The 1,129,349-nt window shown below is 37.8% G+C and overlaps 2 protein-coding genes, 1 long non-coding RNA gene and 2 other non-coding genes across 7 annotated transcripts in view; 4 read left to right on the top strand and 1 right to left on the bottom strand.

The window, feature by feature from the left end:
* The window catches only part of LOC122496499, a 107-nt gene extending 6 nt beyond the window's left edge, over positions 1-101 (bottom strand). Inside the window, exon 1 of the small nuclear RNA XR_006300832.1 lies at positions 1-101. This exon is cut by the window's left edge and continues 6 nt beyond it. This is a non-coding gene — a small nuclear RNA (U6 spliceosomal RNA).
* The window catches only part of LOC122489252 (cAMP-specific 3',5'-cyclic phosphodiesterase 4D-like), a 238,326-nt gene extending 170,721 nt beyond the window's left edge, over positions 1-67,605 (top strand). Inside the window, exon 3 of the mRNA XM_043590856.1 lies at positions 67,115-67,605. Within this exon, the coding sequence (XP_043446791.1) occupies positions 67,115-67,348 (234 nt within the window). The 3' untranslated portion in view covers positions 67,349-67,605. The remainder of the gene's footprint in view (positions 1-67,114) is intronic.
* Positions 67,606-456,468: 388,863 nt separating this feature from the next.
* Positions 456,469-1,019,490, top strand: PDE4D (phosphodiesterase 4D). 3 transcript variants are annotated; one of them, XM_043590836.1, is made up of 15 exons: positions 456,469-457,829; positions 799,456-799,647; positions 821,464-821,500; positions 829,310-829,383; positions 834,035-834,084; positions 966,198-966,310; positions 1,000,938-1,001,031; positions 1,002,404-1,002,576; positions 1,003,407-1,003,505; positions 1,004,355-1,004,519; positions 1,005,535-1,005,634; positions 1,011,831-1,011,985; positions 1,012,870-1,012,992; positions 1,013,709-1,013,891; positions 1,014,605-1,019,490. In XM_043590836.1, exons 1-15 carry the CDS (start codon positions 457,783-457,785, stop codon positions 1,015,019-1,015,021), a joined length of 2,022 nt encoding a protein of 673 aa, XP_043446771.1. In that variant the 5' UTR covers positions 456,469-457,782; the 3' UTR covers positions 1,015,022-1,019,490. The 3 variants fall into 3 exon arrangements, with proteins under 3 accessions (XP_043446771.1, XP_043446761.1, XP_043446780.1); XM_043590826.1 differs by lacking the exon at positions 456,469-457,829 and adding an exon at positions 736,305-737,283; XM_043590845.1 differs by lacking the exons at positions 456,469-457,829; positions 799,456-799,647; positions 821,464-821,500; positions 829,310-829,383; positions 834,035-834,084 and adding an exon at positions 965,787-966,111.
* On the top strand, positions 849,294-849,402 carry LOC122496520. The gene has a single exon (XR_006300845.1). It is a non-coding gene; the product is annotated as a U6 spliceosomal RNA (small nuclear RNA).
* A 10,687-nt stretch (positions 1,019,491-1,030,177) lies between the features above and the next one.
* LOC122489233 lies at positions 1,030,178-1,073,270 on the top strand. The gene is made up of 4 exons (XR_006298878.1): positions 1,030,178-1,030,489; positions 1,071,520-1,071,620; positions 1,072,171-1,072,298; positions 1,073,229-1,073,270. It is a non-coding gene; the product is annotated as an uncharacterized LOC122489233 (long non-coding RNA).
* Positions 1,073,271-1,129,349: the final 56,079 nt, after the last annotated feature.

Raw genomic sequence — 1,129,349 nt, 5'->3', positions numbered from 1 at the left:
CCAGAACACTCCACAAATTTGCATGTCCTCCTTGCACAGGGGCCAGGCTAATCTTTTCTGTATCATTCTAATTTTAGTCTATGTGCTGCCATAGCCAGCACCAGATTCACTTAAAAGAACACATGCCATACCTTAAGGAGGAGGCAAGCAGTAGGGCTTAGCAATGGAGCATGCAAGAACTCAGCATTTTTTGCTAGCACTTGGGGAACATGAATAAGTGAAGTGTGGGCATATATGAGTGAATACATCAGATGTCAGGAGACTGAATTTATTTGTGTCAAAAGAGAGCAGAGAATGCTATCCACTTAATGTTCTTGTTTGTGAAATTGCTTTTTCCTCTTTTATTTTGTTATTTTATTGTCTGTGATCATTGCAGAAGCATCAGAAATTACAGAAGAGCCAAGTGGTTTCTCTGGAAAAATTATAGATGGTGATGGATGACGATGTAATCGTGTGACAGTAAAATGCTGTATTGAGTACTGAGCTCCCTGCTGGATTATAGAAAGAACACATGAGTAGATAAAAGCACAACAATTTTCTTTTCACTGTGTCTCAGGAGAAAACAATGCAGATCAGCATAGATGGAAGCAAATGAGATTAGTTAAAGGAAGGAACTTAAATAGCATAGACCAAGCTGGAGTAGTGATTGCAAAAGAGATGACTCACCTAATAAAAGCATAAATGAGAAAACGTATTGTTTCATCTTAGATTTTATTGGTCGTTTTCGTGAGGTGATTTCATGCTTTAGAAAGGAATCACACGATACGGACTGAGACAAAGAGCTGATAATGATACGGTTAGCTGAATTAAATGATTCTAGACCCCGGATTGAAATTTCACTTCTATTTTCTAGGTCAGCTGTCTACATTGTTTCAGTGAACTGAGTTGATTGTAAAAACTACTGCGTTATTGGGAGATGGCTCAAAAACATCTCCATGAACTGTGTAGACTACACACTGTGCAAGAATATACTGTGTACAGGGACATGCAATATTTTTTAAGTATTGGTAAAAATTCTAGGGTCATGTAAACTACTTACATGCCCTTCCTTAATCACCATAAGATATAGAATGCACATGTAGGACATAAATTTCATACGTGAAAAAAGAATAGGTCATACGCACACATGTATTTACAATCACCTCACTATTAAGGGGTCATGATTAAACAGATTCTATTTGACTTATCCAACTTCTTAATACTAGAATAAAGAACTTTTTTGGAGAAAGAAGCTTTTACTAGAAACCCACTTTTCTGAATCTCTTTGAGTTGAGCAAAAAATGAAACCAAAAAGGCCCAGAAGTCACAATGCAAAGTGTGTGTTCAAAGTTTATTAGGATTGATTCACTAGTGTGTTTAGTTTTCCACTGTACATTAAGGCATGGACTTTGCCTGGAGGGTAAGAATTACCTGCAATTCCTGCTCTTTTTTTAGTCAAGTAGGTGCATAATGATGCATTGTATACAGAATAGCAGTCACTAAATGCCCTTGAAAACTCAGGCAAATAGACCACATCACATTTCATTGTGTGACCCTGGTGAGGCATGACATTTATTTTGGGATAAGAAATGCTAACATAATTGAAGGCATTGGAAATGGCCCTGTGAGGAGAGATAATGAATTATCCATTGATTTAATCTAAGAAAAGAGGATGGAGAAATAATATGGGAGGGATTTGATTTCATGTGTAACTTGTTCAGGAGACTGCATCTTACCAGGTTTTGAATGGCACATTTCTAGCTGTTCGTGTGGCCCGTTCTTGGTGGAGAGAGTTAGATGAACAAGTTCAAAGATTATCCTATTTTAAAGAGGAAGAGTAGAAAATGAGGAGACTGCACAGTGCAGGCTGTCTGTGCCTGTCACTAATGCTGCCTGGATTTCTTCTAATTGAAATAATACAAAGAGAGCTCAGATTATCAAAATTTTGCTCTGCTGTGAGAAGTAGTTACAGGTAGTAGCATAAAGTCTAGAGCTAGATAGCTTGGTTTCAGTGCTAGCTCCTCTTCTTAAAGGCTGTGTGACCTTGAGCCAAGTAGTTAAGCTTTCTTGGTTCTAATATTCCTCATTCCTCAAATGAGCACAACAATAAACCTTACCTCACAATTTTGTTTCAAATATAAAATGAATATTGTTAATGTTAGGGCATTTTTTGGCACCAAGTGAGTCCCCATAGATGTTAATTGTCATGGATATTTGTTTTTCCAAAATAAAAATAGCCTTATTATTTTTCATCTGTTTATGAAAGAAATGTGCTTATTATGGAAAAGATAGATTTTAGAGGAATAAAGAAGAAAAAAAAGTTATTTGGAATCACTTTGCCATCAGATAACTATAGTGAACATTTAGGTATTATCCTTCAAGACAGTTTTCTGTATATCAAGCACGCATAATGCATAAAATTATGTCAGGCACATATCTCATGGCACCAATCTCCCGCTGGTTCCTAGTCCATTCCACCCCTAAAATAACACAGATTAACCTGTGGCACTATCATATAACAAAATCCAGTGCTCCTCAAAGATAGCATCTTCTATAAAGTTCTTCTTGAGTATTTCACCCTCTTTTGAGTCCCCATTATTGTACTATGTGCTCATTTGATGGGGCCCTTAACACACTTGATTCTCATTCAACAAATATTTATTGAATATTTTTACTGTGTCAGGCACTGTGTGAGGTGTGGTGTGGTAGTGGTGAATAAAAAGAAGTAGAGTCCCTGCCTTGATGGAACTTAAGTCTTTGGGGAGAAAAGAAATGCACTGATCAAATAATCACACACATATATGTACAATTTTCCAAACAGTGATAAATCTTATAAGGAATATTCCAGAGTAATTGCTCTATAATAAATTCATCTATAGGATGAGTTACAAACAACAATAGGAATTATGATTGCAGAGAGACTGTGCCTGAAAGAATAACGGTTACGAGAAGATAGAGGAGGATGGGAGGAAGGGAAGGGAGGATAGAAGGAGAGAATGTGAAAACACTAAGAGGCTCTTTTTTTTTTCCAAAAAAGGAGAGTCATTTGTCTTATTTATCCAACATAATGTCTTTTTTTTAAGTTGGTTTATTGATATTGGGAGAGAGAGAGAGAGGGAGGGAGGGAGAGAGGAAAGAGAGAGAGAGAATTCCAAGCCTGACATGGGGCTTGAACTCAAGAACCGTGAGATCATGACCTCAGCCAAAATTAAGAGTCAGATGCTTACCTGACTGAGCCATTCATGCACCCCTCCAATAAAAAGTCCTGTGATTATATAAAGTTTAACAATTATATCTTCAGGTTATTTTCTTCTGTTGACACCAATTGCAGTTAAATTGAATAATATTAAATAAAAATAACAGTAGTATATAATTCACATTTTTAGAAAAATATTTCTCTCATTTATCTTTCTGTCCACCACCATCTATCATATATCATAATACATTCTTAGAAAGATGTCTGGAATCATGTTTACCTAATGTTTATGCTTTCTTTTTGGTGGTGAAATTGTACAATTGCCCGTTTTACTTTCATCTTTATTTTTTTCCTTATATGTAAATTAAGGTAAGTATGCATTAGTTTTTTTTAGAAAAGTGGTTTTCCTAAGAAAAAGAGACTGGGATTGAAGCAATTATGCCAAAATGGCTGTAACAAAAACTCCCTTAAAAGTTGTAGTGAAGATTAAAAATGACGTAGGTAAGGTGCTTGGCACAAAGCCTGAAATACAGTGAGTGCTACATGGGAGAGCTATAACTCAGTTGTGAGTTTTTGCTTTTGGTAGACAAAGAGGTAGGAGAAGCTGCATGGAGGTGATGGCTGACCCAGTTTGGAGCATTTATGCTTGAAAATCAAGATGGTGATGATATGGGTGAGGAAGTTCAGAGAATAAGAGCAAGGTTCTAAAATAGTTAAATGGGATGAGTATAGGAAGATAAATGAAGCAAAGAAAAACAACGCATTGGGAAAAGTTTGCTTATAAACAGTTTTCATGATTCTTATTGTTATACCACAGTGCAAAGATAGTAGACTGTACTGCTTTGTGTTCAGTGATTTGCATACCATATTTTCCTAATCTCCTCTGTTAAAGAAGTCTTTAATCCAAAGTTTTATAATATAATCTCCTATTTTTTAATACTTTCATAGTTCTGTTTTTTAATTTCTGTTCATGTTTATCTATTTTTGAGAGAAAGAGAGGGAAAGAGAGAGAGAGATGGAGGGAGGGAGGGAAGGAGAGAGGGAGACAGAATTCGAAGCAGGCTCTGAGTTCTGAGCTTCCAGCAGAGAGCCCGAGCCCGATGCTGGGCTCGCACTCACAGAGTGGTGAGATCATGACCTGAGCTGAAGTTGGATGGGCAATTAACCAACTGAGCTACCCAGGTACCCTACGTAGCTCTGATTTTTACATTTAAATTTTATTTATTTATTTATTTTTGAGACAGAGAGAGAGCATGAACGGGGGAGGGTCAGAGAGAGAGGGAGACACAGAATCTGAAACAGGCTCCAGGCTCTGAGCTGTCAGCACAGAGCCTGATGCGGGGCTCGAACTCACTGACAGTGAGATTATGACCTGAGCCGAAGTCGGTCGCCCAACCGACTGAGCCACCCAGGCGCCCCTACATTTAAATTTTAAATCCATCTATAATTGTGATTACGGTAATGTCATAAAGGAATATAATTTTTTTCTTTAAAATTTTTTTAAATGTTTATTTATTTTTGAGACAGAGAGACAATGCATGAACGGGGGAGGGTCAGAGAGAGAGGGAGACACAGAATCTGAAGCAGGCTCCAGGCTCTGAGCTGTCAGCACAGAGCCCAAAGCGGGGCTTAAACTCACGGACCGGGCCGTGAGATCATGACCTGAGCTGAAGTCGGACGCTTAACTGACTGAGCCACTCAAGGGTCCCATAACTGTTTTTTCTAAATAGATAACCAATGATTCTATCACCATAGACTAAAATAGCCATATTTTCCTCATCTACTTGAAATGCCACCTTGAATAATCATAAAATTTCCATGTTGTTGTGATAATTTTTCATATTTGCATGGTCTGTTTTTGACCTGTATTTTGTTCTATAATTTATCTAGTTCCTTGTCAATACTCCCTTTGATTCCTGCGAATTTATGTGACTCTACATAAGGCAAGTGAGAATGGAAAAGGGAAGATGGATTGGAGTTTTTATTAAAGCAAGTGAAAAAGGCAGATCTCAGTGGCCATTTGTATGCTGACAGTGAGAGAGCACAGAATAAAGGGTGACTCCCAAATATCAAGTTGTTTCCATTTGATGGATGATTGCCTTATTGTTGGAGAGAAAAAAATTTTTTTTTCTCCATTCTTCAAGATTCTTCTAGCTGGACTCAGAATTAAATTGGCACAAGACAGATCAACAGGAGAAAATCAAGTGTAATTTCATATGAGTGGGGAATTTGCATAAACATGAGACTCCAAAGACAGTCAGGCAAAACGAGGGATATATGTCATCCTGAACTAAGGAAAAGGATATAGGGGTCTGGAACTTCACAGGGAAGAAAAGCAATTCATGGAAAGATACAAAAGAGAAAATGTTTAGTAATCAAATGGTTGCTAGACTGGTCAGAAACAATGGAACATAGGCAAAAATTTTAACAAACAGACTTTGCTAAATTCCTCCCTGTCTGCCACCCCAAGTTCAAATTGTAATGTGGTTATCTATGGTAACAGCTGTCTTACAGGAGCAGGTCCTCTATCTAAATTCTTTTTAGGCAATTAGGGGGGAAGGTTAAAGTTTCTTCCCAAATCTTTGGGTCTTGATTGTTTTCATCTTAAAATAATCTGCATGCTAAAGTGGGGTGGCCACTCTTGGCCCCTACATCATCCAGGGAAAACAGGAACAAGGGGAATGAAGAAGGAGAAGGGGGAGAATGGTAAGTCAAATTTGAACACGGTAGATTTGAGGTTCCCGTAAGGTATGCCGGTAGAGCAGACTTGGCATGTCTTGAGGTATCAAAGTTGCAACTGGAGATAAGAATTTGAGAGTAAACACCTGTAGACTGTACTTAAATTTGTGAGAATGAATGAAATATTTCCAGGAGAGTAAAATGAAAGCAGTGGCTGTAGTGGTCTTCACTATCATACCTGGAGTGACTTCTTCTCATAGCTGACAGTTTTCCTCCGGCAGCCTTAGCTCATTGGTGCAACCGCTACCCTTGTTGTAGGTCTTTTCAGTCTCCAGACTTGGATCCATAAGCAAAATAATCTTATGGTATTTTTGTGACAATATATTATCTTCAATATGCTCCATTCTCTTCTTCCAGGAATATTGGATATAGAATTTCTTAGATGAATTTCACTGTCTCTTATCTTTCCTATCTTATTTTTTATCTTTTAAAGAAATTCTATAAAAAAGAACTTTTTACAAACTTCTCTCATATTTGTATTCTAACCCTTCCTTTGAATCTTTTATTTGAGCAATCCTGTTTGTAATTTTTATTAGCTCTTTGTTATTCTCTGATTGTTACATTACCATGACATCTTGATCTTATTATAGTGAAGGAATATTTTCTTAAATCTCTTTTAGGATAGTAATTGCAAGTATTAATGAATTTTCTCCAAATTATCTTTTCATTTGGGGTCATTTTATCTTCCTTTTTCTCTTTCAAGGCAAATTTTCTACAGATGCCTGATGAACCACAGTCATCTTTTTATTCAAGTTCAAGGGCCAAAACCTGAATCCAGTATGACTTGCAATTTGCTTTAGGGTTATGGGACTGAATCAACAGTTTTATGGAGGATCAGAACATGCCAGATTGTGGAGATTTTTCATGAGGAGCTTCTAGTATTTCCATTTATTTATTTATATCCATGAAGTTTTTGTTTTTAGTGAAAAGTCTTCAAATATTTCACTCTGGCAGTAAGACATAATGACTGGAATGGGTAGTGGCTGCTTCTAGATTTGGAGACTGCAGTTGCACTTCTTTTTTTTTTTAATTAACATTTATTCATTTTTTGAGAGAGAGCACAAGCAGGGGAGGGGCAGAAAGAGGGAGAGACACAGAATCCGAAGCAGGCTCCAGGCTCTGAGCTGTCAGCACAGAGCCTGATGTGGGGCTTGAACTCATGAAACACAAGATCATAACCTGAGCTGAAGTCAGATGCTTAACTGACTGAGCCACCCAGGTGCTCCTACAGTTGCACTTATTATTATCAGTTCCTCTTTTCACTCCTGTCCTCTTTCCTGACTTCACTGTACTTGATATTTTGGAATTTTGAGCCTTTCTGGTTGGACAAGGCAATCTCTGTCTCTCTCTCTCTCTCTCTCTCTCTCTCTCTCTTTCTCTCTCTCTCTCTCGTTTATATCCCTTCTAGACACTTCAAACTGTGGTTTATTTTACTCTATTTCATTATCACTTCTCTATCTGCTTTGGCTCCTATACATTTGTTTTCTGATGGATCTTCCTGTTCCTTCCGAACATTATGGTTTTGTACATTTCTCCCCTTTGGTGGCATCTGTGATGAGAGAGGTAATAAATATATATGACCATATTATAGGAGTTTCACACTGGACAGTAGAGAATACAAGTAATTATAAACTTACATAGTTATTCCAAGAGCTTGGAGTTAGGCAATCAGGAAAGCTGCTATTAAAATTTAAGAAACGAGAAGGTGCAAAGATTATAGACAGTTGCCCCTAGTGTTCTAGATGCCCACAACATGAAAGTCGATATTTTTTAGCAAAATTCTCAGTTACTTACGGTTTTTTTCCAAATGCATAATGCCATGTATCTGCCATTACAGAATCATTCAGAAAAGAGGAAGCACATTCTTATTAAAAAATAGTGTAGATATTAGATAATGCCAGAATAGGTATAATTTTTAATGTCACTGGTTTTTCTAGTTTCCTAAAGAGGCTAGAAGCAATGCACCAGGATTGGACACACATTTCAATAAAATGTGTGTGTGTCTACACACACACTTTTTTCAACATAAAGGTTTGAGTTAAGGTAACCATTCAGGATTTTATAACAATAAATAACAATGACCTGGAATTGATTTTTCTTCATAAAAATGAATAAGGTGGATTTTCTTACTATGGTATTATCATATGACACCTATCTTATGAATGGCAATACTGCCTTGCAGTTTTTTTTTTTCTCTAAAATGTTATAGGGGATTAAGAGGTTGGCAGTATAAACTATCTTTTATTGTATTTTAATAGTAAACTTGCAGATGTTATTATTGGGGTGTTACAATATTTATGATCTTTTTTTTTTTTTTACCAGTTCTCTATTAGCTTCATTCCATAAAAGAGCTTCTTCTAGAAAGACTTTTTAGTAGGTCTTAAGTTTATTTTATCTTCACTTCCCTCAGGAGACAAACTAAGAATATAGATGGGCATTTTCCAGGGATACTACTTTCGTTTATGTCTTTATAAGTTTCGATAGACAGTCTTCACAGTAACAGTGCTAAGATCCAAAACAAAGAAGGAAGATTTTGCAAAGTATTAATAATTCTTTTTTTTTTTTTTAGAAATTTTTTTTTCAACGTTTATTTATTTTTGGGACAGAGAGAGACAGAGCATGAACGGGGGAGGGTCAGAGAGAGAGGGAGACACAGAATCGGAAACAGGCTCCAGGCTCTGAGCCATCAGCCCAGAGCCTGACGCGGGGCTCGAACTCACGGACTGCGAGATCGTGACCTGGCTGAAGTCGGACGCTTAACCGACTGCGCCACCCAGGCGCCCCTACAAAGTATTAATAATTCTTAAGGGGATGTTATCATTTAACCCTGAAGGCTCTCTGTTTTTTTTTTGTTGTTGTTGTTTTTTTGGTTTTTTTGCTTTTCATTATTTTGGTTTGGAAGACCACTTGTAGAATAATATTCTCTTAGCCTAATATAAAAGCAGCAGATTAAATGCAAAAACATAAATAAAAATAAAACCAATAGCGCCCAGAGTTTATTACACTACTCATTTTTATCACACTGAGGTAGAGTTTTAATAATTTTGAGACAGGAGTGAGAGTAATCACCATCACTCAAAATGCTCAAAGCTTTAGTTATACATTCAGGAGCCTTCAAAATCTCACCACTTTTTCAAGTGTCCATTAAATGTCAACTTTTGGCCCCTTGCTTTCTGTGGGTTTGGCTAACCAGAAGGTCAATTGTAGGATATTTTCTTGTCATTTTTTCTACACTTTAAACAGAGGATCTAAATACAACAAACTATGAAGCAGCAGATTTGGATAACCTTAATAAGTTTTCAGAACAGTCATACTTACACAAACATTTTATAGCAACACGAATGCAGTCAGTTATAATAGTGTCTTCCAAAGCTAGAGATTGGAATTCTGTAACTTCCCTCTGAGTATCTATTTCCTTCAAATGAAAAAATGGCTTTAGTTATAAGTACCTATATCCAGATCTCATTTGGAGATCCCCAGATATGAACCCCATATGTGAACAAAACCCCAAAGTTAGGAATCCAGTATTTAACTCAGTATTTATGGACCACAAGACAGTGTACTAGTCAAATAATATATATTTTCTGACCTCAGTGATCTCACAGCTAGCTGGTGAGAGAGACCAACCCAGAAATAAGAAAGTAAGAGCAATACAATGTTCTAAGTGGACGGTAGTGATAGTACCACTGGGTTGGGAAGCACAAGGGGGAGGTGGTTATTGAGCAGGAAGTGACTGAGGAAAGGCTTCTGAGAGGAGGTGTTGGCAGAGCTGAAGGATTTATTTAGGTTGATATAGAAAAGATTAAGGGGAGTCGTGTCATGGGTTTTTTTTTTTTTGGACAAAGAATGCATAGGGAAATTACAAACATATTACCTAAGGTCAGATATGTGGAGGAATCCAAGTATTTTAGTGCTGCTAAAACAAAACAAATAAGTCACCAAGCAATGAGAGATGAGCCTGGAGGGGTTGGTTGAAGGGGATCAGATCCCAAGGGAATAATCCTGTGTGTGACGCTAATGGTGGGATAAGTTAAAAGTGAAATAGGTCAGTCAGAGAAAGACAGGTATCATATGTTTTCACTCATATGTGGATCTTGAGAAACTTAACAGAAGACCATGGGGGAAGAGAAGGGGAAAAATAGTTACAAACAGAGAGGGAGGCAAATCATAAGAGACTCTGAAATACACAGAACAAACTGAGGGTGGATAGGGGAGAGGGAGAGGGGAAAATGGGTGATGGGCATGGAGGAGGGCACTCGCTGGGATGAGCACTGGGTGTTGTATGTAAGCAATGAACCAAGGGCATCTACCCCCAAAACCAAGAGTACACTTGCCACACTGTATGTTAGCCAATTTGACAATAAATTATATTAAAAAAAAAAAGAAGATTCTGATGTATGTTTAACAGGGGAGAGGAATGGATGGGATTGTATTTTTCAAAGATCAATTTGTTAGCTGCACAAAGAATAAATTTAAGAGGCAAATGATCAACTAAAATGTTACTTTAATAGCCAAAGATAGGACTTAAACCTGTCTAAAGGTAGTAATGATGGAGACAAGATAAATTAGTTCTAAAAAATTAGAAAGTAAAAATCAGCATGAATTGCTGCCTGGTTGGATGCTGACAGTGAGAGACAGTCAGGAATGATGTCTATATTTCTAGCTTGATTTCTTGGCTGGATGATTGTACTGTCAAGGGGATAAGAAAATTGGAGAACAAGAGATTCCTGTCTGGTTCATTCAGTGGAGCATGCAACTCTTGGTCTTAGGGTTGTGAATTCAAGCTCCATGCTGGGTGTAGACATTATTTAAAAAAAAATCTTAAAAACAAAAACAAAAACAAAACAAAACAAAACAGAGGAGGGCATTCTAGTCAGAGGGGGAGGATAGTGAGTTAAATTTGAACATGTTGCCTTGGAGTTTCCTGTGACACATGCAGGTTGTACAAGTTGTAGCTGGAGATATGTATTTAGAAGTCATCAGATATAAGCTGCTGTTAACCCCCTAAGAGTGAGTGAGATTATTTCATGAGAGTGAGATGCGCTGGAATCCTAGGAGCACTAAATTGTAATAGATGGGTGGCAGGAGAAGAGCCCTGTAGAACATTCTTGGTAGAAAGAGCAAGAAACTACTCTCTTGGTGTCTCAGGATCTGTAGCCTACATTTCATTTTGAATAAATTTTTGCTGCTTATTTCTGTTGACTTCATATCCCTCTTTCAAGTTTTTTTTTCTCATGACTAAATTCTACCAGTGTACGTTAGGCCTCTAAGGCACGTAAGCCTTCAGGTGCCTCCCTGCAGATGACCCATTTGACTGTATATGAAGAGAAACATATCTTAACACTTGTATTTTGTTACTCCTCAAGTTTTAAACTTTTGGATATTTACTGGCGTGATTGCTGGTGTTTATTTCCCTGTTGCATAACGTCTTTATACCTTTTACTTTTATCATCTAAATGTCCCTTAGTTTCCCCTTTCCTCTGTGCAAAGACTTTGGTTTCATGGAATGTAAAGCTGGCATTCAATTACATATCTAAGTAATTGAAGAACCTACTATTTTTATTCACCTTAATATATGGCTAAAATTCAATTCTCAAACAATTGTTTATATATGTGAGAAAATTCCTTTCATTTGGTGTCATGAGGTATTGGAACAGGTTTTTTAGTTGTTAAATGTGCTATCCAAAGAAATCTTGAGGTTAGATAAACGCTGGTCTTAAATAAAATAGGTATAAGTTCTACCTGGCCATAGAAAGTCATAATAATATCAAGCTAGAAATTTGTGTGTGTGCATGCGTGTGTATGTATGCACCTGTGCACATATGCTGGCTTGTATGTGGAAAATGGTGATCACCAAATGTAGCCGTAAATGAAAAGTCATAGATTCTAAACGCTGAAAAGGACCCTTTGTTTTAAAGATAGGGAAACTCAGGCCTGGAAAGGTAAGGTCAGTTGCCTAAAATTGCGAGCAGAGTGCAAAGCTTGAGCCTCTTACCTTCTCTTTTGGAATATATCACTGTGCTTTCAAATTATAGATCAATGGAATCATAGAACAAGAAGAATCTATGATTATCCAGAGCTCACTTACCACTAAGCCAAACACGCTGCTCTCTTGCAAGGGAAATTCACATAGCATGCACACTAATCACTGCTGTTGACCATGCTTTTTCTATGGATTTTACCACTACCAGTGCTGCTTCTCTTTATCATTCATATGACAGACAATCTGAGCGGAGTTTCAGTATAAACTTCTCTTTGAAGGGTTAATGCATCTAATTCTCAGTATTGCCTACAAGACTCATTTGGAAAAGATGTTTAATATAAGCCAGTGGTCTTTTGAATTTTTGGTGCCCCTGCCCTGACAACATACAGGGGTGCCTGGGTGGCTCAATCAATTTAAGTGTCTGACTCTTGGTTTTGGCTCAGGTCATGATCTCATAGTTTGTGGTTTTGAGCCCCACATCGGGCTCTGTGCTGTTTGAATTGAATTAGAAAATGCTGTGATGGCTTCATTCAGGGGGCCTCAATATTTTACTTACAATGAAAGAATCAGGCAGTGTTCAAGAGACATGGGAATATGATTCATATGTAAATTGGTATTTTCTTTTATGAGTTTTCTGACATGGCAGTTACCCAGGTTTTATGCTGAGATGAGGTGAAAGGCAATGAGTGCTCACTGAAGGGTTTCTCTTCACTCTACAGATTCATCCAGAAAATCATACAGTGAAGACACAGGAGTTCATGGTGCTTCCTTCTTTTGTTAGTATCTGTGTATTGTCTTTTATCACTTTTCTTCCCTTCCCTTCATCATGTCTCCTTTCTTAGTTCCCCTAGACTTTGGTTTCATGATTAAGCTTTTTCTCCCCCCAACCCCACTTGCAAGTGATTTTGCTGTTTTCTCTTATCACCCTCTCTCCATGGTTCCTCCACTCTGAGGTGATCATTGCACATGGAGCTAGTAGAGGTTCACAGCACAGGCTCTGTGGTCAGACCACCTGGCTTTGAGTCCTGGATCTGCCAGCTAGTAATCAGCTCACCTTGGAGAAACCACCTAGCTCTTCTAATTTTCTTATGTCTTACTGGTTAATCGTTTCTACCACCTGAGTTATTATATGGGTGGACAAAAATATATGAAACTGGTTAGAACAAGGCATGGTATCTAGGTATTTTTATATGTACAATATATGTATGTTTTATTGTATATAATACATCATGTGAAATATACTATTTATGTATTATTTATTATATGTGCAACTTATCTATTTAATGTTAATGGAAGGAGGAATAGTCTGGGTTGTTCTAAACCACTTTTTATAATTTATTTATCTTCGGTTTGAAGAAAAGTATGAGGAAGTGAACCACAGAGATGTGTGCACACCTGAGAGACATTAGCCACACTGAGTGCTAATGTTGTCCCTCCTCTGTGCAGACTCCTATGCAAATTTGTCATTGTTTCTGAAAGTTGCTGCTTATATGAAGCATTGGAGGGAAGTACCTCTGTGTCAACAGAAATTTCATTTGTAGACTAATGAGGTTTTATTTGTTTGTGATTTTATACTACATCTTTTTTCAGATATTAAATGAATGTAACAGATATTTGCAGTCTATAATACACTGTAAAATAATCCTGCTAAATCACAAGGTATATGGTCTGGTCCCTTCCCTTCAGGAGCTCTCAGTCTTCTGGGAAAGCTGAGTAATACGCAATTTGGAATATATGGCTGTTGATGCCATTGATCTTTGTGACTTCCTAAATGATTGAACCATTTTTTCTCCTTACTCCTTGATACTGACTTCACATCTGTAATTATTTCTTTATATTTGTTGAGTTGCTTCTTGCTGTCTGTGAATATTGTAGGACTCTGGACAGAGTTAAACTTTGAAATTTCCTATGAATCTGTTAGGTGTTCAATTTTATTCCTTTTCCCCAGAGTATTTGTTTTTAATTTGTTTTGTTTTGTGTGCTTCCTGCAGGTGGAAATATCTAGGTAAGGGAATAATAGCATTTGATTTAGAGCAAAATATTCTTATTTAGGAGAGACTACTTAAACTTAAAAGGCTATAGGTCTTAATGAGCATCCTTTGGTTGAGAATTCAGTTATTTTCAAATGTTACTATTAAAATTGTATTCCATGTAATAGGTTTATAACCTTTCTCTGGCGGGGTCTCTGGTTACCTGAAAGATTTAACTATGCTTTCCTCTATGTATGGCTTGTTCTCAGAGGATGACTGAGACGTGATAAGGAATGACCCATATTTTTCCCCAAGAGAAAGGGAAGCTTTAGACAAAAGTACCCTAAGAGTACTACGTAGAACTGTGAATACAGGTACACAATTCTATGAAGAAATTAGCCAAATGCAAGACCATGAATTACCATTTTCACTTTTAAACCAGTGGAGTACAGACACCATATGTATATCTCATAATCCTAGAGTTTTATTTGTGCAGTAATTACTTCTCAAAATAAAAATTCAGAGCAGTTTATGACTTAATGACTGGTGTTTTTAAAAGAGCTAGCAATGAGAGTTGAATTATAAAACTAAAGTTAATAATCAGAGTCAGTGAGACTTTCATGAGCTTTTACTTTAATCAACTGAAATAATTAAAGTATTCTACTTTGTAATAAGAAGGAATTTCTTCTTTATGAAATTTCACAGTTATGAAGGAACTCTAGGTTCACCTAATTGTCAGTAGGAATCTTAAAGAAGCAAAAAACAAAAACACACGCACACAAAAAGAGAAAAAAAAAACCCTCCTTATTGCTTAAAGTATTACCTCATAAGTCTTGAAGTAAACAAAACAAAAGTACACATTTAAGGTACTGAGAGAGTTAATGCCCATGTTTATTATCTGACATATTACTTAGGGACTGACTCAGGCATTGTGGAGAAGTAGGTCATTATATTTTAAGGTAACATTAATTTTGAATGAGCACACATGTAATATAACCTATACCAGTAATATATAATTGGCTATTTTGTTCTTTGAGTATTAACTCACACACCAAATAGCAATTTAAATGATTAAGAAGATGGATAAAATACCACAAAATGTGAGGCTCTGATTAATAGTTGGATATAATCAAAAAGAAAGTTGATTAATTCATTTGGTCCAAATAAATGACATGGCCTGTAGCCATACACAACTTTAATTAGGATATCGTCATTCTGTGTCAAAAGGTGGACTCTCCACCCACCCAGCAGGCTCATAGCATTTACTTTTTATTAACAGAAAAAATGGGTGAGAGGATAGAGACAGGTGATCACAAAATCCCACTTCACTAGGTGAAAAGCAGGCTACAGCTTGTGTCCTGCTGGTGACGTTAGCACTCTAGTCTTTCTATACAACAATATGTACCAAAAAAGAGGTATTGATTTTTGTGTGTGTTTCTGGTGAGCTATAAGTCTTTATATTAGAAAAACTCAAAAGCAAATTATGCTTAGATCCTAATGAAATATGAAACCCGTGGTTGGTGGAAGATATAGATAGATAAATGAATCCAGTGCTGTACTTAGTGAAATTTAAAGAATTCACCTCAAGAAGTAAAGACATGGAGAACAAACTGAGGGTTGCTGGAGGGGAGATAAGCGGGGGGATGGGCTAAATGGATGATGGGTATTAAGGGTACTTGGGATGAGCACTGGGTGTTGTATGTAAGTGATGAATCACTCATTTCTACTCCTGAAACCATGATTACACTGAGTAATCAGTGTTAACCAACTCATATTTAAATAAAAACTTCAAACAAACAACAACAACAAACAACAAAAGAAATAAAGATACTTAAGTGTATTGAAAAAAGGAAGTGTTGCCAGTTTGGTGAATAGAGTAGCTTTGGCATTCCAAATCGATTTCTAAATGAAAGATAAAATATAGCATTTACCGTATAATCAGGGTTTTGTTTTCTACAGCAGATAGTATATTCAGGAATATTAAATGTGGCTGCCTGAGCAGACATTGTGCTGTAACTGGTTTTCTTTGTCATCATCCAGAAGAGAACAAAAGAAGCTTCAATCCAGTGGTGCATGTTTCTCAGGGTATAATTTTAAGGCTCAAGAAAGGACATCTGTAGGTTTTTGATAAGCCTCAAATATCATCTTAAATCAGAAATTATACCCAAATATGTTGGTGTGGATTAAACTAAAGACACAGGATTACATGGTTTCAGGGCCAGAGACATCTTAGACAAACATTCTAAGATGCTTGTAGTGTATGGGCTTTTTAAAAAATGGATATGACTTGCAAGAAAAATGTGGAACCCACTAATTCTTCCTAAATCCTCAAAACCTTTCCTCTAAACCCTCAAAATGAGGGTGACGTAAATATATCATTTATATTTCATTTTGATTATTTTTTAATTTTTGGTACTAAATTTCATCTTGTATCAGTTTGATAATATGTATAATCAATATGTATATATAATATGTATAATACTGAAACTAGTTGTCTTGAGATCTTGTAGTGGTCTGTATGTTTACTGGAATTAAAATAAAATAAAAAAGATCTTTTAGTGTTTCTTGAGAAATCACTTGAAAAAATAAAACACTGTCAGAATAAAAGCTTGCCCCTTGGGTTCCATATTTCAGTACTAGCTTTGATTTCTTCAGTTAAAAAATAATGTACATAAAAAGGTGAGGAGTCATATGCTTTTTTTTTTTTTAATTTTTTTTTTCAACGTTTATTTATTTTTAGGACAGAGAGAGACAGAGCATGAACGGGGGAGGGTCAGAGAGAGAGGGAGACACAGAATCAGAAACAGGCTCCAGGCTCTGAGCCATCAGCCCAGAGCCTGACGCGGGGCTCGAACTCACGGACCGCGAGATCGTGACCTGGCTGAAGTCGAACGCTTAACCGACTGCACCACCCAGGTGCCCCGTGGAGTCATATGCTTTTAGAATGTGCTGTATGTCTCCTTTATAATACTCATTTTATTTAACCAATTGTTTTTGGAATTATTCATAATCTGCTTTCTCTGCTTCACTAGAAACTTCACGAGGGCAGAGAGCACTCTTCTTCTTCGCTCTTGAATTTCTGAGATGTAGCATAGCCATCAGCACAAAGTAGTACTCATAAATATTAATAGGATTGATGAATGAGTAAATCAATGAATAAATAAACAGCCTCAAACTAGAAGATGTAAATGTTAGTGAGAGCCAACTATAAATTAATAAGTTATTCTCTAATTTTAAACTAAAACAAATAAGGGACAATTTATGAAAGTACAAACTTTATGCAAAGATCTAGGGCCTATAAAATTAAAATGAAAATAACAGTGCTCATCCTTTATTTCTCCATTGAAATCTTATGAGAATGGTTTGGAAAAATGTTCACCTAAGCTTTTTAGTTCTGTACTTTATACATCTATTAAAAATGAATTTATAGGTACTAAACATTTTAACTTATAATGCTTATAGTATATTCTGATTGCCTAAGCTTCAGGATTTTATAATAGCCAATTCTCTCCCCATCTCTATCAACAAATTAGCACTAACATGACTAGGTTCTGGCTTTGTCTTTGTGCTATGATGGAAAACCATAAGTAATATCCTATCTGAATTAATGTAGCGTGCAGGTAATTGGAGCGCATGGGATTTTTCAGTCTCTGATAGCATCTCACAGTGAATTCCCATCCTTGCAGCAAGAGTTGACACGGATGTTTGTCATAAGTTAAAATGCTTAGAAATAGTATGCAGTTAGGATTTGGTTGTGTTTCATGTCCTCCCCCTCTCTCCTTTCCTTGTCCCCACCATCAAGGAATGAATGAAATTCTAAGACCATTTAAAAACAAAGCACTTTTTGAGTAGAACCTGTAGACCCTGAAGTGTCTAAGTCAGGGTTCATTTACTGGATTGAATTCATTTCCACAGTGTAGGCATCCAGACCTGTGAGGACATGAGGGTAATTAGGTAACAAAAGCTCTTGCCTGGTCTTTTATTTTGGTGAGGCAACAACATTGATTTCAGTGTTAGCTCATAATAGAAACTCAGAATGTGTTCATTTTCATTCCCCAACCCCCCAAAATTTCAAGAATTGTTTTAATTCCCCAGTGTTCTTTTAACAAGATTTTGAAGGTATGAATATATATCCTTTTTGGATATATTCATGAGAATTTGCAGAGAAAGTTGAATAAATGATTAGGATAATGGCCTGTGTAAATTTTCCGACACCTTTCCCTATCTCATTGGCCACCCTGTTTGAGTTACTGTGATGTGCTCTGCTGATGAGCTTATATCCTTTTCTTCAAATATAGGAATTACTGTATGTCAGGGGACCAGATGTTACTGAAAACAAACAGAACTTCCTCCTGGTAATAACTTGAAGGTGCTGACTGGTGTGTTAAATTGCCATGTGCTGAGTGTCTATACAAGGGTATGCACATGAATAGTAGGACGTTCACCTGGATCTAGTGGTAGCCTATTATTTGAAATATTTTAATCTATGTTTATCTTATAAATTTGAAGTTGATTTCATGGTTTCTTTAAATAATTATCCTCTCCAAAAACCAGCAGAAAATCTGTCAGATTCACATAAATGAATTCATTTGTTACATATCAAACAAAAAATGAATATGATACTTCCAAGTAATGCTGAGGGTTGATGACTGTGATATTTCCAGCCAAACTTTATTTCAAAACTCATCAGTCAATGTCTTATATAGTTGGCGGCTATTAAATTCTGTAGGCCAAAGCAAACTAAGAAGAGTATAATTAATTTTACTGTTGCATAACTTTAAAAATTAGATTGAATACGTGGGGAATGATATGCAGTGCTGGTAGACAAAACAATGGTAGTGATATTAGATAACCAAAGACTTTCTTGTGCCAAGCCTTTTGCTTGGGAGGCACACATGATACCACTTAGATTCCTTTGGCACTGCAGTTACAAGAATGAGCCTTTCTTGCCCCCTCTCAACAACTAACTGAGTTAGTCATTCGAGAGGATGTTAGATCCTCTTCGTTGAGGAGTACAGGTGGCCACACTGACTCCTGTCATTGAAGAAGGGCTCACTACATTATTTTCACAAATCTAATACCTAATTCATTGTACAGACCATTATATTGTTTGGATAATCCTTAAGTACCTCTAGATTATGATATTAGATTTTTGAATAAGGCTCAGTGTAACCTGATGGAAGGAAAAGGGAAGTCACAATCACACAGTTTGGCTCCTGATTATCACAGTGAGTCTCACGATGAACATGGAAAGTCATTTAGCTTCTCTGAGTCTTACTGACTTCATCTGTGGAAGAGACATAATAGTCTCTTTTCAAGAATGTTACAGTAAGGATTGATTGTGATAATGCATGTAAAATACCTTACAGAGGGCCTGCCTCTAGTAGGTGCTCAGTAAGCTACTACCCATGCTGGTAATTTAATCAATTGACTCACATTTGTACATTATGGCATTCCAGAATGCTCTCCTGGGACCATGTGGAACTCTCTCAGTTACATAGCAATGAGGGCTCCAGGACTATGTCTGGAATCCAATCTGATTGGTCAGTGCCCTAATGTATAAGTTTTTAAATATTTTAAATATCATCCTTAATCATTCCCATATTGCAGAGGGGCAGAGAGAGATGGTGTTATGGTTATATAATAGATGTAAAGCACCTAGTGTAATGAATAACATGTAGTAATGATAGATACTATCATAATTTTGATTACCTCCCATGGTAGGCTGAATAATGGCCTCCAAAGGAGGTCTACATTCTGATTCCTGGAATCTGTGAATATATTATGTTTTGTGGCAAAAAGGACTTTGCAGATGTGATTAATTTAAGGATCTTGGGATAGGAGAGAATGCTTAATCATCCATTGGTCCCTAAATATAATCCGAAGATGCCTTATATAAGAGAGACAAGGAGGTGAGAGACAGAAGAAGGAACTGTGACAACACAAGTAGAAATTGGTGTGATGTGGCCACAAGTCAAGGAGTGTTAGTAGCCTCTAGAAGCCGGGAGATGAAGAAAATAGATTCCACCCTCTGACTTCTCCAGAAAGAACCAAGCCTGCCAGAATCTTAGTTTTGGTCCTCATGAGACTCATTTGGGACTTCTGACCTCCAGAACTATAAGAAAATAAAACTGCTGTTTTAAGCCACTGAGTTTGTGGTAATTGGTTATAGAGGCAATGGGAAACTCATACATTTCCCATCAATAACCCTTTTTCTAAAAATGTTGAATTCTTACCCTGAAATTCACCTTCACTTATATGGTTCTTACTTTTGTATATATGCTATTCCTCTTCACTCCTCCCCTCCCTCAATATTACTCTTAGATAATAACCCTTCTCTACTTAGAATATTCTTACTTATCCTTATTTATTCCTGAGAGGGAAGACCAGAATTTATAGGATAAAATCTGCTAGTGAAGAGTGTAGTCTTAAGACTTCATTGAAACCTGGTAGTCCTCTTTCTATAACTCCTGAAAAGGACTCTGAGATAATGTATTATTTTTATTTTATCCAAGAACTACACCCTAGAAATATTTTTAGTGGAGAAGAAAAAACTAGGAGCAAACCCTCTTTGATTTTCCCCCAAGCCTATTGCCAAATGTCTCTCTGTGTTGTACTTCCACAGTGTGAACTCTAGAAGTTTTAGGGATAACTGTGACGTGACATGACCCTCTGACTCATCCAGATGGTGTGAAAATGCTCCCCTTCAGAAAGCCCACACCAGTTTTCAACATACTAACGGACAGAATCTCTAAGTCCTTAATGTGTCACCAAGAATGAAGAGCACATCTACCTGTCAGAAAGGTAAAATTACTTAATACTGAGATTCATGGTTTAGGCTAATGGCAATTAATTGACTTTTAACAGTGAGATTTTAGAGATAGCTAGTATCATTCACTCTTTTTTTTTATTATGGTAAAAAAAGGGACAACATAAAAATTACCATTTTATTCACTCTTTTTGAGAGTATGTTTCGAGTTCCTGGAATGTAAGAATAGTAGGGTAACCAAGGAAACTTCCCTCATGTAGAACCATCAATAATGACTTCTGAAGAGAGGTTTGAATGTCTTTTTTTTTTAAATTTCTAATGCATAGCTCTTCAAACCGAAAGGAATCATTGGTGATTATCAAACACTGATGATAAGTTGCTGAGGAATTTTGTATTTTGGTTCCCAGTACACAACCAAAGATAGAATTTGGACAGTGAAAGGAAATGCTGCCAGTCTCTCAAGGAAAATTGGTGGTTCACCCAAACTCAAAAGGTGAGATACTTTAGCAGTGATCTGTAGATCTCAGCAGGTATAAACTCCATTAAAAGTGTACTGGGAGAGAGGCATGTTGTGCAGATTTGGACATAGGCATTTGCTTTGCCAAATCTGGAGATAATTTCTAATCACGATAGCACTGTCATAGGAGGCAGAGGCTTGATACAGAAATGTTTTATTTGGTGTTGACCGCCGTGGCTGATCCACAGTATGTTAAGTTTTCTGACGAACTATCTGCAAAGACGTAAAGATTTTGCAAGAAGAGCTGCACTTCTTCAAAAGTAAGCAACATTGGATTTCAAAGACAGATGTAGTTTTTCTTTTTGAGGAATTCTAGACAGCAACAATGTTTCACAAGCCTATGTGTTATCTTTTGCTTAACATGGTCATCTACAAGCACTCATGACACAGTAGCCAAGGGGTGGGGACAGGAATAACGGGTTTGAAATGAATGCCATGTGGAAAGCTCTGTGGCAGGTGCTGCACATAGGTTATGCCACTTAATTCTCACACTTATCTTAACCAGTAAATTGTCCCTATTGTACAGGGGACTCAGTTCAGAGAGGTTAGATGACTTCCCTTAGAAGAAGAGGATTTCAACACATGTCTGTACTATTCTAAAGCCCACCAGTGTATTTTATGTGATACCAAAGGAGCATATCCTAGGAATGAGCATCTTTTTTATTTAGAACAAGTGAATCTCTGTACACTGTCTTACCCTTTTTAGTTATGGGATGCTTTAGAAAATAGAATGTTTTGAGGTCATGAGAGACAAGTTAAAAATAGTATTGTAATTCTACAGACAAGAACATTATAGAGAAATATAAATTATGAGGTAAGTTTCACCAAAGTAAAAAGCCAGAATTATTCAGTGTGACTATACACATTGATCAAGTGAAATAGGTAAATGTCAACTTACTATAGTCTAAAGAATAGATTTCTCTCCAGTAAGTCATTAGTTCTCCTGGCTACGATCTTCATCAGAGCCATCAATTTTCTTATATGTAGCTTAATCTATAATAAGACTTTATTTCCCTGAATTATAAAATTTTATTTCCAAAGCTCTATTTAAAAGATATTTATAATGCCTGTCACTGCCCAGATGATAATAACATACTTCCTTATAGCTTCTCAAGATTATAGCTAGAAAGTAAAGATTTTTATTATTCTTATAATTTGCTTTGACTTCCCTGATATTATATAGTATAATATTTCTTATATATGTAATTATATCAGGTTTGACCATTTTATCTATGAACTAAATAATTCCACTTGTTGTAACCTGTAGTGAATGATGGACAGTTTCTCTCTCTTATTGTAAGACACACTATTTGCTTTTATCTGTCCTCATGATAGATCTAGATTTGGTGTAATTTGGTTGGGTATTTGAGTAGTTTATTCTGACCATAAATACCTCATACTTTTTAAATGTGGAACTTCAGTTTGAGAAGGTCAGTGATTTAGCAGCAGGTTAAAAGGTAGATTTAAAAAACATAAACTTTTTTTCCCCATGACTCAGACACAGATTTAGAGGAAGAATGTACATGTGTTTTATCCGTGGGTTTCTCAAGTACTGCTGTTCTGAATTTCTGCAGCAGCCTGCAGACTTGGACCATTTTATTTTTCACTTTTTTGGCCACTATGTTTTTGTGGCTCTTATTTCCGTTTCCCTAAAATGTCAGGATATGATGGGAACTGATAGGGTAGAGAAAATAAAGTGAAGCAAATAGCCCCTGTAATGTTTAATTTTCCTCTAAGACCTATCTGCCACATGAAATACATTTAGAAATTTTGTTCATGGGGCGCCTGGGTGGCTCACTTGATTAAGCATCCGACTCTTGGTTTTGGCTCAGGTCATGATTCACAGTGCATGAGTTTGAGCCCCGCATCGGGCTCTGTGCTGACAGCAAGGAGCCTGGTTGCAATTCTCTCTCTGGCCCTCTCCTGCGTGATTGCTCGCTCTCTCTCTCTCTCTCTCTCTCTCTCTCTCTCTCTCAAAAATAACTAAATAAAGTATTAAAAAATTTAAAAAAAATCTGTTCATAATTTGGGGACCTGGATAGCTCAGTCCCTTGAACATCCGACTCTTGATTTCAGCTCAGGTCATGATCCCAGGGTTGTGGGATCAAGTCCAGCATTGGGCTCTGTACTGAGTGTGGAGTCTGCTTAAGATTTTCTCTCTCTCCCTCTGTTCCTCTATCCCACTTGTGCTCTTTCTCTCCCTCTCTCTAAAATAAAATAAATTTAAAAACTTTGTTCATAATTGTTCTTTGTTAGAGTGAAAGGTTTCTTCTGGTGTCTATGGAATAAAGCAGTTTCTTCAGTCATGGATGGTCATCTTCACTACCCCTTCCCCCAAATTTCAAGAGGCACTGAAGATGTCAAGGAAGATACATATCTCTGAATATAAGGAAATATTTCTTCATTCCAGAAATAAAATGTGAAGGAGTCTGAGTTGTGCATTACATTTTCATGAAAACATGAGACAGAACATTATTTTATATCCATTTTTGATAAAGGCATCGAATTTTAAGATACCACATTATCTATAACTAAAATATGATTATGGACTGTGTTTATTTTGAAAATTACATAGCTGTTTAAGATTTGGTTTATACACACCTCACACTGTGAATAAATATTTTTAATCTGAGTATAAGCATGAATGTTTTGCTGCAAGTATCTGATTTACGGTTTTCAGTTTTTCTGACCTGGGTATTAACATACTCTAGGAGCATAGTTTGGATCATGGTTATTGAAGGGAGGTCTGCATAGTTAGGGCTTTAGGATAGGGGGATTAATTATATCATTTGCTCTTTATTTCTGCTGAAGGCTTCCACCAAGCACTTTAGATATTAATGGATGATGATTGGAATGATTATAGAACCTCAGTTTATGGTATGAGAGCATCTTGGTGCCTAAGCTTGGATTAAGGATTCTGGTAGCCAAAAGTGGAAACTATAATTCTTGGTGCGAGAAATTTCTATATCACTGAGGGTAATGCTGGTACTTCCATACCACTACTATCACACAAATCACCTCATGTACCACATACTCACCACCTTGAATTCTCACCACCACCTCCACAAACACTTTACCCTCATCCTAACTTCAACAATCACCTTCAATTAACCTAATCTGTACTACAGAAGAATTCTTCATAGATTAATAATTGTCCTAGCCAAAAGAAAACTTTCATTTACTGGGAAGGACAGCTCTGTACCCAACCAATTGTACTGGAAAGCAGAGTATGCTTAAAATACTAAAATAGAGCTATCAAGTACAAAAGAAGCTTAGGGGAAGGAGAGAGTAATCTGTTTGGAGGGAATGGGGGAGATTTCATGCAGGAGTTGCCATAGGCTTGGCCTTGAAAGAAGGACAGGGGTTTATTTACTCAGCAAATTCAATCTGTGTTCAGTGCCTTGAATGCAGGGATCATGGGAAGGGCACACTGGATAGAGATAATATAGAGAGCAAAGATCAGTGGTGACAAAAATATGGAGGCTGTTTGTGGAATGTTGAGTCATGGAGAGTTTTTAATGCTAAGATTTGTGGGAGGAAAGTGGGTGGTTGAGGATTATAAACTAGAAACATCTGTCGGGGCATTTTATGGAGTGTGCTCATTTTTATGCTCAGAGATTGGGATTACTTTCTGCAATCACTAGCAACCATGGAAGATTTTGAGTTGAGGAGTGAAATGAATAGAACTATGATTTAGGGACAGATGGATTGGAGGGAGGAAACAATTATACTAAAGAAGACCATTTTGAAAAATTTAACAATAGTTTAGGCAAGCAATGAGGGATGTTTGACTCAAGGTAGTGGCTGTAGGAACAAAGGGTCAGATTTGAAGAATTGTGCCAAGGTGTGTGTTGAGGAAAGGGGAAGAAACACAGAAAATAAAGGAAAGAGGCAAAGAATTCCTGGAAGGATACCAGCCTGACCGAGATAAGGAGCAGAGAAAGAGGGTCTGTCTCTGAGGAAGGATGATGTGTTTAGGCAGACAGAGCATGAAAAATAAGAGAAATATTTAAGATTCCTCTGCTCAGAATGAATGACAGTTGAGGACATGATATTATCAGGGAAAGAATACAGAGCACAGATCCGCAGAATTTTCCAATTTATTAATATATGCAGAATAACAGAGGAGACCAAAATTTTAATCCAGGTTATTTGGAAGCATAGATCAAAGTGCAACATCTCCTTACCATCATGTGTTTTATTTTTATTTTTTAATTGTGTAGATTGTTTATTCTACCCCATGATATAATCACACTTAATTTCTTCCTGATTCATTCACTGATGGACAGGAATCTGCCGCATTCATCTATTTAATCAACAGTGCTTTACTGAGTACCCATCATGTACTAGAAACCGTTTCAGACGCCGGGGATGTGCCTATGATTGAAACAAAGCCTGTCTTGGAGCTTACAGTGTAGGGAGACAGATCATAGGCAAGTAATTCCATGAATACACAGGATAGTTCAGAAAATAAGAACTATGATGGAAGCAAAACATAATAAAATCAAGAGTGGTGGGGGTACAAGAAGATATGATCAAAGAAGCTCTTGAATAAATAAGAGCTACAGTTGAGTTGAGAAGTGGGGGACAAGCGACCTGGGCAAAATACCATACAGGTAAGGCCTTTGGATATGAGGAAGCTACTATGGAGAAGAAAAAGAGGGCTAGGGAATTACGGTACAAAATGAATTAAAAGAGTGAGCAGTGTCCTGGCAGACCATGCCAAGAAATGGATTGTGTTTTAAATGCCCCAGCAAAATATTGAGGACTTTAAACATAGTGATTCATGATCTGATGTAGATTTTTAAGTGATTTCTCTGCCTGCTGTGTAGAAAATGGGTTGTAGGGGGCCAGAAGTAAAAACTGGAAAAACAGCTGAAGGGAATGACTAATGAATTCATGGAGGTGTTGAGGGAAAAGTGATAACCAAAAGATGAGGCCTGAAATTTTATTCATTGAATCAAATGAATTTTATTCATTTACATCACTTTCATGTACAAATTGGACTGAATTAAAGACAGCTAATCGCATACGCTGAGTTCAGTTTATCTGTACTTTTTTTCTTCGTGTTGACTTATTCTTAGGAAATAAATTGACAAGTACATGTGGTTACTCATAAGATCATTTTTAAAGACACGATGAGCTGTATACAGGGAATCCCATAGGAGGAGAAAGCCAGAATTACAAATGAAAAGATAATGCCATGTTGTCAGGCCATTCTTGCCAAAAATTTCAATGACTTCATCTCCTCGCTGCTTTTTTGGCTCACTTGCCTACTGGTCTAGTAGGGGATAAAAAGAATCTCTGATCTACTGGTTAGTTTTTTTTACACTCGCATGGAAATAGTCACAAAGGACATTTTCAATGAAGAAATATTTGCTTTGTGACTGATGCTGTAATTTTTGTCAAATGTAAATGAGGTGAGTCTCAAATTATTCAAATTCTGACATCTCCATTCAATTGTCAGACTTCTATCCCATGTCATAATTTCTCTCATTCTGAAAACCATCCCTGTATTTTTACCTTCCAAAGATTTGAATGAGGATGTTCCGACTTTGAAGGGAAATTGTCTCAATACACAATCCCATGTGACCTATTTTGTTAGAATTATGAAAAATAAATTAACTCATAATACTTAGCTTTTGTTTTTAATCACAAAGGCTTTGTTATTTCCATGGAAATAAATAAATTTATGGCTGAATTAGGAAACTCTGTGAGTAGTATTCTTTGTTGTTCCTTTGAGCAAGAATGCATCTAGGTGGTAGTATAAGCTTTCTCATTCTCCTCTAATTGTGTTGCAATTTTATCTAAAAGAATGAACATTAAAAATGCTGTATTTTGCAAAATAATCTAGTTTTACTAAATTGTTAAGCACCCTGAGAAAAACTGAGGAAAATAAAACAAAACAGAACAAAATGTTTGAAGTAGTCTCTTTGTGAATGTGAATACCCTAAGGATAAGACTATGTCTCCTTTATCCAGGGTGAAATCCCCAGGATCTGGCATAGAGGTAGGCACAGTAGGACCTCAAATATATATATATATATATTTTTTTTTCCTGAAAAAAAATTTTTTTATGAGACAGCAAAGCACAGCTGCAACACAATTTTAAATGTTTGTAAATTAGGTCACAAAAGGGATGCAGAATGCTTACAGTATAATTCATATTCATCCAGTTAAAGTCATTCATTGAATCTTATACCAATACAAACAAGATTGTTCCATGATTAAAAGTAGCCCAAATCTAATAATCAAAGCTATACTGGTGGATGTCTTTTCCTATTTAACATTTTAACATTACTTCTGATAACTGATTGTCTTACCAAATGGAATCAATAAACTAAGTTTTTAGAAACTGTCGAAAAGTGACTGAACCTCTGACAACCATGTAGTTAAATTTACAGAAATCTGGGAGTCGTTGTGAGATTAAAATACTGAGAAACTATCAACCAGTATGCATATAAAACTCCCCCATCTTATTCATGATTCTGATGCTAATGTATTCTAATGGGGTTTTTCAAAAGTTGATTTGCTGGGTATGACAAATAAACCTTGAGATTAAACTCTTTGTGACTGTTCTCTTCTAGATGTAGTTGACATAGGGTTAGCTACATTAAATCTACTTTCATATATATATTTTCCAAAAGATCTAGTCTCTGCCACAGATCACACAGATCTGGAGTAAGACCATTTGAGGTTGGATACTAGTATATGCCAAGTACTTTTCCCTTCCTGTTACTGTTTTTCTCAAAATTTTCTATTTCAAATGTATAACTAGAGATCATCTTTTTAGATACCAAGTGGGTCATTTTGTGCAAAAGGAAGTTTTAACAACAAAACTTCCCAGTTTGGCAATTCAGTTGCAAAGAAAAATCATCAAATTTATAGCTTCTGTTTTCAAATGATTAAAGAAAACAACAATCCTATCTTATTACTAACTATGACAAGCCTTAACTTAGAAAGTACCTTATTTTGGTTAAGTTTCAACAATTCAAGCTCAGGTTACTGTCACAGTTCATTAATTATTGAAATTACTTTTACAAATATGAAACCATTTTTTTTCCCTTAAAAGAAGTGAAATGGAAGGAAGAAGCCAGTGGAGAAGAGGCACAACATGGTGGATAGGGTACATAAAACTGTGTGGTCAGTACATGATTTGGGTCACTTTTCGGAGCACAGTAGTTATTTTCTTATATCTCTTACCATGCCTCTAATAAAAGACAGTGCTAAACATATAAATCAAAGCAAATTTGGTAAGACATTCATTTTGAAGTTTCATAAATATATGCATTTATAATTATAAATTGTCTACAATACATTTGCATGTTTTCATAGACTAACACACAATACACAAATTCGTAAGTGTTGTTATGCTCTTAATTTTGCATAGATTTGACATTATCTTTATAAATATTCAATGAAGCCACAAACAAAAAAGTACCATAACTTTTTAATCTATGCAAGTTTGAAAGAAAAAAAAAAAAACAACAGCCACAATTCTGTAACACAAAAAGAATATAAATCCCTTTTCTATATATTGTCCAAGAGCTTGGTTTTGGATTTTAGTTTCAGATTTTCTTCCTTAACTGCCCCTACTCTTGCAGAGATATCTTCAAGTGTGTTGAAATTCCAACACTTGATGAATTAGTAAGTTGTGTTTTTTCCTCCAGTTTCACTTGATCTTCAGCATCAACTGCATCCATGTTGGTGTTTGTCATCTTGGGTATCAAAGCTTTGGGCCTAGGAGACAAAATCCTTGATGAGTGGTCTCTTGCTGGAGGTGCTGGGAGTGGGAGGGATTAGGAGGACACCTCAGGCCCCAACACTTGGACTGATGGCCTCAAAAATATTTTTTGATGAATGAATAAAATCATTGTTGCTGAAATAGGGACTTGATGTGTTTGATGCATATTAGTGATTCAAAGATTTGCCTAACACAGATTTGAGTCCAACATTTTTTCTTAGTATCATGCTAAGATCCTTATATTTTGTTGAAAATTTTGTCACCAGTTTTACCTTCAAGTACTTTGGCAAATAACACGCCTTGACAGACTATTTATCAGTGTGAATGACCAACAAAGTAGTTAATATCATTCATATCTGTGTTTTCACCCTAATATTAGGTAAAAATGCAATTTATTTTTAGATTCTTGATTATGCAACAATGCCTTTCCTTGTGAAGATACACTTGGTCATCTTGATTGCCTCTTCTTGAATTAAAATAGATTCAACCCACCCTGCTATGTGATGCTCCACCAAACTGCCCTTGTCTCAGGAACTCTACCTCCCATGGTGATTCTGAAGCTAACCTTGATGACACCTCAAGCAATTTTTTCTCCGTTTGATTGTGCTTTTGAAGCATTGCTCAAAGCCAAGATTTCGCTCTTGCTTTTTACCTTTCAAACTATTTCTAAAATTGTCTTAAATATTATATATTCAATGAGGTATTTTCATGGAGCTGTTTCTCAGGATTTTTCCACTCTCTGCCCATCAAGTCAGGCTCATTTCCATGTCTATAGTGATTAAATACCTAAATTTTATATAAACATCAAAATACACCTTATAAATTTGTGGCCAGCTCACTTCCAGTTTCCTAGTCATGGTTGGGGACTACGCTATGATGTTCTAAGCTATCAAATTCTCTGTGGTACACCCTTTGCTTCAGGATTATTCTGCATTTCCCTTGTTATCTTTTGCATTTTTGTTACTTACAAACTTTTGGTCTGAACATTACTGTTTGTGACCACCTCTATTTCCAATGAAATTATAATTTAAAAGAGATATATTTTTAAGCAGTAAATGAAGAGTAGCACTTAGTCCTCTAAAGTCAGAATCTCTGGATATGTTGGTATTTTCAGACTAACATCATGGTGATATTTAACTGAACACAGTTTCATGTTTGTAAATAGAACACTTGTCCAAATATATTTGTGGTAGGAGCTATAATCATTTGGTGGGAGCCACTGGTGTTGTGTGTGTGTTTGTGTGTGTTTGTTTAATCTAGAATGAAATTAACACACTGGTTTGTTTAAAAAAACAAAAACTTTTTTTCTTTCAAAAAATGACCTTTTTTAGAGAAGCACTACTCAGTTCTGTGGTCAGGAGTCATATTCATGCCACGTGTGATCATGGCAGTGCATGAATTCACCTTGATTCGGTTCAAACATGTTCAAACATACCTTTTCTTTCTGAAGCTGTATATGTACTTTTGCTCACTGCAGAGCCTTGGAATGCATCCCAGTATGAGAAACAGAGATGCTGGAAGAGTAGAGACAAATCTCAGAGAGTATCTTGAATTAGGAGTGGAGGGAAGGAATCAGAAAACCAGAGAAAAAAGTCTGGAAGGTAAGAGGAAAATCAGGAGAATCCAGAGTGATGCAAGTGAAACATGAAGAAATGTTTAAAATAGGAGCAGTGGTCAGTGGAGAAAAGAAGAAAGATAAGAACAAATAGATTCCTTGGAAGCTCAAGTTCTAGGATATTATTGTTGGGCCTGCAGCTGAATTTAACAGGAGTTAATGAGTTAGGAAGCAAGTTAAACTATAAATATTAACCATTCTTTCAAAAGAAGTTTGGCATTCCAGTCATGAAGACAAAAAGCACAGATGCTTAAGGACATGTAAGAATTAAGAAAAAGGGTGAGGTAGAGAAAGGCTTTTAAGTAAAGTTGAAGGTAGTAATAGTTAACATTATTGACTACTTACTATGTACTTCTATTATTCATGTTTGGGGTGAGGAGACTAAGGCACAAGGAGGTTCCATAACTTGCCCAGTCATTGAAACAGGCAATGGTGTCAGGATTTAAAACTAGATGGTTTAGCTCCAGACACTTGATCTTAACTACTTCATCATACTGCCACTCTGTGCTAGAGAGAAAAGGGCATTCAATGGAGTGTTAATGTTTCTGAGCTGGTCATGGGTCAGAATCATTACAGGTGCACCGAGGAATCAGCATCAGAGGGAAGGAATGAGATGAGGATACATGAAGAGAAAGTATTTTTGAAATTCAAAAGGGAAGGTATGACAATATAATGGCTTTCACCAGAGGCAGAAAGAACTATCTTCCTAGCTAGGGGACTAGGGAAACAGAAGCGAAGCCTAAGGAAAATGTATTAAGTTGGAATAATCACTGTGTGATATGTGATAGAGAGTCACTTGGGGAGGAAATCAGTAATTACCAAATAGCAATAGGGTGGGGGGCAGCACACGTAAAGGAACACATTTATGGTGGATGCTGTCATCTTTGCAGCCATTAAGTAGAATAGAAGGAGTGTGTTGGGGTATAATAAGTCACTGTGACTTTCTAGCTGGGATGCTCTGTCTTTAACATAAGAGAGTAAGTATGGCAGAAAGTTGCAGCTATAGTGGTTTGAACACTTTTTAGTGCATTACCATTAAAAGAAGGACTTTTAAGACCTTATTTAAAAGATTATAAAATTCATGAGTCTAGGCAATCTCCGTATCTTCAGTTAATTTCCCATTTCTCCTATTTGCAGTATTTATCATGTTACAGGAATTCAATAAACACAGTGACTTTTATTGTTTTTCAGAGGATTAGGCAGAACCTAGGAGGTGTGGAGATAGCAGAGGAGTCTGTCTCAAGAATTGTTTTATTCCATCTTCTAGGTTAAGTTGGTCTTGGAAAAAGAACTCTTTTTAGGGGAAATGAAGCTGCCAGAGCCAGTCCCATAATGACTTTTCAAGCTATTGTATCTAGACTTTAGATACCTAATCTAGAATCTTTAGCAAAACCACAGCTGGAAAACACCAGCCATTAATACAACTCCAAGGATAAAGGGGGAGAGATGTTTGATCCTATTATACAAAAGTATTCAATATTCACCACTAATATATGTTACTAGATGATGAACTTGAAATGATCTACCAATACATTAAAGACATTAAAGACAGAGTCAGCTACTTTTTTGGAGGACAGGTGTGAGGGGGTTGGAGGGGGAAGGGCAATGTCTAGGTGTACAGAAGTGTTAATAACAAGTATGCCTTGTGTATTTAGTACTCTTGTATCTATCACAGAGCTCCAGAAATTGACTTGAAATTTGACTTCAGCCTTTTATTCAGTGTGCTAATGAGTACAAGTTTTTGTATTATTCACATAAATATACTCTCAAATGTGTTATTTTTCTGCATTGACAGATGGATCACATGCTCAAAATTACACTGAATTTTTATTCTGAGCAGCTTTGCACAGCAGTCTGCATCCACTCGTGTTGTTTGTCACATCTTGTGGTACTGCCTGTACCTTGAGCCTGGGTCTCAAGGTAGCTACAGTGTGACATTTTCTCAGAACACAGATAGGCAGGATTTAATTGACCTCATTATTCTTAGATTTTCAAAAGGTTCTGTGGTTGTGCCCATTCACTAATACTGTTCTCTTGGGCTGTAAATCTGTGTCCAATTATTCTTGTTGCATGTCATTGAGTGGCTCACTGACACCCGTGGCAGCCTGTCTTGCATTCCAATGATTCCATTCCTGAATTCACTGTGACTTGGGTACTTTAGGAGCCAATGGATTATTGTGTAAGAGGGCTGAGTCTCCTTTTCCCCTAGTATCTTTGTCTGGGTTTAGCACTCTTTAGCATTTTTAAAAATAGGCCTTTAAATGAAGGCTAATACTGTAAGATGACCACATAACTGGTCTACCTATTAAAAATCCCCAAATGATTGTTATATAGAATTAAATATGATCCCAAATAATTGATTTGAATAAAATTGTGCTTTCACTGATTGGAAGTTGGCAAACTGCAAATTACAGGTTGCCCTTGGGCTGCCCTGCCCAGGATGGGAGAGTGAGTGGCTGGAAAAAAAGGAGATGTTTTATTTACCTGGCTGAAGACCCAGGAAGGAGTTGGTATTACCTCTTGAGTCTGAAGACAGACTGTTGGAAGAATTCCCTTTTCCTTCAGAGACATGAGTCTTCTTTTTCTTTTTACTTTTTTCTTATAGGCCTTCAGCTAATTGGATGGGTCCCATCCAGTTATGGAGGATAATCAACTTTACTCAAAGTCTGCTGATGAAATGTTAATCTCATCTAAAAATACCTTCAAAGAAACATCCAGATGTGTTTGACCAAATACTCAGGGTAATGTGACCTAGTCAAGTTGCTATATAAATTTCACCATCCAACTCTCAATGTGGTTTCTCAATATTCAGTACTCTAGCCCAAGCTTCTTTACAGCATGACAGCTGGCTTCCCAGAGAAAGGAAGTAGAATCTGTCAGACCTAGGCTCAGAAGTCTTAGGATATCATTCTTTTGCATTCTCTTGGTCAGAGCAAGTCATAAGTCTAGCTTGTAGTCCAGAGAAGAAAAACAGGATATTGTATGGTGTAAAGAGCAGCATATGTGCACAGGGCAGAGAGGAATGGTGCTGACTAGCCTCACAGTCTTCCTCTGGCCAAGCGATTCATGTCCTTCCCTGAAGGTTTCATTGCATTACAGATTTAGTTCTCATATTTTAGGTCCAGGATCATATCATCTATATGAGATACATCTGAAGTTGAGACTCTTCAGCTACTACTTCTCTTGTTCCAGAGACTTGATCTCTCAAGTGATTAATACAATCTCTTTACATCCCTCTCCCCTTGCAACACACATTGATGAGACAGGGATTATGTTTCTATGGCAATGCATGTGGCGCATTGAAAAGAAGGAAAATGGGGAGCATATACCAGTCACTATTTCAAAACAATTCTGAAATCCAGCTGGAAACATGTTACCACGTCCCTTAAATCTAGGGACAAGAAATGTTTCTTGGAAAGGAACCCAGTTCCTTGGATGTGATTTTCTATTCCATTGTTCTTATTGGATCTTGGCTCTGTCCTCTAAATCATCTTTCATTTTCCACAAGAAATGGCCCATATTTGCAGCTAAGTAGATTTCTCAGCATTTTTTATGCCAGTAAAAGTTTGGAAGGCTCTTTTCATTTTCCTCAGCTTCTCTCCCTTTTAGTCCAAGATGTATGTTTCCTTTAAAAACTTGGTGGTTTTCCCATGTAGTTAATTATATTCTATACTAGTAAGTAAAAGATACTTGCACAAATTTCTTAAAGCACTTTTCTGCTTTTCTGCACTTTTCTGAGAGTCAAGATGCTAGGGACCAACATCCTTAAGGATTTTAGAATTTCTTGTCTTCTGGCTGGATCTTACAAGGGTTTTAAGAGATAGCTTTCTGCCACATCCTTGATTTGACATTTACCTCGAGGCCACATTTTAAGAGCAGCACTCTGTATTTGATCAGAAGCAACTTCATATGCTGAGAACCTTTTGCTATATCAAGGGCTGAAAATGAGTAATTTATTTTATAACCTAGCAGGACCTGGGTTGGACTTTGTGGCTTAAGACAACAATTTTTTATTTATCATGGGCAGGACTTGCCTGAGAAAGTCTTCTACTCTGTGTGGTGTAGTTTAGGTGACTCGTGTGGCTGCCTTTATCAGTAGCTGGTCTGATCTGGAGGGTCCAAAAAAGCTTCACTCATATACCTGGCACCTGTAAGCTCTTCCATGTGGCTTCTGCATCTAATAAGCTTGGGCTTCCTTGCAGCGTGGCAGACTCAAACTGGTCATAACTTTTATATGTTAGCTGGCTATAAGAGCAGGTATTTTAAATGAACAAAGCCTGTCCAATGTGCAAGAGCTTATCTAGCCATTGCTTGTGTCACCCTTGTCAGTATCTCTTGAGCCAAAGCAACTCATATAGCTAAGCAAGAATCAGCATGGGAGAGACTACATAAGGGCAGGTATGACAGGAGGTAGTATTTACTAAAGGATATCCGTGTAGCAGTCTCCCAGAGATTTATTTTATTTACAGAAAGAAATAGATCTGTCACCTTCTTCTACCTTTTATAAATGGTGTGACTTAGGGCAAATTGCTGCACATTTGGGCTTCTTGCTTGCTGCCTGTAAAATGAAAAATATGATGTAGATATTACTAGATCTTTGTGAGACTGTGTATAAGACATAGACACACGTATATGCACATGACCTACATCAGCACTCAACAAATATTTACTACCTTTTAGGTAGGACCAGTGGACATAAGAAAAGATAAGCTCATGGCCAAAATCTGTTGACCTTGGTAGCAATGGGAGTGTGAGACCAGGGTTCAAGGTGGCATGGGAATGCACATTGATAATGAATATTGGAGCCAGATGATAAGTCAGGATTTGATGTGATCCAAAAAGGCAGGGTCAGGAAATTCTTATAGAATTAAATCAGATATAGAAGCTTAGGGAATCAGGTAGGAATTGGGGAGGCAGGTCAGGAATCCAGAAAACCAAGACTCAGAATACAGACAATATATTTAGGCAAATAGTTATGGGTCCCAGAGGCGAGAGAGAAATGTCGTAATTTGCAAAGCTCTTGTCGTCAAAGACGCCAAATGTTATTCCAGCCCAAAGTAGAAATTGGTGTCAGTGTGTAGGCAGGTGCAAAAAGATATCTGGTTAGAATAGGGATAGTGCAGGTTAGTTAGGTGGCACCTAACACTGGCATTCTTTTAAATTTTCATGAGATTCATTCCTTCAATTATTTCGATGATCCTGTGTTTATCTGCTTGGGAAGATGATGTTTTCCTAAGGAGAGGCCTCCCACACAAGCAATATCAGACTGTAAAGCTGTCTATGACATTTGTAGTAGCCATATGGCTCAAAAGAATGATGCTCTCTCTACCATCTTTTGTTCCAACTGCAGAATAGTCCATTCTTTGGTTATAGCAATCTTCTTTGAATGTGTTCTCACTCAGAGGGAAATTGGAATTACCAATACTACTGTCTGAGGTTTAGTTGCAGAAGTCAAGATTTTTCTGAATCATTGTGAGCATCTTATTTTTCCTTATGCTGATTATTATTTTAGTCTGAAAGCTCATGTATCTTATAAAGTCATTTTGTACTTTGGTTTTTCATTGAAATATTCTGAATAGAATGAAATAGAATCATTTAAAGTCATGTTTAGGCAAAGTCCATTTTTTGATTAGAAAGGAAAAAAATTAGAGTGGCATTTTAAAGAAATACATTTTTTCTTTAAATATAGCAGCATACATTCATGAAATTCAAGTGATGGGAAAGATAGTTTCTTTTCTTACCATTAGACTTATCACAAAAATACAATTAAGTTTACTTTAAATATTTTGATTATGAATGCATGGTAGCCATTTGATAGGAATTATTTTTATTTTTTTATTTTGTAATCAGATAATGTGTTTTTTTTTTTGTAAAATAAAATTTATTGTCATGTTAGTTAACATATGGAGTATACAGTGTGCTCTTGGCTTTGGGAGTAAATTCCCATGACTGATCAGTTACATACAACACCCAGAGCTCATCCCAACAAGTGCCCTCCTCAATGCCCATCACGCATTTCCCTCTCCCTCCTGCCCCCCATGAATCCTCAGTTTGTTCTCTGTATTTAAGAGTATCTTATGGTTTGACTCCCTCTCAGTTTGTAACTATTTGTTTTCCTTCCCTTCCCTCTTGGTCTTCTATTAAATTTCTCAAACTCCATGTATGAGTGAGAACATATGATATATATCTTTCTCTGACTGACTTTTTTCAGTTAGCATAATACCCTCCAGTTCCATCCACGTTGTTGCAAATGGCAAGATTTCATTGTTTTTCATTGGCGAGTAGTATATAAATACATACATATATATATATACATACATACATATATATATACATACATACATATATATATAAATACATACATATATATATATATAGTATATGTACATCTTCTTTATCCATTCATCTGTTGATGGGCATTTGGGTTCTTTCGATTATTTGGCTATGCTTGATAGCACTGCTATAAACATTGGGGTTACATACGCCCCTATGCATCAGCACTCTTGAATCCTTTGGATAAATTCCTAGTAGTACTATTGTTGGTCACAGGGTAAACTATTTTTAATTTTTTGAGGAACCCCCATACTCTTTTCCAGAATGACTGCACCAGTTTGCATTCCCACCAACAGTGAAAGAAGGTTCCCCTTTCTCCACATCCCCGCCAACATCTGTTGTTTCCTGAGTTGTTAATTTTATCCACTGTGACTAGTGGGAAGTGGTTATCTCAGTGTGGTTTTGATTTGTGTTTTCCTGATAATGAGCAACGTTGAGCATCTTTTCATGTGTCTCTTAGCCATCTAAGACATCTGGATGTCTTCTTTGGAAAACTGTCTATTCATGTCTTCTGCCCATTTCTTCACTGGATTATTGTTTTTTTGGTGTTGAGTTTGGGATGTTTATAGATTTTGGATATTAAACTGATAGGGGCAATTTTTAAATGTTATTTATTTCTGTATAATACCTATTTTTATAGGTTTTCTGAGAATACTTAGCAGTACATGAGCACACAGTATTTCCACCCCATCGCCAAATTTATGTCAGTCCTACCTTCATGTACAATTGTTACAGTGATGATTCTGTTAGCAACTGTAACCATCAGTAATCTGCAGATCTACAGCACCTAAATATGTAGGTTGAATTTTTTTGATATCTAGTCAAGCATTTATTTTTCTTTCTACCACCCATTTTCTTTTTTGGACCTTGGTTCTAAGAAGACTCTGTTCACTGGAGTGAACTTTAAAAAATTGCTCTAACTGGTGCTTTTGATGATCAAGTCATCAATATGGAAACAAGATATCTTCACTCTATTCCAATGCTGCTTTATGTTTTAGGATAGGAGTGAGAAAACTTTGTGTGTAACAAGCTTGCTAGTAAATATTTTCAGCTTTGTTGGCCATTCTCTGTCACAAATACGTAACTCTTCCATATGGCACAAAAGCAGGAAGGGTGATTTCTACTGATTAGGGGTCAGTGATCTACACAGACTCTTGTTTTAAACGTATCATTTGAGTGAAAAAGATAGGCCACATAAAAACTTTGATACAGTTTCTTTGGCGTAACATTTAAAAATGCATAAAAGGAAACCTTATTATGAAAACTTTTGGAGAGTTGGGTCCCCTTTCCTTGCCCTCATGAGTGACACCCCATTTCTAAACAGGGCTCTCTTTTTTCTCTTACCATAATTTGTTCACATACAGAAAGAGTCTAAGACAGATGTTACCAAGCTACAGCCCACCAGCCAAATCCAATGCCTTGTCCTTTCCTCTTATGCCATATGGGTATTGAAATGAGAAGTCTCTGTATAGGTTGTTGACCCACAGGTGAGCAGACCGTGTGTTATTTGCAGTCTCATATCCAATAGGGCCAGTAGATTGGAGTCGCTTCCACCTTCTTTTGTTTGCCATTTTTTTGTAAAAATGACATCTTTGTGAAATGGTTGCTGGAACTTTTATGTTGGCAGACCTGTTTTCCTCAGTGTTAACAGGGGTCAGGAATCAGAATTATAATCTTGTCGTCATTATCACTGTGTTGCACAAGTATATCCCTGAAACTCCATGCAGGTTGAGATAAATTCCTCCTGTGAAATGATACAATTCAGCAGGAAGCATCTGTCTTTTATATACTTAGCTTTGTGTCATACAGAGCATACTTTGTGCTGTTGTTGTATAATTATGGTATTGAGAGGTTTTACTTTGAATTTATTTTAGATACTACTAGTAATTGGATGTTTTACTAGTGCTTACTATGAAGGCTTGAGAGATCATACCATCTTAAAATTCAAGAAAATAAAAAGAATTTAAAACTAAAAATTAATCTCAAAATTGCACATTAGTTGGCTACACTATGTTGTAGAAAAACATTCATTCTATATCATACTATTTAAAAAGACTATGACATTTCACCATGTCTTTATAAAAGATGATACCAAGTGAGAAAATTATATAGCTTTTATCAAATGGCAGTGTTTTATCATGTCAAATCTGCCTTTGAGTCCATGAAGTTTCAAAAGTAAAAAAAAAATAATACAGATGAATATGAGTTTGGGGAATTAATGATCCTCAATCATTTGATATTTCCAGTTTAGATCATTTATTAGTATTTAATCTTGACTGATAAAGAAATCTGTTGACTTTAGATATGGTGATTTTAGGTTTTTTGGTTAAGCTGTATATATTTATATAGACGTTTATCTAAAGTTAAACACTCTTAGAAATGTGAATTTAAGATACCATCCTGAATTCTCTAGGTTCTTTCTTTGACCTTCAGAGTAAGGAATCGGGACTCTAACAGTCTGTCTGTGTTTCCTTCTTAATTACTTGTTGCAATTGAAGTATAAAAATATAATTGGTCCCTTCATGTATAATTTTGAAATAGGACATAAATCACCTACAGTATTGGGATCATTTGCAACGTTTCCAATAATATCTAAGAAGAGATTTCTTAAGTTATTCATGATACATATTAAAATTGGAGGCATGGAAATAAAAATGGCCCTTTGCCAAAGTTGATATACTCAGATTAGAAAAAGTAGAATAAGGGGCGCCTGGGTGGCTCAGTCGGTTGAGCGTCTGACTTCAGCTCAGGTCAGGATTTCACAGTTTGTGAGTTCGAGCCCCGCGTCAGGTTCTTTGCTGACAGCTCAGACCTGGAGACTGTTTCAGATTCTTTGTCTCCCTCTCTCTGCACCTTCCCCGCTCATGCTCTGTCTTTCTCTGTCTCTCCAAAATGAGTAAGTGTTAAAAATTTTTTTTAAAGAAAAAGTAGAATAGACATGGTAAAGAAGAAGAGAAGTTAAACTAGATGAACCTCCACCCACTCCCCACCAAAGAGCTTGCCTGATATAAATGGAATGACATAGAAAGAACTTTTATTTATTTATTTATTTATTTATTTATTTATTTATTTATTTATTTATTTATTTAAAGAGGCATTTTTTTTTCAATGTTTATTTATTTTTGGGACAGAGAGAGACAGAGCATGAACGGGGGAGGGGCAGAGAGAGAGGGAGACACAGAATCGGAAACAGGCTCCAGGCTCTGAGCCATCAGCCCAGAGCCTGACGCGGGGCTCGAACTCACGGACTGCGAGATCGTGACCTGGCTGAAGTTGGACGTTCAACCCACTGCGCCACCCAGGCGCCCCTAGAAAGAACTTTTAGATATGATTACTACACCTCTAAAATTAGTGCTATAAAGGCAAAAACAAAATCACAAATAACTAAGTGGTCCATGCACTAGGCTTTTCCAAGATGGAGCCTGTGATCAAAATGAGGCAAGAAGAACTACAGATAGTGAAGAGATGTCATGTACAGTGTTATTTTCCTCCCCAGTGTGCTGCATACAGCTTTCTTGGTTGATTTGCATTTCACTGCTCTGACTTTGTGAGAAAATAATGTACTGGAAAAAATCCTGTCTGATTTAAAAAAAATGCTTATGGCATATAGGCATTAATCTTGAATTTACTAATTCTCTGTGAATTTGTTTTCACACGGGAACATGAAGCAGAATACATTGTACTTATCATGTGCCAAGTGCTTGTTGCGAACTCTTTGCATGCTTTGTCTCATTGAATATTAATGATAACTGCATGATGTGGACACTATTCTCATGCCCACATCACAAAGGAGGTGAAATATAGAGTCGATAACTTGCTGGAGTCTTTGAGGAAATACATAACAGTATATTAGAGACGGTTGAAAAATCCCAATTTTCAAGAAGAGGAGGAAAGTGAATTCCCTTCAGTTATATCCTTAGGGAGAAGTTCCTTTATTATTATTTCATTTTTTTTTTGCAAATTTTCCTTTAAAACTTTCTCAGAGGACTGTTACAGATGCCTGTCCAAAACTACCCCAAATCCCGCACTTCAGACTTTATATCTACCTTTCATCTTTTATTTTTCTTTTGAACACTTGACCCTGTCCAACATTCTGTATAGCTCCCTTATTTATATTGTTTATTTTCTTTTCCCCCACACTAGTGAAATTCTACACAGGAGTTTTTGCTTGTCAGTACATCTTTCTAGTGCATAATATAGGCACTCAATAAATAATTGTTGAATGAATGAATCAATCAGTTGATTAATCTTAGATAAAGTTCTAAAATAAATCTTTAAAAAACTTTTTGTGAGCCATTAGAAAAGAAAGTCGTGATCGTGTGGAATTCTCATTAGGTCACTAATAGTAGAATATATCAGATTAAACTTTATTTTGTTTTCCTGTAGGACCAGTATATCAGAGGACTGCTATGTCCACTGTCTACCTGGATTTAAGCAAGCATTTGATAAAATCTTTCTTATAAATTTGGGACTAAGATGGAGAAAGGCAGTTCATGGCACCAATACACAAAGTCGTAATTGATTGGCTATACTCATAAATTGACATGTTTATAGAGAGGCCTCTAGTTACTCACTAGAAGATTTGGTCTTTAGGTCTCTCCTGTTCACCATTTAAAAAATAGTATTTTATTTTATTTTATTTTATTTTATTTTATTTTATTTTATTTTATTTTATTTTATTTTATTTTATTTCATTTCATTTCATTTCATTTTATTTTATATTTTTAAAGTAAATTCCATGCCCAACGTGGGACTTGAACTCATGACCCTGACATTAGAAGTCACATGTTCCTCCAACTGAGCCAATCAGGTGCTCCTCCTGTTCACCATTTTTATCATTAATTTAGTAGTGGCATTAATGACAAAAGGAGCTAATCCACTGATGAGGCAAAACTGGAAGGAATAACTAATAATGGTCATTTAGAAAATCAGCATTCAAAAGTATTTGGTAGACTGGAGGAGAGAAGTAAATATAATAAAACTTAAAAAAAAAGAAAACATAAAATTCTAAAACATCAAGGAGAGAAGTACTAATTAATGTTGTTTGAGAAGCAGTAAAGACAGAGGTGAGAACTAGTTTAACAGCAACAGGAGATTAAGATGGTTGAAAGTTAGGTGTGAATTAGTAATATGACACAAGTCCCCAGTCTCCCAAAATATTCATTCTTTCTGGGGTTTCAGGAATATAACTGGATCTAAAACAGCAAAGGTAAATATTTTTCTCTTGGTTTGTGTTGGTTCTCACAGACCTAGAACTGTGATGTCAGTTCTGGGAAATGCACTTTAAGAAGGACATTGAAAAGCTGCAGTGTTTTAAAAACTGTCATCATTATGGAGACAAAAGTCAAAACTGTATCATGTGAAGGGTGTCTGCAGCTGTATCTCAAGCTTGTGGCCTTCAGATGTGTTTTATATGGCCTACACAGAGTTTTTTAAGAAATTTGATTTAGTATCAGACACTTCAAAATGAATATTCTTTGAAAGAATTAACAAAGTTGATAAAACCCTAGCCAGACTTATCAAAAAGAAAATAGAAAGGACCCAAGTGGATAAAATCACAAATGAAAGAGGGGAGATCACAACCAACACTACAGAAATACAAACAATTAGAATATTGTGAAAAATTATATGCCAACCAGCTGAACAATCTGGAAGAAATGGAAAAATTCCTAAAAACCCACAAACTACCAAAACTAAAACAGGAAGAAATAGAAAATTTCAACAGACCCTTAACCAGCAAAGAAATTGAATCTCTAATCAACAATCTCCCAACAAACAAGAATCCTGGGCCAGATGGTTTCCCAAGAGAATTCTACAAGGCATTTAAAGAAGAGTTAATATCTATTCTTCTCAAACTGTTCCAAAAAATAGAAATAGAAGGAAAACTTCTAAAATAATTCTATAAAGCCAGAATTACCTTGATTCCAAAATCAGACAAAGACCCTATTAAAAAGGAGAATTACAGGCCAATATCCCTGATAAACATGGATGCAAAAATTCTCAACAAGATATTAGCAAACAATTTAATCCCAAAGAATTATTCACCATGATCAAGTGGGATTTATTCCTGGACTGCAGGGCTGGTTCAATATTTGCAAATCAATCAACATGATATACCACATTAATAAAATAAAGGGTAAGAACCATATGATCCTATCAATAGATGCAGAAGAAAAAAAAACATTTGATAAAATACAGCATTCCTTCTTGATAAAAACCCTCAAACAAAGTAGGGATACATGGAACATACCTCAACATCATAAAGGCCATATATGAAACATCCACAGCTAATATCATCCTCAATGAGGAAAAACTGAGAGCCTTTTCCCTGTGGTCAGGAACAAGACAAAGATGTCCACTCTAACCATTTCTACTTAACATATTATTGGAAGTATTAGTTTAGCAATGAGACAACAAAAAGAAATAAAAGTCTCCAAATCAGCAAGGAAAAGTTCAAACTATCACTATTTGCAGACAGCATGATAGTCTATGTAGAAAACTCGAAAGAGCTACCAAAAATTTGTTAAAACTAATACACGAACTCAGCCAAGTTGGAGGATATAAAAGCAATGTGCAGAAATCTGTTGCATTTCTATATACCAATAATGAAGCAGCAGATAAATAAATCAAGGAATCAATTGATCCTATTTGCAATTGCACCAAAAACTGTAAGATACTTAGGAATAAATCTGATAAAAAAGTAAAAGATCTATACTCTGAAAACTATAGAACACTTCTGAAAGATATTGAAGAGTACACATAGAAATGGAAAAGCACTCCATGCTCATGGATTGGAAGAACAAACATGGTTAGAATGTCTATACTACCCAAAACAATGTACACGTTTAATGCAGTCCCTATCAAAATCCCACCAGAATTTTTCACAGAGGTAGAAAAAACAATCCTAAAATTTGTATGGAACCACAGAAGACCCTGCATAGCCAAAGCAATCCTTAAAAAGAAAAAAGAAAAAAAACTGGAGGCATCACAATTCCAGATTTCAAGCTGTATTACAAAGCTGTAGTCATCAAGATAGTATGGTCCTACACAAAAACAGACACATAGATCAATGGAACAGAATAGAAAACCCAGAATTGCACTCATAGTTATATGGTCAACTGATCTTTGATAAAGCAGAAAGGAATACCCAATGGAAAAAAAGGCAGTCTCTTCAACAAATGGTGTTGGGAAAACTGGACAGCGACACGCAGAAGAATGAAACTGGACCATTTTCTTACACCATACACAAAAATAAATTCAAAATGGATGAAAGACTTAAATGTGAGATAGGAAACCATCAATATCCTAGAACAGAAAACAGGCAGCAACCTCTTTGACTTTGGCCACAGCAACTTCTTACTAGACACATCACTGAAGGCAAGGAAAACAAAAACAAGCATGAACTATTGGGACCTCTTCAAAATAAAAGCTTCTGCACAGTGAATCTCTCAATTAAAAGGCAGCTTATGGAATGGGATATGATATTCACAAATGATATATCTGATAAAGAGTTAGTGTTCAAAATCTATAAAGAACTTATCAAACTCAACACCCCAAAAATAAGTAACCCAGTTAAGAAATGGGCAGAAAACACGAATAGACACTTTTCCAAAGAAGACATCTAGATGGCTAATAGACACATAAAAAGATGTTCAACATCATTCATCATTAGGGAAATACAAATCAAAACCACAGTGAGATACCATCTCACACCTGTCAGAATGGCTAAAATTAACACATGAGACATCAGGTGTTGGCAAGGATGCAGAAAAAGGGGAACCCTCTTGCACTGTTGGTGGTAATGCAAACTGGTGCAGCCACTCTGGAGAAGAGTATGGATGTTTCTCAAGAAACTAAAAATAGAACTACCCTATGGTCCAGCAATTTCACTATTAGATATTTACCCAAAGGATACAAAAATACAGTTTTGAAGGGCTACATAAACTCCAGTGTTTATAGCAGCATGTATGTATATGTGTATGTGTATATGTATGTGTATGTGCATATGTATGTGTATGTGTACACATATATATACACATACACATATACATACATACATACATACATACACATATATATGTGTACACATATATATACACATACACATATACATACATACATACATACATACACATACAATGGAACATTAGTAAGCCATCAAAAATGAAATTTTTTCATTTGCCATGACATGGATGGAGCTGGAATGTATTACACTGAACAAAATAAGTAAGTCAGAGAAAGAGAAATACTTTATGATTTCACTCATATGTGGAGAAGCAAAGCAGATGAATATATAATAAGGAGGGAAAAGAAAAGAGAAGGAAACAAACCACAAGAGACTCTTAATGATATAAAGCAAAATGTGGGTTGACAGAGGGCAGTGGGTGAGAGATGGCCTGGATGGGTGATGGGTACTAGATGTGATGAGCACTGGGTGTTGTATGTAAGTGATGAATCACTGAATTCTACTCCTAAACCAATATTGCACTAAATGTTAACCAACTAAAATTTAAAGAAAAAAATTTTTAAATGGCAAAAAAATAAAACCCTAAACAAAACAAAAACAAAAACAAAATGAGTGGTTGTTTCATTAAATACAGGTTTCTGGGTTTGCTGTTACATTCTTACATGGAAACCAACCACAAAAGTGTGTGATCACTTGTTTGTACTCCTCTCCTTCCAGTTCACTCATTTGCTTTAAATTCCTGGTCTCTGTATTCATCTGAGTGGTTGGCACCTGAAAGAAAAGACCCAGGGAATTCATAACCTGTAAACTGAGTTTGGAGGTGGGGGAGATACAAATATATCTAAAGAGCTTTCACAGGGCAGAGCAATTACACCTAATCTGTGTGACCCCAGAATGCTGAACACTGGTGGTAATTAGAACATTCTCATCCAATATATAGAATAACTTTCTCACAGTGACCTGAGACTTGCTGTGTCTTATTCTTTGGTTCATCAGTGCTGAGAAGAGTTTCTGACACAAACATGTGAATGGTGAATCACATTCCAAGAACTGCTAGAATGTAAACTATCTGAGAGCAAAGATCTTTGTCCATTTTTTTGTAGCTCTATGTAGGTACCTAAATCATACAAGCACATAGTAGGTGCTCCTTAATTATGTGTACATTCCATGAATGAAGTATTCAGGATAGAATCCTGGTATACTTGCTGTACTGTAGGAAAAATCAATTATCTATATATGTGGAAGGTCATGGAATAAGGGGAATATTGAGCTAGATGGCATTTAAAGTCATTCCAACCCTGAGAATCTACCAGGCAAGTGACATGGAATGAAATTATGCATTTTACATCAAATATTAAACATAGTAATAGTAAAGTAGAACGTGTATATTAGTAACAAACCCGACAGGCAAATCAGTTAGCCAATTATTTATTTATAGTATAGAGAATAAAATGATTTGCTGAACTTTTTAATTGCAATAATCAATTGTTTAAGATTTTTCTGATATTGACTACATTTCATATCCATATTGATGTCTGTGTTTATTCTACTTTTTAGCTATTAATCATTCCCATGTGATGAAAATACATTTTATCCCCTAATATTTATAATCTAACTTATAAAATCCATGTTGCCTTGAGGTTTGGAGTGATTTGTTATTCTCTCCTTCAAGGAAACGAAGATAATAAATCAAACCATTGGGACCTGATTTCAATTTTCATTGTTCAGGGTGGTTATTGAAGGCAATGTTCTGAAAAATCATCTTATAACTAACCCAGAAAATAATATTTAGAGGCCAAAATGTGCCAAAGGAAAAAAAAGTATCTAGTTTTTAAATGCTTTGTTGTGAAAATTCTATGCACTTTTTATTGTGAAGCTCTAGCAATTTTACTTTTCTCAAAATCAAAAAAAGGAGAAATTACTTTATAACCTTGAAGGAAAGAAAAGTCTAAAGCCCTGATTTTGAGTGGCAGGGATGAATGGATTTAGAATGCAGTTTTGAGGGGGTGTATGCTAACTATGAAAAGCAATAGCTTATTAAATTCTGGGAAACTTTCAGTTTATTTGAAAGGAATATGGTAATTGATTTTTGCAAAATGCTATTTATAAGGGATAACATTATCCTGTGAGTATTTGGCTTCAGGACAAAGAAAATCATCACCTAATTGTGTAAAGTTTAGTGGATATTTGGTGGTCAGATTAGAGCTATGAATCATTGTTTTATACCAGATAAGGAATCATAGAGAGATTCCTGTCACAGAGTGATACCCAATAACCTTAGACTCCTATGTAGTTGTAGTGTTTATCCTCCTCCTCAACACCATCATTACCGTCACCAATACCATCACCATTATCATCATCATCACCATCCCCACCATCACTGCCATCACTGTCACCATCATCATCACCATGTGTTGAATGTACACAGCTACTATCTCTGAGAAATATTTAGCAGTGTATGAATTTGTTTTAATTAGTTTCCACAGCTTCCTCTTAGGGCATGGTGAACACATAGCTTTAACCCCAGTTTTAGAGCAAACCTTAGGTAAAATGGTGATATAGACACTATTTTATTTCAATGAGTCTTCTGCTTGTGGGTTCCCCTCTTCTTTGCACAGCATCTTATTTCTCCTTCCTTGATTTAAAGGAGAAAATCTTTATGAGTTTTTATATTAAGAAAATACATAATGGAAATCTTCAAATATGGACAAAAGCATATACCATAAATGCTCATTACCCAGCTTCAGGAATTCTAACTACACAGCCAACTCTTGTCTACTCTGTATCCCCACCCACATTTCCCTCTATTAGGATGATTTTGAAGCAAATCCAACATATGTTATTACTTTTTCTGTAACTATTTTAGTATGTACCTATAATAGATTAAAAAAATTACCTCAATAACATGAAAACAACTTTAATTTGTCTTGATAATCTCTTAATACCAAATTTGCCTGACTTTTAGAATATTTGGTTTGTTTGAAATGAGTTCCAAACAAGGTTAATAGATCAAAATTATTCTTAGTTTTATTTTAGACAGTAAACTTCTCTTTTCTCTCTTCTCTCTCTTTCTCTGTAATTCTTTGCTAAAAAACTGGGTCATATATCTTATAGAGTTTCTCACAGATTGGATTTTGCTGATTGTGTCCCTATGGTGTTGTTCAACATAGTCACCTGTCTCTTAAATTTTCTATAATTAGTAGTTAAATCTAAAGGCTTGATAAATGACTTACATTTCATTATTGGGGGGACATAAATATATTTTGAAATTTAGCTTTTCCTCAAATTTTTATTTAGTAGAGACGTGAGACATTAGCCATAACTATTTTTACTGCTTTCAGTGTTGTTTTACCACATCTAATTCTTTTTTCATAGTCTTAACATTTCTCCTTAGATTTCTTAATTTTTTTTTTCTTCTTGTGCCTCCTCTTTGTTCTTTCTTGTCTCTTTGAGTCTTTTCCTTCCTATTTACCCTAGGTATTGTGGAGAGAGGGAGGAGCAGAGTGATAGGAGACAAGGGGATGTGTGGGGACTGCAAGTCAGGGAAGATGATCACACCTTTTGTCTCAGAGTGCAGTAATGTTCACTAGTTGCTTCTTTGGTTTTAAAAATTCTACATTATATGAAATTGGTTTTGAATGTGGGTGATTTAGGTAACCCTAAGATAACAATCTAAGATACTCATTATATTTCCTTCTAGTTTGTTTGTGTGTGTGTGTGTGTGTGTGTGTGTGTGTGTGTGTGTGAGAGAGAGAGAGAGAGACAGAGAGAGAGAGAGACAGAGAGACAGAGAGACAGAGAGACAGACAGAGAGAGACAGAGAGACATTTTGAGAACATGCATATATATATCCAATCGGCTCTTACTTTTTTCATTTGACACAATACTATCTAAATTTCTTCAGTAAATTCCTTTTAGAAGCTACTTAGTATTACATAGATGTATTTTTAAGGTAATTTCCTCATACCTGGACAATTTTTGGTTGTCTCAATGTTTTTAGCATTAATCATGTTACAAATATCTTTATTAAAAACTTAGAGCTGCATTGCTAAGAACCTCCTTAAGTTAATTTCCAGAGAAGTGGTATAACTAGGCTAAAGGGCTTGAATGACTTTTAATGCTATTAATGCACACTTCAAACTGACTTTTCAGAAAGTTTCTTTCGTATTATCTCCTCTAATTTTAGATGTAAGCACTAGATTTTCATAGCTATTGTGAATAGTGCTGCTGTGAACATCAGTATACAAATATCTTCTTGAGATCTTGTTTTCAGTTCTTTCAGATAGATACTCAAAAGTTGGATTGTTAGATCATAAGATAGTTCTTTTTTAAATATTTCTTGGGAAGTTCACTCGTGTGAAATTTAAGAAACAAAGCAGATGAACATGTGGGATGGGGAGAAAAAAAAAGAGAGAGGGAAACAAACCATGAAAGAGTCTTAAATAAAGAGAACAAACTGAGGGTTAATGGAGGGAGGGGGATGGGGGATGGGCTAGATGGGGGATGGGTATTAAAGCAGGCAGCTGTTATGACGAGCACTTGGTATTGTATGTAAGTGATGAATCACTGAATTCTGTTCCTAAAACCAATATTGTACCATATGTTAACAAACTAGAATTTAAATAAAATTTTTAACACAAAATAATTGTTTTGTGGAAACTCCATACTATTTTCTGAAGCAGTTATACCATTTTACTATCCCTGGAATAGTGCAGGTTTTCTTTCTGCATTTTTTCCAACACTTGTTTTGATTTTGTTTTTGTTTTTTTTTTCTTTTTTGATAGTAGTCACCCTAATGCATGTGAGGTAAAGTATCATTCTGATTTTGGTTTGTATTTTCCCAGTGATTAGTGATGTTGAACATCATTACATTTGCTTAGTGTTCATTTGCGTATTATCTTTGGAGAAATGTTTATTCAGGTTATTTGTTCATTTTTATGTGAGTCATTTGACTTTTGTTGAGTTTTAGATGTTTATATAATTTGGATATTAACCTCTTATCAGATACATTATTTGAAAATATTCTGATTTTCATTTTGCATCTTCTATAGGTCTTTTCTTTGTGGTTGCCATAGGGATTACATAAGACATTTTATACTTACAGGTATCTATTTTAAACTGATAGTTTGCATCATACACAGAAATGACACTCCATTCATCCTCCTCACTTTATTGGTTTTACAGGTTATATATTTTTATACTTTGTATCCTTTAACATAGCTTTAGTTTTTTATGCTTCAATATTTTAAATTGTGTACTGGAATTTAAAACAATTTATGTACCACAGAATTCTGTATTTGTCTAAATATTTATTTTTATATTTTACCAGAAAACTTCATATCTTCATATGACTTGTGCTGCTGTCTAGTGTCCTTTTGCTTCAAGTTAAAGGACTCCCTTTAATAATTCTTCTAAGGCAGATCTAGTGATGATGAACTCCCTTAGATTTTGTTTATCTGGGAAATTCTTTATAGCTGCTTCATTTTGAGGGACAATTTTGCTGACTATGGCATTCTTGGTTCGCAGTGTTTTTCTTTCCGCACTTTGACTATATCATCCCACTCTCTTTTGGCCTGTGATATTTCTGCTGAGAAATTCACTGGCAATCTTATAGAGGCTCTTTTTTATGTGATGAGTCACTTTTCTCTTGCTGCTTCCAAGATTTTCTCTTTGTCTTTGACTTTTCACTACTCATTTAATGTGTCTTGAGGCTTCTTTGAGTTTCAGAGTCTTTTTTGTTCTTAAATTTGAATGTTCATTTCCTTCCTTGGTACTGGGAAATTTTTGAACATTATTTCTTCAAATAAGCTCTCTGCCCCTTTTTCCCTTTCTTCTTGTTCTGGGACTCTCATAATTTACATATAAACCCCTTAGGGTTTTCTCACTTTTAAAATTCTTTTTTTTTCTTTTTTTCTTCTGACTTCATAATTTCAAATGACCTGTCTTTAAGTTCATTGATTCTTTGTTCTGCTTAAGTTTGCTGTTGATTTCCTCTAGTGAATTGTCCAATTCAGGTATTGCATTTTTCAGTTCCAGAATTATTGTTTAATTCTTTTCTTTCCTTCCCCTACTAACAAAATAGGATCTGTTTCCTTGTTCAAGGTCATCCAGGAAAGGTACAGTGCTATTTACAAAAAGTTGATTGAATCCTGTAGTTTCAGACTTTCTTTTTGATGAGAATATATGGTAGAATATTGCTGAATGAGAAATTTTCTATTCCTTTTATGAATTTTTTACAAGTTTTGATGAATGAGTTATAGGGGATGGTTTTAAAAAGACTTCAGTAATTTCTGTGTTTTCTAATCAATTTGAAATCACAGCCTATATTTGTATTATGTTCTGCGGATGTTAGAGATCTATCTGGTATCTTTGTATTAACCTGGGGTGGAAATTATCATTTTCATATGGAATTCATTTTTGCAAGAGTGTTTTTATCAGTTTACAACTATCCATTTGAAAATGGATTATGTATTAACAATTTCATGGAGACATAGCAGTACAATATACATAGAAAAATGTCTACTGTTTGTATATAATCCTTTTGAACTATCTGATTTTCAATTTATTGTGATAGTAACCTATTAAATTGTATTTTAATCCTGAAAGCATTGGCTCAATTTTCAAAAATTTTCTTGATTATACTGCAAATTCAGACACAGGGAAAGTATTTTTTCAGAACTTAATTTTGGAAGAAATGAATAATACAGGAAAAAGGAATGTAACATTGGAAGCGATACACATCTTCAGCTTGGTTTGTTTTTTTCCTGAAAATCTATGCAACGGTTTAACATTCCAACTTTTACAGAGCTTTGCCTAGCATAGGTACTCTGGAAACATGGAGTGCCTAAAATCTTTAATGTTTATTTAAAAAAGTTAGGTGAAAATACATATTCTAACGAATATATATTTGAAAGAAATTTCAAATGTAGAGATATACAAAAGCAATTTGAATGATTAACATTTTGGAATTTTAAGGGAAATTCCTTTTATATGTTGCAGCCACTAAGCTATTTTGTTGTTATATATTTTATTGTTGTCTTGAGAATTTAAAGGGATACTGTAAATCTAGCACTTAGCTCAGAATAAGACTATATTAATAAAGAATGTTTCTGCTGCCAATGATTGAAATCCAATTTAAGTTAGCTAAAGCAAACAAAGGCAGTGTTTGCTTTCAATCACAGGGAAATAAAGAGATGGGGTTGGTCTTTAGCTCACATAAATTCAGGGAATCAAATTGCCAAAAGAACCTCCTATGTATCTTGTTCATCTTGTTCCCCTGAGGCTTAGCTTCATTCTATCCTATCACAGGCCAATTTCTTCTAATGGTTGGGAGACATGACACAGATTCTTCCAGAGTTCATTTTGCCTTTCACCATCAATGGTTAGGAATAGGTTTCCATGCCTCCAGTTCAGCAAGATATGAATCTCCAAAAGGGTTTTGTTTCTCCCTCCTTGGGTCACAAGTACATGATTATAACTATGGTGTGGGAGGATTTAGATTGGTAACCCTAGCTGAACCACACAGTTCAGAGTAGGGGAACTATAGTAGTCCCAGGAGGAGCATGGAGGTATAGTCTTAAGGGAGGACAAAGCAGCCACATTAAGGAGTGATGCAAAGTGTCACTGAAAAGTGAATGTTAAATAGATGTCAAATTTCTGTTATAGCAGAAGTCATAAAGTTTGGGAGTCCTTGAATTAACAAAATGGGGATGATAAATGACTTCATTAGATAGGGAAAGAAGTGAAGGGAGAAATCCCAGCCATCACAGTCACTCCTGCCTCTCCTTTCATAATTCAAAATTTGCCCCAAAAGGAAGGACAAGAGAACATATATGCTAGAGATAGAATAAAGGTACTCAAAGATATCTGTGTCCTAAATCCTCACAACATGTGAATATGTTTCTTTTTTTTAATGTTTATTTTTGAGAGAGAGAGAAAGAGAGAGAGAGAGAGAGAGTGACAGAGTGTGAACAGAGCGTGAACAGGGAGAAAGAGGGAGGCACAGAATTCAAAGCAGGTTCCAGGCTCTTAGCTGTCAGCACAGAACCCAACATGGGGCTCAAAATCACAGACTACGAGATCATGACCTGAGCTGAAGTCAGATGCTTAACTGACTAAGCCACCCAGGAGCCCCTACAACATGTGAATATGTTTCTTACATTGCAAAAGGTAACAGTTGTTAACCTAACTTATATGAATACCTATAAACACAACACTATTAATACCAATGTCTAATGCTGTTTTCTAATTTCCTACTTTCTTCTTTTTAAATGTTTATTTATCTTTGAGAGTGAGAGAGACAGAGCATGAGCAAGGAGAGGGCAGAGAGAGAGGGAGACACAGAATCTGAAGCAGGCTCCAGACTTTGAGCTGTCAGCACAGAACCTGATGCAGGGTTCAAGCCCATAAACTGTGAGATCATGACCTGAGCTGAAGTCAGATGCTCAATTGGCTGAGCCACCCAGATGTTCCCCTCATTTCCTACTTTCTTGAAGTTGAAGGAATAGAGTCAGGTTTATCTATTTTCTTCACTGATCCTTCCAACAAGGTTTATTTAGCATATGTTTTATCCCAGGCACTGGCTGCGTGCTGGAGGCATTCCTGTCCTTCCAGATGTGTCCAAGCTAATGAAGGGACTAGACACATAAATCATTTCACTATAGTTGGCAGACTGATGTCTGACTTAAGGTAATAAAAGGTTGAGTTATTTGTTTTCATAGTCTTGGATAATACTTTAAACATGTTGAGGAGGAGGTCACTGACACAGAAAATGACCATCAATTGACCCACAAGTCAGATCTATGCAGTTGAAGGTTTCTCCTCCATGCCCCTGTCCTTAGAATGTATGTTCTGCCCACCATTCCCACAGTGGAAGGTCTTTTCAAGGACATAACATTGAGGGAACAATGTGTTCTTAAGACTCTCAGTTGTGACTGAACTCAGCTAAGACCTCTTTATAAACTTTTAAGATTCTTGTGGCTGGATAAAGAGATCTACTTTTTTTGCAGCCACCCAAGACAAGACTTTTATGTAAGTTCCCTTGCTTATTAAACCTTCCATTTGCCAATCTGGAGTAGACTCTTTGGTCTTTCCTTACTCTCTGTGTACAAGGGACAGTTTCAAGTTTCACCCAGGAAGCTCCTGAGGTTTTGAAGCAATAATTAGCAAAGCAGCCAGAAGACTCAATAAATGGGTCTTAGGAAGGAGGCATCTATAGGGGAAATCTTAAGTTGGTTATCAATCTTTGTTTGGGGAGAACTGGCCCATATTTAGATGTTTGTGGGCTACCACATGAATATGGGAATACCCTAAAAATGCTCTATGGTTTGGCATACTTGTTTGAGGTCTCATGCATAGTGCTCTGCATCAGTGAAGGGAAATGACTGGGTGCCACAGTGGTCCATTCCCTATGGTGGATAGTTCATTTGGTCACTGATCCCAATTAGGGGCTGAAGCTCCTGTTAGCAAGTCAGAAGAATTGCTGAGGTAAGAGAAGGACATTCAGGTGTGTACTACTCTGCTAGCTTTGGGGCTGGAGGACAAGGTGGGAGAGCAGGATGATAAGTTGGAGTCCTTGAGGTTCCATTTTGCAAAACTGAGGTGGGGCACAAGCTGCTTAGAATTAAGGTCTTAGCCCTTGTGACAAAACCTGGTTAGGATGCTAAAAGATGGAATTAATAGAAAAGTGAGAGGAGCAAGGAGGAGGATGTTGTGGCAAGTGACAATGAAACCGACCGAAAACCCCATGTGTCTGACCCCTAATACTAAGAACAGCAACAACCCTAGCTACAACTCCAGCTAGCAGGGCAACCCTTAGTTCAGGAAACATTCATGATGAGAGAGCATGCCCACTGAGCTTATTGATAGAGCTGCCAAGTTTCAGCAAAAGGCCAGGGGAAGTATCCAGGCATGGTTTGTAGGGCTATGAGACTGGGGGAGGGTGTGCAGGGGATAGCTTCTGGAGTTCTCTGGCTAAGCAGGAGGCAGAGAAAATGAGCAACATCATCATATACCCTTTTCTCCAGCAGCAGCTCCTTCCTGGTGTTTGGGGTGTTTAAGGAACTCACTTCCTTACAGATATAATTGTTTTTGTCTACAGGCATTCTTGACCCAATGATGGGGCTCTCCCTGGTCACACGAAACATTAGAAATCTATAGAGAAGATAAAATAAATTGTTATGAAGGAGTTGGGAATGAGACAGGCCCTCTGTGTCCTTGTCTTTGAAGGCTTTTACTGGTGCATATTCACTGCAGGAATGAAAGCTAAGATACTCTAGGCACCTAGTATGAGATGCTGATACTTAGTCTGAGCCTAATCATGAGACATGACATTTATGATGTCAGATGATCTATTGCTGATCTGGGGAAAACTGACAAATTCTGAGAATGAGTACGGGTTATTGGAAAGACCTGAAATGGAACAGAAACTCACAAATGGCTATCTCAGGCTGCTGTAAAGGTCCCAGTAAACGTAGTCCAGAAATAATATGGTTTAACCACATGCTGCTGGGACTGCACCTACCATCCCTGATGCTCTGTCTGCTTGAGCAGAGGCCTCAGGGATACATTCCTATCTATGTAGGTGAATCACAAGGCCCAGATAAAAGATGAAAGGCAATATTACATCCAGGTGAGGGCCATTAGAGACAATTGGAGCCTCCCATGGAGCTCCTCACTGGTCTTTCAGAAATATAAGTGATTGCTCCAGTTGATACCGGAGCTGAGTGTACTCTGATACATGGTGACCCTCAGAAATCTTCTTCCCCCTCAGTGCCATCAGTGGTTATGGGGGACAAATGGCTAGGGTGAGGAAGGTCCTTTTGACACTGTAAATTGGGTATTCACACCTGTAAGAATATGAGATTTTTATCTCTCTAATATGAGGGAACATATTGGCTATTAACATCCTACAAAGCCAAATCTATAACCTCTGTTGGTGAATTATGTCTCTGGGTTAGAATAATGAAACCTGTGCTGAAGGGAAACACCAACGAAGAACCAGTCAACCCTTGTGAAGAGTGGTAACAGTCACACAATATAAATTGAGTGGGTGGCATAAGGAAATAGGACAAACTATTCAAGAGCTGCATTGAGAGGGTATTGTATTCCCTGCCCATAGTGCTTCCAACAGTCTGGTATGGATGATAAAAAAGCCAGATGGCTCATGGTAGATGACCATGACCTATGCAGAATTGGACAAGGTGGTACTCCCTCATCTATGGGGCTATGCCCAACTTTGCCATTATCTTAGATACTTGGGCCACAGTCCTGGGAGTGTATCATGCTGTACTCGACTGAGCAAATTTTTTTTTTCAGTATACTCCTGGCCACCAAGTCATAAGATCAATATATCTCTGTATGGCAGAGGCAACAGTGGACTTTTAAAGTGTTTTTCCAAAGCTATCTGCGTGGTGCCACAATATGTCATGGGATGGTAGCTTGAGATCTGTCTCTTTTCTCCTTCCCCACATTTGAAAAATGGGTTCTTTACACTTATGATGATATCGTGTTAAGATGTGAAGACTTGCCTCTGCTGCAGGACCTCTGCAGATTTTGCTGGAACATCTGCAAGGGAGAGGATGAGCAGCGAACCCACAGAAAATTTAAGGCCAAGACACTGCTGTAAAGTTTTGGGAATTGTGTTGTTGGGTAAGTTGCACATTGTCCCAAAAGCCGTGATTAATGAGGTATGAGTGTATCCTACTCCTAAGAACCTGAAAAATATTTTGTATGGATTTTGTGGTTTCATAGGACTTTTATTCCTCACCTGGCACAGTGATTCTGTCCCTCAGACTGCCTGATAAAGAAAGAGCACATATGTTACTGGCGATCAGAGCACCAAGCTGCCTTTGAAAATACAAAAGTACTAGTGAAGTAGATTAAAGCTCTGGGCATCTCCCAAGCAAAGATACCATTTGAATTAGATATGTCTGTGACTCCAGAAGGTGTGGGTTTGACACTGTGGCAGAGACAACAAGAAGAGAGCGTGTCCCCTGGATTTTGGTCCCACTTCTGAAGGCAACAGAAATAGCCCCATAGAGCAACAGCTCCTAGGATTGTATGTAGTATTCCTCTAGGTTGAGCCTCTCATGAAGAAAAAGTATATCATGGTGAGAACTCCCTTTCTTCTAAAGGGGTGGGTTGATAATATGTCCTATCCACCCACCTTTGCCATGGTTCAAACTCCCACAGTGAGTAAGTGGCAAGACTTTTTGTAACAGAATGATACCTGGACTGATAGCTCGCTCTCACTAGAAATATGTGTGCTCCTAAGTCCAGTGGAGTATGTGGATCCTTTAAATGCCTCTACCCCTATTCTTGTGATGGCCAATAAAAAGGGGGTGGGGGAAATTCTGCTAATGCCTGATACAAAGATGGACAACCCACCCACATGGGCTACAGTAACTATTCAGCCCAACACTGACACCATCTGGATGAAAATGGGAACAAGTCCAGAAGCCAGTGGGCTAAACTAATAGTGATTTGGCTGGTGATCGCTTATGATCCCTAACCTTTAACCCTTTGCACAAGCAGTTGGGCTATTATAAAGGGATTAACCCTACAGCATGGACAGTGGGAAGCCAAGAAGTAGATGATTATGATTAAGCCCTTTTAGGGTCAGGTTATGTGGAAAGACATTTGGGCTCTTCTACAAGAGCCTGTGGTAGTATTCAAGGTCTTTCACCTTATGGCTCAAGGCAATGACAACCCCTGGCAATCCAGAAGCTGATGCCCTAGCTTAGGGTACAAACTTCAGCAACTGACCCTTTAGTAGATATAGTGGATTGAGTCATAGAAAGAGCGGCCACTATAGCACCGGGGTGATTGCATTTTGCCAAGGATGTCAGATTACCTTTGGAATACAGCAACTTAGTTATGCACTAACACCTTGTCCTGTGTGTCCTAGATAATGCCTAAGGCAACTGCCAATGAATGTTGAACCATGCACAGAAGTTCCCATTCAGTGAGGGATTGGCGAAGTGATTATATTGGCCGCCTCCTCCAAGAAAAGGTTTTCATTATGCGTTGGTTGTATGGACACTGTGTCTAGCCTAACCCAAGCTTTCCTCTGCTGCTGTACAAACCACGATGTCAGTATTAGGGGATTAGAGAAGCTCAGTGGATACCATCATTGAATAGACAGTTATCAGGGGTCACTTTTCCAAGGTGATGATGTGGAACATGATACTGAATGGAGGTTCAGCCCCCAGCAGTACAGTTGGTATAAAGGAAAAATGGAATATTAAAGCAGCAATTAAATTACTAACCGGTAAAACCGCTTTGTCTGGGTGGATTAAAGTACTGTCCCAGGCTTTAAAACATTTGAATTACCAACTGTAGGGCCTATTGCCCCATCTGCCTGACGGGGGACCCTTGTGAAAACACCTAATACTGTACATTTATGACAGTTGTGGGAGACAGCTATTGCCCTGACTCTCATCAAGGATCAACATTCTGTGCTGCTAAGGACAGCAACCCTCATCATGCCTGACAAAGGTGTATTCTACTGGAATTTGCAATGGAATATCCTACAAGGATGGGTGAGTTGCTCTGACCTTTGAGTGAGGAGGAGCTACATAAGATCAACTGGTACTCCTATTGTCCTGCTGCAAGCTGAATCTCTTGAAATGCATTATAATGGGAATGGAACACATACCATTTAAAGAAATAAAAAGATGGAAATCCTGGGTTGGTGCATCCTGTTCCTAGTCTATTTCTTCTTACCTAACAGTGCTGTCTTCCGCTGGCCTACATGTAGGGTAAGCACAACCATTTCAAATTCCTGAAGCTGCAGCCACATTAACATCTAATGATCAGGGCACAAATGTAATTCTTATACAAGGTGAATATTTTCCCATACAATTTCCTACTAAATATCTGTCTTTTCAACCTTGCACTTTTGTTTCTTTGGATGTCTGGTCACAAGATGGACACCTGATGGAAATACGTTCCTTCTATTGGCCCACTTGTATGCCTGGCAAAGGAATCAACCCAACTTTTGGGTATGTGGGCAACTGCCCCTCTCTAGCTTGTTAGGATTATTATGGTGGGTATAGCCGCTCTAGAACAGGGATTGAAGGGACTTAAAGCAGTATATTAAGGAAGAACAACCTAGGTTTCTTACTTATAATTCATCTGATATTACTAATACTGATCCAAAATCCTGGCCTGTGGCACACATTATCAATAACACTGGGCATGGGTATTCTTTTTGTTAATCATTCAAACTGTATAGACAGCCTATCAGACTCTTGACTGGAAGGGTCCTAAAAACACCACCATCAAAGCCATGGATGCCTGTACTCAGATTTGGGATAGGTTCATTTGGCTCACCCTGGTTTAGGGACATTAGGCACCCCTACGTTGGGAAAAGAAATAGCACTCTACACAGAACCAACCCAATTATTTCAGGGATATGGGATGGGTATTACCAAAGCTGTGTAATTACTCTGTCACATTAAAGGATAGTGACTGGTTTGGCACTGACTAATCATGAAGCAAAGGTGTTTTTGGATATCCCTCATTGAGACCCAATGGTTGTATGGCACAATCTTTGTGGCTTCCACGTTAGTGGTTGGGCTGCTGCACACTGGTTTTCCGTGGCCACAGGGGATAATCCACACCACAGTAACAAAAATTGCCAACCTCTGTCTCCTCCAGGCCAGATGGGCACATTCTGTTTTCCACCTGTATGATCATTTGGCTGCTATCTTTGTCCTCTCCATTGGCCCAGAAGACATTATATAACACACGTAAAAACCCTTATTAAATTTACCAAATATGACTTAAATGATGGTCACAAGGTCTGGTTTTTGTGAACACTGAACTATCTCTAATGAGGAAAGCTGTCCTCCAAAATAGAATGGACATTATTACTGCCTACTAAGGAGGCACCTGTGACATTATCTAAACAAAATCTATGTTTATATCTGATTGGCCTACCAATGTATCATCTTTATTAAATCACATGAGGACACAAGTAAATGCTCTGAGTGATCAGACCCCCAGTCTAGAGGACTTAATAGATCAGTGGTTTGGATAATGGGACTCTTGACAGAAAAACTTATTTTGGGAATCATCTTAATGTGTGTCTTCTCTTGGACGTGCCAAATTGCTGCTATGTGATCTGCCCCCAGTGCAGCTGCCGCCAAAAGGCTGCCTCCCTCAGAGGGGAACCCCTTAATGACTGCTCAGGGCTCATTGTGGAAGAGGGTGTGAGAGGTTATGACAGCCACCCCACCGGTGCAGTGTCCCAGGAGGTCATGGGAAGGTCGTGACCTCCAGCTGACCTGCTGGCTGGATCCGGGCACTCAGAGGCTCTTCACCCCCATGGGTCCTGGGAATGTACCTTCCACACATGCTTTCCACAGCAGGAGCTGACTTTAAGGGTGCAACCTTGAGGGAGCAATGTGCTGTTGACAACTTCGGGGTGTCTGTGACCGAGCTCAGGTGAGGTGTCTGCATAAACTCGAGATTGTGACGGCTGCTGGCAGCGCTCACCACCCACCTCCTGTAACTTCCCGGGCTGGGTCTGCCTGTGTCCTGCTAACTGGGGAGGACCTGTGTCTCCCGCTTCTCTCTCCCTGCCCTCTTTGTGAGTGGGGACAGTTTCAGATTCACCCAGGAAGCTCCTGAGGTTTTCAACCAGCAGTATGTCAGATGTGGAGAAAGACTGTGGAAAGAGAGTACCTTAGGGCATTGCTAAGATGTAAGAGACAGAGGATCCCCCAACCAAACATTTTGGGGAAGTAGAATCGTAGAGCTCAGTTTGCCTCAGAAAGTCTGACTCTTCTACTTGCGTTAGAAACCTCTTTCACTCGCAAAAGTGTCACCCTACCTCTGTATCCCCAAAGGGCCCTAACTTCTGTGCAGCTGTCACTCTACTGGCTATTGTCTATTTATGTTTCTCCCTAAATGAATATCAGCACTTAAGGGAGAGGAAGTGCCTCACTCAACTGTATTTCACTCAACTCCCTACACAAACATGGAAGGTAGTAGAGACTTCATCAGTTCTTAATTCAAGAATTTAACTAGGAAAGGATGATGTCATGATTAAGATAAATTGAACTCAAAGAATAGAGATGTGATTCTACATATAATATAACACTAGCTGTAATATGGAAACCTCCAATTTTAATGGCTTCCCAGATGGAAAAATTATGTGTGGCTCGTGTAGCCCACATTAAATGTTTTTGATTGTCAAGTGACTCTCCTGTGAAGAGGGATTTAGGAACCGTGACTTCCATCTTTTGTCTCCACCATCTTCAGTATATGGCAAGAGATTACAGATGGTGAGACAAAGGAAGGGTTATTCTCACAGTTTTTATGGGCCGGATGTGAAAGTGGCATACATTTCCTTGGCTTGTGTAAACTGTTGCATGTCATATAACACCATCGATACCTCTACAACTACCTGCAACCCAGTCTAGAAATGTGATGTAGCTGTGTGCCCAGAAAGAAACATTCTGTCCTCCAATGCCACTGTGTATACATTTTACAGTAATTTCTCTTTAGAAAACTTCATTTTTATATACACAAATGAAACAAATATCAAAAACTATGAGATTATCAGCAATCATAGCAATTTATTTAACACCAGTTATGTGTAGATCCCCATTCTTAGGGCTTTGCAAACTGATTTGCCATCTACTTTAGGATGGAAAAAGAGAACAAAGAAATTAATTAAATACTCTGCACAGAAGCTGAAGAAAACAAAGAAGAAAATAATAAAATGATAATAATAACAACATATTTAATGTTCACTCAGTTATTATAAGTCTTAATTATTATGGGCTTGTTTTCTTTAGGTATGCCTTTCAGAGACATATTTGTCCTAACAGTGAAAAGAATTATTTCAAAGTTATTTTTTAAATCTATTCCAAATAAATTGTTTAATTACCAAAGGGAATTTCATTTTATTACAACTTAACAGGTTTGCATTAAACTCATTCAAACATTGTAGTGTTTTTTCTCTTTTGATATTGTATATCTTAAAGCTAAGTAAGTGATATTTCTGAGTTGAATCAATAACAAGGTAAATATTATTTTATTACTGAGACTTTCACTATACTTTTTAATCCCTATATATTACATTTTTGATGGAAAATTTAAGAGGTGGTAATAAAAATATGAAAATCACCGCCAATACTGTCACTCAGAAAAAGCCATTTTAGAAAATTGGGATATATCTGTCCATAATTTTTCTATGAATACAATATGTTAAATTTTTATTGTTTTGTTTGAGCCTTGTTTTACAAAAATAATATCACTTTGTAATCTGTTTTTCTTAGTCAATGTTATATCATAACCATAATCACATATGCTTGTGCCTTAACAACCTCCTAGTATTTCATAATATGATAAATCAAAATTTATTAAGCCAATCCTTCAGTACAACAATTACATCACATCCAGTTGTTCATTATTTTGCATAAGCTGGAGTGAACATCTTTGTACTTGGATCTTTGCCATTCTTATTGGACTATGTCTAAAATGCAAAATTATTGCTTCCAAGTTTTAGTATGCATAGGAATCATCCTTGAGACTGATTGAGACTCCCAGGCCCTAGTCATAGAGATTCTCATTATGCAGATCTGGAACAGGGCCTGGGAATCTGAAGTTTAACAGGCACTGTCTCTGATTTTCATGCAGGGGGTTTGAGCACCACATTTTAAGAAGTGATTGCTTAGAGATATTATAAATACTATCTTATCCCTTCAGCCTTTGCAAAAATGCCATTTTCCAGCAATAAGATATATGTTGTCCCAGTAGTCAGTTTTACATTGCTTTCCAGAATAAGGCCACTTAATCTCCTGTCTTCTACCCGATAAAGTTGTTCTTTTTATTTTTGAAAGATCATTGATGCACATGGATCTGGAATTTTTAAAAAACCATTTGTCATATTGTTTTTGAATGGAAATGTTAGGATACAGGCATACACTGTTTTATCATTTTTATTGTCAAGATAAAAACACCACTTTATTTTTAATATAGGTTGTTCTCTCAAAAGAGGTTACCTCTTGAGGTGGTTTTATCTAAAAGACAATGCCACAAACATTAAGTCTTTAATCAGATAGCCTGGATTATATAAAGTGTTTTTGCAGTAGCAATGCTATTATCAGAGTGGGCAGTTTAGCACTTATAAAAATATATTAGCTTTGGCCAGTTGCATTCAGTGTTCAGCTCTGCTAGACTCCTCCTTTGTTCTTTTCTGTGTTCATCCTGAAGAAGGGTATCTATACACTTCAGTCATTAACTTCTTGAGAAATGTGTAAGGCAGATTATGACCTGTTAGCAATCCCAGAATGTGGAATCATTCTGCACTTGTGTCCTTAGATGAACACACAGAACTTCACAAACACACAGAGGCTCACTTTCTTAATCTAAAAGCTAAGAATGGGTGCTCCTGGGTGGCTTGGTCGGTTAAGTGTTCGACTTCGGCTCAGGTCATGATCTCGCGGTCCATGAGTTCGAGCCCCACGTCGGGCTATGTGCTGACAGCTCAGAGCCTGGAGCCTGTTTCAGATTCTGTGTCTCCCTCTCTCTCTGCCCCTCCCCTGTTCATGCTCTGTCTCTCTCTGTCTCAAAAATAAATAAACGTTAAAAAAATTAAAAAAAAATAAAAGCTAAGAATGTTACATGTATACCTTTTCTCTTTGTTTTCTGTTATCGCCGTCTCCCTAAACATTGATTTTGCCATTGGCGATTTAAAATCAGAGTATTCAAAACTGAAAGTGGTCTTAAGGGTCATTTTGTACAACTTCTCAATTTTATGTCTAAGGAAATTAAAGCCCGACAGCTTCAGTGACTTCTGAACAGCATAAAAGCAATTAATGGCAAAGTTGGGCCAGGAAACTCTATCTCCTGATTTAATCAACAAGGGTTATTATTTTTTTTAATTTTTTTTAACGTTTATTTATTTTTGAGAAAGAGAGAGACAGAGCATGAACGGGGGAGGGTCAGAGAGAGGGAGACACAGAATCTGAAACAGGCTCCAGGCTCTGAGCTGTCAGCACAGAGCCCGACGCGAGGCTCGAGCTCACGGACCGCGAGATCATGACCTGAGCCGAAGTCGGCTGCTTAACCAACTGAGCCACCCAGGCACCCCAACAAGGGTTATTATTAATAGGCTGTCCTGATTTCAGTTCTGTTGTTGTTGTTGTTACTATTACTATTATTTTAATGAAAATGTGAGGCTTATTAAATTTTGGTCGATGAGTATATATGTTCTTTTCTGGTAGTCTGCACCCTGCCATATCATACTTGTTAGAAGTAGTAAAACATAGTTGTTAGTAGTTGCACCTTTAACTGAAAGAGATTTGGTTTTGGATCTTGACTTGTAGGGTATTCAACCATCCTAGTTTGGGACTGGGGGGGTTTCTGCAGACATGGAACTTACAATGCCAGGCAAACTGGAAGGGTTATCCTACTAATCATATGGCTGAAGGTATGCTGTTTTATAGGTCTCTGTTTCTTTATGTATAAAATGGGAAAAGTAATAGGACCCAACTCAGAAAATTTCAATAAAATTTATATGAGTTGGTATATGTAAAACACAGTACCATTTAATAAGGAGTCAATAAATATTGGTCATTGTTATTATTAAATTTGTTCTCTGTTTTGCTGAGTTATAATTGACATACAGTATATAAGTATATAAGTTTAACAACATTGTGATTTGACTTACAAATGTGAAATCATGACCACAATAAGTTTAGTTAACAGGCATCATTTCAAATAGATACTAAAAGGAAAAGAAAAAAAAATCCTCATAATGAACTCTTAGGATTTACTCTCAACAACTTTCATATGTATATATATATATATCAATATCAACTAAACTCACCACATTGTACATTATATCCCTAGTACTTACTTATAATTGCAAGTTTGTTCATTTTGATTGCTTTCATTCAATTTCCCCTCACTGCACTCCTGCTTCTGGTAACCACAAATCTGACCTCTGTTTTCTATGAGTTTTTTTTTTTTTCTCTTAGATTCTACATACAGGTGAGATCATACAGAATTTGTTTTTTTCTGACATATTTCACTTAGCATAATGCTTTCAAGGTGCATCTATGTTGTTAGAAATGGCAAGACTGCCTCCTTTGTAAGGCCATTATTATTATTAATGTTGTTCTGCAAAGCAAGTAGAGTCCTCAAAGCACAGATTTGCAGAATCTGGATCTTCATATCTAGGTTTGAAACAAATGAACTTTGATTTTAGCTTAGACATTTTCTTGACCTTCTTGTTGCCCTTATTTTATTCTACTTACGCATAAAATTAGATAATAAAATCCATGGGTGAACAGAATATGCTATTGCCTATCTTTTCACATTTTTCAAGGTCTAAACCAGAAACAGACAAATTCTCTATATGGAAATGATATGGATAAATAAAGTAGCAAGGGCAGTATAGTGCTCTTAAAATATAAAGGAAATTAGCTTGGATTATAATAATACTAGCTGCCATTTTGTTGAGTGCAAACTGCGCTAGTTATTGGTGCTTTAAATACTTCGTATCTCTGGTCCAGACAATAACTTTGAGTGGTAAAAATCATTATCCTCTGTGTTCAAAAGGACAATGGACCTTACTTATCTAAAGGTATTAGTATAATAAGAAGTGCAACAGAAACTCTAAATTAGGGGTGGGCTCTCCAAAGTCAAGTTTTAAAAATGTTTATTTATTTTTGAGTGAGACAGAGAGACAGAGTGAGCTGGTGAAGGGCACAGAGAGAGAGGAACAGAGGATCTGATGTAGGCTCTGTGCTGACAGCACATTGCCCATGCAGGGCTTGAACTCAAACCATGAAATCACGACCTAAGCTGAAGTCGGATGCTTAACCGACTGAACTACCCAGGCACATCTTCAAAGTCAGTTATTAAAACACATTTTTAAAGTTTATTTATTTATTTTGAGAGAAAGAGATAGGTAGGGAGAGAGCACAAGTGGGGGAGGAACCGAGAGAAAGGAAGAGAAAAAGAATCCCAAGCAGGCTCCACGCTGTCAGTGCAGAGCCCACTGTGGGCCTTGAGCTCACGAACAGTGAGATCATGATCTGAGCCAAAATCAAGAGTCGCATGCTACACTGACTCAGCCACCCAGGTGCCTCCAAAGTCCATTTTTAACATATAATGGACAGCCTAAATTTTGGAAAAGTACTTTGATTCCCAGGAAGAGTTTCTTTACCTGTAAAACTCAGAAGGAAACAAAACTGCTGTTTATGATTGTGTTTCACATTGCAGGTAGTGAGCAATATACTTTATTATGTTTCTAATAAAGAAACAGAAAACACAGGGAGATTCAGCAGTACTCTAAGAATATGATAGGAGAATGTGGCAACACAAAGACTCTAGAACCCAGCATGTTATCTGGTAACAGTCGGTGATTCTGTCATTCTGAATACATGGATATAATAAACATTGCTCGAGTAGACTTTCCAGCCACTGGGAATTGCTCATGGAACATTATATTTTTTCCAACTAGCATCAAAATAATAAGTTTTCTACTTTATTCTAAGCTTGATTTGCCTCTGCATATGGATAATAAGGATCTAATTTGCAAAATTCAGCTATGATCTGTTGGGCTCTCAGCATTCCTTTTCATGTCCTTTTTTTAATTCCCCTTAAAAAATCTTACTATAAAACTTTGCATAGAATATTTATCCAAGTGACACATAACATGTGAAAATATGTGTTATAACTATGGCCCTAAGTATGAAAAGAAAAAGAATATAACTTATTTTCTCCCTTGTTCTTCATAGGCATGTATGTATACCTATGTCATATGTGAAGATATGTATATATTAATTTTCTATAAGTCATCTTTTATAAGGTAGAAAACTATTTTGACTTGCCCTTGATTTTATAGAATTCATGCACGGAGTTAATGAATTCTAATATTATTGGAGATCAGTTAACTGCAACCACTGATCCTTATCTAAATATATTGATGAACAAATTTATTCTTTTGAAAATAAATCTAGATTTCAGTTATTAGTTCTGATCTTTTCATAAAATATTTCTGTTAGTATTGTTGCTTCATTGTTATATATATATATATATATATACATACATACATATATATACACACACACACACACAAAATAAATGTTATATATATATATATAACAAAATAAATGTTATATATATATATATACACACACAGAATAAAATACAAATTATATATATATAATAAAATAAAATAAATATATTTTTTCATATATAATTTCCCTTAATTTCTCTCTCCAAAAGTGTAAAGCCATCATTATTGAGTACTGTACTGTCTTCACCTTTTGCCTTAGGCTTCTGAGGAAACACTGCATTCCAGTAATGAAGAGGAAGACCCTTTCCGAGGAATGGAACCCTATCTTGTACGGAGACTTTCTTGCCGCAATGTTCAGCTTCCCCCTCTTGCCTTCAGACAGTTGGAACAAGCAGACTTGAAAAGTGAATCAGAGAACGTTCCCAGACCGACCAGCCTCCCTCTGAAGATTCTACCACTGATTGCTATCACTTCTGCAGACTCCAGTGGGTGAGTGCCTCTGGGCAACATTTTCCCATTTTATATTTTGGATGGTGATTGTTATCTTTGGTCTTTTGAGATTTTGTGGCTCATTGCCTGATTTGATTGGGAGGAAAATGTCTCTACCTCTACAGGAGAAGCTGTTTTAGTCAAACGGTTTTACACAGAGGAGTTGAACAGGTATTGGTGAATGAGAATAAACATCTAAGAAAGGAAACTTGGACTTGGAAAATTAATATTGGTCATATGTGATTTAATAAAAAAAATTCTTAATACATGAGAACTAATTAACACATTAATACACAGGCGTACATATCTGGAAAGAGTAGGTCATGTTCACTGGTACAAAATGAATTTTGAATCAAGAATAGATTGTCATGTAATAAGAATCCAAGGAAATAAGCAATTATTTTCAGGAGGCTAGTAATTTGGCCTTTGACACATCAAGGTGTTGCTTACCAGAATACTGTTTCAGTTCCCAAAAGGAGGTGGTTTTATATAGTGTTAGTTATGGAAGGATCATGCACAGTCACTGTCTCCATCATTCAATAACTTTTGTATTGCTGACTTTGCAGAATAGTTGTGTTTTTGTTCTTCTCTGCTCTTTAGCAATGGAGGTTTTACTCTTTAAGAGCAATGTAGCCAGGTAAACATTGAGAAAGAAAGTATGGATAATGGGCACATCCATTCTTTGCTGTTTTGGTCAGCTGCATTTTTAAGAAGATTGAATAGGAAAGAAAGGAAGAAGCCAGTGGCCCATATTTGGAAAGACTCTAGAGCATTCGCTAAGATTATGAGAACAAAGCAATTTGTTAGGTGACAAATGTGATTCTTCCCCATTCTCCGCCAAATTGAAGGCATGTCTAGGAAAGTTGCTTCTGGATTTTCCTAGAAGTTGTTAGAAAAGTTGTAATTAGAAGAAATTTTGCTAGTAACTGCCCTCTGTGATACTGAGTTTAGTTTGAATTGTTACAGACCAGTTCAAAGGACTTGTGTTATTAAAAGCTATGAAGAAATTACTACTAGGTAAGTAAGAATATACCAAATTCTTAAAGAAATGGAAAGTGGAAATATGTGTCTAGTTGTCTTTGGTTTTTGTTTTTGATGAACCATGTATGTAAGGAAGATTGTACACTTATTGATCAAACACACTGAAGCAGTTGGGAATTTTATATGGCAGCTTGACCTGAACATTGAAAAATACTGTCTCAAAAAACTGATTTCCCCTCTCTTTGGGATCAAAGATGAACTACTACTGTTCATCTGTGTATAGGGCAGGATTCCCAGATATCAGGGATTGAGTCAGGGGTCACCAAGACTTCCCCTAGATTCCATGATTTGCTAGATGAGCTCGCAGGACTCAGCCAATAGTCCTATTCATGGCTGAGATTTATTACAGCCAAAGAACACAAAGCAAAATCAGCAAAGAGAAAGGCACATGGGGCAAAATCTGGAGGAAAGCAGCCGGAAGCTTCCTAGAGTCTCCAATTACAGTAGAGTCAGACAGGATGCCCTTAATTCCTCTAGAAGTGAGCTGTGACAACACCTGTGAAATGTGTCACCGGAAAAGTCTTATACCAGAAAAACCTCTCAAAGACTTGGTGCTTGTATGAGGAATGTGAAACGGTGCAACTCACAGAAAGATAAGGGGGTTGCCAGGGGCTAAGGGTAGGGAAATGGGAAATTGCTATTCAATGGGTATATCATTTCAATTATGCAAAATGAATCAGCTCTAGAGATCTGTATCATTATGCCTATAATGAACAACATTGTGTTGTGCGCTTAAAAATTGGTCAGGGGAGATCTCATGCTAAATGTTCTTACCACAATTAAAAAAAAAAGCAAGATAAAAACCCAGGAAATAAAAAATAGACTCAGTGACCAGAATTTTTACTGGGGGCTGGTCACTTAGGCACCCTCTATCCAGCCTATGCCTAAATTTCAGATTCCCAGAGGGAAAGCAGTTGTTCAGCACAAACCACTTTTTTTTTCTCTTTTAGAACCAGGTTAGGCACAGTGAATGTCTCTTAGCATTTAAGGAATGGTGGGCAGTCTCCTGAAATCCCAGTTTCTAGATACCAGCCAAGGGCAAACTTTCAAACAGGCTTTTCTGAAGATAATGTCACAGGACTGATGTTAACTCTTTTCTGCACAGCAGGTTTATCTTAGAATCATTATCTTGTTTTGTCTACATTTGAGTAAGAAGAGAATATAGTTAAAATTTAAATAAATTTCAGCTGTGATTCATTCATTTACCTTTGGTATCTAAAAGAATTCGATGGCTAACCATGATTTTTCATTCAAACCTCATGTTATATCATCTGCTATTAAAAGAAAATAATGCAGTAGATCTAATATATCTCTATATAGTTGGCCATGTATATAATTAAAATTCTTAGGTAAAAACCTAACTCAATTAATTACATTTAAATGTGTTGCTAAAAACAAATAGTCTCTAAGTGACAAATAGAGAATTGTCAGGATGGTTATACTTATGTTGGTTCAAAGTTTGTTTTCTTCTTAATAAGAATCTAAGAATCACGTGTAAGTGAAATTGTGCTTACCATTTGCAAACTTATTCAGTATTTTGGAGGAAAGAGTTTGTCTTTTAGAAAGGTGAAACCAGGGTAATTTGTACATGAAGTCAGCCAGGAGAAACCATGGACAAGCGTGACCAACAAGAAACAAAGACTAAGAATGTATGAAAGGGACTATTATTACATTCTGAGGCAAAAATTATTTGTGAATTGAGTATTTGAGAACTATAAAAATTAGGTGTATAATTTTCTGGAATATCTAAGCTTTGGAAGGGAAGCAGAAGGTAAAGTTAGGGCTTACATCCTGTAGCCACTTCAGTTAACCAAACTCCCAGATTCCTTCAGAGAAAGGGCTAATGGGGAATTGAGACTATTTTAGCCAAGTTGTCTCAGTTCCTTGTTGTTGAAGGTAAGCCTGCTACCAGGTCTCTTCATCAACCTACACTGAGACACTGGTAATTGTAAATCTTTGATGGGAAAGGAGGCTTTTCATGTCCTTTGGATTTATTTTCTTTAATTTCTTAACATCATAACTTTTTGTTCTTTCTTCCTGTGTATCAGCACACCAGAAACTTGCTCTGTCAGGTATCACACAGTGGGTCTAGAGGCTTATGCAACCCCTTTAGAAAGACACAGTGTGGCCCCAAGAGTAACTATTTTTTGAAGGGAACTTTGGCCTGCAGCTATTACCTTCCTAATGAAGTGCCTGGGTCAAGATATTGAAATTGAGAGAGCCTTTTAGAATGAACAGTTCCACAGTTCTACTTTGGGTTGTTTTGACCAGGTGCTTTAAATGTGTTCAAATGTATGCCGTTTAACAACTCTCTATAAATAAGCCTAACGTGTCTGAGCTTTTGTGTATTGTGATTAAGCAACCTTTACAAACTTTCAAGGATGACAAAACAGAATTGTAAGATCTGAGATGTTGAAAACCTTCAATATATCCATCAGTTAGCTTTCCATATGGGATAGGGTCACTCGACTTCAGGGCTGTGTATTGACTCTCACAGAAGAAGGACATCTGTTAATGGTTTGAAATGCTATGAACTACGGAATGGGAAAAGATATTTGCAAATGACATATCAGACAAAGGGCTAGTATCCAAAATCTATAAAGAACTCATCAAACTCCACACCTGAAAAGCAAATAATCCAGTGAAGAAATGGGCAGAAAACATGAATAGACACTTCTCTAAAGAAGACATCCAGATGGCCAACAAGCACATGAAAAGATGCTCAACATCACTCCTCATCAGGGAAATACAAATCGAAACCACACTCAGATACCATCTCACACCAGTCAGAGTGGCTAAAATGAACAAATCAGGAGACTATAGATGTTGGAGAGGATGTGGAGAAACGGGAACCCTCTTGCACTGTTGGTGGGAATGCACACTGGTGCAGCCACTCTGGAAAACAGTGTGGAGTTTCCTCAAAAAATTAAAACTAGATCTACCCTATGACCCAGCAATAGCACTGCTAGGAATTTACCCAAGGGATACAGGAGTGCTGGTGCATAGGGGCACTTGTACCCCAATGTTTACAGCAGCACTTTCAACAAGAGCCAAATTATGGAAAGAGCCTAAATGTCCACCAACTGATGAATGGATAAAGAAATTGTGGTTTATATACACAATGGAATACTACTTGGCAATGAGAAAGAATGAAATGTGGCCTTTTGTAGCAACGTGGATGGAACTGGAGAGTGTGATGCTAAGTGAAACAAGCCATACAGAGAAAGACACCATATGTGTTCACTCTTATGTGGATCCTGAGAAACTTAACAATAGACCATGGGGGAGGGGAAGGAAAAAAAGAAGTTAGAGAGGGAGAGAGCCAAACCATAGGATACTCTTAAAAACTGAGAATAAACTGAGGATTGATGGGGGGTGGGAAGGAGGGGAAGGTGGGTGATGGGCATTGATGGGCTTTGAGGAGGGCATCTGTTGGGATAAGCACTGAGTGTTGTATGGAAACCAATTTGGCAATAAATTTCATATTAAAAAAAAGAAATGCTATGAACTTGGTAAAGAAATAATTTGGAATGTCATAGATTTTCATATTTCTCTCTTAAGTGTTTTTTCTCCATTTATATTTTTTAATGTTTATATTTTATTTTTGAGAGAGAGAGACAGAGACAGAGAGAGCACGAATGGGGGAGGGGCAAATAAAGAGGAGGACAGGATCTGAAGCAGGCTCTGTACTGGCAGCAGCAAGCCCAATGTGGGGCTTGAACTCACGAACTTTGTGATCATGACCTAAGCTGAAATTGGACACTCGACTGACTGAGCCACCCAGGTTCCCTCTCCATCTAAGCCGTCACCCCAGAGTTTGATGCAGGGCTAAAATTCATGAACCGTGAGATCATAACCTGAGCTGAAGTCAGACACTCAGCCAACTGAGCCACCCAGATGCGCCATAAATTTTTTTTTTTTATTAAGGGATAGTTTACACGCAGTAGAATATGCAACTCTTAAGTATATATCTCGATAAAATTTTATGTATTTATACACCCATGTAATCACCATGTAGCTTGCTAACTCCTATCACTGAAAATTAGTTTGGCCCCTTCTTGGACATCATATAAATGGGATTGTATTATAAGCACTCTTTGTGTTTGGCTGCTATCACTTAAAATGGTTTTTGATATTTATCCATGTTGGTGTATGTATCAATAGTTTGCTCTTTTTTATTGTAGTGCAGTATTCCACTGTGTGAGCATACCATAATTTATTTATCCACACTCTCTTATTGATGGACATTTGAGATATTTCTTGTATGGGGAGCATGTATTATGAGTAAAATTGCTGTGTACTTTTGCATTCAAGTCTTTTGGTGGACATACGCAATTATTTCTCTTGGTTATATTCCTAGGGGCATAATGTCGGAGTCATAGGTAAGCATATGTTTATTTTAGTTACTGCCTAACAATTTTCCAAGTGATATACTATTTTACTCTCCCACTGGCAATGTGTGGTAGTTCCATTTGCTCTGCATCCTCAACCTCACTTGGTGTTCTTAATGTTTCATTTTATCAGTTCTGGTGAATGTGTAGTGAGCAGTATCTTACTATGCTTTATATTATCTTACAGTATCTCACTATGCTTTATATATCTGATGACAGGTAGTATTGTTTAGCTACTAATATGTTTATTTAACTTATGAATAACGTATTTTGTGCTATGCCCATTTAAAAATTTATCCAGTTTTTCTTTCACTTACTGATTTCTGGAGGCTGTGTATATATTCTAGAGTTCTCTGTTGGATATATGCATTATAAAATATCTTCTCTCAGACCATTGCTTCCATTTTTACTTTCTATTTACTTCTAATGGTGGTAACAGTAAGGACCTCTGAAATGTGTGCACATGTGTGTGAGTATGTGTGTGTGTGTGTGTGTAGGGAAAATGTAATAGTGAGAGGTCAAGGAAATGAGGATAAGAGAGATGGCAATGGAGTGGGTCAAAGGAGGAAGGAGAATAAGCAGATGAAGGGGAAAGAACAGTGAAAAGGAAAAGAGGGCAGTGTGTAAGGTGGAGAGGAAAATGGAAGTGGAAAATGGACACAGCTTAATAAAAGGAAAACAGGTGATAAGAAGGACTCTTAACCTGAAGGGAAGTTTTACTTAGAGACAAGGACAGTTGTCCCTTGAACATTGAATGGTAGCAAATGGGACATCTTAATGTACTAAGGGGGCAGGCACAGAAACATGGAGAATGAAATGACATTTTTGTGGTGGCAAAGTAGTAAGTGGTTAGGATGCAGACAGGTTGAATTTGCATTCTACCTCACCACTTACTACCTCTGTGACTTTGGGAAAGTTACTTAACCATTCCAACTTTGTAATATTTCAAGGGCAAAATCGAAATAATGGAAGTCCCTACCTCATCGGTTTGCTGTGAGGATAAAATACTTAGTACTATAAGTACCTAATATGTAATAACATCAGCTACTGCTACTGCTACACTTATTTAGGAAAATATTAGAAGAGATCATGTTTGTTTTTGTTGCATTTGTTGGTTTTCTGTTCTTTTTACTTGCTTCAATTGGGTAACAACCCTTACTGACTTCTGCATATTTCTCTGGCCAGCATCCTCAAGAATTAGGAGCTTTCGCTGGTTGCATCTCTCACCCTGACTTAACTTTCCCTGGGTGGTCCCTGTTCCTCCAGATACTTTGAGGAGGGTTTAGCTTGCCATACCTGTGGAGATTGCTCCCTGCACACAGATAAGAAGTTGTGGGAGCAGAGGGCTAGTACGGGGGAGTAGTGTTAAATCTCTCTAGCTGTGTTTCACTACTGCATCAGCTATAATAAAATGAGAGCCAAGGAGCAAGTTTTACCCTTGTGACATGATGACACATCCCTAGATGGATGTATATGCAGGAATATGCGTGAGTAGAGAATATTAGAAACAATTTCTCATCACTAGTGTCCTATTACCTGTCTAGAGAAGTACTCTGTGTGCATTTGTATTGCTGTGTTCAAAAAAAAAAAAAAAAAAAAAGAAAAGAAAAGAAAAGAAAAGAAAAGAAAAGAAAAGAAAAGAATTTAAGGGAAGAAGTGGTCACTCTTAGAAATAAAACAGACTCACCAACACAGGGAGAAAGACTACTTTAGTCAAATAAGGGTTCATTTTACAAGGATCTTCTAGAAATACTTACATGAGTTATGTGCTATTCGCAGAGGAGCTGGTCTCAGATGCTAGTTAAACATTGATTTTCGGATGAACTACCTATCATCTAGTGTTCTTGAGTACACACAGTACATTAGAGTGAACATAAAAAGGGTAATTTTCTGTATTTTGTTACTGAATCAAAATCCAAACAAAAGGAAAACAGAAAACAAAAAGAAATCCAAACAAAAGAAAAACAGAAGCCTAGTTAAGGAGACATATCTTATCTTTGAAATTTGATCTTAATTTAAGAAGGTATTAACAGTGGGCATTCCATCTTTGGAATATTTTGAATCTAAGGAATTAAGAAGTTAAAGGGCTGTATTTTGGAGTGTACCCACAAGACTTGCACCTTCATATTGGATCTGTGCTCAAATTTTGAGACATTTATCTGGTGAGTTCTTATTGAAAGCTGTGTGGAAGATCTATAGGCAAAACTTTTCAAATTGAAAATGGGCACACATAATTGTGATTGTGAAATATTCCTTAGAAATACAGTTTCTTGGGCTAGATTTGGAGTTAAAAGTAATGAATGCAAAGAAATTGGGAAGCAATACTTCCAAGAGTCTTGATGATACTGTGAGAAAGAAACTGGGTTCCTTTGTCTTTGATTTATTCAAGTGTAATTTATGGGCATAGTGTTTGTCAAAACTTCCCAGAACACCCATAAAATATTGCAAGCCTTTTGTTTCTGAAACATTTGCTCTGTGTAATTAAATCTGGTTTTATTTTTGCTTTGAAATTGGTGATTTTCAAGATTAAAATTAGACTGTAAGACTGATAGAACATTTTATCTTTAATATATAGTATCTTGAGGAACCATATCTTTTTTTTCCAGAATCAGTAGCAATTCTTGGATCTAACCTAAAATAAACAGCTAAATAACACTGACTTTATTCCTCCTACATCATAGAATTTCTGAATGTTTTATGAAGTCTGTCATGCCCTAAATTTACAAAAGAATAAGATAATTATCAAACTCCAATTTCTTTTTCAGACTACAATAGTACCTTTTCATTCTTGTAGTACTTCCTGGCATTCTAATTACGGATACCCCAATGGACTGACACTATACCACAGTATTTTACTCTATATATGTATGTCACTAAAGTAACATGTACCAAGGAAGGGTTTATGTTTATAGTCAAAATTTCTATGTCACCAGGCTCTCACGTTCTTAAAAACACTAAAGAGAGTGCTGACTTTGCACGTGTTTCCAAACCTTTTTTATGCTAACTTTACTTGTTTTATTGTATAGATTGGTTGGGAATCCTATATTTCCCCAAAATGATCCCAGTGAAGTATTTGTTTTGCTATGAAAAGTTGATTGAAGAACACAGTACTATGGCCTGCAGAGTGCAGAGCTGAATAAAAGCACTTTATTTTTGTTCAGGAATTGTAATTTTCAGCTCCTCAGATAGCTTGTTTTCCATAAACACCCCCCTGTCTGACCATCCTTACATAATCCAGAATTATTCATCATTGAAGTGTTTAGAGAGAGTTGACATTCTTTAAAAGTCCTATTCTTTTGACTTGCAATATTATGTTCATAAAAAAAAAAACCTCGGTGAAAACACTTAGTGACATTCATTTAATTATTATGTATATACTGCATAATGTATACACTGATTCAAATTTAACAATGACTGCATAGCACTACTCTGAGAAATCCAGAACAAGGACATGTGTTCAGCTAAAATTTAGGAAAGGACCAAAATATAAAAATATCCCCTCCCCCCCACAATGAGCACTACCAAAGATCAAAGAGATTTCATTAAAATAAAACTGTATATAGGAAAGGAACTAGGAAACATGATCTGTGTTTCTGTTGTTGTTTGCTTTGGTTTGGTTTTGTTGAAAATCCTGGCAAGATGATTAGAAGTTTTTTTTAACAATTTAAGACTTAGGTATCATTTGTCATACCTATTTATCTCATTTGTTTAGAATCTTATATCCATTTTACAGAAGGTAGACAATGCCAGGCATTTTTAGAGTATTCCAAATCTGTAGAATTCAACTAAAGTAGCATGCCATTTTGTTAAGTTGTTTGACGTCATTTATGTAATTTATCTGGATGATGTATTTGCTTTAGTGGATTAACATCATTTATATTACAGTTGGTAGGTTTGAGCCTGGGAAAGGTAAGACTTTTGCCCACATTTCTAGATGAGTTCTATCTCAGGATATTCTGACTGATATTCCAATGTGATTCCTATAAAAAATTACAGTTAATGCTAAATGTTATAGTAAATAAACATACACACATACATACACACACCCCTTGTTATGTGGAGGCTATATACAGATATTTGAAACTTGAGTATAAATAAATAATTTAAAATATATAATTTACAATGTATAAATAAAATTTACAATATACATTTTAGAATAAATAAATATTATATTTCACAATTGACTTTCTGGAACTTTCCCATTTTTTGGTCATATATTTCAAGAGTATTCTCCCTCTTTATTCCTTTGCACCAGTTAATGTTTGACTTTGGCTTTCTTTTTTTCCTAATATGATTTAATTCACACTAATTTTATTTCTTGAAGCCATATATTCGCACTCATGTTATAGAATCAAGTTAAATTTTATAAATATAAAAGAATAACCACAAGTTATATTGATGAATATGTTCATTTATGCAATCATCTGTTAGTCATGTACTTATGTATACACTTATACATTTATCCAATAAATAGCTAGTGTCTGTACTTTGCTATACACCATGCTATGAACTAAAGATGAGAAGCTCCACAAGACCAGTATAGTCTCTTCCTTCATAGAGTTTAGAACCAGTAGGGCATACAAATAAGAAAATAGGCAACTACAATCCTGTTTGTTAGACATAAAACACAAAATGACTGAGGACATGGGGTCTAATATGAGGTATCATAGAGGAGCAAACTAATGTAGGCTTATGAGGAACTGACACCTTAGCTGAGATCTAAAAGGAGATGGCACCCAGCAGGGAGAACAGTAGGGACAAGAGGAAGCAGTGTTTGCATTCATATAACTAAATCTTTAGCATGGTTAGATAAGCTCGTCATATTGAAGGTGCAGTTAATAATCATTACCATTAATTTTTCTTGTAACCAACATCTGACTGTTTGGAATATTCTCTAGTAGTACTGAGCATCCAAGTATAGGCGCCAACTAGGGAGTTGGTTTGACCCAAAATTGGAAAGTGGGGATGCAGTGTTTGAAAAATAGAGAAAGGGAATTGAGGGTATTTGCATGAGAATGAAAGAAGTGATGAATTGTGGCAACTAAGCTGGAAATGAAATGAGTGAATATAAGAAGGTGTAGATATAAAAAGAGTTCAGGTCTCTTGAGGCCCCTGTGGTAGCAAACAGGTGAAATTAGAATAACTGAACAGGCTGAAAGGATGGGAAGTTAGATTTGGAGGACAGCATGTTTGAACGTTAAGATTTAAGTGTTGAGGGTAATTAAAGATGTTTTCAAGATGTAGGGGGATGCTAGGGAAGAGGGTGCTGCAGTGGGAAAGAAACAGTTGAGGAACTGAGAGACTTAGACGTGAGGTAACTCTTCCACATGGACACTGAGGTCAAAAAGCAAGATTCAGGATGTCAAAGTGCTAAAAAGTTACACACTTTTCAGTCAATGGGACATAGTGACCAGGGAGACTGGCAGAAGGCATTGATGAAGCAGAGTTGATTGGCATGAATGTTAAAGCAGGGTTTCACAAAAGGGAGGAAGAGTAACAATTAGTAAGTTAACGTGAATAACTAGGAGAGCACTGAACCCATCTCGGGGAAAAGCACTGGGCCCCCAAAACAAGAGCAGCCTCTCTGTGGTTGCACTGCAGGGAAGTGACCTCCTCTGTGAAGAACCAAGTTGGGAGGAAGGCAGTATGTAGGGCAACTGTTCATCAGTGAGGCTGAAAATGAATGGAAGTCTGTTTACCATGGAAAGAGGTTTCTAGAAAAATTGAAATACTTGTGAAGAACAAGAATAGTCATTTGAACAGGGGAGAGAAATCATAGAGCAGTGTAAGGATAATGAACTGGAAGAACACAGAGGAGAAGAAGATCTTCTATCTCAGGTGGTTCTCTGACTATTTTGATTATTATAGCTGAATTCCAAAATGCATTCAAGAATCTGTCCAGCTGTCCTTTGACAGATTCAGGGAAGCAGAAGTGTAGCATAGTTACTAATCTTTTGGAAAGGCCACTGAGGTTGTCATATTCCAAATGATCAGGTCCACAATGGCGTTCACTGCTTCTCAGGACTTTCATCTTTTTCATCTTTTGGAAACAGCAGCAGCTTGTGGTTTGGGGGGAATTTTGCATCTTTCAAGTTACTCAGCTGTGTCCTAGATATAGGCTGTGGAGTATGGTGAAGGATCTGATCTTTTTTTAAATGTGTATTATCTTTTCAGTCAGAGTATTATTCTATGTTAAACAACTGGGTTTTTTAATATTTAGCTGTAATTATTTTTCCAGTTATAATAAGAACTTAGGTATTTTGAATAGCATTAGGGTTTTTATTTTGAGGATTTCCTTTATTAGAAATGATCATTGTCTTAAAACTGTTTTCTTAAATATTCTTAAATACTATTTCTGGTATTCAAGCATTATTCTAGTTCATCATGCTACCAATTATAGCAGTGAAATCTACAGTGAGATTGAAATTTTTTGTAAGTTTATTTATTTATTTTGAGAAAAAGAGAGAGAATCCCAAGCAGGCTCCACATTGTCAGCACAGAGCCTGATGCAGAGCTTGAACCCACAAACCATGAGATCATGACCTGAGCCAAAACCAACAGCCAGATGTTCAACCATCTGAGCCACCCACATGCCCCTAGAGTAAAATTGAATTTTTAAAAAATGGTTATTGATTCATTTTGAGAGACAGAGAGAGGGAGAGAGGGAGAGAGAGAGAATCCCATGCAGGCTCCATATTCACTGTGGAGCCTAACACATGGCTCAATCCCAAAACTATGAGATCGTGACCTTAGCTGAAATCAAGAGACAGAAACTCGAATGACAGAGCCACCCAGGTGCTCCTAGAGTGAAATTGAACTTGATGTGGACAAATATTATTTGTAGAAAACTGTCTTCAGTAGATTGAGCTACTAATGTAAAATGAAACACCAGAAAGGCATGTCTGTATGGCTTTTCCCTTAACTTGGATATTACATATTTTTTTCAAACTTTATCTTCTAGCACACTGTGTTCATGCTAATACTAACTTAAATCTACCTGGTAAAGTTGCATGGCTAAGACCTGGGACTAAAATTCTTGATATCATGCCTCTTCAAATGTAATTTTTATTTCTTTTCTGTAACCTTGGGAAGGTCATTTTTCTCTGTGTTTATCCTCACCATCTGAAATAGTATTTTTGACAAGAATTCAGCAACTGTGGAGTATATCGTATTTATAGAATGCCTAGCAAAGGGTATCAGTTGTACTCTACAGAGACCCAAGCAGAAAGGGCTCCATTTGTCTTAAGAAGAAATGTAAAAGTTAATTGATTTTCAGAGGATAACTGTAACAAAAAAGGACCATAACCCACATTGTCTTATTTTAGTTTATAACTTCTGGTATGTTCCATTAAGTATCCACTGAAAAATCTGAAGTGAGGGCTAATGATTTTAGGTTTATTTAGTATTTTTATAAAACTGCTTTATAAGTGAAAGTCATTCTTTGCAGTTGGCAGAAACAGTGAATGGATGGTAATGAAAATTCACATTCATGGACCATTATCTCATCATTAAGATGATCATTATGATAACTAGATGGTACCATGGAAGTGCTTGGGGCCTTTTGGGAAGAAAAGCAAAACACACTAGCGCATTTGTGTTAAAGTTACAGCACTGTAAAATATATGCCTGCATGTGGCTAAGAACTGGAAAGGAATATGGAAGTTAATTAAATTTTTTGGAATAACAAGATTATGGTTATTTTTTTTTCTGTCTTGATTTCTTAAAAATATGTGTTTTTCTGTTCAGTAAAATTATAGTAAGAATTGGATTCATGATTTATTTGTAGTTTCATTCATCCAAATATTTATTGAGCCTTTGGTTTATGATATATACTGTTTTAGGTTCTGAGAGTGTATTTATGAACACATAAAAATAAAATGCTTGGTATTTTGTTTCTCACATGTAATTCAATAGACTTTTTTTTTTTTTTGGCAAACATGGAGGGGGAATACTGGGGTTTCAGAGTTATCTTGATCATGTTGTGTAACCAGGTCTCTGTTTGCAGGCAAGTCCCTAAAAAGATCACCAGCAGAATCTACTGATTAAGCAAAACGAAGTCTCATTGGAATAGAGAACACCACCTTTAACCTTAGAAATATTTCAGAAGGGGGAAATAGAAAAAAGATGTTTAGGGGCGCCTGGGTGGCGCAGTCGTTAAGCATCCGACTTCAGCCAGGTCACGATCTCGCGGTCTGTGAGTTCGAGCCCCGTGTCAGGCTCTGGGCTGATGGCTCGGAGCCTGGAGCCTGTTTCCGATTCTGTGTCTCCCTCTCTCTCTGCCCCTCCCCCGTTCATGCTCTGTCTCTCTCTGTCCCCCCCCCCCAAAAAAAAAAGAAAAAGGAAAAAGATGTTTATAGAATTTTAGGGTCTGGTCTTGCTAAGTGGAAAAATCGTTGGGATTGTGCCTAATTTAAAGACTAATAGCTTTGGATTAATGAAGTCTTGAAGTGAAGTGTGAGGGTCTTAAAGTGAGCTCTGATGAACAAACTGTTAATTTTGATAAATAGGCTTTTTTTTTTTTTTTTTTTTTTTTTGGTTTACAGTCTTTCCAGGAAAAAGCATTCCCTTAAGCAAGTACCTAAGTTATTTTTATCTGGTCCCACAATTTGTTCAGCACTAAAGCAGGCACTTAAGCTTTGACCACAAATTGTGGAGCACGGAGGCAGGAAGGTATTTTGGTTGTAGTTCTTACCACCTTCTCCGTGAGTGAGTCTAGGTGCTATCATCTGAATGTTTATTCCCTACTCTCCAAATTCATAGTTTGAAATCCTAACCCCCAAGGGGATGGTATTAGGATGTGGGAACTTTGGAAGGTGATTAGGTCATGAAGGTAGAACCCTCATGAATGGAATTAATGCTCTTACAAAAGTAGGCCCTAGAGAGTTCCTTCACCCAGTTAAGGATATAGTGAGAAAATTATCTGTGGACTAGGAGATGAGCTCTCAGTAGACAACAAACCTGCCAGTGCCTCGATCTTGGACTTCCCAGGCTCCAGGACTGTGAAAATAAATTTGTTCTTTTTTTTATTATTGATTGATTGATTGATTGATTGAGGCAGAGGGCACGAGTGAGTGAGAGGACAGAGAGAGAGGGAGGGAGAGAGAGAGAGAATCCCACACAGGCTCTGCACTGTTATTGTGGAGCCTGAAGCGAGATCATGACCTGAGTCAAAGTTGGATGCTTAACCAACTGAGCCACCTAGGTGCTCCAAATTACTGTTCTTTTTTTTTTTTTTAATTTTTTTTAATGTTTATTTCTGAGACAGAGAGAGACAGAGCATGAGTGAGGGAGGGGCAGAGAGAGAGGGAGAAACAGAATCAGAAGCAGGCTCCAGGCTCTGAGCTGTCAGCACAGAGCCCGACGCGGGGCTCGAACTCACAAACTGTGAGATCATGACCTGAGCTGAAGTCGGTCTCTCAACTGACTGAGCCACCCAGGCGCCCCCAAATTTCTGTTCTTTATATGTCACCCAGTTTATGGTATTTTGTTATAACAGTCTCAATGGATTAAGACACTAGGTTTATACTCATTTAGCCAGACATTGCAAGAAGGCAGATGCTCTGTACCCTCTTTTTTTTTTTTTTAATAAACTTATATTACTGTCACTCCATTTATTCTTGGGAATAAAATCCTGGGGATAGACAAAAGGATGAGAATTCAAGGAAGTTAACATCCTGAAGTAGAAAACTGGTTTGGTTGGTAAGTACCCAACACTCTTCTTTTTTGGATGGGATCTCAGAGTAGGTAGGAGAGAGGGCCTAGCCTTCCACAAGGAAGCTACAGGGGACAGATATTCCTTCTGCACACCTCGCTGGCAGTTAGATCTCAGCATGGTCAATCTGTTACCTCTAGCCAGGACTTCAAATCTTGAGGGGATGACTTAGACCCACCATGACTTGTGGCACTATTGAGTGGAAAATTAGTAGTATGGTGGTTTTGGCTGATGACAGTGTGAGAAGCAGTGTACATGCCTGGCTGGTGAGCACCAGAGTCCTAGGCAGACGGATGGTGTGGTTGCATCCTGGCAGCTCATTACTCCCCTGGATCCCACTCACGTCTGGTTCTACAAGCTCCCTGTCTACTCTATAGTCTATAGGACTATACTCTATAGGGCTATGGTGTATAGGATTTCTATCCTATATTTTTTTGTGAATTCCTTTTTCTGCTAAAGTTCATCAATATTAATTTCTGTTGTTTGCAACCCAGAACCCTAACATGTACACAGCCTTTAATGAATTTATTATAAGGCTTTATCACTCTAGAAACTAAAGTATGGGCAGGGCTCTGAGTTTTTGAGAATTTTCACTGTAAAATCAATAGTAAAAGCTGGTAAGGAGAAACCAAAGGCAAACATTGACTTGTCATGTCATTCCATTGCTTTTACATACAAGGGTAACAAAAAAGGGGGTGGTAGAAAGAAAAATCTTTCAAGATGTCCCTGGAAAAGTTTCTGAAACTCTCAGTAAGGAGACAGGGACAAGGTTTCATCGTAATTATTCCCTCCTGGCTGTTCAAGCTGGTAGGCTTAAAATGGACTCCTAATGAGAGTGATCTGCACTGCAATTAATTAAGTGCATGAAATTACAAACTGCATGTCTTTTCTCTCTGGAGAATATTCTTCCTCTATAAGTACTACTTTATTTTAATTTCTCTCCCTGTCTTAAAAAAAAGTTTTCCCTGAAGGAAAATTAACTCTGTTGTACTTCTCTCTAACTCTTCCTTATATGTGGTACTAAGCTTATCAGAGTTGTTCTTGATATAAAATTTTGAAGACAGTTGTGAGGAGAAAGATGAGAAACTGTCAGTTAAACTTTTGTTACAGGTGTCCTTGTCCTTTAGAAGTCATTTATCTTTGTTGTAGTGTGTGTGTGTGTGTGTGTATGTGCGTGTGTGTGTGTGTGTGTGTGTGTCTCCACACGTGTGAACACATTTGTACGGTCTACTTGAGAAGAAGTATTTCAAAGAGAGATGTTTCCCAAAACCTTACCATCAATCTGCAGAGTCAACTGCAGAGAGGGCATAGACATGTAACCTCCACAGTCTCAGAAACCCTTGCATGTATACCTTTCTTTCTTAATAGTATCTTTCTACCTTAATACAGTATCTTAATTATACTCACAGGTTTTTAACCTCAGTTGTAATTGTATGCCTCAGAATTTATTTCCCTCCTAGAAAAGTATCTATTCTTCAGGGAGTCTGTTGTAGTCAAATAGGATCAAACAAGGCTTTTTTAATTTATGACATAGTAATTGTTTCAATTAACTTAATGGCTTGTTCCAATTTTAATGGTGGAATTGTGAGGAAAATTGAATGGATATTTGAGTCTCCCCAATTCTTCAGAATATGCATTCCATATCCAGTACTATCTCTTATAGCTGAGAAAAATCTGGTTAGGTTAACAAAAAATGCAATTGGAATAGTTTAGAAAGAGGTTCTGGTATGGCATTCATCTTTCTGAAGTCCTGAACCTTCTCTGAAGTTATTCCCTTCTTTCTAAAGACGCTTCTGCTGACATCTGCAGTGAACTGAAACAGTGACACAAGCTGAAGATTATTATGCCAGAGTAACCCTTACCTGGTATGAAGGAGACCGGAGGTGATAGGTTCTGGGGCCTTGAAGATCCTGAAAAAACTCCAGGTTGATTCTTCATGTAGATCCCTAAACTTGGAGCCTAATTTACCAAATAGGAAATTATATCTTCAGTGCTCTATTGTCTCTGACTTGTTGGTCTGAAAGAGTTAATGTACCTTTAATAAATACAGAAGATCTCTCCTAGGATTATCTTAAACGTGGCAAAAATTGGCCTTAGCAATTGTCATCTAAAGTCAGTTCAATGTCACTGTTATAAAATAGCACTATAAAAACTTTGGTTCAAAATAACATGATCATCATATAATATACCAAGATCTATTATTAAATTGTCAGAGTATTGCTTTAACAATTTGAAGACTATTATTTTTAGAGTAATGATTATGCTTATTAACTGATTAACTGATTAACTGATAAGAAATTGGTAACAAAATCAGAGGATATTTGGAAAACATGAAACATGTACAATGAAACATCTGTACCATTTCTCTTATTTAAAGAGCATTTTTATCCTGGAAAATAACTGACTGCTTCCATTAGCCTCACAACACAACAACAAAATAAAGTTGTCTTTGGATGACTTCTAATTTGCATTTAAATTATCCCCATGGCAGCATTTTGTAAGCACAAGCAAACACAAGATTGTTTGAGTGACATAGGCCTATACACCTGAGAGAGAAATATATCATCTACAAAATTAAAATAATATGGGTTCTAGTAAACACCTCTAAAAAGGAATTATAAGGACCTGCATTTCCTCCTAGAGGTTATCTTTCTAATAATGCTCCAAAAGAAGAACAATTCTAGTATATTTTTCCTTGGAGGGGTCATGGGTCACTGATGCCATTTGAGACATATTGAGGTACAAATCACGTGATTTCCTCAAGTAGAATATGTTTTACTGTTTTTAATTTTTTTAAAGCTTATTTATTTTGAGAGAGAGAGAGAAAGAGAGAGAGAGAGAGAGAAAGAGAAAGAGGGAAAGAGAGCAGCAGAGAGGCAGAGAAATTAGGGGAGAGAGAATCTCAAGCAGGCTCCATGCTGTCAGCACAGAGCCTGACATAGGGCTCAATCCCAGGAACTGAGAAATAAATGACCTGAGCTGAAACCAAGATTTGGATGCTTAGCCCACTGAGCCTCCCAGGAGCCCCATACTGTTCTTTTTTTTCACTTTGGCTTTAATTGTCTTTCTAAAATACTTTTATGTTGTAAACTGGTAATGACCTGAAGATTCAGTGGAGTTGGGGGTAAGGGTTGAGATTTTCACTTGTGAAGGATCAGAGACTGTTAGACAGTTGATAGGGCTAAATCTGCATGCCTGGATCAGGGAAGAGCTGTACCGTTTTTTCCACTTGTACTTCTGCTTAGGAGATGAGTTAAGATCCAGAAAACCAACTTAGACCAGGGATTGGCACACTAGGGCCTGCAGGCCAAATCCCACTTGACTATTTTAAGTTTTCTTTCTTTTTTATTTTTCCATGTGTTTTTTCTGTTTGTTTAATTTTATTTTTTAAATTTACATCCAAGTTAGCATATAGTGCAGCACTGATTTCAGGGGTAGATTCCTTAATGCCCCTTACCCATTTAGCCCATCCCCCCTCCTACAACCCCTCCAGTAACCGTCTGTTTGTTCTCATTATTTAAGAGTCTCTTATGTTTTGTCCCCCTCCTTGTTTTTATATTATTTTTGCTTCCCTTCCCTTATGTTCATCTGTTCTGTGTCTTAAAGTCCTCATATGAGTAAAGTCATATGATATTTGTCTTTGACTAATTTCGCTTAGCATAATACCCTTTAGTTCCATCCACGTAGTTGCAAATGGCAAGATTTCATTCTTTTTGATTGCCAAGTGGTACTGCATTGTGTGTGTGTGTGTGTGTGTGTGTGTGTGTGTGCGCGCGCGCGTGTGCGCCCACGCATATATACCACATCTTCTTTATTCATTCTTCCATCCATGGACATATGGGCTCTTTCCGTACTTTGGCTATTGTCGATAGCACTGTTCTAAACATTGGGTTGCATGTGTTTCTTCAAAACAGCACACTTGTATCCCTTGGATAAATACCTAGTAGTGCGATTGCTGGGTCATTCTATTTTTAGGGTAGTTCTATTTTTAATTTTTTGAGGAATCTCCATACTGTTTTCCAGAGTGGCTGCACCAGCTTGCATTCCCACCAACAATGCAAAAGAGATCCTCTTTCTCCATATCCTCGCCAACATCTGTTGTTGCCTGAGAAGTTTTCTTGGAGTGCACGCCATGACTACAGAGTAATTGAGATGGAGCCTGTTTGTCCTGCAGAGCCTAAAATGTGCACTGTCTGACCCTTTAGAGACAATGCTGACTGCTGACCTAGACTGTAGGCAGTTACCAAGTAGACAACTTATTAGGAGATTTAGGCTTTTCAAGTATTTACAGAGCATAAATGTCTGTTCCTGTGGCAGAGAGGAAGGTAAAGTGAGGTAGAGGTGTTATCAGGCACATGCATGTATTCCTTCACTCATTGCAGTTATCAAATGCCATCTCTGAGCCACAGGGGTGATGCCAGGCACTCAAGAGTGTGAAGAGGCAGAGTCCTTGCTTACATGGCGATGGACTGAGATAAAGTACTATTTGATGCAGGCAAATAACCCCCTGCTGTCTTAGATCTTAAATTTTGGTGGGGGGGGACAGGGAAAGGGGCATGGTATGTCTGGAGAGGTTGGAATTTTACTTAGAGTAACCAGGGAAGATGTCACTGAGAATGGGGACTTGAGGGAACTAATCATGCTATTTCTGGGCTCCTGGAGTTTTTCTCTAGAGGGCAGAGGAGTGATACAGCAACTGAAGGGCAACATGGAACCACATTCTATTCTCTGAGTTGGAGAATTAACAGTATATTTGTATGCTGATGGGAACTGCCTTAGTCCATTTGGACTGTTATAACAAAGTATCACAGTATGGGTGACTCATGAACAATGGAAATTTATTTCTCATCATTCTGGAGGCTGGGAAGTCCAATATCATGGTGCCACCATGGTTGTGTTCTGGTGAGATCCTTCTTGCTTTATGAGGCAATTGGGCTAGAGAGGTGTCTGTCTCTCTTTCTCTCTCTCTCTTTCTCTTTTAATTTGTTTAATGTTTATTTATTTTTGAGAGAGAGAGACACAGTGAGAGTGGGGAAGGAGCAGAGGGAGAGGGAGACACAGAATCCGAAGCAGGCTCTAGCTCTAAGCTGTCAGCACAGAGCCTGACATGAGACTTGAACTCATGAACCATGAGATCATGACCTGAGCCAAAGTCAGATGCTTAGTTGACTGAGCCCCCCAGGAGCCTCCTGATCTCTTTATAAGAATACTGATCCCATTCATGAGGACTATACCCACATGACCTAAGCACCACCCAAAGGCCCACCTCCTAATACCACCCCTTTGGTGGTTAGGATTCCAACATATGAATTTTGGGGGAACCCAAGTATTCAGACCATAGGAAGAATGATATAGTAAGAGGGGAAAACTGATGATGCAGAAAGTTGATGGGACAATATCTTTGAGTAGATAAGAGGGATAGACTTAGAATACAAGAGAAGGACTGGCCCTGCTATCAGAGGAAGACACTTTATCCATAATAAATATGGATATCCAAGAAGAGTATATGACACAGGTGCAGGTAATTAGGGAGATGTGGTGGTTGAAAATTGTAAAAGTTCTGTTCTAAGTGCTTTATTTTTGCTTGGTATATGTGAAGACCCTGAGGGAAAACAGAACATGGTATAACCAAGGAATTAAAATTAACTATAAAGTGAGCAGTAGCATGGAGGAAGATGAGGCTGAAGAGGTAAACAGGATACAGACATAAGCCAGACTAAGGATATAGTAGTGAGAAACTAATGAATAATGGTATGAAGCTAGGTTTTCTTTTTCAAAAGATCATCATGGCTACATTAGGAATTTGATGGGAGAGTAGAATGAGAGTATGGCAAGGCCAATCACAAAACTATTGCGGTAATTCACTGGGGAAAATGGCACCATAGTCTAGAGTAGAAGCAGTGGGTAGCATAAAAATGTCCAACTTTTGAGAAATATTTATGAGAATATTATGAGAATAGACAGACTTACCTGTTTTACATTTGGGAATAGAAGCCGACATAGAGCGAAGAGTGAATAGAGGAGAGCCTAGGAGTAGACCAGGATGCTTGGGAGTTGGGATGGAGATCTTGGTTTACAGTATTAAGTAAGGAAGTTTGGTATTATTAATGAGGAGAGCCAAAATTCACAACTGGCTAGAAGTGAAGATCTTGGTCAGTCAACAAAATTATATGGTGTGGAATAAGGGTACATAAACTTTCCAGTAGATTAGTCTGGTTGGGCCTAAATGCTAGTTACTTCTCCTTTTTAAAAACTCCTAAAATTGACTAGCTTTACTTTTTAACAACAACAAAAAAAAATGTTGAACTTTTCATTTTCATAATGAGACCAAACTAAAGGTCAAAATCGTAAGGGGAGAATGAATCAGAACTTAACAGGCAGATTGTTGATTGACATGATGCCAATGGCCACTTCCAGTTGTCATGTTCTAGGCCCATGACTTAGACCTTTCCTCTTTTGAAGCTTCTCTCATGAAACTGACTGCATTTTAATTTCTGCATTTTTCCTAAGTATGTATAGAATACAGACTCTGAATAAAACCTCATTATGTCTTGCAGGTACAAGTAGCCTGCAGTATACATCCATCTTTTCCATCCCTAGATAATTCTGCTCATAAGGAATTATAACCCTGCAGACCCTATCAAAGAGGTTCTTATTAGGTGGAGGTAAGAAATGTCTATGGGAATAAAAGAGTAAAAGCTGGTGTCAGGAGTCTCCAGTCCTACTACTCAGTGTAGGAGATTCGGGATCTTAGAGGCATTTTCAAGATAAAAACAAATGAATGGAACAAATCACCCGTCCCCCTGCCCCCCCCCCCCCACTGAATAAGACTGTGTTTCTCATCTCAGCAGTAGGAAGACACTGAAAAAAATAAAAGCCCACATTAAATTAGAGAAAAATCCCATCTAACTGTGCAGTATATTCATGGGAAGATTATCATGAAAAGTCAAACAGAAAAATTTAAGGAATCTGATTTCACAATAGAGCTTGCTTTACTCTGTGGTGGAGACTTATCTTCCTGATTCTAAAGTTAAATTCAGATAAGGGATCTATACTTCAGAAACCAGACTGTTTCTGTTTCCTGCTCCCCCCCCTTTTTTTGGCTTTTGGTTTAACTTGATTCCATCATTTCCTTCGATAGACTGCTAGGAGAGAAAACCAGGGAGTGAGTGGGATGCGTGTGGGTGAAAGCATAAGGGTGTAAGTGGACAGGTGTCAGGGGAGAGTACTTATTCAGATTATTTCAAGCCTGAAAACAGTCTTGGTTAAAATCTTCAAGTCTGTGAATTGAAGCTTTGGGGGGAATTAGTCATAATGTTACTGAAAAAAAAGGGAGAATTAAAAAAGGAAGGGAAGGGGAGGGGAGGAGGGAGGGAGGGAGCGAGGAAGGAAGGAAGGAAGGAAGGAAGGAAGGAAGGAAGGAAGGAAGGAAGGAAAATTAAATCTAGTTCCCACTCCTCTGAGATTTTGAGCCAAGATAAAGACGAGAGTATAACCTTCAGATCCAGACTGGAATATAGAACTTCCATTGATCATGTGCTAATAGAAAAAGCAAGAAAATTTTATGCAACATTTTGAGAAATGCCTCCCTCTGCTATTCTTAAATGCTTTTCCCTCATATTAAGAAACGTGACTTTGATTCTGTCTTTTTGTATAAGACCTTGGCTTTCTTGGGTACCCAAGGCTGATTTTGTAGGCTGATGTTTGCTTCTTCTCTTCTAGTCTTCTGGTCTTCTACAGAGCAGATGCAGGTTTGGAGGGAGAGATCGGCTGAAGCTTGGGCCTAAAGCTGATTTATTAATGTTTCCTTCTTTTAGAATAGAATTAATTATTACCAATATACAGTCAATCAGATACAAAGTGATTGTTTAAAATTAGAAAAGAAATCATGAGAAATTACAAACTTATGTTGGTATATATCACAAATATCACCAAACATTGAAAGTCATAATATATTACCAATTACTTATGAATGTAATTCTGTAATACCTTTCCCTATATTTCTGGTTGCATATTATTTGAGTATCTCTTTAAATGACACTAATGTTAACAGTATTTTCTATGGAAAGATTAGGAAGATAATTCAAACTTTTCTCTAGGGTGGTTTTTTTAAATTATTAACTGTTTAGAAAAGTTAGGTATAATTATCATATAAATTGTTAAAGTTATCAAATTTGGAGAAATCTTTAATATGCTTCTTTTATATATGAGCTGTAAGGTTTTAGGGCATTTTGGGTTTTGTGTGTGTGTAGTGACTAATCTTATAGATTCCTAATTTAACTGGTTTAACACTTTGTCACTGAGATTCTCACTTTAGTGTCATAAATGGTTTCAGATGAGTTTTAGATTTTTCTACCAATGTCAGCATTTTATGTCAGGTCTGGGAAAAAAATTAAAAATTATCAATGTGTTAGTTTGATTCACTTTTTTTTATTAATTCACTTGTCAAACAACTCAGGAGCCAATTTGTCATTTGTTTTGAAACTTACCTTTTTCTTAATGAATTACCACCTTTGAGATAATCTGAAAAAATACTGTTATAATTTGTTGCTTGATATATGAATAACTTCTATTGATTTAGTCACTTAGTTTCAGTGCATTTTTTCATATTCCAAAAAGTCTATTAGAAATTTTCTCTTATTTATTTCTTCCTTAGTTCATGAATTAAAACTTTTAAGAATAAAAGTATACCTTTCATGTAGGTACCAGTCAGGAATCAGTCTCACCCATCTTACTGAAACATTCATACATCTTTTTAGATTTACATCTTGATATTGGAAGAATTTTTATTGGAAGAATTTTTATTTTACTTTTGCCAATTTTACAAAAGCAAAGGACTAAATAAACACATTGCCAGGGCCTCACCCTAGAGCCTTGTAACTTGTTATTGCAAGTCGGGAGCCTGGCCTCTTACACCTCATTATGTTCACTGTAAAACACTCTGCTCCTCCTCTTTCTCTCCAGCACTTCCCACAAAGACACATGTACATTATCATAATGTTTCTTGGTTTTTCACTCTGTGTGGGTACTATGAAGTTATTGAGAGATTTTACCATACATGGGTCTAAAATGATGCCTCTGCTATGGTTGACGTATAGCCTAGCCCAAAGTAAGTCTCAGGCCTTGGACCCATGGACTCTGGAAGGAACAGTCGGGGAGCTGGAGTCTTTGTGAGGAAGGGCAAGAGGTCAGGACTTGTCTCCAAGTGGTCAGGGCCACAGAACTGTCCTTCAGGCTGAAACCTGCTGATTAACTTAATGAAAGGGCACAGTGGTTGCTTAGGCCCACCCAGAGCTCATGTTCTCCCATTACAAATCAATGATCTATTGATATGGTGACCTCCTATTTTATTATTCAGGGTTTCCTGCCTTTTAAGACCTGAACCCATCACCCAGATTTTGAACTCTTGCTTTTGCACAATTGTCTGATTCAGAATTGAGTCAATTGCCTTTTCTACTTTTGTCTGCGGGGTCTGGAAGTCAAGGGGTCTTACACGTAAAGTCTCGTTTTTTTCAACGAGGAAGTGAAACACAGTTTCCTCTGGTTGCAACACAGGAGAAATTTAGAGAGGGAACAGAACGCAATACATTTAATTATTCCTTTTAATAAGGACCAGCAGTCCCGTAAATAGAAATTATTGATCTTATTTTGTGATAAATCTTCACGTGGAGAAGGGAGATCTGGATGAAAGAAGCTTCAGGCAGGTGGGAGGAATGGCTGTAAAGGAAGGAGGTGACTCTGTAATGGAGGACAATCCTCTCTAGAAAGACAAAAAAGGATGGCTACAATACAAAGAGGGAAGTATGAGAAACAGCCTAATACCCGCCTACTACCCAAAGGCAATCCTCATAGCTGGCAGTTGTTGTGGTTAAGATAACTGGGACAGAATATTAAACAGGAAAATTCTCCCAGTTCTATGGGGTGGAATCCCTAGGCTTGGACAGAGAGGAGCTGAGCGATCCCTGTAGTGTCCTGAAAGCTGGAGATTGAGCCCATTCAAGGCAATTTCTGTGATATCCCCCGGGATTTCCTTTTTATTTTGAGCAGAGGAATGGACTTGGATGGGGCAGCATGTTCCTACAAGTTGGCAGGCGCCCAGTTAACAGAATAACTGATTTGCTACTTGGGCTGCACATGCCAATTGAACTGCCAAGCATACGTCGCCTGAGGAAAGTACCTGCTAAATTGAAAGGATTACTAGCTCAATGTATTGGACACTTACCAGTATCAAATGTTATTATACACAGTGTTTTAATTTTTTAAAAGTATTACATATACAAGATAAAAAATCCAAACAAGAAGAATGTGTGCTAGAGTGTCTCTCTTTCTTACTCCAGATTTCCAGTTTCCCAGTCCCTTCCCTGAGGCACAACCACCAAAGAGTTTATATATAAACACGCATATAACTAACTTTCATTTATTAAATACCTACGTTAATTAGAGTAGGCATATAAAATCTGACTGCAGTAATTACAATTACTTTCATTATTTTCTTATTCTTGTATGTTTGCTTTGTTTTAAGCTTTGACAATTATAAACTTTATGCCAATCTAGGAAAAAGAAAATCTGTAAATGTTTCTGTTAGAAGCCTAGAAATAAGTTATTTTCCCTTCTTTTTTCTTTTTCTTTTTAAAACTTATCTTTATAAGGAATGCTCATTTTACTGTGAGTTTCACATTGTTTATCATTTAGTATTTTTTCCATCTCTGAGATATCATTGACAAATTTGTAGTATATTTAAAGTGTACAACATGATTTAATATATGCATAACAGTGTGAAGTGAAACCCACAATCAAGTTAATTGATTAACTTATCCATTACCTCACATAATTACCTTTTTAAAAATTTTTTAAGTATTTATTTATTTTTGAGAGGTGGGGAAGGGCAGAGAGAGAGGGAGACACACAATCCAAAGCAGGCTCAAGGCTCTGATCTGTCAGCACACAGCCCGATGCCTGGCTCATACTCAAAAACCGCGAGATCATGACCTGAGCCAAAGTCAGATGCCTAACTCACGGAACCACCCAGGCACCCCACATAGTTAACTTTTTTTTGATGATAATGCTTAAGGTTTACTTACAAGTATGCAATATGGTATTTTTAGCCATTTTCACCATACTGTAATTAAATCATCAGAGTTTATTAATTTTATAACTGAGAGTCTGTACCCTTTATACTAACTTTCCCCATTTTCTTCAACCCCTGCCAACCATAATTCTAGTCTCTGTTTCTGTGAATTTGGCTATTTTTAAAAATGTTGTAATTTTCAGATTTTATATTGAAGTGATATCACGTAGTATTTGTCTTTATATATCTAGCTTGTTTCACTTAGTGTAATGTACTCTAGGTTCATCCTTGTTTTCAAGTGACAGGATTTCTTTTTTTCCTTAAGGCTGAATAACATTGCAGTGTGTGTGTGTATGTGTGTGTGTGTGTGTGTGTGTGTGTGTGTGTACGCGTGCACGTGCCCGCGCGTGACATTTCCTTTATTGATGTGCCTGTCAGTGGATATATACTTAAGTTGTTTCCATACCTTGGCTCTTGTGAATAATGCTGCTTTGAACATGGGAGTATAGATATCTCTTCAAAATAGTGATTTCATTTCCTTTGTATATATATACAGAAGTGGGAATGCTGTATCATATAGTGGTTCTAGTTTTAATTTTTTGAGGAGCCTCCACACTGTTTTCCATAATGGCTGTACAAATTTGCATTCTCACCAGCAGTTTATAAGAGTTCCCTTTTCCTCACTTCCTCACTTCCTCACCAACATTTATGTCTTGTTTTTCTTTTAATAATTGACATCTTAATAGATGTGACCTCTTCCCTTAGTTTGGTTTTGATTTGTATTTCCCTGATAATTAGTGATTTTGAGAAACTTTTCATGTACATATTGGCCATTTGTATGTTAAAAATGTCTATATCCTTCACCCATTATTTCATTGGGGTATTATTCTTTCCCTATTGAGTTGTGAGTTCTTTGTGTATTTTGGATATTAATCCCTTGTCAGATATGTAGTTTGCAAAAATCTCCTCCCATTCCATAGGTTGCCATGTCATTTGGTTATTGTTTTTCCCTCTGTGCTGAAGCTTTTAATTTTACATGAAATTTATAATTTTATATAAAATTTTTAATTTTATACTTATCTATCTTGGTTTTTGTTACCTTTCATTTTCCTGTCAAGCACATTGTCAAGACACTTTTTCTCTGTTTTCTTCCAAGAGATTTATGGTTTCAGTTCTTATGTTTAAGTCTTTAATCATTCTGAGTTGATTTTTATGTACCGTGTAAAATAGAGGTCCAGTTTAATTTTTTTTTCATGCGGATATCCAGTTTTCCAGCACCATTTTTTGAAGATAATTTTTGTTGTTGTTGTTCATTTTTGGCACCTTTGTCAAATATTAATTGACCATATATATATTGGTTTATTTCTGGGCTCTCTCTTCTATTCTGTTGATCTATATGTTAGTTTTTATGCCATTAGCATACTGTTTTGATTACAATAGCTTTATTACAAAGCTATGGTAATTCAGTTGGTATTTTTTTGTCGTTGGTTTTAAATGTTTATTTATTTATTTTGAGAGGGAGAGAGAACAAGCATGAACTTCAATGCCAGTGACTTTCAAACTTCAGTTTTATATTATCTAAAATATTTTTTAAAAGTTTTTAAGTTAATTAACTAATTAGTTTGTTTTGAGAGAGAGAAAGAGTGCATGAGCAGGAGTGGGGCATAGAGAGAGAGGGCAAGAGAGAATCCCAAGCATTTGAAAATATCTTCTCCCATTCAACAGATTGCCTATTTGTTTTGTTGATGGTTTCCTTTGCTGTGCAAAAGGATTTTTTATTTTGATATAGTCCCAATAGTTTATTTTTGCTTTTGCTTCCCTGGCCTTAGGAGATATGTCTAGAAAAATGTTAATACTGCCAATGTCAAAAATTTTTGCCTGTGTTCTCTTCTAGAAGTTTTATGGTTTCAGGACTCACATTTAGGTCTTTAATCCATTTTGAGTTTATTTTTGTGTATGGTGTTAAAAGATGGTACAGTTTTATTTTATTTTTTTTTTCTGAAATTTATTGACAAATTGGTTTCCATACAACACCCAGTGCTCATCCCAAAAGGTGCCCTCCTCAATACCCATCACCCACCCTCTCCTCCCTCCCACCCCCCATCAACCCTCAGTTTGTTCTCAGTTTTTAACAGTCTCTTATGCTTTGGCTCTCTCCCATTCTAACCTCTTTTTTTTTTTTTCCTTCCCCTCCCCCATGGGTTCCTGTTAAGTTTCTCAGGATCCACATAAGAGTGAGACCATATGGTATCTGTCTTTCTCTGTATGGCTTATTTCACTTAGCATCACACTCTCCAGTTCCATCCACGTTGCTACAAAAGGCCATATTTCATTTTTTCTCATTGCCATGTAATATTCCATTGTGTATATAAACCACAATTTCTTTATCCATTCATCAGTTGATGGACATTTAGGCTCTTTCCATAATTTGGCTATTGTTGAGAGTGCTGCTATGAACATTGGTGTACAAGTGGCCCTATGCATCAGTGCTCCTGTATCCCTTGGATAAATTCCTAGCAGTGCTATTGCTGGGTCATAGGGTAGGTCTATTTTTAATTTTCTGAGGAACCTCCACACTGCTTTCCAGAGCGGCTGCACCAATTTGCATTCCCACCAACAGTGCAAGAGGGTTCCCGTTTCTCCACATCCTCTCCAGCATCTATAGTCTCCTGATTTGTTCATTTTGGCCACTCTGACTGGCGTGAGGTGATACCTGACTGTGGTTTTGATTTGTATTTCCCTGATAAGGAGTGACGCTGAACATCTTTTCATGTGCCTGTTGGCCATCCGGATGTCTTCTTTAGAGAAGTGTCTATTCATGTTTTCTGCCCATTTCTTCACTGGGTTATTTGTTTTTCGGGTGTGGAGTTTGGTGAGCTCTTTATAGATTTTGGATACTAGCCCTTTGTCCGATATGTCATTTGCGAATATCTTTTCCCATTCCGTTGGTTGCCTTTTAGTTTTGTTGGTTGTTTCCTTTGCTGTGCAGAAGCTTTTTATCTTCATAAGGTCCCAGTAATTCACTTTTGCTTTTAATTCCCTTGCCTTTGGGGATGTGTCGAGTAAGAGATTGCTACGGCTGAGGTCAGAGAGGTCTTTTCCTGCTTTCTCCTCTAAGGTTTTGATGGTTTCCTGTCTCACATTTAGGTCCTTTATCCATTTTGAGTTTATTTTTGTGAATGGTGTGAGAAAGTGGTCTAGTTTCAACCTTCTGCATGTTGCTGTCCAGTTCTCCCAGCACCATTTGTTAAAGAGGCTGTCTTTTTTCCATTGGATGTTCTTTCCTGCTTTGTCAAAGATGAGTTGGCCATACGTTTGTGGGTCTAGTTCTGGGGTTTCTATTCTATTCCATTGGTCTATGTGTCTGTTTTGGTGCCAATACCATGCTGTCTTGATGATGACAGCTTTGTAGTAGAGGCTAAAGTCTGGGATTGTGATGCCTCCTGCTTTGGTCTTCTTCTTCAAAATTCCTTTGGCTATTCGGGGCCTTTTGTGGTTCCATATGAATTTTAGGATTGCTTGTTCTAGTTTCGAGAAGAATGCTGGTGCAATTTTGATTGGGATTGCATTGAATGTGTAGATAGCTTTGGGTAGTATTGACATTTTGACAATATTTATTTTTCCAATCCATGAGCAGGGAATGTCTTTCCATTTCTTTAAATCTTCTTCAATTTCCTTCAGAAGCTTTCTATAGTTTTCAGCATACAGATCCTTTACATCTTTGGTTAGATTTATTCCTAGGTATTTTATGCTTCTTGGTGCAATTGTGAATGGGATCAGTTTCTTTATTTGTCTTTCTGTTGCTTCATTGTTAGTGTATAAGAATGCAACTGATTTCTGTACATTGATTTTGTATCCTGCAACTTTGCTGAATTCCTGTATCAGTTCTAGCAGACTTTTGGTGGAGTCTATCGGATTTTCCATGTATAATATCATGTCATCTGCAAAAAGCGAAAGCTTGACTTCATCTTTGCCAATTTTGATGCCTTTGATTTCCTTTTGTTGTCTGATTGCTGATGCTAGAACTTCCAGCACTATGTTAAACAGCAGCGGTGAGAGTGGGCATCCTTGTCGTGTTCCTGATCTCAGGGAAAAAGCTTTCAGTTTTTCCCCGTTGAGGATGATGTTAGCTGTGGGCTTTTCATAAATGGCTTTTATGATCTTTAAGTATGTTCCTTCTATCCCGACTTTCTCAAGGGTTTTTATTAAGAAAGGGTGCTGGATTTTGTCGAAGGCCTTTTCTGCATCGATTGACAGGATCATATGGTTCTTCTCTCTTTTTTTGTTAATGTGATGTATCACGTTGATTGATTTGCGAATGTTGAACCAGCCCTGCATCCCAGGAATGAATCCCACTTGATCATGGTGAATAATTCTTTTTATATGCCGTTGAATTCGATTTGCTAGTATCTTATTGAGAATTTTTGCATCCATATTCATCAGGGATATTGGCCTGTAGTTCTCTTTTTTTACTGGGTCTCTGTCTGGTTTAGGAATCAAAGTAATACTGGCTTCATAGAATGAGTCTGGAAGTTTTCCTTCCCTTTCTATTTCTTGGAATAGCTTGAGAAGGATAGGTATTATCTCTGCTTTAAACGTCTGGTAGAACTCCCCTGGGAAGCCATCTGGTCCTGGACTCTTATTTGTTGGGAGATTTTTGATAACCGATTCAATTTCTTCGCTGGTTATGGGTCTGTTCAAGCTTTCTATTTCCTCCTGATTGAGTTTTGGAAGCGTGTGGGTGTTCAGGAATTTGTCCATTTCTTCCAGGTTGTCCAATTTGTTGGCATATAAGTTTTCATAGTATTCCCTGATAATTGTTTGTATCTCTGAGGGATTGGTTGTAATAATTCCATTTTCATTCATGATTTTATCTATTTGGGTCATCTCCCTTTTCTTTTTGAGAAGCCTGGCTAGAGGTTTGTCAATTTTGTTTATTTTTTCAAAAAACCAACTCTTGGTTTCGTTGATCTGCTCTACAGTTTTTTTAGTTTCTATATTGTTTATTTCTGCTCTGATCTTTATTATTTCTCTTCTTCTGCTGGGCTTAGGCTGCCTTTGCTGTTCTGCTTCTAGTTCCTTTAGGTGTGCTGTTAGATTTTGTATTTGGGATTTTTCTTGTTTCTTGAGATAGGCCTGGATTGCAATGTATTTTCCTCTCAGGACTGCCTTTGCTGCGTCCCAAAGCGTTTGGATTGTTGTATTTTCATTTTCGTTTGTTTCCATATATTTTTTAATTTCTTCTCTAATTGCCTGGTTGACCCACTCATTCGTTAGTAGGGTGTTCTTTAACCTCCATGCTTTTGGAGGTTTTCCAGACTTTTTCCTGTGGTTGATTTCAAGCTTCATGGCATTGTGGTCTGAAAGTAAGCATGGTATAATTTCAATTCTTGTAAACTTATGAAGGGCTGTTTTGTGACCCAGTATATGATCTATCTTGGAGAATGTTCCATGTGCACTCGAGAAGAAAGTATATTCTGTTGCTTTGGGATGCAGAGTTCTAAATATATCTGTCAAGTCCATCTCATCCAATGTCTCATTCAGGGCCCTTGTTTCTTTATTGACCGTGTGTCTAGATGATCTATCCATTTCTGTAAGTGGTGTATTAAAGTCCCCTGCAATTACCACATTCTTATCAATAAGGTTGCTTATGTTTATGAGTAATTGTTTTATATATTTGGGGGCTCCGGTATTCGGTGCATAGACATTGATAATTGTTAGCTCTTCCTGATGGATAGACCCTGTAACTATTATATAATGTCCTTCTTCATCTCTTGTTACAGCCTTTAATTTAAAGTCTAGTTTGTCTGATAGAAGTATGGCTACTCCAGCTTTCTTTTGGCTTCCAGTCGCATGATAAATAGTTCTCCATCCCCTCACTCTCAATCTAAAGGTGTCCTCAGGTCTAAAATGAGTCTCTTGTAGACAGCAAATAGATGGGTCTTGTTTTTTTATCCATTCTGATACCCTATGTCTTTTGGTTGGCGCATTTAATCCATTTACATTCAGTGTTATTATAGAAAGATACGGGTTTAGAGTCATTGTGATGTCTGTATGTTTTATGCTTATAGTGATGTCTCTGGGACTTTGTCTCACAGGGTCCCCCTTAGGATCTCTTGTAGGGCTGGTTTAGTGGTGACAAATTCCTTCAGTTTTTGTTTGTTTGGGAAGACCTTTATCTCTCCTTCTATTCTAAATGACAGACTTGCTGGATAAAGGATTCTTGGCTGCATATTTTTTCTGTCTAGCACCCTGAAAATCTCGTGCCAATTCTTTCTGGCCTGCCAAGTTTCAAAAGAGAGATCAGTCACGAGTCTTATAGGTCTCCCTTTATATGTGAGGGCACGTTTACCCCTTGCTGCTTTCAGAATTTTCTCTTTATCCTTGTATTTTGCCAGTTTCACTATGATATGTCGTGCAGAAGATCGATTCAAGTGACGTCTGAAGGGAGTTCTCTGTGCCTCTTGGATTTCAATGCCTTTTTCCTTCCCCAGTTCAGGGAAGTTCTCAGCTATGATTTCTTCAAGTACCCCCTTCAGCACCTTTCCCTCTCTCTTCCTCCTCTGGGATACCAATTATGCGTATATTATTTCTTTTTAGTGTATCACTTAATTCTCTAATTTTCCCCTCATACTCCTGGATTTTTTTATCTCTCTTTTTCTCAGCTTCCTCTTTTTCCATAACTTTATCTTCTAGTTCACCTATTCTCTCCTCTGCCTCTTCAAGCCGAGCTGTGGTGGTTTCCATTTTGTTATGCATTTCGTTTAAAGCGTTTTTCAGCTCCTCGTGACTGTTCCTTAGTCCCTTGATCTCTGTAGCAAGAGATTCTCTGCTGTCCTGTATACTGTTTTCAAGCCCAGCGATTAATTTTATGACTATTATTCTAAATTCACTTTCTGTTATATTATTTAAATCCTTTTTGATCAGCTCATTAGCTGTTGTTATTTCCTGGAGATTCTTCTGAGGGGAGTTCTTCCGCTTGGTCATTTTGGATAGTCCCTGGCGTGGTGAGGACCTGCAGGGCACTTCCCCTGTGCTGTGGTGTATACCTGGAGTTGGTGGGCGGGGCCGCAGTCAGACCTGATGTCTGCCCCCAGCCCACCGCTGGGGCCACAGTCAGACTGGTGTGTGCCTTCTCTTCCCCTCTCCTAGGGGCGGGATTCACTGTGGGGTGGTGTGGCTCGTCTGGGCTACTTGCACCCTGCCAGGCTTGTGATGCTGGGGATCTGGCGTATTAGCTGGGGTGGGTAGGCAAGGTGCACGGGGGCAGGAGGGGCAGGCTTAGATCGCTTCTCCTTAGGTGATCCACTTCAGGAGGGGCCCTGTGGCAGCGGGAGGGAGTCAGATCCGCTGCCGGAGGTTTGGCTCCGCAGAAGCGCAGAGTTGGGTGTTTGCGCGGAGCGAGCAAGTTCCCTGGCAGGAACCAGTTCCCTTTGGGATTTCGGCTGGGGGATGGGCGGGGGAAATGGCGCTGGCGAGCGCCTTTGTTCCCCACCAAACTGAGCTCTGTTGTCAGGGGGCTCAGCAGCTCTCCCTCCCTTTGTCCTCCAGCCTTCCCGCTTTCCGAGCAGAGCTGTTAATTTCTGACCTCCCAGACGCTAAGTCGCGCTTGCTGTCGGAACACAGTCCGCCCGGCCCCTCCGCTTTTGCAAGCCCGACTCGGGGGCTCTGCTTGGCCGGCGAGCCGCCCCTCCGCCCCGGCTCCCTCCCGCCAGTCCGTGGAGCGCGCACCGCCTCGCCGCCCTTCCTACCCTCTTCCGTGGGCCTCTCGTCTGCGTTTGGCTCCGGCGACTGTTCTGCTAATCCTCTGGCAGTTTTCTGGGTTATTTAGGCAGGTGTAGATGGAATCTAAGTGATCAGCAGGACGTGCGGTGAGCCCAGCGTCCTCCTAAGCCGCCATCTTGCCGCAACTCCCCCAGTTTTATTCTTTTACATGTATCTGTCCAGTTTTACCAGTACCATTTATTACAAAGACTGTCTTTTCCCCACTGTATAATCTTGCCTTCTTTGTCATAGATTGGTTGAGGATATAATCATCAGTTTATTTCTGTGGTCTCTATTCTGTTCTCTTGATCTATGTGTCTATTTTTGTTCCACTATCATACTATTTTGATTACTACAGCTTTGTAGTATATCTTGAAAACTGGGATTGTGATCCTCCAGCTTTGTTCTTCTTTTTCAAGATTTCTTTGGCTATTCAGTCTTTTGTGTTCCATGCAAATGTTAGTATTATTTGTTATAGTTTTATGAAAAGTACTATTATTGGTGGGTACTGACCTGGATGGGCCAGTCAGTTAAGTGTCTGACTTGGGCTCAGGTCAATGTCTCATGGTTCACAGGTTTGAACCTCACATTGGGCTCTGTGTTGACAGCTCGGAGCCTGGAGCCTGCTTTGTGGATTCTACCTCCCTCTCTCTCTGCCCCTCTCCTACTCATACTGTCTCTGTCTCTCAAAACTAAATAGAAAACATTAAAAAAAATTTTTTAAGAACTATTGGTGTTTTAGAGGGATTGCGTTGATTCTGTAGGTTATTTTGAAAAATTTTTAATGTTTACTTATTTTTGAGAGAGAGAGAGAGAGACAGAGCATGAGTAGGGGAAGGGCAGAGAGAGAGGGAGATACAGAATCTGAAGCAGGCTCCAGGCTCTGAGTTGTCAGCACAAAGCCCGATGTGAAGCTCCACTCAAAAACTGCAAAATCATGACCTGAGCCCAAGTCAGATGCCTAATCGACTGAGCCACCCAGGCACCCCGAATCTGTAGGGTACTTTGGATATATTTCTAACAGAAGACTTAGTGAGTCAAACAATATATTCTTAAAGGATTAGTATAACTACATGTTATGAATGCCAGATACCTGTTATGTACTTTCGATAGGAGGTCTCGAGTAAACAAATATTTCAGTGCACCATTAACCAGGTATTGTCCTGCATATCATTCACATACATGAATTGACTTAATATTCACTAAATTCACTAAATATTCACTAAACATCATTGTGAGAACCAAGAAGAAAAGGGCTTGGGGACACATTATATGTCATTCTTCTCAACCTTCAATGATCTCTTATCTGCTATTCTAATAAAATCCATTTTGCAGCTGGGTCTTTGGGAATAAGAAGGAATTCTTATCCATTATGCCAGTGCCACAGTTTGGGCTAAAATATCTTTAGATCTGCCATTTCTAATAATAACAACCATCTCTGACTTTTTAGTGTTTCCTGCTTTTTCTCTCCTACCTTGCATCTGACTCTCCCAACCGACCACATTCCTTCATGCTGAACACTGCTGAAATAACTGCCAAAGTATTTGTTTGGTAATCCAGAACCAGGATATTGCCTTCCTATGCTAAAATAATTTTGGGGAAGGTGTCCTTTTTATAAATGCCAATCTATATGCCCATCTATCTAATAGGTAGTCCTCATCTACTCCTCTCCTATAGATAGGAGCAACAGTCCTGCTAATCCTCTCCTTCTTTAAATAAGGACTATAAAAACTTTCTAAGAAAATGAGCCTTTAGTGAGGTCCAGATTTAGTGTGACTTTTGAATGACTCTTCCTTTCCCTGAACCTTGTTACTAGTTCTTTCCTGACTCTAAAATGTGTAGTTTAAATTGTGCAAGTAGAGCAAGTGGGAAAATATTGCTGCCTTTGTAGTTATCAATGAAAAATACATATTATAGAATATTAAAAATGTTCATAATATTCCTTATAGTTTATTCGAGAGCAATATAAATAATTTGATAAGCACTGGTCCTGCTCAGCCATTGTAATATCTTGCCAAGAATAGATTGAGAACGGTGATATTGTGTTAGTAAATGCAGATTTGCAAGCTTACTGAAAAATACATCCTGCAATATTAAGGGTTGCTTTTATGATCAAATAAATGTTAAGTTTCTTTTCCAGCTTCATTAAGTGAATGTTAATGAATAAGTTGGCTCTATCAAGGTTATTATTCCTTTTCTTATGAAAAATATGCATTATACTTAAAATGATAGTCTGCTTCATTTTTATCGTTTCAAAATTTTACAGAATATAAATATTTTGATGCGTTTAATTATCAAAATATAATTTACACTTGCAGTGTTTTTCTTCTATGTAAATAAGACATAATTTGAAATCCCATGTTTCTGATACAAACATGAGAATTTAAAGACTTTTTTTTTAAAGACTTAAAAACATTTGTATCGAAATAGCTAGAGGAAATACTGCCTATGATTGTATGAGACCAGTGCTTATTTGGTGAATATTTTGAAAAGAAGCTTAACAAAGAAGATGGTGAAACATTAACCACTACCCTCCTTAACCTTTCCCAGGAGAAGTTACAAGTAACAATAAATGGCCAGGGAACTCCTTTCTAAAGGGATATATTAATTATCTACATCTGCATACCAAAACACCCCACAACTTAGTGACTCAGAGCAACAATGATATTTTATTATCTCTCATGATTTATGTGAGTCAGGAAATTGAACCAGGTAGAGTTTAAATGATTAGTCTCTTCTCTACAATGGCTAAGGCCTCAGCTCAATTCTGTCAGGGTTGGTGACTGGAGAATCTGAAAGAGCACTAACTCGCATGTGTGATGTTGATACAGACTATGCAGTTCTTGTCTAAGCATTCCTTTCCCTTAAAAAAATTCTTTCAATCTTTATTTTTGAGAGAGAGAGAGAAAGAGAGAGAGAGAGAGAGAAAGTTCAAGTGAGGAAGGAACAGAGAGAGAAGGAAACACAGAATACAAAGCAGGCTCCAGCTCTGAGCTGACCTCCAGCTCTGAGCTGACAGCCCAGAGCTGGATGCAGGGCTGGAACTCAAAAACCCTGAGATCATGACCTGAGCTGAAGTAGGACACTTAACAGACTGAGCCACCCAGACACCCCTAAACATTCTTTTCCTAAGGCCTCCTTTGAGCTTCTTCACAGTATAGTGGCTGGGAAGCAGTATAGTGGCCAAGAGCAAGCAGAAAAAGAGAAAGAGAGAAACAGAGACTGAGAAAGAAAAAGTGAGAGGGAGAGAGGGAGGGAGGGAGAGAGAGAGAGAGAGAGGGAGACAGAGCACGCACGTACCTGTTAGAAGCAGTGTCTTTGTTATGATCTAACTTTGGAAATTACAGAGTGTCACTTTGGCTATACTTCATTGGTTAGGTTAGTCACAAGCTTCTTCAAAGATTTAAAGGGACAGAACACAGACTGCACCTTTCAGTGAGAGGAATGTCAGTCATAACATCTACATATTCATCTTTGGATAATACAGTCTGCTTTGGGCAGGTGGGGATAGGTTTAACTAATGCCAGGTTAGGGTTTCAATGAGTGGGTTACAAATATTTAGGGGAAGAAGTGGTGATGTGGGGGTGGAGGCTGTAAGGATTTTGTGGACTTTGGGTATAAAGTGGCAGAGAGAGAGGAAGGGTGAGGAATCTGGCATTCAGAGATGGACTCTGAGGGAAGAATAAAGATATTTAAAGGGGATCTTTATGAAGCTTTTCTGTGTGGTATGTGAGATAAAATGATTTCTTTATATTCTTCTAATCTCTTGAGAAAATGATAACCCAATGAATTTTAGTGCTAGATTTGTTTTTTGAAAAGATGCAGTAAGCTGCTGAATATGGCCTCACTATAAAGATAGGGAAAAAATGGAGGCCTGCTGAATCTATGTTACATATGCTTTCAGAAAATTTTATTCAGGGGCGCCTGGGTGGCGCAGTCGGTTGAGCGTCCGACTTCAGCCAGGTCACGATCTCGCGGTCCGTGAGTTCGAGCCCCGTGTCAGGCTCTGGGCTGATGGCTCGGAGCCTGGAGCCTGTTTCGGATTCTGTGTCTCCCTCTCTCTCTGCCCCTCCCCCGTTCATGCTCTGTCTCTCTCTGTCCCAAAAATAAAATAAACGTTGGAAAAAAAAAAGAAAGTTTTATTCATAAATGTGGCTGCCATGGCCTGATGTTTGATTTCCAAATGCCAGTATAAAGACTTATACCAGTCATTGGGGAAATTTTCATTAGCCAGATCTAAAATCAGAAATTAGACATCATGACTCTTTCAGAAATTTATTCAATTAAAGGGAATGACCTTTATTATAAGCTTATATCCTTCCAACATTTTTTGTTTAAAATGGCCTTTATGTTTTGAAATGGTGGCAACAGGAGATGGTACTTGTGTTCTAGATTTTTAACTCTCCATGCCTGGAAAGAAAAGGTCATTGTCCAAGCCACTCTGAATTACATTGTGTTTGGTAGAAAGCATTTTATTGATATTGGCTATAAAATGATAATTTAAATTTATCTGAATGCATGAAAAATTTTCTTTACTTTTTATAATGCCAAAGGATTATTCCCTAGTTATTTTTTTCTTATGTCTACTAACAATAGCTGTTACTAATGATAAGGCTTCATGAAAATATAAAGAGCCTAACATTATTTTCCTCACCTTGGTTTGTGATGAGAATTAAGTTAATATTTGTAAAGAACTTAGTCAGGCCTGGCACATAGCATGGACTTAAAAAATGTTGCTGTTGATGACAAATGTCAATGATTCCTTTGAAAGTGCTTTTCCGCTGTACCACCCAGTTTTTGCCGTTGGTTTAAGTATTTTGAGCCAAATTTGATAATGCTTTATTAAAACTGGATTAACTATTGTTTCTTAAGTAATAACTAGTACAATATTTTAAACTTAATTTTACTCAGAAATGAAGTAAAGAAATAAAAAAATATATCAATAATTAAATAAAACCAATTTATAGGAAAGCCAAAAGGTAATGACAGAATAAACTGTAACTAAATGCGAGCCTTGATAGGGAAGGATTTATCCACCTCATTGTCTAGACTCAAACAGTTAAAACAGAAGGCAGCCTAGATCGTGCTGAGAGATAGGCTGAGCCTGGCTTCTCTATTCAAATAGCATGCCCTTTTTCATGGTTAGATATTTATTTACCTATTTATGCATTCATTCATTCATTTATTCAATCAACAGAAATGAAGTATCTGTGTGTCAGAGGCATAAGATACATAAGATATCCACATCTGGTCCACAAAAATCTAACATCCGTTTCATAACAGTTATTAATACTGACCAAGGACAGAATTAAAAAATAAATTAAATCATTTATAAACTATAAATTTTCTTAATGAGTTTATATAACCATATATAATTATAGCAGTTGGAAGATCTCACTTATATTTTATCTTCCATCCTTCCAAAACAGATAGAACTGACTACCTAGCTAAAGGGCTGAGGATATTGAATTAGACACCTTGGTGCATAGTCAGTTGTGGCCTTAGTTCAAAGATATGTGGCTTTTATCTGAAGCTACTTTGAGATCTGAAGGACAAAAAAAAAGAAAAAACAGAGATGTATTAGCTTAAAATGAGTCATGAATAAAGCACCAAAAATTTCAAGATTTCTCAATACAAATAATATTTAGGGTAGATACCATTAGCCCAGTACTGTACTCTGCTTAGATCATTTAAAAAATCTTAGCCAAAGTAGCTGTAACTATGATATTTGAAGTAGCTAGTACAAATAAAAGCAGGTTTGAGTGCCTATGAGTCACATATAAACATGTAACTTTTGTACTATCACAATGAAATGGATTTAAGTTGAGATATCTTTACATTTCACCTTAAGGTAATATAAAACAAGAAAACAAAAAGCAGTACTGTCTTATGCTCTGCCTGCAATAGATGAGGAATAATTATCAGGTAACATAAAAATTCCTGTAACTTAGGTCTTTACAGAAACAAGTGTGCTAGATTTAGTGCATGGGTAATTCATGTCATCTCAAATATAAAATATAGCATATGACCTTATACAGGAAAGTTGTTTCTTAATGTTGAAAGTAACTCATGTGTGCTCCACCTAATCATATTGTAAAGAATTGAACCAGAGAATCAAGCCCAGGTGGTTATGGAGACAGCCTCATGGAATGGGCTCCCTACCGGCATGTGATATGAATAGCACCTTATCATGTCTTATAGCTTGTCCAAATAGTTGGCAATTCCTGTATCATGTACGATATCACATATCATGTAATACAACCCAAAGTCTCTCAGACATTTGTACTTTCTCTCTCCCTCCCTCCCTCCCTCTCTCTCTCTCTCTCTCTCTCTCTCTCTCTCACACACACACACACACACACACACACATTAATACACATGCATCATTTTTATGCTTCTCCAACCTTCTTCTGTCTGAGGATATAAGTTTGAATCCTCTGCCACATACAAACAGTATAATCCTGGACAAGTTACTTAACCTTGTTTTGCTTCTGTTTCTTCATCATTAAAGTTGGGACCAATAATAAAATAATACTACCTACCTCATAGGGTGTCTTTGAGGATGAAATGAGAAAATATGTGTAGGATGGTTGGCATGCACAGTAAACAATAAATGTAACCTATAGCTAGGTGAGAAAATTGAGGCCAGGGTAATCACGACATGCTCAAGGTCACTAAGGTAGTTCATGGCTAATCAGGATTGGAATCTGTATAATGATTCCCAACTCAGTGTTCTTTCCTTTACACTGAGCTGTCCCATTTATTAGCAGCTAATGATCTACTTCCTTGTGTGAATCTTTTGTATTTGTGTGTCTTGCCTCCCCAAGTAAATTTTAAGATCTTAAAAGCTAAAAGCATGGGTTAGTGACTTCATCAACTACAGGCTTCAGTGGAGAGCTGTTGCTACTGGGGGCTCAGTGCTCATTTGTTAATGATGATCTTTTAACACAATACTCCAAATGAAATTATTTTATTCATTTCATATTTCTTATTCCTTCTTCCGTAGTTCAATATATACGAACAACCAGCCATTACAAAATTAGAATTGCACAATACACAAGGAACTCCTTCCTCTGTAATTCCCCAGAGAAGAACATGCAATTTCCTACTAGATTTCTGCAGTGTGAAGAAAATAATATAATTCATCTATGCTTTAGTTTCTCCATATATAGAATTTGTATACAGCATTAATCACAAAAGAATTCCATTATAATCCAGCATATTGTTATGTAAATTCAGCATAACTCAGGCCACAATATGATCCCAGGAATATAACAAGTATCCATAGGGAAAACCTGGTAGAACATCTTAAGAGTGGGGATTATTTTTAGCACTGAATAACAACTTATATATAAAGGAGCTTCACTCACAATGCTTTGTAGCATTATTAACTACACTCACTAGTCACATTTGAGGTATATTTTATGCATCTCTCTGGGAGAGTACTAGCATACTAAATAGTACAAATTACCACCTTGATTACCTTTAGATTTACTCCTAGGAGTCAACCATATCCTTGAAAATCAGTTGCCAAAAGAAGCTTCCTTATGACTTTGAAAGATTAAAATACTGTTTTATCAGTATCTGTATTTCACATTTCAAGAATTCATAAACTTTCAGCAGCAAGAGTGCATATTCTACAATTTTCAGTTTTCTCTTGATTCTCAGGATGTAAGTAATACCCACAGCACTAGTAACTTTCACTTACAGGGCCAGAGGGACCCATTTGTCCTTCTTGACCTACAGCACTGGCGCCTGTTATCTGGACCTTAAGAGCTTTCCTAGCTTTCTACTCCTAAGCTGCATAAGCAGGGATTCATTTCCTGTTTAAGTGTGGATCAGGAAGGGTATGGCAGGTTAAGAGAGCAGGGGAAACTTGCGGAGCCCTGCTTTCCAAGAAATAGCAGGAAGTTACTCTGAAGACTACAAAGTATTCTCTGTAGGAAACTGCTGGGAGAAATGCATTTATATTGTATTATGAAGGAGGAACTTTAAGATTACTTGAAAATAGCCACTTGTAATAACATAACAACCAATTTCAGAGTTTGCTGGTATGTGACACTCCTCTAGGAATTCTTGGTTTCCAACTCGATCTCATTAGCCACAAATAGAATCTACTAAGCCTTACCAAAAGTCTGGCATTTTGTTTGAGAATCAAAACTTTTCTGTTTGAAAACTAGGGCAAAACTCAGTTATATATCAACAGGGATATGAGAGAAAGAACACACAAGGAAAGTTTTTGTATTATAAATGTGTAAAACATAATAGTTTGAAGAGGAGAGACTGCCCCATGAGCCACAATAAATACCAGAATGTAACACACAACTGAAAAGAATCCAGTTTACTCAATGTAACAATGAGTTTTGGACCCGTTAGAATAGGTATTGTGATAACTCACTAATTTATACAAGAACCCCTAATATGTGCATGGTATTTCACCAATTAGAGAATGCTTTCCATCAGTCATTTTCACATTAGGTGACTTGGGGCAAGTGAAGGTCTGGGTCTGATAATACATTGGTCAAAATCAGCTCGTCATTATAGTAGACTGACAAATGCTAAGGAAGCCACAACTAGATGCACATGACTTGCATGTTTGTGTAATTTTCTTTAAATAAAGTTGATGAAGACAGATGTCTGTGTTCAGTTGCATAACATGTTAGAAATGCAAGATACCTCAGAAGACCTCTTGGCCCAACATTCAGACTTGTATAAGATTAATCTTGATAATTGTTTGGCTATTCTCTAATTCCTTGTTTACCAATGAACAGTGGTATGAATTCCTTTAGCTCCCGGGAAGCAAGAAGATAATTCTTGTCACTGTTGTAATAATTCCTAAATATGAGAAATTGTGGGCTATGAGTTCTAATTTTAACTAATTCATTATATTCTGCCATGGTCAGTGTTAGATTGCTTACCCAAGATGGTGCCTTTTTCTTACCTGTGAGTTGAGACTAGAGGAAGAGACAGCTGATCTGAGCTTCAGTGCTCGAATGGCAGAGGTGACAGAGATAGATAAATTGACCAAAATGAGCCCTATTTACTAGAATGCTGCCCCCTCATGCCCCACTCTGAGACCATATACAGTGTGAAAGGCAGCTCAGACTTGGGTCAGGTTGTTCAGAAGACCACGTATTAAGATCTGTGAGGTATTCCTAATCATTTTCACTTGAAAAGAGAGGTGGCTATTTTGTGAGGCCATGAACCTCAGCTGTGAACTTTGTGCTAATTTAGTTTGGTGGTCTAACTGCTATTCTCTTCTGACAGCTCAGGGCTATTGGTGCTACACAATCACCCACAAAGAACTCATATGAGCAGATAGTCTCACCAAACCAATCTTGGGTCATTCCTTTAAGTGGGAGTGAATAAAAGGAGCATCTGTTTTCAATAAAGCAGACCAAGAGTCTGTCCATTGCCTGGGAATGATTTATTATAGCACTGCTCACTACCACTTGATTACCTGTCCTCCTCTGCGCTTTATTGGCATCAGGATTTTAGACATGGTTCCCACATGGAAGATGCTTCCCTTTTAGTTCTATCCAAGTCACTATCATAGGCTATAGTATGCAAATTATAGGAGAATGAGAGCAAAAGTTATGTAGAGATACTAGACTAGGAAGAGAAACAGGAAGGTGATTTTACCTGCTCAATTTTAACTGAATAGAAAATGTTCCTATCTTGATCTCACTGTCCAGGAATGGAATTTCCTAGGATTACAGTGTATCCCAGGTCTTCATTGGATCCTGACTCTTAAGCTTGGCCTCTATGGAAAAATAGTGGAAATGCCAAACAGTAATTCAAGCTCCATAATAAAAGGCTAGGCTCAGATCCAAAGTGTTTTCAATATTTTTCTAGTAGTTTTTTTAGTGATTTTTCATGAAAAGCACTTGATTCAAATGTTATTATTTCATCCTTTAATATTTTACTCAGCAGTAAGTGATACTCTCTTCTGATATACTTCTGTCAAAGTGGTGGAAGAGTTGGTGGCAAACTGCCATTTCAGGCATTTATTCTGCTCCACTAATGCAGTGTTGAATACACAGAAAATGGAGAAAATTATCTAAACTTCTATACACTTTCAAAAGAAGCCACATAAAAACCTGGTATAGTAGTAATAGTAAAATTATACTGCTTCTAAATCAATTGATATATTTGATTATATTCTAGATTTAACATTTTGCACTATGACTTTTTTTTTTACTATAGACTACCAGGCATATACACTAACTTCTAATCCTAACCATAATCCTAACCTTTAACCCTAACCCCTAACCATAACCATAACCACAGCAGAATTCTGGAGTTTTATTCTCTAGAGAAGTCTCTTATCTCCAAAATACCAGGTATATACCCTAATACTAACCCTAACCCTATATATGAGAAAGTGGCTTCCTAAACATATGATAACAAAAGCTGAGAAGCAGCTTAGTTATCCTGCAGAAGACCCCAACCATTTAAGAATTGATAGTATTTCTGAAATTAGGTGTGAAGGTAGAGATAAACCTAGAACAACCAATTGAATATCTATTTAAAGTATGCTTAGAGCCCCAAATCCCCTTCTTGCTTCAGCTCAGTAAATGTATGCCATGTCTATTTTCACCTCAGGAGATACCTGGGGTTTTGTTTGTTTTTAAGTTTTAAAAAAAAATTTTTTAACGTTTATTTATTTTTGAGACAGAGAGAGACAGAGCATGAACAGGGGAGGAGCAGAGAGAGAGGGAGACACAGAATCTGAAACAGGCTCCAGGCTCTGAGCTGTCAGCACAGAGCCCGACGTGGGGCTCGAACTCACGGACTGTGAGATCATGACCTGAGCTGAAGTAGGACGCTTAACCGACCGAGCCACCCAGGTGCCCCTAAGTTTTTTGTTTTTTTTTTTTTAGATTCCAGTTAGTTATCATACAGTATAATACTGCTTCAGATGTACAATAGAGTGATTCAACACTGCCATAAATCACCCAGTGCTTATCAAGACAGGTGCACTCCTTAATTCTCATCATCTATTTAACCCACCCCCCCACCTCCTTTCTGGTAGCCATCAGTTTGTTCTCTGTAGTTGAGTCTGTTTCTTGGTTTGTCTCCCTCTCACTCTTTTTCCCCTTTGTTCATTTGTTTTTCTTCTTAAATTCCCATATGAGTGAAATCATATGGTATTTGTCTTTCTCTGAATAACTTATTTCACTTAGCATAATACTCTGTAGCTACATCCATGTCACTGCAAATTGCACTTTAACATTTTAATAGATCAGAGTGCATATGTTAAATAAAAAAATAACCTCATAATCTAGGGTGATTATTTATATTTTATGTAGTCTGCATTTTGTGGGATTTTATGTCAAACACATCTAGGTTTAAAGAAGACTGCGGAGAGAAGAAGGTTAAGGTGGAAGGAAGGAGGAAAATAGGAAAGAAACAAAGGAAAGGGATGGAGAGACAGGAGGATGAATGATATGTAGGAGGAAAAAGGAAGGTGGCAGGGAGAAGGGAGAAATACCTCAAGTCCATGAACAGTTATCTTACAAATTGTACTGAAGAGTATCTTTATCTCCGTTGATTAAAGAAGGAATTGCAAGGTTTATCAAACAGAAAATATACCTAATATAATCCTAATGCAAGAATTTCCTGAAACTAAAATGTATTAGAAACTGGAAAAAGTAGGAAAGGGAGTTTGTGAAATCTATCTAAAGTGATTTAAAAATAGCTTAGATGTGGAAGCTGTTAAAACGAGAAAGTGGACACATGGCTCTTTCTAATCTTACATACGCTACTGTATTAACACTTCTCTAGTTTCCCCTGAGGACAGCCAGGTTCCTTGGGAGAAAGGTGTATGTTCCCTGGACATTTTCAGGGTCTGTCTGGGGTATGCCCATGGGCACAGGCTTAAAAGTTTCTTCCACGGATATGTCAGCATATTAATGCATTGTTTGGCTCCAAGTTGCCTTCCCTCCCTGCATTTCCTCATTTGCCATTCATCTTCTTACTTCCCTTAGTCCACCATAATAGTCCCTAGGGTACAGCGTAAGTGCTTCTAGCTCTTCTAACTGCACATTTGTTTTTACTGTACAATTAAGGTATTTGGCTATTATAAAATGGTAATGCTTAGAATTCTGCAACATCATTCCTTTGGGGTATGGGGTAATCAGAACACCTGACAAAATGTCAGAGTTCAGATTTCATGTGGGCTGGACCATTTTTTTGTGTGGGTGCTGCGCACATGAGACAGCTGTGCTCCTCAGATAAAGCAGGGCTGACTGAGTAATGGCTGGGACTGCAGAGCATTTCACAGGCAGGAAGGGATAGGCAGGGGGGACTCCTTAGATGGGTATCAAAAAAGAAAAGAAGCTTGCCATATGGCAGAGGCCAGGTGGCCCCAAATGGGACTAAAAGGATTGGAGCCTGGGATGTATAAGTGAAGGTCCTCTTCCCTAAATGCCGTACTCTGCCTTATTAATAAACTAAAAACATTATTCAATAGAGAAAATGGGTGAGTGGTAAGAACAAAGCTTTCAGGAAACAGGAAGGAGAAGTCTGTGATGCTAACTTCTCTCTGCGTTTGAGTTGCTAATATAATTGTTGGCAGAATAGCCTAAAGATTAAGAATTCCTTTAGACATTTGGTCTAGAGCTAAATAGGTCCAAGTGTGAATCTGGGCTCCACCACTCACTGACTTCCTCATCTGGGACAAACCACTTACCTCTCAGAGTCTCAGTACCCTCCTATGTAAATAAAAGGTAATAATAATTCTTACCCACAGAAAATTACACCTCTCTTTTCTGTACTTTCAACCTCTTCCTCTCAGTTAGATACTTTCCATGAGAATCAAAATATATTCAGTTATTGTCTGTGTTTAAAACAAAGAAATAAACAACAAAACAAAACAAAGTTTGCTTTCACTCACTTATTTCTCTTTGTTAGAGTTTCTCTTGATACTGTGGGCTGGGTAGTTCATTATTGTGAACTGTTCTGTGCATAGTAGGATGTTTAGCAGCGTCTTGGGCCTCTGCCCATGAAAGTACACCCTTCCTATTTGTGACAGTCAAAAATATCTCTAGACATGGTCACATGTCCCATATGGAGCAAAATCTCCCCCAGTTGAGAACCACTGCTCTCACAACCAACCATCTCCTCTGCTCTGCAAAACTGCTTCTTCTCACAGTTTTGCCTCGTCTTTTTGGCTCAGCTTCCTCACTTTCTCATCACTCCTGCATCTGTTATGCTTTGTCTCTTGTCCCCACTTCATTAATAAAATGGGTCTTTTTCAGATGAACAGAGTCTCAATACTTTTAAATACAGTGAACTTTCCAATCCTTCTTTTGTATCTCAGAAGAATTCAGTGCTTTTAGCATCTTGTCTTTGGAATGATATCTTCTCTTGGCCCTTCTTACACCACTCTCTCTTTGTCTAGTATGTGACATCGCAACACCTGGGATAGCTAGGTTCTCTGACTCCATGTGGAATCACCATTCTGTAGGAGAGAGCTCAGGCTTGTTCAAATGGGGGTAAAAATGTTGCCAGCATCAAGAGAGGGCAAGCCACACAGAGCAAGTGATTTTCAAGCAAGGTCTAGGCCAATGCCCAAAAACAGTATGAGAGGGGCCTACCCAAGACAGAAATAGAGGGAGGAGATAGACTTCTGCCATGACGTTGACCTGCTCCCCAGTGAAACTAGTGAAAACTATTCAAAACTTTTAAAAAGCCACTGGAAATGGTCCTAAGGACAAATAGCAAATGAAGAAACATCTATACAAGAACACCTATAAGAATTCAGTAAAAAAGGGGAAAGTCTGTGGCATTTGAACTGAGACCTCTCCATCTGACCCCCGTTTCAGTTGGGTTAGTGGAGGCACCATTGTACAGACTGGTATAGTCAAGAACACAGCACTCCCTCTCCTCAAAGCTCCCAACCAGAGAACTTTCTTTCTGGAAGGAGTAGGACTTCAAGGTTTCAGTGTTCTTCCCCAGTTACCTATGGCTGTCTAAGCACTGTGGGGAGTGCTTTCAAGATGTAGGGTGCTCCCTTTTCCAATCTACCCCGAATTGTGGAATGGAGATGCTAGCTCGGCACAGCATGCTAAAATGCTGAAGTCATCATTACTTTTCCCTGGGCTCCTTAGGTAGTGGTTCCACACCAACAGAGATGAGTATAGAGGACGTCAGGGTACCACTCACCCAGCTTAGCTGTGAGAGTGGGAATGTCGGTCACTCAGAGAGAAAAGCTGATATTGTCTCCACCCCTATCTCCAGAGCCCTGGTTGAGAGATTTTGCCTCAGAGGAGAACCATTCCATACAATAAATAGTTCTTAATCTCTTCCCAAAGGAACTGACTTCATTTGCAACAGAACATGAAGGAGTTCAAGGGTAAGAATGTTCTCAAGAACAGTAGAGGCTGTGGTGAAAGGCAGTGGGAAAGAGAGTGAAGATACAGGTTAAATTGAAGGCTACTTTTTAGGAGAGAACCACTGCTGGAGACAGAGCAGATGTGCACAACTGACCTTAGAAATGATTCCTTCAAAGGAGCTTCTGTTTGGTTGTATTAGTTTGTAGAGCAATTTATGTCCCATGTCCTCTCTCTACCTCTACCACCTGCACTCTAGTCTAGTCTTTTATCATCTCTCACTGGCACTACTGCAAAATTCTAATGGGTTCCCAAATTTGGATACCCTCATAACTGGTGTGCAATACAGTTTCTAAAATGTAGCCAGAAAAACCCTTTGAATTTCAGTCTAATCTGATTGTGTGTTCCTCCATTATAGAGACCATGGGAAAGAAGCCTGTACCTTCAGTAATGTTTGATTTCATACTGACAGTCTCTAAGGACTCATTTCCTGCCTGTTTTTGCCATTTCCTGCAGCACCCTGTTATTTATTTTTTTTGTTTCAAAAGTCTTTTTTTTTCAATATATGAAGTTTATTGTCAAATTGGTTTCCATACAATACCCAGTGCTCATCCCAAAAGGTGTCCTCCTCAATACCCATCACCCACCTTCCCCTCCCTCCCACCCCCCCCCCCCCCCCCCCCCCCCCCCCCCCATCAACCCTCAGTTTGTTCTCAGTTTTTAAGAGTCTCTTATGCTTTGGCTCTCTCCCACTCTAACCTTTTTTTTTTTTCCTTCCCCTCCCCCATGGGTTTCTGTTAAGTTTCTCAGGATCCACATAAGAGTGAAACCATATGGTATCTGTCTTTCTGTGTATGGCTTATTTCACTTAGCATAACACTCTCCGGTTCCATCCACGTCACTACAAAGAGCCATATTTCATTCTTTCTCATTGTCACGTAGTATTCCATTGTGTATATAAACCACAATTTTTTAATCCATTCATCAGTTGGTAGACATTTAGTCTCTTTCCATAATTTGGCTATTGTTGAGAGTGTGCAGCACCCTGTTAAATCTCAGCCCATCTACCCCTAAGCACACACTCTTCCTTGCAAAATTTTGTGCTAGATGGGTGCCTCTAGAGGGACTTCTCCTTCATAAAATGACTCTTTGTTCTTTGTTCTGTCTCTGTTATGGACCTCCTTCCATAGGACTGTCCTTTGCCCCTTGATTTGGTGAAACTCCCCACCTGTTTGAGTAATAAATCTTTCTTTGATCATACCAAAGGTCTAGTACTATGAGTTCTGATAATGGACCTTAACCTTGGGAAAGCACTTCATCATGTCACAGTGAGGTTGCAATGACACCCTTTCCCTGCTCTCTTTAAATTTTTCCATGGCTTCCATCCATTTACTTTTATGATAAAGTCTACAATTCTTAGCTTTGCCTACAGGGTTCTTTGTGCTCACTCCCCATCCCACTGGTTTCTTTGTTTTTCATTAGTTATGTTACCTAGTGCCTGAGGACACACATACATGCTGTATCCTCTGCCTGAGATGCTTTTCTTCCTCCTCACTCCTGCCTGTCTTTCTTAGTCTACTCTTTTTTTTTTAATTTTTTTTCAACGTTTATTTATTTTTGGGACAGAGAGATACAGAGCATGAGCGGGGGAGGGACAGAGAGAGAGGGAGACACAGAATCAGAAACTGGCTCCGGGCTCTGAGCCATCAGCCCAGAGCCTGACGCGGGGCTCGAACTCACGGACTGCGAGATCGTGACCTGGCTGAAGTCGGATGCTTAACCGACTGCGCCACCCAGGCGCCCCTTCTTAGTCTACTCTTAATTATCTGCATAACTTAGCTCAAAAATCACTTTGTCAAGAGGACTTTCTTTCTTGAGACCTCACTGTAGTCCTACCAACTAGGTCAGTTGTATTTTTTTCTTCATGGCTCTGTTTTTGTTTTAAACTTTACATTTATTCGTGTAATTATTTGATGGACATTTATCTCCTTTACTAGATTATGATCACCCTCAGGTCAGTGACTTTATATGTTTTGTTCACCATTATATCCTCAGTGCCTAAGCCATTGGCCGAGCCACAGTAGGTACTCTTATAGATTGTTGAGTGTGGAATACATGACGGCTCTTAGTAATATGATATATATATATATATATATATATATATATATATATATAATCTCAAAGCCAGAGTATACTATATTAGTTAGAATAAATGAGGTTCTGCTGTAATAACACGCTGTCTCCCTTACCGTCCTATTTCTCCTCCCCACAAAGCCACATATATTCACAAATTATAGAGGCTTAAAATAACAAAACTTTATATCTCACTCGTGCTGAATTACCATTGTGCTTTTTCAGGATACTCTGTTCCATCTCATCTTTATTCTTGGACCCAGGGTGATGGAAGTTACCATCTGGAATATTGTCTTTTTCAGGGGCAAGGAAAAGAGAAAAAAGACTGGTTTCACTCTGGTGATTAAGTATTTCCATAAGGAAGTGACATATTTCATCTCCATATACAATCCATTCATCAGAACTAGTCTCAGGGTCCTGCCCATCTGTAAAGAAGGCAAGGAAATATGGTTCTTTCATGCACTGAGAAAGAAAGAAGAATCAGATGTGTGTGACCATTAGAAGTCTCCCCACTGGCATATTAGTGTACAGCTGTATGTGTTAAAGTTCAACTTGAATTTGAAGGAATAGTAAAAATTTCATGAGGATGCAGTTCAACTGGGCTAAAGGATGAAATTTGTATACTCTGGGTGAAAAGGCATTGCCAGTAGAAGAAACACCAGGAACATAAGTAGAAAGTATGTATAAGCATGTGTCTGAGTCACAGTGAAGAGCGATCCACCTTGCTGAACTGGAGAACAGGTGCTGAGGGACCATGGGAGAAAGGGTGGAGTGACAGAGTTGACCATTAGCATATCTGAACTCCTCTCAACTATTTTGGACTTAGTGTGGAGATATCCTCAATGTGAGGAATTCAGTATATAACTTCAGATTTGTCAATCACCTTGACTTGGTTGCACTTTGTTCATTTCTGGAATTCCATATTTACAACTGCATTTCTCCAAGGCTGTTTTTGGTGGGCACAGCAGTCCAGAAAGACCAAGACCTGACCTGCTCCCTCTTTTCAGCCCTCTTTCAATTCATGAGCAGGGAAACACCAGTGCTCTGCCAGCCCGTGAGTTGAATGCCTTTGATCTCACCTTTAATTGGCAATTGTAGGGACTTAAACTGAGTGCAGAGACCCTTAACAATGATATAAACTGAAGGATAATATAGAATAATAGGTTTTATGGAAACCCGGATGCAGTTGAAGGATGTCATTCGGTAAATCTGTCCCTAGAAGCTAGTATCACTCAGTCAATACAAATTAACCTATTTTGTCCTGCCTTACTTTTGTTAGTTGTACTAGCTTTGGAAAAGAAAAAGAAAAGCCATACCACTAGAGTTCTAATAGTAGGCAACAATCTTATGGAAGATTATATTTGCATAAAAGTATTTGTTAAACAAAAATCACAATAAAATATTGACTACAGAGCAGCCATTAATGGAGAGAGCTGTTCCATGTTTAATATGCCCTCTGTTCATTGATCCTTAGAGGGATCATAGTATAGTGGCCGAATGTGGTCTCTAGGGGCAGCTGCCAAGATTTAAATTGAAACTCTGCCATTCACCACCGGATGATCTTGAGAAATTCATTTAATCATGCTCATACAATAGTTCTTTACTGCTACAGACTAATTGTATTCCTGAAAAATTCATTATGTTGAAGCCCTAATGTCCAATGTGAGTGTGTTTGGAGATAAGACTTTTAGGAGGTAATTAAGGTTAAATGAAAGCATAGTGGTAAGGTCCTAATCTGATAGGACTGGTGGCCGTAGAGGAAGAGGAAGAGAAGGAGCTCTCTTTTTCCTTATGTGCACTCACCCAAGCACACAGCAAGATGGCAGCCCTCTATAATCAGGGAAAGGGTTCTCACCAGAATCTAACCATAGTGGCACCCTGATCTCAGACTTCCAGCTTCCAAAATTGGAGAAAATAAATTTTTGTTGTTTAAACCACCCTGTCTATGGTATTTTGTTGTGGCAGCCTGAGCCGAGTACTACGCTTACCTATAAAACGAGGTAATTGTTTATAGGCACTATAATTGTGCCTGATAGTGTGCTTGTGACGATTGAATGTATTAATATATGCTGAGCCCTTAAAATGATGATTGGTATATAGTAGGTACTTACTAGACATTACCTATTATTAGTTACATTATTTCCTTCCCTAACCCCTCATTTGATTGTATCATACTTGAGAATTCTGCTTTTCCAGTCAAATAAATCTCAGCTCTGTCTCTTATAAGCTGTATGACCTTGTTCTAGTTACTAAGTTCTTGAGCCTCAGTTTGCATATCTGTAAGTGGAGATAATAATAATGCTGCCTGCCTCTTAGAGTTGTTTTGAGGATTAAAGGAGACATGCATGTGGTGTATGTGGCCCATGGTTAGCATTCCACATGCGCCATTTACTGTCCTTATTAGAGGTTTGCAGAGCTTCCTCTTTTGCATTAAGAAAGAAACTGTTCTTTCCAGAAATCCTTACATTCTTTGGAGGAACAAGTAATAGCAGTTTCTCTTCAAACTCAGAACTCTAAAAATGTCCTTCTTTAAATTTGTCACTGTAAGATATTTGGTTGGTACATTTTTCCTTTAGTGTAATATATGCCCTTAACATCCCTCGTTCCATCGTGAAGTCACCGTTAACATTACAGATTCTTTTCTTTTAAGTTTATTTATTTATTTTGAGAGAGAGAGAGAGAGAGAGAGAGAGAGAGAGAGAGAGAGAGAAGAGGGGGGCAGAGACAGAGTGAGAGAGATAGAATCCCACTGGGATCAATCCCACCTCACAAACCTAACCGTGAGATCATGACCTGAGCCAAAATCAGCAGTCAGATGCTTAACTGACTGAGTCATCCAGGCACCCCTACATTACAATTTCTAAAGAGCAGGGATCATAAACCCTAAATTTGATTTATTTAAGCTAACAGAATCATAGGACTGGATGTGACTACGGAAATTGGTGAGTGAGATTTTCTCACAGCTATTCAGTGATGGACTTGAGAACTAAAAACTAGGCATGCAGCCTGGTTGTTATCTCACAGTGTGAAGTGAGGATTTCATAAATGCATTGTTGAACATAGTGGTCATATATATCCTAAGCTGATGCGTAGACAAAATTGTATTATGCACAGCATGGCTTCTCAAACTTTAATGATTGAATCATCTCAGCAGGATGTTAAAATGCAGGTTCTAACTCAGGAAGTCTAGGGTGGGACCTGGATTTCTGCATTTTTAATAAGTTCCCAGATGATTGTGACACTGCTAGTCTACAGACCATTTTTTGAGTACAAAGGGTGTATGTAGGTGCTGTTAGCAATGGTGACTTTGAAGTTTTTTGCTGTTTTTTTGTTTTGCTTGTGAGTCCATGTTTTTTTTATTCACTCAAATATACTCTGAATGCAAAACTTTCTTTTTTAAAATACCAATGGGAAAAAATTTAACACATTTTAAATTTAAATGCTTCAGTTTGTTTCTCCATATGTTGTGTATTCCTAAATCATTCACAGTGGTTTTATTTTCTAGCCCTTTTCCATCAAATGGGAAAGTAGTGTTCTCCCAAATGTATTTATTTCTCAGTATCTATCCTCTATAACCTATTATATCATCTCATCCTTCCTGAAAAGCTCTCTTTGTTTTCTGATGTATACTTCCTTGAATTTCCAGTTCTCACCCTGTAAGTTATGCCCACATCCTGTTTTTTGGCATCTCCTCATCTCTCTGACACTGTTCGTGGGAACTTGCATCCAGTGTCACTCATCACTTCAGGCCTTGGGAATCACTTGAGTGTTATTTGGAATCACTAGTGATTCCTAAGGCCTGAAGAAATGATTTTATTTGTAGGTCACTCTCTTTATCCTGAAGGCTTACCTAAGTCTTAATCATGTGTGCTCCATGGATTCCATATTTAGGACCTGCCACTCTTCCAACTCAACATGGTAAAAACCAAAGTCGTCCTACTTCTTATCTCTAGACTGTAGGCCCTCTGCCAACCATACCACATTATTTTACTCCCTTTATCAAAACTTCCAGTGACTTGTCGTTTGTTGTGGCATAATTCTCTAACTCCTTATTCTGACATTGAAACCCTGCTCTAACTTGGATCTTTTTTTTTCCCCACTCATGTCTTCCATTGCTTTGAAGTATGCGCTGATTAAAGTTAGTCTGAATCCTCCAGTTTCTGGAACATGCATTGACATTCCCAGCCTTCATGCCACTTTTGCTCTGAGCTGAAAGCCGTTACATCGATGCCTGCATGACAAAATGCTATGTATCTCTCAAGGCCTACATGCAATGCTGCATCTCTTGTGGTATGTTCTCTGTCCCCTTACTTGAAAGGAATTCCTCCTCCTCTGGACCGCTACATGTTTCAGTGTTGTTTAGATGACATTTCACACTATGCTTTATGTTATGTCTGCCATATAAATGTCCCCAACTCTCTGGCATCCCTGCTTACCTTAATATCCAAAGACTATGGCTCCAACCCCATCCCCTGGAATGACAAATCTGACTTCCCTCCTTTCCTCTAGGTTCATATTCCTCTACTACATTTAGGGGAAGGGAGAGTTGCCACATATAACTTCCAAATTGTTTAACTCCAAAAGCCACTTCTTTTCACTTACCTGGCTCCTAGCAGCTTCTTCTAGCTCTGCCTGAGGCCTCAGCTTTTTTTCTGTTGGCCACTGTCTGCAACTGTAGGAATCCACTTCTTCTCTATTATTACTCAAAACCACCACTAACAGCAGGTTCTTGCCAGTAATAGACTTTTACTGAAAGTTTTAGGGTAATGCAGGCTAATTATAGCACAAGCAGAAGTCAACTGTAATCTGAGTGCTAGAATCAGAGTTCTTAGACATTTATCAGACACTCTCTTACAAACTCCATTCCCTTGGGGCTCCCCATCTTCAGGCCTTTCCTCTCCCACCTCTTCTACCATAAACCCTCACAAAATGCCAAAGTTCAAATACTCTCACTTATGCAGAATGTTTCACTATTTTTTTTAAGTTTATTTATTTACTTTGAGAGTGTGTGTGTGCATGGGGAAAGGGAAGACAGAGAGGGAGAGAGAATCCCAAGCTAGCTCTGCATCGTCAGCACAGAGCCCAATGCAGGGCTCAATCTCAGGAAACCTGAGATCATGACCTGAGCTTAAGTGAGATGCTTAACTGACTGAGCCACCCAGGCACTGCTCACCATTTTTTCATTGTTGTTTAAACCCTGACAGTGTAGATTAAACACACAAGGGCCTCTCCCTTCATAAATGAATTAGTTTTTACATGTTTTCCTAAGCTTGAGATCCAGTCTGTCCCTCAGTAACATTCTGCAGTCCTGAAGTTGTTTTGGGTCAACCAGATTAAGGTTTGTTTTGTTTTGTCTTGTCTGATTTTTGGGTGGGGGGTAACCACAGCCCTATGAGATAGGCAAAATCTTACCCACCTATTTTTATATGTATCTCATTTGTTTCCATCTAGGTTGCAAACATATTTAGGAAAGACCATATTATGCAATCATTTTATTCACCACAATTTGGGGGAAAAAAAGAATTCAAACCTTAATCCATCATATATGAGTTGTGACTTTAGGGAAGCAGTTTCCTTGGGGAACCTCATACACCTGCCCTACAAAATAAGTATGATAAAAATCTACCTCATAAAAATGTGAGGATTTAGAAAAATTCTGTGAAATCATTTATTTAGAGTCCTGGTACACAGTAGGAGCCCCGGTCTCAGTACGAGTTTAAAATGTTGGAGTACAAAAAAGTTACTCAGGTGAACATTATTAAACTTTTAGTTGGATACATTGTTTATTGCAGTATCCCCAAACCTACTTGATACCATGATTTTCCTTCCTGAATATCATTGTATCTACTTTGGAGTCAGTTCCATACAGTTCTACTTTAATTGAAGAGATAGAAAATCAAAACTTTAAAACTTTCAGTGTGAAGAGTAAATGGCACATTAGTTTAGAGATAATATCGGTAATTATGGAAGTATCTTTTGAGAGTGTAATATTTTCCCCTGCCTTAGTGCTAGCAATCAAAACCACTGAATTCATTTGACCAGGGTCAGGACTTTGAATGAGAGGAAAATTACTTGAATTTGAGGCATTATGGGTGTAGTACAAGATGTTCCAGATACAGATTCCGTGAATCTTGTTTGAGAACAATGGTGTAGAGGACCAGATAACCACCTTCAAGTCTCTGAGTCCCATGAAGTTTGGGAAGGTCTCCAGAATTCTCATGTTGCCGAAAGAGGAGACCTCATAGTTTCTAGAAGGGGTAGCCATTCTTTGGAAATGAGAGATGGGTGGTGGAAATTGGAATGTGGAAATTTTCATTATGGCCTGGAACTATACAAAACCCTTCTGGAGGAAGTGCTCAGTAGAGGTTTCCAAATTTTGTTCACTAATCTCTCTAGCTGAAATGCTTTTTCTTCCATGGTATAAACTTTCTCTGTCTTTCAAAGCTCAGTGCAGAAGCAACTTGGTATGTACAGGCTTTCCAGATAGCCCCAAGTTGTAATAAATCATCATTTCCTTTTTTATATTTCTAGAGCATAAAAGCACTTATCACAGTCTTTGGTTACTCATGATGGTGGGAGGACAGTATAGTTTACTATCTTAAAGCTCAAACTGGAACATCAGATTTCCTCTTACAAGCTGTTTGTCCCTGAGCAGGTTACTTACCCCTGCTCTACATCAATTTCCTCATCTATAAAATGGGGATATTTAATGTAGCTATGTCATGATTTTTCTTAGAGTTAAATATGATGATGTATATAAAGCTCTTAAACGGGACCTACCATACAGTAAATTGTCAGTAAATGTTAGCTTTCACTATTATTCCTTGTCGATTCTGTCACATTAGGAAGCTTTTTGATAGTGGTGACCGTAACATATTTATTTTGTTGTTGTTATGGCCAGTGACCAATAAATTATCTGTTGAACTTAATTTTTTATAGCTTTGGGTTAAAAAATCGTGTTTTATATTTATATTGTCACGAAAGTCATAATGCCTATGCTTCTAAATGCATAGCTTATGTGAATGTGATGGTTGCTAACAGCAAAATAGCTTTTCATGCTACAATTTAGAATGTGTGGCAGAATCAGAGAAGCATGTCAAACAAATTACTTAATACACAGTTATCTCCCTAACTTATATTGTACTTTTTTTTATATAGCAAAAGGAGGCTAAATAAACATTTTTACAAAACCTGTGGAAATTACCATAAGCATATTTTAAACTCTAAAATTTCCCTATATGAAGTTTTCCTTGCACAAGCATGTCAATAGGCAAAATGGGAAAGATAATATTCTGTATAATTCTCCCTTCTTGAGAAGTGTTATCTAGATTAAAATCTGTTTCCCAGGAATGTCTCATTTGTAAATGGCAAAGTACATATAGAACATCTCACCTCAAATGCAGTGTTTTTTTTTTTTTTGTATTCTTTGAAAGCTTTAATAAAAGGAGGACAAGATTAAGAATTCCTGAAATATTAGAAGCTTGTCGCATTTGTTATGGCAATCACTGAGCTCCAGAATAAGGTTTTTTTTTCCTTTGTTTTTTTCCTTGCCTGAAACCTAAAACTGCCAGTATTTTAGCATACAAGATGAAAGTGTGTTTAGTCATATTTCTGCACATTGTTCAAAACAGTCATTTCTTTCTTTGAATGTAAGTAAAAGTCCTGCTTCCGCTTTGGCATGCAATGATAAAGGACATCATCTTTTTGAACAGTGGCACATCTTTTCCTCCTGGTTTTCTCCACCTTTATCAGCACAGATAACTTTGAAGGAGCCCAAACCCCACAATAACATTGATTTTATATTAGTTTCCTAAGACTGCTTTAACCAGTTAATGTAATTCAGATGGTTTAAGTCAACATAGATTTATTCTCTCACAGTTCTGGAGGCCACAAGTCAGAAGTGAAGGTGCCAGGGGATTCATTCCTTCTGGGGGCTTTAGGGAGAGTCCGTTCTTTCTCTGCCCTAGCTTCTGATGCCTCCAGGGTTTTACGGTTTATCGAAGCATAACCTCCATCTCTGCCCCTGTCCTCATATGGCCTTTTTCTCTGTGTATTTCTCCTTTTCCCTTCCTTGTAATGACACTCATTATTGGAGTTAGGGTCCTGAAAGGTCCTGATACAGGACGATATCTCAAGACACTTAATTGTATCTGCAAAGTTCCTTTTTTTCCCCCAAGTAAGTACATATTCACAGGTTCTCAGGGGCCATATCTTTAGTGAGGCCAGTTTTCAACCAACAGCATGTTCCTTGGGACTAAGGCTGCCTATACTCTGGTCAGAGATGTACTGGACACAAAGGATGTATTTTCATAAAGCCAACATTTCTTCAGCACTATATGACTGCATTGCCCAATCCTACATTATGACTTCCCAAGAGAGATAGGAGTGTCCTTATTCATTGACTTTGAGGAAAAGCATTTTCCAAGGGAAGTGGTATCTGATCTTTTTGTGGCCTGTTCTGTGTGGTAGGCTTGGCTTGTATAGAAACTATGCCTAGAGGTCCACTGACAAGTCATGAAGCTGCCTTGTTAGAGAAATTATCTCCAAATATGATGGTCGTAAGTGTGTAAAAGGAGCATTTCATAGACAGATGCATTGCCACGTTATTAGTCAAGTCCTCATGTAACTTGCCTAAATCTTTCCACGTTTTCAGACACTTAGCATATTAGGGGGAATAACATTAAAGAGAACATAATGGCTAATGTTTAGGATTTTCTGGGGGTAGGGAACACATCAGTTTTGAAAAAAAAAAGATGGTAGGTGCAAAACCCTTAAATTGTTTGAAACTTTTGTACCAAAGACTATTTTTAAAAGTTAAATAAAAAAGGAATGAGTATGAAGATGATGTCTTTTAAGATAGAGAAGAATTGACTTTGAAAAAAAGTAGGTGCAAATGAGTATTTCTTTAGATAGAAAAGAAGAGAGATGGCATTTCTCAGAGATTGCTAAAACCAGTATTATAATTTATTTGAGAACAGAAGAGGGTACAATAAAATATCTAAACTTTTTCAAGATTATACTTTTGTGGCCTATAGTAAGTTAAGCTGGTATGAACACCATTTAATGAGAGTTTTATAAGGAGATTAACTTTTTATGTTAGGGTGTACAAAAGAGTACATTTGTAGATTGTAAAAAGTCAAAATTTATATATATATATATATATATATATATATATATATATATATATATATAAAATTTTAAAGCACATCTATCTTTTCATGACCCAGAGAAAATCCTTATTTAAGCTTTTTTTTTTTTTAACCATAGCTGAAAACATTAATGTCTACTAGATTACCTGGCTTCACTCTCTTCTGATTTGGGGATGGCAACTATAAAAAATGAACAAGGTTGCGGGGTGCCTGGGTGGCTCAGTTGGTTATGTGTCCAACTTTGGCTTAGGTCATGATCTCATGGCTCCTGAGTTTGAGCCCCATGTGGGGCTCTGTGCTGACAGCTCAGAGCCTGGAGCCTGCTTCAGATTCTCTTTCTGTCTCTCTCTCTCTCTTCCCCTCCCTTGCGCGCTCTCTCTCTCTCTCTCTCTCTCTCTCTCTGTCTCTCAAAAATAAATAAACATAAAAAAATTTAAAGATGAGCAAGGGAATTTGATCTAACATATAGAAACTGAACATTTTAAGGTCTAGATGTTTAGGGATGTCAAACCTTTTCTTATAAGAAAAGTTCAGGAGAGAGATAGAGGTAGACCCAGGAATAGGATGGGAGATTTGTGGCCTGGTATCAATCCCATATTTGTCCTATTTCATCCTTTTGTAAGACAAAATAGAATCCCAAGGAGGTAGGGAAGGTGCAATAGCCATTTCCATTACTTGAATTATTTATTCCTTCATACTATTTAAAAACCTAAGGGGTGCATGGGTGGCTCATTTGATTAAGAACTGGACTTTGGCTCAGGTCATGATCTCATGGTTCATGGGTTTGAGCCTCACGTTGGGCTCCATGCTGACAGCTCAGAGCCTGGAGCCTGCTTTGGTTTTTGTGTCTCCCCCTCTCTCTGCCCCTCCCCTGCTCATGCTCTGTCTCTGTCTCTCTCTCAAAAATACATTTAAAAAATTAACAAATTAAACGTTGTGAAATTCCCTCTCTATCGGATCCTGTATATCTAAAGAATTTAATGTCAATATTTTCTTGTTGGGATGAGCACTGGGTGTTGCATGGAAACCAATTTGACAATAAATTATATTAAAAATAATAATATCAATCTTTTCATTTTTAATATTTAGTCTTGGTGCTTATTTACTGTATACCCTGGATAAACTTCTGAGTCAACTCATAGATTAGCTCATGGAGTCTAGTAAGAGGCCCTGCACACATTTACTTTGTTTAAACTCTATACTTGTGCAGCCATCTTCACTTATGCACCTCTCACATGACATAGTTCTACAGCTTTGTCACCTGATTTATATCCACTTAGCGTTATTCACTCTGAAAATTTACTTTATACCAAGCACGTAAACAAAATGAAATACAATTTAAGAAATAAGCTCACAACATTTCAATTAAATTCATTAATCAAGGCAGTTTATGGAAATGCCACATGCAGACTGTAAACTTCATAAATATTCAAGCAGTGAACAACTAGACAATCACATTTCTTAGTAATAAATGCTTTGTCTTGGTGGCTTTATTTTAGTATGAAAGATACAGAACATTCCCATCCACTGGCTTGAATTCTTATTTTGAAACTGTTTAAAACCATGCATATCATCAAACAAAACCTTTGTTTTGGTGACATTTCTTTTTCCATATGTTCTCCATTTACCTTTCTCTCTAGATTCACTGACTTAATACTAATTAGCACCTGCACCTGAATTCAGGAAGCATCTTTTGAATCAAACCAAGTCAAGCTGTCTGTTAAGGGAAAAAAAAGTTCCAAGTTCCTAGATTTCCAAGTAACACATATGGACAATATACTTTGTTGATATTCTCTCACACATGTGCCTTTTTAAAGTATGAGAATTGATGTATACTTTCTTTCAGTATATACAAATACAGCCACACTGGTAGCATTAGACTATGCTATAAGGTGCTTTATCTGGTTGCAAGTTTACATTCTAATACAAGAATTATGTTGAACAAATGCAGGATGGTATTTAACACATTCACATTATATGTTTACAAATTATTATACTAGGTTTGGGGATAGAAAGAAGAAAAGTTAAAGGAGAGTCAGGCAGTGATGCAAGACTGTATTTGAGGGAACATTTGAACTGGATCTTGAAAGATATTTTAAGAGATCAAAAGAGAAATAAAATAGAGAAAAGGTTAGGTAAGAACCAAAGAAGAAAATGTGTTGTGGCCTAGGGACTGAACACAGAAAGGAGAATAACTTTAGGCCGGGGAATCTATAGCTTAAATGCAATCAAATGCAGTGTCATCAAACTAGGAAAATTGACTCATCCTTTGATTTCAAGTGTTACTAACCTCATGTCAACTGAAGCCTACATCTTCCATGTTTCCATATCTTAATTATGGTGATCACCTATATATTTTCTAATTGTGTCATATCCGTCTTCCAGCTGGACAACTGAAGGCAGAGTCTTTGGTTTTTCATGTTCCTCTCTGGAGTCTGACTCACCCTCTAGTATTCCTATACTGAAGACCAGCCCAACTCTTTTTAATACTTCAGTGATTGGTTACTTTGCAAGGAACCTTTGTCCACTGTTGGACGACATTGATATGTGGTCATTCCTTATGTCCCATTCATCTGTCTCTTGGTAATGATGTCTGGCAGTTGGTGCTAGTGTTGCTCTCTGGAATCACAACAGGCCTCTATTTCATCTGCTCGTGAAGTCCCATGAAAACATGTAACTCCTATTCCTGATATTTTTCCTTTTCAGTATATCCATTCTTAATTTTTTCATTATCTCCCCATTTTCCATTCCTTCTTTCCACCCTTCCTCCTTTTTATTCATCCATCAAGTGTCCATGCAACCAACAAGTATTTAGAACTAGTAAATACCAGACACAACTATGCATAGTTTTTATTATTTTTCCAAATTTTGGGTTTTCCTATCTGGGCTGTTAGTGGTTTTTTAGTATTAAAGGATAAATTAGAAATGACCATGATACTCCATATACAATTTGACCAACAGAGAGCCCAATGAAGTGCCATTTCCCCAATTTGAGTGGTCTTCTCCTCGAATGCCATCGAGGATGTCTAACTATTTACAGTTGCAGTGAACCGTAATTTATATCACTTTGTGGTCCGCTTATTTATTTTTCCTGTAAAAAGTGCATAAGGCCAAATATTTCTTATTACAATTTGTAATATCTTTTAACAAAATGTAGATCTTTATAAGTATACATGTTGAATTTCAATTTTTTGGTTCCTTCTATTAAAATTTTCAAAACTGTTCTTATTATTTATGTTTGTCTATTATCTACAAAGTTAATAAACTAGACTTCCTTATCTTTAGCCAGGTCATTGAACAAAATGCACAGTTGAAATCCTGGACTTCATTTGAGTCATGTTTTCAAGTTGATTCCAAGCTATTTAGCAATAGTATCTGAATATTGTATTCGACCAGTAACCAGCAATTGATTCAACTAAAAGCACTACCATTCATGTCACATTTCGCAGTTCTATCCATCAGGATGTCGTGGAAGGCTGTCAGGATCATGCTATAATAAATACATCTTAAAGCTTGACCAAAGCTAAAATTCTATTAAAAAAAAAAAAAGGGAATGAGGTTAGTTGGACATGACTTATCCTGAGTGTTCTCTCTAGTGTTTACTACATACTCTTTGAAATGCTATCAGTGATACAGTTAATAATCTGTGTTCTAGGAATTAGTTTCACATATTTGAGACTATAGTCTCCAGATCTACTCCATTTCTTATTGTCGACAGTAACATAGACTTTTCTTTTTTTTTTTTAATTTTTTTTTAATGTTTATTTTTGCGACAGAGAGAGAGCATGAATGGGGGAGGGTCAGAGAGAGAGGGAGGCACAGAATCTGAAGCAGGCTCCAGGCTCTGAGCTGTCAGCACAGAGCCTGACGCAGGGCTCGAACTCATGGACCATGAGATCATGATCTGAGCCGAAGTCAGATGCTTAACCGACTGAGCCACCCAGGCGCCCCATATAGACTTTTCATTTCAAAAGTTGGGCCTCATGTTTAATGAGAATGAACAGCATTATTAATATTATAGGAATAATCATTATTGTTTTCTTCCTTTTCAAGAAATAAGTTTATATGTTTAAAAAATACATTAATTTCAACCTAAATTATTTTAAATGTGGGGCAGTATTTTGAATTTTTTATATATGAGGTCGTGTCTGTAATTTTATAAAGAAGGTAAGATATTTGGACTGTGTGTGGCCTTGGAAGAGTTTAAGAGAAAGTGCATGATAAATGTTTGAGATTATGATCTTAGAATAAAATTATAAATCACTAAAAAAGTATAACTAACCTCTACTTAAACTTTTAAATGAATATTATTAATCATCTTTCAACAGTATAGACCGGTAATTTCACCTCAAAACTATTGAAAATAGATGCTATGGAGAACTCAGAGTAATGCTACATTGTATGCATTTTATGATTATAGTAGGGGTTAAGTCCTCATAAATTCACAAAATGAAATTCTGTGTTACTTAGTATAACGTAATGTCTGTGAGTGTTTGAAATTTTATTAATACTGATAACATGTCATAAGATAGAATATACTATTTTTTAAAGATGAAAGTAAGCTCTTATTGAGATCTCAGTTTTGATATTTCCTTCAAATACCTAGCTAAATGCTTTAAGGAGGATTATTTGAAAGTGTGGCTAGACAAAATTAAAATATCCTTTTTTATTTTCTATTAGTTTTCTGTAGGTTCCCATATTTTCTGTATCCACAGTCTCCTTCAGGAAACCAGTCTTCTCCTCATCTATTGCCATTTCCTCATCCTCTGTAGTCTTGCTTTAGCTCATTTTTATTTTGTCTTTGATTTTCCGGTATAACTTCAATGCCATTATCTAAAGATAAATATTTAGTAACAAAATTACTTCTCAGGTTGTCAGTAGGAAACATATATTATCTTAAACCTTTATATCTGTCATAACCCTACTAATGATAATGTTTCACTGATTACATTTGCTCTGCTGTGCATTTTGAAATGTTGCCATCAGAGGGGGCTATATATGAAATGGGCTGTTAATAGTAGCTAATGTTTAGTGAGGGCTTTTTATGCACCAAGCACTCTTCTTAGCATTATATTACTCATTATCTTATTTAATGTTTTCACCAACCCTACGAAGCAGGCACTTTTCTTATCCCTTTAGAGATGAAGGAACTAAAGAGAGGTTAAGTAGCTCACGAAAAGTAACCACCTAGTAAGTGGTGGAGTCAGCATTCAGACCTTGGTCACCTAGCTCTGGGCTGTGTGCCCTTAACCACTATTTCATAATGAAGTCAATTTTAACTTACTCTCATGTTGCATATGACTTGTTCAAAGCTAGGGAGATGAAAATCACTCCTTAGTTTAGCTGAAAAAGGTGTTCTAACGCATTTTTAGCTGCAAATATCAAATACCTCAACAGAGTCCATTTACATTAAAGGAGAATTGTACATCTAGCATGTTGGTGTTTTCATGGGATAGTAGAATAGTATATAGGAACAAATATGGCTATTTTTCTTTGAAGTATGGGCTTAGGAAATGGCAGATATAAGAATTGCCAGTTGTTTCTAATTAACTTATCCATTTTGTTATGTTATTGCCTAGGTCTGTATAGGGTTATCTAGGTTTTAAACTGGGATAGGATTTTGAAGCTGATGACAGGGTTACAGTTAGGTAAGAGCCAAGGTAAAAGACATCTGTGTCTACATGAGCCTCATCAATGCCCCATCATAGGTTATCATCTCTAGCACAATATTAAGGTTTTATATGAATTATATTTATGGATTCAGTTCATGTTTTTAACATTTAAATAAATAAAAGTTCATTTTATGTAATCTCAATCTAGTTATTTTTTTCTGCATCTTTTGTTGTCAGAAAATGTTAATTACAATTTTCTCTGTGCATTAAAGACATACATATATACTTCATTTAATAAAGGGACAGTGTTAGGGCACCTGGGTGGCTCAGTCGGTTAGGCGGTCATGATCTCAAGGTTCGTGGGTGGTTCGTGGGTTCAAGTCTCGCCTGAGGCTCTGTGCTGACATCTCAGAGCCTGTAGTCTTCTTCAGATTCTGTGTCTCCCTTTCTCCTTTTCCCTTACCCGCTTGTGCTCTATCTCTGTCTCAAAAATAACTAAATGTTAAAATTTTTTTTTATTTTTTATTTTTTTTAATGAAATTTATTGACAAATTGGTTTCCATACAACACCCAGTGCTCATCCCAAAAGGTGCCCTCCTCAATACCCATCACCCACCCTCTCCTCCCTCCCACCCCCCATCAACCCTCAGTTTGTTCTCAGTTTTTAACAGTCTCTTATGCTTTGGCTCTCTCCCATTCTAACCTCTTTTTTTTTTCCTTCCCCTCCCCCATGGGTTCCTGTTAAGTTTCTCAGGATCCACATAAGAGTGAAACCATATGGTATCTGTCTTTCTCTGTATGGCTTATTTCACTTAGCATCACACTCTCCAATTCCATCCACGTTGCTACAAAAGGCCATATTTCATTTTTTCTCATTGCCATGTAATATTCCATTGTGTATATAAACCACAATTTCTTTATCCATTCATCACTTTAAAAATTTTTTTTAAAAAGGGGTAGTGTTATTAGAAAGCATCTGCTTAAGAAACCAACATATTTGAAAATTAATTTTTGCCAGAATACTACTTGAATATTTGTAGTGTCAAAATGTGTGTGCATTTACATGTAAAACCACTTGGAAAGATAAAGGCTCCAGGGCCACCTGGGTGGCTCAGTTGATTGACTCTTGCTTTTGGCTCAGGTCATGATCTCATGGTTTGTGGGATCAAGTCCTGCTTTAGGCTCTGTGCTATCAGCACAGAGCCTGCTTGGTATTCTCTCTTTTTCTCTCTGCCCTCCTCTCTATCACACACACACACACACACACACACACACACACACACACTCTCTCTCTCTCTCTCTCTCTCTCTCTCAAAATAAATGAATTAAAAAAACTTTAAAAATAAAAGTTTCTAAATATTCATTAAATGTCTACTCTGTGCCAAGCACTGAGCTGAGGGAAGACAAATAGGCAAGGTCTCTCCTCAATAAGGAACAAATAGAGGAGTAAATGGCGTGATTACCAGGTCCAGTGATTTGTATGGAGCGCTCTTCAATTGCAGATGAAAAGTACATAAATCAGACTAGATAGCAGAGTTCCACAGAGGCTTTCAAATGATGTGAATCTAACCAGAATTTAAGAATGGATAGTAATTCGCTAAATGAGGGAAGACATTTTTTAGTAAAGCACAGCTATAGTTAACCCAACTTGTTTGATTATCAGTGTCTAGTACATTTAACAAAAGAAAAGACCTCTCAGAAAGTCTTTGTGAATTGTAATTGGTCCTTAGAAAAGATTAAGGTTAGAGGGAAGATGGTGAGAATTGAGTAATATAGTCCTGCTACGTAGTCATAACCTTACTCTAAACATTCATCCTAAAACCAAGAAGAATGGGATTGGCAATTGACTGTCTTGTGGATATAAACTTAGGAGATGTTGGTGTTACTAACTGGCTTAGGAAGTGGTTTGTGGAATCTATCCAGCTGTAAACAGACAGCAGTAGTTTTTAATTTGATTTCAACCAGTTTTCAAAAAAAGATGTCGTTACCAAATTCAGCTATTAAAAAAAAATAGCCTGTGTGCTCGTTTCTGTGATGTGCATGTGTGTGTGTGTGTGTGTGTGTGTGTGTGTGTGTGTGTGTGTATTTTTTAGTCTATCTTTGATAGTCATGTCAGAACAACTTCACTTCCTCAAATATTCCAAGTATTAATTTTTTTTTTTGCGTTATAACAAATTACCTTAAATATAGTGGTTTAAAACACATGCATTTATTATCTTATAGTTCTTGTGGGTCAGGAGTTCAGACATGGTTTAGCTGAGTCCTCTGTAAGGTTGTAATCAAGGTGTCAGCGAGGGCTCAATTGTCATCTGGAGGCTCAAATTGGGTTGGATCCCCTTCTAAGCTAACTCATGTTATCAGCAGAATTAATTTCTTTGCAGCTGTGAGACTGAGGGTCCTGGCTTTTTGGTGGCTATTAGTCAGAGGTCATTATCAATTCCTTGAGGTTGTTCCCAGGTAGCCTTCTCCATAGACCCTTTACAACATGGCAGCTTATTTCTTCAAAGCAAAAGAGGAGGAGAGCACATTTGCTAGCATGAGTCTCATGGGACATGACATAAGCAAGCACAAGAAAGGTAGTTCATTAATTTTACCATATTCTATTTGTTAGAGGCAAGTCACAATTCTTACCCACACTGAAGATGAGGGAATTATGCAAAGCTATGAATATCATGGGAGGGTGCTTTAATGTTTGCCTACCACATTCCAGAAAAGAAACTCTATTCCAGTCTTACATATTTTTGAATTATTTCTGGGAAATCAGAAAATAAACTTTAAATAAACAATTGTTTGAATTATGTTTAACTGCTGGACAGATAGGTGTCTTTAAAATAATAATGATAATAATAATAATAATAATAATACACCACACACACACACACACACACACACACACACACTTTAAAACGAGCTAAAATGTGCCCCAAATTAACTATAAATATTTTTTACAAATGTTAGTTATCTTCCAGATCATGTTGGAAAATCATTTTATTAAAATGATGATTACGTTTTTATTAGTATTATATATAAAGTTGTGTTTTCCTCAAATTTGTCTCATAATTTTTTCCTTTCTATAGAACATTATATACGTGTATATATACACATACACACACACATATATATACACATACACACATGTATATGTATATGTATTATATACACATATATATGTGTACATATATATATATAGTTTAATAGAATTGATTATGTATATATGTAATAAAACCATAGTCCATTAGATTACATAATAGGTATGTAATGAAATCAAATCATAGGTCATTAGATTATCATTTTAGAAAGTGATTTAAGTTTAGAAGAATATTGATGAATTATTTTCTGCATAAGCATACTTCAGTTATGTTAATTATTTATAGCCATTTGTAAGAGGAGATGTGATTATATTATATTGTATACTATATGATTTTAATAAATGTTATATCTTATTATAAAGATCTATAATATATTGCCAAGTATATTAGGTTACATTAAATGTTTACAAATGGTCATTTGAGCTAAATAAATTTCATTGGAATTGTGTGCTTCATTTGTCCAAATTCATTCTAATAATTTATTCAACAAATTCTTATTAAGCAAGCATCAAGTATATTCCAGAGGTTTGCAATACAAGGGTGACGTCACATTTTATGTGATGCTGTTAGTGTTCAGGGTAAGACTCAAAGAGTATTAATATGGAAGAATTAATGAGTGAAGACATTAAGAGTCAGAGAGTTAATTGATATATTTTAGGTCACGAATTTAGAGACCCTAGAATTGGCCCTGAAACCCAGTCTATTGTGTCTAAGTATAATGTCCTTTCACTGCTTCTTGTGATTCCTAAGTAATGCATTGTCCTTCACTTGTTAGACAAGGTAACTAATTAATTGCTATAAAATGCTTTAAAATCATTTTTCCAGAGGTAGTTCAGCCTTTGTGTTAATCCATACAAACCCTCTGGCCTGGTTCCTACTGAGAACAGCTAAGTCGTGAGTCACCTGGTGGTGGCTGGAGTTCAGCTTGGAAACATGAAACAGAATGAGGGTAGGTGACACATATCAAAATCAAGCTTTTTGACTGGCCTCAGAAGCACCATGTGCTACCTAAATGTGCTAGCCAGTCATAGATGTCAGTATTAAATTCAATCTATATGCTTTTCCCCTCCTCCTCCTTTGACTTTCACTCCTTCTGTTTAATAGTATGTAAGGATAGGCATTTTTTGAGAAGTAATCTCTTTCATCTCAAAAGTTTCCAAAAAAACAATATATTCCTAATTTGTTTGCAGTGCTTCCTGAAAACATTTACTAAATATTGGCAATATCCAGAGCCATCTTAAGAAAAAGCATATTGAAAATGTAGTATCACTGATAACAATTCATAATGGAACAACAATTTGATTAATGGTTATTTGAGCAGGTTTTAAAACTAAATTATATGTATATCCTACTGGCTTGTCAGATTCTAGTTATTAAATGCATTGATTTCATACTGAGTAAACTCTTATATCCCTACCTTTTGACAAGTGCAGCTGGCACATATTGTTTTGACCAGAGTGAGTATATTTCTTATTGTTCACTTTATGCCTGGGTCTTTAATATATTGTTTTTGCCTTAACTTGGCTGCATGAAGTATATTTTTCTCATATTAAGAAAACTGTTGGTGAAAGTATGACAAAGGCAGAATAGCTTGTTCTTTTAATTCAGTTATATATAGGCACCCCTTCATTTTCTTGTACAAGTTGCCAAATAGTATTTTCATTTGATTATGTGAGCTGGTTGCCTCGATTATTTTCTATTTAGTTTAGGCCTTACTATGTCAGGCAGGGTTTCCAGGAGAGTGTTCACCATTTTTTTTTCTTCTCCAAATGTAAAAGTTCAGAAAAATCTCTCCATGATTATAATCTGTGGTTGGCTCCCCATATTTGGGGGGGGGCTGTGTTGGGTGATGAGCAAGGGTAAAGAATAGAAAAACCTGGTAATATGCACTTCTGGAGAGTAGAAAACTAAAGAAAGAAGAAAAAGTGTGAGGAAGAATAATTTATATGGAAGTTTTTTTGAAAAATAAATATTCTCTCTTTCAGCTTTAGATCATTGTGATCTTTAAGGAATATGACAGAATGCCCCCTTTTGTTATTCTAGAGTGGTAATACTCCATATAATTTAGATCATCAAAAATAGATGAGTTGTAAAGAAATGAAAATCACTTTCAGAGATATATATGGTTTACTCATTTTTACTAGTAAGGGTAAGTCTCCCATGTTACTATTAGGGAGAAAATAGGTCAGAGGCACATGGTACCTCCCTCCCAGGAGTATTTTTGTAATTTCCTATGGGCTTATAGTTGTTTCAAAGTAAAAAGTTAAAAATAAAAAGAAAAAGTCTCACATATATGAGGGGAAAAAATCAATACAATCCTAACATAATGCAATACGGTAGTCCCTTGTGAGGTAAAATGTATGAGTAGATGTTCAGTCTCACATTATTGTGCCCCAAACAAGAACCCTGCTAATTATTTACATTGCAAAGCAGAAATAATGTAAAATTGTGGTCTCCATGCCAAAATAAACCATCCCAATAGTAAGGCAAACCACTGTCTTTCCAAGGTGTGTTGAAATATGCAGTTGGTAAAAATCTTATCCCCAGTGTTCTCTAGATGTAGCATTGACAAGTTAGTGAATTCTTTTAAACACCAGCTAATGTCAGTTATTGATAATAAATTTCACAATAACTGTATATGTAACGGGACCATCCCTTCTCTTGGTTTCCACAATGATTTATTATTCCTCTTCCTATGCACTGGGTTTTCCTCAGTGTCCTTTTCAGTCCCTCCCCCCCCTTTTAAATACTTATTTATTTTTGAGAGAGAGAGAGAGAGAGAGAGAGAGAGAGAGAGAGAGAGAGAGAACACAAGTGAGGAAGGGGCAGAGAAAGAGAGGAGGACAGAAGATCTGAAGCAGTCTCTGCACTGACAGCAGCCAGCTCAATGCTGGCTGGAACTCACAAGCCTTGAGATCTTGACCTGAGCGGAAGTTGGATTCAACCGACTGAGCCACCCAGGTTCCCTTTAAATTGCCCAACTCAGTCTTCAGACTTGTCCCTTCACTCCCTGTTGTCCTGCCTTAGCTGGTCATCCACTGATGGATAATTCACAAACCTATTTCTCTGGCCCCAACCATAAGAGGGAGACAGTATATCAATTCTAATTCAGAATTTCTATGGAGAAGTGTATATAACACACTCATATACAAATGCAAGTACTCCTCTGGGCAGTCTAAAGGTATCTCTAATTTAATACACCTTAAAACAAACTCTGGAATTACCATCCCCAAACCTGCTTCACCCTCACTGGCCCCACCTCACCAAATAGCAGTATTATAATTCCAGTTGCTAAGCCAAACAATTTAGCGACTGTTTCTTTTCTTTTGATAACACCATTACATCCATCACATCAACAAAATGTAACTAAACCTTAACTTTTCTTACCCTCTTCCTGCCTACTTCTTTCAGTCTGTTCAGTAAATTTGCAGGTGGATTACTGAAATAGCTTTGTCTTGTATTTCTACCTTCACACTTGCCATTCCATCATCTGTTTTCAACATGGCAGATGTTCACAGTGTGATCCTCTTAAGAGTGTAACTCAGACTATGCCATTTCTCTTCTCAAAACCTTCCATTTCATTCTGAGTCAAGGCCATTCACTCACCCCACTCCAAACAGAAAAGCCTCCTTGCTGTCTTCTGCTTCCTGGACTTTACAGTGACAGTCCACTCCACCTGTAAAGCTTTTTCCTAATTTCCTTCAGGTCTGTGGTCAAATATCACCTTATAGAGGGCTTTCCTGACCAAATTTTGTAAAGCTGCATACTCTCCTATCCCACATTCCTTACTCTCCATGCCTTTATTTCTCCCCACAGAATGTATAGACCTGATATATATATTATCAGAATATATGTTTATTCGTTTACTTTCTGTTGAATAACAAGAATTTTGTTATGGTTATGTCATAGTCTAGTACCTAGAACATATAATAATTATTTATATTTATTAAATAAGTTATTTAGTTAAATAAATCACTTTTTTAGCTGAATTACACAAGGGGGAGTCATGTCAATTCTAACTCAGAATTTTTATACAGTAATATATATATATATATATATATACATATATATGCATATATATGCATATATATATATATTATACTGGTGAATACATACAAGTGTGCTATACTTTCTCTACTCTGGAAATTAAGTATCTTTTTTTTTTTTAATTTTTTTTTTAATTTTTTTTTTCAATGTTTGTTTATTTTTGGGACAGAGAGAGACAGAGCACGAATGGGGGAGGGGCAGAGAGAGAGGGAGACACAGAATCGGAAACAGGCTCCAGGCTCTGAGCCATCAGCCCAGAGCCCGACGCGGGGCTCGAACTCACGGACCGCGAGATCGTGACCTGGCTGAAGTCGGACGCTTAACCGACTGCGCCACCCAGGCGCCCCTGGAAATTAAGTATCTTAATGCTATAGGAATTAATTACCTGACTTCTTTCCACAAAAGCTCTAATATTTATAATTAAGGTTTCAGACTACAAAAAAATAAAAGTAACCTAAATTTTGTTATGCCTCCCTTTTTTCTCTCTCCATTGGAAGTCTTTTTCATGAAAATTTCAAACATGTTTGTCTGGCTCAGGCACATACATGGAAAGGAGTTCTTTTTCACTTTTCTGTACCCAAAGCATTATAACGGCTGTCACGTCTATAGTTTCATTGGTTCAGAGGGGTAGCTCTCCAGGTTACGGGAATTTCCTACTAAAGGAATTGAAAAACTCAGTGCTTCATAAAGAAGTTCACCTGGTATGAACAGAACCACCCTGACCATAGAAATTTTGGAATTTCTTTTTAGTAGGAAATGGTCTTTCCCAATGATCTCATCCAAGACCTTCCATATAACAATAAGAAAAATATTCTTCATGCCCTGACAATTTCCGGCTTAATTTACCCTCATGTGCAGTCATCTAATACCTGTTCACTTGAACCTGCCAAATAATTCATGAAGGCCGCCATGCCAGCTATTATAGAGGGTTTTTCCCTCTATAATGATCTCTATTACTGGTTTTTCTATCTCATTTGTATCTGAGCTTAAAAGTCACTTACTCAGTGAGGTCTTCCTTGGCAACCCAATCTAAAGCAGCATTTAATAACCTGTTAGCACATCCATAATTTTAAGTCTCAGAATAGGATGCCTCACTATTTTTACATTTATTATGTGTTGTGCATCTTACTACATTTAATTCAGACTGTAGCAGCCTTGATTGTGTTGTTCACTGCTCTATCCCAAGTGACTAGAGCATTTCTTGGCAGTGAGTTGGCGCTCAATAATCATTCATTGAATGAATGAATGACATAATCCCTGTTACTTGTCATATTTGCTTAAATGATTAAAAGCCATCAGGGACGTTAGCATGTAGAGATCAACAATTACGGACTCTCCTACAGCCTTGTTGTTGGCCATTAAGGAAAGACCAGATAAATTGACCTGATCTTCATAGGTCATTAGTAATATGCCCACGTGAGTTTTATATTGGTAGACTACTCTGTGATAATCATATTAATCACAATATGTAACTAGTTTATTGATGATATGCATCTCCCATCACCAAGTGCAACCTTGCTTTCCTGCATCTGAAAGAAGAAAGGACTGGTTTCGTGTGTGTGTGTGTGTGTGTGTGTGTGTGTGCGTGTGCGCGTGCTCGTGTTTATTTTTGAGAGAGAGAGAGAGCAGGGGAGGGGCAGAGATAGAGAGGGAGAGAGATAATCCCAAGCAGGCTCTGTGCTGTCAGCTTGGAGGCTGACTGGGGGCTTGAACCCATGAACCACAAGAACATGACCTGAGCCGAAATCAAGAGTAGGACACTTAACAGACTGAGCCATCCAGGCACTCTAAAAGGACTGGTTTCTTAATGTTTTTCTTTCTAAGAAATATTTTACTAAAGTACTTAAGATGAGTTACATGAAAATACAGAAAAATCACCTTAAATCTTTTTTCTTATCAGTAAAACAGGTTACTTATATCAATTCAACAAATGATTTTTAAAAGTCTACTTCATATCAGGCTCTTCCCTCATCACTTTTTTTTCCTAATGGAGGGAAGCAGGCAGTGAGCAATTATCTGTATGGCAAGTGCTACGGTTACATGTGTTATTATATCCTTATTGCAATTCTTGGATGTAGGAATTATAACTTTTTCCATTAACATTTTAGGGAAATTAACCTCAGAGGAGTAAGAGCACATACCCTCTATTCACATTGTTAGTTGCAGAGTTGGGATTTGACCATAAATTTTTATTACTCCAAAGTCTCCCTTTCTATTTTATTGTTTGGAAAAAGAATAACCTATGGAAACTGAAATACTAACAACAACAAAAATATGAACCTTATAAGGCATTAAGATAATTATAATTTATACAAAAAACAAATTTCCCATTCAAATAGAGAATTTGGCTATACATTTTGGCCATATGGGGCGCCTGGGTGGCTTAATCAGCTTAGCGTCAGACTTCAGCACAGGTCATGATTTCAAAGTCAGTGAGTTCGAGCCCCACATCAGGCTCTGTGCTGACAGCTCAAAGCCTAGAGCCTGCTTCAGATTCTGTGTGTCCCTCTCTCTCTCTGCCCCTCCCCTGCTTGTTCGCTCCCTCTCTCTCTTTCTCGCAAAAATAAATATAAAAAAAACTAAGTACATATATATTACCATAATATATTACTTTAAATGTCTAAAAAATGCATCATAGTATGAATTAGACCGCCTGAAAAAAACAACCATATGCATAGTTTATCAGGTATTGTCCAAAGTGTTGTCATTGATATAGCTCTTAGTGCTTTAAAGTTTTTAACATGGGGAATGTTAGATTCTGGTAGACGGATAAACCAGTCTTAAAGTCAATTAGTACACTCACACAAATCCTTCAGCTAGCTTGCTGACTAGTCCCAGAAAATAATGATGTGGACTCTATCCCTGAACCAAGGATTCTACTGGATTCTGACTTTGTATTTTGAACATGAAATCCTTTGGAGGCAGGGAGATGTTTGTGATTATAAGTACCATGGATGTAAGTGTTTCCAAAAGGGAATCTGAGAACAATCATACAGCTAAATTACCAGCATCTCTTAGGGGTATCGAGATTATTAATTGAGACATGAAGTGTTTTCTGATTGTGTGACTGTGTATAAAATGGGCAGAATGATGTTTGGTAGAACTTCACGTTCTACCTCCCAGTTGAACCATCCACTAAGATATTCATACAGTGTTTGGACCACAGTGTTAATGCTTTTGTTGCTGGTATTTTGTCTGGCTTGGGATTGGACCCAGTTGTCATCAATAGCTTTTAAGTATATAAAGATGAGAGAAATGTAAGCTCATAAGATAAGGGAGTCTTTTAATACAGAGTATGTGCAGTTCTAAAATACTCAACTGTATCGGACAAATACTTGGTGAAATCAAAGGTGACTTACTCAATTTTGTATTCATTTATTCATTTCAAAAATATGTATTCATTCTTTATAGGCATACTAGCAGCGCAGTTGTATTCCCAATATTTTTAGCCTCAGAAATTTCACTATCAAGGTATGAAAGTGAGACATGCATACTCACATTAAAAATTAGATGACAATTCAAGAGGCAGCACCAGCAGTCTGTGATTAAGTGTCATATGAATAATATGAATAATAAATGATCTTAACTCATACAAAGGAAAGATCAAGGGACACACCATGGAAAAGGTTGGAATTGCCTTGTGTTTGGATGGCATTGTGAATGAATTGAAATTGAATAAATAGTGTGCTAAGCTGGGGGAGGAGATTCCAAAGGGAGTTGAATGCCTGAAACTAGGAATTAGGTTGTAATCTTGGGAGATAGTGGGGAATTGTAAAAATAGTTCCTGACCATATTGTGTGGATCTTTGATTGCCACGACATTTGTAGTTAAACCTGAAAGTAATGGGGACTCATGGAAGGGAGTGGAAGGAGAAGACAACATATTGGAATGAATTCATGTAATAGAAATGTGCACAATATTTTGAAACTATGCAGAAATGAGAAAGGACAAAAGTAGTTTGAACAGTGTTGAACAGTGGTTCTTAAACTTTAATGTGTTCAGGAATCCATCCAGGTAGCTTGTTAATATTGCAGATTCATGAGCTTTACTCCTGAGATTCTTTTTTTTTATGTTTATTTATTTTGTAGAGAGAGACAGAGACAGAGACAGAGCATGAGTGGGGGAAGGGCAGAGAAAGAGAGGGAGACACAGAATCCAAAACAGGCTCCACACTCTGAGCTGTCAACACAGAGCCACACATGGGGTGGCTCGGGAACAGTGAGATTATGACTTAGGCTGAAATTGGATGTTCATCCAGCTGAGCAACCCAGGTGCCCCTACTCCTGAGATTCTGATTGAGGGCCCTTAATCTCTGTCTTAACAGGGATCAATGCAATTCTGATTTAAGTGGTCTTCAGATCACATTGTGAATAATACTAAAATAGAGAAAGCTGTCACAGTAATCCAGGAGTGACGTGGTGGAGGTTTATAACTGTAATCTTGGATGTAAGAATGAAAAGGAAGTGATGATTATAAGGGATATAGTTAAGGACAAATTGATATGACTTAGAAATGTTTGGATACAAGAAACAAAAGGGAAGAAATAGTCTAAGATAACATTAATGTATTTTTAAGGTTATTTATTTTGAGAGAGAGAGCACAAGTGGGGGCAGGTCAGAGATGGAGGGAAGGAAAGAGAAAGAGAGAGAGAGAGAGAGAAGGAGGGAGAGAATGAATGAGAATCTCAAGCAAGCTCCTCGCTGGCAGCATGGAGCCTGACCCTCGGCTCAAACCTACAAACTGTGAGATCATGACCTGACTTGAAATTAAGAGTCAGATGCTTAACTGAGCCTCCCAGTTGCCCTGACATAAATGTATTTAATTCAACATACAGGCATGTGATAATTTTTATTTTTACAATGGAATTTAATGAAAAGGGTCAGCACACAAAGATAATGCCCAGATGTGAACTAAAGAGAAAATACAAAATAATGAATGTGGTAATATGTGTAAATAAAAAAAATCCAGATACAAATTAATGTACCATTTTGTATTATATTCAAATATATTCTAATGATTATTTTCCCCATTGTGGATTTAAGTGATTCTTAGTCAAAGTTGCTAAACACCTTTCATCATTAGTTTTTGAAGATGAGTATAGAATTCACAATTATCCACATCTTCCCCATCTAGCTAAGCAAACAACTCTAGGGAATTTATTGGAGCATCTCTAGTTATAGTTATTCTACATCCTGGATTTGGGAAAACAAATCTAATTAAAATAATCATATCCTCAACTCAGTTACAGAGAAAGATTGCTGGTTGCCAGAGGTAGGATGGGAGCAAGGGAGGCACAAAATGGGAGAAGATGATTGAAAGGTACAAATTTGTAGTTTTAAAGTAAATAATCCCCAAGGATGTAATGTATAGCATTAACTATAATTAATAACACTGTATTGCTTATTTGAAAATTGATATGAGAGTAGGTCTTAAAAGTTCTTACCATAAGCAAAACAATTGTAGTTATATATGATGATGAATGTTAACAAGGTATTTTGTGGTGATCATTTTGTAATATATACATATATCAAACCATTATGTTGTACACACGAAACTAATATGTTATATATCAATTATATCTCAATAAAAATAGTACTTTATATTTCCTAGAGATCTATCAGACTATGAACCCCAGTTCTTGGTTCAGACAGTATAGTTACTGGAATTACCGTAGGTAGTGGATAAAAATATGCATTTGGGGGCTTTATTCACAGTAGTTGCCAGGACAAATTCTTAAGAAAATATTGAGAAGTTTGTTACTGTTAGGTTCTAGCTTGTATCATTAAGTCAGTAGGAATGGTACTGACTTATGAAATGAAAGGTGTAAGAAAAATTAAATTTTAAGGAGAAATTAGGAACTAGAAATGTTTCTTTTGCATGGATATTACCTAAAATTACTGTATTTCAAAATCTTTAGTTCTGTCAACATCAGGAAAGGATAAAGAAATTCAAGTAACTTGAAGAGTTAACACATAGCATATAAATCACTTTCAGTTAAGAATAAATAATAATCAGATTCCTCATTCTTCAAAAGAAGGCTTGGTTTGAAAGAGGGAAGGCTTTGACCTCTTGAAAGAGGTAAGGGAGATGAGTAAAGAGTGAGGACTTTGGTGGGGCACCTGGGTGGCTCAGTCAGTTAAGCGTCAAACTTAAGCTCAGGTCATGATCTCGCTGTTTGTGAGTTCAAGCCCTACATCAGGCTCTGTGCTGACGGCTCTGAGACTGGGGCCTACTTTGGATTCTGTGTTTCCCTCTTTCACTGCTCCTCCCCCACTCATGTTCTGTCTCTCTCTCTCTCTCTCAAAAATAAATAGACATTAAAAAAAAGAGTGAGGACTTTGGAGAAGTTTCAGCTGAGGGGGAAAGGAACTATCAAAGAAAATCAGACCCTAAGTCTCCCTTTGTGCTGGTCAGCTGGGTGTCATGAACGGAGTATCTTTTCCTTTGGGGTATACCACCTGAGTGAGACCTATGCTCTTGAGATCACACAGCCTCTCCTCCTCTGGGTCTTCCTGGGGCTGACTTGGAGGCTGCTGAAAGTGACTTCTTGAGACTCACTTTTGCCCAAACACAACAAGGAGTAATCCCTCATGGAAAGGATGTTATAAGTGATGGTTTGTTAGTCATCTAGCATTTTCTCATTCATTAACAGTCAGCAAAGTATTCCTATGAAGACCTAGATAGTGAATATTGTAGGTGTTGTGTGGTATACAGCTTGTGTCACAACTACTCAACTCTGTTGCTGTAATTTGTAAGCAATCATAGACAATAAAAAAAATGAATGGATGTGACTGTGTCCCAATGAAACTGAATTTATAAAAACAGGTGGAAGTCGCATTTGTCCTAGAGCCACAGTTTGCCGAGCCTGCTTTAGTGCAATATCTGGTTATTTCTATTATGGAGTAGTAACTGTTTAGAAAGCTCCCACTTTGGCTGGTTAGGAAGCTAAGTACTTTTCCTAGCACGGTGTTCCTAAAGAAATAGTTTGCCGATTAAAAACAGATATGAACCTTACCTAATACTGGATGTAGTAAATTCCTTAGGTAAAGAAATGTTAAAGACTTTGGAGGTGACACAAATAGTGGCTAGAAATTGGGTTCCAGTGTTTTCTAGTTGTGAAAATCTTGCCCAGTTATTTAGGCCAGTTACACAAAGTAGGAATGATAACTTCTACCTGATTAAAAGGCCATGACTATCAATTGCTGTAGTATATGTGACATGCTCATGACAAGCAACATCTGTTATACAGTAGACCCTCAATAGATGTTAGTTGTCTTCCTTCTTCTCCATATGCCAAAAAACACATCTGGAGTGAAAATAAACATAGAAACAAAGCACAGTAGAAATCAGAACTAGTTTCACCTTTAAGATACCGTAGCTCTTTTTCTCATCAAAATATTCTTTCCTGGCTGAAACATACAGTTCTAATATTACTTGGATACAGCAAAGGATTTTCAAGAGCTCCACACCTAGCATGATACTGTAGAGGTGTTTTGTTCTCCATTTCTGTCATTTCCTCAATTATATGTAAATTAGATGTAATGTATGAATACATGTAAGTATATACATAAATGTATAGAATAATATATTATGTATATACTTATATGTATACATATATTACTGATGTGCCAGATACTGTGCTGAGTATTTTACATTTATAATCTCATTTAGTCCTTAGAGTAGCTTTGCAAAGTCAGTTCTATTATCATCCCTATTTCATAGGTGAGATATTGATACTTCACAGTGGTGAATGTAGCCTGCAGTCAAGTGTCTAGAACATCTCAGAGCTGGAACTGAAACTCAGGACTTTCTGGCTGTAGTGTCCATTCCCTTAATAATGATGATGAATGACATACTTTTTAGAAAAATGTTTATATTCAATAAGACTAGTGGTTTGACCATGTTTACCAAATAAGTATTTGTGGGTTACTTGACCAACATCAAAAAAGGACTGGGTGTGTTAATAAGCCTAGTGTGTAGTTTATAACTGGTCACTTAGTCCAGGTCTTTGAACCTGCACAGAGGCCAATGCAAATAAATCTAGATCTACATTTGGCACACTCCAGAAAGCATTCTGAACAATTCAATGATGAGATTTCCATTATTTATGCATGAAGAAAATATGCTGTTTTTCCATGCACTGAGCCAGGGGGAAAATTACTCAGCCTTAGTAATATTAGACCATGGATCTTCCGTTTATTTTAAAATGGTAGTGTCATGCTGAGGAGAATAATGGTTAATATCTTTCTTCTACTTCCTCTAAATACAATGTCAAAACTACACTGATTAAAATAAATAAAATCTTGAATCATGGTGTCAAATATGCAAGAAGAAAGAGTAAGCAAGCAGAAACATTAAAAACTAACATGTTGGTGAATCTGCTGGGGTGCCTGGGTGGCTCAGTCGGTTAAGTGTCTGACTTCCGCTCCGGTCATGAGCTCACCTTGAGTTTGAGCCCCATGTGGGGCTCTGTGCTGACAGCTCAGAGCCTGGAGCCTGTTTTGAATTGTATATTTCCCTCTTTCTCTTCCCCTCCCCACCTCTCTCTCTCTCTCTCTCTCTCTCTCTCTCTCTCTCTCTCTCAAAAATAAACAAGCAGTAAAAAAAAATTAAAAACTAACATGTCAATGAATCTTCTTTGAATTGTGAATTCTATATATTTTTTTCTTCTCTCAATGTTCTTATTTTCTTTTATTCCACTCACCAAGTTGCATGGAAATGTTAAATTCTATGAAAATGAGTAGTACCTTTTCTTAATGTTTTCTTAAGTACCATTTCATTAAAATTGTTGCATTCACAAATAAAGTGAATAAGTGGGCTACAATTCAAGTCAGGTTGTGAGTATGCCCCAGGTACTGATCCAAATTCTCTCTCTTTTGGAGGGAACGTGTATTTATTGAGAACAGATTAAGGAACTAGCCTTCTCTCAATGCAGGAAGCCTCTTTGAAGTTCTATTTACTTCAGATTATAAGGGTGAATTGTGACACTGCTGAAACATAGCACATTTATTATCTCTTGAAGAAAGGCCATTTGACTTAATGAGTTAAACTTATTCATCTTTCAATTAATATTAGCTATAGCTACTGTAGGATTTGAATCTGGTGGTCTTGGATAATTATCTCAAAGTACTCACAGATCCATTGGAGGTCACTGAATCTAAGCATGAATAGTTAGTTGTAGAATGGCTTTATTCCTGCAAATTGAGAGAGCATTTCCCTTTCCCCCATCTATCATGGGCTTCTGATTTGGGCACCTGAAACTTGGAGCTCTTTTCAGTGTGTTTCCATACTCAATTACTGGCTGGTTTAGGGAGATATGGGAAGAATAAAGCCCCAAAAGGACTTTTTTCATTTTTATGATATGTTCATAGTATATACAGCACAGTATTTTGCACAAAATCTGGATTACAGACAGACCTGGCTTTAAATTCATCATCTAATTTAATTGTCATTATCCTGACAAGTACAACGGCAGCAAATTTTGATTGGGTGCATAAAATGACAGTCTTTGGGTTCAATGCTTTCCGTGAATGACTTCATATAATTCTTACAAATTCCTGTCACATGTATTTTGTCACTATTCTGTTTTACAGATGAGGAAACTAAAGCTCAAAAAAATTACAAAACTTTATTTTAAACATGTTTATTATCATATTCAGCTCAGTTTAATAGGAGCTTTATAAAATGATAAGTATTTTAAATTTTTTCATGAGGGGAAAATGCATGCATTTTTGCCATCCCCCTGCCTACCTTGTCATTTTTCAGCATCTTAAATTTTAAGGTTAAATCTTCTTTGCATTTAGAATTTAAAGATTCTTAACTACTTTTGGCCTTTGGTAGGTTAGGCCTAATTTCATAGAAACGGCTCCTTCTCATAATTTCTTTTGCATGTATGAGAGTGAGCGTGACATTTCAAAACCTTTTGATTTCTTTTTTAAATTTAATTATCAAACACTGGAAGTTTAGGATCCTCTCTTAAAAGTCAGCTGGAAGCTTTTCACAGATGGACATTTAGCACCTGGGTAATCATCCTTCACTTCTCACGAATCAGTCACTTTGAAAGTTCTGTGACATCTTCCAAGGGATTTGGTAACATCTAGTCATTTTAAGTGTATTGCTGCTGTATGATCAGACACAATTTTGTAGTTATTTCAGTGGTGAAGCAATATACAGCTTCAAGTACTTTTGAATACCTTGTTGCTATACAATAGAATACCGAAGTATGGTCTTTCTCTCTGAAAGATTTATTTCCTTTACTTACAATAGATGTTTGTCTCTAAGGCAAACAATTTTTGCCTTAAAAAAACATTTTTTGCTATAAAAAAACAATTTTTATATACAGAATAATTTATCTTTTCAGGGAGGCCTTATAGTGTAGTATTTTGAAGACATTTTAAGTGAATATTAGGTGTCTAAATCTCATTAATTAATCTAAATCTCTTTAATTAAATCTAAAATTCAGCTATGTGCTGCTCTGTGAATACAAGTAACAATTCATAAATCTTTACCATACCAACATGGCCCTCCTTTCCTCATTTCCAAACAACTTCACCTTATTTTACCCTAGGCCAATGGTTGGCTTGGTATTCCCCAGTATAACAAGCTGCTGCTCTGTCAATGTCTGCATTTGCATTTATCATAGCCTGGAATGCTTGCTTGCATCCTTACTGCCTTCATTCCCAAACGTCACACTCTGACTTTTCATTTTGCTTCAATTTGCTTTATAGCACTTAACCTTGTCTAGCATATTTATATATTTGAGTGGTTATTCTCTTTCTTCCAATTACAACAGGAGAGCCAAAACTATTCAGGGTTATTCACCTATTTTCATCCAGATCTTATGCTTGGCACATATTAACTGTTCATTAAGTATTGGTTGAATGAATTAATGTTTGGACAATGAGGCAGTAGATGTTTCTGTGTAAAGATCACCTGCATTACACTCAACATCTGCAGGAGCATGGCACAGTCCTTTTAGTCTCTGTAGAAAAATGCCTTGTGATTTTCAAAATGTGAAGAAAGAAGTAAATTGTTGCAAGGATTAAATAAAATAATGTGTGAAAATTATTTGGCAGAATGACAAAAGTTAAATCTTTGATAAATACAATAAACTTATTCCCCCAGAATTCATCATTTCCTGTCACAATGGAAATGTTGGCTTTGGTCTAGTTTAAGGCCATCCGTACCTTAAAGTTCAATCTACTTTTGCTTTCTCAGGGACATTCTACCATCTATTATTCTCCTTTTCCCTCTCATATCCTTAATTTCTTCTCTGTTGGCTTCCTTCTCATCAACTTACCTGATTGATCTAGGGGGGCCCTTTTTGATAATTTATACAAAGTAACTATATTGTCTAGTTGGGGCCCTTCCTTAAAGATTCATGATGAGATGTTTGCATAGTTGCCTACCTGCCCTTCTCATAAACTTATAAAATTTCTTGAAATTTTCTTAATTTTCAGTGCCCTGTGATTACTCTCATCTCTAAGTTTCTGCCTGAGCCAACTTCTGTCCAGAATGCCTTTACCTTGATGCTCCCCAAGACAGACATACACAGTCACACACATATGTTCATACAAGATATGACTAGCTCATTTCAACTTAAAATTGAGGTCTTGGCATCAGATACTTCTTTGTGAAGACTCACTGACCCTTAAGCTTTGAATATTCTTCCTGTGTTTCCATACCAGACACTACATATCCCCATCCACACCTACATCTCACTCTCTATCTCCCTGAATTATAGTTGTTTGTCTATTTGTTTACTTCCCTTATGACACAGAGTTCTTTGAGGACAAGTATTTTTTTTCATGTTCATCAATTAAATACCAAAATCTGAATGGTAATTGACACATGGTATATAACTAATATTTTTAGCTTGAATTGACAAGTGGAGTAGTTCGTTAGAAAGATACAAGATTGGTTTTTCGTAGTACTGAAATGTGGCCAGCCAAGCACTTATTGTTCAATTTGCTTCAGTGTGATAGAGAAAAATGCAGTCAAGTGTGGCACTTCTTAACTCATCACATATTTGCTGTTTGTTTCATATTAGAGGAAAAAAATTACTAAAAATGACCTAACATATTGAAACAATGGGATAGGGACTTTAGTAATAGTACTTAGAGTGGTAATATTCACAATGCTATCTAATATATGTGTAGATTTTTACAATTCTACAAGCCCTTCATATATCCATAGGAAATGCCCTAACCCTGTTTCTGAAAAACATCGAAGACCTGAGTGAAATATAAGACTCTGAAACATGCTTTGGATATTTCTAAGTAGGCAGCAGTTTGGCCTTGTATAAGACAGTATCTCACGGTGAAAATTTCCCACTTTAAGCTGTTTGGCATCAAATTGATGCATCCTAACAAATAACATAACAAACGTGTATTCAAATATACCTAGGGTATATGCAAAAAGAAAGTTTAATTTAAATCTTTGTGTCATCACAAAGTTGGCAGAGGACCCTTAGTTATCATAACTTACCATTTAATTCCATGTTCTGAATTGAAATGGTGCTTGTTCACTCTAAGTTTTTAATTGACATCATTTCTCCTAGCACTTTCCATCATTATTGACAGGAATGTTCTCCCTTGTTAGTTGTCCCATAGCATGCTGAGTGATTGATTGGATTGCTAGGGCAGATTTAAAATGCACTGGCAGAAAAGGATGGTGGTGGTGGTGTATAATAATCTCTGTACCATAGTAGTGGCACAAACTGATTATTTAGGTTTGTTCAGGAAAAATACACTGATCATTTATGTGAATTTTTCACTTTATATACCGATGTCCTGATGGTGAGTAATGAAAACTTTCAAGGAGGCCCAAATGAATGCAATAGTTTTAGAAACCTTCGTTGATTTTACCCGTAAAACTCCAACATTTATGGTCAATATTTGGGAAAAATGAATAATTTGACATATAAGAGTGGAAAATTGATGTACTCATTAAATATGTCCATTTTTGGTTGTTTTAACTATGAATATGCAACCCTTAGATTGATGAAAAGAGGAGTACCTGGGTGGCTCAGTTGGCTAAGCATCTGACTCTTGATATCAGCTCAGGTCATGATCCCACTTTGTGAGTTTGAGCTCCTCATGGGGTTCTGCACTGACAGCACTGTACCTGTTTGGGATTCTGTTTCCCTCTTTCTCTCTGTCCCTCCCCTTCTCATGCTCTCTCTCTCAAAGATAAGTAAAGAAACATTAAAGATTGATGAAAAGGGTTTTTAAGTGAAAGTTAGAAGTCTCAATTTTTAACTGTATAAGATTTTCTTTTAACATAGAGACAATAAGAGTCACAGCTAAAGTGTGTATTTTCATGAAATCTGAGCTCTTAAACCAGTTTTGCCAAAAAATATTTAAGTCATGGAGCAAGTCAACCAAGAGACACTAAAGTATTTTTACAACTATATAATGAGGGAATAGGTCTGGGTTGGTATTTATTGATATCTTGAAGTCACCTAAGGAGTTTTTAAAAATGCTGTCATCTGGGTCCCCTCCCTGGAAATACTGATTTCATTCATTTAGGTGTGGCAATGGTTTTTAAATTTTGGCTGTTTTCAGAATCGCCTGACGAATTGGTAAATGTATAAAGCCCCAAGCTCTATCTGCTTCAAGGAGCTTGGGCTTTTGTGTTCATAACTTGTTTCCTAAGTGATTCTGATAACATCACAGTTAGAAATAACTGGTCTACAGTTTAACATTGGAAGCTTTTAAAGCCCTTCAAGGTGATGCTCCTTAGATGCAGCCAAGGTTGGAAACCACTGAGAAAAATCAAACTTAGGATTCTTTCAACTCTATCAGAAATAACCAAAATTGGTAGCTTTTATTGAATAGTTACTGTGTATAAGGCATTATGCTAAGTATTACCTCATTAAATAATCACAAGACCTTTTGAGATAGGTAATAATCCTACTTTGTATATAATTGACATGGAGGTAAGTAATTTAGCTAAGGTCACATGACTAGGAAGTGGTGGATTGGAACCCAACAGTTTTACCTCAAAGGTCATGCAATAAACTACTTCAATAAGTAATTTTTTGGAACTATAAGAGAAGTTGAAAACTCTCAAATTGGGAACATGTTAGAAGGTACTTACATGATTTTATTTTTAATTTCTTATTGAAGTGTAATTCACATACAGTATCCTTTTAGTTTCAAGTATACGTTATAGTGGTTTGATAGTTTTATATATTATGAAATGATCCCCACCTTAAGTCTAGACACCTTACAAAGTTATTACAATATTATTGACTATATTCTCTATGCTATACATAAAATCCTCATGATTTTTTTTATAACTGGTAGTTTGTACCTCCTAATTGTCTTCACCTATTTCACCTACCCCCTCAATCTTTCCCCACTCTTGTAACCAACAGTTTGCATCCTGTATGTATGAGTGTATTTATGTTTGGTTTGTTCATTTGTTTTGATTTCACACATAAGAAATTACATGATATTTATCTTTCCCTGACTTATTTCACTTAGTATAATGCCCTTGAGGTCCACCCATGCTATCTCAACTGGCAGAATTTCCTTCTTTTTTTTCAATGACTGAATTATATTCCATTGTGTGTGCATGTGTGTACATATACATATATACATGGTGTGCATATACATCTATCAGTAGACAATTATATTGCTTCAATATCTTGGCTGTTGTAACTAATACTGTAATAAACATAGGAGTGCATTTATCTATTCAAATTGGTGTTTTCATTGTCTTTGGATAAATACCCAGAAGTAGAATTTCTGGATCATATGGTAGTTCTAATTTTTAAGTTTCTTTGAGTAACCTCTGTACTGTTTGCCATGACGACTGCACCAATTTACGTTCCCACCAACAGTATATGAGGATTCCTTTTTCTCTGAGTCCTCACCAACATTTTTTGTTTCTTATCTTTCTGGTAATAGCCAATTTGACAGGTGTGAGTGATAGCTCGTTGTGGTTTTGATTTTCATTTTGCTGATGATTAGTGATTTTGAGTACCTTTTAATGTACCTGTAGGACATCTGTATGTCTTTTTTTTTGGAAAAAATTCTATTCAAATTCTCTGCCCATTTTTAAATTGGGTTCTATGTTATTTTGATATTAAATTGTGTGAGTTCTTTATATATTTTGGACATTAACCCCTTATCGGATGTATGATTTGTAAATATCTTCTCCTATTCAGTAGATTGCCATATCCTTTTATCGATGGTTTCTTTTGTTGTTCAAAAGCTCTTCAGTTTGGTAAATGATTTTTCTTATATTTAAAAATATACCTGACTTGTAATTATATAGTAAAAACAAAAGAATCATTAAAAATTAATTGAGAATACAGGAAGAAGAAATTGTTCATTAATTGAAAGAAAGAAGAAAACTAATAGTGAGAAGCAGGTTAGGTTAGGTTTAAATGATTCCATTTATTCTGGAAAGAAGATCACAAACTGTATTGTTACTGTTTGAGAAGCAAGAATAAGAATTTCAGATAGATATTCTGACATAGCTCTATTGAGCAGAAAAGTGGCAACAATTTCAGAGGAAAAAAGAAATTTGTGTACTTCTTTGAAATGGTTCCAACTATTAATAATGCAGTGAATTGAAAAAAAAAACTGATTTATACTGCATAATACTTCCTTTTATTTCCTTTCTTGTTTGGAAAGATACCAGCTTGATGCCTTCCTAGGCATTCTTTGGACACTGCCATTAGTCCCACTTGCATCTGTAAAGGGGAGAGAGAATGCCTTAGTCAAGTATGTTTTCAGTCCTACATAGAGGAAAGTAGGGGGACTGCCTTGTTGCTCTTGAAACATAGCCTTTCTCAGACTTTGTACATGAGCCACATATGGACAGAGTGCTGATACTTAAATGTTGGAGGAGACATTTCCTACCATGAAGAAGGAGAAGAAGAAGAAGAAAGAAGAGGAGGAGGAGAGAAGGAAGAGGAAGAAAGAAACCCATGAAGAAATACCAAACAGCATTTTTGCACAGCATTAAATTTAATTGCTCCCACTTAGAGAAGGAAACAGTGAGCAAAGTGAGCATTTATTTCCATTGATGGTGTTTCATCAATGACTTGTATACTGAGCATCCACTATATGGAGAACATTGGATTTCTAGCACTCTGGACAGTCTGAGAGATGGTTCCTGATTCTGGTAGCTTTAGTATTCATTATATGATATGCATAAAACATACATATTCAAGTGTGTCAAAATGACTGTGTACAGAAAATAGAATAATTACACTTCCAACAAGCCATTGTAAGTCTTAAATAAGATTTCAAATAATAAATGTACAGTGGTAGCTTCCATAAAGTTTAACTCTAAAATTATTTTAGCATTTGATCTTTAAGTAATACAGTAATACAAAAAAAAGTACAAGAAAAATATGTTGTACATATATTGCTCTGAAATCCTCTTGGCTCCTGAAAAAAGCCAACCTTGTAGGAAAATACTAAATAAAGGAAGACAAATAAAAATTGAATTTGGATTTTAATGTCAAATATTACTCTGATTTCTTTGGGGGAATAGTGATACATGTTTTAAAATGCTTTAGTAATAGAGTGGCATTCGCCTACTGGAAGTGGCAGAAATACAAAATCGCAAGCTGGTACTGACAGTAGAAACCGCTGAAGATAAACAGAGGTTTGTAATGGAAAAGGTACATCAACCTTAACTCTGGCCAGCTATCACAGCCTTGGCAACTACTTGCCTTGATTTCCAGCCAGGACCACTCCTGGGTACCTTAATCACAGAAGCAGCAGCCACATCATATACTAGCTGGAGGAAGATCTTCAAGAGGAAACATTGGACATTCTCCCTACTATGGGAAAGATCCACATAATATTTAATTCTGTGTCAAGGAAAGAGGCTGAAATAATCCTAATATTGGGTCTTCGCCCAGATACAAATTTTCAGCAACCTGCACAAAAACCCTTCTGGGCAACTTTGCCAGGTCACATCCCTTATCTTTGGAATCCCCAGCATGGGGCTCCTCGTCAACAAGCTCTGTGAATCAGCCAGGAAACACCAAACTCCATTTCTCAAAGAAGGCTGAAGCAAGAGGAGGTGCAGAGGAAAGCTCAGGGGCAGTGGGGGGCAGTAGGGGAGGGAGGCGTGGGCACAGGGAGGGGAAGGATCAGGAGGACAGGTCTGACTTCTGACTGGCTGAGGTGGTTTTGGAGAAAGTCGCAGCCCCGGCTCACCAGTCAGGAGCTGTCCAACTTTTCAGCTGCTCCGGTCTCAGGGCTCAGGCGCTCTGGACCGACTAGGCTGCTCTCACTACCACCGCTGCTTTTTCTGCGTCTGGAGCTAACAATTCCTGCTTTCGCCGCAGGCGCCGAAAGGAAGGAAAAGAAGAAAGGGAGGAAGGAGGGACTGACTGTTAGTGAAGCAGCGCACCGTGCGCCCTAGTCTTGGTGAACTGGGGAGCCCAGGAGCGTGTCTCTACCACAACCACTGTGGAGGGAGCCCTGTCACGTTCTGTGACCCCTCCCGCTGGCAGAGCCCCCTTTCGGTCGGCCTGAGCCTCTGGTGGCTTCAAGTGAGAAGCTGAGCCCAGCCTCTGTTCAGCTCCAGAAGCGGCGGCGGCGGCGGCGGCGGCAGCAGCAGCAGCGGCAGCAGTATCCGGGAGGCGCTCCGGCCAGCGCGGTGAAAGCGGCTGGGCAGCAGGGAGCAGAGCTGTGAGCCAGGATGGAGGCAGAGGAGAGCAGCGTGCCGACCCAGGCGGGCAGCGGCGAGGGCAGCGAAGGCGCTGGAGGGGCTACACTCAAAGCTCCCAAGCACCTCTGGAGGCACGAGCAGCACCACCAGTACCCGCTCCGGCAGCCCCAGTTCCGCCTCCTGCACCCCCATCACCACCTGCCCCCGCCGCCACCGCCCTCGCCCCAGCCCCAACCCCAGTGCCCGCTGCAGCCGCCACCGCCACCCCCCCTGCCACCGCCCCCGCCACCTCCCGGGGCCGCTCGAGGCCGCTACGCCTCGAGCGGGGCCACCGGCCGCGTCCGACATCGAGGCTACTCGGACACCGAGCGCTACCTGTACTGCCGCGCCATGGACCGCACCTCCTACGCCGTGGAGACCGGCCACCGGCCCGGCCTGAAGAAATCCAGGATGTCCTGGCCCTCCTCCTTCCAGGGACTCAGGCGGTGAGTGGAGAGCGCCCCCTCCCCCATTCAGGCACGGGGTCACCTCCCCAGTTACCAGATTCTCCTTGTTGCTCTATTGATCACTAGCAATCCAGGACCCAGGTCTAAATTCTATTCCAGGAATTGAGGGAGGGAAAGCAGGGGCGTGTCTGTCTTTGCTTGAGAGGGTCAGGATTCAGGTGTGTGTAAGAGATCCTGAAAGTACAGTATAAATGGTTGTGTGCGTGTGTGTGTGTGTGTGTGTGTGTGTGTGTGTGTGTGTGAGAGAGAGAGAGAGAGAGAGAGAGAGAGAGAGAGAGAGAGAGATTGACAGAGAGGGAGAGAATGAAAGATTTCCAGTTGTCTATACCACCCACCACCCCCTCCCCACCCACTTCAGTCCCACCCCGGCAAGTGGGACTTAACAGGAAGAATTCAGTTTGCTTGGGTGCAGTACAGGAAGAGTGAAGGAAAGGAGTGGGGTGTTGAGCCAGGGAGATTCTCAGTAGTCAGTCGACTCCCCCCAGAGTGAGGGGGGTTGGTGGGGCAGATCTGATGGTGACTAGGAATGGGTGAGACAGCTTGGTCCCAGGATTGCAGCTAAAAGGCTGAGACCAACTCCCTTTCTCTTTGTCAAGTTGGGAAGTAAATTGAACAGCTAAACGGGAGAACAAACACGTGGGTGACTTGGAGAGTTTGGAGCAAAATGTTCAGCAATCCTCAGGAGAGGGATGAGTGAGGGATGGAAGGAGGGAGCTGAGGACTCTGTGGGAGTTACACTGTGTCAGTATGTGGTGTGTGCAGGCTGTATGTGTATCCATCCAGTTGTCTTTGCAGAATCCCAGGAAGAAAGTACCTCGTTTTATTTAGCAGCAGGAAAGATGCAGAGATTTGATTACAGTGATTTCCCCTTAATGTAAAGTGTTCCGGAAGAGAGGGCAAGGAGGCTGCATATCACCCAGAGTTTTAATAGAAGCCAACTGCTCCTTTTCCAAGGAACTGAGTAGTGTAAAGAACCAATTATAGCTGCTTTGAGAAGTCAGCTCAGATTCTTAAGTCAGGTATGGAGGTGGAAGTTGGGCCCTCTCCCTGCAACCCAGCAACAGATCCTTTCTTCCTTATTCCAGGCCCTCCAAGGCAGGAATCCCCTGCCCCACACAGATGCACACAAATAAGGTTTCAGGAGATGCTGGCAAAGTAGAGCTGTCATCATCCAACCTCAAATGTGGGCAGGCATTGATAGAATACGCATCCAAGCCATACATCTGGCTGATGGGTTATTGTAAATTGTAAATCAGGTTGGGGTGCAGAAACAGGAAAACCTGAGGCTGGGATTTTTGTCTAATTGTTAGTGACAGTAGGTTGGGTTTATCAAAAAATATTAATAGTGTTTAAATGTTTTTCTCTCCTTCCTCTTCCTTCTTTGCTCCCTCCCCCCCCAATCTCTTTCTTTTTTTATAAGCATGTCTCTGTGTCTTGTGTACACTATGGCCAAAGGAAATCCAGCCGAATAGAATATCCCAACCCTGATGTGCCCACCTTCTCCTCATACCCTTTGCCTTACTCACACTCAGGCAGTGGACATTTTTCATGCTGATGTCCTTATACCTGTTAGATAAAAATAAAGAGAATTATGGTTAATAATCACAGCTTGGTTCAATTTAAACTTTAAAGATTGGTGTGATTTGCAAACATTCATAAATTAATATGCAAGTTTCATTTTACACCTCAAAGTGCTAAAACCCACATGCTGTGTTACCCTTTGTTTGAAAAAGTGAATGTCTTCCACTTGTGTTGAGCACTATGTATGTGGGTCCCCGGTGGTGGAATAAGGCAAACATGGCACTTTGAATATTTGACCTGTTAAAATTTGTGAGACTGGGACTTTAACAAATATGGAATAAGAACAAGGGTTCTCGATTAGTCTGTAGGTTGATTGACTTTGTAGAGTCTCTTAATTAAATTCATTTTTTGATAAAATAGAATATGTCTGAGAGGATGGAGAGGGAGAATAAGCTAATTGGAGTAGAGGTATTGCATCACTGATTTGAATTTATTGTTTGCTGTCCTCTCTACACTAATTATTTTTCTCTTTGAAATTTAATTGAATGGTTCAAAGAAACCTAAAGTTATGTAATATTTACCCATAGCTTCCACTGTAGCTCATCTGATAAATCATTGTCATTCTATTTAAGAATTATTAGACTTACAGTTCTTTATATCACTTAGGTATTTCCCAAACACTCATGCATTGCATGTCAAACTTTTCCTTATTAGAAGTGCCTTTGCAAATAAATGTACTTTTTAAGAGGGACATGGATATTAATTTCATTCTTTAAAGACAAGGGTAGCAATGCTTTAACATTATCAAAAAATCACATTTATTAACTTATTCAAACCTATTGACGGTACTGAAATGAAATGATATTATCTCCATTTTATAGATAAGAACATTGAGCTCTAGAGGATATGAGTAACTTGTTCAGTAGCACATTGACTATGAGTGCCAGAGCTAAGACTGAAACCCAGGTCTCCTGCCTCAGCAAAGACAGTGGGTGCTCCAAAAATAAATGTGCGCAGAACCTGGGCATGTTGACAGCATCAAGAAATATATAAAACTGAACATGAAGTTAATATTGATTGATACCACAGGACATAAAGTCCAAATAAACAAAAAATGAGATATGGTTTAAATCCTCTTTTAAAAAAAAAACTGCATAGACTCTGGAAGTAATGAGAAATTTTAACTTTTATTTTTAACTTTTGAAATCCTGGCTGTTACACTGGCATTAATTATCACAATAGAGGCAAAACAGTGTATTTCTCGACTTTGTATATTTCATGTAATACAATAATAAATATGAAACAGTGTTCAGAGAATTAAAACTAATCAGAGCACTTCTTGTTGTTTCCAATGATCTTCTAAAAGGGACCAAAGTGTGAGACATGTGCAAATTGTGTGTGTGTGTGTTCATGTGTGCATGAGCCATCATTCACATGGAGGGCTTAAGTTGTCTGTCAAGTTAATGTCTCTGAAAATGCCTCATGGATGGATGGATGAGTGATTCCCTATGCACTACCAAGAAAAAGATGTCCTTTAAAAGCCTATTTTTAGCATGTATACCAGCATTTTCAGATCCTTTTATTGTCTTGACTGAAATTTTGAAAATTAGAGTACCTGAAGCAATGAAAAAGAGCTGTTCTTGGTTTAATGAGGAAGTTTATGAAATAGGAAGGAGGCAATCCTCAGATATTTTGTGATGAATTATTTTGACTCTGTGGAAAACATAGGTATGTTAAATAAATTTTGTATTAAGTTACATCTAAGAAGATAGATTGACTTTTAATCAACATAAAAAAAATTGACATAATAAAATTATGAGGATTGAATCTCAATGTTACCAAGAAAACCAAATGAAATATAAAAAAACCCATATATATATCATATATAAACCATATACATTATCATATATAAACCAAATATGATATATATATATCATATATATCATATATATATATATATATCATGGGTGCCTGGGTGGCTCAGTCAGTTAAGTGTCCAACTCTTGGTTTCAGTTCAGGTCATGATCACACAGTTTGTGAGTTCAAGTCCCGCATTGGTCTCTGCACTGACATTGAGAAGCCTGCCTAGGATTCTCTTTCTACCCCTCGTTCTCTGCCCCTCCCCCACTCATGCCCTGTCTCAAAATAAATACATAAACTTAAATAAATATTTAAATTTATATATATATATATATATTTAATCACTTGAACTTTAGTTCTTCAAAGTGTAATAATTGCTTAACTGAACTGATAAAGTATTTAGTTATTTCTTTGACTTCTTTTTACACAACAAAACATTTTCATCAGTAATGTGCTTTTCTAAATCTGCAGTAACATGGGGCAACCGAATGGCTCCGTCGGTTAAGCATCCGACTTCGGCTCAGGTCATGATCTCACCAACATGGGTTCGAACCCCACTTCGGTCTCTGTGCTGACAGTTCAGAGCCTAGAGCCTGCTTCAGATTGTGTCTCCCTTTCTCTGCCCCTCCCCCGCTTGTCCTCTGTCTTTCTCTGTATCTCAGAAGTAAATAAAAGTTAAATCTGCAATAACAATATATATTCTCAATAACAAAACGGTCAACATCATTAATCATCAAGGAAAAGCAAATAGAAGCCACAATGAGATTTCACCTCACACCTGTCCGATTGGCTATTATCAAAAAGAGAAGAAATAACAAGTATTGGAGCAGATGTGGAGAAAAGGGAACCCTTATACACTGGTGGGAATGTAAATTCGTGTAGCCACTATAGAAGACAATATGGAGCTTCCTGAATAAACTAAATGTAGAACTGCCATTTGATTCTTAATAAATTAAATATAGAACTACCATGTGATCTAGGCTTCTATTTCTGGGTATTTATCCAAAGAAAATGAAAATACCAATTCAAAGAGATATATGCATTCCTGTATTCATTGCAGCATTATTTACGATAGCCAAGATAGAGAAATAAACTGAGTGTCCACTGATAGATGAATGGATAAGAAAATTGTGATGTATACAGATATAATGGAATACTATTCAGCCATACAAAAGAATGAAATCTTGCTATTTGTGACATAAATAGGCCTTGAGGGCGTTATGCTAAGTGAAATAAGTCAGATAAAGACAAATATTATCTATCTTATATTTGGAATTTTAAATTAAACAAAAATGAAGCTCACACATGCAAAAAACATGGTGGTTGACAGAGGTGGGATTGGGATTAGAGAAATGGGTGAACTGGTTTTTTGTTCTTAGTTTAAATAAATTGAAGAAAACAATTAAAGTTGGAAACTCAAGGGGCACCTGCCTGGTTTAGTCAGTAGGTGCCTCATCTCAGGATTGTGAGTTTGAGCCCCAAGTTGGATGTAGAGATTACTTAAAAAAATTTCTTAAAGAAGAAAAAGGTTGGAAATTCATATAGTATAGATGATTCCTTGAGTATAATGAAAATATTCTAGATGACATAGATGTAAATATCAAGAAGGTAATGTTTGATTAAATTATTTCATAAAGAAGAGATAAAGACTATGATTATGTTCAATAAAAAATTCATGTAGAATGTGAAATATCTATTTGACAGTAGCCTTTTAAATACATCAATATATTAAATAAAAGGAAATTTTATATTGCAGTACTTAAATGCTAAAAATCAGGTTTTTGCTTTTCTATTCTGAATTATAAAAGATATTTTTCCATTGTTTCTATTAATTTTGTTAAAGGTTTTTGGGAATTTTTTCTTCATTAAAAAATTAATGGCGATCTAAGTTCATGACACAAAATTTTAGTTTCACATTACCAAAGTTAATGACTGAAAAATTGGTTATTTAAACTGACTACATCAGTGAATCTAGACTTTGGATTTTAAGAAACAGTAATTTTTTTTTTAATATTGGGTAACTGACATAAGGTTGCCATCTTTAAATTTTAATAAGTGAAGACATTAAGTTTATGTAATCAACAAAAAAGAATAGCAAAATTGTTATCTTTCACATTTCATAATATTACCAAATATTAGGAAATATTTGGTAGTTCTAGACTTAATGGGATCTCCAAATTGGCAAGAGAGACAACTTCAGAAAACAAAACATTTTTCACTTTCCAAATTGGATACATTTATACATGCACTTATACACACATAATGATGAGTTGGTCACTAATTTTTATCTGCAAACTATTAAGGTGGGTTTGAAAGAGCATCTTGGGAAGTGTTCTTAAACATCACATAGAGTAATAATTTAAAAGGGTAACCCCTGTTAACAACTTTTGGTAGTTATTCAAAAGCCCTGAAGTCTAACGTGAGTAAAATTTTGTCCCTCTCACAGCTTATTATCCATATCCATGTTTAAAAATATACAATATGTGAGTCTATAACTTCAATGCTGCTAGTCCTGGCTCATAGCAGGAATGTTGCTAAGGGATTATACCAAATAGCACTGTATTATATTTCAAAAGATGTTGTGGTTATTTTTACTCCGAGGAACATTTTTCTACATTTAAAAATAGGAAATCTAATTTTTTCCAAAGAAGAGGGCATTTCATGTTATTTTTTAAAACTCATCAACTAAATTGACTTGATCCCATACACACATATACCACCATCACTATGATCGTCTTGATACCCTTGGTGATCAAATGAAAAATAAGTTATGCTTTGCCTTCAGAGTAAGCATTTTTAGTTCGATCTATGTCAGTGTGTGGTATCACCATTCCTCTAGTGTCTCAAGTGAGTGGTATCCTTGTATTCTTCCTTCCCTAAACTCTCAGATCTCAGAATCAACCAAGATGTTTTTATTCTACCTCAGAAATATTTCTTATATTTCAATTGCTACTTCCCTAATCAAGTGCTTATCATCTCTCCCTTAAGCTTTCAATGTCTCCTGACTCCAGTCTGTTTTATACTCCAGACCACCCAGTCTCATCATCCTCTTGTCTGAAATCCTTGGGTGATTCATTTTCACCTGCAAGATAAAATCTAGATTTCTTAGTCTGACTCTTCAAAATGCTAGCCCAGTTTATCTACCTCACAGAAAGTCTTCCTATCCATCCTATTTCATAAATCCCATGAAATCACCACACTAACTTCTTGCCATGTGATGAACTCTCTGTGCCTTTTCACACCTCTTTATTTTTGAAGCTGTTTCTTCCTCCTAGACTGTTTTCCCTATGCCCTATCCCATCCCCTCCTATCTGTTTGGAAAACTTATGAATATCATGTCAAACTTACCTCCTATGTTACTACTTGTGTTGATAGTCTTAGAAGCAGAGGAATATTTTTCTCTTCTGGGCTTTCACGTTGCATTTTGTATATATCTTTACTCTAGCAGCTGCCAATTGCAGTTTTATATCTGTCTCCCCCATTAAGTACATGAGGATATTATTCAGTGTGTGGTTAATATAGGTTCTCAATAAATGATGAACTTTTAGATGTGGAAATAATAATAGTGAAACCCTGCCTTTTCAGTTAGTGCTCTCACACAGGATATACTTGGTTTTCTTAATCATCTGTGTGTAGTAAACAGAGCTAATAATATTTTGTTCATTTTATAGGTAATCAAAGGGAACTCTCAAAGAAATAGACATATACACATGTTCAAATATAGGACTCAGACTTAGCCTTAAAACTCCTAGTATGGTGATCTTGTCATCACATTGTTAGATAATACAGAATGATATTTGATGAGAGTAAGCTCATCACTTGACTGAAACTATGAAGACAGAAATTATAATGATTATAAAGAGAGATAGTAGTCTTTATAATCCAGATGGTGAGAAAACAACATCACAGTGAAAACCTGATGGAATAAATTCTCCTTTTTTATTTAGAGAGTTGCTTTCACAAAATTAATTCCTGACTTTTGGTTAAGAGGATCCATTAGATTTGCAAGCAAGTGCACATTTTGGGGAGACCATACATCAGATTCTCAACAAGTCTTTAATCCACTAAAATTAAGACACCGTGTTCTAAAGTGAACTAAGTTGTTGGCTAATTCGCTCAGGGAACAGCTATGAGAACACTGTACACCAGTCAAATGATATTCTCACTGGAATGGCTGAAAGTAAGTAATTTGAAAGGAGGTTTTAGAAAAAGGCAACACTTCAGACAGAAAAGGTCACAGGCTTATTTAAAAATGACATATCCCCAGTGGAATTTGAGGGAATTGACTTAAAATTTGATTGAAAGTATATGGAAGAATAGTAAAGGACATTTGGAAAAAAAACTGTAAAAAGATGTTTTTGTCTATAAGATGTCAGAACATACACTCTTTTAATTCAAACAATGTGAGATTAATTTGGGAATAAACCAGTTGTTCTGTGGAACTGAGTAAAGTATCAAACATGAGACCCATATTTATGTGGACATGTAGAATTTACTGAGAACAGCATTCCAACTCACTGAAACGAGGATAAATTATTTTAAATACGGTGTTTATTAGTTTATTGAAATAAGAAAAGGTCCTTACCTCACACCACAGTAAAGAGCACTTAAAATCAATAATAAAAATATTGGAGGGGCGCCTGGGTGGCGCAGTCAGTTAAGCGTCCGACTTCAGCCAGGTCACGATCTCGCGGTCCGTGAGTTCGAGCCCCGCGTCAGGCTCTGAGCTGATGGCTCAGAGCCTGGAGCCTGTTTCCGATTCTGTGTCTCCCTCTCTCTCTGCCCCTCGCCCGTTCATGCTCTATCTCTCTCTGTCCCAAAAATAAATAAACGTTGAAAAAAAATAATAAAAATATTGGAAAGTTACGATAAAAGTTGGCAAAAGACATAAAGAGGACATTCACACGGAAGAAAGAATAATAGCAATATACATGTAGAAAGATTCTCTACTTTGTCGGCAGACCAAAATAAAAAATTAAAACATTAATGTTATTTAATTTTTCATCTATTATCTTAGAAAAAGAGTAAAGGATGAATAATTCAAAAGAAACAGGCGACATGGTGAAGTAGGCACTTTCTTATATACATTCGTTGTAAATAGTGTAAATTAGGAAAACTGTGGTGTGTAATCAATAATATATACTAGAATTTTATTATTTTTTATTTTTTTAACTTTTATTTATTTTGAGAGAGAGAGAGAGATTGAGAAAGAGAAGGAGAGAGAAAGGGAGACAGAGCACAAGTGGGGGAGGGGCAGAAAGAGAGGGAGACACAAAATCCGAAGCAAACTCCAGGCTCTGAGCTCTTAGCACAGAGCCCAATGCGGGGCTGGAACAAGATCATGACCTGAGCCAAAGTTGGTCACTTAACCGACTGAGTTACCCAGGCACCCCAATATATGCCAAAATTTTAAATGGGCTTGCCTTTGACCCAGTAATTTCATGCTTAGGTATTTAGCCTAAGAATATAATTGAACAAGTGAGCCGATAAGTACTATATTGCCACATTGTGCATAATGGTAAATATCTGGCAGCCCCCCAGATATATTTCAATAGAGAACTCGTAAAGTAAATTAGGTCATGTCTACAACAAAGGACTACTAGATAAAAATGAGAGAGATGTATGTTTACCAAAGTGTAATTATAAACCCTACAAGTGGTTAAGGGGAGAAATTATTTAGAGACTGGATCATAGAACATGGTACTATTTACTTATGTATATTCATGCATACTTATATTTACACATATGAGGCTATGTCTATATATGTGTGTGCCTATGTATATAGAGATGTGTGTATGCATATTATGGTATAAGGTGTGTGTGTGTGTGTTTGCACGCACGCGCGCGCGTAAAATCCTCTCTATTAGAGAAGAAGCACTAAATAGTTATACGTATAAGAAGAGAATATTTAAGAGTAGTCTTTGTTATTGTTTTATGTTCTTTTTCTTATTTGATTTCTTTTAAAATGAGCATATGTTGCTTTTATAATAAGCAAAAATCATCTATTTTCTGTAAAAACACCTAATATTTTCTATTTATTTAGGTTAACCTGTTTTATTTATATCCCACTTCTCTCTCCTCCCTCAAAATCATAGCATTGTGTCACAAAACAATTTTGTACAACAAGGTAGAATGAGAATGTCAAAGAGAAGAGGATATAACAGCATGAAGATAGTATGAGACAAGGAATCAGAAACATTCCACTAATTTCCAAGTAATTGCTAGAAATGAGTCACAGAATTGGCTTTGTGCTTCCAATCAGCTAATCCAAGGAAGGAAACAGTATCAGTTCAAGATTCATAGTATTAGTAAGTTTTTAAAAAATGAGTGGCTGCAGACTGCACTGCTGTTTAACTCTGAATAAAAAATGTTTCCCCATGTTTTCTTGTGAAAAGGATACTGTGTGATATGTTACATAAGTTTTCTATAACTAGCCTACACTATATAAGGTATGAAGTAAGTATGAATGTTTCCTGTAACTATGGCTGTTTCTTATGTAACTGCATATTGATCAAAGTGCTATCAAAGTGCTGTTTATTGAAAGTGTATTATTGGCATGGTATCCCCTGTTAGCATTCTTAACAATGCTTTCTTTCCCTTTACTGCCAAATGCTGTGTGTGCTTTATTAAGAGTAGCTGCATTCTCCAGCTTTAAGAATTCCTTCAGACTCCATCTCCTATATGCTCTTTGACCTGCTTGGTTGCTATCATCGCAGCCCTCAGTTAAGTCCAACCTGTCTAACCTCCAAGATTGGCTCAGAATTCTGGGACACCCGGGCCCAAACTGGGTCCTCCTTATTTGTAAATGAAAATGGGAAATTCAGTCTTGATACCCAGCTCTCTGATTTCTTGACAGGTTCCCCTACTTCTCTAGACTTCTCTAGCATACCCACTTCTAGTTAAATGCTCCCAGATAAGCTAGTTACAAAATGTAGCCCTGGGAAATACAAGGATTTAAATATAGATCAGTTAAATGTTAGAACTTATGTACCCAAATTGAGGTTGGTGTTTTAGATTAATTTACTCACAGCCCTTCTCTGTGAAACTGTTTTCCTATTGTTGTTGTTCATTTGGAAGCCAGTTAAAATCATTAGAATATAAAATAAAAGTTTGGAGTCCTCCATATACATTTTTGTTTTATCACCACTCAGAATCATTCTTGCCATCTGAAGTCTTTCATTTGCATTTAAGGCCAGGTTCTTGTCTAATGACCAATAACCAGAAGTCTCTACTAAAATCATAGAGCTCATTATGGAGATTTCTACTACAGACGCTGAAGAAAGGTCCCCACTGAGAAATTCTGTATGTTGTTCTCATCAGAATTTTTGAGAGATATACAGAGTTTGAGAAAGATCATTCTGTAGAATATGGGTATAAGGAACTCATACTTACCTTAACTCAGAAGCTTAAAAAAAAAAAAGCAACTCAGAAGGTGCCATATACATTAACTGATATAAAGTCAACAGATCCACAGCTTGTGGGAGATGGAAAGTTCTTGATGGTTTTACAGGTTAGTCTACTCTTTGTGTCTAACTTTGTGTCTTCCCCCATGGGGAGTTCTGTATGTACTGATTCTTCTGCCTGATTCCCCTCTTCCCCACTCATTAGCTTTAATAATATTTATTCATACTTTAGATCATACCTCAGACATCACCTTTTAAGTTACGAATTTCAGTTTTCCCAAATATGTCATAATACCTTATATTTCTTTTTTATTGCATTTATCATATTTTAAAAGTACATGTTTAATTATGTAATTATTTGATTAATGCCTATCTGTTTCATCAAACTGTAACCTCTACTGAAAGCAAGGACCCTGTCAGTTTTGTTTATACCTCTGATCCTTGCACATTGTTTGCACTTAAAGATTTATTAAATAAATAAATGAACCTTAAGAATTAATAAGGTTTTCAAATTTATAAAGCTAGATACACTATTAATAGAGAGCAGAAACAGTTCCAGTTCAGAGTCTTCAACATATATTTCATTTAGTTAAAGAGTTAAGTTACTTTTTTTTTATTTGATGTGACAGACACTTGAGTGTTAGTGAGTGTAAGTATCACCTCTAGGAAGAAGCCTGCAGCACAGGAAGTCAGTAAAGAAGTAGCCTCATGGACTGTCAAAATTATGATGTTGTAGAAGAGTTATATTGAAGGGACTAGCTAAGAAAAAGAATGAAGGCATTAGATATTAATTTAATTCTATTTTGTGATTTGTCTTCATAGTTATTTAATTTATTTAGCATTGCTGCATTCTGTCCAAAGTTCATTATGTTTCTGTTTTTCTTGCTCAAGCAAATGAAGTATTCATAACTACACAGCATCTGGTAGCTCTTTGTGACAATAAAGCCCACTAGTAAAAATTAATAATTTTTTTTGCCTGAGAATATAACAGTTAATTTAAAATTATTTAAGAACTTTAACAGTTACAGGAGAAAGTAAGAGTATATACCATTATTCTGACAAAATGGCATTTCAATTTCACACACGTTGTCCTTTAATATCGTATGTTAATTTTATTTTTGGTGTGGCAAAGCATGGAAGCTGTTAGAGGAGTCACTATTTATGTTGACAATGAAATATTTTGTAAACCAAAGTCACAAAGAAGTGTTATGAAAAATAATAAGTCACATGAAACAGATAATAATCACACTATTCTAATACTTCAGAAAACAAATATCTACTTAGGGAAAACAGGTTTGTATTTATTTGTTTTTAATGCAGCCATGACACAGACCATAGACTAAAACTGCAGTAGCATTTACTCTCCGGTGGAGTGCAATTCAATTTTCAGTGAGTTCAAATATAATGATTATGTATCTTATTAATTAGGCACACATGGAGGAAAAAGTAGTCTGCTTTAGTACTTTAAAATTCTACTTCCTTAGCTAGCATTAAGACATGACTATATACGAGCAATTTAAGTAAACTAGACCACTGACCTGGTTGATCAGTGGCAACAAGCTAATTTAATGTAATGTTTCCCTAGATACTTTTTTTTTTAACTGCTTTGACCAAATTAGATTATTGAATTGACAATACTGGATCACATACTCCTTTTTATGTTTGTCACAACATCTGTTGGAACTTATGACAAAATTTAGAAATGTTTGAACCCATCAAGAAGCTACTGGGATGGGGCGCCTGGGTGGCGCAGTCGGTTAAGCGTCCGACTTCAGCCAGGTCACGATCTCGCGGCCCGTGAGTTCGAGCCCCGCGTCAGGCTCTGGGCTGTTGGCTCAGAGCCTGGAGCCTGTTTCCGATTCTGTGTCTCCCTCTCTCTCTGCCCCTCCCCCGTTCATGCTCTGTCTCTCTCTGTCCCAAAAATAAATAAAAAAAAATAAAAATTAAAAAAAAAAAAAAAAAAAGAAGCTACTGGGGATGTGGTGAGAGTCTGTAGGAAAGCAGTAATACGGCTAGGGTTGGCCCTCAACCAATCCGTCCAGCAGCCTGTTTATTGCTTTGGATGCTGCTTGTGTGTAAGCATTTGCTTTAAATATTTGATGTAGTTAATTAATGAGTACTTTGAATCTTCTCTATTATAAAAATCTTCTTATAAAAAATAAATGCAAGCAAGTTACAAATGATAGAAGACCAAACTGAAATACAGTAGTTGTCTCCTCAAATACACATCACCAGTTTGTTTACCAGAATATTGCTATCATCTGATTTGTATTAAATAATAGGACTTGTTAGGTAGGTAGCTAAAGGCTAGTGTATCTATTGGTCAGTATTTTCTAAGGCACCAGCCTGAGAGTGGTTTAGTATACATGGAGTTCAGGTTATTGGGGGTGTAGCTGGCAGTGGTGACGGGAGAAAAAGGAAATAAGGCTCTGCTACAGGTTTCTCAACTTTGCTCTAGATGTTAGAGATTGATTTTCAGCAGGGAAATTATATGTTTAGCTTTGAATTTTTTAAAGCTCATTCTGGCAGATAGGTGGAGCATGGAGTGGGAAGAAATTGGAGGTGCGATTTAGGTGTTTATTGCATCAAACCAGATAAGGAATAAATCATGATAGTCTGAAACTAACGCATGGTTGTAAGAATGGAAAGGAAGAGATGAATTTAAGAGAGGTTTTATAAATGAATATGATGTGACTTGACTGAATACTGTTAGATAAAAGAATTTTTAAATTAAGTGTATTGGGACGCCTGGGTGGCTCGGTCGGTTAAGCGTCCGACTTTGGCTCAGATCATGATCTCACAGTCTGTGGGTTCAAGCCCCTCATCGGGCTCTGTGCTGACAGCTCAGAGCCTGGAGCCTGCTTTGGATTCTGTCTCCCTTTCTCTCTGCCCCTCCCCTGCTCTTGCTCTGTCTCTCTCTGTCACAAAAATAAATAAAAACTTTAAAAAAAATTTAAATTAAGTGTATTTCTGAAAAATATAATGAACCCATAATTGTTTGGATGTTTAAGGTAAATTTAAAATCTTACATTTTTATTTCCCTGCAGTTGTTTAATTTTTAGCTGTTTTTAGGTGTTAAGATAGTTTTAAAAGATGCCTGTAGATGAACTTCTCAGTGTTGTATCTTTTACGTAGATCACTTGTGCCATTGTAGTAAACATAACCACAGCTTTTTAATGGTGAGCACATAGGTAGGTATATCCTAAGCTGTTTTTCTCAATTCATTTGTAAAAGGCGAAAAATGAAACAACTGTTTTCTCTTAGGAGACATCCTACACCTAATGCACTTTGTTTTTTCCAAGATACCTCTCTCTGTGTCTTTCTCTCCTTGTCTCTCTCATCTTTTTAGCAAGGAATATGGTACATTAATCTTTCCAGCTTTGGTTTTCTAATTTCAGTTATTTCTGTATCCATCCATTCCAGGAAATCTTTCAAATATTGTGTGTGTGTTACTGGAGAATTACTCTTGTGCTTTGCATTTGAAATCTTTTGAAAAGTTGCCTTGGCTTTGTCTTACTTTTATTCAATTGAATTTTCTTTTAAACATTTACCATGAGCTTTTGCCTCTGATTAGGTCTATTTGTATGCATTCCACTAACTCACGTGTTCATGTTTGATATATGTCTCACACACAAACCACTCAGCAACAGTAGTAAACACCCATACTGTTTTTTTGGCTCGTTTGCCTTTCTGAAAGTTCATTTTATCTAGGAAATGAGCTACTTTTCTATTCTTGTAAACAGTGTTTGATAAGAATCATTCCTTTCTTTTTCATTTTTGTAGATTTCAGGTAACTTTGTTACTATATTGAGTTGTAAATATGGTATAAACAGAAATTTGATTTCAAATCATTTTTTTTGTAATATTCTTATCTATTTCCATTCTCTGTGTATATTTTTGGTTTGGTGTGTATTTTCATAGTACTGTTAATGTAAAGAACAATTGTAATGTATTTCCTTCTTTGTTTTCTTACACTTCTTCTTTCCCCTTATTCTATCACTTAGTATTAGGTAAGTATGTAACAATTATTTTCCTTCTCAAAGAGGAAAGTAACTTGAACTTCTTTCTAAGATAATAGTAAGAGCAGCTATATATAAAGTATAAAAGACTTTTTCATAGTATTTTAATGTATACTATCCCTGTTGACCCTCCTATAGATTTTAAATTTTTTTTTAATGTTTATTATTTTTTTTGAGATAGACAGACACGCATGAGCAGGGGAAAGGCAGAGAGAGAGAGAGGGAGACACAGACTCCGAAGCCGGCTCCAGGGTCTGAGCTGTCAGCACAGAGCTTAATGCAGGGCTCGAACCACGAACTCTGAGATCATGACCTGAGCTGAAGTTGGATGCTTAACCGAGTGAGCCACCCAGACACCCCTCATATAGAAGGTTTTTAAGCTGAAGAGAAGCACAGTATATTCTAGAAAGACTCCCTTTTGGTGGTATCATAGAAGAAGAAGAAGGGGAAGAAGAGGAAGAAGGACAAAGGAGGGGGGGAGGGGGAGGGGGAAAAGAAAGCAAGGTGTGAGGAACCCATTTGAGACATTATGACAAAGTTCCAGGAGGAAAGTTAAAAAAGGCATAAACTAGAGCTGCAGAAGAAATAAGGATAATATTAATAGTCTAGGTTTGTCCATTCTTAGCAGTCAACTTGGAAGAAAGGTGGGCGGATGAGGAATAAAGCAGAGATGGAAATTTTAGGCTATGAACTTGGCCACATGGATGGATGATGGTACTACTAACCATGTCAGACGAATAAAGCTGATAAATGCAGTTTGAGTTGCCTGTGCACATACACATAGAAATGTCTCATAAATAATTTTCATCATCATCATTGTCGTCACCTCCTGAGCGTAACCATTTATTGAATTATTCTCCTGGCCTGGTACTCCTTGGAGCTTAATGGAGATGACACAACATGTAATCCTTACAACATTCCATGGGGTAAATACTCTTATCTCTCCATGCAGATATGGAAGAAAATACGTAGCAAGGTTACAGAACTTGTACATTCATGTGCTTCAAAGCCAGAGTCCGCTGATTCCAAGTTCTGGTTCTTTCAATACCTCACATTTTAAAGGTCAGAAAAATGGGAGAATAGTGTAGGTTGGTTTGGAGTTACTGGCAAAGTATATTTAGTATCAGTAAGGGCACCCAAAGAAGTGATGTCGGTGGAGAAGAGGCTCGAGGGTAGAAGCCACAAAAACACCATTTAAGGTACAAGTAGGAAAAGGAGCCAGTGAGGGCACCTAGGGAGGAACCCTAGCCTTGTGCTTTCTCAAGCAAAGCACCATTCCTCATTGTGTTTCTTGTAAACATGAACTCTAGACAGTTTGTCGTCTTGGGTGTTTAAGAAAATGAGTCTTCTGTCATGATTTACTTATAAGAAGAGTGTAGGATTTGTGGACATTTCATCAAGTTATGTATGTGGCATCATTAATCATTAACATATGGAAAGAGATTATTGGACACTGTAATATTTCCAGGTGAGGGAGGATAGTTGGGGATTTTTATACCCTGTGTACTTGTCAAATTGGACCTCGAGTGCTGCCCCATAGAGTTGCTGCTTAAAGAATCTAAATGCTTACTGGCAAAAGAAGGAAAAGAATCACACCTTCAAGTTAGTAAAATTAAAGCTGAAGTTCATTCACTTCCCTGTCAGGTAAATGTTGACTATTTGCTGTCTCTATGAGAAAGGGAGGAAGGGCTACCCAGGCAGTTTGAAAATCCTGGCAATGATGTGTGTGTGTGTGTGTGTGTGTGTGTGTGTGTGTGTGTGTGTGTCAAAAATAAATAAATATTTAAAAAAATTTAAATGAGTAAGAAATAACTGGTAGAGAAAGTAAAGAAACAGTTGCATCTATCTCCTTCCATAAATATTACCACTCCTGGGTTGTAACTCTCTTATCCATGCAGTCTTCCCAATCACATTAAGTGGATATTGTCTCTGCAGTAAGAACACATTTTTGGCAGCTGAGGTTCCTTTCTGGTGCATATTAGGCTTCTCCCATCCTCATATTTCAGTTCTTCATGGTGTTGTAAAGGAAGTGATGTGATACAATTTCCTGTCTAACAATGGGAATAGAAGTGTTCTTGCAAGCAAAGAACCCGGGGATGCTGAGAGGTGGAGTGAGGGGGCCTTATCTAGACCCCAACATTTCACTGGCACCATCAGCTCTGAATCTCACTTCTTATACATGTGATTGTGAACAAAGGATGGAGGCTGTTTTGAATTAGATTACTTGACTTTTTATATTTCAGTGAATCTCTTTGATTAGTTTAAGAACACTTTGTTAGAATAAAACTATTGACATAAGTCATTATTTTTTAAAAACATATAAAGAAGTCTTTGAAAGGACTGTAAAAGACAAGCTTCTTGATTATATTAGCATATGTTTTTCTGCTTATATACTTTCATTAGTTTGGTGTGTGCATGTGTGTGTGTGTGTGTGTGTGTGCGTGTGTGTGTGTTCAAACCACTATTTTAAAGCTAATTCTTACCTTTCATTCTTGGTAAGGTTGAACCATCTTTATAGGTAGAAGTTGTCACATATTGCCACTTTCACATGGTTTAATGTAAGAGAATTTCATGCCCTTTTAGGCCGGGGAGAAGAGAACCCTCTTCATATTTTCTCTTTCCAGATTGTTGGCTCAATCCAGGCTTCAGCATAGTTGGAGTGGCAAATCCCACTCCTGCATCTGGTGAGCTGTGCAGTTAGTAGCTCTGACACTTTTCTACATGGCTTCGGCATCCACATCCCAAAAATGTGAGTGTGGCCTTAAAAAAGACTTTTCCCATGTGACCACCAGATTGCTTCGCGATCTGCCCAGTCATCCCCTTGATTGTGTCATCCTTTAAAAATCTGTGTCATCTGGGTATAGAGAATGAGAATGTTCTCTTGCTCTCTTTTTAAATTCTCAGAATTTTCCCTTCTAAACCACAAGAGAATTGGATTAGACTTTATCATGATTTGAGTCCATGTAGTATGTTTTTTTCCCCAAGAATATATGTAATACAAGCATGAGAATAGATAAGAAATGAGGAGGGCAACAAATTCACTGTTTGAGCCCCAGAAATATACCTTTGGTAAATCATATGCAGAGTAGCTGCATGGCCACTTTGTTCTCAATAGTTGAGGATAGACCAACATGGTCTCTCAAGTGTCTTTGTTTTTGTTTTGTTTTGTTTTGTTTCTGTATCTGAGAGTTGTAGAAATAGAAGTGACATATGAAAAACGCTTGCATTTTGATTGAGGGCACCCGGATTTTATGTCATGTCTTACCAGTCATCAGAACTAACTCAATTGTCCAAATATTTTTATAAAAATGTTTCCTGTTGACAGCATGGCCTTTCTTTTTCCTAACTTTGTTTACTTCCTGCTAGTTAGATGCTAACTTTGTTGGCCATTTAGATGTGCCCACTCCTCGAGATCAAACTCACTCAGCAAGCTTTAATTCAATATTAATAGACAGAATGAATACTGTTTCATGTCTTACCATTGAGCAAATGGGAGAAGAAGGAACCAGAACTCATTTTTATTGAACTGTGCCAGGCCCTGACAGCAATTTCAGCTTCCAAATTCTATTTGCCAAAAATTATGATTTTAACTAACTTATGCAACTTACAGAGTTAATAAGCAGCTTTTCCTCTCAAAAAAGTTGCTGATTCATATTAGAACTCTCATTTCCAAATTAAGAATGGTTTCCTGTAAGGGAAGACTATGCTGACCTTTTTTTTTTTTTAATCACTCTTCTGTTGTAAATCCTTCAACTGTTTCTCATTGATTTGAGAATAACATTCAATTCATAACAAGGCCTGTAAATGTATCCATGGTCTTCTGTGCATATCTGGTATCTCATCTCTAGCCTTCCTACCCCATCACCTTGCAGTCACTTCCCATTGAATGTTCTGCGAATAACATCTATGATTGGGAGGGAGTTGGGCTTTGGGGGAGTGGTGAGCAAATGATGGGCTAGAAGATCAGTCAGAAACCTTGTTTATTCCACTGAAGAGTTCATGAGTGGCAAGGAGAGATTGATTTAAATAATGTGGTGAAACTAGTTAAAAGGAAGTGGTAGCATTTGGTGGTAATATTTTAGAAGAGATCTGGGGCAGTGACTAGTCAATGATGACTCTGAGGCTTCTGGTTGTCTACTTAATGAATGTATTTTCCTCTAAACTAACATGAGTAGGACAAAAGGAGAAAATTTTGGGACAAAGGTAGGGAAAACATGTTTGTTTTTTCTTGTTTGATGAAAATTTTGAGTGTCCATGGATGTATACACATACATGTATGTGCATTTGTGAATCCTCATGAATTTTTCTTCCACTTATATTCAAATACTGAAGTTGTACTAATTAAGCAACATATTCTTTCAGCGTGGTACCTTTTACACCATTTTATTAGTTTTCTATTGCAGCATTTAAAAATTTTACTTACTTTAGACAACACACATTTATCATCTCACAGTTTCCGTGGTCAGGAGGCTGGACTTGGCTTTGCTGGATCCACTGCTCAGGGTCTCGAAAGGCTTCAGTCAAGGTGTTTTCCAGGGCTGGAGTCTTGTCAGAGGCTCATGTGGCTTTTGCCACCAGAGACAATTTATTTCCTTATGGTTGTAAAATTCATGAAACCTTGCTTCTTCTGGACCAAGAGGAGAGTGTCTACTTTCTAGGCCTGCATTTGAAGGGTCTACCTGCTTAGGACAGTTCCACCCTGGAAAATCTCCTTTTGGAATAACTTAAAATTAGCTGATTAAAGACCTTAATTATCTGTGAAAAGTCCTCCACCTTTGCCATCGCTAATTTCACTGGTTAAAAGCAAGTTACAAATTTTGGTCATTCATTCTCAAGGGGAGAGAATAATTCAAGGGCATGGGTCACTGGAGGCCATCTGAGAAATTTCCCTACACATTATGTTCTATGTTTATGAAATATGTGTGAGCATGTGTTTGTGTGTGGAGGTTACGTTATAAGTATCCAAAAATAGGTGGCAGCTATGTATCTCTCACCTTTTTATTTGGGATTTTTCCCCCCTGAAGTTTCTCAGGGTCTTCTACTCCCATATTGTTAGATCTCTCTCTTCTGGTGTATTATCCTGGCTTCACCTTTCTTAGACGAGAAAGCATTAAATTTGGCTCTGAGGTTACATTTCAATATACTTTGCTTGTTTTGGCAGCAGGGGTGAGTAAGCCTTTAGTAAATCATTAGTGATCCAGATTGAGCTTCAGTAGTTTGGAGTGAGGCCATGGCCCATATGTTTGATGCCACCAGTCTGATTTTTATAATGGAAATTATATCATTAAGGTAAACACACAGTGTCTTCTTAAGCATGCTTTATTATTCTTTATTTTATATTCAGTTATTCTTACAGTGTGACACAGATAGATATTAACCCTTCCCCCCCCCCCCCACTCCAGCATGCTTGAAAGAAAGGGGTTTATAATGAAATGGTCACATTGAACTTCTCTTTTGAGTTTCTTTCAATACATTGGGTGAACTTCTTGGAACTGAAGGCATAGATTTGCTATGTGGGTATATATGTATTCCACTTGTGACTACATAAAAGCATTAGAGATGGTTCACAAGATAGATTTTAGGTTGGTGTAATAGAAGCAAAATATAATTGGAATGAAGCAAAGAAGAAAAACACAAGAGTCATTGTAGTTAATGTCATTGAAGTTAACTCTGACAGTTATAGATGGGCCACTGTGGACATTTAATTTGTTCCCATTAATGCAATATATGTATGTGTGTGTGTGTGTGTGTGTGTGTGTGTACATATATATGGAAAATATGTATTAGAGAATATATATATATATATATATATATATATATATGCATTAGGGAGAACAGTATGTTTTCAGGTACTCAATTCTAACAATGTTTTCCATGTGGGACTTCATGGAAAACTCTAGATAATACAATAGGCCTATCATGCTAGCGTGTTGGCAAGAAACTGAGATGCAGCTATCATAGGACATTTTCTTACAGAAGCCCTTGTTAGGAAACTGGAACATTGAAGTTGAACTCAGGGTAGGTGATTCAGGTTCCAAACTACTGTGGTCTCAGTAGGTATAGTTCTGGTTATTAACTGATTTCTTAGATAAAACTCAGAATCAGAGGATTGGGAAAACATTGACATGTTTCTTAATCGTCCTGAAAATACATTTCTCCCTGAAGGTTTTCATAGCCATCGAAAAGCAAATTTCAAGTAAAGCTCTCTGGGAAGACCCTAGAATGTTATATCATACATTGCTGATTGAGATCTGAGAGTATTCTTTGAACCTCAAACAAACAAAGATAAGGTTCACTTTCCACCAGGAATTACAAGGAAACTAATCATTAGGCTGGACGCAAGTCCACCTTACTTTGTGTCTAGTAAACGTACCAATAAAACTCTGACAAGGTTCTGTCATACCTTTCAACAGAGTTCTTTGTTGCTCTCAGTATAAATACCGAAATCCTTACCATGGCATTCAAGAATCTTCATGAAACACCTCCCTGCCCATGTTGTCAGCTTCATCTTACATCATTCTTGACATTGCTGTCTGGAATTCAACCACACGGACCTAACTGTAACATCTGAAATCTCCCACATTATCAGATGACATTCTCTTCTGAGCACATGTACCTAATTTCCCAACCTTGGCAGGTAGCAGACCCTATAGTGTGCTCTCAGAGCTTACTTTAGTTTTATTTCATAATTGTTAGCAATTTATGAGACTTTCTGATTAATGCCTATCACCCAGACTGTCAGTTCCATGAAGATGAGTTGCCACCTTATTTTGCTCATCACTGTATCACCAGAGTATAGTAAATGAGCATAACGCACATCAAATAAAAATTTCGCTGAAGGATAAATTACTGTTATTTAATGCCACATCAATTATAACGTTTGTTAACCCTTTGTAGGCTTCTCTATTAGATGCTACAGTTCTTGTTCTAAACAGATTGAACAATGTGAAGACAGTGGTTTTAGGGAGAACGGGGAAAGTTTGCTATTTCTTAATATATTAACATGTTAGAGTTAGATTTTTATTTCCAAAACTGTAATCTTGTTTGGCTAGTGTTGGAAATTATGCTGCACAAAGAATATTTTACTAGGATTACTCCTTTGGAAAGCTGAATTTGATAAACCAGTGTTCCTGGAATACTGTCTGTTTGTTTTGTTTTGTTTTGTTTTGTTTTGTATTTTCCAAGCACTCTTGCCTTCTTTGAGCTTCATGAACCTGTGTTAGCACAGGCAAATATAACTAATGGAGTTAGAGAGTTCTGGAAAGTGCATTGCTACTAACGAAGGTGATTTTTTTCTATCATGGTAAGTCAGGTGTAATGGTTTATTTTTATTCTGACCAGTGGATCTCAAGACATGGTCCTCAGGACTTTTTTAGGCATTCAATGATACCATAAGTATTGTTATAATAGTACTAACTTTTCACTCTACATTTTCTCCATGGAGTGTTCTCCAGAAGCTACATAGTACTAACTTACATCACATTGCAACTGATTGAACACAGGAACAGAGATGAAAATCCAGATGTCCTTTATTAAACTAGACATTGTAAAAATGGAAAAATGTCACTCTTCTCAATAATTTTTTTGAAAAACCATTATTTTTCATAAAATGTGTTCATTGTTTTTTAAAAATGAACTAATAAATAAAATGTCTCAGTTTCAAGGTTTTTTTTAAAAAATTAAGGTTTTATTTATTTATTTATTTTGAGAAAGGGAGCAAAAGGGAGAGAGAAAGAATCCCGAGCAGGCTCTGCACTGTCAAAGCAGAGCTGGGTGTGGAGCTCAAACACCCAGAGTGTGAAATCCTGACCTGACCTGCAATCAAGAGTCTGGAGGCTTAAATGACTGAGCCACCCAGGCACCCCCGTTTTAAGTTTTAATATGGTAAATATTTCACATAAACAAACAAATCTTTGTGTCTTCAATAGTTTTTAAAGACTGTGAAAAGATCCTGAGACCAAGATGTTTGAGAAGCACTTCTCAAAGCCAACTAAATGACACAGTGTACCCATATTTACCTTATTTTGCAATTTGTTTTTAGATAGCTTTCTTTTCAAAGTCTTCTAAAAGATTAATTCATCTGTTTATTTTTAAATATTTTATTTTTAAGTAACCTCTATACCCAATGTGGGGCTCCAACTTAAAATCCCAAGATCCAAAGTCACATGCTCTTTCCGTTGAGCCAGCCAGGCACCCCAGTCAGTCTGTTTGAAGAAGTAATATAAGCACATGAATAGAAAGATCTTCAGTATTAAAAGATAGTCATAAACAGTAAATCCGTTTTTTCCCCTTAGTCTCTCAGGGCTCAAATACACTTTCTAGGTGACACTTCTATTCATGTGTTTCCTGCTGGAGAACTTTGATTTATTGACCTAAATGCCGGGATCTAATAGATCCCATTTTGATTCTTACTTATTTCCCTTAACAGTATAGGAAGGAGATTGATTCCTAACAGTATGTGTAGATCTACCACATTACTTGCTATTTTATTTTATTTTATTTTATTTTATTTTATTTTATTTTATTTTATTTTATTTTATATTATTTTATCTTATTTTATTTTTTTATTTATTTTTTCATCATGATAAGTGTACTCTTTAATCCTCATCCCCTATTTCACCCATCCCCCACTCCCCTTTCCCTCTGGTAACCATCAGTTCTCTGTAGTTAAGAGTCTGCTCCTTTGTTTGCCTTTATCTCTCTCTCTCTCTCCTTTTTTTTCTTTTGCTCATTTGTTTTATTTCTTAAATTCCACATATAACTAAGTTTTTATTCTACCTTGTTACATTGAATAGTTGAAGTGTCATCCACTGTATAGATAAAATAAAATTAATTTCTTTAGTTTCCTGTTGATGGATGATCAAGTTTCCATCTTTTGCCACTACCTGGTGTTCCGGTGACTATTCTTTTACTTAATTACTTGTGCATACAAAGTAAGTATATCTATAGAATTAATACTTGGTGATGGAATTTCTAAGTCAGAGGAATCATATATTTTTAAGTGATAGGTATCACTAAATTATGCTCCAAAAAAATCTACCAAATTTTCCCTCTCCTATTTTTACTTATTCCCAATTTACTTTATAATACAGCACACTGTAAAAGTTTTATTTGCCAGTTAGATAAGTGACAAATAGTATTTAATTATAGTTTTAACTTTTTCTTTTTATGAATGAGGTTTTTGTGTTTTTTAAGTTGAAGGGAAATAGAATAATATGTACTTTTATTTTTCACTGGAGCCCATTAGTTTCCAAAAATGTGTACTCATTTCACATACAACATCTTTGAACCATTGCCAGGTCCCAGGAGTGCACTCTTGAAAACCTTCCCCAGCTTTAAGGGCCTCATCTCATAATTCTCTCCTCCGGCCCTTCTTTCTCCACAAGTCTTAATGAAGTCAGCTTCATTTTTGACCTTCTGAAAGCAGAAGAATCCTTAGGATTCCAGATGTAGGTGACCTGTGCCATTTGGTTTGGTTTTAGTTTGCAAATTATCTTCAAGGACTGGAGTCAGGTTTTACTTTCTACTTTATGAATTTATACATACTTAGGAGGGATTTTTTTTTAAGATAGGGAAACACTGCTTGGTCTCTAGGGGTGAATCATAATTAACGAAGAACTCTGTATCTGATGGAAACCTTAGTCTAACAGATCATCCTAAAACCTCATTAGACATTGTGGACTCCCTACGGACATTGTTGAAGAGACACTTGATTAAGCAGATCGTGACAATTTCAGTTTTGCCTGTCATCTGTGCCCCAGAGACACCTCAAGATCAAGAAAGAGTTTCAAAAGGAAGAAATGGCTATTTATGTTCTGGAGATATTGCTGATACTAGAGCTTTGCTATACTTTCATATGTAAATTACATAAATGTTTGATACCTCTTCTTTTTTATTATTTTTAGAGAGAGAGTGTGTGTACACACATGAGTGAGGGAGGGCCGGAGAGAGAGAGGGAGAGAGAGAGAATCCTAGGCAGGCTCCATGCTCCACACTGTGCCTAACTCAGGACTCAATCTCACCATTGCAATATCATAACCTGAGCTGAAATGAATGGTCCGACCCTTTAGTGACTGAGCCACACAGGCACCTGGATACCTCTTTCATTCTTGGCTTTATCTGTGATGGAATAAAAAGTTTCTCCCTGGTTCTGTTTATCCCAAGACATATGTGGAATTTGGAATAGATAAGAAAAAGCATTTCTCATCTGTGATGGAAACACCATTATTCCTTTTGCTACAGTGTGGTTTTGAGACTCAACAATGACGCCTTAGCACCAATGTGAAAATGTTGCTTTGGATAACATAGGTGCTGGTGAAATGCAAAAGTATAGTCAGAGAGAATTCAGATAATAAGATTTTTAGTAAACAAACAAACAAAAAAGAAGTAATAAATATGAGTCCTGCCTTCTTCAAGTTTTTAGAATGGTTTTCTAGCAAAATGTAGCTAACTGTCATTGCTTAACTTTTTCAACCGCTCTAAATAAATGGCACAAATGATCACTAAGGTAGTGAAGACTGAAAGTAGAATTGTTGCTTTAGTATACTTTCTTACTCATAAACTTGCTTCACAGTAAGTTATTAGTAAAAATTACATTTTTATAGTATCTCAGAGTATATAAAGGACTTAAAGGAATCCAGGTGACCTAACAATGCTGGAGGCAAAGTGCGGTCTAGCAGACACATGTCCAAATGAGTTAGTGGATTTTCTGCATCATACCTTACAATTACATGATTTTAGTGTGTCTTTGTTTCTCTAATTCTCAGTTTCCTCCTCTGTGATAATAGCAAAGCTTACTTTGCAATGAAAGGATTAGAGCAGATAATGCACGTGGAATCACAGGCATAAATCAGTACTCAGTAAATACTAGTTTATCATCATTGTTATTAGAATAGGTGGCCACCATCTGAAACCAAATATAAAGAAGTCAAATTTCTAAATTCATATATGAATATAAAGATCTGATTGTTTGGAGGTAACATATTCACCCTGTTTCAAAATAAAAAGTGATTTATGGAGCTTTAGTCAGAATGTTGTGGTAACGTTTGTCTTGGATTTGGCTTTTAGCTGTTGGGTATGGGGGAAGGTTCTTCCTGCCTCCACAAGAGGCTCCAGCAAGGACCCTGAGGAAATGGCATGAAGGAAACCCCAGTAACACCTCTGCCTTTCAGTTCACCAATTTTAGCTTAATTGGGAGGTTTTATTTTTTAATATTTTTTAATGTTTGTTTATTTTTGAGAGAGAGAGAGAGAGAGCGTGAATGAGTCAGGGAGAGGCAGAGAGGGAGAGAGAGAATCCCAAGCAGGCTTCTCTCTGTCAGCATGGAGACCAATATGGGGCTCGAACTCAAGAACCGTGAGATCATGACCCAAGCCGAGATCAAGAGTTGGACACTTAACTGACGGAGCCACCCATGTGCCCCACATTTATATTTTATTTTCTGAAGAATTCTAAAGTGTTTTGCACGTAAATTGAACCCTTAAGTTTTAAAGGCCACCTACTTTGGGCATCAAGCATTTACCTTATTTTTGAATATATCTTATAAATTCAACCATAGGAAGACAAGCAGAGAATACAAGGCATTTTCATAGAAAGCCTTAGCATGCTGCCCCTTCCTGTTTAAAAGGTTGTTGTTATTCCTTGTTGAGACTATCCCAGAGCGAGAGTGTTAGGTAACCTCGAGTGGGGCTTGCTAACTCCCAGGCCACTCAGTGACAATGTTTGCTGCTGCTCTGGACACCACAGTCCTCTGGAGCAGCCTATAAGCATCCTGGTCAGCTCTCAGCAAGGTCCACTGGAGAACCTAGTGGGAGTAAGGTCAGGTTATCACCTTGTATGAGCACATCCTCCCTGCAACCCCACATCTTTCCATCCTTACAAAGAAGTGAGCCCTGCAGGGTGTGGCTGTAATCATTACCCAAAGGGCATGCTCTACAGGCAACAACACGGACAAAAGTACTGTCAGTCTGTTGGGGGTGGTTATTCACATAGAGCTACGTAGGAAATAACACCACCAGAAATAACACATTCAGATCCAAAGGGCAATCTTCTGTAGGCATTCATAGATGTGCGGTGGGCACATGTTCTATACATATTCAGCTGTTTACGAGGCACAAATGCTTCTTTCATCACAATCATTAGCTAACACTGAATAATCATTGGTGAGAGGGTAGAAGAGCAAGTGAAATAGGAAATGGAGCTTATTTTTAGAAAGGTAATACTTTAAAGTGTTGATTGATCAAACAGGTGTTTAAAAGCATTTGTCAGAATCAATTCGCAGGAAATCTCTTTCACATTCAGGTTATAGCCAAAGGAAAAAAAAGTAGCCTACACATTTTACAATTTCACTTGCAAAAGTCATATTTTTGGAGTTGTGTGGGCATTTGACAGTATAAAGATTCTACCAGGTCCGATGAAAGCTTTTAATTGTGTAAGGCTTCAGACCCCCAGCTGCCCCTCTCTGAGCATCCTCTGGACTTCATGGGCTTCATCTGAGGCATCTGAGGGGAATGTCCGCCTGTGTGTCCACCTGAAGCCTGTGAATAGCCTGCTTGAGCCATGAGGTTATTGAACAGAGAGCAAATCTTTCTCTGAAGAGCCTCTAAGAGAGGATATTTTGGTGAATTTCTGCTCCCTGCCAGCTCAAAAGAATGCGGCTGCACTCTGTGCTCTTGCCATGAATGCTTCAGGAGGAGCAGAGACTCACCCTTGCAGGGAGCCCTTCAGGGTTTTTAAACCACATCATCCCTTCCATCCTTGAAGTTCTTTTGGATTTCATCAGTGGCACAAAGGGATATTTTTAAAATAATGTCTATTTTTAAGGACTGGCAAAAGGCCTCCCCTCGTCACAATGCCGACACTCTAACAAACATATGTTATTTTGGGGGAAAAATTGAATCCTAAGCTAAAAAAAAATTAGTACTCTGGGAACTGAAAGATACTTAACATTTGTTACAGTTCCCCTCAGAGCTCAGGTCAATAGATAGAGATGGGTACCAAAATAAGATGCACCTGTAAAGGATAAATTCATATCAATTTTTTAATGGAGGATGTACAACTATGCAAAAGTAACATAATGCCTACAACAAAACTAGCCCAGTGGTTGTTTGAGTGTCTTGTTAGAGGCAAGTTCATTCTTATCAAGCTGAAGACAAATACAATCGACTCCTCAGTTAAAAGTTGGTATTTAGTGGTATTTGGAGTAGTGATTTATAAACCGTGAAGCCCACAGGAATATTTTTTTATACTGAACACATAAAAAAATTTTCTTTAAAATATTGTTTTAGGTTTAAGCAGCAAAATATTAATACAATAAAATAATATTGTATTATTCAGATATATAAATAGCAGGCCAGAACTATATCTGGCTTTGATAAAAGAAAATATACTTCTGGGTTTACTGTTCTAAACTCTGGTAGTCCATTTGTGAGCATGTGACCAAACACAGAATCTCATGGAATTTAGTGTTAGAAACACTAATTTAGAGTATGTTTGATGTTATTCTAGCAGAAAAATTAAAACAGAGAGTAGATTCTCAAAATAGGCAATGTAAAAGTTAAATTTATTGAATATTGCTGCAGGAAGATCATCTAGTGCTAGAGTAGTTTTACCATTGCTTAGGTTATAGATCCCTTTGAGAAACTGAGGAGAGTTCAGTGTCCCCTTCCCTAGAGCAAGTAGACTTTTAAATTTTTCTTGTGTAATTAAAACAGTGGTACAGAAGTTGATCCTAGTGTGGAAAAGCATGGATCCCAAGAACAGAAATGCCATACTTATCACTAAAATCAAGGGGCTCCTGGGTGGCTCTGTTGGTTAAGCGTGCAACTTTGGCTCAAGTCATGATCTCGCGGTTCGTGAGTTCAAACCTTGCATCAAGCTGTTTGCTGACAGTTCAGGGCCTGGAACCTGCTTTGGATTCTGTGTCTCCCTCTCTCTCTGCCCCTCCCCCACTCATGCTTTGTCTCTCTCTGTCTCTCAAAAATAATTAAACGTTAAAAAATTTAAATGACTGTAGTTCATAATTTTCCCTTGCCCTCTTTAGTTCCAACAACACAGAAGCTGTAAAGCAGCATATTATTTGGCCTTTTTTTTGGCCCCCTGGGTTCCACACGTTACAGATACGGAAGCTGAGGCACAGAGATGTTAAGAAACTCTTCCACAGTATTAGATCTGCTAAGATGGAACTGAGACTCAAATCTAGGCAACTGACCTTTGAGCACATGTCCCTAACCATAACACATCCTGTGGCCAAGAGTGGCTACATCTGTGCTCAAATCTACCCCATGGGGTAGCTCTTATTAGTATTGCCACTTGACAGTTAAATCACTTGCCCAAGATGAGAAAGTCAGGATTCAAACTCAAGAAATCTGACTCCGTAGGTGGAAGCTAAACCATCACAGTATACTGTGGACACAAACACACACACACACACACAGCACATGAATATTTACTCTGCATATTATAGCAGTCAGGTAAGTGGGGATGCTCACTACTAGTCAGATTATGTATGACTTTTTCCTTCATTTTGTTCTGAGTTTTCAAATTATTATGTTTTAAGCAAGTATTACTTTTGTATACAAACTTTAAATGTTATTAAAACTTAATGAACCCATTCACATTAAGTTAAATGTGTTAGCTGGTCAAAACTGCTAGCCTTATTATGAATAGGGACCCTGAAGTAAAGAAACAGGACAGAAATCATCTTGATGGCTTAAGGACATAAAGTCTTGGAAACATCCAGGGACACAAGGCATGATCAGGTGAGGACTATATTCAAGGGGTGGGGATTGCATTCAGGGATGCTCACCTGCTTGTCTTCTGGGCAGTGAGAACAGAGGCCACAAGCACTGGGCTGCCCACATAACAATCGGGCAAGCAAGCTGCACCAAGTAGACTCAAAAATGAACTGAGAGATAAATGCTAAGTTTGGACTACTTCACAGTTTTGCCAAAGGCTGGTTCTCATCAGGCTTTTGCCAGGTGTTCTCTTACTTCTTATAAATCTCTAATTGGCAGGAAAACAGCCTCAATTCACCAAGCTTTAACAGATTTCTTTTTAAACTACGATTCAGAGCCCCACACCCACAGTTTTCAGTTCTTAAGTTTGAGTATCTCCATTTTTAACAAGGGTCTTGCCCAGGGAACCACAATGCAGAAGTACAAGAACAATCCTTTGCACCCAGGTGGCGTCAGTGCCCAACACTATGAGATAAGAGTTGGGACAAGGAAAGGCATTAGGCAAGGAACAAGAATGCACATGTTCTGAGAAATGAAATGTTTGGTTACTCCTCCCCTCCATTTTTCTCTGTGCTGTTGAAGAGCCACTCAAACTGATTACTTCCCCGCTGGTTTGAAAGGTTGCTTGATTTAATGTAGTGAATTGAACTGGTAGTTTGGGGAATATGGGAAATTCAGTTACCTTACTGAGAAATAGAAGCCTACTTACTATTTCAGTATTTTTGTCTATTAGCCGGCTAACAAATTGGTTTGGATACTCTTCCAACTAAGGCTACTTGGGGCTTTGTTAAAAAAAATAGGCAACTCAGTAACTTTTTGTTGGGGTTAAAATAATGAATTGATTCCCAAATTTCTACTGATACTGTTGCTAAATTAACTGTAGGTTTATTTTTGAATTTAAAATAAATTTAGAATAAAAAAGAATATTGGGATTCTTTGGAGGACCCTGACTTTATGTTTTATTAGCAATTACACTTAACTTGTTAGGTATAAATTACATATAAACTTGATGTTTGAAGTTATGAAATGCAAGTTATGAAATGCAAGTTAAATGAGAGTGCCAGGTTTCATTTTCAGTTTCTGGTTTGAATGTGGTCTTCTGGAGTTTAACCTATTTTTATTATACAATTGTATACTTTAAAAAGTGATTCATGAGAATGGTCTCTTCAGCAATTAACCCAAATGCCATCATGAAACTAATTATTAATTATTACTGCAATAGGAGCTATTAACGTCAGTAAAATGATCATTTCTTATTGTACAACGTAGTTAGTAAAAAATAATACTGAGTGCAGTGTGTGTATATGGAACAAGATGATTGCCTACCTTATTGTAGAATTTCTAAGTTAAGAAGGAAGTGCTCCTAATTAAATCTCATTTCATCATTAGTATGAAGACAAATCAATAATAAGTGAGTTATTTCAGTGTCTCAAGTTTTCAAGTTTATGCATCCATCTACTTGAAAATATCTGACTCCATGGGCCCCACACTCATTCCCATTAATGCATCCTTTACACAGGCTTTTTGCTCTCACACTAAAAAGCTACCAGAGTCTTTTTAAAAAAAAAAATTGAAATGTGACCCATTATTTCCAAATCACTGGGACACATCACAAGCCCCCCTCTTACTCTATAGGTCCATATAAACCATGTGTAATTCTCCCTGGTTTATCCTTTACTTTTCTTACTTTCATTATGCCTACTAAGTTGGAGTAACTCATGACCCAGTAAGCTCCAGTTCAATGTCAAACTTCCCATCCTTCCCAAATGTGTAGTCCTTCCAACCATAGTCCTTGCGTGCCCATCATTAACAGTGGTCATAGTACTTTTAAAGGACCCATTTGTAAATCTGCTCAGGCCTGAAACTTCATCCATGTTGAAGTCTTCTAGGAACCCAGACCCAACCTGATCAACCTTATCTCTGTACTCTGTACCTCATCCTCTTCTGTCACCCTGGACTCTGACTATTCTCTCCATGAGTGTTTCACTTGGGTGGAATCTTACCAAGGTACTGTGAATCACACCATTTTATTACCCAGCCAAGGTAACACAAAATCATATTCTTTTTGCCCAAACTGAAGACATTGATTTCAGTTCATTTTTAGGAAATTTAGTTAAAACTTTGACTATTTATCATCTATATTTATATGTGAAGTTTTCCCCAAAAAATCATTAGGCATGCTTTTAAAAAATTAGAGAGCAATTTTGCCTTTTAAAGATAAATGACTTATACTCTTAGTATTTTTTTTTGGACATTGCTAAAGGAAAAACACCTGCTGTCATTTGAACTGCTTGGAATTACTTTTGGACCCCTCTCAACAGGGATTTCTGTCTGAGGCCTTGTGAGACAGAAAGAGTTGGAGATGGTAGAAATAATATGAATGGATACAATTGGTCCATTAGAAATTGTCCCCTCTTTATTCCTGCCCTGCATACTTTGACATCAAACATAAAACTGTCCTTTGGGAAGCAGAAAAGGCAAAGCTGAGAAGATGAGATGTACTTCTTATGCCTTTACAAAAAATATCTCAGTGGCAATTATTGACAAATAGGTTCTTGTTTGTCATGTATTAGCCTGAAATTTTTCTTCAATTGGTTCTTACCAGGAAATGAAAGATGTGTACTGGAAGACAAGCACTTAGTAAAGATTATAATGGCTATAAATTTAAAGAAGCATACTTTTAGTTGCCACAGCAGGTAACGATACTAATGAATTTGTAGCTATTGCCTATCATCGAAGCATAAATTCCTGTATTGTTTTAGTACTTGTATGTTTGTTTTTGAACCTGCATTCAATATCAACCAGCATATAGTAAGTAGTCCCTCATTAAGACCCTTATAAAAAAATCACCCTTTCTTCTGGGGTGCCTGGCTGGGTCAGTTGGTAAAAGATGTGACTCTTGATCTCAAGGACATGAGTTCAAGACCCACATTGGGCACAGAGCTAACTTAAAAACAAGTTCACCCTTTCCTCTCATTTTTTTCACTCAACTAAGTATATGGCAAAAAGTTATGAGCTCTCACTGAGACTGATATACATAGAGAAATTGACTAATTTTGTTAGATTACCCCATTAAGGCACCAAGAGGATATATGAGATAGTCATTACTGTGGCTTGAAACAACAGTCATTCATTATTTCTGACCAGTCTGAGGGTCAACTGATACTCACTTGATCTATGTTGAACTTGTGAATTGTTCTGTATCAGGTAGACTCAACATCTTTGCAAGCTGAGAGTAGGCTATATTCCATTCATCTTTCTCTTACCTTTCTCCTGGGGCCATGGACTTGCCTGGTATTATTCTTCTCCTAGAAATGAGAAAGATAGAAGGGGGACTAACTTATGAGCATTCTTCCAAAGTTCTTAGCTTACATTTCCTAACATTCCATGGCTGAGGCAAAGTCAAGGGGTGAGGCAGCTTCTCTCACTCTTGTTGGAGAGCTGACCAAAGTTACATGGCAAAGAATGTGGATACACAGAATGAGGAATTGAGTCTAAATGTGATGTCAGGCAAAAAGATAGGGAAGAAGGAGATTCTAGGCTTTTTGGTGCCTCTGTTTCAAGCAACCCACCAGAGTTCAGAGTTCAACTATGAGGACATCAAGAAGGAATGCCAAGGTTAGTCTTAGCAGCTTCACAAGTATATAAGCACAGCATTCACCTGTCAGATATCCAAATGTCTATGAAATATACTTATTTTGTATGATAGGCCAAGGTAAAACTGAGAAACATTGAGATGTTTTTCTTTGTATGGAGAGTGTCAAATAGAAGTCAAAGCTTTATTCTTTCTTCCCTACCTCCCTTTCTTTTTCTCCCTTTTTTCTTTCCTTCCTTCCTTCCTTCCTTCCTTCCCTCCTTCCTTCCTTTTTTCTTATCTTGTCTTTTATTTCCTTTTTTATTAAATATTGATCTTTTGGGTATTGAGTTAATGAGGTCTCGTTTGATGCTCAGAGATCTTCCCACCCATGCCCCTTAGCATAAGTTTTCTGAGTCTTAGAAATAGGATCTGGTTGATAGACTTATTGGTGCATAAAAAAATTCAGAAATGGATTCAAGGGCTCCATATTTCCAAATATTACTAGTTCTAAAGTTAGTAGTCAATATTTCATAAAAGTAAATATTGATTCAGAAATGGAGTTGCTCATCAGGGAAATAAACCTAGTAGCTTAAGTTATTATTTATTTATCACCCATCCCATGTTATATTCAGAGCTGAAGTTTGAATTGAAGAGAAGTTCAAGTATTCTTTTTCATATATTCTGAAGATAGAGCAGCCTTTGATGTATTTTGTTAGAATCTTTAAAAACAGAATAAAGTATGACTTCTCTGGAATTAGGAAAGCCCTAGTAAATCACTCAAAAACCATTTAAGGATACATGTGATTTTCTAGAAAACAATAAAACAAATTATTGTTCATTGTATCAGGCTGGGTCTGGCTGTTCCCTGCTCTGGGCACATGCATGATGTGTAAATTCAGACTGACCAAGGACACAAGGACAAGTGTGGGTCTGCATCTTCAGCATTCCTATCAAAGGCAACCCAATTTCTCTTGACTTGCAGTTCATCACTGACTTTGCACCCTTGCTGGGCATTTCTTGGTTCTGAATTCTGGAATAAGATTAAGAATCTGACTGGCAACAAAGAGATTGACTTGGAAACCAGGAGCTCTTGCATGTGATAGGAACAATGCTGAGCATGATCCAGTTTTTCATATTTCCAAATCTGTGATGCTGAGGAGCTATTATGTAAAATGAAGTACTCCTGCTTTTTACCAAGTAGGTGGGTTGTAGAAAAAAGATATCTTATTACGACTCATTTTCTTTGAAATCTACTCTTTTTTTTAAAGAATATTTTTAAAACAGGACTAAGCATTCAAGACTTCTTATAGAAGTTTGGAAATAATGTAGTTTTGATACTTGGAAACGAACATTTTGAGATTTCACATTGACTTCCCCTGTGTTGTAATATAATTTTAGGGAGACGCCTGCTTCTCCATTTTTCTCCATGATTTACTTCAGCTGAAATTTCAGCCAGATCCATTATTTTTCTTCTTTGGCACATTATGCAAATTAAATGCAAAAACCAGTGATGAGAGGAAAAGGTCTCAGCGTATTGAGCAGGTGCTACATCAGTAATAGAGTAACGTAATTACAAACTTCTTGCAGCTACTAAGACTGTGTACTCTGCACTATTCAAAGGAAAATCTTTCATGTACTCATCACTACAAGATTTATTCTCCTATCGATGTGTGGGAGATTTATGCATTTATCTGTCCCACTCATTGATGAGAGAAACATACTTCTACAGAAATACATTTTTTTCCACATTAATGTGACATTTAATCCTGACTTTATTTTTCCTCCACTAAAATAATTTCTTGTAGACAGTCTTCTCTTCATCTGTATTATGAGTATGAACATCAGAATGGCTCATTAAGCTGGACTAGCAAAGACATATCTGTGTGTAGAACCCCAATGCCAAGGAAAAAATACCATTTTTTTTTCTTTTCCACTATTGATAAATAAAAGCAGTAGCAAAGTTATTGTCAAGAGGAGTGGTAGATTAAATGATCTCTAGTACTGCTTTCAGCTGAAAATGCTATCATTCTTATAACTGGGAAATGGTATTGAACTGGAATTATGAGCTCTGTGTTCAGTCATATTCCATCACTGGATTGTGGTCTTATTTTAGGAGGGATAATTCCCATTTGATCCTTTAGTCCTAAGTTATAATATGTCCTACAGTTGTCGTATTTTAGTGAACAAACCAGAAAAACAATTGCCGGAATCATATGTAACTCTTGTTTGATTCAAGGACAATAGTCTAGAATACTTGATGCATAGTTTAAAATAATTATTATTGTCAAGTTCAAATTAAGCCTTTTGTGGATACCATAATTATGTGAATCTAAAAGATGTATTTGTGTGAAACAAATGCCCTTCCTTTTCAAATTTACTATTAAAAAAAAGTTAGTCTTCTCTTGAATCGCAGTAATTTCTTCTTGTTTCCTAAGAATACTTTGAGGAAGGGGCACCTGGGTGGCTCTGTCAGTTAACCAACCGACTTCAGTTCAGGCCATGATCTCATGGTTTGTGGGTTCAAGCCCTGCATCAGGATCTGTGCTGACAGCTCAGAGCCTGAAGCCTGCTTTGGTTCTGTGTCTACCTCTCTCTGCCCCTTCCCTGCTCACACTCTGTCTCTCTTTCTCTCAAAAATAATCGTTAAGACATTTATAAAATTAAAAAGAAAGAATCCACAAAGGATATAAGTTTATAGGCATAGAATGTTCTCATATCAAAGATATCTGCAGTAGACCTAGATCTTGGCAATAATTGTGAATGTTCCTTATTTAACACATAGGTAGATTATGAAGTATAAACTCAATATTTTAGCCCTTCAGGTCTATCTTCAGAATATAATTCTCTGGTCTTTTGTAAAAAGTAATTTTAGTGAAGGAAATTCATAAATTTCCTTGGAAAGTATATTTGGAACTTTTTCTGTAGTATACATGTTTGGGTTTTTAGTTTTAAATTTCTTTTCATCATTTTAACTTTCAGATCTTTAAAGTACTTGTTACTATGTTTATCCAGTGGGGCTTGAGAAACCTAACTTTGTTTCAGGCTGGAACCTGTTTAGCAGGACAATCACACATGTCTGCTAACAGCAGTTAGAGGAAGCATGATAGAGTGGAAAGAGACAGGTGTCTAAAAACACAGCTATATATCAAGTTCTACGACTCAATTGTCGTCTTTGTTCTTGCTCCCCAGAATATATTCCATGGACCATAAGCATCAGTGTCACCTGGTTAGAAGGGTTAATCTCAGGCCTTCCTAGATGCACTGAGGAAGAATTTGCATTTTAACAATATTCTCAGGAACTTACATACGTGTTCAGACTTGTTGGGAACTCATCCCTGTAGTCTCTAGCACCCTGATCTTTCCATGTCCCTCTTTGCCCATCTTTAAAAGAGTGTATTGTCTAATCCACAAATCCATTTTGAGGATTAAATATGGGTACATATGAAAGTACTGTGTTTTGTGTCTGGCATACATGGCAGCCACCTTCCCCCTACACACACACACACACACACACACACACACACGCACGCACACGTGCGCACACACATGCCCACACACACACAAACACACGCACACACACAAACACACACACACACACACATATATGGATGAAATAGGAAATCAAGAGAAACAAATAAAGTGAATGGGAAAAGGTGAATAAATGTTAATGACTGGGATGACAGTTGACATTTTTTTTAATTTTATAAAATTTAATTTATAGTTGGCATTTATAATTTAATTTTTAATTAAAATGATGAATGTCAATTAACTGTGTAATACATTTACTTTTTAAAACACATTGCTGATGGGGCGCCTGGGTGGCTCAGTCAGTTGAGCGGCCGACTTCGGCTCAGGTCATGATCTCGCGGTTTGTGAGTTCGAGCCCCACGTCAGGCTCTGTGCTGACAGCTCAGAGCCTGGAGCCTGTTTCAGATTCTGTGTCTCCCTTTCTCTGACCCTCTCCCGTTCATGCTCTGTCTCTCTCTGTCTCAAAAATAAATAAACGTTAAAAAATAATTTAAAACACATTGCTGAGATGTGCCTGGGTGCCTCAATCAGTTAAATATCTGACTCTTGATTTTGGTTCAGGTCATGATCCCAGGTTTGTGGCATCAAGCCCCAGGTCAGGTGCACTGGGTGCCAAGCCTGTTTGGGATTCTCTCTCACCCTCTGTCCCTCTACCCTGTTCACACACTCTGTTCTCTCTGTGTCTAAAATACATATAAAAAATTAAACTATAAATGAAAAATGAAAAAGAAACACTGCTGAGACAAAAGTTAGATTCTAATTGCAGGTGTTTGGGGTGCCTGGGTGTCTCAATTGGTTTTAAGCATTGAACTTTAGCTTAGGTCATGATCTCGCAGTTTGTAGGTCTGAGCCCCACATCAGGCTCTGTGCAGACAGCTCAGAGCCTGGAGCCTGCTTCAGATCCTGTCTCCCTCTCTCTCTCTGTACCACCCCTGCTCACACTGTCTCTTCCTCTCTCAAAAATAAACATTAAAAAATTCTGATTGTAGTTAATACTTCAAAATAAAGTTCAGATATAGAGTTTTAGAGAACTAACTACAAAAATGGAATCCACAGAAATCTGGAAGAAAATATTCTGAATATGTACATAATCTTGAATGTTTGGGGAACCTTCTCAAAGCACAACTTTAAAGGCAGAAATCATAAAATGAAATATTGATATATTTAACTACATAAATGTTTTAAAATTTAATTTACTTGAATGATGATAAAGATAACTAGAAAGGAAATCATAAATTAAAAAAATTATAGTTGATTATTTAAATATACAAATTTTTTACAATACAAAAAAAGAACGAACATAGCACTTTTTAAAAATTTTTTTAAGTTTATTTATTTTTGAGAGAGACAGAGACAGAATGCGAGTGGGTTGGGACAGAGAGAGAGGGAGACGAATCTGAAATAGGCTCTAGTCTCTGAGCTGTCAGCCCAGAGCCCAACGCGGGGCTCGAAGTCAAGAGCTGCGAGATCATGACCTGAGCTGAAGTCGGACACTCAACCGACTGAGCCACCCAGGTGCCCCATCACTTTTAAGTGGTTATAAGACTTAGTAGGTTGATACTAATATAAATATGTCAAATAAACATGAACGAACTCACAAAAGAAATGTAAATGAAAACAATCAAGATATAATTTTTCACTTAGCAGATTGTTATAACAATGAGGAAGTGCTCATAACCTGTGATGTCATAGCGGAGACATATGTTCTTGGTCAACATATAAATAGCTCCAGTATTTATTGAAAACTGACTATATCAAAATTTTAAATTTATTAATAATTTTTTTGCCTCAGTAACTATGCTTTTGGGAATTAATGCTAAGGAAATAACCTAAAGTTGAAATGATGTGAGGTACCTGGGTGACTCAGTCAGTTAAGTGTTCAACTCTTGATTTGAGCTCAGGTCATGATCTCATGGTTTGTGGGCTCGAGCCCCACATCAGGCTCTGCACTGAAAGTGGGGAGCCTGCTTGAGACTTTCTCTCTCCCTCTCTCTCTGCCCCTACCCTGCTTGTGGTCACACACACACACACTCTCTCTCTCTCTCCAAAAATAAGTAAATAAACTTAAAGAAGAAAAAAAAATATGTGTTCAAATTTTTATCAAAATAATAAAGCCATCACAATTAAAACTTCATAGATATGTAAATTATGTCCTTCTGATACAATATATTCTGTGCCCACTAAATCATGTGATGACAGTATTTTTATTAAAAGTAAATATAAAAAAATTAATAATATAAAAATATTCTTATTATTTTGCTAACCAAAAAAGAACAAGATGAACACGGTATACATATTTTCTTTATAAATATGGAGGGGTATTTATAATATGTATATTTTTAAAGAATGGAAAGTACTACACTAAAAGTGAATATTAATTCCCTTACAGTAGGGTTATTTTTTCCTCTCAGCTTCTTCCTGTTTCTCCTTTGCCTCCTAGATTTTAGCATTGAGCACACTCTTTTAGTTTAAACTATTAAAGGAAATAATTAGAGATAACTTGACAATAATCTTAATACCACAGGGAAATTATTTTATTCATGATAGTTAAATTTAGGTAAAAAATACAACATTTTAATGGCAGGAATACTTCACTTTTATAATACTTGTATAAAAAGCTGTTAAGAGTGTTTAGGTCTAAGTATGGGCATAATAGGTAAATTTTATATTCTTTACTCTCTATTTCATAATTTTTATAGTAAGTATTTGTGATTTTTATGATAAAAAATGTTACTTTTATGACTTCCTTCTAAAGTTAATTTGCTTATTTTCATTCTCAAGTTGTGTATTCAATATGGCTTCAACATTTCCCATGTAACTATTTTCTAAACATTTGATTTGTCTTGAAATTCAGTGAAAAATTACCCATGAGTTGAAGTTACCCATTAAGTTGAATGCACTCCTGTGTGCATTTAAATTCCTCATCCTAGAACGTAGTCACTCTTTCCCAGTACAAAAGAGTCCTTCTTATCACCATTTCCACTATGTCCATGAGACGTGTGTTTCCACTTTGTTACCATTTGGTCCAGAAAGATTTTTCTTCTATTTCCTTGCTGTTTTTTTTTTAACATTTTTTGAGTTTATATATTTATTTTGAGAGAGACAGAGACAGTGTGAGTGGGGGAGGGGCAGAGAGAGAGGAAGAGAGAGAATCATTAGCAGCCTCCGCACTGTCAGCACAGAGCTGGATGCAGGCCTGGAACCTATGAAGCCATGAGATCATGATGGAAGCCAAAACCAACTGCTTAACCAACTGAGCCACCCAGGCGCCCCTTGTTACTCTTTTTGTACAAAATATAAAGAAAGGTGTTAAGGGAGTGTTAAAGGTAATGGAAGGTTTTAAGGAGAACAGCCCGGTCCAGTTGTCAAGGTCTCTCCTCTATGTTTTCTCTCTCTCTGTCTCTATCTCTTTTTTTTTTTTTTCCATCAGTGACATGTAATCCACTAACCATGGGAGCAAGGACCACAAATTTAGCTTGTGCTTGTCTGGAAACTCCTGTAAATATACTGCTTAAAAGCATTTTTTTACCCCTTCTTTTCTTCCTCTGTTGCAAACTGATGGTTTACTTTAGCCTAGGCAGAGGCTCAGTCTTTAGAAATTCTATACATCTCTTATCAGTTGAGTACTGCTGCATATGCCCAATACTTAGCAGCTTAAAACAACATAAAATATTATTATGCCCACAGTTTCTCTGGGTCAGTAATGCATGAAGTGCTTATCTGGGTGGTTCTAGCACAGAATTTCTCATGATATTACCATCAAGATACCTATCTACACTACATTCATCTGGAGACTTGACTGGAGCTGGAAGATTCACTTCCAAGACAGCTCACCCACATGGCTGGCACGTTGGTGCTGGCTGTTGGCAGGAAGCTTTAGTTCTCTGTCAGCCCTATTCAGTGTCAGAGGGGACAAGGAAGTGAATCCTTGGAAGCAAGGATCATTGGGTGTCATTTTGGAGGCTGGCTACTAGTGAAAGCCCTCCATGATTCATATCCCTCTCACATGCAAAATATAGTCAGCCCCTTTTGTGGTCCCCAAAAGTCTCATTCCATTACGGCGTCAGCTCAAAGTTCAAGATCTTATCTAAACCACGTACATTAATTTTCTGTTGCTCTGTAACAAAGTACACAAATCTAGCAGCTTCAAACAACACCCATTTAATTACCTTAAAGTTTCGTAGGTCAGAAGCCTCAGCACACAGTAGCTGAGTTCTTAGCATAGGAACTCACAGGGCAGAAATCGAAGTAATAGCCCGGGCTACAATCTGCTTCTTGAGCTTCAGGCTTTTTTTCAGGCCCCTTTTTATTGTCGGCAGAATTCAGTTACTTATGGTCAGAAGGACATTAGCTGGGTGATTCTGGATTGGGATATCTCATGGAGTTGTATTCACGAAGTCATCCACGTTGCTGAATCACTATATTGTGCACCCGAAACTATTTTAACACTGTGTGTTAATTATATTGGAGTTAAAAATTAAATTAAATTGAATTAAAAATACAGAAAAAAATCAAAAATAAAAAAAAATTAAATCATCCACGGTTACATACATATAAAGGCTTGGCTGGGGCTGGAAGGTGTGCCTCGAAAGTGATTCACTCACACACTTGTCACATTGGTATTGGCTCTTGGTGGGGAATCTCATTTCCTTTGTAGGTTGGCTGCTCCCCAGGCTGCGTGAATGCCTTCACGACATGGTGGTGGACTTCCACAGCAAGTGAAGTGATAAAAGAGAACAAGACAAAAGCAGCAATGTATTTTCTGATCAGTGTCAAGAATTACACACCATCACTTTTGGTACACTCTTTGGGTCACCCAAACCAATCCTGATAAGGTGTAGGAAGGGCCAGGGACACCAGGGGGCAAGTATCATTGGAGCCATCTTGAGGCTGGCGACTACAACTCCAATTAACAACCGCGATGAAATAAACACATTCTTTTTTTAAATGGAAGAGAGAGATTTCTGCAATCTATACATTTATTTTTGTCATGCCCACTGCCACAGTATTCAGGTTCTCAGCTCTCTCTTGCACCTCTGCAGTGGCTTTATGATTTCTGCCCTTGTTTCCAATGTCATCCCCTTTAAAACCCTTCAGAATGGTCCAGGTAATAGACACAGTAGGTACCTCCTATTTTTATAACCCTATATGCAAAGCTCTTAAGACACTCTAGGCCATAATCTGTGCCCGCATCTCTTGCTTCATCTTTTTTGTTCCTCTCACCCTCTAATTATTTTTATATTTCAGTGATAGTGAACCTCTTATTGATTCCCCAAAACATACCAAGCTCTGACATGTCTCTACTTGCCTATGCTTGTCCTCTTCTCTCTGCCTGAAACAGGTGACACGTAATAGTGTCTCTGCATTTCCTAAAAGGGAGGCAGCTACTATGCTACTATGCTAAATCATACATTGGATAGGGCAATTATCATAAGCTTATATGGTAACTATTATTATTATCCTCGTTATGTAAAAAGGCATTCCAAACCCCATATGCATAATGGTTAAAATATATACTCTACAGAGGAATTTAGAGGTTCTACCATAAATGTCTTTGTTTTTCTCCATGCAAATTGCCTGAAAATACCAAGTTTTATGATTCTGATTTCCTAACCGAATTTAGTTGTGTCTGACCAAATTGGGTTGAATTTTATGTTTTGAAAAGTGTGTGTGTGTGTGTGTGTGTGTGTGTGTATGTGTGTGTGTGTGAGTTTTTGTGTGTGTATTGCAGGTGCAGAGTACAGGAAGAAGCTGATAATCTGACCTTTGATTTGTGTGTGTGTGTGTGTGTGTGTGTGTGTGTGTGTGTGTGTGTTTGTGTGTGAAAAAGGAGGTGTATGCATGTCAGATTGTTAAGGGATCAACACATTAATCAATTTAGTTCTCCAACCTGGGTATAGGTCTTTTTTGCCCACTTTTCTCTTTCTAAACTTCTTTCTGCAGTTTCATGAGCAGCTTATTTGTTTCATCATGCCATGTTAAAGTATTTGTTTCACATGTATATTATCCAGACCATTAGAACATCTCTAAATATTGTGTTTTCAGTATTGTTTTCTATATCAGGGGCGTCTGGCTGGCTCATTCAGTTAAGTATCAACTCTTGATTTTTGCCTCTGGTCAGGACATCACAATTTTATGAGTTCTAGCTCCATGGAGCCTGCTTAATATGTTCCTCTCTCTCTGCCCCTCCACCCTCTTGCATACACACACGCACACTCTCTTAAAATAAATACATAAACTTTAGAACAAAAAAATTCAATATCATTCAACCTCAAATCATAACAAAAATTGAGATTTAAAAAAAAAGTTGTTAAACATTTTTAATGCACTCGGCATTTCAGAAATGCTATCTTAAATAATTGACGAAAACACCATGAAATTTCAGGGACCACAGTATGAACTCTCTTTTGCCTGTATTTGGTTTAGAGGTCTCACAGAAAATTGAAAAATACATTCATTTCTCTTTCCCTCAGGGTTGGTTAAACCTCACTGGTTGTAATTCTGTAAACTTGACATTTAGAGAATCAGGCTGAAGTTCACTTTGTACTATCTAAAACAGGTCAATTAATAATATAAATAAAAGAGGGGCACCTGGGTGGCTCAGTCGGTTGGGCATTCGACTTCGGCTCAGGTTATCATCTCAGGTTATGATCTCACGGTTTGTGGGTTTGAGCCCCGTGTTGCACTCTGTGCTGACAGCCCAGAGCCTGGTTCGTATTCTCTGTCTTCTTCTCTCACTGCCCCTCGTCCACTTGTGCTCTGTCTCTCTCTGTGTCTCAAAAATAAACACATGTAAAAAAATTAAAATACAAATAAAAGAAAAGAATGTAGCTTGCAGGGGACACTCATGCTTTCCAGCTGGCCATGTACATTAACAATGAGCTTAATGAACACAGAGTAGATTCCTACCTGAACTCATTTTCTTTATAAGTTACTCACATTTTACTGGAAATATTAAGCTTCAATTCTTTTTGTTGCTCGAGTAGTTTTAAAATTTTTATTTTTGTCTTCACAGTATTGCTTCAGTAGGTTAAAATTGAATGAAACAAAACAGTTAAGCCCTTGATCCACACTAATACTCAAGAGATCATCTCTATTAAATAAAGATCTGTTTCTCAAGAATACAATCTTTATTCTGTGTTCCTCTTCCAGATGACCATTTATTGTAAGGAGTTTATGATAATGAGTCTCTTTCTTTTATCCTGCTTTTCTCACCTGCCTTCTGTCAAAAAGTATGAATTTAATACATTTTAGCTTTTAAACATGTATGTATCTTTTGCTTTAGAGATATTTGTATTCATCCATTATTTTATTTTAAAAATATTTTTGATAATAGTCATCCTAAATGAAGTGAAGTTTATCTCACTGTGGTTTTGATTTGCTTCATTCACTTTTAATCTCTTCGCTTATTTGTTGTCGTTAACACTGGGATATATTTTCCATTTTTTGTATTCATGCTTTATTTTTAAAAAAATTTTTTTTCATGTTTATTTATTTTTGAGAGAGAGAGACAGAGCATGAGTAGGGGAGGGGTAGAGAGAGAGACAGGCAGACACAGAATCTGAAGCAGGCTCCAGGCTCTGAGCTGTCAGCACAGACCCTATGTGGGGCTTGAACCCACAAACTGTGAGATCATGACCTGAGCCCAAGTCGGGCTCTCAAACGACTGAGCCACCCAGGTGTCCCTCTATTCACACTTTAAAAAATGGGGTTATTGGGTATAGTTTGGCAATCTGCATTTAACAGCATTAGAAGTCCTTTCTTATGCCATTTTTTTTTCCTCAGTGATCCGTTCCCTTTGAGTAGGTATATCCCTCAGGAACATAAATACACCCATTCGTGATGACATCACACTCCATCCTCCTGCCTTTCATGGGAGCTGTCCCTCTCCATTCATTTTGTCCAAGGTCATAGCGTTCCATGGTTGTAGTTTGTCCACCAGCTAGACAGAGCTTATTTTCAAAAGGAACTAAACACAGTTTTGGATGTGGACTGGAGGTGATGAGTCTCCATTCATTGATATTTGAACCTTTGTGAACATTCTTTGTGAACATCCTTTTTAGTAGATATATGTACTGGCATAAAGAAATATATTCTAATGTATGTCTGTGTCTATTTTAATTGAATATTGGTATAACGAAAATAATGTATTTTAATAGGAGTTGGCAATCTTAATACAAAGCAGATTCTAGCTTTAACAACAGAAATACTGTGGATGCAATGAAACAAGTGAGTTTTCATAACACCTTCTGTTATTACATTAACAAATTTAAACACTAAATTCACTTGAATTGCAATAAACCAAATTAAGGATAAGTATTAGGTAATTTAGCCTTCCAGATATCTCAAGGCAATAAGCTATCAGTGGATTTTTTTTTTTAATTTGTGAAATAAGATGACCAGTGTCTATTATTTTTTTAAATGAAGGCTTTAAAATAAGAAATATCTTTAAGACATAAACCAATGAGATATTATCATTAAAAACATGTTCATAGTTTAGTTAAGGCAAGCTTTCCTCTGGAGAACCACACTTTACAGTGCTCACCAATGGATCTTAAAACATCCTGTTGAAATCATTATCAAGATCTCAATTATATATTATGAAATAAAAGGCTTATAATGGAATATTTGAATCTTTCTGCCCCACACAGGGGATATATTTTTATATTTATGGTATTCACACTAAGAAAGAGTGCTCGAAAGCTCAAAATATTATTTGATCTTTGTGGTTTTGGGGCAGAGGAACTGACACTGTATAACTTGGCACAAGTCAATGTTTTCAGGAGGGACTCTCAGAGCAGACTTGTGTCACATTTGCCATATGGGTTATTGGGCTCTGATTATAGAGGTTTTCCTGGTTGTTTGCCTAATTTAGGAATTATCAGTGCTCTCCAGGATTTTTTCCAAACACAGAGAATGTGTTTGGGAGAAAATGGCACCTCAGGAAAAACGTAGATTTGGTATTTTGGAGGCTTAGATGGTCCCTGGCATTTCTGAAGGTACATGGCTTGTGAAGAACTTCATTGGCAACAGTGGACAGTTCCTGTTATCCCCGAGAACAGCTAATAGTCTGACACAACCTCACATGACTGATACCTATGGTGTCTTTCCCTATGCACCTCCTCCAGAACACTCCTTACAGCCCACGATGACATCAGCTATAGGCAAGCCTGAGGAATGAGATTGAGTCCGGGACAGACACAAAACTGTGCTTTCCTCCATAGCTTCCTAATATATTGGAGATCTGACCTTGAGTTTACTTACTTCAGAAGACTGTGGATAATTAAGCGTAGGGTATTATAGGAATGAAAATCCAAAGATCTTTTTCCTTAGGAGGAGGAGGGTGGGATAGAAGAGGAGAAGGAGGAAACAGGAAGATGAAATCCAGTTTTGAGAGTTTTCACATTCTAAGCACTAGGAAACACATCTTGCTCACAACACTGATTTCTCTGTGAAAAGGCAGCCCCTTTCTCAATTATGTTTCCTTGAGGAGGGAGCATCACGTCGATGGGTGGTCTTTCTCCTTTCTCACCTATGAAGTTCATGTTCTCATGTCACCACCAGTGCCAGTGATTTTTTAATGTTATGGAGAATCATCCAGGTGGATTAAGGCAGAAATTGAAAACTAGAATGCCTTAGCCCACTTACGGATTTTATTTTTAAGATCCTGTGTTTAGAAAAATCAGAAGCACTTAAATAAAAATCACATTTTTTTTGTTTCTCCTGTAAACATAGCCAGTCTGGCAACACTCAGCTCACCTTTCCACCTGCCAAGAATGGGGCACACTGAGTAGTGGCTTTTCCTTATGACTGACTCCAGTTCTGAGGAGTCCCCACCTGACTGCTCTATGCATTTGCATCCCTGCTTAACCCTTGTAGGCAACCACCCTTCATTTGGATTAGAGGATTTGCCAGAAAAGGGACCCAGTACTCTTTGAATGGTCTTTCTTATGCAGAGCAGAGACTACTAAGCAAACATTTTCTGGTCTTAGGAGCAAGTCTTTTGAGAAGCAGTGATGGCAAATATCTTAGTGATCTACTCAGTGATTCTGAAAGTGTGAGAGCTAAATCACCTGTACCATAATTAAATCTGGGACTTTTTAAAAACACATATGGCAGGACCTCACCTCAGACCTAAGGGGATCAGAATTTCTGGGGGAAGGCCTGGGCATCTGAACATTAAAGAAGCATCCCAGGTGATTTTTCTGAATCATAAAGTTGGAGAATTACTGAATTCTTCCTAGATTGGACAGCTCCTCGGCTTGACAGATCCAGTTAGAGGGAACTCATGGGCCTCGGGAAATAATCCCAGCTCACCAGTCTAGCAATGCTGAAGATGCAGAATTTTGTCTTTATCAAAAACAAATCTGCGCTGACCTCTTTCAGTGAGTGTCCAGCAATAGATTAGATCAGGTATGACAGTAGCTAAGGTGGATAAATACATGGTTTGTATACAACAGAAAGAGGGTTAATTTTTTCCTAGTCATTATAAAAAGGCAAAGAATTGCTGGATCTTTATGTTTATTTTAGCTGCATTGTTATTTGAACTCCTATCTTTAATGTGGAATTAAAATATCACACATATTTGCTTTCATTTCTAATGTCTGAAAGAGGTTCAGCCTGATGTAATTAGCATGTAGGGCATGTTCACCTCTTGTAATCTCACAGATGACTCATCCCTCAACCCCAGCACAGAACTGCTTCTGGGAGCCTGTCTGCTAAGCAGGCTTTGAAACCCAGTGGAAAGAACTGTGTGTTTTCTTCAGAGGTAATCAACAAATGAGAAATTACCATAAATGTGCAGTTTGATTCATTCTAATTTTCACATAAAAACTAACAAAGCTATGTAACAAATCGTGTCTAAATTCAGGTTCCGTATCTACACAGCTAATGCACACATGAATTATTCAATGAAATTGGCTTCCGTGGGTTTTTCTGAGTCATCTCAATGTGTAGCCAGTGTCAGATAATACATTAAATGTTAACGTTAATGGTCGTTTCACTGTATTTTGGTTCCAACTACATTCTATGTTTGTTCGTTAAAATTTAAGCGTGTTGTAGTTCACATGTTGCTTTTCCTTGGATATCCTGTAGGTATTTTAGCCATCAAACAAATATGTTCTCACCTCTCTTAGCTTCAATATCTACCCTTGTTTAGTGTGTTAGAGACATGCAGGTGAGAAAATAGGCAACTGCTTTCCCACCTGTGATTGCTCTTAACTGAAGAAATATAAAAAGAGCCAAAACAAATTAGGAGAGTCCCAGGAGGCTCCTTAAAGGAAGGGAACTAAAGCTCAGACCTGAAAGATGACTGCAAGTTGACAGAGAAAAAGAGAATGCATTAGTATTTTATTGCTGAGTATGACACTCGCACACGCTCAGTGACTTAAAGCAACACTTAGGATCTCACAGTTTCCTTGGGTCAAGAATCAGGCTCAGTCTTAGATGGGTTGTAAGTGGAGGAGCTCACGAATCTGCAGTCAGGTGGCAACCAGGGCACATTCACTTTTGAGCCTGGCGTCTTTCTAAGCCCCTTCAGGTTGTTGGCAGAATTTAGTTGTTTGCAGTTTTAGGACTAGTTGGTGACAATCTCTTTTCAGGAAGGGCCCACTTCCTCTTTTAAGAACTTTCTCCTGATTAAATCAGGCCCACCTAATAATATAATCCCTGACCTTTTGGTTAACTCTAAACTCAACTGATTTGGGATGCTCAATTACATCTGCACCTTCCCCAAATACTGTAAGCTAACTATGGGAGTGGTATCTCATACTCACAGGGCTAGCCCACATTTAAGAGAAGGGGATTATATATATAAGTGTCCTGAATTTCAGCCATCATTCAAGCCCCCTTTCTTCCTGGGGGACTTATTTAATCAGTTCCACTTATCAAACCATTCACTGGACGTGGAGCTCACCATTAGGGAGAGATGGCTGGAGGTGCCATGTGCTATTTCATAAATGGTATCACCTGTGTCATATTGCCAACTCCATTATAACTTTAAGAGGTGTTCATTTGGGAAGAAGAGGGAAGAGTCCTTTGAGAGCCAGAAGGGAATTTGGAAATAAGTAACACTGACAACCAAAGCCTTCAGACACATCTTTAAGTTTCAAGAGAGCAGTTAACACAAAAGAAAAATGTATATTTTTAGAAGTTGTTTGGGAGGTGAAAGGATTTTTCTGAGGGAAGGAGGGCAAAAAATAGGAAGATTTTAGGGCTTTTTTGTTTTTTTTGTTTTTTTTGTTGTTTTTTGGTGGTTTGGTTTTTTTTGTTTGTTTGTTTGTTTTGTTTTGTTTTGGCACTGCAATATTTCAGGGATCTTTGAGTGAAAATATAATGAAATGAAGTTTTTCATCTCCCTTCCTTCAAAAGGAAGCCACATTTCTAATATATGGCAAGATGGCTAAAATAAAAACTCTTAAAATACATATTTTAAAATTAGATTTCTGACCTTCGATAGGGCTTATCATGCTATTTATAATGTAGCAGAAGGAGCTGGTTTTTCAGTAGTTGCCTCATCAGACATGACTCACATTTCCTTAAGCATTTAGACCATATGTTTCCTGAGGTAAAAAAAAATACATTTTTTAAGGTTTTTCTATTTTTCTATATAATTAATGAGAGGTGAGCAAAACATTATAAAAAATATTTTAAAAGAATACTTTCAAGGGCATCCAATTTACAAATGTTGATTTCTAGAAATTGAAACCATGTTAACTGTTTGGCTGGGGTAGCCATTAGGTACATTCATGAATATGAATTAGAAGTAATCATTATGATGTTAGTTCCACCTTTAAGAAAAAAGGCAAAATTCCAAAAGGATTTAGTAATGAAACACAGATACTACTGAAACATACTTTACATGCGGGAATGTGGAATTTGAGGTAAGAAAGCTTTTGTTAAACTAACTGAAAATAATTATTTTAACATTTAATAAGAAAAAACATTATTTTGATTGACATTTGGTAACATTCTTGCATGTGTACAAGCTGTGACTGTAAGATAATGGGACCGATTATTTTGTGGTCACTGGGAATTCAAATGAATTTGTTTTTATGATTATTAACAACAGGGGCCATTTTAATTCAAATATCTTTGCATAATACAAAATTATTGCTGTAAAATTCCTAGGAAGTGTATATTCTATTTAAGAGATGGGTTGGTACATATAGAGAAATGAAAACCAGCATCCCAAGTAATCCCTGAGTTTCCCACTTGATGGTCAAATTATTTGACATTTCATTCCATTACTGTTTTTGTTTGTTTGTTTGTTTTTAGAGTCATAGATTTAGGAATAGAAAACAGGTTCTCTACATGTAATAAATTTATATCTAAGGTAGTACAATGTTTCTCTAACACTCACCAGTCCCTGGATCTCCCTGCCCCAGACTGTTCCTACCTACCTTTCATGTTACCTAGCTTTGGATATGTACCACCATCCTCCAGTGAACCAGGTCAGAAACCTGGCCGTCATCCTTAACTTGTCCCAGTACTCTTGACCTAATTATCCCAAAGTCCTTTCACTTCTACCTTCTAAATATTTCATATAGTCCCTCTATCTCTCTCTTTTCATGAACTTTATGATTTTTTTAAGAGTGGTTTTACATTCATAGCGAAGTTGAGCTAATGTACTGACATTTTCCATCCATCCCCTGCCTCTACACATGCACAGTCTCCCCTGTAATTACCACTGCTCACCAACAGGGCTTATTTGTTACAATTAATGAACCTACATTGACACATGGGCACTCATGGTCTATGGTTGACATTAGTGTTCACTCTTGATGTTGTACCTTCTATTGGTTTGGACAGGTGTATAATGAAATGTATCCATCATCTTAGTATCATACAGAGTAATTTTATGCCCTAAAAAACTTTTGTGCTCTGCCTGTTATTCCTCTTTCCCTCTTTCCAACCGCTGGAAGCCCCTTATCTTTTTACTGTCTCTATAATTGTACCTTTTACAAAATGTCATGTATTTGGAATCATACAGTATTTAGCCTTTCACATTGTCTTTTTTCACTTAGTCATATACGTTTGAGGTTCTTCCAGGGCCTTTCGTGGTTTGATAGTTCATTTCTTTTTAGCACTGATTAATATTACATTGCATGGATGTATGATAGTATATTTATCCATTCACTTCTTAAAGGACATCTTGGTTGCTTCCTAAGTTTTGACAATTATAAATAAAGCTGCTACAAACTTCTCTGTGCAGATTTTGTGTGGAATTAAGTTTTCAACTTTTCTGAGTAATCACAGAGAAGTCTCTTTAAAAATTATTTTTTAAGTTTATTTATTTTGAGAGAGAGAGCATGAGCAGGGGAGGGGCAGAGAGAGAGAGAGAGAGAGAGAGAGAGAGAGAGAGAGAGAGAGGAAGAGAGAGAGAATCCCAAGTAGATTCCGCACCATCAATGTGAAGCCTGACAAGGGGCTCAAAGTCATGAACTGTGAGATCATGGGCCAAAAGCAAGAGTCAGATGCTTAATTGACTGAGCCACCCAGGTGCCCCAAATAACACAGATAATTCTCTTAAATTCCACTCCCATCATCTCTGCTCCTAATTCACTTTTCTGACTCCCACTCTTGAACCGCCCCTACACCTCTTCACACTATCTTATGTTCCACCTTGCAACCAGGGTGATCACTATTAAATGTATTTGTAAATGTTATTACAAATGTAATTGTACAATTACAAATTGTAAATGTGCTAGTAAATATTATTGGTCACTCACCTACTTTTCAAACTTAAGTAGCTTCCTAGGACCTGTTCTTAGGCACATGCACAACACATCACCTTGGCGACTAAGACTCTTTCTTTATCTGAATCCTGTTTATCCCTGCAGACTCACCTTTCAGTAACCCCCCCCCACCCCCACATCCCACTGTCTCACTATGCACCCACGATATTTTAGTCTTGTCAGACTGTTTGCAGTTTCTTGAATGGGCTTCTCTCTATGCACTATAGTCTGTTTTTGCTTAGAGATTTCTTTACCCCTCACCATTGCTCCGATTAGCCTCTACTCTTCATTGAAGTCTCAGCTCTCAGCAGATGGCTTTTCCCTGAGGATGTATATGCTCTTTGTCTCTCTTGTATCATGGAATCAGGGCTTCTCTGTTGTCTGCATCCTGGGCATCCCTCTGCTCTTATCTCACTGAAATTTAATCATGTATTCATTAGCTTTTCTATTCTAGCAGAGTAGATTTTTGTACAGCCAGTCACCACACGTACTTCTCAGGTCTTAGCCCTATGTTTAGAACACACCAGGCATTTCATAATAGTTGAAAATTGAGTATGTTTATATAATGAAAAATCTACCTGAGTATTAGGAAATATGACATCACTATGTTGTTATGCAGTATACAAATATATAGAATACATACTAGGAAATTATATAATAGAAAATAAAATCTTATAATAAGTTTGATCTTAACTCTGACACTATCTGTAGTGTATGCATGTCCATTAGAAATGCCTTTGGCAGGGTGCCTCAGTGGCTTATTTGATGAAGCATTCAACTCTTGATTTTGGCTCAGGTCATGATCTCACAGTTTGTGAGCTTGAGTCCCACATCAGGCTCTGCCCTGACAACATGAGCCTGCTTGAGATTCTCTCTCTCTCTGCCCGTCCCCTGCTCACACTGTAAATCTCTCTCCCTCCCTCCCTACCTTCCTCTCTTTCTTTGTCTCTCTCAAAATAAATAAATAAACATTAAAAAAAAAAAAAGAAATGCTTTCAGCTGCCAGAAAATCCTAACAATCTTTTAAACAAATAAGGAAGTCCAAAAAGAGTTAGCTGCTGGCTTTTGTTCAGTACAATGTTAGAACCAGCATCTCTGTGCTTTTGACTTTTCCATAATAGCCAGAAAGTGGCTACTGTAGCTCCAGCCATTACATCTCCTTTCATTTCAAGAAGAAGGATAAAGGCAGCAATACCTACTTCTGTTTCCTTTATCAGGAAAGCAATGCTATTCTAGAAGTATCCTTCATCTTTCATTTCATACTGGCTATAACTATGTCAAATGTTCATCCCAAATGTAAGAGAAGCTGGGAAAGTTAGTGTTTAGCATTCCCAGCCTCTATATTAGAAATTGGTAAGAGACAATAAGTTTGGGAATAGGTGAGGGATTGGTAGCCAACAGTGTTGACTACACCTTGGGACAAATCATGTTACTTCTTTTTAGGCTCTTCCTTTCAGAGTAAAGAATTAGAATAAATGATATTTCTTCCAGAATCCACTTTCTCTCATTCTACAATTCCCACATATCCTCTTGTCTATAGTGGGATTATATTCTACACCAGACAGTTGGTCCACATCTTTCTGGGATATTTCACATTTAGGAAAAGCCCTAATGAGGAAACACATTGTTTTTCAAGAGCTCCTTTTGTGATAATGTTCTCCCTGACAAAGGCTGAAAAGTATACACAATACACAGATATCCTGCCACCAGCCTCACCAGTGTCTCTTCTGTGTGGCAGTCCCTCAGGTTGTTTATGACAATTATCATGGTTTCTCTAAATCTCCTCTTTGCCAGGCTAAATTTCACTTGCTTCAGTAGTTTTTCAGATAAACCCTTCTGTTTTCTAACTGCCCTGGTCAACTGACACCAGACATACTCTCTTCATTTATTTATGATTCATTTAACTGACACTTACTGAGTTTCTGCCATGTGCCAGCACTATTATAGGGACTGGTGAGATAGCAACAACAAAACAAGTATGGACTCTTCTTTCATGAAGTCTTTTACAGAGGAGTAGTGGAGGGAAGTGGATAATAAACCACTACGTATGCACACACACACACACACACACACACCCTGTCACTCTCCTATCCACTCCTTTATGCTTTCATCCTGGCGCTAATCACTGTCTGAAATTAGTGCGTGTATGTGTGTGTGTGTGTGTGTGCATGTGTGCATGTATGTGTGCACATCTTCATGTCCTGTAGATTTTGCAATCGGGGTGTTTCAAATATCTGAATAAGGAGGAATTATCTGTGTGGCAGAGGAGCTTTTGAAGCAGGGGGTATTATAAGTGAAAGGCTTTGGGTAGAAACAGCCAGGCTTGATCTAGAAACAAAAAATTATCCAGAGGAGGAGGGTTTTGGGGAACGAGCCAGATAAGGTATAGAGGGTGCCCATCATGGAGATCATGGAGGTCAAGCCAAGAATTCAGACTGTATTCCAAATTATTGTATTTGAATATCATCTTAAAATGTGTCTGGACAAAACTGAACACACAGCTGTACATATAGTCTTACTGGAGAAGTCAAATTTATAATCTCTTTTTATAATGGGCACTGCATCTCTATTAATGCAGGCCAATATCATGTGACTTTTGGGAAGCCATGTCATAACTCTGGGCCCACTGTGATTTCCTATTGATTCTTTGACATGCGCTACTCACATGCCTGCATATTACTTGCACAAAAGAGAGAGAGAGTAAGTAGGTGGATGTGATTCAAGGAGTTATTAAAATGATTCACCTCACACTTCCACCATATGAAAAATAATATAAAGTCTGAAGCAACCCAGGTTGGGGAAGCCTAAATTACACATTTGAAAGTCAGTCAGTCATTGAAATGAGATCATCTGGATGGTCCTGCAAATGCATTTCTCAAGAGCTTTCCTCCCAAAGCAAAACTGAATGATAAGAACAGAATGAAGTCTAAATCCCCAAAACAGAAAAGATTAAAATAATCGATAAGTCCAACCACGCAGGTGTCGGGGATGAAAAGACATTGCCGGTACTTAACTTGGTAGGAGCCAATTAAATGTTGGTTTTCCACCTTCTGGGAACCCTAATTGCCTTTCCTCCAGCGGCCTTGGGTTTTACTGTGGACTGTGGGAGTCAGGCCTCAGAGCTGACAGCTCTGGTGTCTACCCGCGTTCCATTTTAATGCCGAGCTGTGAGCATAGATGCTCTCCAAGGCAGCGTGTGAGCGCCCGCCCGCCGTCCACTGGCTCAGTGTTCGCCCGTAAGCTTTCATCTCCTGCTCAGTCGCTCAGGCAGTGGGGCTCCTCAGGACTCTCCTCTCCCATATGGCACTGAGTTTCGTTTCATCCCTCTCCTCTTCCCTATCAGTAGGTATTCTGGAAGACAGTTTTATGATGACATTCACAACTAACATTAAAACCAGATAAAAATAAAACAGGATGTCAATAAAGAACTAATGATGTGTGTCTGTGTAAGCATATAATGATAATAAAAAAGAAGAGATATCCATTTGCAAAGGTACCACTTTAAAGTCATGGGACTTTACATGAAGCCGCTTTATAAATGGATCGACATATGTGAATGTTTGCCTATGGCTTTCAGCCATGAAAATCACCCTGTAGACAGTGGCTTTTGAGGTGAAAGGCACTCTATAGGCACTAAATAGTTTACGAGAACAACTGAGTGCAAACCTGACTACTTTCATGACAGAAGTTTCAGGAGGCCAGCTGCAAGCAATTAAGGGTCATGGAAATAAATTGTTAAACAGAGTGGTAATCTGACATTGCCCCAAAACTGGATTCATGAACCAAGGGCAACTAGTAGGAAGAATCAGTGCCAGCCTTGTAAGAGAGAAGCAGACCTCCATCATGGAAGTAGGAAAATGCCTGGAAGGATTTTTTTTTAATATGAAATTTGTTGTCAAATTGGTTTCCATACAACACCCAGTGCTCATCCCAACAGGTGCCCTCCTCAGTGCCCATCACCCACTTTCCCCTCCCTCCCACCCCCCATCAACCCTCAGTTTATTCTCAGTTTTTAAGAGTCTCTTATGGTTTGGCTCTCTCCCTAACTTTTTTTTTTTCCCTTCCCCTCCCCCATGGTCTTCTGTTCAGTTTCTCAGGATTTATGTGAGAATAGCAAGTGTCAGTAAGACCTTGGTATATGGCCAATTCACCCTGGTGGAAACACCCCTTGCCTGAGGTCAGGAATCCCTCCTGGCCCCACTACTGTCCAGCTAAACGGTGTTTGGCAGGGAGCCCTCTCTGAATCTCCTTTCTTCTATCTTAAGTAAGTAGCTAGTCCTGGTCAGGTATAATTGAAGCTGTGGCCTGCATCATGTCTGGGTTTTGTAGCAGCAGAGGGCATGTGCCTCGGGGATAGTGAAGAGAGGGTGAGCAGGTGGAGCTCTGGATGTTCTCCTGTTCTTCTCCCTGTGTCAACCAGAACAACTCTACTTTTACCTCTTTATATGTTGAATTCTTTGTTAAAACAAAGAACTATCCTAGTTACAAAGGGACAACAAGAATCTGTACTGAAAAAAATAAACCTGTAGACTGTTAGTATTTCCAATTCTCAAATATTGTATTTCTAACATTCTAATTCTGCTATGTAAATGAATACAAGTATCTTTAATGATTAAAAACTTGGCACTATTATTAAGCGGTAACATCAAAGTAATAGAATTGATTGAATCCTAGCAAGTAGAAAATATCAATGAGCAATTAATACTACTGATAAGCTGTGGCAAATGCATAGTACAAAGAATGAGTTCATTATGCTATGATTTTATTTTTCAAAATATTGATCAACTGTCATTTGTGAGGAGCTATAGTATTCTATCTGTTCTTGCCACAACTACATGGGAACTCTAGAATCTGCTAGTATATCCTTGAGTGCAAAAGCTACATATATTTTTTTAACTCTTCAAAGGTTGTTCAATTTTTTTCAGATAATCTGGAAGGATTAGTTAATGTTAAACTCTCATTTATTTAGGTATGGATTTAATCCTATGTGTTCAGCATCATACCAAGTGTAGAGGGAGATTCATTCATCATTCAGCAAACGTTTCCTGAGTACCTGCTGTGTACAGACACACTCTGGGTATCTGAATTCATCATGAACAAAACAGGCAGCACACATCCAAGCCCTAGTGTAACATGCATTCTAGATGGTAGATTGAAGACTTAGATACTTGGGAGATAGCTCTTTCTTGCAAGAAACTTCACATCTAAATGGGAAAATAAAATGTCAACACATTCAGCAATTAGAGGCTGAAGTAGGTTGTGTGGACCCCAAGTGCTATAGTAATTTCAGAGGATGTAGATAGTTGGACTTAGGTAGACCTTGAACAGGAGGTAGAATTTGATAGACCTTGGCTTAGTGCTTGGAACATAGTAGTTGCTCAATAAATGAGAAACCAGGACTGACTGGATAGGCAATTAACACACTGAAGTAATTCGGGGTTTAAATGAGCCTAAGTGAAGAAAGGCTTGCATTAGAGATAAAGGTTTTGGAGTCAGGTGTGTGTGTGTGTGTCTGTCTGTCTGTCAGGGGGTGATGTAAGCATAACACAGAAAAACAAGAGTGTGAATCTGTCCCAAGATAGTTTGTTGTAGAAAGGACTAAAGGCAGGGAGACCTGTAGGGACATTTTCTCATAGTGCATCTGTGAAAACATGATGGCCTTGGCTTAGTGGAGGTAGAATGTAGAACAAGGGACAGTCAGGAGAATCAATCGTATTTGGACATAGGGTATACTGAAGAGAGGATTCAATGAAATGTAGCTGGAGGCTTAATTTTGGGGGGCCAAGAAGCTACCTTCTATTTGAGAGACTGCCTGGCATGGCAGTGTGGTTCACAGGCCATGAAGGCCGTACTGCCTGCTCTGAGCCTTGGGGTTCCTGCTAATACCCTTGACCTTCAGCAAGCTACTTGGCTTCTCAGTGACTCATTCTCATCATCTAAAAGATGAGAATGAGAACATAGTACCTACTTTGAAGCATAGGAGTTTGTGAGAAGTAAATAGATTTAAATACCTAAGTGCTTAGCGGGCTGCTAAGCTGGGGTTAGAAACTGGGTCCCACACAGGGAATTCCTAGAGGGATGAAAATATTGTGTGTCCTGCTAGGGTTATGGGTTATACTTGTACCTTCGTTTATCCAAATTGATCAAACTGTACACTTAACATCTGTGCATTTCACTATGTGGAAATTGTGTCTCATTTTTTTTTAAAAGGTAAATGAAGCTATGTCCAGAAAGATGTATTGCTGGATATAAAAATAAAGCTAAAGGAGTCTTTATTTGTAACATCTGCCCGACCTTCTCAATATGTGCCCAACAGAGAGGACATTCCTGTTTGCTTCTTGGAATGCCTTGTGAGTGGAAGAGAATTAATAATAGAGACTACAGAGGGGAGATGAGTCTTTGAGAGTCTGTGTAAGGGGAAGATGGATGGAAGAGGAACTGCAGAGACAGCAGGATATGCAATGGGAATTTTACCATGGATCTCTCCAGTGTTTCCCCCATGTTAATACACAACATTTAGCAAATCTACTAAGTCAACCCTGTTTTGGGTGCGTCTGTCTCTCTCTGTTTCTCTGTCTCAAGTGGTGGGACTGTGGCAAAATAGTGAATGCGATTTCAACGCAGATGCAGTGCAACGTAAGAGGCAGGGGTAAGACTTAAAACCAATTCCCTTGTTTACACTCTGCCTCTTCGTTTGGTTATAATATGCTCTGACCCTGCATCTACGTATTCACATCCTTAAGAGAAGAGATTATTTCTTATACCTCTTGTATGTATTTCTTAGCACCAAAATAATTTAAACCATTATTTTCTAATTATAATTTCTATTTTTTCCTCACTCCAAAGAAATACATATTCATTATAGGAAAATTAGGAGATACAGATAAGCTAGGAAAACAGTAATATTAGAAATAAGAGCTGTCATTTAGAACACAGTCACATAAATAATAAAGCAGTTATAAGAATGCCAATGATGATTGTTGTAATTATGGTGATGATGATGGCAATGGCTAACACTTATATTTGACTATGTGCAAGGCACTGTTTTAAGCATTTTTATATACTCAATCATCACGGCAACCCCAAGAGGTATTATTATTCACTCTTCCCTTTGATTTTATATATTTATATTTATATTTATATTTATATTTATATTTATATTTATATTTATATATTTTATAGGTGAGGAGTCCAAGGCAGAGATGTTTGGTGACCTGGGCACGATCACACAATACAAAGTGGCAGAGGTGGGAAGGGCTCTAACTATGCAGATACAACTGAATTTCAACTCAGTAGCAGCCTTAGGTGATTGGTAATGTTTTCCTCCTTGTTTTTCTTTCTAGATTTCTTTCTAGAATTAGCTCACCACATAGTTTGTGGCAGAACAGATTTCGAATTGAGGAGTTTTTACTCTGAACAGGAGTGCATAACCACAAGGCTCCTAAACAGACTCTTGCAGCTAATTGCTATTGACCTTTATGTAAGTGATCAGCAACTTGTCTCTGTGACCACACCCAGAGCTAGGCGGTCACAAGCCCTGTGCCCCCATGGCATTGCTGCAGAGTGTTCTTGCTGCCAAGACTGCCTTTCCTGTTGGGGAGACAGCTCCTCAGAAGACAGTGATGGGCAAGAACAGCCCAGAACAGGGGAAGGAGAAGAATTGATTTTGGTAACATTTAAACCCCTGCTGTGGCTGCCTGGTTAAAGTAGCTGATGAACTGTATACATTTAAAACCGAGTGGACTGAGGAACTCTTTGTGTTAAGTTAAAAAGCATGAGGTTTGTCTCCTTTACAATGAGAGAGAATCTCTTTTCATTTCCAGGATTATAGGGCGCTGTGGGACAAATGAAAATTGGCAAGCACGTGACTTATAGTGTCAGGGAATGACTAAATAAACTTCTTTCTACATGTCTTCAGTATTACTAAAAATTATTCAAAGACCCAGACTCCTTATCCTATGGAGAGTGTTAGTTACATAGTTTTCTGAAATTTTAGTTAAAAAAGAAATGCTTCAGTTGTTAAAAAAAAATGAATAAAAGTATGCTTCAGTGCAGCACCAGATGGAACATTTTGTGGTAAACAGGTTAGCCATTGCCTGCTGAGCTAATTGGCTTCTAGAGAACTCGCCAGCACCGGAGGAGATCTTTAGACCAGGTGACCTTCTCTACATACACACAACACTATTTGTTCTTGTGTCTTTTTCCATAGCCATTTGGAACAGAGATGGGCATAAAGTAAAAAACCTGTGCAGTCCCAGGTGAGATGCTGAAGATAGAAAAATAGCTCTGAGAAGTGAATGGGGCCCAATTTCAGATCCATGACTGAGGAAGGCATTATCAAGCTTGGAAAAGTGGAACAGAGTTTGCAATTTAAATGTAACTAATGCATTCGCTAAAGCTTTCAACAAAGGGTCATTCATTGTGATTCCAGTGTTTAAATTCAGAAAAGCCAATTATCCAAACAAATGACTAGCAGAAACAATAGTACAAATATAGTTTAGAGGAACATTCCTCTCCCACAATCCTTCTTATCTGAAATATGTTTTCTTTCCATGAGTTGAGCTGAGGAGAGTGTATGGTGACATCATTCCCCTCTGCAAGGTTAATTCTACCAAGGTTTTCTCTCCCGACTCTGGGAGTCAGCTGGTGCTTTGGTTGGTAGAATACTGACAGAGCCAAGCCCACTGGGACAATACATTCCCAATTACCACATGGAAATGGGATCTGGATTCCAATGATATTATATGAAGTGTCATCATTTCTCAACCTGGTATTTTTTCTTGTCATTAAAAACACTTTATTTATACATCTGATTTAGATGGCATAGGGTATCATATTGTGAGAATATTGATAGCGGTTTCGAGGAGTTTGTTGGGAGGAAGAAAAGTGACTTACAGGTCTTGGTTTTCATCCTGTGAAGCCTTGAGAGAATAATATGGAAAAAATTCTCTCTCAGAGTTCAGTAGGATACCAGTTATAGGAATGCCTGTCACCTTAAATTAGTCTTGGGATTGTTTTCAGCTGGTTCGAAGTTCCTGGCATTATAACAATCTTGACTTTCCTAAATGTGGTTAATTTTACCTTGAAATCCTAAGGTTTCCATTTCACTGAACTAATTATAGTTGTGTATGTGTGAGTGTGCTTGTGTTTATATTCTTAGCAGGTAGCTAAAGTTATTTTATTTTCTCCTTTGTAGTACACTGTGAAATAAGGGTGTTCATATTCTCCTAGGAAGCAATACTTTTCCAAGCATAAGAGCACATGCTACAAAGAATCCAAGTGGGTTTTCTCTTCAGAATCTCCTCTCTCTCCCTCTCACCCTCTCTCTCTCTAATACCAGCACTATTCATTGCCAAATCTGCACGAAATCCAGGGAAAATGAATCAAGAATAAGACAGGAATTGACCTCTACCTGGAAGACCACTTTGTACTCCCATAGCACTCTGAGGAATATTGAATGTTTCACTTTTCTCCACGACAACTATTATATGGGTGTGTGGGTGACTCAGTCGGTTAAGCATCTGACTTCCGCTCAGGTCATGGTCTCATGGTACATGAGTTCTAACCCCACGTCAGGCTCTGTGCTGATAACTCCGAGCCTGGAGCCTGCTTTGGATTCTGTGTCTCCCTCTCTCTCCACCCCTCCCCCACTCACACTCTGTCTGTCTCTCTTTCTCAGAAATAAACATTGAAAAAAAAAAGAAAAGAAATTATGCCACATTGTGGCCTCAGACTGAAATACTTGTCTTCATAATGGAGGAAACGATATACCAATTCATTCTAGCAAGATTATTACATTGTAAGCATAGCTAGGACAGACAGACAAATCCTGGGATAGGGATCTGGCCTGTTACATTCATAACTTTAATTTATTGTTTTTCCTTCTGTTCATACACACAGAGTGACAGATAAGTCACTACACTATTTGTTACTCATGAAATTTTCTACCAAGTTTATTCTTAAGCATACTAGGCAATACTATGTCTGTATTCTCTGGTCTTACATACATCACATACATGCAAGATTTTTCTGATGATTTAAGTTGGAAATAACTTGCCCCACAGAGTTTCAATATTTCAAGTGAAAGTATTATCATTTACTAATTAATTATTAATATAAATTTAAAAGGGCACCTGGGTGGCTTAGCTGGTTGAGCATCCAACTCTTGATTTCAGCTCAGGTCATGATCTCAGGGTCATGGGACTGAGTCCTGTGTCGGCTCCACACTGAGTGTAGACCCGGCTTATGATTCTCTCTTCTCTCTCTCTCTGTGTCTCCTTCTGTCTGTCTCTCTCCGTCTGTTCCTCTCCCCTGCTTGTTCACATGCTCTCTCTCTCTCGGAAATAAAATTTTAAAAGTTAAACATTAAAAAGTATTAATATAAACTTATTATTTATTCAATTTATTCAATGAGTGTGTATGTGTGTATGTGTCCATATATATGCAAGCAATAATCAAATGTAAGCTCGGAGGAATATAAGAAAATAGCTTTGAAAAAATTACAATGCCTGGGACCCTATGGTAAGTCATGTCCACACACACCATTTCCTATATTCTTCTTAACAGCCCAGTTAGGTAACTCTCATGTATCTAGTGCTGTTTGTGCACTGAAACAATGCATGTAGCTGAAGGGGAGAGTGGAGCTCAAATCCAAGGCACTCCTCTTGCTAATCCAAGTATCTCAGGGGATGCATCTACCTTTTTATAAGATGCAGAGTCCTCACATAAGTTAGTGTTGTCCTGGAAATGATTACGCTTATTTTACAGATAAGGAAATTAAACATCAGAAAGTTAAGTTACTTCTCAAGAACATACAACCAGGAATTAGCAGAGCAAAAACTCAAACCTAAGCCAGTATGGATCCAAAGACCTCATCCCCTAAAACAGCACCACTTCTTTGAACTAAATTGCATTACACTATTTCTTGGTACAAGGCTCGTTGTGCCATTTAAAATGCGAGGACCATCTGGTTGTGTATTAGAAATGTTAAATCCTTTTCTGAAAGGATGTTGTAATTGGGAAGTGGAAAGGGGCAATTAAAAGAGAGTTATGAGATGGTGGATGGTCAAAGTACAAAAAATTTCTCCTAAACGACTACCTCCTTTAGACTATTTATGAGGAGAACCCCATCACTTCTGAAATTTCAAAGCTACCTATTTACCTAGCAGGCTGTTCATCAATTACAAGCTATTATTAGTGACTGTTAACCTATGAAATTTTATTTACAGTTCACAAATGTATTTGATTTTCACAGGCTTTACTGGGGAACAATGCCCAGTCAACACTTTCTTTGCTTAAAAAGTGTGATCAGAGAGCGTGAAGCATGACAAATGAATGTTTAGCCTTTGTATTTGGAGATTACAAAGGATGATGTTTCACAGGTTGGTGCATTGATCTTCCTCCATAGTCCACAGGGCCTCTGAATTCCATTTACAACTTTGCATGATCAGATGTCAAATTAAAATGTAATCATTCCATTGCCAATAGTTCTGTGTATATGATCTCATTTTTAAACTTTCACTAATGTGGTTATTCTGGTGCAAGCTATTATCATCAATTTATGTATGTAAAAATGTCAATACTGTCCAGCTGTTGATATTTCCTCGTAGTAAGCAGCAAGGACATGCTCCCTTGCTATAAGGCCTCTCACTTTAGGAAAGTAAGATGGTAAGTGGAGGCAGGGAACATAGCATTGTCTGTTGATAATAAGTCAAGATGTGCACAATAGACAGTAAAGTTGTCATATTTTTGGTATTTGTGGTGGAGTTTTGTTCTTTGGGTTCTTTTGGTATTATGTAGATTTGTTTATGCAGAGCAAGGTGTATTTGTTGATACAAAAAGGGAGTTTGAATGTGTATTTGATTATTTCAGAGAAATGAACTTGGTATTATAAACATTTAATTCTATAGAATAGTCTCCAGATTATGTTGATACAGAACTTTGTCATGACCAATTATTGATTATTCTCCCACAATTATAAATACTTGCTGGTTTCTTGTCAGTTAAGAACTGACATAAAGTTATTTCAGATTTGTTCTGTTAGAGTTCTGTTATCTGTCTCTTTTGACTTAAATTATTGACATGGCATATCAATTGACACATAAAAGAGATAATCAGATTGCATAGACTCTTTCTATATAGTATTCAATATCTGTATGTAAGACTTGGGCACAGTAATTTTTCTAATACTTCTAAGTTATTTTTCCAGAAGACCACTTCTGACCTCCTCTCCTACAACACTGCCTAACACACACACACACACACACACACACACACACACACACAGACACACACAGACACACACACACACACACACACGTCACCACCACTGCCTCCACCATCACCACCATAATTCCCACCACCCTGGCTGTGTGGGCCAAGACTTCTCAACAATGGAGTGTGAACTGCTTTTTAAATTGATAACTAGGGGCACCTGTGTGGCTCAGTTGGTTACGTGTCCAATTCTCGATTTCGGCTCAGGTCATGATTTCACGATTTGTGAGACTGAACCCCATTGGGCTCTGCACTCACAACATGGAGCTTGCTTGGGATTCTCTCTCTCTCTCTCTCTCTCTCTCTCAAAATAAATGAACTTAAAAAAATGAAACAAATACAAATTGACACTGGACAATGCCTGAAACAGAAACACTGTCACTGTTCAGTAATTCCAGAGAAAAATTATTCTTTAAAATGAGTCATCTTCTCCCTATGTCCCCAATGGCTTCTCAGAAAATTCTCTCTGAACTTCGTTCTTTGACACTTGAAACCTATTTGAAATTTGACTTAACTAAAACTGCCTGTCCCTCTCCACATCTCTGTGCTAACTGCTATTACTCTTTCATGCCCTACTCGCTTCAGGGTGAGGAGACTAAGTGGGAGTCCTCCTTCTCCTCCATTGTCATTTGGACATTATTCTTCCCTCTCTTCCTTGGAGTTGATGCTAAGCTGACTGTCCATTCTCTTGTGCTGTCATTGACTGCCTTTCCAGAATGTTCCACATTAGTTGGTCTCTTTTTCCAAATTCATTCACTCTAATGGACACCCTGTTTGTTGCCCGAACCACTTGGTTTCCTGAGCCCTTTGCACAGAGTACCTTTTCCTCTCCACAGTGGCCTGCACATTCTTAGCCTTGCTTCAACTATCATAATACAGAACTCCACTTCCAGAATCACTAGTTCACACATCCCACTCTCCAGCTGTCACTTCTGTTTTCCAATTTAACTATGCCACTTCTCCCTAAGATTCTACTACTTGTCAAGACCTGCATTGACCTCTCCATCAGATTAACCTCATCCTTACTTTCCTTCAGACTCTCACCTCTGCTTTAGTCAGAAGGGACCTGTTTTTCTCTGTTCTATATGTTGGTATTCTAGTCAGATATACTTAGTCAGATTTGTATTTACAGAAATACAAATTACCAAACATCAAAACTGAGGCAAGAACCCATCTTTACATGAATGTTTAGATTTTTGATATTTCAAGTCTGTTTTTGCAGTACACCGATTTTAGGAATTGTTGTTGTTGTTGTTGAAAAACTCATTAATTACATATAAACAAATTTATCTCCTACATATATAGTCTATACATATTCTGTAGAAGCAATGGGGATTCTTGACTAGGAAAGGAATGACCATTGCTGCTGTAGACGGTATGTAAACTTACGGGGGACACCTGAGTGGCTCAGTCAGTTAAACATCTGACTCTTGATTTCAACTCAGGTAATGGTCTCACAGTTAGTGAGTTCAAGCCCTGCTTTGAGCTCTGTGCTAACAGAGCTAATCCCTGCTTGGGATTCTCTCTCTCTCTTTCTCTGCCCCTCCCCAGCTCTCTCTGTCTCTGTCTCTCTCTCTCAAAAAATAAATAATCTTAAAAAAAGCATTTTAATCATAACTCATTTTCTCATTTCTTTTCTCCATGATCTCAACATCTTTCTAAGGATCATACATTGTGGGTGAGTTTCCATGTGGGACCCAGGGCAATTATGTCAGTAGTTGGAAGCCTGGCAGATTCCAGCATAAGTAATCCTTGCCAAGGCACTGAAACATATTCCTTTGAGTCTACAAAGGTTCATGAATTTCTCTTTTTTTTTCAAAAAAAAAAATAAATGTTTTATTTAGTTTTGATAGAGAGAGAGAGAGAGAGAGAGAGAGAGAGAGAGGGAGGGAGGGAGGGAGAGAGAGGGAGAGAAAGCATGAGCCAGGGAGGGACAGAGAGTGAAGGAGACACAGAATCTGAATCAGGCTTCAGGCTCTGATCTGTCAGCACAGAGCCTGACGTGGAGCTCAAACCCATGAACCTTGAGATCATGACCTGAACCAAAGTTGGATGCTGAGCCAGCTGAGCCACCCAGGCACCCCAGGAATTTCTGTTTGAGCAGTAGCCATGGATGGCCAAGCTGACCTCAGGCTTTGGCCTGCAACTTGTTCATGTTGTTTGATCTTTGGATCCCATACTTTTGTCTGCCAGACCAGGGATCTTTTCTAGCAGTACCATCTCTAGACTAGGCTGTCATCACTCTGAGCTACCCTAGTGTTTACTTGAGTTGGAATTCAGGTTGATATGTCTTTTCTCTATGAATGGCTGCAGTTGTTATTTTTCTGTGCCTGTGTTTCTGTTTTTCGTCCATCTTTGGTTTTTCTCAGTCATACTCTTTCCTGTGCTGACTTAGGTTAACACAGTCAAGCCCCTTCTTTTTATGTGATCTACTTTGCATCAGCTCTACTGGGTTCTCTCTTCCCTTGCTCTGGCCTACGAGGCAACCTGTGCTTTCTTCTTGTACCGCTTCTTAAGATTTCACTTTTATTTCAAGACAGTAGATGGTTCAGAGAAAGTGGAACCTTGAGAAGGCAATATGTAAAGCAGATCTAAGAGTTTTAGGGTCAAACAAAGGTGAGTTCAATTTTGGGTTCTAACACTTAGGATATGACTAAGGTCAAGCTGCATGATATCTTGAAGCCTCAATTTTCCCATTCTTAATGGGGGCATTGTAATATTTATCATTGCTACAGGTTGGTGCTGTGATTACATGAGATAATGCATGTAAAACCCTGGGTATGGAGCCTGGTGCATGAAACATTTAATACGAGCAACTGTTGTTGGTGTGTTATCATTATTAAAAGTAACCATTTTTTTCAGAAAATCTTGGCCTTGGCCCCAAAGCCTGGAAGACAGTGATATTGTTCATCTCATTTTCCTAGCTTTTATGATCGCTGGGACAACCAGTCTACCCTCATCTTGACCATTCTCTCTGCACTTACTTACTTTCACATTTTATTGATCCTGTGAGTTTTCCTCCCTCAAATCTAAAAAGTGCTGTTTTTCTGTTCTGCTGTGTTCTTGGCAGGAAGCAATAGTTTTCAAATAAAATGCTACGTCTAAAACAATCTCTTAAGAAAAATAGATTATTTTTGTTTCTGACCTTTTCTTATTCCATTTCAGAAACTAATTCTCCTTCTTTAAGCCAGTTATAAAGCAGTATTATTATGCTGAGGCTTCTAGTCATACCAGTGCTGTCCCCAAAGAGAAGCCCTTTTTAGTACTTTTACAGCTTCTTGCTTTGTGTGCCCTAATTAAACAGTATTACAAGGATGGTTTCTTAACCATTAAAATGACATTTGAATACACTTTCAGTTCGAAGGATTACTGAGATATTTTTAAAAATTTATAGTTAGAAAAAGCAAAACTGTTTATCTGCAATCTGAACCCATCAGAATAGGCAATTATCACGGCTCTGTCTTATTCATGAAATACAAATATGTTCTTTACCTTTCTAAGCCAATATATTTGATGTTTTTCAGTTCTTTCTATATTCTTTAGTTGTCAGTGTGGAATATTCTAAAATGTTAATGCCCAAAGGGCAGCTGCTGGCTCTTAATGAAATGTGCAGATGTTTGGTAAATGCTCTCTGAAGACAATGATGATGGTAATGATAGTGATAACAATGATAGCTAATTGTAAATAATTTTTTCCTCTCAGTTTTACCTCCAAATGTCTCATATGGGAGGCATACATATTTATTTAAAGGTGGCAGACATTGCTTTATTGCATGATGGTGGTAAGACAGATCAGGTTGGAATGAATATATTTATTTTTCCAGGCTTGATTCCTGGACTTCCTAGATTACTGATTCTGAAAATCTAAACTTAAGCTTCTCAAACTTTCATTTTCTACGTCTTATGTTTCTTTATTTTGGGTGTACAAATACTGAAGCTACAGAAAGCTCAAAAGATATGAATCATGTCCTGCCCTTAGCAGTTACTGCTATAAGGTAGGGAGGCTAACAGTGTGCTGGAACCAGGAGAAAAGCCTCCCCCTACTAGGGTCTTTTTGGGTCCAGTTACAGATGAGAAGATGCTATCTTTCACCCTGTCATTTGAATCCAAATGTAGAGAATATCTGTCAGTTCTCTTTTAGGTACTTCTTGCTCATATGAATGAACCCCATCCTGCGTCTTACACTGATGTCTTGGCTAAAGCTGGCTCTACTTGTAAACAGATACTTATCAGGTAACTAGTAAGGATGAACCCTCAGTAACAGTGTGATCCTGAACATTTCAGATATATAGACGTAGATATGGATATATAGAGTTTTCATCTGACGTCAGGATTTTAAAAAGAAACAAGCCCTAATGGAGTTTTTCTTTTTTTCTTTTTTTAAAAATTTTAATGTTTACTTATTTTTAAGACAGAGAGAGACACAGCATGAATGGGGGAGGGTCAGGGAGAGAGGGAGACACAGAATCTGAAACAGGCTTCAGGCTCCGAGCTGTCAGCCCAGAGCCCGACGCGGGGCTTGAACTCACACACCGTGAGATCATGACCTGAGCTGAAGTCGGACGCTTAACTGACTGAGCCACTCAGGCGCCCCATCTAATGGAGTTTTTCAAATTTCAAAAGCAAGATGTCTTTCCACGGTATTTTAAAAAGAGAAGATGAACTTTAGTTGAATATATGTCCATTAGATGTGTGTGACGCCAGGTTTACTAGTGGCCTCTTTTGTGCTATTTCTATTTAATTAGTAAGGGAAATGAAAATAACTTTGAAAACTACTTAAATGGAATAGGGACAAATTGAACAATTAAGGGACAGTTGTAGAATTATATTACAATAGCAATTTTGTAAAGGGCTTTGAACATAGGCCCTGACCAAATGTTCATATGTATAACGGATGGTTTTGGATTCTTTTTCAATGAAATGTGCTTCATCATAAAGCCATTAGTTTTTGTGGTTAACCAGAACCTCAAGAATTCCTACAAAGAAAGTTACTTTTCTTTATTTGTGGGATCCCTGACAAATTGAAAGATGGTACTTCTAGAATGTGGGAAAAACAGCCGTGATGTCACCAGAGGCCACTAGCCCTGCACCCGCCAAACTGGCTTCAGAGATAATTAATCTTGAAGAGAGTGAGGAAAGAATCCACATAATTGTTTAAATGTTATGTAATTTACACAGTTAGGTATATATAAAAATGAATTTTCCCCAAGTTATTCCTTTAATGTAGAAAAATAAAATCTACCAGTAATTAACTGTTCACTAAAGAACCTGATTTTTTAGCCAAACAATTACACATTCTAATACATACCATTCTCAAAGTCAAATTTTTCCTGTTCCTGTAGCCTTCACCCCTTGTTACAATTATTTATGTCTGTGTGTATCATATATAGTGTCTGTGTATGTGTGCATATATTTGTGTGTTTAATGTGTTCCTGTGACTGTATGCTTAATCTCTTTCCCATTTGCCTTAGGGCCAGCCACTACATGAACAACACAAGAAAATCTCTGTAGATACTCTTTAAATCAGGAGTGACAAATATGTGTCAAATGCTATAATTCCTACTACTCCCACATTATAAATACATTTATTCTAGTATTTTTTTTTGCCTGTGCTCTGAGACTAGTCCTTGTAATCTTTCTCAGAGTGTTGCAGACAGATCACATTGAATGAATCAGAGCTTGCACTTGAAATGAAGCCCATTGGCCAATCCTTATATAAATATAGCTTGCTTCTTACTATACGTGTGTTACTTAGTAATTTATCTATTTGGTTTCATGGGATGCAGCCTTCATAGGGTTCTGTTTTGTGGATTACTTATTTATGTTACATAATAGGATACAGTTTGGGGTTAAGCTAACCTCATCTTGCTGAGGTTTGCCAATGCCTACCCAGCTGAACTCCTCCAGCTTGATGACCAGGGGTAGCAATCAGTCCCAAATGAAAGAACCAAGCACGGTGGACTCTGTAGAGAAATCTTAAAGAGGATCCCCAACTCCTTTGAGGCATGAATGCATCATTCAAATAAGAGTCCACCTTATTAAAATAAGTCCACTCTTATTAAAATAAGAGTCCACTTATTAAAATACACTCCAAAAGCATTACCGAGAGATCTCTTTTACACATCCTGTTTCCTTTCAATTATCTTTAGAGTCTTACTGTTCCCTAGATTATTAGATCTTTATAAAAAATAGAAATAAAATATTTTCTTTTACTTTCACTGGAAGTTTTGGTTTTAGATTTATATTTTCATGCTAGTATTTTTCTGCTCCATTCTGCTCTACTTCTAGATTCTTTTTCCCCCCTCTCTTTTCTTTCAGATTTTGAAAGTGTTTTAGATCTTCAAAAAGCTACTCACCACATTTTCTCTTTTTAATTTGGCCTCATATTATTTTTGTATTTCCTTTGTTCCTTTCCCCCCTCCTTTCCATTTTTTTTTTTACTTCTGCCAACCCTCAAGCATTTAGGTTTTCCATAAAGTATGTAGTTTCCTCTAATCTCTATAAACATTATTTGAAAGTAATAAGTTAACAGATACATTAAGACCTCAATTAACTCTCCTAATACAAGTGGAAATGGCAGAGATAGTTCCAAGAGCCTAATTTTTATTTTAATGTATTTTTAATATGTACAATTTAGAGTGAGCTTTTATGATATTATTTTTCAGCCACATTATTTAAATGTCTTGTGATGATCAAATTCAGACTGAGTTATTTGGCCATTCAGCTGCCCTTCAATTCTGTAATGCCCCTTCAGAAGTACCTGCCACCTCCTAGAATGAGACCAAACCCTGACCTGCCTTCCCTTCTGTCCCTGGTGTTCTTTCTGTGTCTTCTTTCCCTAATGAGTATTTTCTGTTTCTAAACTAGCATTTTTTTCTGGGCACTAAAAATGAGTAAGGGTCAGAAGGAGTTGTGAAATGGGTAAAACAAATATTGGATGGCTAAATTAATCAGCAATATGCTGTGCAGTTTAACTTCAAAGTGCAATTTAGGAATACTAAAGATTCATTTGAGTGTCAGGTGATTAGATAAAGGCATGGTTTAATGATGCTATAATTTTAACACTTTCAGTCTGCTGCAATAGAGTACTTCTTCAAAGATCCTGAAATCATTCTTATGAAGTCTTTCTTACCAAAAACTGAGTAATTGAATGCATTGGGAAAATATGACCAATAAGTTACCTTATTTGTTGACCCATTCCTCGTCTTTTTTACAGGACAGGTGTCTAGCTTTCAGTCAGATGAATATGCGACCAGTCTTAACTACAGTTCCTTACCCCACCTTACCTTTTTACCTAGTGTGTCTTGGGCTTGTCTCAGTAGAAACTGACCTTTTTTTTGAAAAAAAGGCTAAAGATCAGTTCAAGCACAGAGGCTATCAAAATGTTTTATCTGACCATAAGTTCAAAGTTTCAATCAGGTAATTTATCTTAAACCTGAATGGGGACTTAACCATATCCCAAAAGCTTGGATCAAGTAACATTCTAGTTTTTCTGAAACTATTCCAGCTAAAAATTTCAAAACATTCATACCCACGAAACCCAGAACCCAAATCAGCAGTAACACTAAACAACCTAACCCCTGAGAAAAAAAAAAAAAAATGGACGAAAATCTATTCGCTTCTCTCATCACCCTAAGGAAAATCGGACTACCTTGTGTTATCCTAATTGTTATATTCCCAAGCATTCTATTTCCCTCACCTAATCGACTAATCAACAGCCATCTGATTTCATTACAGCAATGATTAGGTCACCTGACATCAAAACGAATACTAGCCATCCACAACCAAGAAGGACAAACCTGAGCCCTAATATTAATATCCTTAATCCTATTCATCAGCTCAACAAATTTATTAGGCATATTACAACACTCATTCACACCTACCACCCAATTATCAATAAACCTGGGAATAGCCATTCCCCTCTGAGCCGGCACCGTGGTCACCGGGTTCCGATACAGGACAAAAGCATCCTTAGCCCACTTCCTACCTCAGGGAACACCTCTTCCCCTAATGCCTATACTTTTAGTCATTGAAACCATTAGCCTTTTCATCCAATAGCTCACGCCATACCCCTCACACCTAAAATCACTGCAGGTCACCTGTTAATTCACTTACTTGGGGAAGCTACTCTAGCCCTAATAAGCATCAGCACCTCTATTGCCCTCATTACTTTCATTATTCTTGTCTTACTAACAATTCTCAAATTTACTGCAGCCCTTATTCAAGCCTACATCTTTACCCTGTTAGTAAGTCTATACCTATCTAATAACCCACCAAACCTATGCATATCACATAGTTAACCCAAGCCCATGACCACTCACAGGAGTTCCTTCAGCCCTCCTAATAACTTCAGGATTGTTGAGAATTTCTGTTGAATAGTTTATTTAAGCTCATCTCCATCAATCTTCTTCCTTGCTATCTGTGATATTCTTATAAACGATACCTGTTAAATGGTATTTTTCTAAGTGTCATGTCAGGAAAAGCTCTTAGATGTCCTAACAGTCAAGTTAATCAAATAATTAGTCTATTTGTATTTGCCACTAATTTGACAGTAGTTTTTCCTCTTGTGGTTATTTTCCTTTTTCTGTTAAAAAAAAGCAGACTTTTCTATCCATTTTCCATTTTCCAAGCCTCTACTCCCTTGGTTAGAATTGACTTCCATCTTAAGTGCCTTTAAGAAACTGGTCTTTATGATTCCCAAAGCATTTGGCTTTTGTGTGAAATTATAAGAATTGAAATAGCCTCTTGGTACTTGGTAGTTTTTCAGAATGTTCAGTTTTTCAATACTGAGTGTGTTTCTGACTTTAGAGATCAGTAAGAACATGAATGAGATTAATTTCACATGAATGTTTTTCATGTACACAGCTTGGAGTTCTTCAGAGGAATGAAGCAATATAAATCTCATATTACACGTAGTTTTTGCATGGCTCCCTACTGTAAACTTTGGTGAAGTCTAAAACTTTTTTAAAAAAAGTATTGGTATAGTGTGTAAGTTGAGGATTTAGGATAGTTACTAATTTTTTGTTCATTTATTCAGTGATATTATTCCTTCAGTCCTTGGCAATTGGCCAATAGCTGTGGGCACATGGGGGAGCAAAGGCCTGGACTTTAAGGAGTGAACTGGCTGCTGGAGAGAGATGTGTTTGCAAAATGTTAGAAAGCTTTGTTTTATTTCTTGTATTTTTCTATCAGGGAAACACAAATTGTTTCCACCCCTGAGTCACAACCACTTCTTGGGAAAAAAATTGCCTTATCAGTTTGGTAAAATGACAAGGATTTGACATTCATTGGTTCAAGTCTTCCAGTTGGGTAAAGTTGTATATTAGAAACCAAGGGCACATGTGATCTTGTTCTCTGTGTTCTCATTTCTCACTCCCATGACCGCCCCCCCCCCCCCCGCCCCCGATGGTCCAAGCCCTGAGCACAGGTTTGTTCTCTTTGTCCTCACTCTCCTGGCTTTCAGATGTGTGAGAGGGAAGCTTTGTTTTATTGTACAACAAATGAGTAAGTGCCCTCTGCAAGCAGCCCCCTCTAACTGCTGTGTCTCAGGACTAACACTTGAAAGCAAGTATTTGAAAGCCTGAATCTGGCTGCTGGTCTCTGCCCTGATATAGTGACTATTACAGGTTCAGGTTGTCAAACTCACAAATCACAGTGGATTTTCACTTAGTACTATATTTGCTTAGCTTCATAAAAAGATACAGGATAGGAGATAGATCAAGTAAATCATCTTCATATCGTTTGAGGGTACTGCACCCACCCAAGTACACAGCTTCTTTTGCTCCCTCATAGAGCATGTATGGCTGCCATGGACAAGAGCTAGGTGCACAGGGTCACTTTAACACATGGAAGCTCTGTTCTCTGTTTCTCTGTAACTTTGAGAAACTGTTCCACTTACAGAAGCCCAGTCCTCCATGCCACCTACAGTTCCTCTGCCCAGGTACCGTGCCATTAGCAGAGAAGGAAGATATAGCCTCCCACATTTATTTTCACTCTGTCATTTCCAGGCAAAAAAATAGCACTCTGGGAAGGCAGACTCTGAGACGATTCTCCCAGGCAGGCTAGGTCAGCCCAGAGTTGATTTTAACCATTTGCTGACAATATCCAATCCAGATTTATCAGTAGCAAAGATTATATTTTGATCCTTGTCTGATTGTTTTGCCTTTTTGCCATTTTCTAACCAATGCATCACTTGTGGATATCTTTGAGAAGCCAATTGCATGTGGATATCTGTGAGAAGTCAATCACATGTCTTTTCTTTCCGCGTTCAGGCAAGTTACACCCTATTAACATCAGTTACACCCTATTAACATACATGTATCAGTGTGTATCAGACTTTTTCCATAAGGCCCATTAGGCAAATTAATTGCCTTCCCATGGAGTGGTCTAAAATGTTACTGTTACGAACCCAGGAGTCCGATCAGAAGTCTTGTCACAGAAATCAAGACAAAGTAGGACACTTCTCTTTTAAGAAGTTTAATGTTGTATCAGAGCACTATCCAAAGTATAGTGAGATCCCAAATAAAGATGTGTTCAGGGATGTCTTGGGAATACTTGTAGTGAGAATTTAAGCTGAGATGTGAAGCATGAGTAGAATATTCTAGAGAGATGAGCTGAGAAAGGGCATTTCATTTAAGGCTTATTAGGTGCCAAGGGAGAGCTAAGAAACAACATAGAGAAAATGTAGACTACAAAAGAAAAAAAAATCCCACAAATCTCTACTTACATTCTTGAATCAGTCCTTTTTTTCTTTTAGGTCAGTAGAAATAATTGATTTATTTAAAACACTTTAAACCCTGAAATTAGACATTAAAATTACATATTCAATCTTTATTGAAGAAGTCCACTGAGATCTCAGAACTCTTTTAGCAATTCTCTCACCCATGAAATATTTCTTGAGTGCGTACTATGTGTCAGGAACAATTATTTCTTGTCAATACAAGGAGTCCGGCAATTAACACAACTGGCATGTTCCCCGCTCACACAGAGCTTATATTCTAGAGCTGAGCTTTCCAGTACAGTCACCACCAGTCATGTTCGGCTGTTGAGCCCTTGAAATAGTTCTAATAGAAATGTTCTAGAAACACAATGTTCACAATAGATTTCAAAGACTTTGTATGAAAGAGTAGAATGTAAAATGTCCCACTAATAATTTTTAATATTGATTATATGTTGAAATGCTAACATTTGGGTTGTATTAGGCTAGCCGAGTTTGGGTTGCATTGGGTTGTATTCGGTTAAGTAAAATATAACATTAAACAGATATGTTTTGCTTTTTTCCTGTAGCTACTAAAAATTTTATACTTGCATAGGTGGTTCATTTGAACCATTCTTATACAGTGGTGCTCTCACTCAAAAGAAAGGAGTGAAAAAATAAACTGCCTCACAAATAAATGAACAAGATGATTTCTCATTGTGATCAGTGCTATGAAGAAAATAAATCTGGATGATGCAATGGAGAATAGCAGACCCTGCATTAAATCAGTCAACTACGGAAGGCTTTTCTGAAAACCAATTTTTACTGGCATGTGGATGGTATGCAGAAAGCAGCCAGCTGAATTTGTATGGGAAGGGCAGCATTCTAGGTAGAGGAATAAAGGTCCCATCTTCAAAAAAACAGATACCCAGTGAGGTTAAATAGTAATGAGCCAGAGAGTGAGTGGTATGAGATGAGGTCAGAAAGGTAGGTGGAGGCCAGTTCCTGACAGATCTGGAAATGAGATGGGCTGTATTTGAAGTGCAGTGGGAAACCACAGAAGAGTTCTTGGCAGAATGATGTGAACTGATTTACATTTTTAGAAGGACCTCTCTATCTGCTTCAAGGAGGATCATATGCAAATGGGCAAGAAGGGTAGCAGGAAGGCTAGAGTCCATTTCTCTAGTGCTGGCAAAAGATTTTGGCAGCTCTCAGAGTAGAGGTCCAGTAGCAGAGGTGATGCCAAAAAGCAGACAGATATTCAAAACACCCCTTTGCCTTCCAGCTTTCAGAATCTTGCTGATGGTTTGGACAAGGGAAGGGAAGGATAGAGATAGATGAGGATTACTCCTGGGTTTCTGGCTTGAGGTAAAAGTGGTGTTGCCATTTACCCAGACGGAGGAATTAAGAACAGATTGGGGGGATAGGTATTCTGTTTTGCCCATGTTAAGACAGATTCCTATTAGAAAGTTAAGTTAGCCTGTCTAACTTTGGAGTTTAGTGCAGAAATCAGAGCAAGAGACATACACTTAAGAGATAACTTAGACTACCTTAAGCTTCCAACATTTCTACCCAAAAGTTGCTAATGTTACTCCTTCCTGGAGTGAAAATAAATAACACGGTCATAACGTAGGGTCAGAAAAATATGTATAGAAATTTCTAGTGTTGCATGGTGGACAGGAGTTCAAGAGGCTGCTTAAGGCTTTTAAAAGGGGCCTTTGAGGAAAATGAGAAGCCACAAACTGGGCGGCTCCTCTCAGCTAAAGCTTTGCAGAACAAACCTCTTTCCTTTTCTTTATTCTTGCTTTTTGTATGTAGTTGGAGATAAAAGCATCATTGTTCATGTTGTTTTTCAAAGAATGAGAAAAAAGGCAGCAATATAAGCAGGAAATCATAAAAGCGGGAGGAATTGCCTTATCGGCCAGTGGCTAGAATCCACGTTAGAGAATTATACAGGAAGGCATTAAACAGGGACACGAGAGAGAAGAGTCGGATTTTATTAGTCTTAGCTGACAAATGAAACTCTCTTGGAAAGCTCTGAGAGGCCTGAGCTGATAACTGTCAAGGCATTGTGCAGTGCCTCTCTGAGGATGCTTCCGTTTCTAGAAGCATGGAAATCACAGCAGGTTTAGAGGTAAAGAAAATCACAGCATGCTTCATTGAAGACACTGATTTGTAAGGACGGTTGTCCATTCTATAAACGCAAGGTGGGACTGTTTTAGATGACAAAGCCATTAGGAAACATCTGTAGCAGAGACAGGATTTCAGTAGTCCATCACCAGCTGAGGAAAGAGTCTTTTGTGTGTTCTGTTGTACAGGCACTTCCAGACCTTGAGGACACTGCGAGAGGGCCATGGTCTGAGACAGTTGCTGTTCCTTGACTGTGTTGTTTGCAACTGCCCAGCAGTCATTGAGGAACCTTCACCCCAGGCCTGCCTTGTGCCCTGTAGCAGAAACAGATGGCACACTTATGTGCTTATGCATGGATTGTGTTCCACTCACCAGAGCCAGCTCTGGTTTCAGTCGTCCTCGCAAAATGTCTTATTTGGAGCCTTTGAGTTGGGGTGACAGCAAATCAGTCTACTTAATAGCGACCCTGCAAACAGCAAACTGGCTCCGTTATTAAATATGCTAAATAAACCCTAGCATTTTATTCACAGTGTTATCTTTTCCTCTCTATTCTGCTCTCACTATTTTTTAACATCTAAGATATCACTATATTTTTTTGAAAAGGGAGAGGTGATAGAAAATACAAATGAAACCTAACCTAGTCTAGTATACTGAAAACTATAATACAAAATCATGACTCTCAATTCAAAGTCAGGTCCATCTATTATCTATCTACCTATTATCTACTTGAATGTGCAAGGAATATACAAAACAGAAGTAGAAAATATATTGCAATAGTTACTTATCAAGATCATAAAAACATGTTTATTTCAATAGAGGATGTTGTCTGTCTTTACTTGGATATTCATAAAGTGTGTTTCCCTATGTCTAATTCTTTGACTATCAAGTTTAGCAATATTTACCCTTTCCTATAATATATAAATAACAAAAAAATGATGTTGTGCTATATATGAATGGATTAAATTCTCCTGCTCAATATCAGATTGGATTAAAAAACAAGTACAAAGTTTATCACTCCAAAACAAATCACACACAAATCATTTTAAAATCATAGAAACTTACTTAAAACTTATTTATATAGATTGGAAATAAATAGGCAAAGTCATCTAAAGTGAATGTAAACCAAAATAATGAAGAAGTAACGATATTAGATAAGATGGAACATAAAGCTTAAACACCAACAGGATAAAGAAGAAAATGATAAGGGACACCTGGGTGGCTCACTTGGTTGAGCGTCTGACTTGATTTGGGCTCAGGTCATGATTCCAGGGTCATGGGGTGGAGCCCTGGGTTGGGGGGGGCGGGGTCAGCATGGAGCCTGCTTAAGATTCTCTCCCTCTCTCTCTCTGTCTCTCTCTCTGTCTCTCTCTCTCTCTCTCTCTCTCTCTCTCTCCCGCTGCCCCTCTTCCCTGCTCACGCTGTCTCTCTCTCTCCCTCCCTCTCTCTCTCTCTCTCTAAAATTAAAAAAAAAAAAAGGAAATGATGAAAAAAGTAAAATCCCCAGTGTTCAGGAGTTGACTGGTACTGGCTTATAAGAGCCTGTTGTTAGTATTTATTCCCAACCCATGTTCTGCCACATCATGTTGAAATTGGCCATGGTGTGATTATTTACACCATGGAAACTGGCGAATGATACACATCAGGGCTCCCCTCCCCCTGAGCCAGTTGTTAAACATTGTCCAATATACCCCTAGATTCATTTGGTGAAATTAAAATTATCCTGAAATGTACGTGTGGTAAACAGTATAGCAATTAAAACTGTAAGGCAAAAACTTATCAGAAATGTAAATAAACTTTAAAGTATATAATCATATTGGTATATGTTCATTTACTTTTTCAAAATTGTACAGATCAAAAAAATATTTAGTAATAAAACAAATTTTAATGAGATAATCCATAAATTTAATAAAAATATATAATATTGATTATATACAAATATATAAACAGGTGACTTGCTTAAAATGTAAGAATTTTTAATAAATATATAAACAAGCCATGATGGCTTCAAAATGGAGTTATCCTTTTAAGCATCAATAACTGACTTAATATGATATGAGAGTTAATCATGTCATTTCCCTCTTAAATTTTGTATTGTGGCCAAACACTAATTTTTATTTACTTCCTTTGCTAAAAATCAGATTCACTACTGGAAAATGCCTCTTAGATGTTTTTAGCATATTTTATAAATTACTACAAGCTCTAACCAATTGTAAAAGTAGTCAGTTCTCACTGAGACATTAAACACAAATTTAAACTTAGTATTTCAATATTAATCCCTTGAATAAGGTATAGATATACAATGGGAGGTGAGTATTACTGAGCCAGGAGGAAAAAAACCTTGAGAATGATTTTTATTTTTTATAAAAAGAATTAAAAGGCCCATTAAGACTCTTTCTACATATTCCTTTCAGAGGAAGGAAAACGTTTTCTACTGATACCCTTGATTGCTAGCTGGTCACATGATTACTCCTCAGAAAACACAAGAGACCCATCTAAAAGTGAAGTAAGAGGGTTTCTTGTAACTTCCTACTTAGAAACCAAGATTGCCCTTAACAAGCTCCATTGGATTCCTTCTACATATACCATCCAGGTAGTTTCCTTCCACTCAGCATCAAGAATAGGGCAGAAATGCAAGGATAATGTGAGAAGAGGCGTCTGAAGTTCAGAAAAACATTATCCTTGTGAGAGTTGACATGTAATCATTTGAGGATCCCCTGTGGAGAACATTTATTTATGCATCTAGTAGTAGCCCTCAGTAATAACTGAATAAATGAGCCAGTAGATAATAAATGACAGAAGTGGACAAAGGGTCAAAGGTACACATACTAAGGGGCGCCTGGGTGGTTCAGTCGGTTAAGTGACTTCGGCTCAGGTCATGATCTCATGGTTCCTGAGTTTGAGCCCCTCATTGGGCTCTTTGCTGACAGTTCAGAGCCTGGAGCCTGCTTTGGATTCTGTGTCTCCCTCTCTCTCTCTCTCTCCCCTCCCCTACTCATGCTCTGTCTCTCCCTATCTCTCAAAAATAAATAAACATTAAAAAAAAAAGGTACACACACCAAGAAATAGTAATAATGTCCTGGAGAGGTTAGAAAATGGGAAAAGGCCAGAACATGAAATACAGATAAAAACACTGGAAAACATTAATTATAGTTATATAATTATATAAATACTATATAAATATTAATCCACTGTTCACAAAGCACCAGCCCACAGCACCCTTACCATCCCCTGTGAGATGCAGGCATCCTTGTCATTTTTCATACAAGATCATTGCCAATCTGACAGTCCAGGGGACTGTTCAAGGTCAAATGACTATTAAAGGTAAAACCAGTTGTTGGCAGTATCAGAAAATGGACACATGTCTTCTGATTGTAAATCTAATGGTTGTTGTAAAATACCACTGTTGGTTGCCTCTAGGGAAATTGCCTCAGAGAGAAATCAACACATTCTGCTACAGTTCTGATTTGCATTCATTTGCCTTAAGACTTTCTAATTCCTGATTCTTTTTTTACCCCCTCCTCTCCCACCCTAATTTCATAGTTACAGAAGCTAAGCTACTGTCCAGATAGTCTTGCTAAAGACCTCACTTAAAAATAATCTTTTTGGGGTGCTTGGGTGGCTCAGTCTGTTAAGCATCTGACTTTGGCTTCGGTCATGATCTCACGGTTTGTGGGTTCGAGCCCCGGTTGGGCTCTGTGCTGACAGTGCAGAGCCTGGAGCCTGCTTTGGATTCTGTGTCTCCCTCTGTCTCTGCTCCTCCCCTGCTCATGCTCTGTCTCTCTGTCAAAAATATATAAACATTAAAAAAAATAAAAATAAACCTTTCTTCCCTGTCAGATTTTCCTTTGACTTGCAGTGTAATCATCATTAGTGAGAAAGATTTTATAGTCCTACCTAGTGCCTAACATGATCATTTCTTCCCCAAATCAAAATAAAGGGATGTTAGATCACCTGGCTTTCAGAGGATAGTATAAAAAATCAAAGAGAACAAGTCTAAAATGTAAGAATAAAAGCCAGTATTGATGGATAATAGACCTGTTTGGTAGGCAGCCTGGTGGTGTAGAAAATTCTGATGATAGTATATTAAAAATAAAATAGTTTTCTGGAATAGAACAAATTAACCAGAAACCTCTAGAACTAGTGGATTTGGAGTCCTGTGGAAAAAAAAAAACATGCAAAAAGCTGCCAGAGAACTGCTGGAGAGTCACCTATTGATCACACTTGTACTCAATTTTAAACTGGTATGAAAAAGAGAATTCTCAAAAGAAACCCACATGCACAGATTCTGCCCTTAGGAAACTTATAATCTGGCAGGTTCAAAAAAATTTCACTTCACTTTATGTAATTGTAAAAACGCCTTCATAAAAGTGAATTCTGTATGAAAACAGTTGTCAATATTATTTACTCATTTTAATGCACTCAAACTTCATACAAAGCAATTTCTTTAAGAACCTACCAATATGAGACAAATATGGATCCAAGTGGACAATGTCTACCTGTATAACCACATTCTCCAGTTCCATTTTTTATTGCTTGTGTCAACAATGGAGCCAACAGTTAATTCCCAACATCCCTCACAGTCTCCTCACATTCACCTCTTTCTTTTCACTTCTCTCTCTATCCCCACTCCTAACTTTCTTATTTCTTGCTCATTTTTCCCCCATCTTCTTTCTCTTGCTCTTCCTCAAGGACAGCTGAAGGAGCATATTCATCTTGCTGACAGTTTTTGGTTCTAGAAAAGATGTTTTACCACACCCTGACCTATGAGTGAGATATCCAGAACAGCTTCCCAGGAATGTTCTGGCATCTATGAGCAGAAATAATTGGTTCCATCCAGAGGAAGTCTTTATCACTGAGGGCTTTCCCAGTTCATAAAAGACGGTGCTTAATCACTGGTTTTGCCCCTCTGGTGGAGCTGGGAGAGACAGGCAAAGTTAATTTCCCAGAGACTGTCCCAGCTAGAATGCTCAGAGAAAATGTAATTGAAGGATACCATTGCTGGAATTTCTTTTCTAATATTCTGTCTCTGGCTTTCTAATAATAATAGCAGTAGTTGTTATCGTAGTAAAGACATCAGTAGTAATGGTAGTAATGACAATTGCTAGTGTTTATTGAGCACTGACTATGTGTCAGGCATTGGTCCATGTGCTTTACATGTATTACTAGCTCATGTAAAGCTCCCAACAACCCAGTGAGGTCCAGATGAATATTATCCCTTTCAAATCCCAAGAAACTGGAGCATGGGGTTTAAAGGCCTTGTCCAAGCTCATACAGCTAGGTAATCATCACTCACACTTTTTCCTCTCTGCAAGAGAAGTATATTTGCAAAAATAAATCCTGTTGGGGTGGCTCATTGCTTCTAAAGACAAGCCCTGGCTTGTCCTGATTGTTACAATTCATAAACTTGAGACAAGAAGCTGCTTTTGAATGAGTCCAAGCTTCATTCAGCTCTCTGCTCAGTGTCTGCTCTTCGCAGGGCCTCCGCTTCTCCGTCATTGCTCTCTGTCCTTTTACTCTACTTGGTTTTAAGACTGAGCTCTTACCACTGTCTGACCATCTTAGTCTATTTAGGCTGCCATGACAAAATACCATACACTGTTTGGCTTACCGTAGACAAATATTTTCTCATGGCTATGGAGGCTGAAAGTCCAACACGAGAATGTAGCCTGGCCAGGTCCTGGTGAGAGCACTCTTCCTGGCTTGCAGATGGCCACCTTCTCACTCTGTGCTCACAAGGACTTTTCTCCATGTATGTACTTGGCCAGGGAGGGGAGCTACCAGATTACCTATCTATCAGATTAGGACTTCATTTTTGTAACCTCATTTAACCTTAACTTCCTCCTGCAAGGCCTATGTCCAAATACAGTTATATCAGGTGTTAGGTTTTCATCATATGAATTGACAAGGGGGCACGATTCAGTCCTTAGTATTGACCCAGTCGGTATTTAATAAGTAACAGTATATTCGTTGTGTGTCTTCCCATCCCCACTCTCGTCACTATTACTAGGGATTTGGATTCTTCTTTTTTTTTTTTTTTAAATTAAGTTCATTTATTTATTTTGAGAGAGAGAGAGAGAGAGAGAGAGAGCAAGCACAAGCAGGGGAGGTCCAGAGAGAAGGAGAGACAGAATCCCAAGCAAGCTCCCCACCATCAGTGCAGAGCCTGATGCAGGGCTCAAACTCACGAACCATGAGATCATAAGCTTAGCGGGTAACAAGAGTCAGATGCTTAACTGACTGAGCCACCCAGGCACCCCAGGATTTAGATTATTCTTTGTCGAGTTCCCAATACCCAGGACACTGCCCCACCCATGGTAGGTTCTCGTTGTGTTAGACAAAAAATGAAAGGATTCCTCTTCTTCCTACTATACTGGAAAATATCTGTGGCATAAATGAGGGAAAGGAAGAACTGATTTTGTGTTATTTTTTAAGTTTATGGAGCCACTCTTTGCTTCTTAGTAAATTCACGGCTCTGTTAGCTGACTGTCTAGGCACACTGCTTATCACCTTTCACAGCCCTTCCTGGGAGGGGACAGAAACAGGTGGAGTTGCACAACGGGCTGCCACCTGTGAGGCACACCTGAGCAATGAGCATTTGGCTTCTGCTGTTACCCGAGAGCAGGATAAAAGAGCAGGTGGAGAGAATGGTTCACAGTTGCAGAATGACTAGTCCTCTGATCACCTACCCGACACTCACCGCAGAGAAGTTGCTCCCTGCCAATTCATGTTGGCTCTACTTCCAGAGACTAAGCTTCACTGTGCTGCTTTCTTGCTTGTTGTGGATTTAGGAACGTCCATTTGTAAATTCATTTCTAAATGGACATGCTCAGGTTCTGGTGTCACGGAGGGTAGCTTCTCCACCCACAGTACCTCTTACCTCAGGCCTCTAGGTAGGAGGGGAGAGTGTTTGGTAACAAAACTAGATACCTCCCAGGAAAGAGATTCTTCTAGGTTTTCTGAAATGCTAGGGTTTTCCCCCTACCTCTCTGAGTGTGGAACACAGCATCTGTGCACATACTAGCAATAGTGCTGGCTATGATGTTGGCGTATGGTTTAGGTAACAGCCAAAATCTGCATTGAATATCCCCCAGAAGCCTACCGATGACTCACGAAATCATGTTTATATTACTGGTTATACTAACCACAGCTTACGTGGATATCTACATCTTACTATTAATGTTAACTACCTGATTTTATCTTTCTGATAATTAAAGATAGAAGTTCCACAGGGTCAGGGACCTTGTCTTGTTCATTGTCTTGGGCCTAGCACGAAGTCATAAATACTTGCTGATCAAATGAATTGTCCTGAATCATGCTGCGAAGGGATGGTTTTTTAATCACCATCTTACAGTTGAGAAAAAATTAGTGTGTTTATCAAGTTTATGTAGGAAGTGGCGAATCTTAAAATGAAACTGAGATCTTATGACTCAAAGAACCTTCTGGTGAACAAGGATCTCACCTGAATGTAAGTTCCACAAAGACAAATTATTTGTTTTGGTTCCCTGAATTCCAAGTACCTAGGATAGTACTTATTGTATATTAAATACTTAATAAACACTTGATGGATCAAAGAGTGAATTTTATCTCAACACATGCAACACACTGCAATCCGTTCTCTAAGGGGCCCCACGGTCATTATTTGAATATGTTCAGTAAGAAAGAAATCACTAGTGCTTTAGGTATGACATATTTTGTCAGTTCTAAAATGTTGAAAATTATTTTTGTGTACTTGGAATAGTTCACAGTATCTTACAATTTTCACAATAAAATAACTTCCTTATTGATAAAGGAATGGTAAATAGGGCAGGGCTGACGATAGTCACAAGTCTTGAAATTAGAGAGGTTATATCAAGCTGAAGTGAAATTATAGTTATACAGCCAGTTGTGGATCTGTTTATCTGTTCTGTCATTCTGATTACCTTTTCAGATGCATCAAGTGAGACTGTGCAATGCTTTGTTGCAATTTGGTTTCACCCAGATCCTTAGCATTCTTCTGGCCCCTGGTCTCATAGTTCCATCAATGATGGCTGATGGTTACATAGCACCAACCTGAGCCAGCCCCTGTTCTAAGTCCTTAATATGTATTAACTCATTTCATCCTTACAACAGTCCTGTTTCCAGCATGCTGTTATTATGCTGACTTGACAACTGAGAAAACTAGGGAAGAGAGAAGATAAGTAATTTACCCAGGGTCACACAGCTGGGAAGTGGCAGGACCAGCTCAGGCCTCAGAGCCCACAGACTGAACCACTGTTCCACGTGGTACACTGTGTACTCATGAATCCTCGTGAATCACACTGGCTCTCCAAGAGCTCATTCTACCCTCTTGTGTTCAAAAACCATCTGCTAATTAGCTCTGAAGTGTTTTCACGGACCAGTACCAAAATCACCTGTGATACAGTTGTAGTATGACTCTTTGCTCCTTTTCGGAAAGATATAATATTTTCCTGATTGAGTTCCCCTGTCAGGTGTCCTGTCCCCACAGCCTGAGTCACCTGCTCAGCTTCTCTCACTTCCCTGGAAAGTGACTTGCATCTATTATTTTTATCCTTTTCATTATTCTTCCTCCATAGGTCACTACTCTTGTATACTCTTCCCCATGTTAAAAATTTCCTGATGGATGTCTGTGTCCTTGAAGATACAGTGTTACTGGGATAAAATCTCTCATTGGCATCATTAGCCAGACTTTATGAAAAAAAAATCTGTCATCCAGTAGTATGTATGTGTTTTTCTCAGTTACGTTCCTTGTCCCTACTAATGTCTATCTCTTCAGTGCTTCTTGTTATTTTCTCTGTCACAATCCCTCCATTTCTCCCATTTACCTGTACATTTTGTTTCCTCCTTAGCGCATTTTCAGCTTTGATCTCTTGTGATCAGACTGGGAATTACCTCTCTGAACAAACACAGGCTTTCCAGCGTTGTGAAGTGCAGTGTGTTCCCAGTGGAAAGTCCAAAGAGCCATGCCTGAAGCCAAACCTCCCTGTGTGGCAGGAGATCTGAATTTTTCTTTCTTTGGTATAACTCTGAACTGGAAGCTGAGATGAAAACAGCACTTACATCCCTGCAAGGTGCATGTCTGATACGATATAGTTCCTGGATATGCATCCAAGGTTCCTTTTATTGGTACCATTTGCCTGAAGTGACTCACTAGAAATGGCTGGCAGAGGGTAATTTCATCATATTGCAGATACACTCTTTAAGAAGTTGGCACTCCTCCTGGCTGACCAGCCACATATCAAAGTTTTCTATGTTCACCGTTGTCACCTCTGTGTCCCTTTTTGAAAAATCCTATAGACTGAGTGCGGCCGTTGTCCATCTTGTTCCGTAAAGGCCAGATAGCAAATATTTTAGACTTCCTAGTATGTATGGTCTCTGTAGCAACTACTCCAGTCTGGTGCAGAATGAAAGCAGACATAGACAACATATAGACAAATGAGTGTGGCCATGTTGCAGTGTAACTTTATTCATGAAAACAGGTAACAGACTTGATTTGGCCTATGGGTCTATAATTTACCATTCCTCAGTGTCCAAAAGAAAGAAGGGCGAATTAAGGATAGACCCAGAAAAGGAGAAGTCATCATTTCTCAAAAGTCTTGCATTTATTTTTTTCTGAGTCCAGTAACTAAATAAACTCCTGTTCCTAGAGGATGTGAATATCTCATATTAATTTGGGGCCAGAATATTGATGTTATTTTGATCTATTTTTCCATTTTGTTTGATTTCAGATTTTTAGATTTGATTTTTAGGTACTTCAGCTGAGCTTAAATATATTAAGGGGCTGACACTGCCACCCTGAGGCCAAGAGGTTAGTTGCATACAGAGAGGTTTATATCTAGGGGTTGATTTGAGCCAGGAGAAAGATTACCCTGCCCAGACAGTGATGCGCCACCCACTGCCAAACTTGAAAGATCTGCAGTTTGATTTTATTGAAGAGTTTCCTTCCACAGGCCTACAGTTTTTGCACATTGCTTTTGTGAGTACGTTGTTTTCTCTCTGGTAGACTCTTAGTGTAATGTTCTTGCCACTGTCTGGAAAAAGTAAAGCTGGAAGACTTGAAAATAATTGCTTTTTTTTTTTTTTAGGAATACTTTTCAATTTTTTATGTTAATAGCAATAAATATACCTCATGGAATTATTATTAAGATGGATTTCCATTCCCTGGGCAAAAAGTAACCAATGACAGGTACACCCCTTTGTGAATGTGTATGTATCTGTGTGTGTGTGTGTGTGTGTGTGCACCCTCACATGCATGTACAAGTTGGATAACAAAAGGAAATTTGTTGAGAAGCAGAACATTTAAGTTAATAACGGTGAGTAATCATTATATATAGACTATATATTATATATAGTCTCTACACACATAGACATAGACATATATCTTGACAACCTTATGGGAGGAGTCTATGCCTCAAAGCTACATAACAGAGAGACAGCAGCACCTGTTGGTGGCATTAGTGTAGGAGAGGCCTGAGCAAATACAAAGTTGACTTACTTAGCAAACATTGCTGAAACTCTCTGACTCTTGTTTTTTTAGGAAGACAAGAATGATAGTTGTATTTAACAATAAGAGCAACTGAACACCCAAATAGACAGGCCTTGGACCAGAAACAAATGTCCAGAAAATCATCACTTATATATGGAGATGAGTCCTTGGAAGCAAGGAAGAGAAAATCTGAACAGCAGACCTTATAAGTGCAGAGGAGTATAAGCAGGTCTTTTGGCATTAGAATTTAGGAATATTACTTTGTGTCCCAGTTTAAATGGAACACAGAAGCTTGATCTGGCAGAAGTCTGGGAAATGGTTTCTTTTCCGTCCAGCTAGGTTCAATGCTTGCCCTTTGACCTCTTTTCTTCTGCATATATTATTGCCAGAGAGAACCACTTGAGGCTGCTAACAAGATGTCGGCAAAGTAATAATAGCTTGTGCTTAGGCCAAAGATAACAGATGATAATTCCATTGTCGGTAGGAATGTTTTCCTTTCTTTCTTTTTCTTTCTTTCTTTCTTTCTTTCTTTCTTTCTTTCTTTCTTTCTTTTCTTTCTTTCTTTCTTTTTCTTTCTTTCTTTCTTTCTTTCTTTCTTTCTTTCTTTCTTTCTTGATGCCTTACTTTATAAACTAAATTCTTTAATTTATTTTACTTTTTTTTTAATTTTTGAAAAAGAGAGCATGTGTGGGAGAGGGGGCAGAGAGAATCTTAAGCAGGAGGCTCCACACAGCGTGGACATGGGATTTGATCCCACAACCTTGGGGTCATGACTTCCTGAGTCAAAATCAAGAGTTGGATGCTCAACCAAATGAGCCACCCAGACTCCCCTAAAAAATCTCTTTTATTTATTAGAGTGTCCTAAGGTCTTGAAAGTGAGTCTGTGAATTTATAAACAAGGTTATGCTCATCCTTCAATATGTCTCAGTATCACTCAGGAACAAGAGGAAGTATGTTTCAGGGTTGGGGATGTACACTTCATACTCATCACCAGGGGTGAGATGGTCACGGTGCAGAGGATTAGTGACGAATGGGTATACAGAGGGAGAAGGAAAGGCCAAGGATAGAATGCTAGGGAGGGTTTACACTTGGACTGAGGAGAAGATAAACAGCCAAAATGAGAAGAAAATGGTACTGTCATAGGAGGGGGTCAGGGGTAGGACACAGGAAAAGGTGAGGTAACTGATTGTAGGGCCTGGACTAGGTCACTGTCCTTCATCCTCATCCCAACCCTGGTGACTTAGGAAAATAATGTACTCTCTGGGCTTAAAAGTCTTCAGTTATAAAGTCAGTGGGTAGGGATCTGAGGGAATTTACAGTATTGCTAAGTAGTGTGGAAGTACATTCACAAATAACACATCAATAATCCTCAAAATATTGTGAAGAAGTTGTATTATGACAGCCATGTTTACAAATGAGGAGTCTTGCAAGAATTGTGTTTCTGGTCTGGGGACACATAATCAGGTAGGAGAAACACTGAGATTTGAATCCAAACCTTCCAAGTACTAAGGTCACAGTTTTTATTCTGTTCTGTTGCCTTTTGCAGCTGGATGGGAGGTTCCCCCGAGATAAAAGGAGACTCATCTTGGGGGTACCTGGGTGACTCAGTTGGTTAAGTGTCCAACTCTTGATTTCAGCTCAGGCCGTGATCTCACAGTTCATGAGTTTGAGCCCCACAGTGGGCTCTGGGCTGATAGTGTAGAGCCTACTTGGGATTCTCTCTCTCCTCTCTCTCTTTTCCTAACCTGCTTGTGCGCTCTCTCTCTCTCTCTCTCTCTCTCTCTCTCTCTCTCTCTCTCAAAATTAATAAATAGGTTCAACAAATATTTTAAAAAAGAGGAGACTCATCTTGGAAGAAGAAAGGGATGGGATGACCACTTCCTGGAAATCTAAGCTTATGGAGAGTGGCTGAGGACAGGAAGGTAGGGTGCAGAATCATTTAATGGTGAGGTTACATGTCTAGCCACATCAGGTTTGAAAAGAGTGATACAGTTTTGAAACATCCATTGCAGTAATGTGAGAGAGAATTCTTTGTGGGTAGTTACAGTTACTACTGAGGACACAGGAGAAGTGAGACAGAATGTGTACAGTAGGTTTGGGTATTTTGGGTGTGTGATTCTCCAGCAGAAATCAGTTGAACAGAAGTGGCTGAACAAAAAGAACAAAAGTAGGTTGGTTGCTAACTAGGAAGAAGAGAACATTGAAAAGATGAAAGCTTAGGAGGCTTTCTGATCCATTGAAAATTCTCCAGCGGGACTCATGCTTCTTTCCACAGACATCATCCATATCATATGTTGTATCAGACAGTTCTAAGTCTTCAGGACATTCTGCACCAAATTCACACATCCCTGGCTTTCAATTCCCTCTGCCTCTATCACTTGCCTTCTCTCTTCTTTCTTCTTGGTTCCCAGCCCCAGCCCTTCGACTTCACTCTACATTCTACATGCAGCCTCTACATTAGCCCCTTTACACCCTCCTCTGAATTCTTTCTAACGTATTATACCACTTTTTCACATCAACATCTGTCCATTGTGTGTTCAGGAAAAGAGGACACATGAACAGTGAGTCTGTTTACTTTTGCTCTGGATATGTTTATTTTATTTGTTCAAGGTCAGTAAATCATTCCCGATTTTTCCACTGTTGCCCATACCCACAAGTATATACAAATGAAAAATGCACTGTTCTTTAAGTGCAAGTAAGCATTTAAATTCTCATTATTTTATTCTTTAAATGAGACAAGAAAGCTGATGGGAATACAAAAGAAGGAGGGAGATGGCCAAAATGGCCGGAGGCTCTGCAGAGCAGATGGTCTGAGATGGCAGTGACCCTGAGGGGCAGTCAGGGAAGTGATGTAGCATCTAAGGGGTGGGGACTACAGCCTTGCTGGCCCAGCTGCTGAAGAGCTGAGCCAGACCCGGGAGGTGCCTCAGAGATTTTCAGTCTGTACCAAGCCATCTTTTCATTACAAGCTCCAGGTAGAAAGGAGTCAGCATTTTAAATTCAGTACAGCACTTAACACATTAAGGAGAAATCGATATATGTTAATTACCCTGTCCTGACTAAAGAGGAAATACATTCAAATAAAATAAGCCAGAGTCTTTCTGTTCGGCATCCCACGTTATGAATGCCAGCAACTGTCTCCATTTGTGAACGCCACTGCTCATGCCCTTAACGGGTAAATGTATTTCTGTAAAAACCGACTGATCTTTTTTATTGAAAGACATTTTTAGGTTAGTCTTGTTCTGGTTCTTCTTGGAGGGGTTTTTCTAACCTCATGTTTTGATATTTCTAAGAGGGTAGCGCCCCCTTCTGGCCACTGAAAAGATTGTGGGTAGTTTTTGAATGCTTAACCAGGCCCTGGAATTGAAATTATCTTTTTTGGTTTCTGAAGCGTAATAACCACTTAAAGTTCTACATGACTTCTGGGAAACCCTTTTCTCTCCTTTTAAGCAGATTACAATTTTTATCCAGTGTATATAATTGTTTCTGGTGTGAACTATCCTTATCATAATAACCAATATGCTTGCACAACTGAAGAGAGTATGCTCTCCAGGCAGAAAAGAGCCCCAGATCCTAGGACACAGCTTTATAGTTTAAAGGAAGTACTAAGCCTGGTTCTCTGATTCTGGAACTAAGTCTGAGGTGGGACACAGCTGTACCAAGAAGTCCTCTTGGTAGAAACAGAATTTGGCCCTTTGTCAAGGGAGGAAAAAAGCACATTTCTTGTCAGTAGTTTAATGACTCAAATTAGCCTGATGCAAAATCCAACATAAGCCCCATCTGCACAGTGTGGAGATGTGCCTCTGAGATGTATGTTCAACCTCTTAAGCACACTGTTATAATATAGGCAGATAATACCCATATCCTAAAAGTACTCCTTTTGGTGAAATTGAGAAAATAGAAATTACACAGGGTAATTTTGACAAGCAGTGTGGTATATTGTGGTATTATCTTCATTCTCTTGATTTTATTTTCTTCTTTATTATGAAGTGTACTCTTGAAAATTGCTCTAACAATTAAAAATTGGAGGTTCAGATTTAATAGATCTTACATAATTAGCTACATGGATTATTTTTATTGCCTAGAAATAAAGACTTCTGAATCCCCACTTCATGGGTCCATATAAGTTGCTTTGTCTTAATTTACGTATGTGTTTTTCTTACTAATTTTGAAAATTATGAAGTTATATATGAAGTAGCTGGAAAAGGAAGTGTCTTCGTAGATTCTAACTCATACAACCATCCCAGCCCTCCTTCCTTCTTAGCTGGGAGAATCGTATCTTTGGTAACCACCAAGTTTCTACTTAGTCACTGTATTTGAATTTCACGTGCAACTTTTTGTCTTCCATGAACTACATGAAACATCACATTTCTAAATTACAGTGTAGACTGGATATGTCACTAGAATGTTTTATAATAGTACCCCCACCACTTCAGTAAAAAAAAAAAAAAAAAAAAAGGCACTCTCATACTACTCTGCTAACCAATGAGGCCCTGGGGGTTCAACTACTTTCAAAGTTCTGAGAGTGTTGGTGCTCCCGTAGGCCATAAGGCTTCTTTACAGAAGTTCTTTGATTGGATTTTGGTGGAATGTTCCTCCAGTGGACAGCACTTGCAAGCTTTAATGAAATGGGCAGAGTTAAAAAAACTGGATTTATATGCATAACCAGGGTTTGCTTAGTGCCAAAAAAATACTATAGGAATGGCCAAAGTCTCTGGGTATTTATGGGGAAAATGTTCTTTGAAATTTTTGACGCATGAGCAAAATATTGAAAATTCATCTGTACCCCATAATTTTATCACATACATACATCATGCAACATAGATCAGGGTTTAATTGGTTGGAATGAGCCAGGCTTGGGAATTTTTTTTTTAGGCTCTCCAGGTGACCCTAATATGCGGGCAGAGTATTAACAGGCTCTGTGCAAACAAGAACTGTTTCTCACCTGTCGAGGGAGGTCACATGACTCTTGGTGATACACTTGTATGGTTAAACAAATATTCTAGCCAGTGAGGTGTAGAGACAGGGAAAGAAAATAGGTATCTTTTCAGAGAACTAGACTCAGGAACCCATAGGGAAGAACAGCCAATCTGAAAACTGAGAGAATTGTATTGGAACGGGGGAAATGGTCTGAACTTGGATGGGCTGTTAAGAGGCCTGTCACAACTCTCCTGCAGCTTGGCTTTGCTCTGAGAAAAATCAGAATGGAAGCCACAGGCCTTGGCGCTCAGTAAGCCTAACTCCTAACAGAATGGAGTTGGACTTGGCCTGTGCCTCACATTCCAATAAAATCTGTTCTCCTTTATCTGCTTTCACTGCTTGCAGATGAATTACTCACCACCGCTTTGTTGGCACTTGGACTTAGTGTAAACCCTGAAAGAGGAGGTGAAGGTCTAGGGTAGTGGTTGGCGAAGGAATTGTGGTTGCAGCCCATCTGAAGAACTTTTTAGGTTTCAAATTTACCAGCCCAACCTGAGACATTTTGTTCTGTAGGTCTAGCTAGAGTAAGGGCTTGAAACACAGCTACTTTTGAAATTTGGGAGATTATGAGATAAGAATACAGGTGGAGGACTGACTACCACATGTTTAAGTATTTAAAAGTTGTAAATCACATTAACAGACTCAGGAGGAAGCTCACACCTCCTTCCTTGACGAATAAGCCTATATTATGACATGGAAGGTTAAGTTCAAATGTGGAAGCTTAATGTTTAGGTTCTTTCCCTACCTCAGTGTCAAAGGTTTATCCTCCTTCTTTGAAAAATATGCCTTTATATTAGCTTGGAAGGCTAGGTTCCGATTTAGCATTTTTAAGTCTCTCAGTGCTGAGGGAAGGAGCTGTGGCTCAACCACTCGTGTCTTTCTGTCTGGCTCCATCTGGAACCATGAGTCACCCTATGCATGTGTGGGGACATGCCAGTATACCTAAGTTCCAACCAAATATACATTGTCCTTACCCCCAAGCTTCTGCTTCTCAGGCCTAGGAGTGTGTACATTGGTGACATGTCTGTCCCCTAGAAGACAGATGGAGGAATGAGAATCAGACCACATGGGCCCTGTTGGCTGGCTTGGACCATTTGATAGGCACTTCCAAGATCTCAGTTTCCAGTTCATTGTCTAAAAGAGGATTCAGGTATATGCCCAAGTCCCACAGATGCCTTCTCATAGGGAAGGAGCAGGGCTGGGGAAGGGGCAGAACACGCCCTCTGAGGCACCTCCGAGGGCAAGGCCTCATTTTGCCTGGTCTAAAGTGGGTATTGAATGCAAGTGACTCAGATCTTGAACACTGGTCTTAGACCCCAGTTCCCTGGAGCACTGATCTCCTAGTATTGGCAAGAAAGTGCTTGCCATTAGGACAGTATCACTCCAGAGACACCCAGGACAGTCACGACAACTGAGGTGGGAAACCCCTGCTTTTATTATCTCTCCTCCCTCTTCATAACTTTTTCCATCAAATTAAATCAAAGAAAAATGCTTTCTCTCTCTATTCCAAATGGCATCTAAAAAGAAAGTAGGACTTTTTTTTTTTTTAATGTTTATTTATTTTTGAGACAGAGAGAGACAGAGCATGAACGGGGGAGGGTCAGAGAGAGAGGGAGACACAGAATCTGAAGCAGGCTCCAGGCTCTGAGCCATCAGCCCAGAGCCTGACGCGGGGCTCGAACTCACGGACCGCGAGATCGTGACCTGAGCCGAAGTCGGACGCCTAACCAACTGAGCCACCCAGGCGCCCCGAAAGTAGGACTTTTAGTAGACATCTTTCTCATACTTAAGACTCCTGAATTTTAGATTACAGAAATAATAAGCTTGATTCAAAGAGAGGATATAATTTCAAACTAATGAAATACTTCTATAGTACTTTACACTTTGTTGAGGATCAGCTGAGAAATTTACATATCATTAAAAACCCATTAGGGCAATGACCATACCATTAGGTCTTCAGCAAATGCCTTAAAACCGTATTTGTTTAAAAAGGATTATTTTTGGCAGGCATTCCTTAGAGTGAGTGGCAGTGTTGCAGAATGAACCAAGTCTGCAGAAGAAGGTCCAGGTTGTATCTGGGGGAGAGTATGACCACAGCCAGGTAGAGTTGTTCAGCTTTGTGTAACCCCAGCCAGCCCAGGGGACTTGTGTTCCATGGATCTGGAGGACACTATATTAAATTAGTCCCTCCTTTGTTGAAGCTCTTCAGGCTGCCGGGAAATTCAGATATGACTGTTAGGGAAGAGTGCCATGTAAATAGTGTTCTTTCAAGTCCGTAAGCCAGCCCAGAGCTTCTCAACTCTGACCTGTCCTACCATATCACTCAGGGAGCTTATAAAAGTACTCCTGGTAGGGGGCGTATCCATAGATTCCCATGTAATTGTTCTGCAGTTGCCCGGACATCAGTGTTTCTATACAACTTCCAAGGGACACTAACGTGCAACCAGAGTTGAGTAGTACCAGTTTAATGGACTAGCTAATATCAAAGTTTCTGAGATAATAACGTGGAGACCTGGTAGACTTTGAAGAGAAAGAAGGAGAAAAGGAGGAGGAGGAGGAGGAGGGGAGTGGAGAGAAAGTGGAGGACAGCACCAAGGATGTATTAGATCAAGATCTGGGCCACAAATGGACATGGTGGCATGTGTCCAGTGACTGCCTGGAAGCGTGGCCCAGACAGACTTGGTGAACAAACATGCCCTCAGGTATAGACCACTGGACAGTTATTTGGGGCACTGTTGAATATCTTGTCTACTCTGAAGATTTGTCTTGTTCTGACCTAGGCAAGACCTCACTGAGGCCAGAATGAATTGCCCAGCCTCACTGGCACATGATCATTCCCACGTCATCCTCTTTTGGAAATTTGGAGTCCAAAGACTGAACTGCACTATCCACTCAGCTTCATTCACTGTGGTGGTTGACATGCCATTGACCTCCCCAGCAGTCACCGAGAACACCACCCTGATATCCAACACGACTTGAAATGCTGAAAGGAAGACATCCTAACTTCTTAAAATTCTAACATAGCATTAATCTTATTCTTACATTTTAAAACTTTCTATCAAAGATACATAGATACATAGATGCAAATAACACCAATTATAAGTGTAGAGATCAGTGATTTTTCATAAGGTGAACACACTGGGGTCACCAGCACCCAAAACAAGAGACAGAATGTTCTTAATACCCCAGAAGCCTCCTGGGAGCCTCCTGCCAGTTACTAGCCCCCCAGATACTTAGCGTAAGACTTCTCTTACTAAAAAATAGTGAGTCTCTTTCCCGTTTTTAAGCTTTCTGTAGATGAAGTCATACTCTCCTTGCTCTTGTGTCTAGCCTCATTAGGTCAGTCTTATGTGCTTAAGATCCATCGGCATGGTTGCATGTAGTTATAGTCTATTCGTTCTTGTTTTTGTATCATGTTTCTATTTTTCTTTTTAAAAAGTTTAACAAAGAACTAGAGGTTAAAAAGAAAGGAAGAGATGGTCATGACATATGTCTCAAGTATTTTAAGACTTATACAAAATATAAATTTATTAATATTAGTACCTGCAATCACAAATTTGCACTAATGTCACTGTTCACTCAATGCTGGTATATTTCAATAACTAGTTTTCTGTATTTTAAGACCTCAACTAAGAATGCTGTCCTTTTGAGTGGTTCCCAGGAAAAACAAATTCTTGTCAGAGGTGAAGTATCAGTGACCGCGTCACCCTGTACCATATAATGTCCCTACTTCAGTACATGTAGATGATATAATGGTCAGTTTTATATAATGTTATTCCAAGCATGTTCCAGACTACAGAGAGAATTTTAGTCTCAAGAAAAACTTTACAGCAGTGGTTCTCACACCACTAGAATCACCTAGAGTGTTTGTAAAAACTCGTTGCTGGCCCCTTCCCCAGGCTTCTGATTTTGTGGATCTGGGGTGGGGTCCAGCCCTGTGCCTAACAAGCCCCCGGGTGATGCTGATACTGCTGTCTTGGAGTAACATTTTGAGAACCACCGCCTTAGCTCTGGGAAATAAAGTAATGTTTCTCTTGATTTCCCGTGTCCCATTGGTGACAACATGCGATTGTTTTTTCAAAGTCCCTGGAATGAACCAGTTAGGATTCTAGTTTTGTTGACACGTTTACCTTCTTAAATCATTAACGCCTGCTATCATGCTCTTCCCTACAATGCAACTCTGCTCATCATTCATTGGGAACACATATTTCACTTCTTCTTCATTTACTTGTAAACTGGCAGACCCAGCTATTTGTCACCCATTAAAGACATCGAACCCTGTGCTTGTCTCCCCCTGCAGCCCCTGACAGGGCGTCCTCCATGCACCTGCTGAACTCATGTGCTGTATTTTCTGCTGACTCCTTGATTAAATCCTATAACCCCTGCTTCTCACCTGTATGTGCTTTGTTCATCTGCTTAAATACCTATCAAATGAAGCTTTGCTTCTTGCTGTTGTAAGAATAGTGAGGTTATAACAATAATCTGTGATCGTATCATGACTAGTCTGAAAAAAAAGAACCACAACTTTTCGTGCTGTAAAGTATGTTTTTCAACTAAAATGAAGTGTTTTTCAGACTTGGCTACACACTGGCATCTCCTAGAGAACTTTAACAAATACAGTGTTTTTTTTTTTTTTAAACAAAATATAGTTTTTCTTTTAACTGATGGGGGCTTTGGTCTGGCCATAGACATTGTCAAAGATTCCAGATGATTCTAACACATAGAAAATTTTTAGAACTTCTGAGGTACCTTGTTCTCTTTAGGAGTTGAAAGAGTAGCCATGTCTTTTCCACAAGGTTATGTTCAGAAACATCTATCCTTGCTTTATTTATGTGCCTCCTGTGGATGTTTTCCTTTTGAATTTTGTTTCCATAAACAAGAAAATGTAATAAACTACTCTTTACATGTTGCCCAAAACATTTAGATTCATTTTGAGTCTTGGATAAACGCACTCTAAGCTAGAGATGAAAAATAATAAATTCTACTGGTTCCTGCATTTCCTATCTCAATTTAGCAAGTCCGTACGGACTTGTCAGGAAAGAGTTTGCTATTCTTGTAATTCATGACTAGAACAGGGTTGTTAGGAGTAAATGATTCGTTTTGAAACAGTTCTCTAATTCTCCAGAAACATTTTCCCATTGTATAACAATTATACAAAAAGCAAAAGTACCACTTGAATACTAAGATTTATAACAATGTCATGTCGTTCTAAATGTAATGACCCTGTGTCGACTGCCCCAGTGGTTTGGAAAATCAAATATATTGATTTCAGTCAAGTGGAGTTACTTGAAAATAGCTTAAGTGTAATCCATTTGTATTAATGTAATCTATCCCACCCAAAAAGTTAGATCTCACCAGATGAAAGACACCCGTAGAATAAGCCTAGGAAATAGCTCTTTCTCAAAAATAATGATGATATCAGTATGTCCCATATACAGGCTCTCTTCTATTTGATTTTTTCTAAAGGCTGGGCCCTTGTATCTCAGAATAATTAAACATAGATAGAAATTTAGTTATTATTTTTAATCTTTTTAATATTTATTTTAGAGAGACAGAGATAGAGCACGAGCAGGGGAGGGGCAGAGAGAGAGGGAGACACAGAATCCAAAGCAGGCTCCAGGCTCTGAGCTGTCAGCACAGAGACCGCTGTGGTGCTCGAACTCAGGAGCCTTGAGATCATGACCCGAGCTGTAGTCAGGCGCTTAACCAACTGAGTGACCCAGGTGCCCCTATGATTTATTGATGGGCATTTTAATTTAGAACCATCAGTCTGCACTAATTTAAACTGCCGTGAAAAATATTAACAAGAAAATAGGATTTCTAGAGTGATAAACTTCAGAACACAAGATATGACGGTTGTTCTATTTTTAGTCATTGATTCCATGTATAAATTTGCAGGAAAACTTGGGAGTACAATCACTCAGTGCTCCTCAAGCATCATTAGTAAACAATTTTAGAACTGATGTGTTTTTTTTAAATTTTTAATTAAAAAAAAACTTAAAACATAAATTTAAGTAGGGGCACCTAGGTGGCTCAGTTAAAGTGTCTGAGTCCTGATTTCAGCTCAGGTCATGTCATGGTTTGTGAGTTTGAGCCCCACATCCAGCTCAGCACTGACAATGCAGATTTTTTCTCACTCCCTCTCTGTCTCTGCCTCTACCGCGTTTGCTCACACTTTCTTTCTCTCTCTCTCAAAATAAGTAAATAAACTTAAAAAAGTTAAATAGCACCTTCAGATACCAGTTTATCAACCTCATCATCCTCATCTAAAGATTTAAGACTAATAGAAGCTTCTATGTAGCACATTAGATTTACAAAGTATTTTCATATACATTTTAGTATATTTTCCCCCAAACGCAGGGAGATTGGAAGAACAACGATGATTTACACATAACATAGTTTTCCCCAGGGAGTATTAAATGACTCCCTGTCAGTTAAATGAATAACTTAAGGCAACACAGACTGCAGTTTGGGAACCACCCAGATATTCTGACTCTGAATTGACTCTGCTATACCAGCTACTTATGGAGTAGCTAATTGAGAAAGCTGTGGAGGTTAGTGAAGAAACACAGAAATTCTCATACTTACTGTATTTTTGTCACTTTTATGAAGTATTTTTATATTTTACAGTCAATTTGTCTTTGTTAGAAAGGTCTCTATACTGGAGTTATATTTATATTGTAAACATCAAAACTATAAATCTGCATTTGGGACTCTCTGCAACCTCATGTAGGTCATTGGAGTAATTAAGAACAATCATGCTTGATTCCATATCTGCACTTACTGTTTAGAGTGATCAGTTATTTGTTTCATTATTTTTTTATTGCATTTTCTTTATCACATTTCTTTAAAAGTCTGTGCTTTGCCAGTTCTTGTAGTTCTTGGAAAGGACCACTAGAGGGTAGTCTTTAGTCAGTAATGTCAGATACGCTCTAGGATCGGAACTTCCGTTCTGACTGGAAACATGTCATATACAGGGAGGCTGTTTTCCCCTTGTGGGAACAGACTAAGGACTTTTGTGATTCCAGAGTCTTCCTTTAGTTTTTTTTGTTTGTTTGTTTGTTTTTTGTTTTTTTATGGCTAAACCTTTTTTCCTTCTATACATACCCTTGCTACCACATACTACTTGTTGAACAAATTTGTCCCCTCATCCTGGTTTTATTTAAATGATGCAGTTTAGGGGTGCCTGGGTGGCTCAGTCGGTTAAATGCCTGACTTCCACTCAGGTCATGATTTGACAGTTCCTGGGTTCGAGTCCCATGTCAGGCTCTGTGCTGACAGCTCGGAGCCTGGAGCCTGCTTCAGATTCTATGTCTCCCTCTGTCTCTGCCTCTCCCCTGCTCACACTGTCTTTCTCAGTCTCTCAAAAATAAACATTATTATTATTTTTTTTAATGATGTCGTTTATAAGCCCTGCCTTTGGTGGGGATTTGGTCTAAACTTTGTGCAAGACAAAGTGATTTTTCTCTGGACATTGTGTTCTGGGGAAGCATGACAACAGTAGGATTAGAGACGTGTGCTGCCATCTTGGGGAACAGTTGGGAATTTATCTGTATCTGGAAGCACATTTCAGAGTACCCCTGAACCATTCTTGGTCCCAAACTGTTTTCTGCTACTGATGTCACATTGCCAAACTTTTACCAAGTCGTTATGGACAATCCAACAGAAGTCTTCTCTAAGTTTTATATAGGCCACCTGATTTCCCTAGCAAAAGTAGAAGAAACAAAACATCATTCACACTAGCTATTTGCATGACATGAACCAAGGGTTTACTATATTTGTTATTAGTCACCTAAGCATGAAATCTGAATGTCAACCATTTCCTGTTCTTTTTTTTTTTCCTCAGTGACTGTTGATTCTCCTAACACAGTAAGTTTTCTTTCCTAACTCACTTTTATAACCAAACTTGTGTTTCAGGTTTTCATTCTTTACACACCCAATCAAAAAAATGAGATGCCATCCCATTTTTATTCAGTGAATAATGCCTTTGGGCTTCTCACATCCTCCAGGAATTATTTCTGTACAATTTTACTGCATGTTCATACTTCCTTAAAGTCTTCTCATTGTTGAACATAAGCATTTATGTAACGTGTCCTTCTTTGCAGTCATTCTCTGCAATTAACAGAACTCCGAGACTGAATCAGACCCCGAAGTTAACACTTGAACTGTTCATCTGCCCAGTGTGGGGGCGGTGGTGGTTACTTGGGTGTGTGAATTTGAACTTGCTCAAGGGCCCCATGAAGCTGGGTTCCTTGTTGCTACCATATTAAACTTTAGTTGTGATTTTTATTGTTTGTGGGATATGGAAATTTTTCCTCATAGGGGTCAACTGAGGTCACCCTGTTTCCTAAGATCTAGAAAAAAATTGGCTCAAAGCCCCATGGTACAGATTGTGAAAAGTCCCGTATTCTCTCCAAAGCTTTTAAGAATTTCCAAGAGACTTAGAGCCCATCTCCCGATGACATCAGGCCCCAAGGCTCTGCCTCAGCAGAATTACTTTGGTTTAGGAATTAGCTCACAGTAGTCATCGTGACCTCCATTTTCCACATCACAGAGACCAGTGGTAGAATTGAGCCTCTGCCTCCATTTTCCCAGCCACCAGCTTTCCCTTTCCCCTGGGAAAGGAAACTTATTCACACAGGACAGTTATGTACATGTCAGACTATACTGGCAGTTGGAAGAAATAAAAGCAATTTGCATTCACAAGTAATGTGAAATGGAATGGTATTTAGACACTCATATTCTTAAGAAGTTACCTAGTCATAGGAGCACCTGGGTGGCCCAGTTGATTGAGCATCTGATTCTTGATTTCAGCTCAGGTCACGATCTCCTGGTTCGTGAGTTCAAGCCGTGCATCAGGCTCTGTGCTGGCAATGCAGAGCCTGCTTGGGATTCTTTTTCTCTGTCCCCTCCTCACTTTCTCTCTGTGTCTCTCTCTCTCTCAAAATAAATAAATAATACTTTTAAAAAGTCACCTAGTCATTTCTCCAACTGAAGTGTTAGTCTTCTACCATTTGGCTCGGTCTTCCTCTCTCCCTTACCTTCTGTATCCCTCCTCATCCAAACATTTCTCATGGGAGCTGCAAATCTTTCTCACTTAATGGGATTTAGCACTTTACCTCTCTCCTTCTGCTCCAAACATCTTTTAACTCCCAGATCTACCCAGGTGCTCAGCAGAACAAAATGGCGTTTTATTTATTAGTGCCCCCTTCAATAGAGTATACCTTTAGAGTACACTTTTGGTTATAAATGGTTGGTGTGGGTGTGTGGTTACATGGGGTAGAATGACCAAATTGACTTGTCCATTCAACTGATATTTGATATCGAAATTCCATATAGGCAGTCTTAGCCTTCGTTCATTCAACAAATAGTTATTGAACATTTACTTGCAAATAGAGATACAGTTTATTCTCTGTTGAAGACGACAGTCTAGTGAGTAAGTGAAAAATCACAAGTGTTCATGTCTGCCTCTAAGCTGTAGTAATTCCTGTGAAGGAAGGGTATGCAGTGCTATGAGAAACTGTAACAGGAAATGTCTTAGTATGCTTGGGCTACCGTAACAAAATGCCATAGACTGGGTAGCTTAACCAATAGACAGTTGTTTTCTCATAGGTCTGGAGGCTAGAAGTCTGATATCAGGGTACCGGCATGGTTGGTTTCTGGTAAAGATTTAATTCCTGACTTTCAGACAGCTGCCTTCTCATGTAGAGGACAGGGAGAGACAGAAAAAGGTGAGGATGGAATGGAAAACAGAGGGAGAAGGAGAAAGCTTTCTAGCATCCCTTCTTATGAGGGCACTGATCCCATCATGAGGGCCTTATCTCATGACCTCACCCAACCTTAATCCCCTCCCAAAAGCTCCATCTCCAAATGCCATCACATTGGGTGTTAGGGTTTCAGTATATGAATTTTGGAAGAACAGAATCATTTAGTCCTTCACAGGAAAAATCAGGGAAAATATTTTGTTTTTGTTTTTTTTTTTACTTGGAAAAGATCTTTCTGTCTGTGGTATGGGGAATGGATGGCAGGGACAGCTACAGATGTTGGGAGCCAGTTGGCCATCATTGATGGAGTCTGAATGATGGCTGTGTAGACTGGAGTGAGGACGTGGAGGCAGGGATGGCCTAGTCACTTAGTCCTGGCCTATTTAATGTCTCTTTCTCTTCGACTCCCCTCTTTCCTACCCACTTCTCTTATCCTAGTCTGTAAATTTTATTTCCTTTTCATGTTTTAATTCCTCCCCACATTGATATGTGTGACAGGGAATTTGAATTTCCATCCTTTCTTCCAATTCTGAACAACAACAGTTGAGAAGGTGGGCGTAGTTTGTCCAAAAGTGGCTTGGCGTTGTGATAGTATGGTCCAATTAAGAGCTCAGCAAACTTCTTTTGAAATATTTCCAAGTTCATGAGAAGAGTAACTTTTTGTACCAAAAAAAAATGCTTTTTACTTCTCTGGTTAACTAGATAGCTCAGCGGGATATCACAATCTTTCATCTGATATTCACATTTGTAATCTGTGCATTTCATTGCCTTCAAAGGACTGTGATACTCCAGAAAAAGAGAAATGGAATCAGTTACAAAAAAAGGAAAACATTAAGTGTCCTCTAAAAAGATGAAAAGCAAACAAATTTTTCATTTTTGAACTTTTAATTAAAAAAAAAGGTATTATTTGCCCTTTATAGTCATCACAATAGCTAAAATTTAGTCAGTAGTCACCGTGTGGCAAACCACATGCTGAACACCTCAAATACATCACATCTGAGAGCCTGCACAACTATAGCCTTGGATGGAGCTGAGGATCAGTGAGTGTCAGCAACTTACTAAAGGTCATGCCCTCGACAAATGACGGAGCTGAGACTCAAACTGGTGACTGAGTTGTTAATCACAGTGCTTCACAGTTGGTATAGCACTATTTATTTTTCCAGTCATAAACTCTGCTTAAATTTCCATGAATAGTAATTTGATTTCTTTCCCTTGCCTGGACTGTAAATTTGTGTAATTGGATTTCTACGGACCTTTGCATACAGGCAATATTTGAAGTGGATTTATCTTTCAAACTTAGGAGATTAAGTGACTTCCATGATCTAAAACTTCCTCCAGAGAAACCAAACCCTGCTTCCTACCTTGTTATTTGAGTAAAATTCTGATTGCCAGCTGTATCAGTTTCCTAGGGCTGCCGTAACAAAGTATCATAAAATGGGTGGTTTGGAACAAAAGACTTTTATTGTCTCACAGTTCTGGAGACCAGAAGTCTGAAATCAAGGTGTCAGTGAGGGCATGCTTCCTCTGAAGGTACTGGGGAAGGATATGTTCCAGGCCTCTTTTCTTCTCATTCCATCCTAATCTCTTCTTATAAGGACACCAATTGTATTGGATTAGGGGCAACCTTAAGGACATTCTTTCAACTTGATTATCTGTAAAGATGGTATTTCTAAATATTACATTCTGAGGTACTCAGGGTTAGGACTTCAACATATGTTTTTGAGGGGACACAATCCAATTCATAACGTGGCTTCTGAACCAGAGAAATATATGGAAGTAGAGGCATGGTATCCAGTGTTGTGGCCCGAGGAAAGTTTCCAATTAGATTGACTGATTGCTGCTATAATATTTTATGTCATACTTGGATTCTATTTTAACAGGTCAGACACAATATATATATATATATTTTAATTTTTTTAAACATTTATTTATTTTTGAGACAGAGAGAGAGAGAGAGAGAGAGCATGAACAAGGGAGGGTCAGAGAAAGAGGGAGGCACAGAATCTGAAACAGGCTCCAGGCTCTGAGCTGTCAGCATAGAGCCCGACACGGGGCTCGAACCCACAGACCGCGAGATCATGACCTGAGCCGAAGTCGGACGCTTAACCGACTGAGCCACCCAGGCGCCCCAGATGCAATATATTTAAAAGATTTTCTTGCTACAGCCGTTTTATTAAAGTCTTTAGAAAAGTGATTTCATCTTTCTACTTTTACCTATTTGCCACAGAGATAAATGTCTAATGAGTGATCTGGTCCAGTCTGGCTTCTTTTAGTAAGACCCAGCTTTGGGGCTGTAGATGAGAGGATGTGCCCCATATCTTCACTTTTCCCTCAGAGATCCCCTAATTTTTTGTGTTCCTCTATGCCCGTGGAAATCAATCAACTACCTTTTTTTATCTTCACATACAGAGGTTATTCTATGACCCATGTCAGACAAAGCAAAAGCTCTGTTAGATTTTGAAGGCACCACCTTTTGAATTGTGAGCACTTAATTCACATTGATAAAAACAGGTTGACCTTTGACTTTAGCCTCTGTGACTTCTCTAGCTAATTCCTACAGCAAACATTCTTGGAGCACAGCATTTGGCAGAGTCTCATATTGTCTCCCCTCATCCCCACAGCCCCCCAGGATGTGAGACCTAGTGTGGCAACTGAGGAGATGAAGACTCAGGCACACAGGATCTCTGCTGAGTGGACAGTGGGAGTGGGAGAGGGCCCAGCGTGTCCCTCCGGGAACCACCTCCCGTGATTCTGCTCCAGGCTCTAGAGGTGCTGTGTTGCCCCTGCCTGGACCGGCCTCTCTGATGATGTTTCACCCCTATCCATCCAGTTCTTTCATTCATTGTTGGTTTTCCAGGCTAAGAAAAGTGACATAGGAGTAGAATTGACATCTTCAACTTCTCATTTTGCACAATAGATTAGTAATTCAGTAACTTTTAAGATGTCGTTACTAAGAGTTGTTTTACATAACTTTGTTAACTATGTTTTGTTGGTTTTACTATATATTTTACTTGAGGCTTTTACTGTAAAGAATGCTGTTTTAAAGGCAATATAAAAAAAATAGAGAAGAGCAGTGAACAGTGCAGGAGGGGGAAATTGGTATAATTACAGTGAACATTTCTAGGTCAGTGGAACATAAGCCCCGAGGGAAAGACTCAAAAAACGGGGCTCTGCAAGCCAGGAGAAAAGAGGAAGGAAGACAGGTTCTCCACAGTCCCTGGGAAGTCCAGAGGACTTTGCTTTGCTGTGCCAGCATCACAGATGATATTTCAGCGAAATGGTTTTTCTTTTGTCCCTTCTTTATGAACATCTTGAAGAGGCATTTATGCACCTTTTCTACTTAAGAATTTTTATCTCAGTGTGACTCATTCCCTTTCTCCCTCAGATATGATTGTTCTTCAGTAGTTCTGAAAATGAAGATGAGGCCAGATGGAGGGTTTAATTACCTCAAAGATAGCTAAAGGTGTGTGTGTGTGTGTGTGTGTGCGTGTGTGTGTGTGTGCGCGCGCGCGCTCACACACATGCACGCAAACACAGCTGTATGTTTCTGTGTATGCCTATGTATCTGTGTGTGCACGTCCGTGTGGCTGTGCATGTAGGCATGTAGGCAAAGCCCCACACTGGCAGGGACCACGTGGTAACCTCCTGCATAAAGTATGAGCTGTTTAGATTGTTATATTTTTAGAACAGTCCACTGAAATATTTAAATCCTATTATCACCATGTATAGCTAAATAGTCACATTTTAAAGATATAATTGCTCTCTGTCACCACATGAGTGAGCCCCTAAGGGGAAAAATAATGTAAAAAAGCCCTTTGTCCAGATTAATCACTGAACAGGCAGATGTTTTTCAGAAGGTATGGATCCCAGTACTCATGACGTGAACAGGTCAAGTGGTTAATCATTTGACTAAAACTTTTCCTTTGCCATTAAAATAACTTGGAATACATTGATAAAGACCATTCCTGGGGTGCCTGGTTTGCTCAGTTGGAAGAGCCTGTGGCTCTTGATCTTAGGCTCCTGAGTTCGAGCCCCACATTGGGTGTAGAGATAACTACATCAACTTAAAACAAAACAGCATTCTTTTCTTTTAGGTAATAAGCCATTATGAATGAATCTTCTTTCCTTAGAAGGCTAGATTCTCAGGCTCAACTCTTTTGGCAACCAACCTAAACCAGTATGGATTATGAACATATTTGGGGTTTTGTTTTTGTTTTTGTTTTTGTTTTTGTTTTGCTGTTGTTGGACATTTGTAACTGCCTTTGAAATTTGAAATGGTAAAAGTTAACTACTTCTTTATAATCTCACTACCCAGTTAGAAAGCAAGTCTCAGATTAAATTCTGATTTGTATGAGGACATTATTAATTAGACATTTATTATTGAGCATGAAATAAGCAAATCATAAAACCAATTCCATCCTTCTAGCTGCTTGGTCACCATTTTTAAGTTTCACTTAAGGGAAAAACACCAGAATTCTAGGGTTGTTATTTTGTCTTCATGATACATGGGAATTTTCAGTTGTCACAGCTGGACACTGGGTATTTCCCAAGGAGTGCTTCTCACATCATTGCCTCTGAGTTTGTTCCTTCCATGGACATTATACACACACCATTCCCTCCAATTCCTATGGAGGTTGCCAAGGCTATGATCAGGCCCCTGTCCTACCCCAGCTACCCTTTTGGAGATTTCATTTGACTGTCTGTTACCTTAACTCCATGTTTGTTAGTGGACTTCTCAGTCCTGCAAAATCAATGCCTCCACTGACTTTTCCATTCCTGTTAACATGGTCCTTGTTCTTTTGCCACCTAAGCTTGAAGCCTATCATCAATTTTGGACAAAGCCACCACTTTCAACTCCCAATTCTCCTCAATCACTCTGTTTTCTCAATTATTTCATATCAGTTCCTTTCCTTTAGTCTCTTCTACCCTGATTCAGAGCCACCCCTCCCCCACCTGTTAGTAGATTTCCTTTTCTGTGTTTTCTCCCCCATGCAATTATTTTACATGGTACCGAACCAAATCTTCCCAAGCCAGCTGGATTAGGTGACTCTCCTGGATAAATACTTTCAGAGAGGCTTTATTTCATAGTGGAAAATGATCAAACTTCTTCACATATTTAGTAGGTCCCAACACTCCTTTCCTTCAATGTTTCTTCATCCTTCACTATGCAAATCTCTATGCCAGGTGGACTTAGGATTCAGGCCCTCAAATACGTCATCTGTATTGAGCATTCCCTGTTCATTTTTTCTCCCTATCTGTTCTTGCTATCCTCCTTCATTCCATGCCACTCCTGCCAAACACACACACACACACACACACACACACACACACACACACACAAACTTCAAAGATTTTGCGAGTATTTCAAGTGCCTGGACTTCGTAATTAAAAAGTAAATGAATAAACTTGTTTTAGATGTAGGTGTTGCCACTTATTGGTTCTAGTGTGGCCTCAGGCTTGTTATAGAACACCTCTTAGCCTCAGTTTCCACATTAGTACAATGGGAATAATGCCTTCTAGCATATTGCACCTCTTTAATTAAGTCCTCCTTAATTAAGTTCCCTTTCTCTATCATCTTTTCTCCCCAGGGAAGCTTTTCATGACCTCACCACCACAGATTTCCCTCTCTTCTGAGCCCACAGCTCTGATTTCTCTTATCATGCCTTTGGAAGGTCGTCTTTTGCTTCTTTGAGGTGCCTCCTGTGTTAGTATTCGTTGTGTCCTGGAAGTCCACATCGTGTCTGATACTGGACTATAAATGCTTTGGTTACAGTGCTTCATTTTTGAGTGGTCATGGTATTCCTTGCACTTTCTTACGCATTCTCTGACTTACAGATAGAATCCCTGTTTTTGCAGAAAGGGAAAGAGAGAGCTAGAAGGCTTAAGGGAGTTGCCCGAGGTCACTCAGAGAGCTAATGGCAGAAGTAACACTTGAATCCAAGTCCTGTGATGCTAAGCCCAGGACTGTTGCCTCCCTCCCAGAGCTGAAATCTTAGGGGCAGGAACTTGCTTTTGATTGCTTACATTTCAGTAATTAAATTTATATTTAAATACATTTCAGCATTTAAAATTTTAATTTCTCACAGGCTACAGCCCTTTGACTGAGAAACTTGAGAAAACAATCATAGATACTGCTAACGGAGTAAATAAATGAATACTATAGACAGTATTAATAATGTAAAATAATACTCGGGATTTGAGGACCAATTCTCTACATATTTGGGGGTGGGATACCTTGTGCTTGGCCTCTCCACCATTTACACTATTTCTCTGAGGATCACACAATGGCATTATTCTAAAACACAGAATCATGAGGTTAAAGGAAGCATTCAGTGTCATCAGCTGAGAAGAAACAGAATTCACATTGCAGGTTTTCTAAAGTGGCTTTGTGTGGCTCTGAGAGCTCTGAACTCCACGGTTGTATTCATAGCTTTTAGCCTTTGGCTAAGATCAAGTAGCTTTTGAGGCTTTTAACAACTGATGTTTTCTCCACCCAAGGATAACATATTTAGACTGCATGTGCATTAAAAGTATTAAGCTCCTTTGACAGAAAAGTTTTAAACAATAGATTTGAATTTTCTCAGATGCCATTCTTCTATTGACATTGTTCCCATAAAATGCCATAGTAGATTATTCTGTGATGCTGGACCTACTGTAGTGACTCAGCCTGCATACCAAGAACTGTTCCTTAGACAGGGGTGAGGAACATTTTCTTTCTCACAAAGAGTATTGACATCATACTTTTGCCCCCTTGTCCCCATAACATGCATGCATTGTGGCAGGGGTGAGGGTTAGGGTGGAAAGTAAAACTACTATCTGAGAAAGAAACAGATTGCACCTACCTGGGTTGAACATGAAGAGTAGTAGTGAACAGAAGTTTTTCATGACATACAACAAGTTTTCAATTATTTGCCATTCATAGTAGGGTAATAAAAGGAAAGACAAAGGAGGATGATAAGAGGACAGAGTATGGAAGAGGAGGAAACAGAATTGAGGCAGAGGGTGGAATGAAAAACCAGGACAAAGAGAGGAAGAGGAAAGAGAAAGAAAATGAAAAGTAACGTCAGCGGCTCCTGGGTTCTGAGGTGAGATAGTTGGTCATAGGTCAGCAGCTTTACTCACACATCCTGTTATTCACTTTGGGCATCAGAGGACATTGTCACTACCCTTTGAAATTTCCATACGCTCTAAAATGATTTTGTAGCCCTCTTTCTTTAGTGGGAAATTGCTTATCTGCTCTTATTTTCAATCTTGGAGGGCTGTTTTTTTATGGCTTTATTTTCTCACACAGTGCAGACTGTTTTGAAATGGGTAAAGTCATGCATTTGGTCTTGACTGTTTCTATTTTAATCTTAATTTGGGGCCACTTTAACCATTCCAAAATTTAGTGAAGTGGCTTCTTTCTACAATACTTGAAATATACAATTTTAAAATATTCATTAGCATTATTATCATTATTTTGTCTTTAGTCATTTGAAAGATTATAAGCTTTGATTCAGCACAGCTGTATTTTAATACAGGCTCTACATTTGGCTCAACTGCCACTGCCTGTAAACCCCTGTGTCCTTGTCTACAGCACGGAGAGCCCATGCCTGCATGCCTGTCATGAGGGTGCATGATACCCTGTGTGTCCACATCCAGGTCTGGCATAAAGTAGACAGAAATGATGACTCAGTTCCTCCCTCCCAGACCCCCTCCAGTGGTATTCCCACTGAGTGAAAAAGAAAATACATAAAGAACTCTTCCTGCCTCTGCCTTTTAATTTCCATCGATCACACTAAATGGAATAATCCCATTAGCTCACAAGATGCACAGCTGTTTTCAGGGCTGCAGCTCTGTCCTCTGAGCTCAGAACAATATAACTTTGGTTCTGGGTAACATTTTACCTAGATCTGATTCTGCTCCTACAAGGATGCTGACCCCAAACTCCTGTTTTGCAGAATACTGAATGACCAGGCCATAGGGTCCAAAATGCTCACGAAACCAAAGGATTTCAATTTTAAAATATCGCTTATATCCATTTGGGGCATATTTTGTACTCCCATGAGGAATATGCTTATACCTGTATAAAGTTTAAAATACCACTGTATTTTAAATACAATTAAACACGTAGTGTGACTTCAAATGAGCCAAAGAAGGGATGCCTGGGTGGCTCAATTGGTTAAATGTTTAACTTCAGCTCAGTTCATGATCTCACGGTTTGTGGGTTCGAGATCCATGCCAGGCTCTGTGCCGACAGCTTGTAGCCTGGAGCCTGCTTCAGATTCTGGGTCTCCCTCTCTTTGTCTGCCCCTGTCCCACTCACTCTCTGTCTCTCAAAAATAAAATACAAAAAATTAAAAACAAAATGAGCCAAAGAAAATTGCAATAATTCCAAGTAATAGTTTTTTTCAGGAGACAAAACCCAGAGAATCTTGACTCTTAGCACTGGAAGGAACACAGACATCATTAAGTCTAATCACTTATCCGACACAGAGACTGCCGTGATCAGGCATCTGATAGCTTTTTCCTGGGAACATAAAATGACCTAACACATACTGCCTTTCAAGGAAGCCTGATGTGTCATGAGACGGCTCCGGTCATTTAGAAACCAGTCTTTATAAGGAGTTGTTTGTCTGCTTCTTTGCACTGCCCACCTTTGGCTCTTAATTCTGAGTAAGAGATTTCTACCAATTTTTCTTCCTTGAAATGACCTTCACTATTTGGAACAACTGGTATATCCACACTCAGTATGTTCTTTAGGTTTGGCTTCCCCATTTTGGAGCCCTTTCCCTCATGAAATATTTCTAGAGTCATCAACATCCCTGTTTCTATTAACAGTGTGGCTTGCTGCTTCAGGCAACACCTCAACAAACTCAGAGGACAGTGAACTGATTGTCTCCTTTGGGACAGTATTTTTACCCTTAAGGTCAGAGAGGTCTAAAATTACACTGGTTTATTTTGGATTTTGTTTTGTTGCTTTTTCTTCTTTATTTTATTTTTACAAAATCTACATCACTACTTACAACAAACTTGATAAATGAGCATTATGAATCTTCTCCTATACCTATATAATGATTGTTTTTTAAGATTTTATTTTTATACCCAATAGGTATATTGGGTATATTTTATACCCAATAGGAGCTCCCACTTACAGCCCTGAGATCAAGAGTTGCATGCTCTACTGAGGGAGCCAGCTGGGCACCTCCAATTTTTAAGAAGAATCTTTACCCTACAAATTGCCAGACCTTACCAGCCTGTGACAACAAATGAGATTATGTTAACTTTAATAATGTAAATTTCATTAGCTTTAGCCCACATTTGCCGAGGTAGTTTTTCTATGCAATCCAACTAATTATTTCTGGGAGTTCCCAAAGGTGTTTCAAAAGAACAAGCCCCCTTTATTGGAACCACTGCTCCTCCAAAAGGCCCAGCAGCCCCCTGTACTCCCCAAGGTTCATCAGGTCTTGTTCCTACCCAGGGACCAAGCTTCCACTTTGCATCTCCTCCACTGACATTTAACTTTCTCCCTTTGTTCCTAATATTGTACAAAGTTATATTCAACATGTCTCTCTCTCTCTCTCTCTCTCTCTCTCTCTCTCTCTCTCTCTTTTTAATATTTTATTTTTAAGTAATATCTCCACCCAACGGGGGGCTTGAACGCACAACCCCAAGATCAAGAGTTGCATGCTCCACCCACTGAGCTGGTCAGGCACTCCCCACTTTTTTTTTTTTTTTTTCCAACATCTCTTTACTTACAGCTCTCTGCTCTCTCCACAACCCAAAGATTCATCTCTGGCAGTAAATTCAAGTAATCACTGTGTTCCCTTCCGAGTGGCTTTCCCATCTCAGAGTTAAGCCTTTATTACTGGGCTGAGCTTCTGGTGCCCAAGTCCTGCCACTGTACCAAGATCTGTGAAGAAGCCACTAACCGTGCTGCAAATAGTCTTTGATTAGATTTTTTCAAACCCTGTCTTTCCTCCCTCTTGAAAGGAACATTATACTGTGAACATTTTTAGCAAATCATTAAATGTTCTTCAAATATAGAACTTTTAACTCCTCCATAATAACCATTTTATGGATGTACCATGCTAGAACTTATTTGCCCATTTTTCTGTTGCTGAGGACATTGGGTTTTACACGTACTTTGTTATTTTAAACAAGTATTATGATTTGCCTTACTCCTATTATACTCTTACTTCAGCCTATTTTTAACATTATAGATAATTAAATATCTGAATTATGGCATTCAGTATATATTAGCATCATCCATACCTTTTGGCTTTAGATATGCATTTTTAAATTTTTTTAAATGTTTATTTACTTTTGAGACAGAGAGAGAGCATGAACGGGGGAGGGCCAGAGATAGAGGGAGACGCAGAATCTGAAGCAGGCTCCAGGCTCTGAGCTGTCAGCAGAGAGGCCGACACAGGGCTCGAACTCACAGACTGTGAGATCATGACCTGAGCTGAAGTTGGAAGCTCAACCGACTGAGACATCCAGGTGCCCCTAGATATGCATTTTTAAAATATTTATTTATTTCAGAGAGAGAGAGACAGAGAAAGTGAGTGAACAGGGGAGAGGTGCAGAGGGACAAAGAGAATCCTAAGCAGGCTCCATGCTCAGTGTGGAGCCCAACTCCGGGCTCGAACTCACAAGTGTGAGATCATAACCTGAGCTGAAATCAAGTGGCAGACACTTAACCAACTGAGCCACCCAGGTGCCCCAGATATGCATTTTTAAGATGTGCCTCTAACTGTTGAACCATCACACTGAATTTTAGCTGCTTATAGTCCCAGCTTTTATATTTCAGGCTATGGAGCTTCCATCCTTTGTAGTAAAGTCTCTTGATGAAAGAGAGACACTATATGCCAGAGTGAATCTCATGTTGTAATTTCACTTGTAATTTCAATTGTCACTGAATATTAATGTCAGTTGCTAACTGATATATTTCCTAGGAATCACTTCAAACCCTCCTCATTAAAAATAAATTGTATAAAGTAAGTTATGGAATTAAAAGAACATTTAGGTATGGTCTAGTTCTGTGACTTAATTTCAGTCATGTTTCTACCTACCTATCTCTCTCTTCAACAAGCCACTTAGCACCTTCCATATATATCCTAGGGACAATATAAATATGGAGTATAAATTGGTAAGCCCCACGCCTGGCTGGCTCAGTACAGCATGCACCTCTTGATCTCAGGGTTATGAGTTCAAGCCTTATGTTGGCTATACAGCCTGCTAACCAAAAAAAAAAAAAAAAGGTATGCCCCAGACCCTGTCCTTGTAATGTAGGTTATAAAGGAGTAAATGGAGGTGATGAGGGATGTGATTCCTACTTTCTGGTAGGAGAAGGAAGGATTTCAGAGAGGTGACATTTAAGTCATACTGTTAAAGGAACAAAGAATTCAGCCAGCAATTATATGGGTGGGGTACCAGACCTGAAAGAACATGGCATATTTGGTAAATTTTTATGGCTACAGCATTTTGAGTCCACAGCACCCTTCCTGGTACCCTGAGATGAAGCTGAAAAGATGTGAGTCTGGTAGGGAAAGCCTTTAAGGACCATAAGAAATGTGCATATTATTTACCATGAAACAGAAAAAAGAAATCAAGGTTATTTAAGTAGGAGAATGAGATGTTTCAGAAAGACATTTTTGATAACGCTATGGAGGATGGACTATAGGCTGGCGGCAAGAGATAAGGCTTTTCTTTGTCAGTGTGACAGGCTCTTTTATTAATAAAGCACACAACTTATAGTCACATATATACAAGGTAAAACAGCTTCATCTCATTGTGTCCAAGGTTTTTGGGAAAGTGGTACTCCTTTTATTACTGATTTTTTTTTTTTTTACCTGTGGGTGTAGTAGGTTGGTCCTCTATTTCCCTTGATGAAATCTTTTAGTAAGTATAAAATAGAAAACGTTCAAAATGGCTATCAGGAACCTCCTTCATCTAGGCGTTATCTGTCTTTTAGAAGATAACTGATCCAAAGCTATGAAACTCAACGTCTCACCATTGCCATATTTTATTTGGTTGGATGATGTGTCAAGAGAATGCCTCAGGCCTCCTTTGTCCATTAACAAGCCAGTTGTGAGTCACAGTCTGGACATGAGGAAATGTTCGTTTACTTTTTCATAGTCATGGCAATGAGGCTTTTTTATGCCCAGAGTACTATCCTGGCCTAAAGTGCCTATTGAAAGAAGGTTATTTTCAGCCACAGACAGGGGGCAGAATGTCAAAATACAATTCTAAGAGTTCCCTCTCAACATTCGGATAGCCTGAGGAAGCTGAGGTTTTACAGCTGCCTGAAACCCAAAAGCTACACATGATGTGGCTCAGCACTGTTAATTAGCTGCTTCAGGATTCTTAATGCCCTACGGTTTTGGAAACACTTGTTAACCCGCAGAGGGAGAAGAGCTGGAAGCAGTTGGAACGAGGCCTGAATTTATTATAATTCAATTCAATAACTACCTTACCTTTCCAAATCCCGGTTCAGAATCTGTTGAAAATTACAGTTGATTTAGGTTGTTCTCAGATACATATCCTGACAGAAGGAGATTGCAGTTCAAGGTTTCTTGAAACCACAAAAATGTGAAGAACTGCAAATGAGAATTGGTTGATGGTGCTTTCCACATGTGTATTTTTCCGGAGGCTAGAAAACAGATGCCAGGGGAGTGGAGAGGAGAGCCAATTGATGAGGAAGGGCATATGTAGAGTGCCAGGAGTCTGCATTTCTAATCTCTGGCCAAAAGAAACACTGCCAACTCCCAATGCCATGCTCCCACCATTCTTACTGCTCAGAGCTGGCACTCGACAAACCTGTAGTGCTTCTCCTTAATGTAATTCTCATGACATAACCTGACCAACCACATGAAACCTAATCAAGAAAACAGCGGTTGCCATTGGCAACAAACACAGGCGTTGCATCACAGGCAAACCCACATTTTACTCCACAGAACAAAAGTCTAGAATATAAACTGCAAAAATGTGGCACTACCCTTTATTAAGTACATAACACTAAAAAACAAACAAACAAACAAACAAACAAAAAAACCCAAAAAAACCTTCATCGGAAATTCCACATCAAATTTTAAGAAGAAAACACGTGTACAGGTTAGTTATGTTGACATTTTCCCATAAATGCTATTACAAACTATTGTGTCTAAAGCTGGTTCTTTTTTAAAATTTTTTTAAAGTGTATTTATTTATTTTGAGAGAGAGAGAGAAACAGCACATGAGTGGGGGATGGGCAGAGTGAGAAGGAGAGGGAAAGAATCCCAAGCAGGGTCTGTGCCAGCAGTGCACAGCCCACTGTGGGGCTTGAACTCACAAATTTTGAGATCATGACCTGAGCCTAAGTCAAGAGCCAGACACTTAACTGACTGAGCCACCCAGGCAGGCTTAAAGCTGGTTCTTAAAACAACCACCTGTCTATCTACTGAGCACGGACAACAGCAGCAATTTCCTCCTTCTCATCCTCTTAAAAAAAACACCAAGAAAGTGAAAGGGCATTTCAGTAGCTCGCCATCCTTGGCCTAAACATACCGACTCAGATTCCCTTCTAGAGACTAGGAGAGGTCAGTGATCCCGTCCATTCACACATAATCCCAACCTGGAACTTAGTAGGTACTCAATACATGCTGAATGAATGAATGAGTGAATCAGTGAATGAAGTGCTCATTGTTAGGAATATTTTTCTAGTAGGAGTTTTCAGTAGGAGAAATTTGCTGTCATCACAAATGAAAACAAAATATATTTGAATAGTGAAATTATAAGCAGTCTTTCCATCTCCTGAACCCTAGGTTCTCAGATGCACTTCCTTTTGTGCTTATGAAATGAGAGAATGGGCTTTAGTTACAGACTTGTGTATTTACACCTGGTATTGCAAACTCGAAATACCATGCCAGTGTTTAAGACCAGAATGTCTTTGTGCTTAATAAAGTTTTTCGAAATGTGGTGTCCGTTTCAAAGTAGGTTTAGTTTAAAACATTAATTTAGTGCTACAAAAATAGAATTGGTGTATTGTTTAAACTTTCAGTGATTAAGATTGTAAAATATTTGTTCTTGAAACAGATTCCCCCCAAATACTGCTTAGTTACCATATTAATAATAACCCAAATATGTTATAAGATATTAATTAGCCTAATAAATGAAACTAATTAGCCTAACAAATGAAAAAGGTGACACCTGGTTTACTACCCTACAAATTTTAGAAATGCATGTTTCAACCCATTCTGTGCCATGCCTTTTGTTATATCCCTGTCAGGACCTGTAGACTTTTACTCTACTTTTTACTCTCTACTTTTCTTTTAGTCAGAAAGAACTAAGAGGATTTGGAGCCTCCTTCTGCACATTTAGAATATCATTTGTACTGACTTTAATCTTTGGTTCTGAATCCAAGACTTTGATTTACAAGTGTAAATGTTAAAGCACAATCCCTTTTCAAAGTGTTGTAAATTTTTTAATTTTGTAAGTTGCTGCTGGGCATCATAGACATGCACTTCCTTGTTCTCCCAGAGAGTTGTGAGTTGTTGGTGGGAAATCCTATTTTCTTCCCTGATTTGCTGTTACTGGTCTCTGAGGTGGATAAATTCTGTTTCAGTCCTAGGTTAGCTCCTTTGTGAGCTCAAATGAGTTGTTTGGCACTTTTTGATTTATAACATGGAATACCAAGAAAAAGTTTTAAATGCTTCCAGGCCAATTAAATGTGGCCACATATTAAAATGTATTTTGTAAATACATATATATGAATTACAACTCGCTCCAATTTAGTCAGAAATTTATATCTGTGCTTTCATAAAAAATGGATTTTTATGTTAGAACATGACAGTGAATTGAAAACTGGTATAGGAGCCTGAACAAGGAAAACTTAAGACAGAGAAGACATAAGAGCTAAGATTATGTAGCCCAGGGAAGAAAAAGATGATCTAGGATATCTCTATTAGTAGGTAGTGCTTCATCACAGAGGTGGAACGCAGATGTGTTCTTTTACTTAGGACGGGGAGGAATGAATGACCTTAATTTACAGATGCAGGTTCTGTTTTATACCAGTATTTCTCAACCTGGGGTTATTCTCAAACTTGGCAGCACATTGAAATCACCTCCACTTTTAAGAAATGCTGACGCTGGGTCCCACCCTCAGAGAATCTCATTTATTTGGTTTGGGACACGGCATGGACCCTGAAATTTCTAAAACTCTCCAGATGCAGTTACGTTTGAGAGCCACCATTGTGTAGATTGAACTTTACCAAAATTAGGCTCACTCTGGTGTCTGAGTTTCTCCTCATTATAGTTTATTAAATGGGTTTGGGCATTGTTTCTAGCAGCTCCTGGTTAGTATGAATTGTATTCCTTTGGATAGGGTTATGCATTAACACATTTGTATTGTCTTCTAGGTGTTAACATAGTTTAGAAAAGACAGTAAAACAAAGCAAAGTCGGGGAAGGAAGAAAAGTAGGACTAGGGAAACACCCAAAGAATTAGAAGACTTGCATGGTGTTCAGGGGCCCAGTATAAACCCATGGAACAAAAAGGAGATGTTGGGTCATCACCTTACATCACATAAGTTGAATTTAAATTCATTGTCTTTTCTTCTTGGTTTTAATTACCACATATCTCTAAATACATTGTCACAAATGCCTCAAGGATTATTAGAATAAAATTGCTTATACTTTACCATTTCTTAAACGAATGCATAGATTGTAGCGCTTTGGTGGGGAGGATGCTAATTGGGGTACATATCCAACATAGAATGGTGAGGTGGAAGGGACAAAGCAATAGTGGGTCTTTGAATTCCTCTACAATCTGAAGACAATATGATTCTGTACTTGTAGGTGCTCCAGCTCTGGGTGGGATGGCTGGTGATCACTATAGTAGGTCATTTATGTGCTTGTGAAATATTGAAACATGCCATAAATTAATGATGAACCTTCTCTAAAGTTTTCCCATATCTCGTATATGGCTTGAATCCAGAGGCTCATAATAATCTGTAGATGTTTGTATCCCCTTTCATGGCTTGTTTAAGCAAACAAAATACTGGGTTTGTCAAGTTCTCTCTTAAAAAGTGGGACTTAGGCTTAAGAATGATATTAGCAATATATATCTGATAAAGGCCTCATATCTCGACATTATAGAGAACTTTACAAATCAATGGTACAACCCAAATTTAGAAAAATCACAAATAAACAGGCATTTCAAATGAAAGGATATACAACATTAGCATTCCAGGGTCTGCCTATAATGGCTTATAAGCACTAATTTTTAAATATTCATAAATTTGGTGAGCTAATTGTTACATACATCATTGTTTAAAATTAACGTACATAAACTTCCAATAAAGTAAATTATATCTGGGCTTCCTGGGTGGCTCAGTTGGTTAAGCGTCTGACTTGGGCTCAGGTCATGATCTTGCAGTTTGTGAGTTCAAGCCCTGCGTCAGGCTCTGTGCTGACAGCTCGGAGCCTGGAGCCTGCTTCAGATTCTGTGTCTCCCTCTCTCTCTCTGCTCCTCCCCCACTTGTGCTCTGTCTCTCTCTCTCTCTCTCTGTCAAAAATAAACATTTAAAAAAATAAATACATAAATTATATCAAAAACAGGTAATACATACTCAGAAGTTATCACTCTTATTTATTTTACTACATTTTATTATTATCTGTGCTCTTAAGCCTATTCGTCTGCTGTATCTGTATGATGGAAACAGCACATATTAGTGAGTTACTGTACTTCTCTTCCCAACTCTGTTCAGGGATGTCATGTTGGTCGCCTGAAATTGACTATGAAGGTATTTATTTCAAGGAAATCATCAAGTGCTACAAATCAGGGGTTGATTGTTTTGCTGACAGTCTAGACTTAAGAAAGTAGTACAGAGAAATGTTAATAATACAGATTAAAATTAAGTGTGCTATGTTTGCAGCCATTGTATTAGAACACACAAAAAAGTGAGGGAACTTTCCTATGGAATTTTAAAACCGTGATCTGATGCAGCAAAGAATTGACCCTAGTCACTGACAAATGAGTGAAATCAAATATACGTCTTTGTTGCTTCACTTTTGTCTTACTTGTTAATGTAAACCAAATTATCAACCCACAGTCATGTAAGAACTACACTCTTGTCAATTGCAACCTCAGTTTGGTTACATATACAAGAGTTCAGCAAAAAACCAATGAATGTATTCTGTGGGAATCAATTGGCTTTATAGAATTCAAAATTAAAGGCTATTGTGTAGTTTTTATTGTTTGTAAATTATGTGTTACATATACTTGGTATAGTAAAATTTATAATAAATTTTACGTGTCTATTTTTCCCCAGAAGGTTGTTGTTAAACATTTACAATGCCACTGCCAACCCATATGGAAAAATAGTCATCATCATTATTCACTTGAAAAATGCAGCTAAAATCATAATAAGATATTACTATACCTTCATCACAGTGGCTAAAATTAAAAGAACTGAAAATACCAAGTGTGGGCAAGGATATGGAGTATCTCTTCTCACACAGTGCTGATAGGAGTTTAAATTGGAAAGATCACTTTGGAAACTATTTGGCATTATATACTGTAGGCTAAACATATACTTGCCTATGATGCATCTATCCACCCCTGGGCATATACTCAACAAAATGAGGGCTTATGTCCAATAAAATATATAAGCAAGAATATTCATTCCAGCTTGATTCATAACCATGCAAATTGAAAACATATTAAATGTCCATCACTGGTAGAAAGGATACATAAATTGCAGTGTATTCAAACAGGGGCATACTTCAGAGCAATGAAAGAGATTAATGTTACAGACAAGGTGAGAATATTTTCTCAGTCATTAGGTTAGATGAAAGAATCCAGATGCAAAATAGTATATACTGTCTGTTTCTGTTTGTATGATGTTCAGGAACAGGCAAAACAAATTTATGGTGAGAGATCAAAATAGTGGTTACCTCTGGGAGGAGTATTGACTGAGAAAAACATATTCTATATCTTTATTTGGATGTTACCTACATATGTATGTCCACATTAAAAAATCAAGGTGTACATTTATCATTTTTGTATTTAATGTAAATTTAGGGTATATGTTATCAAAAAAGTAAACATTCATTTAAAAAGTGGCCCCCAAGATTGACAACAATTTCCCAGTTTGGTCAGAATGCAGTACGATCTTACCACTTACATGGGAATTTGTGAATGTCTCCCTCTGGGATTGGGCACTGCCCATGCATATGCCACAAATCCACATGCTACAGCCCTGACCATTGCACTCTACATAATCTGCTTCTGCAAATGCAGCTTTTGATGACATTACTGTTTTCTGTTGCTTCTGTTATCTCTTTCCATTGATTCTGTTAGAGCTATAAGATTAATAGGCATAAATCTGAATTGCTGTTAACATTTCATTTGAGCTACGGGATTTTGCATTTTTCTAAATTCATTTTAATATTGTTAAATCTGATCTGCTTGTCTACGCTCTGAAGATTTTCTTTTTTATTTTCTTTTAAAAAAATATTTACCTTTTAAAGCAGATTTGTTCTTGGGGTTTGATTTTATCATCTAGGACTGTGGCTTTCAATCATGACTGATCATGAGACTCTCTAGGAAAGGTTTCCTGGACCTAACTCTGCTGGTTCTAATTCAGTATTTGTGGGGTTCTGAGTTCTGTTTTAACATTTCCCCTAGAAAATTGTAATGATCAGTTTGGTTTGGGAAACTACTAACCTACCACTTTAGCCATCCTGCCAATTTTGTGTTAGAGTCAGATATGGTAAACATTAAATACATATCGTAAAGTCTGTATCTTAAAATGCTTATAACTCTGCATATGATGGTAGTGACTGCCTTTTGGGATTATGTGGACACTGTTACTCCACATTTTTTGAGGACAATTGCCCAAGTTTTTATGAACCACTTATCCATCCATCTAGCCCACTTGGCTCCCTTGTGCCCGCAAGTATAATCTGAAAGATCTTGTCAAATGTCGTTATGAAAACCAGGTAAAATATGACACAAGATACTCATTCCATTATCTATTAGCACAGTCGCTGTCTCCAGAAAGGAAATGATACAAATTTTAAATAACCTAATTTGAATCCTGTATATTGTTGCCTACATCATAGAAGGTTCGTGGTTAATTGCTTGAATAATTTATTCAAGAGTTTGCCAGGGATTAGAATGAAAACCTCTAATTTTTATAAATCTACTGTTCTGTCTTTTGAAGATAAGGCTTTAAAACATTTCTGCAAGTTGTCTCTTATGATTCCCAGATCTTTCCTAAGCAGGTGGCCAATACTTTTGGAGAATGAGTAGGATGGGATTGCAATGAACATTCCAGATAGGTATAAAAGCATAAATATTATGTGCGCTTACACAGCACATGTACTTGGCCTCACATATTAATAAGTGTTTACTGATTTTACATAAAACCACTCCTGATGACTTCTTCCTGTTTTTTCAGCAACTACCGTAATTTTTACAAGTAATATTTACCTGTAAATATGAGGGGTGATGTGTTCTTAGGAGCAGTACATTTCACCAGTGAAGGGGACTACTGTGGTCATCTGTTTCATCACCATCATATTCAGTTAAGGAAATCGAGACCTAGAGAGTAGAGGACTTGCCTCAGGCCTTAGAACAGGTAGGATTAGACTGAGAACTGGACTCCTAGTCAAGGGCTCTTTCAGTCACACAAAAATGTTTATCTGAGGTTGCTGCACTGATACTATTGTCAGACCAGGATCCAGTGAATTGACAATGGTCCTTATCTAGACCATTAATTTTGCTCAAGGAAAAAAATGCCATGATGCAGTATAGAGTCTTGGTCATGCATTGGAAAATTCTATGCTGATGTATAAAACAGGGACTAGGCAAGAAGGATAAATTCTCAACACAATCTATCTTTATTACAGGAAAAGCAATTTAAAACGTATTTCACTGAGTAGTGCCAGAACATTACTGAAAAAAGAAAGGTAATGCTTTTTCCTTTGAAAAAGCCCTCCATAATGTGTAGATATTGTCATATTAGAGGCACTCCAGGGAAATGCTTGGTCAACTAAAATTGTTAAAGAGCAAAAATTGAACACTGACTTGGAAGTAAAGTGAAATATATTTTCCCACTTCTGTGAATTTTAATGGTAGCCACTGATGCACTGCTTAATTTCTTCCACCCTACAAAAATAAAAGATATTCTTGAGGGAGGAAAAAAAAGACTTTGACAGCTAGTGCAGGGAAATTGATGGCAGTAGAAGGCTGTTTGAGAAAAAAATGTGGGAACTCAAACACTGTTGGTGGGAGTGTAAATTGAATCAGCCACTTTGAAGAACAATTTGGCAGTTTCTATTAAAATGAAAAATGCTTATACCTTATCATTTAAGAATCCTGCTTCTGTGTATCTATTGTAAAAAAAAATTCTTGGGATGTGTGCCCAGTGAGGAGGTTGTAAGGCTGTTGTTTGTACGTAACAGTGAACATCTGGACACCTGAAGGCTCATCAATAGGGACATGGCTAACAGAGCTGAGAAATGACCATTCTGTGTAATACTGTGTCTCAGCTAAAGATAACAAGGGAGATCTTTGTTGAATGAAAACAAGTTGCTGAATGATCAGAATGATCATTAAGTATGACACTGTGGTTAAAAACAAAAGCCTCAGAAAACAGAAGTATATGTTCCTCTAGGCACATAACTTTCATGACATCACATGGAGATCTAGAATTTTGCTGTCTAGTATTGTAGCCACTAGGCACAAAAGCCTATTTATATTTAAATGAGTAAAAATGTAAAAAAATAAAAATTCTGTTCTTCAATTGCATTAGCCACATTTCAAGTACTGAATAGCCACATGGGCCTAGTGGTTCCTATAATGGACAAGAGGGTCTGGAAAGAGAGACACAATTGATCATACGGTTTCCTGTGAGGAGGGCCAAGTTTGGGGATGGTGGTCTATAGGACCTCTAGATTTTTGGGTAATTTTGACAATTTTTGCAATGAGAATAGATTGTATATTACATGGATAATTTATAAAAGTAATGCATTTGTAAAATTGCAGACATGCCTCATAATGCTATTTCTAAAACATTTTGAATTTTTAATGGATAGATCAGTGTTAAATTGATTTGGACACACAGTCCTTTTAGTCTAACTATCTAAAATGCACAACAAATATTAAAACAAGGTGTACAAACCATTGGCTCCCTTCTTCCCTTCCTTTAACACATGTCTTCTGGGCACACTATATTTCAGGCATTTAAAATACAAGGATCACAAGGCAACCACTGCTCAGGTTGAAGAGTCTTCACCGTGGGCACAGCAGGAGGATTTCTTTGTCATGCATTATTTTTCCTTTGTAACTGATTAAATAATTACTGGCTGACTTTATGCAGTGCTTACATAATTACAGAATATAAGTGGTGGTTCTTAAACTAGTTAGATTATGTATTTATATATTAGTGTAATAAGTATTCATAGTTACTTTATTAGGGCTGAAAAATAATAATTTTGGGGAAAAAACTCATATTGTTCTTCATAATTTAGCCATCATTCGAGCACTTCCCGGTCAGAATAACTTCTTTGAAAGCACTGGAAAGAAAAGCATATACTCGCTTATACAGTTATACATAGACTTACTGGAGGATTAGGAATATTGGGTTGATGGAAGCACACTTTCCTGATTAAGATTTTAGATGATAGAGAGGTCAGTAGTGTGGTGGTAAATCTTGAGTATGAGTGTCCTTGTCAATGCTATACACACAGGAGACTTGACTGAAAGCTTCAGCTAACTGTGAACACAGAAAAGAATGAATCTGGTATCCTCAGATACACAATGATCAGCATCTCCATTATGTCCATAGAACTTAACATAGTATTGATCCAGTTAAATGCTTTCAAATTAAATAAATTGCATCCATAAAGTCATCTATAAGTCTTAGATAAGGTTTGTCTTTTAATTTCAGTTAGTAATGTAGAAACAGGCAAAGAATTTCACCATACTTGCAGGAGTGTGTTTTTCAATTTCTTTTTTTTTTTTTTTTGCCTCACCTTAAAAATGCGGATCTAATATTTACTTTTAGAATTGAATCTTTTAAAAAAAAATTTTTTTTTCAACATTTATTTATTTTTGGGACAGAGAGAGACAGAGCATGAACGGGGGAGGGGCAGAGAGAGAGGGAGACACAGAATCAGAAACAGGCTCCAGGCTCTGAGCCATCAGCCCAGAGCCCGATGCGGGGCTCGAACTCACGGACCGCGAGATCGTGACCTGGCTGAAGTCGGACGCTTAACCGACTGCGCCACCCAGGCGCCCCTAGAATTGAATCTTTTATAGTGTTGTGCTCATTTGAAAAAATAGTTTATGGTACTGTTATGTAATAATGCTTATTTAGAAAAAATTGTTTTTTACATTTTTATTTATTTTTGAGAGACAGAGTGCAAGTGGGGGAAGGGCAGAGAGAGAATGAGACACAGAATCCGAAGCAGGCCCCAGGCTCCGAGCTGTCATCACAGAGCCAGATGAGGGGCTCGAACTCACGAATCGTGATCATGACCTGAGCCATAGCTGGACACTTAACTGACTGAGCCACTCAGGCATCCCAATAATGCTTACTTTAAAAAATCCATTATTTATTAAAATATCAGCAACAGGGGCACCTGGCTGTACTCAGTCAAGAGTACATGTGACTCAATCTTGGGGTCATGAGTTTGAGTCTCATGTTGGGGGTAGATTTTACTTAAAATATAAAATAAAAATCTCTTCCTTGAAAAAAATCAGCAACAAATTTAAACACTACACCAATGGCTGGATATAAATTTGAAATGGCATCACCTGGGTACAAGTTAATTGCCTTCATTTGCTAGATAGATTTCAATTGCTCTCAATCGCTACTTATTCTAATCCCTGGAGATTTAAGAAGGGCACCATGGACCAGTATTGCCATCACGTGGGAGCTTTGGAAATCCAAACTCTCGAGCCCCACTCCAGGCCTACTGAATCAATCTCTCTTTGGTGTGGTCTCCAAGTGATTCTTAAGTAATTTAAATCTTGAAATGCACTTGTTTGGCCTTGTGTTGCTTTTGTGCACCTTCTCACCAACAGTGGCTTCTAGATGAGGATTTCTTTGACTCCTTAGCCTGCTCACAGCCTTCTAACTACCATGCTATCAACAGAGTTGGCATTTAGACTCACAGTCCAGTTGTTTCACAGCCTCTGCTAAAGTTAAGCCTTTTACAAGAGGAGGTACACCGGTTAAAGAGGAGGGTGGACTTAGCCTCAGGCTCAGAGCAGGAGCATAACAATAACTGTAAGTCCAATAGAGGCTGGTACCAGGCAGTACCTGGACTGCTCCTGGTTTTGCTGTGAGCATTCTGTTCCACTGCAGTTCAGAAGAAGAAAAGAAAAGCATATCAGAAACCTGGGAAGGTTAACATTATCTATCAGCTGTGTTCAAAGACAGGTTTGTAGTAAGCCAAGGTAAGGATTCTGATAATACCCATCTCTGGACATGCTGGAAGATGCAGGTGAATTCAGAGCCAACCAAGTTGGCTTTCATAAATCATATTAGCATATTAAAATACTAAGAGATCTTATTGTAAGGAAACCTGTTTAATTATATTCAATGTAGCCCCTTCCCCTTTTTTTTAATTGCAAAAAGCTTTCTCCCCCATTCAGTGCTCATTAAAATTGAGTAAAATTAGTCTGGTGAGATACACTTTGTGGAAGATGAGTGCAGAGGTTTCTCTTTTATTAAATAATAAGATAGGTCCTGAAATGTTAGAAAATCTGACTTATGTAATAGTGAATATATGTCGCTCTGTAGTTTCATTATGTTAGAAGTAAAACAGTGCTTTGATTCCAAATATTAAATTAACTTAGGCATTGCTCTCCCACTCTGTCTCTCAAGCTGTGACTCAGATGTCAGAATAAATTTTGTTACCTAGTTCGGGAAGGAATTTTCACAAGTTTCAGGGCCATAAAAATATTAGCAAGGCACCTGGTTAGTGCAGCACCCTCTTATTTTCTTAAACACTGAATATATCTTTTCTGTTTCTCTTTTTAAAGCATTATCTGTGGAACATACTATCACTGCATGCAAATAGATGAGACCATATTTCCTCAGGATGCACTTGGGATAATGATTTTTCTTAAATGGCAGCTGAAACTTGTAATCAAAGACAGCCTCTGATTTTTCTTTTTCTTTTTTCTTTTTTTTTAGGTTATAACACCTTAGGAAAGTTATAGGACTTGTAAATAGAAAACTGAGTTTCAGAGAAACTGAATAAACTTGTTCAAGTTAACTTAGCTAGTTAATTACAGAATTGGGAGTAAAACTACAGTTTCTGTGATGCCTTTTGTAAAACATGCCCCATAAATGACTAGGTTGGAGAAGGTTCTTTACAGTTAGATATGAAAAGTATCACACTAAAAATACGATTTGCTTGTGAGGATTCATTGGCTAAATATGTTAAACTTTAGAAAGCAAATTGCCAGCCACAATTATAAACCCCTGAATTATGGACACTTTCAGTGAAATACACTATTTTGTCTCATAAAAACCATGTCCGAAAAACAAAATGACTGAAACAGATGTTATGTGTCAGGGCTAGAGGGAGGCTTTCCAGGCATATTATGCTAATTTAGAAAAGACTAAAAATCCTTATCCTGGGGCTAGTGGTGGATGTGTACAGAGACTGCAAAAGAGATGAGGAATTTGTGCTCCTTGGTGTCGAAGTTTTGAATAGACTACTACTGTATGATATTACTCTGAATTTAGGATACATGTTGAGTTTTGTTCATTAGCATGTGTGTTTATGTGGACAAAAACAGCAAAATACTCTGAAGGTCTGATACAATGAACAATTTTGGGGAGTTTGGGTATGTTTTGTTTATGAAGAAATATCTATCGGAGCCTCAGAAGTATCATTGCTAATGGGCATTGGTTAGTTTTTTGAGATATTTTTTCTTCAATATGTTGAAATAGATATTTTGTAGTGCGATTAGATTTGCATTAAGTTATATGAATTCATTTTGCTAAGAGTACCTTTATTAATTTATTTGACTTTATTTTATAAATCCAAAGGCAGTATAGTGTAGTGATTACAAACAGAGACACTGGACTAGGGCTCTTTGGTTTAACATTCAAACTCTGTTACCTACGGGGTGTGTATGACCCTAGGGAAGTTGCTTAACTTCCATGCCTCAGTTTTCTCAACTTGAAAATGAGGTAATAGTACTTACCTCATTGGAATGATTGTGATGGCCAAATTAGGTAATGATGCTAAGGGTTTATGCCTAGGGCATCTTTGTTTTGCACTTATAGCTAGTGACTTTTTCATTCATTATGGTAGGGGATGGTCTACTACACATATAGTGGGATGTAGGAGATTTTTGTCAGCAAGATGAAGGCAAAGTGCTTGGCTCTTCCAACCACAGAAAAAAGACCCAGAAATAGAGAATGTTAAAATATGTTAAAATTTTAGTAGCCATTAAAACCTATGGTTTTTATTGAATTTTGGCTAATATTTAGAGAGGGCATTCTAGTGTATCATTTTAGCATACTAATCAGGAGTAATTCTATTCCAGACAGAACTGGAAGGTTTTATAAGTGAATGAAAGAGTGTTCCCTAAATTGTAGTGCAACTGTTTTCTCAGAAATAAAGTAAACATGCTGTGCTAATTGCTACTATAAATTGTGTCCTATAAAATATTTTTTCTTTTAAATGAAATACTGACTTACTATTTCATTAGAGGTATCTCTAACATTGAGTTTTGGTCTAGAGGGAAAAAGCACACTTAACATTTAATCTAGGAAAAAAATAATCTTTTTTTATTAAATTGAGCTGGGACCAACACATTATATGTTTAAAATATAGCTCTCATATAAATCAAGACAGATATATATATATATATATATATATATATATATATATATATATAGTGTTCAATAAACCCTAGATACTCTTTTTACATTCACAGACTTTTGATGATTAATTGGATGAAACATACTTAGTTAGATGGAAAATATAATTGATTATGTTAAGAAATATCTGATCTCTTTTTGACTTCGCTATTGACTCGAATGTTCCTTACAAATATTGGGTCATTAGCCCCTTTCTTTCCATTTCTACACAAATTCATATTGAGATGCAACTATTAAACTAAACAGCCTTCAAGATTCCTCCAAACTATAGTACACTCTGCCACCAAATTAATCTTATGTAGATATCTCTATTATTTACTTATATCCCAAAGAAATTTTACTAATTTTTCCATAGGAAACAGTCTAAATCCAACATTTCTTGCCTCCTCATGATAATATACCTCCTCCAAACTATCTTAAAATTATTCTTCCATAGGTACCTTCTTTCAATGTCAAATTCATCTTCTGTTGCTTCTTCAAGTTACATGGCTGAGATATATATGTTACTCCTCTAAACCCTTGAGGCACTGTTTCTACTATTAGTTTGATATTTATCATTCCTTCTCTTTGTTAGAGGGGTTGTCTGTATCTCCTGTTCTCAAGTAGGTATTTTATTGTTTTTGATCTCTGCTAATCAGCCCAAGACTAATAAAGTTTTAGTGATGATGATGATGATTTGAAAAGACCTGTTCCGCCATGTCCAGATGCACTTTTCAGTATAAGGATGATATAATTTTATCATCAGAGTTTATAATGATATAAATCCTAAATGAAAAATAATCACAATGAAAGTTTAAAGTGAAATAATTTAAGAATATAGTATTTTGCAAAATGGAAAACTACCATGGAGTTTAATAAAAGCTCCTTTGTATCAAAGGAGTACAGACATATAGATGAAAAAACACTCAGGAATTCCCCCTCAAGTTGCCCTTCCTAGAATACCGTGCCTTTGTAAGAATTTCGTGACTTGGCAGGCTTCACTGGTTGCCACGGTTATGTCCTGAGTGGAGCCAAGGGCAGAAATTAGTGTTAACTGGACCAAGAGCTCAGCACACTAAGATTTTTACTATGTTTTATAAAAATATCTGTCATCAATTTTAAATACTGGATCGGCTTTCTTTATTGGGGTGATTTGGTACAGAGTTTAAATGAGAGGCCCCAGCACTCCATAGACAAAGAAATCTCAGTTCTGTACTGTTGAACTATATGACTTTGGGCAAGTTATTTAACCTCCTTATGCCCTCATCAGTAAAATAGTGGTAATGAAATAATAGCCTTAGAGTTATCGCAGGAATGAAATGAAATGAAATGAAATGAAATGCAAGATACCTGGCACATAGTTGATATCTACCATGTATAAATTTCTGTAAGTTCCTTGTATCAGCTTGTGGCAGGCATCTTTTATTGGGTGTTGACTCTATACCAGGCAGTCTTCTCAACAGTTTATATCATGGGTATTAACATATTTAATTTTTGCAGGATTCTTATGCAATAGCTGTTACTATTATTCAATTTCACAGATGAGGAACTGAGCCACAAAGTAAAACAGTATCATAGCTGGGGGTCAAAACAAGCTTCTTGTGGTGGGGGCATGCCTGGGTGGCTGGGTTGGTTACGCATCCAATTTTGGCTCAGGTCATGATTTCAGGGTTCCCGAGTTCAAACCCTGCATCAGCTTCCCGCACTGACAGTGAGGAACCTGTTTGGGATTCTCTTTCTCCCTCTCTCTCACTGCCCCTCCCCCACTCACACTCTCCCTTTCTCAAAAATAAAACATAATAAAATAAAAGTGTATAGTTGGGAGAAGCATATGTTGCATTCTGTAGTCATGTGTAAATCATTTTACTTTATCCATCTTTTTGAATAAGCTGCAGCACAGCTCCCTTTCAGTTGTGGGAAATCCAGCCTTACGTGTATCTTACCTACACAGGGGCACATTTTTCAAACCTTGTTTCAGAGCCTGTACACATCTTGTTTCTTATTTGTTTTGCTGCCTGTGAATAATTAGTTAAGTGAATGTTATCAAGAAATCTGAATAATCTAAAAAAACAAATTTTGAAAATTCACAAAAAGGTATTTTGGAAAATCTTTATGAAATTAAGAGATGTTATCTGCTGTTCTAGGCGTGGGTAACTTTATCAAAACATTTCACCCACTTTCAAATTTCCACTTGTTAAAACCTGAGGCCTTATTTGGCTGTCATTTGCAGTACTGTGTTTTTCAGAAAAGTTTCTGGCAGCTGATTTGAAAGACATTTTGTTAAAAAGAAAAAAAAAGGCAAGCTGTATAGCATTCCTGTTGGAAGAGTTTCCTTGACCCTCTGCATTATTATAAAGAAAATTGCCAGTTTATCCAAACATCACCCACCTTTGGTTATCTTCAGAACTTTCCAATTTGTACTTCCTAAGGCAGTGATTTTCAAGCATGATTTTGAAACACCGTAGGGTTTTCTAAGTTTTCTGAAGGGGGGAATGGCAAAGAATTCTGAAAACAAAATTAATTTTATTTTCAAAAGGCATCATGAGTACCATATATTTTTTGAGGGATTTAGGAGGGTAATTGTATATGTTAGGTTATTGAACAAATAATGATAGGAAATGGGAACCTGTAAACAGGCAGCCAATTCTGTGTCTACATTGGAGTCCTTTAACATGCACCAAAGCAATGGGAGATTTGCAGAATGTCTTAGTTCAGTTTTAGTCCATGTTTATCCAAAACCCTCAATGAAATTTTTTATAGGAAATTATTATATCTTCCATTTTAGCTTAGTTATTATCATCGACAAAGTGCCTAATCTCTGAGCATCCACATGACATGCCATTTATGAGACTACTAGCTTGTAAGTAATTTGCTTCTCTTAAGTGAAGGTTACCGAAAGCAAGAACATTCTGAAGCCTAGAATCTCCTGAATTCAATGAATTTCCCATTTTATGGCCTGTATTATTCTTAGACATATTGATTACTTTATTTGGTAATTGAGAATCACTTTTCTGAACTTAAAATCAGACATTAAGTATCCTCAGCTTCGAGGCTCTCATCTAGGTACTTGAGCTATACTTTGTCATGTGAATTTTTTTGCAGTTTATCTACTAGAGTATGAACTCCCAGACAGTGTGGACAGAATCTAGCTAATCTTGAAATATCGCAGAGCACTTCATATCGTGCCTAGCACAAAATAAATGCCCACAAAGGTTTGATGAATGGAACTAAGCCTTTAGATAGTGGGAAATTTTTCTACTGTTGGAGAGGGAAGGGGAATGTCAGTTTGCTGCCTGCTCTTTTTTTTCCCCTCACTTTATCCAGTTATCTTAATTTTTTATTCTACAAACTTGAATAGGTTTTACATCTACTGACTACTGGGCTTTTTTTTTTTTTCTCCTCAAATAGTCTTGGTTATTTCTTCTTTATGGCTATTTGCACATTCTAGTTCCTTACCTGTAAGGCAGTTCTTTTTTGCCTTCCTTTCCATCAATTTTTGATCCTTCTGGCTTCAGGCTTTACTCCACCTCAGCATTCCCTCATCGCTTATGCATACCTTTTTCATTGCATTTTTCTGCACCTAGATACTATCGGTATTTATGTATTCTGGTGTCTTCTCCTGACTATTGACCAGTCCTATCCATTAACTTATGAGCTCTTTGAGGGAGAGCACTGCATACCTGTTTTGCACAACTCCTAATGAAATGCTTAGTCCTTCCACATACTTTACATAAATTGGCTACTCCTTTGGTAGTATTATATTATTATATTATATATATAATATGTATATTATATATATATATATATATATATATATACCACTTACATATACCATATAATATATATGCCATGCATATTATATAGTATCTTATTATATATATACACATACATATTTATACATATATATATATGTATATATAGTGCTGAAAGATATGGAGAAATGGAAATCTTTAGTTTGTTTAAACTAAGGAAGCATGCCACCAGTCTGCCATTTGAGTAGAGATGAAATCTTTAGTACTGGTGAAAATTCTTTAAGAACAATCATACCCCGATTTTTAAAAAATTGATATTTGCATACAGATTTTCTGATTAAGTCATGGAACGAATGTATGGCTCATTAAATTGTTATAGGTATACCAGGTGGTGGCCCTGTGTTTCTGTAAACAGAACCTGAGTATCCTTTCCTGTAACATTTTAAAGGCAAGGAATTTAAATTTAAGATGGAATAACTAGGGAGGGAAGGTAGGAGAAACTTTAAAAATTTACCTATTAGTAATCATAGAAACCAAAAATCAAAACCAAACAAAAACAATTAAGTAAGTTCTCCATTCTCCATTTTATCTGGATATATTTCCTAACTCCTTCTTAAATCATTGTGTTTTTAAAGTAGGAAAAAATATTCTTAGGTCCTGAGAAAAGTGATTTGCTTTGAATCCTGAACTGTCTGTAGCATTGCTAGACTACTGGCACATCTCTATGCAGAGGTTTGGGTTCCCTGCCAATCCAGTTTAATATTTGCACTTCCAATGTCCATATAATGGGATTTAACAGGCTTTATTACTTGGTTACTTGCTTGAATTGTGGTAACATTTTAATTTTTTTCCAGTAACAAATTAAATAGGCAAGAAATAATTTCTTCTTCTTTCTTAATTTTAAACCTCCTTTGAGTAAGTTTGTTGAAGCTATGTTGATCACAAAAGAAAATCTTAGACTGAAAGAAAATTAAGGAAATAACTAGGTAAAGCTAGATTTATTTTATTCCTATGTAGTTGACTACATAAATTTTTGTATACCATAAGTAATGATGGAAACTTGAAAATCAGTTTTAGCTACCCTTATGAAAACAATGTGTCCCTCTGGAAGGTCATCAGTTTAAATCCAAAGAGACAACAAATACCATTCTTGGATGTAAATACTGTTGTTCCATGCTTTGAAAGGGCCACAATTAGCAAGGTTGTACAACACAACAGCAAGCTGAAATGTGTTCCATATGTGGTATTTTGAAACCTTTTGTTTTAGTTTCTAATTGGAGAAAGAGAGTCCATTTTATTCCCTTGGGATTTGTCTTCTAAGGTGCACCAGATTGTATTTAGCAAGCAGGGAAATATTCCTCCTTATCTAGCTAGTGCTTGTTTATTCTTCCCTTATAAAAAGCAAAGGACTAGCAATTTTCTTTTACGAACATGGGCTGAAGGCAGATAAATAGCCCTTGCGGGAGAGGAAGGTCAAGTTCAAAGTTTTTCTTTCCTTTGGATTCAGGAATAAGCAAATGGAAAGACTAGCCAAACAACCGAGCAGCAGGCATCTGATGGTTAAGCCCTCCCCCCAGGACTTTTTATGTACATAAGCAGAAGTCACTGGAGCAGCTGCGGCGCATTAGTTCCAATAGTTTAACAGGCTGCTTTGTAGCGCTGACAAAGCCCTGCTAACGCAGTGGCTTCCCTCCATGTTCCCCTGCCCGGCGAGCTCGTCAGTGATCTTTGGCAGGGGATCCGCAGAGGAGGGGTGACGTTTAACAGGCTTCCGCTGAGGAGTGCGCTCGCCTCCTCTACACCCAGCCCCATCTCCACGGAGAGACTGAGGCAGGCGACCGAATGATCTAACAGCAGCTGGATCCAATCTGCTTCCCTGGACATTTCCCCGGACTTGTGAGCGAGGCAGTCACTGGAAAGAGGCCAGGGAACCACGTTGCCCTGGATTGTTGCCAACTGTACAAACTTGACCGGGAAAAATGGCTCAGCAGACGACAAGCCCGGACACCTTAACAGTACCTGAAGTGGATAATCCGCATTGTCCAAACCCCTGGCTGAACGAGGATCTTGTGAAATCCTTGCGCGAAAACCTGTTGCAGCACGAGAAGTCCAAGACAGCAAGGAAATCCGTTTCTCCCAAGGTCTCTCCAGTGATCTCTCCGAGAAATTCCCCCAGGCTTCTGCGGAGGATGCTTCTCAGTAGCAACATCCCCAAACAGCGGCGTTTCACGGTGGCACATACGTGGTAAGGTTTGCACGGATGACCGGAATTGGTGGCGGTTCCCCCTGGGTGATTTTTGCACCTCCCGCCTTTCTCTTCAGGGGGTGGTGAGGGAGAACGCTCATCGTTCCTCACCTGGGATTTATCAGAAGCACTCTACCTTACCAACAAATCCCACAGCTGTCCCAGTTAAGGCAGGAATCCTTGAGATTGGGAATCTTTGAGGTGGGTGGTTCTGGAAGTTCAATTCCTATTGCAAGTTCCTACAAGAAAATTGGATTCCAGATGTCAAATAAGAATGCAGTTTTACTCCCATACGGATGTGGTGGCGTTTCTTTGATTTCGTAAGCTAATATCCCTGCCAGGTCCTGCAACAAACCTAGGAAAGAAAGGACCAGAAAGGAGAGGAGGAAAATCATAGTTAGCTCTCCTTTCTGCATAATCCCCAGTGGAATATATATATATATATATATATATATATATATATATATATATACACACACACACACATATATATACACACACATATGTATATGTGTGTATACATATACACACATGTATATATGTACATATATGTATGTATACACACATATATACATATACATATATATGTGTAGTGTGTGTGTGTGTGTGTGTGTGTAATGGTGTGTCCCCTAAAACCCATCCTTTGCTACTGACTTTAATGTACTTACAGTCTCAAATGTGTCTTGCCAAAGGAAAGAAGAAAGGGTTTAGGAATTCTGGGCAGAAAATTGCAGGTTGCTACTTGGTATATATTGTTGTGTTCTTTGAATTTGGATTCTTTGAATGTTTTGTCAATATTTTTATTTTCTTCATGAACATTGTAATCTTCTTTATAAATGGGTGGGTTTGTTTTATGCATATTTTTCTTCTAGTCTTTTTGATGATTCTTGATATTTTCTTGCTCTTGTAAAACCAAATATTAAAATATACCACTGTGTAAGCTTATTATGGCGTTTTACCCGAGAAGAGGCAATCCTTAGCTATGATCAGAGAGGGGGTTGTCTGTGATGCACACTTGGCTTATTTTAGGTAGTAGTAGGTTCTGTACACTCCCTGAACATTTTGGTAAAATGAATATTAGTTGTGATAAAGAAAATAGCTATAACAAGAAAAATGAACCTGTTAGTTGAGAAATGGAATGATTTTTATACAGTTTTTCCATGGAAAACCAAAGAGCATGCCAGGAATGGAAAACCAAATCAAACAAAAACCACAAGCAAGACTTCTAGGAAAGGAGCAGTGAGAGGTAGAGAGAATGAAAATCTAAACTAGCAACATGGCCATGCCCCATTAATATCATAGATGGAAGTAGATGATAAAGGAAATACATATCCTGCCCAAAGAAATGTCCAACCTCAGAATTTTGATTTCAAATAGCTAGGTCTCTCACTGGAGAAGTGTTCTTGTTTCCTCTAGGATTTTAACAGATGGCATTTCTAAGTTCAATCAGATACAGTGCTAATAAGAGGGGTAAGAAAAACTATATTTTTTAATCTTGAAAAAGAAATTATGGAAAAATGACTTTTCTCTGAATAAGATGTTGAAAAAAAATTGTCAGAGATAAGTGGTGAGTGAAGGACATAGCTACGCACTGGGAGATGCTCTGAGACAGAGAAATGGCTTGAGACTAGAGCAACAAAGCTGCTTGAATTCGTAGAGAGGCCGGAGCAGGGTGCCAGAACAGGAAGGCGGGCTCCCGTTCATAAAGGGTGAGGCCCAGGATTTTGGTATCCAGTGTCGCTTTTGGTTGAGATACTTTCTTAAAATTATAGTTCCTAAATTGTACCCATTGTTGAATGAGTAAGCCTCAGCTCAGCTTGATTTCCAACTGAGTGAAGCAACCTAGAGTTCATGTGAAGGTTATCTGAGCTCTTTAGACATGTTGAGATGTAAGGAAGGCAGGAAATCTCATGAAAACAGGCTTTCTTCTGAAATTTCTGGCACTTCCTTTTCTGGTGCTGTTTGGGGAAACTCCAAGAGCACAACTTTCTGCCAATATTTCATTTTGGTATATCAGGTCTCAGTCAGAGCATGGAGGCATCAAAAGAGCAATGAAAATGCAAAATAAAAATCATACTGTCACTTCTCAGTAACTCAGGAGGAAACAGTATCTCTTGTGGACTAAAAGCATCCAGTAAGGGAGTTGGAAAGAACACCTCACATCCCCATGTTGGTTCAGTGATCCCCAAGACTTTTGTAATATCCACAGACATCTTCTAACGAATGTCATCCACCTGTGCTTTCATAAATTGGACTAAGCACAATGCAGAATTAAAAAAATGATTTCAAACTGTTCTGATATATATATATATATATATATATATATATATATATATATACACATTTTTTGCTACCTAAACTGCTCCTATCGCCACCACACTCTAATCCTCTGCTCCTCCTAAATGAGCTGATCAGCTACTTAAATACACACATTATGGGTTCACCTAAGAATGTTGGTTACTGTACCTGTTATTCCCGTCCTTACAATATTTTTAATTTTAATTCCTACTGAACCTGAAGTGTTTAATTTGTATGTGCTGATGAAAAAACTGCATAAGAGCTATTCCTTTGTTTCAAGTAATTTGCACTCTAGTTGAAAAAAATAAATCCAATTGGATGGCTTCTGTTTTAGTTAAGGTAATCATGTTGTACAACATATTCTCCAAATCTTAGTGGATTGACACTATAAATGGTTATTTCTGCTTCTGCTTCTATGGGGAGGGATGCTAACCCTGGGGCATTTCAGGGTCTTGAAATCCTACCACCTTGCAGTTGCACTATTTGTGACACATGATTTGTAAGGTTATCAGTGGAATCAGGGGGAAAAGAGCATGGAAGATGGCATGTGTCAGTTTTTATGAGGCAGGCCTAGAAGAACACATGCCACTTACACTAATGTTCCGTGGTTAGAACTCAGCTCAATGACCACATGTAACTGCAAAGGAGAATGGGAAATCTATCTCAGCTCTGTTTCCAGGAATAAGGTGAAACAGACCGGGTGAACAGCTAGCCTGTCCCAATCACAGAACATTATGGCTTTACCCTTTACCTTTTATACCATAGTTGAATTCATGGAATAGTATCTATGATGACCAGTCCTTTAACATCTCTTCACACTTCCTGGATGAGAGTCATACGGAGAAATTCTGTTTTTTGTCAAGTCTGTTGATTGGGAAGTTCTTGCTAATAAACAGCTGAAAACTCCTTCCCTGTAATTGTCATGCTTGGGTCCAGAATCTGCTTTGAAAATCCCCCAGCTTGACTCTCTCTTCTCTTCCATAATGTAGCCTTTAAGATAAGAGGTTTGGAATGACCTACTAGAGACCTAGGACCTTGTTCAGCTCTTCCTTGTATACCCAGAAATCAGTATTTTCAGTGTTAGCCTGTCTTGTTTTCTTAAACAAATTCTTCTCTTTTCTTAACTAAACATCCTAAGCTATTTCACCTTTTTGCGCTGTATTTACCAGGTTGAGGCTGGTTATTCTTGTCCAGAATTCATTTGGATTTTCACAAGTAGCCTTCTGAGTTGACACAATACTTCAGGTGCTGTGTGACTCCTATGGAGAGCACCTAAGCAGAAGCCAGACTACTTGAATTTAAATTCTGACTTCCCATTTACTAGTTGCATGATTTTGAACAAGTTACTTGACATATGCTTCAATTTCCCTATTATCCAATTTTCTGGTAATAGTAATAGTATCTATTTGGTATTATGGTTTTATTTATTATTTTTTAAATTTAATGTTTATTTTCAAGAGAGAGGGAGACACAAAATTTGAAGCAGGCTCTGTTGTGATTTTATTAAGTACAGTTATGTGTAGATTAGAATGTGTTGTACAGGGATAGATGTTGAGTATCATTATAAGCAAATACTTTCCTTATTAGGCACTATATGCCCATTATTCCAGCCTTGATCTTCCTGGATCTTTAGGATTACATTTAATTTTTAGATGATTATCCTGTCATTTGTTTGTGAATGGATTGGACTAAAGAGAATATATGCAAAGAGACCAAGAATTCAAAAGAATGATAGGTGTGTGTCAATTTCATGACTGTGGAAAAGGAGACTAAATGACTGTTTTCATGACTCTGACTAAAGGGGAGATGAACCATAGGACTTAGTGCCTCTTCTTTGCCTACTCCCGTTACACATGTTTTTCACATCCCTCTGCTCCTCAGAGCTTCCTCCTGTTCCCCCAACTGGAAATGATCTGCTGCTTCTTCACAATCTATGGCACATCTTACTTCCGCTTTTCCTTCAGTGCTTATTCGTAATTACGTCACTAGCTAATATTTATTGAACGGGTTTGTTTTTGTTTTTGTTTTGGTCTGGTGCTGTGTGTTAAACTAGAATGCTTTGTGTATGTGCTTTTTACCACTCTGTTTTATCATTTTTACTTAATATCTAGTACTTTGTAGCCAAGTGATTATAGACAGGACATTCTGCTTTTATCTCAGTAGGGGATTCCCTCTGATGTCAGCAGGAACTCGAAGGTCAGTGTGATCTCTGGTGAAGAAAACATAATTTCTAGTGTAAATTTATTTCAGGAAAAACAAACAGGCAGGTAAATCTTTGTTTTTCAGGTTTTCATTTTAATTTACATTGTGAATGAAGAAAATTGTTCTAGAGTGTGTGTAAGTGAAATTACGAATTAGGATTTCTTTGGTTAAGATAGCATCTAGGTAATATTCAAATTTCTTCTCTTTGTAATTTCTGTGTATGCATGTGTGTTTTTAATTACAACATCCAAAGGTAGAAGAAGCAGTTAGTAACAACCTTAAACAACAAAATAACTTTTGTAGGTGTATTTGAAAGGCAACTTCCAGGAGACTTTTAGGAAATCTTGAAGATTTTTAGGGAACTAGATAAGTGCTTTTGGACATATTTTTGGTTTACTATAAATTTCTCTTTACCCAGCACTGGCATTAGATATAAAATTGCGCATGTTCAAAAGTAAATATTTGCTCTCTTGAGTCATAATTTCTTCAGCAACCGTGCTTGTTTTTATGGTTGTTAAGAGACAAATATATTATAAATTTTCTTCAAGTTACAGAAGGGAGAAGAAGCCCTTTATTATCTATAAAGCAGAAATCCAGCCATTTAGAGAGTTTGTAGTGCACACGTGTGCGCGCGCGCTTGCGCGCGCTCACACACACACACACACACACACACACACACACACACACTAGTAGGTTTTCAAAGCCAGTATTTAGTGATTCTATTTGAGAACTCTCTCCCTTGTCCCAGTTCTCCTACATTTGCCGATGCAACTTTAAGGTTGTCTTTTCTCTGTCCCTTGCAGTAAGGATACCCAAGAGACAGGCATTACTGGTGTTCTCCTAGGAGCTAGGAACTCCAGAGGTGGACTGTGGGTGTTGTGTGATACGAGGAGGTGGGAAGGAAGTTTCTGGGGAAATTATCTGGGGATCACAACAGGAAGTACTGCAGGCATGTTGGGTGGGGCCAGTTGGCTGAGTCTTTAGCTGTGTCCCTGGTGTAATTGGCTTTGTGTCTTCAGCGGAAATCTTGGGGGCACTGCGAGTTAAGGGTGTCTGTAGCTTTTAAAAGGTATAATTAGCCTTAAAAACCCTAAGACTCCAGGGAGATATTCCTCTTAAAGAACTTATCAATTGCCTTGCAGTATTTAAGAAATTAAAAAGATAAAAAGGTGACAAACGGTTGTTGAGGAAAAGTGAAAAAAAAAATTGAAATGACCTGGTGGTTTATTACACATATGTGCTTCCTGTGACCTTTGACATTTATGTTAAAGAAAAGACATGAAGTGTATCAACACCAGCTGAAGCCATTTCTACTAATGGTAAAAATATTTCGAAAAAAAAAAAAACATAGTCTTTCTTAGAAACTTGGCAGAAATGTTGAAGGAGAAGAAGAGAAAAAATTAATCTTAGAGTTCATTAAAATTATTTTTAAATCATGGTTTTAATTTTCAAGGTTATTCTTTATATACATATCCTTATAAATAATAAGTTCCTCCTGTGAGGTTAAATAATTAAATGAGCTTCAGCACTTTTTTTTTCCTTAGACAGGAAGCTACCAGAATTATTCTTCAAGTAGCAGTTTCAGGAAGAAGTTTTATTATTACCAGTGTAGCAAAATTATGTCACTGTTTTTTTTTTTTTAAGTGGATTTGCTTCTGAAAAAATCATGTTTCTAAAACTATGATCACTTTAGTATAGTTGAAGACGGGTATTTCTAGCTTCTCTGGCCACTTATATTTGACCTTAATTACTCAACCTTTTTGAATTGTAGACTCTCTATTTATAAGTCATATGGTTATAAAGACATTTGATATTTACAAGTCAAAAATTGACTAATTAAATTTACAAAGTGATAAACTATAGTACATTTAAGATAAGTAATTAGAAACAAGTTCCAACTTGGTGGTATAAGTGAGTGAGATAGATGCCACGTGGGTAGAAATAGGGACAGAATTTTTTAATAATTCTGTGACTCATAAAAGGCTGCAGGGCCTTCAGAAATGAAATTGTTGGTGGTATTCCCTCTAGGACACAATATGGAAGCCATGATTTTGGGTAGGGAATATGTAAATCTATAGATAATAATAAAATTCTAATTAATTTTTTCTTTTATTGCATCTTCAATTATATACCTTTTTAATATATCAGTCTCTTCTGTACAGATGAAATAGAAAAAAACATTTCATCTTCAATTTTAGGACATAAAAGCTCTCTGTTTCATAGAAAGTACTTATGTCAAAATGAGATCTTGAGTTGGTATGAGAAGAATCACCTGATTTCATTCTGGAATAAAAACTTTAGGTTCATAACATAGCTTATAATCTGAGATTTATTATAACATAGTCACTAATGACTAGCTGTCACTAATGTGAGCTCCAGCTACATGCCAGGTACTTTATGTATACTAACCTTTCAAAACAAACAAGTATTGAATTGAAGTATCATTAGCTGTATTCTCCATATGAAGATGCTGGGGCCCATAAAAATTGTTATATAACCAAGATCACACAGGTCTGCAGCCATGAAGTGAGTTGAAGTAGAACTTGAGCCAAGGTCTGCCTAACTTTCTATCCTGTGTTCTTTCAGCATTAACCTCCATTTGGGCTAAGAGTCACATTCACATTTATTACTCTACCCTGAATGTATACTGAAGCTAAAACAATGGATGTTCAGTGATTTTACAGAGTGGTGGTTAATTAACAGAGGGCAGGAGCAGAATTCTTTCTTGGTGTAGAATCTTAGTTTATTTGTTTACACATGTGGCTCGTATGAGTGTAGACATTTTTTTGTGTGATAAAAATGTATGTAGGAGAAATCTATGTCTTTGGTAAAGGAGGGCTTCAGATTTAACAAAGACCATTCTAATTCAGAGTAGTTTTTAAAATAAGACTGACATAAAAACAAAACCAATCAGAATAATTTTATTTTCACTGATTCAGAGGCAAAGTCAGGAAAGGCTTGAGTTGTAAAGAGAAAGATCAAGTCAAAAATCTATTACCGTTAAGTTCCAGAAGAGCCAGCTGGAAATGATGGTCTGCAGGCTCAAGTCACTAAGCAACAGAGCAGCAAACTGCTTGGTAACCAGAGCTGGCCTGACTCACAGGCTGGCTGCGAATGACCAGATAGCTGGATAGGAGGACCAAAGCCCATCTTACCTCAAAACAGTCTATTCATCCGCCAGCCTTCATGTCAAATCCCTCTGTTATGGAACAGTCTCTTTGACTTAACAAGATATGTGCTTTTAGAATGGAACTATCTCTGGGACCAGAAATAAATGCTGTCTTTCCTCTTTAAAATGACTTTTCTGAGATTGTCTTCTTTGGGTCAGGATATCATTTAAAAATGTAAGGTCTAATGAAAGAAAATAAATGAAAACATTGGGATTAGTGGCTTGACTTTGGGTTTTCATGAGCCAGTGTGTACAGGGCCAAATGGCCTGACTTCATTTGGTGATAGCTGCCCTTGAACTCTGAGAGCACAATGCGTTGCCATTTATTTAGCACTTTAAATCTTATGCTCTCTTTTATTTCATGTGAGTGATTGAACTGTGTAGCTGAATTATTCATTCCTAAGATGTAGCAATCTTGTATCCATTGGAGGTACTAAGTACCACCTGTATAATATGCATTTAATAAATATTTGTTGTTTAATTGAGAAACATAGCTTCTATTACTGTGGCTCATATGCTGAATAGCTGGGTAGATCCATACTCTTCCAGGCTAAAAGTCCTGGCGATGTAGTGTTTGACTGCCATAGTGGAAAGAAATTTCAAACTCAATGATTAACCATTTGTATGGACTTTGTCACCATGACTTTGTGTGTGTGTGTGTGTGTGCGTGTGTGTGTGTGTGTGTGTGTGTATTCTGGGTTTGCACACAACTAGACTGGTATAATTGGACTTTAGGATATGTGTATATGAATCAGTTTGTATAGTGTCACAGAGTTGTCAAATATATGCATTTTAATAATATTTAGTGTATACTTTGAAAATAAATTATGCTTGTTGTATTTCTGAAAATAAACTTATTTAAATATATTTATGATTCTTAGGAAATTACTGAATAACTAGCTTGTTAAACTGTGATGACTAATCCTTATCTCTTAGAATTCGTAGTGGTTAAATTATACAGCAAGACCTAAGCTTATAAAAGAAATGTCAAGATTTTGAGGAGAGATTTGAAAAAAAAAAAAAACAACACCCTTTAGAATTCCTTTTTTAGGATGACAATTTGGAGAAACTTGAACTGGCAGAAACTAAGCACCACTTCTCCAAAGCAGATCTTCAGAATAACTAAAATTGAATAATAGAAAATCTTTTTGAATATATTTAGCATAGAAATGTTATTTTAATGTAAATATTTTGTCTCTAGTTCAATCTATATTTATTTTTACATTGTGGTAATTTCAAACCGACCAATTTCATTTCCATTACCCTTATGAGATAGCCCTCTGGTCAAATTAGCTTTTATTAAAATAAAGTGGTGTCCTCTGTGTATTATTATTAATAGGGCGTTTTTTTTCATTTTCTTATGTAGCTGATTTCACATTTATGTTCATAAATGGTGAGAGTGTTTTATTGGTCTGTTGAAATAAGCAACTTTCTGACTAATAAGGATACTTGGATTATCATTTCTTCTGGTTTACCTCCTTTAGGTTTATAGTATTTGTTTTCTTTGCTTTATTCTGTGCAGTGTGATTTTTTTTATGACTCTCTATTGAGTGAGTGCCAAATAGGACAGCATGTGATTTATGGGTTGTAATAACTAAACCATATATGAATTGGAGGCTGATGACGCACAAGGCGGAATGCTATTGCTCTCCTCTGAATGGAACCTGGCTTTCTTTAATAAAGCCTTCTTATTAATAACAATAGCAGTGTCATTAATAGTCTTATTATTACTGTATTGCCTTCCAGATGAAGGTCCATCTGTGAATCATTTGTACTGTTTTGCATTTAATATTTTTCAGTGGATTTACATTTTTATTCAAGGCCCATATGTTTAAAAAAAAGAAGCTTTATAGTATTACTATAAATTGGAACTGTGTCATTGATTGTATGTAGAAGATGATTGAAACAAATTAAAATTTAGCTGGATTTTATGACCTGCTAAAGGTTCTGAGCCTGAGGTCTGCTCTCTGTGTGTTTAAAATGACAGGTAGCAAGTATTACAGAGATGTAAAAGTCTTTCTCCTTAAGATAGTAAGAATGATTGAAAGGGATTTGGAAAGGAAATAGCCTTCTCATTATTAAGTTCAACACTTAAAAAGTCACTAAACCATATCACCTGTGCCTAAAACTATGTGTGTGCAACACCAGACCTTGTAATATCCTGACCTAGTGGTGCCCGAACCATTGATACTTCTGTTCAAAGAAGGACGTTGGTTCTTGCAGGCTCTTCAGATCCGAATCCCTTAGTTGAAAGTAAACACACTGAATTTAGATTGTGTGATTCCAACTCCCAAGCAGAAAGTGAGGTGTTGGTATCTCGTTTTACCACCACCGTATACTTACTACCTAGTTGGTAGCTACACAGATGGAAAGAAGCGTGGATATGTTCCGTGGAAAGTACATACCTTCTAATGGCAGCTTTCAAGCCAAAGAGCACAAATATGGACATTTTCAAAGAGTGCAGGATCTTCATGCAAATAAGTGGAAGCTGAGGTAAGTGAGGAGTCTGATTTTTTTATACCTATGTAATCTTCTGGAGAACTTATTTAATTCTAGACTAGAACTCTCTTATAGGACCGGCTTTGTAATTTGCAAAGCCTGGTATAAAGTGAAAATGCAGACACACTTGTTCAGAAGAATATTGGGAATTTCCTGACAGCAACAGCAGAACATGCAATCCAGCACAGGGCCCGCTGGAGAATGTGGTCCTATACAGCTGCTCAGGTCACCCCTGTGAAGTCAGCCCTGCACCCACAGCAGATCTGAACTGGGGCCCCAGAAGTCACGTTTGTAAGCAGCTGGAACTATCCTTTGAGAAACTGTCTTAGAGGAGCATCTTCATTGTTCACCTCCTTCTCTTTTTACATTATTTATAGAGACTCCAGAGGACTCATATACTTTGGAGTAAAAATAAAAGTTTCAGTGGTAGTCAGCAGTGTACCAGCTATAAATTAAGGAGGAGCATCGTCTTCCCTTTATCTTGACGGTTTTCGTCACAGATGGACAAGTCTGTATATAAATAAATTAAAAGCAGCATTGCCTTTGCATTGCACTACTAGGTATTTATCCAAAGGATACAGGATTGCTGTTTTGAAGTGGCACCCCAGAGTTTATAGCAGCACTGTCAACACACACACACACACACACACACACACACACACACACACATATATATATATATATATATATATATATATATATATATACATACACACACACACACACAATGGAGTGTTAATCAAAAAGAGTAAAATCTTGTCATTTCAACTACGTGGATGGAACTAGAGTGTATTATGCTAAGTGAAATAAGTCAGTCAGAGAAAAGACAAATATCATATGAGTTCACTCATACGTGGAATTTAAGATACAAAACAGATGAACTTAAGGGAAGGGAAGCAAAGATAATATAAAAACAGAGAGGGAATTAAACCATAAGAGACTTAAAATACAGGGAACTGAGGATTGCTGGAGGGGTACTGGGTGGGGGGATGGGCTAAATGAGCAAGGAGCATTAAGGAGGGCACTTGTTGGGATGAGCACTGGGTGTTATATGTAAATGTGGAATCACTAAATTCATTCCTGAAATCATTATTACACTGCATGTTAACTAACTTGGATTTAAATTTAAAAAATAAAATAAATTAATTAACAAATAATTAAAAATTAAAATCAGCAATGGCAATATATTACTACCATGCTGATGCTGACCCCTCCTTGAAACTGTCTCATTCACGGGTTTAGCTCCTGTTTCTGTGAGTTCTCTCTTTTCCTCCTTCATTGTCTTCATTTCCAGCACGTTAAATTGAAGTGCCCTCCGGTTATATAATTAGCCCTTTGGCTTTGTTTCAGTATGCTCCCTGCACCAGCAGCCTGACTTCTGCCCCAGCTCCAATTGCTAGCTCCACTTCACAAAATCCAGCTCTTAAGCCCGTCTCAAGATCTGTATGTCTCCTCTGGACATTTCCACTTAAGAAATCTACTTTCACCTCAGATATAATGTGAAAAACTGAGCTCACTGTTTCCCCCTGGAACCACTGCTTTCCCAGTCATCTTTGACTTCTGGTTTGCCCTTTCTCTGCCCAGCCCTATAGATTCTTTCATCTGATATTTCTTGCTTTTCTGTCTTTTCCTGGTTACCACTACCTATTTTAGCATCAGCCTTATGTTTGGGTGAGTTCAAAACCATCCTAGCTGTCTCTGTGCCATAAGTCTCTTCCCCTTGAGGATGTACTATCCACGCTGCGTCATTACTTATCCCAAAGTTCTGCTTTCGCTTTCCACAATTTATAGTGGGGGTAAGCAAACATTTTTCGGTAAAGGGGCATATAGTAAATGTCTCAAGATTTGTGGGCCGCCATCTCTGTGTCATCTACTCATTTATGCCACTATAGTGCAAAAGCAGCACAAGACATAAAATGGGCATGGGTATGTTCAATAAAACTAGTTACAAAAAATGATAGGAGGGTAGATTTGGCCCACTGGCCATAGTTTGCTAATCCCTGGTCTGCAAGAAAAAGCTCATACTTCTCAACTTGGCCCTGAAGTCTATATCATCAGTTCCAAACCTGTCTCTACAAACCTTATCTGGCATTGTTTCCTATGGATACTTCACAGCATTTATTTGGGAGCTGAATCTTGAGCAGAGCTTCTCAACCTTGGCAATGCTGACAATTGGATCCAAATAATGCTTTGTCATGGGGCTGTCCTGTGTAGTATAGAATGTTGGGAACATCCCTAAAACCACCCAGGAGATGTCAGTAATCCCACCCTGTTATAAAATCCAAAATGTTTCCAAACATTGCCAAATATTCCCCAGTTTGGGAGGGTGCAAATTATGCCTAGTTAAGAACCACTGATCTAGAGGGTGAGCTTTGTGAAGGGAGAAATGAGTTCTACGTTATTCACTGTTGTGTCCCTAGTGTGTACTACAGTCTTGTGATGCAGAAAGAGGTCTAGAAATGTACTGCCTGCTCCAACTTTCCTCCCCACTTACTGTGAGTTCTTAGGTGTATCATTTACTTTCCACAGACCACCATTAAGTTCATCTGTAAAATAGAACTATTACTAATTCATATATGATTCATAGAATTATTTAGAAGTTCAAATGATATACTTAATGAAAGGATCTTCGGAAAGAGTTGAGTGCTAATCAAGCATAATGTGAAAATAGTATGGGTGGGACACTTTGGGTAGTCTGAATCTCTTGAAATCTAGAAGTTTAATCACCTCACATACTGTGTCTACCTCATGCAAATCATTTTATAGGATGCTCTTAGGGCTTTGTCTTTGCTCTCAAGGATTGCAATCTGATAGGGCATGGAATGTGATTACTTAAGAACTTTAAAATAGCAGCCATAATTACAAAGAGTGGAGGGCGTTTACAAGAGGCAGAGGTTGTTTCTGGAAGCGGGACTCCCTCAAGATTTGAGATGGAGTATGAGATGGTGTAGTCATAAAGAAGGGCCTGAGCATTTAGTTAGGTTGCCTTGTTTAATATTCACTACTACCTAATTAGGTGTAGTTTTAATTATCATATTTTCAAAAAAGAAAAATGGGGCCTAGAAGGGAATTTGATATGAACAAAAAGCATGGAGGATCTGAGTAGAGAGGGAAATGGAGTGAAGTATGGAAGGAGAGGAAGTGGCAGGAGGTGAATTCTTTGCACCAAAGCAACAACTGAATATCTACAGGGAGTATTTGGGGGTCAGGTGAGTTTGAGTACAGTTCAGAGTATCTCTAGAGAAGGTAGACCATAGAGGTTAGCTGGAATCAGGTTTTGAAGGTCAACTAAGTCTCTCTCTCTCTCTCTCTCTCTCTGTCACACACACACAGAGATTCTTTCTTTCTCTCTCTCTCTCTCTCTCTCCTATAAGTGTGTGTGTGTGTGTGTGTGTGTGTGTATATATATATATATATATATATATATATATATATATATATATCTTTTTCCTTCTTTCTCTGTCTCTGTCTCTTGGACACGTGTATGCACACACACACGAGTGATTTATATGCTTAAATGAAACAATGAATTTTATCTTTCTTAACAGCTTCATTACAAATGAAAGGAAGTGACATTTTGAGTTATTATCCCATGCTAAGCTTGCTAACCCTCAAGTGTGTGCATTGAACACTCTCACTAGTTGGAATGTGAGATTCAGTCCAATTAGACCAATCTATATTACCTTTCAGTTAGTTAATATCCTACTCCTTCTAAGATAGTCCTACTGAAATAGCAGAATACACAATTGTGTTTCCATTCAAATCAGATGTGTAAATTCCACTGGGGGCACTTGTGTTCTAATGCATAGAACAGAGACATTATTTATGTGAGACTGTGCCTGCCTTTTCAATACATTACAAAAAAAAATTTAATACTTAGAACACATTTAGCAGTTCTAATGGTCTCCACACAGAAAACCATCTTTCTCTGAAGGCATTTTCTCTCTTTCAAGACTGGTTCACCAGGGTAAAAGTCAGGAGCTAAATATCCTGCTATCCTTTTATTTATTTAAAAATTATTTCTAAGTGTCTGTACTATCTGTCACTCTTCTGGAGATAAAGCACTGAACAACAACAACAAAAAAGAGTTCTGCTCCCTTAGAGCAATAGTCTAGTGGGGGGAAGACAGCATACAAATAAAAACTTCAGTGGGTCAGAGAATGACAATACATTAAAGAAGAATAAAGCAGGGTAAGAGAATAGAGTTTTGTATAAGCTTTTTGGGGAGGGCTCTCTATAAGGTGACATTTGAGTAGAGATTGGAGGGAGGTGATTATGTGATTATCCAGGAGAAGACCATTTCAGGCAGAAGAAATGAGAAGTGCAAAAGCCCTGAGGGAGGATGTCACTGGTGTGTTTGAGGCAGGGGGACATTCTAGAGAATGAGGTCACAGACATAGAAGGGAGTGAGATCATGTAGAGTTTTGAGGCTGTAGTAAAGGATTTGGGAATTTGGGGGGAGTTTTCATGGTGACATACCAAAGAGAAGAGGGTTAACGATGCAAGTGTCTGACTAAGAAGGGCACAATCTGTTTTAAGTTTTGGAAGAATCGTTAGATTCCTGTGTAGAAAATATGGATGTGGGGAACAGGTAAAAAGAGGGAAACTATTGCAGTAATGCAGGTGAGGTATAATGGTGGTGCATAGTAAATCATAAAAAATGGTCACAGTACTTTCTGAAAATAGCAGAGAAGAGCATGAAAGACACTTATTCTCCTTTAGGGGAAGTGTTACACAAATGTGGAAGGGAAATTAGATACCACTCAGAGGGCAGAAGTAAAGCCGTATCCTCAATGGGCAGCCAGTCCTGTTAGCACAAGAAGGTGCAGGAGACAGACAAGAGGTTGAGAATATGAGAGATTGTACTGATGACAGATGAGAGGCACTAGAAGTTACAGTGGAGGGTTTGGATTTGGGGGAGGGCTGGGTGATTTAAGTCAAATGAGGGGATTTACAGAACCATCTGAGGATGAGAGGTGGGTGATGAGCAGTATCCTGGCAGTCTTGGGGTCCTTTGTCCTGATGATTGTGAATCAAAGACAAGGATCTCATCAGAGGCCTACAGTTAGAAAAGCACAGCTCATCAGCTGGGATGTCCATTCTCTTGTGTCTGTTTTTAAAATGCTCTCAAGCTCTCTGACTCACCTGTAGTGCTTTTAGAGAGATGGAGGGGGGAGGCAGTGGACACCAGGCTGGCCAGGTCTACCTGACAGTCTTCACTGCAACTTTTTGTCTAGAAATGCCATGCTGCTTCTACCTCTAACCATACACTTGTGCTCTAGGGATGAGAGAGGTGAGAGAAGATGCATAGAGGCAAGTGGGAAGTTGCTAGTTTCCAGATGTATGGCCCTGGGGCAGATTGTCAAATTGAAATTACCGTTTTTTTATGGATTGGATAAAAAAAATATTATCTTTTTTAATGCTTATTATTTATTTTTGAGAGAGAGAGCGCGAGAGAGCGAGTGAGAGAGTGGGCACATGTGCACAAGCACGGGAAGGAGCAGAGAGAGAGGGAGAAAAAGATTCCCAAGCAGGCCCCACGCAGAGCATGGAGCCCAACGCAGGGCTCTGACTCATGACGGTGAGATCATTACCAGAGTCAAAATCAAGAGATAGGTGATTAACTGACTGAGCCACACAGGTGCCCCTCAAAATCCTATTCTTAAGCATGATATTATAACTAGGTATTGAAGAACCGAAATAATTTCTGAAAAAAATTTGCATGCTTGCCACAGCGTTTCATACATGTCATTGCAATGATACTGCTTTTATTAAATACATGGGTTTTCTGCATAGGCATAAAATATTTCTAAAAGCAGGACTAAGCCACATTTTAACATTTATATAGGAATGGTTTCATGATCCTCCATGTAAACAAAACAAATATGAAATGGGTAGAGCAGAGCTTTCTCTTTGAAGTTTGAATTGTTGGTTTGTGTTGCTTGCTTGCAAATTTATATTACGTGAGCTAGCTGGCTGTTACCAAGAAATACGATCTTTTATGTCTTAGGAGTGTGCCCTGCAAAGCAACATGTACAAACTTTTTTTTTTCTTGCCCTAAGGGAAAGGGCGAGCCCTGGCACCTTTTAACCTGTAAGGATTATGTAGCTCTTGCTGGGATTGATTTGTTGGCTTCTCTTCAAGAAATGCTCCTGGTATGTGTTTTATGTTCTGACAGAGCCATGGTTCTGCTGATCCGCACGTCACCCCCGTGAAGACGTGGGCATGCTTTTGTGCATTTGCTCTTGTAGCCTGGGAAGCATATTTCAACACACCATCCAGAATTGGCTCGAACATGCCTGTCACTCCCAGCTGACTCTGATGACGCTCTTGCCAACGTAGATTTGCATCAACACAGTTCTTTACTGGAAAAAAGTTCATTCAGAATATACAGGGTGGCCTATTTAAAAGAGGCATAGCATCAATTTGAAGTGGTCTGTATTTTAAGGGAAGCATTGTAAGAAATATAGTGTCAATTGAATGCTCCTCAGAGCGCAGAATTATAGTCAGCATTACTCAAGACTTCCCCCCACCACTGCTGCCAGAAATCATATGTCATTCACTTCTAAAGAGTTGCTTATTCTGAAGAAAATACCTCTATTCCAGACTTTCTTTCTCAGCATGCTGGATATGTAGGCATTTCTAGTCTCTTCCCTTTCTATGTACATAATCCTAATTCTTTATTCGTTAAAGTATGATATGCTAGAGCTGATGACATGTGATATGAGGTAACGACATTGCTTATTGCCTGCCCAAAATTCAGTTTGGCAATTCAGTGGATAAACACCTTTTCTATTAGAACAAAACAGTTTGGCATTTGTCCATCTTTCTATTTGACTCATCTTCAATATCCTAATGAATGTTTGGGATAGGCATGTTACTCAGATGCATGGCTCTATAGACAGGAAACCAGGCACTCAGAAACAAAACCTGTTACCATAGCTATTCAGAAAAAAAAATACAAAACTGCCTTTGTTGTACAAAAGAAAAATTCAGTATCAGTGGCATATGACCTGTGATTACTATTATTATGATCCTATACTACTCACCCTTCATTTTTGTCATCCTAGTCTATTCTAAGTCATTATAGTAATGGATACAACTGAATGGGTTTGCAATTTTACCCCTTTTCTCATGACAACCAAAAGCATTTTCAATGACACATGCTTTGATCTGCCTGCTTTTAAGTCTCTTAAGCAGGGCAGCTCTAGACAGCTTCCTCTCAGAAGATTTTACTATCCTAATAGACCTCATCATAAATTCTATATTTATGCTTGTTTAGACACATCAAAGTCAAGCTTTATACCAGGGGCCACCTGTGAAGTTAAGGTCATCAGCTTCTTGTTGTAGCTACTGGTCACTGTCATGCCTACCAATAATAAAGTTTGACCTTGAAAAGTGATTAAAAGTTGTGGGCTAAAAAATAGGAATATTAAAAAAATGTTCTGCCATGTTGTTTCATCTGCTGTGTTTTGTCTAGAATTCATATTATTGTCACAGTTAACTCCAAAGTGTTCTATGCTGTTTGCATATAGTACAGAGGGAAAGAAAGTATGTGGAAATAAAGATATGTGATCTTTACCCTGTGAATTAACACATGAAATCTATAGTTAACAGAGCCAAGATGCAACACATTACACAGATGAGTTTGCAGGGCTATCAGATAGGAGGATTGGTCAGAATTTGAGTGGGAATAAAAGGCAATCACAAAGAAGCAGTTGGCCCAGATTCTTCAAACATTGTCCAAAAGAGAGGAATGATTGGTTAGCAGAATGTCATTAAACATTGCACTGTGTTAATGATCTTATTAATAACCTCTTAAATTTATCTGATTGATCATGTATTTATCTATATATTTTGTTATGGTTCCATGTTCACAAAGTAATCTTCTGATTATAGTCTTCATTGTTACACAGGACTTTCTAGTGATAAAGGGTCAGATGGTTGAGCATTTTATTTTTTTCTCTTTTTAAAAAAATGTTTATTGATTTATTTATTTTTTGAGAGAGAGAGGAGGGGGCAGGGCCAGAGAGAGAGGGAGACAGAGTATCTGAAGCAGGCTCTGTGCTGACAGCAGACAGCCAGTGTGGGGCTTGAACTCACAAACTGTGAGATCATGAGCTGAGCCAAAGTCAGATGCTTAACCGACTGAGCCACCCAGATGCTCCATAGTTGAGCAATTTAATCTGAGCAATAATTGTAGTGCTCAATGAAAAGAAATCAATTGGCATTTGGATTCTGTTCAGAAGTTCCATGAGCCTGTACAATATGGGCTTGCTTCTGAGAGGAGGGTTTCCTCTCATGTGCTGAGAGATTTCAGTTTCTGAGTCTACAAAACTCATCGCCAGATTCTAATCCTAGTCATTTATCCAGTGTATTGCCGATCCTCAAGGCCTTTTGAGAAAAAATCTGCTAACCTACTCAGTTAAAACTCTTCTCCCCTGCCATGTCCTGAATATTTTCACTAGGAACCATCCTCGCACTAAATACACATTTTAAAGCTGTAATCACAGTAAGAATGAGGAAAAGGTGCAACATTCCATTCACTTAATCTCTTTCCTCAACAGAAGCTGTTTGGTGAGACAGTCATGACTTATGCTTTGAAATTAATTTTCTGACACATCTAACATTTAGCCCAGGATATAGTTGGCTATTTGTTTGTTTTTCTGAGGGTATGATGTCTTACAGAAATTGGCCAGCTATTCTAGGAAATGTGTTCAGTATTCACAGGCAGTGATTGGAATTTTCTGGGCCCTTTTTTTCCTCTGCTTTACTCCCTCTCAGATCCAGTAACTCAGAGGGCACCCTGAATGTTATAGCTTTCACCTTCCAAAGTGATATCTTTTAGGGAGTTTCATATTTAGTAGGGTTTTTTTTGAACACCAAGGAGCCTTTGTGACTTAAGTACATGCATCTCAACTTGTGCAATTGCAGATTTGTTTTATGAGTTGGAGATCAACTACATCAAGAATTGTGGCAGTGTTAGGTTGTTTCACCTCAGCAGTTTCCCCTGAAGTAATGTCTTTTCAACAATATTTAAGGTGTCATGGTGACATGTTGACTATTGAGACAATGACAAAAATATACAGGAAGAAGTGATGTAAAAGTGAGGGACATTGTTGAAGCAAAGTGAAATGTTAATTCTCAGACAAATGTCCCCTGGAGACAGGCATTTGAATTAGTTTCCAAAACCTGCCATCACAAATTACCACAAATGTAATGACTTAAAACAAGTGAAATTTACTCACCCATGTTTCTCAAGACTAAAAGTCCAAAATCAAGGTGTTTGCAAGCCTGCAGTCACTACAGAGGCTCTAGAGGAGAATGTGTTTCATTCCTCTCTAGCTTCTCATGGTTTTTCTGGCTTCCTTGGCTTATGGTTACATTGCTCCAACCTTTGCCTCTGTTTTCACAAACCTTCTCCTGTTTTGGGGTGTGTGTGTGTGTGTGTGTGTGTGTGTGTGTGTGTGTCCTTATAAGGACATTTGTCATTGTATTTAAGTCTCACTTGGATAATCTAGGACACTCTCCTCATCTCGAGATACTTAATTACATCTGTAAGAAACTCTTTTTCCAAAGGAAAAATTCACAGGTTCTGGAGTTTAGGTTGTGGACATATCTTTTTTTTGGGATCACCACTGGGCCCATTACAGCATCTAAAGATAAACCTTCTTGTGAGAGTCCCTGAGAAAGCCCTCCAGATTGCATGAGGTCTGAGCCACACCCACATGGAGAATCCTTTCTCCCTCTTGCAACAGCTCAGAGTTCCAGTTTGAATAGCTAAGGCAACAGGGCTACATGGGTCAAGAAGCCAATAACACTAGCTTTCCTTGAAGTAAATGATGGCCATAGTCACTGGATGTCCAGTTATACTGTGTTGATATTTCTTCCCAAAGGCTCAGGAAAAGCATGAGATAAAGAGAAATAGGGAAATGTTATTTATTTTGTATCCTTTGCATGTACAACTCTTTTCAGAGAGAAAGGAAGGAAAACTGTAGGCCAAAGAATTAGAAAAGGAGAACAATGGATGTTTTTCCTATTTTGTGAACGTTTGGTCCTGGTCTCAGTGACTAAAATTAGCAATTAAAACCATAAACGTGGTACTTGGTTTATGGTAAAAATTCCTATAAAACATAGTGGTGTGTGAGTCCCCTTATGCCCTTCCTCTATGCTGTTAGCTTTCCATTTGCTGTCACTAGAATAGCTGCTCTTAACCTTGTCTGATGTAGCCTTCCAGAAACATTTTGTGCATACTTAAGTAAATATAATAAAAGTAGTGATAACACTTATTGTGTAATTTATATGTATTCAGCACATTGTTAGATATTTTCAGTGATTAGTTCAATTACCTCTCACTACACGTCTAAAGGGTATCTGTAAGATAGATTTCTACCACTGAAATTATTGATCCAAAGACATATTTTCATTAATATTAATGTTTTAATAATAGTATGATAATATATAATAATATAAATATTAATTATTAATATTAACAGATTTTAAGTATTAGAATATATTATAAGCCACCTGCGTGGCTCATTCAGTTTAGCATCTGACTCTTGATTTTGGCTCAGCTCATGATCTCACAGTTCATAGGAATGAGCCCCACGTCATGCTCTGTGCTGACAGGATGGAGCCTACTTGGGATTCTCTTTCTCTGGCCCTCTGCTTCTTGCTCTTTCTCTCTCTGAAAATAAATAAATAAACTTAAAAAAAAAAGATACTGGCAAATTTACTCCAAAATTTGTTTCATCACTTTACACACCTATAAACAGTGTGCCAGAAGACCTATTAACTTCTCATTATCACTCACTATCCCGGGATATGTTGTATTTTTATTTTTCATTACTGTAATGGGTAAAATATATCTCTTATTATTTTACTCTTCAGTTTTATGAGTGAGTTGAACAGTTTTTCATTGTTTATTTGCCATTTCTTAGTTCACTGCCTATTAATATTTTTCCATTAAAATTCTTTCCAGAAATGAATTGAGATAATCATCTTGTTATTGATTTAGAAAAACTTTGAGTTATATTTAGGAAATTGTGTTATAACTGCTCTGAATAATTTCTCATTCTATTTTTTTCTTTCACTTTGTAAGTTTTGAAAGTCATAGGTAAATATTTTTAACACTTTTTTGTGGACAAAACCACATAACATGAAATTTGCTGTCTTGACCATTTTTAAGTGTACTATTCAGTAGTGTTAAATATATCCACATTGCTATAGAACGTACCTCCAGAACTTTTTCATTTTGCAAAACTAAAACTCTATATCCATTAAAAAAGCAACCACCCTTCTCTTCCCAACCTCTGATAGTGACCATTCTACTTTCTATGCATTTGACTATGTTAGAAAGCTCATATATTTGTAATCATACAGTATTTGCCTTTTTTTTTCACTTGCTTATCCCACTTAGTATAATGTCTTCAGGAGTCACTCATGATGTAGCATGTGACAGGGTTCCCTTTTTAAGTTAGAATAATACTATATGCATATACCACATTTTATCTATTCAACCATTAATGGGTATTTAAGTTGCTTTCATCTCTTGGCTGTTGTGAATAGTGAGCTGTGAACATGGATGTACAAGTGTCTCTGCAAGAGGTTGCTTTCAATTCTTTCGGATAAATATATTCAGAGATGGGGTTGTTGGATCATATGGTATTTCTATTTTTAATTTGTTTAGAAGAATCCTCATATTATTTTCCATAGTGACTCTACCATTTTACAATCCTACCAACAATGCATAAGGATTCCAACTTATCCTCATCCACATCAATACTTATTTTCTTTTTTCTATTGTAATGAGTGTGGAATGATATCTCATTACAGTTTTTTTTTTTTTTTGGAATTTCTTCCATGATTGGTGATGTTGAGCATTTTTTACATGCTTGTTGAACATTTGTATGTCATCTATTCAAGTCATTTGCCCAGTTTTAACTAGGTTATTTAATTTTTTGTCTGTAAAATGTTTTCAATACAGCAAGGTTTAGCAAACTTTCCTCCATGTGCTCCTCTTACATTGTGTTTAAGGAGTGTGACTCCATTTTAAAATTATTAATTTTTCCACTTTTTCCTAGTCTTTTAAGATTTTCCTTTTATATTTAATTTTTGATCACCTGTAATTTATTTTGATATGAGGAATAAGAAAAGGGTACACCTGTTTTTGGCCAGCTGCCCCAACCCCAATTTATAGAAGAATCACTGATCTGAATAGGGGACACCTGGGTGGCTCAGTCGGTTACGCATCTGACTTCAGCTCAGGTCATGATCTCACCATTTGTGAGTTTGAGCCCTGTCTCAGGCTCTGTGTTGACAGCTCAGAGCCTGGGGCCTGCTTCAGATTCTGTGTCTCCCTCTCTCTCTGTCCCTCCCCACTCACCCTCGCTCTCTCTCTCTTTCTCTCAAGAATAAATAAACATTAAAAAAAAACAATCACTGATCACCTACTAACTTGTAAGGTTTCTTTTTCAAATGCCACGTTGGCCACGCCTGCTACAGTAATGATTATACTAAGTATGATGTTGCCTTGTTAGATTTTCTTTGCATTATTTTATTTATTTTTAATTTTTTAAATACTTACTTATTTTTGAGAGAGAGAGAGAGAGAGAGAGAGAGAGAGCGCATGCATGAGTGGAGGAGGGGCAGAGAGAGAAGAAGACACAGAATTTGAAGCAGGCTCCATGTTCTGAGCCCGACGTAGGGCTCAAACTTACGAATTGTGATATCATGACCTGAGCCAAAGTAGGATGCTTAACTGACTAAGCCACCCAGGAGCCCCTTCTTTGCACTATTTTCAATGGTAAACTTCTGCTATTAATATCACTTAAATATTTGGAATATAGGCTTAAAATACTCTATAATTTCATTTGTTGAGCCCTATTTCCTTTAAATATAAATATTACCTATGTTCCCAATAACATTCCTTTTTTTGGGGAGTGAACAAAGAGAAATGTTTTCAATGATTTGTGAGACCATTGAGTAAGAATGGCTTTGACAGAATGCTATTCTTATTTCAAAATGTGAAATGATGACACAGCTTCTACATAAGGAGGAGAGATGTCTATTTCAGGAAATTTACCTAAATTTAGGTTGAATTTAGTATCCCTGGCAGCCCCACACCTGATAGAGAGATGTAAAATCCTTGTGCCTACATGAAATGATACTTATCATCATCAGGGACAGATTAAAGATTTAGAGTTCTGGAGTTTGGTTGCTAAGGCCTGATTCTGCTGTAAATTGACTGTAGGATTGCATTAAGTCTTTTAATTCTTCTGAGCATTAGCTTTCTAATTTTCTAAATGGGGATAAATAACGTACATGAAAACTTTGAAACGGTTCTTTGAATGACTAAACACAGTAATTTGTAGGATATGTACTTTGTACAGCATCACGTGCTAAAAACATGGTGGTAATAATTGTTATTAGTAACAGCAATGGTAATCATGGTGAAAGAAGATTCTGCTGGTGCAACACTCATCCTTCCAAGCAGTCCATGCCCAACACAGTATGCACTCCTCACACAGCAGGGCTAGACTCTCTAATCCCTATGCTGTATAAAAAACATTAAGGGAATGAATTCATTCAATGCATTAAAACCCAAAAGGTTGGGGCGCCTGGGTGGCGCAGTCGGTTAAGCGTCCGACTTCAGCCAGGTCACGATCTCGCGGTCCGTGAGTTCGAGCCCCGCGTCGGGCTCTGGGCTGATGGCTCAGAGCCTGGAGCCTGTTTCCGATTCTGTGTCTGCCTCTCTCTCTGCCCCTCCCCCGTTCATGCTCTGTCTCTCTGTCCCCAAAATAAATAAACGTTGAAAGTCAAGTTTCCCTTTAAAAAAAAACCCCAAAAGGTTGTTAGTAAACTATTAAATTTAGGTGACATTTTCCTTATCCAGCTTTTTCTTCTAGTCTCCTCTTTATTTTACCAACTGCCGAGATTCTATTAACTGTTTAAAGAATGCGATTTCAGGTTGCTTGAAAGGAAGAAACCTGGACTGGAAGTGTAAAGATAGTTCTTTTTGGGATGTAATTAGTCACTTTTATGTGATGCTTCCATTTTTAAATGAGAAATTCCTTCTCTCCTGCAATTTTCCAGGAGGAAATCAGTTCTGTGAAAGAAAATATGTAAAATCTAGAACTAATTTCCAGTAGAAATTTCTCAAGACAGTTTCACAGTCGTGGTTGGCTGTTTTCTTTTTGTGACCTGTATTACCCTGAACATCAAATGATCATGGTACAACCATGTTTACTAAGAACTCTTAGTGTTGGGTACAACTCTTGGAATTTTCCTGCTTTTGAATAGTAACTGCAGGAATTTCTTGAAGGTGAGCATACTCCCTGGACAGAGGAGTGAAAAGGACAGGAAGGAAAAGGAAAGAAAGGAAAAGAGATAATGTCAGCCACTTAGAGACTTAGAGAAAAGGGGGCCTTGGAGAGGTTATCTTGACTTTTGACTAGATGATAAAACCAAGGGACATAGGGGTACAGAGAATGCCCATCGGTATACATTACGACAGTGTGAGACCCAACACAGATTATTTGAAGTAGGTCAGTGTCCTTTTTAGTTTGACCGAGAGCCTGGGGGATGAGAATGGGGATGGAAGGAAAGTACAGAGAACTCATTTATTCAACATCTCTGCCCAGCGGCCACTTGTTTTATTTTTCTGTTGTTTTGACCCTAGATTTGTAGAGCAACATTTCATACCCGATTTTGATTTACACTAGGTGCCTGGAATGCAAGAGGCAATTGTGCAGAAATGAATGAACAGAGCAGTTTACTTTAACTCTAGAGATGTTTGTTGTTCCTCTTGCTACTAGCTAGCTGAATGATCTCAGGCAAATTATCTCAATTCTCTTTGGCTCAATTTCCTCAGATATGAAAGGAGAGTATTGGATAGTTCCTCACTAAACTCCTTTCCAGTGCCGAATACTGTGCTCCTCCGTCTTTCTCTGAATAATTTCATAAGTTGCTGAAACAGCAATAGTAGCTTGGTTCTTAGCTACCAATTGCATATTCCCCTCAAATGTGAAAGAAAAGGAAACCCCAAATTTAAGTCCACTGTTGTAGTTGCCTCTCTTTTCATTCGGGTATCTGTGGCTCATAGATTCCATAGCCTCATGTGAAATTTTCTTTTCAAAGAAGTGAGTGATGGTAAAAGGAAGGAAAACCTTTTACGACTAAATTCCACATTAACTGTGCCACTATTTACTGTTTCCATACAAGTTTTAAGTTGGTCACAAGATTAAAAGTTTATGAGAATTGCCTATTGTTGCCAAGTATACTGAAGACAATGTTTATACAATAATATCTCATCCTTTCCTCCACTCTTTCCTATTTTCGAATAAAAATACCAGTAGGAAAAAGAAATGGGTGACTATACCTAGTAAATACATGGGTGTAGGTTATTTGGTCATTACTATAGTTTAAATATGTGGGTACATGATAAAACAAGGAAAAAATGATAGAAGATTATCTATTTGGAAGGTCCAGACTGCTAATAATTTTCTTTCCTTAACAACAACAACAACAAAAATAGGCAACAGACCTTAGGGTACTAAATGCTTTTTGGATTCATTCACTATTCAGTGTCAGAACACCAACACTAATATAGTATTTCATGTCTTTAGAAGTAGTTCACTGGGGCACCTGGGTGGCTCAATAGATTAAGTGTCCCACTCTTGATCTTGTTTCAGGTTATGGTTTCTTGAGTTTGACTGAGCCCCACATCCGGCTCTGTGCTGACAGCCTGGAGCTTGCCTGGGATTCTCTGTCTCCTCTCTCTCTCTGCCCCTCCCCCACTCTTGCAGGGTGTCTCTCTGTCTCTCTCTGTCCTCTCAAAATAAATAAGTAAATATTAAAAAGCAATTAGAAATAGCTCAGTTAGAGCATTTCTCTAGCAGTCCACTAATGTTCTCAAGGTGTATAAAGAAGAAATATTAATAATGCCGGTGCATTGGGGCCAGAATGATTGGTATTCAAATCTTTAGCCTTCAAAGAGACATTTTTGCTTGATTAAATTAATATTTTAAAATAGTATATCAAGACTCAAAATTAATATATTTTTTAACGATTTTTTATTTTCCTGTTGTTTCATAAACTTCTGTAACATAATTTTATGTTCTTATTCTTTATTCAACTGTTTTCTTAATATTGGATATTTAATTATCTGCTTTTATCCTACAATAAATATCTTTGAAGGTCGGTTATGAATTGTTCCTTTAGAATTAGGATGGATTCTCAGATGTGTGATACATAGAGTTAAAGATTTTAAGCCACATTGCGAACTGCTTTTCAGAAACTGTTGTTAGTGTGCTAATGGTATATTCTACTACCATATTCTACTGCACTCTTCCAAGTATTGTATATTTTACCTAATAAAGATTTGTCATATTAGTAGCTTGCAGAATAACATCTAACACATTTCAATTAATATTCTGACTACCAATTTCTTTTAGTGGTGCATGGGAATTTTCAATATCTTCTTTTGTGAATTGCACTGTAGTGTTTTTTTGTCTATTTGGACATTCACTGTTTCTTTCTCTATCCTGTTTTGTGCACAAAGAATTTTCTCAGTTTATTATTTGCCATGTAATTAATTATTTACATATTATTTACATATTACATGAATTTTTATGTGAATAGATTTTCTTTTACCTATTGCCACAACAATTATTTTTCCTTTGTACAATTTTATTTACTACTTCTGTAGAAAAGCTTTCCTCAGCCCAAAATTAGATTTGAATTTAATTTTATTTTCTTCTAGTTTTTTTAAAAAGAAATACTCTACTTTTAATCCCTCTGGAAATAATTAAAATATGATATTTAGTTTAAAATTTATGTGAAGTTCTACCATTCTGATAAAGATTGAAAAGGATAAAAGATAATGAGGAATCTTTATCCAATATTCATTTTATTGCACTACTATAAGCAAAATCAGGAACTTAAATACTTACCTCAAAGTATTTTGTAAATTATCAGAAACTATATAAAAGGAAAGATAGTCATAACAATTTGACATATTTGAAAGCAAATTCTTCCAAATGTCTTCTTTCCCAAAAAGGCCACTTTTTTTTCTCTCTCTAACATTTATATTTTTATTTTGAGGGAGTGAGAGAGAGACAGAGAGAGGAGAGGGAGACCGAGCAAGCATGGGAGAGGCAGAGATCTCTCTCAAAGAGAGAGAACCCCAGGCAGGCTCCACGCTGTCAGCACAGAGCCTGACGTGGGGTTCCAACTCACGAACTGTGAGATCACCACTAGAGTGGAAACCACAAGTCAGACACTTAAGCATGTGAGCCACCTGGGCACCCCCCCCCTAGGAAGCCCACTTTAAAAACATAAGCTTTATGTTATGCCATTAAAGTCATTGGATTGGAAAAAATAGTAAATAAAAAAAAATAAGTTATTGGATTGAATTCCAAGTTAGTGCTATAATTAGTCAAATGTTTTCTCATAAATATAGTTAGTAAAAGCAATACCAAAGAGTAAACAATGTTAAATTGTTTTCTAAATAATTTTTAATTGCTGTGAAGAAATTCTACAACCTAATAAATTATATTTATTTTTCATTGTATTACACATATATTATTTTTATTAAGAAATATGTTTCTGGATTACTAAAATAATAATTTTATATTAAATGTTTGATGACTGCAAAAAAGTGCAAAGAAGAACCAGCTGTGAAGGTTTTAAAAACTGTGGAGCCTGAGCAAGCTGCCCTACCTCTCTATCATTGTCAACATCTGTATAATGCAACACTTGACATACATAATTCCTTAGCACTCTAGTAGTTCATAGTATTGTGAAAAACAATTTTATAAATAAAGATAATATTTCATTAAATTTAATAAATTTTTAAAGTATGCCAAAGCATATTGTTGGTCTTGTTGAGGGGCATGGAAGAGGTCATATCCAGGGCACCTGGGTGGCTCAGTCAGTTAAGCATCCGACTTCAGCTCAGGTCATGATCTCACAGTTTGTGAGTTTGAGCCCCACATCTGACAGCTCAGAGCCTGGAGCCTACTTTGGATTCTATGTCTCCCTCTCTCTCTGCCTCTCTTTCTCTCAAAAATAAATAAACATAAACAAATAACATATTTAAATATCTTGCTGTTGACCCAGTGTTTAACTTATTATCTGGATTTTGCCATTTTCATGATGAATACATGTAAATATATGTATATGTGCATATATGAATCAGTATAGACAGCTAAATATACTCATACACATAATACACTATATTGAATCCAATATTATTGCTTTCTTGACTCCCAGTTTTGCAAAGGCAGAATCAGATAGAAAGAAAGAAATGTCAAAAGACTTTTATTTTTATACGGAAAATGTGCAGAGCCATGTTTTTCTAACAGTTCATATTATGTTAAAGATTGGTTAATGCTACTGCTTCTGTGGGTAGAATATTTAAAATTCAGTCAGTAAGAGATACTCATATGATTGCCTCAAATATCAACATATATCAAACAAAATATGCATAGGTTTTGATACCAAGTTTATTTAAATAAATGTCTCAACTTCATATAGATAAAATGAGCCATACATGGGTCATATACTGACATTTGTTTAAAATATTTATCACATACTGTGTTTTATTGTTAGTAACATTTGCAGAGCTTAGGGAAATACAATATGAGAATGTCAAATTTTGAATTAAAAATAAAGGATTTTACTCCCCCATGAATAGGAGAGAAAAAAGTTGTGTGATATTGCTTGTTATAATTAAATGTATTAGTAAAATACGTGAAACACAATCACAGGAATAAATGGAATAATTATTAGTCTTCTGAAGTAGAAAAGAGAACAATTAGAAAACAATGATAAATCTACCTTTGAAATAATTATTCTCCAAATGTTACACATTTGCTGGTATAGATAATAATGCTGTGAACATCTCATTTGCACATATCTTTTAACTTGTCTGGAACTGATTGTTTACTATTTTGTCATATTGCTTTTTAAAAGTTTTTTCTTTTCTTTTTCCTTTTTTTTTTATTTTAGAGACAGAGAGAGAGCACATGTGTAAACAGGGGGGAGAGGGGCAGAGGGAGAGGGAGAGAATCTTAAGCAGGCACCATGCTCAGTGTGGAGCCGGATGTGGGGCTCAATCTCAGGAATTGATTCAGCTGAGCTGAAATCAGGAGTCAGACACTCAACGGACAGAGCCACCCAGGAGCCCCTGGTGACTTTGCTTTTTTTTTTCTCTTTTTTATTTTCTTTTTTTTCGTTTTAGCATTTATTTATTTTTGAGAGACAGAGGGAGAGCCAGAGAGTGAGTAGGGGAGAGGCAGAGAGAGGGAGACACAGAACTTGAAGCAGGCTCCAGGCTCTGTGCTGTCAGTACTGAGCCTGATGCGGGGATTGAATTCACAGACTGGGAGATCATGACCTGAGTCGAAGTCAGATGCTGAACCAACTGAGCCACCCAGGCACCCCTCACATTGCTTTTAAAAGAATTTTATCAAGTTGCAATGTCCCAACAATATTGTGTAGTTTTAGGCATTATTCAACACTATAATTTTCTTAAAATATATGCCCCCTTAAATAGTATAAAATACCATCTCATTATTATTTTCAGCAAAGATCAATATTTTTTCATTTATTTGCCTTTGTGATTCAATTTTCTCATATCCTTTTGGCATCTAGCTAGTGGATCTTAATGATGATTTGTTTCTTATACATTATACATTTGTTTTTTTCCCACTACAGCTGACTCTTTTTTATTTGAGACAACTATTTCCAGGCCTTTTGCTTTTTATTTTAGTTTTGAAAATTTTTTGTAAAGTTTAATTTCCATAAGTGATACTCTCCTTTATAGTATGTTTTCCTTCTATATTTAGAAAAACTAAATATATTCCATCTAAACTAAATCTATACCATTGCTTTGGTAAATAATACAATGAAAGAGCCTATTGACAATGACTTAAAAATGCATACAAGCATCCCCCTTAAGTGTTACCTCTTAGAATTTATTTGACGGTATTACAAGACACTAGCTGAATAATTTAGAACCCAAACTCTGTAAGGTAGATGGCCTGAATATGGTTAATATAAAACAAAATATTTCCTCCAATTACCTTCCCTGACCTTAGTGATCATTCTTTGCATTCATCTCAAGTTCAGTCTTCCAGTCTGTTTATGTGCCCAGTTTCACGTTTAAGACTTATGTTTCATAATTGCAACATCACTTGATAAATGTTAGATGGGATTCTCTACTCATCTATTCCACTGGCATTCAAATGAATGTCTTTCATAACACTTTCAGGAGGCGGGGATTGTTGAAAGGTATGCACTTTACACAAATAACCTATCGACAACTGATAAATCTGAGGTTTTTCTGAGTAGAAGGAGCTCAAAACTTTGATATAAGATTTATAGGGTTTAAGGGATTTTCTGAGCACAGTACTTAAGAAAGTACGCAATTCCTATTAAGGATTTCATTTATAAGCATGATTATGGGGCACATCATGAAGTATGTTGTCACTGGCTTAGAATTTAATCATAGACATTGCAGCCTGGAGTCCCTCAAGTTCTGAACATGGTTAGACTCCCTCAGGTTACTCTCAGGATCAGCTGCAGAAAGTTTTCTTCATCTCTTCCTTACATTATTTCCAAACTCTCCTTTCCTTTTTCTACCCCCCCCCCCATTTCTTGAGCTGTGACTTTTCTTTAAGAAAGTAAGAAAGGAAGAGAGTCTGGGGAGAGGGTGAGAGACAGAGACAGAGACAGGGAGGGAGGGAGGGAGGGAGGGAGAGAGTCTATGGTATACCCCATGGAATTAATATGTGGAATTATCTCATTAGTTTTTACTTTCTTCTTGAGAATTTTCCTACCTCTACCTAGAAGATAGCTGATAAAAAATGAGCTTTACTTTATGAGGTATTTGAGCATTTTGTGTGTTACCATGTTTCAGCCCTACATGCGGACCACAGCACATGAACTCAAAACATCTTCCTTCCCTTTGTGAGCCTGTCTCAGTGATGCAGCACTTGTAATACCGTTAATTTGAAGGAACCTAATTCTTTTATAAATTCTTGGGGCAAATAGATTTAACGAGGTAGAATAGTTGTATAATTTACAAGTTGTATGTAATTTTCTGTACGTATTTGAAAAGCCTGAAGTCAGATATAGTGTAGAATCTATTACATTGAGTCTGTTACTGTGAATACTCTGTATTCTATTTTATCCTACTCATTCTTAAACCATGAATCATAGTTTAAATATAGTTGTATAAAAAGAAAAGAGAATGTTTTAAATAAAATCAGTACCTCAGGAGGAATGTCTCTATGTGTATATCTATATATATCTAGATATCTATATCTATATCTGTACCTATATCTATATCTATATTTGGAATTTTTTTCCATCAGACTATGAAAGGTAGTAGAGGTTCATATTATCTTTTCACCAGGTAAAAGTTTATAATTCCCTAGACTATAGTTAACAAAATTCATAAAAAATCTGTCCTTAGATTAATACAGATTTAATCTTTAACACTTTGGCTCAAAACTCAGGTTTACTCCTTCTGTAACAATCAGGAACTGATTGTCAATAATGAACTCATTAAAATTCATTATTTCAGCATTTAAAAGTTGATAAAATTGGTACTTTGTACTTTATGAGATTAATCATCACTCATAAGTGCTAAATGATTAAGAAGACCATTAAGGACCGTGAAGAGGGAGGGAAGAAAGAGGAAAGAAAAGATGGTGGTGATGGGGACTTTCCACCCATAAAGACAAAATTGATGGTTAGGGGTAAATAATCTGACATTTCAATTTTTTTTGGCCATTAATAAAAGAGTAGTAATCACACACTTAGAAGATTAGTAAGGTTTCAGCTTTGTTTCAACATAGCAGATAATATCCTAATCTATGCAATCATAAAGAGAAGCAGAAATAAATCTAATTCAAAAAATTTCGTCTTCCTCCCCTCTTCATAGAACATATTCATGTATGTCCTTAGTGGGGTGACGAGGCCTTGAAACTGCTTATGGTACATCTTACCAATTTATTCTTGCCACCTACCTGATAAGACTTACTGTCTTCTCCTTCTTCTTTTTCTTTAAAAAAAAATTTTTTTTTTTGAGAGAGAGAGAGCACAAGCAGGGGAGGGGCAGAGAGAGAGGGAGACAGAGGGTCTGAAGCTGTCTCTGCACTGACAACAGCGAGCCTGATGTGCTGCTGGAACTCAGGAACCATGATATCATGACCTGAGCTGGAGTGGGACTCAACCCACTGAGCCACCTAGGTGCCCCAGGACTTGCTGTCTTCTTAAAACAACCTAAACTCCTTAATGAGTTTTTTAAAACCCTTGCTCCATTTTACCTGTCCAGGATTTTTTCTCATTTTTACATATGTTCTAACTCAATGGTATTACATTTGGAACTTTTTTGATTTTGCTCTTCCATATGCTTGATATCACCACCTGTCAAAATCCATCCCTTAAGGCCCTACTGAAATATAACCTCATTTTACTTATCATCTAATGTGTGGTTGACCTTTCCATTCTGTAAAGAACTATTATTTCCTCCCTAAGGAGCTTACCACATGAAAATAAGGACAGTGCCTCATTCATCTTGAAATCTCCTTTGTGCAATTTCTGACTTCTTTACACAACGTTACTCATCATATTTAGAGGCTGAATAAATCATTGAGTGGGTACCATCACTGGGTCCATGGAATTGACTTACTTGAGTCAAATCTGTATAAAAAGGCACTTAATAAATATTAAATGTTGTCAATTCTCAATTATTCATGGATATATTATTCAGATTATATCTGTGATATGATTTTAAAGGTCATATTTACATAATGAATGATCCTGACTCAATGGAGCCTTTAGTTGACATAAATGGGTTCTTAGTTTGTGCCCATCTGACAGAGATTAGAAGTGAAGTCTCTGTAAACCAATTTTATTGTAATTACTACCAATTCTCCCTTGCCATTCTTAGTCAAAAGGCAGGGTTTTGCTTTTAGCTTGCTTTGCCTACCTAAATCTGAAAGCTGATACTGATCACAAACTAGTATTTAAAGGCGGAGCATGGAACAAAGCTAATTGGGAGGTTAGAATCCAAAAGGTCAGAAGATTTCCATTCCTCTTTCCATCAGATCTTAATTGTGGAGTTTTGTTAATTTGTGAATTAAGTTGTTTAATTAATCCAGAAAACTTCCTTATGAAAACAATGCCCTTTTGGTAGAGAGGAAATTCTGCCTGTTTTTTCTCTCTCTCTCTCTCTCCCCCCCTCCCCCTCTCCTTCCCCACACCCCCCACCCTTTAGTCCCTCTGCTTTTCAGTCCTTCCCTCCCTAATGACATTTGAAAAACACTGCAATTTAACAGTCAATAAAATCATAAAAATATAACTTTTGCTAAGGATATTAGCATAAATTAAAATACAGGATTTCGGAGAAGGATGGGTTAGTTGATGGGCTTATTTTTAAGCCTTAGTTGAGATCACATATAAAACAAAGACGTTGAATTTTATTGAAATTCACCCTGTTCAGTGGGTTACCAGAGAATTGCAGGGAATGCATAGATATAATTTAATAATATGTCATTATTATTTTAAAATTAATAAGACAAATATCAAATATAAAAGGATTAGCTTATCCACTAGGACCTGTAGTGATGTTTGCCTAACTTTTATCTATCTGGATACGTTTTGGCAATTGTCAGCAATTTTATTTAGTCTGTCAGCATTTGCAGTGGCAAGGATTGGGATTTACTTAATACATTCATGCTCGATAAAACCTTTTGTGCACATTAGCATGACAACCAGTGTGCATAAAATACAATGGGAACAGCATTCAATTATAATGTATTTTACACCAAAAGAATAGTTTGGGAAATGAGTCAAGAACTAAATTAGATGACTTACAAATATTTCTGCTGTTTTGCAACTTCTAAAATAGGTAATTTGTGTATATTTACTTTCAAAATACCTTATAGGCAAAGAAATGAATGAAGGGAACATTAACTGCAATACAAGCTAAGTTAATGTGTCTTAATGTAATAACATGAGGAAGAAGCCAGTTACTGGAATCGTTATAGTCTGGCATCACCTCCTTTAGAATGCTCATATTTTAAAAGTATGACAGGTATGCTGAAAAGTCTTTACACAAAAAGATGGGAGTCTTTTTTTTTTATCAGTTAAGAATGCGTTCAGCCGTGAGTAACACAACAAAACAGCTGTTTAACCATCTAAGAATGTATTTGTCTTGTGTAAAAGGATGTCGGGAGGTAGCAGTGTAGGGCTACCACGGTGATCCTATGATATAATCAAAGGCGTGGTTTCCTTTTATATTTCTTCTCTACCATCCTCAGCATACTGTCCCGTCCTTGACTGTTACCTCATGATCACATGTGTTGTGACTGCTCCCGGATCCTTTTGCCAACCATGGTAGAGAAAGGAAACAGGGAAGTAGAAAAAGGGGTAGTGTCTATATGAGGGAAGCCAGGACATCATCACAGGAACCCTCAGCTTGCCTCTCCATGATAGGAATAATGCCACACACTTGCTCCTAGGTTTAAGAGAGGCTGGGGAGCTTAGGTTTTTAACTGGGCATGGTTTTGGGTGAACAACAGTGGGCTTTACAAGTGAAAGGGAAGAGGAGAATGAAATTGAATATGCGATTAGCAATATCTGACGTAGTCTGGTAGTCCCGACAGAGCTAAATTTGATGAGTTGGGAAAAACATTTAGCTGATGAGATTTGAAACACAATATAACAGAATATCCAACCTATTAGGAAAAATAGATGTTCTTATATAGTGTCCAAGAATGATGAGGAAGGAAATAGAATAAGGATTTTTAAAGAGAAAATCAGATGCTATTAACCTATACACATTATGTTAGGAATCTAATACCCCAAAAAAGCTAAAATCAGATTTAATAGCAAGTTGTTTATTTTCTGCACTATCAAGACCTCCTTTGTTTCATAGACAAATGGTCTAGTATAATTTATGCAAAGCCTATGGGGACATGACTGAAATAATTGTACTGGAGCCTCTCTGATCTTTAATTCAGAGTAATCCTGTTTTATCAAGCAGTGCAGAAATCACACTGAAGGCAGCAGAAAATACCAAATGGACAGATTGGTGGCTATTTATAGCTGATAGAAAAATGAAATGGGAAAATGAGGTAACTCTGATTAATGACAGTCCCCGATCCCCTTTGGACTGAACTAGCTTAATAAATGAATCTCAATGTGGGAGCTAGTTTAAATGATAAATGTTTTAAATCTCCACTATCCTATGTATGGGTAAGTAGAGCCTGAAAATAAAAGTTTGTAATCAAAATAACCTCATTTATAAAGCATGAAAATTCAAGTGTTTATCTCAACAAATGGTTAATAGTATTAGAAGAAATAACTGCATTCTATTTTGTTTAATTCTCCTGATTTGGAGAAAGAAACAACTTTGGTCTACAGCCAAAATATTACCTCTCGTTAGCTGAGTTTTTTCCCCAGTTCAGTGTCTACAAAACACTGTCCATAGTAGAACTTCACCCCTTGACTTCCTCTGTTTCTTTTCTCGGTATTAGACATTGAGGCTTCTCTCCACCCCACTCTGGCTCACTCATTCTTAGAGTATCCTGGCCAGGAGCAAATTGCATTATCTGGTCTGTAATACCACTTGGGTTGGGAAGTATTGTACAAGAGCAAGATTCCCTCTAAGGATTTAACTGTTTCAAATGTTCTTGTTCTGTAGTCTGTAGAGTGCCTCTTACATGTCAGTGCTGTCCTAAGCAGCAGGAGTATGAAGATGAAGAATTTCTGGTCCTTGCTGGATACATGCACACAACCAGGCTTTTATTCAGGGTCATTACTTGCAAGTGTGTAAAAATATGACATGCTGAAGATATCTGATGTTTGAGTTGGCCTCATGGGGCATAATGAATTAGTCTCATGTCAATGTCTCTATGCCCAGAGACGTTAAAGCGGGTATTTATGTTAACTTGTGGAGGGTATAAAATCCAATGTTTTACATCTTTCACCTAGAGAAGTGAAATATCTTATTAAGTTTGCTTACGTTTATGCTTAAAAGATAGCTATCCCTCTTGTCTCCATTGAGAATCCATCCATTATTCCACACCATATCTGAAACAGTATGTAGTTATTGGCCATTACCAGAGATAATTCTGTTTTACTTAGGGCAGGCCATGACTTCTGGGATCCAGAAAAGTCTTGAAAATCAGCCTTTTATTATTCCACTGGGCAACATTTCATTCCATACAGGATCTCCTTTTTATTTTCTATCCCTAGCCCATGCTCCAACCCCATTCTTCTTAAGAATGGAATACATCTAAGACATAGTCTCTTCTAGTAAGAAGTAAGATCTATAGTTTATATGGTAACATTAATGCATTGTTTTTGCTAAAATAACCTTTACCTTCCCATCAGGGATAAGAATGCAAAAGTACAAAGTGGGTAAGGAGGATAGAAAACTCCACTCTACTACACATAAAAACAATAATCTACTAATTTTATTTTGAAACCCTAAATATGTTACCAGTTATATGATTTAGGGTAGGCTAATGTTTGCAATAAAAACATGTAATGGCATAAACACAAGGGAAGATCAGGTCTTGCCTTCTTGAATCCAGTCATTTAAGGACAAGGTTGGTAGAGGCTTGGCCATCTTTCATGCATGGTTTCCAATATTGATCTTAGGGGCATGATTCTAGACAACGATAGGGGAAAAGAATACAAAGGAGTCTGGATAGAAACCCATCACATGATCACACCTAACTGCACAGGAGTCTGGGAAATGAAATCTAACCATGTGCCCAAGAAGAAAAGGATTTTTGATGAGCAGTCAGCAGTATAATCCCTTTTACAGTGGCCAGTTAGCCAAAACTCAGACTGGAAGTTATTGTACTAGAACCTGATCTGACAAGGCTATATTTTCATCTAAACTATATATTGCTTAGAACAAGCCTCCCAGAATTGCAAGTACTTATCAAGTATACCTGGAAAATGATGTTATTTTAAAAACCACTTTCTCCAAAGCTGAAGTTTTAGTCCTAAAGCAGACCATAATAGAATGAGACAATTATTCTAATATAACATTAAGAGGTACATACACATATTTTTCAAAGATTAGTGTTCATATTTTTTTTTCTAAATAAAGTATGTCATAGAAAATAATGATCTCTATGACACATGCTGAAGATCTAAAAAGTGCTTTTCTAGGTACAATGATTTTTAAATTTGAGATCTGTTCCAAATCTCCTTATGATATTATTTTTCAAATTCCTTAGCTGCTTTTTAGGTTTATAAAAATATTGTTGTATTGGAAATTACTGGATATTTACTTCCTGTTAATTCATTTATTTATTTTAGGGATTTATTTTTCTTTGTAATGTTGAGTTATAGCATAGCTTATCTGAAGAAAGTTATATGTATCTTAAGGATACAGCAACATGAACTTTCATGCTAATGTAACCAGATCCCAGGTCAAGAAACAGAACCTTTTAAGGCCCCACCCCTCTTCCCCAGCCTTTCTTCTGTTTTCCAGTTACTACTCCCTCCCTTCAAGGCTGGTCACTATCCTTACTTCCCACAGCATAAAATCATTTAGCCTCTATTTGTATTTTTTATAGATGGAATCATGCAATATTTACTTTGTTTTATAACTGCCTCTTTTTGTTCAACATTAGTTTGTGCAATTATTCATATTGTTTTGTGGGAATAGACTGTAGTTTGTTTATTTATTTATTCTACTATTGATGAGTGTTTGGGTAGTTTATAGGTTTATGGCTATTACAAATACTGCTGCTATAAACATTCTAGTCCGTGCCCTTTGGAATAAATAAGTACACATTTCTGTTTGAGCTGCTAGTTTACATGGTATGGATAATTCAACTTCAATAAATACTTCCAGTTTTCCATAGAAGTTGTATTAGTACACTTGGGAATCATTTTTAATATAAAAAATTTGAGACCAAAAATTTGCATTAAAATGCAACTTATCTCGTATTTCCCCTTTCAGACATGTGACGTTTTTTTCTCAATGCGAGCCTTTTCCCAAGGGCATTGTAGACATTCTCCAAATAGCATGTGATGGGAACAACTAGTTAACAATAATAATGCAATTTCTGCTTTCTAAGTATTCTATTTCAAGGGTAGACTTGAATAAAAATAATTTTTTTGTCAGTGATTTTGCTGTGTTCACTTTGTACTGTATTGCAATAACCTCAAATAATGATCTGGCTTATGGTATTTTTTTTTTCAATTCCATCAGCATTATGATAATGATCTTGAAATGCATTAATTAACATTTGATGCCATTTCTCCTTCCCAGATCTTGCATTATGTTTTTCTGTTTTCTACAGATTTATTAATTTCTTAGGTCTTTGCAAGATGCTAAATTATTAATGGAATAATGACTTCTTTATCCTGAAGAAAGGCTCCTTTGTACTTTTAAAATTTCATCTATGCAGTGGGGTATATATATAAAATTTTAAATATTCAAATACTCTTCATTTCACTCTGATTATATAGCTAGAATTATATAGAAACACAAAATGTTCAGATAACACATCCCTCTGAAGAATGTGGGATAAATAAAGATGCACTGATAAATAATTAAAATATATTTAAAGGGGGAAAAGACAAGTCATTATATTTTTGATTCTCCTAGTAAACATATGTGGTGTAAACCAGTGATTTCTGGCCTTCAAGTTCTTAAATATTGATTTTAAATGTGGTAGTTCATATCAGAGTACCTACTTGTGGTTTGCCAAGTGAGGTCATTTTTTTAGAAGTTCCTACACTATAGTCTTACCATTTCATAAAATCACGTACATTTAAAATATTTTTTATTTTAGGGGCGCCTGGGTGGCGCAGTCGGTTAAGCGTCCGACTTCAGCCAGGTCACGATCTCGCGGTTCGGGAGTTCGAGCCCCGCGTCAGGCTCTGGGCTGATGGCTCAGAGCCTGGAGCCTGTTTCCGATTCTGTGTCTCCCTCTCTCTCTGCCCCTCGCCCGTTCATGCTCTGTCTCTCTCTGTCCCAAAAAAAATAAATAAACGTTGAAAAAAAAATTAAAAAAAAAATATTTTTTATTTTAGATTTTTTACATTTTTTAAGTAATCTCTACCCCCAATATGGGGCTTGAATTCACAACCCCGAAATCAAGAGCCACCTGCCCCACTGAATGAGCCAGCCAGGTGCCCCATTTTAATTTTTAAAAAGTGGTAAAAATCTTGTCAGAGTAAAATAAAATTATTTAAACTGGGTAAATTTAGCTTAATGACAAATACATGAAACTATTTCGCTTCTATTTCTATTATTCTCTTTATATGGACTGGTGGAAGCTTTCCCAAGGTGAAGCTTTGATGTTTAGGAACTACTAGATTAGATGTTATATTAAAGGCTTTAAATTAAAGCAACATTTTCCAGCTTTCAAATTTTAGGAAGCTAAATGTGATTGACAATGATAGCATGGATTGTCAAGTTCTCTTGGTAAAAATCACCCAGTCTGGGAAGGTCTATGCATCAGGCCAAGGTACTTACAGGATTAACCTATCTATCTTGCTCTTTCATTTAAAGAGAGCATGTCAACAAGTTCTTCATAAATGTAGCGTGATAAAATATATCATTTGTGAAACTGATGCAGACATCTTCGGGTTTTATTATGTTGTTACTCAGAATTAGTAGCTCTACCAAGGATCCCATCCTGACTTCTCTTAGTTTTTGTTTGTTTGTTTATGTTCTAAGCAGTAATTTGAAATAAGTTCTCAGACTTACATAGACCCAGGAATCTTTGTTTCCAAGGAATAAGTAATTGCAATTCTTTCATTACAGTCTTTTTTTCCCCCCTTCAGGAATGTAATCAAACATCAGCTGTAAACATTATTTAATATAAGTAAATTAAACCAGCCCACACATTTTATTTTCCCTGAGACATATTGCTGGGAAAGTCGATTTTCAATTTTAAGAAATCAACATATGCTGAACCAACTGTCTATTTTCATTTAAATTGATAGGAGCTGAGGCCTGTAAATTATGTTTCATTTTCACATCTAACGTTGTTGGTATATTTGACCTGAAGGTGGAAAACCTTGTTCTGCCTTAGATGCCTCCTAAACAAGTCTAAGTAAAAAGATGAAGGGACGATTATTTGATGAAGCTAGATAAAGTCAATAAAGACAATTTCAGGAAAGCCCAGTTCTGAAGTATTAGAACTGATTTTAATATTAAATTAGTTACAGTCTTGAACTCTCTATCATAGCATTTATCACCTTTTATTTGCCTTATGCGTGGTCTTTCTCTCTCATTGGGTGATTGGTTCTAGAAAGAAGAGAATTTGTCTTGTTCATCTTTATTTGCCAGTTCTTAGCTCATTTCCCGGCACAAAGCAAACACTCAATAAATCTGTTGAATTAATTGATTAATGAATTGGAATTATATGGTGATATACATGATCTCCTGTGTTAAAAATATATTTTACACTTCTGTATACAATATGTATGTATGTTTGTGAGTAAAGAGAATTAATTGTATCTTCATATTGTTGAAAATTTATATTATTTCTCATGCAGATTTAATTTAAGGTTACATTGACATTGAATTTATTACCAAAATTATGCTGTTTTGGTGTGTACATACTTTATGTGCTTATGACAGGATAGTTCTAAGATATACATCATAGAGAAATTGGATAGGGGGTGTCTGTGTGACTCAGTTGCTTGAAGTTCTGTCTCTTGATTTTGGCTCAGGTCATGATCCCAGGGTTGTGGGACCCAGATCCATGCTGAGTGTGGAACCTGGTTAAGATTCTCTCTCTCTCCCTGAGCCCCTCTTCCTGTCTCACACATTCTCTCTCTCTCAAAAAATAATAAGAAGAAAACAAAATAAAGAAAAATTTGAGAAGCATATTTTATTTTACATCATTAATTTATTCACATGTCGTCTAATGCCTAAAACTCATTTATTTATTTATTTTATATTTATTTATTTATTTATTTATTTATTTATTTATTTAGTAAAGTTTATGTATTTATTTCCTGAAAGAGAGAAAGAGAGAGGAGGGGGTGGGAGGGCTTGCACATGAGCAGAGGAGAGCCGAAGAGAGAAAGGAAGAGAGAGAATCCCAAGCAGGCTCTGCACTGTCAGCACAGAATCCAACTCAGGGCTCAAACTCATGAACCCTGAGATCGTGACCTGAGCTGAAACTGAGTCACCCAGGCACCCCTGACTGAAACTCATTTTAAAAATTAAAGCACTGAAAACATATTACTTTCCCACGAAGCATTTAATAATTTGATAGCATTTAACTTACAAAATAGTTATTGAGGAAACACTAATTTTAGAGAAAATGTAAGTGTAAGAGGAAAAGTATGAGTGGGGAAAAAAAGAAATGGTAGGTACAGGACTAGGTGCTTATTAATGAATTATTTCATTTAATCCTTGTAACACCCCTCAGGATGGTTTTATCATCCATTTTATAGGGAAACTGAGATTCAGAGAAGGGTACTATCTTGGCCAGGGTCACGTGATGGGTTGGGAATGGACTTAAATAAAAGTCTTTCAGTTTCCAAATACAGCAGTGTTTCAGGGACTTGATCTGTTATTTATGTGAAAAAACAAGTAACTTTGATGCTTATGGAAACTATTTATTTAAATCAAGCCCTCAGGATTTCTAATTGTTTCCTAAGTCCAAAAGATTCTAAGAAAAAGCAGTGCAGTCTAATTGTTAATAATTTAAACACTTAAGATTTAAATGCTGATTTCTTTTTCAAATAACATTTAGAAGTGGATTTACTGTTAATTTTTACAGGGGATCAGGGCTATAACTCAGTTTTACAAGCAGTGTATTCCACTGATCATAATCGACATATTTGCCAGCTAAGTACAAGAGCTTCACCCCTTTCTCCTAAGTGACTTGTCTCCTTTTTTGGGCAATGAATGTAACTCCTCCAGAAAGTCTCCTGACTGTTTGCTCTTGCTTCTTAACCTTTCAATAATTTTTGCTATTTTTAAAAAACATCTAAGCAACACTCACTGAGCATCTACAAATGTGAGATGTGGTAGGAATGGTGTCTAGGTGAGTAAGAAGATGTACCACAATATGGACCAGACTTTCCAGTCCAGTAGTGAATGAAACTCGGGGAAAGAAGAAATTGTTACAAGATGTGAAGAATGCAAAAACTAAAGGCTATGTCAGATGTGACATTAGCACACAAGGGCAGGCTTGACAGCCCTGCCTGAGGAGGTGATGTGTAGATGGGTATTTATTCCCCCATGAAACCAAGAGAAAGGAAATCCCAGGACTAACGTATCCAAAGGTGATGATGAGGAATGGGGGACAGCAGGGAAAGAATCTTGGAGAGGTAGCCTGAAGTAGTCAGTCTCAAAGTTTCATTGATATGTTTCATTTTATGGGTGAGGAAACAAGACTCAAAAATATTAAGTAACTTGCTCTGTGTGACACAATTAGTAAGAAGCAGAGTCGGGGTTTGATGAAAGTCTGTTTGACTCAGATTTTTAAATTCTACTTCACAAGAGGTATTTTATTATAATTTCATTATATGTTTTAATTTTTACTATACTTCAAGCACGAAAACAAAACTTTAGGTCAATTAAAGTTCCAGGAATATTGGCCATGTTTGTGCAGTTATTTCCAGCAAACCTTGGCATTCAGACAAAATTCTCCCCACAGCGCCTGGAACCGCGCTGTGTCACCACCTGATGGCGCTCTCAAATCCACTGCAAAGGAAACAGGGTTAGAGAACAGAGGGCATCTACCCACAAACCAATGAGAACACTTACTGGCATCATGATTTCTTAATTTGTATTTTTAATTATGCATAACTAACACCAAATAAACAAAACAATGTAATTTTTAGCCAACACCTGTTCTGATCCAGTCTTGTTTGTAACATCCTTCCTTGTTTCATCAGAACAATTTGAAATCTTGATGAAGTCATCATGAGATTTTACATTCTTTAGGTTGGAGTGCAATGTCTCAGTGATCCCTGAAGAAAACCACTGATTTTTTGGCTCTTCTATATGTAGACACTTCTATACTAAGAGGATTGTAATGACCCAGACTACCTCCAGGCTTCCAGTGATTAATTAGCTATGAACATCAGCCAGTACCCTCCTCTGGAATAGTCTTCAGGCTAGGTTTTAGAAGGCTCAGGGATAATCAAGTGTTGTTTCCTGTATTCCCATACCTTGGTTTTTCCTTTTCCCAAGCAAGGAATGAAAGGAGTTTGAAAAGCCTAGCCAGGTTGGCTCCCCTTAAAAAGCCCATGAGTTTTTGCTACCTGAGGGAAAGGAGGAAAAAAATAAAAATAAAAATAAAAAAACTTGACAGAATACTCTATGACCTGGATTTTAGCTTCTCTTTCCCTCCTCTGTGTAAAGTTATTTAATGTAACCAACTGCAAGGAGAAAAGTTAATCATTGCCTTCTGCTTTTCCTGAAAGCACTGTTCCAAACCTAGTCATGTCAAATGTATGCAGTATTTTTTTTATTTTTTAAAGTTTTTATTAATTCATTTTGAGAGGGCACATGTGAGTGGGGGAGGGGCAGAGAGAGAGGTAGAGAGAGAATCCCAAGCAGGCTCCATGCTTTTGACGCAGGGCCCAACATGGGGCCATATCTCACCAACACTTAATTACCAGAGCCAAAAGATGACACCTGAGGGGTATTTGGGCACCTGAGTGGCTCAGTTGGTTGGAGACTCTTGATTTCAGCTCAGGTCATGATCTCATGAGTTCATGAGTTCAAGCCCTGCAATTAGGCTCTGTGCTGACAGCATGGAATCTGCTTGAGATTCTCTCTCTCCCTCTCACTCTCTATTTCTTTCAAAATAAATAAATAAACATTTAAAAACATAAAGTTTGCTATAAAAACCCATGTGGGTATTTGGGTTACAAGGTGCCTTCTGTGGTTGAAGCATGAAGTATTTTGCCCAAATACACTCATGCCATTCTTTCAAAGGACAATGCATTTGTATCTGTTTGTCCCATGCTTATTAATACATGAATGATACATTTCATACATCCCAACTTCTATTTGCCTTTTTATAGGATTCCCATATTTATGTTTACCCAAAGTAATAAAAAAGAAATCACCTGAGAATATAACATTGGCCCATATTTATTGAGTATTTACTCTGTGCTGGGCTTTGTGTGAAATACTTTTATGTGGTATCTCATTTGGTCTTTACACCATCCTGTGAGGCATTTGCTCTTTTTCTTGTAAGGGTAAGAAAACATGTTTAACTATTTAAGAAATTTGCCCATATTCACACAACTGGTCATGAGAAAGCCAGAGGACCCAGTGGATTTAAGCCCCTGTTTCATTCACTTCATTCACTGCACAGCTTAAATTCTGGAGATTAACTGCCCTAGGAAATTCCTTGTACGCTTGTGTTTTTAAAGTTCCCTCTCTACCATCCAAGGACGTTAAAGGTATATGTAGCTGCTCTTTCCTGTTCTGCTCATCTAGACCTTGGGGTTGGCAAATGCCTTGGCTTTATCTGACCTCAATGCCCTTCATATTTGATACAGTGTTAGGTCATATCTTGATAAGCTTTGAAGACATAAAGATTGTTACTTTTTTTAAAGGAGTCTAAATGGTAACTATATAGCAGTGCAGCAATTGTGAGAAATAAAAACAATATTCACTTTCATGTTTTGAACTTCCAGAGGTGTAAAATAACACTAGAAGCGTAAACACACCTATTTCAGGCATACATATTGAGTTGCTACCATGTACTTTCGAGAGCAAGAGGTTTGAGTACACATGTGTATATGAGTTCAATGAGCCCCAATGAGGCTTGCTTAATATATCCTGGGGCAGATTATTCTGTTCTTCTTAGGTTTCTGGCAGATAGCATCCAGTACCCAAAACAATCTTTAGAGGAACAAGAAGTCCGGAATAAATAGAACTATCATGGAACCATGTATAGGGATAGAATTAAGGAAACGGTAAGAACTAGACAAAAAACTGGAGACAAAGGACAATTTTTGTAATAATGAATATTTTTATAGGATCTAGAATATATAAAATCACATTCAAAAAGATTAGGCTTTTGGGGCGCCTGGGTGGTTCAGTCAGTTAAGCGTCCACCTTCAGCTCAGGTCATGATCTCATAGTTCGTGAGTTCGAGCCCTGCCTCAGGCTCTGTGCTGACAGCTCAGGGCCTGGAGCCTTCTTCTGATTCTGTGTCTCCCTCTATCTTGGGCTCCTCCCCTACTCACACTCTCTGTCTCAAAATAAATAAAGATTTAAAAAAAATTAAAAAAAAGATTAGGCTTTTAGTAATAAGGTGCTTTGCCTTTTTTTCAACTTAAATTATTCTTTTAAATTCAGGTTATTCATCTCCCAAGATGGATATAATTTAACTAAATCTTGTATTAGAGACTTAGGCATTATTCACTCGATGCTGTGATCAAAAGCATCTTATTTATCTCAAAAGAAGAGAAATGAAGGCCATTTTCTAGCATTGTCCTAGAGTCACGTTTTCTTGCCTTATTAGCATTTTGCTTCAAGCAATACATGAAACAGAAATGCTTGTGATTAAGTGAAGATTAATTATAGGGCATGGGAGTATTAGAACCTATTTTATGTTCCTGAATAGTGTCTTCAGCTGTTTTGTTACCTAAAAGGGAGTCGGTGGGGAACAAAGATGACACCACATTTAATAATATTCAAGATGCACACCCCTTCACTAGACTGCTAAAGGGCTGGACTCATCATGGATTTTGAGGCTATGATGTATTCTTTTTTTTTTTTTTTTTTTTTTTTTTTTGCTGCTGCACTAGTGGATGCACCTCTCTTCTCTCTTCATGTGTGACTTGGCATTGGGAGTGTGAAGGCACACAGGAGGCTTTGAATCCAGAGTCTGTGTAGGGGTCAGTGATGCTAGCTGGCACATGCAGATTTGAGCCTGGGAAATGTTACAATATTTCTGGCTGTCTTAGAGTACATGGTAGTATCTTTTCTGGGTCATTCTTACTAACAATTTAAAAAATAATTGCTGACCATAATTTCACCATAGCTTTCTTTTATATGGTATATGTTTAAATAGTATTTTTAGTGGGGCATAGTAGGGAGAGGCAGTATAGCTTGGTAACAAAAGGCGTGGGATTTGAAGTCAATCCACCTTGGAAAATGACTAAGCCTCAGTTTTCTCTTCAGTAAAATGGAGATAATCATAGTATCTATCTCATAAGACTGTTGAGCGAATTAAGTGAGTTAATACATATAAACTTCTTCAGGAGTGTCCAACACATAGTGAACACTCATTAATTCCTTGCTTTTACTATGATATTCCTATTCATGTGTCTAAGAAACAGAATTAGATACCAAGAATCCCTAGAACCAACTAACTTATAGACATTTTTTGTGTATCTGGGTGCCTTTGCCTTCATTAGGTATCATGAGGAATGCAGCAAAATGAACTACTTAAGCGCTATGAGCTGGCAGTAGAATAAAAGGAATGGCACATGTAAAATCAATAATTGTATAATCTGAACTCCAAATGCAATGATCGATGAAAGAAAGAACAGGTTGCTGTGAGCTGTAATCATCAGATAAGATTCACACTGTATTGGACTTGAGCTGAACCAAGAAGATTTAGAAATTTAATTTAAAGCTTTGAAAGTGATGCTGCCCTATGTAAGACCTGTCTATGCTCCTTGCTCCTCCAGCAATTCCTCTAAGATCGAAACTGCTGGCTTTCCAGTTCTTTTCCGTCCTATTGAATCAGAATCTCTAGTACAAGAATACAGTGCTTGGGAATCTGCATTTGTGTGGAGCCCAAGGAATTTTTATCGGACAACAAGACTTCTATCTTAAGTTCAAACTTATTAAGACCTTTATTTTGGCTCTGTGTAATTCATTTTCAGCCAATCTTGTCCTTGAACTTTGAGAAGGACCAAAATGGAATAGCTTTCCTTAGGTTCTGACTTGGCCTTTACTTCTTTTGTGACGAAGTCTCCCTTGATGATCAGGTGTCATCATTTTATCTCTCTTTTTAAGACTCCTGGGATCTTGTTGAGCAGTTTTAGGTTTGCCACAAAATTGAGAAGATAAAGAGATTTCTTGTGTACCTCCTGCCTCCACATATGCATAACCTCCCCATTGTCAACATCCCTCACCAGCGTGGTTCATTCGTTACAATGGATAAGCCAATATTGCAATGTCATTATCACCTGAAGTCCATAGTTTACCTTAAGCTTCACTCTTGTGTGTTGCATTCTATGGGTTTGGACACATATATGACATGTATCCACCATTATAGTGTCTTACTAAGTGTTTTCACTGTCCTAAAAATCCTCTGTACTCTATCTTTTCATCTCTCTCCCCTCAACACATGGCAACCACTGATATTTTCTCTCACCATAGTTGTGCCTTTTCCTGAATACCATATACTTGGAATCATACAGCATGTATCCTTTTCAGATTGGTTTCTTTTAATCGTATGCATCTGAAGTTCTTCCATGTCTTTTCATGGCTGGGTAGCTCAGTTCTTTTAAACCTTGAATAATACTCCACTATCTGGTTGTAGCACAGTTTATTCATTCACCTACTGAAGGACATCCTTGTTACTGCCAAGTTTTGGCAATTGTGAATAAAGCTTCTATAAACATCTATGTGTAGGTTTTTGTGTGGACGTAAGTTGTCAACTCTTTTGAGTAAATATTAAGGAGTGTGACTGTTGAATCATACAGTAAGGGTATGTTTAGTTCTGTAAGTAACCACCCAACTGTCTTCAATGTGGCCATACCGTTTACATACCCATCAACAACTAATGAGAATTCCTGTTGGTCCACATTCTCACCAGTGTTTGATGTTGTCAGTGTTCCTGATTTTGGCCATTCTAATAGGTGTGTAATGGTATCTTCTTTTTACAAGTTGCATTTCCCTGATAATTTATGATGTGGAGCAACTTATAATATGCTTATTTGCTATCTATATATCTTCTTTGGTGAGGTGTCAAGGTCTTTGGCCCATTTTTAAAAACACATTTTCTTATTGTTGAGTTTTAGTATTTCTTTATATATTTTGAACCACAATCCTTTATCAGATGTGTCTTTTCCAAGTGTTTATCCCACACAGTCTGCGGCTTGTTTATCATTGTCTTTTTAGTGCTGACCCTGAACACTATTATCCTGTAATACCTGGTTACACTGAATCGTGACATTTACAGTTTGACATCACCAAACTAATACATTTTGCTTTAGTGTCCTTTTAGTCTCACCTTAACATTTAGTTAATACTCAGTAAATCAGTTGATCTTGACACATTAGAGATCTTACAATCGCCTGAGCTCCTTGTTTAAAGCAGATTTCTAGACTCCACTGGTTAGGTATTCTGATTCTGTTGTTGAAATAAGCATTTGTGGTAAGTGTGTAAATAGTTCACCATTCTATTAAAAAAAAAAAGTCTGAGAAGGCAGGTGAATGAGTGTGTCACGGAGCTGAGGAAACAGTTTTAGGAGGGAGAATAAATAAGTATGGCATGCACAAGATAAGGAGATTTGGCATGCTGGACACAGCAGGCATGGGAAAACAGTAGAGTTGGTAAAGTTATGGATATCCTTGAGGAGTCATCAGAGGGGTTTTGAACCGAATATGACTCTTTGCATGAAGTGGCAATTTTCAAGTAGGAGAATGAGTAAGGATGCTGCTACCACCAACAGTCTCCCCAGTAAGTCTTGAGGGTGACTGGATTACATGATTACATGATTTCTCAAGGATTTCTTAACACTGAAGTCATATAGTGCTATGATTCATAAAATTATATAGATATTGAACTGTATTCATTAAATAGTTTGTGTTCATGGGGTAATGCTTTATACTTAAATAAAATTTACTTAGGGGCGCCTGGGTGGCGCAGTCGGTTAAGCGTCCGACTTCAGCCAGGTCACGATCTCGCGGTCCGTGAGTTCGAGCCCCGCGTCGGGCTCTGGGCTGATGGCTCAGAGCCTGGAGCCTGTTTCCAATTCTGTGTCTCCCTCTCTCTCTGCCCCTCGCCCGTTCATGCTCTGTCTCTCTCTGTCCCCAAAATAAATAAACGTTGAAAACAAATTTTTTTAAATAAATAAAATTTACTTAAATACTTAAATACATTTTATATAAGTGAAAAATTTCATTCATAAATAGCTGTGTATGAAAATGGATTTGTAGGTGGAAGGTTTGCCTAAGGTTTGAAACAATAGCTGGAGTCATGAGAGCCAATTGTTCCTTTTTTTTTTTTTTTTTAATTTTTTTTTTTTCCAACGTTTATTTTTTGGGACAGAGAGAGACAGAGCATGAATGGGGGAGGGGCAGAGAGAGAGGGAGACACAGAATCGGAAACAGGCTCCAGGCTCCGAGCCATCAGCCCAGAGCCTGACGCGGGGCTCGAACTCACGGACCGCGAGATCGTGACCTGGCTGAAGTCGGACGCTTAACCGACTGCGCCACCCAGGCGCCCCAACCAATTGTTCCATTTTCAGAGATTTTGAGAGCCCATTGTTAAGCACAGACATTAGTGAATTATATAAACCTGCAGTTGAATACATTATATGAAAAGCAAAAGTGATCTATACTCAAAACTCATTAATTTCTAATTATTTTACTACAACCTATGCTCTTGGGGTTAAGTCAGTATATCTGTGTATAGTAGAAATACCATGTATGACAGTAATACTGAACATCTCTTCCCAAGTCCACATTTCGTGGTGTCACATTGGGAGTTTGAAATCAGACAAGGTCATGGTATTCATGCCATGGAAATTGCCAAAACTTACATATAGGGCTTATTTCCTCTGGAGAGCCAACTGATGAACATAAATATTTACCAGTACACCAGGGACAACAGCTATAGAAACATCTCACTGTTTTGAGGGAGAGATTTGCTTTGGTCCATGACATATTTTAAAAAGTAGCCCATTCAGTAATGCCTCCTTTCAACATGAATCCCCTTCCCATGTGTCCCCATGTAAGACTGGAAACAAGGATATTTCTGAGCTCCACAAGTGAACTACTGTAGTTGTAAGAACAGATGGAAGATGCCTTTTGTATACTTCAGTTTAGACTCCTTTCAAAAATGTCTCAGAATCTTTTTCAAAAAACTTTTTACCTCCAGAGTCTCATGTATATGCTTCTCTTTTATCACGTTTTACAGCTTTTCAGATTACTAGAATTGGAAGACCTTTGCAATCTATCTTGAAAACCAGGGAGAATGTAGCCATAGATGAAGTAAACAATGGTTTAGTTGTCTTTGCACTGTATAAAATCATTCTTTATCTTTGAAAATAAGAAAATATTTTGTTCAGTCAAGAACAATCTCAAGATATTTCTAACAGTCTCTCTTCTTACAGTGTGGGTGCTTCTCTAAGCTTATAGTTGCTGTAAAAATTGGAGAATCTTCCTCCTGTGAGGATCCCACAGAAAGCAAGTTGTGCTCATGAATGTTATTTTATGTGGTTTTGAATGATGATACACTGAGTACTTTTCAGAGATTTATAAATTTCTCAGATATCCCTTTGAGAGTCATAATCCTTTCTTAAGCAGACATCTATTTGAGGAAAGATCCTAGAAAATTTCCCTTTCAGAGTGTTTTAAAAGTTAAGACAGGAGTTCACCAGCCTGTGTCCAATTTGTTGTGAGAATGTGGCTTCTCAAGGACAGTGCTATGGCTTTGATTTGAGCTGACATAGTTAAAGCATAAACATATCAATTAGTTTGTTTTCATTAAAAATTTAGTTGGAGGGAGAGTAGAGATTCAACTTCATTGAGATCAAATAAATATTTTTACTTGGAAATGAATGGCAACCAAATAAATGTCCAGAAACAGAAAAACAAAGACCTAAACATCACCAGAGAGGCTTCCAAGGTAAATGGGAATATCCTTGGGAATAGTGTAATTTAGAGCAGTTTCCAAGCTTGGTCCTCAGACTACATGAGAATGGAGCTTGTAACACCAGAATTTACCCCTAACCAACTCTACCAAATCAGAGTAGGGTGGGGGGATGGTCAAATAATTGGCATCTGTTTCAGAGTCCTTGGGAGATTTTTATGTACACTAAAGTTATAACCTGCTGATTTAGAAATGGTAACTGAGAATTTGCCTGAAATTCTTCAACTGCAAAGTGGATACAGTAAAAGCAGGGTTGTTGGAGGATTAAATGAGTCTATATGTGTAAAGTGTTCAGAACAATGTGCTATTTTTGAGAAAGTGCAATATTATTGGCTATTGTCACTACTGTTATTCTTCTGACTTCTGTGAAGAGATTATCAGTGCTAGTTGGAATGGAAATAAAGGAGAATGCTTTTAGTCTCCACAAGTATCAGATCCTTTAAATACCATGCTGAAACCAACACACAGCTGAAGAGCTATCCTCGATTTAATATCATCTTGGATATTGAATATCCATCCTAATAATGTTCCATAGTTTCCTATTGTGCATGCAAATTTTTGGTTGTAAACAATTTGTTTTTTTGAAAGGGTTATGTTTCTTTTTATCACTTTGGAAATGTTATGTGTCATTTTAGAATCATAGCTGTCTTGCAAGTGGGATTCAGTTTTTATATTCTTTACAAACAAATGGCATTTATAAAAAATAATGATGGGGTAACAGTGAGTCATAATATGAGATGTTTGTTTACCTAAGTTCCTTTAGCCACTCAGCTCTTCACTGGAGTTACAAGTCCCCAAGGCAAGAAAAATTTGTGCACTACTGAGTGCCCTGCTCCGTGACAGTTTCCACCTGTCCTCTACTGGATAGTGGCCACTTCTTCCAGGTGAAGGCCATGCTGATAAGTGCACTGCAAGTCATGAAGTGAATGAAGACTTGAGGCAGGGAGGGTACAAAATGACAAAATCTACTGGGGTCATGTAACATGATCCAACTGGGAAAGAATGAAGGTGGGGAGCATTTTCCTCTAGTTCTCTATAAGTGACATACACATCATTTGTGCATGACAGTTCACTTAATAAGAACAGACATGAAAGGACTTTATCCCTTAGAAGGAAGTGCTCTCCCCCCACCCTCTTCTTATGCTAATTTTTTTATTAATGCCTAATGATAGTATGCTTAATTCCATGCCACTCTTTCAGAAAACTGATGGCAAAAATGATCCTAGAATTAGAGTGCCAAGCTGGTTATGATTTGATGTAGTTTCTGACATGTGCTTAGTAGGCACAGAGGTTTAAGTTACCTGATGTTTAAATAAATGACCTTTTGTTTATCATTAGAGTTTTGCATTTTGCGTGAAAGATGATGAATTGGAATTGCCGAATCAAATAGATTTTCCTGGGTGGCTCAGTCGGTTAAGCCTCCAACTTTGGCTCAGGTTTTGATCTCACAGTTCATGGGTTCAAGCCCAGTGTCCGGCTCTGTGCTGACAGCTCAGAACCTGGCACCTGCTTCAGATTCTGTGTCTCCCTCTCTCTCTCTCTCTCCTAACCCCCAGTAATGCTCTATCTCTCAAAAATGAATAAAAATGTTAAAAAAAACTTTGAAAAATTTTCCTGCACTCTAATGACATGTTGAAGACATTGAGATATTTGTATTTTGAATAATTACTCCTTAGATCTATTCTAAGATATAAAAAACTTAGATGTAAGTTGATTCTGATGTGCTTCACATGACAAAGAATGTGTTGTAATAAAATTTAAGATTTTTATAAAGGCATGTTTGATTGAAGTTAGTAAAAGATAAGTGGGGCAAATAGAATGCATCTAATTCTAAATACATGGAATTATTTCTGGATCAGCTTGTTTATTTATTTAGCAAACAGCACTAATTTTTGTCACTATATGGCATATAGAATGCTCAGTATAAGTGCTTGATACAGCAAGTAACAGGAAACCCTTTTATTTGTTTGTTTGTTTGTTTGTTTCTTTGTTTTGAGAGGCAGAGCAAGCAGGGTAGGGGTAGAGAGAGGGAGGGGAGAGAGAGAATCCCAAGCAGGCTCCATGGTGTCAGTGCAGAGCCTGATGCGGGGCTGGAACTCAGGAACCATGAGGTCATGACCTGAGCTGAAACCAAGAGTCAGATGCTTAACTAACTGAGCTACTCAGGTGCCCCAGGAAACCCTTTCAGATGGCTACTGTTAATATCTACATTTCACAGATTAGGAATTTGAGGCACAGAAAGGTTAAATACCTTTCCCCAGGTCACATAGCCTACTAAGTATGATCCATGTAGGTCTTTCTTAGGAGTTTGTTAAAATCTGTGTAAATGGCTTTTTAGCCCTGGTAAACACATCATCTAGTTGGGATCCACTAGGTTAATTCAATACACTTTTAGGCAGGACTAAGGCTGAACATTAAACATGTCCTTCCATTTCCATGGTTTTAAGGGATATTGGATGCTAAGTGAGGCAGGGATGCCTGGCAAACACCTAAAGGGTGTTTTTCCCTATGTTCTTTTTTATAACTCCCTTCTCATGCTATAGCTCCTTTTATAAAAAGAAAAGTAAAAACAAAAAACAAAGCACACACAAAAAGAAACCCAACTGCTACATGTTTTTTATTTCTTTTAGTTGATTTGATGGTATACTAATTACTTATCTGTTATAAAATTCATCTTAATTGGCTCACTATGCTATTGATGCTGTAAGTTTTCAGTCACCCTGTAATAAACTAATTAGGTTACATTCTTTGTAGAATCAATGTTTTTACAAGTTTCTCTTATAGACAGTTATAAAAATGTGGCTACATATGATTATACAAATATAATTTTATGGATATAATAGTTTTTAAAATATTAAAAATACAAAAAATTCAAATATTAATATATAAAACATACATGTAGACCAGTTAGAATCAATTTTTTATTATTTTGTCACACTTATTTTTAAAAATTATATATAATGTTGAATTTTTTTCTGCATTCTATTCCTGTTACCCTTATGCAGTCAACCACTATTATGCAATTAGTGTGTATATGACCTATTCAGTTTTATTTTGCTTTTACACACACATACACACACACACACACACACAATATTACATCTTATATGGTTTGAAATTTTACACAAATTACATATCATGCAAGTATCTGCAGCGTGCTTTCCTCACTCAACAGGATTTTTCTTTCTCCATGACTGGACACTATTTTACTTGTCTGTTGCCTCATTGATGTTTATTTAGATCATTCTAAGCTTTTTAGTATTGCAAACAGTGCCCTGGAACATGCCGTTGAAGGTGTGGAGAATGGTCTGTTTCAGGCTCAGAGATGATCTCAGGCACACAGGGCTGTGCAGTCAGTGACCCATGGTTCAGTCAGCGGTATATATGAAATGAATAAATGAATGGCTATTGCAGTGACCACCAGTGTCGTGTGTGCTTATGCACACATTTTTAGAGTTTCTGTGAAGTACATAACTAGAAATGGAATTTCTGGGTCTTAGAGCCCATAGGATTACTGATTATCTCATGTAATGTTCAATTACACTCTGAAATGTCTAAGTTTAATCTCTCCTAGTCAGTGTGTGACAGTCATCTGTTTATTGTATTGTCACCATACAATAGTTAGATGAGATTTCTGTCATTATTATTTTAATTATTTACCTTTTTTTTTTTACTGATAGCACAGTGGTATATCTTTTCCTTAACCATTTTCTGTGAGCTCTTGCATCTAATTTAAACAGTAGTACTATAGATTTATTCTTTTTTCTTAAAATGTAGTCATATGACACAGAAGGACAAAAAGCAGATTGACAATATCCATGCCAAACTATTTGCAGTTTAAATTCATAGATGATAAATAGCTTTTTTAATATAATTTTTTAAGTTTATTTATTTTGAAAGAGAGAGAGGATGAGCAGGGGAGGCAGAGAGAGAGAGAGAGAGAGAGAGAGAGAGAATCTCAAGCAGGCTCTGCAGAGTCAGTACAGAGCCCAATGTGGGGGCTCAAACTCAAAACCTGGCCTGATTATGACCTGAGCTAAGATCAAGAATCAATGCTTACCCAACTGAGCCACCCACATGCCCCTGATAAGTAGCTTTAGTCACTAAATATCCCACAGTGTACAGTAAAATATTAATACTGAACTATTTACTCAGAGACTCTTTAAATAATTGTCATCTTTATTTCTTTATCTATAATAATTATAACTTCAAAGATAGATAACACATACCCTGTCTCTGAAAACACAAGTCTGGTCCACAAATTTTATTACACTGAATCATAAATCTTAGGCCCTTGCTCAGAACCTCGGTCTTCTAGGTTCAGTAATTGTGAAATTAATTTATGTACAGTTCTTTGATAGTTAAACTTACTCTGTTAACAACCATATAGGAAACATATCCTGGTGCTGTTATATTTTTAAAAATAGTTAAAGCTCTTTGGATAGTGTATCCGTTTTTATCATTACTTATTGGGCAGGATAGTTTCAGTAGGTTAATAATCCTGTTATAATTCTTAGCAACAACAGTAAGGTTTAAATGAGAGACATAAAAAATGGAATTTTCTTTAAAAAAATTAGATATCTAAAAGTTAACAGTTATTTGTGTATTTGTATTAATGAAGCTTTCTGATATGTGAGGATTGAGAGACAAGGGGAAAGGATTGAGAGAGACAGGCAGAAAAACAGATAGACAAAATGAGATCATTGAAACCATAAAGACAGCAAAAGATTATGAGACTATGAAAAGAGAATGAATATAGTGGAAATAGATGGAGTTGGAGACAGAGAGGAATTTATTGTTCATTACTTCTGTTCTGCCACAGGAAGACTTAGCCCCATCTGATTTTAGCCTCCTGGCAGCAGTCTATACCCTAAAAGGAGTAGAAAAAAGTAATTTATACTATCTGAATGTTGTTAAAGCAGGTCCAAGTATCAGAAGTCAAATTCAAAGTCACTGAGGAAAACATTGAAAAGTACCTGATGGAAATGTGCTTGATTTTGATGATATAATTCACAAGGGACAGTGCAGTCAAAAATGCAAGCTGATGAAAGAGTCCACAAACAATCGTCAAATGTCACTTGGCTGTTTCTTCTTTACCCAAGATAATTTTGTGAGGATTTCTAATGAGTAAAATGTCAACTTTATTTAAGCTTAAAAAATTGTTTTTAATGTTTATTTATTTTTGAGAGAAAGGGAGAGGGGGCTTGAGGGCAGAGGCAGAGAGACAGAGACACAGAATCCAAAGCAGGCCCCAGGCTCTGAGCTGTCAGCACAGATCCTGACGCAGGGCTCGCTCCAACTCATGAGCTGAGCCTTGAGCTCATGGCCTGAGCCGAAGTCGGATGCTCAACTAACTGAGCCACCCAAGCGCCCCAACATCATGTACGCTTTTTAAGCATTTCTCTCAACTATTCTCTGTGGTTGAGAGAATACATTACTTACTGTGGTTGAGAGAATACATTACTTGTGTGAGAATACTTCTTACACAAGAAGTAATGTATCCATAATATACAAAAGAAGAAAGATGTATAATATATAAACAATATGCTATCAATTAAAAACCCCTGCACTAATTCAGCATTGATGAAGGCCTGAGAACAGAGCTTGTGTTGAAGGCTTGAGAACAAAGCTTGTATTAGGTTAAAACAGTATAAAACAAACAAACAAACCAACAAACTAGAAAGTGTGGGTAGGTAGCAGCAAGTGATTAATGATCCATTCTGCTTGTGATTCCTGACCAGCTTTTAGGTACAGCCTCAACCACAGCAGCTCCATCCTGGTGGGGGAAAAATGCAGACAATTTGGAGGGAGTGAAAAGAGCATAAGAAAGTATGATGAAATAATTGAAAGGTTATGCAACAGAAGAGGATTTACAGCCTGGCTAAATAAATGAATGGACATATTAGTTACTTTAGTTTTAAAAGAGGATAAACACTTCAGGGGAAAGAGAAATAAGGGGTGATACTAAGAGCAATTATGAGAATTGCTGGGACAAAATAAAGATTTCTTATCAAGAAGAATTTCCTGGGAGTGTGATCTGTCAGAATGCAGGAAACTTTCCAAATGTAGTCAGTGAGAATCTACTAAAAAAAAATTCCTTAAGACATAGCAACATTGATAAGACACCCATAGAAAAGACTTAGCGTGAGAGATATTTCATGTACTACAGAAGAATAGCAGAGTGGAACTACTTATCTTCTCATCTGTAACTCTTATCAGAGAAGACCCTGGAGAACCCTCTGAGGTTCTGCCCGTGATTAGCAGTGAGCAAGGGCAAATTACATCAACTTTCTGCACCTTAGTTTCCTGGTCTGTAAAATATGCTTACGTTTATGGTGCTTTATTAGGCTACTGTTATTAGCAATTATAAACTACATACAAATTTTATCTGATGCCTGGGGCTGTCAATGCTCCCTGGGGGGTAGCTATTGGTTAACCCATTGCTTTCTGAGATAATTAAAAGTAGGATATGTAGACTTTTACATATAAAAGTGATCAGAATAGAAATACTGATGACAAGTTTTTCTTTCTCGCAAAAACAGCTTTAGAACTACACATATAGAATATTTCCCCCATAGAAGTTAGTCGGAATATGACATTTATAGGATTTAAACTAACAATGCTGATATCTATGAAATATATAATTAGACTGGGTCTTATGACTTCATTTTTAAGATTGACATTAAGGTAAATACTGTCTTTTGTTACTTTATATTAGCCTTTAATTTCCCTTGTTATAAGAAAATGTATAATTGTGTTACTGAGACTTTGAGAGTTTGGGGTGTAATAGACTTTCCCATTGAATTATTATGTGCATAATTTAGGGTTGTCCTTTTCAAGAATCCCCACATCTTATTTTCGATGAAGAGTATTCTCTCTCTAGACATGGAGGTTTCAGAATACTCTGTTGGTTCTTCCATCATGTGTTAAAGGATGGGTTTTCCCACTTTCCTGCTCTCATACTAAGTATAATCCTCTCCTGCACTTTAAGTTAAACTGGAAAGGTCCCCTCTGGGTGGTAAAACTCAGGTGAGTTTTCTATAAAATCTCTCTTGTCTCATCTCTATCTCAAGCTCCACTTGAATTCTTCCCACTTCCCTCAGTACTGAGCCGGCACAGCTCTGCTCAGTTGTTTAATTGTTTATATACTTGTGACGTGTTCAGTTGCATGTATTTACCTTGTCCCATCCAAATTCAGAAGCTCTCAAGGAAAGAAAGCACATCTTTTCTTTCCGTAATAATCCCCAAAGCACTCAATGCCATGCTGTGCCCACAGAAAGGAATCAGCAAACCTGCTGCAGTTGATTGGAGCCTCCTTTCTCCCCACAATTCCCTTAGGTGATCTCCTGCAGAGCTCTGTCTAAAGTAATTGAAGCCTGGGATTTGTATTAACATTATGCTAATGGTTATTACTTCCTTTATTTTTGAAGAAATGGTTGTTGGGATCCAAGCAAACTATTGTTTTTCTGCATTCCACTGAACAATTCTCAATTAGAAGCTGCCTCTCTAGTTACTGCTGCTCTCCCAACTCATCCTCCTCTCTCCAGTAGAAGGATGAGAGGAAGTTGCAATATTTACACCGAGGTGAAGAGCCTTGAGCACTTGAGCCCCTGGACGCTTCTGCACTAATGTTTCTGCTCAGCGTCTCCCACATTTTTCAACAAAAGCTGTCAGAAACCAAGTTTGTGTTTGAAGAGCAACTTCATCTATCATTTCCATTTTTTTCTACTCCCCGCTGTGTTCCTTGCTGTCTGGAAACTTCTCAGCAGCGTACCAGACTCTTGGCACGAGTAGCCCCTTTCCTCTCTCAAGTTCCATAGTCTTCCTTGGCAAGTTAATTTGTTTTACAGAAAATTCTGTTTTCATAAAACTACCCAGGAATCATTGTTATGCTTTCCAACCTGAAATAAGTTCAGAGCATGTGTTGCAGCAAAGGAGGAGCCTTTTTTTTTTTTTGAAGAGTTTAGATTTTCTGTTTATAGAGAGAAGAGTTCCTAGGAATTTTGTCCTTAGCTGGAAGTATTAAACACATTTCCTTATTTCCTCAGTATCAATTTTTATTCCTAGGTCTGCAGGGGAAAAGGCTGAGAGGTAAAGAAGGGCTCTGATCCTGGTTAGTCCCTAGCTTAGCCATTTTAGGCAAGTTCTTTTTCTTCCATCGATTTCCATTTCCTCCTGTAGAAAATGATGAGTAGCATGGACAGATGACATAGATGCCATTTAAAACATCTTTCTAGACCAAAATGTTATGATTCTCCCCTTGAATTCACAGCTTTTCAACATCAGATAAGCCTTAGCATTATTGTTGCTGAATACATATTCGGGGATGTTCTTGATTAAAAAGGGAGAGAGTGAGCCCAGTGATAAATGAAGACTATGGGGCCAGTGCTCTTGACTTATAGCCAGGGTGACCTTCATGTCCTAAGTAGAAGTAAGTAGAACATTCATTAATTGAGGCTTAAGTAATACCTCTTTGATCAAGACTAGTCACTTATTTTTAAATGAGTCACCGTGTAACCCTTTATAGCTGTAATATTCTTTTGGTGAATAACATAGCGTGCGCTAATGAAAAGAGAAGAAGGTACCCAGGTCTTTTCCTCACAACCAAGTCATCAGGAATAATATAATCATGAAAGAAAATTTCAAATAGAATTGTGATTTATGGGCAAGCTGTTGATATCAAGGAGCTACAAACTGCCATGCAGTCTGTTTTCATAATCTTCATACACTCCCAGTTCTTTGTCCCTTAGACATAAGTGTTTTGCATGGAATATTAATGCCAGACTGGTGTGACAGTGTTCTTCAGGCAGGATTAGCTGCCTGTCTGATTAGAGTTAGCTGACAGAGTCCACTTAAGATAACAGGACACAAGACCCAATTACAGCGCCAGGCTTAGATTCATACATCCTTGTTCTTTGTTGGTAAAGGTGAAGTTTTTAAATCGACCCACATTTCTTTAACACCACTCAATATGAAAATGACTTTTAAAGACTATTATGTGAATTAACAAATCTTTTAGTTATAGCTCAAGATAGCAAATAGTTCATGCTTTTTTGAATAGCCATGGTTGTAGTGTGGAGTTAATATTGAGATTTTTCAGATGTCAAAGAATGCCCTTAAGATGAAAAATAAAACTAACACTCTCCCTGTCTTTGTCTCTGTCTCTCTCTGTCTCTCTCTTTCTGTCTCTGTCTCTGTCTCTCTCTCTCTCTCTTACACACACACACACACACACACACACCCCACTACTTATGCTGAAATACTTTAAGATACATTATTTCAGGTTAGTTAGCAACATGATAAAAATTTCTAGTAGTACCTGTGTCTCTGTTTAGGAATAAAACTACTAATTTTATACAGCTTGAAGAAATAGTCAATGAATGTAAAACATGTATGTGTAGATAAAAACCTACTTTTATTTTACATAAGTAAGAATGTGCTATAAATATTGTATGTACCGGGGCGCCTGGGTGGCGCAGTCGGTTAAGCGTCCGACTTCAGCCAGGTCACGATCTCGCGGTCCGTGAGTTCGAGCCCCGCGTCAGGCTCTGGGCTGATGGCTCAGAGCCTGGAGCCTGTTTCCGATTCTGTGTCTCCCTCTCTCTCTGCCCCTCCCCCGTTCATGCTCTGTCTCTCTCTGTCCCAAAAATAAATAAACGTTGAAAAAAAAAAATTAAAAAAAAAATATTGTATGTACCTTGGGTTTTTTTAACATATAAATTCTCTTTAATATCTTTCTGTAGCAGCATATATAAACCAACTCCTTTCTTCAATAAATTTATCATGAGAATATATTTTATAATTTATAAATTAATTTCTATTTTATAATTTACAAAATCCATATTAGTTACAAAACCCATGTTCAACATTTTGTATTTTTCACTAGAGTCACAGGTTTTAATCTTGTGACTAGTCCCATTGTGAAAATATTTGGTCTAATTTAAACTTATAAATTCTATTAATCATGAGACCATAGGTAGATGAGCTTTTTTTTTTTACATTTTTTTTAATAAAGGGCCAAATTAGCAATTATTTTAGGCTCTGGGGGCCATAAGTATTCTGTCACAACTACTCAAATCTGTCATCATAGCATGTAAAGAGCCCACGGTAATATGTAAACTAATGAACACAACTGTGTTTCATTAAAATCTTATTTCAGAAACAGGCTATGGGTTCAATTTGCCCGAAGGGTCAGAACGTGCTGTGCCCTGCAACTGGATCAACATCTGGAAGTGACCAGCTTGTGGATGAATTTCCATGAAATTGGGAGTTCCTTAAAGGCGAGGACTGTATCTTGTTATCTCCAATTTTCCCCAGGACCTAGATGAACAGTAGTCTAACAAATGGTTTTCAAATTGAATAATTAATTCATAGAAGAGGTGTAAAATCAGCTCATTGCTTTACCACTTGGTATTCCTGAACATGAACTGTGTTGTTTGGAGCTGAAGAGAGTTAAATCAACGCCTCTGGCTATGTCTCACCCTCATGTATAGCTAAAGAGATGTACAGGCTTTAAAAATATGTTACTAATCATAACAAAAGCATTTCATCAATAAATAGAAAACAAAGCTGTCTAGAGAACAAAGCTGTTGAGAGAACAAAGCTATTGCATAAGTAAATAGAAAACAAAGTTTTCTAACAAAGCTGAGGTGCTACTTTATGGGGTTAGTTCCTGCTGTCTTGTTGATGTTCTCCTATAGAGCTTTACTGGGTACCATGTTCATATTACTGTTATCATCTGAAGTTTCTCATTATGACTGATCCAATTTGGTTTTTGTTGTCCGTAATCAAAACTAACTGAGAATCACTGATATGCGTACTGTCTTCTTTAGGTTTTGAAAAATCTACTTTGTAATATTTATTTAGAGCCATTATTTCACCAAATATGTATATGTCTGTGTTAAGGAGAGAGAGCTAAGGGCAAGGACCTATGTCTCTATATGGTACAATTTTGTGCCGTACCTACTCCCATTCCTAGCTCTACCTTCTTGAAAATATCTGTGTAGGTGTGAGTCATGTCTTGGAAGCAAGTGATGCATTCTGGAGTTCATTTCTTCCTAAACCATGAAGCACCATTCCTAAATAAGTTGGTAAACTCCCTGAAATCTCTGTGAGCCACACTGAGAGAAAAACCTAAGTCAGGTAGAGCTATGTTTATTCTGGCCTAGAAAAGAGATATTTCTAGTTCTTATAGCTGATACCCTTATAGCTTGAGTACAGAATGTCAGGATTCCAGTACTTTAGCTGTTTGGTTCAATTACATTGTTTCTAATATCCTAGCTTTTAATTGTCTGCATTCCCAATTTTGCTGCAGAAGATGGGCCTGTGCCAAGTTAGTTAGCCTTAAGCTCCTGGCTGAAAGAATTGTCCTTGATCCCTGTGTCCAACTCAGTCACTTCATGATCTAAAGAATGCAACCCACTGGAGCACAAATAATCACAAAATCCTCACTGGCCACACCTTTGTCTGGCTCCAAGAGAAGCTTCAGAAAAAGGAACAGCAACAAACTTTTATAAAGGGATCAGCTTGGGTGAGGAACATTATTCATAGCAAGTAAATAGAACCCGAGAACCCACTTGGCTGACCTTCAAGGCCCTGGGATCTTTGGGGACGCCCAGGTCTGTATTTCATTTCTGCAGGTTTACAGACATGGGAGATCTTTGGAAGGGTCCCAGAGGTCCAGAATAGGTCTAGAGATGTGTCAAGGAAACATATGTCAGATTTAGTCTCCTGAATTATACTAAAAGTTTGGTAATACTGGTATCTTCATTTTGCTACTTACTCAACTTCATGCAGCTGGGATTCAAATATAGGCCAGTTAACTCTACAGTACTGACTTTTAACATTGAGCTACAATTCCCCCTTTTGAATAGTTCATCCCACAAAGGATAAGTAGACATCCCTGGATTCCTAGGCCAAGTGTTAGCCTATTAAACTGCTGGGAACAATAAATACCATAATATGTCCAATCCTGTGTACCATTTCTGGCACAAAATCAAGCAGTGGATAAAATGTAACTGTCAATAATCCAGATAGGCTCTGGGCAAATTAGAGGAAATGTTGTCTTAATTGTATTAAATAATGTGCTAAAAGTATCTTATGTTATTATTATTGCTATTAAACCAAAAACTAAGCGTGTAAGAAGGTATATGTACCACAGCCTGGGAAAACTGTCTTGGTTTTTCTTTTCCAAGCATTGAATTCAGTGAGAAACAGCCTTCAATGGTTGAGAAGTGGGAAGTGTAGAGAATAAGAGACTCTTTCTTGTGTTTAAATTTGAGGTTTGTCTTCCTGCCTTCAACTTCATCTTCAGAACTGTCTCCCAGCTGGGTCTGGGTCTTCTTCAGGTTAGGGAGGATGGCAAGAAAAGTCCTAGAATATTTTGTTTGTTTGCAATTAATGTGACAATTGATGGGCTCGTAACTAGGAGGCCCCAGATTAGAGTCTGGCTACCAAAACAGGGGACAACCCATGGGAGCAATTATTTCTGGTCTCCCTTATCAAGCCCAGAACAATCCTTCCTTTACTACACTCATGTCACAAGAGCACAGTCAATATTAAATTCCCAAACCAGAAGAAATCTCTCACAGAAACAGCTGTGTTCAGTACACAGCCAGTTTACTCTGGCAAATTGCTAGAAATGGAAAAGTTTCCATTTCTTTTTGTGTTTATTCTTGATAGTTGTCTTGTAAAAACTGCCTTTTGTAAATAAGGGAAGCCTGGTTTTAAACATCTTTGACTAATATCTGTAGTTGAAATATGAAGTTCTACAGAGCTTTAGAAAATTAAGAGAATTCTTATGGAAAGACATATATGTTACAAAGAAAATATTTTGAAGTAACTGGCTACTATAGTTCCATTTTTTTACATTCCACATGTAAACTGGATTCTGATCCTTTTATGTGTACATTTTTATTTAGTCTCAACCCTGAGAGATATCATTTAAGCCCAGAGTTGGACTTCACTTATTGCCTTGCTCACGGACAGTACATGGTCTTTGTGTAAATGTTCACTGCTGATGCATAACTAGAATGGAGAAAAAAATAGTTTTTTTAACAGCAGAAAATACCCAACAGTTAATCACTCTGGGTTTATGAGTTGTAGCAAAGCAACCCAGTGGATTAGCAGATTCTTAGAATAGGAACTTAACTCTCTTCTCTCCAATTTTTACCCAGTTCCAAGCACAGTGCTGGGAACTCTTGAAGGTCTGAGTCAACACTGAAAAATTGAAAAAGAATTCACAACATTCAGATGGCAAAATTAGCTAGGTGTGCCTAATGCAAAAGGCTGTCCCCTGGCAAAAATATTAGGTGGTTAGGGAATGGAGTAACTACTACAGACAGCGAGGATCTCATTAAACATGGCACATTAATTATAATAAATGACCATTTGGTGCTTGTAAGAATGAGTTTTGCAAAGTATCCAAATTAATGTCAGGGAGTAGCCTAGGCCTTGGGGAGGTGAGAGCCCTCTGCTTTCAGATTAATGAGGCAGGGCTGTTGTTTTCTTGTTCGTGTTATTAAATAAGACGTGTTAACTTGTTGCCTATGTACTATTGAGTGAGTTTAACTAAATAAAGGTAACTCTCAGTTATACTCCACAGTGTTGACAATGACTGAATGTTTATGTTAATGGGAAATTTATAGATTTTGTGGGGTGGGTAGGTATCCCCTTCCCACTCCTTGAAATATTTTTCTTCATTCAAGTTTTTCTAGATAGAGACCAAGCATTAAATTTCCTGTTGTGTAATATAATCTCTGTCTCTTTCACTCCCCAGCGTGGCATCAGGGACATATAAATGAAGTTTTCTCAGTACCCTTAGTCCCTGCCACAATAGCAGGCAAATACTAGATACTGAAACAATGTTCAATGAATTTCTCCTAAATATATGCATCTTGCTTCAAGTGGTTCATGCAAACATTGAAGAAGACAGACAGAGCTCTGCTGATCGCCACTAGCAAACCTCTCTCTGGTAGACCTCAACACTTCAATCTGTACTCTTTGGTTACAGTTGTTCGACCAGTTACTCATCTAACTAATTGTAACCAGTTGAACAACTGAACCCAAAGGGTGCAAAGTGGAGACATTTCATTGAGAAGTCGGCTGGGGACAAAGAAAACACTGCCAGATCCCCCTTCAGTATGCCAAGGGAAAATTCCTCCTCAAGTTGAAGCTACATGGTGCCTCTCTGAGTTATCATTAAGTTGTAATGCTCTGTAAACCCACACATACCGTCCCTTCTTTTGATGAGGCTTCTTTGAAGTGTGAGTTGCTGCCACCATAGGAAGTGATGCTAACCATGTGTGAACTCTTGTCTGAAAGTAACCAAGGATATGGACAATAAAAAGTTTGTTTTTTAAAATAAGACATGTTTCTTTTATTGACAGTTGTGTCTCAAGACTAAAGTATGCAGTTTGAGATACAAGATGCTATGTGAAATAGACAATCATCTGCAGTAAATAGGAGGGAATGTCTCTATGTACATTTGTAGTCAAGAGCACGAGGGTTTTGCATGATTATTTTAAAGGTTGTTTCCAAAATAAGCTTCTTCCTCTTGTTGTCACACAACCATTAAAATAAAGCTATCGCGTGTTGTTTCTGAATGTTTTCCCTCTGAGGACCCAGGGAACATTTCTACTTGATGCCTCAGTATCAAGCGGGGTTCCCTGTCTTTTGAGTAATTCCCAGCTGCTTAAGACATTGTGTTCTCTTTTCATATTGACTGCTAAGAAGCTCACTTTTCATATATGGAAACTGTGGGATACGGTTTGAACAGTAATTTTGTTTTCTCATTCTTCTTCAACACCATCAGATTTTTTAGGCATATTATAACTGATAAATGCATAAAAATACAAAAACAGATGAGATTGCTGTTGAGGTATGAATGTGTCTGTCCTCCAGCTTTCCATCTTATTCTCTTTTGTCATATTTCTGTTAGGTAGGGCTCTCTTGTTCCTTAGAGATTTGAGTCACTTTTGCCATGTTCCCTATGCCAGGATCACATTCTACATCCTCATGCTTTCTCCTGCATGTCCTCAAACATGGACACAAAGCTGTACAAGAGTTGAGCTGTTTTTCACCAGAAATCCATGAACCTGTAACACAGGTGGATTTGACTGATTTACTAAACCTTCAGGTGTTGTGAGGAATATTCACATTGATCACACACGACACAGCCTTTTGTCATCTTGCCGGTCCTGTGTCCTCCCTAGGTGCTCCTCATGGAGACTTAGCTTTCCAGAACAAGCACTTCTAATCTGACCAAGTGACTCCCCCTAATTGCAAAACTCCCAGGGATGTGTCCTAGAGCCTCACCACCCCTCCCCCATCTCCCATTCCTGAATTCCCTGGAATGGCATTTTCTCCACTTTGTTTACTTTGCTTTTCAGTATTAATTATTCTAGAGAAGGGCATCCATTCACTTAACCACTCACTCACTTAACAAATCTCTTATATGTATCCACTATGTTTTAGATGCGGGAGAGACTAACATAAATAAATAACAAAACCCAATCCAAAGGAGTTCAGATTGTAAGAGTTAAAATGGAGGGGCAGATATTTAAATAGGTTATCAGGACAAGTATGTGGTGAGAACCATGATTAGCAATATGTATAGGGTTTTACGGGAGTGGATAAGAGCAGGACCTAACCTGGGGTGAAAAGGTGTGACCTCAGTTGAGTCTTACAGACTGAGTGTGCAATTGAGGGGAGAAGTGGAGATTCCAGAAGGAGGGGAAGAGCAGAGGCAGAGATGTGCAGTTTGTGAGACATGGTTTGTGTGACAAAGGGACAATGATAAGTAGGTCATTGACAAGATCTGAAACTAGAAATAAACAAAGACCAGGCCCTGGGGACCTTGTGTGCCTGATTAAGGACTTTGAATTTGTCCTGGAACTATGAAGTATTCCAGGCAATGGTTGGGCAAGGTCACATCTTGGAGGGTAAACGGAGAATAAACATGCAAGGGACTGGATTGGAGGCTGGGAACAAAAACAGGTGGCCACTACTGCAGCTCAGGCAAAACATCACATGGCATGAGCTAGGTTAGTAGCTCTAGAGATTGAGAGAAGGATGCTAATTCCACAAATGTTTAGTAGATATAATTGGCATTTTTTATGAGTACAGTTGGGAGAAGGGGGCAGGTCATTTGATGAATACTTACTGGTATTTGAGAAATAAGACACAGAAGAAGGAAGTGAGATTTGGGACCAGGCGGAGTAAATTCTGAAGGTAGTAAGGGGATGGAAGTTCTATTGAACAGGAGGGTGGGAAATATAGCAGACAAATAAGTATAAATATGTACCCAAACACCTCCTGTGCATTTATATACTCCTTCTTTGTTCATTTATTGGGTATTTTATATAAATGTATTTGTGTCATCTAGTGATTCTTTTCTCCCATATCATTTTTGGTATTTGATGGCCATTTCTGTTTGGTTGGTTGTTTTTGGTTTTTTGTGTGTTTGTTTTGTTTTGTTTTGTTTTGTTTTTTGAGAGAGGTGGAGGGAGCAAGGGAGAGCATGATGTGGGGAGGGGCAGAGTGAGAAGGAGAGACAGAAAGAGAATCAGTAGCGGGCTCCACATTAACCACATTGATCACACCATGGCAAAAGCATGGAGCCTGAAGCAAGGGTTGATGCTGGGCTCGATCTCATGACCCTGAGATCATGACCTGAGCCAAAATCAAGAGTGGGACACTTAAACAACTGAGCCACTCAGGTGCCCCAAGCGATGACCATTTCTCTTTAATCTTGCAAAGTTACATTCTTATTTGATTTTGATTGTTAATAAAGTACCTAAGTGGTGGTGGTGTTCATTTTTTTTAACCTTGGTGGCATGATTTATAGAATGAAAATAAACATGGCAAAGATATTTTTGCCCAAATTGGGATGTTGTAAAGTGATATAATAATGGAAAATGATTTTCTAAGTTAGCCAACTACCACAAAGTTATATTAGTATGTTTACAATTAATTGATGATTTCACCCTACATCAGAACCAATAGAGATTGTAATCACTCATCCCTGTACTTCCAAATGTTTTGTTCTCTCTTTTATCAGTTTTCTACATATTCCCAGTGGGCCACCGGGTACAGTTCAGTAATGGTTATGAAACTTCCTGATGCAGGGTATTGAAATTTGTGACCAGGGATTCCTACAGAGCTGCTATTGGGATTTCTGCCCACTATTAGATTAAGTCTGTCTGTACAAGCTCCAGGGAGTCTGCCTGAGGCTGTCTGATCAATACTCTGTAGTCCCTGTGCAGAAGAAGCTGTTAAGATTCTCTCAGGAGGTAGACTGTCTACATTGGGTCTAACTAGTAGATGGTGATTTAAATACAGGATATAGTGACACTTAATTGGCATCAGTCTGGCCTTGGGAAGATTTTGAAAACCACAACCAAAAACATATTTCTTTTTGATTCAGCTTGGAAGGGACAGAGATGCAAAATATCTCTTGTTCTGTATATTGGTTTTTAAGTATTTATCAGGAAAATGGCACAAATCAGTCCACAGACAAGCCCCACTGACCTTTGATCACCAAATCATCGTCTGCATCTTCCTCTTTTTGTTGAATTCATTGCAGTCATTACCACTGTCATCATCGCCATCATCATTGATCATATAGCTGCCACCTCTTGAGTGCTCAGGTTTGCAAACCAAGCATTCTGGGTCCAAAGCCTATCTTTTTTTTTTTTAATTTTTTTAATGTTTTTATTTATTTTTGAGACAGAGAGAAAGAGCATGAGCAGGAGAGGGGCAGACAGAGAGGGAGACACAGAATCTGAAGCAGGCTCCAGGCCCTGAGCTGTCAGCACAGAGCCTGACGCGGGGCTCGAACTCACAGACTGTGAGATCATGACCTGAGCTGAAGTCAGTCGCTTAACCAACTGAGCCACCCAGGCACCCCTCAAAGCTTATCTTCTTAACTTCCACTCCATCATCACCTTTCTGATAGCTCAGAGACGGTTGCAAGGAGAAAAGGAAAAGTTGATGTTGTGCTTTTAAAATGGATTTGAGATTCAGTGAGTTTGGTTTCTATTGGTGTTCTTTTATATAAATTTGGGAGGTGATATTAGAAGAGTTAATATTTTTCATTAAAAAAAATTGAGGGGGCACCTGGGTGGCTCAGTTGGTTAAGCGTCCACCTTCAGCTCAGGTCATGATCTTGTGGTTCTTGAGTTCAAGCCCTGCATTGGGCTCTGTGCTGACACCTCAGAGCCTGGACCCTGCTTCCAGTTCTGTGACTCCCTCTCTCTCTGCCCCTCCCCCACTCCCACTCTGTCTCTTTCTCTCTCAAAAATAAATAAACATTTAAACAATAACATTAAAAAATAAAATAAAAAATTGAGATACTTAAAACCACTAACTATATAGTTATAATTTATTGTCCTATTTAGTGTATTAAACTGTGACAAGTACTTCTGATTCTTTACCTTCCCTTCTCCCTTAAAAAAATCCATTTGTTAATTTAGCATATCTCCTTCTGATTATTTCATGAAACTATAATTTTTTTACAGACTAATGAGAGTCATACACCTTCTCAGCTACTGAGAAATAGTAGAAATGAATGGGTTAAGAAATTCTGCTTCAAGATCTCAAATGGTAAAAGCCATTGACGTTGAAAGCCCTTCTGTTCTGCTTGAGCCTGATGTAGGCTGTGGTAATAGAAAGGTGCAAAATGCACAGCATACCCAACAATTGCCCACTTTGAGGACTCTCTCAGGCCCAAGTGCCAAGTGAAACCTGTACTCTCAGGGAAACTGCCAGGGTGGTTTGTAGTTTTTAGAGACACAGAGTTTGGGTTTCTTACCTAAATGTCGGAGGAGCCAGTGGTAGTCTGTGCTAATGAAGGTGGTTCATTAAATCAAACTCTTGTTGATGTGGATCTTCACAAGTAGAATGTTGTGTGGTGCTGTTATCCCTGTCACAAAAGCTATGTGTGTAATTATGGTTTTGCTCTAAATAGATTTGCTTTTAGACTATAAAGCAATTTCCATTACTTCATGTTCTTGCTATCTCCCAACCTCAAAAAATAAATCAGTACATCCAAAATATCTCTAAGCACCATATGTATGCTAGTATTCTTTTACATTTAGTGTTATAATGTTTTCAAACAACAAATCCTTTCCCAGATGAGGTTTCTTGTGATAGGAGTTAAGTATGCTTGTATATGGTGCTTCTGACCTTCTGCCTTACCCTTCATGTTGGTGATGGTGATTGTTTATCTATCTATCTATCTATCTATCTATCTATCTAAGTTTATTTACTTTGAGAGTGAGGGAGTGAGAGTGAGAATGAGAGAGAGAGAGAGGCACAGAGAGAGAATCCCAAGCAGGCTTCACCCTGTCAGTGCAGAGCCCAAAAGGGGCCTCAAACCCATGAACTGTGAGATCATCACTGAGCCGAAATCTAGAGTCAGACACATAAGCAACTGAGCCACCCAGGCGCCCCTTGTGATGGTTCTAAAGGCCCACGGGGAAGAGTAAACCACAGCACTGTCAACCTTCCAAAGATCCATACAAAATAAAAAGTGAGAAGTAAAGCTAATTACTTTGTCATCTGCCTAAAGGGAGACAGCCATTTCCCTCCTAACACACCTCTGCCAACCACTCACACTCTGAAAAACATGGCAGCCTTTCTCTGTAGAGACTGCTAATCTTCCCCCTTCTTTTCCCTAGCATCCTGCTGTTCCTCTCTCATCTCTAGGTCAAAGGGAAATTCCTCTCAGAAGCCTTCAGGCGAAATTAGGAGCCTCTTCCACTGGGCTGCAGTTCTTTCATGTTATTGTAATAGTAGCATAGCATTTGCCCTATTAAACTCCCATTTATTTATGGGTTTGAGTCCTTATTAGACTGAGCTTCTTAAGAGAAGGACTATTCATAGCAATGCATCTGATGTCTATAGACCTTCTATATTTCTTCATTGCATAAGATAATAAGGACAAGAAAATTTTTTACGGTAAGTAGGACCAAAGGATAGATCGCACTGGATCTAGGATTCCTGCTGGAATCCTAGGCCATTCCAGCCCAGATAAGCCTGTCCTGATTCAGTTAGTACTCCCATCTGAGCCCCTTCTCAGGCTGTTGCTTTCAATAAATATATAATCTCAATTCATGATAATAGTAGAGATCTTGGTAACAGATGGCCTGACTCCTGACTGATACGGAGAAATCCTGGATAGGTCTGGGTTAGAATCCTGTCTCACAACTTGTGTGATCTTGACCTAGATATTGTATCTCTTGGAGCTTCAGTCTTCTCATCTGTGAAATGAGCATAATAAAACCTTCCTTATAGGTTTGTCATAAGGATTAAATGAGATGGTATATGTTGGATGCACATAGTACAGGAATATAGTAACACTTGATGAACATTCATTGAATGAATAAACATAATGCCTAAAATGTAGAAGCAATCCCATTTTCCTCACCCACCCCCTTTAGGTTTGCCTTACTAACAGCCCATAGGAGATTAAGTCGCCTTGTTACCTTTTCTCTTCGTCCTCTGTATGCCTCCTTTATAGCACTTAACATAATGATGATTATTTAGTTACACAAATTTTTGCTTAATGGACGTCTCGTCTTTTAGAATATAAGTCCATAAATTTATACACTGTCTGTTGTAGTAACTGATTTATCTCCAGTGCTTAGAACAGTTTATGTATGAATAGATGGGTAAACTCCATTGGCTTGCTAGCTGTAGCCTCTAATTTAGATGGAACTAAATGTTCCATTTTTTTGTTTGGTTTTCAAACATAGAGTGACTTCACGGATGACATAAAAGATGTTTGGGTTCCATGATAAATCTAAGATAGGGGTGTGAGCTGTTCATTGAACTTTAAAGGAAAAGATGGTCCTAGAAGGTTAAAGACCTTGGAGATTTCTAAAATTGGATTAGATATAAATCAGTATACAGTAAAACCTTGGATCGCAAGTAGTTTGTTCTGTGAGTGTTCCACAAGATGAGCAAACATTTCCAATAAAAATTTTAACTTGGTAAACCGTCAGTATCTTACAATACCTGGAGGAAGTGATGCCAAATGTCACATGATCACAACTGAGCCAATGGTTCTTGAAATTCACTTTGATACACAAGTGCTTTGGATTACAAGTATGCTTCCAGAACAAATTATGCTTGCAAACCAAGATTTTCGGATGTACATAATCAGTTCAGATGTACATAATCAGGGGTGGGGATTAAGACCATTTCAAAGTATTGTGACTAGGAGCATTTCTGTGCCTTCATGAGACAGAGATGGTTGACACTGAGTGAATAAGTGAACATCCTTCAGCAAAATTTACTAGTAATACCATGTGATCATGTTTCTTTAAAAGTAGCCTGTTATCCGTCTGCCTTTGGCTTAGGTCATAATCTCACAGATTTGAGTTTGAACCTCATATCAGGCTCTCTGCTGAGAGCACAGAGCCTGCTTCAGATCCTCTGTCTCCCTCTTTCTCTGCCTATCCCCTGCACATGTGCACTCTCTCTCTCTCTCTCTCTCTCAAAAATAAATATTAAAAAAAGTAGCCTGTTACCTATGTTTCTTGTTACTTGTCAGTCAATTTTCTGTGATTTGTAGGAACAAAAGATCATAGGAAGGCAGAATACTCTTTGGCCCTGCTTCCCAAATATCACTGTAGGCACATGGTCCCTTGTGCAAGCCTTTTGAGTTCAGGTTCTTAATCAGCCCCCATAGTAATCCTGAAATCTCTCTAGGGAATCCTTTACTTGAGACCTGGTGAGAAGAGCATGTACTGATTGTGTACTCATATCAGAGGTCCAAAAATTCTCTTGATGGTTTCCCACCCAATTATAGCATATTCCTCTAATCCCACACAACAGCTGAAACATCTTTTTCTGGTTTCTTAAATTCCTCTAGCAGTTAATATCTCTACCATGTAATTTACATTTAATTATAAGTTGTTTTGCATCATTTAATAGTTGTTTCAAGTAGGAATTTGTTGACTTCCTTTTTCAAAAAAAAAAATTCTTTAAGGGCTCACTGTACAGTACCAGATACAGAAATGGAGTAAACCATGAATAATAGCTTCACCTCAAATTTACTTAACCATCCTCCAAGCACAGAAGACCACTTTGGCATAAGTCTCATTCTTCTGACCTGTACCTACTTTATGTAGGAATAGCTACGCTGATCACAGGAACAGGAGCTCCTGAACTAAGTGACAAGACTTTCCATAAGATAATGCAGATTTTGTTGTTTGTTGTTGTTGTTGTTGAAGAAATTGCTGATTGACCAATAGATTTGGAAATGGAGGTTAGGATTGGTTAGGGAAGAAGGACAACTTAGTGCTGGAAGAATTTCTGCCTAATGAATAAATATAACTGTCCTTTGAAGGTTTCTATTCTTCTTTCCAAGTATGAATTCAAATACAATCCATATTTGAGTTCTCTCTCCTTCCCCAACACTCAATACAGCAGACTTTGATGTCTTATTTTCATTACCATTTATCTCTTAGAACTGATTCAAATATTCAGTAGAACATTGGTATAAATCCTAATCCATAGAATACTTCAGGTTTACTGAAACTGAATCTTATTTAGGCTCTTCTTTTTTTCGCTCACTGAGTGACGGTATGTTTCCTAGAAACTTAGTATCCTCACACAGAAGTAGATAAAGAAAAACTGCTGTTCCGTCATTCTTTTTTTTTTTTTTAATTTTTTGAGTTTATTTATTTTTGACAGAGACAGAGTGAGAGCATGAGCTGGGGAAGGGCAGAGAGAGAGAGGGAGACGCAGAATCTGAAACAGGCTCCAGGCTCTGAACTGCAGGCTCTGAACTGCAGGCTCTGAGCAGTCAGCATAGAGCCCAATGCAGGGCTCTAACTAAAAGGGTGTGAGATCATGACCTGAGCTGAAGTAGGATTCTTTACTGACTGAGCCACCCAGGTGCCCCTGCTGTTCTGTCATTCTTATTCAACAAGTACACCCCATCAGGTCTTGTCTAACATACAGGTCAGTAACTGTGCTCTGTGGACCCTCTACAGAGTCTTTATCAAGATGGAACCAAACACGCTTTTTTAACTGCCTTGTAACTACATTGAGTCCAATTATCTTTATGGGTGAACAGTGAGCCCAGAATAAAATTATATTCACTTCACTAAAATTTGCAGATATTTGTGACTTCTTTTTTATGTAAGTCTAATTTGACCTTGAAACAAGTAAACCAAACTGTTTAATGGTTTTTTTAAGGTTTGTCACTTTTTTTTTGAGGGAGGAGCTTTAGTAACCATTATATAAATCTATAAATCTATATATGATGCTGATAATCTACAAATGTTGCTGAGAAAAACAGTGAAAAATATCCACAGGTGTGAATGAAGATGTTTCTAACATAAAACATACTAAAATTGAGTTATTTGGTAAAGACACTGGATATTTATGTGAAGTGCCCTCCTGTTTCATTGATTTATTTTACTCTGTTGCCAGATTATGGAAATAGAAATTTGCATTTCTAAAGGACAATTTGTTTTTGGTGTTAATTATTTTATTTTTAAAATTAAGTTTCTGGGGCGCCTGGGTGGCTCAGTCAGTTGAGCATCCAACTTCAGCCCAGGTCATGATCTCATGGTTTGTGAGTTCAAGCCCCGCGTTGGACTCTGTGCTGACAGCTCAGAGCCTAGAGCCTGCTTCGGATTCTGTGTCCCCCTCTCTCTGCCCCACACCTGCGTGTGCTCTGTCTCTCTCTGTCTTTCAAAAATGAATAAACATAAAAAAAAAGATATATAAAAAAATTAAGTTTCTGGATATTAAATCATGAAATAAGTTGGTGGTTATTTCTTTATGAATTTGAGGCCCCAGGTATTTCTTATATTTATTTTTTCAATTTACTATATTATCTCAAATAACTGGTCCCCTTGTTTCTATTCCTTCCTCAGCTACTTCTTTCTTTAACATATTGCTGCTAATCAAGAATCTCTACAAGATTGACCAAAAATCTGAAGAAAACCCAACTGTTAAATGGTGCTTGCTAATTGTTTCTTGAGCAGCTGGAGGATTTTATATTTAGACTAACATGCCATTTGAGGATTTGAGGATTCCATCCTTTTCTTGTAGCTCCCTGGCTCTTTGTTCTGGATTCATCCCTCATCTTTCTCCTTAAGAGCATTCACTTCTCCTTTTAGGTAATCAGCATAATAAAGCCCTGGGTAGGGCCCATCTGCCAGAAGAAAGAAATCACTTGTACGTTTGAGTCTCTGTTGTGCAAATATTTGTTGTGTTGGGGTAAAACCTGAGTACATTTATTAAACATTAGTAACATCCTTTTGGCTATTATTTATTCATTAAGCAAATATTATTCAGCAGCTGCTAAGTACCAGGAATTGGTCATTCTTCCAACTTTTAAAATTGTATTAGTTGTATTTTTATCATTTAACAAAGTACCAATAGTAGTATGCATCTTTTACATTGAGTTTTGGTGGTATAGCATAGATTGTGAGATTGGGCTCTAGAATCAGAGAACCTGTGAAAATCCCAGCTCCAACATTTTCTGGCTGTGTGACTTTGAGCAAGTTAATGAACTTCTCTAAGCCTCATTTACAACACCTTTGTAGTGGGAATAATAATAGTATTTACCTCACCTCCATTTTCAGAAGAGTAAATGCACATAAAGCGTATTGTACTGGGTTTGGCAGGCAAGTGAAAAATCAATAGATATTACTTGCTACTGTTATTAAATAAGTCATAGTGCTTGGCTGGTTGATTGTTATAATCTCTTTCACCATTTATTGAGCAGATACTTACGAAGTGTGCTGGGAGTAAACTTGAATAGTTTAGAGAGACACCACCATCTGGCCTCTTGTGTTAGAAACAAAAGCCTTAAACTGGGTCTGGCAGTGGTGAGGGGAACAGATGCTCTGAATGCCTTCTAGAATGTGTTTTTTCACTATATGTCTAAGCTGTGATGAATGTCACTAATGTCATCTCTCCTTCTATTTTAGGTAAGTACATCACCATTTTTGAAGTGTTATGCAGATGGGTAAGTCTTGCTGTTGGAGCTTTTCATGTTGAATTACATACTCGGAGAATCTGGCCCAGACTGTGTGCTTATCACAGTCAGACAAATGCCTCTATTTTATTCACACAGAGATCTGGAAAGATAGCAGCATTTCCTCCACACAGTCATCTCTCATATTTCAGATATTGGGCAGAAAAAATATATATCCATTATTTTAAATTGGATAAAATACTATGTTTAATTTAAATAACTGAAGATTGGGTTTTCATGGTCAGTAGAAGGCAGAGTCTTTGAAATACTTTAGAATAGAAAAAATGATTTCCTTTCTATTAGAAATCATAAAAGCCTCCATAAAGTAAACATACACACCTTATTTTTCTGCTTGCAAATGGGGAGTCATTTTTTTCAGTCATAAAAAACAAGTATTCCATATGAGATTAGATTAATAAACCTAATTCTGTTTAACCAAACATTAAAGGTGGCCCATGGCCACACAAGATGGTGTATGCAGAATCTTGTAGAAAGAATTCGAGTTAGAAGTGACAGTTCACATAGTTAATTCAGTATTTCTATATTTGGCTGTAACATATCTCCACAGACACCTGAACTGGAAGAAATGATCTTAAATCACAATAAGGGATTTAGTGTAGACCTCCAGTGAATGTGAAAGATGATTAAGCTATGAAGCAATTCACCAGTGAATTTTACAAATTACATAGACAGTTTTATTTGTATTTAGGAAATTAAGATTTACCCTGCCTTGAGGCAAACTATTGAACTGACTAGTTGTCTTCAATAATCAAGTCCCAGTTTGCTCTTTCAGTTTTAATTTTTATCAATTAGCCATATATACACTATATTCTTTCTGTGTGTTAGTCTTGGTCTTCCAAGAAGCCAGTGCTAACATGGGATTAAAAATGCAAGGATTTAGGTGGGGGGTGCTCCTGGGTGGCTTTATCTGCCTCTTGATATGGGCCTGGGTCGTGATCTCACAGTAGTGGGATCAAGCCCCATGTGGGGTTCCATGCTGAGCATGGAGCCTGCTTGGGATTCTCTCTCTCCCTCTCTCTCTCTGCCCCCACCTTTCTCTCTCTAAAAAATAAATAATTAAGCTTTTAAAAAATGCAAGGATTTTAGGAAATGCCCGTGTAAGAGAAATTAAGAAGGGAGCCAAATAAGGTTGAGTGAAACCTCAGATTCTTATACTAAGTTTGACCCTAAGTGAAGAAGACAGAGAGAGAGAGAGAGAGAGAGAGAGAGAGAGAGAGAGAGAGGTTGGGCAGAAGCACCTTATATTGGATTTAGGTAAAGCTGTAGAGAGTCCTCAAACCAGAATCAGCCTACAGAGGAGTCCTGTGTTTCTTGAGAATGGATTTGCTTCAGTATCTCTACTGTGTTCAGTCATCGTTTGGGAGCAGGACATGGGAGGTAGTATGGCCATAGTGCAAATTTGCAGTGGATTTCAGAGGTGGCAGCTGGGAGCCCTTAGCCTATTGCCATCCTTACAGTTGGAGGTCTGTAGCACATTCTTGTGGCCAGCACACTTAGGCTCCTAGGTCTTGGTTCTTTCAGTTTCTTGTTGTCTACTAACAATCCTCGTCCTGGCATCATTTTTGTTCCATAACATATTTGTTGTTCATGCCCAACTCAGTTATCACTTCCTTCATGATCTGAACAAGGGGCTAAAAATTACTACTCTTTTTGGGGATTTGATAATTCTTTGTATTTTCCTGTGGTATTTGTTGCTTTTCATTAACCATTTGTTCAGAAACAATTGACAGTTGTGCTTGTGTCCAGATGTAATTGTATACTCTTAGAGGTCAAAAATAACGAGTGGCTGGCTGGAGAACATTTTGAAAAGCTCATGATGGTATAATAGGAAAGACTACTGTAAAATACATTAACTAAAATACAATGTAAAAAATAATTGTGAGCAAAGAGGTATGAGGAGAGGGAAGAAAGAATTATCTTTTGGGGAAGAGGGGAAGGTAGTGCTGAGACAGAAAGGGGAAATTTTATCAACTTTGTCCTAAAGCATGATCAGGTAGCTAGGGGTTAATGGTTTAGTAGACAACATGTTCAAAGGCATGGTGATATGAAAGCATAGGGGAGGTTGAAAGTGACATAGTATGCTATGAGTACATAGTATACTATGAAATGACATAGTATATTTATGAGATTATGGTGGAAAATGACTTCGTAAAATTTACCTAAAAGCAAGATTTTATGAGGCTCCTTGTCTTGGTAAATGGTTTAGACTTTATCCTAGGAGTTTTTGTCTAATTCAGAACGTCTGAAAGTCATCTGGGCCTGGCTGAAGCACAAAAATATTGATATATATAATCCCAGTGTGTCATATCAAAAAAAAGAGATAACTATTTTCCTTGTTTTTTAATATATTTTATTTTCTATAGTTCTACATCTTCTCCATAGTCTTCTGTATTTAAAAACTAGTACAAATTACAATGAAGGATTACATTTTGATATAATAAGAGAAAACAGTAGGGCGTAAGGACCCACTGAATTACCAGTTTTAGTGGACTTTTAATTACAGGTGTTAAATTTGTCACAAATAACAATTTTCTTCTCTGCATGCATTTAATTTTTGTACTGTGTGCCTATTAAAATACTATTGGAAAACCTGATTGTATTTCAAATAGATAAGTTATTAAAAAGCATGATTTTATAGTAAGCATGCTTTGTAATGCTTGGGAAATTAGAGGTAGAAATTCACCAAAATGTTCCTTGGCAATTCTAACTTTAAATATCTGTAATCCTTAAAGTCAATCAATATACTATTTCATTTTATAAGAACTGTAGTTAAGCCCATGATTTTTATTTTACAGAAGGCAATTTGAAATGGAGTAATTATATCATTCTTCAACTAAATTACCAGTGTAGAGATTATGATTTAAGGGAAAGTTGTCCAGGGTGAGAGAGAAATGAAATTGACCTTTTGATCATGACAAGATCAGAGAAAGCTAGAATATCATTGCCTCAAAACTCAGGTTAGACACATTTATCTAAATAAGTATATTTATACAGAAGCACATAATTACAAAATAACTCTATAAATTATTGAAACTAATCCCAATTGGTTTTTCCTGAATATTTTTGCGTGTGTTTTCTTGATGTTAGCTCATTATTTTATGCATTTTTGTAACATGTGCCCAGAGTCAAGTTATGGAAGGCATTGATGTTTTTAAACACAATTTTTAGATAAATAACTTAAAAATGAGAAAATTATGTTACCAGGATAAATGATATAGAATTATATCTTTCCCCAAAATGCATATTCTGGAATTTGTAATGTGGATTCACATCATTGTTGGGTACTTCTCAGATGTATTAGCTTTTACTCATCCAGCAGGCAAGATTGACTCTGAGAGAGAGAGAGAGGAGGAGGAGGAGGAGACCACAAGAGATGACAAGTTTTATGAGAGTAGCCGTCATCAGTATGGTACCTGAGAAACAGAAGGTGTTCATTATGAGATTATTGAAAGAATTTGATGTATGGTAAACTGGATGCTTATATGCATACATGTGAAGGTAAACTGCAAGGAATAAAAAAAAAGTGCAGTATTTTCAGTCTTTTCATTTGTTTTTTGATAGTGAACTGTACTGAGAAAAACATTTTACATCAAGACTCAAGGCATACAAATATATACATATAATTATATATATTTCTAATATAACTGTCAAAGACAAATACTTAGGTATACAAAGTACGATACATTCTTATGTTCCCTCTTTTATTCTAGCTCACTAAAAATCCTGGTCATATTTAGCCAAACAGATTTCATAACCTACTAACAGATTGTAGCTCACAGTTTGAAAAATGCTTACATGGGGAAAAATATAAATGTGCACTGTTATTCAGAAATAAATCTAATAGAGACATTTATTACAATTAGGCCTGAAAAACAAAAGCCAGACAGAGTCTAAGTACTTTCTCACTAACAAAGGAGTTTATTTTAATTTTTTATTTGACATAATTTCAGATTTACTATTAATGCAAGAGCAGCATGAAGAATTCCTGGATACTCTTTGCCAAGAGTCCTCTAAAATTCTCATTCTCTCTCTCTCTGTCTCTGTCTCTATCATTCATATCTATTTATCATCTATCTATATATACACATACATATACACAATTCTAAATTTAAAAAAAGATTAACGTTTATTTATTTTTGAGACAGAGAGAGACAGAGCATGAGTGGGGAGGGGCAGAGAGAGAGGGAGACACAGAATCCGAAGCAGACTCCATGCTCTGAGCTGTTAGCACAGAGCCCGACGCAGGCCTCGAACTCACGGACTGCGAGATCATGACCTGAGCCGAAGTCGGCCGCTTAACCGACTGAGCCACCCAGGCGCCCAAAAAATTTTTAATGTTTATTTTTGAGACAGAGGGAGACAGAGTGCGAGTGGGAGAGGGGCAGAGAGAGAGGGAGACACAGAATCCGAAGCAGACTCCATGCTCTGAGCTGTTAGCACAGAGCCCGACTCAGGGCTCCAACTCACGGACTGCGAGATCATGACCTGAGCCGAAGTCGGACGCTCAACCGACTGAGCCTCCCAGGCGCCCCAACATATATATACATAATTCTATATGTTTATTCATATAATTTTTTCTTTGGAACTCCATAACAGTAAGTTCTAGACATGATGCTATTTTACCTCTAAATGCGTAGATATTTCCTCAAAACATGGAATTTTCTTCCATAGTTACAGTTCAATGGCCAAAATTAACAAATTAACACTATTGCAATCTGATTATCTAATCTACAGACCTTATTTCAAATTTCAATAATTGTCCCAATAATGCTTTTTATGCCAAAAATTACAAAATAATGATTTACAATTGGTTGTCATGTCTTTTTAATTTCCTTTAAACTGAAACAGGTTCTGAGACTCTGGTTGTATTTCATGGCATTGATGTTTCTGAAGAATACAGACCAATTGTTTTGTAGCTGTCTTTCAGTCTCAGTTTTATATTTCCTTGTGATGAGATTCAGGGCATAGAGTTTGGGCAGGAATTCTGCAGGAGTGATGCTGATTACTTACATCCAGAGGCACATGCTGTTTAGTTCCATTACTATAATTTAACTTTGATCATTTGGTTAAAGTGATGAGTACTTTTTCTCTACTCTAAAATTGCTATTTTTCTTCTTTGTAATTAAAAAGTAACTTGTAGAGTGATACTTTGAGACCAAGTAAATATCCTGTTATTTGTCAAATTTTTACCCAGTAATTAGAATTCATCAAAGTTTATGCCTGAATCAGTTATTATGATGGTTTCCTAAGGGTGATCGTTTCTTCTTCATTTATTAGTTGTTTTTTTATTATATGAAAAAGTATTCCCTTCCTATTTGTTTTTGTACAAACTCATGGATTCTTTATTTAGCAGATTATAATCTTTTAATATTGTTGATTAATAACATTTATTTTGATGCTGATACTGTCCTAGATTTGTACAGGAGAAGCTCCCTCTACTTGTTTTATTGTCATTTTCACATGTCCCCATCAATGCTTGAGCACTTTCTTCCTTTTTGGCAGAAAATATGCAAAAGTCTTGTATTTTTTTTCCCTGCTTCAGCCTTGGAATCAGCCGCTTTGCTAAGGATTCTTGATTCCTTTTAATAGGAAATGATATTTAGAATCGAAAACTGGGGGGAGAGAACAACAGGTGTGCTCATTGCTACTGGGTAATTTTTGCTTCCAGGTCCTATGAACAGACAGATCTGGGAAGAAGTATATGTATATATGTACTGATGTACATAAATGTATGCATCAAAAACTTACCCACACTTATCTGTATCCGTGCATATATCTTGGCATTTCTACATATCAAGCCTGTAATTTCACACTGATACTTCCAATTCCAGTCCAACACTACAGTGGTCATTCTATCCTCCCTTTTCGTCTATGTAACTTCCTTACAACAGTGAGAAGCCTGGCCCCATTATTCACTGTGTGTTATATATTTGCTCAATCCTAGAATGTGGTTGTAGAAAGTAGTTTCAGAATTGCTAACCCGTGCCTGTGTATAAAATAAGAAAAGAATGTAAGCTTTTTAATTAGATTTTTAGCTTTGTTTTTGTCTTATATACCTAACCCGGTATTCAAAAGTAGGTTGGTTAGTTTTTCCCTAACCCCCATTCTCACCCCACTTCAGTAAGGTTTTGTTGCTCCTTTGAATTATAATTCAGTTCATTTGTTTCAGTTTGTAAATTCACCTAGGGTTGAATTAAACAGTATAGCTGTTGGCATCTTTTATATGTAAAATGTAGCACTAATAATTTCATTTCCACCATGATAATAATTGCCTAGCACCACTAAATATCTAATTCAGGTAGATATCCATTTTTTTTTCCTGGAGAAGTTAGCTATGACTTATGTCAGAGTGTCTACCGAGCTTTGTCTTAGACCAAACTTCAGGATCATCTGAAAATAAATAAATAAGGACAAATGCTGGTGCATGAGTGTTTCCACGCATATTTCTAGTAAATTCCAAAATCATTTAGGGTTTCTGAGTTTCAGTATCTGGTTATCTGTACCTCATGTCATTTTCATCAGTGTGGATGATCAGGTTTAGGCCATAAAAGCCACCTCATTATTTATTTATGTGTTTATTTTTCATGTTTTTTGTTTCAAAAAAAAAGGAGTTAAGCTATCCTAATTTTTCAAAATGTATAAAAGGGGTCTGGAGGGGCGCCTGGGTGGCGCAGTCGGTTAAGCGTCCGACTTCAGCCAGGTCACCATCTCGCGGTCTGGATCTTGCGGTCCGGGAGTTCGAGCCCCGCGTCAGGCTCTGGGCTGCTGGCTCAGAGCCTGGAGCTTGTTTCCGATGCTGTGTCTCCCTCTCTCTCTGCCCCTCCCCCGTTCATGCTCTGTCTCTCTCTGTCCCAAAAATAAATAAACGTTGAAAAAAAAAATTTAAAAGGGGTCTGGAAATCTAAGTCAGAAACACAAATGTGAAAGTACATTGTGTATTTGGAGCTAAATCTAGATCTGAACTTCCTTAAAAACAGTGAAATACAGAAACCTGATAATAGGTATATCTTCAGGAGAGAAAACCGCCTTCCTATAATTAATTCTAAAACTTTCATTAGCATCTCTGTACAAAGTAGAGCAACGATGGTTTAACAGCAATTTTTTGTGAGTTACCAAAAAGCACATTATTTATTATGGGTAAACATGTTTTATTTATTTTTTAGAGTTTATTTATTTTGAGAGAGAGGGAGAGAAAGAGCACAAATGAGGAAGGGACAGAGAGAATCCCCAGCAAGCTCTGCAGCCTGATGCGGGGTTTGAACTCAGGAACTGTGAGGTCATGAGCTGAGCTGAAGTCGGTGGTTTAACCAACAGAGCCACCCAGCCACCCCAACATGTTTTATTGCATTTACCTTTGATACAGATCTACCTATGAAATCATTATCCTATATAAGGATTTCTGTAGGAATTTAAGTCATTACAGGTCTGAAGAATTGATATTGGGACAGAGCTTAGCACACCTTGCAGAATGGCTTTTCGGCTTTGCCTTTGGTTTATCTTTCTCATATATCACTTTTCTCGACTTACCTTGGCAAGAACAGAAGCTAGACGGCTGTCAATTTGACATTTAGCTCTTTGTTTGGAGTGGAAATAATCTGGGCTTTCTATTGGAATAAAATTCAGAGAGTTTCTATTACAGGTTCATAGTTAGCAAAATCACCAGGAAATATTTATGGAGGAAGATAACTACAGATGTATCTGATTACCTATTTGGAGTGCTTGCAGTGAAATTTCTTACTGCTTCTGATGTGCTCACAAGCAACAACAACAACAACAACAACAAACGTTGTCTTCCCCTTGCCCTCTCTTTCCTCCCCCTATCCCTTTCCCCCCCTTCCCTTCTGTCCCTTTTCCTCCTCCTCATCCTCTTCTTTCTTCTCCTTTTCCTCCTCCTCTTCCTCCCCCTCCTCCTTATTCTCCTTCTCCTTCTACTTCTTCTTCAACAATGCAAAAGTACTCACTGTATCAGCATAATCAGTTTTATTTCAGTTGGTATGGAAAACATCATTTCTTTAAGCCATTGTTACTATGACACTCATACACTTTAGTCTACAAAATGTTTCTAGGTTCAGCAACATTGAAATTAAAATTTGCTGCACTTTCCCTATGGTTTAGCTGTGCAAATAGGAATTGTGTCATTATAAGAGAGACTGATTATGTAACACGTATTAAGGGTTAAAAATGTGGAACTCTTCATTCCTTGTTGACTTTTGCAATATTAGAGATAATAAACTGAGGGAATATGCTTGTCTCTGAGTCTTCGTTGACAGTAATTTGAAAATTTGCTGAAATATATTGTAAAATGTTAGCAAGATTAGTAACAACCAGGTCAAGTAAGGGGTAAGCAAATGGACACACATATATTTTTTGAGACTATAAATTGGATATACTGACTAAGGTAATTTAACACTCCTTGTCAAAAGTCCTAAAAATATGCATACCCTTTAGATGAAGCAATTTCGCTGCTAGACGTTTATCTTGAGGTAGTAATAAGAGAAGTGGGCAAAGCTAATTGCATAAGGATGCTCATTGCTAAGTTGATAATAGTCAAATATTTGGGGATGAATATACATTAATAGCACCCTATTAAAAATTATGGTGCCTCCACATATTTATAAAAAATGATGATAGAGATATTTATTTTAAAATTTAAAACTATACCTAATATAGTTCTTTACACATTTTTCTTTTTTCTTTTTTTTCTTTTTGCAAATTTTTAAAACAAATTTAAATATAAAACCAATTCCATCTGATAGGATTATAGAAAATGTTTATTTCCTCATATTAAATTTGTACCTTAAATTTTGAAAAAAATACTTTTACAATACAGAAATAACAACAATCTAGCAAATATTTTGTCTAACGTCATATTTTTCTTGAAAGCAAAGCCATGACAATATTTTTCATTTCTTTGATAATAAATTATAGTATTTGAACAGTTCCTTGGGTACTGAGCCATCATTTTAGGCCTTGGTGGCTTATGTATGCACCTCGGTTTTAATCAACCTCAATTTTGAGATCATTTACTTAATTAATTCATCATTTATTCGGTGCTTGTTATGTTTGATAGGGCTTCAGAATACAAAAATAAGTAAGGTATTTGGCCCCCAGACACTAAAAGTTTAGTGGAGAGATGATCATAAACATAAAAAAACACATACCAGGCTGTGCCAAAATGTGATCAATGTGATTCAGGAACAGAGTGGGTCACAAATGACTCCCTTAATGAGTCACACCCCACGAGGGGTCACAGGGACAAATGGCTGGGTGGTAGGGTGATCTGGTTTTCTGGATGGTTTGCTTAGCTTAGGGCTAATTCAGAAAACCTTTCTATTTCTAATTCTTGTGTTAAATGCCTTTATAATTCTCTCCACGTACATTCTGCTGTTAGTACATTGGTATTGATCATTGCTAGTCTTGCAGTCCTGTAGAAATGTCACTGCATGTGTCAGCTATGTCTGTCTGTATGAAAAAGCATCTGGCTGAACTTTGTAATCTGTAGTTCTGAGAAGCCCATAATGCCCATTGTTCTTTGTCAGAAGAACAATGAAAAAGAACAATGGGAGCAAGTTATTGGCTGTCTCACGTGATTTTCTGCGCCTCTGCATTGCTCATTCATCCCAGATGGTTCATGTTGATTGCTGTCTTTCTCTCTTAGTGTGATAAGAGTCAGTAGATGATTAATTCAAAAAACCTTAAGCTCCTTCCTAGGAAAGGCTAGATAAATGCTAAGTAGTGTGCTTTTTAGGTGGATCAACAGAGGCCAGATCACTGGAATATAGATAGCTTATGAATTATATCACTTGTGTAAGACTGCTAAACAGTGAAGAAACATGTTTAATATGTTCCATCCAGCATTTGCCTTTCTTCATGTATGTGGTAGAATGATAATGCCTGTTTAATTATGACTTTCTGTGGGCACATATACAGATAACTGTGGACTTTAAAATATACTTAAGTAACTTTTCTTTTAATTCAGAAGATTGGGGCATTAAGAGTTTTGGCTGTTCTTTTCTTTCTGTTTTTCTCCCATTATAAAGCCCCTCCTGTTTTCTTTCTTGTTGCTTTCTCATCCATTAAAATATATACTTTTGGGGCACCTGGGTGGCTCACTTGGTTAAGTGGCCGACATCAGCTCAGGTCATGATCTTGCAGTTCATAAGTTCAAGCCCCACATCTGAGCTTTCTGCTGTCAGCACAGAGCCTGCTTCAGATCCTCTGTGGCCCCCTCTCTCTGCCCCTCCCCTGTTCACATGGACACACATGTGCTCTCTCTCTCTCTCAGAAATGAATAAACACTAAAATAAATAAAAATAAAAGTAAATATATATACGTTAGTATATATACTTTATATACATTTTATCTAATTTTCTTATGAAACACAAAGTTGTTTGATAATTAAAGCAGATACAATGCTTCTTCGGACTATAAGAAACTGTAAAATCCCTCATTTTTAAGTATCTCTTTCTGCTGGTTTATTAGTTTATTACAAGTTTAATATGACCTCTTACTTTAATCTTCATCATAAAATACAAATAATCTATTCCCAAATCTCTGCGTGTCACGGAGAAGGCCTTTAAGAAATATTTATTGACTCAATGGAAATATAAGTGAATACATGCTTTTAGTCTCTGAAATATATGAAGTGTCTAAAAATATTACCTGTGTCTGAAAGACAATGCTAAACATAAAATTCATTCCTGAGAGAACTCTTCCCGGTATACAATCTTATGGATTTATTTATTAAAACTAGTCATAAAAACCTCTTCTGATTTTATTTTCCTTATTTTGAAAGATAAATGTAATTTGCACCATCATTGCTTAGAAAAACTGCCTTCTGTTTCACAAAAAAGAAATAGGTGCTTGAATTGAGTATATAACTTCATTCCTAATCTCAGCAGCCAAACCCTCTCTAAACTTAAAATCTTTACAGGTTAGATGATAATCTCTTCAATTTGTATTTGTCATTAGCATGTTTCTTAACACACATTTCAGTATTACCTTGACTTTTCCTTTTTTTAAATGCTTATTATTTATTTTTGAGAGAGAGAGCACAAGCAGGGGAGGAGCAGAGAGAGGGGGAGACACAGAACCTGAAGCAGTCTCCAGGTTCTGAGCTGTCAGCACAGAGCCCGACATGGGGCTCAAACCCATGAACCATGAGATCAAGGCCTGAGCTGCAGTCAGACACCTAACTGACTGAGCTGCCCATGTGCCCCAGACTTTCTCTGAAAATTATTGCTGTCTTTAAAGTTTGGTGTGTGCCAAAAGCAGAACTTTGGGTCATCAAGATTAGCAGAGAGTATCTCTGTATATTTTCTCAATTCCATGAGGAAACTTGGACTCAGAGGGTGCAGTAACTACCCTGACTATAAAGTGGAAGATTTAGACTTGAACCCAGGTCACAAGGCTCTGAGGTCCTTTCAGTTTCCATTACAAACATTGCTTGACTTATTGCCATGTGTATCATGACATTTTATTAGTCCATTTCATATGCTTTGAACACCTATAGATCAGGAGGCAATAATAACTGTAACTCTTAGGCTATAGTCCACAGACATACTTATTTACCTTAGGGACAAACATTTGTGACTTTATGAGTGGGAGCTATATGGTTGAACACTAGGTACTCGTGGGGGTGTCGGCTAAAAAGAGTTCCTTTCTACCTTGTGACAGTCTGTCCTTGGAGAGGAGCAGTGTGATGAGTAGTTTACTGTAGATTATGGGAAAATCACTGACTTGAATCCCAATTCAGCAATCCTAGAGAAAGATAAATCTATCTTTTTGAATTTTGCTCTACAAAGAAAATGTTTTTGTAATATTTATTTGGTAAATTAGTTATCTGAATAGTCTCACTGAAATTCATTATACCCCACAGTGAAAACCTAGTTATAGTTAGTTGGGGTACAGGTATAGATATTACATAGTTGAGATTGACACATATATGCCATGATTCACCTAGAAGTCACTGGGCAGTAAGGATGATTAAGGAGTTTTCCTGCGCATTATTTAAAAATAAAGTACATTTTTTTTGTGAGCCACATGGTAGTATGTAGTGCACTGTGGTCCAATCTCATAATTCTAAAAATTCTGATTTTAAACTGTAAATAATGCTGTGTGTGTTATAGGACTGAAACCTCCTTATACTAGAATGCTAATATTAACCATTGAAAATACTAAGAATTAAGAGTTCTTCATTCCCATCCTTGTGTATCCAGTTCATCAAATGGTGCATTAACTATAGTTACCTGCCTGTTAAAGGGATAACTCATGGACGAGATGCCCTTTGGACATGGATACTCAGGATTCTAAAGATTTTAGGAACGAGCACGGTGAATATCAAACAAGTCAGAGCACAACTTGTAGAAAGAGCATCTCAGAAGAAGAGTAGTAAAGCATAGAGAAGAGAGTCTTTGTTTCCATTGTGAATAAAAATCTCCAAAATTATGACTGAAGAGCTGTATGACACTCCAGGCGTTATGCTAGCAAATGGGGGGTGGTGGGTGGAGACAAAAAGATGCATCAGACATGTTCCTTGTATTTGTAGAACTTTCCAGATGGAGGAACATAATCTGCCAGGATGGACATAATCTGCCAGGATGTTATGGACATCTAACCTGACCCAGGCAAGTGTATATTATTTAGGATACCTGCCTTAATACCACAATTAAACTAGAAATACAATCAGGTTCTTTTTCCTGACAATGAGGAGCAATTGTTGATTCTATGCTGAGAAAATATTTACTCTTTAAATAGCATGCCATTTATTTCATCTAAAATTTGTGGTGTTTTAAATATTCAACAATTTAGTGTTATCCTAGCAGGGTATCGCTTAGAGTCAATAAAATGATGCAATTTTAAGTAAATGTATTTTACAGTGCAATGTTTGGAATTACATTTTAAAAATCCTATTAACTTTTAATGAACAAATATCTGGTTTATTGATGTTAAATGTTCCATGTAAAAGCATTTGTTTAGGAAACTATGTAACAGTGGTGGGTTAAAATTAGAAAGTAACCCCAAGAGAGTGAGAATGCCCTGTTAGTATTGTTACAGTCATATTGGCTAGTAAAGGATATGCGGAATAATGTATGTAGCAAATGGTTACCTAAAATTCCTGCTGGAGGAATTTCTTTCCTGTTTCTCTTCTTTCGATTCCAATGTATAGTCCAATTCCTCATTGCACTACCTAGTCTAGAGGGAAAATACACAGATGTGATTTCCTATATGGTCACTAGATGGCAGTATACCTCCCCATAGAACGAAGCTGTTCCAGAATTTATGAGTGCAGTTCACATAAAAGCCAGGAAGAGGATGAGAGAAATGTACTTCCCATATGGTTTTGATTTATTAAAGTCAGCAAATCAATAGCACACTACTTTGCATTCAAAAAAGGAGTAATGATTAGGTTTGTAAGGTGACAATTATTACTTAGGACAAATCTGAAGTATGCTTTTAGGAGGTAGTTCAGAAGGAGGTTTGTTTTGGTTTCCAAAAACTCATCAGGAACAAGGAAACATATTATATCTACATGAAAAACTGGGTTCTAGTCAGTGAGCCATGTATTAAAGAATAGGAATACTGGTGAATGCTGTAAAGTTTATATAGTCTTTTTTTATTTTTTTGTAAATCAAGTAAAATAAATTGCATTCTGCCCAGTCTTAGGCACACCCATCATGGTTCATTTACTCTCCCACCCAAAAAAGCCTCATCATATCCCTCAGAGCACAGGGAAGTCCCTAGAGTATCAATTTAACCTTCCTGAGCAAAAATTTACACTTGGTAACCTAGAATATAAGACTTCTCTGTAGGAAGTACGATTTGTTGTTATAAAATTGTAGATTTAGAAAACTGAGTTAAAAGCGACTCAGGATCTTTTCAGTGTCCTTATTTTAGAAATGTAGAAAATATGAATGCAGCTATTTCGTGTACTTAAGACATTAGTGGACCAAAATACAATACATCGGTGGCACATTTTCATGGGATGGTTTCAGAGCTATTTGTCAATAATTGTATAGGCTCAGTGGTGACTGTCTGGAAAGTTGAAGTATTACAAGCTCAGAATATTAAACACCCTTCTCTTTCTCTTCTGATACTTGAAAAAAATACCTATTTCATAGAACTTTAGAGCTGGAAAGGATTTCGAACATCACATGTCACCCTTTCATTTTATATATGTAGTCATTATATACAAGAGAGATTAATTTGTGAGGCATCCTGGACTTTTTGTAGTGCATCATGTTGAGCAATTTGCTTTGTGGACTTAGAAGCAAAAAATCTTCAGTAACAAAAAGTTAAAATAGTTTATGCAAAAAGAATTGCTGATGACGGTGTTTCTCAGTGCAGTGATTTTAATTTGCTCTTGGTGTTTTAAGGATAGATGCATAAAACCAATTATATATCTGACTACATTATAGTAATGTGAACTATTCAAAAATGTGAAGAGAGTAGTACCAGGTTATTATAAAATTTCAGAACTGTAGTTTTATTCTTTGGCTCATTGACTGCCTTGAATCTTTGTGTTGTAGGTGGTGTAAACCTTTCTTTTTCATTCCTTTTTCTAGGAGTGGCTCTGGGGAATCATTAGGTAAATGCTTGTTGGTTTTCCAATATAATTATCTCTGAGTCTTAATGATTTCTGGTTTGGGTACCTTTTCACTTTCTCAAACTTTAGGCAAGAGTTCAGAATGGCTTCCAGTTGCAAAATGAATTATAACTCCAATTTACCATCTAGTCTGGCTGTGTGGTCTTGGCAAATCTTTTAGGCCTGGCCAGGCATGATATTGTTGGCAGAAATAAGGCTCTGCCTCAACTTGGGCTCCAGCTTTGCCGTTTTGCCTGAAGACTTTCCAAGATTCAGGGAGAGACCATGAATATGTGAAACGTCTTATCTCCAAGAGTGTGCTGTAGAGATAATGAAAAATTCAGATCTTTTAAAGATCCTGAGTTTAAGGATAATATATCTAAATGCAAGTTCTCTTAGAAAGGAAGGTTTTAACCATTTAGAAATATCTGAAGATAAGGATTTCCAGCCTTTGCTGAATATTCCATGGGTAGTGATTTTAATTTAAAAGATATTAATAGAAAAATAGTAAGTAAATACTTGGTTTCTCTTTATTGTTTGGAAGGCTAACTAATTATCATGGTTGCTGTCTTTGTGAACCTCTGTATGCCATTTCATCTTTTCATTGCCTACCATTCACTACAAAGTTATTTACTTAACTGGAAAGGAATCTATACTGGCCAAACAGGAGTTATCCTTCCTTGAAATAAAGGAGTCACTCCTGCCCTTTGACGTGGTGCTTTACAGGCCTGATTTCTATTTGAATCTTTGCCAATTTCTTCTTTTGATCTAGCAACTGAAAGGAGGGTGGTCATAGCCATGATGTTACCAGGATAGAAACCTGCTCACTACATGCACTGACATAATGAAATCCTAGAATAATAAGATAGCTAAACCAACAAATATAATAATAGCTGATACTTACAGAGTACTTACATGTCAAGTACTACTTTAATCATTTTGTGCACATTAATCCAATTAATCTTAATAACTACTCAAGTTAGATGCATGCTTGTTACTCCCAGTTTTTAGATGAGAAAACTGAGAAACAGGTAATTGAATCTGTGCTGTTTATCATAATGCTATGTTGCTTTTAAGCAACCTGCCACTCCCTTTTCCGTATTAGTTTATGGAGGTGCACAATAGAATTGACAAAGTAGAGCACTAATTAATTTTGCATAACATGAAAGTGAATCTTAAGGAACAATTGGGGAATGAACAGTGTTGCTGTGTTATGGACCCACATGTATAAAATTAAGGGTTAAACTAGATGGTACTATAAATTTTGTGCTTTAAATGGCAGCACTGACTGGTAGAATACAGGCTTGAATGTATTTAATGTTTTGGCACTATCAATTAATAAAGGATGGATGAAAATGGAGAGAAAATTCTGAGGCTGTGGGAGAGTTCTTCAGGCTAAGAAAGAAAGAAGAAGGAAAAGAAAAGAAAAAAGAGGGAGAGAGGGAGGAGGGAAGGAAGAAAATTTAAAAAAAAGGAAAAAATAAAAGAGAAAAGGGGAAAAATCTTACAGTCCATATTGTAACATCAAATATGGAATGAATACCATGGTTTTAGAAATTTCCCTTCAAGTGTTTTAAATGCTAAAAAGCAATCTCCTCGACCAGGCCTCTCAGCAAGACCATGGTATTCTATTATGCCTAGCATGTAACTGCTACTCTCCAGAAATAGCTGAATCTTAAATTTTTCATGGCATACATTAGTGTAAAACCAACTGTTCACAGGATAGCCAAGTAACTTCAGCATGAGTAAAAGATCAATTCCTCAATCAATATTTACATAAATATTTATTTCAAATTATGTACTCATAGAGAGTATTAAAATTACTATTTACATTTGAATAAAGGGAATTTTCCCTATGATTGTGATATTATAACTAATATCTTTTGTTTCTTTCATACCCTAACTAAATATGTCATGAAGTTTCAGAATCTATTATGTCTTCTGGGTTGACTCTACATTCCAGTAGACTCCATAAACCTCAGCAGGCCTGTTTTTAAGTGGCTAAACACATGCCAAGAGAGAAATCATCAACATTGACCATAAATGTGATAACTGTAAGTAGAATCCCGGAAAGATACCTTAAGCATACTGTGAATCCATAGCGTTAGGAAGATGTTGATAATAACACTTCCCATTATACATAGCATGTTAGCTTTTGCACTTGCTTTCACATATTCATCTCGTTTAAAATTTCTGTTAATTTCAACTATCAGCTGAAGTAATTCAATTATGACAGAGACAGGGAAAGTATTATACTCTCTCCCTCTTTACAGAGGAATACCTGAATCTCACAGAATTGAAGTATTGGCTCCTCAATTTCAGTTAATAAATGACACACAGACTTGAACCACGATAATCTTGTATATTGTCTTGAGGATACAAACATTTCTTCTTAACCCTCTGAGGTTTAGGATGAGTAGGATTTCCACAGAAGCAGAGACAGGGAAATGACATAAAGAGAAAAGAACATTAGACAAAGGCACAGAAATAGGGAGTATGGTGCAATTTGGGGAAAGAACCAGCGGGCCAGTGAATTCAAGTGCAGGATGGAGTGAATTAGCAGGCAGACATTGTTGCAATGCTGTAGGAAGATTCATCTGGAATGATTTCTCGGGATCACAGACAGGATGTGTGGTCTAAGAAATATTAAGACTGGTGGATTTGAAAAAACAACAACACTGGTGTATTCAACAGGGTAAGAGCTAATGTGGAGTTAAGTTTGGTGATAAAGGAAAGACTCAGGGACAGATTAGAGCTATGCGATAGATATTATGGCATATTATATGTACAAATTAATAGGGTAGTTGAGAAAGAGTGAGACACCCAAGATGATTCTCAGGTTCAGGCCTGGATGACTGGGGGAATGATGAGGTGGGAAGAGAATTGGGGAAATCAGGAGAAGATGTGAGCTTGGGAGAAGAAGAGAGTGCTTTGTTGAGTTTGGGTGCACACAGGTGATACAACTAGTAATCCCTAACTTGGAAGAGAGGTGAGAGTGGAGGTATGAGTTAGAAGAACATTCATATGACTGTGCTATCTAAAGCCATTGAAATGGTTGAGCGACATTTTAAAAAGAAAAGAGAAGAGGGCTTGTCGCTGAAACTTCAGAAAGGGAGTAGGAAGCAGGTATGAAGCCAGAGAAGTGAGACAAACCCAAGTTGATTACGCAGTAGGATGAGTAGGATAAGTAGGATGAGAACCAGAAGAATATGGTGTCCTGCAAACTCTGGCAGAGTTTCATGAGTGGGGGGGGTGGGTAAGCAATAGTTACCCAGGCATTATGTCAACCTGACCGGTCAGTTGAGGCACTGTTTGGAATGCAATGAGAAAAGAGGGATTTTAGCAACTCCTACTTTCTGTAACACTTTTTATTAAACACACACAGATAGGAACTTGATTTCAAATCCCATTCTGTACTGTATTGTTAGAAGGTGGACGAGGGGCAGTCAAGTATCCTCCTACGTGGGCAGGTGCCACATTCATGGAAAGTGAGTTATGGGATGGGTTTGCTGGAAGGCTTCTAGATGCTCAGGAGGAACATTTACTCTGCATTGTAATGTCTGCAAGCTATCTCAGAGGCCACCAGGGGAGCTAGTCAGAGGGATTCTGGCAGTGGAGGATGAGGAGCAGAAAGGTGCAAAGGATGTAGAGATGTCACTGATGTCACTGGCATGCCATTTTAACCACACCTGCCTTGGACTTTTGGCCAGCTGAAAATTGGTATTTCCTCCTTTTTAACCTCAGAAGAGTCATAGTTTTTCAGTACTTGAAGCCAAAGTCATGCCAACCGATACTAGATATGAAGTTTTCATTTTAACTTGTTTTTTACCATTGTGATATTGCCAAAGGCTCTGGGTGAAGAAGCCCTCAGAGAAGGGTTGAGTCAAAAAAAATATGGTCTTCAGATCTATAATAAGTATTTCTGGCAGAGAATCTGGGCAAGCCTAGTGAAGATTCTAAGGCTAATTTACAATGTGTGTGTTCTGCTAAACAGGCTTTGGTAGGCAAATTAAATTTTTGAATTGGACAGAAAGTTATATTGGAATGTGATATTCACTTACAGTGTCTATTTCATGAAATTGCTCTGTTTTGTTATTCATTTTGGCATTTCCTGTGCCATGACTTGATCTAGGCAAACACATGATTCATCTGCACAGCACCTAGGCCCTTCCTTATATATGCTTGAGACATGCAGTGAAACCGTGTGTCTGCAATCTGCACAGGTTATCACAGTCCGTCATGAGGAGAAGAGCATGCATATTAACAAGGAAGACACACATTTCACTCTGACATCAGGGTTGATCAGTAGTAGCTGTCATTCCCCTCACACAGTTAGTTATAAGCCATCGACTTCATTCTTCTTGGAATCCAAAAATCAGGAAGGTTGATGGGGCAAATTATTCAGGGATTGTGAAATATATTATTGCTAGGACTTTTACAATTCAGTTGCTTGCTTAAAAAAACATCTGCCTTCCAGCATCTTTCTTCAGTAACAGTAAGCCACGCTATGCATTCCTATGAAGAAAACACAACAGCTGCATCCAAATACAGTGACTGAGCTATTTGGCTCCTCCCTGGAATATATTTTTTTAAACCTTGCATGGGCAGTTTCCCTTTATTGCTTATTGAAAAATTGCTAAAGATTTGGGACCATGTTTGGCAAATACCAAGTAAGCTTATAGGGTTCCACAGACCTTTTCTAAAAAAAATTTTTTTGGAGATACTGTTGTGGCTATTATTTTTATTTTATTTTAAATGTTTAAACGTCTATTCATTTTTGAGAGACAGAGAGACATGAGCAGGGAAGGGGCAGAGAGAGGGAGACAGAGAATCTGAAGCAGGCTCCAGGCTCTGAGCTGTCAGCACAGTGCCCAGCGTGGGGCTTAAACTCACGAACTGTGAGATCATGACCTGAGCTGAAGTCAGACGCTCAACCAACTGAGCCACCCAGGCGCCCCTGTTGTGGCTATTACTTTTAGAGACAGGCCCATTGGACTGTCCACAGATTCCAGGGAATAGTGGGGGAATTAGTCTTTTTGGCATTGATAGTAAATTAGATTATTTTAGATAATCTCATGTTAAATTTTGCTATAATTATTGTGCTTCTGTACATAGGCAATATGTATACTATCCAATCATAGCACTTTGGTAGAGGGCCTCAAAAGGGATTCTTCTTAATGTAATACTATTATAGTCTTCATCCTCAGTTGTATTAGATTTCTTTTTGGATAGAAATTTTATGTTGAAAAAAATAAAAGGTTCAGTGACCTGAGGTAGAAGAAGTATATTCTCAAGAAGGTAAGATAATTACTCTATTGACTTGGTTTGGAATGTCAGCAACAATAGCAATCCTTGGAGCATTGTAACATTGCTGTAGCAGCTCTACTAACATAAAGCACAGAAGTCTGTCCATTAATATTGATTACAAGGTCACGGTTCCTTTTAAACTTTGCTTGCCAGAATACCTAGAGAGAGACCAAGGTACAATCTCAAGTTTCTACCGTGACAAATGTACTGTTACAACCCTACGAAGACTCTAGGAAGATAACCGGTTGATAGTCCTTTGAAGACATTTCAACTTTGTTATTTATATGGAGGATTTTGTCCAATTCTTGTGGGACATGTAGCTGTAGAAGAGGCCAAGATAATTAAAAGAATAGTTACCTTATATTGGTGATTAGGTGCATGGTCCACATATTTGATTTCTTTTAGGCATTAGCAATATCTGTTTTGGAGATGGGATGGCATTACAAAAAATTCTGTCCGTAGAAAATTTATAGTATCTAAAGATAAAGATAATGAACACATCTTAGTCTGATGGGCATAACTTTCTTTGCCATTTAAAAAGTTGGTTTCTTTTAAGCATAAATAGGTTAGTTTCATGATCTTTATTTACAGACATTAATTATGTTTTGCATGTTTTTCCCTGCCCTTAAGTGTTGATTTCTCAGATTTAGGTACTGAAACATATAGCAGTAATTTTCTAATTTTATTTCATTTAAAATCCAGGGAATCCCTTCTTATAAACAAAAATATTATATAAAAAATCCAATATGTAACACAGATAAAACTGAATCATTATGGTTGAGGTAGACAAGGATGGGTTTAGAGATTTAACCATTTATTTTTCTCTGTGCATCTTTGCCTATCTGGTATAGTTTCCCTCAAACTTTTTACCAAAACAATAATCTTTGTTTATAACTCCCAAGTGTAGGGCACCCACTTGGTAAGTCTGTCCTTGAGTCTAAGCTCCATCAAACCATCTAACTTGCACCCCAGACTCATTCTCCTTTATCCTCTCTCTTCACATTTCTTGTGGGACGGCATTGTTACTTCTTTCTCATAAAAATATGCAAGCATCTTGTGTCTTTTCTTGATTTCTGATGTCTTCATGCAGGCCCTTGTTGTGTTTTCTTATTTGGACTATTTTCATGGGTCCCTCACTAACTTTTTGCTTTTGATTCATTTGTTAATAGTTTTTAAACTTTTTGATTGCATATGTCATCAGAAAAGGAAAGAGAAAAGATTGTACTTGAACGAATATATTTGTTTAGCTAGGTATGAATTTAAATATTATATACAGGTAATATATGTAAAATTTTAAATAAAAATCACAATTAACTAAGATTATATACACATAAACACACAAGCACATATATGTGTGTATACATATGTGCACATACACACTTCTCATAATTTCTTCTCATACCCTGGGGATGGCCTTGACTACCCTCTATCATGTGTGTAACTCATTTTGGACACTATTGCTCTATGCCTATCAGATAAATCTTTCTGAAACGAAACTAAATGTTTAAAGTCTTTCAATAGGTTTCTGGGGCTACTAGATAAAATCTAAATTCTTAACACAGAAGATAAAGCTATTGATGAACTGAATGTTGACTACTTCCCAAAACTAAACTAAAATAATATGTACGAAAGTGAGGGCACCTGGGTGGCTCGGTAAGTTGAGCATTCAGCTCTTAATTTTGGCTCACATCATGATCCCTGGGTCATGGGATCGAGTCCTACATTGAGCTCTGTGCTGAGCATGTAATCTGCCTGGGATTCTCTTTCTCTCTCTGACCCTCTTCCCTGCTTGCTCTCTCTCACTCTCAAATTAAAAAAAAAAAGTATGAAGCTGTTATTAAATGATTTGCACTTGTCAAAATATTAAATGATTGGTACTTGTCAAAATAAATGTATTAATCCATGACACCTTAGTCACTCACGGATTTGGTTGTGTTGTGAGCTCAGTTGGACCAACACGACAGCCATTCTGTGGCATGAAATATCTACACCATTCTCCCCACAAAAATATCAAGAAACAAAGATTTAAATTTTTTTGGATGGAATGTGGGATAAAATGCATGTGTGGGGTTCTTTAGCATTTTATATACGTCAGTTCTTGGGAACTTAGTGAGAGAGCAAGAAAGAATATAATGTTGGTATTCACATCAGAATTTTCATTGACTCTACCAAGCTTCTTCAACATAATGACTAACGTGCATCAGAATGAAGGAAATGCTTTTAAAAACAGGGAAACATTGGTTACTTTGGCTTCAATTTTAAAACAAAGCAGAACATCCTCTTTAGGATATGAAGGAGGGGGCAAATAGGAGACATTTCCTGCATATGTGTTGAGATGAGGCAGACGTAAGAAAAGAAGCAGAACTGGATGTTACGTTATCCTGTTAACCTTTGTCAGGCCACTGGCTCGATGTGGTTCAAATTTCCGCTGTATATTTTGATACTTTTCTGTCTCCATAGCAGTTGTTCAGGAGTATGCTGCCAGCAATGATACTGGAAATGCAATTCATTTATAAATAAATTATTCTGCTTCATAGATACCATTATTTAGGAGACTACGTGGGAGATTGAACATATGGTGAAATAGTTCATTTGCTCAGAAAAATATAAATAGTTAGAAATATCAAAATATAACCAAGCAAGCATCAGACAGATTAAATAAAATGATTATTCTTTTTTTTCAAGTGGCAAAGAAAAGACCTAAATTTTTTTCTAATTGAAAAATATAAGTGGAAATTAGAAAATGGGTAATTTCTAAAACTTATTTTCTATGTAAGTGAATAAGAAATCAATAAGTTTATTCTAGAAGTATTAGGGAGACAAACAGCCAAGCTTAATATGAAGCACTGGCTTGTAATAAATACTTCCTTTAAGCCTAGGGCACATTCCACTGAAATTAATCATTTATAAAGAATCCTAGATGTCTGTTTGTTTGTAGATATAATGCCTTCTTTATAGATGGGTTTCAGTAGAATTAGAAATATCTGCTATTGATAAACCCTATTTTGAAAGGAAGAAAATTAATAATAAATAGCAAAGGTAAAGGTTATCTTTCTGGAATTTAGTACTCAACTCTGCTCTGCCTCTGTCTGTCTTTTCACGTTTACTCCATTGTTTGACATATGAAATTTTATGAAATTAAAATATAAATTAATGGGTATCTGATTAAGTTCTTTTCATTGCGGCTGATTTACCTGGTTTTCTAGATGCTATTTAAAAGACAGTAAATGCATTTTCCTTAAAAGATTGCTTTTTTTGTTTGTTTTGAATTTATACAGTTATTTTAGGAATAACAACCTCAGTGCACTAATGGTGTTTAATTCTCATGACTTTTTGTTTTAAATCTGTTGTTCAATCATATTTGTGGAAAACCAAAATTAAAAGTATTCAAACTGTTTTGACAAACAACAGATATTCAGGGTCAGTGCAAGTAAGGCTACAGATAATCATTCCATATGCTCCACCGTTGGCAACAAAATGATGTCCAGATGTTGCATATACCTGTTCTTTCTCCTTCTGTACCTTATCCATTGACAGGTAAGATTTTCAAAGACAAATTTGAATTGCCCAGGATTTCCCCTGAAATGATGTAGAATAATTCTATGTGAAGTATTTTCTTGTTTTTCCCATTAATTCAGTGGGCTGGACCATTAGATTCCTTGAAAAAAAAAGTGGAGGACAGGGTTCAGTGAAACTTTCTACAGGGAACAGCGGGAGAGTGGATAATCATTGCATTGCTACTGTTGCTGTCATCAAGCCACCAAACCAAGCCTGATGGACTCTCAATCTAATGCCCAAAGAAAATGAGAGTTACTGGAGAGACGAAGCAGGTCCCTTAAGCCAGTGCTATTCTTTTGTTAATCTTTCGTAGAGTTAGATAAAGAATTATGTAGCACTCAGCTTTGCTATAATGACAAGCAGTGACCAATCTCAGTGGCTTAAAATTCCAGACTTGTATCTCTTGTTTTATTACATGTTGGTGATAGCTAGTGGGCTGTTCTGCCCCATGTGTCTTCTCATTCTGGGATGCATGCTAAAGGAATGACTCCTACATGGGGCACGCTGTTCTTGTGGTAGAGGAAAAGAGCAAGAGGCTGGTATAAGCACGTGATGCTTCCTGGAGTTTTTCCTCTGAAATGACATACTGTCCCTTCTACTCGCTTTTCATTGAGCCAAGCAAGTTCATGGCCAACCAGACAACAGGGCAAAGCAGTATATCTATCTCCTCTACCAGAAGGCTTAGGGGTTCAGTCAGCAAATGTTCTTACAGAGAGAGGAGTGAATTGTTGGGAACAATAATGCGATCTACCACAGTTTGTAATGTTTATAAATAGAGCAGCCCTGAGCAGACAGAAGAGCCAAAATGCCTATCCCCAGCTCCCTGCTTTCTCCTGTACTACACTGCTCCTTTGCATCTTCTTATCTAAAATGAACCACCCATAGTTCATTTTAATCTGATTTTTACAGATGTAAAAGGAAGGCAAGAGAGATATAGTGAGCCAGGAAGAAGTGAGAATATAGCTGTACGTGTGATTTATTCTAGACTCTGGGTGCTGCTGCATTTCTGGATATCTTCATACAGAAAGCTAATGGTCTTGCATGGTAAATCCCTTATGTATGAGTTTATTTACTGAATTTTTGCTCAGAAAGTACAAGTCAGTTACTGGCAACCAGAGCATGCAATAAAGAGGGGCATTTGCATGTTGTTTATGCAAAACACAGAGTCATATATGCCACTTTGCAGGTAGACAAAATGCAGGGTGTGTGAGCTGGATATGTCAACATGTTGCTTATCTTACCTCTCGTTCATTTTTGCCATGTAAATTAGCACTGTGATGACAGACCCTCACTGAATTCATTCTTTGCCTTGTCTTGCCTCTTAACTTGGAGCAGGTAATGAAGTTTTTGAACATCATTGGAAAATTTTACCTCTTCAGAAAGAAATTCTAAGGAAAAGCTTTTTAGTTTGAGCAAAATTAATTTTATCTGTTGATTTTTAAACATTATTTATATTGCCAGCAATTTTACATTTCTAATACGTGTATTAAAACTTGACTTCATAAAGGTGAAACATGCTAAGACCCTCAGGAGGATCATTGCAGAAGCTAGGTGACAAAAAAAAAGAAAGTAGGTAATAATATTGCACTTGAATGCAGTGTTGGAACACTCTTCCGTCTCCTGTGGGTACAATTGTGTCAGTGAAGTGCTCCTTTCTCCTGTATCCTTCAGTGTTAGCCATAAAGTAGACTGGCCAGCAGGGGTTACTCTAGGCATTATGATCTTAGAGCGGTGGATTTAAGCTTGAAGAAATAATAAGTGACATCTTTTAAAATACGTATTTTCAGTGTGGATGTGGTTACAATACTCAAAATTTATGAGAACTTGCTTTGAACACTGTTTTGGCAGCTTTTGTCCCATGCATGTGACCATGTGGCCTATTCAATAATTCATGTATTCAACCTTGCTGATTGTCTAGCTTTCGTTAAATTAAATCTATACATCAAAATATAAAGTAACCTTCTAGCCCAATTTAGCATCTTTTTTCCTGGGTAGCATTCTCTATCCTTGAAGTTTGGATTCCAGACATCCTAGAACACAAAGCCTGATAGGAATTGAGTCACAGCACTAATTTTTTAAATAGGCAAATATACAATCGGTTTCAGTTACCCTAAAATAGGACCTGTTCTATAGTCTGGTGGCTGTTTAATTTTAGAGAATAAATTGCTTTTGGAAAGAAGAAATTAGAAAAAGGGAAAAGAGTTCTCATGGTCATTTGTCCTTGAGGCAGAAAAAAATAAATAAAAGTAAGTGGTTTTGGAGGTGATTGTACTTTATTCTAATGAAGTCTTTCTGTCCAGTGTTTGGTACACGGAAGTCGTTTTTCCTTTGGACTTCAGATAAAATTTTATCTTTTCAGAGTTTTCATTTGTGTTTATGGAAACTATACTTAAAACAACTTCCTTTATTCATCTCCTCTCTCTCTCTCTCTCTCTCTCTCTCTCTCTCTCGTATATATGTCTTGGTTTGAAATGAAAGATTATTATTTCAGTGGTTTTTTTTCCTGCTTTTTTTTCAGATGTTATTGACATGATTCATTGTTTTGGTTTCTTTTTAAATATCTAGTTGTTATGAGACACTTGCAAGGGACAGGGAGTCTTGTCTCTACCCATCTCTTGATGCATATGGAACCTAAGGATGCACAGTGTGGTTCAGACCATGTTTTATAAACTAGAAGAGAAGGCTCATCCTTTGATGGGTGAGAAAGGGTCATTATAATAACGGAATTATTCCAATATGGTTAAAACTCTTTAGGTAGTTTGATACAGATGTTAATATAGTTGAACACTGTCAGATGAGGGACATAGTTGGAACAAAGTACTAAGTAAAAAGAATATTTTTGAATAGCCTGTCTTTCAGACTCCTTACCTGTTAAGACTCTCAATCCCTTCCCTATAACATTACTACTAGGGAGGCCTAGAATTTACACTTGGAGAATAAAAGCATTTCTCACTTGTGGTTTTGGTTTTTGTCATAGTTTTCCCCATTCAGCTAGTTTCAGAAGAATTCAAAATGCAGTTAGTCACTTCTCTTTACTGACACTCTGATCCTAACTGCTTAGCTTTAGAGGTATTTTCTGCCTGCTTCTTTCAAATTTTGTGAGACATGGTCATTTTTTAGGGCTTTCTTTCCCCTGTTACAGATTCTCTTCTAGTTCTCAAAAAGAAAGACCAAGATAGCATATACTTTATGTTTGCCAAGGAGGAACCAGTAAGTTTGTTTATCCACCTAAGTGATTCACTCTAATCAATTTCCCCCCATCAGACATATATTTGAAATTTGCAAAACTTGCTTTTATTCAAACCCATCCTTTCCTAGCATCGAGATCTCCCCTGGAGTTTGTAGCTTTTGAGTGTACAGTGAGGGCTGGCCCTAAAATACTGAAGTAGCATCAACATTTTCTAAAAAAAAAAAAAAAAAAAAAAGTTTGTAAACCATGCAGTAAAAGAGAATCTTTGGCCTTGGCATTGTAATTATGAACCAGTGGAGTCATTCAGGCAATATCAAACACCAAGTGGCCCATTTGAAAACCTTGCCATCCACTTTGGGCTCTTAGGTAGTTGATAGAAAGTAGAGAGTCTCAAAGCTCGGGGTTTAAATTCAGCAGAACTGAGAATTCCAGCGCCCTGGAATTTTTAATTTGTTAAGGACTAAATCATATGATGTATTTAAAAACTGATTACTATTATGCCTGGCATAGAGTAAACAAACAAGAGGTGGTATTTTTTGTTTTATTTTTAATAAGTGGTATTTGTAATTATTTTTCTTATGTGTTGATTCTACCTCAACAGTTATTAAGAATAATATAGCAAAGGATGATACAGCAAAGAATAATATAGGAAAGAATAATTTAAAATTTCCCCTAAACCTGTTTATAAGGATACTTGGGGGGGTGTAAAAGCCAATGTGCATTTTAAAGTAATAAAGTAATTCAGATATTTTTGTTTGTCATTATAAGGGCTATATTAATTTGCAAAGGGGAGTAACACAGACACTGATTAAATTTACATTGCTGTATGTTAGAAAATGATTATATAATACAAGTATGATTCAGAAAAAGCCTTATTGTAACACACACAGTGTTTTAGCATTCTTTGGCATGAAGATTTATCTTTATATTTGCTTTATAAATCTGCTGTTATGACCTAAAGACATGTGGGTAAACCAGATTGAAGAAGGAAGAAGATTTTATTGAGTAATATTCTGGATGAATCTAAATATAAGTAGATCAGCACACAAATCTCAATCATCATCATTGAGTTAAATAATTAGATGGTATATATTATATAACATGTGTATTATACCATTTATGTACCCCATATAATATATACATCAGATAAAAAATAAAGTTGCAATTATGTTTTAGGAAGTAAATGATAAAATATATTTTTCAATAGAAATTTAATCTAAAACTTTTACCTGTTTAGTGTTATAGATTAATTTGAGCTTTAAACAGGCGCATCCTTAAGTTTTTGGTGATGAAAAGGTCCACTTATTGGCAAGAGAGGGGAAAAAATAAGAAAATGTATATTGCAACTATAATTTTAAGTATGTATTTTGTGGGGATGAAAATAATTATAATAGTAGCAGTAGCTGTCATTTATTTAGCCCTTACTCTGTCCTTAGAATTTTATGCAGAGTATTTGCACCTATGCCTTACAACAGCTGTAGGAGATAGGTCCTATTGTTATCATAATAAAGACACCGAGGTATAGAAGTTTAATAAATCTCTAATGCATCTTCCGATGCATCCCACATACAGTTTTGGTCTGAGGGGGGATGTCTTCTGTCCCTAGAGCCCATATCCAAATTTTTAGCTCTAATTGCTTTCTTGTCACCCATGACACATAGACTTCAGTGGTACTTTCTGGCAAGAGAGATTGCACACCTGGACTCTGCTTACCTGGGCAGCCCTGGAGGAAGAAAGGTCAAGAGGGAGTGCAGCAGGTCCCCTTAGCACAGTGTGTCCTTTCTCCAGGGAACTTGGCCTACAGCCTTGTGATCTGTGTTCGTGTGTGTGAGTTGCTTGCATGTATGTGTTAGGTATCATTGTGAGTGAGGTCTGTGTGTATGGGTATATATTGAATGGCATGTGCATGAAACTTTTGTGTGTATGATAGTGTGGAGCATGTATGGGGGAGCATCTTTCTTCTGTGTGTTTGTGAGGTGTTGGTGTGTGCGGGGTGAATGTGAGGTATGTCTATATGTGTTTGTGGTGTGTGTGGTGCATGTGTATGTGTGTTGTGTATGCATGTGTGTGAACTGAGCATGTGGTTTGAGTATTATGTGTGATGTGTGGGAGGTAGGGGACGTAGACAAGAAAGGAAAAGAGGAGATTGGACAAACGGGCATAGCTTGGAGTTCTTTTACTGAAATACATATAATGGGAAGTATTTACACTTGAACTTTGGAGTCTTGGGATCAAGTCCTACCCAGTTCTGTCACTAGCTATTTAATATTTGGAAGCTGCTTAGCCTATTTGAATTTGATGGTTCTCTCATCTCTGCAAGAGGAGAATTTTTAACTTAAATGTCATGAAGGTTAAATGAATAATGTTCAGGTTAAAGTTATTGATAAACTTTAGAATACTACATAAATGTAAGATACTGCCCATTTTTATTAGTGGTGACATTATTTTTCCGAAGTGTTTTATATTGAAAGTCCAAAACAAATACATAACATTCAGGGTACTGTTATAAGAAATCTATCATTATATGCTTCTATCCTCAAGGAATTTTTAAACTTAATATTTATTGATAATATATGGTATGTTGGATGAGGAAGACTTATGCTGTTCCAATTCCACATCTAGTGAATGTCTAGGATATTAAGCACTTACCGTGTTAATTTATGGAACAGCCAAGGCCATTTTAACTCAGAGCTTTGGGCTAAGACATGGGGCAGCAAACTGTATCATATTAGAAGAATTTGGAAATGATATAGAACACAGCCAGTCCTTAAATGATTAAACACAGAGGTAACATGTGATCTATAAATTATGCTTCTAGGTATATACCCTGAAGAATTGAAAGCATGTGTTCTCACAACTTGTAAATGAATGTTCATAGCAACATTGTTCATGATAGCCAAAAAGTGGAAATAGCCCAAATGTCCATTAACTGATGAATGGATAAACAAATATGTTATCCATATAATGGAATATTATTTAACAACAAAATTTATTTACTACTAATACATGCTATTGCATGGATGAACTTGGGAAACATACTAAGTGAAAGAAGCCAGAATGTCATATTACATGATTCCATTTATATGAAAGACCTATAATAGACAAACTTACAGATATAAGAAGTATATTAGTGGTTATATAGTGCTGGAGGGAGCATGGGGGATTGGAGATTGATGTCTATGGAGTGAAAGATTTCTTTTTGGGAATAATGAAAGTGTCCTAAAACTATGCTGATGGGTGTACAAGTCTGTGAATGTACTAAAAGCCATTGAAATGTATATTTTAAGTGGCTGAATTGTGTGGTACTTGAATTATGTCTTGATAAAACTGTTAAAAAATACAGAACAATTTTCCTATGTAGTGAACCCTTCCCAATGCCTCTACCAATAGTTCTGAGAGGAGCCAGTCATGAGCTTACTTGATACAAATCGGCACAGACAGAATAAGAGATGGTTTTATTAACAAAGCATTCCAAACTGCAAAGCTTGCCTGGAAACTGATGCTTTTGTCAAGAGTGGATGACCAGTGGTAGTGAATAGATGAGTACCCCTCAACTTTTTACCGTATGACAATATATTCCATTCTGGAACCAGCAGGCTTTGAGAAATGCATTGTGAGGACAGTCATTTTTTTTTCTTCCTCCCTCTCCATTCCTCTTGAACTCTTTTCCCCATACGTTGCTATTGTGATAAATTAATTTAGAAGAATTATAGTTGCATGTACATTTGAAGGAAATTTTCTTTGCCTCTGTGATTTTGAAGCATTTTCTTAGACAAGATTAGGGCAAGTGCAGTGTTGGAGTGAATCCTCGGTGGCCGAATTACTAATAGGAAGGATTTGTATGTATGAACTCCCTCATTCTCTTCTTCTTCTTCTTCTTCTTTTTTAAATATTTTATTTATTTTTGATAGAGACAGAGCACAAGTTGGGGAGGGGCAGAGAGAGGAGACACAGAATCTGAAGCAGGCTCCAGGCTCTGAGCTGTCAGCACAGAGCCCAACGTGGGTCTCGAACTCACAAACTGCGAGATCATGACCTGAACCGAAGTCGGATGCTTAACCGACTGAGCCACCCAGGTGCCCCTCCCTCATTCTCTTCTATTTCTGTGACTTCTAATTCCATTTGCACTCCTATAGAGTGGTATGTTCTACCTATAGTCTTTACCATTTCTACACTGCTCCACCTCCTTACAACAAATTGCACATTCACTATAGTTTCAGATGATCTCTCAGGAACAGAATGTATACTCCCATTACATTCTCATATTTAATCACTGCCTTTAAGACCCCCCCCCCACTCCTTTTTTTTTTTTTTGGCTTAACATTTAATTAAAGAATAGTCAGCTTAATATGCAGCCATGGGAACCTAACCAATGGATGTATTTTGCTAGCTTCAGTTTTGAAATGTGGGATTATATCTTTCAGTTTTAAAAATTGATATTTCTATAAAGTGTCTTTTTTTCAGTGAAATGTTTCTAGAATGTGACACTTCATTTCTAATTACTATTATTAAATATCCATGAATTTGTTTTGAATAAGCAGAGTCAGATAAGTGGTATTTATATATCATGGATTACTATCTAAGTTAGCTTCCTGGGCATGAGCAAATCACTGGCTTAACAAATAAGGGAAAACAGCATCTCTTGTTTGTCAACCAGTTGCATTTATATTTCTGACAGTTTCCACAACGAATTTTTTTTTTTAAATGAACATAGAAGTAGATCTGAATTTCTGTATTTAAATGAGTATTTCCTGACCTCAAATTGATGGAAGTCTAGAGATTTGAAGAATGGTTGAAGAGTCAAGGTTTATAATTGCTTTTCTGGGGAGAAAAAAAAATGGGTAGGCAATAAAGTCTGAGATCTCTACTATCAAACAAATGCACAATAATAAGGAAGTTAAAAATGCCACAGTGAAATGCACACCTCTTGATTATATTACTGTTGATACCTATTTTATATAGTTATCAATATTTGTTATAAGAGTTTTATTTGTTTTGCATGGGGAAAGCTCTATCTTAGCCTGTTTTATGTACTTATCACTACATAACCTGAGCAGGCAACACAAACCTATTGTTCAAGCAAAGAATCTCTGCTGGTATGTGTGAATGCGTAGGTGATATATCAGCGGAGATGTACATAAGGGAAAATATGGAGAACTGGACATGTCTAGAGTTCATTTTTTCAGGGGCTCAGTTTAAATAGTAAACTCTTACAAAGAATGAATGGTCAGAATCAGGGACTAAGTGGGTATTCTTAATGTGATTCATTCACAGACTGGGTTTCCTGAGAAGCAGACTCTAAGAGTCTTGACTACCACCTCTGGGAGGAGAGGGAAGAAAGCAGAATCAGGGGAGGAGGGAGAAGAAAAAGTTGGTCTGTAATACAGTTGCTAAGCAGGCCTCAGCAGACCCAATAGAGAGTTCTGAAGCTGGGTTGGCCCTTCAGAGTTTTCTTTTCTTTTTCTTCAGAGTTTTCTTTTCTTTTTCTTTTTTTTTTCTCTTTTTCTTTTTTTTTTTTTTTGAGAGAAAGAGAAAGAGGGAGAAATTGAGAGACAACACAGGTGAGGGGCAGAGGGAGGGGGACAGAGGATCCAAAACAGGCTCTGCACTGACAGCAGCAAGCCCAATGTGGAGCTTGAACCCATGAACCATGAGATCATGACCTGAGCAGAAGTCGGATGCTTAACTGACTGAGCCACCAGGTGCCCCCAGCCCTTCATAGTTACCCTAAACAACTCTGGAGCTGGGCCTTTGTACCATCTTGTTGACTCAGTACTAAATGTTTGAACAAGGTGCCCCTCTTTAGCTGAGGCAATTCGCAAAGTGGGCTGACAGCTGACAGCACTTCCCAAACTTAGGAAGATGAGTCATTCATTCCTGAAGGGGTTATCCTCACAGCATCCACTGCAAATGGCGAGGTATTTTGCAACTGGCAGGCACTGAGAAATGCCATATAGACAGTTTCCTTGCTTCCTTCATCCCTTTCTCCTTTCTCTCTCCCAATCTAGTGTTTGCCCAAAAGTGCTTTATAGGACAAGGCTCTCAGTCATCATAAATGCACCTATTCTTTTCATGTCAACACATGAGTTTGTTATTACTCAACAACTATAATTGTATTCCATGGAAAAGTTAGTTACTATATCTGATGATCTAAGTACTTCTTGTCATAGTCCCTATCTACATGATACTAGCTAACATCCTGACAGCCGGATGTCAGAAGGAAGGTCCAGATAAAATTACTTTTTTCTTTTGTATTAAAAGAGGGCTGCTTCGGTGGCCTAGTCGCATAAGTGAAGATTTCGGCTCAGGTCATGATCTTGAGGTTAGTGAATTTGAGCCCTGTGTTGGGTTCTGTGCTGAGAACTCAGAGCCTGGAGCTTGTTTTGGATTCTGTGTCTCCCTCTCTCTCTGCTCCTCCCCTGCTTGTACTCTGTCTCTGTCTGTCTCTCTCTCTCAAAAAGAAAGAAACTTAAATTTTTTAAAAAGAGAAAAAAGCGCATTTATTCATCGCCCACTGTGTTTTCTAGGATCGTTCTTATCTGTAATGAAAGTTGATAAGAAATAAAATAGTATCTTGATTTGACATATCTTGTTCTCATTTAACCACTTTTTTATGAAATAAAAGTTTGTTATACAGTGTATAAATATAACACTTTATAAAAAATGACAGCATACTCATCTGGGCTGAGTTTTGGTTTGGTTGACTTTTTACTTTGGGGGGGGGGTATTTATTTAGCTGTTGCATGGCTTTTGAAACATCCAAACAATATCAAATGGTAGAGAAGCTAGTAAATGGATATATGAAATCACTATATCGAATTGGAAACAAAGTGATCTTGCTTTTTAAGTACTGATTTTTAGCAAACATTACAATCAAACAGCTCTACCATTAAACACAGTACAGAAACTACCAAGCAGAAGGCTTCTTATATGCTTGAAGTTGTCTTTAATTACATATTTTTAAAAGACTTGGAAGAGCCGCTTTCATGGCGCTTAAGAATAGATATTGGCTAATGTCTTTGGAGTCTGTCAGGATTTCTATGGCTTTCTTTGAAGATCACGCCTCAGTCAGTTGAGGATAACTTGTTACAGGCTCTACAGCACAGCAGAGTCACACAGAGATAATTCAAGGCATGGAGTTCTCCATTTTCAGCTACCTTATGCCATTAACTACTGGAATTCGTTTCCTCCAGATATAATTTGCATTAACCAAAATAATAGGAGAATGAGAGCAGCTTCTTAAGCTTTTCTGTGACTAAAAGCATAGTTGTTTTATCGACAACTGTGTTAGACTTACCAAAAAGGGAAAAGATGTTTTAAATGGAACCATTCTTCTTATTCATTCATCTTAGTTCTGCAAACATGTAAGGAAAGATTAATCGGATTGTAGGGGCACCTGGGTGGCTCAGTTGGCTGGGCATCTGACTTTTGATTTCAGGTTAGATACCAAGACCCACATTGTATTCAACACTGGGTATGGAGCCTGCTTAAGATTCTCTCTCTCTCTCTCTCTCTCTCTCTCTCTCTCTCTCTCTCTCTTTCTGCTTTTCTTCCCCTTACTCCTGCTCACATATGCTCACTCTAAATAAATAAATAAATAAATAAATAAATAAATAAATAAATAAATACAATAATAATCCAACTGCTGAATCTGGTTTGAAAAGGTCAGGGAGAAGTACTGGATTTTTTTTTCTGTTTAAAGTTACCTGTTATTTGCAATGTTAGCTTGACTGTATTTTTCTCATAAACCTCCTGTACATTGGAAAAAATTCAAAGATGTTTTGTTTTCAGATTTAGACTTTGAGAATTGCTGCTCTTCTTTAACCTATAGATAAAAGTCTAAGCAGTTCTTTAAAAGAAACTGTAGCATAAACTATCAATACTTTCTAATTTAATGGTCAGTTTTTGTTTTGCAAAGTGTTGATTTTAAATTTTTGTTGTATGTAAGCATAGAACTAGATTTTTCTTCATTTATGCAACAGACATTCCCTGATAGATGATGTCTAGCAAATGGCACATGTATATGCCATTTCTGGGATCAGTGCTGTGTAATGCCCAAGCTTCAGTTAAGGTCTGGGTCTTGTTTACAAACTGCCTTCCTCAATCTTAATGGAGGTATTACTCCTGCTTCAGGAGTATGTCTCTCCATCCTTGTCTTTTGATTTCCTATCTCAATTCTCTAATCTCCTCTCTGGCCATTATACTCTCTAATCATTCCAAAATCCTACCCACCCGCCCCCGCTCCCCGCCCCAGGTAATGTACCTTGCTTTTCTAATCTTCTAATCTTCCATTACTCATCCTTTGGATTCCTTCTACTGGCTCCCTTTTACTTCCCTAACCAATTTCAAATTACTTATCCTTATCTTGAAGGCCATTTGCCACTCTGCCCCTGCTTACGTCTTTTTCCTTATCACCTCTGATTCCTCCCTTTGCTCAGGCTTCTATGTGCAGGTGCATTTCCAAAGTGAGAGAATGCTTTGGGTTTCTATAATGCTTTTGCCTTGAAGAGGTTTAATCTTATATCTTCTCAGAGAAGAATGTAATTGAGCTGTGGTTAAAAATTCACCAATTCAACAAGAGGTAAAATTCTGGGTTTTGTGCACAACTAACCTCTGTGTTCCTTGACCTCACTTTAGGTTTCACTTGTAGCTGTCTAAGGGTGTTCCTTCAGAATGCCTTATCACCAGGCTGTGTACTCTGGATGGCAAGCAATTTTTCTTAATATATCATAGAACCACACAATTTAAGTACAGACAAGGATTCCCTACATGTAAGAATCCAACTTCCCACTCGGTATAGAAATCCATCTCAGAACATTCCTGATCCCTAAATTGCCTTGTCAGGAGAGAAAGTCAACTCACAAAGATAAGCCCTTTCCTTGTTGTAGAAGACTTCTTTTGAGAAAAGTAGTCTTTGTGCTCAAGTCTTGTGCTCTAACACCTCCTAGTCTTTTTTTTTTTTTTAATTTTTTTTAACGTTTATTTATTTTTGAGACAAAGAGAGACAGAGCATGAATGGGGGAGGGTCAGAGAGAGAGGGAGACACAGAATCCGAAACAGGCTCCAGGCTCTGAGCTGTCAGCACAGAGCCCGACGCGGGGCTCGAACTCACGGACCGCGAGATCATGACCTGAGCCGAAGTCGGACGCTTAACCGACTGAGCCACCCAGGCGCCCCTAACACCTCCTAGTCTTGATACAAGGCATGTCAGTGGAAACATACAAAATAATTCTAATCACCTCTCCTAACTTTGCAAATACAACTGAATGCAGCCATACTCTCCTTCATTAAACCTTTTCTGTTTGGGGTTAGATGTCCAAGCTGCTTCAGTAATTCCTCTAGTGGAAAATTTCATAGTCTCATCTTGCTGCACCTCTGATACAAGTTGGCCAGCAAACTTCACAGAAAGTCTTGCTGTCAGTGTTGATCCAAATGTTGCTGTCGCTAGCTCTATTTGTCAGTCTTATTGAAGGTAGTTTTCATAACCTTAAAACAGATGAATAATTAAGCATTGTATTTTATCTTTTAATGGATGCAAAAGCTCATATGCATAGAATTAATATTCAGTGACTCAAAGAGTATTTAATATTGTGCAATGATTCTAAAAACATAGGAGTAACATAATCATAATTGAGACTGACTTGGAAAAAGACTCTATGTTTTAGTCTAGTATTTTGAAGAACTTTTGTGATGTCACAGAACGGTATTTTTAGGGTTTTCACATTGCTCACACATGAGCACTTTGGGAATTGTTCACCGAATATGTCTCTTGAACACTTTGCTCCTTGAAATTATCAGGTCTTCCTTGGATTTGTTTTCCTCCCTGTCTTTTGATGTGTGGGTGTGATTGGACCATCACTATCGCAATGAGAACTATTTTTTCTTTGTTTCTCCCAGTGAAAACACTCTATTCCATTTGGAAAATAGAATAGGCTAGGTTTATGTTTTTTACTCTTTTAGGGGTTCTGGAATCCTCTAAGAATCTAATGAGATCTGTCAATATTCTCTTGGTAACTATACATATACATAAGACCACTCAGAGAGCTGGCTTTAATTTTAGGCGGACAGGTGCTACTGGAATCATATCCATGTTTCCATTACAGGGTAGTGATTCCAGGTTGAAAATCTCTGATTTAGTTGTACTACAGTTTACATATATCTCTTCCTAAAAAGAGTTGTAAAAATAAACTTATATTAAGTTATGTGTTTAATAACTCCATTCACTGATCTTTTAAGGCAAAATTATTTCCTAAACTAATTTGTATTCAAATTTCTATTTGTAGAATATTGAGTTCCTTAATGTGAATACATTTATATAATTTTATGATATACACTTTTTCTTTGGAATGCTTTCTTCAAGAATTTTCATAATTGAAAATATTTAAAAATATTTTTCTCTGTAAATTCTCAACCTCCAAACTTCTTAAGTCTTATCTGTAGTTATGTCCTACACATATTATTGAAATGGAAGAAGATATATCTTAGGACAAATTTTAATTCTTTATTTTTTTAAGTTTATTTATTTGTTTTGAGAGAGAGGGAGAAAGAGAGACAGAGAGAGAGAGGGAGAGAAACAATCTCAAGCAGGCTTCATACTGTCAGCACAGAGCCTGATGTGGGGCTTGCACTCAGGAACCGGGAGGTCATGCCCTGAGCTGAAATTAAGAGACGCTTAACTGACAGAGCTACCCGGTGTCCCAAATTTTAATTTGTTAAAGTGTGTAACTACCTGTATAAATATACCTGTAAATAGGCAGATGCAGGTATATTTACAAGTATATTTATACCAGAATAGGTATATTTGAAATCACTATTTTTCTTATCTTTCCAAAAGTTTTGAAAATCTCCAACTTCAAAAATAAATTAAAAATGTATATGTACAAATGATGCACAATGAAAGATAGGAAATAATATCATGAAGCATACAGCTATTCAGCATATCTAGGTTTATAGTTTAAAAGATAATAATCCTATTATCAGATAAAGATCAAACTTTTATTAGTGTTTTTTAAAAATATTAACCTTACTTTAGCAACATATTTTCTTGTTTTATTTTTTAATTTTTAGAAAATTATTTATTTTTATTTTTATTATTGAATATAGTTGACATGCAGTATTATATTAGTTTCAAGCGTACAGCATAGTGATTTGACAGTCCTATCTATTACTTAATATTCACTGTGATCAGTGAATCACCATACAATATTATCACCCTAACGACTGTATTCCCTATGCTGTACTTCTTAAATCCGTGACTTACTTAGTTTACCAATGTTAACACATAAATGATTACACAAAAATGATCTGTAATATCAGCTCTGTAGTAACATCTTTTGTCATGTGTGATAAATAGAATTTGCTGAATTTGATGGAAGTTCCATTTCATCTTGAAGGCTGTAGAGATACTGAACCATGTACATTTGGTACAAAGGGTTATGGAGCTGAACAATTATGATGGATTTGTGAAGTATATTGATTTATCAGTTTTGCTAAGGAATGTGCAAAGCCCATCACAGTGTCAATCCTTGTTTATACATGTTTGTGAATAGTTAACCAAGGAATTGTCAAAACACATTACTATACACTGAGAACATAAACTTTGTATTTTTTATGTAAAGTTTAAAAAAAATTGCTGGAGCACTATGAATATAAAACCAACACTTATGAGGTAGATCAAGTTCAAAACCTACTATGAGGAATATAGTTTTTTTTTTTTAATTTTGGTGCCATCAGGAAAAGGGCAGTCTTCTAATTTTAATAGATTTATTTATTTTTAGTTTGGCAGTAGGATTAAGCCTGGTATATTCCTGGGTGACTACTAGAATCAGTCCCTAAAAATGCTTAATATCACAATTTGGAGTTTAACAAATAGATTCATATTCACAGTATCGCTTAGTCATAATGTAAAGGGAGTTACCTTTTCATATCCCAAGGTGGCTACTGTGGTTGACAAGGAGCGGGTTCAGGTTTTGTTGCATTTGATGTATTATACAACTTGGGGATCCCACTTTGAGAGAAATGTATACATGAGGTAACAATTGAACACTTATTTAGAATGAAAAAGGAATCACAACAACTTACAAATTTAATAAAACTGACAAACACAGGCATCACGAGATGTATAAAATTACCTTAATTAGGGGCGCCTGGGTGGCTCAGTCGGTTAAGCGTCCGACTTCGGCTCAGGTCATGATTTCACGGTCCGTGAGTTCGAGCCCCGCGTCGGGCTCCGTGCTGACAGCTCAGAGCCTGCACCCTGTTTCGGATTCTGTGTCTCCCTCTCTCTGACCCTCCCCCGTTCATGCTCTGTCTCTCTCTCTCTGTCTCAAAAATAAATAAACATTAAAAAACATTTTTTAAATAAAAAAAATAAAAATACCTTAATTAAAAACAAAATGAATTGCCAGACACACTTCTGTGATTTTGTGTCTGGGATCAGGAGGGGCGGTTTATAGTTTTTGGCTGTTTATTTTCTGATTGCCTTTTCATATGACCATTCATTACTCTATGTAGAGAATAAAAAGATAATGCAGTCTTTCTCCTAGCATGGTTGATTACAATCTAATATTTTATTATTGGTGCTTTAGAAAATTCATATCAAGTGTCTCATTTATTATTGTTTCGTTCATATATATTTTTCATGTTTTGTTTTGCTTTTTTTGAGAGAGAGAGAGAGACAGAGACAGAGACAAAGTACAAGTGGGAGAGGGGCAGAGAGAGAGAGAGAGAGAAAGAGAGAGAGAGAGAGAGAGAGAGAGAGAGACAGAATCTGAAGCCGGCTCCAGGCTCTGAGCTGTCAGCACAGAGCCTGACGCAGGGCTCAAACTTGGGAACTGGCGAAACTTGAGCCAAAGTTGGATACTTAACCCACGGAGACACCCAGGCTCCCCATTTCATTTATATTCTTGAGACTGTGGCAAAATTTGTGAAAACCTCTGTTAAATGTCATTCATTTTTGAGCCATAAAATTTGGAAAAACTTTCAAAGACCAGCTCCTGGCTTTCTACATTTTAAACATTGTGTCTCCTCCACTGCGCACAGACATCTGGTACCTGGAGCTCTGAGCAGGTTCGTGTCCCAGTGTGGTCTCGGGTCCTGCCCCTTCAGTGCTGCAGTGCCCTGTGAGCTGGCGCTGTGGTCAGTGGGAGTGTTCTCGAAAGCCACCCAAGGATATGTGGAAGAAACTGAGAACTACTAAATAATAATCCCACCAAACCAAAACTAAATGTGCCTTTAATTCAACTTCTAATTAGCCAGATCCCAAAATGGCCCATCGTCAGTCAGTACCACCCAACCTAAGGGAAAGCCAGCAGTGCGAAAACTAGCAAGCAGACGTTAGTTTAAAACTACTGCAGTTGAAATATCTTCCTTTGGTAAAATTCCCAAATCATCTGAGTGCGTCTCCCCAGTGTCAGAGCCATTCCCAGTGCCTTGGAAAGAGGCTGTGGGTTAAGCTTCCTAGCTTCATGACAAACCTGACTCTATGGTGGATTGTAAAATTTCTAGACCACAGCAAATTGGCTTGCCTGAGGAAATACAGACGTTAGCCTGTTACACAAAAATAGTTATATTTTTCCTAGAGTTTAGCCACCACTTCTCAGATATTTCATAGAAGTTCTTTTTATGCATTCTCCTTTTTAGAAGTTTGACAGCCAATATTTTGCCTATTATACCACTTTTCAAAGTCACCCCAGTCATTGAATAGCATAATCTTTTGAGAGAGAAGATGGTTGGGCTCTGGTAGGCTTTAAACATTCATTTGTTTCCCAGTAGGGGGACCTGCATAGTAAGAAGTAATACCTTTTATGTGAATTGTTCCCCTTGGTTTATTTTAAAGCACAAATGGTATTGTGTGATAATGGGATGGAAATCCAATTCAGGGAGTAGAATATGCTATTTACGATCTGGCTTGTTCTTTAGGTTTTCCAGTTTAGTCGGCGAGAAGCTGAAAATCCACCATTCTCTGGTTAAAACACAAACACACACGCACATACATAGACAGACATAAGAAATAAAAATTCCCTGTAAACTTACATATTAATAGGCAGTATTGTTCATCCAAAAAACACAAAATGAATGGTGATGAGAACTTATGGACTAAGTTTCAATGTAAACAAATGGGCTATTTAAATTCTCTCTCAATATAGAAACTTCAAGGGAACAATGCAGCATGACTCCGGGGCCATAATTCGGGAACAATCTGCAAGGCAAAATATAGAGGCGCTAATTTTGTTGCATTTACAGCCCACATACTGCAACACCAGGTTTGTTCCTGTTGTTCTGGCTAAAGATGACTCAGGAGCCTCTAATATAGCCGTTCCTAAAAGACAACAATTGATTCAGAATGTGAGACACAGAAATCCTAGAAGTTTGACCTTCAGATCACTTTAACTGTAGATCAATAATACATTACTGAGACCGATGCAGTACCCCAAATCCACACAGCTGGCTGCCAAGATACTATTTTACCTGCATAATTTGGTGAAGAGCAGTCAATATAGATAAATTTGTCCCACTGATAATTTGCTGATTCAGGGAACATGCAACACAATGTAGATACAGCTCAGACCAGCTCCCTATGTTATAGTCACATAGCTTTCCTGCTTTCCTACCCAAGTCCTAGTCAAAGAATGGTTCTTAATGTTCAGTTAACCCAAGGCTTGTTGTAATTCCCTAGACTCTACCCCATGCATGATTATACCTATTTTGACATAGAATTCTTTCCCTTTGGAGTTTAGAACATTGACATGTCTTCTAAAGACACTAGGTGTTACCAGTATTATGGGAGGAGGTGGAAGGTACACTCTAGCTTATGACCTTTTGTGTTATTAGTGAATTATGGTTTCTTAGCATGATAAGTCACAATTAAATAGTCACAGGTTAGGAAAACTTTGATCCAGTAGGGAAAACCACCAAGACATTTCAAAGTAATTTGCTATATCTGGATGCAAAGTATATAGATATTTTGATAGCATCCTCACTTGCTTTATTTACAGTATCACTGGATAACATGAAGATATATAAATTAATGCTAAGTTGTATTGTGCATACAAAAGCATTCATTTTAGCAATACCTTATTCCATCAGTTCATTTTTCACTGTGTATTTTTTCATTACAAAATTATTTTAAGAACTCCACTGAGATAAAACCATATACCATATGCAAGTAACTTGTTCTGCGAGTATATTGCAAGACAAACAAAAATTTCTAATAAATTTTTACTTGATTAATGAGCGATGTCTTATAATACTAGAAGTACGTGACACTGAATTTAACATGATCACAAGTGACCCAGTGGTTCTTCTCTCTCCTCTCCATCCCTCCCTCTCAGTCACTCTGCCAGATTGTGAGTGATTGTCAATGCACTGTCACATTTCCACAAAATCCTTAAAAGGAGGCAAAAGCAAGTGTCATTTGATAGGCTCCTTGTTAAATTTGCACAAAAAGAAAAAAATTCCGTTGAGCCAATAGATAACATTGATTCCGTTAGTGACAGTGATCATGAAACTCATAGCAATCACCCCTAAAATTTCCTCTTTCCCTTTTGCCATCCCTAACTCCTGCCCTTTTCTAGAAACCCTACCTTCCTAAAGCTGATCAATGCTTACATGAAGACTCAAGGGAGGCTAAGGCAAATGTCCCAAGGTCTCTGTATGTGCTGCTGTCTCTCTCTTACATCACTCTGCTCTGCAAACTATCTACTTTGACCTCCTCAGACTCCTGGCTCTCTCCTCAGTTTAGGGATGCTGGAAGGCTCTGGCTGGGTTTGCCTCTCTGTGTTGAGGCCTAGAAACTCTCTGTAGACAGAAAGCTGGGGCAATCATGAGACTCGCTTGATGTATTTTCCTTTTCTGTGCTCACTGCCCCGTGCTGTGCGATCTGTTGCCTAATGTCTGAAAATGGTTGTTTCATATATTTTGTCTAGTTTTGCAATTCTTTCATGAGGAGGTGTAAACCTGGCTGCTTTTACTCCATCTTGGCAGGAAGCAGAAATCTCCCCAGTGACCATATATATTTGATTGTTATGGTCAGCATCTGGAAAGAGCATTATAGAGATTATTTATTTTGTTCTATTGATTTTTCTTAAACAGAGGAAGCTTATTAGAAGAATTTTGTTACACATTTTAATAAATCATTGTAAGAAAACATTAGAAAAGCCCAGATTAACAAAAATTGTTAAAAATATTTCCATAGGGGCATCTGGGTGGCTCATTCGATTAAGCATCTGGCTCTTGGTTTTGGCTCAGGTCATGATCTCACAGTTTGTGGGTTCAAACCCTGCATAGGGTTCTGTGCTGACAGTGCAGAACCTTTTTGGATTCTCTCTTTTCCTCTTTCTGCCCCTCCCCCACTCACACGGTCTCTCTCTCTCTTTATTTAAAATAAATAAACTTTAAAAAATATTTCCTGTAATTAGAAATGACTGTCAACATTGTGTAGGTTTTTTTAGAACTTTCTTATCTAGATGTTTATAGAATATTGAAAAATATAAGAACATATTATACATACTGATAGTTAAGTGAAAATATTTTAAACTATGCAAGTAGTAAATAGTTCTCAGTAAAATTATATATAAACGTATATATTTATAAAGTACATGTATATATGTGTGTGTGTATATATATATGTGTGTGTGTGTGTGTGTGTGTAGTGAACATTGTGCTTTTACTCCCACTCTCAGAGAGGACTTCTGTTAAATGTCATATAGTTATTTTCCACAGTTGTATCTATGCATGCACAATACACTATGAGTATTTTTCCATACAAAAAACCATTCTGTGTATATTTCCTTTTCTCTTTTACTCTTTTTCTTTCCATCTTAGTCCATACAGATAAGCTTGGCCATTTAAATGGCTTCTATTTCATTGTATGGATGAACCATGTGCATTTAATCAATTTGCTAATGACACACAGTTATGTTTCTCCTAACTTGTTGATATTGTTCACTGTTTATTTTCTTAATATTAATTTTTAAACAAGTGGCTTTTAATATAGTATAGCCATGTTACTATAAGTATAGGTGTGATGTAGCCAAAAAATGGCTACAGCCAAAATCACCCTCCAAAAATCTGCACTTTTTTCCAGCAATATATTAGTGTCTGCTTTCAAAAGCACATCAAACCCTTTGAATTATCTTATCTTTTAAATCTTTATCAAAAGGATTAATACAAATTAGTAACTCTGTTAGTTTAATTGGCATTTATTTGATTATTTCTTAGATTTCAACTTGTTTCTCAGCCATTTTGTGCTATGAGGCATTCTTTGCTGATGGATTTTGCCTGGTTTCATATTGGCATGTTCGTCTTTTTATTTTCTAACTTGTAACAACTCATATTAAAAGTTCCCCCTCCCAAGATAATTTTGTCACATTTTAAAGGAATCTTGCTGTGGTTTTCATTAAAACAAAATTGAGTTTATGGAAAAAATGGAGAGGATTTGATGGCTGACTATGACGTGTCTCAGAGGTTGTCTGCAAAGAGAGGGCAAGGGTGGAAGGGACAGAAGGGGTTCAGAAGTAATGCAAGGAAGGTCTTGAGTGTGATGGACATATTCATTGCCTTGCTTGTGGTGATGTTTTCACAGGTATATACATATGTCAAAACCTGTCAAGTTGTATACTTTAAATATGTGCAGTTTATTGTCTTTGTTGTGGCTCAGTAACGCTGTTATTTAAAAATAAAAAGTGGCAGCAGGCATTCAATAAACTGCTTGCAGCCTAAAATAAAAATTGAATTTGATCAGAATAGTTTTTGTGTTATCTTGGTTAGATTTCTCCTGTCACAGTTATGATGGCTTTCTAAAATCACTTGGGAACCCAAGGAAAGTAACTTTCACCTTTAAGATTAAGGAAATCAAAGCAGTAAAATAAAAGCTTCCAGATTAGACTCAGTCTACAAAAAAAAATGAAAAACCAATAGGACTTCTGAGTAGCATTGTGTGATAATTATAGTCTATAAATCTCTGGAATTGAGGTAGGGAAAGCAAGAGAGAAAGAGATACAGGATTGCTTTAAACTTGAACAATGTAGTTAAAGAATGATAATGACCTTATGATAAGTTTTTAGAGATTTCAGTATGGAGAAAGAGGTATACTTAAAAATCTTTCTTTTTCGTGCAAGAGGTAACAATTGAATGACTTGAAAAATAAGTATGAGCTTGAGTAGCAATCAAACCTATAAGGCAGAATTTATGGAGTGGAGATGACTGAAGAGTGTACTAGAAGAACAGATTACTAGAAGAGATGCCAGGTATGTACACAGGGCCGTGGGTCTACCAGGGCTCACCCCCTACCCCAGTGAGGTAGCACACTGAAGCTTCAGACTGGGAGCTGCCTGAAGGTGTGGTGCACTGCGTGTCTATGCAGCACGGAGACCTTTGTATACATTTTCCTTAAAGGACGTGAAAACTTCTTTGCCTTAAGAATGAGGTAAACTTTGGGGCACCTGGGTGGCTCAGTCGGTTAAGCATCTGGCTCTTGATTTCAACTCAGATCGTGATCTCAAGGTTCATGAGATTGAGCCCCACATGGGGCTCCTAGCACAGAGGCTGCTTGATATTCTCTCTCTCTCTCTTTCTCTCTCTCTCTCTCTCTCTCTCTCTCTCTCTCTCGAAGTAAATAATAAGCAGATATTTAAAAAGAGTGAGATAAACTTTGAATTGACAACTAAATCAAAGTATCTTGATTAGAAGGAGGAGGAGAAGAGAAAGAGAAGGAATAAAGAGTAATGAAAAATATATTTGATGCAGGTGAAAGATAGGGGGAAGAACTCCGGCACAGAGTTCAAGTCTCAACTTTGACATTTACAAGCTGTCAAACAAGAGGATAAAGTGTTTAGCTTTTTCAGAACCTCAGTTTCCTCATTTCTGTAAATTAGTGATAAAAACTTGTACACATTCTAAGGTTATGGTAAAAATCAAATATCCTAGTGCATGTATAAATATTTTTCAAAATATAACACTACTTTTGTTTCTTTCCAATGTTTTTTTCTCTTTTTGTTCTGTATGCACTCTTGTTTTAAATCTGTAACTATCTTTTCCTTCCTCAATCAGTAAACTCTATAGTAAAACTGAAGCTGCTCTTTAAGGTCAAAGTATTAATGCAAAAAAAAAAAACAAAACAAAATAGCTGTGACATCAAATTCAGTGACTTTGGATAACAGCCAAGGACATTTACACACATTGTGTCTTTAAAATTTGGGGGGTGAAAGAAGAAGGTAATAGGAACAGGCAGATGGGCATGTGATAGCAGTGCAAGTATCATGAAATAAAACTAGATGTTACCGTGTTTGTCTCTTTGCATAGATTTGAGCAGGTCTCTACTCTGGGATTCCATCATGGTTCTACCTATGCCTGCCCAGTGACCGTTTCTACCAGGATGCCTTGAAGGCATCTCAAACTCAGCATGGTCAATTTGGAACTCATTATCTACTCCCCAGTTGTTCAAGCTACAAGCCTTCAGGTCACCCTTGACCCCTCTCTCTCCTGAAACCTTTCTTCTACCCCATATGGATCATTCTCCACATCCTGTTGATTTCACCTTCCAAATATCTTTTCTAGGTTCTTCATCTGTGCTTTTGTTGCCACTGCCCGAGTTTAAGTTACAGGCTTCTCAGTCTTTAGTCTCTTTTCCCTAACCCGTCTCTCCCCAAATTGCTACCACCAACTACTATCACTCTAAAACACCAGTTATCTTCCCAAAACACAAGGCTTTCTCTCCCCTGTAATAAATTAACTTCAGGGTGTGTTCAGATAAATTAGCCAAGGTATATGCTACAAATATGTTCACCACAGTATCGTTTAGGAAGGAAAAATAAGAATTCCGTTAAGTGCCCAAAGACAGGATTAATTATAACAATATACTATAAATAGCATTAAAATGGTATTAAAGATCTGTATTTAATGACAGAATAATTGATGACATCAATTATAAAAAATCAAATAACTGACTAATGTTCATAGAAACAGCTATGGAGACCAAATTATATTATAAACAGAGATTTCTAGGTGGTGGAAATCAGCAGGAATTTTTATGCCCCCTCCCCCCCCCCAAAAAAAAAAGCAAAGTGAAACTAAAACAGAACAAAAACCCTGCTATGTGGCTCTTTATAAAAAGTAACACTTCGGACAAGGATGTCAAAAACCAGCCCAAATCCAGTAACTTAGCACAACAAATGTGAAATGCCACACAACAAATCTACTAGGGCCTTAAAAGTTATAAAAACCCGAGTCTTCAGAACATTCTGTATCTGCCCCATTTAAAAAAAAAATTGTTGTAAAATTTCTGATAGAGAATATCATGTACTGTTCTCAGTTCACTCTGGTTCACTCTATTCACCACTGTGTGCTCTCTTTACATTTTTTTGCAACAAAATCAAACAAACAAACAAAAGCTATGTTTATACTTCTCTTTAAAGGCCAAGAAAACCAATGATGTAAAGATTGGGGGAGAGGGAAAGTGTCAGGCAAAGCCCTTCTCCCTCCATTTTTCAGTTCTCTGTGTCTCAGTTAAGGCTCCTGATAGTTATTCTGAAACACTTATATTGGCTCATTCCTGCCTCTTAAGTAGCATTTATGGTTAAGGTTTGTACCAGTGGTACGATCTGGTGTTACATACAGGCTTGCTCAGTTAAAAGGTTTGAGGGATGAAGGCTCAATATTCAGTCACGTGTGCATGAAAGCTCTCATGTATGTGCATGTGCACACATACCTAGTGGCTTTGCAATTGGCGTACATTTTGACCCTGGTGGGACTGTTCATTGTTTTACAGAGATGCTTTTATTAAATACTGTGTAGCGTGGTATGTTAGGAGTTTGTTTTTTTATTTTACAATAACCGGTTGCCTCATAGCAAATACCTTAATCATTGTCAGGGGAAAAAACTGATTAGACCTTAATCTCTTCTCAAAACACTTTACTTTCTTTATTGTTTCCCATCTGTTCCCCACCTCACATCTCTCTGATACCATACAATATAATTGGCATGAGTGATAATATTAAGTCAAGCCATAGAAACTATTTATTGATTTAAATATCTATGCACAAAAATTGGTGGAGAATTCTGAAAAAGAAGGCTGAAAATAGTTAATAGTAGCACTTTTGGTATTTTCATAATGATTTGTGATTTCTAAAAGGCAGGTCTTTCAAATGTGTAACAGGATAGTATTTTAAAATACTCCATCTTAAATAAAATTCAAGATTTTCAATATAAAGATATATTTTTCCCTTATAGAAAGACATATGTATATATTATGCACCTTTATTAGTTTTACTTTAGAATTTGAAAAATTAACTATGAATCTTAAAAACCTTTTCTCCAAAAACAAAACCTTTTCTCCAAAAGTTAAAACAAAGAAAAAAACTTCTCTCTCTCTGTCTCTCTCTCTCTCTCTGTCTCTCTCTCTCTCTCTGTCTCTTTCTCTTTTTCTTTAGGGGTACAGGCTAAGGGGAGAGGAAGTGTTCTTAAGAAAATAGTCTCTGTGGGGGTGCCTGAGTGGCTCAGTTGGTTAAGCGTCCCACTTCGGCTCGGTCATGACCTTGCAGTTCATGAGTTCAAGTCCTGCATCGGGCTCTGTGCTGATTGTGTAGAGCCTGGAGCCTGCCTCAGATTCTGTGTCTCCTTCCCTCTCTGAGCCCCTCCCAGCTCTCGTTCGTACTCTCTCTCTCAAAAAATAAATAAACAATAAAAAAAAAGAAAGAAAGAAAGGAAAATAGTCTCTGGGATGAGATACCTTCGGCTCAAGTCCCCTTTCTAGAATTTACTAGCTGAATAACTGTAGGCAACTCACTTGAGCTATTTAAACTGGTTTCTTCCTCTGCAAAATGGCAATAGTAATAGTGCGTAACTGATTGTGTCATTATGAGATAAAACAAGATAATGCCATCCATGTAAAGTGACTGACAGTGTGCTTGGTACTCAAAAGATATTTTAAAATTATTTGTAACTTTTCTAAGAGCTTTTCTTTACAATTAGTACAAATTATGTGTTTTGCTTACATTTCACTTAACAGTGCACAAAGTACCTTCACAAACATGACCTCATTACATCCTTACCACAGAGATGGCCCAGAGAATTTATAAACTGAGGCTCAGGGAAGTTCAGTGACTTAGCAAAGGTTCTACAACGTGTCAGTAACAACACTAGGACCAAAGTATCTCCAATAAAGGTCACAGCAGATGCTAATGGATATATCTATGTCTGTGTCTGTATCTGTATCTGGCTGTGTCTGTGTCTATATCTGTATCTACTCCTGTATCTCTATCTATTGCTATATCTATATACCTCCTAGAATATAAGTAGGCATATTTAGTATAGGCGGCAGTTGTATTTCTGTATGTTCATTTCTGGCACTGGTTGCTATTCCTATTATAAAAGTTGCAACCTTGCCACTCACTGAACAGATGGCATTGCTTGATTAAAGTGAGGCCGTATTTGGAACATTTCTAAAAAGCCTTTCTCATGTGGATGGATGTCTCTGCCCACTGGAATGGTTTCTTTTCACCAGTTGAACAAACCGAATCATGGGCCATCTCCTTATAAGGGTTCTCTGCCACCCTATTCTCAGGAGGGGAAGTGTGAACTGATATTTTTGGAAGTGAACTTTGTGCACCATTCAAAAGAGAACATCATCCATTTGTTGACAAAGATGAAGGTCTATAAATGTGTAAACTCATTCACCCATAAGGGAATTATCTGTCCATATGGAAATATGATTTAAAATAATTTGATGTCTTCTGAAGCAAGATAGAATACGAACGTTAACCCGGTCACATGCAGGATAAGAGAATTGCAAAATAACACTGCTCTAATTTACCTAAAATTTAAAATAGTCTAAAAATTACCTGTATATGCATGTATGTCTATCATGGTACATAAATTGATAGATAAATAAGAGCTCTATAAGCACTACAAAGGCCAAGATTTATAGATTGTTGAGTCAATTAAATATAGAATTCATTTTCTTTCTTTACTTATTTATTTTTACATTTATTTATTTTTGAGAGACAGAGTATAAGAAGGGAAGGGGCAGAAAGAGAGGGTGACACAGAATTAGAAGCAGGCTTCAAGCTCTGAGCTGTCAGCACAGAGCCTGACGTGGGGCTTGAACCCACGAACCATGAGATCATGACCTGACCCATAGTCAGACGCTTAACTGACTCAGCCACCCAAGTGCCCCTAGAATTTGTTTTAAACAAAAAAGGCAAATAAGGTATTTCAGCTGGATTTTAATATTTTATGTGGGAAAAGAAACTACATTGTAAGCTTACTTTTATTTACATACAAAAATTAATTACTTAATTTTCATTGACTCAGATATAGGTGGAGTCAGGAAAAGATGAATCAAAGCAGTCAAAGCGAATAGTATTAAAAGACTTTCAGGCGTAGGAGTCAGACTAACTCATATTTCTGCCACATAACAGCAAAATGTCCTCAGGCAAATTACTTAATGTCTTTAAACTCTGTACTTTCATCTGATGTATGGCCACAGGAGTGCTTAACCCATAGAACAACTTTGCGGATTAAATGGACTTGCCCATCAGAGTCTACTTGTATCACTTACTAGGAACTGCCATAACAAAGTACCACACACTGGGTGGTTTAAATAAGAGAAATGTATTGTCTCACAGTTGTGGAAACTAAAGTCTGATATCCAGGTTTTGGCAGCGTTTCTGTTTCTGTTTTTGTTTTTCTGAGGGATATGAGGGAAGGCTCTGTCGCAGGCCCCCGTCTTGGCTGAGATGGTCCTCCCCCTGTAGTTTTGCTGTCTCTCTACATCTGCAATGACCTGAATTCTAAATGAAGTCTCATCCTCAGGTATTGAGTGTCAGGATTCCAGCGTACAAACTTCAGTCCATAACACTGTTGGAAGGTTGCTTTCTCACAGAGATCGTGTTTGACTACCTTTTCTAAGAATGCTCCTAGCCCTCCCCTACACACTCAGTTCCTTGCCTACATAATATGTAAAAGTAAAGAAAAGTAAATAAATTATTATTTATTTTCTTATTCCTTTTCTGTTGCCCACACTAGTCTGAAATCCCCATGGGTTCCAGATCTTCGCTGTCTTGTACATCGTACTATACTGGGACACAGAATAGCACCTGGCACAAAATAGATCCCTTACAAATATTTGTGGGGGAAAAAAAAAAGATAAATGGTCTGGCTTAAGATCAGGGCCTAATCAATGATAGGTGCTATCAATATCTTTAATTTTGTTTAATTTTTTAATATTTTTAATGTCTATTTTTAAGAGAAAGAGACCGAGTGTGAACAGGCAAGGGGTAGAGAGAGAGGGAGGACACAGAATCCAAAGTAGGCTCCAGGCTCTGAGCTGTCAGCACAGAGCCCGATGCAGGGCTCGAACTCACGAACTGTGAGATCATGACCTGAGCCGATGTTGGACACTTAACTGAGCCACCCAGGTGTCCCTGTGCTATAAATAAGATATCTTAAACAGTACCATTCTCTATTCAAAATGGTAGTCCCTAGCCATATGTGAAAGAAAATGAATTTTTAACTTTGTTTTAATAAATTGAACTTAGATAGCTACTTGTGTCCAGTGGCTACTGTACTGGACAGTGCAGATATAGAACATTTCTGCTATTGGAGAATGCCCTGTGAGACACTGCCGTACACACAGAGAGAACCATGGAAGCCTAACGAAGGTATTAGGGACAATGCAGAACTGAGCCAATTCTGCCTGATAGAATGCCATGACCCTGAACTGCTGCTTTCTTATGCCCCTGATCAGGTTCTCCTTTCTTTTTTCCTCCTCGTGGTACAGGTATATTGCAAACATTCCTTTCTTCAGTTATTAAATTAAAACTATAACTTGAGGTTTCAAAGGGCTGCAAAGGGGTTGTCATGAGAATCGCATTAACATACTTGCTGTGGATTCTGCAGCAGCAGTTTTTTTATTTTAATTTCTTTCCTCTTTAGATAAGTAAGAGGTAGGTGTAGATGATTAATCTACAGACTCTGTTTTGCAAAACTTACAAATGGATCTTTGAGAAACAAAGTCTTTAAGGACACCGTACTGAGTTATTTCTTGCCTAAGGATAAAATATAGATGCAGGTGCAGGTGTGGCTAGCTAGGAGCCAGCACGTGTCTGATGTGAGCTCATTTCTTCCCTCAACCCTGGGAAGTACAGATTTTCGCCACCCTTCTCCAGCCTCTGCCATAGGTACAAGCAAATGCTGTGGTGATTTCATGCTCAGAAAACAACCCAAAGGCTAACGAACATCTTTCATAGTTGGCGGTGAGAACCATTGCTATGAATAACAATCTACACACAAAAAAAAGAGTTTCGGGAAAACTCTTCTGACTTCATATAAAAATCTCTCCGATGCTTCAGGGTAATAATGTGTCTTCATATACATTATTGACTCCCAGATCATGCTCCTTGATGATAGGTTCAGTGATATCACCTGCTAAGTGAAAGAAAGGGTAGAGGGAAAGAGGACATAATTAATGCAAAATGCAGTCAGTAATCGAATGCATATTGTTTGCATAAAATTCAGTGCCTAGATAAGAATAAATACAATGTATATAACACCTAACTTACAATACGCTTCTGTTTTGAGAAAAATAATCTTAGAATTTAGTACATTGTTAATAATTTCTATTTTTATTGTTTTAATCCTTATTTGAACAGCAAAAATACCCATGCCACTGGCTTAGTAACTTTTCTGAGAATAATAGGTGGTCTCAGGGTATTTCCTACTGTAATACCACTGACATCATCAGACTCATCATCATCTAGTTTAATTAATTCCTTAATTAATGAGGAACATTAATTGATTGCCTCCAGTGAGCCAGGAATATTTAGTGGGAAAAAAATATGTTCTTTTTTTTTAAAGAATAAAAAAAGTACTATTGAGGGCCTAGACTCTAAGTTGGTATGTAACTGAGATTTTATTACCTAATTGTGGTTATAGAACATTATCTTCTCTAGCAACTGGATAGGGAAAGTGTGAAAAAATAAATGTGTGCAAAATACAAAATGTTACGGTAAGTCTGTCAGGACATTTTTCAAAAGAAGCAGAATCTTTATCGTTTGGGGATTATGGAGTTTAAAAAAGTGACACTGCAAAATATTTATAAGAAATAATTCTTAAGATGTAGACTAAAGATCTTATTTAGGTTTTTGGAACAGAAAGCAATAAAAGTTCATGCCTCCACACGCTCTCAAAACACCTCCATTCCTCACTTCATTTTGGTATTTTAGCTCACTGCTCATTAAGGTTATTATCTTAATTTATTCAATCAAAATATTGATCCTATTCTCATGCTGCAAATAACCTGTGACATGATTTGGATCTTAATATGTCTTTACTGCTGAAAGCTAAACAAAACAGTGCTCATCCTTTCAACATCTAAATATTAATGTTTTTCTTATGTTTTTACTTTAGTTTACAGGTTTTTTTTTATAAAAAACGCTCTGTTTCTGTGCTTGCAAACTCAAACTTTAAGTCTATTTAACGAAAATTCATATAATAGACTCTCCAAATTAAGAAATTAATGAAGTCACCAATTTGTTCTGTAAAGTAATAGCCATTAAGTAACAATGTCCATGGTTCCAGGTTACCATTTTGTTTTGAACATCTAACTTTCTGATAGATTTTTATTAGAGTGTTTGAGATGAGGGAAGCTCACCTCATTGAATACTTCAGAGTCCAGCTGTGACTTTATTCAACAAACATTATTTTAATGCATTGGCAGATCCAAATAAAGACACTAGCCATTAGTTAAATAAATCACCTTATTTTGGAATGCTATAAGGAATCCATGACAAAAAGGTAATCTAACTGATACTTTAAAGAGACAATTGCCGGAAACCCTATGTTTTCTAAGTAACACTGAAGTGAGGCTTCATTTTAAGAGAAAATTCACAAATTTATGTTTTAAAGCTATGATATACAAGGCCCTCTTAACTAAGGATACAGAGAGTGTAATTACAGAGATTGTAACTCTGTATCCTTAGTTAAGAGGATCTTGTATCTTAGTTAAGCATCTGGGCAACAAATTACCCAGATGCTTTTGGCTGTATTTGTTTTCTATTGCTGATAACAAATTACCACAAAATTAGCAGCTTAAAACAGCACTTTTTTTTTTTTTAATCTCACAGTGTTTAGGACCAAAACCAAGGTTGACTAGGCTGGGCTGAGCTCAGTGTCTCACAGGGCTGAAATAAAGGTATTGGTTGGCTGTGTCTTGTCTGTAGCATGCGCTCATCTTCCACACTCATTCCTCTCACTGGAAGAATTCAGTTCCTTGCAGTCATAGGACCGAAGTCCCTATGTCCTTGTTGGCTGTTGGCTGGGGTCCCCTCTGCTGTAGGGGCCACTAAGGTGCCCATGGTGATCTCCATGTCATCATTGAAAGCCCTCATGCCAAATCTCTTACACATTTCTGATCTGTATCACTTCCTCTTCTGCTTCCAGCCAAAGAAAACTGCCTCTTTTAAAGGGCTCATGTGATTAGGCTAGACATACCCCCCCAAACCTATCATAATGCCAAGTGATTAATAACCTTAAGCACGGCTACAAACACTCCCTTTTCCATTTACCTTAATATAATCATGGAGTAACAGCCGGTCTGAAGGTAACAGGGCCATCTTAGGATTCTGCACCAGCCAAGATATATCATTCTTGTCAAGAAATTTAAACGATGGAAAGAACATAGAAGGAGGGTGGTTGTTGGAATGACTAACCATCTTATATGTAAATGCTAAGACAAATAGAGTAATAGCCATAAAATTTGGCCAAATGATAATCTTTGAGGAATTAAAATGTAGGGATCAGAACCGATACAGACAGAAATCCAACAGTAAGGGCTTAAAGGAACGCTGAAGGTTTTATTATTTGAGAAATGAAGAACTACCAGGTAAAATGAAGACATGACCAGGTATTGAAATAGTTCTTAAGGGTAAGATATGGACTAGATGTCCTGATGTTTGGATCAGGTGGCAGACTCCATCTAACACCTCTATCCAGCAATCTGAGTGAACATTTTAGTTTGTCGCATATTAAAGCTGAAAGCTACTGTATTGGTGCCACCACATATCCATGGCCTCCTACCTCACCACTGCCTGGTATCATTCTTTCTGTGTAGTCCCACATTGCCCCTACACTCTGTAAGATAGTTTGAAGGAGCAAGAAAGGAAAGGAAATATAATGAAGCGGGGAAACAGGTGGATTTGAGAGAGAACTTTTTTTTTTAATGATAATTTATAGATTAAAAAGAAGAATCATTGTGTGCTGGGATGAGGGCATAGGAAGGGGGGGAGAAATGGACTGAAGGTGCCAGAGAAAGATAAAGAGAAGGTCCCAAAGCATGACAGTGTGGATGGAAGCAAGAGAAAGGTCTTGAAAGATAAAAAGGGGAAAGAATTAAGAGGCTTTGTGGATCAATTTCCTTTGGAAAGGAGAAGCATTATTTTTCTGAAATACAGGAAAAGGAAAGAAGATGAGTAGTGGCTTCAGATGAGACATGTCAAGCCTGGTCATGTGAGGTGGCTTTTATCCTTTCATTTAGTGAGAAAATTTTAAATATATTTTCTTCTCTTTAAAGTGACAAAAGATAGTAGGATCAATAGAACACAATCAAATAATGTTTATTAGTAGCAAATGATATATATAATACATATAGCATGCTTGGAATAGTGCATGCCACATTATAAATATTTGGAAATATCAGTTATTTTCAGTATTTTCATTATTTTCTACCAATAGTAAAGGAAAATGAGGTTGTGAACTTAAAAATAATATAAAGATTTTTAATAACTTGTTGAGTAATGGTATTGCTGACAAACATTGAGCCCTTGGGAAAAGTAAACAGCATTGTTCATGGAGCATCCAGTCACCTGGTTAATGTTTTTACTAACAATGCTTAACATTCTAGAAGGTACAAAGAAAGGATGGGTATCAAGGTTTATAAAAAACCAGAGGTAAGAGCTCTGGGGTCTGGTTGTTTTTACCAGGGTGAATCCAAAATTCAGAGTGAACTAGGAGATTTAAAATAATACATTAAGTCAGAGATGGTAACTGTGGCAGTATTTTAAATTTTAAAATTTCAAAAATTTAAAAGTACCTTCAAATACCTTCACATGAAGATAGAGGGGGTAACCACAGAGTTTAAAGTATTAAAAAGCAGAGTTAGAGATGACCATCTTCATAACTTTTGCTTTCCAATGTGAAGTGGGCTGAATATGAAGAAACTGCCTCTGTGATAAAGGTTGTTATTGAGGGTAACAGCACAAATTAAAACAAGAAGAAAAATTGTGACCCATGTATAAGATTATCATGCAGTTATTAGAAGGGGATTTTGGATACCAGGAAACAACAGATGGTGTGGACCTCAGAGCAGGCAGTTTTAGTTGAAAGATGATGATGGAGTGGTAGTGTGGAAGGGCAGTGGAGAGCCCTATGATTGGTTAAGCACTCCTAAGTCATAGTAATACAAAGAAGCACATAATTCCATTTTTTGAGAACTGTTGGAGAAGTAGTGCCCACTTAATGGACCCTGAGGATGCTAGATCTGGAGTTCCAGAACTGTGCTAACCAATACATGCAGCTGTTAGCTGCTTGTGGACATTTGCACGTTAAATCAAAATAAAATAAAATACTTCACTTCTCAGTTGGAACATTCAATGGCCACATGTGGTTCTGGATATTGGACAGCACCAATTTTAGGACATTTCTATCACCATAAGGAATTCTAATGGGTAGTGCCTTACTGGAGGTACAGTGGAAATGAGAGTATAGGGCCTTACAGAACATATTGGAGCGGAAGAAAACTATACCTAATAAGGCTATAAGCAAGGACATTCTGTCTGTATTTGACAATTTTGAAGTATCCTTTTATTATTTTAACATTTCTGAAATTAGGATGAGTCATACAGTGGATGTGCTCATTTAATAAGGTAGGGCTTTTTTCTTCTGAAAAGCTATTAACAAATTGATGATGCATCTCACAATCAGAGGCATCTTAATATCAGTGAAATGTGGTGAGAACAAAGTTAAAGGGATTTTCATCTTGGGTAGTGATCACAAAGATAAAGAATCAGGAGTGTTGACAGGAGGACTAGAGAGATGTGGTGGTAATGGGAAATGGGGTAAATTTAGAAAGTACTAACCCTAAGGTACCAGTTGGAGCTTTATAGTAATGGTGTACTGGCAGCAGTTTCAAGTACTTTGTCAGGTTCTGGTATCTGATTCAAGATTCTCAGTCCTCCTATTGACTTGAGAATTGGGTTGAGTACAGGGCCTTACAGAACATATTGGAGCGGAAGAAAACTATACCTAATAAGGCTATAAGCAAGGACATTCTGTCTGTATTTGACAGTTTTGAAGTATCCTTTTATGGATACTGACTAATGACTTCACTTGTGCTAAAGAGCTCTCCTGGATGATGTTGAGCTGGCTTTGACAACTATAGCATGGCTTCCTTAAGATTGGATATGGAAGACAGAAGAGTTGAAGGGATAGTCCTTTTCCTTTGGGTGCAGAAAAACAGTAGAAAGGGAGAGAAACAGAGGTGTGTCTGAAACAAAGGAAAAGCCATTGTGATACTTAACATTAGCTGTACATCAAGGTTTAGACTTGAGATCTGAACTTGGATAGAAATGAGCTACACACTACCAGTCCCAGCAGAGTCAGATTGAAACTGAATGTTTTTGTTTGTTTGCTTTCTTTGTTTTGTTTATTGGCACTCTAATGACTCTGCCATGACTTTTTTTGTAGAAAATTAGAATTATTACCTTTTAAATTTATCCCACATGTTTATTGATACCAACTGTAATACTTTTTTTCTTCTGAAATGTTTGTCTTCTCTTAAAAAAATTATGTGTATGTATACATATATCCGTATATGTTTGTGTGAGTATGCATATACATTTATATAAAAGGAGTATAGCAGAAGGAGTTCTGTTTTCTGAGTGAAAATGTCAGATTTTGAACTTGGACTCTAGCAGGCCACTTAATTTCACATTTAAGTTCAGGCAAGTTTCATCTTTTGAAATCATAGGTACCCCCCCCCTTTTTTTTTTTCTAAGTACTTATGTTTTTAGATCAGTTTTAGGTCTACAACAAATTGAGAGGTAGGTGCAGAGATTTCCTCATACCTCCTACCCTCACACATGAACAGTTTCTCCCATTATCAATGTTACACAGAATGGTACATGGTTTACCAAGGAGAAATGTACATTTACATATTATAATCATCCCAAATCCATAGTTTACCTCAGGGTTCACTCTTAGTGTTGTATATTCTTTGGGTTTAGACAAATGTATGCTGACATATAGTCATTATTATAATATACACAGTATTTTTACTGCCCTAAAAATCCTTTGCTTGGTCTCCACTGTTACAGTCTAATTAGCCAAATATCCTTATTCTTAGCTGATTTATTAGGTCAGAAAAACAATCAAATAAAATGATTTAGTTACCTGAGTCTAAATAACTATTCAATACCTTCAAAGCCAGACTAGGTAGGGACTACAGGCAACTAAGATTATGAGTGCTTTTGTTTATAACAAGATCTTTTGCCACCCTAGACCTCTCAGGGTAATGGCCTTGGCCTCTGCCACTGTAGGCAAAAGAACAAGGAGAAAAACATCCCTCAGATTTATTCCGCAAGAAACTGCTGTGATTTACTTACTGTGCCAAAGGATACCCAATCATTCTTTTGCTGCTTTGATAAGATGAAGCGTCATATATGGACCTATTAGATTTGATTCCTGATCATGTTTAAAGCCTTAATATGGGTAAACTCCTATGAAAACCTATAATTCCAGGATATTGGAGACACCATGGTCACAAGAGGAACTCAGCTGTTTCCTATTCAGTGCGTCTTGGATAAAGGTGCTGTCTCAGAAACATTAAGGACATCTACTAATTTTGAGCTTTTATTTGTGAAGCAAGGGTTATGCTCATATGCAACCTCTGGAAGGGTTCTGACCAAGTCTCCAGGCTCTGGGACTGGGTGGTAATTGAGACACGAGCCAGGACTGTCCTCAGTCTAAGAAACTAAATTCGAGACACCTCTGAAGTCAAGGCTGGAAATTGCAGCATTGAATCTGGTAATGTTTTATAGGCCGGTGACTCTATCTTGTCTGATTGAACTTTTAAAGGGAAGGAAAGTGGGGATATGTTTAATTTTCAAGTCTTTAATTTTCAAGGAGAAGAGGGGTAATGAGGTTATAGGAAGTTTCTCTAGGTTCCTGTAAGGAAGAGGTCCAACAATACCATTCAAATTGCATTTACTTTTTAACATAAACCACAAAGTATTTAAGAGCTCCTGGGACTCTTTGTTACTTCCCCATGATGGCTGTTTTGCCATTTCCCTCATCTCCCTTAATGTTTTCCTAAGTAAGAGTTTTAGAACCAAAAGGACTCATCTTGAATGCAATTTACCATCTCGTGTGACTTTGGAACCCAGTTAGACAAAAAGGCAACAGCACTTGTTCTGTGATTCTCAACCTTTGTACCTTTAAAAAATATTCATGCTTTGATCCTGTTCACAATGATCTTGATTTCACTGGGGCCTGTGTATTGAGAGATATTATAGCTCCCCAAGTGTTTCTAATGCACAGCCAAGGATGAAAAGCAAACCTGTACTCTCTCGTCTCCAGCCCCCTAATATCCCTTGACCTTGGCTTTAGCTCTGCTCTGACTATCCACACCCATGGTCACTTTCAAGCTTTGTGATCCCCCAGAATTGCCCCAGCCAACCTTGAAATCTTACACTCAGATGTCCCATACCCCCAACATACCCTTCTTTCCTTCTAGCTCCTCTTAACATGTTAAACACCCAGTAGTCTATTTCAGCTGCTCTCTTGCTGAGCCCTTCATTGTTATTCTGCTGTGCCTGAATAGGAAAATTAGAAGCCAGGATTAATTTAGCTGTGTGATCTTTCCATGTTTACCCATACAGTTTCCAGAGAAAATCATTGCCACATATACTGGTACCATGGCAAGTTTATGGTCTCTCATCTCAACTGAAGGGAGCCTCAATGCTACCAACATCTGCACATATTTTTTTTAGTCGACCTTGTCTCCATTTCTCCTACACTAAGACCCTTCCCCTTCTGTCACTTGGAAGCTTCCATCTCTGCTGTCTGAAGGAGAACCCTACACCTGTGCTTCGAATCCTATCCCTTTCTGCCTCCTTGGTGCACTTCCTCCTTCAGCTGTCACTTCACTTGTATCTCTTGCATCACTGCACATATTGACTCATTAACGTCAGCAGCTATCACAGCACAGATGACGCTGAAGGACATCATGATAAGTGAAATAAACCAGACTCAGAAAAACAAAGACTGTATGATCTCACTTTTATGTGAAATGTATGTTTATATACATACATGGAATATATATATGTGGTTATTACCAGAGGCTGGGCAGTAAGGGAAAGGGGGAAAGACAATGATCAAAGGGTACAAAATTTCACTTAGAAAAATTCTGGAACCTTAATGCGCATAATGGTGACTGTAGTTAATAATACTGTACTGTATACTTGAAATTTGCTAAGAGAGTAGGTTTCAAGTTTTATTACCTCACAAAAAAAATGGTAACTATGTGAAATGATGGATATGCTAATTAGCTTGATTGTGGTAATCATTTGACAATACATACATACATCAAAACCTCACATTGATACTTTATATATAATTTTTATTGGTCAATCATGCATCAGGAAAGCTGGAAAAAAATACAAGAAATACACATGCTCAAAATACTCCTTTGCAAAACCAAAACAATGAAAAAAACAAAGTTTCATTAGCCTTCCTTTCCCCTTCGACCTACTGCCCTCCTCATCTTTGCAACAGAAGGATTTTAAATTTTTTTCTCCTGATTTTGCATTTTCCCCCACTATAGATATGGAAATTTTTAGTGCTAAATCCAGTGAATAGTTTCCAGTCTTTATTTCACTTGGACATCTTCAGTATTTACAGTATTGACCACTCTCTATTTTTAAATAGTTTCTAGCCGTCTGCTTCATTTTATCCATCTTTGAAGTTTCTCCATCCTTTGTCTCTCTTGCAAATGATAGTGTTCCACTGTGTTTTGTTCATGGTCCTCTGTGTTCTCACTCCAATTCTCAGGGGTGCCTACCCATGGCCATGCATTTGAATTACCTGTAAATCCTATGGAAACAGCAGTCCATTCCCTATGCTAACCATCTGAAGCAGAATTACTAGAGGTTCGTTGGGCCTAGGAACTTGTATTTTTCAAAACCTCCACAGATGATTTCAAGAATCTTCCACTTTCCACTTCCACTTTCATCTGGATCTCTCCCCTGAATGTGAGATTTGTTTTCTAAACTTATCTATACAACATCTCCAAACTCTGTATATCCAAGACTACCTTCCCACCTCCAGCCCCTTCTCGTCACACCCCCATCTGTTCCCTGCCCTGTGTTTCTGTCTCAGTGAATGATCAGTCTTCACCAAATCTTACAAGTGAAAATTTGGTTATTACTTTTGAATTTTTTCTCTCCTTTATCCTCCCTGTCCAATCATTTGTCGTATCAGTTCTATCTCTAGTATTCTCTAAGGTGAGTCACTGCTTTGCATACAGTACACAGGTGCTACCTCAGGCTAAGCCACCATCATCTCTCTTCTGAAATACCACAACCACGCCCTAATGGTGCCTCTGCTTTCCATCTTGTTTACTTCTACATGTCCGTTCCTCCCACAATACTCAGTATATTTATTTCTAAAAGATAAATATGATGATATATATTTCCTGCATAAATATTTTCATGGCTATGGCTTGATTTCAGAATCTAGTCCAAACTTTGTTACTTGACATATGCAGCCCATAAGGATATGACACCTGCTCTCTTCTCTGGACAGGCTCTTCTCTCCCTTGTACTCTGCACATAACTCTGATCACAGTTCTCAAGGTTCATTGTACCTTCTTCTTGTGCACTCATTGTACCCTCTTGGAAGTGCAGGTCTTTCTTGCTCCTTGTGCCTAGAGCACCTCTTTCCCTTGGCCCAGCTCTCCCATTTTCCACTCCTTCATCAGTAACCCCCCTTTATATTTCAGTTTATATGTCATTTTCTTAAAGGATCTTTGCCAAAATCTACAAGTTTGACTTGGGTGTACTTCCTACATATACTTGTACCACAAGACTTCTTATAGTATAAGACTGTACTCAATGATTTACTTCTTTCACGCACCTGTCTTTATGTTCCTTAAGCAGAGACTCTTATTTATTGCACAATATTTTTTTTTTGCCATGACACATAGAAAACTGTCAATGACTGTTGAAGAAATGAGATGAGAAGAGGTGTTCAGAAATGTTAAGAAAACAAAAACTAAAAAGTAATGGTAAAGAGAGGTTCAAAGAGGGGCGATCAACAGGTCAGAAGCTAGGTCAGAAGTAGGGAGCTGAGTGACCTGAATAGAGGTTACTGCTTGGTGGAAAGCATTTCATTGGCATGGTAAGAGCTGAAGCCAGAATGCAGGAAATTGAGGACGGGGGTGGCATTTTAGTTTAGTAGGGCTGCTGTAACAAATTTCCACAAACTGAGTGGTATAAATAGCAGAAATATATTGTTCCACAGTTCTTAAGTTGAAAAATCCAAGATCTAGGTATTGTCAGGTTGCTCCCTCTGAAGGTACTAGAAAGGGATTCTTTTCTAGCTTCTGGCAGCATAACTTCAGTCTTCACGTGGCATTCTCCCTCTTTGCATGTCTGTGTCTTCACATAGTGTTCTTTTTATAGGAATCCCAGGCATATTGGATTCGAGACCCACCCTAATCTACTCTAGTATGGCCTCATCTTAATTACTTACACCTGCAGTAATCCTATTTCCATGTGGGGTTATGTTCTTAGATACTGGGAGCTAGAACTTAAATGTATAAATTTTGAGGAGGCACAACTCAATCCATACCAAGTGGGCATTACTGAATAATTTTCAGACTCTTTGATTTATTCCTAGTTCTATGGTCAGACATTCATAGATCAACACTAACTTTTAATCTCGCACTTTAAGAGTCCACTTTATAGCATAATGTTCATTGTGGTGGCCATGAAAGAGAGGTGCATAAATGACCTGCACTGTGCAGGACTGCAACACTGATTTCAAAGCTGTGCCCTCCACAGTTGGACATAGAGGATGAAGAGGTCCTCAGCCACAGTAGCTCTCTAGCTACATCATCCACATGCAAAGAAGGTTTGAAATCTCCCTATCTAAAATAAAGCTTGTAGGCATGTTGGCGGATACATTTTTTAGTTGTACTATTGACAGAAAATGAGAAGACAATCTGTACCCTCCGCAGTGGGAGATAAGAAAATTGATGGATAATTTTTTAAAAGAAAATGAAAAAAACAAAGCATAAAATCTTATGCACCTGGACTAATACTTTAAAATCTTGGATAGATGTATTATTATCAGGTCTAAATAATAGATTTATATCACCCTTGATAATCTTAAAGTATAATGTATGTATATATATACTATATGTATATATATAATATTATATATATATATAATATACATAACATTTTATTATGTATATATACATAATAAAAGAGTCTATATAGAAGACTGCCCTACCCAAATTTCAGCTCTGAAAATTCATAGAAAAGGAAAAAAAAAAGAATTATAATCTCCATGGGAGCAACATTATACCACAAACCACAGGAGTAGTTCTGTTTGAAACCTGTTGGAAAACTAAATTTTAAATTAACTTTAGCAGTTTACTTTCACTTCAGAGATAAGATTTGAAATGACAAGGGCCAGCTAATCATTCCATCAATTGGAAGAATCGCTAGGGAGCGTCTCCCTATTGCAGGGACTGACATATGGTGACTTGGAAATGTTTTTTGTAGGTAGCTCCTATTCTTAAATTCAAAATGAGTTACCAGTTTAGAAAATTGGTATATTTATCACACACTTGTAATTTCTAATGGTTTGAGGAATCCTAGAACTGACCACATCAATACTTGGCACATTTTCAAAATGGAAGGAAAGTGCTGAGACTCCTAAATACCATGCTGAATTCTTTAAAACTGAAAAATGACTGGTTTTATATAAAGTAAAATAAGAATCAAATGGGTGGAAATGACTACATTTTTGAAATTCCATTGTAAATTATAGCCTAAAATATTGTTTTTTAAAAAGCCAGCATGTTTGCAAATACATTTGACTTGCCTTGGAAGTTAGAAAGCCTTACTGCTTGGTTTACTATTGAGACAGATTGTGAATGCTGAAAGAAAACATAATTACTTTTTTTAAGCCTTAGAAGGCCATTTTGAGGACTTCTGTGATAACTTATTAAATATATTGGAAACTTCCCATACTTTGCTAAATATTGGACTAATATTGGTGTAAACCAGATCCTTTCTAAAGTCTTTAAAGTACTGATCTCTTTATAAGATCATTTCACCAATAAGATGTCTTACAGTATCTCAAATACCCAATTCTGAATGGATCAAACATAAATATTTTTTATTTACTATTATCGATTTAAAGAATTGGAAGGGGAGAATTTCATAAAAAGTTGGAGATACTTTATAAAATCTTAAATATTTCAAAGATAGAATCCAGTATAATTCACAAGACAGTCCATTTTTGGTCTAAACTCACTTCTATTTAGCTAACTAGCTAGTTAAGAGTGTGAGGTGGGCAGCCTAAAGAATTTTAAACTTACTGAGTTCACATTCAGAATAAACCTATAGCAAAACCAGGAGGTCAGGTTGCCCCGGCTTACAGAGACTGTGCAATTGAAGAACTCCCTTTCCTCCCAGTTGAAGGACACAGACTGGTGACGTCCAAGCAAACATGGGCACTTCTGGTCACTTTTATCTTGTTTTGAATATGCTGACTAAGCCTATGTCCACTGAGAATCATGAAAATATTGAGGGGTCAGCAAAGCATATTTGACCCCTTGCCAAAACACTTTCCCTAAGGTGTCTCATAGCCAAGAGTAGTAGTAGTTCATGGGGAATTTAATCCATGTGCTTTTGATTCATTTACACTAGACTCATCAAAATGTCATAGGAAGATATTGAATGTCCAAGAGCCTTTCAAGTTTATGAGGCCATTTAAGGCATTCATCTCTGAACCAGAAAGTCACAGTATAGCAGGAATACTGAGAATTTAAACACATTGGGGGTCAATTTCATTTTGTCTAAAACATCCTAGGAAATCTTGGAGTTGATTCATAATTTCTAAAGTATAAATGTTATTCTAACATTTATATATACTAATGACATCCATCCAAGGACTGCAGGGCTAGAACAAGAATGTTTAACATTACAAATATCCAAAAATCTCATGTTAAATAACTCAGTTTAATTGAGTATCTGCAGAGTGGCCTGAGGATGTGTGGATTTAAAGATAAGTTCCTTCCAAGTGACTGAAAAACAACTGGTGCTTTTAAAATTTTCACCCATCAAAAAAAAGTCACAGTGAATTAGTCCTTTGACATTCTGTAATATTCTGTAGTTTGTTTGCAAACGCTTTAAAATACATAACCGCATCTGATTAGGTACATGGGACTGGTATTATTATCTCTATTTTTTAAATTTCTTAATTGTAATTTTATTTTTTTAATTTATATCCAAATTAATTAGCATATAGGGCAACAATGATTTCAGAAGTAGATTTTTTAATACCCCTTACCCACTTAGCCCATCCCCCCTCCCACAACCCCTCCAGTAACCCTCTGTTCTCCATATTTAAGAGCCTCTTATGTTTTGTTTCCCTCCCTGTTTTTATATTACCTTTGCTTCCCTTCCCTTGTGTTCATCTGTTCTGTGTCTTAAAGTCCTCATATGAGTGAAATCATATATCTGTCTTTCTCTGACTAATTTTGCTTAGCGTAATACCCTCTAGATCCATCCCCGTAGTTGCAAATGGCAAGATTTCATTCTTTTTGATTGCCGAGTATTTATATACCACATCTTCTTTATCTATTCATCCATCGATGGACACTTGGGCTCTTTCCATACTTTGGCTATTGTGGATAGCACTGCTATAAACATTGGAGTGCATGTGTCCCTTCGAAGCAGCATACCTGTATCCCTTGGATAAATACCTAGTAGTGCAATTGCTGGGTCATAGGGTAGTTATATATTTAATTTTTTGAAGACCCTCCATAGGAGATAAGGATTATATGTAACTTTGCATGTTGTCACTTTAATTGCATATTCTATATCATTTTATAGCTCTGAACTGTGATCGCAGGCAATAGGGCTAGTGCTGCCTTTATCCACCCAACTCTACTTTATCTTTAAATCTGTATTTCCCACACTTCCAAGAAATCTTTGGGTTTTTATTAAAAAACTAAACAAAGCGAAACAAAAATGTAATTCCTTTTATAACACGAAACTTGGATATTATAATTGGCATAAAATCCCATTCTAGTTTTCCTTTAAAAATAAGATGTGCAGTCCACTATGATTGTCTTCCTTCCTAATTCTACATATTTGCATTTTAAAATTGCCTTTTCCTGTGGAGTAATGTAAGTGTAGAGCAGTGTTTGAACTCACTGTTAACTCCATGGTCACATCAGTTCCATTAGGGCAGAAACTAAGAAATGGGCCAGCACCTATTTAAATTATGTAGTTGCCTGGAAATAAGTTCAGCTTACACAAGTAAATTGCAAAATGTAAATGGGGAATGTTTTTCTCCTTTAATAAATTAAAACTCAAATCATCTATCTTTAAAAAACTGAGCCAAAGATTAAGATAATTTGCACTGTGTGACATTATTAACATAAATTGATGGCTGCCTTAATATTAACATTCAGAGAAGAAATATTCTCTTCACTAGAGTTTCAGGGCATCTTGTTCTCATTTACCTCTTTATGATTTGGCCACACCTTCTTATTCTCCTTTGTTGCTTCCTCCTCAACTCTTAGCATTGGTATGTCTCCAGCTTAGTCTGTGGACTCTTTTGTACTCTGTGTATCTCCTTCATGATCTCATTTAATCCCAAAGCCTTAAAATCTACATGCCATTGGCAAATTTCTACCACTCATCCAGACCTCTCTCCTGAAATCAGACGTTAATATTCAACTGCCTACCTGCCATTTCCACCTGGTTGTCTATTGTCTGCATGAAACCCAACACTTCCAAAACCAAAGTCATGCTCTTCCCTGCCAAAACACTCCTCCCGTGGACTTCCCATCTCAGGCCAAACTCTACAGTTATCTTTGACTCTACCCTGTTCCCCATCCCCACCTACCTCATCCAATCCAGTCAGCAACACCACCTAGCTTTATTTCCAAATATAAGCCAGAATCTGACCATTTCTGATCCCCTCCACTGCTGCCAGCTTGCTCCCGGCCACCATTCTTTCTCATCTGGATTGTGAGACAACTGTCCAAAACCAGTATCCCTGCTACCCTCTTTATTCACTCCAGTCTACTCTTCACACATCAGCAGAGTGGCACTTGTAAATCCCGGGTCATGTTGGGTCACTCCTTTGCCTGGAACCCATTGGTGACTTCTGATCTTCACCACAATTAAAAGCCTCACAGTAACCTGCCACCTGTGGGTTCCTGTCACTTCTGATTCAGCTCCTACTACTGCTTCGGAACACTGACTTCCTTCTATTCTCCTGGCTCTGCAAGCACAGTCCTGCTTCAGGGGCTCTGTTTTTCTGTTACTTCAGGCGAGAACCTGAATCTCCCCAATACCCCTTTACTTCCTCAAATCTGTCACTCCTTATTCAAAGATCTTCTGTGTCTACCTTTTTTGATATTTATATCTGTACCATCCCTATTCCTGGAGCTCTCCATAACCCTTCCTTTTTAATTTTTCTTCCTAGAACTTATTACTATATATATATATATATATATATATATATATATATACATATATACATATATATGTATATATATGTGTGTGTGTATATATATATATATTTATAGATTTTACTCATTCATTTTCTTTTCTGACCCTCCTCCAGCTATACTGAAAGCCCCTAGGCTGTTTTATAGTTCACTGCTATACCCCTGGCCTCACAACTAGTTCCTAGAACTTGGGGATAGTCAATAAATATTTGTTGAGGGAATAACTGAATGATTACTTCCCATCTTCCTTTCCTTAGTAGGAGTATGAAATATAAAAATATGGAAATATTATCTAAATTATTAGATAATTACACTTGCCCATACTTATGTGTGAATATAGTAATCCAGTGTGGTTGTTGGAATATGTAAAGTAATTATAAAAATAGGCATTTTTAAAAGCTTGGTCAAACACTGTTATTTTTTTTCAAATTAAAAAAAAACACTGGCAATCAAGAAATCAGAATTATATTGAATTAGTTGTTTCTGGGTCATTAAGGAACTTGACTGTACTGTTACTCTCAAAGCACTAAATATAGCTGATATCGAACCAAAGGTCCTTCGTGATCCTTGAAACTTCTTTGAATTTCTAAAGAAATACTCAGGCTTATGGGAAGAAGTTTTAATGAGACATTGTACTATTCAGGAGAGAAGAAATCATAGTTTCTGACCTCAGGGGCATTGATGAAATAATAGAGCAAAAGCTCTAGGGAAATTAGTTTTTAGGAAGTGGAATCGGGTGGCTCACTGCACAATTCTAAATAGCATCAGAGTGAGAATGACAGTCTGGCTGATTGGGTTTAGTGATGTGGATAGATTTGGCTGCTATGTCATCCAAAGTACATTGAAAATCCCCACATATCACCAAGATCTTACAAAGATACAAAGACTGCTGGACAACAATTGATTCTAGGACTTCATTTAAATGAGAACAGCAGATAGACCAAAGCATGACTAGAACAATTCCAGTCCTAGAATTTTCATCAGAGAAGATAGATAATTTTAAGTTTATTCTTGTGCCTATCCTGATTTGTTCAGTCCATTAATATTTATAGAACATCTATCGTGTACCAGGGACTGTGCCAGGGAGGGTGACTGTGACAGATCGGATCCCTGCCCTCATGCAGCTTCTATCCTAGTTGAAGTGGTAGGCATGGAGTAGAAAGATAAATATATAAGTGCAAAGTGTGGTGAGTGCTAGAAGGGAAAAGTGGAGAGGTACTAGTGGAGAGAATAACAGAGCCACATGTGTTAAACCAGGTTGTGATAAGAAGCCACCCTGAAGGTTCAATCCCAGTCCATGGAGTATTTGAGGAAGCTGTGTATGCCAATCCTCTATAAAGCTGTGTATGACAATCCTGTATAAGGACATTCAGGTTTATGATCTAAGACCCACCTCTTTATGCTTTCTGAGAGACATTCTACCCTTCACCCCTGTTTCCATTTGCTGATACTTTCTGTTTTTCTCCACTAACTACCCACCCTCTGCTATTATCAAGCTTCTGCTATTTTAAAATTAAAACATCATATTTCAACTCTTCTTCCCAGCCCTTCTGACCTCATTTCCTCACTGCTAAAAGCCTCCTTTAGTTCCCTCCTTCCCACTTGTTGATTTTTTTGCTTCACCCAGGTGTATTTAAATGGGTTTCTGAGACAGATCTGTCAAGAAAACTAATGCCCTTATACTCAAAGTTTTGATTCAGCTGTACTATTTACACCTCTGCTTCAAGTACTCATGTCTTTTTATACTAAGTCGTAAGCCACTGTATCTTAAAATAATGACTAAATTTTCATGTTATTTATATACTGTCTTGTAAGAGGTGGCAGTTGAGAACAGATTAAACTATTCTAAACTAAAATAAGGCTCTTCGCAAAAAGATTTTACATTTTTAGGTTGAGATCTGATCAAGGTAGAACCATGTATTGATATATGACACAGGATGGATGTGGAATGGATGTTGTAATAAAGAGTAAATAATAAATAACCAAATTAATAATATATGGGAAAAGGTGGGTTTTTAGATGTTTAATCTCCGTGCCAGTGGGCATAAATTAGGTCAACATTCAAATGAATTTCTCACTCTGGGTAGCAGCATGTCTGTCCATTCTGTTGTATATCCCAGAGACTCACACAGTCTCTCATTCATGTTTTTCCAAGACTCTCATGGGCACCTAGCAATCACTTCTGCATGAATCTGCCTTGGATACCACTGTGTACTAACTTTGGCTCTACCAGTGACCTCAACCCATGTTCATCAGTGTTCAGTCTGCCTAGCAGCATTCATCAGCAAGTTTGTTCTAGCTATTAATGCTCTCCCTTTCATCTAGGGTAGTGCCATGACATTGTTCACTTGCATGGTGGAAAGGAGAATGCATTCTCCCTTTATTGTGTTCTCTCAGGGTGGTCCAATAGCAGTGTTTTTTGTTGTTGTTGTTGTTGCTACTGTTGTTGTTTGTTTGTTTTTGTAAATCTCAAGCCTTAGGAGTTCAGTGAAATTTGCTCTACCAGGATATGACTGAAAGAGTTCATATGCTAACCAACTAACCAACACAGTCTACCCAAAAGTATTACACCTTTTGGGAAACTTAGGCTTTGTTGCTGAGTCTGGTTATTCATAGTAGATTTCTCCTTTCCTTAGAGTGAATTATACCCAGAGACTTACCGTCTGTTACAGTGAGAATTGTCTGTATCATGCTGCAACAAGAAACTCCAAAATTTCAGTGACTTAAAACAAAACAGGTTTATTCCTCACTCATGCTGTATGTTCATCATAGGTTGGGAGTGGAGAGAGGAGAATTCTGTTCTTTACTTAGGGACATGACTAATGGGAGACTACATCATTTGGGAAAGTTTCCAATCAGTGTGGCAGAGGGTAGGGGACGTCATACACCAATTCTTAATGATTTTACCCTGGAAGTGACATGTATTACTTTTGCTCAAGGTTCATTAGCCAAAATCAGTCAGGGTAGCAAGCCTAATTTAAAGGAACAAGGAAGTGTAATTCTGCCTGTGCCTTGAAGGAGGAGAACTGAGAATGTAGATAAACAACATTAATGATTATTCCTCCTTCCATGACATTTTGTTTCTGTAACCTTTCCCCCTCTCCTTATCTACCCTGCCCCTTACAACATATCTATGTATAAACTTCCATCATGTAAATGGCTCATGGCTCCCCCATATTAGTTAGTGGCTCTGGATAAAGTCTCTCTTGAGTTGTTGGCTAAGGTTTCACTCTTCTCAGAGATCAACTTCCTTTAAGGTCACTTAGAAAGTTGTCAGGCCACGGAAACTAACCATGTTGGCTTCTCCATAGTTGCTGTTCATAATATGACAGCTCACATCTCCCACAGTGAAAGATCAGAGAGAAAGAGATAATCTCAATATAGAAGTCACAGTCTTTCATAATATTATCTTGAATGGGACATGTCATTACCTTTTGCCAGATGACCGAGCCTGGTACAATGTGGGAGGAGAGACTACACAAAGATGTGAATACCAGAAGGTGGGTTATCGGGAGCCGTCTTGGAATCTGACAACCACTCTTCTTTAAGAAGGATACTTGCCTCCTGTGTAAACCATGGCTTCAAATAAATGCTTCCAGAGTCTCAGCTTCTGCCAAGCAGCATACCCAATACAAAGCAAATATAATTTAGAACTTCTCTCTAGGGGGTCACTTCATTTAGTTTAGTGTTAGTCTTCTTTTATGCAATTAAATGGTTCTTGTATCTTACCATTTTCTATGTCCTGTATCCAAGGAAGTACATTCGCTCTTCCACAGAACATTTGCTTTATTTTTAATGTTTTAAATACTATTTTTAAGTCATTTGTGTTTAGGTGGTTGTACTTTAAATGTAAGCAGACATAATATATAGCAAATAAATATTTGATAGTTTTTCCTGCCCCTTTCTATAGAAGCATGAGCTGTGTGAGCTAAGTGTGACTTTAAATAGGATTAGAAAGACTGGAATGGCCACACAAAACCCACATTAAAATTTATCCTTGTCAGCACTCCGTGATTCCACATTCCACATTTCTTTTGGGTTAATCAAGAAATCATTGAATGATATTAGATGGAAAACACAATTTTGTAAGGGGAAGGAAGTTCATATGTGGAGGAAGGGACTATGTATGGCAACTATAAGAAAAAATAAGGGAATGTTTATGTGAACTTCCATGTACTCATGGTTTTACTGAGCACAAGTAGAAAGATTTCTTTTATTTTCTTCGTTAATTGTTGCTACAGAAATGAACCCAACTGTGCAGGAAACTAGGCACTCCTCCCTACCTCCTCCTGATATTAAAAGAGTTTGATTTACTGAATTCCTCAAGTCAGGATCTGATCATTGCACCAGTGATGTCTTTTGGATTAATTCAGTCAGACCATGCAGTGTGACCAATGCAGACAGCCTGTTAGAAGCACATGGATAGTGTGTTCTTTCTTCATTCCTTCTGCCTCTATTGTTTGTGCACTTTGGTTGCTTTTATCCTACCATCTTGAATCTCTTGTACCCCAAATTATAGTATGCTCACTATATGCAGTGTTTCTCCTCCTACTCACCTCCTCCTCCCTCCCCCAGTGACATCTCATTTCATTCCCAAGAAAAACATCACCCTCCCCTCTAAGCTCACTGTGTTTACGTTTCTCTGCTCTTTTCCTCTCTCATCCTGGCATGCTGGTTTAATCAATTTTACCAAATGACTTTCCTGGCAGCTGCAAAAAGAAAACCCAGAGCAAGCTAATAGCAATCTAATACTGTACTTTTTGTCATTTCTCTAAAATGTACAGAAATGTTTGGTCATTGGATTGATTTTTAATGATCTAAATGATCAGATGTTTCAACGCTGCACTGCAGCAGCCTGATAATAAATAGGAAAGGGGAGGGGCTTGGGCACTGGATGCTCAGTGCTAGATGAATAATCCCCAAACACCAGCCAAGGAGAAAATATAAAGTATCGGCCTTTGCCAAATCACGTGTTAGCATTTTTAAACAAAGACACCTAGCTGTTTTAATTTTGTGTATGGAGGAACTAAAACAAGATGTTTTTGGTGAGAGTTTAGAAAGTCAGTGATACAGTTAGGAACCAAACTGCATGCTTATTCTATGCGTATCTGTTGACATAAGCAGGACGTCAGTAAAGTACCTCCCGATATCCCCAAATAGCATCTTGGCATCTCAAGGATGGAGAAAAACATTATTTTTTTATCTGAAAGGCAGTAGAACTCCCAAATGTATATGAAATCAGTAAACTGTAAAATGTCACTTGTTTTTTCCCTCTGTAAAAAAAGAAATATGAAAAAAAGATATGGGAAAAGAAACAATGAAATATTATCACACCATAAGATTTATTAACTAGCTGCATTAACTATCAGTGACTTGGTTAGCTATTCTGTGCTTTGGTTTCCTCACTGCAAATGGACAACTTGTAGTGCTGATCTGGAAGATTACACGTGGAAAGGCCGAGTCACACATTTAGCATTGCATCTGGCATTTGTGAAATACATAGATCGTGATCATCATTACTACAACTACTATCTTTTTAATGGCACCTCACTCACCACCAGTCCTTTCCAGCCATGTCTAACTTCACAGGGCAAGACTGCTCTCCATACTGTGGTGGGTAAAGTGGGTTTTGGGGTCCAACCACAGTTCAGCCACTTACTTTCTGGGTCTATGGACGATAAATAACCCCTCTAGGTTCTTCAGGTTCCTCATCTATAAAGTGTAGGGGGGTGTTAATACTCACTTTGTAGGGTTATTACAAGTATTAAAAGAAATAACTTGTGTAAAACTCAGTACACAGGACCTTCCCCAGAAAGGAGACTCAAAAAAAAAAAAAGTTAGCTTTACCTTCTCCCCTCATTTACAACGTGCTATTGCATGTTTTTAAATGGTAGGTGGAAAGAAGCTAATTGGTTTCTTATTTTAATGTTTCAGTTCATACAATGCTCTTTTGAGAAGCTCAGCTCAATTTATATAGTTAAGATATACAGATATGTGGCTTACACCAGCCTGATCTGGGGCTCACACTGATAAAAGGAGATATATATATCTATGTATCTATATATCTATATATATATATATAAATTATATATATATTTATATATATATAATATATATATATAAATATATATATTATTTATATTATATATATATTTATATATATATAATATATATATATAAATATATATATTATTTATATATGTGTATATATATATCAAAGCTATATACCATGGCTACATTTATAGCCTACTCTGCTAATTCACTTTTCATTAGTAATTGCTTGATATCTATATCTATATCTATATCTATATCTATATCTATATCTATATATATATTTCCTGTCTTATATATTTCTCCTTAAGAAATAGAGTACTACTTCCTTTGATAATACCGTATCTTAGTTATTTATAATCGTGAAGTTGAGCTGACTGAACACTGGTCTAACGAGTCCCTGTTGGTTAAGTCCTATTAAGTCTGTTTCATGGCCCAGGCCAATCAGCTTATTAATGAATGCTCTTAACCATGCTGCTTTGGTCCGGATGGTATAACTGAAGAGGCTCAATCCCACTGTTGGTAAAAGTGGTCCAGAAGCATTGTTTGCTGATGATATCAGAAGTATGGTCTTTGTATTTGAAAGACACCACCGCCCCTCCTCATCCCATGTTGCAAGAAAATTAGATTCTAATTGAAAGAACAGGGCCCAGGAGTTGTAATAACAGGAACTTATTTGAGAAATTTTGTATCCTTGGGGTAAATGAGATCAATTTTGGCCTAGTATGACAGTATTCCCAATGTTTTTCAGATGTTGGAAAATGTGTGTCAACAAAGCAAAGCTTTGTATATTCCATGGGGGCAGGGGTGGAGAATAAAACAAGAAACACAGACATAACAACAGAATAGAGTTTTATAGGATGTTTTGATTTTTTTAAATATGTTAAGCCTTTAGAAATAAATTTATAATCAAAAGTATAAATATGTTTTATATATGGTTGGAAAGCTGAGTATCAATCAATTATATTACACAGTGTTCCAAAGTTTTTAAATGGTTAGAAAAAAAGGAAGAAACTTTTGGATTCCCATTTATTAAATACTTATTTTTATCTCTGGAAACAGCAAATGTCCTACACATTTTATAAATCTATATTACTGTCTTTATTCATAATAAAAGTATTTTGATCATATATTATTATTTGTATTTGTTAGTATACATTTTTAAACATCTTCAACCTTATTATATGTTTGAGGACTTAGAATTTACTAAAGAGAGATAAAAGTATGGTTTCTTCCAGAACTCAGCATCTGATCAGAGGAACAGAAATGGGATTCTTGTATTATTATAAACGATGACAAGAAGAATATCTGTGTGTGTATGTGTGTGTGTGTGTGTGTGTGTGTGTGTGTGTGTGTGTACGTGCCCTTGAGGAATCACTTTTGTGGAATAGACTTCTGCCAAGGGTGTTTGTGGTTTGCATTTTTAGAAGTATAATAGAATATACTCCAAGAAAGCCTTTCCCAATCTATGTTTCCACCAGTTGTGTATGAGTGTACCTATTTCCCAATCCCCTCACCATCTCTGGATATTTTCAGTCTTTAATTTTTCCCAATATGTAGGCAAAATACCTCATTGTAATTTTATTCTTTGGTTACCAGTGAGATTGAATGTCTTTTCAAGAGGCTATTGGCTGTTTGTAGTTCTCCTTCTGGGATGTTTGCTCACATCCATTTCCAATTTGTCTTTTGGGTTATTGGTCTTATTCTAATTAATGTATAGGCTCTCCTTAAGGCAACAATACAAAAGCTATATACCATGGCTACATTTATAGCCTACTCTGCTAATTCACTTTTCATTAGTAATTGCTTGAGAGGCCTGTGTTATGCCGTCTCTTCACATTACTACACTGTCATTTTTTTTCTTTCCTAATTCTGCCAGCTTAGATTGTAAATGTTGGAGGGTCGCAAGGGAAACAAATATGCATTGATTTCTTATATGTGCTATGTGGTTAACCTATACCTTTCAATGTAATCCCAACAAATCTAAGATCTCTGGGTCATTGTTACCCTCCAGAGGGAAACATGAAGATTCAGTGAAGGTGAGGAAATGAACCCACAGTAAATGAAGTGTTAGGATGCCTTGGGGCTGTCTGATGATACCAGCACCCAGTACTTCTTCTGTCAGATCATGCTTTCTTCAGGAAAACTTCTCTTAACCCAACAGCACACATTAGCTACATTCTAGTATTCTTAGCGCTCAGAAGAGATACAATGCCTACAGAGCTGAAACTGGGGCTTAGGTTTATCAATCTCAAGCTTTGGTTGAGAACTAAAGTCGGGAGGATGAGGCTCATTTAAAGAGCAATAAAGCCATTCCTCATTTGACTTTGGAAAGAAAAAAAGAAAATGAAAAGGCATTGTCAAAAGTACTGAGGCTATGGTGCCTTCATCAGTGAGCTGGAACATGCAAACATAGAGGAAAACAAGAGAGTTCAAGTGTAAATGTGAATGCCCCTTAGTGTTTATGAAATATCAAAGAAATAACATCCAAACAACAATAACATAGACTGGAGAATATTTAAGATTGATGGTCCCTCTTATGGAATGCCATTCAGACAGTGGAGTTAAGTTAAGCAAAATAGCCCACGCCCTGCCATAAGGCTCTCCTGGCAACAAATATATTCAAACACTGGAGACCTGCCTTTGTGGGAAGAGGATTAGTTATACCTTGGCCTGTTTATCCAAAAGCAAAAATATGGGTAGATTTCTAGAAGTGTCTTCTTGGAGCATAAAGGACAATTATGATAGCTTAGGCCACCAGCTTTCAGTAAATTCCATCTGGTACTTTACAAATTAGCTCATTATTCTGCTGTTCTTATGAATGTGTTAGCCTGCAAACATATCATTGTCACAAATTAGTCACCTAGTGTTTCTCTGAAAGTGATTTAATATAAGCACACCCACATCATAATATGGAATAGGAAAGTAGGTTCTTGCTTGATCCTCTAAATGGAATTCAGCATGAAGTATGATTCAATTTCCAAGGGGCTTTCGGCACACACGTAATCTTCTGATTTGCTAAGACTAGAATGTGATCATTGCCCTGAATATTGACAGTATCTTGCAATATTAGAAATCTCTTTGTTTTCCCCCATGAACTCCAAGAGAGAGCTAAGCCTACTGATGAATGATGGATTCGCAAATTGAGCATAGCTTTTGTTTTTATTTACAGTTGTTATCACAGGTGTCATCACAACTGTTGTTTTAGTTCAAGAATAGCATTTTCAATTCTAAGAATTATCTTGAACATCTGATCTTAAGGTGCTTTTTGTAGCAAATGAACTCACCCCCCAGCCCCATAATTTAGAAAGAAAAAAGTGAGAAAACAGAAGTTGCCCTCTACTGTCTAACTTGATTACCTGTTGAGAAGTGCCCTTGTTTGGATTACAACAAATGTTTCATGGTGAAATTTCTCAGTGAAGATGCCATTGGCACAGATTTGGAGCTGCCGACTCAGTGATTGAACATGAACATGAAAATAACTTCCTGTCTGTGACATGAAGTTTACAAGGTAGAGTGTCCCAGTGATGGTTATTAAGAGGCTTGGGAATATCATGTAGGTTCTATATCCTTCTGTGCCATGTTAGCCTGTTATCCTTTTGTTCCGATTGACTGTCCCCATTATCACCAGGTGATGGCCCCTTCCAAGCACAAGGTTCACAGGTAGAAAATGAACCGGCTCTTCCTTGTGCTTCTCTTTTTATGGAACACTTTGCCCAGAAGCACCTCAGCTAACTTCACTTTTTGTCTCCTTGGCTAGGTTTGGTCTTAGGACATAAATGAGTTAGTGGCCAACAAATGGAATTCGACTGTTTAGGATTTATCCCTAAACAGCATAAGCTGGAACCCCCTTCGTTGAGTACTTAGCTGCTTCAAAAAGTAGATTCCTACAAAAAATAATAGATTTTCTGCAGGTAAGGAGGAAGAGAGGGTGGGTATTGAGTAAATTACCAGGAATGGTAAAGGAACCGTGATGTTAATCACACGGTTACAAATGTTCACCTTGAAGTGTCAGTGAGATAAAAATAGAAGCTGCAGCTCAAAGTGTGGTCCCAATCCTAAATTCTAGTTTTCAAAATAGGTGGCCAAGACTCAGTTTCATGATATTTGGACCCCTTACACAAATGCCCTTACCTTAGACAGACTATAAAAGAGTTCAGAGAGGGAAAAGGAGGAGTAATTTATAAAAAAGGTGTTTTTTTTGTTTGTTTTTCTGTTATTCTTTTGAAGCAAGAGAGGATTGGGCATTGTTGTGTGTGCTGCCCCTCCCCCATCAAAGGGGGCTACTGTCCTCTCATTCACATCGAGCCCAGAGAGAGGGTTCAGTGGTGGGAAGCTTTCCCACAGACCAGATGTACCCCACACTAGAGAGACAGTTGGCCTCAAGCCATTTCATGTCTTTTCCAAGAGAACTATCTGGAAAAGGCACTTGGACTCCAACAGCAAGAGTTTGTAGGGACTGGGCCACTAGAAAACCAGGGGCTTGGTGGGGGGCTGATTAACAAGTAGCACTTTGAAAGCAAAGCTCTGCCTGAGTCATAGGAGTTGCAGCCAGGGGGCCCAGCAGGGATGCAGCTGATGAACCCACAAAAGTGCCCACGAGACAAGGAGGCAGCTCTCGACATCTGCCAGGCCCCTGGTGCAAGATGCCATCTTATAACAATGCCAATTCAAGGAGAAAAACCTTCTCCTTCCTTTCAGTGTCTCTCCCTTTGCTCTTTTGACCCCAGAGTATTCACTATCAACAGCTGGCAAGTTAGGATAGATGGGTAAGGGGCGGATAAGCCCTTTCCTGCCCCACCCACTCACCTTATAAGTAGGTGCCAGTAGCTATAAGCTGAAAGAAAATCTGAGTTGAATCACCTTTAGATTTTTGGATTACGGTTTGGAATGGCCATTCTAATTTCTGAATAGAATCTGGGTTGATGGTTTAAAAAGTGATATAAAGCTCTCTCTTGTCTAAGAGTGCCCAGAAAAGTCCTAAGACTTTCTCCATAAATAAAACTTAAAAGGGTAGTAAGAAACTAACATAAAATGTGTTTAATACATATCACATGTCCTTATCTTCAGTGACTTTGTTAGAATATTGATGCTGTTTTAGATGTATTTTTTAAATATCCTGACAACACCACAATACTTTTGTATCTCTACTTGCATATTTATCCTCTAATATTTGAGAAAAAAATCAAGGAAAATTATTTACACCATCCAGTAAATGTTCTGATCCTTAAAACACCTGTACTCCAGTAGAAAGCTCTAATGGTAGATCTGCAGGAGAGGTGTTGGTAGCAGTAAGACATTTGGGAAGTAAGGGCAGTGGGAAAGTTAGTATAGTGTCCTGTCCCTCCTGTCCCACTCAGACATCTGTGACTTTCCTTGTCCTTCTTCAACCTTGTCTCCCTTCAGACTCCTTTGAACTGGGAGTTTAAGACTGGCATGTGCTCATTATAGCCACAGTCTATGAGGAGAGGCCACCAGGGATTCAGGGCTGCAACAGTCCCTTGGTCCTTCTCCTTCTGGGACAAAAATATTCAATCCCGACACACATCCCTAATGGTCTGTACCTGTAATCAGTGGGTAATCACTGGGGAGAGGGAGAAAAGTGAAAAAGTTCATTAACTTTTTTCCTGTTTCTTGTATAACTTTCATCCTTTTAAAAATGAGGTAGGAATTTCAGGGTGCCTGGGTGGCTCAGTCATTTAAGCATTCAACTCTTGATTTCCACTCAGGTCATGACCTCACAGTCTCATGAGTTCAAGTCCCACATTGGGCTCTGCACTAACCCTACAGAGCCTGCTTGGGATTTTCTCTCTCTCTCTCTCTCCCTCCCTCCCTCCCTCCCTCCCTCTCCCTCCCTCCCTCTCCCTCTCTCTCCCTCCCTCTCCCTCCCTCTCCCCTGCTCATGTTCTTTCTAAAAATAAATAAATAAACTTTTAAAAACATATATATTTAAAAAAATGAAGCAGGAATTGAAAAAAAAAAAAAAAGGAAGCTTTCTTTGAGTCCTGACAACATAGCACCAGATGCTCATCTGTCCACTTTCTGCTTTTGACTTTTGCTCCGCCCCCTGTTCTGTCACCAATCTGAAGGGGAAGAGTCAAGGAGGAAAGAAGAGAAATCTTGACAATAAATTTAGTATTTGATCAGTTTTGCTACTTAATTTTGTGGAAAATTTTAAAGTTCATCCCTTTTCTATATTTTGTAACTAAGAACAGCAGATGAAATCATGTTATATTGCACCTTGAATTCTTTCCTACTCATTACATGATTTCTGTAGAGAAAACTAGAAGATATATAGCTGGGCGATTGTATTTCATATTAATAGCTTTCTCTCTCATTCACTTTGGGATCTGTGTTATGTTTCGCCCATTTTTATCTATTAAGTGATTTGTATAGTCCATGGTAATGTTTTTAGGTGTGCAATATGGCAATTATAGAGAAAGGTAAGCTAGTTGATAGTTTCAAGTACTGAGTGTTATGAATTCATCCCCAAGTCAGAATTAAAAACACAGAGCGGAGAGTATAAAATGCTAAGTGAGGGAGAGCGTATCTATCTAAAATGGGCAGCTAGTATTTAATAACTGCCCTTGAATTTATTTTGTGCTCAAACACACAGAACGTTTTACTTAGTTATATCAAAATGACTTCACAACTATTGTTCCAAAATATTGGCTTCTGGTTTTCATACATTTTAATATTTTAAAACTTGTAAATGATTATATATATATATATATGCTTTTTTCCTCTTAAAAAGGAATTATGTCTTTCAAGTACTAAATTTTCCCATTCCATAAAGCTAATGAAAATCACAGTACTTTTTCCTGTCCTTAATCTCTCTCTTTCTCTCTGTCTTTGGCCTCCTTATCTGAAACTAAAATTCTGTGTAGAAAATGGTGAAAGGGGTTTGAGAAAAAGAAGCTAATATTTTGACTGGGACTGTACTAGATGTCAGTCATAGAAAAAGAATGCTTTCTCCAGAAGCTCTGGATGTGGATACAGATGAAGATACAGTAATTGTTAGTTCCTCTGCGTGTGTTTTAATTTAAGCCTCTTGATCGAGTAACCGTTATTTCAATGTCAAGGTAATTCACTGTGGCTATTCAATATTACAATAGAGTATTAATTTTAAACTGCTTTATTTTTGGAGGGAAGGAAAGGATTTATGAACAGAAAAATAACATCTCTTGTGTGGTGAATGGTCTAGTTCAGATTTTGACTGCAAGGAAAAGAAACGAACTCAGACTAGCCTCTGTAAAAAAGGAAGGAATAGTTACTGTTAAGACACTGAAATCCACAGGAGCATCGTGTGACTGGGCCTTGATGGATATGTAAAACTGGAGAACAGAGGCAGCTACTCTTTTTGTGGTCATATTGTCTTCCGTTCCTATTTGTCTATTTGTTTCTGCTCTTTGACAGTTTTCTCTGTAGTTGCCACAATTTCCTTTGTCATCACTTTGCACTTGACCCAGAATGGCAACTTCAGCCCCCAAGTCCCCATGATATTTTGGTTCAAGCCCATCTGGAACTGATTAGAGTCTTTGTTTTTCTTATGGCAACTCACATGCCAAAGATAGAATATTAATATTTGCTACCCCACGAATGCAACAGGTGGCAGTGGGTCAAGTTTTCACACGTATTCCAATCCAGTTTTATAAGGGTAAGATGTACAGGAGGCAGGCTTTTTAGAAGGAGATGTAGGCAGATGTAAATAACCATGTTTGGTGTATTGATTGATTTATTTGTGATAATCGTTGAGTAAACCATTATTTCACTGAGCACTTACTGTATACCAGACACTATTTGAGACACTGGGGATATAGCAAGGACAAAACAGACCACAAAAAGAAAGAAAAAAATAATCCCAGGCCCCCTGTGGGGTTTACATTTTAATGATAAAATTTAGCCATCTATTTTAATGATAACTGGAATACAAAATGAAATATTAATGTCTCCATATAGATGGTTGAATACAAGATGTTGAAATAATATGTGTGTATGTGTGTGTGTATATATATGTGTGTGTGTGTATATATATATATATATATATATATAATAACTACAGTTATTTTATAAATATCACAGTTACAGTTGCTTTTATTTATTCTTTTAAGTGTTGTGTGAGTGTACATGTGTATGTATATTGGGAGCATCAGTTGAGGTCTTCCTTTTAAATTGCATCTGGCCTGCACACTTTGATGTAGCCTCTAACTTCCTATTAAAATGACTATGAAAATATACCCTCCAAAAATACAACTAAAAATTACTAAAACCCGGGATTGATGATGATTCATTGCTAGAGTATTAAAGAACAATAAATTAGGTTGAGGAGATAGATAGATAGATACACACACACAAAATATATATTTTTAATGTTTATTTATTTTGAAGAGAGAGACAGAGCATGAGTAGGGGAGGGGTAGAGAGAAAGAAAGACAGAATCTGACGCAGGCTCCAGGCTCTGGGCTGTCAGCACAGAGCCCGATGTGGGGCTCCAACCCAGGAACTGTGAGATCACGACCTGAGCTGAAGTCAGACGCTTAAACCACTGAGCCCCCCAGGTGCCCCACTACCTAAAGTTTTCTAAAATAAATATGCCAGCAGACACAAAGGTGGATCAAAATTACGAAGTTAGTGTTTGAACATACTCACATATTTGAGCTGGAGTAAACTAAACATGAACTATTATCAAGATGTATAATCTTAAGTTTCGTTGTGCAGGTAGACATGGCTTTAGTGTTGATAGTTCTAATTCTGAACGCGTGCTGCTTCTGGCCCCAGCTGTAGTGTTCCCTTCAATATGGGAAAAGAATGAATCAGTTATTTATTTCTGTTTTTAACACTTAGCATTGATTCACCGAATAATACTGGTGGTATATTTGAATTCTTGAATATAAATTTTGAATTTGACTGTTTAGCTCCGAGTTTTGAAGTTGGATTCTCAAGTCTATCAGAGATTCTGTCTGACAAATATTAGAAACTTGGGTTTTATATTCCAATACATATATATCAGCTACAAATGAGTATTCTTCCTTAATTAATACTAAACATTTTTTTTCTCTTCGTTGGTGTTTTCATTATGCAAATATTACATGGAAGTATTCTCACTGAGAAGATTAATTAATTTAAAAACATGTAAAGTAAAAAGTAAAATTAGTTTTTAATGAGGCTCACTCTGACTTCCCTATCTCAGAGGTAATTAGTTTGCCAGTAGTTTGGTATATATCCTTCTGGTTCATTTCTTCTACATTGGCATAAATCTATATTTATTTATACCTGTATATTTAAAATTATTTTAACTGTATCAAAAAATTCATATTAAAGATATTATTCTGAAAACCTAAGTTTGGTTTTTATTTTTTGTTTTTTTGTTTTTTTTTACCTAATATTTCAGATATTTTTCCAAGTCATTCTTTGGAATCTATAATATCTCTTAAACATGGGTGTATGTTAAAGCTCTCCTTTGAATTTTGAAACAAATATGATATAAAGCCTTTAGAAAAGTTAAAGGTAGAAATAAAATATAATTCCATTTCATAAGTCACTTCCAATATGATCTCATTGTTTTCTTTCTATTTTTTTTCCATTTCAATTTAAGTAAGTTGCAGACCCAGTAAAGCGTCCATATTTTATTACATTTTCTAATGATTGAATTTAAAGTAGATGTGAACAGCATTTAAAAAGCTCTCTTCTCATTACAAAGCATTTTTCTGTAATTTACCTGAGTAAGTTAAAAATTACAATAGCCTATGAATTTGCTATTATTTCTATGTTACAGATAAGGAAATTGAGTCTCACAGAGGTTTTGTGAGTTGTTCAAAATTACACAAAAAGTAAAAAGCAAAACCTGAAATTAAGGGCTCATGTTTTGAGACCTGAAGACAGAATGCAAATTCAACTTTTCTTTTCAATGTTGCTGTGGATTTTTTTTCACATTTGATTTTTGAATAACAAATATTAAGTGCTTTCTTTGTATTCTAGCATTAGGTATCTTAATTCTTCTACCTCCAAAAATATTGAGTGGAATTTAGCAAGCATTCTAAATACTCCAATTATGAAATGTGTTGTGTTTGATGATATGAGAATTTTTTCCCTATAAATATATTTATTTATCATTTAAGATGAGAAGATGATGGCTATGTGATTCAAAATGATTTGTGTTAGTTAAATCATGAATATTTCTACCAAAGCAACTGTTGCATTTAGTTGATCAAAATAGGTGTTTCATGATTTTTTTGTTCCCACTTTTCAATGAGTGGCTATATCCTTGGTTGTAGATTACGTAGAAATCGGATGCGCCAGCAACTTGCTAAAACATGCCACAGTTCCCTGACTTAGCAATCAAAACCATAGCTTCATGAAGAGCTCCTCTTATTCCAGTTATAAATGTGCTGAAGTTATAAATGCCTTCAGACTTTGCTACAACTTGCCAGAAGTGGGAAGTCATCACTATCAACATGGTCATTAGTTAACATTTACTGAGTGCCAGCTATGTTTTTGGTGTTATAAATACACAGAGGAAGATGCTGTTTCTTTCCAGAGGGATTGGTTTTCTGTAAGGGTGGGAGACAGAATTTGGTCTTGAATGTTTTCTCTACTGGGAGGTAGAGGTGGAGAATGTGCAATAATCGTGCATGTCATTCTATGTATTGGAATGCCACTCTCACCTGTTTGTGTGTATATATATATATATATATATATATATATATACACACTTAAGAAGTACACATAAATTTCATTTTTATTGGACAATTTAAAAAATATACTATTTTTCTGATGTTAGGTGAAAAAGTCCTATCTCCCAAGATATCCAATGACTGTAGCTTCTATTTCCTAAGATATAATATATTTATACTACAAATATAGAGAATGTGCTTGAAAAGAGTTTATAGAGGTATTTACATATGTACATATTTTTATACAAAATCCGTATGTAGAATAGAGGGGTCATTTTGTTTTTCATTTGACAACTAAGAGACAAAAGTTATGCAGATTTCTGAAAAAATGGGACACTTTCCTGAAATATCTGAACTAATAATTAGTATTCATAAAAGATTAATAAGAGACCACCTTTTGGACCCTTGACATTTCATATATAAATCTAGAGTTGTTTTATTTCAACTAGGTTAATTAAGAGGTGGTCATTGATATTAGCCAACAGGTACAGCAGAGTGTGATGGTGACAGATAGATATACTTTAGCAACTGAAAATACAGTTACATTCTGAAAATGAAACTCAGGGAAATCAGTGAGGTAAGTCATTACACCCTCCCTATTAGATAAGTGACTGGAGAGTTTAAGAAACACCCAAGTTCAGAAACTAGGGTGTGTCTGTATTACGCTAAGCTTGTATTAGCATAAAGGTCAAACTTAATCTTTTGTATTATACTCATTGTCAGGGAAGCCTATCATTTGAAGGGGTCTCAAGAGAATGGAGTCTTGAGACTGGCAATAGAAAGATAATTTTCTTAGAAAGTGTTGATTTTGTGTCCTTACCCCATTATGTTTTTGTAAACGTTTTTTAAGGACCAGATTCCCTTTAATAAACCAAACCTTGAAACAAAACAGATAGAAGCAAAGGGGCTCTGGTTGAAACCTGGCCTCCCCTATGCCCTGTTTTGCCATGAATTTGCAAAACCACAGGGCTCCCAGGAATTTAGTTCAAAAACCATCACCCTTGCAAGCATAATACCCTAGCCAGGGTAGGAGAGGACTGTAATTATTGGAAAAGAGAATGGGGACTCTAACTAGTAAATACTTCTCTGATTCTGAGTGCAGTAAACAATCTTTCATGAAAATGCTGATTAGAGTATTGTGGTTTATACTGAGTTTGTAGTTTACACTTCATCAATAAATTGACATTTTTTTATTTGTTCTTACATCAGCCTCATATGAGGATGGTTAATGTGAGTCATTCCCTGAAAGACTGATTACTCTTGTGTTTGCTGTGGGATTAAGATTAAAAGAGAGAGCAAGAGAGAGGGAGACAGAGAGAGAGAGAGAAAGAGAGAGAGAGAAACCAGCCTTTGTGCCAGTAAAGCTAAGCCTGCACCAATGCTGTAAGGATCTAACCAAGTTTGTGCCAATCTATGATGCCCTGAACTCCTTTAGGTGATTGGGATCAGCCATAAAAGTCGTCTTCTATGTATGTCCTCGTATTTCTTAGAAGTTCTATGAAAGGAAGGCTATGTTTTAGTAGGGAAAAAAAACAGATTTTGATTACTCTAGTCTATCAGTGTTATTCATTGGTGAAAATCTGTTTTTAAATTACAAACCTATTAGTTCTGCCCATATGTTGTTTCTTGAAAGCTACACATTTGTAAAATAGTGCATCTTGTGAAGTATTTGTTTGTAAAATAGTAGTTCTAGCTATGAAGACCCTGTTTCTAATATACATAGAATAAAAAATGCTGGAAATAAGCTATTACTATCCTCTAAGCAAGTCCATTTTGCCATATATATTACCTTGAGTTTTCAAAATTCTCAATTTAGGGTTGTTTATTAATGTATAGTCTTAGTTCTCTGAACTGTGAAATAAATTACATTTTTTCTTTGTTATCCCTCAAGCAGAAATTTGGCTTTTCTACTATTTATCATAGCTTCTCAGCTGTGTGCCTTTTCATTCTAATTTGCTATACCTTATTCTAGAGAATTGTGTTTGTAAAAATAGAAATAAAAAGCCCAGAAAAGTCCACTTGAAAAACATTCAGTTGACGTCTCCTCTTGGTTTACATGTATTTTAAGTTTCCATGTCCTGTAGTAATCTGATGGGTAAATCGTATGAGTGTTTTTTATTTCTAAAGTTCTTTGCATATACCATTGCCCACAAACGGAAACATAACTAACAAGTAGAGAGTGTTTAACTGTGTGGTAATTGAGAAAGATTCAGGGATATTTGGGATATCCTGTGGCTCATGGGCATTCCTCTGGCATATGAACAGAGTACACTAGGATGAACTAAAAAAAATAAAGAAATTTCAAATAGATGTTATCTGTTATAAGGAAAAATCAATTTCTGCATGACTTTTTACATACTGTACTGACCCCTTTCCACAGAGACCTACTTTTACATAGAGTGAGGATTAAGTATTAGTTTGAAATTAATGTTCATCATCATATCACCACCACCATCATCATCATTATCAAACAAAACAAAACAAAACACTGACCTGTCTATCTGAATTCCCTTCCAGATCTACTGCTAACATGATATGTGATGATGAAGAGACACTATCCTTTTGGAAACTCATCTCCAAAATTGTTCATAAAAAATACCGTACTCTCCTCAGCATGATTCTGTGAGGCTAAAATAATACTTACAAAAAAAACATTTGGAAGCATTAACACTAATTCAGTGCTATTATTATTATTATAGAGGCCCTAATATAGTGGTAATTCATGCAGGCTCTGGAGCCCAACTTTCTTGGTTCAAATTGTGACTCTTACTAGATGTTTGACCTTAGGCATACTACTTAATATCACAGTGCCTCAATTTCCTCATCTGTGGAATGGGGCTAATAATAGTCCTTACCTAATAGGGTTGTGAGGATTAAATGAAATAATGCGGTGAAGCCTGTAGTACAGGGCCCCAGGGCAGGGGCAGGGAGGGCATCATAAATTTTCCTTGTTCTGAAATAGTAATATTTACATATCTCATATAATATAAAATTTTGAATTATTCTGTGACACTTGATTCACAGCATTCAAAGCTTATCAAAAACACTTTAGATGGGGGAACCTGGTAGCTCAGTTGGTTAAGTGTTGGACTCTTGATTTCACCTCAGGTCATGATCTCATGGTTCCTGAGATAGAGCCCTGTGTTGGGCTCTGCACTGACAGTGCAGGGCCTGCTTGGAATTCTCTTTCTTACTCTCTCTTTTTTGCTCTCCCCTCCCCACCCCCACACATGCTCTCTCTCAAAATAAATGAATAAACATAAAAAAAAAAAAACAAGGGGCACCTGGGTGGCTCAGTCGGTGAGCGTCCGACTTCAGCTCAGGCCATGATCTAATGCTTCGTGAGTCTGAGCCCCGTGTCGGGCTCTGTGCTGACAGCTCAGACCCTGAAGCCTGCTTCAGATTCTGTGTCTCTCCCTCTCTCTGCCCTTCCCCTGCTCATGCTCTGTTTCTCTCTGTCTCAAAAAATAAATAAATAAATAAATAAATAAATAAATAAATAAATAAATATAAAAATTAAAAAACAAACAAAAAACAGTTCAGATGGAAGTTTTCTGGTTCAGATCACAAATGACCTAATGGAAGAGATTTATTCCTTTTAGAAAAAGGAGGTCATGAAGACACTGCATAGGTACAAGAAATCCCCAAATATATTCTCAAGTTTCTTTCAAGCTGTGGTGCCATCTGAACCTATAAGTTCAAATTGCTTTTAAAGGAACCACTCAGTTCTTCCTCATCCCAGGAATACTTCCATTAGGATCAGCATTTGATCAAAATTAAAGCTCCACAAAATCATGGCAGTTTTCAAGACTAAATTTATACCTGGTTTTGAATTTGTGGGAAATCTCTCCCTGCTTCCCTCAACTCTGGGTAATATTTTCTGTGATGACAGGGCCTCACTAGGGAAATCCTAACTGAAGCTAATGGCATGATGTATTAAATGTTGCCAATATTCCATTTAATATTAAGCAATTACATAACAGCTTTATAAAATGCCTAAGATAAAACTGATACATTTATATTGAGTACACTGCTCCTTGTAAGGTCCATTCTTTCACTGATCTTCAACAAACACCATTTAAGTGCCAACCTACTATTACAAGAGTTTACTATTTTATTCTTGTTCCAAAATGGCATCAACAGTGATGGGGTGCTTTCAGGGGATTGTTGAAGAATTTTTGCAACAAAGGGTAAGCTTGAGGAAATATTAACCGGAGGCATTGCAATGCTTTATCTCAGCACTCCTCAAATCCACACACCCCCTAATCAAACAAGCAGCTTTATGACATGCGCAATTGCTTATAACCGACTTCTGCAGAACTGGCTTCCACAGGATTTCCTGTCCAAAAATTACCCCCGGTCATCTGTAGCTAAATGGTTACAAATCAGTAAAGTTGGCAAGACACTCCTAGCCCAATATATATGTGTGTGTGTGTGTGTGTGTATACATATACACATACATATATATATGTATATATGTGTATATATATATATATTTTATTTTTTATTTTTAAAGAAGATCAAGTGACCAAACCCCATCATTTGCAAATTCTCCCTGGACTTCTTTTATTCCCATTCTTTTCACTGGTTAAGAAGGGAAAAATGAAAACAGGCAAACAAAAACCCTCCCTTCGTAGTATGTTTGTTCAAGGTGTCATTTCCCTGGGAGGTAATTTACAGATTTCTTAGCGCCTAGCTTGTCTTGCCTGATAATCACTTACTGAAAGAAATGTGCTCTTTAGGGCGAACTGTTCCTTTAACCCCTTTGGCTCCCTCTTCCTTGGAGGCGAGCAGGGCGTGCTGCAGTGTCTGGGAACCCACCTAGAGGGCCCCCTTGACGCCAGCACATCCCTTGTCAGGCAGCTTCTCTGCAGCCGAGAGGGCTGCTGCAGAGTTAATGTACAGTACCACGGAGCCTGCAAGTGTCCTGAGCTGCTCACAGCCGGGCGGCACAGCCCAGGGCAGACAAGGCGACTGCGAAGATTCCAAAGGTTCTGCTGGATATCCGGAGCTGGGAGACCCCAGCAGGAGCCTGTTGCCTTTGTGTTTTAAAAGCATGCAAGGTCTGTATAGCTTGGGCATGAGAATCTTTCAGAAGATGTCAGCGCATCAGAGTAAATGACACCTATTGGGGAATTGAATTTGGGATAAAAACGAGAGAGAGAGAGAGAGAGACAGAGAGAGAGAGAGAGAAGAGAAGAGAAAAACAGCGGGGGAAGAAATTCTTAGACAACGTCTGACTTGCAGCCGTGAAATTCATTTTCTTTCCAAATCAACATAGGAAAAGCCCGCACATGGTTTTGATAACAAATTAAAGGGGTTTCTGCAGTGAAAGGATCAATAGCTTAGTCATTTTACTTAAAGAGAGCAGACAGCCTTATTATGGGGTTAGGCGGCAGCAATGAATTTCCTCATGACAGCACCTTCTGAAGTCATGATGGTAGCTAATGGTAATCCTGTCTTGCAAAGCAGAAATTGCTCCTTGCCTTCCTACTTTTACCGTTGAAAACCAGCAATTGTGAGATTTGGGAAAGAAGTTGGCTTTGATGATACATGGTTTCTAGCCCCTCTGCCCACGTCTTTGTCCGACGTGTCTCAGAAGGCATCTCTGCGTTAAAGTGACCACACATGAATATGTGCCTAAGAAAGAAGAAAAAGCAATATTCATTTCTAAAGGACAGCATGGCAAAGCAACCTGAAGTTTTCCATTTCCCTTCTCACACTTCTTTAACAAGGATAACAAGAAACTGTCTTTTGACTCCTTTTTTCCCACATTCCAGAGTCCTTCCCGAGAGGATGCATTAATTTACACTCTAGGCAGTTGGATTTTACCAGGACAATATCTGCCACCATTTAGGATTAGCGATTGAACTGGTTATTATAGTGGGTCAACTACCAAGTGGAACGTAAATGGATGGACCCATACCTGCAGTGCTCTGTGATATTTCTTTTTTCCAAATCCTGGAAGGGCTTTTGTTGTTGCCATTTGTTTCTGGGGGGATTTTTTTGGAATTCAATACTTGTTGCAATAATTGCCCATGATAGCTGCTCAAACGGGAGAGTTGGAATTCATCTATGAAAATCACTTCATGTAACAAACAGATGAGACAAGGAAAATATTAATGACAGAAGATCTGCAAACATGATGCATGTGAATAATTTCCCCTTTAGAAGGCATTCCTGGATATGGTAAGTAATCAATACCCCCTTCAGTTCATAAAACTCAGGATTATGAAATTCCATGACAGGTGCCAGAGGTGGATTTTTCTTGAAGAAGAATATTGGTATCAAGTGAGGAGGAAAAGTAAAACATGTTTAAAACCAAATGTTGTCTGAGAAAGTCATGATTATGCAATAACAAATTACTTATTAATATAAAAAGATCCCCAAATAAGAGGACGTTTACAATTGCTAACATTTCATAGAGAAAAAAACAAAAAACAAAAAAACAGTAGTTTTGAGAATGGCAGATATGTAACAAATAAATTAAAGAAAAAGGGAGGTTTTTTTTTTCTTTTGTTTTCTTTGATTTGAAAATTCCCTGGGGATGGACACACATGTATTTCTGACACTGAAAGTCAACTTGTTTGGCCTTAGTTCTTTTTGAATTTCCAAAAGGAGGTTAAGGGACAACTTAGAATGTGGCCTCAGTTTTAAAATAATACTAAGATGTGTTGGTACCTCACATTTAAGGAATATTTTAACTATTTAGAGATATTTCTACAGGAATGAACCAATTTAATAGAATTCTAACACATGAGTCATGAAGTGTTCAGACTTTTAAAGAATTTGCTTAGTACATTGATATTTTGTTGTGTATTAAGGTTCAATGCAATGCATTTAAGGTCCCAGGACATGTGACATCATGTACCATTTCTTATTACTGTTTATCACTAAATGTGTATAGGAAATAATTGCTGAGGGTATTATAAGGGCAGAGCTCATTATTTTAAAATTGCATGATTTTACCACACCTTTTGGGTTCATTGGATTTAAATCTCATAGCAAAAACTTTGTCAGTGCTGGAGGGCACATTTTAAGGTTTTTGTGTCTACTGACATGGTTTGTTTTGGAAACTGCAATGTATCTTATTTTGAACGTATATTTTCCAGGTAAATTTTTTGGCCGGTCTCAGGATACATAAAAAAATACCAAAATAGAGATTTCTAAGGGTTTTTCCAGCTGCTTTTATGACAGTGTCTCAAATGAAAGCTTCCAGGTATCTTAGGGCTCTGACAACATCATCTGCTGGTTTGTTATAGACGTTTGAACTTGTTAGCTGAAAGTCAGTTGTAGAGAAGGGTGGGTGACATCCTCTGTCACTCTGGGAAGGTACTTATTTTCTATCAGTACCAGATACATCCAGAACTGACGCTGTGGCGTATCTTCCTTCTCTGCTTTCCAGAGCCACCGTCCTCAGTCTCTAATGTGTTGGGGAGGGAGTCTGGGTGACATGCCTGCAAACCTTAATGGCCCCCTTCCAAATGCATCACCCGAGCTTCCAACTCAGGGTGAGCTTTGGACCCATGGCCTTACTGATCCTGATGGTGAGGTTCTGGCCTCAGCAATAAGGTCCTTGTCATTCTTACAGAATCATTCACATAAATAGTCTTTAACCTTAAGGATACAAAGGTCTTGGAAACAGTGTCTGACACGTAGTAGGCATTTGTCAAATATTTATTTTTTCTCTTCTATTCCTTTGCCTTTCTTCAAGGTTAATTTTGTAGGTCCTGCAACTTGTTTAGGGGAAAAATTCTCGTTCTCATTTCCAAAAAAAAGTGCACCTTGCTATAAAGCAACAGTTTTTGTTCTGCCTAAGCTCTGATGTTTGGACCCATTTGTTTATGTTGCAATAGGTAGGGAGCAGGTGCTCTTTGAATACCTAATGTTCATTATAACCATCTCTTACTTTGTTACATTTACCTCGCCTCTACTTTTTAACAAGAAAGAAATGAGCTATTCAACTGTATAGTTTTTCAAAGAATGCAAATGTGCTTATTCATGCTCCTCTAGATCTGTAATATGTATGTTTGAAAGCTGTAAAAAGAAGTTAGAGTCCTGGTGGTTTTCCTTTGTGCCTGAAGCTAGGTAGCCCTTCTTACACTTCAATGCATCATGTGCCAATCTCTTGTCGTCGTCATTGTTGTTGTTGTTGTTGTTGTTGTTGTTGTTGTTATTGTTGTGGCAAACTGAGCCAATGTGGAGAGTGAGTGTTCTGTATGTCCATTCTTGCCTGGGCCCTCTAGAAGGGTTCATTAATAAGACGTTGACCTCAAAGGAAGAAGGGGGTGTTTTTTTTTTTTCCAGGTGACCCAATTAGTGTTGTGCTTGTTTCTCAACTTGCCCAATTGTTTTCCTTTTATTTATAACCTCACCTTTCAGTACTGCAGTAAGAGATTCTAGGTGTTTGTTGACAGAAAACCTTCCTTTCCTTTGTCCTGCTGTAAGAGTCCCTATTGGATTAGATTCCGTGCTCATGAATTACTGTGCTAAGAAGATAGGATTTGCCAGGTTGTTCTCCGTTTTCCTCTCCAAAGTCTCTCTTTCCTCCTTTTCACATGTAGGTCTCTTCTTTTTTTCTTATTCTCTTTTCTTTTCTTTCTTTTTTTTTCCACAAAGGGGCAGATCAGAAGTTGGCAACAGATCAATGCCAGGGACTAATAAACATTTTAAAGGAGATATGTGCTTTGGTTTCATCTCTGGCTCATCTCTCTGAAGGCTCTCACCCTTTGGATAGGCAGGACAAAGAGGTGTGTGCTCTTTCTCTCTTCTGCTTTTTGAGGAGCAAGAAGGAGGGAAAATTGAGATCTAGAGAGGTCTTCAAAAATTCATCAGAATCCTTGGATTCAAATAGAAGCCCATGTATAGTGCTCATACTTTGACTGTCATCCTCCCGCCCTATGGATAGTGTGTTGAGAATTGAGCGATAGTATTACAAATTCATTGTTTATTGGTTACAAGTTAAAGTTAATAAGTGGTCTTATTACTTGTCTTAATAGAACACTAATCCTTAAGTGCTAAGAGAGTGGCACGAAGAATGTGCTTTTCTTGTTTAAAGCTCCATTAGAAATATTTGCTGGAGAATTTTATTGCGAAGGCTTCTTTCCATTACACTTGTTGACCTTTTTACTTCCAAGCCAAACAAAGATTAGGGTTTGCCTCACTGGGTAAATAAGTACTATGGGGCACTTCTTATTTTGTATTCTGGTGAGTTGTGAGACTCTAGTGATAGTCGGGCAAGACAGGAGTGGGTCTTCTTGCATGGTTGGAAGAAGGGAAATGCACGTCAGCTTTCTAGGAATTTAAGCTGCATTTAGTAGCAATTAAGAGGACTCTTCAGAAGCATCATGCCATAGAAGTGTATGCAGGCATCCAACAAGAATGATATAACGTAGTGTTCCTAGCATATGTCTATAGATTTTTGCCTTACGTTAAAGTATAACAACTTTGTGTGATCTGATTTATAAAAATGCTATAATTTTATGGCAGAAAATTTATGCAACTGAAATGTATACTTACAAGATTTAGGAGGGTATTAAATATCTTTGCCTCCTTTTCATGATGGACTCAGATGACTCTGAGAGAAGAGATTGGGAAACAGAAGCCAAACAGCCCTGCCACAGGAGGCTGCACAGTGCTAATCTCAGGTGCTTCTTTGAGGAAACCTGAGGGAGATTTGGGATTAGTGACTGTGGACGGTGATTAACTATCTTACTTATTTGGTGCTTAGGATTTTAAAAGCTTTTATCAAACTTTGTGTTGCTGAGAGGTGACTCCAATCAATAAGCAGAATGGGTTGATTATGGTAACTTGAATCACCAGTGAGGCTTCGTTCCCTTTTTTCTGGGCCCCCACATCCTTTCATTGGTCTTACCTTCCCAGGTTCCTAGTAAGGTTTACTCTAGCAAGTCATACTTTGGTTGTTCTTGTATAAACCAAGGGTTAAACTCGCATACTCACTCATTTTGTTTTCTTTGATCCAAGTCGTTTATGGAATGAAACAAGATATAAATCAATGTATCAACAACTTGTGCCTATATGTGTTTATGTGCATATATATATTTCACCAGAAAATTCAGTTAATAAATAATCAGAGAAAGGTAGACTGGCCTGATTCTTTTTTTTTTTTTTTGTATATTTATTTATTTTTTGAAGGAGAGAGAGACAGAGTGTGTGTGTGTGGGGGGGGCAAAGATAGAGGGAGACACAGAATCCGAAGCAGGCTCTAGGCTCTGAGCTGTCAGCACCCATAAACCAAGAGATCATGACCAGAGCCAAAGTCGGAGGCTTAACCGACTGAGCCACCCAGGCACCCCCAGGCTGGCCTGATTCTTAATGCAAGGATCATCCTTGTTGTCTAGCCTTTTAGCATCTCATCTTTTAAGTTCTCCTTTCCTTCATGTATTGAAACTATAGAAACTCCGCCAAGAATTGCATTGTCCAGAGTTTAGATGTTGGCCAATATAATCTCACTTGTCTGATGAGAATTTTAGTGAGTGGGAGAAACATTGCGTTTGACTGTATATGCGTTGAAGGACAAAATTGAGCTGTGCTCAATTTTAGTCAACCTAATATTTCTGCCAGTGTTTATCTGTCTTCTAATGAGATTTCAGGTCATTGCTGCTCTCGTTTCAAAACCACCTCTTCCCCAGAGTGACAAAACTATTCATAAATTCTAGAATGCTAATATGAAACTCTCAGGTTGATTCTGGATTCCTGTTAGGGCCAAATACAACTTATGGCCAGTAGAGTTTAGGTAGAGATCATAATTATACAATCTTATCTTATTCACAAATTCCCGTGGCTCAATCGCAGTCAGCCATGGTTTGAGGCAGAAATTCAGGTTTAGGAATAATAGAGCAAAGCCTTTCCTTTAGATGAAATGTTGATCTTATTAAACACATAATTTTTCTCTAGGTTTTCTATTTTACTCTCTTTTATTGACTCTAGCTGTTTTCTCCTTAGTGTCTGTTGGCAGTATCTTACACTTTTAAAATAAAAATAAAAAGTCACATTTTTTGTAGAAATCGATTATGGGGTGGTATGGCAGAGGAATACAGTGGCCATCAGTCATATCAGCATGCCCACAACTTATAGAAATTAAATGTAATTTTTAGTCTTGGCAGATTTTCCACTGTAGTAAAATTGTGCACTTTCAAATGCTGACAGGTTACATCCTCAATGGGCCAAGTGGGGGGCCCATGTCAGAAAGGCTTTAGACAGTCCTTACAAAAGAAAGAAAGAAAGGGAAAAAATACTCTCCATCATGTGAAAATGAAATCTTATGAATTTTGGAAAAGGTATTAAGTTCTTCACTTCCCACTCAACCTCCTGGTTTCTGTATCCCTTTTAGCTATTACTGAGTTCCTTCCACTAATGTTTAGGTATCTGGGTTCAGAGAAAAATAGGCAAGTCAAGGAAAAGGAGAATAGTTCAGAATTCTGAGAGGAAGAAAATCGTAAGGAGGAACCTTAAACAGTTTCTAAGTTGCTACAGGTTAGAAACCCCATCCGTCCTTCCTCCCTCCTTCCCTCCCTCTCTTCCTTCTTTCCTTCCTTCCTTCCTTCCTTCCTTCCTTCCTTCCTTCCTTCCTTCCATAGTAACCACACTTTACCTCTTCCTCTTCTCCTTTGATCATACCCCACAACCATGAATGCTCACTAATACCTTGTCTACCTGTAGCATCGTTCCCATCTTTTTTACAATAGCTTCAAATGTCTCTGAGCCATAAATTAACTGCTGTAGCTGTTTCTCACTTGATGGACTCTTGGATGGTGTTTCCAGTTGTTAGAGAAACCAGCCTTAAACATACTTAAGATTGTCAACTAGAGATTATATTGTATGAAATTGTGGGATATGTATTTGTTTCAAGGGTAGATAACTGAGATTTTATATAGTTAGGTTATTGCCTAGGGACAAACAAAACAAAAATGCCTCAGGTTTCCAGCTCTAAATTCTGGTGTTAATGTTTTATATGACCTTGTGCAAGCTCTCTGAGCTCTTCATCACCTGTGTGAAGTGACTACAGCAGATTCTTCCCTGCTTTGTGTTGAAGAGTAGACTGTTAAAAAACTCTCATAGCACGTAGGTAATGATAACTTATCAGACTGCTAAACCACGACATGCTAAAACCTCTCCAGTGAATTTCTTAAAATATAGGTAACAAATATAACCACTGCATACTTCATAGAAGAACACTGATTGAACACCATTTCCCAACCACCCACCTATGCACATGCTACCTGTTTTCACATAAATTACATCATTTAATGGCAATGGCAACTTTTAGAGGTGGGTCTTGTTTGAATTCCTGTTTGCAGATGAAGAAAGTAATGCTCATATCAGGAAAATAACTTGCTCAAGTTCCCATATCTATTACTTAGGGTTGCTGATCCACTCGAAACCCCAGTCCGGCCTCAATTTAAAACCCAATGTGTTTTTATCACCATATGTTGTTCTGTGGCAGATGCCTTAGCACTCTGTCTCTGGACCTTCTGGAAAGCAGATTAGCAGTAAGAGCAGAGAAAAGAAGCAATTTCACTGTTAGTTAGCAAGTGGGGTAAGTAAATGGGATGCCTAGCGAATGTCAGCGGCCTTTCCCTGAGAACCCCTTCCGGGTCCTGTTAGCATATTATCTGTCCTTCAGCCATGTTAGCAGCTCTTTTTGTGTTTTCTCCGAATCGGAAATTTTACAAGGAATTTGAGGTGAATCATGTTCCCAGTGGCACTCTGGTCTATGGGGTCCTTTTTGTGGATTAGAGAAAGGTGCTTCTCTAGGCAGATATTTTAGGAAAGATGCCCCACTTCAGGCAGATGAATTAGAAATGCCGAGTGTGGTGTTTCATGAATGGATAGAGCCTCTGTGCAAAGCAAAAGACATCCCTTCCTCTGGGCATCTAGTCAGCAAGTGGAGCAAGCATGAGTTGATCTTGGCTTGCTGTGCTGTTGGGCAGTGATCAAACTGCACAGCCGTTGCCCTGCTTTGACGTAGGCTCCACCTCAACCTTGAAGGGCAGTTTTGACCATCAGATGAGATGTTTTTGAGAGTGCTTTGCTGACAATAAAAGGTCGTGTAAGTTTTGGGTTTTGTTACATCATTATTATTTTCTTCAAAATCTTTTAATTACACGTCATTACCATATATATATATATATGTGTGTATATATATATATATATATATATATATATATATTTTTTTTTTTTTTGCACAGGTAAAGAATATTAACACTTTCCAGGGGCGCGTGGGTGGCTCAGTCGGTTAAGCATCCAACTTCAGCTCAGGTCATGATCTCACGGCTCATGAGTTTGAGCCCCATGTCAGGCTCTGTGCTGACAGCTCAGAGCCTGGAGCCTGCTTCGAATTCTGTTTCCCTCTCTTTCTCTGCCTCAATATCTTAGCTGCCAAAAAATGTCATTCTTATTCAATTGGCTTAAAACACGTGGAACATACTGATTCATTTAAGCATAGGGGACACCCACGTACATATGATAACAGTCCTGCCTTGAGGATACTCAGAGACTATTGAGGAGAACAGCCACAGAAACAAATAAGTACAGAATGGTAGGGAACATATAGGTATATACAAAGTGTTACAGGAATTCAAAGGGAGAGACAAATGGCTGGTCCAAATAGTTTAAAGAAGTCTAGAAATGAGGAACTAAAAATATACCTGATGGATTTCAGAATTAGAAGTTACTGGCAACCCTTTGGAGAGTGGTTTAAGGGAACATCTCAGAGTGAGTTCTATTTCAGGGGTTATAAAAGAGGAGAAAATTAATGCACACTACTTGCAAAATTTTGGATGAGGACAGAAGGAGGGAGAGAGAGTGGGGGGCAGAGTAGTTAGTAAGGGATACCGGGTACTTTTAAGGGGCAAAGGGCACACCCCAAAGGAAGTGTCCAGAGAGAGGATCAGGGAAGTGAAGGACATGATTTCCTCCCAGACGGGAGGGAGAAAAAGGAGGTTGGATGCGAATAACAGAGTTGAGGGAGGTGGAAGGAGAAGCTGAGGGAGTTTTGGTCTCATGCTGTTTTCTTTGGGAAATGGAATTCAAGATTGTACCTCAGAGGGAGGACCATGTGGAAGCAAGTGAAGGAGGTTGGCCAGGTTGTGGAACAGTTTCTGTGGGCAGTTGGAAAGGCTGCTGAAGAGGGAAGTATATATCAAGCAGGTTGAAAAAAGTCAGTGATATGGATGTACAAGGTCACTAAGTATTATGTCAGGAAAATGGGCAGATAAGTGACAGAAATATGCATGCAGTTCTTGATGACTAAATTGGGAAACTGTTTTGTCATTAGCATTTCTCCTGTTGATTATGTTCTTGGGGATTCCAAAGAATGTGGAATTGATTTCGTTGTTGGCGTTTTCTACTTGGTAGCGGTGGAGGCTGTTGTATGAACATATTAATTAGATTGCAGTTCCAGTGTTATGACCTAATTTTGGAAATGTGAGATTTCCTAATCTTCCTGGAAATAACTCATGGGTGACAAATAGAAGCTCTAAGATGTTTGCTTTGAATTTTACCTTCAAATGCATAAAAATCACAGTTGGAAGAGAAAGAAAAATGATTCAGCTTTGTTCACTTTTTAATAGGAACCTTTCTGTGGTTTATGTTGGGATGTCAAAAATCCATATATATATATATATATATATATATATATATATATGACCTGCTTTTACACAGATTTCTTCAAAACCCTTCTGAAGTTGACTTGCAAGTGTCACCCGTCTCTGAGAAACTTACTGAAAATGACAAAACATAATACGACTTTAGCCAGAACTGGCATAACTTATTTTTAAATATTTATAAATTTACATTATCTTTTATGTTTCCATGATATCTGGGGGAAATAATGTGAAATGTAAGATACAAATTAAAGCAACTTCTCGAATAGGTTTTTGAGGCTGTTAATTATAAACCCTATAGTGTATAGTGAGTTGAGAAGATATTATGAATTCTTTTCATCTTTTCTAATCATCAGCACTTTCTCTGAGGTCAGTAGAGCTTCCTCCTTAATATTCTTGTTGTTCCGTGCACATAATTACTTTGCATGGGCTTTCTTTGTGAGATTTCTGCTGCATCTCTCAACATCTAAATAAGGTCCGAAACAGTCCCAGTCACTTATAAGGGAGCTTCCTTATTCCCTTCCTTGGAGTTGTCATGTTTTCCTTTTAAATTGGAAGGTGAGGAGGTTGAACTAAATGATCCCTAATGATGCTATAAAACCTAAGATTCTGTATCTTAACTGATTAACTTACTCATTTCTGTATTGTTTGGGCTTAACTGTCCTTTGTCTGAAGGAGACGCTGAGCAGTAATTCAGTGATCAACAAATTATGCAGAGACTGAACCCTGATGCCTTCCTGAAGTGTTTGCTCCCCCCTGAGGAAAACCCTTAATCTCTCAGCCTTAGGCATTTGGCATAACTCCATCTTCACACAGCTACACTTTACACATCAGCCTTATTCAGGGGTCAGATGTCAACCTGCCGTCCATTAAGGCTGATATTCACAGTAGCTTAGAAAATATTAGTCACATACCATTTATGTGTCCCTTACGTCTTCCCCACTCTTCTCTTGGTCAAAGATCTCAGGATCTTCCCTCAGCTAGCTGCCATCCAGTCTAAAGAAACAACATGGAATGAAGTTCTCAGTATCAGAAACCTTGCTGTTGGCTTGTTTGTGTATGCGTATTTGCTCAGTAAATTTAAAACCAATAATTTACATAATTATGGAGAAGCGCTTCATGTTTTAGAGAAGAAAGGGAAGCTGGCAGTGGAGAGTGGGCACACTGAAACCCATGTCAAGAGTAGTGGAAGAGACCTCACAAGTCATAAGTGGGCGTGGAGTCCTTGGCATTCGGGTTTTAAAACAAGAAAATACTTGTTGAAAAATCCCATTTGCTGGAAAGTAATCCACACAGGTTTGATTTTTGAGACAGGTTGAATGCTAAGGTAGATCAGGGTGTCACCATGTTAAAGATGACCACGTTCTGCTGAGCCTTTACTGCATATCTTTTCACTTCGGGGAACTTTCTGTGACCAGGCTAACCTTTGAGACTTCATAGTAGCCAATCATATTGCATTCTATTCATGAGTGGCCATGACTACTTTGTTCTATTTTATAGACCTAGCACATGACACAGTGCCACTTATAGTAGGTGCTCTGCAAAGTTGTCCTCAATAAATGAGTGTGTGTGGTGAAAAGGATGAGTAATAAAAATTACCCAGTTGGAATATTAATTTTTTTGCATTATTCAAATAGCATTATCACACCATGGTTTGAGATGAAACAAGCAAACATATGCTATACATATAATAAAGATAATAATAAATACCACCTTTGAAAGGTTCTTTAATGCCAGGAAGGTACTAAGATTTTTATATAATTATCTAATTTGGCGAAGATTCTCCCCAAATCCATGCCTGAGGGTGTGCTATCTACTTCCTAAGGGTACAACCTCTGGTAAGTTATCTAACCTCTCTGTGCTTCAGTTTACTTCTTGTCAACTAGGGACAATAAATAGTTCTCACTTCATAGGGTTGCTGTGAAAATTAAATGAGAAAACCTGTCACATGCTTGGAAGGGCACCTGCCATCCAGTAAGTAACCAATTAATGGTAACTACTGTTATCGCCCAGATCAGGAGACTAGGCTCTGAGAGGGTAGCCAGGTTGCCTAGAGTAATCTAGTTGCTCAGTTACAGGTCCCTCCAGCCTCGGGCTGCCCACCAGCTCTAGATCTCTTGGAGGACAAAACTTCTTCTGTGTATCACCTTCGTGGAACTTTTCTGCATATACAAGACGTACCGCCTTGGGTTGCCCTTGAATTATGGGGAATAATGCATTCCTCCTCATCTCTCTTACCCAGCAAGAATCACCTACCCTTGGAAAGCTGCTGTGCTCTCCTGTTTTGAATCAGCTCCTGCTTCATACAGGATGAATTTTCACCTTAGGGATTGGATTGTCTTACTCATGTCCTTCATCATTAGATTCGCTGTTCCTAACACAGTGCCTGGCACATAGTAGGTGCTCGATTGGTGCTTTAGAGTGCAAAATTACATTTCCAAATTTGTGTACCTGGAATTTAGTGCTCTCAAGATTAGTTTTTGTTTTCCAGGAAACAGTCCAGGTCTTTGGATAAGTAAAATTTTTATAAAAATTGTCATCTTGAGTATAAATCATCCCCACACATCTTGCTTTCTGATACTGGGGAGAGTCTAACAGCGTTTGCAGAGGTAGCCATCCTGCTGAAATGTGTTTACCTACAAAATCCAAATGCTATTGCTACAAATCACCTCCTTCTCTAAGACACTAATTATTTCTGTAAAACTAATAACAAGTTCTTTTGCTTTTATTTATAGGAATCTTTCTTTTCTTGAAGAGATCTGTGTTTTATCTTTCTGTCCAGAAAAAAAAAAATTGTGTAACTTAATTCTGCAACTGGCCCATTTCTTCATTTATATGTCTGTTTCTTCATTTATAACATTTATGTTACATTTTAGTTATTTTTTTCAAAAGACGGGATAGATAGAGTCTGGTCAGATAGAGACCAGACTCCACCTGTGGCTCTTCTCTTTCTCATCCATCTTGTGTTATCAGATCACACTCTAAAAGAATCATATCCTTTGTAGCTCTTCTCTTGCCTAGAAAATGTATTGGCTCTACATTGCATATAAGACAGCAAGCATAAGGCCTTGCCTCCTCTGGCCTCTGCCTTTCTAACTCCATATATAAATGCTAGCTTCTATTAGTATTGGTGTTATTCCCCTCCTTATTACACAGTAGATATATATGTATGTGTATATATATATATATATATATATATATGTACATGTATATGTATATGTGTATGTATATGTATATGTATATATATACAGTGTGTGTGTGTGTGTGTGTGTATATATATATATATATATATATATATATATATATATTAAAATATGTTTATTTATTTTGAGAGAGAGAGAGAGAGCATGGGGGAGGGACAGAGTGAGAGGGAGAAAGAGAATCCCAAGCAGGCCCCACACTGTCAACATAGAGTCCGATGTGGAGCTCAAACCCAAGAACTGTGAGATCATACCTGAGCCGAAACCAAGAGTCAGATGCTTAACCAACTGAGTGACCCAGGTGCACACATTCTTTAGCATAGAGGCTATAAACATGTATTTTTAAGTCACAGAAACCTTCCATCGGGTAAAAGCTTTGGCAGTGACCTAATACTTAATAAAGATCTGACAGGTGTTGAGGAGCAACTTTACATAAACGCTGCACTTTTAAAGAAGGGCTGGACAAGCTGGAGCCTGTCTAGTCAATAGCCCCACCAGGTCTCCCTTCACCCTTTGCTCTAACACCCTTGATGGGGGCTCCCTGGTGTCAGAAGACAGTGCCCTGTGGTGTGACGGACCTTGTGTTGGAAGGCACTTCCACCCTCTTGCCTTTTCCATAGCAAACTCTCTAATCCATCAGAATTTGGTTTGGTTGGCTTTCCCTGAACTTTACTAGAGTGTAACCCCCCTTCTGTTACTCTAGAGTCCCTTGTACTTCCTACAGCATAATTTGTATTGCTCTACAGTAGGTCATATCCATATACAGAAAGACAGCTAACTTAGTGACTAAGAGCACTGACTCTCAATCCAGAGTGCTTTATTCAAACCTGGATCCAAGCTTTCTAGTCGTGTGACCATGGGTACATTATTTTACCTCTCTCTGCCTCAGTTTCCTCATTTTTAAAGTAGAAGTAATAATAGTTTGTACCTCAGAGGCTGTTGATAGGATGAGATGTTGTACCATACGTAAAGTGCTTAGAAAGGTAGCTGGCACACTGGTCCTCTTCCAGGTGAGCTGTTACTAGAGCTATTGTATATTGGTACTGGGTTGAGTTGCCTCAGAAGCAAGCTCCAAGAGAAGGATTCAAGTACAAATGTCTTATTCAGGAGGTGATCTGGGGAAAAACTAGTGGGAGAGTGGGGAAGTGAGACAGAAAAGAGAGTCAAAAGCCCATACGGGGTACCTTAATGCTCAAGTAACTGAGCTGGGCCACTGGGCTCAATCCTATTAGGACCTCTGGGAGATGACGTAGAACTTGCTTCAGAATTGTCCTATCCAAGATACAAAGACACTGGAGAATTTATCATCCAACTTCATCTTCACTAGGCTGATGGCTACTTCTAGGAATTAATTCCTGGCATTTCCAGCCTGGCCTACATGCAGGCAAGATCTTACGTGGAGTACTGTCCATGCTTAGACTAGGATTCCATCAGGATGGTATTGCCAAAGGGATATGGGCCTGATAGTGATTGCTGCAAAACTGTGAACAGAACTCTTCAGGGCTTTCTGTGTTATTCTGTTCTCTTTATTTTCCCTGGCCCATGTAATAGATCTTTACGGGATGAGTAAGTGATATAACACATGGATTTTTTTTTTCTACTTGACCTTCAAAGCTCTCTGCAATTGTGTCTCACCCAATCTACCCTTTTTTTTTTTTTTAAGTTTATTTATTTATTTTTGAGAGAGGGAGCAGAAGCAGTGGCAGGGGAGGGGGCAGAGAGAGACAGGAAAACTTAGAATCTGAAGCCAGCTCCAGGCTCTGAGCTGTCAGCACAGAGCCCGATCCAGGGTTCGAACCCACCAACCATGAGATCATGACCTGAGCCAAAGTCAGACGTTAACTGACTGAGCCACCCAGGTGCCCTGCCCCCCAAATCTGTCTTTAATTCTCGTGATTCCTGAACCAGATTTCTCCTTTTTAATTATGTCAATCTCCCCAACTGTTCTCAAAGAAAACCATCTGATCTCCTTACATGGGATGCTCTGCCCTCTGCCCTCCTATCGAAATCTTACCTATCCTTCCAAGTCCTGTTTCCACCAGTTCATCTCTTCCATGTAACCTTCTTTGACCTCAGATATTTCACTTCTTTTAAGTGCCATTAACATAAAGAAGACTGCACAGTTTAGTGTTTGATTATCTGCTGACTGGTGAGGTTCCATAATTGGCATATCTTTTAATGCTAAATAAAAATATTTATGTCTTGTATATTGCTTGTCTTTTCCACAGACTTGGCCACATCATCCATAGTAAGCAGTACTAAATACTGAAAGGCGTTGGTGGGTGAGCTTTGGAGTTAGACAACCATGGGTGCGTCCGTGTTTTTCCACTGTGGAGCTTTATGACCCTTAGCAACTCTATAACATACTTGCTTCTCTTGTTCCTCATCTAGAAAATATGGCTTAGAACCCTACCTCATCATATTGCTGTAAGGATTAAATGAGATGTTGTGTGCTTAGTACAATGCTTAGTACAGTCCGCCTCAGAAAGTAGGTGTTTAATCAACAGGATTTGCCAGATTCTCAGTTCTGAAGTACTCAATATCATCTCAAATTTTTGTTCTTCTTTACTTTCTGATTTTGCTATTGTTTTCATTTTAGTTGTTGTTAAAAGTAGACATTAAATGACATCTCAAGAAAAATACTGAGATTTGAAATATTGAAAATATTGGCATTTCATATGAAAAATAACTTGTCAATTGAACCTTTGAAATGGGTAGAATATGTAGTATTTTTCATATTTCACTTAAAATATCAACCATATCTACTAGATAAATGATAATTAAAAACTTGAAATCTCTTTACATATTAGAATAAAGTTTTACTCATATTTTATTGTGAAAAAAGATAATTATTTTATATATTTATATATTTTTCAGGAAGAGTATATCCTGAAAAGTTAACTCAAACTCCAACATTTTAATGATATAGACCTTTGGTTCTCAAAGTGATGGAAATGATGAGGGCTGGAGAAGGTGTTTTTTATTTATTTTTATTTTTTATTTTAGAGAAAGAGAGAATGCACAAGTGGGATAGAGACTGAGGGAGGGAGGGAGAGAGAGAGAATCTTTTTATGTATTTATTTATTTTTGAGAGACAGAGCAAGACAGAGCATGAGTGGGGAAGGGGCAGAGAGAGGAGACACAGAATCCAAAGCAGGCTCCGAGCTCTGAGCTGTCAGCACAGAGCCCAATGTGGGGTTCAAACTCATGGATCGTAAGATCATGACCTGAGCTGAAGTCGGACACTTAACCAAATGAGCCACACAGGGTCCCCAAGAAAGAGAGAATCTTAAGCATGCTCCATGCTCAGTGCAGGACCTGACACAGGGCTTGATCCCACAACCATGGGATCATGACCTGAACTGAAATCAAGAGTCATATGCTCAACCGACTGAGTTACCCTAACACCCCAGGAGAAGGTGTTTTAAAGGGAAGTAGTTGTATTGTAATCATAAATGCCTGCAAGAGATTGTACAAAGAAACCCATCCAGCCCTGATTTTTCTATCCCAATAGCAAGGAGTATGGGAATCTGGGCTTGAAGAAGAGGGAGGGAGGAAGAGGAGATAGCACATGTATTGTCTCAAAGCATTTGAGAGGTCTCATACCCATCTCTCTTAGCAGGTAAGTAGTATGATGCAAGGGAAGGAACCCATGCTATAGAGCCATACTGAGCTAAGTCCACATTCAAGTCTGATGTTGACTGGTTGATTTTGAGAAAATTACCTGATTTTCATGAGCATCACTTTCCTCATTCATGAAAGCAAAATACAACAGTACCAATCAGCCAGATTCGCTGTCAGGATTCAGTGAGATAATTTATTATTTCTTTGTTTGTTTAAACCTTGCCTTTTTCCAGGCAGCATTTAAGGCAAGCAGCAAAGATATATAGCTGTAACTTTTTGGGAAGAATGATGAGGGAAGGGAAGAAGGAAACAGGACATAATGTTAATATTCACATGCATATACAATAAAGCAAAGAAACTTACATCATCTTAACAAATGGCACCAAAATCTTGGGGAAGACAAATGCTTACTCTGTAAGAGATACTTTGAGGTTGCATTGGTGTAGGAAGAGAGTCTGTTGAGAATTTGGCTTCAGGTAGGTGCTCAGGTGAATTGAGGGTGAAAGCCACTCTGTGTACGAGAGGGCGACTTTGGTCCTACAGAGCCAACTAGAATGGTGGAGATGAGGAAGAGACATTAGAAAACAGGAGGGGCAGAGAGGAAGCCTAAGGAAGGCTGAAACCCTCTGTGTTCTTAGTGCATAAACAACCCTCCCCAGCAAGGAGAGATATAGAGATAGAGAGAGAGAGAGATGAGAGAGAGAAAGAGAGAGAGAGAGAGAGAGAGAGAGAGAGAGAGAGAGAGAGAGAGGTAGAGTTAGAGGTAGAGGTAGCACATCTAAAAGGAGTCATGTTAAGTTAGCAAGAGAGTCTATGAGCCCTTCCTGCAGGAGACTATCACAGATCAAGCCTTGAGTTTTGGGACTCTTACTGGTCATCAAATTGAGAAGTTCAAACCAATTTGTCTAAATCTCAAGGGAGACAGAGAACCCTCCAGCTTCTGGGAGTTTAGCAGGTCATGAAGTTTTAGAGTATACCAGATGAAATATAAAGTTCTCTGTAGAAAAAATAAAATAAAATAAGTTTTCCTTAAGCTTTCTAGAAGCTAGTGTAAATTAGGAAGCTTACACACAAATCCCCGTGTCCCTTAGGTATATGCCACTCCCTGGCTCACCACAGGAAGCACACCTTGTGATACTGATTGGGAGAAAGTTTGTCCTATGAAAGCACATAAAGAGGAATGAGATATATAAAAATTATAGCACCTGATACTTAAGGTGTTTGATGCATTTCACTTCCCCTCCTGTTCCTTTCCTTCCCCACAAGTTTCTTTGAAGGTCATAGTATATTTGAAAGCTATTTGAAATGATAAAAGCTATTGTCAGTTCATAATCAAAAGAAATTCCATATCAGATTTTATTAAAATTTCATTAAATACCATTGAAAATACTGAGATATTCATAAAATGATAATCTGAATAAAAATATGTTTCTTGTAGAAAAATGCTCTGTTTTTCTAAGTTATTGTCTTGGAGTTAAAAGCACTCTCCCATTCTTGCCTCTCATGGCCCATCATACCACAGGGTTTTAGAATCCTGTCTCCTCCATTTGTAATGGCAACATTAGTACAGAGTCATGTAGCCTGGAGTGACTTTTAAGGAGAACCACCTCTTAGAGCCAGATGTTCTTGAGTCTGTATGTGGACTTTTGTTGTGTAAGAAAGGAAGGTCAAGTTAAACGTCTGAGCGAGGCTGCTCCCATTCGGATCTGACAGTTCTTGTCAATTCACAAGATTGCTTCCCTGTACTTGAAATGTTTCAAGAATAAATTCTTATAATAAGGATAGTGGAAATCATGAAAATGATTATAAAATAAGAAGCAACCTGGAAATAATATATAGACAAAGGCCAAGACTTCTGGCAATTTTTAAATCATTTACATTTATCAGACCAGTTTAAATAAGTTTTTGTTTTGTTTGTTTGTTTGTTTAAGAATGTGTGATAGGACTGTTACCTATTTTCCCTCCAAAACACTTCCTTTGATAGTTTTGAACATACAACATAAGCAAACAGAATGGGATTCTAGAATATAGGATATAAAGGCTCCATGTAGGTTTCTATTTTCCTATAATTTTTTAATTTATTTCTCCCAGTGAGATGAATTGGTTATTACATATTGACACTAAGAATTTGATTCTAATATTGGAATAGTCAAGTGTTTGACTTGGCTATGAGTAAAAAAAAAATATTTGATTGGCATATGAGTTCATTTGTATCAAACAGCTTTACCTTGAGAAAATCCATTACTTTGAAAGCAATAACACATCAGAAGAATTTTAAAGATTGTGGTGACCCCCCCCCCCCTCTTTATTTTCTCAGAATCTATTTTCATTCAGACTTGACCTGAGTGGCTCCTTTGGGTAATCTGAGCTGCATGCTTTCCCCATACCTCCAATAGCCCTGGTTTCTTCAGAGCTTCTGTCAAGACAAGCAAACATAAAAGGGGGGATAAAAAGGTTTCATTTCCAAAAAAAATCTCTTTTCAGAACTTGATTCTTCACACCTGTTCATCGATAAGTGCTCCAGAACTGCTGAGTACACAGTTCAGGAAGCAACTAGTACATCAGTCTCCTGTCTCTTGTTCTTAAATTAAGATTCCTAGTGTCTTTTGCATTGTGCTTTGCCTCAACAAAGTAGTATGTGTAGGAACCTTGTGTCTAGCATGGAAAAGAATCTCCTTCATTCCCACATTTCCTGAAAAATAATCTCAAATAAAATTTCTTTAGGGAGAAGCACATTGTTGTTTCATATATACCATAGTATATATGAAGAGTAGGATTGAGTTCTTATTTCTTGGATGTTTGTATGAATTAGTCTGCAAAACAGACCATTCTTTTGTAAGGAACTAAAAACTAGATATTTTTATGGATATATATTTCCTCTGCTAATTTATTCAAATGTAATCTCAACTAATCTCTTATTTTGTTAACATGTCTACTTGATTAATATGTTTTTCCTCTCCTCTGATACTGATCTACAAATTCTATAGCTGTTACTTGTATTATTTAATCTAAGTCCACTATAAATAAACTCCTAAGACTAATGTTATTTGTCTTTCTAGATTAACGATACCAATACTATCACTGAGTAGCTTACTTATTTCAATTGGAAATTTAGCTGGCATGCATTACTTACTTTTTTCCTTGGATATTTTTCATTTTTGGCATATTTATTAGTGCTGTGTTTTCCTGAGAGCATTAATGTTTAAAATATCTGTATCTTGGTCGGTAGAATTGATGGGGCTGAATCAGATGGATCAATAACAGGACTTGAAGTGCATTTCAAGGAAACCTACCATCTGCATTAAATCATTTTATTCCATCAGTTTTCACAATTTACAAATGAAATTTGTACTATTTTACCCATTTTCTGTAAAAATTAGAAAAAATCTATTCTTTGGCACTTGAACTTGAAAGTGTTTTTAAATTATTAATTTTGTATGAAATCATTATTAGACAGGAAGTAATATTTCTTATGGGAATACATGTAGTTTATGATGTTCAGAAAATACCAGTAGGTTAAGCACTGAGTTAAAGAGTGCTCACTTTCCACCATTACATTCGGTTCTGATTTTGTATCTGCGTAGCTAGAACGAACAGAGCAGAAGGTGGATTTTTTTATACATACAATAAGGGAAGCATAGAATGTGTGTCATCTGAAAGCACCTCTGACTGTGTCATCATAGGAGGGCTCTGATACAGGAATAATTGACACGTCCAGGAAGCCAAGTAAGATATTTACAACCAAAGAATAATGCACTGTCCTCTTTCACAGTCATCACAGATAGTGTTATAATTTGTATCTACCGTCCAGTTTTGCAGGTAAAGTATGGAAGCTATTTTGGAGATTTCACATAACAATTGAGCTACATTCATAGAACTCAAATGACCCAGAATAAAGAGTAATGAGTGCACTTGACCCTGAATCATTCAGACATCAGCTGGAGGATTGTGCTCACTTTGGGGGCTGCACACCTATTGGAGATGTCTCCAAGGAGTGACAAGGATGGAAGCAAACTCATGCCTTGTCACATATAAAGTGGTTGAAGGACTGTAATTGTTAAATAGAAGAAAGAAAACAATGCAGCAATTGAAGGACTGGTACTTGGATGATGCTGGTTCTTTGTAGCTGCAACTCTGAAATATAACTAGTGAATGCACCTGCAGTAAGAGAGGTTTAACCCTAGAATGGGTCTGGATTGCTTTCATGGTCAGAAGCATTTCATGAGACACGGTTTGCATGGGTCCAGGTTGGGATGTAAGGATAGGCAAACATGAATTGTTTGCTAGGATCAAAAATCATGAGTAAATGATAATATCATATCAGGTTGTTGAAATCTATCCATTTTCTGGATGGTTTAAAACTTTGTATTTCTTTCCTAGTTTGTGCTATTTTTTTCTTGTGTGTGTATCTCTCTCTCTCTCTCTCTCTCTCTCTCTCTCTCTCTGTGTGTGTGTGTGTGTGTGTGTGTGTGTGTGTGTCTTACAACACTAAACAGTTATTTACTCTTCTCTGTCCTTTTGAAAGATATATTCATATAGGTAATGCATATCATGTGTAAATGTTTTCTGCCTTTTAAAAGTAAGCTTTTCTTTAAATGAGTCATATGTTCAGCAGTTCCCTAACACTCCAACCTGGCTTTAATTGATGATGTCTAACTCGAGCTAATATTTTCTCAAGAAATGTAGAGAAAGCAATAGGTCATAGAGGTTAATATATGAGGAATACTATGTCTTTTTGTTTAAAATACTTAAATATCAGCTTATATCAGTAAAATTAGATCTTAGTATTTAATTCTACCAGTTTAAATTAAAGGTATAGACTTGGAGGGTTTCTTTCAAATAAACTTCCTATTTGAAAAGTTTTAGATTTATGGAAAAATTGCAATGCGAGTGCATGTACCCTACACCCACTTTCCTCTATTACTAGTATCTTATATGAGTGTGATACTTTTGTCACAATTAATGACCAGTATTAACATAGTATTATTAACTAAAGTCCACACTTTGTTCATAATTCCTTAGTTTTACCTGATATCCTTTCTCTATTCTTTTTTTTTAATTTTTAATGTTTATTTATTTTTGAGAGAGAGCATGAGCGGGGGAGGGTCAGAGAAAGAGGGAGACACAGAATCCAAAGCTGATTCCAGGCTCCGAGCTATCAGCACAGAGCCCAACATAGGGCTTGAACCCACGGACCACGAGATCATGACCTGAGTGGAAGTCAGATGCTTAACCTAGGCAGCCACCCAGGCGTGTCATGTTTCCTTTGAGTCCGCTTGGCTGTGGCAGGGTTTCAGATTTTCTTGGTTTTTGATGACCTTGACAATTTTGAGGCTACTGATCGGGTATTTTGTAGACTATCCCTCAGTTGGGACTTTTGGATGTTTTACTCATGTTTGAGGAGGAAGACCTCAGATGATAGAGTGCCATCTCATCACACTATCAATATAACTTAGTGCTATTGATGTCAACCTTGATCACCTGGCTGAAGTGGCTTTTCATCATGGTTTTCCACTGTAGATTTTCTGTTTTTATTTTCATACTATATTCTTCAGAAAAAAAGGTTATTATGAACAGTCTAGATTTTAAGGAGGAGGGAATTATGCTCAACCTCCTTGAGGGCAGAGTATCCACATAAAGTATTTGGAATTCTTCTCCATTTATTCTATTCTCCTCCATTTATTTATTTATCCAATCATTTGTGAATAGTAGTATGGGCCTATAGATATTGATTCTATACTTTAGGTTATAACTCAATAATATATTGTTGCTTACATTGTCCCAGCTTTAGCCATTGGTTTTTTTTTTTTTTTTTTTCAGTTAGCTCTTGTGTCCCTTTGACATATTTTGTGTGATTTGTTTGAAGCGCCCCCCCCCCCCGTTTTTTTACTTTCTGCCATTATAAGATGTAGGCTCATCTTTTACATTTTATTCCCCATGTTATTCAGCAATTTCTCCAAGGGTCTCTGGTCTCCTTCATTGGAAAATGACATTAAAAACCAACATTTGGGTGCTAGGCATGCTCATTGCTACTGCTTGTCATTGTTTCTTAGCCATCTTGCCTGACAGAGCATAGGGATATATACTAACATTATAGACACATATCTATAAATATGTCTATATGCACTATCTTTATATATTGATAGATAAAAAAGCATGAGTTTATTCTGATGCTTCCAAATTTAATCCATTACTACATGGATTATTATAGCTTCTTCCCATCACTTATCTGTGACTTCCTACCTCAAAAGTGAGAAACCTGGCTCCTGCCATTTGCCACCGTCCAGTTCCTATGGGGTTGTTCCGTTTACTGTGGCCAGAGTTGAAATACATAATTAAAGCTGAATTTTTTCTCAAAGCCTTTGGAAAATTAATTATTTTTTTCCAAAAAGAATGTTTGTTACTCTGCAAACTCTTATGATTTTAAAATAGTATCTTGGGTCCCAGAAACTTTACACTATGTTAAGATTGATATAGTCAGCTTTATATTGTACATAGTAATATGAGTTATAGATAATGTAAATTCTCCTATATTTCCACAATTTAAGTGTATCTATTGCTTTAAGTGTCTTTTCTAACAAGCATGCTCTTTACATGATAACTATAGCTATAATAAGAAAATTGACTAATATGAATTATATCTTCTTGACCTATAAATATCTGTATGTCAAAGAACTGCATGTTGGCTATCTCCTGTAGGTAGCTTGAGGAGAAGAGTAACATACAGGACCTATCTTGAGTAATTGGACCATGGCCATGCTCTGATTTACTGAAAGTTCTTGTAATCACAAAAGAAAGCAGGAATTTGGTTTCAGACTTTAAATCAAGTCTTTTTTTGGTTGTTAAGACAGAAACACACTGAGGAATTTATTTTCAGTAATGAACCATACTTTCATGACTCTCCTAAAGGAAATAGTGTTAAGATCTTGCATAAAATAGTTAATATAGAAAACCTGTAGGGTAACAATTATAGGATTCAGGAACACCTACTTCCCCTTGGGGTCTAACAAAAGTATACTACCCAGCAGTGCGTTTGTGTGTAGCCTAAGATTTTAGGAAAGTAATAATAATAATAATAATAATAATAATAATAATTAAGTAAAACTTTAAATAGCCATTATTTTCCAAGTCAGTCAGAAAAAAGAAATACAGTGTGAACAAGGGTAGGCAAAATGGTCAATAAAGTTGCTTGTTGACACCAGTTTTCAGCTCCAGCTCCCTCAACCTCTTACCCAATCTGACATTATCTTCCTATGCCCCACATGCTGATTTCCAGTTAACACTCATTTGTAAACACTGAGGATGAAATGGTGTGCAAAATCAGACCCAGTTCCTGCCCACATGGAATTTACAATCAAGTAGAGCAGAGAAGCATTAATTAAATTCTCTCTCTTTCTCTGTCTCTCATACACACATACACACACACACGAAACTAGACCTGGGGCAGATGCTTTGTAAGAGAAGCAGACAGGGTTCAGAGACTCTACAAGGGAGTGTTTGACCTGCTCAGGAAGATCAGAAATAGCTTCCCTGAAGAAGACTTGTTGAAACTGTCATTTGAAGAATCAAGAAGAATTAGGGCAAGATAGACAAGAAAGAGCCTGGTGTGGTAAACGACCAAGTGGTGAGTGCTGAATGTAAAGGAAGTCAAAAAGCCTCCCTACCACCCCCATGGAAAGGGGCACAGAAGTGGGAGATGCACCCTGCACTGTGGAGCGGGACACAGATGTGGGAGATAACCCCCGCCCCCCCGCCTGTGGAGCAGGGCATAGAAGTGGGAGATGCAGCCACGCAGGTGGGCAGGGCCAGCTCATCCAGGCCTTGCTGGCTTGCTGGAAGTCCCTCACAGGATCCTGAGAGTGATGGGCAGCCACCGCGTTCCCCAGATCAGGAATTCATTCTCACCTGTGTTCATCTAAAAGTCAAAACATAACCCATCTTTCAAAGGGGGAAACCAAATGCCACCCATCCAAGTCTCTAGCACCTCCATTTCTCAGTATGTTAGAAAAGACCATTCTGGCCGAGAGGGGAGATCATTGTTTAATCTAGACATGTGTTTGTGTTTATAGATAAGATGTGTTTTCATATTTTATTTTCTTAGTGACATTAGCAAAAGACTGCCTGTCTCCTCGAATCTTTTTTGGTTTATCTCCTTCTCTCTCTGTATTGCCCCCTGCTGTTTGGGCTGTTTCTCCAGGACTCCTGCCCTCCACTTGCATTTCTCTGTTATGCAATAAGGGGAGGAATCCCAGAGGCAGGAGAAGGACAATGTGGCAGAATACAGAAGAGAGAGCGGTAAGGAAGGGTCAGCTGCACTGAGCTGTAATCATCCTGAGCATCTGTCAAGGGCCTTCCTCTTCCCTCTCACTTTGCCATCTTTACTTGAGCTAAGAAGACTGTGGTGATCTACCTTTCTTCATTAGGCTTATGTCATAGTTTGTCAACTGAGTCCCTCCTTTTGTCACCCAGTGACACTGAAACTGTATCTCATCTGAGCTGCATGCAATGACTTTGTAAAGCATACAAGCCTCTAGTCTCACCACCTACCCCATTCTTCTTCCGTGGGGACCTCTCTAAAGGGGAAAACCAAGCCCATCCCTCTCTCTTACATATTCTTCCATGGGTCTCCAGAGTCTTTACAACATGATTTCTCAACCTTGCGTGCTGTACCCCAATGGTACCCTGTCCATGGGAAGTGTTTTCTGTTCCTTAAATATGTCCTCTTATTTCACGGCAGCTTTTTTCCCCACTGTTCTTTCTGATCAGGATGTCTCCCCACCCTCCCCCCATACGCTTGGTAAGTCCTGACCCTTCCTGTGAGATTCAGTGGCAGGCTATCTCTTCTTAGAAGTGTTTTCCACCCACCCCTGTGCTGTGCCCCAAATTTCTATGCACTCACCACCCCCTGCTGCTTGTACATTGCTTTTTGTTTGGGTTCCTAAATAGGACTGTACATGTTGTTTTCTTGTCTGTCTCCCTCCCAGTGATGAGTTTCCTGGGGCCTCCTAGTCATCTCTACCTCATTCATTGCTCACCCTAACAGCCAGCTAGAGACTGGCACCTGCTTGGTATCTGACACGTGTTTCTTTGATTAAGGAATGAATCCTCAGTTTCTGCCCTTCTGGTCAGTTGTTCCATTCTCCATGCTCCAGACTGTATCACCACAAATAGAATAGGCTTCCCTTATAACTCTTCTCCTACACTCACCAGCTTGCACAAATCACACAGCGCTGATTAGTCAAAACGACCACATGCAGCTCTTCACAGCTTTGGGACCCCCTAGTGAATGTCCAAGGCGGTTTCTCTCTCTCTTCTAAGCTCAAATCAAACACCTCATCCAACCACTCAGCTTGAACTGAGCTGATGGAAGTTCTACTTCTGGCTTTTACAGGTTTCCTTTACATGCATTTCCCCCTCATCTGAAATCCTCTTCCCATCAACTCTCAACTGGAGAATAATAAATATATTAAATGTTCACCCTGTGCCAGGCACCATGCTAAGACCTATACTTAAAAAATCTTGCTTTATCTTCATGAAGATCCCTTGCAGTAAGTTTTGCTATCCTTGAAGACAGGGGAGCTAAAGCACAAAGAACCAAGTAACTGACCCCAGTGCACACACCTTGCAGGTGGCAGAGCTGGGATCTGAATGCATGCGTTTCAGAGACTAGTCCACACGCCTTCTCTCTCCACACCACGTGGTCCCTACTTACTCACATCCAATTCAAAGATCCACTTCTCAAGTTTTTGCTTCTTCTTACCTCTTTTTCTTACGGACTTATTTCAACAACTAGATATTTCTTGACACTCACTTGGCATCTATCATTTTCTGTAATCTCATAGTTGTTATCTTTTCGTGTATATAACTTGTGTCACCTCTTGGAAGCAAAAAGTGGGGATTTTCTGCTTTGTAATTTCCTCTCTGGTGGCTGGTAAAGTTTGGTGGTTAAGAGCGAGGGTTCTGGAGGCAGGCTTCTTAGGTTTATATTCTGGCTGTCCTCAGTAGAACATATATCACCTTGGGCAATTTCCTTCATCTTTCTGTGCCTCTCATTCTTCATGTGCACAATGGGACAAGTTATAACACTTACCTCAGAGCGTGGTTGTCAAGACTGAACGAGCTAATGCCCAAAAAGCACTAACAGCAGTGTCTGGTGCATAATGACTACACAGTAAATGTCACTTATTGTAATTCCCTCACAGCTAGACGTCCTTTGCACCTAAGTGACATCCCTGAATTGCAGTTGAGTGACTGTTGCAGCGTACCCTGATGGCGTGGCTGCCAGGGATTGCATTGTTTTTTGGTTTTTGTTTTTTTCTGAAGAGTTATGTTTACTAACGAGACTTTGATTTGCTTCTCTATCTATAAGCCTTACTGCTCCAACCCTGGGGAACTGAAATGTTGTGAAACCTTTTTCTCCTCAAATTTCTTTGACTCTGAGATTCCTCTGGGGTCTCAGCTAAGCCCTTCATGTGGCAGCCTTTCTCTTCTGCCCTCAGACCTGCTGAGATCCTCTGCTCAGCAGCGTGTCTGACACCTACTGCCACCAGGCACAACCACTTCCTCTGTGACCTGGCAACACCCAGAGGGGCCACGCCGGCTTGGAGCCCTCTGGCAACTCAGTCTGGAATCAGCAAACCCACAGCTTCTTTCTCTGAATTGGGCAACCAGATCATGCTTTTTAATATTTATCAATAGCAAAACACCACTGAAAAGGACATGAGAAAGATCCTCTGGGCTAATCACTATCTGTGATTTTGCAAAATGGCTAAACCAAGTGTAAAATATCTCACAATAACATGCCCTATTGTCCTGAGGACTTAGCTCTCCTGAGATACAGTTACCATGCGAGAGTGAGAAATAGATTTTCCTTCCCTTTCCAGAAGATTTAAAATAAAATGCTTTCCTTGGCCACTAACATCAGTTTCATGTTAAGATGCTTCTTTGTTTAAAGTAGTATTTTTTTTTCAAAAGCAAAACAACTCTAAGAGATTTTTCTAAATGAGGGCTCAAACCTAAGTATATTTTATGCTTTATGCAAAGCGCATACATCTGAAATTAATTGTGAGTGACAGGGAAAAAATAGTTTTTAAAAATAGCTTCCTTTCTAGTGATTTCCATCCCAGTGGTTTATTTGAAAATGAATTTCCATCCATGACATCTTCATTTGTCTTCTAATTTTCATGCAATTCGAAAGGGTTAGATTCCTTACCCACGGGATCATCCTGACCAAATCTCCAAGGGTCAGCTAAGGCATGCTGATTTTACAGGCAAATTTATATCTTGTCATTTCAGGAAGTGTTTCTTGCACTACCGTCTTTTCAAAAATATCTTATTTGTATAGTACATGGACATAGTATATTCCTCTCCTGAGACCTAACCCATGTAATACTTTAAATGGGGTAAGTTATCTGATTCTATAAGTGTGACCTTTCCCATTTTTAAAGGAGATGTTTAGATGAATCCCCTAGAAAGAAGACTTCTGGCTTCCTCTACATTTTCCAACGTTTCTAAACATTTTTTGACATATGAGGTAGAGACCAATTAGTGCTAAGAAGTAGGCAGTAAGCAAGCAGCACTCAGAAAGTACAAGGAATAAAATGCATACAAACGTGTATAAGACTCACTTTTAGAAGCTAACCTATTCTTCTAAAATATTGTAATACTGACACCATATTACCAAGATGCAGCTTCTTTCTAAAAGTTGTTAAAATAAATATAAACCCTCTTCTTTGTACTATGCATTTTTGAAACAAGAACTTATTATAGGTAAATAAATAAACAAAAGCTCTATCAACTGCCACTCCCAGAATCTAGCAGGAATTATTTGGTTTAGCAGTATAGGGGACTTACTTTTGACAGGTGAGCATTTCTAAGAAGGAATGTATTTAACTGGTTTTCATTGAAAAAATTGCAAAATAGGGCTAATAGCTTGTTCATTATAAGAATATCCTTATTACTCAGGTAGGTGTATTAGTCAGGGTAGACAGAGTTATATTCCAGTAACAAACAGTCCTGCTTTGAATCTGGGTACCTATCAAGGCAGCAAGCAGTCTTCACATGATCCCTTAGAGCAGCACCTCCATATCAACCACAGGCGTCTATAATCCCCATGACAGAAGAAAGGCTTCGAGATCCAAGCAGTTGCAATTAAATACTTCCACCCAGAAAATAGGAATCCTATTTTATTTTTCAAAGCAATGCAACTTTGTTAACTTCAAGGACACAGGGAAGCACAAGTCTCCCTTGGGGTCAGGAGAAGCACAGGTCTCCCATGGGGTCAGGAAATTAATTGGTCAACTGTTGAAAATGTCTGCCTTAGTTTATAAATGAGGATGGTCGTATCATCTTACACTGTCAGGTTTTTCAAAATCTTTTGCTTAAAATCTTTCAACAACTTCCCAGAGCCCTGAAGATAAAATACAGACTCTTTAGCTGGGCCTTTCGGCTATAACCGAAGTTAACCAGTCACCCAGCACCTGCCTCTCTCACAAGTGATCTCTTTCTCTGTCTGCCATGTCCCATCAGACTCCCTGTAGGAACAAGGAACTCATTGTTCTGTTTCCTGCTTGTTTCTTCTACCTTTGCCAGCCAGCTTCATCTGGTGGGATCGCCCTTCCCTAACCAGCCTCATATCCATCTCCTTTAGTAATTCTTCTTTTAAAATGCCACCTGCCTCCTTCAGGCCCCAGACCTGAGGATTAGATTATTGCTGTGGCTGCTCTTCTGAGCTTCATTAGCAAATTTTAACACCATTCTTACTGTTTACCTATCTCTCCTCCCTGCTAATGATAAAAAACACTAGAGAACAAGAACCAAATCTCACTTCTCTTGATACCACCCCAAGAGTATCTAACCCAGAGTGGGGGCCCAATGTATACTTACTTGTTCAATGAATGAATAAATAAATGAATGGGTTTTTACCTGCCTTACTCTCCTTGACTGCTCATATTCTTCAGGAAGTATGTTTTATTTCTTTTTACAGCCTATAGGACCTACAATGGGGATTTCATAGAGTAGTATGCAAAAATTGGTAAAATTAATTGAATTTACCTCATTCTATCACTCAGCAATAGATTTCTGCTATTACAGTTAGCCTTTATATACTAGATATGTTTAAGAAGAGGGAATCGGCCATAAGCCACATCTGGAACTCATTTTCACAGATTTATTAGACTTTACATTTATACAGAGTATTCACTGCCAAAGCCTCTGGTGTCATATCCTAACCCAAATATTTAAGAAACATTGTCTGCAAAACAAGGCAACCCGTGTGCTTTGGAAACCCTTTCTTAAATAACATACCATTTAATTTAACCTGGGATCTATTAAAGCCTTAAAATTGTAGCGATTCATTGGACTGTATGTCAAGAAAACGACATTTTGAAAGGGTAGCATGTTTCTTCACTTATATGCAAATTATTCACATGTGCTTTGGATGGAAAAAAATGGATATTTTGAGAATATACTTAGCCCTTAAAGAATGTGATTGATCCATGAGGACATCATTCCAGAAAACAAAAACAAAGAGACAGAAATTCTTCTTGAGTGCTAGAAGCAACTTTTCAAGACATCCAGTATAGTCCTAGGAAAAGTTTACATTTTATTATTTTTTTAATATGGAATTTGTTGTCAAATTGGTTTCTATACAACACCCAGTGCTAAATTTTAAATTCAAAGTTTAAATTTTAGCTTTCCTACTCAAAAAGCCTTGAAAGTATATTTTAACAATGTATTCAGTATTGTGGGAATATGTTCAAGAGCTCTCAGCTATAGTTGATCTTTGACATTATAGGTGAACTTTGAGAGTGACTTCATGAAATGTTTCCACCCCAGAACAATCCGCGTCATTCACACTCATATCTATAGCTCAGGTTCAAGAGGGTCACTGGAGGTACTTTGAAGTTAATAGCATGAAATCTCTCCAGAACAAACATTTAATTTTTTTCTACTAATTTCCTTAAACAACATTCATATAATAAATGAAATCATCTCTTTTAAACAACATTGTAATGGATCACACCTATCGATGGATCTAAAATTACTGAAGATCATAACATGGCTCATTTGAACTAAGAATTATATTATTTTGAATTTTACATTTTATTTTAAACATATAATAATAAGTAGAAAAATGGTTACATATATTCAGACTGTTTTTTCTTCAATGAACACCTTTATTTTTTTATTTTTCATTTTTTTATTAAAAATTTTTTTTAATGTTTATTCATTTTTGAGAGATAGAGGGAGGCAGAGCATGAGCAGACAGGGGGAGAAAGAGAGACACAGGACCCAAAGCAGGCTCCAGACTCTGAGCTGTCAGCACAGAGCCCAACGTGAGTCTTGAACCCACAAACTGTGAGATTGTGACCTGAGCTGAAGCTGGACACTTAATTGACTGAGCCAGCCAGCCTCCCCAAACACCTTTCTTTAAAAGATATTAAACCATTAGTCTCATAAGATGAAAGGTGGATAAGTACCATGAGTTTACATGTATTATTGGTGCATAACTCATTTAAAATGAAGTATCTGAAATTAAGCAGACCTCATGCCCCCAGAGGACAGAGCCATGATTTTATTTGAATATCAGTCGTTTTGGCTCATGGTCTCTTTTCCTCCACTGCCATCAGTCAAGGCTGAACTAGTTTAAAAAAAAAAAAAAAGAAGCCTATCTTGTAGTTCTGAGATTCACAACCTTCCCACTCCATTCACTGATTTCCCCACCTATTTAGTGTAGCTTAGATCTATGTAAAATCCAAGCATACCACTGTGAGATTAGGAGCAGTCCACATGCTGTATCCATGATGTCTTGCACATAGGATGAACCCAGTGAATATTAGTGATCTTGAGTTCCCCTAAACTCAGTCATCACCATAACCTGACTTCTGCAGCAGTGAGATGAGGACTTCTCTAACTCTTACACTAAAACTTTTCATGCCAGAAGAAACTGAACATGTGCGCCTGGTGTCCGGGGGAGTAGCCTGGAATTATGGTGTCAAATATAATTTTTTTTAACGCCTCCATTTTTATCTTAAAAATCTATGTGTTCTGATCCTTTACTTTTCTCAATTTTTTTTCAACATAAAAATGTGTTCTTTTTCTTCCACTTGTTGGCTTTGATTCCCCTTCTACTATTCTGTCATCTACATGCTGCTGCTTGAGAAGCATGGTCTAGGAGCATAGAAAATACTTTCCTCCCCCAGCACATTTATACCCAAATGAGGAAATAAATAGTTTGCTTTCTACCTGATATGTGTATGGCTCACTGTCTTCGCGTTTTCACTCAAAAGTCACTTCAGTGTAGCATTTTTTTAACCAACAGATTGAGAGCTGCAGTCTCCATGCCTAACTCCTACCCTTGTAGACGTCTCTGCTATATTTTTCTCTAACAAACTTATCTCTTGCTAAAATACCTAATAATTTACTTGCTTATTTTATTTTATTATTTTTTCAGGTTATTTATTTTTGAGAGAGAGACAGTATGAGCAGGGGAGGGGCAGAGAGAGAGGTAGAGAGAGAATCCCAAGCAGGCTCCACACCTCTAGCACAGAGCCCGACATGGGCTTGAACTCATGAAACCGTGAGATCATGACCTGAGCTGAAACCAAGAGTCCGAGCCAACTGAGCCACCCAGGTGCCCCTAGTTATTTATTTTAATGTTCATACTTCTCCAACTGGAATATGAACTCCATAAGAAAAGACATTTGGTCTGTTGTGTTTCCTATTAGATCCCTCAATCTAGAACAGCACTTAGTATATAGTAGATGCTCAGTTAAGATTTGTAGGAAAAATGGATCCATTTCTTCTGTTGTAAATCTGCAAGCATTCATTGTTTAGTTGTATTCCTAATATTTGTGGTTTCTGCACAACCAAGTATGTACATCATTTTATAAGGAGGTGGAGTGTTAATGACAGATCACCCTGTCACTAGTCCTTTCCAACAGGAAGACCTGAAGGAAGGTACTTCTAGGTTCTTTCCTTCCCTGGTTTCTCATTTTATCTAGTGTTTACATTGCCTTGTAAGTTTATACTTTCCTTCCTTTAGCTGATTTCATTTGCAAATATAGCAGTGCTGATCTGTGTTTAGCATTGTGTGGCTTTGATGTTTATTTTCCTTATTCTCACATTGCTATTTTAGCTCATTCTTTAATTCAATTAAATGCTTTGTTCTCTCAGGATGTCTCTGACTAAAAAGAAGGGTACGCAGGACATAACCTACTGACAAAAATTATTTCTAAAGTATATTCTACAAACTTTCATTGTATTCCAAACATTTGACAAAGTGAGAAAGGCTCCCCCAATCTTTAGCTCTCTTCAACGTCTGTGTGGCTTTTAGACATATTGTCAGTTGTCAAAGATGGCAGTGCTGGCTTGTGAAGGTTCTCAGTCCCACAGTGCTGACATGACCAGGAAAGAACACTCACCATGTGGGACAGTTGCCACAATTATCTAACAATGTAGGGGGTGAGGAAAGTTAACCTGAATTGCAAACTGGTGTAAAATCAGACCATGCAGTATTTTCGGTTGTTATTACAACATTGCTTAGAATATTCTAAAGGATTGTCATGATGAGAGTGTAAATCATAGTCATACATTTTATTTTACTATAGTGCTTATCATAAGACGAGAGTGCGCAAAAATCCTCACAGTTTATGTTCACTCTTGGGGAACCTTTAGCTGTAGTGAACAAGGAACATTAAATCAAAGACGGCTGCTTACAAAAAGTTCATTTATTTCAGCCTCCATTCTTACTCATCTTATTATTTGACACAGTTTTACATAAAGGATTCCTAGAGATAGTGGTTCTGCACGGAATTTCATTAAGGTTTCAGCTATTGGAACGCAATCTTTCCATCATTTAAAAACTATAAATGGCAGCCGTTTTATATGTTTGACTCCTTGATTGTTTGCCTGCTTTTCTCCTCCCTCCTTCCCTTCCTTTATTCATGCCCTGCCTAGTTACAAAAAAGGACTTCAAGTATCTTAGCAAAAAGTACAAAGGCAATAAAGTCTTCTCTTTTTATTTAGATTTTGAAAAAGAAAATTGGATGAAAAGAAAGTGAATATTCCAATAATACACGTCATTGTGTTTCCTCTGAAGGAGCCCAGAAATCTATCTCATAGCTACAGAGTGGCCAAACTCAGCAGTAAAACAGGACAAATGTTAGATGAGAAGAACACAACATCCATTTCTTGGGGAAGACAAAGTTTTCCTTGTATCAGACCCTGCAGTGTATTTTCTCATGGCACACTATTTGGATAAAGAATCAGTGTTGTAATAGTCTTTAGCAAGACTTAATAACAAAGCAGAATCCCCAAGTCATGGCCATGGCCACATGCAAGTCACTTAAACCTCTCTCTACCTCCCATCTCCCTGCTCTGGTATTTAGAAACCAAAAATGTCTTTCTTAGAGGATTGTTTTGCTGGTTAAACAAGAAGCACTTAGCATGGTGGACACCTAGAGTAAAGTAAATACTTAGAGAATGAGAGACAATTTGAATAAAATGTCAGAATCAGAAATTTAGGATGCAGGTTAGAAACTCGATCGCACTTCTGCCAAGGTGCTCAAGAGGTGCACTGTGTCAGGTGTGGAGGCCTCTCCTAGTGTAATGTGACATTCACCGCCCCTCAAGAGGACTCACCATAGTCAGAAAATGGAGAAAAAGTACTGATATTCTCTAAAAAGCTTGTTTCTAAGAAAAAAATTGTCTAGGATAGGGTTCATAAATTCTGGAAACCAACAAGAAAGTACATAAAACATTGGAATCAGTTCAGAAACATTATGGAAACCTGAGCTATGTATTTATTCACCTGAAATAAGACCCTTCCACCTCCTCTGGCAAATACCTTGCAGGGACCAGGTTTTCACAGAGCACAGAAGGTCGGTCGGTCACATTCTAATGAAGCACTTGCTCATCCCAGCACTAGCTGGAAACAAGGTCAGGGTGCTTCATCTTTTTTCATGAGGCGTGGGGATTCTGAGATATCCTCATTTGCCTTGGAATATTCTCACTACAGTTTAGAGAAAGTGGTGGAAGAGGCCAGGATGAATTAGCATATCCACCTGAGCATCTGAAAACGTCACCAGTGCCAGGGACTTCTTGGTTTCAGCCCTCTGGGGACTGAAATGGAAAGGGTTCAGAGGGTCAAAACTCTTAAGGCTTTGTAACAAGTTAGGGGTGAGAAGTATGAGCTTGAAGACCTTAAGAAGAGTCAGACTTGTCCAGGGACCAGTGTTTCCTTTTGCTCTTTTCCCTATACTTTTCCACAAATAAATTTACCTTTGCCCTGTGTGTTTCATCCTCTTCCCCTCCCCCATTCCCTCAGAAGTTTAGAATGGAAACACATTCATTTGGATACTTATCTACCCTTTGTTTTTCTTATCTTTACTGAGTCATTCTAAATTACTCTGCTGAAGTCAGAAACAGGATCCTAAAATCTTTGTAGTCAGGCGTAACATAATTGACCTCTTGGAAAAGTGAGACCTGTTTCTGACTGCGATGCCTACAGTTATTTTATGGTTCACTGTCCTGTCACCATTTCAGTTGTATTTCATTGTGTTTTTCCCTCAGTGGAGACTCAGCATAGTTGCCATCTAAGGAAAACTGCCCATTCAGCAACTTAGAAATCATAGTCTTCTCTTCCGAATGCTAATTTATTCACGCTCCTTTATATTTTATAAATAGTATTCCCCAAATTCAGCCATCTTTCGTGGTGGGCATTTCTGAAAGTATAGTGATTAAAAGCGTGGAGTCTGGAATTAAGTAGTCTGGGTGCATGTCCTGGCCCTGGCACTCACCACCTATGTGACCCTGGGCAGGTCAACCTCAGTCTCAAATGTCCTTCTCTATTAAGTCAGAATTACGGGGTCTTTCCTAGGCCCTATTTTTTAATGTGGCTGCGAAGATTTAAGAAGGGGATGCACTTAGAACAGTGCCTGGCATGTTCTGAGTCACTGACAAGTTAGCCATTGTTCTCAGAAAGAAGTTGAGTCAAACCCGAAACAGTGATACAATATAAGCAGTGTGGACTTCTGTCTTATTAATTGTCATTTACTAGCTCTATGACTTCGGATCTTAGACTCGGTTTTCTCATCTCCAAAATGGGGACAATGATAGCTGTTCTGCAAGTTGATTGTGGAAGTGTAATGAGATGGTTCCTACAAAGAACTCACTGGTCCAGGTGCCTAGCAGTTAGGAAGCGTAGGTAGGGAATGTCAGCTCTCCTCTGCTACGCCTCCTTATGGTTGTCTCTGAGGGCTAGAGCTAATGCATATAACACTCAGCATTGTGCCAGATATGTGGCTAGTGCTCAAGAAACTGTAGCTGTTATTATTTTCCTTACTTTGCTCCATTTGTTACAACTCAGTAAGTAACATAGCACTCCATGAGGGTCTGCTAGAGGGAAGGTTTAATTATTTTAAAATCTTTGGTTCCTCCAGGTTTCACTTTTCGCTTTGTAATGCTAACCTTGACTTTTATTTTTTAAACAATAGTTTCTATACTCGTTTCTGAAATATTAAGTATGGCTTATTTTGCTCTGTTAACCTTTCTTAGTAACATAAGAATATTTTAAATTTCTATTTGAAAAATCTCACCGAGCATTCATTTAAATGTTGCTCAAATGTTATACAATATGAAAAAAAAAGTACATGTTCTTTCCGAAATTAGGCCTAACGAACTCCCTGTATTCAGAGCCAGGATGTGAGAATGGAGACAGTTGAGAAGTGTTTTCTGTTATAAATCTTACTTCTGCTTTTGAATTTTATGAAACACCTATTAAATCACTTAGCACCTAGATTATGAGGAGAAGGATCCCTGTTCACTCTTTTAAAGTGGAAAATGGAAAATTACTCCCAGGTGATTAGGGAAAATGAACCCAGAGGTATGCACTTTTGGCACGGAGACCCATCTATGAGACAATAATGTTTCTCTTAGGAGCTGGTAGAAAGTTGAGAGAGGATGCTTTATTTCTCACCTCCTAAAATGTCTTTCCCAGTTTTCTATGGTGAGAGAAAATGAGACACAGTAATACCTAACAGTTGGTGAAAGTTACATATATAATGTGTGTGTATATACTTACATATATATGTAACTGTTTGTACACACACACACACACACACACACACACTCACAGAGAGAGAGAGAGAGAGAGAGAGAGAGAGAGGAAATTTTATTAGTTAGACATGATAGAATAATATTTACCAGAAAGTCTTCATTAAATGATACCTTTCTATTTAAAAAAAACCTATTTTTGTATATATATACACATATATTTCAAAAATTCACAAAAATTAAACTACATAACCTTGATGAAGCAATATTTATTGGAAAAAAAATTGGAAAAGTTGCTTTTGAAAAACAGCCCTGCAAAAGACATCAAGTTGAGAGAATTTCTTTGAAAGTATTTACATTCTTTGAAGAATAAAAAGGTAGTATGTTATTTAAAATTTTCTGAAGAGTATGAAAAGAAGCAACTTTACAGTTCACTATATGAACTAAACCTAAGTGTAATAAGAAATCTCTTAATCCATCCTACTGTTGCTAATGACTTATAATTAATTAATTAATTACCATTACTACTTACTAATAAAGAGACAAAATTCTAGGTACCATATAGGTAAATTGAACCCTACATTTTGTTAAACAAATAATGCTCATATCAAATAAGGTTGATTCTGTAAGTGCACACCTGGTTCATTGTGAAGGAATCTGCTCACAGAATCCATTGTATTAATAGGTGAAAAGGAAGAGCAGTAGGCTTATAATGACACATGTCAGAATGGCATTTGATTAGAATTTAATATCCATTTATTGTTAAAAACAGCACAGAAGTGAAATAACAGCAGAATAGCTGAAAAGAGTTGTGTTAAATGTATTGTATTAAAATCAGCCTACCTATAAGCGCTATTATGCAATATTAAAATATTTTTATGTAACACTGTTTGGGAAGTTCTAATTAGTACAATTATTTGAAACATAGAATATAAAATAAAAAGTGACTTTATAACTATCTGGGTATTTATAGGGAAGAGCCAAAGTAATTAGTTGAAATATTATTAAATAACGTTGAGATTCAATAAGGTGGCCAAGTACAAAATATAAGCAAATATGCGTTAATGTTTCTGTAAAAGAAGAGTAAGTTAGAAATTGTAATGGGAAATATCTTTTAAATAGCATACGATTCCAGTCACAAAACATATTGTACTTAGGAATGAAAATAATAAGAAATCAGAAAGATTTTTTAATGAAGAAAACAATTTTAAGTAAAGAAAACTTAAAGGCATCATAACCATGTCTCATACTAATTAAGGATTTAAGTGCCTTGCACATTGCATATTAAATTATCTGTTAATTTTATACAGTCCTATCAAGGAGCTAGTGTTATTTTTCCAATTTTACAAATGTGGTAGCTAAGATTCAGGGAAATTAAAGCTCCTTGCCCCAAATGACAGAGCTAGCAAAAGCTGAAGCTAGGATTGAATCTATGCAGACTATTTCTGAACTTCATTCTTACTATGCCACTGGAAGACCTATTTAAGAAGCTTAAAAGGCTAGTTCTGGCTGATTACACAATTTATTCAGTTACACTCAATACCAATGAGATGTATTCCTGATTTTGATGAAATGTTGCAAAAGTTCATCTAGGGCACCTGGATGGCTCAATCAGTTAAGTGCCCAAAACTCAATTTTAGCTCAGGTCATGATCTAATGGTTCCTGAGTTTGAGCCCTGCATTGGGCTCTGTGCGGACAGTGCGGAGCCTGCTTGGGATTCTCTCTCTCTCTCTCTCTCTCTCTCTCTCTCTCTCTCCCTCTCCCTCTCCCTCTCCCTCTCCCTCTCCCTCTCCCTCTCCCTCTCTCCTCCCCCCCCCCACTTTTCATCCCCACCCCACCCCTGTGCTTGCTCGCACTCTCTGTCTCAAAATAAATAAACTTAAAAAAAAAAGTAAGAAAGTTCATCTAAAGGAACATATACATGAGAATGCCAAGAAGAACTTGAAAAGAAGCACAATGGTTGGAGGGTGGAGAGATGAAGTCACCACTGCAGAAATTATAACATGTTATAAAACTATGAGAATTAGGACAGTGGTTCAGGTGAAGAACTAGATTAAAATCAATTGAAAAGACTATAGACTCCTAATTAGAGTTCATGTGTGTATGTGTCTGTACATGCATAGGTATACATATATACCTACTGTATGATTAAAATAGCATTTGAGCATTTTATTCAATGAGAAAAGACATAGTTATTCAATAAGTGGTGTTGAGACAATAGCTAATAATTTTGGAAAATAATATAAACAGATTTTTCCTTACATTTTCCATAAATAAATAAATATTATATTATATTATATTATATATATGTATATGTGTATATATATATATATATACATATATATATATATATATTAGGTAAGGTTTTAATGAAAATAAAATGAAATAAAGTAAAATAAAATGTGCACTGTTGTGGGAAGTAAATTGGTACAGCCAGAATTAAAAACAGTATGAAGGTTCCTCAAAAAATAAAAAATAGAAATACCATATGACCCAGTGATTCCACTTTTGGGTATTTACCCAAAGAAAACAAAAACACTAATTTGAAAAGATATTTGCATCTCTATGTTTATTAAAGCATTGTTTACAATAGCTAAAATATAGAAGCAGCCCAAGCGTCCATCAATGGATGAGTGGATAAAGAAGGTGTGATATATATACGTAAATAAGGATTACTCAGGCATTAAAAAAAAAAATGAAATTTTGCCATTTGGAACACCGTGGATAAACCTAGAGGGTATTAAGCTAAGTGAAATAAGTCAGAAAAAAGACAAATACCATATGATTTTACTTATATGTAGAATCCAACAAAACAAAACAGAAATAGACTCATAAATACAGAGAACAAACTGGTAGTTGCCAGAAGGTAGAGGGGGGTGGGGGAATGGGCAAAATAAGCAAAGGGTCTAAATAGGTAGAAACTTCAAGTTATAAAATAAATAAGTCATGGTAATGAAAAGTACAGCATAGGGAATATAGTCAACAATATTGTAATAACCTTGTATGGGGACCAAGGATGACTACACTTACTGTAGTAAGCAAGTAGCAATGAATATAATTGTTGAATAACTATGTTGTATAGCTGAAATTCAAGAAGATTGTATGCCAACTATACTTTAATAAAATAAAAACTAGGGGTGCCTTGGTAGTTCAGTTGGTTGAGTGTGCAACTTTTGATTTCTGCTCAGATCATGATCTCATGGTCATGGGATGGAGCCCCCACTGCAGCCTCCACACTGAGGGTAGAGCCTGCTTGGGATTTTCTCTCTCTCTCTCTCTCTCTCTCTCTCTCTCTCTTTCTCTGCCCCTCTCCTGCTCATACCCGCTCACTCTCTTTCTCTCTCTCTCTCTCTCTCTCAAAATAAATAAACATTAAAAAATTAAAATTAAAATAGAAACACTATTTATTAATATATAATACATAATTTTATTAATGTAACAACTAAAAAGTATTAAATTACTATAATCTAAACATGGGTGAATATTTATTTAATTTCAAAGTGGGGAGGAATTTCTTCTTTTGATTTAAAATTTTTGTTAACATTTATTTTTATTTTTGAGAATGAGTGCATGTGCACACATGCGTGGGGGAGGGGTAGAGGAGGGACGCAGTGGATCCGAAGTAGACTCTGTACTTTGAGCTGTGAGTGCAGAGCCCGATGAGGGGCTTGAACTTGGGAACCTTGAGATCAAGACCTGAGCCAAAATGCAGTCAGCCACTTAACCAACTGAGCCACCCAGGCACCCCAAGATGAGAGGGTATTTCTAAGCATATCACCAGAGCTAGACAATGTGCAGAAGTGTCTAATAAATATGTGTACATAAAAAAATCAAATATTTTCATGGATGGAGCTAGAGAGTATAATGCTAAGCAAAATAAGTGAGAGAAATACAAATACACTATGATTTCACTCATATGTGAAATCTAAGAAACAAAAGAGCAAAGGGGAAAAAAAAAAAGAGAGGGAGAGAGAGTCAAACCAAGAAACAGACTCTTAACTATAGAGAACAAACTCATGGTCAGCAGACGGGAGCTGAGTGGGGGAAATGGGTGAAATGGGTAATGAGGATTAAGGAGTATACCTGTGATGATGAGGACCTGGGGATATATGGAATTGTTGAATCACTGTATTGTACACCTAAATCTAATATAACACTGTATTCTATCTAACTAGAATTAAAATAAAAACTTTTAAAAAATCAAATATTTCTGCACATTAAAAAATCCCACAAATAAAATGCAAAGGCACATAACAAATCAGGGGATCAATTTCTAACACAGCTAAAGGGACATTAAGCTTAATGTGTTAAAAAGTCCTTAGAAATTAATAACAAAAACTATGAGCATCCTTATAGAAAAAAACAACACACAATCAATACATAAGAAAAGAAACCCAATTTGCCACTAAAGTGAATAAAAGCCCAAAATTAAAGATAAGTGCAAATTAAACAATAGGAGGGAAATATTTTGTCTAATGAAAGTTTTAAAAGATTAAAATAACAAATCCAGATAAAACCAAATATTGATTCAAATTGGGACATTCTTACTCACCAAGAGTGAAAGTGAAAATTTGATTAGCTTTTCTAAAGGGCAATTCAATAATAATTGCCAAAAACTAAAACCCTGCCCCCCCCAAAAAAAATCCATACTCCATGAAGGCAATTTCTGTTTTAAAATTTATCCTAAGGAAATAATTAAGAATACATAAAAAGGTTTAGCTACATCTTTGTATATTATAGTTAAAAATTGCAGATTAGTCTAATATCCATCCCACAGTGAGGATTAATGTATCAAAGTGAATGCATGTGGTGGAATACTGATATACAAGGAGAATTTTTAACATAGTAGATATTCATGTTATGTTAAAGGAAAACAATATAAAAACAATATGTAAAATGAGAGACTTTTTTTTTTTAATACCAGTATGTAGTAATTTTCAGGAAAACATCTTGAAAGACATCCTAAAATACCAACAGTAGCTATGGCTCAAGGTATGATAGTTGATTTGTATATTCCTAGAGAAATGACCGCTCTGAGATTTACCCTCTCCATCTGTGAAATAAAAGTCCTACTGGATTAACCCTAAAGTCTTTCAGCAAAAATGTCTCATAATTCTAAGAGTAATGATAGTTTAATAACTTTGAGAAAATGGTTTAAGGCTTTTGTTTTTTTTTTTTCTTTGAAATTTGGAGTTAACAAAGTGAAACCAGGTTATTCTGAGCTATCCCTTATTAAGTTAAAATTCAGATCTCAGTGTTGGCTTATAAGTTTGTGTGTGTGTGTGTGTGTGTGTGTGTGTGTGTACAAATATAATATACATATATATGTGTATATGCTCTTTCTCATTTATACATGTCTATTTTTTGTGTAGGGTGGGGTAGAGTGAGTAAAGAATTGCACTGAAATTAGGTACCTTTCCCTATAGAATTCTTAGAAACACAAAGACATCTTGTTAATGTGTTATATACATTTTCAGAGTTTCATCTATCATTTAGAACCCTACCAGCTGTACTTGTTTTTAGAAATTTTCTTTAATCAAAATTCATATTGAGAAATTATAAGAGATGCAGTGCTTCAAAAAGTGCTTTTACTAAATAGGGATTTGTATGTGCTCTAAAATTGGTGGAAAATGATTCTGCTTTTATCTGAAGAATATTGCTCTACTCTTATTTCTGATTAATAGTGAAATTGCCTGGAAAATGAAAAGGCCTAATATTTCAAGTGGTTATTCAGTACCTTATTGTGATAGAGAAATAAAAAACAAAACATTCTCAGATTTAATTTGCTGTTAAATACTCAACATCTCACAGTGGTTGTTTGGAGGCCATATGCAATGGTGGCAAAAGTGGCTCTCAAAAACTGCTCTGCCTCCTATTTGCTTCATCCGGGTTGCCAAGTGGTAAACCTGGCAGACGTCATGAACTTCCAAGAGGGAACATATTTTATTTGCCTTACACCACGGGAGGATTTGGCCAATTACTGCTATTTGTTTAATGTTGGTATTGACATAGTGCCTTTGCCCTGAGGAGCCCCAGGTGCTTTATAAAATTAGTCAGCAATTCACATCACAGCTTTTACGCCCGAGAGTGCACACTGAAAATAACAATGATTCATGGACCCTACAGCCATCCCTAAGTCATACTTCTGTTTGCCCAGTGAAACAAAACAAATATGCCAGTTCCCTTAGAGCACTAGCAGCTAAAGGTTCTAGTGGGACATCAATGTGAGTCTCTCCCTTGTGTAAATAGGTCAAGAAAATTTGCCATCCACCCTACTGAGTTGAGCCTTACTATATTCTGTTCCCAGAATCATACCTTCCTCGATAAAGAACTAACTCTCTTTCTTGAGGTCTTTGCTCATATATCAGTTTCTTAATGAGACCTTCCCTATCTATCTAAAAAAACAACACAACAATACAAAACCCATCATCAAACCCAGACATTCTGTGTTCTGTTTCCTGCATTATTTTTCTTTTTGCCACATGTAGCTTTCCAACATATGTATACATGGTCCATCTCTTTGTTAAGTGACCACTCCTTTTACGACTGTAATTTTATGAAATTTACGACTGTAAATTTTATGAAAGTAGGCCATATGTCTGTTTTTTTTCCAACTCTGAATCTTCATTGATTACCTGGCACATAATAGATGTGCTGTAAGCGTTTGTTGAATTTATGAATGAACTGATGCATTTGCCTCAGTGGTGCCACAAACGATTGTATTCTTCATTGTCATCTAGATACAAAGGCAACAAAGAGAGGGATAAGTATCAAGAGTAGATTTACATCACATCAAGATTTCTGTTGTATTCCTTAACACTGAACAAAGATCCATATGGTGAAATAATTGTATTAGAGTTTTCTCCCACGTTAGTTGCAAGTAGTAGAAACTAAATTCCAACTGATTTAAACAAGTAGAAAGGCAGTTTATGGGATCTTGAAACTGGGAAATCCAAGGAGTGCAGCTGGTTGTCATGGGTTTAGGATTTGTTTATGTCAATGTGATTAGGACATCAGTCTCTGTCTCTCTCTCTCTCCCCCTCTGCATTACTGTCTTTCTCAGGTTTTCCCTATGTGGTAGTAAAGAAAGCTAAGGCAACACCTGGCATAATTCTGCCTGGAGAAATTCCAGGGGCATGCGAGCCTATATTTTGCAGTGATTCCAGTAGAGACTCAGAGTTGACTTGCAGTGGATTTAGGTGCCAGACTTGGACCAACCATGTGACTGACTAGGCCTCTGTGCATCCGATCATGGAGGCCTGCTCCATCCTTTGGAGGAATGTGCAGTGTTCTGGCAGTTCATCTTGATTTATACCTATGAAATTGTGACTATTTCTAAGTTGTTGATTTCCAGATAAAAGATGTGAGATAGGGAGAGGGAAGGCTTTATTAGGAAATCCTTTGCTTTCATGGCCCCATAGAATTGGATTTGTGGCTGATATTTATTAAAATCCTATCCATATCCAGGGGCACCTGGGTGGCTCAGTAGGTTAAGCGTCTCTTGGTTCATGGGTTTGACCCCCGCATTGGGCTCTGTGCTGACAATGCAGAGCCTGCATAGGATTCTTTCTCTCCCTCTTTCTCTCTGCCTCTGGCCCACTCATGCTTTCTCTATCTCTCAAAATGAATAAACTTTAAAAAATCCTACTTATATCCAATCCATTTGATAAGCATTTCTAATGTTTTTTGAGAGGTTGGCTTTTATAGTGGAGAGAAGAAATAAAAGTCAAACAACATTAATTTGTCCATGGCATCTCAACAAATAATTATGTTATAAAAAATTCATACAAGTTAAAAATAGCCTAGCTAAGGGGCATACTCTGACTTTTGTGGGCTCTATTCACTCGGAATTTGTGGGCTTCTTCTTCCATTAAAAAATACTAAAAATTATTGGGACACCTGGGTGGCTCAGTAGATTAAGCATCCAACTTCGGCTCAGGTTGTGATCTCACGGCTCATGAGTTCGAGCCCCACATCAGGCTCTGTGCTGACAGCTCAGGGCCTGGAGCCTGCCTTGGATTCTGAATCTCCCCCTCTCTCTGCCCCTCCCCGACTTGCACTCTGGTGCTCTCTCTCTCTCGTTCTCTCTCTCTGTGTTATAATTTACAACTACATTGGTATAAAACAAATATAATTTAACCTGGATCATGTTCATTTTTTTAAAAGATATTAAAACATTTTCTTGGGTTCCTAATAGAACCCTGGGCAAGGTACCTACTGTGCTTACTAGAGAAGTTAAACTGACCTTTTCATAGTTAAATTGGTTACATTTTAAGCCAAACAACGTTTTTCTACCTATTGTATTATCTTTTGTTAAATGTATTTTTATTATCATTTTGTTAAATGTATTTTTATTGTTAACATTAGTTATAAGGAGGGTAGCAGGAAGCCAGGGTTTGGAAAGGAAGCTGATATAAGCTGTTATAAGCTGATATTATGCCCCATCACCAAAGCTGTTCTTGAAAATCCTTCTCAGGTTTTGTGCCTGCAGTTTCTTTTCGTGGGATTTAAAGCTATTTTACTTACTTTGTTGAAATCCTTGTTCTTCAAAGGTTTGTGTTTTTAAATAATGCTGTAAAAGGAAATGCCATTGCGATTATATTTACATTATGAATTTGTATAGTAAGGAAAAACTAGAATTTTTCATGCAGAGAACACTTGGGGTTTTACTCAATATACTTCTTCAAAGTAAAGTTGATGGTGGAGTATTTTTCCTGTAATCCAGGTGAAAAGCCAACCTATAATTTAACAAAGTAAGTACTCATTCATATGTTCACTGAAGACTCCTCTTCCTTCCTTAAGGCTGACCCTTACCTGAATCTTTAGTTTCCATTTACCTATGGTTTTGGAAAACAGAGCTAACTTGGACACTTGAATTCTGTCAACATTCATGTCTTTAGAATGTCTTGGTGGTGAAGTATCTAGAATGAACTGGATAAACTCATCTCAATACCTCAATACCTCAGAGCAACATAACTGATAAAACTCCAACATATTTTACTTGGAAGGTGTTATAATCAGACACTTTGAGATTGAAAGCCCAGTGCTTTTGCTTACTGGCCACATGGCTTACACTTACTTCTGGCATCAGGTGTCAGGGCACTGTGGGTGAAAAGATGAGCAAGACACAGTTCCTACCTCCAAGGAAATCACTGTTTAAAAGGAAGACCGTAAATAATGAGCTTATGAGAAGAATGATGGGATACATCAAGGGTATCTGGCCATCCTAAACATCTTTTTTGTGTGTGTTGGGGTGGGGGGGAGGGAGACAGAGAGAGCGAGTGAAGGGGAAGGGCAGAGAGAGAGGGGGACAGAGAATTCCAAGCAAGCTCTGTGAGGTTAGCATGCAGAGTCTGACGTGGGCCTCTAACTCATGAACCTGTGAGATTATGACCTGAGCTGAAATTGAGTCAGACACTTAACTGACTGAGCCACCCAGGTGCTCCTATATGAACAGCTCTTAAATCAGGTCATTCCATCAGGTGCATCTTGGAGGAAGTGATATTTTAGTGGGTCTCTCTGCCACTGAGCTTTTATTTGCTCCATATGTAATTGGATATTACCCTCAGAAGGTTAGGTTTGAAGACAAAATGCATAAATGTTATCTAGCATCAAGCCAGGGGCATGCTTTTTGCATGGTACTTTCCATTTCATTCACTCCTTTTTTTTTTTTTTTTTTTGGTAAAGAGAATATCAAAAGGAAATGATAGAGGATAGAGGAGATGATGAATCACTGATGGAATGATCAGGCCCTGAATGATAGCACTAAGACTATCTAGGGTCATGTTTCATGAACTATATATGTTTGCGTTTTAGGCAGAGAGTCTGTTAATACATCCCCACGGAGCATTTATCCCAGGTATAGGGATTATCCCAGAAATAGAGTCTCTGTTCCATCCAAAGATTACAGAAACAAAACAAAGTTCTTAAACAGGAACGATCGGAATTTTTCTGGTTCCAGTTATACATTTGGTTGTGATGTAGAGGGAGCTGGAAAATAAAGTGTTTCATGTTATAAGAAAGAAATAAGCTAATACTTGGGAAACAATGTCATGCAATACTCATACCTAGAAATTTGCCTGTATTCTGGCTAAAAATTGCTGACTTGGAAGGGAGTTACATTTGGGGTGCCCATTGCCTCTACGTATGGCAATTGAAGAAGGTGTTGTTAAATCTGCTTGCTAACAGATCACCTCCCCCCTGGACCCACTCTGAAGATAATTTTGGTTAATGGCTTAGAGTCTCCTGGACTAACCAACCCTGACTGAACCAGGTGGTTGTAGACATTGATGCCTGTTGCTCTGAATGAAACTAGTAGTGATGGTTTTCTTGTTTCACACTTTCCATTCGGTGTTGCCAGTAACAAAGGCTGTTTCTCGTCAGTCTCATGTGGCCAAATAGGTTTCTCTCTCCTGGTGACAGAGATAGAGTCAAATCCTGGGAGGACTGTCCCGAGTCCTTCTCTAAATTCTGTATCAGAATAGAAGTGCACATGACCACAATAGAGACCAAACGATTCTGCCGAAATCCAAAGCAACTCTGGCCTTTGGCAGTCTTGTAACTCTTGCCCCCTGGCATGAGTAGCACCAGCGTCAACTGGGTAATTCAATCCTTGAGGTCCTTCCTTCTTCATTGAATGAGAGAATCCTGGAATGGGCTGCCAGTGGCCTCTTGCTTGTGCCCAGTGTTCTTTGGTGCAGGGCGCTGACCAGTGATGTCCATTTCCGTACCTCCCTCCTGCCACCACAGGATTTATGGTCTGCGTGCCCCAGTTGTGAAGCTGGCCTGTGGCATTTTGCCGCCGCAGGCCTGTGAATGTTTAGAATAGCATGTTTATATTTCCAGGGCTACAGTTTGAAAACGGAGAGAGCAAACAGATAGCAAAGAATTCAGAGGTCAAGCTGCTACTGCTTCCTCATTGGGAGCACTTATTTTATGTCTGTAGATTCCATACCTAGATTCCTCTGTAGCTTCTGTTATTCTGACCTTCACCTCTTTAGGTAGATGTTTTCAAGTGGTTTTTTTTTTTTTTTTTTTTTTTTCTGTAAGAAATCTCCGTAGAAGAGGTGTTTACATGAAGTGATGGTAAGTGAAGTTTGCCTGACACATGGAACCTCAGAAACTTTCCTGTAATGAAAAGGTCTGGCTTGTGGGTGGGCACTCTTCCATCCAGACAGACAGGAATGTGTCTAGGCAGCCAGAAGACACATGGGCTTGTGACCACCAGGACAGGCACCTCGCTAGAAAAGTCCCAGCAGCTGGGCCTGTTAATTTCTTCTGAATGTACTAGCTGGCCTTTGACTCCTTTAACTCTTATACTGGATTTCTTTTACGTCACTGTAGTCATCATTTTCACCCCCTCAAGAATCCCCTCATATGGATGTCCTCAATAAAACTCTTTTTGCCTCTTCCTGCCCTTGACCATGTGACTTGAATGTGAATATGGATTTCACTAATGGCAAAAGAAATCTGCATGACCTTGGTGAGGCCACTTCTCTCCTCTTTGGTTTATCCCTTCTAAGAATCTGGTCATCCAAATATGTATTTGAGCCTAAACAGATCCATTTGGACATTTTAGTAATTACCATGAACTCTGTTATTTTTTGAAACAGTTGCCAAAATATGCTCCCAGAATTCAGGTAGCAGAGCCCCTGCCCCTCTCCCTCCTTCACCTGTGGATGGACAAACTACCTGGATCCCAGCCAGCACTGAGTACAGAATAATTTGTTTTGGTGTCACTTCATGACGAAAGCCCAGCTGGCATTAGCTCAAGTAATGCAGCTGGCAATTAATTGAAGAAAACTCCTCTGTCACTCCTCAGTCAAACATGATCGGATTCAGCAGGTCATGTTCACCTTCATCATTTCTATTATATCAGAAGAGCAAACACGATGCGCTCTCGCTTAGTGCTGCTTGTCGTGGATTGTAAAGTATCTGGCAGCATGCACACCGATTGCATTAATGCTTTCGGGGCTGCTCTTCTCCATTGATTATTATCTCTAGAAGAGGTTTGGACCTTTCATTTCTGAGGCTTCTGTGTTGTGCAGAATGGACTCTTGTAGCCTGCCTTTGTTCTCATGTACTGTACCCCTAATTTTCCAAGTATTTCAACAAAACTTTAAAGTATTGGACCTCTAGGACAGGTGCTGGTCTTCTATGAGTTGTTCTGTGTTTCTGTCCCGCTGTGCCGGTGGTTGTTTTTAAAAAGAATCTCGAGAGATTTGTTCAGGATTTTTAAAATATATAAACACGTAATACATAACACATGGTTTGTCAAATTTTTGATGAGTACATTTTATAATTCTTAAACTATGAAATTACTTGGCATGAGGAGGTGATATAGTATGTTAAAAAGTGTGGAACGTTTCCATAAAATAAAATTCTGTGCAGAAATGACGTAGGTAAATTCTTGTGGGAGTGCTAAAATAATACATCACTTTGATCCTTGCTGGTTAGGAGAATTCACCAATTACATTATTCTTTGGAAATAAGAGCACATAGGGCCTCATCTATGACCTCCCTCCACCCCAATTGCTGTCCTGTCTGTCCACTCTGCTTGTTGGATGCTGACTGGCTGATCATTCCTATACCGTGGGCCCTGAAAGTGAAGTCTAGACAGCAACGTTGTACCTTGCCAATACTTAGGGTGTCCATGAGGGGTTTGGTGGTATTCCAGCAACAGGAAATGGGGGAAAAATGAGAACTTGCAGGAAAAAAATTAGAACTTAGGTGCTAGAAGAGATTCAGGAGAATGGACTTGTGACTTGTTAGAGGAAGAATATCCAAAGGGCATTAGAGAGCCTGGCTTGGTTTAGGTGGTATTGGGTTACAGGAGATCCAAAGCTAGAAAGGGCAATAAAGCATTGCGGTGTGAGGCTCTCCCAATTTGGGCGTCTGACGCAAGGTCTAGCGTCCGTGAAGAAGACCTCAGGGTTGAATAATCTGGAAAGAAGAGTAGATGATTCAGGAGCCAGCAGTCAAAGCTGACGTCTAGGTCCATATCTGAATATCTGAGTAGCATGACCTAGTTGTAGCTGATGTTCTTGTAATGGATTCCTCCCTGGCTGCTGGAATCTTTTTCTTTTCTTTCCTTTGTTGTTGTTGTTGTTGTTGTTGTTGTTGTTCTTCTTCTTCTTCTTCTTCTTCTTCTTCTTCTTCTGGGGTTGGGGAAAGAGAGAGAGAGAGACAGAGAGGGGGTGGGGGGGGAGAGAGAGAGAGAGAGAGAGAGAGAGAGAGAGAGATAAGGAGCTGGGGAAACGTGCAGAAGGAGAGAAAGAATTGCAAGCAAGCTCCACACTCAGCTTGGAGCCCAACTCACAGCTTGATCCCACAACCCTCGGATCAAGACCTGTGCTGATCTCTAGAGTGGACAGCCAACTGACTGAGCCACCCACGCACCCCCTGGCTGGATTCTTTCATGAACACAGAGAGGGTGAATAAATAGAGAGTAGAATGGGCTGTAAATATAGATAAGCTAATATAGCTACAGAATGAAGAAGAAGCTTTGAGGACACCATTGGTGTTAAAGAAATGATCATTGCATTTGTATTCCTCATAAATATATGCCCTTCTACAAACCTGAGAAAGTATTTAGCCAAAACTGTATTCCCTACATAAAGGGTGGGAGGGTCCTATGTGGAATTCCTTTCCATTCATAAACTGACAGACAATTTAAAGTGAAAAATAAAAATGTGTTACTAGACACTTTTTGAATACAGAACCATTTTATTCATTTTATTTCATTTTTAAAAAGTTTGTAATTATTATTATTATTTTTTTTTTAAGTAGGCTCTATGCCCAGCATGGAACCCAATGTGGGGCTCGAACTCATGATCTTGAGATTGAGACCTGAGCTGAGATCAAGAGTTAGATAGTTAACTGACTGCACCCCCCAGGCACCCCGTGAAGGCATCATTTTAAAATACAGGGATATAGCAGTGAACAACACAAAGATGCCCACTGTGAAAGAAGCTTTGAGAAGAGCAGGAACTTACATAGTGCCTTGTAATGGTCACAGCACGGTGTGCCTGATTCTTCAGAGGCCCTTACTAAGGGCATCACTTTCTTTAAATCCTGATACCCTTTCACTCAGCTTATGCTAGAACTGATGGGAATTAGAACTTCGTAAGAAATTTTAAGAAGATTAAAATAAAAGAAGTCTGTAAGACAAAAATAACCTTCCTAACAAGCTCAACTCAAGATAGGCTTTTCAACTTGCTCTTCTCAACACGGTGATATTGCAGAGGAAGACAGAGGTAATGGAAATAGCCTTCTCAATGAAGAGATTCCAAAGTGCCACTTTGTTGATGGACTTAACAATTAGCTCTGTGGTTTAAAGAGGATTAATTAAGGTTGCTCCTATGAGTTAAGGCTATAAAATAGTTTAAATGGGGTAGCATGTGACAGGATCAAAAATCTTCCCTACCTTTGTGGTTCTGAGAATTCAGAATGGGCAGTACCATGTAGGTAGCAAGAAGGGAGAAGGAACTAGAACTACAGATGAGTTTATATGTGGGCTCTCATTGTTGCAGGGCTTACAAGGGCTATACTGTCATCGTATTAAACACATGGCTCCTATTCCTTGTGCCAGCTTAATTGCCAGCTTGGCTCCTGAACAAAGGAATCACAACAGAGGCAAAACATGTTTGTGGTGGAAGATAAAACTTCCTCACTTTGGGTTGTTTTTCATTTCTTTTTTTAAGCTTGCAAAAAGAGGCCTCTTCTGTTTAGGAAAGTGATGTGTCGTTGTGCGGTTAAGTTTCAGCAGTGAGCACATGTTGCACATTTTTAGACAGCAAAAGTGATTTGGATACTGATGACCAAAAATTTAAAAAGGGTGGGGGGGGGGGGTGGCGCCTGGGTGGCTCAGTGAGTTGAGCATCCTGCTCTTGATTTCAGCTCAGATCATGATCCCAGGGTTATGGGATGGAGCCCCTGCCTTGGGCTCCGCACTGAGATTGGAGACTGCTTAAGATTCTCTCTGTGGTCCTCTGCCCTCCTCCTGCACTCATGCGCTCTCACTCTCTCCCTCTCTAAAATAAAAATAATAATAATAATAAAATAAAAAAGAAATAAAAGAAAGGGGAATGGCATAGTGTGTGTCAAAATGCCATGATACAACTACAAAGAGACACAATGTGCTTCTCTACCATAAGTTCCTTGTGTAAGTTAAATCTCCAAGTGTGGTCTTCAGACCAGCTGCCTCAAAATCACTTGGGAAGTTGTTAGAAATGCAGATTTTCTGGTTCTGTCTCAGGCCTAATGAGTCAGTAACCTGGAGGGAGTGTTCCCAGAAACCTGCATTAAAAAAAAAACCCTCCAGGAGATTCCGATGTGTATTCAAGTCTGAGAACTGCTACTATAAAAATATGACAAGGCAAACTGGTTTGACACCTCTCCAGATGAATGATGATAATATTTAGAAATATGGAGCATGGTATATAAATCCACAATGGGTTTGTTGTTGTTGTTGTTGTTTTGCTTTGTTTTTTAAGCGGAATTCTATGTTTGGAGATATGAGTTAAAATTTCTTTTTTTTTTTTTTTTTTTTTTTTTTTTTTAAGAAGCAAAGAGGTACAGTGAGCTCTTTATGTAGTTGTGTGGAAATAATGGAGTTTGCTCTAATGGAAAGGGTATCTCATAAAAAAAAAGTTTACTAATATTATGTCTAGACACATTTTCTTTTTTGAGGCAGGAAACACAAAAGAAAATTGGCTGCTTCATCAAGTTCAAGGAAATGGTGTTTTAATTCTGTAGAGAAGTAATTTCATTTTCTTGGAGAAAGGGGTAGACTGATATTAGTAATTTAATTTTCTTAAATATAATGATGGTTGCTACAGTTCTTACCAAGCCTCCAAGAAGGCCAAGAGATTTAAATCTAGCTAGCTGTTGGATTTTGGAGGGGGTTGGGGGGAGAGTAGTGAAACTTTGAGGCAGGAAGGTAACTTTTTAAAAGTGGACAGCTAATTACCGTGTACTATTTCCTGTCGTACTTTGACCAGACAGCTAAGGGCGTAAACAGAAATTTTAACTCTGAGGCCTTCGTAGGTAACTCCATTCAGATTCATTCATTTCACAAATATCTGTGTAACATGTACCATGAATTTCTCACTATAATGCACAGGACTGGACAAGTGAGCAAGACAGACACAGCCATGGTTCTTGTGAAGCCAGAGGTCCAATGGGAAAGTTAGATGAGGAAACAAACAATAACAAGGAAGTCTAGTACTTTCAGATAAGGCCAATGCTACTGGCCAGAACAGCTCTCCTGGACTTGAGGGCATGGGTCTGGGGTGGTCAGGAAGAGTTCATGACGGAGGTACTAGAATTTACAGGCTGAGAAGAAAGTAGCCGGATGAAGCAAGGGCAGACTGAGAACAAATGCAAAGTCCAAATACAGGGAGTTCCTAGTCCCCTCAAAGTGACTGACCATAGCCCCATCTGGTGGAGATGGGGGGCAGGTGGTGACTGCACAGGTTCTGGAGAAGAGAGGGATGACACTGGTAAAGAATGCAGGGAAAAGGAAAAAATAAATAAAATAAAATAAAATAAAATAAAATAAAATAAAATAAAATAAAATAAAATAAAATAAAATAAAGATTTAGCCACGCTGAGTTCAGGACTTTATTCCAACAAAACGGAAAGCCTTTGAGGTTGTAGGACTTGGCTGCACTCTGAACAGGCTGAGAAGCATGGTGCTAGAGGAAGGGAGAGCAGTGGAGACCCTGTTGTAATAATTCAGACAACAAATATTCATAGCTTGGATCAGCAGCAAGGTGAGAATGCGGACAGATAAAAAGATGTAGAAATAGCTAGTTAGAAAGTGGATTCATTCGGACCTGGTGATTTATTAGATACGGAAGTGAGGGAGAGGGAGACACCTTGAGCAACTAGTGGGCTATTCACTGAGTTTAGGGCTCAGGAGAGCTGGCAGGTTTTAGAGTGAAATGATACATCCATTTGGACATGGTGAGCCCAAGTATTCTGTGGTTGCCCATGACATACTGCTGGAAATGCAGTGTAGGGTAGGTCTGGAGCACAAGTGAGCTGGGCTCTTCTCTTAGGCCACTCTGTTCTCATAAATGTTTTCCAAGCTTTATCATGCAGAATCTTAAACCAAAGAACTTTCTTTGTGTCCTTGATTGTCCCCCTAGTGATTGGGGACCAGTTTTGCCACCAGGTTTAGGGGCTAAGTGAATTTTAGTGTGCAGAATTTTTGTGCAAGAAATCCTGGAAAGCAATTTGGTTTACTCAATGAAACTTGCTGACCAACTAACCATTTATATTACCTTTCAGTCAGTATTTTACTTCAATAATGGAATGTATGTATGAACTAGAATGGTGTAACCCCAATTTAAATATTTTTATCCTCATTTACATCACAGATCATCTCCCTGTAACAGTAAAATGTAAATACATCTCCTATAGATTTGTTGCTTGGTGCGAGCATACCTGAAAAATGAAAAGGTAAATATAACAGCTAAAGCGTAAAACAAGCATTCTTATTTTGAGAAAGAATTATGGTTATCACACAACTGTCCTTAGTTTTATAGTGATGTTGTAGCAGTGCATTTTCAAATAAAATATTTAAACTAGAATGTTAGAAGGTTTCTTTTGCCATGTCAAAAAAGAAGTTGAGGGCATCTTATTTACTGAATATTTGTATGTCCAAGTAAATGGCTGTCAAAAACTGAAGAAAAAACCCCATATACATTAACTACTCTAAATATTTACCCAAAATTCTCTCCGTAATGAATGGAAGTTTGAAGTTATTTTATTTTGGAGAAACCACAAGTTGTCAGACAAATTAACATGCAGACACATAAATTTCAACTAACCTTCAGAATAATGAGAGCAAGTGTCTTCAACAAAATTTAGAATAGTAAAATCTTATTAATGTTACCAAATTAGAAAATGTTAAGAAGCGTGTAGAATATTATTTCTGCGGATGCATTCTTTTAAACACCTGCATTACTGTAATCTATTAGGTAGACAATTAAGCCTACTTCTTTGATGTACTACATGGAAAACTGTTCTGATTAATAATTAATTTTAATTTTATGATTAATAATTCTATTTGAAATACAAAATCCCTGTCGTACATAATGTAGATTAAAGGCTGACAGGTTGGGAGCTGGTCAAACTGTTAAAGCAGTCCCATTTTCTTTTTCTGAGTTTTTTGTCTTCATTTAGGTCATTTGAACCCTTTATTCTCACTAATAAATGCTTTATTCCAGCCAAGACAATGTTTATCATCATGTTTTATCATCATGACTTTGTCTTAGCTATTCATTAAAATATGTATATGTGTGCATATGAGTATGTTTTGTTTTTTGTTTTTTTGTTTTTGTTTTTGTTTTTTTTTACTCAGGGGATGCTATGATATTTAAGAGCAAATACATGATAAAGTCAACAAGATAGCTTTATATATATCTACTTACACGTAAAAGTGTGCTTGCTTTAGAAAAGGAGTTGCTCTGAGAATTTTTTTCTCTATTTAAAAAAAATTTAACAGTATTCTCTCTTGCCATTCACAGGCATACAAATGAGAGGGAAGGGGTATTACCTATTGACCTGATCATTTAACTTATGTTAAAATATGAAATATGGAGGACAGTGAAATTTTTTAATTAAAATTAAATTAAGCCACGTACATGCTAGCTATCTGATAGTTCTTTATAGCAGCATATATGCCATACCATATTTGATTTCTTGTCACTCAATCCCAGGATTTGTTCCCAAGCATAACAAACAAATGTCTTTGGAATGCTACAATTCCCTTATTGACTTTAAGAGTTAGAAACATCTCTGGGGCGCCTGAGTGGCTCAGTTGGTTAAGTATCTGACTTCGCCTCAGGTCATGATCTTGTGGTTCATGAGTTCAAGTCCGATGTCCCTAGAGCCTGCTTTGGATTCTGCGTCTCTCTCTCTCTCTCTGCCTCTCCCCCACTCACACTCTGTCTCTCTCTCTCTCTCTCTCAAAAATAAACATTAAAAATAAATAAATCTAAGTTATTTATTTTTTTTATTTATTTTTTTTTTAAATTTTTTTTTTCAACGTTTATTTTATTTTTGGGACAGAGAGAGACAGAGCATGAACGGGGGAGGGGCAGAGAGAGAGGGAGACACAGAATCGGAAACAGGCTCCAGGCTCTGAGCCATCAGCCCAGAGCCCGACGCGGGGCTCGAACTCCCGGACCGCGAGATCGTGACCTGGCTGAAGTCGGACGCTTAACCGACTGCGCCACCCAGGCGCCCCAAATCTAAGTTATTTAAAATATAGTGTAATAATGGTTTCAGGATTAGAACTTAGTGATTCATTACTTACATATAATACCCTGTATCCCAACAAGTACCCTCCTTAATGCCCATCCCCCCACCTATCTCCCCTCCAACAACCCCTTAGTTGGTTCTCTGTGTCTAAGAGTCTCTTATAGTTTGTCTCCATCTCTGTTTTTATCTTATTTTTCCTTCCCTTCCCTATGTATTCATCTCACTGGTGTATTTAATAAATGTTTATAGCACCTATACACAGGGCACAATGGGGAGCATAAGATATCACAGATTTGACCAACTGCTGAAAGATTGATCACAGGCAAAATGGTCAGAGCAGCAGCCCCCGTCAGAGCCATCTGCCCACCACTCATCATAAAGTGCTGGCTGGAGGTGGTTAATCAGCCTGGAAGCCCATTTCAGTTCAATAGGTGAGAACAAACATTTCAGGTCCTACATCTTCCAGACAACTCTCCCATAGCTTCCAATCAAACGTGCTGTTTCCCAGCCACCTTCTAGAATGTAGCAGAGAATTCATCTCAGCCAGACTCTGTGTCTTCTAACACAAGATGATGCATAGTAAAGCCCCAGCCCAGTTTCTGTGGTCAGGAAGGGCTCCAGGGTGGCTTCAGTTCAATGAGGAATGAGCACCCACTCTGGCATGGACCACATCGGTCACTACGATAGGACGTTTTTTTCCCCGACATGGCTCCTCTGATGTTGAACGAGGTATGAAGTTCATGTGAACGCTTTCCCACGTGTGTCACGCTGATAGGGTTTCTCACCTGTGTGGATTTTCTGATGTTTGATAAGGCTTCTCTTCTGAGTGACACTCCTCTCACATTCATTGTATTTGTAAGACACAGGAGCCTCAACATTTCCCCACTGGCCTTCCCCGGACTGTCTCAGGTCTCTCCACTTGCAGGATCCTGCACATTTTTATCACCATGGATCGTCTGGTATCTCAGGAGGTAGTAAAAACTTTGCCACACCTGCTCCACTAGTATGGCTCCGTTCCTGTGTGGAGTTTGTGATGTTCAAGGAGGCTGCAGTTCTTGCTGAAGGCTTTCCCACACTCCTCACACTCCCCTGTGTGGGTTCTCTGGTGTCTGATAAGGTTTGAACTGTGACTGAAGACCATGCCCTATTCCTCACACTCATATGGTTTCTCATCAGTGTGGACTCTCTAATGGATGACGATGGCAGAACTCCCGATGTAGGGCTTGCCACAGTCTTCACATTCGTATGGTTTCTCCCTGGGTGGATTCTCCTGTATTTAGTCAGGCCTGAACTCTGAGCAAAACACTTCCCACATTCATGACAATAGTGCTGCCTACTTCCTGTGGCATTTTTCTGCTTTCTTGGTAACCTGCCCTCATGTTCACTAGCTGCTGCACCTGCAGGCATCCAGGCACTGTCTTCATCTAAGTGCCATGGTATTTCCCTGGGCTCTTGTATGAATGTTCCTCATCTGGAGGCAGGTCCCTGAACTTAGCCTGTATTTCACAACCTAGGGAAGTCAGGCCACCAGGAAGTCAGTCCTGCCTTTCATCTCTGTGAAAGTATCCCCGAGATGAACCCAGCTGTGTCCACTCAGGGGCAGAAAGCCAGGACCACATCTCCATTTTCACCAAGCCCTGGGGTGCTGGGGGCACCCTGGCAGCCACCACTGTATCACCTCTGTAGTGCCCTCCTGGGTCAAGCCCAGGGATCTGGAGAACTCTGTCTGGTAAGACCTGTGATCCCAGAGATTCATGCTTAAGCAGAGCCTTCATTGATCCCACATAAATACCAGCTCATATTATCATACCACACATTATCCTATTTGTTTTTGCATCATCCCTAGGAGGTAAATATATGACACTCTTGTTTCATTAACATCACAACAGATTATTAGGCAAATGAACAGAATGAAATTTTAAAGCTTACATTATCTAACTGAAAAATACTTCCCTTACATTTTCAAGCAGTATTTCTCACCCGCCTTAAATCATTTGGGGAAATTTTAAAAATCTCATGTCTAAGCCAGATACCCAGAGCAATGATATCAGAATTTCTGGGAAAAGGACCCAGGACACAGCATACTTAATTCCTCCAGTGACTACACTGCTATAAAGACTCAACAACCTGTACCCATAGGAGTGCTGCTTAAGAAATGCATCCAGAACACCTGCTCTGCCTCTCAGTGTTACTACTTTCCACCTGTTCCTGTCATTTTGAAGAGTGATCATCTGAACCAGCTGGATACATGAGAGGAGTACTTTCTCCCTCCCCCCCCCCCATTCCAGTATAAGCATAAAAACCTTATTCAGCCTCCAACAATTGGCATGAAAAACTAATGCAAAATAAGCATCACACCTAATATTAAGAGATACTTCATAAGAAGTTTACAATTCCACCTTATTCTTCCCCACCCCCCAGACCATCACATTCACGCCCAGCTCAAATGTCTCTCAGGTTCTTGCCTTTATTGCCACCACTCCTGCATTGACCTGGTCTTTTGTCAAGTTAGAAATTGCCAGGATTCTCTGACAACAGTCTGTATGAGATTCAGTCCAGAGCTCATGCTTTTGCCAGTGCCCATCTTCCTAAAAGAGACTGTGTTATATAAATCCACTGCCTAGAAACTCTCATTGGCTCTCCACTGCCTTCACATAAACCTCTTAACTCAGGAAGTCTGGCATGATGCAACTCCATTGCTGGCAGATTCATCCCACCACTTCATGATGGGGTGTTCTTGTGTGTGTGCTGTTTTGGGGAGAAAGTCTTCATTCTCATTCTGTACCCTGGAAACTCACCATCTCATAGCTTAATAGTTCCTCTTCTGGGCCCCTGTCCCTAGCTCTCCAGGAAGAATTAGCTGCTACCTGCTCTGGGATTCTCTCAGCTCTTGGCTTCACCTTTATTATAATAACAGTTATACAATTAAAATGGTGTTTTCAGTTACTAAAATAAAACTACAGACGATACAGTATATATAGTTTGTGCTTCTTTAAATCAAAAAAGAAAATACCCATATTTTTTTAAGACTCCAGGAGTTTTAAAATATAGTTGCATGTAATAGAAGTTCGTTTATTGGGGCACCTGGGTGGCTCAGTCGGTTAAGCGTCTGCCTTTGGTTCAGCTCATGAGCTGGCAGTCAGTGAGTTCGAGCCCCATGTCGGGCTGTGTGCTGACAGCTCCGAGCCTGGAGCTGGCTGTGAATTCTGTGTGCCCCCCTCCCCCGCTCTCCCCCGTTCATGCTCTGTCTCGTTCTGTCGCTCAAAAAATCAGTAAGTGTTAAAAATTTAAAAAAATAGGATTGTGTTTATTTTTTGGTTTTGCTTTTTCACATGTCACCCCTAGATTCTTGTTGAGAAAGAAAACCAATCTGGAAAATATGCCTAAAGTATGAGAGAAGAATTCAAATAAAATATGTCAGATCTCTATTAATACCTAAAAAGCATTTTAAAATATAATGTAACTAGGGGTGCCTGGGTGGCTCAGTGGGTTAAGCGTCGGACTTCAGCTCAGGTCACGATCTCGCGATCCACGAGTTCGAGCCCTGCGTCGGGCTCTGGGCTGATGGCTCAGAGCCTGGAGCCTGCTTCCGATTCTGTGTCTCCCTCTCTCTCTGCCCCTCCCCCGTTCATGCTGTGTCTCTCTCTGTCTCAAAAATAAATAAACGTTAAAAAATTTTTAAATAAAATATAATGTAACTTATTTTGCATGAGTGAATTATGTTAACTCTTGAAGAATAAATGGGACTTTTAGATTTGGATTGTGGGGAGCTCTTATCATGTTTTCAACAGATTCAAATATCCAGCTTTCAAAATAATCTGCCCACATGATTTAGATATAACAGCCCAAGTAGCTAATCAGTGACTCCAATTTTTACCTTTTAAGAAGCAGTTGTGCTTTTGCATATATACGTTCAAACAAGACTACTGTGCAGAACAGTAAGACACAACATTTTAGAATTAGAAAATTAAAAGGGCATTCACTGTGACTTCATCTAAGGGTTTTTCCAACCTTAGTGATCCTCAAAATCACCTGGAGGGGTTACTGAAATGCACACTGCTGGGCCCATTCCCTAGAGTTTCTGATCCAATAGGTCTGTGGTAAGCCCTCAGTTGTGTTCATCTAGCAAGTCCCCAAGTGGCTCTGGTGTTGCTGGTCTGGGGACCACACTATGAGAATGACTGGATTGTCTTTATCATTTAGCACCTGGGCTTGCACTACAGTGCATGTACCTGTTGACTAACAGTGACTAACTTGATGGTCACCAGATACCCTAACGTTTCCAGATACCCATATATAATCATAGACCCATAGAAGCAAACCATATCTATATTAAGAGTGTTTTGCTGTTGTTGCTGTCTTGGCCCACTTTAATGTGTTTAATTAAATCAATCCTAGAGAAAAATAAATGTTTTCTAATCTTAGTATAGCAGATTTTTTTTGAAACAACAGAAGATTCTATCTTAAACATTTTGATTTTCACTCTTCTAGTAAACATAAGCATGCGAGTTTCAGGCAACCTCTATTTTTAAAGACATATTGGATTTTTAAAAAATTAATAAAATTGGCAAATTTTGTTAATAAAATTGGAGAGACCCATTTCTTTGCATAGGCATCCTACAAATAAGTGATAAAATTTTCACCTGCTGTTTTTGGAAAAATCAGCAAAAAAATTCTACCAGTATTTGCTGGCATATTTACCATGTGTTACCTGAAGCCAGTATGTTGAATAAATCATGTCCTAGTTCTGTCATAAGGAAACAAAACATAAGGCTGATAGTGTACCTTTGTACTATTTACCAGGATCTTTTAGTAACATGTGACTGGAAAGAGAGACTGTAAGGGAAAGGGGGATTGGAGAGGTTCATTGGCATGCTCCAAGTGGTCAAAAGCCTGGGGTAGACTGAGATGTGGGGACACTCTATAACCTGCTGGTATTCCACCGTCTCCAAGGATGGTCCAAGTATCCTGCACTCTGCCTAGGGCTGTGGCCCTCAGGTTGGCTTGTTTAGTGGGAAGACAAACCAAAGGATGATACAGCCTTATTATAGGATTTTCCCAAGAATCATTTTTAGCCTCTTTGATGGGGTTTCCCAAAGTCTGGAGAGAGAACCTCTGACCAGAATTGCTGATACTTTGAGCTCACAGAAATTTATATTTTTTAGTTAATGATACTGAGACCAACTTAAAAAGTATGATGTTAGTACTTTACATTTCTTTAAGCATTTTCAAATCATTTAAATGTAATCATATTGGCTCTGTCAGTTGGACAAGTGATCACATCATTTTTCAAATGAGGGCTAAGGTTTATTTAATTCAAGTGACACACTCTTCAAATGCAGCTAGTGGAGGCCTGTGTTCTAGTTCCTGCACTTCAAATAGGTGTTCATCATCAACTAAATTTCTGTTTCATTCATTCATTCATTCATTCATTCACTGAGAAAATATGTATTGAGTGCATACTATGTTCGAGATGCTGTTCTAAGTGATTAGGATACAACAAAACAAACAAAATTTCTTGACCTCATGGAGTTTGCATTCCAGTGAAGGGGATGGAGACTTCATTGAATAACGGACAGAACCTATGGTTGTGTTGTCTTTAATGCAAAAGGAGACTTTGCAGATATGATTGAGACCTTGAGTTGTAGATTGTCCTAGATTATCCTGATTGGCCCCATCCAATCACATGAGTCCTTAAAACCAGAAACTTTTCTGACTGTGAAAGAGAAAGACATGATGATACAAGAAGAGTCAGAAAGATGCAGTGTTGCTGGCCTTGAGGATGGAGGAAGGGGTCCATGAGCCAAGGAGTGTGGGTGACGTCTAGAATCTGGCAAAAGAAAAGACACAGATTCTCTGGCAGAGCCTCCAGAAAGGAAAGCAGCCCTGCCAACAACATTTTGATTTTAGGCCAGTAAAACCTGTGTTAGACTTTTGACCTATAGATTTTCATTGTTGAACCACTGGATTTGTGGTAATTTGTTGAATCAGCAATAGAGGACTAATATAGGGGAAGACAGACAATATGCAAGAAAAGTAAGTAAAATATATTGTATGTTGGATAGTGGTAAGTGCTAAGGAGAAAAGTAAGTCAGGGACAGAACAGGAAGGAATGCAATTTTGGACACAGCAGGCTTCCACATTGACATTGGGTAAAGATTTGAAGGAGGTGAGGGAGGAAAAGGATATTTCAAACAGAGAGAAGAGGAGGCCAAAGTTTCTCACTCTAGGACAATGACCCTTCATAACTAGATCCTGAATATCAATATCAAGAGAACAATTATCGTTCCAGAATAGCCCAGCTTCCCCCAGTGACCATGTGTTTAAGATAAAAGCTCAGAACTTAAAAGATAATATTCTGATTTTTCTATAAGGAGGTAAACATCTTGGCTTAACATCATTTACTTTTTCATATTTTCTGGAGAATACATGAAAAAATTCAGTACCAAAAAATAAATTCAGTAGTATTTAATTTGTACTGTCTTAAAAAAAGATATCTTAAAACTTGGTCTAGGGGCGCCTGGGTGGCGCAGTCGGTTAAGCGTCTGACTTCAGCCGGGTCACGATCTCGCGGTCCGTGAGTTCGAGCCCCGCGTCAGGCTCTGGGCTGATGGCTCAGAGCCTGGAGCCTGTTTCCGATTCTATGTCTCCCTCTCTCTCTGCCCCTCCCCGTTCATGCTCTGTCTCTCTCTGTCCCAAAAATAAATAAACGTTGAAAAAAAAAATTAAAAAAAAAAAAAAACTTGGTCTAAAGCAAACAAGTTGGGGACCATCAGACTTGAGTCCTTTGGACTATTTACTAAACATTATTATCAATTAACAGTTTATAGCACTGTAAAAGGATTTCAGACAACATGTGACCCTGAATTATTGCTACAATAAATTAAGTGCCTGGGTGGGGGGAAGCTATTGTAATTATTTTATTATCAAAGAATGTCTTTCACGTACTAAATAAATAAAAATAAAATCAGACTTCTAATTCTGTGCAACACTGATCATTAATCTTGATGGAATTGTCTGTTAATGCTTTAATCAGATTGTAGAGGCCAGGTCAATGGTTTTGTATAGCCATCCTCTTAAGTACCTGGGAAAAAAGAAGAACTGAATGTCTGATTTTTTTGTTTGTTTGTTTTATTATACCATGTATTTTAATTTTCAAAGGAAGGAGAATAGAAATTCTGTGATCTGTGTCAGTAGAAATGTTAATATATAAATCAAATAAATGTCCAGGTAATTACTAGCATCAAAATAGATATTCTGCAATAATATTTCACAGGAAATATGCGTTACGTTGCTACTCACAGTGTGGTCCATGAACCAGCAGCCTGGGCAAGTGGTAGAAATCCACATTCTTAGACCCTACCCCAGACCTCTGGGATCACAAGCTGCAGTTTAAAAAAATCTCAGGTGATCTGTATGCACATTAAGTAAAAGACATCACACCGAGGCAGTAGCTTGAACTCTCATTATGAATCTTGCCACTAAGTATTTTATGGTCGTTAGATCTTGGCAGGTGCACATGATCTCACATTATCTGAATTCAGTGCTCTAGCATATCATATTTTGCACAGCTATTTTCATCAGGGAGCTTAGTGTCTTACAGCTCTGGAAAATAAGTTCATGGAAGTAGCTACTTAGTGTTAGGCCTTTTGAGACATAAGCAAACCTGGGCTCAAATTTTTTCTATTTCAAACCTTAAATCCGCTAACATATTTTTAAAGTTACAACAGTTTAAGTTGAGGGATGAAGGGTGTCGGCATTTAATTGGTTTAGAGGAAGGTAACTTGAAAAGACAGAGGGTAAGGGAGAAGAGTACAAACTTCTTGTTGAATCAGAATTTTCAAGTTGCAAGAGGAAGCCATTGCCCTCAGGTTCAGAGGTAATGCAAGCTATTACCTGATGTTTCAAAGACTGATGCTTGATCCTCCTACCCATGCTCACACAGGGAACTCACCTTTCTCCCAGGCAGTTTTTATGCGTTGTTGGCTAGCTCGGTGTTGTTGCCTTGTTCTTGCTTTCACTGAATCCACTTCTGCCTGTATGGAGCTTCCAAGGACCAATGCCCCTGTTGCTGAAGCTTGGAGACACAGGAGACAAATGAAATTCTGCTTTTACTTGACCTGTTTTGTACTTTTAATCATAAGGTCTGTCCCCACTTGTTCTCATCCTCAAGTTACCAACTCTTACACTATTATTTTCATATTCTACTGACTCTCCTTTAGATTGACTCCAATCTTACAGCCCTTTTATTTTTTTTCAATTTGTGGCCCAGAAATGAGCAAATTACTAAAAATGTAACCCAAGATTCTCAGCTATCTTTTATTTTATTACCTCATCCTGGACATTACCAATGAATGTGACTTCAAATCAGATAGACTCTTGCTACCACATCCTATTGTTGTTACATATTGACAAACACTTCACTAAATGTTCTCAGCTTAGCAACCATCTCCTTCCCCATTAGTAACTGCTCAGTTAGATGGTTTTATTCTTTTTTTTAATTTTTTTTAAAAATTTTTTTTCAACGTTTATTTATTTTTTTGGGACAGAGAGAGACAGAGCATGAACGGGGGAGGGGCAGAGAGAGAGGGAGACACAGAATCGGAAACAGGCTCCAGGCTCCGAGCCATCAGCCCAGAGCCTGACGCGGGGCTCGAACTCACGGACCGCGAGATCGTGACCTGGCTGAAGTCGGACGCTTAACCGACTGCGCCACCCAGGCGCCCCTAGATGGTTTTATTCTAACCAAAGGGCAGGACTTCAAAAGTGTCCCCATCTAATTCCAGATGGTTACATTTGGGCCATTAAGCTCTTTTTATATCCTGATTCTATCATGCATTCTATTAGCTATTCTTCGCAGCTTGAAGTCATTGAATCCGTTCCCCAAGCCAGATCCCTCTCCTTAATAAAGTCTGTAACTGCTCCCTTAATCCTTTTTAAGTAAGCTTTAATCATATGTCTGTTACGATCTTTGTAAGTAATGTTGCTAAGTAGGAATTTATTTCCTGGCACACGTGCATGTGTTCTTACATATGTCAATTAATCGTAATTCCTCTATTAGATTACAAACTCCTGTTTTCAAGGGTCTTCTGTTTTCTCCTTACGGTTTTGCTTACCTTTAAGTACACAGTTTATATTATTGACTCTGGATGATGGTTGATGGTTAACTAATAAAAAAGGGTGAGTTGGGGACTTGGTGTTTCAGATATACCAGATGGATGCTTAGGAAATACCTTTTAATGAATGAAACCCTAACTTTTGTTAGCAAAACATAAGGTTCAAATGAAGTTAGATGTGCATCAAAGAAAGCTATAATAGGTTTATTCTTTTCGGTTCCTAGCCCATGGTGATTGATCTTGCGTTTGATTTTAAAACAAATCAGAAGTAGATGACTCAGAAATGGGTGACTCAATCAAATTATAGACAAACCCCTTGCTGCAGTGACTCTTACTAATTAAATGTCTGTGACAGCAGAATCAAAACAGGAGGAATTATGTAAAATTTAGAAGACCATAAAATTATCCCTTTCAGAGGCTCCTGGGTGGCTCAGTCTGTTAATCGTCTGACTCTTGATTTCAGCTCAGGTCATGGTCTCACGGTCCTTAGGTTTGAGCCCCACATCAGGCCCTACACTGACAATATGGAGCCTGCTTGGGATTCTCTCCCTCTGTCTCTGTCCTTCCCCTGCTCTCTTCCTCTCAAAATACATAAATAAATAAAATAAAATAAAAATATATCCCTTTCAGCTGGAGACACCTTAACTCATTAACCTTGTAACATTTTTGAAGGAATAAAAATAGGCTGGATTCTACTTTGTGAAAAAGAGTTGAATATTTTAACATAGATTTCACTCTATCTCATTTAAATCGAGTACACCAAGCCTTATCTATGCTAGGTCTCTCAGATATTAGGAGGATAACTTTAAAGTAAGCTTTTCTTTGCCCACTGCAATATAGTTTGGGGGTTAAAATAATGCAAATTTTATAACTATATTGCTAGAAAATGGATACTGTTTTAGATACTTAAGAAGCCTCACAGGATTAAAAATCAGCATGTTATAAGAAGTATGTTTAGTACCATCTAAACTTTATAAGTTCATGCATTTACTTACATATACTTAAATTTTCAAATTTACACTTATGCTTGTACCCAGTAAAGGAAAAGGTATGAACATACTCATACAAACACACACCACCAAACTATATAGGAATTATTTCAGAGTAAGTAGAATTGTAGACACTTCTAAATATTCACATTTTTGCTTTGCTGTATTTTCTAAGTTTTCATCTTGGCATAAGAAGAAAAATATAAGATTTTTAATTAAAAATTTCTCTAAAGCATGCTAAATGAAAAAGAGAAGTGAATAAAATATGTATCAATAGGGGAATGGCTACATAAACAAAAAAGGAAAATTAAGAAATAAAATTAAGCAATGTGAAAACATTCTTGTGGTCATCTTAAAGGCTGATCTACGTGCAGATTTCCTGTGGTATTCGGTAACACGATAAGCTAACTTCCTGAAATAGTAACCATTACAAATAAGAAGAACGAATAAATGTTTAGCTTTCCCTAGTTTTAAAATAAACGTGGAGAGAAAAAAGTCCACTGAAGAAAACATATACTCTCTTTTTTAATAATAGCTCTCAGTTTCAATGTCCTTGCATCAAACCATTAACAGGATAGCAAGCAGCAGGCGTCAGTTTGTGTTCCCCCTGCCTGGTCCCTTAGCTGTCATCGATGCCTGTCTACAAAGAACCAGCTAGAGATTTGAGGGCTTAAAAGAAACATTCTTTGATATTGACAGTGGTAGGAAGTTTCTCCTTCTTGCCTCATTGCGGTTTGTATATCAGGCTGCGGCATATCCTTTTTTGAAGCTGTGTAGTCAGTTTCCGTGGGACTGTTTGCCCTGTGACGTTACTGGAACACATTTATCAGGAGATGAGTACCTCAGTGCCTCAGCAAGGACAACAGACTCCACTATGTAGAAAAGAACGATAGGGAATTTTTGCTGCATGTCTATTTTTCATAGTGCTTCAAAATGAAAATGTTTGTGACTGCAAGAATAGTTTGTTTTTATTCAAGCGAAGTGTAGCTTTTTTTTTTTTTTTAAATGAAGCAGCTTAATAAAGTTAGTACATTTTATTAGGGGCAGAGTTTTTTTCTACTTTCTGTGTTAGTGAGTGATCCTCTAGGATGGTAATACAACTGATTATACACAAGTGGTAATACAGCTGAGATCTTTCAAGAGAGAAGGTAACACAAAACAGAGTGGTAGATCATCCAATCCTGTAAGAAATATTGTGCAAGGAACCAGGACAGATATGGAGCGCTCTCAAAGACTATGTTGGGAATCCAGATGTGTGAAATTCAAATGGAAACAGAAAACTCTATGTAGAAATCAGTTTGTATAAATATCCTAGGAATGTTTTCATGGTTGACAACAATATTTGAGAGGCACCTGGGTGGCTCAGTCAGTTGAGCATCTGACTCTTGATTTCGGCTCAGGTCATGGTCCCAAGGTTTTGGGATTGAGTCCCGTGTCAGGCTCCATGCTGAGCATGGAGCTTGCTTAAGATTCTTTCTCTCTGTCTGTCTCATTCTCTGTCCTTCTGCCGCTCTTTTTTTTTTCTCAACGTTTTTATTTATTTTTGGGACAGAGAGAGACAGAGCATGAACGGGGGAGGGGCAGAGAGAGAGGGAGACACAGCATCGGAAACAGGCTCCAGGCTCCGAGCCATCAGCCCAGAGCCTGACGCGGGGCTCGAACTCACGGACCGCGAGATCATGACCTGGCTGAAGTCAGACGCTTAACCGACTGCGCCACCCAGGCGCCCCATCCTTCTGACGCTTTCTGCAGCTCACATGAATATGCTCTCTCTCTGTCTAAAAAACAGAACAAGACAAAAAACCTGATATTTGACAACGGTATAAATATGTGCTAAATTCTCTATAAATATTCAAAATATGTTCATAATTTTCAGGTATAAAACAGTATTGTGGATTTTAAAGTTTTGTGTTGAACACAAAATCTGTGCCTTTACAGATACACATTGATTTTTACATCTTCTCAGTGAGATAAAATTGAGGGAGGGGTGTGTGTGTGTGTGTGTGTGTGTGTGTGTGTGTGAAATATATGAATAAGTTGGAAGGGGGGAAAAGAAGTGAAAAAGAGTCAAACAGTAGCCACTGACAATGGTACTGATTGGCATCAATTTCAGAGCCAACTACCCCAATTTAGAGGATTTGCATTTAGGACTAATTAAATTATAAGCTGACTGGACAGGAACAGAGTTAAGCCTACTGATGACGCTTCATAAATATTCATATTGACAATGATAGAAGAGGCTCTCTTTCAAGGCTAAATATTTATAAACCATATGCCTTATGAATGTCGGAAAGTCAGTGTTCTGCTCCTGAGCTTTTTTAAAGCTCCTGTCTTTTTTAAAGATATTTTTTTTTTTTTACTCAGGTTAACAGAAATACATCCCTATAGCAGTGGAGTCCTTCTGTGAGTTAAGAAAGTTCTCCATGTGCAATGCTCTGAGAATGACAGGCCATTTAGAATCACATCCTGTGGATTGTTAATGTCAAGTGGCATAAGCTACTTCACTGAACCATAAGGTTTTTTGCCCAGAATTTACACTTTACTAAGAGCAAGTGCTAAAATTGGCCATTTCTCCAGTTCTCTTGAAGATAAAATAGTCTTCACAAATTATAGCTTCCGTGCATTAAGTGTTACTCTGGTAGCCTAAATGAGTTAGTTAATGCACAGATTAAATATCGGATACACACCTGGAAGTAACTCAGGACTGGGGAATCACCCTCTCTTGCTACTTGATTGCTGTTTGTGTAAAACAGTTAATAGTGAAACTGTTTATGTGCAACTAGCAACTGTATCTAAGACTTGGGTTTATAGGGGAATAAAGTGCACTCCAGTCCCATGAGAACACATATATGAGTGTTGACCTTGCCTCATAGGACTTGCTTTAAGACACACTCCAAATAAAAGCCCTTTTAAATTTAATTTTTCTCACATTTCTCCATACTTAGTCTCCGTTCAAGAACAAATACTTAAATGATTGCCACACAGTGACTATTCCAGTTAAATTTTAATTTTTTTTCCTGTAAGAAGCTAAACTGATTCTCAAACATACTTTACACAAACTTTATTTTGTTAAATTACCCTGTATTTATTTGTTTTAATTTGTGAATATGGGAGGTTATGCAATGTTCTATAATGATCCCAAACCGGAGCTTCCTTTTTTTTTTTTGTAGTCTCAGTGAAAGCTTGTTTCTATTCATTCAGCACTCTTTTTAATATATCTGAGAGCCAGCTGCACCTTATCTGAAATGTAAATGAATATAAAAACCTTTTATGTTCTCAATAAATGATCAGCTACTGTCCTCATATCTTCATGTTCATCAATAGTCAACATTCAGTCTTCAATGGTTAACAGACATTTAAGTGCTTACTTTTCTACCTTCTGGGGAAGACAGATGTGGAATTATAAGTGAATCAAATATTATAACATAGATGGCGGCAGGGGGGAACCTCAGGATAAAGTAAGTAGAGAACATAAACGTAAGTGTAGAGGTGTGTGGGGAAGAGGCAGAGGGATGATGTTAGGACAGGTAACTTTTCTAAAATTTATCAGGAAGTTATGTAATTAGGGGAGTTGGGGAGTAGGGAAAGGTAGAATTGTTAGGAAATGAGGGAGAGCCAGATTATATAGAGTTTGTATTTAGTGAAGGATCACTCGCGGCCATTGTGGTTGGCTGGTGAAGGATGGCATGTAGGGGCAAGTGTAGATGTGCAAGGCCAATTAGGACATCATGTCTATAGGAAAGGCAGGGGATGAGGATGGCCTGGATTAGGAAACTGAAACCATTGTCTTTTACCTGTAAAATGATTGTTGGCCCCATCCTCCTCCATGCCAGACTTGGGTTCCCCATGCTACAGTCTCTATGTATCTCTCCTTTTACTCTGACTTGGTTTCCTTATGTAGTGTCGACCACATCTCTCTGACTAAACCTCAGGAATGCACTTATGTAAAGTCAAGGCACCTCGTGTTCCCTCCAGCCATCCTTCCTCCTGATTCCCATGCCTCACTTCCTCTTTCTTCATTCTTTGCTGCACGTCATTCACTATTGCTGTCCCTTCCCCACTTAGTTCCCATTAGTTTTATTTTGCAGTGGAGATTTTTGTAGGTATGATCCCCTATTGTTCCTTTGGATCCCTTGAAATGCTCCTCAAGGTTAACCTTGGTGAACCTCATGATGCCAGCATACTTGTAAACCTCAGACTTGTATACTAAGGGAGAAATTCCACACCAGTGTTTGAAAGTGCGCACATGTGCGCGTGCACACACACACACACACTCACACACACACACTTCATTGGTTATGAGCACTTCTTTTTCCTCTCCTAAAAGTCAGCAAAATAATAAAAAATATTGACATTATTTAGTGAATTACTCAGTGAACGTTAGGATTTAAGAGGGTTTTACTGGCTTAAAAATAAAAGCTGTGTAGTAAATCCTGCACCCTTTTATGCCTCCTTACCCATATTACATTTTTCTTTGAATGCAAGTTTCCCTGAAACTGTCCCTCTTTCCTATCATTTTAAATCTACTTTTCTCTTATGCTGCACTTAGCTCTCCTTCTTTTGTGGAAAATGCATTCCTATGGGCTTCAGTTTCCCTGAGAGTCACTTCTCCCCAGTGTTCATGCTCTCTCTCCTCTTCCATGTAGGTCTGGTCCCAGATACCTACTGTGACCCTTCTTGCCTCTGTGCCTTTCATTATTTCACTCATTTGGAATTCAATTCTACAAACCTTTTAAACACCTTTGTGAGGCACTGTGATCAGCACTAAGGATTACAGATGAACAAGGCATGATTGCTGGTCCCTGGTAACAGTGATGGGACAGGGAAAATGTACCTGTAAATACATAAATGCTGAAATAGAGATTGCTTTTTTTATATAGGGGGAAGGGAGCAAGAGAATGGGTTCCCTTTGCCACACAAATCTAATATTTCTGACTGTTTCCAGTGCTTCCCCCAGGACTCAGTATCTGTCATCTCTCTGTTAGATTATTGCAACCCCTCCCCACCGCCCCAACCAATTTCCTTCCTTAGATTTTTGCTCCCTCCAGTCCAGCCTCTACAGAGTGGAATTACTCTACAAAACCGGTAGGTAGGTTATATTGTCTTGCTTTCTGCTCAAAGAAATCCAGTGGTTTCCAATATCATTTAGAATCGAATTCAACATTCTTTTGGGGTCTTTTAAAATTGTGTGTGATCTGATCTCTGCCATCCACCTCCCAGGGACCCAAACTCTTCTCAGGCCCTCTCCCCATACTTCTTGCTTCCACGACTGTCTTCATTGCTTTTCCTTGAACATAACAGGTGTATTCTGCACCACAGTCTTTGCACTTACTGTTCCCCTGCTGGGTAATCCCTTCCTTTTACCTGTTTGCATGGCTGGTTCCATCTTGTCCTTCAGATCCCTGCTTATTTGTCACTTTTACAGTGAATTCTTCCCTGTCCACACTATTTCTGCCACCCTCAAACTTCTGCTCTGTTTTTCTTCACAACACCTATGATCTACTATACCTTTTGTAGTTCCTTTATTTGCTGACTATCCTCCTCCAGTGAAAATATAAGCTCAGTGAAGGCAAGGACTTTTGTCTGTTTCTTCACCATTGCACCTCTGGTGCCCAGAATGGTACGTTGCACATAGTATGTGCTTAGTAGGGGTTCCTGGGTGGCCAGGTAGTTAAGCTTCTGGTTAAGCTCAGGTCATTAACTCGCAGTCCCTGAGCTTGAGCCCCATGTCGGGCTCTGTGCTGGAAGCTCAGAGCCTGGAGCCTGCTTCGGATTCTGTGTCTCCCTCTCTCTCTCTGTTCCTCCCCTTCTCTCTCTCTCTCTCTCTCTCTCTCTCTCTCTCTCTCTCTCTTTTTCTCTCTCTCTCAAAGATAAAGATTTTAAAAAATAATAATAGTATGTGCTCAGTAAATGTGAAAGGAAGGGTTGAGGGAGGGAGGAAGAGTGGGAGGAAGGAAAAATGGAAAGGGAGGACAGAAAAAGAAAGGGAAGGGGAGAAGGAGGAAGTTGGAAAGAAGAGAAGGAAGGAAGAAGGATGATAGGGAGGAAGAAAGGACTGGAAAAAGTCTCATGTTAGTGTTACCGTCTCTAACACTTCTCAATATCTGCTTAATATCTCTTTTAAACAAAGACAAAACTGGCCTCTAGGTGAGAGCCTTTGGAAAGCAGTATTTTCCGTATAGAAGCTAATATGGTTGTTCTGTTTACATTGTACTTATTTTCAAATACTGTCTTCTTTATATGGCAAAAGATACTGACTTTCCATTTGTGAGAGTACTATAAAGTTTCCCTGCAGATAGAAATATTTAGGATTTTCAAAATACTTTTTTTTTGTTCAGAATTTTAAAAATAAATAATGGCCTGGGGAAACTCAGACACACCAAAAATCATGAAGAAATGTGGATATGACAAAATACGAAGTTAGTAGTCTAATGCCTGACGTCAGGGGTAACTGACCTTCAAAAATTCTGCTTTTCTTCAAGGTCTATTGCAATTCCCACCTCATCCATGAAACCTTCCTTGACTATTGCCCCCCGCAACTCTTTTTCTTATTTGTTTTTATTAGACTCCTGTACACTATCCTAGGTTGACCTGAAACTATTTGGTATGGGTCGCCGTTGTTTGGGGTGTTTTAGTTCTGTCCTAAGATCCTTGATTTGAGTAGTTATGACCTGCTCCCCCTCTTTTGAAGCAACCACCACATTGCACATCCTTATGAGTGATATAACAGACAACTAATAATAGACATTAGTTATTTTCATCATGACTCACCTGTACAATAAGGGTTGGGGTTAGAGTGTCCAGATTGCCAAAGCACCTAGGCATGCTTTATGATTACATATTTTTTAAGTTAAAGAATCATAACAGAGAGCAAACATTATTTCATCTTGAAAAACTGAAATCACTATTTTGCCACTAGTAAAAATAATACGCATATTTAATCTGATAAGAGAAATTAATCCCTAGGGCAAAATCATGAGATAATCGGGGCCAAATTCCAGCACATCTAATTTGAATGCTTGAGAACATCTGCTAAAAATACTGACCAGAATAGGATGCCATTCATGGAAATATTAGTGGAAGTAGGAAACCAAAGTTAATTTCTTTAATATATTTAGATATGCCAGTTGCCACAGGGAGATCTTGTTGAACTGTTTTACTATTTTAAATGGGGTTAGCATTATATATTTACTGGAAACTTTTAAGTAGAAAATACTATCAAGAGTAAAAGCCACTTAGATTGCCTGACATGACAATAGTTTTCATGACATTTTCTGCAGCATGATCTATTATTAAATGTGAATAGTGTAACAATAGCTAACACACATAGATCACTTGCTGTTCCAGGAACTGCTTAAGCACTTTGTGTGTTTTAACTCCTATAAATGACATAACCCTAAGAGGTAGGTGCTCCAGTAAGCCTCATTTAACTCATGAGGAATCAAAACTTAGAAGACACAGTTACTTACCCAAGGTCATACAACTGGTAAGTATTTGAATGCTGCTCAGTCCCTCAGGAAAACGTGGTCCAAGTACATAAAACCACTCCAAATGAGTCCCAGCGCCTAAAACTCAGTTTGGAGGGTGAGCATTTGATCTGTAAAAGTAGTCAACTTGATCTGCTTTTCTTGATGGCATTTGCAATCAGAATGTGCTTTACATTAAAATCCTGGTATTCTTCTTTTACAAAAAGAGATTTTCAAACAGCATCAGTGCATTTTCTACAACATTAAAGAACTTTATGAATATAGACGGGTACAATGGAAATGAAATGCCTTTTCTGTAAAATACTTTTAATTGGGGCGCCTGGGTGGCGCAGTCGTTTAAGCGTCTGACTTCAGCCAGGTCACAATCTCGCGGTCCGTGAGTTCGAGCCCCGTGTCGGGCTCTGGGCTGATGGCTCAGAGCCTGGAGCCTGTTTCCGATTCTGTGTCTCCCTCTCTCTCTGCCCCTCCCCCATTCATGCTCTGTCTCTCTCTGTCCCCAAAAAATAAATAAACGTTGAAAAAAATACTTTTAATTGATGTAATATTAAAATAAGAAAACTCTGTGGTTAACAGTTTTCCCTTTATAAACAAATGAAAAGTATTAAATGAAGAAAGTATTTTTTCTCACTTCTCAGTAACAACTAACTTCACACAATGAAAAGGAGGTTAAAATTTTAGATGAAAAATCAACACACAACAATTTTTAAGGGACTTGGGAAATGCTACCATATTTTAACCTTGAATGACTGTGTGTGTGTACGTGTGTATACGTGTGTATAGCATTTAGAGATTCTCGGTGAGTGTTAGAGCAAGTGGCATATGGTCATATGCAATTTGTCAAAGCACTCTTAAGTATTTCTTTTTTTGTCAGACTTAAATATTCTTTCAAACTAGTAGTTATAAAATGAAATTAATTGTGGTATTAATTTTAGTTTCCCTGATAATTAATAAACTTGAGCATTTAAAAGTATATTATTGGGGCACCTGGGTGGCTCAGTCTGTTAAGCTACTGACTTTGGCTCATGTCATGGTCCCACAGCTTGTGGGTTCAAGACCTGTGTCAGGCTCTGAGCTGAGAGCCCAGAGCCTGGAGCCTGCTTCAGATTCTGTGTCTCCCTCTCTCTCTCTGCCCCTCCCCTGCTCTCACTCTTCTCTCTCTCTCTCTCTCTCTCTCTCTCTCTCTCTCTCTCTCTCTCTCTCTCCATCTCAAGAAATAAACAAACAGTAAAATAAATAAATAAGTAATAAAAGCATATTATTAGTCATTCATGTTTCCTCTTCCATAAGATTTCTACACAAGTCTTTTGCCAATTTTTCTCCTGGGCTGTCTTTTTCTGATCAATTTTTAGGATTCTTTATATAGTCTGCAATTCCTTGTTGATGGTAAGTGCTGGTAATATCTTCTCTCAGTAAGTCACTGTTGGAGGCTTTTTAGAAGTAGGAGTTTTCTTTTTTGGCAGGAATTTCTCATAAAAAGTTTTCAAGTTCTGCCTTTTACATTGAAGTCATTAGACATATTGAATGGAATCTTGCATATGGTGTGAGAAGGAATCTAATTTTATGTTCATTTTCTACATGTCAAACCATTGATTGACTACTCCCTCACTTCCTACGACTAGTAGTGCTACCTCTGACATGTATTGAGTTTCTTAACTCTGCTGCCTTCTTTCTGGGGTTTCTATTCTGTTTCATTTGCCTTTTTTTTTTTCTCTCTCTCTCTCTGTTCCAAATCCCCATGGCCCTAATTTCTACAAGATTGTGATAACGAATATCAGGTAAAGAATGCCCCCCGCTTAATTTTGTTTTTCTTCAGTTATGTGTTGGCTGTTCTTTCCCTCTATGACCTTCGTAAAACATTTTTGAATCAGTTTATTGAATCCCCTGTAGTCAACTACTATGGTATTGCTTGAAATTCAATGAATCTGTAGATCAATTTAAGAAAAAAATTATGCATTCAGGACACCCCATTTCTTTTTTTTAATGTTTATTTATTTATTTTGAGAGAGAGAACAAGAGCAAGAGAGTGGTTGATGGACAGAGAGAGAGGAGAGAGAAAATCCCAAGCAGGCTCTGAGCTGTTAGTGCAGAGCCCAACTCTGGACTCAAACTCATGAACCATGAGAGCATGACCTGAGCTGAAGTCAAGAGTTAGACACTCGACAAACTAAGACATCCAGGCACCACCTAGGCATCTCAGGAACCCCCAAACTGAGCCACCCAGGCACCCCCAGAACTATTTGTAATTTCAGCATATTTCCCATCGGTTCTTTTTTAGTGTTTTTCAGTAAGTTTTATAGTTTTGCTCTAAAGAGGTTGTGAATCTTTTATTCATTTGTACTGAATACCTTCTGTTGTCATTGCAAAATGGCAACAGTTTTCAAAATTCATTTTCTAAGTGTTTTCTGCAATTATATGCAAATACATAATTTTTTGTATTTTCCAAATATCCAGAAAATTCCTTAAATTTTGCTATACTTTTAATCATTTTTCTTCTGATTCTTTTAAGTATTCTACATAGACAATCAGATCATCTGTGAATAATAAAAAGGATTTGTTTCTTCCATTCTAATTTTTATACTCTATATTTTATGCCATTTGTAAAAAGATGTATTGTCTTGTTACCCCAATTAGGCCGGTACTTCTAAAACTTTAAAATGCCTTGTAAGCCATCTGGAGAACATATGAAAATGAAGATCCTGGTTTAGTAGTGGGTTCAGGCCCAAGGGTCTGCCTTTCTAACATGCTCCCAGGTGATGATGATGATGGTGCTGGTTGGAGATACTAGACATTGAGAAATTGTTAAATAGAAATAGAGATAGCAAGCATTATTGTCTTGTTTCTAAGTTTGAAAGGCATACTTTGCTTCTACATTTCTCCAGTTTTGGAAATTTTCCTCTCTTCCAAAATTGCTATAATGTTTTATCATGAATGGTTCTTGAATTTTGCCAAAGGATTTTCAGCATTTATGGAGATATGTTTATTTTTTTTTCCTTTAATCTATCAGTGTCATAAATAATTGGAACTTGTGATGTTTATAGTTTCCCATATTATTCATGCATACTTATACATATCATTTCTATACATGTGTATACATACATATATATATATATATATATGTATTTATTGCTGCTTTATTTGCTAATATTCGGTTTAGAATTTTTAACCTGCCTTTGTGATTTTGACTATATTCAATCCTTGCTGATTTCTCTTTTTAAAAAATATCATTATAAAGTGAATTAAGTGTATACCTTCTTATTCTTACGCTCTTTATATTTAATTCATTCCTTATGATAATATTTTGAGATACATTTTATTAATGCCAGCATTTTATTGATTTAGAAACTGGGATGCATAGAGGTTCTACAACTTGCTCAGTCACACAGCTAATAAAATGAAGAAGCTACAGGTCATTAATTTGTGTCTATTGAACAATGAAAGTAATGATAAAGAAAAAAAAAACATACACTTTAATCCCTGATTCATTCCTTCAGTCTTGAATTGAATTCATTAATTCAGTTCCAAACAGTTTTCAAGGCTGCTAAAAGCAGTTCTAGATCCTCGTGGGGGAAAAAAATAAAAGTTTATCAGGCCACCAGCAAAAGAGGGTTCCTTGGTAATTTGTAACCGTTTCCCAACCTCTATCAAGCAGTGGTGCTAGACTCTGGATTTTATTTTATTTTATTTTATTTTTTTAATGTATAATTTATTGTCACATTGGTTTCCATACAACACCCAGTGCTCATCCCAGCAGGTGCCCTCCTCAATGCCCATCACCCAGTTTCCCTTCTCCCCCACCCGCATCAACCCTCAGCTTGTTTTCAGTATTTAAGAGTCTCTTATAGTTTGCCTCCTTCCCTCTCTGTAACGTTTTTACCCGTTCCCCTCCCCGCTGGTCTTCTGTTAAGTTTCTCAGGATCCGCATATGAGTGAAAACATATGGTATCTGTGTTTCTCTGCCTGACTTATTTCACTTTCTCTCCAGTTCCATCCATGTTGCTACAAATGACCAGATTTCATTCTTTCTCATTGCCAAGTAGTATTCCATTGTATATATAAACCACATCTTCTTTATCCATTCATCAGTTCATGGACATTTAGGCTCTTTCATTAATTTGGCTATTGTTGAAAGTGCTGCTATAAAATGGGGTACAAGTGCCCCTCTGCATCAGCACTCCTGTATCCCTTGGGTAAATTCCTAGCAGTGCTATTGCTGGGTCATAGGTTAGATCTATTTTTAATTATTTTTGAGGAACCTCCACACTGTTTTCCAGAGCGGCTACACCAGTTTGCTTTCCCACCAAGAGTGCAAGAGGGTTCCTGTTTCTCCACATCCTCTCTCCAGCATCTATAGTCTCTTGATTTGTTCATTTTAGCCTCTCTGACTGGCGTGAGGTCGTATCTCAGTGTCGTTTTGATTTGTATTTCCCTGTTAAGGAGTGACGTTGAGCATCATTCCATGTGCCTGTTGGCCATCTGGATGTCTTCTTGAGAGAAGTGTCTATTCATATCGTCTGCCCATTTCTTCACTGGATTATTTGTTGTTTTTGGTGTGGAGTTTGGTGAGTTCTTTATAGATTCTGGATACTAGCCCTTTATCCAATATGTCATTTGAAAATATCTTTTCCCATTGGGTCGATTGCCGTTTAGTTTTGTTGATTGTTTCCTTTGCAGTGCAGAAGCTTTTTATCTTCATGAGGTCCCAATAGTTCATTTTTGCTTTTAATTCTCTTGCCTTTGGAGATGTGTCAAGTAGGAAACTGCTGCAGCTGAATAGACTCTGGATTTTAGACTGAAGAATATACTTTTCCTTGGCTTTATAGCTGAATGGCCTATGCAAAAGCTAATGGTTTTGTTTAATTTGTAGACCTTTCTGTGAATTCAGCAGTGACTTAGCATAATTAAATAATATGTAGGCATCTATCCTTTTTATAACTTTTCTTACTGCTAACATACTAACTTCAAGAAGTTTTCCTTTGTAAATGAACCTCAGCGTCTCTTTCTTATACTAAACCTGTCTTTTCACATCCAACTTCAGAGTGATGGAAGAACCCATCATAATCCTTCATGAAATCCTATTGTTCTCATTAATATACATTTACTCTGTTACCACTCAGTGTTTGATTGTTTGATTTTCTTATCAATATTTTTTTCTTAAATTCTTATTTACTTGTTGCCACTTTAATACAAACTCAAAGATTTTTGCTCTTTGCTGTACAGATATTACGCAGCAGAAAATGGAGGAGACATCCTGCCCATGAAGTCTATGACTTGCACAATTTTTTTTAATCTCTTAAAAATTCACTTGCCTCATCTGAGAAAGGAGTTTGAACTAGACAGTCTCTCGCCTGTCTCTTGGCTCTACCATTACAGATTTTGCTCATCCTTACACAGTATATTCTCATTAAACACAAATATGCATAATCAATATGATATATCATTTTCCTAGAAGGTTGGGAAACCAGTTATCCAGATGATTGGCAGACTGATTTTTGTAAGTATCAATGTTGACTCTACTTTTTTATAATCTCATTAATATTATTAAGAGGATATAGAGTTGCTGAATATAGTTCCAAACCTTGATTATTCTTTCGGGTATATTCCCACTGACCATTTTGAGATGCTAGATTTAGTGGACTAAGTAAAAAATAATATTAACTTATTCTAACAAAAAGTAAACTGATATAGGTATGAGAAACCTCTGTATCTTCATCATAGTCTTGAGGTGAATACTTTGCCCTTCATATTCATCGCTGATCTTTTAAAATCACATTTAGACTTTGGAAGTTCCATGTGATATGTTTGGATGGCAATGAGAAAAGCAACCTAAACTCTATGGCCAAATAAAATGTCTAAGTTTTGTACTTTGGTATATTTTCCTTTTAATACTGACCATCACCTAACTTCTTTTAAAAATAGACATAACTTTCTCTCTTTGTCCTTGATACTACTTCACACTTGTTTGGTGTGATTGCCATTCTGTGAAACAAAATTTTATTAGCAAAACTGTCCCTACCTGTACTTGAGCATTAAACTAATTAATTTTTTACAAATGTTCTTGATTTGACTTACATAAATTTATTTCTGAATGAATACTATCTTCTTGACTTCTGTTCCTTTGATATGGAAAACCTGAAGATAAACCATACAACCATGATGAGGTCTGCGTCTGTGAATTCAGAATTTTTGGTTTAGTTCAATGAGGTTGAATGTTCTTGCAGTGAATTTCGAAATATTCACCTCATGTTCATTCATCTAGTCCTCTTCTCCTTAATTAGATCTGGTTGAAAATTGTTTTCATTGATTGATAGTGGTTTCCTGGAATATGTCTTTATAAAGATTATGAGCCATGTGGGGTTGTGAGACTCAGCAGAAAAGAGTGTTTTGATAGATGAGTGATTTTGCAATAGCCATGCACACACACAGATTAGTATTACTGACTCAGACAGACATGTAGCCTTAATGGAAACAAAGTCAGAGAAAACATTTTTAGGTAATTTGACTGAACCTGCTCCTTCCAGGAGATAAGTAACTCATCCTCAAAAAGGGAGCTGTCCAGGAACATTTTTAAGAACTCTAAAAGTGGATATTTTACAAACTATGAAATGGCTGAACTTCATTTTTCTTTTTTTCACTCTTAACACTGAACCATTAAAAGTTTAGACATTTTATGTACCTGTAAGCAGTTGAGCACGTCAACCAGATGTTAAGATTGGATATATTCAAAAGTTTAGACATCTATATCTGTTTTATGTTTTGTTTATATCCTGGAACATTAAACTGTCTTATATCTTTGAATTTGATGTAGACCTCAAATTACTACATTTTTAAAGGAAGACTTATTAGGAATATCTCATGGAGATCTGAATCCATGGAACAGAAATTCATTGTTTTTATATTGCTAATGAGAATATCATGTGGGAAAGCTCCCAAAGTCATCTTATCCAACTGGCTCTAACGTGGCCTGTTATTATATCACCTACGGACATTGAATTAATTGGACACTATTTGTTCATTATAAATCTGTATCAGATACTGCCTTATAACTTATGCTCTTCTATATATTTGAAAATTACTATTCATTTTTATATTTATTTAAACAAAATTGGAAAACAACATAATGATAGCATTTTTTGGATCTCCTGTTAAAGAATTTTATACTTTGTTCCCTAGTTTTGTGAATTTCCTGTGAATTTATAAAAATACAAACTAATGGTCTTTCTTTCAAAAAAATGTTTATTTTGAGAGAGAGAAAGACAAAGGAGGGAAAGGCAGAGAGTGAGGGAGAGAGAGAATTACAAGTAGAATATGTACTGTCAGCACAGAGCCTGATGTGGGCCTCAATCTCTCAAACCATGAGATAGTGACCTGAACTGACATCAAAAGTAGGATGCTTAACCAACTGAGCCACCCAGGAGCCCCTGGTCTTTCTGTTTCTACCATAATTATGTATTTAGTCAACAAGCAGCAGTAAAAAGTTTTTTTAAAAAAAATTATTAGTCTCCAAATATATATATAGATTTTTCAAATTACTTAGCCATAAATACACCACTAAAATGCAGCAATTTTCATTTCTTCTGTCCCTTCCAAATGTTGTTTGCTGGTATATGGATTTTATGTGGATATAATCATGTGTGAGTTTTTATCCTACTTTTGAAAGCTAACATTATTCCTTAAACCCTTTTCTGCAATCTGCCACAGTCTTTACACATACCATTTTTTTCTTTTAATGTTTATTTCTTTCTGAGAGTGAGAGACACAGAGCATGAACAGGGGAGGGGCAGAGAGTGAGGGAAACACAGAATCTGAAGCAGGCTTCAGGCTCTGAGCTGTCAGCACAGAGCCCATCGTGGGGCTCAAACCCACGAACCTTGAGATCATGACCTGAGCCAAAGTTGGAAGCTTAATCAGCTCAGCCACCCAGCCGCCCCATACACATATCATTTTGATTGGCATATAATATTGACTTGACTGAAATTTTCTATGTGTATGTTTACTTTTATATATATTTTATGTTTTTTTGCCTCATTTACTAGTATTACAAATAATGATTCTGGACACACCTTTTGAAGGTTTTTCATCGTATTTTTTTTAGGGTAGATTCTGAGTGGTAGAATCATTAGGTCAAAATCTCTGGTCATAGTCATATCTCTTGCCATTTTGTAACCAAAAAAGATGCTATAGATTAAGACCTGCTTGTTAACTTAGTTTTCAATCTTATTTTGTTTTCCATCACAGATGAGTCAAATTCTTTCTATAATTAAATCATATTAAAATTTAGATTTAAGTTCTATAGTAAAAAGAAAAAAGACTGAAAAAAAAGAAAGACTTGAGTGATACAAAGTATAGTTATATGTTTAAGCTCCTCTCATATCTGTCGGAATTAGTGGTGAGACCACTTTCATTGTGTTCCTTTTGTCTTGCTCAGCAATTTTCACTGAGAACTCTTTACCCAGAGGCATTGCTTTTTCTTGCTTTTTCCACGTACATGCAAACTGATTCTTTTATCTACATTTCCTGTTCTATATTTTTCTGGGTAAGTTATGCCTCCTTGAAGTTTTCACTATAACTGATATGTCTCTCTCTATCTATCCATCTATCTCTTTGCCTACCCTATCTACTTACCTGTCTCTCATATTTTGCCCATTCTTTTTCTTTCCAAATTTTCTTTCCACACCTAAAAAAAGTTATTGTTTTCTCTCTTCCTCTGTTCTCTTTTTGTCAATTTGCCAGACTACTTTATTAGTTTATTCAAAGAGCTTTCAAATTTTAAATTTCTATTACTATAGGTTTTCTACATTATGATTATTTTTCCCTTACCATTACTGTTTTTCTCCTTCTACTTTCTTTGGGTTTATTTTTCTATTTTTTTTCCGTATTCCTAAGTAAGTTGCCTTGTACACTGATTTTATCTTTCATTTATTTCTAATATGTTCAATTAATTTTACTGCTTTACTGGCATCCCATGTATTTGATGCACAGTATATTTATTATTCAGTTGTAAGTAATTTTTAAATTATGTTGTGATATTGCCTCTGCCAGAAATATTATTTAGAAGTGCTTTTAAATTTCTTTCTAAAGGGAAAGGATTTTTGTATTTATATTGTTACTAATTTCTAACTTTGTTTCATTGTTATCAAAGAAGATATCTGCTTAATACTTATTCTCTGATATGTATAGAAACTTGCTTTAACTGCAAATATTAGTTGATTCATGAATATTTGGTAATTTGTCATTATAATACGCAAATATGTTATTTTAGGCTTCCTATTTATCCTATTTTATATTTGCTTTCTTTTTACTTCCTTTCTTTCTTATATAATTTTGGATCAAAGTGATCTCTATCATTTTCTCATTGTATTTTTTCCTTCTAATTTTAATTTTTCTTTATTTCAACAATAAGCCTAAAAATTTTCCTTTTATATTGAATTTATTAAAGGCTAAAATTAAAGTGTCTTTACCCTTCCCCTCAACAATGGAAGAAAAATGGATTTTAGCTCTCTTCATGTTTACCTAACGTTTTAGACATTATTATTAGTTTGATAGTCTACTTTTCTGAATAGTACTGATGTGTATTTTTTTTCACCACTGTTCCTGGCATCTCAGCCCTTCTTATTCTTAAAATATGTCTTCTTGGAAGTTCTTCTAGTGCCCCATAGTAGAGAATTTTCTTAATGTTAGATTTTCTTAAAAATTTACTTTGCATTTGTATTTAAAAGATGGTTTTGTTGTATGTGTATTTGTAGGTTGGCAACTTCTCCTCTCCGTGCTTTATTATAGTATTAAATTGACTTTTAAGAAATCACCTTCCATTCTAATCGGTGTTCTTTTGCTCCGTCTCTTTTCTGTGGTTACTTTTAAATTGTTCTTTTTATCTTTGTTACACAGTCAACTAATGGGTCCAGATATTAATTTTATTAAAATTTACCCTATTTAAGACTCACTGGCCTTCCAGGGTACCTGGCTGGTTCAGTCGGTAGAGTATGTGACTCTTGATCTTGGAGTTGTAAGTTTGAGCCCCACATTGGGTGTGGAGATTACTAAGAAATAAAATCTTAAAACAATTTTTTAAAAAATTCACTGGCCTTCATACATAGGAGTATAGGTATCTTTTATTGCTTGTGGACAATTCTTAGCCATTGCACTTCCAAATGTTAACTCACTACCATTCCCTTTAATCTTCCCTCTGAAACCACAGTGAGATGTATGTTGGCCTTCTGACTCTATCTTTCACTTCTCTTAACATCTCTGATATTTTTTGTTTCTTCCTATCTGTATTTCATTCTGAATATTCATTCACTTATGTTTTCTGGCTTACTACTCCAACCTTCATATCTGTCTACTCTGTTGCTTAATCTGTTTATTGAATTTCTGATTTCAATTATTTAATGTTAAATTTGAGAAGTTCTATTTGTTTTTATTTTAAATATGTCTGATGCTTTTTGATGGTTTCCTGCTCATCATCTAGATTTTCTATCATTTCTGGTATTTCTTTAAATAGGTGAAAGTATTTTATTATAGTCATTTGGTAGTTCCAAATATGTAATCTTTTTAGTCTATTTCTATAGTATGTTATTTCTGTTGATTGTTTCCCATGGGAGTTTACTTCTTTATGCATTCAGTGATTTTCCTGTGATGCTCCTTAGTATTTTACTTGTTGGAATTGTGTTTAAAGTGAATTTTTCCAGAGGGAATTTGCTTACACCAAGTAACTGCATGATCTACCAGCCATAGACCTACTTTAAACTAAACGTTCAACTTCCAGGCCAAACAAGTATCCAATCCCATTATGAGTACACACTTGTGATTAGAAATTTTCAAAAGAGACATTTGTGTTCCTTAATATGCTACCTGGAACCAAGATACATCTTGTTCTATGTGGAAGTTTTTTGCCTAGTACACTCACTCTGGGTATTAACTTTTAGGTGTGAGATTTCATGTGGAGTCTGGATGTAACTTTCCTCTCTATGTAGGCGCTGGCTTTGATTTTTTCCCTGGCACATGAAGGGTTGCCAGATGCCTTCAGGGTAAACATCAACTCTAGTGCTTAGTTATCTCTGTAGAACTATTCTTTTTTAATTTGCAGGCCTCAAATTATAACTTTTAAGTTAATGCTTTAAAACAATCATCTAGTATAAAATTTAGCAGATTGTGATGACTTATTATAGAGAAGAGCATACAAACCTAAATGTACAGCATGACAATGTCATGAAACGAACCTGCTCACATAACTAGCAACTCGTTCAAGAAGCAGAACATTACCATATCATCCCTTGGTGCCCTCTTCCACATATGATCTCCCAGGAAGAAATGCAACCTGACTTCAAACACCATCGATGACATTATTTGCTAAAGGAAGTGTCCCCTTTAAGTGTCTAGCTTCTCATGTACTGCTAGTGTCTGGCTCTTTTTTTTTTTTTTTTTCTCACCATTATATTTGGAAAATTCCTCTATATATATGTTTTTCTGTTTCATTTTCATCCTCATGGAGTATGCCATATATTATTTATCTTTTTTATTGTTGATAAGCCTTTATTTTGTTTTTATTTGAGGTTACTACAAATCATATTACTATGAACATTATTATACATTTCTTTTTGTGTATATAACTTTAAATTTCTGTTGGGTGGATAGCCAGAAGTGGAATTGACTGATCATGAGTCCTAAGTCTTTTCAGCTTTAGAAGAAACTGCCAACAGCTTTCCCAAGTAATTTTTCAAATTTAGATTGCAAGCAATGTTGTCTCCACTTTCTAATTGCTTCGCATTCTTGCCAAGCTTGTTAGTGTCTGTCTTGTTTCATTTTAACCATTCCTATGGGTATGTAGTGGTATGTCATGGTACATGTAGTTTGCATTTCCCTGATGTCTGGTGATTTTGCGCAAGTTAAAACTTCTTTTTCTTAGCTGTGTTTATTCAGCCTTTTGAAGTGTTTTCTGTTGGACAGTGTTCCTCTGTGTAGCTAAGTCGCCATTTTGCTAGGAATTATTTTAGCCTGAGTAAAATGTCGTCTAATAATTTCACTATGCATTTGTATTCTTAATTTCTTTTTCTTCCCTTTGAAGCTGTCTTAAACTAATTGTTTCTGTCCTCTTGAAGTCAACCTTTAATTTGTCCAACCTGTCTTTGAGCTCCCCCTGCTGTTTTCCACTTAAATCGTATAACTGTTGATTATTCATAAGTATTTTTAAAATGATGAATTCTTAGATGATAAGCTGTTTTAAACAGAAATGTTTCCTTTTTCCAAAGGCAGAGGGTGTCAGTCAATTTAGATACTGACTGAGGACAAAAGAGATTTAAAAGTAATACTTACAAAGTCGTGCTTTAAAAAACGTACTTGTCATATAAAGCTATTTGTATTAATGTAATGCATTAACACGTTGAATCATTAAAAGCTAGACCCATTATGGAGTCATATGTTATTTCTCAGGTATACTGTAAACATGTTAAAGTCAACAACATGACTTGTACCTTTCTCTACTTTATCACAGTTCCCAGAATATTGACATAATTCAGTAATAAGCCTTTGTAAAACATCTAAATGCATTTATTCACCTGTCTGGCTACGTCCACATTCATGGTGGACATTTCTTTAGGGTGGCGTAGTTGAAATGAATACAGTCTACCATGCAATGTTTATATCTCTTTCCTCAATCAGCTGTGACAGATAATGTCTCCCTACATTACATTATAAAAAAGGCACTCCTTTCTCAAGCTTGGCAGTCCGTTAGCGTCATAAAGACCTATTGTACTGTAAAAATTGTCAGGAAACAAGAAAATTCACAGCCTTAACAATGTAGATTTGAAGACATATACTGTGTATGTGTGATTATGGACTTTGGATATGAATCTCAGTAATAATAACCTCTCATCTGTAGGATTTTTATGAGGATAAAAACAATAATGTATATAAAATGCTCAGCACAGTACTTGGCACATAGTGAATTCTAAGCTGAATTTAAACAGTTATTGTGTTATGAATAAGCTGTAAGTGGGCATTTGACTCTTGAAAATGTGCTATTGAAATGTTGAAAATTTGCTTTTCTTCTGTCCATGATAATTTCCTTAACATTAGTTTTGGAAATGGTGCCACATACCCTTATATTAATGCACTGCAAGAGGCAATCAAATGTAGGTATAAAAAGAGTAATTTCCTGCTCTTCTTAGCATGCTCTACTAATAATGCTGTTTGAACATATTCTACAAAGACTGTTGATCCCAGAGCCAAGTGAGAATTAGGCAGGTGGATGTTTTTAAATTCTGCTAATAACAATCTCACTTCTGCACGTCTCCCTGAGTTCTTGCTGTATTAAAGCTGCACTTCCCTTTGGCCAGGTTCTGAGTGTAACTGGGATCTATATTATTTCAGCTTTTTTGCTCCCCTTCTAAGGGGGGCTCTCTCCAAAAAGAGCAGAGGAGGATAAGCAGATAAGCAAAATCTAGGAGATTAGACTGTTACAGCCATGGTGTAGATTTAGATGAACTCCAGCCCAAAATTTGGTTTCAATGTTGAAACCAGTGATATCTCCCAACACACACACAGTGGTTATGAAAATATTTATTACCTACAGAAGTGAGACTTTTCTGGGGACAGCAGGGCAAGTTGACTGCCTTGAGGATTTTGTGGGTTTTAGAGATGGAGCCCAAGCTGAGGGTGTGGCTTGGTAGAGAGGTTTGTGTGGTTTGAATCTCTCACCAACACCAAAGGAAAAGCTGGTTCTTTGAAAGAAAAGGATACAAAAACAAACAAATAAACAACAACAACAACAACAACAACAAAACACTAGAACAGATCCACAAAACTAAGAACTGGTTCTTTGAAAGGAAATGGTATAGGGGCACCTGGGTGGCACAGTCGGTTAAGCGTCCGACTTCAGCCAGGTCACGATCTCGCGGTCCGGGAGTTCAAGCCCCGCGTCGGGCTCTGGGCTGACGGCTCGGAGCCTGGAGCCTGTTTCCGATTCTGTGTCTCCCTCTCTCTCTGCCCCTCCCCCGTTCATGCTCTGTCTCTCTCTGTCCCAAAAATAAATAAACGTTGAAAAAAAAATTTTTTTTTTAAATAAAAAAAAAAAGAAAGGAAATGGTATAAAAACAACAACAACAACAACAACAACAGAACTGAATCTCTCATCAACACCAAAGGAGAAAACAACTAGGTTTTCTTATCAGCTTGCCCAGATGTGGGGCAGAGATGAAGAGGGAGGGGTGAGATGTGAGGACTATCAGCCAACGTCAAAAAATGGAATCAGACTCCTTTTACAGAGATCAAGATGTATGAGAACAGAGAAATGGTCCATAATGATACACAACCAGCGTTTCCTAGAAATGAGACTAGAGTAGCTTTTTAGAAGCATGTGTTTCTGTTGATGGCACACATTATTTAACCAAATTGTATTACACGGGATGTTAGGTTTTTTCCTCTGAACTTCAGTTATACAAGTAGGAATAATTCTGATTTGAAATACTTAAGATAATATACTTTTTCTTACTGATAAATGCAAAATACATTGTTTCCAAATATGTATATGTTTATAACTCATACTTGCTCCAACTATGTTATGAAATCATATAACATGTAACTTTCTGAAAAAAATAGGATGAGAAGCCAGTACTGGTATCCATAGGGGCTCTATATAACTCTATTTTTCATGGCATGATGTCAAGTCAGGTGTATATTTATCACATGTCATTGTGTTTACTGGTGGCTTATTTTTTATTCCGTATTTCTTTTGTTCCTTCAGTGATTATTTTACTATGCCCCCAACATGCTTCAATTACAGTCTATTTTTTTTTAATTTTAATTTTTTTTTCGAGAGAGAGCATGTACACGTGTACAAGAAAAGGAGGGGCGAAGAGTCGGGGAGAGAGAGAATCCCAAGCTGTCAGCCCACAGCCCTACATTGGGCTCGATCCCATGAACTGTGAGATCATCACCTGAGCTGAAATCAAGAGTCAGATGCTCAACAAATTGAGCTACCCAAGTGCCCCAGATCCAGTATTTAAAAGATTAGTATTTTGTCCTCGTCTTAAGAAGTTCACAGTCTTTTGGAAAAATAAGAATACAAAATAACAGATGTGCAATGTTATAAGGTCTCTAGTAGAAAAGTATACTTATTATCCTGGATATGTTGTTTGAGACTTCCAAAACCTTTATAAATAAATATATTTTAACAGGATAGATACATTATGATAGTGAAGAAAGCCATCGATTCCTTATTTGCTTCTTGTTTTATCTTCTATCACATGCCGTTTGTAGACTCCTGACTCAGAGAAAGTATTTGTTCATATCAAGGGAATAAATAACATTATGCTTCAGATGGGCTGACCTACAGCACTCAGAGCCATACTGCTGCTTTGGCTCACCAAAAGGTCAAAATCCAGGATGAAACCAAGCTTGAAAATCACAACAAAACATAGTCAAAAAATTGTGGGAACATATAGTCTAAAGTTTTTAGAAAGTGAGAAAGTAAAACCTTTCAAGTTCATTGAACTTGAAATAAATCTTTCCCTGTGCATTCCTTTCTACTGGGTAGTTGTCATATAGACATTATATGAACCATAGCACCTAAGTACTTTAAATTTTTTTTTCAACGTTTATTTATTTTTGGGACAGAGAGAGACAGAGCATGAACGGGGGAGGGGCAGAGAGAGAGGGAGACACAGAATCGGAAACAGGCTCCAGGCTCTGAGCCATCAGCCCAGAGCCTGACGCAGGGCTTGAACTCACGGACCGTGAGATCGTGACCTGGCTGAAGTCGGACGCTTAACCGACTGCGCCACCCAGGCGCCCCTGCACCTAAGTACTTTAGATGACATGTCCCTATCCAGTTATACTCCTGGCAGAATCACTGGATATACAGCACCTAGCACCGTATTGTGCAGTCTTCATTTTTCTGAGAACCTTTGTTATGTACCAAGAGTCAGAACACTTCTATTGAGATGAATCTGCCCCCAGACATCCATCACTGCACTGAGTAATTTTACTGTCTTAATTTTCCTTTCGCTTGAGAGCACATATTTCTAAGAATCCAATTGTAGTTTCTCCTCAGATTTTCCAGGAGTGGTCATAGATGATGGACCTATTTTACTTTTATCACTCTGGACAGTCTGTAAAATTACCTTAGAGCTCCAGAACATGAAATTAACATTCAGGGATATTGCAGTGTAACTTCTTTTTTTCTCACCCTGAAGGATACTGAAATGAAGGTCTCCACAGCAGAACCTTCTTTAAATTATACTTTTGAATGCTACTCACTTGTCTGTGGGTCCTTCTAGTTTGTTTTCTCCTAATACAGAATTTAAATCATAGATAAATGACAGTTAAAAGATTGAGACTAACCTCTTCAAAAACAATCCATTTAAAGCCATTTCAGCCAAAAATAAGTAGGTAAAGAAAGAAATAAACAAAATAAGGCCTTTAGGCCTTTTAATCTCCTACAAAATACCTCTGTATCATCAAGATACTGTGATTTAGGGTTAGAAATAGTGTCGGATCAAATACTAGTTTGTTATTTTCACTGAAATTTCTCCATTTTTAGTTTCTGTGTCAAAGTAAAGAAAAATTCTTCTCACAATATGTCCCTCAAGGGTGTCTTACAAGATAAAAATAAAAACAAAACACCAACCAAAAATGCAAATAATAACAATACCAAAAACACCTTTACAGATAAAGAAGTGATCTAAGTGGAAAATAATGATGCTTTTAGTTTTCTTAATTGCATTCCAATAATTATCCATGCCTAATGTGTCCTGTTCCCCAAGTGAACAAAATGTTTCTATCTTTTCTATCATTTTAATCGGGTGGAAGCATGTTGAGGAAACTCCTGTTGCTCAGAGCTCAAGTTTGCAAGCTTTCTGAATCTGAGTCACATTGGTTGAGACAGACCCAAGTCCCACAGCTTAGAGGTGATTGAATAAATATCTAATTCTTTTAGGCAACTATTTGGGTGGGTGTTTCACCTTTGAAAATCTGACTTCTTTCTCTTTGCCTTGGGTTAGAGTCTCAGATGGACTTATCTATTAATAGAACAGATGCATGTTTACATTTTGTTGTCCTTTGGTATCCCATATAAATTTAATCCAGTCATTAGTTATGTCTTCTGTGGACTGAAATGGTATTCTATTCTATTAAGAACGTTTTAATTGAATAAACATTCATTGAGTGATTGTTCTCTTCTAAGAGTAATACCGTGTGCTGGGAGATATAAGGCATATAGAGATGGAGTAAGCATAGCCCAAATCCTCAGGAAAATATAACACTGAGGAGAAACCAATAAAAGGAGAGGGATTAGTAGAATAAGATAGCTTCTCCAGGTCTCCAAAGGCAGTTATATTTCCTTGGGAAGCTTCAGGTAATTTCAGAAGCTTAGTTGTTCATGCTGCTTCAGGCTTTATTCCATCCCAAAACTCTCCCTTAAAATTTAGACTCTCTGTCTATTCCACTTGACATTTCCAATTAGCAACTCAGCCACCACCTCTTAAAACATGAAATCCTATCACTCCCCTGACCTCTTGCTGCCAAAAGACTGTATTTTCCCGGTACGGTTAGCTAGCGCATCCAGTCATTCACTGCAATATGTTGATTTTATATGCTACATATTTATCAGGCCCCACCTTTCTTGTCAATTCTATCATGACTGTGTCCATTGAGATCCTCATCAGCTCTCATGGGACCCTTATAACGGCTTTCTAACTGGTTTCCATTCCTCTAATCTTCTGTTCCCTTACATGCATTGCTCACACAGGCATGGGAGAAACCTATCAAAATTGTAAATCTAACCAGACAACATTTCCGCTTACAACTCTCCAGAATAGGGTCCCCAAACTGTAGGAAGGTTTGCAGTAACTTCTCCAAATTCCTTCAGCTTTTCCCTTTAAATACTCATAATGTGATTTAATTTATTGTTGAAACAGTGACCTTTTGAGAATAAATGAGGAAACTATTCATTCTTACATTGGGGATGCAGGTTCAGAAGGTGATAGGACATATGGCCACGCTATTCTTTGTTCGTACTAGGTACTTCTATAGTTTATACACATCCTGCTGTTGTCTCTTTGTGGAACGTCTAACTTTCTTTCTTCCACAGATGCCTCTTTCTGACTTCCTGAGTTTCAACTCAAATTCCATCTACCTCTGGATACATACTGTCAAATTCTTGCCTTCCAAGAGGCATTTGATGCCTCCTTTGTACCTCTGTATGCTGATACTCCTCTATCCTTGCACTTGCTCTGTAATATTGAAGTTTGCTTCTGTGTTTATTTGCCCCCAAAGATTGCAAGCTCTCTAAGACCTAAAACTACTAGTATTTTCCTTATTCACTCTTCCTAGTGTATTTGCATTTAATAAATGTTTGTTGAGGTGACCACATTTGAATTTCAAGTTCATCTATGTACTACTCCCCATGTGCTAGCATAGATAAAGGATATGCCACTGGTTTTTTTACTTTTTTTTTTAAATTAAGAATAAAGGGCTTATAGTTTAGGCTGCCCAAGTTAAAACAGCAATAACAACAAAAGCTATATGAACAAACAGAGTCCAAATTAGAAGGCAGATAGACTGAGGGAAGTATGTATAACAAATAATCAAAGATAAGACTTTTTTATAACTTAGAAGAATGCTATAATGAGAGAGGGTGCAAGTTTCACAAAGTGGGGCTTCTGGAGACCAAGGATAAGATTCAAAAGCACTAGTGTGCAGAGAGGGAGGGAGCCAAAACATAAGAGACTTAAAAACTGAGAACAAACTGAGGGTTCAAGGGGGGTGGGAGGGAGTGAAGGGTGGGTGACAGGTATTGAGGAGGGCATCTGTTGGGATGAGCACTGGGTGTTGTATGGAAACCAATTTGACAATAAATTTCATATTAAAAAAAACAAAAGCACTAGTGTGCATGTGGTTGGAAAATTGAATTCTGGAGTTTGAGGTAAATAAGGAAAAAAGTAAGTTGGTCTAGTACCTGAGGCTCTAATATGAAACAATAAGACAGAAAGAAATACACTTGTGGAAGTGACATTGGATGAGGAGAGAAGATCAGAAGGGATGAACAAGAGGAGAAAGGGAGCAATTAAAATTTACTAACTTCATCCTTAAAAGTGATACAGTGACCAGTCATATCAGGGTGGGAGAGACATCTATACTTCTGAAGGATGGAAATGGAAGGGAAATTTGGAGGTGAGGATTTGTGATGAGGCTTTTGAAGCTGGATGATAAATTGTACTACGAAACCAAAAGATCCAGAGACTAATACATGATAAGCACAGAGAGAGTGGCAGAGGTAGGTGTGATATGCTTGCAAAGCAAGCCTTCTTGAAGAGTAGAGGCTAATGGATTCCAAGAAGCCTAACAAAGAAGGAAACCACTTCTGGTAGAAAATGTTTTGGAAGTTGCCATCAGGGGAAAGCTTGATTTCAGCATGGTCCAGGGCCTGAACAAATTATCTTCAGAATTGATCAGGTACATATGTGAGTTCACTTACAATATCACAAAGGCTAAAGAAGACAGAGAGAAGGCTCATTGGGAGGTAACTGTTGGTGGAGGAGATAAGCCTTCAATGGGCTGAATATGGCAAAAAGAATACATTGACCAAAGTAGCAGCCAGAGAGATTTCTGCCTTAGTTGGCAATTGCATAGTTGCCTGAAGGGGGTTTGAACACAGGATCTTGTGTTAGAAACTAGCTTTTTGGTACAGAAATGTATAGAACAAACTCATTCATTCCAATTGGGGCTCCAGGTGAGGAATAAGATTCGGGTATACCTCAAAGTCTCTTTATCACTGAATGATATTTTTCTGGTCTTGTTGGGACACACCGCCTGCTGATGGGGCTGCTTCAAATCTCTAGGTGCAAGAGATCTCTTAGATGTTGAGAGCTTTTTCTGGTGTTTTGGAAGATGGAGATCAGGGATAATTAATAATAGTTTAAAAGATTGTTGTGCAATCTTTTGACTAATTATGACTAACATTTCAACTTTCTCCTGATGTCTCCCTTTCTATAAGGATTAATGTGGATCAGGAAAAAAGTTTTCAGGTTTTTTCTTGTTGGTTTTTTTTTTTTTTTTTTTTTGCCCAGATCTGATATTTGTGTCAAATTAGGACACTTAATTTTGTTAACAGATGTTCAGGAGCTGAATTTGTATCTTAATTCTAGCAAGTATTTCTTTTTGGAATCTATAGTCCATCATTTTAGCAACATGGCAATACCTTCAAAGTTTTTAATGGCTACATATCTTCTAGAAAACTCCTTCATGTCTGACACATTGCGATGTTCACAAATGGAGCACAAAGAATTCTGGCAGCTTAGATGATATTTTCCCTGTTATTGTTGGTCTGAACTCACCAGGTAGTAACACTCAGAATATCGCATTGCCTATCTCACTAGGTCACGTTGCATTTTTAATATCACACCAGGTAGTAACAGTCAGAGCATTACATTGTCTTACTGGGTTGCCCTGCATTTTTGACAGCACACCTGCAGACTGTTAAAGGAAATATTTCTCTAATCTTAATTGGGGTTACTAGGACCAAAGACAAGTTTACAAAGCTCATGTTGTTTCTTTTCTTTTTTTTTTTTAACGTTTATTTATTTTTGAGACAGGGAGAGACAGAGCATGAACGGGGGAGGGGTAGACAGAGAGGGAGACACAGAATCGGAAGCAGGCTCCAGGCTCTGAGCTATCAGCACAGAGCCCGACGCCGGGCTCGAACTCACGGACCGCGAGATCGTGACCGAGCTGAAGTCGGACGCTTAACTGACTGAGCCACCCAGGCGCCCCCATGTTGTTTCTAATCCTATTTCCATGGGTGTATATTGAGCCACTTAATTTTCAAAGCAGTCCTTAACATAACTGAGAAAAAAGTGACCTGTTTTGTAATGTGGTCAACTGTGATCAGATCACTGTTTCATGTGCGGATACATGTGCCCCGCCTTCTTCCATAATGCTCCAGTATTCGGGTATACTGCATATCCTTCCGGAATTGTGTGGCTTCATGAACCTAACTTAAACAATTATATATTTTCAGAAGTAGATAGAATCAGTCCTCCCGTTACCATGGATCCTAAAATACCCTGCCACATCGATCAGTAGTTAATCATTCTGTTTCTGTCCTAGTAATTTATCTACACATTCAAACACAATAATATATTTAAACACCAGGACACTTATCATTTGGGCCCCATAACTTGAGTTACTGGCTTATTTGAGGAAAAAAAATACTTAATTGCTATTTATAACTAGTCATTTAATAGGCAATGTGAGAATGAGACAAGATAAGGAAAAATGAGGCTTCATCATGTTTCAGAAACTTTACATTAATCTTTGAATCTTTACCAAGAATTTTAGCCACCTGCAAAAAAAAATTATTTTTTCTTCAGAATAGTCTTTTTTGTTTATGTGCCTAATGCACGTCTTGCATTTTTTCCAAAATTCCTGAAATCAACTGTTGAAGAAAAAAAAAATAATAGTATGGGACTGATCTGACATTCAACTTTTTAATATCTTGTTCATGATATTTAACTATTGAAATTATTGTTATAATAAGATAAAGTAACAAATAAGGTATCTGAGTTCCTTTTTTGGATCTGTATGGATGTATATATATGTAAACAGTGAACATGAAAGTGCTTTAAGTTTTTATTTCCTCTTTCCAGAAAATACTGAGAAAAATATTTGAGTTTATACAACTAGTTAACAGTTACTATTCACAATGAGAGTATGGAGGTTTTCTGAAATTTTTAAATAAAATATGCTTTCAATGTTATATGACTTTTCTTGTGTTGTAGACACTTAATTAGTATTTTATGAGTTGCTACTGACATCACTACTGGCTTGTTTTTACTGGAAAGTCCGTGTTCTTGTTTGTGGTTGAAACTGGTGATGTAGAAGGTCATGGTGTGTTGCCAGAAAATAATTGTAAATGGAGAGGGGAACTGGTATTTTAACAGGTAACTGCTCTGTGTTATCTACTTTAGATATGATATCTGACTTAAAGTTTACCTCAGCGCTCCACCCAGAAGGAGATTCTGTCAGTTGCCATGTTATTTATATATTCATTTGACTCTCTTTTAAACAGAGGAGACATTTCAAACATATGGAAAAGCGCAGAAGGCAATATAAAATCATACATCTAGCCACTGCATAGAAGTAACTGACTTGAACCATCTTGTCAAGGGGCAAATTTGCTTCAGATGACTTTCAGAAATATGTAAAATATTACCATTACCATGGAAATATCTTTTTGCCCCTACATGTCAAGCAGAGGAAAGATAAGTTGAGAAGACATGAAGTACCTTGCACAAATTCTCTCCTTTAGTATGTAGAACCGAGATTGGATCTGCTGCCAGTGGGGTCTGGATCTCATGCTCCTTCCCTCCACTGTACAGACTTTCTCTGTTCTCCCTAAGGGACTCACAGCTACACTAGAAACATATTTTGTAGAGCTGCTTTATGGTGGGGGAGGTGATCGAGCCTTTTACTTTTGTGGTACCATATCAGTTTCCAATTAATTTTGGCACTTAATAAAGTATTGTATGTTCACCTGTTCAATTATTTTCTGTACCACATCAAGAGAACAAGATAATTTAGTCATATTAGCTTCATTTGCTTCCATTTAATACAATTAGTTATTATCCTGTACAAATGCAGGTGAACATCAGAGTGCACAAAAATGACAAACGTCGACCATAGCAGATAAGCAATAGTACATTTCCGAGTGGTTTACGTTCTCAGCTTGGGCAAATATTCTTTGAGTGGCATTTTTTTTTTAAGTTAAGGAGCCATTTTTAGTTGGCTTTATTTCTTTCCACATTTGTTATTCAGCTGTCTAGCGTCACGTGTAAAGTGAGGGTCATACTACATATTTCCTGGTCCTCCTATAAAGAACTAAGGTGATGTGTATGAAGGCATTTGACACAGTGATTCGTATGAAGGAACTACTCCATACTTACTTGCTATGGTCACTTGGAAAACAACAACAACAAAAAAACCATTTTGCATGTGATGGTGGGGTTGGGTAACAGCCAATATATCAAATATTTTTAAACAGCTTTGTTTGACCAAGTTCAACCAGCTGCTATTAAAAATCATTTGGCACATGGTAATCTATTTTAAGAGGGTATATCCTCCAATGTTGATTTAGAAAAGAGAGGGGAAAAATCAATCAACTTTACTCACAGGGTGTCTCATTTTTGTGGGCATGTGAGAGTCCAAGGAGATAAACAAATATTTGCAAAATGATCTTCTTGCTACACAGGCAGTACTATTAAAATGTTATTGTTGTTTTATTAAGGCAATGCTGTTTTATAATTTCATGATCTTCAGAGAAATACCAGGGATTTTATTAAACTCATACTTTTAAAAAGTTGAAATCTTAGATCCTATTATCACCACTATACATGTGAGAAAACAATTGCATAGAGAAAGAAGAGTTGGTAGGTTATTAAAACATAATGGGGTGCCTGGGTGGCTCAGTTGGTTAAATGTCCGACTTTGGATCAGGTCATGATCTTGTGGTTCGTGGGTTCGAGCTCCGTGTCAGGCTCTGTGCTGACAGCTCAGAGCCTGGAGCCTGGATTCTCTGTCTCCCTCTTTCTGCCACTCCCCCACTTGCGCTCTCTCTCTCTCTCTCTCTCTCTCTCTCTATATATATATATATATATATATCTCAAAAATAAACAAAAATATTAAAATGTAAAGAAATAAGGAGAAAACAAAATTTCATGAAATTGTCAAATCTCCTTGAGACTCAACCATAACACAATTCTTTGATTTTAAGATTTCTTTCCTACTAATGAGTCATTCTGAGCCCTTTTATGTGGGTATATAGAAATGAATACAAATTCATCCCACTGCTAAACCACCTCAAATATTATTAATTAAATTGTTGAGAGTCTTGAAACAGTGAAGAAAAAAATACTGAAATTCCATATACTTGCTTTCATTAAAGTAACAAATACATCTGATTCTTATGCCAAACAAGTGTGTTTTTTCCAGCAAGTTTCTATGGGATTCCCCCTAGAAGTATCGAGGTCTGAAAAACAAAGTAATTCCACTTATCAACTAAAATTGCATTTAATTAAAGAATAGTTCTGACATATCAGGAGAGAAACTAATTAATATTTTTAAGGCATGTGCTTTTGTGAAAAACAAAAGAGCCTAAGTAAGTATAAGCCTCAGGAGGAGAACAGCAGTATTATAGAGTGAACAGCAACAATGGTTCTTATTAGTATTAAAATAAAGAAATTGGCTTAGATTGGAAAACAACCCCTAGCTTATTTGCCAGACAAGTTTGTCATTTTTCTCCTGTTTTTGACTCATCTCATTTGTAAAGCACAGATGTGTTCTACATCTGTCTCTCTCCCACTCACCCTTAAATTTTACTTACCAGCTGAACCATCAATCTTAATATATCCAAAAATATTTTATCATGGTGATAATTCAACTGTTGTATTTCAGTGCATACAAATATCCCGAAACCATGCATATCCCAACCCTATTTTGAAAGTTCTCTGAAGACTCCTCAAAAAAACAAAGAAAAAAAAAACAGAAACAAAAACAAAACAAAAAAAGATTATCCCAGTGATTACATTTCTTTAAAAAGTTTATTGATGTACTAAATATATGTCTAGTTATTTTTATTGAATGCATATCTTGGCATTAAATAACTGTTTGCTAAGCACTGCGCACAGCTTCCCACACGCTAATGCCACCGTTACCAATTGTATTAAAAAAACACAAAACGTAGCAGAGATGTTCCTGGTAATGGTATTTCAAATGCATATTTAAACAGCTTATCTATTCTAAATTCATTTCTGGTAGATTACATAGCTGTATTTCAAATCTTACAAGATGCACATCTCTTTGCTGTTTTTTTCTTTATCCCTCAGCTTGCATCAGTTGAATAGCTCAAATTATTTGGTACTGGTAATGCATGAAAATGCGAGGTACAAAAATGAAATGAAAGCTATAGACTCAGTGACCTCCAGGCCCTAAAAATTGTAGCACTTCTGAATCTGTTATATTTTATTTTGCTTCAATGGTTCAACTTTATTAATTAATCTATTTATTTATTTACTCTTGCTGATGTCGTAAGATCTGTGTGAGATGTCTAAACCATGAGAGAGCCAGGGGCTATCAGAGTCAAGTCTAAGTAATTTGCTTAAGAATCCTTCCCACAGAAGGGCAATGGCAGTGTGAGTGGAAAAGCAATGCCCCCTGTGCCCACACAGTGAGTGTCTGACCTACAGGACGAGAGCCACGCAGCCAGTGGAGTGGCAGGAAGGACCTTGTGCTTTTTCCCTAAAGGGCTGGTCTTGGCCGGCTTCCTTTCTCAGCTGCTCCAGGACTGCCTGCCATTGCATAGAGCAGAGGAGGGGTGGGGAAGTTAACGTTTGTTGTTGCAAGATCTCACTGATTTGCTTGCAATGCTAGGAGGCAGATTATTTCTCCTCTGCAGTTGTGCAACTCACCAGGTTTTGCTTGTTCAATGATTGCTTTAAAGCTTTGAGTCAAGTTCATAGCCAGGGTCTAATTCTTCAAGACATGTCTTTTCATATTAGCCTCATTTCTGTCACTTTTTCACGACACCTCCCCTCCCTGATCTACCTTTTAAAAATCTTTGAGCATATGTATCCTTAAAAACTGCTTTAAACCCTTTCTTTCGGGGGCGCCTGGGTGGCGCAGTCGGTTAAGCGTCCGACTTCAGCCAGGTCACGATCTTGCGGTCCGTGAGTTCGAGCCCCGCGTCGGGCTCTGGGCCGATGGCTCAGAGCCTGGAGCCTGTTTCCGATTCTGTGTCTCCCTCTCTCTCTGCCCCTCCCCCGTTCATGCTCTGTCTCTCTCTGTCCCAAAAATAAATAAACGTTGAAAAAAAAAATTTAAACCCTTTCTTTCGAATAAGAACATGTATAAGAAAATAGAAAAAAACTAAGAAAAGGATATAACTGATAGCATCATTTAGCCGTAAGAAAGCTAAATTTAAGTGGCTTGTCTAATGTCACACAGTGAATTCTTGTGTGAGAGGCATGCAAGCCCTGGATCCTGACTCTAGCCTTCCTGTGCACACCTGGCTGTCATATTTCTTCATTTTCTCTTGGTCTCTGCTTAACTGAGCACACATGAAAATTTTAAGTAACTCAACAGCTATGGGCATACCTATAAAACTGGGAAAATAATGTCTATCTTTTAATAGTTATTTGTTTTTTATTTATTTTTTATTTTATTTTCTTTAATTTTTTTAAATCTTTATTTATTTTTGAGAGAGAGAGAGGGAGAGACAGAATTTGAAGCAGGCTCCAGGCTCTGAGCTGTCAGCACAGAGCCCAATGCGAAGCTCGAACTCACAGTCCGCGAGATCATGGCCTGAGCTGAAGTCGGACCCTCAACCAAATGAGCCAGCCAGGCACCCCGGGTTATTTGTTTTTTAGAGAGAGAGGAGACAGAGAGTGAGCATGGGAGGGACAGAGGGAGAGGGAGACACAGAATCCAAAGCAGGCTCCAGGCTCTGAGATGTCAGCACAGAGCCCATCGCTGACCATGAGATCATGACCTGAGCTGAAGTTGGACACTCAATTGACTGCGCCACCCAGGTGCCCCTATAATATCTACTTTTTAAAGGAGTTATAATGGTTAACCGAAATAATATATTTGTATAATCCATACAGTATATCACATCGTATTATTTTTTAAGTGTTAGCTATTATTTCTTTGTTAATAATTAATTTAAGATAGCACAGGAACACATCTATTGTAACTAAGATAAAAAGTTTACAGCTTTAGTGCACAAACAGTTGTGATGATATTTCCAATATTTGAAAGCCTATTTCCATTTCTGAGGAACAACCATGAATAGTCTATTGTGACCTTACATAGTGACAGAGAAAAGACCGAGGAAAGTAAGGATGGGAAATGAGAAGTGGGGAGCAAATGATTCACATAATATGGTTTCCTAGGCCACACTGCATTCAGAATCTCAGAGGTGGCACATGCATTAGCCCATAACCAAATCATATCCATGAACCCATATGAGGTCAATTTTAACAGGGTGCCCATTGTCTCTCCTCCAAATCGAACAAAGGAATCCAGAAAAAAATATTTTATGTTATGATTATGATCTCAGTTGAAGGGAACAGGAAAGACTTGATCATTTTTTTTTCAGGCTTGCATTTGTGGTAGGTGAAAGACATTAGAAAAAGCTTAATCCCTTTTGCCAATATTTCAAAGCAGTTTTGATGGCATTTAGATGGCAACCTCATTTTGCAGAGAATTGTATACTCATAGAACCTGGGAGAATCAAGCAGTTGGCATAACATGTTATCTGAGTTTGATCAGAATTGACATCAGGGAGCTAGGAAAGCCCAGGGCGATCCTGCGTTCTGCCTCTTTGGGGATGACTTTGACAGTAAGTGAGAATGTCTGAGTGTTAATCATTTTCTGACAGCTTTAGCTCTTATCTTATGCAGAAATAAAAGCACTCAGAAACATTACCTTCTTGGTCTTTGGTCAGGGCACTTCTTCTAGAAAAACTGTTCTGCAGTAAGACTGTATCAGCTGCACAATAAATATATGTACCTATATAACACATCTAAAAATTCGATAGAAGTCTTGATTCAAGGCATCATTCTTGGGAAGAGAGGTTATTTTGTAAAGCCTTATTGGTAGGGACTTAAAAAAATTACGCCAGCCTTTTATGTCCAAGTATCCATGTTAATTTCCTGTGTATATCTTTTTGAAAAACTTTCAGTGTGGGTATATAGGCAGGGCCAGATGTCTCGTCTTAATTATTCATACTCTTTAATAAATAGCAATGACATACAGTGAAAATAAAGCCCAGATGGCTGACACATTGCAGAAATCATTGGATGTACTATATAGTCGTTCCTTAGTTTCCTGAATACTAATAGATGATACAGATCATCTTTCTACCCTTCAATCAAATAACAAGTAACTACCGTGATTTCTATGAACTAAGCACTGTGCTACTGACCAGGTGGATTCTAAAAACATACTGCCATGTACTACCATAACATCATTTCCTTTTATCTCTATTATCCTTGGGCTCTAGGCTTGCCTAGGTTTCTAGAACTTAACTTTCAAGAGTGATCCATGGGGCGCCGGGTGACACAGTCAGTTAAGTGTCTGACTCTTAATTTAAGCTCAGGTTGATGAGGGAGCATAAGGCAAGTGGAAGGTAAAGTACAAGCTAGCAACCCTCTCCATCCCCTAGGTAGGATATGTGTGACATTCCTCAGGCACTCCTGGCTGTCCAAGAACAAAGGAAAAGGAAAAACTAGTGGTTAACTGATAGAGATCACAGTCATGCAGGACAAGAGTCTCCATTGGTTTACAAATGTCTTAGTAAATGACAAGAAAAAGGCAACCTTATCAATAGTCTGGTCTCCAGAAACCTAGAGACTCAGTGTCCCAGAGGCCTACATTACCCTCCCCTCCATAGTGATGTGGGAAACAAAGGCAAGAAGAAAATGTAAATACCATTAAGTTTCTTTCTAACCTGCAACCCATTGACAAATATTTGAGGTAGGTACAGTAAAACATGCCTCCAATAAACTGTGGCTTGTCTTAATGTTAATTCCTTACTAGAGGGAAAACAACATTAACTTGACAATAGCAAGGCCTATGGTATCTTTAGAGTCCTCTTTCGCATATGAAAGTCCTTTTGGGAACTTCCCTTTTTCCTTACCTCCCTCAATGCCCAGGTGTATAACCCTTCACCCCTCACACTTATAACTGAGTTCTTTCTGCCCATGGGTCCTGGCCCTGTGTCATGATCTCACTGTTCCTGAGTTAGTGCCCCGCCTGTATGCTGACAGTGCAGAGCCTGCTTGGGATTCTCTCTCTCTCTCACTCTCTCTCTGCACCTCCCCCACCCTGTGCACATTCTCTAAACAAACAAACAAACAAACAAAGAAAATAGTGATCCAAAGCCAGAGCTGAGTTTGTTGTGGTGGTTGTTTAACTAACTGGTCTACTAACTTCAGTCTCATGCATCATGGTGTATATTACTAGTTGTTAAGCAGTGGTTGATGAATCATAAAATCAAAGAGTTTCAGAATTCAGAGAAATTTAGAGCTGGCTCAAGTTATAGCTTACACAAGAGAACATGTGAAATAAATAACCAAGTGATTTCACGAGATGAGGCAACTAGTTAGTGTCAAAACCGAGGCTTCAAGTATAGGATGCTGAGATCTGATGTTCTTTCTAGTGTTACTGCATCACAGAAATGTGTGGGATTAAAAGTGCCATCATGGGAATGAAGACACAGCATCTTGGGTTTGTTGCTGCTTTTGACGAAAGATGAGAAAAAGGAAGGGGCACAAATATCACCATGGTACCTAGTTCATGTTATTTTTCTAGAATGATGATGGGGTTCTGGAAAATAAGAAAATAAGATCTCGTTCTGCAAATCTTAGTGGGATTTCTGACTGGTGTAGGATTACCTAGACTATCTCAAAGTACAGAACTCCATAGTCACCAAGTCTTGAATTACAGGGATGCCATTTTCATAGATATAATATTTATAGGACCACTGTGGGAAAATAAAGATATGCCAGTTGGTTGGCTTTAGACAACCACAGTACATTACATGTTGGGCATGAAAACAAAAACATTATTTGTCAATCACTAAATCACTAGTTAGTATTGGTATTACGAGAAATACATTTGGCTTGAAGTATGCAAATGTGAAGCCCCTAGAGAACCACTGTTTTTTTTTTTTAATTTTTTTTTCAACGTTTATTTATTTTTGGGACAGAGAGAGACAGAGCATGAACGGGGGAGGGGCAGAGAGAGAGGGAGACACAGAATCGGAAACAGGCTCTAGGCTCCGAGCCATCAGCCCAGAGCCTGACGCGGGGCTCGAACTCACAGACTGCAAGATCGTGACCTGGCTGAAGTTGGACGCTTAACCAACTGCGCCACCCAGGCGCCCCTAGAACCACTGTTTTAACTTGCCTTCTAAGAACCTTCCAGTCATGGACAAACCTGGATGCCAGTGGAATTATCCAGAAATGGTTTACTTAGTTGGAATTCTCTGTAGTTGATGTTATCAGGGAGAAGGGCATAACCAGGGGAGAGAGCAGAGGTGAGTGTCAAGAGTGCCCCATAAGGGGAAGAGACCCAAGTAAAAACCAGAACGTGCCTGTCCCTAAACCCCAATAAACTGTTCTTCCTGTTGGAATGTAGCTACATTGCGACTTGAACAGAAACCATAATATTCTTTGCCACATTGGTTCAATTTCAGTGTTTATACTGTGAATGTCTGCCCATCTAGTAAATGATCATTAACATTATTAGCCTGAATAAGGAAGAAGAGAGCATATTCTTTTCTAGTAAAGACACAGCCTTAGAGATAAAGGGAGGTGCAAGTGTGTCCCTAAACACTAAGTTGCATCCTCAGTACAGTTTGGGGAGAGGCCACTGTTGCCAGGCAACGAGCCTTAACAGGAAATACAGACTGGTGAGTGTTATGTATGGTCTTTTAGGCACCAACTGAAATGCCCCTTCCACTACCTCCTCTAGTCCCTGGTTGATATGAATCACTCAGATAAAAGCATCCAGGGAAGAGTACCCCTTCAGCAACTCTGCTGCTCTAGACAGGTCCTTGAGAATAGTAAAATACTTTAAAGATTATGGATATTTTTATCTATGGAATTTCAATAAGGGGATGGTCTCAAGGCAATACATGTGAGATGTTCACATATTTTCTTATTTAAAAGATTTAAAAATTATTTCTAACCATATACATTTATGGGTACATAATGATTGAATTCATATGGGATATAGCAAAATGCGGGGTTCTATTAAAGAGGAGCATAAGAAGGTAATTGTCATTTGAGAGATGTCTTTGCTGATGATCATTAAGCAAGAGCCGAACAGGTTTGTACTGTTATGATAATGATTTATACACACTTTTAAAGCCTGTCCTTATTTACTAGTGTATCATTTAATGTTTTTCTTTCATTTTGATATTTTTAAAATTTATTTTGATATATGTTTATGAAAAATCTTGCATTTCCAAGAACATATTCGCTAAGTACTGTAAAGATGATTCTGTCTCAGGATATTTGAAATGGCATTGCCAAGTGATTTTCTGTAGAGCTCATCACCATAGCAGAGGTCAATTTGAAGAGTGGATTTTAAAGAATAGTGCCAAACTAAATGCTGCCTCTCTTTTCCCTTAACATTCCCTAGAATGCCATTCCCATCTCATTCCCTAGAAAGTAGACAGTATTAAATAATAGTTGAACCAGCATGTATATTTCAATAAAAACATCATTTCTGGAGCAGTTTTCCAAAATTATGTTTTAAGGAGTCAAACCATGTAATGCTATAGCATATAAGAAGCCTCAAGTAAATCCAGCTTAGAAAAAATGTCTGTCGTTTGTTAGTTGACAGCCAGGAGAGAGTGTGAATATTGAAGGGATGTTGGATGACTGGAAGGTTACTGTTTTAAGTCTGATGTGTGGACTGAAGACATGAGAGTTACAGTCCTTTTGGTATGTTGTTATTTTTCCTGTGAAGTATATTACATGTGCATAAAGAATGTAAAGAAAATCATGCCCACAAAATCAGGAATAGTTTTGACAAAGAGGGCATGTTAATAGTGACAGTCATGGGAACACCACAGTGACCCAGGGCTTTACTTCAAAAAAAAGTCAAATCATAGTATCTTCATGTTGGAAGAGACCACAGTATTCTGTCTAAGGAGTTTTCAGACTGTGTCCTTGGGACGCCCTTTCCCCACCCCTATGCAGAGGCAGCTGCAGAACAGAGAAGAGGAGCCAGAAATTTTAGGGAGATCTACATCTGGAGCATTCCACAGGCTTCATTCAGTCCCATTTTAGAGATGAAGCAGGTGTGTCTCAGAGGGGCTAATGATACATTCAAAGATACACAGCTAGTTGGTGTCAATCCCAGACTAGACTTCCTGATTTGTGTGTGTGTGTCTCTGTGTGCATGTGTTTTAACTGACATTCTATTGCTTCTCAATTTATTAGAAAATACAATTACCGGGGCACCTGGGTGGCTCAATCGGTGACTTCAGCTCAGGTCATAATCTCATGGCTCATGATTTTGAGCCCCCCGTTGGGCTCTGTGCTGACAGCTCAGAACCTGGAGCCTGCTTTGGATCCTGTGTCTCCCTCTCTCTTTGCCCCTCCTCCACTTGTGCTCTGTCTCTCTGCTTCAAATATAAATAAACATTAAAAAATAAAATAATGTAAAGCACAACTACCCTAATGAATAGTCAGAAAACACTTGTCTTTTCCTCCAGTGCCTTTAAAACCCAATGGAAGGGTGAGACTCAAAATCCCTATAACTCTCTCAAAAGAAATCCTGTCTTGAATTTCTTGTGTCTTTACTGGTCCTTCTAGCCTCTTTTAAAAGCTGAATGTGGGATGTCAGCTAAGGATTACAAAAGCTGCACCTTTGCAAATCCTACAAGATCCTCTAGCAAGGATTGTTTGCCTTCTATTTCTTTGTCTTTAGCTTTTTTAGGACTTCTGGTAAAATGGGAGAAAAAGAGTCCCTGCAAACACTGTGATATACAAACAGCTGTTGAGTTCAAGTATACCATGTGCATGGTGCATCCTGGTGGTTGCTGTCCTGGTTACTCTGCAAACACCAAAGCATATATAACTTGATGTTAAGTCCATTTCAAGAGAGGAGAATGATTTCATTATTTTAGTAGGGGCACTTTGCTTATGAGGAAGTAGACTCCAAAAAAGCAGGGGCCACTTTGCCATGTTGATCATTATTACCAGTATGGCACACAGTAGGGCTCAGTAAGTAAATGAGTGAACAGAAATCTATTAAAATTAGCTCAGGTAAAAAGATTTATTGGAGTAATACAAAATGATTTTAATGATATCACATAATGATAAGTAAGCCTAGCTTCACAAGGTACCCCATCCTAGCATGTTGATTCCACTGACTTTGCTGCTAATGAATCTCAGTGACCCAACATGGCTATGCACCCTGATAGTACAACTATAGTGCCCATCATGAATGAAAAAAAAAAAAAAATAGAAAGGTTCTTGAATACCCTAGACTGGACCAGAACCTAGATGTTGGGTTAAAGTGGGAAAGCAAATAAGGGATGTCATCTGTGATATTGACCAACAATATTTATCTTAGACCCTTCAGAGAACATTGAGAAGCATTATCTCCCTGTTAACACTATACATCCTGAAAGGACAGGTTTGTTTTTGTTTGTTTGTTTGTTTGTTTGTTTGTTTAAGAGATATGCATACTTTCCATGTGCTTGAACAATAATATTGCCAAAAGCAACACCATTTTCTCCTATATAAACTATCCCACCTTTTTTTGATAACTTTGTAAATTTAAAAATATCACTGAATAGTTAACTAAAAAAACTCCTAGAATATTCGTGAAAAAAATCTTAGAGAATTTCTCCTTTGATTAAGTTACTGAAGTGTTCACACTTATAAAAATCTTCACTATTGAAAAAAAACAGAATTAAAAACACAGCTTCCAAAAATGTCCCCTGTGAGTAGGAAGACCATTTTCTTTGCTGCAAGATATTAGTGGAATATTTAGAAAAAAGGGAAGAAAATCCTTAGCAGTGATTAGAAATTAGTTTGTATAGCCTCCCTACCGCAGTCTGCATTTACAGGATATATGCCATGGTTATTCTACTAGAAGATTTTTTTAACCTTATTTATTTTGAGGAAGAGTGCACAAGCAGAGGAGGGGCAGAGAGAGAGAGGGAGAGAGAGAATTCCAAGAAGGGTTCACACTGTCAGTGCAGAACCTGATGCAGGACCTGATCTTAGGAACAGTGAGATCATGACCTAAGCTGAAATCAAGAGTCAGATGCTTAACCTACTGAGCCACCTGGGCACCCCTTAGAAGATATTTTTAGTTCAGCACTGCTTTGGTTAAAACTATGACTGGATAAAGTACTAATTTTCATGAAGTTATAGAAGTGTATCAATTTTTTGAAAGGAGAATTGGCTGAGAACCCATCAGAATACATGTATTCATTCACACACATAGATATACAAATTTAACTGGGAAAAAGTTTTTTCACAAAGTCATCCTTATTCTTTCCACATGTCATTTGTTTCACAACCTTAGCATTGGTCATGAGTCCACGCTTGAATATACTGACCCGAGGTGAAATTCCAAATGCGGAACTTGAAAACACAATCAAGGATGGAAGGATTAGTAAACAGAAAGTTGAATTTTAATACTTTATTAAAATTTGTTTTCAATCTTTATTTTTGATAAAGAGAGACAGATTGTGAGTGGGGGAGGAACAGAGAGAGAGGAAGACACAGAATCCGAAGCAGGCTCCAGGCTCAGAGCTGTCAGCTCAGAGCCCAACATGGGGCCCAAACCCAGGAACTGCAAGATCATGACATGAGCTGAGGTCGGATGCTTAACCCACTGAGCCACCCAGGCGCCCCAAAAGTTTTATTGTTTTATTTCTCTTTCTTCTCAGGACAGATCAAAGGAAACTAGTCTAAAATGTAATTAGATACTGATCTGGAATTGTTAGACTTAACTGTAGCTGGTAAGGGCAGACTATGGTCTTAGTACACAGTATCTGCCTAAAAGTTGTTGTGGACTTGGTCTTCCCAGCCCTAGAAGTGCTTTGAAATCACCTGGGGAACACTGACAAATGAAGAAATCCAGGCCAGTTGAATCAGAATCTGTGAGCACCAGGCCTGGTATCAGGATTATTAGGAAACTCCCCAGTTACCTCTAATATGTAGTTAGGGTTTAGAGCATCAACGGTCATTCTTGAGTCCATGATTTTGTTTTTTGTGTTGAATATTTTTGCCATTCTATCAATTATTTTTTTCTGTGTTGTTTTTTCAGATGCATCATATCCATCACCCAAGAGCAATAAATATTTAAAAATTACTGAGGTTAGATTGAGTGAACACACATTGTTATGCACATTGTTAAAGTTTACATTTTAAGATCCTTATTACTAAGGTATTATAGCTATGGTTAATTTAAAATCTTATAAAGAATCCATTGAGCAGGTTATATGTTAAGTACTATTTTGCCAGTTGAATATGGCTCAGGAGAAACCTAACTAATTACATAAAGTGGATGGTTCTGAGAATTTATATTTATCCAAATAATTCATTTAAATAATCCTCAGATATGTTATCTATTATCTTTCAAAATAGAAAATGAATTCTATAACTTAGTCATAGATTTCAGGTAAAATTGTTCCACAAACACACACACCGTAGCTTTTAATCTCTCCAGTCTGTAATGACTGACCTGCTTTCCACAGTTTCTTGAACATTTAGTAAACTAATTTAGAGTTTTAAAGTATTGTCAAATAGAAAATCTTCCTGTACCAAATTTAATAAGAAGATAAAATGTTATAGTTAGCATATCCATTTTTCACACTTAAACAGGCACTTAAGTTCTTAAAAACAGGTTGTTCTTTTAGGTAATTTCAACATTGCCTCTGGAATCTTTTTCCAAAATTTAGTGTAGATGTTTTTGATCTATCTGAGAAAAAGTTGTCTGGCTGCAAACCTCAGCTCTGTGCTTACAGAGATTTTTACCATTTCTAATTAGTAACACTGGCAAAATTTACTAATGTCTAAAAGAAAACAAGATATGAATATTCCTATATGGTAATTACTACATGTTCTAAACTAAATCCAATATTTTTAATTCTCTAGGAATTTGTTACTTGAACCTGCCTGAATCCACTTCTGTTCATCTCATTATATATATATATATATACACACACTGTTAGCCTTTACTGATTTGTTTTGTTGAGCATACTTTTTCCTTAGTATTTTTATACTATCAATAATCTGTCTCTTGTTGCTTTTCAAGAATAAAAGATATTGAATCATGTGAATATATTCACATGATTATTTTATGTAAGATCAATTTAGTAGCCACTATTGCTCCGTGAAATAAGCAAGTTATAGAAATATTTATCTTAATATCACTATCAAGTTCTTTCTTCCTAAAGCAAAATTAATATTCTCATTTTAATTTCTGTAGGCGATTTTTACAGCTGCCTTAGAATTGTAATTGTGAATAGAAATTCCCTGTCAATTGTGAATAGAAATTCAAATTACTGAATTTGAAAATAGTGAAATGTTTGTTCCCTAGCTTGTTTTTATAGACTTATTGTCCTATTGTTATTTTTTTATGTATTATACTTACCTTTGAATATTTGTCTGTAGGCTGTTGAAATTTATTGAGATTTAATTTGTCTTCTAAAATGATCTATTGTTACATGTTGTAATGCATGAAGAAGGATAGTTTGTAAGCAATATTTCAAAGTTTTGTCTATTTAAAGTGTAGTACAGGATATTTATTTTGTAATTACAGATTACATGGTTTCTATATAAAATATCCTCCTTTTCCAACATGAAACTGATGTTGAGTTGATGTTGCGTTGAATTACAGGAGTAGGGGGAGATAGACATTAGATTATATGCAATGTTGTTTTCCAGAGTATGTAACCCAAAACCATATTTGAGGCAAATGCAATGCCCAATGGGCAGTGCTTTATACAAGATTATGTTACACACGAATTTGCCAGCCAAAGACTATTTTATCTCAGACTTAGGTAAAAGTGCCAGAGGAGAATAATTTCACTGGGGGTAAATTTGAACACATTCAGCAAAATGACCAAAATTTAAGGCCCTCAGAGGAAATATACTTATGCTTACATGTTGCTAATAGTGTATTTCCAGGCAGTCACCAGGCTTACTACAATTAGTTAACTTATTTATTTATTTATTTATTTATTTATTTATTTTTTTATTTATTTTTAATGTTTATTTTTGAGACAGAAAGAGAGAGAGAGAGAGAGAGAGAGAGAGAGAGGCAGAGAGAGAGAGGGAGACACCAAATCCGAAGCAGGCTTCAGGCTCTGAGCTGTCAGCACAGAGCCCGATGTGGGGCTTGAACCCACACACTGTGAGATCATGACCTGAGCTGAAATCAAGACTCAGACACTTAACTGACTGAGCTACCCAGGTGCCCCACAATCAGTTAACATTAAAAAAAATATGTTACTGAAATAAAACCTACATAAAAGCACCCAATTGTAAGTGCACAACATGATGAATATCCACAAAATGAACATATAGTAGGTAACTATCATCTAGATCAGGAAATAGAATATTATCAGGTCTCCAGAAATCTCTGGTACCATACTTCAGTTACAAAGTCTCTACCTCACCCCACAAGAGTAACCAAAATCCTGCCTTTTATCACATTAGATTACATTTTGTCTTCTTTTTTTTTTAACAACTATATGTTCTTGATTGGAGTGCTGTTGTTGTTGTTTTTAAATATTTTATCATAGCCAGAAATAGAACTTAGATTTTAATTTTACCATTTTATCCATAAAATGGAGGGAAAAGAGGAATAATAGGTTGCTAGGAAGAAATTCCTACTTCTCATTCATTCTCTACACTATGACATACATAACCAAGGCTTTGTGAGCCTTGCTTTGTTTCTTTACGTGACATGGTGAAGTTTTTGAAAAGTATGTAGTTTGGATACTTTACACATTCATCATAGAACTTTATTTTGTAGTTTTAATGATAAAATGGAAACAGAAATGTAGGGTGAAAAAGACTGTTTTTAAAGGACTTTCCTGCCCTGTAATTTCCTTTTGGGCTTGGGTGGCCAGTGGGAACACCCTAGAAGCCTGGGGACATTGAGGCATGTGGACTGGTGATCAGCAAGCTGAGCTCCATAGCTGATGTACCTGGAAATTTCAGATTGTGACAGTCCAAAAAAACAAAAAACAAAAAACAAAAAACAAACAAGCAAACAAACAAAAAAACTAAACAAAAAGCATTGTGTCAAAAAAGCAATGTGTAGGAGGCTAAGCCAAACTTTCTTTGTTTGTCTTTTCAGAGGAAGACATGAGTAGACCTTAGAGATAAGATAGAAAATTGAGGGGCACCTGGGTGGCTCAGTTGGTTGGGCGACCGACTTTGGCTCAGGTCATGATCTCACAGTTTGTGGGTTTGAGCCCCACATCAGGCACTGTGCTGACAGCTCAGAGCCTGGAGCCTATTTCAGATTCTGTGTCCCCCCCCCCACACCCCTCCCCTGCTCATGCTCTGTGTCTCTCTGTCTCTCAATAATAAATAAACATTAAAAAATTAAAAAAAAAAAGAAAATTGAGAATTCTCAGCCCCTCCAAGACACTTTCTACAAACCTTTGAAGTTAATTCTAACTAACATCCTGGTTAGAATTCCTGCTTTGCAACTTAGGGTTCCTGCTTTGCCAATCTAACTTGTAGTTTAAGGCACAGTGCTCCACGCTGATTGGAGGGTGAAATGAAGGCTACAATCCTACCATGTGTCCAGAAAGAGAAAAGCTAAGAATATTTGGTAGACACATTATGATGTTATTCTTTTCTGGACTCCCTCCTTTTTTCCTAACTTTTTGGAGATCTGGTTACATTTAAGTAGGAGAACAGGCCTTAACTCATATTTTTGGTGAAAAAAAAAAAAACTACAGGGGAACTGTATTATATAATGAACCTGAACTTAAAATAAGCAGGTACACAATGGCCTATAATAAACTCAAAAGAAATAAAATAGAACCAGGATTTTAAAAACAAAACTGACCATAACACTAAATTGTTCTTATTAGTATTATTTCACCCTAGGTGATCGATAGTCTAGCCCTTAAAATCACATCCACTGTGATTTCAATTATGTAGGAACATGTCCCTCTCTATTTAACTTTAAAATTCTCTGGCAAGGGGCACCTGGGTGGCTCAGTAGGTAAAGCAGTCAGCTCTTGATTTTAGTTTAGGTCACGATCTCACAGTTTGGGGGATTGAGCCTTGCTTAGCTCTGTGCTGAAAGCACAGAGCCTGCTTGGGATTCCCTCTCACCCTCTCTCTCTGACCCACCCCCACTCACCCCCACTTAAATGTTTCTTAAACATTTAAGAAATCTATAAATAAAATTCTCAGTCAAGACCAACTTCAATGGAAAAATTAAATTAAGAATGTTACAACATCCACAATACATTCTAGTCTATCTCAATTCTAAGGTAAGCTCTACATGGAAACTGTCAAAGGAACAATTATAGAATTGGTCTGGGTTTTTTTGTTGTTTTTTTTTTTTTTTTTTTAATTCAGCAGAACTGACTCCTCTTGTCCCACTTGGAGTGACATGTTGAGTGATGAGAAACTTGGCAAATCTTATTGGTCATTTTCCTCTTACAGCTCACTTTAGGGGTCCTTAGTGGGCTGCGCTGTTATTTCAGCCTGACCATTTGCTGGAGGGTGATGAGTAGTGATAGTGACAGGTTGGATGAGCTCTGGCTTCACAGATTTCTTAAACACATATGAAATCAATGCAGATCCATTGTCAGGAATAATAACATCTGGAAATTTGGACATTGAAAAGCCCTAGCACAGAGGTCTTTTGGTTAAAGCAGAAGAATTTTGAGAAGGTAGCTACAACAAGCAAGAAATTCTTGTCTTTGCAAAATAAATAAGAATTCTGACCAAGTCTTTTTGACCATTTGCCAGAGAAAGGAAAGGTGTCATTGGCAGGTTTGATGGAGTGATCAGGCATTGGCTATGATCTTCTAACTAGCACAACTAATTATAGGCTTTAGATGTAATTATTAGTGCATATCTGTCCGTTCAAAAATTCCTGGTGAAAGTGCATGTATTATTATTATAATAACATGCTGAATTATGTGACGTTTCTTCTCTGACCACTGGAAAGTAAAGAACACAGCTTTGATTAGAAAATAGGGCTGGGGGGCCTGGATGGCTCAGTCGTTTAAGCGTGCAATTCTTGATTTGGCTCAGGTCATGGTCTCATGGTTTGTGGGTGCGAGCCCCACATCAGGCTCTACACTGACAGCACAGAGCCTGTTTGGGATTCTGTCTCCCTGTCTCTTTGCCACTCCCCTGCTCACTCTTCTAGGTCTCAAAATAAATAAACATAAAAAAAAAAAAGGAAAGTAGGGTCTGTGGGACACTGGATGTCTCAGTCAAAGCATTGGACTCTGAGTTCCGCTCAGATCATGATCTCTTAGTTTTTGAGGTTGAGCCCTGCATCAGCTCTGCAGTAATAGTGCAGAGCCTGCTTGGGATCCTCTCTCCCTCTCTCTCTCTCTCTCTGCCCCTCTCACACTCATGTATGCTCTCTCTCTTCCTCAAAAATAAATATAGAAACTTAAAAAAGAGAAATTAGGGTCTGAACTGAATATGTGGGAGACATTATGTAGTTAAAAACACAAGTGTAAATTAGTTTGCTGTGCTAGTTTATGTGATAAAATGAAAGACCTAGAACAGTCTTGAGAATATCTTCATTAAGAAGCTAAAGAGGAAACAAGAGAGAGTAAAGAATTCCCAAAGTGCACCTTCCACAAGTAATGAACCAGCAGAACCAACTCTTCATAGTATGGACTTGTATAGCTTGTAAGGAAGCACTCTCACTCTGGGACAAGTAGCAGTGAAGGGATGCATGTTCTTAAGTGGCTAATTCCAAAGTATTGGTAGGTAATCACTTGTCAGGGAAGAGGTTTAGCTTGGAGTTTATTTATATGTCAGATCAGAGACCATATACAAAGGCCTAAAAAGAGTCCTTCCAAGTTAGGTCAACCTGCCTGTGTTTCACAAATTTCTTTTATGAGAATCTAGTTTTAAACACAGCAGGGGTGGGGCACCTGGGTGGCTCAATCGTTGAGAGGCCAGCTTCAGCTTAGGTCATGATCTCATGGTCCATGAGTTCGAGCCCCGAGTTGGGCTCTGTGCTGACAGCTCAGAGCCTGGAGCCTGCTTCCGATTCTGTGTCTCCCTCTCTCTCTGCCCCTCCCCCACTCATGCTCACGCGCTCTCTCTCTCTCTCTCTCTCTCTCTCTCAAAAATAAACATTTAAAAAAATTTAAACACAACAGGGGTTATCAGACTCTTCACAGAATTTTATCCTTACTTAAAAAGTCTAAAGTTTTACCCTTTGGACTATTTTTATACCAATTTTGGACTAATTTTGTGCTTTGAACTAATTTTTCCCTTAATCACTTTAACAAACACAATCTATTCTATATATACCATATTCCAGGTTTTCTTCTAAGTCTGTCTTCCTGCCTTTCTTCCTTCCTTCCTTCCTCCCTATATTTCCCCCTTCCTTCCTATATTTCCCTCCACACCTCCATTTTTTTTTGTTCATGAGAAAACAGAGTAATTCAAACTAGATATGAGTAGATTAAGGGGCATGAATGTATGTGTCTCTGACAAGACGACCTATGTTCTTGTTGCTAGATTAAATGCACTCCTATTTAAGTGCCTGGTGGGACTAAGAGGTATGGAGGAAGCTTCATGTGAGCAAGAAAATAATCCTCCTACAGTCTGCTTTTAGTCTTTATTTTCCATGTATGTTGAGAGCATTTTAGTCACAGTTCTTTCTGTTTCTTTTAAGCTGTTAACAAGTAGGAATATTCAGCCTCCAGTAATTTTTCAATTATTTTTTGAAATATTAACCCTTTAATGAGGCCTAGTATGGCTAGCCTGCTGTCTTCAGCATAGGTTTCAGGTAGGCATTAGTGTGAAAATATGGAACTGGTTTATAATCTTAATTTTTAAAGCATATGAAAATACAAGTTTTGTGACTTGTGTTCAAAGACTTATATGACCTGTCAAAACAATTCATAAGATTCCTATTTGAAGGGGAAATGAAAAGTCAAGGTGACAGAAAGGTTATATTCATGCATTTGCAGGAGAGGAAGGGCGCAGATAAGATATGTCTTTGAAAACTAATGAGAAAGCTATTTGTCAGGCAAGCTGTTCAAGTGCAGTGTCAGCAAGTGAAATGGGCTATTGCCTTTGGGGAAATGATTTACAGCGTATGAAAACCATCTTGGTTTGGGAGCCGGGTTGACCGTGGCACATCTCTCTTCCAGCTTTTTGGCTCTTTCTCCTTTCCTGTTTCCAGTATAAAATCAGCCTTTGTATATGAAAAACACTGCATGGCTTTGGCTTGCAGTCATGTGTGTTCTTGGTATGATTTTCACTAATGAGATTGGCATTGGATGCTTCAGTAAACACGCATATTTGCTTTAGGTTTATATTTACTTAATCTTTGTAGTTTAACTGGCTAAACTTGAACAAAGCCTGCTTAATTTGAGCCTAATAAAGTGTTGTGCTTTCAAAGAGAATATGCAGAATTAAAAGAATGTGCAATTTTTTTTTTTAAGTAGCCCTTCCCTTCTCCTTGTCTGTTTTCCTTATGTCCCTGCTGTCTGACCTGTCTCTGGTAGGGATACTTGCATTATATCCCTAGTTACTATGTGTGTATTAAACCATTTTCATGTGGAATAAAGCAAGTTATGATTTTTAACATAAATATTTTTAACAAATGTTTTTAACCTTTTTTTCATAAATACAAAAATGAAATCTGTACTGTAAACAAATTAGTTTGAACAGTGTGGCTACCTCTGGAAGCTTGGCTACTTGTGATGGGTTTAGACCTATAATATGTGTTCTCTATACCACCTAAAAATGAGGAAAGGGAGACAACACTCTGTGTGCTACTAGAAAAAGGCAACAGTCAGAGCCAAACAGCATGTCACTTTATATTCTTCAGGCCATTCTAACCATCTTCCTTTGGATGATGCATTTTGTAGCTGTTGCCACTTGGGCAATTGAAAAGGGAAAAGAAGCGAATAACATGATTTGGAGGAGTGTGGAGGGATGTGAGTCTTAGAATGATCCTTGGGATTTACAGAAGCCTTTAAAGCTATTTGTGCTGCTTTGTGCCGCCTTGTGCCCTGTGTCAGTTAATATTTCATCTTTACTCCACTTTTATGTTTTAAAACGTGGGAGATATTTTAAAAAGTATTGCACTGACCTCTACCCCAAAGTCTCCTAGCTCTGGCCAACCCTATTTACTTCTTTGATTGAGTATTCATTGTCTTTTCACTTTTGTAAGCAATACGAAATGAATGCTTACATGCCACGACAGACATGTAGAAAATCTTCTAAAATCGCAGTCCAGGTTCAACTGCAAATATGAAACATAAATCCATTTCCATTTAGCCTTTGATGAATATAAGTATTAATATTGAGGTCAGTTCACAGTTTGCTGGTATTATGACTATTTTTTTCCCTTAGTGGTAGAGCACCTTAGTCTGGAAAAAGCATCTCTTTGGATATAGTATGAAATTTGATATACTCCTGTGAAGCACTGTTTCATCCTTTCAAATATGCCAGAACATCCTATAAGTGAAATCAAGATTTCTAAATGTCAAAAGCAAAAAAATATTAGAATGCAATAAAAAAATTTTCTGAAAAAAAAAAAGAAAGAAACCAGCTTCTCATTTTGCATTAGTAAGTAAAAATAGTTCAAAGACTAAATAGTGAAAATGAAGGTATACCAGGTCTACCGATTCTAGATAAAGGGTGCTACAGTCCACTCAGGCTCATGGGAGTTTTCACTAAAGAGATTCTGCTTTGTATTCTGTGACATTCAGAACTAGTTCTTGGATCAACTCCCCGATGAGACTGAGGAAGGGTTCTGTGTGTTTTGTTTGTTATTGTTACCCGCAACAGAAGGCACCAATAAAGTAGTGCCCTCTATGGGTGGGAGTGCAGAATGCATCTTATTAGCAAGAATCAGTATATTGCAGGAATTGCAGCAAGAATGCAGTATATTGCAGGAACATTGATTCATGGCACAGGCCATTATTAACTATGAAAATAATAAGTTGTGCTAGTTTTGTTTTTCTTTTAAGCAGTTTGTTGGTGAAGATAAATAAATAAGAGGCAGAGCCTCTATCTCTGTAACTGATGTTTTGTGAAATCAGGATGTTTTATTCAATTCTGACACAATGATATAGCTCAGTCACCTCAGAGAATGATCTCTGACAAGCAGCACTTAAAGGAGAGGGGCCACACCTTCTAGTATGTAGTACCTAAAACTATGTGTGTTGATTGGCATCTGGCTGGCTAGATAAAATCCACTCAGGGAGTTGATTTAAAATGGAAAGTGCAAGATGTCACCTCCAGAGACACTGATTCAATAGGTCTAGGTAAGTCCTAGGAATGTCATGTTTTTACCAAGTGGCACGGTGATTGGGAGACACTGCAGGCTTGGAAAGCGATGCCTTTTTGTGCATCTGCCCTTTGCTTCTGTTTACCAGCCAGCACCAAAGTGGGCAGCTCTAGCTGGGCGCCATGTCCTCATAGAAAATGGGAGCTCTTCTACTCTTCTGTCAAAAGTCTCATTTTCTGCTGGAGCTCTTCCTTTGCTTGGCTCTTGTCTGTCAAGGAAAGAACAGGAAAATCATTACTTCTGAAGGAACTGTTCCTTTGGCTTTTGATAACTGACAGAGTGAACAAATTTCTTCCCACGTGGTATGCCCTGTGCCTTCTATCAACCATTCCAGAGCTGTCACTCACTGAAGCTCTGCCAAGCATGTCTCCTGTTTTCCTGGTGTAGAGGGCTTTCTGTGATCAGCATATTGTCAAAAGTGTCACACATATACAAAGCTTACACATTGATGAAAACCACAGATATTTGCCATCTAGGATTTGAATGTAGCTTTTCCTAAATGCATATAAAACCTGTCATTCTTTGCTGTATGCTGCACCTGGTGTTGTGTGTTAACTTGGATGGCATCTCTGTTAATCCTGCCCCCCAGTCTCATAAAGGGACCCTTCTACCAACATCACAACAGCTCATATTAAAGGAAACCTCATAGCCATGAAGATAGCTGTTAGCAAAGCCTTTGTTTTTGTCATAACTTATCAATGTCTAGCACGTCCCTGTCCTCTCTTCCTGGTGCTGCTGGGAGACACAACACTGAGGCTCTGATTTGCAGTAGACTTAAGGTCCGTGGTCAAGGCCTCCTGGCTTAGAATGTTAAAAGCATTATTATAAGCAGTTAACAAAACCTGTTCTAGAACAGAGAGGGATGATAAACACAGGGTGGAGTCCATGATAATCTAAGTTATTTAGAAAATTGAATAGAATATCAAATGATAACTTTGCTTTACCTATTCATTTTTTTTCAATAATAAGGAATACACCTTTCTTTGTTCACTTACAGAAGAGTGTGCATATTCTTTGTACATTCCTGGGCTGCTTCGTGCTCTTGGTTTGCTAGAGAGCTCAGTCTGTTAGGTGTTTTCAGTGTCTTTACCCCCAACCTCAGTGCTTTGTCAAGCAATCAAGTGGTCCCAGGAATTCACTCTAATATTTCTCTTTTTGTGTTTTGTTTTTTAGGTAAGTACTTTTCATTTTCCTCCTCCTTAATGCTGAGAGAAAATGCACCTGCGTGATGTAGAACAAATGGCTTACAAACACAAAAACCAAAAGATAAAAAATAACACGAGCAGTAAAGCATGACACGCTACCTGATACCAGTAAGAACTGTAAGTGGCCTTCAAATGTTCTTCTCTTTTCTAAGGAAGGGGAGTAACAGTACAGAAAGAAGGGGTTGTTGCTGTGAGAGTTAGAAGATTGTAAGGAATGTTCATGAAATATTTATTCTCACCTGCTTTTGGGGTAGATGAACAGCTTATGGTTCTGAGCTGGCTCGCCATTCCCCAGTCGAAAACTATTGACCTAAATGCTACTTTTAAACATTTTTTGAAAATCACAAATGTAAACAGATGTGGGCAATGCTTGCAAGTTTTTGTCTATCTCTCTGTCTGTCAGTTTGTTTCTAAAAGGGATTCAAGAATAGAAAAGAGTATTTTAACATCTAATTTTTATTTGAATTGGCATGAAACTATCTAGTTAAATGCTTCAGTAACATATGATCATGAATATATGTATAAACTTCATCTAGAAAAAAAATTCTTAAAGCTTTGGATGATAAATGAATATAATGTGGATAAGTAGATCAAAGATAGTTTCCTTCTTTCTTTTTTTCATGTCATGGATTGCAGGGATCCTCTCTCTCTTTTTACAAGTATAGCTCCCAGGTACATACGAAATAACATAAAAAATACAGTTGAATTTATAATGCTTCAATAGTATTTTGCCTGAACAGTCATTCTTTATTTGGCTGTATATTTCAAGATTTAAATATGCATGATAAAAGTATATGCTTATATTAATGTCAGTATAGCCCTGTTAACAATGTATTATGTTTAATGTAAATTGAGATTTTCTATTCAATATAAGTGACAAAATATGTTAATAGAAATATATTAATACTTAATACAAGCAAATGGCAATGATCCAAAGATTTTAGAGACTGTTGCCAGTGACTAAATTAATTTCTCTATCAATTACTCTGCTTAACTCAACGAGTTTCTGCTGTCCTGAAATGTTATCTCTCTGTCTCTCCTTCACTTGGCTTCGTCTGTATTCAATTCTGACCCCTTATCCTGCCCCAAACCTTTCTCTAGTACTCCAACACATCCTGGTTCAGCCCTGTCCTAAATTATTGTTCAGTAGGGTCTGTGTATATTGGTTCAGGCTGCCATAATAAACTATCACAGATTGGTGGATTAAACAGTAGGAATTTATTTCCTCATTGTTCTGGAACTTGGAAGTCTGAGATCAAGATGTCAGCTTCATTGGTTTCTTCTGAAGCGTCTCTCTACCCGGCTTTGTGGATGGCTGTTTTTTGCTTGTATCTTCATGATCTTCCCTCTGTATGTGTCCTAATCTCCTCCTGTTAAAGGAGACTAGTCATATTCGAGTAGGGCCCGTGCTAAAAAGTTAATTCTAATTTAACACCTCCTTAAAGATATTATCTGCAAATGCAGTCGCATTCTGAGATACAAGGGGTATAGGATTTCAACATATGAATTGGGGGGGGGGGCACAACCCCATAACCATGGGGCTCAGTGTATGGGTTCTGCCCATAACCATTCATATTCCAGTTTTTCACTTAAATTTTCTAATCATTCTATGTAAATTAGTTCTGTCCTCACCACTTAGAACATGAGTCTCAAAAATAAGTACTGATCATTTTTTAAATTTTATTTACTTCATTCATAGTGCCTAGAGGGCCAGACATATAATGTTAAATAACAAATATTTATTGTCTGGAAATGTTGGAAAGATTAGGATAAGAGGACCAAGTGAGGGACCCTTAGTCAATTTCTGATGACTTGAGCTCCCTTGTGTTGGTGGAAGGAAACCAGTGCCTTAGGTTTCAGGGTAAGGTGTTGGGAAAATGCAGGGTGTCTGTTTCATTCCTGGGGGCCCCATCAGCTTTCTGGTTAGTAGAGGCAAGCCGCTGAAGGGTAATGCTGACTTCTGCAAATGGGTGGAAGTGTAAAGGGTGTTGAACCTGGGCACATACCACAGAGGACCATTTGGGTTTGTGGAAAATAATTACCTAATTAAGAGTCTTTTGAACTAGAGGCAGGTTTCTGGAGAGTAAAACCATGAACACATTAATGGTTCCAAGGTGGTAAATTGAGTGTTCTGGAACTAAAATAAAGTTTAGTTCTTGAAATCATATGTAAGTTCTGAAATCCCACTTAATTCTTTGCTAATAATTCTAAATGCATACATTCTAACTTCTATGTAAGATGATTACCTCATTAAATTTCCAACACTAAAAATGTTGGTTTTGTTTGTATACTTCAGTTTTTGTTATATTCCATTTTCCATAATTTCTAGAGCTGACATTAAAAAGTATTTTCAGTGCTGGAGTGCCTGGGTGGCTCAAGTCAGTTAAGTGTCCAACTTTGGCTCAGGTCATGATCTCATGGTTCATGGATTCGAGCCCCGTGTCAGGCTTTGTGCTGACAGCTCAGAACCTGGAGACTGCTTTGGACTCTGTGTCTCCCTCTCTCTCTGTTCCTCCCCCACTCACACTCTGTCTCTCTCTCTCTCTCAAAAATAAATAAATATTAAAAAAAAATTTTATAAAATATTTTCAGTACCTTAAAATAGAATTATCCTAAATTCAAATTATGCAAATGCTCATTTAATGTAGTTATAAACATGACTCCACATTTTATAGAAAATCATAAGAAAATACAAAACCCACCAAAGTTCAGTAGAACCATGATGCTTTTTCTCTTACTTGATGAGTTTTACTGGGTAGTTGTTGGTATTAAATTAAGATAGGCATAGCAGTTAGTCCATTCCTTGCAAAATAGTGGAGTTTAACAAATGTTCCTTTTTTAAATCACTCCTTTAGTTTGAATTTTTCCCAGTGTATTAAACATCTGTCATAGAAAAGGGGTGCAGATTTGAGCAGTCGATTGGTTCACTCATTCTCACATTTCAACAGTATTTAGGTAGTATATACCCTGATTTCATGCTGGATACTGGTTAAATAATGATGAGAAGAAGCAGAGTCTCAGTTTTCATGGAGAGGTGGGCATTAACTAAAAGGTCCAAAGATATATGTACAATTAGAACAATAATAAGTGTTATGCAGAGCTAGGAGATTTTGTAATGGGGAGACCTGGTTTTTTGGTTTGGTTTGGGTTTGGGATTTTTTTTTTTGATAGCATGTGGAAGATGTTGGGAAATATTTCTTAGAATATAACACACGAGGGGCGCCTGGATGGCTCAGTCGGTTAAGCGTCTGACTTCAGCTCAGGTCACGATCTCGCGGTCCGTGAGTTCAAACCCCGTGTCGGGCTCTGGGCTGATGGCTCAGAGCCTGGAGCCTGCTTCCGATTCTGTGTCTCCCTCTCTCTCTGCCCCTCCCCCATTCATGCTCTGTCTCTGTCTCAAAAATAAATAAATGTTAAAAAAATTTAAATAGAATATAACACCCGAGCTAGGTTGGAAGGTATATGTGATTCTGTTTGTGTGTGTGTGCATGTGTGTGTGTGTGTGTATTCCAGTAGTAATAGGGTTATGGTCACAGCGGTAGTAGTGGTGGTGGAAAGGAGAGGCAGGAAGATAAATAAATAAAAGATTAGTATTCAGAAAGCAACATGTGCGGAGTCTTGCCATGGAAGCAGGATGGAGAGTGCAGTTTATGCAAAGAAGGCCAGTGAGGCTGGGACACAAGAACAAAAAGTAAGATAGTAGCTAGAGAGGATGGTACTCCTTAATGGAGTCAATTTATGCAGAGCCATGGAGACTATATTAAGGAGTTTGTCTCCTATCCCAAGAATTATAGGAAGCCAATACCAGGCTTTAGTGGGTAAAAAGATGAATTCCCTACTATATTCACAATTATACTTTGAAGAGATTTGTTTTGTCCTCCAATGCTTTTGCAAGAAGATAAAAATTTGGAGTATGTACGCTTAAAGCCAACACACACAAGTCCTCTACCTGTCCATAGATCCAAAGACATATCTTTGGTATACCAGTCTAGGTTCCTCTTCCTTCCTTTCTGTCCCATTTAGTAGATTTCATGCAAGATGTTGACCTAAATAACTGAAACATACACAAGTGAATTCCATCCATGGACAAAAAAAAAAAAAAAAAAAAAAAAACAAACAAAAAAAAAACAAAAAACAAACAAACAAAAAAAAACGTTGTGGTGATATGTTTGATGTTTAAGAAGAAAAATACATCTGTGTAGCAGACTGACTTCTGCATATGTGAAAGAAAATGTGATAAGATAGTATGGTATTGTATTCATCTGACTCTCACAAAGTCCCAGGATGCTCAGAACTGTTCTGATTTGGGGGAGGTGCTGGTTTGTAAGTTAGAGGAGCGGCATGCCCATCATTTGTATGATGTATGCCTGGCTGTGTGAACCCAGACACCTGGCGTATCTTGGTACCATCTATAGATACTAGCTAATCTTGCCAGGGTAAACTGTAGAATCCAAGAAACAAAATTTTGTCAAGTGACACAATTAGATGGTATGAGAAGATAGTGAAGACTAAAATAATTTGGGAAAGAGATATGGACACTAGGTTAAATCGTTATACTTGCTCTTTTCAGAGTATTTTTTTCAGCTTTAGAAACATAACAATTTCCTATTAAATAATTGCCTTAACTGATGTGTTAATTTGCTCATTCAAAACAATTTTATGAATGCTATCTTATGTTACTCACTTCTATTACTTAACTTGACCATCATAGCATAGCTAACCTCTTAAGAATGAAAGTTTGTAAATACCAACTACATAGGCCAGTATCTTGGTTAACAAAATACTGTACTAGTAATTGTTACATGAAATCATAAACAATCGATTTTCCCATTAAGAACCTTTAAAATGACAAGAAATAGGGACCAGATACGATCATGAGTGGGAGATATTACTGAGTCTGTGGAAAGGATCACCAGATTATAGAAAAATCTGTTTAATTTACAAAGTTGCAGATTAGAAAAACAAATTAGGTATCTAAAGAAAAATCCTTTGGGAAAAGTCTAGTTCTCTCTGAGGCAGTGATAAATTCAAGTCTATACAAATACACCAGTGAAAAAAAGTTTGACTGGGACACCTGGGTGGCTCAGCCAGTTAAACTTCCAACTTCGGCTCAGGTCATGATCTCATGGTTCCTGGATCAAGCCCCGAGTCAGGATCTGCACTGACAGCTCAGAGCCTAGAGCCTGTTTCAGATTCTGTCTCCATGCCACCCCCCATCATGCCCCTACCCTCCTTATGCATGCTCGCTCTCTCTCTCTCTCTCTCTCTCTCTCTCTCATAAATAAGTAAATATAAAACAAAAAGATAAGTAAGTAAATAAAACATTTTGACTGAGCTGGTAAAATCAAGCAAATGTCCAACTTTGTGGGAAAAAAATGTAAAGTTTCGTCTGTAAGTCTTTTTAGGTTTTTATCACTTTGCATTGTTTATAGCTGAACTGAATGTAGGCAAAAGGGCGAAAGCATTTTGGCCTCGTAGGCATCCAGAATGGTATAGAGAGTAATTTCTTAATTGCCAAATGACTATTTTGTATCATCCTGTAGGAAACTTAACTTTCAAAATTCTGTCTAAAATAAATAGGAGATTATGGGTGGCTCAGTCAGTTGAGCATCAGACTCTTGATTTCGGCTCAGGTCATGATTCCAGTGTGGATCAAGCCCCATGTCAGGCTCCATGCTGAGTGCAGAGCCTGCTTAAGATTCTTTCTCTCTCTCTCTCCCTCCCTCCCTCCCTCCCTCCCTCTCCTCCTTTGCCCCTCTCCCTCACTCTGTCTCACTCTGTAAAATAAAAATGGAAACTAAATAAATTAAATTAGATAAACCCAAGAAGTTTGAATCTTTTGATGTCTATTTTATTTTGTCTTGATTATATATGTACTACAGTCTTTTTGTAAAACATCCAAACATTGCAGAAATGTAAGACTTAGGTAAAAAATGCATGTTTGCTATCTTCCCTCCCCTCTCTTTAAATAACTATTTTTAAGAGCTTGTGTGTGTGTGTGTGTGTGTATCTATATCTATATCATATATATATATATATACTTTTTTGTATATGTAAATATATATATATATATATATATATATATTAACTGAATGGAAATTCACAACACGCTTTTCAACAAACTTTTTTAGCCTAAAATTTCTTAGAGCAGTGGATATTGATGTAGATAAATAGCTGTCTGTGAAGCTTTTTAAGTAGAACAAAAGCAGTACACTCTCCAAGAGAAACCCTGGTATCTAAGAGTAGTCTATAAACTTTGGGTCAACCTATGCCTGGCTTTGCCTGAGAAAGCTATTGTCCTCACCATCCCCCCCCTTGCCCAACCACCCGGACAGGTGGATTCCTTTGTAGTTGCCACATGTTCTTTCAGAGCTGATGTGCTCCAACAGTACTATTTAAGGAACAGGCTTTGAGCACCTTACTATTCAGGTGTTGGTAAGAAGAGAGAAAGCTATGTATGGTCCATTTTCCCTGAGTCTTCCCTCCAGCTGACCCATTTTTTAGGACACCTGTAGAGAAGAACTTTGTCGTGGGATATAGACAACATTTTCTGTTGCTGAATTGTCTTGGTGTACCTGCCAGCTCTTTAAAGGAGTTGTGTAGGAACGCCAGCTGCCAGCCCTAGAGACCTCAGAGAAGCATGGGAAGTTGCAGCCCCTTCAGCCAGGAAAAGATAGCTACTGGTCTCGTGGGAAGCTGATTGTGGAAGAAACCTCTCTAGATGAGAGAATGGGGAAACTGCCAACAGCTAGTTCGTTGTTCAAACAACCCAGCGTGACCTATCAAGGTCATTTTTGGACACTGCCACACATGGTCTTCTCCTGGTTAAATCATTATTCCTAGACAGGCTTGAATAGTAACCAAACTGACATCTTGGCCTACTTCCTGGTTGGGTGACCCCTGTTTAATTTTCTACATTGCTGGTTTCTGCATCACTTTCTTCCAAGTAATTTGGTGTTGTTTAATCCTGCCATGTCTTCCACAAAGGCAAGATTATAAAAATCACTGCTTTAAGTAGTGTAATAACTTGTGAACAATTTTTGTAGAAAATAGAATTTTATTAAAGAATTTTACAATAAAATGTTAATTCGTTTCCTATATTTCTTCTTATTTACATTTTTTCCAATCTGTATCTATATAACGTGCACATTTAACCAAACTGTATATATAATTTTGCCCTGTCCTTTTCCACTTATGTTTGTTTTCTATATTATTTTCACATGATCATCATTTTCCTTTTTTTTTTTTAATTTTTTTAACGTTTATTTATTTTTGAGACAGAGACAGAGCATGAATGGGAGAGGGTCAGAGAGAGGGAGACACAGAATCTGAAGTAGGCTCCAGGCTCTGAGCTGTCAGCACAGAGCCTGATGCGGGGCTCGAACTCACGGACCACGCGAGATCATGACCTGAGCCGAAGTCGGCCGCTTAACCGACTGAGCCACCCAGGCGCCCCATCATTTTCCTTTTTTAATGCCTTTGTAATATGGGGCAACTCTACTTGTTATAAATTCTCTTTTGTGCCAATTTGAAGTTTGCCTGATTTTAAATTAGTTATGTTCTTAGCTTTGTAATTAGAGAAGGAGGTGACTGGTTTCACACGTTTGGGGACACTGAAATTGTACATAAAAATTTGTACAAACGTGCAGTATTCTGGAGAATGTATCCCTAACTTCATCAGATGGTCAGAGATCTATGTGAAGAACACACAGGACTGAGTTAATTCTCCTTTCATAGCTAAAAGAGCAAAGTAGATTGAGTAAGTTAAGTGAGTGCCTAATTACCGCCATAAAGTTAATTAGATTTTTGGACTCCTGGAACTTGGTAGCCACCTTTGGCATGTTGGTTGTTATTGTTGTTGTTGTTTGAATGATTTCAATCTCAGAGGAACATCCAACCAGCCAAGGTTTGAAACCTTACTTATATGCTTTGTTTCACCTGGGTAATGTTAAAAATACTGATGCCTAGTCCTCTCTACCTGGTAGATTTTGGTTCTATTAAATGGTCAGGGTTGGGGTCAAGTCAAGGTGCAGCCAATGCTGAGAACCACTGGACTTGAAGCCTGAATGAATAGAACATGAAATAGGTAAGTGCTGTTGGAACAATCAAGATAGAAAAAAAAAAAAATTGAAGAACTCACCTCTATCTTACCTGTATGAGAATATTTTACCTATCATAAAGATACCACATACCCCAAAACTTTTAAAAATTAACCTGGTCTTTTGAAATACCATTGTTTAAACTTTAACACAATTTTCCCTTCCAATTACTTAGGGATGAAGTAAGCAGTCTTTCTGCTTTGATAACAGCAAAACTAAAGAAGGTCCAGCTAAGAAGGTCACTGAGAACAGTTTTTATTCTCAAGTGTTTAGTTTTTCTAATTTACTACTTTCTGAATGTCATGTAAATTATATCTTTCTTCATTACCAATAAACTATAAGTTTGGTGAAGGAAACTGATCTCAATCACAAGTTTCATGGAAGTGAAAATAATCAGATTTCACTGCAGATCTAGCATATTCAAACAGACAGAACTATGTCAGTTAAACTTTCTGCGTTCTTTTTATGCATGACATTTTATTTTGGCAGGGGAGAGATTAAGAATTTACTATGTCTAAAAATAGTTATAGATTAACAAGGTACCAATATGACTGTTTTTTCTTTCCCTGGCTTATTTAACTGACCCGTATTTATCTTTTTCTTTTAAAGATAATCCCTAGTCCTCAGTTTCATGCAGCACTTTCGTTCTTATTTTCCCAGTCAGGAAATGGGAAATTAGGTTCAGTTACAAGGCATTATAGTTGATTCTTATGATCTTACAAATCTATTTTTAATTTTTATGAAATTATTTTAATTGTTTATCTTTAAACCTATAAGATTATCAGTACAATGAAAAATAACAACAAAGTGGAAAATTCTAACCAAGTTATTTTAGGGATCATAGGAATACCAAAAGAGAATATTACAATTACATCTGATTTTTACCTAATAGATTTGAATTTCTTTGCTTACAGTCAGCCCATCTGTCTCTTGGTGCTTCTCTGAGATAGTTAGACCTTGATAATGGTTTAAAATCACTCATTTATCAATTGTGTAATTCTTTTCCAGATGTATTTTTTTTTAATTTTTAAGGTTTTTTTTTTTTCAACGTTTATTTATTTTTGGGACAGAGAGAGACAGAGCATGAACGGGGAAGGGGCAGCGAGAGAGGGAGACACAGAATCAGAAGCAGGCTCCAGGCTCCGAGCCATCAGCCCAGAGCCCGACGCGGGGCTCGAACTCACGGACCGCGAGATCGTGACCTGGCTGAAGTCGGACGCTTAACCGACTGCGCCACCCAGGCGCCCCAAATTTTTAAAGTAATCTTTATTTATTTTTGAGAGAGAGAGAGAGAAAGAGAGCATGTGCGGGAGAGGAGCATACAAGGAGACACAGAATCCGAAGCAGGCTCTAGGCTCTAAGCCATCAGCACAGAGCCTAACACAGGGCTCAAACCCAGGAACCGTGAGATCATGACCCAAGCCAAAGTCAGAAGCTCAACCGACTGAACCACCCAGGCGCCTCTATTTTCCTCTTCTTTCTTTCTTTCTTTCTTTCTTTCTTTCTTTCTTTCTTTCTTTCTTTCTTTCTTTCTCTTCTTTTTTATTTTTAGCATGGAGAAATCAGTTTAGTAGGTGTGGAGGGGTTTGGGAACCCACCTCAGACAGAAACCAGAGAACATATGGAGCAGTTTGAGCTCAGGAGGCTGGGAGGTGGGGCCTGCTCTGTTTCATATATAAATCCTTTGAAGTTCAATATCCTTCAGTGCCCATTGACTAACTCATAGGCCCTTTCCAGTAAAGTTTTCCCATGAGTTCCTAATGTCAGGAGCTGTCTTTCTGAGTCTTCAGCAGGTGGCATTAAAATCTACTTACGTAATATGTCATTCACCAAATGTACGTAATGGAGTCCCTGCCATGCTTATTAATTGCTAAGACATTGTCCCAAGCTCTGGCAAGACAGTGATAAGCACAACTGATAATTTCTTTCCACCCAGAGATTTTGGTTTAGCCCAACCTATTAGCTAGTCACTGAATCTTTGAGTGGAAGTAAGTAAAAGGATGAAAGAAGCAATCTCAGTGATATGAATCACAGCCACCACAGAATGGCTGTGTGTTCATTTTCATCAATGTATTATGAAAACTAATTCAGAGCGCAAAATAATGATAATAACAATACCAGTGATAATAATAAAGCAGGTCACAGAGTCAATATAGTATCGTAACAAGAGTATGGTCTCAGATACACTAGACTCAAATTGAAGGTTCACTTCTTAGTAACTGTGTTTCCCTCTCTGGGCTTTATTCTCCCCATCTGAAAATGTGAACACTGGTGCTGCCTTCATTTTAATGCACTCAGCCTTTTTTTTTTTTTTTTTGGTTTTTTGGGGGTTTTTTTTGTTTTTTTTGGAACACTGCTTGAATATCACTTACGTTGTTAGAACAAAGGGAAAGCATGATAAACCAGACACACCTGAATTCCTGCCCTTGTGGCCCTTGAAGTTTGTAGTGGAAGAAAAATTTTAGTAAGCAATGATGTTAAATACAATGAATGTTTTTGTGCTGGCCTTTTGCCTGATAGCAGATCCATTTCTTGCTTTCCTCCCTTTTCTGCCCTTTGTTATGGGAGGCTATCCCCTGAAGGCTGTGGTTTCCAGGCTTCTTCCGTTGGTGGTTAGATGGATTCTGTCTGTTGGAGGCACTGCCTGCAGCAGCATATCAAGCAGTAGCTGTGCCTCACTGAGGTGACCCCAGGTTCTGGAAGCATCAGCTCTTCTTCTATTCCTTCAGATCAGGAGTGGTAGTGGCTTCCTATTGTTTCAATCCTTTCCAACCCGTGAAATGCCTCACAGTCCGTCTGTGGCATGTCACTCTCCTATCACCTTGTGTAGTAAATGATATTAAATTCACCCTTTTGAAATAGGTACAGTGTTTCTATTTTCTTAGTCAGGTGCTATTTGATACAGCTTTGGTAAGAGTGACAGAGAAAGACCCTACATTAGGAGCAGTCAATAAAGGTGTATCCGAGAAAGTAAAATTTAGGCCAAAACCTCAAGTATGGGTAGGAATCTATCAGTGGAGATGCAGAAAAATATTGTACATCATGTGGTGAAAGGAGAGAAAATGAGGCCCATTTTGAGAACTAAAAGCATGTGGGTAACTGGAGTGCGGGTTATAAGAGAAAGGGAGGAAGGGTGAGAATCTTGTAAGGCTTTCAAGTTGTAAGGGTTTTGAATTCAAGTCAATTGGAAAGCATGAGAGTAGAAAGTAGAGTGATATGGGCATTATTGTTTTCTAAAGTGGCCACAGTGTAGAGAATTCTTTGGAAAGGAGGCACAGGACCATTTAGGACAGTTGCAGATGGTGATGGTGGAGTGGAATAGAATGATGGCATGACAACAGAGAATGGTGAACCAATTTGAGGGACAGAGATAAAGGTAGAGTCAGCATGTCTTGGTAATTAATAGGCTTTAGGAGATAAGGTTTAGGATGGAGTTAGAATTGTTTCCAGAGTTCAAAATAGGGCAACTATTTTGATAAATAATATTTTGGTAAATAAATGGGGTGGTATTCACAGCAAAAGGGAATACTTATTGGAGGAGGAAGAGTTACAAAGTTGAGCTTGAAATATGTGTGAGAGATAGCCATATGGAGATGTCAGGTATGGTATGTGTGTCTAAAGCTCAGGAGACAGATCTGAACTAGAGAAATTGATTGGGAGTTGTCCATCCACAGATGGTCATGGGAGTAATTTGAGTCAATGAGATCAACCAAACAGTATGCAAGATGAGGAGAACAAGAGGGCCCTGTCTGAGCCCTGGAAAACACCAACACTAGAATGGGAGGGTAAGGAAGAGGCTGAAAAATAAACTGAAACATGAGCAGAGAGTTAAGTGAAGAAAATTAGGTGTCTGTGGTGGAAGCCAAGAGAAATAAGTGTCTCAGAAAGGAGGCAGTGGTCAGCAGTTCTGGAAACATCCATCGATGAGTGAAACGTCAGTTGGTGCCCTGTGAGAGGTCTTAGTGGTGGCAGCAGAAACCAGATTATGGTGAGCTGAGGTGTAAGTGTGAAGGGAGAGTCACAACAGTGGATATAAAGGAAATTATTTCAAGATTTGGCTCAGAATGAGAAGGAGGTATGAAGGTAGCTGCAAAAAGAAGTAGGGATTGAGGCATGGCTTATCTAAGATGGGAAATACTTGATTGCATTTGAATCCTGATGGAAGGGATTTGGTAAAGAGGAAGACAGTAGTGGAGGTAATTGATGAAGCCGGGCTCCTAAGGACATGCGAGTGACTGAGACCCAAAGCCCAGGTGGCAGGGTTTGCCTGACTGGTAACAGGAGGATAAAATAGAAATCATGAATATGGGTGCAGACAAATTTGCCAGTTTGATGGCTGGACATGGAGAACTTTCCTTTCTGAAGGTTACTCTCCTTGTTGAAGAGAAATATCATCTGCTGTGTGTGGAAAGTGGGGAGCAAGTATTTGAGCAAAAGAAGAAAGGATATTTTCTATAGTCTTTAGGGAAAATGGGAGAGCGAGATGATTCATAGTTGTTAGAATTTTAAAATGAATGTAAGCTGCTTGGATTATAGTTATTTCAGAATTATTAGCAGCCTTGCCTTTTTGCATTTTACTGCTAAACCTCCCTGAGTACATTTTCACCCTTTTGACAGCTAGCCGGAAATGATCACTCTGTGCTAAAATGCTGACTTACTGGGGCAACAGTGGCTCAGTTGGTTAAGTGTCTGACTCTTGATTTTGGCTCAGGTCATGATCATGAGAAGGAGCCCCATGTCAGGCTCCATGCTTGAGATTTTCTCTCTGCCTCTCCCCTGCTTGTTCTTTCTCTCTCTCAAAATAAATAAACGTTAAAAATAAATGAAATGCTGACCTGCCATGTTCCTTTTGTTATCCGCCAATACTGACTGATAAGATGGTAAATTGACGTATTAACTTCTTGATGTGAATTAAGACCTTTTTTTAAGGAAAAAAATCTTAAATAACACATCCCTCAATTTTACATACAGTTTATGGGGCAGAGAAAGACTCTAGCACCACAACAACCTTTTTAGGAAACACACGAATTGCCTTCACACCAAGTGTAACATGCATAACATACCATCTCTTCCAAATTATTTGCTTAAAAATGCTGATGATTTGGCACTGGGAGATCACTTGCATAGTCAGAATAGAGCTTTCGCTTCACATTTTATTTGAAAATAAACCAGAAAATGCATTTCTCTGGATGTCATTATGGTACTTATAACCAGAATGCTAGAAAAATAGCTTCCAAATGGCAAACACCACACAGAAACTGAATTCCATCAGTCAGCTCCCATTTGGTAAACATATGGGAGTTCTTGGGTAACTGAGCTATCAGATATTAGTCTAAATCTTTGCTTTTGAAAAGGTTCTGGAAACAGTGCCATTTAAGTTGAAGTGATTCAAGGAACTCAAGTCATTCTGTGGAGTTACCTTACTGTTTCATAATGAAGTTTGGGAAAGGGAATGGACCATGACAAGTGGCCTTTTCCTGCAGCTGTCACTTCCTTATGTTTCCCACCAGGCCCCAACATGAGATGTTAGACTCAGAAAACCAACAAAATGGAACCAAGTTAATAACAGACATTCTTAAAGCACTGAAAACAAAGTTGTCCTTTAGAACCCCAAACTCCAATTATTTGATATATGCCTCTGTGCTTGCCAGGAATTAGTGACAGGCATGAAAATGGAGTTCAATATGAATAATTAATATAAAGGCTCCAAGGTTATTTTGGACACTTAGTTCATGATTTAATTGGGTGGGATATTTTAAAAGTTTTCAAAGCACTTTTCAAGGGGTAGACCTGGGAAGAAAACCACGTGAGGCTGGTCTCAGAGAGCACTGTGGAAAATCCCTGACATAAGCTTTCCTTTGCCTAAACATTGCTTGGTGATGAGCCTAGATTTGGAGTGGCCAAACAGTTCACTATCCAGGAGTACAAGGGGACTATTAATAATGTCACAGGAAAACAGAAGCAAACCCCAAAACAGGTAAAAGTAGGGCTACCTCAGGCAGAGCAGGGAGGTCATAGGCAAAGCGGAATACCCTTGGGTAAGGGGCAGTAAAGCCGTTCACATCTGAGCACATGTCTGCTAATGGTAGTATTTGTATCTTTTGGTATATCACAAGCATTGTTTGTGATGAGTCATCTCTCAGATGTCCTGTGAAGCAGGTCCTCTCCACCTACCAACATGGGATTAGAGTCATCAGACAACATGTCGTCAGAAGGTGGAGGGTTGTAACACCTGGGGAAGAGCTTTTTTATTTTCTAATTTTAAATTTTTGTTCCCAAACCGCAACATCCCTGCCGTTGCTCTCTGTGTTGTCACAGAAAACAAAACAAAACAAAACAAAACAGCTTTGAGAATTACCACTGTAAAGATTGTTCTTTGAATTGTGGCCGCAGCTACTTTGGTTATAAATTTACGTGGATTATTGTCGAGATGATTATGGGAATGATCCTCTGGTGTGCTGAAAATTCAAGGAACTTCATTCCCAACTCAACCAGCACTCGGAAAGCCTGAAGAGAGGAATGCCTGGGGCCCTTGGCAGAACAGAGCCCAGAGCCCAGAGAAGGGAATTGAGAGAAGGGAAATAGGAAAAACCTTCTGTTCAATGTGGTTGAGGTAGTGCTGAAGCATGGAACTTTTGCCTCAAACGGCAGCCAGAGGATCTTCTCAGAGCTCATCACCAAAAAACATGAGAAATTAGAGAAGGTATCCTTTTATTTTACAAAATGCTGTAATCTTTACTAACTCAAGCTCCCTTTGTCAGGCTTCTTTATGTAAAGAAAATTAAAAAGATCTCCCCACAGGGGCAACTGGGTGCCTCAGTTGGTTGGGCATCTGACTTTGGCTTGGGTCATGATCTCCAGTTCCTGAGTTTGAGCCCCGCGTTGGACTCTGTACTGGTGGCTGGGAGCCTGCAGTCTGCTTCAGATTCTGTGTGTCCCTCTCTCTCTGCCCCTCCCCTGCTCATGCTCTGCCTTTCTCTCTCAAAAATAAAATAAACATTAAAAAAATTAAAAAAAAAAGATCTCCCACAACCTGTTCAGACAGTTATGAACTTTTTCTTTGTTTCACTTGGTTTAGATTAGTTATGCTGAGGTAACAAACTACCTTGATGTTTCACTGACTACAACCACAGTTTTGTTTCTTGTTCTTGTTGCACATCCTTAGCTGGTTCATGGTGCTCTCTTCCTTACCGTTTTCATTAAGGAACAGCCCATCCTGAGAAGGCACAAGAAAGGGGAGATGGCAGGGCCACACAATGGCTTTTAGAGCTGCTGCTCAGAAATGCCACAGATCTCTTCCACTCTCATGCCATTGGCCAAAGTAAGTTGCATGGCTACGCTCAAAAACCATGAGGCAGGAAATATGACTCTTGGATAGGAATGGCTTTAGAAATCCTTTAAATGTTTTGTAAATAATATAATCCATCGCAATCCTCCAAGTTAATTTCAAAAATGACTGAAAAAATTTAACATATATTCTGTGTAGTACCCCTCATTCTGTTCCTAATGACACTTTCTCATTGTGATAAGTTACTTCTGTTTTTCTCCTTAGCTATGCTTACAAACTCACACATTACCCAGGAGCACTGTTCTGTTTGGCTTACTCACCTCTCTCCGTTACTTGATGGTGGGACCTTGAGAGGAGGAGCAAGGTGATAGTCATCCGTGAGTCCCTAGCATGTGGTTGGCACATAATAAAAACCCTAATAAGTAGCTATTGGCAGTTCATGAATTAATAGATAAATGAGGGACTGTTTGCATTGCCTTCTCCACCTTCGCACCTTGCTCCATTCCAACAAGCAATCTTGCAAAAGAAGTAGAAATCGCAGTGGAATCTTAAAGAATGGTTTGGTGTTCGCTCCATAGGAAAGTATGAGGAGGCAAATTCAAGGAAAGAAAAGTTGATAGATGTAGTTGGACTATTGTTGAGTGAAGGTAAAATTCTTCTTGAATTTTGCATCCTGAACATGAGTCCATATAACGTTAAGCTTGGTTATTGCGAAGTCTGACCCATCCCAGAGCACTAAGGAACTGAGACAATAAACTGCCAGTGCAGTACCCAGTCTGACAAGTCTGACCCTTATTAGATTCCCCCCAGAAAACTAATCTTGAATCACCTGCACAGATGACATAAAGTCACTAAAGGAATGTATAAATCGGTAACTATTTTTCATGATTTCTGATGTGACATTTTATTACTTACTCATTAATGAAAATCTGCCGTATCAAAAAGTCTAAATATAGCATTAACATCTCATGTTGAATCTGGCAATTAGATCTTGTTTTACTACTTTCAAAACAGATGTGAAGAGAAAAAAGGAAAAGAGATTGACTACAACACACAAGATTTTCTTCATTGATCAGTGAAGTTTGAGCCTTCCTAAATGATGCCTATGGGAAGCTATCCACTTCTAGGGATGTTTCCATTGTTCACATGTTTGGGGGATTCTCCTTTTGAACTTACCTTCAGAGCCTGTACTACACATTTTTTTTTAATTCACTGCTGACACATCTCCATCTGCTAAAGGTGGATCTGATTCTATGAAGCTGCCAAAAATTCTTTGGCATGAAGTCTGATAATTAAAGTGGATGATCCATTTGGCTAATGTTGTCTTGGTCAAATGGGAAGTGACTATAAAATCAAGAAGCTATTTTCTTATGCACGTTGGAAATGGCCTGTGATGATAATTCCTGAAGGGGTTATGCCAGAAATGTCATCAGCCCTGATAGCATTCATTGAGCAAGCAAGCTCTATTTATCCATAGAAAAATCATTCTCATTATTTTATAGAGAGTTTTCTTAGTAATTGCTAGAAATTAATATTAATAAAATGATAGGTTATATATAATATTTATATACTTTTATAAATGTACAGAATCATATATATATACGCATACATATATATGTGCATACACACAGCCCAATTAGCAAATTAAATTATTCTTTTATAGCTGTTTTCAATTTTAAAAAAATCCATATTATGCTCTTAAGCAAATGCCAAATGCCTCTGTTGCATGAGAAATTCCTAACAGGCAAATAATACCAGATAAGTTATTTCATTATTCCATGTTGTATCTGTAGACCAATGGAGCTTCCTTTTCACTCTTTAACCCTCGACTATGTATTACCATGTGGGATAGTCAGGGACTACTTTCAACTATCCATAGTATGCTATGTATCATACTTTCTGTTCTTTAGCATTTCTAGCCATTAAAAATAAATTACACTGTAAGGCAGAAAGTGATGCATTTTTGTAAAGTGTTATGTGTCCTCTTTGCACAAATATATGTAAAAAAGTACATGTATACATATGTATATAAGCAATATAAAATAATGTAATTCCCAAACTCTGCAATTTTCTGCTAATGAATCTGAAGCATTTGATTAAGACTCGATTTAAGCTGTGCCAACATGCTGTCTGAACATATTTGAAAAGTATAATTTTGGCTAAATCATTTGGTATTTTTGATATCATGTAGACAGTCTTCTTAAATTCTCATTAAATAATTGACTCACTTTATAATTACAATAGGGTCTACATATTCAGGCAGCTTAATCTGCAATTTAATGGCATGTAAATGTTGAGAACAGAATTATTAGAAACTTTGGACATGTCACCATAAACCAGACCCAACAATACATGTCAGTCCCACTGGAAAAGTATTTCCTGGCATAAACTCAATATATGTTTCTTCAGTACATGAAAAATGAATGATTCCTTCCTTCACAACAATTGATTATATTTATTGATCTCGGTTCAAATACAAATCTGTATTGGTAAATTAAAACATTTTTTTTAATATCATGGAGAATCGCTGATACATCCAAATGAGGTAATGCCAGGGCTGTGGTAAAGCTTTGTAGACTGTGTAAAGAGCTCTTTGTTGAGAGTGGAGTATGGTTTCTGGGACTGGTAAGATGTGGTGGGAAGACCAGGCCTTATTTTAACTGAGTGCTTATGTTTTGATTAGAATTTGACCAGGTGAGAGCAGATATACTTCTTTTCTACTTCAGAGTTTCACTTCATTAAGTTAAATGCTTAAAGAAACCAGGAGAAAACGCATCAGCGTTATGTGACTGGGGTGGGGATTGTGTCAGCTTGAAGAATTCCTGCCCTTGTAATGAAGATAGTGAATATTCCGCTCTGGTTTCCATCCATCATATAGGAATGGGGGGAAGGTCCCACATGTTAGACCTTACAATTTTCAACGTTTTTTATTTTTTTTATTTTTTTTTTATTTTTGGGACAGAGAGAGACAGAGCATGAACAGGCGAGGGGCAGAGAGAGAGGGAGACACAGAATCGGAAACAGGCTCCAGGCTCTGAGCCATCAGCCCAGAGCCCGACGCGGGGCTCGAACTCCCGGACTGCGAGATCGTGACCTGGCTGAAGTTGGACGCTTAACTGACTGCGCCACCCAGGCGCCCCTAGACCTTACAATTTTCAAAAGAAGCCAAATCTAACCTTGTATGTGACTGTGACATTCCCTCAGTGCTTTAAATGTTGGATGAAAAGAAAAAAAATAACATGGGGTGCCTCGGTGGCTCAGTCAGTTAGGCGTCCAACTTCAGCCCAGGTCATGATCTCACAGTTCGTGAGTTTGTCAGGTTCTGTGCTGACAGCTTGGAGCCTGGAGCCTGCTTCGAATTCTGTGTCTTCCTCTCTCTCTGCCCCTCCCCAGCTCATGTTTGCACTCTGTCTCTGTCAAAAATAAATAAACTTAAATAAATTTTTTTTGAAAAAGAAAGGAAAAAAAAAGGAAAAAATAACAGTGTGTCAGTCAAACTCAGGTCTGCTAGCCACATATGGCTCAAAGACAGCCATTTCACCCACCCCAGCCTACACCTCTTTGGTGCTGGAGTGATTTCCTGTGTTTCCCTTATGTAGAAGTATAATTATTAGACTCCAGTTTGTCTACAGCTATGCGCAAGGCCAAAGGTCTATAGCCAAGTTCTGGATTTACTGCTGATATCTTTAGAAAATGCACAGAAGGTTTCTCCTATTTTTCTCACCAAGCTCTAAGGATAAATAGCCCAAAACAAAAAGACAAAGTACGTTGGCCATTGTGAGCCTTGAAACGTTCAGGTCAGTTACTAAAATGAGGGTATGTTTCATGTGAAAAGGGTGTCCGTAAAGAAAGGTACAAAAGAATGGGATTAAGTACTTTCCTGCTTGATCTCAACTACTTTACTTCTTAGTGACTTGCTAAAAAAAGATTGTCTTTCATGGTTCCCCCACTGTCCCAACCAAAAAAAAAAAATTGTACATTTTCTCTTGTTTCCCTCTCTCTTTTTTTTCCAATCTCCGACTAAATTTTGTGATTTCCCGGTCCCACCTCCTGATTACCTACTTTTGGTTACCTTGGTATCCAAAAGGTCAAAAATAAAAAAGAGATACTTCTCAGTTGACTAGGGTTATCTCTTAGAATATAAGAGGGCAAAAGCATAAGCAAGGATTAAGTGCTAAATAAACCCACTATGCTACCACACATTTCTGGTTTAAAAACTACACTTCATTGAATAATTTAGAATATGCTTATACCATCTGTTCCCTTGGGTATTGACATTATCCATGATAGCAAAATAATCACATGTTAAATAAATTCTAGAAACTGTACTGTCATTCATAATAGCAATGACCTTGTTCATTCAGATGACCTAGCCTTTTTCTTTCTCCATGTAATCATATCATTGATTTTCTCGTATTGGAAAGGAGAACAACTGAGTACATGGTGTTTCTTAAATAGAGTATCAGTTCAGGAATTCGAACATTTCATTTATGGAAATAAAAAATAAAGTGCAAACATATGCCATCTTTGAAGGTAACATTATGTAAGCTTTTGAGCATAATATTTGCTGTCTTTATCTACTTCTTTATGTAAATTCATGGGAGAAATGATCAGATTGTCTTATGCATATTTTAGAACTATGCAATCAATTATCTTCTGGGATTCTGTTGTCTGTCTGGAAAGATATAGAGCATGCATCTCTGTGTAAACTGAATGAGTTTACTTCAGGGTGGATATTGATTTTGTTCTCCCTGAGCTTTTACAACATTTCATGTCTGAGCCACACATAATGTACTCTCTCTCAATGACAGCAAATTTATTCATGTGTTGGAGTCTTTTTCTTCTCAAAACATATTGTATGCTTTGTGAGGGCAGTGGCCATTTGATTTTCCTTTTGTGTCTCTCAAAGTTTCCCACTCTGCAGACTTTTCTAAGGGAAAAATAAATAATGAGTACATGATTTTTAATGCTGTAAAATAGGGGAAAACGTTTAAAAAGTTGTTGCTTAAGTTGGCACATGTCATAGACGGTGAAGGTTAATGATTTCTTTTACCCACACCTAACTCAGGTATATAGACTGTTCTAACTTGGGCTGCTCCTCTGTGAATCTCTGTGGCATTAGGGTGTGGCTGAAAGGGACCTTGAGGATATTTTGAAAGCCTTTCCAACAATCTTCTGGTGCTTAATAGGCCTTTCCTGCCAGGTACCTTTCTATATTGCTGTATTCCATTCCTTGGCTTTTCTTTAAAATCACACCTTATCTCGTAAGAGAGGGTAGAATTCAGAAGGCATCATTATTCTTTGCAAAAGGTATCTGAACCATGCATTAAATCATCTGTACCTTCTCATCTCTAGGCAAAATGATACCAATTTATTTGAACATTCTTTCTCAGTCCCAGTATCTTCTTCTATGAACGTTCTCTGAGTGCCCTTCTTCAAACTGAGGGAAGGCTCTCGTTTGGTCAGGGAGTCTATAAAGGGAAAGTGAGCTCAAAGACCCTCATGCTGTGACCCTGTTCATCACCAGTTTGACCTTCTTGCTTTTCTGGTGAGCTTTTAACTTGATGATTTATCAGTGAATTATCTGTTACGTACATTTGTTGTTGGCAAACCACATTGTCATTCCTCATTTGTATTCACTGTTTGATGTTCCCCACAAGTTACACTGCTTCGGTTCAAGTAAATTGGTTTTTCATATGAAAAAATATTCATATTCAATTTAATATCTGAATGATCTGCCAAGATGCTACCTATCATTTCTTTGACTTCTCTCTCACAAAGTATTCAGTCTCAATACAAATGTCTAGTCCCAAAGCCCCCTTTTATCATTTGCATTTCTCCGTTTACACAAAATTAGTCATAATCTCCCTATTGCTTGGTAAATCCAGTAAATGCTGTAGAAATAACATTTAAAAAATTTTGGTAAGGTATTTGAAAAAGTCTCTTGAGTTATAGTTGCAGGGTTAGTGGATATATAGGCTAGATGAAAATGCAGATAAGTGGACTTATTACCAGTTGAACAACATAGATGAGAAGTATTGAATAAAGAGTAAATGTTAGCCTAGTTGGGAGATTAATTCATCCATTCAGATGTACAGAAAAGTGGACTTGAAAGTGACTGTGAATACAGTGGAATGCAAGGTCAGGATCAACAGTTATTTATTTTTGCTAATAAAAATGATTGCAAATTCAAATTCACAATTAATATGAATTGGATAGTGGAATCCTAAGGGAAGTGGTTCATGAATTAAGAGTGTGAGGAGAATTGTCTTAAATCTCATTCATAGATTTACAATGAACAGAGAAATGGAGATGATTATTTCTTTCTGCCCCCTGAATAGTCATATCACACCTAGAATGTTGGCTTAATTTCAAGAGGAATCAACAAACAAGGATAAATCCAGAAGCAAGATAGGAACAATCAAAAGAACTTTGATCAGGTGGCCTAGAAATGGGAAAATGGAAGCTCTCTTTGGGTGATCACAAAGCTGTCGGAGTAAAAAAAAGAATTATGCCTGTTTTTGAATGATTCCAAATCTGCAGTCGAGAGACAGTACTTCTACAAAGGTGAAATTTAGGTTAGTAGAAATAACTTTACAATATTGGTATCTATTCAAAGTAAGCATTCTGTGCCATGAAGCAGGGCTGTTCTCATACCAAGATGCATTCACCCAAGAGCAGATTCCTGCTTCTCCCTGGAGGGTTTTCATGCATTAGAAGACTGCATTTCCAATCACTTACAACAAATCTTTCAATTATGAGAGCAGATGATATGAAAAGTTCTTAGCATAGTGCCTGATGACATCAATTAAATGCTCAGTAGATATGAGCTATAATTGTTATTGGTAAAGACTAATCCATGACTTTGTAACTGACAATTTGTCTGAAGGGAATAGGAGAAGATAACTTTAAAAATTTAGTTCAGCTTCTGTTGCTAAATAATTAAGGTAACTAATAAGGGCCTATGATATGTGTAACTGATTTACTGTTAATTTGTTGCCACTTTCTGTTTTCTGTAATTGCCTTTACATTCTATGTTACCTGGGTTGGGGATTTATTCATCAAATTTAACAGGAAAATTCTAAGCAGTTACTAAATCACAGTTGCTTGTATTAAATTATCTAGTGACTAACAAAGCAATGAATCATATCAGAAAAAAATGGGTATCTTCCATTTATTAAGAGGACTCTTGGGGCGCCTGGGTGGCGCAGTCGGTTACGCGTCCGACTTCAGCCAGGTCACGATCTCGCGGTCCGTGAGTTTGAGCCCCGCGTCAGGCTCTGGGCTGATGGCTCAGAGCCTGGAGCCTGTTTCCGATTCTGTGTCTCCCTCTCTCTCTGCCCCTCCCCCCGTTCATGCTCTGTCTCTCTCTGTCCCAAAAATAAATAAACGTTGAAAAAAAAATTTTTTTTTAAAAAGAGGACTCTTTCAGTTTAGGGACGTGTAGAATCTTAATAACAGTAATATTCTAGCTCATATTAGCTTCGTTGAAATTTTTTCTCAGGTGACAGATTTGTTTATCTCTCAGGATTGCAGCTCCTATCTGTTGAAGGGATTCACTAATTCACTCACTTAATTATTCAGTCAACAAATAATGTACCAAGCACTATCTTGGCTTGCACGTGCACTCTCACCTCTATATAGTATCCTTTTCACTTTTTTTCCCTTTGAATTACTCACCACAGGAAGAGCAGCTTTTCTGATACCTCATGGCCCCAGAAGCTGACCCCAAGGCCCCTATCCTTGAACTCCTTGTGTCCCTTTCCTAGTACTTATTTCTCCCTATAACTTATCACCTCTCTTATATATTTCATTCACCTGTATGTCCATCCACCTGGCTCTTCTGGAATGTCCATTCCAGGAAGGCAGGAATATTTGTCTGTTTTATTTGCTCCCAGATTCCCAACACATAGAATAGTGACTTGACAAATATTTGTTGAATGAATGAAGCTTAAATGTCATGGAAACTGGTATTAGAAAGGTGTCATTTATGCTGCTGGGTTACCTAACCCATTTTTGGAGTGCAGGGTTATAAACCAAAGTTACTTGGCTTCAAAACAAACATCTTCATTATTAGTCTCTCCCTCATTTACAAATAATTCCAGAATTTCCATGCTCTATAGATTTGAATACAAGAAGATAACTTTTGTTATCATTTGAATTTAAGAGAATATCAAGGTGGATGTTTACCTACCTGATCCTATCTATACAGATCACTCCTTCACATTATGTTTTCTCTCTGGATTTATTCAGTCTGGTTAAATATATCATGAGCTTCCCTATTATCTGTTATTATTTCTTGGGTCATCAATGCAGACCCTAGAAAAAGCGGAATGCAGTGGAACAGTAATGGGTAAGGCTCAGTCTTTGCCTTTGAGCTCTTTTCAGTCTAGTGGCTAAGCTAGCCTTGTACATGTACAATCTCAGAGCCAGATGATAACCAGATAATTTATAATCTAAACAGTGATACTTTTGAGAAAAAAAGAAAGCACTATTTAATAATAGTATTGGGACAACAGCTTATACGCTTCAGGTAAACTGAGTAATATGGACCCCGAGTTTTAAAAAGTTAACGAAGATAAACCATGAGTGCAAGTCCTTCTTGTAACACAGAGTTACTGGGCGTCTACTCTATGTAGAGCAACGTACCAGGGACTCTGGAGACTTCAAAGATCAGTGAGCCATGATCAGTCTATCTTGTGGTTTATAACCCACTTGAGGAGAGAAAACATTAACAAAACAATATGAAGAAGGAAATGATGGTATAGTCTGAATGTCAGCTTCATGTGATATTAGCCAACCACAAGGTTTCAGATAGGATCACTGACGCTGTACTGCCTTTCATTTCTTTCTCATAGGTGGTCATTTGAAGTGCATCCTGTCATAATGCATCAACTGAACACTGAATGGATTATGTGACTTTTTCTAGTTAAGAGTCAGACCATTCACTTCTGTCTGTTTATAGAATAGATGTTTAACTCATTCTGGCTGGCTGGCAAACCAACTGAGGTAGAAGGATGAATTGATGTGTTTTTTAAAAATTATCTAGCAACCAGATATAGAACAATCTTTGCCAAAGACACCTCCTCTTTGCTTGACCAACTAATCTCTTTGCTTCACCAACTAGAAGAACTTACAGCATGATTATGTTTCATCTTCAGATTTGATAATGATATAAGATATTTGGTTATTTGAAAATAAGCTTAAAAGTGCTTTAATTCTTTCCACTGGTGCTTACTCTTGGCGATTCTTTTGCAGCTGAATTTTGGCAATAGTGTATATGTTGGCGAGTAGACTGTGCTTTTTAAGGCTGAAAGTGTGGGAAGTAGTGTAGGACATCTGTTGAAGAAGTCATGTTGTCAAAGCCCAGTACGTATATTAAACTCATTTGTTTCCATTTTCATACCTTTTAAAGCAAAATGTCACTCCTTTTAACGTTCAGACAGTTTATAAAAATACTTGGAGCTATGAATTGTGTGGGACTACCTGAACTTCAGTGAATGAGCATCATTTTATTCCGTTGGTTTTATTGCTACTTTAACTCAGCCTAAACTTTGGATATATAATGGGTTTGTTAAGATAAGATTATCAGTGGTCATGGGATTTTATTGGGAATGAAATTGAAACTAACAATTTCCTGTCCCTGGATTAAACAAAACTGAGAACAAGCAGAAATAACTTAGCTTCTTTCTTCTCTGACTTCTTCTTCTAAGGTATTATTAATACTTGGTCCAACTGCTCATCTCCCTTATTGCAGACAGTTTAATAAATTTAACTTTATGTGATCAATAGGTTTCTGCTGGGCTTTTGACGAATTGATTGTTAGGAAATAAAATAAGATTTTGGGAGAAATTGCTTCCAATGGGGACTCTACTAGATGTATAAAACTTTTTTAAGGAGCTGAGAACCTAGGGTTCATTCATCCCCAGATTGCCTTCTTTTGAAATGAAGCAGCTGATTGATTTAAATAGAAGTTATCCTTGCTATAAAGTTGAGTTAAGCCTGCTGACTTTCTGATTTATGGGACTTTATGTCCTTTAAATTCTAAAAGGCATGCCATTAAGTCTCATTGGTTTTCACAGTCCGAGGAATTAAGTCATGGTAATAAAATTTTCAAGATAATATTAATTTATATATCATAATGTTAGCACTATCATTTACAACTGATGATATAACTGGTCTAAGAACAACACCAATTCCATGTGACTCCTATTTGCTAGATGACTGTACTTAAGAAGCCAAATTATAGATTAGAAAGTTTGTGAATGTCCATCAGATCAGGGGGAGTTATAGCTTCTTAAGGAGGTTATGTAGCTTTTTCACTATTCGCTATATTTCACCTTATAATTATTCTTTAAGAATTTTTTTAACATAAACAAATCAAGTTAGTTAGATTTAGAATACTCAAAACTCTTGTTATTATAAATAATTTCCCATGTCACCAAGACCACTACCCCCTCTATTTACATTTATAATTATCCTATCATCCCTTATTTTAGTACATTTCAAGGTACTATCATTGCCAAAGTTTGCACATTTATTTTAATAGAAATATATTTCCTAATAATAAATAAGGGAATACCTTAATGGTTTAAGTTTTTGAAAGCAGTTCAATGGTCTATGAATCTTACCCACACTGTGATTTCTTACTAGCTTTAGTCTTAAAGGATACCCATATTTTTGAACCTCCTTTATCTATTAGAACTATATTCTCTTTTAGTGCACTAATCAAATCAGAGTGATTCTATGCTACTTCTGCAACTGTATATGAAGACATTACCAAAGATGCCACAGACACCAAGTACAAAGAAACAGTCATCAATATTTCTGTTGTTTTCTGCGATGTAATTTACTAATTGATCACAATCAGTATTTTTTTATTTTTAGTTGATAGAATTCAGATTTTAAAACTTTAATAACAATCTCATTTTTGTTATTAAAACAGTAGCACAAGGGGAGCCTGAGTGGCTCAGTCAGTTAAGTGTCTGACTTTGGCCCAGGTCATGATCTCACAGTTATGTCTGTGAGTTCAAGCCCCACGTCAGGCTCTGTGCTGACAGCTTGGAGCCTGGAGCCTGCTTTGGATTCTGTGTCTCCCTCTCTCTCTCTGCCCCTCCCCAGCTCATGCGCACCCTCTGTCTCTGTCAAAAATAAATAAATTTTTAAAAATAAATTAATTTAAAAAAAAATAAATAAAACAGTAGCACAAGAGACATTCTAGGGGTGCCTGGGTGGCTCAGTCAGTTGAGTCCAACTCTTGATTTTGGCTTAGGTCCTGAACTCAGGCTTCGTGAGATCAAACCCTGCAGGCCCCATGCTGACAGTACAGAGCCTGCTTGGGATTCTCTCTCTCCCTTTCTCACTGCCCCTCCCCCACTCACATACACACATGCACGCCCACTTTCTCTCTCATTCTCAAAATAAATAAGTGAACTTTGAAAAAAAAAAGAGAGACATTCTAGAATATTTAGATAATACAAACGGGAGAAAAAGAAAATTAAAATCATATAATTTTCCCTATTCAGATTTTTTTTTTAGTATTCAATGTATATTATTTTTATTCTCTTGTTTTTCAATGTATGAATATCTTTTTCCCTGGTTAAAAATAATTTTATTCTAATATACTGTTTTATAGCCTATTTTTTTTACTAAGTTAATGTTTATGAATACTTCTCTCTGTCATTATTTTATTTATTTTTTTTTTAATTTTTTTTTTCAACGTTTATTTATTTTTGGGACAGAGAGAGACAGAGCATGAACGGGGGAGGGGCAGAGAGAGAGGGAGACACAGAATCAGAAACAGGCTCCAGGCTCTGAGCCATCAGCCCAGAGCCCGACGCGGGGCTCGAACTCCCGGACCGGGAGATCGTGACCTGGCAGAAGTCGGACGCTTAACCGACTGCGCCACCCAGGCGCCCCTCTCTGTCATTATTTTAAAACATAGTGTCACATGAGATGCTTTGTTATCATAAGTTCCTATGAAGAATGCCATATACTCGATCCATACTTTGTTGACAGTTCAGAGCAAATGTTAGCATCGTAAAAACTCTAAGAATTCCTGATTCCTTATAAAAAAGGCTATCTGTTTTTGTTTCACCTAGAACTTCCTAAATGTATATCGCTATAGAATTCATGTTATTTATTAGCATATCTTTTTGTAGAGTTAAAGAAGTATTTCAGTACAATCACTTTAATGGGTTTATGATAGTTACATTGAGTGGATATTCCACTTTTTCTTTAAGCATTTGGACATTAAAGATATTTTAATATTTTGGAAAACACTGTGGGCTTTGGGAATTCCCTTCTCATTGAAGCCATTCTGTACAAGCTGTGCAAAATGTCATATGTTCAGTATTTAAGAAGTGGATTATCCAACAAGTGGCTAATCCTTAAAAGGACAAGATTGATTAACTAATTTTGAATGTGCTTGTTATGTTCTCAAAACATAGAACATGATAAAATAAAAGCATAATCGCAAGCTTATTCAAGTAGTAGGATAACTACTTTTGATCATTTTTATTATTGAACTGAAACTATCCACCCAGACAGACACATATCCATCGCCTCCAACTAAAATCCATATATGTCCCTCACTTCCTGAGAAGAGATGTTGCTCTCATATTATGGTGGGTGCTCTTTGTTAACTAATTCTGTTTGCTAGTGTTTCTTGAATAGTTCCACAATTTCCAATGTATTTCAATATCTAATTGTATTATTATTATGGGGAAGTAGCAAAAGTGAGGGAGCTAAGGAGAGAGTTAAACAGGTCTTTGGAATGTATAATCAGTAGTTAAATGTCAGATGTCAGCTACTTTATTTAACAAGCAAGTGGTGTTCTGGGTGCTGGAATTGCAAAGTACAAATAAAGCAGAATGCCTGCCCCACAGGAACTATAGTGCCATGGAGAGGAGTTTTGAATGTATGAACAGCTATGAAACAATGCACTATAGTCATATGTAGATGAGGGAAAATAGGTAAGAGGCATCTGAATCAAACTGAGGAATGGAGAATGGTTTTTGGAAGAGATGACAAGTAGAAACAGCCACTCAGAGAAGTGACACAGAAAGTTCTGGCCAGGGGGCTTATTCTTTGTGAAAGGCCAGTGGTGTGAAAGAGCAGGCTGTGCATGGGACACTACTGGGGTTACCTGTGGCAGATACAGGAAAGGAAATCAGAGCATGACCATCGGGGATTGCCGTGCTAAGCTTTGGAACTTAAATTGTGAACTTTACCACTGAAGAAATGGGGAACCATTGAATGTTTCCAAGCAAGAGAATCACATGTTCAGATTTCCGTTTTAAAATGATCCATATAGCATTCAAGTGAAGGGTAGGATTAAGGAGAAGAAGGCTGAAAGTATTAACTCTAGGCAACATATGGGCAAAAAAGAGGGATAAATAAGGTATTAAGGAAACTACAATCTGTAGAGAAGAATAACTTAGTCTGGTCTTTGGAGCTAGACTAACTGACTCCTAACTCTGACCCCACCACATAACACTCTTTGTGACCTGGGGCATGTGTCTCATTTGTCCTTTGCCTTGTTTTGCTCATCTACAAAATGAGCATAACAATAGTGTCCAACTCATACAATTTTATGAAGATTAAAGGGTGAATTACTATCATTAACAGTGTCTAACACCATAAAAATAATCTGAGAAATGTTAGCTATTATCTACTTTTACTACTAATATTATTGTTAATTTAATATTATTGTTGTAATAATATAACATTGTTATAATTTTGTAATAATGCAATATATTATTGTTAATATTATATTATTTAACATTCATGTCTCTAGGATTTGTGGCCTGATTAGAAGCGATTGCTTTATGGTTGGGTGAATGGGGATAGTGTCAGAGAGCACAGGAAGAAATATGTTTTGAAGGTAGAGAAAGAGTGCAAATTACATTATAAATGCTGGCAGGAGGTACCTGTGGGACTTCCAAATGGAATTTTCTCATGAGCATTTGATTATAACATCATAAAGGTATGGACTCTGGAAAAAAGATGTGCAAATTTTGAGCATATAATGGGTATTTGAAGTCATTGGGTTGGATGCATTGACCAGAAAGTGTGTGGGTCAGAGGGGACAAGAGCCTGAATTGCTGAGGACAGGTGTGGACCCCAGGATTACTGCTCTCCCATGTGGGCAAGGCAGAAAACACAAATGTGGGGAGAAAACACAAATGTGCTTCTCAGCCAGAAGCAAGGGGAAATGAGTCAGTCAATTCTTATTCTCTGTCATGGTCATGAACAGATGATGTCCAAATGTCCTGAAAGAATTCCTCCAGCTTTTCAAATTGCCAAACTCAGGCCAGGTTAGATCTAACAGCTGAAAGAATTATCTTGAATAAATACTGGAAATATTAGAAAAGTCCTGTGACCTCAAACGTTGCCTCCTAACAATTGCTTTTAATTGCTCTTAAGGACAATACCAGCATCACAGTCTGGAGTATACTGAAAAATATTGGTGTTCTCGATACTCTAGTGTGGTAAATGCCCTTGTTCAAATATTCCCCAGAGCTTAGAATCATGAGGATAATGAGTGAGATTTGACACTGTGCCCATCACACCACAGAAATCCCAGTATACAAAAAAGCAAATGGAACACCACTGGGTAAACCTGGGCATTCCTTGGTGAGATTGTAGCCCTATTTTGCTGTAAACCTGTTACAGACTGTGGTTCTAATCTGTAGTTGAATTTAGGTTCTCCAATCGGTATGTTTTTTATTTTCCTAAATGAAAAGTCCCCAACTATCTCTGCCCAGCCTCAGAGAAAGGGAATCTCGGAAGACAGGCTGATTTGAGTTTCCTTTAGAGGGGGCTCTCTGCTGATTGGCCAGTGTTCTCACAAATTCTAGATTCTTGGCAAGGTGGATGTTAGCAGTAATCTTTTCTCATCCCAATTTAAGTACAAGTAATCCCCATGAGACCCTGCCAGGTTCATGGTAAATCATTGACCAGGTACAAGCAAAAATGTCCCCGCTAAGAAAACCAAGGAATTTTACCCATCACAGGACACGTATTTCCCTCCCATAGAGGTTTATGTCTTACCTTTCTTTTTCTTATTTTTTTTTATTTTTATCCTCTTAAGGAAATTCTTATGGGAAACAGCTCTTCTCTAATACTAGACAAAGACCCCTAAATTATCTTACAGATAAAAATACTTTACATTTGTTTTAAGGTAAAGCAGTAGTTCCAAAGAGCCTCTTAAATTCAAAAACTATAAATTATACACAGTTGTACATCACAATTAAGTGGGAGCCATTAAGCACTACCTCCACATTGTAAAATTATGTGACTTGCCCCAAATTATGAAATATTACCCTGATTAAGAAAAATTTACTGAAAAGTGGAAACATAGCAGGGACTCCTTCCCTGGTTTATCTTCTTTAATTATGCACATTAAGCAAAAAAAAAAAAATCTTCTAACTATATCTTGCTTGGGTTTTCTTTCGTTTTGATGTAGGGTCCAGACTTCTGGCTGGTAGATTTTAGTTTCATATTAGCAAGGAACTTAATCACTGGGCATTTTGGAGAGCTGGTTTTGAACATCAAGAGATAGCACTGGTGGGGAAATGGACATCTTTCTGCATGCCTTATAAGAGTGTAAATTACTATAGCCTATTAAATGAAAAACTATATGCAGTTTGTGATCTAACGTCCTTTCAGAAATAAAAGTGCCAATCACTAAGAACATATTTACCAATCTATTCATTGTTTATAGACGCCCAAACTTATAGGTCTGCCAGTAAAGTATTGGCTGAAAAATTAGAGTGCATCCATTCCGTGGAATCTTATGTAACTATTTAAAAAGGGCATGCTAGATCTCTATGCATTTACTGAAAAATGGTTCCTGATTTTTTAAATACAAAAATATTTATAGAGGATTATGTATAGTATATGCCTAATTTGTGCAAAAAGGAAGGAGATATGTATCAGTGTGTGTTTGTCTGTGTATATATTATGTGTCTACATATACATTGACATAATCATAAAGAAAAAGTAGGATTAATAGGAAGGAAAAGATAATAAACATTTTTATTTATGCACCTCTGTGTCATTTGACATGGTACAATGAGCATGCATCATTTCATAATAAAGTATAAAGAAGAGACTCAATGGATAGAAATGTTTATTGTGAAATGGAACATTGTCTTCCCTTTTGAACTTGAAAACATTCTGAATTTAACTGATGCTTGTATTTCAACCCTAACAGTGCCTGAATTTGGCTGCTACACAATAGAATATAGCTCTCTCTCTCTCTCTCTCTCTCAGCAACTTTGTGTTTGCTCAGGTCCCGGACTCTGAAATAAATAGGTTGTGTTTATTCAAATCCTGGATAAGAATTTTTTTTCAAATTTAGAAATTACCCTTCACAGTACTCTGAACTCCTCCTCTCTGTAGGTCCCCAGGGCCTCAGTGGTTTTGTTGCTAGAACACTAGGAAATGGGGCAAGGGCTGGTGAAAACTGTGAGCTAATTAAAGCTGTAACGTTGCTCTGACTCTGCTGCCTTAGGTGTACTTATCTGGTATAATTTACAGTTTCTACAATTTGTCACTCACTGTTATGAAGAACTGACATACAAACAATTATTAAAGAATTTCCTCTTTTTCAATCAGTTTTAATCCAGTGAGCAGACATTTCTTAGAGAATGTTTCTAATAATAATAAAAAAAATCAGTATCAAAGTGTTAGTGTATGAAGACCTTAGTGTACAACATTTAGGTCCCTGAAAGGCTGAGTTACGTTCTATTGTGAACAGTAATTTATGAATGAGAACCCACAATTTTTGACCAGAAAATTGGAAAACCACCCATAATCATTTCCATGTGCCCATCTCATTTTCCACATATCTATAATCAATTTAGAAAAACAATTTACCCCTTTTGAAAATATACAAAATAATGGATTATTTTCTCCTTGTCAGATGCATGCTCCGTGTATAGGTAAATAACTGATTTCCCAACCAGTTACATTGGGTTGATGTTCTTTTAGATGTTAGACCAAATGGATTAAACCTTGCTGCCTACTCAGAGACTTGGTTTGAGTGGAAATGGGGTTTTGTGGAGCTACAGAATTTCTACTTCATCTGCTCAGCCAGTAATTGGTCAGAGCATGACTCTGGTTAGAAATAAGCAACAAGCTTCCTGTATCCATGAACAGAAAACAAGGTAGCGCGAGTAGCCTGGGAGAAACACGCGTTTACTTTTGAAGAAAAGCAGCACCCAGCGACCAGTGAGCAGCATATGTCTGAAATCCATTATCTGACATGTTCTTTCCAGCGTTCCCAGAAATGCTGGTCTGACTACTAAGATTTGTTTTTACTTCCTGCCTTTTGGATAAAATGAGTTTGCCAACCAGCTGTGAGTACCTAACGCTGGGGAAGGTGGCTAGATTCCGAAGCCCTTATGTTCATGGATCGCCTTATGCAATCAACAAGCCAATTGATATTAAGCCACAGAGGAGACGGTAACTGCTTTCCTTTCTTCTAGCTGTTTGTCAGTGAAATTGTGTTTTGTTACCCTTTGGTAGCTGCTTTGGAGGTCTGCTGAGGTGGGAGGGTCAGGCTGAGAGATTAATTTTAAAATTCAACATACTGGATAGTTAGAAAAATATTAACCAAAGAGAAAAGCTGGAAAATAGTCTTTGCTGTTTGGCAAAAGCTGATCTGGTTTCAGAGACTGTAGATTTTAAGATTTTGAAACATTGTTAGTGCTTGTACGAACATCAGAATCTTCCATAATGGATACTTGAAAGAGGTTTTAGCCGAATAATAGGTATATTTACTAATGGCTCTTATTACCAAATACCCAATATCTCTTGATCTATCCATAACATTCCTCAAGCCCAATGTGCAGTAAATATGTTAAAATTCTACTAAAAGCATTAATTTTCATGTGGTCACTGTGGAGGCCAGGATAGGGTTAGATATTTTTCCGGCAAACAAAATGCCATTTGTAGATAAGTGTTCCAGGATTCTGCTAACTCTATACACCCCCTCACCACACATATGCATGCATGCGCATGCACACACAAACACACACACACACACACACACACACACACACACACACACACGCTACACAGGCAATCTCAGGCTGTGTAATAAGGAATCTCAAACTTGAGCCCAGTAATTTCATTAGAAGGAAAGCGGATGTACACTAAGTAAACTCATTCTGTCTTCCAGCATTTTTATGCAGTGTCAGAACAGGGATGATATGTTTGACTCATGGCTCCCCAAATCATCCCTCGGTTTGGTTTTAAACAGTCATTTTATTCAGCATTTCACAGTGAACATCAGAAGCATTTTATAAGAATGTTCCATTCTCTCTGAAAATGACAGTTCTCCCGAGGTTGATGAAGTCTAAGAAGAAAATTCCAAAATTCTAAAAGTAACATATTTTGCTTGAAGATTATCATTATCATCTTACTCTTCTACTTTTCTTGTTGTAATTATACACACACACACACACACACACACACACAGTGTATATTTTGTCAGGTTTGACCTGGTTATAAACATGAAGTAACACTCAGATGTTTGATTGATTAAAAAAAAGAGTAGTTTTCCAAACCTTCAGAAATGCCTTGGATTAGTTTACAACTGAAGAAAAAAAAAAAAGGAAAAAAAAGGTTTTATGATTTTATGGGAATGACCTTTTTAAATGTTTTTGAGGGGGGGGGCGCCTGGGTGGCGCAGTCGGTTGGGCGTCCGACTTCAGCCAGGTCACGATCTCGCGGTCCGGGAGTTCGAGCCCCGCGTCAGGCTCTGGGCTGATGGCTCAGAGCCTGGAGCCTGCTTCCGATTCTGTGTCTCCCTCTCTCTCTGCCCCTCCCCCGTTCATGCTCTCTCTCTCTCTGTCCCAAAAGTAAATAAAAGTTGAAAAAAAAATATGTTTTTGAGGGGAAATATTGTATTCTCTTTCCCAGAGTATCAAGGTTTTTCTGTTCAGTTCTAGCACCATCTGAATTTGTAACAGGCTAGGGGCAACTAACTACCAACTATTTTAAGATACTTCAGGAAAACATGTCTTGAGACACAAGACCTGGCACATGGCACAGCTGCTGTCTCCTTACTCCCTTCTGTAATTAGTTCTGTGATACAACAAACCCTGTAAGTTGCCAAGTTCACATGTAGCTGCTACGTCCCTATTCATGTTGCTGTATTTTTTTCTGCTTAGAAGTAATCAACTTTCTATATAAGTCAGGAGAATTCTGTGTTTATGTAAACCAATGTGTATGTGCATATAACGTGGACTACTAGCATATTATATCATACCCTGGCAAATTCAGACCTACAAAATAATGGATTATTTTCTCCTTGTCAGATGCATGCTCGGTGTATAGGTAAATAACTGATGTTTACGTTGAACATTACATTGTATTTTGACAAGCGAATATTCCTGCCAGGCGTTTGGCAATAATCAGCATTTTGTAGCATAGACTCCTTGAAAATGACAGGCCCAACTTTTCTTTTAGCATAGTGCATTGCTTATATAGAGAGAGTATATAAAATAGATGGCTTTTTGTGAAAAGTTATGTAATCATTAAATCGTTATATATAGAGCTTTTATCCCATGGAAGCATAACAACAAACATGTATTGAAAACATTGGTTTCAGGGGCTGGATGAATGAATGAATGAAGATCCAAATAAGAGAGAATGTATTTTTATTGTATAGCACTTTTTTTTTTAAGTTCTAAATTTTAAAACCTTTATTTGAAGTTTTTTGTAGTCTGCTAAGAAAACATTACACCTGGAATGGTGTTATCATCCTAGATTCCCTAAAATATACCCCAAATTAAATGGTTACATCTTCAGAAATGCTTGTGGGGATTCATCTAAGATTTTTCTAAAACAGCATCTTTGACTTTATTTCCATGTAGTCACAGTTGTGCTCTTTGGCAGAAAGGACATTGCTTTCTTAATTAGAGTACAGAACAAAGGAAGAAGGAAGGAAGGAAGGAAGGAAGGCAGGAAGGAAGGAAGGAAGGAAGGAAGGAAGGAAGGAAGGAGAGAAAAAGAAAAAAATGTAAAGAAGAGGGCCTATGTTGATATTATAACCTATTCAATGAACCATAAATTTTAGGTAATGAAAAGAAATTTGACTTTTTACTAAATTGGGAGAAAAAAGAAGGAAGTCTAACCATTTATGCAAAATATAGCTCACTTAAAACCCAAATGCATTTTATTTATAATGCCTTAATGAAAGAACACTGTGTTTTCTTGGAACACATGGAAATAATTTCCAAATTAAAAATTAGCTTTATTAGAAGTGTGACCACATGGTCATTTAATAGTTCTTATTTTTTATTTCAAGCTTCAGTGAAGACATTAACAGCACAGTTAACACAACTAAATATTAATTAAGCTCAATGTTGAAGAGAATGGCAATCCTACCATCTGTGATACTAAGGATTTTCCATATTCTTGAGTTCAGTTTTTCTCTTTTAATTGCTTTTGATTCTACAAACTCTAGAACTGTTTTTACTCCTGAAAGAAATATAATTTCCTTTAAATTTTATAAAATTTTGGGGCAACTGGGTGGCTCAGTCAGTTAAGCGTCTGACTTCGGCTCAGGTCATGATCTCACGGTCCATGAATTCAAGCCCCCTGTCCAGCTCTATGCTGACAGCTCAAGAGCCTGGAGGCTGCTTCATATTCTGTGTCTTTCTCTCTCTCTCTCTGCCCCTCCCCCACTCACACTCTGTCTCTCTCTCGCAAAAATAAATAAACATTTTTTTTTATTTTATAAAATTTTGATGTCTTGGGGCACCTGGGTATCTCAGTCAGTTAAGCATCTGAGTTCAGCTTAGGTCGTGACCTCACGGTTTGTGAGTTCTAGCCCCTTGTTGGGCTCTGTGCTGACAGCTCATAGCCTGGAGCCTGCTTAGGAGTCTGTGTGTCCCTCTCTCTCTTCCCCTCCCCCGCTTGTGCTCTGTCTCTCTCTCAAAAGTGAACATTAATTTTTTTTTAATTGTGATGTCTTAATTTTAATACATTGGGATGAGTAACCAGATTTAATCTGGCTCTTTCACTCCCTCCTCACCCTGGGCCTCAGGGCTTTTGATCATGTAGATTATGTCTTGTTCATGGTTATCATGTCTTGTTTAGTGCCCAGGAAAGAGCCCAGAATAGATCAGATGATAAATACTTGTTTAATAAATAAATGATGAGAAAGTGTATTATTCACCTTGGCACAGTCATATATAGCACTTCCTGGGTGCCACTGTACAGAGTCTTTGGCAAGACTTTGCCTTTGCTGTTCTTCTGGATCCTTTGTGTTCTCTTTCCTTATTTACCTACAGAAGCTGCGTACAGACTGACTTTAGACCACTGGCTTAAGTGGTTGGGGATCACAGCTTTTGTTATTACCAGTTCACCAAAGCAGAATTTGGAAGTCATTTCTGTATTCATAAGTATATATATAAAGCTCCATTAGTAGAAAGGAGGAGAAAAAGTCAAGGTGCAAGTGGGCAGAGGGGAGTTCCTAGAGAGGGAGAAACCTTGCAACCATAAGAAATGAGATATAAGTGCATAAATTAATAAAGTGAGTTACCAAAAATTGTGAAATGTGAGCCCTGGTTCTGTTTGTCCTGCTATCATGTAAAACCCACTGAGATGTCTATCAGAATAGTAAACAAACTAAGAGGAGTGATGAGGCAGAGCTCACTGGCACCCCAACGTGGAAAGTGTCCCACTTTTGCGGAAAGTGTCTGTGCTCTAGCGCTCTGGCTTTTACAGCCAAGTTCAGTGCTGGGCCTCCCCCAGCCCTCTGCCCACATATTCAGTGCCTCTACCCTGTGTCCTCTGCTCCTTCTTGTTTCCATCTACTTCTCTCATACACTCTCTGGCTTCTCTTTTTCTAAATCCTGTAGGTAGGCTTGTTCTATGTATTGTCTCTGAGATTAGAAAAAAGCAGGATACAAAGATCCAGAAGACCGGAAGGAAAATAATGAGTTTCAGTGTATGTTAATCAGTCCATTTTCTCCTCAGGGAGAGGTTACAAAGTTGCACACTTAGATGTCTGCCCAATCATCAAGCAATCCGTTTCCTTGAATGGTGTATTATTTTGCTAGGGCTGCCATAACAGAATACTACAGGCTGAGTGGCTTAAGCAACAGAAACTTATTTTCTCACAGCTCTGGAGGCTGGCAGTTCAAGATCAATGTGTCAACATGCTTGGTTTCTCTTGAGACCTCTCTCCTTGGCTTGCAGATGGCCGCTTTCTCCCTGTGTCTTCACATGTTGGTTCCTCTGTGTGCGCATCCCTGGTGTCTGTCTGTGTCCAAATTTACTCTTCTGATGAGAACTCCAGTCAGACTGGATTAAAGTTCACCCTGATGACCTCCTTGTTGATGTCTTTAAAGACCCTGTCTCAGATACAGTCGCATTCTGAGTACTGGGGATTAGGGGTGCAACATATGAATTTTGAGGAGACACAATTCAGCAGATAGCACATTGTGTGCCTAGCAATGATTCAATAGTATTGCCTATAGAAGAGGAAAGGAATTGCAGTATGATTCCTGCATAATCAGTGTCCTTGTGTTCATAAAAATGTATTTCATCAGTGAGTCTGACCCTGCCAGGAGTGAGACATTACAGAGTATTAAAAAAGGCTTCTCTTTCACTCATGTGGATCCTGAGAAACTTAACAGAAGTCCATGGGGAAGGGGAAAGAGGGGAAAAAAAGGTTACAGAGAGGGAAGGAGGCAAACCATAAGAGACTCTTAAAGACTGAGAACAAACTGAGGGTTAATGGGGGTGGGGGAAAGGGGAAAGTGGGTGATGGGCATTGAGGAGGGCACCTGTTGGGATGAGCACTGGGTATTGTAAGGGCACCAATTTGACAATAAATTATATTAAATACAAAAAAAGCTTCCTACTTAGGTACAAAGCAAACAGTTACACATTTTGAACAACAAATCTTCATCAAATAAAACCTGTTTCATGTGGAATCTATAATCATTTAAACAGAGCCTAGGCCAACATTTGCTTTTCTATTGTCTTTTTAAATGGGTATTAAATTAATTATCAGTGTAACCAGTGTTTCTCAGCTAGGGCACTTTTACTCCCAGGGACTTTTGACAATGTGTAGGGACACTTTTGACTTCCATAAGTTGGTGGGTGGCTAATGGTGTCAAGATAGGTAGACGATGGGGATGTAAACACCATACAACACATAAGGAAAACCTCTACAACAAAGAGTTTTTTGGCTCCAAGTCTCAATAGTACTGAGATTGAGAAACACTTATGTAAACAAATTTGATTGGGGAGTACTTCAAAGCTCCTCAAAAGCCTTATTTTTAATATCCAGACTATTGATATTTTTTAATGTATTCATAAAAGCACTTTCTCTTATCTTTCTCACGGTAACCAATAGATAAACGCTTTCTTAGCCTAGTTAAAAATAGACACCTGTCACACGTTTGAAATGGTCTAAAATATTCTGTGATTCAACCTGTCTGATCCTCTGATTTTTCTGAATTAGTGGCTTTATTGCATTGTCAGGGCCTATTATTCTTTCAGTAGAGGTACTACTAAGATTTCATTACAGAGAGCAGAATAAATGACCTAATACATTCTTATAGCTCCAGGCCAGGTGCTAAACATTGATCTGCTTTTCAAAGTGAAGTGAAAAATACTAGGTGAAATTACACAGAATATAACAAATATTAAGTGATCGTCCTACTGACCTGGTATAATGAAGCTCTGTTGGACCCTCACCACCCATCCCCACACCTATGTGCACGGACCCATTGACTGTGAACGTGTAGGCCATACGGATGTTATCCTCAGATTCAGCTCATCCTAATAGTGAAGAGCATCACATTTCACGAACAGAAAACCCTGAGGGAAAGGGAGTGCTTTCTTTGTTGAAAGGCCCTTATTTTTTTAACCAAATAAAATTTCTAATTATCCTGGAGATTTCTTCTGACCCCCCTTACATTTGGGTAAAAATTGTTGGCAGTCATAGTTCAAACTAGAATGTATTTCCAGATTGCTCATTCTCTCCTCACTTCCACACTACAACCAACTGCCTATGATCCAGAGGTCCTCCAGAGAACTTAAAACTCAGTGTATTTGAAAGTAAATGACCCAGGGACCCTCGTCATCTCCCATTTCCTCAGTGATCCATGGCCAGATCAAGAAGTCCTCCTCAGTGCTCCTTCCCTTCAGCCTAACCACTCCATCACTAGCTGGTGTCAAGTGCATTTTTCCTCCATCCCGTTGTTGCCATCCCCAGGATGCCCTCCTAAGTCAAGCACTAATGCTCTTTTGCCGGAAACACTGCTAGCCTCATAACTAGCATCTTTATTCTACTGTCATCCTTGTTCTGATTAGTCATCCACAGATTAAGTTTCTCAAATTTCCTTGACACTTCCATGCCTATAGCAGTAGCTTTTCATTGCCGACAAAAAAGTCTAAATTCCAAATGGTGATCATCTACTCCCTTCTTTTTAAATATTTTTGAGTTATTATTTTAGAGAGAGAGTACAAGTAGGGGAGCAGCCAGAGGGACAGAGAGAGAGAGAGAAAGAAAGAATATTAAGCAGGTCCCATGCTCAGTGCATAGCCCCATGCAAGGCTGTATTCCACGATCCTGGAATCACGACCTGAGCCCAAACCAAGAGTTGGACGCTCAACTGATTGGGCTACCCAGGTGCCCTTACACCCTTCTTATCTCTCTATTCTTGTAAATTTCACTTATCATCCACTATACTCCTCATTTTAGGTGTAAAGAACTACCTACGATACCTATATGTTTACCTACAATTCCCTGCTCCCCCGATTTTGTTAACCCCAACTGGTCCTGAGATCTTTTTCATTAAGCCTCTTCTAATTCCTTGTTTCCAAATGGAAATTTCTTCTTCAGCTAGCAGCTCTTCATTTTCTTACATATCCGTCACAGCATTCTCATAATGAACCTCAATTATTTGTATATTTTCTATCTTTCCTCCTCTTTAAGAGTGGCATGATGGAAATAGCTGTTTTAGGAAGAAGAGTTTGGCAGTGGCATGTGACATAAATTGAAATGGAAAAGACTTAATCCCTATCCTAGTAGAAGCAAGTGGTGTAAAATCTTGAAAGGGACGGTTTCAATGCAATTACAAAATACATAAATATGTGATTACAATTGTGAGAACTGCTCAAAAGGAGGCAAGGGCCCAATAAGAGTACATGAATAGATAGCTAACATAGTCTGAACATTTAGAAAATGTTCCCATGGGGATGATGAGGCCTGAAGATGAGCACATGTTCTATGGAAAACTGTGTGAACCGAGCCCTGATGGAAACATTAAAGAAACTACAAAGATCAGGTGTCTGACATATAATGACACAGGGAGGAGGAGAGTGGCAAAAATGAAGTGGAGAAGGGAGGCAGGGCAATGGCTCTTTTTAAAAAGTGAGTCAACTGAATAATTCTTGATTTCACTTTGGAGAGGAACAGTAAATGATTATGTAATTTAATTTATTCATTGGAAGTGCAATTTAAAAACAAATTATTAGTGTCTTATTTATAATTTAGGATTCCAAAACATTGAAATAAGCAATAGACAGATAATACCTTCCAACTGAAGTTTAAAAAGGTCAATTTTCCAATCCATTGCCCACTGCAAGGGATAAATAAAAACAGTCATGAATGTTAACCTTTGTCCCTCTCCACTCACCCATCACCTAACTTTACCTGTGCCAAAAAGAGTAGAATAGGACTATTTACAATACTTATGATGTTTACTGCCAGTAAAGTGCAGGCGACTATATGTAATCACAGTGACCTTCATGTGTCTGTCATGTTTCTACATCTAGTTAGAGACATTAAATTACTTACACTTTAATTGTTTTTTCATTGTTGTTTTGCTGTGGTTATTTTTTTTTATTTTTCCATAACTTTCTCTTGCACTGAACACAATTATTTATACAGGTAAACTGGTGCTGTGAAAGGAAAGCTTCTATTATCACTTTTAATTTTACTTTGTAAACTGTGGTAAATGAAGCAGTGAATTCTGACAAAGCACTCCAGGTTTAGGATAGCCACCTTGCTATCAAATAGTTTAATGTATTAGTATAGAATATCTGAAAGAAGCAAAAGCAAAAAGGAGCAGTGGTCGGTCAGTCTTCCGGAAGCCTTTGAAACAAGAGTGATGGCCTTGGACTAGATCCATAATGCCATGTTTTCTATGAGCCTCAGAGGAAGGCTACTCCAGTGAAGAAGATAGCTCTACCAGTAGTGGTGAAGAGGGTATCCTGGAGAGAAGTTTGATGAGAAGGAAGTTGTAGTTGTCCAAGGGAAAGATACTCAGCTTCCCAGACAGGTGGAATGTGTTCTGAAGTTTGAAAGGTGATTGGGGCTCCATTCATGTGGTTCTTAGTAGGACATGGTTTTCCTCACTCTGCAGTCCCTAACATCCCTGGGCAAACAGTTCCTAACATGCAGATTATGTTAGGTATCTATTTATATGCTTTCTTTGCACCATTATCTTCTTTTTAGCTGCTCTCACAATTGTAATCACATATTTATGTATTTTGTTGGTCTAAGAGCCTCCTTCCACATTCAGTTATGGGACCATGGGAACAAGGTCTAAGCCTGTGTTCTAAATTACCATGTGTCGGGGCGCCTGGGTGGCGCAGTCGGTTAAGTGTCCGACTTCAGCCAGGTCACGATCTCGCGGTCCATGAGTTCGAGCCCCGCGTCAGGCTCTGGGCTGATGGCTCAGAGCCTGGAGCCTGTTTCCGATTCTGTGTCTCCCTCTCTCTCTGCCCCTCCCCCATTCATGCTCTGTCTCTCTCTGTCCCAAAAATAAATAAACGTTGAAAAAAAAATTTAAATTACCATGTGTCAAATGCTTTGTACAGGGCCTGACATATAATAGGCATTCAAGGAGTTTTTGTGAAATTTGTTTTTCCAACTAGGAATAAGAAAGTAATCAGAGATAGTTAAGTACATGCTCACCTTTTAGAAAAACATATTTCATCCATTTCAGCAACTTCCAAATGTGCATCTCAAGCCCTGGCCACTTTTCTCATTTAAACTTTTATGATACTCACTTCCTGAAATTTTTATCAGGGTGTTTTCATGGCCAAAATTGAACTCATTGTCTTAGTCTTAAAATCTATTCCTTTTTTTCTATTGCTTGGTTAGAAACCTTACTTGACTACTACATGCTTATCCAAACTGGAACACAGGAGTCATCTTACTCACCTTCCTTTATCTTAGCTCCCTCTATCATCATTGAGTTCCATGTATCTCTAAGTGAATTCTTCTCGCAGTCACTTCCGCTCTGTCTTAACTACTCCTGCTTATTAATGATATCTACTATTATAGCTTCTTTTTAAAAATTTTATTCACTTATTTTGAGAGACAGAGACAATGAGCACAAGTGCAGGAGGAGCAGAAAGAGGGGAAGACAGAGAATCCTAAGAGAACCCCAAGATGTGGGCTCCATCTCATAACTGCAAGATCATGACTTGAGCTGAAATCAAGAGTCAGATGCTTAAACCACTGAGCCACCCAGGCGCCCCTACTAATAGAGCTTCTTAAGTGATATTTACATCATTGGTTCCATAGAATCCACCCAGAAGGGCTGTATGTGTGTTTGTCAGATTCTTTTTGTTGCTACAGTATTATTCACTTTTCTACAGTACTAGTATAACAAAACCCTTTGGGTGGTAGATATTCAGTTCCAAAGGTTTTTAATTGACCCCAAGTATAAACATACACATTTTATGTGTGTTGTGTTTTGTTTTGTTTTGTTTTGTTTTGTTTTGTTTTGTTTTGTTTTGTTTTCTTTTCTTTTCTTTTCTTTTCTTTTCTTTTCTTTTCTTTTCTTTTCTTTTGTTTTTCTGAGGACTGGCTGAGTTAGAGAACAATGACTTTGTCTAATTCGCAAGATGAAAACGTTTAAAATTCGCCTAAGATTTCTTGAAATCTGAGCTTATGATTGTATAAGAATTCACAGTAAACCATCTCCCAAATATGTAGCTTTCAATTTGTCATGATACATGAGAGTTTACTGTAAGTTTGCGGCATTGAGTCATTGATTTTTATTTTTTTTTAATTTTTTTTTAATTTTTTTTTTCAACGTTTATTTATTTTTGGGACAGAGAGAGACAGAGCATGAACGGGGGAGGGGCAGAGAGAGAGGGAGACACAGAATCGGAAACAGGTTCCAGGCTCTGAGCCATCAGCCCAGAGCCTGACGCGGGGCTCGAACTCCCGGACCGCGAGATCATGACCTGGCTGAAGTCGGACGCTTAACCGACTGCGCCACCCAGGCGCCCCTGAGTCATTGATTTTTAATCCAGGCAAAAGTTAGAAAACAATATATATGTATACAGACAGTTACAGAAGTTTCAAAGTCCGGTGAGCAGTCACAAATTATTCAGCTTGCCCTTATGATGGGCATACAATTTTCCTAAATTTATAATTTCCTTCTGGTCACTGCCACTTTGACTCAAAATATGTACTTTTGTTTGTACTGTTATTTCTGAACAATACATACTGGTATCCCATGTAAGGTGAGCTATATGATACTGATGTTACCATGGTAATTATTCTTGTATATAACAAGAACATCAAGAATGCCAGCAGTTTTCTGTTCTCTTTGAGTTCCTTTTTGTTGTTGTTGTTGTTCCTTCCTTCCCTTCCCTCTTCTCCCTCTTTCTCTCCTCCTTCCGTTCTCTCTTTTAGGAATTCAGTGACTGTGACACCAAGAGTAACACAATCCTGGATTCCCTTTCTCTTGCTTGTGGTTGGAATCATACTCTGCTACCACGGGAGTCCTTAGTCATTTTGACATGCAAGAGATGAAGAGATTGTGCTTCTCTCTGATAAATATAAATATAAATATAAATAATATAAATATATTTGTTGTTTTTTTGGTGGTGGTTTTTAGTAAATTTTTCTTCCCTCTGCGGGAAAAATTATTTGAATCCTAAGGTTGACAGAAGTCAGAAATTCAGTGTGATGAGTCCCATGGAAGCAAAACATTCCAGCCCTGGGGTTACCATAGTCTCTGTCTCCAGTATATCTTCAAAGTCTCCTAAAAACAGAGTAAGAAAATGAAAGTTAACCTTCGCATTACTGACAGTTTTAAAAACTAAATTGCTATTTTGACTACATTCCTTTCCATGTCAGATCCGGATTTAAGTTAGTATAGGGATGATCGGCATTAAGTTACTCAGGGCTAGTAAGATTTAGACAGACACATTCATCTTTCCAGGCTATTGTGACTAAGGACTTGCTATAAAAGAACAATGCAATAGTTGTACTCTCTGAGCACTTAATAATACAAATTCAAATATACAAACTAAGCAAAACTGAAGAAATAGATGAGAGAGAGCTAGCAATGTAAATAGTGCAATTCCACTTTCTTCACCCACCACCACACTGAATGGATCTGTATCCACTAGTGTGAGGTGGGATATGTAAATCTTCTGCTGTCTCCCTATCTCGGTTCCCATAGGCCTGCCATTGTGTGAACATCTTGCCTTACATTTGGGTTATTTAAGGGATTCTCCATGGTGATATTTACGATACTAGATTTTTGCCACAAAGATTGATGTTAGAACTGAAACTAAGTTAGGGCACCTGGGTGGCTCAGTCAGTTGAGGGTCGGACTTCGGCTCAGGTCATGACCTTGCAGTTCGTGGGTTCGAGTCCTGCATTGGGGTCTGTGCTGACAGCTTGGAGCCTGGAGCCTGCTTTGGATTCTGTGTCTCCCTCTCTCTCTGCCCCTTCCCCACTCATGCTTGCTCTCTCACTGTCTCCCAAAAATAAATAAAAATGTTAAAAAAATTTAGATCTTAAACTAAGTAGTATATTTCCCCACTGTAGTTTGTATTATTCTACCATCAAAAAATGTATCTTTGTTTATAAACATCCTTATATTCAATTTGAGAAGGAACTCCAATATTGATGGCAAGTATAATTAGCTTCATTTGCAGATTTAAAAGGATATTAAGATTACATGCACACCAAGAAAAAAAACTTGTCATACAGGAAAGCTTTATTTATATACTGGAGCATCCCAGTTCGTGATCCTGCTTAGCTACACTTTTCTATTCAGCTTCCTACAAATATTTATTTCATATCATGTACATGGAACTATAGGGAATAAAGATGGGTCACACCAAGAGCCTGCCTTCATGGAGTTCACAGTCCAAAGAGAGATGACAAATACTGACCATAAATAACTCTTCCGTAAGATTGACATGGCATCCATGCATGTGTTCATTCACTTATGTATTCATTCATTCAATAGACATTTACTGAACAGACACGGAGTTCAGAGCTCTATGGTAGGACTTCAAACCTGGGTAAGACAAATCCCAGCCTTCAAAAAGATCACAGTCTAGTTGCTCAAGCAAAACTATAAGGGAAAATTACACCACATAAAGATGTTAATTGCCCTCTGGGAGCACATGGGCCAAACGCCACCACCAACTGGACTGCTCAGAGAAGGTCTTACAAATGAGGTGTTGAAAGAGAATGAAGCATTCTCCTGAAAGGCAGTACTTGAACGGGGCACTCAGAGAAAGATCCCACATTATACAGCAATCTGTAATTTACAAGTAGATTTTAATGTATCGTCTTCTTTGATATCATATCAACTGATGAGAAGACTGAAGCCTTAATAGCTTAACGGTTTTACTCATGGCCATGGAGTTATTTAAATTCTGGAATTGGTACCCAAGTCCCAGTCATCTGTCGAAAGTTTGTTCTCTTGGTTCTATTAAGCACCATAAAGAAAGCAGAAATAAAGTGGTATAACAGTGCTGAGAAGGGAAAGTTTACTTCTAACTGGGAAGGTCATAGAAGGCTTCATGGGCAAAATGGCACTGAGTGTTGCAGGTTGTGTTTAGTTATGTGAAGCTGAGAATCTGGCAAAGATACGGATATAGAAAAATAAGGGAACATTTATTAGGGAACATAAATGAGTGCGGCCAACACCTAATAACTTAAGAAACAATCATGACGAATGAAATTGGAAAGAGATAGTGAGGCTGCATTTTTAGGGTCTCAAAAACCAAGCTAAGGCATATTTTCTGAACCAAGGTGAGCAACTGAAGATCTTTGAACAGGGGATTCCTACCTATGGTCTTAGTTTTGCTCAAGAAAGAATAAAATGGCATTAATGAAAACATAACCTGGAGCAGCGGAAGACTAAAGAGACTGGTAGAGAGTTAAAGGAATAATCTACTCCAGAGGTAAGAATGTGCTAATTAGCACAAGATGATAGATCACATTATTAATTGTGGTTATTCTTTTTATATCTTCTATATTTTCTTTAATTTTTTTAGTTTATTTATTTTATTTTATTTTATTTTATTTTATTTTATTTTATTTTATTTTATATTATTTTATTTTATTTTATTTTATTTTATTTTTTTGAGAGAGAGAGCAGGTGAGGGGCATAGAGAGAGGGAGAGAAAATCCCAAGAGCCTCTGCACTCTCAGTGCGAAGCCTGATGCAGGGCTTGAACTCACAAAACCGTGAGATCATGACCTGAGTGGAAATCAAGAGCCACACACTTAACTGAGGGAGCCACCCAAGTGCCCCTATATCTTCTAAATTTTCTACAGTGACTATATAAAAATTTATAAGAAAAATATTTTTTAAGAGAGAACAAATATTTAAGTCCTAAAATAGAGTGATGCATGTAGTAATAATATGGATAGGAAAGAGACATATATATGGAGAAAGGACTGGCAAGACTTGAAAACTTGTGCAAGAAAGGAAAAGAGGATGCAGTTACCATGATGATACCTGGACACCATAATGGTCCTGGATTTCTGGGAGAAGAGTTGAAGAGTGAACAGAAATAGGGACTGTGAAGAGGAAGCAGCAGGTTTGATAGGAAAGATAATGATTTATTGATAGATAAACTGATTCTGAGAATTTGTCAGGCCAAAATATGAATATGGGGCAACAAATACCAAACCAAGAATAAGAAGTCAGGATTGGAGATGAAAACTGAAGAGGACCAAGCAAAGACCCTTTGGGAACATCTACATTTTGGAGTTCACCTGCATTGAACAAAGCTTAATTTTTTTCAAAGTCCTAAGTCAATTTATTTTTTGCTTGTTTATTTCTTTTCAATTCAGAACCTACTTTCACTCTGTCATATATCATGCAGAATTCTAAATGCAGTTTGAATAGAAGATAAATAATTTACAGAAACATCCAAAACAAATCAGACTTGGTTCCTAAATACTTTATTGCTGAGATCTCTCAGATGCTCACTAAATTGTAAGACACATAAATTGCAAATGCTTTGTAAATCGGCATTCATTTTTAAACTGCCCATTAATTTCAAATCTAATTGTCATATTGAATCCTGAAACTTTTATAACCAACACATGTTTACAAAAAGTAAATCTCAATAAGACACAAATGACCCAATACTATTATTACATTCTCAGCAATTAATATTAAATGAGAATTTGTTTAAGAGGCACAATTTCCAGATATCAACCAAAATTGGCCTGATATTTATTGTGGATGGAACTACCTGATTTTGGAATTACAGAAGAGAACAGAGAAGGAACCAACAAAAATAATGTGCCATTCCCCAGTCACCGGTAAGAAGCTTCTAGTCACACAGTGAGAATTAGCTATGAGATTGTATTCTATCCTATTGTGCTGTTTGTTAAAAAAAAAAAAAAACTGTCAAAATAGCCTTTTCTTTTTAACAAAACATTTCTTCCTGGAAATTCAATAGGCTAGATGTGGGTATTTGTGTTACTCCCTTTTAGTAGTTCTGAAAGCACTTTTATCAGCGGTTAGATACATTATTTTCCCAGGAGCTTACCTATTTTATTGAGATCATTTCAAATGCATTTAATGTCCTCTCTAATGGATTTGTTTATCTTTTTCCTGAACCTTCTTTTTCCTGAACTTGGCCAGGGAAGTTACTTTATATTTGCCTTATTATGTGAGGACCTCACTGCTATAACCCACAGATTATGGTACTTTGGCATTCCAGGCATACTTATAATAAGATATATGAGATATATATATATACATATATATATATATGTATATATATATATGACTTATAACTAAAATTTGTAAAGAGTTTATGCTTAAGATCTCTTATAGAGAATTACAACAAAAGATGCTTAGTCACTACTTTAAAATAATAGACATTAGAAATGAGTGAAGTAGATCAGTTTATTAGTCACACTTAGACTTAATAGACAATGTTTTCAAAAATTGGAAGATCTCATGGAGGATGAAATATTCCATACATTTGTATAAATATGGAAATATAATTTTATCAGAGTTTCTTATAATGGCATTTGGCTATAAATCCACTGACCTGAAATACTCTGTGAGTAGATGCTAAGTATGTCGAGACAGCTGGTGTAGAGAATGCAAAAAGTACTACCCCACTTAGCTGGCAAGTAGATGTGAATTTTCTACTTCTGACTCTGGTGAATCTGTGATGAATCAAATGTTTACTCCGACCAATTTAAAACATCTGGATGATTCTAACTTTGGGGACATATTGCTTTATATACACTGAATGCCTGAAAATTGGTCGAATTTTAGATTTCTTTTCTTGATAAATGATACTGCCTTAATTTTTGCAATACTCAAAAGATTCACAAGTGCTTAGCTATCATCCTTTTTTCCCACTTAGTTAAAATCTACCTTTTATCTATCACGCATGCAGCTTTTAGAAGGGCAAACATCTGAATTATTATCAAAAGTTCTCAAACACACCAGTTATGTGTGTACACACTATGAGACTATAACCCCCTCCAAAAAAATTCCAGCATAGATGGCTGTACGTCGGTATTGAATAACTGCTAGTTTGGGGTTATTATTTTCTCAGAACCATTCCAAGAAGCTCTAGTTGGGCTCTCCTCTGGGTTTCTCTGATAAATCAGTCTTAGATTGAGACTGACATGAAGACAGAGCTTGTGGTTAGAAGACAGAAAACAGCTGTGAGCAAAATAATTCACCTTTGAGAACTAAACAAATATAAGACACACCCATAAGAGAAGGTAGTTACAGCTGTCTTCCCTGAAAACTGTAGAGGAGTCAACCCAGACAAGAGTGGGGACATCAGCAATGCAGCCAGATCCAGGGCTCAGTGTCTCATTGAATTAAGACAACTTCTGTATTCTTTACAGACATTCTGAAAAAAAAAAAAAAAAAAAAAGGATCTCAACACAGGAAGAGGAATAACCTGCGCGCCATTAACATTGTCAGTTGTCTTGTCATGCAGCTGACTTATTTATTTCTTAGTATTTAGGCCTGTGCTGGGCAATAGAAATATTAGGTAAGCCACACCTGTAACTTTAAATTTTTTAGTACCACATTTGAAAGGAAAAAAGAGGGGCACCTGGGTGGCTCAGTTGGTTAAGCATCCAACTCTTGATTTTGGCTCAGGTCATGATCCCAGGGTGGTGAGATCAAGCTCTGTGTTAGGCTCTGTGCTGACAGTGCTGAGCCTGCTTGAAATTCTCTCTCTCCCCTTCTCTGCCCCTCTCCCACTTGTTCACACATTCTTTCTCTCAAAATAAATAAATAGAATAAAAACTAAAAAGAAACAGGTAAAATTAATTTCACCCATGTATTTTATTTAACTCACTATACAAAAATATCATTTCAACGTGTAATCAATATATAAAATTATCATTGGGGTGCCCAGGTGGCTCAGTTGGTTGGGCAACCGACTTTAGCTCTGGTCATGATCTCGCGGTTTGTGAGTTAAAGCCCCACGTCGGGCTCTGTGCTGACAGCTCAGAGCCTGGAGCCCACTTCAGATTCTGTGTCTCCCCCTCTCTCCACCCCTCCCCTGTTCACGCTCTGTGTCTCTCTCTCTCTCTCAATAATAAATAAACATTAAAAAATTTTTTTAATTATCACTGAAGTATTTCAAATGCTTTCCCTATTCTAAAGTCTTGGAAATCCTGTATATGTATATAAATATCAATTTGGATGCTAACTTTTCATTAATTGTACTTGATTTCTATTTAGATTTCATAAAATTTATAATTGGAAATGTAAATTCACTTACTCAAGCTGTTCCAAATGTACTTAAAATTATCCAATAATGGAATCAACTATTGGTTTTAAAATGTAGTCATGAATTAGTAAAAATTAAATAAGACTAAAAATTTAATTCAGATTAGCCCCTTTTCAAGTCTTCATAGCCTTGTGTAGTTGGTGGCTGCCATGTTGGAAAGCCAATATTTAGACTGTCTGGGTTACCTCAGACTCTGCCACTCATTGGCTATGTTATCTTGGACATGTTCCTTTCTCTTTTTGTTGCCTTAGTCTCCTCATGTGTAAAATGGAGATAATAATAGTACCTACATCAGAAGGCTAATCAGGATTAATGAAATAATACCAATAATACATATAAAACACTTAATACAGTGCCTGACATATAACGAGTCCTCAACAAATATTTGTTATTTGTTGCCTTTGTTAACAAATGCCTTTGTTATTATTATTGTTTGTGTTATTGTCATGTATTTTGCTTTCATAATTTATAACATTATCAACTTTGAGTGTCTGGCAGAAATCAAGTTCTCATTTTGTGAAGCAGATAGAGGCTGGACCACATGCAGAAATGTAAGCCCCTCCTTCTCTAGACCCATATCTCCAACTGCCTAGATGTCCTGCTATCAGAGTGTCAGCCTGGCTAACCTCAAATCCCCTTTCTGGTTATGTCAGCTATCCTTAGTAGAACTCACACATTTCTCTCCAAAACTGATTTCTCTAAACCCAGGACCTTAGAGTCATCACTGAATTCTCCTCTCTCCTCACCCCTGTCAGTGATTGTCAGGTGCCCCCAAATTTTCAGCTTAGAGACTTATGCCTGCCTGCCTTTCCATGTCCATTGCCACCACCTGCTCCTCTTATCTGGCCAGTGCAATGGCCCCCTAGGTACTGAGTTTCAGCTTCCAGTCTCCAACCATTGCATTGTGCCTGTCAGATGCTGCTGTTGGATTAATCTCCTGAAAATGGTATTTTTATCACATAACTCTACTGTTCAAATACTTTCTTCACTGCCTGTGACTTCCAGAGTAAATGCATCTCCTCTATGAAGCCTTTCTTGACAAATTTTTGCCCATGATAAAGCATCCAAATGATAACCCTGTTCCATGTGTCAGTGCATCCGACCCCCAGACATCCTTCACAGCCCCAGAGCATTATTCCACACACTGGGGTGTGTGGACCCTTGGCCCCACAAAGACTAATGCTGTTTTGTTGCTGGTTTTGCTTCACAGGTTTTGTTTGTTTGTTTGTTTGTTTGTTTGTTTTATGTCCTTATGTCTCTACAATGCAGCACAGTACTCCCTCTGTATGTTCTCGTTTTTTGTATGAGCTAGCTAATGACACTCCTTGCCTGACATTCAAGGCCTCGAAAATTAGCCTCAACTTACTTTCCTGGTCCTATCTCTGCTTCTCATCCACACAGTTTAACTCAAGTCAAACTGGTCTGAAGTTGCCTCAGATATGCCTTCTCTTGTTTCCCTCTCCATGCCTTGGCTCATGATCCCTTCTCCTAAGGTGTTCCCACTCTCCTCTTGACCTGCCCAAATGCTCCCCTTTGGTCAAGGTCTATTTCATCATTCTTCCATAACGACATCTGCAGAGCCTCACGCACTGCACTGTGCTGTGGTGTAAAGATGGCCTAGCCTAATGGAAGGAGGCCAAGCTCAGGGTCTAAGTAAAACTGTCTGATTTCATGACCAAATTGCCTACACTCTCTGAGCCTCACATTCATACTCTATGTAATTAGAGTAACAAAACCTAGGCTTCAAGGTTATCTTGAATATAAAGGATAATGTATATACTGATGTTCATTGTGAGTTCAGAGAGATATGGGAGCTCTGTTATTTTTAGTTTGATCATAGGGCATCTAATCGTGTAGCTTTTGAAATATCTTTTAGTGTAAGATTTCACTGTCATTTGAATCACTCTAGAATATATGCTTTATTCCCAGACTACAAGTTTCTGGACTATAGCTAGCATGTAGTTGAATGGTGGGCATACACATACAAACAGATACATATGTGGATACTTACAGATATCAAAAGAGAGAGGTGCTTTCATGTAGATTGACTCATTTAATCCCTACCAGAAGGCACCAGTCTGTGATCAAGTTGGTAATGTTTCTATTTTATCCACAAAGAACTGGGGCTTGGAGAATTTGAGTCCCTCCCAAATCAATCCATATCTCAAAGTGATAGTGGCAGGAAATTCAAACAGAATTTACACATTTTTCCCCAAATCTCTTCAATTCTATTTTTTCCCACATTCCCACAAAGAACATTTGAAATTGCTACCTTTGAAAATCCTCTCTTAACATGATGGTAAGGGAATAATAGAGTATAAATCCCCAATGCTCAACATTGCTGTAAAGAATGACAAATGACACTTGAACTTCTTTTTTCCTGAAAAAGAATAAGAACAGTCTGTTGTTAAATACAATTAATACATATACATAATATGTAATGAGTCTTTCCTGCAGAAAATAGTCTTTTGATTGGAAAATCCTAAAAGTTAGATGATTTCTTTCCCAAATGCTCTCTAGTATCAGCAAAGTTTAAGTCTGCTTGATTTCATATCTGGACCATAATAGTAGTCACGCCAAATATAGAAAATTGCCCATGAAAGACAGAGCAAAGAAAACCTTGCATAAATTATTGTTTTTAAGTTTATATTTACACACAGAAAATCCTCTCTAGCCAATGGAGGGGCAAAGAACATTCATATGCACATATGCACAGAACATTTCAGGGATAGCAGTTGAAACTTCTCATTAAGGAGACTCAGGTTAGACCAAAGTTAGTCCTCATATTTTGACAAAGGACCAGGATAGCTTACCAATAAATGAAATGATTGTTTACTTACTGCTTTATACTAATTCTGCATGTAATTTATATAGAAGGCCAAGGCAAAAATTGTCAGTACAAAGTTACAGCCTTTCTTTGCTTAAGTTTAGGTTAATCATTAATATTTTTCTGTCGATCAATACCCGTGAGAAGCAAAAGATGTAGCGGTGCTCTTCAACCCCATGTATTTGCCAAGTGAGAAAAGCCATGTGCCAGACTTTTTAGAGCTTTGTAATGTGCTTCAAGCGTTTAGCTCTTGTCACTCTCAGTGAAACTCTCTTATATTTAGATATTGTGTTTTACTTACTTTTGTGTCCCTTGTGCTACTAAACTAAGAACCTTGCAAAAATAGATGCCCGACAGTGGTTATTTAATAAGTGAGTGAATGAATTAATGAAGGGTGTGCTGTTTCACAGAGAATACTATTAACTTGGATAGGTAAGTGTAGTGTCTTTAAGCAAAAGCATACAGTATTCTTTGAATGCTTGGAATACTGTTAAGAGTTTTTAAAATAATTTTTAAAAATTTCAGAAATTTTTTAATATCCACTAATTTTTTTTTGAGAGAGACAGAGAGAAAGAGAGAGAGACAGAGAGAGAGAGAGAGAGCGCATAAGGGGGGGAGGAGCAGAGAGAGAGATGGAGACACAGAATCTGAAGCAGGCTTCAGGCTCCAAGCTGTCAGCATAGAGCCCTATGTGGGGCTCAAACTCATGAACTGTGAGATCATCACCTTAGCCAAAGTCAGAGGCTTAACTGACTGAACCACCCAGGCACCCCAACAGGTTTTAGAATAATTTTAAAACATGACCTTTGTTATAGGCTGAATTATGTCTTCCACGTATGTTGACGTCCTAATACCCAGTACTTCAAAACATAGCTTGTTTTTGCAGGTAAGATCTTTAAAGATGACTAGGGTTAAATGAGGTCATTAGGGTAAGTCTTCTTCAAGTATGACTTGTGTTCTTATAAGAAGAGGAAATTTGGAAGCATGAACAGGGACACCAGACATGTACACACACAGAGAGAAAACCATGTGAAAACACAGCAAGAGGGTAGCCGTCTGCAAGCCGAGGAAAGGAGCCTCAGAAAAAACCAAACCTGCTGAAACTTTGATCTTGGATATCCAGCCTCCAAAATTGTAAGAAAATAAGTCTCTCTTGTTTAAACCACAGTCTGTGGTATTTGCTAGGGCAGCTTAAGCAAACTCACAACCTTTGGCAAATTGCTACCTTTGGAAATCCTACAAATGAAAATGATGGTAAAGGAATATAGGAGAGTATAAATCCCCAAGAATAGTGGGATGAGAAAGGAGACAACTGGAGATGCAAAGGTATATTTTAGAAATGGAAAATAGAGAACAAGACAGCCAGGTTGGGAATGCTAATTACAAAGCGCTTAAAGAGGAAAGTGTAAGGAAAAGGAAACAATTCCCTTTGTGGACATCTGGGAAGACTTGGGAATTGAAGAACCAAGTATATTTTAAGATATGCAGAAATTTCTGGAAAATCTCCATATGAAGTGGGTTCTTCCATAGGTCTTCCTCTTATGCTGCGCAGGTAGAGACCAGTTCCACTCCATCCTCATCAGAGGATTGGAAATTTATTCAACAAGGTGGATTCCAACTTGGAGATACCAGGCACAGTGGAAGGTGGAAGATTAAATAAAAAGTCTAGCAATTGAATAGAGAAGCCCTGACTTCTCTAGTGAAGCTTAGGGACAGGAACTCTGTCAGTTAGGCTTCTAATGCTTAGGCAGGAGACTGAAGAATCCTTCTGTAGAAAAATGGAATCACCATTGGTGATTATGTGGCTGCCTGGTGGAAAAGGCGAGGTTCTTTATTCCCCATGTACTGTACACTGAATCCCAAGACTCTCCAGTCCCAAGCCCACTTAAGTCCTGCAGAGCTCCCATTCAGCACTTTAGTATCTTCCTCTTTAAAATGAGTGGACATCCAAGGCCCCACAAATTTTAAAGAAACTTTCAACATAAAGTCCAAAACAAATGAAAATTTTAATAATAACAACAATAATAAAAAAGATATAAAAACAATTTATGGAACAAATAGAAATTTTAAGCAAAATATAGTAAACTTACTACATTTATAAAACAAAATGATACCATACAAAATTAATAAGAACAAAAACTTATGAAAATTTAAAACAATAATAGGTAAAATTAAAAATGCAATGAGAGAGCTGAAAGATGTAGTTTTAGAAATCTACCAGCAGATAAAGAGACCAAGAGATGGATAATAAAAGCTAGGAAAATTGGAAAAATAATTCTGTGTCTAAGATCTAATTACTAGGTGTTTGAGAAAGAAAGAGAGAGAGAAAGAGCGAAAACAGAGGAAATAAACTTGTCAAATAAAAAACACAAAAATTTCCTTAAATTGAAGGACATATTTTTCTTCATTAAAAGGCTTATGAGTACCTATCACAATAATGCAAATAGACCCATTAGAAAAATACGTATTGACATTTCAGGCCACAGCTACAAATAGAAGGTCCCAAAAACTTTAAGAGGAGAAGAAAAAAACCCACACAGTACATTTCTCATAGGGGTTCATGTGGTATTGATTTATCCTCTCCAAAGCACATCGATACCTACAAGACAATGGAATGATGTATTCAAATTTCTAAGAAAAAATGATTTGCAGCCCATAACTCTAAAGCAAGCTAAATCATCAGTCAAGTGTGAGGAACTGATGAAATAATTGATGTGCTTGACCCAGGCAGAAAACATTTTTCAAAGAGCTATTTAAAATCATATTGGGATATTCTGGAAGAATTACTGATAATGCTACATAAATTTAAGCAAATTTTTTAAAAGAGGCAATTTACAACTTCAGAAAAAAGAAAAGCGTATTCAGTAAGTGAAACATAGTCATGACATCATATGTAGCTTAGCAATAAACATTACATCCCAGGGATAATAAGATAAAAACTGAATATTTATTAGCCATCAATTGTTACATAACTATAGTAGGAGGATAGAAGCAGAGAAGTGGGAAAGGGAGCTGGGGAAAGAGTGAAAAATCATTCATTATCCATAATGGGAAGTTAATACATGTGTGGCATTAAATACAGGGAGAATGGACTAAAAGAGTTTCAGAGACCCGTAGTGAGAGTCATAGCACAAAGAACCCTTGTTTCTTAGTCTATGCTTGTGTAGTACGATTAGGGGAAAACAGTTAAATAATTGTTTTGTGAATTTAAAAGGAACCAAAGCAATCAAATTTCCCAATATGATAAATGTCCTGTGTCAACTGGCATGATCACAGTTAAATGTCTTGAATTGGGATTGTTCAATATTTGAGTGGAATATTCCATTTCCCTTTTAATACTTGATAGATGTCACATTGTTGCTTCGGTGGTACTGTTTGCTGGCAGAGGGAAGACTGGCTTCCCCTGACCTTTCAGGAGAAAGGAGACGTGAAAACCTGGCCAACTACCCCAGCAGTTTTAGTGCTGGTGATGAGTGAGGTTGGAGACATTGAAGGCAGTTATGTTGTTCAGGTTATCCTATGCAGTTCTCATTCTAGAGATGACTTATCACTGATACTTTCCCCCTCTAGTCGTCTCACTAGTAAGGGAGATAATCATGTAAAATAATCAGGATAAGACGTCACTATATCACTGTGAGTTGTTGAATTCACACTTCAGTGAGATTATCTTTACAAAGAGTAAAATAAAACCCATGATTTCCGTGCCATTGTTGACCCTACTTGAGTGAAACCACAGTGTAAGGAAGTTGGTTTTCTGTGCAGGGCTTTGCAGAATACATCTGGATCCTTTACAGTCACATTTTGTCTGTCAGAATTACCATGACCCAGGCTGTTCTTTGCAGGTTTCCAATTCCCTTTGGCTCAAAAGCATCCAGATAGTTTTTGTGACCTTCAGCATGGTTGGCAGAACACACACTGTGAGAGCTCCTTGATTTAACAGAAAAGTCCTGTGCTTTGTCCAGAGGAGGGGCTTTCCAGCACAGGTTCCTCTGGCGTATCCGACTGCCAGGCCTCCTGAAAGCCAGGTGTGTCAGGAACAGAGTAAACAGAATTTCACAACATCCAGACTTTTCCCTGTAGAGCAGCACAGTTCTATTGCTGAGCAGCTATAGCCAATGACCCCCATGCTGTTCCCTCGCTTTTCTACTAATTGAGAAAAACAGTGACTGCAAGAACATCAGCAGAGCTAAATGTAAATGGAGTCAAAAGAGAGAGACACACATAGCCCAGTGAGAAGCTCGAATATTTTAGTGTAATACCCTAGTGTTCTGCACCATAAGCCTGGCATTCCGGCACAGAGTTCGTTTCTCACTTTCCCTCCCATTTCTGCCCTCCTCAGTCGATCTCTTGCATTATCCACATACACATCTCTGTCCCCTGTAGGATCCCAAGTTCCTATGAATGTGAGACTTGTGTATTTCTTTCATCCTGCATTTCTCCCACGGTTTAGTGCATTACTTTGCACATAGTGAGCCCTCAAAAAATCGAGAAAGATTTTCGATTGCATTTTCCAAATGTTGTAATATGTTGTAAAACACACTTCACTCTGTATTAACTCTCTGTGTCTCATTCACTCCTGTGTTTCCAGAATATATTGCCTGTGGTCTAGCACACTGGTGAAGCAGTCAACTCTGAATCCTCTCTAATTAGAAAACCCAGCCCCCACCTAGTTGTTACTTGTCCTTGAATTCTTAGAGATTCATCATCTCTAGAACCAGTATATAATGTTAACCTCTTGAAGACTGAGATAATATCTGCATTGCATACATTAATATGCTGATACATATTAAACTTACACATTCATTTTTATTACTCTTATCAGCATTATTTATTATTACTATTATCAGTTTCCTCATTCCTAAATAGAAATTATGATGCCAAAGTCACAGGGCTATTGTGAGAATTAAAAATGTGTGTCTGTGTGTGTATATATGTATGCACACACACACAATCTCTATGCATATATATGCATGCACATGGGTGTGAATATATACCTACATATATATGTACACTCATGTATACACACATATAACATACATACATTGATAGAGCCTAAACCTAGTAAACACTCATGCTTGGTCTCATTACCACTAGGAGTACTACAAGTAATAACCGTCATAGTTTTCTCTCTAAAAGGAGGTTGGTAATGAAAAGCTTATAAAGTTGTAAGCATTTTTAAAAGTTAATATATGTTTAAGCCTTGCAACTGTGCCTTGTGATAAGCACTCTACAAGTATTTGCTTTTATTATTTCTACTAATAGTAGTAAAACAAGGTGATTGTATATAGCATGGTAAGCTGGTAAATAGTATATGCTTGATAAATTGTAATTAACAACTTTCGTGTTCATTTCCTCCTACGCGGGTAGCACTGATGGGATATTAGCGGCAACACATACTTTCATGATAATATTAATTACCTTTGTACACACTGGGCCAAAAAAGTTCTAGGATGGCAAAACATCTTGGCCCAGAAGCCTGCCCTCGGCAAAAAGACAAGATGTGAGTGAGGAAAATATGCCTACAGGAATTGTGAGGGTGGCAGTTTGCCTACTATGTATAGTGATTTGCCAATTTCCCTTTCACCAACTATGACAGTGACACTGATGCTAGTGGAACAACCTGCATGACGCTTCAGGGACACATCCCTTTTTCTAAGGCTGCAGGCTTGCCAAGGAGACAGGATGCATGCTTGATTCCATCTGCTGTCATTTATCTGCCAATACAAATAGCAAGCCTCCGTGGGTCTGTTTGGCAGCCAAAATGACAGACTATATTTTAGCAACTCAAAGGAAGCCACTTCTGAGCATTAAAATGGAAATATACCCCATGATACCTTCAATCCAAAGAAATGAGTATCCGAAATCTGAAACATTAGGCCCCACAAGGCATTGTCCCTTAATAACAGAGTAAAGATACTATTTCCAACCTACGCAGATTAAACTTGCTTGAAAGAGCTTGAGGAAAACTTTTATCACTTTTATCTTCTACTTTTAACTAAATTACATATTTTCTGGAACAGTATAACTTTAGCTTGATTCAAGTTTCATTGGAAAGGAAAAGCAAGGAGACCACCTATTATATTTGTGGTGCTGTCCTTGGTACATGCCCTTTGGCAAAGATGAATTTTGCATGGCGTTTGAGTTAAAAATAACCAGTCTTTTTTTTTTTTTAAATAACGTAAAAGGCAGCACAAAGAACTATTTCCTCTTTATTCAGAGATTTCCACACAGTATATATGGTTTGGAAATACAAAGTCAAGAAAGAAGAAGGAGGGAAACTTTTTAAATATACATGGTTTCATTTATAATCTGTTTTCACTACAATGAGATAATATTGGATATAGAATGGAGAAATGTGGGCACACATGGAATGTCGAAGCAGCAGCCTTTAACACACTGAATCAATGACACTTATGTTTGTATAAGTCTGTACGTCTAGTGGGGGAAGGAGAGGAGTTTTTCCTTTAAATCTCTTTCTAACCACTTGGCCTCTAATTGGGGCTCTTCCCGTTTGTCCCCTATTTTTATCTCTTGTTCTAGATATTCTTTTATTGAGATGGTCATTATCATAATGTGCCTTTTCCTAGGCAAAATATAAACAGTATGTAAAGTTAAATCCTGAGTCCTCATTTCCGGCTTTGATCTTGAAGTCCATTTTTGTTATCAAATACCTTTGAGTCTGTGTCTTCAAACTCAAGTTGCATTCATTGAGATCATTAGGTTACTTTGCATTTGTAGGCCTTCTGATCTCCTAGATCGACTCTTTCCCAAATTCTCTTTTGACATCAGGGGTTACCATTCTCTTAAGCCACCAGTTTAGAAACTGCAGTCATCGCTACTCACTTCATTTCCAAATCCAGTCCATCCTCAAGTTCTGTTAATCTTTCTTCCAAACCCAGCTTCCTCTGTCCTTCATTCTCCAGCACATCACCCTCACACAAGTCCTCACACGCAGTCATGCCTGGACTTGGACACCAGGCACCAACTGGCAAGTCTGTATCCAGGCTCACTTACTTCATCGGTCCCACCTGCTACTTCCAGCTGGTGTATTGATAGACCTCTTTTGATCCTGTCACTCTCCATCCAGGGCTTCCCCAGCAGAGGGCACAACTCTCACAGGTGATAATCCTGGCCACAGGGAAAGTCCTCCCTCATCTGCCTTTGCAGCTATTCTAAGCTCCCAACAGGTATTGCCACGTGAAAACACAGGCCCGTGTTGGCAGATTTTCTGATTTTCAGGGCGCAGAAATCAAGACTTAAAGAAAAAGGTGATTTAATAAATATCTACTTGCAGACAGACTATGTCTGAACTTTATTCTGTGTGCTAGAAGAGATACGGCAGTGAACAAAACTGTCAAAAATTCTGCCTTCATAATGTTCTTGTTGGAGGAAAAATGAATGCTACGAAGAAAATGTGTCAGAGAAGAAGGTTGTGAGTATGTGTGCCTGTGGTAGAATTTTAAGTAGGGTGATTAGGAAAGATGTCATTGCAGAGGTGGCATTTCATAAATACATGCAGGAGGCAGATATGTGAGGCAAGAATGTACGAGGCAGGAGGAGAATAAGGAATATTGCTGCCGTGATGAGGAACGGTAAGGAGGCTGAGAGAAAGTAGCAAAGTAGAAAACTTTCTACTTAAACTTTCAACTTTCAACTTCAACTCTTTTTATTTTTAAATCGGCCAACTGTGAACAGTATCAGGCTCGCAGAGGACCGCAGTACTAGAGGAGGAGCGCCTGGGTGCCATGAACATTAAAAAATAAAGCCAGAGGGGACAAAGTTGGAGATGAAACGTAAGGGGATTCCTGGGCAGGGCTGAGGGCCAGACCCATGGCAAATCCTGTGTGGCTTGGTGGCTCTTAGTAGTGACTTTGGCCTTGTTTCTAAGTAAAACAATAAGCCAGCAAGGGACTTTGAACAAGGTTTTACCAAGATCACTCTGATTACTAATTTAGAATTAGACTTTAGAGGGATAAAGAAAGAAGCAGGAAGTCCAAGGAGGATACTTCGTCACAAGAAATAATGGTGGCTGACCGAAGTTTGGGGCTGAACAACTGGAAGAATGGAGTTGCCAAAAAGTCAGATGGGACAAATTTAGTCAGTCCCTTAAGAGCAGTTTTACTTCTGACTCCCATTCCGCAGTGGACAGCAGAGGTGTCCATTTTAACCTTACCACAAGAGAGAGTTCTAAAAAATACATTCTGCACCCAGGACATTCAGAATCAAGACAGAAAAGTTTAGCTTCCTCTTCTGCTTGCTTAGAGTCCACCTGCTTAATTCTAGGTTTTTCTCTGAGGATCTTTCTCTGGTAATTGTATACTGTGATTTACTACAATTCACACAGAACCAGCTACCCTCAAAATTTCCAAATATAACACAAAAATTCCAATATTTACCATATATTGTCATGGTAGAAAGATCATTTAATTACAGAACGAATCACATGCTGAGTATGTCCTATATGAATATTAATTGTCTTTCTTTTCCCTTGGAATGACTTTCAACAATCTCTGCAACTCACCTAGTCTTAATTATAATAATTAAGCATGTTCTGCCATGACTGCCGAACTCAAGTTTTTTCTTGTGCTATTTACCCTTGAAATATTTTTCCCTTTACCTTCTTCTCATGAAAATTGTACATTCTTTATAAGCCAAAGTAACCTCATAAGGTCTTTCAACTAATTGAACCCCACACTGATGTCTCCTTTTCTTTATATATTTATAATTTCTCTACACCAATCATTTTTCATTTAAATATTCTCTGAAATGTTTTGGTATGAAATCTTACCTTCCCTGAAATATGAGAACCATAATTTTCTCTTTAATTTTAACTCTTTTTGTTTTTAATTCAGCCAACTGTGCACAGTACTAGGTCATGTATGTAGCAGATAAATAACAATGTAATGATAACACAGTGAATAATCCATGAATGTCTAGAACATCTGTTCAATTAAACTGGTCACTCAAAACATATTCACAAATGCTTTGTCAGGCATTGCTAGATTTTCAAGCATGGAAATAAAACAGAGAGAGAATCACTTACCGTGAGTATAAGATTTTTAAGAAAAGAGAAGATGTTAGAAGTCACTTTTTGAGAAACTAGTTTGGGAAATTTGTGTACCCAAGATTATGGAGAGTCATCTTGTGGGCAATTCAGTTTCTCACTCAAATAAGATGTTTAAAGTGGTTCTCTCTCTATGGTAGCAGCAGAATGACAGAAACATGGGCGCGCGCGCGCACACACACACACCCACACACACAAAGACAAAAAAAACTATAGTACAATTTTATACAATTAAACATTTTTAACTAATTCCCATAAACTAATTGTAGTCTTTACAATGTTTTCTTAAATTTTTTGAATATCTAAAAATAAGAATCCCAGCAAAGAAAGTATTAAATATCAAAACATGACTTACGCATCGTCTATAAAAAATCTTACAAAACTAAGATCAGAAAAGAAAAACAGTCCTTAGAGGTTATCTCTTCAAATGATCTCTTCAAACTTTTTGAAGGTTTAAGGGTGCTTTGAAAATCCGATTAAATCTATGGTTCCACTTGCTTGATAAATGCAAATATATACAAAATTATGCATATAATTTCAGATGTTTCACCAACTTCCCTGCATGAAACTGCTCATAGACTTCATAGTTTAAACTCCTACATTATATAATACACAAAGAAGATCTGGAAGTTTAGGGTTGAAAAATAACTTTTGATCCCCTTATTTCTTCATCTCTAAAACACTATGCTCACACAATTTCATAAAATAGATAGGTAAATAAAATCATGATGAAATATTTTTGCTATATTGTTTGAGTCTCTAAGCTAAATATTAGTATGTATAGTTTTTAGTTTCTTAATGTGTCTGACATCAACAAAGATAAAATTTTGATATTAGGCTAATATCATTTATGATATCTCAAAGATCCTTGATGTTCCTTCTATCCAAAACAAAAGATGTATTTTCAAATTACATCTTAGCCTGGAACCCCACAACCATGGGTAAATTAAGCCATTATGAGGTTGACACATTTAAGCAAAGGGTCCTGAATCATATGCTACCCTAAGTACATAAATAGAGTCAAACTGCTAGTTCTCTATTCCCTCATCCTTTTTCAATGAGAAATCAGGTGCATTCACAAAAATCACCTCTCATGCGAGACCACTGGAGCTCTTTTTCTTTTTTTCTTTAACATTCGTAATAGTTTTTGTTTCATCTCTTGCTCTTAAAAATCCTTGTAGCCTATGTTAGTGTATCCCAAAGTAACTTCTGTGAAATGTTGTTTCCATATAATATTAACAGGGGCAGCATACAAAATGGTTCTATGGTCAAATAAGCTGAGATTCACAAATTTAAAATGATATATTAGTGGAAGATTACCAAAGTCTTTAACAGACTAAAGAAATATTTTAATCTTCATGAAAGAGATACTACATGAATATCCCAAACTTTATTAAAGATGGAACTTTTTGTTTGCTTCTAGAGTAACTAATCCAGTTGGTACTCCATGCAAAACATTTCGAACAAGCTAAACTAGAGATACAAAGATAGATAGATTTTAAAATGTACACAGATTGCTTGAATAAATCTCAGGATGGTCAGAAATTGACTTGTATTGTGTAATATTCTGGGAAAGGAAATTTTACCTTAAATTATCAAAATTCAAATATGATTCATTTTAATTTAGTAGATAATTTGATATAATAGATAAAGCAATCACCTGAAAATGAGTTAACATGCTTTATTCCTCAATACAGTTATGTTGTTTTTCAAACAACTTATTGTTCAAATTTAATAAGCAAATTATTTTACCTTTCCAATTAAAGTCAAAGAATTCTTGTAGGAATAACAGAAACACTGTGATTGGTATAAAACTTAGTTTAAGATGCCTTCTGCAGTAATTCCCAAGTAGTATTCTAAAAAGATGATTCACTCTAATATTCACTGATTTCCAGGGGAGAATAGTTCAATTATTCTTCAGATGTTCTTTACCTTCTATTATACCCAAAGCTGTTAGAAAGACTGCAGTAAAATTGTTTTTTCTTAAAACTGCCAAGTCAATATTTTCCAAACTATTTTATTTTTTAGTCCTTATTTTTATTATTCAACTAAACACTTAACATCGAAAAAATGAGTATTCTATGAAACAATTTGAGAAAGTTCTCACATTTATTTCCATTTTAAATAGATAAAGTGGTTTTTATTCCATGTTAATAGAGGAGAGCAATTGTATCAATAATCTAAAAACTGTGAATTTGTGATTATCGTGACAAATTGACTACGTGCTCATATCATCTATAATTAAATAGAGGGATTTAAAACAAAGGGAATGGAGTAGGAGGGAAGACTACCTCACTCCACCCACACACTATTACCACCCTCAGTCCCTACCACAGAATATTCTGAAGAAATGTTATTGAAGAGGCTTAACGACTCAGAGAGCAGATATATCACACTGTGGGTTTGCAATGTGGGGCTGAAACAAGGGATGAGAGGAACACCTCTGTTATGGTCAGAGGTGGCTTCTCTGGGAAGCCAGCTCTGAGATTGGGTACAGATGTTCATGGAAAAGTGTTCTCAGGATTGACACTTTTAGGAGAGGGGAGGAAGATGATTAAAGCCTCAGTAGAAGCCTCAGCTGACCCTATGGCAAACATGAGCTACTGTTTGGGGAAAAAAAAATGTTTAAAACAATGAAAATTTTTCATAGGAAAAAAAACAAGGCAATTATTAACTCAAAGTAAAATAAAAGTTATAGCATAAAGGACATATTATCATATGCACATGCAGTAAATAAGATTTATACAGTAAATATATGCAAGCAGTATTATAAATTTAACTAAAAAGTGTGATTTAACTAGGTGAAAAAAGAAAGGGGGAGCAGTATAAGAGAATTAAATCTTTCTTGATTACACAAGAAATGAATGGATAATAGCTAAAAATTTCAAAATGAAGAAAAAACAATGTAAACATTACTTAGAAATATAGAGTTAAATACCAGCAGAAACAAAATCATTTTGTTTGCCCTTTAGGGCATTCAGAATAACTACAGAAAATAAGTTGTTTTTTTTAAATAAGACTTTGAATGTAACTTTTTAATTATATGTGCATAATTTCTCTTTGTCATGATTGATTGAGTCAAGTACCAAGCAACCTTCAAAATGTTGTGACAACAAAGGTTACCTTTTTTTCCCCCCATGCTACATATAGCTGCCTCACTGCAGTATGGAGGCTGATCAAGAATTATCATCCTGGACTTTGCTAGTCTCTCTGGCAGAGAGAGGGGAAGGAAAGGGTGGAGGATCTCACACCAGCAATTCAGTTCTTGGCCACTTATGACTTTATGATATTGGTCAGGACTAGTCAGATGGCCCCATTCAACCACAAGAGGTTTATTAGGTGCTCCTATATGTGATTGGTAGATGGAGAGCTAGAAATACTAGTCAGTAGTTCAAATGACTACCACAATTCCTGTCATCAGAATTAAATAAAAATAAAATGATTACTTGTAGCTAAAAGTTTAAATATTCATTTATATAATAAACAAATATCTGCATTCCATATTCTATCAATAAAAATTAAATATCTATAAATAAATAGTTACATAAATAAAAATACTTCTCTTACATAGGTATAATTTACATTTTTATATTAGGCCGTTTTATGTATCCAATATTTATTTCTTAAACAAACAAACAAAAATTTAATACCTTCTGTTTACCAGGCATTATTTTAGATCCTGAGTATTCAGCAGCAAGCAATACAGACAGAAACCTTTGTTTTTAGGTAGCTTACATAAAGTATTAGGGTCAGGGAGACTCAATAAACATAAGACGTGGCATTATGTTATATTATGTGTCAGGTTAGAAGTGCTGGGAAAAGACTGTGCCAATGAAGGGGAGTTAAAAGCAGAGGCTGAGGGTCTGGTTAGAATTTCAAATGTGAAATTAGGTTAGGCTCACTGAGAAAAGGCCCTTTGAGGCAAGAGTTGAAGAGGGCCATGTGTGTGCACAATGGATTCCTGGGCAGAGGGAGCAGCAAATACAAAGTTCCTGAGGCTAGAGCATCCATGGTCTCATCAGGAATGGAATGTAGGCTGGTGAAACTGCAGTGAGAAAGCCCAGGTAACAGTAATAAGGGACATAGTGTGTATATATGAGACACAGAGACCATGCTACAGAGTGCTATACCCTCAGTTCTTTGCTTGAACTTTAGTGAAATACTTGAACTTGCAATGGAAGAAAAATTGCTCACCACTTAGCAGATGGCCAATATTTCATATAAACCAACTTGGCAACATCATGAGGAAGACAGAAAAATGTAGAATTTGTTTATATTTTCTGTCCATTGTGAATTGCTTAAAGGTCTTTCATGCTTTATATATTGCACTAAACATTATCTTTCTGCAAAGTATTGCCATAAAATGAAGCTTTGAGTATAGCAAAAAGGCATTATTTATTGAGATTCTACAATATGACTTCATTTAATACACAGAATACTCCAATTAGTGAAATACAATGTTCACACTTTACAGATGAGACCATTGAGGTTCAAGGGGTATAAAATGATGAGTTATCAGGCTGTAGGAGAACTGGGATTTAACTTCAGGTTGGTCTGACTGACTGAAACAATCTTCCCTACCGTCTTCATCTGACTCCCAAAATCTATCTTGTAACACACAGATTTCCTAGGTCCAGGGAATTAAATTTTTGGTCTAAAAACTGACCTGCCAGGGGCGCCTGGGTGGCTCAGTTGGTTGAGTGTCTGATTTCGGCTCAGGTCATGATCTCACAGTCTGTGAGTTGGAGCCCTGCGTCGTGCTCTGTGCTGACAGCTCAGAGCCTGGAGCCTGCTTCTGATTCTGTGTCTCCCACTCTCTCTGCCCCTCTCCCACTCATGCTCTATCTCTCTCTGTCTCAGAAATAAATAAACATTGAAAAAAATTTATAAACTGACCTGCCAGATTCGCACTACATATGGAAAGAGTTTCTATTTATGGTGACATTTGGTCTGTAGAGAATGTCGCTGCCAGCCCTGTTGGTATCTACAAGAACTAGAAAGCATTATTTACAGAGAATGATTCACAGTAACAATTAAGAATTAACTATACTTATGATGATAATTTTGCCTAACTTACTAGAGTAAATGGAATTAAAATGCACTCTGATGTGAAATTCATTGCTTTTTTTCTTTTCTTTTACAGGTAAGTTTGGAAATAATTTATTTTGCTTATGGAATAAAGGTATGATGTCACTTTTTAAGCTTTATTTTAATTGCTTTTAACGTGGTGCATAAGAGATGATGTGTTTCATCATGCATTTTTTTGTTACTGTTGCTATTGTTGCTCTTGCACATTTCTGAAGGTGTCATTGTGGGTTTAAGGTATTCAAGTCAGGCATTTTTAAGTATGTGATTCCATAAAGTAAGTCTGTGCAGGGTATTTATTTGGGCTTCTGTGCCGGATAAAAGGAGGGGGATCATATTGGGGGTAAGGGAAATATAAAAAGAGGGAAGAATATTCATGTAGTGAGAGTCTATAAAGCTGAGAAGGGCAGTAACCTTCAGCTCCAGGCATATAGTAAACAAACACCGTGAATATGTGCCCAGGAATGAGATGCCTGTTCATGCAGACTATTTTCATTCACTCTTCTAAGCCCTTGGTTTTGTGTTTTCTTCTATTATCATGCCAAATTTCTGACCAGGGTATGGCTGATATGTATCTTTGAAAAAAGAACGGCTGTGCCATTTTGAACCAAAGTCAAATCTTAAGTTAGAAAGCCATAAAAAAGATCCACTTCCTGGAAACCATGTGAAAACGGGAAAAAGAAGAAAGAAAAAATATATATATTAACCATTGCAGAAAAGAGGACAGAAATTTCTTTAGACCTTCTAGATACACAAAAGAGAAGATAAAATTTCAGACACTTAAAAAGATTTGGGATTTGTACTGGGGAAGGGAAGCAGCCTGTTATTTTGCCTACATGGGACTGTAGCATTATTGGTGTGCGTTGTGCTTTTGTTCCTATGTGAAAGATGTGACTGTGCGAGATTTGAATTAAGTACATCACTGAAGTAAACCTATGTTAATTATAAATGGTATGTTTACTTTATTAAAGACAGATTTGTTAAAAAATGAAATTCAACTGAGTAAATTTGAAGATCTCATTACTTTAACAATTGAATTGGGCAGCAGTCCACCTGAAAGTAGAGAAGATCTCTAAGAAGTTGTACAAAATGGAAGGCTTTCATAGAGCAATGATGAAGCAAAAAAAAAATACTAACAAAAGAAAAGGATTGCTTCAGAGGAGGTCACTTTCCCTTAGGGAGAAGAGCAGAGGGTTTTATCCTACAGTTTACCTCATCTTCCCTCTGGAGAGGGAGAGGGCCCATATTCAGGACTCCTTGGTCCCCATCAGAATTTTCCTGACTGACTGGTTAAGACTACAATTCTAGTGCAGGTTGAAACTACAATTAGATTATGTATGAACCTCTGGTTTGAGGACTCTACCTAAGTGACACCATTTGGGGCCTGTGGTTTTCTTTTGAAACAGACTGTATGTGCTTTAGAAGTTATTGCAAGCTTTACTGTCAAATGTATACAAATAAACAGAGATAGGAACACTAATTCTATTCCTAGTCTAAGTTCTGCCTAATCAGAAAGATGTGATGTAGCTCAGAAGGTAAAATATGTTCTTGCACCCCTGGTCTGGATGGGTAAAGACTTTGATCTTACTATATTTTCACCAATATAACCATATCAATGTCAAAGTCATGATGGAGTCAATATTATCACCCTGAGTAGATCTTATGAAAAAGGAAGGACTGCAAATGTTTTCACTGAGAAAATATAAATTTGGTACTTGAACCACGAAGCCTGCAGCTCTTTTTTTTAACTAATATTTCACTGCTTGATGGAAAAAAGTAGAATTAAAGGATGTTATAAAATGCCACGACATCTTTGGGAAAATACACGTATTTTTTTTCTCTCTTTCTCTAAAAATCTAAGTATCACGGAAATTCTGTAGCCCATTGGCCAGCAAACTTTTTCTGTGAAGGGCAAGATAGTAAATATTTTAGACTTTGTAGGACCCAACATCTTTGTAATAACTATTCAACCCTGCCATTGTGGAAGAAATGCAGGGACCCACAGACAAATACGTAGTGAATTAGCATGGTGTGTACCAATAAAACCTTATTTACAAAAAGAGAGGTGGGTGGGATTTGCCCTGGGGAGGTTTCCAGTCCCTTGCTCTAACTTCCTTTGAAATGAAAATTTTAAGCAATCTTAAAAATTTTTGGAAAGGTATGTATTTTGGTCACCTTCTAATATATAGGTAAACCCTTAGTATAAATAGGAATGACATGGTGTTCAACAATACTTTAGAGAAAATAAATATATGTCTGGAAAGATTTGGTGAATTTAAACACTAGAGGGCACAAAAGGATATTTTTAAGTAAGGATATTTTTGTAAACACAACTCTACAATTATGAAAAACTGCCTCAATAGAGCAGTGTGACCTCAGTGTGCATAATTTGTCAGAAATGTCGGCCTGTGGCTCCAGTGACCTCACTGGCCACAAGAACTTGAAGTGGTTGACCACTCTGTGTGCTATAATAATAGCCATATGTCTTTTTCTTTTTAAGCTTGCTTTTGACCTTTTCATACAATGTGGCCAAGCTTAGATTTATATAGATTTTTCCCCCATTTTGTAAGAGAAGACTCGTTTGTTAAATTGCTGTAGGTTCTAGTTTTCATGTGGTGTGGGCCTCTTTGTAGTAAAACAAAATTATTTTCTATTTTCTTATCTTTCTAATCTTAAATAAAGTCATAATAAAATAATACATGCAAGTATAGTTTGTTACTTTGATTTTTATACTACTTTGAGGGTTTTATTTCATAAAAGTGATTAAAAACCCTTAGGACATCTGGGGCACCTGGGTGGCTCAGTTGGTTAAGTGTCCAACTTCGACTAGGTCATAATCTCACAGCTGATTTCCAGTGCTGCATTGGGCTCTGTGCTGATGGCTCAGAGCTTGGAGCCTGCTTCAGATTCTGTCTCCTTCTCTTTCTGCCCCTCCCCCATTCATGCTCACGCTCTCTCTCTCTCTCTCTCTCTCTCTTTCTCTGTCTCAAAAATAAATAAACATTTTTTTTAAACCATGAGGACTTCAAGCCCCAAAAATGTTCATACCTGTTCATCTAGCAATTCTACTTATATGTATTCAGATTAGAGAGGTAATCTGAGATATTATAAAGATTAACAACTGATATTATTGCCACAGAAATACTTATATTATTGAAAACCTGAACATACTATAAGTCTTCCCAATAAGGTAATGTTTAAATAAGTTTTGATGTTAGTGTCAGCCAGTAGAATATTATCAACCATTAAAAAGATTTTCAAATAATTTTAAATGATATGGGAAATTGTTTATAGTATAACATGAAATGCAAAGCAGAATCCAAAATCATATACACTAAAATCTCAATCAAATTTTAAATTTAGATGCATAAATTTATGTATGTACACATAAAAATAAGGAAGAAAATGAGCCAGGAGATTTACAGCAACTACCTCTGGATGTAGATGATTTTTCTTTACTTCTTTTGCTCTTCTTCATTTTCCAAACATTCTATAATAAGCATTCACCATTTTATATAATCATAAAAATATTATTCAAGCTGCAAATGATTTCAGCATCTCAGAGCACTTTTTTCTGTCTGATTCTTAGGTCAGTGCTGATAAAAGCCAGTTATAAGAAAAGTATATTATTTTATGCATCAGAAAATGCATTTAAATGAATTATTGATTGTTAGGCAGGCACATCATTAGAGTCACCTTTTCAACTCTATGGGATAAGCTAATTTGTCTCCCTTCTGTTAGGGCTGAGGTACCCGGATACTAAAGGGGAATGAGGCCACAAAAAAGACCAGGGAAGCAAGAGCCTGCTGCCAAGGCCTATGGTGCTGAGTTTTAGCACAGAACTTCCCCAGAAGCTCCCTGGACTATGGTAAAGCAGGCCACATGCAAAACACATATGCGCATGCACACACTTGCACATCCCTCTCACCCTGTTCTTCCTTCAATATCTGCTTTCTGCCCTGACTTTCCTTAAAAGTGGACCTCAGGGAATGCGTGTGAAGAGGGCTGGAGATAGAAACAGGAGACTTGAGATGCCAAATTGGACTGCACTCTGAGCACAAAATTCCATAGGGTGGCTTTGCATAAAATATTACAAGAAGTCCCATAAATAATATGGACAGAAAATGCCACAATCATGTGACAAAGCAAAAGCTTGTCACTAGTTTCAATTCAGCTTTTCCTTGTGACTCTTTTAGTAGCAGGAACGATGTGCTAAAAATGTAGTTTCTTCCTTTTTTATTTTGTAAAAAGACGTCTGAAAGAGTGAACATGGCACAAGCAAAGTCACAAAGTTTGAGCTACATAGAATACTTTTTTTTTCTTAATTCACTATGTATTTTTTAACGTTTCCATCAGAGCTTTTAATCCCTGGTGCCTAGGAGATTGAGAACTGAGTGACGAGATGGAATTGAGACTAGCTAATTCCTTCAAACAGCCCTTATGCTTTAATTTTCTCTGTAGATACAATTTTCTCTTTATTTTTTTAATTTTGAACCAAATGGCTTTTAACATAAACTGACAGGGGGCGCCTGGGTGGCTCAGTCAGTTGAGTGTTCAACTCTTGATTTTGGCTTAAGTCATGATCTCAGTGTGGTGAGATCAAGCCCCATTGGATGGTGCGGGGGTGGGGGGGGGGGCTCTGTGCTGAGTATGGAGCCTGCTTAGGATTCTCTCTCCCTCTTTCTCTCTGCCCCTCTCCTGAGCATGCACGTGCATGCTCAAAATAAATAAACATTTTTTAAAAAATATCGTAAACTGACAGAATCAGCCATTTGGGATTGTTCACAAAGATATTCAGATAGTCTGAAGTTTGCCAGCTTATTATCCTCAAGTGATAGTTACTGGTTTTTATATATGAAATGTTCTCAGACATAGCCAGGTGCAAATAAATCTATAAATATTTGAGCATTAGCTATTGTCTATTGGGTAGATATATGAGATATGGCTTATCTAAACTAATTACCAAAGGGAATAGAGAAACTTTTAATCCTTTCTGGAACAAAGCGGAATCACATATCCCTTAGGAGAATAGCAGAATTTAGAGCCAGATAATGAAATTCCTCTGGAATCTGTCTTCTAAAGAGTTGGAGGGATTCGTGTAGCATATGTTTACCTAGCTCCTACTGTGCTGGGCAGTCCCAGGGTTACATGGCCCCAGAAGTTCACAGCCCAGCAGAACATTGAGCATATTGCTCTCATTTTATTCATGGCACTCCCTCAGAGAGAAAGGGAGATGACAATATGCGTTATGCCCTAAATAAGAAACAAATTAGAGAAGTAAAGATTACTTTCCATTTACCATAGACACCTATGACATATTTATTTCCATTTACTCATATCCATATCTCACCAGACAGCCCATAGCACATTCATGTCCTCATGTCCAATCTTATCTTTTTTCACTACCTTATTAATTAGTTCTCAGATAACCTGAAGGAGAATGTATCTAAGCTTTTTTCACACCTGTAGTAGGTTCATGTTAAAATCCAGGGAAACTGTGGACAGACCTTTTTTTTTTCAGCTAAAGTATGTTAGTTAACATTACCAATAAGGACAAAAGCTTCCTAAATGAAAATGAAAAGTATGGAATGATACAGTAGTCTAAAAACTATGTTGAAACGATGAGTATGTTCTAGCGATCTGCTGTACAATATTGTGCCTATAGTTAACAACACTGTGTTGGCACACTTGAAAATTTAAGATGGTAGGGCTCATGTTATGTGTTACTACCCACCACATACATCACACATCCAACACCAAACAGACCCAAGGAAAATTGTGGAGGTGATGGATATGTCTATTACCATGATTGTGGTGATAGTTTCTTAGATGTATGTATTTGTCCAAACTCATCAAACTGTATACATTAAATCCGTGCGTATTTTGTGTAACTGTTATACCACTATGAAGCTGTTTTTTTTCAGCTATGGCTGTTACAGAGGCCAATGTCTTGGATATTGAGAGAAAGGAGGATTTGAGAGGGAAAAATTTATGACACTATCTTCCTGGCTTTAGTCTTTCCTTCTCAAATCCTTGTGGAGTAGAATCAAATATTAATTGTTTGAAAATTCTTCTTTAATTATTTACTCCCTTTCTGAGAAACTGTTGATGATGCTTCACTTCTAAGTGGAACAAATTCTCCACTCCTGACATAACATTCGAAGTTTTGCACACTCCAGTCTCAGCCTTTCTTTCTTACATTTCCCTAGTTATCACTGTGTATAATAACCTGCCCTCAGAATGCCAATAATTTCACCATGCACAGGATATGTCTTCCATCCTAATCCCTGGATATATTATGCTTCTAAAGAGCAGCAGCTGCTTATACTTGTTATCAGACAATGCCAGTCACCGTGTTATAAGTGTTTGATTATTACATGTCAATATGTATCTCCTATTGCGGTCAAATCAGTGAATTCATCCACTTAGCAAATCTATATTGGACCCCTACCACTAGTAGTCCCTACTCCAGTTGCTGGTACACAGCAGTGAAAAGCAGAGTCTCTTAATTTCTTTTTCTTCTTGTGGAACTTTTTTTTGGGAGGGGGAGGGAGAAAAACAATGCAAAATATACAAACATATACAAAATAACTATGTGATGATAAGTTCTATGAGGAAAAATCATGCAGAGTAAAGAAATAGAGTGATGGTGATGCTATTTTAGATTGAACAGTCAGAATAAATAGCTCTTTCTATTAACCTCATATTTGGACCTTAACAAAATGAAAGAACGATGCAGATATCTGAAGGAAGAGCATTTCAGGAACAGAAACAGCAAGGGGAAAGGTCCTGGGGCGGGAGCAGATTCATTGTGTTCAAGGATTAGGTAAAAGACCAGTATGGAGGGAAAGGAAGGGAAGGGAAGGGAAGGGGAGGGGAGGGGAAGGGAGGGGAGGGGAGGGGAGGGGAAAGGAAGGGAGGGAGGGAGGGAGGGAAGAAAGAAAGAAAGAAAGAAAGAAAGAAAGAAAGAAAGAAAGAAAGAAAGAAAAAAAAGAAAGAAGCAAGCAAGCAGACAAGACCTGTGTGGATGGAATCAAGTAAACAAGATGAGAGAGGAGAAGGAAAAGAGGTCAGAGAAATAGGAATGAGATAGGAAAGGGCTTTTGTAAGTCATGGTAAAGAGTTGGGAATTTATCCCAAGTGAAGTGGGGAACCAGTAGAGGGTTTTGAGGAGAGAAATGACATACCTTTCCAAAGTGTCGCTCTGCGTGGTCTGGTATTCTGTGAAGAACACACTTGGATCAAGGGTAGGGGCAGGGAAAATGGTTAAGAAGCGACTGCAGTAGTTTGGGCAAGAGACAGTGGTGACCTGGATGAGGCTGGTGGTGGTGGAACTGGTAAGAAGTGACCAGATTCTGAGTATAATTTGAAAATAAAGCTGACGGCATTTGGTGTTGGAATTCCACAGGGGGTAAGAGAAAAGTAAATGAGCCAAAGATGATTCAAGGATTTTTGCCTGAAAAAATTAGAAACCTGTGTTTTAATTTGCTGAGTTGGGGAAAGGCAGGGAAGAGTAGATTTAGTGATGGGATGATGGAGACATGAACCAAAAATTCAGTTTGGGCATCCTAGGTGTAAGAGTCCTATTTGTGACAGGGGCTTCAAGCCCCACCCCATTTCTTATTGACTCACCTCAGAGTTCACCTGTATGTGTGATGGGCGATTTCTATATGCCAAGTCAACTTCTCATCTGAGACACCTGTAGACGTTCTCCAGTACAAAGGAGCTTACTAGATTGTGTGTGGGCCACCTAGAAGAGCTTGTGACTGCTCCCAGGGGTAACCTACATACATTGAGGAGCTACAGGTAACTTACATACATTGAGGGACTACTTATATAGCGGTTCCACACTCTCCAGAGGGACGATGCCAAAACATTTCCGTACCTCTTAGAAGGTCCCCAAGAAGATTGAGTTCCATTTACTCACAGCTTATTAATGCACACTTTCTTGACTTTACTCTCTCCCTGCTGCCCTAAGTGCATAATTTATTTCCGCGTCTTCTTTCCAAATTAAACACCCATGCCAAGACCTTGTAGGGTCTGCCTGGGGGGGATTTCACCTGAAGACTATTAGAAATCCAAGAAGGAGGTGGATATAACTAATGGAAGGATTAGTCTTTTTTTTTTATTTTTTTTTCAACGTTTATTTATTTTTGGGACAGAGAGAGACAGAGCATGAACAGGGGAGGGGCAGAGAGAGAGGGAGACACAGAATCGGAAACAGGCTCCAGGCTCTGAGCCATCAGCCCAGAGCCTGACGCAGGGCTCGAACTCACGGACCACGAGATCGTGACCTGGCTGAAGTCGGACGCTTAACCGACTGCGCCACCCAGGCGCCCCAGGATTAGTCTTTTACAAGACTATCTGAAGGCCATTTGCCCAAGATCTGAATATGGGTAGGTTCCTATACATACTATTCCTTCTTCTGTGCCTCATGTTCTCCTTTCCACGCGGACACACTGATGGTGATCAATGAACAGTCTGAACTTTTAGCAGAAGCTACAGCAGGATTTCTAGATGGTGGTAGTTTGAATAGTACTTGATGACAAATTGATTACAACTAAGGGGATCTTGAGGACTTCTCTTGAATGTGCATTTATGTAGGAAGCACATTGTTTTTCCTTCCCCAAATGCTTATTTTAGGTGGTTTTGGAAAAACTGGTGGAGATTATGAAGGGCTAGCCCATGCGATCTTTTGGTTGTTGTCATTGCTCTTTAATTGTGGTTTGTGCTCACTCATACTTTTTCACTACCTTGGCTCAGAGTTCGGAAGCATGAGTTGTGTGACATAGTGCAGCCAGCAGCAGGCAACGTCAAGACTGTACTCATTTCCAAGCATTTGTTTAAGGGAAGGTGAAAACAAATAATTTTCTCTCATTTTTTTTAATGTTTATTTATTCTGAGAGAGAGAGGGAAAGAGAATCGCAAGTAGGCTCTGCTCTGTCAGTACAGAACCCAGCACAGAGTTCCATCTCATGAAACTTGAGATCATGACCTGAGACAAACCCAAGAGTCAGATGCTTAACAGACTAAGCCCCCCAGGTGCCCTCTCTCATGTTTTGATGAGATAAAGGCACAAGTGTTCTTGCGTACATTGTATCCCATTTCACAGTAATTTTTCCTTTGCAGGAAATATCCAGAATTTGGTTCTTCTTGCTGAGCGGTTATTCAGTAATTTTAAATCAGTGGAATCATTTATGTGCATAAGATTTTTTAGCCTAACTAAAGAGTTAACTCAAACACCTAAAAATACCCCCATTCTCACATTACTAAAATGGCAGTATTCTTATCAGTGACTCACATGAAGTTTCAGGAGACTAATACATTTCCATACGGTACTCATAATCATACTAACATTTCATAAATAAATAGTTCTATATTTTTAAGATAAATAGGCAACATTTGCTTTTGAATATATTCTCCAATTTTCAGTACTTGTTTTCTTTTGTCAAATGGAGAAATGGAAAAAGAACAAGTTTCTGAAATAATGGAGACAAATAATGCCAATTTCTTATTTAAAAAATTTTTTTAACGTTTATTTACTTTTGAGACAGAGAGAGACAGAGCATGAACGGGGGGAGGGTCAGAGAGAGAGGGAGACACAGAATCCGAAGCAGGCTCCAGGCTCTGTGCCATCAGCACAGAGCCCGACGCGGGGCTTGAACTCACGGACCGTGAGATCATGACCTGAGCTGAAGTCGGCCGCCCAACCGACTGAGCCACCCAGGTGTCCCGCCAATTTCTTATTTTAAGAACTTATTTTTAAAGCATTGCCCATTAAAAAACACAATGATGTGGCAGCTGGGCGTCTCAGTCATTTAAGCACACGACTTCCATTCAGGTCATAATCTCACAGTTCGTGAGTTCAAGACTCACATCAGGCTCTCTGCTCTTAGAGCCTGCTTCAGATCCTCTGTCTCCCTCTCTCTCTGCCTCTCCCCTGCCTGTTCTCTCTCTCTCTCTGTCTCACAAATAAATAAACATTAAAAAAACACATAACCGTGTAGAATATTTATGTACACCTTTAATAACAGAGATGTAGGATACCAAGGCTGCATGTCACCTGTGCCTGCATATGCACCCTCTGAAAGGTTTGGAAGTCACTCATCAGGTGGTGAAGGATAATAAGCAAAAGCCTTCATGGCTAGCCGAAGCTCCTGGCTCTTTCTTTGGGTGAAGGCAGAGTGATGAGAACCTCTCTGTAGAAGGGGACACTCTGCAAACATGTAGCTATTTTCATAGAAGAGAATATTCTCACATAGTGGCATGAAGCGTTCCTCTTTGAATCTAAAAAGCTTTCGGCATTTTTCTTTTTGCTTTTTTCTGGCCCTGGATCTTCCACCTCTAGGGGGAAGACCGCTCTGTCCTCTCTAGTGATAATGTCTGCAGACCGCATCAAGCTGCATCTAATTTGATTTTAAATCATATCATCATAGGTGTTAAATGATGTGTGTGCTTATCTGGCTTTCCAGCACTTCTCTCTGTGACCCTTTAACAGCTCAGCAACGTGTAAACTATAAGACCTACTTAAACTAATATAAATTCAAAAGTTTTTATTCATGGACCTTTGGTTGAAATCTCATCAAACTAAAAACTTAAAAGTCCTGGTGGGAAAAAAGAAATTTGGCTATCTGAGTCTTTAGTAGCCTATCTTTAGTTATTATAAACGTAATTTCTGGGGCGCCTAGTGGCTCAGTCGGTTGGGTGGCCGACTACAGCTCAGGTCATGATCTCGCGGTCTGTGAGTTCAAGCCCCGCATTGGGCTCTGTGCTGACAGCTCAGAGCCTGGAGCCTGCTTCCAATTCTGTGCCTCCCTCTCTCTTTGCTCCTTCCCTGCTTGCTCTCTCTCTCTCTGTCTCTCAAAAATAATAAACATTAAAAATTTTTTTATAAAGTAATTTCTATTTGTTGTAAAAAATTTTAACACTACAGAAAAGAAAGTTTAAAAATGTCTATGATCCCAATATCCAGACATAACACTGAAAACATTTTGGTGTATATTTTAACTAATTAGATTTAATTGTAAAATGCTTTTCATGAGTAATTAGATTGTATTTAGTATTAGAAATTTCAAAATTCACTTCTTTTTTATTGAAATACAGTTGATATATAACATTCTGCAAATATAAGGTGGCCAAGATGTTGATTTGATGCATTTATATGTTGCAGTATGATTGATTACATTGTAGCCTTAGCTAAAATTTCTATTCCTTCACATAATTATCAGTTCTTTTTTGTGTTGGGAATAATTAAGATCCAGTTAATTAGCTAGTTTGATGCTCATAATACAGTATTGTTATCTATAGTCACTATGCTGTGCATTGAATCCCCAGGATTTATTTAATAGTTGCAAGTTTGTACCCTTCAACCACACCACCCTCGACCCCATCTGATAAGCCCCATTTTACTCTTTTTTATGAGTTGACTTGTTCAGATTCCACATGTAAATGATATTATACAGTATTTGTCTTTCTCTGACTACTTCACGTAATAATCCACAAGGCCCAGCCATGTTGCTCCAAATGCTGGGATTTCCTTCATTCCCGTGGCTGAATAACATCCCATTATATACGCATACTGCTTTCGTACTGCACTCCTCAACAAGGTATTAATACCAACATCTTGAAAAAGCCACTGCATACTTTTTATAGCTATATTTGCTATTCTTACTGAACTGCTGGAATGAGGTTGTATTAGAGTGGAAAATACACATCCTTAAATGTACCTGAGAAGTTGATTATCTGAATCTGAGATGCTCCACAGTCCTCGGAGCACGTGAACACCCTGACTCTGGACATGACTCTGCATCACTTGCTCTTTGACTGGATTCCTTTTCAAGTATCAACTCTAAACATGAGCCGAGAGTATTCAGTACTTATTTGTATTAAGTTCTTCAGTATCATGGAGACTAAAATTAGGTTTCCTCTGTCAGTCTTGTGGTGTTGTTTGACCTTGACCTGCATGTCAAATTGTTGAGAAGGTAGCAAGCTGACTTTTCCGTAGGCACATCAGAAATAGTAGGTGGAAAACATATTAAGTGATGTTGGGATTTTCTATTTCATTTATTACTGTAATAGAGTCTCTTTCTTGTCAATAACAAGCTAGACTTAACATTTATATAAAATTCATTAAAATATAACAAAAGGAAATAAAAAATTAAACCCATAGAAAAACTAGAAAATTTGCACTTATTGAAACACCAGATTTATAGATTTTATAGGATATTTTGTATAATATTGATAACTCTGGAATATTCCCAATCATCCCATTCCTAACCACCTGACTGAACTCATAATTTACTAAAAATTACCATGTATAAAAAAATTCTGAAAGCATATTACCTAGAATTAAACTGGAAAAAAACCCTCATGGTTAACCATTTTATCACTTAAAGGATATTGATTTGCATAATTCATAATCTTTCATTGTATCTTTAATGTTTACATTTTACCATAACTTATTTTTGCTAATGAGATATAGGGATTCACATTTACTATGTTCTTTATGTGACATAGAAAAAAAAAAAGAAAGAAACAACCCACACTCTCTGCCTGTACAAAGTCCAGCCTTTAAAGCAGATTGGATGTTAAAGCATAGAGACTTGTATCTTAGGTATAACATAATTTACAATCTATAAATATTATTCAGATGAATAGTATTATAATAGAACAGTTCTCATTGTTCGAGTCCAGTGTGATAATCTCCTGTTAAGAAACAGTCTCTTAAATGTTACCAGCATAATCTAAGTGGTAGGTACTCTGGTATTCACTGTAAAATTCTTCGAACATTTATGTATTTTTGAGAATTTTCATATTACTCTTTTGGAAAAAAAATCTCATTTTGATATGGCAAGAACCATAGTCTACATTTTTTTTTCTGAAACAAGTTTTATATGCCCAATCAAGTTTGTGTCTTAAACATCTGTAATTCAGCTCATTCTGGACTACTGCAAGGCTGATTGCCCTATTTATGGCATGCTTATTTTTCTCTTTGTAAAAGATGCCAGGGCACAGTTTGTCAGCTTTAAGGTTGTGAGAACTACTGATACAGTTTATTGAGAAAACATTAACCACCATAGGTTACAGAGATGACATTTTTATGAGGTGAGATTTTTCCCAGTTGCAAATCTCTCTCAAGAGGGACCAGGTCCCATTTTCTTTTCTATGCCCAACCACCTTGCACTGATTTAGACCCATGCTTGGCACTACTCATGAAACAAGAACCTCGTTATAAATGTGTCTCTCCTGCAAGCCTCCCAGCTTCGTATAGTTCTATGAATTGACTGTTGGAGAAGTGTTTCCCCTGGGCCAGCTGCTGTGAAAAGTGTTTTACCTAAAATATCTCATTTGATGTGTTTTTAATGTTGATCATCTGAAAAATTACCATCTCTTTAGTTATACTCATTTTTTTTCATAAACAAGACCTCAAACCATTTTCCAATTCTATAAATATTTTATATCCTTTCTCTTCCTACTTCCTTGATACTTGTAAAAAATGTCAACCCAGTCCAATTTCCCATCAGCCTGAAGTTTCGGTTTTGGTTCATTCAATTCTGAGGTCTGTTTGGGCATAATTATCTTCACCATTGATTGTTAGCATGTATATAGCATAGTGCTTGGCACATAATAGATGTCAAATATGTATTTCTGAGTGGATGGGAGGAAAGAAGGGAAAAAGGAGGAAAGTTGGAGGTGAGGGAAGGAAGGAAGGAAGGAAGGAAGGGAGGGAAGGAGGAAGGGAGAGTTAGCTGTTGAACGAAATTTCATATGGAAACTAGTTTACTAGGCCACATCTTTTAGGACTTTGTGGTTTAGTTAGGGTCACTTAGAATATCAAGAAAAATACTTACTTCCCCAAACATTTCGTTATCTAATATTCAATACTGCTTAAAAACCCGCAGCTATGATTTTGTGTCTTTGACTGCAACTTATTTTATTGTCATAGGTAAATTCATTCCCTTAAGAGTTAGGTATAACCTATCTATCAAACTATTATAGATACAATTTAAATCAAAATTTGAATCAGAATTTGCTATAAATAGATGACTTTAGTTGATATCACCTAACCAGTGAAGCACAAGTGTTCCTTCTCCACTTGACCTCTACATTTTAAAGGCAGTGAATTTAACAGAAGTCACTAATTTAGAAATGGCATGGGGCACCTGGGTGGCTCAGTCGGTTGAGTGGCCACTTTGGCTCAGGTCATGATTTCATGGTTGATGAATTCGAGTTCAAGACCTGCAGTGGGCTCTGGGCTGACAGCTCAAAGTGTGGAGCCTGCTTAGTATCCTGTGTCTCCCTGTCTCTCTGCCCCTCCCCCACATGCTCTCTGTTTCTCTCTCTCTCTCTCTCAAAATTATATATATATACATATATACATAGAAATGGCTTGTTTTCCAAAATTTAGAGGTAAGCCAGAGTTTCACTCAAGGCTCATCATTTACCACTTACCATACGGGAAAGTCATTAAACTCCACTGAACCAGTAGAACTAAAATTAATGATAACAGTGGAAACAAGGGCCAGGATGTGTCCTATTTTCTTATTAATGCCATAATTGTATAAATGTCTGTTATAAATTCCTTAGGTGGTTTTGAGGTATGGCTAGAAAATGGTACCTTAAGTTTTGTGCCTCCTGTTACAAAATAAAAAACTAATAACATAAATACACATTGTTTCTTTCACTGTTACTGAAATACCCAGATTTCTATTTTAGCTCCTTAGTGAATTGCAACCATTGGTTAGACAGACTGAAAAGTGTTTCTGTGTGTATTGATGTAAAATATGCAAAGGGAAAATGCAGCGCGGAAGTGGTAAGTGGTGCGTTCGAACCCTCTGACACTGTCACTTTTCCCCAAGTCTCGCCATCCTCTGGCAGGCCTCCTCTCTCTCGCTCCCTCTGTAACTCTCTGGCTATCACAGCTGAGCCCATGCAGGCCTGCCCTCAGCCTCAGTCTCCAGGCTCTGGAATTAGGGATCTAAAGAGCTTGGGGAAGCCAGCTACCATGGAGACAAGATTTGAGATAAGCAAAACTGACTCAGATGCACATCTCCTTAGTTACTTTTCTGATATCAGCTGAGCTACTTAACCTCTGTGAGCCTCAGGTTTCTTGTCTATAAGATGGCAACAATAATGTCTGCCTGAAAGTTGGTTAAGATGAATTAAGATTAGGGGCACTTGAGTGACTCAGTCAGTTGAGCATCTGACTTTTGATTTCTGTTCAGGTCATGATCCCAGGGTAGTGGGATCGAGCCCTGTATCAGGCCCGGTGCTGAGTGTTGAGCCTGCTTAAGATTCTCTCTCTCTCACTCTGCACCTCTCCAACACTTGCTCTCTCTCTCTCTCTTTCAAAAAAAAAAAAAGTTAAAAAGAAAAAGATGAAATAAGATTATGTAACTATTGTGCATATGCCTGTTCTTTCTATGAAAATCCCAAACTTCCTCCATGACTTACCTCTCCAAAGAAAGGGACCACCCCCCTCATTCCTTCATTCCTCAGTTATATTCTAGGTCTTTTTGGGTTAAAAGCATAGGTTTTATAATTGGGAAGACCCCGATTTTAATCTCAGATCTGCCTTTCCGTGACTGTATGATCATAGGGGCAGGTTACTTCAACCTTCTAAGCCTCCTTTTCTTCTGTCGTAAAACAGAATAAAAATACAACTAAACTCATAGATACAGTATTATGGGGATAATAAAAGGAATGCTAGGCCTTTATCATAGAATAAATACCAAATTAGTGGTTGATACCATCATAGTAGAATATGGAATTCTAAAAGTATACTCTGACCTTGTGGTAACCTTTGCTTCACAAACTCAGTCAACACATGAGGAGTGTCAGGATGAGGAAGGGAGTCTGGGGGTAACAAGGGTGACAGTAAGTACCCAGGAATGGGAATGTTTATGAATGTTGGCTAAATGGATATCCAGATTTAGCGAGATATTGAACGCTGTCATGGAAAAAATGCACAGTGCCAAAGTTGAACACATGAGATTGTTGTTATTTAGAGATTCTTGGTATTTGGGGTCTTTTTCTTTCTCCCAAGGGAGGGATTTTGTTTCTCAGCCTGGTAATTCCATCACTGCTTTTACTTGTTTGTTAACATAGTTCTGAAAAGCTGAAAAGAGGCCATTTCTGTCCTTATGTGGTATGTAGTCAACATTGAGAACAGCATGGGTTGGAATCAGTGTTGCAAATGCTTTTTCAGTTAAACAGCCTGTCTGCAGGATCCCCCACGTTTTCAGAAAGTAAATGGGAATGTTCCTATATTTAGGGGAAGCCCAAGATTTTTGAACAATTGTGAAAAATTCCATGAGCTTGTTTAATAGAATTCCTTGCCCCTTATTTTTTCTATTTATTTCTAGTCAGCAGAACCAATAGCAGGTTTTCGTCCTGCAAGTAAGAGTTTAATATTCTGTTGAAGGATTACCTTGTAAAATATTCTATCCTTTTATACTTATCATAGGAAGATTTCAAATGGGAGAAAAAATTACTGATCAAAATTTAAGATTGATACCCCTTTTGCAACTGGTAAAATGGTATTCCTACTTACCATGTTTATGAGGTGACCCATTTTACTGTAAAATTTTTAAAACTGGAAGTGTTGGGGCGCCTGGGTGGCGCAGTCGGTTAAGTGTCCGACTTCGGCTCAGGTCACGATCTCGCGGTCAGGGAGTTCGAGCCCCGCGTCAGGCTCTGGGCTGATGGCTCAGAGCCTGGAGCCTGTTTCCGATTCTGTGTCTCCCTCTCTCTCTGCCCCTCCCCCGTTCAAGCTCTGTCTCTCTCTGTCCCAAAAATAAATAAACGTTGAAAAAAAAAATTTTTTTTTAAAAACTGGAAGTGTTTCTAACAGTATACAAATAATTTTTCTAGCAGACCAAAAGCTTAACATTATGAGTAGTGGTGCTTAAAATCTAGTCTGGTTGTTTTCAGGAAGCTTTCACATAAATTACCCTACATTCCTCTCAAAACCTCTTCACAGTAGCTTTCCTTTGGATGAGACATGAAACGTAACAAGGTCAAGCAGCAGTACTCAAGGTCACATGGCAAGCTGATGGCATGACTGTTCCTCTAATACCCTGTATCAGGACTGCCCTGCATATTTTCCCAATGATGCCTCATCAAAAACTAAGCCAAAAAAAGAAAAAAAAAAACTAGTCTGAGGACAAACCTGTAATTCATTTGGTCATAACAGTGACAGTATGTTTTTTTTTCTGGTTTTATTATTTTATTTATTTATTTCTTGCTACAATTATGGCTTTGTCAGAGGGAACATGTAAGGAAAAAGAAAATAAATAACTCCTACCATAGCAAAATATTTCGCCCCTATTTGGGAACACAGAAAAAATATAATACAGGTGATGCATCTTATTTTCAAGAAGCCCTGATGTTATTGGTTTGTTCATTCATTAAACAAACATTATTGGGACTTTTTTTCCCTGGTCATTTGCTAGGCACAGGGCATTCAGTGGGAAAGCAGACATGGTCTCTGTCCTTACAATGGTTAGGTCTAGCAGGGAAACTAGATGTTAAATAAATAGTAATTACAAATGTGCTGACAGTGATAAGAAGAAAGCGCAGAGTGCTATGGAGACTTCCCTTGGTCCGGGAAAGCAGGGAAGGCTTGTCAGAGGAAGTGGCTTTCAAAATGAAATTCCATAATCTGTCCTTTCTCTTACCAGTTAAGACCTCAGGAGAGAGGTTTTTTGTTTGTTTGTTTGTTTGTTTGTTATTATTTTTCTCAGTCTACACTCATGGATACAATATTGAAAGCACAAAATTTTCTGACTTTTAAAAACTTTATGCACAGAAAATTGGACAATTATTAACCCAAGAATACTTTTCTACATATTAAAACATAGTGTTTATTTTTTTATTTCAAATGATTAGCATATGTTAATTCCAAATTTTAAAATAATTTGATTCTCGGTATATTTCCTGTTGACTACTTAGAAAAGTCTCCTAGGACTCTATGGGTCATTTAGTAGATACTTAATAAACATAGAATGTATTTCCCTTCCCTCTCATTTTTTTCTCCTTGATTTCTTTCCTTCAACCCCATTTGCTCAAGTATTTACAAGGACCTCAGTGCTTTTTTGATTAAAAGGGGCTTGATTTAATTATGTCTGAATTGCTAAAAAGAATTATAAAATATTCTAATGTAGATGAGAACCTTAAGTGTATAGTACAGTATTTGGATTCACAGTCCAGTTTTATTTATCTTTCATTCTGATTTTTATCATGCGTCTTGTCAGCTGTTTTATTCTATGTGTTAGTAATATTAGCTCTTTAATTACATTTTATTTCTGTTTGTTTACTGAGACATATATGAATAAAGTATGCATTGGTAGCAGCTTAAAACACGGAGAATGCTTTCCTAATGGTCTTAAGAGTATGGGTACTGTCAGTTCTGTTAGCATTCTGTTAGTGTTACAACTTCTAGAATAATTGTTCTCCATTTTAGAACAGGGAAGAATTGACCTCTGAATCAAGTAGACACATGTAAGGTTTAGAATGACTATTTGAAGGCGGATCAAAGCAAATGATAGCATTATTTTGCAGCATTTCCATTTGGAATCATAATCAATAGCTGATTTTGATAATACATTAATGTAATAAAAACCACAGTTGCCGATACTGAATAAATACTAGTTTACAGAAATGCGCAAGTCCCCTTGTTAAATTTCCTTTTGGCACATTCTTTTGCAATGGATCACCCTGAAAATAGAATTCTTACAATGGACTTCTTTCAGAGGTAGCTGATAAATGAACCTGAAGTGAGGTTGCTTGCTCCCGAGTTCACTTGTGCTACCTTTAAGTCTGTGACCAGCTACCATTTCAAAATACGTTATCCTGGACCCTATCTCTGCCTGTTCTGGTTTCCTGAGGCAACGTATTTCAACACAATGCAACTCCACTAATGTAACTCTTTGTTTCTCTCAAGTTCAGCTCACCAACCCCCCACCTGTCAAATAGTGACTTATTGTAAGCAAATGCCTATGTGAGTTATGTTTAAATTTTTCCACTTTTAGATTTGGGAGTTTCAATTTGATTCATGGTTGCTATCTCCTATAAAGGAAATGCTGAGTTTCTGTGTCAGACAACAAACCCCAAATTTGCCACTTGTAACATCTGGAATCTTGGAACCAAAATCCCAGAAATACTCAGGAGGCAAGTAAGATGCCTTATTTAGACCTGCAGAGCATAACATCTACATTATTGGCAGGAGGTGGGCATGTTGTTCAGATTTGAGGGATGTTAGAAATTATTGGATCATAGTTTGATGGTGGCAAAGTTTAGATCTCAGAATTTGGTTTTCCCAGGGATATAAGTTTAGTTTCCAACTTGTGGAAGAAGGGTTTGTCCCGGGATGGAATTTTTCTGCCACTGAATAATCCGTTCCTGGTACTATTTTTATGGATAGATAAGTGTTTACCAATGACAAAATAATCAAAATATTACTTTATTTCCTTTCCTACCATCTAGTACATGTGCAGTGAAAATTATAAACAACTGTTTCAAATATAAATGACAGCAAAGGTTCATCCTAGCAGACTTCTTATTATTTAATTTTTAATTTTAATTTTTTCCGGTTGTCTAAATTCTCATGTCTATAAAGACTAGCCAATCCTTCAAAAGGATATTGATATTTATAGTTGAAATCAAGTCTTAATTTTACTCATGATTAATATCAGAATTAAGTAGCTTATTTCTATGACCTTGCTGAGGCCTGGTAACCTAAGAGGGGATCATGTATAACTGCACAGAAGAAATGAAAAGGTGGCGGTAAGGAATTATTTAAGGGAAAAAATAACATTAACATTGGAAGATACTTCTTGCACCTGTATCCAATTTCACATTAGGAAAAAAGGATGAAATTATCCATTTCCCTGGTCGTAATTTTACATTTACATTTACATTGTTTTTATCCTGCTTAAGATTCTAATTGTCTGATCTCAAGAATCGGGGGGAAAAGTAAGAAGGAATGCTTTGGCAGTAATGAAAAAGACAACTTTGCATCTCCTTTATTGTGTTGCTTTTAGAAAAAGTTGGACATTCCACAGTATTTTCATTCTGCATTATTACTATGCCCTAATGTTTTATCAGTTAGATATCAATTAACAGAACATTCTTTTAAAAATGTAAATTGGAAGGATCGCTGGGTAGCTCGCTCAGTTGGTTAAGCGTCCGACCCTTGACCTCAGTGTTCATGAGTAAGCCCCCCATGGGTTCAGTGCTGACAGCGCAGAACCTGCTTGGGATTCTGTTTCCCCTCTGTCTGCCCCATCCCAGACTCATGCCGTGTCTCTCTCTCTCTCTCTCTCTCTCTCTCGCTCTCGCTCTCTCTCTCTCTCTCTCAGATAAACTCAAAAGAAGGAAATATTAAAAATAAATAAATTAAAAAATTTAATGTAAATTGAAATGGAAACAGAGACCTATGTTAGCCAAAATGCCTATGACTGGCTTTAGCCTCTCTGGGGAGACGGGGTCCGCCCCGGCATGATAACTATAATTCGAGGTAGCAGTGAAGTCATGTTTTTTTCGCTTGCAAAGTTGTATGTGTGGACTGCAGCTTTTCTTTTCAGAAAACACTGAGGCTATTCCACCTCTAAAATGCCAAATGCCACCAGACAGAAGGAGAGTTTCGTGTTGGGTGCGAGGTATAAGAGGCTCATCTTAGCCAGCGCTACCTACCCCTCCTGCTCACCAGCATGTCTGTGTTCCCCCTCCCCGCTCCAGCTGCTCTTGGGGACATCCTCCTAACTCCCAATTCTCCTACACTGCCTGACCTCAGTTGCTGATGAAGCCGCTCTACTAGAAACCAAGTTGTTCAGCAACTTGTTAACTCTGCCGGCAGTGCTTGCATTTTCTAAGAGCTGCCCTGACCTGGAGACTAAATAGTAGAGAAGAATGAAATAATGAGAGCTGGAATTTCATACCCCAAGAAGGGCAGACTCCTGTAGGTATAGGCACGTTCTCAGTCTTTCTCAAAAATACCTGGGTGCTGGCCACCCATTTTGCTCTTGTGCAATGCAAATCCGTATACAAATGCAAAAAGGTGTCTGTCGTTCGTGAAGTGTTCAAATACTGTTGGTTGATCCAGAGAGAACGTGTTTATTTATGAACTCTTGGTTCCTCCAAGTTTGCTGCTGTTTGGTCAGCTCTCACTCACGCACTCTTGTGGCCCATCTGTCAGATAACAAAGAGGTGAAACCATAGAAATGTTTTCTATTACTCATTCACAAAGCTGATATGGAACCTGTAGTGTTCTCAAGAACCCTTGATGTGCTGGATGCTGTTGTGAAAATAAGTGTCCTGTTTGCTTACTTGAGCTTTTATAGAAATTCCATGAATGTTTTGGAGCCGCCTGGGTGGGCAAGGGATAGATTGAGCTATCTGGGTCGCAAAATTTGGCAGATATGGCGATGATAACTAAGTTCAACTCTTGGCCAATTTTGTCCTGTTCAGAGCGGGTTAAATTTCACTCTTGGGCACTCCAAGCCTCTCTAATCTTATCTGGGAGAAGTGGAGTTCTGCCTTGGTTTACAGTTGAGGTCACCCATGTGGCAGTGTTTGGACAGGGACTGATGGAATTATGTTGCATTGTTAACATGAAATACCACTCTGCGGTGAGGACTGATGATGGCATTGGGGTCCTTTGACTCCTTGCATACAGTATCTTGAAATACATGCCTCCCTGAGATGTGCTGGACTCATAAAACATGTGAAGGACTGTGTTTGGCTTTCATCATTTATTTAACGTGAACGAAAGTTGTTTCAAGGGATTTATCAGGGAGTTAAGAAATGTTTCTAGGCAATAGAAAATGAAAAAGAAAATTGATCTTTGTTGTCAAAGTCATGCGTTATAATTGACTCTCCAAGGTGACGCACCATCTCCTTGAGGGGAAAGCTGCCAACAGCTTTGAAAGTGATCTGCCTGTTTTCTTCTCACACTGACTTGCAGGGAGGTGCTGGTATTTCAAGACGATTAAATCCTTGTGGAAGGTTTGCAAATAATGATGTCCATCCCTGTTTTAAGAGAAGTTGGAATAAGGAAAATTATATTAGGCAGCTAGTTGTGTGAAATGTAGTAATCTTTGTTGAATTTCCCCCTTGTAAATATGTAATCACTTCTTTTTTAACAAAGCCTCTCTATTTACATTTTCTTTAAACTTCACACTTGATACAAAGGTTCGCTCACATTTAGTCATACTTTTCGTGTTTTGTGTGTGTGTGTGTGTGTGTGTGTGTGTGTTGGGCTTTTCAGGAGTGCCATGTGACTCTGCTGTTTAATCAGGACTATATTTAAAAGCAAATTTGTGAGAGAGTGTTTCCCATGTTATTAATGAGATAAGGTCTGAGTGAAGCAAGCTCTGTCGCAAAGGGCAAGTGTCACGCAGCAGGAAGTCCTGGCCATCCCTTCCACCCCTGCCTCAGCCAGGCTGCCACCTCCCTGTCAGTGCATACCACCACACAGAGGAAATGCCCTCACTCAGCCACCGGTGCCTCCTGTGCCTCCTGCTCCGCGCGGCGGGGCCCTCTGGCCCCCGGACCCTGTACCAACTCTGACTTTCTGCAGTTTCCAGCGATCCTGGCACTTTCCTTACAAATGGCTTTTCTTTGGGATCTTCAGGGAGTCACAGTGCCAGGACAACCTCCCAGAGCCAAAACAAGATTGCGTTTCTCAAAGTCCTACAGGTATCACTCTTTACTTTTTGTAGCTGGGAAGGATTTTTTAATCAGTGTCTATGGCTTTAGCCCCCTCCCCCTGCAAATATTCTTTTTCCCTGTGTCGATCTATGTAACTTGTAACATGCTTTAGTTTGGCAGTATGCAAAATATGAGTGACAAAGAAATGAACCTTAAAATAGTTGGGGTGTGTGGGAACCTGAGAAATAGCAGGAAGTTGACTAACTCTAAAAGCTGATTTTGAGAGTCAAATGGTGAACTTAAAAAAAAAACCCAAAAACCAAATAACAACATTCCTATTACTCACATCTGGAAAACAAGGGTCTTAACATACCTCATGGAGTTAATATAGCCTTACGCTGGTCATACTAACTTTCAGTGAATCCTTCAAATGTCAGGAAAGGGGTCTTGTTTGATTAAACAGGCAATCAAGCAAAGGAAGGAAATGCTACTCTCATGCTCTAAGGGTTTCTGGGCAAATTCACGTGGAAAAGTGGAAACTGTCTCTGCGATCTAGATGATAATTATCTTGTCCAGGAGAATTAGACCCCATAAAATCAAAGTCAAAGTTTTGTTAATCTTTTATTTCTAAGGGTTTCTGCAGAAATCACATGAAGAATCTTCACTTCACCACCTCAATAATTTGTCAATGACAACTTTGTTTTATATCCAAGTTAGCTTATTTTAACCAAACAACTAGAAAAAAGAAAGAAGACAGAAAAATCTTTGATTTCCTTCTTTTCTTGAGTATGCTAGCTATTTACAAGGAAAAGATTGATTCTTCACCCTTTTTTTTGTTTGTTTCTGATTGGTTAGTCTGTAGCAGTAAAAGCTGTTTCAGGAAGAGCAAATACAGTTGAAACTGTTTTGAAAAATCTTGAGAATGTCTTTCTTATTTAGACCAAATGTAACATCTAGAAATTTCTAGGCCTATATAGAAGTATGCATTAAAGTTGGATTAAAATACTTTCTGACTTACTTGCATAAAAAAATTCAAATTTTGGTTTAAAATAATTCAAGGAAATTATTTGTTTTAGGCAGTATGGAAGATAGTGCCCTTGGAATTTATTAGGGAACTGTAAAATCAGAGAAATCAAATTATGAACTTCACCTATAGTAACAATGCATAAGCAAAATTTGACAAGGGATAAGTAAAAGTTGACAGCTAAAAATGTAAGTAGGACTTTCATTTATTTCTATTTCAAAACAAAATAAATACAATGTATTTTTATTATTTATATTACTTTATCAGTTACGTATACGGTTCAGCATTAGAAATTATATGCCCAACTATATATTTTACATTCTAATCAATCCACATCTCATGCTTATTATTTGGATCTCATGCTTCTTATGTGCATGTTCATAATTGTTGTAAGTTCATCAAGGATATGTAACATTACAGTGCATGTTTCCAGTAGATGGTGGCTTCTAGACTCCCCTCATCATCGAGATCTGATAATAATTCCCAGGCTGTCATACATGCCTAACTACTGGGTAGTGTGAAAGGAATAGCATGTTGGACTAGTGTTTCAGAAATCTCAAAAAATGCAGTGTAAGCGCTACTGTATGATTTGCAGATATATTATGCAACTTGCCTTAGTCTGGCAAAGTTATCTTCATTGTCTGTTGGTCAAGTTCTGACCCTTTCCAAAATACAGCCCAGTTTCTTAGTTCTAACAAGCCTCTTTCATAACAAGAGGTAAGAGTGACATCCCGAATCACCATCATGGACCAATCCACTTTGGCACCTGAGAGACTTTGTCCCTCATTGATAGGCTTTTAATGTGAATGCGAATTGCCCATGTAATAATTAAATTATTTGCATGAACTGTCTTCACTATTCTTTGGGTCCTGTTTTGTCTCTCTATTTGGACTGTAAATTCTTTGAGGCCAGGGGCTCCCTTACATGTGACAGGAGTGCTATTAATTCATATTTGATGAAGCATTTTGCTATACTATCTTAGTTGGCATCACTGCTTTATTTGCAAAGCCAAGTTGTTGAAATAATCAGGGCCTATCAGAGGCCAGGGGTTCAGGAGATAGTTAGGGAAGTCGGAGGCCAGTTGACCGCTCTGGTCTCACATTTTCAGAGGTCTGTCATTGCTCAAAAAGATTATACATTCAGCTACAGCAGTGTACTGACAATAATGAAAAAAGATATTTCTCATCTAACTGTAAACTTTAACAGGTCACACCACCTCAAATGCACTGTGAATCAATATAGGTATATGTGTGTACACACATACATACACACACACACACACACACACACACACACACACATAAACTTAAATTCTACAGTTATCTTCTGAATGGCACATTTTTATTGCCTAGCATTCCTGGGGTTAAAGGTGTTAAACTAATATAAATGTTTAAATTTTCCCACAATTTTGCAACCTTGTTTCTGAAATTTTTTTAATTGATTTTTTAACATATGTGATCCTTAAAAAACGGAAGTAGCTTAAGCTTATCTTGACCCTTGAGAGGGTTTGGATATGATTTTACTATTAAAGCGACTGAAATAACTGGGCATCAGCTAATTTTTCTTCATTGAATTTCCCCTTTACAAGACTATTGGCTCGAGAAAAATATTTCATATTCTGTAAAATCCTGAAATGTGTCTAGTAAAATATAATTTTTTCTTTGAAGATGGAATGGACATGAATGCATGATACTGATGGTACACTTACCTTTAATCTGGAATAGTTTTCTTTGGCATTGTTTTCACTTTCTTGTAGCATTCAGGGTAAAGGAAAGCCAAGCCTAGAATCTGTGGAATTCAGTTAGAGTCTGATTTGTTAAAGTAAGAGCAAATCATATACATTGGATGACTCTTCATCTCTGAGAAGTACAATCTTAGACAGTTAAACAATGCTTAAAATAGATTTGAAAGTAGTTTTTCAACAGTGACAAAATTTTTGTCTTCTGTGGGCAAAATACATTTTTATAAAAAAGCCAAATATGATTAATATATAGTGTATGAAGCCACATTTTATTTGATAGAGAGAAAGAGAGGATTGCACACTAAGGAGACTAATTTTCCTCTCTGGATATGGAATGAGTGACAATTATTACTTAGAGCCACATCTTTCATATATGTTTTTGAGGAGAGTGAAAAGGGAATGATGTGTTCCTCACATTAGGTTTGAAGAAATAACGTGTGAATTTATGTTGGAGTTTTAAATATAGTACCTAAAAGTTTGGACAGAAAATGATCTGAGAAGGAAAGAAAGAATGAGGAGCTAAGAATTAGCAGGTTGATGGACTCTGCCAGCTCACGAAGGGAACAACACTAGGACATTTTGTTCGTCTAATTGCTATTGTTTGAAAGTATTGTAATGTTCAAGGAAACTTTAAATAGAAAGTTACCCTTCAAGAGATGGTCTTGTCTTTCAACCAGAACAATTCACAAAACTTTCTGCTTTCTGTCTTCTCAGAAAGGGATGCTAAAAGAAAAAGAAGAAAAAAACCACACAAACATTTTATGTGGTGATTCTGGGGTGGTTGTATGCAAATAGAAAAGAAAGCCATCCAAGGTACATTTAGGACAGACATGATTCGTCTAGCATCCCACAAGCCAGAAGCAGAAAGCAGTTATAGTTTTCTTGTCTCTTATACTAACAGGGGTCATGGAATACTCTAAATAATTGAGATTCTCAGAAAATCTCCAAATCTCTATTTGCCGGTAGTTTCAACATCGACGTCAACATCGCTCCCCCAGCGGTTTAACAGAGCTGCTAAATAGGTGATTCATTAAATTCATTTGCGCATACCTGTACCTCTTGTAGAAGGGCTAAGAAGTAAGTATTTTTAACGTGAAATAGACTGATCAGTGGAAAGGAGAATTAACAATCAGATGAAGAAACAAAAGCACAAGTGATATTAGAGTCATGAAAAGCCACATGTACTAGAACAAAAAACCATCAATGACATTAAGTCATCCCCTGTGCTCTTACAAATCTATGTTTAGATCTGAAGCTTGGATCTGGACATCTGATAGAGACAGCCATGAGCAGGGACAAGAGGAGAGTGCTGTCTCAGCTGCTGTGTTACGACTAAAACCTGAGCCTTAGCACCTCAGTCGTTGTTAAAGTAAGCCTAGCAATACCCACTAGAAAAGCAGGCTGGAACCCAGGCCTTAGGAAGGGAAATGAGTGCCACCAACAAGTCAATACACTGGGATATAACTTTCTAAGAACCACATTCATGCCTCCTATTGCACAGCATTTGTGCAAATTTGTACATCTGAAAAGCTGTAAGAGATGTGATAACTTGTTTTTACTGTCCCACAGCTCATCTCCATTAATTCTATAGGGTAAGTGAGGAGAAATATCACCAAATAAGGGAGAAAGAATTGAAGGTTCAGGGATTAGAGGCCACACACACACACAGGCGCGCGAGCACACACACACACACACACGCACGCACGCACGCACGCGCACGCACACCCAGAGACTAAAGTCTGGAGTAATATAAGTAACAAGTAAGTAATTGATAAGATCTAATTTCTCTTAGGCACTTACATGTGTCATGTCGTGTTCCCAGTAAGGTACATGTGTTGTCTCACTTCATTCAACTGTTTTCTTTCTTTTACAGCTGAGGAAACTAGGTGAAGTTTGAGAAACTTGCCCAAATTTGGACCCTGGCAGTCTGTCCCAGAGCCTAGACTTCTAAATAGTCAGTCTGCTACCTCTAGTTTCCTGAGCAAATCCTCTCATGGCCACACAGGGAGGAGTGTGCCCTAATGAGGGGTGCAATTCTAAATTTTTTTTTGATGTTTATTTATTTTTGAGAGAGAGAGAGACAGAGTGCGAGTGGTGGAGGTGCAGAGAGAGAGAGAGACAGACAGACAGACAGACAGACACACATACACACACACAGAATCTGAAGCAGTCTCCAGATTCTGAGCCATCAGCACAGAGCCCACCGCGGGGCTCAAACTCACAGACTGCGAGATCATAATCTGAGCTGAAGTCGGATGCTTAACCGAGTGAGCCACCCAGGTGCCCCAAGAAGTGCGATTCAATAGATTTACTGTCCTGCTGGGCTCAACTCCGAATCTTTCCCTGAAAAGAGATCATTTTGCAATTTGATGTAGAACATGGCTTGGTGGTCAATGAAAATAGAAACTTACTAAATAATACCTAAACTGTCATCTAAACTAATTGATATTGGTTTAGAGCAGTATTGAGCAAGAATGCCCAATTGTAAGTATTTCTTATGTTAAGAAACAATGAAACAAGCAATCCCTAATCGGTGAGTTAAGTGGCCCGGCTCTATCCTCTCACTGGGTTTTGTTTGTGGGCTTCCATCTGGCTCATATCGTCTGGCCAAATACATTGGTCATGTGGTTTTATTTTACTGCCAAAATGTTGCTTCTTGGCCAGCTGTTCAGTGGAGCCTGAAGATTGTCTGAGCTTAAAGAGGTCAACTTCATCCTGTTCCGTGCCTATTTATTCCACTGGCATTTTTGCGAATATTAAACTGGCCTTCTTAACCATATTCCAAATGGAGAGTAATAGCATTATTGAAAATGGGAAGAAATAGTTACCTTATAGGCCACATAACAGTCATTATAGGAATAGCAGAGAGGTTGACAATCACTGCACATGTAGGCAGAGGTAGCATAGTAGAGGGGGAAAGACTTTGGCTTTAGAGCTGAACAGATGAAGTTTGAATGCCAACTCTGCTGCTTTCTTGACTGAGTGGTTTCCCTAACTGCCATCAGTAGATTTCATGTCTATAAATGGAAAATATAAATGCCTACTTCACAAAGCCATTGTGCCTTTCAGCGAAAATATGTATTTAACAATCAGCTGCTTACCCCCTCTTTCTTTTATAGCATTTCCCACAGTTCTCTTACCATTTCACCAATTTTGTGATGCTTCTTAGATAGGTTTATAGGTTACCCATCGTCATTGGGGCTGCATTTGGTTACAGATTAGAGCAATACAGCTGGCGGCTTGCAGGTCAAACATCTGCATCGTTGGAAGGTGGTGTGGAGTGATGGTTGGGAGCTGGCTGGCTCTAGACCCATACAGTTGAGGTTCAAATTTCCATACTTTCATTCACAGCTATGAGACATTGAAAAGTTATTTAACTTTATTGCCTCAGTTTCCTTATCTGTAAAATGAGATGTTGTGAGGAGTGTGTTAATCATATGTAATTCCTGGCACGTGAAAGCACTAAAATAAATGTTAGTTATTATTAATACTAGAATGTAAGTTCCATGTGACAGCGATTTTTGCCTTCTTTTTTCCACCTCTTTAACGCCTGTAAGGGTGTGTGACGTAGTGTAGGTGGTTGATGTATACACATTGAATGAATGAAACTATCAACAAATATTTCTAGACCACTGACAAGAATGGGGACACTCTGCTTCCTTTTCCAAAATTCATGGAAGAGAGAGTTAAAGTTGGAGAGACCTAAGAGTTCATCTGCTCAAACCCATTATCTTACATTGAAAAACCTAAAGATCTAGAGAGACCCAGGTTACGAAATTTGATGGTGTCACAGCCAGACCTGTACAAACCATGGTTCTGTGTGCTTCTGCACAAATTTTTTTCTCCAATGTCCCACCCCCTCACCTCAGTGTAGATCCCACTTAAATCAATGTCTTTGGTAAGGCGGCAAACAGAATGATTTGGTGCCCTCTTTCTACAACTAGGTAGGAGTGCGAGAGTCAAAATTGGGTAGCCACCACAAAAAGATGGGCTTCTAAATACTAGAAAGAGTCCTCTAAGGAAGACTACACTCAGACACTTTACCTACAAATCTAAAAATCCCATCCTACAACAGCTGCAATAGGGATTTGGAAGAGCCTTTTCCTAACTAGGGTTTTTGCAGAGGGCATTAGCTAAGATTTTCTAAATTGAAAGAAACATATCTCAAACATCCAAAGGAATCTGTGCAATTAGCAATGCTGACCAGACACAGAGTTGAAGAGGGGAAATAGAGCTTGTGAGTTCTCTGTACTATCAAGACAGCGCATGGAGCAAGCACAGACAGAAAGATATAAAATTGTGTGTGGTTATTATAAAAGTACTGATGCTATTAGGTGGCTGGGAGCTACACACCAGCCTGGAGCACGGTCAGATGTGGCCTGGCAGGACATGCAGAAATCAAGGTAGCAGAAGAAGGAGAGATACCTTCCACTGCTGAGAGTTTGTAATCATGCTTGTGAGTATTTCTGATGGTCAACATGAGAGCCATACTATGCTTAAAACTAGAAGTGTAATGGATGTGAGTATTCGTGGTGAATAAAATGTATAATATTGTCATTATGTTGATTCTAGATTTTTGGCTAGTAGAATTTGGGCTATAAGTCATTAAACTGAGGAAATCCCAGCACACAGTTTTAAGGGCTAGTACCTTAGTTGAGTGGGCCAGAGAAGACTTGTTCAGACTGAGCACAGCAAATAATGAACACTTTCCTAGAGGGGGAACATCTGCTTCTGTACCCCTTCATTTGCTTCTTCTAGCTGTGGAGGCTCCCGCCCCTGTGTGCTTTGCCACCGCCGAATACCCACCTCCTGCCTTGCCGGTGTCCCCTCCTAACCTCCATTATGTTTTTCACATTTGAACCATAATTGAAGAGCTTCTCTAATTTTCTTAACAAGGGGCTGAAGAAAGCCTCTTAATTTCTGTAAGGCTGAGTTAGATAAGTGCCCAGAGTGACTGTGAATCAGAGCAAAAGAAAATCTCATTGGTCATCTCATTGCCAATCTCATTGGCAAGGGAGTTTCATTATTATGAAACTAATAAAGTTGTCAAATTGTATAGTTTGACACCTAATGATAATGTAAATTTGGAAGGGGAACGACTAAAATATTACAGAGAAAAGATGGATCTGTGGACAGAGTCGATACATAGTACTTTAATTATGGGAAGTCAATCAAATGTGAAAGGCAGATGTTTCAAGAGCAAGAAGTATGTAAGCCCCTTTGTGAAAAGAAAACTTGAGAGTGAAAAAGATGAACGTTGTGGTGGGCTAAAGGAATAAGTTAAAAACTAATGTTCCCATGAACAAACACTCAAATGTAATCAGAACTCACATAAAAGATGAATGCATTCATTCACAAACTATTTTTGAATGCCTATGATAAGCCTGTTCAGTAGTGGGCTGGTAAATGTTAACAGCCAGCTTTCTGTGAAGACACCAAAAGGGAAAAAAAAAGGCTGTTTGTAATATTTGCTGATTTCAAAACTCCTCAAATCCTCCCAGTGGCCCATTTCAAGTTGTAGAGGTCACTTGATGGAGAGTTGGCAAGAGGTGCGTTGTAGTGCAGGCAGATATGTTGATGTAAATGAACTCAAGAATGTACATAATGTAACAATGTAGTCAAAGTGCTAGGAACTAAAGAGTTTTGGATGTTTATTACTAGTGTTTTTAACATCATTTATTTAATAAGTTTATATCATTTAACTTTTTTAACGTTTATGTTTTTATTATTTTTAATATGAAATTTATTGTCAAATTGGTTTCCATACAACACCCAGTCTCATCCCAACAGGTGCCCTCCTCAATACCCATCACCCACCCCCCATCAACCCTCAGTTTGTTCTCAGTTTTTAAGAGTCTCTTATGTTTTGGCTCCCTCCCTCTCTAACTTTTTTTTTTTTAATGAGACAGAGAGCATGAGCCGGGGAGGAGCAGAGAAAGAGGGAGACACAGAATCTGAAGCAGGCTCCAGGCTCTGAGCTGTCAGCACAGAGACTGATGTGGGGCTCGAACCCACGAGCTGTGAGATCATGACCTGAAACTGAAGTCGGATGCTTAACCGACTGAGCCACCCAGATACCCCATATCATTTAACTTTTTACAGTTGTAGGTATAATGACCAATTTAGAAATACTCCTGAACATGGAAGAGTCTGCTTTTTCAGCTGGTGTGGACAGCTCTAGCACACCCCTTTGTCTGGTGTTTTACTAGCCACCTGACAGTATTAACCTTATATTAGGAATATAATGATAAGGAAAATGGATGAGATCTTTGCTCTCACATAGCTTACCTCTTAGTGGAAGAAAGCATAAACAAGTTAACAACTACATAAAACAACATAGGTACTGAGACAGGAGATTCTGCTTGAAGAAATCAAGGAAGACTTCATGAAGAAAAGAGCTATTTAGTTACATATAATTGAAGTGTGTCCATTCCATATATCCGTGAGTACATTTGCAGTCCTAGGCAGGCAAGACATAACTAAGAATTGCACCCAGTTGATGGAACCACATGGATATTCACCTCATTATTGGCTGTGTTCTTGGTCATATCAGACTCCAGTCTCCTCAGTGAATTTGTCTTTGCTTCTCCTTAAGTGTAAACATGCAAAGAGGAGAAGGAAAGGGGGGTGGATATCATACTTTCTTTTACATTGTTTTGTGTAATCCCCAAAAAGTTCCATGATATAAAATATTAAAGTTAAAAAAATCGAATTTAAAAATCAATAGCAGTAGTATATCCTACAGTAGTACCTTTTTTTGGCTTGGTTTATCTGTCCATGTCAGCCCTGAAAATAGAGATGTCATAAGCTGGGAGAAATAATGTGATGCATTTTTCATTTTCAAAAGTTATCATACACATTTAAATTGTTGGATTACAGGGAGAGCCAGTCAGCCCAACTTTTCTCTAACACATACATTTTCAGATGGTGCCTGTAAATATTATGCTTCTAATGCTTGTTGCTTGATCCCTTTTGGCAATTAACTTGTCTTTAATTGATTTGTGGATTATCCACTTGAAGTTGCTATGGATAAAGGAATGCAATGGCAGAATTTGTTTATATAGGATAGTAAAATGGATTGGCTAGGAAGAGAGGTCTAAGTTTGTAAAGTATCCTTGGTTTCCAGAGGTTTTTCTTTTCACATAATTGCAGTGTTTAGATGGATGGAGAGTGAAAAACTAGCTGAATCTGATTAGTGTTCTCATCTAAAGGGAAGATTTATGTCCTGTTTAGGCATCACATTAATTTGATGATGTAAGTGCATTCTCTAGTGAAAGAGTGGTCACCATACGAGAGAGAAAACCATAACAGAAAAATCCTTTTGCCATTTTTGGGTTGTACTTGATAATAAGTTCTCATCCGTGAGTTCCCCCAAAGCGTCACTGTCTCAATCTCAGATGAACTGAAAGACAAAAACATTTTACTGCTCCTATAATTGTTTTACGTATGTATATACTTACCATTTCCTAGAAAATGACTGGATATTTTCCCACCATAACCTTCTGTAGCCATTTGTTATGAAGTTCAAAATGTGTTAAGCAAAGCCAGTTGCCAGCTGCCAGTGGTGCTGCTGCTGGTGGTGGGCACGTTTTTGTTCTGTGTCCCCTTGTTGAGGAAGAGGATACTCTACAACTTCTCTTGTGTGAGCTGCTCCCCTAACCCTTGGCTGAGATACTCAGGGACAGCCACCGTCAGGTGCCTCTTCCTTTTTTCTTTTTTTTTCCTTTTTTTAAAATATGAAATTTATCATCAAAATGGTTTCCATACAACACCCAGGGCTCATCCAAACAGGTGCCCTCCCCTCCCTCCCACCCCCCATCAGCCCTCAGATTGTTCTCAGTTTTTAAGAGTCTCTTATGGTTTGGCTCTCTCCCTCTATAACTTCTTTTTTTTTTTCCTTCCCCTCCCCGTTGGTCTTCTGTTAAGTTTCTCAGGATCCACATAAGAGTGAAAACATATGGTATCTGTCTTTCTCTGTATGACTTATTTCACTTAGCATAACACTCTCCAGTTCCATCCACATTGCTACAAAAGGCCATATTTCATTCTTTCTCATTGCTAAGTAATATTCCATTGTGTATATAAACCACAATTTCTTTATCCATTCATCAGTGGATGGACATTTAGGCCCTTTCCATAATTTGGCTATTGTTGAGAGTGCTGCTATAAACATTGGGGTACAAGTGCCCCTATGCATCAGCACTCCTGTGTCCCTTGGGTAAATTCCTAGGAGTGCTATTGCTGGGTCATAGGGTAGATCTGTTCTTAATTTTTTGAGGAACCTACACACTGTTTTCCTCCTCCTAAAGAAAATCCATTTGGACTGAGACAACAGATATGTCAGAGAGATCTCACTTGCAGAAATGCCAAGAAAGGTAAAGAAGAAATTATTGGCAGGGGAGACAATTGTCTTCTGTTTTGAAATGAACTTGAAAGGCTTAATGTTTCTGTTAGCTCTAGATGACTTAAAAATAACTATGTTGCCCACCCAGTATTGGTAAAAAGGAAAGGGACTCTCTTTTCTTGTATATAGCCCTTAGTGCTCCATGAGAATCTATCGGTTCAAGATGATGGGTGTGAATATGCAACTAGCTCAGGAAAAAAAATGCTTAGCCTTAGCCATATTCATATAACCAGCCCTCGGATCCAGAAATAAAACATGACCAAGGATACCCTTTCTTGCTCTCTGCAGTCACAGTGCTTCCAAAGATAACAACTATCCAGAATTCTAAGAGCACAGAAGGTGTTTTTTTTTTTGCCTGTTTCTGAACTTTTTTTATGAATGAAATTATATAATATAAACTCTTCTGTTTTGGCCTCTTCCCATCAACATTGCAATAGTAACATTCATCTATATTGTTTTTTGTGGTTGTAGATTGTTCATTCTCATGATAATATATCATGAGTGAATATACTGTCAATTACTCATTAATGTTATTGTTGACATATAGTTGGGTATTTCAGTTTGAGGCTAGTATGAATAGAGATGCCATGAACATTCTAGTATATGTCACCTGATAAACAAATGACTATGGTCTATGTGTAAGTGTGAGTGCATATACATATGCTGGATGTATCCCAAAGAGTAGAATTTCTGGACTGCAGTTTATGCTTGTTTTTAGATATCACCAAATAAGTTGCCAAAGTGATTGTACCATTTATATAATTTCTGAGACAGTGTTCCAGTTTTCCACATCCTCGCCAAAGGGCAGGCCATCTAGGTATTCCATTTTCAATGACAGCATCTTAATAAATGATTACCTAGGATATGGATATTCTGAATCATAAAACCTGATTTTCCAGGAATAGTATGGCATTCACATTCTGTTTCTCCTCATGGTGAATAGAACACACCTATGGAATGAAGGCCTAGTAGAAAACATGGCACATTGTGCAGAAACAGAATTGACCCCATCTTTGACATGTATTCAGTTTAAATCTATAATCGTATTCTTACATTTTATCCAGATTGATTTGTCAACCCAGCAATAACCATTGTGAGCCAAAACAATTAATAATATTTTATTCTGTTTTAAAATGTCCATCTCCTACTTTTGGTTCTAGCTATATATCCTATGCTCACTTTAAATGAGGTTTTCCCTCCCATAAATTATTTCTTAGAAAAGTTGTTTCGGACTTTTCCTAAGCCAACCTAACCTGTTTAAACACACTAGCAAATACGTAGGCAATGTAAGTTATTATACAGTACATTTCCTTTATTCTCTTTCCTCTTTCTTTCTCATTGTGTCTTTATTTATTTATTTTTTTAGTGTCAAGATCCTGGTGACATATAATCCCCTTTTGTATGTCATTCCCTCTAAATCTCATCATAAACTGATTTATGATACCAGTCTGGTTTCTGGTACATCAAGTAAGTAAGCTGACCCTGGTTCAGTTTGTACCATGTCAAAGTGTGATCATTAATTTTAGACAATGACTGAAGACATTTAGCATGTGTAATAACTGTGGTTCCTATTTCTTGAGGCTTTCAAAATCCAATCCTATGTCTCTCTAATTGGCGGCATATCCAGCAGAACACAAAGGAAAGTTAAGGCAGTAGAAATGTATTCTTGGGGTTTCATGACATGAAACAATGTATACTTTATTACTGGACAGATATTTTATTTTTTATTTAGTTAATGTTTACTTTTGAGAGTGAGAGAGAGAGAGACAGACAGACAGAGCATGAGTGGGGGAAGAGAGAGAGGGAGACACAGAATCAGAAGAGGCTCCAGGCTCCGAGCTGTCAGCTCAGAGCCTGACGCAGGGCTCAAACTCACAAGCCATGAGATCGTGACCTGAGCTGAAGTCAGACACTTAACTGACTGAGCCACCAGGTGCCCCTCTGGACAGACATTTTAAATCATGAACTTTGAAAATAAGAGTTTCTATATAATGTCACCTGACTTGAAAATTAGGAAAGGAGTTAAGGATTTATAATGTTCTCTTTTAAATTTTAATCTCTACCTTAGTGGGCTCTTGAAGTTGTTATATTTGAGCTTCACTTTTAAATTCCTCAGAAATGAGGTTTTACTAAAAATATAATCCTCAGGACCAACATTTGGTGCCCGAAACTCCTTGGATCCCACTGGAACTTGTATTAATTCTTCCAGGTCCTGAAAATGTTCTTCCCAATACATACCAAATTGCAGCCTAGGATAGCTAATCATTTTGTCAATGGTAAATTAAAATTTATCATTGAGCTATGGTAAATTAAAGTCTACAGAATTCACTTTAACGTGTTTCAGACTATCAAATCTTTTAGCAAAACTGCTAAAGAAGACCGGAATGGCTTATCTTTGTTTTCATTCCCTGTTGTCCTGCCTGCTGGACAGGGAAGATATGAAATATTCAAATTCATACAGAAAGGGGAGTGCTAGGGGTGAGGATCATCCTTTAAGTAGATAATCAGCCTATAGTCATCGAATGCAGATGGGTCCATCAGGCATGATCACAGTCGACCTCCATTTGGGAACTTATTCTGAGACAGTGGTTTGTAAAAGAATCTGACAGCAAAATAAAACTTTGGAAAATAAAATAAAGGACATGATTTTTTCAGGCTTTATTTTTACCTTAGAAAGGTGTTTTTTTTTTTTTTCCTTTTCTTCTTTGTTTTCAATCAATAGCTTATGCTTGGTACTAGAAACTGAAGAGAAACTGACACTTTTGCTGAAAGGAACAAGACATTTTGTAATTAAATACTAAGTTCTATGCCTTAGGCCAGTGCCTCTAAAAACTGGATGTACACCCATCTCCTGACGATCTTGTTACAATGCAAATTCTGAATGAGTAGGTCAAGAATAAGGCCTGAGATTCTGCATCCCTAGCAACCTCCAAGATGGTGCTAATGATGCTGATCTTGGACCCTGGGATGAGTAGAAAGGGTTTAGGAGATTGGAAGTGCAAAGGAGAAATCCATACTAAGAGGTCACCAGTCCTTCCGCAGGGTTAGTACTGTCACCATCTTGGTGGAAAACAAGAAAACTCAGCTGGTAGTGATGGCATATGATATGGATCCTATAGAGCTGGTAGTCGCCCTGCCTGCCCTGTATCATCAGATGAGGATCCCTCTGCATTATCAAGAGGAAGACTAGGCTGGAGCATCTGGTCCACGGGAAGATCTGCACCACGATCCCCTTCACACAGGTGAACTCAGGAGACAAAGGAGCTCTGGTTAAGCTGGTAGAAGCTATCAGGACCAATTATAATGACAGATATGATGATATCTGCCATCACTTGGGAAGCAACATCCTGTGTCCAAAATCTGTGGCTCACAGTTCCAGACTAGAAGAGGCAAAGGCTGAGGAAGTAGCCTCAAAACTGGGCCAGGTGTATGCTGTTGAGTTTTCTGTGTGTAGAAGCAATGGTCTCCTTCAAAAAAAAGAAAAAAAGAAAAACATTTTAAAAAGAATAAATTTTTCAGAGAGAGTAAATTTTGCAAATAAAATACAAATTTCTACCTCCATGTGAAATCAGTCAAAATTCACTTGCGGTCCCCCTAGTAGGATCCAAAACTAATCCTAATTATTGTTAGTATAGTAGAGACTTCATAACATAATACACTGATACACTGACAAAATGTGTAGACCCTGAAAATGAATCATGGGGGTTCTTGTAAATGCTTAAAATAAATACATATCTGTAGCTTTTAATGGTCTACTCCTGGTTCCATTGATAGAAACAGTGTTAAGATAAACACCAATGACAGGGAAGATGAGAACTAAAGACAGAGAATATAAGCTTTTTTTTTTTTTTTTGAGATGTTGAGAATGAGGTTGTCAGAACATTTGCTTTTCCATGAATTATTTAAACCACTGAACAAGAGCCCTAAGACATATCTAAAGTAAGAATTTAAGAGACTGAGTCTGAAACCTGGCCTCATCCTCCAATATCGTTTCCATCCTCAGAGAAAAATTTATAATGTTTCTGAGAAAACTGACCAGTATCCTATATCACTGAAAATATCAGGAAGTTTGTGTTAAAAGTTCAGTGATCGGGGCGCCTGGGTGGCGCAGTCGGTTAAGCGTCCGACTTCAGCCAGGTCACGATCTCGCGGTCCGGGAGTTCGAGCCCCGCGTCAGGCTCTGGGCTGATGGCTCGGAGCCTGGAGCCTGTTTCCGATTCTGTGTCTCCCTCTCTCTCTGCACCCCCCCCCCTCGTTCATGCTCTGTCTCTCTCTGTCCCAAAAATAAATAAACGTTGAAAAAAAATTAAAAAAAAAAAAGTTCAGTGATCATTGGCCATATTTCAAGCATTTTTACTCATCTTTTATGATCAGTTACAGAGGAGAGAGGAAGGGTCAAGACATTTTTTTTAGCTTTCCTTTGTTGAAAATGAAAACTAAGGGATGACTAAATAGATAGAAAGGGTTTTATTATAACACCCATGAACAAGTTCTTTCCATAAATTATTTTGTATATTATATGAAGGTTAATATATTTTTTCATATTCCAATCCAACATCAGACTTCATTTCTTTACTGTTTGTTGTGTAACTCACCACAGAAAATATGATTTCTTTCTTTTTTTTTAACGTTTATTTATTTTTGAGACAGAGAGAGACAGAGCATGAATGGGGGAGGGTCAGAGAGAGGAAGACACAGAATCTGAAACAGGCTCCAGGCTCTGAGCTGTCAGCACAGAGCCCGACACGGGGCTTGAACTCACAGACCGCGAGATCATGACCTGAGCCGAAGTCGGACGCTCAACCGACTGAGCCACCCAGGTGCCCCTAATTTCTTACTTTCAGTATAAACATTCTTTATTATCATAGTGATGAAGTCCCAGCACTTCAGTATTTACTTAGGTTACTTTTATATGGTAATGATAATATGAACTCTCCCAGTGTTTGCTTGGAAGAGCAGCAGCTCACTCTACTAGATTTTCACTCTTGTCTTCCCTCACCGTACAGTATCAGGCAAGGTACTTAACTTCCATATACCTCAGCCTTCTCACATGAAATCGATTGTGCAAACTATTTAATGACTCTATCCCTTTAAGTTGATAGAAATAACATTACAGGGGCGCCTGGGTGGCGCAGTTGGTTAAGCATCCGACTTCAGCCAGGTCACGATCTCGTGGTCCATGAGTTCGAGCCCCGCGTCGGGCTCTGGGCTGATGGCTCAGAGCCTGGAGCCTGTTTCCGATTCTGTGTCTCCCTCTCTCTCTGCCCCTCCCCTGTTCATGCTCTGTCTCTCTCTGTCCCAAAAATAAATAAACGTTGAAAAAAAAATTAAAAAAAAAAAAGAAAGAACATTACAAAAGTAAAAATAACTATAAATGACCCAGGGTATTTACCTACATACTTATTCATAATCAAGCAAATATTGATGATACTAACACCAAGCTCAGGAAAGATCAAAGATGATCAATGAATAGTTCAATGAAAGAACAAAGAATAGTTCAATGACCCCTTGAACTTGTATGCAATCCAGTTGTTCATTTAACCAATGTATGAGCATGTATGATCTGCTAGACACACGAAGCCCCAAATTTTATGTGTTCAAGTCTGATATATGTTGTTTAAATCAGAGGTTGGCAGACTTCCAAAAGTGACTCTTTTGCTAACATTATTCTTCTGAATAATAGTAATTATTCTTTCGATACACTTAGTAAGTAAAAGCAAGAGTATGGCTCTGAAAATGAAGACTACTTTTGTCTACCTTCTATTATTTGGTGCTTTAAGACAGAAACCTCCCTGATGCCTACTTTCAAATGGACTACTGTGAAATCTGTGGGTTATTTACTTGTCCAGTTGATTCAACTGATTGATGTCCAACTAGTAATGAGTTAAACTCTGTCACAGTACCAAAACAAAAATTTAGATACTATTAAGATAAATTTGATCATTTTAAGGTTTCAGTTTAACAAATGAGAAAAACAAAAAGGATTAGTAAAAAAGCATGAAGAAGCAAGTCCAAATATAGTTATTCACAGTTTACAGAAGAGGATGTCTGTCATCTCTCAAGAGCCAGCAGACCACCGAATATCCACATTAAAGATGAACGAAAACACTGGGAGAAATGATCCTGGTAAGAGGCGCCATATGTTGTAGATTCTGGTATTTGTTAGAGCTAAACAAAGAAGCTGAGTCTTTTCCGGGATGGATCTTGGAATAAAATAAAGTGAGAGGTTATGCTAAGTATGAAAGTAGGTATTTACAATGTTCTTTCCCATTAAGATCTTCAGAGATATTTAAGTCATAAGAAATATCAGCATTGCTTTCAAGTACCTAATTCAGCTTAGAAAACAAATCGTTATCGAAAGAGTGTTTAGAACATCATGAATTTAAAGTGAATAGTTTAGCTTCATGACTGAGCAGAGGTTCCTAAGTTCAAATTGTGGCTGTTCCATTTATGAGTTATATGACCTTTATTAAACTTCTTAAAGCTACTCTGTTCAGTTGCCTCTGCACCTACATCATCCACTGCTGTATTAAGTGAGATGATGCATGCATACAGTAGTGTGGCATATAGAAGTAGTTTATTTTAATTATCATTACTTGGAAGAATAAGCTACAGATTTCTTTCCATTGAAGGTAAGCTTAAGTGTCATAACAAGCTTGACTATAGAACAAGAATGAGTCTCTCCTTTCTCTTCTGTAGTGCCCATTATTAAAAAGAGGGAGGGAGGGAGGGAGGGAGGGAGGAAGGGAGGGAGAGAGAGAGAGAGAGAGAGAGAGAGAGAGAGAGAGAGAGAGAGAAATAACAAGCACCAACCACTGACCCTTTAAAAATAAGTGGGATTTATGGGGCACCTGGGTGGCTCAGCCGGTTAAGTGTCTGACTCTTGATTTCGGCTCAGGTCATGATCTCTTGGTTTGAGTCTGAGCCCTGCATGGGGCTCTGCACTGACAGCTCAGAGCCTAGAACCTGCTTCAGATTCTGTGTCTGCCTCTCTCTCTGCTCCTCCCCTGCTCTCTCTCTCTCTCTCTCAAAAATAAATAAACTAAAAAAAAAAAAAAAAAAAAAGAACTGGGATTTATATCACACATACATACATGCATATGAGCATATAGGTATGTCTTTGGATACATGTGTGTATTTTTGTGTGTGGCTGTGTGTGTGTGTGTGTGTGTGTGTGTGTGTGTGTGTACATACATACCACTGCCTGGGAAATTGGATTTCTCATATCTGTTAACTATAACGAAAAGCCAGGACCTAGTCAAGTGTTATATATGCAAATGATGTTCAACATATATTTACAGAATTTATTTATTTTTACATTTCAAATCGATGTTACTGATTTTTCTACTTGAAAATCAATTACAATCACCCCTTTACTTTAGTGAATGGAGCTATTTTAAGGGACTCTGGGGCCTCGTATCAAGTAAGATGAGCCCGTGTACAACTAAGCTCTTCAGTGGATTTAAGTTACATAACTATTAAAGGAGCCTGTAGATCATCTAGTATCCACCTCATAATATGATTTTCTCACTCTCCATCCTTCCTTGCAAATGCAGCTAACTCTGTGTATCAGTTTATCTTGTATCTGTGTAGAAAAATGGCCCCCAAAGAAAGCTGACTGCTAATCTAGAACTGTGCTCTCCCACAAGACAGCCAGTAGCCACAGAGCACTTGAACCGTGGCTAATACATGTGAGATGTGCTGGAAGTGTAAAATGCACAGATTTCAAGTACGAGGTGGGAACAAAAGTGAAAAACATCTCATTAGTAATTTTTATTACGATTTCTTGCATAGGTGGTAATATTTTGCACCTATTGGGTTAAATAAAATATATTATGAAATTAATTTCACCTGGGGGGCTCCTGGCTGGCTCAGTCTGTGGAGCGTGTGACTCTTGGTCTCAGGGTGGGTTCAAGCCCCATGTTGGGTGTAGAGATTACTTAAAAATAAATCTGAAAAAAAATAATCTTACCTCATCTTTAAACACTTTTCATGATGTGGCTTTTAGAAAATTTAATATTACATGTATGGCCCCTATTAATGGATCACATGATATTTCTGTTGAACAGCACTAATCTAGGCAAAAGTGACTAGAAAAAAATAGCTAAGAAAATAATTCATAGAAAAATGATTTAAAAAGTGTGAAATTTGAAGTGATAAATAATAAATCCTATGAACAAATCCATTATAGCCCACAATATGCTTGTGTTCAGGAAAGAGAAAATATTTTCAAATATTTTTGAAATGTTCCAGTCAGTGCAAAATTGTTCACCAAGTGAGAATTAAAATATTAGCAAACCGGAGCTGTTAATGGAAGTCAGATTCCAGGAAAGGCAAGAAGACTAAAAACATTTCTATAAAGTAACAGGGTGAAAGCAGGAATGAGAGTATTTATTTTAGTAAATTTTCTAAGGGAAAAGTATATGCTATAGTAGTATTAGTGAATTTGCAGATTTGTGAAGATCCTAGATGCATTTGGACGTCAAGGATATAAAGAAGTCTTCCCCAGTATTTTTAAATAATTTTTAAATTACCTTTTTTAAGCTCAAGACTGTAAGGCTTAGACTATAGTGGCCCACCCTTATCTGTGGGTGATACGTTCCAAGCATCCCAAGGGATGCATGACACCACAGATAGTACCAAACCCTATATATGCTTTTTTAATTTTCTGTACATGCATACCAATGATGAAGTTCAATTTCTTTTTTTTTAATTGTTTTTATATTTATTTACTTTTGTTAGAGACAGAGCACAAGTGGGGGAGGGGCAGAGAGAGAAGGAGACACAGAATCTGAAGCAGGCTCCAGGCTCCAGGCTCCGTGCTGTCAGCACAGAGCCTGAGGCGGGGTTCAAACTCACAAACCATGAGATCGTGACCTGAGCCGAGGTCGGACGCTCAACCAACTGAGCCACCTAGGCGCCCTGAAGTTTAATTTCTAAATTAGGCACAGTAAGAGATTAACAACAATAACTGATGATAAAATAGAGCAGTTTATGACAATATACTGTAATAAAGGCTGTGTGAATATAGTCTCTCCAAGTATCTTATTATACTCTACTCTTCTTCTTGTGATGATATGAGATGATGAAATGCTTGCACGATGAGATGAAGTGAGCTGGATGACACAGGCATAGTGATGCAGCATTAGGCCACCACTGACCTTCTGATGATATGTCAGGAGGATCATCTGCTTCCGGACTGTGGTTGGCCATAGGTAACTGAAACTACAGAAGGAGAAACCACTAATAAGTGGGGGAGCGGAGGGGTACTGTATTTCATTAACTCTTTCAAGGTTGCACAGCGATTTTGAGCTACAATAAGAATTCATCCCAGTGTGATTCCCAAGCTACTGTGACAAAATATCTCATGAGACCTTGGTCCCTGGAACTGCTCTGGAAAATAATGCTTTCATGCTCAAATAGTTTTCAGAAAAGCTATGTATTCTGTTTCCCTATGGAACATTATCCATTCATTAGCACATTAAAGACCCTGGGAAGTACTTAAAACCTATTGAATTTTGTTACATTTCTTTCTCAAACTTATTTTACCACAGAACACCCTTCCCCTTCACATGGGTTTTTTTTATGGCATGTCATGTGTACATGCTGGAATCAATCATCTAGAGAGCACTGCTGTATGGAAATACTGAAATATATTGAACTGCTTCCTATGATCTGTTATTGTTGATTTTTATTATTAATAACAAGTGAAAATGACTTTGGGAAAATATAAAATATTCAAGAAGATATGTAATGTGATGTTTGTATGGCTCCTTTCTAGCTTGATCAGAGAATCAAACCTGGGATTTAAAAACTTAGATGCATTTCTTAGTTATAATATCCAGAGTGTGTGATCCAGAGAGATTCAAAGAAAGCTATATTTAGGATCATCACTGTCTACAAGGAGTCTGTTGTCAGTGTACATAGAGTAGGGTTTGCTTCTAATAAAACTAAACTTCTAAGTAAGAACTTGGAGAAGCAGTGGCACTATGACAAACACATCATTGCCATCAGAAATCTAATCACGGTACAGTTGGTGCTGGTTACCTAATGGACAGAAATTTCATAATGTATTTCTTAGTTTACATTAGTTTTTTATTTTCTGACTTTTTTTCTATAAATTGTGCTAAAATGCCATCAAGGACCATGGACACAGATTATTGTCTATAGTTGCTACAGCAATGAGAAATTTGTAAGAGTCAAAATGAAAAATAAAACCTTGTTATTTAACTATTCTTTATTTGGAAATTGAGCATTTCTTCAAGACATGTATGTCTCTGGGACCTTCGAAGCTGCATACTTACCCTGGAGTTCCTGATTAGTATCCGAATCCCATTTCTTTCATGTCTATATGACTTCCATTATCTTGGATTCAAAACATGATCCTCTAGCTTCCTCTCAGAAAGAAACCATTTAGGAACATGAACTCAGGGTAACAAGTTTCAAGAGCTAATGACATGCATTCTTCCAGCTCTGCTTAGCCAGACATTCTTTTGAGATAACCAGCTCCTTTGGAGTTGACACTTGAATGAATCCTAAAATACACTAAACAAGGATATGAGACTATTGAGCCCTTGGTTTCCTTATGCAAAATGTAGTTCACTGAGAAGAATGTTTACACCAAGCCATAGGCCATATATATAGACATAAATACTATACACATAAACATGTGTGTGTGTGTTTATATATATATATATATATATATATATATATATATTCATATGTATATAACCTCTGCACTCATGAAAGACTGATTAGGATTGAGAACCTAGATGCTAGTTCTGAACTGTGCCATATAGCCTTGGATCTTTCTCTCTGCTCTGTACATTAAGGCCATTTTTCTCTTTCCTCATCAGCTCACAAGTTTTCTGTGTGAATCAAATAAGATGTGTTTCTTAAATAGCATAGGAATATAAAGTTGTATTGTGGGATGCAACATTTGCTGGCGGCCATCATAGATTATGGGACCTTAAAGAATCCTTGAGAGATTGTCTTCAACATTCATAGGAAATAATATGTGAAACTAGTGGTTCTCCTGATTTTTCACTTATGGATTTCTCTAGGTCTCTTCCTCACAACATCCCTCCCCACTACCAAAGAAAAGTAGTTTACAGTAATGTGTTGCATATAACATGAATGAGGATGGGAATGAGGTGGTAGGTAAGAGGGTCCACAAAATGAAGGGTTCTCATGGCATTCCTTGATTTAAGCTAATGCTTCTATGATTTCTTAAAATGTCTCCATGCCCTCTCAGAATTCCCTAAGAATCACTTTGAAAGAAGGGAAAAAATGACTTTATAATATCATTTTGAATGTTCTAGTAGAATTGCATGTAGATTCTGTTGAGTTCATCCAAGAGAGGCTTAGTCCTGGTCTCTGGAGTCAGACCAGATTGGTCTGTTCCTTCACTTACAAGCTGTGAACCCTCTCTCTTCTTCAGTGTCCCCATCTGTAAATGGAAATGATAGTAATACCCAACTCATAAGGTTTCTGTGGGAATTAGTGAGATAATATTGTAAAATTCTTTCTATAGTGCCTGTCATATGATAAGTACCCTGTAAACATTAGATGTTTAATACTTCTACCGCTGCTTTTTGTAGCCATCATCATTAAAGAGGCAGGTTTATCAATATCCTTCACTTGTACTTATTCCTTTGAAATAAGTAGCTCTATTAAGAGAATATAAAAGGGGCTAATAATGGAAAACGACAATAAGCTCTTGGCTACCAAGTTCTATTCTGGCAAAACTGCAACATGTTTTAAATGTTCTGTGTTTTATAAAAATGAATATAGCATAAATAAATGGCCGTGACCTCTTTTTATGGCAAGCTAACACTTCTGTGTTAGGGTTTAGAGAAGTTTATATAGGTGTTATTTTTTTCGAAGATACTAGTAAGGAAACAAAATAGTTAACTGTACCTAACTCAAAATATTACTCACTAAGTCTGTGATTGTACTTGAAGACAGTAACTTACATTCTAAGATCCTAAATCTCTTATATTTTCTTTTTATTCAGAGAATAATAATCAACCATAACCTCTGGAGTTGTTCTCAGCGCACACCCACGGACAAATGAAATTCATACTTTCCGGTTTACTTTTTAGAATATTAAAATCAATTTTCTTAATGATTAAAAGTGTGGTTTTGAAAACACTTTAGGAATGGAGCACCTGGGTGACTCAGTCACTTAAGTGCCCTATTCTTGATTTTGTCTCAGGTCATGATCTCACGGTTGTGAGATCAAGCCCTGTGTGGGAGTCTTTGCTGGGCATGGAGCCTGCTTAAGATTCTTTCTCTCCCTCTCCCCATGCCCCTTCTCTGATCATGAGTGTGCTCTCTTCCAAATAAATAAATAAATAAATAAATAAATAAATAAATGGAAACATTTGAAGATTAACAAAATTTTTCTTTAGTAACACTATTGTTTGCATATGTAATTTTAAGAAATAAAATTCCTGTAGAATTTATTAAATACAGGTAGCAAAGTGTCAGGAAAATACTCTGCATAAATAGTGCAAAACTTAACATAGATTATAGGCCCGCATCAAATATGTAATAAAGATTAGCTACATCTTCAGAATGGAGAAAACAAGGCTCTTACAACCTATAAACCCTTTGGGACACCTGGGTGGCTCAGTTGGTTAAGTGTCTGACTTCAGCTCAGGTCATGATCTCCCTGTTTGTGGGTTTGGGCCCTGTGTCGGACTCTGTGCTGACAGCTCAGAGCCTGGATTCTTGTGTGTGTGTGTGTGTGTGTGTGTGTGTGTGTGTGTGTCTGCCCCTCTCCCACTTGCATTCTCTCTTTCAAAAATAAATAAGCATTAAAAATTACAAAAACAACAACAACAAAGAACCCATAAACCCTTTAACAAATCTAGTGATTGATGTGTTTGCCTCATATGGATACAACTTATTCTAAAAATAATTGGGAGGTAACCGTCAACTAGTACTCTTTGATTAATTTATGTTTAAATGTTTATTTATTTTGAGGGTGTGTGCAGGGCAGCGGAGGGGCAGACAGAGGGAAAAGAGGGAATCAATCCGAAGCAATTTCTGCACTTTCAGCTTGGAGCTTCACAAGAGGCTGGATCTCATGAACCGTGAGAACATGATCTGAGCTGAAAGCAAGAGTCGGATGCTTAACCGACTGAGCCACCCAGGCACCCCAGTACTCTCACATTTTAAACAAAAAGGAAGATATTTCACTTTAATAGTATTTCTCTGGCTAATACCCCAAGGTAGGACATTCTAGACTCCAACTCTACTTGCCCTTACTTCACTTTTAATTCTTAACGTAGCTACCTGTAGAACTAATACAGTGTAAATGTACCAGTCTCTGAAGTACGGTTTCAAAGAATCCTCCCTAGAAGAGCTTTTGGTAATGGATCAGATTGCTGGGACAGGCAAGATGGAGAATTGTTTTTTCCTTGACACTTTGTAGGAAATCCCCTGGTGGGAGTGGGGGTGGGGGACTGCCATTAACAAATATTACACCAAATATTTTGGCTGTAAAATATGAAAAACTAACAGTGGACAATTTAAGAAGCGTGCATGTTTGATTTACCTAAGAATTGGGTGGCGGCGAGGTGGGCAGGTTTCAACAGAGTGACTGATGCAAACAGCTTGCTTTGAGATCCCCTTCTCTCTTCATGCTTCTCCCCTTTCTGTGCCCCTGCACACCTTCATGTTCTCAGTCGAAGCCGTTGTTCTCCCTGTATTCTGCTTAGCAGAATTTGCTCACAGTAAACTGTAAAAAAATGAAGAAGACTTTAAAGTATAAATAAGTCCTTAGACACAAATTAGTGCTTTTTTCTCTGAGGAATATTTGCATTCTGACATGAACTGAGCATTGTGTAAACAGACTAAATCCCTAATGGGGCTACATCCTGTGTCAGGCACACAGAGCTTCCCTGTGGGCAGCAGGCTTGGCGGGCAAGCCAGATAATCATCTATTACTGAGGGTGATATGCTGAAGATGGAGAAAAACAGGAAGGAGAAAAGGCCAAAAAGATTAAAGGGAATGAGATTTCGATGTATTCAGTCCATTCTGTTTTCCTGGCCTTAGGCTGGGCCTTTCAGTGGTAATTTGGCCAATCCTCACAAGAATTCTGAGAGGTGGGCATTATTATCACCCACATATCCTTTTGTTCACAGCCTTGAAAACAGAAGTCACATGGGGAAGGGGCCGGCTGAAGGTCATATGGCTCACAGGTAGCTAGGCAGCTGAGGTTTGGACCCTGGGATACCTAGCCTTGGGATTAAACTTTTATTAATTGTACCTGCTTCCAAGAACAACCACGAAGAATACTTTTCCAAAAATATGATAACAGTCATAAATAGGGATAGAGAAATAATCACAAAATATCTCTGTCGAGGTTGCTGATGAAGAGGGAGAGAGAATGTAAGGTTGTGGGGGTTTTTTTGTTTTGTTTTTTTGTTTTTTGTTTTTTTTTTCCCCTGCAAGGGTTCCCTCTGTGGATCACTTTCCCTGACTGTCTCGTCTTGTGAAATTATACCTTCCCTGGTGGCTGGGAGCTGAGTGTGCCCTTCTTTCTGTCAAGGGCAGCTTGAAGTTCATGCAATAGTTTATTTGAAGCTTGTGGGTACCAATTCCAGGCAGCAAGATACTACTTGCAGAAACTAAATGAGCTTTCTTCAGAGTCACAGCAAAAAGACATAGGACAAAATTGATTACCTTAAGGTGCCTCCACAGTTATTTTATTACTTCTTGAGCCAATTTGTTTTCCCAGTGGTGGCACTGTTATAGTCGTCAGTCTATTCTGTATTCTCATTTTATGAATAGGGCTCATCTGAATATAGTCATAGACATTGAGTCTAGACCATTTTTTTCAGAATCTCAGAGATGAGGAAAATTCCAAACCATACTGGTTCTAAATGGCAACATTTATTTTTGGAATCTTTTGAACTATTTATATTATGTATGTGAATACCACATTGATTGGAAGCCTGCTCCTGTCTGTTCATTAATAAGGGTATGGTTAGCTTAAGATAAAACCAAGGCAGTCGGCTCCCATCTGACTTTTCCTGTTTCCACCTTCAACAATTCACCCCCCCCCCATCTTTTTACAGAAAGGTGTGTTTTAAAGAACCAAGTCATGGGGCGCCTGGGTGGCGCAGTCGGTTAAACGTCCGACTTCAGCCAGGTCACGATCTCGTGGTCCGTGAGTTCGAGCCCTGCGTCGGGCTCTGGGCTGATGGCTCAGAGCCTGGAGCCTGTTTCCAATTCTGTGTCTCCCTCTCTCTCTGCCCCTCGCCCGTTCATGCTCTGTCTCTCTCTGTCCCAAAAATAAATAGACGTTGAAAAAAAAAATTTAAAGAACCAAGTCGTTCATCCCTGAGAGGGAGACACTTGTAATGCTACCACAGAATCTTTAACAAGAAAAAAAAAGCCATCATTATTATTCTGTGTATGTCTTTCTTTATTTTAAGTTGATCCTTGGGTAAAAATGATGAATGCACATTGTATGGTTCAACTCCATTTACAGTCACTATGCATTGACCTCCCCTGCATATAGCAGCAAAATATATATGTTTGTTGAGTAACAAAGATTAATAGCCACAAGCATGACCATGAGAAAGACTGTGAAAAAGACGTAATTCTTTGCCTTCCTGCTTTTTTCCAGAGTCTGGGCACCTTCTAATTTTCACAGCTTCCTCCTCTGCAAAATGGGTGTTTTGCTCTCCGAAGACTCCTATTGTTGTTATTGTTCAGGGTTGGTTCCCATGATCTGAGATGAGGCAGGCAATCTGAGCCCTTTACTATGGATAAGTGTTTTGAGCACTTTATACTGTATGATCCTGGCCTGGACTGAGCTCTGAGGAAACACTGGTGAATAAAACAGGCATGGTTTCAACCCTCAGAACCCTGACAATGAGTAGGGAAGACGAACATTAAACTTGTCATACCAAAATTAAATGCATAATCAGATAAAGTGCATCAAAGAAGTAAAGAGCCCAAAAGATAAAGAGGAGACCCAATTAATATGGGAGTGGAAAATCAAAGCTTGTGGAAGGAAATAATATAAAAGCTGAGGAAGGAAAGGTCAATAAAAATTAGTCAAGTGAAAAACAGAAGAAAGTGTTTTAAAAAGGGGGAAAACATTTACCAGTAACATTTCAAGAAGAGATGGGGAGAGTCAGATTTCCATTATTTTTACTAAGGAGAGACTGACTGATTTATCTCTTCCATAAATGCTATGCATGCAACATAATTAATAGAATATAAGAAGAAAGTTATTTCAGGGCACCTGGGTGGCTCAGTTGGCTAAGCGTCCAACTCTTGGTTTTGGCTCGAGTCGTGACCTCATGGTTTGTGAGTTCAAGCGCTGCATCAGGTTGTGTGCTGACACTGAAGAGTCTGCTTGGGATTCTTTCTCTGTCTTCCTCTCTCTCTGCACCTCCACCCCCACTCACTCTCTTAAAATAAATAAACATTAAAAGCAAAATACATTTATTTCAAAGAATGAGGAGGTGAGGAGAAGGCCCGATGAATGCTTTATGACCATGTTAATGTAGTTCCGCTTTCCCTGTAAACCTCAGTAAAACAGTGGTGGTATCAAGGGGTTGCTAGAAGGCACTGGTTTCCCACAACTGGTAACTGGTAACTGGTTTCCACAACTGGTAACTGGAACTGGTTTTCCACAACTGGTACTCACAACTAACATAAAAATCTAAACAACTTTGAAACCATTGTGCTTAACTGTGCAAACACAGCTTCAGGGAAGGTCCTCCAGGTCACCTCCCCCCACTTGTTTCCCAGAATTCCTCACCACAGAGCTTCTTTTGTCTGACCAGCTGCCAGTCTTACAAGGTTCTGAGACCTAAGGAGAAAGGATGCTGTTTAATATGGAACTGCTCTGAGATATAATGATTCTGTGCATTTTATGTGTAAATTTTGTGCCTGACAGATAGCCCTATAATTAGCATTAAATAAATATATGAGGGTATCTATTATTCAGATAAGCAGCAATATTACTCTCTTTAATGACTTTTCAACTTTGGTTCAGCATAAACAAGACCTGCAGGTGTAACGATTTGCATGCATCCTTAAGCCATCTATTGTTTTCATTATATTATAGATACAATTTTGTATCTCTTAATGAGATTACTGTCTTGGGATTTCAATATGTGTGTAAAATACAATTAAGGCATTAAAAGTAAAGAAAAATCATCCCCACCAGAAATAATCTTAGCAGGATGTTTGGTAAAAAGTCTTGGATCCAGTGCATCAAGGAAAAACTCCCCAAGGAGTCTTTAATTAGAACTCTTTAGGATGTGGCAGAACTGGAACCAAAATCTCCCCATAAAAATGAATAATGCCCAGGCCACATAAATTACAAAATCGGATCCCTAAAACAACATTGTAACAACTGATTTTAATTGCTCTAATAATGAGCTCGAGGGAGGCACACTCAGCTTCCTGAATTTCTTTTAGATATGAATGGTATTCTTGTCAACAATGGATCACAGTTATGAGTTATTCTGCACAGGGAATGTAAAAACAAAACAAAACAGGAACAAACAGATGGACAACAAAATTTTATACCATTTCTATGTCTCCTTCACTTATGAGAAGCAGATTATAATAATCCTATGTGAGGGCTATCAAGAAATTACTCACAAAGTTCCTCCTTTCCATTTAATTTTAATTTTTCCCCTCATCTTAAAAAATATAGGAAAAAATAGTAATAATCCCTGAGGGAAAAGAAAGAAGATAACAGAGATCCCCTTACTGGTGAGCAATTTATGTGAAAGCAGCCAACTCACTCTCCCTTACCTCCTTACAACCTAGGGAACTGAATTTCTGGGCTTGTAACTGGATTTTGATTAAGAGGCACCTTCTGTAACCACAGAAGAGTTTTTCTTTGTGGAAAAATTCAAACTGCCAACTTTGTTGTATCAGTTCTAAATGTGTTCCGTTATAAATAACAAGATACCTGAACCTACAATGACTCAAACAGAGAGGAGTTACTTTTAATGAAGTGGCCCCTGGAGGCATTTCAGCTGTTGTATGATGTTATCAACAATTGCTGAAGGCCAACATCTATGCACTTTTCTTGGTTTGTCCTTCATGACGACAAGATGGCAACTGCAGCCACAGATAACATGTTTGTGTTCCATGCAGTGTTGAGAAGAGGGAAGAGGAATGGACAGGAGGGGCATCTCTAAATGTTTCCATTCCATTTATCAGAAACACAAAAGCCTTCCTCAAGCCCTTAAAAGATTTCATCATATAGCCCATTGGCCAGAACCATACCATATGGCCATCTCTAATGGGAAAGAATCAGAAAGTTAATATTTACTCTTTAGTCTCTATAATAAATGCACCAAGAATGATGAGAGATAGAAAAGGCTATATGAACAAGACTATTAGAGGTGGCCACATTTGACCTATATTAATATAGTGTTTTCAAAGCCTAAAGTTAATTTGTTAAGCTTTCTCAAGGACAAGAGGATAGGCAAGAACTAAAATCTTTGTGCCAAATGCAGATTAAACCTTACAAAGAGTGAAGAGCAAAGGAAAAATCAACTAGAAATGATCAAAAAGTATCTTGACATCAGATGGTACAAAACTTTAGGCAGCCAGTCAGTAATGAACCCTAAGGTTCTCTAATCCACAAGGTAGATAATAAAAGCATTTCTCTTAGTTTTCAAAAATGATGCCCCCCACAAAAATTTGGTTAAGTCTATACATTTATATAAATACATGGATAGATATAAAATTAAAAATCTGTAACTGTTTAAAGTGAAAATTTTATGTTCTTTGCAGGAGAAAAATTAACAACCACAGTAACCATTTCTGTCTCTTAGTCATGAAGCCATGATTTATGCCATGTCTATAAGATGAACACAACAATAAATAGTAACTGTTAGGGATATTTTAGCCTTATTAACCTCTGAAACAATCGATGGAAAATAAACCAGCTTTAATCAACTCAGTAAATTGTTTATTCAGTATCCACGATGCAACAAATCTTCTGTTAAAGGAGAACTTATGATTTAGAGAGTGAGAAAACTGGCAGAGAAAGAGAGATGACATAGGAGAAGGTCGGATAAATGGGCTGTGGCTCAAGGACCTGGGAGCCATTGTTGTTTGGAAGGGTGTATATGAGATTGAGAATGGTTATGCTGAAGTACAGTAGCATTTGATTAGAGTCTTACAAAATGATGTCACTTGGAAAAATGTAAGTGGAAGTGACAGAAGTAGGATATAGAGGTCTGTGTGTGAGTAATCCAGCATGGCTGTGTTGTACTGGAATCATAGGAGAGAAAACTTGAAAACAAGAATTTGGATGGTAGAAGGCCTTGAATGAGGAAATCAACATGGGGCAGAGAGGCTTTGGGTTCTGAAGGGAGTTGCTTTGTTGAAAGATGTGTCTGTAGCTGTGGAACGTGGCTTTTCTAAAGACTATCAAAGTGGTTCTGGGAAAAATATTAGCCCAGAAGCAGATGATCCTCCTTCTGACACACCTTCAGAGTGTCACATCAGAATGCTTACATCACTCACCTCGCTTCATCTCATCACATAAGCATTTTATCATCTCACATGATTATAAGAGGAAGAAGGTGAGTACGGTATAATAAGATATTTTGAGAAAGAAAGAAAGACCATATTCATATAACTTTCATATAACTATAAAAATATAGTATATTTTTACAATTTTTCTATTTTATTTTTAGTATTATAATTTATCTTTTACTTTACCTATTTTATAAATTAAATTTTATCATAGGTATGCATGTATAGGAAAAAATAGTATATATAGCGTTCAATACTATCTTCAATCTCATGCATCCACAAGGGGTCTTGAAATATACCTCCTGTGGTTAAGGGAGAACTCCAGCATTCAAGGATGAGAGCATGTGCTATAGGAAAAATATGAGTGTTAGGGATTGAATCGTGTTCTTCCAAGATTCGTGTTGAAATCCTAATTCCAGTACCTCAGAATGTGACTCTTTTTGGAGATGGAGCCTATAAAGACATGATTAATGTAAAAAAAAACAAAACAAAACAAAAAAAAATGAGGTCATATGGGTGGGCCCTAGCCCAATACAACTGGTGTCCTTATAAGAAGAGGAGATTAGAATACACAGACAGACACAGCTAGACTTTGTGAAGAGAAACGGAGAAGATGACCATCTACAAGACAAGGAGAGAGGCCTCTAGAAGAAACCAATTCTGCTCACACCTTGATCTTGGACTTCTAGCCTCCGTAACTGTGAGAAAATAAATATCTGTTTAAGCCAGAGTGTGTGATATTTGTTATAGCAGGCCTAGCAGCCTAATACCATGAGCAGATATTTTTGTTGAAAAAAATAAGACGAGTGAGGTAATACACTAAATTCATGGAAGTAGAATTAGAAAGGAGGCAGTTTCTGGATCTTTTGTATAGGTATAACATCATTGAAATTTGCAACTATAATGCAGTGGGGTGTGGAGATAAAAGGTCAGTCATCACTAAGCTGTAAAGACTGGGAAATGGGCAAGTTGAGAAGGACAGTAGCTTGATGGAAAAAAAAAAGATGGCTATGGTTTCAGCTGTGTTTCCATTCAGGAGGTGCTGAATTCTCAGTGTACAGGCATCCATCAAGAAGTCAAAAATCTGTGTCAGACTTTAAGAAAGTGATGAGATGGCCAAGTAAGCCAATATTGAGTACAAAGTGCCAGATCATGAACCACTGAAGAATGAGTTGTGCATTCCTTTTAAAGAGCTGAAACAGTATGACTAAATTTCTTTTTATGTAATTTCAGTGACAGACAAAGGTCTTTTATTTTAAAACCAAATAAACAAAGAGACCTCATCTTGCTGATGTCTACTGCTTAAAATTTCTTTTGAGAAGGAAATAAAAACAATTTTTTTGTGTTTGGGTCTTTCTCACCTTTGTGTTTTGCACAGAGGTAAGACCAAAGAGGCAAACACTTCATGGAAAGGTAAAGTTATGATTTGAATTCATACAAGTTTGAATATGTGAGATTAGATTCTGTCTCAAGAACAGATTTTAATCGGCATTTGTGGAGAGTGGAAGAGCATTGAGACATGCCCCCTCTCCTTCTGCAAGAGAGTGTGTGGTGCAAGACAAGATGCTCTGAGTACCACACAGAAGAGGCTGACTGGGGCCAGTATGGAAACATCATCCAAATCTTATCAAAATAGCGAAGGGATCCTGTTTCCCCTACTAAGGGAAAGTTGGCTTTGATTATATATTTCACTTCTGCACCATATCTTGCCTAAACCCTACCCATTAGGGAAAATCAAGAATTTAGAATTAGTTTTCCATGTCAGGGGAGTGCTCCCTGCTTTTATCTCTTGTTACTAAATGTCCTGCTGGTTCCCGAGAGTAAAGCTTAGCTGACGTGCTTGCATGAATTGTTTATATTTTTCATTAATTAATGTGACGAACGTATTAAAAATAGGACTCCTTGTTTTCATCCTGAGGGCTTATACATAATAGCAACAACCTTTAGCAAAGTACTGCATTATTTATTTATAGAATGGTTTTGACTCATTTAATAATGCTCTGTAATTAATTTGTAGATTACTTTTTGACTTTGCGCAATTTAGTGTTATGTTCCTGCAAACGAAAACGTTTTTGCTATTGTTATTTAATATTGATCAATTTCCCTTATGTTTTTAACACTATTATGTCTGTAGATAAAAATGTTAGTGTGGTTGGAATGGCCAACCTTCTGTGATAACTATTTATGAATTTTTTTTTCAACGTTTATTTATTTTTGGGACAGAGAGAGACAGAGCATAAACAGGGGAGGGGCAGAGAGAGAGGGAGACACAGAATCGGAAACAGGCTCCAGGCTCTGAGCCATCAGCCCAGAGCCTGACGCGGGGCTCGAACTCACGGACCGCGAGATCGTGACCTGGCTGAAGTCGGACGCTCAACCGACTGCGCCACCCAGGCGCCCCTATTTATGAATTTTTTTAATAACTACTATGATTCAGGCAATGCTCTAGGTATTGGGGGCAAGATATTGAATAAATAGAAAATGAGTAATTGCCTTTAGGTGTTTTATGTTGTTTTACATTCTCACTTAACCCTTAAAGGTTTAAGTTTAAATCATAGGAGGAGGGCCAAAATCAAAGAGCACAAGCTAATGAAGGGATTTTTAAAACCATGCTATTTTGTCCCAGAGTGAATGCACATGTATTCAGTTGTATACATTCAAAACCTAAAGTCTTACTATAATCATTAATCCAAGTCTTGGGCCTTCACACATTACACTATATTGCACGATAAAAGATTAACCTGTGTTTAGTACATTTCAGTGTCAGGATATATTTAAGGATTTCAGTGAATAATTAGAGAAAACAGAGAAACTTGATCAGACAATGTCATTTCTGAGAACAATTTCTTTATGAAGCAAGCATTCTGATTAGATTTAACATGGACATGTAAGATGGTTTCTATCATTGCTTTTCTCTAGTGGGCTTGTTTAAGGTATGACTCCATGAAAGCATTTGCATGGAATTCTGCCATATTTGCCTGATCCTGGGGCTCTAAATTAACAATACTGATGTAACAGTTGGTGAAATTAGATGAGAAATAGCCCAAGACTTTCCTTTCCAGTAGGTACAGTCTCACGGAAAATCACCTTTGAATCCAGCAGATGGAATGATGCCACTGGGTGTAGCCAATGGGAAAATCCTAAAGAAAGTCCCTAACTAGTCTGTCTTCTTCTCTGTCTCACACTCTTGAACTTGGTAAAGCATTCAAAATGGCCTTTCTTTAGAGGAGGACACAGTCAACGATTCACCTATCGACAGATAGCTGCTTGTGGACAGTGTGGCTGGCCACACAGTACAGGGGAAGCAAGATGAGTTGCCAAGCAGATGAGTTGCCCCTTTGGATCCTTCCAAGCTGCATGCTCAGATGAAAAGATCAGGCGTAGGAGATGCCAGAAAGTGTCTGTCAAAGAGCCCACCTTTTTTACTCAAGCACAAGTACTCAGGTGACTCAATTCCTCAAAGAGCTATGTGAGGGTGGAAGTCAATTCATTGTTGACCTTTAATAGCCCTGAAGTTCTAATGAGGTCATAGATGTGAAAATGATATTTGAAATCACAATGCAAGTACAACATACTTTCAGTCATCATTTCAGTACCTGAGGAAAAGGTAAAAATAGAGCCACAGATTTTACCAGGGTCCTGCATGAGATAATTTTGTTTGATAATCTACTGCAGGCACCCAGAAAGTGTAGCTCACCTAGGCTGTTGATTTGTGAATTAAGTATGGCAGCTGCTTTCCTTTGTGCTACAGCATGTCCTTGTGATCCTTCCACCATGTGATGTGCGTGTGGGAAATCTATACTGTTTTTCAAACAATGTGAGACAAATGCTAGCTAGGTTCGCCTAGGGTATAAAGTATCATAGAATGAACTCCCAGATAGCAGCTACACTTGTATCATACCTGCTCTATGCCGACACCGTTCTAATGTTCTATATATATTAAGTACTCAATTCTTAGCAGTAAACATAGGAGGTATGTGCTGTTATTACCCCCATCTTACAGATGTGAAAACTAGGTAGAGAAGATGAAGTGATATGTTCCAAACTAGAGAGATCTTCTAAAAAATAGAGAGATGAAGTGGTATGTTCCAAATCACACAGCTAGTAAAGAGCAGAGTCAGATATCAGATATTTCTGGTCTGCCTCCAGAGTCTATACAATGAACTGCTGCACCATATGCTTTTAAATACTGGTTTTATGAATATTTTGCTATTTCTGATATGGGATGTAATGGTTTTTTTTTGTTATTTATATTTCTTCTTTGTCTTCTCCTTTGGATCTAGGACCACATGTAATATTACCAGATTTTAGTCTCATAAGAGACTTCTCTATGATTATGCATAAAATTGTTTGTGGAACATTTATGCAACATTAAATGTTTCTCCTTATGAATTATCTCATTTGATCCCCTCATTAGTCTTTAGAATATATAGGTCTTTATCCTCATTTTGGAAATGACGAAACATCAAAAAGATTAAACAATGTGTTCAGTTTCACATTACAAGTTTGTAGCAGTTCTAAGACCAGAAATCAGATTTCCTCGCTCTCAGTCTCCAGTACTTTTTACAGAATATAATACTGTTCCCTTATTTTTTTTGTCTTAAAGTTTGAAAAAAAAAATGAGAAGAGTCCCAGTAACACTGGAGAATAATTTTTTCAGAAACATTTAGAATAATTTTAGAAGTTCTCACTAAAGTAGAGGGTTTTAGAATAATTTGTAAGTTCTCACTAAAGTCGAAACTGAGGGGCAGCTGGGTGGCTCAGTCAGTTAAGCATCTAACTTCAGCTCAGGTCATGATCTCGCAGTTGGTAAGTTCCAGCCCTGCGTCAGGCTCTGCGCTGACAGCTCAGCGTCTGGAGCCTGCTTCAGATTCTGTGTCACCCATTCTCTCTGCCACTTCCCCACTTGTGCTACCACCCTATCTCTCTCCTTCTCTCTCTGTCTCTCCCTCTCTCTGAAAAATGAATAAACATTTTTTTAATAAAGTAGAAGGTGAAAATGCATTATATTAACAGTGGACTAGGTCTCGTGAGTGCATATAGCTAGGTTCCAGTTTATTAATTTTTACTCTCTCATTTCTTGGCTGGCTAATGTGAACACCTTGACAGGACAAATCTTGAGTGCTCTCTTGCTTTATGCTGCTGCTTTTTCAAGGTAGCTCATTTGCACTTGTTTATCATTCTCTTCCTTCACTTGGTCCCAGAAGCTGAGTTGCTAATTATTGACCCAGGCAAGCCTCAAAGAGGACAAAGGCAGATAAAATTGGAGTGTTCTTTATGTAGAATCAAAATACATTTTGCATTTTTCATAAGGAGCAAGGCATTTTTAGCCACTCAGTTATATGAGCACTTGAGTTTCTGCTAAGAATCACAACTCATTTTTTCAAAAAAATTTTTGATATTTCATTTACAGTCAGTTTCCTGGAGTGTCATTGTGTGTGTGTGTGTGTGTGTGTGTGTGGTGTGTGTGAATTTTTTCTTTCTGTATTAACCTGTAAGACAGAGCAGAATAATAATGTATTTGTTCCATAAATATTTCTCAAAGAGTTACCAAGAGTAAATAGTGCTAAATACAGTGAAAGTTGTTTAGACGTAAAATTGCCTCATCACAGGACCTAACCCATGGTAGATGCTCCAGAAATATTTATTAAACTAATGAGCTATCACATAAACTGTATCCCCCTGCATTGGTATCTATTCAAGGAATTATGAATTCATTAAGCATATGAAAATCAGGAAGGAATTTAGGAATCATCTCATATAGCCCTTTTTATTTTAAGAGATGAATAGTGTATTATTCATACTATACTAAATAGTATACTATTTAGGAGTATACTCTTTTCATCATAATGTGTTTGACAGATTACACCTGTGTCAGTATCTATAGTCCAGAGCATGATGTGAGAAGAGCTAATGAAAGGCCTAGAACAGTATTACCCGTTGAAAATATAGTGTATATCACAATTTAAAAATTTTAGTAGCCACTTTTAAAGGGTTCAAAAAAGTAAAATTAATTTTAAAATGTATATTATTTAACTCAATATATCCAGCATAGAATCTCAAGATGTAATCGATATAAAATTATTAATGAGTTGTCTTAAATTTTTTGTACTAAGTTCTCATAATCCAGAGTATATACTGTACTTTTGAAACATCTCAATTTGTACTAGCCATACTTCAAGTACTTAATAGGTACATGTGGCTTGGGGTAGCCCTGTTAGACAATATCTCTAGTATCACAGGGTAAGATTACTATGCTTTTTTAAAGCTACAGTATTTTTTATTGCTTATTTTTAAAGCTTTATTTTAATGTAAAAGCACAAAAATAAAATTTAACCTGACTCAACAAGATATTTAAAAAATTAGAATAGACCTGTAAGCATTAGAGAAATTGAATCATTAGCTACCATTTTAACCACTCCCCTCCAAATTAGTAAATAAATAAATCACCAAAGTATTGGCTCAGATGGTTCTACCTACAACTTCTACCAAACTTTTAAGGAAGAGAGAACTTCCTCATTTGTAAATTGTCTCAATTGTCTCATTGTAAATTTGTAAATTGTTATTTACAAGTAACTGTCCTCATGTATATAATTAGTTTCCTTTCCAGCACTAGTAGAAGCTTAAATTTTTAAAAATGTTATCAGAGAATAATCTTAGTTATCCATACTGTCTATTATTACTTTTCACTTCCTTCTGAAAATGGCCAATTGGTTTTATTATTTTATCATACCATTTAATAGATGGTTGCATGGGCCAACCACTTAATGTTAAATGAAAAAAAAAAAAAAAAGAAAGAAAGTAAGAAGTTACCTGTCAGAGGAATCTAAGCTTGTCAATTATTTTTAGAGATCTATAGACAAAAAATAAAGGTTTTCTCTTTCTTACTATTCTTCAAATTCCTGTTTCTAATAAGAAATTCTGCAGAAGCAAAGAGACTACTGCATTATTTGATGTTCAGTCCACAAAAGGTTAATGTAATCATGGGCTTGGATCTTACCTTGACCTTTTCTTGGATCTTTGTTCAAAGCGTAGGTGAATATGTTGGTGAGATTTTCTTCTTTTAACTTCTTCAGCTTTTGAAGTAAAACTAGGGCTGGTGTAAGCAAGAAAGGGGCAGAACAGAAAAGCCAGGTGACATTTCTCAAGTCTTATGAATTTGCTACAATATGATCGCTGTGATCATTTCATACTCAGCTTTTCAAAGGGATATCACAGTTTCATTTTATTTTTTGGCCCAAGGGATAAATCAGTAGACTTCTACAGCCTTCTCCTCAAAAGCTAAGTCTGAATCTCTGTATGGTACCACATCAATAAGGTCTTCCTTTTTAGTTACCAGGCTATGCAGGTTTCTAAGATGTTTTCTTTAAATTCTTAGTTCTTTTACAGCTCCTATGTACAAGCGTGAATTGCTATTAATATCAATGCAGTGAGGCAATAGGCAAGTGTGTTAGTTACATTTTTTTTAGCTGTAGCAGAAAACTATAACTCAACTGGATTAAAGCATAATCAACCCTAAAGTGGAAAGCTCATGTCACTATAAGCAATTCAGTGACATTATCAAAGGCCTGAGTCCTGTCTGTCTTTAGTTTTTGCCATTCTCAAGTACTTTTTTCTTTTTTGTTTTGTTTTTGTTTTTATTTTTGACATGTTTACCTGTGATCTCAAGGTGTCTGTCACAGTTGTAGCTATCAAATTCAGATAAGTATGAGTGGTGGGGGAAAAAAAAAGAAGAAGAAGGATCTTCTTTTACTACTTCTTTTAAGATGGAAAAACATCTTTCCCAAACAGACTTCCTGTGTCTGCCTTCTCTTCAGTGCCTCATTGTTCAGAATTGCATCACATGCTAATGTCCTTACCAATTACTACCACAAAAATGGTACCTACATGAGTATTTGGGACAGTTGAGTTCCCCTCATGGAAGCAAGAGCTGAGGCTCACCTCCCCGTAAGTACATGCAATGGTGTGTGGATATTTGCAATTGTATTAAGGGTCTAGTTGGAAGGAGAAATGGCTCTTGATTAGGCCCCCTATAGAGTTAGCCACAAGGTAATCAGAAATTTTGGTATAGAATAATAAGTGTTACAGGGAAGCATCTAAGTCCTGGAGGCTATAGAAACACACCAGAAGGGCACCTAGCAAGGGTTACCAGAGTCAGAGTGGTCTTCTAAAGAAAGTTGCCTGACCTGAGATATAAAGGACATGAAAAGATAACAAGGGAAGGGTGATGGAGAAAAAAGAGGGTTTCAGATAGACAGAATATGTGCAAATGACTGGGGATAGGAGAGAACATAGTGGGTTTGGGGAGATGCAGAAAATTCAGTTTGCCTAAGGTACAGAGCACAAAGGGGGTGTCAATCAGAAATAAAACTGGAGAAACATACTGAGATAAATAGTTAAAGGTCTAAAAGTCATATAGAAATTTATGCTTCATTTTGCTGCATTGTAGAGCCAACGAAAGATTTTAGGTAGCAAATGACATAATTAGATGTGCACTTAAAAAAAATCTCTTGGGACACCTGGGTGGCTCTCTTAGTTAAGCCTCAGAGTCTTGATTTCAATTCAGGTCATGATCTCATGGTTTGTGGGATAGAGTTCCTCATCAGGCTCCTCTCTAACAGTATGGAGCCTGCTTGGGATTCTTGATCTCTCCTCCTCTGTCTGTCCCTCCCCTGCTCATGTGCGCTCTCTCTCTCTCTCTCTCTCTCTCTCTCTCAAAATAAATAAAAATTTTAAAAAAATCCTTGGCTGCTGTGGGAAATTGATTTGTATTTGATAAGAGTGGAGGTAGGAACAGGTGGGAATCAATTATAATAATCCCAGGGGGGAAATGGCGATGGGGCGACAGAGAGGTAGATAGATTTAATTGACATTTAGGAGTTTTGACTAAGCAGGACTTAGTTAATAGGAGGTGAGAGAAGTGGACATTCATAATTACTCAGATTTTTGGCTTGGACAACTCAGAGGATAGAGACAACATTTATTTAGGATTTAGAAAGGAGAACCCAATTTGGAGGGAAGTGGACTGATTTAAAGTGTACTTAATTAGTTTGAGAGGACTATTCTGTCTGAAATTCAAGAGAGAGATTCCTGTTCTTAGAGTACTTTCACATGCTAAGTGATATATTCACCAATAAGTAACATAGACCATACTAGAGGTACTATAATTTGTTTCAGAAAGTGCTAAGTAAACAAGCAACGGATACAGTTTAGAGAACAAAATGCTGCTTCCTCAGAGATAAAAGAATGGGAGAATCTGAAACTGGACAAAGGGGAATTGTAGAGGGACAGGAACACTGCACTCTCTATGAGGTTTGGCGTTGCTCTCCGTTGCCAGGGCAAGTATACAATAAAATATAATTTGTGAACTAGCTGCATTGGTCAGAACCCTGGGATCCTAAGAGAAAAAAATTATACATGTTACCTACAATGATCTTTATTGCAAGGTGTGTTAGTTAGCTGTAGATACAGTAATGCTACATAACAGCCAACCATAAAATATCAGTAGCGTAGAACAATAAGCATTTGTTTCTTGCTTGTGTGTCTGCTAATGGGCTGGGGTGCCTTTGCTTCAGGCACAGGTTGTGTTCATGTTTGTTCCTCGTGTTTCCCCTTCTTCTTGAATCAGTGGTTTCCCAGGACCTGTTCTTGTCCTGGCAGAGTTGAAAACTCACAGGATAGCGAGTGGAAACACTTTATAACTTGTAAGGCCTCAGTTTGAAATAGGCAATATTATTCATGCCCACATGCTGTTGGTCAAAACTCATAATATGGCCAAGCTTGATATCATTCAGGGAGTTGGTGGGGGAGGGAGAGGACAGGGAAGGGAGTGAATATTTGCTGAATAATAATCTAATCTTTGACACGAGGCTAGATAGAACTTGGAGATGTCATGGGATTTGAGCCATCCACCACATAGTTCCTGGAACATCAGGGTTCTCAACTGGGGAGTATCCACTCAGCTTCTTAGACATAATCAGAAGAGCAACCAAATTTGACCATTTCACGGTCATGATTAGTTTCCTTTAGTTTCATGCAACACTATCAGTTTATTCCTCTAGGACTGGTTAGAGGTTGATATTACCTCCCTCATCAACACTACATGTGAGTGATAAGAACTAAAACAATAAAAAATGATTTCATTATTTCCTTAACATGTAGCTTTTGGACTTCTTCCAAAAATCTAGCACATTTTTAAAAGCCAAGGTAAGCCCGTTTGGTGGTTATTATACCAATAATGTATCTTAATTATCTCTGGAAAAGTATGTGGCCCATGGAATTGACATAATGTTCCCATCGTGTCACAGCTAAGTTGCATACCTTAGACCTGAAGATATCCTTAAAATATGCTATCTCTATATCTCTTCTTAACTACTGCATAAAGCAAGAAATTTTAGCTATTTTGAGTTTCTGAGTTGAATATATATGACTACAGTTGCATTAATTGATACATAAATTCTCAAGCCCAAATAGTCTTGTGGTGCTTGAGTATAACTGTGTGTGTGTCTTATTTTTAGAAGATCATCTTTTAATATGGATACTAATGACATAGTTATAAATTATTCCAGAAGAGCTCCCGTTTTGTTTCCATCTACTTCCCAGTTCCACTCAGCACTTTTCTCAGTTTGTTCTGTGGATTCTGTGCTGCTAGCAATGACCAGTGTGACTGAATATGGTTAAAAAAAAAGAGGTTTTTTCCCAGATATAATTCTGTCCAAGGTTCCTTTTCATACCACCAAGACAATAATATGTAACTGCATCTCTTCTCTCCATCCCATAGACATTTCAGAGCAAAGCTCTGGCTTCTCTTTTATGATTATTTTCCATTACAGACTCTCCTTGATGTTGGAGGACTTCAAGGGAGAGGAAAGAACAGGGAAACCATGAAGACAGGAGGAAGAGCGAAAGGCCATATTTAAGATATATATTCATGTTTAATCTTTTACATATTAAGTCCTCCTGAGACTCCTAAATATTAGTTGTTAACAGGGATTGTGCATGAAAAATCAGATTCCAACCATGAGCATAAATATCTTGTCCGGGCAGGCAGTACATGTGAGCATTCATCACTGTACCTGTCATAGGAGGTCTTAGTCAAGGCCACTTTCCAAGAGTGCTCTCCCAGGGAGTGAGAGAGAAGACATAGTCTAGGTAATCACAGATGTGCTTTGAGAACCCGTGAGGGTGCCATATTGGAGGAATAATTGTAGAAGAGAAATCAGAAGGGATATGAAAGCACAATAGATATCGTAAAGTGAGCCTGTGAAGATACAGATCAAATCAGATCAAGTTTAACATGAACACTGTGAGAATTGGTGTCCTGTCCCTGGGTTAAGTACTCCCCTGCTGGGCTGGGTCCTTAGAGCAACAACTTGAAAAATCGAATAACTTTTTTTTAAGTATATATATATATATATTTTTAATATTTTTATTTATTTTTGAGACAGAGACAGAGCATGAGCAGGAGAGGGGCAGAGAGAGGGGGACACAGACTTCGAAGCAGGCTCCAGGCTCTGAGCTGTCAGCACAGAGCCCGATGTAGGGCTCGAACCCACAGACTGCAAGATCATGACCTGAGCTGAAGTTGGACACTTAACAGACTGAGCCACCCAGGCGCCCCGAGAAATCAAATAACTTTAACTTATTCTTTTTACTACAAAAAGAATTGTCAGTTGAAAAAATAGTAGACCATTTAATTGGTTTGTCCTAGTGAAAAATTAACAAATTCAACAAATGATTGCTGCTCAGTTGGTGAGTGAGTGAATAAACAAGAAAGGAAGCAAGAAAAGGAGGGAAGAAGGAAAGAAATGAAGGAGAGAAAGCAAAGGGAGGGAAATCAGGAAGGAAAATATGGGTTCTAATTTTACTGTTTTGGAAAGCCATTGTCTATCATTCATAACTTACACCCTCTTAAATCTTGTACCATTTTTTTCAATCTTCACAAATTATATTTATCACATCTCACTGTGCTGTGTTCATTAAATGGTTTTTGGATTTTAAATAGATGATTAACAGTGTTAGCAACTCAAATGTTATTTACAGGTTACTGAAGACCAAATTGGGTAACAAATTACATCAAATAAATATAATTACAAGTAAATGCTTTTAAGTTAAAATTCAATAAGTTGTTATGATTCAAAATATTTCCCCCTAACTTTCCCCTTTTTTAAAGGCTTCTCATAAATAATACCTTATACTTAGAGAGTGTCTGTAAAGTCTGGAAACAGATAGTTTTATGTTTTAATAGAGAAAAGATTTTTTTTTGATATTATGTATAGTCACCTATGTTTCCAAAGACTAAGTGTCAAAAACTGTTCTAAGTGCTTTACATGTGTTAATTCATTTAGGCTGGTTGGCTAGTATTTCTCTAGCCTTTTCAACACTTCATTCCTAACAAGTGAGTTTTCCTAGTACACACATCCACACATGCGTGCATGTGCACGCAAGCACGTGCGCGCGTGCACACACACACGCGCACACACACACACACACACACTTTTGCAGTTGGAATTCTGGCTATTGTGGAATTCTAAAACAGGAGAGCACTAGACTGACCACAGAGATTCAGAAAGATGTGTCTGGGGATGTGATCAGGACTATCCTAGCATTAATGGGCGGAGGCCAGGTGGCTCCTCACCGACCCTTGACAGTAGTTTTGCTTCGTTGCTTTTTAAGTGATGTGTAGCATTTTATTTTACTCTTTGATGTTTCTCTTGATACCTACAAAATTGGCTCAAGGTTTAAAAGGTATCCTCACATCTGCATTTGGAAAAATACATTTCTAAGAGTTATGATATGGAAATTGTAAAGTCATTGAAAACTTTGTAGTTTGTAGAAAGAATTTCAAAACTGAGTACTTTTTGCTTTTCTAGCAGAATTTTAACTGTGCCCGTATAAGTATTGCAAGTGTGTCAAATATATAGTCAGTAAATCTAGGAGACAAAAATCTAACAGATACTGTAAGTATAGGTCACCTCAAAAATATTAGTAACATCTTTTTATACAGACTTGGTTGATGTTTTACCTACACAAAAGAAAACACACAATATCCTGGCTACAGTTGATATAGGACCAGCCTAAAGCTAGCCATAGCTGTGTGATTTCCATGATTTCTCCCCATCAGTGGAAAATTACTCTCAGCTGAGCTGGAGTCTGCAGACTGTGAGCAAATGTCTGTTTCCTTTCCACAACTGAGTGTTTGAAACTCTTTTCAATTGGTAAAATTACCATTAAAGGTCAGAGATTAGCTTTTCATGCATGATGGATTCCATTTGCTTTAAAAGTATTATACCAGAAGGGTAGATTTTTTTTTCTGAGTTTAGAGCCAAATTAAAATTCAAATATTCACAGTTTGAGCCAACTCCAAACCATTTCGTTTCATTTATTTTCCTTTCGTTTCTTTTTTTTTTTTTTAATAGGGAAGAAGAGCTTCTGGAAAAAAATGTATACATATTCTCCCATATTTGAAATTAGCAAATAGTGTAAGGATACTGAACACCAATTCCCTATTTAGTTTAACTTGTCTTTCGTTAGATTCTAAGCACTTAGAAAGCAGGAACTTTGTTTTTGAAATAAATACCCTTCGTAGTTGGTAGCCTGTTCTTTTCCCTGTGTGTTGCCTAGTTAATGACTGCTCCCAAAGAATATAGACTGTGTTCTTTCTTCTTTTTAAAATAAAGGAAGAATTTCCCAACTTCATGACTGGTGATAAAAGATCATAAAAATTAATCTACATGTATATTGAGCTAAAATAGTACACCATCTGCAGTCATCTTGTGCAGAAAGAAACTAGGCTTACATAGTTTATTTCTGTTGTTAATTACACACACACACACACACACACACACACACACACACACTCACACATACACATCCAGAAATTGTGGAATAAGAAGTAAAAAAAAATCTTGCCAATTATTCTGTCACAAGTACACAATAATTATAGTTGACAGTTTTGAAAAAATATTTCTTTATGTATTTTCTCTTTTCTTGAATTATAATCAGTCTGTAAATGTACTTTTTGTTTCTGCTCTATTGACTACAAGAGAATATTTCCCCTCCTTTAGAATCTTCTTCTTTTTTTTAATGACTTCTTTGTACATTTGAAGCAGTTTCAGTTTATGTCTACTGTCTATATTTTATAAGTTGCTACACCTCAGTGAACAGACAGGTTTTTCAAAAATTGAGAAGAATACAGAAAATTTTGTGATTTTAATTAGTTAATTGCTGCATGTGCAAAAATTCAATCTCATATCCTTCATATCAAGTTATAGGTATTCAATCTCATACCCTCATAAATTCAATCTCATACCCTCGTATCAATTTATAGGTATATGTCTCTAGTTATGTGATATAAACAAGCTATCCAACTGTACTGTACCTCAATTTTCTCACATGTGAAATGTGGATAATACATAGATTGGGTAATGGCTAAATGCTGTATTTGCTATTGTTAGTATTGTTTTTAGTCTTAATTTCCTCCAATCTGACAGAAAAGACCAATTTGAAACAATGCACCAGATTTGTTAGTAACCCTGTGACATCTATTGAAATGTCTTTAGTATATCACACACCAGAAGAAACTGTGACTTATCCTGAAATGTTTATTATGTGGTTGATTTAGAAATTCATCCCTTTCTCATTTGTCAAAACTGTATTATTCCAGGCGTATTTTACAGAAACTGGGGAACTGTCTTTAAAGGAAGAAGTAAGATCAGTGACATCCAAAATTCTGTATGTTCTTTAATCTTTCTGCCTTCCAAGACACTAAGTTTGGGTACCTTAGACACACATGTGCCTTGATTTGAGGAATAACTACTGAATCAATCGTCATAACAGAAGGCCTGGAAATATCAGAAGGTAGAATGCATCATTTATGCCAAGCCAGTCTGCTCTTAGCTCTGAGAACATTCAGCTGCATAACCTCAAGGGAACTACATGGAAAAAATGAAAGGAAATGCCTTGGGCTTTAGAGCTTTTCATTTCCTGTGAGCAACACATCCCCTGCCCTTCTCTCACCCATATCCCTGCATCCTCACATCGTGTCTTCCTGCTAATTCACTGCCTGTGCGTGAGCCGATCTTAAGTTATTGATAACTATAATAAACAGATTAAGTCAGACTTAAGTTGACTCTGTCGCCTGAAGAGTCTGTGGCCCTTTGTTCGACAAACAGTCCTGCCTATAATTTGGGGTGTCATGTTATATTGCAGTGATGTAGAGTAGGATGGGCCTAAAATATATCTCATTGATGAGAAGACTGTTGAGGAAGCCTAGTGGTCCTCTGCCTGTGTGCTACTATCTAAGTGTAGCAGTGTGTTAATTGATTTTGATAAAGAATTGAAAAAATCATTAACTGGCCTCCCTCCCACTGACTGAAGAAGGCAGATAACACATGTACACGGGCTCTGTTTGCTTCCTCTAAGGAGTCATATGAATGCAGCTGCTTCTGAAGTGCCACAATGGGGCCTTCTCAAAACCTTCCTTGGCTGGGGGTCTCTCTTCTTACCACTTGCTGCCCACAAAGCCATTGAGAGCTCTCAATGTTTAGACCAGTGCCAGAAACATCTTCTTTGGCTGAGACATGTACTGATCTGCTAGAGGCAGCTGGTATGTGAAGAGGGAATATCCCCAGCTGCTAGATCTCAAATTATCAGCATGGCTTCACAACTGAAGAGATGGTACCTGCCGGTCCTGTGGCACTGAGGCCATGACCAGGGTTTCTTGAGTCACCATAGTCTCAGTCCCTAAATAGACTTGGAAATACTCCAGTGAGACAGCACTTGAACTTGGCATCAGGTTTGGACTTAAGTGTCTCAGGACGTGCTTTCTCATTTCTCTATCACTGCCCATGTATTAAGGTCACAGACATTTTCAGAGAGCCAAGAAAGACAGGTGCCCAGTGGTCATGCTGGCATCTCTTCTCCACAGCCCACTGTGCCAGCTTTCACAGCCCCCATCAATTAAGTTTGGTGAAGAAGGCTTCTCCATCCACAGCTGAAAGTGATACTATCCACATTCTAGAGTTCTTTATGCAAAGCTGTGTCTGTGGATAAGTTAATAGTTGTGAAAATTTAACTGGATATAACCTTTCCTTCTTCCATGTAGATCACATGATTTCCCTACTTCTCTCTCTACCTGAGCATAGTTATATACACAGCAGCAGCAAGATGGAAATTTACTCTGAGCTTCATGATGTTTTCAACCTGCTGAAATACTTATTCCTATTTGCATTTCTAACCCAAGATAGACTTCCCTTCACTTGCTCTAGAACACAATCTATTTTTTCCAGCTTTACAGAGGTATAATTCATAGACAAAAAATTGTGTGTATTTAAGCTGTGTAATGAATTAGCTTCATATGTATATACATACTAAAATGATTACCACAGTGAAGTTAATGAGCCCATCCATCACCTCACAGTACTCCCCCCTTTTTTTTATTTTGATGAGTGTGGCGAGATCACTTAAGATCTACTCTCTCAGCAAATTTCATGTATACAGAACATTTTGAATGTAGTCACCGTGCTGTATATTAAATATCCAGAACTCATTCATCCTGTAACTGAAAGTTCATACCCTTTGACCAACATCTCTCCATTTTCCCCACCCCCTAGCCCTTAGTAACTACTGTTCTATTCTCTGCTTCTATGAGTTTTACTTTTTTATATTCCATTCCTTATTCCAAGTAAAAAAGTTTTACTTTTTTATATTCCACATTTACTTTTTTATATTCCATACTGAGAGTCTACATTATTTCTCTATTTCTGTCTGGCTTATTTCACTTTCCATAATGTCTTCCAGGTTCATCAATGTTGTCTCTGGTGTCAGGATTTCTTTCTTTCACATGACTAAATAATATTACATTGTGCTATGTACATTTTCTTTATCCATTCATCTGTTAATGGAAATAGATTATTTCCATTTCTTGGCTATCGTGAGTAATGCTGCGATGGACGTTGGAGTGCAGATATCTCTTCAAGATAGTGATTTCAGGGGCCCCTGGGTGGCTCAGCTGGTTGAATTTCCAACTCTTAATTTTGGGTCACGGAATTAAGCCCAGTGTTCAGAGCTCCATGCTGAGCATGGGTCCTGCTTAAGATGTTCTCTCTCTTTCTCTCACTCTCTCCATCTGCCCCTCTTACATGTGCTCTGTCTCTCTCTAAAAATAAAGTAAAATTAAATTAAATTAAAATAAAATAAAATAATAGTGATTTCATTTCCTTTGGATATATTCCCTGTACTATAGTGGGATTGCTGAATCATATGGTTGTTCTATTTTTTGAGGAACCTCCATACTGTTTTCCACATGGCTGCACCAATTTATATTCCCACCAATAGTGCACAAATGTTCTCTTTTCTCCACACCCTTGTCAACACTTATCTCTTGGCTTTTTGATAAAAGCCATTCTTAACAGATGTGAGGTGATAGCTCATTGTGGTTTTGATTTGCATTTCCCTGCAAAGGGAAGGGTGTTGAACACCCTTTCATGTACCTGTTGGCCATTTGTATGTTTTTCTTTGCAAAAATGTCCATTCAGATTCTTTGCCTCATTTTTAACCAGATTATTTAGGGTGTCTTCTATTGAATTGTGTGAGTTCCTTGTATATTTTGGATATTCACCCATTTCAGATACGTGGTTTGCAAATGTTTTCTCCCATGCTGTAGGTTGTCTTTTCATTTTGTTGGTAGTTTCTTTTGCTGTGCAGAAGCTTTTTAGTTTGATGTAGTCCTACTTGTGTTTCTTGCTTTTGTTGCCTATGCTTTGAGTGCCACAAAATCACTGCCAGGACCAATTTCAGGCAGCTCTTACCCTATTGTCAACTATTTAAGCTATCTGTATAACATAAAAAAAAAAAAAAAAAAAAAAAAAAAAAAAAAAAAAAAAACACACACAAAAAACATTCCGTATTCAATGATGGAGCTCAGGTAGTATTTTTTAAAGGACTAAATTAAAACTATATCGTAAACATGAAAGAAAATCATTTTCAGTATTTCATGAACCTTAGGGTTATACTGATTCCAAATCCAAATACAGATCCCTGATAATGCCTTTGTGATTGCAAAGCTCCATAGCTCTGAAGTTACAAGCATTTACAATGTGGGGGGTTGAGCCATTATCTCTATTTACCTTTTGATCAAATATTTAAGCTATTCTGAAAAGTTTGGAAACTTCTTACCCTTATTTGTCCTCTCATTTCTTTTCTTATTTCTCTCTCTCTTTACATTCAAACCACCTCAAATCTCCTTTGTATTTCTATTCAGCAAAATGGAGACCCAAATCACACCAAAGTGTCTATATGCTCCCCTCCCCACACCTTAACCTTTCAGAGTGAGGTGTTTCTTTTCTAAATATTTAGGGAGAAAAAGAGTCAAAAAGGCCCTGGACATCTGAAGAAAATCTGTCTTTTTCCTCTCCCCAAGTTAAAATACTTGCTAGGACATTCAAGAGCCATTCTGATATATCTGGCTTTTAAATCGTGTTCACTAATGACCAGCCTATATAAATCTATGGTAACTCCAGTTTTGGTGTGTTTTTTTTTTAATTTTTTAAATTTAAGACAGTCACATCTTATTAGAAAAGGGACATGTTTTTAGGCAATAACACTGAATTTAAGCTCTGTTGTTGATTGATTGACAGTATCTTTAGTGTGTTCATTTTATTAAGAAATGTATGTCAAGCAAGTATCCATGGGTATAGAGATGTGTGTGTCTGTGTGTACGTGCATGTTTCCATTTGTGGGTATTAGTTTCACACCTTCAGAAAATATACTGGTTTCAGAATAACACTGATTTAAGCCCAAGCACATAAATTAACATTTCCATTTCTGCTAGAAATAACACATTCACGTGCCAATATATGATCTATCCACATGACCCCCTAACACGCAAAAATAGTAAAGTGTATTTTTGGTTCATGTTGTAAGCATTGTGAAGCTGTAATTTTTTTTTAATTTAACTGTTTCTCATTAACCTTCCCCAGGGTATCCTAGTTCATATGTGTGTGCCAGAGATTGAAAAGACCAAAGGACAAGGAAGAGCAGGGATGTGGAGAAGAAAGAAGGGACTTGAGAAAACTGACATAATAAAACAAAATGGTAGCATTTCAGTGTTTGCCAAGGAACAAACACATACAACAATCTCACTTTACAGTTTCCAAGTCTCAATTCAGACTCTTCTTTCCTGTCACAAAATAGTGGAAGAGGCATGTTCTGGTCTAAGTTACCCCAGAAGTAAACCCCAAGACAAGGAATGCAAGCAGTGTATTTAGAAAGCTCGTGGAAAAGAAGTAAAGGAGTATGGGGAAGTGAGGCACAGAACGGAAGGTCACAAATTCTGCATCATCAGGCCAGTTACTGCAGTTGAAAAGTGAATCCCAGACCCACTGCTGGCTTTGCAAAGCAGTGTGTGCAGAACTCCTCAGGGCTATCTCCTCCAAGAGGCAAGGTTGCTGGAGGGACTTCTCCGCCAGCTGCCCCATCTATCACCTGTTTTCTGGGGATCATTAACAACCCACTGCTTCTGGTTTATTTATCTATGGGCTAAGCATTAAACTATGGCCAGAAAATAGCCCTTAGGCAGAGATTCATGGATATTAAAAAAAAATCACCTTCTGGCAGGGAGTTGCACATTTTTGGAGTAAATGGCTTTGAGAGTCGTAGACACCGAGTCAATTTTACCTGAATATGTGTACGAGTATTTAAATCAAGGCCTCTCTTTGTTCTGTGTGTTTGAAAATTTTTAAAAGAACTATTATCATTTTTGTATTGGTATTTTGGCATTTGAATATATAACATCAAAGATGATCTTAAAAAATAGAAGGAAAATTCATTTAATGTATCACAAAAATCATATGTACAGCTATAGGTTTATTTGAAGTTCTCTGTAGACTGCCATTTGAAATAAAAGCTTCGAACATAGGGTGAGATTTAAAGATATTTTTCTGCAAGCTGTTTAATTATAATGGGCTTTAAAAATACTTTATCGTATCATAAACCTTCCCAAAACAAAATGATTAATCATCTTCTGAAATCTGTGAAAAATGTTTCTTAAATGTCACTCTCAGTTACTGCTTTTAGAGCCAAGTGGTAAAACAATTGTTTCCCCACCAGCTGAAATGTGATTTCACCCAATATAAGATAAAATAATCCTGTGATTAATCCAGCTTTCTCTTGATTTAGGAAGAAAAATGCAATGTTCTATTTATAACTAATTCAGGGATTTTTAAGAATTTGTCAAAAAACAACAAAAACAAACAACCAAACACAACTTCCCCTAAATCATTTCAGCACTAAAGCAAAAACAGAGGACTGGAATGCCAAGGTTAGAGGGAACTTTAAAAGTGCCTTTCACTCCTCAGAGCCTGACTGCCCTCTATCACATTTTTGCTGGATAGTTTTCACCCAAACCTCCAACACCTCTTCTCTCATAAATTGTCCCTCTCACCAACCCTAAGGAGCCCATCCAGTTTTTCTTAAGAAAGTTCTTTTCATCGGGGCTCCTAGGTGACTCAGTCAGTTGAGCATCTGACTCTTGATCTCAGCTCAGGTCATGATCTCAGGGTAGTACGTTCAAGCCGTGTTGGGCTCCAGGCTGGGCATGGAGACTACTTAAAGAAAAAAAAATCCTCTGTATAACCCCAACTCTTCATCAAGATTTACTGATGGAATATCAGTTTTACATTGCTGCAGGTGCCTCTTAAGCCTTGCCTTTGCTTTTTGTCTCTACCAATTCTTCACATGGAATTGCTTTCTTCTTTCCACCAGCTTAATTTTGAGCCTCATTTCTAAAAGGATCCCCTCTCCTTGAATTCTTCTCTGACTGTCCACTTCACAAGGAATTTTCCTTCTCTACTTTCTTATCATAACATTCATGATCTGTGTCATACATTCATTCATCTGCTTGTCCAGTATTTATTGAGTGTTTCCTATGTGTCAGGCACTATTCTCGTCATTGGAGACATAGGAGGATATAACACAGGCAATTCCTGTGGTCATAGAACTTCTGTCCTATTAGGTGAGATCTACAAAGAACAAAAACATTTCAGATAATGATAGACCTGTGAAGTAAATAAAACACATTAATGTTGTGTTTCCCTGGGAGTATGTCTCTTACTCCATCCATCCCTCTTTTTATTATAAACTCCCAGAAGCAATACTCCTTCTTTTATTCATTTGTATTTACCATAGTGACCCATAAATATCTACTGATCCATCTCTATAAATATTCTTCTTAATAGGTAGTATTTGATCATTTGGGATTTGTGTGAAGTTGAATTAAGTTGCTAACATAACTATAGCTTCTATTGCAAGGAATGACATATTTTATACTTGTGGAAACCTTAACCATTGTCACAGTGTTGATAGGAATGTTTTGTTCTAAGTTGTTACATCTTAAACTGTCATAGAGGTGTAGGACTTAGTTTCACTTTCACCTCTATGCTTTACTTTCTTTGAAATCAAAACATATTCTGTGGTCCCTTAACCCTCTCCTAATCTCTGTTGATCCCTCCCATGCCAACATATCAGACCTCCCATCTTTCCTTTAGAAAGATCTGGAAGTTTGAGTCACCTACTTATGTTTAATTTCACGCTCAGCCCAGTGTTGATCTTTGTGATGGTTATAAGGAAGTATGAGGTTCTAGTTAACGAATTCTCTGTATACAGTGCCTAACAATGACACATGATGACTCAAATTAAGTAAAAAGCTTCCATTTATTAGCACAGAATTCTTCCCTTTGAATTAGCATATGGCAGTGACCCTGTCTAACCTAGTAAGTTTAACCTTTCTTAAATGCTGGTGTGTGTGTGTGTGTGTGTGTGTGCGCATGTGCACGTGTTTGAACACACCCAGGCACACACATACACTTCACTGATTTCTTCTGAACCAGTTTCTGAATTAATATGTGGCCACATCAACATCCATTGTATAAAAGGAGAGTTTGGTTCAAAGGAGTTTGGCCTCCCGAGACATCAACTTATAGCTACAAAATACAGAATAATCATAACTATTTTAGAAGGTCATTTTGAATATAAGAAGATAAAATAAAGAATCAAGTACATAGTAGTGTTGAATAAATGCTAGTTTTCTTTCCCCTTCGCTGGTTTATGTAACCAAATACTTATTCAACTACTCACTCAGATATGGACTAATGATTAGCTAAAGAGTAACAATACAGATTTTTTTTTTAAATTAAGTCACTAGGATTGCTTGGTTTTATGCATGGATGGAATAGTCATTTGACATTTCATCACAATTAATTCTCCAATTCAAACATTTCCTCATTAAAGGCCTGCAATGTTTACCATTGGAAATTCCACTGCGTTAAGTTGTTGTTGTTTACTATATCTACTATTAAAATATAAATACCTGATAGCCCATTGTTGCATTAGCTATTTCACATAAAGAAGTTTCTTATATATTAATAAAACAGTATTGGTGGGTCCTAAATAGTGATTCAAAGAAAACCTGGTAGCATCACCACCACCCATACCCCAAATTTATTTTGTTTGACCTCACACTATTGGCCAGACAGAATTTTTTACCTTTTGAGTTAGCACAAATATTTAAAATGGGAAGGTCTCTCCTATAATTTCAAACCTTTCTTTACAAATGAGAAAAGTTGGTCATATTGGGGCTCTCATTCCTGGGGGATTACCCTAACATCTAAAACTCTCCAAATTGTTCAGTGATCTTTTTGTCTTGCTTTCAGTGCCTTCTGAAAGAAAAAAAAAAAAAAGAAAAACAGAGAATATAGTATTATTTTTGTAGCTTCTGCTCATATTTATTTTTTGGAATGCTTGTTATTTTCTGTCAACATCTGAATATTTCTGGATTTCTATTAGCCTTCAGTGATAGCTACATTTGGAAGTATCCAGCAGACATAATTCCTACAACAAACTTTTAAAAATTCTTAATGACAATCACAAAATGCTGTTTTTCATTTTCTCCAAAAGCATCCTGTTAAACTGTTCCCAGTTTTAATCCCTAAAAGACACACAGAAAATCTTTCCTCTGGAACAATAAACACACTTGAAACATGAGAATCATGATAATACGGCAGTGATAATTTTTTGTTCATTCCAGAATCCTAATAATGGAACAAAAAGGAGATCCTTCTTCTTTAATGGTACAGGTTTAACATGTCTTAAGTCCTTGACTGTGTGCTGAGTACTCTTGTAAGTATTTTACTTGTAACATCTAATAAAATTCTCCCAACTGCCCTGGTTATACCCATTTTACAACTGAAAAAACTCAGGCATAGAAAAGTTAAGTAATGTGACTGGGATAAGGGGCCAAGTTGGGATTTACACGGTGCCACTCTGAGTGTGAGATGTTCCTAGCCACTTTTCAGTTGATGCTGCTTTTTCTGTATGGCTCAGAGCGTTAGCCTCGGTGCCCCACCTTAGGCTTTTGGGATTTATTTAAAGATGGGAAATGTCATTGCCCTTTCTCATTATTTGAGACACAAAGGTAAGATCACCATCTTGTGTGATTCCAAGGGGACAGTTCACATTGTAGCTTGTGTAAACGATAGCCTCTGGAGCTGTGCATTGGTCCGCTTTGCACAGACATGCAGTAGCTCTGTCGAAATGACCCCTCACACAAAGTGGTTTCCTTTTTCTTCCTTTAAATGATTCTCAGTGAGACTAGCTGCCCCTCAAAAGCAGCTTCTACTTAGGTCTCTCCTCATGCTAGGAATCAAAGGAGACCATTACATTTCTACAATTGGTTTTACATAATCTTAATACTGCTAGGCAGTCCGTCCAGGTGAATTGAAATCCTCTGCAGCTATTTCTTTCGCTTCCAGTCATGTTCAAGAAATAATTGAAGGCAAATGTCAGAAATCATCTCTGAGCAGTTGGAGACAAGTTGCTTACAGTTTTATTTCCCTGAGATGGGTGAGTGGAGTGGTGGTAACTTTTCCATACTGTTGCGGAGCTTAGTATAAAATGGTGAGTCACCATCCTCCAGCAGCACACACGGTGACCCTACAGCCAACTGTGCCCAGTGGTGTGTGACTCCCATTGAGTCAGGAGAGTCGCTCAAACATTAAAATTTGACCTGGTGGCCAAATCTGCACACACAGTGACCCAGTTACAAAAGGGAGAGAATTCCTCAGCATTACTGTAGCCATACTATTTCCATTATAGAACCTATTTAGATAATGACAACAACAATGGAGAAAAAGAATTTGGTACTTGAGGCCTCTGTTGAATATCTCGTGCTGTTTCAAAACACTACATCCTAGTTATCTTTAGAGAACAAAGTCTGTTTCAGAGAAAAAAATATTGACCATCCCCAGTGAGCAATCAAGCAGAATGGGAGTCAAAGGTTTACACTTAGATATACCTGTTTCACTCTGGGCTAAAATCTGTTTCTCTTTTGTCTAATTGAGTAGAAACCTAATCCCAGTTCAAAACTATTTTCCAGGGACTGAGTGAAAATAAAATTATCCCTCATAAGGATTTTAATACTTCCTCCTCTGCTATGGGGACACTGCTGGGCCCCAGCAACTATCTGAGTTCACAAGTCACTAACCATTATTTTAAAGGACAATTTAACACATTATTTTGCTACAACCGAGCAACAATATTATTGTTTTAGTCTGGTCATTCAGGTACCCAAACACTGAATTTATTATCTTACAGTCTCACGTGTTCTATTATTATAGAGAAAACCTTAACAAGAATGATACTTTTCTGCCCAACTGAACTGTTAGGTCCCCAATGGTAGCAACCATGTCTTGTGCTTTTTTATCATCTATGGGATCTCAGATGTGCTAAATCATGAGTAAGTCCCTCTGGGGAATGTTTGATGCCTTTCTTCATTCGCCTCCTTAGCAGGAAATAGTACACTATCTGGAAATATTAAATATGCCACCTTGCATGGATCATTTCTTTTTTTTTTCTATTTTAAATTTTTAATGTTTATTTTTTAGAAAGAGACACACAGAGAGAGAAAGAGCACAAGCAGGGGAGGGGCAGAGAGAGAGGGAGACACAGAATCCAAAGCAGGCTCCAGGCTCCAAGCTGTCAGCACAGAGCCTACTGTGGGGCTCGAAGTGAGATCATGACCTGAGCAGACATCGGAGGCTTAACTGACTGAGCCACCCAGGGGTCCTGTCTGAATCACCTCTTACAAGAATTCCCTTTCCTCACAGATCCCATTTCCAGGGGCTTTGTTGCCCATGGGACATACTATGGTTCTCAGTGTTTAGAGTGTATGAGCTTTTTATGGGCTTAAGAAAATATTTGAGGGGTGCCTGGGTGGCTCAGTCGGTTCAGCATCCGACTTCGGCTCAGGTCATGATCTCACAGTTCATGGGTTCAGGCATCACAGTCTGTGGGTTCAAGCCCCTCTTCAGGCTCTGTGCTGACAGCTCAGAGCCTGGAGCCTGCTTTGGATTCTGTCTCCCTCTCTCTCTGCCCCTTGCCCGCTCATGCTCTGTCTCTCTCTCTCTGTGTCAAAAATAAATAAACATTAGAAAAAAATATTTGAGAATTGAAAAATTGAAGCAATTAACTCCAAAATACAAAAAGAAAATGGCAAAATTAAGATTAGACTTTAATTACTCAAAGTATAAAGTGCCACCTTCAATAATTGTGAAACAAGTTATTCATAAAACTTTATTAAATTCATTATTATTCAAAAAAAAACCTTTATTACATCTGCAAACAACTTGTGGACTGAATTTTTGTCATCTTACAGGTATTCCCGAACATGCTGGATGATTGCAGGGAAGTTAGGGCCAGTCATTAATTAAATGAATTTAATATTAAGCAAATACTTTTAATTTTTTATTATTTTTTAACCAAGAAATTCTAAAAACATAATTATTATAATTATTCTTTCTAGATTTTTATAGCAAAAATACTGTAAAACGTGAGAAGTGGGTGCATTTTTATTTGTTGGATGTGATGTTTGATGGAACCCACAAAAGTGTTACAATAGCCCTGCCTAAGCTACTACCCATTTGTACAGCTGTTATTTTTAAAATAGATTTTTTTATTTTATTAATATTATAAATGGCTGAATTTTAAATTAATTATAATTTAGAGTTCCTGTAAAGTGACTCTTACGAAAAAGATTAACTGTCAGTAGAGGAGTCTATGGGTCAGCCAGGGAATAACTTAGGTCTTGGGGGAATCTTACTCACCAAAGAATTGTCAGCTGAATGAAGGCTTAAATTTCATGGAATTGGGCAGGGGAACTTTTTCATATTCTCTACCCATATGGAATAACAATCTGCCCTGCATGTACGAAGTATTGTGGCATTATCTCTTCTCACTCATTTGCTTTTAGTTTTCCATAAAGCCAATTGTCATCCTTAAGACCCAACTATTTTGCAAAAATACTAGACACAGCACTCTCTTTGAGAACACAGGGAATATACTAGAGTGGTTCCTCTGAAAATCACAGTACTGTGTTGTTTGTGAGTATTTTTTTTATAGTTCACTGAATGCCTGGAATGAACAGGCTGTCTTTCTCCCTAGAAGATCACAAATTGATACACAAGGTCAGGTTAAATAGTATCTAAGTTGCTTTCCTATGCCTTAGACAGGAGCTATCTGACCTAAAAACAATATTTTAACTCTAAATATAATATACATATGGAAATTTTTCTTGAGGAAGGAAAAAATTAGTTTTAATTTTGAAAAATAAAGTGTCAACATAGTAAAAACAAATGCACTGTTTTTTCAAAAGTTACTGTTGAATACCACATACATATATACACCTGCAGTCTTGTATCTAAATACATGAAATATTTATACATTTTAGTTCCTAGAGTGAAAATAATGTTTCATTTCTAATGATTTTAGTGTCGTGCCCACCACCCTTTGATCGGGGGTGATAAGCTTATCCACTCTATCATATTTGCCTAAAAATTGCTTAAACAAGTTTAAAAATAATTCTGCTTTTGAGATACTGTGCAGTTTTTGAGGTACTAGTTTTCCCCAAATGACGTTTGGCTCTTATAAAAGACAAATCCAAGTCCCAACTCAAAGCTCTGAGCATGTTACTTAACTTCCTCTAAACCTCAGTTTCCTCAACTGTTTGATGAAGGAAATGATAGCAGCTATCTCATGAGTTTATTTTAAACGTTAAAAGAAACGACGTGCGTATAGACCCTCTGCCTGTCACATGGTGAGCACTACTCGAACAGCGGTTCTGCTCTCATTGTTAGATTCCTTCCCCCGGAGCCCGAAGACCTGAGTTCTCTCTGGTCTGGCTCTTCCAGTCAACTAGGTGAACAAGTACTCTCTCTGTACTTCAGTTCCCTCATCTGATAAATGGGTAGATAAAGTCTTCATGCGTTTATCATAAAAGTGAGTGTGCTAGTACATATAAAACACTTACTGACTCCAAACAGATTTTCAGAGCACTTCACCAGAATGTTGCCTTCCCCTCCAGGAGCACAGCCATCTCTTTCGTAGGCTGACCGGTAGTCTGAGTTAGGCAGATTTTATAGGATGCCACAAGCACTCTCCCATTTTCCTGCCAGATGTGGGGAAACTCTTCCTGGAAAAGTCATTCCTTTGAATCAAGCTTCCAAAAGGTCCCTAGGAGAATTCAAATATTCTCTTTCTCAGTTGAATAGTACATTACCTAATAGTTTCTCCATATTAAGATGGTTTTTCCTAAATATTTAGAAAAGAACCTTTCCCTCCTCAACAGTGATGCTCCAGCAGCTCAGTGCTTGCCTAAAACTTTTCCCAGTGTATTTTGTACCCTGTGCCTTTGGACTTGGGAGAAAATTTTTATTGTAAGGATGTGGGAACTCTGTTTTGGCAAAGAAGGTGTCAACAGTAGCTTTCAGGGATAGAGGTTTACGAAAAAGAAAGCAGGCAAGACTTAAGTTTTGAAATTCCAACCATGAGGCAAATGCCACAAAAGGGCACAGGAAGAAAAATCTGTAGAAATCTTATCTGCCACTGTTGACCAAAGATTTATTCTGTCATCAAGCAAACATCCTGTGAGCCAGATCTTGTGCTAGGTACTGTGAAGGCAAAGGGGAATAAACCCCATTCCCTGTTTTCAACCAATCACGTATCATGGAGGTCCAGGTGTCTCTTCAGAGCCAGACACTGGGAACACACAGAACGGAAGCCCCTTGGTTGGAATTAGTGCCAGAATCTAAAGATTTGCTTGATGTGAGGCACATAATTCAAACTGAAAAGCGTAGGACTAGAGGAGTTGACTCCTGAGTTAATTCCTGACCCACCCCCAAAAAAGAAAAGAGAGAGGAAATGGGAAAATGGACGATGCTGCCAGAGAAGCATGTGCAAAGGTCTGAAAGTGATAGAGATGCCAGTGTTCTCTCATTAATCCTAATGTGCATGTGCTGTCCCATTTTACAGAAGAAGGTATTGAAACTTACTGAGGTTAATTTGTTTTTGAAGGTAACACAGTCAAAATGAGTGGCTGAACAGTGAGTGACTAAGGAACTCCGATGTCCCTATAATTTCCAGTGTATGCTGCCATACAATGTAAATACCTCACACCCAAGTGAATCATCGTCATCGTCACAATTAACCCAAGATGTTCATAGATTGAATGAAGCCAAGGAGATGGAACTTCTACATTTGTCTTGGACTTAGGTGGCCTTTACTGCTGCTTGTGTTAGAAATTGAAGGACATGTAAGGCATTTGCTTGAAGAGAAGGGAGAAAGTAAAACACTTGCCAGGCAAGGGAAATAGCACAGGCAGATCTGGGGCAAGGCATGCTCTGTTAGTGGCTGTCACTGTAGTTTATGAAAAATTAGTTATTGAGGGCAAGGCTGAATGATGAATTGCATCCAAATAGTAGAAGTTGTAATTTAACACACAGAGAAGGCTGCCATCGATTCTATAAGGAACGGGAAGCTACAGGAGGTTTTTAAGCAGGGAATTTAACATTTCGAGGCTTATGTCTTGGAAAGATAACTCAGAGACACTGCAGAGACTAAACCCTCAATGCCTGAGACCAAAGTGGGGGGGGGGAACTATTTACAGTCCATTATGTAAAGGGAGTCAGTGGGTTGGGGTCAAAACTAAGATAAAAACACAAACTAATTATTTTGAATAAAAGTATTATAGTAACATATACTTCTGCTTTCCCCCATTTTCACTGAATTCTCTTTTAAAGTTTATCTTTAATAGTAAGTATTATTTATTGAGCCCTTAATATATGCTAAACACTTTGCCAAGGTTTTCCATGTTTCAGTTGGTCCTCACAAAGCCCTATTTTGTTTCCATTTTATAGTGGAAGAAACTAGGGCTTGGAGAGGCTAAGTAACTTGTTCAAGGTCAAACAACTAGTCATTAGTGGAACTTGGATTTGCATACAGGCAGCCTGATGCCAAAGGCCACTTTTTAACCTGATCCTGTATGCCCTCCTTAATTAATAGGCATTATCTCAAAGAGCAGATCTTTATTTGTAATGTGTGGTCAAGGAGAAATTGCTTGGATTATTTTACCGTTACTTTTAACATGGCCAAGGGAAAATGTTATTACATGAATGTAAATTAAATGGGCCCAACAAAAGTTTGCTTTCTAATAAATCTTTTGTCTGCATTGTCTGTTGCATCAGGCACTACATTAGCATTAGAGCACATTCTGTGTGCATACGTTTCTGACAGACTACTTTCCAAATCCTACTTTACTGAACATTTCCATTCACTTTCCAATATTACGAAGAGGGCTTCACCTAGCATTGTGATTTTTTCTAGTTGTTTTATCTCTTTCAAAAAATCTTTTAAAAATGATTTTTATTAACATAATTTAATTTTAGAATATTACTTTATATCTTAGGATAGGTAAAGTTAGGAAACACTTGATTAATTAAACATTGAGGTTATTATAAGTTTGAAATCAGAACTGAAGTTAATGATGTGACTAGTCTGGATATGCTCTGATAATGTTTGTATATACTGAAACAAAATAACAGATAAAGAGATTATTTTAAAAAATACAACAGATGTTGGTCAAGGCAGATATTTTTGCTCTTGGCTTTGTCTGTGTCTATATAATAACAAGCAGTACTTTTATAGAAAGTCAGTGGTGAATAAAGCAAGTACATTGATTTCTTTAAGTGAGAATTGTTGTCTTAAGTCTTTTCTTTCTAATGCCTTATTTTTCTCTTTAAGAATGAGACAGCTAGGGACACCTGGGTGGCTCAGTCATTTAAGCATTCTACTCTTGATTTCAGCTCAGGTGATCATCTCATGCTCCTGAGATCAAGCCCCATGTCAGGCTCTGTGCTAAGCCCATGTGGAGGCTACTTGGGATTCTCTCTCTCCTCTCTCCCTGCTCCTCACTCGTGTGCTCTCTCTCTCTCTCTCTCAATAAATAAATTGAAAAAAAAAAAAGAATTAGATGACTAGAACAAGACTATCAGATTTTAAATCTACCATTAAAATGTCATCTTTCTGGGACACCTGGGTGGCTCAGTCGGTTGAGCATCCGACTTTGGCTCAGGTCATGATCTCATGGTTCGTGAGTTCAAGCCCCGTGTTGGGCTCTGTGCTGCCAGTTCAGGGCCTGGAGTCTGCTTCAGGTTCTGTGTCTCCATCTTTCTCTGCTCCTCCCCTGCTCGCACTCTGTCTCTCTCTCAAAAGTGAGTAAAAATTAAAATTTTTTTTTAATAAAAAAAATGATCTTCCTGATTCCATTTCCATGAAGTATCTAGAGTAGTCAAATTCGTAGAGACAGAAAGTACAGTGGTGTATGTCAGGGGCTGGATGCAGTGGGGAATAGAGAATTATTGTTTAATGAGTACAGAGTGTTAGTTTGGGAAAATGAGTAAGTTCTGGAGATGGGTGGTGGTGATGGTTGTGCAACAAAAGTGATTGTACTTAATGCCATTGAATTGTACACTAAAGAGGATTAAGACGGTAAATTTTATGTATATTTTACTACAATGAAATATAGTTTTGACTTATACTTACAGAGAACCAAAATAGAGTTATTTGATAAAAAGAATTTTTAATACATGGGCTTTGATAGACACAGACAATTCCTTTATTTCAAAGTAAAATGTATTGCGGCACCTGGGTCTCTCACTCAGTTAAGCATTCAACTTCATCTCAGGTCACGATCTCAAGGTTCATGGGTTCGAGCCCCGTGCTGAGCTCTCTGCTGTAAACATGGAGCCCACTTTAGATCTTCTATTCCCCTCTCTCCCTGCCCCTCCCCTGCTCTCTCTCTCATTCTCTCAAAAACAAATAATTAAGAAAAAAATAAAGTAAAATGTAAAGATTTAGCTTTAAAATGGTGGGTAAAAGACCTTCCTACTCCAATATTTCCCCAAAAAACATCACCCAAATTAGTAGTACGAGGAACAAAAAGGTAAATCCTGTATTTGAGGAAACTAGTTGCTGTCTGTAACTTCCAGCCATAAGTAAAGATAGAAGTGGATGGAGAAATGGCCAATGAGTTAACCCAATAAGGGTACAATGCTGAGGAGAAGTAAGCTGAGCTGCCCCCAGCACCCCAGAAAGGACTTTGGAAGATGAGTGGGCCCTGAAAATAGGAAGTTGGCAAAAGTGTGTATAACATATACTTACCCGTGAGCCTTCTCTCTTTCTCAGTATAGTCAGTATACCTCACATCCCTCCCAATAGAAGGCAGATATTTTGGAATAATTGGCAGGGGGCGGGGCGGAGGGGAGAAGGATAACTGTGCACACAGTAGGATTGAATGAACATCTGCAAACTGATTAGCAAGACCTCCATGAAGAGTGACAGGGGGAGAAGAGAAGGGTTAGAATACAAAAGAAATATAACATCACTTAAGAAATTTGGGGTTAGATCATTTATTTGATCCCTACAATGTTTTTTATCTCACATTTTGAATTAGTGCAAAGTTTTGAAAGTCAGTTACAAAATGCATTTCTTGTCAACATTATTGATCCCAGGCATAAAAGAGGATTCTAGTTTTATTTTAGTTTTTTTTTTTTTTTTATCTTTATTTTTGAGAGAGAGAGACAGAGTGCGAGTGGGGCAGGGGCAGAGAGAGCGGAAGACACAGAAGCTGAAGCAGGCTCCAGGCTCTGAGCCGTCAGCACAGAGCCTGACACGGGGCTTAAAATCATGAACTGGGGGCGCCTGGGTGGCGCAGTCGGTTGAGCGTCCGACTTCAGCCAGGTCACGATCTCACGGTCCGTGAGTTTGAGCCCCGCATCAGGCTCTGGGCTGATGGCTCGGAGCCTGGAGCCTGTTTCAGATTCTGGGTCTCCCTCTCTCTGACCCTCCCCCGTTCATGCTCTGTCTCTCTCTGTCCCAAAAATAAATAAAAAAACATTGAAAAAAAATTTATAAAAAAAAAAAAATCATGAACTGAGAGATCATGACCTGAGCCGAAGTCAGACGCCTGACTGAACCACCCAGGTTCCCCAGATTCTAGTTTTAAAAAGTTGTTTTCTGTTCTTTTCAGTAGAAAATGTCATTTGTTGACAAATGTTGAAATCCATACATTATCAGAGGTCTCACATATTGTTACCTTTTAAAACGATCATTTGTTAGCCTGTATTACCTAATGAGGCATCAAAATGCCATCTGTTGTGTAGGTAACAGCTCACCACCATTACCCACGTTATGAGATTAGCTAAAAACCATAACAACACTTTATGGCTAACCAACTTGTGATATTGTTATATATACCCTCCTCATAGTCTTTATAAACCTAAAAATTAGAAACAAGGACAGTGAACTATATTGTTTAATCCTGGATATCTTTAAAACTAAAATTTGCTGGCTATTAAATATGTCCGTTGTTATACCTGTAACATACACATAATTTTTAATGGATTTTCATTCATTTCCACTGTTCAGCTAAAGGGGACAGGTGGCTTAAAAACAATTCCAAATAACACAGCGGCAATTTTTAATCTCCCTCCACTCTTCTCCCATCACATGCGCACACACACACACACACACACACACACACCCCAGACACATCTGGATACAAATACTTTTTCTGCCACCAGTGATGTGACTTTGACAAATCACTAGTTTTCTTTATTCATAAAAGTAGTGTTATCACACGTAACTTGCAGGGTTATTGTTATGAATAAATAATAAAATAGTGTATATAATATACTCAGCAGGTGATTAATAAAAAATAGTGATTATTATTTTTGTGTGTGACACCTGTATTGTTCTTAATTAATTTTTAAATACAGATTCAGTTTTTAATTAGTGCAGAATGATTTAGTTTTTCCATGTCTTTTGTCAGTCTTTAAGGTAGTTGCCCATGTTGCTTACATTTTCAAATTTATTGGCATAAACTCATTCATAATATTTTTTCATTATTTTTAATGTCTATAGGAATTGATACTGATAATTTGTGTTTTCTCAATTTAGTTTGATCAGAATTGCCAGGTGTATGTCAATTTATTATTCTTTATAAGGAATCAGCTTTGGCTCTGATGATTTTTCCTTTTTATGTATTTTTTTTTCTGTGTCATTGTTTCATACTCTCATGTTTTTTTTTTAATTTTATTCTACTGTTAGAGTTTAATTAGCTGTTCTCTTCTAGTTTCTCGATATTGTATCAAATAAAATAATGTCAATCTTTCTCCTTTCCCCACTTTTTGTACTGAAGTGTAATTGACAATTAAATTGTATATATTTAATTTTTTAAAGCTTATTTATTTTGAGACAGAGAGAGAGGGGGAAAGAGAGAGAATGGTCAGGGAAGGGGCAGAGAGAGAGGGAGAGAGAGAGAATCCCAAGCAGGCTCTACATTACATGCTGAGCCCAACACGGGGCTCAATCTCATGACCATGAGATCATGACCTGAGCTGAAATCAAGAGTTGGAAAACTTAACCAACTGAGCCACCCAGGGACTCTAGAATTGTATATGTTTAAATTGAAGTGTACAGTGTGATGATTTGATACATTTATACATTATGAGATGATTATCACAATCAGGGTAATTAACACATCCATCACTTCACATAACTAAACACTGGGGGTGGGGAGGTAAAAATGCTTAAGATCTACTGTCTTAGCAAACTGCAAATATCCAGTACAGTATTAACTATAGTCACCATACTGTACATTAGATCTGTAGAACACTGAAGGCTTGTATACTTTGACCAGCATCTCTCCATTTCCCACACCCCCCGTTTTCTAGTACCACCATTTGACTCTCCATTTCTAGGAGTTGAACTTTTCTTCTTTTCTTTCAGATTCCACATATGTGTTGTCACAAATGACAGAATTTCCTTCTTTCTCATGGCTGAATAATGTTCCATTATATATGTATATGTGTATCACATCATCTCCATCCACTCATCCATCCACTGACCCTGAGGTTCTTTCTAAATCTTGACTACTGTGAATAATACTGCAATGGGCATGGGAATGCAGATATTTCTTTGAGATACTGACTTGATTTGATTTGATTTATTTTATATTATTTTTAGATATAGAATCAGTAGTGGGATTGATGGACATATGGTAGCTCTGTTTTTAATTTTTTGAGGAACCTCTGTATTGTTTTCCAACCAATTTACATTCCCACCAAGAGTATACAAGGGTTCCCTTTTCTCCACACTTATCTCTAGTGTTTTGTTTTTTTTTTATATACAAGCTGTCCTAATACGTGTGAGGTGATGTCTCATTGTGGTTTTTATTTGCATATCCTTGAAGATTCATGATGTTGAACACTTTTCCATGTACCTGTTGGCCATTTGTACATCTCTTTGGAAAAATGTCTACCCAGGTCCTTTGCCTATTATTTAATTGTATTATTTGGATTTTTTTTAATATTCAGTTGTATGAGTTCCTTATATATTTTGGATATTAACCCCTTTTCAGTCTTCTCCTATTCCATAGGTTGCCTTTTCATATTTGGGACATTGTGATTTGTGAGAAATATATATTTTAGTTATTCAAATGAACAAAATATACTTCTCACACGTACTTGATCTTAATCCACTGGTTCCTGGTTCTTGATTCCTAAAACTCTTGCATTTCCTGTGACAAAAATGATAAAAGTGTTACATGTTATGCTAATGAGGTGACTTTTGGGAACACCCCTAGGTAACCTAAGGATGGGCACTGGTTGCCAGGAGAACCAACTATGATAAGAAGGTTGGCACTTTCAGTCCCCCCTACCCTTTCCCAGAAGTGGGAAGGGGAGAGGGGCTGAAGATTGAATCAGTGTTCAATGATCAGTGAGTAAATCAATCATGCCTATATAATGAAGTCTCCATAAAAATCCAAAAGGAGGGGGTTCAGAGATCTTCTAGGTTGGTGAACATGTGGAGATGGGGTAGAGTGGCTTGAGGGAAGAGAACCAAAAAGCTCTGTGCACCCTTTCCCATACTTTGCCCTGTGCATCTCTTCCATCAGCTGTCCCTGAATTATATCCTTTTATAATAAATTGACCACTTAGTGAGTTAATAAGTTTTCTAAGTCTGGGGAGCTGTTCTAGCAAATAGAAAATTAATCAGATTCAAGGAGGGGATCAGAGATTTATAGCCCCTCTGTCAGCAGTGCAGGTGACAACTGATTCTAAGGAGGGGGTTGTGGGAACCACCAATCTATAGCTGGTAGGTCAGAAGCACATGTAACAACCCAGGCTTGTGACTGGCCTCTGAAGGGGAGGGAGTGCATTTTTGTGGAACTGAGCCTTTAACCTCTCCAATCTGATGCCTTAGTTAGATAGTTAGAATTGATTTGAATTCTGGACTCTACTGATGCCAAAGAATTATTATTATTTTTTTGGTGTGGAAAAGCCCACTCTCCCCTCAAAACACAGACACATATTGGAATTGGGAACAGAACAAAAAATAATTTTTTTTATGGTTGCCTTTGTGAAGAAACTTTTAGTTTGATGTAAAGATTCAACGCAATTCCTATCAAAATTCCAATGGCTTTTTTCACAAAACAGAAAAAAGAATTTTAAAATTTATATGGAACCATGAAAGACCATAAATAGCCAAAACACTCTTGAGAAAGGACAAAGCTGCAGGCTTTATACTTCCTGATTTCAAGCTATATTACAGAGCTATAGTAACCAAAACAGTATGGTACTGACATGAAGACAGACTTACAGATCAATGAAACAGAATAAAAAGTCCAGAAGTAAAGCTGTGCATATATGGTCAATTAATTTCTGACAGGGAAGCCAAGAAAATATAATGGGGAAGGGGTGACCTCATCAATAAATGTTGTTGAGAAGTGGATAGCCACATGAAAAAGAATGAAAGTGGATCCCTGTCATATATCACTCACAAAAATTAACCTGAAATGGATTAAAGACTTAAATATGAGACTCGAAACTATTTAAAAAAACTAGAAGAAAATAGGGGAGAAACTCCTTAACATTGATCTTGTTGAGGATTTTTTTGGATATGACACCAAAAGCACAGGCAGTAAAAGCAAAATTAAAATATGTGAGACATAAAAATCATGATGGTTAGTATTCTAACCCGGTTTTTTACAAAAGAGGTAGAAAATCTGAAGGTCCGAAGCCTTCAAAATAGAATACTCTGGGATTTTCCTCAGGAATGAAGGGATTTAGCTCCAAGGAGATTCACCCATTTAGGAAAGTACTTGAATCCAACTGTATAATTACTGAATGTAGTCAGATGAGAAACTGCTTGAATCTGCCTGAAATTCCCCTCCAGATAAGGAAAATACCACATTATTTCTCAGTAATAAGGAAATGATACAAGAACTCAAAGTGACTTGCTCTTATTTATGTTAGGATTCAATATAGAATATCAGGAAACTTTTTAAAAACTGCACCTCCGTGGTTATTTTTCCCAAAATGTTATTTGACATATTTGTAGTGCTGAATTTAAGCACATTTGACAGGCTTGAATGTTTTGTTAGTTCGTAACATCATTTTCAAAAATTTGCTCATGACAGACTGGAAAGTGCAGAGTATCTACTGTAATCTGGAAATAAGAGTTGACTCAGAGTACAGATTTCAAAATGGACAGAGTACTTCAAAGTAATAATATCTGAGAAAATTTGCATTGTATGGTGGAATCATTCTTTAACACCTCGTTTAATGGATTTCAGTTACTGCTTCATGTTTAATTCTTGGTGCTTGGTAAAGGTCATTAGGCTTATAAGACATGCTCACCATTAAATGATAAGAGAAGGCTGCAGGGTGGCAGGGAGGTGCTTTTGGTTGGCTCTGTTGGTTAAGCAACCTACTTTTGATTTTGGCTCAAGTCATGAGCTCAGGGTCACGAGATTGAGCCCAGTGTTCTGTGAGAAAGAGATTCTCTCTCCTGCCTGCTTTGGATTCTGTGTCTCCCTCTCTCCCTCTCATTCTGTGTCTCTGTCTCTCTCTCTCAAAAATGAATAAACATTAAAAAAGAAAAAGATTCTCTCTCTCCTTCTCTCTCTGCCCCATCCTGCTCACGTGTGTACGCTCTCTCTCAATAAACAAACAAACAGATAAATGGTGAGAAGGGGAATCACATTTTAGGGTACACCTAATCTACTAGTATGCAGTAGATGGGAGAAATTTTAGGTGGTATTTGGACTCTCTTTTTTGTTGTTGTTGTTAAGGTTTTTTTAATTTATTTTGAGAGAGAGACAGCATACAAGCAGGGGAGGAGCAGAGGGAGGAAGAGAGAACCCCCAAAAGGCCCACATTAATAGTGCGGGACTCAAACCCACAAACCGTGAGATCATGATTCGAGCCAAAACCAGGAGTCAGACGCTTAACCTACTGAGCCAGTCAGCTGCCCTCTCTTTTTTTTTTTTTTTTCCTCTTAATACTTGCATTGGTGGTGGGATGGGGGTAGGGATAACCAACATAACACATTTATTGAATAAATATAAAATTATCTTTTAAATTTATGCTATTTAAGTTAAAAAATTGAGTCAATGAAGAAAAATATCAAGTAAGTAATGATATGGATTGTGTGCCAATATTGCAAAACTTGTGGACGTCCAAATGATTGAAGTTCAGTAAGCATTATATTATGTACTGGTTTCATTCAACAAAATACATAAAAATAAATGACCCAAATGAACTTATACACCTGAGATACATTGAAATGTTGTGGTGACAATAGTCAAAGAGAAGTCTATATAATATTACATACTTTGATACAACAGTTGAGTGTTAGAAATATTAGCAGACTCTGGACCAAATGCGTACTCTCCAAAGCTCTTTAGACAAGAGCCGCACGGTCCTAATGTCCAGTTCTCTTAGATTCAGACATCTTTGTCAGCCCGTACACTATTATATATTTGTTTGCTGACAGGAATTTGGAGGGCAATGTCATATCTGCTCCATTCAGAGAAGCTTTTCAGTGGAAAAGAGTCACAACACTCAGATTATAAATCATTATTTCAGAAATGTACATGTGAAAAACTGCCTTAGAATGGAGGAAACACTGTAATATTGAATGAATACTGTTAGTTGTTTAATCTGTCACTACCTTGAATATTATGGGTAGAAGTTCAATTAAAATTTTAAATCTCAGTGGCCTGATGATACTGTGCATCTTTCTTTCTCTGTAATGGCAACCTTGATGTACCCATCCAAGAAGCATTGAGTATTCTGATTAGTTGCATACATTGTCAGATACTCCACTTAACACTTGTTTTCCTTGGGGACAAAAATGATGTATTAGACATTATAGGATGGTTATACAGTGTTTAGGAGATACCCAATAAGTGCGTTAGAATCTTCAGAGATAGATTCTTAGAATACACAGAACATTGAGCAAGGAAGGAAGGAAAAGTTTATAGGGCAGCACTAACCTCTTACATGTATGTGACAGCAAAGGGAGGGACAGTGAGCTAAGTAATCTCTATGGGACAGAGAGCCTTCTGGGGGATGGTAAAATACAGGGCTGGATTATTTCAGCAAAGTTTAACACACAGCATTCAGACATTACATTCTGTTATCGTTGTCATTTTCTTGTTGAAATGGCAACCAGAGGATTTTTCATAGACCTTACTTGGAAGGGAACAGTGCTTCAGATAAATAATAGTAGTGGCTTACTTGTACTCTGTTCTTTCTTCCTTTTCCCACATTAAAATTCTGAGGAGATAAAAGACAGACCTCCTCCCATAAACCCCTTCCCCCCTCCCAAAGTGAGTAGTCTCACAAACCTTCTTTTGAACTTCTAAAAATATGTGATTGGCTAATCTGCCTTAAAGTACCAGCAATACACTAAACGTGGGACAGAGCTAAGAATGTGTCACTGTTCCTGAGCAGTCATAGGACAACTGGAAAGCTTAAGGAGGTAACTATATTGAAAGTTGTTTATTAGCATTTTCCTTAGGAAGCCTGAGGGTCCCTGAGAGGAGACAAAATCACAACTGCACCTTAAAGTGTGACCAGGGGAGGAGTTGAAGCTTTTGTTGCAGTAAGCAGCCAGAGCCTCTGGAGGGATGCCTTACTGCATTAATTTTCCAAATCCTTTGGGTGGGTCACAATTGCACTCCAACATCCTGCCTGCAAATGCTAAATAAATACCAAGTTCACGTCAGCCTAGAGAACCAACGTACTAACTAATGTAATTTGAAGAATCAGATGCTTAAATAATTTTCAGTCGATAATTCCCATGCAAAGTCACTGAAGTTGGTATATCCAGATGAATACATATTCTCTGTGCAAATGTCCAGAAGGATAGCCAGGGTGATCAAAGGGTCCTTCTCTTAGGAGTGATTCAAATCATTCTAGATTATGTCTGCTACAATAGAACAGTTTGTATTGCAGTTGTAGGAGGTGGGGCAGGGATTGGTCTTCACAATAATAGGATGTTAAGATAGTATGATAGGAGCTTCATTCCTCACTGGAGAGTGGTGAAGACTTAACAAATGCAGAGCCTTCAGTGTACAGAGATCAGTAAAATTTGCATATGATTTTCAAAAAGAAATAAGGTTTAGAAAACATTGTGCAAGGGAACAGCCTTCGTACATGTAGTCACTTGTCCAGCAGTAATATATTTGATTCTTCAGTTCAAGCATTCCAGCACGACCTGGTGCAATGATTCCTGCTGCCCTCTGTTTAATTTTCAAGAGTCAGTTTGCATCTCTACAACCAAACCCAAAGCATGACATTTCATTAAAAAGGCTCAAAATAACAACTGCTAAGCCCTCAATTTCTCTCAACTTTGGTTCTGATGAGAGTGTTTAGTTTCAGTGTGAGACTTTGAGAAAATCACTTTTTTTTTTTGAAGGGGAGAGAGACAAACAACTCATTTGCAAAGGGGTGTGTTCCTTATAAAGGTGGTCAGGGAATCTTACCCTGAATAACACAGACACCTCATTTCCCAGAGAAGGAAATTGTTTTATAAGTTTTGAGAGGTCTGTCGGCTTGGTAGGTTTACAGTTCTGGTCCCTGGCGCTCGTCTGTCTGCCCCTTAGCTTTGTAAGTTTAAGCAATTGACGCGGCAGGGCTGGGTGCTTTTTTTTTTTCCTCTCTCACTTCCCTGCGATGTTTTGAACTGCCTTCCTACAGACGTCATACAGCCCTTGAGGAATAGTTTCTGCCTGGAGAGATTGAATGATAGTTCTCATTCACAAAGGCTTGGAGTCAGATTCTAAGCAGGGGATACAGCGGAAATTACATTCACAGGTAAAGCACTGGGCCCAACTGAAGTGCGGAGGGCTCCTTTCTCTGGCTGGCTTCTTGGCTGCCCCAGAAGAGTGTTTGCCTGTGGTCGCCCTGAAATGGAACTTCCCTGACAGCTCTCTTGTGTTACAGTACCTCGCAGTCGGTTTCTTTCCCTTTCACTCTACCTGAGTACTTTGCGAGTGTTGGAAATCTTTAAACCTGTTATGAGAGATTTGCAGAAAAGACAAAGACAAGTGGCTCTTTCACTGTGTTGGTTTCCCTTGTGACCAGATGAAGAACAGATTCAAAATTCAGTTCCTCCGTTGGCAATGCAAAACATAAAGGAAACTGTTCACTTCCAAACAGCCTGGTGCTGGAGTAAATTCAGCATGAAAGAGGAAAGAGCTCCTGTGTCTTAGAAGCTTCCTTATGTGCTGGACTGGGGGCCTCAGCTGGATTCCGGGGAATTTGGATTTCTTCAAGCAGCCTCCCTTGGAAATGGAATATATTTAAAATCATCTTTGTAGAAAGACAGCTGAAATGTATTGATCAGAATACTTGAAGACATTTTTCCCTTTTTCCTTTTGCTTTTTTTCCTTCTTTCTTTTTGTTTTTTTGTTTTTTTTGTTTTCCTCAAAATGAGCATTATTATGAAGCCAAGATCCCGGTCTACAAGTTCCTTAAGGACTACAGAGGCAGCTTGGTAATGTGCTTTTTCTCTCATGCTTCTCCCCTTTTAAGATTGACGTAATACTTGAGTCTTTAGTAATTGCTGAGGAAGTTCAGAAGTTAGGTGTGATGTTAAGGCTTTGTAAGAAAGCATGGTATTGGTAACACTTTTATTGTCTAATTTATGCCCATTTTTTTCTGCTGTAAAACCAGGGGTGCCCACAGTTGTTGCTGTTTTTTTTTTTTTTAACTCCATGTGGACTATAGCGATTCATCTCCTGATGATTTTTAGGGAAGGAAGGAAACTTGTTGGGAGCTTAGTTGAAAGCTTGTCCTTTTTCACTGTCTGGTTTGGTCTTGTTTTCTCATCTTTCTTGCCTGCTACAAGCAGGCTGGTAGGTGACAGTACGCCATTGTCTTTAGAAGATGCCTTGGCTTTTAGCACAGATATGTTAGAGAAATTAATAATGTTATATATCTTTAATCATATGACTAACTTGAATTTAACTGAGTGGCTACATGTAAATCAAGTTGCTTATCATTCCATCGTCTATGGTTTGTTTTATTAATAATGTTCCCTGGTAATGTTTTTTGATAACTTTAGTGTTTTCACTCTAATGAAAAGTACCAGTTCAAGATTATAAAAATTATAAATTCAATGTAGATGCAAATGTACAGGTAGAGATGCAGTAAAAATGACTTGCTTGATATTCATCACTTTGTTTATCTAACACAATAATAGAACAAATATTTGATTTAAAGAAGTATCTTAAGTTCAATTTATTGTAATATTTTATTCAACCATTTCCCCCAATATTGATTTGATATGCTTGCAAACAAATAGCCCTTAAGGGATAGTTTCCCAGTAAAGTGACTTCTGTGTCTAGAATAGCTATTTACAGAATACTTTTCAGCGGCTAATCTTATTTTATTTATCTTAGTACTTGATTATAAATAAATAAGCTCCACTCTTTGGAATGGAAATAACTATGCCTCATATAGGGGAAATGAAAGCAATAATGGAGTGCAGGTGTTTGGAGATAGGATAGAAGCAGACAGGCTAAATGTGTTATGTATTATCTAAGCAGTCAAACAAATGCAAATACTCATGATATTTGCGTAAGGAATTCAGCCCGTGTTTATGTGGTTGGGTTATCATTTGCTGTTACTGTACTAGTGTTTCATAGGGGGCTAGACTCAAGAACTGTTCCTTCAGTAGTGTTTCTGTGATTTTTAAAAACTATAGATGCAGACTCTGTCTCTTATGTCACTTGTGATTCCTTATAAAAGAATATATGCAAAAAAATCTTTTGAAGTAATACAGGCAATAAGTTCCTCCTGAGTTTACTTATGGAAAATCTTGCATCTGCAAATTAATTTGTATGGTTCTTTTATGCCAAATAATGAATCCTGGGAAATACTTAGAATCTTTTTATTAACCACCATAGCTAATATAAATCTCTGACCAAAATAAATGGGTAATCAGAATTTATAAAATATATGAATTTTATTAATTTGTGATCTCTCTCCTGGCTATTTGAAAAACTAATCTGATACCTGAGTAAATAGTATTTAACCAACCTATTTCCCTTTTTGCCTAAGCTTCCAGGAGACCTATTTTTAAAGTCAAGGTTCAATGGGCAATAATTGGTTCATTGCAGGTGTCTGGTAACCATGACAGTCTTTACTCCTCTGAGATTGACAGTCTGTTTTTATCCACAACTATTATATTTTATAATTCTAAATTCTGTAAGGTATTTTTCATAAATAAATAAGGTAACAAATCAAAATAAATTTTTAAAAATACTGACTTGTGGCTGTGTATATTGTTCCATGTAAGTATTTTGCGTGGTGTTGGGGTCAGAATGTTTTTTATGTAAGAAATAAATGTCTCTTTATGCTAATTATTCCTAGGCTTAACAGCACAGTAGGGATGCCTTTCCAGTTATTAATCTTACATCTGACTTATTAATAACGTAACTGCTTGAGTGTATCACTGTTGTCTCTAAATCTTTTGGCCTGAGGTTGTAAGTGCTGTAGTTACAGTTTTAACATTCCAATGTCCTTTTTTCACTCAAATACTATACATACCTTTATTTATATTTATCTATAGTGAAATCTATACAGATTATAGATTAGGTATATAGAGGAAATATATGTATGTATATAGATAGATACTTAATTTTTAGAACTAACAGCATCGTTCTCCCTGCGCCTTTGCACAGGCCCCAGGTTGCTCTGTGGGACAATGTCTTCTCCTTATCAGCTTTTCCGTTACAACTTCCAATCACACCACCCCCCCCCCCACTCTCCACCTCCTTTCCTTTTCAGATGCCAGAGACTACTTCATCCTCTTTACAGTTGACTTCCCATAAAGGAATCCAAATGATTTACCAGTAATCCCTCTTTCACATGGTTTTATTTCATTCTGGACATCAGAATACTTTGTTCTTGGATACCCGTCTTTTGGCTTGACCATCTTAAGTTTGCTTATTAAATCTATTTTCTGTTCTATTGGTCCACTTTTCCAAAACTGTCTAGTCCCCCTTGGATGCTTCCAAGCCAAGTGCTATCTTTTGGAAGTTTTCGAACTGCCTTCTGCAAGAATCCAGTGCTTCAGATTACTTTTCCTTTACTTTGTTCTGTCTGTATCTCTCCAACCAGTACCAGAAAAAGCAATCCGTACTAACTTGGTGTTCACAGCCCTGTGAGATAGTCACATTTTTGAAAGAGGTTCATGGCAAACTCCTAATGATAATTTGTACCTTTCGTTTTAGTCCATATACTTAAAAGAAAAGCCTTACTCATAGTTCAAATTTTATGAATTTCGAAAAAGTAAAATAAAAATAAACTTGAAATCAATTTGTTTCCTTGTAGTATAGATGTCAGAAATTTAGAATATTACATAACAAGAATAAATACTAGGTTACTTTTATTTATTGAACTGGTATTTAGTGAGTACTGAGTATGTGCCAGGTTCTAACAGAATATGATTATAGTATTTATCCTTTAGCATTCCTTTAAAAGTATAAATGTGTGAAATCAAGAAAAACTTAATATATGTGTTTTCTTACACTCATAAAATTTTAATAAAATTAGCAAGCTCATAGATTGGGGCATTGTTTGCCTTTCTAGTTTTTTCAGTAATAATAGTCTGCCTTTAAATTCTGTCAACAATTATATATTATAATAATACTATAATATTATAGTATCTTCCCATTTATAAACCTATCCTAGAGATACTTTTCACTAGTCTAACTAAGACTTATGTAATTCAGTTTAAATGAAAAGTTATTAACCTTCCAAATATAAACATAAAGAGATATTTGGCTTATAAAACTGGATTTTGTTCTTTCCTGCTATTGGATGTTCATTATTTCGCATATGCTTGTTTTATTTAAGATTGTTCATTATGTATGCTGGGGGAAAAAGAGACACTACTATCTAAAATATAACTGTGGGGTTTTTTTATGAAGTAAATTTTGAAACATTATTAAATATGTGAAAATTATACTCAGGATTAAGACATACAAAAAGTTTGGAAAGCTCTTCCAAAGCCTTTGATAGTGGTTGCTTATCTGTGAGGGTAAAAGTGGCAGGAAGGGAGGTAACGGAATGTCATTGAACTTCATTGCATTATTGTATGAGTGTTTTCATCAAGGAAGTATTTTATCTTGATGTTTAAATATATTCAAAATATAACTACCATGTGCAGAAGCAAGCTCATAGTTTTATGTGTAAATATCTACACATCTGGTAAACAACAGTTTGCTCAATGTCCAAAACATGGGGAATAAGCGTTTCAATATGGAGCAAATTCGATTATCTGACTAATGTCGCTGCTCAGATCAATAAATTATTGTGTTTTTCTATCAACTCTCTCTTCCTAAGGTAAAAATTCAGGCTGGCTGAGAATTCTTATTTTGACCTCAAGACAATGTCTTCTCCTTATCAGCTTTTCCGTTATAACTTCTCAATCACACCACCCATTGAAAAACATTGATTGGACTAAAACTACTAATTTTATAATTGAAAATAAAAAGATGTAATAATAATGATTAGTATTTTGGAAAATTCCTCATAACTCTCACTACCCCTATCTCAACTGTTTTCATTTTTTTGCTTAGCTGGTATATTTGAATCAGTTGTGGTAAATACCTTTTTTGTGTTCTGCTTCATTTAACATAGTGGCATTTTTCTACTTTTCTAATAACAATACTTGTAGCTTTCATTTTAACGAGTGTATTTTATGAATGAAAACTCTGTGGAGAATTTTATGTACAGTATCTTATTTCATTTTCATAACCACATTGAGAGAGTTATCAATCCACACTCTGCAGAAGAGGAAATGAGACTAAAAGATAGAATAACTTGGTCAAGGACCTTTAATTGCCAGGGAAGCCTGGGATCATAACCCAAGTGGGCCTGCTCCAAAGACAGTGCTGTTTTTACTTCAGCATGTTGCCTCCCTCTACTGTCTATGTAATTATCATTTTAATGACTGTAAAATTGTACATCTTTTGAATATATCTAAATACAGTATTGGATATTGTAGAAATAGATTGGAAGTTGTCTTTTTAAACATATGATAGCCTATGAAGTTTAGGGATGGTGATGGGTGTTGAAAATGGCTGTTTGCGAGCTTACTGCAGTTATAGCCTCTAGACTAGTATATTCTCTTTCGGTAGCAAATAAGGTCATGTGTTCCCAATTACAGAAATAAAGAGCAGAAGTTCAGCATCTCCCAGTTTTGAATAGATCATCTTTCTTTGTTCTTGAAAAGCTCTGTAAGTCTTCAGCTTAGAAATAAATACTATATCTCAGACTTTGTATGAAGTTTCATACTGTTTTAAGTCAGCTTTGAAAAAGGTACAGAATCTTCTTTCCTACATGTTTAAAATTTTATTTATTTAATTATTATTTTTTTTTTTTAATTTTAGAGAGAGAGAGAGCATGAGTGGGGAAGAGGGGCAGAGAGAGAGAGAGAGAGAGAGAGGATCTTAAGCAGGCTTCATGCTCAGCACGGAGCCAAATGCAGGACTGGATGCCAGGACTCTGGTATCCTGACCTGAGCTAAAATCAAGAGTTGGACACCCAACCGACTGAGCAACCCAGGCACCCCTTTCCTAACCTTTTATCTTAGAAGCTTTTATAAATGGGAAAACAAATGGAATTTGCATATTCCTCCCTGTGCAATATACTCTGTGACTTGGCTTAGGTTGGTTCAGAGGTTTGACCATATTATAAACTTTTTTGATCCTATTATGTAAGCTTATATCACCTCTGTTATATAATAGACTTAAAGATACACAGCTTTTAGAAGTGATTAAGATCCCTTGAGTACTTTTTTAAGATTTTATTTTTAAATAATCTCTACACCCAATTGGGGCTCAAACTTACAACCCTGAGATCAAGAGCTGTGTGTTACACTGACTGAGCCACCAGTTGCCCCCAGGATCCCTTGAGTATCATTTAAAACATAACTAGGGAAGCACAGAGTGGATCACAGAAAGATATAATCTTTAAAGTCATAAATTATGATTCCCTTAAAAAGTCCTTTGTCCTTTGTTCAGCCTACCTCTAACTTGCTGTGTCCCTGGAGAAGCCACCTCATCCCTCTATAGGTGTGTTTATTCACTGTAAATTAAAGAGGGTGAGCTAGATCCATGAATTTCAAATATGCTTTTCTCCATAGACCACTTTTTGTAAGTGAAATGCTAATGTACATAAGTGACTATATATGGGAGATTTAAAATTGTATGCATATTTGATATGTAGAGGTAAAATTGTTAAAACATACATATATATGAAATATATAGGTAAAAATACACAAACATACATACAACAAAATCACCACTGAATTTGCCCTTTTCCCACTATCTCAAATCCAATCCCTGTTCTTGCAATACCTCTAAAAAAGAGCTTTAAGGTTCCAAGGAATAGTATTTGAAAACCACTAAGCTAATGAACTACTAAGATCCTTTTTTAGCTCTATTTTCTGTAGTGTTCCCCTATCACTGGAGAGTCATTTGTGTTTTTTGTATCCTTATGCATACTAGGATAAACTTGCTGGTAATAAAACTTCCTGGGAAGTTCAAATAACAATAGTTCACATACTTCTACCTTGAAAGACTTTAAAGTTATGGGATGATTCTCATTTCTGAAAAATCACAGAAGAGTTATAATAGTTAAGATCCATTAATTTTATTTAGCATCTTCTTACTTTCTACAAACTTATTTTAGACTTGTTTTGGGTGTGATAATCATCATTTATTACATGTATGCCTAGTTGACATGTCATGAATTCAGCATGGTGGTTGGTAAAGAAATGATGAATTGGTACTGAATCCTTCAGAAGAAAGATGTTTGTTTAGTTTGGGTGTTTCCCAAAGGGGTTTTCAACCCGCTTTTTCTGTCATGTCACTGGAGAATAAAGTTCAAGGTAATGTTCCCCCATGCAACACTCTTCTCAGGGACACTGCATTCTATCAGCTCCACATTAATAGAACTAGCTGTGGATGTATGTGCAGTCCACTGTGCCCTATATGTAGTTCTACTCTTTTCCTCCCTATTGATCTGGAGCACATCAGATCAGTTTTGTCCCCGTTACAAAAATTTGCCTTTTAACAAAGATGAAGTTTAGCTCATGTTATTAGTCCCTTTGTCAGTCATTCCAATCACGTAGTAAATTTTGCTAAGTCAGAATGAATGAGGACATGAATGTAATCATAGATATAGAAATGGTTAGTCATGCATCCATCTAACTGTGATTAGCAAGATAGAGAAAAGTAGATTCTAAGATGAAGCAGAAGGAGCATCTGGGTGGCTCAGTTGGTGGAGCATCTGACTCTTGATTTCAGCTTAGATCATGTCCCAGGGTCTAGGGATAGGGCCCCACTTCAGGCTCCACATTGAATATGAATCCTGCTTAAGGTTATCTCTCTCTCTACCCCTCTTCCCCATTTGTGCTCTCCTTCTCTCTTAGAAAGAAAGAAAGAAAGAAAGAAAGAAAGAAAGAAAGAAAGAAAGAAAGAGAGAAAGAAAAAAGAGAAAGAACAATAAATTAAGATGAACCTGAAAAAGGAAGACTGTTAATAAAGTCTTCAAGGAAATTTTTCTTAGGGAGGTATACCTGAGAGCTATGTATAAATATTCTGAATAATACTAATGTTAAACATATAGAATTGTTAAAGCCTGGATAAAGGTATCAAGCATGGGACTTGCGGGTTTATTAACTACGTTGGTGAAGAATGTAGTTACAAAGAAAGCACGGTCTTAATTAAAAGCCAATATAGATTTTCTTAGGAGCCCTTCCAGAGATTATCCAGCTTCTCAAGAGATAAAGCTGAGGTTTGAGATTTATTAGAAAATGGATAGTGGAAGTAAGGTATATTCTAGCCAAAAGCACCAAATCTCTCCAGGGATCAGGGGCTCCAGAAAGGACTGGGATATCACAGGGCGGAAGACAGTGAGCTTGGGCATGGTACTATTAAGTGTAATCTTGTAAAGATAACTAACAAGAGGCTGTGCCTATGACTCTCAAAATACCTTGCCCTGTGGTCAGGTTTAGCATAAAATAGGAAGTTCTTTAAAAGAATGGAGAGTAGGGAGAAGCCAGAATCTATGGATACATTCTCTTAGTTATCTCGCTCTTAGCAGGGAAAGTTAAACTATATGTATTTATTATTAACCTTCAGCCTTTTAAGGGAGTTGTCTCTCTTAGGAACGTCCTGGGGGATGAGTGAGGATGTGAATTGGGGAAGCTAAGCTAAACTGCACTTCAGAATAATAGAAAAAAAATACAAGGGAAAGATTGTGGGCAAGAGGTGAGGAAGTGTGGCTAGAGAAGTTGGAGCGAAGATCAGAAAGGAGGCCAGAATGGAAGAACTGCATCCAGTTTTGAACCAAACATCCACCATGTAGCGCCATACCCCATTTAATCACACTGCCACCTTCCGGGCAAAAGCGGTAATTAATGGATTTGAATGTAGAAGATATTTTATCCCTTCATCTCAGCCTTAAAAACTTCCTCCAGAGGACAAAGGGAGTCAACTGCAAATCTCATTTTTCTACTACACATGAGGGAGAACAAGAAATTAGAAAACTAGAAACTAGGTATAGAATATATACATATCAGGATTGCACCTTCCAAAGCTTTCTTACAGAAAACAGCCCTCATATTTTACAATCCGCAGTTAGGACGTTTTATTTATATCTAGTTCTAATTTCCCTTGCTTAAAATTTAACCCATTTCTACCTAGTTATCTGTGGATATAAGGATAGTGAGTCAAAAGATAAGTAGATTCTTTTTTAAGACATTTGAAAACTGCTACTAAGTGACCTTGTGGTCTTTTCTCATTTCATACCACACAATGTTCATTTTGAATTGCAAAGTAGATGGCACCAGTGTGACCTGCTGAAAAAAATGTTTTGTAAAACATAGTTTCAATATGTAATTGTTTTCAGGCTTCACACAGAAGAGTGTTCCCATTGTAACTAATTCTCCTTCCTGTTTGAAATACATCCAAGATGAGGAATTCAACTCCTTGTAATTAATATGCATGGAATATTCATATATATATATATATTATTTTTTTTATGAAATCGAGAAAATAATAATTCCCAACATCCATGATTTCATGCTATTGCAATGTAGCACAACATTTTCTTTGTGTCAAGGAATTTATATAACTGATACTGTTTTAGTTAGGATAAATTACAGCAAAATGTGTCAGCTTTTAACCAGTGGCATTCTAGAATGTGAATGAGCCATTGCTGTAATGCTCTCTCTGATACTGCAGCTTTATCATGGAACAGCAGGTAACTGACCTGTACCTGGATCACCAACGAGTTAGGACAGCAGTTCCTAAGCCTGTAGTGATAGTCCAAGTAGTAGCTGTTGTAACGATAACTACAATATATTGAGCATCTGCTGTTTGTCAGACATTGGATTTGGTGCTTTACACAATTCAGCTCATTTTGTCCTCAGAATGATCGTATGAGGTAAAACTGAAATCACCCAGCTTGTTAATCAGGGAGCTAAAGAAAACTGTGATCTAATTCTAAATGCCAATTTGTTATTGTTGCCGTTGTTGTTCTTGTTTTACTTGCTTTTCTCCACTTTCTGAACTGCCTCCGTGATGCACAGTTCTGCTTCATGGTATTCCGAAAATGAGTCAGTAGGCTTTTTCCTTTTAACCTTGTGCAACTCAAGAACATCTCTGTATTTTGTCTGCCTTCTTTCTTGAGCTCTTCATATAAGCCTTCAACCATGAACCATGCAGATGTTTCAAGAAATAGAAAATGGACTTTGACACGGCTCCGTTTTTTGGAGATCTAGCTAGTTCCTGAGGCATTCAGTTTATTGACTCTTCCCCTCAGTCAGACTATAAACTGCACTGCCTTCTTCCTCTCTGGCATTTGACCAGTCCGTAGAACCATAAACTCTTTGAAATGAAAGGGACCACAGAGAGTAACCTATAATCTAATTCTCCCCATCCCTGACCCCATTTTGGAAGCAGAAAAGTTTTGCTAGTCTTTAACATTTCTAGTCAAATAGGGTCAAGAAAAACTGTTAGAAACAATGTCAGTGCTTATGTGGCAAAGATTTTTATTGGAGAAATATTTTTTTTAAAAACTCAAAAAAGGGGGCGCCTGGGTGGCTCAGTTGGTTAAGCATCCGACTTCAGTTCAGGTCATGATCTCACAGTCTGTGAGTTTGAGCCCCATGTCGGGCTCTGTGCTGATAGCTTGGAGCCTGGAGCCTGCTTTGGATTCTATGTCTCCCTCTCTCTCTGCCCCTCCCCCAGTCACGCTTTGTCTCTCTCTGTCTCTGACAAATGAATAAACCTTAATTTTTTTTTTAAATAAAAAACTCATAAATGAAATTTGAAGTCAAATAGAGAATTAAAACTTTGTCTATTAGGCAAGTGTGTGAAAGCAGTGCTATTATAATTTGTATGGAACTTTAATGTAATTCTAAAGTTAGGTCTGTGAAGTTAACTAATACCATGATAATGACATCATCACTTCTCAAACAACTGGATTAGAGGATTATGCATAGAGAGGTATGGAGGTTGAGGCCTCAGCAATCCCCTGAAGGAAATTCAAAGCACTGTGTTGACCAAAGTCCTCCCTAGACAACTGAACCTGATCATTAAATTTTTTGGAAGTCACATAGTTAATTAAGTAGCTAAAATTCATGTCTTGAAATTCTGCTTTCCCAATATAGTATTTGCAGCAATAAAAATAGTGGTAATGACTATTTACTGAATGCTTACTGTGTTCCAGGCACTATGCTGCGCATTTGACAGGAATTATCACATTAGGTCCTCAACATAAATCCTGTGAGGTACCCATTATTAGTATTCCTCATTTTGTAGTTGAGGAAACTGAGGCCTCATGAAGTAAACTGACTAACCCAGGATTGCAGGGAAAATAAGAGAATTTCACGGGTTCATATACCCTTAAAAATTATAAAATATTACCTTTAGCGATAGTATATATGTAAACACATCAACTGAGTTAATAAACCTAATGTCCTTAGCACAGTGGCTGACTCCTGTGAGTGCCTAGGAAATGTTGGCTTGTGTAATGCAGTTTTTTTTTTTTTTTTACCTTTGTTTGTAGTGTAACTTATAAAAAAAAATCAAGAACTTTACATGTGAACACTGACTTAATCTATAAGGGCTCTTTTTCCATAAGGCAGCCAGCCTTCTCGGGCACATCTCAGAACTGAGCACTTATACAAAGCTAGATATTGTGAATAAATCACACCAGCGCTGCGATTCAAAGAAGATATACTTCTATTCAGAGGGGTTAAAGCAATAAAGTACACAGAGAAGGGGGGAGTATAAGAAGTCAACTGGATGCTAAAACACCTCTGAGTCTGTTGTTTAAAAATTGGTCAGAATCCCCTAGGGAAGTGGTTCCAGGCAGGGGTTTAATCTGAAAGAAAGAGACAGTGCCTGAACATCATCGCCGGGTCCAACTGTGAAGACTTTCTCCATGTAACCTTCCTACTCAGGGCTGCCAGGTGGTCCAGTCTTTACAACAATGTCACTGCCTGCCTTTCCCTACCTGTCCAGACCCTATGCTCCTCCCCTCATACTCTTGGTTGTGTTGTTTCCAGATTGTTCTCTCTGTAGCCTGACTCTCATTCTCCTTACCAGGCCCCAGGCTGGGTAGGACCCCTGTTTAGTTTACCGTTTCGTCCCAGCTCAGCAAAAAGGGCTTCAGCCTCCTTCTCCATTTCTAGGAAGACAACAAGCTAAAAAACGAGATCTGGTGAGATCAGTTCCTGGGACCTAAAGTGTTACTTCAGGATGGACTCTAAAGCAGAGGGGCTAGAAATGTGGAGAATGCAGTGGCTTAGTGAGATCTGGCAATTAGATTCCAATATCTCTGGTATCTACTTATTTTTTCATGAATCCTTACTACTAATAATGTGTAAATGCATTACTTTGTCATAATTAACAACTGCACATTGGGTTAAAAGGTGTGATTGAGGGTGCAGTTAACTACCCTAGGGGGGAAAAGTTGGCCCACTAAAGATGCTCTGAGTTTCTTGCTTGGAAAATTAGTCCCAATTGTTTTGAGTCTTCTTGTTAAAACTGAATCTAATTGCATATGAATCAGCAAGTGTTTTCTAGGGTAATATAAAAAACAAAAGGCAAATCTGCTTTTAGTAAACGTGCTTTTAATTGAGATGTGATTGAAATTGAGAAAACCATTTTATATACATAGGTATGAAATTACACCCTTACCTAGAAATACACCTGAAATTTCTCCATAATTATAAGACACTTCTCATGTAAATAAAGAACTAGACCTCATTGTTTAAAGTCAATATGGCTAATCTTTTTCATCCCTGGCCAGTTAGTAATATCGATATGTAATAAAGTACCAGGAGCTACTTTGGGGCTTGGAGAGAAAAATTGTTGCCATTAATTGGTGATATCTATTAGAGAAAAAAGGGGCATGATGTAGCTGCTTGCCATTTAAGTGGGCCTAATGACCTCATAATCATTATTTATATGTAAACTCTGCCATTAAATTTGCATGCAAATAAAAGTTGTAGCAAAAGCAGGGTTTATACATACATACAAATGTGTACTTTTTAGAAATTTTGACATGTTTTTGGTAATTTGTCACCTAGAAAGAACACACTATGTGTGAATCCTGCAAAGCATTAAAACTCTTTGTGGATATTGCAAACCAAAAATAAAAAGTAATTAGTAATTTTGGTTCTCAGTGGCCACCCCTGTAATCACCGCCCAGATTGAAAATACTATCAACAATCCTGAAGCCACCTTTGTGCCACTTTCAGCCACTGCCCACCCCCTACAAATGTAACAACTATCCTGATTTCAAAAATTGCATTATTTTCTGCTTTTGAATTTTATGTAAAAGTAACAATACAGTATGCACGATTTTGTGTCTCAGTGGTTTTTTTCTGCAAAATGCTCTTTGAGTGTTTATCCCATGTTGATATATATGTAGTTCATAAATTCTCACGAACTTTTGTCCGAAGTATAAATTCAGGGTTAAACTCAGATATGCTAATTGTTTAAATCATAATTTGGTATATAGGACTACATCAGCACTTAAAGCTGTTGTCAGTTTACAGTAATCATTTGACTACAATTTAATGTCCAGACTCTTGCTTAGATTTTCCCCCACCTAACATTTCTTATGGGAAATCTTCCTAGACCTCCCCGTTCAGAATTAAGACTCCTGTCTCTGTGTCCTCATGAAACCTGGGACATGTCTCTATTAGAGCTCTTGAAGCATTGCAGTAGCTGTCTGCTGAGTGGCCTGCTGTAGCCCCTTGGACTATGAGTGTGTTGTAGGGGAAACTGAGTTTTCTCATTTTGTACCGTTGTGCCCAGCACAGTGCCTTTGCCATCATGGGCTTTTCAATATCTCTGCAGGAAGAGAGAAGAACAGTGAGTTGTTTGTTCTCCATTACAAAGAAATGTTACAAGCTGTTTTCATTCCTAATTTTTTTAATTTTTTTTATTTTAGAGAGAGACAGAGAGTGAGGGCAAGTGGTGGAGAGGAGCAGAGGGAGAGAGAGAGTATCCTAAGCAGGCTCCACACTCAACGCAGGGCTCAATCCCACCACCCTGGGATCATGACCTGAGCTAAAATCAAGAGTCTGATGTTCAACCAGCTGAGCCACCCAGGTGCCCCAGTTTAATTTTTTTTTTTTTAATAAATGCCACTCTGCTTACAGATTGTACTGAGTGAGTTGTGAGATAGAGTTTACTCTCTGTGCAAGGAGTTGTAAAGTATCTGAGATGACTTTTGCTTGTCCTGTGGTTTTCACCTGTAGTTTACCATCTCCACTGGTAATTCTTATCTCAACACTTCTCTCCATCCCCTCATATTTCTCTTGTTTTAGACTCTGTGCTTCCCAGGTTTCCTCAACGTTTTCTCCTTGCCTGAATGACTCATCTCAGCATCATCAACTAGTAAGAAACAGGGCAAACAGAACATGCTAGTGTGTGTTGCACATACTAATCACTGAGGTAACATGGCCGACTTCTGTCTTCTATCCGTGGGGTGGTTTTTATGTGCAATAGGAGACCAGCTGGAGGGAGGTGCTAAGACCACCACTCCAGGCTCACTCTAGCTTCACTGTGAACATTTTGAAGCCCAACACAGCTGTCACAACTGGCAGATTCCACAGCTGAGATGCTGAGTCAAAGAGTCAAGCTTGTCCTAGAGCCCTAACAAATGGAATTGACCACTGACCTCCAAAGGCTGAGTTAGCATTCCTGCTTGTACTGTGAACACGTCCCGTTATTAGTTAGCCTTTAGCTTTATCACACTTCTAGACTTCAATAGTTTGGAATTCTAAGAAATTAAGGCCTAACCCTTAATGATAGAGGAAGTGATTTGCTTTTATTGTTGTACAAAAACATTTTCTACCACTGGATCATTTAATTTGATTCTGTAGTTTAAAATGTACAGTTCTTAAAGAAGTGTTCTATTTCTGTAGCTTTTCTATTAGTTGCAAAAGTAAAGTGCATTTTTCATTGCTTCATTTAACAATGTTTATTAACACAGTTTTGCCCCAGACATCCTACTGGCTGTTAGAGAGACATTGATGAAATATATAGTCCTCACCTTCATAAAATTTCTAATCTAGTGACTTTCTAAAATATTCCTGTGGGGCAAAGGATTTCTAGTTTTACCTGCTACTATATCTCTTGGAATATTTTTTAGTTTCATGGTAAGAGGAAACATTTGTAGTTTAAGGGTGTTTCAGTTGCTCTCAGAAATCCAGTAGTGAACAGAAAAACTTAAAAATTATTCTCACTGCTTGCATTTGGGGAAAGGGGGTTGCATAATAAGAAATAAGTCTAGAATATTTTATTTTCTTAGGCCAAAATATTTTCCCTGGGCTAGAGGGGTATTTTCATTTTAAATAAATTGTTTATTTAATCACCTCCTAACAAGGTTGTGCCAGCCAAGTTAAATATTTAAATTTATTTTATTTAAATAAACCTTAAAACCAACACATTTCTTTTTCACTTAGTTGAATTTAGCCTTTAATTTTTCAAACTTAAAATAAACTGGGAAATTTTAATGTACACATAGAAAGGGAACATGTGAGGGGAACATCAGGAAAAATAGTTGGAAAGAAGTGAATTTTAAACAAAAGTAAGTCATAGAATTAATATTTAACATAATTTAACTTACTGTCCAATGTCCGTCTTTACGGATAATCTTTAGGAGACTTTTATTTTTATAGATCTTAGTTAAATGTTATAAAATGTTTAGGGCCTTGTTTCACTAATAAGGGAAATGAACTTTTCCTTTCCCCAGATAACTGCCACTAGCTAGTTTGCCTGCTTACAAAATAAACTCATTCTACTATTACCATGGTTGAGTTATAGTTATATTCCCGGTTATATTCCCTTATAACATCGTGTAAAATCCATGGCTTTAACTGGGTTAATCTACGCAAATGACCATTTCATCCAATGGGATCTAATAGGGGCTTTCGAAAGAACTGTCAAAGACTAGATTCCATGTTGAAAATCAGAAGGCAACGTCATTCGTGTCCCACTCCAGTTCACCATAAAGGATTTGCCCATAAAGGTTACAACTGCCATACAAGGGAATGATGGAAAACAACCTGTTTGCCAATGTCAGATTATTATCAGACTTTAATGATGAGCCACATTATTACATGATTCTCAGCCATACATCTGGACTACAGGCATTTCTGTGCAGTTATAACAGCTCTGGTCCTATGCTACTACTTGTGAAGTCAGTCTAACTTCAGAACCCACCCCATTTAGTATACCCTGTCTCTTCTGTACAAACTGTGCTCAATTCCATAAAGAACTTGTATGGACTTTAGCCAGTAGTCAAAAAAAGTGTGATATTTGATTTATAAACTTTGTTTATGAGACTTTAGTAAATTTTAAGGTAATTTCACATTTGAATCACCTCCTTCTTCCACCTATGTATCCTTGGTCATCCCTTCTTTTTTTTATTTTTTTAAGTTTATTTATTTTTGACACAGAGCAAGCGAGCATGAGCTAGGGAGGGGCAGAGAGAGAGGGAGACATAGAAACCAAAGCAGGCTCCAGGCTCCAAGCTGTCAGCACAGAGCCTGACGTGGGGCTTGAACTCACAAACCATGAGAACATGATCTGGGCCGAAGTCAGATGCTTAACCCACTGAGCCACCCAGGCTCCCCAGTCATCCCTTCTTAAATAACTAGATTTTGAAGTTTTGTTTGTGTGTTTTTCTTTTTCCACTTCTGGTTTGTCTAGTTGGTGATTATACTTTCCTTATAAAGTTCTGGTAATTTAATGTGTAATTCTTTTAAAATCCTCACATGTAATTTTCTAGTCAAAAAATGCTTGAATTTCCAATACACAAATAAATTTTAGATAATTTACTTCAATAAACTGGATAATTTGTTCAAAGCATCAAACACATTTGCTTCCATAATTCATGCCATTTGTGTATTAGTGAATGTATACATAAGAGATACAAAAAGAATACAGAATACAGACCTACACATGCAAACTTGGGCTTCCCAAAATATTTTAAATTAAAGTACCAAATTCCCTTGGTGCCAATCGCTCTAGGCGTTTTCACTCAGTCACTTCCTAAATATTGCATAGGGATAAACTACTCTGTAAATTTCAATTCACATAAAGTAGATTTAATTGAATACCAAATGAATGCCGTATTGTCTTCTCAAATATTTCTAAATAAAAAGTTGCTTTAAAGTCTTCCTTGACTTTCTATATTCATTAGTGCCCAAACTTAGAATGTGAATCTATTTGAAGAGAAAAAAAGAAAAAAAATTACTCTCAGGACAATCTTTTTAAATGCGTGACAATCTGTTTTGGCTATGATAGAATAGATTCATGTAATCAGATAGGAGAAAAGTCTGTGCCTTGTGTATCAACTCAGGTTGGAACTTGCAATTTCCTAAAACATTTGGTGGGAAAGTGAGTTAAATCCATGAAAACTTGTATAGAGTTTGGTCTCAATCCTAGCTATTTCTGATTTAGTATAACATCCTGAATAAATTAATTCATGCTACTGGAGAGAAGGAAATATTCCCTGTAATATAGACGTTCTGACTAAGGGAAGTAAAAGTTAGAAAATAAGGCCTGGTTTCCTCAGAATAATTCTGGTGACTTAAAAGATATTTGGGGAAGGTCTGAGTAGGTCTGAGTTGCTTTTACTGGTAGGTGGGTAAGTGGAAATTATGCTACATATACAGATATTTAATCTGGAATCTTTAATAGAAAGTGAGTTCTTTTTTCTCAGTTATCTAAGAAACCCTGTAAGCATTTTACAGACAGAAATAAAAAGCGCTTAGAAAGTTTGGCGTCACATGTTTAATCTTCCCGTGCCAGAAATAGGCCAGATGGCCCTGTCTTGGAATAGCTTTATAGATACTCTGTTTTGTTCCATGGGTAGTTTTAATCTTTGATATCATTTGGATATCAAACTTTATCTGCTTGACTGCATTCAAAGTATCTCTATCTCTTTAGGCCCTGACATATGACAGCATATGACAGCCTAGAGCTGAGCTAATGAAATTCAAAGGCTGCTTGGAATTGCTGACATAATTACTGAAGAAATTGGGTAGCTCCTGAAGCCAGTGGACTTCAAAATTAGGGTCTACCACTTACAAACTGGTTTGATTCTGGACAAGGGGTTAAAACTACCCATGGAGTTCCTGTGAAGGTTCAATGGAAGAATACATGGAAAGTGCTCACTGGGAACATCTGGGTAGCTCAGTGGGCTAAGGGTGCGCCTCTTGATTTTGCCTCAGGTCATGATCTCTCTGTTCATGAGTTCAAGCCCCTCATTGAGCTCTGCGTTGGCATGTTGAGCTTGCTTGGGATTCTCTCTCTCTCCCTCTCTTCCCCTCCCCTACCCACACTTCTCTTTCTCTCTCAAATAAATAAACTTAAAAATTTATTTAAAAAAAAAGGAAAATGCTCACCTGGCACAATGCTGGTTTCACAGCAAGCCAAATAAATATTAACCACTTTATTATTATCAGAAGGCAAAAAATCCTATCAATGTTGTCTTGTTTATGTTTTATAACTAACATAAAGTTGTTAGTTCTGACACAAGTTATGCTTTGATACGGTGTACTATTTGAGGATATAAGGATTTTAGCTGTTTAGAAAATGGTATATGATATGACATATACATGATTTTCACATCAGAATGTTCACGAGTGCAATGATAATGGAAATTTTACTGAGAAACTGTCGTGACAGCTCTAGGTAAAACCTAATTATTCTTTAAGTTGAAGATTAATATGTGTAAATCTTAATCTAAACTTATTATTCTATTAAATAAGTTCACAAGAATATGGAAGAAATTAACTTCACTGCTAGCTAAATCTAGACTAGAAGCTTCTTTGATACAGCCTTTTTAAAATATATATTATTTTCTTTATTCATTCTTTAATATACATAAATGATTTCTATTTCAATAGTAGCCTATAATGAGGCCTTAAGAAGATAGAGACATAGTTTTTTTGGAAGTAGTTCAACCAGGCTTTTTATTTAGGATAATTTTCTGTTGTTTTTCATAGAGTAGTTTCAGTATATTTCTTTTTTTTTTAATTTTTTTTTCAACGTTTATTTATTTTTTGGGACAGAGAGAAACAGAGCATGAACAGGGGAGGGGCAGAGAGAGAGGGAGACACAGAATCGGAAACAGGCTCCAGGCTCTGAGCCATCAGCCCAGAGCCTGACGCGGGGCTCACGGACCGCGAGATCATGACCTGCCTGAAGTCGGAGGCTTAACCGACTGCGCCACCCAGGCGCCCCCGTTTCAGTATATTTCTATAAAGACAAATATATAGTCTCTTGTACGTTCTAGGTACTGGAGATATGATAGTGCCTCCTTCCTTCCCTTCATAGAGCTTACTAAGCAAAAATAATTAAACAGATGGTTTCCAATATTGCAAATGCAGTGAAGACAATACCCAGAAGACTGGTTAATGAGGTGTGTGTGTGTGTGTGTGTGTGTGTTGGAGATGCGCTTTTGTTAAGGTGGTCAGGGAAGCTGAGAACTAAAGGAGCTAGCAGAGCAAAATTGGGTAGAAGACAATTACAATGTAAAGTCCTTGAATATCTAGTAGGTATGAAGAGCAGAAAGAAGGCCATCTTTTTCAATCCTTTAAAAAAGGAAAGAAATGAGAAAATGCCCTCTAAAGACCTTGAATTTATATGGTATTCACATTCACATTTGCTGTGAAAATCTGGAAATGTCAGAATCATGGGTTCCCCACTGTCAATCCTCAGTGTTGATCTTTGTCTGGGTTGTTTTCTTTGTGTATCTGACCCTGACCTCTGGTGCTGGAATGTGTTCCTGCAAGCCCTGGTAGGCCAAAGTCGAGAAAGTGAACTTGACCTAGGGATAGAAGGAAAGCCTTCTAGAGTAGAAGTGCCCTCACAATGCTTTGTTGTAAATCTCTTTTTATGCAAAGTGTAAGGATCTCCTGGGATTTGTTTTGCTAGATTTGAATGGTGTTTTTTATTAGGCCCTCTATTTTCCAATGCTTCTTTCAGCCAAAGAAATGAAAGAACTTCCAGAAATGGGTAAGAACTATTTAGTAATGTGACCACTTAAAAACAAACAAAGCAAAACAAAAACAAACAAAAGAACAACAACAAAAAAAGTAGCATCTATATTTCTTCATGGTAAATATACCTTAACTTTAGATAGCAAGTTTCCCATGAAGCAATCCATATTGAATTGTCCTTTGCTATGAGTATGTGGATTTCAGTGTCCTGATGATGCTATGGGCTAAATTTAGTTAAGGTTTGAGTTCAAAATGTAATTGGTTAGTAGATATATGTGTGTAAAAAAAATGATTATATGAGCTAGCTGGTGTAATCTTCCCAAAGCATATATTGACCTTCAGCTGGTAGTAAGGTATGCTCACTATGACACAATAAATAGCACAAAAGACAGAAGTTCTAATTGAGAAGACTGCTCACAACATATGTAATGTTCTTTTCTCTGGCCACCTGTAAGCAGTTCATGAATGGATTCTATTAGCTTCAAAGAACAAATATACTCTGGGCTTTATTAACCAAAGCTCATCACCAGTTATCACCACAGCCATAATTCTGTGCTCATAATCCAAGTTCTCAAGTACTTTCTGGATCATAAAACAACAAAATAATGGCAAAATCAATAATAACAACAAAAATAAGTAACACAAGGTTTTAGTGTGAAATAGATTGCATTCTAATTCTTCTGACTTCCTAACATTCATTATAGATGGGTGGGTGGATGGATAAATAGATAGATACAGAGAAATATATGCACATATACATGCACACTATATATTCTGTCAACCGTAGCATATTTTTAGGTAATGCTTAGCATTTATTGACCATAGAAAATAACAGTTTCCTCTGCCCAGATATGTCTCTTTAAGCAGAGATGATAATGCAGCTAAATAGAACTACTTAGAAACAACTCCAAAATGAGCCAGAGACAGTAGAAAGAAAAAGAGACAAATGCTTCTAAACATAGTACTGTGTTCCATGAACTCAGTAATATCACTTTATACCATCTAAACTTCACACAATTAAATTTTACCAAGTTTACTGTTGTCCTGATGCTTTCCATTTCTTTTGATGACAGTTTTGCCTTCTTGGACTCCAAGTAGTCTAACTGGGGCTTATCAGTTGATGTTTATCGTAATTAAAACTGAGATTTTTTTTCATCCTTTTGCTCTGAGCCTCCTACTTTGAGTCTGAAAGGTCACTTTAAATGTGCACATTATTTGGGAAACCACATAATGAATTCATGCCGTATTAAAAGGAGGCTTCTTTTTCTCAAGTTTCAGAGCTTATGTTGAATAAACCACTTGGTTTTGTCTGAATTTTTTAAAAAGGAGCTTATTGTGCTGTTTCTTTAATGCACTCACAACACTAAGTGAGAAAATCCTAAATTTTCATTTAATCTTTTTTCAGAAAAATGCGTTTTGCTCAGTAATTGCAATTAAGCTCTGTGGGAGTGTAACAGCTGCTACAACTGTAACAAATTTAAGGGGTATTCTTTGGTTGCATTACTTTAAGGATTTCTTATATTGTCTATCTTTAATCTAGCAACTCTACTTTTTAGTATTTGCTTATATGCCTGTGTGTAGGTGAAAAAATATATGCACAAAGATAATCTACAGCATTGTTTGTAATAGAAGACTAGAAACAGCCTAAATGTTGGTCAGAATGGGGTTGATTGAACAGTTTATGGAGCAGCAATAATTGAATATTGTGTAGCTTTGAGGACGATCTCTTATGTTCTGATATGGAGCTCTGTCCAGGTATTGTTTATTATTATTATTGTCATAATTTGAAAAGATTTCTCATTCTCACAGGTATCCACTTTCATTAGTTTTGTGTATCCTTTAGAGTTTGTTTATGTAAGTGCAGACAATGAGAATATGAATTCTATTCATCCCCCCTTTTTTATACAAAAAGGAGAACAGTTTATAGTTTGTTACGCAGCTTGTGTTTTTGTTTGTTTGTTTGTTTAACTTGACAATATGGTAGTATGTGAAGAGCCTTCCTGATCTTTCTTGGGAGAGCTTTATTGAATTAATTCTCATACCATACTATTAACCTATTGAAAGCATACAATTCATTGATTTTGAGTATAGTCACACAGTTGTGCACCCATCACCACAGTCAATTTTAGAACATTGTGTCACCCTAGAGGAAACGCAGGATAATCTAGCTATTACCCTCCATTTCCCCCTTCACTCACCCCACTCTCAGCCCTAGGCAACTACTAATCTCTTTCTCTAAATGTGCCTGTTCTGAATGTTTTATATAAATAGAAGCAAATAGTATTTGATCTTTCATGACTGGCTCTTTCACTCAATATAATGCTTTCAGGGTTCATCTGTGTTGTAGCATGTAACAGTATTTCATGCCTTTTTATGGAGAAATAGTATTATATTGTTATACCACATTTTGTTTATTCATCAATCAGTTGATAGACATTTGAGTTATTTTCCTCTTTTGGCTAATTATGAATTATGCTTCTGTGGATATTTATGTAAAAGTTTTTGTGTGGGCATATGTTTTTATTTCTTTTGGGTATGTACCCAGTAGTGGAACTGCTGGATCAAATAGTACCTCTCTCTGTTTAATTTTCTGTTTTCCAAAGTGACTCTATTCTCACTCTTTTTACTGCAGAAAATTATTCCACTGAATAACTTGCATCATTATTAATTCGGTTTAGGTATATTTTTTTAATGTTTGTTTACTTTTGAGAGAGAGAGAGAGAGAGTGTGAACGGGAGAGGGGCAGAGAGAGAGGGAGACACAGAATATGAAGCAGGCTCCATGCTCCCAGGTGTCAGAAGAGACCCTGATGCGGGGCTCAAACTCACAAACCCTGAGATCATGACCTGAGCTCAAGTCAGATGCTTAATGAACTGAGCCACCCAGGCGCCCCAATTTAAGTATATTTTTAAATGAAAAAGTTAGGGCACAACATTTCTTTTTATTTAATTGGAAAGACTTTTTATTTAATGGAAAGACTGTCAGCATACATGAATATGTTTTTACCTGCGGGCATTTTTCTGCATGTGCTCTCAAGACAATGGTAGTAGTTGCTCATTTTGGAAAGAAGGTAGCCTACAGGCTTGGGAATCTGAGGTGGAAAGGGGTTGAGTACTCACTGTTTTGAAGTTAGGAGATTTTTGCTTTAGTGTAGTGATTAATTTTTCAATTGAAAATATGATTCATTCATGAAAAAAGCAGAAATGTATTTTTTTTGGTACTCCTCTGACAAATGATGGACAGACGAAGGGCTTCTTGACCTGTGATTTGTATCAGTCATTCTGAACTGTGAAGTGGTCAGTGCTGCACAACCTGTCTTATTTACTGCCTAGTTTGATGTCACTTTAGATGTTAGAGCAAAATTTAATGTCTGCTTTTCTATCTTTAAGAGCTTTGGTATCATTTCAAAGACAGACACTGTGAGTTCTTACTCTAAAATAATGTTTCCCAACTGTCCTATACAAGCCTATCCACATAAAAGGCAAAAAAAAGAAAAAATGAGAAAAACTGGAGTGAACATCAGTGTGAATCATGGGGTTGAGAAACAAGAAAAGGATGGGTGAATTGAGCATGAAAGGTACTGTGTTAACAAGCAGGTCTGGTTGGTCTGGAGTCTTTCACAGCTCTGTGTACAGTGTGTCCAAGTATTGTGCACCGGTGACTGAAAGAGGGAACACCTCTGATCCCCTGCACAGCACCTGTCCTGTAGTTCTGAAGAGGCCTTGTGCTGCTCTCACCCATGCTTGGAAATCAGCTGTTGTAGTATGAGCTTTTCTTTTTTTTAAGACAAAATCTATGCTGATTATATCTTTATTTATTTATTTGCTTTGAGAGAGGGAGACAGAGAGAGTGTGAGTGGGGGAGGGGCAGAGAGAGAAGGAGACACAGAATCCGAAGCAGGCTCCGGGCTCTGAGCTGTCAGCACAGAGCCTGACGAGGGCCTCAAACTCACGAACCACAAGATCATGATCTGAGCCAACTGAGCCACCCAGGCACTCTTTATACTGATATATTTTAAACATGGGAATCAATTCTGAATTCTGCCTTTGGTTAAGTTCTCTTGCCTTGTTATGTGACACAAAAGTGCTCACATTAATTTGCTTGCTGATTTTGCTCATCTTTGCAGTCACTCATTTATTCATGAAGCTCGTATTTATTCAGTACTGCTATGACACCACTCCTCAGTGAGTCATGGTTCCTTCTATGGTGCATTGGAGGGCATGATTTCCAGGTGGATAAAGAATAATGTAGCATTCCTTAATGGTCAAAATCCTTAAAGTTTTGTTGTTGTTTTTGTTTTTTTGTTTTTTACATTCATTAACCAAACCTGATTTTGAAAATTACATGACTTTGACTCACTTACTTCTATAAAATGAAAATGGTAATGTCAGCAATCAATATGAATTAGCTTAAAAGTACATCAAGATATAGAGAAAATATTGTATAAAAATTCAATCGTAAGGGAGGATGTAAAATAATTTGGTTTTATCAGAAATTTATAAAACAGACATTCCTGGGGCGCCTGGGTGACTCAGTTGGGTAAGTGCCAACTTCAGCTCAGGTCATGATCTCACAGTTCGTGGGTTCGAGCACTTCATGGGGCTCTGTGGTGACAGCTCAGAGTCTGGAGCCTGATTAGGATTCTGTGTCTGTCTCTCTCTCTCTCTCTCTCTCTCTGTCTCTCTCTCTGCCCCTCCCCTGCTTGTGCTCTGCCTCTCTCAAAAATAAACATTAAAAACATTTTTAAAAATTTTTAAAAATTATTAAAAAAATAAAAACAGACATTCCTTCAAGCTAAAAAGTCTTTTTCAGAGGAACAAAACCCTAGGTGAAGAAACACATACATTTTTCTGTAATTATTGTTTACATCCTGGTGTGAGAATGAGGAACTATGGCTATACATAGCTATGGGGTTGGAGGGGGGTTTGGAGTTGGAAGGGGTTGAGTGATGGAATTAAGAAAGATGCTACCAGAACAAGTATTACATCCAATTGACCTGCCTGTTTTAATAAGATGATTGTAAGCAAAGAGAAGTTCTTATATTTCATTTTATTTAAATATGGAGATATTTTACATAAAATTTGTTCCTTTTAAACCATGATACATTTTCCCTTAAATAAGTATTATTTATTTCTAGAGAAGAGTACACTGAGTAATCACAGCATTTTTTCAGATATAGATATTTTACTACTATGAGGCAACCAGTAATTCTTTTGCCCAATGTCAATAGAGTTAACAAAGAATTTTGTGTCATAAAAACCTCACAGTTGACTAGTCTTTTTCCTCATCCAAAAAGAAAAAAGAAAATTCTTTGATATTCTTTTGTATAATATGACTAGAGAATGTGACTGAACCGTTGATCCTGATCTAGTTACAATTGCTAAGAACACTGATTGTGTTATGCATATTGTTATGCTGGGAGAGCACAGGTATCCAGTGAAGAAGACAATGGCAAGAGTATTGCTGGGCATTTGTTTATTTCTGGATCCCATTCTCTCCATTCCATATTATCACTTTTCCACTTACAATCTAGATAATGTGAATTGTTGCATTAACTCATTATTTAGTTATAAGAAAATGGGGTTGATAAGGCATCTGTGCAGGGAAAACAGTGACGTCTGGTCAACTGGGCTGAGGCTTGCAGAGGTGAAATCACCTGTGCACTGTCATGGCACTACAAGGTATAGTGCCAGCTCCAACCCACACTACTGGACACCAGAGCCTACGACCTTCACGTTCTGCTCTACTGTGTCTCAGACAACTTGCCTTGGGAAACTGCCTTAATACAACGTTTTAAATAAACTACAGCACAGTAAAGTCTTGCCCCCAAGTCAAATATGAAATAATATTTCACAAGTTCTAACTCCATTCTGTTGTTGAGGACTCCTTTATATTTTAACCAAATAGGAAAAAGGGTGCCTGGGTGGTTCAGCTGGTTGAGCGTCCAACTGCAGCTCAGGTCATGATCTCATGGTTTTTGAGTTCAAGCCCCAGACTGAGCTCGCTGCTGTCAGTGCAGAGCCAGTTTCAGATCCTCTGTCTCCCTCTCTACCCCTCCCCCACTTGCACTAGCTCAAAAATAAATAAAAATTTAAAAAAATAGAAAAACAGTACTAATTTTGACCTCATTGCCAGACAATCTGCAAAATATTTACAATCAAGCCACCCTAACCCCTACATGTTTTCTTTTATTAAAATAGCTTTCACTGGGGGCGCCTGGGTGATTCAGTCGATTCAGCATCCAACTTGATTTCAGCTCAGGTCATGATTCCAAGGTCAGAGGATCAAGTCCCATGTTGGAGAGAGTGGAACCTGTTTAAGACCCTACCCACTGTGTACTTTCTCTTTCTAAAAAAAAAAAAGAAAGAGAAGAAAAAAACAGTTTTTATTGTAAAAGCAATTCATGTGCCTTATATAGACAAATCTATTGATTTTTTTTCTTTTGTAACTCCTTTCTTTGCTTTAAGAATATGAGGGGTTTTTTTTCTATACTGAGAGCAAGCAAGTATTTAGCTATATTTTCTCTATTTGTTGACTAAATTTTTACCTAATTGTTTTTGTTTTGTTTTGTTTTGTTTTTAAGTAGGCTTGATGCCCACTGTGGAACCCAATGAGGGGCTTGAACTCAGGACCCTGATACCAAAACCTGAGCTGAGATCAAGAGTCAGATGCTTAACTGACTGAGCTACTCAGGCACCCCAATTTGCCTAATTATTTGATCTCTTTGGAATTTATTTTAATATAAATTTATTTTATTCCCAAGTAGTTAACCATATGTTCCAGGACCATTTGTTAAATATCCCCTACTTTGGGGTGCCTGGCTGCCACAGTCAGTGGAGTGTGTGACTCTTGACCTATGATGAGTTTGAGCCCCATGTTGAGTGTAGAGATAACATAAATAAATAAATCTTTATAAATAAATAGATAAATAAATATCATGTACTTTATTTATTGCCTTGTATTACATATAAAATCTTATATAAATATCTGTCATGTGTACACTTGTTAGGTGTAAAATTACATCTTACAATTAGCATCATAATAGAAACTAGTAAGAAAAAGAACCCTGTCCAGCCTCTTGATTGAAACATACTTTATTAAAACTATTGCAATTGTCTATTTTTATATTTGCCTTTGAAAACTTTTTATTGCTTGTGCCCATTGGCTAACCCCTGTAGAAACCTTTATCTTTTCTTGTCCCAGAGACTTGATTAGTTAATTATATTAGAGTAAGGCGAAATGAGAGTGGTTGGAACCTGGATGAGCTTTTCCACTGAGATAAAGCAGAGATTGATGGGACCTGGTGATATGCGGGTGGGGGTGGTAGATGGAAGCCATTTCCCTAATTGGCTCTAGAGGGAGTTCCATCTGACCAGATTATGGAAATGTAAGGTACCAACTGATAGTTAGGGACAAAACATGACAATGTTCTAACAAGTGGCTCAGAGTAGGTGTTTCTTAGAAATATATGCTCAGGGTGTAGACAAGACAACTTATTAGAATGTGGAAATAAAAAATTAGATTTTTCTCCTCCTTTCAAAAGTTATCTTTGTAGTTTATTTTATAAAGTGGAATATTTTGGAAGGGGTGCCTGGGTGGCTCAGTTGGTTGAGCGTTCGACTTCACCTCAGGTCATAAACTCACGGTTCATGAGTTCGAGCCCTGCATTGGGCTTACTGCTGTCAGACCGAGCCCACTTTGGATCATCTGTCCCCCTCTCTCTCTGCCCCTCCCATGCTCATGCTGTCTCTCTCAAAAATGAATAAACATTAAAAAAAAATAAGGTAGAATATTTTGGTATAGTAACACAAGAATATAACATAACTTATTAAAAATACATGATGGAGATCTTGCATTTAGAAATATACTATCTCAGAAGATTTGAGATCACTCATCTAGATCATGCGACCTCAGGAAGGCCTATACATATCAGCTTGTGATTCAGAGATGGAACAGAAACAGCAACTCAAGCCCACATCCAGAAGTCATGTGAACTGGAGTCTTAGAAAACAAAGACAGGACAAGGAATCAAGGCAGAAGCCAATGATCAGAGATGGGATATGTATTCAAGGTGACTGAGGCAAGGGTTGTGTGATGCCATCCTCCGAAAGTGTTGCAGGAGGGCACCTAAATTTGCTCCTGCTTAAAATCCAAATTATTTCTAGAGGAGCAAGGGCATCAGGTTAAGGGTCAAACGACAACACTGGAGAGAAGAGTGGGTTGCAGAAACTGTGGTTCAGGCCACCTGTATATCAAATTTCCATTTCTCAGGCACATTTTAATGTATAATAGAGGGAATCCTCCATTTCTGTAAGAAGGAGTTCATCAATAGAAATTGTACAGCAAATTTTATCAATGTAAAAAGCCATTGCATTTGATCCAGTCTAGCCATCCTGACCCCACCCTTCCTGAAGAGCCCATTGTTGAAGCTCTGGGAAGCTGAAATTGCCTTTAGCCTTGAGAATATATGGGCAGGGCCTCTGATTTTTGTTTTGCTCAGTGAACGTAGGCTTCTTCTACCTTAAGTGGTGCCCACAAACATTGAAAATACTAGCCCACCTCCTGAAAAACAGCACTTTACTCCATTTTCACAAAAATCATGCCCAATATTTGTCTGACTTTAAGATAACTGTCACAAAAAGCATACACTCTAAAGTGCTTATTTAAACATTGGTTGAGGGACTTCATTTTTGTTCCCCTCATTTTGGCCTTGTATCAATTAGGTGTAGACTCTGAATTATACAATAAGATGTTGTAGGAAAAATCAAGTGTGAATTCATCTTCAACATACTGAGTCACATTTTCTATTTCAGAGTTTCACTTCTGAAATACATGAGCTTAATTATAGATTGTTAGTCGGAAGTAGATGAAAACTTCAGCCTTCATTCTCAAGTTTTCTAATTCTCTGTTGAAGTAGCCAGTGATCTGAACTAGAGTCACTACAATATACATGTGTAGTATATACATATGTGTACAATAGGTCATGAGAACAGATCTTTAAGATAACTCTGTGACAAAGTATGAAACCCACAATTTTCATGATTTGGCATTTTATTTTGCTTTGCATAACCTCAAAGAGGTTAAATTTTTAAATTTTAAATTTTAAATAAAATTGTGGATAAATGAACACTAGTTCGTTGCTTTTTTTCTAGATGTTAGCTAAATAAATACTTTGAACAAGTGCTATGTGCTAATATACTAGAACCCTTAAAATGGATGTAAATGACAAAGTATAAACTCATATGATATGCTTTCTATGTAAAAGAGATACAGTCTGTTTATTTATACTGTATATCTGAGCAAATATTTAAACTGTGCTATAAAAAAGTTTTTTATTGTTATTTTATTTTTGAGAGAGACTGACAGAGCCCGAGTGGGGGAGGGGCAGAGAGAGAGGGAGACAGAATCAGAAGCAGGCTCCAGACTGAGCTGGCAGCATAGTGCCCAACGCAGGGCTCGAACTCACAAACTGTGAGATCATGACCTGAGACGAAGTTGGACACTTAACCAACTGAGCCATCCAGGAGCCCCTAAACTGTGCTTTAAAAGGATTGTTTATAGTGTGCCTTTTAATGTAAAAGCATTCACTAATTTAATGAGCATGTATGACGCATGTCATTAACTTGCTCAGTTAGCATGGTTGTGGGTAGGACAGTCCTCTAAATCAACTGCTTTTGTAGTCACTAACTGACTTAGTTTCATGGCAGAGGCTTTTATGTCAATTACATTGTGGTTCCTATTATGATCAAATGAGGTCAAGCACATGAAATAATTTAAAAAGCCATATTACAATAGTGCATGGGTCTAGGTGGTTTTACCAAAAAATGTGTCATACAGGCATTATGACCCATAACTGAAATCATTTTAACAGAATTAAATTGGATTCTCATAACATATGTGCAGCCTATGTGCACGCACATATACACACACACTGTGATTGAGTGTGTATTTGAGAGATAGAAGCATTTAATTTTTAAAGTTCTAAAAAAGAAATAAAATAGTCTCACTTTATATGGATAAAGATCAGTATCTGGAACTATAAAAATGACTTCAATTCCAGATTGTTGATTAACTTCATTGTGTGTTTACTTTTTATTAGTATATTGACGTGTATATAGATCCATCCTTCCTTTCAAGGAGGTAGAATTCCTTCATAAATGGTTACTCTTCTTTCAATAAGAGCATCCATATAAAAATGACATAACCATTAGTCATCATGGTAGAAAGTAACACATAAGGTTAATATAGTCCCCATCTGGCGATATGTTTTTATATCAGATTTATTAAGATCAGAGTTTGTTTGGACTAGAGCTGTGACATTAACCACTATTATTTAATAACAGATGGAGGGCCTAATAGATAATAGTGTATTTCTCTTTGAAAATTTATGTGTTTATATTAGGATAATAAGTACAGAGTTATCAACATCATTTTGTATATATTTTTAAAACATATTATCTGTAACGTCAAGCTCATTTTTGTTTCATAACCTAACCACACACAGAGCGTACAGTGAAGCAAAACAGAGGTTGAAACATGTTTATTGCCACTGGTTTTAAAGAAACCTCTGAGAGCTTTGCCTCAATATTTAAAAAGAAAAAAGACGCGTACCTTTCTGAATAGATGCCATTGTGATGTTTAAACAAAGCTGACTTTGTAGAAGAGAAATGGATTGTTTTTTCTTTGACCAGTGAGCATCGTCACCTGAACAGAGCTCACCAGGGACAATAAAGGATTTTCAAAGGTTTCTTGTTGTTTAAGCAGAAACTAGGAAGGGAATGGGATGAAGTTGACTTTTATTCAGTTTTGACAACGTGCCTGGCTTTGTGCTCTGTACTTTATTCTTACTCGCTCACCCAGCCTGCAGAACCTTGCATGGCGTAAGACTGTCTCCATTTACAGATGACAAAACCAAAATGTAGAGAAGCTACAGAATCTTCCACAAAGGCACAAAGCTACTGGCAGAGACAGGATTTGAGGCCAAGTCTCAAGATTGCAACACGCACACACGTATATACATACATACATACATACATACATACATACTCGATTGAAAATAAAGTTTTGATGAGGCTAAGTTTGACAACTACACGATAAGCAGAAGTTTTGGTTTGTTAATTTTTTTTTTCAAGAAATCAGAAGGTTTGTTGCCAATTTTATTTTTCTCTTAAAGAAACATTTTCTCCCATTGCTGGCATGTACGGTTATAAAAATAAATTAGAGGTAAACAGATAACAGTTTTCTGGCTGCCTTCGTGTCTGTGAGCCTGACATGGATCCCAGAAGGAAAAATATGCTGCAAGGAGACTTCTGTGATGTTGCTTATTTAGGGATCCTTTGACCACTTATTTACAATATCTAGTTACAGCCCCGTTACTTTCCTTTTTGGGCAAAAGCACAGAATCCCTTGACCATTATTTTAGTGGAATCTGACATTGCCTGCCACTTCCAATATGTTCTTGTGTGCCCAAGCTCATAATTGCGGCGTTTGAGTTTGGAGCTCCTCTGACAGCACAATTATCGCCAAATTTACAGTCTGCGTGAACCTTGGTGAGGACTGCTTCAGAGACCTTTTTGTTAGCAAGGAGGGCAAAGCAGACATGCTTCATTGCATCATAAATGCATTTCCAAAAGTAGTTGCTCACTGAATTATTTTATAATAAGACATATTTAAAGAGAAAATAAACGCATGTTCATTGTAGAAAATTGGGAACAGAAATCATAACAGAAAATACATGTTATAAAACATGAATAATCTGTAACTACAGCATCCAGGGGTAGCCATTAGTAAAATATGTTGGTTTATTTCCTGCATCACTTTTTTCTAATTTTTTTATCATTATGTTTATTTATTTTGAGAGAGGGAGAGAGACAAAGAGAAAGGGAGAGAGAGAGTACAAGTAGGGGAGGGGCAGAGAGAGGGAGACACAGAATCTGAAGCAGTCTTCAGGCTCTGAGCTGTCAGCACAGAGCCCGACGTGGGGCTCGAACCCATGAGTGTGAGATCATGACCTGAAGTTGAAGGATGCTCAACTAACTGAACCACCCAGGCGACCCATTCACTGTATCACTTTTTAAAGCATACACACACACACACACACACACACACACACATATAAATAAAGAAGAAACAAAATTGAGTCCCAGAAATTGAACATTTGAAACATGATGACTACCAGATATATCCTGTTATGTGTCAGGTGACTGTATATATTTTTATATATATTTTTCTGCATTTTTTACTTAACCTTTTTAATAAGCATTTTCCCATATCACTCAGTGTTCTAGGAAAAATTGATATTCTGATAGTGGTATAGATTTCATTTTATGTAAAATAAAATGATTTATTTTACATTTCTTTCCATCGTTGGGCATTTATGTTTTCCCCTTTTTTTTCCATTAACAATAATGGTTCAGGGCACCTGGATGGATGGCTTAGTCAGTTAAGTGTCCAGCTTCGGCTCAGGTCATGATCTTGCAGTTTGTGGGTCCCAGCCCTGCATTGAAATCTATGCTAACAGCTCAGAGCCTAGAGCCTGCTTCACATTCTGTGTCTCCTCTCTCTGCCTCTCCCCTGCTCATGCTCTGTCTCTCTCTCTTTCAAAAATAAATAAACATTAAAAAAATTTTTTTTAAAGAATAATGGTTCGTTGAACATATTCGTAATAGAAATCTTAATCTTTATCTGTGACTAATTACTTAGGCAAAATTCTTGGAAATGCCATTATTGGGTTAAAGAGTTTAGATGTTTATAAATCTCTCAATATACACTATTTTACCAAATATTTATTAAAACAGATTGGTCTTTAACAATTTATTTTATTTAACCAATTTATTAACAAATTGGTCTTTAAAAACAAATATTATAGTGAATTATCTTTAAAAAAAACAAAAAATTGTCATTGGTATTTAATAAAATCTTAATTTTTTTTATACTTCAGTCAGACATTCTTTTTTTATGAGAATAAAAAAGAGAGAGAGAGAAAGAGAGAGAGAGAGAGAGAGAGCAAGAAGGAGAGGGGCAGAGAGAGAGGAGTACAGAAGATCTGATCCGAAGCAGACTGTGTTGGCAGCACAGAACCCAAAGTGGGGCTCAAACTCATAACTGTGACATCATGACCCTACGCAAATCAGATGTTCAACTGAGTGAGCCACCCAGGCACCACCACTCTTCTTTTACAGATGGGAAATTAAGGTCTAACGTTCATAAAAAAGAGACAGTAGCCCAAAAGTCTATCTTTAAAACCTGGCCAGAAGGAGTTATATTTATATTATCAATTCAATAGAGAAAGAGTTTAGGTTCTCTAGTGAAGTGAGTTCAGTCATTGAGACAGTGTTTGGTGGAGAATATTTCAGTGTTCATTTTAAATGTGGTGATAGATTTTGACTCTTAAAAGTAGGTCCTCTATTGGGACACCTGGGTGGCTCAGACGGTTGGGCATCCAACTTCGGCTCAGATCTGATCTCGCAGTTTGTGAGTCCCAGCCCTGCATCAGGCTCTGTGCTGACAGCTCAGAGCCTAGAGCCTGCTTTGGAATCTGTGTCTCCTTCTCTCTCTGCCCCTCCCCCACTCATTCTCTCTCTCTCCCTCCCTCCCTCCCTGCCTCCCTCTCTCTCAAAAATAAATAAACATTAAAAAAATTTTAAAAAAACAGTAGGTCCTCTACAATAAAAACAAGAATCATTGTATTCAGTCTGGTTCATGTAGCAATAGTATGCAGTGAAATCCATGCTTTCCAGACACTGGTACTCAAACTATGGTGCACAGAAAAAAATGCTATGTGTGTATTTTTTGAATGCAGAGTCCTGGACTTCATCCTTAAGACTGATTAAGTAGCTCTGGATAGGGCCAAGAACTATTCATTTTCACAAGCACCCCAGTTAATTTCTGAGGCAGATGGTCCAGGGTCACACTGTTAGAAATATTGGTATGATGATGAAGAATTCTGACCTTGGTGCTTTGACACCAGTTCTATATCCATCTATAACTCTTTGTCTTCTCTCTGCCTCAATTTCCTTATCTATAAAGAGAGTAGGGAAATACTAGTTTTCTCTGCCTGGGATTGTTGTGAGCATTAAGAAAATTAGCCATGCAGAAGGATTTAGCACAATCTTAAACACATAGTAAATACTCTGTAAATGCTAATTTTTCTTTAAGTGGATAGTGAGGTCCCTATACAGCAAATTAATTTTGTAAATAGTTATTAAGTTTTTATAGATGGTGTCAGAAATTTATTAGGTTCTGGGCTTTTAGAAATGAATATATTAAAGTAATCTAATTCATCCATTTTCTGTGATAATATTTCAGAACAAAAAAATATGATACAGAACCTTCAGGCACTATTCGATTTCTGGCTACTTCCTACTAAAGACTAACGTGATGAAATTGCTGGCTGCCAGATATTCCAAACATTTCAAGATGTACTAATTTGGCTAAAGACTCTACTTTGACTAAAATAAGATACCTTAGAGCAAAAGGCAAATGTCTTAAGAGAAAATACAAATATACCAGCAAAATCGTTATACAATTCCCAAAGAAAAGCCCTCTCAAAGGCTTACTTATTTCAAGTCCTATTTAGTTAAACTACATAACTTAACCATTCCCAAGTTCAGTAGAATTTCTCCTGAAGCTGTGACTTTGTCAAGCTAAGTTAGTTACCCTCCCTCCTGATCCATGGCAAGAGACAACATTTATTGAGAGGTTGTGTGTCACTCATTAAGCTGATCACTTAAATATTCTCTCATTCAAACCTTCTAACTATCCTTTCTTATACTGAGGGCCTTGTAAAGAATATGTTAGGAACATAACAATAGCCTTATGAGGTTCAGGCAGCCAGCAGGCTGTTTTGTTCAAGTGCAGAGAGAAGCCATTACTGCCAGGCTGGTACAGGCTGGTGCTTCTTCAAAAGAGCAGGGGGTATGGCGGGACCCATTGTCCCACTTGCTCAGCTCCAGGCAGGGTAGCGGTCGTTTAATGTCCTTTTATTGATAGTTGTTTTATTTAGTAGGATCTTGTTGCTTTTATGGTAGCTGGTTGTCCTTAATTGGTTTGAACTTTGTCCCCATTTCATAGCAGAAATTCCTAACATGGAGTCCATAAATAGGCTTTAAGGATCTGTAACTCCCTTAAAATAATAATAAAAATTTACTAAGCACTTAGTCCCCCACATTGTGCTAAGCAGTTTGCATGCTTTATCTCATTTAAACCTCATAATGGCCCCATCAGATAGGCACTGTATTTATTTCCTTTTTGAAGATGAGGAAAATAAAAATTAACAAGGTTAAATAATTTGCAGAAGGTCTTTAACTACATAGCCGTAGAATGAGGGTTTTAATCAAGGCTATCTGAGCCTAAATTCCTTTGGCTTAATCACTAGGCCATACTGAACTTTCTGTAATTATATCCAAAGTGCATGTGTGTGTGTGTGTCTGTGTGTGTGTGTGTGTGTGATTTTTTTTTTTTTTCCTGAAGACTACATTTGTGAAAATTTTAAAGTCATCTGATTCTTAAAGGGATCTCTGATCTCCAAAATTTGAAACTCTCTGCACAGGGTGGCTGTGTGTGTGGACTTTTATTAGAATGACCTGAGCAGAGGGGTTCCTGGGTGGCTCAGCTGGTTAACCATTAGACTTCAGCTCAGGTCATGATCTCAGGGTTTGTGAGTCTGAGCCCTGCATCGGGCTCTGCACTGACAGCTCAGAGCCTGGAGCCTGCTTCAGATTCTGTGTCTCCTTCTCTCCTTCTGTGTCTCCTTGCTCACTTGTGCTCCATCTCTCTCTGTCTCTCAAAAATAAATAAATGTAAAAAAAAAAAAAAAGAATGATCTGAGCAGACACAGCCTGTTCCATACCTTTGGGGAGTCTACACTTGTGTTATCAGTTTAGCTACTTGATTAGTTCACCAGGAAGATCTGTAGGTTTGTGGCTGTGGCTCAGTGTTTCAGGGCCATTCACTACCACTGCCATTTCACCACATCTCTTCTTGGGCCACAACACCATGTTGATACTAGCTTTCAAAATAAACTTTACCCAGAAAACTAGAAAAGATGCAAGAAAATAAGAGTTGAGCTCAGAAAGAAATCATAAATTTGGAACATTCCTTTTAGCTTTACCTTATCTTGCTAAAACTGCCAGTTACCTTAAGCATGGATTGGAATATGCTTTTCAATAACACAGAGTTTTTAACTAGTTTACAGTAGTGAGATTCCTCTTTTTTTTTTTTTTTTTTTTTTTTTTTTTTTGAGCCAGGATCAAAATCACATCCTAGTTCTGCTCTCACAAAGGCACAGCCACGTAAAAGTCTTATAGTCAAAGTAATTACAGAATTGTTTATGATAGAAACTATAAGTATACTACCACCTCCATTTAAAATAGAGGTGAACTGGGGCGCCTGGGTGGCGCAGTCGGTTAAGCGTCCGACTTCAGCCAGGTCACGATCTCGCGGTCCGTGAGTTCAAGCCCCGCGTCAGGCTCTGGGCTGATGGCTCGGAGCCTGGAGCCAGTTTCCGATTCTGTGTCTCCCTCTCTCTCTGCCCCTCCCCCGTTCATGCTCTGTCTCTCTCTGTCCCAAAAATAAATAAACGTTGAAAAAATATTTAAAAAATAAATAAAATAAAATAAAATAAAATAAAATAAAATAAAATAGAGGTGAACTGTGTGAGCTGAGGAGATTGTGTTGGCGATTAATTTCAGTAGTTGGAAGGGTTGCAAATGATAGTTTCTTTAGTGTTTCACTGGCCTCAAGATGTGTGCAGTGAACCAAATTAGGACCATCTTATTGAAATAGCAAAGAAATAGATGGGAAATTCCAATATATGTAAAGGAAAGAGTAAAAACGGGAATTAACATTTACTCAACCTGTACCACTTTGAAACACTGTCTTGGGCACTTTTACGCTCATTAGCCCATTTTGGTTTTCTAAATGTGAGTGTTTTATAATCCTTTTCAAAGAGCCTAAGTAGCTTTAGCTTAGGGTCCTAGATCTGGCAAGGAACAGAGCTTGTTTAAATCCAGATTTGATTCCAAAGGCTGTGTAGTTTCTGCTAAGATATGATATTTTGGGAAGCTAAATAGCATCTGGAGACCTAGTTGTGATTAATAGTATCAGGTTTTTTTTTTTGTAAGGGAACTAAAGAAAGTATCCTAAAGAAGCACTAAAGTATAATGGATGAAAACATGAATGTCAGGCAAGTTACTTAACTTCTCTGAGCACCTTTCTTTATTGAACATAGAAATAAGAATCAAATGAGATGATGGATTTGAAATGCTAAGAATCGCATGTTTTCTATTACTATTATCTACTGTTATTATTGTGTTATCCTTGAACAAAGGCCCAGAGAATAGGAGCACTAGGGTTCCCATGGACACTGAATGGCCCACACTAGGACTGTCTGGAGGGCTAGCTGCTAGGCTATCTGCTCTAATTCTGTCTGGGAAAGCAGCAGCAGGGGGGTGGGGGGTGCGGTTTAAAGAGAACTTGACAGATAGTCAGGTCTCCAGTGAGGAGACATTTCAGCAAAGTAATCACTATTAGCATAACTATGAAAGATGTTAAAAGACCACACTTTCTCTCAAGGACACCAGCCTTGAGAGTTTCAAGCATCCAGGAGAAAGCTTGGGTCTATCAACACACAACAGTTGACTTAAACACTGAGCTCCCAAAATTGTTGGGCCTGTTTCACTTTACCAAACAGAACTCCAGTAAGGAGATGGGAAAAACCCTTCTTCTGTGTTTCCTTTTCCATGTTTGTCATTACTTAAGCAGTATTTATTTTGGTAACAGGAATACCTGGCCTTCCAGAAGCAAACTTAATCTCCACCATTCCAAAGATAACTTTTCTGAGGTAATCTCCACATCAGTAGAGAACATAAAACATCATGTCTATGCAATAAATAGCCTAGGTTTCTAGTTACTCCCAAAGACATTGATCTCACATTACTTACCACCTTACAGTCAAAAATACCTTTGCTTTTACCTCACACTATATGCAAGACTGGAAAATGAAAGAGATTATTGCATTTTGCTTGATATATTTTGGCATTATGGGTAGCACATATTTTTATTACAACTTTGAACTATTTTTAAACATGTGTGAGATTTCTCAGGTGAAATAGAGCCTTCAATACAGTATTCAAAAGGGATAAATGATTCAGAGGAACCATTTCTAAAGTATAGCACACCTTTCTCCTGTTTTGTTTTGTTGTTTTTTTTTTCCTCTTTGGTAGTAGAGCTGGGGAAAGGAAGAGGCATATTTTGTTATTTCAGATGACAACATCAAAGGTAGTAATCTGAGCTGCTCAACAAAAGTCAAATGACTTTTTTCTTACTTCATTCATATATCTGTGAGAACTGATATTTCATTGTGTTTAAACACAAAACACACACTCTTATTTCTTTTTCCTCTAGATTTGTGAGCTCAAACCTATTGCCCAAATTCTTGTGTAATTAGCATTTTTAGTAATCAAACTGAAAATGAAAAGGTTACAGTGTTACTTTTGTTCCTATTTTATGGAAGTTATCAGTCTATTTTGTTGAGAAACACAAAGGGCAAATATTCTGTCCCTATGCTAAGCCTACCTTTTCTTAGCTAAGTGCCATTCTGTGACACAGGAAATAGCCAGTGCTTACAGAGTCCTGATCACATGCCAGGTACTGTTCTAAATACTATTTCCCCTATTTCATGGAAGAGGAAACTAAGGCATGGAGAGATCAAGTAAGTTGGCCAAGTTCACATAGCTAATAAGGGAGAGAGTCAAGTTTGGAACCCAGATAGCCTCGCCCCCAAGTATTCTTAACCAACAGGATATAGTGCCTTGTAAAGTCCTTCTTTGAAGACAAGAGGTTAAATTCTCAGAAACTGATTACCCTCCACAGGTAGGTCTATGCGTTCAGAACTGAAACACAATTGACAGTAGATTGCCTCTCATACAAAAAGAGTACTTACTCTGTGCATGCACTGGAGAAAGTACATTTCAAATTTTATACAACTGAGTTCATACACCACACCCATATCCCACCTCACACACATGCACAACTTAATTAGGGCAGTATTATGTCTTCATGCAATAGACAAGGAAACAGAAGCTCAGGCAGATTAAGTAAGTTATCCAACATTTTCCAACTAGCAAGTGGCTGATTCAAGATGCACAGAATTTCTCCTTCACCAAAGACTGTTATTTTCCTACGCCATGATGCCTCTTCTCCCCATTCATTCACATAATAATTTAATACGTATTTATTGAACATCTGCTCTTTGCTAATGCCTTGTTAGGCACTATATGGGAAGTACAAGATTTAAACTCACAGGATCTAGGTTCAAATCTCAGCTCCATCATTAACTAGCAATTCATGAAATTTCTCTGAGTTACAATTTCATCATCCATAAAATAGGGGATGATAATAAAATGTTTTTCATAGATAACTTATAAGCAAATAAAATAATGGATGTAAAAGCATTTGGTAAATGGTAAAGCACTATGAAACTCTTATTTTTATTATGATGTTTAAAGTACATGGTATGCAGCCTGTCAGCCTCAAATAGCTGGACTGGGCAGTTGATAAGGGGGAGAAATGTTTTTAAAGCTAACTGCAATATTCTGAGATAATGCTTTATTGAGGACCTAAATAAGATGTTTGGAACTGCAGGGGCAGGAACTGGACATCGGTTCCTGTGAGACATGAATTTAGTATGTGTGGAGCTTTGAAGAACAATCAAGATTTCATAGGTAGAAATGGTGGGAATTGGGTAACACTTCACCATGTGTAAAATGTACTCCAGATATCTTTGGAGAGGCCAGAGATGAGATTTGAAGAAGGTTGGGTCCAGAGTTTAAAGTAATTTAATGACCATGATAAAACAATTTTAATCTTAATAAAAAAAAAAAGAATTTTAATCTTCTTTTGTAGTTTGGATAACTACAAGAGTAGTTATTTAAGGAAGCAACATCACCACATTTTCCACCACTTCACCTCTCTCCCCTCCCCTTCTTTCCCTCCCTCTTTCCCTCCTTTCCTCTCTTGCCTTCTTCTCTTCTTTCTTACTTCCATTCAACTGTAGTAGTGCCCTGTTTTTCATGGGGGATACATTACAAGCCCCTCAGTGGATGCCTAAAACTGCAGATGGTACCAAATCCCTACACATACTGGTTTTTTTTCCTATATATACAAACCTATGATAAAGTGTAATTTATAAATAGTCACAGTAACAGATTAATAATAACCGATAATAGAATGGAACAATTTTAAAGATATACTGTAATAAAAGTTTTGTGAATATGGTGTCTCTCAAAATACCTTTTTTTTAAAGTTTATTTTTATTTACTTTGAGAGAGAGATAGAGAGCACATGAGGGGCAGAGAGGGAGAGAGACAGAATCCCAAGCAGGCTCCATACTGTCAGTGCAGAGCCCGACACAAGGCTCAATCCCGTGAACTGTGAGATCATGACCTGAGCCAATATCAAAAGTCAGACACTTAGCCGACTGAGACACCCAGGCACGTCTCAAAATATCTTATTGTGCTGTACTCACCCTTCTTCTTTTGTGGTGATAGGAGATGGTAACTGTGTGACAAGATGAAGTGAGGTGAATGACGTAGGCATTGTGACATAACATTAGGCTACTATTGAAATCTGTATAATCTCGCAAAAGGGGACAATCTGCTTCGAGCCTGTGGTCGACCACAGGTAACTGAAACTACAGAAAGCAAAACCACGGAGAACTGGGGCCAGTGTACATACGAAATCCTAACTTCAGTGTGGAGAAGAGTGTAGACCAACAGCACATGTGAGCAGGACACCACCTGGGCAACTGGTGTGATAATTTGGCTGAGAACAACTTTGGATCTGAATACTTAAGCCTCCCAAGTGAGCACTGAGTACAGGAATCGGAGTTCAGTGCTGTGCAGTTGGAAACAGGAATGCTAAAGCCAGAAGGGGTCTTGCAGACAAATCTTGTGTTCCTAAGTTGACAACGCATCGAATCTCTTGGACAGCTTGCTAAAAATACAGAGTCCTGGGTCCAACCCTAGATCTACTAACTCATGAGTATGCAAAAGGAGGCCTAAGAATCTTTACTTTTAAAAAATCTTTCTTGAGTGGAGTGCAAATCCGTAATCAAGAATGATTGATAGTCAGTCTCTTTATTTTATTTAAAATTACTGAATCCCAGAAAAGTCAGGAGTCGTCAAGTTGTGACAAAGTCACACGTAGTTAATAGGGGAGCCATAACTCAAACTGGGAGCTCCCAATTCCCAGACCAGTACTTTAGCCTAGGGTCCGTTCTTGTCTTTCTGTTATAAAGAAGTACATTCCTTTTTTCTCAAAAATTCCTTAGAGGAAGAAATAGGACTGTCTTTGTTTTGCAAAGCTGGTCTGTAATGTATTTAAATAAGTTTAACCACATTGTTGTTTGCATACCCTCCCCCAAATAGTATTAAACATTTATCAAATGAGTAAGTCATCGCAGTGTGGTTAAGATGATTAACAAGGTAGCCAAAGTACAGGACCCTTACTATAATCCCTCTTAACATTTTGTCATACTATTATTTAGAGACATGCAAACACATCGATTCATTTCAGCAAAGTGTCACATTCTACTCAAAGGTTTTGAACATTGTGCTCAAGGCAGCTAGATAATGTCTCAAAGTGAGTTCTAATAGGGGACATTAAAATAAGAATTTGTCTTTGTTTCAGGCTTTATGAAATCAAAATTAATCCAATTGTTCAATCTTCCATTTAAATCTTTAGTTAAAGATCAGAAGATTTTGGTTTCAGTCATAATACAGCCACTTAAATCAGTGAGACACTGGGCAAAACATTGCCCTCCTTCCTGAATTTCCTCTTAGCAAATGAGGACAAGAATCCACTCCCCCCCCCCCCATCCCATCTATTGCCCAGGGTCACTGTGTGAATTCCATTGAACAATGGCTGTGAAAGGGCTTTAGAAACACTGGGACCATGCCAGAAGCACAGGAGGGAAAGGCCTTCAGGAGGAATTCCTTTGTTTCCCCAGCACAGGTCATCTTAGTCTGGCTCATAATTGGAGACACAGCTGGAGCTCATGGACAAGACAATGGCTAAAGCACCCACACTACCCCAAGAGATTATTTCCCTGCTGCCTTAGGACCAACTACATTAGTGGCAAACATGCTGTTCAAACTCGTAATTCCGCTCCATGTTGAAAGGCGTTTGGGAGGAAAATTTTTCACTTCTTCCCTTCTACGGTCTTTCTTTGGCTGGTCTAATGATTAAATTGACATAAGGCAAATTAATAGGAGTAAAACACATTTAATTTTGTCCATAAAGGAGCCTCACCTGGGAAGGTCAAAGGCAATTGAGGCTTATATGCCATCCTGGCCTCAGAAGGGTATAAGGGGTTTGGTGCCCCCAAGAGAGGGCAAACAATGGACAGGAAGATGGGAAGAGCAAACGTTTGGTAAACAAATGTTTGCCCTGCCATGCACATGTCTTTCTGGTGTAGAAAACTATCTCTGGTAATAGCTCTCTTCTTGGTACAGGCTCCCTATCTACATTTTTTTAGGCATTTAAGGGAGAGATTAAAAGCTCTTCTTGAGTCTGTTAGGCCTTAACTGCCTTCAGCTCAAATAATCCACATGCCAAAATGGCACATTCTGGGGCAGTCTGCTCTGAACCCCATCAAAGGACAGCTGTGTATGGAGAAGCCAAGAGAACAATAAGCATTAGACAGACATAGTTTGGATTTTTTTCTCCCCTCTTGTCAAGTTTAATTTCTAGTTCTAAATTTTACAGGAAAACATTAACAAGGGTAAAAAACTCACATTTTAAGTTTTAATTTTTTTAAGTTCTAAAGATAGAAAAAAAGCAAGAAGGATACCTACACTGAATAAATGCTTATAATATACTCTGATTTAGATTTCATCAGGTATAGGTGTCTCCAGACCTATTGTCAATATTTGATCAAAATTAAATTTTGAAAGTCAGCAAAATATAAAATGATGTTTGGGTTTTTCTTCCAACCTAAGTTTAAAAAACTGATATCTGTTCTTTTTTAGACCTCTTAGCAGCTTAATACATGTAAAAAAAAATAGAATTTATTTTGTAAAATTTATTTCCTGCAAAAGTAAATTTCAAATTAAATTATCTACCAGTGGTACTTATTATAGGCAGTCTGCAGATTCAGGGTCTATTCACATATTACACTATGGTGGTACAATGTAGTACTAAATATTTTACAGGGCAGGAATCAAAATATTTACAGTTCCTATTGGGAAATCCTATATCTAAAATTTCTGCCATGACCATCTATAGTCTGTTAAATCTTTGCTGGATTGAAAGTTTGTCCCATTACACATGGCCTTGTTTACATTGTCCTTAGAGCTCAATGTACCATTTTGGACTCCTCATTAAAAAAGTGTAAGTCTTTGGGCGTCTGGGTGGCTCAGTTGTCTGAGTGTCTGATTCTTGATTTTCAAGTCAGGTCATGATCCCAGGGGCATGGGATAAAGCCCCACATCATTCTTCACACTGAGTGTGGAGTCTGCTTAAGAGTCTGTCTCCCTGTGCCCCTCTCCCCTTATTGTGCTCTCTTTCTCTCTCTCTCTAAATAAAATAATAATAATAAATAAAACCAAAGGAGATATATATATATATATATATATATATATATATATTTGTTTTTAATAGCAGTGTAATTGACATAACATTGTTAGTTTCAGGTGTACAATGTAATGATATTTACATATTTTGCTCAGTGATCATAATAAGTCATAACCGTCTATCACCACACAAAATTACAAAAAACAAATTCATGTGATGAGAACTTTTAAGATTTATTCTGTTGGAAACTTTCAGATATGTTCTACAATGTCATTGATCATAGTCATCACATTTCCATGACTTATTTATTTTATAACTGGAAGTTTGAACCTCTTGACTCTTTTCACTCATTTCACCCCAATAAGGCATTAAGTTGGTATTTTATTAAGTTTTTTATTTTAATTCCAGTATAGAAGCGTAGGTAATTTTTCAAAATGAGTATAAATGGGAAATAATCCAAAAAACGGAGCCAGGACTACACAGAATAAATTTGACAAGAAAAAAGAGAGACAAAATATATACAGATGAATATCAGAGTCCATCCACAAAATAGACAAGTTGGCAGAAATGGACGATTATATCCAAATATTTGAGATCTATCATTGCATAAAAATGAAAGGAATTTTAATGGCTAAAAAAGGAAAACTTAACTTTTTTCAAAAACAGTTAATGTCAAAGCAGAGGAGGTCAGCAATGACACTGCTTTGCAACTTGAGATGAATAGACTAGAGGTGAAACATATTTAGAAAACAGACATGTAGTTTTCTTAGCTATGGACTTGGCAAGTCATTAGAATTTGTGAATAGTCTCACCATGGATTTGGTTGTTGTGAGGGGGAAAAAAATGTCCCATTTTAATCTAGAAGCAGAAACTCACTGCAACTACTAATCCTGTGTCTTCTCAGTGAACTTCATTCCTTCTGAGAGGTGTCTGGCAATAGTAGATGGTTGATGAATATTTGCAGAATGGATAGACTCATTTCTGTGATCTATTCTGTCACCTTCAGAATGTAGTGGTCACTTCAGTTTGATCTTTAAGATGAGCACAGACTGCTTTCTCATGCCAGAAATACATTGAAGCTTAGTGAAGGGAAGCAAAAACTGGACCCCAAGCCATTATTTCAGAAGCTATATGACCAAGAGAATGCCTCAGATAATTTCCTTTCCTGCCTCTAGAGAAGTCCATTGGATTTGCTATTTAGTCTATGCTTTCAAACAGGAAGGGCCTTATGCACTAATTTAACCTACAACATTCCCAGCCTGAAGAACCAGCTCATCCCTTATTCCATTGCAAATGAGCTAGATAACAGTAGAGTAGTTCTATTCTAGATTTGAGTAAGCTATGAAATAGTCCTAGAATTTTTTTCCATGGACTTTGGCCCACACTCCTAGAAATGTATACATTCAAAATGGCATCTCAGTCCAGAATCCCATTCTAAATAATGCTAGTCTAGCTGGATCTGGTACTCCAGAGATCTCATTGACTCAAGTGGAGCATGGCTCCAAATCCTGAAGGAAGCAGACTCCTCTCCTTTCTTCCTCGATCTCCTTTGTGATTCAGAGACACATTCATGGGTCAACTCCATGCTTGAACTGATTCTCTCCAGTTTTTCTCATTGGCATCAATGCAGAACAGAAATGGACTGGCTTCTGCTCTCTACAGAACAATTACAACTCTGTGCAAAGATTATAAATGTATTATCTAACACTGAAGCACTTGGATGATAAGAAATGTCTTCATGAAAATATGCGTAACCAAAGAAGATCAAGGGGGTGAGGAACTAAACAGAGCGGGAAAAGATGGTAGATTTAAAGAGATCCTGAGTTTCACTTGGACCTCTGTGGGGAACGTTTTTGTTTTTTGGGTTTTTGTTTTTTTTTTTTTTTTTTTTTTGGGTTTTTTTTAGGCTAAAGGTAGATCAAATGTGAAATGTTTGACAGTTTTCCTTTCAGCACTACCAGTTCAGTTTGGCGTAGCGTAGCGCATTAGATGTTACTGTGCTAACAAATAAATGCCCCAAAACAAGTGTCATAAAAAAAATAATTCTGTTTTCATCAACTGACTCTGTAGGGTGATGTTGAGGGGACTGGGCAGCATTTCTTGCTCTCATTCAGGTTCCAGGCTCTTCCCATCTTGTTTTTCCACCATCCTCCTTGGCTTCAGCACTCTAGGCATCCAGCTGGCAGGAGAAAGAGCAAGTAGATGAGCATGTGGAAGGAGTCTTGAGCCAGTCCTGAAAGTGGCAGACGATATTTCGGTTACGTGGCCAAATCTAATCGCAAGAGAAGCGTGGAAACGAGGACCTCTTGCATGCCCAGGAACAAGCGGAGAATGGATTTGGCAGACAGCGAGCAGAATTCGCCACATTCACGGTCATGATTATTGAATTCTGTGCTTTTCCAGGGCTGTTTTGTCTTTAGTCCAGATTCCATACCAAACCATTTCAAAGAAATATAAAATATATCTTTACTCTTTAAAATCATTGTGGAAGTGGATCGCACAGCTTGTGGGCTGTCCATCCCAATGTCTTAAAATCTTTGAAGGATTGTTTGTAAGCATGTATAATTCACCCAATATAAGAAATCACAAAGGAAATCTAATTTCACTGTGCCCATAGCACAATGATATGTGTGCTGTTTGGTGTCAGTATTTTATTCTCCGTGATCCATTTTTAAAGAATTGCAGAAGAGAGTGCTTGTTTATGACCATCATAGGATGATATTCTTATAATTGCTTTACCCTGGTAGCATTGAAGAAATGGTGTCTAATTCAGGACCCACAGCTCCCTGAAGCCTGTCTCTTTTCTCTTCTACTCCCATTAAACTGGAAAAACCCATCTGTTTGGATCATTGAGGTTGGAAATGGAGTAATATCACTTCTCCAAAATAGATTTAATAGTATGGCTGGCAAATTGTTTCCTGACCTGTATGAGGGAGAGCCCAGACTCAGAGAAAAACATGGTGTTTGAGTTTCCATATCCATTAGTGGAAAAAGTTCAGATTTAGGTTATATATTTTTTAAATGTTTATTTATTTGAGAGAGAGAGAGAGAGAGAGAGAGTGAGTATGAGTGGGAGAGGAGCAAAGAGAGAGGGAGAGAGAGAATTCCAAGCAGCTGGCAGCTCAGAACCTGATGTGGGGCTTGATCCCAGGAACCTTGAGATCATGACCTGATCTGAAATCAAGAATCAACACTTGGAAGATGGCGGTGTAGGAGGACGCTGGGCTCACCGCGCGTCCTGCTGATCACTTAGATTCCACCTACACCTGCCTAAATAACCCAGAAAACCGCCAGAGGATTAGCAGAACGGAGTCGCCAGAGCCAAGCACAGACGAGAGGCCCACGGAAGAGGGTAGGAAGGGCGGCGAGGCGGTGCGCGCTCCACAGACTGGCGGGAGGGAGCCAGGGCGGAGGGGCGGCTCGCCGTCCAAGCAGAGTCCCCGAGTCTGGCTTGCAAAAGCAGAGGGGCCTGACGGACTGTGTTCCGACAGCAAGCGCGACTTAGTGTCTGGGAGGTCATATGTTAACAGCTCTGCTCGGAAAGCGGGAAGGCTGGAGGACAACCAGAGGGAGAGCTGCTGAGCCCCCGGACGACAGAGCTCAGTTTGGCGGGGAAGAAAGGCGCTCGCCAGCGCCATCTCCCTTGCCCATCCCCCAGCCAAAATCCCAAAGGGAACAGGTTCTTGCCGGGGAAATTGCTCCTCCGCGCAAACACCCAACTCTGTGCTTCTGCGGAGCCAAACCTCCGGCAGCGGATCTGACTCCCTCCTGCTGCCACAGGGCCCCTCCTGAAGTGGATCACCTAAGGAGAAGTGAGCTAAGCCCGCCCCTCCTGCCCCCGTGCACCTTGCCTACCCACCCCAGCTAATACACCAGATCCCCAGCATCACAAGCCTGGCAGTGTGCAAGTAGCCCAGACGAGCCACGCCACCCCACAGTGAATCCCGCCCCTAGGAGAGGGGAAGAGAAGGCACACACCAGTCTGACTGTGGCCCCAGCGGTGGGCTGGGGGCCGACATCAGGTCGGACTGCGGCCCCGCCCACCAACTCCAGTTATACACCACAGCACAGGGGAAGTGCCCTGCAGGTCCTCACCACGCCAGGGACTATCCAAAATGACCAAGCGGAAGAATTCCCCTCAGAAGAATCTCCAGGAAATAACAACAGCTAATGAGCTGATCAAAAAGGATTTAAATGATATAACAGAAAGTGAATTTAGAATAATAGTCATAAAATTAATCGCTGGGCTTGAAAACAGTATACAGGACAGCAGAGAATCTCTTGCTACAGAGATCAAGGGACTAAGGAACAGTCACAAGGAGCTGAAAAACGCTTTAAACGAAATGCATAACAAAATGGAAACCACCACAGCTCGGCTTGAAGAGGCAGAGGAGAGAATAGGTGAACTAGAAGATAAAGTTATGGAAAAAGAGGAAGCTGAGAAAAAGAGAGATAAAAAAATCCAGGAGTATGAGGGGAAAATTAGAGAACTAAGTGATACACTAAAAAGAAATAATATACGCATAATTGGTATCCCAGAGGAGGAAGAGAGAGGGAAAGGTGCTGAAGGGGTACTTGAAGAAATAATAGCTGAGAACTTCTCTGAACTGGGGAAGGAAAAAGGCATTGAAATCCAAGAGGCACAGAGAACTCTATTCAGACGTAAGTTGAATCGATCTTCTGCACGACATATCATAGTGAAACTGGCAAAATACAAGGATAAAGAGAAAATTCTGAAAGCAGCAAGGGGTAAACGTGCCCTCATATATAAAGGGAGACCTATAAGACTCGTGACTGATCTCTCTTTTGAAACTTGGCAGGCCAGAAAGAATTGGCACGAGATTTTCAGGGTGCTAGACAGAAAAAATATGCAGCCGAGAATCCTTTATCCAGCAAGTCTGTCATTTAGAATAGAAGGAGAGATAAAGGTCTTCCCAAACAAACAAAAACTGAAGAAATTTGTCACCACTAAACCAGCCCTACAAGAGAACCTAAGGGGGACCCTGTGAGACAAAGTCCCAGAGACATCACTACAAGCATAAAACATACAGACATCACAATGACTCTAAACCCGTATCTTTCTATAATAACACTGAATGTAAATGGATTAAATGCGCCAACCAAAAGACATAGGGTATCAGAATGGATAAAAAAACAAGACCCATCTATTTACTGTCTACAAGAGACTCATTTTAGACCTGAGGACACCTTCGGATTGAGAGTGAGGGGATGGAGAACTATTTACCATGCTACTGGAAGCCAAAAGAAAGCTGGAGTAGCCATACTTATATCAGACAAACTAGACTTTAAATTAAAGGCTGTAACAAGAGATGAAGAAGGACATTATATAATAGTTACAGGGTCTATCCATCAGGAAGAGCTAACAATTATAAATGTCTATGCGCCGAATACCGGAGCCCCCAAATATATAAAACAATTACTCATAAACATAAGCAACCTTATTGAGAAGAATGTGGTCATTGCAGGGGACTTTAACACCCCACTTACAGAAATGGATAGATCATCTAGACACACGGTCAATAAAGAAACAAGGGCCCTGAATGACACATTGGATCAGATGGACTTGACAGATATATTTAGAACTCTGCATCCCAAAGCAACAGAATATACATTCTTCTCAAGTGCACATGGAACATTCTCCAAGATAGATCATATACTGGGTCACAAAACAGCCCTTCATAAGTTTACAAGAATTGAAATTATACCATGCATACTTTCAGACCACAATGCTATGAAGCTTGAAATCAACCACAGAAAAAAGTCTGGAAAACCTCCAAAAGCATGGAGGTTAAAGAACACCCTACTAACAAATGAGTGGGTCAACCAGGCAATTCGAGAAGAAATTAAAAAATATATGGAAACAAACGAAAATGAAAATACAACAATCCAAACGCTTTGGGACGCAGCAAAGGCAGTCCTGAGAGGAAAATACATTGCAATCCAGGCCTATCTCAAGAAACAAGAAAAATCCCAAATACAAAATCTAACAGCACACCTAAAGCAAGTAGAAGCAGAACAGCAAAGGCAGCCTAAACCCAGCAGAAGAAGAGAAATAATAAAGATCAGAGCAGAAATAAACAATATAGAATCTAAAAAAACTGTAGAGCAGATCAATGAAACCAAGAGTTGGTTTTTTGAAAAAATAAACAAAATTGACAAACCTCTAGCCAGGCTTCTCAAAAAGAAAAGGGAGATGACCCAAATAGATAAAATCATGAATGAAAATGGAATTATTACAACCAATCCCTCAGAGATACAAACAATTATCAGGGAATACTATGAAAAATTATATGCCAACAAATTGGACAACCTGGAAGAAATGGACAAATTCCTGAACACCCACACTCTTCCAAAACTCAATCAGGAGGAAATAGAAAGCTTGAACAGACCCATAACCAGCGAAGAAATTGAATCGGTTATCAAAAATCTCCCAACAAATAAGAGTCCAGGACCAGATGGCTTCCCAGGGGAGTTCTACCAGACGTTTAAAGCAGAGATAATACCTATCCTTCTCAAGCTATTCCAAGAAATAGAAAGGGAAGGAAAACTTCCAGACTCATTCTATGAAGCCAGTATTACTTTGATTCCTAAACCAGACAGAGACCCAGTAAAAAAAGAGAACTACAGGCCAATATCCCTGATGAATATGGATGCAAAAATTCTCAATAAGATACTAGCAAATCGAAATCAACAGCATATAAAAAGAATTATTCACCATGATCAAGTGGGATTCATTCCTGGGATGCAGGGCTGGTTCAACATCCGCAAATCAATCAACGTGATACATCACATTAACAAAAAAAAAGAGAAGAACCATATGATCCTGTCAATCGATGCAGAAAAGGCCTTCGACAAAATCCAGCACCCTTTCTTAATAAAAACCCTTGAGAAAGTCGGGATAGAAGGAACATACTTAAAGATCATAAAAGCCATTTATGAAAAGCCCACAGCTAACATCATCCTCAACGGGGAAAAACTGAGAGCTTTTTCCCTGAGATCAGGAACACGACAGGGATGCCCACTCTCACCGCTGCTGTTTAACATAGTGCTGGAAGTTCTAGCATCAGCAATCAGACAACAAAAGGAAATCAAAGGCATCAAAATTGGCAAAGATGAAGTCAAGCTTTCGCTTTTTGCAGATGACATGATATTATACATGGAAAATCCGATAGACTCCACCAAAAGTCTGCTAGAACTGATACAGGAATTCAGCAAAGTTGCAGGATACAAAATCAATGTACAGAAATCAGTTGCATTCTTATACACTAACAATGAAGCAACAGAAAGACAAATAAAGAAACTGATCCTATTCACAATTGCACCAAGAAGCATAAAATACCTAGGAATAAATCTAACCAAAGATGTAAAGGATCTGTATGCTGAAAACTATAGAAAGCTTATGAAGGAAATTGAAGAAGATATAAAGAAATGGAAAGACATTCCCTGCTCATGGATTGGAAGAATAAATATTGTCAAAATGTCAATACTACCCAAAGCTATCTACACATTCAATGCAATCCCAATCAAAATTGCACCAGCATTCTTCTCGAAACTAGAACAAGCCATCCTAAAATTCATATGGAACCACAAAAGGCCCCGAATAGCCACAGGAATTTTGAAGAAGAAGACCAAAGCAGGAGGCATCACAATCCCAGACTTTAGCCTCTACTACAAAGCTGTCATCATCAAGACAGCATGGTATTGGCACAAAAACAGACACATAGACCAATGGAATAGAATAGAAACCCCAGAACTAGACCCACAAACATATGGCCAACTCATCTTTGACAAAGCAGGAAAGAACATCCAATGGAAAAAAGACAGCCTCTTTAACAAATGGTGCTGGGAGAACTGGACAGCAACATGCAGAAGGTTGAAACTAGACCACTTTCTCACACCATTCACAAAAATAAACTCAAAATGGATAAAGGACCTAAATATGAGACAGGGAAACCATCAAAACCTTAGAGGAGAAAGCAGGAAAAGACCTCTCTGACCTCAGACGTAGCAATCTCTTACTCGACACATCCCCAAAGGCAAGGGAATTAAAAGCAAAAATGAACTACTGGGACCCCATGAAGATAAAAACCTTCTGCACTGCCAAGGAAACAATCAACAAAACTAAAAGGCAACCAACGGAATGGGAAAAGATATTTGCAAATGACATATCGGACAAAGGGCTAGTATCCAAAATCTATAAAGAGCTCACCAAACTCCACACCCGAAAAACAAATAATCCAGTGAAGAAATGGGCAGAAAACATGAATAGACACTTCTCTAAAGAAGACATCCAGATGGCCAACAGGCACATGAAAAGATGTTCAGCGTTGCTCCTTATCAGGGAAATACAGATCAAAACCACACTCAGGTATCACCTCATGCCAGTCAGAGTGGCCAAAATGAACAAATCAGGAGACTATAGATGCTGGAGAGGATGTGGAGAAACGGGAACCCTCTTGCACTGTTGGTGGGAATGCAAATTGGTGCAGCCGCTCTGGAAAGCAGTGTGGAGGTTCCTTAGAAAATTAAAAATAGACCTACCCAGCAATAGCACTCCTAGGAATTTATTCAAGGGATACAGGAGTACTGATGCATAGGGGCACTTGTACCCCAATGTTCATAGCAGCACTCTCAACAATAGCCAAATTATGGAAAGAGCCTAAATGTCCATCAACTGATGAATGGATAAAGAAATTGTGGTTTATATACACAATGGAATATTATGTGGCAATGAGAAAAAATGAAATATGGCCTTTTGTAGCAACGTGGATGGAACTGGAGAGTGTGATGCTAAGTGAAATAAGCCATACAGAGAAAGACAGATACCATATGGTTTCACTCTTATGTGGATCCTGAGAAACTTAACAGGAACCCATGGGGGAGGGGAAGGAAAAAAAAAAAAAGAGGTTAGAGTGGGAGAGAGCCAAAGCATAAGAGACTGTTAAAAACTGAGAACAAACTGAGGGTTGATGGGGGGTGGGAGAGAGGGGAGGGTGGGTGACGGGTATTGAGGAGGGCACCTTTTGGGATGAGCACTGGGTGTTGTATGGAAACCAATTGGTCAATAAATTTCATATATATATAAAATAAATAAATAAATAAATAAATAAATAAATAAAAGAATCAACACTTAACCAACCCAGCCACCCAGGTGCCCCAAGGTTACATTTTTTAAAAGCAATTCTAGGAGAACTTCTCCAGTTTCTGTTTTCAGTTATAGTCTTGCCTAGACTTAATCTAATTCATATATAACATTTTAAATGGTAAGTATTTTCACAAGGAATTCATAATTTAATAATCCTTACTCATTCAATTAAACCATTTGGAAATCATTTTTGATGAGTCTAAATACACGAGTAGCTAGGAATGAGACTAAGAACACCATTTGAAAAGCCCGCCTCTCAAAAAGATAATCATCATCTCTGTGAGACAGGTAAGGTTTAAAGAACATCCCTTTTCAGACCTTCAAAGCTGGTGGAATCACTCCCCACTCCCCAGGACAGCTGATAATCACTAATTTGGAAGAATAAATGTGCAAATAGCAAGAAAAACCCTGAAAAATATGAGTAAGTTTTGAAAATTTGAACAATAAATACATAAATAGAAAAAAAGAATGAAGAGGGGATCGTGGGTGGCTCAGTTGGTTAAACGTCCCACTTCGGCTCAGGTCACGATCTCATGGCTCGTGAGTTCGAGCCCCATGTCAGGCTCTGTGCTGACAGCCCAGAGCCTGGAGCCTGCTTTGGATTCGATGTCTCCTTCTCTCTCTGCCCCTCCCCTACTTGTGCTCTCTCTCTGTCTTTCAAAAATAAATAAATATAAAAAAAAAATTTTTTTTAAAGAAAAAGAAAAAAAGGATGAAGAAAAAATAACCCCTAGAATAATTCACCTGTTATGAAAAAATACAGTATTACATTTTCAATTTCAGTCATTTTATTGTTTTTCCTTTCTTTTTCCTACTCTGTCATTGCCTCACATGCACATCAACTGGGAAATTAATGCACATCAAACTCAGAGCCCCTCACTGGCCTGGGCCCTTTCTAAGTTCTAGAAGGGAGGGGTGCTATCAGCATCACCTAGTAATAGGTTCTATAAAATTTGCAAAAGTAAGATTTTGTTTTTGTATTAATTTTTCCAGAACAGACTCTCAAAATTATGTAACCTTCATGTGCCACAAAACCTGGATCCTGACCCTGCTTCTATGGCTGATTGGGAGTCAGACAGAAAGATATTCAAAATAATGCATATGAAAATGCCTTTTAAAACCCCAGGCTTTTAAATGCCTTTCCGGATAATTTCTTCAAGTGAACTAATCAGTCTCATTAGTTGATAGGGTTCTTTCTTTAAAAAAAGTGATTGATTCCTGGCCAAAATGAAATACAATAATAAAGTCCATTTGAAATAGAGCCACACAGGTAACCATGGTAAATAATGAGGGTATAGTAAGTAGTGCTGCATCTAAAGATATTAATGCATTCACAATACAGATGTTTATTGAGCAACTGCTATGTGCCAGCCATTATTTTAGGTGCTGGGGATATACTAATGACCAAAATAGATAAAAAATCTTTGCACTTTGGGAGGTTACATTCTAATGAGGAGAGTAAAATTAACAAAATAAGTAAATAAAGCTTATCAGCGGCTGTTAAATGCTGTGGAGGAAAAAAAAAAAAGAAAGAAAAGGAAGCTAGGAAAAGCCAGATTAGGATAGCGTATTATTTAACTTTTTTTTGGCAAGTGAATTTTTTTCCAGCATTACTGAGATATAATTCACATAAAAAATTGTATACGCTTAAGGTGTACAGTGTAGTGATTTTATATATATTAATCACTTCTCATATATAAAATGTTACCAACATGAGGTTAGTGAACACTTTCATTAGCACACATAGTGACAACCTGTGGATGTGTGTGTGTGCATGTGTGTGTGTGTGTGTGTGGCAAGAGCTTTAGAAATTTACACTTAGCAGTCTTCAAATATTTAATAGTTACTCTGCCATGACTGTAGTCACTATGTTGCACTTTGCATGCGTGAACTTTCTCAGAACTAGAAGTCTGTAGCCTTTGACCTCCTTTGTTATTTCCTCTACCGTCCCTCTGCCCCTAGCAACCACCAATCTGTTTTCTGTATTTGTGAGGTTTTTTTTTCTTTTTTTTAGAGTCCACATATGAAATCATACAATATTTGACTTTTTCTTTCTGATGTATTTCACCTTAGCATAATGCCCTCAAATTTCATCCATATTGTTGTACAGGGCAGGATTTTCTTCTTTTTTATATAGCTGAATAATGTTCCATTGTTTTTATCCAGTCATTGGTTGAGAAGACACCTCAGTTGTTTACATGACTCAGCTATTGTAAATAATGCTGCAATGAACACGGGGATGCACATATCTCTTCCAGATAGCAATTTCATTTCCTTTGGGAATATACCCAGAAGTGGGAATGCTGGATCACATATGGTAGTTCAATTTTTAATTTCTTCAGGAGCCTCCAAACTGTTTTCCATAGTGGCCACACCTATTTACATTCCCACCAATGTGTACAATGGTTCCTCCCACTAGGAGGCTAGAAAAGGCTAGGAGGTGAGGGTGACAATTTTAAGTAGAGTAGCCTGGGAATATCTCTTCATGAAGGTGCCATTGAGCTGATGTCTCCATAAAGAATACTGGAGGTAGAGGGAACTCCACGAGCAAAGGCCTCAAGGAGGGAGTGCCCCCATGTGTTCAGAGAACTGCCAGGGGCTCAGAGAATGAGGCAGAGTGAGTAAGAAGGAAAGAGGTACAGGAGAAGATTAGATAGGCCTCTGGGGCCTAGATCACTGTTGGAAGGCCATAAGCCCCTGTGAAGATAGTCACCATTAATAGAATAGGAAGCCATTGGAGGATGGTGAGCCATGGTAGCAGAGATCTGATTATATGTTTGCAGTATTTCTCTGTCTGCAAGAGAAAGAAGAAACGCGTGTGTGGGAGACGTAGGGGGCACACCATTAAATATCAGTGTTCCACTGTAGACTAATTATAGAAAAATAAATAAATACAGAAACACCCTCCGTATCACAGAAAATAAATAAATACCGAAACACCCTCCGTATCACAGAAAAATAAATAAATACAGAAACACCCTCACCTCCGCCTTGCTAACAGGACACTGTCCCTCTTGGGGTTTAGCTTTCTTGAGTTGTGTTTTTGAGGAAAACTGCATTTTGGCCTCAGTCAGCGGCTGCATGGTTGGCCGCTGACTCACGACGGCGTGCTCATGTTGGGACCCACTCGGGATGGTTTGCCAAGCAGAATTTCATTTAAGAAGAGACTCCTTGGGGCGCCTGGGTGGCTCAGTCGGTTGGGTGGCCGACTTCGGCTCAGGTCAAGATCTCTCGGTCCATGAGTTCGAGCCCCGCGTCAGGCTCTGTGCTGACAGCTCGGAGCCTGGAGCCTGTTTCAGATTCTGTGTCTCCCTCTCTCTGACCCTCCCCCATTCATGCTCTCTCTCTGTCTCAAAAATAAAATAAACGTTAAAAATTTTTTTTAAAAAAATAAAAAAAAAAGAAGAGACTCCTTTACCATGACCGTTGAAAAATTAGAAACCTCAAGTAAAACAATTCTTGGTTTGCACTTTTAAATTTTTAGAGCTAACACACGTTTTCCTGAAAAACGTGCCTTTGGGCATCTCATTTGGCACAAACCTGCTCCCTCCCATCCAGCTTGCCCTTTCTGGCATCCAGTCCACACATTGGACGTGCACTGTCATTTTCACCCAGAATCTTCTTGTTGTCCTGTGTCACTTGAGAGTGCCATTGACAAGTCACACACAAGTGACGTGTGTTTCTGGAGATGAATTGATATTTTCCCTCATAAACAAGCATACACCTTTTGCCTTCGTGCCGGGCTTTTGTTTATAAAGAATTATCTGTGAAAACAAAGGGTAAAATGTTCCTGTTCTTAAATGCTGATCCTCCATGCAAATACAAGTATGATGCATGCCAAAAATGCCCACCATCATTTGACTGTATAATCTGCCAGACTGGCTAAATACCCTGTCCTCTCATGGTGTCCTCTTTAAATTTGATATGCAGTTTTTGATTGATTGGAAGAGAATGCCATTCGTGCATATCCCTGTAAAATGCTTTATTCCATAGTCTCGTTTCTATAGGTAATCTGAACTAAAGAAATATTAAAATGGGGACTTTTCAGAAGCACTGTTGTCTTTACTCCAGAGAAGCTGTTTGACTTGCAGAGAAATCTTGAATGGGAAATACCACTGGCATTAATTAGAAACAGGTTTCATAGCCTCGTGGTATTTAATAACAGTGGGTAAAATATTTATTATAAAGAGAAAAAATATTTTAAACGAATTATCCAACTCTGATTACACTTATATTAAGCCTGTGGGTGAACCAAGCACCTCCCCTCTGAATGGCAAAGCACCAAAATGGCTTCCATTGTATAACCAACAGCATGGACTACTGTGTACACGGGAGGGTCGGGTATAAGAAAAAAACAGCCATGCACTTGTGATTTGAGGTCCCGGAGGTACACCCAGTGGCTGGAGACCTCAGGTCTGAGGAACTGTTTCTGCTCATTATATTCTCATCATATTCAGCTAGATCCCCACCCAGGTTGTTGGGACCTCCGTGCCCTCCACAGTTCCTAGCAGGAAATGGTTCTTTCTCCTCAGTGAGGAATATCTCAAAAAAAATCAGCTGTCTCCACCCTCTCCCCAGAGGTTATCACACTGGAATTATGGAGTTGGGTGGAGACATAAAAGCCGCTAAAATTGTAAGAGCAATCTGGCTCCAGCGTCTCTCACCTCACTGCTCACCAGGGTTGATTCAATTGGCTTGGATGGCCAACACTCCATTCTCTCTCTTCTTTCCCTTTAGGTTCTTCCCAAAGCAGTGTATGCAGGTACAGAGAATGACCTAGATGGAGAGGCCCCCTCAAAGCTAAAGGGCAATAACAATAAAGATGACAATAGCCGCTAACTACTGGGAATGTACTAGCTGCCTGGCAGGGTGCTAAGTGCTTTCCAAACATTTTCTCTTCTAATCCCTTTAGTGGCCCTGGAGCTAGGCACTGCAATTATCCTTATCAGAAATGGAGGCTTAAAGAGGTACAGTAACTTACCCGAGAACATACGACTAGAAAGCGGGAGGTCCAAGATTTGAAATTTAACCCACTTTTTCTATCTCCCAAGTGTAACATTTTAACAGGAACATTTTTGGTGTCTTCCCTACTCCAGGACAGGGAGCGATAAGATCTTTACTGTCAACAGGCCAGTGTTCTTAATACACAGTGACACAGGCAGCTCTCAGATATTCCTGGCATCAGTGGAGGCGTCCAGGGTTCCCACCAGCCTACCGCTTTCAGCAGCTGCTATGTTCTCTCCAGAGTCTTCCCTTGGGAGCTCTTCACAGATGCTTTGATAATGGGACATCTGTTGATAGGGGCATCCAGCAGCTGCTCCCCTGGAGTCCTCATGTGTCACACCTTCTTTGGGCTCCACACTGGGGATGAAAGGTCCCTACCTGAGATGAGCTCTTTACCCAGGACGATAGCAGGACCGTGGCTCACAGGAGAGCCCACATAATGGTCAAGAAGAGATGCAAAATGTTTAAACCAGAAGCGGGGTCTAGCATGAGGCCAAAGAACGGGAAATGACTCCAAGCAGACAAATAATTACAGGGTCAGTAGACACAAATCATAGGAATAGCGGAGGAAGCTGCAGGGAAGGTGGGTCAGGACAAGTAGCCAGTAATTCCACTGACATGGTGCAATGTGGAGAGATGGCAAGGAGTTTGGCCGGGTGCTCAGTTTGTCATCTGTTTGGTTTTTGTGTGGAGTGTATTCCTTAGATAGGGACGGGCCTGTGAAGTGAATGGTCCTGAGTAGTGCTAGTACATGTGGCCTTTAACAGTTCTGATTGCAACAGGCTCTGATCGTTACCACCCCCCCACAGGGGGCCCTCCACAACCACATCGGTGCTTCTCCACAGATGCCTTCTGGGTAAAAGCCAACTCCCTTAGGGGATGTATGCATCCTTGAACTGCATGAAGGACAGCTAATATGTGGAATAACAGTGTACCTCACTTAGTTCCATTTGCTGAGACCCTCTGCAGACCCACTGACTCTCCTTATTCCAAATGAACTCTCAAACTTATAAAGAGATCACCAAATGGGCTACAGCATAGACTCTTCAACGCCTTACTGTTGTACTCAAAATTGGAAAAATAGGAAATGTGGCAAATTCCAAAATTTGGAGATTTATAAAGGCAGAGTCTCGGAATTAGCCTTGGCATGCCAGATCTGTAAGTTAAAGATACTTGTGTATAAATGATAATTTCAGAGTTAGCGTTTGAAGTTCCATCCATGTGAGAAAGCCCAGAGAAATTCTTGTACTTTTGTAATGGGTAATAGGAGGCTTTGCAGTAGAGACATGCACACAGGGACCGTTCTCCTGGGCTCTGGAATCAGACAGCTTAAGTTTAAAACCCACTTCCAGGGGCGCCTGGGTGCCTCAGTCGGTTAAAGCGTCTGACCTCGACTCAGGTCATGATCTCACGGTTTGTGGGTTTGAGCCCCACATCAGGCTCTGTGCTGTCAGTATAGAGCCCTCTTCAGATCCTCTGTCCCCCTCTCTCTGTTCCTCCCCTGCTTATTCTCTGTCTCTCAAAATAAGTAAATCTTAAAAAAACAAAAATAAAACCCTGTACAAACTGTATGGCATTGAACACATTACTTAATCTCAGTAACTCAGATTACTCATTGGTCAAGTGGAAAATAGAGAGCCTACTTCAAAGGGTTATTATGGGGATTCGATGAGATAATGTATATAGGGTACAGAGCACAATGTCTGTCTCACGGAAAGTGTTCCAAAATTTTATTGTTGTTATCATCATTAGGATTACTAGTATCACCATCATCATTGTTACCCTCCCCAACTCTTCACTTACTTTCCCAAGCTTCTGCTAATCTTTTTGCTTGGACTCCATTTTTTTGGCAGTGAGTCAAAAGAGGATTCATTATATGAAAGTGTTTGCCAAAGAATGTGCTTAGGAAGTTCACAGCTGATCTCTTTGGTTCCAGTGTCTAAGGATAGGCTTAACCCTTATCACCTTCTTGTTTTATTAATAATACCATGATTAGGCACTGTTTATAAAGTTATGCTTCAAAAATAAGTAGCTTGTTTGAGCCCATGTATATTTTCAGACTAAATTAACTCTCAGTTAATTTACTACTCATTGGGTGAAGCAGTATTGCCTTGATTTGTCCCAAACATCACTTCTCTTAAGGAAGCTCCTTAATTCTAATTTTTTAACAAAAGAGCTTCTCAGTTTGTTTGTTTTTTGGGTTTTTTTTTTTTGGTTTTAAGAGTAAATAATAAAACATCAGTGATCGTTTCTTAGATCATTCCTAATCTGTAAAGCTATACTAATATTTACTAGTTAATATAATTTTATCGATTTTTAGTAATCACTTCCTATAGATTGTGAGGTTTAATTTTTAGGTAATAGTTAAGGGATTGTTTTCCTGAGTTTAAAAATAGTTTGGGCCTTTATTTACAGTCAATGTTCTTTCAGGCAATGATCTCCATCTAGTGGACAAATTGTTATATTACAACTTACAAAGAAAAATAACAAAACTAAAATATCCCATTATCAAGCATTTTATGAACTATGAATAAATTCTTGGTTTTAATAAATAACATTATTATAAAGACTATCAAATATTTCAATATACTTAGCACTGTTTCCCTAAACTTAGAGTGAAAAATTTATTTAAGTTGCTTAAGTTAATTGGAAAAATTATAATAATAAATTCAGAAGTTTATGGATGTGGGGGATTATATTGGTATTACTCAGTTGAACTGAGAAAAACCAAACCAAAAATCACATTCCTATATCTCTTATATTTCTATTTATTCATGGCAGGGAAATATATTTTACTTTTTAAAACAGTATGATCATCTTGATACTGAAAAGAAATCAACATGTTTTCTTATGTGTTCACATTAGGTCCTTCTCATGCTGAAGAGCTGCCATAACAGTGTCCCCAGAGCAGAAATCTCCCCTTTTCAAAGGACTTTAGTGTCTCTCAGCTGAATACTGAATGCCTTCAAAAGCCCTCTTTAAATACTACTATTGTATGAAAACTTCTCAGAAGTCTGGATTCAACCCAACTTGAATTGATCTCATCACCTTTATTTTTGTATCTCAGTGTGCTTATAATAGGTGCTTAATAAGCACTTATTTATTTAAGCATAGCCAAGAAGAGCTTGCCAGAGATCCTGAATAAGTCTCTCATAACTGTAGATCCCTTCTCCTTCTGGCCTTCCTCAGGATTGCCCAAAGTCTCACATGCATGAAGGCATTGTGCAGGTGAAACAGATGTCCCCTGTTTGCATGTCACAGTTGCCAACATACATTTATGGTTTACATAATTATTCATTAGAGCCGGAAGAGCTTCAGGAATGGTGGATGATTAAATCTAGTTAGCTCCGTAACTTTGGCCATTAACTTTTCTAGAAGCTGCTATCTTTGTCTATTAAATGAGTCTTTTCAACTCAACCTCTCATTGTCTTTTGTGACCAAATAAATACATCTATAGAGTGATGCCATTCTTTTTTTTAATGTTTATTTATTTTTGAGAGGAGAGAGAGCGCAAGTGGGGAGGTGCAGAGACAGCGGGGAACAGAGGATCTGAGAAGGCTCTGTGCTGATAGCAGAGAACCCTATGCAGGGCTCAAACTAATGAACTGCGAGATCATTACCTGAGCAGAAGCCAAACACTCAAATGACTGAGTGCCCCATACAGTGATGCAATTCTTAAAAAATTCAGATTGGAAAACTTGTTTATGAATGTCCATGCTAGATTATGAGTTTTTTCTTTTCTTTTCTTTTTTTACTAGTTAGATTGATTTTGAGTCAAATGATTCTTATTTAGTCGTCGATACATAGATGATTCATGAAACATCAAGACCCTTGCTGATCTTCCACTTTGGCCTCTAATTTTTGGGGGATAACACTATTTATTAATAACTCCAGTGGAGAAAGTAAAATAATGTTTTTTTTAATGTTTTTAAATTAGGTAGTTAATAGTTGGGGTGAAATTTGTAATGGGAAAAAGATTGATAGTAGCTAAACTTGATTCATTTGTTTATTCATTCAACAATTTTTTACACTACATATTTACGGGGTTATCTGAACTATTACCCCCTTCTCATAAGAACACCTAAGACTTGACTTTAATACTGCTTGATATTTGACTAGAAGAGCTCTTTGTGGAAATTTTATGTATATTGTAAGGACTGTGAGGTCAAGAACTGTAAATTTGTGGCTCTGTCTTTTCCCAAATCTGAAATCTGTATTGCCAAGCACAGTGCCTTCCATTTATTCAATCATCCATTCAAACCACTTAGAAAAGGTTTCTGAAGTGCCATGTGAAGTGCTAGGAACACTCAGAGTTTCCATTCTCAGGGAGCTCACAGTCTAGGAATGGAGACCAATTGGTAAGCATTTTCAGTTCATTGTAAATGCTACCAATAGGGAGTGGAAAGATGCCTTGGGAGTACAGAGGAAGGAATGTCATAAGGGTGTGGGGCATCAGGGCAGCCTTTAAGGTAAATGTTAAGTCCTCGATGAATACTAACAAGGAGGCAGGGGACTGGAAGGTTGAGTAGAGTAGTCAGGGGAGCAGGAGATTAGGTAGTGATGGCCTGAGACAAGGATGTGATGGTTAAGTGAGTGGAACATAAAGTGCCTGATGGAAGAGGGTTGCATGTTGAGATTGAGAAAATGGTTGATTGCATTGATTCAATCAAATGGTTGACTGAAAGTGGATAGTTAAAACTCTGTCATTCTAGCCAAGATATTTGGACTTTACCCTGAGGACAAGAGTGAGCTATTAAAAGGTTTTGAACTGACAAAAATCATGGTCAGATTTATACTTTAAGAAGACTCACTCATGGTACAGAGTGGAAAATGGATTCAAGAGACTAACTTAAAGTCTGTTACAATAATGTAGGTGAGAGTTGGTGAAATCCTGAACTTAGTATGTTGGCATTGGGGATGGAGGGAAGTGGATACAGCAGAAATTTGTGACTGGATGGACATCGACAGGAGGGAGAGAAAGCCCAGGCTTGGGGAAGCAGTGGTATTAGGCAATATAATGGGAACTTGTTGAATTGAACCCAAGTAGTTAGAGAATTACTGTGTATTTCTTCTTTTCCTAAAAGAAACTTAGTAGAACTATTCTTAGTAGAATGGCTTTTTAACTTAAGTTTACAGAGACCTGTGTGTTGTATCTGGTCAGTTAACAAAAGTACCCAAAACTTAAGGAAGACAATAATATGAAGTCAGTGTATTTTTTTTTACCTTTGTGTTTTTTAATGTTATCATTTTTAATAGTCGGAATCAGCTGTGAATGTTCCCACTGTCACTTCCTAAACCAGAATCTCCCTTTACCACCATATCAACATGCAAGTGTTCATGGCAGTGTTATTTCTCTCCTTCTTTCACAGTTTTGATGTGGACAATGGCACATCTGCGGGACGGAGTCCCTTGGATCCCATGACCAGCCCGGGATCTGGGCTAATTCTCCAAGCAAACTTCGTCCACAGTCAACGTCGGGAGTCCTTTCTGTATCGATCCGACAGCGATTATGACCTGTCTCCAAAGTCTATGTCCCGGAACTCCTCCATTGCCAGTGATATGTAAGTATAATGATGAACAAAGGGCAGAGGGAACTTCTATAGGAAATCAAGTACATTTATTTGGTCAGTTGATGATCTAATAAAACCAATGACATTTGTTCAACTGCATCATTCTCTATGTTAGAAAGAACAGTGAGTAAAATTATACAAGCTGGAAATAAATTGTAGATTTAACTTGAGTACCCTGTCACTCTTGAAAAGAAACATTTATTTTCCCAGAGAATACATTGTCTGAGAAAAGTGAGAAATAGAATTTAAATGGAAACATTTATACTTAAAACACTAGCTTATATTCATGTAGAAACTGACTTTTAGCTACCTAGCCACATGAACATTCATAATATTTCAAAATGCTTTAAACTCAGTTTGAGAATCTTGAGATATTAGAATGAATAGCACTTTTAACATATCCCAGTTGATGTACCATATGGATGTTTGCACTGGTCTGCCATATCATTGGAGAGATCTTGGGAGGGCTTTGCTAAAATTAAACCATTTAAAAAATTAATGTTTATTTGTATTTGAGAGAGAGAGAGAGAGAGAGAGAGAGAGAGAGAAGGGGAGAGAAATGGAGACAGAATCTGCAGCTGACTCCAGACTGCAGGCTGCAAGCTGTCAGCATAGAGACCAATGCAGGGCTCGAACTCAAGAGCAGTGAAATCATAATCTGAGCCGAAGTCAGATGCTTAACAGACTGAGCCACCCAGGAGCCCCTAAAATTAAACCATTTTTGGAATATTAATCACCAGAGGCAAGCACTGAAAACATCAGACAGATCTGAATATCATTTAAGACACCACAGCTTGGAAAATGGTTAAAACTGATAAACACATTTGCAGATCATATACGTCATTAGCTCATTTTCTCAGAACATTCCATTTTTGTGTTTACTGTAATGTTCATTAGTTTTCTAATTTCTGGAGGTTTCTAAATAGGACTTGTGTTGTCATTTGTAATTCTGCCTCTGTATAGAGTCGATTTCCTCCTCTGCATCTGGAGATTTATCCAGTAACACTCACCATCTTTCATGACACTATCTCAAAAACTCGATACAGGTTGCAATTTCTTGTACAGGAATTAGATGATATGGAGCCTGTGAGGGTTCAGTGATATTCCTGGCATGGTAACAGATTGTCAAGGTACCCTTATAGGTCTAAGTGAGGTCCTAGAAGTGAAATTGTGCTTTACCCATTTTTCACAAGTATCGTTCCCGTTGCCATTTTATTAATAGTTGTTAGATGATAATACTGAATTCTTTCCAACTAAACTGCAATCATTTTTTTAAGTTTATTTTCAGAGAGAGAATGAGCAGATTTATTTATTTTCAGAGAGAGAATGTGTATGAGCAGGGAAGGGGCAGAGAGAGAGGGGTGAGAAAGAGAGAGAGAGAATCCTAAACAGGCTTCATGCTGTCAGTACAGAGCCTAATGTGAGACTCAAACTCACAAACTGTGAGATCATGACCTGAGCCGAGATCAAGAGTTGGATGCTTAACTGACTGAGCTACTCAGTCACCCCTAAACTGCAATTATTTTGATTCAAATACTGAATTATTAAACTCCTATTTAGTAGCTGTCTTTGTTTGAAGCACTGCAAGATATACAAGAAAACTATAAGACAGGGTTCTTGACCCCAGTTAACTAATAACCTTATGGAATGACAGGTCTCAGATCTAATAATTACTGGAAAAGATAGCATGTAAGCCCTAATGTGTGTCCTTGTGAGCTATAGGTAAAGGTACTTCACCACCTACCTTTATGCATAGGTCTGCACCATCTTTCCAGAAATATTCAGTTTCCTCTTGTTTTTCTCTGCCCTTTTGGCAATGAAACTTTTTCAGTAAGTTCTAGGTCTCCCTATCCTTCTGCCCCTATCCCACAGATCTATGTTTCCTTACCATGCTATATTGCCTCAGTATTCTGAAGTCTATCTTCCGTTCATATTGACCTCAGAAAATCCATTTATTTAAGTAATATTTGTCAGTCACCCACAGAGTGGAAGGAAGACACCAGTTATTAGAGGAAACACAAGGTGTGTCTCATCCCCTGGCCTTCATCACTCTTGGGTCTTCTCTTCCCTCCTGCTCACAGACGTCTTCTTCACCAACATCTTTTATCACACTGCAACATACTTCCCCAAAGTATAGCTCCTGACCTGTGGTCTGTGCTTTGGAAAACTCTTTTGTATATGGGTTCAACTATCAGCTTTCATCGGATGACTTCTCAGTATCTCTGGCCCTGCAATCTCAGTTGAGATCAAGATCTCTAGCACTTACATGTTTTCTGGAAATGTGTACTTTGTTATTCAGCTGTACCTGATAGTCCTTCATTAGTACATGTTCATTATTAACAAGTGAGCTCTAGGTCTATACCACTATTGCCTTCTGGAAATTTATGCTTTCTTGTTCAACTGTTACCCTCATGATTAATACATACCTGTCATTAATTCATTGTAAAATGTAGACATGCCAAAACAACTTCCTTTTCCCAATGACCCTATTTCTATGATATTTTTGTCCCATTTTCTCATATTTGAAATTCAAGACATTTGTTTATTCATTCACCCATCATAAAAATACTTATTGAGCAAATATAGTGTATTCAAAGCTGCCAATCTGCAGATAGTGGGAGGGTTGACATTTTAGACCAGTAAAATAAAATATGGTCAGCATCATCCTTGAGGCATTCACAAAATTGTGGGAGCAGAGAGAAGGGAAGGACCTTTTGACAGTTAGGGAAAGCCAGGCTAATGGAGGTAATATTTGCATAATGTTAGACATAGAAAAATCATGGCTCCATTAAAAAATAACAATCTGGTTGATGTGAATAGTGAAATGTGGCAGGAGGGAAAGAAGACGTGAATATAGTCTATGGGACCTGAGAGTTTTTAGGTGAGATTCAACACACTTATATTCTTTTTATTGCTTCTGATTACTCTATTGTTAAGTGATTATATAGGGTGAAGTGACCACAGGGAAGTAGATCATGCTGAAATTCATAGAAACAAAGTAGGTTAAGTATGATGCAGGCTCAGTCAAGAAAGTGGGGGTGAGATGACGAAGTTGGTTCAGAGGCAGGAGGATTAGAGAATAGCACGCGTGCGTGCATGCATGTGTGTGTGTTGGGGGACAGCCAGTGGATAGAGAGTCAAAAAGAATGCTGACGTTTTCATCCTGAACAAGTAAATGAGTGGTGATGTTGACATAAGGAACACAGGATGGAGAGTAGACAATGTAATGGCAAATAATAGAAGATGAATTTGGCTCTTACGTTGTGAGGATAAAACTCTAAGGGAAACAAGACTATAGTGAAAGGACAAGGACAGAGAGCAGAAACAACTCTCCGGAGGATGAGGAGAAGAAATGAGAAGAACCAGTTACTTTCTGTAATTGCTAGGTTTGTGTTGACAGCCGAGTGAGGATAACAGAATTAGAAGCCCAGTGGGTTGAGGAGTGAATTGAAAGTCGAGGTATCGACAAATGTAGGCATCTCCTTCAAAGTCCATAAATTAAAGGGGGAGGGAGGAGTAAAGCTGCTTTAGGGAGAATTAGGTTCAAGGAAAATTTCTTGAAATTCAGGACAGGTGAACTGAGAGAAAGAGGAAGCATTGAATATGGAGCTGTAGCCACTGACAAAAATACAATGAGGAGCTCAAGTAAAGGGATTAACTTTGGCAAAGTGGTAGAGAAAAGTGATGTAATCTATTGTCTAAAATTTTAGTAAATTGATTTTTGAATACAAGTGCACAGATTGTTTCTCTTATACCCTCTAGTGTATTCTGGTAACGATTAAATATTCCATGCATTTTATGAAAAGCCTATATTTTATATTTACATTGTGTTTTTCTTTCTAAAGCAAACTATAAGGATGACCTAATTTTTCCCTGTACCTATGCAAGACATTTTTTTTTAATCTGATTGGGTTTATGTAAGATTGACAAATTTAATCAGGCCTTGATGCAACTCTATAAATTTTTGATAAGTAATGTCTTGACACGTTCAGCTTTTTTTCATTCCCCCTGGATATTTACATTGGAGCAATAAAGTGGCAGACTGCTGGAAAGCATACTTTCCCCTAGGGAGATCAAGTTTCTCAGAGAAGCAAGGTGAATAGAATAAATAATCACCGGGGCAGCTGGGTGGCTCAATTGGTTAAGCTTCCAACTTGGGCTCCGGTCATGATCTCCAGTCCACATGAGTTCAAGCCCTTATGTCCACATGAGTTCAAGCCTCCAGTCCACATGAGTTCAAGCTGTCAGCTCAGAGCCTGGAGCCTGCTTCAGATTCTGTGTCTCCCTTTCTCTCTACCCCTTTCCTGCTCGCACTCTGTTTCTCTCTCTCTTTCAAAATAAATAAACATTAAAAATTTTTTTAGTTTAAAATACAGAATAAATAATCACCATTTTAGTCATTAATCTGACAGTACCTATATCTTCTACACGTAAAGGATTATGCCTTCTCTTCACTTGACTCCACAAGTAGCCATATGTAAGCCTCCATTTTCTTATCTTACCTAGTTCATGATAATACTGAGAATATTATTCAGTGTCTATAATTCAACTGTACTTTATAGGAAATGATACCATCACATATTTTAATCACTTTTGATGATTTTATATTTATCGTTCTAGTTAAGCATATCCATTGAGAAAACCCCTTAGAAACTTCAAATTCAAACAGTACCATTGAAGGTCTGTGATTACCTATGTGAATGAAATGTTTGGGAAAACCTTTAAATGCTCTTTAAGTTGAAATATAATTGTTTAATTTATTGAGAAAGTGAGAAGAAAAATCATTACTTCCTAATAGACAGGACATCATCATCTTATCTTCTATAAATAGATCCTAGTGAAACAGTGAAGACAATAGGGAGAAATTAAGACTAATAATGGTCATAATGGTGATCATAGCACATGTTGCCTGTGTATGTCACCCTTTACTTTTGTAAGTATTTTCACGTCTGCAACCTCATTTGATGCTTTTAATAGCCCTATGGATAGGAACATCATTACACCAGTTTATAAATGAGGGATCCAAGGTCCTCAGAGCTTAAACTTTTTTAAAGCTACAACAAAAGTTTTAATCATCTCTAGAGCATTTTTTTGAAAATGCCATTATAAACAAAGTGCTGTGAACTATTGTAGCAGAATCTGCTGAGAAACAGAAGTCACTGTTAACCAAATTCCTTTGACCCAGTGGATTATTTGGCATTATGAAAATTTGTTTTTTAATTATATTTTAAGAATAAAATTAAGTAGGGGCGCTTGGGAGGCACAGTCGGTTAAGCGTCCGACTTCAGCCAGGTCACGATCTCGCGGTCCTTGAGCCCAGAGCCCCGCGTCAGGCTCTGGGCTGATGGCTCAGAGCCTGGAGCCTGTTTCCGATTCTGTGTCTCCCTCTCTCTCTGCCCCTCTCCTGTTCATGCTCTGTCTCTCTCTGTCCCAAAAATAAATAAACGTTGAAAAAAAAAATTAAAAAAAAGAATAAAATTAAGTAAAAGCTCAAATAAGTCAAAAGAAGTAATAAAGAAAATATGTGACTGACTCTTGGAAAATACATACAATTCTATAGGACAAGGATAAATTTAGCATCTAAAAAATAAGCTTATATAAGGCAAAAGTGAAGTTTCTGGCAGCTTCTGCTCAGAAGGCTACCACATAGTTTGGTCAATGTGTCCCCATTAGCAAGAATAATAAGAAAGAGTAAAATTTTAAAGCACCAGCATAAGTACAGTAGAGAAATAAATACGTGAAAAGTAAATTTAAACTACCATTAATCATAAAAGGTATTTTATAAAAATAGGAAAAACTACATAACAGAAGAATGCTGTCATGAAGAAACAAGCAGAAAATTACAGAATAAATGAATAATTACATAAAACGTACGCAGCTTTTTCCCTCTTAAAGTTCTCCAACATGCATTTAACCTTGTTTATCCTTCTGAATTACTGTGATTTCTCTTGTTGCACTTCCTCCAGTCATATAATGTTGTTTATATTTGCAAATACACGGATATCCTAGGAGATTTAACGGGAGAATTATCAGTGTCAAGACAAATAGAATTTAGTAACAAAACTATAAGTTTATTGAATACACGGTGCCTGCCTGTCAAACCACTTCACTTGAAAAGTTTTTCAGTTCACCTCTTGCCCCAATCTTCTGCCATATAAACATCAATGTACAGAACTAGAGGCAATCCAAGTAGCTCTTTATCCATACTTACATACTTACAGCTACAGAATATGGGGGAAAGGTGCGGAAGAGGGAAGGAGAAGGTGGTGAGTAGACTCAATATACCACGGAAAATGGGGGCACACTTGGCAGTCTAGGTCCTTAGTCCCCATCATCCCATAAAAGTATAGGGCCACATTGATCATGTCTTTGGAGTGCCGCAGCACTCTGGACATCCAGCACTTCTGGACATTCTCCCAGCGAATTGACATGATCTCGCACCCCTTGTCTCAAATTGCTACCCCCTCAGCACCTCTTGAGCCTTTAGTAGTTAGCAACTGCCTCACCAACTCTCGAGCCTCGATTGTGAATTTTTAGTCCTAGCCATTCTTGGCCCCTTCTTGAGTAGAAGGATGCTGTTGCCTCTAGTCCTGAGTTTGAAAAAGGAAAGGATGATTGTTTACATTTCTATTCATTTCTCCTGTTACAGGTTACATTATTCTTCCTTGGTCTTCTTACTAGGGTATCTCTAACAAGAAAAAGAAAAAGATACGTTATTATACCATTGAGTCCATCTCCTTTCTAACCTTCATTTACCCTTTGAGAGTCCTCTGGAATTAAACACAGAAAGGTATAATGGCCACATAATTCCTGCCCTAATTCCTGAGTTTTCTTGACTGAGGTGTCCTCACCCTTTGTCTATGGTATGAGAGTAAGGAGACCAGGGCCATGTTTTCATTGCCAAAAGGTGGGCTGCATGCAGTACCGTGGGGCACTGTAGAGAACTCACATGGCTGCCTGGGGTATTTTAAGGGAAACATTGTAACATCTGTCAGTCACCTGGGGAACCAATAGCTAGACTTAGTTCCCAGTTTCAACTTTAGGTCATTATTTTTTCTTTCTGTGATACCTTATCTTTGCAAAACTGAACTTTTGATGATTGCTGTGATCAAAAGCAAGTACTACACAAAAGTTAATGTGGAACAGAAAATGAGGGAGGCATCATCCAATCTTATTCCAAAGCGAGAAGTTGTGGGATCCTCAATAAGTGGTAAACTGCCGTGACAAAACCTTATTCAATAGTTTGGACCTAAATACTTAATATTTGTAGCTATTCATTATTTCTTTTGGCCAGTGATTGCCATAAACAATTACTGAGAACTAAGAGTGTCGTGAACTGAGAAAGTCTGAGAACCTCTGTGTTAGAGTGATTGTACATGTCCTTAGGATTGGAGTTAAATCAAATCTCTGGGTGAAGAGAGATTTGGTTAAGAGAAAGAAAAAACGACTCTACAGATTTGAAGCCATGAACTTCTTGAGCTCTAGAGTAGAGAATTTGTTCCATTTCTAGTTATGTTAGGACCCCAGGTAGACAAAAACCTTTGATTATTGTCAAAAGCAATGTTATTTTGATAATGAGCCAGACAAACCATGCTTTTTCTTCCATTCCCTGTGGGTTGGCCACTATTACTGTTATCATTGTAGAATATTGATGCAGACACTAACACTAGCCATTAAATACCAAGAAGCCTGTTGGCAGACTATTCTTAGGTCGTAGAATACCTTTTTTTGCTACATTGTTTTTTCTTCTCTATTTTTTTTATAATTCCACTTCTTTGTCTAGTCACTGAGATCATTTTACATCTGCCTCAAGAGACCAAAACAACAACAAGAAAAAAAAAAAAACTACACCAAAAATAAGAATTCCATGAATGGTAAAAACAATATTTGTAAAGTAGTTAAACATACTTCTTGAGTCTTTGAATTAAGGAATTAAAAATACCAGCCAAGTACACATTTTATTTCTTTCTAATCTCATACTTTTAAAAAATTATAAAAAGGAAGTTCTAATGTTCTGACATTTTAAGTGATCATGTCTATTGATGCCATAAAGTAAAAATAAAGAGTTGATTTTAATGCATTACTCCAGCAAGATGGTGTGAGCATGTTTAGGTAACAAATTAATTAAGTTATTTGTTCAAATAGGCTTTGATTATCAGTGCCAAATAATAGATATATCTTGAGGTCTTAGGGGAAATGGGAAAATAAGTATTAGTTTTGACAGGTCCTTAAAGCAGGGGGAAAACAGAAATAGAGAATGACCAAACATTAAAAAACTCATTATTTCTGTGATTAGATTCCTGCAATCTATTACATCTTCAGGGGAATTTGCCCTAATATTTAGTGTGCCATTTTCCTTTCTGAATTTTCTTCATATCCTGTACATTCCTCAGTTGTTTGGACTCTAGTTTTAACTGTGTGGCAGGGGGGAAGGGGGCACAGGGAAGAAACATAAAGATAGTCACCCAAGTGTTCTTCAGCTCCAATACCTAGAAGAAAAGGGTCTATGAGAATGAGCTGTTTAAACTTGTAAACATTTGATGATACAGCTATACTCTTACCTTAGACTTATTATTTAACAAAGGGTAACATCTACTTTAAAAAAAATGAGAAGAAAAGGTGCTTAAAATAAAAGTGATCACCCCACAGTTCTGTGAGTCATCAGACTCCTGCTGGAGAGTAAACTTGAATCAACCTCAGTCATGGAGGAGCCAGCTTATTTTTCAGTGTGTACAAAGAACACAATCCCTCGGAGCAATCTGTGAGTAAAATTAACTAAAATTAGGAAATTTTTAAAACCATGTTCAATAAGAAAACTGAGCACAGTAGCCTGTCCAGCACTGTCAGTGCTGAGTGGCCCCAGGTGAGTGACTTGGGTGGAAATTATTGGCTCCTGTTTCTTGATTGGTCAGGGGCAGGTGGCCATTACAAAAGAGGTTCTATCTAGTTCTGTCAGTTGTGGACACCGGGCCTGCGGGATCTCGTTGGTTTCCTTTTCCCCATATTCATTCCTCTGTGTATTAAGGAGGACTAAAATAAAAACCATGCTCCAGTGTATTCGAAAATGAAATTTTCTGAATTTTAAATTTTGGTGATGGGTGGTAGGAATAGGCAGTTGGTGCCAGGCTGGGAGAAAGAAGATCATCCATTCCTGACGGAAGTGCCACGTCCGTGTCTTCTACCATTTTCCAAATAAAGGACTGTGTTAATTGCCTGCATTTTTAGTTCAGAGTGAAATGTTTTTCCTCATTCAGCAAATATTGACAGTGGCTATTCCATGCCAGGGTATTGTTTGAAGATACCATAGGCCCACGGAAACAAGAGAAAAATTTTGTTTGGATCGTGCTTTCGTGTCACTTATTTTTTCTTAATTCTAGGTAGAAAAGGAGACTTTCCCAGTCAATATTAAGATTCCTATATATCCCTCTTTCACTTACATATCAGTCACTTTAAATATTTATTTTGCTTACCAGTCTTAGATCCTTAGTGAATTATTCTCCATGTCTTCTGTACTGTTATCTGAGCCATATAAAGTAATCATAGTGCTAGAACATTTATGGGATGTGTTTCTTGAGATAAGATGTACTAGGGAGTATGAGTAACTCATTCCCACTAAATCCCTGCAGTATGAAACATTTAAAGGTATAGTATTACAAAAGTGGACAAAGGAAGCCTTTAACCAGACCCATGGTTTTTCTTCAGAAAAAACAAAAAAACAAAAAAACAAAAAAACAGGTAAAGAACATCAGACACTGGACTTTGCTATTAGATTTCTGGCACCTTGCTGTGTACCACAGGTGAGATCTGCTGTAGAAATAGCACAATGATTCCACCTGCCTAGTGCAATTTCTCTCTGGTTTTGTGTCAGGTTTCCATTAACTGTCTTGAGATTTCAGGGGTTTTCTTAACCCTGGACAAAGAAAAGTGTGTTGTCATTAATGACTGGACAATTTATGTCTAGACATATGTAAGCTTTCAGTTTCTGTAACTTCTTACTGGAAGTGACAAGTTAAAAGCAGGAGGAGAGGGGCACCTGTGTGGCTCAGTCGGTTGAGCTTCCGACTTCGGCTCAGGTCATGATCTCGTGGTCCGTGAGTTCGAGCCCCGCGTCGGGCTCTGTGCTGACAGCTCAGAGCCTGGAGCCTATTTCGGATTCTGTGTCTCCCTCTCTCTCTGACCCTCCCCTGTTCATGCTCTGTCTCTCTCTGTCTCAAAAATAAACGTTAATTTTTTTTTAAAGCAGGAGGAGAGAATAGCTGCTTGCCTCTCTGAAAATGTGGGAGGCTGCACTGTGACAGAGAATCATTTAAGCAGTTCAGTGGACAACATTGTCTCCTAGTAAATGGTTACGAATGGTCCCCAAACCAAGACCTTTCAGTTCATTGTTTCACTCCCAAGGAGAACAAGGCTATATGCAGATCTCATGTTTCCTTGTCTCAATGTCCAATCCTGGTTTTGCATCTTTGAAAACTTCAAACTGAATTTATTCTGTGCACCAGGGCCAGCTTGTTTGTTTGGCTTGTTATTTTTTGTTTCTCTGTTTGATTGCTTTTTTGGGGGGGAGTGGGAATTGGAGGGGGTTGCTAGAAAAGTCAGAAAACAAGCATTATGATTTATGTGCTCTCTAAAGATCCCTATGGCAATTTTTTTAAGTGCATTGGAATAAAACTTTCATCTAATCATTATTATTTTCTTTTTTTTTTTTTAATTTTTTTTTCAACGTTTATTTATTTTTCGGACAGAGAGAGACAGAGCATGAATGGGGGAGGGGCAGAGAGAGAGGGAGACACAGAATCAGAAACAGGCTCCAGGCTCTGAGCCATCAGCCCAGAGCCTGACGCGGGGCTCGAACTCCCGGACCACGAGATCGTGACCTGGCTGAAGTCGGACGCTTAACCGACTACGCCACCCAGGCGCCCCATCATTATTATTTTCAATTATGAATACATTCCTACAGAAACTAAAAAGAATGTAGTTGATAAAAAGAAATATTTTACATTAAATCATAGTTAGTTGCACGTGTTGTCTTTTCATAGGTATTCTTTGTGTTCAGTCCATTGAGTTTCTATTCATTTATTCCACCTACTGTAGAGATGAGGTAAAATTTCTAACACATGTTTCACTATTTTTTGGTTTCACTTGTTTGCTTTGCATTTGTTTATAGGTAGCCCGTTTTATACTATTTATCTAGGGAGGAGATTTGATGTTTCTCAGACAACTTGTCTAGAATCCAGTTCTCCAAACACAGGAGCACTTTGCAAATGCTCAAAGATTCATGAACAGACCTTGCAGTCATCAGTTTAAGTTTGGTATATTCACAAGGTCTACCATGTTTCCTCCTTTGTGGCTAAGCTTCAGTAGACTCTGAGGAGTGAAGCACATACCTTTAGTTTTTGACAAGTATTTGATACATGCTTAGAAGTATACAGATAGGAATATGTTCTTAAAAATGTCCTGGCATCTGAGACACCTGGGTGGCTCAGTGGGTTAAGCATCTGACTCTTAATTTCAGCTCACGTCATGATCTCACAGTTCCTGAGATCGAGCCCCACATAGGGCTCTGTGCTGACAGCACGGAGCCTGCTTGGGATCCTTTCTCTGCCTCTGTCTCTCTTAAAATAAATAAGCATTTAAAAAAATTGCTTGGCATCTGGGTAGTCCTTATAATTGATAGAGAATTCTCCCATAAAATTTAATGCTTAATCCTCAAAACAATCGTATTAAGAAAACTAGGAAAAATATCATTAGCTCAGTTTTAGAAATCACAAATTTCTGCCTAGAAATATTTTGCATGTGGTTGAGCACATCTGCACATGCATGCATACACACACACACACACACACACACACACACACACACACCATGAATTACAGTCCAGGTATCTTGACCCTGAATATGATAATTTTGATCACCAGCTTTTGCTAGACCATTCCTTTGGTATTTGCTCGCAGGACAGCAGCCTCTAGATGAGACTATAATAAATAAGTAAAACAATTAAACTAAAATCTTTATTTCTCTTTAAGGGATGGAGAATCTTTTTTTTCCCCTCAAATTAGTTAATATACAGTGTAGTCTTGGCTTCAGGAATAGGCTGCCATGATTCATCATTTACATATAACACAAGTGCTCATCCCAACAAGTGCCCTCCTTAATGCCCATCACCGATTTAACCCACCCCCTCAACCCTCAGTTTGTTCTCTGTATTTAAGAATCTTTTATGGTTTGCTTTAAGGGATGGAGAATCCTGATGGGCATCTGGGAAAATTTTTTTGGCTGAGGGTCTTTGCCATTTGCCAATCAGGGATTTTTGTTATTTTAATGTATCAATATTCTTTTGCCTCCAAGCTGAGAGTAGATTTTTATTATTATTCAGTTATATTAAAGATTGTCTTCCCTCAGAAGACTTGCAACTGAAGTTTTCTACAGATTGCTCAAGAACTGCAGTGGTTAACATGATAATCATCAGCTATTATGATCTTCTCATATTTTAAATTAATTAAAATTAAATAAAACGTAAACTTCAGCTTCTCGATTGCACTAGTCACATTTCAAGTCCTAAGTAGCCACACGTGGCTAGTAGATCCTCTATTGGATAACATGGATAGAGAATATTTAATAGTTCTGTCATTGCAGAAATTTCTGTTGGACCGTGCTATTTCAGAATCTGGAATATGTACTATTATGTGACTGCACAATAGTCTGAATCCACTCAAGCATGCAGAAGGCAGCATGGTGTGGTAGAAACTAAACAGCATTTTAAAGCCTGAGTTTAAGTCCAGCTACACTACACATTTCTATGTCTTGGGATTCTGTGACACAGTAAGATTTCAAAAACTACCTTGGAGGCTGACCTCCAGGTCAGCAACCACATGCTTTGCCATTTTGCCATGTAAAGGACATTAACAAGAAAATCTTTATCAATATACACAATCATTTTATTTTTAAAAGGCATTTTCATTTAAATAAAAAAGGACATGACCTTGGAATGAAGGAGAGTTTTCAAAAGGAACGTGTTTGCCTTGTTCGAAACCCTACCCCATGGTCCATGTTTGCTTTCACTTTGACAAGGACCAATGAACATTCTGTTGGGCAGGCACTAGCTCTCGCCTTGGCGTTTGGAAACCACTGAAGTCTGCTGCTTGCCAAGGGCATGACTGCCACTGAGTTACTTAAGTTTCCCTGAGCCTACATCCTTATCTTAGAATGGGAATATGGGCATCCGATTAAGGCACAGTCGTCAGAATTAAATACTGTGTGCCAACAGAGCACAGTGTCTGGCACATAGTAGGCATGCATAAGACGGTACTGCTTCTTGCTCTTAATTTTCTCTATGTGATCACACTGTTCTTTTTAATACACTGAATCTTTTTATCCCATGAAGATCTTTAAGAATTGTTGCATTAGCTCCCCATAAATCTTTCTTCCTAACCCATCCTGGAGAAAAACCAAGAGGGCAGGGCCACTGACGTTAAGAATGAGACTGTCAGATAAGATACATTTCTGTGAAAGAGGAACCTATTCCTAGAACACAAAGTGAGGGCACTTGTGAAAGCTTGCTGAGTCCTCAGCCCTCTCCTTCACTCCTCACCCTGCACAAAAGTCCCTATTCAAAACTATGATGGTAATTTGTGACATCAGCACTCTTGGAAGTATCCCTCCATTGTAGTGGCTTTTATTAAACAAAATAACTAATATGCTTAGTGACTATAGCTATATACACTTTGTAACTTATTAAAATTGGAAAGTGGTTTGATGTATAATTATAAAAAAATTATAAAATTTAGAGATTTTAGGTTATCTTTTGTGCCATAGTATAACTAACAAATTTGAGTTGATTTACTGGCATCATGTACCTTCTCTGATGATGCCCAGACTTTTGTTTTATGACAAATAAAGAGATTACACTTCAAACTAGAGAAGTTTTGCTTCTGTTGCATTAACTCCACTCCCATTTGCTTTATCATCAGGACATGTGATAACAGCAAGCCTGGGTCAAAACTGAGGAGTTTTCTTTTAAGAATTAGGGGAGTCAAATATCAGTCTCGTTTGTAATTCTTAAAATGTGAATAAGACGTGAGCAAATGATCTAAATTTCAGTAGACTAAGTGACTTCTAAGGTCATATCCATTTCTAATATTTTTTTACATTTATTTATTTTTGAGAAACAGAGTGAGACAAAGCATGAGCGGGGGAGGGGCAGAGAGAGAAGGAGACACAGAATCTGAAGCAGGCTCCAGGCTCTGAGGAAAAGGTCAGCACAGAGCCTGATGCGGGGCTCGAACCCACAAACTGTGAGATCATGACCTGAGTCAAAGTTGGACACTTAACCGACTGAGCCACCCAGGCACCCAGGTCATATCCATTTCTAAAGTTATATATTCAAGAATTTTTTTAATTTCAAGAATTTACTTTTTACAGCAGTTTTAGTTTCATAGCAACATTAGGAAGAAGATACAGAAATTCCCCCTATATGTCCTGCCCCACCCCAAATTGCAGGCTCTGTTATGTTTTAATCATATGAAATGAAACATTCCATAAAATATACTGTTTGCAGAGCAGATGTTCTTTAAAGAGTTTCTTTCTATTGCGTTGTACAGGCAAAATAATAAATTCTATTTATACTAATGAGGCTGGTGATGGGTTTTCTCGCCCAGTACTTTTTTCCCTGTTTTTTGAAATACAGAAGGCAGAAAACCAACATACTTATGTAAAAGGAAAGAGAGCCTATAAAATTTCCCTAAGGATCACACACACACACACACACACACACACACACACACACACATTTACATATATTTACATATATGCACATAAATGCCATCTTAAGAGGACTTTGTTACATACAGCATGCATACAGTCTTGCTACAATCTGAATATGGACATATGATATTCATCTATCAGCCAGAACCTGGTTAGAAACCAAAAATTATTTATCAGCCGGAACCTGGTTAGAAACCAAAAATTATTTTACTTCATTGTATTTATTATTTCATTTCAGGGTGGAAGGACCTGCAAATCAGTAGGTGGGCAAAGTGTGTTTTGTAAGTCATTGATACTAATGGTTTCCATAAATGGAAAATGCACTAGAGGTTGGGCATTGTTTTGAATGTGCTTCGGGCATTGATAAATATATTACAGACACAGATTTGCAGTATTTACTTGCAGACCCACCAAAGTCGTACTGCCCAAATTTGAATCCTGGACTCATCACTCCATAGGCATGCATTTTTTGTCCTTCTTAGGCTTCCCTTTCCTCATCTACAAAAAGACTTTAATAAGAGACACTCAATGTAAAGTGCTTTACACAGTGCCTGGCACACAGTAGTCATTCAATGAATGTTAGTGGCCATTACTGTTTTATAATAAGTATAATTCTTTGTGATTGTTACCATTATTATTTATAATTTTGTTAGATCTTTGTACTCTTATTTTTTAATAATTATATTGAAAGCTCCATTTAAGAAAAAAATAGCAACATATTATAAGGGCCATCAGTGCTGAAACCAATAAAACATTGAGTTATTCTGTGGGGCATCAGGGTAAAGGTTTTCAGAACAAGTTATTACTCAAGTATATTAGGAAATTACAATTCAAGGGCAAAGAAAGGATTAAAAGCATATAAGATAGGCTGTTTCCTCAATAAACTTAAGAACTTGAATCGCCTCATTCACCTGTTTTTATATTAGCTTATTTTTCTGTTAAAATTGAGGAAAGATCTGTAAGTTTGTTTTTCCTTTTTGTGCTGGTATGGGATATAAACACCAAGGTGCTCTTCAACTGGGGTAAACATTCCAACTTGATGACTGGTAACTATAGTTTACATTAGCAAAAAAACATCAAAGCTAGATATGCAAATACCCACAAATGTGGCTTGGAGTTTGATAGTGAAAAAAGAAATTGGAACATACTACCTTATACAGTATTAAACAGCTTTAATTTTGCTCCTATATTAATTTACATTATTTTGGATTTTCAGTAAAATGTTAGACCTTCTTGCCCAAATACAAGTTTTGGTAGTTGTGACTTTTGACCGAAGGACCAAACTTTTGTGGTAATGGATTATATGAATTCTACACGGCAGTAGCTTCAGGGAGGAAAATCACATTCAGGTCTGCCAGAGGTTGGCTTTGTTATATACAAACATCATTCCCTGGGGTTCATAAATGTAGGTACTACTTATTATTTTATTTTGCTTTTTTACTTAGAGTGTAGCCAGTTCTAAATTAAAAGGCTGAGCACTTTAGAGGACCAGTGTCATCAAGTGAATCTGATACAAATGAAGTACATTTTTTCATTTGTTGTTTCTTTGTTTTAGCAATATAATGCCTACTGAGGAGTTTATCAAAATCATAATGCCTTCTTCATAAGTAATTTTGGAGGGTTCCTTATATTCTTAAATGTGACATTTATAGTTTCTCAAAGCCAACATTATTTTTTTGGAAAAATAGATCACCTTTTATTTTTATTTTTTTTTCAACGTTTATTTATTTTTGGGACAGAGAGAGACAGAGCATGAACGGGGGAGGGGCAGAGAGAGAGAGGGAGACACAGAATCGGAAACAGGCTCCAGGCTCTGAGCCATCAGCCCAGAGCCTGACGCGGGGCTCGAACTCACGGACCATGAGATCATGACCTGGCTGAAGTCGGATGCTTAACCGACTGCGCCACCCAGGTGCCCCTAGATCACCTTTTAAAAATGGTATCTACGGGGCACCTGGGTGGCTCAGTCGGTTAAGCGTCAGACTTTGGCTCAGGTCACGATCTCACGGTCCCTGAGTTCGAGCTCCGTGTCGTGCTCTGGGCTGATGGCTTGGAGCCTGGAGCCTGCTTCCTATTCTGTGTCTCCCTCTCTCTCTGCCCCTCCCCCGTTCATGCTCTGTCTCTCTCTGTCTCAAAAATAAATAAATGTTAAAAAATAAAAATAAAAATGGTATCTATGGAAAAATAGAATTTAGTTTCTCAAAATGTACTTGGTAGCCAAATTTTCCATCATACATTTATTGTCTGAAACCATAGTTTTGTGATTTTAATTAAAATGGTTACAAGATAAAATATTCAACATCTCCATGAATTTTTTTCTCAATGAACCCAATTCTTCATGTAATATTTTAACACTTAGCTTTATCTTATGAGTGCTTTACCAGAAATAAGCACATTATCTTTAGTGAAGTTGTTTTTTTTTAATGTTTATTTGTTTTTGAGAGAGACTGAGAGAGAGAGAGAGAGAGAGCGCGTGCGCATCAGTGGAGGAGGTGCAGAGAGAGAAGGAGACAGAGCATCCAAAGTGGGCTCTGTGCTGACAGCAGAGAGCCTGGTGTGGGGCCGGAACCCACCCATGATCTATGAGATCATGACCTGAGCTGAAGTCAGACACTTAACAAACTGAGCCATCCAGGCACCCCTTTACTAAGTTGTTTTTAAAGAAATGAAAAACTAAAATGAATTTGAGTATTTGTACAATTATTTAAAATCATTTTAATTTTAAAATAGAATTGCATTTATATTTTAATACATTTGGATTGGTGTCTACTTGAAAAATTTAGAGATTACTAAAAATAGACAAGAAATATTAAAAATGTTTTAAAAGTATAAAGGCATGTACAATTTTTCATGATTCAATATATTTAATGTTAAAAGCAAGATATAAAATGAAATATACAACATGACTCTAATTGTGTAAGAAATCCTGTATTCCATAAAAATCATATATAATATACATGTGCTTACATAATCCAGAAGGAAAATGTCATTGCCAGTTATTGTTGAGTAGTTCTGCAAGTTTTTTTCTGTATTTTCCAAGTTTCCTACAGTTTATACATGATTTACATTCACATTGTATGTATCAGTTTTTTAAAAGCTGCAGTAGATGGTGTGTTTTTTTAAGTTTTTATTTATTAATTTTGAGAGAGAAAGAATGAGCAGGGGAGGGGCAGAGAGAGAGGGAGAGAGAATTCCCAAGCAGGCTCCACACCGTGAGCACAGAGCCTGATATGAGGCTGGAGTAGATTGTGTTGTCTGTTTGTTTGTTTGTGTATTGTGTATGTCTGTACTTGTGTGAACATGGGAACAGCATGGTGAGTAGATGTGTTCGTCCTGTGGCTCATTCTTGGGTGTTGTCAGATACCGTAGGTGCCCAGAAACATGCTTATGTACATAATAGAAACGGGAGCATACTTGTTTCTCTCTAATTCCAAAACAAGTGGATTAAGGGTGAATTGAAGATGGATGATAGTTTTGAGCCAAAGGGAAAAAAGACACCAGGATTTCAAAAGACCAGTTATCTGTATGTTTATCAATCCACTAGTCCTCCTGACAAACCCCAGAGGAGAATTTCTTTCTAGTTTTATAGCAACAGAGAGTGAAGCACAGAAGATACACAAGTTGGCCCCAGATTAGATTTAGAAAGTAAGCCTGAGCCCGTGGCTTGCGTTAGAGCATTATTTCATATAACCATTTGTGCTAAAGTTTGCAATGTATAACAATCAGATGCAGCGGGTACTTTGTGGCCATTAATGCTTTTGGTATCATAGGATTAGGGATCTTTGCTTAATAAAGTAACACTTTCTTCTCATTAACTTCTTCTGCCTTTCCTTCTGGTTTAGTAATAATAAAGTATGGAAAGGTTGCTGCCCTAGTGTGCATCAGCATGATTTTGAAATGAGCTAGTTTACAAAATTATATTCTCAGGTGCTGCTGTTGGTTGAATTCATTTTGTTAGATGACACACATTTTTTCCCCATATTTAAGTACTTAAATAGTTTCCAGACCCCACTGAAGTCTCTGTGAAAGGGTTTGCTTTTGGGTTTCACTTATTCAGGTTTTTTGCTAATGTTTGTGGCTTCTTACTACAGAAAGAATGAGGGTAGAAAATAAAGTAGGAAGTGATACAGAAGTAGGGGAAGGATGGCCAAAGGCACAGGGAGTAGTTCTTAACTCTTACTGTCATTCCTCTTTGAAAAAACAGAAAATTCAACAGTGCCCATTGAGCCTTGTATCTCCCGGCCTGTGGGACCCAGTCATGTCTCTCTGGAAGAGGGCACAGCCAGCCCTCCCTGCCGAGAGTAGGTGACTCTGTTTCAGCCCATAGTAGCCCCAGCAGGAGACTGAGCACTTCTTTCCACATCATGAGACCAGAGGTGCATGGCATGGAATGCTGTGACTATTACCTAGGCCCCAATCTCATCGCCCACATGCATACCTACATACATACATACATACATACATGCATACATACATATTTACATTAAAAGTCAAAAATGGAGCTTTATTTCTGATCCCACCACCCATTCCCTGTCATTCTCTTCCCACCTGTCCCTATAAATATACCAATCCCCCCAAAAAGCTATTTTTTCTTCCCTGAAAGCATTCCCATTCCTTTTTTATTAAAGTTTGTTGTTATGTTTGATTTTATTTAAATGAGAGAGCACTGTTACATAATCTTCTTCAGAAGAATCATATCACCAGGAGGTACAATTTCAAGTCTCCAGACAATACTCATTGCAAATTTGAAGCAAACTTCTCCTCAAATGATAGGGGACCCTACAGTCTCTTCCCATTTTAGAGAGTCCCCATGATCTTGTTGTGTGTTATTATAATTCCTTCTACCTACACTTTAATTAGCTAAGTTTCTTTGTTTAAAAAAGTTCCTTGTTTGGAATGCTATTCAAATGCAACATTTCAGAATCATTTTCTATCATGGGCTTTTGTGCGTGTGTACAATTATAGGTGATTAAAATTCACAAATACGTTAAGCCAAATTATCAATACTAACAAAATGAACCTTCTTTGGATCATACTTACCAGCTCTGTTCTTTTATTATAATACGCACATTATATACACACATGTATATATATATATACACATTATAATACGCACAAACATACTAAAATGTATGTTTATATAGTATTTATTTTCCTCCATTCACAAAACAACATACATTTTATCTGCACCATTGTACTTGTGACAGTAGGTCCGATAAAATATTTCAATACTGAGGTGAGGGCTTAGACAAAGACTTAAAAATTATACATTTGTTATATATTCAAGGATGATTTAAGCATTATATCATTTTGAAACGAACCGGGATTTGGGATTTGTTCTCTCTGTCCCTCTTCCACTCTCTCTCTCTCAAACTGAATAAACTTAAAAAAAAAAAGAAAGAATAGAAATATTTTTACTGTTACTGAACTGAGACAATCTTGAGATATTTGAGAAAAACAATTTCTGAGCAATTTAAAAGAATGAAGTCTCTCCATCACTAAAATTATAACTGTCTTTCTTTCTGCTTTGACAGGGAAGGGAAGCAAGACTGATAAATCATCGTAAATATTGTATATTCTAAATATATTTTTTACAAAGCTTGGGAATGAAATACAACCAAAGAAAGAATTCGTGTTTTAATAAACATTCACACCCTTTTTAGTTTAGAGTCATCCAATGTAATTCATGTAAAAAACTAGATGACTTATTTCCAGGGCTCAATTTCAGATTGGTGGTATGCGTTGGTCAGGATAACTTAGTTCTTAGAAAATAAAGTTTATAGTCAGACAATTATAAAAAATAAAATAGAAGACTGTCTCTTGGGAAAATACCTTGATTTCATTTTGACTTTAATTTTGACCATCTGATTAATCTACCAAAAAAAAACAGGTTTCCTCCTCCCCCATGTAATCCCGGAGCAAAGGGTTGTCAAATAGCACGTTTCCTTTAAAGTGTGTACCGACCTTTCCCTGCTTTTTATTTTCCCACACTTTGAATTCCAAGATCCCTGTAATTTGATGATGTCTGTAACAACTGGTCTAATCATTGGTAATGATCCGTGTACTGACGTCATCCATATGCAGCTTGTGCTGAAGCATATTTCATGGGTGTTGTTTTAGGTCATTCAGTCCGTTTCAGAATTGTTCATGACCGAGTGAACAGTTCAGTTGCAGTGTTCTCAGTCAAAGTCATGTCCAGGAAGCTTTCTGTGTCCAGTAATTACATTCACCTTTGATGAAAGAGCTTCAGCCAGCGAAATCAAGAAATACCCCATGGAGATTGTAGAAGTGCCTCTCACCAGTTACTCACACTAAGAGATACCACGAAAGAACTCTAGGCCCCGGTTCCTCACTTTTCCTCTGAGTAGAATGTTGCACAACTTTCCTTGCCTTTCCCGGTTTCTCCCAGTCACGTCATGCTGACACCTTGCTCCCGCATCCCAGGCTCGGTGTAGCCGAGGTTGCTGCAGCAACAGCACACACGGGGTAACATTCCCCCGTAGCTACAGCAGCGGGACGTGAGTCAGTCGAAAAGTTTCGCCGAGTTTTTATTAGTGTATGATGCAGTCCATTTCATCTACAGTTGCCAGCCTGTCCAAAAGTCACACACCATGATGCGGAAGACTCGATGCTCATCACCTTCAAAGTGTTAGCTGGTCCAGGGGCCTCTCACTGAAGCCACTGCAGTTGCCAGCCCCTTCCACAGCAACCTTACTAATACCTAGCATAAGAAGCCACGAGTAAACCTCTGGCCCCGCTGCCGGAACTCATCTTCTGCTATTGTATGTCCTGTGTACTTAATAAGCAACAGTGACCTTGCTTGATGATCAAGAAGCCCCTTTTCACCAAGGCACCTGGACAATGTTTAACATCCCGGAAGACTTTTTTTCAACCCACTGGCTGGGAAGACCATGTGCTGAAGAATAAGGATGGAATTACTGTAATTCTCAATGGGAAATTATGAACGTGGAGCTTACATTTAATATCGGTTAAAGGTGGTCATAGAGTTATCATAATTTCTAACCCAGGATTTGGTTTGTTTTTCAGACATGGAGATGACTTGATCGTGACTCCATTTGCTCAGGTAAGCCCCGTTTCGTGAACGGGCAGGTTTGCCGCAGATTTGAGAATTTAATTTGGGGGATTAGTTCTGGTTCTTAATGTCACTGTAAATCAAATGCAAGTATAAATAAAAATTCTGTGGTTCGTTTAAGTAATTCAAAGGCAATGTTAGAGGATGTGACCTTAACCATATTGGACTGTTTCCTATAAACCCATAGACCCGAAGAATGTCTTTGCTTCAGATTACAAATTACCTAAGTGACATACTTAAATGAGACCATATTTCCTTAGCTGATATAAACACTTGAAGCAGAAATCTATACCATGGATTAAGTTACATTTAGTATATTTAGGTACATGATCAGTGCTTGAAATTTAATATTTCAGTTCAACCTAATGCTTTCTTTACTCCCTTTTTTATGTGTCATTTGTACAGATTTAAATTTATCTTTATTTGCTCCCTTTAGGCTTACAAATCATGAAAATAGCCATATGACATAAATACTGGAAGATGATAAAATGATCTAAAGCATTTGGAATAAATATTAAATGGTTGAAAAGCAGATATTCTTTGTATAGGTCAGTGCTTTGCTACCCTAGCTGTACATTAGAATCACCTAGAAGCTGTTATCCCAGGCCCTAGGCCATATCCCTAATCAACTGGATCCAAAAATCTGCGGATTGGATCCAAGTACCTATATTTTTTAAAGGCCCGGTATTTTTCCAAGAAAAGTTGAGAGTCACTGATATAGATAGACTCGGGAAAGAATAGAGTATTATTGATTTAACCAGGGCATGAAACAGGCTTAAAACCAACACTGACTGCTAAAAAGAAATATTGAGTATGAGAATACAAGTGATCCAGATAGATTATAAAAATCATGATAAAGGCTAATTATAATTATAACTAAAACTAGTTCTGGTGCCTTGGGCAACTCATTTAACTTCTCTAAGGCTTCTTTTTTCAACCAGCAAAGGTGAAGGACTTCTGTGATAAAGGTAGACCCCAGTTCAAACCCCCTCTCTTCCTCTTGCTCAGTGAATGGCCTTGGGCAAATCAAGGAACTTTCCCCAGCCTGGGTTACTCCTCTGCTAAATGACAGTTCCAATAGAACCCACTTCGTGAGGTTTTTAAGATATTAAAATAAACTTGTGAAATGCTTAGCACAATTTCTAGAAAACAAAATGAATTTTAAGTGTTATCAGTAAGAGCTCTTTCATGTCTAAAATGTTATAATAGTTTTAAAAAAACATAACGCAGGGTGTAGATAATAGAATTATGCATAATTCCTCTACTTTTTCAAATTTCATGAAATTTTATAATTGCTATAACTTAGACCAAAAATTTAGTGAATCCATAAATAACACACCATATAATAGTGATTTTTTTCATTACTGCCAGCAATTAAAAGTAGAATATTACCACCATATCTTTTAGAAGAGTAATGACTTTTTTGCTTAAGGTTTTTCCAGAGATCATAAATTCTTTCTAGTACCCATATTTCTGCCTTCAAAAAACATTTACACTCTTCATTGTTTTAATCATATTTTGTGGTAACAAGATCATATAAATTTAGGGATTTTTAACTGACTACTATTGAGTACCCATAATTTTATTTCTAAGAGTAGCTGGGTGAGAAATTAAAATCAGCTAAAATAATATAAGTAACCATCACCAAACATAGAAATAATCATTCCAACTATGGTTTATTCAGGTAATAGACTTCTGACTAAAGTCTCTAGATATTGTTGTAAGAAAAATATATCTAAATATATGGTAAAAGATCAGAAAAAAATATGTATATGATACTTCAAGTAGTATTTATTAAATAACAAATACTTTTATTTAAAAAATAAATTTTTCTCCAATAAATAGATTAATAAATTTGATTTGGTCCTTGCCATCGATGGTCTTAAATTCCCAAGAAGTCTATATAATTATACATATTCTATGGTATTCCTATAATCTACAAAAAAACCAACAGAATTTTAGTACACTGAGAAATATATACATGTAAAAAATCATTTATTCTATGTTAGCAAACTTTTTAAATAAATATATATACTTAATACTTTTGAAATTAGGATTTGAATATAAACCAACTCTGCATAGTATATAGGCATATCTGATGCCTGAAAATAATCCTGGAATGTATTTAGAAGAGTTTACATATGATTAGCTCAATGTTTCATAACACCTTATGGAAGGTGGTTGGTCATTGGCCCAGAGGCTGCAGATTTGTTTTGTTTTGTTTTGTTTTGTTTTGTTTTGTTTTGTTTTGTTTTTTAAATGCTTCATATTTTCACAAATGGCCTTTTACTCAAGTACATGATCTGAAAAGCTATACTAGAATTAAAAAAAAAAAAAAAAGCCTGTTAAGTACTGAACAGTTTCACCACTGATGGGGCATCTTTGGGAAAGCAGATAAAAAGGTCCAGTAAGCAACAGTTTGTCTATGACCTTCTCTTAAGCCCTATTGGATACCTCCTAGAATATTTTGTTGACCTAACCAGTAATACCTTAAATTTTTAGTATGAGATATAATACCATTGAATGCTAAATATTATAGATAATGCTTAAAATGAAAGATATTTAGTCACTTGAAGTGATGTCTGCATTATTTGGCTTAATATGTCATAGTTGTTTTTGCAAATGGACAGGAGACTTGATTTTAGACAAGTCACCCAAGGCAGTGTTCAAACAGACCAAGAATTATCCCCTTCCTCCAGTATGCTTTGGAGTTTAGAATTTCACACTAAATTATTCTGGCTAAAAAGACATTCTCCTTTCAAAATAGAATTTCTTTTGCCATAAAAATTTTAAAAAGAAATATAAGCAAAAGGAAAAAGGGAAATTTCCCATAATTCCAAACCCCCAAATAACTAGTATTGGCATTTTACTTTACATCTCCCTAGGTTTATTTTTTTTAGTGTACTTTCCTTTCCATAATCCTTAATAACCAGCCTCACACTGTCTAAAGAGGTCAAAGGTCTCCAAAACCTACCTCATCTGCCTCTACTTGAGAACTCATTGCTTTCTGCCTGAGTCTCCAAAACGTGTTTTATTCCCCAGTCATGGATTTCTGTAAAGCTAAGAGAACAAAATCTTGTTATAAGACAATTTAGAAAGACATCCAATTTGATGGACATGGCTGAAACCTAACCCATTTGGACAGATGTAATCTTCAGAAGGGGTCCTACAACACTGCTTCAGACTGTGTTCCCATGTCTACAACACTGTCCGGGTAAGAAATTCTTGCTGGTGTTTAACCTAAACTCTTTGCCACTTCCAATTTCTTATATTTCCCCTATAAGCTCAAAATCTTTTTGGTCCTCAAAAAAGTGACATCTTTTTAGATGTGACTTATTTCCATCTTGAAATATTCTCCTACGTTTTTGTTGAAATCTTTTGGTGTGGGGATTTTCTTAGGCACAAAGTCTAGGTATTGAGAGGAATCCCAATGCCATGCCACATCATGCCTCTCTACAACTGGCCTTTTCCTCCTAAAAGTATAGGAACAGTTTGGCCAGAGTTCTTTCCGTAGACTAAGGAATACCAGTGAGACACAACACTGATGAAATTTAGCAAACTCTGATTTTTAGTTAGCTACTTCTGGCCATACCTGTCCAGATATGTGATATGACTACCTTGTAAAACTGCAAGCCAACTAGAATTCTCATCTAGGTGAAATTCTCATCTTGTTAAAAGAAGTGTAATATTTGACTAAGGAAAAGCCAGAAAATACCCACTATTATCTGGGATCCCTGGAGAAACCCCCATGTTAAAAAACTAAGGAGATATACAGAGTAGGAACAGACGAGTCATTTTACCTTTACTGTAAGCAAAATATAGCACCTAGGGTAATTTTGTAAAAATGTACCAGTCGCTAACTGTATAGAACATTACTGTTCCATTGGCAATAGAACATTGCCAATGTATTACATTTTTAAGGCCCCTGAGTATCCCTGACCCACTTCACCCAGCAGCAGCCACCTTGTGGCTAATCTCAATCTCCAGCTTGATGAGTCCACCAGGCACCCCTACTGGCTTGTAAAAGAAGTTGGTCATCACATTTCAGTTGCTTCTGCTAGTTTTTCCCTGATATTTTATTAAAAGAAATTACAGCTAGCATCTTCTAGGAATCAAAGTACTTTTTAGATTTAATTATATGAAACCATCAATATTCAACCTCTGTTGACCTACAAAAAGAGCAATTTCATATGGTTTAACTAAAACATAACTTGGAAAGAAGTTTTCTATCAAAATAACCTTTCTATCTTATAAATAATTATACTTTGACTCCATTTTTGTTGTTATTGTTTTTGTTTTTGTTTTTTTTTTCTGGAAGTAAAACCAAGGCAAGGAATTCTTTCTTGTTCTCCCTTTCCTCAAGGCCACTGGCAACTCTTGGTCTGTATTTTAGCACCATCTGTTGGTATAAAGTGTATTTGGAATGAAAAGTAATCCTCAAAATTCTTTGTTACCTTTTAAGCAGGGATTTTTAAGGAGAATGTTGTTGCCACATCTTTTTTTGTCTGTTTGTTTGAAGCAACCTCCTTTTGACATCTTTTAAGAAATCATTGACAGAAATATACATTTCTTTTAGTCTATTATGTTCAGTTGTTTGTTGTTTAACTTTTAAATGAAACCCATAGTTTCCTGCTATTTTCAGTGAATCTTATTGGTTAATAAATGTTTAAAAGTATTTAAGAAAATCTAAGATTCATGTGTATAAATAATATTTAATCCTTCTCCTGGGCCAATACATCATCCACCTCTGCAAAAGTTTTCCATAGTGCTGTCACAATTTCTTTCCTAAAGTGTATATATGTCTCATCATTGAAAATGTATTTTTGACCTTCACTGATTACACTGTTGCTTGGAGGGGCAGAAGAGAAAGAAATGGCCTTCATTTTCTAACCATTGAGCTGTGTAAGGGAAAAACCTCAAGGTACTTTTTGGTTAGCACACCTTAAGGAGTGGAGAAAAGTATAGGAGTTGCAAAGCCCTGACTATAATTCTCAAAAGGTTGAATTCAAGGGGAGTGAGAGTTTCCCTGAAACAAAAGCAAAGAATAACTAGATCCTTACTGAGGGGCTTGAGTCAAACTGTTTCCAGTTCTCCCACACAGCCTAGAGTTCCAGATGCTTCACTCTGTGGCCTGCAAGACAAGTGAGAGCATGAAACACTAACTCCGTGCATTCGTGATATAGGCACCCAGGATCAATCAGCTAAATCCAGGGCAACGCCCCTGTAGCATATGTCTGGAACTTTTATTTATACTTCTGCCAGTATCATATGTGTGCTGTAGTGCAAGAGATAATAATTAATCCTTATTAGAAATTTTATAAAGTATTATTTGTCCTGCCACAGAAACAGTGATCTAATATCAGCCCACAAAAGGCACGATGTATTTACAAAGTTATTTACTGCAGCAGTGTTTGTAAAAGCAAACGTGAGGAGACAACCTACAAGTCAATTTGGAGAGGGGACAGGCGACATGGACGAGGGGCTGGAAAGGAAATTTATTTTTTCACTTTTTATTTTGAAGTAATTCATGCATATAAGAGAATATATCTAGTTATTATCTAAAATATAAAGGACACTAAAATCAGCAGCTAAAGAAGTAGAACAGTACCCATATGTTTAATACCCCCTGAGCATATGTTGTCAATTTCATCTACCTGCCTCCTCTCACAAATAACAATAATTTTGGTTTTTGTCTTTATTAATGAGGGAGATATAGTTTACATTCTACCCTTTGTTCTGTTTAAACTCTGTCCTGTGTGAAGATAGATTATGCAAAAACTACATGAAATTTAAATTAATAACTGAAACAAAATTATCTGATTTAATAACCTTTACTATAACAGAGTCAAAAATTGTTTCACAGAAAAACAATTATAGTCTATCTTTCATGAACTAATGTTTTCTTTCAAATGAGTATAGAACTTGAATTAGCTGCAGCACTATTTCTCTTTACCCAGATGTCAAATGCAGTGCACTCACTATAATTTATTAGATAAAGGTCTCAGAGATCTGAGGTTAAAATTCTGTCTAGAAAAAAGGAGTATTTAGGGAGTGCAATAATCTCATTTAAAATATTTTATTAGTATATTTGATATTCAACCCTTAAAGTCTAAATTAGGCCTGTATGATTTAATGACAGTGGATCATTTATCAGATTTATTTCTATTTCTGCATCATTCAAGACTTCATGCCTAATGAAAGACAGCATGCTCTGATGTCAGCACTTGGTTATTTGAATACTCCGTCATAGGCAGCGTGACCTTTCAGTGCTGTGAGTTGTTTACGTGTAATAATGAGCCAGGTTTTTCCAGTGACTGAGTTAATCATGGTTGGCACCTCAGGAACCACCGTTAACCCCTTCAGGGGATAATGCTGTAGGTCACTGTCCTGGGGTGTGAACAGCACCCCAGTGACCAACAAGAATCAATGCCCATTTCAGAAACGTCTGAGACATTTTTGTCTTAGAATAACATTTAGACTGGCTTTAGTCTAAGTCAGAGCTGGATGAAAACATTTTGGAAGTAGTTCTGGAACAGTGGGAACAACGATGGATATGTGTTCCCCACCCCCCTTTGTTACCAATGATAGGCACTAAGTAAACTCCCCATGCACATGCCAGATCATTAAACAAATGGAATGTTGCCATCATGGGCTAATATTCTTTGAGTGCTTTCTGTTTGCCGGGCACTGTCCTTGGCACCTAATGTGTCATTTCATATCATCTTCACAACAGTCCTCAAAGACAGCTATCACTATCCTGGGTTACAGAAAAGGAAACTGAGGTAGACAGAGATTATGTAACTTGTCTAAATTCACTGAATACGTAACAGAGCCAGGCAGTCTGGGTCGTTACGTAGTACCTAACAGGACAATTGAAATCTATGTTTTAGATGAACTCAACATTCTGGTTGTCACCCACATTACTTATAATCTCACCTGATGTAGGCTCTACCTTGAGGGAAACTCACCCATTCTAGTGCAAAGGGAGGCAGGTAAAGCTCTTGCAAATGTTCTCTCCTAGCCTCATTTCCAGTTCTTTCGCCACCTTCTAGTTACACTAGGTTAGAAAAAGAAGGACCTTCAGAGGTAGGTGGGGCATGTTGGTCCCGCCTTGTGTATATGGGTGTGTTGTGTCTAATGTATTCATTTCTTCAACAAAATTCTTTAGTACTTTCTCTAGGCCCAGTTTTGAGCACATAGGGTGGTCCCATTTTATGTGAAAATGCATCCTTAAGAATCTTAAAATTGATGATTCAGATAACCTTAACAAAGAAAAGAATTTTTCTTTGCTAGGTAGCCATGTGGCAAAAGTGAAAAAAAAAATTTAAATTCACCTAGACTTCTGACTTTGAAAGTCTGACATTCTTGGTGAATATTTAAAGAGAATTTGGGATCATATATTTAAAATTTTACCCCTAAAGTGAGAGTTTCTTATTATTTTGTATTATACTATTTTAAATTTGCATAATTCGTAACAATACTGTGTGTATATTGCCTAAGATATTGTTTTGGTGGCTGAGGAATCCAGGAATACTGTGTCAGCTTCTGCTACGTCACCATATTCATTGGCAATGAGGAGAAATACCTGGGAAATCTTTGCAGTCTGACCACTCCAGATTTCATATAGATACATGTAAACTTCACTAAGGGCTAAAAGATTCTTTAGTGGTATGTGAAACTAGGTTGCAAGCAGTATCAGGTTTTCACTTAACAAACTACTCTTTACCTCACCAAACCATTTTAAATTGCACTAAAGATGGCTCTGTTCCAAGGAGCTTAAAGAGTCCCTTTTTGTTGTAGGTCTTGGCCAGCCTGCGAACTGTACGAAACAACTTTGCTGCATTAACTAATTTGCAAGATCGAGCACCTAGCAAGTAAGTTATTCTTTCCCCACCCCGTCATGCTAAACTTTTAGACGGTGTTTTCTGAGTCTGGTTGAACTCAAGGCAATGTATTTGATTTCTCTCAGCTGTTGCCATGTTGTCTAACCATTTACACTAAGGCCTAAGATGTCCCGTCACTTTTCTATAATACTTGCAGTGATGGTTCTAATATCAGAAATGAAGCCGTATGAGAAATAAATATGGTGCCTGCATCTGTCAGAAATCACCTGGCATAATCAGTCCTCTGCCCAGTTATTGACGCTCAGGGTAACTCTATCATTCTGGCTTTACTTCATAAATTAACCGTGGACATATAATCTCATCAAGGCTTAAAGTCAATCCAAAGTCATCCTCCTAATTCTAAGACACCAGTTTAACTTGGAGAAGCATTGCATCATATCAAAGATCTTTGATTCTCCTGCTGTTACTGAATCTCAGATAAGGAGCCTCATGGAGTAATTAATAAAATTGTGATTTTTTTTTGTGATAACAGAGGAAGCATTTGAAAGACAGAAAGCTGAGATGGGAAATAATTATAATTTGAATCATCTAATAAAGGTGAAAAATCTAAAGAGAAAATAATTTTTCACGATTAAGTGGAAAACTAATTACTCAAATGCTCCTTATTTTGGCATTCCATCATTAATAATAAACAACAAGTCATTAAAATGTAAACTCCAGAGGCTCTGGGTGGCTCAGTCAGTTAAACATCCTACTTCAGCTCAGGTTACGATCTCAAGGTTCACTAGTTTGAGCTCCACATCGGGCTCTGTGCTGACACCTCAGAGCCTGGAGCCTGCTTCAGATTCTGTGTCTCCCTCTCTCTCTGCCCCTCCCCTGCTAGTGCTCTCTGTCTCTCTCTCTCTAAAATAAACAAACATTAAAAAATTAATAATAAAATAAAATATCAAGTCCAAATAATTTACCAGAAGAAAAAAACATTTCTTTAAATAAATATTAAGATAACAGTGGATAGAAATTTATTTAAAATTATAACTTATCTAAGTCTATAAAAGTATATGGAAAAATCTGAATAATAATTTTAATTGTTTTAAATGATTTTTTAATTTTTTTATTTTTTTTATTTTTAAGAAGAGAGAGAGACAGAGTGCAAGCAGGGAGGGGCAGAGAGAGAGAGAGACAGAGACACAGAATCTGAGGCAGGCTCCAGGGTCTAAACTATCAGCACAGAGCCTAATGCAGGACTCAAACTCGTGAACTCTGAGATCATGACCTGAGCCGGAGTCAGACGCTTAACTGACTGAGCCACCCTGATGCCCCAAAAGATCTGAATAATTTTAAATAATAATCCCATAATAATGTAACTGACACATTCACATTTTCCATGTGAATTTAAAAAAGCTGTGGCCACTATGTATGCATTTTCTATGATAACAAAGGTTTTTTTAAAAACCAATATAAATGCTACAACGCAAGTAATTATTCGAATGGAACCCGGAAGCTTCAGTCAATTGTCCTGTTTTCCAGGTAATGATTTCACAGTCCTGTCTCCTCAGTCTGAACATTTCTCACCTTCTTCTCCACCCCCACCTCATCCGTTGGGCTAATTGCAATTCATTCTTTAGGTCACAGCTTAAATATAATTTACTTGGGGTCATCGTCCCTGGCTAACACCCAACATAACACACGTACACACAGGTCCCAGACTTGATGGTACGTCCTTCCGTGTCTGTGTAACTGCATACTGCACCTAACTCCTCTGTTAGCACATATCCCTCTGTGCTCCGGGTACCTATTTACTTGTCTGAGCGCCCCCTGAAGAATGTCAGCCTGCAGCCATTCGGGAGGTGTATGTGGTTGACGTGTGTTCCTGGTGCCTCACACAAGAGCCAGCACAGAGCAGTCACTCTGCATGTGCTTGTTGGCTAGAAGAGCAGTGATACTGTAGCATGTGAAATCTGAGGGTTTACTTTCAGTATTTGTTTACCATTACCAAACGTGTCTTCTGTGCTCCATGGCCATATAATATCCCAGTGATCTCAACAGCCCCATGGGTATTTTGGCATTTGGTAACTCATAGGTAACGTCACCTCCTCTTTGGAAAGTCTCAGCTTCACAGGAGGCATGAAATTACGGGTGTCACTCCCAAACATTTTAGTCCCAAATATTAAGGCATGTCTTTGAATAGGCAAACTACAACTTTATAATGCCTTTTATACTTCCTTCAGACATGGTCACTTGGGTACCAACATCTAAACCTGTGTCAGGCAAACAGTTTACCAGACAGGTGTGAAGGCAGCAGACTGGTTTTCTGTCTCTAAAGAGATGACCTAAGACCCATCCCTTGAAAGATAAAGTTTTCAACTGATTTGCAAGGATGAAACAGATTAAAGTGGAAAAGAGCAGCTAGAGGAGGATAGAAACTCATAGTTTATGCCTAAACCTGACCTATTGTATGTCCAGTGACATCTAACCAAACAATATTAGCTGGTAGTCTCGAAGTAAAGGCCTTTGTAGTCTCTCTTTTGGCTAATGCAGATTTGTACCTCCTTTACTGATTCAAATTGAATCAACCTCTTCATGTATCAGAATAGCAGAAATTAGTCTACACAGCTAACCTCTGCTGCACATAGCGATAGTGAAATGGTATAACTCTGGCTTGTCACATGATGACCATGAGGAAATCAGAATTTTCCCCGCTGGACACTTACAATGCCACTAAAACATTTCCAAGCTTACCCTTGGATTTCATGGAAGGCATGTGAGGCCTTGCACAATCCACCCTTTTTGTTTGCTACAGGAAAGAAGTCCATGAGGAATGCATGTGAAGCCTGGCCCCTGTGGGTACTCAAATGTGCATTGCTGATTTTACTAGTCTATCACTGGTTTCTATCATGTTGCTCTTTCTTGCCCCTGAGATTTTTAATTCCACAGTGAGTTCTGACCCATTCTTCATTAAATGATTTACCACTGTAACCATGGATCAAGTGATTAATATTGTCTGCTTGTCATTATTTGTTGAAATACCAATTTCCCAAGTCCCCAAATTGTAGGATTGTTATTAAGAGAAGATAATAAATAAAAAGGCAATAACTTGGTTTTCTAAAACTGTAGATGAGCTTAAGATATTCATTTGATACCATTTTTCAGATAAAACACTTTCTAGATTTTCACAGATCAAGGACTAAAAAAGGAGTAATTAAGATATAAATTATTTGAATAATATACTCTCAGCAAGAAGATCAGCTTTATGTCAGAGTAACAATTTAAAGCATCACCCTTTCTGTTTTATGAAACATTAATGAAGTTTTACATTTTCTCATTTCATTTACTAATAAAAACCAGAATAACTTGGCAGTTGATTGTGGTGCATTTCCAGCCAAACACCAAACTTCAATCCTAAAGTGACATCAATAAACTTAAAAGCAGTAAGTCAGAGCCAGGCACTTCCTGGAACCAAGGCAGTGAGAATTTAGAAAGCACTAGATTGCATCTCCCAATTAAGAGATGTGTCATCTCAGGAAAGCAGATTTGAACACAGCTCTGCAGGAGTCTGTCATTTGCACAGACGCATGGCTGTTCGTCCTCTTTCCACAAAAGCATCTTAAAAATAAGGCATTATGGCAGAGCGCTGGCTCTAGAATCCCACTGCGTTAGTTGAAAACTCAGCTCTCTTATTCTGAACAAGTGACTCGACTTCCCAAAGCTTTGTTTTCCTCTTTTGTAAAACGAAAACAATGAGATAATCTGCTTTATGGTTTCTTTTGAGGATCAAAGTAGATTATTCATCGAAAGTGCTCATTTAGCACAGTGTCTGACACACAGTAAGTGTTTTGTAAGTGTTAGTTAAGTGCTAAAGATCACTATGCAATATTTTAAAAGCTTCCAATTGTAAGTAAGTTATAGACCATAAGTGATATTCTTTTCAACATAATTTATTAAGCACTGATTAAATAGTGGATATGTTGTGGCTGGACTCTGTAGAGATACATGTTAGTTTTAGAGCAGGGTTTTTCAGTTCAAGGGGAATATAATCACCTTGTGAAACTTTGCAAGCATCTGAAAAATCAGAGAATACAAGATAGAACCTATTTAAGTACCTTTGGTTTATAGTGTTTCTGCAGTCTCTATAGCATCTATTTGGACAAAGCATTGATATACCTCTCTGATAAATGTATCAGAGATGTTTCTCAATATAAGGAAAGGAAAATGAAAGTGTTTAAATAGCTTCTCTAATTGTAACACAGTCTCCAAGGAGTCATTCACTTCTGAGAATTTATGCCAAAAACAAAAGTTTCTCATCACTGTATTAGGGAAACCACTTGTTGCTTGACTGTTCTTCAAATTCACAAAGTTTGTGTTTGCTCTGTAAGCCCTGGTTTAATTGAATGCAGTCAATTAATAAGAACTTCCTCCTCTATCATGTTCCTGTGACATTTACTTCAGCCTTATTTTCCCCAAAGTCTATCACTGTGAGATTTAACTCTTTGCTTTTTTGACATGTGTGATATTAACTATAGACTAGGAACTAATCTGGCTAGTCTGAGAGAAATCTTCATTTGCATGTCCTGCCTTAAAAATAATCCTTTGAATTAAAATGGCATATTGGAGATGACTCCGAGAGTCCTGAGATTAACATGCACCACATATTTACTGCTTTGTACTTTTCTCTCTTTGTCAGAAGATCACCCATGTGCAACCAACCATCCATCAACAAAGCCACCATAACAGGTAAGAAAGATCTAGAAGCTTACTCTTCTTCTGTCTAGAAAAAAAAAATCATATCTTCCAAGGTTCAGCATAACACTTAACACCAATTTTATATTGCAATTCTATAATTTTAAAGAAATTGTTCCCTTTTTCTCTCTATTATCATTTCTATCCTTGAGTCCACAAGTTCTCCGTTTAAGCTATTATTTGGGAAATCTTTACTGATGTGCCGTCTTTAAAGACCATTTAAATCTGTGCTGATACATTGCTCTCGGCATTTGTATTATGAGAGATAGTGTTACCTTCCAAATGTTGACCATATCGTTTCCAGGCTTATGCCATCAGCATGACATTATTGTGTGGTAGTTTGTTTTAATGAAAGGGAAAGCATAAATAAAAGGGACCTTACTGGTTAATTGATATACCAGTTGTGTGCAGGAAGGAACACCATTCCAGTAGTCCTGATTTTGGCTCAAAGTGAGAATAAATTTACTTTGGGAGGGGAGAGAAGTAATTATACAACACAGGAAAGTTCAGTGAGATCAAAAGAACAGATGTTTGGGGAAAAGAAGGGAAAAGAAGGATGAGGGACATAAAGGGCAAAAAAAAAAAATCATCCCAATTCCTATTAATCTATTTTAGACATGGGGCTTGACCTCAACTGAACCAAAAACAGAACAAATGATCTCATTTTGCTGAACCTGAAACCAAATTGAACTCATTTAATCATTTCTTGAAACCCCAATTGATTCATTAAAATAATTGCCTGGAAAAGAAAACCTATGTTTTCTAAAATTATTACCAGAAGAAAATTAACATATTCTCCAAACTAGACCATTACTTCATTTGATTCAAGTGCCTTCCTTGGACTCCAACTCAGAATATTTTGAGAGCTCCTTATTAAGCTATTAGTGAGTACACTTTGCTTGAAAGTTAACTTCCCCACTCAGGTCAGCACTTTTAATCTGGTCTCCTTTGCGGTCACATCAGAGTTGATTCTGGAACAGTTGGTAATGTTCTTTTTGGAATGTCTTTTGAATGGGTTTTGTATTTCAACGAATATTAAATGTTTGGTTCTTTTTCCTATGTTTATCTTTCAAGATCTTGTTGGTGATGATTTTCAAGTGTCATTTCATAGTGTATGCCTTGTCCATCACATTTCTTCCTGTCATTGTTCAAGATATAGACTGAAATTCCTGTATATTAAAATAAGTTCTTTGATTAACAACTTTTTTTTCCCAGAAAGCTGAGTTCAATGTCAATGGGTCTCAACTGAGATAGGGGTGTAGAACTGGATGGCCCTGTCTCTGTACACTTGCCTATTACGTTGAGGGACAAGCAGGCCAACCTTTGTGAGCCTGCAGCTGGGGCTTCTAGTGAGAGAGGCCACATGGAAGCTCATCCCCATCCCTGCTTCAGGCTCTAGATCTGACCCCTATGCAGAGGGGTCACCTCCCCACCCCTACTATTTTTGCCACAAGCAGGACTCTGACATTGTAGTTTGAACAGAACGCAGTGCTATTTTGGTTCCTGGATGCTTGTGTAGCTTGAGGTCACATATGAGCCAGCCTCACAGGAGCATCCTCTCCAGAGAGCAGCTGCAGGTATCGGTGGAGATTGTTGTGTCCATCAGGAGGTGGTGGGTGGTCAGTGGTCCAGGCAGCTGTCCAACCACCCTGGCAGATGCCGGGAAGTGATTAAAGGGAGAGTAATTGCACTCAAAGGGCACAGACTTTTCTTAAACACATGTGAGAGACCCTATAGAAGCCCCCACAAATGTTCACATAGTGTTGAGGCCCAGGAGTTATACCAGAGGGAACTTTGAGCCATTGAAATCTGAGAATTAAGGTTAATATGGCCTCATTTGTACCCACAAGCTCCTGACCTGAGGCCTAGGGACAGTGGGGCTACAGAAATATCTTATCTAGGAAGGGAAACTAATTAACTGTCATTAACTGCTTAGTGCAGCCGTGTTCATCACAGAGCACAATGGGAAATTAACTAGAGAATGGCAGTCTTTTTTCCTTGTCCCAGCCTAGCCAACCAAGGTGGAAAAGTGGAATGGAGGCTGTGGGAATGAGGGCAATGGCAGGAAAAGATTTCTGTCTCTGAGCCCATTCTGAAAAAGTAGGCTCTTAAAAACATAAACTTGGATAGAAGTAAGAGTTGAGGTACACAGAAAAGTGCATCTCCTTCCTCAGCCACTGACTGTTCAGGACCTATACATCCAGGTTCACGCCTCCTATTGTTAGAACCCAGCTATTCCTGTGTCATGGTCCTGGGAATGGCAGAAAAGAGTGTTAAAAAGGGTCAGTGGGGCACCCTTTAAGATGAACTTGACCTTCTTAGATATTTTGGTTAGGATCTGGAGGAACAGTGCACCATATGGCAGAGTCCAGGAGTGGTCCAAAAGGCTGCTGTGGTGCACAGCTCCAGGGGCCCCTGGAGGGCAACCACTTAGAACATCACGGATGGGCGCCCCTGGAATTGTGTAGCATGGGTGTTCTGCCTGTCTAGAATTCAAATCATGCTCTACCATGATAGCTGTGTGGCCCTGGGCAGGCCACATACCCCTCTCTGCCTTGGTTTCCCCACTTATAAATTGGTTATCATATTTCATACAGTTATTGCTAAGTAAGGGGCATTCACATATGGATGCTCTCAGCATCCTGCTTCACAGAGTAGGCATGCAAGACATTTTCTCTTTTGCTTTGCACTTGTTTTTATTCTCTGTAGGTAGAACAAGGGATGATGGAATGAGTAGGGCAGAGAGATGAAAGGAGGAAAAAATGAGAGAAAGAGGCTTGTAGGGTCATAAGAGAGAAAATATGGAGCCCCCCAAAATGGTCAAAACGGACACACTTCCTTGGTGCCTGTCAAAAGTGGGTCTTCCTATTGCTCCCAGTGCTGTGTCCCTACTTTTCCTCACTGCCACACACATTGGTGGCCCTGTGATGTGGGCAATAAAGTATGGTGCGGAATCATTTTCAAAATCTAAAATAATGATCTCTCTACAACGTTTCCGTAAATCAACCATTTTATTTCTATAAAAGAACAGTTAAGAACTTTGTCTACATGCGTCACACTATGTTTTCTAAAGCTTTGTCCCACAGAACTTACAATACCTTTTCTCCTTTGAGATTATTCCATTTCACATGTGTTTTAAAGCCAGGGAAGTTTGATTTTATATCATTAGGGTTAAAGCGGGTAAATCACTTGGCAGTTTCTATTTCCATAACTAATGTACATTTCCAAATGTACATTTATAAATGAGTCTCATTACTAAAGAGCTATTTTGTTCTTTAGTGTGATATAACAAACACATGGCATGTGGGGTTTGGAGCTGGAGTTCAAACCCTGGGTCTCTCATTTGCTTTATTCCCTCATTTGAAGAATGTAGATATGAGTAGCTAACTCTCAGTGCTGTTGCCGAAATTTGGGGAGATAATTTAGACAAAGACCAGAAGTCAGCAGGTTATAAGTAACTCCCCAAGTGTTTCTTCCTATAATCCTAATCCATGTCTGGCATCTATTGTTGTTGTTCTTAAAGCTAATTTGAAAGCTTGTAAGGTAGAGGAGGAAGACACTGATGATGTGTCAGCTTTTCTGGAACATTTCATCAATGATTGTTTTTAAACAGTAATCACAGGACATTTTAGGAATCCTTGTATTACTTAGAGCAAGGCTCACCTACTTAGGTCCTTAAGGGGCAGTGAATAATAGAACTAGAGAATATTGAAACATGAGGGGGCAGCAAAGCGTCAGAGATGGCCAAGCCATCGCTGTATCGTGCTGTTCTGTATAGGTTTTGGAGTTTAGCTATGCCTCTTTAGACACAATTAGTCCTTTTGAGCATTTTGTTTTCAAATGATGTTAACTCAGGAAAATCTACCTCATACAATCTTGTCATGTCTTCACAGTATCACTTTTCACTAAGTTTCTAATTGCCACATTTTCAATCCCTTTAATCATTTTCAAATTAAGGATTTTCATGCAAGAATGCAACTCAGAGGAAATTTAAACTTCTCTATTGTAAAGTTGAGAAAACTGAGGCCTAGTGAGAGTAAATGGTACTTAGACATGGATCCAGGAATATATGTCTCTGAGTCCAGGGGCCTTCTTACACCCCTGTAAAACCATTCATCATATTAGGGTAGCTTTCAGACCCACTTTAGAAGTGTATGCATTGAGAAAGTATAAGAAGTATTAAAGGATACTAATTTATGAGCAATAGATACAGAACTGTATTTCTTGTACATAAACTTGAAAATTAGAAAAAAAAGTCATGTCCTATCTCCTCCCTGGATAGGACTTTATATTTAGAGCTGTTTCGATTATATTCACTGAATATAACCTCTAGGCTCTCAGATAAATCGAACTTGGAGGTTTAAGGCAAATGTCTTTTGGCTCAAGATTTTAAAAAATACAAGTTTTTCTCTATAAGTGATAAAGTGAATATAATTGCTTACACTTTACCTATAGAGGGAGTCATGTGATACAGTGACTAGCATAAAGCAAAGTTGATTTTAGTCCACAAAAAAATTGGTGTAAGTCTCCACTCTACATATTTTACCCTGAATATTCACAACCCCTTAAAAACCAAGTGTTTTCTAAATAGAATTTAGTCAGTTCGGTAAGTAGAAGATATAAAAAGTAAATTATCCAAATAGTACTAATTAGTTGAAACCCAGTGAGAATAAACTTAACCTTGCATGTTTATTGTTCTTCTAAAGCACAAAGTCATTCCTAAAATCCAACGAGGGGACAAAAAGAATACCAAAGGTACTTAACTGGAACAATTATTGTGTTATTATCTGGACTAATCATTTAACATTTTGAGCTTATTAAAGAAAAGACACCAAGAAAGTATTTTATGGTGACAATAGTGATGCTAGGTACTTAGCTAAGTCATTATAAGTCTGTGTGTGTGTGTGTGTGTGTGTGTGAGAGAGAGAGAGAGAGAGAGAGAGAGAGAGAGAATAACAAATAGTGTATATAACATAAAAAGAAATATGTGCAATAATAATTGAAAGCAAGATATGCATAAAGAAGACAAATGGGTCTAGGTGAGAGAGGTCAAAGAGACATTGGATAGAAATGCATGTTAAGGTGGTGTGCGTGCAGGAGGAGACCAATCCATTGCACACAAGTCCACTCTACTAGTAACAGGCACCACTTCACCATGTACTTCCCCTATTTTCCCTTTTCCTTTAATAAGAGCACATTATAGCAAGACTCTGATAATTGCAGGAAATGGAAGCTCAGTTAGCTTTGTTAGGAATGTGATTGAAAAATGATTGTGTATGGGACTGTTTGTACATTGGCTTTAAAAAAAATGTTTATTTTTGAGAGTGAGCAAGTGAGGGAGGGGCAGAGAGAGAGGGAGACAGAGAATCCCAAACAGGCTCTGCACTGTCAGTGCATAGCCTGATGTGGGGCTCAAACTCACCAACTGTGAGATTGTGACTAGAGCCAAAATCAAGAGTCAGACGCCTAACTGACTGAGCCACCCAGTTTCCCTGTACATTGACTTTTTTGCAAGTTTTTTTCTTATTTTACTTTGACACTTAACACATCTACTGACTATCGAGTGTTTTAAAGTTTTTAAGCCAAAAGAGGTTACTTTTATAAAAATTCCTTCATGAAAAAGACCTCTCCAGAAAAAGCATTGAATTGAAATATTTCCTTAAATACTTGAAGTATGACTATATGATTATTAAACTTATAATCTTTTAGAGGTATAAAAGTCTGTTTCTTTTTTATAAGCTAACCTGTTTTGCCTTTCTATACTTCTATTTAAATGTATATTTATAAATACACATGTGTGTGTGGAGATAGAGAGAGAGGGGAAGCAGGTCTAACACAATGACTTTTCAACCAGGAAGTGATTGAAATAATACTTGGCGTTATAAACAGTGAAAAAAAACAAATGTGTAATCATGGGGAAAATAATTAATTGAATATCTATTGCCTGAATATCTGCTCTGGGTATTTTGTTACAACATTAATTGACATAATTAAATGAAACTGCATGTTATTAAGTCAGCCAGTATGAGTTGAACCCTATAGATTGAAAACCTAGCTTTCCTTTTATTAGCTTTTTAACTGTGGTCAATTTACATAAATTCTCTAAGCTTTCATTTTCTCATCGGTAAATTCTAAGTCAATGATTGGTAGCAAGAATGTATTCAACAAGTGGTAGGTAGTGTAAGTGCTAGAATTTTATTATGATTATGATTATTATCCATTTGGTGAACAAATATTTTCTGTGTACCTTCTATATGGCCTGCGATACGGTAGGTTTTAGAGATCAAGGTATGAGTAAAATGTGACTATTGGCATCAAGGAATTCACAATCGAGAGGAGAAGGAATCATGAATGATTATTTACAAGCCAAGTGGCCATAATTGAAGCAACTTCAAATACACGTACTATCTATGGAAAGTTCTTTGCTGAGCTTTGAAGAATGTAGAGTTTTGCGTATAGTCAAGGGACAATCACCTGACCCCAAGGGGCCAGCAAGAGTGAGGTGTGGAAGCATGGGTGCCTGTCAGATCAGCAGACTAGGGACAGTAAAAGACAAAGAGAGTTGAAAGTGTGTGGAGCAACAAAACAGGAGCAGTGAAGAGTATTGGAAGCCAGTGTTGATCATGGTGGACTTTGTTTTATGGGCAAGGGAAGATTATCAATCATTTTTTTTAAGTGTACTTATTTTGAGAGACAGAGACAGAGAGAGAGAGAGCATGAGTGGGGGGGGGGCATAGAGAGAGAGGGAGAGAGAGAATCCCAAGCAGGCTCTGCACTGTTAATGCAGACACCGAGTTGAGGCTCAATCCCAGGAACCATGAGATCATGACCTCAGCTGAAATCAAGAATCAGATGCTTAACTGACTGAGCCACCCAGGTGCCCCAAGTCATCAGTCGTTTCTATGCAGCGGAGCAAGTATATAATTTAGAAAGACAATATTGGAAGCAGGATAAAAAACATACCAAAAAGAAGAGACTGAAGGCAGCCCCATCCTCATTAGCTGGCTGTTATCTGTCAAGTACACACTAAGGATAACGCAACTCTGAACTCAGGTGGTGGTGTCTCCAGTGAAGATGAGGGGATAGACTGACAACTGTTTTCAGAGACAGAGTTGAGAATACTTGGCAGTTGATTACCTTGAAGAGTGATGAGAAAAGACGTGAAAACAGAAGTCATACGGTGTTCATCACAGCACATGTATATAAGCATAAAAGATGGAAAACAACCCAATAATAATAAATACTGTAGGAATTCTGTTTTGTTATAAAAACCTATAATAAAAAGGTTTTTACATGAATTATGGCAAAATTTTAATCATGTAAAAATGCTACTATTTTAAAGACTACATGATAAGGTGCTAAGTGGGCATTAGGCACTCATTTAATACATTTTAATTATGTGTGATGGATTAAATTTAAGACATTCTTAGCTGTTGACTAGTAAGTAGCAAAGGCTGATAGCTTAATCATTTTATATAGACTCTAGTGACAAACATGTATTTTTGGGGTCTCAACTGTTTGCCTCTTCTCACTTGGAAAAGGTACTAATGAGATGCTGCCTAATGATATCTCAGTATTGGGGAGCCACAGTGAAGAATTAACTATATTTTCAAATAATATATCCCTTATATAGGACAGTACTCTATCTGTTGATTATTGAGCCTATGACGCCTATGGCTTGACTATTGTATTATCCTTCTAGTGTTGAGCAAAGCTACCACGGAAAGAGAGGATCTGAATGTTCACCCAAGTCCACTGCAGCCAATATCCCTTCCTACTGCCCTGAGTTTGAAAAGGGCAGTATTTCCCAAACCTGCCTGACCAAAAGAGATCACCAGGGGATGCTTGAAAACAAAAATAAGAGGATAGATTCCCAGACAGTCCAGAACAGAATCTTTGGGACAAGACTCACAGTCTTTATGAGTGCTCCCAGATGATCCATTTGGGCAGCCAAATTTGGGAGAATCATGGAATACTGAATGATGTGGGTGAGAGTGCCAGTGCACAGTGGGGTCATTGAGTTGCTCGTAATTTGCTGGAAAATCACTGTCTTTCTGGAAAGTGTATTAGTGACATCCACACCCCCATGTAACAAACAATGCAGTCTAAGATAAACAAGATACTATGTGTGAAGTGCTGTGTGATTAGGAAGGAAAGACAAGGTGATACTATTATCAGTGTAAAGCACGTCATCATGGTCGTCATTACTGGGCTGCCATTGCTGTTATCTCTCAAAATGTATACAAGATTTTAATTAGACAAGCTTGCTCTTCTCCTAGAAGAGAAGTATCATGTCCATGTTTGCGTGTGAGGGTGGGAGCGGGCTTGGGAAATGTTATGTTTAGTAACTGTATTGTTTTTGTGTTCTTAGACACAGTACCAAGTTTCCTTAAAGAAAGAAAGAAAGAAAGAAAGAAAGAAAGAAAGAAAGAAAGAAAGAAAGAAAGAAAGAAAGAAAGAAAACAAAAGCTGCATTCTTAAGTTGCTCCCTTTACCCACAAAGGGCTTCCCACCCATGTATTCTGTAGAAAATATTCTAGGCATACTCAGAAATACATTACTGTGGTGGGGCAAAGCAGTGAAAATTCCTTTTGGTCTAATTTCCCAAATTTTACTGGTTAAATGTGACACTGAATTGTTTGACTCCATGAATCAACAGAGAGTTCACTTAGAGCAGCCTTCTTTCACCATCTCAGAAAATACTTTTAGAAAATCAGTTGGAGATGGTATGGATACTGACATTAATAAAAGGTAACATTTTCTGACATTTAATACTTACTGAAGACTCTACAGGCATAATCTCCTTTAAACCGTATGAGGATCTGATATACAGCCACAAATGACAGTGTAGATTACAGCTGACTCAAAGGAAAGGTTTCCCTTCTTAAGATCTATTGACATGTGCACAAAAACAAACAAACAAACATACAATCTGTCATCATCTGCCTCTTCCCTAGGACAGTGACTCCCTAGGAATTTTTCTTGTTCTTTTGTTCTTTTTTTTTTTTAAGGAGGACAGAAAATAAATTTATATGGTCCTGTTATGAATGTATATGAATGGATAGTAGGATAAGATGATGGATAAGGTCTGGGGTTCCTGGGTGGATCAGTTGCTTAAGAATCTGACTCTTGGTTTTGACTCAGGTCATGATCTCACAGTTCATGAATTCGAGCCCCACATCAGGCTTCGTGATGACAGTGTGGAGCCTACTTAGGATTTTCTCTCTCCCTCTCTCTCTGCCCCTTCCCGGCACACTCTCTCTCTCTCTCAAAATAAATAAACTTAGACATTTTTAAAAAAGAGAAGGGATAAAGTCTATGGATACAGAGAAACCTTTGGGAAACCCTAAGAACTCAGTTACATAAGCTAAGGAAAGGATTCCTGGCTAGGATGTAGAATTCTTGAAGCATTCTTTAATTCCTACCATCCTCTTCCTGACTCTCCTGAAGTAACTCCTGAGAGTACCCTGGCAGGAACTTCCACAGGGAGCGGCAGTGTGGTCTGTGTGAGAAGTGCCTCACATAGAGTATGTCAGAAGTTTAGGGGCAAAAAGCAGTGCTTGAGGCTCCCACTCACCTTGCTTCTAGGACCACTTTTAACCCCTGAAATGGCACTTTCTACAAGTGATAAGATTCATCATGTCTTTGCTTTAGACTCTTTTTTTTTTAATTTTTTTCAACGTTTTTTATTTATTTTTGGGACAGAGAGAAACAGAGCATGAACGGGGGAGGGGCAGAGAGAGAGGGAGACACAGCATCGGAAACAGGCTCCGGGCTCCGAGCCATCAGCCCAGAGCCTGACGCGGGGCTCCAACTCACGGACCGCGAGATCGTGACCTGGCTGAAGTCAGACGCTTACCCGACTGCGCCACCCAGGCGCCCCTGCTTTAGACTCTTGATAAGCCCATCATACCTGTTATATTTTCTTGGGTACGATTTCTAGCCACGAAGTTCCTTAGCTCTCTATCCCCCAGAAGCACTTCCTCTAGATATTTCTGATGTCTAAATATCCAGTGCTTTTTAGTGTGTTATCCTCTCTCTTTCTCTGTGGTTCCTTTCTGGCACTGTGGGCAGTCTGGAAGTATTTCTGCTTCACTGTATTCTACATGGGTGCTTATGACTTTTTCTTTCTGGTATGTTTTTGATATTTGCATATTGCACACTGAATTGTCTATGTGGAGAATCTCTTTTCTGTGTGCCCTCCTGGGTTTGCCCTTTCTCTCTCTGTTTCTAGGTTGTGAAAGACTGTGTTTAGGCTCTGGGACCCAGTGAGGCATAAAATACCTCCCCTGAGCTTTAGAACCATCATGCTGGAAGTTTTCTGAATTGAAAAAGATCAAATGTGTTTTGTTGATTGACAAAGAGCATTAAGTAAAAAAGAAAGCAGAGGGTTCACAAATGCTTGGATAGACAAATAGCTAAAATCAGGAAAGGCAGGAGGAAGGGAGTGAGGAAGAAATGAGTCAGGATGAGAGGTCTTTTTTCCTACAGAACCAGGAAGCTGTCTGCACTGGGATTTTAGCTCAGACACTGCAAAGAGTCCTGGGGACCCAGTTCAGGAACTTAGGGAAACCTTAGCAGCATGAGAAAGTAGAAGACAGACTTGTAAAAGAGTAAATGTCTTCCAAATAACTAGAGAGGGTGACAGAAAAGGACTCTCAGTCCTGGAACTGAGAGATTGAAGTTGAGGAACAGGCAAGGGCTTCTGAGACACTTCAAGTCTCTGACTGTGTGACTGTGCTGTTTAACAAGAATTGTTTACATACAAATAGACCTAGGTTTTCTTTTCCTGCAGGTTTTTATTTTGAAAAACAAATTCCACACTGTTGTAAGTTTTATTTGTGAATTTGATGTACAAGTGGGAACCTAGAGAAGAAGAGGGCTCAGAAGTCAGGAGATCGGGGTTTCATGAAAGCCGTGCTCTCCTGCTCACCTGCTTTGTGACCTTCGACAACTTACTCTATGCCCTGACTCTTTTCTGTTAAAATGTGGTGGATACGCATAATAATATCCTCCTAATTTTGAGGATTACACAAGATAATGCATGTAGAAAATTTGTCACAGTGTCTGGTAATAATAAATGGTAGCTCTTACTAAAAGGTGAAAAGCGCCTTATATATCAATGAGCATTACAAAACTATCAGTAGATGCTATTGTGCCATTCGTGTTGATCCTCAAAGTAGTTACCTTTGTAAAATGTACCTGTTTTTAGTCCAGATGCCACTGCTGAGAGTATTTTGGAAATAGTTTTGGGAATAGTTTATAGGCCAGAGAGGAAAGAGTCACCTCATTGGTTTACTGTCACGCTTCACTTTTGACAAGAAATACTATTTCCAATATGATTACCAATGCTAGTCAGCAAACAGGATGTCAGAATAGCCTGGATCAGGCTAATTCTAGAAATGAATCCACTCCAAGGGATAAGACAATTTTGAGGCATTTGGAAGAAGTATAACAGACGTGGCAAGGAAATCCCAAGACAATGTCCTAGGATTGTAGAGTGATGGCAACATATAGAATAAGCAAGCATATAGGTAGGTGTTCACAGGGGACACTTTGAAAGAGTCAGCTTCATCTGAAATCCTGTCAGTTTCTGAGAGGAATGCAACAGTCTCTCGGAGTCTTTTTGCCTCTTCAACACACTTTGTACAGTCTGCATTTCTAAAGATCTTCCCAGCACAGTTCTCTTCACTGGAAACTGCTGAAGGTCCTGGAGATAAAGGAAAAGGCCAGTGTGTCCCAGCCCTACTGGCTGAGAGAGGGGCCCAAGCCCTCATCATTTCAACAGAAAGGGAAGCAGAGGAAATCAACCTGGCATTATCCTACAAGGTTATTTCTCACTGTGTCTATCACATTATCACTGAGCACTTACAGTCCTTCAGCATCCTATTCTTTGAGGATTCTCACCCAGCTCTCTTCTAGGCTGGCTTATACCCTTCCCTTAGATGATGGTACATCAGCAATGATCCTCCAGTGCAAGGTAAAACCCAACTCTGCTAACTTAAGTAAAATAGAATCTAGTAAAATGGAATCTACTTTACTTCAGTAAAATAGAATATTGGAAATAATTTCCAATTCCCTGAGAATTAGTCAGGAGGCTGAAGGATCAGGGTTGAAGGACTCCATTCATCTTCAGAATGCTAGAAAGGCACAAATGAAGGGAAATTCTCATGGCAGGAGCAATCTAGAGAGCCTCCTATAACTGTTTTGAGTTTCTTTGTTAATATGTCTAAGAGTTAAATTCCAACGAAGGGGTCTAACTGGTCTATTTTGGGTCTTGGGTCTTGGCTAAAGGAGAACAGGACATCTGGCTGTTCTCCCACACTATGTAACATAAGGTAGTACCAAGAGCCTAAGTTATAAGGCCAGATTATGTGGGTTCATATCCCAGCTCTGCCACTTACAGATGCTTTTCTTCAAACACTTCATTTAACCTTCCATATACTCAAGTCCCTGGTTTTTGAAGTAGGCATAATAGTAGTAATTTTCTCATAAGGAGTTCAAGAAAATTGAGATGATAGTTATGGAAAACTAAGCACTATGCATGGCACATAGGAAGCACTTGATCACTTTGGACTATGCTATTATTAAAATTATCCAATGGAGGGGCGCCTGGGTGGCGCAGTCGGTTAAAGCGTCCGACTTCAGCCAGGTCACGATCTCGCGGTCCGTGAGTTCGAGCCCCGCGTCGGGCTCTGGGCTGATGGCTCAGAGCCTGGAGCCTGTTTCCAATTCTGTGTCTCCCTCTCTCTCTGACCCTCCCCCGTTCATGCTCTGTCTCTCTCTCTGTCCCCAAAATAAATAAACGTTAAAAAAAAAAAAAAAAAAAAAAAAAAAAAAAATTATCCAATGGAGACACCAGATAATTTCCTGAAACAAATTAGGGTACTGGTAGAAAAAAGAAATACATGTTGGTGGACCCCAAATTATTACTGATTATAGTGAGATAAGAAGATCGGCCACAACACACTTTATTTTGCTAATATATCTCTCAGCTTGCTGCTCTTTATAATATTAAGGTTCTTAGGAATGTGGATGACATTTGTTCATTAATGTATCCCTGGGAATCCAGTTCCTCTGAAGGTACAAAAGTGACTTGATTGCCTGACCATTTAAAACACACACGTTTATGCTTAGTTCTATACAGAGTTTCATGATCTGTGGCTCTCAGTTTGCTTATAAGGAATCAAAGTGAGGAATAATTTACATTTCTATGATCTTGGCTTAATAGTAATTTAAATGAACTGTGGTCTGGGTTTACTTTAAGGAATACAGAATAATAGAGACAGACTGTTTTTAAGCGTTTCAACTTTCTGAGAAAAAAACATGTAAGTAGACCCCAGTACATGAATGAGTTGGGGTTCTACGTTTATTTGAAGGTTCATTGTTTGATCTTTAGTTTTGGATATCCACATAGTGACCCTCATCAAAGTCCTTAGAAACAGCCTATACCCCCATTCCAGGAAGGTGAAGATTTCCTAAGGAGAAAGAATCTGAAGGACGACTTGAGGGCCCATGGAAAAGACTCCATTAGAGGCCTCCATTAGAGGCATGACGTGGACTTAGATTTCTGAAGACAAACGGAAGCTCACGATAGAACACTGTACTATGCATTTGGAACATCTGGGTCATCATAAGGAGGAGGGCCCAAACCCTAGCTGTGGGGAGCTAGACTGAGTACCATGTACTGTGGCAGAACCATCAGGTGGAACCTCACTGCCCCCACAGTGGCTGCCTACAGAGCCACTGAAGCGCTGAATCTCTTGACTAGATCCTTCCACCTGACCACTGCCCTCCCAACCCAACACCCTGACAGAGCTTCTGAGGCCACCCAGCTCTGGCCTCTGTGTCTAAATCTGCCATCTTTGTCCCAACCCCTGCTCCCAGACCTGACCAACTTTGGCCCGTCCACCCAGCCATACCACGCCATGTCACCCAACACAAGGAAAGCGTTTTGACGCAAAACTGAAAGTACAGGCACCCTTAGTGTTACTTTTTTTGAAAGGTATGTGTTTTTCCAGGGGAACAGCTAGGCACTGTAAGAAGCTGGGCTTTGGTTTCATTCAATAAATACAGAGAACCCTGAATATATCACTTGATAGCCATTTCACTTTGAAGCAACTTATTCTCTGAGCCTCAATTTGTCATCTGTAGAATGTAAGTTAATAATTAACCTACCTCAGAAAGTTATTTTAAGGATTAAATGAGATGAATAAGCACCAAGGCTAGTATCTGGCACATAGTAGGGACTACGAAAGAAATTCTAATTCTTAAATAAACCTCTTTTTTTTTTTTAGTGTACATTGAGTTTCAGAGGTAAATGAATCATCTTTACAATTGGAAGCTTGACATAAGGAATGATGAAGTAAACAACTAAATTTCTTTTAAAATTATTTTCCTTTACTAACTTGTCTTCTATTGTCTGTGTTCATACAAACTAGCTATGCCTGCTAAAATGTTTCCACGGCCAGCTCTTTTCTACATGTTTAAATTCCTAATTGTGCACACAATCTTAGTCACTATATTTTCATATGCAAGCAATTAAGACTCATTTAACAGTCCTCCCTCTGGAAGGTTTTGTTCTCCATCTGCCATAAATCAGATTCCTTAGGAACATGTTTGATTTTGAAACAATGTGAAAGTACTGTTCATTTTGTTCAAATTTCATTTATGTACCATTTTTTAAAGTGATGTAAATGGACAGCCACAAAAAGCTCAGCAGCTGGTCAAAACAAGACATCAAAGAAACCATTGAAATGGGGCAAAAAATTAAAAAAAAAAAACTAATATGCTAGGACAAAGCCAAATAAAAACCATAGTCTGATAAACATTTCAGACACATATTGCTCATATTTACTTTACAACAGATTTAAAATCTGGGAAAATAGGATTGCACCCCTGTTCCCAGTTGAGGGCAATGTATGTGAGGAAAAAGAGTGAAGGAAGCCAGAAGGAGAAGAACAGAAAAAGATTAGATTTGCATTTTTGCAGAAACATGCTACACAGCTACACATTTAAATAATAATAACCAGAAGACTCAAACAGATTTGTAGGACACTTTTTTGTTCATTTAAAACCCACTGGTAAGTATGGTTCTCCTTCATCACAGGTGAAGTCCATTTTAGTGTGTTCCTTGAGCTTTTCTCTGGATCACCAAAAAGAAGCTATGCTTGGCCAAATTAAGAGGGAAAAATAATTATTATGTGCTCATTTCAGCAGCACATATACTAAAATTGGAACAATAGAGAAAAGAATAGCACGGCACTTGCCCAAGGATGACAAGCAAGTCCATGTGAACTGGTAACTAAAATTCAGCAAAAAATTTGAAAAGAAATGATTGGGTTTTTTTTAATTTTTCAAGATTAAATACCACAATTTGGAGATGTAGCCCACAGAAAATAGTATCCTTTGCCTAAACATACCATTGTCTGGGAACTTGAAACAAATCACTAACATAGCTAATGGAGTAAATCCCCAGTTATATATCAATAGGATATTTTGTCCACCAGCTTCCTAAGGCTTTATAAGCTGAGTTGTTTTGATATCATTTGATGAAAGGTTCTGTAAAAGTTCAAAGTATTGTTGTTAATTTGGGCAGTCACACCTGCAAATTTAAAATGCCTTTGTGCACAGTGTAGCACAATCTGCTTTCAAATAAGACCTTCAAAGAGCTTAGATTCATAAGTGTGACAGATCTCCTTAGGTGTTTCCCTACAAAGAAAAAGTAAAACTAGGAGAGCCACTCCCACACCACCATCTCTGTCTCTTTGAGCCCAAGCATCAAATGGCACCTCTAAAAAGAAAGGCAGAGAAAATGTTAGTACTTCTCTGCTGGAGATCTAAAGCAAGATATGGAAGGTGTTCTGGAAGAAGTAGCACTTACGAATTATCAATTTGTTTTCTGTATTTATAGACCTGATTCCACTTTTTAACAAGTAAGTCTTTAAATGTATTTATTGACTGTTCTGGGGTTCTTTACACCTATTTCCTGGTATTGAATAGTATACGTTCCTGGACCATTTCTGGATAAGTAGATTGTCACTAAACTACTAGAGCTAATAAAATTAATGGTGACTTATCATCAACCAGTGAACAAAAACATGTTTAATTCTGTACTCTGGGTTTCAGGGAAATGGAAATGAATGTGACCTAATCCTACCTACAAGGACTTAGCAGGATATAATTGTACATATGAAAAACGTGTCAAGAATCTTAGATACTCCCAGGATTGTGTCACAGAGAGTAAGTGTCTTAAGAATTCAGAGGAAGCAAAGATCAAATTCAGATGAGCAATGATAGACCTTGAATGCTTTTCAGATAGTTTAGAATAGTTATGTGTCCCTCCTGGATGATCACTACATAGCTGCAGACATTTAGGACTGCTTCCAGTTACCCAGGAAAGTAGCCCTTTTCATCCAGGACCATTTGCTATTACAAAAGAGGTGATTACTTATGATTTACTAACATTCCTTCATTCTGCATGTGGCACTGGACTTGTGAAACTTGTAGAAAGAGCAGTAACCCCAGTGTTTAGGGACCAAAGCTATAAATCCAGCTGTCACTAACTCCCTGTTTAACCTTGGGTCCGTAATTTAAGCTGGTTTCTCATCTATAAAATGAGGATATCAGATTACTGAAAATATCTAAAAATCCAACCAGCTCTTTTGTGCATTTTTTAAATTTTTTAAAAATGCATGCTTCTGATTGCCTTTATTTTCTATCATTATACTTCCTTAAGTAGTGGTGAAAAGATACACTAAACCAATATATGAATTCCACTTTTCCCAATATAGATCCTTTAGAGAATGTCTTTGATACCCACCGTTTGCTATTTTGAATTTTCAACAAAGAGTTAAAAGAAAATTCTGGTTCCCCTGGCTCGTCATCCTCTCCAGTTGGCAGAAGTCTTCGTGTGGACTTGATGGTTGCCTAGAGCAACAAAATATTAGGGACAGAAACATGTTCAGGGACTTGATTGTCTAAGTGACTCAGAGCTGAGAGACCTTTTCCAGCTTGACTGGAGCCCATACTTAGCTAGAGTGAGTATTTGTCTATGCCTGTCTGCGCCACTCTGCTGACTTGGAGGTGCCTGCTATTTTGCTTATAGAATACAGAAGCCAACCTTGAAACATGCTGAGAGGGGTTAACTGGTCAGAAGGCAGTCTTCATTCAACATGTCTCACACATGAGAGATCCTTAGGACTAGTAAATATCAACAAGATGAGGAGGCCGATTGTGGGCTTTGAAGAGCACATACCAAGAACATTATGAGAACTGAATAAAAATTCAATCTAAGAGCTACTCTTCAAAGCCAATTATCCATTTTGAGATAGGGCAACCCACTGGAGGAGCTGTTTGCAAAAATTAGTAGCTTTTTCCTTCTCTCTGTTGAAGTCAGACATCTCTAACTATGCTCTGAGTTAAAATGTGAATTTAAAAAACATGTTTTTCTGTTCCTAAACTCCTTAAATCCTGAGGTCATCCCCTCCCTGTGCCATCAGTCTGGCTCCATAATACCAATTACTCCAGCTTGTTAAGGAAGTTATTAGCATCCAAGAGTCACGTCTTTAGCTTCTAGTCAATGTTGCCTGCAGCGTGAATTGGAGGGAGAAGTATTAGCCAAGTCTTGTTACTTGAAGTCCTCCATCCTTAGCTATTTAACTAGGTTCCATCTTAATTATGTGTTTGGTTGGTGTTGTTTTTATACCCAGTACACATTCTTCCCACTTGCACAGGAAAAAGGTCACTATGATTATAATAGCAATCATATACTGTTACTTTGTATCCTAATCGAATACTTACTATGTGTCTTCATGATCACAAACTGGCCCTCTCAGCATGGACATCATGAATTGCAATGAATATTCTTTTTGAGTGATTGGAAACAGAGTCCTCAACACAGTTTACGTAGTAATTCTTATCCACATAACCATAGCAGCTGTTTGGAAACATGTCCTCAGATCACTTGTTTGCAAGTGTCTTTTTCCATACAATCCTGCATGGAGTGGAACCCATATACGTTTCTTGACATGTGAAACACGTGTGACCCTGGCAGATGATTCAGCTGACCTTGAAAACTACAGCTGTTTGGTCACTTAAAAACAACGCAATACCAGTGATTTACTAGGCTTGGGCTTAGACCACTCATTTTATGCCGCCTGATGGGAATTCTGACCCTTCAGGGAAGGAAAAAAAAATGTAAGACCGTGGAAATGTGTCATGCTGGGTGTTAATATTGTCCTTACTTTTAATACATTTCTTTGCAAAAAGTGCAGAGACGACTGCTTGCCATCACAGGAAAAAAAGCAATAACATCCATGTGGCTTTTTTTTTTATTTTAAAAAAACTTAATGAAGAAATGCAAGTGTCAGCTTTTGTTTCCTCTCCATTCAAATCAAGAGCAGCCTGTAATCTCCTAAAAAGACCAAAGCTTCTTTGCTTACTGTAAAATGTGCTCCTTACGTGGCATTACACAGTGGAGGGTTAACATTCTCTTCCAAGGCAGCCTTCTAAGTGTTCCAGGCACTATATATGCACACTATATTGGTTCATCTGGAATGAAAGGACCTGAAAAATTATGCTTTAATCAAGATGAAATTTTATTTCTCTTTCCTATAAAAGAGAGCCAGAGTGGGTGGCCCAGGGCTGGTGTGACTGCTCTAGCATTGTGAGGGATCTAGGATTCTTTTGGATAATTCCGCCACCATCCCTGAAGTATGGGCTTTGCCTCCATGGTCCAGGATGGCATGTAGAGAGCCATCACATCTAAATTGCCAGCAGTAAGACAGGGGAGGAGAGGAAGAATAGCACATCCCCTCTCTTTGGAAGAGAACTCCCAGAAACCCCACAGCATGCTTCTATTTATATCTCCTTTGGCTCATTCAGTCATATGCCACGTGTAGCTGCAAGGGAGACTGGGAAATAGAGTATTTTGTCCGGCAATCCCCTCATTTGGGAATTTCCATCTCCTTTCCTCTCCTTTTTGCCTTCCCAGTTTCTATTTCAAATTCTTTGCCATCCTGTTCTCCTTACACCTCTCAGGAAAAAACCCAACACTGTCAGTTTCTCATCTGCCTGCTCCACATCCTTATCTGAACTCCGGCGGGAAAAATCCCACATCACTCCAAGATGGATTCAAATAAAGTCAAGGCATTCACCTCAACGGGACCCTCAGTGCCAGTTGGCACTTCATCCTTGCTCTGTGCCCTCTCACTTCTCTCGGTGCTTGTTCCAAACTTCCTCCCCTTGTGAAGCCTCCTGGCGCCACAGCTGCTCATCACCTTTCAGCAAATGCCTTCACTTGCAGCCTAATCAGGAAACTCATTGTGAAGACATGAACCTCCCCAGTTTCTGTATCCTCTCATTGACATCCATACCCATCCTGTTCTCCCTTCCGGTCCCAGCAGGTAATGCAACCCATCCCTTTCCTGCTCGAAGTCAACCCCTGCATCTGTGCCCTCGGACCTCTCCTCGCAGTATCTCCAGGACCTTTCGCCTTCTGTTTTCCTTTCTTTTTCTCGCTTCTTCAATCTCTCCTGTTCTCCTGCCTCTTTCCCTATTCATGTCTGTCTCAATCATAAAAACAATACAGAACAAAACAATAGTGAAGCCCGGTAACAGAACCCTTGCTGATCCCTTGGCTTGCTTCTTTGCCCTTTCCTTCTCGGTCAAGCCACTCCACCTCCTCACCTTCCAGGCACTCCTCACATCAGTGTAGGAGGACATCCTCATACACACCTCCTCCCACCACCCTCACTACGGCGTCCAGGGAGCTCTTTTTTGCCTTCTCTGCCCTGATCTTAGAGACCTTCGTCAGAAACTCTTTCCTCATTGATTTATCCTGTAAATATTAATTCAACACATATTTATTAGGAACCATTCTCTCCCAAACGATTCTACTTTCTTTTTGCTGCTCTGACTACTCTTCTTCTTATGTCTACCTCCCCCATTCCCCTCCTTAAACATTCTGTTTCTGGCTCATTGCTTTTCTCATTTTGTGCACTCTCTAGATGCCTACATATACTTATGTAGTTTTACCTTCAAACTTGGTATTCCCCAAACTGCCTGTCCTCAGAACTCCTCCTTGATTTCAGACTCTTAAAAAAGCACAGTGCCTGATGATACTCCACCATTTAAATACAACATGTTCAAGGGGCTCCTGGGTGGCTCAGTCCGTTAAGCGTTCGGTTTTGGCTCAGGTCATGACTCGAGCCCCACATTGGGCTCTGTGCTGACAGCTCTGAGCTTGGAGGCTGCTTCAGATTCTGTGCTTCTGTCCCTATTTGACCCCCCCCCCCCGCTCTATTTCTCTCTCTCTCTCTCTCTCTCTCAAAAATAAACAAACATTTTTAAAAAATTAAATACAACATGTTCAAAACTGGACTTCTGTTTCTTTGCAGATCTGTTCTTCCTGTCAATTAAGCAGCACTTTTATCCTAGACTGAAACTTGGAAATCATACACTCCTCCATCAAATAAATAACTATATTTTTAGTTTACTTCATAAATATTTGTCAAACCTGTTCTCTCTTCTCCATGCCACTGATATTTCTCCAGATCAGGTACTCATCAGCTCACCCCAGAATACAGAAGTAGTATTTTGAAACTGTCAGTTGCATTTAGCATTTAGCATTTATGCATTATAGCATTTATATATATATATATATATATATATATATATATATATATATCTGCATTTAGCATTATATATATATATATATATAATGGAATTGAATAGAAAGTAATACAATGTAAAGTCACATCTATAATATCAAGGATAAGTGTTTTCTGAAATTGTTGACATACACACAAACATTCATAGCCTTTTTCCATGAAAATGTATTTCTTACTATATATCAAAACATTTGAGAACCACTTTCTTAAATAGTCTGTCTTTTGTGTATTCCCCTTAACTTTGCTGTCTGCTCTGCAGTGCAACCAAATTGATATAGTTGAAAAATTAGTCTCAGAATGTCTCTTCCCTGCTTAAAACCCTTCTGTGATAAGCCTGAAGATAAAATCTGATCTCCTTGGCAGTGGTACACAGGACCCACCTGCCTCTTCCAGTAGCCAACTTCTTCCGTCCATGTGTGCCATGTTTCATAGCTATCTGCATTTGCTTCTCTCTTCTTGCCATCTAGAACTCACTTTGCTCTCTTTTTAATTTTTATTTATTTTGAGAGGGAGAGAGACAGAGAGAGAGGGAGAGACAGAGGAGAGAGGGTGGGGGAGGAAGGGAGAGAGAGAGAGAATGTGAGCTTGCATGCATGCAGAGGGGTAGAAAGAGAGTGAGAGAGAGAATCCCAAGCAGGCTCTGTGCTGCGGATGCAGGGCTCGAATTTATGAACCATGATGCTTAACTGACTGAGCCACCCAGGTACCCCTCACTTTCTTCTCTTAATTTCTTGGCTCAGTTCACCTAATTGTTTGGGTACGATGACACCTGAATCCAAGACCTGCCCTGTTCCCCAAGTTGGGCCAGGCCCTTCTTCTCCCATAGCCCCCATAGCTACCTCTGGCATAACTCTAATGAAATTGTTCTAAAAATTGTAGTTTTTGCCTCTCTATTCCTGTTGCCTCCCCAATAAGATGTTAATTCTTTTGTTGTGTCTTCACTGTGTAGTATACGGTGCTAGAACACCATCGTGATCAACTTCCGTGTCCAAAAGACCTGGAGTCAAGAGGTCCTTACACAGATCTCTCAGAACATGTTAAAATTGCTATTAAATAGAGTGTAGAAGCAAAACATAAGGCAGTAGAAGGCAACACTGAAAACTTTGTTTCTCCTGCACAGGAAAGAATATGGAATAAAACTGTGCTTCTTAACCCCTTTGACAGAAGGGAATAACATGAAAGAAGGGACCAGTGGGAGACCTCTCTATTGTCTTACCTCTGAATGAGAAAAATGTGAGAAGCAGTGTCATAACTGGCCTAGGTTCATTGGCCACTATTTTAAATAACTCGCATGGTCCTATGGAAGGGCATGTGTATGTGAAAAAGATAAAACTCCTTTCGGTTTATTCTGAATGGCATTTAAGAGTAGCCTAACTCATGGTCATTGAAGGTTGGCCTATCACCTCACTGCAAGTCTGTGAGCATACTATTTCTCCAGCTTTGTGGAAAGTCTAAGGAGGCATGTCTGTGATGTGACAAGTGCACAGCTCCATGCCAAGGGCACTTTGGAGCGCTTATGCAAGGAGTATGAAGAGTTTTCTCCTTCTGATTTGGGCTGTGGCTTTCTATCTCCTCCCTAATATAAGAATAGATCTCTTTGGGGTGCCTGGGTGGCTCAGTCAGTTAAGCGTCTAACTCCTGATTTTGACACAGGTTATGATATCATGGTCCGTGAGTTGGAGCCCTATGTTGGCAGCATGGAGCCTGACAGTGCAGAGCTTACTTACTTGGGAGTCTCTCTCTCTCTGCCCTTCCCCCACTCATGTTTGTGTGTGCGCGCTCTCAAAATAAATAAATGAAACTAAAAAAATGAAGTTATTTGTTGGAAGAAAAAGAATAGATCTCTTTAATATCTTTTTCATACTTTACCTACCGTTCCACTGTTCTTTTTTTCTTGAGAGGGTAAGGACAACTAACTCCATAGTTCCTTCCTTTTATACTTGGTCCAATTCCATTACATTGTTTTATGGTCTTGGGCTTAGGGATGCCTCAGTACCTAACACTAGCCCTGGATTGTGAGACTAATGAGAAAAGCAAAATGACTTCAAGTAAAAGGAAGTGGTTAGTTTTGGGGAGAGAAACTTGGAAAGGTACATCACCAAGAACACTAGGTGCTCTATTCTTCCTACAGGCTGTAGCTGGGTTAACACATTTCAGAATAACCAGTCAATTCATTTAGTTCCATCAAATGGCCGGTCAATTCAGTAAGGAGGAAGGGAAAATAAATGGGTTTTTTGGATGACTGGTTTAGCATCATGTAGCCTTGATCTTACTCATTTCCAGGGAATAATTTCAACTCTTAAATAAATACAACCTACTGTAGGTTAGTTCAATATAAAAATACATTTTAAAAAGGATATTCAATATGTACTTGTTTTTTTTCCCAATTGTCATTAAAACATGTAGAAATAATATAGTGGGCATAGAAACTTGAATTATAATATGGGTAAAGAAAGGTTAAAATCATTAGGAGAAATTAACTTCTTTCTCATTCTTCTACTATCTACTTCCTTCCATCCTTCCTCCATCCTTCCTACTTCCTCCATCTTGTTCTTCCTTCGTTCTTCTGTTCCCCTCTCTTCTAACCTAACAGTAACACCAACTCTGTGCCACACTCTGTGCTAAGATGACACACATGATCACACAATGCTCACAACTTCGTTAGGTAGGATTATTACAGCATTTTGCAGAAGAAGAAACTGAGGCTGATAGTCATTATTTCCCATAATCATTATTCTGAAAAGTTGACAGCTTGGATTCAAACCCTGGTAGTTATATTTCAGATTCTATACCCAGAAAACAACCCTCTATTGCTTCCCTTTCATTTCACTGTCATTCACTTTTGTTTCTTCCATAGCTCCTCTTTTCTCGTATTCTCCACTGCATTTTCTCCCATTTTTCCTTTCATTTTATCCTGTCTCCTTTTTTCCTACTCTCTGCTCTGCCTCCTTTGCTTATTTCTCTATGATCTCCCATATCTTATCTAATGTCCCTTTCCTTACCCTACTTACCGTGTTAATTCCAAGCTTCCAGAATACACCCCCTTCTTCCCTCATGATACCTCCTCATTCCTCACCGCAGTGTCTCCCAGGCCGCTGAGACCCTGCCCCTCTGTCATTCTTTACAGTTGTTTTCCCAAAATCTGTGCATGAGTTAGGAGGGGGGTGTGGTTTTAAGCACAAGTATAGATTCAAGAAAAGCCTGTGCCACTCTGCTCCTATACAGAAGGAGTGCTGTTCATGATTATAAAGCAGTTATAAACGGGAATTTCATTGCTGCCAGATATCTTGCAAGTTAGGTTTTTGTTGAACCCCAGATGGTCTCCAGTGAGTTGAAAAAGATGATGCATCTTGCTAAGATCACTACCAGGAAGTGAGCTCCAGGCAGCAAACAGAAACCAACTCTAGGACTGTGAGATTCAAGACAAGTCAAATTCCTATGTATAACTGCAGTAAATGTTGAGGGGTATACCATGATGTAGTACTTGGAAGAAATTCTATTTCACTCAAGTGACCATATTTTCAAACAGCCAGTACAAAACAGAAGAGTTTCATTTCCTTGAATTAAGGTTATTGGGTGACTTTTCCTGGAACCACTCTTGAGAGTTCCAAGAAAGCACTCCAGGTCCCAGGCTACTGGCAACAAGCGGGCATCTTCACACAGTAGTTCACGAAGGTCCCGCATCAGCATATGGGAGCATTTCCGTCAGATTGGCTCAGTTATCAGAAATAACTAGATCAGGGGCACCTGGGTGGCGCAGTCGGTTAAGCGTCCGACTTCAGCCAGGTCACGATCTCACGGTCCGTGAGTTCGAGCCCCGCGTCGGGCTCTGGGCTGATGGCTCGGAGCCTGGAGCCTGTTTCCGATTCTGTGTCTCCCTCTCTCTCTGGCCCTCCCCCGTTCATGCTCTGTCTGTCTCTGTCCCCAAAATAAATAAAAAACGTTGAAAAATAAAATAAAAAAAAATAAATAGATCAAAATACACATCATTCTTACAAGGATTAGGGCATGAAAGTTTGGAGGACTCATCACAGTTCTAGAGAACTGCAAGTTAATCTTCTGGGGTAGGACATAGAGTATCTTTCTTGAGACTCTCCTGTTTGTTTGTTTGCATGTCTGGTGTTTTCTTTTTCTTAACCTACTTCTTCAGTGTCCCAGCTTTGCTATAGCTTTTCTAGTTCTGACTTTACTTCAGACCATCTATACATGCATTTGTTTTGTTTTGTTTATTTCTCCTGCCACAAGTTACCTTGTTTGTAGTTTCTCATTGACAATTTCAGTTAAATAGAACCTGCATATTTATAACTAGAAGTAGACAATTGTTTATTCTAGGCACATTTATTAGAGGCCATTGTTACTTGTGCGCCCATGAATTGCTTGCCTTTGGGTTAGATCTCCAGACCTGGTCTATTTCACATTTTAGATAATATTCTTTTAACAAGTAATTTTGTGATGGTCTCCATGTGCCAGACCTAAGCAGGGCTCTTAGGATACAATGATGACCAAAAGAAGCATTATCCCTGTCCTGAGTCCCTATAGCCTGGGAGCCAGGAGAAGGGAGGTATCTATTAATAAAATATTTACAGGGCAGAATGTAAAATTCCAAACAAATATGTGATACAGAGGAAAACCTCCACGAGAGTGGCAGACCAGAAGAAGCCCAGCTTTCCTGTGCTCCTGGAATCTCCTGCTAAAATAAATAATCATGTCTAGCAGACTGGATCTTCTAAGAAGAATCCAGAAGCATGTAAGCCAATCAAAAAGAATGAACAAGTTTATGCCAAACCCCTTTTCTTCTGTTGTTACGCTCAGTTTGCAATGATTCTGTTTAAGAGCTTGAAAGCATGAGCTGCTCTGCTGTTCTCCCCCCCAGAAAAGGTGTCTTTTTTTGAAAGGCCACACTGGCTCCTCTTCCTTCTTTTGCTCTTTCTTCTTCCGACTCTTCCTTTACCAACACAACTGTAACATCTTCTTCCCAGATCTAAGGCCCTGAATTTGGACCTCCCAAGTGGCAGGACTCTAGACTAATCCATTAAGTCTGCTAGATTTCCAAAACACTCATTCACATTTGGATGCCTGGGGCCTCTCATGTAGCCCTGGCTGTGCTAATTTCTGCGCTTGCATTTTAAACCCTTAGAGTCAGGATTTCACCAGAAGACTTCCAATTAATTGCTTAGATGGCACAATAAAGATATCCAGGTTCAAAGAGAAAATATGCACTAATGAGTCTGCTGTTCTTTGCAAGGCCCAGTAACAGGGAGCCTCCTTTTGGACAACTTTGCCAAGCCTTTGTGAGTTGTAGTTACACTGGGTCACAAATCTATTGACAAGACAAATGCAAGGGAGGCAAGGAGAGACGAAGTTTATCCTGACTTTTAACAAACCTGCACAACCACACGGAACCAGCCCTGGGAACCCGACATAAGAATCTTAAGGACTGTTGTTTCAGACTCTGAAATTCTGCTAAATCTCCATCCCAGTATCACTCAAGGTCTTTACAGCCTCTCTTTGTCCCTCTGCTGTACTTGTGCCTGGAATTCCTACTCCAAGGTTCCCCTGTGGTATTTTTAATAGTGTTGTTTGAAGCTGCAGCCAGTTTCCCCGTGGTTTGGGAGTTAAATGGATACACTGATGTGGTGTGCTGTAATCGTTTTTGGAGGAATGTTAGGACAAATTAAAATCCAAATAAGATAGCACCTGAAAGAACCTGGTACCTTAGTGAAAGAACTTAACACTATGGAAAGGTGTTGACCCCTAATTCTTGTTGTTTCTATTGACACCTCAGTGATTAAGAGGAAATATGTACTATTGACCAAACTGACTTTGGCATTAGTTTTGGAATCAAATGGGGAATATGCACTCAGATGCATTGTTTGCCCATCAACTTCTTCCATGTTTAGTTTTCTGTCTAGTTAAGCCTGAGGATGTGTGTTAGTTTAAGAGAAAATGGTAGTCTTTAAGTAAGGGGAACTCTTGAAGAAAGGGAGGAGAGAAATAATTAACACCTTTGCTCAAAGCACCAAAATCTGTGAGCTAATGATTGCCAGGTTTAGGCAATGATGAGTACCATTACTACCAAAATAGGTCTAGCATCTCTTTCTTACACATAATCCATATGCCCAGGCTCACATTAAGCAAAAGCATTACAGGATTCCACAGCCTAATATTAGTTAGCTTTTCCTTGGAACAATAAACATCATTGGTGTATTTGAATCACATGTACCTGAAAATAATGAAAATATTTTTTCCATTATTTAGAACAAAACCTATTTAGAACAAAACCAACTCTTAAAAAATTATATATAGGGGCCCCTGGGTGGCTCAGTCAGTTAAGCGGCTGACTTCGGCTGAGGTCATGATCTTGCGGTCCGTGAGTTCGAGCCCAGCGTCGGGCTCTGTGCTGACAGCTCAGAGCCTGGAGCCTGTTTCAGATTCTGTGTCTCCCTCTCTCTGACCCTCCTCCATTCATGGTCTATCTCTCTCTGTCTCAAAAATAAATAAATGTTAAAAAAAAGGTTTTTTTTAATTATATATAGATTTTATACCATATGTATATCACATATATGTCACACACACGTATATATATGATATATATAATCTGTATTTGGTTTTAGTAAGTGTTTTTTTAAGTTTATTTATTTATTCATTTTGAGAGAGACAGAGATAGCATGGAGCCCGAATGCGGGCTCGAAACCACAAAGCCATGAGATCATGACCTGAGCCAAAACCAAGAGTTGGACCAACTGAGTTACCCAACTGAGCTACACAGGCACCCTTTAGTAAATAGTTTTATTTCCAGTGAATCCTTATTTATAGGTCCAATGAATAACAATATCATCCATGGAGTTCCTTCTAAAAAGTTTTCATTGGTGATGGATGTATTCCAGGGAGAATAGGTTGTATGTAAAATACAATTAATACCAATCAAAGTAATAACACATAACTTACCCTGAGTGCTTATTATGCCATGTGCTGGGCTAAGCTTCCTACTTGCATTATTATTTCCCCCTCCCCATACTATGTGAGGTGCAGTTCTGTCATTGTCATCTGAGAACACAGAAACTTAGAGAAAAGGAATTACGTGAGGGTTTAGACAATATTTGAAGAGTTACAATAAGAAGAAAAAAGAAAAGCCTTCTTCAGTTCAACTGAAAGGTCTTACTGTTTCTTTCCCACTTTTAAAATATAATATTCCTCCTCTACTCTCAACTGAAATAAGGTCACATAGCCTATACATTATAGAGACAGGAATCTAAAATAACCACCGCCAAAATCCCAACCAAGTCAGTCAACAGTTTAGGAAAATGAGTTTTTGTTTTTGTTTTTGTTTTTCTAATTGAGGATACTTCCAATAATGACATGACTAACTTACAAAGTAAAGATCACTGGCTTCAGTAGCAAGTCATCCCTGAACTAAGAAAAACAGGAAATAACTCAGATATAAATGATGACAGTGGCTGTTGAGTTAGGAAGACATTTGAAAATCCCCTCATACCAATAAATCATACACTGGGCCTAATACAATTTAGTATGGGTGACATTGTAACAGTTCTCCTACTGAAAGATTGTGGAGACAATAGAAGGAGAAGGTGAAGAAGACACTATTCAAATGATAGAATTTTATGGGGGGAAGTAATTACCGTATCTCACTTGATGGACACCATTGGAGAGAAACAGAAATTTTGGCAAGAGAATCTATATGAGGACATATAGTTCCTAAATTAAAACTCTTTTGAGTTACTGTAGAAAGATTTTAAAATCCGATTTAGGATTTTGGAGACAAAAACAAGACCTTACAAAGTTCTAAATGCCATTTATTTAGAGAAGTGTTAAAGGAGTAGAGATTTAAAGAGTTTCACAACTTTTGGTTTCCAGGGGTTGAATTCAAGATGAGACTGTAGATGACTCACACTGCCCAACTCATTGAAAAATGTAGGCAGCTTTGACAAGCACTGAATTTTATCAATTTTATTCAAAACAATCCTTCTTAAAAATGATTTTATGGTGTAGACAGTATTTGGGTTTAAGAAAAAATCTCCTCCAGTTCAACTGAAAGCTCTTAAGAGGTCTTTCTTTCTCTACTTTTTAAATGTACCTATCGCTCCTCTCAACTGCAGCATAAGAATTTCTTTTTTGTTGAATTGTAAGGAATATTTGAAACACAAGTGCGAAATAGTCAATTTTTCAAATTGGTGTGGAATTGACATGTCCTTACCTGTTGACGTTATGGTCAGAGGTGGGAAAGGGTTGTTCAAGGGGAGTAGAATTCTAACTTAAATATACTCTTTTCAGCATTTATATATATTTTATCAAGGTATGTTTTTTACTGAAGAAATAAAGTCATACATGATTATTTTCTGCAGTTTTTCTGTAAAGCCTTATCCAATTACATTATCTAAGTCTCAGTCTTGCTGCTTTGCTCGCGACAGAGTCTGAATAAGAAGAAACTCTCCAAATCCAATTTGGGAATAAAAGAATCAAAACTCTTTCAACAATTTTCACTGGACCGCATTATTTGATTTGGAAGAAAGTGAGTCAGACCGTTTCCATTTCTTGATGAAATAAATAACTATCTCATTTACTCACTTCAAGGAAATGACCGTCTTCAGTGGCTTTGAAAATATTACATTTCTATCCTACACTACTTTTAGGGATTACACCTCAAACCTAGGAAATTTTTTCATAATTGAAAACATTTTAATAAATAATATATCCTCATGCTTCAAAATACAAAATTCAAAGGGTTCCAAAATTTGAAATGGTGTTTCTTTTGTGCTATGTAAACACGTTTTATGCGTATAGAAGTAAGATATGTATTTTCTAGCAACCTTTTAAAAATATAATATAGGAAATGTTTAATATTATTAGGTTAATATTTTGAAAGATATCAATAGGGAAAAAAATCTTCCTGTGTTTTTTTTCAGTATTTTTTAAAAATAAGATTGGGATGCCTGGATGGCTCAGTCGGTTAAGTGTCCGACTTTGGCTCAGGTCACAATTTCACAGTTTGTGAATTTGAGCCCCACATCAAGCTCTGTGCTGACAGCTCAGAGCCTGGAGACTGCTTTGGATTCTGTGTGTCCCTCTCTCCCTGCCCCTACCCTGCTCATGCTCTGTCTCTGTCTCTGTCAAAAATAAATAATATTTTTAATTTAAAAATAAGAACAAGATTATATTTTTCCAAAACCTATTAAACTTGTCTTCAGAGACGTATCTTAAAAGTTTCTTATCCATTTGTAAATATATTTATATCCATTACAAACAATGCATATTTTACCTGAACATGGGACTATGTAAATGAAATCAGCAGTTTTCAATTAGGATTTGACGATATTAGATATAGGATATCTTGTATGGCAACAAAGCAAGCTTTTACCCCTCTCTGACAGAGTGTTTTGTTGTTGTTGTTGTTGTTGTTGTTGTCGTTGTTGTTGTTGTTGTTCAGTAGCGGTCTTAAATCTCTAGGAAGGACCTGCACGTTCTTTGTAGGAAAATAGAAAATTGCATTTAAAGTTCATTCATTGCGAATCTGCTTTTTCAAAAAAACCTACAGGGAAGATAGATGTACATTTTTTTGTAACCCAAGCTGGTCAGCAAATCTCACAGGATTATTTTCTTCATCCATTTCTGTCCTTCAGAAGTGAAAAGCAGGTGCCCTCTGCCTCCTGCCTGTACACACAATTCCAGAGAAGTGCTGAGAATGAGAAGAAGCTTGAGAAAATAGGAAGAACATGAGTTTTAGAGTCTATCATACTTTCCTAATTAATTACCTGGTGAATTCAGAAAAATCACTTGACCTCCGTGAGTCTCATTTCTATCATCTGTCACACAGAATGGTGATAATACCATAGTTATTACAAAGATTAAATGAGACTCTATGGAGAGCATGCAACACACAAAAAGCATTCAACAAATACACCTTTGCACTTGAAAATGGTCATTCCATTAAATTTACCTTTTCTTTTCTTTAAAATTAAAGAAAAACCTCCTCTATGTTTTCTACCATCATATCTTTAATGGGTATATATTTTCTACTGTAATATCTTTAATGGGTATATATTCTCTAAAAAAAACACATTACTTTAACATTTTTTTAAAAGAGTAATAGCATGTATAAAATAACAACACAGTTGCTTCTGGGTAATCATTTTTACATTGTTGAAGAGAAAGGATCTCTAAAAGAGAGATCCAAAGACATGTGTTAAACATGTAAACCATTTAAGTCATAACCCTAGGTTACTCAACTAGGATGATATTTTGTTTGGATGTGACTTGTGTGTCACTCTTTAGGAAATTTATATTAAATCTTCATTTTTCAGGTGGCTCAGCTGGTTTGGCATCCAAGTTTTTATAATTTTTTTTTAATGTTTGTTTATTTTTGAGAGAGAGAAACAGCTGCGAGTGGGGAAGTGGCAGAGGGAAAGGGACGCACAGAGTCGGAAGCAGGCTCTAGGCTCTAGGCTCTGAGTTGTCAGTACAGAGCCTGATGCAGTGCTCCAACTCACCAATGGTGAGATCATGACCTGAGCTGACCCACGTGTGCACACTCTCTCTCTGCACACTCCATAACCTCTCCCACGTGTGCACACTCTCTCTCTGGCTCTCTCAAAATGAATAAACTTTTTTTAATCTGCATTTTTCTTATTTGCCCACTTTATTTGCAAGCTATTGCAGGATAGACTTCATTAAACGCAAATTTTATCAAACTCCCTGGCACCTAAATGTAAAGTGCTCAACAAATGCTTGTCTAAGACGTACAAAGCCTGTATACAGTCAATTAACTATAATTTTAACAGCTGAAATATCGTGAAGATCAATATTCAAAACACTGCTTATCTTTTTTTTTCTCATTAACAGTCTAATGAATAGCATTCATTGAGTGTTTTTTTCTTTGCTTTTTGAGGACACTCCTACACCCTTTTTTCACTCGGTCCCCTTTTGTCTTCTCTGAATATACCATTTACAGCCTTCTAGTTCATCTGGAAAAGTAACATGGTGTGAAATAATAGGCTGTTAGTGCTGGAAAGGATCTCACTGATCATCAGCACAGGGTCCATTTTAGAGAGAAGGCTTGTCTCAGTACTCAGTGGTCACAGCTGGTGAATGGCCAGAACTCACATCTCGTGACTCACAGCGCGCTTGGTTTTCTTAACAAGACAAAGAACAAAGGAAATACTTTTTTTCTTTACCAATAATAGAAAATTAGACTAATAAAGTCATAAAAGATGTTTCCCTTTTATAAACCATAGAGAAATTCCTGATGGTTCCTTTATTTGGATCTGTGATTTTTAAAACATGTGGTAATATCCATAATTGGATTAAAGTGAAAACATGTGATCATGAAGGAGTTGAAGTACCTTTGCCCTGTTCTGCATTGCTAGCCAGCTTCAGGAAAAAGGTACACATGGTGACAAGTAGTAAACCAACATCAACCCTGAGGAATTTTTTTTTTTTTAATGTTTATTTATTTGAGAGAGAGAGTGGGAGAGAGAGGGAGGGATGGATTGGGAGGGGGACAGGATCTAAAGCCAGCTCTGCACTGACAGCAGAGAGCCTGATGCTGGGTTCAAACTCACGAACCGTGAGATCATGATCTGAGCCAAAACCAAAAGGTGGACGCTAAACTGACTGAGCCACCCGGGTGCCCCAAAACTATGGAATTTTTGAGACTATCTTGAGCTTTCCTAAGTGTAAAGCCTGTCAATTATTTATTGGTCCTAAAATCTAAATTGACTGAGGGATCAAATAGTTTTGACAAAATATCATTTGAATAAGATAATTGTAAACAACACTGGAAGTACATGAATTAATTATTGCTTAAGTACTCATTTGCTTAATTAGGTGGAATATTGGAATGTCTTTTGCTTTATCAATTCACAATGATATGCCTAGTGTAAGATACTATAATGTCCGGTAATGCTATACCAATTATAATATTTATTCAGCATTCACTATGTTCCAGGCACATCCAAGATTTTTATGTGCATAGTATCATCTAATCTTTACAATTACACTTGGAGATGGTGTTATCTCCATTTTTCATAGGAAGATGTGTGATTTACTTTGATTAACTCACTCAAGGACATGCACAGTAAATGGGAGAGCTGGATTCCAGACTGGGTTCTGGCTGAGTCAATAACGTCTTAATTTATGCTAAATCAATTTCTGTGCTCATGTTATAAACCTTCTTGATCCTTTAGTTGATTTATTGATGGTGACATTTGATTTTAGTGTTCTTCAAAATGGAATGGTAACTGTAAAATCCCGTCAAATTAGGGTTTGTATATGAATAAAAGTGAACATTTGAGGCTTCTAAAAAGGAAAGAAGGGAGGGATGAAAGGATAAAGGAAAATAAAGGAAGGGGTGATAGGTAAAAAAGGAAAGGAAAAGGAACTTAGTGCCTCCCTAGAACCTCCGCTACTATGTTATTTTATGAATGTAAATTTAAGAACACACTTCCAAATCCTACTTTATATTCCCACTTAACCCCAAATAATATTTTACTTAGACATCAGTGTTTATCACCATGTTGAACTTCCATTTTAGTGGGAAAAAGTTTCTTTAGGATTCACCAAGAAAACACCTTCAGGGAAGAGTTCTGAAGACATTATAGGTAGGCAAGGATGTGAGGCCTCTCAAGAATAAAATAGGAAACAAAAAAGGAGAGAAAGAAGTTGGAAAAATTTCTTTTTTTTTTTTAATTTTTTAATGTTTATTTTTGAGACAGAGAGAGACAGAGCATGAACGAGGGAGGGTCAGAGAGAGAGGGAGAGCTATCAGCACACAGCCCAATGCGGGGCTCGAACTCACGGACTGTGAGATCATGACCTGAGCCGAAACTGGTCGCTTAACCGACTGAGCCACCCAGGCACCCCAAAGAAGTTGGAAAAATTTCTAAGAGGACCAGTGGAAAGGTAGATTGAACTCATTTTCCTTTGTTAAATATCAGGGACTCTACAGCCTTATCAATTTCATCATTATTATTTTGTTGGCTCTTATCTCTTTCCTGCAGTTACAATCAAACTCGTATTCATTCATTCATTCATTCATTCATTCATTTTCATGTGTTTCAAGGCTTATGCAGAGACACAAGTGTGGGTCCCAACTGGGAGAATGTATCCCCAACTCTAAAGTGCGTATGTCAAAAAAAGTCAAGGTTGGCCTTAAGAGATGCAAGCTAATTGCATCCCATGGATCAGTGAAAGAAAACAAGGAGGTGATTAAGGAACTGAGGTCAGAAGAAAACCCCTGGAGGTGTAACTAAAAGAACTTCCAGACCTAATAGCCTTTAGGCAGTAAGACACCAATTTAGATTTTGGAGAAAATTCCAAGATGACATAGCTCTGACCTTCTAGAGCATGCAGAGTGCCCACTGATGTCTAGAGCATTTTCCCGTCCACATGTCTAGCAGATTAGTGTGGTTCAGCATGTACTCATTTAAAAAATTTCACTTAGTAAAAGAGGTCTTTCTTTAAGTAAACCTTATTCAGAAAGAAGTCTGGTGCTTAACTCTGCATAACACACACACAGCAGACCTGTTTTAGATGAAGTCAGGTGTGGTGTAAGGAGCCCCACCCACCTGGTTGCCTCCTTATCTTATTTACTTTCCAGGACAGGACTGTCAGGAACTTCCTCAGAACCAAGAAAGCACCAAAAATCAAGATCCTGAAATTGTCAGTCTTGACTTTGCTAATAACAGACTACAAGTATGTACATGACTTCGAAAAAGTTACTTTATCTTTCTGGGCCTTATCAGTGAAATATGGGTGTAGCCTAAACTACTTTTTAAAGATGGTTTTAGTTGTGAACTGTTTTCCACAGCTATCACAACATACTGAGGCAAGCATATGCGCTACAGAAAAGGACCTGAAATATTATTCAACTGTGGTATCATATATTCATTGGGATATCTTTATTTTTTAAGTGCAAAGAGATTATTACCTAATTGTAAATCTTCAAGTAACAGCAATTGTAGGAAATGTGTTCTTTAAATGATTTACTAATCATGGTGATTATGAATGATCATTAAAAATTACCAAATGGGTTGCCATTTATCTACATGTTACATTGCATTTTCCTTCCTCCTATGGATCCTCAAACCTTTAGAATTTTCCCTCTGCCATGTAAGTATAATATCCATTTAAAGTATGTATACACCATTTATAGTTTATTGTGAAGGATTCTTTCCAGTTTTACGAATGGAACACGTATGCATAGATATAAATTTTACCTTCAAAGGGACAAGGTTTGCCTTCAAAGAACACTCTAGTGATTTGAATCTAACCAAACCGTTGCAACTTTAAAAGAATGACTATCTCCTTGACCCTAAGATGTAAATCTAGTAAAGGTTTTAACCTTTTATGACAAATCATGTTAAGGAATATTATTACTCTCGAAGTTAGTTTCTACACCATGTGTTTATGCTAAAAATGTTTGCTTACCATCTCAAAATCTTGACCGTCTGGGGCAAACATTTGTACCTACTGTAGAATATAGATGTCTTGTTACTGTATCTGAGAAAGATCAGATGGAAATTTTTCACTGAAAATGTTTTTTCTGATTCAACCAGAAACAGTCTCTAGTCTTGTTTACTAGAGCTTATGATAAAGTAGCCCTTAGTCTAAGAATTTCAACACTCCCTGATTTTTGTTTTACTGCTTTCATTTGTGCCAAATGAATGTACTTTAAGGACCTACTTTTTCAAACCACAGAGGATTAAAATGGTTATCAGATTTTCAATCCAAGAATTAAATTAACTCCACCAGCCCTGAGTCTGTATCCCAGTCCACCCCCCACCTCCCCATTCCTGAGTTCTTTAACTAGGCCCAATTTGCAGGACATAACTTGACTGAAATTTATAGCTACAGTGAGACATGCAGCTAAAGAAAACTCTTAGGCCAGGCATCATCTCAGACTTCTAAAGCAACAGGATCACTTAACCAAAGTGTAACCCTCTGCAATAATTACACAAGTGCAAGTTACAACTGCTTCACCGGCTCCCAGCATCTCTATCGCCCTTAAGAATGGGTGTCTTCTAGTCATTCATGGAACTGCATCTGCAGAGATTTTCATTATGTTTCTCAGTCCTAGAGATTCATCATTACTTTGCCCTTATGCCCCTTCTCCAGCCCTGCTCCCCTCTAAGATGGGTCAGAGTTCCTGGAATCCATCATCTTCAGATTCGTAATTGGTATTTGACACTTGCATATTTCTAAGCATAATGCAAGTATGACAAAGTCAAGGCCTAAGGAAACCTGGACTTGTCTGTGTGTGCCACTAGATTCTGATCTTCGTTGCCAAAAAACGAGAAAAATATTTCTCTGTCCTCCTGTCTGTCATCACTGCCTCCACTTGCTCTTCCTGCACATGGATTCAGATTATTTTTTTTTTCTAAAATGCAGTTATAATTATATCTTTCTCTACTGACTCCCATTAGAAAGTACTTAGAGCCTTCCTGGTGAAGTTTAAACTCTTTACCCTTCACCTAGAAACACTGGCTCGTGGTAAATTAACCAGGGGCTTTGGTATCAGATACACTTGGCCTCGAATTGTGGGTCAGCTCAGGTGTAACCTTTCTCATCTTCTGTTTCCTCATCGGCATAATGGAGTAATGAACAATGTCAGGAGGTTGTTGAAGCCATCATGTGAGATACCAGATGTAAAAGCCTGGGGCAAAATAAGCGCTCAATGAGTCTGCCTGCCTTGACTTCCACCCTCCCCTCATTGCCTGGTTCCTTCCTCCCACATGCGTGCCATTTGATTCTCTGCTCCCCCCAGATTCTAACCCGTGGTTGGCAGTTTCCCGATTAAGCCATGCTGTCTCATACCTCTGTAGCTTTTGAATACATTCTTCTGTGGCCCTTCAAGGTCTTCTCCACCCTCATCTCTTAAAGAAACGGGAGGGTATCTGCTTTGCCCCTGAAGACAGTTCCTCAATTCCTCCTGAGCGTAATCTTCTTTACCTCTTCTATATTGCTATAAACTCTTTCTCTCATGTCTTCCATCTTACATTGTCATGTTAGTTGGTCTTATATTTTCTAACGTACCATTACCTCCTGAGCATGGAGTCTGTGTCTTACTCATCTGTGAAACCCCAGGCCCCCACTTATTCCCTGGCAAATATTAAGTGATCAAATGAATGGTCCAGAGTACAGAATAAACATGGTTTTGTAAAAGCGGCATAGCTACCGATATGTCAATGCAAAAAAGGAGCACGCTCACCCTTAGATGGGCAAAAGTGTTGAGGGCAACAGACTTAGTGACTTCTAAGTAATCATGAGGATTCCTTTCTATAGGAAGTCTTAGAAAATGCAACCACGCTCAAATGGCATTAGCTTTCTTTCAGTAAATGGTTACTGTGGGGACACATGTGAGAGGAATACCAACATCATTATGAGAAACACATGCACTGAATAGCTATGCTTCTGATGCCTTTCTCAAATCTGAAACATCACCCGCTTTCTGGACAAGATTGTAGTATAACATGTGTGGCCATATTTGGCTTCCTTCTTGCCATGGACACTGAAAACAATGAGGTTCTCCAGGGATTTCTCCTTTAACCTTGTTAGGGTGGTCGTGTACACACAGCCCAACACCTGCCATCAGGGATAATTTCAGTGTTCTACAGTAGTCGGCTATTCCTTCCACAGCATCCTACGTCATATGGAAAGTGTCAGAAGCATATAAATTGCTGATTACATCCAGTAGTTCCTAATAGTTGGTGTGTTTTGTTCTGAAAGTTTTTCCCTAAAATGCCCCCCATCTTTATCTAACTTACTTTCATAGACACCATTTCAGTTTTTCTAATGAATACTGCTCTATCCCTTCCCATCATACCATCAGGTTTTTCCTTACCTTTGAAAACCTCTTTGGATTTATTATTCCCAGCTCCACAAGTAACATTTTTCCCTCATACCCAAATTCCACACCTCCCAATGCTTTTACAATAGCTTCTCTTCTCCTGTAAGCTCTATACAACCTCCAGAAAACCCCAGTTTTAGAAATCTTAATCCAGAAAGTCACATCTCTAGAGCAAGTGTCGAAATCTTTGCACCAAGGGGCGGTGATGGAACTTCCAGATGGAGAAAACTGCAGAGACCTTTTGGCATCTAGGAAGAGGTATAGGGAAGAAAAATGCAAGCAAGAAAGCGAGTTCCTCACGTCAGTTTCTCCTGTGCATAGGGTTAATGCACAAGTCTCTGTAGTAACTCCAAGACAGGCCAGGGTGACCAGCTGTTCCAACCATTCCCAGCTGTTTGCCTGGGACTGAAGAGTTTCCTCTGTGCTCAAACTAGGAAAGTCCTAGGCAAATTGGGGTAAGTTGATGCCCCTGCCTACTCCTTGATGCTATCTCTCTCTCTCTATCCCTCTCTCTCTCTCTCTCTCTCTTTCTCTCTCTCTCTCTCTCTCCACCCTGAGTCCTAATTCATTTGAAAACATGTATTGATCTTCATTTCTTCTTGATTTTAGCCATATGCAAATATCTGAAGATCTTAGAACAGCACATACTCAGAGAGAACCCTGCATAGAGTAAACGCTATCACATGAGAGAGCAGATTAGCAAATAGCTGTCACTTGTGTCAACTCCAATTGTTTGCTCACAGCTGTGTTCAGTAAAGTGTTCACAGTTTTGTGCACATCCTTCCAGATAGTATTATAAATACCACTCTGCACCATACTCCTTTAAATTGAACCACACGTCTTGAGGCTCTTTTGTATGTGTTTATATAAATACAATGAGTGATACCTCATTCTTGTTACCCGGTGCATAGTATCCCCTTATGTGTAATAATCCATTTAAGTTAATAATACATTTAACTCAGTTGATAGACTTTAAAGGTCATTTCCAGTTTTCTTTTACTACTACAAATAACATTTTGAGTTTCCTTATACCTGAACATTTCTGTATCCTTTTGTAAGTGTATTTGTTAGACAAATTCTTAGCAGTGAAATTGAAAAATTTTTGTAGGTATTGCCAAGCTGTCTTCCAAAGACTACATCAAATAACAGTCCCACCATCAGCATAAAAATGTGTTTATTCCCAGGGCACCCAGGTGGCTCTGTCCATTAAGCATCCATCTCTTGGTTTCAGCTCAGGTTATGGTCTCATGGTTCATGGCTTCCAGTTCCACATAGGGCTCCACCTTGGCAGTGTGGAGCCTGTTTGGGATTCTCTCTCTCTCTCTCTCTCTCTCTCTCTCTCTCTCTCTCTCTCTCTCTCTCTCTCTCTCCTTCTCTCTGACCCTCCCCCTGCTTGTTCACTCTCTTCCTCTCTCAAAATAATAAACTTTAAAAACAAATGTGTGTGTATTCCCATATCCACTGACCCTGGGATTCACAAACATTTTGCCACTTAGTTTAATTATAAATAAAATAGATCACCTTTTCATATGTTTATTGGCCACAGTTTCCCCCTGTAAAAGATTCCTTAAATCAGTTATCCTTGGGGAATCAGTTTGTTTCATGTGTTAATGCTCTAGGTGTATTAAGAAAATGATCCCTTTTATGGCAATTTTTTTCATTTTTTTAATTCTAACTTTGTTTAGGGTGTTTTAACAATTAGGCTTTTAAATTATTTCTGTAGTCAGATTCATCCTTTTCTTATGGTTTATAGATGCTCTCTTTTATCCTTACTTTCCTGGCATTTGGTACGGTATCTATCACATAGTAGATCTTCAGTATTTTTTTTAAATGAATGGTTAATGAATGTGTGAATAAATTAATAATATTGTTTGATTATTTTCCTCCTTATAATACATGTAGATTTGGAAAAAGAATGTCAAACCCTATATTTCAACAGAATCTTATGGTGTGTCATCTTAGGGCAGGGATTTGCTCAACGTGTTAACCGTGTCACCTAGCACAGTGCCTGGCTCACAGAAGATACTAAATGTGTGGAATGAATGAATGGACTATGAGAATAATGAAATAAATACAGCTTGCATGGACTCTATCCTCCTCTACTAGTGACAAGCATTCCTAGAAAATGAACTCAGACCGGAGGCAGTTGTGCATACAGGCCCCGCATTCAATTTATCTCAATATCTCTAGAGCATCACACTTATTTCTAAGTAAATTAAGCAAGAGAAATAAAAAGGGTTACCACCAACCTGGACCAGAGACCACATTTCATTGAATTTATAATGTCTATCACATTGCTACTGTGCTGAAAGGTTAAAACTTTCCTAGAGAAAACAACTCTGACTCCTGCTTGCCAAAGTACTCATAAAACGGCCTGATTGCTAAGAACAGAAAACAAACCAAACCAAAGTAAAATGAACCAAATAGCAGCAGAAAGAAATGTGCCTTAGTATAGTTGGATGGCTACCAGGTCTGCCCTCCACAGACCACCATCCCTCAGAGTAAGAGCGTGCCCTTCAGGATAAGTGTATCTGTGTCAGGGGACATTCGATGAGATGCGGTCCCTTCCATGTGTCAGTTTCCCGGGTCATTTGGGGTCTTAGGAAAATCCTCTTGTTAGTGCACTGAATTGCACATGCATTATGTAATTCATTGCAACCCAATAGCTGAACCCATGGTTTCATAGCTATTAAAATATGCCACAAACCAAACCACCTGTGAGGTGCCAACTCAGCAAATGTGCCTATGCAAAAAGCAGTCATAAAAAATACAGAAAATGAGGATGAAAGAAGCCTGAATAACAACCTAAAGTTCCTATATTCGACATCATGAGGCATGAGAGGAAAAGTGTTCCGTGTAGGTTGAAGAGAGGCGACAGCCGGGGCTGCTGGAATTGAAGATCATTATCACTGTGTGAGAGGGTCACATAATGTGGAATAAATCAGAGTGACTACCGTGGGTCCCCTGTTGGAAAAACTGCAATTATGGATAATTATGTGCGAGCACTAGGAGAAATGCCAGACATTAGAATCTATGTTTAATGTGAAAATTGCATTTCTTTCTTTCTTTATTTTTCTTTTTTTTTTTTTAGCAGAACCTCAATATATAGCTTTCTCTATAAAATGTGGGCATATTTCTGAAGAAAAGAAAAATGCCAATGTTGCATTTTAGCATCCTGTTACATTTTAGTTAAATAAAAAGGAACATGACTTTTCAAGAAGAAAAATCTCTTTTCACTCTCAGTCTGTCTTCTCTCCTGAAAGACAGGATTAAGTGGTTACAAATATGTTATCTTCGGTTGTAATTGAAATTTGACTCTATGGAAGGAAAGGAATGATGAGTTGTCTTCAAAGGCCCCTTGTGCTCCTGATTTGATCAGTTATGCTTTGTTAATAAGGCAGTAATGTGGCCTTAAGAGCTTCCACTATTGAGAGAATCCCAGGAATTATATATAGATAAGTAGATTGGTGTCAAATACTGTGAATTTTCTTATTCTTGTACTCCCATTGCCTCATTTTTTCCCTAAATGTCATAGTCTTAGCCCAAACTTCCTGAGATGTAGCCCAAGACCTGCTCCCATTTTACAGGGGATGGGGAATCAGGCAATCCCAAGAAAGCAGGAGAGAGGGCAGGGGTGAAGGTGAAAAGAATAGCAGTAGAGGAGAAGAAAAGTAAAGCCAAGGCCTTGCACTACTAAGCTTGCCACACCTTTACCAGAAACACAGCTAGCCGCTAAGTTACAAAAGATATCACCTGTGAGATTGTATAGAACCTCTATGTTTTGGAACATTCCACCCAGGGGAGAAAGGGTGAACAATTTTTCTGCCCAGAAGTCTTTTGTCTCAAATTGGTCAGCTTGCTCTACAGAACTTGACTCTTTTGACTCTCCCAGAAATCCCTGAGGAAGCCAGAAGCTCCCCATCTGACATGTAGCTGGATGGTTCCTGTCACATCAGAGGCTTTTGCCCAGGCCAGGCCCACCAGGGTGGTAAGGCAGGAAAGGTGAAGCAGTAGCAGTGATCACCAAGACTTTGTTGGGGCTGTTATGGCCAGGAAGCTAGGAAAGTAGCCTCTGCCCCAGGGGTAGATTGGGTAAAGTGGGCCTGGGAAGGCCCAAGTACCCAGGTGCCCAGTGTACTTACCTACAGTTTACTGACAAAATTAGAATGGATGAGACCCAAGACTTCTTAAATTAAGCTTCTCTGGTGTCCTGATATAGTGTACTGTAGTTTAGTGCTGTATCACCTGTCATTTGAGTGCCTCATTTGTACAAGGTATTGTGTTAAGTGCCTCAAGTAAATGCTCTTGTGTAATCCTCAGAACTTTCTGGACTCCATTTTATAGATGAGAAAGCAGAGACCTAAAGAGCTAAGTAACTTGCTTGTGTTCAAAGAGCTAGGAAGTGGCAGAGCTAGAATCTGAACTCCGGGCTTTCTACTTCTAAAGCCTTTAGCCTATGTTATAGAGTTAGCATCCACTTTACTCTTCCTACTAGAAAAGTATGAGTTCTAGCTCTGAGTAGCAGTGAGGAAGGGAGCTGTCTTCTGCTTCATTCTTACAACAAAATCTCTACCTCACATGGCCGGATTTTCATAGGGGTGTGTGTGTGTGTGTGTGTGTGTGTGTGTGTGTGAGAGAGAGAGAGAGAGAGAGAGAGAGAGGGAGAGACAGAAAGACAGAAAAACAGAGAGACAGAGAGACAGACAAGTGTGGATTCTTGTGGTGAATTTTCCAATTATCCAAATAATAAGAGAATGGAAAAGCGTTGGGTGAAATGATGCCAATGTCTTCTTTGACATACACTGATCCTAGTACTAATTTTCACCAAAGGAACAGATATTCCTGCTGCAATAGGAAGATCTCTCTTCCCTGGAACAATCTTGGCTTGCTACCCTTGTCAAATTAGGCTGAACAAGTTGAACAACATGATCATTTCTACAGCTCAGGGGGTTTGACTGACAAGGACATTTCTAATATATTATCTTCAAATCAGGTTAATAATATTCCAAAGCAGAGCTAAAAATGAATGCCACTTCCCTCAATCAAGTGAAAATGTTAATCATGTCAATATGCCGTAAATGCCACAAAGTCCCAAGCCTGTATATGTAACAGGAATACCAATAGGAACTTTCCTTAAAGGGAGGAGGAAGGTGGTGTTACTTTCATCTGCTCCTTGATAGTATGCTTCTCTATATTAACCATTTCAAAAAAACTATACCAGAAAATGTACTATAATGGAATATAAAATTTTAAATGTTATTATTCCATCAAATAACATCCTCTGAATAGTTTTGCTATTGAGTGTTGTCAATTTCAACTTACATGTGTATTGAATCATGGAAATCATTTGGACCAGTGCTTCCCAAATGGCACACATAGATAATTATATTTCTAGTGACTGCTAGAGTAAATGTGACTTGTGTTTATTCTCCCACTCATGTGCTCCACGGGCTGAGGAAAATCACTGTCTGGCTCAACTGTGATCCCTACCCCTTATCAAATCTTTAGGAAGTTTAATGAATTCAAAGAAAACTTGCTTTACTTTTACCTTTAAAATTTATACCTTTAGTTATTCCAGTCACCTGCAGGTGAATGTATCAGACCCATTATTATAATGTATATAATTAGAATTTTAAAATCTTAACCTATTTCTCTTAAAGCAAAATAAACCATGTCAAAGATTTGGGAGCCTAAAGTGGCTGTAAGTGGGGACAAGAACTATACGGTATCGATTGTTGAAAATAATAAAGTTCGGAGAAGTTATAGTCATGGGGAGTATCACAAAAGGCAAAGTATGAGGATGGAGAAGTAAATGTAGGAAGGATTGGAAGTTGGAGCCACACATGATTAGAAACTAAGATGTGCTTCACAAAAATCCTCAAGTCTGTTCCGATGGGAAAAATTCTGCTCAGTCGATGATTCCCAGACTTTGGAATTTCAAAATTAAAAAAAAAAAATTGAGAGGCCCAACATAGGATTACCAACTCATCAACTCTTATTAACTTTTGCCAAATAAAGCTATTTTCAACAGAACGACTGCCATTTACTAGAGTCATGATTTCATATTGGGATATTTATGTCTTGCATTCCACATACATTTAATATCACAAAATAGGAAAAAAAGGGCAGTCATCCCCAAAAGGGAGCCATTGAAACCTTTCATTAATTTGTGTGTGTGTATGTATAACTGTGTTACATTGGCCTTATCATTATTACTGTTGTAATTTCACTTTATTTTGGAATACCATATGCCCTTGGCGTTTGGGAATAACCGTGATAAAGTCACATATGAGGATATAGAATTATTTCATATCTTCTCAGTAATAACTTTTATCAAGAATCATATCAACTATTGAACATAACATGGCAAACTGACTTTATATAACAATGTTTTTTAACCAACTACTTGTGTAGCAGGCACTATAATAGAAGCCAGGGATATATAGATGAACTATGTGGTCACAATTCCTACTTTACAGTCTAGTAGGGCAAAGAAAAATTAAAAATATATGATTGAAATGCCTTAAATACCATGAAGGCAAAATGCAAGTTGTTGTGGGAGCATATAATCAAATCGGCATGAAGCTAATTCTGAAGGAACGCCTCTGTGCCTTTTGTATACCTAATACACCTTTTGCATATTTTAAAAAATTTTTTGAATGTTTATTTTTGATAGAGAGAGGGTGACAGTGCATGAGTGGGCGAGGGACAGAGAGAAAGGGAGACACAGGATCTGAAGCAGGTTCCAGGCTCTGAGCTGTCAGCACAGAGCCTGACGCCAGGCTTGAGCCATGACCTGAGCTAAAGTCGGGATGCTTGACCAAATGAGCCACCTAGGTGCCCCACCTTTTGCATATTTTTAAAAGGCACCATCTCTAGTCAGGTAAGTTACAGAAGGGCAGTCCTTTAGGCTAGGTGAGTTAGAAAGTGGTGATCTTTCCTCAGGTTTACACTGGCCTGACCACTGGGCCCCTGGCTAAGTGAATGGAGCATTGCTGAAGAAGGGCTTTAAGGAAGGGGAAGCACACTATCAAATTTGCATTTTAACTTTACTTACTAGTTTGGAGAAGTTAGATGTGACTAAACCCTTTCTTTCTATTTGCTTGAGTTGAAGCAGAAAGGGACATCAAATGTTAAAAGTTGACCAACCTGTTAATGGGGTGTAAAACTTTTTTCAGTGGGTGAGACATGAAGATTCACTAGAAAGGAGAGCTTTTTTTCTGCACTGCCCCAGGCAGAATTGATTGGTTTCAGGGCCAAATCATAGAGATGAACACCCTTTCCTAAATCTACATACTTCTTTTTCTTGGTTCCTATTATGAAATTTGGGTGAGCCGCCTTAAACAGACATGGCTGTGATTTGTTTCTGAGTCAAATGCTAGTTTTATTTTATATTAAATTATTGATTTCTGCAAAGGGGACAGCATTTATATTTTGATAAATTTTGTTATTAATGAAATGATCTCAATTTTGTAGTGAAATGTGAAAATGTGTATTATGGGATGCTATGGTTTATCTCCCTAATGGAGAGCTAGGCTTTCCAAAACCCTTGTGACCTTAATGTGGGTCTCCCTTTAAGTTTAAGGAATTAATTTGTCTTCTTATCTCAGTGTACACAAAGCGACTTATCGCCTAGTGGACTATTGGCAGTTTGTCTCAGGGAGAGCAGAACCAGAAACTGAATCAGCCCAGAATGGTTTACCTTTAAAGTAGCTCTCACAGACCAGTTTCAAAATAATCCTTGAAGATTTTTTAAGAGGACAATTAGGTTTTGTAGCTACTTGACATCTAATTGCAATCAAACACCAAATGCAAAATGCATTCCACTAACATTTTATAGAAATTTATCATGCAGGTCTATGCTGATGTATTTGGTTCAGATAACTCATTTTTCACTAGAAAAAAATCTTTGAAGAAATATTGCTCTTCCAATTGTGGTGGCACTCCTCAGGCCTAACTCTGCTTACAAGGAGAAAAATACTACCTGTCCTTTGTTTGTTCTACTTTATTAGTCCTTACTAATTTTATGATTCTCCCCACCTGTTATTTTTTTATCATCAATGTCAGCATTATCCTTTCTTGTGTTTCTCCTATGTGCCAGGTAGTCTAACAGGAGCTTAGTAAACATCTTCTCTAACCCTTTCTTTTTTTTTTTAATTTTTTTAAATGTTTATTTACTTTCGAGAGAAAGAGAGGCAGAGCACAAGCAGTGGGAAGGCAGAGAGAGAGGGAGACACAAAATCCAAAACAGACTCCAGGCTCTGAACTGTCAGCATAGAGCCCGACATGGAGCCCAAACTCAGGAACCATGAGATCACGATCTGAGTGTAAGTCGGAAGCTAAACTGACTGAGCCACCCAGGGGCCTCTCTAACTCTTTCAATAATCCTATAAGTTAGGGATCATTATTCCTATTTTACAGATGAGGAAACAGGGGCTCAGAAAGTTTAAGAAATACCCTATAATTATATAGTAGCAAGCCAGGTTTCCAACCCTAAACCCAGCATCTCTCAACTTGGTCTCATCTCTTCTCCATTCCGGACCAGAGGGTGATGATGCATCTGCCCAAAAGAGAGTGTCTAAAAGTGACTTATCAAAGCAGTTATGATCTTCTAAGGAGACTGATATGAGGGGGAGGGAAGAAGGTAACTATAAATATCAAATGTACAAGGGAGCAAACATTAAGCCAATGGCTTGAATTAGAAAGTGAATAAATTATATGAGTATTCCCATGCTACAATCAGGCTGCTGCAAGGTAAGTAGTAAATGAGGCAGGATCATGGCCAGATGCAGGGGACTCAGGTACGTGGAATGTCCAGGTAAATCTCCAATGTCTCTACTCAGGCTCCATCATTACTTTTTTAAAAAACCACCTGAATTCCATGCCATTCCATGGAATTCCATTCCATAGTATTGCAATGTATATTATTTTGTCCCATTCCATTTAATAATGTTTTCACTAGTTGTAGAACTTCCTGAAAAGAAGAAGAAATTTGTAATGACTCTCTTAATCTAAAAACTCCTAAAAATTCATTTCAATCAAGAAATTCAGAATTACTATTCATATTTGTATGACAAATAAAAATTTCTAGGCAAAAGTTTGGGCTGTAAATAAGCGGCAGAAGTGAAAAGAACATACATAAAGAGCAAGATGGCTTGAGTTTTTCAGTCCTTGCATGGACCTTGAGTACATCATGAAACTACCTCTGGGCCTCAGTTTCCTCATGTGAAGGTGGAAGGGTTAAACTAGGTGTAAGCCTATGTTCCTTAATGTTATGATTCCAACTAGTTCTAGACGGAATTAATGATTATACATGTCATACATTGTTAAATGGCTTCTCTCTAGATGAGTTGCTTCTAAAAAGTTTATTAAGGGTGGCTCAGCAATCTTTAAGAGGAACCATCGTCATGTGGTTGGTAGATACCAAGGTCATTTTGATTTGTCTATAGGAAATATTGGGCCAAAGAAACCTACCTAGATATGTACCATTTTCTCCTCATGTTAAATGTCCTTGACTTTAGATTTGAACTATAGACGTATCTGAAATGGTTTAGGCTAGATTTGGACCATAATAAACTCTACTGCAAAAGGAAGTTTTGTCATCATCATAACAGTTGCTCTCCAACTGCTGGGTGGAAAGCTAATGGTGGATTTTAGCATCAAGTGGCTATCTTATAATTCTAGCCTTTGAGATCAGACCTCTTAAAAACTCATGAGTATTTAGAGGAAAATGTTAAATTCTCAATGATATTGTTTTTGTATTCAGCTATTATTGTCATTACTCTTATTATTTAGCTGTAATTATCTCCCTGCTTCTCCCAACCTCTTTTATTACAAAAAAAAAAAAAAAAGAGGAGAGAGGTGTGTTTGCTGCAATCTGGAAGTGAAAATGGGCTTGATGTTTGGACCTGAGCTCCAGTTCTGACCCAGAAAGTAAGCCAGCAAGCCAGGAGTACTTAAATGAGTGGATCTGGTCCACTGTATAGAGGGGAACCACCTCAAATGCTTTAGCAAAACCGAAAGAATAATCAGGTCAAGCAGTTTTGCCTTGGTGGTGGGGAAACACACACACACACACACACACACACACACACACACACGTCTCTGAAATCTCCAGACACAGAGGTAGCCCTGTGCTCCACTTAGTCTTCTTTTCTCCTTCAGGGAGTCTGAGCAGAAGAGAACACTAAGGAATAAAGCTTTAACTGCCAAGCTGTCATACAGAAGAAGGGTGTCTGGCTGAGAGCAGAGCTTGCTTGCTAGGATCGGAGCATAAGTCCTTTTCATTTGAGAAATCCAGTCCACGTTTTACTGAGAGCCCAGACAGCCTGAATAAGAGGAGCCTCTGAGGGCTGGTTTCTGATGTCGCACTAGGCATGATAAGAATGCCATTGACGTCAGCAGAGTCATCATCAGGGAGAATGGCACCCCAGCTCTTGAAACCACACCAAGCAATTGCAGTGCTGTTGAAAATTAAAAGCCGGTGCTCGGAGGGAGGAGGAAGAGGGGAGGAGGGGAAAGAAGCAAAGCCGAGCAGCAGTGGCTCCAGCTGAACTCTTCTTTCTTTTATGCATTTCCTGTATTTTACAAAGACAGGCACACGGTGCTCCTTTGCACACACACTCACTTGCTCACACCCAACCTCAGTGACATCTTAGCCTGAATTGGCCAGTGGAAAGGATGGGAGAGAGAAAGAATTTAATTTTCTTAACGTTTCTGAACTCAGATAAAACAAAACTGTGCCACCCAGATGCTGGACAGAGGCCCTGAGCCACAGGAGAAAATAAACCCCTGTGAATGCAATCTTTGAGCTAAAACTGATATGCTTGAAATGCGTGTTGATGAATAGATTACAAAGGAGGAATTAAACACTTCAAAAGAGCTACTACAAAGCAACAAACCCTCTCCCCCCGCCCACCCCAAAACAGTACTGTGGACTCTTGAGTGTTTGTGTGTCTGCTTGAGAAGATGACAAAGTTGTGGGTTTGGGAAGGGAAAGCTGCAGGCGTGTTGTGATTTCAGCTTTCAGAGGCAGCTCCAAGAACATCACCTCCAGCTGTGATTCAAAGGTTACCTAGACTGGAAAATGTCTTGGAGGTTAGGAAGTCTTTGAAAACAATTCTTTAATGTAAATTGCCCCCACTTTCAAATTCCACAATTAATCCTTTCAGTGCCTTGCCCACTCCCAATTGTTCGCCAGCTCAACCCTGGCTCCAGCCCCTCCTCCAACAGCAATATTGAAACTACATAGAATAGACTTGATGATATCACCACCTACATGACCTGCTTGATTTTACAACATTGATTGGCAGCTTCCCAAGTCTATAAAATCTTTTGCTGATCTGATTTTAATATCCATATCCTTCAGCTATACCAGAAAGACTGGTTTCTGAGCCATGGAAATGTTAGGAGGGAAACAAAAGAACATATGCACGTAGAGCGGGATCTGGCAGAAAACATGGATTTAATAAGCTGCATTATTTGAAATTCCTACTTTAAATGGACGGTACTGGAGGAGGAGCTGTGTGAGAGAGAAGCTCTGTAATGTAACGGTTCTTTGATTTCCAAGACCTGTTTCATTTTGAAAATGAAGAAGCATAAAGCAGCAATTCTTTCAAATACACAATGAATCTTTAGGGTAGAACCCACCCCTCCCTCAACTTTGTCCTTAAAAATAAAGATTACATTAAAATGGACTTCTTCCATCTAATGGGACAGAGTGAATAAAAGAAGAAGGTCTTTAGCAAAGCATGTTTACTATGTACGCTTAACCTGTCTTGCTCAGTCTAATATTGTAAAGAGGGCTAATTATCCACGCAGGGATCCACTCGTCCTCTTGAAAGACACAAATGAATCTGTAACTTGGTTCATATTGGCCATTTTTTTTGTTTTGTTTTGATTTTAGTTTTGTATGAGGCTTATAAATGGAATCTTTCTCCTTCCCTTCCTCCCTCTCTTCCTTCCTTTCTACCTTATCTTCTTCTTTTTTAAAATAATACGTGTCTTTATTGCCAAATAAAAAAAAGAAAAAAAAAAGGATTCTGCAGCTGCAGAACCAAGATCTTATAGGAAGGGTTCTCGATCAGCTCTCAGAGGTTCAGAGCCCTCCTTCCACCTGCTCAGTCCTGAGTGTGAGATGGTACACTGGGTGGAGGAGGTGAGTCTTCTCACAAGGCTTTTGTCCTCAAAAAGGTTAAAAAGCAATTGACTTTGATGTTAATCCTATTAACACAATGCAGACCTGCTATTACCATTCTCTGTACTGCTGTGTTGCCTTGGTTACAAGTATTCGGACCTGTTACTCCATATTGCTCTTGTGTCTGTCCCTGTGTCTGTCATCTCTCCATCTGTCCCACCTCTCTCCTTTGGTTCTGCATTATTCTCAGTCGAGGTCATTTCCTCCCCTGAAAAATAATGAAAACCCTCTCCCTTCTTCCTACCCGCGGCTTCCTCTTGTCTCTCACTATTCCTTTCTCACACCAGGAACACTCCCAGGCCACAGGTAATGATGGATCAGCCCCTGTGGATGTTTGGGTGCCCTTTGCACCAGACACACCAGCAGGAAGCCCAGTAGCCCCCAGAGTTTGGGTGTGTTTTGGAGATGTCAGGCTCAGTTTCAGGGAACACTAATTTGCAACAGGAAGTGCTAGTGAACCCTATGAGGGATGGGAATTAGCAAATAGGGTTGGCAGTCAACTGACAGAGGAAGCTTAAGGAAGGGGATCATTTAGAAAAGGAAAAAGAATTTAATCCGTTTCAGGTGTGTTAATTTCCTTTATGGGCAGAATTACTATGGATTTGGGGTATGTTTTATTCTTTCTTTTCCCTAAGGTCCGGCCTGATTTCATAGGGAGGAGGCAGGGATAAATGCAGTGAATTTGATTATGGACACCAGTCTAACCCGAGCTTAATGAGCCATGGAAACAAAATAGTCCAATCTCCTCTAACTGCTGAAATCCAAAACTAGGAGTATTGGGAGCCCTGTGGCTTTGGTTACACATAGTCGTAGTACAGGTCTTACCTCAGCATTTGAACCATTCAGTGAGAGATCTAAGATGTCTTAGTTCTTCGAGTAGCACATATAACTCTTTTAGAATTAATTTGGAAAAAAAAAATTACCAGGGATGACAATATGTAAAAAATTGTATACACAAATTAGAATTTTCAAATATTACTATTTGTTATGACTACTTCAGGGTTTTTTTAAAAGAAGAAATAAAACTATAGAGATGAATTTTGAGGACCCCATGTCCCCACTACCACCATTAAGCCCATTTCCCTGCCTCCTTCTCCAGAACAGTCTCTACTGTAAATTTAGGAAATAATCATCCTGTCCACATTTTCATCTTTTTTCTGCATAAATTTATTGATAATTGAATATATTGTGATTTTGAAAACTCATTAATATTTTCTAGCTTACAATTTTTAATCCAACATGTATGTTTGAGTTTTGTTTTTTTTTCTCTTTTCTGTTTTACCTTATAGATCCCATTAATTTTAACTGGTTGCAATAGAATAGTAGTGGTAAAGTAACTGATTTGGGGAGGTTAATAGAACAACCACTTTAAGTAAGAAGAACTCTCAGAGAGGTAGGTTAGTTAGTTACAGAGTTATTAGAGCAAAATTTAGGGAGGTAGAAGTGAAAGAAGCTTAGAGTCAGGCTGAGCTGTGATAAATGAGAAGAGAGAAATAAGAAAGTATGGTTTACATAAGTGGAAATCAAACTTGCTGAGAACCAGGTTAGAATGAGCTGGTTTGCAGCAGGCCTCTCTGTGAGACCTTGAGCAAACCACTGCCCACAACAGCCTCTCTCTTACTCCTCAGTGGTCCTCTCTTGTAAAATAAAATCCCAGAGTAGGAGAGGCCAAATGCAAGGAATACAACTTATCACTCAGTCTCCCTCAGTTCATAACTAGGGAAGTGAAGATTTAAAAGGTGTTATAATATACAGATACCACTCAGGGCAGAATATGAAACTGGGCTTGGAGTAGGAAAAATTGTTCCTCTATGAGTACATTTTCCAACAATTAAAACTTTTCAGCAGTTTCTGAGGCAATTCATTGAATTGACTGCTGTATAAATACTATGATTGGTATAAAGACAAGATCTGTCCATTAAACATTACTGACTTTTGGGGCACCTGGGTGGCTCAGTTGGTTAAATGTCCAACTTCAGCTCAGGTCATGATCTCCTGGTTCATGAGTTCGAGCATTGTGTCACGCTCTGTACTGATGGCTCAGAGCCTGGAGCCTGTTTGAGATTCTGTGTTTCTCTCTCTCTCTCTCTCTCTCTCTCTCTCTGCCCTTACCCACTCATGCTCTGTCTCTGTCTCTCTTTCAAAAATACACATTAAATTTTTTTAATAAATAAATAATACTACCTTTTTACATAGCCCAGATGAGAAAGCTGCTACTCAGGGAATTTAAACAACATGTACAGGGTTGTAGTTTGTAAGTAGTAGCGCCAAATGTGGACCCAAGGCCATCTGGTTTTCACAATATGTTTTTAACCACAGTGCTGCACTATGTTGCCTCAGTAGTTTCCTTCTAAAACAGTTACTGACCTGTCTCTGCCATTTAGGCTTCCACATCCACAAGTTTTCAGATTTACAGGGGCTCACCTCTTTCCTATCTGTAAGTATTAGGGGACGGGATGTCTGGAATGGAGTAGAATTGAGGGTAAAACATTTGGCTTGATGCTTCTAGTAAGAACTACAATGTCAAGAGCAAGAAGCTTGGCAATTCATATTTTTAATGAACTAGAAAGGTCGTAAGCTTTGGAATCAAATGTTCTGATGGCAAAACAACAGTTGAAGGAACAAAGAATTGGAGGTGTGCAGCAAAATTAAGAAGTAAGAAGATTTGTAAACAGCAGACGATGAAAGGGAAAAAAGATTACCTGGAAGGAGTTTTGTTTTGTTGTTTTTTCTTTTAATCAACCCAATTACCTGAATTGGCAAAGAAAGTAAATCTCAAAGAAGAGTTTGCTGAAGAAACTTAAACAAAGATACCATGGAGACGTTTTTAGAATCAGCTGTGCTATTGCTTATGGTGAAGACAGAATGCACGCCCTGGGATTTAGATGAAGCCCTAAGGCATAGAGAGTAAATAAACACACAGATGTGAAAATTCTTCGTATTAATTGATCTTTAGAAATTTGGTGTGTCAGAATATTATCAGTACAGCAACACCTTAGCCACTGGACCAAAGGCAACATCTACAGGCTTTTGGAAATGAGAATCTGGAAAATTGGCCATGTCTAAAAAACAAAACACAACACCCCCAAACAAAATGAAGAATGCCATTTTTAAAACCCTAAGATTGGAGGCTGACTCTGATTTTGAAAGGCTCTCTCACCTGAGTATATTTTCCTCAGTTCCTACATAATTCCTACACAATTCCTCGGAATGATTCCTTGTGTAGATGAGTTTTTTCAAAGCCTGTTTTTAAATGAAAGTTTCCTGCCTCCTACACCTTGAAACTGATGGTGGTCTTGAAGGGAGAAACTTTTTAATGGGTCAGGGATATTATTGGAATGATGTAAATATTTGGAACAAGACCGAGGTGGTAGTTGCATAATATGGTGAATGTGCTAAATGCCACTGAATTATTCACTTTAAAAATTTAATTTTCTATTATGTGACTGTCACCTCAGTAAATAACTTTTAGATGAAAATAAAGAATGGGGGGGGCACCTAGGTGGCTCAGTCGGTTAAGTGTATGACTTCAGCTCAGGTCACGATCTCAGGGTTCGTGAGTGCAAGTGCCACATTGGGCTCTTTGCTGACAGCTCAGAGCCTGGAGTCTGCTTGGGATTCTGTGTGCCCCCCTCTCTGCCCCTCCTCTGCTTGCACATGCTCTCTCTCTCTCAAAAATAAATAAAAATTAAAAAAAGAAAGAAAGAATGGAGCCCTAAGGACCTCAGAGTATAGCTTTATGAATTTTAAAAGATAGGGCCTTGGCTAACTGTAAGCCTGTGATGTTCTTTAGAGTTTACACTATGCCTTGTTGATATTGGATTTCGAGGTACTCAAAGTGCTTGGCACATAAATGGGATTCATATGTGCTTGATCAATGGATGAATGGATGATTCTACCCAGGTCACAGTCAGTGAAGAAGATTTCATGCAGCAACCCCGTATGTTGTGGGATATAGTAAAGGAAAGTCAAACATAATCATGAACAAAATGAAAGTTACCTTCAAGGTTTTGTTGTTGTTGTTGTTGTTTGTTTGTTTGTTTGTTTTGTTTAATGCATTGGTGGAGGAATGATTAATACTTTTGGATTTTAGAGTGTTGCTGGTTTTATTTCATTTTGCACTTTTCCCCATCAACCTCTGTGGAACTGTAGATTACAAGCAGGCTTTTCTTTTGTTCTGCATTTCTATCTCAGGTCCTTCATATCTATTTCTCTGAATGTGAACAGTAGTGGAATTGAAATGAATCACAGGATGTTTTCACCTTATCCCTTTTAGAGCATGACTGAATGGCTCATGCTAAAACATACAGCAGAGCTCGGTGATTGAAAAATAGTATTACTGGATAGAAAGTCACTATATTCTAAGGTTTCTTATTATAATCTCTGTTATTTTCTTTGTCATATAAGCACCTTTGAAAAAGCACAAGTTAGAAATGAGATGGAAAACATAATAACAATCTGGTATTCTATAAACAGTAAAGAAAGTCAGACTTCATAAAATTAATCTACATCCTCTGCTCTGGTGTTAGAAACATTTTGTCTGGACTGTCTGAAGAATTATTTCAATTCCTCAAATAATATTACTTTAATAGATACTGTATGTTGGTAACCCACATATTCTGTAAGCAAAGCATAACTTTCCTCTATTCTCTTTTTTTTCATGTTTATTTATCTATTTTGAGAGAGACAGAGAGCATGAGCAGGGGAGGGTCAGAGAGAGAGGGATGGAGAGAATCCCAATTAGGCTCCCACTATCAGCGCAATCGGACATTGGGCTTGATCCCATGAACCATGAGATCATGACTTGAGCTGAAATCAAGAGACAGATGCCTAACCAACTGAACCACCCAAGTGCCCCTATTCTTTTGATATTTAATATTAATTAGCGTTTTTCTAAAAGCATTTATTTTTGTTTTGTTTGCCCATTGTTAGAAGGATCCTTGGATCTTTAAACCAAAAAATAAGAATTTGACCATTAAGGAAGAAACTCACTTGTATGAATATGACATCAGCCATCTTCCTTAAAGGAGGAGGTAGGCAGTAAATTTGAATTAAGAGTTTTAGAATTTTACTACCTTTTGGTTCTCAAAAATATTTTTTCTTTCATCCTTCCCACCTCAATTTATATAATTCTTTCATGCTTTCCTTTACCCTCCTTTGTTTCTTTCACTGCCCCAAGTCCTGTGGCATAATTTTCATTTGTAAGGTATGAAGCATAGAATAATAGAACAACTGTGAAGATTTCCCAAGGTCAAGAAGATTTCACTTGAATTGTGGTGTGTCTGCTGTTGGTGCTGATAAAGGGAAAAAAGACAACAAATGCATACAAGAAAAACATCTAAACTGGAAGAACAGACCATTGTTCTGAAGAACGAGGAGAATTAGGTCAGGTACACTGGATGGTGCCTAGGAAGAAAGCAATACTGAAAATCTTCATAAGACTGTGAATAAATTCTTTCCTCTTTGAAATTTGTTCCCTGGTGGTTGCTTTGTAGCAAAGTCACTGAGATCTATTCCTTACAGTAGTCAGTGCTATGAACAAGAGCCAGAGTAGACCTACCACATACATATTGCTTTATTTATTTATCTAAATTGCTGTATTCACTATCAACAAATATTGATTGGAGCACCTTCTACATGCCAGGCATGTCAGACCTGGGATACATAGGTGGAAAATATGGGGTTTAACATTTAAGCAGCTTACTGTAGAGTGTATTTAAATAGATACAGGGGATCAATCTGCCCACATAAGATGCACAGTTGTTGAATCAAAGATGTGTGTGACAAGTGTAACAGTCCTATAGTAGAGGGTCCAAATGAGTGAGATTAGAAGGGAAAGCCTTGGCCAAACTAAGATGTTTCAGATGTGAACCTAAAGTTGATAGTCAGTCATTAATGGTTTTTGAACACAGATGGGCATGGCAATATTTTGACAAAAACAGTATTTTCAGGTGATTTATGTGACAACTAGATGAGTTGGTAGCAGTGAGACCCCAGAATAGAATAATATGCCAATGAGACCTCCTTCACATAGGTTAGAGTAATTCAGCTCAGCAGCAATCTCGATGTTTTGTAACAACCCCTATGTGGAGAAATTGTACTCTAGAGTATTAGGTAAAGCCACTGTGAAGCCACAAAAATAATAGTGGCTTAAGTGTAGAGAAATTGAGTTCGGATAAAGAAGTCTGCACCTGGCTGCACTGTGTACTGTGAAGTATTTTATTGGTATTTAATCTTGCCATTTTTGTTGCTAATGATTGTATTGAGTAATTACCAACTACTACTTATTTAAAATCAGTTCCCTAAAGCAACTTCTCATCTTGCAGAAGGTTGTATTTCTTTGAACTTTTTAAAAACTTGCTTGAAATGTGGAAACTTGGAATAGGAGGTCTACTCTAGCTTCACATCTGCACCTCTTTTCATTCCTGCTGTCTTTTCTGACTTTCATCTTCCACTCCTCCCTGCTTGCCTCTCCTGCCTGCCAATCAGCTTCCCAAACTTTCCCGTCATTCCTCCACCTCTTGCTGGCTGCACAGTCATCGTTCAAGCAGTTCTGGATTGGTATCTCCTTTCACCAGAATTCCTGCAGCCGTGGAGTACGTGCAGGACATCTTCCTTTTGACTCTCTTAAAACTCCAGAGGGGTGTTTCCCACACACATTGCTTTGTAATTCAATAATAGGGCAGTTGTGGTTTCTTTTTATTGTGGTTATGCTGATTTTTAAAAGCACTCAGACTGAAAAAGAAAGGAAAGGTAGTAAAATACATGTGCATAGATGCTCATTGAGCATGCTTGCACATGTTGGCAAATACTGTTTATTTTCAAATCCTGTCTTAGGAAGTCTGAATTGTGTAAAATTGGTAAATCAGGGTCAGAGGGCAAAAATTTGGTTAGTATACTCATCATAGAGTGTAAGTTACCTATAGTGTATAAATTAAAAAGAAATCCATGGGATGAGCTTTCTGAAAATCATTCTTGTTTATTTGGATTATACAATGGGGAATTGTATGCTTTATGCCATTTTAATTTCTTAAATGTATTTCCTCAAGGAAAGTACATTATAATGCAGCTTAGCATAATACATGCTGAAAACATGTTGATAATGAATTTGGACAAAGATTTCCATTTCATTTCCTAGCCTTTACACATTTTTGTCTATATATTTGTTAGCTGTACAGTAAACATTAATTCACAAACTCTCTGAGATAAGAAATGTATTTTCCAATAATAATTATAAACCTGCCAAAATATTGTGGGAGTTACATTGTTGGGGATGTAACATAACCAAAATCATTTCAAAGGTATTTTAAAACTATTGTTAATTATTTATGTAATCATAGATATGGCTTGCAGATGACTCTGATGAAATCACTCAACAAACAACGTAGGTTTTGTAGAAGAGAAATAACTTTTGCTAAGTAAGCTCAGTGTTCCCTCAGCCTTTTCTCTATATACACATTATGTTTCAGCAAACATGATATATATGTAGACCTCAATTATTAACAGCAGTATATATCCCAGCTATTAAGAATTCAGCCCCCAACCCCCACAGTGTCCCCTTCTTCCTGTAATAAAGATGAGCACCAGGAAGGAAGCAAAGAGGTCTCTGAGCACCCAAAATAGACATTCAAGACTTTGCCTACCAAAGATAATGCGCTTTGCTAGCAAGAGAAATGTATACTGATATATGAGTGGGTCCATGCCTTCCAAAATCAGATAAGCAAATCAGTAAAAGGTGAATAGGAGATTCCAGGGAAAATCACAACTGCTAGTAGCCAAGTGGCGGCTGATAACCTGCAAACAAAGGAGGAAACAGAATCTATCAACATCACCCAGAAAAAACAGCACTGCTGTTTGGGGGACTTTTGGAAGGTGGAATAAGCTCAAACTGTCTTAGGAAACCTTAACAGCGCACCTCCATCTGGACAGCTAAGTGCGGTAATTGACGTTCAGATTGACAACATGGAGTTATCCAAGAAAGGCTAAATTATAATTTGCTCAATCTGTATTGATTTTTTATGTTACACTGTAGAAAGATATCTATTTTGTGCGCTTAAAAATAAGAGGTCAAAATAACCTCAAACTTAACCTCTGTCCCCTTGAATACCTCTTCTTGGATATTATTCCATCCATCTTCTCTTCTGCTTCTTTTGTCTTTGACCTGGTCACTGGTAGCTTTTTCTCCCTCGGAATCATTGAGTTCCTCCATTCCTAAGGGGAAAAAATCCCCTTCTTCTTTAATCTTGTGTCTTCCCCTTATCATTACTGATTTTCTCACCCAAACTTGTAGAAAGGAAACTGTAGATTTGCTCCTTCCTTTTCTTTTCTCAGCCCTCTTGCAGTTACCTTCAGCTCCATGGCTCTATTGCAAATACTCACACTCTGGTTCCTCCCATCTCCTAATTATCAAATCACACAGACACTTTTCACCTCATTACTTACTAGGCTTCAGTAAGGCGATGGTCATTCTGTCCTCCTTGAAACCCTCTCCCTCTTGGGAGTGAGGCCATACACTCTTTCTGTTTTCCTCTTAGTCTGCAGTTCCTTCACCCTTTCTTAGACATTGGTCACTGCAGGTTTTCCAGAATTCGCTCATGCATTCTTGTGATTTTAACTGCCATCTCTATGTGATAATTCATATCCAAGTCCATCTTAGACACTTTCATGAAGTTTGAAAACTGGTCTGTTTATTGAAAAATTTTACCTGAGTACCTTGCAAGTTTATCAAATTCTTCATACCCAAAATCAATTTTAGCTTTTCTCCTAAATTTGTTCCTCTGTTTTGTATCTCACTTGGTGACACGAATGAGTCATCTGAGCATTCCATACACATTCAGAAAATAAAACAAAAATGAGTCACAAAATGCATTAAAGCTGTACAAATCTAGCCGTGCAGAGATAACCGCCATTAATATTTCCTTCCAAATGTTTGCATATTTAAAATATATTTTAATGAAAAAAAATAAAAAAAATAAAATATATTTTAATGAGATCATATCATTTGACCATTTGCCACTGCAACACTTTTTTTTATTTTTATTTATTTTTATTTTTTTATTTTTTTATTTTTTTTTAATATATGAAATTTATTGTCAAATTGGTTTCCATACAACACCCAGTGCTCATCCCAAAAGGTGCCCTCCTCAATACCCATCACCCACCCTCCCCTCTCTCCCACCCCCCATCAACCCTCAGTTTGTTCTCAGTTTTTAACAGTCTCTTATGCTTTGGCTCTCTCCCACTCTAACCTCTTTTTTTGTTTTTTCCTTCCCCTCCCCCATGGGTTTCTGTTAAGTTTCTCAGGATCCACCTAAGAATGAAACCATATGGTATCTGTCTTTCTCTGTATGGCTTATTTCACTTAGCATCACACTCTCCAGTTCCATCCACGTTGCTACAAAAGGCCATATTTCATTTTTTCTCATTGCCACGTAGTATTCCATTGTGTATATAAACCACAGTTTCTTTATCCGTTCATCAGTTGATGGACATTTAGGCTCTTTCCATAATTTGGCTATTGTTGAGAGTGCTGCTATAAACATTGGGGTACAAGTGGCCCTATGCATCAGTGCTCCTGTATCCCTTGGATAAATTCCTAGCAGTGCTATTGCTGGGTCATAGGGTAGGTCTATTTTTAATTTTCTGAGGAACTTCCACACTGCTTTCCAGAGCGGCTGCATCAATTTGCATTCCCACCAACAGTGCAAGAGGGTTCCCGTTTCTCCACATCCTCTCCAGCATCTGTAGTCTCCTGATTTGTTCATTTTGGCCACTCTGACTGGCGTGAGGTGATATCTGAGTGTGGTTTTGATTTGTATTTCCCTGATAAGGAGCGACGTTGAACATCTTTTCATGTGCCTGTTGGCCATCCGGATGTCTTCTTTAGAGAAGTGTCTATTCATGTTTTCTGCCCATTTCTTCACTGGGTTATTTGTTTTCCGGGTGTGGAGTTTGGTGAGCTCTTTATAGATTTTGTATACTAGCCCTTTGTCCGATATGTCATTTGCAAATATCTTTTCCCATTCCGTTGGTTGCCTTTTAGTTTTGTTGGTTGTTCCCTTTGCTGTGCAGAAGCTTTTTATCTTCATAAGGTCCCAGTAATTCACTTTTGCTTTTAATTCCCTTGCCTTTGGGGATGGCAACACTTTTTTTTTAATTGAGCAAAAAATTTTCAAGAGTCTTCTGCCTCAAAATATACTTCTTCAAAATTATTTTTGAAATTGTTCGTGTTCTAACCAATAGTGTTATTGAGCCTACAGTGTTGAGCATTTATATCACAGTTGTCCATTTTCTTTCCTTTCTCACTTTTTCCATAAGAAAGAAATGACTATTGAAAAAAAAGAGTTATCAAATATAAAAATAATCTCCTGGGAAGAGAGGTGAGAATTTCCAGGTGCATGGTAGTAGCAAGTATACTCAATAGCTCAATAAGTTATGCCATTCATTGAGGGTTTTCTGTGTGCCTCACTCTTCTAAGGACTTTGTTTAACCCTCACCATAAATCAGTGATAATAATAATAATATAAATATAATTTATAATAATAAATTAAATAAATAAAAAATAAATATAATATAAATAATATATAAATAAATTATATATAAATTACATTATTTATATAAATATAAAAATATATTTATTATATAATAAATATAAAAATAATAATATATTATTATTCTTATTTTATTTATTTATTTATTATTATTATTACTTATTCTTATTCTTAGTTGTGGAAACTAAGGTAGCCCAGGGTCATGTAGATAGTAACAGAGTCAACAGTCAAATTTGAGCAGTCTGTTCCAAAGATCAGACTCTTTACAGCAGTAAAAAGTAACTAACCTGCTTTTTATTTTACCCTAGGGCAGCCTTTCTACTAGAATGTACCTCTTAGTGTTCAATTTCTCGGAACAAAACCAGTAAATAATATAGTTAGCTAAATTATCAAAACCTTTAATGGACAGAGAAGCAAAAAGACATCATTTCTATGAGATAGTGATGAATGTTTCATTCATACCAGTGGTTATTCTGGTTTGTTTGTTTTTGATAATATGGTGGGGAAAAAAAACATACCAGCAGTTTGACAATGAAACCCTAATTTCCAGTTTAACACAATTTTTAATGCAAATTGATGTGAAAGTATTGATACATTTTCCAATTATGTTTTTAAAATTATGAATTATTTAAATCTGCTAATATCAAGAGCTAAATTTGTACGTGGTGAGAAGTAAAATGTAGCCAGTCCCCTCCCATCAATTACACCTCTCTACCTCATTCTGTCTTTCTTGCTCTGTTTGCTGGTGAGGATCTCATATTCAGTCCATCAGGAACCCCTGAAGCCCATAGTGCCGCACTCTTTCCCATCACCTCCATGGCTACTTCCTTATTGGAAGCCACCATCTTCTGTGACCTGGATGATTGCAGTAGCCTCTTAGTAGGTCACTCTGCTTCTACCTTGGCTGCACTACAGTTTGTTTTAAAGACAGGAGCCAATGCAGACTGTATCATTCCTCTGCTCACGATCTTGCAATGGCTGCCATTTCTCTCGGAATTAAAGTGGTTATTACAGCCTACAGTGTCCACCCTGATTTGGTACCTATTTCATCTCTGGCCTTCTTGTGCACTCTTCTCCCCCTTGTTCACTCAGGTCCAGCCACACTAGCCTTCTTGCTGATCGTCAAGCTCCTCCCATGTGCTTATGCCTTAAGACCATGGCACTGCATGGATTGCTGTTTTCCCGAAAAACCTCAGAACAATTCCTTGATTTTCCTCAAGATTTGTTTCGTGTTTCATCTTCCACATGAGACCAGCCTTGACCATCATATTTTTTAACTGCATCCTGAATCACCCCCATTTCCCAGTCCCTGTTCTATTTGTGGGTGTATCTGTTTGTTTCTAAATACCATTTTTCCTTCTGACACATAATTCACTGCATTTATTAGGTAGTCTCTTTCACCTCCTAGACTGTGAGCTACTTGTGGGTGAGGGTCTTCACCCATTTTGTTCACTGGTACAGATTTATGTAGAATATTGCTTTAGTCATGGTCAGTGTTCAATACATTCTTTTTTTTTTATGTTTATTTGTTTTGAGTGACAGAGAGAACACACTTGAGTGGGAGATGAGCAGAGAGAGAGAGAGAGAGAGAGAGAGAGAGAGAGAAAGAGAGAAAATTCCAAGCAGGCTCTGTCCATGATGTCAGCACAAAACCCAATGTGGGCTCTATCTCAGGAACCGTGAGATCATGACCGGAGCCAAAATCAAGAGTCAGATGCTCAACCAACTGAGCCATCCAGGCACCCCAAGATGACATCTTTTGAAAAATAATGCCTTAGTTAATGATTGAGGTTTATGTAAATTGCCATTCCTACATTAGGCCAGTTGCCTAGGAGATATCTGGGGGGGCAGTCATAATCCAAGAGCCTATCCAAAAGTGAGATCCTCAGTAGCTTGCTATTATCACCTTAAGAAACTCTACAAAGTTCACTGGAGGATAAGTGCACATTTTCTAGTTCCAGGATCATGCTTGAATGATCCTAGACTGGAAAGAAGCAAATTGAAACAAATTAATTACGAAGGAACTATATACCCTATGAGACCACAGAAAAGCCAAGAGAAAAGATGAGGTTGAAGGTGGGAACCTGAACTATTTCTCTCTGACTTAAATGGAGCACTGGAGAGCCCAGAAGAAGAAACATTGAAGTCCTGTGTGACACCAAGAAAGGTGTGTAGGTCATCAAAGCATACAGGCTGAGGTCCTTTGTCCTCCTCCTTTTAAAGAGCACGAACTCTGTAAACCACATAGGTTCAAGGTGCCAGCTCTGGAATCACGTTGCTCTGAATCCCAGCTCTGACATTAATGTTTATGAGACCTTGTACCTAACCTCAGTTTTCATAGTGGTAAAATAGGAATAATAATAGTACCTTCTTAGAATGAGGATTAAATAAGATAATCCACATTGTGCTTGCCACAATGCCTAGAACATGGGCAACATTGGACAAGTTACCTGCTGTTGTACTGGATAGTTGCTGTAGTTAGTTACTACCCTTATAGAAATGTTAAATGAAAAATGGTACTTGGGGGGAAGGGAAGGAAGGGGAAGAGAATTACCTGGGAATATTGCCTGGGGAAGGACAGTTGGCCATCCAGACAGGTCCTTACAGAGTAGTATTTTCCTTGGTGTATTAACTGTACTCCAGGCTTTCCCCCTCAGACACACAGTCTTAGAACAATGATCTTGTCCTCTTCCCTGACTATGCTGACTCCCACTCTCAAAGCTCACCAGAGTCTTAAAGCCACAATATCAATTGATTGCTTAAAAGCTACAAAATGTTTTGGCTTTACCAGTACACACATTCTCCTTCTGTAGGTAAGTTCAGAAAGCCAAATGATAGATTTAGAATAGACAGAGTTAAATTGGATCAGAATGTTTACCGTCTCCTCTTTTTGAGGAGCTAGGACATTTGAGGAGCTAGGAATGAGCAGCAAGGCTGGTCCTTTGCAGTAGGACAGGCCCCCTCCCCAGTCCCACACAGGTACTTCCTCTCCTCATGGACAGCACAACTCTCCTTTTTCTCAGATTTACTTGCTACCCTCCCTGCACCTTGAATGGGAGCATTCTTTCTCCAGATGTGTTAACATCCTTAACCAGTTACTCTCAGGGTCCAGCTTGGGAGTCTCTTGGAGATGATTTTGCATAACTCTGGATCAGTCTCTTAATTTGATATTGAGATGTGGTAGACAATTTCACTTTGTTCATTTCCGGGCTCTGAGAGGACTATTTCAATGTAGCGTGCTTGAGTCTTGTCTCCCAAGAAGACCCAAGAAGCCAAGAATTGTTGGGAAGTGTTAAATACAAGCTGGGCTCAGCAGACTAAAGGCATGTATCAGCCCCTACAACTATCTTTTGGATTAGATGGAGCATGACCCGACTTGGACCCACTTACTTTTTCAGCAGCCTCCTGCTGTCCTCCTCTGCCAGCCTTGACAGACCAGAAAGTTGGGGAAATGCTTTGTCTGAAGACTGACCTCTGTTGCTTCAGACTTTCCCTAACTTCGCATCCATGAACAAATCCACCTCAATTTTCCAGATTCAATAAGGTCTCTTTATCACAGTTTCTCAGCATGTATTAAAAATGGAATTAAATCATACTTTGTACCTATTTTGTTATTATTGCTATTTAATGAATATTCTGCCCATGAAAGAAGGAATTGTGTTTGTTTTTTCAGTATTGTACCCAAGAGATTAGAGAATTTTAGTGAATATTCAATGGATGATTAATGCCTCTTAAGGCAGTGTTTTTAGTTGTTTAAATATTTATTTGTTGTACCTTATTTTTTAGTTGAGTATAGTCAACACACAATGGCATACTATTTCAGGTATACAACATAGTGATTCAACAAGTTTATACATTATGCTGCATTCACCACGAGTGTTAATGACCATCTGTCCCCATACCTCCCTATTACAATATCATTGACTGTATTCCTTATGCTGTACCCTTTATTCCCATGACTTACTCATTCCATAATTGGAAGTTTGTATCTCCACGCCACTTCACCCATTTTGCCAGCCCCCACTCCTCCCCCAGCAACCATCAGTTCATTCTCTGTATTTATAGGTCTGATTCTGTTTTGTATTTTTTATTCATTTGGTTCATTTGTTCATTTATTCATTTGCTTTTTTGGTTTGTTTTTTTTTGGGGGGGTGCACTTTTTAAATTTTTTTTGGAGTGAGAGAGACAGAGCGTGAGTGGGGAGGGGCAGAAATAAAGGGAGACATAGAATCTGAAGCAGACTCCAGGCTCTGAGCTGTCAACACAGAGCCCAATGTGAGCTTCAAACTCAGGAACCACAAGATCATGACCTGAGCCAAAGTCAGACATTTAACTGAGCCACCCAGGCGTCCCTGAGATTCACTTTTGAATGAAAACATATGGTATTTGTCTTTCACAGTCTGACTTATTTCACTTAGTATAATACCTGCTAGGTCCATCCATGTTGTCTCAAATGGCATGACCTCATCCTTTTTTATGTCTGTATAATATTCCGTTGTGTATATACACCACATCCTCCTTATACATGTGTCTATTGATGGATATTTAGGTTGCTTCCATAGTTTGGTATTGTAAATAATGCTGCAATAAAAATAAGAGTGTATATATCACTTACAATTAGTGTTTTCATTTTCTTTGGGTAAATACCCAATAAAAAGAATTACTGGATCATATGGTATTTCTATTTTTAATTTTTTGGAGGAACCTCCATACTGTTTTTCACAGTGGCTGTACCAATTTATATTCCCACCAGCATTGCAGAAGGGTTCCTTTTTCTCCACATCCTTGTCAATGCTTATTTCTTATCTTTTTGATTCTAGTCATTCTGACAGGTGTAAGGTGATATCTCATTGTGGCTTTGATTTGCATTTCCCTGATGATGAGTGATGTTGAACATCTTTTCATGTGTCTGTTGGCCATCTGTATGTATGCTTTGGAAAAAAAAATATTCACGTCCCCTGCCCATTTTTTAATTGGATTTTTTGGTGTTGAGTTGTATGAGTTGTTTATATATTTTGGATATTAACCCCTTATAGGGTATATCCTTTGCAAATATCTTCTCCCATTCTTTAGATTGCCTTTTAATTCTGTTGATGGGTTTCCTTTGATGTGCAAAAGCTTTTTATTTTCATGCAGTCCTAATTATTTTTGCTTTTGTTTCTGTCTACTTAAGGAGACATGTATAAGAAAATGTTGCTATGGCCAATGTCAGAAAAATTACAGCTTCTCTTCTCTTCTAGGGTATTTATCGTTACAGGTCTCACATTTAGATCTTGAATCCATTGTGAGTTTATTTTTGTGTATGGTGTTGAAAGATGGTCCAGTTTCATTTTTTTACATGTAACAGGACAGGATTTTTTACACTGAAGATGTCAACCTACTCGTGCATTATGAAACAAATGCAGTGGGCTACAATAAGCAGTAAGAAAAGGAAATTGAATAAAATAGAAAAAATAAGTGTGTGTCACATATAAGGAATTATTTAATGTAAATTGTTTTAGGATAGATATGTCTATATAACACAACCCACATACATGCAGACCCACACATATGCTCACACACAAAGTTACACACCTTTGGTAATCTAAGGTGCTCTTATCAAGGAGACGTGAAAGGAGGGGTGGTGCAACCATTGTTGATTTATAAAAAGAAAAAAAAATGCTAGAATTTTGCATACTAAACTCCAGCAATAAGGTTCAAAACAAGTCTTGACTAATGTGAGTAGAAGGAAAGGGCTACATCTGAATCTCCAGGTAGGTGTGCAGGTTTAATATTTATCAATAGAAGGTACTGATTTAAAAATGGGTAGGGGCGCCTGGGTGGCGAAGTCGGTTAAGCGTCCGACTTCAGCCAGGTCACGATCTCGCGGTCCGTGAGTTCGAGCCCCGCGTCGGGCTCTGGGCTGATGGCTCAGAGCCTGGAGCCTGTTTCAGATTCTGTGTGTCCCTCTCTCTCTGCCCCTCCCCCGTTCATGCTCTGTCCTTCTCTGTCCCAAAAATAAATAAACGTTGAAAAAAAAAATTAAAAAAAAAATGGGAATAAATGCTCTGTTTCAGTTGTATATTACCATATAACAGACTATTCCAAAAATTGATACCCTAAAAAGCAACTATTCTACTCTGCAGTCCCCACCGGGCTCAGCTAGGCAGTTCTGCTTGTCTTACTTTAGTTCTGAATGTGATTGTATTCCCTTGGCCAGTTGACTGGAGGCTGGGAACTCAGCTGGGATGACCCTAACTACTGTCCACTTCATGTAGGCTCAGAGCTTTCTCTCTCCATGTGATCTCCATGTGAAAGGTAGTCAGTCTTCCTTTCCTGGCAGCTCAGAACTGCCAAGAATATGAAAGCCAGGCCATCTTAATGCATAAGCCCAGAACTGGCACACAACCAATTTTGCCACATATAGCAAGTCCCAGTCCCAGCCAAGATTCAAGGAGGGGAGACTCTGCACGTTGTATTATTATAACAAATATAAGAGAGTATCATACTCTTTTTGGTCCAAAGTGCATATTTCCTCTCACCCCACCTCTGCAATGCTTTGTTAATATGAGCCTGTTTTCATAAAATGCCTTCCCTTTACTTCTGCATCTATTGAAATCCTACTCATCTTTCTGGGTCCAGCTCAAAGCTCCTTCTGTGACTGTTTCCTTGACACTCCCCATTATCTCATTCTGGAAGCAATCACCCTTCTGTTAGTACTCTCAGTACCCAGGACTCATACAGCTTTGTGGCTATATTTCGTATCATGCCTTGGTGTATAGTTACACACACACACACACACACACACACACACATTATAGCTTCCTTTCTAGATTCTAAGCTACTTATTGAAGATTAGATGATCAATAAGTCTTGAAAAAATAAACTCATTCTTATGCCTTTTAATTGACAACTGTTAAGTATTTATAATTTCTCACTAGTATAAATATATAGGTGATGAGATGCTCAAAACTATTGGGAAAAAAAAAGACAACATGGAGCATCAGCATAAAACAATTGCCCTTTATATCTTTAGAAATCCTTTTTCTATATAGTATTTTTTATACCTGGAGCTTTGTCTTGTGTTATTTTTCTCCAAACAGTTTATATTTAACTTGTTAATGTAGTGATTTCCTCCTAAGTAACATGAAGAAGCTTAATGTCTTATGTTGGGAAAATAGACATTTCAGCCAGCTTTTTTTTTTTAAGGGATATGTTTCAGGCACTAGTATCCTTTATACAATAATATCATCATTCAAATACAAAAGCAGGTTTGTGGTTGTTCTGTCACTCTTAAAACTATGGATTTTCCCTGTGCACCAATTTTGTTCATTGGTAATCTTAAATCTGTGGGCCCCTACCTAGGTGGTTCATGCTTTTCAGAAGAAAGCTCAATGAGCCTTTGGTAATTGCATGCAGAAATGTGTGTCCATGTTCACATCTACATTTTTATGGGGAGATAGTCCAGTATGCTCGTCAGATTTTTAAACTTTAAGAACCCCAGTTGTAGTGATTTTAAATCTGCCTACCCTCTCAGAATTCCTGTCTTATGAATCAAAAATAAAATTATTTTTCTATTGCAGTGTAACCAATTCCTTCTAGAGAAATTGGAGAAATTATGTAAACCTTCCATCTTTCATCTTTGCATTTTATGTCTAAGTGACTCTAATGCTACGTTATAGCCCTCCTACTGGAGATTCTTTATCATGTCTCTGGCAACTTCACCAGTGTGAGCTTTCTTAATTTGGTGGACTTGCTACTCTTATTATGATATCTAGACCAGCAGTGTGAGTACCACCCGAGCATTTGTTAGAGCTGCAGAACTTCAGCACTAGGAAATGCAGCCCTCCTAAATCAGAATCTGCACTTTAACAAAGTTCCTGGGATCTGACTAAGCAAATTAAAGGATGAGAAGCCCAGGACTAGTGCCTATAGTCCTGTTTCAATCTTTCAGGATCTTTGTTTTTAAATGTTCTATTATAACATTAACAATTATCATTGGATTTCTATTTCAATATCACCTACCAGTTTTGATGAAACCTTCTCTTAACTTCAAGATTTATAAGAGGTAAGAGATGGGGGAGTGGGTCAACTAATCGATATGATTGTTAAATAACACTATTAATCAGAACATATGTGTAGTTTCTGTGATTCCCAACAGAATTTTATGGTACCTACAGCCTCTATTCTTGGTTTTAGTGTCTATGTTTTTCCCCGGGTTCAAAAACATTTAGAGAAAGAGGCTGAAAAGTCAATTATTTTAAGATGAATACCATAAATAAAGTGACTTCACCAAAAATTGAAAATGCAGTGATTATGCTGAATTACATTGAAGAAGTTCAGTTTGCACTCTGAAAAATTCCAAAAGCAGACTTTTGCTGCCCATTTTCTCTTAATAGATTCAGCAGTGATAAGTTAAGCATACATCTTTTCAGCTATATGGTGTGTGTACCAAACTATCTTTTTCTCCAATGTTTGACTTTCATCTCTAAGAGTTTAAAGAATTTATGGCTTGGTGCATTTGATGTGGCACAGTTCCACATGTGAGGGATGGTGATTTGGATAGCACGATAGAAGTATGTGCCAAGAATAATTGGCTTCTGTCTTGCGGAACAGCTCAAATACTATGTGTATCACAGCATGTAATTTGGGTGTACAAGATGCCTGTAGTTCAAAGTGCTTTACTCCTCTGCAGTGGCAAGCTGCGCTTCCTGTTGGCTGGCTCCTGTGTTTGCATTAAACAGCCTGGGTACAGTTAGAAAGAAAGCACCCATCTAGTAAGTGCCTTCTCGTAGTCCTTCAAATGGCATAGACATTAGCTCCAGGACTCTTTGTCTTCCCTCTGTCCCTTCCCCTTCTCCTTCCCTTGCCTGCCTTCCTTCCTTCCTTCCTTCCTTCCTTCCTTTCTTCCCTTTATTGAGCATAATGCAAAGCAATTCTATGTCTGCTTACTTTGACTCTGTCAGCTTTTTCAAGCAGTGTTCCCTTGCTGTTATTAAGAATGACCTAAGGCTTTGATAAAACATGCAGAGTCTCAGGCTACTCCCTTTAGAATCTGATTCAGTAAGCTTGGACAGGAATAGGAGAACCTCTGTTTTTAACTAGCAACCCAGGAGATTCTTTTAATTAGGCTGGTTTGAGAACTGCTGAAGTTCTCACAAGTAAAGGCTTTGGAGTGAGATGGACCTGGGTTAACACTAGCTGCGTCACTTTGGGTAAATTATCTAAATTTTTACAGCCTTGATTTTCAATGTGTAAAGAGGGATAATACTAACTCAGAGTACTGCTGCAGGGGACACTGTTTATGAAGCATCCCACGGTTTATACTTTGTAGTCAGTAAACATTAATTCCTTTAGCTCGTTGCAGCATAAGGCTTTCAGAGGGTCAACTTTGATTTTTTGTTTATGTTTATCTGTGTTATGTATAATTTCTAAAGTAAAATGCAGGTAAAAAAAACACATCCAACGTTTAATTCAACAACCATTTTTTAAAGCCTATGGTATATCAGGATCTTGAACGTACATCATCTAATTTAATCACCACAGTAAACCCTAAGTGTGGCAGATCCAGATCTAGGCATTAGCGGACCAGTCCAGTACACTTTTCATTCTACCACCACAACCTTCATTCTCACCACTATGTCTCTTTTTAAGGATAATTATCCTCTACACCCCAACCTACACATATATACCAGTAGCCATAAGGGTATGAAATAAAGTTGTTAATTTTCTGAATAATTTATTTTGTTCAAATCATCTCAATTATTTATTCCATGAAAAATATTTATGTAGATCAGTGGTCCTCAAACTCAAACGCATCAGGGGTCAGGCAGGTAATATAAAAGGACAAGCTGGCTGGCCATGAGGCAATAAGGAGCCGTAGGTACTGCAGCAAACTAAAGGGAACAGCCCATCTAGAGGAAGCAGTTTCTACTTAGTTCCAGGCTCTTTTTGTGCCAGGATGTGGGCTCCCTGTTGTCAAATCTTTAGCTTTTTTAAGGCAGGAAGAAGTCCAAAATTTTATGTGAAATTTCCCAATTTTTAAACAATGTGTGTGGGCCAAACCACATCCGTGGACCACATCTGGCCAGAAGACTGCCAGTTTGCAACCTTGACCTAACTGTCCTTAATTCTTTGCTTCTCTTGACCTGGTTTAAAAAAATCCATTTAAATAGCTTATGTATGCAGTGGTCATACTGCCTTCTGGGCAGTGTCTTCACAACATACACAAATTTTAGAGACTGACCTTTGGTTTTTCATGTTCAGAAATTTGATTTTCTCAGAACCTAGTTAGACTGGGTACTGTGACTGATACTCAGAACTCAAGAATTTAATGTGACAGCAAGAACACTAATTAAGTAATTTACAGTGAGAAATGCATTGCCAAGTAGACAGAATACCACATTGGCCTGATCAGTTCATTCTCTACTCGTAATTCAGCCTCTGGGAAGCTAACTCTTAATCAGAAGCTGCTTTCATGAATATTGAGTCAGAACCTAGGAACTGAGGAAGTATTTTAAAGAAGTACTTCCCTGCATCAGGTCCTAGAATCTTTCTGTCTTTATGGTAGCCTTACCACTGGGTTGAAATACTAGGATTGTATTCTTTTCCAAGAGTTGCCAAATAATGCTGGTGAAGTGTCTTCTTTGGTGCTGTAGGAGTGGTTCTCAAACCAATGGTGAGATTTTGTTAAAGGTCAGATTGCAGGGCCTTATACTTCAGGGATTCTGATTCAGTACTTCTGGGGGTGGGACCTGAGCATTTTGCATTTCTAACAACTTCTCAAGTGATGCTGATGTTAATGGTCTGCTTGATGGGGAACCCCTTTTGAGAACCACCTTGCTCCAGTTCATCTTCACCTGCTACTATTATCTGTGTCTCTGTTTTAATAGACTAATGTAGTCATATCCTTGAACTGGAACCTGGATGTATGGACAATTTTTAGGTTGTCCATTTTTATATTTTTAAAGCATTTTATTTCATTAAAAATATTTGATTAATTACTTCATTTTATCAATTCCAAGATGCCATCGATTGTAAGACACCTGTGGATTTTAGAGGCACTAAAACATGGGAAAAGAACGTGCTTTTTCAAAGTCACTTCAATTCAGTAAATTAAGCCTCACTTTGGGGTGATCCCCCTGGATTATGTTATATAAAGCTGAACTTGGTAAACCCATTTGGGGAAAGGATTACTATATGTCTTCTTGAAACAAATACAAGCTGAATGGTAAGCCTCCCTTTTCCAGTTCTTAATGGAAAATGCACTGTGATCTATGGCTGACTTTGTCATCTAATTGAAATTTATTGTTATTGTATCTGTCCTATCCTACTCAAACATGACCCTGTACTGCCACATCTTAACTATGGAATGAATCTCTTGTTGTCTTATTGGATTGTTAAGGCCATTCACCTTTTTTTTTTCATAACTAATTATCAGACTCCCTGTTTTCTTGGCCTCTCAGGAAAGGGCAATTATAGGACAAGGATTTTTCTACTGTCCTAATCCTACCTTGTCTTTATGGTCATAAATTACTGTTACTAAGAAAAACTGACTTGGGGAAAAAATGGCTGTTAAATTTCAATAAGCATCTCCTTGCATATGTAAGAGGATGACTGAAGAAGCAGAAATTCTAAATCTGTGCTTACCATTACTCAGTCTGTTTTTGGAAAACATCCTAAGGGTTCATATATTTATGATTTTTGAAATGAATCACTAAGGGGGGGTCTCTTAGTTATGTAAATAAAAGGCTTGGCTGGCCTCTTTTTCACTAGAAAAAGAGTGTGACAATACCTCCCCCTTTTCATTAGAAGTTGCCCCTCCCCCCTTGGTCAAATTTAAGAGAGTAGACCAAATTACCTACAAATTTCAGCAGTCTACTGGGAGAAGAGAGGCTGAACCTCTCTCTGCTATCAAAAGTAAGGAAAACCCAGTAGAATAGATCGGGTGGGTCTGTGCAGTTATTGTGAGGAAAGAATGCTGATAGAACAGGCCCAGGAGGTTTAACAAATCTGGAGGGAAGGAAACGCCTGGATGCCTGTTCAAGGCAATGGCCCAAGGTTGTTGACTGAGGACTGACTTTTGTCTTAACAAGCAAGATGAAATCAAAGAACTATAATCTTGAGAGTCCAACGTTGGGCTATCCTAGAAGCCTGGGGAGACCTGAACCAGCAGGACACAGGACTTTACAGGACCAGTGTTCAACTCTGATACCACATAACAACAGCAGAAGCCTTCATGCTAATTGGCAATCCTTTCTCCACCTAAAGTTTAGGAGCAAGACTCCATGTTAGCCTAAATAACTCCCGGGGTTCGTGGGCAGTTTGAAGGAGGGGGAGTTTTCAAGGAGCAACAGACTAGATTCCCCACTGAAAGGGCAGCTCTAGGATCAACGATTAACTGGAAAAACAGAAGAGATGTGAAGATATTTACATGTAAGCATTATGCTAGCCTCTGTGAGTATGGAATCAAATGAGACAAGATCTATTAGGACAAGCAGAAAGACTCTATAAAATTATTCAAGTCTAGTTAGGGAATCTGACACTCATTCACAAACTATTGAGTACCTCCCATGTGCCAGAACCTGGGATTCACAGTGAACTAAAATAAATATAATTATAAACTCATGAAATCTTCCAAATTCAATAGAATAGGTGTGATAATGGAAGTACTTGTAAAGATATGCTCAAGCTTCCCCATCTTTTTGAAAAGGCTCGATATACATAGCATAGAGTTTCACAGATAGTAATTCACTTACACCTTAAAGGCCTTTTGGAATTTCTTCATAAGTGAAAGAAAGATAGGCATTTCAGACAGAGGAGACAGCATGTGTGAAGTCAGAGACATGTAAAACAAGAGGTGACTATTTCTGAGTAGCTTATAGTAGGGTACAAATAGATGGAATAGCAAGGAATAAGACCAAGAGTAAATGCAGGTTGGGGCCACCTCCTAAAAAATCTTACTTGTACGTTTACAGAGTGGTGAACCACCGAGTATGGATAAATCAGGCTTGCCGTGTTCTGTGGTTTAGGTGACCTAGGTGGGATACATGGTGAGTGTGGCTGAGCAGGGAGGATCCATGGAACTGCTGGAAGCAGAGAGGGAGACTACTTTGGGAGAATATTGAAATGTTCTGAGCATGGCATTGTGGAAGGAAAATGGAGATCTTTATCATGTATTGTATAGTGAGAAAAGTAAAGCAGGTACAGACCCTGCTCTCTACAAGCATAAGGCATAAAACAAGTGAAACATGAGAGCAAGTGCCTAAAAATGTAGTTCAAAGTGCTGAGGAAAACATACAGTACCTGGATTACCATCGTGTACTGTGGTTGGCAGAGAAGGCTGCTGGGAGGAGAGGGTGAGGAAGTGATGACCATAACTGAAGAAGAGATAAGAGGAAAAGAGCAATGTCTTAAAAAAAAAAAGAAAAAGGCTCAAAACATCCAAACCTCCTTTGTATAATGGTGGATGCTATTTTGAGAACATCAATTTCAAGACACACCATAATAATGTGTTTGTGTGTGTGCTTCAAAAGCCACCACCATCAAAGACCTTGCGTTCACTCATGAAATTCAAGTACCAGTCTTTGCCCTCGAGTGTGGAACATTCTGCTCTCCTACAAACTGCAACCCATACTGCCACATTATGTGGCATTTTCTTGGTAATTTAGTGGCCATATGAACCTGTAGAAGTCTTGTGGTAAATATGGTGATTCTCACTTTATTACCAAAGAGGGTGGATTTTACAGTTTGTGAGCAGTTATGACCGTAAAGCCTGAAGTATGAGTCACAGGTAGTAAGATGTGTTACTGTTCAGTTGGTTAGTTGAATGTCCTGGGCTAACCTTGTTGAAGTTTGTTTTGTCGGTTAAAACCTGGATCTTTACTGATAGATTGAGGGTCTGGATTTTGCTTCCAGTTCTCAGCTGATTCTATAGTTTGGGGAAAACATTTTAATCTTTCTGCTGTCAGTTTCTGTATCTGTAAGCAAGGGATTAGACCAAACTCCATCTCATATTAAGAAATCAACAATTGTACGTATGGTATGGCAAAAACTGGAAGTGCTAAGTATCCTCAACAGATTTGTTCAGTTGGTAACCAGTATGTGAACCAATGTGTTCAGTTGGTAACCAATATTCACCAATAAGTGAATCTGAGTTATACTGGGGGGCATCTGCCCAGACAAAAGACTGCTTTCTCAACCTCCCTGAGAGATAGGTGTAACTGATGAAATGTAAGCAGACGGAGATCCCGCCTGGAAACATTCCCTTTCGCTGTTGCCATTGTTCCTATAGTATAGACTTGTGATGTTCATGTGATGGGCGGAGCATCAGTGGCCATCCTGAAACCTGAATGGCCTTGAGAATGCAAGACATGTGTGAAGGATGGTGGGACAGAAAGATGATAGGAGCCTAGATCTTCAGTGAAAATGGTGTCATCATTCCAGCCTCAGCCTATCTCTGGATTTTCTTAACGTGAAACAAAAATAAATTGCTCTCTTATTGAAGATACTAGTAGTTCCCTAATTCAATTTCTAACTAATATATTAGCATCACATTTATCTTTACATAATTTTCCACCACTAGGCTCTGTCTTTACAATATTGGAGATAAGAGCTTACTAACAAACTTGGGGGTCTTAGTGCAATTAGAGATTCAACATAATCCACCACATTTCCAAAATCAATTAATTCTTAAACCTATGAAAAAACAGCTACAATACATGAACAAATGCCAATGTTTGGTAGAAATTGGGAGGAGGAAAATCGAGGGAAGTTTATTAATCAAGGAGACTACAATATTTGTAAAATATTGGAAATTGTTGGGGTTTGGGAAGCTAAAAGCACGTTTGATCTTAGTTTGTAGCAAGTTCATATTTTATGGCAAGATGGAAACCTCTATTTCTCAGTACACCTGTGCTTTGATCTCCTTGTCTCTTATTGCAATGTGATTATGAGGATTACTGGGTCATTCTCAGCCACAGTTGTTTTTGTGATTTAATTTTCTGGGAGAGGAAGGGGATCATTAAAGGATATCATTAAAAGGAGAGACACGAGGCTTGTAATTGACCTTCCTTGAAAGTAGGCCCATCTGGAAGATTTTATCGGTAAACATTTATCAGTATATTTGGCTTTTAAGCAGATTCTTCTTCTCTCATCTTTAAAGCAAACAGGTAAAGGCTAAAAAGGAACCACATGAGTGCTCACGGGTGGCTTCTGTGCGTGCTCAGTGGGAAGAAAAATTACATTTAAGGAAAAAGTTCTCTTCTAAGATAATTATATGATTTTTTTTAGCTTTGCTTCGGTAATTCTCTTTTTCAGATTGAAATTTGCAGGTCATAGTGTTCTTCAATCATAATCACGTTATGGTGTTGTGATTTACTTGCATGTACCTTTAGACTAGACCTGGTAGGAGAGATGGGACATTTGTGAAATCCAGTGAGCAGGGGTTCAAAAATCTCTTACAACTCTGGTGGTATGTTAAGCCCAGCACTCGTCTGCAACTTCATATTGTACTTTTCTAAAGTGCAGAAACTATTTTTAGGAAGACAAACGTTGTTGTGGTTTAAATAAAAGTACTAACATGACGCATTACGAGTCAAAATACATAACTCAAGTGGTCTTGTAAAGTTGTTTTTTGGCTGTCAGAAGAACTGCTTCATTTTTCACATACCTAAATGTTCTCCTGTTTGGTCAGTTTTGCTTGTTGGCTTACATGTGTCAGTTATCACAGTGCTTGTCGTGTGCCAGTTCCATAATTATTTTCAGAAAGAGACAATTCCTTTTTTAAAATCTGTTTTTAAGTGTTACCTTACATTGACTCAAATATTTCTTCAAATTGACAAGCAACTCTGTTTTTTTCTGTTGCCTTGTGATTATGTCTCAGTCAATTTAAAGGGCAAAGTTGACCTTGTGGAGTATACTAGTGAAGAGTATACTCTTAAGCAGTTTTTACACACTTGTTTCACACATGGCAAAATGTCCTCCTGGATGCATTTGTCCTACAAGTAGCGTGTGGATGGCTTCGTCCCCCCTTAATGAGGTTCCGTGAAATTTTAAATAGACTATGGGTACCTATCATTTGCATTAGAATCCTTTGTGAGGATTTACTCTTTGTATTTTAGGCTTTGTTCTCAGTTTCCAAACACATAGCCACAGCACCAGTGCCGGGATCCTAGAGCTATAGCTCTCCAGGTTTTATGTTTAACAGAAAAAATAAAGAGCATCTCTCTCTAGTAGCTCCCATATAATTAAAGGTGGTAGACCTTACCCTGAGCCAATCACAGTGGTCCCACCTAACAGTAAGGAAATCAGGACATTGTTTTCAAAAGAAAGGAGAACTGAATGCTGGACATCCATAACAACCAGTTGTTCAAAGAGAGATACAGTCCTATTTCTTGATGAGATGGCAGCTTCTCCTGTACATCAGCCCATGACAGACCGATCAGAGTTAACGAGTAGATTCTGAAGTCTTACTGCCCACTTGAACTCTAGGCCAGTTATGTCTGTGTATAGCTCAAGAGGACTGCCCAGGAAAGCAGGGCTAAACATAAACCACATTTCACTAATTATTGAATTAACTGTCACTAGGGCCCGCCTTTATACACTACTTATTTCCTCATCCTGACTTTCTTTAGTCCCTCCTATTCATCAGTTTCCTCGTCAGGGGACCCTGCCACTAATACCCGTCTCCATCGTGAAGGAAAACACTAGATCTTTCCCCCCTTGGTTTCCTACACAGTAACTACCACAGTGCTTTGTGCATGGTACACAGTGAAGCAATGTTTGGGAAATGAATAAAGAATATTTGCGGTAAATAAGAAGCAATCTACCCTTACCAGGAATGAGCTGGGAATCCCAGAATTAGCCTGTTCAACTGCTTAGTTTGAATTCTCTTTCAGTTTCAGCTTCTGGAAACTCTCCTTATTTTAAGTAGGAGTGTTCGTAATGATTATTTCATACTTATTAATCTATTATTGTCATTCTTAGCCAATTATAAAGTTGTCTTGGGGAATTAGGAGGAGAAAAACTCAATGTTATAAACAGTTCAGCATATTGTTTAACTAGTGAAAAAAATTCTGTCTTCATTTTTTTTTCTGGTAGTCAGAGTGATGCCTGGAGAACTCAAGAGCAGACTTGAAATGGTATCAGAAGAAAGCAGTCACTCAAGTTTACTACTAATCATGTAGCCAGAAATAATGAGAGGGTACCATAGAAATGTTCAAAGCAAATTTTCTTGGCACACATAGCTACTTAATTATCTTATTTCTGAAAGAACTATAGTGCCACTGTTACCTAAGTTTATCCATTAGCCATTTAATATAGTAATATTTCCAGTGTAAGAGAGGGAATCAATTACTGTGATAAACTGGATCTTTGTAAAAGAGTACTAGAATACCAAGAAGGATTTTTGGTTTTGTCTTTGTTTTTTGTTGTTCAAGTCCTTTCAGGTAAGAATTAGCATCTAAAAACACCACATTATGGGATTGTTAATAAAATTGTTCCACTATAATTTAATAAGCATACAAACAAAAAAAATACTTTTCTGCTTTGTCATCCAAGATAGCTGAATGTTGGGTCATTAACCAATAAGTAAAAAGTCATTCTTAGGTATTTTTTAATAACTTGCAATATTTGGTGGCAATATACAAAGTCTAAGCAAAACTGACTTCGGAATTGGTATTCGGCTTTCATTTCCTGCTGCAATTTGCCCACTGACCATTTTTTCCACAAGTATCATCTGTATGAAAAGGAAGGACTCATTTTCTGAAGCACAAAGGCTGGCACATTTTGTAAACAACCTGAGTCAGTGGCGTTAGCCAAAAAGAAATGTTTGTCACAGGGTATCCAGAATCTCAGAGTGGTGTTGAGAGTGACTTTTTTTTTTCTTTCTTGTGTCTCTAACATTGAGTTAGACTTGTTAGGTCTCTTCTCCGGGAATCTACTCTGTATACTACTTAGATTCCACCTGTTCTGCCTTTGAACCTTTGGTCCTCTCAGGCATAGATTGACTGCAGGTGAAATCTAGGTTCCAAATGTATTTTCTCGTATTTTGCAGGAATCATTCCATTGTTTTCTCACATGAATGACATCTGGATTTCTGTTCAAAACCTATTTCTCTTTGTACAAATTTTTTATGAACTTCTCTTCATCACTAGTGTTTCTATATTTCATGATCAATTGTCGCGGCCTGTGTCTTCCTACATTATCCCGGGCACACATTCCAGACATATGGGTCCTATAACTCTGGAATTTTTGCTTTTTTTGTTCACCAAAATTTTACCTTCTCCATTTTCTCTGCTCTCTCTCACAAGGATTCTTGACAGTTGGATATCAGATCTCCTAGATCAGATCCTTAATTTCCTTCCTTTTTTTTTTTTTACCTCTTTGGTGTTTTGTTCTACCTTCTGCAAGATTTCTTCCAATTTATCTTCCACACTTTTTATTAAATTGTTGTTTTTGTCATAATTTTTTAATGCTGTCTTGTTCTTTGGTGATTCCTTTTTAATAGAATCTATTGTTATACCAGGAATGCAATATCTTTCTTACAGCACAATAGCTCTTCAGAGGTTTTCCAGTCTCTGTTTCTTGTGGATTTCGTTATTCAGTTGATGTGGTCTGCTAATTTCTAGTCTCTTTTCTTCATTCTGGAGAGCTTCCTCAAGGTTGTCCATTCTTATTTATAAGTGATACACACATACATGCACACACATACACCTGCACAAAGATAATAAAACAACAATCATGACAACAATAACAATGCCATCCAAGTTGGGTGAAAATGAATGGGGCTCATCAGCTCTAGGGTTTCACTATAGCATGACTGGCTTATTCTTTGCGAAGTTCTCCAATATCATAATGAGGAGATTCTCTAAATCCTGTCTAGAAGATATCTGCCTAGGGGCATTTACCTAACAGCTGGTATTTGGGGAGCATGGCATATAAGGAGGTTGGGCATCTTACTGGGAACTCCGCAGTTAAGCATCTGTTTTCAACTTTGGGCCTCACCTTCTTTACCACAATGTCTGATGTTCGTAGTTTGAGATCTTTCTAGCTTGTTTTCTCCAGAAAGGAAAAATTCAGTGTCCTAGAGGAGAGAGAAGTAGTTGGGATCCAATGCTTCCATATAATTTTAATACACTTTCGGCCTCTCAGTAAATTCCTGCCTTCCTTAGTGTGTGCTGCCTCTAAGCACTGAATCTTTCTGGGCTTACCAGAACGTATTAGTTCACTTTCTCTTCAAATTTGCTCCATTTTCCTGCATTGGGATAAGGCGGTTTCCACTCCTCTGTCCACTGTCTGATTGTGAAAAATCAGTTGGAATCTCTCCTTTGCCGATCTCTCCTCCCCATTACCTCTGCCTTTGTGGATTTGTGTGTTTTTTTATTTCTTTACTTTCATTTTAGTAAGGTTTCAGAAAGAGAAAGAGAAGAAAAGCATGTATGGCTTCACCACCTTTTGCTAGAAATCCAAGGGAACCACAGCTGAGGAGGAAGGTGGCCTGAAAGAGCACTTCATAGTAGGGGAAAAAAGTGGAATAAAACAGTTTGGTTACAAGATCAAGAAGATTCTAGAAGATGTTGCTGCTGCTGATAGGTAACATTTATTGAGTGCTCACCCTGTGCTTAGAGCTTGCAAAGTGCATTACATGGGATATATTTTTCATCCTTGTAAGAATAAGACATACCTAACAGGAAGTAGGTTCTGAGGCACAGAGAGGCAATATGGCTTGTCTAAGTTAGTAAAGGGTAAAGCTGGGATTTAAATCCAGATATGACTTTAGAGGTTATCCTCCTAACCATCAAACTATTTTGCCTCGTGTAAGTTGCTTAAACAGGGTTTTTAAACGAAAACGTATATAACAAAAAATAATTTTCCATGTATGATTTGGACAGCTTATTTTTTGCCAAAATTGTTAATAATGGCCAATTTAATAACACCTTAGAAGTATAAAATGCTTTTAGATTTGAAAGTAATGAGGTCTTTCTTCAGGTGAAGAGATGCTATCTGAAGGACTTTATGAGACTTAAGTATTCATCACTATATAAACCTACAGACAATTCATTTGAATCTTACTTTTGTAAAATAAATATACTCCTTATAACTTTGTTTGAAATTATATGCAGAGAGATGGAGGTTGTGTCTATGCAACAACAAACATCTGGAAGAAAAGGATTCCCAGCCAAAGCTTGTTTAAAGAGATTCATAAGCAAAGTATGCTTTTGAATTATGAAAACATTCATATCCAACATCTTGAAGAACTCTCACATGTATGTTTATGTTTCAAACATGGCTTAGAGATCATTAAGATTAAAATTCAATTAAGTGTGCTCTGTTGTCTCTGCCATCAATTTCAATTAAACCAGAGGAGCCTGGCAGTTTTGAAGAGAAAGTCTTCAGTTCTTTCCCTTGCTAACAGTTTGCAATTTGGATTTTGTGTTCTTCCCAGTAAGTGTATGTTATTTAAGGAGACATTTCATGTAAAATCTCTATGTTATTCACCAGGTGATCTTCATCAGCACTTATGTAGTTGATTTAGAGTTAAAAAGTTTCCAAATAATTAATCTTTTTTTAATCTCTTTAAGCTTTGGGGAATTTTTGTAAACTTCCAGGAAGCCACAAGTGCTCAGGCTTTTGTTTTTTTGTTTTTGAGTTTTTTCTTTAATAGATTTTATTTTTTAGAACAATTTTAGTTTGACAGCAGAATTGAGCAGAAGATAGGGCTTTCCCATAATATTCCATTGTCCAGATCTACCACCAGATGTCCAGATGTACCAGTTTATTTATTTGGGCACCTAGTGAAGGACAGCTCACTCCTTCCAAGCTTTGGCAATTACGAATAAGGCTGCTATAACTATGCATTTGCAGGTTTTTGTGTGGATGAAAGTTTTCAACTTTTTGGGGTAAATTCGAAGTGGTTCAATTGCCAGATCATATGGTAAGAGTGTGTTTAGTTTGGTAGGAAATCTCCACGCTGTCTTCCAATGTGCCTGAACCATTGGCACCAGCAATGAATAAGATCACCTGTTTCCTCTCTTCACTGGCATTTGGCACGGTCAGTGTTACAGATTCTGGCCATTCTATTAGGTGTGAAGTGGTATCTCCTTGTTCTAATTTGCATTTCTCTAATGACGTATGTAAAACATCTTTTCATGTGCTTATTTACAATCTGAGTATCTTTGTTGACGAGGGCTCTCTTAAGGAATTGGCCCTTTTTTAAATCTAGTTTCTGATTTATTTATTGTTGAGTTTTTAGATTTTTGTGTGTATTTTCAATAACAGTCCTTTATCAGATATATCACTGCAAATTCTTTCTCCTGTTCTGTGGATTGTCTTCTCATTTCTTAGCATTGTCTTTCACAGAACAGAAACTTTCAGTTTTAATGAGGTCTACTTGTTGATTATTTCTCTCAGGGTTATGCATTTGGTGTTGTATCTAAAAAGTCATGATCAAACTCAAAGTCATCTAGATTTCAACCTATGTTATATTCTAGGAGTTTTGGAGTTTTGTGTTTTACAGTTAGGTCTGCTAACTGCTTTGAGTTTATTTTTGTGAGGAGTGTAATGTCTGTATCTAGATTCTTTTTTTTTTTTCTTTACATGTGGATGTCCATATGTTCCAGCACCATTCGTTGAAAATATCTTTTTTCCATTTTATTGCCTTTGCTTCTTTGTAAAAGATCAGTTGAGTGCATTATATGGGTCTGTTTTGGGGCCCTCTAGTCCGTTTCATTGATTTATTTGTCTCTTCTTTCTCTAGTACCACACTGCCTTGATTACTATAGCTTAATAGTGTCTTTGTAAATTTTTTAATTGTGAAATATAGCAAACAGCTAGAAAAGTACATAAAATGTAGTGTTAAGTTTAACAAATAGTTGTAAAGTAAATACCTATTTTAATCATCCCTCAGAAATACCCTATTTATTTCTGGTTCTTCCTTTTCAAAGAGTTAACCACTATCCTAACCTTTCTTTCTCTTTTCCTGCTTTCCTTTGTGGTGTGGTTTCCTACCTATATATGCATCTCAAAACAATGGATTTCAGTTTAGTTTTTTTGGTTTTTTTTGCATTTTGTGTAAATGGACTAATCTTGTAGATGCTTTTATGTTTTCCTTCTTTTACATAATATTATACCTGTACAATACATCAGTGTTGCGTGTAACTGAGGATTTTCATCAGTATATAGTATTGTGTTATATAAAGGACCTACAATTTATTTGCACAATATTCTTTTGTTATGAAATTGAGCAGTTTCTAAATTGGGAATATTATGAATAAAGATATTATGAACTTTCACATACATGTATCTTGGTGCCTAGAGCATGCATTTCTGTAGGGGAAATAACAAAGAATGGAATCCTGGGTCATGTATATCTTTAACTTTACTAGGTAAAAAGAAAGTGTTTGATTAAGTGTATGAAAAGTGTATGAGAATTCCTGTCACTCTAAATCCTAGTCAGAAACACATGATATTGTCAGACTTTCTGTTTTTTTTTTTCCAAATAAGGAGATTCTATAATGAGATCATTCCATTTCCCTGTGTAGTAATGAGGGTGAGCACTCATTCATATGTTTAGTAGATACTTAAATTTCTTCTGTGTTGTGGTTGTACTTCTTCATGAAAAGTATTTCTAAGAAGAATTTTTAAGCACCTTTTCAGAAACCAAAGACCACATAAGTTAAAATATTCGCTGCAACATGCCAGTAAGAAAGGCTAATAATACTCTGGGGCAATGAAGGGCCTTTTGAGAATCTGTAGAATATAGAGTACAAATATTAGTTTGGATTCAGTGTTGTTGCTATTGTTGTTGTTTTCTATCCAATAACATTTTCCATCCCTGCCCAATATTTTTATAATTGGGGACTGCCTTTGAGATATTTTTGTTTCCTTCTTGTTGCTCTCATCTATCAAGGAGTTAAGGATAGTGCTTCTCATGCCAGTATGTCTGTGTATGTTTTATCTTGTAAAGAGTTCAAAGAATTTTACAGGCACTGTCTTACCAATCTTCACTGCCTCCCTTTGAGTTGGAGAGGGGGCAGGTACTTCAAGATGCTCCCTATTACTGGAGGAAACACATCTCTCCAGAGGAAGATATCCACTTCTTTATTGACCTGGAACCAAATGGGCACACAACTTGGGCTTTCTAACTCCTAGGCAAATAATGCAAGTGCACTAGGCATAGTGTCAACTGTTCTATGCATGAAATATGAGGAGTGTTCATCACCAGATTGCTGATACCAACCAGCTAGAGCGTAATTTTTTTTTTAAAGAAAGATACAATGAAACTATATATGCTTTTACAGGTAGTTCTGATAATTTTTAATAATTTGACTGTATTTTTTTATAATTTTACTCCTCCCTGAGTCCCCTTTAACCCTGCTTATCTTAGAAGTAATTGTTAATTCTCTTAAAGTAATCAAGAAAATAATTTATACTACTCTAAAAAGCCAGGCTACATACCTTCTTGCTTTCTATCTCTTCGCCTCTAATCCCTCCCTTAGGTTTAGCAATAAAATGTGCAGCTTAACATGGTTAGTAGGAGTCTGAACATTCAGTGCTGGTGCCTCACCTTGTCTCTGCCTTCACAAAGACTTTCTGGAAGACTCTTTCCCAGACTCTTAAAATTAACTTGAATGTAGAAAAAAAAACCTTGAATTTATAACACTTTTCAGATTATACTATATAAAGACCTCTCCTCACAGGCTGTAAGGGGTACAAAGACAATGAAACTCAGAAGATAAAATGAAATGACATCCTTAAATTCTCTCCACTATTGTATCATGAGTTCAAGATTAGAAACCTGGTTTTGTGGGGCTCCTGGGTGGCTCAGTTGGTTAAGTGTCCAGCTTTGGCTCAGGCCATGATCTCACAGCTTGTGAGTTCGAGCCCCGATTCGGGCTCTGTGCTGACAGCTCAGAGCCTGGAGCCTCTTCAGATTCTGTGCCTTTCTCTCTCTCTCTCTGCCCCTTCCCCACTCACACTCTGTCTCTCTCTGTCTCTCAAAAATAAATAAACATTAAAAATTAAAAAAAAAAGAAACCTGGTTTTGTAACAACCAGTCCAGTGTTCCTTTTATAAGTAGCATAAATCAATTGTAAAAAGTGAAGATTGCCAGTGTTTAAGTTCCAGCTCCACACTAACTAGCCAAGTTACCTTGGGCAAGTTACTGAGGCTGTCTATGCTTCAGTTTTGCTAGCAATGAAATAGGTATAATAGGAGTTATTGTAAATATTTAATATATTAATACATGTAAAAATGCTTAAAACTGAGCTTAACAGATATAAACGCTCAAAAACTGTTAGCTCTGTTGTTATCTAGTATTGAAAGATCAATAACATGTTTATCCAGAAATAATAAGAGATAGAGCCACCAGAACTAAAAATACTTTTTTGTACCTATCAGCCTAGATCAATTGCTTTGTTTTCTTTATCTGTAAATATGTAAATAAGTAGTCCATAAATATTGTAAAACTAATATTTAATTCTGACTAAAATTCACTACATATTAGTCTATTTATCTTGACAAAATCAGTATCACCCTCAGAGATTGGCTAATGACCTGGAATCATATACAACATTCTGTTTCTTTCCTGAACTCACAATTCCACCCATCAGCCCACTTAGGACATTTATGCCACAAAATCTCTAAGTTGCTACAACTGCTTTGGAGTGTAGCACTTCGAGATTTCTACATAGCAGGGTCCTCTGATAGAACTACACATTAATAGGTATCCCATAAAGGCAAAATATCCCCTATTCCACAAATATATATTGGACTTCTACAACAGTCTAAGAACTTTGTGGAGCAGAGAAGATATGATGAGACTCTACTATCCTTGTGAAGAAAAGACTAATGCAACTAAATGATTACGGGGAAAAGAGAAAGATGATACAGTACAATAATAAAGTGCTCGGTAGCAGATAGAGCTATGTCTGATTCTTCTTTATGTTCTCCGAAACTAATAGATAAGTGACTAGTAAAGTGATAAATGAATGAATGAATTGCAGTAGAAAAAGGGAAGATAAATATAGCTGGAAGGTTATTAATCCATTTAACAAACATGTATTAAGTGCCTCAAAACTGTAGTAGGCTTGGAGACTGGAAGGTGCATTAAGACAGTTCCACATTTTATGGACCCAGCAGACAAGATGGTTAAATAGAAGGACAAATGGTCAATTATGCCATGGCATGCTATAGGTGCACAAATATCATTTCAAGACTGAAAAAGAGAGGAGAAGAAAATCAGAGATTCTCCCAGAGATGAAAATCCCTGAGCTGAGACTTAAAGGATGAGAAACTAGCTAGATTAGGAAAGCTGTATTATGGTTTGGTGTCATTGATCCAAGAAAATACTGTAGTGTGAAAGGCACCAGACAGCCCCAAATAGGTTGCAGTAGGTGACACAGGGGTGATGGGGAAGGGGTGACAGAAAAATGAAAAAGAAGCCATCTATCGTGAACTGCTGTGTCTTGAATGTCATGCTTTCTTTTTCTTTAAGCAGTGTGGTGATTTTATTCAAAAGGAGAAAAATCAATATAAAGTTTTGTCATGAAAACATTTTGACACCATTTAAAGTTGTGTATTTGAAAGAGTCTTTGTAATAGATATATATTTAATTTTGTGTTTTAAGTTTTAATATAATTTTAATTCCAGTATAATTAACATACAACACAATACAATATAGTGATTCAATAGTTCTGTACATTACTCATGAGTGTGCTCATCATGATGAGTGAACTCTTAATCCCTATCAAGCATTTCACCCAACTGGTAACCATCAGTTTCTTCTCTGTAGTTAAGAGTCTCTTTCTCGGTTTGTCTCTTTTTTTGTTTGCTTTGTTCCTTAAATTCCAAGTATGACTAAAATCATATGGTATTTGTCTTTTTCTGGCTGATTTATTTCATTTAGTATTATATTCTCTAGATCCACCTATGTTGTTGCAAGTGGCAAGACTTCATTCTTTTTTTTTATGGCTGGGTAATATTTCATTATATATACCACATCTTCTTTATCCATTCATCTATTGATGGGCACTTTCATTATTTGGCTATTGTCAGTAATGCTTCAATAAACATAGGGGTGCATATATCTTTTAGAATTAGTGTTTTCATATTTCTGGGGTAAATATCCCATAATGAATTACTGGATCATATGGTACTTCTATTTTTAATTTTTTAAGGAACCTCCCTACTGTCTTCTGCAGTGGCTGCACCAGTTTGCATTCCCACCAACAGTGCACATGGGTTCCTTTTTCTCCACACCCTCACCAACACTTGTTGTTTCTTATGTTTTCGATTTTAGCCATTCTGACTGGTATCAAGTGATATCTCATTGTGGTTTTGATTTGCATTTCCCAATGATGAGTGATATTGAGCATCTTTTTGGGTGTCTGTTGGCCATCTGGATGTCTTCTTTGGAGAAATGTCTGTACAGGTCTTCTGTCCATTTTTAATTACATTATTTGTTTTTTCTGTGTTGAGATATATAATTCCTTTATACATTTTGGATACTAACACTTTATTGGATATGTCATTTGAAAATATCTTCTACCATTCAGTAGGCTTTCTTTCAGTTTTGTTGACTCTCTCCTTCTCTGTGCAGAAGCTTTTTATTTTCATGTAGTCCCAATAGTTTATTTTTGCTTTTGTTTCCCTTGCCTCAGGAGACCTATCTAGAAAAATGTTGCTATGACTGATGTCATAGAAATTATTACTGTGCTCTCTTCTAAGATTTTTATAGTTTTGGGTCTCACATTTATGTCTTTAATTCAATTTGAGTTGATTTTTGTATATGTTATAGTAATGTGCTCCAGTTTCATTATTTTGCATGTAGCTATACAGTTTTCCGAACAACATTTGCTAAAGAGACTTTTCCTCATTCCATATTCTTGCTTCCTTTGTTGAAGACTAATTGACCATATAGTCTTGGGTTTATTTCTAAACTCTGTTTTATTGATCTGTGTCTATTTGTCCCAGTACCATAGTGTTTTTATTACTACGGCTTTGTAGTATATCTTGAAATCTGGGATTATAATGCCTGCAGCTTTGTTCTTCTTTTTCAAGATAGCTTTGACTATCAGAGTTTCTTGAGTCCATACAGATTTTAGGATTATTTGTTATAGTTCTGTGAAAACTGCTGTTGGTATTTCGATAGGTGTTGCTTTAAATCTGTTGCTCTGGGTAGTATGGACATGTTAACAATATGTGTTCTTCTGATCCATGAGCATGGAATATCTCCCCATTTGTTTGTGTCATCTTCAACTTCTTTCATTAATATTTTATAGTTTTCAGAGTAGAGATTTCATTTTTAATATACTTTAGAAAAATCAAATGCAAACATTTTCTGGATCATGTGTCTGAATTTTTCCTTTGCATTTACCAATGCATGAATTATCACATTAACCACATATTGTCATCTGATGAAAAGTATGTAACTTTTTGCTGAAAGTTTATCATATAGAGACTGTGTACCTTTGAGAGTTATAGAAGTGTCCTTGGAAATCTGTGACCTCTCAAATTTGAGAAATGCTGATGTGGAGATCAAATTGGAATGAATAGATGGATAACAGGCACGAGGAAAACCAGCTCACATAAGAAACAAAAAGGGCTTGAACTAAGGGAATTTAGAAGAGAGGGGGAAATCTCAATAGCTATTTATAGAGTTAAACAGACTGAACCTGGGCTTGAGAAAGGGAAAGATCATGCTTGGATTTCTGACTTCACTAGCTGAGTGAATGATGGTGACATTTCAGTAAGACAGTAAAAATAGCAGACAAATAAATACCAGTGTTGGAAATGCCGAGTTTGTGATGTCTGAACACTCAGGTGGATGGATATCTATGGAATGCAGAACAGCGATCAAAGCTAGCATTTTCAGAACATAACTCGGTAGATGTTACAGTTTGGGGAATAAATGTACTCACAGAAACACTGAGTAGAGTGAAAAAAAAATGTGTAGAGAAAGAAGAATCCAACAAAGAGATTGAAAAAGAGTGACTGAGAAGTAGGCAGAAAACCAACGGAGTGTTCTCAATCCAAGGGAGGAGAGAATTCCAAGAAGGACTGGAATTGTTGAAAAAACTTTGTAGAGAAGTTTTTAATGGAACTGGGTGTGGAAATACAAGGGGAACTGGTAGGGCAGGAAAGAAGAGTTCTGGGTTCTGGGTTGAGAAGTATTATAAGCAAAGTCTCACAGAGAGGTATATAAAATTCATACCAGAGGGTTGGCTGGAATCTGCAGTACAGCATAGGAGTGAGAGATGGACTCTGAAACCAGACTCTTTAGAGTCAGATCACAGCTCTTCACTCTTAGTTATGTGATCCTCAAAAAGTCTGGTAAACTTCCAAGTCTCAATTTGCTGATGTGTAAAATGGGGGCACTAGGAGTAATTTGTCATCAAATTACCTTATTTTTTCTTTGCTGTATAGACCCCTATACAACAGGGTGCAGGGTGATTTTATACACACAAGTCAGGATGATTCCATATATACAACATTGCTTTTAGCGACTTCTGAATATTTTTTTCTTTGCTTTTCTACCACCCCAACCCACATTTATAATTTTCCATTTATAGATATTTTCCCTTAATAAACATAAGTTTTAAATTGTTTAATATATAGCCTATAAACAAGTATATTAAAAATAAAAAATATATTATACATCCTCAGCAAGACTTTTCCTACCCCAGCATGTATATATACCTACATTTTATTTTAGTCCTTTATGGACTTGCCTTACATGTTTAAATCTTTAATATTCATGGAATTAATTTTATAGTAAGTCAGAGCACTAATATTCTTTATCTCTGATTCCTAAATTTTCAGAACACTATTTATTAAATAATCCATAGTTTCCTTATTGGCTTAAAATGTTACTTCTATATTTTATTAAAGGTAATAATGGTTGAAATAATGGCTCCATTTTTTTAATCTTTACAGCCTATTCCTATACCAAAATTATAATGTTATAATTATTATGGCTAAAAAAATACAGTTTAGTATGTGAGAGAACATGTACCCTCTTAATCTTATTTTTTAGAATTTCCCCAGTTATCCTCATTTGATTTTGCTAATTTAAAAGTATTAATTTTTAAATATAAAAATTAATTTTATAATCTATTTGTGAAGTCCTCCCAAGAAATCCCAGTGAGTTTGTGATTGAATTTGCATTAGATTGCTAACTAATCCATTTATAAGTACTGCACAACCACTTATGAGACCCCTGCCAACCATCTAAGAAACTCCCAGTTCTTAAATTATAAATATTCACAGTCAAGAAAGAATCACTGGACATTTGAAGAAAACCAATAGCATGAATGAAAAGAAAGTAATGAATGAACAAAACAAATGCATTTTTCTGACGAAAATTTGTCTTCTGTTTCCAGGAGAAACAGAGATGATACAAAGTATAGGGGGGAAAAAAACTTAAAATGTTAAGTTTTCAGAGAGTTTAAGGAGAAAAATATGTTCATTAAGTATGATTAAGTTTCCGTGAAATAGGAGCAGGTGCTGAAAAAAAAATAGGAAGATTAGAAGAAACACTGAACATGCTTGAATATTGAATTGATCAAGCAATTTTCCAGAATGTGGAACAAAAAGACAAGGATATAAAATGTGACGGAAAAAAGAAATATGAAAAGTGTGAGAAGTAGTGGAGGGACAAGGGGCACGGGAAAAATATTTGGGGGAAAAAAATCTTGACCTAAAGAGTGATTTAAGTCCTCATATTGAAAAGGTTTATCCAATGCTCAACAGAGGGGAAAAGAATACATACCAAAACACATGACGAAATTTTGGAATTCCAGGGATAAGAAATTGATCCTAAAAGCTTCTAGAGAACAAAAAAGGACCTTTCAAAGTAATCAGACTTCTCATCAGCAAAGCTGGTATCTGGGACAGATGAGGCAATGTTTCAGAGTTCTGAGAAGGATTAATTAGAACCCAGAATTGATAGCCAAACTATGGAATGTTAGGACAAACTAAACATGTGATGAAACATAATAGGGTTTAAGTTTATACGTTTACTTCCTACACGTCCTTCCTAATGAAGAAAACATTTTTTGAAGATATATTTCAGCCAAACAAAACAACAAGAATCCTACACAGAAGATAACTCAGAGTACAACGAGTGCTGGAACTAGCCCAGGTGTCACATAAAAATAAATTACAGAATGACAACAGTATAATAGGCCTAGAAAGTAGGGAACCTAAATTAGAAAGAGTGGTCACGGGGCTCCAAGAAAAATGTCTTCAAGAAGAAAGTAGATATCAGAAATCAAATTGCATATTTAAGAAATTTTTAACATTTTAGGGCCAAACTAAGTGCATTTAAGTTATAAATTAATCTTCCCTTGTAATACTCAGTCTTCCCACCCAGGAAATTGCATATGTTTACATGCTTTTTAGTTTTGTAAAATGTCCTTTAATGAAGTTTTACAATATTATTCATATAAGATCTTTACATTTTTATTAAGTTTGTTTCTAGATATTGTATATGTTTTCTGACTATTGTAAATGGAATCGTCTCCATTTTCTAACTGGTTATTACTGTTATATAAAAAGTCTATTGTGTGTATGTATTTTATAGTGTTCTACCATTATTATAAGTCATAATATTATTCCTTCCTTACACATTTTAGTTGATTCTCCTGAACAGTTATAGAATTGTCATCTTAAAATGTAATTTGGCCCCCTCCTTTCAAACACTTGAAGCTCATATTCATTTTCTTGATTGCTTACGTTAGAATTTCCTGAGCAGCATGAAATACTGGAGATAGTGACCATCTTTGTCTTATTTCTGATTTGTTTCAGTGTTAAAACACATGTTGAATGAAAACTATTGAGTAGCACTGAGGAACATTCTTTTATTCTTATTGTACTAGTAGTCCTGTTTTACTATCAACTCTTGAGTAAGTGTGATGGGCTAGCTGAGGGACATTGTTGAATGCGAGGAAAGAGATTGTGGAATCAATTTTATCTTATAGGGGAACATTATGGAATAAATATGATTTTGAGGAAATTCTATAGACAACTGTTTAGTAATTGAACCATCCACCCAGTGATAATTCTGTAATCATAAGGACATTCCTCTATTTAGAGAGAAAATACATACAGGAGGATTGAACTTAAGAGATAGATCAGAAAACAAATCCACTTTCCTTATCTGATTTCTTCTTGTCCATAAGACTCAGAATAATGTCCATGTTGATACTTAATGGATGTTACACATAAGTGCTAAAAACAGACCTGTTTGTGGTAGGGGTTGGGGACAAAACAGGTGAAGGTAATTAAAAGGTACAAACTTCCAGTTATAAAATAAATAAGCTATGGGGATATAATATACCACATAGGAAATATAGTGAATAATACAGTAAAAAATTTGTATGATGACAGATGGTAATTAAACTTATGGGAATCATTTTATAATGTATAAAAATATCGAATAACTGTGATGTACACCTGAAGCTAATGGGATATTATATGTCAATCACACTTCAATTTAAAACTGTGAAAAAGACTTACTTTTCTGCTGTTTATCATGTACACTTAGAAAACACAAAACCGAACAGAAGGAAGTAATTACTCTTTGGAGATAGGGCAGGATTCAACTTCTCTTCTGAAACAGGGAACACCAGTAATTGATACTGTAGTCACCTCTCTCAACAAATTTGCAGTTTCTGTAAAATATTGCTTAAGTGATATTTGGCCCCCATACCATCCATTTTGATGACTGTTAACCTTTTTCAAATAAAAAGATTTTCATATCATGGATGGCTTGGTATCATTAAAAGCATGACTTCTCCTTGGAGATAGTAAGACTTTATGGTTTTCCCTCATTGTTCTATAGACAACAGATTTCCAAACAAAATAATCAACAATTTTAGTATGACTGTTTACTTGAAGTGAATCTATCCCTGCTTCATTAAAAGCTTCTAACATGAACTTCATAGGATGTTGATGAAAACTTTGTTATTCTTCTCCTTCACAATGGCTGATAGTATCAAACCATGATTTTATTCTCAAGATTTTACCACAGTGATAAGATTAAATATTTATGTACTATCTCCTTCATAGTAATAGTGCAGATCTCAAATTATAATGAGTTTCATGATTGTATAATAAAACTAAATAGAATATTGGGAGAGATTCACATTTCCTCTTTGTGCTTCTGACTCCCAGGCCTGTCAAGATTGATACAGATTCAAGTTTGTTTTCTAATAAACTTCAAAGATCAAAACCATGGATCATAGGTATCATCATACAATAGCTGTTTGGGGGCCCCTGTGTTGCCCTGCAGACAATTCCTAAAGAGAAAGCCACATTTTCCAGCTGAGTACTTGCTTCCACAGGTTTTTTACAACTTTTGAATAGTGAGTGGCAAGGAACACTATGAAAATGTTGCAACATGGATAGATACACTCCTTCACCATCTGGTGAGCATTCTGGAGAATGGAGACAAATGCTACACAATGCAACAGTGAAGTCATTTTGCAGGAAGCTTGGCTGTGGGATTAATTTAAATCTCTGAAAGTAGCATGTAGTGGTGGTCCATTCAACATGATTCTTTGTGGTTTTTAGTAAATTAGACTGTTTATACTGGAAGGGGCTGTTGAGTTCAGTATAGAGAGGAGGAACCTGAGGCTCACAGAGCTTCAGTGTCATGTCCATTACATTTATTAGAGCCGTATATCAAAATCCACATTCCAAAATTTGCAACTGCTGTCTATTATGGAATTCACAATGACACATTCTGAGGTCATGCAGGAAATGGACCAGAATGAAGTACTAAGAATTAGGTCAGTAGCTTAAGACAGTGCAGGCCCCCAGGCAATCTTCAGCTGCTCTGACCTGACTGGGATTGATAACCTGGAAAATGTGTGTGTGCGTGTGTGTGTGTGTGTGTGTATGACTGTAGCATCCTTGTTCTATGTATTGTGTCTTCAACTGGATTTCGAGCTATACAGCTAGAAACCACAGCCTGCTTGCCCACTTACTACTACTGCTGCTTCTTAATAGAAATTACCTTTTTTTGATATTTCAAACATTTTAGGGTATCAGGTTAAAAAAATTAGTCCCAATAATGCTTTAAAAATTTAATGTGTGCATATATGTATAGAAATGTATTGGGAAAAATAAAAAAAAACTATAGTAAGAAATGTTGGGTTGTAGAATTATATGGGCTTTTTCTGCATTGTCTCTACTTTTTTTGTATTTCCTAAGATTTCTACTATGAGGTTTTTTTTTTCTTTAAATGAATACAGTTTTATTGTGTAAGTAATATATAAATATGTAAGTATCTTCATGTCACAAAATACTTGAAACAATGCAGAATATTAGAAAGTCCTTCACGTTTCTTTGGATTTGCTCTCCCTAAAAGTATCCACTTAGCAATGATACCATTTGGTGTATAAACTTCCAGAACTTTTAAATGAATACTCATTTATTAGAATTATGGGAATTATTTTCTTTAATGTTTATTTTTGAGAGACAGAGACAGAGCGTGAGCGGGGGAGGGTCAGAGAGAGAGAGAGGGAGACACAGAATCTGAAGCAGGCTCCAGACTCTGAGCTGTTAGCACACAGCCCAATGCGGGGCTTGAACTCAGGAGCTGTGAGATCATGACCTGAGCAGAAGTTAGATGCTTAACCAACTGAACCACCTAGGCGCTCAAAGAATTATTATTACTGAAAGTGATACTCTGCATGTGTTATTCTGTGACTGCCTTTTATATGTAATATGTTTTGGAGATTATTACACTTAAGTACATATACAGCTCTACCAGTAGATAGGACTTTTAAGTTACAAACAGCACTGCAATGAACAGTGTTATGCCTGACTGTTTATTTGTTCTATTGATTTTTAAATCAGTGAACTAGTTATAAAGTTGGAAAGAAAGACAATAAGCTGGAGGATAGGCATAAAAGAAGAGGAGACTAAAGGAGATAGAATCAGATGTTTCTGAAGACAGAATAGTCATCCCTTGTGTCCCATCAGACTCCAAAAAAAGACTCAGATGCTCACCCAAGTAATAGCAATTCCACTATAGAGGAGGGATTTGGGGGAATTCAGGGGCTTCTAAGTAGTTCAGGTAAAAACCCACACTGCTAAGATGTTTTTTGCTTTCGTTGTTCTTGTACAAAAAAGAAACACTCCTCTGATCTATAGCCAGAAGGTTGTGTCTTGGGGCAGGGAAGGGACAGGGCAAGTGTCTGCTGGGTGGGAAGGACAGAGTCTTGGCTAGTCCTGTTCCTAAGTCCTGTCCTGCCCTATCCCTGTAGCAGTCTCCCAGAGCAGCTGACTTACCACTTTTGCATGGTAGCCTTCAGGTGTGTTTGAGAAAAAATGTTGGGAACTCTTGCCAAATCTTGAAAACCAGCTGTCAGTTTTCTGCATATGTAGTACAGTGTAACTGCTTCAATTGCCTACAAATCTCTTTTACAATTCAAAACAAATTCAAGAAAAATGGAGTGAGGTTTTCTCCCTAGAAAATCAAAGTGACAAAAAGGAATTTTTAAAAATCAAACTTGCATTGAATGCACCTTAGGGACAACTCCTTACTTTATGTAAAACTTTAGTTCTCTAATAACTAAGCCAATATTATTAGTTACCATTTTGTTAAATATATACTCTATGCAAACATTATGCTAAGATCTCTACACGTAAATGCCTTTTTAATATTCAGAAGAACCCCATATTCACAACTTTATGAATAAAAAAGCTGAGACCAGAGAGTTTAAGTGTCTTGACGAATTGTCACACAGCTTATAAATGGCAGTTAGGATTCAAACCCAATTTTTTATGTATTTAAAACTCTAGCTTTTAACACCAGACTGGAAATGAACTCTTATTTAGTTGGCAATGAAACATTTTCTTCTTGGTGGCAATTCCAACAGGAATAAAAAAAAATGTTCTACATACTGTGTGAGTGTGTGTGTGTGTGTGTGTGTGTGTGTTGTAGATTAGCACTTTGGGGTATATTATTGCTCTGAATTATGTTATCTTTTATAAGATATTGACATGGTACATTATAGATAAGGCCATGTAGCTTAAGCAAGATTAGGTTTTTGCTTTCATTGGTGTCAATCATACTATCTTGTTTGAGCTCTTGAAGAGGAGAGTGACAGGGTGGAGATAAGCAGAGCAGATTAGTTGGTATGTATTATTCTGAAATCTCAGTTATTTGACATTTTTGAAGCTAAGCATTTATTGAGTTTTATGAATATAAATTGGCAAGAAAAATAATACCATCTGCCGAATAACCATCCTTTGCTCTTAGCAAAGACTATTTGTTTCAACTTGGGAGTGATGATCATATTTGTCAAACTTGCTAATTGCATAAACTGTATATAAATTGTTAGGCTAATAAAGGTGTATATTTATGGCCACCAGACACTCCAAGTTCCATATTTTCATTGTTGTAGAGCTAGCTTTTTTGTTTGTTTGTTTCTCTAACTGTCATGGAAAACTTCAGACAGTCTAGCTGTGTTTTCTGTGTTATACAGCAATATTCTCAAACCTAATTGTTTACACAGAGCGCAAATCAGGGATTTTTTTTCTATTAAATTTTTAAAATACTTGTTCTCTAGGTTTAAACCCCAATTTTTTACTGATGGGAATAGGTTTTTATTTTATTTTCTAAAAGCTCCAATTATAGCTGAAATTGTTGTTTTCCTATTTATAAATTTCAGTATAAAGTATGTTCTACATAAAATAGAAGTTATTAATGTGAAAATTGCCATTTTAGTTTGATTACTAACATGAGTCAGGGGATTCTGTTTCATTAACTTTAAGGAAGCTATAGTGTTCTTTTGTCTCTGTAGCCTTCCTTCTGGTTTATTCCAAGAATTCTCAACAGGTTACTCAAGAGAGCCAGAATAAAACACAATTCTTCAGAAGTGCTTTCTAGAAGGATCTACAATGGCATGTAGAACTGGCAAGCATCAGAAAGTAGAAGAATGAATAAATTACCTCATATACATAGAATGTCATTTTAGGTCAAATCACATAGGGAAAAATAGTATGGGTCTTTAAAAAATACAAGTAGATATTTATAGCTGAAAATACAGATAAAATAAATCGGTTATGGAAAAATTTAGAAAAAATTACATAGTATGCTAAAAGATAATACCTATGTCTACTTAATGTTACACTTTAAAAAATGATGAGAATCTTTTGTATGCTCTACATTTGTAAGAAGTTATAATCGATTTTTAAAATAATTCTACATTATAAAAAGACTTTTCCTTCTTATGTACCTGATTCCGAATAAGTGCATGCTTGAACATAGTCTATGATTGTTTTCATTTCTAAGAAATGCAGTCTTAATAAATACCTATTTACTTGAGTGAGAAACTAAAATCTGACAGAAATGTGTTTTTTGCAACAAAAATGCATAGCAATAATTTGAAAGATTGAAAAAACAAGAAAATTTCCACTCCAAAGGAATGACAGTGACTAAAGAATAGTTTTGTGTAATCTTAAATACTGAATAGCAAGCATATTCAATGGCCAAATGAGCAAACTAAAACAAGAAAAGAAATTAACTTTGAAAAGGGAGAGGTTTCAAATGATCTAATCCAAAATTTAAGGACTTTTTCAGAAGAATAAATTTGTAATGTAAACTAAGCCAAAAGGAGATTAGTCATAAATTACATATGGTGTATTCTTTTTCTCATTCTCTACTCCTCATTCCCCATTAGGTGGTTCCTATCCTCAGAAGATAATTATGTGCCACTTTTCCCATCCTATGCCCGTGGTAAATAGACATAATTAAGAAATTGTGCATTTTTCTGTAGGCCTTAGAATTCTTCTCTACAAAGGACTTCAAAGTTGCCACTAGCAATAGATTAGAATTGAATTCTAATTTGTCTCCCAAATTATCTGATCAGTCCTTTTTATACTTGCTTTTAGGAAAATAATCTGTATCTATAATGAGAGGCAAAGAACTATGTGATATAATAAAAAATGCTCTAAAATGAGTCAGAATATTATGTCCCAGTCCCAGTTCTGTTAAGAGTGGAATTTTTGACAACCTGTAACTTCTCTAGCACTGATTTCCAGTCTGTAAAATTACGGGGACTAGGCTAGATTCTGGTTTTACAATCAAGTCCAGTTTCAACTTTTTATTTTCTATACCTTCAGCAACCCTTTAAGACTTTTCACCATTCTTTAAATACACATTTTTTTTTTTACATCTGCAACATTTTGCACATTCTCTTTTTTCATCCTGGGATGCCTTTGTCACCCTTGCAACCTAGCAAAACCTGCATTCACCTTGCAAGGTCCACCCAAATATTAGCTGTTTAGCTCCAAAACTTCCCCAATTCTCCCTAACAGGTCAAATGAGTTGTCCTAAGATATGTGCTTCTGATATAGATCAGCCCTCATTGTTTTATAATTATTTATTGATCTATTTTCTCCTGAAAATCCTATAAAGAAGGGATTCAGACCCTTGGTATTTGTACTTTCAGGCATATGGTGCTTCACACATATCAACTGTTCAACTCTATTGAATTAATATTGTTAAAGGTGAATATCTGCCTGTTACAGGTTTAAAGTCTAGTAGTGATTGGTGGTTGTCATTTAATGTGATTTTAAATATATGTATTTTGGTGAAATATTCAGAGTAAGTTTCATTACATCTCTTCCATCTTAGCAATTCATGACCTGCATACTTTCTAAACCACTAGAACTATAGGTAACTCAGTGAGCTTTGAGGTCAGTCACCCTAAAGATATTTCAGGTCATTGGTTAATACACTAACAAAGAAAGAGCTCATGAAATTAAGTAAGGAAAACACTAAAGCTTCAATGTTAAATAATCAGAGACATTCAGACAATTCACAAAAGAGGAAAGGTAAATGACAAGTTAGGATATGAAAAGCCATTTGGACCTCTGGATAAGAGCAATTAGCACATTCATTTAACACCTCTGCCTTCTGAAACCATAAAAGGACTTTTTTAATTTGTCTGTATTTTTTATTGAAGAATAATTGACATACAATATGGTATTTATGTTTCTCCTTGTCTGACTTATTTCACTTCGCATAATCCTCAAGGTTCATCCATGTCATTGCAGATGGCAAGATTATATCTTTTTTATGACCAACTAATATATATTATATCACATTATATGGTCAAGTGATATATGTCACATCTTCTTTACCCATATATCTCTCAGTGGACATTTCTTAGCTCTTATAAATAACACTCTGATGAACATAGAGTGCATATCTCTTTTCAAATCAGTATTTTTTTTCTTCAGAAAAATAACTAGAAGTAGAATTATAAGATCATAGCGTTGTTTTATTTTTAATTTTTTGAGAAAACTTCATACTGTTTTACACAGTATCTGCATCAATTTATTTACATTTCTACCAACAGTGCACGAGTGTTCTCTTTTCTCTACATCCGTGCCAAACTCCTGCTTTCTTGTTTTTTGTTCATCCTAGCCATTCTGAGTGGTGTCAAGTAATATCTTATTGTGGTTTTGATTTGCATTTGCCTGATAACTAGTGATGCTAAGCATCTTTCCTTGTGTCTGTCGCCCATTTATATGTCTTCTTGGGAGAAATGTCTGTACATGTCTTCTGCCCATTTTTAAACTGGATTATTGGTTTTTTGTGTGTTGAGTTGTATCAGTTCTTTGTACGTTTTGTAGGTTAACCCCTTGTCATATATATCATTTGCAAATATCTTCTCTCATTCATTAGGTTGCCTTTTTTTATTTTGTTTTCACTGTGTAAAAGTTTTTAGTTTGATATAGTCTCATTTGTTTATTTTTGCTTTTGTTTTCCTTGTGTGAGGAGAAAGATCCAAAAAAAAGATATCTCTAAGATTGATATCAAAGAGTTTACTGACTGTGTTTTCTTCTAGGAGTTTCAGGTTTTACATCTAAGTCTTTAATCTTTAATCCGTTTGAGGGTGTTGTTTGTTTTGTTTTGTTTGTTTGTTTGTTTTAATGTATGATGTAAGAAAGTGGTCCAGTTTCATTCTTTTGCATAGTGCTGACCAACTTTTCCAGCACCATTTGTTGAAGAGACTGTCCTCCCATTCTATATTCTTGCCTTCTTTGTCATAGATTAACTGACCATATAAGCATGGGTTTATTTCCAGGCCTCTGTTTCACTCATCTATGTGTCCGTTTTTGTGCCAATACCGTGCTATTTTGATTACTTGAGCTTTGTAGTAGTAGTTTAAAGCCTGGTATTGTGATATCTCCACCTTTGTTCTTCTTTCTCAGGATTGCTTTGCTATTCAGGATCTCTTGGGTTCCATACAAATTTTAGGATTATTTATTCTAGTTCTGTGGAAAAAAATGTCATGGGTATTTTGGTCAGGGTTGCACTGAATGTATAGATTAATGTGGGTAGTATAGACATTTTAACAATATTAATTCTTCCAATTCATGAGCACAGTATATACCTTTCTATTTATTTGTGTCTTTTTCAATTTCTTTAATCAATGTGTTACAGTTTTCAGAATTAAAAGATCTTTTAAAAGCATAAACTACAATGACAAAGAAAGTGGGAAAGGAGTAACAACAGCAAAATTTTGGAAGCTGGAAAATAAATCTATTTATTACTATCTATAGCCTTTGCAGACAAGTAAAGCTGAATCCTATGCTAGCCAAAAAGAACCAATCCCATGAATAGTACAAAACAACCAAAAGACAAAAACCAGCCATACCCAATACCTTAAAAAGTGGGGTAAAAACTAAAACTGTTTAAGAAGCTGTTAGACATGTAGATCACAGTTTATGCTCTATGGAGTGGTACGACTGTCCCTTATTTACCCAAACAAAACAGTAGGCATTTATCCTCAGAAGAGTATAAAGAGTCTCTACACTGAGGAGCAGCAGGCATAGATGAAAATTGAGGTGTGATATTAAAAACAAAGGGATTAAGTAAACATTTATATATTTTGTTCATAGTAGTATAAGGAGTTTTCAATTTTATTTACCACTTTACTTCAGAGGTTAGAATGGAGGCTGGAAAATATGGATACTCAAATATTTGTTGAATGAGTTTTAAAGGTTGAGAATTCCAATATTTTTACCCCACTAATTTTCTAATTATGCATAAACCCTCTGGATAGGAGATTGGGGTATCCTGTGGAGAATTCAACAGCCCCTGAGAAAAGACCCAAAGATAGCGATACAGGGGTTGTTGAATGAAATACCCCACCCAGATCACTCTGTGGTAAAGACTGTAGTTGAAAAATCTTATCCATGCAAACAGAGCTTCCATTCCAGTTTTTAACACCCTAATCTAAATATGAATAGATAGATAAGGTTTATCATTTAAACCTTTAGGGAAAGAATTTAAATGAAAGATGGAAACCAAAATAAATTTTAAAAGATGAACTCAGAAGAAGTACAGATGCTGGAGGAAGAAATAAAAAAAATTTTTAAAAAGAAATTTAAAAAATACTAAATAGAAGAGTTGAAAGATGAATTTTAGGATATGTCCGGGAAAATAGAGAAAAAGACAAAGAAATAGAAAATATAGAATAAAAGCATGAGAAAATTAGAGGACTAATCCCAGAAATCTAACATTCAAATAATAGAAATTCTAGAAGGAAAAGTGTAAGCGGCAATAATAATTGAATAAAAATTTCCAGAACTCATTAATAGGAGCATCCACCACAATATGTATATAAAACAGACTTTTTGAAAGATTATCATCAGGTCATATACAAACCATTAAAAATAAAAAGGGCATCAGACTTCTTAGGATGCTCATTGAAACCTAGGAAACAGTGGAACAATCAATGCCTTTTAAATTTTGAAAGAAAGTGATTCTCAACCAAGAATTCTCTACTCACCCAAACTATCAACCAGGAGTGATCATAGAGTAAAGCCAGTTTTAAAGACGCGTGTCCTCAAAAAATTTGCCTTGATTCAAACTTATTCAAGAAACTGCTTGAAATATGCTAACCAAAACAAGGAAGTAAATTTTAAAAAACATTATTATGAGTATAATGGTGAAGGAACATCGCAAAGTCAGAGCTGTGCAACAGATATAGGGAATGTCTATTCCAGATTAGAAGAGGCCTTTGGGAAAGACTTATTCAGGAAAATGAAATTGATAATATTATTAATGCATTTGAGCTGTACTTAAGAGGAGAGCTTTGCAGTTGGGGCACAGTTTGGGACTGAATTAGTTATGAGTATATAGACACTTAAGCAAACAGAGAAGCAAACCAGGACAAGAATCTTCAACTACAAAGAAAAAAAAACTTGTGAAGAAAACAAAATTAATGAATGTGCATGACATAGTTTAAGCTACTTATAGAGTTTCCTTAGCCCCACTGAAAGTAAAGACAATGACTCATTCTAACCAAAAGAAGTTAAGAAGTATGAATAGATGAAAAGCTAAATTCCCCTCTTTACGCTGAATATCAATAATCGATGCCTAAAATTGAAATATTAACAAGTAGCAATACAGGTATGTCATTTAGAGGTATAGAATAATATAGCAAATAAATCACCCACAAGATCTGAAAGTAGCTACCTTTGAGGAGTGGAAGGTACCAGTATGTGCAGGAGTTAGGGGAGGCAGTGCAGGGGATTTTTATTTTCTTAGTGGTATTATTAAGTTCTTTATATGTCTATACAACCTTGCTAAAAATGAAATATAAATTTAAAAATTGCTCTTTCTTCAAATGGTACCTACACTTGTAGTGGGCATAGCATAACATATAGACTTACTGAATCACACTTGTTGAGCCACCTGAAATTAACATAACACTGTATGTCAACTATACTTCAAAAAAAAAAAAGAAAGGAAAACAATATAAATAAAATAAAAAAATGACCCTTCTTACTTGTAATAAGAAGTACAAACTACAGCAAAGAAATGACATACTTATGTTTTACATATTTATAATATCTCATGATAATTTTGGGGTAGAATATCACGTGATGTTATTCTCAGTACCTATAAAAGCAGAAATTGGTATAACGTTTCTTAAAAAACAATTTGGTGATATTCATCAAGAGACTTAAAGACGTTTATTCCCTTTGACCTAGTAATTCCTCTGTTAGAAATCTCAAAGAGATCCACTTAGGGAAAGAAAACAAAGATTGGGCAGAAATACATCAAAATGTTCACGGTGATTATCTCTTTAATGGGTAATTAAATTCTGGGGTTTTTTTTTCAATTTTTTTCTCTTGTACCCCTTTTCTCCAGACAATCTATAATGAAAAAAGGATACTTCCATACTCAGAAATTAGGGCAGTAAAAAGTTTTAATTTTTAAAAATCCTGGTTCTCATAACAGAAAAAGTTATTTATTGAGATAGCACCAGATCAGGTTAATTGTGCCAAGAGTGGAATCTAAATGAAGGCTAACACTGCCATCTGGAAGTGTGAGTCATTTCGACTGCCACACACAAAAGGATCCATGCAAGTAGTCGACATGCTCACATTGACTGTTAGTGGTTGCTCAGGAATCTCCCAGAGAAAAAGGAGAGGGCTTTCCCATTGGCTAAAAAAGGAACTCCTTTCCTGGAACAGAATTCACAAGTAGTATAAGCAACAAGATATGGGTTTTTAGGGGCACCTGGGTAGCTCAGTCAGTGAAGTGTCCAACTCTTGACTTCGACTCAAGTCATGATCTCTTGGTTCGTGGGTTCGAGCTCTGCACTGTCAGTGCAGATCCTGGTTGGGATTCTCTTTCTCCCTCTTTCTCTTGCCCCTCCTCTCTCTCTCTCTCTCTCTCTCTCTCTCTCTCTCTCTCTCTCTCTCTCTCAAAAATGAAATAAACTTTAAAAAAAGAAGAAATGGGTTTTTATTAGGTGGAAAAGAGTGATTAAGATGATGACAGGAGCACTAATAAATAAATACCTCTGAACCAGTTTTTAAGCCCTTTAATTGCATCTTCTGAACCTGCTGGAGCATTCAAGCTCTCACACAAAACATTTTTGCTGTTATCTTGTCTTTCTCTTTTTTGTCTAATGCCGTGAAATCTGCTAATCTTGATGTACCAAGTCTCTTAACATTGAATTACTCTGAAAAAAGTATGTATTTCAATGGTGTGGGGTATGGAAAAGAGATAAAGAGAAAGAAGAATTTAAATTGATTTTTAGAATGCTTTCTTGTGTTTATCAGTTGAAAGAAGACATAGAAAAACAGATTATTTAGACACCATGGTGTTCCCACCTGCACTCATCCATTTGCTGTTCCTCCAAGAAACCATTTTAATTCTGCTCACATGAATTTACACACTTTGTTCCTTCTCTCTGGAACACCCTAAGAAATTTTTTCTGCCTGATAAACTCTACTTGCTCTTTCAGAGCAAGTGTTGAAATGTTCCCTCCAATGTGAAAAATTCTATGACTCCAGAAGGTAACAATTGTAAGAACTGCAATTTAATGAGCTGCCCATACCTTTAGATAATCCTCATACTATCCAATAACCAAGGTGCTTATATTCTCACTTTACAGAGGAAAAGACTGAGGTTCAGAAATCTTAAACAACTGGCTCAAGAGCACATGACTAGACTTGAAGCTCAAATCCAAAGCCAGGATTTACTGTCTAAAGCCCCTTCATTTTTTTGAAATCTATGTCACCTACTGGTCATTTGAATTTATATTTGTTTACATATTTATCTTCCTCAGTGACTGAGCCTTCATTCCTTAATGGAAGATAAATTATCTTTTTTTGGGGGGGAAGGCATTTTTACATAGAATGCTAATCAGATTTAAAATTTTTATAATATGTTACCATCCTTTGACTCTATGCTCCACAGACAAGATCCTTAAGCATAGAAACAAGATGTGTTTTAATCATCATTGAATCCAGCACCTGTCACTGTATCTGCCACAGAAACATTCATTATATTTTTGAGTGAATAAACTAACCAATGAGTACACAAATGAACAAATGAATGAAGCAGAAAGACTGAGATCCAGCTCCTAGCAAAACAACACTTCTGTTTTTTACTTTCGCTGTCCTCATTGTCTGTATAGACAGCGATATCTTAAGTTTTAATTTTTTGTGTGTGAAATATACTACCATTATCAACAGTCCTGTTAACCCAAATGAAATTTGTATCCTAAGGGAATTTCAGCATGCTGGTAGTATGGGGTAGGGCCAGGGCTTACTTTCTTATAAACAAAGATACTGGGACTTCAGAATACTCTGTAGAGATGTCAGATTCTGTATTTCATACATATAGGGATTTTCTAACTAGAGCTTGAGTAGGCAGTTTTAAGCTCTGGACCTCAAACCAGTGTGGTTCATGTTTTGTCACTGTAGAACCTACAATAGAATTTCATTTGGGTGGTCTTCTGAGGTTTTCATAACTTTTGAGCTATTAAAAACTGACCACATACGAGTAGTATAAAAGACTGCACATATTACAAGATACTTAGCCTGTAAGTAATTACAATGCAGTTAGCATAAATTAACAAATGTGTTTATTTGATAACTTAAAAAGTTCTTAAAATCCAAAAGTAGTGTGGTTTCCATGAAGAAAAGAAAAGTGCATGTCCGTTTTTTTCTTTTTAAATTTAAACCCATGAGAAAAAAGAAGGGGTAGCAGAAGGTATTAAATTATTTCTTCTGTAACAGTGCAATCCCACATCAAATTTAAATACAAAAGAATAGGCGAAGGGATAATGGCACTGACTTCAGTTCTAACCCACATAAGGCAGGAAATTGAGTGAAATCAGTTTTTCCTCTAATCTTATGTGGAAAAAAATGTGTCATATGGCAAACCCATATGAATCCAATCTGTTTGGTTTATTCATCCCTGCAGTGACATTCAGACTCCAGAAACTGTATCAGAAATCGAGTCAATATTTCAATACCATCATACAGACCACAAATGTGGGAAGGTATGTGATGACTTAGTGCATTAAAAAAAAAAAAGTCCCGATTGAGTCAGGGTGTTGATCATATATCCTTTTCTCTTTTCAGAAACCTATGCCTGTTTTCTACCTTTCAACTCACTTTCCGTAAAGGCAGGTTGTCTCTTCTATTCTCCATAGAATGAGAAAGAAGAGAAGAATCAGTATCTTAAAAATAAAAATCTCTCCATGCTCCCCCAGCACTTGGGGACATGCCCAGCTCCCTTCACTAGTAATTCATCTTTCATGACCCTCTTCTGCCTGTCTTTGCAGCCTCGTTTCACACTGTTCTCCTGCACATGCAGCCTCTACTGTAACATATGCACTGGATTCCTATGACTCTGTTCCTTTGTCCATGTTATCGGTCTGGGACTCCTCCCCATCTATTCACTCCTTCCCCCACTCCACCCCTGCTCCCCTTCCCTGCACCTAATTCCTCCTGTCTTTGGATATGTCAGGAGTATCCTCCTATAGGCAGCCTTCCAACTCCAAGATCAAATTAGATGCCTCTGCGTTCTGTATGTGCTATTGGAGCCCTTATCACAAGAGGTACCCTAGGATTGTATGCTAGTATCATCTCTCTTCTTCACTAGACCGCGAGTTTCTTTTTAAAAATTTTTTTTCAACGTTTTTTATTTTTTTATTTTTGGGACAGAGAGAGACAGAGCATGAACGGGGGAGGGGCAGAGAGAGAGGGAGACACAGAATCGAAAGCAGGCTCCAGGCTCCGAGCCATCAGCCCAGAGCCTGACGCGGGGCTCGAACTCACGGACCGCGAGATCGTGACCTGGCTGAAGTCGGACGCTTAACCGACTGCGCCACCCAGGCGCCCCAAGACCGCGAGTTTCTTAAGAGCAGGTCCTTATCTATTCATCTTTTCATGTCCGGCATCTTCTCCAGTGTTTACTGTATTACTACCTGTTCAATAAATATTTGCTGAATGAATCAAGAAATCAATGGTTTTCCATTAGCAGAGTGAATAAGGTATATTTCTTAGAACAGGATCTGAAAAACACACAGGAAAAATCGGGACCACTTCAAGGAAAAAGTACTTTGACAGAGGCCAACTTTAAAACCACCTACCTGCATCTCTCTTGTATTCTTTATGAAATATGAATATTAATTTTCAGATCTTATCAAAGGAGGTTTAGTTGCCAAGGAACAAAGCAAATTGGTATAAAATGGACTTTCTTATAAGAGAAGCTCAAAATATAAATTCGGAGGACAATATTATGTTGAAATGTCCTAATAGCATTCAAATACTGATATGCATGATGTCTTATGATTAAAGCAGTATGAGTCAAAGGAAGAGACAGGACTTCTAGGTTATCAGTGTACTTGGTATTCTTTGACGGAATATTTTTTTGATGTACACTTTCTTGACAATTTCTTGATCTCATTTTCCAAGGAAAGGTTAGCTTTAAAGTGTTTATTCTGCAAAGAAAATTTTGTGATTTTTTAATTTTCATTACAAATGTGACAAGTAGACCACAATTGTCCTTTGTAGCCAAGGAATGAAAGGAGCCCCATGTGCAGAAAGAAGCAAAACCCCCAAAATATGAAAATTGGATATGAGTGAACTTGAAGTCTGTATATAAAGCAAGCATAGAATGTTCTGACTTTTTTTTCCTTTAGTAAAACTTAATTATTTATTTCCTGTTATGAAAGTAGGGCACCCTGTGGACATTTCTACAACTGAAATTCTCCTTACTCTTGGCAGTCAGGCTGTATGTTGGAAGGATAGGAAACAAAAGCTAGTGCCTAAAATGAAAACTAAGCATGGAGAAGGGATTGTCACTAGCGGATGAATTGATTCATGGGTTACTGATTCTTTGGTTCAACACACTTTTGAAAAGTTATTTGATAAACAAGTGAAAGCAGATGGTTTATTGATATTTTTGAGAGGAGTAAAAAACCAGTTTAAAAGAGACTCAATCTATATTAACAAATCACCATGTTGTGCAAGATATTGAAAATTCATTGCCAATAGATTTATGGCCTGTTCCTAGGTATTTCATAACTATCTGGTTCATTGTGGTAAAATACTGGGGCATGAGGTAGCTTATAGGACCTGGCAGCAAACTCCACTTTTGCAGCGTGAGCATCAGGCTGTGTGATTTTTTTTTTCTGAGAGCCTGTGTTGTATACCCAGCATCTAGCGCAAAGTGGGCCTATGAGAGCTTGGCTAGGGCTTTTTGGTGGTAGCCCATGCAGCTGATTTGAGAGAATACCAAGGATGTAAATGTAACATTGGCTAATTGGCCTACGAATTGATTAAAAAAAAAAACAAAAAACATTTCTCCGGGCACCTGGGTGCGTCCGACTTAGGCTCAGGTCATGATCTCATGGTTTGTGAATTCGAGCCCTGCATCAGGCTCTGTGTTGACAGCTCAGAGCCTGGTGCCTCCTTCAGATTCTGTGTTTCCCTCTCTCTCTGCCTTCCCTCACTCATGCTGTCTCCATCCCTCATAAATAAATAAACTTAAAAAATTCCAAAAAATTTCTAATATATGTAAGCAAAATTTGATATTTTAAAGGGGCACGACAGCATATTTGGGGATCTTAAAGCTGAGTTTTTGTTTCTCGCCCGATTTCGTCTCTTTGTTTTAGGCTTTTAATTGATGTATAATTGATATATAATATTATATTAGCATTATATTAGTTTCAGGTGTGCAACATAATGATTTGGTATTTGTATATATTGTGAAATGATCACCATGATAAGTTTAGTTACCATCTGAAATTTTGTCTCTTGTCGGCCTCTCTCTCTCTCCCTGCCCTCTCTCTCTCTCTCTCCTCCCTTCCTTGCCTCCCTCCCACTTTTCTTCTTTATTGGTAGGTACCAAGAGAAACATATTTTCTCATATTCCTTTATTAATGACAACAACAAAACACTTGAGATTTGGACACAATCCAGGTCAGATTTTTTATTTAAATAATGTCTTCCTTGGAGTTACCTTAGAATTACATTCTTACGCCCTCACTGATCTTTTTGTACTTCTCAATGATCTGCAATTTAAAGTAAGGATTTCAATTTCATACTAAAGTACTAGTACTATCCTAGTCTCACTTATTTTTAACTTTCTTCTTTTTCATTCCCCACACCTCTGCCACTTTTATCTTTTCTTTTATATTTGCAATGGAATAACTGAAATTGACTTGCTCCGAGTCTAATATTCTGGGTATCAGAATAACTTGAGGCAGAATGATTTGAGTCAATTACGGGTGGTTTTGATCGCATATATCAGCTTTATAACCTGCCATTCATAATAGATCACTTTCTAACCTGACCATGGCCCTGGCCTATCTCAGAAAAATTACTAGCATAATTGCTGGTTGAAACCTAAACTCATGTCTTAAAGTTTAGTAGTCTGAAGAAAAATTTCCAGAGGCATTATAATAAGGAAATTTAATTAAGAGCTCATGTTGACTCAGGAATATTATGTACAGCATTGATCCACAGCGTAGCTAATAAATTCATTATGCTACAAATTTTACGTGATTTGTTAGTACATTGGCCAATAAGAATGAAATCTGTCTCAACAGGAATGTTGAAAGAGGCAAGGCAGTGAAACTTTCATCTCCACTGGGAGTGAACTAACTTGCCAAATCTGGGCCATCAATCATAGTAAATGCATTCAAAACAAATCATACATCTTCCACAGTTCATTGTATTCATCAGCACTTTTGAAGTCAGCAGTCCAAACAAGTCACTTTGGGCCAAGTTTTCAATAGCCTGTGGTTTAGGCAATATGCCTCAGCTGTCTTTTTTCCAGGGTGTGCTCTCAGGTAGTTGTACACCATGGGCCAGTGCTAGCCAAATCTGAAAGGACAAAAGGCTGGCCTCATTTTTTTTTTCAAGTTTTTATTTAAATTCCAGTTAGGGGGTGCCTGGATGGTTTGGTAGATTGAGCGTCATACTCTTGATTTCTACTCAGGTCATGGTCCCAGGGTCATGGGATCAAGCCCTGCATTGAGCTGTGCTGAGCACAAAGCCTGCTTAATATCTCTCTCTCTCCCTCAGTACCTCTCCCCTGCTTGTGCCCTCTCTCTCTTTCTAAAATAAAAAATAAAAATATAAAAATAAATAAATAAAATAGATTTATTCCAGCTACTTTACGTACAGTGTAATATTAGTTTCAGGTATAGAATTTAGTGATTCATCACTTAAATACAATACCCAGTGCTCATCACAAGTGCCCTCCGTAATACATATTACCTATTTAACCCATCTCACTACCCACCTCCTATCTTGTTGCCCTCAGTTTGTTCTCTATAGTTAAGAGTCTGGTTCCTGGTTTGCCTCTTCCTTTTCTTCCCCCTATGTTCATCTGTTTTGTTTCTTAAATTACATGTATGAATGAAATCATATGGTATTTGTCTTTCTCGAACTGACTTATTTTGCTTAGCATAATACATTCTAGCTCCACCCATGCCATTGCAAATAACAAGATTTCACTCTTTTTGATAGCTGAATAATATTCTATTGTGTATATATATATGACTTCTTTACCCAGTTATCCCTGGTTGATGGATGTTTGGGCTCTTTCCATAATTTGACTATTGTAGGTAGTGTTGATATAAACATCAACGTGCATGTATCCCTTCGAATCAGTATTTTTATATCTTTTGGGTAAAGACCTAGTAGTGCAATTGCTAGGTCATAGGATGGTTCTATTTTTAATTTATTGAGGAAACTTCACACTGTTTTCCAGAGTGGCTGCACCAGTTTGCATTCCTACCAACAGTGTGGGAGGGTTCCCCTTTCTCCACATCCTTGCCAATACCTGTTGTTTCCTGTGTTGTTAATGTTAGCCTTTATGACTGGTTTGAAGTGATATCTCACTGTAGTTTTGATTTGTATTTCCCTGATGATGAGTGATATTGAGCATCTTTCCATGTGTTTGCTAGCCATCTGGAAGCTCTCTTTGAGAAAATGTCTGTTAGTGTATTCTGCCCATTTTTTCAGTGGATTATTTGTTTTTTGGGGTGTTCAGTTTTATAAGTTCTTTATATATTTCAGATACTAACCCTTTATCATATATATCATTTGCAAATGTCTTCTCCCATTCTGTAGGTGGCCTTTTAGTTTTGGTGATTGTTTTCTTCACTAATGGAGAAGCTTTTTCTTTATGTTTATTTTTGAGAAAGAGAAAGGTGGGGGCAGAGAGAAGGGTGACAGCAGAGAGCCCGATGGGGGCTCGAACTCACAAATCATGAGATCATGACATGAAATGAAGTTGAATGCTTAACTCACTGAGCCATCCTGGTGCCCCCAGAAGCTTTTTATTTTGATGTAGTCTCAATAGTTTTTGCTTTTGTTGCCTTTTCTTCAGGAGACATATCTAGTAAGAAGTTGCTATGGCCAGTGTCAAAGAAGTTACTACCTGTGTTCTCTTCTAGGGAAATCTAGATGATTTCCTATCTCACATTTAGGTCTTTCATCCATTTTGAATTTATCTTTGCGTATAGTGTAAGAAAGTGATGCAGGTTCATTCTTCTGCATGTTGCTGTCCAGTTTTCCCAACATAATTTGTTGAAGAGACTTTTTTCCATTGGATATTCTTTCCTGCTTTATCAAAGATCAGTTGACTATATAGCTGTGGGTCTATTGCTGGGCTTTCTATTCTGTTCCATTGATGTATGTGTCTGTTTTTGTGCCAGTACCATACTCTCTTGATCACAGCTTTGTAATATGACTTGAAGTCTGAATTGTGATGCCTCCAGCTTTGCTTTTCTTTTTCAAGATAGGTTTGGTTATTTGGGGTCTTTTGTGGTTCCATACAAACTTTAGGATTGTTTGTTCTAGCTCTGAAAAATTCTGGTGGTATTTTCAGAGGGATTGCATCAAATGTGTAGATTGTATTGGGTAGTATAGACATTTAACAATATTTGTTCTTCCAGTCCATGTGCATGGAACATTTTTCTATTTCAAGTCCTTTCATCAGTGTTTTATAGTTTTCAGAGTACAGATCTTTTACCTCTTGAGTTAGGTTTTAATCTTGTTTAAAATTTATTTATTTTGAGAGAGTGTGTGAGCAGGGGAGGGGCAGAGAGAGAGGGAGAGGGGATCCCAAGCAGGCCCTGCCCAGTCAGCGCAGAGGTTAATATGGGGCTCCAACCCATGACTTTACTTAAAACCAAGAGTCGGACACTTAACTGACTGAGCCAGCAGGCACTACCTCCCTGTCTTGTTCCTAACCGTAGAGGAAAAGCTTTCAGACTTTCCCCATTGAGTTTTTTTTCCCCAAAAAACTGTGGGTTTTTTCAGATAAGGCCCTTTATTATGTTGAGCTACATCCCCTCTATCCCTACCTTGTTGAGGGTTTTTATCTTGAATGGATATTCTACTTTGTCAAATGCTTTTTCTGCGTCTGTTGAAAGGATTGTATGGTCTTATCCTTTCTTTTATTAATGTGGTATATCGTGTTGATTGATTTGTGAATATTGAACCAACCTTGCATCTAAGGAATAAATCCCACTTGTTAGTGGTGAATGATTCCTTTAATGTACTGTTGGATTCAATTTGCTAGTATTTTGTTGAGAATTTTTGCATCCATTGTTCATCAGGGATATTGGCCTGTAGTTCTCTTTCTTAATGGAGTCTTTATCTAGTTTCAGTATCAGGGTAATGCTGGCCTCATAGAATGAGGTTGGAAGTTTTCCTTCCATTTATATTTTTTGGAAATTTTTGAGAAGAACAAGTATTATCTATTCTTTAAATGTTTGGTAGAATTCCCCTGTGAAGCCATCTGGCCCTGAACTTTTGTTTTGGGGGGATTTTTGATTACTGATTCAGTTTCTTTGCTGGTTATTGGTCTGTTCAAGTTTTCTATTTCTTCCTGTTTCAGTTTTGGTAGTTTGTATGTTGCTAGGAATTTATCAATTTCTTACACATTATCCAATTTGTTGGCACATAGTTTTCCATAATATTCTCATAATTGTATTCTGTGGTGTTGGTTGTTACCTCACCTCTCCCATTTGTGATTTTATTTATTGGGTCCTTTCTCTTTTCTTTTTTATTAGTCTGACTAGGGGTTTATAAATTGTATTAATTATTTCAAAGAACCAGCTCCTGGTTTCATTGTTTTTTTTCTACTGTTTTTTTTTATATCATTTATCTCTGCTATAATCTCTATTATTTCCCTTCTTCTGCTGGCTTTAAGCTTCATTTGTTGTTCTTTTCCCAGTTGTTTTTGGTGTAAGGTTAGGTTGTTTATTTGAGAATTTTCTTACTTCTTGAAAAAGGCCTGTATTGCTCTATATTTTCCTCTTAAGACCACTTTTGCTGCATTCCAAAGGTTTGGGACAGTCTTGTTTTCATTTTCATTTATTTCCATGTATTTTTTTTTATTTCTTCATTGATTTCCTGGTTGGCCCATTCATTCTTTAATACCATGTTGTTTAACTTCCATGTATTTGTGGTCTTTCTAAATTTTTCTTGTGATTGACTTCAAGTTTCATAGCATTGTGGTCAGAAAATATCATGGCATGATCTCAATCTTTTTGTACTTGTTGCAGCCTGATTTGTGACCTAGTAAATGATCTATTCTGGAGAATGTCCCATGTGCACTTGAGAAAAATGTGTATTCTGCTGCTTTAGGATGAAATGTTTGAATATATCTGTTAAGTCCATCTGGTCCAGTGTGTCATTCAAAGCCATTGTTTCCTTGTTGATTTTCTGCTTAGAAGATCTGTCCATTGATGTAAGGGAGGTGTTAAAATCCCCTACTATTATTGTATTATTGATTATTTCCTTTATGTTTCTTCTCAATTGCTTTATATATTTGGGTTTTCATGTTGGAGGCATAAATATTTATAACTCTTAGATCTTCCTGTTCTATAAACCTCTTTATTATGATATAGTACCGTTTTTCATCTATTGTTACAGTCTTTGGTTTAAAGTCTAGTTTGTCTTATATTAGGTATTTCTACACAGGCTTTCTTTTGACTTCCATTTGCATGATAAATATTTCTACATCCCCTCACTTTTAATCTGCAGGTGTCTAAAATAAGTCTCTTACAGGCAAAATATAGATGAGTCTTGTTTTTTTTTAATCTATTATGACACTCTATGTTTTTTTTGCAGTTTTTTGTCTATTTATATTCATAGTAATTATTGATAGGTATGTATTTATTGCCATTTTATAGCTTGTTTTGTCATTGTTTCTGGAGATTTTCCCTGTTCCTTTCTAGTTTTTGTCACTCTTTGACTTTCTTTCCCATTCAATTAATATTAATCTCACTTAATATTTCTTGAAGGGCTGGTTTTTTGGTCACAAAGTCCTTTAGTTTTTGTTTGTCTTGGAAATTCCTTATCTCTTTGACTCTCCTTCTATTCTGAATGATAGCCTTGCTGGATAGAATATTCTTGGCTGCAGATTTTCCCATTCAGCACGTTGAATATGTCATGAAGGGTGGCCTCATTCATAAGGAAGTACAATGCATCTTCGAAATCATTGTTTCAAACACCAAATCATTGTCTAAAAGGTCTCTTAGAATCACTTAGACTTTTAATGCATGAATAGATTGCAAGATGTAGTTTTCCATTATGTATGGTGCTAACACTTACTATGTAGACAAGGAAGTACAGTAAGTGTCACTTATGTTTGTCTGTATATGAGGTGTGTGTCTATACTGGGAGCAGGAAAAATGCTCAAACATGAAATGACTTATTCTTTGTCACTGTTCTCATCACCTTTAGAATACACTTTATTTGGAAATATTTCAAATTTAATGGAAAGCTTTATGACTACTACAAAGAACATGTGCACATCTCTCACCATTGTCAACATCCCCTTTATGTACTTTTCATTGTCTCTTTGTTTACACACACACACACACTATTTTTCTTCTCTGACCTACCGTAGAGAAAGCTATACACATCATAGCCCTCCATCCTCAAACTCCCCAATGTATACCTCCCAAGAAGATGGACAGTTTTCCTTATAACTACATTACAGTCTCAAACATCTGGTTATCTTTGAACTTTTCAGGATGACTTATTTATACTTTTTACCTCAAATTCTTACACAGATACTAAAACTGGTAGAAAGAACAGCTGAATTATCTTTAAAAAAAAGTCATATCACTCATTTTTTAAAATTTTGCAAGCATACATGGTGTGTCAATATGTTTGAAATGACTGATTTTAGGAAGATTGGATGAATTAATATAAATAAAGATTCCTCTTAGTTAACACATTTTATCTGTTTAGTGAACTTACAGATGGCATTAGTATTGGCCACCATTCACTAGGTCAGACAGAACATCTTGCCTTTCTGTAGTTTTGATCCTGTTTTTTGTTTTCATGATCAGATAACTCTAAGTTTTGGAAGACTAAAGTAGTTTCTATTTAGACAATGCCATTGCCTAGCTGTCTGATGGTCAGCAGTAGGGAAGTGGAAAGGGCACTGGTGATGCTGAATAGATTCTAGAGAGCAGGGGTCTGGTGGGGAATCGTCTTAATACTGCACCACAGCTATCCCTTCAATGAGACAGATAATGGTAGGTCTCTCCCAAAATGGTTCTTATAACTATTTTTATTTCCTCACTTAACTTAAAAATGCAAGTTTACATGGCTGTGAACACAGGAAACTGAGATTTATGTTTCATAATCTATGGAACTAATTTTGATAACTAACACATTTCTGACAGTTGTGGTCTTTGCTCAAAGGGAATTTAAGCATACATATCCCTCTCCACCCAAGTATGTCCAACAGTGTGCCTATGTATTGGGTGACCTAAGTGAGAATGACAGTGCTTTAAGGGTTTAGAACGGGCAGCAAAACTCTCTGTAGGAGGAGAGTGTGATGCTGGAGCCATTTATGAAAAACGAGTCCCTTGGTAACTGAGGTGGACAATATAGAGGCTCAGTACTGCAAAGTCATCCAGGAGGCTATGTGTGTACATTCAGTGTACACACAGAGATGGACCTCATGTGTGTGAAAATAACAGTTTTACTACACCAGGCAGATTCTTCATTTATTTATTCAACAGATTTCTGTTGAGGGGCACTGTTCCAGGAGCTGGGGATTTGGTAATAAATAAGTGGGCCATGGTCTATAACCTCATGGAGCTTACACATAAACTGTTTTGCCTTAAAATATTGTACCATCAGAGGTATTTGTGCCCTGACCGTATGACCACAGTATGTCATTCTATAAACCTTTCAGACATGACTTGGATCTGCAAGAGTTTAGTTTTAAAGCTGCTGGATTTGCAGGAAGAGAGAACATTGGCTTTAAATGATAGATCACAGAATTTTGAAAAGACCCTCCAGATTTTAATGATTTAACAAGAGCAATGTGCTCAAAGACTATTGAGTCAGAAAAAAAATATGTAAATATCCATGTATTCAAGGGTATAAACGAGTGGGAGAGGGGGCCAAAGGAGAAGCTCCCCAAAATGACAGTATTCTTCTCCATGGCAGCGAAACCATTTTTTAGTCATGGCTTCCAGGCTAGAGTGACTTTCAAATCTGGCTGGAAAGACAAATATCTAAACCCCAAGGGAAATTCTAGGGTGGTTCTTGTAGATTTTGTTTGATGTATTTTCTATAAATCATTTTGAGGTAGTGCTGGAGCAAGCTCTTAACTAGCAGTGTATTATTGTACAATATCTTTGAATTATGGTAAGCTGGAAACCAGTCATCCAATATCTAAATTTTAGCCTTCCCTAGATGAACACACTTTATTAACAAGATTAAAATAGAGTCTTAGGTCATAGGTGAATAAGAGTGTTGTTACTGGTGTTTATATTAGTTGGGATAGTGTTTGGCACAAATACAGATTTAAAATACAAGTGGCTTAAACAAGATAAATGTTCATTTCTCTCTATCATGTTAAAATCTGAAAGTAAGCTGACTAGAGCTAATGTGGCAACACTGTTCCACAAAGACTTCAAGGACACATGTGCCTTTCCTTTTGATGCTGTTAGATGTGACCTGTATGCCTGAATGTAACTCATGGTCCAATATGGCTGCTCTAGCTCCAGCCATCAGTTTCTTGTTCTAGCCAATAGGAAAGAGAAAAGAAAGAAAAAGAAAAGATATATGACAGATATATTTTAATGTAAGCTCCTGAAACTTCCACATAACACGTCTACTTCCAACCCATTTATCAGAACTAACTTTTGTGGTAACATCTGGCTACATAGGAGTCTGAGAATGTTCTCAGTTTTAAGCAGTCATATGCTTAGGTAAAACTAGAATTCTAATAGAACTGATGAAGAAAAGCATCAATGTTAGGGGACAGCTAGCAGTCTCTGCCATTGTGTTGCCTATAATAATGCTGCATGTGTTTTAAACAATGTCAGTCTGCAACACTGTATCTGCAATTTCTTTCATAGTATAATCTTTCACAGTATGAGGTTAGTAGCTACAGTGTCCGGGAAACTTGTGTTGAGTTCTGCTAGAATATTTTACCTGCTCTGGATAAGAGCCTCAAGATTAAATGTGTTAGACTACTGACTAATTATTTTTCATAGTACGTTGCAATTGACTCCCTACCTCAAACTTGCACGTCCACATGGCCTTGGGGAAAGGAGAAGCTAGTAGCACAAAGTACAAGTCCTTTGAGTTCTTAAAACTGTTTGATGCTCTTCATGTTCTTACCAACTCATACCCTCATCTAAATTTGAATTATAGGTACATTTAGAACTTACAGGACAGAGAATCCTAAAGTCTCACATGAGAATTACTTTGCTTGTTCAAGATTGCATCCCAACTAGCATGCCAAAATTTGATAGCTACAAATAGGGAATTCTGAAAGGAGAGGGACACAAGAGGTAATTTCTTTTAAATCTACTGCAGTATCGTGGTTTAAGGTAGACAATGGTTACCATTTTGCTGACACGAGGCAGACATGTCACTAAATAGGGAAATGAGCAATCACAGAGCTAATTTAATTTCCACTGGGGTTTATGGAAGCACAAAACATGATGTAGCCAAATGTCCCTAAAAGTATGAAGTAATAAAATTTGTTCCATCATTATAAGAAATTAAAGCCAAGCACAATTGCATCCAATTAGTGAAAAAAAAAAAAAACCTGTTAAAGTGCCATTGTTATTTACTGAATGAATTGAGCTTTCGGATTACCTTGACCAGCTGCATTTTAATTTTTGTCTGTCCCTTTCTTCCAAATCCCATTAGAGGGCTTTAACTGATTTTGACAAAATAAGCTATGTTATTAAGGGGCAGTATAACCTGAGAAGCTTAAGTTTAATTTCTAGATTAGAATTTTCAAATGGGCATGTCTTCTAGATTTCAGTAAATGTGGGGTTGTCATTATTAGGAATCCTTTGTTTCTTAGTATTTCTTAGTGTTTGTAAAAGGTCTACCTAAGATGAAAGGAAAGACTTGAATTTCGAGAATTGATTTTTGTTGCTGTTGTTCCACTGAGAGTGTCTCTCTCAGTAGAGAGAGGTGTCTGTTCTTTCGGGGGCAGTTCCAAAGCTCCTGAATGCAGTGATTGACAGAGCCACCTCCATAGAGGAAAGCTTTGGGCAGGCATAGTGCTCAGACTTCCAGGGGAGGTAGAGCTGGATGGCTAAATGATGTGTGATGAACTGTCCCAAAAGTAGTGTCCATATGATTTAGCATCCAAACCAGAACACTTTTTAGAGTGAAAGGCAGTGCTATTCATAACTACCCTTGAATAACAGATTTGAACCTACTAAATTCTAGGCCAGTTGCGATGTATGGACCCCCTACCCATAAGGAACAGATATCTAAGCAAATAAATGTATTAGTATATTTAGGTACCTGGAGAATAAATAGTCCTATAGGTTGCTAGGAGGGGAAAAATGGAGATTTGGGTCAGTCTGCCAGTGATTTCTGTCCCCCGTACAAAAGGTCCTGTGATCGTGTAATAGGCAATGAGGTTTCCAAGCCCCTCTACCACGTTAATATTCCTCTAGCAATCTAGTTATTGATTCTCAGATGTGTTGGAAAGTCTGGAAACATTACAAAAAGTAGTCTTATAATAAAGGGAATGTTCCATGCTTTTTCAGTTAAATTCAAAAAACATTTACTGGATACCTTGTATGTGACAGCCAATGTCCAGCACCAGAGATTGAAAAATGAATTTGATATGGTTCCAACCCTGGAGAAAATCAGTCTACTAGTAAACAAATCATTGTGCTAAACTGTTTAGTGATTTAATTACTTGAAGAGTGAAACTTATAACTTGGCTTTCATGCATCACATATGATATTTGCCAGTCTATCTTTAGAGGGAACTCCTGCTGGGTGGTAACCTGGATTTTCCCAGTCCCCAACTAACATGAGATATGATGGCAAAGTAAACAGGGTGATCAGGCTGTTTTAGTGATGTTTTTTTTAAACTCAGGGGTCCTTGTTTTCCAGTCTGCTAATTATATATTTTTTCCAACCAGAAAGTCCTTCCCTACCAGCTGAGCTGTTCAGACCAAATCAGCAAAGACAAGCTACCAGAGATTTAGGGCATCTGGGTTAAAAAGTATGTTTGTTTAATTAGGTAAATAACTTGAGAGTACTTTCCAGAATTACTGTTCCTGATCACATTAATAAATGCTGAGGAGACCATCAGTCAGTCAGTGGATAAGAGAAGCTGGAAGAAGAGTGAAGCATTGGAGTGAGCTGGAAATCATTCAAAAAGTCCTAATACACTCTATGTGCCTGCATATAAAATTCATCATCATCATTGTTTTTTGGGGCACTTACTGTTTCTCAAGCACTGCTTTACATTCATAATCCTATTTAATCTTCAAAATCACTGTATGATGTGGGTACTGCTTTCTCCATTTACAAATCAGAGAACAGGCTTAGGTAAGTTAATGAGCTTGTATGAGGGTCTCAGGTTAGTCGGTGGCAAAGCTTAGGTTTGGAAACAAGGACTACCTCACCCCAAAAACTATTCTCCTGGATTTTCAATCCTTGTAAGGTCCCTCTCTGTACCAGAATAAGTCAGCATATTGTCCATTCAGGGAGTAAAAAGAGCAAGGACCTGGTGGCCTTGTTTCTAAATAAAGGAATGGGTGGGGTTGAAGCTGGATTAGGGGCTTTCTGCTGGCAGAACCCGCACCTTCCTCTAGGACCTCACCACACAGGATAAATTCAAGGGCCAATCTCACTCAACCTGAAGGAAAATTAATTTAGCGATGGTTACTTGCCTAGATGAATTCATTTCTAAATGTTCATTCCCCACAAAGAGATCACGACTCTGGGGCCATGGAGGCCTGCTCCTGTGGAGGAGGACGAGGAAGAGGAGGCAGGCAGAGGCAGCAGCAAGTGAGGAATTCAAGCTATAAAATACAATCAAGTTCTTAAGGTACTGGGTTTTCTTCACCCACTTATCAGGCAGCCCCAGTTTTTCTCTTCTCCCTCCCACAGTTGCCTCTTTAATTATATTTTTTGAATAAACATTATCATCTTGATGTTCCAGCTTACAGTTGGCTAAGTTTCTACACTGTCAGAGACTTGGGGCCTATTCTTTCCTTTTGCTGCAGTGGTTGTAGCTCCCTATGTCCCTTTCCCCCTCATTCTTAGGCTTCCCCTGGAGAATTTGGAGAGTTAGAGAAGGAAAAGACTCTTTTGTGCATGGTGTGCCTGAGGTCTTATGCCGTGAGCTGGTTCTTGCCCCATCTGAGCCACCAGACCCACTCTTCTGTTGTTGACACACTGTTCTCTAAAGTCCCAGCTAAGTTTGCAACCTCTGACCATGAGTTAGCAGGTAGAGCAGAGCATGGGCAGCCTCTAGGGGAAGCCTGGCTGGATCCTCTAAGTTTTCTTGACCTTCTGCATGTTTCTGCTGTTACATACATGCATTTCTTTTGAAATCTCTGTGATTGTTCATTTGTCACTCACTACCTCTAAGCGGTAGGCTCCTTAAAGCCAGAGATCTGCATTCAGCTCTGTAAGTTTAGTACCTCTTAGCCTACCAGATACTCCCAGCAGGTGTTCAACAAGTATTTGTCTACTGGTTGAATCAAACTAACATTTAACTATATAAGGATGAATCATGTAACAATGCCTAGTTTCCCAACTTTGTCTGTGGAAAGGACTCAGTCCAGGTGAAACCAAAACAAATAAAGTATGTGGTTTCCCTCCAACTTGGGAACCCATTGCCCTTAATCTCCTCCTGAGTACTGCCTTTCCCTGGATGATCTCAAGACTGACTTCCTCCACCAGAGAACTTCCTGTTATTCCTATGGAGAGTTTGTCGTCTGCTTCTTGCAGAGCTTCCTTTGAAGGAAACTTTGCAAAAAGGACTTAGTCTTTGAAAGGTAGGAATTGAATAGATGGAAGGAAAATGGGAGGGCAGTATTGGACCAGCAAGCCACAAACATGACCAAATGTGAAGACACGGGACTCTTGCTGACAAAAGGTGGGTATGTGGGTGGGATCAGCCACAGGGGATGGCAAGGACAGGTGGGTCCAGTCAGATGGATTTTAGAGGAGTTCTCAAGAGTCTAACAAGTTTGAATGCTAGCCAATAGGGATTAAAAATCCAGGATATGGTCTTGTGTAAGGACAGATATTATTATACGAGAGGTGCTTTGGAAACATATGATTTTGTAGGAGGGGTTGACAAAGGAAAAAACCTCTACAAATGGAGGAAACAGATAGGTGTTCCAGGAATTTATTTGTAAGATACTAAGGACTAGAAAGGAAAATGAAGGCTAAGTGGAAAGATTTATTTTTCCTATTCATTTGCCAATGAAAGGGTTAGGATGCATGGCAGTCTTTGGGAAACAGTGCTCCCTGATTGGTTGGGTCTTTAGCAATTGTTAAGTCATTAGAGTCAGATGTTTTTGGTCAGGCCTAATTCCTCATAGCACATCTCATTGGGGTCCAGTTGGTCCATGGACAGCTGAGATTATTTGGGCCAGACCAGTTGTGAGTAACCATTGGAACCTGGAAAGGAATCTGCCTTTTGGCTCCAAATAGTCTTTTAACAACACCATATTAGCATCCTAGACTCCAGAAATGCTTCTTAACTTAATTTCTCTACCTTGAAATTATAATGTTCTTATGGGCTTGCCTGAAGTACTGCTCTCAGGAAAGTCTCTGTCACTTGTGCTAAGCACTGTTGATATTAGAAGTTGCAAACTGGCCACTAAGGTCCATAGACTTTTGTTTCATCCTTAAGATGTTTAACTTTTTTTTTGAAATGTTGTCAAAATTTAAAAAACATAGATTTTGCATTAAAAAATTCAAATGCGGGATTCTTTTGAACAGTCTGAAGATCTGGCACCAGTTGGGCAGCATTCCCACATATGACCTCTGAAGTCTCCACCTGCTGCTCCGGAAGTCCCCACTCACCACATCATTCCTTCATTCACATGATGTGTCTGGCTCCCATAGTGAGTGATCCCTGTTTGTGTGTTCAACTGGTAAACCTTGGTGTGCTCCAGAAATTCACACATATTAGGAGAAATGCTTTACAAAGTATCTGCATATTAGATAGCTTGTACTTTAGAAATCCTGGTATTCCACAGACTTTTATTACAAACTGGGATGAAGAGAGAAGAGGGAAAGAAAACTTGTTTAAAAAAATACAAAGTCGCCAGAAGTCCATACTACAATAATTACTTTTAGTGGATCTCAAGCTTGTCTTAAGTCAAAAATCTTTTACTCACATTAATACTTTAATAGATCTCAAAGCAAAATTCCCACACATTACATAAAATAATTCTGGCTAGTAAATATGCCTCAGAGATAAATACATACATACACACATACATGTGTGTCTGTGTGTGTGTGTTGTGTACACGCTTGTGTGTATGTAGCCATTTAGTTTTTAAACAATGGGAATAAAATGCTATGTAATTATTTTTTTCTCTTATCAAGGAGATATCATTTAAACATAAACCTGGAATACTCAAAATAAAAGTTGGAGTTACATGATCATGGATGGCAAGAAGTGTCCAGATTGCTATGGGATAATATATGTTTTCAAAATCTAATCTTCAGAATAAAATAAAACATGAATAGCATGTTTTATTAATCTTGCTTAATAAAACGACTATAGTTTAAATTTCTTAAAGTAGAAGGTATAGTGAATACTAACTGGGTTAATTTTCAGAGAGATCCAGGTGCTGACTACTACTGTTATCAAAAATACGTACAGGGGCGCCTGGGTGGGGCAGTCGGTTAAGCGTCCAATTTCAGCCAGGTCACGATCTCATGGTCCGTGAGTTCGAGCCCCGCGTCAGGCTCTGGGCTGATGGCTCAGAGCCTGGAGCCTGTTTCCGATTCTGTGTCTCCCTCTCTCTCTGCCCCTCCCCCGTTCATGCTCTGTCTCTCTCTGTCCCAAAAATAAATAAATGTTGAAAAAAAAATTAAAAAAAAAATACGTACAGAATTGTTTTGATACCTTTGTATTTTAAGAAGAGATGGGCGGGGGAGATGCACTGCTGTTGAAAGCAGCTGTTATGTATTACATGTAAGTGACTTGATAAATATTTATAATTTTTTAAACAAATTATGCATTTAAGTTGAAATGAAACAAAAATGAGATAGGCAGATGGAAAAGTGATTTTGAAATTATAGTTAGTCTTAAAATTCAAATAAGATGTATGGCCAGTGTTCGGGGGGTGACCTTTGGTAGGATGTATTTTGGGCCCTATTTTGCAAAAGAGAAAGCTGAGGTAGAGAAGTTAAATAATTCATCTAAACTTGCCACATGGTTGCTAAGTTGCAGAGCCAACCGAGGAACCTAGATCTCTGTCTCCAGTGTCATGCTACTTCTGTTGCCCATTACTGTCTGAGTAGGCCACTAAAATGAATACTTCTAGAACTCCCTGCTTACCACTATACATCTGGACTACTGGAATGGATTCTTAACCTCTGTCCTTTTCACTCTTTTATTTCATCCTCCTGGCCTACCAGTGCACTTATCCAATTCCCTCAATACCCATTAGCTCAAGGCCACGCATTAAAGTGTTCAACCCTATTTCCCTTCTCCTCCCTGGAAGGAGTCTACTCCATCCAGGCTATTGACCGCCCACACATATAACTGTTATTCAGGCTTCACACATTTCTTTCACCTGAAAAGAATGCTGGCTGATACCCTCCTCCCACAGCCATTCAAACCACAGACTTTGTCTAAGACCTACATCCAGGTTCACCTTCTTCCTGGAACCGGGCATGCTTAGCTACAGTACATCTCTCCCCACCCCCTCACCCCCCACCCTCAGCTCTGAACTACAGTAGCACTTACATACTGAATGATTTCTACGCCACCTCACAGTTTCTGTAGGCAGCAGCTGGTCACGTGTCTGATTTTCTCAGCGGGATATTGTAAGTTCCTTCCCAGGTCCAGGCCTCTGAATCTTTCATGTTCTTGCATTTCACAGCCACCAGCACATCAGAGAGACTCAATAAATATCTATAGATTTTTTAACTGCTCTCTTTCTGGGGAAAAGAAAAAGACAAAAAAAGAAAGGAAGGAAAGGATGAAGATTACTCTCTGACCATTTCTCAACAGTACACAAAGCTCTGAGGAAGGGAAATTAGATGTCGAAAACATGACAGATTGCAAATACATGGAAGCCTACAAAAGGTATATATTGTGTTTATGTTTTTGGACTCATCTAATATGGTACAGAACAAACTTTCCCAAAGTACACTTCAAAAGATGATAATGGTTGCATGACAAAAAAAACCTGTTTCAGGATCAAATAAGTTTAGGTAATATGTGTTAAATGACATTAAACAGGTTTCTTTGCTGTGGAACTTCTAGTTTTTGGTAGGTTCATGTCCATTACAAAGGACAGCAAAGCGGCTACAAATATAACATTTCCCAAACTTGTTTGACTACACAATTCTTTTGGTAAGAAGAATCTTATAAGAGTAATAATCAGTTGAACATTCTTTGGGAAATATTAGAATGAACTTCCCAGTAACCTCATAGTAAGTGGTGTTCTTTTATTAACCCGTGACTTACCGTATACATATTTTTTATACACAGTGATTCGACATGATTGGTGTGGTCTTATGAAGGCTATTCTAGATCGTAGATTCCTTGTTAATATTCAGCCCAGAAGTGGTTAATGGTTGGGTGTTGATGGTAATGATAGGAAAAGTAATTGGTTAAGGATTGAGAACCTGTGAGAGAAGAAGAAACCTTTCATGTGTTAAATGCCTTATTGCAGATTAACTTATTTAAACAACCTCATATGGTGAGTCAGAATAATAATTACTATTGATTGAGTACCTACTATAAGTCAGATATGGCCCTTGGGATTTTTCATGCATTTTAAAATGCATTTCTCATAAAACTTCCCAACTTATAAAGGTTTGGATATTTAAATGGCTAATTTAATATAACACAACTAGAACAATGGCAAAACCAGAATTCAAATTCTGGGTGACTCCAAAAGCCATGCTCTTTTTGATCTGTCATACTACCCCTGGTAGGGAACTCTATAGGTTGTAGATTCTTGTACATGTGTAAAAAACTTTCCTATCCAAATCTAAATATCCCTAGATACTCTCATACACCTAGAAAACTAATTTCTTTTAATTAAGTTTGTGCTTGGACCAAACTTATTTACAAGTAGGCAAGCCAAGTATTCCTAATGTGGTCCTGAGTTCTGAAACTTGCTCTGTATTATGCACACATTTAACAAATGCAGGTTTACCAGTAGGCCAACATGGCTTCTCACTCACATGTTCTACTTATAGCACAAGTAGTGAGAACAAAAATTGGACATAATAAATTACTCTTCTGAGACTCTGTTTATAGCCTTAATGTTTAAAAGAGCCTAGTGTTTCTTTGGACACATGTTGTGTAATTTTTTTTTCCTAGCCCTGACTTCAATTCCTTTAAACGAAATGAGTGACCCTTTGGCATTACTTCTCTTAGGTATTTCACAATGAGGGGAGTAAGGAAACAAAGAGGGCAGCAGAGGTAGTGACTCTGAATGAAAGATTCTTGATGAAAACAAGTATTTTCTCCTCCCTACTCAGATAGGAATTCTCAACCTGGAGTCCATGGTGACTTCAGGGAAGTCAGTGAATACTTTGAAAATAAAAAAGTTGATCACACCGACTTGTGTCCAGTTTTCTAGGGAGGTTGGCATCAGATTCTCAAAGGTTTATTGAACTTCTGAAAAGGTTAAGAAGCACCGTGCCTTTTAAAGTACAAGAAATCAGGAGAACCTGGATGTCTCAGTCAGTTAAGTGTCCGACTTGGGCTCAGGTCACGATCTCACAGTTCATGGGTTCAGGCACCGCAATGAGCTCTGTGCTGACAGCTCAGCCTGCTTCAGATTCTGTGTCTCCCTCTCTCTCTGCCCCCTTCCCCCACTCACACTCTTTCTCTCTTTCGCTCTCTCTCATAAATAAACATTAAAAAAATTTAAAGTGCAAGAAATCAAAAGATATACCTTCCACCAGTGTCTCCTTTATGGGCAATCATTTACAGAGGTCCTCTTTCCTTGTGAAACATCAGAACAAAGATCAGGAAATGAGGATGATGGAATGTGCAAGATAGAATAGTGAGCAAGGAATTAAGTAAAATTTTTACAGAAAATAAATATATAATATAACTGGTCAATACAATATAAAGACTAAGAAGTGGTTCTTAAGACAGGAAAGTCATGTTCTAAGGAAAACGTAGAAACGAAAAACCAACAGTGTGTGTATGTGTGTGTGTGTATGTGTGCACGCACGTGTGCGTGTGTGTGGCACAGGGATGGGAAAGCAGATGGGAATGTGATGATGGAGATGAAACAGTGAAAACATAGAATAATCACACGGAGAGGGGATAGACAGTATTTAATTTTGTTATATGGAGAGACAAATATACATTTAAATGCATCTGCTAGAAAGTAACATGAGCACTACAGATTGGCTAGACTTAGAATTAGCAAGAGTAAGTAGGAGATTCAGTATACCCCCAGTTTTAACTTACATTCTCCTGATCTTGGGAGGATGGCACATGACCTTTAGTTCATTCACCTGTTATCCCCAAGCTGCGTACTGGTGTATTGATGGGTTCTTTCAAAATTTCTTTTGATTTTGTAAAGATCATTTTATGTATGTATTACCATATCTATCACTTTAAGTATCATATTAACATTGCTCTCCAGAAAGACACCATGGTGTACTTAACCAAAGTTCTGGCAATGTTAGTTCCTGACATTCTTTATTTTTTTTTTAATTGTTTAACATTTGTTTATTTTTGAGAGACAGAGTACTAGTGAGGAGAGGGGGGAGCAGAGAGAGGGGTATACAGAATCCAAAGCAGGCTCCAGGCTCTGAGCTGTCAGCACAGAGCCCAACGCGGGGCTCGAACTCATGGACTATGAGATCATGACCTGAGCCGAAGCTGGCCACTTAACCGACTGAGCCACCCAGGCACTCCCGTTCCTGACATTCTTTAAAAAGAGACAAGTAGGAGAGGTAGAAAGCAGTAGACTGAGCCTAAGAGATAGGTAGAGATGAATATATCTAGAGAGTCATACCCAGGAAACTATTACTGCTTGAATATTACTTGCAAAGAAATATTCTTTTTGTCATAATACATGTGTACTTATTGGTTATTTACTCACAAATATTTATTGTGTGCCTGTAAATGTCAGGGAATGGTGTATTTAAATAGCTTTCTTTTATTCTCCAATAGCCTACATGCTATCTCCTTTCAGAATGCTTTCTACAATATAGTATGCTTAAATCATCTCCAATGTCAAAGTCTAGGTTTTCCTTGGATAAGGGACACACTCTTTTAGTCACCTTGTTTTTATAGACTCTAATAAAGTGCATGACACATAGTTGGTGCTAACCAAATGTTTGTTGAATTACTGCTGGTTGTAGAAGTCAATTGAAACCTAATATTGTGTTTATTTCATTATAAAAATTCTACTAGAGCCTTAGGTGGCATTAGAAAAAAAAAAAAAAACAACAACAATAGATGGTAGGAAGACAAAGGAAAAAAACAAACCTCACAAAACCATGTACATCTTCCCTTTGGAGGTTTCTGGAAGTACTAAGTGAAATTTTATATATTTCATAAGATTTTTAAAAACTTCAAAACAAGAACTTGGTGTCAGTAATACACTTGGCAATGAGAGCAGCTTGCCACTAGCAAGGCTCTGCTTAAACCTGTTACATGTATACGTTGAAAGTGAATCCAATCCCTTCATGTATTTCCCATCAGATAAAGTGTATAGAAGGAAAAAAAAAAAAACCCATAAGTCAGCAAAAGTTAGAGCTAACCTGGACAAATCTTCTACTGTAGCAAACTCAGGGAGTAACTCCCTTGAAGCAATACATGGTGAAATAGGAATCATTTTCCTCCAGTTCTACCTACTTTAGACACTATTAACTCCATCCTTAGGAACAAAGAGGGAATTTTGGTGGGAATTAGGATGGGAGAAGCTGGACCTGATTAGGAAGATACATGTATTTAAGTATTTGCTTTTGAAGATACTTAGTGAAGTTTCTTTTTAGCAAAAATCTGAATCAACTGTTAGTATTTATATTTATATTTTAATTAAATGTAAACAAATGGTACCCAAAGTGATTTTTTTTTTTTTTTGTACCTGTTCTCTTCATTTACACCTATAGGCCTGTCTAGGAATTATCACTAACTTACATGGACCTTTAATCATTCAAATACGGGCCATAAAAAAGAACCAATATCCACACAATTACACATCAGTTAGAATGGATCCTTTCATCTCAATAGTCAGCTTTGTTTTAAGTCGTGGAGAAGAGTAATTGGTTGAACGTTTCCCAAGAAAACCACCTCAGCCTCTAGCTAACTGCTGTGGCTCTGAGGCGATGACTTTTTTCCCCTTTTCAAAAGGAAGCTGCTGCTTCAGCATCTTCTCCGGGAGCCCCTGGCACTGTTTCAGGCCATGTGTCAGGGGAACCCTTGATTGCATCACAGTGACGGAAGCCTAGTGCTGGCCTGCAAGAATTGAGGACTGTTTGTTCACAGAAGATCCTGAGCAGAAACACGGGTGTGACATAGTTCAAGGGTGGCTTGAAAAAACCAAAAAAAAAAAAAACAAAAAACAAAAAACAAAAAACGAGCACTACTGTAGGAGGGGACTTCCAAGAGCTCAAGCCATTTCTCTGTTGCTGTTTGATAGTCCTCTCCTAGCTTTGATGGGATTTAGCTAACAGTTAAACAGCTTGGGCATTTTTCTCCTTGCAGTTCCTTGACTTAGCAAGATTTTGGATGGTTGAAAAAAAAAAAAAACAAACCTCTCATATAGTGTTTTCAAGTAGTGCCACACTGAATACTTTGGAGAGAAAGCATTTTATTAATGAATGCGGTGTATGTTCTTGGTAAAATCCAAAATTAAACTAGGTCACTGTTTTTGTCCTGCTAGCTGTCGATGACGTTTAGGTGTGTTGTTTGGTATGGTGACTCAATTTCCTGTAGGATAGCTGGCAAGTCCATAGTGAGGTTTTTTTAGTGGGGATGAAAAGGTCAGTCACTCGATGTCTTAGAACATTTGGGGTTAAAATTCCTAAAAGTTAAGATTTAATAATGATCCTTAAAAATTGTGGCTGGCCATATTGCCTATAAACCTAGGAATTTGGAAAAAGTAGTATTCTTAGCTCTATGCTAATATCAGCAATAATTCCTTATTTGAACAACAGTTTTTTTTTTTTAACTTTTTTTTCAACGTTTATTTTATTTTTGGGACAGAGAGAGACAGAGCATGAACGAGGGAGGGGCAGAGAGAGAGGGAGACACAGAATCAGAAACAGGCTCCAGGCTCTGAGCCATCAGCCCAGAGCCCGACATGGGGCTCGAACTCACGGACCGCGAGATCGTGACCTGGCTGAAGTCGGACGCTTAACCGACTGTGCCACCCAGGCACCCCGAACAACAGTTTTATAGAACAAACTTCTTTGCTCTGTCAGTAATTATTTTCTTGGTTATTGGTAGGTAGTGACCACTCTCTAGATTTATACAATGCATGCAGAAGTGGGTAGAACTGAACATATACATGCGTACCGCACTATTATTGTACCCAAATGCTGATTGTCAAAATGGCTAATTTTTGATATGAACATAAAGTAGATCTTCTGAAATAAGTTGTCCCTCTTGTTGCTATTCTGCCTTCTTAAGGTCAAGTCCCATATTTAAGTGTATGATGTCTTGAAGCATTGAAACTTGACTGAATTACTTTTCCCCCGTGATGATTAAAAAGTAAATACTGAAATATAATATGTGGCACCACATTCAGCTATGCCCAAGACCTGTATTTCTGAAAAGTTTGAGAAGTTGGTGAAGATGAGGAGAAGATTACTTACACTGGGAAGATCCCTTTGGGGCTCAGACTTTGAAAGATATGGAGTAAAGGGAGAGGAACATGGAAAACCAACCCTTAGAGGTGCGGAGAGAAGATTCCTGGCTTCTTTATGTTGCCAGTGACTGGAGAGATGGCAATGAACAATGGTTTTGCATCTCTAACCCACTGGATGTGCTTACTATAGACAACTCAACCTAAAATAAGTTAATTTCCTTTCTAAATGTCCTGCATCCTTATTTTATGCAGTAGAGGGGGAAAAAAGCAAAAACAAAATAAAACCATATAGTAGACATACTACCATTTCAACTAGGTTATTCTATACTTGCATATGGAAGGTATTAAGTAAAATGAAATTGTGTTATGGTCATAGGCTTCATTATTGTTTGTGATCCTTAGGGTATGGGATTACAAGGGACTTTCTACATTGTGTCATGTTTCTCTTTTTCCATTTTTATAAGAATCATTTAATATTTTTATATTCTTATAATCAGGAAAAGGCTACACAGATAAAATACTTTATTTTTATTATTTTAAATTGTCTTTAAGGTTGTTACTTTTGTTAGGGGAAATAAAGGTCCGGTCTTACTCTTAATTTACCTTGCAAGATTTAGGCAGCTGTTGGTGCACCTAAAGTATATATTTACAGAGATTGGTGCTTAAAAGAAAAAGGAATAAAAAAGACAAATTTTAACCTAAGTCCCTAAAGTGAATACCAAACAGTCCAAGAATCCTTGATAACAATGAGCCATGTAGCAGATGTAGCAAATACTTTGAAAGTTATGCTAACTTTTGCAAATGCTGTATTAAAACCTATCTGGTAAATCCCAGGAGCCAAGATTCAGTGTGCGAAGTTCTTTGTTGTCCCACTGATCTTTTATGGAGTCTAAATTTCAAGGGCAGAATTTCTTCTCCTTCAATTCCTGTAGATTTGAAGACAAAGAAAAGGGATCTCACCGACTTCACTTAAGCTTTTCAGTGTAGTCTTTGTAATTGACAAGGACCAAGTTTTTTAAGATGCGACTCTGGAGTTTGGATTATTTTCCCCCCTGAAAGTTTTGTTTATCTGCTTGCTAATGCAGTAAAGTTGTCTGCAATTGATCCTTTTATGTAGTCTGCCTGTGGTCCCTAGGGTCAGCTTTTGTAAATGGAACCAGCTTCCATATGATACCTTTGGATATGGTCTTTTCATTTTCTCACCTTTGTAGTTTTTTGTGCGCACGGTCGGCAGAAACACCCTTCCAGGCTTCTTCCTTTGGCATTACAAGATCATCCTGGTCTCTGATTTGCAGTCCCAAGCACGGAGGAAGCATGTATGCAGGACATGTGTCACCTGCCCATATTATATGGGCATTCACATTGCTGTTCCTTTAAGAGAACTCTTAGTTCTGAGCGTGAAAATACAGCATATTGTCAAATCTGTAAATTCTAAAGCCTCCAACATTGTTTTTGTTTGCTTCTTTATGTCCACGCCAAAATGTAGAGGCCTGGTACTTAGCAGGGGCCGGGCTGCGTACTGAGTCTGGTTTCAACAGAAAGAATTTTATTCCCATAACTACCCTGTCCCCTTGAAGCAGGTAAATCCTAAATCTTCAGAAACGAAGCTTCAAGAATCCTAAAACCCAAACCCACAAAAAACGATCGCGCGGGTCCTAAATAACCTTGTTTGTGCCGCCCGTCGGTCTCTCCTGCGAAACCTCGCAGGTGGCGGCCGACGGTGGAGACGTGGAGGCTGGGGCAGTCGGGGCGACCGGGAGGGGCGCGCGGGGTCCCCGTGGGGCAGGTGCGCGGCCGCGCGCGCGCGCGCGCGCGCGCGCCAGGTCCCGCCTGAGCCCCGCGGCGGGCGCGACCCCGGGCGGCAGGCGCTCCACGCCGGGTTTTGGGCCGCTCCCCCTCGCGCAGCCCCACAGCAGCCCCACAGACACACGCGCTCGCGTCCGCGCCTCCCGGGCTCGGCTTCAAAGCGAGCGGCGCCGGGCTGCGCGGGGTGATGCCCCGGCGAGGCGGCGGGGCTGTCGGGACTGGGGCTTCGGGGAAGGCGGCGGCGGGGGGCGCGGGCGGGCCTTGGCAGTCGGCAGGCTCCTCGTCAGGGAGCTGAGGAGGGGCCAGGCGGCGGCGGCGAGGACCGCGAGGGGCGTGAGGGGGAGTGTTCCCGGAAAGCCGCGGCGATGGAGCGGCGCTGCGCCGGGCGCCGGGGGAGTTGAGAAAGAAAACAGGAAACGTGGTGGCCGCGCACCCGGCCGCGGCTGATTCATTCTCGTCGTGAGAAGGCTCGGCGGGCGGAGCGGGAGCGGGGACGCCGCTCAGGCCGGCCGGCGACGAGACCCGGCCGTGGACCGGGCGCTCCCGCCGCGGGGCTGGCCCAGAGGCGCGCGCGCCGCCCCCTTCGCCAGCCTCCCGGGGCCGGCACTCGGGCCCGCCGCACCGTCGAAGAGCCGCGCCGTGAGGTTTTTGTCCGTGCCTCCGTGTAAAAGTTGGCCTGCCGCGCTTCGTGCGCCCTCCCCGGACGCGGGACTGAGACGCCGAGCTGGAGCAACCGTGCTTCCCCGAGGCCGGCCGCCCCGCTAGCTGAGCCTCGGCCCCCAGCGCGGTGCCAGGCTCGGCACTATGAAGGAGCAGCCCTCATGTGCGGGCACCGGGCGTCCGAGCATGGCGGGGTACGGCAGGATGGCCCCCTTTGAACTCGTTGGCGGCCCCGTGAAGCGCTTGAGAACTGAGTCCCCCTTTCCCTATCTCTTCGCAGAGGAGGCCTACCAGAAACTGGCCAGCGAGACCCTGGAGGAGCTGGACTGGTGTCTGGACCAGCTAGAGACCCTGCAGACGAGGCACTCTGTCAGTGAGATGGCCTCCAACAAGGTAAGCCCTGGCTCGGCCTCTCACCGAGGCCCCTAGACTGGCGGTTCCCACGCCGGTGAATTCGCCAGCCCCTGTGGTCCTGAGAAAGACGTGCAGGGATTTTGTCACGCTGCATGGTGGCTGTTCTGCTCCCTTGAAGGGAGGTTCCTGATTCTGTGCCTTCACTGTCTCACGTTCACTCCACACAAAGCAAACATTTTGCAGAAGCAACTTTGACATAGTTTGACTGCAGTACTCCCAGGACACAGTGAGTGGGGTTTTTTTTTGGATGGGAGAGCAGTGGGCTTGTAAGTGACACTTTGCCCTTGCAGCAGAAACCCAGGCGGGTCCGTTGGCAATGCATGCTTAAGGGTATTCTTGGGATTCCCGGTTGGAAATAGAGTTGCTGGAGGTCAGTGAAACCTCTAGGATGTCACTACCTACCGCACTCACACTCCGAGTTCCGTGAACTTAGAACTTCAGCTCTCCTTTATCTAGATGTCAGGGTACGTTGTGAGAACTGAGCCTTTATGTGTTCACTTAGCCTTAGGTGTCCACAGGAAATGTCAGGAAAGTTAGAAAGTTCGTTAGGATCATTACCTTTGCTTTCATGAATCTTGGACAGACACCCAGTTTTCTGAGGTCATATAGTTACAGTGATGTTTCAATGGGTCGTTTGTGTCATATGCCGAAGTGCTGGTCTTGATGGCCAATGGAGTTTGGGGGACTGAGAAGTCACCTTCAGCCTGAGACAGCCTTAAAGCAAGGTATAGTGTTATCAGTTTTACTCTATTTTTTGGAATTCCTGTGTTTTTTTTTTTTTTTTTGTCTTTAGTTATGTAAGGAAACAATTGGGATGTTGTATGTGTTTAATGACTGGCTCAGGGGATAGGAAAGGAGGCACATTGACGTTGGGTGCAGATGACTGAGGGAGTCAACCAGTAAAAACTGGTAACTGTGTGGCAGTTAGAAACAGTTGTCCCTTAAAGACATTCAAACATCTTTGGCCACCTATTTACAAGGTCAGGAAGGTTATACCATTTTATGGTTTATCTTTGTGCAGGTATCTTTAAACGAGTGATGCTTTTCCATAGCTTATTGTAGTTTTTATCCCACCTGTTTTTTTCCACAATCAGTGTTTTATTATACCATAGCATATCAGCCCCTTGATTGTCTTCTCTGTTGACAATGTTTATATAGATAGCGCTGTTTTCACAGTGAAAAGTTAGCTTCAAATAAAATAAAGAGACTCCTCACACACTGTCTATAGGCACTAACCTACCCATAAGCATGCTGACCTAACCCACATGCACAGTGTTGGTCAAATCTGGGTTTTATGCTTGTTTGGGTTTTTGGGTTTTGTTATTTGGGCCTCAGTTAGAAATTTGGTATGGCTTCTCATCAGAATAACCCATCACTGCTCTCTTACTCCCTGCTTTGGTATCAGGTGCCATTGTGCTCAGCTGGCTAACAAATTCTTAGTTTATTGATTAATTTTATGATGTACAAATCTTTTTTTTTTAATAATTTGGCTCATAATAGCAGTAGACTATGCCTAGTATCTTCAGCGTCCTACATGCTGAATGGGACCATTCTGCAGTGGGGTTGAGTTCTTAATTCTCTTGTCTGATTAATTGTACATAAAAAAAAGAAGAGCAGAATCTGAAGGCACCTCAAGGGATATGCACACATTTACTTATGTTTTCAAGATGATTTGACAGTACTTTTTCAGAGAAATGATCCTGAGCAGCTATAATTACTTTCCCCAGAAATCCATACTCTTAATGATGAGACCTGTGTTTGAATTTAAAAATTAACTTGAAACCTAATAATGTGTTATAAGTGACAGCAGCTGACAAGTAACTAGTTTATCTATACTTCAAGATTTTAAAAAATACAGCTCTAGGTCATAGTAATTGATCAAAATGATTTCTTTCTTTATGGCACCAAGTAAGACAGGAATATATATTTTTTAATCTTCATTGTGAAGGCACCCAATTAAACTTTGAGTTAATTTATAGATTTAGTTTAAAAGGTGTGTTTATTGGGTTGAAGTGAAATGCAGGTTAAGTGAGAAAAGACGTTTCAAAAACGTAGTGATTCTAGCTGTTTGTGTCTTGTGGTTGAAAGATTATTGACAGGACACTTATTTTTAACATTAAAAAAACTCAACTTGGCTGAAGCTGTTGGTTAACCTTTTAATTTCTTAGCTATCCATTTCCTTTCTTTAACCCATTCGTTTTTAAAAGAATGCTACACTTGTGAAACTTTTTGTGGGTGAAAAAGGATTAACATAGAAGGAAAAAAGAGCTCTTGGTGAATGTTGTATAGTCACCCTTCTGCTTGATAACAAGGGCAGGAATAAGTCCCATCCACATGAGCTGTAAACTGAGTGGGAGCAGCTGATCTTAAGGTCCCAGTGATGCCCAACCTAAGTCTGAATTGGAGATGTGACAGCTTGCATCACATATCTCTTGAGGATGAATGAATCCATCTGCAACATTGCTTTCTGGCTTTCAGTTGTGTTACTATCCATTATTTTAACATGCACTTCTTTGAACCAGCCAGTATTTTCTGGTTATTGTCTTTCTGCCTTTGAAAAATCCTGACATTTTTAGGTTTTCTTCTCACTTGGATTTTTTTTTAATAGTATAAAATAACAATAAAAATACTAGTAAGGTATTGAATTTTAAGTGATTATAGAAAGAGAATATTTATTGTGGAGATAGATTTGGGTATTATGAAGAAGGAAATTGATTTCTCCAACCCATTCAACCAGTTGGGTTAACAGATTATTTCTGTGTTTTTAAAAATCTTAATTAAAGAAATCCAAGTTATTTGCAGTTTTAAAATGGTGCTTCAGAAGCAACTTACCTGTATTTTCTGATTGCTATTGTAATGTGCATATAATACTTACGGATGCTACTGAGGCAGGAAGATTATTGAACTCTTGGCCAAGGCCAACGTTGACTGTAATACATGTAGGTTGTTTGTACCAAGTAGGGTAAGAAACTCCAGATGGCATTTAATTTGAGTGATTAAAACTACAGCATTTACCCTCATAAGCACATTAATCTTCTTGAGACTTGTTCATATTTCCTTTGGAACCTCATTGCTACAGTTGAGGGAGGTTTTGGTAAGGTCTCAAAGCTTTGTAAGCAGACAGACCTGGAAGTTAAATCTTGGTTTTGTTCCTTGCTAGCTGACGTACGTTAGAAAAATGACTTCAATTTTTTAGCTTCAGTTTACTTTGTTATCTATGGACTGCATTATAACAATCCATGAAACTTAAAATGTCAAGCAAAAATTACAACTGAATGGTAAAAAAAAAAACATATTTTGGCCAAGAAAACAATCAAGGAAGTTTTACCTAAATCTTAAATATTAATAGCAGTAATAACAGGTATAGTGCCTACTATCACAAACTATTTATTAGCTAGGCTGTTATATATATATACACACACACATATATATACATATATATACATATACATAGTCAAACTCTTACATTAACCTTTCAAATGGATATTATTGTGCTGATCTTATACAGTCTTTAGTACACATGTCTATGTTATTTTAAAATGCGTAGATAATACACAGTTTTTGGTATAGTATTCATATAAACATTTTGAACTTCAAATTAGAAGTCTACTCTCTTCTTAAGTTCCAGTTACAGAATCCAGACAGAAGTGCTAAATAGTTTCTCTCTTTTACTCTAAAACTAAAAACACAGCGCTTACTAATTCTTGGAGCATGTAAAACATAAATGGACTTGGTGGAAACATTTCCATTCTTTTGTACAGAATTTGCAAAGCTAAAATACCTTATTTTGTACAGAATTTGCAAAGCTAAAATACCTCATTAGACTGTTTTTAAGGCAGGATAGTTTCACAGTGTTTTTGGCTACCTTTCCCTCAAGGAAAGTAACTTGAGGGTGTGAGGAGGTCAGGCCAAGAGTCTAAGCTTCAGGACTTTCAAAGATCATGCTATGGAACCCTGTCACTTCATCCTCCTGTGACCTAATAATACATATTTCAGAAGGCCTTCAGTGTCTCTGAGTGCAGTGATGTTTAAAAGAGAAAACAAAATCATTTTGATTTCCTCCTAAAATATACCACTATAAAAATATATTTTGTTTCTCCTCTCTAATTTGGGGGCAGTTTCGAGGCTTGGCATTGCTGGAAACGGCCGTGCTTCAAGCTGCGAGTCTCATGAAGTTAGCATTCAAGCATCCTTCCAAGAGACTTCAGGTTTTTCTTTAGTTAATTCTAGATATGCATAAGCCAACTTTGCAAATGTGGTCATGACCTCTTTACGGAATTTATTTTGTCTATTTACTTTTTAACCAACATCTCTATCATGTTTCTGTTGCCTATAAATTAATTGCTTTTCTGGGGTGCTTGTTCTTAGTTCTTCTGCTGTCTGCTCCCCCTGGTGCTTTTGAATAGTCAGTGCATACATAAAGTATACTAGAGCGTTCTGTGACTGCTGATATTTTTTCTTCTGGGCAAGAGAGATGCTGGAATGAATACAGAATGTTCATAGGAGTGGTTAAATCCTAAAATATTTCAGCATTACATGGATATAACTCTCAGAACAGAAATAAATGTTTAGCTTTTGCTAAGAAAGAAGCTGAAAAGGCATTTTAATTTTATGAAGAGCAAATACCAAATAACACATATTTTCTACATTAAAATATTAAAATTTATTGGTAGTGTCATAAGAGGATTGTTGAGTTAAGATGACTAACATAAAATCTTACATTTTAAAAGAAAGTATCTTCTATAACTATAGAAATTCAACTTTACTAATGTCTGGAGTTTGCTGTCTGCTTTTTCATCTACTTATTAAAAGTAGATGTGGCAAAGATTTAGGTAGTTTATATGCAGTGCCTTAAAGTTAATATGGAAGATTGAGAATGTTTGTTTTTATGGTCACCATTAGGAAAAAAAATACTTTTTTGCTTTTTTTTAAAGTAACAGTAGAAAGCAGGAAATACTTTTAACAGAAATTTTCATTTTTCATTGAATAATAAAGCCCTTACTTAATTTTAATGTTTAACTTAATAAAACACTAAACATTAAAACAAGTCTTAATTTGTCTCTATTGTCATCAACTCCATTTTTGTGTCAGTATTTAGTGTCAGTAAGCTTCAATATACCTAACATTTAATTATCAAAAACCTCCAATTTTTGTGATTCAGTAAATTAGTCATTACTAGAAAAATCACTTTCATTTATTACATTTTGATTTAATTATAGGATAGTGGTGACTTTGGCCTGAGAGCATAATGAACTATGTCCTTTTTTTTTTTTTTTAATTTCAAAGCAAGAATAAAACACTACTTTTTCAAATGCTGTGGTCAGATTAAACAAACTCTTTTCCCAAGTAATAAGGATGATAGACAATGCTATTGTTCAATTTAAGAAGATCCCTCTGAGAGTCACACAGATTGTAGCTATTACTTAAGATACACACATATGGCAGATGCGAAATGTTGATAATGTAATGATTTTCAGATTATCCCGAAAGTATGTAGAATCTAATTTTCTCTTTTATAGAAAGAGGCCAACCCTTTAAAACTGGAAATAGCTAGAGTTTATTTTGTGATGGCCTAGCTTTGCTGAGATAGTAGGGCCGTGCCTGGCTAATCGTGATCATTCAGTTGGCACTATTAGTCTCAGATGTTTATCAGAAATAGAATGGGCAACCCTTTATTTTAATATTCACAGTTGTTTTAAGAGACATTTTAAGAAGTTATTTTATTTACACTAACTGAGAATGGGGACGGGATTTCTTTCTTAAACAACAAATACTTCTGTGATATTTATTAGAAAACTAGTTACACTGGATTACCAACTGCAGTAGTAACAGGTTTATTATTCTTTACACTTAAACAATGCTTTATTTTTAATGAAGTATTTTTCATTGTTATCATTGGTTAGTGTTCTGGACTTTTTGTTATTGTTTTGCCATATGTTGTATATGATGAATGTGATATTTTGCCATACGTTGTATATGATGAATGTGAATGATACTTCCTCCCTTGCTTGCCAATGTACACCAGTGATTGTTTATAGAGTGGAAAGAATATAGATTTTTTTTTCGTTAGGCAAGCTTGGTTTCACATTTCAGCTCTGCTGCTTCCGACCTAATATTTGGGGCAACAGGTGTCACTCCCTGAATCTCCACTTCCTCATTATACAGGGAGATAATAAAGGGGAAAATAAAATTGAAAGGTTGTTGACAGCATTCGATATAATGTATGCAAAGCTCACTTTGGTGCATATCACATACTGCATGCTCAACAAATTACATGTAATTTATTCTATGCCTAGCATATACTAAACAAGAGAGATAAAGAAAACCCTGTGTAATATATTCTTTGCAATGTAACAACATAATATTTCTTACAAGAAAAACCTGACCTTTTTATTCTGTTGTAAGTCTAAGTTAGTGTTGCTCAAAATTTGTGGTTTCTGTGTATATCAAATACGCTATATGTTGAAAGTTTTTATTTGAAGTGTTTTTAAAATGTAAATACCCATCTGAGTGCTTCATTCTTAATCAAGGATATTTATGAAACCATGGGTTTGGTGTCCCAGCTATATTTTTTCCAATATACACTTTTTAACACACATTAAAATTAATTTGTGACAAAGTGAGAAAATGTTCACTCATGTACCACTTTAAAGCATTTTGCTTACCACTCACAGATGAGTATACTTTTGGATATCCTAAGCAACAACAAGAACAATTTTAGGAGTCATCTTTAGTGAGAAAGATATATTTTAAACAACCCATGGTTTGCCTTCTCTGCCATTAACGGGACCTCCACACTGAAGGAGAAAATGCCAAACTTCATCAGCAGAAATCTCCCCTTCATTAGACATTCATTCCTCAGGCAGAATGGTCTGTGGATTTGCAGCACCCTTCTGTAGCTAGACTACCTGAGCTGGATTCACTCTCTGCCTTTTAGTAGGTGCAAATTGGACAGCTTACCTTCTGTGCTTTGGTTTCCTCATCTGTTAAATAGTTGGTATGACGATTTCATGAATTAAAAGACAGTAATTGTCTAGAGGGAGTCAGAAACATTGTAGATGCCCAATAGTGTTAAGTCTTTCGTTTCCATCCAGAAATTAATAGTGTCTTTCTTTTCTTATTTTGTGAGGTGAGGGCTAGAGAAGGTTTTTATTTGCTGTCTTGATACCTATACTTGTCATGAGCTTTTAAAGGGCAACAGTGGCCTAATGATGTTGATGTAAATCAAAGAATACTGTTGGAATGTTTCATTGGCTCTTCTCTCTCTCAGTGACTTTTCAAGTAGTTTAACTCTGTTTTCTTTGTGTAATTTTACAGTACAACTCCTCAAACTGACACGAAGTTTTATCATAATATCTAAAACTCCCTGGGTTTTAGAAATCTGAATAAAGTGTGGACTTCTGTTAATATTTCTAGGAAAAAGATAAAACAGTAGAGAATAGTCTATATGAGTACTTCCCTGTTAATCCTGTGAATGAGACTGAAAATAACTGAGATACAGAATCTCTTATTAATATTTAATGTTAAGAAAATCCTGTTAAGGACATGGCTTCCCATTGCACCTCTCAACATCTTAACCATCTGGTATGTACACAAATACTTGCTTGCTCTGTCAGCTGAGAAGGCCTAAAGAAATGGCACCCCAGTAGCAACAAACACACCCAGCACCCTCATCTTGGTTTCCATTCTCCCAACAAACCAGGACTCCTTGGAAAATATTTGACTCTGGAACTTGGGCAGGAAATGAGACAGGAGCATGTTGTCATGCCAGAAAGTAAGGAGGTGCTCAAACAAAACCCCACGTTGATGGGAGCATATCAGAGGGACACAAGAGCAAACTAAAAGAGCTTCTGATTGCCAAATTCTGAAACAATTTGATCAAGAAAATAAACTATTATTGGATTGTAACCCAAAATAAAAAATATCCTTGCGTTAATACTGATAGATAGATAGATAGATAGATAGATAAATAAGAATAGAAAAATCTGTGCAGAAGAATTCCACATAATTTACTTAGATATTCTGCTGTTAAGGAAGGAGAGCAAAACTCTCCCCTCCTGCAGGGTGTACTGTACATATTGACTCCCTTCCAAAAAGCACAGTATGGAAAAAGAATGACTCTATAATGGAGAAACCTGACACACACACACACACACACACACACACACACACAGCTACCTCAGTCAGGTCATCAAAGTCAATATCAACAGTGATAAGTCAGGTTGTAGTATATACCCTTGATATGCTCTGATGAAAATAATTCTTTACATTTGTGGTCTTTCTACAAAAAACGTATAACCCAACTCTCATCATGAGAAAAACATAAGATAATTCCTAACTAAGGGACATTCTACAAAACATCGGACTAGTTCTCCTCAAAACTGTCAAGGTTAACAAAAACAAGGAAAATCAGAGAAACCGTCACAACTAAGAGCCTACGTCACTAAATGTAATGTGAGATCTTGGATAGGATCCTAGACTAGAAAGAGAACATTACGTGAAAACTAAGGACATCTGATTAAAGTGTGGACTTCAGTTAATAATAATGTATCCGTGTTGGGAGCTCCTGGGTGGCTCGGTCGGTTAAGTGTCTGACTCTTGGTTTCAGCTCAGGTCATGATCTCACGTTTCTTGAGTTCAAGCCCCATATCAGGCTCTACCACTGATAGTGTGGATCCTGCTTGGGATCCTCTCTCTCTCTCTCTCTCTGCACCTACCCCACTGGTGCTCTCTCAAAATAAATAAATAAACTTATAATAATAATAAATATAATAGTAATAATAATATAATGTATCAGTGTTGATTCAGCACCTGTGATAAATATGTCATAGTAATGTAGTGTTAATAGTGGGGGGAAAGTGGATGAAGGGCATATGGGAACTCTCTGTACTTCACAGTTTTTCTATAAATCTAAAACTTTGCTAAAATAAAAAATTTATTAAACAGATCTTAACTGTCTTCTAAGGCCTATTTGGAATGTTGCTTTCTCCTTGAATTTTTTTCTGTCCTCTCTTCTCCCATATCTCCCACCCTAGCCTCCCCTGATTAGGTGGTCATGTCTTTCTTAACTCCCTTAACTCTAAATACTGTAATATTTTTCTTAGTTTTACTGACATTATGTTGTACACTAGGTTGTTAGTCTTACTCATTTTTCCAGCACCCATAGCATTAGACAGAAAGCCTTGTTAAGTAGGTGCTCAATAAATATTGGGTGAATCATATTAATGGTATTTTGGTCCTTGCAATGCAGATTTAAGTGTTTCTCCTCTCAGTGCTATAGAATCATTACTGATCAGTCCTCAGGGACTAAAGTTAATTTCAATTTTCTAAGCCCTAAAAACCCTCAAAGTTATTCTTTTATGGGTGTTAGCTTTAATTTTACTGTTTATCAGACCCTTTGCAAGGAAGTTACTGAAATTTGGTCAAAGAACTGAAGAAAATTTTCAGCTTAATGTCATTTGAGTCCAAATGTAAATTAATAAGTGAAATTATAATCTGTTCCTGTCTACCACAGTTTTGTGGTAGTTTTGGTAGTATTTAGCATGATCAGCATTTGAAAGCATTATTGTTAACTGTTATCCATTGTCCATCTCAGACTGAAACCTTATGTTTTAGAACTAAAAAAGTTAAAAGTGATCATTTGTCTCACTCATCTAGTGTACGTTGGAAAATGAGGCCCAAAACTTATCCACTTACACCGGGGTAGCTAAGGAATCTCCTGACTTCTTTTGTAGTTCACTTTTTAGAGGGTCTCAGCCTCATTTAGGATCAGAGCCTTTATCTTAATTCATAAATAGTGGGAAGGAGATTATACTTTTTTTTTAATTTGAATGTGTTAATAGAATACAAGCTATATTTCTTTTTTTTTTTTTAACTTTAATTATTTTGAGAGAAAGAGTGAGCACAGGAGGGGCAGGAAAAGAGGGAGAGAGAGTGAATCCTAAGTAGGTTCCTCACTTACAGCATGGAACCTGATGTGGGCCTTGACCTCACAGACCATGAGATAAGACCTGAGCTGAAATCAAGAGCCGAATGCTTAACTGATTGAGCCACCCAGATGCCCCCAAGCTATATTTCTGATAAGCATGTTGGTTTAATAACTGTTTAAATACACAAACAGTGAGTTTTCTACCAGCCACTACGAGTATTGATGAGACATGGCTTCAAGCCCAAAACTAGTGCATATCAATGTATTATTTTGTATTTGGTCACATAAATTAGTACCAGATGCGTGATGTTGGTTAATGTAAATGCCATTTCTCATCTTGAATTGATAGACTCAGAGTCTATGGACTATGGTTGATGCCTTGCAAGACAGTCCTTTCTTTGGTAAGAATCCTGGTCATTTCCACTTAAGCGTCTCACTTCTGCTTATACACTTGGGTCTCAGAAATTTTAGCATAGTTTATGTTCACATTAGTCTCCTCTCATTTAAATTAAAAGTTTACAATGCACAGACAAAACCATGCGGGCCATATTGGTGGCTGTTAAATTATTCTCTTTCCTCCATACATATTTTAGCAACAATATTCTTATATAATTTTGTTCCAACTAAAAATGACATTTCTGAGCACTTTCTCTGCTTGCCTGGGAAGAAAGGATGTGTTTGTTGGCTTTTGCCTGTTAGGGAGTGTTCTGTGCAGTTTTACCCAGGGCGTGCTTGGGTTTCCGTCAGCATCTCTGGTCTGCTGTGCTGTAATTGCTATAGTGGCAGCCTCTGGCTTTTATTACTGGCAAGCAGTGCGCTGTGCAGACATAGGCACCATAATAGGAAACACCTCAGCCTGTCATAAACAGGTCTAGAGAGTAGAAGGCACAGGCCTGACAGGGCGTGTCCATAGCAACTGAGCAAAGATGAGCAAGGCTGCCACTGTGGAGTTAAGTGCAGGCTGATATCTGTCTTCTTCATTTCAGAAAAGAACTGGCTGATTTTAAGGCTTTTCCATTGTTGGCATAGCATGTTTTTGTTGCTTTTTGTGTTAGACCTAAATATGAATAAAGACATATTAAATGTCTTTAATAATAATTAAATAATACTCTCCAAAATATTTTGAGAGACTATATCCAAGTGTTTTCCTTTTGTTGTTCTCCCTTAATTTAACTTGGTCATCCAGTGCAAACCCATTAGGGAGAAAGAACAGACATTTCATTGCAATGGACAATTACTTAAAAAAAATAAAAAAACAAATGATCATGCATCTATTTAAAGGATCATAAATTATACTAATTTTACAGAATTACAAAGAAAAGAGCGTTTCTTAGTAAGTTGGCTTTCCATTGTTTATGCCTTTTTGCGTCAAATTCAGGTTTTAGAAAAGGAGTACATTCTTTGACCAAGAGAGTTTCTATTTTATGTTTGCTTGTTGTTGTTTTTTTTTTCAATCTTCAGATAAATAATGAACTACAAATTTAACAATGAATGGTGATGGGCTTTGTCACAAGAACTTTGATAAATTTCAAATTTGAAGGGGCTTTAATAATTTTCATAGAAGAGCTAAAATGCTGTCATGGGTGCTTTAAATGATTTATAGGTGTCGTTTCATTATTTGTAAGGAAACCTTATTTCACAAAAGAAGTTAAAGATTGCAAAGGATGCAAAAAAAGCTATAATTCTGTTAAAAGAGTATGCAGAAATTTAGATTTAGGAGAGCTGAAGTTTTGAACTTTATTTTGGGAGATTTGCTCAGAGTCTTTTATAGATTAAGTATTCGGTGTATTTTTGCTGATTTGTTCCTTCCCTTTTTTAAATAAGCACTGATCCTCTTGTTGTTGTTTTTTTTTTTAAGAATTTCAAGGCTATTTCAACAATATGCTCTGATAAGAATGAAACTAATTAACATTATCTTGGGCATAAACTTTGATTTTGTTCTTTGTTACATAAGTCATATATTCTCAGCATGGTCTCTTAGATCTCTAAAAGGGTAAGTGATAATTAGGTTACAAGAAATCCTAGGAATGTTTTACTAAAAATATTCCTTTTTTAAGTTTATTTATTTTGAAAGAGCGAGAGAACATGCTTGTGTGTGCTAGCGGGGCAGGGGAGAGAGAGAGAGAGGGAGAGGGAGAGAGAGGGAGAGAGAGGGAGTGGGGAGAGAGAGAGAAAGAAAGAATCCTAAACAGGCTCCTAGCTATCAGCATGCTGAGCCCGACGTGAGGCTCATTCCCACAAACTGTTGGGATCATGACCTGAGCTGAAATTGAAAGTCAGACACTTAACCGACTGAGCCACCAAGTGCCCTTTATTAGAAGTATTTTTTTTTATCATATATTGGGGAAAGTTTAGATTAATTTCTCCTGGAAGGTACTGTTTGGGCCTAAATCTTAATTTTTCTCTGTAGTGTTCTCGAACAGTAAAATGATGAAAGAGTACATATTAGAAGAGATAAAACCAAGAGCTTGCATCATTATAGATTGGAAGCAATTTGTTGCTTCAAAAATATAACTCAGTGGAAAGATTAATCACTTTTTATCGCTTAGCTATATTTTCAAACATTTTAATATTATCACTTTGCTATGTATGAGCAGTCTTTGACTACAAGTGGTCAGGAAACACTGGTATGTAACTTACTTTCTGATATAAGGTATGATCCTGATATACTCTCGTACTTCAAGCCTTAAATTTCTAACTTAGTCCCAGAAACAGTACACTACATGTCAAAAAAATATGTCTCATTTTTAAAGATATGAAACTGAGGCTCAGTTAGACTTGTATAAGATCCATGTGCTTGTTAATAGATATAAAGACACTTATTTTTCTGAATGTAGCATCTGGGGAAAGATGGGGAGATAGAACAGGTGTTTGTTCTCAGGCTGCATTTTCAAAATATATCCAAATATAATTTTTAAATAAGTACTATATTTCAAATAGCAAGGATAGTTCCAACAAAATATAATTCCTAGAGGGGAATCCTATTCTGTGTCCCTTGTTCTTTGCGTCATGAGAGGTTGGGTAGACAGGACCTAGTTTCTGGCTCCTAGAAAGAGTATGATAGTGAGACAGCATGTTAGGTTGGGAGTCAACCTAGCAAGCAAGTAGTTAACAGGGCACAGGTATAAACTGGAGGGTAATGGGGTCAGAGGGTTGAAAAGACGAACTGGCAAAAGCAGACCTGAGATCCTGAGCTGGAAGGGATTTGGAGAGGGTATGGGTATAATTGGATGGAATGAAGCTTGACTGATACTGGAGAGCGTGGCAGAAAAAGATATAGGATAAACTCAGGGAAGGCGTAAGCAGGGGTCAGGATTTTTAAAATGGCCTATTACCATGGTAATGTGGAGGTCTGTTTTCTTGGTGGGGGCAAAGTGGCGAGGGAAGAAAGACTTGAGGATAGAATGAGGAATGAAGACTGCAGGAAAGAAAGATAGAAAGATGACTTTTTCGGACAGATGAGGAAGGGGAGGTGTGGTCTAAGAAGGAGAAATCTCTCTGATTGGGCTCACCTAGGATGGGACTTTCCTTGGCTAGCGGCAGACTGATGGGTTCATCATGTTCCTGCCCACTTTCTACTGCAGGGTTCCTGTGGTGAAATCTGATTGGAATGAATTTTTGGGACAGCCTTGAAGAAAAAAAGAAATCCAAATGGATCATGGCGAGGGTGTGAATGGTTAAGAGGAGGACAGTCAGCTGTGGGGATAGTGACTCGGGCAACTGACTGGAGAGGGAAGATTTACAGATGAAGGTAGCACATGAGGCTAGAGTCTTTTTTAGCGTTGGTAGCTGGCATCCTCTACTTCACCTGTTGTCTCCTTGAGTCATAGCCCAGTAGCAGCATGGGTGGATTGTCACATCCAAATGCTGGGCTATCCCCTAAGGAACAGGGTGCCTGGGGGTGAGGACACGGGGCAACAAGGTACAAGCTGGAACAAGGTGAAGAGAGACTGCATCAAAATAAGTATAGATTGGTTCACTCTAATATAGTATAAGTTATTAGATGCAAGAAGAGTAAAGTGGAACAGAATAGCAGGTGATAGATTTGAACTTTTATCTTCATTCTCCTGTAAATCTTCTAAATTCCAATGAGCTTAGCAATTCCTCTTCTGTATCACTCCACACTAGAGTTGTGACCTTGGGTAATTAAATTGCTTCATCTTCTCTGAACCTTTTTTCTCTGCAAATCAGGACTAACAAAATGTATCTCAGAGGCTTGTTGTACAAATTAGATGAAAACCTGACTAAAGTGCATTGAGTGGTACACACACATAATAGGCATATAAAGTGGCCTATCTTTAGTAGGGATGGGGATTGGGACTATTTTTAAACTTAAAAGGTGAACTTTATATGCTGCCATATAGGTGACCCAATGCAACTAGAGCTTGAATCAACAGGCCTGGGCAAAAGAGCTCACAGAGTATGCCTTTGAAATCCTGATACCCAGTCATGGTGATTTATGGGCCCTCACTAACTTGCATATGTGATGGCCCACTGAGTTTGTTTACTTTAGTTTTAGCTTGGTTACCTAGCACTCTATGATAGCATATTTTTATTTACACTCTTACTTGACTCCTTAATTATGATTACCTTGAAAGAATATGTGTGAAGGCAGCCATGAAAGAAACATTTATTAGTGTTGTGAGGGTCTCAGGTAGATCTCCATTCCACTTTGTCTAAATATTGGTACATTGCTTATGCTTCACTTCTCCCTCACCTTGGATGTCCTTCAAGACACCTCCAAATGATTTTTTGATTCTGTGAAATATTGAGAGTATGATTATTTACAAGAGTGTCAAGTATCAATGATATCAGGTAACTAGGTAACTCTTCTTGGGGAAGGTAGAAACAGGAACCAAAATAAACTCTTTAATCATTGCACAGATTTAAAATGACAATCTCACTGAGAAACAGGAGTGGATGAAATCACCTTGAACCTAATTTCAGCCCATGATAAAGTCTTAGTCATAAGTCTGATACTAGCCATAGCAGAGGGAGAGCAAATTCCCCAGTAGTGTAGTTGTTCTAAGAATTAAAAATGAGTCAGTGAATAGGTGATTGATCCCTTTCCTTTTTCTACTTACTGTCAGCCATTTTGCAGACAAATCAAACTTTGGTATGCTTAATAAAGTTGTGGGTTTTTTTTCTTTTTTAATTCCATACATCCTTAGAGGTAAAAAAATTTGTGAGATCTCCATCATTTTACAGATGAGGTATCAAGGCACAGGAAAGTTGAAGTGACTCAGAACAAAATAGTACTGTGTTGTTTTGGTCAAGGTTTTATCTTGTGGCAAATAAAAATTTTTGTTGCTAGACATAAGACCCTGATTTTGCTCTTTACTGACATAATCACTTTTAAGTGAAATTTTTAGTTTATTATTTATGTTTTATCCTTGACCAGTTTCTAGACCAGATACCATTTTCATGTGAGAAATAAATCATTAGGAAGTTTTTCTGTTATTTTTTGTTTTGGCTTCAGATAATCACAATCTGCTATTTAGGCTTTCACTAAGAGATTTTTGTTTTTGGCTAGTTGTTGTAGAATGTATATGTGCTCTAGAGGTTTTTAGAGACAAATGAGATTTTTGTATGTATGTTTGTATTCAAATAGGTAGATAAAATAGGTATATAAAAAGATAGATGATAGATAAAAAGATAGAAAATATATTGATAGGCATATGGATATACAAACTAAAAATATAACTAGTCATGTAAGTAAACATGTTGTGTGTTAATGAATAATAGCATAGTTCATGGTGTTCTGGTCCTGTAGGGAAGTTTATAGTGTGTTAAACACTGAGGACCAAATTAATTGGGAAACATCCCAGAAAAAAAAGAGTTACTTAGGCTAGATCTTTAACGTGGAAGATTGATATAGATTGCTAACAAAGGAAGAGATGGCATTCCAGAGGCTAGATGAGGCTGGGTAGGATGGGGCACTACTGTGGATTTCGCTCTACTGTGTTTGTGGGAGTGGGCAAGTAGTGGGTGTTTTGGAAGAGTGAGCCTGCCTGAAACAGAAAGTCTGGTGCTGGAAACAGAGGCAGGTATGAGAAATATAGACTTGGGACCACAGTGAAGAGTGCCTTCAGTGCCAAACTAAGCCATTTGCACATTATCCTCTAAGTCCTGAAGAACCCTCGTATTTTAAGGAAAATATTAGAAGGAAAATAACAAAATGATTTTATAAAGATAAGTCTGGTCGGGGCATAGATCATACTGAGGGGCAATAGTGAAAGCAAGAAGGGTCTGTTAGAGAATTAGGCAAGTAAGTGATGATAGACCAAAACAGGAAGGGATAAAAGGTAGGAGAAGGATTGTGTGGGAAGGAAGACAAGTTATCTCAGATTTGGGGTAGCAGGACTGCAGGGAATAAGAAGAAAGTATAAAATTCTACACATAAACATATAAAGGATGGTACCTAGAAAATTAGAAGCCAGTTTGAGGGTGGGGTGAAAGATAGCAGTTAAGTTTTTTGACATGAAGTTGAGGTGAGACCATGTATCAAAAGAAAAACCTTCAGTTGTCAGGAGTAGATTGCCAGTAGTGGGACAGGACCTTACCTGGCAGTTGCCTGTGCAGAGTTGGTGGTTAAGACCTTAAGGGTCCTCTTTAAAATGCGAATAATACTAGTCATCATAGAGTTGTTACTAGAAATAAATGAAACAATTCCAGGAAAGTCTTCAGCACTTCCACAACTGTCATTGTGGAAGCTATATAAAAGCCATTTTCTTGTCATGTTTTCTCATTATGCCACATGGAAGTTCATACGTCCTAATTAATTCATATCCTTGATTTTCTGCCTACTAGGAGAGAGTAAGAGCCCAAGCTACAATTGCTCATGTTAAGCTGTTTATCACTGTTTAGAAGACCTAAGTTTTGGGGCGCCTGGATGGCGCAGTCGGTTAAGCGTCCGACTTCAGCCAGGTCACGATCTCGCAGTCCGTGAGTTCGAGCCCCGCGTCAGGCTCTGGGCTGATGGCTCAGAGCCTGGAGCCTGTTTCCGATTCTGTGTCTCCCTCTCTCTCTGCCCCTCCCCCGTTCATGCTCTGTCTCTCTCTGTCCCAAAAATAAATAAACGTAGAAAAAAAATTTTTTTTTAAATAAAAATAAAAGACCTAAGTTTTTTTTTTATATGAAAGGTTAAGGATATTTACTACTCTTCTGCTTATTGCAATTTCTGTAATAAAATCCCTGAACCATATTTTGTTTTTTCTTGCTGTGTCCATAGTCAAATCAATTTTAGGGTTTTTTTTAATAAGGCCTTTAGACCTTTTGAAAAATGTTATTAGCTTAATGCAAGCTAATGATCATTACCTCAGTATTAGCTCGGTGGTTTAAAACTAGTTTCACTCAAAGTGAAAAACTTACACCACAGTGGAGGAAATCCAGGAGAAGTGGATTATTATATATGAAGACTTGCAGGACTCCTGTCTGTGTAGATTGGACTAAATGTCTTCAGTGGAGCTTTCCAGCTTGGATGTATTTCACAGAATCAGAGTTATGGTATGTTTGATGATCCCATTCCTTCTAACATAATGCAATTGACTCATCTCATAGGGCATTAGATTTCACATATAGGTCAAGTACAGCAGAGTTTTTTTGTTTGAGGGGGTTCCTCAACAGTAAAATAAACTTCATGTGTTTAAACTTTCTTGCACTTGATTCATACAACTCTTCTTTTGCCTCTTTGTCATCCTCCAAATCTTTACCTCCCCCAGTCTCCTCCATGTTACCAAATGGCACAAACATCCATCCAAGTCATATACTGATCAAACCAGAAGTCTAGGTGTTGATTCTTCTCTTCTCTTCACTTGTAGCACTCCATTCAAGTCTGGACAACTCTTCCTCACTGCATCCACTCTCCATCTGTCTGCTCTGTCCTTCCATAAACCATTCTCCACAGAGACAGCTTTGTAAAATGTAAATCACATCATGTAACTCAGCACCTTTCAGTGGTGTCCTGTATTCTCTGCAAGATTTACAAGGACCCACATGATCTTGCCTTGATATACTTGTAATCTCGTTCTTTATACCTGTCTTCCCTCATTCTGACTTTCCTTGCTGAAAATGCTCTGCCCTAGATCTTCTGGTTAGTTCTTTTTAATCCTTTGGATCTTGTGTCAGATACCACCTTCTCAGTGCAGCTTTTCCTGACTATTTAATTTACTAGTCCACTATCATGGTATCACATTACCCCCTTGTCTTCCATTCAGTATGTTTCTCATTCATTTCTTGTCTTTTTGCCCCAAAAGTTCAAGATTTACATGCTTAGGAAATTCTTCTGTGTTTATTACTGTATCCCCCATTCTGGCACATAGTAGCTGTTTAATAAATACTTGTTGAGTAAATAAGTGAATGACCATTCTAAAGCAGTTTGTTTTCTGATATTTAAAGCCTGTTGCTTTCCACCAGAATTACCTATTTTCTTTTCTATTTTCTGTTTTTATTTTCCCGAAACCCTGGTATTTTTGTTTGTTTGATTTTACTTGTTAGTAAATGTGAAGAGAACCAAGAGTTAGGTAGTAGAATAAGTTTGAGAAATACTAGGTTAAACAAAGTAAAACAGGGTTATATATTATGGTCCTTGGCAAAGCCTTTAATATGCTAATGTACACCATCTCCAAGAAAGTTAGCACTATGTCAAAAGTTTAACTCTCAATGTCTTCTTTGAGAATTATCACATCGGACTGCTGTTCTTTGTAACACATTCTAAAAATTTCTGCCTTAGACAAAAATCTATCATAAAAGATAGGGAAAGAGATGCTATATTGACTACAAGGAGGCAGATTTATGCTAACTATAAGGAGAACAGGCTATAAAACAAGGACTCAGAAAAAAAAAAAAACTATGAAAAAGTAATGGAAGGATTCAAAAAGAACCCACAGCAGTTGGGACTATTGGGTTTTCTGCAAACAGCTCTTCCTGCTTTACTGGATTTTTCTGTCTCCAGCAGCTCACACATGCTTAGCCTAGAGTGAACATACAGTAAATAATCTGTATTTGACTATTGACTATTGAAAATTGACTATTTATTGATTGAATAAAGGTGGCCCAGGATCACCATTAAATCATTAAATTAAGATCAGTTTGGTTTGCTTAAGAAAGCATGAAAATATCTAATGTATTTAGGAAATGTTTTGTTCCAAAGAATTAAAATCTCAAATACTAGTATTTATGAGGATATTTCAATAGTTACTATATTGCCTGAATACTGTGTATAACTAGGAATTTACCATATTTTGCATTATTCAAAGTTAAAATAGACTGTAGACAAATATATGCCTTTTTTTCTGGGATATACTGGTGGAGCTCTTAAAGTAAAAATGTTATTTTATCATATGTAACTATGCTTGAGATTTTGGTTTTTCATTTTCTTTAGGCAAAGTTAAGCAAATTTGGGATTGAAATAATTGAGTAACATTACCTAACATTTTTAGAGTCAGATTTTGAGGTATAATTTACATAAGGTAAGATGTCCACTTTTTAGATCTAGTTGAGAATATTTTGACAAATGTATGCAATTGGATAACTACCACCTTAATGTATATGTAGAATATTTCATCACCCAAAAAGAGTTGTCATGCTCCTTTTGTACTCATTCCCCTCCCTCTACTCCTGTCCCTGGCAAGCAGTGAATGTCGTATGAATAAAAGCATATAGTTACAAAGAGCCTTTTGTTAATGGCTTCCTTCACTTTGCATAACGCTTTTGAGATTCATCCAATAATAACACTATGCATGTATTAGTAATTTATTTCTTTTTATTGCTTTCTAGTTTTTTATTTTATGGATATACCACAATTTGTGTAGTCATTCACCAGTTGATTGACAACTGGGCTATTTGCAGGTTTCAGCTGTTATTTATAGAATTGCTATAAACATTTACATCCAGGCTTTTGTATGGACATATGTTTTCATTTCTCTTGGGTAAATAATTAGGAGTGGGACTGCTGGAACATGTAATGAATATAATTGTTAACTTTATAAGAAAGTGCCAAACTATTTCCAAAGTCTCTGTCCCATTTTGCAATCCTACCAGTGTTCTGTGAGGGTTCCATTTGGTCTTCATCCAAGCCAGCATTTTGTATTGCTCATCTTTTTCATTTTAGCTATTCTAGTAAGTTTGTAGTAGCATTAGATTTTGATTTTAATTTTGTTTCCTTAATGACTAGTGATGTTGCACATCTTTTTATGTGCTTACTGATCTTTTTAAATTGTAAGGATTTTTATAAATTCAAGATATAAATCTCTATCAGATACATATTTTATACATACATTCTTCTCAGTCTGTGGCTTGTTCTGTTTTCTTATCACTGTCTTTGAAAGAGAAGTTTTGATAAAGTCTGGTTTATCGTTTTTGTCTTTTATATGCTCTTTTGTGTTCCAAGAAATCTTTACCTAATCTTTGCCTAATCACACATATTTTCTGCTGTTTTTACTTCTAGCAGTTTTACGGTTTTGGGTTTTACATTTATTTCTAGGATCCATTTTGAGTAGCTATATACTAATATGGTGCAAAATAAAGGTGGAAGTTCACTTTTTTGTGAATGGATGTTCATTTGTTTAAATTCTCTTTGTTGAAAGGAATATGGAACCTAAGTTTTGTGACTTATAATTACTTTAAAATCCACAATACATGTGGATAAAATAAAAGATTAAATATGTATTTCTAGAAATCTGCCTATTTGCTTTTTTTATTATTGCCTTAGGAGACAAGTATTCTCTGTTTAAATTATTTTTCCAAAGTATACCACGAAGTACAGAGGGAATATTAGTAAGTATTTTATGGTGATTATGATGGCCATCATAAGCATGGAAAATTGGTGTTGACTTAGGAGAGTTTAAGTAAATTGAGGGTCCTAATTTTCCCTTTAAGTAGAAACTCTATATTCATACAAGATTATTTTTGTGGAGGTTTCATTTATGTGAGGTCTCTGCACCCATTCATTGCCTTAATTATTCTTCATTGAAACAAAAGTCCTTTGTAGATGTGATAATGATGGTGGTAGTGGTAGTGGTTTCCACTAGATTTACTCAGTAGTTGTGAACATAGAAAAATTTGTATCTGGCATATATGATTCATGTTGAATCAAGAATTATAGAATACTATGCCAGGGAGACCATGTAGAAGCAGAATTCAAATACAGCTATCATCAGATCAGTTTGATGTTATTTCAGCCTCAGAGTACCTCTCAACAAAACTAGAGTTTCTCTTTTATTTTTTAAATTATTATTATTATTATTTTATTTTATTTTTTACTTTAGAGAGAGTGGGAATGGGTGCGAGGGGCAGAGGGAGAGAGAGAAAGAATCTTAATAAGGCTCTACACTCAGAATGGAGCCCAACTCAGGGCTCTATCCCAAAACCCTGGGATTATGACCTGAGCCGAAATCAAGAGTCAAATGCTCAACCAACTGAGTCATACAGGCACCCCTACAAAAATACATTTTCTTGTATTGGAATTCCCTTTTTCAGTAAATGTTAGAGGTTTTTCTTATTTTAAATAAAACTTTGGTGAAAATTCTCAAATTAGGTTAATTGCAAAATGATCCTTAGCCTTTTCAGATAATGATTCCATTTTTAAAATCAACCTGTAGTTCCTCTTAGTCTCAAGCTTCTATAATATATGTAAGATATGTTTTTGTTTTCTGAAATGTGATGACTGTTAGGAACAGAGCTGTTCCTTAAATCGTGTTTGGATCCATTATCACTAGAGGGCAGTAAACACAAACCGATTTTCTGGATTTACTCGAGTTAAGGTGGTTTTTGTAATTAGCATTCATCAGAGAAAGTGTAGTTTTTATAATGTTAGAATAGATTTAAAATTCTGTTATTTAAAATATAGGTTATAGATGAGTTCTAGATTATTGCCTGCCCCTTAAACTTTTTATAGTGAAAGCAAAGGAACGCTGAGTGATTTTAGAGACACCGGTGTGCAGTAGTTATTGTATTTAATATTTGAAGTTTCCTCTTGCCTCAGAATTCTTCAGGGGGCATTTAACAACAGGATTTGCATATGTTAAGCTGAACAGTTTTGGATATGTGGCAGCCCACTTCACATAGATTTGCTTTTTGATTAATAACAGTTCCCAGAACTTTGATCTTAAGTAGAAATATGTAAAATCAATATAGATTGATTATAGAATAAAATATTTTCCGAAGCTGTTAGTCCTCTTAAAAACAATGCTATTTCCAGGAAAATCCCTTAGGTTGTAGAAATGTAAAAGTCACCGGTACACTTATTTTAAATAATGTTTCTTGAATATTTCAAGCAAAATAATACAGTGTACAGCTTAGAATCTATTATGTTAGTAAACATATTGTTTATAGACTCTAGGCTAACTACAGATTAATCCCTAAATTGTTTTTGGCAATTTAGAATGTTCTGCAGCCAGAAAGCCTGGGTTTAAATCCCGGCTCTGCTACTTGGCTTTGCGACCTGGGATAAGACACTTGACTACTGAGCCTCAGTTCCTTCGCAGTTTGGTTTGTTTTTCTTTTCCCCTAGTCAAAAATGTATCTTACCCCTCTTAACATCTGTTGTAAAGTTGTAATTCCAGCAATTGTTAGTGGATCAAAGACTTGATTCCATCAGCAGAAACTTAAGTAAATAATCCAGAAAGGTTGATTGCTTGAGGTATCATTTGAGGACTGAGAAAATGAAGAATAAAAGAGGAGTGGTATCCAGAGATTTTGAGGAATATTATTAGGAAAAGACAGAAAAAGAATTAAATATATTTTTAATTTCAGTACAGGCACACACACATTTGTATATACTATAGTCATTTTGGTGTTTGAGCATAGCAGACAACCAGTGAAGAAATATGAATTCTAGCTGTGTGCAACAACATCTGTGTTTCGTTCATGGAGCACTCCCACATGTAAGTGTTCACTGTCCCACTGTCCCTTACATGTGAGACATGTAAGCCACTTTCTCACTGCCAGGTGAGGCTGCCTGTCTCTGGTCACAAGCTTCCTGACTTCGCTGCTTAGTATGATCCACCCTGTCTGGAGATCCGACCACAGTGATAGTAACAATGGTTCTTTAATTCAGGATATTGCAAAATGAGTGCAAAAAAATGGGATGCCTGACTAGCTCAGTCACAAGAGCATGCAGCTGTTGATCTCAGGGTCATGAATTTAAGACCCATGTTGGGTGTAGATAATACTAAAACTATGTAAATAAATAAACTTTTAAGGATAAGTGATTCCACCCCTAAATTCATACCATTTATCACAGAGTTTGTAAACACGTAATTCTATGACAATCTATTCATACACTATGAAAAGCAAAGACCTGGCCTGATATGTCAGCCTTGTCATATCCTGGGCAGGTTATTGACTGTTTTAGAGTACCTGTCTTTCCACTGCAAAGGGATACTAGCTATCTAACCAGGATGTTTCAAAGGTTAGTGTTAAGATATATAAAGTTCTTGGTGCATAGTACGTGCTTAACAAATGCTGTACCAGGTTACACTTTCCTCACTAAAGTTGTCAGAAGCTAGGTCTGATTCTAAGAATTATATCTCTCTGACCCCATCCAAATTTCTCCTCTGGTTTGTCTAGATTTTTTCTGCCAGCTACTACTACTGTGGCAAACAGAAGGAGCATCTAGTCGGTCTCTCATAAGGGGAAAAATGAAATGAATTTTAATGTAGCTCAGAGCTTTAGAAAAAAATGTTTCCTATTCCTTAAAAATATGTAAATCTTCTTTAATACTTTTTACCTAATGTTACTGTAACATTACTACTATTATCATTATTATTATCACCTTTACTGCACTGGATTAGGGGTTTACAGTTGAATCTTTTGTGCTTGTGATTCACTAATTATTTTGGAAAGTATAAAGAAAGAATAAGGTATCTTCCTTGCCCCAAAGACCCTCTACCCTGGTTGAGGAGGCAAAGTTGAAGGTAGTTTAAGTAACTGGAACAGTGATTCTTAACACTGGAGAACATTTAGGAAATTTCAGAGTGCACTGATTGTGGTGTCCTGCTGGCATTTCATGGGCAGAAGCCAGGGATGCTAGGTGTCCTGGAATATCTGGGATAGTCCTTTACCAAGGAGGAATTGTTTTGTGTCCCAACAAACCATTCACATAGGCAAAATATTCACTTACGATATTCTGAGTCTGGAACACAACTACTTTTTACTTTTAACACAAAATGGTTTTTTTACATGATTTTAATCCACACTAATTTTTTCAGTAATGCTACCACAGTGTATACTGAAAGAGAATTGTACTTTGTTACATATGAAACCTTTCAAGAGTCATTCACCATTTTGGAAAAAGATTGTTTTTCTAATACAGTACTCCTGTATTCGTTTCCATATTGCTGTCACATTCGTGGTAATTCTGCATATATTGGAGGAAGCAGAGCAAACACTTAACAGAACACTTACTGTTCTGAGTGCTTTACGTGTATGCCCACTTAATCCTTACAGCAACCTGTAAGGTAGCTTCTATTATTCTTTTCACTTTCCAAGCAAGTAAACCAAAGATGAAGTAAACCGAGAAAGTTGAAATAACTTTCTCAAGGTCACACAGTTAAGTGATAGTAAAATCTAAAGTTTTGACTTGTTTTTTAATATACCTGCATACAAGCATTTGTATTTTGCAGTGTTTAATATAATTTTATTTTTCCTGTATGTTACTGATAAGCCATGACACTGGATTCTTCTAAAGTGTCTATATAGGAATTTAGTATATGTAGGTGTATTTAGTAAAGTGTGTATGTTGGAAGAGTATTTAGGAATTTTTTATCAGGATAAAAATACTTGTTAAAAATAGAAAGAAGTAACTTAGTTTTAAGTTAGTCAAAGAATAAAATAGATTGATGGATGGATAGAAAGCATAATTTGGATTTAAATAATATTTGTGTGGCATGCCTTGCTCTTTGGAAGCACACCAAGCATGCTCTCTCCCATCTTAGAGCTTTTGATCTTGGTGTTCCCCTCATTTGACTCCTCTCTCTCCATTGCCCCATATATCCATATGACTTTCTCCCTCCCTCTCTTTCTTCAGATCTCTGAGTATATGTTGTCTCATCAAAGAGACCATCCCTGGGCACCTGGGTAGATCAGTCGGTTGAGTGTCTGACTTCAGCTTGGGTCATGATCTTGCAGTCCATGAGTTCGAGCCCCACATAAGGCTCACTGCTGTCAGTGCAGAGCCTGCTTCAGATCCTCTGGCCCTCCCCCACTTGCACACATGCATCCTCTTTCTCTTTCTCAGAAATAAACATTAAAAAAAGGCTATCCCTGATCATTTTATAATATAGGAACTGACATTGCTAACACGCCACAGCCTCTTACCCTTTTTTTTTTCTCCATTGTACTTATCACCACATGACCTAGTATATATATGCTGACTTAGTTGTTCAATGCAAGCTCCAGGTAAAAAACCTTTGCTTTGTTCACTGCTGTGTCCTGTTATCCATGACAGTGCATGGCATACAGCAGGAGCTTAATAAAGTATTTATGAAATACAGGAGTGAGTGCAGAATAGACTTTGGAGAAGGGCTGAGATATTTGGCCTTGAGATATACTTTGAATGATTTAAATCTGACTTTTTCTGTAAAAAGTTTAATGGAGGTAGAGGAAGAGAAAGAGGGTATTCTAGGCAATGAATTCAGTGAAGGTAAAAATAGATATGGGACTGTCTGCTAAATCATAGAGCTGAGTGGAATACTAGCCTTTCAGGACCAGAACATGGGTATAAAGAGCAATTGGATCTGGGCTTGGAGTTGGGGATTAGGGTCACAGGTTGTCAATCTAGAACTCACATGGATGTGATGAGGCAGGTGATGCCGAGTGATTAGGTGGTAGCTTTGGAGCAGCAGACTGAGGCTGGCTTTGAGAAAAATTGGCCTGGCGGTAGAGGTGAGTATAGAATTGGAAGGAGAAAAGCCAAAGAAGAAGAGTTAAGCACTTATAAGGACTTAGGGTTTTGGGTCTGAGACAAATAATGATGTGATGCAGTTAAAATAAAACATGATATGTTACACACACACACACACACACACACACACACACACACACACAGGATAAGCCTGGGAGTTTAAAAAACTATCCCATAGTGGGATAGTTGTTATAATCCACAACTGTCTAATATCTATTTGTCACCATGTATCAGATGTTTTAAGTGCTCTGCATATATAATCTCATTTAGTCCTCATAATAACTGTTCTGGTTATTTGTTGCTATAAAATAAATCACTTCAAACTTAGAACTTAAAATATCAGTTTGCTAATTTTTTATTGTTTTGTGGGCCAACTGGGCTTGCTTAAACATTTTCACTTTGATTCCCTCATGTGTTGTAGTCAGATGGCAGCTAGGGCTAGAGTCATCTAAAGGCTCCATTGGCAGGATGAGTAAGATGGCTTCTTCACTCTCAGGTCTGGCTCTGGGGGGAATGGCTGACAGAGCTAGAGATTGTCCAGGCACGCATCTGCTCTCCCTGTCTCTCTCTCCCTTCCACCCCACTCCCTGCCCCCACCTCTCTTCAGCCTCTACCTAACATTAGCATGGGCTTTCTCATAGCATGGTAGTCTTAGAATAGTCAGGCTTGCTAGCGGGGTGCCTCAGGGATCCTAATAGGACATTCAAAGTAACCAAGGTGAAGACTTCAAGACTTGTGACAGCACTACTTGTTGGTTATAGAAACCAGCTCAGATTCGACATAGGGTAGGATGTCTCATTAGGAGGCATCTTTGGAGACTAACTACCCTAACAACCCAATTTTACTGGTGAAGAAACTGATACTCTAAGAGTGAGATCATTTGTCAAAGATTATGCACTAAAGGATTTGATACAAAGCCTATGTACTTAGTACCTGTATGAACTTGGAAAACCGTTTTCTCTCTCTAGGTCTCACTTTATGTGGAAATCAGGGAATTAGAGGAAATGATATTGAAGATGCTTTCCATTTCTCTCAGGGTTTAAGCCTGCCGATTTAGATTATAGGAGTGGGGATGGGAAGGAACAGACTAAACAAAAAGGCATTTTATAAAAGAAAACTTGGTAGTAAAGTTGACAGAGGGAAGGTGATACAGATGGGGAACACATTAGGGTTATTCAGAGATCCCGTTAGATGATTTATATTAAACACCTAATAGTGGCTGACTCACATGAAATGCCTGTTGAATGGTAGCAAAGAGACAAAGATTTCAGTCTGTGATACTGGGAGAAATCTCAACCCACTGACTGAAATGAGAGTGGTTATAATAGGAACTACTTAAAATCAAAAAATGGATCCATCAGTTCTGAAAAAGTTTGTGATGAGTAGCAGGGCATTTGACAAGGGAGGGAACTTACAAGTCGCTTGGAAATACAGTGCTGAAATTCAGGTTAGAAGCAGTCACTGAAGAGCGTGGCCTAGGACAGAGTCTTGTGGATATCCCAAGCTAGCGGATGAAAACAAGAAAGCAAAAAGGCATGGTCAGAGGAGTGGGTAGAAAACCAAAGCAGTTGACAGTCCTGGGATTTGAAGGAGATTAGAGAGAATACATCACTGAACACTTGTGAGAAGTTAAGGAGAGTGAGAAACAAGGAAAGAGGAACACCTTTTTATTCTGAAGGCAGTTTTAGTGACCTTTTGGGGGGGATTAATTTTTTTTATTTTGTAAAGGATTAAGAGGAATGTGAGAAATTAACACAACAGGTGTTAAGTGCAGCTGAAGACTTTGGGCGCCAAGGATCATTACACCTTCAGAGAGCCAGAGTAGAACATGGATGTTTCCTGCACTATCTAGAACAGATAAACCAAATGCAGGAAAACTGAAAATTGACAATATCAGCAAGTCACAGAAGCACAAATCAGTTAAGTGTGTTGAGATGGGGATGAGGTAGAACCAACAGAATTTTATGGTAAAATAGAGTAGAAGCTAGACTTTCCTCATTTTTTTATCCACAGGTCTTCTTTCGTATACAAGGTACAGAATAATATGACCCCAAATCAAATAGAAAAGATTGTTTTCTTTGAAAAAATTTAGATTTCTTAAGTCTCCTTACAAAAGGCATGATTATTCTTGAGATCAATGTTGTATTCCTCCAAGACCCTTGTTAATACCTTTCTTAACTTTGTGAGCAGTCATAAAAGTGTTCTCGTCTGGTCAAAATACAGATCTTGAAATCTGTACACCAAACTCTGCATTCTTTAACTATACACAGTGCATTAGCTTTCAGTCCACCCCCTACCACCAGATTCATGATAAATTATACCCACTTTTAGATTTTTAGGGTTGTGGAGCTCAGACACATGTAAAAATAGAAACAAAAGGAACTGAGAACAGCCATGCCCCACGGGTGAGGAAATGTATCATTCCCATTTTTAAATTCTGGACATTAATTGTATTTTATTATCACAGTATGCTTTTATGTTGGATGGAGGGAGAACTTTGGTTATATCTGTGTCACCAGGGGGAAGCCACTTGTCTTGGATTTGAGAGAAGGGGGTAGTTAAAATGCCTAATGGCCATTTTCAGACCAACTTTTATTTTGAAGGAAGCGAAGAAGTCAGAGAATATTAAAATGCATAGAAAGGACTCAGAAAAGGTTGGAAATCCTTATTTAAGAATGAACTATGAATTTTGAAAAGTTTTATGGTCTATATTCATCACTGGGAGAGGGAAACCCCATTCATCTTTTCACACGGCAGCCTCAGCTGTAGGGATTATCATTATTAAATGGCGTTTAGCAGAGGTGAAGAGAAAAACCTCCTCCCCAGAGATTCGCCCCTGCCAACCAATCAGGAAGCAGCCTGCTCTGAATCCACACCCCCCGCCCTGATAGACCCGGGGATGGAGTGTGATTGGTGCATAGTTGGGCTTTTATGGGAGGGGTTTCTTGTCACTCTTCCTGGCTTCCCCGCAGTTCCTTATTTGGTAGCTTTTGACAGAACTAGTCTTTCTTGCAGCTAAGCATCTTGACATACATTATTCATTAAGCCCTGGAGCTCAGGGAGAAAAAGATGCAGACCCTTAGATCTTTAGATATTTCTTTATCACATGAATTTTCTTTATTCAGAATAGTTGTAGAATTCTGTTCCATTCTGGAGTTTTACAGATGGCATGTGTTCAATGGGAAGACGGCTGGATGGGATCTAATGAAAGGCTTTCTTATGTATACTTAATTACCAAAAATCTTCAAAAACCCACACTCTCTGTGGCTTGCGGATATTGTTAAAGTATCAAGGTTTTTGAAAATATACATATTTTAGAACTAATTGTCTCTTTATATAATCAATCAAAAATGCCTGAAGCAAACTATTTACTGTCAGTGTCTTGGGGCTACATAAAGGTAAGATTTATTTAGCTCCTAATTGCTCTGATTACATAACTGATAGTTTTAATAAATTACTATGGCATTAAGCTTTAACAGTCATTTATTTTTTTTCCCTTAGATGTGAGTTACAGAAGTAACGTGTGTTTTTAGTGGTCAAGATAAGGAGAAATTGTATAACTTTTATTAGCTATAGTTTGCATGTTAAAATATCTTTTCATTGGTTCTTCGGTTTGTCATGTTGTATAGATTTGAATTGTGCTTTTAAATATGAAGGTAATCATACAAAATTAATGGAAATAAATTACTGGGACAAATTAATTATGCTGGTGTATGGGTTCCAATTCATATGTAGCACTTAAAGTTTATAAAAATTAATTTGTGGCTCTTCCTAAAAATATATCACTTTGACCCGATGAGTGTTCTTTTTTTTTTTTTTTTTTTATCTTCAGATACAAAAGCTCTAGGTGACATTAAAAACTGACATTTCTTAACTATTTGGTATATTATTAAAATGAAAACTGGCTTATCTACTTGTAAAACTTGAAGAAATATAAAAGTTCATATGATAACTTTTGTTAATCTCAGGAAATGAAGTAATACACTGAATTTACTAAGATTGTATTCCTTCTTGGCAAGCCTCATGCCTGCCTCATGATAATGCTAGCCTGGCGATCCTATCTCTGGAATAGAAGCAGGAGGTAGAGAAACGTTTTTCAGTCCTAAATGAAGCATCACTTCAGAATTTGAAATCTATTCTTAAACATTTGAGCCAATCACAGTACATATTTTTAAGAATCCTTTTCTGTTACTTTAAGGAGTCTCAGATTGAAATATTTTTCATTTTCTTTGTTTCTTTTTAGAGGAAAATATTCTCCTTGTTGTGAGATTTACTTGCATTCTAAGAAAACTTACTTCATTTTTAGTTATCCAAGGAGTCACGATTCCCCACTTCCTCTAAAATCTATGGATGGCCCAGATATATTTTAATTGTTTTTGAAATGTACAGACTTTTATTATTTGAATTTTGTTAGCCATTTTTTGGCTTAAGAAATTTTTAGTACGGAAAAGTATGGAAAGTAATAAAAGAAAATCCCATAATCTCCCTACAACTCATCTCTTAGCTTTTAGATACCTCATATTTGATATGTTTTTGAAGGGCTTCATATTTGAATTATGATTATGAACAAGACCTCCAAGAATGTAAATAAATAATTATAGTGCTTATCTTTTTGAGGAAAATTTTTGCTTGTCCACCTTGTTTATGTTTTAATAGTATACTGCTAAAAACACCTAAGGACAAATATAAATATATTTATTCTTATGCATTTTGAAGGATTTCTTTTTATACAGCCAATGCAGTGCTTATTTTAGCTTTTAATGCTGATACACACCAAACTTGCAGTGTATCACAGTGCAGCATTTTCAAATGATTTTTAGTAGAATATTGGTTGGGATGGGGTGGGGCGGGGTAGGCATTTTCTTAATGCATGACCTTTACCACCTTCTTAATTATACACTAAGAGAATATAAAATGCAGCCAGTACATTGGCATGAATACAGAATTACAGGGATTATAGTTAAGAATACTTTATATGGAAACCAATTTGACAATAAATTTCATATTAAAAGAATACTTTAATTTTTTTTTATTATTTAATCTTGCTTCCTCAGCAGTCTTAAATGTAGAACATAAATTGGAAAACTGGAGTTTAAAAGCAAAATACAGAACTTATTTCAACTGCATTTTCAGCTTCCTTTATGCTTTACATGCTGCACTCATTCTGATGCATAATGAGAACAAAGGGTTTGAAAGCATTCACTTAAATCTTAATCTTTTTTTTCACTGTTGGAACAATAATTCCATATATTATTTTGTACTATTAAAGCAAAAACAATCAGAAGAACTCATCAGCAGCAAATATGTCGAGGTCACTTTTTAAAATATCTAAATGCTCAATTAAATTGTTTTGCATTTTCCAACCAGTTTCTTTTTTCTTTTGTAAAATCAGTTCTGTCTTTTATCTCTTCTAAATCTATAAATTGAGAACTGTAACAATGTTCTAGGAAAACCACATTTTATTACCTTTTCTAATCATTTTCGTCATGATAATTTTGTATAGTTAACCTAGTAAATGGTATGTAGTTATCTTAAAGTGAGAGACATTCCACTTACGTTTTAAAATGATTGTTGAATCGTTCAGTGTATTGTTCTTTAGCACAGCCAACCACACACTCCAAAACCATATTGTAAGATCAACTACCAGTTGTGAAAGCATTGATGGTAATTTTTGTGATTATTAATTTAGCTTTCCTGAAAGTTTTATATCAATAGCAAAAAAAAAAGGGGGAGAAGCAATTTTAATTCCTTTTAGAAAATGCTCTTCTAACTTAATGACTCTTTGAAAACTGTCTTTAATATCCCATAACCGTTCCCTTGGGAAGAAAGAATTGTTTAAAATACTGTCTACTGTAATCATGTTAAGAGGAAATGTTGCCTTCCTAAGAGCACCTGACAAACCCTGGTAGAGATATAGGTGTGCACTGAAACGTTTCTCCACCCACACTTCTGGGTTTTGAACAAAAGCATAAGAGTAGTCTTGGAGTATATGTATATGATGCAGATACAATCAGTAGATAATGCAACCTGAAATTTATCCATCTGTAGAATAGATTTCCTTTCACTGGTGTTTTTTGCCTTAGTTATACCTGTAGTGACTGGCTTTTTTGAGGAATTACATAAATGAACTGCCGGAAAAATTAAAATTCATTATTTATATTATTCCAGAGAATCCAATAATTTGTGTAGCACACCTGCAGTTACCCTGTACTTTTTCTGCAGGGCATATATGGCAACATATTCCTTATACCAGGTTGCTTGCAAGTTAGAAGGTAGTTTTATGGAAAAACTGGGTCCCTGTCTAACTTTTCCAATTGTACCCTCCCCGACTCCCAAGCTTGCATCATATTTTACTTACATGGAGAGAAATGCATGGAGGGCCCGTGGACAGCAGCTGCTGTAGAGACTGAGAAGGGGGGCTAGGAATAGCTGAAAGCCCCTCATAGCCCCCCACCTCCTCTATAAAATAGACTTTGCCATGCAGGCAATTGTAGCATGGACAATTTCAGTTCAAAGAGATATTTCATTCAGTATATGTTTTAAATGTTTAGCAGACTCTCTTTGGCCTTGTTTTGCCTAAAGAGTAGATTTTTTTGAGAGTTAATTTCATTAATTAAGCAAGGATTTACTTGTCTTTGGGCCTTGCATGTTGAATTATTGTTCTATTTTTGAATCATGATGATTATCTCCTATGTTATTAATATCCCAAATTACTTTTGGGAATGGGTAGGGGAGCTAGATATTTCTGTGTATTTTTTGTGGGCATAACTATAGCTAAATCTTCGATCTGTCCTGGAGTGATAAAAATCAGGTATCTATAAAAGGCCCAGTGACCTGGGAGATAGAAGGAACTCACTGAGGAGCATCTCCTATGTGCCTGGCAAAAAAAAAAAAAAAAGACACTTTCTATTAACTCATTTAATTAGTTAATAGCTTCTAACTTTAACTCAAGAAAATATAATATCATGAAAGATGGACAGAAAATGTTTTGAACACTATCATAAATGTCTTCCTGAATATTCTTAGGAGGCTGCCAGTTTTTCCCAGGATATCAGAATGTATAATACTGAGTGAAACCAAGCAGCAGCCTGTTTTGTATACTGCCTGATGACAACTTAAAATATATACATATAAATGTGAGAAATAAGGCATAGATGGAAATATAGGTAATTATCTATGGTTATCTCTGAGCAATTGGCATATACATGATTTCTAATTTTTTCTATATAGCTTTCTAGATTTTCAGTATCATGTATGCATTAGAGACAAGTTATTAAGAAAATACATGAACAAAAAAAATGATCTTTATGTTCCTGAGTTTGAGAATAAGCTCCTTAGACCTGTAAATTAACAACCAGAAAAATTTATACTGATTATGGTCAATTCTTCAGTTTTCTCTACAGGAGAATATAAATATACATTTCTTACATTCAACAGTCTGTTGAAATATTTTTATTGATCTTTTGTGATAAATTCCTGTATCTAATCTACATGGTCAATAAGATGGACTTTGGAAGTGATTTGCCAAATTATCTTGAGTTAGGACACCTTGGTATAAATTATCCAGGGAAGCACGTTTTTTTTTTTCTTAAATTCTAATAAACTCAATACGGAGTTAGAAATTACATTTCAAACATCACTAAATAGTAAATTCACTACTCTCTTTTTTCCTAGATTTAAGTGAGAATTTATGGTGAGATTCAAAATTTTAAAGGCTACTGAATATTAGAGTAAAATGTGTTTTGACTTTTTTTGATCAAGTATCTAATAGTAACCCACATAATACAAAAAAAATATTGGTTCTGTTAAGATAATTATTAAGGCATATTTAAATTAAAGGCCCATTTGGGCTATTTTGGTAATCAAAGGGCAACACTTTAAGAAACAGCTGATGGATGGGAAAGCATAAAGTCTGAGAATTTTGGAATTGGGTATTGCCATGTGATTGTTGTAAGTTAATTCCAGTGTTTTTTAGGATAAAATAGTCACCATGGCATCAATAAAATACCTTGTGAAGAAATGAAGTTGCATATTGAAAATGGACCTGTTTTGTATTTATGTGACTTTAGAGATATGGATTGGGAAATCCCATGGATGCTGAGAAACAAAAAAATCTTATACCTTCTACTTGGAAAAACTTTAAAAGGAAAAATTATATACTTATCAATTCAGATATTTCACTTCTCCATAATTCTGAAAGAGTACTCAAATCTATTCACTTTTGCGTTGGGGTAAAAGATATTTTAACCTCTGACAAGTATACATACTAACTTCTGCAAATGACAAATTAATTGATAAATCATGTTCTGTTGTGTGGCAGCATATTTTGTGTTTATAAGTTAGGGTTTTTTTTCCTTCTCTAAATACTAATAATACACCTTAATTTTTTTTTCCTTTTTTTTCCCCCTTAACTAATGTCCTTGAGTGTCTAAATCTGTGTGGTCCAGTATGGTAGCCACTAGCCACGTGTGGCTATTTAAATTTAAATTTAAATTAATTTACAATGAAATAAAGTTCAAAATTCAGCTCCTCGTTTTCACTAGGTACATTGCAAGTGCTTGATAAATGCATAGGATTAGTAGCTACTGTAAGGGACATCTCAGATTCTAGAACTTTCCAACATTATAGAAAGTTCTATTGGATGGCACTGATCTAAACTGTCAGGACAGTTTAAAAAATCTTTGGGCATGTTTTCTGTATGTTACAAGTATGTTTATGTTACCTCACTTACATTTTCCTCTTCTGTTATTTCATATCATTTTTCTGTTTTTCAGTTTAAAAGGATGCTTAATCGGGAGCTCACCCATCTCTCTGAAATGAGTCGGTCTGGAAATCAAGTGTCAGAGTATATATCAAACACATTCTTAGGTGAGAATAATAATTTAAATGCAATTTAAAAGTTTTCTTTTGTGGTGTTTGTTTTTGGAGGTAGATTGGGGGCACTAACTCATTTTGGAAACCACACAAGTGCTAAGAATTCCATTTGTTTTCATTCATCCTGTTAGTAACTTGACTATCTGAGCCTCTAAGCTTTGAAATCTAAGGTAAAAGTACATTTTTTTTTACTTTTATTCAGAAGTTCAGGGATTCTCTGGATTCAAGTTGTATATTGCCAATTTTTTCAAAGCACTAAATGTAAAATGTATTTTATAGAGAAATCTATGCATGCATTCAACAAGTTCTTGTTAAATGCCAGACATTGCTGGGCACTGGTAATGATAAATTAGAAAAGGTCCTTGCCATCAATGTGTTATAGTCTAATGAACACCAAGCTCTAAATAAACTACAACTGCTAAAGAAAAGCTTGCTGATAATAATAGTTGAGAATGCTTTGTACACCACCCCACCCTACATCCACAGAAAGAAAATTCAGTTGGTGAAAGTCAGTAGTGTGAACATATCCTTGATTTGAATGTACTTTCAAAACAAAATTGCTGTAACATCTAATTAGCATTTTCACTAAACAGACATTTATTGAACACATGCTATGTGCAAGGATGAGTTAGAGGAGCTCACTGCCTTGAAATAGTGGATGAGTAAACTGAGGCGCATCTACTTAGGTCTTTTATTTGAAAATAACAGTTGAATCTGACAATTATTTATCACATGCTGTTGGTGGTTCTCTGTGCTCCCCTTGTTATATCATAACCGTTATCTCACTATGGTACAGAAAATATAAAATAACAGAAACAATCTAAGCCATTCAAATATATTGTGTTTATCCTTACATTATGACCCATTTCACTAAGCCCTTAGGTTCACCCAGTGCTGTTTTTATGATATTTCTGTATGAAGTTCCTTCCTTTTCAAAGTAGGTATTAAAACTGGAATACTTAGTGGGCAAGAGCAATTTCTAAGCCACTAAGTGATTTCAAATAGGGACGGAGTTGATGAACAGTTGAAATAACCAATATGTTTTGCTTTATCCAACTCTGCTATCATAAGTCTTGCAAAAAATTTACTATGACATTCTATCCAAGTAGTAACCACTCAATACATTTGATGTTAATTATTTTGCAGTGGGATGTACTTGCTCAATTTTGTGCTTAAGGGTATCATACATAGTAAGTCCACATCAGTTGTAAATACTCAGCTTCTCTAAAAGAAGTGTTTCTTGAAAACATTTTATGGAACATACAATGATTAATTAAAACCTGTTCAGTTATGGATGTTATGATTAAAAAGTATTAACTCACATTGAATTCATAGTAAATGTAGAACATTTTCTAAATTTCTTAAGATAAGCAACATGAAGTGGAAATTCCTTCTCCAACTCAGAAGGAAAAGGAGAAAAAGAAAAGGCCAATGTCTCAGATCAGCGGGGTCAAGAAGTTGATGCACAGCTCCAGTTTGACAAATTCAAGCATCCCGAGATTTGGGGTTAAAACTGAACAAGAAGATGTCCTTGCCAAGGTAAGATGATTTTAAGGACTGTGATCATATTATGCAGGGATGCTTTTTAATAAATTTTGATAGATTCTCTTTTAAATAGATGGAATAGTTCATTAATTTGTGGGGTTATTTTCTTTTGGAAGGTGGGAAAGTACTTTATAAAGTTATTTATAAATTTTTTGGGTATTGGGGTGCCTGGGTGGCTCAGTCAGTTAAGTGATCGACTTTGTCTCCGGTCATGATCTCATGGTTCATTGTTTCAAGCCCCACATCAGGCTCTGTGCTGACAGCTCAGACCCTAGAGCCTGCTTCAGATTTTGTGTCTTCCCCTCTCTCTGCCGCACTCCGCTCGCGCTCTGTCTCTCTCTCTCTCAAAACTGAATAAATGTTAAATATAAGTAAGTAAATAAATAAATAATTTGGGTATTATTAATATGTGGATTTAGACAGGTGGTTAGGTTATATGTTTCTTACTTTTTTACATCTATGTTTGATTATTCAAGCTTAAAGATTTAGAAATCTTATATCTTTTGGGTTTCAGAATAGTTAAGGTTTTGTGAACAGATTTTATCTATAAAAGAAATGCCTTGAGATTGGTAGTCAAGACATGTAAGTAACGTTGTATTGGCAAAGTCATTAGGTTAAGCCATACTATGCAGTTTTCAGTACATTTAAGTGGGTTTACCTAAAGTTTGCCTGTACTTACACGGTGCATCCATTGCATTTAAAATGAATCTTTTTTTTTAACTTAACATTATTTTTGCTAAAGTCAGTAATGTTTAAATGACCATGCTCATTGATTTGTGTTCTACTTCTGCCTCATAATTTTTTCAATCTTTATTTAACCCCAGGAACTAGAAGATGTAAACAAATGGGGCCTTCATGTTTTCAGAATAGCAGAGCTGTCCGGTAACCGGCCTTTGACTGTTATCATGCATACTATTTTTCAGGTAACATGGTTAAATTCTGTCACCTTTCCTTTTTTTGGTGATACAATGTCTAGTGTGTGAAATGTGCTTGTGTTTAATCTTCTTTACTAGTCACCCTCTTTTGCTTATTTTGATACTTTTTTCTTATTTGCCCCATATCAAGGGACACATGATAACAAAGGTTAGAGTGTGGGGTCAAATACAACTAAACTAGTTTTGTTATTGTTTTTCCACTTAAGAAGAAGAGGTCATGTGGGAAAATTCAAGCATGATTTTTAAAAATCTACATGACTTCTTGCAGCAAGAATGGAGTGCTAACTAAAAAATGAATAAACTTCTTGTTGCTGACTTACCTTAAATTATATTTTCTTCAGTCATTGTTTTTTGTACTGCTCTCTTCTCTGTGTCCTCTTCCCACTCTTGTTGAGCTTTTGCCCCAGCTGAGAATTAGGATATAAATGAGGAGTTGAGGCTGTAGATCCCTCGGTACTGGCCTGGCATAGTCCAGCTCTAGAGACCATTTTGAGTTCCAGTTGGTGTGATCCACTAGCTAAGGCAAGAATACTGGATTGAAGCTGCTTTCATGATTATGGAACACACATTTTTATAGTTGGCAGCTCATTCCCAACAGTATTCCTCTTGAGGAAAGCAAATGTTGGGCCCCAACAGGACAACCCTACCCTGGTTTTTTCCCCAACGTCCTTGGATATTCTCAAATTGTTCCGTTTTCTTCACTAGACACTGCAAGAGTGCTCTTTCCATTTCTGGGTTATCCATAGGTGATATTGGGTATGGTTTTGCTTTTAACACACTCTGTGGAAAATCTTTTTATGTAAAACCAAAATGTGAAGAGGATTTTCTTTCCTACAGGAACGGGATTTATTAAAAACATTTAAAATTCCAGTAGACACTTTGATTACATACCTTATGACCCTGGAAGACCATTACCATGCTGATGTGGCTTACCACAACAATATTCATGCTGCAGATGTGGTCCAGTCAACACATGTGCTGTTATCTACACCTGCTTTGGAGGTAAATCTGGTTTCTAAAACATTGAGACCATTAACCTGCTGTTCTTAAGCATCTCTTAAACATTTATACTGAAGGGTATGCGGGGCAGGAAATAATTGGCTTCATTGGTAGTATGTTGAGTTACAGGGGGAAGATTTGTTGTCAATAAACAGTTCAGTCTTTGATGAATTTTGCCTGTATGTGTTAGTCAGAGATTTAGGGATTCATGTGTTTGTGATACTGCTTTGAAATGACCTAGTGAACATTCCATAAAGTACATCTGGCTTATTCAGTTTCAATTATTAGTTTTTTGAAATTTAGTCTGATGGCTTTTGTATTTATAGTTGAAAGGATGATTATTACTTATAAAATGTAGATAGTGCTTTGATATTTTTCGTAGAATTTTTCAGAAACACATCTTTAATTCTTCCTGATTTTAAGAATGTGTTCCATTGAATGCTAATTAAGACAATTTGATTTCCTTAATCATTTGGGGAAAAGATTCCCTTTTGCTAATGTATTTTTTAGCTCAGATTGTTTTCATTGTATAATTGTGTTCATACCTCACCATTTGAGTGAGTGGTTCTCAACTGAGGGGTGGTTCTTCCTTTTTCCTCCTACCCTGATCCCCCAAGGACATTTGGCAATATGTGGAGATAATTGTTGTCTGTCACAACCTGACAATAGATGGTACTGGTGTCTCATGGATAGAGGTTAGGGATCCTGTTAACAGTACTACAATGCACGGGATAGCATCCCACAACAAAGAATTAATCTGGAACCAAATGTTAATTCTGCTGAGATTAGGAGTTCCTGGTTTGAATGAAAGAAAATAATCACTCTTGTCATTAATTTTATGTACATTTCCACAATATCCTTAAACATCTTAAATACTTCTACAATAAGCTGTTAAATATTTTGAAGCTTAATTTTGTTTTCCATCAAATTCTAGGAAGTAATTTCACATTTGTATATACTTTTAATTTGTATTATTGTAGAGTAATAATGTTATTATTTATACTATCTGGTTTTACAGGCCGTGTTTACAGATTTGGAGATTCTTGCAGCAATTTTTGCCAGTGCAATACATGATGTAGATCATCCGGGTGTGTCAAATCAGTTTCTGATCAATACAAGTGAGTAAAATTTATTTTGCAAAAAAAAACTTTCCTTTGTACATTTGAGACTGAATGAGGGTCTTTATAAACTTGGGATGTTTCCAGAGCCACAATGTTCTTTTGAGATGTGTAAATACACATTTTATTGATAGCGTGTGTTAATGTAAACCAGCTCTAAAAATGATCATTCTATCCCAGGAGGCACATACATGTCGTGTTTGGAAAACATCATTCCAGTACTTCTCTAGAAATATTGTGTCAGTAGACAAAGGTAATCAGAAGTGGAAGTTTGCAGAAAGATTCAGATAGTTGTATTGTCTTCCGGGTTTAAATAAAAACAGGAAAAGTTGTAAGAATTCATGTTAAACCTTCTTTACTTTATGGAGATTGTCCCTGAATCCTCTTCAGAGGCTATGATTGCTCCTCTCCACCACCACCACTCCCACCTCCCTTCCTTTTTCCGTCTTCTCTGGAGGGCTATAGGAACATCTCTGATGTACTGTCTCTTCTGATTTCTCTTTTATTTAAATATTTTTAACCATTAAATTTTTTCTCGTGACACCTCAACAACTAAGTTGTCGCTGAATTTATAAATAGGAGGAGTGGTAGAGACTGTCTAATATGGACATGTCTGACACACAGCTGCATAGAAAACCTTGGTAGGGAATGTTTAGGTAGTGCTTGAGCTATGACTTTGAAAAGAGGTTTTAGTTTTACAGAAATTCTGTTCTTTGGGTAATTGAAATTAATTAGTAAATGATTTAAATATACTATTATTTAATTTCCTCCCACAACAGGTAAATTAGTGTTATAAATTTACTTTTATATACAAAAAAATAAATTCAAAGTTGTTAAAAGAGTTTTTTTTTATATCTGTGAAAAATCTTTTCTTTTTTTTCTAGGAGTTTGTAGATAATAGCCTTCTCATGACTAAAGAAGTCAAACTGTGGCATCTTTTCATTCCCCGTTTATTTCCTATACTTTGCTGCAGCCAGATTTAAAGAGACAATTTAAATGTAGCCTTAGTTTGAGAGATTTAACTTAGATCTTTAAAATTGTATCAATTTTTATATCTCAATTCACCTCTGGACTACTTTGTAACAAAATACACCTTAGTGACTCATTGATATGTAAGAGGATTGGGAAAGTCATGGATTTCCTGAGAGGTGTGGTTATTCAAGTACATTTTAGAAGTCTGGTTTATGAAGTTACTTACCCAGGTTTAGGCAGACTAACATTTCATGTTCCAGCTATCTTATGAGAACCTATGATGGGGTGCTTTTAACAGTCATCAAAGCATTACTAAGTATTAACATCTTAATATTAATACACATTAGATGCAGGTATATGAGTTTATAGTATCAGTGCTGAGGGTTGACTGTCCTGAGAAGAGCAGAGAGGTCATACAGTACAGCTTACTGTATGCTGGCACTTTTCCTTAAGCTGACATGATTATTTGGATTCTTAGGCATGTCTTGTTATGTTCCTAATTTTACAAATTTTTAATACATAAAAATTTTGTTTTAATGTCTGCCTTTAAAAAGGTATGCATTTTTCCTTTAACACCAGAAATACAGACTGGTGTATTACCTTTGCATTCTACTTTATACAGTATTCTATGTTCTCTTATTCTAACATCACAATTAAGAAGAGATTAGAGAACAAATTAATTGAAACAACTGATAATAAAGTCTCCAAGTACTCTGATAATTTTTTAAAGAAAAGTGAGAACCAGCTCTATTATTCTCTCTTGTAGACCCTCTAAGGTCACAGGGGCTTAGGCTGGCACTGGAGGGCTCTGGCAGGCATTAGGGTACCCATGGAGTCTGTAATTTAAGCTAGTGAGGCTTCAGTACACAGATGAATCTGATGCCCTCCAAAGCCTGAGACCCCGTGAGATAGATAACGGTCACATTTAGGGGATAATTATAAACATGGTGACAGCAGCCAAGGGTGGTGTCTGTTTTAGGTCATCTCACTGATGACTTGCCCAAGGGGGAAGGGCACCTGGTCCTGCTTCTGGAAGTACTCTATCACTCCATGATGGCATGAGGATCTCCTTTCTGTGAGACCTCAGCAACACCGGGAGGTTAACAGCTCCCAGGGCAGCTTTGGACTGCTGATGTTTTCTTGACAATGGAGTGTGAGGAGGCTGTGTTATTCCTGAGTGAATGAATCAGCATCATCACCTGGTACAGGAAGGTATCCCAGGGTTGATCAGGGCCCCAGGTCCTTGGGAGAATTCACTCCCTTAGTTAGCTTTTGACTAGGGGTCATGCCAGCAGGCATTTTATTTCAGGACACAGAAGAGGCTTAGCAAGTAACGGTGACAAGAAGTAAGTTTTAACTTCACAGTGCTCTATAAAGGAGTCCCTCTCATAACTTGTAAACTTATAATAAAAAGCTTTATGAAATACTCTATCAAAATTATGTGATTATTTTTAGTTTGCCGCAAACCCTTTTTTATAGACAGTGTAAGTTTCTTGTTGTTTTCATGGATTGATTGACCCTCAGTGGCTCACACAAGCCCACTCTCAGCTCTCACCTTGGAGCTGGTGCTACCAACTTGTCCAAAGCCCAGGGTTGAATCTGTTTCTTGTAATTTATGCATTTATAAACCCATAGCTGGGGGGTCACGCGTCCTATTTTAAGGAGGCTAGAGGCACAGTGAGTTTGCATGGCCCCTTCTGGAAGAAGAGTTCTTTCTGGAACTCACCTGGCTGCTTCCCAGTCCAGACTCTCCTCTGCTTCTTAGTTGTGACAATAATTTCCATCATTTGTTCCACTGTAGGCGCCAAATCATTTGATAGTAATGATACATACATTCATTGTTAACAGGCTGGAGGTTTTGAAAATAGAGACATCATTTCTACCTGGCGCAGATGGCTATGTTTTGTAAATGATATGGGGGAGTAGAGGAATCTGAGTAGGATTTTAAGAAGTTGAAATTCCAGGGAGAGAAGCTGTGTAAGTCTTTTTCAAGGACAGTACATGTAAATAAACTCACAAAATGTAAATAGCATCATATGGTTTTGAATATAACATGCTGGAGAGTATTTATCCTAACAAAGCATTTGACTTCACAGCATTCTTTTCTCAAACAATAAAGCGTTGTCAGAGGTGCAGAATATATATAGTATTAAATTTTACTTGGAAAACAAGTAATTCGGGTTTATAGCAAAGATGCCTAAGCTCTAGGGGAAAAGATTTAGTCACATTAGTCATATGGTTTTGATTTCCAAGAGCAGAAGCGTTTCACTTATATTAAACTGGAGCTAGATTTAGCTACCAGTGCACACACACTTTTATTTCTCTAGTCTCATTTTAAAATAAGCTTTCCATAGCCCTATCTGTGGGTTATATATAAAAAGTTATTTTCTGCTTAAATATAACACTTTCAAAACAAGGATAAATTCATTTTCATGAAGTGTGATTATATAGAAATACTACAGAGATTGTTATTTTAGCCAACAAAAAAATATTGAGAGTCTACTATGTGCCAAACAGTGTTCTAGGCACTAGGGATATATGGGTGGGCAAGACAGTGGTCTGGCTGTGAAAAGCTTTCATTTGGCTGGAAAAAAAAAGGACTATAACACGTGAATATCTGATAGCACTAGTTTGGTGGAGAAAAATAATACAGGTTATGGACGTAGAGAGTGAATGAATTGAGTGAGTCAAACAGTTATAATCCTTTGTCCTTGGCAGGTAGAAAATAAAACTACCACTTCCTCCCCCATTTCAAGGAGAAATATGTTGTTTAGAAGTGCCAGGATAAACCAGAGAACCATGCACATCAGATGAATAACTTTTCACTTTATATAGGGTCTTAAGTCTCTAAGTGGGTTGGGAGGTCTATGGAAGAGACTGTTAAGACACGCACAGAGATGATGACAAATAAATTGGAATGTGATTAGTGCCAAATGAGTGGTACAAAGTATAAAGGAGTTTACAGCAGAAAGTGAGCAGTTCCACCTGTGGTAATCAGGAAAGGCTTCATGGACTTGTACTGAGCTTTGAAGATGAACAGGTTTCAACAGAAATGTTCTATAATGTATTTTCTTACTCTGGACCCTACCTCTGCCTCTGTACTACTGTACCTTAGAGCATAGTATGAAGGCAACTTTCTGATGATTCCTGAACTTTCAAGGACTCTATGTAGAAGTACTATGGTAGCATCTTTGGCAAATAAACTTCTCAGGAGCTGCAAAATCTTTCGTTAGATGTTACCACGTGCCTTCAGCCCTAAGGAAGAGTAGAAAGTTAAATGACTGCCCTGAGATTCAGTTGCAACAGTATCCACCACCTTCCTGTCAACAGCCCCAAAACTGGAGAGGCAGTGGGGGAGATCCACTCAGTAAGGAGTCTTTTCATTGCTTTCTGTCCAGTCTGGATTCTCATTCCAAGGCTCTTGGACCACCTTCTATGTGAAAGAGCATCTTTAGATAGATTAGAGTTGAGACTCTTTGTTGTAGCATCTATACCACAGACCATCCTCTTCCTTAAACTAACAGCTGCTCACCTTGTTCTTCTGCAGGCTCACAGCCTTAACTTCTTGTTTCTTTCTTCATGAGGTGTATTAGTCAGTCTGGGTTTTTGTAAGCCTGAGTCAGTTCATGTATTAATGCCTCTTATCTGCATGCATATTTATTCCCTTAAAAGAACCATAAAATATTAATTGGGCATTATTTGTCCAGTCAAAAAACATTTGCCTTCCTTTCAATATATATTTATTTAATAGGATTCTACTATACAAACAATAATACCAGGTGCTAAAATCCTATATAGTATTAATTTTTTTATTTCTATATATTTAACCACCTATAGATAAATGTTCATAGTTAGAGTTTCAGAAACTATTTAAAAAAATTTTTTTGATGTTTATTTTCGAGAAATAAACATGAAGCATGAAGGAGATGGGAGGGGCAGAGAGAGGGAGACACAGAATCTGAAGGAAGCTCCAGGCTCTGAGCTGTTAGCACAGAGCCTGATGTGGGGCTCGAACCCACGAACTGTGAGATCATGACCTGAACTGAAGCCAGATGCTTAAGTGAGTGAACCACCCAGGAACCCCGTTTAGAGACAATTTAAAAGTCAGATCTGACCAGATACTATCTGAATGAATGAACATTATTGTTTTATCCCCCCAAAAGAGAACATACACACCTACTCTTTGGTATTCTAGACATCTCTATTCCTGTAGTTTCAGAGCAAAAATTTACATGTATAAATTTGTAGGTCTATAGTACAAGTAAATTCATAGGATTTCACAATAGATGTATGTCCTGAACGTCTCTTCTCCTTCCTAGTTCCTTTAAATAGTCATTGAGTAGCAATGACTCTTTCTTAGAAAAGAATGTGTATTTCCCATACATTAGTCAGAAAAAAGATCAAATACATGTGCTTTTGGTGTTTACAGTGGCGTAAGTGGAAACAGAATAACACACCAATTTTCTTTAATGACTGCCTTATAGAGTTGGGTCTGCTATTTACAGGAACCAAGAAAGAGGCAGGATCTTGCTGCCTAAAACATACAGGTCCAGGGCAGTCCTAAGGGAGCAGCAAAATCTTCACCATGGAGTTATTATGTAGGTAGCTGAACACCTGTCTCTTGATACTCAGAAAATAACATGGAAAAAATGAGTAAAGCTTTGACTTTCAAAGCTATACTGTGGAAGAAAATGAGTAAAAGCAGCATGAACAAATCTAGTATATTGTTCATTTGTTCCAAACTGTTCTTGAGTACAGTCCAAAATCACATCATCCTTACATTCTGTGAAATATTGGGTAATGGTCCGTAGTTATCAGGAACATGACAACTTAAGCTGTTAAGATGTTGCCAGTGTTAAAAGTGATGTCACATTCTGCTGCTCATGAAGCTACCTGTGGCAGATCTGGAGGGGGGGCTCAAGAACATCTGGTCCAACTCTTCTCCCACTTGAGAAGAGCCACAGCTGAGAGGTCCGCAGAGTGAAATGATTTGTCATGTGTCAGTAGCATTAGAATTCACTCCCAAGATTCCATTGTTCTTTCCACTAGTTAATATACATTAACTAGTATATCCTCTCCTGGGTATTTTCCTGTAATGGTAAGGCCAGCAGAGGTGTGGAAGAAAAATGCTTCTTAAACCCAAAGTATCTTAGAATGTGAAGAATACAAAAAACTTAGAAAAAAAATGGCTTTGCTTATCTTCTGTCTCCTTTCTTTCTTTAAGACTCTGAACTTGCCTTGATGTACAATGATTCTTCTGTCTTGGAGAACCATCATCTGGCTGTGGGCTTTAAGTTGCTTCAGGAAGAAAACTGTGATATTTTCCAGAATCTGACCAAAAAGCAAAGACAATCATTAAGGAAGATGGTCATTGACATTGTAAGTAGCTGCTAAAAGGAAAAAAGAGAGATGTGATGCAAGTTGTTTTTTAAGAATAAGAATGAGATGAGTATCAGGTAAATGGAACCTTGTGTTTCAAAACCTATTGTTGCCCCTTATGTCTGAGAAGCCTCCTGTGCTGCTGGCAGTGATGTTCTGTAATGGGTTTTCTCATTCTGGCAGTTGGGAGTTAAGAGTAGTGACAGCTCACCCTCTTAATTCTAGTTTTGTTTTCTGAAGTTCTCCAGTCTGGTGGCAGGCAGGGAAAGGTGACTAACAAAAGCTATTAGTATAAAAGGATTTTTTCCACTCACAAAATGGAAAAAAAATACATTTATGTCAGTACACAGTGTTATTTAGAGATATCCATGACTTTTTTTAATGCATATTATTTACAGTGATTACGAGACACAGGAAAACCTCTGGTCATCAACGACTTATAAGTTTGTACACACAAAGGTAGGAATTACGTGTCTTGGGTCAGCGGAAAATTAGCCAGAATACTCTGTTTCTGAAGTACTCTGTGAGTAACGTTGAATGATTTCATCGTAGTCCAGGTGCCACTTTCTATTCAAAGGAGTAGAAAGAACTTCAGAACATGGGCTAACTTCTTATCCGTAGGAGTATCATCCCTTTTTTTCACCATGAAAGTGGTTGCTGGTTGCTAACCTTCTGTAGATTGCATGTATTTATCTGGGCTTCAGGAAACCCTACAGAGCAGAAGAGGCTGCACAAATGAGTAGTGTAGGACTCCCATTCCCTGCCACCAGACACCCCAGTGGTTTTTCATTTCTTTCATTCTCTGCATTCATATTGTCATATGCAAATTCTGACTTTTTTTCCTCTGGACTTTGCTCCTTACTAAAATGCTCTTGTCTTTTAAGGTACTTGCAACAGACATGTCAAAACACATGAATCTACTGGCTGATTTGAAAACTATGGTGGAAACTAAGAAAGTGACAAGTTCTGGAGTTCTTCTTCTTGATAATTATTCTGATAGGATTCAGGTAAAGCATTATTTGAATTTGTTCTGTTTCTGCACACGTGTCTGTGTCTAACTTTGATAAGACTTGTCTCCTTTCTTCCGACTTACGATTTTAGTAATTATAAGCAGAATTTTTAACCAAAGTATTTTTTTAATGTTTATTTTTGAGAGAGAGACAGAGACAGAGCGTGAGTGGGGGAGAGAGGGAGAGCATGAGTGGCAGAGAGAGAGGGAGACACAGAAGCCAAAGCAGGCTCCAAGCTCTGAGCTGTCAGCACAGAGCCCGACGCGGGGCTCACACTCACAAAATGTGATATCATGACCCAAGCCGAAGTCAGACATTTGACCAACTGAGCCACCCAGGCGCCCCAGTAACCAAATTCTGAATCTTGAGAATTAGCCAGATAAATTCTATTGGTTCTTCATTTGCATATGCATTAAAAAAACCCTAACCTCTCACAAAACCAACCACGAAGCAGCTCCAGATTTAATCAGCTATGCACACATGAACTGTTTCTTACGAAATTTAGGTATGGTAGAAGTGGCAGAAGTTAGGGCTGTTAAGACAAGTGTGAACCATACACAGACATATAGTTGAGCTGTTTGGAAGGAATCTTACACTACTTGTATTTCTAAGTGTCACATTCATCCAATGTGAATTTCTAGTGAAAAAAAAAAAGAAGAAAAGAAAAGAAACAGCAGCAGGTGCTGAATAGAGAAAGCGTTTGTCTATTTTAGGTCCTTCAGAATATGGTGCACTGTGCAGATCTGAGCAACCCAACAAAGCCTCTTCAGCTGTACCGCCAGTGGACTGACCGCATAATGGAGGAGTTCTTCCGCCAAGGAGACCGAGAGAGAGAGCGGGGCATGGAGATAAGTCCTATGTGTGACAAGCACAATGCATCTGTGGAAAAATCACAGGTGATGCATTAAGCATAAAGTTTGCAGAGAAAACAAAACTCCAGCTTGAATGTTTGATTGCTTTGTATCCACATCATACAGTATTTCATTGGGTTTTTTAAATTATTTTTCTTTCGAAAGGCTCAATTTCATATTAGTGTTTATGAGCCAAAAAACTCTCATTCGTATGATTTTAATTCATATGGTCATATATACATTTCTCATGACATCACATTCTTTCATTATGACTGTTTTCATATAGAGCATACATATATAGAGAATTTCCGCTATCTGAACTCATAAGTGAATCCAGTCGTATGAAGTCAGAGAGTACCTGGCCTGGTTTCAGTTGTCTGGATTCACCTATAAATTGGCCATTCTAAAATAAAGGCCAGGTCTGATACCCTACTATGTAAACAAATGGAATTTTTTACAGTATAAACATACTCCTGAAATAAGAATTCTTGCTAATTTTCACCAGCTATTAACAGTACTTTTATATGGTCTGTTGCCTAAAATAGTGACCGTTTTACCAAACGCAGGTTAGAAGTCTTGTGTTCAGTGTTATATTTGTGGGCCATGTTATATTTGCTATATTTTAATGTAAATTATGTTACATATATAAATTGATGTAAGTAGATACATACTCAGGTATATTTGCAGAATCTAGTTAACCTTTTCCATTGTTTCATAGTCCCAAGTCTTATACTCAAATCGGAATTGTTTTTAAATAGGTGGGCTTCATAGACTATATTGTTCATCCTCTGTGGGAGACGTGGGCAGACCTCGTGCATCCTGACGCCCAGGACATTTTGGACACTTTGGAGGACAATCGTGAATGGTACCAGAGCACAATTCCTCAGAGCCCCTCCCCAGCACCTGATGACCAGGAGGAAGGCCGGCAGGGTCAAACAGAGAAGTTCCAGTTTGAACTAACTTTAGAGGAAGATGGCGAGTCAGACACCGAAAAGGACAGTGGAAGTCAAGTGGAAGAAGACACGAGCTGCAGTGACTCCAAGACTCTGTGTACTCAAGACTCAGAGTCGACTGAAATTCCCCTTGATGAACAGGTGGAAGAAGAGACGGTAGGGGAGGAAGAAGACAGCCAGCCCGAAGCCTGTGTAATAGAAGATCATTCTCCTGACACGTAACAGTGCAAACACTTTCACGCCTTTTGTTGTGTTTTGTTTTGTTTTTTTTAATTTAAGTAGAAAAATTGTTTCCAAAGTGCATGTCACATGCCACAACCATGGTCACACCTCACTGTCATCTGCCAGGATGTTTGTTGAACAAAACTGACCTTGACTACTCAGTCTGGCGCTCAGGAATATTGTAACCAGTTTTTTCACCTCCATGTCATCGGAGCAAGGGGGACATCTTCACGAACAGCATTTTAACAAGATTTCAGCTTGGTAGAGCTGACAAAGAGAAAATCAACTGCAAAATGTTTTCAATAGAGTGGCTCATCGGGCAGCCCAAAAGTTGTTATGATTTGGGGTTTCTTTACTTTTTATTTGTTTGCAATATTTTCAGCAGAAAGAAGGCATTACACAGACAGAGTGAACTCATGGATGAAGCAACAAATGTGTCAGGAACAGGACACAGCATGAATCTGTTACCAGGAGGAAGATGAGCCACAGAAATTGCATAATTTTCTAATTTCAAGTCTTCCTGATACATGACTGTATAGTGTGGTTCACTGAGCTGCACTGACCTCTACATTTTGTATGATATGTAAAACAGATTTTTTGTAGAGCTTACTTTTATTATTAAATGTACTGAGGTATTATATTTAAAAAACTATGTTCAAAACTTCATCTGCCACTGGTTATTTTTTTCTAAGGAGTAACTTGCAAGTTTTCAGTACAAATCTGTGCTACACTGGATAAATCTAATTTACGAATTTTACTTGCACCTTATAGTTCATAGCAATTAACTGATTTGTAGTGATTCATTGTTTTATATACCAATGACTTCCATATTTTAAAACAGAAACCAATTTTATGTTGCAGGAAACCCTTTTTGTAGGTCTTCATTTACTTTGCTTTTCATTTCAGTCTTTTCAGATAAGCAGAGTTGCTCTCACTGATATTTTTTTCACGGTGTACAAAGTGAATATTTGTTCTGTGATACTTTGATGTGCATTCTGTCTAATGTGTCTTAAGCCTCATAAACAATCATCAGTTGGTGTTGTCTGAAGCAAGTAAGAGATATATAAATACACAGTAGCTAAAATGGTCTTTTTTAGGTATTTTCCTACTTAGTGTCTTCTGATAACTTTTTGCTGTGTCAATAGACCCTCATTTCACAAGTGCATGTCTTTGTAATAACCCTCACATTTTATGCTCGTTTCTATTGTTTTCACAGTCAGTTGTAGTAAGAACTTTTTTCCCCTTGTGCTGCTTTATTATTTAGTGTGTGTTTGAATCTCTGTCCATGTTCACTAGATGGGGTCTTATCAAATATATCACCACCATTCTGAGTGATGGAAAGTAGCAGGTAGTCAGGCTAGAGTCACCATTTATTTCTACCACAAGGCCAAATATAATGCCTAACTTTAACTCTTGATTTACACAGAAAAGTTAACAGCTAGCTAGGTAATTTTTTAAAATATTAGCAGAGTATATTAACAAACACCAGTACAACTAATGCTCTTTGTTTCCATGATTTCACCATGGGATTAAGAACTATATGAGGAATATTCTTGAGAAGAGATCTTAAGTGTAGCAACTACTCTTCCTTAATGGATAGCCTCGTAATGTAGAAATTGCTCTCACAGTTATCACTGGTCCACAAGTATGTCTTGTAGAGGAGAATATTAAATGCACCAAGGGAAAGAAGTTGATGATGCTGCTGGCACCAGAGGTTTGGTAATATAATGCCACCCTAAAATACTAGGATGGGTAAGAAGATTCTACCTAAGTAACAGAGCTAATTCTTGGCTGCATTTAGCACCAAGAAATGTATTACAATTTTAGGGATTACTTTCCAGTATTTACCTTCAATTGGCATCCTGGGGCACTTACCTAGTCTGGATGTTCTGTCCATTCCAGCTCTTAGTAAAGTATTTGCCTTGTCTATGAAGAATTTGGAGCCCAAATAGTCATTTTTCACATTGATATTATTTATGGAAAATAAACAGTCAAGAAAACTTAAAACCCTGAAAAGCATTTATATTTGGGATTTCTCAAGGGCCTTCTGGCGACTAATAACCAAGTCATCAGCCAGGGGAAATGACCCAAGCTAAACATAGTCCCTATTTGAATCCCCGGAGATCCACCAGGGAACTTCTGACAGAAAAATTATGTAGCTCTGATCTGTTCTTAGAGCAGAACAGGAATCAACTAATTAATGATCAGATTTCCACCCTCTTCCCTGAAAAAAAATCAGTAATCTTTCAAATAAAGTCCTGTGGTTAGCCAAGTGGTTTCAGAAGAACAGTTGAAAACTTGTTTTATTTGTTCTTGATGGAAGTCTAGAAGAAAAGGCAAACAATCTAGAGTGTATTCCTTTATCCAAAATATTCTCATTCCCTCCTCTCACTACTGCTTGGTATTTCCCCCACAGAGTGCCTAAAATCTTGATAATAATAGAAAAAAATAAAAGTAGCAATATGTCACAAATCCGGACCTGAAAGGATTTGTAACTGCATTGAAATGCAGAGTTGTTTTGTTTTCAACTTGTTGGTTTATAATGATCACGTGTTGTGAAGATACTCACCGATGGACAATCAAATTGTAGAAAAGGCAATATCCAAGAGACAGAGACTAATGCACTGTACAGTCTGCTTATCCTCTCCCTTCTTTCTCTTCCCTTCTCTCTTGCCAAAGTGTGCTTCAGAATTATGCACCGCTTTACAGAGAACATCCTTTTACAAGTGGCTTTACATTTCCTAAAATGCCATAAGAAAATGCAATATCTGGGTACTGTATGGGGAAAAAAAGTCCAAGTTTGCATAAAACCAGTACATTTCAGCTTGCAAGTTACTAAACACAATAATGCTGTTTTAATTTTCTTTTACATCACTTAAAATTCACAAGAAAATAATGTAGATAGAACAAATTGCAGACAAGGAAAAAAAAACTTGAATGAAATGGATTTTACAGAAAGCTTTATGATAATTTTTGAATGCATTATTTATTTTTTGTGCCATGCATTTTTTTTCTCACCAAATGACCTTACCTGTAATACAGTCTTGTTTGTCTGTTTACAACCATGTATTTATTGTAATGTACATACTGTAATGTTAATTGTAAATTATCAGTTCTTATTAAAACATCATCCCACGATGGGATGGTGTTGATATATTTGGAAACTCTTGGTGAGAGAATGAATGGTGTGTATACATACTCCTTGTACATTTTCTTTTCTCCTGTAATATATATAGTCTTGTCACCTTAGAGCTTGTTTATGGAAGATTCAAGAAAACTATAAAATACATAAAGATATATAAATTTAAAAAACATAGCTGCAGGTCTTTGGTCCCAGGGCTGTGCCTTAACTTTAACCAATATTTTCTTCTGTTTTGCTGCATTTGAAAGTAAGACAATGGGGGCGGGCTAGGGCTGGGCATTTTACATCCAAGCTTTGAACCAATTGGATTTCTGGCAACAGCTGGAATTTAGAAAACCACAGTCAACCTCTGGAAGATTCTGACACCCTTCTGACTTACAAGCTTTTAAGTACTTCTTGCTGTGAAACAGCACTGGATATATAATGATTCTTCTTCCTATCTCTTGATCAGGAGCTACTTCAGTTAGTTACATCTGATTGTTTTATTTTTTTTTTAACTTTCAAACACTACTTGGGAAAATATATTCTTGTCCAATGGTAACAAAATCATTTTCACTGCTTTAGCACATAGGCAAATGAACTTGATTTGAAACTAGAGCCATAGGTCACACGTGATGGTCAGTCATTTATTCATTAGCTCCTGTCATGAGAATTTGTGATATGAAAAAGAAAAGAAAATGTAATATGAAAAGGTCATTTTTTTTTAACCCTGGAATTTGACTTTACCTAAGATCAACCAAATTTCTATATGTATGTGAATCTAAAGATAAAACAGTTTTTATATGATGCCAGTTCACACAAAAATGATTCGCCATTCTCTGGAATTTGTTTCTGCAAAAGTTCTATGGCTGTAGAATTTTAAAAGTTAACCTTGTTGTTGTGGTCAACTCCCAAAAGCGTTGAAAAATTCCCAGTGGGTGGCATGGAAACTGCCTCCCACTCTTGCCCAGCCCTCAGAACATGTGACTTAGTGAGATATTCTTTTTCTAGAAAAAATGAGCCTCCTATTACTTTATTTTATTTTTTTGACACAAACTGTAGATTTTAGCAGCCCTGGCCCAAAGGAATTTGATTACTTTTGTTTTAAACAGTACAAAGGGGACACTATAATTATGAAAAAATCCTTCCTGATTTTAGTTGTTTTTAATTTTATTTCTTAGGATATGTTTTCAGAGTGGTAAATTGTGTGTGCGCATTACAAATGATGATGATTCTTTTAGTGGTTTCTTAGCCTCTTTACAGCCCATGGGGATAGTACTGTACATCAATACCTTCATATGAAATTTTTATATGCAATGAAAATAAAAGCATGGGTTGATTCTGCCTATTTATGACTCAATCTTTTACAAATAAAAGATTATTCATTTTAAAATGTAGGCCAGTCAGCACAGGTTTCCAAGAATGTTGAAGATGGATGAAATTAAATGCAAGGAGAATAGTAGCATTAAGTTAGTACTCATAATCCAGTGACACCAAATAAATTATGTAGATTCACTTTGTTACAGAGAGAATTGCCCAAACTATTTAGATGACCCCTAAGATGAAGCACTGTTTTCAAATAGGGTTGGGAAGGGGACTTCTCTGCTTAATGAAGTGTTCTGGTATACCGAGTTACTCAGACATTTAACAATTGTTTGGTACATACTCTCCCAACGACAAGGTTCTAGGGATTCAACAGAGAACAAGCCAGTTTCTGCTTTCATGAGCACATACTCTGGAGGGGACGTTGGCATTGAACACTTCCAACACATATCATCATTAAGTGTACCGTACAACAAAGAAGCCCGGGTACTGTGATTAAGCAGGAATCCGAACTTGATTTCTTCCAGAGGGCCAAAGGAGGCTTCCTTAAGGAAGCGATTTGGGGCTGAGTGCCGAAGCATAGTGAGAGGTAACCAGGCAAGAAGGGAGAGTTGATAGGAAACGGAAGGGTGTCCAGACAGGTTAACTGTACTTGTAAATGTCTGAAGTACTAATGACTTGAGAGCCCTAGAGAAAGTGGAAGGAAGGCAGCGGTCCCCCAACACTCTTTATCCCTTACCCTGCTTTATTTCCTTTGTAATGCTTATTATAAATTGACGTGTATATCTGTGTATTTGTTCACTGTCTCTCACACCAGAACATAGCTCCATGAGAGCAAAGTCTGCTTACTGGTATATCCCTTACACGTAAACCCATGCCTTGTTGGACAGTAAGTGTTTAATATTTGTTGAATATAGCCACCAAACTGATACTGGATATAATTCAATGTGATAAGACATTTTGGGGTCTTAGAGAAATTCTTAATGCTGAGACCATAAAATTTTTCTGGTTGTTTTTGGTTTTGAGCTTGCTAAGATCCCAGATAAATAAAATTTAGAGTTTTATATCTTAATGCTAACCAAAAACTCTTCTTGCCTCTTCCTCACATTTTTTTTTCTGAATGGCAAAAAAACAAAAAACAAAAAAACATTTTTTGTGATAGGAGAGTAAAGAAATGAGCAAAAATTTAATCCCCAGATAACCCCCCAAACCTAACAAATACAATAAGGATAACAAAATAGAATGATATGCTTAGCCCCTCACTGATTTCCTCCCACTACCACAAGGAATGACAGTGACAATAGCCAAAAGGTGCCTTCAGGGAATTCTTGGTCTAAACTCAAGTTCAATTCCTCAGAGTCTATGATTCCAAGGTGAGACTATGGGACCGAACACGAACAGCTTTATTCCCCCACTTGTTCCCCCAAGCTGATTTAGGCCATTTGGGTGTGCTGAGCCCATCTGAGTTTCCGTCTTTGACCTGGAGGCATTTCCTCAGACCCACAGCTATGAACCTGAAACAGCAAAACACTACACTGAGGCAGGGGTGGGGCTGGGAGGATCCATTTCCATGTTGGAGCTCTGCCTGCAGAGGGAATGTGCTTACCCATGGAGCCTCTTTTCAAAGAATTCCACCTGTGCTTTAACAACTTTTCTGATTTGGGTGCTGTCTCCCTCACAGATACTCTCCTGTCTCCAAATACTCAAGGTCAAACACAGGGCAGTGGGTTTGAATCTTAGTTCATAGACTTGGGAGCAGGAAACACCGTTTCATTTAAATTAATTAACTTGTGTTCCGTGTCTTCCCAGGGTGTTGGGAATTTCCATCTCTGTCTTTATTAGCACAAGCCCCTCCCTCCCAACTTAAAGCTTCTCTCATCTACAGCTGAGCCTGAGCACCAGCCCTCAGTGTTGCGTAAGCTGTGACTCCTTACAGTCCCTGGCCCTTCGCCTCTTCGTTGTGCATGTGATAGACCAGTATATATGCTGAGGTTGGGAACCCCGGTTTGGGGCCCTACTTCCTTAAACTCACTATGTAGTTTTGGTGTCTAAAAAGAGCATGTGCTTCTAATGTGTCACTACTACCTACTCAAGTTGCTGCAAACAAGTTCTCTCCTTTTTCTGATCCTGGAGACACTCTCTCCACTGACCCTTAGAGACTCCTCTTTCCTCCTTCTTTTACTCTTCACTGGAATTACACTTTAAAAAAAAGACAAGAGGTGATTATGACTATTGTCTGTTCCTGCTCTGCACTCTACAAAAGTCCTGGTTATTATTTGAAATACAGAGAAGAAAACGTTATAGGAATGCCTTACTTAAGTAAGAGTCCAGCCAAGTTAAGTTCTCGGAACACAAAACGAAACAAGAAGGCAGTTGCTGTTCCTGGGAGAGACAGGATGGACGACCAGTCAGGACTTGAAGAGAGAACTGGAAACTTTACCTTCCTCTTCCCACTGGGACTGGGCACTATGGAGATCCAGGTGAGTTGACTGTGGTTCAGAATACATGCTTTTCGCTGGCTTCTGTCACAGTTACTAGAATTCTATCAGCAGGCTCCAGAGTTAGTGTGGTTTTAAAGCAGAAAGGGGAGCCCGGTGCTTACTAGAATTTGGTTCATTAATTTTAGATTCCCTTTTGCTGTTTGTGAGAACTGGTAGCAGTTTACTGGAGAAGTCCTGGCAGTCCCATCTAACTTCAAGGATAGATATGGGGGGGGGCTTTCGATTTGGTGTGGAATTATTTAATGGAACCTTCCCAAACAATCCATTTTCTATTGTTCTGGTTGATTGCAAAGTATACCCTGATTTCCGGCCTGTCTTGATGAAGGAGCCCTATGCAGGTGCCACGGCAGAGGCCCAGGTGTTTTAGGTGCTGCCTTTGGAGTGGTTGCACCTGTAAGGTAACTAATTTAGTGGACTTTCGTTTATGGTGGTGTTGTCTCTTTCCTCAACCCAGAGAGCCTTGGGGAAAAAGGGTAAGTTCTCCTAGAGCATTTTGTAATTTCATTCTTCCTCTTGTTTGCTCAAGTTCTTAGCATCATGACCATATGTGGACTTTTTATCTTTTATAAGAGAAAAATGTTTTTCTATCAGTGCAGATCTCAAGAAAACTGAGTTCCGGGCTCCAGGTATAAGGGCTAAATCTTTCTTCCAGAATCACTCCCAGGCCTGCCCTTGAGCTGGGCAGTGGCATTAAAAGGGTATGCTGATGAGCAAAGAGACCTTGAAGTTCTTTATCCTCCAATTCCCGCCTGCAGAGTTGCTTAGCAGATCACAGCCAGGGAATGGTGGTGGGGCCTAAGTGGAAATGATGCATAGCATCTCCCCAGGGATGGCCCAAGATACTGGTCCAGGGTCCAGTGCTGTCAACACAAAAGGACTGAGGTCTTTGTGATGTTCTTCGGACTCCAGAAGAAACTGGGAAATCTTTGGCTGGAGTGAGGCACACCTGGCTTTCAGATGGCTTTCAGATGATTCAGCTGGGCATAGTATTCAACTAATATGAGCTCCGTTTATTTTTTTTTAACTTTTTTTTTAATTTTGTAAATTGCTTAAAAAACCGATTCTTACGTGGTTCATTAGGATGTGGGAAGCTTGAGCTTCCCTAAAAATAAAATAAAATAAAATAACAGACTGAATGGCTTAAAGAACAGACATTTATTTTCTCACAGTTCTGGGGGCTGGCAGTTCCAGATCAATGTGTCCACAGGTTTGGTTTCTCCTAAAGCCTCTCTTCTCAGCCTGTAGATGACTTAATGTGGTCCTTACTGGATGTGCCCCTCTTATCAGGATACCGATCAAATTGGATTAGTACTACTCATATGACCTTACCTCTTCATATACTCTATCTCCAGATACAGCCACATTCTGAGGTTTTGGGGGTTAGGGCTTCAACATATAGATGGGGCAGGCGCAGTTCAACCCATAACAGTCAACAAAAGGAAATCCTTTACCTGTCTGCACTGTGATTTCCACCACCTAGACTCCCTTTTATTCTTCCTCCCTGCTCTTAGAGCCACATTTATAAACGAACTGTTTGCACCACTACTTCCTGCTTTTCTGATTTTTAGGTATAATCTTCTGACTGTTACTATCACGGATGAGGATTTACCCTCAGATCCTGTCCTCACATGCTCTCTTAAAGTCTGCTACTCTAATTTTATCACATGTTTTGGTTGCATTATTATTACACTATTATTAAAAGTTTGCACTGTTATAGTCCTACAAAAATGATTTACAACCAATCCATGTCTATTATAACTGCATTTCCATTTTTGTATAGCTTCTTTCCCAGAGATAATAATTGTTTCATTTTTTATTACCTTAGTTTTCAACATCCTTATTACTCTTCACCCCATGCACTCCATTGAAACAAGTCTCCTTTTATTGTGGATGAACACATAAGGAATCCTTGGCTTTCATTGCCTCCCATGCCTGATCTAACTGGGGTAATATTCTCTAGGCATATGGCTTTGAGATCTAGTCTTGACTACTGTCTTTGAATATTTGTTCAGCATCCTCCCGGACAGTTGCTTTCTGGTCCCTATCTTCTCGCCCCTGAATCCTAATGTTTTTAGTTGTCTTAGTGTATCTCCTGTTTAGCTTAGTTTGATGTAGCTCATGTACTAGTGGTTTCCTCAGAAAGGGTACATAGCAGGTAAGTTTGTAAAATGTTTAATATGAAAAGTTTGTTTGAGAGAGAGCACACAGGTCAGAGGGAGGGCAGAGGGAGAGAGAGAGAATCCCAAGCAAATTCCACACTCTGAGTGGGGCTCAGTCCAAAGACTCTGGGATCACGACCTGAATCAAAATCAAGATTCAGACGTTCAACCGACTGAGCTTCACAGGCACCCCATGAAAAGTTGTATTTTTATATTACCCTATTTGAATGATTCTTCAGTAGAGAATTTGAGTTTCTTAAATAGTTGGGCAAGCAGATGACTCTGAGGGGAAGCCCCAGATATATGCATTTGGACGGATTCTCTGTTCCATCCTCCTGGAAGACTCACCTTGGAAAATGAGAGCAGTACTGTTGGCTTCCTGGAAGACAAAACCAAAAGATTGTAATGGGTTGGATGACTTTGAATTTGTACATTAATGTGGATAGCCTATTTGCAGACAGCTTATTCACCTGTTAATTTCCCCTAGGTTTGGGAGCCTTCCCTGCCCCCACTCCCAATTCATTTGTTTTTCAGCTCCAGTTCCTCCAAATGCCGGATGAAAATATTTTTGTCTTGTACCTATAACCCTTCATTTGCAACTTTGTTTGCTTCTGCTTAGTGTTAACAATCCTTGGTGATTATTTCCTTATTGGCAATTGTATGAAGTGTTTGTTATATCACTGTTTGGGGGAGGCCAGAACATACTGTCAGAACCCAATAGCCTTTAAATTTAGTTTAGTGCCAGTGCACTCGGAGATTTGGAGGCTGCTCAGGGGCTTGTGGGTGTGTTTCATTTGTACACACTAAGAACATCCCAGAGATCCTCCCCTCATGCACCATTCACAACAGGCTTGCCTTTTGCATCGCTTTTCACTTGGTATGAAAGAACGTATTCCCACACAGTTTTTCAAATGCATGGAAAATCCCTATCATTTTCCTGTCTGCACCCCCTTCACATGCACCCCACGCAGTTCTTTGCTGTGTGTGAAAGAGACAGAGAGATGGGTGGGGGAGGTGGGGAGAGAGGCCACAGATGATGCTTGGCTTCTACAACAGCCTTTCATGCTTAAATGCCCAGTATAAGGTCTACTCTTGCTCTAGAAGGGCAGAAAGGATACTGAGTGGGCACAAACCATATTCTACACTAGTGTCACCTCCCCCACCACCCTCCACTGCCACGCGAGTGCGTTACACAAGCACTTCCATTTGCGTCCACGACACACTTCTAACTACAAAAGGAATTTAAAAAGGAGCACATGCTCATTGTTGAACTTTTGGCTAGAACCAAAAAGAGGAGGCAGGAGAAGAAAGAGGAGTGGAGTGGGTCAAAGGCTGAAAGGCTTTATAGGAAAATACAGAATCTGGGCAGTTTCATTACGAAACTGGTCCATGCTGCCAGCCACATTCGTGATGTCTTCAAGATGGGCTCATGACTGGCACTGGCCATCCAAGTCTCATTACTAGGGATACACTGAAGTCAGCAAGATGTCACTATGGATACCAAGTTCATGGAACAAAGGATTCTATAGAAAAACAAGTGAAGGGAGGCTTCAAGAATGAGGAAAATTAAAATTTGTGCCATTTAAAGTCAAGCCTTCTGAAGCGTGAATGTGTCCACCTTAATTTCCATCTACCTTTACATTTCTATAACAGTTTCAATATTAAAGAAGGAGAAGCAACAGAAGTTCATGGGTGGCTGGATGCTGGGGCCGAGTGTCTGACTTGGTTCTGATGCAGCTGAGAGTTGTCGACAAAGGTAGAGACATGTAGCAGGAGAAGTCACTGGACACTGCCCTACAGAAGGTCAAAAAGGTGGATGAAATACAGATGAATAGAAGGAGAGAGGATATGAAGTTGAGGGAGTTTTCCTGTGCCTTATCCTCTGTCAAGAAGGAGGTTAGGACATGTTGAGAGTGAAGGAAGAAGTGAACTTCAAGAAAGTGACATAAAAGATAGAGGAAAGTCTGAAAGAGGGTCTTTGGGACAATGGTGCAGTCTACAGATCATGGGAATATTGCCAGGCAGTGTTGAAACCCCAGATGTGGTTGGAGACCATGGATTTGCCGAGAGCTTCAGTCAGCACCATGGTATGACCTTTGCCAGAGGGGCTCAGCAGGAGTACCTCTCTGTGGGAGCAGAGTAGGAGCATGGCTGAATTAATCCAGCGTTGGACTTTTCCCAAGCAGGTGTGGTGGAAAAGAAAAGGTCAAGATATTGTGTGTATTGACTACTGAACTGAGTGGCGTAACAGTGAACCATTTTTAGGGCCAAAAGCGACAGCTAAGAAACTGTTGTATCATAAAGTCCCCTGGTCAACACCAAGGACCCAGAGGTGGTCCATCCTTCCTCTTTATATTCCAGGAAAGAAATCAGCTTTATTCACTGCTTGGTTTGTTATTTGGTAAGCTCTTTTAAGTTATTTTTCTCCGTATGGCTGAATGGATTGTTTTGCACTGACTTTTGTGGGCTGGCATTCTCCCAGGTTACTGTAAAGAAAAAATACAGTTTTGACAACTTTCATGGCCTCCTACTGTAAATGGGGTAGGCTTTGCTAAGCTGCAGACAAGTGTTAACAAATCCAGAGGGAGAATAGCCCTTTGGTGAGAAGATGGTTGAAGTCTTAAGTGTTATCCTCTGGCTGCATAATCCAAATCCCATCCTGTTCCCCTCTGCTCCTTAACTGCAGAGGAAGCAAAAAAGTGTACCAGAAAGGAAGAGGGTCACCATTTGACGGCCATATTTAGGTATGGGAACTAAAATATAGAGTGAAGGGGAATGAGAGGGTGGAGACTTGGCTCCCCAGTAGAGTTACTGGAAGCTGAGGATACTTGGCAGCTCAGTGATGCTGGGAATGTCAGGGGCACTGCGGTAGGGGGAGCCCCAAGTTGTGGGAATTAATATGGGTTGCAGACCAATGAGGAAACTGATATTAAATGGCTATAGAATCTCAATGAATAAGGTGCTAAGGATTTCTGCCTTGAAGGATCATGAACAGAAGTGACTAAAACCAACATGAATTCATGTCAAGAGTAGATTAGAAAGTGGGAAAAGGTTATGAAGAGGAAATTGACAGAAAGGAAAACCCAAATGGCTAGCAAGTATATGAACAATTATATAAACACTAATAATCATGGAATGGCAAATACAAATGAGTCACTTGACATTGGCAAAAATTACAAACTTAAATAACACAAAGCATTAGCAAGGCTGTGGAGGAATAGGAGCCCGCAGACATTGCTAATGGACGTACAGACTGGTATAGCCATTCTAGAAAGTGATTTAGCAGAACTTAATTGAATAAACATGAGACTTTTATGATCAGCAATTTTTCTCTCTACATATACCCAAGAGAAATTCCTTTAAAGTTTCATTAGGGATATACAAAAATCATCATGGTGTTGTTTGTGATAGTGGGAAGTTGGAAACCCTCTACATATCTATCACTAAGGAAGCATGTGGGGAAATACTATGGGAATATGGTTGAGGCACACAGTGTTCTACTCTAGCACTTAGAAGCAGGAGCTACAGGTCCTCATTGTGGCAGGTACTGATTTTTATAAAATAGTGCTGAGTGAAAACCCAAAGAAAGAGAACAATATCACTTACACTGTGAAATGCAGACCCATTAAATTGCCCTACATATTTTGCAAAGATGCTGTATTTATTTACGAAACTGGATCAGTAGCTTTAACAGAAGAACTCAAAATGATAACAGATTAACTAGATAGATTTTTTTTCTCCTATAAAAATTCAGGTAGGCAAACCAGGGGAATATTGAGGCTCACAATCATCAAGGACCCAACTGCTTCTATCATTTTGCTTTCTCACCTCCAGTCATGGCTTTTATCTCCTGCAAGGCTGCTTGATCTCCTACCACATAATCACAATCTGCCCCCTGGGAAGAGAGAAAAGGTTGCCTAGAGGGCTACCTAGGAGTTGGCACATCACTTTTGCCCATGTCCCATTGGCCAAAATTAAGTGATGTAGTCATGCCTAATACTCAGCTACAAATTCTGTTAGTATGTTAGTAAGGAGGACAAGAAGTAGTGTCTGTCACAAACGTATATACGCAAGTAACACAGATCAGACACATTAGCAGGGAGGCCTGAGGAGGAAGGAATGGAGATCAGGATGACAGAGGAGGAAGGACATTTATATGAAACAGGAAAGAGTCCTTGTGTGGGTTCATGATAATAGTGTAACATGAACTGAGACCTACGATTAAAGCAATCCTCTGCACCTGAAGTTCATTAATATATATATATATATATACACACACACACAAACATATATGTGTGTGTGTTTGTGTATGTATATATATACATATATATACATATATGTATGTGTATGTATATATATACATATATACATATATGTATATATACACGTATATATGTATATATATACATATATACGTGTATATATACATATATATATACATATATATATACATATATATACACACATACACAAACACACACACACACACACACATGAACAAAGGAAGGGGTACCTGGGTGTCTCAGTCAGTTGAGCCTCTGACTCTTGGTTTCAGCTCAGGTCATGATCTCACAGTTCACAGAATCGAGCCCCGCATCAGGCTTCACACTCACAGCACGGAGCCTACTTGGGATTTTGTCTCTTCCTCTCTCTCTGCTCCCTACTCCCCACACTCATTCTCTCTCTAAATAAATAAATAAACAAACAAACATTTTAAATAGAATAGACAAGGAATGGAAAGGAAAGGCAAGGAAGAAAGGAAGAATAAGAAAGAAGGATGGCAGAGGTTACAGTAATATAAAAGTTCTCAGGGGAGCAGTGTTGGGGGAGTGATCACTTATGCAGGTGAGTTGCAGGTATTCCAGGACTAGAGGGCACTTTTTCTAATAGTCTCATGAAACCGCCAAAAAGAAGCAGAATTGGCCTCTAATGTCATAGGTCAGCTTGTCTGTTAATTTCCCTGCTGGTCACTGAGAAACTCCACTTGCTCAAGTACAGAGAGTCAGTTACGTGGAAGATCCAAGGGCAGGCTGTTCCAAGGCTGAGTCTTCTGTGGGTCGGTGAGCTGGCCATTCTCATTTGTCAACTCCTGGAAAAGCAGAGAGATGGATAGCAGACATGAAGTCTGATGCTGCCATGCTCTGAGGAGGAAGGAAAGAAAAGGAAGAAGAAGGCTCCCCCGGGTGAAGACTGTTGAGTTGGAAAACATTGACTTGGCCTGACAGTTGAACAAGTCTCCTTTGACTTTTGCCAAGAGAAGAAAGGCTTCAGTGATTATGCTATGGTTAACTCAAAAGTGGCTGTAGTGAATATCGTTAGCTTATAAATGTGTATTAAAAAGTCAGTTATTTTCTATTTAGGTGACTGCTGTCAGTATCCCTGGTAAAATAGAAAGAGAATGAGAATACCTTAGTAATAATACAGGTGCAAGGTTAGATTCTTGCTTTAATGCTTGTAGATGAACGGTCTTGGACAGCCACTTAACATTTTAAAGCCTCCCTTTCTCACTGGTAAAAGGAGCCTAACAGTAGTTACCTAGCAGGTATACTAGTAAACCTAGCAGGTTTACTTAGGATATAGTTAACATCCATATAGTGTCTGCAATGCCTGGCTCACAGAGATGTCCAACAAGTACTAACACCATCCACTAAATATTGGAAAATGTCTTTTCCCATATTAATTTTTAGTTACACATTTGGTTAACCTTTCTGTTCATCATATTTCTTTGCTACTAAGTGTGTGTTCTACATATTTAGTTTACATATAAAATGTGCATCTTTGATTTTGTTAATCCTTTTGAGCCTACAAGTCATTTTGTCCATTGTTGAAACGGTTGATTCTGGGAAACATGACACCATCAGCCACAAAGAGCAAGCCGGAGGACACATGAAGTCAAGTGACGTGATGAGAGGGCTTTATTTTGATCAGGTAATTGGGCAACACTCAATTCTTTGGTTATGGCATTACAAAAGAAATGCCACTAAGAACCTTTGAAACTGCTGACGGAAAAAACAGTCATTGGAACAAAATCTTGAACTTGGAGGAATCTTAGCTGTCCAAGAGAACAGGCCTGCTGTTTTCTGGGAACACACACAACAGTAGAATAAGGGGCAACATGCCAATTCATTCAGAATTAAACTTTGCACTCAGGGAGAGTTGAAATGAAGCTTCACCTAGCTCAAGGACCAAATTAATCACCACTGAACTCAGATTTTACACACACTGAGAGAGAAACCAGTAGTTTTCAGTGAATGATGTTCGGCATATACTTACATCCCAAACTGAAAGAAATCTAATAATAGCAAGGAGACTTCTCTGCTAGCTGGGATTTTCAGGAGATAATTACACCCCTGGAGGATTAAAGGTATCATCTTCATTTCTTGCTGTGTCAGATCTGATTGTCTTTCATTTATCTCCCATAGCTCTGTCTGTGGCTCTAAGACTTGACAGTAGTAAGGGAGACTATATTTACTGTAAAATCATGCATATTTTTAATCTGGCTCCTTATCACAAACGTATTTCTTAAGGATAGATGTTAATCATAGACATCAGAGAATCCATTTGCAGACTTTAAACTGAACCTCATTTCAGCCTGGTAAGGTTTTTTTTTTCTCTTGAATGAATTTTTATTCATCAAGGATAATGTAGAATAATTAGTAGATTATATGAGATGTTTGATTAAATGATAAACTCTTGTATGACTTTGAGGCAAAGAGTGATATAATTTTAACATTTGTTTAGACTCTTGACTTAACCTGCAAAAATTCTTACTGTTTTAGAGTTGAAGAATGATACTTGAAATACTTCATGTCACCAAAGAATATGCCTTTTTAAAAATATAATTTATTGTCAAGTTAGCTAACATACATTGTATACAGTGTGCTCTTGGTTTCCAGGGTAGATTCCTGTGACTTATTGCTTACATACAACATCCAGTGCTCATTCCAACAAGAGCCCTCCTCAATGCCCATCACCTATTTTCCCCTCTCTCCCACACCCCCCATCAATCCTCAGTTTGTTCTCTGTATTTAATAGTCTCTTAAGAGTTTGCCTCCCTCTCTGTTTGAAACTATTTTTCCCCTTCCCTTCCCCTATGGTTTTCTGTTAAGTGTCTCAAGCTCCACATAAGAGTGAAAACATATCTATCTTTCTGTGACTGACTTAATTTCACTCAGAATAATACCTTCCAGTTCCATCCATGTTACTGCAAATGGCAGGATTTCATTCTTTCTCCTTGCCAAGCAGTATTCCATTATGTATATAAACCACATCTTCTTTATCCATTCATCAGTTGATGGACATTTGGGCTCTTCCTATCATTTGCTATTGTTGAAAGCACTGCTATAAACATTGGGGTACAAGTGCCCCTATGTATCAGCACTCCTGTATCTTTTGGATAAATTCCTAGTACTGCCATTGCTGGGTAGTAGAGCAGTTCTATTTTTAATTTTTTGAAGAACCTTCACAATGTTTTCCAGAGTGGCTGCATCAGCTTGCATTCCCACCAACAGTGCAAGAGGGTTCCTGTTTCTCCACATCCTCGCCAACATCTGTTGTTTCCTGAGTTGCTCATTTTAGCCACTCTGACCGGTGTGAGGTGGTATTTTAATGTGGTTTTGATTTGTATTTCCCTGATGATGAGTGATGTTGAGCATCTTTTCATGTGTCTGTTGGCTATCTGGATGCCTTCTTCAGAAAAATGTCTATTCTTCTGCCCATTTCTTCACTGGATTATTTGTTTTTTGTGTGTTGAGTTTGGTAAGTTTTTTACAGATTTTGAATACTAGCCTTTTGCCTGATATATCATTTGCAAATATCTTCTCCCATTCTGTTGGTCCTTTTAATTTTTCTTATTGGTTCCTTTGCAGCGCAGGAGTTTTTATCTTGATGAGGTCCCAATAGTTCATTTTTGCTTTTATGTCCTTTGCCTTCAGAGACGTGTGGAATAAGAAGTTGCTGCAGCCGAGGTCAAAGAGATTGTTGCTATTTTCTCCTCTAGGCTTTTGATGGTTTCTTGTCTCACATTTAGGTCTTTTATCCATTTTGAGTTTATTTTTGTGTATGATGTACACAAATGAAAGGAAGAAAGGACCAAGAAAGTGGTCCAGGTTCATTCTTCTGCATGTCACTGTCCAGTTCTCCCAGCGCCATTTGCTAAAGAGATTGTCTTTTTTCCATTGGATACTTTTTCCTGCTTTGTCAAAGATTTGTCAAATTTCCCACAATTTTTGTCAAAGATTTGTAGGTCCAAAGATTTCCTGCTTTGTCATACATTTGTGAGTCCAATTCTGGGTTCTCTATTCCATTGGTCTATGTGTCTGTTTTTGTGCCAATACCATACTGTCCTGATGATTACAACTTTGCAATAGTGGCTAATGCCTGTGATTGTGATGCCTCTCACTTTGGTGTTCTTTTCAACATTACTTTTGCTATTCAGTGTCTTTTGTGGTTCCATATAAATTTTAGAATTGTTCTAGCTTTGAGAAGAATGCTGGTGCAACTTTGATTGGGAGTGCATTGAATGTGTAGATGAGCCTGGTAAGTTTTGAAGAAATTACACACACACACACACACACACACACACCCATACACCTAAAATGATCATTTCTTCATAAAAAGAATATAGAATAATGGTGTAAAGATTTCTAGCTCACTTACAGGAAAAAGTTTGTAGATAAGTTTGTACATTATATGTAAGGAAAACTATAGTAGATTATTTCTTTTTGCCTTAGCATTCAATTACAACATTTCATTTTATACAGGTACCAGGTACCTGTAACATCTACTCCTTTGTCTCTTTTATATAATCTATTTTTTGTTCTTTAATTCTCAATTGTCCTATTTTATATAACATTTGATATTATTAGATGCCTGAATGATTTCTGGAAATCTAGAGGTTTTAAAATCAGTTTAATGAACCCTTTCTTCCCTCAGTGAAATGAGGGAAATTCCCTTAATATTCTGTTACTACATGCAGAATTTTGTGACAGACTTTAGAAAATTTTTTGTTTTGCTTACATTCAAGTTGCTTCTTTCTCTGAAAGCTACTCTGTACCCTTAACCTTAAACTTCGCCATCCTTTACTGGCTCCAGTAGTGGCTTTATCGTGCCTATTACATAGTCTCCACCCTCTCCAGCCGAATTTCCCTTCCATTTAATCCCGAAAATGATGTCAAATCGACATTCTTTATAGACAGCTCAAGGTCTGCTAGGTCACTCACTGCCATGGCTAAAACTGAAGGTTATGTTCATTCAGCCCCAAACTCTAATCAGAGGTGAGTGACTGAAGCCCAAAGAAGGTATGGCTAGCATCCCAGACCCTTAGACCTAAGCAGGTGACTAGGTTGTTTTCTTCTGGAATGATTAAGACTTTCTTTATTGAGACAAAATAGACATGCTTGAGCTTTTCTTCCCCAGGATTATCTTATCTGCAAAGTCTAAATCACAGGGCAAAGTCTCCAGGAATTAGCATATTTATTTTTGGACGAGGTGATAACAATTAATGCTTTGATCTGTTTGATACGGAAAAGGGATGACAAGGGTACCTGGGTGGCTCACTTGGTTAAGTGTCCAACTCTTGATTTCAGCTCAAGTTGTGATCTCAAGGTTTGTGAGTTCAAGCCTCCGTGTCAGGTTCTACACTAACAGCTTGAAACCTGCTTGGGATTCTCTGTCTCCCTCTCTTCGGCCCCTCCCTGGTTGCACTCTCTTTCTCTCTCTCTCTCAAAAATAAATAAATGAACATTTAAAAAATGGATTACGAATCTACCCAAGGACCATGAAAGAGAAGCATTTTCAGTTAGAAAACAACAGAAATATTTTGCTGTAGAATATGCTCTTTACCTGGTGCTGTTGAGGGGAAGTGTGCTTGGGATCTCTGTTAGCTTACCTCTGCATGCTGGCCAGCTCAGGATGACAATTTTCAAGCCAACGTTGTTTGATGTCATTTTCTTTTCTTTTTCTTTCTTTCTTTCTTTCTTTCTTTCTTTCTTTCTTTTCTTTCTTTCTTTCTTTCTTTCTTTCTTTCTTTCTTTCTTAATGGTGTACTCATTTTCTAGGGCTGCTGTAACAAAGTCCCAAAACTGGGTGACTTCCAATAACATGAATTTATTTTCTCAGAGTTCCTAAAGTCTAGAAGTCTGAAAGCATGGTGTCAGCAGATACATACCCTCTGTGAGGCTTTAGAAGAGAGTCATTCCTTGCCTCTTCATAGCTTCTGGCAGTTCTCAGCAATCCTTAGCATTCAGTGGCTTGGAGATACATCACTCCACATTCTGGCTCTACCCAACCTGGAGCCATCCTCTTCCTGTTTGTCTCTCTGTCTTCACATGGCCTTGTCTTCTCTTATAAGCACACAAGTCACATTAGATTCAGAGCCCATCCTACTCAAATACAACTGCATCTTAACTAAGTATACCTGCAAAGATGTATTTCCAAATATGAGGTCACATTCTGAGGCATTAGGGTTAGGACTTCAGTATACCTTTTTTGAGGTACCTGATTCAACCCATATTACTTGGGATAAATGGAACTTAATGTCTCCCAGGTGCCCTTAGATACTCTGGGGTGGAGGGCAGAAGAAAGTACTTTATCCTTAAGGTGGAGGGTACAGTGTTGATGTGGCATCAGTGTGTTGGAGAGAACACATGTCCTCACCTCTCTGGTGCTCAAATGACCCTTTGCTCTTTGAGCTCCATCCACCATGTTAGTCTGCCACCTGGCACATGCCATAGCCAGTGTTCTGACAAAGTTTCTGTCTGTGTTTGTAGAGTGAGCAATCAGAGCTACATCTGTGCCATAAAAACACTTGCAGATCTGCCAGGAACATGAATGACAGGCATTTTCCACAAAAGTTTCTCTTAGTCAAGCCAGGAACTGTTTCTAAAAGCACCACAGAGGCACTGAATTCCCAGTTATAAATCTCTTTGTAGGCAGCCAGGTTCGCCATTAAGTGCCAACTTCCTCTAACTGAGTTTCCTCTGCCTGTCCCTCACAGGGTTAGTCCACAAGAGCATTTGGCTCGAGGCTGGCTTCAAGGGAGAAGCAAGCACTGTGCTTCTGCCTGGGGTTTGTACCATAAGATCATCCTTGGAACACTGGTGGGTTTGGGAGAAAGTGGAGGGACTGAGGAGGGCTCAGGTTTGTCCTTGACTCCTTAATGAGGAGCAAGTGGGTGGAGAGGGTGGGCAGGCCTGAGTGCTGGCAGCCAGGAGCCCTTGGACTTCTGCCCAGCCTCCCAGCTGCCACTGTTCCACTCCCTAGTGGCAGCTGCCTGGGTACTCTTTCGATGCAGCAAGAGCACATCGACCAAAACCAAGGAGCTCTGTGGGGTAGGGTAGAACTGAAGAGAGGCAGTGTGTCAGGGGAGCCTTGCCCCACACCCTCCCTTCATACCTCAGCCCTCAGTCCCTTTTCATACCTCAGCCCATCTCACCAAAACCTTGCTCTTATTTGGCTGGCTTTTTCCCTTTGTGCTAAGATGTAGATGGACCTAAAGTAAATCTGGGCCTTTTGGCTCTGTCCTTAACATTTATCTCAAAACAAAAATCCAACAAGAAATCCTTTGGAAAACACTGTCTTTCTTGAAATCTTAAGTAATATGGCAAAAATGGGTAGCAGAAAACAACAATAAAACAAAATAAGTAAAAACTGACCTTGAGGATTTTCCACCCAGCTGATTGTTCCATGCTCTCTTTTCTCCTCTCCTCCTTCTCCAGCTTTCTAATCCAGTGTTTTCAGTTCTACCCTATCATATGACAAGTTGTCTTCTTGACTTTGCCTTTCATAAATATGCTTCTGAACCCCTTTTTTTTTTGTCAAAACAATGGCAGGAGAGCAGTGTGAATGAAGTTCTTCCCACAGAAGGCTGGTAGGGGAAATATTTAACCAGTCATAATTTGGGTCCATATTACCCTCCCAAAAAAGCCTGAAAATCTTTGTTTCCTCAATGTACTTAAAAACGAGTCTGTAATACTGGAATTCCAGGCACTATCCTAGGTTAGGGGAGGGGGGAGACATGGGGTTGACTGGGGTGAGGAGCTGGAACAAGTTTGGCAAAGAGATTATCCATCCCTCTCAGGATAATTGTAGTGCCCAGTGATTGATTGTTCTGCCAATTTTGGAAGTTTCTGATTGAGGGCCTTAACCCCCTGCTCTCTCATGACTTGGGCTCAGGGCTGACTGAAAGCACTTGGGTTCAGTCTGGGATTTATGTCTCTAGAGTTCCAAATTGGTCATAACTGTAGCTGTAGACATGACACTACTAGGCAGGCTATAACCATGGATCATCATCTCCCCAATATGTCCTATTTTAATTGTATTTGGGGTGCCTAGGTGATTTAGTCAGTTAAACATCTGAGTTTTTGTTTCGGCTCAGGTCATCATCTCACAGTTTGTGAGTTCAAGCCCTGCATGGGGCACTGTGTCAGTGCAGAGCCTGTTTAGAAGTCTCTCTCCCTCTCTCTCTGCCCCTATCCTGCATGCTCGCACACACACTCTCTCTCTCTCTCAAAATAGGTAAATAAACTTTAAAAAATTAATTGTAGTTAATTTCATCTGCAGGCAATACAAATAAATCACTGAAAAGTTATGCTTTTAGCTTCTTGTTAAAGACCAAAGGAGGTAAATCCCCTAGAGCGAACTCATTCTTCCATACTTCCTTAGAAGCCAACTTTGCCTCAGAGTTCAAGACTGTACATCTCTATACATTCCGCCATGAGTTTGTAAACCCTCAAATTGTTTAAGAGACACAGCATCTATGGTTCTAATGTACTGCTTTGAGAGGATCCAGTGTGCTGGAGTTTGGGGAGACCTGGGGGTGTTGCTGAGTGCTGAGAGGGTGTGGACATGAGCACACAGTGTTACCAGGCCCAGAACTCAATTCTGCACTGTGAATTTTTAAGACAAAACTGAGAGTTCATACCCGAGAATCTGAGACTTCCTTCGAAACATTCTGAGTTCACACTTGACTAGCAGGGTTGGAGAAAAGGATTATATACTAGGACAAAGAATGCAGTTTGGTATTTCTTCCTATTTATGTAGTTATTTTTATTTTGTGCACTTTTCCTTTAGTCTTAATTCATTGTAGCTGATAAAGCTTGTTGCTTCTGTCTCAGCGATGAGATACCCAAGGAGAATGTCATCCTAAATTATTGACGGGTACTAGCACCCAGAACCTCTAGTCTCTTCTTTTATCTAAAAAAAAGCTTTCATGAAAGAAGATGTTGATATTGTGGTGAACTGGCCAGTGAGTAGCTAAAAGACCTTCTCTTTCCAAATGGACGGGTAAGATAGAGAAAGGCCAAATGTGTAGTTCCTGGACTACAGAAGCAGCAATAGCTACAGATCTCTTCCTTTTGCTGGAACCACGGATAGGTCACCAGTCCTCCAGGAACACAACCAAAGCTTGCTCTACCACCTGGCTTCCAGGTGGTCCATGCAGTGTACTGAACCTACCCACACTTTGCTCAGAGTAGTGTGGCTGGGCCACCACCCTTAAGTCTCATTAGTGCAGATTTAATCCTTGCCAGGTGTGTGACCAGCAGACCCTCACTAGGAAGACCAGTAACTATGAAGATGCGGAGCAAATAGAGTGTGTTTGAAAACAAAAAAACTTTTACTCCAAATGCACTTTTTTTGTATCATATTGTATAACCATTTAAAACTGCCCAGATGGTCCTTTTATAGCATATGTAAAATATTATTTTTCTAGAGAGATTTATGGGAACACAGACAATATCACTTAGATTATAATCGCCTAAGTTATACTGCCTTGGCACAAAATAATCTAGCCAGTCAATTCTGGATAGTATCAAAGAGGAGAAGTTGAAGTGTGGTCTGCACAGTCAGCTCTATAAGAGTGAGATGGTCATATAGGGAACAAGTTATGTCTCTGAATTGGTTAAACCACTGGTGGTAATTATGTCAAACTAGTAAATAAAAATCTCCTTTGGACTTTTAGTCTTGCTCAGAGAAAGCATCTTCCACAGCTAGACTGCACTCCAAGGTCAATAAGTTATCCCATTAACTGCTGGTCAGTGGTTACAAACAGCAAAATGTGGGAGGTTCCACCAATGTATCCTTATCCTGGGAAGTCAAGATCTTCTGAGGCGAGTTTGGGTTAATCATCTCTGAATAGAAATGACATGTCTAGAACAACTATCTGGTCATAGAAAATATGTGTTTATGTCTCCTATACATGTCAAGCTCCAACTGTAGTTCAAACTACTGTATCGTGAGCCAGTTGAACAGCCATCACCAGATTTCCTTTTATGGGATTAGGATTTCACACACCATTCATTTAATATTAGAGTTTTTAAATTAAAGCAGTTAAAGAAATTTTTTTTCTGATGTCTGACTCAGAAAAAGAATGGAAAGCTGAAAACAAGATACAGCTTCAGCTGAAATGAACTTGAATGCCCACCAGGCCCTTCCTTTATCCTCAGCCCTCATGCAGAAAGATCTCAATGGTTCAAAGAACCGATTAATACCAATGGCTGTAATTGTCATTGAAATGACATGAGTTCACAGGATAAAGATCAAAACAGGTTAATTCAGTGTTCCAGGAAAATGAAAGTGTTCATCTGCTTGAGAGCAGGAAGACACTAACAATTACATTCCATAAAAGTCCATGTCCATGCACATCTGTCTCTGGTTCTTGACTGGGAATTCTGCCTAGGAAAATGTGCCAGTGTGCTCCATCCTTCTATGTCAGGCCTGGCCCTATGCCTCTGTCTGCACCCACAGCAAGCCCACACCTGGATCGCAGGCCAGATGCTCACACACTGAGCTGCCTGCCCTGGAATGTGTCAACCCTGAGCCCGATAGACAGAGACAGTTTACCACATTTACCCTTGGTGCTTCCTGGATCGAAACTTCAGACTGTTTTTTGACTTCATTAATAATGAAGAGGGAAAGAGAGGCTCTTTTGCTGTGAAGTTGAATGATGCTGATGGATTCTATTTTGGTACCTCAGGACTTCTTTTTTCCTCCATCATTCAGGAAAGCTATTGGATAACACTAGAAGATGTCTTTGTAATCCTCCTCCCTGTCTTCTGATACTAGATAGGAGTACTTGAAATAGTCCTCAAGGAATGAGCTCGGGGCAGGGAGCCAGGTTTCCCCCCATAACCATGTGGTGGGCAAGTGACAGCACAGAGGAGGAGAGTTGGCAGTGTGTCTGGAGGTGGGAGGGGTGCTAGTAGCTGAGGCTCCATGCTCCCAGGACAACTCTAGCTTAACAGCTCCCCAGCTGAAGAATCTCTGGCATAAAAAGCCAGAATTCCCATCTGGGAAGTAATTGCAGACCTCCTAATCAGGCCAGTTCAACCAGGTCTAGATGCTGAGGTTTAAAAATTCTTGTGGCTTATAGAACAGATGTCCCCTAAAATCAGTGTGGGGAATAGCAGGTTGAGAAGCCAATGGAAACCAGGTGATAGAAGCTTCTGGCATTTAAAAATGCTTTGATAAGATTGGTTGAGATATCCCAGGGACCAAAACAGGCTATTTTGGTACCCCAATTCTTGTCAGCATACAAGGGACACTCACTTTATTCTGGGGGATTTGAACATTTGCTTTCTGAAGAAGGTTGTAGTCAGTGACCTGAGGGTGTGTGACTGGTGTCATTTTCAGTGCTATTCTGCCAGGTTTTGTCACAGTGGCCCACATTTAGTGTAGCCAGAAGGACAAATGTTCCTAAGTGACATTCAGTTAGCATATAAAGGCACCTTTCAACAACAGTCTTTTCTACTATAGTTTTTGTTTTCCCCTCTAGGACCATTGAAAGTACTTCTCTGCTGTCACAGCCGGCAGACAGAATCTGAACACAGAGCCCTCACTGTGTTTCATCTCACTCCAGTGACCTGCATACTTCACACTCAGCCATGCAGGCTCCTGCAGGCAGCAGGCTATGTTTCAGTATGTCTCCATAGGAGTCCTGTTGGCATCTGGCGGGGGCGGGGGGAGGGGGTGGGGAAGAGGCAGGGGGTTCAGGCAATTCATTGTACAGAGCTCTCCTTTGCAATGAGGAAGGAGTAGCATGTCTGCCTGCCTGCCCCCCACCCATCGCCCACATTAAATCCTCTGCCAATACACATTTCCAGATGCCCCTTTGGGAAAGAGAAATGCAGTTAAGAAACTATATAAAAAAACTCAGTGAGTAACAAAACCTCAAGTATCTTGCATAGCTGAGCACAAAAGCCCCAAAAATTAGGACACCATGTTGGCCAGAGTGCATAGAGGCATCTTGAAAATGAGCTATCATTGTGAGCCCAGGCATTTTGCACCCCACAGTTTCCCAGAAATTATGTTATTTGTACTCTCGAGTAAAGAGAAGAATTAAATAGATGAGCAGAGACAAGTGGAGATGAGAGAGTAGTTAGACCACCAACTGGTGCACATCCTTGGTTCCCAACACTGTCCTAGGCTCTGGCTCCACAAGTGTCTCGTGAGACCTGCTGTGCTTTCTGCTCTCAGATTGCATGGGATTGTCCACACACTTAAAATAAATCTTCTCCCCTTTGTCTTTTGGCTTAAGGTAGTTTAAGGTGTCTCAGCTATTTTCATCCAGAAAAACTTGACTGAGAACTTAGACTCAAAAGGATAATTAATAATGCATGATGCTCATAAAACAAGCCATTAACACAACAAGGTCATTGAGGAAATGTCATACATGTGGTGACCAGGTTTGCCTGGAATCTTGGTATGTTCCCATTGCCCCCTTTTACATCCAGTGTCCCTGTTTGGCCATAAATTATATGGCTACCCTAGCTACAAAATGGACAATAAGTCTTCATGAAGAAAGTTAACCCTAATACAGGAAGGACTTCAGAGAAAAGGAAGAGAAATGTTTTACCCAAGAGTTTCCTTTTGTTATAGATGTATCTGGGCATCATTTCAAGATGAAATATAGCCAGCTTCCAAACTCCCAGGCTGTGGATAAATAAAAAAAAGGGGGTGAGGTAATATTACCTTATGTTTTCCTCACTGGCAAACTCATATATTAAAATCTTATTGTGACTCATGGAAGTAACTAACTCTGGTTTGGCAGATGGAATGACAAATGTTTTAGGTTTTATAACCCATTAAGAAGGTATTAGATATTACCTATCTAATAACAATACTTAGATGACCCCTTCTGATTAGAGTCCTTTCTTGTTGGAAGAGGAGAAAAGCAGCAAAGGGATTCTCTCCTTTATAAGATCAGTGGTGATTCCCCTGGTTGAAGGACATACACAGAGAAGGTCTGTGTAAGAGTCCAGGCACCACACTGAAGCACCACTTGGCATAAGCCACTGTACCTCTGTCACCAGCCAGTCAGGTTATTTGTCATCTGAGTTTTCTTTGCTGCAGTAATGGCATATCGTATAGTCCAAAATCAGAAATTGCTTTGGTTTCCCTTTTGCTTTTTAATTTTATTTCATGTGGGTTGCAGTTTGGACACGTAATATCTGATCTTTTATCTTGCAGGAATTCATTTTATCAGTGAGGCTTTACCTAGTCTTGTGGTTGTGCGTATCATTGGGGCCATGTTGCTCTGAACAAAGAGGTCCTGTGACTTTCTGTTAAGCTCCACTCCCTTTAGCAAAAAGGATATTTCTCCGTGTGTGTGTGTGTGTGTGTGTGTGTGTGTGTGTGTTTGTGACTTTTCTTTTCTGCATTTAGTTGTCTAAGAGAGAGGGGGAAGACAAGATTCAACTGCCTTCTTCCATTTTACTCTTTGGTGGAAAGGCAGTATAAAATAATCAGAATAAGGTTAATATAACCTTGGTGGTAAACTGCTTGCTCTGAATTTTTTAATATACCTGTGATGGTTGCCTTTATGTGTCAACTTTACTGGGCTAAGGGATGCCCAGTTAGCTGGTAAAACACGATTTTTGGATGTATCTATGAGGGTGTTCTGTAAGACAGTCGCATTTGAATTGGTGAACTGAGTGAAACAGATAACCATCCTGAATGTGGTTGGGCACCATCCAAATGGTTGAGTGCCTGCATAGACCAAAAAGGTAGAGGAAGTGCAAATTTGTTTCTCTGTTTGAGCTGGACATCAGTCCTCCTGGTTCAAAGGACTTGGACTGAATCACACCACCTGATTTCCTGGTTCTCCAACTTGCAGACAGCAGATTATAAGACTTTGCCTCCATAATTACTTTAGCCAGTTTCTATAATAAATCACCTCATAGATAGGTGTCTTTATATATCTTATTGGTTCTCTTTCTCTGGAGGACCCTGACCAATACAATCCCTCAAGCAACCTCCACTCATTTATTTTTTGTTGGGCTTTTGCATCTAAACAACTTTCATTTATTATTGTTGTGGGTGCTTTCTATTATTTGTGATTTTAAATTGCTGCCTTTCAGGAGTGCCTGGGTGGCTCAGTCATTAAAGCAACTGACTTTGGGCTCAGGTCATGATCTTGCAGTTTGTAGGTCTAAGCCCCGCGTCGGGCTCTGTGCTGACAGCTCAGAGCCTAGAGCCTGCTTTGGATTCTGTCTCTCCCTCTCTCTCTGCTCCTCCCCCACTCACACTCTGTCTCTCTCTCAAAAATAAGTAAACATTAAAAAAAATTTTAATAAATAAAAAAAGAAATAAATCGCTGCCTTTCATTTCTGAATTCAAAGGTTTCTGGGTTTTTGCTGTGTTTGGCACCTTCTGTTCTCTCTCTGTCCGCTTCCCTCCTTCCCTCAGGTCCAACTCCTTTTCTCCTTTTGGCTTTGTTATATATGCACATCCAGCATATTGTTATGTATGTGCTTATAGATGGTTCTAAAATAGGTCAGTATTAATTAAATCAAATCCAAGACCATTCTATACCAAGACTGGGATTCACCCAGTTGTCTATTTCCTAGCCTGTTCTGTCTGACTGCTTTGTCCCACATTACCTCAGATGATCTGTCCAGAGAGCAAATGGAAATATTGGTATAAAATGCATCAAGTAGCTCTTACACTAAACCTCTGGCCATGCCACATACCCCAGATTTGAATACAAATCCCTTGGGTGCCTGGGTGGCTCAATCAGTTAGGCATCACTTTCAGCTCAGTTCCTAATCCCATGGTTCATGACATCTAGTCCCACATTGGGCTCTATGCTGTCAGCACAAAGCCAGAGCCTGCTTGGGATTCTCTCTCCCCCTCTCTCTCTGCCCTTTTCCTCCTCATTCTCATTCTCTCCCTCCCACCCCTCCCTCCCTCTCCCTCTCAAAATAAAACTTAAAACAACAACAATAACAAATCCCATCATGTTGTCAAATTTGTGAAAAGAACATAAAGTTCAAAAAATATTTGAGAAGATCCAATTCAAAAAAGTCTTAATATTCAAACTCAGATCTCCTGTTAATGGCCTGAAAGTCTAAAGTTCAAAATCTGCTTTCTGGAGAAGGTCCCTCCTTCTCATATTTGTTGTATTTGGAGAACCAGAGCCAAACAGATTTCTGTGCGAAGTTGCTATTGATGCTACTGAAGCTTGTGTCCCCAGGGGGTGAGAGACCAGAAATGTGCCTCTGCTGAGTACACCTCCAGGCCCTCTTCTGCTCTTTTCTCTTTGCTCTTGGATTTCCAGACTTGAGTAGCATTTTCTCTTTGACCTCTCTCTGCCATCCTGGCTACACCTCTAGTGCTCCCCTTCTTTGTTGCTTCCCTTCTACTTTGGGGAAGGTTCAATTGATCCCTAACAGTTGACTCTCTTTCTCAAGCTGCTCTCATTCTTTTTCAGATTGTTTGCTAGAATTAAGAGACTGCCTTCATTTCACATATTCTTTGCCTTCTGGTCCAGACATTTGTTTTCAATCACACTCCTTTGTATCTTGTGTTATGGGCTATCTAGTAATGAAAAATATAAAATCAATACCTTCTGGGTCCATCAAAAAAATCCCTTATTTTATATAAATCTTGTTTAACTTCTCCTGTGTGAGTTGGGTAATCCCTTCTAAGAGATATTCTTCCATGAGAGCAGAATTTATCTCAGGCCTGGGTTCAGTCTGTACATGTCTTTCCTGGTTCTCTTCCTGTCTTTGCAAAACTTTCTTTTAGAATCTTAATGCTACACATTTCTTGGTCATGCTGCTTTGAGGTGCAGGCAATGTTCCAATGACTGTAACCTCTTAATTCATCAAGTTATGCTTATGAGTATTTTATATGGCTCTTCCTGGCTTTTCCTCTCAAATCTGTCCAGATCCACTGGATAGAGATTTTAAAATCTGAAAGGAGTTCTCTTACCGTGGATTTCAATTCAAAAACATCCTCATAGAAACATCCAGACTGTCTTGGTACCCACGATCCAGTCAACATGACACACAAAATTAATCATCATCCCTGTCTAATATTCTGAAATGAGATAGTGGTGATGGTTGCACAATATTATGAGCATGCCCAATGTGAATGTTCATAGTAGTGTTATTTTAGTTTCTGTACCCTCTAAATGAAAACAACCCAACTGTTCCTCAACTGATAAACACATAAACAAAGTGCATTGTACTTTGCAGTAACAATGAAGGGATTGCTGAATAAACATAACAGAAGAATGTCAGGTATACGATGCTATCTACTCAAACAGCTATCTCCTTTATGATTCCACTCATATGAAATCTGAAGAATTGTTATATGGACTTTCTGGAAAAGGCAGAACTGTAGGCACAGAAAACAGATCAATGGTTTCCAGGAATTGGGGCTGAGGGAAAGAGTTAACTACAAAGGGAAGATTTTGAAGTGGATGAAACTGTTCTATATCTTCATTGTGGTGATGGATATCCAGCCTATTTGTCCAACTCCTAGAATACACAGTAAGAAAGTATGTGTTGTATTGTATATAAATTATATCTTAATTTTTAAATATGAGGAAAGTGCATATTTATTTCCCCATGTCTTGGCACAGCATCTGACATATAGCCAATTACCCAATAAATGTTGAACGTCGTATTTATTTTTTAAAGTGTTAAATAATAGAAACACGTAAAATAGGAACTTAACTTTGGGGGCGCCTTGGTGGCTCAGTTGGTTAAGTGTTCACCTCTTGATTTTGGCTCAGGTCATGATCTCACAGTTCATGAGTTTGAGTCCCGCATCTAGCTCCACCCACAGACAGTGTAGAGCCTGTTGGGATTCCCTTTCTCTATCTCTCTCTGCCCCTCCCCTGCACTCACTCTCTGTCTCTGTCCCTGTCTCTCTCAAAACAAACAAACAAACAAACAAACAAAGAGCTAAACTTTAATTTGTTGTGGGTTATTGAAACTTTTTCTATCAGGCCTACCAAAATCATGAGACTCTCTCTAGGGTATTAAAGAGAGCTCGATTGGGGAACAGTTGGTTGAAGAGTTTCCGTGACTTTTGCACATCCTTTATTTGGAGCATGTATTTCATTTGTTCTTCATTTGTGTTGGGCCGGAAGGGGCCCAGCTCTTTTCAATGTGTATGAGAAGAAGAGAGCTTAAATGGCCTGCGGTCTCAAATCCTGGCTGTCAGAAGGTAAAATGAAAAAAGTAAGCATAAGGTAATGAGTTTTTCCTTAAAATGAAATCTCTTCACCTTAAATGATGGCCTGTTATTCTGACATCATATGTTTTTTTTTTTAAATTATCATTATTATTCAAATGGCTTTCATTTGTGAAATAGTAGTTTGGTGGATGACTTTTTGGTGTTTTACTATTTGAAAATGTCATAAAAAAGGCCTGCAGTGCTATTTCATTCATCTCTCTGTTTCCTCTTCTTTCTCTCCCATCTGTCTTTCCCAAGACAGGAAACCCAAGGATCTGCCTGGGAAATGCTAGTTAAGGACAGAGCTGAGGGAATTGGGTACAGGGATGCCGGGGTGTGGGGGGGCCCCTGAGACTGGGCCAGTAGACGTGTGTAGCTAGCCCCCCCCTTGTTTCCCTCCCTCACTGCCCCTGTCTCTGCCCACCCTCTTGCACCAGCTGACTTCAGCAATGAGGCAGTCTAGCATGTCTAAGAAATGTTTTGAAGAGTCATGAGGCATTTTCTAAGTTTCAGGGACCTGTTCGGAAGTGTTGGATTTAAATGATCAAAATCAAGGCTTTGCAGGTCATTTCCTGCATGAAGGGTAGAATTCACGCCTCTTTGGATACTTTGCCATTTCACCGTTTCTGTCTGAAGACCCAATAAAATAGCTATGTTTCCATATAGGCCATGTTTGGATCATGCTTTTCATCCTGGGTTCAAACAAGGATCCTGGTGTGGTCACAAATGCCCTCAGATTCTGCTTCCCTCAGTTTGTAGATTTACCTGCTATGGAGAGGTCCTTCCACAGGCCTATATGTACATGTTGCCACCTTTATGTCATATCTTGTAAAGGCTTTCTTTGACCTGAATATCATCCCACCTTTACTCTACTGAAGGTCAGGTTTGTTTCTGCAGCCAGATTGAGATTTACTAGGTTGCCACTCTGTGCAACAGCCTAAGGGAATCCAGAGTTCACACTCAGAGTGAGTAAATAATATTCAGAGGCATCTGGGTGGCTCAGTCGGTTGAGCATCCATTTCTTGATTTCGGTCCCGGTCATGATTTTACAGTTCCTACAACTGAGCTCTGTGTCTGGCTCTGGGTTGATGGCACAGGGCCTGCTTGGAATTCTCTCTCCCTCTGTCTCTCCCTCCCTCTCTCTGTTCCTCCCTTGCTCAATTATGCACATGTGCTCACACTCATGCATGGTCTTTAAATAAATAAATAAATAAATAAATAAATAAATAATATATAATAATTATTATTGCTCTTTGCTTGGGAGGTCATTATTTCTTCTCCCATCTTCCCATCTCTCAATCATTGAGTGGCAGGTTGGGGATACAAAGGCTGGCACCCTTGCCTCATGGTGGGACCAACTTTTTGGTGTAACAAGTTTCCATAGAATCAGGCTGAAACTAGTCCATGGCTCAGACCACATCTATCTCTGTTTCGCCCCAACTGTTCTGCTTCTCTTACTCCCCTTATCCTGACAGCATCCCTCAATCCATTATTTGAATGAGAATCCCTGTCTTAGGATCTGCTTCTAGGTAACCTGATCAAGACTAGCATGACCTCATAGTTACCGTATGGGAAAGTCCACTTGCATTCAAGATAATTTGTCCAGAGGACTGCCTATTAGAGTTACACATATTATGTGGCACCAACCAACCCAGCCTAATCTCCTCCTTGGGAAGAAAGTTGGTCACTGCCTCTTCAGCTTTTTCCTTGAAATTTCTCAATAAATAGGAATGTTTCCTGAAGAAACATTGTTGAGAGTAGCAATGCCTGCTGTACATCATAATATTGGATATTCTGGGGCACAAAGGTAAAGGTGGTATTAAGTGTATAGATTTCTTGTGTCTACTGTAGCAAATTACCACAAACTAGATGGCATAATAATAGGAATGTATTCTCTGTCAGGTTTGGAGTCTAGATGTACAAAATCAGTATCTGGTATGTCGAAAGCAAAGTATTGGAACCAGGGCTGTGCTTGCTCCCTCTGGAGGCTCTTCTTCTTCAAGCCTGATGGCTACTAGCACTTTTTGCTTTGGAGCTGTATTAGTACAATCTCTATCTCTGAAGTCACAATGATTTTCTCCTTTATCTGTGCAATATGTCCCTCAGCCTCCCATTTAAAATAATGTATGTGATTGCATTTAGGACTCACTCTGATAAAACAGGATATCACCTCATCTAAAGATCCTTAACTTAATCTCATATGGAAAGATCTTATTTCCATATAAAGTAACAGTTCCAGGCTCCAGGGATTAGAATATGGATCTCTCTGAAGGGTACTGTTTTTCAACCTAACACAATGAGACAAATTATAGTGTTCCTCCTCATTCCTGCATTCTTTCATAATCAACCTCCATCATCAAAGGTGATCCAAAAACTTCTTCACATGTTTTACACTTGCCACAGTATATACTATGGAGAACACAGAGAAGTGAATCACAGCTCCTGCTCTCAAGAATAGTGCTATTATTGCAGGAGACATACTCCAAGCTGAACAATAAATAATAAATAATAAACAATAAATAATAAATTAATGTAACTTATTGCTATTGACACTGGATTCTTACAGGCCTTATACTCCAAGAGGGGGTGGAGAAAGCCATTAGGCTGGTGTGGTGACAGAAATCTTTAGAGAGGAGTACGACTTGATCCAAGTCTCAACATTTCGTTTGCAGAGGGGAAGAGAGTTGTCTTAATCCATTTGGGTATCTGTAACTAAATACCACAGACCAGGTGGCTTATAAACAAGACAAAGTTCATTTCTCACAGTTCTGGAAGCTAGAATTCTGGCTCCAGCATAGCATGTTCCAGTGAAGATGGCCATCTAAGTTACAGACTTCTCATTGTATCCTCACATGGTGGAAGGGGCCAGGGAACTCTGATGAGGGGTGAGGGGATGGGTGGAGTGTGTGTGTTTGTGTGTGTGTGTGTGTGTGTGTGTGTGTGTGTGTCTTTTATTGGAGCAATAATCCCTTTTGTGAGAGTTCCACCCATGTGATTTTCTGATATCACATTACATTGGGATTCCAACTTATGAATTTGGGGAAAACACAAACAATCAGACCACAGCAAAAGTTTAATTTTCTTTCTTGTTTGATTTTTACAGTTGCCCTTTAGGATTGTGTCTTTCAAACATTTTTTGTTCAATTCATATTAACATGTATATTTTATAACATGACCTAGTGTGTGAAATGTATTTATAAAATAAAAGTTTTATAAGGCAATGTTTATTTTTAACACTTACAAGTTCTGATATATTTTCTATTCCATTCCATTTCATTTCATTCTGTTTCATTAAAAAATGCTCCTTGAAGCTCAGTACCACACTAAAGTGAGTTATAACCATTAGAGACATAGACATTTGCAAACCACCACTTCATTGAACGTACTGTATAATGATTTTTGACCGTATTGGTTATTAGTTATCTATTGTTATCCCATGAAAGTTATCCCAAAAATTAGTGGCTTAAATCAACACCCCCTTACAAGCTCAGAGTTTCTGTGGGTCAGGAATCCAGTCATTGCTTAGTGAGGTACACCTGCCTCGTGGTCTCTCACAAGGCTGTGATCAAAGTGTTGGCCAGAGCAGTGCTCTTATCTGAAGGCTCAACTGGAAAGCAGTAGGATTCACTTCCAAGCTCACTCACATGCTTGTTGGCAGGACTCTGTTCCTAATGGGGTTTGAAAGTCTTGATCCTTTGTTAGCTGGGAGCCTCCCTCAGTTCATTTCCCTGTGGACCTCTGCACAGGGTACCATATAGCATGATCAGAGTGAGTAAAATGGAGAGCAAGAGGGAGGAGCAAGACACAATGTTTTTGTCATGTAGTCTCAGAAGTGATATCTTAGAACTTTTGCCATGTTCTTTTTGTTAGAGGAGAGTCACCAGGTTCAGTCTACACCTAAGGGGAGAGAATTGTGCAATGGTGTGCCTACTGTGAGGCCAGGAATTACCAGGGCTACCTACCACACTGTTAAATCTGGTCTCAGAAAGAGTAGGAGTTAGTGGTGCTTGGGGGAATTGAACATAAACTGCAATCTAACTTGCTCAGTCCTTTAGCCAGTCATCTTGCTTGTGGCAATGCATCCTGGGTATGACTGTTGTCTGAAGTTATGACCCTAAAGAACAAAATGCTGAGGAACATGGCCAGGAGATAAATAGGAAAGCAAGAGTGTAACCTTAATTTGATATTGGCGGGGAGGGGAGGGGATTAAGGTGTGATGATTGATTTGCTCATGGACATAGTGAGTTAGTGATAATACTGTAGTTACAGCAGAGTTTTCCTATTTAGAGAGATGGGTAACTCAACCAACATTACTCATTTCTCCCTAATTTAGTAAGTTATTAACCTGACCACAGTTTCATAGCTAGGTATTAACACAGTGCAGTACTGTCTCATACCAAGCTCGAAGTTTGAATGAAAAAAACTAACAACCTGTTTTCAGTGAAATTTGCCAATGTAGGAATTTTCACTTTCTCTGAGGCAAAGGAGAGAGTAAACTCTTAGAAAGGAAGCAAACTGTGTTAATTTTTTTCAGATTTCCTCTCAAAACGTGGGTACTGTTCTCTTCTGCCTAACTGTAGTCCATTCATTATGAGTAACAAGAAACTCTAATACTCTTTAGAATTTTGATAATTATTTGGGGCACTTGGGTGCCTCAGTCAGTTAAGCGCCTGACTTCAGCTCAGGTCATGATCTTGTGGTCTGTGAGTTCCAGCCTCATGTCGGGCTCTGTGCTGACAGCGCAGAGCCTGGAACCTGCTTCAGATTCTGTCTCCCTCTCTCTCTCTGCCCTTCCCTGTCTTTGTATCTCTCTGTCAAAAATGTATAAACATTAAATTTTTTTTAGAAATTTGATAATATTTAAAGTAAAATATCGAGAAGTCTTAAGGACACAAATATACCACACAAAAGCAAAGGTCTTTTTTTTTTTTTTTTTACATGCCACAATTTCTTTAAAACCTAAGGTCTTTCTACCTTTCATTTATTTATTTGAGGGATTGAAAGATTGACATTTGGAAAAAAGATTTCAAATCCTTAGCTTCCTCCTTTCCCTTATGGCTGTGTTTAAGCCTATATTGTGTTTGAGGAATGCTCTGATGAGTAGCTAGTGACTCACTGATATGTTTATTTTACATATAATGATTTTTCCAGTGTGTTGAATGCAGTCTGGACTCTAGGAGGGAGAGAGTGACTTCCTGCACAAGAGATGGTGAGAGGCCTAACAGATGTTGGAGAGGATGAGTTTGGGAACTCAGGCCCTTCCTGCAGCCTCACCCCATCGGGGAATAATAACACTGCTCTTTACCTGCTTATGTTACCATGGTGATGTCCACACTCAAGGCAGCCAGAGACAATGGGGCTGAGACTCAGGAGGATTCTCTTTCCTCCTGACAACCCACTAAAGAAATTTCAATGACAATGGTCACCAGAGAATGCAGACTGCATTCAAATTATGAGAGTAGAGGTTTTGAATGACAGGAGGAGCAGTCATAGAGTGACCAAAAAAAAAAAAAAAAGAAAGAAATTTCGTAAAGAAATTCCTTGCTTTGAATTAGAAATAACCCTGGACTTTGAGAGAACTTTTGATCGTTTCTTTTTTTTTCTCCCTCTCTCACTGGAATCATACCTCTGAAGAATTGGAAAAAAATGTTCCCAGAACTCCCAATGTGGGGATAGATTGAGTGCAAAAGAGGGTTGAGGCATGAAACTAAATGCGGATTTATATCTTTTTTTCATTTCCCGAGTTCTCAGGGTGGGGCGGGGGGTGGGGGGGAGTGGCTTTTATCTGAAAGATCTGTCCTTTTCTCTAGATGACAAGACATGGCAGAGTAGAATAAAACTGATCTGGGAGTTCAAAGAAGGAGACTGACAAGACCAAAGAAGTAGTTTGGATACCTTGAGATTAATGATGAAATGTATTTAAAATATAATAAAATATTTAGGAATGACTATAAACATAATAACATACCTTTACCTTTTTATTCTTTGTTTTCAAATAATTGCTAGTCATCTCTGGCATGCATGGGTCTTGCCTGACAGAAATGTTGATAGAACATCTACCTATCAACCAGTTCTTGAAACTATTCAAATTAGCCTTTCAGGGCCTAGGTTTCTGTCTTTTCTTTCTTCTCTCCCACCAGTCTTTTCTTCTTTTCTGTGTCTGGTTAGTTAGTGTAATGGAACTGTTGGAGAAGTGTATAAAGTACACCAAAGATGTCTGATTGGACTAAAACAAACTCTGGTCTCTAGCTTAGAGACCCCTCCTCTGGTTTCTTCTTCCTTTGCTGTGCGTGTGAAAACCCCCACAGATATGGAGGCTGTCGGCTATAAATTACCCTCCCCGCTTGCATTCTGGGCTCAGACCTTTGGAGAAACAGTCTCCTCTGAGCCCGCCAGTGTAAAATAAATCTCCAATCCACCAAGATCTCCGAGTGCCACTTGGTTTTTCCGCCAGCTTTCCAGGTTCCCTAACAGAACCAATGTGACTTCTCTCCTTGGTGAATCAGAAACTGCACCAGGTTGACTCGTCCCACAAAGAAAACTTTATTTGCAGCAAATAAGGTGATCACAGGGAATAATTTCCAAAGCTGTGACTCCTCAAGCAAGGGCAGATGGGTTCCTTTTGTTGAGGGTTAGGATGAATATTTAAATAAGGAATCCTTGTCATAATATGTAAACTTGGGCATAAGGTCACACATGTGCCTTAAAGAAACATGCCTATACATACATTGTATGTTATGTAAACTAGGCTGAGGCTCCTCCTTGGGTGGAGACTTTAGTATTATAATGAGGTAAAGATAATCATTGTCATTCTAGAGGTCACTACATGGTCTATCTGCATATGAGCCAGTCAGAGGTTAAGCTCTAAGTGGACTGGGTGGTCTGGACTAGCTGAAGGTCCTGTCAGGAGGTCTAATCACTGTTGCTAGAGCGGTAGTTTTGCTTTCCATATGCCTGAGTTAAGAGAAGCTGGAAAAGAGCTTAAGGAAAAATGTGGGACAAAGATCGGTAAGTATAAGCAGGTAGGCAGTAAAAGTCAGGTCTTGGGGTCTAGATGGTGGCATTAGCATTTGATCTCTTTCATATGAGGACTGGGGAGTTGAAGATGCAAATGTTGCCGGTGGGAATGTCAGCTGATAGCTGGGTCTTATGGAAGCTCATAAAGAGTTGAATCCTTAAGCTTCACACAGAGAGAAGCTTGTAAGGGTGGGTCTCACAAAGCCTGGGAGGGGTCAGATGGCTGTTTGGGACCACCCTCCCTCCAGCCTCTAAGCATCTGAGCCACAGAATGAATACAAGGTCTCTTCATTCTGTGCTCTGCCTTTACTGTGGGTCTGCTCCTCTGGGTTTCTCCTTATCTTTGTGTCTTCTTGCTTTTTTTCCCCCACTATGGATTCTCTCCACTTTTTCCAGCTCCAATTTTGAGCAAAGTCTGACTGGCCACCTAATTATCATCTTTTCCCTTTTCACAGAAATTGTTGTGTGAGACTGTATCACAGGTCACAGGACAATCTGTGGATTGGTAGTTTTTTGCCCCAGAGTGGGTTTCCTGGCCAAAATGTTGCTGATTCTCTTGACATTACTGCTCGGGGCTCCTTTCCTCAGTGGGGCAGTGTTTCTCAAAGGGACTGGGCATCTCACACAATGTCTGCCACAAACACAGTTTCAGTAAAAATATCCATGGCTTCAATAGTGTCTTGTCCCACATGTTTTAATCTAACATAGGAATGATTGCTCTTTCACTTTGTGACATTTTCTTTTTGTGGCAGGCTTTAAGTTCCCTTAAAGGAAATATTCAGGTGGGATAGGCAAAGTTTGTTTCTTTCCACTCAAGGGAAAGCCATCATAAGAGAATGCCAATGGAATTTTAGAAAGCAATGGTGATGCTTTGCCTAATCTTACCTTAGATTGCCAGTTGCACTTAGCTAATCTCTTCCTTGGTGCGAGTGGACATCAGTCAAGAAACTGACTGGAGCTTATGCATGGACACTGCCACCACCTGTTCAGTCAAATAACCATCTGAAATGGATTAAATTATAGTGACGTCAAACTGTGCATTAATCTGTCCCCTTAGGGGTAATTCTCATCCCAGGTCAATTTGCTTCCACCTCCATTGCTTCTTGTGGCCAGGAGGCAGCATGGTACACATGAGGCAGGGACAGAAGTTTGGCAGTGCAGAAGTAAGGGTTCATGGCTGCCATGGATTTTGGTTTCTTTGTTTCTGCTTACTTATCTTGTTTTGGGGTCAGGAAGGATACCATTTGAGAAAATAGGCTTTCCTTTTGAAAATGACTGGTGGGAAGAATTATAATGTTTGGAAAGTCAGCCATTTTGGGAGGTTTACCAGAGTTTCCTCCTTGACCTAGTTTCAAATCCTCTGCTGCATTTCCTCTTTCAGCTGTTAAGATTTAGGTTGCTATTAAATGCCTTCAGTTTAATTTGCTCCAGAGGCCAACGCCCCAGCATCTGGTCCACGGCAAGTGTCAGAAAGACCTAGATTGCTCAGTTGTCCTCAGTGTAACCAGTATCCCACTTTTCACTAAGGCAACCAGCTTTGAGTCCTGCATCCTAAATGTGAGCTCATCCTTATACAGTGAGAGAATAAAAATTTCTGTGAACTTGTGTTCCACACCTCTATTTATACATCCACATGTTTTCTGCTTCCCTTTAAGATAACACAAAGCTTCAGCTGAAACCACAAACTGCTTAAGTGACCTCATTTAATCTGCTTGCTTTTTCCTATTCTTCCAGATGGTATTTAAAGAGTTAAAAATATGGGGGGGGGGGGGGACAGGAAGAGACGTAGGTGGAAATGTCAGATTTTCAGTTGAAAATGCAAAAAAAAGAAAAAGTACCTGGGCAGAGAGTTGGTTGGGAGTAACAATGATGGCAAATGCCTAAGGATGTCTTCTGTGTCATTTTGTGTAGACTAAGGTTTTTGAGTTGTGGTTGAAAAGCAAGCAGCATGGGCCTTACATAGGAGCTTGTTACAAATGCAGACTTTGAGGTTCCCTCTCAGGACTGCCAATTCAAATCTGCATTTTAACAAGTCCCCCTGGTGGTTCTTAGGCAATTTAAAGTTGGGAAGCACTGGCCTAAATACTTTGTTGGTGTTGCCATAACAACCTGATCACATCCTTTCCAATTAACTGTTTTTTTATCCAGTCCAATTGCTCCCTGGTCTGTAGGTCTTCCCCATTGCCTGGCACATCAAGCCCAATTTTTCAGCTGTGCCAAAACACCAAGCACAGAATCTGCAACCTCTGTTTTAGCTTTGCCTGTCATCATGTCCCATATCCACATCTCCATTCAGACTAGAATACTTCATTCATCACACTAGTGTGTACAAGACCACACACTCATACTGTTGCTTGTCTTTTCTTATGCTGTTCTTTCTGTCTGCTACACCCTCTTTTCCTTTCCTCTGTGCATGGTGACATCTCTTCAAATCTGCAAGTGTTTTGGGATAGACTGGGGAGAACTCCTGGCCCTGATGCCTCTGCCCAGCTGTCCCTGGAGGCAGTGGGGGGAATGTTGCTGGAGGGTCTTAGTCAGTCTTGAGAAAAAAAATTCAAGGACAGACCAGACAGTGCTGGAGAGGTGCAAGTGAAGAGTTCATTAAAGTGAGCAACAGTACGCTCTGGAGATGGGAGAGAGGGTGGCTCATGGGAGAGCCTTGCCCAGGGTTTGGGTCTCTGTCTTTCACTAACACTTGTTAAGTGAGGAATGGAATATTTATTATTTGGGGAGGGGATTTCTTTGAGAGCAGGGTTTTGTGCCTTTTCTTCCTTACTTGGCCAGGGTCTTTGTCTTGGATATGTACCTGACCTTCTTTGTCTTGGGGTCTGCCTGGTTTGATCTGGCTTCTTGTGGCCATGTGTGTGTGTGTGTGTGTGTGTGTGTGTGTAATGCTGCCAGAACAGGTTGCTATCTTTCCTGGTAAGGGGACTTGATTCTCCCTTTGCTGGTTTCCAGGCATCCTGTTAAAGCCTAACTAACTGCCTCCTCTAACACAAGGACCGCATCAAATGGTACATATTCAGTGAAGCCTTTTCACAAATGGGTGGGATTCCTCTCTCTCTTTAAACTCTTGTGATACTTGGGTTATAGCTCTTTTATGGTGTTCCAATTATGGCTTGTTTTCTTGTAGACGGTACCTCTGAACTTTCTCCATGTCTTTCACCCTGCTCCATACTGGAAACTCTTCAAAACATTGGCTGCATTTTAACTCATAAGTGTTCTTCCTGAAGTTATGGCCCCAGGATCTTGCACATAGTGGGCAGTCAATATATTAAATTACCCACAATGTAATTTGGTGAATATAAAATTATCATATACTAGACCTCACATTTAGGAAGATGGTGTGGATTATCATCTGTGAAAATCAAGAGCTGAATTTTCAGTAAAGAACATACTTTTGCTTAGCTCTCTTTTTTAAAAAAAACATTTTAATGTTTTTTTTTTTTTATTTTTGAGAGAGAGAGAGAGAGAAAGAGCACAGATGGGGGAGGGGCAGAGAGAGAGGGAGATACAGAACCCAAAGCAGACTGCAGGCTCTGAGCTGTCAGCACAGAGCCCCATATGGAGCTTATACCCACACACAGACCATAAGATCATGACCTGAGCGGAAGTTGAAGGCTTACATGACTGAGCCGCCCAGGTGACCCTCAGCAGTCTGTTTGAGTAATCACTTTACTTAGGTGACAAAGGACAGAAATAAACTCTCTGGTCTTCGAACATTGTAATGCTAATTGGTTCTGGTATACGTGAGGTGCTAACCAGGATGACCAGCCCAGTGTGGGAATCTTGGTGCTGCAACTCCCTAGATTTGTCCCCTTGCTCAAGTAATTTGAACCTCAGTTTTCCTCTAAACCTACGTTTTTGGTGTAATAACTGAAACACAAGAAGTGTTTGGCATAGTGCCTGGCATACAGCAATCTCTTCACAAATAACTATTTCCAGGGTTTCAAGGATGATGATAATTATGATTGAGCTAATATGACTGCTGTTTGTTGTAGCATCTTAAAAAAAAAAAATTAAACCAAGTCCTAAGATGATATCTGAGCCTGCAGTGTCAGTGCTCATTTTCCAGAGAGGACAGTAAGGAGCAGATCTGAGCCCAGTAAGACACTTCTCACTTGCAGCCAGATAGAATTATCCCCAAATGATAAAGTGCCATTAGTTCAATCATGGACAAAGTAATTTTCTCTTCTCCCATTTATAAATTTCTGTAACTTACTAGCTTCGAATCAAAAATTATACAGAATATCACCTACAGTTTCCACCAACTTTTTTAAATGTTTATTTATTTTTGAGAGAGAGAGAAAGACAGAGCATGAGCAGGAAGGGGCCGAGAGAGAGGGAGACAGAGAATCTGAAGCAGGCTCTAGGCTCTGAGCTGTTAGCACAGAGCCCAACGTGGGGCTTAAACCCACAAACTAGGAGATCATGACCTGAGCCCAAAGTCAGTTGCTTAACCGACTGAGCCACCCAGGTGCCCCTCCACCAACTTTAAGGAAAATCTGTGTGGAATAAAGTAAATAAAGAAAATTTATGGTCATCATCTTTTTTTAAAAAAAAATTTTGTTAATGTTTATTTTTATTTTTGAAGGAGAAAGACAGAGCATGAGTGGGGGAGAGGTAGAGAGAGAGGGAGCAGAATCTGAAGCAGGCTCTAGGCTCTGAGCTGTCAGCACAAAGCCTGACGCAGGGCTTGAACTCACAAACTGTGAGATCATGACCTGAGCCACCCAGGTGCCCCTTATGGTCATCATCTTAAGCACTGAAAAACAAAGATGGAAGAGCAAAATAATTAGATTATGACATTATCAGCATCACTATTTTCCACTCCTGAGGTTGTGATGGAAATGGAGGAACCAGTTAGCACAGCAAAATCTTTCTTGTTTGGCTTGTTCTATAACCTGTCACACTGAGAAAAGCATCATACTTGACAGCTCAGCAGTTTTAATAAAAAAATCTTGATTAAGTTGATGGATATCTGCTTTCTTGAAACATCCAACCAACACCGACTTCCTTATCTGATATCTCAATTTTCAAAATAATTTTCCTTTTCTTCTTGTCTTCCAACTTTGATCATTCTCTTTGGCCTCAGAACTTTGTTAAATAAAATCATTTTCTCATCTTTCCTGTTTGTTACTTTCTCACTTAATTTCCAACTGTTTAAGTATATTATTTGATATTTCCATGAAATCAAGGATTCTACTTCTCTTTGAACTTTTCTCAATTTGTGTCTTAAGTTAAAGTACATGAAACCAAAGAGACTTTTTATTATTATTTTTTTTTTTATTTTTTTTTGCTGGTAATTCTTGTTAAGAACTATCTCAAATTATCACTGACTAGATAGTGAAGAGAGGCCTAGAAGTTTCTAGAAAAAGTGAAGCCACTGTGATCCTACTGGGTCTAAAAAGGAGGAATTAGAAAATTGTGTGGAGTCCTTGAAACCCGTTTCCCCTGCCTACCATCCAGTTCTTCCTTTGGAAACAGCATTTCATTTTCCTTTACGGGGGCTATACTCCCACTTTCAGACCATGCGATCAAGTGGGGCTGACATATTCCCTCTCTAGAGCTGGGCACATTGCCCAGACTTGACCTGTGAGGTCCCATGCCAGAACATTCTCTGGATCCAGTGTAAAAAGCATTTTCCCAGGTGAGGTATCTAAGCAGGTGAGATGTCAGTTGGAGTTGCTGTTGTGTGTTTTGTTGTCACCAAGGGAGAGCTCACATTGGATGAAGCCACCCAGAGGGAAGGAAAGCTGAGAAGCAGTGAAAGTAACCAAGTTATTAGGATCTACTGGTCTCAGAATCAGAGTTTTAGTTATATAAGCTATTTAAATTCCTGGTTTAAGCCAGTTTGATTGTGTTCTCTCTCTGTGAGCTGTACTAGTCCTGTCTGATATAAGGATCTTTGATTCATTCATAGCTTCCTGTGGTGTGGAAACTTGAAGACGAAATTGAGTTTTTCTGAATTTCCCATGCAGGTTTTGTCATATAGGAACTCTAGGAGAGTGTGGCTTTACCCCATTTACATAGACTTGGAGGCAATTGTGGATGGTGGCTGGAGCAAAAGCTTTGGAACAAAAATTACATGGTTTCAGATTCTATTTTTGCACCTGTATGACCTTGGGCACATAACTTAGCCTCTCTGACCTTCAGTTTCTTCATGTATAAATACAGTTGTAAGGATTAAATGCCATGCTGTGTAGTTTAGCATGTGGACAGGGAGGGTAGGGGCAGGATGACGTTCTGGGAGTGTGTAAGGGAACTCACTGTCCCAGTGGTGGAAAAGAATCTGCAGCCTCATGGGAAAGGAGGAGCCACAATGGCGACCTCACCATGGAATCCAATCTATAACACCTATGCTCATGGTAAGTGTGCTCTGTAGAAATTTCTGACTTTTTCAGCCAGAATGATCCTTCAAACCCCTAAATCCAACCATGTCACTCCCTTTTTAAAATCCTACAACAATTACCAATTGTCCAAACTTTTGAACGTCCAAGTAAAGCTCCTCCTGATCTGACCCAGAGTCATTGATAGACCACTGATGGCCACAGAAAGACAGATGGTGCAGATTGCTTAGAGGTATGTAGATGAGGAGTTGAGTTACAAAAAGGCCCTTTCCTGAGCAGACGAAGAGACTTTATTCAGTGCACAACAGCCAGTCTACTGCAGGAAGCCCTGACTCACCTCCACCTGCCACTTTTGCCTCTTCTCTTAGGCAGGGGCCCAGGCATCCTACCTTCTGGCCATGGTGAATTTATTCCACTTCTTCAAAGGCCTAGCAACTTTCCTCCCTCTGGCCCTGTGATCCAAATGTGCTCCTCTGTCTGGAGGTTTCTTACCCCCTTGATACCCAGTGAACACCTACCTTTGAGGCAGGTGTGAGCAGTTCCCCTAGGAAGACTTCCCTGACCACCATTAAGCCACATCCTCCCTTAACGTCCTGTATATACCTCTTATGTAATGCGTATCAAATGTTATTTTTATTACGATACCTTGTGGAATTTTCAGATTTCATCTCCAGGCCATTGAGCATCAGTACCTTTAAGCATCATGAGTACCTAAGGATCCAATTTAAAACGTAAAATTTTGGGGATCCAGTCCCAAAGATTCTGGTTCAGTTACTCTGGGCCGAAGGAATCAGTATTTTTTTTAAGTACGCTTCATACCCAACATGGAGCCCAATGTGGGGCTTGAACTCACAACCCTGAGATAAAGACCTGAGTTGAGATTGAGTCAGATGCTTAACTGACTGAGCCACCCAGGCATCCCATGGACCCAGGGAAACAATCTTTTTAATGTAGGTTTAGGGCATGGGTACTGAGGCCAGACTTCCAGGTTTCAGTCATGGTTTGGTTGTTTCCAAATGGTGCAACCTTGGGCAAGATAATTAGTGGTTTTTTTCTCGATTTTCTAATCTGTGAGATGGAAATAATAATAGGTCAAATATAATGTTGGTCTGAGAATGAAATTATAATACATGCAAAACACTTAGTACAATGGCTGGCCCATAGCATGCCCTTAATACTTGTTAGCTTTTATTACTGGTCATGATTCTGATGCAGACAGTCATCAGACCACACCTTGAGAGGCACCACACTCGATGCCTAGTCAGGGCCTGTCTTGCTCACTAGAGTCCCCAGAACCTAGTACCATGTGTGGCACATAGCAGCCACTCAGTCAATCAGCTCTCCTCTTCTTTGAGTATTTAGTACTCACGCCAGTCATTTGGCCCCTCTCCATTTGTTACTGTATATTGTGTGTGTGTGTGTGTGTGTGTATTTGTGTGTGTATGTGTATATATATATATATCACTCACTGCCTTATGCTCCATACCTTGCCTATCACCCAAATCAAAAGTATCACCAAGGCAGATACTCCTTGTGTCTTTACCCAGCAGGGCTTTCCACAATGCTTCTTCACAGAATCAGAGCTGAGCTCATCTTTCTGGAGTCATCAAACATCTGACCCTTCTAGAGAACAGAGGCCTTCCAGCACCTAGCATAGGTCTGCACGTACTATAGAACGTTGAATTCTCTCTTTTCCCACTCCCACATGACAGGAGGCAGGTATAATATGTTATCATTACTCACATGAACCTTTACTGCAGTGATTCTTGAAAGCATGTGGCAGTGGTGTGTTGATAAATGTTGAAAAAAACAGCTGTCTGGGGCAGTGGCAGAAGGAGCCCTGGTTTACAGTGGTTGCCATTTTCCATGTAAATAGTCCCAACATGTCATTTTCAAACTACGAGTGGGACATCTTTGAACACAGAGATGGGAGGAGAAATGCAAATCTGCTCTCGTGAGCTTGTAGGAGCTGGCTCCCACACCTCAGCGTGTCATTACCAAGTAGGCAAATGTGTATTACAGTCTCTGGGTGGACGTATGTAGTGTGCAGTTGAAAAGCTCCCCCACATGATTCTGAGGACTTCTAAGGGAATTAAAAGCAACCCTCATTCTCTACCATTGAGGATTACCTTTGTAGATATTTAACACATGCAGCATGCTCCTGGGATTTGGGGAGAGAGTAGAAGGAACACGGGTGCTAATTTTTCAAAGGTTTGTCCAGACACTTTGGGTCAGGACATGGCATTATAAACAAGGATATTAAGAGCACCTTAGATGTTAGAGCATGGGTTTGTTGATATTGCTCCAGATGGGGCACCTGGGTGGTTCAGTCGGTTGAGCGTCCGACTTTGGCTCAGGTCATGACCTCGCGGTCTGTGAGTTTGAGCCCTGCGTCGGGCTCTGTGCTGAGAGCTCAGATTCTGTGTTTCCCTCTCTCTCTGCCCCTCCACTGCTCATGCTCTGTCTCTCTCTGTCAAAAATAAATGTTAAAATTTTTTTTTTGATATTGCTCCTGATGATGTTCATTGCAACCATTGTAGAAAGTATTCTGGCTGCCCCTGCTAGTGCTGAGAATGTCTTTCTCAAATGAGGTTTGAACAACTGGAGAGTTTCCTTGTTAGGTGGTTTCACATTTTATCAGTGTTTATTGATGAGGGCATGAGTTGGACTGTTCAAATTTATCTACTACTTCCATTCTAGCTGCTCTGGACTTTTCATTGTTTTCTGAAGCCATGCTCACTCTTGCTTCTGTACCTTTGCATGGTGCTATTGTCCTTCTTGTTGTCACTGTTTCTCCCACAGTGGAGCCCAAGATATGGAAGGTGATGGAAGGAACTGGGCATAAATCTATTCTTTTTCCTTTGCCACATCAGAGTCAGGAAGAACTATGTACATGCTTGCAGATTCGGGCTGAGGGTTCATTTGTGTATGTATAGTCTGTATTAAAATAGCCAAGAATCATTGAGTCTTTACTATGTATCAGGTGCTATGAATATGCATTATTTCATTTAATTCTCTGACAACCCTTTGAGGTAGGTACTGTTACTATCTCTTTTATAGATGGGGAAGTGGAGGCATAGGAAGGGAAGGCAAATTGCTCAAGATCACACATGTGATTGATGGGAGAGCTGGGATTTGAACCAGATTTGAACTTGATGACAGTGCTGTGAAGGGCTCCACTAGGCTTTCACCCCAAGGGGTGGCTTGGGGTGGAGGCTGGGAGGGTGGAGGGTGGTTGTGCAGGGTTACATTGCATTCTCTCCTATACCTATACCTAATGCTGTCAGTAATTGTGATGTTTTCTAAGAAGGCATTGGCTATCAGTTGGCCTGCAGCAAAGACCACATGTAAGACAGTAGCAATCTTTCCCTGAGAACTGCTCCTGCAGACTAGTCACAGTACAGTCCGCAGAGGGCTGGTTCTCCCCAACATTCATTTTTCCCTTCTTAATTAGATATAGAGCTTCCTAGCTGTGCACATGGCTGGTGAAGTCCACACTTCCCAGCTTACCTGGCAGCTTGGTGTGGCCAGGTGACTGATTTCTGGCCAATTGGATATGAGAAAACGTAAATTGTGCAATACCTGGACAATTCTCTTTAAAGGGAAGAGTGCACCCTCTCTTCCCATTTCTTTCTTCTGTTTAGACAAAATGGTGGCCACTGGTAGTAGAAACCAGGCACTGAAGCCTGGACTCCTGGCACCTTTGAGGAGCAGAACTTCACTATCAGCTTGGATTTTTACGAGAAAGAAAATATAAACTTTGAGCTGTTTAAACCACCTTTGGTTTGGTTTCTATGTTATATCACCTCAGTCTAACAAAGGCATTAAGGGATATTCACCTTTTGGTAAATCACAACAGTCACCCTACTTTTCCTATAAAAATATTTTCTGCTTAATTGGGCCCTATCATGCCCCTGTTATTAGCTACTGTTCCTTCCCTCAGGCTAGCCAAAGAGCACCTCTGCCCTCGGTTGTCCCTATGGAGAAGGTCCTTCTTCCACTTCTCCATGTCACCCAGTTCCCAGAGCTCTACTCCCTCAGGGCCTCTAGCTGAAGCTGTGCCCACATATACTAAAGAGAAGAGGCATAAGCTGAGATTCAGGGAGTCCTGGAATGAAGCTAACAGCAAAACCAGGCATAGGATAAAAGCCATACATCAGGTGAAGCAGGGAATCAAATATTTGTAGGGAGGGAGCCAGGGAACAGGAAGAAATAGAAGTGGATACTGAATTGAGCTCAGAAGTCAGGCACCTAAGTAAGAATAGAGGAAAATGGAGAAACTGGAAATTAAATTGAAGCAGTGGGTGAATGTCAGATACAAACTTGGGAGAGAAAAGTAGACACACCCTAACAAATGCAAGGAACCTTTGGCCCTTAGGTGAAATCATCTCAGATAGGAAGTCTCTCAGAGCTCTCCTATTGTGGCAAGAACTAAAGGCAGTCTCAGGCTGAGATCCAGCCAGAGCCTGGGTTAGCAGCTGACAGGCCCTGACTAGCTCCCTGGCATTGTTCATGTGAGAGCTCAAGGCACACATTGGCCTCTTTCCTCAAGTAGACACTATCCTAACATGGCAGATCCTGTGGCCTGGCTCAGTCAGTCTTTACTCCAGCCTCTAGTTGCTTTCTCTGCGTTAGCGTAAAGAGAGGCAAAGACATCCTTGAATCCTGGTTCTGGATACAACCTCAGTTATGCTGAGCAGATGCAGCCCCATGCTACTGGGAAGGAGGATGTGACCAGTGCTGCCTGCTGGGAGCTCAGCTCTCAGGGCACGCATGGTGACCTGGGTGTGTTTCCCCTGGCATTGCTAGCAGTTTGCACTCTCTGGTCCTTGGTGTCCCTGGTGCTGAGCGACAGGCAATTGTACTACTGATTTCTACCACAAGACCCCTTGAGTGGCTGATCCTTTTGCCCGGCTACTGTTTAGCCTCCAATCCTGACTTCCTTAATGGTTCTCCAATACATTCTGTAAGCCACTTAATAAATTCCTTTTTCTTTAAAATAGTAAGAGTAGGCTATGTTGTTTGCAAGTTAAATGCTCTGACTGCTACATGCATGCTGTTTTACATGGTCTTTAAGTCTTTTCTATGCTATGACACAAGAAACTTATAGATATAAAAAACATTTTATTGGTTTTTTTTAATCATCTCCGTCCCTTCCACAGTGCTGAGTATGTAGTAGGAGCTCAAAAGCAAAAACAAAAAAAACACTTGTTTTATTGAAATGTCCTTTTGGAGAAAGGAAATACAAAGTGTATCACTGATCTCTCTGGAAGGTGTATAAAGTGATCACTTGTAGTGCAGAACGAAAATATTCCAAAGCTTATTTAAATTGACGCTGTAATTTTCATCTAAACATAATTTTTTAATAAGTTTTACTAATGTTTAGTATAGCTTGATAGTACATATACACTGAGGAATAAATACATGTGGGTGTGCATGATCAGAAAGTTACGATGTACAGAGGTGAGAATAAAAAACATTTGGAAGCCACTGGACTTAGTGACCTCTCGTGGTGCGTTCCAATGATTTCTTTCGAACCAGAATTTCTCACCAGAACTAAAGGATCTGCAGAAAGCGTTGTAGAGTGCCATCTGGTGGTGACTCCCTCAACCTGCCGCGTTGAGCTTGTCATTCCTCCATAGTCTTATTTGCTGGATCTCTCCCCTTCAGCCTGCCAGTGTTTTTCTGGGGAGACAAACCTAAGCTCTGGGGCAAGAGTGGCTGAAGGAGAGAGGGAAACCCATGTGGCCCAAAGGGAACAAAAGGGTGGAGGAGGCAGAGAAGCACAGGTGAGACAGCAGGAGAGTGAGGCAGGTGGCTAGAGAGGGAGATAGAATAACTATCTCTGCTTAAAGGGCACAAAGCACCTGAGATGGAGAACCTGTAGCAAAAAGGATCATGCCCCCAGGTTTCTACAGTATCTGCATTCATTCCCAAACTACAGGAGGCCAGAATGGAGGGTAGCCTGAGTCCTCTTCTCTCTCCCTGAAACTGGGATGTCATCACAGAGGCTAAACCTTGAAGCTAAACTTCCCCTCCCTGAGAAATAAATTAATTTTCACAAACTAAAACTCGGTTCCTAACCAGAGAGCAGAGCCTGAGATCCTCCCCTCTCTCAGATGAGTGACGTGATTGTGATTCTTGCTTCTCTCCCTCCCGTTCATCCTTGACCATCCGCTCCTCTGGGGGAGTTCTGGTGGTGAGTGTCAGGACAGATGCAGCATTTTTCTTGGGCAGCTCAAGGTCACCCGCTGTAACGTCAGAAGAGGCTGCTCCTTGGGAAAATGGAACTGAACAATGACAATTAGGCCTCCCAACACACGCATGTGTCCTTAATCTGCCCACTGCAGAATGAAACAGCACAGAAGACATTTTAATAGTCCTACGATGGGGTGTCAGGACTGTCCCGTGTTGATTAGGTTGCACTGGGGAACTGCTAGCGGGTTGCTATCGCTAGACGTCTCCCTCTCCCCTTTAACAGAAGGATAAAATAAGTCAAGAGGAACAGGAAGAGAAAAGCAGGCAGGGGAATGGGAAGTGATGTCTGAGAGATGGTGGTGGGAAATGGGAGGAGAGGAGGGGGAGAAGGGGGGGACCACACAGCGGGAGTTCCATTCTCAGAGAATTTCATTAGAATAGCAAGTAGGGGTGGGGAGAGAGGGGAGGGCTGGAAGGAGGGCCCTGCAGAAATAACCATCTTCAGAACAAAGAGAGAACAAAGATCTCGGAATCCTCAGGCTTCTGTGACAGCCCAGTGGGAGTTTGCAGGAGAGCAGAGGCAGTGGGCTGGCGGTTCGGTTTAAAAAAGGAGAAAGAGCTAGTGATCAGCAGATGCTGGGTGCTTCCTCCCTGGGAGTGTCACAGAGGAGATTCTTCAGGGACTCACCTAATGGGAGTCGCTGAAGAGCTGGGTTACATTTGTGGATGGAGCCTGCTGTGTGCCAGGTGAAGGAGTGTCAATGGCTGTGCTTAGTGTGGGTGGGAGGCAGGACAAGGTTGAGGTGACCTCAAGAATGTACCTGCTGAGCTTTTACCGTGGGCGTTGTCCATGGGATGCAGTGGTGTGGTAGAAAGCTCCCAGGATCTGGAGTTTTGGGACCCGTTCGCTTCTTACTAGGTTTATAACCCTCCTTTCTTTATCTGCAAAGTGTGTATGCTCGTCCTTGTTTAATTATTTACACATTGCTGTACACTCACTGCATAGCAGCCAAATGCCCGGCACTCTGCTCCATACTAGGACTGCAAAGTGAATTAACCCTCCCTGTATCCATTGCTCACCCAGCACCAGGTGTATTAACTCCCTTCTACAACCCTCATTATATCCATTTGACAAGTGAAGAAGCTGAGCACAGAATCATGATGGGCCACATGAAGGTCACACACAGCAGCTATTAACTGGAGAGTCTGAATTCGAACCCAGGCAGCTGAGCACCAGAGTCCAAGCTCTCACCATCCACTCTGCTTCCTTGTAATCACAGGCTTGTCATTGGGTCTGGAAAGTGGTGATGCCTGACCATATGTCCTTTAAGGTTTCTTCTATCCCTGAGGTTTAACGTGTCCACCAGGTGGTATCTAAGGGTTAGGAAATACTGCCTGCAGCCCGGGTCTACTCTACATGCTAGGGTCCATGCTGTGTTTGAGCATGCGGAATATGGGAGCAGAGGGGCACCTGGGTGGCTCAGTCGGTTAAGAGTCTGAGTCTTGATCTCGGCTCAGGTCGTGATCGCATAGGTTCATGGGTTCGAGCCCTGACAGTGAGGAGGCTTTTTGGAATTTTCTCTCTCCTTCTCTCTCTCCTTCTCTCTCTCCCTCCCTCTCCCTCTCCCTCCCTCCTTCTCTCTCTCTCTCTCAAAAATAAATAAACTTTAAAAAAAGAATATGGGAGCAGAGACATTGTCGCTAGTTCCTAAACCTCCTCAGTCTCTCAGACCCTATGCCCTTGTGTTGGTGTGGCCAGAAGTGTGTGGTTGTAGGTCTCCTGAAAGGGAGAGAGAACACTGGATTTCGGGGCTGCCAAGGAGAAATGTATCCTACTATGTTTTTTTTTTTTTACTTTCCTCAATTTTATCTCATTTATTAAAACTGTGGTTAAAAGGCTAACAAAATTATATACTCTGGGTGCCCTGACATCAATGACAGTAAACTACCACTTGAGGCAAGAGGCAAAAACAATAAAGACCACTCTGCTCATTGTGTGTGTGTTTTTTTCTTTTTTTCTTTTCTCAGAGCTAAACCAACTTGAAAAAGAAGACTGCTTTTCTTCTAACACCACTGGTTTCCTGATCTCATTGTGGACATCCCAGAGTGGCCGGGAATGAGGTCAGATTCAGGGTGGGTGATGAAGGAATTTTCCAACAAATAAAACAAGACCCAGCACTGGCCTATATCCAAGGGGCATATCCAAGACAGTATGGCCTATGTGGTCCTTTTTTCCCCTCTCATGATATGGTTTCTGCAGGAGGGAAAAGGTTGTGTGGTTAAGAAACAAACAGCCAACAGTGCCCACCCCTCCAGAAGCAACGGTATATTTGAAGATTTTTAAAACATCAGGGAGAGATCATCAGGACTTCTGAGGGAGAGATGATTGTTGCCTGTCATACGCATATCTACCTGCACACAGTTCCACATTTTTACTACAAATCTCCACAAGGGGATGTGAGGACAGGCCTGTATGACTGGGGAGGGGGCACCCTAATCAGGGACATTAGCAACTTGGCACGAATTCTTGCTAGGGAGTCAATGGTACTTTAAAAAAGACAGATTTTTCTTAGAGAGAGGTCCAGCAAGAGGAGCGGGGAACACCCAGTGTCAGAGGTCAGGGGGACGATAAGGGAAGGGAAATGGAACACACACAGCAAGGGCACAACCCGAGCAAAGCCAGATGGACTTCCCGTGGGCAGAGCCTGGAGGACTGGATGCCAAGTTGAGAAGGCCAGTGGCTGCTCAGACGGCATTTGCAACCAGAAGTCAATGAGTTTGGATGGGAGGCCAACAGAGTGGTTCATCCACTCCAGAGAACGACAGAATCCCACCAGAATCCTTCCACCCCACATATAGGAGTGCCACTGCCAAGATTAAACCAGCCAAGGACAGGAGTGTAGTGACAGGATATGCTGGTGAGCGAGTCAGGGGGATAGTCTTCAATTAAGAAACCTCCCTTATGTTTATGCCCTTGGAAATCCACAGAAGCAAACAGCAAGACACTTGTTCAGTAAAAACCTTCAGTCCGGTGGCAACCACTGTTCTGGGCTTGGGGTCAGGCTTGAAATCACTTTAAGAGCCTAAAAGTTGGAAGTAAAGGAAGGACAGGATAGGGAGAACCTTGAAGTCAAAAATTACAGCTGCATTAACACATAGATGCTTCTGAAAATGCTAATGACGTCCTGGAATCCAGCAGAGGAAAGACTGTTTCCCAACATTTTGGATTGCGGAAGGAGAGGGGAGGGATTGTTATACTAGAGGCTGTGCCCAAGAAGGGCTTGTGGGTGAGTAGCAGCAGGGTGGGGCAGAGAGTGTGGGACCAGAGAAGGTCAGCACCCTCGGAGGCTCAGCCTGGGCACCTCTCTTCCCTCACCCGAGGGAGAACTTACACATTTTGCCTGAATGGAACCGAAACAGGCTGCAGACAGCGCCTTTCTGAGCTGCTGTGCCATTTGGAGATGAGTGTTGCTCTCCCTGCCCAGGCCCTGGTCCTGAGCTTCCAGATTTGTCTTCCAAAACATACAATGGGTGAAGTTCCCATGGGTTTGCGCCTCCCAGCAGCTCCCTCCTTTTCTTTGCTGCTGGGGAATGCAGAATGGTGGTGCATTTATGAAGTGGTAACCATGATTCAACTCTTACCCCCCTTCTCTTTTTCTCCCTGTCTCTGAGAGAGTCCACATGCACGCACCACCTGCTTCATTCCTGTTACAAAGTATATCAGTGTATTTTCAGGAACAGTCTTAGACGAATAAGTCCTGACTACGGTGAAGTACTATAGCTTCAGGAACCTGAGAAGCAGAGACAGTTCAGTGACCGATTCCAAAATCCTTCGCACAGAACCCTGAGCTCAAGGTGGACATCCCATCTGTAAATCCCGTGGGCCTCGGCCTTTGGTTTCGGGTTTTCTCTGAGGTCCTGTATTTTGCCAAAGCCAAGGGAGGATGCAGGTGCAGGGCTGTGTGTGGCGGCTGCCTCTGCCTTTCCAGTCTGACCAGACACCTCCCTCTAGTGGCTGTTCCCAGAACACTCTTTAAACGTCCAGCCCACCAAAAGTAGGAATAGGTAATCCCAAAGACAACCTCTTTGTGAGCTCTTAGGTCTCTTTTAGATCCTTTTTTTGGTAATGGTAATTGCTAACTTTTTGGAACACTTAATGCGTGTGGGATCCTAGATGTATTAATCTCTCACAGTTGTCTCCCCATTTTGCAAATGAGGAAACGCAGGCACAGAGAAGTTAACCTGAAGATCACACAGATGAGTCATGGAGCAGGATGAATCAGAACAGCCATATTCTGGAGCCCAGGCCCCAGCATTGCCCCTTTCCCCCTTCTTAAGCCCTGTACAGAGCCTGGGATGCCAACGTCACCACTTCAGTCATGTGGCCTTAAAGAGAGGGACACAACAGAATCTGCTACTAGTGCTTGGATTTCTTTGTGAGTCACCACGTTAGACGAACTTGCAGCCGCATGCACTGCCAAAAGATGGTTCGCTTTACAAGATCAGCTCCCTGGACGAGGTTCTAGGCTTCAATTTGCTACTATAGAAAAAGGCATTTTCAAGCGTTTTTTAATTCTTCAGAATTCTCATATTCAAAATGTGAATAACACGTCATTCTTAAATTTCCCCCATAGATAATAAGTTCTGTAGAAAAATTTAATGAATCTTTGTGTTATGGAAAGACCTTCTATTAAATAAAGACCTGAAGCTACTTTTTTCCTGTTAGTTGGGAAGTTGGATTCCTGAGGTTTGAAATTACACTTCTTTGGAAGCCAGAAAGAATCAGGCTTGCATCTGGCTATGGCTCTTAGCAACTGTCTGACCTGAGAGACACTTAACACTCTGGATTCCAGTTTTCTTATCTATAAAATGAAGGAATTTAACCAGATGAATTTTAAGCCCCCTGCTAGTTGGAATATTAGGTGTTGGTGGGTTGTGAGAGCAAAGACATAAAAAAAAAATAGCATAATGATTAGAAGAGTTCATGAATACCACTCCTGTGAGTATGTATCATATGGTCTACTTTTTAGATATGGATAAATTACACTCATTATTATTGAGATCCCTATGTGAAATGGCATGACTGGCTTGGGATCCCCAGTAAGGGATCTCTGGGTACAAATGAAATTCCCCCTATTTGGTCTCTGAGCAGTTCGTGTGAACAAAGAGAAATTGGGGCACATTTTTCAGTCCTTTGGGCTGAAACACTGAAACATCTCCTTTTTCTTTTCCTTTCTTTCTTTTTTTTTGTTCATTTTTTAGTTTGTTTCGTTTGTTTGGTTTTTATTAGACATAAGTTTTCTTCTTGTTCTTAATTGAGTCCTTTGAAAGGAGCAGAGCCCAGGGTCAGAAATATGTGGCTATTCATGATTAATGTCTATACAATGCTAGCACAAGAAGTCAGGACCAGTTTCTCCTGCAGCCACTAACAAACAGAATCAGGCCAGGGTTGAAGCGAGGAAGAGGAGGACATTCGGGTCTGGGCCCTCCTGTAGACCGTGTACCAACTAACTCTATTTTCCTGATTTCCATGTGATCAGCTTTTATAAGGATGATTTTTAGAAGTCAAGTTAGATCAACTTTAATGACTGGAAGCAGAGAATGCATTTTTTTTCCCCAGTGCAGAATGGGAAGCATTAAAATCAAACTTAACCTGTGGTTCAAAGATAGGAAAAGAAGTCAAGAGAATCAGGCAGGCTTCAAACGTTAATGGGTCCAGGAGAGGGCGGTATCATGCATGGTTTTCACGTGCCAGCAATAGAATCCAACGCTGGCTTGGTTAAGCAGAGGGGTCTCAGAATCTTTGCAAGGATTGCAAAACGAGGCGTTGAGCCTGTGCATCTAGGATCTAGCTGTGCCTTTGGGCACGCTCCCTGTAATGGATTAATCCTCCTGCTTCCCACTTTCAGATTCAAACTCTCACATGGGTGCCCCCAGTTGGTGGAGCTCAGGGTAGGATGCCTCTCCCCTAGTGGCAAGGGAAGCTAGGAAGGTGAGCATTGACTGGGCTTCTGTAAAGAAAGCTGTCTCTGCCTCCTAAGAGGTGAAGGTGGGGGATTCTTTAAACCAAAAATATTAGTTAAGTTCTTGGCAGTCTCAACTGACGCAGGAGTTTAATGAAAAACTAATTATGAGGGTTCAGAGAACAATAAGGGAAACCAGCAAGTTCCTGAGGGCTAGCAAAAGTGGGAGGCCATTACCATCTGATGTGAAAGACAGGTAATGTTAATGAAATGTAGTGAGACTGGTAGCTGTAGGAGTTGTGGTCTCATGCAGAGGAAGGCAGCCACTCCCAGCTTGTGTCTTGGTATTGGGGAAGCTGGGTAAGTAAATACCCTAATTCCTCTCTCTTCCCGCTTTGCAGTTTCCTGCTGGAGCCTCCCATTGACTGAGCATTTAGAAGCCAGTGGTCCAGGGAGTCTATGAGGCAGTCCATGGAGGTCAGGCTTGCAAGTATAAATCAAGGTAAGGAAAGGTAGAGATTGAGGACATGGAGGGGCAAGTGGAGGCCATCCAACACTTGGGAAGAGTGATCAAGGGTGACGGCTGCCTAACTATCACCAAGAAAAAAAAAGAGCAAAGAGAAGAAAATGTTCCTACCAAGTCGCGGGAAAGGGGCCCAGATAGAAACAGGCACCGTGCTGCTGCTGGCTGTCTCCTCTTGGAGTTTCCCACACCAGCTGTCTATTTGTTGGCACATCTTACCTTTCCTGTTCTTTTACATTGGTTTCACAAAAATTGTTTTAACAGTTTCGCCTGTTCTTCTCTTAGTAAGTTTTTCCTCTTTTACATTTGCCCTAAGTCCCTTCCCCCACATTGTCTTCTCCATTACAATTTTATTAAAATGAAAAGTGCCCTGGAATGGGAGTCATGTGTCCCACATTCTAGTCCTGGCCCAGTCTCCTTATGTTACCTCATTACGTGGTGGGAAGGGGCTAACAGCCTCCCCACTCTGCAATCTGGACTAATGTTGCCTCTTTTGTCTAGCAAGGCTTCATTTCATTTCTTTATGCAGCCATCCAAGAAATTTACTGAGGACCCACTATGTGCCTAACAAGGTGCTTCGTATTGGTGATACAAAGAGAGGACACAGTGACCCAGCCTTCAAGAATCTTTCAGCTTACTAAGGAAGATAGATCTTGGGTAAGTGTGCTTAATAGGGATACATGGTATAGAGAAGTCATAGTGCTGTGACAGGGTGCTGTGGCCGCACACAGTAGGGCGAAACAGACCTTGTGTGCATATGTTGGGGGGAACCAAGAAAGACTTCCTGGAGGAAGCATGTGGGCCACATGAGGGCAGGGATTTCAGTGTGCTTTGTTCCCTACCCTATTTCCAGGGCCTAGGAGAATTCCTGGCACAGAGTAGGCGCCTAGTGAATACTGTGGAAGGAACAAGTGAATGCAGTGAAGTTTAGACTGAGACCTGAGGGATGGATATGAGCGGTTCTAGTGAAGCAGCAAGCAGGACAGTAGGGAATGAATGAGCAGCCTGATAACAGTCCTAAGACAAGAGAGACAAGGCTGGGGTGGGACAGGGAGGGGACAGTGTGGCCCAGGATGACACCAGGGAGGAGACAGGCTTTAGGGTATGTTGAGAATTTGACTGTATTCTTAGAGAATGGGAAACCAATGAATCATTGAAGGAAGAAATAGACTGGAGTAGGAGTTGGTTTGAGTAATCATGAAGACATAGTCTCTATCCTCCATAAACCAACAAGGATTTATGGACATCTACATTTGGCATGATGCTGGGATCAATAATCTGAGTGCCATGGAATGAATCCTAAATTACAGGGATGGAGAGAAGATATCCTGGCATGATGGTGATGGCTCCACAGCAGGAGGTCGATGTAGGAAGGGAAGAGGAAGGGATTTCTTCTTTTTTAAAAGGCAACATTTGCAAAGATCTTAGGAAAAGGGAAATTTCAGCAGGTTAAAGGGAGGACCTTCCAGATAAAAGAGCACAAATGAGGGCCTAAATACTGGACAATAGCAAGACAGCCTTGGAGAAGGGAGGGATTTCTTTCTTTTTAAAAAAATTTTTTTAAACATTTATTTATTTTTGAGACAGAACACATGAGCATGAGCGGGGGAGGGGCAGAGAGAGAGGGAGATGCAGAATCTGAAGCAGGCTCCAGGGTCTGAGCTGTCAGCACAGAACTCAACGCGGGGCCTGAACCCACGAACTGTGAGATTATGACCTGAGCTGAAATCAGACACTTAACCGACTGAGCCATCCAGGTGAGAAGGGAGGAATTTCATAGTCCTGGAGGGCTGGGAGAATGGAGAGAATAGTGAGTTCAGGCTTTGGCATTTTTCTTTCTTTTCCAAGTTTATTGATGAATAATTGACAAATATAATTGTATATATTTACAGCATACAAACCCAATGATTTGACAGACATATACATTGTGGAATGATTACCAAGATCAAGAGAGTAAATACATCTGTCACCTCACATAGTTAACTATATGTTGGGGGAAGGGTTATGAGAACACTTGGGATCTACTGTCAGCAACTTTCAAGAATACAATACTGCCTGTGTTGTTAGTTATAGTCACCATGCTGCACATTAGATCCTCAGCACTTACTCGTCTAACAGCTAAAAGTTTGTACCCTTTGACCTATATCTTCCCATTTCCCCCACCTCCTAGTTCCTGGAAACCACTATTTTATTCTCTGTTTCCATGAGTTTGACTTAAAAAAAAAATTCTACATACAAGTGATATCATACAGTATTTGTCTTTCTCTGGCTTATTTCACTTAGCATGATGCCCTTCTTGTGTTTTATGACTGAATAATGTTTCATTATGTGTATCCATTCATGGGTCTGAGGGTATTGAGGTTGCTTCCATATTTTGGCTACTGTGAATAATGCTGCAGTGAACACAGGAATGCAGATATCTCTTAGAAATAGCAATTTCATTTCCTTTGGATACATTACCAGGAGTGAGATGGCTGGATCACATAATTGTTCTACTTATAATTTTTGGAGAAACTGCCATACTGTTTTCCATGATAGCTGTACCCACTCGCATTCCCACTAACAGTGCACATCCTTGACAACATTTATTATCCTTTGTCTTTTTGATAATAACAATTCTAACAGGTATGAGGTGATAGCTCCTTGTGGTTTTGATTTGTATTTCCTGATGGTTAGTGATGTTGAACACCTTTTCACTGGCCATTTGTATGTCTTCTTTCAAAAAATTTCTGTTTGGGTCCTTTGCTTAATTTTTAATTGGACTATTCCCTGTTTTGGATATTAACCCTTTATCAGACATACGGTCTGAAATATTTCTCTCATTCTGAAAAGGTTGCCTTTTCAATTCATTGATAGTTTCTTTTGCTGTACAGAGGGTTGTTTTGTTTTGTTTTGACTTTGATGTAGGACTAATTGTTTATGTTAGCTTTTGTTGCCTGTGTTTTTGGTTTCTTATCCAAAAAAGTCATTGCCAAGACCAGCGACAACAAGCCTTTTCCCTGTATTTGTTTCTAGAAGTTTTATGGGCTTGGGTTTTATATTTAAGTCTTTAATCCATTTTGTATTATTTTTTGTGAGTGGTATAAGATAGGAATCCACTTTCATTTTTTTTCCCTTCTGGATATCCAGTTTTCTCAACCCTATTTATTGAAGAGATTATCCTTTCCACATTGTGTGTTTTTGTCACCTTTGACAAAGATTGGTTGACTGTACATGTATAGTTTCGTTTCTGGTCTCTATATTCTATTCTACTGGTATACATGCTTGTTTTTATGTTATTCCCATACTGTTTTGATCAGTACAGCTTTGTGATATACTTTGAAACCAGGAAGTGTGACGCTTCTTGGTTTTTTTTGTACTTGGTAAGACTGTTTTGACTATCCAGGATCTTTTGTGGTTTTAGGACTGTTTTTAGATTTTAGAACTGTTTTTTCTATTTCTTTGAGAAATGGCATTGGAATTTTGATAGAGATTGCATTGAAAATGCAGATCACTTTGGGTAGTATGGGCATTTTACCAATATTAATTATTCTCATCTGGAATACAGATATCTTTCCATTTATTTCTGTCTTCTTCAATTCTTTTTTTTAATTAAAAAATGTTTAATGTTGATTTATTTTTAAAAGAGAGAGAGAGAGAGAGCATTAGCAGGGGAGGGGCAGAGAGAGAGAGAGAGAGGGAGACAGAGTATCCAAGCAGGCTCCGTGCTGTTAGCGCAAAGCCCATTGCAGAGCTCAAACCCATGATCCCCGAGATCGGAGCCGAAGTCGGGCCTTCAACTGACTGAACCACCCAGGCGCCTCTGTGTCTTCTTCGATTCTTTAATCAACATCTTGTAATTTTCAGTGTACGGATCTTTTACGTCCTTGGTTAAATTTATTGCTGAGTATTTTATTGTCTATGATGCTGTTATAAATGGGACTGCTTTCTTCATTTCTCTTTTCGATAGTTCATTGTTAATGTTTAGATAGAAACACATTGAGTTTTGTATGTTAATTTTGTGTCATGCAACTTTATTGAATTCATGTATTAGTTTTAACAGTTTTTAGGTGGAGTCTTTAGTGTTTTTTTTTTTTAATATTTAAGATCACATCATTGACAAAGAGAGATAATTTTACTTATTTCCTTCCATTTGGATGCCTTTTATTTGTTTATTTGTTGTGCCTAATTTCTGTGGCCAGGACTTCAAGTACTGTGCTAAATAGATGCAGGGAGAGTGGGCACCCTTGTCTTGTTCCTGATTTTAAAGGTAAGGCTCTTCACTTGTTACCATCAAGTATAATATTAGCGTCAGCTTTTCACATAGGATCTTTTTAAAAGTTGAGGTACGTTCCTTCTATACCTGATTTGTTAAGGGTTTCTTTTATAAAAGAAAAGTGAATTTTGTCAAATGCTAATTATGCTTCTATTAAAACGATCATATGATTTTTTTTATCCTTCATTCTGTTAATGTGGTATGATTTACTGATTTGCATATGTTAAACCATCCTTGGATCCTAGGGCTAAATGTCACTTGATCATGGAGTATGATCCTTTTAACATGTGCTCTTGAATTCAGTTTGTTAGTATTTTATGGAGGATTTTTGCATCTTTATTAACCAGGGATATTGGCCTGTAGTTTTCTTTTCTTGTAGTGTCCTTGTCTGACTTTGGTACCAGGATAACGCTTGCCCCATTAAATTGAGTTTGAAAGCGTTCATTTCTCTCAGTTTTTTGGAAAGACTTTGAGAAGTATCGGTAAGAATTCTTAAGACGTAAGTTTAGGTTTATTTGAGATGCATAGGATCAGAATATCTTTGGGGGTCATTTTTCTGCCTACCATGTCATATTTTCCCTTTTGACACTTTCCAGTCTCATGTTGTTGCTTTCCAATGGAAAAATTCAACCAGTAGCAAGAGGTAAGGAAGTCTGAAGATGCAACTCTTAGAAGTCACCATTTGGGGCACGGAGTCATGAAGAAGGAGAGAGAATGGAATCAGGATGGGGCACTGGAGACTAAATACTTAAAAAAGCTAGTTGGGTAATAAAATGCATAATGATATAGTTATAGTCATATGTAATATCATTTATACAGATTGGAAAACCTAAAGAACATTTGGAACAATGCTATATGTTTTCAATGGCTAAGGAGGTGATATTTTTAATATAGTCTTTTAATGGTAGAATAAACTTAGATTTACAGAAAAATGATAACAGTACAGATAGTTCCCATATACCTATATCCTATCTTACATAGTATGGTAAATTTTTTACAAATAATGAATCAATATCGATGCATTATTATTAACTAAAGTCCATAGTGTATTGAGATTTCTTCATTATTCCCTAATTTCCTTTTTCTGCTTCAGGTTCCACCTAGGATATCATACTGCATTTAGTTGTCATGTCTCCTCAGGCTCCTCTTTGCTGTGACAGTATCTCAGACTTTCCTTGTTCCTGATGAGTACAAGTATTTTAAAAGTGCAAGGAAATCACAAATACCCCAGATACAGGACATTGGTTGCCTATAGGGAGCTTTTGAGGGGTTAGGGGATCAGGGGAGGGGCATGCACATGTTTCAGATACATCTGTAATGTTTTATCTCTTTAAGGATATGTGACATAGGTGTGGCAAAATATTTAGAATTTATAGCACTGGGTGGAGGGTACATTTGTTATATTATTTTCTGCTATATATTTTGTATTTGTTTGAAATATATCAGAGTCAAATAAGGAATTTGGGAAGAAGGGGGAGGAAACGGCACATGGCGGGAGGCGTGGGAGCAAATAGAGGGAATGTGGCTGTGGCTGAGGACTCAGCTGGGAATAGATGGGGCTGGAGCACAGGGTTGGCAAAGGCTGTGTGAGGGCTGGAAATGCAGACTGTGGACTTATTTTGGGTATTGCTGATGGACGTGAATCAAGCCTCTTCATTAGCTGAGGACCACTGACACCATGGGAGCAGTGGAGTGAGATTAGGCTTAATCTTTGGGATATGTGCAAGTGGCATTGGAGGATTAAGGAGTCATCTCAGCAAGGAGGATGATACAGAGGTACAGGTGTGTAATGATAAGGCCCTACATTTATTTAATTTTTTTAAACATTTATTTATTTGAGAGAGAGAGAGAGAGTATGAGTGGGGGGCGGGCCGAGAGAGAGGGAGACACAGAATCTGAAGTAGTCTCCGGGCTCTGAGCTGTCAGCACAGAGCCTGAAGCAGGGCTCGAACCCACTCATCATGAGATCATGACCTGAGCCTAAGTCAGATGCTCAACCAACTGACCCACCCAGGCGCCTCAATAAGGCCCTACATTGAAAAGGTAGCAAAGACCCACTGTCTACTCGTCTAGTGCTCTGTGTGTTATGTAATTTAATCCTCACAACAACTCACTGAGGTAAGAATGGTTATTACCAACTTTCTTTTGTTAATGAGGAAAAGGAGCCTCAGAGAGGTTAAATAACTTCCATATGGTCATAAATCTGGGAACTGGGGGCTCTGGATGGGAATGCCTCCAGGCTCGCTGCAGCTGGCATGCACTGAATGTTTGTGTTCTCTTCTGGTTGTAGGCTGATAGCAGTGGGAGAAATGGTGTGAACCAGGCATTAGGGACAAGGAGGAGGTGGGCATAGGGCAATTAATGGCTTCAAGCCTCAGTGACCAGAAGATGCCATTACCACAGAGAGAATGTTTTTAAACCGGCTAGAAGAGCTGGATTGAGGAGTTGGCTAGTAAGAAAAGTTGGCTTGAGGAGCTGAGGAAAGGTAGGGCAGGCAGTTGCCAAACTGGGCCTTGGCCGCTTTGGAGCAGGAGAGTTACAGCCATGGGAGCGTTTGCTTTATGGAGGAAAGGAAGAGAGAAAAGCAAAAGGCAGGAAGCAATCAAAACTATAAAGATAGAAACAGTTTTATAATCTTCATTCATTAAATATTTAGCAGGCTTTTTACTTAAGTATGCTATTTCCTCCCACCTTGGTCTGGGCGAGCCTGAGTGAGATGTAGTTTGTCCTTTACTTTCCCAATTGCTCACGGAAGGGCTTCTTGGCTTCTGTGGTTTCTAGAAGGACACAATAGCATTCTTTTGCCTCAGTGTGTGTCCTATTATTTATATTATTCTTCCTAATTTGACCCAGAACTTTTCAACTTAAAGAGAATGATGTTTTTTTTCAATGTTTTTACTGCATGCAATCTATATCTATTTTGAGGTAAGAAAATAAAAGGCACCGAAATAAACAATTTTAGTGTAGGACCCTGCATGCAGAACATTGTTAACTTTTGATTTTTTACAATCCGTCTTTGATTACAAAGTGAAATTAAGATTTTAAATGCTGATTTCTTTTTGTCCCCATAAAGATACATTGGGGAAGGGACTAAAAAGCTTCTTTCTTTGTCTTATGGTGGTTTGAAATTGAGTCTGAGATCCATTTTAAAACACACTTAGGAATGCACATCTTTTTATTTTTTAATTTTACTTTTATTTACTTTTATTTACTTTTATTTTGAGAGAGAGAAAATGCATATGCATGTGTGTGCATCTGTTCATCTCTACACGGGCTAACTTGGGCTTCCTCACTGGGTGCACACAAATGTCCCTAAAAGATGGACCCAGCATATCCTTTCTGATGACCCAGGCTTGAAAGGAAGTTAGCATCACTTCTGCCATATTCTATTGATTGGAACAGTAATAGCCTGCCTAGGGTCATGAGGAGGGGACATAGGCCCCACCTCTTGGGTAAGTGACAAACTCCTAGAGAAGCAAGCAGGACTGGAAATACTACTGTGGTCATTTTCAGAAAATAAAGTCTTCTGTGGTTAGGTTGCTATAGTCAAAGGAATTTCATCTTCTTTCGAGTCTGCTATGGCTATAGAGAAATTCCTCAATATGTCTGTATTTCATTCCATTGAAAGGTTGTTTTAACAAAAACCTGGGAAGAATGTGGATGGATTTGTCTAAACTTACTTCCAGTGCTTGAAAAGTAATTCCACAAGCAAGTGTTCTAGAACACTTTTTTTAAAACTTTTTAATTTTTTTATTGAGAGAGAAAGAGGGAGGGAGGGAGTGAATGAGGGGGTAGGGGGAGAGAGAGTTGATCTTAAGCAGGGGCTTAAGATCAGTCACATGACCAGTCACATGACCCTGGGATCATGACCTGAACCAAAATTAAGAGTTGGATGCTCAACCGACTGAGCCACCCAGGTGCCCCAGAACATCTTTAAAAATAAAAATTGGGGTGCCTGGGTAGCTTAGTCCTTTAAGCATCCAAGTTCACCTCAGGTCATGATCTTGTGTTCATGGATTTGAGCCCTGCATCTGGCTCTGTGTTGACAGCTCAAAGCCTGGAGCCTGCTTCAGATTCTGTGTCTCCCTATCTCTCTGCCCCTCCCCCACTTGCACTCTGTCTCTTTCTCTCTCTCAAAAAATAAATAAACATTAATTTTTTAAAAATAATAAAAAACAAAAATTACATTAAATCTGCCCGTAAATCATATTGTTGTCAAGGTAATTAACCATCATATATTTGGAAATGAGCTGGATGATGATTTATCCTGATAGCATATTCTAAAATAAGCTTAAGGATACTGGGTACTTTTTAAACTGTAAAAGTCCTTATAATGCCTTCATGTTTTTCCTCGCTATCAAACTTGCCTGCTTCAGTACTTTAGAGAATATAAAATAATACTCAGTTTATTATTGTTCATGTATTCCCTTTTTATATTGCTATTTATTCTCTTTTTAAGTCTGTTATAGCGCCCTCAAGATTTAAAGATTAGTAACTGTTATTTAAATTAAGCACTCACATCACATTCTAGTTTCCCTTATCAAAAACTGGCACAGAAAAAGATACAGTAATTCTTACTCTGCCCTCTGGTGGAGGTAATTGAGTACAAATTTCCTTTCTACTCTTGTCTGCTTTGGATCATATATATAATAACCTGTAGTAGGTACTGAGTATCACACTGAGCACTGTGGCAGACATTAAATCATTTAAGTCACACGACAATGGGGGATGCTAGTATGAGCAAACTGAAGATCATAGGAGTCAGAACCTAGTATATAGAGGCAAGATTCAAATCCAAGAATGTCCAGCTGGAAAGCCTGTGTTTGTTCATGTTTGTTCATTCTTTAATGCCATGCTGCCTCCAATCCAATAGCTTTGACAAAAAACAGCCTAACAAAACCATGCACTGGGTCTCTGTTAAGTATGTACAGGAAAAGTACAGGATTTGGTATCAGAAAGATGTGGCTGTGAAGCCTATAAATGCCACTTATGGTGTCTGTCAACTTGGACAAGTTGTTTAATGTCTCAAAGTTTCTCACATCCTATTATCTATGAGGATAGTAGAGACCATGTCTCAGAAGACTTTGGTATGAACTGAATGAGGTAATTCATGAAAACACAAGGTTAAGTAACCATTACATGGTAAGTCTGATCATAATCTTGTTGAAAAATATTGTGCATGCCCCAAACTCAAGTTAATTAGGCATACTTTTTGTTGTTGTTGTTGTTCTTACTTTTATATAACTTTCCCATAAATTTTAAATGCGATTTTCCCTGGTAGAAAAGAACTTACTGTCCGTTGGCATCTCATAGAGCTGTCCATGGGAACTGAATGTTTTCCTCATTGAGTCTAGTTTATGAGAGAGTTGCCTTTTGTTTTCATTAAATAGGAAGGGGCAGATACTTAGCCTCCAAAGAGAATCTGTTCATTGGACTTTTATTGCTTTTATATTATTCTATTCAAAGTGTTTTAGAAATTTAGCTCTTAATAAGAATTAGTGAATTTATTAATTCAGTGATTTATTTGAGATTTGGTCACTACATTCTATTAGGTGCTACATCTTGGCAACCAAAAGGCCTTACCATACATGAAAAAGGAGTTATCATCAAATGAACACGTTTTCCATGAAGGAAACAAAATTGTAAAAGAGCAGGGTGGGGATAGTAAAACTCTTTTAAAATACCTCAGAAACTCATGAAAAATAAATGGCCCAATTAAAAAAAATTCCACGATGCTTACAAGAATGTGGTGAGACAGGAATTCTTATATCATGTCAATGAGTCTGTAAATTGACCTGATATTTTTGGAAAGGAATTTGGCAATTTGTAATAGGAGCTTTAACAACATTCATACATGTTGAATTTTCACTTTCAAAATCTGCCCTGAAGAGAGGAGTAAGTAAAAAAAGTAAAGCTTTAGCTAAAGGAATGCTTATCACAGCATTACGGATGACCACAGAGTTAGAAATGAGGAAAATATCAATAACAGAGAATTGCTTATACAAATTATAGCATTTATATGGCAATGAACTATAATATAGACATTACAAATACTGGTATGGGAGATAACCTAGAAAATGCAATTCTGTAAATTCTCTATCATCTATCTAAAATTTATATACATATACATTGCATTATATTTACACTCTTTCCTTCCTATGACATTTGCCTTTTCCATAACTGAACAGAATTTGTGTCACTCCAGAGCTATTTCTTGCTTCCAGTTGTATATATAATCAAGACTAGACTGTATTTAATTAAAGCATCTCCACTACTCCTAGAAATTGTTTTGTTCAAATTTTCTTTTTAGCATATGAGGGGTGGTGAGGTGAATAAGGAAAATATCTTGACAACCATCAGGGATAGGAATCCAGCGACCATGGCTGGCTGTTTATTTTGAATATGGAGTTGATAAGGTAGCATCATTATTTCCTGGAATTCTTTTTGTGGGGCAGGGGTCTGCTTTACCAAAAATCCAGTTCTATATCTGGCTTTAATCCGCATGTTGATCATTTTACAAAGAGCAAAATTTCCACTCAATAATAAATTGTAGTATTTCTACTATCTTTTACCTTTTTGTGTTTTATTGAGTTGCAACTAAGAACTAATAAGCTGGACATATTTAAAGTATATAATGGGAGAAATTTGACATATGTATATACCTGTTGCCATAGTTATGTATTGTTATGTAACAAATTACCCCCCAAATTAGTGGCTTAAAGCAGCAAGCATTTGTCATCCCACAGTTTCTGTGAATAAGGAATTGGGGAGTAGCTTACCTGCATGCCTCAGACTCAGGGCCTACGGTTCCAGGCAGGATGTTAGAAGGACTGCAGATGCCTGATGGTTTGACTGAGGTCAGAGGATTTGTTTCCCCCATGGCTAACTCTCATGGCTGTCGACAGGATGCCTTAGGTTACTTAAGTGTCCTCACAATGGCAAGTGACTTCCCCCAGGGTGTGTGATCCAAGAGACAGCAAAAAAGAGGAAACTGCAGTGTGTTATGACCTAGCCTCTGAAGTCTGTCATCACTTCCTCTTTTTCCTATTTGTTAGATCACTAACAGCATCTTACAGTCAAGGGAGGGGGAATTAGGTTCCATTCCTTGAAGGGAGGAGAATCAGAGAACCCGTGAACACATTTTAAAATCACTGCACTCACGAAATCGGCAACATGGTCAAGATAATGAATACACCCCATATTAATCAAATCCTAAGCCAAATTAAATGTCACTGACTCTAATATTTTAATTCTGGTGAAGTGATTAAATTACATAAAAGTTTGTGTGGTTTTTTTTTTCCCAAATACCACTGCTACCTTGTATTCACAGAGCACCTTTCAGTCTGAATTCTTTATTTTTTCAATAAATGTTCATTTTTGAAACAGCGTGAGTGTGGAGGGGCAGAGAGAGATGGGACAGAGGATCCCACGGACTCTGCACTGACAGCAGTGAGCCCGATGAAGGGCTCGAACTCAAGAACCATGAGAACATGACCTGAGCTGAATTCAGACGCTTAACTGACAGCCACCCAGGCGCCATTCAGTCTGAATTCTTTTTAAAGTGTTTTCAAAACTGTACTGAGAGCAGTTGGTATATCTTTCATGCTGGAAGCCAGTGAACATGCAGCAGTATTGGACCAGAAATAGAAAAATTCCTTGTGGGGGCAGGGGGGAGGCAAGGGCGGGGGGGAAGGACGCAGCAGAGGATAAATCAGAATATGCACATAATCATATTTCCTTATGTCAGGCCTTTGAGCCCCTCACAGCCTCGCTGGAAAAGATTATTTGAACCTTCTAAAGAATGTGTCCTTCTGAAATTGAACCTTCTGAAAATGTGTCCTCACTCTTTGCATGCTTGCCTAGCATCTCTTCAACAAGCAGAGAGAGCACATTTTTAAAATATAATTTGTGAAAGTGGCTTACATACAACACCCAGTGCTCATCTCAACAAGTGCTCACAGAGAGCACATTTTATAACTGCTGAGTTTTTCTGAGAGTGAAGGGTTTTCTGGGTCATTGCTGCTGTCACACTTATGTGATGACCATAGCAACACAAGCACCTGCATGCAGTGTGCACTTTGTGTGAGTACCAGGCACCATGCGATGCATTGCACACACATCAGCTCATTTAATTCTTACAACAGCACTTAAAAATAGGGGTCACTGTCTTCATTTAATTTTTTTTCTATTAAGAAAAGCAGTGAAATTAAGACCATTGCCTTTGGTCATTTATTTAGCCACTTGTTCACTTGACAAACACTTTTTGAGCACCAACTATGTGCAGGTGCTGTTTAGGTGCTGGGGATTCTGAAGGAACAAAACAGTTAAAATTTCCTAAGGAGTTGAGATTTAAACACAGATTGTTCAACGTCAGCATTCCTAACCATCGCCATCAGTGGTTTTCAGATTGAATGAGAATAAATACCGCTTGAGAAGCTTATTAGTAAGGCACATTCACTCCCTGGAGTTTCTAATGTAGAAGGCCCAGGAATCTGCAATGTATTCAACCATCATAGGTGTTTCTACTATAAGTAGTCCGTGGACCACACTTTGAGAAACACTGCCAGGTACACTGCTACAGCTACCAAAGAGAGGGACAACATTTGTTTTCTCAGTTGTGGCCATTCATTACACATACTCCATGTTTTCTCTCCCTCTGTTTATGGAGATCAGTCTTCCAAGGTTAATATGTCCCAAGTTCATAACCAATACTTCCAGAATTTAGCAGTTTAATTTTTATTTTTTTGGTGTTTCTTCATTTTTGAGAGATGGAGAGAGAGAATGGGTGGGAGAGGGTCAGAGAGAGAGAGACAGAATCTGAAGCAGGCTCCAGGCCCCATGCTGTCAGCAAAGAGCTGGATTCGGGGCTCCAACCCACTGGGCTCGAACCCGTGCACCGTGAGATCACGACCTGAGCCGAAGTTGGACCCTCAACCGACTGAGCCACCCAGGCGCCCCTAGAATTTGGCAGTTTAAAACAACGAGCCTTATTTTAGTTTCTGTGTGTCACGAATCTGGGAGTGGCTTAGCTGGGCATGTCAGCCACAGGTTCTATCACGAAGATTCAATCAAGATGTTGGCTGGACCTGCAGATGTTTCCAGGCTCTGCTCAGGGAGATTTATTTCCAAAGTCACTCATTTGGCTGGTACCAGTCCTAAGAAGATCTGCTTCTGCTCCCAAGCTGAATCCCATGGACCTCTTCGTGCGTTTGCCTCACAACATGGCAAGTGGCATCCCCAGAGAAAGGGATCAAGAAAGAGGGAGTACTCCAAGATGGAATCTGCATTCCTTTTGTAATTAATTTTGGAAGTGACATCTCATAACCTCTGTTGCTTTTGACTGGCTAAATCCATTCCATAGTTAAGGGGAGGGAGTTATGCAAAGGCATGTGCTAGGCATCACAATGGCTTCTCCTAAAGATAAGTTTGCTCCTTAATGCCTGGAATCTGTGGATATGTTACATTACAGGGCAAAAGGAGTTTGCAAATGTAATTAAGGTTATGGACTTTAAGGTGAGGTGATTATTCTGGGTTCTCTAAGTGGGTCCAATGAAATCACCTGACCCCTTAAAAGCATAAGAGGCAGCCTGAGAAAGAAGGTGCAGGGAAATGGTAGAAGGCAAGTCAGCGAGCTTCTCGATAGTGCAAGGTACGTGAGGTGCTGTTGCCAACTCTAAGACATGAAGTCCGTGTACAGTGACTAGAAGGAAGCTCCCAAGGCTTTCTCCATTGTGTAGGAATATACACAGACTAGCTGTAGGAGTAAATACTGGTTTCTGAGTGATGGTAAAGGACTGTAGATCTCTATGCTACAACCACGAGAAACTGAATTCCTCGCAGAATGTGAACGCACTGAGAAGCAGACTGATACCCAGAGCCTCCAGTAAGGAATGTGTCCTGCCAACAGGTAAATTTGAGATTTGTGATACCAGTAGAGCTTCTGCTGAGGAACTGTGAGATAATGTGTGTGTGTGATGTGTTAAGCTAAGCATGTTGTAATTTGTTACAGCTGCATTGTAATGTGAATACAAGCATGAAAATGAGGATATGGGATCATTAGGGGGGTGCTTACCAACCGAGTCTGTGCAGAATGTGAATGAGCTTCTCCTAGAGCATAGAGCACTTTCTGCCACTCTTGAGTTTACCTGTGGTGAAGAGCTCACCCCACCAATACCAAGGATGGGAAAATTACTTCAATGTCTCCACGCTGTTACAAGGGGAATGGGCAAATTCATCCTCATGGGCCACCGTTAGAAATGACAAATTGCCTGAAAAGAAGAGGAGATAAAGGAAGAAAATTTTTCAGGCATCATACATTGTGGGTTTGTTTGGCGGGTTGTTTTTTCACAATGTTGCCATGGCTTAAGTAGCTCTGCCTCTGGCTGAATTTGCACGCTCAGATGTTGAGCCTAATGTAAGTAAGGCAGCTGTTACTCAGTGACTTGATAATTCCTGGTTGGTGAAGGATAGGGCACAGGTGGAAGGGCAACTGTAATGACTCTTGAATAGGTGCAAGGCTTTGAGGGCAAAGAAAGCTCTCATGTGCTCTGTATTGTGGGAAGCTGTATAGAAACATGTTGTTGCCTATCTCCTATTGGGATTTGTGTGTGTGCATGCAGTTGACAGTATTGGATCACATGTAAAGCACCTGAGAAACTTAAAAAAAAAATTTAATCCTGGGTCTGGTCACCAGATGCTCTGATTAGTAAAGGTAGAGGTGGAGAGTCAACTTGGAAAACCTTTCTCTCTGGGATCTTTCCTCCAGTATTTGTTTTGGTTGGGTCATTTTCCTCCCTGTAAACTTGAAGTTTTCATGGAGAAGAACTTACATGCCTGAAACAACAAGGCTCTAACATAAAAGTTGTTGGGGTAGATGAATAAAATAATGCACATTAATGTCCCTAGAGGAAAAGATTGGAGTTACCATAAAACTGTACTTGGTTTTTATAAGGTCATGGAGTGATTTTAGGGGTGGTCTTGATATTAAATGACTGATATTTAAAATCCAGGGGTTCTTTCAAATGACATTCATTACATTGACAGAGAAGGCCTGGGAATTAAATGAAAATTATTATTATTATTATTATTAAAATTATTAAATTAAAATTATTAAAATTATTAAATTACTATTATTAAAAATTCCATAAATTCACTACGCTTTTTAAAAATATAATACTGCACTTAAAGAGTTTTCCCTTTTATACTGACAATACAAAGAAAATCTTCCAGATCTTTATCATTTAAAGGCAGACACGTATGTAAGCAAATACTGAAAAAAAATTGTTTAGAGTTCTAGATAACCTTAGGAAACTCAAGCACCAGTTGATGTGTAGTATGCCTTAAGAGGTACTGTACTTTCCAGGAAAGGACAAAGGGAGGTATTCTAGATGTCTTCAAGTTTCATTTAATTTTTGATAATACATAAAAATCTTGTATTGCTGACAAAACCCGGTTTGCAGTTGAAGGATGGGGATTCCTGTCACCATCTATTTTTCAATGAAAGACTCCCCCCCCCATTTTTTTAACCATATTTCAATTTCTTGGCCATTGCATCAAATCTCTAAGAAATTCTTCCTCCCCACCAGCTTCCCCTTGCAAAACTTCCCCTTTAGCTCAAGTGTCAACACATGCTCTTTTGTGAAGGCCATTTTCTTCCTTGTTAAGCCTATAGTTAGGCATCGGTTTCCAGGATTTCCATTACCAACACCACTCCTCCCTCTCAAGTTCTATTTTTAAATGTCTTTTTAATTTTGGCTTGATCTCCATTAGCTGACCCCTGTCTTTTGACTTTTCGTTTCTATGAATAGGGCCAACTGCAAAAAGGTGCCAAGACAGATGCTAATTTACACTTGCTCTGAAGTGATGTTGACCACAGGAAGTGGATTCCGATAGATGCATATGAGTGAGGAAAAAAAGCATAAAGGAGCAGCTGCCAACCTTGCAGAAACATGATAGCCTGTGCTTATCTGGGGAATGGATCTGTGATTTGGTGAAAACTGCAGTTGAAAACCTTAGGTCATTTAGGCTTGTCACCTACTTGTTGGTTGACTCCTGGCCTCTATGTATTCATCACTGTTAAAATGAGGTAGTACGTTTCTTGGTTGGTTTGAAAACAGTTAGAAAATCATTTTAAGTTGTCTTTCAATGTGGACCTCAGAAATAGTGTTGTTGGTTTCATCACAAGTAGTTGTTGGAAACTCTGTGTCCTAGAGATTAGCAATATTTGAGGAAAAGACAAAATGAATTAGTTGGAGATAGTTGTATTGGAAATAACATGCCCTGGGTGGGAGTAGAGGAGATAGGAATAGAAGTGGGAGAATATTACTTAGATGAAGAGGATATTAATTTTTACTTGTATCTTCAAACTTGGTGTTTTCCTTAATCTATAACTAATAAGCCTCTATTTTTTTTGAGGGGGGAACACTCCTTAGACTGTCACCTTTCAATTAGTCTCTGCTGTATTTTCTTTGAAAGTACTCAGAAGTACTTATCTTCACTATTCTAAAACTGCTCTTATGAAAGTGACTGGAAATCTTTTTTTAATTTTATTTTTATTTCATTTACATCATTCAGCAATGTGTAGTGCATCATTCTTCATGTATCAACTGGCTCATCCCTTTGTTCCTTGGGTCCCACTCTTGCCCCATTCTGTATCCATGTCTTTGGCTACCCCTTGTCAAGTCTCCTTTGTGAGCTTGTCTGCCTCAGTTGCCTGTAGATGAGCTGTATCCTAGTTCCCAGTTCATTCATTGCTCATTTGGAAGAAATTTGTTTGCCCCACTCACTGAGTTGGAATTACTATCTTGGATTGTTATTGAATACATTTGACATAAAAACGTATGAATTTATGATGTATACCATGTTGATTTGATACACTGATATACTATAATATGATCACCATTTTAGCAATATTTATCACGTTATGTAATTATGGTACCATACTGTTGATATTCATTATACTGTGTGTTAGTTCCCTATGGCTTATTTGCTACCTGTTGCACATTTATACCTTGAAACCGCCTAAATGCTGTTCCTCCAACCCACCCATTCCCTTTTAGATTTCACATCTGAGTGATATCCAGCACTACTTTGTCTTTTCTGACTTGTTGCATTTAGCATAATGTGTTCATGGTCCATCCATGTTGTCAAAAAGAAAAAAAAATTGCAGGATAACCACCTTTATCCTGACTAGGGAATAATTTATTGTGTAAATAGGCCACATCTTTTTTTTTTTTTTAATCCATTTATCTGTTGATAGACACCTGGGTTTCATATCTTGACAATCGTGAATAATGCTGCAGTAAGTATGTGAGTGCATTTATCTCTGGAAATGCTGTTTTCATTTCCTTTGGGTATGTTTTGGACCCCCAGTTTTCCTCTTTCCTTAGTAGGGGAAAACCAAGTTATTCTGAGTTACTTGCCTGTCAGTATCCTTTACTGTGCACTTCTAGTTACCAGGTGGAGGACTTTCCCCATCCTAAGCACTTGTCTATGACTACACTTTATCCTATAATTTAACTCCATTCTAACTTTGTCTACCTGCATAGCGTTAGATCCCACAGCTTAATAGCTCAGGCCTACAAAACTGCCACAGCACCACACCACTTGCAAGGTATAATTAGAGATTCTACTGATCTCTTCTTCAAGTTCTATTCATTTGCTGGGGTGGCTGACACAACTCAAACATTTTACTTGTACTGGTTAATTATAATAAAACATGCTAAAGGGTAAAGATGGATATCTGCATGGAAGAAAGGAACAAGGCAAGGAAGAAATGCTGAGCTTTCGTCTCTGGATGTGCCAGTCTCCTACTTCCCCAACTTCCAAGCCCTCCATACCCCATAGCTCCATGATTCTTATGGAAGCTTTATAGTCATGAGCAATTAACTCCTTTCCATTTCCCACCCTCTCTCTAAAGGAAGCAATGTAGGGCTATTCAGTCCCTCCAATAGAACAAAAGATTTACCCAATTCCCGTAACCCCTAGAAAATTAGAAGACTTTTAGGAGCTCTTTGCCAAGAACTGGGCAGAGTCTACTTATTTTTTTCAATTAACTAACAGTGTAGTCCTTGGTCTCTGGCCACACATTTAAAGCAAAATTATACAGCAGTGAAATGACTAGACTACTAGTGCCTTACTGGCATCTCATACAGTGATTGATCATCTTCCCAGCCCATCATTACCATGTGAAAAGGGAACAAACAAAAATATTTTAAAAAGTCTTAACTGTAGAGAATAAACACGTGGTTGCCAGTGGGGAGATGAGTGGGGGAATGGGTGAAATTGTGGAAGGGGATTAGGAGTACATTTATGAGGAACACTGAGCGATGTGTAGAATTACTGAATCACTATATTGTACACCTGAAACCTAACACTGTTAATTATACTAGAAATTAAAAATTAAATTAAGCCAAGTACATGACCACTTAAATTAATCACTTAACCATATTTAACTAGTCATAATCTCTTAAATATTAATAATTAAAAAAAATACCCCAAGGCAAGTTTCCTCAAATTTGCAGGCTTTCCTTCAGTATTTCAGGTTCCAAAAGTGGGAGTGGTGTCCACAAACAAATGGGTTCATTCTTTGAAGCATATATACATCTATATATGTCATTGAGCTAAGACACAATACTCTCTTGCTCTGATCCCCTTTTGGGATGATAAAGTAATACTGGCTTCCCTTTATTATGTACCTCATTTATTCATTACTTCATTAAGCTACAGTTCCTCTTCCTGTTGACACCCAAACCCTCCTTTGGAAGGGACTTTGGATTTGGCCACCTTGCTGATCTGAAATGCAGACAGCAATACTACTCTAGCAAGAACCTCCCGCTTAATCCATTCTTTTTACATAAAATAAAGCTACATGGAAAACCAGAGAGCTATTTTGACCATCAGGCAATATAGCTGCAATTACTGTTAGTCCCGATTTTGTGAGACTAGGTAAAGGCACATCCTTTCCCATCAGGCCTTAAGGAATTCTGACAAAAAAGTATTATACGTATATTTTGTTGCTTTGGAATCATCTGTTTCCAGCCCTTGGAGTTAAAGCCCTGGTCATATGACTGTTGCAGCAGGTAAGAAAAGGACAAAAAAAAAGTGAGTTAGGGAAGATGATACCATCCTTCCCTGCTCTCTCTTCTCCTGATTTACAAGAAAAATGAAGGAATCTATCCAGCGAGGATACCCCTTTAATCCCACTCATGTTGAGTGTTAGCACCCACTTATGAAGGCATGTACACAAGCCCTTCATATTTTTATTTTACTCTCTGTTAGGCAACCAATGTTTTAACTGTCGATTGTAATTCTCTATCAAGCTAGTACTGGGGAGAATGACTCCCTGCTCACTTTTGGACATTATGGCTCTTCAGTATAATCCTTGGTATAAAGAAATGATGGTTAGATGTTCAAATTGGCATATCTTGTGTTCAGGTTCTTTAATACTATTGTAAGCATTTATATTTCCTAGATAAGTAAAGTCCAATACAGGGTCAGTGTCTATTCATGGAAGTACCCATTTGTAACTACCAGCTAAAGCCTGACTCAGGGCTACAAGCATCAGCCTGACTTGGCAGCTGTGATGAAAGCCTTCCCATCAGAAAATCTGCCACATGGCTATTTGCAGTTTCTCTTTTGTTGACAGACACTACAGCTCTTACTGGCATTTTGTGCCACAGAGGGTGCAAGAGGATGATGTCCAGGTTGTTGTAATATCTGCATGTGGATTCATTTCCTGGACCCCAGGTGGCCATGTCAAGGGAGCACATGAGAGTGTTTGCTTGTTGATTCCAGTCATCTTTTGAACTTGGAAGAAACTACTTCTGATGGGTGTTGACATCTCCTACTTTATTGTACCCCTAAGTTTCAGTAGGGTTGTGCCCCATATGGGTATTCTTTTAGTAGACCAAGTTTCCATTGCCCTTCTATCTGACCAAATTTTCAGGCCACTGGTCACTGTCCGGGAGTCTATAAAAACCCAAACAGAGGGTTTTTTTTTTCTCACTGTTTAGATGTTCTGTCACTGGTAAGAAAACATAATTCAGCCCACCGAGCTGATCTCCAATGTGTGTCTTTCCATTGCTGGTCTTAATGCAGGAATTTTCCAAAGAGGGTGTTTTCCATTCATCATGGAACTGCCATCCCCAATCCAGGTAGCTCTTGGGTCAGTTGAGTGTTGTTCATAGGACCCTGTCGAAGTGATCATGGAATCCAGTAGTTCCTCACACAGTTTGAGTCAGTCCCGGGGAAAAAGAAGCTCCCTGCTTGAGCATCTCCTCCTTGGATTCCCAAGGAGGCAGCATGACCCTGAATCAATCCTTTCTATTTTATCATGTAACTCTTCTGGACACTGCCACACCCCCATTAGAACATTTCTCAGATAACTTCCTAGTCATCATACATATTTAGGTTTAAAGATCACTTCTGTAGTTGTCACATTAGCATCAATTAATGTCAGACAGCAGGTTAGCAAACACCTCTGAAATGGAAGTTCCTTAGTCCGAAGTCCCGCTACTCATCTCTGGGAATCCCACAGGCTTTTCCATAGCCCTAGTCCAGGATCCACATAGGGGTACTGCACAGAGAATTTATTCCTACTGTCATTCTAGCTTTTGATTGTGTGGGTTCCCACAATCTTACTGGTTTCCATTTAGCACATTCTATTAACATTGCTTGAAAATCATGTTTACATGCCTTCTATTTTATAATACTAAGGATGTGACATACTCTCTAGTCACTTACAGTTTTCACCCCCATAATAGAGTCAGCTAGAAGAGGCACAACGCCTTCATGTAAGGCCTATCTCAATATACCAATTCCCCTACAAACTTTTTACCTTAATTCCTTCAACGTTTCTGTTCTTAAACTGTAGCCTCTATGAAAACTTGATCAACAGATTTGAATTTATAACATTAGGTAGGGAAACTGTTACCCTGCAAGAACAAAATGTATTCCCATAAAACATTCAGGTAAAGGAGACACAAATTCCTTCCTAAAGCCTATTTGAATATGGCAACTTTAATGATCCTAGCAGCCCTCACATTTTTTATGTTCTTTCAGTGTAATTGTAGCCGCATCAGGGTTTCATCAATGGGTTTGGTAGTACAGTTAGTGGTACTCCTGTATCAAGGAATCCTGGAAACTTCTGTTTTCAAACACCCTGATTATTTTACCCACTCCTGTGCAGAACAGTTTGCATCCCCTTTGAGGGGCTCAGTCAAAAGGGACCCCGGCCTTTAACTTGATTAATGTGCCTAACTATTGTTCCAAGAGGTGGCTGGTCAGATTTATTACTCTAGTCTCTACATCCCCACTTTAAAATTTTTTCCAAACTGGGGTCAATAGAGTTTACTTGTTTAGGACCCTCTAATGTTGAGGGTCAAGCCGGGGATTTCTTGGGCCCACTGAACCTTTGATCATGCTGTGTTTAAACCTCTGATTTAACCCCCATCACTATGCGTTTTGCTTATCCCACTTTCTATAAGTTAGTATATGCCTATTTATATATATAATAATTTTAATTCCAGTATAATTAACATACCCTGTTACTTTTCAGGTGTACAACATAGTGATTCAACAACTCTGTACATTATTCAGTGCTCATCATGATAAGTGTATCATTTTCACCTGTCCCCCCCACTCATCTCTCCTCTGTAAACACCTGTTTATTTTCTATATTTAAAATTCTGTTTGGGGCGCCAGGGTGACTCAGTTGGTTAAGCATCCAACTCTTGGTTTCTTAAGGTTTCATGGGTTTGAGCACCACATTGGGCTCTGCACTGGCAGCATAGAGCCTGCTTGGAATTCTCTGTCTCCCTCTCTCTACCCCTCCCCCACTCACACTATCTCTATATCTCTCAAAATAAATAAGTAAACTTAAAAAAAAGAACCCTGTTTATTTGGGTTTTTTTTTCATTTCTTAAATTCCACATATGAGTGAAGTCATAGGGTATTTGTTTTTCTCAGACTTACTTCACTTAGTTTTATACCCTCTAGATCTATCCATGCTGTTGTAAACATTCTTTTTTTTATGTAACTAATAGTCCATTGTGTGTGTGTGTGTGTGTGTGTGTGTGTGTGTGTGTGTCATCTTCTTTATTCATCTATCAGTGGACACTTGGGCTGTTCCATAATTTGGCTTTTGTAAATAATGTTGTAATAAACATAGAGAAGAATATATTTTTTGAATTAGTTTTTCCATATTCTCTGGGTAAATATCTGGTAGTGGAGTGAATCATAAGGTAATCCTATCTTAAGCTTTTTGAAGATCCTCACTACTGTTATTGCATTGGCTATGCCAGTTTGCATTCAAGAGGATTTCCCTTTCTGCACATTCTCCCCAATATCTGCTGTTTCTTGTGTTGTTAATTTTAGCTATTCTGACAGGTGTGAGGTAAAAGCTCTTGTGGTTTTGATTTGCATTTCCCTGATGATGAGTGATCATTTCATATGTCTTTTGGTTATCTTCAGTCTTTTTTGAAAAATGTCTGTTCAGGTCTTCTGCCCATTTGTATTATTATTTTTTTTAACTTTATTTTTTATTTTTTAAAATTTACATCCAAATTTGTTAGCATATAGTGAAACAATGATTTCAGGAGTGGATTCCTTAGTGCCCTTTACCATTTAGCCCGTCCCCCCTCCCACAACCTCTCCAGCAACCCTCAGGATCGAAAACAACCCGTGATTACAGTTTATTCTCCATATTTATGAGTCTCTTCTGTTTTGTCTCCCTCCCTGTTTTTATATTATTTTTGTTTCCCTTCCCTTAGGTTCACCTGTTTTGTCTCTTAAAGTCCTCATAGGAATGAAGTCATATGATTTTTGTCTTTCTCTGACTAATTTCACTTAGCATAATACTCGCCAGTTCCATCCACGTAGTTGCAAATGGCAAGATTTCATTCTTTTTGATTGCTGAATAATACTCCAGTGTGTGTGTGTGTGTGTGTGTGTGTGTGTGTGTGTGTATACATACCACATTTTCTTTATCCATTCATCCATTGATGGATATTTGGGCTCTTTCCATACTTTGGCTATTGTTGATAGTGCTACTGTAAACGTGGGGTGCATGTGTCCCTTCAAAACAGTACACCTGTATCCCTTGGATAAATGCCTAGCAGTGCGATTGCTGGGTCGTAGGGTAGTTCTATTTTTAGTTTTTTGAGGAACCTCCATACTGTTTTCCAGAGTGGCTGCACCAGCTTGCATTGCCACCAACAATGCAAAAGAGATCCTCTTTGTCTGCATCCTCACCAACATCTGTTCTTGCCTGAGTTGTTAATGTTAGCCATGCTGACAGGTGTCAGGTGGTATCTCATGGCGGTTTAGATTTGTATTTCCCTGATGATGAGTGATGTTGAGCATTTTTTCATGTGTCAGTTGGCCATCTGGGTGTCTTCTTTGGAGAAGTGTCTATTCATTTCTTTTGCCCATTTCTTCACTGGGTTATTTGTTTTTTGGGTGTTGAGTTTGATAAGTTCTTTGTAGATTTTGGATACTAACCCTTTATATGATATGTCATTTTCAAATATCTTCTCCCATTCTGTCGGTTCCCTTTTAGTTTTGCTGATTGTTTCCTTCACTGTGCAGAAGATTTTATTTTGATGAGGTCCCAATAGTTCATTTTTGATTTTATTTCCCTTGCCTCCAGAGACTTGTTGAGTAAGAAGTTGCTGCGGGCAAGATCAAAGAGGTTCTTGCCTGCTTTCTCCTCGAGGATTTTGATGGCCTCCTGTCTTACATTGAGGTCTTTCATCTATTTTGACTTTACTTTTCTGTATGGTGTAAGACAGTGGTCCAGGTTCATTCTTCTGCATGTTGCTGTTCAGTTTTCCCAGCACCACCTGCTGAAGAGATTGTCTTTATTCCATTGGATATTCTTTCCTGCTTTGTCAAACATTATTTGGCCATATGTTTGGGGGTCCATTTCTGGGTTCTCTATTCTGTTCCATTGTTCTGAGTGTCTGTTCTTGTGCCAGTACCATACTGTCTTGATGATTACAGCTTTGTAGTATAGCTTGAAGTCTGGGATTGTGATGCCTCCTGCTTTGGTTTTCTTTTTCAAGATCACTTTGGCTATTCAGGGTCTTTTCTGGTTCCATACAAATTTTAGGATTATTTGTTCTAGCTTTGTGAAGAATGCTGGTGCTACATTGATAGGGATTGCATTGAATATGTAGATATCTTTGGGTAGTATTGACATTTTAACAATATTTGTTCTTCCTATCCAGGAGCATGGAATCTTTTTCCATTTCTTTGTGTCTTCTTCCATTTCTTTCATAAGCTTCCTATAGTTTTCAGTGTATAGATTTTTCACCTCTTGGTTAGATTTATTCCTATGTATTTTATGGTTTTTGGAGCAAGTGTAAATGGGATCAATTGCTTGGTATCTCCTTCTGTCGCTTCATTGTTGGTGTACAGGAATGCAGCCGATTTCTGTGCATTGATTTTATATCCTGCAACTTTGATGAATTCATGAATCAGTTCTAGAAACTTTTTGGTGGAATCTTTTGGGTTTTCCATATAGAGTATCATGTCGTCTGCAAAGAGTGAAAGTTTGACCTCCTTCTGGCCGATTTGGATGCCTTTTATTTATTTGTGTTGTCTGATTGCAGAGACTAAGACTTCCAATACTATGTTGAATAACAGTGGTGAGAGTGGACATTCCTGTCTTGTTCCTGACCTTAGAGGGAAAGCTCTCAGTTTTTCCCCATTGAGGATGATATTAGTGTTGGGTTGTTCATATATGGCTTTTAGTAGCTCGAGGTGTGATCCTTCTATCCCTACTTTCTTGAGGGTTTTTATCAAGAAAGGATGCTGTATTTTGTCAAATGCTTTCTCTGCATCTATTGAGAGGATCATTTGGTTCTTGTCCTTTTTTTATTGATATGATGAATCACATTGATTGTTTTGCAGATATTGAACCAGCCCTGCATCCAGGTATAAATCCCACTTGGTCGTGGTGAATAATTTTTTTAATGTATTGTTGGATCCAGTTGGCTAATATCTTGTTGACGATTTTTGCATCCATGTTCATCAGGGAAATTGGTCTATAGTTCTCCTTTTTAGTGGGGTCTCTGTCTGGTTTTGGAATCAAGGTAATGCTGGCTTCATAGAAAGAGTTTGGAAGTTTTCCTTCAATTTCTATTTTTTGGAACAGTTTCAAGAGAATAGGTGTTAACTCTTCTTTAAATGTTTAGTAGAATTCCTCTGGAAACCCATGTGGCCCTAGATTCTTGTTTTTTGGCAGATTTTTGATTACTAATTCGATTTCCTCAATGGGTATGGGTCTGTTCAAATTTTCTATTTCTTTCTGTTGCAGTTTTGGTAGTGTATATGTTTCTAGGAATTTGTCTATTTCTTCCAGATTGTCCATTTTATTGGCATACAATTGCTCATAATGTTCTCTTATTATTGTTTTTATTTCTGTTGTGTTGGTTGTGATCTCTCCTCTCTCATTCTTGATTTTATTACTTTGGGTCCTTTTCTTTTTCTTTTTAATCAAACTGGCTAGTGGTTTATCAGTTTTGTTAATTCTTTCAAAGAAACAGCTTCTGGTTTCATTGATCTATTCTACTGGGTTTTTTGTTTTGTTTTGTTTTGATACCTAATTTCTGCTCTAATCTACTATTTCCTGTCTTCTGTTGGTTTGGGGTTTTATTTGCTGTTCTTTATCCAGCTCCTTAAGGTGTAAGGTTAGGTTGTGTATCTGAGAACTTTCTTCCTTCTTTAGGAAGGCCTGGATTGCTATATACTTTCCTCTTATGACTGCCTTTGCTGCGTCCCAGAGGTTTTGGGTTGTGGTGCTATCATTTTCATTGACTTCCGTATACTTTTTTTTTTTTTTTTAATTTTTTTTTTCAACGTTTATTTTATTTTTGGGACAGAGAGAGACAGAGCATGAACGGGGGAAGGGCAGAGAGAGAGGGAGACACAGAATCAGAAACAGGCTCCAGGCTCTGAGCCATCAGCCCAGAGCCCGACGCGGGGCTCGAACTCACAGACCGCAAGATCGTGACCTGGCTGAAGTCGGACGCCTAACCGACTGCGCCACCCAGGCGCCCCGACTTCCGTATACTTTTTAATTTCCTCTTTAACTCCTTGGTTAGCCCATTCATTCTTTAGTAGGATGTTCTTCAGTGTCCAAGTATTTGTTCCCTTTCCAAATTTTTTCTTGTGGTTGATTTTGAGTTTCATAGCATTGTGGTCTGAAAATAAGCACCGTATGACCTCGATTTTTTTGTCCTTACTTAGGGCTGATTTGTGTCCCAATATGGTCTATTCTGGAGAATGTTCCATGTGCACTGGAGAAGAATGTATATTCTGCTTTAGGATGAAATGTTCTGAATATATCTGTCAAATCCATCTGGTCCAATGTGTCATTCAAAGCCATTGTTTCCTTGTTGATTTTTTGATTAGATGATCTGTCCATTGCTGTGAGTGGGGTGTTGAAGTCTCCTACTATTATGGTATTACTATCAATGAGTTTCTTTATGTTTGTGATTAAGTGATTTATATATTTGGGTGCTCTGACATTTGGCGCATAAATGTTTACAATTGTTAGGTCTTATTGATCTAGACCCCTTGATTATGATATAATGACCTTCTGTATCTCTTGATACAGTCTTTATTTTTTATTTATTTATTTTTAATTTTTTTCTCAACGTTTATTTATTTTTGGGACAGAGAGAGACAGAGCATGAATGGGGGAGGGGCAGAGAGAGAGGGAGACACAGAATCGGAAACAGGCTCCAGGCTCTGAGCCCTCAGCCCAGAGCCTGACGCGGGGCTCGAACTCACGGACCGCGAGATCGTGACCTGGCCGAAGTCGGACGCTTAACCGACTGCACCACCCAGGCGCCCCAATACAGTCTTTATTTTAAAGTCTAGATGGTCTGATACTAGTATGGCTACTCTGGCTTTCTTTTGTTGACCATAAGCATGATAGATGGTTCTCTATCCCCTTATTTTCAATCTGAAGGTGTCTTTAGGTCTAAAGTGGGTCTCTTGTAAACAGCATATAGATGGATTTTGTTTTCTTATCCATTCTGTTACCCTATGTCTTTTGATTGTAGCATTGAGTCCATTGACATTTAGAGTGAGTACTGAAAGAAATGAATTTATTGCCAATATGATGCTTGTAGAGTTGGAGTTTCTGGTAGTGTTCTCTGGTCCTTTCTAATCTTTGTTGCTTTTGATATTTCTCTCTCTCTCTCTCTCTCTCTCTATATATATATATATTTTTTTTTATCCTTTGTCTCCTCAGAGAGTCCTCCTTAAAATTTCTTGCAGGGCCGGTTTAGTGGTCACAAACTCCTTTAATTTTTGTTCGTCTGGGAAACTTTTTATCTCTCCTTCTATTTTGAATGACAGCCTTGCTGGATAAAGAATTCTTGGCTGCATATTTTTCTGATTCAGCACACTGAATATATCCCACCACTCCCTTCTGGTCTGCCAAGTTTCTGTGGATAGATCTGCTGCAAACCTTATCTGTCTTCCCTTGTAGGTTAGGGACTTTTTTTCCTTGCTGCTTTCATGATTCTCTCCTTGCCTGAGTATTTTGTGAATTTGACTATGATATGCCTTGTTGATCGTCGATTCTTATTGAATCTAATGGGGGTCCTCTGTGCTTCCTGGATTTTGATATCTGTGTCTTTCCCCAGGTTAGGAAAGTTTTCTGCTATGATTTGCTCACCAAACCCTTCTACCCCTATTTCTCTCTCTTCTTCCTCTGGGACCCCTATGATTCTGATGTTCCTTTTCAATGAGTCACTGATTTCTCTAATTCTTAAATCATGCTCTTTTGACTTAATCTCCCTCTTTTTTTCTGCTTTGTTATTCTCTATAAGATTGTCCTCTATATCGCTGATTCTCTGTTCTGCTTGTCCATCCTTGCTGCAGCTGCATCCATCCATGATTCCAATTCAGTTATAGCATTTTTAATTTCATTCTGGCTATTTTTTACTTCTTTTATCTTTGCAGAAAGGGATTCTAATCTATTTTTGAACCCAGCTAGTATTCTTATTATCATAATTCTAAATTCTGGTTCAGACATCTTGCTTGTATCTATGTTGGTTAAATCCCTGGCTGTCATTTCTTCATGCTCTTTCTTTTGGGGTGAATTCCTTTGTTTTGTCTCAGATGCAGCTGTTTTCCCCGGCCCATTACTTCCAAAGGACTGCAGCTTTGACCTGCTCCATCCCTCGCAGGAGGGTCTCACCGAGCAATGGCCGAATGAGCAATGGCCGAATGTCAGCTGCACCCAAGAATGCCCACTGGACCCTGCTGTTGCTGGTGCCCCGAGACTGCAACCTTGTGCCAGCCCGCCCCCAAAAAAGTTTGTGAGACAGTGTAGCAGCAGCATCTCAGGGATTATGGAAAATCGCAACCCACACTGGCACCAGGCTTCACCCTCAAGGACCTTGCCCCAGCACCAGCCAATATGGCTGCCTTCTGGGGTCTGCTGGGAGCAGGTGGCTTCAACAGTCTCTACCAAATGTCCTTCCAGCAGTGGAACCGCTTTTCCCCGTGTGGCCCGAAAACCTCCTGGACCCCACTCTGTTCCTGGGGATTCGCCTTTCCCACCAGAGCACCGCCAGGTATCGAACTATGGAGTTGCAGCCTTTGCGCTCCCCCTTGTTTACAGTCTTAATGGAATTTAAACCCTCTCCTTGCTCCTTTCTCCCTTTTTAGTTTAGTCCCTGCGACTGTTTCCAATTTTCCACTTTCTCTCCAGCTACTTTTGGGGAGGGGTGCTTTTCCCATAAGCTTCCCCCCACCACCAGTCTCTGTCCTCTCTCAGACCACAAAAGGGGTTCCCTACCTTTCATGGCTTCTTGCTCCCCAAGTTCAGCTCTCCACACCGCGTACCTGCTGAATTCTGTGGTTCAGGTTGTGCAGATTGTTGTGCTAATCCTCCAATCAGCTTTCTAGGTGTGTAGGATGGTTTAGTGTTGGTCTGACTGTGTTTCATGGATGAGAGACACAAAAAGTTTCCATGCTGTTCTGCCATCTTGGTTCCTCCCCCCTCTTCTGCCCATTTTTTAATTGGATTATTTGATTTTAGGGTGTTGGGTTTTATACATTTTTTATAATTTTGGATACACAATCCTTATGAGATAGGTCATTTGCAAATATATTCTCCCATTCCATAGATTGCCTTTTAGCTTTGTTGATTGTTTCCTTTGTTGTGCAGAGGCTTTTTATCTTGACGAAGTCCAATAGTTCATTTTTGCTTATGTTTGCCATCCTTCCAGAGTGGTTATCTATTAAGAAGTTGCTATGGCCAATGTCAAAGAGGTTCCTGCCTGTGTTCTCCTCTAGGGTTTTGATGGTTTCTGTCTCACGTTTAGGTATTTCATCCATTTTGAATTTATTTTTGTGTATGGTATAAGATAGGGATCCAGTTTCATTATTCATGTCACCATCCAGTTTTTCTAACACTGTTTATTGAAGATACTTTCTTTTTTTCCATTGGATATTCTTTACTGCTTTGTGGAAGATAAGTTGATCATGTAGTTGTGAGTCCATTTCTGGACCTTCTATTCTGTTTCATAGATCTATGTGTCTGTTCTTTGTGCCAGTACCATACTGTTTTGATCATATAACTTTATAATATAATTTGAAGTCCAGAATTGTGATGCCTCCAGTTTTGTTTTTATTTTTTCAGGTTGTTTTGTCTTTTGTGGTTGCACACAAATTTTAAGATTGTTTGTTCTAGCTCTGTGAAAAATGTTGGTGGTATTTTGATATAGATTGCATTAAATATGATTGTAAATATTTTAAACAATATTTTTCTTCTAATCCATAAGCATAGAATGTGTTTCCATTTCTTTTGTCATCTTCTATTTCCTTCATCAGTGTTTTATAGTTTTCAGACTACAGGTTTTTAACCTCTTGGGTTAGGTTTATTCCTAGATATCTTATTATTTTTGTAACTGTAATTGTAAATGGGATTGATTACTTAATTTCTCTTACCACTGCCTCATTGTTGGCTTGTAGAAATGCAACAGATTTCTCTTTTATATGAGATTTAACAGATTTCTTTCATTTGCTGAGACTTGACTGAATTTGTTTATCAGTTGGGGGAGGTTTTTTTGGTGTTTTGTGGGGTTTCTGTATAGAATATCATGTCACATGCAAATAGTGAGTTTGGCTTCTTGCTTGCCGATTTGGATGCCTTTTATTTCTTGTTGTTGTCTAATTGCTGTAGCTAGGACTTCCAGTACTATGTTGAATAAAAGTGGTGAGAGTGCATGTCCCTATCTTGTTCCTGACCATAGAGGAAAAGCTCTCAGTTTTTCCCCATTCAATATGATATTATCTGTGGGTTTTTATATAAGGCATTTATTAGGTTGAGGCATGTTCCCTCTAAACCTAGTTTGTTGACGGTTTTTATCATGAATGGATGTTGTACTTTGTCAGATACTTTTTCTGCATCTATTAAAATGATCATATGGTTCTTATTCTTTTTATTAATGTGATGTATCATGCTGATTGATTTGCAAATATTGAACTATGCTTGAACCCTGGGAATAAATCCCACTTGATCATGGTGAATAATTTTTTAATATATTATTAGCTTTGGTTTGCTAGTATTTTACTGAAAATTTTTGCATCTGTGTTCATCAGAGATATTGGTCCATGGTTCTCTTTTTCACTGGTGTCTTGATCTGGTTTTGGTATCAGGGCAATACTTGCCTCCTAGAATGAATTTGGAAGTTTATCTTCCTTTTATATTTCTTAAAATAGTTTGCAAAGAATAGGTATTAACTCTTCCTTAAAGGTGCATGATACAATTTTAATCCTTTTTGTGTTTCTTGAGGTTTGTTTTGTGACCTAATAGGTGATTTTTTTTGTTTTTTGAGAATGTTCCATATGCACTTGAAACGAATGTGTATCGTGCTGTTCTAGGATGGAATTTTGTGACTCTATCTGTTAAATCCATGCAGTCCAGCATGTCATTCAAAGCCATTGTTTCCTTGTTGATTTTCTGTTTACATGATCTGTCCATTGGTAAAAATGGGGTTTTAAAGTCCCCTACTATTATTGTATTATTATCAATTATTTTCTTTATGTTTGTTATAGTTTATATACTTGGGTGCTCCCATTTTGGGTGTATAAATATTTCTGACTACTGTATTTTTTGTTGGATTGCCCTCTTTATTATTATAAAGTGCCCTTTTTGTCTCTTGTTACTGTTTTTGTTTTTAAAGTGTATTTTATCTCATAAAAGTTTTCCTACTCTGGCTTACGTTTGATAATTCTTTTTTTTTTAATGCTTTATTTTTGAGAGAGAGAGACAGAGACAGAGCATGGGGCAGGGAGGGGCAGAGACAGAGGGAGACATAGAATCTGAAGCAGGCTCCAGGCTCTGAGCTGTCAGCACAGAGCCTGATGCAGGGCTCAAACCCACGAACCGTGAGATCATGACCTGAGCTGATGTTGGATGCTCAACAGACTGAGCCACTCAGTTGCCCCAACTCTGGCTTACTTTTGACCTCTATTTGCATGATAAATGTTTCTCCATCCTCTCCCTTTCAATATGCAGGTGTCTTTAAATCTAAAATGAGTCTCTTGTAGGTAGCATATAGATAGACCTTGTTTTTAAATCAATTCTGACACTCTTTGTCTTTTGATTGGAGTGTATTGATGGCCATGTAATTTCTTCTTTTGTCATTGTTTCTGGAGATTTTTCTCTGACTCTTTGTTAACTTTCATGATTTTCTGCTTTTCTTTAATGATATATATGGATTACTTTCTCATTATTCTTTGCATGTTTATTAGTGGTTTTGATATATAGTTACCATTAGATTTGTATATACCTGTTCTGCAAATAGCATTTTATACTAAATTAATTGTCGTTCAAGTTTGAACCCATTCTTTTCTCCTCTCCTCCTGTTTTAGGTATATATTATTATGTTTTGTATCCTTTTTTGTGTGTGAGTTCCTTGACTGATTTTTACAGAAATAATTTTTTTGCTTTTGTGTTTTCTACCTTCTTACTATAATTTTCAATCTTTCCTTTCCACTCAGAGTCCCCTTTAATATTTCCTGCAGGGCTGGTTTACTGGTCATGAACTTTAGTTTTTATTTGTCTGGGAAACTCTTGCTCTATCCTAGTATTCTGACAGCCTTGCTGGATAGAGATTCTTGGCTGCAGATTTTTTTCCATTCAGCAGTTTGAATATATCATGCCACTCCCTTCTCATTTGCCTAGTTTCTTTTGAAAAATCTCCAGCTTAGCCTTATGGATCTTCCCTTGTAAATTAATGACTTCTTTTGTTTTGCTGCTTTTAAGGTTTTGTCTTCATCACTGCATTTTGCAAATTTAATTACAATATGCCTTGGTATTGGCCCCTTTTGTTGATTTTGATGGGAGTTCTCTGTACCTCATGGATCTGGATGTCTGTTTCCTTCCCTAGAATAGGGAAGTTTTTAGCTATTTTCTTCAAAAAATTTTTCTTCATCCTTCTCTCTTTCTTCTTCTGGGATTCCAGTGATATGAATGTTAATACATTTGATGGAGTCACTGAGTTCCTTAAGTCTATGCTCATGTTCCATCATGCTTTCTCTCTTTGGTTCAGCTTTATTATTTTCCATTACTTTGTCTTCTGGGGCACTAATTCATTCCTCTGCTTCTTCAAGCCTTCTGTTGATTGCATCAAGCCTGTTTCTAATCTCATTTATTGTTTTCTTTTATATCTAATCCATTATTTTTTCTAAAATCTTTTATCTCTGCATTAAGGCCTTCCTGATGTTTTCTATTCTTTCTCAAGCCCAGTGAATGCCTTTATGATTGTTGCCTTAAATTCTTCATCAGGCATATTGTTTATATCTGTTTGGTTTAGATTTCTAGCCATGGCCTTACCTTGTTCTTTTATTTGGGAAAATTCCTCTGCTTTGGTATTTGTCTAAGTCTCTGCCTTTTTCTCTGTGTTAGAAAAACTAGTCATACCTCCTGTTCCTGAAAGTAATTGCTTAATGAAGAAAAGGTCATATAGTGCCTGTGGCCTGGCACTTCAGGGAGTGTCTCTGGTATGTGCTGTGTGTGCTCTGCTGTTGCATTTTGGCTACTGTATCCTTGAGGTCAGTGGTCTACAGGGGCTCTCTTTGCCTCTTGTGGACAGTGTTTTGTCCTTAGCCTGAATGTAGTGAATTTTAACTAGGTGTGCTCTGATTTGTTTGTGAATTGAGGCTCTGCAGGACTTTCTGGTAGGTAGACACGGTGCAGGCAGGGGTTTGTGCTGGTCTTCTGAGGAAATGGCCCACTATGTAGGGACTGAGGCTAGCTTGACCGTGAAGGTCACTCCTGCCAGAGCAAAGGGGGGGGGGTAGGGCTTAGTGTATGCAAGTTGGGCAGCCAGCGTTGACTCTGTGCTGCTTCCTTCAGGTGATTCTGTGTTTCCGCTGAGGAGTCGGGGAGAGAAATGGCATCTGCCAGCTCCTTTGTTACAGGAGAATTATCTCCATGAATGCTGCCTCAGGCTCCAAAAAGAGTGAGTGATCTCCCCCCTGTATGTCCCAGGCATTCTTCAGATAGCTGTTTCTATACTGCTCCTGGGTTGTTTGCCTGCCTTCTCTTCAGGATCAGCACAATGCCCACTATCCCAGCCAAGCCTGCTGACCTTTAAAACTCTAGTCTTTATACCCTGCCAGTTGCAAGAACTCAAAAAATTCAACCCTTCTCAATTTCCAAGCCAATGGCTTTGGGAAAACCTTCTGCTCCCTTCCACAACACCCATGATCCGTTTCTCCATTAACTATGTCTCAGCACTTCCTACCTCCTTCAGTGTGGTGTCTTCTCTCCCTTTAGTTGTGGAGTTTGTTCTGTCATTTCTGCAGGTCTCTTTCTGGAATACTGAGGATGATTTAATAGTTACCTAGTTGTGTTTGTGGGGTGAGGTGAGCCTGGAGTCCTCCTACTCCAGGACCGTCTTCCTATCTCCCTGTTTCTTCACATTTATAGTTAATTTTGATAGGTATGTGCTTATTGCCATTTTGTTAATTGTTTTCTGGGTGTTCTTATAGTTATTCTCTGTTGCTTCTCCAGTTGTTATTCCCTCTATGATTTGATGATTTTCTTTAGTGTTAAGCTGGGATTCCTTTTTCTTTATTTTTTATGTACCTTTTACAGGTTATTGGTGTGTAGTTACCAAGAGTTTCATAAATAACATACTATGTACATAGCAGTCTATATCAAGTTGATGGTCGCTTAAGTTTGAACACACTCTGAAAGCACAACATTTTTACTACCGTTTGCACATTTTATGTATATGATACCATATTTCATATCATGGAATTTTGTGTATCTGGTGACTAGTTTTTATTGATAATTGATTTTACTGCTTTTCTCTTTTAAATTTCAACCTAGCTTTATAAGTGACTGATTTACTAACTTTACTGCATATTTGCTTTTACCAGTGAATTTGTATAATCCCATAATTGATTTCTTCTAGTTAGGTCATTTTCTTTTCCGCATAAAGAAGTTCTGTTTCCCATTTCTTATGAGCCAGGTTTAGTGGTGATGAACTCCATTATTTTTTGTTTATCTTGAAAGCTCTCTACCTCTCATTTAATTCTGAATGACAACATTGCCAGGTAGAGTATTCTTGGTTGTAGGTTGTTTTTTGTTTTTTTTTCCTTTCAACACTTTGAATATATCATCCCACTTCCTTGTAGCCTGCAAAGTTTCTGCTGAGAGATAAGCTGATGGCCTTATGGGGTTTCATTCATACATAACTAGTTACCCCTTGATGCTTTAAAAATTCTTCCTTTATCAGTAATCTTTGACATTTAAATTATGTGTCATGGTATGGATCTCCTTGGGTTCATTTTGTTTCACAGTTCCTGTGCTTCCTGTACCTATATATCTGGTTGCTCCAGTTAGGGAAGTTTTTAGCTATTATTTTTTTCAAATAATATAAAAAAATTTTATGTATATTTCTTATAAATATTTTATACATATTTATAAAATATTTATATATAAATATATATAAATATATATATTTATATATATAAATATTTTATAAATATTTTTATAAATATTTTTTAATTATAAAAAATATTTTTTTGTGTTTGCTCCTTCTGGGACTCCTATAATGTAAATATTTGTTGGCTTGATGTCCAAGGTATACCTTAGCCTGTCCTCATTTAAAAAATTTTTCTTTTTCCTGTTCAGCTTGGTTGCTTTCATTTACTCTGTCTTCCAGATTGTTCTGCATACTCTAAATTACTGCTGATTCCCTCTAGTGTATTTTTCATTTTTCAGTTACTGTATTCTTCAACTGGTTCTTTTGAATATTTTCTAACACTTTGCTGATGTTCTCAAAGAGTTCATCCATGCTTACCTTGAGTCCAGTAGGTATCTTTATGACCATTACTTTGAACTCTTTATCAAGCATGTTGTTTAACTGCCTTTTAGTTTTCTTTTTCTGAGACTTTTTTTTTGAAGCATGTTTTTTTGTCTCCCCATTTTGCTTGATTTTGCTTGATTTTCTGTATTTGTTTCTCTGAATTAGGTGAAACAATTCCTTCTCCGAAACAATAAAGGATTACCTTGTGTATGGCCCTCCACTCTGTAGACTGTGTGCTTGGTGACTTTGGCTGACTGCGTAGAGATGTAGTTGTCATAGGTTGGGAGTCCTGGAGCTCTCCATGCTGGAGTTAGTCTGGTGAGATGGCCAAAGCTTAAGTGAGCATGAGCTGTGATGGTACCCAGGCTCTCTGCTTGTAGGGCACCTTGGCATGAGAACTGAAGCTGAAGTGGGTGCAAGCCAAGGAGTCCCAGGGTTCTTGTTACTGAGAATGCCCTGGCAGGACAGCTAAAGCTGAAGTGGTTGCAAGGTGGGGGTCCCAAGGCTCTCTGCATAGAGGTATTCTGGTGGAGTGGCTAGAATTGAGGCAGGGACCAGGCCGGGGGTTCACAGGATGCTCTGCATAGTGGGCCATCTTAGTGGGGCCATTGGAGCTGAGATGCTTGTGGCTAGGAGTTCTAGGGTTCTCTATGCAGATGGTGCCCTGACAAGTCATCTGGGATCTAATTGGGAAGGGGCCATGAAGTTCTGAGGTCCTCTGCACAAGAGGTGTCCTGGAATGTCATCTGGAACTGAAATGTTATGGGCCTGGAATATATCAGAGGGCTTTGTGCTTGTGTCACCTTGTTGAAGGAACTGGAGCTATAGTAAGCACAAACCTGTGGTGTCCCAGGGTCTACTATGCTGAGACAACATTGATGGAGGGCTTGGGCTGGTCTAGAGGTCCAGGTGGGGCTCACTGAGGCTATACACCAGCTAAGGTGCCCAGACCCTGCACTTGTGTGTGTTGTCAAGGTGGAAGGGAAATATAAGTAGTGGTGCTCAAAGCAGCTCCCCTACCATTTGGCAACATGCTAGGACTGGATCGTTTATATTCTAGTTGCTTTGTAAACCATAGGTTTTTTCCCCATGTCCCAGGCCAGACAAATATGCTCACAGTCCCTCACTACTATCCCTCCTCACTGCAGTTCACAGCATCTGGAGGGAGTGTTCCCCTAGTTACTGTGTCTTGTTGTTCTCTCTATGGTCTATCTTTCTTTTGTTGGGCAGAAGCTGTTAAGTCAGCCCTCAGTTTTTCCTTAGGAGGAATTGCTCTATATATAGATGTAGATTTGGTGTGTCCTTGGAGGAAATGAGTTTGTGTTCTTCCTCCATTGTCATCTTGGACCAGAAGTCCCTCTAGTGTGTTTTTAATTTCACTTAGTGTATTCTTTAGTTCTGATTCATTCTCTTTAGTATATTTTTAATCTCTTTGTAGAGGTTCTCAGTGAGTTCATGTACTCTTCTCTAGAGTCTTGTGAGTATATTTATGACCATACTTTGAACTCTATCAGGTATATTGCTTATCACCATTTCCTTAAGTTTTTTTTTTTCTGGGTTTTGTCTTCTTCCTTCATTTGGATCGTATTCCTCTGTCTCATTTTGTCTGATGCCTTTGTTTGTTACTATTAGGTTGGTCGACTATATCTGGTCTTAAAAGTAGTGGTCTCCCATAGAAGGTGTTCTGTGGTATCTAGTAGTGTAATTCCTCCCCAACTCTGTTACCAGAACCATGGTACTCCCTGTGTGGGCTGTGTATGTCCTTCTGTTGTGGTTGGGCCATGACTGCTACAAGTGCTCCTGTGGGTGGGGGCAGTGCAGTCCTCAGCCTAGCTATATTCAATGACTGGCTTTGAGTGCTGTGGAAAGCACTAATGGGCACCCTCATTGGGGCTTGGCTGCAGCTACTTCTGCTATGCTGGCAAGTGGGGCTTGCTTACCCTCCTTCCCTATGATGGAGTCACTCTGGAGGGACACTAGTCTCAGTCAGGACTGCTAGCTGGTAGGGCAGTGTGATAGTTGCTCTGGAGGGGTGCTGGTTCTTAGTGAGGCTGGTTCTTGTGTGTGGCTGTGTGGGAGTTGCTCTGGAAGCAGGGAGGTTGGGTGGGGCAGGTCCCCCAGGAGCACCTGGGCGGGGCAAGCAATGCTAGCAAGGTACAGAAGTGTCAGAACTGTTTCCACAAGTGTTGGGCTAGCCAGCCTGAAGGAGTTATAAAAAATGGTGCCTGTTGGCACCTCTGTTCCCAGAGATACCTCCCGAAGATTCCTTCCCCTTTGGTACAGGTCCTAAAATTAATAAACCTCCTTCTCATATATCCTAGCGACTTTTCAAAATCCAGCGTCTGTGCTGGTTCATGTGCAAAGTGCTGGAGCATGCTGGTCCTTTAAGAGCAGATACTTAGTTTCCTATAACTTAGTTTCCTATAACCCTCTACCTCTCTCAGAGGTAAGCCCTGCTGATTTTCAAAGTTCCCAGAGTTAAGTTCTGTAGATTTTCAATGCCAGACATTATAAGGGATCGTCTTTTCAGCATAGGTCTTCAGGGTCAGGGGTACACCTTAGGGCATGCCTCCACATCTGTGATATTCTCCCCGAGTCGTGAGTCACTACTGAACCAGTGGTTTTCCCTCCTAGCCTTCTTCAGGTGGACTTCTTTATCTGCTTTATCTGTGGAAGGTCTGCCAATCACAGGTCATTTTCACAGTGAGTTGCAGTACATGGAGTTTTTGCCTGGGTGTGTTTGTGCAAGAAAGTGAGCCCACATTCCTTCTATTCTCCCATCTTCCTCTTCTCTAAATGTTTTTACTGATACCTCTAAGACCCATAAGGGAAAGCTGAGACCACAAATTCATTAAGGCTTTGTAAACTCTCCTTTGGTTTTGCAACAATGTTGTATGGGGTGTCCCTATGAAAGAGCCCCCCTTAACCATAGCATTTACCATGAATGACTAATGTGCATATTTAGTGGGTGAATATCCTGATAATCATAAAGCTAGTCCTACATGACTTGCATGTGAAGCATATCAGCTGCTTCCTCTAGGGTCTTCCATTTGGCATTTATAGGGAGCGATGGACAACCATGCTTCTCAGGGTAAACAGACCTTACAGTGGTTTTTATCCAGTGTACCAGGCTGGCTGTTCCATCAGGGATAACCTCCTGTGTGTCTAGATTACATGTAGCCATCTGTGATTGTTTCATAGTGAGCAGAGTCCTGTTTCAACCCAAACATGCTCTTCCATTCTGCAGCATTCAGAGTCAAAGACATAGCCCTTAAATTAGACACAGTCACAATCCATTTCAGTAAAAATTCTTCAGGGAGTTGATGATACCAATGTACAAGAGGAAACAACTCTTTTACACTATACCCTCTGGTGTCAGTAGTTTCTTGGTTTTGCCCTTTCCATTTGTTGACTCCTTTCTTGGTAACCAGAAGGTCTTACAGGTACTTTCTGTTGTCCTTACACAATTTTTCCCTTGGGACCTGGCTTTGAGGCTAGTGATTGAAGATCAGACTAACTGAAATTGGAATTCAATCAAGCATCAATGTCCAACTCAGGGCTCTCTTTTACTTTTAGTTTCACTATTAGAGTTTAGCCATTGGATTATGCATTTTATCCTTTTCTTAATAGTTGGCATTTCATCATGCACTGAGCGAACAATCTCCCTTGGAGTTGAGTCCATCTCTAAATTCACTGGTAACTTTTACCTTTAGTAACTGATGACTGCACAAGTACTGCTCTATACCATGGGTAATCAGGTGACCCTCCAGGAATCAAAAGTTCTTCATCTTTCACTTTGTAATCCTTTATTTTCCCAAACCACACATTTCCATGAGATAGGTCATTTTGGCAAAATCCCAATTCACTGACAACAGCAGTAATACAGGAAAAATTAAGTTTTTTCCTTCTTCTGTAGGAAAAAAACCAAATTCTTTCCTATTATGACTTTCTTCACTATGAGTCTCCTTAACTAATTACACAAAACTCTTCACTCTGTCACCAAATGTGTGGAGATTTTTATGATGCCTATAAGTTAACTTAATTCTAATGTCGTCTACCTGAGTAGTATCATATCCTACAGGTTATGGACTCAATACCACAAAATTCAATCCCACCCACGCCTGAATTCAGACATCTATTTCAGGATCAGGTTTTCACAAAGGCTTTTGACCAACCAGCTTTATATCAGAGATTCCAACACCCCCTTCCTCAGTTGTGATACATTTTCTACAGCAGCTCACAGAACTCAGAGAAACAGTTTACTTATTTCACTGTTTTTTTGTTGTTTTTTTTTTTGTTTTGTTTTGTTTTTTTTGTAAAAGGATATGTCAAAGGGTACAGCTTAACATCCAGATGGAAGAGATGAATAGTGACATATGGGGGAAGAACACAGAGCTTCCATGCTCTCTCAGATCACATTCTCAACATTTCTACATGTTCACTACCCTGAAAGGTCTGTAAACTCTATACTTTTGGGATTTCATGGAGGCTTCCTCAAAGAGGCATGATCAGTTATTCACTTCATTTCCAGCCCTTCTTGCCTCTATGGAGGATGAGGGTGAAACTGAAAATTCCAACTTCTAATGATGTCTTGGTCTTTCTAATTACCAGCCTCCATCTAATAGCTCACTTGGAGTTAGTTGAAAAGAACAAAAGATCTTAAGTGACAAGGGAATTACAAACATTTTAGGAGCTCTGTGCCAAGTCAGATACATCTACAGCTAGGTCTAGATCTAGGTATGTATTTCTGATTCTATTATGGAGTGTATGCCCAGAAGTGAAATTGGTGGATCATTTCATATTTTTAATTTTTTGAAGAACCTTCATATTGAGTTCTTACTAGTTGGGCCAATTCACATTCCTACCAAAAGTGTATGAAGATTCCATTTTCACAACATCCTTCCTGTACCTATCGTCTCTCAACTTGTTGATAATAGCTGTTGTTACAGGTGTGAGGTGTATCTCATTGTTTTGATGCGCATTTACCCAACGATTAGTGACATTGAGCATCTTTTTATGTGCTTGTTGGCCATTTTGATGTCCTCTTTGGAAAAAAAGTTTATTTAGTTCTTCCTATTTTTTAAATTGGATTTTTTAGTTGTGTGATATTTTGGATATTAGCCACTTATCTAATATATGTTGTGCAACAGGGTTCTCCCATTCTGTAGGTTCCCTTTCCATTTTGCTTGTTTTCTTGTGCAGAAGCTTTTGAATTTGTACTCCCATTTGTTGATTTTTTTGCTTTTGCTGTTAGCGTTTTTGGCATCACGTCAAAAAAAAAATAATTGCTAAGAGCATTATTAAGGAGGTTTTCCATATGTTTTCTTTTAGAAATTTAATACTGTCTGATTTTATATTTAAGTCATTGGTTCGTTTTGAGTTAATTTTTTTGTAAATGGTGTGAAATAGGGGTCAAATTTCATTGTTCTGTGTTTCTGTACTTTTCCTAGCACCATTTGTTCAACAGAATATCCTTTGTCCACTGGGTAGTCTTGATTTCCTTGACAAACATTTTTTAATCACAGAGGCTGGAACCCAGCTCTGATCCTTCTATTCCTTTCCATTGGTCTATGTATCGATTTTTTGTGACAGTACCATACAGTTTTTATTACTATGGTTTTGTAGTATAGTTTGAAATCAGAATGGATGATACTTGTGACTGTTCTTTTTTCTCAAAATTGCCTTGGCTATTCAGCTCTTCTGTCCTTCCACACAAATCTTGGGATCGTTCTTGCTCTCTCTGTGAAGAATGCCTTTAGTATTTTGATGGGAATTGCTTTGAATATCTAGATGGCTTTGGGGAGTATGGATGTTTTAACAATATCACATCTTTGAATCTTTGAACATGGGATGTGTTTTTGTTTGTGTCTTCTTAGATTACCTTTAGTAAAGTCTTGTGGGGTTTTGATATACATTTTTCACATTCTTGGTTAAATTTATTCCTAAGTATTTCATTGTTTTTGATGCAACTGTGAATAAATTAGTTTTAATTCTTTTTCAGCTGTTTCCGCATTACTTTAAAGCAATGTGAGTGATTTCTGTATGTTAATTTTGTATCCTGAAACTTTATTGAAATTGTTGATTAACTCCAATGGTTTTGGTTGATTCTGGGATTTTCTATATATCAAGTTATATCCCCAACAAAAAGCAAGATTTATACTTGTTCCTTTCTAATTTAATTATTTGTCTTGTCTATTTGCCCTAGCTTGGACATTTAGTACTCTATTAAACAGGAGTAGTAATAGTGGGCCTCCTTGTTTTCCTCATCTTAGGGGAAGTGTTTTCAATTTTTCTCCATTGAGTATGTTAATTGTGGGTTTGTTATACATGGCCTTTATTATTTTGAATTATGTTCCTACTATACCCACTTGGTTGAAAGTTGTTTTTTTTTTTTAAATCAAGAATGGTTGTTGAATTTTATAAAATGCGTTGAATTTCAAGAAATGCTTTTTCTGTATGTATTGAGGTGATCATTGATTTTTATCCCTTCAGTTTATGTGGTGTATCATGTTGATTGTTTTATGTATTTGGAACATCTTTGCATTCCTGAAATAAATTCCACTTTATCCTAGTGTATAATTCTTTTACTATACTGTTTAACTTGATTTGCTGATATTTCATGGAGGATTTTTAAATCTATACTCTTCAGAGATTTGGCCTGCATTTGTGTGTGTGTGCATACATGCACGTGCATGCGTGTGTTGCCTTTGGATTTGGCATCAAGGTAATGTTGATCTTGTAGGATTAGTTTGAAAGCATCCCTTGCTTTTTAATTTATTTTGTATATTTTTTATTTTATAGAGTACAAGTGGGTGAGAGGGGCAGAAAGAGAGAGAGGGAATCTTAAGCAGGCTCTGTGCTCAGCATGGAGCCCAACACAAGGCTTGATTCCATGACCCTGGGATCATAAAATGAGCTAAAAACAAGAGTCAGCTTAACTGTCTGAGCCAACCAGACACCTTTTCTTCCTTTTTTAATTTTTAGAATAGTTTATGAAGTCTAGGTATTCAGTCTTTTTAAATTTTTGGTAGAATTGACCTGTGAAGCCATCTGCACCTAGACTTTAGTCCATTGGGGTAGTTTTTTAGTTACTAAATCAATCTCACTACCAGTAAATGATCTTTTAAGATTTTCTATTTCATCTTGATTCATTCTCAGATGATTATATATTTCTAGGTATTTATCCTTTTCTTCTAGGTTTTCCCATTTGTTGCCATGTAAGTGTCTGTAATAGTCTTTTATAAACCTTTGTATTTCTGTGGTATCATTTGTAACTTCTCCTTTTTCACCTCATATGTGGACCGTGTGTCTTTTTTTCTTAATCTAGTTAGAGTGTTACAAGTTTTGTTCATCTTTTCAAACATCCAGCTTTTTATTTCATTAATACTTTTATTTTTGTATATTTTGTGTTCTATTTTTTTTGCTCTCATCTTTACATCCTTCTATGCACTTTTTTTTTTTTAAGTTCTTTTAGGTGTAATGTGTAAGCTTAGATTGGTAGTGATTTGTCTTGTTTCCTGAGGTAGGCTTGCATTACTATAAATGTCCCTCACAGAACAAATTTTGGAATGTTTCCATTTTTATTTTTCTCAACGTATTTTGATTTCTTCTTTGATTTCTTCATTGAGTCATTTGTTGTAATGTAGTATGTGTTGCACCTCCCCATGTTTTTGTTTTTTCCAGTTTTTTTCTTGAATCGTATATCTAGTTTCATAGTGTTGTAGTTGGGAAAGTTGCTTGATATGATTTTCATCTTCTTAGCCTGATGGAGACCTGTTTTGTAGCCTAACATGTGATCTATCCTGGAAAATGTTACACATGCACTTAAAAAGAATGTGTATTCTGCTGCTTTTTGGATGGAATGCTTTCTATATATCTGGAAATCTATCTAATGTGTTGTTTAAAACCAATATTTTATCATTTATTTCCTGTCTGGATGATCTATCCATTGATATAAGTGGGGTGTTAAAGTCCTCAACTATTACTTTATCAATTTCTTCCTTTATGTCTAGTTTTATTGCTTTTTGTATATAGGTACTCCTATGTTGGGCATGTGTACATTTACAAATGTTATATTCTCTTGGCGGATTTATCCTTTTATCATTATGTAATGACCTACTTTGTTCCTTCTTATAAAAGTTGTTTTAAAGTCTATTTGTCTGATATAAATATGGCTCTCCTAGATTTTTTTTCCATCTTATTGCTTCCATTTCATGAAAAAGTTTTTTGCATCCCTCCACTTTGAGTCTCTGTGTCTTTAGATCTGAAGTGACTCTCTTAAAACAGCATTTATGTTGGTTTCTTTTATCTATGCAGCTACCCTAGGTCTTTTGATTGGAGCATTTAGTCCACTTATATTTAAAGTAATAATTGATAGATACATACTTGGTTCTGTTGATTTTTTTTTCTGGTTCTTTTTCATTTCTTCTCTTTTTCCTTTTTCTTTTGCTCACTTTGCATGTGACTAGGTAATCTTGTTTAGTATTAGACTTTCTTTTTCCTTTCTTTTTTGGGTATCTGTTACAGGTTTTGGGTTTGTGGTTACCATAAGGATCATATATAACATTGTATGTGTATAACAGTCTATTTTCAGTTGATTGTTGCTTAAGTTCAAACACATCCTAAAAGCACTACGTATTTACTTCTCTCCCCCAACTCTGAGGTTTTTGATGTTCTATTTTACATTCTATCATTTCATATAACCTTAACTAATTATTTTAGGTCTGTGAAATTTTGTTACTTTTGTCTTTTAACCTTATTACTAGCTATGTAGGTGGTTTATCCAGTATCTTCACCATATGTTGACCTTTACCAGTAAGATTTATTTCTTTCTTAATTTTGTATTTCTGGTTAAGGCCTTTTCTTTGTGAAGAAGTTTCTTTAACATTTCTTGTAATGCAGGTTTGGTGGTGATGAACACCTTCTATGTTTGCTAGTCTGGGAAAGCCCTTATCTCTTCAATTCTGAGTGACAACCTTGAAAAGTAGAGCATTTCTTGTTGCATTTTTTTTTTTTTTTACAGCATTGTGAATATATCATGCTATTCTCCTCTGGCTTGTAAAGTTTCTTCTGAGAAATCAGTTGATAGCCTCAACAAAGTTTTTCTGTATGTAACTGGTTTATCTTTTGATGTTTTAAGATTTCTTTTAATCTTTAACTATTGACACATTGATTATAATGAGTCTTGTGTGGGTTCCATTATATTTGGGTGTCTCTGATTCCTGGAATTAAATATATGTTTCCTTCACCAGGTTAAGAAAGTTTTCAGCCATTATTTCTTCAAATAATGGTTTCTGTCCATTACTTTCTCTCTTCCTTTACTTGGACCTGTACAATGTGAATGTTGTGCTTAATATGGTCCTAAGTGTCCCTCACACAGCTCTCATTTCTATTGATTCTTTTTGCTATTACTGTCCTGATTTGGTAATTCCACTATCCTGTGTTTTAGGTCACTGATCTATTCTCCTGCATCATCTAGTCTGATGTTAATTCCATCTGGTATATTTTTTGTTTCACTTATTACATTTATTCTTCAACTCTGATTGTTTTTTTTTTTAAATCTTTTCTACATCTTTGAAGGTTCTCACTGTGTTCATCTATTCTCCTGAGTTCAGTGAACATCTTTATGACCTTTTTTGAAATTTTTATCTGGTGGGTTATTTCCATTTCATTTTACTCTTTTTCTGAGGTTTTATCTTGTATTCATTTGGAATATATTCCACTGTGTCCTCATTTTTTTTAAATTCCCTGGGTTTTTTTCTGTGTATTGGTATATTATCTACATCTCTTAGTCTTGAAGAGGTAGCTTTATGCAGAAGATATCCTGGGGGGCCCAAAGACACAAACCTCACTGGCCAACCAAGCCAGATGCCTCAGGAGAAGCCTCCGTGTGGGCTGTGTGCACCTCCTGTTCTGGGCTCCATTTAGTGTGTGAGGTTGTCCCTCACTGTGACTACCTATGGGAATGGACTGAAATTGCCATGGGTGTGCTGGTAAGTGTGACTGGTCCCAACTCATTTTCTAGGGGAGGTCCAGCTGGAACTCCTATAGAGTGAAGTTCTACAGTGTTGACACTGGCATGGCTGGCCATGAGGCCTGTATGTGACTGTTGTGGGCACTTTAGGTGTGAAGCTCCCTCCATGCTTTAGGATGAGGGCTTCTTGAGGTAATACTGGTACTGGTCAAGGTCAGCACCTGGATGTGGCAAAATGGAGGGCCACTTGGGAAGGACACTGGCTGGGTTGACAGTTTTGGTGGGATGACTTCTCAGAGACATACCAGGGTAAGGGTGAGCAGTACTAGCACAGTAGATGGAGAATGTCAGAAATATCTTCCACTAGGATTGGTTGGCTTGGTAGAATTAAAGTGATAAAAAGAACGTGTTCACCAGCATTTCTATCCCTGCAGAACTTTCCAAGAGATCCCTGACCCTCAGGCACATAGCCTAAAATTAGTCAATGGATCTTGTTCACTTGTAATCCAGGGATTTTTCAAACTGCTGTCTCTGTGCTGGGACTTGAAGGGAGTGAGACTATGCATATGCCCTTTAAGAGCAGAGTGTTGGTTTCCTAATGCCCCCTCTGGCTTCAGAGGACATAAGTTCTGCTGGTTTTCAAAGTCAGATATGGGGGCTTTTCTTCCTGGTGCAAGTTTTCTGGGCTGGTGAGCCCAGAATGGAGCTTAACTCTTTGTTCCTCAGGGAGGGCCTCTATGGTGATATCCCTCCTGCTTCAGGGGTTTGGATCCTGACTAGACTGTGGGTCTGCTCTTCCTACTCATCTTGATTTGGCGTTTTCTTTAAATCTTTCGTTGTAGTAAAATCTGTTCAGCTAGTTTTCAGTTAGTTTTCAGAAGTAGTTTTTCATATGTAGTTACAGATTTGTTTTGTCTTTGGAAGGAAGTGAGCTCAGGATCGTCCTACTCTGCAATCTTAATCACCTCCCCCCAAGAAGAATGTGTATTGTGCTGTTTATGGAAAGAATGTTCTGGATATGTCTGTTAAGTCCATTTGTTCTAAAGTGTGGTTCATTTCCAGTATGTCCTTGATCATTTTCTGTCTGGATGATCTATCCATTGTTAATAGTGGGGCATTGAAATATTCTTTTACTATACTGTCTCTTTCTCCATTATGTCTGTTAGTATTTGCTTAATATATTTTTGGTGCTTGAGTCTTAGGAGCATACATACTTACGAGTGTTTTGTCTTATTGAGGTATTGACCTCTGTTTTATAATACAATTTTTTTCTCTCATTACCATTTTTGGCGTGAAATCGATTTTAAGTTAAGCTGGCCCACTTTATTTTGGTTTTTATGTGCCTGGAATATCTTCCATCCCTTCATTTTGAACTTATGTGTGTCTTCAGAGCCCAAATGAGTCTTTCTATATTTTTTTTAAGTTTATTTATTTTGAGAGAGAGAGACAGAGAGAGAGCAAGCAAGCACATAATGAGTAGGGGTGGGGCAGGGAGAGAGGAAAAGACAGAATCCCAAGCAGGCTCCAAACTGTCAGCACAGAACCCAACATGGGACTCACACTCACAAAGTGTGAGATCTATGACCTGAGCTGAACTTAAGAGCTGGACACTTAATCAACTGAGTCACCCAGGTGCTGCCAAAACAAATCTGTTTTATGTACCATATAAATGGATGTTGTTTTTTACCCATCCAGCCACTGTGTGCTTTTTGATTACTGAGTTCAAATCAGTTGGGCTTACAGAGATTATTGATGTAAGGACTTGCTACTGCCATTTTATCTTGTGCCTTCTGGTTATTTTCTATCTCTGTTGTTTCTCTTACCTTCTGGTTGTGTTGGCCTTTGTAACTTGATGATTTTCTATGGTGACTGGCTCAATACCCCCGCCCCCCCGCCCTTTCATGTTTTAGGTCTCTGCTATAGATTTTTGCTTTGTGGTTACCTTGAGGTTTACATACAACATCTCTTAAATAAAACAGTTTATTTTTTCTGGTGATAGCATTTTATCTTCCTTTGCCTATAATGGTTCCTTCCACTTTTTCCTCCTCTTTTTTTTTTTTTTTGCTGTCAAATTTATTTTATTTTATGAATTGGTTACAAAATTGTAGTTATAATTTTAATGCTTTTCTTCTCTTAAGTGCTTAATTGTAGCATAATGGTTAAATGATCTGTTCTAAAACAGTTAAAGTTTTCTAATTCTGGCTAGTGTTCACATTAACAGAGTTTTTCGAATTTTTTTTTTTAACTTAAAGAGCTGCTTTCAAGGTTTCTTTTAACAGATTTAGAGATCATAAACTCCCTCAGATTTGTTTGTCTGGGAAAGCCTTTATTTCTCCTTTATTTCTGAAGGATAACTTCACTATGTAGAGTATTTTTGGCTAGCAATTTTTCTTTCAACACTTGGTTATGTCATTCCAACTCTATTCTGGCCTATGGAATTTCTCCTGAGAAATCTGCTGATACCCTAATAGGGTTTCTTTTGTAGGATACTGTCTATTTTTCTTGTTTTTACAATTCTTTATCATAGATTTTGACAGTTTCATCATAATGTATTGGAGAAAGTCTTTTTGTTCTGAGGTGATAAGTGTTATATTAGCTTCTTATGTCCATTTGCTCCCCTAAGTCTGTGAAATTCATTGTTACTATTGCTTTAAGAAAACTCTCTGTCCATTTCTCCCACTCTTATCCATCTGGTATAAGATTATTCTGGTTTTTCTAATGCAGTTTGGTAACTCTCAGAGGGTTTCTTGACTTCAGGAAAAAAAAAAACTTAGTTATCTTCTCTCCTCTAACCTGACTAATGTCTTGTTCCTATCTTACGATTTCTTCTTCTCTCTTCCCCTTAATCTGCTATATTTTCAGTGCTTTCTGTTTATTTATTTTGAGACAGAGAGAGAGAATGAAGGAGCAGGGGAGGGACAGAGAGAGAAAGAGAGAGAGAGAAAAAGAATCCCAAGCAGGGTCTGTGCTGTCAGGACAGAGCCACATGTGAGGCTTGATCCCATGAACTTCAAGGTTATGACCTGAGATGAAATCAAGAGTCGGATGCTCAACCAACTGAACTAACCAAGTACCCTCCAGTAATTTCTAAAGTATTCTTAACCTCACTCTTTGATTTCTTTAGCTTTAGAATTTCGGTTAGTTTCTCTTTTAGAATTTGAAAATCTAGTAAATAATTTCTTGTGTTCATTAATTTTATTCCTGAATTCATTTGATAGTCTTCTTGGGTTCTCTTGAAGCTTGTTGAATTTCTTCTTAACAGGTATTTTGAAGTCTTTATCAGATAGATTACACAATTCCATATATTTTAGTTCAATTGCTGGAGAATTGTCAATTTCTTTTTGCAGTACCATATTCCTATAATTTTTGAGAGTGCTTAATGAAATGTGTCTCTACTGCCACGCTGGAAGTAGATAATGCTTTACATCATTTTACATGATTTAACAGTTGAACAGTTTGGCAGTTAGAAGTCCTTCTTTTGTTTTCCACAAGGTGGCGATATAACCCAAGGTTTTGGTTTCTCTTACTTGAGCCAACTCCTTGTAAAAGTTGAGATCAAGCTTGTTTTAATTTAAAAAAAAAAAAAAAAAGCGGGTGTTAAAAAAAATTGGAAACAGAGCTGGAGGAGGTGTGGGACTTTTGATGTGCCTATGGCCCAGTAGGGGGATCCTTGAATGGAATAGTTCCAGACGTTTGACCTTGGACCTCTTCCTGAAACCCTGGGACCAGTTATAAAAAACATGTTCTCCCTGTTCTTCTTGTCTGCCTTGTTATCATTCTTTTCCCTCCCCCAAATCATGAAGGTCTTTCTCAGACACGTGGGTGTTGCTGAAGAGCACAGGACCCTCCAGCTGCAGGCTGTGTCACCTTTCAGAATTTCACCTGCCACTTTGATTTTAAACTCTGCTAAAAGGATTACTAGTGTCACTGCCACTGGTGCCATAATCACCTAAGATCAAAAGTATTTGTCTTGCTCTTACTTCACTTAATGTAATGTTCTCAAAGTCCATCCATGTTGCAAATGGCAATGGCATGCTTTGCTTTTTTTTAATGGCTGAATAATTTTTCATCATAAACACACACACACCCCAGTACAAACACACCCACTATATATATATATATATATATATATATATATATATATAGTTTGTTTTTATCCATTGGTGAACACAGGATTTTTTAATGTTGCAGTGAACATTAAATTAGTAGGGTTTTTACTAATTTACACAAATTAGTAGGGTTTTTAAAGAATTTTTAAGTTTATTTATTTTGAGAGAGAGAGAGGAGAAGGGGAGAGAGGGGGAACAGGCAGGGTAGGGGCAGAGAAAAGGAGAGACAGAATCCCAAGCAGGCTCTGTGCCATCAGTGCAGAGCCTAATGCTGGCCTTGAAGGCATAAACTGAGATCATGACCTGAGCTGAGATCAACAGTCGGATGCTTAACCAATTGTGCCACCCAAGCACCTCCCAAATTAGTGTTTTTGGTTTTTTTGGGGTAAATACCCAGAAATGGAGTTGCTGAATCATATGGTAGTTCTAATTTGGGGGGAAACTCCACATTGTTTTCCACAGTGCCTGCACCAATTTACATTCCCACCAACAGTGCACAAGGGTTCCCTTTTCTCCATATCCTCACCAACACTAATTATTTCTTGTCCTTTTGATAATAGTCATTCTCACAGGTATAAGGTAATATCTCATACCTTGTAGTTTTAATTTACATTTTCCTGATCATTAGTAATGCTGAACATCTTTTTTCATATACCTTTTGGTCATCTGTGTATCTTCTTTGGGAAAAAATTCTATTCAGATCCTCTGCCCATTTTTTAATCCAAATTTTTTCAGTGAAGGGTACTGAGTTGTAAGAGTGTTTTTATATATTTTGCATATTAGTGTCTTCTCAAATATAAGATTTACACATAATTTCTCCCATGCAGTAGGTTGCCTTTCCATTTTGTTGATTTCTTTTGGTCTGTAGAAGCTTTTTATTTGAATATAGCCCTGTGTTTGTTTTTGCTTTAGTTGATTTTGGAATCATACTTAAAAAGTCATCACTAGGACCAAATCAATGTCAAGGAATGCATTGCCTATGTTTCTTTTCTAAAAAAAATGTTTATTTATTTTGAGAGAAGGGGGTGGTGAGCACAGAGAGAGGCAGGGAGAGGGCAGGAAGGAAAGAGGGAGGAGAGAGAGGAGAGAAAAAGTCCCAAGTAGACTCTTTGCTGTCAGCACACACCCCAACAAGGGTCTTGAAACCATGAGCTGTGAGATCATGACCTGAGCTGAAATCAAGAGTCAGACGCTTAACCAACTGAGCCACCCAGGTGCCCCGCCTATGTTTCTTCCAAGAGTTTTATGGGTTCAGGTCTTATATTCACATGTTTAATCAATTTAGAATTTCTTTTTGTGTATGGTGTAAGAAAGTGGTTCAGTTCTATGTTTTAGCTTGTGGTTATCCTATTTTCGAACCATTTATTGGGGAGACAGTCTTTTTAACATTGCATATTCTTGGTTCTTTTGTCATAAATGGAAGATTTGTGCACAGGTTTATTTCAGGACTCTAAAGTGTCTTCTAATGATCTATGTGTTTGTTTTTTATGTCAATACTATTTTGATTACTATAATTTTATAATATAGTTTGAAATTAGGAAGTGTGTGATGCCTCCAGTTGTGATCTTTTTATGATTGCTTTGACTATTTGGGGTCTTTTGTGATTCCATGCAAATCATAGGTCTATTCTATTTCTGTGAAAAATGCCATTCAAATTGTGATAATAATTTGATCTACTAAATTGGGGATTATGCTTGGTTAATATGGGCATTTTAACAATATTATTCCAATTCATAAGCATGGAATATCTTCCCATTTATTTGTATCTTCTTCAGTTTATTTAATGAATGTTTTCTAGTTTTCAGAGTACAGGTCTTTGACCTCCTTAGTTAAATTTATTCCTAGGTATTCTTTTTGATAAAATAGTAAATAAGATGGTTTAACTAACCTCTTTTTGAGAGTTTGTTGTTAGTGGATAGAAACCCAACAGATATTTGTATACTGGTATTTGTATCCTACAAACTTATTGCATTCATTTATAGGGTTTTTTTGGAGAATCTTGAGGATTTTCTATATATAATATTATATCATGTGCAAATTGTGACGTTCTTCCTTTCCAATTTGGATGCCTTTTATTTTTCTTGCCTAAATGTTCTGGCCAGGACCTCGAGTACTATGTTGGTTAAGAGCGTTTAGAGTAGTCATCATTGTTTTTTTCCTTATCTTTCAGCTTGTCACCATTGTATGCATTGTTAGCTATCAGTTTATCACGTATGGCTTTTACTATATTGTGTTACATTGACTCTATACCCACAGTGTTGAGAATTTTTATCCTAAATGGATGTTGAATTTTGTCAAATGCTTTTTTCTGTGTGTATTGAATTTATCTTCTGACTTTTACCCCTCTTTTTGTTAGTGTGGCACATCACATTGATTTGTGGGTGTTGAACCATCCTTCATCCCTGGAATAAATCCCACTTGATCTTGGTGTAAAAGTATTTTAATATATTGGTGAATTTTGCTTGCTAATACTTTGTTGAGAATTTTTGTATCTTATGTTTATCAAGATATTGGCCCAAAATTTGTGTATGTGTATATGTGTGTGTCTTGCCTGTGTCCGGTTTTGGTATCATTATCATGCTGGTCTTGTAATATCATTTGGAAGGGTTTTCTTTTTTTTTTTTCTTTTTTTTTTGTAGAGCTTGAGAATAATTGGTATTATCCTTTAAATATTTGTGTAATTCTCTAGAGAACCTATATGTTCTTGGACTTTGGTTTGTTGGGAGATTTTGATTAGTGATTCAAACTCCTTGCTAGTAATCAGTCTGTTCCTATTTTCTATTTCTTCATGAGTGATTATTGTTAATTATATTATCTGAGGAATTCATCCAATTCTTCTAGCTTGTACAGTTTGGGGGTTTATAATTCTTCATATTAATCTCTAAAAATTCTTTGTATTTTTGTGGTATCAGTTATAATGTCTCTTCTTTAATTTCTGATTTTATTGTAGCCCTTTTTTCTTGATGGGTTTAACTAAATGCTTGGCACTTCTCTATTTTTGAAGAACTAGCTCTTAGTTTCATTTATCTTTTTTATTGTCTCTTCAGTCTCTGTTTCATTTCTTTGATCTCTGATCATTGTCATTTCCTTCCTTCTGCTAATTTTGGACCTCATTTGTCCCCCATTTTCTGGTTTCTTGAGGAGTAAGGTTGTTCATTTGAGATTTATTAATATTCTTTTTTTTAATTTTTTGTTTTGAGAGAAAGACAGAGTGTTAGTGGGGAGGGGCAGAGAGTGAGGGAGACCCAGAATCTGAAGCAGGCTCCAGGCTCTGAGCTGTCAGCAGAACCTGACGCAGGGCTCAAACTCACCAACTGTGAGATCATGACCTTAGCTGAAGTCGGACACTTAACCGACTGAGCCACCCAGGTACCCCAAGATTTATCAGTATTCTTAATGTAGTCATTTATGACTATGAACTTCCTGATACACCTTCTTTTGCTGCTACTCATAAGTTTTGGTATGTTGTATTTCCATTAGACTCACTGCATTTTTAAATTTCTCTTTTGGTATCTTTTTTGATTCATTGTTTGTTTACTAGTATGTTGTTTAATCTACATGTATTTGTGATTTGTCAGTTTTCGTTTGTAAATGATTTTTACTTTCACAACATTGTGTTTGGAAAAGATCATTGGTATGATTTCTAACTTCCTAAATTTATTAAGATTCATTTTGTGGCCTAATATGATTTATCCTAGAGAATGCTCCATTTGCACTTGAGAAGAATATATGAGCTTTTGCTTTTGGATAGAATTTGTTCTCTATATATCTTTTCAGTCCATCTAGTCTAATGTGTCATTTACAGCTCATGTTTCCTTATTGATTTTCTGACTGGGATGATCTATCCATTGGTGCAAGTTATGACTCCTACTTTTGTGTCATGGTCTATTTCTCCCTTTAGGTCTGTAAATATTTGCTTTATGTGTAGAGTTGTTTTTTGTTGGGTAATATATATTTACAAATGTATTCTTTTGTTGGATTGACCCCCTTTATCATTATATAACGCCCTTCTTTTTCTTATATCACAGTCTTTGTTGTAAAATTTATTTTGTCTGATGTTAGTACATCTAACCAGCTTTCTTTTTGTTTCTATGTTAATGGAATATCTTTTTCCTTTCCTTCACTTTCAGTGTGTGGGTCTCCTTATATTTGAGGTGAGTCTCTTGTAAGCAGCATATTGATGGGTCTTGGGTATTTTTAATGTTTATTTAATTATTTTGATACATAGAGTCTGTGTGAAAAGGGGAGTGACAGAAAGAGAATCTCGATCTTCACCAACAGTGCAGAAACTGATGTGGGGCTTGAACTCACGAATTGTGATAACATGATCTGAGTTGAAATAAAGAGTTGGTTGCTTAACCAACTGAGCAACCCAGGTGCCCCAAGGGTTTTTTTTTGTTTGTTTGTTTTTTACCCATTCAGCCACTGAATGTCATTAATTTTTTTATTGGAGTATAGTTGGTGAACAGTATTACATTAGTCTTGGTGTACAACTTAATGATTAAATACCTCTGTACATTATGCTATGCTCTCACAAGTGTAGATACCATTTGTCACCATACAACAGTATTATAGGATCATTGACTATATTCTCTATGTGCTACCTTTGATCCTGGTAACTTACTCATTGCATAACTGGATGACTATGCCTCCCACTCACCCATTTTTCCATCTTATCTTACACTCATGGCAACCATTAATTCTCTGTATTTATGTGCCTATTTCTGCCTTTTTTGTTTTCGTTTTCTTTTTTAGATTCCAAACAGAAGTGAAATCATATGGTGTCTTTCTCTAGTTCACTAAATTAACTTATAATAACATCTAGATCCATCCATGTTGTTGGAAATGTCAAGATCTTATTCTCTGTATGGTAGAATAATATTAATATTGTTATTATTTTTTTAAGATTTTCTTTGCCCATTTATGCATCTATGGACACAGGTTGCTTCCATATCTTGGCTATTGTAAATAAGGCTGCAATAAATATAGGGGTACATATATCTTTTGAAATTACTGTTTTCATTTTCTTTGGGTAAATACCCAGTAATAGAATTATTGCATTATATTGTATTTCTATTTTAAATTTCTTGAAGAATATCCACAATTGTTGCACCAATTAACATTCCCTTTCACAGTGTATGAGAGATCCTTGTTCTCTACATTCTCACCAATGCTTTGTTTGTTTGTTTTAATACTAGCTATTCTGACTTGTGTGAGATGATACCTCATTGTGGTTCTGATTTGTATCAAATCCTGATGATGAGTAATATTGAGCAGCTCTTCATTTTTCTGTTGGCTTTCAGTATGTCTTCTTGGGAAAAATGTCTATTCAGGTTTTCTGCCATTTTTAAAATAAGATTGTTTGTATTTTTGGTGTTGAGTTGTAGTTCTTTATATACATTGATTATTAGGCCTTTACAGATATATCATTGGAAAGTATCTTCTGTCATTTAGTAAGTTGCCTTTTTGTTCTGTTGATGGTTTAGGTGAGTGTGAAAAAGCTTTTTATTTTGGTGTAGTCCCAATAATTCATTTTTTAATTTTGTTTGGCTTGCCTGAGGAAACATATGCATAAATATGTTGATAAGGCTGATATTAGATTATTGCCTCTGTTTTCTTGTACAAGTTAGGGTTAATCCACCAACCTTACAACATTAGAATATTCTAAATTTTATTGCATGTTTATATTTACCAGTGAGTTTTATACTTTAATCTGTTCTCCTATTACTCATAAGCAATCTATATTTTCAGCTTGAAGAAATGTCTTCAGTATTTCTTATAAGAAGGGTTTAGTGGTAGTCTCCTTTAGATTTTGCTTGTTTGGAAAACTCTCTCTTTCCTTCTGTTCTAAATGGTAACTGCTATGTAGAGTTGATAGTTGTTTCCTTTCAGCATTTTGAAAATATCTTACAACTTCCTTCTGGCCCTCAAAGTTTCTGCTGAAAATAAATCTGGTGATAGTTCTCTTGTACCTAACAAGTAGCTTTTTCTCTTTCAGCTTTTAAGAGGCTCTTCTTGTCTTTAACTTTGGACATTTTATGTGTTTTGCTTCGGTTCTCTTTTGGTTCATTTTGTTTGGCACTCTTGGGGATTCTGGATCTGGATGTCTGTTTCCTTCCTAAGGTTATCGAAGTTTTAGCCATTATTTCTGCAAATAAGCTTACTACCCTTTCTCTCTTCTCCTTCTGGGACCCCTATAATGCTAAATATGGTCTGCTTTATGATGTTCTGTAGGTCCCTTAAGCTATCTTTTTTTCTTTCTTTCTTTCTTTTTCATTGTTGTTATTGCTCTCATTGGATGAGTTTTATTACTGTGTTTGAGTTCACTGAACCTTTCTTCTACTTCATCTAGTCTACTGTTGAACGTCTAGTGTATTTTTCAGTTCATTTAATGTATTCCTTAGCTCTCTGACATCTATTTGATACTTGATTATAGTGTCTGTCTTTTTTGTTGAAGTTCTCCATGTGTTCATCCATTCTTCTCCCAACTCAGTAAAGATCCCTGCGAACAGGCACATAGATTTATTCATTTGGTTAAGGGCTTTTTCTGAGGTTTTGTTTTTTCTTTTGGAAGATACTCCTCTGTTTCTTCTCTTTGTTTGACTTTATGTTGGTTTTTATTTGTTTAATTTTTAAAATTTGTTTATTTTGAGAAAGAGTGTGTGCATGAGCATGGAAAGGGCAGAGAGAGAACCCCAAGAAAGCTTCAGACCAGCAGCACAGAGCCCAACATGGGGTTCGAACTCATGAACTGTGAGATCATGACCTGAGCTAAAACCAAGAATCAGATGCTTAACTGACTGAGCCACCCAGGTTTTTATTCATTCGATAAAAAAGCGACTTCTTCCACGATTGAAGGAATGACCTCATATAGAAACTTTATCTTTAAACCCTGCCCTTTTGGTTGTCTCTGAAATATTTGTGATTTCCAAACAGCCAATTTTATTTTTAGTGGCTACCAGTATTTCCTGGTGTTAATATTCTAAATGGGAATATCTCAGCATGTAGATTTGGGCTTATTGGAGCCAGACCGTCAGGCAGCAAGTTTTAGAGTATGCAAATATACAGTTTTATGTGACTGCAATCATAGGTCTTACTGGACACTATCTAGAGGTGTCCCTTGAGTGGCAGTCACAAAAATGAGCATGCCAGAATAGCATACAAGGTCCTTTCCAGGAGATACAAGTGGTCTGAAGTGAGACAGAGGGAGAGCACAAAGAGAGTCTCCAAAGACCTCATCCCTGCAGTGCAATTCAGTTGGCCCCTTTTTGTGTGTCAAAGGAGAAGGTGATTTCTGAGGCTGAAAGTCCAGGCATGGCAAATAAGTCTCTTTCATGAAAGACTGGGTTGTGTTTTATTTTGCTTTCTGCACAATGACTTGAGTGTTATACTGCCAAGAAACACCAGTTTATTCCTTAAGGTCCCGTGAGACCCGGGAATGCAACTCTCAGTGACCACCAGAGGTAGGCACTTAAGGGACATCTCCTGGGTGGCAACAACAAACACTGAGGCATAAGACATAAAACTTAGCAAGAGACATAGAGTGGGGCTTTTGTATGTGTCTGATGCACCAGTTTTTGAGAGGTACTTGCCATGTGAAACATGGTAGAGGGAGAACACAAAATCTACTCCATGAGGTTTCTGGAGAAGATTACTGTGGGTGCTTAGATGTGTGTTTAATTATAATCCTGACCTTCAGGTCCCAGTTACCAAGATAAGCTGTTAAGCCTCTTTTCACAGAAAGATGTGGTTTCTCCTTCTGTTGCCTTTTGCTGTGCTTTCAGTGTGGTGGCCCTTTAAGAACTGTGTCTCTGTGGGTTACAGTCCTCTGGGACCTTTAAACATAAGCTCCCCTGGCCATAAGAGCCAGGTGATTTAGAGGTATTATCCATGTAGCTACCGCACAAATCAGGGTGCCAGAGGATGAAAACAGCTCTCCTTCAAGAGATTGCAGTGAGAGGGAGTGGTAGAGAGGAGAATACAAAGATGATGCCCACCAGCTTAAGTCCCCAGAGAAAT

This window comes from Prionailurus bengalensis, chromosome A1, assembly GCF_016509475.1.
Source record: "Prionailurus bengalensis isolate Pbe53 chromosome A1, Fcat_Pben_1.1_paternal_pri, whole genome shotgun sequence".
Taxonomy (NCBI): Eukaryota; Metazoa; Chordata; class Mammalia; order Carnivora; family Felidae; genus Prionailurus; species Prionailurus bengalensis.
Note: the sequence above shows the minus strand (reverse complement) of the source record. Positions and strands in the feature narration are given on the sequence as shown.

Coding starts and splice junctions, on each gene's coding strand:
- PDE4D (XM_043590826.1), top strand. CDS start 737,219: ATGAGCATTATTATGAAGCCAAGATCCCGGTCTACAAGTTCCTTAAGG. Junction 834,085..966,197: donor CAACAAAGCCACCATAACAG/GTAAGAAAGATC, acceptor ATCTCTTCGCAG/AGGAGGCCTACCAGAAACTG. Junction 1,002,577..1,003,406: donor AAGAAGATGTCCTTGCCAAG/GTAAGATGATTT, acceptor ATTTAACCCCAG/GAACTAGAAGATGTAAACAA.